General features: G+C 44.5%; 2 protein-coding genes across 14 annotated transcripts in view; one reads left to right on the top strand and one right to left on the bottom strand.

The window, feature by feature from the left end:
- The first annotated feature begins 219,299 nt into the window (after nucleotides 1-219,299).
- robo1 (roundabout, axon guidance receptor, homolog 1 (Drosophila)) lies at nucleotides 219,300-860,272 on the top strand. Of its 9 annotated transcripts, none has more exons than XM_073044789.1 (31): nucleotides 219,300-219,623; nucleotides 351,259-351,388; nucleotides 489,065-489,148; nucleotides 563,118-563,444; nucleotides 722,750-722,907; nucleotides 737,205-737,325; nucleotides 738,517-738,655; nucleotides 743,500-743,627; nucleotides 768,061-768,185; nucleotides 768,742-768,913; nucleotides 775,477-775,682; nucleotides 777,137-777,218; nucleotides 780,842-781,010; nucleotides 785,652-785,818; nucleotides 786,482-786,603; nucleotides 789,535-789,769; nucleotides 790,776-790,897; nucleotides 801,256-801,427; nucleotides 803,041-803,241; nucleotides 812,505-812,531; nucleotides 816,242-816,284; nucleotides 817,319-817,470; nucleotides 819,255-819,590; nucleotides 820,689-820,799; nucleotides 824,511-824,658; nucleotides 825,939-826,190; nucleotides 827,789-828,246; nucleotides 832,238-832,390; nucleotides 854,782-855,102; nucleotides 856,502-856,722; nucleotides 858,858-860,272. In XM_073044789.1, exons 2-31 carry the CDS (start codon nucleotides 351,292-351,294, stop codon nucleotides 858,870-858,872), a joined length of 5,064 nt encoding a protein of 1,687 aa, XP_072900890.1. In that variant the 5' UTR covers nucleotides 219,300-219,623; nucleotides 351,259-351,291; the 3' UTR covers nucleotides 858,873-860,272. The 9 variants fall into 9 exon arrangements, with proteins under 9 accessions (XP_072900890.1, XP_072900891.1, XP_072900887.1 ...); XM_073044790.1 differs by lacking the exon at nucleotides 219,300-219,623 and adding an exon at nucleotides 219,783-219,857; XM_073044786.1 differs by lacking the exon at nucleotides 219,300-219,623 and adding an exon at nucleotides 221,236-221,259 and having other exon boundaries at nucleotides 803,041-803,229.
- Nucleotides 860,273-970,839: 110,567 nt separating this feature from the next.
- Nucleotides 970,840-1,153,433, bottom strand: part of robo2 (roundabout, axon guidance receptor, homolog 2 (Drosophila)) — a 1,389,008-nt gene continuing 1,206,414 nt past the window's right edge. For all 5 annotated transcript variants that reach the window (XM_073044783.1, XM_073044782.1, XM_073044780.1 and 2 more), the window contains 22 exons: nucleotides 1,149,668-1,149,873; nucleotides 1,138,246-1,138,327; nucleotides 1,136,890-1,137,058; nucleotides 1,132,964-1,133,130; nucleotides 1,126,525-1,126,646; nucleotides 1,114,921-1,115,152; nucleotides 1,107,202-1,107,326; nucleotides 1,087,578-1,087,749; nucleotides 1,083,433-1,083,624; nucleotides 1,080,835-1,080,861; nucleotides 1,075,435-1,075,477; nucleotides 1,070,136-1,070,272; nucleotides 1,065,811-1,066,071; nucleotides 1,064,716-1,064,835; nucleotides 1,052,123-1,052,279; nucleotides 1,035,185-1,035,445; nucleotides 1,026,663-1,026,871; nucleotides 1,006,200-1,006,382; nucleotides 999,876-1,000,052; nucleotides 985,897-986,121; nucleotides 979,572-979,796; nucleotides 970,840-973,104 (listed from right to left, as the gene is read on the bottom strand). In XM_073044783.1, coding sequence (XP_072900884.1) covers nucleotides 973,103-973,104; nucleotides 979,572-979,796; nucleotides 985,897-986,121; nucleotides 999,876-1,000,052; nucleotides 1,006,200-1,006,382; nucleotides 1,026,663-1,026,871; nucleotides 1,035,185-1,035,445; nucleotides 1,052,123-1,052,279; nucleotides 1,064,716-1,064,835; nucleotides 1,065,811-1,066,071; nucleotides 1,070,136-1,070,272; nucleotides 1,075,435-1,075,477; nucleotides 1,080,835-1,080,861; nucleotides 1,083,433-1,083,624; nucleotides 1,087,578-1,087,749; nucleotides 1,107,202-1,107,326; nucleotides 1,114,921-1,115,152; nucleotides 1,126,525-1,126,646; nucleotides 1,132,964-1,133,130; nucleotides 1,136,890-1,137,058; nucleotides 1,138,246-1,138,327; nucleotides 1,149,668-1,149,873 — 3,494 coding nt within the window. In that variant the 3' untranslated portion in view covers nucleotides 970,840-973,102. The remainder of the gene's footprint in view (nucleotides 973,105-979,571; nucleotides 979,797-985,896; nucleotides 986,122-999,875; nucleotides 1,000,053-1,006,199; nucleotides 1,006,383-1,026,662; nucleotides 1,026,872-1,035,184; nucleotides 1,035,446-1,052,122; nucleotides 1,052,280-1,064,715; nucleotides 1,064,836-1,065,810; nucleotides 1,066,072-1,070,135; nucleotides 1,070,273-1,075,434; nucleotides 1,075,478-1,080,834; nucleotides 1,080,862-1,083,432; nucleotides 1,083,625-1,087,577; nucleotides 1,087,750-1,107,201; nucleotides 1,107,327-1,114,920; nucleotides 1,115,153-1,126,524; nucleotides 1,126,647-1,132,963; nucleotides 1,133,131-1,136,889; nucleotides 1,137,059-1,138,245; nucleotides 1,138,328-1,149,667; nucleotides 1,149,874-1,153,433) is intronic.

Below are 1,153,433 nucleotides of genomic sequence, written 5' to 3'. Positions count from 1 at the left end.
TGTCCAGTCACAGAAGGAATTGTACCTCTGAAGTGATACAGACAGGATTTTAACTGACTGAAGGCTCCTGTGTAGAAGAGGAAAATTGGGTTAGGGAGGAGTGATCTCTGCACCAATTTACATTGACATTTTCAGCACCAGAGAAGGCATCACAAGTTCAACAGTGTGCTCAGATGGAGCTGGATCTCTGGAGCTGATTTCACATCTCCCTCGAATCTCACCACCAACCTACACTACACTTTCTCTCTAAGTGAACTTCCCAGTGGCTATATTTCATTAGGGGTTTGAGGAGATTTGGTATGTCACCAAAGACTCTTGCAAATTTCTACAGATGTACCGTGGAATGAATTCTAACTGGCTGCATCTCTATCTGGTATGGGGGTGGGGGTGATGTGCAGCTAATGCACAGGATCAAAATAAGCTGCAAAGACTTGTAAACTTAGAAAGCTCCATTAAGGGCATTAGCCTCCATAACATCCAGGACATCTTCAAGGAGTTTGCCTTAAAAAGACGGCGTCCATCATTAAGGGCCCCCATCATCCAGAAACTACCCTCTTCTCATTCCTACCACCAAGGAGGAGGTACAAGAGCCGAAAGGCACACACTTAGGATTTTAGGAACAGCTTCTTCCCCTCTGCCATCCAATTTCTGAGTGGATAGTGAACCCATGACCACCACCTCACTACTATCCTTCTTATTTTTATTTTTGCACTATTTTTTAATTTGACTATTTGATGTAGAAATATAAATATACTTATTCAGAGTAGTGAATCTGCAATTCATGGTCACAGGCAGTGGTGGAAGCCAAGACTTTGTGTATGCTTAAGGCAGAGGTAACAGATTCTTGATTGGTCTGGGCATGAAGGGATACGTGGAGAAGGCTGCAGATTGGAAAATGAATCAGCCATGATGAAATGGCAGAGCAGACTTGATGGGACAAACGGCCTAATTCTGCTCCTAGATCTTACGGTCTTATGGTCATCCAGTGAAAGGTGTTGTTCGCGTTATCGACCAACAGAGTCTGAGAATGTGCAGGGAGGAACCAATAAGGGCTGCCACGATTCCAGTGCCAACATAACATAGTCAACTTGGTCGGTGTGGATGAGCTGCGACCAGTTTTTGTGCAGGACAACTCCATAACTGCATGAGTCGGATTAGGTTGCCAACTATGCATAGTCAGTAGCCGCTTTTTTAGGTACACATGTTGTCCTGCTCATTAATGCAAATGTCCATCCTGCCAATCATGTGGCGACAACTCAAAGCATGTAAGTATGCAGATATGATCAAGAGGTTCAATTGTTGAGGACGAATCTCAGAATTGTATTTTGTACACATACCTCGAAAATACATGTACTTTGAACTTGTTGGTCAGACCAGTGTCAGAACGGGGAAGGAATGTGAACTTTGACTGTTGCATGATTTTTGATGCCAGACAAGGTGGCTTGAGTATCTCTGAAACTGCTGAACTCCTGGGATTTTCATGCACAGCAGTCACCAAAGTTTACAGAAAATAGTGCAAAAAAAACCCATCCGGTAAAGCAACACGCACAATATACTGGAGGAACTCAGCAGGTCAGACAGCAACTATGGTTTAGGGCCGAAACCCTTCAGCAGGACCGCAGAGAAAAAGGTGAGGAGTAGACACATCCAATAAGGAGCATTTCTGTGGGCAAATACACCTTGTTAATGAGAGAGGTCAGAGGAGAATGTCCAGACTGGTTCAAGCTGATAGGAAGGCGTCAGTATTTCAAATAACCACGCATTAGAGCATCTCTGATTGCACATCACATCAAACACTGAGGTGGATGGACTACCGCAGCAGGAAACTACGAATGTACACTCAGTGACCATTTTATTAATTACATTCCTATACGTATAAAAGGACTGGCCCCTCTTTGAATTCTGATTACTTCAGTTGCTAGAACCTCATCAACAATTCTACAGAAAAGCATTGCATTCTAACACAAACAGTAAGTGCGCATCAGCCTCCCTTATCCCGGTGACAGACGGCTGGCAGGAATATTACCGTCTCTGCCTCCCACCTGCATGTCCCAATTCCCTCCTCCAACACTGCCAGCCCAGCTCCCTGTTTCCGAACCACACACGATTTGATCTGAGACACAGCAACACGGGTCCTCAATTCCCGGTGGACAGGCCGCTCTGAATGACAGGTATGTTAGTCTAACACCGCAGCCTCTGACATTACTGCCTCATCCAGAAAAGAGAGGTTTATTGTTCTTTGAACAGACACTGTCTCAAGCCTACAGATGAGTCCAGTCACATTACCAACCCACAGGGGGTTTGCAGTCCTTTCCAGACCTGCTAATATTTAAATAATGTTTTTATCAGCAGTCATTCGGTGTCTAGTGGCGAAAGATCATCGAGTCTACAGGCCAATGGACTGACAATTCACATACAATAACAGAGTGAATTTTAGACCGATATCTAATCGAGCAGTCTGAGGAGTTATACATAGAACAAATACCAAGGAATGAGTTACGGGCTGAGTTCCGATTGAAGCATTTGATTGGAGCAGTGGAGGAGGGAAGCATTTGCAGTTTATGTATAGAATAACAGATATCCCAGACTGGGAAACAGATTGAGATCTAACTGAGGCATGCAAGGGAGTCATATACATGCAATTGCCATTTTTTAGGTACACCTGTACACCGGCTCGTTAATGGAAATATCCGATCAGCCAATCATGTAGTAGCAACATAATACACAAAAGCATGCAGACGTGGTCAAGAGGTTCAGTTTTTGTTCAGACCAAACATCGGAATGGGGAAGAAATGTGATCTAAATGACTTGGACCATGGAATAATTGTCGCTGCCAGATGGGGTGGTTTGAGTATTTTAGGAACTGCTGATCTGCTGGAATTTTCAAGCACAACAGTCTCTAGAGCTTACAGAGAATGGTGCAATAAACAAAATGTATATCCAGTGACTGGCAGTTCTGTGACAAAAATGCCTTGTTGATGAGAGAGCTCAGAGGAGAATGGCCAGACTGGTTCAAGCTGACAGGAAGGTGACAGTAACTCAAATCACCACACGATACAACAGTGGTGTGCAGAAGAGTATCTCTGAATGCACAACATGTCGAACCTTGCTGGAATTTTATTATGGGTCTTGGGGGCTTATTATAGAATAACAAATCCCCGATGTGAGTATACATTAGAATATAGTTCAGAGCTTTAGTGCTTCCGTCTAGAATAATAAGTGGATATGTTGAATTATAGGCTGGAATTTAATCAGGATCTTCAGAGATTTATGACTAGGGGCAACATGGTAGCATACAGTAACAGTTAGTGAAATACCATTACAGTGCCAACAACCAGGGTTCAATTCCCACCGCTGTCTGGTAGGAGTTTGTATGTTAACTCTGTGACCACATAGATTTCCTCCAGGTGCACCAGTTTTCTCCCATATTTCAAAGACGTATGGGTTAGTAGCTTAAGTGGTCACAGAAATGTAACTGGACAATGCGGGTTTGTTGTACCAAAAGGGCCTGTTACTGTGCTGTATCTTGAATTAAAAATATATAATTGAATTGAATTTGAATTGAATTGAATTGACTTTATTACTTACATCCTTCATATACATGAGTAAAAATCCTTACATTACATCTCCATCTAAATGTGCAATGTGCAATCATAGTAATTTATAATAATATTATGTAGAACAGGACAGTCAATATAACATAGAAATACAGTAACGTCAGCATGATTTAATCAGTCTGATGGGCTGGTGGAAGAAGCTGTCCTGGATCCTGTTGGTCCTGGCTTTTATGCTGCGGTACTGTTTCCCGGATGGTAGCAGCTGGAACAGTTTGTGGTTGGGGTGACTGGGGTCCTCAATGATCTTTTGGGCCCTTTTTTCACACCTGTCTTTGCGAATATCCTGAATCATGGGAAATTCACACTACAGATGCACTGGGCTGTCTGCACCACTCTCTGCTGAGTCCTGTGATTGGGGTAAGTACAGTTCCCATACCAGGCAGTGATGCAGCCAGTCAGGATGCTCTCAATAATGCCCCTATAGAAAGTTCTCAGGATTTAAGGGCCTATACCAAACTTCCTCAACAGTCTGAGGCGAAAGAGGTGCAGTTGTGCCTTTTGTCACCACACAGCCGGTGTGTACAGACCATGTGAGACCCTCGGTGATGCTTATGCCGAGGAACTTAAAGATGTTCACCCTCTCAAACCCCGATCCATTGATGTCTATAGCGGTTAGCCTGTATCCATTCCTTCTGTCGTCCACAACCAGCTCCTTTGTTTTAGCGACGTTGAGGGAGAGGTTGTTTTCTTGTGTCAGGTCAGGGTGATGAATGCTTCTCTGTAGGTTGCCTCATTATTATTTGAGTGTTTGTTGTCAGTAAATTTCATTAGCAGATTGGAGCTGTGGGTGATGACAGAGTCATGGGTATACAGAGAGTAAAGGAGGGGGCTTAGTACACAGCTCTGAGGGGCATCTGTGTTGAGGGTCAGAGGGGCAGAGGTGAGGGAGCCCACTCTTACCACCTGCTGGCGATCTGACATGAAGTCCAAGATCTAGCTACACAAGGCAGGGTGAAGGCCAAAGTCTCTGAGCTTCTTGCTGAGCCTGGAGGGAATTATGGTGTTGAATACTGAACTTTAGTCCAAGAACAGCATTCTCACAAAAGCATCCTTCTGCTCCAGATGTGTAAGAATGATGCGTAGAGTTGTGGCTATTGCGTCGTCTGTCGGTTGTGTCAGTAGGCAAATTGTAGGGGGCCCAGTGTGGGTGGTAGCATGCTGCAGATGTAGTTCTTGACCAGCCTCTCAAAGCATTTGCTTATAACTGAGGTGAGTGTGATAGGATGCCAAGTTACCTTGGTTTTTTTAGATACAGGGACAATGTTGGATGTTTTGAAGCAGGAAGGCACTCTACACTGGGAGAGGGAGAGATTAAAGATGTCTGTAAACGCACCAGCCAGTCGTGCTGCACAGATCCTGTGTACTCACCCTGGAATGCCGTCCGGTCCCGCAGGCTTGCAACTGTCCGCTCGTTGGAAACACCTGCGTACTTCGGCCTCAGAGATGACCAAGCTGCCGATCACATCATCTGCAGATCTGCTCAGGAGCTCAGTATTGGTGACATCGAATTGAGCATAAAAAAGACTTAGGTAAATTTGGACTAAGATTGCACCATAAAACTGTAAGACATAGGAGCGGAATTAGGCCATTCAGCCCATCAAGTCTGCTCCGCCATTCTATCGTGACTGATCTTGGATCCCACTCAAGCCCATACACCTGCCTGCTCACCATATCCTTTGATGCCCTGACCAATCAGGAAACTATCAATTTCCATGTTAAACATACCCATGGACGGCCTCCACCACAGACTGTGGTAGAGCATTGCACAGATTCACCACCCTCTGGCTAAAATAAATTCCTCCTTACCTCTGTTCTTAAAGGTTACCCCTCAATTCCGAGGCAGTGCCCTCTAGTTCTGGATACCCCCACCATAGGAAGCATTCTCTCCACATCCACCCTTCATTGACCTTGGTTTTCAAACCGAAACTTCGACTGTCCATTTCCCATCAGACTGCTGCCTAACCTGCTGAAAACGACAATGAATTATTAATAAGCTAGGAACTAGTTGAGGATTTCAGCTGGTCTGTTTCTGCCCGGGGTGTTGGACTTTGCTGTGTAGAATAGGAATTGATGGGACTCTGAGGAATAGGACTCACAGGAGTTTGAATCCAGTAAGCAGGTTATTCCACCTCCCACACACATTCACTCTCCATCAGCGTGAACTCTGGTTATGTTGCTCAAATATGCTTTTCCTTTCCCTGTCTAATCTCCTCCAGCTCCATAACCATAGGACATCTCTGGACTCAGATATTCTCTACAGCTCAGCTGTGCTCAACTCAAAACCCCTCTTTCTCTATTCTTAAAATGTTCCTTGAACCTTTCTTCCTCAGCTCTTTATTCCTCACCTGCCCATCAACTCCCCCTGTGACCCTCCTCCTCTTTCTCCCAAGGTCCACTCTTCTCTCCCATCAGATTCTTTCTTCTCCAGCCCTTTAACTCTTCAACCTATCACCTCCCAGTTTCTCTCTTCTTCCACCCACCTTCCCCCTCACCTGGTCTGACTCTTCACCTGCCAGTTGGTACTCCTCCCCCCTCCCCTCCCCTTACTTTCTTACTCTGGCTTCTGCCCCCTTCATTCCTGGTCCTGAGGAACAGTCTCAGTCCAAAACACTGACTGTTCAATCGTCTCCATAGATGCTGCCTGTACTTAGTTCCTCCACTGTGTGTTGCTCTGGATTTCCAGCTCTGCAGAATCTCTTGTATCTCTTCCCAAAGCTCTACTGCTTTGGTCGCCTGTGTATGGGTGCACTACAGTATAGAACCAGACCCTTCGGCCTCTCTACTCCATGACAAACTATTATTCTACTCAGTCTCACCAACCAGCACTAGGAACATAGCCCACCACACCCCTCCCATCCATGTACCTGTCCAAACTTCTCTTAAATCTTTCAATTATTCCTGCATCCAGCTCTGCTGCTGGCAGCTTGTTCCACACTTGCATCTCCCTCATATTCCCCTTATGAGGGACGCTATCAGAACAAAGTTCAACAATCATAAGGGGAACATTTTAGCTCTGAAAAGACAGAGCTTAAATACAAACTGAGGAGGATAACGAAAGGTGCTTCTCTATAAACGTCCGAATTTCTGAAGCAGCGCACACAAAATGCTGAAGGATCTCAGCAGGTCAGGCAGCTTCTATGGAAATGAATAAACAGTCAACATTTTGAGCCAAAAACCTTTCTGCAGGACTAGAAAGGAAGGGGAAGACATCAGAATAAAAAGGTGGGAGGAGGAGAAGGAAAGGTGATAGGTGAAGCCAGGTGGGTGGGAAAGGTGACTGTCTGCAGTGGAAGGAATCTGATAGGAGAGGAAAATGGACCATGGGAAAAAGGGAAGAAGGAGGAGGACCAGGAGGAGATGATAGGCAGGTGAGAAGAGGCCAGGGTGGGGAATAGAAGAAGAGTGAAAGGGGAGAGAAATATTTTTTACCAGAAGGTGAAATCGATGTTCATGCCACCAGACTGGAGACTAGCCAGACAGAATATAAAGTGTTGCTCTTCCACGCTGAGAGTGGCCTCATTATGGCAAAAGAGGAGGCCATGGACTAACATATGAAAAAGGTCTCTGTTCTGAGCCATACCATTTTCATAAACCTAGTAGTACTGAACTGTTTAATTGCTACCAGTTGTACCTTGTTTAACGAGCGTAAATTTTCCATGTGAGACAGAAGTCTAAATTTATGTGGGACGATATTGTATCTCAGTGTCTGTGAGCTGTGATAAATATTCGGTGAGTTTACAGGGAGGAGGCATGAGAATAAAAGAGCTTTCCTGATGAATCGCTTTGTAACAAAGCTATTCATCTTCCTATTGTCCGTACTCTTGTACTTGGAATGTGCATTATCAATCATTCATCAAACTATTAATTTCAATGAAAAAGCCTCAAAAGGACAGATTAAAAGAGAGACTGCGAACTCTGCACAATAAAATAAAATATTTTTCTGAATTTAATTACCCAGTTTATAAAATGCACTTTAAATCCCTCCACAGTTTCACAATAAAGAATTCCTCTAATACCCCCTCTCCCTACTTCTCTTTTCCCATTTCCCATTCTGAATCCCTTTTTAGCCCTTTACTTCTCCTCAGGCCCTCTTGCTCCCCTCCTCCTTCCCTTTCTCCCTATGCCCTCTCCTATCAGATCCTGGTCTACAAGTCTGGTTCATAGGTTCATTGACAAGACCGATGGTGGGGGACCTGCATGGTCTCGGTCGTTGCTCAGACCAGGCCCTTGTGCCGCAGTGTCAACTGTCACAGCCGCCCAGCAGAGGAGGTGTAGAAAAGAACGGCAGGTGTGCCAGAATCCGTGCTGGGTTGGAGATTGGCCCCTGCAGGCTGGCTCTCCTGTCGGAGCTCTCTCCAGTGTTCATCCCATGGAAGACAAGTTGGATTGCTTTTACAATACACATAAAATGCTGGATAAACTCAGCAGGTCAGGCAGCATCTATGGAAATGAATAAATAGTTGATATTTTGGGCCAAGACCCTTCTTCAGTTCAGTAAAGGAAGGGGGAAGATAACAGAATAAAAGGTTGAGGGGAGGGGAAGCAGGTTAGCTAGAAGTCGAGAGGTGAAGTCAGGTGGGTGAGAAAGGTAAAGGGCTGGAGATGAAGGAACCTGATAGGAGAGGAGAGTGGACCATGGGAGAAAGGGAAGGGAAAGGTGATAAGCAGGTGTGAATCGGTAAAAGGCTTGAGTGGGAACTAGAAGAAGAGGGGAGCAGGAGGGAATTTTTTTTTACTGTAAGGAGAAGTCGATATTCAGGCCATTAGTTTAGAGGTGGAAAATAAGGCATTTTTCCTCTACCCCGAGGATGGCTTCATCTTGACACAAGAGGAGGCCATGAACCGACATATCAGAACAAGATAAGAAACTGCTGCGTACACGTTCTTGCAGAAACGTGGCTCCAGGACAACATCCCATCACCATCAATCTGCAGACCATGCCACTCAGTAACATGTGCTAATACTAGTTTTAATATTATGCAGCAGAACAGCCCATAACAAGTTATGATTCAGTATGACTTGGTTTGTGCTATTGTGACTATGTACATCTGTTGTGTGTGACACTGTGTGTTCTGTTTCGTACCTTGGCCCTGGAGGGACATTGTTCTATTTAGCTGCATACATGTCTATGGTTGACTGACAATTAAACCTGAACTTGAACTTGTACATAAGAACATAAGAAATAGGAGCAGGAGTAGGCCATCCGGCCCATCGAGCCTGCCCTGTCATTCAGTAAGACCATGGCTGATCTGTCCGTAAACTCAGCTCCATCTACCTGCCTTTTCCCATAACCCTTAATTCCCCTACTATGTAAAAACCTATCTAACTGTATCTTAAATATATATAGTAAAGAAGCCTCAACTGCTTCCCTGGGCAGAGAATTCCACAGATTCACCACTCTCTGGGAAAACCAGTTTCTCCTCATCTCCATCCTAAATCTTTGCCCCTGAATCTTGAGGCAATGTCCTTCAGCTTCAGCCTTTTCCACCTATCACCTCCCAACTTCCCTCTTCATCACCCCTCCACTGATCCATTTATCTTTCCCCTAACTTTTCTTCACCTTTCACCTGTTAGTTTGTATTCCATCCCCTCCCCATAACCTACTCATTCTGAATTTTTCCCTCTTCCTTTCCACTCCTGAAGAATAGTCTTGACTGAAAACATTAACTGTTTATTTCCCTCCATAAATGCTGCCTGAACTATTGAGTTCATCCAGCATTTTGTTTGTGCTGCTCCTCTAACATACCCTACTCCAATTTTGGCATTTTCATCATTCACTTACTGGCAATCATGGTGATACCATGGCAAAGAAAGCATACCAACATTTCCACTTTGTCAGTTACTAGAGAGTACCCCAGTGGCTGTACCCCTTGACAATAAGTACTCCTGTTTGAGTACTGTTGGGGGTGACAGCCTATCTGGGGGAAGCAGCAGTGGCCATGTCTCTGGCACACAGTCTGGCCCTGTGGCTCAGAAGGGTAGGGAAAGGAAGAGGAAGGCAGTAGTAATAGGGGACTCGATAGTTAGGGGGTCAGACAGGTGATTCTGTGGACGTAGTCAGAAGACCCGGATAGTAGTTTACCTCCCAGGTGCCAGGGACCGGGATGTTTCTGATCATGTCCAAGATATCCTGAAATGGGAGGGTGAGGAGCCAGGGGTCATGGTACATATAGGTACCAATGACATAGGTAGGAAAAGGGAAGATGTCCTGAAAGGAGACTATAGGGAGTTAGGAAGGGAGTTGAGAAGAAGGACTGCAAAGGTAGTAATCTCAGGATTACTGCCTGTGTCACGCGACAGTGAGAGTAGAAATGGAATGAGGTGGAGGATAAATGCGTGGCTGAGGGATTGGAGCAAGGGGCAGGGATTCAAGTTTCTGGATCATTGGCACCTCTTTTGGGGCAGGTGTGACCTGTATAAAAAGGATGGGTTGCACTTGAATCCTAGGGGCACCAATATCCTGGCGGGGAGATTTGCTAAGGCTTCTGGGGAGACTTTAAACTGGAATGGTTGGGGGGTGGGAATCAAATTGAAGAGACTAGGAGAGAGGAGGTTAGATCACAAATAGAGAAAGCTAGTAGACAATGTGTGAGGGAGGATAGGCAGGTGATAGAGAAGGGGAGTGCTCAGACCGAAAATGTAGGGGAGAAGGAAGAAAAATATAATAAAGTTGTTTGCACCGTTAGGGATAAACAGAGTAAGAAGTGGAGAATTTCTTAAATGCATCTATTTTAATGCTAGGAGCATTGTAAGAAAGGTAGATGAGCTCAGAGCGGGGATTGATACCTGGAAATATGATGTTGTAGCTATTAGTGAAACATGGTTGCAGGAGGGGTGTGATTGTCAACTAAATATTCCTGGATTTCGTTGCTTCAGTTGTGATAGAGTCGGAAGGACAAGAGGGGGAGGTGTTGCATTGCTTGTCAGAGAAAATATTCAGTGGTGCTCTGGCAGGATAGATTAGAGGGCTCGTCTAGGGAGGCTACTTGGGTGGAATTGAGGAATGGGAAAGGTGAGGTAACACTTATAGGGGTGTATTATAGACCACCTAATGGGGAGCAAGAATTGGAGAAGCAAATTTGTAAGGAGATAGCAGATATTTGTAGTAAGCACAAGGTTGTGATTGTGGGAGATTTTAATTTTCCATACATAGACTGGGAAGCCCATTCTGTAAAAGGGTTGGATGGTTTGGAGTTTGTAAAATGTGTGCAGGATAGTTTTTTGCAACAATACATAAAGAAGGTGCAGTGTTGAATCTCCTGCTAGGGAATGAGATAGGTCAGGTGACCTAGGTGACCAGGTGAGGTATGTGTTGGAGAGCACTTTGGGTCCAGTGATCACAATACCATTAGTTTCAATATAATTATGGAGAAGGATAGGACTGGACCCAGGGTTGAGATTTTTTGATTGGAGAAAGGCTAACTTTGAGGAGATGCGAAAGGATTTAGAAGGAGTCAATTGGGACAAGTTGTTTTATGGGAAGGATGTAATAGAAAAATGGAAGTCATTTAAAGGTGAACTTTTGAGGGTACAGAATCTTTATGTACCTGTTAGGTTGAAAGGAAAGGTTAAAAGTTTGAGAGAGCCATGGTTTTCAAGGGATATTGGAAACTTGGTTCGGAAAAAGAGAGAGATCTACAATAAATATAGGCAGCATGGAGTAAATGAGGTGCTCGAGGAATATAAAGAATGTAAAAAGAATCTTAAGAAAGAAATTAGAAAAGCTAAAAGAAGATATGAGGTTGCTTTGACAAGTAAGGTGAAAATAAATCCAAAGGGTTTCTACAGTTATATTAATAGCAAAAGGATAGTGAGGGATAAAATTGGTCCCTTAGAGAATCAGAGTGGACAGCTATGTGTGGAGCCAAAATAGATGGGGGAGATTTTGAACAATTTCTTTTCTTCGGTATTCACTAAGGAGAAGGATATTGAATTGTGTAAGGTAAGGGAAACAAGTAGGGAAGTTATGGAAACAATGACGATTGAAGAGGAGGAAGTACTGGTGTTTTTAAAGAATATAAAAGTGGATAAATCTCCGGATCCTGACAGGATATTCCCTAGGACCTTGACGGAAGTTAGTGTCGAAAAAGCAGGGGCTCTGACAGAAATATTTCAAATGTCATTAGAAACGGGGATTGTGCCGGAGGATTGGCGTATTGCTCATGTGGTTCCATTGTTTAAAAAGGGTTCTAAGAGTAAACCTAGCAATTATCGGCCTGTAAGTTTGACGTCAGTGGTGGGTAAATTAATGGAAAGTATTCTTAGAGATGGTATACATAATCATCTAGATAGACAAGGTCTGATTAGGAACAGTCAACATGGATTTGTGTATGGAAGGTCATGTTTGACAAATCTTATTAAATTTTTTGAAGAGGTTACTAGGAAAGTTGACGAGGGTAAAGCAGGGATATTGTTTATATGGACTTCAGTAATGCCTTTGACAAGGTTCCACACAGAAGGTTAGTTAGGAAGGTTCAATTGTTAGGTATTAATATTGAAGTAGTAAAATGGATTCAACAGTGACTGGATGGGAGATGCCAGAGAGTAGTGGTGGATAACTGTTTGTCAGGTTGGAGGCTGGTGACTAGTGATGTGCCTCAGGGATCTGTACTGGGTCCAATGTTGTTTGTCATACACATTAATGATCTGGATGATGGGGTGGTAAATTGGATTAGTAAGTATACAGATGATACTAAGATAGGTGGCTATCTGGATAATGAAGTAGGTTTTCAAAGCTTGCAGAGGGATTTAGGCCAGTTAGAAGAGTGGGCTGAAAGATGGCAGATGGGGTTTAATGCTGTTAAGTGTGAGGTGCTACATTTTGGTAGGACTAATCAAAATAGGACATACATGGTAAATGGTAGGGCATTGAGGAATGCAGTAGAACAGAGTGATCTAGGAATAATGGTGCATAGTTCCCCAAAGGTGGAATCTCATATGGATAGGGTGGTGAAGAAAACTTTTGGTATGCTGGCCTTAATAAATCAGAGTATTGAGTATAGGAGTTGGGATGTAATGTTAAAATTGTACAAGGCATTGATGAGGCCAAATTTGGAGTATTGTGTACAGTTCTGGTCACCGAGTTATAGGAAAGTTGTCAACAAAATAGAGAGAGTACAGGGGAAATTTACTAGACTGTTACTTGGGTTTCAGCACCTAAGTTACAGAGAAAGGTTGAACAAGTTAGGTCTTTATTCTTTGGAGCACAGAAGGTTGAGGGGGGACTTGATAGAGGTATTTAAAATTATGAGGGGGATAGATAGAGTTGATGTGGATAGGCTTTTTCCATTGAGAGTAGGGGAGATGCAAACAAGAGGACATGAGTTGAGAGTTAAGGGGCAAAAATTTAGGGGTAACACGAGGGGGAGCTTCTTTACTCAGAGAGTGGCAGCTGTGTGGAACGAGCTTCCAGTAGAAGTGGTAGAGGCAGGTTCAATATTGTCATTTAAAAAAAAATTGGATAGGTATATGGGCAGGAAAGGAATGGAGGGTTATGGGCTGAGTGCAGGTATGTGGAACTAAATGAGAGTAAGTGTTCGGCATAGACTAGAGTGGCCGAGATGGCCTGTTTCCGTGCTGTAATTGTTATATGGTTATATAAATATATTTGGCATGTCGTCTTTGACGCTCACCAATTTTCACAGATGCACTGTGGAAAGGACAATGTCCAGATGCAACACCACTTGGGATGACAACTGCTCTGCCCATGACGGACTGTACATCAAAACACTGAAACATATCAAGAATGCGCCACGATGGTGTAGTGGCAATTCCAACACTATTACAGCTCAGGGTCTCAGAGTTTCTGATGCCTTACTGTAAGGAGCTTGTACATTCCTTCCGTTTCATTACAGGTTATATGTAAAACTTCATGAATGTCATGCATCATCACAGCACCAGGTCATAAGTGCGCATCTTGCTAAAAGTAAAAATTAAGCTGACACACAAACCTCGGGCTCTCTCATTTTTCTTTCAACTAGCTTTATGTTTGCAGTTACAAAGCATAACAGTGGCGATGAGTAAGTTTTAAATGAAACCGAAATGACTTGTTCAAGTGCAGCGAGACGTTCAAGTTTTTAAAAAAACACAGCAAGATGTTCAAGTTAGAAAAAATCTCAGCACATGTTCTTTGGAGGGGAAGAAATGGTCAAGTTAGAAAGTAAAGCAGAAGTTCACAGGTTCATAAGCAGTGAATAAGAAGTGATAATAATCATAAATTTAAACAAAAGCAGAAATAGCTGGCTACATCAGAAATATAGATGCATTCGATTGTACAAGAGATAACTGGATATTATATATGGAGCAAATTGAGCTTTATTTGAAAGCCTATGAAATAGCCAAAGAAAAGTGAATGTCAGTTGTGCTGAGTGTATTGGGTGGAATAAAATACAGTTTCTAAGCAATCAAAACTATCGTACATTGCAGAAAGCTTTAGGTTTCATAAGAGGAATCAAAAGGAAGGGGAGTCCATTTCAGCTTATGCAGCTGAATTGAAGCGATTGTCCGAGCATTGTCAGTTCAGTGATGGGCTTAACAATGCACTGAAAGATCACTTAGATTGTGGAATCTTACAAGAGAGCTATCACAATGGCTCCAAACTGAAGCATAACTCAAATTTAAAAGAACAGTTTAAATTGCTGTATCAATGGAAACAACAGACAAAACACAATCGTGTTGCAGTCAGGAATGAAAGTGAGTGTGAACAAAATTGCAACTTCTAAACAGAAACCTGTCTGGAACGTTGTAGCAGGTGCTCACGCACACCAGATCAATGCAGGTTTAAAGACAAAACTTGCAGGAAAATGCAATGAAGGAGGTCACATACAAAGATCAAGTTAGGCAGACAAAAATAAATGGACTGCACAGGCAATAGATAAAGATAAATAGTCAAGGTGCAGTTCCAAAAAGAGCATGTTGTTGATGAAAAATCTGATAATGATCAGAGTGACACAGGAATAGGCAGCTTTAAGATCTACAAAGTGAAAACTAACAATAGATAAGCAATATGGCTTATACCAGAGGTAAACAGCAAATTAATTAAAGTGGAATTGGACACTGGCTCAGCTGTTTCAGCCAATTCACAAAATAAGTTTGAAAGTCATTTCAAAGATACTGAACTAAAGCCTACAGATATCCATCTAAGAAGTTATACTGGAGAAAAGACATGGCAGTGAAATACAACAACCAACAAGCCATGCTGGGCTTGTAGGTGATGAAAACAGGTGGACCAGCATTATGAGGCCATGGTTGACTGAGACAATTGCAACTTGATTGGAGATCCATTTACTATTTGCATGCCACATCCTCTACAATTGAGTCAACTGAAAGCAAATTAAGAAATTTACTGGATGATTTCACAGCAGTGTTCAAGGATGGCATTGGAAAACTCAAACATATCCAGGGTAAAATGTGTTAAATGAAAATGCCACACCCAAGTTCTTGAAAGCCCGTACGGTTCCTAATACCATCTGTGATAAAGAAGCTAGTGAGCTAGATTGCCTGGAGGCTGAAGGAATTCTTTCCACGATTGAATGGAGCCCATGGACAATGCCAGTGATCGCAGCAGCCAAGAAGAATGGGTCTGTGAGAATCTATGGTGACTTTAAGATCACCATCAACCCAGTACTGAAAGTAGATTAACTACTTCCACCCTGGATAGAGGATATCTTTTCTGGAGGAAAACACTTCAGCAAAGTGGACGTAGCTGAGGGCTAGCTACAGATGGAGATGGAAAAAGAATCTAAAGTGTTTCTCACCATAAACACTCACAAAGGGCTTTATCACTATATTAGGCTTGTTTTGGAGTGGCACCTGCATCTGCAATCTGGCAGAAAGCTGTGGACCAGGTGCTGCATAATGTTTTTCAGGCACTCATTGTTACCAGGATGACATCATGTAAGGTTAAAAAGGAACTTCTCCAAAACCTCAAGAGAGTGTTAAAAACATTAGAGATTATGGGTTCAGAGTATGATGCAACGAGGGTGAATTCTTTAAACCGAGCTTCACTTACTGTGGTCATGCCATTGAGGCACAAAAATCACACGAGTGTGCTGAGAAAACTCAACCAATGGTGGATGCCCCAAAGCCACAGTTGCTGTCCTTTTTAGCATTTGTCAGTTACTGAAACTGATACAGGACTTTGTGATATGGTGCAACTCAAACTACCTGCGTCTCAATATCACCAAGACCAAGGAGATGGTGGTGGACTTTAGGAGATCTAGGCCTCATATGGAGCCAGTGATCATTAATGGAGAATGTGTGGAGCAGGTTAAGACCTACAAGTATCTGGGAGTACAGTTAGACGAGAAGCTAGACTGGACTGCCAACACAGATGCCTTGTGCAGGAAGGCACAGAGTCGACTGTACTTCCTAAGAAGGTTGGCGTCATTCAATGTCTGTAGTGAGATGCTGAAGATGTTCTATAGGTCAGTTGTGGAGAGCGCCCTCTTCTTTGTGGTGGCGTGTTGGGGAGGAAGCATTAAGAAGAGGGACGCCTCACGTCTTAATAAGCTGGTAAGGAAGGCGGGCTCTGTCGTGGGCAAAGTACTGGAGAGTTTAACATCGGTAGCTGAGCGAAGGGCGCTGAGTAGGCTACGGTCAATTATGGATAACTCTGAACATCCTCTACATAGCACCATCCAGAGACAGAGAAGCAGTTTCAGCGACAGGTTACTGTCGATGCAATGCTCCTCAGACAGGATGAAGAGGTCAATACTCCCCAATGCCATTAGGCTTTACAATTCTACCGCCAGGACTTAAGAACTTTTTAAAAGCTATTATTAATGCTTTTTGAGATGGTGATTTAGATGCATATCATATTTTTTTTTACTGAGTTAAGTATTGTATGTAATTAGTTCTGCTACAACAAGTGTATGGGACATTGGAAAAAAAAGTTGAATTTCCCCATGGGGATGAATAAAGTATCTATCTATCTATCTATCTATCTATCTATCTATCTATCTATCTATCTATCTATCTATCTATCTATCTATCTATCTATCTATCTATAACAGATTCCTGCCAAACATTGCCAATGTGCCCCACTCCTTGAACTCATTATTGCAGATCGGGAAGAATGTCCAGTGGGCAAAGCAGTGTGATGTAACCCTCAGAAAGGTAAATGAAATGGTAGTGACAGACCCTGTACTCACATATTTGATCTGATTCTGATGGAACTTGCCCTTGTTAGGGGTTGCCTCATGTGTGGATTGAATGTTGTTGTACCTTCCAAGCTGAGGACTAAGATGTTGGAGGGTGAAATGCTAGGAGTGGTCAACATGAAAGCATTGGCTCCAAGCTTTGTCTGAGTGCTTGGGATAGATCAGCAGCTTGCTATGCACTGTTCAGTTTTCCAAAATATCCAGAAGATGCCAAGATCAGCACCTTTCAAACCCTAGGAATGGCCTTCATTGTCTTGGTAGATGGTTCATGTGGATTTTGCCAGACCATTCATAGGCACAAGTGTCTTGGTAGTAGTGGATGCAGCTACAAAGTGACCAAGGGTGTTCCCAGTAGCCTCCATTACAACCTTGCACAGTGTTGATGTGTTGAGAAGCCTCTTCTCAAGGACTGGTGTTCCAGAACAGTTAGTGGGTGACAATGGATCACAGTTTGTTGTGGAACAGTATTGGTTATTCATGATATTGTTCACCTGCCAAGCAGAGTAACCCCCTTGTAAGGAAAGATGTATCCCACATGTTATCCCACAAGTCTCATTCAGGAAGTAAGGAGACATGGGGTCCAAGGAGACTTTGCTTTGTGGATCCAGAATTGGCTTACCCACAGAAGGCAAAGAGTGGCTGTAGATGATTTTTATTCTGCATGGAAGTTGGTGACCAGTGATGTTCCACGGGGATCTGTTCTGGGACCCCTCCTCTTTGTGATTTTTATAAATGACCTGGATGAGGAAGTGGAGGGATGGGTTAGTACGTTTGCTGATGGCACATGGATTGGAGTTGCTGTGGATAGTGTGGAGGGTTGTTAGAGGTTACAGCAGGACATTGATAGGATCCAGAACTGTGCTGAGAAGTGGCAGATGGAGTTCAACCCAGACAAGTGTGACGTGGTTCATTTTGGTAGGTCAAATTTGAAGACAGAATGCGATATTAATGGTAAGACTCCTGGTAGTGTGGAGGATCAGCGCGATCTTGGGGTCCATGTCCATAGGACACTCAAAGCGGCTGTGCAGGTTGACAGTGTTGTTAAGAAGGTGTATGGTGTGTTGGCATTTATCAACGTGGACTGAGTTCAAGAGCTGTGAGGGAATGTTACAGCTATATAAGACCTTGGTCAGACCCCACTTGGAGTACAGTGTTCAGTTCTGGTCACCTCACTACAGGAAGGATGCGGTACTATAGAGAGAGTGCAGAGGAGGTTTACAAGGATATTTCCTGGATTGGAGAGTGCAGTTTATGAGAATAGGTTGAGTGAACTCAGCCTTTTCTCCTTGGAGTAACAGAGGGTGAGGGTTAACCTAATAGAGATGTATAAGATGATGAGAGGCATTGATCATGTGGATAGTCAGAGGCTTTTTCCCAGAGCTGAAATAGTGCCACAAAGGGCATAGTTTTAAGGTGCTTAGAAGCAGATACAGAGGGGATGTCAGGGGTAAGTTTTTCACACAGAGAGTGATGGCTGCATGGTATGCGCTGCCAGTGATGGTGGTGGAGGTGGAAACTATATGGTCTTTTAAGAGACTCTTAGATAGGTACATAGAGCTTAGAAAAATAGAGGGCTATGCAGTAGCGTAATTCCAGGCAGTTTCTAGAGTAGGTTACATGGCCAGCACAACATTGTGGACCAAGGGGCCTGTAATTTGCTTTAGATTTCCATGTTCTATGTTCTAAGAGGAAGAAATTCTCCACAACAATTTAATCTTTAGGTCTAAATAGGACAATATACTTTGCTGTGGACATCTGTACAGTAATTGTATTATACGGTATACTGTGTCTTTAGCTGAGAAGCATTCTATATTGAGATTTTATTGTGATATAGCCCAGAATAGGTGCTTCTGGTCCTTCAAGCCAGGCTGCCCAACAATCCCCCAATTTAACCCTAGCCTAATCACAGGACAACTTTACAATGGCCAATTAACCTACCAGCCGGTACGTCTTTGGGCTGTGGGAGGAAACTGGAGCACCCGGAGGAAATCCATGTGGTCCCGGGGAGAACGCACAAACTCCTTACAGATAGCAGTGGGAAAGGAACTCAGGTCGCTGGTACTGGAAGGCCTTGTGCCAACCTTTATGCTACCGTGCAGCCCTAGTTGGAGTTTATACCTAAGCAGGAAGAAGTGTTGTAGCTTTAATATTTCAGTAACATTTGAGTAATGCCTTGCCTTGCTTTATGCCCATAACTCCTGGTGCAGTCGTCGGGGTGCCATCATGACAAGCTTTGAACCAGTCTGTTCCATCTGTCACGGTTGTGTGCCAGAGCCTTGGTCAGTGCAAATGTTTTCCCTGTCCATTCTTTAATGTTGTCCATCCTTCTTTTCCTCTGTCTGCCTCTCCTTCTATTCCCCTCCACAGTTCCTTGTAGAACGGTCTTTGCAAGGTCACTGGATCTTGTTACATGGCCGTACCATCTCAGCTTTCTTTTCTTCACCATTGTGAGAAGGTCTTCATGAGGACCAATGTAGTGCTGGATGGTCTTGCGGACCCACTCGTTTGTAATGTGGTCCAAGTATGAGATGCCCAAGATGTTGCGATAGCATCTCATTTCCAATGCCTGTATCTTCCTCTGTAGCTCTGTTGTGAGAGTCCATGTCTCGCATGCGTACAGAAAGATGAAGAATACCAATGCACGCAGGAGTCCGATCTTGTACTTCATGGTGTACTTCGTTGTAAGAAAGGTGGATGAGCTTAAAGCGTGGATTGATACCTGGAATTATGATGTTGTAGCTATTAGTGAAACATGGTTGCAGGAAGGGTGTGATTGGCAACTAAATATTCCTGGATTTAGTTGCTTCAGGTGTGATAGAGTAGGAGGGGCCAGAGGAGGAGGTGTTGCATTGCTTGTCCGAGAAAATCTTATGGCGGTGCTTTGGAAGGATAGATTAGAGAGCTCCTCTAGGGAGGCTATTTGAGTGGAATTGAGGAATGGGAAAGGTGTAGTAACACTGATAGGAGTGTATTATAGGCCACCTATTGGGGAGCATGAGTTGGAAGAGCAAATGTGTAAGGAGATAGCAGATATTTGTAGTAAACACAAGGTGGTGATTGTGGGAGATTTTAATTTTCCACACATAGATTGGGAAGCTCATTCTGTAAAAGGGCTGGATGGTTTAGAGTTTGTGAAATGTGTGCAGGATAGTTTTTTGCAACAATACATAGAAGTACCAACTAGAGATGGGGCAGTGTTGGATCTTCTGTTAGGGAATGCGATAGGTCAGTTGACAGATGTATGTGTTGGGGAGCACTTTGGGTCCAGTGATCACAATAGCATTAGCTTCAATAGAATTATGGAGAAGGACAGGACTGGACCTAGAGTTGAGATTTTTGATTGGAGAAAGGCTAACTTTGAGGAGATGCGCAGGGATTTAGAGAGAGTGGATTGGGTCAAGTTGTTTTATGGGAAGGATGTAATAGAGAAATGGAGGTCATTTAAGGGTGAAATTATGAGGGTACAGAATCTTTATGTTCCTGTTAGGTTGAAAGGAAAGGTTAAAGGTTTGAAAGCACCATGGTTTTCAAGGGATATTAGAAACTTGGTTCAAAAAAAGAGAGATGTCTACAATTGATATAGGCAGCATGGAGTAAAGGAATTGCTCGAGGAATATAAACCACCGTGTAGGTCTGACACGGTGGTCAGCAGCACAGGAGCGCCGCAGGGAACCGTACTCTCTCCGGTCCTGTTCACCCTGTACACATCAGACTTCCAATATAACTCGGAGTCCTGCCATGTGCAGAAGTTCGCTGATGACACGGCCATAGTGGGGTGTGTTAGGAATGGACAGGAGGAGGAGTATAGGAAACTGATACAGGACTTTGTGATATGGTGCAACTCAAACTACCTGCGTCTCAATATCACCAAGACCAAGGAGATGGTGGTGGACTTTAGGAGATCTAGGCCTCATATGGAGCCAGTGATCATTAATGGAGAATGTGTGGAGCAGGTTAAGACCTACAAGTATCTGGGAGTACAGTTAGACGAGAAGCTAGACTGGACTGCCAACACAGATGCCTTGTGCAGGAAGGCACAGAGTCGACTGTACTTCCTTAGAAGGTTGGCGTCATTCAATGTCTGTAGTGAGATGCTGAAGATGTTCTATAGGTCAGTTGTGGAGAGCGCCCTCTTCTTTGTGGTGGCGTGTTGGGGAGGAAGCATTAAGAAGAGGGACGCCTCATGTCTTAATAAGCTGGTAAGGAAGGCGGGCTCTGTCGTGGGCAAAGCACTGGAGAGTTTAACATCGGTAGCTGAGCGAAGGGCGCTGAGTAGGCTACGGTCAATTATGGATAACTCTGAACATCCTCTACATAGCACCATCCAGAGACAGAGAAGCAGTTTCAGCGACAGGTTACTATCGATGCAATGCTCCTCAGACAGGATGAAGAGGTCAATACTCCCCAATGCCATTAGGCTTTACAATTCTACCGCCAGGACTTAAGAACTTTTTAAAAGCTATTATTAATGCTTTTTGAGATAGTGATTTAGATGCATATCATATTTTTTTACTGAGTTAAGTATTGTATGTAATTAGTTTTGCTACAACAAGTGTATGGGACATTGGAAAAAAGTTGAATTTCCCCATGGGGATGAATAAAGTATCTATCTATCTATCTATCTATCTATAAAGAATGTAAAAGGAATCTTAAGAAAGAGATTAGAAAAGCTAAAAGAAGTTACGAGTTTGGTTTGGCAAATAAGGTGGGAGTAAATCCGAAAGGCTTCTACAGTTATATTAAAAGCAAGAGGATAGTGAGGGATAAAATTGGTCCCTTAGAGAATCAGGGTGGTCAGCTATGTGTGGAGCCGAGGGAGATGGGAGAGATTTTGAACGATTTCTTCTCTTCGGTATTCACTAAGGAGAAGGATATTGAATGGTGTAAGGTGTGGGAAACAAGTAAGGAAGTTATAGAACCTATGACAATTAAAGAGGTGGAAGTACTGGCGCTTTTAAGAAATTTAAAAGTGGATAAATCTCCAGGTCCTGACAGGATATTCCCCAGGACCTTGAGGGAAGTTTGTGTAAAGATAGCAGGAGCTCTGACGGAGATCTTTCAGATGTCATTAGAAACGGGGATTGTGCCTGAGGATTGGCGTATTGCTCATGTGGTTCCATTGTTTAAAAAGGGTTCTAGAAGTAAGCCTGGCAATTATAGACCTGTCAGTTTGACATCAGTGGTGGTAAATTAATGGAAAGTATTCTTAGAGATAGTATTTATAATTATCTGGATAGACAGGATCTGATTAGGAGTAGCCAGCATGGATTTGTGCGTGGAAGGTCATGTTTGACAAACCTTATTGAATTTTTTGAAGTAGTTACGAAGAATGTTGACGAGGGTAAGGCAGTGGATGTAGTCTATATGGACTGCAGCAAGGCCTTTGACAAAGTTCCACATGGAAGGTTAGTGTTAGGGTTAATGTTAGGGTTAATTCGAGACTGCCATTACAGGTCAGGAGTGGCTCACGTAATGCGAGGGAGGGGGGAGCGAAACTGGGGACCCCGCTACATCGAAACTACTAGTGTCACGCGATTCAGTAAACAAAAGAAACAGGTAACTCGTGAGCATATGACTGTGGGCCAATAAGATGGACACAAGTGCCCGATATTACCTAATATGTAGCGGGGGGTTGTGCTGGGGGGGAAAAGGGATATAAATAAGAGCAGATTGTAAGGGGAGGTCGGAACGCGCCTTCTCCAGCAACTCCGTCGATTCGCTGTGCCAGTTACGAATTCTGCAATAAACCCAAGTTTTGTAATATTCCGGTGTTGGTTGTCTCTCTTCCTAAACGAACACAGGGCAAAATTTCAAGCCCAACATTTGGTGACCCCGACGTGGGGAGGGAGAGACAACACAGGCTGGCGGGTCCAACAGCAGACAACTTGCGGCCGCAAGCTCAACTAAGGTCAGGAAGTGCCTGTTATATCGAAGACTTCCACTAGATAGTTAAATCACTGAGTTAGATCTTGTCTGCTGACGGATCCTCACCAACCCCAAATTACCCTGGGAGAGATCATTCCCGGTGCAGAATCGTGACTGGTAAGTACTAACTCTTATCTGTTTTTAGGAAGATCCTCCGCCCGTGGAAAAGTCTTCTGAGTGAGGGTACCCGCCGCCCACGAAGGGCATAAAATTCTCAGGAGTGAGGAGGAGAAGAGAAAGTGTTCCGCGGTACACCTTAGTGCACGGGGATATTGACGGCGCCTACCTTAGACTGGTTGTTAAGAGGAGAACTCTCCCACGCGAAGGTCAGGTTTTGAAAGGCGACCGTCCCACATTTGATCCTCTCTGTGTACTAGGGAGCCATGGAGCACTTCAATTTTGAGTTACCAAAACTCAGACATTTGTGTGTTGAGTAACAGAGTATATGAGAGTTTTTAGAAATATGGTAAAATTGATAACTGTGCGAGTTCAATAATCTAACAGTGAGCAGCCGCAGGGGTCGGACACCATCAAGGTAGGAGTGGAAGTGTTCCTCCGAGGCCCGGGGAAGCTCACCTGGAACGGAAAACGGTGGCATGGTCCATACCCTGTCACCGAGGTCTCCAACAGGGCATTAAAAGGTAAGAAGGGAGGGGGACAATAACTGGCATCATTTTCTACTGGCTAAATAAGACCTCTGGCAAGTGGGGAGCGTTTCTGGGACAGTTGGCTCTAGGACTGTCTATTTCAATTGCTATCTTTATTACGTGTGGTTGTTGTTGCGGGACTATAGATCGAGCCTTGACCGGAAAGGATGGACCTCCACTGGCGTACCAGGCACCCTTGTTCCCAGTGGAAGGGGAGGACACGGCCCTCCCGGAAAGCAGATGCGCTATGGGAGGACACGGACTGAAATGGACCATGGCAAGGGGGGGATTGTGAATTTGTTCTTGAATAAGTTTTCTGAAATGTTGCATGCTACTTGTAAAAATTGCGGATGTTTAGGGAACCCCTACCCATATTTTGTGACCCTAGGTCGGACAAATCAGGATATGCAAAGAGGGAGGACATGCCAAAGAGTGCCGGGGGACGCTCACCTCCCTGCCTGATCCCGACAGCCGCGGAAAAGCTTGTAAGGGTTGTGGCCTCTGGGAGGCCAAGGGAGGGAGTGTTAGGATTAATGTTAGGGTTAATTCGAGACTGCCATTACAGATCAGGAGTGGCTCACGTAATGCGAGGGAGGGGGAGTGAAACTGGGGACCCCGCTACATCGAAACTACTAGAGTCACGCGATTCAGTAAACAGAAGAAACAGGTAACTCGTGAGCATATGGCTGTGGGCCAATAAGATGGACACAAGTGCCCGATATTACCTAATATGTAGCGGGGGGTTGTGCTGGGGGGGAAAAGGGATATAAATAAGAGCAGATTGTAAGGGGAGGTCGGAACGCGCCTTCTCCAGTGACTCCGTCGATTCGCTGTGCCAGTTACGAATTCTGCAATAAACCCAAGTTTTGTAATATTCCGGTGTTGGTTGTCTCTCTTCCTAAACGAACACAGGGCAGAATTTCAAGCCCAACATTAGTTAAGAAGGTTCAGTCGTTAGGTATTAATGCTGGAGTAATAAAATGGATTCAACAGTGGCTAGATGGGAGATGCCAGAGAGTAGTGGTGGATAATTGTTTATCGGGATGGAGGCCGGTGACTAGCGGGGTGCCTCAGGAATCTGTTTTGGGCCCAATGTTGTTTGTAATATACATAAATGATCTGGATGATAGGGTGGTAAATTGGATTAGTAAGTATGCTGATGATACTAAGGTAGGAGGTGTTGTGGATAATGAGGTGGGTTTTCAAAGCTTGCAGGGAGATTTATGCCAGTTAGAAGAATGGGCTGAACGTTGGCAGATGGAGTTTAATGCTGAGAAGTGTGAGGTTCTACATTTTGGCAGGAATAATCCAAATAGAACATACAGGGTAAATGGTAGGGCATTGAGGAATGCAGTGGAACAGAGAGATCTAGGAATAACAGTGCATAGTTCCCTGAAGGTGGAGTCTCAGGTAGATAGGGTGGTGAAGAAGGCTTTTGGAACGCTGGCCTTTATAAATCAGAGCATTGAGTACAGAAGTTGGGATGTAATGTTAAAATTGTACAAGGCATTGGTAAGGCCAAATTTGGAATATTGTGTATAGTTCTGGTCACCAAATTATAGGAAAGATATCAATAAATTAGAAAGAGTGCAGAGATGATTTACTAGGATGTTACCTGGGTTTCAGCACTTAAGTTACAGAGAAAGGTTGAACAAGTTAGGTCTCTATTCTTTGGAGCGTAGAAGGTTGAGGGGGGATTTGATCGAGGTATTTAAAATTTTGAGAGGGATAGATAGAGTTGACGTGAATAGGCTGTTTCCATTGAGAATAGGGGAGATTCAAACGAGAGGACATGATTTGAGAGTTAGGGGGCAAAAGTTTAAGGGAAACACGAGGGGGTATTTCTTTACTCAGAGAGTGATAGCTGTGTGGAATGAGCTTCCTGTAGAAGTACTAGAGTCCAGTTCAGTTGTGTCATTTAAGGTAAAATTGGATAGGTATATGGACAGGAAAGGAGTGGAGGGTTATGGGCTGAGTGCGGGTAGGTGGGACTAGGTGAGATTAATAGTTCGGCACGGACTAGGAGGGCCGGAATGGCCTGTTTCCGTGCTGTGATTGTTATATGGTTATATGGTGATGATGCTGCCCCTCCATATTGTCTTCTGTTTGGATAGTGCAGTCATTTTCTGTGCAGTTCTTGCCAGGATTTCTGGTCTTGATCCTTCATCACTGATGATTGCCCCCCCAGGTATTTGAACTGCTGCACTATTTCAAGCTTCTGACCATGGACTGAGATGTCTGTTGTGATGGCACCATTGGCATTTGCCATGAGCTTGGTTTTCTCTGCACTTATTTCCATTCCAAACTTTGTGGAGGCTCTGTCAAGATGGCTGACCAGGTAGGCCAGTTTGTCCTCTTTTCCTGCAAGCCTATCAATGTCGTCAGCAAGTCTTAGGTTTGTGATGTTCCTCCCTCCGATGCTGACTGTGCCCATATGATCTTCAAGGGCAACACTCATGATCTGTTCCAGGGAGACGTTGAAGAGAGTGGGGGAGAGGAGGCAGCCCTGACGGACTCCTACAGAGGTATGGAACCACTCCCCGATGGTGCCCTGAGCGAGTACTGCACTGGTTACCTTGGCGTAAAGCTGATGGATTGTATGAATCAGCTTCTGCCCCATGTTGAATTTCTCCATGGTGGCCCATAAGGCAACATGCCAGACTCTGTCAAGCGCCTTCTTGAAGCCTATGAAGACGTGGTAGAACTCTCCCTGGTGCTGAAGGTGTTTCTCACAGAGGGTGCGAAGGTTGAAAATCTGCTCAGTGGTGCTTCTGTCCTTACAGAAGCCAGCTTGTTCCTCGACAATGATGTCTTCTACCTGAGGTCTCAGTCTGTTCAAGATGATTCTGAGCATTACCTTGCTCACATGGCTGATCAAACTGTTGGTACGGTAATTCTGGTAAAGTTGGAGATTGCCTTTCTTGGGTAGCACAATGATCAGCGACTGAGTCCAAGGCGTTGGCCATTCACCTGTCTGCCAGATCTTATTGCAGATGGTGGTAGGCATGTCTATCGTGGCCTCTCCTCCATGCTTCAGCAGTTCAGCAGGGATGTTGTCAACTCCTGCTGACTTCCTGCACTTCAGTGATCATATTGCAGCTTCAACTTCTTCACGCATGATTGGATAGTCATCCTCATTGGAAGATTCCTGAACATTCAGCACACTTAGATCCCCTTGCTGTGGGAGTTGTACAGTTCTGAACAGTACTCTGTCCACCTTTCCATTATTTCCTTTTCTTCTATGAGACTTTTGCCATATCCCCAGTGGTCAACCTGACCAGATTGACTACATCCTGGTTCAAAGACGGCACAAATCTGGTGTGATCAGACTGAAGACCAGAACATTCCCAAGAGCGGACGTGGGCAGTGACCATGACTTTGTCATGATGAACATCAGAGTGCGCTTGAGGAGAATCAACAAGCCAAAAAACAGCTGGCTGAGATTCGACCTTGAAAAACTGAAAGACCCCGCATCTCTGAAGAATTTCAGGCAGCAAATGGGGGGATGTTTGCACCAATACTCCTCCTTGATGAAGACCTGGAGACCACCACAAATAACTTTAACACAGCGATGACGGAAACAGCAAGCAAGATTCTGTGGGAAAGCCATCACAAGTCTAAACCATGGGTCACTAACAAGATACTGGACATGTGTGACACAAGAAGGAAATTAAAGAAAGATAAAAACACAGCAGAGGGAAGAACAGAATACTGGGAAATCAACAAAGCTATCAGGAGGGAAATGAAGGAAGCGTAGCAAAGATGGATAGCCAGACAAGGTGCGGACATTGAAGACAGCCTTGCCAACAACAACTCAAAGAAGGCATTCCAACTGGTGAAAGATCTTACCAAGGAAATACAAGCCAAAGTGAACACCATCCAAGGCAAAAATGGCAAAGATCTCACAGAAAATTTGAGTAATATTGTAGATATATTTCTTGATTAAGCATTCTTTGTTGTTTTCATAATGAATTTATTAAATTTCTGTGCATCCCATCAGTGTCACGGATGGGAAAAAGAAGGTGATGAATGGATTGAGATGCAGGGCAAAGACTCGGAAAATTGTCTATAAAGTACAAAATAACAGAAGTGTCTGCTTTGGTATTGGTTAAGAAGAGAAGGAATTAATTAAAGTGCTGTAAAAGTACGTGAATGCCATACATCCTTACACCACCGTGTCATAAGTGCGTGCCTCACTAAAGTAAAATTCAGGTTTACATGCATCTCATGGGCTCTTGTTTTTCTTCTGGTTAGTTTTACATTTTGGAGTTATGAAACATAACATTGTGTTACCTTCAAAAGTTTTGCTGCAACTTTGAGGAACAGTAGTTTACTGTTCTGAAGACTGTTCCCTCACTGTAATGCATTTATAAACATGTCTCCAAGCAGATCTGAGCAAACCCAATGATGTAACTGTGGCCTTTCTTAACACCGATGGTAGTTCTACTCTTTATTTAAGTGACCTGCAAAGCTCCTCTGTTGTAAATCCCTTCAAAGGTAAACAGACGGGAGATTAAAGCACCTGAATTAATTCATTAATATCACTCATCGATGCAAAGTGGATACCTGAACAAATCAGGAATTAGTCTGAGCTGGGAGCAGCTGTGGCCCTTTCCCTCTTAATAATGCTCCAATCCCACACCTTTCCACACTTGCACTTGTTCCCCACTGCTTTCTGATCTCTTGATCCAGTCTCTTCCTATCAATGTAACATTCAGGATGTCATCAGCAGAAAATGTGGAAACTGCTCCCAGACTGAGCAATAAATACAGACTGTTGAAGATAATTTACCCGGCACAGCATTAGACAACCTTACACCCAGCAGTGTGGGTCTACTTGGTGTGATTTACCAAGACATGGATCCCAAACACAAACACCACCATACATATCATATACAGTCTCTCAAACCATTACCCATACAAAGATAACTTGCCCCACATGGGCTCCACACACTCACATAATATCATCCTTATTGTCACTCTAAAGTCACACACACACCCATATACAAAACCTACTCCCCATTCCCACCATCAGTGTCACGGATGGGAAAAAGAAGGTGATGAATGGATTGAGAGGTAGGGCAAAGACTTGGAAAATTGTCTATGAAGTACAAAATAACAGAAGTGTCTGCTTTGGTAGAGCATTGGTTGAGAAGAGGAGGAATTTCTTTAGCCAGAAGTAGGTGGATTTCATTGCCACAAACAGTTGTTGAAGCCAAGTCATTGGGTACATTGAAAATGGAGGTTGATAGGTTCTTGATTAGTAAGGGTGTCAAAAGTCACAGGGAGAAGGCAGGAGAATGGGGTTGAGAGAGATAATAAATCAGCCATGATGAAATGGCAGAACATACTCAATGGGCCAAATGACCTAATTCTGCCCCAATGTTCAAAGTTCAAATTAGATTTATTATCTGAGTACATATATGTCACCATTAAAACCCTGAGATTCATTTTCTTGTGGGCATACTCAAACTATTAATAAAATAATAACCATAATGGAGCCAATGAAAGACTGCACAAAATTGGCCATTCAGCCAGTATGCTAAAGACAGCAAACTATGCAAATACAGAAAGAAAGAAATAATAAATATCTCTATAGTTTCATGGTCCTCAAGAAAGATGTTATTCTACCTTTAGTCCACTTTCAATCAACTGCAAGGTGTTATCAGCAGTGTTCCCTACTCACCAATATCCAGCCCACAAAAGGGGACAACAGGGACTGCAGGTGTTTGAATCTGTAACAACACACAACCTGCTGGAGGAAATCAGTGGGTCAAGCAGCATCTGTGGGGGAAGAGGAATTGCTGATGTAGTTTTAATGCAATTTTTTGACCTGAAACTATGAGAACACACATAAAGTGCTGAAGGAACTCGGCAGATCAGGCAGCATCTATGGAAATGAAAAGATAGTTGAAGTTTCGGGCCAAAATGTTGACTGGTTATTCCCATCCATAGATGCTGCCTGACCTGCTGAGCTCTTCCTGCATGTTGTGTATATTGCTGTAGATTTCCAGCAACTGCTGTACCTCTTGTGTCAAGGATTCCACATGTCAGAACGGGGATGAGGATGGGAATTAAAATGTTTGGACACTGGGAATTTCTGTTTTAGGTAGAGGGAATTTTTTTTCCTCTCACAGATGCTGCTGAGTTCCTCCAGCAGTTTGTTTGTTATTCTCTGTCATTCCACCATGGAAATACATTTCCAATCCTTTCATCATTGCTGGTTCTAAATCCTGGAATTCCCTTCCCGACTGTACTGCGGCAGCACCTTCACCAAAAAGACTTAGTGGTTGAGGTCTCTCTAGATCATTTCAAAGTTCAAGGTAAATATCTTAGCAAAGCACATATATGCCACCATGTCACTTCCTGGCAGGCATTCAAAGTAGAATAGAGAAATACAACAGAATCGGTGAAAACTTACACACAAACACTGACAAGCAACCATGTCCAAAAGAAGACAAACTGTGCAATACTTAAAAAAAATAGCAACAACAACAATAATAAATAGATAGATAGATAGATAGATAGATAGATAGATAAATAGTACTGAAAAATTGAGTTGTAGAGTCCTTGAAAGAGAGTCCATAGATTGTGTTCAGTTCAGTGCTGTGTGAGTGAAGTTATTCACACTGGCTCAGGAGCCTGATGTGGCTGTAGGGTAATAATTGTTCCTGAACCTGGCGGTGTGGGACCTCAACTGACTGTATCTTCATCCTGTAGCAGAGAGAAGAGGGCATGGTCTGGATGCTGGGGGTCTTTGATAATGGATGCTGCTTTCTTGTGGCAGTGTTCCTTGCAGCTGAGTTCAATGGAGCGGTGAGTTTTTCCTGTGATGGACTGGGGTGTATCCACCAGTTTTTGTAGCTGTTTTTGCATTTTGAGATGGGAGATGAATGTGCTGAGTAGAGGCCTGAAGGGCTGAATGGTCTCCTCTCTCCCCTTGCCCAAGCAGAACACTGTTTTTTCATTGGCATCCCCGTTGTCCTTAGACACACTTCACACAGCGAGCTCACAAAAGCTTATCTTGAGCAGAGGGCAGCCTCCCAACACAGTTTAAATCAAAATCACTTCACCATGGCAACAATACCTCAGAGTGCTGTGGGCCCAGTGTCTGCCAATTAACATTTCTGTGGGGAGACATTAGTTGGTGTTGGTGGGGCTAGAAGGGCCTGAGACAGTTGGGCCTTCTGTATTTAAAAATTGATTCTCTTTAGGTAGATTCCTGTAGGCACAGTAAATCAGATTATCTGTTCAAGTGATAATTAGCTGAGTCGTTTTTTTTGTCAGCTTTTCCTCTGATGATTCAAGCTTCTTATTTCACCTCTCCCAAGTGCCAAGTTAGAATTTTAGTCAGAGAGTCGTATAGAACAGAATCAGGCTGTCAGCCCATCATGGCAAAGTCATAGTCAGGTTTATTGGTATGGTATGGAGGGGGGGGCTGGGGGCCACTGCACAGGATTAAAATAAGCTGCAGAAAGTTGTAAACTCAGTCAGCTCCATCATGGGCACTAGCCTCCACAGTATCCAGGACATCTTCAAAGGGCAATGTCTCGAACAGGCCATGTCCATCATTAAGGACTCCCAGTACCCAGAACATGCCATTTTCTCATTGCTACCATTAGGGAGAGGGTACAGGAGCCTGAAGGCACACGCTCAATGATTCAGAAACACCTTCTTCCCCTCTGCCATCCGATTTCTGAATGGACATTGAGTCAGAATCAGAATCAGGTTTACTATCACTGGCATGTGTCGAGAAATTTGTTAACAGCAGCAGTTCAATGCTACACCTGACAATATAGAAAGAAAAATAAATAACTAAATAAATCAATTACACTATATATATGTATGTTGAATATATTAAAATAGTGCAAAAACAGAAATAATATATATTAAAAAAGTGAGGTAGTGTTGATGGTTCAATGTCCATTCAGAAATTGGATAGCAGAGGGGAAGAAGCTGTTCCTGAATCATTGAGTGTGAGACTTCAGGTTCTGTACCTCTTTCCTGGCAGTAACAATGAGAAGAGGGCATAACCTGGGTGATGGGGATCCTTGGTAATAGATGCTGCTTATCTGAGGTACCGCTCCTTGAAAGTGTCTGGGTACTACAGAGTCTAGTACCAAAGATGGAGCTGACTAATTTTACAGCTTTCTGTAGCTTATTTCTGTCCTGTGCAATAGCCCCCCTCCCCACCCCGTACCAAACAGTGATGCAGCCCGTCAGAATGTCTTACTGATATTGAATGCAAGGTTATTGCTGCAGCACCTCTCAAGTAGCTGGGATATCTCGCTCCTGTATGTTCTCTCATCTCCATCTGAGATTCTACAAATGATAGTTGTGTCATCAGCAAATTTATAGATGGTATTTGAGCTACACCTAGCCACACAGTCATGGGTGTAGAGAGAGTAGGGCAGTGGGCTAAGCACGCACCCCTGATGTACGGCAGTGTGGATTGCCACTGAGGAGGAAATATTATCACCCGTCTCCAACATTGTGGTCTTCCAGTTAGGAAGTCAAGGGTCCAATTGCAGAAGGAGGTACAGAGGCCCAGGTTCTGCAACTAATCAATCAGGACTGTGGGAATGATAGTGATAAATGCTGAGCTATAGTCAACAAACAGCATCTGGACATAGGTGTTTGAATTGTCCAGGTGATCCAAGGCTGTATGAAGAGCCATTGAGATTGCATCTTCCATAGACCTGTTGTGGCATTAGACAAATTGCAGTGGGTCCAGGTCCTTGCTGAGAACACATGAAAACTACTTCACTACTTTTTCCCCATTTTGCACTACCAATTTAATTTAACTTTTATAAGTATATCTGTATATACTTACTGTAATTTACAGTTTTTATTATTATGCATTGTAATGTACTGCAATAAATTTTATGACATATGCCGATGATATTGAACCTGATTCTGATTACTGTCATCAGGTACACCCGGGTGCAGCATCACAGGCACATGCAGTAACACAGGGCAGCACAGGAGTGTAACGGTGATCTTAATGCTTTACCATGCCAGCTGTAAGATTGAGGTTCACTCTCTGGAAGGAGTTTGCATGTTTCCCCAACAATCACACCTGTTTCCTCAACACCACCTCTTTGCTCAAGAAAGCAATCTCCTGATGAGACTGAGGTGAGTGAAGCTCACTTTCCCCACCCAACCACCCATTTTAACCAGTTTTTACAGGAGCACCATCGAGGGTCCTAACCAGCTTCATTATAGTCTAATATGGAAATTGTGAGGACTGCTGAGAGGAGCATCGGACTCTTTCCTCCACCCATCAGAGATATTTATCAGGAGCGCTGAGTACGTAGGACCCTTAGCATTGTCAAAGATCCCTCCCATTCGTCCAACAATCACTTTGATCCCCTACCATCAGTCAGGAGGTACCATAGCATTAAGACAACAACTGTTAGGAAACAGTATCTTCCACCAGGCCATGAGATTACTGAACTCATTTGTGGGCAGGTTTGCTAGAACTGTTGGGAGTGGTTTAAACTAATACAGCAGGGGGATGGGAACCAGTGTGATAGAGCTGAGGATGAGCCAGAAGGTTTACAAGTAGATGAATGCAAGGAAGGACAAGACAAGGATTGGGTACAAATGCAGACAATGCAAAATGTTAAATTGAACCACAGAGGCAATATTCAAAAGGGCAAAGAATGGAGGACTGAAGATACTGTATTTAAATACACGTAGTTTTCAGAATAAGGTGGATGAACTTGTGACACAATTAGAGATTGGTTGGTATGACATTGTAGGCATTCCTGAGTCGTGCCTGAAAGAAGGTCATAGTTGGGAGCTTAACATCGAAGGATATACATTGTATCGAAAGCACAGGCAGGAAGGCAAAGGTGGTGGTGTGGCTCTGTTGGCAAAAGATGCAACTACACCTTTAGAAAGAGGTGACATAGGGTCGGAGAATGTCAAATCTTTGTGGGTGGAGTGAAGAAACTGCAAAGGTAAAAAAACATTATGGGAATCATATATAGGCCATGAGATTGCAAATGGAGCTGAAAAAAGGCGTGTAATGAGGATAATGACACATTTGTAATGGGGGACATCAACATGCAAGGGGAATGGGAAAATTATGCTGGTGTCTGATCGCAAGAGAGGGAACTAGTTAAATGCTTACAAGCTGGCATTTTGGAGCAGCTTGTGCTTGAGGCTACTCAGGGAAAGGCTATCTTAGGTTGGACGTTGTGTAATAATCCAGATCTTATTAGGGAGCTTAACGTAAAGAAACCTTTGGGAGACAGTGATTATAATATGATTGAATTCATACTGCAGTTTGAGAGGGAGAAGCATAAGTCACATGTATCAGCATCGCAATGGAATAAAGGGCATTACAGAGGCATGAGAGAGGAGCTTGCCCAGGTGGATTGAAGTGTGATACTGGCAAAGATGACAGAGAGCAGAGGCGGCTGAAGTATGTGGGAATAGTTCACAAGCCACAGAATAGATGTGTCCCACAGAAGAAGTTCTCAAATGGCAGAGGTAGGCAGCCGTGGCTGACAAAGGAAGTTAACGACTGCAAAAAAGCCAAGAAAGGGGAATATAATGTAGCAAAAGTGAGAGGGAATTTGGATGATTGGGAAAATCCAACAAAAGGCAACTAAAAAGACAGAAGATGAACTATGAGGGTAAACTAGCCAATAATATAAAGCAGAATACAAAGTTTTTTCAGATACATAAAGAATAAAATAATAGTCTGCCCATTTATTTCTTTCGTCCACCAAAGTGCACAACCATACACTTTCCAACATGGTATTTCATTTGCCACTTCTTTGCCCATTCCCCTAAACTATCTAAGTCTCTCTGCAGGCTCTCTGTTTCCTCAACACTACCCGTTCCTCCACTATCTTCGTATCATCAGCAGGTGAGAGGCACGTGACAAGATAGGCCAAAGCCAGCATGGTTTCCTGAAAGGAAAATCCTGCCTGACTAACCTACTGCAATTCTTTGAGGAAATTACAAGCAGGGTAGATAAAGGAGATACAGTAGATGTGGTGTACTTGGATTTTCAGAAGGCCTTTGACAAGGTGCCGCACACGAGGCTGCTTAGCAAGATAAGAGCCTAATTACAGGGAAGTTACTAGCTTGGGTGAAGCATTGGCTGATCTGCAGAAAACAGAGAGTGGGAATAAAGGGATCCTATTCTGGCTGGCTGCCGGTTACCAGTTGAGTTCCACAGGGGTCGGTGTTGGGACCACTGCTTTTTATGATGCCTGTCAATAATTTGGACTATGGGATTAATGGATTTATGGATAAATTTGCAGATGATACAAAGATAGGAGGAGAAGTGGGTAGTGTTGAGGAAACAGAGAGCCTGCAGAGAGACTTAGATAGTTTAGGGGAATGGGCAAAGTGGCAAATGAAATACAAAGTTGGAAAGTGTATGGTTGAGCACTTTGGTGGAAGAAATAAACAGGCAGACTACTATTTAGATGGGGAGAGAATTCAAAATGCAGAGATGCAAAGGGACTTAGGAGTCCTTGTGCAGGATACCCTAAAGGTTAATCTCCAGGCTGAGTCAGTTGTGAATGTAATGTTGGCATTCATTTCTAGAGGTATAGAATATAAGAGCAGGGATGTGATGTTGAGGCTCTATAAGGCACTCGTGAGACCACACTTGGAGAATCGTGTGTAGTTTTGGGCTCCTTATTTTAGAAAGGATATACTGACATTGGAGAGGGTTCAGAGAAGTTTCACGAGAATGATTCCAGGAATGAAAGGGTTATTGTATGAGGAACATCTGGCAGCTCTTGGGCTGTATTCCCTAGAGTTCAGGAGAATGAGGGGGGATCTCATAGAAACATTCTGAATGTTAAAGGGCCAGAACAGATTTTATATGGCAAAGTTATTTCCCATGGTAGGGGAGTCTAGGACAAGAGGGCATGACTTCAGGATTGAAGGACGTCCATTTAGAACAGAAATGCAGAGAAATTACTTTAATCAGAAGGTGGTAAATCTGTGGAAATTGTTGCCATGAGCGGCTGTGGAGGTCAAGTCATTGGGTATAGTTAACGCAGAGATAGATAGGTTCTTGATTAGCCAGGCCATCAAAGGGTATGGGGAGAAGGCAGGGGAGTGAGAATAACTGGGAGAATTGGATCAGCCTATGATTGAATGGTGGAGCAGACTCGATGGGCCAAATGGCCTAGTTCTGCTCCTATATCTTATGGTCTTATGGCTTTCTGGTCTTATGAAGCTTTGTGAGACACTGGCTAGGCAGCATTTGGAATATTGTCAACAGTTTTGGACCCCATATCTCGGAAAGGATGTGTTGTCATTGGAGAGAATCCAGGCAAGCTTCAGGAGGATGATTCCAGGAATGAAGGGGTTAACATATGAGAAGCATTTAGCGGCTTTGGGCCTGTGCTCATTGGAAGTTAGAAGGATGCGGGGGCATCTCAGTGAAACCTACCGAATGTCGAAAGGACTAGATAATATGGATGTGGAAAGGATGTTTCCAGTGTCCAGAACTAGAGGGCAGAGCCTCAGAATTGAGGGGCGACCTTTTAGAACAGAGGTAAGGGAGAATTTTTTTAGCCAGAGAGTAGCGAATCTGTGGAAAGGTCTGCCACAGACTGCGGTGGAGGCCAAAACCATGGGTAAATTTAAAGTGATAATTGTTAGTTTCCCGATCGTTCAGGACATCAAAGGAGATGGTGAGAAGGCAGGTGCATGGGGTTGAGGGGTTCCGGGATCAGCCAATGTCTGATGGCCAACTGGCCTAGTTCTGTTGATATGTCCTATGGTCGCTGATGGTCTCCTGTTTACTTTTAGCTTGTGTATAAATGCACCTTATTATTTGTCAATTTATTTGTGTTAATATTACTTTATGCGTTGTGCGTGTGAGTTATATATACTGTGTTGTGCACCTTGGTCTTGAGGAACATTGTTTCATTTATCTGCATTTCTGTGTCCGGTTGAATGACAATAAACTTTAACTTGATTTTGACAATTAAATCTAAGCTTCTTCACAAGGAAAACAAATTAAACATAAATAATACATTTTTTTGCAAATGAAAATGCAATTAGAACAAAAAAATCTGACATGCAGCAGCATCACAGGAACTTATCATCAGATAAACGGAATTCACAAGAAATCATAAATTATACACAATTTTTACAAGAAAGAACAGAAATAGATCAAGCAAAAAGTTAATTGTTTCAGAAAAATGGTTGAGGAGAAGTAGCTGTCCTTGAATCTGGTTATTCAGAATCACATCCACTGATTTATCAAATGTACATCAGTATATACAGTGAAATGAATCGTTTGTATTAACATAAAGCAGTACAGGCTTTTCAGCCTACAATGTTGTGCCAACCTTTTTAACCTATTCCGAGATCAATCGAATCCTTCCTTCCACAAAGCCCTCCTTTGTTCTATCATCCATGTGCCTATCTAGGAGTTTCTTACGTGTCCCTAATGTATCTGCTTCTACTGCCAACCTGGCAGAGCACTCTACACACCTACCACTCTCTCTGTAAAAAAACACATCTGAAGAATTACTTTCCTCAATCACCTGAAAACTATGCTCCCTATAATTGCTAATTATGGTATTAGACATTTCTGCCCTGGGAAAAATTCTTGCACCATCCACTCAATTGATGCCTCGTATCATCTTGTACTCTTCTATCAAGTCACTCCTCATCTTCCTTTGCTCCGCAGAGAAAAGACAAAGCTCGCTCAATCGTTCTTCATGAGACAACCTGAGGATGTGATGGGGGCTGCCCCCAAGTGTCACCACACATTCCCACACCAACATATATGCCCACAATGTTTGCAGGACACACATGTTACATCAACAGCAGAACAACAGTAACAAAACAGTAGAACAAGCCTCTTAACTCACTCCTACCTACCCACCCGTGCACACATACACAGTCCTCTAAACCTCAGACAGGCAGTCTTTGGTCGCCAGACTTCAATAGACTTGGACTTGTAGACATTGCTCCTTCAACTTCCCCAGCGACTCACAGAGACTCGTAGGCCCAGGCTTCAGCCGTCAGGCCTCGACTCCTGGAATTACTTATATAGTGGCAGCACAGTAGTATAGTGGTTAGTGCAATGCTTTACAGTGCGCTAGCTGTAAGATCAGGCTTCAATTCCCACTGTGGTCTGTAAGGAGATTGTACGTTCTCATCGAGTGGGTTGAGAGCAAACGGTGTTGGCACTGGAAGCGCTGTCAAGCATAATCCACACTGATTTGATTTGACACAAACAATATATTTCACTGTATGTGTCAATGTAAATACATTGGACCCACAACACCAGGTTCAGGAACAATTATTACCCCTCAACCATCAGATTCTTAAACCAGTGGGGATAATTTCACTCAACTTCATTCACCTTATCACTAAACCGTTCCCACAACCAATGAACTCACTTTCATGGACTCTTCATCTCATGTTCTCAACACTTACTGATTATTTATTCTTCTTCTTCTTCTTATGATTATTGTTATTATTATTTCTTCTTGTATTTTCACAGTTTGTTTATCTTTTGCACCCTGGTTGTAGGTCTGTTCTCCTCGGTGCAGTCATTCATTGATTCTATTGTGTTTCTTGTATTACAGTGAACTTCTGCGAGAAGACAAATCTCAGGATTGTATATGGTGACATATATGTACTTTGATAATAAATTTACTTTGAACTGCTGTCACATTCTTGCACATCGCACCACTGTAACACTCCTGTGCACATCATACACTGTTACACTCTCAGTTACACTCTGACTGCACCAGCCTACTGTGGGTGGATGGTTTCATTGCCTGACGGTGTAATGAATGGCAACTGCTGATAGTAATGTAATACATGGCCATTCAATTCACTTCCCTGTTTGATTCCAGATATTTTAACAAACAATCAATTAGTTTTTATTATGGGAAAGATTCCAAGAGTAATTGCCTCATTAGTATTGTGGAGACACTTGTTAAGCACTGAAATATGGGAGATTAGAAGAACCCTGCTCCTAAAATCATCATCTATCCCCAATTAAAATGATTCATGAAAGCTTTGCGGAGAACTAATGATCAGCTTACCAGCATATTATGGATTCTCGTATCACTTGCCCACTTTAAATTACACATTTGTTTGAGACGTGGAGATAAAATGATTCTAGCATATAATTTATAATTGGCCACCTTGTTAACTTCAAGTGGTCATACTGAGACATCTCAGTGAGCAGGGTGTGGTGTGTATCTGCTCCACCCTCTCAATCACTCCCAGGACAGGGACAGTTACATACAGAATGAAGCTCCCTCTACACTGTCCCATCACACACTCCCAGGACAGGGACAGTTAGATACAGAGTGAAGCTCCCTCTACACTGTCCCATCACACACTCCCAGGACAGGGACAGTTAGATACAGAGTGAAGCTCCCTCTACACTGTCCCATCACACACTCCCAGGGCAGGGACAGTTAGATACAGAGTGAAGCTCCCTCTACACTGTCCCATCACACACTCCCAGGACAGGGACAGTTAGATACAGAGTGAAGCTCCCTCTACACTGTCCCATCACACACTCCCAGGACAGGGACAGTTACATACAGAGTGAAGCTCCCTCTACACTGTCCCATCACACACTCCCAGGACAGGGACAGTTACATATAGAATGAAGCTCCCTCTACACTGTCCCATCACACACTCCCAGGGCAGGGACAGTTAGATACAGAGTGAAGCTCCCTCTACACTGTCCCATCACACACTCCCAGGCCATGGACAGTCAGATACAGAGTGAAGCTCCCTCTACACTGTCCCATCACACACTCCCAGGACAGGGACAGTTAGATACAGAGTGAAACTCCCTCTACACTGTCCCATCACACACTCCCAGGACAGGGACAGTTACATATAGAATGAAGCTCCCTCTACACTGTCCCATCACACACTCCCAGGCCATGGACAGTCAGATACAGAGTGAAGCTCCCTCTACACTGTCCCATCACACACTCCCAGGCCATGGACAGTTAGATACAGAGTGAAGCTCCCTCTACGCTGTCCCATCCCACACTCCCAGGGCAGGGACAGTTAGATACAGAGTGAAGCTCCCTCTACACTGTCCCATCACACACTCCCAGGGCAGGGACAGTCAGACACAGAGTGAAGCTCCCTCTACACTGTCCCAACACACACTTCCAGGTGAGGCGGGTCCCCACTGGAAGTCCCTTTACGAGGGGGTTCTTCCCATGCACCTGGGGGATCTCGGCTGGAGGGTGCTGCATAGAGCGGTGCCCTGCAATAAGTTTTTTAGTTTGTACATGGATCTCTCACCTGCATGCCACTTCTGCGGGCTGGAGGAGACCGTGTACCACATGTCCATGGAGTGTGCGAGGCTGCAGCCTCTTTTTGCATATTTGCGTGGGCTGCTTCTCGCCTTCTGGCTGCATTTTAGCCCCACCCTATTTATATATGGTCATCCAGTTAGATACAGAGTGAAGCTCCCTCTACACTGTCCCATCACACATTCCCAGGACATGTCAGGTCTCTGTGGCTGAAGATCCACAAGGATCAATTGGAAGACCCTTTCCCAGCTCCTGGTAGTTCATTAGCAGATGAATACATTGCCATATTAGTCGAGACCATTTGTGTTCTGGACTTTGAATCTCTAGCTATAATTCTACCTTTGGAGTCCAGGTCATTGGATCTATTTAAAGTGGACGTCGATAGCTTATTGACTAGTGGGAGCATCAAAAGTTATAGGGTGTAAGGCAGGAGAATGGGGTTGAGAGGGAAAATAAATCAGCCATGATGGAATAGCGGAACAGAATCAATGGGACAGTAGGCCTAACTCTGCTTCTGTGTCTTATGGTCTTATCATCTGTCACCCCTCCCCCCCTCCCCCCCCCCACCCCACCCCGCTGTGGGTTTCCTCGGGGTGCTCCAGCTTTGTCCAACAGACCAAAGACGTACTGGTTAGTAAACTAATTGGGCATTGTAAATTGTCCTGTGATTAGTTTGAGAGAGGGGGCCTGTTCCATGCTGTATGTTTAAATAAAATTAAATTAAAATTAGATTATCAGAAGTGAATGAAGCTAGAGGACTTAGATTTAGTAAGAGGTTTAGAGGAGATCTGAGGGAGATCTGCAGAGAGTGATGAGTATCTGGAACATACTGCTGGAGGGATTGGCAGAAATCAAGACACTGACAGCAGTTAAGATGGCAGGCACAGAGGACAAAGTCCAACAACCTCCATGATCAAGGAGTCTGCTCAGTCCCCGAGGACATCAAAGTCTGAGGGTTGAAGACCGATTCTGTGAGTCTGGATGTCAAGACCCAAAATTTGAAGCATCTGGATCGGTGTGTCCAAGAGTCAGAAGCCCAAAGTCTGTGAGTCTGGGCCAGGGTTCTGGAGTTGGAGACTCAATGGATTTTGATGCAAATAATGCAATTCACTGTATGTTTTCAAGGTTGCTCAAGATTCAATATTGTTTAATGTCATTTCCTGTACACAAGTGTAAAGGAGAATGAAATAATTGTTACTCCAGATCCGATGCAGCACAAAATACAAAATAATAATAATAATAATAATAATAATAATAATAATAACAAAGAAACACAATAATGATAAATATATAAGATAGCTTATATAAATAGATTGATTGGAAGTCCATAAACTGACATTAGACACAGGAGTGTCCGTACATTAGGTGACTTTGAGAAGAAATGGTAAAGTGGAGGTTGTAATGGGGATGTAGAGGGTGGGTTAGTAGGGTGGAGATGTTGATCAGCCTTACTGCTTGGGGAAAGTAAGTGTTTTCGAGTCTGGTGGTGTTGGTGTGAATGCTACGTAGCCTCCTCCCTGATGGGAGTGGGACAGACAGTCCATGAGCAGGATGGGTGGGATCTTTCATGATGTTACTGGCCCCTTTCTGTATATATGTACTTGATGGTAGGTAGGCTGGTTCTGGTGATACGATGGGCAGTTTTCACTACCTGTTTTAGAGGCTTCCTCTCCACCACAGAGCAGTTATAGTACCATGAAATGATACAGCATGTTAGGATGCTCTCCACTGTGCATGTTTTGATATACTATACATATGACAGATAAAGCTAATTTTAAAAAACAGGACAAAAAGCAGATTTAAGCAAATAAGGATGGATAAGCACTGAAAGCAAAAAATGGCCGAGCTAAACAATAAAATGAGCATTTGACAGAAAGGCAGATAGATGCAAAGATAGAAAAACAGCGAGGCAGATGAGAGACATATAAATCATGAGAAAATGTGGGAGAAAGCTGCATAGAGATATGTTTGATTGATAGATGTTACTACGCACTGAAGCTGATGTCTTCATCAGTTGATAGATTGTGATCAAACTACATGGTTTATACTTTATGAAAGCAAAAGATACACATTTCCATCAAGTTTTTTGCAAATTTTGAACATGTTGTATATATCCAATGACGGGCTTTTGAAATTTAACCAGCAGCACTGTTGACACTCCCCCCCACCCCCCCCCCGCCCCCTGATTTAGCCTCGTGCATTAGATTCAGAATCGGGTTTGCTTTCAATGATGTATGTCATGAAATGTGTTACTTGCAGTAGCAGTACAATGCAACACATAAAAATACTATAAACTATAATAAGAAATATACACTCAGTGGCCACTTTATTAGGTACACCTGTACACACACTTGTTAATGCAAACACACAATCTTCAAATACATAAAACCATATAAACGTGGTCAAGAGGTTCAGTTGTTGTTCAGACCAAATATCAGAATGGGGAAGAAATGCGATCTACGTGACTTTGACTGTGGAATGATGGTTTGTGCCAGATGGGGTGTTGAGAAACTGAAGATCTCCCGGAATTTTCCTGCACAAGGGTGTCTGGAGCTGGGTTCCCAACCGTTTTTGTGCTATGGGCCAATACCATTAAGCAAGGGGTCCATCGATCCCATCTTAGGAACCCTTGCCCTAGAGTTTACACAGAATGGTGCAAAAAACAAAATACATTCTCTGAGCGGCAGTTCCCAGAGGGAAATGGCCTGATTCAAGCTGATAGGAAGGCAACAGTAACTCAGAGGACCATGTATTACAGCACTGGGGTGAAGGAAAGCATCTCTGAATGCACAACATGCCAAATCTCGAAGTGGATCGCTACCCTGAACATACAGTCAGAGGTTCCTAATAAAGTGGCCATTGAGTGGATGTTCTCTGTTCTATCCATCATAAGGAGTGGATTTATTGCCACTGATGTGCTGGGGTTCAGAGATTCAGGAGCAGTTCTGTTTTTGGGATGTTCAGGGAGATGTTTGATCTTGGTAGTGACCGTCTAAGATAGCACAGTCTCACAGAACCCTGAGAAAAATCTTTACGCCCAGTAACCAGTGATGCATTCCCTTATACAAACTCATAACTCAACCAGAAACATAACTCTTCTGGTAATGTCTACTTGGAAATAATTCTTCTGCACTGACCAAAACAAGTTAATCAATGTACTTACAATTTAGTAATGGTTTGCAAATCCAGGAAGTCTGGGATGGAATTGGTCTCTGTCATGCTGCAGTCATTGAGAATGTCCCCAGGGCTTATGGAATGAGATTACATGTGAGTGAGATTTAATGACACAAAACACGTTTTAAGTCTATTCTATCAATTATTGTATTAAAATGTGTTTTAACTTGGTTTTAAGTGTGCCTTGTTTAATGTAGATCTTGTTCAAGATTTTAGTTATTCTTAATTAGAATTAGTGAAACAATTATGATCAGATGACCCTGGTTTCAAACACTGAGCAAATTTTGTTAATATTCCTTGGGGATAAGAAAGGTATGTGATGCATTTCAGTGCGAGGCCAATCTGTTATGTCCTCAGTGTTGTTGAATTTTCGACTGGTTTCCGCTGCTCTTTAATATGTCACAGACCATTTTTTAGTGAATGGACCCTGGGTCAAAAGTTTCTCCATTCTAGAGAGTTCAGCTGGCCTTACGGAGACTTCTGAGTTTCTGAGAATCCTTAACAGGATGACAAAATATTAATTCTTTCAGTCATGCAGTCTCAGAGTCATTCAGCTCAGAGTGGGCCCTTCAGCCCATCATGGTAGATACAGTCATGAGGAAAACTTCCGGCAGATTGGCCTTCATAAATCAAAGTACTGAATACAGGAGATGGAATGTTATGATGAAGTTGCTTCTGACATTGCTAGAGACTAATTTAGAGTACTATGTGCAGTTCTGGGTTGCCTATCTACAGGAAGATATCAATAAGATTGAAAGGATAAAGAGAAAATTTGCAAGGATGTTGCTGCGACTTGAGGACCTGAATTATAGGGAAAGGCTGACTATGTTAGGGTGTTACTCCCTAGAACATAGGAGAATGAGAGGAAATTTGATAGAAGTATGCAACTATGAGGGGTATAGACAGGGTGAATGTAAGCAGGCCTTTTCCACTGAGGTTGGGTGAGAGCAGATCAAGAGGTTGCAGGTTTAGGATGAAAGGTGAAATATTTAATGGGAACTTGAGGGGGAACTTCTTCACTCAGAGAGTGGTGAGAGTGTGGAACAAGGAGCCAGAGCAAGTCATGGATGTGGGTTCAATTTCAACATTGAAGAGAAGTTCGGTGCAGGTCACTGGAACTAGGCAGAATAACAGTTTGGCATGGACAATATGGGCAGGAGGGGTTGTCCCTGTGCTGTAGTGCTCTATGTCTCTATGATCATGCCAAACTTTCCACCTGTCTACAGGAATCCCATTTGCCTGCTTATGGACTGTATCTTTCTATGCCTTGCCTATCTAAGTGTCTGTCTAAGCATTGGAAGAAGATGACGCCAGTCTTGTTCAGTCTTGAACGATCTTGATCAATGCTTTAAGCAGTGAGAACAGTGAGAAATGGAGTCGTTTATGACTTCGTGCTCATCTCCGTGCTTCTTGACCTATGGGGCATAGCTCACCAAACCTCACCAAAATCCCTCCGAGACAACAAAGCACCAGATCACTCAATTAACCTGAAAACACACCAGCGACATGTAAATCACAGGTTCCAACAGTAGCAGAGTCATATTTCAACAAAGAAGATGTAAAAGAAGTTTTATGAATTGTCTGGCATATGTCATAAAACTTCTTTTACATCTTCTTCTTTGAAGATTGAAGAAGACTGAAATCTGCAGTTCATGTTATGATGTGTTGCTGGCTTCTGGTTGTTCCTTTTTTTATTGTTATTTTATGTGATTGTGATCGAGGTGGATTGGCTCTGTGCCCTACAGTCAATGAACAAAACAGCACTAAATTGACCTGAATTAAAACTGAAGTGAACATTCCAGACTGTTTCATTAGTCTGATGTTTCATATTCTGTGTTCTTGTTTGTTTTTTTTGCCGTTTGTGTGATTCGTTTCTTTGCGCCTTGGGTATTTGATGATTTCTTTGAACAGGTTCTATGGTGTTTCTTTGTTTCATGGCTGTCTACAGGAAGGCAAATCTCATTGTTCTATACTGCATATGTATGTACTTTAACTTGAATCGATGAATCTTTGAAAATGCTTCTTAAATGTAGTGATGGTATCTGATTCCTCTATCTCACTGTGCAGCCAGTCAAAATTAGAATCAGGTCTATTATTACTGCCTTATATGATGTTAAATTTGATGTTTTGCAGTGCCTGCTGTGCAAAGATATAAAATTACTATGAATTTCAAGATAAATAAGTAGTACAAAGGAAAGGAATAATGAGGCTCCTGGACTCATGGGTTCTGATGATGGAGAAGAAGAAGCTGTTCCTGAATTGTGACTGTGTCTTCAGGCTTTTGTACCTCTTCTCTGATGGTAGTAATGAAAAGAAGGCTTGTGCCAGAAGGTGGAGATACTTTGAGAAGATACCACCTTCTTGAGGCACTGTCTCTTGAGGATGGCCTTGATGGTGGAGAGGCTCCGGATACTCACCGTCACTATATAAAAATTAAACCTACGAGATTTTGTAGATGCTGGAAATGCAAGGATGGGTGGGGTATGAAGTGCAGTTGGTGGACAATGGAAGCATGCAGAATAATAATTCAGCACAGATTAGATGGGCTGAAAGGCCTGTTTCTGTGACGTAGTGTTCTATGACTCTATGTCCTTTCCACCTTTCTACATGAATGCCATTTGCTTGGATCAGGATGGGTGAAAATTCCCGATGAAAGGTCATTTCAGAGAGAATAGTTCCTGGGTATCAACATCTCTGAGGATCAATCTTGGGACCAACATATCAATGTAGACACAAGGACAGCACCTCGTTGGCTAAATTTCATTCAGAGTTTGAGAAGATTTGGTATGTACCAAAGAGACTTGCAAATTTCTACAATCTACAAATTGTACAAATTTGTACTGTGGAGAGCATTCTAACTGGCTGCATCACCATCTAGTACTGAGGGGGTGGGGAATCTCAACGGGATGGAAAAAAGCTGCAGAAAGTTGTAAACTCAGTCAACTCCATCATGGGCAGTAGCCTCCCCAGCATCCAGGACATCTTTAAGGGTGATGCCTCAAAAAGTCAGCATCCAACATTAAGGACCCACATCACTGAGGACATGCCCTCTTCTCATTGTTACCGTCAAGGAGGAGGTACAGGAGCCTGAAGGTACACACTGAGTGATTCAGGAGCGGCTTCTTCCCCTCTGCCATCGGATTGCTGAATGGATATTGAACCTATGAACACTACCACACTACTGTTTACAGTTTTTATTATTATGTCTTGCAATTTACTGTTGCCACATAACAAAAAAAATCACGACGTATGCCATTTATATTAAACCTGAATCTGATTATTATTGCTTTACATAGATGCCACCTGACCTGCTGAGTTCCTCCAGCATTTTGCATGTGGTACTGTGTAAAAAACTTACCCCCTCAATCAGAAAATACTGGAAACACTCAGCATGTCAGTCAGCATCCAGCAGATGGGCCAAATGACTGTGTGCTGTAAATTACTGGTCGTTGATCTGCCGGTCAGCTGATTCACTTGGAGATTGTTTTTGGATAACTTCTGCTTCATTTTGTGCAAGGTATAATTACCTCTGATATCAGTGCCGAGAAAATTGAAGATAGTTTCTTTCGGAGATGCTTCTAATCCTAATTGATTATTGGTAAGCAGTAAAAAATGATTGCAAACTTGTCAGCCACTAAAACTCAAAATCAATATAAATCCTCACAAAAACCTCTTACAAAGTCCAATAAGAAGCAATAAACTCATAGATTAGATCAAAGCCAATTTGTTCACTCACACTTCCTTCATTTACATTCTTATCATGTTAATCAGACTGGAATTCTTTCAGTAAGACTTATTCCTTATTAATAAGATGAACCTGTATGTGTCTGTGAGTGTGTATGTGTGTGTCCCTGTGTGTGTGTGTATTTGTGCATGTGTGCCTCTGTGTGTGTGTGTGTGTATGTTGCTATCTGTTTCTGACTTCACATGCACAGTATGTTGTTTGTGTATCTGTATACCTGTATGTGTGTGTTTGTGCATGCACACATATGTGTGTGGGTGTGTATAGTACTGTGCAAATGTCTTAGGCACATATACATAGCTAGGGTGCCTAAGACTTTTGCACAGTACTGTTTTGTCAACATGGAGTGGAGAGTGAGTTTGTAAATCTGGTGGGAGCACAGGATGTTGGAAATGGTGAGGGTGGGACACTGTGGGATGGGTGTGGGACAGATGGCAGAGAAGGAGTGCCAGGTGCTGGGGGGGGTGGTGGGGGACGGTGGTGAAGTGGGTACAGACACACTCAGCTCTGATTCACCAGGCAAGGTCATTTAATTCCAAGCAATTGGTTTATTGATCATTACATAATGTCTCTCTGGTGCTTCCCGCTCCCTCCCCTTTTCCTAACCATAATTCCCCTCTCCCTGCCCCCTTCCCACTCTCAGTCCACAATATCAGAATCAGGTTTATCATCACTCACATATGTCATGAAATGTGTTTTTTTTGCAGCATCAGTACAGTGTAATACATAAAATGACTTTAAATATGTGCCTAAGACTTTTGCACAGTACTGTATCTGTGTGTGTGTGTGTGTGTGTGTGATAGAGAGAGGGAGGAAGAGAGTGAGAAACAGTGTCTGGATCACAAAACAGGAGAAAAACTGCAGATGCTGGAAATTCAAGCAACACGCACAACATGCTGGAGGAACTCAGCAGGCCAGGCAGCATCTATGGAAAAGAGTACAGTCGACCCTTCGGCAGGACTGAAGAAAAAAAGCTGAGGAATAGATTTAGAAGGTGGGGGGAGTGGGGAGAGAAACACTAGGTGATGGGTGAAACTTGGAGGGGGAGAGATGAAGTAAAGAGCTGGAAAGTTGATTGGTGAAAGAGACAGAAGGCCATGGAGGAAAGAAAAGGGGGAAGAGCAGCAGAGGGAGGTGATGGGCGGGCAAGGAGATAAGGTGAAGGGGGAAAGGGGATGGGAAATGGTGAAGGGGGTGGGGGGCATTACTGGAAGTTTGAGAAATCGATGTTCATGCCATCAGGTTGGAGGCTACCGAAGTGTAGCTCCAACTTGACACTGGAGGAGGCCATGGATGGGCATATCAGAATGGGAATGGGACGTGGAATTAAAATGGGTGGCCACTGGGAGATCCTGCTTTCTCTGGCGGACAGAGCATAGATGCTCAGCAAAGCCATCTCACCAATGTTCAAGATGCCGCATGGGGGGGGGGGGGGGCGGGGGGGGGTGGTGTGTGTGTGTGTGTGTGTGTGTGTGTGTGTGTGTGTGTGTGTGTGTGTGTGTGTGTGTGTGTGTGTGTGTGTGTGTGTGTGTGTGTGTACGTGAGGCCCTAAACCAGCACATGCATAAAAATCCCCTTCCCCCTCCCCTCTTATTCTATTCCCCACTCTGGCATTTTACCACTTCTCACCTGCCTACACCTCCCACGGGTCTCCTTCTCCTTCCCTTTCCCCTATGGGCCTCTCTCCTCTCCTATCAGCCCTTTGCCTTTCCTACCCACCTGGCTTCACCTATCACCTTCTAGCTATCCTCCTGCCCCTCTCTCCACCTTTTTAATCTGGCATCTTCCCCCTTCCTTTTCAGTCCTGACGAAGGGTCACTTCCATAGATGCTGCTCGACCTGCTGAGTTCCACCAGCATTTTGTGTGCGTTACTGTGTATCTTAGCTTGAAAGTGTATGTTTGTGTGTTTGTGTGGGAGATTTGTGTATACATAAATGTTTACAGAAGCATGGATGTGCATTTCTTTGTGGGTGCACATTTAATGTATTTGTGATGTGATGCAAGTCTACACAGTAGTTTCATGGTGACTGCATCACTTTACAGCACCGGTTGTAAAAGGCGGCATGGTAGCATAGAGGTTAGCAAAGGGTTTTACAGTATCGGTAATCCGGTTTCAACCATAAGGAGTTTGTACGTTCTCCCCGTGAGCACACAGGTTTCCTCCAAGTGCTCCAGTTTCCTCCCACAGTCCAAAGATGTACCGGTCAGTAGGTTAAAATAGTCATTGTAAATTGTCCCGTGATTAGACTAGGATTAAATTGGAGGGTTGTTGGTTGGCGCAGTTTGAAGGGCCAGAAGGGCCTATACCTATTCCGTAGCTCACAAGTATATAAATAAATAAATTCCCATCAGCTCCTTCCAAACTCTACTATGGGAATTGAACTTGGGTCACCTGTCGTGTAAAGAGCAGTGATAACCATTGCGCTACCATGCCGCCCTATTAATCTAGTTTTAATATGAATGTCATAGTCTTGTTGGGCTGAGGAGCCTGTTTCCAGGATGTATCTCCCTGTGATGCCTCTGGCCAGAACCAGAATCAGAATCAGGTTTAATGTCACTGGCTTACCGTATGTCACGAGATCAGTTGTTCTGCTCAGCGGTGTGCATTGCAATACACAATAATAATAATAAACCGATAACTTACGATAAGAAGTACATATAAAATAATTAAATTAAGTAAGTAGTGTAACAAGAGAGTAAAAAGTGAGGTAGTGTTCATGGGTTCATTGTTCATTCAGAAATCTGATGGCAGAGCAGAAGAAGCTGTTCCTAAAACGTCGAGTGTGTGGCTTCTTGCTCCTGTATTTCTCCCTGAAGATAGTAATGAAAAGAGGGCATGTCCTGGGTGATGGGGATCCTTAAAGATAGATGCTGCCTTGTTAAGGTATTGCCTTTTGAAGGTGCCCTTGACAGTGGGGAGTCCAGTGTCCATGATGGGGCTCATTTCAAACAAACTCTGCCTGTTGACAGCGAAGTGTTTTGAAGTGTTCTGTTGCTGTGTCTTTGAAATGCACTCAAGCTGATCCAGCACTGATTTATTAATCATCAAGTATAATGGATTATTGATCAAGTAATCATTCAGTGTGTTTCCACTCGTGAAAGGCAGTGCTTTGAAATGTTTGAAGATACTCCTCATGGAAGATCTCTGCTGGGAGTGATGTGCATCTTTCATGTCCCACAAGAAGGGGCAGGGAGGGAATCCCTCCGTAGGGTGCCGCGGCTGGGGACTGAAGAGAGATGTCTATGGTCTTCAAAGTTTAGGAAATCCCACGGCTGACCAGGAAAAGATATTTCAGCAGTGTCAGAGTCTTAAACAAACAGAGATGTTGGTGAGGCTTCATATGTACATTTCTGGTGAGAATCAGAATAATGTTTATCATCACTCATATATGTCATGAAGTTTGTTTTGCAGCAACAGTATGATTGGTAGTCCATCATAGTCAACAATGACAGGAGACCTGTGTGGGAGAGGTTTTAAAGTGGAAAGTCCGTTGCACCGGGGCAATTCCACCCTCTCGGCCTTCGAACTCTGCGTTCAATAGTACAGGTAGTCATCACAAATGGGGGTCTGCTCTGTTTACAGTGGATGGCCTTGATGTCTTCATCATGCCCTTTGCTCTCCGTGGAACATTGCAGTACCCCCTTCCTGGCCGTTGGATCTCACTGTTGATCTCATCTGCCCAGTCCGCCAGAGCTAGGACAGGCATATCCCCATCTCACCGGGGTGTGAGGCCCGCTGACTACTCTCGCCTGCTTTAGCCGCCTGTCTAAACGGTATGCCGGGGTGTGGCCGCTGTCACGTGCGAACAAGCTACTTGAAGCCACAGTTAAGAGCTGAGAGTCCAGTGGTGACCGAAGGTGAGTGTCCAGAATGGACACGACAAGAACAATCACCAGAGGAGCTAACTAACCGTGGACACCCCATACACTCCCGTGGAAGCAGTACAGAGCATAAAGTAGAACGTTTCTGAGCTACAATAAGAAATATATAAAATATAAATAAGTAGGCTTTTGGCATATTGCCCTTTATAACTCAGAGTATCAGAGTTGGGGTGTTATGTTAAAGTTGTAAAAGACATGGTGAGGCCTAATCTGGAGTATTGTGTGCAGTTTTCAAGAGGCTGCAGAGGAGATTTACCAGGATGTTACCTGAATTAGAGAGTATTTTTTATGAGGGGAGGTTGAGCGAGCTAAGGCTTTTCTCTTTGATCGAAAGGAGGATGAGAGATGACTTGATAGAGGTGTAGAAAATGCTAAGAGGCATAGATAGAACGGTCAGCCACAGAATGGCTAATAACAGGGGTATTATTTTAATATTAACAGGAGCATCAACTGAAGGAAAGTATAAGAGGGATTTCAGAGGTAAGTTTTTTTTACACAGAGGAACACCCTGTCAGGGTAGTGATAGATGCAGATATAAAAGGGACATTTAAGACTCAGATAGGCACATAGATGACAGAAAAACAGAGGGCTAAGTAGGATGGAAGGTTTTAGATTTTCAAGTTAGATAGAGTAGGTTAAAAGATGAACACAACATCATGGGCCAAGGGGCCTGTACTGTGGTGTACGATTTAACATTCTGTGTTTTTAGTTCTATTGATGGTTTACACAGCACACACCTGCCTCAGTTTCAGTGAAGTCACCAGGGACTGCTGGTGCTGGACTATGGAGAATAAACAAGGTATCAGTGGAACTCGGCAGGACGAGCAGCATCGGTGGCAGGGTGGCGAGGGGATGCGGTGGAAATGGACAGGACATTTCACGTCAAGGCCCATCAGCTGGACTGGAGAGTCATCCAGTGTGAAGAGGTGGAGTGAAGGTGTGGAGCAAGAGCTGGCAGGTTATAGGTGAACCCAGATGAAGGGGGCAACTCACAGCTTCTGTTGACAATCACTATTCACACCCTCCAACCCCATTTGTGATTTTCAACAGAAGTGTTTTAAACAAAGGGCCCAAAGCATTTTTGACGAACCCTGCCACCCATCCCACAATCTCTTAGACCCACTACCACCAGGAGCGAGGTACAGGATCATCAGGACTAGGACTGCCAGACTGGGGAACAGCTTCTTCCCTCAGGCTGTGAGAATAATGGATACCCAGCAACCACCGAGGTCTCATCACTAGGACAGCGACTGTTTACCTGTGCTGCACACTATGTGGACTTTGAATTATTAACTTAATTATGGTAATATTTTGTTTTATGTGCTGTGTGTGATATATGCTTTGTGGGTGCACCATGGTCTTGAGGAACATTGTTTCATTTGGTTGTATATATGTACAGCTTGAAGGAAATAAACTTGAAGTTGAACTGGAACTTGAAAGGTTGACTGACCATTTCTCTCCACAGATGTTTACTGACCCATTGAGTTCTTCACAAACAAGGGAAAGTCTGCAGATGCTGGAATTCTGAGTAACACACACAAAATGCTGGAGGAACTCAGTAAGCCAGGCAGCATCTATGCAACATAGAAAAATAGAAAACCTACAGCACAATACAGGACCTTCGACCCACAAAGCTGTGCCGAACATGTCCTTACTTCAGAAATCACCTAGGGTTACCCATAGCCCTCTATTTTTCTAAGTCTCCTCTGCATCCTTTCTATGGCTTCCACATCTGGTTGAGGCAACCAGAATTGAGCACAGCACTCCAAGTGGAGTCTGACCAGGGTCCTATATAGCTCTCGGCTCCTGAACTCAATCCCACGACTGATGAAGGCCAATGCACCGTATGTCTTCTTAACCACAGAGTCAACCTGCACAGCAGCATTGAATGTCCTATGGACTTGGATCCCAAGATCCTTCTGATCATCCCTCTATGTTCCAGCTACAGGTCAATGGAACTAGGCATATTAATAGCTTGGAATGGACTTGACAGGCCCAGTTTTGCATCCCATCAATGTCCCGCTGTAACCTCTGACAGCCCTCCACACTATCCAACCTTTGTGTCATCAGCAATTTTACTAACCCATCCCTCAACTTCCTCATCCAGGTCATTTATAAAAATCGCGAACAGTAGGGGTCCCAAAACAGATCCCTGAGGCACTCCACTGGTTACCGACCTCCACTCAGAATATGACCTGTCCACAACCAATCTTTGCCTTCTGTGGGCAAGCCAGTTCTAGATCCACAAAGCAATGTCCCCTTGGATCCCATGCCTCCTTACTTTCTCAATAAGCCTTGCATGGGGTACCTTATCAAATACCTTGCTGAAATCCATATACACTACATCTATGGCTCTACCTTCATCAATGTGTTTAGTCACATTCTCAAAAAATTCAATCACCTCATAAGGCATGACCTGCCTTTGATAAAGCCATGCTGACTATTCCTAATCATACAATGCTTCTCCAAATGCTCATAAATCCTGCCTCTCAGGATCTTCTCCATCAACTTACCAACCACTGAAGTAAGGCTCACTGGTCTATAATTTCCTGGGCTATCTCTACTCTCTTTCTTGAATAAGGGAACAACATCCGCAATCCTCCAATCCTCCAGAACCTCTCCCATCCCCACTGATGATGCAAAGATCTTCGCCAGAAGCTCAGCAATCTCTGCCCTTGCCTCCCACAGTAGCCTGGGGTACATCTCGTCCGGTCCCAGTGTCTTATCCAACTTGATGCTTTCCAAAAGCTCCAGCACATCCTCTTCCTTAATATCTACATGCTCAAGCTTTTCAGAGCACAGTAAGTCATCCCTATAATCACCAAGATCCTTTTCCATAGTGAATACTGAAGCAAAGTATCCATTAAGTATCTCTGCTATCTCCTCTGGTTAAAAGTACAGTCAACTTTTCAGGTTGAAACCCTTTGGCAGGACTAAGGCCGAAACATCGACTGTACTTTTATCCATAGATGCTGCCTGGCCTGCTGAGTTCCTCCAGTATTTTGTGTGTGTTGTTCTGCTGAGAATTCTTCCATCACTTCGTCTAGGAAAAAAGATTCAGCGAGGCCAGAGGAAGAGGAGGAGTGTGTGGGGCCAGGAATAAGTATGTCACCAGCAACTCTAGCAAATTTCTACAGATGCACCGTGGAGAACATTCAAACTGGTTACATCACCGACCGATACGTAGGGGCCAATGGACAGAATCGGAAAAAGCTGCAGCCCGCTCCTTCAGGGGCACTAATTTCCCTGGCTTTTACCATCTCTGGTGGCCCCAGCACAAGGAGCTTGAAGTGACCCATGATAACAACTGTTATTTTTTGCAAGTTGAACAATACTTAGAGAGTGGTGAAAACATGGAGAATTTTACCATATATTTGCACAGTTTGTTGTCATTTGCGCATTGGTTGAATGCCCAGATTGGTGTGGTCCATTGATTCTGTTATAGTTATTTTTCTATGGATTTATTGAGTATGCCCGAATGAAAATGGATCTCAGGGTTGTAAATGGTGACACATATGTACTTTAATAATAAATTTACTTTGGACATTAACTTTGAGCTGCCAGTGGAAGTGATGGATGTGGGTTTGATTTCAACACTTAAGTGAAATTTAGATGGAAGGGTATGGATGGCTGTGTTCCAGCTGCAGGTCTATGGAACAGGTATATTAATAGTTTGGAATGGACTAGACAGACCGAAGCCCCTGTTTCTGTGCTGTAGTGTCCGGTGACTCCATAACAAAACAGAACACAATAAGCAACAAAACAACAATGGCAAAACAAGTCCTTTTCCTCCCTCCTACCCACACACCCACTCCCATCGTCCTCCAACCCCAGGACAGGATTCTGAGCCTCCAGTTGGCTCACGGACATGCAGACAGTGGGTCTCTGAGTTCCTCAGTGGACTCTCACATTCATACACCCATTCAAAAAGTGGTACCTGTGACAATAGTAAGTCAATGTATGGACTAGGTGGGCCAAAGGGCCTATTTATGTTCTGTAGTTCTCTGTGAATCTAATACTGGATTTTGTCAGAATGTTAATTTTCACAAGATGAAAATTTAACTAGTTCCTTAACCACTACAAAGAGAAAACCCAAGGGACGTCTCCTGGAAATCATTAAGAGCCATCAATAACTTTGAAATGCTTATCCTCCTTCTCATGTGCACATTTCATTATCACCATGAATCAATCGTGCAACTCCAGAGATTACATCTGCTGAACAAGCAGAGCCACGCTGTAAGCTCAGCCAGTGATTTAATGGCTTCGACAGCGTGGAGAGCTCGATACTTCAGAAAGCACACTCTGATTTCTTGTCTTGGAGAAGTGGAATGAGTAGTTTGCTCAGCTTCAAATGAACGAGCTCTCAAGCAACTGCTCTTCTTCCACGGCCAAGACTCAATAGGTTGTGTAGTATCGGATTTATTTATTTTATTTAGAGATACAGTACAGTAACAGGCGCATCCAGCCCAATAAACCAGTGCCACCCAATTACCCCTTGTGACCAATGAACCTGCAAAACCGAATGAGAATCAGAATCAGGTTTATTATCACTGACATACGTCGTGAAATCTGTTGTATTACAGCAGTAGTGGTGGTTGTCCATCATGCCAGGTGATGACAGGAAACCTGTAAAGAGGAAAAGCTGTTGCACTAGGCAGTTTGAGTCTCTTGGACTTCAGAAGTCCAGGTCCAGTGGTACGAATGAGCGTCACAAACTGGGGTCTTCCTCGGTTGTAATGGGTCACTACGATGTCTTCTACACCTTGTCCTGCCCTTCGCTCTCCATGAAGCATTGCAGTACCACCTTCCTGGCCATTTGACCTCATCCTCCCAGTCTGTATGCTCGGACAGGCATGACCCAATCTCACTGGGGTATGAGGCCACCAGCTACCCTCATCTGAGTTAGCCTGCCCGTCGAAGTAGTACAGTGCAAATATAACTACAAATTACCATAAATATACAAAAGTCTTAGGCACATTTATTTAACTAGAGTGCCTAAGACTTTTGCACAGCGCTGTATTTGTCAACAAGTGGAGAATGAATTTGTAAATCTGGTGGGAATAAAGGATGTTGGGAATGGTGGGAGTGGACCACCAGGAGAGGGGTGTGGTACAAGTGGCAGAGAAGGATTGCCAGGGGCAATGGGTGGTGCCAGTGCAGACACACCCAGTCCTGAGACACCAGGCGAGACCACTTAATTCCAAACAATTGGTTTATTAATCATTACAAAATATCTCCCTGGTACTTCTGGTCCTTTTCTCTCGCCCTTCATCTTTTCCCAACCATGATTCCCCTGTCCCAGCCCCCTTCCCACCCTCAGCCCACAATAGAGACCTATCTCAGAATTAGGTTTATCATCACCCACATATGTCATGAAATTTGTTATATATAGCTATATATATGTGCCTAAGACTTTTGCACAGTATTGCATAATATAAGATGAGTTAAGTAGTGCAAAAAGAGAGCAAAATTAGTGAGATAGTGTTCTTGAGTTCATGGTCCATGCTGGATTCTGATGGTGGAGGGAAGAAGCTCTTCGTAAAATATTGACTCTGTGTCTTCAGGCTCCTGTACCTCATCTCTGATGTTCCTGAGCGGTGGGGGTCCTCAGGTGCCACCTTTCTGAGGCATCCTGACATGTCTTTTTTTGGAATGAAGGAGGAAACAGAGAGAACGTACAAACTCCTTACAGACAGCGGCACAATTGAACATGGAGCTATAATAGCCTCATACTAGCCACAACACCATCATGCCAGCTGGCATCGTTGACATTTGGTTCCAGACCCTGCATCACAACTTCTTTCTTATATTTTTGTTTCTATCAGTGAAGAAGAAGAAATTTAATCAGGAAAGCATTTTGTTCAGGTGCACAGAAATCTGTTGGATTAAAATTAAAATATATATTTAATCCTAGAATAAGATGGATAAACTAACAAAAACATTGCATCTCAGAGAATGTTACAAAAATTCAATTTGAACAACTTATGACTGATTTCTCCTGCCACAGAAGGTGGGCTTTCCCAGTGGATACCCACTTCAATTTTACTTCCCATTCCTACTCCGACATGGCAGTCCATGATCCCTCCATTGCCATGATGAACCACACACCATTTGGAGGAATAACATCTCATATGGGTAGCCTCCAGACCGATGGCAGGAACATCGATTAGTCTTACCTCAGGTAATTTTCCCCCTGTCATCCTCGCTCATTTTTCTTTCCCCATTTTGGATTCTCTCTTGTTCCTTCTCTTCTCATCGTGCCATCACCTTCCTTGGGTGACTTTCCTTCCCTTTCTCCCAGGATCCATTCTCCTCTCCTATCAGCTTCCTCCTTCTTCAGGCATTTACTTTTTCCACCTATCACCTCCCAGCTTCTTACTTCATCTCACCTCCCCACCCACCCACCTTAGAACAGAGAACATTTCAGCACAGCCCAGACCTTTCAGCCCACAATGTTATGCTGACCGTTTAACCTACTCTAAGATCAATCTAACCCTTCCTTCCCACACTGCAAAACACACAAAATGCTGGAGGAGCTCAGCTGGCCAGGCAGCATCAATGGGAATAAAGTACAGTTGAGGTTTTGTGCCGAAACCCTGCATCTGCAGATTTTCTCTTGATTGTGATTTGCCTCCCACATTGCCCTCGATTTCTCCATCATCCATGTGCCTATCTAAGAGTTACTTAGAAATTCCTAACGTATCTGCTTCTACCACAATTCCTGGCAGGGTGCTCCTCACACCTACCACTCTCTGTGTAAAGATCTTACCGACTAACGAAGGCTAACACATCATATGCCTTCTTAACAACACTATCAATTTGTGTGGCAACTTCCTCCTCACCTGGTCTCACTTATCACCTGCAGCTTGCACTCCTCTCCATCCCTCCTCCTTTCCTTCTGGTCATGATGAAGGGCCTCGGCTACTGTTAATTCATCTGCATAGATGTTGCCAAAGATGCTGAGATTTTCCAGCGTTCTGTGTGTGTTTCTCTGGATTTCCTGCATCTGCAGAATCTCTCGTGTTTATAACAGCTCTCAGATGTAGAACAAACTGCTTGCTTTGCTTTAGTTCCAACCTTGAACTATGCATCACTGCCTTAGTGGCTGATGTATCTGTACTCAATGCTGCATCTGTACTTCAGTTAAATTCTTGTTTTCTGGGTAATATGTGACCTTGGCCACCATAATGTAAACCATCACACCTAACTGTGTTAAAATTCAGCTGCCTATTCTGCAAGGTTACCAAGGTGACTTCTTCCTCAGGAAGGAGTATGTCTGTCAGTTTCGATCCATCTGCAAATTTAAAAGCTGTTTCTTATTCCAAAGTTCACAATTTTAGCATGAATTAAAATTCAAAATTCAAAGTAAATCTATTATCAAAGTAGATATCTTTCACCATATACTATCCTGCAATTTATTTTCTCTCAGGTATTCACAGTAAATATTGGTGTAGTGGTTAGCGTGACACTTTTACACTCATGGTGTCGCAGTTCAGAGTTCAATTCCGGCATCTTCTGTAGGGAGTCTCTGTACAGTATGTCCTCTCCTTGGAATGTGTAGGTTTTCCCCAGGTCCTCCGGTTTCCTCCCACCATCCAAAGACGTACTGGATAGAAACATAGAAACATACCCAGCACAATACAGGCCTTCGGCCCACAAAGCTGTGCCGAGCATGTCCTTACCTTAGAAATTACCTAGGGTTACCCATAGCCCTCTAGGGTAGGTTATTTGGTCATTGTAAATTGCTCCATGATTAGATCATGGTTGCTCAAAGTTGTCGACGGTTGCTGGGGGTAAAAAAGGCTTATTCAGCCTATATCACTGAATAAATAAAGAAACAGAACAGAATGAATGAAAAAAACTCCACACAAACAGACAAACAATGTGCAGAGGAAACAAATTGGGCAAATTCAAAAGATTATAAGACAAAATATTATTAATAAATAAATAAATATCCAGAATATGATTTGTCATGTCCTTTAAAGTGAGTCTATAGATTATGGAATCAGTTCTGAGCTAAGGCTGTGAAGGTATCCTCGCTGGTTCAGGAGCCAGGTGGTTGAACGGTAATAATTGTTCCTGAACCTGGCGGTGTGGGACCTAAAGCTTCGATGTCACTGTATAATCACTGTTGCCCTTCTGGAACCTCATCTCCCAACTTCTGCCACCCCCTCCTGCTGGACATCGACTCCACATTGTCTGCTCAGTATTCATTTGCTCTGATCTTTATATCAAACAATTTTTGAAATCCTCTTTGAAACAGAGTTGCATGAGGTTTCTTGTATTATCCATTTCCACACTCGGAATTACAGTTTCATTGATGTTGGTCAAGCAAAGAGTTCTCTTTTGAAATTCATTGCTGCAATTGCATTTTAATCACTTTTCCAATTCCAACACTTCTACAGCATCACAATATTAATTGGCCGTTGTTCTCCAGGCATGCTTAGACTATCAATGCGGTGTGTACTGTCTACGAAATGTTCCACCAGGCTCAATGAGTCCATTTAGTATCAGAGAGTGTATACAGTATACAACCTGAAACTCCCTACCCGAACCCTTCACAGACATCCACAAAACAGAAGAGAACCCCAAAGAATGAATAAGAGAAAACTGTTAGAACTGTTTAATATCAGAGAATGCAAACTGAAACTCCAAAGAATGATTGGCAGAAAAATATTAGAACCCCAAAGCCCCCCCACTCCCTCCCATGCACAAGCAGCAGCAAAGCGACTTCCCTCCCCCAGTTGTTCCAGCAGGAAACATCAGCAACCACCACCCACCAAGCAGGTAATAGCCAAGCCGCAGAGTCCATGGTCTGCAGTCCAACAAAAACTATAGTCCATAACCTAGTGTTTCAGCATGCCACGGGCTCTCTCTCTCTCTCACTAACAACATATGGAGAGATGTCACCCTTTCCACAGTGAGAGGGAGACCAATAGATTGCTGCTTCAGTGTTATAATCTGAATGCTTATTCGAGCTCAACCAACTTGAGAACCAGCAGACTCTCCCCCACCTCCATGGAGAGGGAGAGAGAGGGAGGGAGAGGGAGGGAAGGAGGGAGAGGGAGAGAGGGAGGGAAGGAGGGAGAGGGAGAGAGAGAGATCGCCCGAGTGCAGAGGCCTCTGATGGCTGCACCCACTGTCTCAATGTTCCCGTTGACAACACCAGCGAGGAATGGAGTCACCCGCAGGAGCTGCCCGAGGCTGCATTCCCCAAAGGCCCGAAGGTGCATATCTTCCAGGCTGCTCCTGGAGTTAGCAAGAAAGCAAGGCCACTTGGTGAGCTCCCAAAGCAGGGACCCACTGCCGTGTAGAACCACAGTTTGAGTGTAGTTGTAGATCATGGACTCCAACAGGACCCCAGACACCTTGAGAATGAACATTAAAGAGAGGAATTTAAGCTGTTTTGCAGATGAGTTCAATGAAGTCAACCCCCATCCCAATGTTATGGAGTTCCAAATTCAAAGAACAATACAACATGGATACAGGTCCTTTGGTCCAACCAGTCCATACCAACCAAGCTGCCCCCCCCACCCCCAACTCATCCCAATTTCTTGCATTTGGACCATATCCCTCTAAACCTTACCCCTCCATGTGCTTCTCAAGTGATACTATTGTATCTGCCTCAACCACTTACTCTGGCCATCTTATTCCATATACTAAACCTATGCCCCCGCCATTTTGGATTCCCCTATCTTGGGGGAAGGACTGTTACCACCAATCTTATTAATTTCAAGTTTAATTATCATTCGGCCATACATGAAGACCCATGAACACAGCCAAAATGAACAGCCAAGGTACAAGCACAACAGCAACAGTCATTCACTGCACAAGACACATATAGTGCATATAAGATAGCAAGTAACCAACAGTCACACAAAAAATACATATATAGCCAAAGTCCCTGAGTAACATGTCCTGTAAATTGATGGTCCATGGGTGCTATCGGCAAGAAAAAGCATTGCTCAGCAGTCCACAGATACATGCAGCCTGTCATTCCACCAATCGAACACGGGGGGAGGGCAGCAGACAATGGGAAGGGCCATCCTCCCTAACCCAGCATGGACACCATGCTATGCTGCCTCCAGCATCTTGCAAGAGGCAAGCCCATGGCCTGAGGCCTAGTCCTCACTATAAATGAGGCCATACAGCCCCCTTACCATCTGTCTCACCAACAATCAACGGAAACATACCTGCAGTGTTTTACACGATCAATGTCTAACAGGGTCTTGCGAACACAAGATAAATGTCCAAGTCAACCATTTGCTGTTAGATTGCCCCAACGCTTTCACTCTGATGCCTTCCTGTATTAAGCACTAACACGGTTCACACCATGCCCAGCTGCTCCAGCTCCTCCACCACTGACCCACAGTACCCAAAGTTCGTAATGTCCAGCATTGCCTTGTGATTGTAAAAGAGATGCTTAAAAAAAGACAACAACGCATTTGATTGTCCCCGAGAGGCCACTACACATTAATTGTATGGACTAATTGCTGAATGGACAGCATGCGGTAGGGTCCAGTCCCAGAGCAAATCAAAGCAACGGAGCCCAGGTCCTAGAGCAAGGAACCCTATGCTTGGATGAATGAAATGCCAGGCCGGATTGAAAAGGCAGGGAGTCGGGACCAGAAGGGAGGGTCCTGCTGGTTCTGCTCGCTCTTCCACAACATTTACTCAACTCTGCACTGAGGCTGGGTCAGAATTTATAGTAACTTTTATGTCATTGCACTGTATCACTGCTGTAAAACAACAAATTTCATACCTTGGAATTCAGTGACAATAAACCTGATTTTGTATCTGATCTTTGATCTACTCTGAGTTTCCGTGCAATTATGAAGAAAGGACAGCAACACCTCTACTTCCTAAGGAGTTTGCAAAGATTCAGCATAAGATCTAAAACTTTGACTAACTTCTATAGATGTGTAGCGGAGAGTATATTGACTGGCTGCATCACAGCCTGGTATGGAAACACCAATGCCCTTGAATGGAAAATCCTACAAAAAGTAATGGATATGACCTAGTCCATCCCAGGTAAAGACTTCCACACCATTGCGCATCTCTACATGGAACGCTGTTGCAAGAAAGGAGCATTCATCATCAGGGACCACCACAACCCAGAACATGCACTCTTCTCGCTACTGTCTTCAGGGAGAATCTACAGGAGCCTCAGGACCCATGCCACCAGGGTCAAGAGCAGTTATTACCCCTCAACCATTAAGCACTTGAACCAGAGGGGATAACTTCACTTGTCCCACCACTGAAATGTTCCCACAACCTATGGACTCACTTTCAAGTACTCTACAACTCATGTTCTCAGTATTATTTATTTATTATTATTACTACTACTATAATTATTATTTGTATTTGCACCATTTGTCTTCTTTGGCACACTGATTGCCAATCTTCGTGTGCAGATTTTCATTGATTCAATTGTATTTCTTTGTTCTACAGTGAATGCCTGCAAGAAAATGAATCTCAGGGTTGTTTATGGTGACGTATACATACTTTAACAATAAATTTACTCTGAATATTGAACTTGGAATTTTTAAGCCACTGTTCATTGTTCAGTGTTAATTCTTAACTCTAGTTTACAGTCAGAAAGTGTTATTCCTGGAATTATATGTACATCTTTCTAAGTGTTTTCTAACAGTTTTCTAGTATTGTGTTTCCATCCCTAATCTAATCTTAACATTGAAACTCATTTTACAACTGTACATTCATTCTGTGTCAAATTGGTGGCCTCTCTCACTTCTCCCCTTCTTGCACAGTCACTCAGTTTTTGATGACTGCCTGCTCCGGGCAGGTTTACAGCTGTGCCATATTCTTTCCATTCCTTGATGGTTGACTTAACTGTCCTCCAAGGGATATTCGGTGACTTGGAAATTTTCTCGTATCCGTCTCCTGACTTGTGCTTTTCAAGAACATTTTTACAGAATTGTTTGGAGTGTTCTTTTGTCTTCATGGTGTAGTTTTTGCCAGGATACTGACTCACCGGCAGTTGGACCTTCCAGACGAGGGCATATTTTTACTACAATCAATTGAAACACCTTGACTGCACACAGATGACATCCATTTCACTAATTATGTGACTTATAAAACCAATTGTCTACACCAGTGATGATTTAGTGTGTCATATTAAAGGGGTGTGAATACTTATGCAATCAATTACTTTTTGCTTTATATTTGTAATTAATTTAGATCACTTTGTAGACACAAGTTTTTTTCTGTTGAGCAGTGTCACAAAAAAGCCAAATTAAATCCATTGCGATTCAATGTTGTAAAACAATAAAACATAAAGACTTCCAGCAGAGACTACTTTTTCTCGGCACTGTAGATTCTTGATTAGCCAGGGCATGAAAAGTGGAGAATGCAGGAGAATGTGACTGAGAGGAAAGTTGGATCATGATGAAATGGTGGAGCAGACTCAATGGGCCAAATGGCCTAATTCTCCTCCTAAATCTTATGGTCTAATGGTCTTATACAGAAAGACAGACAGATGGACAGACATGCACACACACACATGCCATATAACTACACACATAAACACACAACCACACAGACACATAAACAGACTCAAAAACCACGTGGATACAGCAACCAGGATTCAATTCCTTCTGCTGTCTGTAAGGAGTTTGTACATCTTCCCTGAGACTAGGTAGCCTTCAGTTTCCAGCTGCTCCAGTTTCCTCCCAAATCCCAACGACGTACAGGCTAGTAGTTAATTGATCACTTAGGCGTGATTGGGTGGTTCAGCTCATTGGGCCTGAATGACTTGTTACAGTGCTGTATCGCCAAATAAATAAAGCACAGACACACCCTAACTAGAAAACAAAAATGCAACACAGACACACAAAATAGACTGCAACTCACTAATATACAGAAACGCACAAGAACTCACACACGCACACGGACACAGACACAGAGAAGAACTCGTATGCGCGCGCACACAGACAGACACACACACACACACACACACACACACACACACACACACACACACACACACACACACACACACACACACACACACACACACACACACACACACACACACACACACACACACGTGATGGAATAAATCCCGACATTCGTATGACCACATAGAATAAAGCAGGCACCTGCACCCACTCCATCTCCGGCTGAGTCAGAGTCAACACATTCTGGACACAATTGGCATCAGGAAGCAAAGCGAGGAAGGAAACATCAAATGTAATCAGAGATGTCAAAGATGATGGTGCATCTGCCAGACAGAAATGAATTGAACTGATCTGAGAAAGGCTCCTCAAAGTACAAAGGATAATTGAGAGAATGATAGAACAGGTTCTGAGTTCCAGCACCTCAATCCGTACACCAGGAGCATACATATCAGAGAGGGAGAGGATGGCAGATTAAAGAGCTCTGACTGTTGCCTGCAGTTGACTTTAGTGAGAGATTTTTAGTCTCAGGTGCAATGAATGAAGAAAGACTTTAACACAGAAACGCAAGGACAGATGAAAGAACATGACAGGCAAGAGGCGCAAAATCACCACTGAATACAGATTTGAAACAAGGAGCCAGCAACACACACACACACAGATGGAGAAGCTCCCAGAAAGGGTGGTTAATTTCCTCGCAAAGGTCAAGGAACAACTGAGTACTACAGTGGATTCCTGTTCATTGCAGCACATCGGGACCAGTGCAATTTGGCCCAATCACACAGTTGCTCCTATTGCTGAAAATTCATGGAAATAGTTTAAAAGGTATAAAAAAGACAAACTACCATTTAACTAAATAGCAAATGATGTATTTAAATGAAATTCAGGACAAATTAGAATGCTACCAATGCTAATAAAGTACTAGAAGACTGCATATTAGTTCCTAATAGTCATCAAATGAGGAACTCATCAAGTGTATGCTGCCATGCTCTTTTGATTGACTGTAAATAAACAAAATCATTGCAGACACCAAGTGCAGATAATGGACTGCCTTCATACAATGATTTCAAAGTAGGTATACACAATACAGCCCGAAAATTCGCCCTCCCAGGCAGCCACGAAACAAAGAAGCACCATGGAACCTATTTAAGGAAAAACATCACACTCCCAATGCACAGAAAAAAAGAGCAAGTCACACAAACAGCAACTAACATGGAGAATATTAAATAACAAACTGCAGAGTCCCTGAAACAGTCCAGGAGCTACAGCTGCCAAGTCCGTTCTGTCTAGAGCTGTGTCGATGACTGCAGGCCACAACCACAGAGACAGTTCCACACAAAACTCCTCAATCAAGTCAAGCAAATCGCAAAAAGGAGTAACCGGAAACACATGGAACATGAACTGAAGAGTCCTCCAAATAAACGAGACCACAGCCATGGAGTACATTCAGCATCAAACTGTGGAGTCCCCCGACAAAGAATCCCACAGCGACGAGCAAGTTAGAGCGGTCGAATGCAGACAGACAGACCTGAGCACGCACTCGCCTTCTGCTCTCACTCTCATTGATTTGAATTTTGCTCGACACTTTAATCAGTGAGGAGTACCGTAAGCTCACATTCCGCCTTTAAGTAATGATGGCCGCACACTCTACTCTCAACCTCACCAAATTCCTCAGGAGACAGCTAAAGTGCCAGATCGCTCAGTCGACCCAAAAATGATTTCATCCTCCAAATCTTCATTTCATTGTCATACTCAAGGTGATTGTCCATACCTTTAAATTGTTTGTTGCTCCTGACTCGTTGAAGCTCATTTTCATACTTACTCCAGGCCATTTCTGGTAGCCTCAGCCTGAATGCTTGAAACAACAGTGAGCAAAACAGTTCTGAACTGTCTTACTGCTTATTACTCCTCAACTATCAGTGACAAAACTCAGACTATTTGAACACAAACACACTTATCTGATCTTATTCAAAAGTTACAGTCTAAGCACAGTGCATCATTTAACAACTGTACAATTGCCCGCAACTGATGCTAGTTCGATAGAAACTGTTTGGCAAAGTCTTTTGTCCCAATTAAGCAGCACAGTGTCCCAAAAATGAACCAAGGAAATTCTGGCTATTTTCTTCATTAGTTTTTGTTCTTTATAAATTGTCCAAAATAAGCTGCTGCCCAATTGAATGGAATCCATTGTATTGTCTTAATCACAAGAGATCTGCAGACGCTGGAAGCCTTGGGCACTGTCAGGTATGAGGTACAGGAGCTTGAAGCGCACACTGAAAGTTTTAGGAACAGTTTCTTCCCCTCCGGCAACAGATTTCTGAATGGTCCATGAAACCATGAACACAACCTCACTATTTTTGCTCTCTTTTTGCTCCACTTATTTTATGTACATGTCAGTGATAATAAATCTGATTCCAAATGATGCCTACAAAACACTTTAGAAACCCGGCAGTCGACGTTCCGGTCCAAAATCCTTTGTTTCCAGCCCAGTGATCACCTCTGTTACTGCAACATACTGTGAATGCAGGAAATCTGAAATGAAACTGAAATGAAATTTCTAAGGTAGGGACATGTTCAGCACAACTTTGTGGGCCAAAGGGCCTGTATTGTGCTATAGGTTTTCTATGTTTCTATGAAACAGAAAGTGCTTCAAATACTGAGCATGTCAGGCTGTGGAGACAGAAACAGCCATCATGTTGAAGCAGAGGATAGTGGGTATGTGGAACAAGTGGCCAGATCATATGATGGAGGTCGATGTAGGCTAGTTTCTGTCCTTCCAATGGAAGTAGACAAGGCCAGAGATTAATAAACCTCAGTGACAAAAGCAGGAAGAAAAGATGGAAGAAAAGGAGAAGTCTGTGACTAAAGAGAGAAGAGATGGATTGGCTGGAGAAGAGACAGTCTGAAATAGAGCCAAAGGGTTATACGCAGGGAAACAGGTCATCCAACCCAACTTATCCGTGCTGACCAAGATCACGGCTTGCAATGGGACCTGGACCATCTGGAAAAATGGGTTGAAAAATGGCAGATGGAACCTAATGCAGACAAGTGTGAGGTGTCACACTTCGGTAAGACAACCAGAGTCGGTCTTACACAGTGAATGGTAGGGCATTGAGGAGTGTGGTAGCACAAAGGGTTCTGGGAATACAGGTCCATAATTCATTGAAAGTGGTGTCATTAGTAGATAGGGTCATAAGAAAGCTTTTGGCATATTCGCCTTTATTAATCATTGTATTGAGTACAGGAGATAGGATGTTATGCTGAATTTGTAAGAGATATTCGTGAGGCCTAATTTGGAGTAATGTGTGCAGTTTTGGTCACCTACCTTCAGGAAAGATGTAAATAACGTTGAAAGAATGCTGAGAAAATTTACAAGGATTTTGCTGGGTCTGGGGGACCTGAGTTATAAGGAAAGATTGAATAAGTTAGGACTGTATTGCCAAGAATATCGAAGGGCATTTGATAGAGGTATCCAAAATTATGAGGGGTATAGACAGGGTAAGCATAAGCAGGTTTTTTCCACTGAGGTTGGGTGGGACTACAACTAGAGGCTATGGGTTAAAGGTAAAAGGTGAAAAGTTTAAGGGGAGCATGAGGGGAAACCTCTTCACTCAGAGGGTCATGAAAGTCTGGAACGAGCTGCTAGCATAAATGTTGCCTGCAAGCTCGATTTCAAAGTTTAAGATAAATTTGGGTAGGTATGCCGATGGCAGGAATATGGAGAACTATGGGCTGCATGCAGGTCAATAGGAAACAGCAGTTTAAATGGTTTGGCATGGACTGGTTGGGCCACTGTAATTCTGTATGACTATTCTCTATGACTCTAATATGTCTACACAGCTACTCTCATTGTGGTGCCTGACCTGTTGAGTTCCTCCTGCATTTTCAGATTCAGATTCAGATTCAGTTTATTGTCATTTAGAAACCACAAATGCAATGCAGTTAAAAAATGAGACAACGTTCCTCCAGAATGATATCACAAAAGCACATGACTAAACAGACTACACCAGAAAATCCACATAACGTTCGGCAAACCCCAATCCAGAGTCCGGAGATGCTGCTGCGTATTAATATCACGCTACCATCTTAGCGCATTCCCCGGAAAGGAGCTCCAAATCCACCAGACAAAACAAGACCAAAATCTAAAGCTACAAGACCTGCACAGAACCACATAGTTACAACAGTGCAAACAATAGCATAATTGATAAAAAAACAGACCATGGGCACAGTAAAAATAGTCCAAAGATGTTAAAAGACTATAAGTTCAAAAGAAATCACCACACAGTTTCCACAAGTCCCCAGGGTCCCGACAGGCTCGCCATCCCACGCTGGAGGCAGAAGGGAATAGCCCCGCTAGGGACTTCCACGGCGCCACCCGACTCAGCCTCACAGACGCAGCACACACTGAAAGCGACCTGACCGCAGCGGACTCCGAGTCCGTCGAACCTCCGAGCTGACGACCATCCCCTCCGGCACAGTTTCTCCGAGCACCATCCTCTGCCGAGCGTACTAAGACGGCCCCGCCATCAGCCATCGGCAACGCGACCCCGAGGAATGGAGACTTGTTCTTCCCAGCAGAGTCCCAGACCTCACAGCAGCAGCAGCAATGAAGAAGGCCTTCCTGGAGATTTCCCAATGTTCCTCCATGCTCCCACATCCATTTTCAATGGATTATGATTGCACACGGCACCCCACTTCACAAATAACAGATAATCAGCTCCGGAATGCCCACTGCAAGCTGCGTCGCGCCGCCATCTTGGAAATCTTTGTGTGTGATGCTAGTCCCACTTGCCTGCATTTCAAAGATTTAAAGATTCAGACTACATTTATTACCAAAGAATGTATACAGAATACAACTCTGAGAATTGAACTCCCGCAGGCAGCCACAAAACAAAGAGATGCCATGAAAACTGTTCAAGAAAAGATCAAAACCCCAACGCACAGAACAGGAACAAATTACACAATTACACAAAACAGCAAAAAGTGAGTGGACAACCATAGAGTAAATAGTATATGTTTTATCCATAACCCTAGTCTAAAACACTCCTATCACAGTACCTCATAGATGGTGTTAATGTACCAACCTCCATTGTATGATCTGCAATGTGTTCATGTCCTCCATCCTCTGCTTCAAAATGTTTCCCCTCCTTCACCTCTCGCGTTAAAACTGTCTGCTCAAGTTTTAGATTTGAGGTGGTGTGAGGATTGTCGATGCCACATCGTCATATTTTCAGTTAACATCCATCTTGTGGTGCTCTCTGTGAAATTATATTGAGGGCAGAGCAGGATTCCAATGTCAGTACACCATTGCAGGGTTTCCAGGGGCGGGCACTGGGGTGAAGAGTGCCAGCAAGGATGCACAAGAAAGACTGTGTGATGTTAAACACCCACTGTTGCAAGCCCCTGCATCTTCTTGGCTGTTTGGCAATGTAAGTGCCATCAGTGTTGGTATACAAAGTGGGAATTAATAACTGCCTAACCCATGCTGTCCCTCTCCTGGGAGTGTGTGATGGGACAGTGTAGAGGGAGTTTCACTCTGTATCTAACTGTCCCTGTCCTGGGGGTGTGTGATGGGACAGTGTGGAGGGAGCTTCACTCTGTATCTAACTGTCCCTCTCCTGGGAGTGTGTGATGGGACAGTGTAGAGGGAGCTTCACTCTGTATCTAACTGTCCCTGTCCTGGGAGTGTGTGATGGGAGAGTGTAGAGGGAGCTTCACTCTGTATCTGACTGTCCCTGCCCTGGGAGTGTGTGATGGGCCAGTGTAGTCTTACTTGATATATGGGATAGGAGAGGACAGTGGATCATGGAATGAAATGAAAAAGATTATTTTTCAGTTGTATGGACCATATCTCAAGTATGTAGAGAATTGTCCTGTCTATTTAAGGAATGATATTAATGTGTTGGAAACAGTTGAGAGGAGAGTCACAGTACTGATACCTGGAATAGGTAGCCTGTCTCACGAGGAAATCAAACACACAAAGCACATACCTGCTGGAGTTAGAGGGGATTTGATTGAAGCATTAAATATTCTAACAGTGTAGCTGTGGAAAGAATGCTTCCTCTGGTGGGAGAGCTTAGGACAAATGGCTATGGCTTAGAAATAAGAGGTCACAGATATAAGGTAAATTCCATTCTCTCAGAGGTGAATGGGCATTTGAAATTCTCCTCCACAAAGGATTTTGGAAGCAGAATTTGAATGTACTTCAGTCAGCGGCTAGACAGATTCCCGATAAACAAGCACTACATAAGGTCAGCAGTGATACAGTTCACATTATAGTCAGATGTGCCACGATCTTTTTAAATGGTAGACATTGTCAACATGTGGAAAAATATTGCTATTCCTTCACTGTCACTGGGTCAGAATCCTGAACTCTTCTGCCTAACATCACTGTAAATAGTCAGTCCCTCCACAACCACTCTATTGTGGCAGAAGAGTGGATGGGCTAAATGCATTGATATTTGCCTTTATTAGTTGGAACACTGAGCTCAGGAATCAGGAAGCTATATTGCAGCTTTATAAAACTCTAGTTAGGCCACATCTGGTGTGTTGCATACAGTTCCCATTGCCCCATTATACAAAGGATGTTGAGGCTTAGGAGAGGGTGCTCCAGGATGTTCCAGACCCAGCCAGTCACCCTCTACCACCACTCTTCTCCACCTTGTGGAATTAGTCTTCACCTTTAACAATTTCTCCTTTGGCTCCTCCCACTTCCTCCAAACTAAAGATGTAGCCATGGGCACCCGCATGGGTCCTAGCTATGCCTGCCTTTTTGTCGGCCATGTGGAGCAATCTATGTTCCAAGCCTACACCGGTATCTGTCCTCCTCTTTTCTTACATTATATCAACGACTGCATCGGTGCTGCTTCCTGCACACATGCTGAGCTCGTCGACTTCATTAACTTCGCCTCCAACTTTCACCCCGCCCTCAAATTCACCTGGTCTATTTCTGACACCTCCCTCCCCTTTCTAAATCTTTCTGTTTCTATCTCTGGAGACAGCCTATCCACCGACGTCTACTACAAATCTACTAACTCCCACAGCTACCTAGACTATTCCCCCTCCCACCCTGTCCCTTTCTCTCAATTCCTCCGCCTCCACTGCATCTACTCTCAGGCATTCTAGGACAAAGGAGATGTCTTCCTTTTTTAAAGAAAGGGGCTTCCCATCATCCATATCAACTCTGCCCTCCATCGCGTCTCCCGTATTTCACGCACCGCTGCCCTCACCCCATCCCCCCACCAGCCCACCAGGGATAGAGTCCCCCTGGTCCTCACCTATCACCCTACCTGCCTACAGATCCAACGTATAATCCTCCGTAACTTCCGCCACCTCCTACGTGATCCCACCACCAACCACATCTTCCCCTCTTCCCCACTCTCAGCTTTCCATAGGGATCGCTCCCTACGCGACTCCCTTGCCCATTCATCCCCCCCATCCCTCCCCACGGACCTCCCTCCGGGCACTCATCCCTGCAAACGGAAGAAGTGCTACACCTGCCCCCACACTTCTTCCCTCACCACCATCCCAGACCCCAGACAGTCCTTTCAGGTGAGGCACCACTTCACCTGCGAGTCAACTGGGGTGATATACCGTATCCGGTGCTCCCGATGTGGCCATTTATACATTGGGGAGACCCGCCGCAGACTGGTAGACCGTTTCGCCGAACACCAGCGCTCAGTCCTCCAGCAGTGGCGGGATCTCCCTGTGGCCACACACTTCAATTCCACAGACCACTCCCACTCCGACATGTCTGTCCATGGCCTCCTCTACCGTCTAGATGAGGCCACACACAGGTTGATGGAGCAATACCTTATCTCCTGCCTAGGTAGCCTCCTACCTGCCGGCATGAACATTCAACTCACAGACCTCCGTTGATAACCCTGCCCCCCCCCTTACCCCATCCCTAATATCTATAATTTCAGTCTGGTTCTCTTCCTTTCTCTTTTTCCCCCCCCCTCACTATAAGCTCCACCCAGCCCTACCTTTCTTTCTCTTTTATTTCCCATAATTCTCCACCTTCCCCCAGCCCATTTCCCTCCAGCCTATCACTTCCCAGCTCTCTACTTCATCCCTCCCCCCACTTCTTATCCCCCCCCCCGCCCCCGACCATCCCATGTTACTTCACTCCTGATGAAGGGTTTCGGCCCGAAACATCGTCACTACCTCCTCCCGTGGATGCTGTCTGGCCTGCTGAGTTCTGCCAGCATTTTGTGTTTTTGTTTATTTCCAGCATCTGCAGATTCACTCATGTTTACCTGGATGTTGTTTGGATTAGAGGGCACGTGCTATCATGAGAAGTGGGACAAACGTGGGTTGTTTTCTCTGGAGCAGCAGAGGCTGAAGGGAGATCTGATAGAGGTTTATAAGATTATCAGAGGGAGTAGATAGGGAGTATCTTTTTCCCAGGTTTTGACATGTCTAAACCAGAAGGCATGCACTTAAGGTGAGTGGGGGGCAATTTCAAAGGAGATGTGAGGGGTAAGCTTTATTTTACACAGGAAGTGGTGTGTGCTTGGATGTGCTACCTGGGGTGATGGTAGAGGCAGATACATTTTGGACTTTTAAGAGATGTTTAAGTAGGTACACAGTGTGAGGAAAATGGAAGGATATTGACATTGTGTATTGAATTGAATTAAATTGAATTCACTTTATTAATTACATTGTTCATATACATGAGGGGTAAAGATCTTTACGTTACATCTCAGTCTAAATGTAAAATGTGCAATTTATATTAATTTATAATAAGTATTATGTACAACAGGATAGTCAATATAACATAGAAATACAGTAACGTCAGCATGATTTAATCAGTCTGATGGCCTGGTGGAAGAAGCTGTCCCGGAGCCTGTTGGTCCTGGCTTTTATGCTGCGGTTCCGTTTCCCGGATGATAGTAGCTGGAACAGTTTGTGGTTGGGGTGACTCGGGTCCCCAATGATCCTTTGGGCCCTTTTTACACACCTGTCTTTGTAGAGAGGATTAGTTGAGTTGGTCCTTTGATTACTAATTTAATTAGTTCAGCACAACATCCTGTGCTGTACTATTCTATGTTTGATCCCCTATCTCAGTTAGTTATCAAACTTATTTTGACATAGAATCGAAAAGTTGTCGAGCATAACTTAAATTGTCTTTGCTAGCTGTGATACCCTCTTCACAAATCCCATTTTCCCACAGGAGACCTATATACATTTCTTTATTGAGAGTCAAATTATTTCCTTATGACAGGTTCTTCAAAACATACAGTGAAATGTGTTGTTTGTGTTATCAACCAACACAGCCTGAAGATGTGCTGAGGGCAGCCCACAAGTTCTGGTGCCAACACAGCATGCCCAGACTTCTTTCCCTATCCAAGTATCTGTCCAAATTGTATTTTAAACATTGCAGTTGTATTTGCCTCTAGCATGTCCCCTGACACTTTCATTTTTCATTTGCACCATTAATTTATTCTGAATCTGAATCTTATTCCTGTAATTTATTGTCATTTTATGAATTTGCTCTGGACTGCTGCTGCAAATTTAAAAAAAAAATCATATCAGACTGATGTTAAGATACATCCTCGGATGCTCTTGGATGCATCATTAGTGATTTAACCTGGGGTCATTGGGTGACTTGGGTCTTCCAACATCAGGCACCCTTACCCAGGTGGCCCACTCAAGTTTGATCGGGCCCCAGGGACATTGGTCCATGGGCTACACCTCTGGATTTACGGCCATCTGGAGATGAATTAGTAAATTGGTTTATGTCATCACTTTGACTGAGGTACAGTGGAAAAAGTTGCCTTGCATGTCGTTCTTACAGATCCTTTCATCACAACACTGCACTGAAACAGTCATCAAGTCAAGTCAAGTTTATTGTCATTTAACTGTATTCAGGTATACTGTCAAACAAGACAGTGTTTCTCCAAACCAGGGTGTAAAGCACAGTAGTATACTTAACACACATAACACACAATAACTTGTGAAAGTAAGGATACAATCTACAGATTAATTACATATCAATAAACAAAGTAAAGTGCATAAATTAAATATTGTAAGGTTAACCGGTGACACTTTGAATACGACGCAGCAGGGAGTTCAGAAGCATAAAGGCCGGGGAAGAAACTGTTTCCCATCCTGACCATTCTTGTTTCTATGCATTGGAGTCTCCTGCCTGATGGTAGAAAGTCAAAAAGGATATTGGAAGGATGGCCTGTGCAGGCAGCACTCCTGATAAAAGCTAAAACGATAAGAGTGCTGAACGTTAAAGAGTTACAGAGAATGTGTAGTACAGGCAGATGATAAAGTGCCAATCACAGCCAAGTAGACTGTGTGATCAAGAGTCCATCTTATTGTACTAGGAGACCATTCAATAGTCTTATAACAGTGAGGTAGAAGCTACCCTTAAGCCTACAACTGTTTCTGTTTCTGATTCGTTCCATATAACCACCACCCCCTGTGTGACAAACTTGCCCCTCAGGTGTGGGAGCCATAGGAGCACAGCAGTTAGATAGATAGATAGATAGATAGATAGATAGATACTTTATTCATCCCCATGGGGAAATTCAACTTTTTTCCAATGTCCCATACACTTGTTGTAGCAAAACTAATTACATACAATACTTAACTCAGTAAAAAATATGATATGCATCTAAATCACTATCTCAAAAAGCATTAATAATAGCTTTTAAAAAGTTCTTAAGTCCTGGCGGTAGAATTGTAAAGCCTAATGGCATTGGGGAGTATTGACCTCTTCATCCTGTCTGAGGAGCATTGCATCGATAGTAACCTGTCGCTGAAACTGCTTCTCTGTCTCTGGATGGTGCTATGTAGAGGATGTTCAGAGTTATCCATAATTGATCGTAGCCTACTCAGCGCCCTTCGTTCAGTTACCGATGTTAAACTCTCCAGTACTTTGCCCACGACAGAGCCCGCCTTCCTTACCAGCTTATTAAGACGTGAGGCGTCCCTCTTCTTAATGCTTCCTCCCCAACACGCCACCACAAAGAAGAGGGCGCTCTCCACAACTGACCTATAGAACATCTTCAGCGTCTCACTACAGACATTGAATGACACCAACCTTCTTAGGAAGTACAGTCGACTCTGTGCCTTCCTGCACAAGGCATCTGTGTTGGCAGTCCAGTCTAGCTTCTCGTCTAACTGTACTCCCAGATACTTGTAGGTCTTAACCTGCTCCACACATTCTCCATTAATGATCACTGGCTCCATATGAGGCCTAGATCTCCTAAAGTCCACCACCATCTCCTTGGTCTTGGTGATATTGAGACGCAGGTAGTTTGAGTTGCACCATATCACAAAGTCCTGTATCAGTTTCCTATACTCCTCCTCCTGTCCATTCCTGACACACCCCACTATGGCCGTGTCATCAGCGAACTTCTGCACATGGCAGGACTCCGAGTTATATTGGAAGTCTGATGTGTACAGGGTGAACAGGACCGGAGAGAGTATGGTTCCCTGCGGTGCCCCTGTGCTGCTGACCACCGTGTCAGACCTACAGTCTCCCAACCGCACATACTGCTATTTCAGCTTGTGGCATTCCGGAGTTCAGAGTTCAATTCCAGCACAGTCTGCAAGGAGTCTCTGAACATCCTCGCCATGGTGGATGGTGTAGGTTTTCCCCAGAAGCTGCGGTTTCCTCCTGCAGTCCAAAGATGTACCCGGTTGTCAGGGTAAATAAATAACTGAATATCGTCTTGAATTCCTCCTCTCTCACCTTAAGTCTTATAGTTTTAGACTCTGCAACCTAGGAAGAAGACTCTAACTATCCAACCCATCTATCCCTCTCATAATTTTATGAGAACGCCCTTGACATTCGAGTGAGAATAATCCTGGCCTGTTCAATCTCTAAGCATTCTAAGCATGCAGCCTCTACCAGCCGAGGGTAGGGTACGCAGCACAAGAGGGCTCTACAACGGGTAGTTCAAACTTCTCACTGGCTCCAGCATACCCACCATCAAGACCATATATACAGAAAGGTGCCGGAAAAGGGCCAGTAACATCATGAAGGATCCCACTCACCCTGCTCATGGATGGTTTGTCCCACTCCCATCAGGGAGGAGGCTACATGGCACCCACATCAGGACACCAGACTCAGAAAACAGTTACTTTCCCCAAGCAGTAAGACAACTCTACCCCTCCACCCACTAACCCAATCTTCCACAGCCCAGCCACCATTACTTTATCACTTCCCGTCAGTCACCTTATGTAGACACATTATAGTCACACAAACAATCTATGTACAATATATAAGCTAATCTTATGTAGTTTTTATTTATTGTAAAACCCACAAGGTGCCAGAGGAACTCGGAAAATCAGACAGCATCTACAGAAAGAAATAAAGAGTCAATATTTCAGTCCGAGACCTTTCATCAGGTCCAATGGTAGTGGGTTATTATTGATACTTCCTTACAAAGTCAGTTACGGGCCCCATGGGCACAACGCTATTATGCTGCAGACTCTGGAGCATAATATTTTTTTCCACAATATATTTGAAAGAAAAGAAAAGAAAGAAAAGGCGCCAAAACTTATCAGAGTTTAGTCAATTCGTGCACAACCGTTGGAGCTCAACTATCGAAGTCTTCGGTCCACTATTCGATCTTCTCTGACCTCCTCAACCCGTCGCCTGGGAGCAACCTCGGTGGTCGACTAGAGCGCATGCAGCACGTCCTCCTTCCTCGCGATCTCCCCTCCAACTCCCCAAAAGTCCGCACAACACTAGCTTACAGACCCACAAGAAAGAATAACATCTATCCCAATTGGTTAACAAATGAATACAGTTCTCATTATCAGTAATTATAACCCAAACAAGCTGCGAGAGAAAGCACTCTCTCACCAGTTAACCTAACAAAGAAGCATTCTTACTTTTAACTTAACAAAGAAGCCATTTTGATTAACATACACAGTAATGTAAAGAAGAAACCCCTTACACATATGTATAGCTAAACGAAACAACGTTCATACGGAGCTTGCTCAATACATGTATCACACACAGTACATGAAACAGAATATTACCATCAATAAGTTAATAAAATATCATTCAAAGTCTATGTTGTGTGCAGCACAGAGGTGTGGTGGTTAGCGCAACGCTTTATAGTACCAGCAATCCGGGTTCAATTCCTATGTATTTTCTCCATTTCAGCTTCCTCCGGGTGCTCAGGTTTCCAAAGACCTACCGGTTGGTAGGCTAATTGGCCAATGTGAATTGTCTTGTAATTAGGCTGGGATTAAATTGGGGGATTGCTGAGCATTGTAGGGCCAAAAGGGCCTTTTCTATGCCGTATCTCAGTAAATACATCAAATAAATAAAGTACAGTAAACTGTAAACAGCTCACTGTCCTACTGATGAGACCTCAGTGGTGGCAGGATATTCTGAAGGAAGAAGCTGTTCCCCAGTCTGGCAGTCTTTTTTCCTGATGTTCGCGTACCTCCTTCCTGAAGGTAGTGGGTCAAGGGGATTGTGGGATAAAGCAGAATAACAGTTTGGCATGGACTAAATGGGCCAAAGGGCCTGTTTCTGTTTCTATGACTCTGTGACAACAATATACATGATGAAACCATTACACGACTACAATGTACACAACTACCACAAGCTGAGGTGTAGTTGTATGACATGAATTATAGATATTTGGAACAGCTAATCTTCACACAGAGTAACTTGCTCTACCCTCTCAGCTCCTGCCCACCCAGAGGGACTGATCAAAATGAATTGGGGTTTTTTAGACAATTCCTGAACAGAGCATCCATTGCAAACTTGTTATAATTTGCCAGGTTTTAGGTAGTAATTATATTCTCTAGTGAATGCTGAAGGCTGTATTTCATATATTTTCTGCAGATACAATAATCTACGCTTTATTTGACATTATTTAATTTTGATTAAACCTCATTACACAGGGAACAGATGATTACCTTTTGCAATAAAAATGCTAAGCAGCGATTCCAGTCCCTTGTCAACGCCCGTCGTTCTGCTTGTTCAGCAGGAAATTGTGGATCTGCTACTTTCCTGGGTCAGAGTTGGGTGGGGAGGGTGGAGGTAGGGATATATGTTGGCATCACTTACCAACCATTCAGTACTGACCTCTTCCCCTTCACATCCTGATCACCCTGATTATATAACCATATAAAAATTACAGCACAGAAACAGGCCATCTTGGCCCTTCTGGTCCGTGCCGAATGCTTATTCCCACCTAGTCCCACCGACCTGCACTCAGTCCATAACCCTCCATTCCTTTCCTGTCCATATACCTGTCCAATTTTTTTTTAAATGACAATATCAAACCTGCCTCTACCACTTCTACTGGAAGCTCGTTCCACACAGCTACCACTCTCTGAGTAAATAAGTTGCCCCTCATGTTACCCCTAAACTTTTGCCCCTTAACTCTCAACTCATGTCCTCTTGTTTGAATCTCCCCTACTCTCAATGGAAAAAGCCTATCAACGTCAACTTGATCTATCCCCCTCATTATTTTAAATACCTCTATCAAGTCCCCCTTCAACCTTCTACGCTCCAAAGAATAAAGACCTAACTTGTTCAACCTTTCTCTGTAACTTAGGTGCTGAAACCCAGGTAACATTCTAGTAAATCTCCTCTGTACTCTCTCTATTCTGTTGACATCTGTACCAGATGTACCAGATCTGTACCAGGTGACCAGAACTGTACACAATATTAGTTAAGCACTAATTAGTTAAACACAAGACAGAGAGAGAGAGAGAGAGAGAGAGAGAGAGAGAGAGAGAGAGAGAGAGAGAGAAGAGTGAGGGGGGGTGGCAGAAAGAATCCAAATATTGGGACAAGAGTGCAAGACTGGAGTTGCTGCCCAGCCCTGGTTAGAACCGCTCACGACAACCTAGAGGAGAGACGCCGAGCTGTACTAATGGCTGCCAGACAACGAAGGACAGCAGCAGCAGTGGCTCCCCTTCCAAACTGTGGACGTCTTTATTGGGGACATCTCTGTCGGTCACATCTTGGATTCAGCAGCCTCCTACGAACACACAAATGAACTGCACAAATCAAACTGTCATTGTCGGGCACAACAGTCAACCAACCAACCAACACTGAAATGTGCCATTTGTGTTAACAACCAACACACTCAGGAGCGCACTAGGGGCAGCCCACAGTTGTCACCATATATTCTGGTGTCAGCACAGCTATTCCACAGTGCTTGGCACAACAGACAACGAAACAACAGCAGCAAAACAAGCCCTATTCCTCTCTTCTTATTACCCACACACGTACACAGTCGTCGAACTTCTGGGGATAACAAATTAGGATTAGTGTGTGAATCTGCAGGTGCTGGAAATCCAGAGCAACACATATTAACTGCTGGAGGTACTCAGCAGATCTGGGGAATAAACAGTGAACATTTCCGGCTGAGGTTCATCAAAGGGGAAGGGTGCGAAGGGAGGAAACTGGCAAGTGATAGGTGAGACAAGGTGAGGGGGAAGGTGGGTGGGTGGGGAGGAGGGGTGCTGAAGTAAGAAGCTGAGAGGTGATAGGTGGACAAGAGAAGTGGCTGAAGAAGAAGGAATCTGATAGGAGTGGACCATGGGCGAAAGGGAAGGAGGAGGGGAACAAGAGGGAGGTGATGGGCAGGAGAGAAGAAGAGAAGGGGTGTGAGGGAAGACAGAATGGGGAATAGAAAAAGAGAGAAGGTGACATGGGGAGAAATTACCTGCTGTTACACAAATCAATGTACCTGCCGTCAGGTTGGAGACAAATCAAACAGAATATGGGGTATTGCTCCTCCAGCCAGGCTGTGGCCCACTGTGACAGTAGGAGAGGTTATGGACTGACCTGCAGGAATGGGAAGTGGAAAAGAAGTGAAGAGGTAAGCGGTGAGCCAAAATGGGGAATGGTAGGGCCTGTTCCTGTGCTGAACAATTCCATGTTTTCTAAATGATTAAGGATCATTTCGATAAATGATTAAGGGAGTAGAACATGAGAGGCTGAGAAACCTTTTCTAGGGGCACTTCTCAGTGAAAGCTACAGCAGGGTTTATAAACAATGAGAACATTAAATTTGGCAGTTTGCCAGACCAGGAATCAGCGTAAATCAGTGAACACAGGGGTAAGAGGTGAATTTGAAACGTTCTGAGACCCTCTGCATTTCCTGCAGCTGCTATTTCACTTTCCAATTGCTGTCAACAATCAGCTGTCTCTGATTCTGTCAAGAGAGCAGCAAGAAGAATGGAATGGTGAGGCTTGGTCTATCCTTTAATTCATTAGGCATGTTTCCTGCATGTCTGCACACCTCTCAGCGATGAAATGAAGCTGGTCTTTTGTTGTAATCGTGAACCACTCTGATGCACACAAATAAGCAATCCCCAGTTAATTTCACGCAGTACCCTGCGCTTGCAGGAACATATGTCACGCAGTCAGGCAAAAAATAAGCAGCTGTATCTGGGTGTTAGTGCTACATATTTTATGTACCTGCTTTCCTTAAGAACTACTGCTTGTTCACTCCTGAAATTCAATTATGAGTGAATGTTTGGTGCACCAACCCACTACTGAGCTTCACAATACTTGATTGTTGAATACACACACACTCTCTCTCACTCACACGCACACTTACACAAACAAATTCACACCAATGACACCAATACACAAACACAACACACACACTTGCATGCACGCGCGCATGAACACATGCTCATGCACAGACACACATGCAGAGATATGCACACACGTATGGTCACGCACGCATGTATCCACATACATTCGCTTACACTCATGCACAGCATTCACACTAATGCACAAACACGGTCATACCACGTGCTGTACAAGCAGGTGTACAAACACATACATGAGCATGCTCTAGCACATACATATGCAAACACATGCGCAGAAACACACACACACACACACATGCACATGCATACACCTACATGCACACACACACACACATACAAAAGCGCACATAGGTACACACTTACAGGCACTCAAGGACGCACACAAAGAACATAGTTTCAGACACAAAATTGCACACAAGCCCTCACACACACAAAAAGCCAGAGTAACAGACAGGAAAACATACACACATACACAAACACATCCACATGCAAGCATGTGCAGACAGTTACACACACAAATACAAACACCCAGAAATGCATACAGGAATGTAGGCACACGCAGGCAAGTACAACTGACACACAGAGCACACATCAGACAAACCTACCAGAGTAGATGTGGAAAGGATGTTTCTCATGGTGGCAGAGTCTAGGACAGGAGGGCATAGCCTCGGGATAGAGGGGTGCCCTTTCAAAAGAGTGATGCGGAGAAATTTCTCTAGCCAAAGGCTTTGAATTTATGGAATTTGTTGCCACGTGCAGCTGTGGAGGCCAGGTCTTTGGGTTATTTAAGGCAGAGATTGATAGGTTCTTGATTGGACATGGCATCAAAGGTTATGGGGAGAAGGCCGGGAACTGGGGTTGAGGAGGAGAGAAAAAGAAGGATCAGCCATGATTGAATGGTGGAGCGGACTCGAAGGGCCAAATGGCCTAATTCTCCTATATCATAGAAAACAGAAACATAGAAAACCTACAGCACGATACAGGCCCTTTGGCTCACAAAGTTGTGCCGAGCATGTCCCTACCTTAGAAATTACCAGGCTTACCCATAGCCCCCTATTTTTCTAAGCTCCATGTACCTATCCAAAAGTCTGTTAAAAGACCCTATCGTATCTGCTTCCACCACCGTTGCCGGCAGCCCATTCCACGCACTCACCACTCTCTGAGTAAAAAACTTACCCCTGACATCTCCTCTGTACCTACACCCCAGCACCTTAAACCTGTGTCCTCTTGTGGCAACCGTTTCAGCCCTTGGAAAAAGCCTCTGACTATCCACACGATCAATGCCTCTCATCTTATACACCTCAATCAGGTTAGGCCGAGTTCACTCAACCTATTCTCATAAGGCATGCTCCCCAATCCAGGCAACATCCCTGTAAATCTCCTCTGCACCATTTCTATGGCTTCCACATCCTTCCCATAGTGAGGTGACCAGAACTGAGCACAGTACTCCAAGTGGGGCCTGACCAGGGTCCTATATAGCTGCAACATTACCTGTCGGCTCCTAAATTCAATTCCACAATTAATGAAGGCCAATACACTATATGCCTTCTTAACCACAGAGTCAATTTGTGCAGCTGCTTTGATCATCCTGTAGACTCGAACCCCAAGATCCCTCTGATCCTCCACACAGCCAAGAGTCTTACCATTAATACTATATTCTGCCATCATATTTGACCAACCAAAATGAACCACCTCACACTTATCTGGGTTAAACTCCATCTGCCACTTCTCAGCCCAGTTTTGCATCCTATCAATGTCCCACTGTAATTTCTGACAGCCCTCCACACTATCCACAACACACCCAACCTTTGTGTCATCAGCAAACTTACTAACCCATCCTTCCACTTCCTCATCCAGGGCATTTATAAAATTCACAAAGATTAAGGGTCCCAGAACAGATCCGTGAGGCACACCTTATGGTCTTATGGTCCAAACACACAGTGGTGTATACGTAGACATAAATATTCACAGACCCATGTGTGTGCATTTACACACACAACCACAGCCAATGGAAGCACTTTGAAGGACTCTTCATCTCATATTTCCGATGCTTTATTTATTTATTTGTTTGTTTGTTTGTTTGTTTGTTTATTTATTTATTATTCCTCCAAGAGGACCACAACCTTGTCATGGTTTGGAGGTTTGTGTGCCTCAATGATCCACAGAACTATGCTGGCTGGAGTCAGGGCTTTGTAATTTGGCACTTGCAGGGTCACCCATGCCTAGCAGGTCAAAGATTAGAGGCTAGACTAAGAGAGGTCCACCAGTTCTCCAGGTTCAGGGATTCATCTAAGGGCTAACAACCCTATCTGGTCAAAAAACAATTGTTACAGAAACAACAATGAAGAATCTCTTTACAGCTTAGAGAAATTGGAAGAATGGACAAAAAAGTAGCAGATGGAATATAGTGTTGGGAAATGTATGATAATGCATTTTGGTAAAAGGAACAATAGTGCGGACTTTTATCCAAATGGGGAGAAGATTCAAACATCAGAAGCACAGGAGGACCTAGCAGTCCTCATGCAAGATTCCCAGAAGGTTAGTTTACAGGTTGAGTCTGTGGTAACAAAGGCTAATGCAATGTTGGCATTTATTTCAATGGAAATAGAATATAAAAGCAAGAAGATAATGCTGAGCCTTTATAAAACACTAGTCAGGCTGCACTTGGAGTATTGTCAACAGTTTTGGGCCCCATATCTCAGAAAGAATATTTTGTCATTGGAGGCAGTCCAGAGGAGGTTCACAAAGACGATTCCGGCAATGAAAGGTTCACCATATGAGGAGTGTTTGGCAGCTTTGGACCTGTACTCACTAGAATTCAGAAGAATGCTTGGGGGTCTCATTGAAACCTACCAAATGTTGAAAGGGTTGAAAGGGTGGATGTGGAGAGGATGTTTCCTATGGTGAAGGTATACAGAACTAGAGGGCACAGCCTCAAAATCAAGGGGTGACCCTTTAGAATAGAGGTAAGGGGGAATTTTTTTTTTTGCAGAGAGTAGTAAATCTGTGGAGTGCTCTACCACAGACTGTGGTGGAGGCCAGGTCCGTGGGTATATTTAAGGCAGAAGTTGATAGGTTTCCTGATTCGTCAGGCCATCAAAAACTATGGAGAGAAGGCAGGTGTATGAGGTTGAGTGGGATCCAAAATCAGCCATGATGGAATGACAGAGCAGATTTGATGTGCTGAATGGCCTAATTCTGCTCCTATCTTATGGTCTTATGATCTGGGTGTGACAGTATTGCTGAATCTCCACCCAGGACTTGCACGCCTGACTATAGTGAAAATCAAGAGGAAGCTACTGACAAGATGAAGGAAGTCTTGAACACCACCAGAGATGCAGGACTTCATTGCTGCCCAAAATACCAGGAGCATACCACGTGGTTATTATTATTATTATTATCATCATCATCATTACTTTTTTTTGTATTTGCACAGTTTTTTTGTCTTCTACACTCTGGTTGAATGCCCCAGGTTGGGAGGTCTTCCACCGATTCTGTAATGGTTATTATTATATAGATTTATTGAGTATGCCCACAAAGAAATTAATATGATGACTCTGGTTTCATATCACCGGCAAATGTCATGAAATTTGTCGTTATGTGGTAGCAGTACAAGGCAATACACAATAATAAAAAATAAACATAAATTACAATAAGAAATACATTTTTAAAAATTAAATGTAATAAGTAGTGCAAAAAGAGAGCAAAAATAGATAAAGTCGTGCGATAGAGTACATGGATTCGTTGTCCATTCACACATCTGATTGCAGCGGGGAAGAAGGTGTTGCTGAACCATTGAGTGTGTGTCTTCAGGCTCCTGTACCTCCTCGCCGATGGCAGCTATGAGAAGAGGGCATGTCCTGGGCAATGGGGGTCTTTTACAAGGAAGGGAGACTAATAATAATGTCTTTTGAGAGATATAGCACAGTAATACACTCTCCCAACCCAATGACAAGCATGTGACCAATTAACATACAAACCCGTTGTAATAAGCTCTTCGAGTCTGTGCAGGAAGCTGGAGAGCTTTGGGTTCTGAGGTTTTTAGAGCATCTGAATGGTTAATTGTTGTTTAAGGAGAGTCATTAAATGTTTAGTGGTCCTTGTGTTTTTCTCGAGCAACTCATTCTTTGTAATCCAGTCTCCCGGTGCTTTCCATTTAAGCTTGTTGCTTATTTTGATAGGCTCGGGGAATCTGTGTTACTTGTATTATTTAAGTGGACACCCGATTGACACTAATGGCTGGGTCCTAGTTTTGAGAATGTTATGTCTTGTGGTGTGCTCAGCCGAAAATGAGAGGAAACAAGAGCTCCCAGAGGAAGTCCACACAACCACAAGGAGAATGTACAAGCTCCTTAGAGACAGTGGTGGGAATTGAACCCGGATTCCTGGCACTTTAATAGTGTTATGCTAGCCATTACACTACCCTGGCACCATCAACGTTCTTTATGCTTCTGATGACTAACTTTCTTTATGCGGAGCCCCAATCTAACTATTTTGAACAATTCTGTAGGACACCCACAGGTTGGTGAAGATGTGGGCCTTCCTTAGAATCCTCGTAGTGACCAGCAGCAATTGTCAGCTTTAACCTGACTATCAGTCTGGAAGGGAGAGTGGGCCTCACCAAGATTCAAGATTCAAGAGTGTTCAATGTTATTTCCAGTACACAAGTGTAAAGGAGAACAAAATAATTGTTACTCCGGATCTGATGCAGCACAAAAAAACACAATAAGATAAAGAACATAATAATAAAATATATTATTTTTTACCCCATCCCAACACATTTCAAGTTTCAGTCAGTGACTTTAACCTGACCTTTTTGAAGAAAACCCTGCCCAATTATCACCAGCACATAACTTGCTGCATCAGAGATCCCAATACACTAGACCACTGCTACACTACGATAAGGAATACCTGGTGTTCCTTCCCGAGACTGCATTTCGGCAAGTTGGGTCATTTGGCTGTACCCCTACTATCTGCATACAGACAGAGCCTAAAGAGCAAGGCCCCAGAGATCAAGACAACCAAGAGGTGGTCATGGGAGCCTGCGGAACAGTTACAGGATTGCCTTGAGTCAGTGGACTGGGCCGTATTCAAAATATCATCTGAAGAATGACAACACCAGGGTCATTACAGACTTTACTAAAACAACTGTGGATGAGAGTGTCCCCATGAAATCATCCAGGGATTTCTCTGATCAGAAGTCCAGGATGAACAATGAAATCTGGAATCTGCTGAAAGCCAGATCAGAGGCATTCAAGTCTGGAAATTAAGAATACTACAAGAGGTGTAGGTAAGGCCATCTCTCGGGCAAAGTGGAGATTCCGGACTAGACTGGAACCAATGAGGGATGCTCGACAGCTGTGGCAGGTTTCGAATGCTATAACCTCCTACAAAGCTAAATCTTGTAACATAGGGAACAGCAGAGCTTTGCTTCCAGATGAGCTCAATGCTTTCTACGCTCACTTTGACCACCAGAAGAGGGAGAAACCATCATGCACCTCCATGTCTCCCGATGATCCTTTGGTCTAGTATCTGAAGATGACGTATGGTCTGCCTTCAAGCAAGTGAATCCAAGGAAAGCAACTGGTCCGGATAGAGTACCGGGCCGAGTACTGAAGACCTGGGCCAACCAACTAGCTGGTGTATCCACAGATATCTTCAACCTTTTGCTCTGACAATGTGTGGTACCTACCTGCTTCAAGCAGGCTTTAGTCATACCGGTGCTCAAGAAGAGTGTGGTACCTGTCTAAATAACTATTGCCCAGTGGCACTTACATACACAGTGATGAAGTGTTTTGAGAGGTTGGTGTTGAAACAGATTGGCTCCTGTCTGAATAGTGACTTGGATGCACTCCAATTCACCTACCAAAGCAACAGGTCTACAGCAGATGCTATCCCGTTGGCTCTTCACAACCCTGGAACATGTAGACAGCAAAGATGCACACACATCAGGATGCTCTTTATCAATTACAGCTTGGCATTTAACACCATCATCCCCTCAAAACTAATCAGTAAACTTCAAGGCCAAGTTGTATGTGGTGACATGTATGTACACTGATAATAAATTTTCAATTCAAGTCAAGTCAAGTCAACTTTTATTGTCATTTTGTCCATAACTGCTGGTACAGTGCATAGTAAAATTGAGACAACGTTTTTCAGGACCATGGTGTTACATGACACAGTACAAAAACTAGACTGAACTACGTAATAAAAAAACACAGAGAAAGCTACACTAGACTACAGACCTACACTGGACTGTATAAAGTGCACAAAAACAGTGCAGGCATTACAATAAATAATAAACAGGACAGTAGGGCAAGGTGTCAGTCCAAAATTCGGGTATTGAGGAGTCTGATTGCTTGGGGGAAGAAACTGTTACATAGTCTGGTTGTGAGAGCTCGAATGCTTCGGAGCCTTTTCCCAGATGGCAGGAGGGAGAAGAGATTGTATGAGGGGTGCATGGGGTCCTTCATAATGCTGTTTCCTTTGCGGATGCAGCGTGTAGTGTAAATGTCCGTGATGGCAGGAAGAGAGACCCCGATGATCTTCTCAGCTGACCTCACTATCCGCTGCAGGGTCTTGCGATCCAAGATGGTGCAATTTCCGAACCAGGCAGTGATGCAGCTGCTCAGGATGCTCTCGATACAACCCCTGTAGAATGTGATGAGTGTTGAGGGACCAGGTGAGATTCTCCGCCAGGTGAGCACCAAGAAATTTGGTGCTGTTTACGATCTCTACCGAGGAGCTGTCGATGTTCAGCGGGGAGTGGTTGCTCCGTGCCCTCTTGAAGTCAACAACCATCTCTTTTGTTTTGTTCACATTAAGAGACAGGTTGTTGGCTCTGCACCAGTCCGTTAGCCACTGCACCTCCTCTCTGTAAGCTGACTCGTCGTTCTTGCTGATGAGACCCACCACGGTCGTGTCATCGGTGAACTTGATGATGTGGTTCAAGCTGTGTGTTGCAGCACAGTCATGGGTCAGCAGAGTGAACAGCAGTGGACTGAGCACGCAGCCCTGGGGAGCCCCCGTGCTCAGTGTGATGGTGTTGGAGATGCTGCCTCCGATCCGGACTGACTGAGGTCTCCCAGTCAGGAAGTCTAGGATCCAGTTGCAGAGGGAGTTGTTCAGGCCCAGTAGGCTCAGCTTTCCAATCAGTTTCTGAGGAATGATTGTGTTGAATGCTGAACTAAAGTCTATGAACAGCATCCGAACGTATGTGTCTTTTTTGTCCAGGTGGGTTCAATTTTACATTGAACTTTGAACTTTAAATACATAAGATAGCTTACATACATACATTGATTGTGTGTCCATAAAGTGATGCTAGACACAGGAGTGTCTGCACATAAAGTGGCTTACAGGAAATGATAAAGTAGTGGTGACTAGGCGTGTGGAGGGGTGGGTTAGCGGGTGTAGGTGTTGATCAGCCTTACTGCTTGGGGAAAGTAACTGTTTTTGAGTCTTGGCGCGGATGCTACATGGCCTCTTCCTTGACGGGGTGGGACAAACAGTCTATGAGGAGGGTGGGTGGGATCCTTCCAAAGCCATTGTGTGAGAGGAGACAGCGGCCCTTTTTTGTGAGGGGTGGAGGGTGTAGATGATGGAGCTCCCAATCCAGTGGAAAATTGCAGCCAGAACAACACTGCAGGAAACTAGGTCTTCCCCAGTAAAATGTTCCACAGGTTTTTACAGGCATTTTGAATTAATGTTGATCCTAAGCCATGGCAGAGCTGACCTAGTCTCTGTTGAATGTGGGACAGCCTCGTGCCGTCTGTCAGTGGGGTCTGCTGCCTGACCAGGAGGTAGCAGACTGCACATCTCTGTAATTTATCACGGCCATTACAGAGGCTGCTCTGGGGGACCTTTATGTAAATAAAGATTGCATTAAGAAAATTAAATTGATTAACTAAAACGTAAATAACCTTCAGCTTCATTCACTGAGCGCTGTTCTGTAAGGCAGACATGACCTGCACTCTCCTCTGATTTGGTTCCTTGCCAATTGCTTCAGGCAAACCCTCATTACCAGCAAGGACACCTGGTGGGTTCAGCTCTCGGCCCTCGGGGTCCAATCACTAAAGTTCAACAGCACAGATTCTTAAAATCTGCATCACTCTTCATGAATTCCTAGATTCTCAAGTGTTTTCTTACACATTATTTCTGCATATTCACACCTCAGTGTAGACCCAATCTAAAAGAGAATCCCAGAGGAAACTCACTCCCATCATACGCAAAGCCAGAAAACTAAGCCTGGTCCTGTTTATTTCTATTGTACAGAATCTAAATGGAGCAGCCTCCTTCCATTCACTCCCATTGTCCACCACTGCAATGGACTGAACCCTTTTCCATTCACCCCATCCTTCATGTACCACACCCCTGCTGCTGACATAAAGTTATCACAGCCTATGGGGGGGAGGGGTTTGGCAGTGTGGATAAGCTCCCAGCGATTCAGGAACAGCTTCTTCTCCTCTGCCATCTGATTCCTAAATGGACGTTGAATCTTTGGATCCCACTTCACTTTTTTAATATACAGTATTTCTGTTTGTTGCATGCTTTTTTAAAAATCTATACGTACAATGTAATTGATTTACTTGTTTATTTATTATTATTATTGAATATCCATGGTTGAGCAGATTGATGGAGGGCCTCTCATACCAGTGACTAGTAGTGTCCCACAGGGGTCTATGCTCCTTTCATGTTATATGTCTGTAGTATCCATGCCCCCAATTTACCCCCGTTCGCCTAGGGTGATCGGCCGTCGCCCTGCCAATAGTGTAATACTTCAGTGTAAATACGGTGTAATGCCCCCCAGTACACGCTCGCAACACAAATATCAGACAATACACCCAAGGCGAGTAAATAATTGCAACTTTATAGTTATTTCTTAGTGATGGGTTAGTAGAAACAGATAACCTAAAAGTGCCAAATCAGTAAGTTCATCAGCTTGTGCACATAATATTTTAATACGTTGGAGCTCACGCCTCCGGTTCCATCCACAACGACCTTCTGAGCCTTTGGCCACCGTCTGAACCTCTGACATCCAGTATCCGCCCTGGAACCGCTGTCCGCTCCTCACACGTCCGCTCTCCTCGCTCGCCTCCTGAAAAAGACCACAAACTCCCGCTCAGCTCCCACACACAAGATAGCGTAACAATTCTCCATTGGTTAGATCCCCCCTTATCTGCAGTTATAACCCAAACATTCCAGACACAGAAACCCATCACTGCATTAAGTAACATCAATACAGAGAAGCCATTTTGTAGCCTGAACAGTTAACACCACAGTTACTGTACTGAGAGCCCTACATGTCAATGATTTGGTTGATGAATTGATGGCTTTGCAACCAAGTTTGCAACAGATACAGAGACGGAAGGAGAGGCAGGTAGTGTGAGTAAGCAGAAAGGCTGCAGACGGACTTGGACAGTTTAGAAGAACAAGGAAAGAAGTGGCAGATGGAACAGTGTTGGAAAATGTTTGCTCATGCACTTTGATAGAAGGAATAATGACATAGAGTAATTTCTAACCAGGGAGCAAATTCAGAAATCAGAGGTGGAAAGGAACTGAAGAGTCCTTGTGCAGGATTCCCTAAAGGATCATTTGCAGTTTGAGCTTGTGGTGAGGAAGGCAAGTGTGATGTTAGCATTCATTCCAAGAAGACTAGAATATAATATCAAGGGTGTAATGTTGAGGCATTGGTCAGACTGCTCTTACAGTATTGTGTACAGTTTTGAGCCTCTTTTCTAGAAAAGGATATGCTGGCATTGGAGATGGTCAAGAGGAAGTTCAGGAGAATGATCCTGGGAATGAAAGGCTTAATGTACTGGAGCATTTGATAGCTCTGGACCTGTAGCCACTAGAGTTTAGAAGGATAAGGGGGGGGAATCTCATTGAAGCCCCTCGACTTCTGAAAGACCTGGATCCAGTGCACATGGAGAAGATGCTTGCATTAGGGGGGAATCTAGGATGAGAGGGTCACAGTCTCAGAATAGAAGGAAGCCCCTTTAGAACAAAGATGAGGAAGAATTTCTGTAGTCAGAGGGTGGTGAATCTGTGGAATTCATTGCCACAGATGGATGTGGAGGCCAAATCACTGGGTGTATTTAAAGTGGAGGTTGATAGGTTCTTGATTCGTGAGAATGTCAAAAGTTATGGGGAGAAATCAAGAGAATGGGGTTGAGAGGGATAATAAATCAGCCATGGTAGGCTCAATGGGCTAAATGGCCCAATTCTGCCCTGAAGTCATGTGGTCTTTCCATTCATTCCCATTGTACACACCTCCATTGGATTAACGCTCCTTCCATTCACTCCCTACGTCCATAGTCCCAACAGATAAAACTCTTATCATCCACTAATTGCCACTTAGTTCCATTGCCCCCTCCCCACTCTTTCAGTACCATCTAGGTGCAGTACGGTAGCATTGCAGTTAGCGTATCCTATTCCAGCAGCAGTGACTCAAGTTCAATCCCGCTACTGTCTGCAAGGAGTTTGTACGCTCTCCCCGTGACCGCGTGACTTTCCTCTGAGTGCTCTGGTCTCCTTCCACGTCTGTGCCAGAATGTGCAGTGACACCCGTGGCCTCCCCCAGTGCATGTGGACTCGCTTTCAATGACTCTTCATCTCATGGAAGAATCAGTAAAATAGTCAGATTTATCATGGCTACCAGCCTCCATAATATCCAAGGAGCGGTGTCTTAGGAAGGTGGTGTCCATGATTAAGGACCTCCAGCACCCAGGGCATGCCCTCTTCTCACTGTTACCATCAGGTAGGAGGTACAGAAGCCTGAAGATACACACTCAGTGGTTCAGGAACAGCTTCTTCCCCTCTGCCATCCGATTTCTAAGTAGACATTGAACCCCTGAACACTACCTCACTACTTTCTATAATTTCTGTTATTTTGCTCTACGTATTTTAACTTAGCTATTTACTAGACTATATATATTTAATGAAACTCAGTTTTGTCTCTGTAATTATTTACCATGTATTTCATTGTACTGCTGCCGTACAGTTAACAAATTTCACGACATATGCTGGTGATATTAAATATAATTCTAATTCTGATGTTCTCGCTATTTATTGCTTATTTATTTATTATTATTATTTCTTTCTTCTTTGTATTTGCACTGTCTGTTGCCTTTTGCAATTGTTTGTCCATCCTGTTAGGTGCAGTCTTCCAATGATTCTATTATGCTTCTTACATACATCACTGAGTTTGCCCGCAAGAAAATGAAGTCAGCATTGAACATGGTGACATATAGGTACTTTGATCATCAATTTACTTTGAACTTCGAACATCCTTAGGTGTGTTGGTTGTTAATGCAAACAACACACTGCTTCAATGTACATGGGATAAAAAACTCTGAGTCAAAGACACATGGGTTGGTAGGTTGATTGCTGGGCCTGTTACCATGCTGTATCTCTAAATAAAATAAAATTAAACATATTAATGATTTATGTGTTTAACATACCCTTCCAAAGGATTTGAAGTAGTAGTAGGCAACCGTCAATCCCAGGGGACCATGGGTTTGCGCCTCTGATGGACTGTGTCCTCTCCAGGGTGAAGCCTGGGTGGGAAGATTTGAAGAACCGGCTGTTGCCCATGCAGCGGGTTCCCCTTTCCCATGTTACTGATGTAGTGCAAGGGAAGGGCAAATGCTGATACGGCTTGGCACCAGTGTTATCGTAAAGGTTGCCAGAGTAAAGTCGTAAACAACATCAAACTGCCTTAGGGACTCCAGCTCCGGATTTCTTCCTCAGGATTTAGTCCCGAAGCCTTTTCCATGGGTGGGTATGGCCGCAAGGCAGCAGATGTTTAAAATCAGAGTTTTCCCTCTCAGGCGGGCTGCCGTCCAAGGCTGACAAGCCCCACCTGCCTGAAGCAACTGGTTTTGAGGCACCAGTGGTCCGGCTTTGCCCCTTCTCTTGTCAATAGAAACAGTTCCGCCAGGCCTAGGAGCTAAGCCACACATGAAGGCCGAGAGTCAGACTTGGTTGTCAGAGGCTGTTAACCAAGTGCACCATTTGGAGCACTTTATAGGTAGTGGGAGCTTATCCCCTCTACCACCCCCGGCTATGACAACCTTAGGAACCAGATTTGAAGTAATTCACGCAAAATGTGTAGGAACTCAGTTGGTCAGGCAGCATCTATGGAGAGGAATAAAGAGCTGAATTTTTGGGCTGAGACTAGAAAGAATTAGGATTAGAGAGAAGGTAGGAATAAGCCAGAATTTGAATGGGACATGAAGATCTGGGTACAGCCATGGGTGGAACTTTTGATTGGCTGAGTTTGGAAGCCCCTTTGTTCCTTCCAACATGATCTGCCTCTGTTCACATGTGATAGACCCTGCTCAGGCTCAGTGAACAGGCTCAGTCACAGCAAATGTTTGGATCATTTGATTACAAAACCTGAGCACGTCAATGTCTCCCAGAGATATGGAGACAAAACACATCACCGAGCAATAAGCACCGGAACAGGCCCTTTGGTACATGGAGACTGTGCAGGCCAGGATCCTTAATTAAACTAAGCTTGCCTATCTGCACATGATTGACACCACTCCATTTCGGCGTGGAAGGGTGTCAGCCTGAAATGTCAACTGTTCATTTCCCTCCACAGATACTGCTTGACCTGCTGAGTTCTTCCAGAATTTTGTGTTGCTCTAGGATTCCAGCATCTTCATCTCTCCTGTGATTCCCTGCCCATTCATGTGTTGTCTAAATCTCTCTTAAACATCCCCTATTATATCTGCCTCCACCACCATGCCCAGCAGCCTGTTCCAGCTACCACCACTCTGTAAAAAACAAGCCCATCATATCTCCTTTAAACCTTCCCCCCTCACCTGAAATGCATGTCTTCCTGTATTTGACGTTGCTACCATGGGAAAAAGACTCTTGACTATCTACCCTATCTATCACTCCCATAATTTTAGAAATCAGGTCTCCCCTCAGTTCCCAACACTCCACAGAAAACACCTGAAATTAGGACATAAGACCACAGGACACAGGAGCAGGTTTAGGCCATTCAGCCCATCAAGTCTGCTCTACCATTCCATCATGGCTGATTTATTATCTCTCTTGGTCCCATTTTCTTGCCTTCGTCTTGTAACCTTTGATGCCCTGATGAATTAACAGCTTGTCAAACTCTGCTTTAAATATACCCAATAACTTGGCCTACACAGATGTCTGTGGCAATGAATTCCACTGATTCGCTACCCTACAAGTAAAGAACTTCCTCCTCATCTCTGTTCTTAGTGGACATCCCTCTATTCTGAGGCTGTGCTTTCCGGTCCTAGATTCACCCAATATAGAAAATATCCTCCCAACATTATCCCCACTGTGGGTTCTCACACCTGCCTGGACTATCCCACTTCCCACACTGTCACTTGCAAAAATGCCACCCCTTCTCTCAATTCCTTCATCTCTACTGCATCTGTTCTCAGGATGAGGCTTTCCATTCCAGAATTAATGAGATGTCCTCTGACCATCAACATTGCCCTCACATACATCTCTTCCATTTTGCACACGTCTGCCTTAACCCCTTCCAGCCGCCATCCCGCCAGGGATTTGGTTCCTCTTGTCCCAACCTACCACCACACCAGCCTCCGCATCGAGCACATAATTCTCTGTAACTTCTGCCATCTCCAAACGTGATCCCACCACCAAGCACATCTTTCCCTCCTCCCACTTTCTGATTTCTGCAGAGGTCACTCACTATGAGACTCACTTGTCCATTCGTCCCTCCCCTCTGATCCCTGAAAATTTCTACTGTTATTTCTAAATGTTCAAATAGTCCACTGCTCTGCTCCCTTTACACTCAAAACCCATCAATAAATTTGCAGATGACACAACTGTCTTTGGCAGAATTTCAGATGGTGACCAGTGGGGGTACAGGAATGAGATAGATCAGCTGGTTGAGTGGTGAAGCAACAACATCCTTGCATTCAACATCAGTAAGACCAAGGAGTTCACTTTAGACTTCAGGATGGGGAAGGCTAAGGAACACACAGCAGTCCTCATTGATGGATTAGCAGTGGAAAGTGTGAGCAGTTTCAAGTTCCTGGGTGTCATCATCTCTGAAGATCTATCCTGGGCTCAAAATATTAATGCAATTATGAAGGAACAAGAGTGGAGATATTTCACCAGGAGTTTAAGGAGATTTGGTCTGTCATCAAAGACTCTAGCAAATTTCTACAGATGTGTATCACTGTTTGTAATGCAGGGGTCATTAATCAAGATCGGAAGAAACTGCAGAGGACTGTAGACTTTCACAGCCCCATCCTGGGCATAACCCTCACACACCTCACACCTCACCGAGGACACCTTCTAAAGGCAATGGTTCAAGAAGACAACATCCATCATTATGGACCCTCACCACACTCGACTTACCTCTTCTACCATCCTGAATGAGGTGCCTGAAGATGCAAACTTAATGTGCTCGGAACAACAACTTCCCATCTGCACTCAGATTTCTGAACATTGCATAACCACATTGCAAGCACTCTTTCTGCATTATTTATTTATTTTCTTGTTGTCATTTATAGTAAATTTTATGTATTACACTGTACTGCTGCCACAAAACAACAAATTTCATGACATATGTTGGTGATAATAAACTCGATTCTAATAATTGTCAATTTTCTAAATTTTACAAATACTTGAATCTCTGTGACCTGCTGATTTCTCCACACTGTTCCAGTCCTGGCCTCTCGATCAATCTCAAACTGAATGACCATTTACGCCTTCAGCTGCCTTGGCTCTGAGCTCAGTAAATCCCTCCTCAACCTCTTCACCTCTCTCTCCTATTTATTAAAAAGTTATCTCTCTGAGCTTTCTGACATTTTGTGTGTTAATTTTGAACTGATAACTCTGCTGTGTAGTAGTAAACAGGATTGCTACTACACAATTTGTTAGCGTTTATTGGAATTTCTCCATTTTATTATTTGCTCCATGCTTCCTTCCCCTGTGATTCCTGTTCACTGCTGCTCGCAAATGTGTTGCAGCTTGTTACAATTACACGGACTGAGCCAAAAGCTCTCACCAGGACTGATGAAGAATTTCGTTGCTTAGCAGTTTTGGTGACAGTGACACTGCGACAGGCCTCGATCTCCCCGTCTGTGTGGCCATCTGCCACTTCCACGGGGGGGAGATCTGACAAGAGCGAGGGCTGAGCTGGAAGCAGACGCAGGAAGAAGATGTCTGGCTCCCGACAGATTGGCACTCGGAGCTGGTGGTAGCAATGACCTTCTCACTAATTTGTCTCAGTTAAGCATGACTGTTCACTCTCTTCGTCACCTGGGAGAAACCAGTCAGGAGAACATCAGGGCCCTGTTAATGAAGGCAGCTGGCTTGTGGGAACATGAATCAGAATTGTCTTGCTCATGGAAGGCAGAGGGTAGTGGTAGATGGAGCCTACGCTGGCTGGAGGACAGGGACCAGTGGTGTTCCACGGGAACCTGCTCTGAGACGCTTTTTCTTTGTGATCTTATAAATGACTTGGGCAAGGCAGTGGAGGGATGGGTTAGTACATTTGCTGATGATACAAAGGTTGGGGGTGTTGTGGATAGTGTGGAGGGCTGTCAGAGGTTACAGTGGGACATTGATAGGATGCAAAACTGGGCTGAGAAGTGGCATATGGAGTTCAACCCAGAGAAGTGTGAGGTGGTTCATTTTGGTAGGTCAAATATGATGGCAGAATATAGCATTAATGGTAAGACTCTTGATAGTGTGGAGGATCAGAGGGATCTTGGGGTCTGAATCCATAGGTCACTCAAAGCTGCTACACAGGTTGACTCTGTGGTTAAGCAGGCATACAGTGCATTGGCCTTCTTCAACCATGGGATTGAGTTTAGGAGCTGAGAGGTAATTTTGCAGCTATATAGGACCCTGGTCAGACCCCACGGAGTACTGTGCTCAGTTCTGGTCACCTCACTATGGGAAGGATGTGAAAGCCATAGAAATGGTGCAGAGGAGATTTACAAGGATGTTGCCTGGATTGGGGAGCATGCCTTATGAGAATAGGTTGAGTGAACTGGGCCTTTTCTCCTTGGAGCGAAGGAGGATGAGAGGTGACCAGACAGAGGTGTACAAGATGATGAGAGGCATTGATCATTGAAGAGAGGATAGTCAGAGGCTTTTCCCAGGGCTGAAATGGTTGCCACAAGAGGACACAGGTTTAAGGTGCTGGGGAATGGGTACAGAGGGGATGTCATGGGTAAGATTTTTACTCAGAGAGTGGTGAGTGTGTGGAATGGGATGCCGGCAACAGTGGTGGATACGATAGGGTCTTTTAAGAGACTTTTGGATAGGTACATGGAGCTTAGAAAAACAGAGGGTTATAAGTAAGCCTAGTAATTTCTAAGGTAGGGACATGTTCAGCACAACTTTGTGGGACGAAGGGCCTGTATCGTGCTGTAGGTTTTCTATGTTTCTAAGGTTGTCGTAGTTACAACGCGACATTGACAGGATGCAGAGCTGGGCTGACAAGTGGCAGATGGAGTTCAATCTGGAAAAGTGTGAAGTCCTGCCAAAGGGTCTCAGCCCGAAATGTCGACTGTACTCTTTTCCATAGATGCTGCTTGGCCTGATGAGTTCCTCCAGCATTTTGTGGGCATTGCTTGGACTTCCAGCATCTGCAGATTTTCTCATGTTTGATAGTGTGAGGTGATTCACTTTGGAAGATTGAACTTGAAGGCAAAGTACAAGGTTAATATCAGAATAGTGTGGACAGACAGAGGGAGCTCGAGGTCCATATCCATAAGTTGATAGGGTCGTTAAGAAGTTCTTTGTTGTGTTGCCCTTCATTAGTCGGTGGATTCAGTTCAAGAGTTACAGGGTAATGTGGCAGCTGTATAAAATCCTGGTTAGACCATAAAGTATTCTGTTCGGTTGTCTCAATATAGCAAGGATGTGAAAGCTTTCGAGAGGGTGCAGAGCAGAGGAGATTTACCAGGATTAGAGAGCATGTCTTATGAGGATCAGTTGAGCAAGCTGGGGCTTTTCTCTTTGGAGTGAAGGAGGATGAGAGGAGACTGACAGAGGTGTACAAGATGACAAGAAGCACTGAGCAAGTGAACAGCCAGAGATATTTTCTAATGGCTAATATGAGAGGGCATAACTTTAATGAGTTTGGGGAAAAGTATAGTAGGATGTCAGAAGTAAGCTTTTACACAGAGAGTGGTGGGTGCACGAAATGCCCTGCTAGGGGTGGTGTTAGAGGCAGATACATTAGGGGTATTCAAGAGACTCTTAGATAAGCACATGGATGATAGAAAAATACAGGGCTATGTAGGAGGGAAGGGCTAGATTGATTTTACAGTAGGTTAAAGGGTCAGCACACATAATGGGCCAAAGGGCCTGTAGAAACATAGAAAATAGGTGCAGGAGTAGGCCATTTGGCCCTTTGAGCCTGCACCACCATTCAGTATGATCATGGTTGATCATCCAACTCAAAACCCTGTACCTGCTTTCTCTCCATACCCCCTGATCCCTTTAGCCACAAGGGCCATATCTAACTTCCTCTTAAATATAGCCAATGAACCGGCCTCAACTGTTTCCTGTGGCAGAGAATTCCACAGATTCACCACTCTCTGTGTGAAGAAGTTTTTCCTCATTTCTGCCCTAAAAGGCTTCCCCTTTATCCTTAAACTGTGACCCCTCATTCTGGACTTCCCCAACATCGGAAACAATCTTCCTGCATCTAGCCTGTCCAATCCCTTTAGAATTTTATATGTTTCAATAAGATCCCCCCTCAATCTTCTAAATTCCAGTAAGTATAAGCCTAGTCGATCCAGTCTTTCTTCATATGAAAGTCCTGCCATCCCAGGAATCAATCTGGTGAACCTTCTTTGTACTCCCTCTATGGCAAGAATGTCTTTCCTCAGATTAGGGGACCAAAACTGCACACAATACTCTAGGTGCGGTCTCACCAAGGCCTTGTACAACTGCAGTGGAACCTCCCTGCTCCTGTACTCAAATCCCTTTGCTATGAATGCCAACATACCATTTGCCTTTTTCACCGCCTGCTGTACCTCCATGCCCACCTTCAATGACTGGTGTACAATGACACCCAGGTCTCGTTGCACCTCCCCTTTTCCTAATCGGCCACCGTTCAGATAATAATCTGTTTTCCTGTTCTTGCAACTAAAGTGGATAACCTCACATTTATCCACATTAAATTGCATCTGCCATGAATTTGCCCACTCATCTAACCTATCCAAGTCACCCTGCATCCTCTTAGCATCCTCCTCACAGCTAGCACCGCCGCCCAGCTTCGTGTCATCCGCAAACTTGGAGATGCTGCATTTAATTCCCTCATCTGAATCATTAATATATATTGTAAACTGGGGTCCCAGCACTGAGCCTTGCAGTACCCCACTAGTCACTGCCTGCCATTCTGAAAAGGTCCCATTTACTCCCACTCTTTGCTTCCTGTCTGCCAACCAATTCTCTATCCACATCAATACCATACCCCCAATACCATGTGCTTTAAGTTTGCACACTAATCTCCTGTGTGGGACATTGTCAAAAGCTTTTTGAAAATCTAAATATACCACATCCACTGGCTCTCCCCTATCCACTCTACTAGTTACATCTTCAAAAAATTCTATAAGATTCGTCAAACATGATTTTCCTTTCACAAATCCATGCTGACTTTGTCTGATGATTTCACCTCTTTCCAAATGTGCTGTTATCACATCTTTGATAACCGACTCTAGCATTTTCCCCACCACCGATGTCAGACTAACCGATCTATAGTTCCCCGGTTTCTCTCTCCCTCCTTTTTTAAAAAGTGGGGTTACATTAGCCACCCTCCAATCCTCAGGAACTAATCCAGAATCTAAGGAGTTTTGAAAAATTATCACTAATGCATCCACTATTTCTTTGGCTACTTCCTTAAGCACTCTGGGATCAGACCATCTGGCCCTGGGGATTTACCTGCCTTTAATCCCTTCAATTTACCTAACACCACTTCCCTACTAACGTGTATTTCCCTCAGTTCCTCCATCTCATTAGACCCTCAGTCCCTTACTATTTCCGGAAGATTATTTACGTCCTCCTTAGTGAAGACAGAACCAAAGTAGTTATTCAATTGGTCTGCCATGTCTTTGTTCCCTATGATCAATTCACCTGTTTCTGACTGTAAAGGACCTACATTTGTCTTGACCAATTTTTTCTTTTCACGTATCTATAAAAGCTTTTACAGTCAGTTTTTATGTTCCCTGCCAGCTTTCTCTCATAATCTTTTTTCCCTTTCTTAATTAAGCCCTTTGTCTTCCTCTGCTGGTCTCTGAATTTCTCCCAGTCCTCAGGTGTGCCACTTTTTTTTGCTAATTTATATGTTTCTTCTTTGGACTTGATACTATCCCTAATTTCCCTTGTCAGCCACGGGTGCACTACCTTCCCTGGTTTATTCTTTTGCCAAACTGGGATGAACAATTGTTGTAGTTCATCCATGCCATCTTTAAATGCTTGCCATTGCATATCCACTGTCAACCCTTTAAGTATCATTTGCCAGTCTATCTTAGCTAATTCATGTCTCATACCTTCAAAGTTACCCTTCTTTAAGTTTAGAATCTTTGTTTCTGAATTAACTATGTCACTCTCCATCTTAATGAAGAATTCCACCATATTATGGTCACTCTTATCCAAGGGGCCTCGCACGACAAGATTGCTAACTAACCCTTCCTCATTGCTCAAAACCCAATCTAGAATGGCCTGCTCTCTAGTTGGTTCCTCGACATGTTGGTTGAGAAAACCATCCCGCATACATTCCAAGAAATTCTCTTTCTCAGCACCCTTACCAATTTGGTTCATCCAATCTATATGTAGATTGAAGTCACCCATTATAACTACTGTTCTTTTTTTGCACGCATTTCTGATTTCCTGTTTAATGCCATCCCCAACCTCACTACTACTGTTAGGTGGCCTGTACACAACTCCCACCAGCGTTTTCTGCCCCTTAGTGTTATGCAGCTCTACCCATATCGATTCCACATCCTCCAGGCTAATGTCCTTCCTTTCTATTGCATTAATCTCCTCTCTAACCAGCAATGCTACCCCACCTCCTTTTCTTTCCTGTCTATCCCTCCTGAATATTGAATATCCCTGGATGTTGAGCTCCCATCCTTGGTCACCCTGGAGCCATGTCTCTGTGATCCCAACTATATCATATTCATTGATAACTATCTGCACATTCAATTCATCCACCTTGTTACGAATGCTCCTCGCATTGACACACAAAGCCTTCAGGCTTGTTTTTACAACACTCTTAGCCCTTATACAATTATGTGGAAAAGTGGCCCTTTTTGATTTTTGCCCTGGATTTGCCTGCCTGCACTGCACTGCACTGTACTGTTCTATGTTCTAATATCCCTCCCTGAAGATTCCTTCCCAAGTTACCCACCTCGTCCCTGTTGCTCCGTCATCACTGGCTCGAAATCCTGGACGTCTCAGTGCAGCTTCTTCACCACAGGGCCAGCATCGAATCGGAAAGGCTGCTCAGCACAAACTGTGCCGAAGCAACGAATGACTCAGAAACAGAATTAATGTCACTGGCATGTGTTGTGCAGTTTGTGGCTTTGCAACAGCAGTACAGAGCATTCTCATACTGAAAGTTACAATAAGAAATTGAAAAAAAGTGCCACAAAAAGAGAGGAAAAAGTGATTTGTCCGTTTGGAAATCTGATGGCGGAGGTGAAGGTTTTGCTCCTAAAGCATTGAGTGTGTGGCTTCATGATCCAGTACCTCCTTCCTGAAGGTAACAATGAGAAGAGGCCATGCCTTGGATGGCGAGGATCCTTAATGATGGATGCTGGCATCCTCAGTCATTACCTTTTGAAGATCTCCTTTGATGGTCAGGAGGCTGGTGCACATGATGGAACTGGTTGAGTTTACAACCCTCTGCTGCTTTTTCTGATCCTGTTCAGTGGCCCCTCAGTACCAGACCATGATACAAGTCAATACATACATCGTGTGTAACATGCTGCAGGGTTTCACTGATAAAGTAATGGTTTCTCTGTAGCAGCAATGTTTGGGTTATGATTAGAGATAATGGGGTTTGGAATACTGTTGTTCTTTCTTGTGAGTCTGGAAAAGAGATTTTCACCGTCTTTTGTGGGGCAGAGATGAGGAGAGAAGATGCAAATGGAGAGAGCTGGTAGACAGCTGGACTGGGAGCGAGGGTCCGAAGAGCAGTGACAATCGGAGGAGGTCGATGGTAGACAATTGCTTATCTGTGAGCTCGAACATTGTGCAATAGACTGTTTCATAAGATTGGGATCTTTTTCTTTTTTCTCGTTTTCTTTACTAACCATATAGACAAAGTAAGAATTATAAAGCTGAGTCATTTAATTGCATATTGTGTACTGTTTGTTATTTTGCAGTACTGTTTCCTAACAGGGGACACATCACGCAGCATCCACCCAAATGAGATTTCTTAAGTTTGGCCAGGCCGGGGGCTATCACCCCTATATTAAGCCACTAGCCGAAGCGAGTTACACATGTTTTAATGAGTACAGAATGCTGGCACTCATTCCCATAGTTGCCAAGTGCTCGGAAAGATTGGTCACGTCCCACATCAAGGACAAAATCCCAGCTACCTTTGACCAGTACCAGTCCACCTACAAGGTAAATAGGTCAACTGAAAATGTCATTCCTATCGCACTTCTTGGAACATCTGGAGTATAAAGACAGCTACATAAGGAACACAACTATTCTTAAATGGTGAAGTCGTGGAAAGAGACTCCAGTTTCAAGTTTTTGAGGATGAACATCACCAAGGATCCATCAACACCACCTTGGTGGTAGAGAAGGCATAACGGCGACTATACTACCTAAGACCCTTAAGGAGAGCTAAACTGCCTGAAAAGTTACTGGCCAACTTTTTTGGTGTGCAATAAAGAGTATACTGACATACGGAATGACAGTGTGGTACTCCAGCTGTGGCAAGACAGATCACAGAGCGTTCCAATGGATAACTAGGATGGCTCAGGCACGTCACTGGGACTCCACTGTGGGACCCGGGGACAATCTACAACTCTCAATGCCCACGGCGCACTTGTAACATCATTAAATATCCATCCCATTCCAGACACTGTCTGTTCAATCTCCTGCCATCTGGCAGGAAATGCAGAAACATCTTAGCCATGACAGGAAAACTGAAAAACAGCTTCTTCACGAGCACTGTTGTGCAGCTGAATAATGCTATACTGGGCTTGCCAGCGGCCTTCGAGTGTTATCGACTATCAAAGCCACTTGTTGCATGTACCACAGGCCTTGCAAATATCTGTTTTGCATACACTGGAGTAGCATTGCAGTCTCGTCTTGAGCAATGACAATAAAGTTCTATTCTACAGTGGTTAATGGTGGCCTCACATCCTATAAATGAGTCAAAACTGATGCACACTGAGGATTTAACAGTCGGATGCAGAAAGAAATTTATGTCAAGATGGGGAGCTGGCAACACTTCGGGAAAAGGATTGGGCAGTAATAGTTATTCACAATGTACTAGAGGAGCTCAGCAGATCAGGCAGCATCTATGGAGGGGAATAAATAGTCAACATTTTGGGCCAAGACCCTTCATCAGGTCCTGATGAAGGATCCCAGCCTGAACTGCCGACTGGTTATTCTATTCCACAGTTGCTGCCTGACTGGCTGAGCTCCTCCAGCATGTTGTGCGTATTGCTGTAGATTTCCAGTACCTGCAGCGCCTCTTGTGTTTGTATTATCCAAGAATGTATAAATTATACAACCTTGAGATTTTTTGTTTGCTTACAAAGCAAGAAACCTAAAAGAACCTAATTTAAAAAATGAATAAAAATAAAAATAAAAGATCAACACCCGATATGCAAGAGAACAGTTCTTGGGCTACAGTTCAGTATTCAACACCATAATTCCCTCCAGGCTCGACAAGAAGCTCAGAGACCTCGGCCTTCACCCTGCCTTGTGTAGCTGGATGCTGGACTTCCTGTCAGATCGCCCACAGGTGGTAAGAGTGGGCTCCCTCACCTCTGCCCCTCTGACCCCCAACACAGGTGCCCCTCAGGGCTGTGTATTAAGCCCCCTCCTTTACTCTCTGTATACCCATGACTGTGTTGCCACCCACAGCTCCAATCTGCTAATTAGATTTGCTGATGACACTACACTGATTGGCCTAATCTCAAATAATAATGAGGCAGCCTACAGAGAAGAAGTCATCATCCTGACACAGTGGTGTCAAGAAAACAACCTCTCCCTCAATGTTGCAAAAACAAAGGAGCTGATTGTGGATTACAGGAGGAATGGAGACAGACTAACCCCTATAGATGTCACTGGATCTGGGATTGAGAAGGTGAACAGCTTTAAGTTCCTTGTCATAAACATCACCGAGGACCTCATGTGGTCTGTACATACTGACTGTGTGGTGAGAAAGGCACAACAGTGCCTCTTTCACTTCAGACAGTTGAAAAAGTTTGGTAAAGCCCCCTGAATTCTAAGAACTTACTACAGCCAGATTGAGAGCATCCTGACAGGCTGCATCACTGCCTGGTATGGGAACTGTACCTCCCTCAATCGCAGGACTCTGCAGAGAGTGGTGCGGACAGCCCAGCACATCTGCAGTTGTGAACTTCCCATGATTCAGGACATTTACAAAGACAGGTGTGTAAAAAGGCCCTGAAAGATCTTTGGAGACCCGAGTCACCCCAACCACAAACTGTTCCAGCTGCTACCACCCGGGAAATGGTACTGCAGCATAAAAGCCAGGACCAACTGGCTCCAGGACAGCTTCTTCCACCAGCCCATCAGACTGATTAATTCATGCTGATGTAACTGTATTTCTATGTTATATTGACTATCCTGTTGTATATATTTGGAGATGTAACATAAAGATTTTTACTCCTCATGTATATGAAGGGTTTAAGTAATAAAGTCAATTCAATTCAAGAAAACACAAATCCTACAAATAATTGAAGCAAATAATAACAAACTGAAACAACAACTGACTCCTTATATCCAAACCTCGGAGCAGCTCGGAGTAGGCCCAAAGCCTCGATGGTCAGTTCATCATATTAGCGGGCATGGAGCACAACAACTGGGGCAGTCTCTATATCCTCCACGCCATACAGAGTGAGCAGTGACCATCGCGGAAAACGAGCAAAATCAGTTCTGGCTCCAGACCCCGACGTGCTGTCCTTTCAGTCTAATCACTTGGACAGGTAGTAAATAGGAAAGGTTTAGAATGCTATGGGTCAACTGAGACCAGCTTAGATGGGCCGTTTGGTGAGGATGGACCTGTTTCTTTACTGTATGACTTTATGACTCTCTAGAGAGTAGAGAAAGCTTCACTCTGTATCTAACTGTCCCTGTCCTGGGAGTGTGTGATGGGACAGTGTAGAGGGAGCTTCACTCAGTATCTAACTGTCCCTGCCCTGGGAGTGTGTGATGGGACAGTGTAGAGGGAGCTTCACTCTGTATGCAACTCGTATTACACCCGTCCATTGAATATTTGGAGCTGACATTGAGTGTTTGAAATGAGACATGTTTCATTCCTTGAAACTCGGTTGATCTCACTCACAGAATGACAGCTTGATTGGCACCATGGGAGTGAATAAGCTGAACAACTAACTGAAAAATTCAATCCAGGGAAATTGAAAGTGTGAAAATATGCCTGTGTTACATTGCCAACATTGATACTCTCTTCCCCCGGAACCCTGTTGCACACTTTATCAGTAAATCTCTACCTGTTTCACCTCTCCATCTCCTTACTCTACCCTTGTCTTACAGTCCACAGACAGTCTGTCAGGGTGGATCAGTCTTTGCAATCTCACTCCATCCCTGAGGGAACTATTCAAGCCCTTATTATCACATAAAACAAATCTGCTTGAACTTCACTAAACTCACATCCCCCTCCTTTCATCCGAAGAGCCAGATGTCCAAAGCCTCTGCCGTATTTCACAGCTTTGGTTACCAGCTCTCGCTTTTCCTGTGTCTCTCTGTCTGTGTGTGTGCTTTCTATCAACAGAGTCTGCCTATCATTGTGTGTGTGTGTGTGTGTGTGTGTGTGTGTGTGTGTGTGTGTGTGTGTGTGTGTGTGTGTGTGTGTGTGTGTGTGTGTGTGCATGTGCGTGTGCGTGTGTGTGTGTGTGTGTGTGCATGTGTGTAGGTGTTTGCGTGCTCTTGTATGTGCGTATCTGTTTATTTGTGTCTGTATCATGTGAATGTACACACGTGTCATTGTATGTGTGTATTTGTATACATAAGTACATTTGCGTGGTATCTGTGTATATCTGTGTGTGTCTCTGTGAGTGCGTCTGTCTGTCTGTCCCTTTATCTGTCTATGTGTCTGTGTGAGTGTATCCATATGTCCTTGTATGTACATGCGTATTTGTATCCATAAGTATATTTGTGTCGTGTGTGTGTGTGTGTGTGTGTGTGTGTGTGTGTGAGGTGTGTGTGTGTATATTTACATGTTTTCATGTGTGTGCATGTCTGTACGTCTCTGCCCAATTTTCAGGTGCTTTAAGTGACTTTCCAAATCACCTCAAACTCCTAATGAAGTATAGCTGCTGTCTTGCCTTCTTTATAGCTGCATCGATCTGTTGGGGCCAGGTTAGGCATTGTGATGCGTCACAGCTTGCCATAGTAACTGCTCTGTGTTGGACTGCAGGTGTGATCTCAGATCACGTGCACTTGTTTCCCTGTCACGTTTTATTGACCTGTGCACAAGGAGAACAAGGATAAAGAGGAGAAGCATCTCTTTGCACGAAACAAAATACCTGCAGAACTTCATACAAAGATGCCTATGAGGTCAACAACATGCCAACCAAGAAACACCCATAAGGGATGCCCTTCCATACATTTGAAATATCTCGGAAATGATTGCTGGACTGCTCCAAAATCAGAACTTCAGCCACGCACAAGTCAATAGCAATGCTGAGGACAGTACTCTGCAGACCGAAAGAACAAACCAAAATACTGGACAAGGTCAATGTCTACAAAATCCAAAGAGGGACTGCAGAAAATATTACGTTGATGACACTGGGAGAAAACTATCCTCAAGGATCCATGAACATCAACTGGCTGTTAAGCAACATGACCAGCTCTCCCTAGTCTCTACCCATGAAGATCAAGAGGGGCACAAATTTGAGGGGCATCATTGAAAGCCATGGCACAAGCAAACACATAGCATGCAAGAGAATTCCTAAAAGCATGGTTTTCTGTGAACAATTCTTTAGACAAACGCATAGACCTCAATCCTTTTGTTGAGCAAAATTCCACAGCTTCTCCAAAAAGTTCACCACCAATAGCCAGTTAGTGATAATATTTCCTCTCCAAATCACAACTGTGTTTCTGAAATGGCGTCCAATCAGCTGATTGAAAAGTATATAAAGGGTGAGCAATTGAAGGACAGACCACAATCAGCAGCACGCTGACAATGTCTCCTCGCAAGATCAGAGAACAGTTCACCCAACCAAAAAGAACAGTTTAGCCCATCACCAAAGAGAAGCAGAAACACAGAGCACTGATGCATAGAAACCAGTGGCACCTTGTCAAAGGCCTTCTGGAAATCCAAGTATGCAACATCAAGTGATTCTCCTTTGTCCATCCTGCTTGTTATTTCTTCAAAGAATTCCAAAAGGTTTGTCAGTCAAGATTTTCAGTTGAGGAAACCATGCTGACTACAGCCTATTTGATCATGTGCCTCCAAATACCCTGACCTCATCCTTAACGATCAACTCCAACATCTTCCCAACCACTGAGGAGGTCAGACTAACTTGCCTATAATTTTCTTTCTTCTGCCTCTCTCCCTTCTTGAAAAGTGGAGTAACGCTTGCAATTTTCCAGTCTTCTGGAATCATTCCAGACTCTATTGATTCCTGGAAGATCATTATTAATGTGCCCACGATATTGTCAGCCACCAGTTTCAGAACCTTGAGTAGTACACCATCTGGTCCAAGTGATTTATCTTACCTTCAGACCTTTCAGTTTCCAAAGAACCTCCTCTCTAGTTATCGGGATTTCACACACTTCATGGCCCCCAACACCTGGAATTTCCACTATATTGCTTGTGTATTTCACAGTGAAGACTGATGCAAAATAATTACTCAGTTTGTCCGCCATTTCATTGCCCTTCGTTATTACCTCCCCAGCATCGATTTCCAGTGGAATGATGTTCACTCTTGTCTCTCTTTTACGCTTCATGTATCTAAAGAAACTTTTGGTATCCTCTTTACTATCATTGGCTAGCTTACTTTTGTATTCCATCTTTAACTTCTTAATGACTTTTTAGTTGCCTTCTGTTGGTTTTTAAAAGCTTCCCAATCCTCTAACTTCTCATTAATTTTTGCTCTATTATGTGCCCTCTCTTTGGCTTTTATGTTGGATTGACCTCTCTTGTTAACCACAGATGTGTCAGTTTGCCTTTAGAATACTTTTTCCTCTTCGGGATGTATATATTCTGTGCCTTTTGAATTGCTTCCAGAAATTCCAGCCATTGCTGCTCTGCCATCATCCCTGCCAGTGTTCTTTTCCAACCAATTCTGGCCAACTCCTCTCTCACACCTCTGTAACTCCCTTTACTCCACTGAAATACTGATACATCTGACTTTAGCTTCTCCTCAAATTTCAGGGTGAATTCGATCATTTTATGATCACATGCCCCTAAGGGTTCTTTTTACTTAAGCTCTCTAATCAATTCCAGTTCATTGCACAACACTCAATCCTGAATAGCTGATCCCCCAGTGGGCTCAACCACAAACTGCTCTAAAAGGCCATCTCATAGGCACTCTAGAAATCGCACCCCCCTTGTAATCCAGAACCAACCTGATTTTCCTAATCTACCTGCATATTGAATTTCCCTTTGCCCATTTGGCATGCATTTTCTATCTCTCATTGTAATTTGTAGGCAACATCCTTACTACTGTTTCAGGTTCTATATATAATGCCCATCAGGGTTGATGCACCATCAATAACTCTCAGAGACAGGAGGCAAAAGATAGGCTTTTATTAGCTGCAAACGTGACCATGACATCTTGGAGACTGAGGGAGGAGCAGTGCCTCCAATCGCCTTTGTACAGGGGTCTGTGGGAGGAGCCACAGGAGCAGTCAGCTGAGGGGCATGTCCAGACAGGTATACCCATAGTTTACCACAAGGGTCTTTTCACCTTTGCAGTTACTTAGCTCTATCCACATAATTCAGCACCTTCTGACCCTCTGTCACCTCTTTCTCATGGACTTGTTTTCACTTTTCACCAACAGAGCAACACCACCCCTTGTGTCCTCTTGGCTATGCTTTCAATACAATGTGTACCCTTAGACATTAAGCTTCCAGCTATAATCTTTCAGCCATGATGTAGTGATGCCTACAATATCATACCTGCCAATCTGTAACTGTGCTGCAAGTTCATCTACTTTATTCCGTATACTGCATGCATTCAGTCCTGTATTCACCCTTTTCGATTTTATCGCAACATGCTCAAACTTCTAATTCCTAACTTTGTCTGAGGTCTTATGCCATCACAAGCTCTCCACCAACTGTTCTGGAACTCTGGTTCCCATCCCCCTGCAACTCTAGTTTAAACCCCACTGTGCAGCATTAACACACCTTCCTGCTAGGGTATTAGACCCCTCCAGTTCAGGTGCAAACCATCCCTTCTATACAGGTCACAATTTCTCTGGAAGAGAGCCCAATGATCCAAAAGCCTTATGCCTTCTCTCCTACACCAGCTCCATGGCCACATATTAAACTGTATAATCTTCCTAGTTCTAGCCTCACAAGCATGTGGCGTGGGCAGCAATCCTGAGATCACAACCCTGCAGTTTCAGCCCTTTAAATTAGTCCCTAACCCCCTAAACTCCCTGAGCAGAACCTCAACACTCATCCTACCCATGTCATTGGTACCTACTTGGGCCACAACTTCTGGCTGTTCACCCTCCCACTTAAGACTGCTGAGGACTCAATCTGAGATATCCCAGAACCTGGCACCTGGGAGGCACGTTCCCACCCACAGAACCTTCTGTTTGTTCTCCTGACTAACGAACCCTCTATCACAACAGCATGCCTCTTTTTTCCCCTTCCCTTCTGACTCATTGAGGCAGACTGTGTGCCAGAGACCTGACCACCATGACTTTCCTCTGTTAGGTGATCCCCTCCAACAGAATCCAAAGTGATATACCTGTTGTTGAGGGGGGTGGCCACAGGGGTTCTCTGCATTGGCTCCTGAACCCCTTTCCCCTTCCTGACTGTCACCCAGTTTCCTGTGTCCTGCACCTTGGTGTAATTACCTCTCTATATGTCCTATCTATCACCCGTTCAGTCTCCCGAAGGATCCAGAGTACCTCCAGTTCCAGCTCCAGCTCCTTAGCGCAGATTGTTAGAAGCTGCAGCTGGATGCATTTTTCATGGTTGAGGTGGTCAGGGATACTGGTGGGTCTCCCTGCCTTTCCACATCTCCCAAGAGCAGCACTGCACGATCGTGCCTGACATCTCTACTGTCCTAGCTGAGCAGATATAAAGAAGAGAAGAAAAAAACTTGAGCTTTTCTTTCCTTTGCTTTCTCTGAGTGAAGCCTCTCTTTGCTGAAGTCAATCCTTTTCCCCTTCCTGACTGTCACACAGTTTCCTGTGTCCTGCACCTTGGTGTAATTACCTCCCTAGATGCATGTGACTTTCTCTGTAACTGTAACACCATCTTCAGCATTCCCTTTCTCTCTTTTTTTACTATCTCAGTGCAATTATGTATGTCAGAGCCCCTGGGGCGGTGTGTCTGGAAGTTGGAGGCCTAACTTTTGTGGTTTGTGAGTCCAAGCCTGGGACTGGAGTTCGGAAGCCCGAAGGTGGCGTGTCCTGGGGTTGGAAGAGTGTCTACTTGTGTTGATGGGTGGGTATTTTGCTGTTGTTGTGTTGCTGTTATTGTTGCTTGTGTTGTTCTGCTGAACATTGTGTGCATGCAATGTTGATGACAGAATGTTCAAAGTTCAAAGTACAATTATTATCATAGTATCTATACTATGTACAACCTTGAAATTCATTTTCTTACAGGCAATCACGAAACAAAGAAACCCAATAGAACCCATTAAAAAAAGACTATCAAGCACACAATATACAAAGAAAAACAAACTGAGCAAATAAATAAAGTAAGCAAATGACATTCAGAACTGAAGTTCACAAAAGTGGGTCCATGGCGATGGAACCGTCATCACTGCAGACGATCCAGGAGCCCATTAGCTGCAGGCCACAGCCTCAGTTCAGCACAGAGATGAGTAAACCTCACAGAGCAATGAGCTGTACTGGCCCTGACACTCTGACCTCTTCAATCTGGCCTGGCACATAAATTGTCCAATCCTTGGGTCAGTTCCTTGCTCTCGGACCCAGGCCCTGCCACCTTGATATGCTCTTGGGCTCAGCCCCCACCACCTTGATTTGGCCTGTATCTGACCTTTCCAATTTGGCGCATAAATTAATCAAACCCCAGGACCTTTCTCGCTCTCGGGCCTGAGCCTGGGCCAGCTGCCTTGTCACTTGTGGGTTGTCCCCAGAACATCTTCAGATTGTGTTGGTTTTTAATGCAAATAGTGCATTTCACAGTCTGTTTCAATGTACACATGGTAAACAAGTCCAACTCTGTCTGGATGACACACAGAATGAATAATTTTCCCACTGTATCTTGGGTACATGTGACAATTGCCAATTAAATGTCTTCACCAATATTCTGAGATGGAACTACATCAAATTCAAGTCCAGGAACAGGTCATTCAGATTTTTACACTGAGCCTCCCTCCAAACTTCACAGTGAACCTACAAACCAGTACATCCTTGTGATGTGGGAGGAAACCTGTGCAGTCATGCGGAGAACGTAAAACTCCGTACAGACAGCAGCAGGAAATGAATCGGGTCCCTAGTACTGTAAGGCTTTGCACTAACACTATGCTATCATGCCACTCCATTAAAACACTGAACCAGACAGTGAAATGCGTTGTTTTTGTGTCAACGGCCAACACAGTTTGAGGATGTGCCACACATCCGGTGCAAACATAACATGCCCACAAGTCACTAACCCTAACATGCATGTCTTTGGAATGTGGGAGGAAACTGGAGCACTCCGAGGCGGTCACGGGGAGAATGGTAGCATTGCGATTAGCACAATGTTTTACAGTGCCACTGTCTGTAAGGAGTTTGTACGTTCTCCCGTGACTGCGTGGCTTTCCCCCTGATGCTCCGGTTTCCTTCCACATCTAAAGGTGTACAGGTTAGTACGTTAATTGGTCACGTGGGTTGTGTGGGCTCGTTGGACCAGAAGGACCTGTAGCCACGCATATCTCAAAATGAAAACACACACATTCCTTACAGGCAGCAATGGGAATTGATTGGAGGTCACCTGTGCTCTTATATGACGTGGTCTTCCCTCCATCCATGACCATGATTGTTCTTGGTAAATATTCTACAGAAGTGGTTTGCCATTGCTTTCTCCTGGGCAGTGTCTTCACAAGATGGGTGACCCCAGCCATGATCAATATGCCTCAGAGATTGCCTGGCATCGGTGGTCGCATAACCAGGACTTGTGATATGTATCAACGGCACATATGACCATCCACCGCCTGCTCCCATAGCTTCACGTGACCCTGATCGGCGGAGTGGGGAGCTAAGCGGGTGCTACACCTCGTCCAAGGGTGACCTGATGGCTAGTGGAGTGAAGGAGCACCTTATATCTCCTCTGGTACAAATGTGTCTCCACCCAGTCACAAATATTTTAAGTTAAAGGATAAGAGGCACCAGCTAGATTTGTCCGATGAAGCAACTAAATACTAAGTAACTAAAAATACACTAGATAAGGAGAAATTGATGTTTTATGTTTCAATTTGAAAGCTTCTTCTTATGAGTCTTGGCGTAAATAACACTGAGACAAACAATTTCACTTCAATTTATTGCCTGTGAGATTGGCCAGTGTTTTTCAGCGATAAAATGCCATTCATTTTAGCTCATTCTGTTTGTCCAAACAAGCCTGTTCGATTTGTGTCAGGGAGTGACAGAGGCCGCTGTGGCTGGCCACCCTGGAGAGGTTGGGAGCTTTGCTAGAGTCTCCTCACCAACAGCCTCTAACTGCAATGGGCTCAGATCATCAGCCCGTTGGGACCAGCTCCTACCTGACCCCAATGATAATGTGTCCAAATACACAGAGTCACACAAGGGGCTGTGGTGCTTCTGTGCTTTTGCTATTTTTCCTTTTTCTTGTTTTCCTCCTTTAAAAGCACTTTTGCACATGCACACACACGCGCAGAAACACACACAAACATACACACTGAAACATAGACATACAGTTACACTCATAAACACACACAAATCTATCACACACACACAAACACACACATACAAAATACATACAGAAAGGCAGACACACAAATCCACCCACACACACACACACACACAGAGAAACACAAATCCACCCACACACACACACAAACACACGCATACAAAATACATACAGAAAGGCAGACACACAAATCCACCCACACACACACACAAACACACGCATACAAAATACATACAGAAAGGCAGACACACAAATCCACCCACACACACACACACACAGAAACACAGACACACAAATCCACCCACACACACACAAACACACGCATACAAAATACATACAGAAACAAAGACACATAAATCCACACACACACCCACCAACACAGAAACAGACACACAAATCCACCCACACACACACACACACACAGAAACACAAATCCACCCACACACACACGCACACACATACAAACACACGCATACAAAATACATAAAGGCAGACACACAAATCCACCCACACACACACACACACACACACACACACACACACACACACACACACACACACACACACACACACACACACACACAGAAACACAGACACACAAATCCACCCACACACACATGCACACACACACAAACACACGCATACAAAATACATACAGAAACATAGACACATAAATCCACACACACACCCACCAACACAGAAACAGACACACAAATCCACCCACACACCCACCAACACAGAAACAGACACACAAATCCACACACCCACCCACCAACACAGAAACAGACACACAAATCCACCCACACACCCACCAACATAGAAACAGACACGCAAATCCACTCACATAGACACACATACACAAAGACGCACAAATCCACACACACATATACACACAGAAACAGATAGACACACACACACAGAAACACACACAAACATACATAAACAAAACAGAGATTCACAAATACACATACAGACACACAAGCACGCATGCATGCACACACACATCGACACCTAGACACCTCACACTGACACACATCGACACCTACACACCTCAGACTGACACTTCGACGCCTACACACCTCAGACTGACACATCAACACCTACACACCTCAGACTGACACACATCAATACCTACACACCTCAGACTGACACATCAATACCTACACACCTCAGACTGACACATCGACACCTACACACCTCAGAATGACACACATCAATACCTACACACCTCAGACTGACACATCGACACCCACACACCTCAGACTGACACATTGATACCTACACACCTCAGACTGACACACATCGATACCTACACACCTCAGACTGACACATCGACACCTACACACCTCAGACTGACACACATTGATACCTACACACCTCACACTGACACACATCGATACCTACACACCTCAGACTGACACATCGATACCTAGACACCTCAGACTGACACACATCGACACCTACACACCTCAGACTGACACATCGACACCTACACACCTCAGACTGACACACATTGATACCTACACACCTCACACTGACACACATCGATACCTACACACCTCAGACTGACACATCGATACCTAGACACCTCAGACTGACACATCGACACCTACACACCTCAGACTGACACACATCGATACCTACACACCTCAGACTGACACATCGATACCTACACACCTCAGACTGACACACATTGATACCTACACACCTCAAACTGACACATCGACACCTACACACCTCAGACTGACACATCGATACCTACACACCTCAGACTGACACACATCGACACCTACACACCTCAGACTGACACACATCGATACCTACACACCTCAGACTGACACATCGACACCTACACACCTCAGACTGACACATCGATACCTACACACCTCAGACTGACACACATTGATATCTACACACCTCAGACTGACACATCGACACCTACACACCTCAGACTGACACATCGATACCTACACACCTCAGACTGGCACATCGACACCTACACACCTCAGACTGACACATCGACACCTACACACCTCAGACTGACACACATTGATACCTACACACCTCAGACTGACACACATCGACACCTACACACCTCAGACTGACACATCAACACCTACACACCTCAGAGTGACACATCGACACCTACACACCTCAGACTGACACATCGATACCTACACACCTCAGACTGGCACATCGACACCTACACACCTCAGACTGACACACATCGATACCTACACACCTCAGACTGACACATCGACACCCACACACCTCACACTGACACACATCGATACCTACACACCTCAGACTGACACATCGACACCTACACACCTCAGACTGACACACATTGATACCTACACACCTCAGACTGACACATCGACACCCACACACCTCACACTGACACACATCGATACCTACACACCTCAGACTGACACATCGACACCCACACACCTCACACTGACACACATCGATACCTACACACCTCAGACTGACACATCGACACCTACACACCTCAGACTGACACATCGATACCCACACACCTCAGACTGACACATCAACACCTACACACCTCAGAGTGACACATCGATACCTACACACCTCAGACTGACACACATCGATACCTACACACCTCAGACTGTCACATCGACACCTACACACCTCAGACTGACACATCGACACCTACACACCTCAGACTGACACATCGATACCTACACACCTCAGACTGACACACATTGATATCTACACACCTCAGACTGACACATCGACACCTACACACCTCAGACTGACACATCGATACCTACACACCTCAGACTGGCACATCGACACCTACACACCTCAGACTGACACACATTGATACCTACACACCTCAGACTGACACATCGACACCTACACACCTCAGACTGACACACATTGATACCTACACACCTCAGACTGACACACATCGACACCTACACACCTCAGACTGACACATCAACACCTACACACCTCAGAGTGACACATCGACACCTACACACCTCAGACTGACACATCGATACCTACACACCTCAGACTGGCACATCGACACCTACACACCTCAGACTGACACACATCGATACCTACACACCTCAGACTGACACATCGACACCCACACACCTCACACTGACACACATCGATACCTACACACCTCAGACTGACACATCGACACCTACACACCTCAGACTGACACACATTGATACCTACACACCTCAGACTGACACATCGACACCCACACACCTCACACTGACACACATCGATACCTACACACCTCAGACTGACACATCGACACCCACACACCTCACACTGACACACATCGATACCTACACACCTCAGACTGACACATCGACACCTACACACCTCAGACTGACACATCGATACCCACACACCTCAGACTGACACATCAACACCTACACACCTCAGAGTGACACATCGATACCTACACACCTCAGACTGACACACATCGATACCTACACACCTCAGACTGTCACATCGACACCTACACACATCAGACTGATGCACATCGACACCTACACACCTCAGACTGACACATCGACACCTACACACCTCAGACTGACACACATTGATACCTACACACCTCACACTGACACACATCGATACCTACACACCTCAGACTGACACATCGATACCTAGACACCTCAGACTGACACATCGACACCTACACACCTCAGACTGACACATCGATACCTACACACCTCACACTGACACACATCGATACCTACACACCTCAGACTGACACATCGACACCTACACACCTCAGACTGACACACATTGATACCTACACACCTCAGACTGACACATCGACACCTACTCACCTCAGACTGACACATCGATACCTACACACCTCAGACTGACACACATCGACACCTACACACCTCAGACTGACACACATCGATACCTACACACCTCAGACTGACACATCGATACCTACACACCTCAGACTGACACATCGACACCTACACACCTCAGACTGACACATCGATACCTACACACCTCAGACTGACACACATTGATACCTACACACCTCAGACTGACACATCGACACCTACACACCTCAGACTGACACATCGATACCTACACACCTCAGACTGGCACATCGACACCTACACACCTCAGACTGACACATCGACACCTACACACCTCAGACTGACACACATTGATACCTACACACCTCAGACTGACACATCGATACCCACACACCTCAGACTGACACATCAACACCTACACACCTCAGAGTGACACATCGACACCTACACACCTCAGACTGACACATCGATACCTACACACCTCAGACTGGCACATCGACACCTACACACCTCAGACTGACACATCGACACCTACACACCTCAGACTGACACACATTGATACCTACACACCTCAGACTGACACATCGATACCCACACACCTCAGACTGACACATCAACACCTACACACCTCAGAGTGACACATCGATACCTACACACCTCAGACTGACACACATCGATACCTACACACCTCAGACTGACACATCGACACCTACACACCTCAGACTGATGCACATCGACACCTACACACCTCAGACTGACACATCGATACCTACACACCTCAGACTGACACATCGACACCTACACACCTCAGACTGACACACATCGATACCTAGACACCTCAGACTGACACATCGACACCTACACACCTCAGACTGACACATCGATACCTACACACCTCAGACTGACACACATCGATACCTACACACCTCAGACTGACACATCGACACCTACACACCTCAGACTGACACACATTGATACCTACACACCTCAGACTGACACATCGACACCTACACACCTCAGACTGACACATCGATACCTACACACCTCAGACTGACACACATCGACACCTACACACCTCAGACTGACACACATCGATACCTACACACCTCAGACTGACACATCGATACCTACACACCTCAGACTGACACATCGACACCTACACACCTCAGACTGACACATCGATACCTACACACCTCAGACTGACACACATTGATACCTACATACCTCAGACTGACACATCGACACCTACACACCTCAGACTGACACATCGATACCTACACACCTCAGACTGGCACATCGACACCTACACACCTCAGACTGACACATCGACACCTACACACCTCAGACTGACACACATTGATACCTACACACCTCAGACTGACACATCGATACCTACACACCTCAGACTGACACACATCGATACCTACACACCTCAGACTGACACATCGACACCTACACACCTCAGACTGATGCACATCGACACCTACACACCTCAGACTGACACATCGATACCTACACACCTCAGACTGACACATCGACACCTACACACCTCAGACTGACACACATCAACACCTACACACCTCAGACTGACACATCGACACCCACACACCTCAGACTGACACATCGATACCTACACACCTCAGACTGACACATCGATACCTAGACACCTCAGACTGACACACATCGACACCTACACACCTCAGACTGTCACATCGACACCCACACACCTCAGACTGACACACATCGATACCTACACACCTCAGACTGACACATCAACACCTACACACCTCAGACTGACACATCGTTACCTACACACCTCAGACTGGCACATCGACATCTACACACCTCAGACTGACACACATCGACACCTACACACCTCAGACTGACACACATCGATACCTACACACCTCAGACTGACACACATCGATACCTACACACCTCAGACTGACACATCGATACCTAGACACCTCAGACTGACACACATTGATACCTACACACCTCAGACTGACACACATCGAAACCTACACACCTCAGACTGACACATCGATACCTACACACCTCAGACTGACACATCGACACCTACACACCTCAGACTGACACACATCGATACCTACACACCTCAGACTGACACACATCAACACCTACACACCTCAGACTGACACACATCGATACCTACACACCTCAGACTGACACATCGATACCTAGACACCTGAGACTGACACACATCGACACCTACACACCTCAGACTGACACATCGACACCTACACACCTCAGACTGACACACATTGATACCTACACACCTCACACTGACACACATTGATACCTACACACCTCAGACTGACACATCGACACCTACACACCTCAGACTGACACATCGATACCTACACACCTCAGACTGGCACATCGACACCTACACACCTCAGACTGACACATCGACACCTACACACCTCAGACTGACACATCGATACCTACACACCTCAGACTGGCACATCGACACCTACACACCTCAGACTGACACACATTGATACCTACACACCTCAGACTGACACATCGATACCCACACACCTCAGACTGACACATCAACACCTACACACCTCAGAGTGACACATCGACACCTACACACCTCAGACTGACACATCGATACCTACACACCTCAGACTGGCACATCGACACCTACACACCTCAGACTGACACATCGACACCTACACACCTCAGACTGACACACATTGATACCTACACACCTCAGACTGACACACATCGACACCTACACACCTCAGACTGACACATCAACACCTACACACCTCAGAGTGACACATCGACACCTACACACCTCAGACTGACACATCGATACCTACACACCTCAGACTGGCACATCGACACCTACACACCTCAGACTGACACACATCGATACCTACACACCTCAGACTGACACATCGACACCCACACACCTCACACTGACACACATCGATACCTACACACCTCAGACTGACACATCGACACCTACACACCTCAGACTGACACACATTGATACCTACACACCTCAGACTGACACATCGACACCCACACACCTCACACTGACACACATCGATACCTACACACCTCAGACTGACACATCGACACCCACACACCTCACACTGACACACATCGATACCTACACACCTCAGACTGACACATCGACACCTACACACCTCAGACTGACACATCGATACCCACACACCTCAGACTGACACATCAACACCTACACACCTCAGAGTGACACATCGATACCTACACACCTCAGACTGACACACATCGATACCTACACACCTCAGACTGTCACATCGACACCTACACACCTCAGACTGACACATCGACACCTACACACCTCAGACTGACACATCGATACCTACACACCTCAGACTGACACACATTGATATCTACACACCTCAGACTGACACATCGACACCTACACACCTCAGACTGACACATCGATACCTACACACCTCAGACTGGCACATCGACACCTACACACCTCAGACTGACACATCGACACCTACACACCTCAGACTGACACACATTGATACCTACACACCTCAGACTGACACACATCGACACCTACACACCTCAGACTGACACATCAACACCTACACACCTCAGAGTGACACATCGACACCTACACACCTCAGACTGACACATCGATACCTACACACCTCAGACTGGCACATCGACACCTACACACCTCAGACTGACACACATCGATACCTACACACCTCAGACTGACACATCGACACCCACACACCTCACACTGACACACATCGATACCTACACACCTCAGACTGACACATCGACACCTACACACCTCAGACTGACACACATTGATACCTACACACCTCAGACTGACACATCGACACCCACACACCTCACACTGACACACATCGATACCTACACACCTCAGACTGACACATCGACACCCACACACCTCACACTGACACACATCGATACCTACACACCTCAGACTGACACATCGACACCTACACACCTCAGACTGACACATCGATACCCACACACCTCAGACTGACACATCAACACCTACACACCTCAGAGTGACACATCGATACCTACACACCTCAGACTGACACACATCGATACCTACACACCTCAGACTGTCACATCGACACCTACACACATCAGACTGATGCACATCGACACCTACACACCTCAGACTGACACATCGACACCTACACACCTCAGACTGACACACATTGATACCTACACACCTCACACTGACACACATCGATACCTACACACCTCAGACTGACACATCGATACCTAGACACCTCAGACTGACACATCGACACCTACACACCTCAGACTGACACATCGATACCTACACACCTCACACTGACACACATCGATACCTACACACCTCAGACTGACACATCGACACCTACACACCTCAGACTGACACACATTGATACCTACACACCTCAGACTGACACATCGACACCTACACACCTCAGACTGACACATCGATACCTACACACCTCAGACTGACACACATCGACACCTACACACCTCAGACTGACACACATCGATACCTACACACCTCAGACTGACACATCGATACCTACACACCTCAGACTGACACATCGACACCTACACACCTCAGACTGACACATCGATACCTACACACCTCAGACTGACACACATTGATACCTACACACCTCAGACTGACACATCGACACCTACACACCTCAGACTGACACATCGATACCTACACACCTCAGACTGGCACATCGACACCTACACACCTCAGACTGACACATCGACACCTACACACCTCAGACTGACACACATTGATACCTACACACCTCAGACTGACACATCGATACCCACACACCTCAGACTGACACATCAACACCTACACACCTCAGAGTGACACATCGACACCTACACACCTCAGACTGACACATCGATACCTACACACCTCAGACTGGCACATCGACACCTACACACCTCAGACTGACACATCGACACCTACACACCTCAGACTGACACACATTGATACCTACACACCTCAGACTGACACATCGATACCCACACACCTCAGACTGACACATCAACACCTACACACCTCAGAGTGACACATCGATACCTACACACCTCAGACTGACACACATCGATACCTACACACCTCAGACTGACACATCGACACCTACACACCTCAGACTGATGCACATCGACACCTACACACCTCAGACTGACACATCGATACCTACACACCTCAGACTGACACATCGACACCTACACACCTCAGACTGACACACATCGATACCTAGACACCTCAGACTGACACATCGACACCTACACACCTCAGACTGACACATCGATACCTACACACCTCAGACTGACACACATCGATACCTACACACCTCAGACTGACACATCGACACCTACACACCTCAGACTGACACACATTGATACCTACACACCTCAGACTGACACATCGACACCTACACACCTCAGACTGACACATCGATACCTACACACCTCAGACTGACACACATCGACACCTACACACCTCAGACTGACACACATCGATACCTACACACCTCAGACTGACACATCGATACCTACACACCTCAGACTGACACATCGACACCTACACACCTCAGACTGACACATCGATACCTACACACCTCAGACTGACACACATTGATACCTACATACCTCAGACTGACACATCGACACCTACACACCTCAGACTGACACATCGATACCTACACACCTCAGACTGGCACATCGACACCTACACACCTCAGACTGACACATCGACACCTACACACCTCAGACTGACACACATTGATACCTACACACCTCAGACTGACACATCGATACCTACACACCTCAGACTGACACACATCGATACCTACACACCTCAGACTGACACATCGACACCTACACACCTCAGACTGATGCACATCGACACCTACACACCTCAGACTGACACATCGATACCTACACACCTCAGACTGACACATCGACACCTACACACCTCAGACTGACACACATCAACACCTACACACCTCAGACTGACACATCGACACCCACACACCTCAGACTGACACATCGATACCTACACACCTCAGACTGACACATCGATACCTAGACACCTCAGACTGACACACATCGACACCTACACACCTCAGACTGACACATCGACACCCACACACCTCAGACTGACACACATCGATACCTACACACCTCAGACTGACACATCAACACCTACACACCTCAGACTGACACATCGTTACCTACACACCTCAGACTGGCACATCGACATCTACACACCTCAGACTGACACACATCGACACCTACACACCTCAGACTGACACACATCGATACCTACACACCTCAGACTGACACACATCGATACCTACACACCTCAGACTGACACATCGATACCTAGACACCTCAGACTGACACACATTGATACCTACACACCTCAGACTGACACACATCGAAACCTACACACCTCAGACTGACACATCGATACCTACACACCTCAGACTGACACATCGACACCTACACACCTCAGACTGACACACATCGATACCTACACACCTCAGACTGACACACATCAACACCTACACACCTCAGACTGACACACATCGATACCTACACACCTCAGACTGACACATCGATACCTAGACACCTGAGACTGACACACATCGACACCTACACACCTCAGACTGACACATCGACACCTACACACCTCAGACTGACACACATTGATACCTACACACCTCACACTGACACACATTGATACCTACACACCTCAGACTGACACATCGACACCTACACACCTCAGACTGACACATCGATACCTACACACCTCAGACTGGCACATCGACACCTACACACCTCAGACTGACACATCGACACCTACACACCTCAGACTGACACATCGATACCTACACACCTCAGACTGGCACATCGACACCTACACACCTCAGACTGACACACATTGATACCTACACACCTCAGACTGACACATCGATACCCACACACCTCAGACTGACACATCAACACCTACACACCTCAGAGTGACACATCGACACCTACACACCTCAGACTGACACATCGATACCTACACACCTCAGACTGGCACATCGACACCTACACACCTCAGACTGACACATCGACACCTACACACCTCAGACTGACACACATTGATACCTACACACCTCAGACTGACACATCGATACCCACACACCTCAGACTGACACATCAACACCTACACACCTCAGAGTGACACATCGATACCTACACACCTCAGACTGACACACATCGATACCTACACACCTCAGACTGACACATCGACACCTACACACCTCAGACTGATGCACATCAACACATACACACCTCAGACTGACACATCGATACCTACACACCTCAGACTGACACATCGACACCTACACACCTCAGACTGACACACATCAACACCTACACACCTCAGACTGACACATCGACACCCACACACCTCAGAATGACACATCGATACCTACACACCTCAGACTGACACATCGATACCTACACACCTCAGACTGACACACATCGACACCTACACACCTCAGACTGACACATCGACACCCACACACCTCAGACTGACACACATCGATACCTACACATCTCAGACTGACACATCAACACCTACACACCTCAGACTGACACATCGTTACCTACACACCTCAGACTGGCACATCAACACCTACACACCTCAGACTGACACACATCGACACCTACACACCTCAGACTGACACACATCGATACCTACACACCTCAGACTGACACACATCGATATCTACACACCTCAGACTGACACATCGATACCTAGACACCTCAGACTGACACACATTGATACCTACACACCTCAGACTGACACACATCGAAACCTACACACCTCAGACTGACACATCGATACCTACACACCTCAGACTGACACATCGATACCTAGACACCTCAGACTGACACACATCGACACCTACACACCTCAGACTGACACATCGACACCTACACACCTCAGACTGACACACATTGATACCTACACACCTCACACTGACACACATCGATACCTACACACCTCAGACTGACACACATCGAAACCTACACACCTCAGACTGACACATCGATACCTAGACACCTCAGACTGACACATCGACACCTACACACCTCAGACTGACACATCGATACCTACACACCTCAGACTGACACACATCGCCACCTACACACCTCAGACTGACACATCGACGCCTACACACCTCAGACTGACACATCAACACCTACACACCTCAGACTGACACACATCAATACCTGCACACCTCAGACTGACACACATCAATACCTACACACCTCAGACTGACACATCGATACCTACACACCTCAGGCTGACACATCGACACCTACACACCTCAGACTGACACACATCAATACCTACACACCTCAGACTGACACATCGACACCCACACACCTCAGACTGACACACATCGACACCTACACACCTCAGACTGACACACATCGATACCTACACACCTCAGACTGACACACATCAATACCTACACACCTCAGACTGACACACATCGACACCTACACACCTCAGACTGACACACATCAATACCTACACACCTCAGACTGACACATCGACACCCACACACCTCAGACTGACACACATCGACACCTACACACCTCAGACTGACACACATCGATACCTACACACCTCAGACTGACACATCGATACCTACACACCTCAGACTGACACACATCAATACCTGCACACCTCAGACTGACACACATCAATACCTACACACCTCAGACTGACACATCGACACCTACACGCCTCAGACTGACACACATCGGCGCCTACACACCTCAGACTGACACATCGATACCTAGACACCTCAGACTGACACACATCGATACCTACACACCTCAGACTGACACATATCGAAACCTACACACCTCAGACTGACACATCGATACCTAGACACCTCAGACTGACACATCGACACCTACACACCTCAGACTGACACATCGATACCTACACACCTCAGACTGACACACATCGACACCTACACACCTCAGACTGACACATCGACGCCTACACACCTCAGACTGACACATCAACACCTACACACCTCAGACTGACACACATCAATACCTGCACACCTCAGACTGACACACATCAATACCTACACACCTCAGACTGACACATCGACACCTACACACCTCAGACTGACACATCGATACCTACACACCTCAGACTGACACATCGACACCTACACACCTCAGACTGACACATCGATACCTACACACCTCAGACTGACACACATCAATACCTGCACACCTCAGACTGACACACATCAATACCTACACGCCTCAGACTGACACACATCGGCGCCTACACACCTCAGACTGACACATCGATACCTAGACACCTCAGACTGACACACATCGATACCTACACACCTCAGACTGACACATCGACACCTACACACCTCAGACTGACACATCGACACCTACACACCTCAGACTGACACATCGATACCTAGACACCTCAGACTGACACACATCGATACCTACACACCTCAGACTGACACATCGATACCTACACACCTCACACTGACACACATTGATACCTACACACCTCAGACTGACACATCGACACCTACACACCTCAGACTGACACATCGATACCTACACACCTCAGACTGGCACATCGACACCTACACACCTCAGACTGACACATCGACACCTACACACCTCAGACTGACACATCGATACCTACACACCTCAGACTGACACATCAACACCTACACACCTCAGAGTGACACATCGATACCTACACACCTCAGACTGACACACATCGATACCTACACACCTCAGACTGACACATCGACACCTACACACCTCAGACTGATGCACATCGACACCTACACACCTCAGACTGACACATCGATACCTACACACCTCAGACTGACACATCGACACCTACACACCTCAGACTGACACACATCGATACCTAGACACCTCAGACTGACACATCGACACCTACACACCTCAGACTGACACATCGATACCTACACACCTCAGACTGACACACATCGATACCTACACACCTCAGACTGACACATCGACACCTACACACCTCAGACTGACACACATTGATACCTACACACCTCAGACTGACACATCGACACCTACACACCTCAGACTGACACATCGATACCTACACACCTCAGACTGACACACATCGACACCTACACACCTCAGACTGACACACATCGATACCTACACACCTCAGACTGACACATCGATACCTACACACCTCAGACTGACACATCGACACCTACACACCTCAGACTGACACATCGATACCTACACACCTCAGACTGACACACATTGATACCTACATACCTCAGACTGACACATCGACACCTACACACCTCAGACTGACACATCGATACCTACACACCTCAGACTGGCACATCGACACCTACACACCTCAGACTGACACATCGACACCTACACACCTCAGACTGACACACATTGATACCTACACACCTCAGACTGACACATCGATACCTACACACCTCAGACTGACACACATCGATACCTACACACCTCAGACTGACACATCGACACCTACACACCTCAGACTGATGCACATCGACACCTACACACCTCAGACTGACACATCGATACCTACACACCTCAGACTGACACATCGACACCTACACACCTCAGACTGACACACATCAACACCTACACACCTCAGACTGACACATCGACACCCACACACCTCAGACTGACACATCGATACCTACACACCTCAGACTGACACATCGATACCTAGACACCTCAGACTGACACACATCGACACCTACACACCTCAGACTGACACATCGACACCCACACACCTCAGACTGACACACATCGATACCTACACACCTCAGACTGACACATCAACACCTACACACCTCAGACTGACACATCGTTACCTACACACCTCAGACTGGCACATCGACATCTACACACCTCAGACTGACACACATCGACACCTACACACCTCAGACTGACACACATCGATACCTACACACCTCAGACTGACACACATCGATACCTACACACCTCAGACTGACACATCGATACCTAGACACCTCAGACTGACACACATTGATACCTACACACCTCAGACTGACACACATCGAAACCTACACACCTCAGACTGACACATCGATACCTACACACCTCAGACTGACACATCGACACCTACACACCTCAGACTGACACACATCGATACCTACACACCTCAGACTGACACACATCAACACCTACACACCTCAGACTGACACACATCGATACCTACACACCTCAGACTGACACATCGATACCTAGACACCTGAGACTGACACACATCGACACCTACACACCTCAGACTGACACATCGACACCTACACACCTCAGACTGACACACATTGATACCTACACACCTCACACTGACACACATTGATACCTACACACCTCAGACTGACACATCGACACCTACACACCTCAGACTGACACATCGATACCTACACACCTCAGACTGGCACATCGACACCTACACACCTCAGACTGACACATCGACACCTACACACCTCAGACTGACACATCGATACCTACACACCTCAGACTGGCACATCGACACCTACACACCTCAGACTGACACACATTGATACCTACACACCTCAGACTGACACATCGATACCCACACACCTCAGACTGACACATCAACACCTACACACCTCAGAGTGACACATCGACACCTACACACCTCAGACTGACACATCGATACCTACACACCTCAGACTGGCACATCGACACCTACACACCTCAGACTGACACATCGACACCTACACACCTCAGACTGACACACATTGATACCTACACACCTCAGACTGACACATCGATACCCACACACCTCAGACTGACATATCAACACCTACACACCTCAGAGTGACACATCGATACCTACACACCTCAGACTGACACACATCGATACCTACACACCTCAGACTGACACATCGACACCTACACACCTCAGACTGATGCACATCAACACATACACACCTCAGACTGACACATCGATACCTACACACCTCAGACTGACACATCGACACCTACACACCTCAGACTGACACACATCAACACCTACACACCTCAGACTGACACATCGACACCCACACACCTCAGACTGACACATCGATACCTACACACCTCAGACTGACACATCGATACCTACACACCTCAGACTGACACACATCGACACCTACACACCTCAGACTGACACATCGACACCCACACACCTCAGACTGACACACATCGATACCTACACATCTCAGACTGACACATCAACACCTACACACCTCAGACTGACACATCGTTACCTACACACCTCAGACTGGCACATCAACACCTACACACCTCAGACTGACACACATCGACACCTACACACCTCAGACTGACACACATCGATACCTACACACCTCAGACTGACACACATCGATATCTACACACCTCAGACTGACACATCGATACCTAGACACCTCAGACTGACACACATTGATACCTACACACCTCAGACTGACACACATCGAAACCTACACACCTCAGACTGACACATCGATACCTACACACCTCAGACTGACACATCGATACCTAGACACCTCAGACTGACACACATCGACACCTACACACCTCAGACTGACACATCGACACCTACACACCTCAGACTGACACACATTGATACCTACACACCTCACACTGACACACATCGATACCTACACACCTCAGACTGACACACATCGAAACCTACACACCTCAGACTGACACATCGATACCTAGACACCTCAGACTGACACATCGACACCTACACACCTCAGACTGACACATCGATACCTACACACCTCAGACTGACACACATCGCCACCTACACACCTCAGACTGACACATCGACGCCTACACACCTCAGACTGACACATCAACACCTACACACCTCAGACTGACACACATCAATACCTGCACACCTCAGACTGACACACATCAATACCTACACACCTCAGACTGACACATCGATACCTACACACCTCAGGCTGACACATCGACACCTACACACCTCAGACTGACACACATCAATACCTACACACCTCAGACTGACACATCGACACCCACACACCTCAGACTGACACACATCGACACCTACACACCTCAGACTGACACACATCGATACCTACACACCTCAGACTGACACACATCAATACCTACACACCTCAGACTGACACACATCGACACCTACACACCTCAGACTGACACATCGATACCTAGACACCTCAGACTGACACATCGACACCTACACACCTCAGACTGACACATCGATACCTAGACACCTCAGACTGACACATCGACACCTACACACCTCAGACTGACACATCGATACCTACACACCTCAGACTGACACACATCGCCACCTACACACCTCAGACTGACACATCAACACCTACACACCTCAGACTGACACACATCAATACCTGCACACCTCAGACTGACACACATCAATACCTACACACCTCAGACTGACACATCGACACCTACACACCTCAGACTGACACATCGATACCTACACACCTCAGACTGACACATCGACACCTACACACCTCAGACTGACACATCGATACCTACACACCTCAGACTGACACACATCAATACCTGCACACCTCAGACTGACACACATCAATACCTACACGCCTCAGACTGACACACATCGGCGCCTACACACCTCAGACTGACACATCGATACCTAGACACCTCAGACTGACACACATCGATACCTACACACCTCAGACTGACACATCGACACCTACACACCTCAGACTGACACATCGACACCTACACACCTCAGACTGACACATCGATACCTAGACACCTCAGACTGACACACATCGATACCTACACACCTCAGACTGACACATCGATACCTACACACCTCACACTGACACACATTGATACCTACACACCTCAGACTGACACATCGACACCTACACACCTCAGACTGACACATCGATACCTACACACCTCAGACTGGCACATCGACACCTACACACCTCAGACTGACACATCGACACCTACACACCTCAGACTGACACATCGATACCTACACACCTCAGACTGACACATCAACACCTACACACCTCAGAGTGACACATCGATACCTACACACCTCAGACTGACACACATCGATACCTACACACCTCAGACTGACACATCGACACCTACACACCTCAGACTGATGCACATCGACACCTACACACCTCAGACTGACACATCGATACCTACACACCTCAGACTGACACATCGACACCTACACACCTCAGACTGACACACATCGATACCTAGACACCTCAGACTGACACATCGACACCTACACACCTCAGACTGACACATCGATACCTACACACCTCAGACTGACACACATCGATACCTACACACCTCAGACTGACACATCGACACCTACACACCTCAGACTGACACACATTGATACCTACACACCTCAGACTGACACATCGACACCTACACACCTCAGACTGACACATCGATACCTACACACCTCAGACTGACACACATCGACACCTACACACCTCAGACTGACACACATCGATACCTACACACCTCAGACTGACACATCGATACCTACACACCTCAGACTGACACATCGACACCTACACACCTCAGACTGACACATCGATACCTACACACCTCAGACTGACACACATTGATACCTACATACCTCAGACTGACACATCGACACCTACACACCTCAGACTGACACATCGATACCTACACACCTCAGACTGGCACATCGACACCTACACACCTCAGACTGACACATCGACACCTACACACCTCAGACTGACACACATTGATACCTACACACCTCAGACTGACACATCGATACCTACACACCTCAGACTGACACACATCGATACCTACACACCTCAGACTGACACATCGACACCTACACACCTCAGACTGATGCACATCGACACCTACACACCTCAGACTGACACATCGATACCTAGACACCTCAGACTGACACATCGACACCTACACACCTCAGACTGACACATCGATACCTACGCACCTCAGACTGACACACATCGATACCTACACACCTCAGACTGACACATCGACACACACACACCTCAGACTGACACACATCGATACCTACACACCTCAGACTGACACATCGATACCTACACACCTCAGACTGACACATCGATACCTAGACACCTCAGACTGACACATCGACACCTACACACCTCAGACTGACACACATCGATACCTACGCACCTCAGACTGACACACATCGATACCTACACACCTCAGACTGACACATCGACACCCACACACCTCAGACTGACACATCGATACCTACGCACCTCAGACTGACACACATCGATACCTACACACCTCAGACTGACACATCGACACCCACACACCTCAGACTGACACATCGATACCTACACACCTCAGACTGACACACATCGATACCTACACACCTCAGACTGACACATCGACACCTACACACCTCAGACTGACACACATTGATACCTACACACCTCAGACTGACACATCGATACCCACACACCTCAGACTGACACATCAACACCTACACACCTCAGAGTGACACATCGATACCTACACACCTCAGACTGACACACATCGATACCTACACACCTCAGACTGACACATCGACACCTACACACCTCAGACTGATGCACATCGACACCTACACACCTCAGACTGACACATCGATACCTACACACCTCAGACTGACACATCGACACCTACACACCTCAGACTGACACACATCGATACCTAGACACCTCAGACTGACACATCGACACCTACACACCTCAGACTGACACATCGATACCTACACACCTCAGACTGACACACATCGATACCTACACACCTCAGACTGACACATCGACACCTACACACCTCAGACTGACACACATTGATACCTACACACCTCAGACTGACACATCGACACCTACACACCTCAGACTGACACATCGATACCTACACACCTCAGACTGACACACATCGACACCTACACACCTCAGACTGACACACATCGATACCTACACACCTCAGACTGACACATCGATACCTACACACCTCAGACTGACACATCGACACCTACACACCTCAGACTGACACATCGATACCTACACACCTCAGACTGACACACATTGATACCTACATACCTCAGACTGACACATCGACACCTACACACCTCAGACTGACACATCGATACCTACACACCTCAGACTGGCACATCGACACCTACACACCTCAGACTGACACATCGACACCTACACACCTCAGACTGACACATCGACACCTACACACCTCAGACTGACACACATCAACACCTACACACCTCAGACTGACACATCGACACCCACACACCTCAGACTGACACATCGATACCTACACACCTCAGACTGACACATCGATACCTAGACACCTCAGACTGACACACATCGACACCTACACACCTCAGACTGACACATCGACACCCACACACCTCAGACTGACACACATCGATACCTACACACCTCAGACTGACACATCAACACCTACACACCTCAGACTGACACATCGTTACCTACACACCTCAGACTGGCACATCGACATCTACACACCTCAGACTGACACACATCGACACCTACACACCTCAGACTGACACACATCGATACCTACACACCTCAGACTGACACACATCGATACCTACACACCTCAGACTGACACATCGATACCTAGACACCTCAGACTGACACACATTGATACCTACACACCTCAGACTGACACACATCGAAACCTACACACCTCAGACTGACACATCGATACCTACACACCTCAGACTGACACATCGACACCTACACACCTCAGACTGACACACATCGATACCTACACACCTCAGACTGACACACATCAACACCTACACACCTCAGACTGACACACATCGATACCTACACACCTCAGACTGACACATCGATACCTAGACACCTGAGACTGACACACATCGACACCTACACACCTCAGACTGACACATCGACACCTACACACCTCAGACTGACACACATTGATACCTACACACCTCACACTGACACACATTGATACCTACACACCTCAGACTGACACATCGACACCTACACACCTCAGACTGACACATCGATACCTACACACCTCAGACTGGCACATCGACACCTACACACCTCAGACTGACACATCGACACCTACACACCTCAGACTGACACATCGATACCTACACACCTCAGACTGGCACATCGACACCTACACACCTCAGACTGACACATCGATACCCACACACCTCAGACTGACACATCAACACCTACACACCTCAGAGTGACACATCGATACCTACACACCTCAGACTGACACACATCGATACCTACACACCTCAGACTGACACATCGACACCTACACACCTCAGACTGATGCACATCAACACATACACACCTCAGACTGACACATCGATACCTACACACCTCAGACTGACACATCGACACCTACACACCTCAGACTGACACACATCAACACCTACACACCTCAGACTGACACATCGACACCCACACACCTCAGACTGACACATCGATACCTACACACCTCAGACTGACACATCGATACCTACACACCTCAGACTGACACACATCGACACCTACACACCTCAGACTGACACATCGACACCCACACACCTCAGACTGACACACATCGATACCTACACATCTCAGACTGACACATCAACACCTACACACCTCAGACTGACACATCGTTACCTACACACCTCAGACTGGCACATCAACACCTACACACCTCAGACTGACACACATCGACACCTACACACCTCAGACTGACACACATCGATACCTACACACCTCAGACTGACACACATCGATATCTACACACCTCAGACTGACACATCGATACCTAGACACCTCAGACTGACACACATTGATACCTACACACCTCAGACTGACACACATCGAAACCTACACACCTCAGACTGACACATCGATACCTACACACCTCAGACTGACACATCGATACCTAGACACCTCAGACTGACACACATCGACACCTACACACCTCAGACTGACACATCGACACCTACACACCTCAGACTGACACACATTGATACCTACACACCTCACACTGACACACATCGATACCTACACACCTCAGACTGACACACATCGAAACCTACACACCTCAGACTGACACATCGATACCTAGACACCTCAGACTGACACATCGACACCTACACACCTCAGACTGACACATCGATACCTACACACCTCAGACTGACACACATCGCCACCTACACACCTCAGACTGACACATCGACGCCTACACACCTCAGACTGACACATCAACACCTACACACCTCAGACTGACACACATCAATACCTGCACACCTCAGACTGACACACATCAATACCTACACACCTCAGACTGACACATCGATACCTACACACCTCAGGCTGACACATCGACACCTACACACCTCAGACTGACACACATCAATACCTACACACCTCAGACTGACACATCGACACCCACACACCTCAGACTGACACACATCGACACCTACACACCTCAGACTGACACACATCGATACCTACACACCTCAGACTGACACACATCAATACCTACACACCTCAGACTGACACACATCGACACCTACACACCTCAGACTGACACACATCAATACCTACACACCTCAGACTGACACATCGACACCCACACACCTCAGACTGACACACATCGACACCTACACACCTCAGACTGACACACATCGATACCTACACACCTCAGACTGACACATCGATACCTACACACCTCAGACTGACACACATCAATACCTGCACACCTCAGACTGACACACATCAATACCTACACACCTCAGACTGACACATCGACACCTACACGCTTCAGACTGACACACATCGGCGCCTACACACCTCAGACTGACACATCGATACCTAGACACCTCAGACTGACACACATCGATACCTACACACCTCAGACTGACACATATCGAAACCTACACACCTCAGACTGACACATCGATACCTAGACACCTCAGACTGACACATCGACACCTACACACCTCAGACTGACACATCGATACCTACACACCTCAGACTGACACACATCGACACCTACACACCTCAGACTGACACATCGACGCCTACACACCTCAGACTGACACATCAACACCTACACACCTCAGACTGACACACATCAATACCTGCACACCTCAGACTGACACACATCAATACCTACACACCTCAGACTGACACATCGACACCTACACACCTCAGACTGACACATCGATACCTACACACCTCAGACTGACACATCGACACCTACACACCTCAGACTGACACATCGATACCTACACACCTCAGACTGACACACATCAATACCTGCACACCTCAGACTGACACACATCAATACCTACACGCCTCAGACTGACACACATCGGCGCCTACACACCTCAGACTGACACATCGATACCTAGACACCTCAGACTGACACACATCGATACCTACACACCTCAGACTGACACATCGACACCTACACACCTCAGACTGACACATCGACACCTACACACCTCAGACTGACACACATTGATACCTACACACCTCAGACTGACACACATCGAAACCTACACACCTCAGACTGACACATCGATACCTACACACCTCAGACTGACACATCGACACCTACACACCTCAGACTGACACACATCGATACCTACACACCTCAGACTGACACACATCAACACCTACACACCTCAGACTGACACACATCGATACCTACACACCTCAGACTGACACATCGATACCTAGACACCTGAGACTGACACACATCGACACCTACACACCTCAGACTGACACATCGACACCTACACACCTCAGACTGACACACATTGATACCTACACACCTCACACTGACACACATTGATACCTACACACCTCAGACTGACACATCGACACCTACACACCTCAGACTGACACATCGATACCTACACACCTCAGACTGGCACATCGACACCTACACACCTCAGACTGACACATCGACACCTACACACCTCAGACTGACACATCGATACCTACACACCTCAGACTGGCACATCGACACCTACACACCTCAGACTGACACACATTGATACCTACACACCTCAGACTGACACATCGATACCCACACACCTCAGACTGACACATCAACACCTACACACCTCAGAGTGACACATCGACACCTACACACCTCAGACTGACACATCGATACCTACACACCTCAGACTGGCACATCGACACCTACACACCTCAGACTGACACATCGACACCTACACACCTCAGACTGACACACATTGATACCTACACACCTCAGACTGACACATCGATACCCACACACCTCAGACTGACACATCAACACCTACACACCTCAGAGTGACACATCGATACCTACACACCTCAGACTGACACACATCGATACCTACACACCTCAGACTGACACATCGACACCTACACACCTCAGACTGATGCACATCAACACATACACACCTCAGACTGACACATCGATACCTACACACCTCAGACTGACACATCGACACCTACACACCTCAGACTGACACACATCAACACCTACACACCTCAGACTGACACATCGACACCCACACACCTCAGACTGACACATCGATACCTACACACCTCAGACTGACACATCGATACCTACACACCTCAGACTGACACACATCAATACCTGCACACCTCAGACTGACACACATCAATACCTACACACCTCAGACTGACACATCGACACCTACACACCTCAGACTGACACATCGATACCTACACACCTCAGACTGACACACATCGATACCTACACACCTCAGACTGACACATCGACACCTACACACCTCAGACTGACACACATTGATACCTACACACCTCAGACTGACACATCGACACCTACACACCTCAGACTGACACATCGATACCTACACACCTCAGACTGACACACATCGACACCTACACACCTCAGACTGACACACATCGATACCTACACACCTCAGACTGACACATCGATACCTACACACCTCAGACTGACACATCGACACCTACACACCTCAGACTGACACATCGATACCTACACACCTCAGACTGACACACATTGATACCTACATACCTCAGACTGACACATCGACACCTACACACCTCAGACTGACACATCGATACCTACACACCTCAGACTGGCACATCGACACCTACACACCTCAGACTGACACATCGACACCTACACACCTCAGACTGACACACATTGATACCTACACACCTCAGACTGACACATCGATACCTACACACCTCAGACTGACACACATCGATACCTACACACCTCAGACTGACACATCGACACCTACACACCTCAGACTGATGCACATCGACACCTACACACCTCAGACTGACACATCGATACCTACACACCTCAGACTGACACATCGACACCTACACACCTCAGACTGACACACATCAACACCTACACACCTCAGACTGACACATCGACACCCACACACCTCAGACTGACACATCGATACCTACACACCTCAGACTGACACATCGATACCTAGACACCTCAGACTGACACACATCGACACCTACACACCTCAGACTGACACATCGACACCCACACACCTCAGACTGACACACATCGATACCTACACACCTCAGACTGACACATCAACACCTACACACCTCAGACTGACACATCGTTACCTACACACCTCAGACTGGCACATCGACATCTACACACCTCAGACTGACACACATCGACACCTACACACCTCAGACTGACACACATCGATACCTACACACCTCAGACTGACACACATCGATACCTACACACCTCAGACTGACACATCGATACCTAGACACCTCAGACTGACACACATTGATACCTACACACCTCAGACTGACACACATCGAAACCTACACACCTCAGACTGACACATCGATACCTACACACCTCAGACTGACACATCGACACCTACACACCTCAGACTGACACACATCGATACCTACACACCTCAGACTGACACACATCAACACCTACACACCTCAGACTGACACACATCGATACCTACACACCTCAGACTGACACATCGATACCTAGACACCTGAGACTGACACACATCGACACCTACACACCTCAGACTGACACATCGACACCTACACACCTCAGACTGACACACATTGATACCTACACACCTCACACTGACACACATTGATACCTACACACCTCAGACTGACACATCGACACCTACACACCTCAGACTGGCACATCGACACCTACACACCTCAGACTGACACATCGACACCTACACACCTCAGACTGACACATCGATACCTACACACCTCAGACTGGCACATCGACACCTACACACCTCAGACTGACACATCGACACCTACACACCTCAGACTGACACATCGATACCTACACACCTCAGACTGGCACATCGACACCTACACACCTCAGACTGACACACATTGATACCTACACACCTCAGACTGACACATCGATACCCACACACCTCAGACTGACACATCAACACCTACACACCTCAGAGTGACACATCGACACCTACACACCTCAGACTGACACATCGATACCTACACACCTCAGACTGGCACATCGACACCTACACACCTCAGACTGACACATCGACACCTACACACCTCAGACTGACACACATTGATACCTACACACCTCAGACTGACACATCGATACCCACACACCTCAGACTGACACATCAACACCTACACACCTCAGAGTGACACATCGATACCTACACACCTCAGACTGACACACATCGATACCTACACACCTCAGACTGACACATCGACACCTACACACCTCAGACTGATGCACATCAACACATACACACCTCAGACTGACACATCGATACCTACACACCTCAGACTGACACATCGACACCTACACACCTCAGACTGACACACATCAACACCTACACACCTCAGACTGACACATCGACACCCACACACCTCAGACTGACACATCGATACCTACACACCTCAGACTGACACATCGATACCTACACACCTCAGACTGACACACATCGACACCTACACACCTCAGACTGACACATCGACACCCACACACCTCAGACTGACACACATCGATACCTACACATCTCAGACTGACACATCAACACCTACACACCTCAGACTGACACATCGTTACCTACACACCTCAGACTGACACATCGATACCCACACACCTCAGACTGACACATCGATACCTACACACCTCAGACTGACACACATCGACACCTACACACCTCAGACTGACACATCGACACCCACACACCTCAGACTGACACACATCGATACCTACACACCTCAGACTGACACATCGACACCTACACACCTCAGACTGACACATCGATACCCACACACCTCAGACTGACACATCGACACCTACACACCTCAGACTGACACACATCGATACCTACACACCTCAGACTGGCACATCAACACCTACACACCTCAGACTGACACACATCGACACCTACACACCTCAGACTGACACACATCGATACCTACACACCTCAGACTGACACACATCGATATCTACACACCTCAGACTGACACATCGATACCTAGACACCTCAGACTGACACACATTGATACCTACACACCTCAGACTGACACACATCGAAACCTACACACCTCAGACTGACACATCGATACCTACACACCTCAGACTGACACATCGATACCTAGACACCTCAGACTGACACACATCGACACCTACACACCTCAGACTGACACATCGACACCTACACACCTCAGACTGACACACATTGATACCTACACACCTCACACTGACACACATCGATACCTACACACCTCAGACTGACACACATCGAAACCTACACACCTCAGACTGACACATCGATACCTAGACACCTCAGACTGACACATCGACACCTACACACCTCAGACTGACACATCGATACCTACACACCTCAGACTGACACACATCGCCACCTACACACCTCAGACTGACACATCGACGCCTACACACCTCAGACTGACACATCAACACCTACACACCTCAGACTGACACACATCAATACCTGCACACCTCAGACTGACACACATCAATACCTACACACCTCAGACTGACACATCGATACCTACACACCTCAGGCTGACACATCGACACCTACACACCTCAGACTGACACACATCAATACCTACACACCTCAGACTGACACATCGACACCCACACACCTCAGACTGACACACATCGACACCTACACACCTCAGACTGACACACATCGATACCTACACACCTCAGACTGACACACATCAATACCTACACACCTCAGACTGACACACATCGACACCTACACACCTCAGACTGACACACATCAATACCTACACACCTCAGACTGACACATCGACACCCACACACCTCAGACTGACACACATCGACACCTACACACCTCAGACTGACACACATCGATACCTACACACCTCAGACTGACACATCGATACCTACACACCTCAGACTGACACACATCAATACCTGCACACCTCAGACTGACACACATCAATACCTACACACCTCAGACTGACACATCGACACCTACACGCCTCAGACTGACACACATCGGCGCCTACACACCTCAGACTGACACATCGATACCTAGACACCTCAGACTGACACACATCGATACCTACACACCTCAGACTGACACATATCGAAACCTACACACCTCAGACTGACACATCGATACCTAGACACCTCAGACTGACACATCGACACCTACACACCTCAGACTGACACATCGATACCTACACACCTCAGACTGACACACATCGACACCTACACACCTCAGACTGACACATCGACGCCTACACACCTCAGACTGACACATCAACACCTACACACCTCAGACTGACACACATCAATACCTGCACACCTCAGACTGACACACATCAATACCTACACACCTCAGACTGACACATCGACACCTACACACCTCAGACTGACACATCGATACCTACACACCTCAGACTGACACATCGACACCTACACACCTCAGACTGACACATCGATACCTACACACCTCAGACTGACACACATCAATACCTGCACACCTCAGACTGACACACATCAATACCTACACGCCTCAGACTGACACACATCGGCGCCTACACACCTCAGACTGACACATCGATACCTAGACACCTCAGACTGACACACATCGATACCTACACACCTCAGACTGACACATCGACACCTACACACCTCAGACTGACACATCGACACCTACACACCTCAGACTGACACATCGATACCTAGACACCTCAGACTGACACACATCGATACCTACACACCTCAGACTGACACATCGATACCTACACACCTCAGACTGACACATCGATACCTAGACACCTCAGACTGACACATCGACACCTACACACCTCAGACTGACACATCGATACCTACGCACCTCAGACTGACACACATCGATACCTACACACCTCAGACTGACACATCGACACCCACACACCTCAGACTGACACATCGATACCTACACACCTCAGACTGACACACATCGATACCTACACACCTCAGACTGACACATCGACACCTACACACCACAGACTGACACATCGATACCTACGCACCTCAGACTGACACATCGATACCTACACACCTCAGACTGACACATCGACACCTACACACCTCAGACTGACACATCGATACCTACACACCTCAGACTGACACATCGATACCTAGACACCTCAGACTGACACATCGACACCTACACACCTCAGACTGACACATCGATACCTAGACACCTCAGACTGACACATCGATACCTACACACCTCAGACTGACACATATCGAAACCTACACACCTCAGACTGACACATCGATACCTAGACACCTCAGACTGACACATCGACACCTACACACCTCAGACTGACACATCGATACCTACGCACCTCAGACTGACACACATCGATACCTACACACCTCAGACTGACACATCGACACCCACACACCTCAGACTGACACACATCGATACCTACACACCTCAGACTGACACATCGATACCTACACACCTCAGACTGACACATCGATACCTAGACACCTCAGACTGACACATCGACACCTACACACCTCAGACTGACACACATCGATACCTACGCACCTCAGACTGACACACATCGATACCTACACACCTCAGACTGACACATCGACACCCACACACCTCAGACTGACACATCGATACCTACGCACCTCAGACTGACACACATCGATACCTACACACCTCAGACTGACACATCGACACCCACACACCTCAGACTGACACATCGATACCTACACACCTCAGACTGACACACATCGATACCTACACACCTCAGACTGACACATCGACACCTACACACCTCAGACTGACACACATTGATACCTACACACCTCAGACTGACACATCGATACCCACACACCTCAGACTGACACATCAACACCTACACACCTCAGAGTGACACATCGATACCTACACACCTCAGACTGACACACATCGATACCTACACACCTCAGACTGACACATCGACACCTACACACCTCAGACTGATGCACATCGACACCTACACACCTCAGACTGACACATCGATACCTACACACCTCAGACTGACACATCGACACCTACACACCTCAGACTGACACACATCGATACCTAGACACCTCAGACTGACACATCGACACCTACACACCTCAGACTGACACATCGATACCTACACACCTCAGACTGACACACATCGATACCTACACACCTCAGACTGACACATCGACACCTACACACCTCAGACTGACACACATTGATACCTACACACCTCAGACTGACACATCGACACCTACACACCTCAGACTGACACATCGATACCTACACACCTCAGACTGACACACATCGACACCTACACACCTCAGACTGACACACATCGATACCTACACACCTCAGACTGACACATCGATACCTACACACCTCAGACTGACACATCGACACCTACACACCTCAGACTGACACATCGATACCTACACACCTCAGACTGACACACATTGATACCTACATACCTCAGACTGACACATCGACACCTACACACCTCAGACTGACACATCGATACCTACACACCTCAGACTGGCACATCGACACCTACACACCTCAGACTGACACATCGACACCTACACACCTCAGACTGACACACATTGATACCTACACACCTCAGACTGACACATCGATACCTACACACCTCAGACTGACACACATCGATACCTACACACCTCAGACTGACACATCGACACCTACACACCTCAGACTGATGCACATCGACACCTACACACCTCAGACTGACACATCGATACCTACACACCTCAGACTGACACATCGACACCTACACACCTCAGACTGACACACATCGATACCTACACACCTCAGACTGACACACATCAACACCTACACACCTCAGACTGACACACATCGATACCTACACACCTCAGACTGACACATCGATACCTAGACACCTGAGACTGACACACATCGACACCTACACACCTCAGACTGACACATCGACACCTACACACCTCAGACTGACACACATTGATACCTACACACCTCACACTGACACACATTGATACCTACACACCTCAGACTGACACATCGACACCTACACACCTCAGACTGACACATCGATACCTACACACCTCAGACTGGCACATCGACACCTACACACCTCAGACTGACACATCGACACCTACACACCTCAGACTGACACATCGATACCTACACACCTCAGACTGGCACATCGACACCTACACACCTCAGACTGACACACATTGATACCTACACACCTCAGACTGACACATCGATACCCACACACCTCAGACTGACACATCAACACCTACACACCTCAGAGTGACACATCGACACCTACACACCTCAGACTGACACATCGATACCTACACACCTCAGACTGGCACATCGACACCTACACACCTCAGACTGACACATCGACACCTACACACCTCAGACTGACACACATTGATACCTACACACCTCAGACTGACACATCGATACCCACACACCTCAGACTGACACATCAACACCTACACACCTCAGAGTGACACATCGATACCTACACACCTCAGACTGACACACATCGATACCTACACACCTCAGACTGACACATCGACACCTACACACCTCAGACTGATGCACATCAACACATACACACCTCAGACTGACACATCGATACCTACACACCTCAGACTGACACATCGACACCTACACACCTCAGACTGACACACATCAACACCTACACACCTCAGACTGACACATCGACACCCACACACCTCAGACTGACACATCGATACCTACACACCTCAGACTGACACATCGATACCTACACACCTCAGACTGACACACATCAATACCTGCACACCTCAGACTGACACACATCAATACCTACACACCTCAGACTGACACATCGACACCTACACACCTCAGACTGACACATCGATACCTACACACCTCAGACTGACACACATCGATACCTACACACCTCAGACTGACACATCGACACCTACACACCTCAGACTGACACACATTGATACCTACACACCTCAGACTGACACATCGACACCTACACACCTCAGACTGACACATCGATACCTACACACCTCAGACTGACACACATCGACACCTACACACCTCAGACTGACACACATCGATACCTACACACCTCAGACTGACACATCGATACCTACACACCTCAGACTGACACATCGACACCTACACACCTCAGACTGACACATCGATACCTACACACCTCAGACTGACACACATTGATACCTACATACCTCAGACTGACACATCGACACCTACACACCTCAGACTGACACATCGATACCTACACACCTCAGACTGGCACATCGACACCTACACACCTCAGACTGACACATCGACACCTACACACCTCAGACTGACACACATTGATACCTACACACCTCAGACTGACACATCGATACCTACACACCTCAGACTGACACACATCGATACCTACACACCTCAGACTGACACATCGACACCTACACACCTCAGACTGATGCACATCGACACCTACACACCTCAGACTGACACATCGATACCTACACACCTCAGACTGACACATCGACACCTACACACCTCAGACTGACACACATCAACACCTACACACCTCAGACTGACACATCGACACCCACACACCTCAGACTGACACATCGATACCTACACACCTCAGACTGACACATCGATACCTAGACACCTCAGACTGACACACATCGACACCTACACACCTCAGACTGACACATCGACACCCACACACCTCAGACTGACACACATCGATACCTACACACCTCAGACTGACACATCAACACCTACACACCTCAGACTGACACATCGTTACCTACACACCTCAGACTGGCACATCGACATCTACACACCTCAGACTGACACACATCGACACCTACACACCTCAGACTGACACACATCGATACCTACACACCTCAGACTGACACACATCGATACCTACACACCTCAGACTGACACATCGATACCTAGACACCTCAGACTGACACACATTGATACCTACACACCTCAGACTGACACACATCGAAACCTACACACCTCAGACTGACACATCGACACCTACACACCTCAGACTGACACACATTGATACCTACACACCTCACACTGACACACATCGATACCTACACACCTCAGACTGACACACATCGAAACCTAGACACCTCAGACTGACACACATCGACACCTACACACCTCAGACTGACACATCGACACCTACACACCTCAGACTGACACACATTGATACCTACACACCTCACACTGACACACATCGATACCTACACACCTCAGACTGACACACATCGAAACCTACACACCTCAGACTGACACATCGATACCTAGACACCTCAGACTGACACATCGACACCTACACACCTCAGACTGACACATCGATACCTACACACCTCAGACTGACACACATCGCCACCTACACACCTCAGACTGACACATCGACGCCTACACACCTCAGACTGACACATCAACACCTACACACCTCAGACTGACACACATCAATACCTGCACACCTCAGACTGACACACATCAATACCTACACACCTCAGACTGACACATCGATACCTACACACCTCAGGCTGACACATCGACACCTACACACCTCAGACTGACACACATCAATACCTACACACCTCAGACTGACACATCGACACCCACACACCTCAGACTGACACACATCGACACCTACACACCTCAGACTGACACACATCGATACCTACACACCTCAGACTGACACACATCAATACCTACACACCTCAGACTGACACACATCGACACCTACACACCTCAGACTGACACACATCAATACCTACACACCTCAGACTGACACATCGACACCCACACACCTCAGACTGACACACATCGACACCTACACACCTCAGACTGACACACATCGATACCTACACACCTCAGACTGACACATCGATACCTACACACCTCAGACTGACACACATCAATACCTGCACACCTCAGACTGACACACATCAATACCTACACACCTCAGACTGACACATCGACACCTACACGCCTCAGACTGACACACATCGGCGCCTACACACCTCAGACTGACACATCGATACCTAGACACCTCAGACTGACACACATCGATACCTACACACCTCAGACTGACACATATCGAAACCTACACACCTCAGACTGACACATCGATACCTAGACACCTCAGACTGACACATCGACACCTACACACCTCAGACTGACACATCGATACCTACACACCTCAGACTGACACACATCGACACCTACACACCTCAGACTGACACATCGACGCCTACACACCTCAGACTGACACATCAACACCTACACACCTCAGACTGACACACATCAATACCTGCACACCTCAGACTGACACACATCAATACCTACACACCTCAGACTGACACATCGACACCTACACACCTCAGACTGACACATCGATACCTACACACCTCAGACTGACACATCGACACCTACACACCTCAGACTGACACATCGATACCTACACACCTCAGACTGACACACATCAATACCTGCACACCTCAGACTGACACACATCAATACCTACACGCCTCAGACTGACACACATCGGCGCCTACACACCTCAGACTGACACATCGATACCTAGACACCTCAGACTGACACACATCGATACCTACACACCTCAGACTGACACATCGACACCTACACACCTCAGACTGACACATCGACACCTACACACCTCAGACTGACACATCGATACCTAGACACCTCAGACTGACACACATCGATACCTACACACCTCAGACTGACACATCGATACCTACACACCTCAGACTGACACATCGATACCTAGACACCTCAGACTGACACATCGACACCTACACACCTCAGACTGACACATCGATACCTACGCACCTCAGACTGACACACATCGATACCTACACACCTCAGACTGACACATCGACACCCACACACCTCAGACTGACACATCGATACCTACACACCTCAGACTGACACACATCGATACCTACACACCTCAGACTGACACATCGACACCTACACACCACAGACTGACACATCGATACCTACGCACCTCAGACTGACACATCGATACCTACACACCTCAGACTGACACATCGACACCTACACACCTCAGACTGACACATCGATACCTACACACCTCAGACTGACACATCGATACCTAGACACCTCAGACTGACACATCGACACCTACACACCTCAGACTGACACATCGATACCTAGACACCTCAGACTGACACATCGATACCTACACACCTCAGACTGACACATATCGAAACCTACACACCTCAGACTGACACATCGATACCTAGACACCTCAGACTGACACATCGACACCTACACACCTCAGACTGACACATCGATACCTACGCACCTCAGACTGACACACATCGATACCTACACACCTCAGACTGACACATCGACACCCACACACCTCAGACTGACACACATCGATACCTACACACCTCAGACTGACACATCGATACCTACACACCTCAGACTGACACATCGATACCTAGACACCTCAGACTGACACATCGACACCTACACACCTCAGACTGACACACATCGATACCTACGCACCTCAGACTGACACACATCGATACCTACACACCTCAGACTGACACATCGACACCCACACACCTCAGACTGACACATCGATACCTACGCACCTCAGACTGACACACATCGATACCTACACACCTCAGACTGACACATCGACACCCACACACCTCAGACTGACACATCGATACCTACACACCTCAGACTGACACACATCGATACCTACACACCTCAGACTGACACATCGACACCTACACACCTCAGACTGACACACATTGATACCTACACACCTCAGACTGACACATCGATACCCACACACCTCAGACTGACACATCAACACCTACACACCTCAGAGTGACACATCGATACCTACACACCTCAGACTGACACACATCGATACCTACACACCTCAGACTGACACATCGACACCTACACACCTCAGACTGATGCACATCGACACCTACACACCTCAGACTGACACATCGATACCTACACACCTCAGACTGACACATCGACACCTACACACCTCAGACTGACACACATCGATACCTAGACACCTCAGACTGACACATCGACACCTACACACCTCAGACTGACACATCGATACCTACACACCTCAGACTGACACACATCGATACCTACACACCTCAGACTGACACATCGACACCTACACACCTCAGACTGACACACATTGATACCTACACACCTCAGACTGACACATCGACACCTACACACCTCAGACTGACACATCGATACCTACACACCTCAGACTGACACACATCGACACCTACACACCTCAGACTGACACACATCGATACCTACACACCTCAGACTGACACATCGATACCTACACACCTCAGACTGACACATCGACACCTACACACCTCAGACTGACACATCGATACCTACACACCTCAGACTGACACACATTGATACCTACATACCTCAGACTGACACATCGACACCTACACACCTCAGACTGACACATCGATACCTACACACCTCAGACTGGCACATCGACACCTACACACCTCAGACTGACACATCGACACCTACACACCTCAGACTGACACACATTGATACCTACACACCTCAGACTGACACATCGATACCTACACACCTCAGACTGACACACATCGATACCTACACACCTCAGACTGACACATCGACACCTACACACCTCAGACTGATGCACATCGACACCTACACACCTCAGACTGACACATCGATACCTACACACCTCAGACTGACACATCGACACCTACACACCTCAGACTGACACACATCGATACCTACACACCTCAGACTGACACACATCAACACCTACACACCTCAGACTGACACACATCGATACCTACACACCTCAGACTGACACATCGATACCTAGACACCTGAGACTGACACACATCGACACCTACACACCTCAGACTGACACATCGACACCTACACACCTCAGACTGACACACATTGATACCTACACACCTCACACTGACACACATTGATACCTACACACCTCAGACTGACACATCGACACCTACACACCTCAGACTGACACATCGATACCTACACACCTCAGACTGGCACATCGACACCTACACACCTCAGACTGACACATCGACACCTACACACCTCAGACTGACACATCGATACCTACACACCTCAGACTGGCACATCGACACCTACACACCTCAGACTGACACACATTGATACCTACACACCTCAGACTGACACATCGATACCCACACACCTCAGACTGACACATCAACACCTACACACCTCAGAGTGACACATCGACACCTACACACCTCAGACTGACACATCGATACCTACACACCTCAGACTGGCACATCGACACCTACACACCTCAGACTGACACATCGACACCTACACACCTCAGACTGACACACATTGATACCTACACACCTCAGACTGACACATCAATACCCACACACCTCAGACTGACACATCAACACCTACACACCTCAGAGTGACACATCGATACCTACACACCTCAGACTGACACACATCGATACCTACACACCTCAGACTGACACATCGACACCTACACACCTCAGACTGATGCACATCAAAACATACACACCTCAGACTGACACATCGATACCTACACACCTCAGACTGACACATCGACACCTACACACCTCAGACTGACACACATCAACACCTACACACCTCAGACTGACACATCGACACCCACACACCTCAGACTGACACATCGATACCTACACACCTCAGACTGACACATCGATACCTACACACCTCAGACTGACACACATCAATACCTGCACACCTCAGACTGACACACATCAATACCTACACACCTCAGACTGACACATCGACACCTACACACCTCAGACTGACACATCGATACCTACACACCTCAGACTGACACACATCGATACCTACACACCTCAGACTGACACATCGACACCTACACACCTCAGACTGACACACATTGATACCTACACACCTCAGACTGACACATCGACACCTACACACCTCAGACTGACACATCGATACCTACACACCTCAGACTGACACACATCGACACCTACACACCTCAGACTGACACACATCGATACCTACACACCTCAGACTGACACATCGATACCTACACACCTCAGACTGACACATCGACACCTACACACCTCAGACTGACACATCGATACCTACACACCTCAGACTGACACACATTGATACCTACATACCTCAGACTGACACATCGACACCTACACACCTCAGACTGACACATCGATACCTACACACCTCAGACTGGCACATCGACACCTACACACCTCAGACTGACACATCGACACCTACACACCTCAGACTGACACACATTGATACCTACACACCTCAGACTGACACATCGATACCTACACACCTCAGACTGACACACATCGATACCTACACACCTCAGACTGACACATCGACACCTACACACCTCAGACTGATGCACATCGACACCTACACACCTCAGACTGACACATCGATACCTACACACCTCAGACTGACACATCGACACCTACACACCTCAGACTGACACACATCAACACCTACACACCTCAGACTGACACATCGACACCCACACACCTCAGACTGACACATCGATACCTACACACCTCAGACTGACACATCGATACCTAGACACCTCAGACTGACACACATCGACACCTACACACCTCAGACTGACACATCGACACCCACACACCTCAGACTGACACACATCGATACCTACACACCTCAGACTGACACATCAACACCTACACACCTCAGACTGACACATCGTTACCTACACACCTCAGACTGGCACATCGACATCTACACACCTCAGACTGACACACATCGACACCTACACACCTCAGACTGACACACATCGATACCTACACACCTCAGACTGACACACATCGATACCTACACACCTCAGACTGACACATCGATACCTAGACACCTCAGACTGACACACATTGATACCTACACACCTCAGACTGACACACATCGAAACCTACACACCTCAGACTGACACATCGATACCTACACACCTCAGACTGACACATCGACACCTACACACCTCAGACTGACACACATCGATACCTACACACCTCAGACTGACACACATCAACACCTACACACCTCAGACTGACACACATCGATACCTACACACCTCAGACTGACACATCGATACCTAGACACCTGAGACTGACACACATCGACACCTACACACCTCAGACTGACACATCGACACCTACACACCTCAGACTGACACACATTGATACCTACACACCTCACACTGACACACATTGATACCTACACACCTCAGACTGACACATCGACACCTACACACCTCAGACTGGCACATCGACACCTACACACCTCAGACTGACACATCGACACCTACACACCTCAGACTGACACATCGATACCTACACACCTCAGACTGGCACATCGACACCTACACACCTCAGACTGACACATCGACACCTACACACCTCAGACTGACACATCGATACCTACACACCTCAGACTGGCACATCGACACCTACACACCTCAGACTGACACACATTGATACCTACACACCTCAGACTGACACATCGATACCCACACACCTCAGACTGACACATCAACACCTACACACCTCAGAGTGACACATCGACACCTACACACCTCAGACTGACACATCGATACCTACACACCTCAGACTGGCACATCGACACCTACACACCTCAGACTGACACATCGACACCTACACACCTCAGACTGACACACATTGATACCTACACACCTCAGACTGACACATCGATACCCACACACCTCAGACTGACACATCAACACCTACACACCTCAGAGTGACACATCGATACCTACACACCTCAGACTGACACACATCGATACCTACACACCTCAGACTGACACATCGACACCTACACACCTCAGACTGATGCACATCAACACATACACACCTCAGACTGACACATCGATACCTACACACCTCAGACTGACACATCGACACCTACACACCTCAGACTGACACACATCAACACCTACACACCTCAGACTGACACATCGACACCCACACACCTCAGACTGACACATCGATACCTACACACCTCAGACTGACACATCGATACCTACACACCTCAGACTGACACACATCGACACCTACACACCTCAGACTGACACATCGACACCCACACACCTCAGACTGACACACATCGATACCTACACATCTCAGACTGACACATCAACACCTACACACCTCAGACTGACACATCGTTACCTACACACCTCAGACTGACACATCGATACCCACACACCTCAGACTGACACATCGATACCTACACACCTCAGACTGACACACATCGACACCTACACACCTCAGACTGACACATCGACACCCACACACCTCAGACTGACACACATCGATACCTACACACCTCAGACTGACACATCGACACCTACACACCTCAGACTGACACATCGATACCCACACACCTCAGACTGACACATCGTTACCTACACACCTCAGACTGGCACATCAACACCTACACACCTCAGACTGACACACATCGACACCTACACACCTCAGACTGACACACATCGATACCTACACACCTCAGACTGACACACATCGATATCTACACACCTCAGACTGACACATCGATACCTAGACACCTCAGACTGACACACATTGATACCTACACACCTCAGACTGACACACATCGAAACCTACACACCTCAGACTGACACATCGATACCTACACACCTCAGACTGACACATCGATACCTAGACACCTCAGACTGACACACATCGACACCTACACACCTCAGACTGACACATCGACACCTACACACCTCAGACTGACACACATTGATACCTACACACCTCACACTGACACACATCGATACCTACACACCTCAGACTGACACACATCGAAACCTACACACCTCAGACTGACACATCGATACCTAGACACCTCAGACTGACACATCGACACCTACACACCTCAGACTGACACATCGATACCTACACACCTCAGACTGACACACATCGCCACCTACACACCTCAGACTGACACATCGACGCCTACACACCTCAGACTGACACATCAACACCTACACACCTCAGACTGACACACATCAATACCTGCACACCTCAGACTGACACACATCAATACCTACACACCTCAGACTGACACATCGATACCTACACACCTCAGGCTGACACATCGACACCTACACACCTCAGACTGACACACATCAATACCTACACACCTCAGACTGACACATCGACACCCACACACCTCAGACTGACACACATCGACACCTACACACCTCAGACTGACACACATCGATACCTACACACCTCAGACTGACACACATCAATACCTACACACCTCAGACTGACACACATCGACACCTACACACCTCAGACTGACACACATCAATACCTACACACCTCAGACTGACACATCGACACCCACACACCTCAGACTGACACACATCGACACCTACACACCTCAGACTGACACACATCGATACCTACACACCTCAGACTGACACATCGATACCTACACACCTCAGACTGACACACATCAATACCTGCACACCTCAGACTGACACACATCAATACCTACACACCTCAGACTGACACATCGACACCTACACGCCTCAGACTGACACACATCGGCGCCTACACACCTCAGACTGACACATCGATACCTAGACACCTCAGACTGACACACATCGATACCTACACACCTCAGACTGACACATATCGAAACCTACACACCTCAGACTGACACATCGATACCTAGACACCTCAGACTGACACATCGACACCTACACACCTCAGACTGACACATCGATACCTACACACCTCAGACTGACACACATCGACACCTACACACCTCAGACTGACACATCGACGCCTACACACCTCAGACTGACACATCAACACCTACACACCTCAGACTGACACACATCAATACCTGCACACCTCAGACTGACACACATCAATACCTACACACCTCAGACTGACACATCGACACCTACACACCTCAGACTGACACATCGATACCTACACACCTCAGACTGACACATCGACACCTACACACCTCAGACTGACACATCGATACCTACACACCTCAGACTGACACACATCAATACCTGCACACCTCAGACTGACACACATCAATACCTACACGCCTCAGACTGACACACATCGGCGCCTACACACCTCAGACTGACACATCGATACCTAGACACCTCAGACTGACACACATCGATACCTACACACCTCAGACTGACACATCGACACCTACACACCTCAGACTGACACATCGACACCTACACACCTCAGACTGACACATCGATACCTAGACACCTCAGACTGACACACATCGATACCTACACACCTCAGACTGACACATCGATACCTACACACCTCAGACTGACACATCGATACCTAGACACCTCAGACTGACACATCGACACCTACACACCTCAGACTGACACATCGATACCTACGCACCTCAGACTGACACACATCGATACCTACACACCTCAGACTGACACATCGACACCCACACACCTCAGACTGACACATCGATACCTACACACCTCAGACTGACACACATCGATACCTACACACCTCAGACTGACACATCGACACCTACACACCACAGACTGACACATCGATACCTACGCACCTCAGACTGACACATCGATACCTACACACCTCAGACTGACACATCGACACCTACACACCTCAGACTGACACATCGATACCTACACACCTCAGACTGACACATCGATACCTAGACACCTCAGACTGACACATCGACACCTACACACCTCAGACTGACACATCGATACCTAGACACCTCAGACTGACACATCGATACCTACACACCTCAGACTGACACATATCGAAACCTACACACCTCAGACTGACACATCGATACCTAGACACCTCAGACTGACACATCGACACCTACACACCTCAGACTGACACATCGATACCTACGCACCTCAGACTGACACACATCGATACCTACACACCTCAGACTGACACATCGACACCCACACACCTCAGACTGACACACATCGATACCTACACACCTCAGACTGACACATCGATACCTACACACCTCAGACTGACACATCGATACCTAGACACCTCAGACTGACACATCGACACCTACACACCTCAGACTGACACACATCGATACCTACGCACCTCAGACTGACACACATCGATACCTACACACCTCAGACTGACACATCGACACCCACACACCTCAGACTGACACATCGATACCTACGCACCTCAGACTGACACACATCGATACCTACACACCTCAGACTGACACATCGACACCCACACACCTCAGACTGACACATCGATACCTACACACCTCAGACTGACACACATCGATACCTACACACCTCAGACTGACACATCGACACCTACACACCTCAGACTGACACACATTGATACCTACACACCTCAGACTGACACATCGATACCCACACACCTCAGACTGACACATCAACACCTACACACCTCAGAGTGACACATCGATACCTACACACCTCAGACTGACACACATCGATACCTACACACCTCAGACTGACACATCGACACCTACACACCTCAGACTGATGCACATCGACACCTACACACCTCAGACTGACACATCGATACCTACACACCTCAGACTGACACATCGACACCTACACACCTCAGACTGACACACATCGATACCTAGACACCTCAGACTGACACATCGACACCTACACACCTCAGACTGACACATCGATACCTACACACCTCAGACTGACACACATCGATACCTACACACCTCAGACTGACACATCGACACCTACACACCTCAGACTGACACACATTGATACCTACACACCTCAGACTGACACATCGACACCTACACACCTCAGACTGACACATCGATACCTACACACCTCAGACTGACACACATCGACACCTACACACCTCAGACTGACACACATCGATACCTACACACCTCAGACTGACACATCGATACCTACACACCTCAGACTGACACATCGACACCTACACACCTCAGACTGACACATCGATACCTACACACCTCAGACTGACACACATTGATACCTACATACCTCAGACTGACACATCGACACCTACACACCTCAGACTGACACATCGATACCTACACACCTCAGACTGGCACATCGACACCTACACACCTCAGACTGACACATCGACACCTACACACCTCAGACTGACACACATTGATACCTACACACCTCAGACTGACACATCGATACCTACACACCTCAGACTGACACACATCGATACCTACACACCTCAGACTGACACATCGACACCTACACACCTCAGACTGATGCACATCGACACCTACACACCTCAGACTGACACATCGATACCTACACACCTCAGACTGACACATCGACACCTACACACCTCAGACTGACACACATCAACACCTACACACCTCAGACTGACACATCGACACCCACACACCTCAGACTGACACATCGATACCTACACACCTCAGACTGACACATCGATACCTAGACACCTCAGACTGACACACATCGACACCTACACACCTCAGACTGACACATCGACACCCACACACCTCAGACTGACACACATCGATACCTACACACCTCAGACTGACACATCAACACCTACACACCTCAGACTGACACATCGTTACCTACACACCTCAGACTGGCACATCGACATCTACACACCTCAGACTGACACACATCGACACCTACACACCTCAGACTGACACACATCGATACCTACACACCTCAGACTGACACACATCGATACCTACACACCTCAGACTGACACATCGATACCTAGACACCTCAGACTGACACACATTGATACCTACACACCTCAGACTGACACACATCGAAACCTACACACCTCAGACTGACACATCGATACCTACACACCTCAGACTGACACATCGACACCTACACACCTCAGACTGACACACATCGATACCTACACACCTCAGACTGACACACATCAACACCTACACACCTCAGACTGACACACATCGATACCTACACACCTCAGACTGACACATCGATACCTAGACACCTGAGACTGACACACATCGACACCTACACACCTCAGACTGACACATCGACACCTACACACCTCAGACTGACACACATTGATACCTACACACCTCACACTGACACACATTGATACCTACACACCTCAGACTGACACATCGACACCTACACACCTCAGACTGACACATCGATACCTACACACCTCAGACTGGCACATCGACACCTACACACCTCAGACTGACACATCGACACCTACACACCTCAGACTGACACATCGATACCTACACACCTCAGACTGGCACATCGACACCTACACACCTCAGACTGACACATCGATACCCACACACCTCAGACTGACACATCAACACCTACACACCTCAGAGTGACACATCGATACCTACACACCTCAGACTGACACACATCGATACCTACACACCTCAGACTGACACATCGACACCTACACACCTCAGACTGATGCACATCAACACATACACACCTCAGACTGACACATCGATACCTACACACCTCAGACTGACACATCGACACCTACACACCTCAGACTGACACACATCAACACCTACACACCTCAGACTGACACATCGACACCCACACACCTCAGACTGACACATCGATACCTACACACCTCAGACTGACACATCGATACCTACACACCTCAGACTGACACACATCGACACCTACACACCTCAGACTGACACATCGACACCCACACACCTCAGACTGACACACATCGATACCTACACATCTCAGACTGACACATCAACACCTACACACCTCAGACTGACACATCGTTACCTACACACCTCAGACTGGCACATCAACACCTACACACCTCAGACTGACACACATCGACACCTACACACCTCAGACTGACACACATCGATACCTACACACCTCAGACTGACACACATCGATATCTACACACCTCAGACTGACACATCGATACCTAGACACCTCAGACTGACACACATTGATACCTACACACCTCAGACTGACACACATCGAAACCTACACACCTCAGACTGACACATCGATACCTACACACCTCAGACTGACACATCGATACCTAGACACCTCAGACTGACACACATCGACACCTACACACCTCAGACTGACACATCGACACCTACACACCTCAGACTGACACACATTGATACCTACACACCTCACACTGACACACATCGATACCTACACACCTCAGACTGACACACATCGAAACCTACACACCTCAGACTGACACATCGATACCTAGACACCTCAGACTGACACATCGACACCTACACACCTCAGACTGACACATCGATACCTACACACCTCAGACTGACACACATCGCCACCTACACACCTCAGACTGACACATCGACGCCTACACACCTCAGACTGACACATCAACACCTACACACCTCAGACTGACACACATCAATACCTGCACACCTCAGACTGACACACATCAATACCTACACACCTCAGACTGACACATCGATACCTACACACCTCAGGCTGACACATCGACACCTACACACCTCAGACTGACACACATCAATACCTACACACCTCAGACTGACACATCGACACCCACACACCTCAGACTGACACACATCGACACCTACACACCTCAGACTGACACACATCGATACCTACACACCTCAGACTGACACACATCAATACCTACACACCTCAGACTGACACACATCGACACCTACACACCTCAGACTGACACACATCAATACCTACACACCTCAGACTGACACATCGACACCCACACACCTCAGACTGACACACATCGACACCTACACACCTCAGACTGACACACATCGATACCTACACACCTCAGACTGACACATCGATACCTACACACCTCAGACTGACACACATCAATACCTGCACACCTCAGACTGACACACATCAATACCTACACACCTCAGACTGACACATCGACACCTACACGCCTCAGACTGACACACATCGGCGCCTACACACCTCAGACTGACACATCGATACCTAGACACCTCAGACTGACACACATCGATACCTACACACCTCAGACTGACACATATCGAAACCTACACACCTCAGACTGACACATCGATACCTAGACACCTCAGACTGACACATCGACACCTACACACCTCAGACTGACACATCGATACCTACACACCTCAGACTGACACACATCGACACCTACACACCTCAGACTGACACATCGACGCCTACACACCTCAGACTGACACATCAACACCTACACACCTCAGACTGACACACATCAATACCTGCACACCTCAGACTGACACACATCAATACCTACACACCTCAGACTGACACATCGACACCTACACACCTCAGACTGACACATCGATACCTACACACCTCAGACTGACACATCGACACCTACACACCTCAGACTGACACATCGATACCTACACACCTCAGACTGACACACATCAATACCTGCACACCTCAGACTGACACACATCAATACCTACACGCCTCAGACTGACACACATCGGCGCCTACACACCTCAGACTGACACATCGATACCTAGACACCTCAGACTGACACACATCGATACCTACACACCTCAGACTGACACATCGACACCTACACACCTCAGACTGACACATCGACACCTACACACCTCAGACTGACACATCGATACCTAGACACCTCAGACTGACACACATCGATACCTACACACCTCAGACTGACACATCGATACCTACACACCTCAGACTGACACATCGATACCTAGACACCTCAGACTGACACATCGACACCTACACACCTCAGACTGACACATCGATACCTACGCACCTCAGACTGACACACATCGATACCTACACACCTCAGACTGACACATCGACACCCACACACCTCAGACTGACACATCGATACCTACACACCTCAGACTGACACACATCGATACCTACACACCTCAGACTGACACATCGACACCTACACACCACAGACTGACACATCGATACCTACGCACCTCAGACTGACACATCGATACCTACACACCTCAGACTGACACATCGACACCTACACACCTCAGACTGACACATCGATACCTACACACCTCAGACTGACACATCGATACCTAGACACCTCAGACTGACACATCGACACCTACACACCTCAGACTGACACATCGATACCTAGACACCTCAGACTGACACATCGATACCTACACACCTCAGACTGACACATATCGAAACCTACACACCTCAGACTGACACATCGATACCTAGACACCTCAGACTGACACATCGACACCTACACACCTCAGACTGACACATCGATACCTACGCACCTCAGACTGACACACATCGATACCTACACACCTCAGACTGACACATCGACACCCACACACCTCAGACTGACACACATCGATACCTACACACCTCAGACTGACACATCGATACCTACACACCTCAGACTGACACATCGATACCTAGACACCTCAGACTGACACATCGACACCTACACACCTCAGACTGACACACATCGATACCTACGCACCTCAGACTGACACACATCGATACCTACACACCTCAGACTGACACATCGACACCCACACACCTCAGACTGACACATCGATACCTACGCACCTCAGACTGACACACATCGATACCTACACACCTCAGACTGACACATCGACACCCACACACCTCAGACTGACACATCGATACCTACACACCTCAGACTGACACACATCGATACCTACACACCTCAGACTGACACATCGACACCTACACACCACAGACTGACACATCGATACCTACGCACCTCAGACTGACACATCGACACCTACACACCTCTGACCAACACACAAGATTCTGAGAGACACTGAGTGAGGTATAAAGAAGCTGCTGGGCACTTCACCTCCTTAGGCACTCCATTACGTAGGTGAGGTAAAAATGTTTAACTCTTTAACTGAGAGAGCTGTAGGAAGCTCAGAAACTGAATGTATACAACAGTTATACCAACAGAGTTTTGGACATCAGAAATGTGGGTGACATGGTACCTGCTGCATTTAAAGAGTCATATAATCTCTTCCTGCTCTGCACAGTTCTCAAACACGCACATCTGTGAACACATACGAGGGGTGATTGATAAGTTTGTGGCCTAAGGTAGAAGGAGTCAATTTTAGAAAACCTAGCACATTTATTTTTCAACATAGTCCCCCCCCCCTACATTTATACACTTAGTCCAGAAGTCATGGAGCATACATATCTTGGACCTCCAGAAAGCGTCCACAGATGGGTGATTGATAAGTTCGTGGCCTATGGTAGAAGGAGATGAGTTATACAGCTCTTGTTACAAGCACATGCACTTCAACTCCTTGAGTGATTATACTGAAAGTTTGAAGTTAATAACTCATCTCCCTCTACCTTAAGCCACAAACTTATCAAACACCCCTCACATATGCACAAATCTTGTTCTGGCTTCTTCCCTCTTGTCCAGCCCTGACAAAGGTCCTGACACAAAACATGACTGTTACTCAAGATTTGCTGCATCTGCAGAATCTCTTGTGTTCATACAGACATACCCTTGTTTGAATCATTCAGGGTATGTTTTTCTTCGCAGGCTGGGCCAGCATTTCATTGCCCATCTCTAAGTTCCCTTGAGAAGGTGGTGGTGAACTGCCTTCTTCAACCACTGTCATCCTTGAGTTGTTAGGGAGGGTGTTCCAGGACTTTGACCCAGTGATGGTGAAGGATATGTTTCTTAGTCAGGATGGCGTGTGTCTTGGAGTGCACTCCCAGGCGATGGCCTTCCCCATGTTCGTGCTGATCTTATCCTTCCAGGTGGTAGAGGCGCTGGGTTTGGAAGGGTTTTGGGGAAGTGCTGTGGCAAGAAATTTATCTTCCTTCATTTGTTACTCCACTCTCTCTCTCCTCCTCCTCGCTTTTTCTCTCTCCCTCCCTCTCTCTCTGCTCCCATTTCCTCTTTGCTCCCTCTCCCTTTCTCTAATTCTTTCCCTCTCTCTTATCCTATCTGTCTCCCCTCCCTCCGTCTCCCACTCTCTCTTTGTCCCCACTTCCCTCCCCCTCTCTCCCTCTTACTCGCCGCCAGTTCTCTCTCTCTCTCACTTGTCTCGCACGGTTTCAAGAGTGTCTGCGATACTCTCCTCAGAATGCTGACCAATGTTGAATCCTTAACCAACATCATTAGAAGAGATGACTAGGCCATTCTCTTTGCTGTTTGGGAGAACATGCTGTGGATAAATGGGGCTTCCTGCATTATGAATGGCCACATTACCTGAGGCACATTGGGACACCTTGTATTGCAACAAGTGTCAAAGCTACATGCCCATTCAAAGCCACACCTCCATGGGAGGCCCATGTAAGAAACACTGCAGCCTCTCCCACGACCCGCCATTTAGCTGATGATGTCATGGCGGATGGAGTTTAAATCCAGCACGCAGAATCCTTGCGGCCTCTTTTTCACTCTCTGGATTGCTAAGAGCTGGGGGCTGTGGTACTCTGGAAACAGTGAACAGTGGAGGTGTACAGCAGTAAAGAGAGCCTGGGCCTACTCTTCACATAAGTATTTGCTACTGTGTCTGTTTTTGTACAATAAATAAATCATTTAGACCACAAGACCACAAGCTATAAGAACAAAATTAGGCCATTTGCCTAATTAGAAGGCTCCTGTACCTCCTTCCTGATGAGAAGAGGACATGTCCTGCGTGATGAGTGTCCTCCACGATGGACGCCATCTTTTTGAGACATCGTGATTTTAAGATTTATTTATTTAGAACATAGAACATAGAAATCTACAGCACATTACAGGCCCTTCGGCCCACAATGTTGTGCCGACCATGTAACCATCTAGGAACTGCCTAGAATTTCCCTAGTGCATGGCCCTCTATTTTTCTAAGCACCATGTTATATGTTATTATTATATTTTACAATTATTTTTAATTAATTTATTTATTAATTATAAGACCATAAGAAATGGGAGCAGAAGTAGGCCATCAAGTCTGTTCCACCATTTCATCAAGGCTCCCTCTCAGCCCCAATCTTCCGCCTTCTCCTCGTATCCCTTCACGCCCTGTCCAATCAAGAAGCTTATCAATCTCTGCCTTAAATATTCATAAAGATTTGGTCTCCACAATCACCTGTGGCAATGAATTACACAGATTCACCACTATCTGCCTAAAGAAATTCCCCCTCGCCTCCATACTGCATGGACAGCCCTCTATTCTGAGGCTGTGTCCTCTGGCCTTGAACTCCCCCACATTGAAAACATCCTCTCCACATCAACTTTATCAAGACCTTTCAAATTCAATAGATTTCAATGAGGCCTAAAGCCATCGAATGCTCCTCAGATGACAAGCCTTTCAATCCTGGAATCATTTCTGTGACCTTTGAACCCTCTCCAATGTCACCACATCCTTTCTAAGATAAGGTGCCCAAAACCGCTCACAATACTCCAATGGAGGCATCTCCAGTGCTTTATAAGGCCTCAGCATTACATCATTGCACTTATATTCTAGTCTTCTTGAAATAAATGCTAACATCATATTTGTTTTCCTCACCACTGACCTGCAAATTAACTTTTAGGGAATCCTGTACAAGAACTCCTAACACGAGGAAATCTGCAGATACTGGAAATTCAAACACACACAAAATGCTGGTGGAACACAGCAAGCCAGGCAGCATCTATAGGAAGAAGCACTGTCGACGATTTGGGCTGAGACCCGAGGGTCTCGTCGACAGTGCTTCTTCCTATAGATGCTGCCTGGCCTGCTGTGTTCCACCAGCATTTTGTGTGTGTTGCAAGAACTCCTAAATCCCTTTGAACCTCGGATTTTTGAATTTTCTCTCCATTTCAAAAATAGTCTACACCTTTATTTCTTCTACCAAAGTGCATGACCATACACTTCCTGACACTGTATTCCATCTGCCACTTTGTTGCCCATACTTAGTGGTAGTTAGTGTCCTCTGTCCCCACTCATTGAACCTGTGAACCTGGTTTGACACAACACCCCAACAGAGAACAGGCAAACTACCAGAAAAGTACAAGCTCCTATTTGCATTATCTTCTCCATTGCCACTTTTAAACAAAGGAAGCTGACTCTTGTCATCAATTTATTTTTGGTTCTCTTTTATCTCGAGTTCTTTGTCTTTCTTTACATCACAGACTGATCAGAGTAATTATTGAAGATGCCAACAGTTTCATTATCTTCAATTACAGTGTCACCTGCGTCTGTCATTAAGGGAACTGTGTTTCTCTGAGCTGTTCCCTTTATTTTATGCTAATTTAAGTTTCTGTAATTTATGTTTGTCATGTTTGTGATGTACTGCCGCAAAAGGTTAATTTTCATGGCATTGCTACCCTGGGCACTTATGCCAATGACAATAAACTTGAACTTCAAAGTTGAAACTCGCTGTAAAGGCTCTTTAGGTCTCACACCATCAGATTCAGGAACAACTATTACCACTCAACCATCAGGCCCCTGAACCACAGAGTCATAGAGTTACAGAAAATTACAGCAACAGGTTCTTCAGCCCATCTAGTCAGAGCTGAATTATTTAAATTGTCTACTCCCATCGACCTGTCCACCGGGACCATAGCCCTCCATACCCCTACCATCTATGTACCTATCCAAACTTTGCTTGGAAGTTGAAATCAAGCTCGTTCAACAATTAACCCTCTGAGGGGGTTGCAAATCCACTAGTCACAGGCCTCCAGCTAGAAAGGCAACCCTCTACTACCACTCTCTTGCTTCTCCCACAAAGCCAATCTCTAATCCAATTTAGTACCTTATCTTGAATGCTGAGTGAGTGAACCTTCTTGACCAAGTTCCCATGCGGAACCTTATCAAATTCCTTGCTAAGTCCATCTAGACAAAATCCACTGCCTTGTCTTCATCAACTTTTCTGGTAATTTCCTGGGAAAAAACTCTATAAGGTTGGTTAGACATAACCTACCATGCATGAAACAGTGCTGACTACCCCTAATCAGTCAATGTCTATCCAAATATTCATATATCTGGACTCTTAGATTACCATCCAATAACTTTCCACTACTGATGACAGGCTCACCACCCTATAATTTCCTGGTTTATTTTCAGAGTCTTTCTTATCCATTGTGGGTAACTTCATTCTCTTCAACACTGAACTGATTCCACAATGTGTGGACTCATTTATTTATTTGTCTACCTGTTTTTGTATGTTTATTTGTCTGTTTATGTGTTTATGCATTTATTTATTTGTTTATTCGTTTGCTGTTTCTTTATTATAATTATCTATTATTTTGTATTTGCACAGTTTGTCTTTTGCATGTTGGTTGTTTGTCAGCCTTTGTGTGTAGTTTTCCATTCTATTTTTTCTACTGTAAATGCCTGCAAGAATGAATCCTGCTCAGAGGAATGGTTGATCTAAGGTTGGAGGAGCAACACTTCATATTCCATCTGGGCAGCCTCCAACCTGATGGCATGAACATCAATTTCTCAAACTTCCACTAAATGCCTCCCTCCTCTCGTTCAACATTCCCTATTCCCATTTCCCTCTCTCACCTTATCACCTTACTTGCCCATCACCTCCCTCCGTTGCTTTTACCCCTTCCCTTTCTTCCATGGTTTTCTACACTTTCCTATCAGATTCTCCCCTTCTTCAGTCCCTTATCTCTTTCACCAACCAACTTCCTAGCTCTTTACTTCATTCCTCTCCCTCTCCCGGTTTCACCTATCACTTACTACCTTGTACTCTTCCTCCCCTCTTCCCACCTTCCTACTCTGACTTCTCATCGTTTCCAGTCCCGGTGAAGGGTCTCAGTCCGAAACGTCGACTGTTTATTCATTTCCATAGTTGCTACCTGACCTGCTGAGCTTCCCTAACATTTTGTGTGTGTTGCTTGGATTTCCCGCATCTGCAGATTTTCTCGTGTTTGTGACACAATTCTCCAAATTAGGCCTCACTAGTTTCTTATACAGCTTCAACATAACCTCCCAATTCCTGTACTCAATACTTTGAGCTAGGATTATGTACAGGATTTGGGAGGTTATGTTGAAGTTGTATAAGATTTGGTGAAGAAGATGGCACCAGCAAATAAAACGACCAAGGGCGACATTCAAGTCAAGTCAAGTCAAGTTGCTTTTTATTGTCATTTCAACCATAACTGCTGGTACAGTACACAGTAAAAATGTGACAACATTTTTCAAGACCATGGTGCTACATGAACAATACAAAAACTACACTGAACTACGTAAAACAACACAAAAACTACACTAGACTACAGACCTACCCAGGACTACATAAAGTACACAGAACAGTGCAGGCATTACAATAAATAATAAACAAGACAATAGGAACAGCAGGGGTCAGTAGGTCGGTAGTCCGATGGCTTGGGGGAAAAACTGTTACATAAATAATCAGCTGAATGGCGTCACCTGGGATTCCGTCCATTTCTGTACTCCCACCGATTATTTCGTCGTCACAGATGTAGTCCAATTTAATGTCCATTAGAGAGCATTGTTCACAGAACCACTTCTTTTACTTCTTCTTCATTCAGACATGATTCTGCTACTACTGGAACCTCCGATGCGCATTTACTGACCGATCGAGGGATCCGGTGCTTTGAAGTCTCCAAGAGAGCCTGGAGGTCAAGAAGCCCATGATTGACACCATTTCTCACCAATCTTGCTGACTAAAGCACCAAGTAAGCATGAAATCAATGAGGATGAGTAGGTGTTCAGCACTCTCTGCTCCTGTTTGACCAGTTTCTCTCTCCATCTTGTTCAATGCTGCCAGAGTCTCGGGTCTTGGGTAAGGTTTAATCGATGTGGTTTGTGGACTGGTCTCTGTAGTTCATGTGATGATATATTTTTGGTTTCTGGGTACTCCTCTTTTTACAGCTGGTTTGTGGGATTTAGATTGGGGCAAACTGGCTCTGTAGCCTGCGGTCAACGAACGACACAACACAGCGCTGAATTCAAGTGAACTGAACTAAACTGAACATTGCTAGACTGCTCAATGACCCTGTGGGTTGATGTTTTATATTCTGTGTCTTTTGCCGTTTACATGATTTGTCCCTTTTTAGCACATTGGGTATTTGACATTCACTTTGAACAAGTTCCATGGTGTTTCTTTGTCTCGTAGCCGTCTATGGGAGATGAATCTCAAGGTTGTATGCTGCACAAATACTTTGATAATAAATGTACTTTGGATCTTTGAATCTTTAAAGGCCAATATGCCAAAACGCTCTCTTTATGACCCTATTAATCTGTGATGCCAGTTTCAATGAATTATGGATCTATATTCCCATATCTCTTTGTTCTACCACTTTACTCAGTGCCCTACCAAATTCCTACCAGCTCCTCCTGATTCCCCCTCACAATGGGGACAATTTGCCAATCAATCCACGTATCTTTTTAACCGGAGCATCCGAGGAGGGAACGCAGCACCCGGGAGAATGCACAAACTCCACACAGTCAGAAACAGAGATCAGGATTTAACCCAGATTGCTTGAGCTGTGTGGGTATAACTCCATGAGCTCCACCACGTGCCAGCAGCCTGCATCCTCTGGGCTCATGGACCAGCAGCAGCTCTCAACTGGCTCCATTCAAAGTTAAATTTATTATTGGAGTACATATATGACACCACAAACAAACCTAAGATTCTTTTTCTGTGGGCATACTTAGCAAATCTATAGAACAGTAACCATAAACATCAGGAACTGTAAGCAAACTGTGAAAATGCAGATAGTAAATAAATAGCAAAAAATAACAAGCATGAAGTGACAAGATAAGAGAGTCCTTAAATGAGTGTAGTTATCCCCTTTTGTTCAAAAGCCTGATGGTTGAGGGGTAGTAACTGTTCTTGTACCTGCTGGTGCAAGTCCTGAGGCTCTTATACCTTCTACCTGATGGCAGCAGTGAGAAAAGAGCATAGCCTGGGTGGTGGGGATCTTTAATGATGGATGCTGCCTTTTTACGGCAACATTTCATGTAGATAAACAATAGACAATAGACAGTAGGTGCAGGAGTAGGCCATTCGGCCCTTTGAGCCAGCACTGCCATTCACTGTGATCATGGCTGATCATACACAATCAGTACCCCGTTCCCGCCCTCTCCCCATATCCCTTGACCCCGCTATCTATAAGAGCTCTATCTAACTCTCTCTTAAATGCATCCAGAGACTTGGCCTCCACTGCCTTCTGGGGCAGAGCATTCCACATATCCACCACTCTCTTGGTGAAAAAGTTTTTCCGCATCTCTGTTCTAAATGGCCTACCCCTTATTTTTAAACTGTGGGCTCTAGTTCTGGACTCACCCATCAGCGGGAACATGCTTCCTGCCTCCAGCGTGTCCAATCCCTTAATAATCTTATATGTTTCAATCAGATTCCCTCTCATCCTTCTAAATTCCAGTGTATACAAGCCCAGTCGCTCCAATCTTTCAACATATTTCAGTCCCGCCATTCCGGGAATTAACTTTGTGAACCTACGCTGCACTCCCTCAATAGCAAGAATGTCCTTCCTCAAATTTGGAGACCAAAACTGCACACAATACTTCAGGTGGGGTCTCACCAGGGCCCTGTACAGCTGCAGAAGGACCTCTTTACTCCTATACTCAATTCCTCTCGTTATAAAGGCCAGCATGCCATTAGCTTTCTTCACTGCCTGCTGTACCTGTATGCTTGCTTTTATTGACTGATGTAACACATCTATTTATTTACTATTTACTATCTGCATTTTCACAGTTTGCTTACAATTCCTGATGAGCTCAATGGATGGGAGGGCTTTACCTGTGATGTACTGGGCCAAATCCACTACCTTTTGTAGAATTTTTCACTCAAAGGCCACAATGCAGTCAGTGAAAACACTTAACAACACATATCTATAGAAGTTTGCCAAGGTTTTCAATGACATGCTGAACCTCCACAGACACCTGAGGAAGTAGAGGTACTGACATGCTTTTTCCACAATACTATTTATATGATGGGTCCAGGAAAGGTGCTCTGAAATAGAGAATTTAAAGTTACTGACCCTGTCCACCTCTGATTCTCCATTTCTGTGGGCTCACTTTCAGGGACCCTGTGGTTCATCTTCTGTGTGTTATTTGTTTATGATTTTTCATTGTTTGCACAACATTTTCTTTACTTTTTGCAGACTGGCTGTTTGATCTTTGTTGTGTGGAGACTGTTCATGGATTTTATTGTGTTTCTTTGTTTTGTGGCTTCCTTCAAGAAGATGTATCTCAAGGTTATATAGAGTTTACTTTGAACTGTTGCCACCCTTCTCACATTTAAGAAGTACTCAAACAAGCAGTCAAACAGCTATGACCCAATCCCTGCACTCTTGGCTAGCAGGATTCAAATGGGCCAAATGGCTTTTCTGTCTACTGGTGGAACAACTTCTCACATATATCTAAGGAAGAACAGAGATATCTATTACACTATACCCTTTGCAGAATCAGGTTTAATATCACTGATATACATCATGAAATTTGTTGTCAGTAATGTTAACATCATGCAGAAAAGTCTGGAAAAGGGCCAACAACATCATGAAGGCTCACACCCACCCTGCTCTTGAACTGTTTGTCCCATTCTCATCAGGGAAGAGCATTCACACATCCACGCCAGGACCACCAGACACAAAAACTGTACTTTCCCAAGCAGTAAAGCTGATCAACAGCTCTACCAACTAACTCACCCCTCCACTCCTCCAACCACCACTACTTTATCATTTCCTGTCAGAGTCCCCTTACGTACAAATGCCCCTGTGCCTAGTGTCACTTTTTGTATGTAAGCTATCTTATCTATTTACATTTATTGTGTTTTCATGATCATGTTCTTTATCTTCTTATGGTTTCTTTTGCACTGCATTGGATCCAGAGTAACAAACATTTTGTTCTCCTTTACACGTTTGTACTGGAAATGACATTAAACAAACTTGAATACCTGTTTGCTGATATCACAACACTTCTAAGGAATGTTTCAGGCAGTGAGTTGCTTTGGTATGTCCTAAGGCAGTAAAAGGGGCACACTATTTCCTTTATTCTTCAAACTCTTTCTTTGTTCAAGCAAAATTTTTGTGTAGAAGAAACTTCCCGATTTAACCTTGCCCTAGTGACATTGCTTGAGAGAACGTCTTGCCCCTCTGATTCTCCCAGTTAACTAAGGAAGGAAAGCATCATTTCTTATTCAGCTGGTGTACATGGAGGCTATCAAGTATTAATGATATACCTTGATTTTGTGTCTGATGTGCTTCTCAGGGACTGGATGCAGACCTGTGCAAGTAGCCAATGCCCGAGGCAGCTAAATTTTAACTCAGTGCATCCATCTCTGATTTGGATATGCTATTGCATTTGTTTTTACCACATTTATCAGTTAAGGACCATTTAACATACAACATTATATGATTTCCGACAGTACCAGTGAGACTCACCTACATTGTAATAAACTCCTGTTGTTGTCTGGTTAATGGGCTGGTTCGAGTCTCCAAGGTCTGAAACTGGTTTTCCTTACTGGGACCATGCAACAGGAGAGACCAACAGTGAAATTATTTACCCTTGCAATCAATGTTCCTTCCACTGTTTTTTTTACAGCTGTGCGGACTCCGAGCAGGAAGATTTTACATGGCCCGAAAACTGTGTGGCACTTTAAATGCTTAAACATTCAGAAAGTTCCAGCTGCTCAGCAACAAAGCTAAGTGCACGGGGGCATTTCAGTTACTACGCAGCCACACATCCACGCAGTGAAGACTGAGCGGTGCTCACAGTTTACGGTAATCCACAGTTGCCGTATAACAATGTCGCCCAGTTAAGACAGAGAAGGGATGAATCTTATTTTCCTCTCAGAGTTGTGAGCCTCTAGAAATTCTCCATAAAGGGTGGCTGAATCAGGTTCATGGGAGCAAACAGCACAGAACAGGGCAGGCCCTTCAGACTACAACTAAGGTTCAAAGTAAATTTATTAGCAAGGTACATATATGTCACCATATACTACCCTGAGATTCATTTTCCTGTGGGAACTCACCAGTAGAGCAAAGAAATACAACAGAATCAATGAAATTCTACACACAAAGACGGACAAACAACCATTGTGCAAAAGAAGTCAAACTGTGCAAATACAAAACAAACATAATAGCATATAAATAAATAAATAATAACTAATCTTACATACCTCTCTATTTTAAGCACATTCATGTGTCCATCTAACAGCCTCTAAAATACCTTTATCGTATCTGCCCCTATTACCTCCCCTGGGATCGCATCCCAGGCACCCATCAATCTCTGTGCAAAAAAACTTGCCTATTATATATATATATAATACACACATCTCCTTATATGGCTTAGAATCTTTTTAAAGAAGAGGTAGACAGATTCCTGCTAAAAGTGGCGGAAAGATGAAATACAAAATTAAAGTTATGGTCAGATTAGTCACGGAGTTATGGAAGAGCAATACAAGCTCCAAAGATGGTGATAATCTTTATTTGCTGTATGTACATTAAAACATACAGTGAAATGCAGCCCTTGAATCAAATCAAATCAGCAAGGAATGTGCTGGTGGCAGCCTGCAAGTGCAGCCATGCTTCCTGCCCACAACTCACTAACCCTAACTCCTAGCTCTTTGGGACGTGGGTGGAAACCAGGAAGAAACCCAGGTGGTCACTGTGAGAGTGTACAGACTCCAAAGGCGTATGGGTTAGGGTTAGTGAGTTGTGGGCATGCTGACATTTGAGGGGTGCACCCAGCACAACCTTCGACTCTAGTGGCAGTTAATGCAAACAGTGTTTTACGCTAATTCAATGGCAAATAATGCTAAACTTTTTGTCTCTTCCACTGTAGATTCATGTGACTATCTTAAAGCATCTTCAACACCCCTATTGTATCTGCTTCCACCACCGCTGCTGGTAGCCCGGTCTGTCCGTGTAAGTGACTTTCCCAGCGCAATCCCTTTAAGCTTCCCCATCTCACCTGCATGCCCTCTAGTATTAGACACATCGATCCTGCAGAAAAGACTCAGCCTGTCTATTCTATCTGTGCCCATCATAGTTTTATAAACTTATATCAGATCCCCACACTGCCTCCTACACTCCAGAGAACACAATCCAAAATTTGTCCAGCCTTCACAGACTAATCCAGGAGGTATCCCGGTAAACCTCTTCTGCATGCTTTTCACAGTCTCTACATCCTGCCTACAATGGGCGACCAGAACTGCATACGATACTCTAAACCTGCTCTGACTAAAGTCTTATACTCCTTCCCTTTTTCTTTCTTTTTTACTTCATTCTTTCCCCCATGGTCCACTCCCTTCTCCTATCAGATTCCTTCTCCTTCAGCCCTTTACCTCTTCCACCTATCACCTGCCAGCTTCTCACTTCAGACCCCCTCCCCCACCCACGTACCTTCCCCCTCACCTGGTCTCACTGACCAGCTTCCCCTCCCCTCAGATTCTTATTCTGGCTTCATCCTCCCCCCTCCCCCCCCCCGCCACTTCTTTTCCAGTCCCGTTGAAGTATCTTGGCCCAAAATGTCAACTGTTCATTCCTCTTCACAAGTGCTGTCTGACCTGCTGAGTTCCTTCAGCATTTTGTGTGTGTTGCTCTGGATTTCCAGCATCTACAGAATCTCTCGCGTTTAATGTTTATACGGCCACAGCATAACTTCCTTACTGTTATCCTCAACACACCTACCAATTCAAAGATTCAAAGTACAGTACATTTATTATCAAAGTATGTACGCCGTATACAACCCTGAGATTCGCCTTTCCACAGAATGCCACAAAGTAAAGAAACACCATAGAACATCGCACATGAACAGGCCATTCAGCCCACTATGTTGTGCCAACCCTCAAACTCTGCCTCCCACTAACCCTCCACCTTAAATTCCTCCATATACCTGTCTAGTAGTCTCTTAAACTTCACTAGTGTATCTGCCTCCACCACTGACTCAGGCAGTGCATTCCATGCACCAACCACTCTCTGAGTGAAAAACCCTCCTCTAATATCCCCCTTGAACTTCCTTCCCCTTACCTTAAAGACATGTCCTCTTGTACTGAGCAGTGGTGCCCTGGGGAAGAGGCGCTGGCTATCCACTCTATCTATTCTTCTTAATATCTTGTACAACTCTATCATGTCTCCTCTCATCCTCCTTCTCTCCAAAGAGTAAAGCCCTAGCTCCCTTAATCTCTGATCATAATCCATACTCTCTAAACCAGGCAGCCTCCTGATAAATCTCCTCTGCACCTTTTCCAATGCTTCCATATCCTTCCTATAATGAGGCGACCAGAACTGGACACAGTACTCCAAGTGTGGCCTAACTAGAGTTTTATAGAGCTGCATCATAACATCGTGACTCTTAAACTCTATCCCTCGACTTATGAAAGCTAACACCCCATAAGCTTTCTTAACTACCCTATCTACCTGTGAGGCAACTTTCAGGGATCTGTGGACATGTACCCCCAGATCCCTCTGCTCCTCCACACTACCAAGTATCCTGCCATTTACTTTGTACTCTGCCTTGGAGTTCGTCCTTCCAAAGTGTACCACCTCACACTTCTCCGGGTTGAACTCCATCTGCCACTTCTCAACCCAGTTCTGCATCCTATCAATGTCTCTCTACAATCTTCGACAATCCTCTACACTATCTACAACACCACCAACCTTTGTGTCATCTGCAAACTTGCCAACCCACCCTTCTACCCCGACATCCAGGTTGTTAATAAAAATCACGAAAAGTAGAGGTCCCAGAACAGATCCTTGTGGGACACCACTAGTCACAACCCTCCAATCTGAATGTACTCTCTCCACCATGACCCTCTGCCTTCTGCAGGCAAGCCAATTCTGAATCCACCTGGCCAAACTTCCCTGGATCCCATGCCTTCTGACTTTCTGAATAAGCCTACCATGTGGAACCTTGTCAAATGCCTTACTAAAATCCATGTAGATCACATCCACTGCACTACCCTCATCTATATGCCTGGTCACCTCCTCAGAGAACTCTATCAGGCTTGTTAAACATGATCTGCCCTTCACAAAGCCATGCTGACTGTCCCTGATCAGACCATGATTCTCTAAATGCCTATAGATCCTACCTCTAAGAATTTTTTCCAACAGCTTTCCCACCACAGATGTAAGGCTCACTGGTCTATAATTACCCAGACTATCCCTACTACATTTTTTGAACAAGGGGGCAACATTCGCCTCCCTCCAATCCTCCGGTACCATTCCCGTGGACAACGAGGACATTAAAATCCTAGCCAGAGGCTCAGCAATCTCTTCCCTCGCCTCGTGGAGCAGCCTGGGGAATATTCCGTCAGACCCTGGGGACTTATCCGTCCTAATGTATTTTAACAACTCTAACACCTCCTCTCCCTTAATACCTTTCACTGCTCTATCACTGCGGGTCCCATACCCCTTGCAAATTAGTTTAAACCCTCCCAAACCATGCTAGCAAACCTACCTGCAAGGATATTGCTCCCCCTTGAGTTCAGGTGCAACCCATCCAATCTGTACTGGTCCCACCTTCCCCAGAAGAGATCCCAATGATCCAAAAAGGATTCTCAGAAATCCTGCTATACAGTTGCATTGGAAATGGTGTTTACAATCCTCAGGTATTTATTTATTTACTGACTTATGTAGAGACACAGTGCAGCATAGGTCCTTCCAGCCTTTTGAACCAAAACGCCACAGCAACCCCGACAACCCCAAATTCCCCCGATGTAATCACGGTACTATTTACAATGACCAATTAACCTGCCTGGTAAATCTTTGGACTGCGGGAGGAAACTGAAGCTCCAAGGGAAAACCCACACATTCCATGGGGAGGATACCAAAGTTGAACTTCACACTCTGATGCCCCGAGCTATAATCGTATCACACTAATCGCTACGCTACTCTGGAGCCCAGTGGTACATTTATATTGGAACTGGCCTTTTCTCCTGTAAATCAGCCAGCTGTGAGATTGACTCTATTGTTATGACCTGCCTAACATCTCCAACAAATGTGTATTTCACACCTTTTCACATTTCTTTGTTTGAGCTTTCTCTGTCTAAACATTCCCATTAACCTACAACCGGATGTTTCAGCATCAGCTTATCTCCATGGCAACCCTGACCATACTCTATCATGGATATTCCCTTTGCCCTTTCCACCCTCTCTGCAACTTAAAACACAGAGCAGTGCAGAGTAACACACACAAAATGCTAGAATATAAATGAAGGGGAATAAACAGTCAATGTTTCAGGGTGAGACCCTTCATCAGGTCCTTATCGACCGTTCATTCTTTTCCATATAAGCTTCATGCCCTTCTGAACTCACCCAGCAGCTACAGAAACTTGTATTTATTGAACAGTACAGCACAGGAGCAGACCATTCAGCCCACAATACGGTGCCAAACTAACTCCTGCTCCTCAGTCTAAGTACATCATGTACAACTGGATGTCGGACTTCCTAACCAACAAACCACAGATAGTCAGGATGCACAACAGCTCCTCTTTCCCCATCATCCTAAACATAAGTGCCCCCTCCCCGCCCCAGAGCTGTGTGCTGAGATTGCTGTACTCTCTACTCACACACATCTGCACAGCTAAACACCTAAGTAATCGAATTGCCAAGTTCACCAATGACATGACAGTCGGGCTCATCGTCAGTGATGAGATGGCTACAGAGAGGACGTGGAAGAGCTCGAGGCCTGGTTCCAGGCAAATAAACTCTTCTTCAATGTCAAAAAGAAATAGAAACATAGAAAACCAACAGCTCAATACTGGCCCTTCGGCCCACAATGCTGTGCAGAACACATACTTACTTTAAAAATTACCTAAGACTACCCATAGCCCTCAATTTTTTTAAGCTCCATGTAGCTATCCAGGAGCCCCTTAAAAGACCCTATTGTATCTGCCTCCACCATTGCCGCTGGCAGTCCATTCCACACACGCACCACTCTGCGTAAAAAACTTACCCCTGACATCTCCTCTGTACCTACTTTCAAGCACCTTAAACCTGTGCCCTCGTGTCTTAGCCATTTCAGCCCTAGGAAAAAGCCTCTGACTATCCACACGATCAATGCCTCTCATCATCTTATACACTTCTATCAGTTCACCTTCATCCTCCATCGCTCCAAGGAGAAAAGGCCGAGTTTATTCATTCTTATAAGGCATGCTCCCCAATCCAGGCAACATCCTTGGAAATCTCCTCTGCATACTTTCTATGGTTTCGACATCCTTCCTGTAGTGAGGCAACCAGAACTGAGCACAGTACTCCAAGTGGGGTCTGACCAGGGTCCTATATAGCTGCAACATTACCTCTCAGCTCCTAAAATCAATTCCACGGTTGATGAAGGCCAATGAACCGTATGCCTTCTTAACCACAGAGTCAACCTGCGCAGCAGCTTTGAGGGTCCTCTGGATTTGAACCACAAGGTCCCTCTGATCCTCCATACTGCCAAGAGTCTTACCATTAATACTATATTCTGCCATCATATTTGACCTACCAAAATGAACCACCTCACACTTATCTGGATTGAGCTCCATCTACCACTTCTCTGCCCAGTTTTGCAGCCTATTGATGTCCTGCTGTTACCTCTGACAGCCCTCCACACTATCCATAACACACCCAACCTTGGTGTCATCTGCAAATTTACTAACCCATCCCTCCACTTCCTCATCCAGGTCATTTGTAAAAATCATGAAGAGAAGGGGTCCCAGAACAGATCCCTAAGGCACACCACTGGTCATTAACCTCCACGCAGAATATGACCCATCTACAACCACTCTTTGCCTTCTGTGAGCAAGCCAATTCTGGATCCACAAAGCAAGGTCCCCTTGGATCCCATGCCTCCTTACTTTCTCAATAAGCCTTGCATGGAGTACCTGATCAAATACCTTGCTGAAATCCATATACACTACATCTACTGCTCTTCCTTCATCAATATGTTTAGTTACATCCTCAAAAAATTCAGTCAGGCTTGTAAGGCACAACTTGCCCTTGACAAAGCCATGCTGACTATTCCTAATCATATTATGTCTCTCCAAATGTTCATAAATCCTGCCTCTCAGGATCTCTCCATCAACTTACCAACCACTGAAGTAAGACTCACTGGTCTATAATTTCCTGGGCTACCTCTACTCCTTTTCTTGAATAAGGGAACAACAGCTGCAACCCTCCAATCCTCCAGAACCTCTCCCGTCCTCATTGATGATGCAAAGATCTTCACCAGAGGCTCAGCAATCTCCTCCCTTGCCTCCCACAGTAGCTTGGGGTACATCTCGTCCTGTCCTGGTGACTTATCCAACTTGATGCTTTCCAAAAGCTCCAGCACATCCTCTTTCTTAATATCTACATGCTCAAGCTTTTCAGTCCGCTCTAAGTTATACCTACGATCGCCAAGGTCCTTTTCCATAGTGAATACTGAAGCAAAGTATTCACAAATACCTCCACTATCTCCTCTGGTTCCATACATACTTTTCCACTGTCTCACTTGATTGGTCCTATTCTCTCACATCTTATCTTCTTGGTCTTCACATACTTGTAGAATGCCTTGGGGTTTTCCCTAATCAAGCTCACCAAGGCTTTCTCATGGCCTCTTCTGGCTCTCCTATTTTCATTTTTAAGCTCCTTCCTGCTAGCCTTATAATTTCCTAGATCATTACCTAGTTTTTTTGACCCTTTTGTAAGCTTTTCTTTTCTTCTTGACTAGATTTTCAACAGTCTTTGTCCATCATGGTTCCTGTACCCTACCATCCTTTCCCTGACTCATTGGAATGTACCTATGCAGAAACCCACACAAATATCCCATGAACATTTGCCACATTTCTGCCGTACATTTCCTCAAAAACATCTGTTCCCAGTTTATGCTTCCAAGTTCCTGCCTGATAGCCTCATATTTCCCCTTACTGCTATTAAATGCTTTCCTAACTTGTCTGCTCCTATCCCTCTCCAATGCTATGGTAAAGGAGATAGAATTGTGATCACTATCTCCAAAATGCTCTCCCACTAAGAGATCTGACACCTGACCAGATTCATTTCCCAATAGCAGATCAAGTACAGCCTCTCCTCTTGTAGGCTTAGAAACATAGAAACATAGAAAACCTACAGCACAATACAGGCCCTTTGGTCCACAATGCTGTGCCAAACATGGACTTACTTTAGAAATTACCTAGGGCTACCCATAGCCCTCTATTTTTCTAAGCTGCATGTACCTATCCAGGAGTCTCTTGAAAGACCCGATCGTATCCACCTCAACCACCGTTGCCGGCAACCCATTCCATGCACTCATCACTCTCTGCGTATAAAACATACCCCTGACGTCTCCTCTGTACCTGCTTCCAAGCACCTTAAACTGTGCCCTCTCGTGCTAGTCATTTCAAGCCTGAGAAAATGTCTCTGACTATCCTCAAGATCAATGCATCTCATCAGAGGCACCTATTCTACATATTGTGTCAGGAAACCTTCCTGAACACATCTAACAAGCTCCCCCATCTAAACCCCTCGTTCCAAGGAGATGCCAATCAATATTGAGGAAATTAAAATCTCCCATCATGACAACCCTGTGATTATTGCATCCTTCTAGATTCTGTCTCCCTATCTGCTCCTTGATGTCCCTGTTACTATTGAGTGGTCTATAAAAACACCCAGTAGAGTTATTGACCCCTTCCTGTTCCTAACTTCCACCCATTGTGACTCAGTAGACAATCCCTCCATGACTTCCTCTTTTTCTGCAGCTGTGACGCTATCTCTGATCAACAGTGCCAAGCCCCCATCTCTTTTGTCTCCCTCCCTGTTGTTTCTAAAATATCTAAAGCCTGGCATTCTAAGTAGCCATTCCTGCCCCTGAGCCATCCAAGTCTCTGTAATGGCCACAACATCACAGATCCAACTACTAATCCACACTCTAAGTTCATCCGCTTTATTCATTATGCTTCTTGCATTAAAATAGACACACCTCAAATTATTGGTCTGGGCACATCCCTTCTCTATCACCTGCCTATCCTCCCTCACACTGTCTACAGGCTTTCTCGATTTGTGAGCCAGCCACCCCTTCCTCTATCTCTTTAGCTCGGTTCCCGCCTCCCCAGCGATTCTTGTTTAAACTCTCCCCAATAGCCTCAGCAAACCTTCCCATCAGGATATTGGTTCCCCTCAGATTCAAGTGCAACCCATCCTATTTGTACAGGTCACTCCTGCCCCAAAAGAGGTCCCAATGATCCAGAAATATGAATCCCTGCCCCCTTCTCTAATCCCTCAACCATGCATTTATCCTCCACCTCACTCTATTCCTATACTCACTGTCACATGATTACTAACTTTGAGGTACTGCTTCTCAACTTCCTTCCTAACTCGCTGTAGTCTGTTTTCAGGACCTCCTCCCTTTTCCTACCTATGTCGTTGGTACCAATATGTACCACAAACGAGATGGTTATCGACTTCAGGAGAGCCTGCACCACTCACTCCCTTCTTTACATTGGTGGCACAGCAGTGGAAACTGAGAGCAGTTTCAAACTCCTGGCAGTGCACATCTCATACAACTTATCATGGTCTCAACACACATCTTACACAATCTAGAAAGCCCACCAACACCTCTACTTTCTGAGGAGGCTGAAGAGAGCTGGACTTTGCACGTCTATACTCACATCAATCCACGGACATGCAGCAGAGAGCACCCTGACAAGCTGCATCACTGTTTGGTTTGGAAACTGTCCTGTGGCGGACAGCAAGGCTCTACAACAGGTAGTCAAAACTGCCCAATACATCACTAGCACCAGCCTCCCCTCCATCAAGGACATGCATACAGAAAGGTGTTGGAAAAGGGCCAGAAACATCAATAAGGCTCCCACCCACCCTGCTCATGGACTGTTTGTCCCACTCCCATCAGGGAGGAGGCTACATGGCATCCCCATCTGGACCACCAGATGCAGAAATAGTTACTTACCCCAAGTAGTAATTCTGATCAACACCACTACCCACTAACCCACCCTTCCACATCACTATTTTATCATTTCTGAACAGTCATTTTATGCACAGCTACTTCTGTGCCCAGCATCACTTTATGGACATACAATCAATCAAACAAAAACAACAAAAAGGCCCATCATCATTAAAACAGTCAAATGTACACAGGTCAGAGCATAAATCTTCCAAAAGCTGATGTGTCCGATGTACTCACAGCACCAACTCCTATTCACCAATCAGCGGTAGGATTTCCCCTCTTGGACTCCATTGAATTGTGCATTCCCATTGGATCGAATCCTACAGCTGGTTCTCTTGAGCTTCTTCTCTTTCCATCTCCTGCCGAAAAGACCTTAACCCATCCTAGAGTCCATCACAAAACCTCTCCGTCCATCGTTCTCTTGAACATTCTCCAAATTCCACCATCCTGATTGGATGACATGACATTCTGAGGCATGAACATCACAACCCCTTATCTTTAATGGTAACCCAAATGTTAATAGCAGAAAACACTGCTTCTGCAAAAAACCATTGCAAGAAATACCCTACAACATTAGCAGTAAAATCTTAATCAGGGTGTCATGAGAGACTCATCCAGAAAGTCATGAGACATGGGATAAGTGGAACCTTGGCTGTTTGGATAAAAAATGGCTTAAAGGAAGAAAGCAGAGGGTAGTTGTGGAAGGAAAGTATTCTGCCTGGAGGTCGGTGACTAGTGGAGTGCCATAGGGATCTGTCCTGGGACCCCTGCTATTTGTGATTTTTATAAATGACCTGGATGTAGAGGCGGAAGGATGGGTGAGTAAGTTTGTGGATGACACGAAGATTGGAGGAGTTGTGGATGGAGCTGTAGGTGGTCGAAGGTTACAAGAGGATATAGACAGGCTGCAGAGTTGGGCAGAAAAATGGCAGATGGAGATCAATCCGGACAAGTGTGAGGTGATGCATTTTGGAAGGATAAACCAGAAGACTGAGTACAGGATTAATGGTCAGTTACTTAAGAGTGTGGATGAACAAAGGGACCTTGGGGTTCAAATCCATATGTCCCTCAAGGTCACTGCACAGGTTGATAGGGTAGTTAAGAAGGCCTATGGGTTGCTAGGCTTCATTAACAGGGGGATTGAGTTTAAGAGTAGAGAGGTCATGGTGCAACTCTACAAATCTCTGGTGAGACCACACTTAGAATATTGTGTTCAATTCTGGTCACCTCATTATAGGAAGGATGTGGAAGCTATGGAGAGGGTGCAGAGGAGATTTACCAGGATGTTGCCTGGATTGGAGGACAAGTCATAAGAAGCAAGGTTAGCAGAGCTGGGACTTTTCTCTTTGGAGTGTAGAAAAATGAGAGGGGACTTGATAGAGGTCTACAAGATTATGAGAGGCATAGATAGGGTGGATAGTCAGTACCTGTTTCCCAGGGCACCAGTAGCAAACACCAGAGGGCATATGTACAAAATTAAGGGAGGGAAGTTTAGGGGAGACATCAGGGGTAAGTTTTTTTACACCGAGGGTTGTGAGTGCCTGGAATGACTTGCCAGGGATGGTGGTGGAGGCTAAAGCATTAGGGGTATTTAAGAGCCTCTTGGACAGGCACATGGATTAAAGAAAAATGGAGGGTTATGGGGTAGTGTGGGTTTAGTACTTTTTTTAAGGATTATATGGGTCAGCACAACATGGAGGGCTGAAGGGCCTGTACTGTGCTGTAGTGTTCAATGGTTCTATCGTTCTATCGTTACACTCTCCCTCCAGTGAAAATAGTCACGTCCTCAAGACTTTGAAATTTACCAACCCATCATTAGTTGGTTTTCAGAAAACTCTCTCCAATTGTCTCCTTGCAGGCTTCCACTAGCCTTCTCACAATAGGGGTATTTGTTCCACAAGATTTGAAGCTACTCCCTTCTCGAGTGGGTCCAGACAGACCAACACTAACGTATCAACAGCCTCAGCTACGCCAACACCTGCCTCCAAAAACTCCAGCTTCAACGACAAGTAACTAAGGCCCTTGGACACTGGCTGGCGTCAATGTTAATGTGTCAAATACAAGCTGTAGAAGGTTCAGTGAAGCAGAGTAACCAAATAACCTGAGAACCTGTGTCAAATATGCTCAAGCATAAATACCCTTGATTCGTAGGAATACACTGGAGCTTGGCCCCACTGAGCCTTCAGGAACAGGGTTTCACACTGTGGAGTGTTCCTTGATACATTGATTAGAACGTGAACCCCCGAGACGCCAGGCCATTCCCTTACTGGGTCTCTCTGAGGTTTCTCGACTTTCTCCTTCTGTTGGTTCACTTTCCGAAGGTTTTCTCATCCTTCACACTCCCACTTGAAATGTCCCTCCTCAGCACAGCTATATCAGACAATACCGGTTGCTGCCCTTTTCAAGGGACCCCATTCAATAGCAGCCCTCTGCTTAGTACGTCCCACCAGTGGGCCCAGCTCCCTACCAGCTTTGTCATACTTGGTGGCAGTACCAGCCAATTACAAACAAGGTCCCTCGGCTGTCAAATCTTTCACAAAATCCTGTAAAACCCTGCCCGTGATATCGGGGTCACTTCAGCAACAGAGACTACTACTGAGGACTGTGCCTTGCTGACGGAGGCCTCCCGCTCCTCCATTGCGTTTTTCTCCTCTGTTACATCTCTAATCAGCTCAGCAAAAGAAGGCGATGGGTGCATCCATTTGGAGGCTTAGATCAATCACGTCACGTGACCGTGTGCCCTTCGGCACTTGGTCCATCCTTAATTGATTCACATCAGCCAGTTGAAAGGCCCCTTTACGCCACAAGTAAAGCAACTGTCACTCTAGCTGAAATTTGTAGGCAGAAAGGTTATCCCCTTTCTCCTGAAACATGTGTCAAAACCACGTCGTAAGTTCCATTGGGCTTCCCCTCATGCCAAAACACTTTCTAACGCTTGCATGTAGCCCACAGAAATAGCAAAGGGGTTCTCCTTTTATAACGACCTTAAGTCTCAGCAGACGGACCTTTTAGACTCTCTACCATTCGCTGTCTTTTCACATTATCAGAGCACTGCCACTCATCCAGTATCTGAGATGTCGGCTCCACCCAGGCCTCATGTTCCTCCTTCCCCTCGGAGGTGGGCTTCACGCCCGAGAACTTTCTCAGCCTACGATGACTTTGATTCTCCAACAGTGCATTTTGCCATTTATGCACCAGGGATGTAATAGTTGACGCCAATTTAGAATCTTGACCTCTCGCTGAAGAACTTATTAGACCCTCCACATCAGACAACTCCTTCCCCTCACTGTGCAGAAATGAGAACAACCTGTCTTTAAAGTCTCCGCCCTCAGCTACAGGAGACTTGACCTCCAATTCAGCACCCTCACCTAATTTTCCCTCTTCTCTAAAAGTATGGATGACCCATGGTCCCGCCTCTGCAGATACCACAAGCATAACAGGCAGATCCACTCCCGTCATGTCATCGCTAGTCTGAACTAAAACCACATCTTTGTCCTCTGTTTGGTCAAATTGCCATTCCATGATAGTAAATTTCCGTAATAAATTAACAGTAGTTAAAACCCTAATCAACAATTCACCTGGGCTGTGGATATTCACCCCACTCAGAACACAAACATTAATTACAAGTAATCTCTTTGAATCGCACTAATGCTTGATCTCTGTGGTGTCCATAATCACATATCTTAATCTCTTTCCCGGACAATAGTTTGACACGGGTTTAAACACACAAACCACTTAATCAATTCTTAGAGCAATTACACAGTGTTCAGAGAGTCCAACCCCGGATGAGCTCCTACAACGAAACCCCTTTTTACCAGGCATTTCTAAAGATGTCGCTAACAGCTACTGGACTCAGCGGTAAGAAAACCACCTTCTTTAGACTCCATACGCCTAGGGTCCCACCAAATCTAGGAGGCTGGGATGTTTCACCCACCCGAACCCCAATCTGTGTGAAAACTGTGTAATTACTGCTCCCATGCAATCACCTGTCGACTGTACACTGCATACAATTATAACAAAAGTATATTTATTAATGTTAACTTTACCAAACCACTATTAAAGAAGAAAGGGGGGAAAAAAGAAGAAAAAAACAAAAGTGCCCATCATAATTAAAACAGTCAAATGTACACAGTTTAAAGTTCAAATCTTTCTAAAACTGATGTGTCCAGTGTACTCACAGTGCCAACTCTTATTCACTGACCACCAGTAGGATTTCCCCTCTTGGAAATCATCTAACTGTACATTCCTGTTGGATCAAATCCTTCAGCCCATTCTTTCGAGTTTCTTCTCTCTCCATCTCCCCTTGAAAAGACTTACCCCAGTGTCCATCACAAAACCTCTCCACCCTCTAGAACCTTCTCTCAATTCTACCATCCTGATTGGATGACACAACATTCTTAAGCATGAACAACTTTAACAGTAATTCAAACAGAATGCACTGCTTCTACAGAAAACCGTTAAATGAAATACCCTACAACATGAGCCATAAAATCTTAATCAGGGTGTTATATACACAAGCTATCTTATATATTTACTCAATGTATTTTTAATATCATCTTCTGTATCCAGTTGTGTTTTTTTTTGTGCTTTATTGGATCGAGAGTAACAATTATTTCATTCTCCTTTACACTTGTGTACTGGAAATGACATTAAACAATCTTGAATCTTGCATTTTGAATAGGCAATCAGATGTCCAACTAACTAATCCCTTCTACCAAATGTCCATATCCCTGCATTTTCTGCGCATTCATATGCCTATCTAAGAGCCTCTTGAATGCCTCTATTGTATGTGCCCCTACTACCACCCTTGGCAGTGCATTTCGAGTACCAATACTTTGTGTAGACAGCCTGCCCTACTCACCTGGTAGAAGCAGGTACCTTAGGGACATTTAAGAATCTCTTAAGATAGGCAGGTGGATGATAAAAAAATGGAGGGCTATGTAGGAAGGAAATGTTAGAGTAGGTTAAATGGTCAACACAATATTGTGGGCCAAAAGATATATACAATGCTGTCATGTTCTATGTTCTACTGTATGTTCATCTCCTTTCAATTTAACCCCTCTCACCATGAATGCATGCCATCTAGCATGAGACATTTCAACCGTAATAAAAGAAACACAAGATTTCTACTCTATCTGTCCTTTCATAATCTTGTAAACTTCCATGACGTTTCTCCTCAACGCCTGCCACAATATAGACTTGTTTCCTCTCTTCAGTCTGAAATGTTAGCACTGTTGAAGCACCTGACTCTTTATTCCTCTTCATAGATGCTGCCTGACATGCTGAGTTCCTCCAGCATTTTGTGTGTATTAATGTTAAAAGATTAGTTTTATATCTCACATATACAGTATATCTGAAGATTGTGCTAGGGGTAGCCCACACATGTCACCACACTTCCATTGCCAACATAGCATGCCCACAATTTACTAACACTAACCCTAATGTGCGGGAAAACAGCAGCTGGAAATCTACTTTCATTCCTTACACACAGCAATGGGAACTGAAACCTGATCTTAAAACTGGCACTGAAAAGCATCACACTAACTGCTATGTTACTCTGCCACCCTAATTACAATGTTTCTTTCTCCATAGTCGCTGACTGACCTGTAGAGTGTTCCCAGCTTTACCTGATTCTTGTTTCCAATTTTCAGCATCCACTGTTAATTTCATTTATTTTACAACATATTCTGTCTGGAATCACAAATTCAAATCCCAGCATGGTAACAAGCAAGTTTAAAGTAAATAAACTGGTCTCAAATTTTTATTAAAAATAAAGGCAATATAAGTAACTTTATCAGTGAGGCTACTAGCTTGTTGAAACATTGCATCTAGATTCATTAACAATTTTTACAGAAGGCAACGGTCTCTCCTTCAATGCATTAAACTTGACTCCAGAGCCATCAAAGCATCTAATTATTCAGCCCTGTCTGTTTATGCCAATGTTTGTACTGCATGTGAGCCTCCTCCTGTTTAACTGGGTAGAAGCCTAATGAGGTCACATGTAAGAGTGGCAGACTAACATACTCCTAGGACAATGTAGTGTAACACTATACTCTACTTTCGATTGTTGTATCCATTGTACTATTTCGATACACTGGAACACACACAAGATGCTGGAGGAACCCAGCAGTTCAGACAGCATCTATGGAGAGGAATAAACAGGCGATGTTTCGGCTGAGACCCTCCTGAATATAGACCAGAAAATACAGTTGCAGAATTAGACCATTTGGTTATCAAGTTTGCTCCACTGTTCCAACAAGGCTTATTTATTATCCCTCTCAATCCCATTCATCTCTTTCCTTCTTCCCATAACCTTGGAAACCCTTACTAATCAGGAGCCTATCTAACTCAGTTTTCAATAGACGCAATGACATGGCCTCCCCAGCCATCTGTGTGAAGGAATACCACACTCTGGCTAAAGACATTGCTCATCATCCTTATCCTAAAAGGGAATCCATCTACTCTAATGTTGTGCCCTCTGGTCCTTGACTCTCCTACAACTAAAAGCATCATCTTCATATCCACTCCATTATGGGATTCAATGAAATAAGCTCTTTCTGAATGCCGGTAACTAGAAGCATATTAACAGGCGTATAGGTGTAGCTAATAAAATAGTTATCAGTGGCCACTTTATTAGATACACCTGTACACCTGTTCTTTAATGCAAGTCATCTAATCAGCCAATCATGTGGCAGCAACTCTCAGTGCATAAAAACATGCAGACATGATTAAGAGGTTCAGTTGTTCTTCAAACCAAACATCAGAGTGAAGGAAGAAACGTGATCTAAGTAACTTTGATTGTGGATTGATTGTTGGTGCCAGATAGGGTGGTTTGAGTATCTCAGGAACTACTGATCTCCTGGGATTTTCATACAAAACAGTGTCCAGAGTTTATAGAGATGGTGCACAAAATGAAAATAAACATCCAATGAGCAGCAATTCTGCAGGCAAAAATGGCTTATAAATGAGAGAGGTCAAAGGAGAATGGCCAGACTGGTACAAGCTGACAGGAAGGTGACAGTAACTCAAATAACCACATGTTACAACAGTGGTGTAAGTGTTACAACAGAAGAACATCCCTGAACTCACAACATGTCGAACCTTGAAGTTCCTAACCGTTATCAACAGAGGAATTCATCCAGTGTACCTGTACATTGCCACATTTTTTAATTAACTGCAAATGCATAAATTCAGCGCAGACGCCTAGCACAGATAATGGACTGCCTTCAAACAATGCTATTGATGATTGCATCTTTCCAATCTTCATTTTCATTGTAACATTCAAGGTGATTGTCGATACCTTCAAATTCTTAGTTCCTGACTTATTGAAGTAGTAAAATCATTTCATTTTCACTTCCAGCTGTTTCTGGCATCATTAAAGCTGAATGCTTGAAACCACAGTGAGCAAAATGGTTTTGAATTGTCTTACTGTCTATTTCTCACCAACTATTTGTGATAGTAATCACTGCTTTTTGAACACAAACACATACAAGTAACGCTATTTGAAAACTCTTTGCTCAGAACACAGTGTAGTGACTAACAAGTGCACACTGCTGACGCGAGTCAAAAACTGTTCATCAACGGTCTCCTGTCCCAAGTCCGTTCAACTCCTTTCCTTCATCCACCACTGAAATAACGTAACTTTTAATTTATTTTTATTTAGTGATACAGCACTTCTGGCTCAACGAGCCCGTGCTGCCCCATTACACCCATGTGAATAATTAACCTATTAACTCGTACATCTTTGGAACGTGGGTGGAATCTGGAGCACTGGGAGGAACCTATGCAGATCATACCAACCCTTTATAGACAGCAGAGAAATTGACCCTGGGCATGTTGCTGCCACTGTAACAGAGATGTGCTAACCACTACCCTACCATACCACCCTCACATTTAAAGGACAATCAGATGTGGATAGGAAAGAAGTAGAGTGATATGGAACAAATATGGGCATATGTGACTAGCTTAGATGGGCATCTTTGGTTAGCATGGACCAGCTGCATTGAGTTGCTGCCACATGATTGGCTGACTAGATATTTGCATTAATGAGCAGGTGTATCTAATAAAGACCCACTGAGTGTGTGTGGGTTCACGGACTGTTCAGAAAATTGGGTATGTGCCTTTGGGTTCCTGTGCCTCTTCTTTGATGGTAGTAATGAGAAGAGGGCAAGTGTTGGGCATTGGGGGTCCTTAATAACGGATGGCATCTTTTTGATTCAAAGCACATTTATTATCAAAGTATATATGCAGTATCAACCCTGAGATTGATCTTCCCCACAGACAGCCACAAAACAAAGAAAACCAAGAAAATAAACCATGAAATCCCTTCAAAGAAAAAAGAGGCATTACCTTTTGAAGATGCCCTTGATGGTTGGGAAGCTAGTGCCCCTGATGGAGATGGCAGAGTTTACAACCCTCTGTAGCTCTTTCTGATCCTGAGCAATGGCCCCTCCACACCAGACATTGAAACAACCAATCAGAATGCTCTCCACTGTATAAATTAGCTAGTCTTTTTTGACATACCAAATCTCCTCAAACTTCCAATGAAATATAGCCACAGGTGTGTCCTCTTTGTAATTGCATCAATATGTTTAGCCCAGGATAGATCTTCAGAGGTGTTGAATTGAAACTGCTCACCATTTCCATTCCAACCCTTTTATCAGGAATGGTGTGCATTCCCTTGACTTCCCCTTCATGAAGTCCACAATCCATTCCTTAGTCTTCCTGACATTGAGTGGAAGGTTGTTGTTGTTGCAACACCACTCAACCAACCGATCTAACCCACTTAAAGCAACACACACAAAATGCTAGAGGAACTCAACAGGTCAAGCAACATCTATGGAAATGAATAAAGGTGGGAGGAGGGGAAGGAGGATTGTAGAAGGTGATAGGTGAAGTCAGGTGGGCAGGAAAGGTAAAGAGCTGGAGAGGAAGGAATCTGATAGGAGAGGAGAGTGGATCATGGGAGAGAGGGAAGGAGGAGGTGATAGGCAGGTGAGAAAAAGTAAAAGGTCAGAGTGGGGAATAGAGGAAGGGGGAGCTTTTTTTTAACAGGAAGGAGAAATCTATATTCATACCATCAGGTTAAAGGCTATCCAGACGGAATATAAGGTGTCGTTCCTCCACCCTGAGGGTGGCCTCATCTTAGCACAAGAAAAGGCCATGGACCAACATGTTGGAATGGGAATGGGAATAGGAATTAAAATGTTTGGCCACTGGGAAGATCTGCTTTTGGGAGATGGAGCAGAGCTGCTCGATGAAGCAGTTCCCAGATTTATGATGGGTTTCACCAATGTGGAGGAGGCCACATCGGGAGCACCTATGCAATGGACGACTCCAGCATATTCACAGATTCATGATATCTATCCCACTCCTTCACATCACTCATCAGAAATGGGTCCAGAAATCATTAATTAGAAGTGACTCACTGGAATTCTGGCAGTAGTTTTACAAAGTAGATTTATTATTGGTACTTATATATCATCATATATTACCCTGAAACTCATTTTCTTGTGGACGTTCACAGTAAATACAAAGAAACATAATAGAATCAATGAAAAACTACACACAAGGACAGACATACAACCAATGTGCAATAGACAACAGATTGTGCAAGTAGAAACAGATAATCAAAATAACAATATATAATAAGTAATAAATAATATTGAGAACATGAGTTGTAGAGTCCTTGAAAGTGAGTCTATAGGTGGAATGCGTTCATTGTTGAGGTAACTGAAGTTGTCCATGCTGGTTCAGGAGTGTGAAGGCAGTAGGGTCATAACTAATCCCGAAGCTAGAGCTGTGGGACCTAAGGCTTGTATACCTCCTTCTTAATGGCAACAGCTTCATCATCAGCCCAAGGCAGCAGCCACCAATGAGTCCAGAAAACATGACCAGAAAGTTATTCCACTGGAACTTAAATCAGATGGATTTCACCAGCTGCCTCCACATCTTAAGCTTCTCCTGAATCTGTACTGAATACAATGGAGACAGACTGGCTGTTCCTGGAAAGTGTGAAGCTGTAGGGGCCCACAGGATTAGCATAGAAAGTGAATTCTAAAATCAGAATTTCTAAACAGTGTAAACAGAGACACATAATGAACACACAAGACAATTGAGGTACTGATCAGTATCAGGGAGTGAAACGAGAATCGGCTGCACCTTGCATTGTCAGGGTTCATTTTAACATTTATCCTGCCTAATGAGCTAATTTAGATAAGCTGAATATTCCAGTTAATCACCAAACTACTTCACATAAAGCAAAGGAGCTAATTCATAAACGGTTTTTAATTTGCTTCGAGAAGTCCTCATTATGCAAAGAAAAGAGAGGAGGGCATGATGCTATTTAGTGTTTTCATGTCAATGCATCAGGATCAAGGCATTTAAGCGGATTTGTATTGAATGCCAATGTTCTCTCAGCTCAGCAACGGACAGCCTCAGCAGCCGGTACAGCCGGCAGGGATTCATTACAACCGACTGTGACGACCCAAACAAAACCATCAGATATTTCCAAATACATTCAGCTGGTGTGTGTGTGTGTGTGTGTGTGTGTGTGTGTGTGTGTGTGTGTGTGTGTGTGTGTGTGTGTGTGTGTGTGTGTGTGTGTGTGTGATGGAGAGAGAAAGAGGGAGGGTGAGGGGGAGGGAGGAAAGAGAGAGAGAGAGATTGTCTGGTATATCTTTCTCTGTATGGTACTCTATCTGCCTCTACATGTGTCTGCCTGTGCCTCATGCCCTCTGTGCCAACCTGTGTCAAATTCTCTGTGTTTGTCTGAGTGTTCCTGTCTACTTGTGTTTGTCTGTCTGTTCCTGCCTCTTTCTGTTCGCCTAATTATTTCAGTCTGTTTGCCCCTATCTCTTCCTGTCTGCTGATTTATGTCAGTCTGTCTGTTCCTGTTTCTTTCTGTCTGGCTGTTTATGTCAATCTGTCTGAATCTCTCTTTCTCCTCTCTCTTTCTCTCTGCTTTTGTGCTTGTGCCTGTCTCTATATCTACCTTCTGATTGTTCATTCTCTCTGTATGTTTGTCTGTCCGCCTCTGTCCCAAACTGTCTGACTGTTTGTGAACATCTCGGTCTCTCTGTCTGCAAATAGACTGCAACTGCTTACTTCCCAGCATATTTTCACATGTATTGTTATGACGCTGTGGTCATATGCGAGTCTACATGCAGTGCTGAACTGTCAGACAGCACTAGAACCAACAAGGCATGAAGGCCCTAGACCAGCATGGGATGGATTTGGATCAAGGATCAAGAATCAACTTAATTCCCCACATTCATTTACACATACTAGGGACTTGCTATGGTGTGAACAGAAAGCAACACAACATTCAACATTTACAAAGAATAAAAACATATAAAATATAAAGTTAACGTTAAAATGGAATGGAATGTGCACGAATACCATAGGATTATAGGACCATAAGCCATAGGCAGTACAGGCGACCTGGGTTCAATTCCCACAGCTGCCTGTAAAGAGTTTGAACATTTTCCCCATCGCTGCCTGGGTCTCCTCCGGGTGCTCTGGCTTCCTCCCACAGTCCAAAGATGTACTGGTTGGTAGGCTAATTGGTCACTGTAAATTGTCCTGTGATTAGGTTTGGATTAAATCTGGTGATTGCTGGGTGGTGTGGCTCAAAGGGCCGGAGGGCCTATTCTGCACTGTGTCTCAATAAAGAAATAGACCATTTGGTCCATCGAATCTGCTCAGCCATTCCATCATGGCTGATTTATTATCCTTCTCAGCCCTTTCTCCGGCTTCTCACTGTAATCAAGAACCTATCAGTCACCACCTTAAATATACCCAATGACTTGGCCTCCATAACTGTTGTGGCAATGAATTCCCCAGATTCACCACCCCCTGGCTAAAGGAATTCCTCCTTGTCTCTGTTCTAAAAAATACATAAATTCCAGCATGTATTTACGATGTGAACAGCATTATAAAAGGTAGTTTAAAGTGTTTACAGAGCAGTGCAGTGACAGGGTAATAGATAGAGGGTCTTGGGGTGGGGAACGTTGAGCCAGAATCAGCTTTATCATCATTAACGTACTGTACGTCAAGAAATGTGTGGTTCTGCAGCAGCAGCACTGTGCATATAAAAATCACTATAAGGAGTATATAAAAATAAATAAGTAATGCAAAAAAAGAGCAAAATCCTCAGGTGGTACTTATGGGTTCATGGGCTGTTGAGAAATCTGATGGGCGCTCTAGGCCGATGGGCCTCTTTCTGTACTTTTTAATTCCACCATTTTTTATTTATTTATTCAGCTACAATTTGGAACAGGCCCTTTCAGTCCTTCAAGCTGAGCTACCCAGCAATGCCTGATTTAACCCTAGCTTAGTCACGGGACAATTTACAATGACCAATTAATCTATCAATTGGTATGCCTTTGGACTGTGGGAGGAAACCCATGCACTCACAGGGAGAACATACAAGCTTCTTACAGGCAGCGGTGGGAATTGAACCCAGGTCACTAGTACTGTAAAGCTTGTGCTAACCACCACGCTGCCATGTGATCAATGATATATTTCAAAAGACATGTTGAATGGAAGATCCTGCCACATTTGGAATTTTGATAGAAAAGATCTCATGGAGTGGCTCAGAAGAAGAGCTCTTTGTCTTTATTCTTGGTCTGAAAAGGAAGAAACAAGCTAAGGAGATTGGTGATTGAAAGGAGAAATGTCTAACAGTGCGAGAGAGGGAATGAAGAACTGACAATGAGAAAGAATTACTGGGAATGGGGGCAGTGATGGAAGGAGTAATGATAGCAGGAAAATGGTTAAAGTAAAAGTAAATTTATTATCGAAGTACGTATATGTCACCATATACTACCCTGAGATTCATTACTTTGGAGACATTGACAAGAAAAAGAAGTGGTACACTAGAATTTATGAAATCCAATACATAAACAAAGCCTGACAAACAACCAATTGCTAAAGAAGACAAGTTGTCCATTCAAAATAATAAATTATACTGAGAACATGAGTTGCAGAGTCCCTGAAAGTGAGTCCATAGGTTGTAGAACCAGTTCAGTGTGGCGATGAGTGAACTTATCCATGCTAGTTCAGAAGCCTGAAGGTTGATGGGCAAAAACTGTTCCTGAACCTGGTGGTGTGGGACCTAAGTCTCCTGTACCTCCTTCCTGATGGCGATAGCGAGAAGAGAGCCTGACCTGGATTGTGGGCGTCCTTGATGAAGGATGCTACCTTCTTGTGGCAGCACTCTTTGTGGATCTGCTCAGTGGTGGGGAGGGCTTTGCCTGTGATGGACTGGGCTGTATACAGCACTTTCTGTACGTTTCTTTTTTCGGGCATTAGTATTTTCATACCAGGTTGTGAAGCAACCAGGATACTCTTCACTGTGCACCTATAGAAGTTTGTCAAAGATTTTGGTGACATGCCAAAACTACTCAAACTTCTAAGAAAGTAGAGGTGCTGTCATGGTTTCTTTGAGATTGCACTTACACGCTGGTCCCAAGACAGATCCTGTTATATGATAATGCCAATGACTGATCCTCTCCACTGCCAATCCTTGAAGGAGGACTGGCTTATGGACTTCCAATTTCTTCCTCCTGTAATCGATAGTCAATTCTTGCTGACATTAGGTGAAAGGTTTAGGTGGCAGGGTGGAGATATATCTCTCTTGAAGGAGGCGCAAAGTACTTCTTCCCTCCACTGGCCTGCAGGTCACCCTTGGGCAAGGTGTAGCTCCTGCTTAGCCCCCCCACCACCACCGATCAGGGTCACATGAAGCCATGGGAGCAGGTGGTGGATGGTCATATGAGCAGCTGGTGCATATCACGTCCTGTTTATGTAATCACTGACATTAGGCAGACAATCTCTGAAGAGTATTGATAATGGTTGATGGTCACCTGTCTTGTAAAGACACTGCCCAGAAAATGGCAATGGCAAATCTCATCTGTAGAAAAAATTGCCAAGAATAATTATGGTCATGGATAGATGGAAGATCATGATTGACCACGTTATATAACATGACACGTAATGGACGAGCAAGTGAAAGGTTGTTGTCGTGACACCGTTCAACCTGATTTTGATCAAGGTGGAGTGATAGTGAGTTGCACAGAAGAAAGGAAAGAGTGATGGAGGAAGGAACTGATGGTGAATGGAGTGGAAGAGAGGATTGATGGAAAGAGGAAAGTGATGTAGGAGGGAGGATTGGTAATAGACATAGAGAATAGTGATGGACAGAGGAGAGTGATGGTGGAGAGAGGGGAGAAAGAAAGATTGATAATGGGCAGAGGAAAGGAGACTGCTGGTAGGGGAATGGGAAAGCAATGGTTAAAGGAAAGATGGAGGGGAGAGACTGATGGTGTAGGGAGGGGAGAAAGGAAGGTAGAGAGATGGAGGGAGGAGATTGAAGGGCTGGAGGGATGGAGAATGATAACGGAGGGAGGGTAGGAGGGGGATTGGTAATGGTTAGAGGAAAGGAGTGATGGATGGAGGAAAAGCAGAGGGAGTGACAAAGGAAGAGGAGGAGAGATGAGGTGCTGAGGGAAGAGAGGACTAAGAGATTGACCACCCTGCCTGGCACAGAGTAAGGTGAAGCCAACCCTTGGTTCAAACAGAATGGGGATAAGGTAGAGGGCCATGAACGTGTTGTGTAAGTTTAAGGTTTCTGAGTTTGGTGAATGGGAGCAGGAGAAACTCACTGCCTGTAAGTAGTTTAACTATTTATTCACAGGACAAGGCAGACACTAAACATTCAGGATAAACTTGGTTACTGGTACTTATTTAAATTGAGAACCGGAAGTTGAGGGACAAAATAGACCCTAAACATACATATGGTTGCAAATACTTATCTAAAGTGTGTGCCTGGGCCTCCTTACTGCAACATACCTTCACTGTTTACCCTTTCCATGGCAACCTTGACTACCTGGTCCTTGGCAACCCAGAGACTGAAGAGAGGCCACGTGGCCACTGATTTAAACTCTACCAGCGCAGTGACAGCAACAGCTAAATGACAGGTATTGGGAGTGTTTGCAATGCTCCGTAAGCAGACCAATGCCTACCACCCACAGGGGAGGGGCTTTTGACGGGCGAGTAAGTTAAACACTTCCTGCAACAGCATCGAAATGCTTTATCTCCAGCCACTGCTCACTGTGCTTCGATATTGACAGGTTAAGTAGCTACTTGATGGATGAATTCAAAAAGCAAGAAGCAAAGGCAGAATGAGAAATTTGAGATTAAATGAACATAAATAAAAAAGCAAATGTCTATGGATTTTCTAAATTCTGATGTCAGTTTTAACAGATTGTTTGCTAAAAGGCATTTAATAAGAGGTAGAAGATCAGTAATAAATCAGCTTGAAATTCATGCCATTTACTGGGAGCTGTATTTTTTCACTGGGCGAGATGGACAACATTGGCAAGCTAGCTCAGACTTGCTGAAGCCTCCTTCCACTGTGATCTCCTCCGCGTAAGAAGAACTGAAATCTCTGTAATTCTGGCTTCTCAGTCAACCTGAACTTGATCACTCCATCACTGGTGCTTGAACCTTCATCTATGGCCCTACAACAATTAGGCTCCTGAACTGCCATGGATGACTTAATTCACCTCAACTCAGAACCAATTCTATGATCTGCACTCACTCAATGGCCGCTTTATTAGGTGCATGAATGGAACTTGTTGTGGTCTTCTGCTGCTGCAGCCCATTCACTTCAAGGTTTGACGTGCTGTGCATTCAGAGATACTCCATCCCCTGTATTGTGGGGAATCTGTTACACCTGTCCCCACCATACGGATGGGCCAATCATGACCCAGGAGCTAACATATAAAGCAGGAGGAAAGAGAGGAGGACTGGCAGGACTGACTAATGTAGAAATTGGTAAACTGGTAAATTGTTTTATCAGTGCCCCATGTACCAAGGTACAGAGAAAAACTTTCTTTTGCAAGATTTCCATTTAGATCATTGCATTACACAGTGCATTGAGGTAGTAAGAGGTAAAACAATAATCTGAGTCTGATTCCTCCGTCAGTCAGAGTTGACCATGGATACTGCAGCCTAGCTGTCTAGATATGCAAGACAGGCCAGTATGATATGGAGAACAAGCTGTTGCCCATGTAGCAATCTCCCCCTCTCCAGGCATCTGATGAACCAAAAGGAACGGCAGAGACCGATAGTTTGGTACCAACAGCATTGCAGGAGTTGCCAGTCAGCATTGAACTCAACGTAGGACTGCCTAGAGACTCAAACTCCAGTTTTTTCCTTCAGGGTTTGCTCCCGAAGCCTTCCCCATGAGTGAGTAGAGCTGCAAGACAGCAGAGATTTCAGATCAGAGTTTTCCTTTTCCTAGATGAGCTGTCAATCATGGCGAATAAGCCCCATCCGCCCAAAAAAAATGATAATAGAATGCAGAATAATGTGTTTTAGAAAAAGTACAGTATAGGCAGACAATTAAGTGTAAGGCCAAAATAAGGTAGTTTGGGGGGGTGGTCAAAAGTCCAGCTTATTGTATTAGGAGACCATTCAATAGTCATATAACAGCAGGGTAGAAGCTGCAAATCATAAGCACAAGAGATTCTACAGATGCTAGAAATCTAAAGCAAATTAGCAGGTCAGCAGAATCTATGGAGAGGAATAAAGAGTTAACATTTCCATAAGACCATAAGACCATAAGACAGAGGAGCAGAATTACACCATTTGGCCCATCAAGTCTGCTCCACCATTTCATCACAGCAGATCCAATTTTCTTCTCAGCCCCAATCTCCAGCCTTCTCCCCGTATCCCTTCATGCCCTGACCAATCAAGAATCTATCAACCTCTGCCTTAAATATACAGAAAGATTTGGCCTCCACAGCTGTCTGTGGCAAAGAATTCCACAGATTCACTTTTTTTCTGGCGAAAGCAATTCCTCCCCATGCCCATTCTAAAAGGACGCCACTCTATTCTGAATCTGTGTCCTCTGGTCTTAGACTCTCCAACCACAGGAAACATCCTCTCCACATCCACTCTATCAAGGCCTTTCACCATTCGATAGGTTTCAATGAGGTCATCCTTCACAATACTCCAAGTGAGGCCTCATTTCAAGTGGACTAGAATATAAAAGCAAGGATATAATATTGAGGTCTCACTTGGAATATTGTGAGCAGGTTTGGGCCCCTTATCTTAGAATGGATGTGCTGAAACTGGAGAGGGTTCAAAGGAGATTCATAAAAATAATTCCAGGAATGAACGGCTTGTGATATGAAGAGTGTTTGATGACTCTGGGCCTATATTCACTAGGATTCAGAAGAATGAAGGATGACCTTATTGAAACCTATCGAATTGTGAAAGGCCTTGATAGAGTGGATGTGGAGAGGATGTGGTGTAGTGTTTTTCTCACCAAGACTCAGCCCAAAAACTTACATTTAGAGACTCCTGTACAAGGACTCTCAAGTTTTTTGTATTTTCTCTCCAATTAGAAAATAGTCAACCCTTTCATTTCTTCTATCAAAGTGCATGACCATACACTATCCAACATTGCGTTCCATCTGTCACTTCCTTGACCATTCTCCTAATCTGTCAAAGTCCTTCTGTAGCATCTCTACTTTCTCAAAACTACCTGCCCTTCCATCTATCTTCATATTATCTGCAAACTTTGCAACAAAGCCATCAATTCCATCATCCAAATCATTGACAAATAACCTAAAAATAATTGGCTCCAACACAGACCCCTATTGAACACCACTAGTCACCAGCAGCAAACCAAAAATGTTCCCTTGTTTCCCACTCTTTGCCTCCTGCCAATCAGCCACTGCTTTTTCCATGCTGGAATCTTTCCTGTAACACCATGGGCTCGTAGCTTGTTAAGCAGCCTCATGTATGGCACCTTGTTAAAGGCCTTCTGAAAATCCAAGTACACATCAACTGATTCTCCTGCTTAGTATTTCTTCAAAGAGTTCCAACAGATTTGTCAGGCAAAGCTTTCCCTTGAAGAAACTATGCTGACTATGGTCTATTTTATCATGTGCCTCCAAGTACGCTGAGACCTCATCCTTAATAATCAACTCCAACACCTTCCCAGTCACTGAAGTCAGGCTAACTGGCCTATAATTTCCTTTCTTCTGCCTCTCTCCCTTCTTGAAGTGACATTTGCAATTTTCCAGTCTTCTGGAACCATTCCAGAATCTAGTGATTCTTGAAAGATCATTACTAATGCCTCCACGATCTCTTCAGCCACCTCTTTCAGAACTCTGGTGTGTACACCATCTGGTCCAGGTGACCTATCGGCCTTCAGACCTTTCAGTTTCCAAAGAACCTTCTCTCTAGTTATGGTAACTTCACTTCACTCCACTGTAATGCTGTTACAGCAGACTTTAGCTTCTCCTCAAATTTCAGGGTGAATGCAATCATATTTTGATCACTTGCTCCTAAGGATTCTTTTACCCTGAACACTCTAATCAATTCTGGTTCATTATACGACACCCAATCCAAAATAATTGATCCTCTAGTGGGCTCAACCATGAGCTGCTCTAAAAAGCCATCTAGTAGGCACTCTAGAAATTCAGCACCTACCTGATTTTTCTGATCTACCTGCATATTGAAGTCCCCCATGACTACTGAAACATTTTGGCATGCATTTTCTATCTCCTGTTGTAATTTGTAGGTACCATCCTAAATACTGTTTGAGGGTCTGTATACAACTCCCATCAGAGTCTATTTACCCTTGCAGTTCCTTAGCTCTATCCACAATGAATCAACACCTTCCAACCCTATGTCACCTCCTTCTCATGATTTGATTTCATTTTTTGCCAACAGAGCAACGCCAGACCCTTTGCCTTCCTGCCAATCCTTTTGATATTATGATCATCCTTGGACATTACAAAAGGTAGGAGTCAATTTTAGAAAACCTAGCACACTTATTTTTCAACATAGTCCCCTCCTACATTTACACACTTAGTTCAGCGGTCGTGGAGCATACGGATCTTGGACCTCCAGAAAATGAGCACAGCAGGGGTGATTGATAAGTTCATGGCCTAAGATAGAGGGAGATGAGTTATTAACTTCAAACTTTCTGCATCATCACTTAAAGAGTTGAACTGCATGTGCATGTAACGAGAGCTGTATAACTCATCTCCTTCTACCTTAGGCCACAAACTTATCAATCACCCCTTGTAAGCTCCCAGAAATAATCTTTCAGCCATGATTCTGTAATGCCTACAACATCATACCTGCCAATCTGCAACCGTGCTGCAAGTTTATCTACCTTATTCCATATACTGCATGCATTCAGTCCTGTATTCACACCTTTTCATTTTGTCCTTTTACATTGCATCTGATCCAGTTGACTGCAATTTTGCCCTATCAACAACCTCTCCTCCAAACACATTCCCTCTGTTTGTAAACCAGCTGCCCCATCTTCAGTACTAGTATTCGCCTTTCCTACAATACTTCTGGCACTGAAATTTAGGCAGCTCAGGACACTAGTTGCGCCATGCTCAACCTTTTGATTCCTGGCTTTGTCTGAGGTCTTACCAAAATCTGCCTCCACAACTCCACTAGGTGTTCTGGCACTCTGGTTCCCATCCCCCTGCAACTGATGAAGCTGGCTGCTTTACTGAGACAGCAGGAAGTGTAGACAGCGTCCAAGGAGGGCAGGCTGGTTTCCGTGATATGCTGAGCAGTGTCCACAACACTGTTGTTCCTTGTGGTCTCAGGCAGAGCAGTTGCCGTACCAAGCTGTGATGCCAAGATAATCAGACATGATAGTAGAGAAAGTTCTAGAGACTGAATGAACTGCTCTGGCTCCAACTGTACTTACAAATCCAGGAGCAAGCCTGTACTTGTCCTTCGTTTCAGCTTTGTCGCTAGAACAGACAGTGGAGTACTGAACTCTGCACTCTCCCCAGGCTCTTTTGTAATATTAATCTTTTCAAAAATGAATCGATTTCAGAAAAGATAAGGCATGTATTACATTAATTCAAAGATGTTTAAATAATGACTCATAATCTGCCACAGGCTCTTTGATTTATTGAATCACTATGGACTCACGGGCAGTGGACAGATAGCGTGTGACCACTCGGTACCAATCTGTATAACTGATCCCAAGGTTTAAGATTCAAGTTTACTTATCATGTGTACATCGAAACATATAGTGAAATGTGTCGTTCGCATCAACAACCAGCCCACCCAAGGGTGTGCTGGGGAAAGCCCGCAAGTGTCCCCACACATTCTGATGCCAACATAACATGCCACGATACTTGGCAGAACAACTTAACAGAACACAACCAACGACAAATCAATAGCACCAAAACAAGCCCTGTTCCTCCTCCCCTCCACACACATTCACAATCCTCTGAGTGCTCAGACTTCAGCAGACTTAGGTTCAGATGCAGATATGCAGACATCAGGGCTTTGACAACCCCGGGGTCCTGGCCAACTTCTGGGCTTCTGATTCGACCCTCCAGTGTTGGTCCTGGGCATCACCCACTTGGCCATCACCAAGCACACAGCCTTGATCTCCACACTCACGATGATGGGACCCCATACACCAAGCATGGATCTCCATTTTCGCTGATTAAGACCTCATTCCTCCTGTCCGCACTGGAGCTCTGACTCCATAACCCGCTGACGACTCACTGAGCCAGGGGAGTCACCGGCCTTTGTTCACGCTGTAGGCTAATGCCTCCCATTTTTGGGCCAAACTCCCAGAAGAATTCTACATATGGTTTATGACTGCCAATACAACTGCATCATTGAATATAGAGCATAGAACAGGAACAGGCCCCTCGGCCTACCATATTGTGTAAAACCAGTTAAACTAGTAATTAAACACCTTACCAAACTGATACAATCTGCCTACACAACGTCCATATTCCTGCATTCTCTGTATATTCATGTGCCTGTCTAAGAGCCTCTTAAATGCTTATATCATATTGACTGTACCTCCAAGAGTACACATTCCAGGCACCCAGCACACTGTAAAAAAAACACAACTGGTACTTCTCCTTCGAGCTTACGTGGTACTGGACAATACAAACCTGAGAAAAAGATACCGGCTGTTAACTTTATCTGTGTCTTCCAACACTTTATAAGCTTCTATCAGGTCCCCTTCATGCTCTGCCACTCCAGAGAAAACAACCCAAATTCATCCAGTTTTTCCTTACAGCACGGCAAGCTAAGCCAAGCAGCATCCTGGAAACGTCTTTTGTAACCTCTCCAAAGTGTCCAGAATGAAGTGGGCTGACTCCACCTGTGGCCTAGCCGGACTTCTATAAAGATGCAACTTCATCCAGGACACGCCCACTTCTCATTGCTACCACAAGGGAGGAGGCAAAGGAGCCTGAAGACTCACACTCAATATTTTAGGAACAGCTCCTTCCCCTCTGCCATCGAATTTTTGAACAGTCACAAACCCTATTTTGTTCTCTTTTTACACCTTTTATTTTTGTAATTTTAAAATTGTAACTTATAGTAATTTTTAATGCATTAGGAGGGATGGTCGACACTTCTGGCTGAGATCCTTCAGCAGGACCAGAAATAAAGGGGGAAGAAGTAAGAATATAGGAAGAGGGGAAGGAGCACAAAGTGGTGGGTAGTTGTAGACTACCCAGGCACAACATGAGGTGTTGCACACCTAGTCTGCATTTGGCTTCAGCCTGACAGAGGAGGCAGCCAAGGACAGACTTGTTGGTGTGTATTAGGATTAAGAGTAAATCTTGAGAGGATTCAGATACAGATTTAGATTTATTTATCACACCTAGATCAAAGCACACAATGAAATACACTGCTTGCGTCAATGACCAACACATCCAAAAATGTATTGGGAGCAGCTCACTAGTGTGGCCACACAATACCAATGAATTGATGGTGAGTTTCAGGAAAAAGGGATTAACTATGAGAACACACACCAGTCCTCAGGTTCCTGGGCCTAGGTATCAATATTCTGGTGGATCTATCCTCGGTTCAACACATTGTTGCAATCACAAAGAAGGCACACCAGTGGCTACACTTCATTAGGAGTCTGAGGAGAATTGGTATGAAACCAAGATTCCTATCAATTGCTATAGATGTGCCATGGTGAGCATTCTGACTGGTTGCGTCACAGCCCAGTATGGAGGCTCCAGTGCACAGGATTGTGAGAGGCTGCAGAGAGTTGTAGCCAGCTCCCTCTCCCCTGCCTTCGAGGACATCTTCAAGAGGAGGTGCCTCAAGAAGGTGACATCCACACTGCAGGATACCAAGGTTTTTTTCAGTTATATAAAGAGTAAAAGCGAAGTGAGGGTTGATATTGGACCACTGGAAAATGATGCTGATGAGGCTGTAAAGGGGGATAAAGAAATGGCAGATGAACTTATTGGGTACTTTTCATCTGTCTTCACTATGGAAGACACTAGCAGAGCGCCAGAGGTCTGTGAGTGTCAGGGAGCAGAAATGAGTGCCATTGCTATTACAAAGGGAAAAGTGCCAGGCAAACTCAAAGGTTTTAAGGTAGATAAGTCACCTGGACCAGATGGACTGCATCCTAGAGCCCTGAGAGAGGTTAATGAAGAGATAACAGATGCATTGGTCATGATCTATCAAGAATCACTTAATTCTGGCATGGTCCTGGAGAACTGGAAGATTGTAAATGTCAGTCCACTCTTTCAGAAGGGAGGAAGGCAAAAAAAAGGAAATTATAGGCCAGTTGGTCTAACCTCAGTAGTTGGGAAAGTGTTGGAGTTTATTACTAATGAGGTTTCGAGGTACTTGGAGACTAATGATAAAATAAGTCAGCACGGTTGCTGTAAAGGGAAACCTTGCCTGACAAACCTGTTAGAGTTCTTCGAGGAAGTAACAAGCAGGGTGGACAAAAGAGAGGCAGTGGATGTCATTTACTTGGATTTTCAGAAGGCATTTATTAAGGTGTCATGTATAAGAAAGATACTGGCATGGATAGCGGAATGGCTGACAGGCAGGAGGTAGCAAATTGGAATAGAAGGGGCATTTTCTGTTTGGCTGCTGGTGACTAGTGGTGTTCCTCAGGGGTCAGTATTAGGACCGCTGCTCTCTCACCTAGATGGGGTCAGTTGTGCTGTGAGGATTACATTCCTTGACTTCTCTAGTGCCTTTAACACCATCCAGCCCAAGATCTTAAGGCACAAACTAACGGAGATGGGAGTAGACTCTCACATGGTGGATTGGATAGTGGACTACTTGACAGATAGACCTCAGTATGTGCGGTTGGGAGACTGTAGGTCTGACACGGTGGTCAGCAGCACAGGAGCGCCGCAGGGAACCGTACTCTCTCCGGTCCTGTTCACCCTGTACACATCAGACTTCCAATATAACTCGGAGTCCTGCCATGTGCAGAAGTTCGCTGATGACACGGCCGTAGTGGGGTGTGTCAGGAATGGACAGGAGGAGGAGTATAGGAAACTGATACAGGACTTTGTGATATGGTGCAACTCAAACTACCTGCGTCTCAATATCACCAAGACCAAGGAGATGGTGGTGGACTTTAGGAGATCTAGGCCTCATTTGGAGCCAGTGATCATTAATGGCGAATGTGTGGAGCAGGTTAAGACCTACAAGTATCTGGGAGTACAGTTAGACGAGAAGCTAGACTGGACTGCCAACACAGATGCCTTGTGCAGGAAGGCACAGAGTCGACTGTACTTCCTTAGAAGGTTGGCGTCATTCAATGTCTGTAGTGAGATGCTGAAGATGTTCTATAGGTCAGTTGTGGAGAGCGCCCTCTTCTTTGTGGTGGCGTGTTGGGGAGGAAGCATTAAGAAGAGGGACGCCTCACGTCTTAATAAGCTGGTAAGGAAGGCGGGCTCTGTCGTGGGCAAAGTACTGGAGAGTTTAACATCGGTAGCTGAGCGAAGGGCGCTGAGTAGGCTACGGTCAATTATGGAAAACTCTGAACATCCTCTACATAGCACCATCCAGAGACAGAGAAGCAGTTTCAGCGACAGGTTACTATCGATGCAATGCTCCTCAGACAGGATGAAGAGGTCAATACTCCCCAATGCCATTAGGCTTTACAATTCAACCGCCAGGACTTAAGAACTTTTTTAAAAGCTGTTATTAATGCTTTTTGAGATAGTGATTTAGATGCATATCATATTTTTTACTGAGTTAAGTATTGTATGTAATTAGTTTTGCTACAACAAGTGTATGGGACATTGGAAAAAAGTTGAATTTCCCCATGGGGATGAATAAAGTATCTATCTATCTATCTATCTATCTATCTATCTATCTATCTATCTATCTATCTATCTATCTATCTATCTATCTATCTATCTATCTATCTATCTTTCACATTGCTTATCAATGATTTAGATACTGGAACTGATGGCTTTGTGGCAAAGTTTGAGGATGATATGAAAATTAGTGGAGGGGTAGGTAGTTCTGAGGAAGCAATGCGATTGAAAGAGGACTTAGACAAATTGGAAGAATGAGAAAAAAAGTGGCAGATGGAATAGAGTATTTGGAAACGTTTGATAATGCACTTTGGTAAAAGGAACATTAGTGCAGACTATTATCTAAATGGGGAGAAGGTTCAAATATCAGAGATGCAGAGGGACTTGGGAGTGCCTGTGCAAAGCTCCCAGGAGGTTAATTTACAGGTTGAGTCTGTGGTAAAGAAGGCGTGCAATGTTGGCATTTATTTCAAGGGGAATAGAATATAAAAACAAAGAGTTTCTTAGCCTTTCTAAGAAACTTGTCAGGCCACACTTAGATAATTGTCAACAGTTTTGGGCCCCATATCTCAGAAAGGATGTTTTGTCATTGGAGAGAATCCAAGGGAGGTTCACGAGGATGATTCTGGGAATGGAGGGTTTAACATATGAGGAGTGTTTGGCAGCTTTGGGCCTGTAGTCACCGGAATTTAGAAGAATGCGTGGGCATCTCATTGAAACCTACCAAATGTTGAAAGGATTAGATAGGGTGGATGTGGAGACGATGTTTACTATGTCAGGGGAACCTAGAACTAGAGGGCACAGCCTCAAAATTGAGGGGTGACCCTTTAGAAGAGAGGTAACAAGGATTTTTTTTTGCCAGAGAGTAGTGAATCAGTGAAATGCTGATGGTGGTGGAGGCCAAGTCCATGTGTATATTTAAGGCAGAAGTTGATCATTTCCTGATCGGTCAGGGCTTCAAAGGATATGGCAAGAGGACAGGTGTATGCGGTTGAGTGGGATCCGGGATCAGCCATGATGAAATAGCGGAACATATTTGATGGGCTGAATGGCCTAATTCTGCTCTTAAGTCTTATGGTGTAAGGAACCTCAGTATCTTGATGACCCTCAGCATCTTCTTGTCACTACCATTGGGGAGGAGGTATTTGAGCCCACACTCGATGAATCAGATTCTTCCTCTCTGCCAGCAGATTTTTGAACAGTCCATGAACCCATGAACACTACCTCATTATTACTATTTTTCTACACAAAATTGATTTATGCATTTATTGTGTGTGTATCTTTTTGTTAATTTATTTGTTGTGATTTGCATTAATGTTCCGCATTTGCACTGTGCTGCTGACATAGAACAACAAAATTTGTATTCTATGTGTACACAAAGAAGCCAAGGCTTTGTTGAGGATCCCTAGCACCCATACCACAAACTCTTTGACCCGCGACTGTCAGGAAGGAGGTACAAGAGCATCGGGACTAGGACTACCAGACTGTGTAGCAGTTTCTTCCCTCAGTCTGTGAGACTAATGAATACCCTGTAACCACCGAGGTCTCGTCACCAGGACAGCCAGCTGTTTGCTGTTTACTATACTGTTCACTGTTCACCTGTGCTGCACCCTTCACATGCATTTTGAATTATATTTTGTTTAACTCATAAGCGGTAATATTTTCTTTTAAGTTCTGTGTGTGTTATATGTTTGTGGGTGCACTGTGGTCTGGAGAAATATTTTTCTTTTGATTGTATATATGTACAGTCAGATGACAACAAACTTGTCCTTGAACTTGATATTAGCCAGTGATAATAAATCTGATTCTGATTCAGAATGGTCTTTCTTTTTCTAATGGCCTTATGGAGTAACCCAGGCAATACTGTAAATCAGTGGAGTTTTGTGTTTCTCTCCCAAAGGGCTGTCCTGTGAACAATGGTTCTGGGCGTTATATTGAGGATGTGGCAAGGACAGAATACTGATTGTCCATCCTCACTGTTGCTGTGCCTCGCCATGCCTTGTCCCTCAACAAAACTGAAGGGCAAAGACTCATCTGTTTTCCCGGCCATGCTTGTAGCTAAATCCAGACCAAACTCAATCAATACTCATTTCTATATTGAATCGACGCCGAGCAGAAAAATAAAACTCTGCCCCTGTGATATTCTCCTCTCGATCTTGGACAAATGAGATTTAAAATGAAACAAGCAAACAATCCAAACTTATTCAGACGGAATTAAGTGGCCCTCTGAGGGAGATGGATAGAGAGAGAGAAGGAGAAAGACAGGGAGATAAAGATAAAGGGAGAGAAAGTGAGGGAGGGAGAGGGAGACAGAGAGAGAGAGAGAGAGAGAGAGAGGGAGAGACAGACAGAAAGAGAAAGAGGGGAAAAGAGAGAGAGAGAAAGAAAGAGAGGGAGATAGAGAGAAAGGGGAGACCGAGAGGAGAGAAGTGAGAGAGGGCATGAAAGAGAGAGAGGGAGAGATAGAAAGAGAGAGGGAGAAAGAGACACACTGAGAGCAAGAGATAGAGAGAGAAAGAGATAGAGAGAAGGGAGGGAGAGAGGGAGAAAGAGACACACTGAGAGCAAGAGATAGAGAGAGAAAGAGATAGAGAGAAGGGAGGGAGACAGAGAGAAAAGAGGGGGAGAGAAGGGGGAGAGAAAGAAAGAGAGAGAGAGAGTGAGAGAGACAGAGAGAGAAAGAGGGTGAAAGAAAGAGAGGGAGAGGGGAGAGAGAAATAAATAATAAGGAAGTGGGATAAGTTTGTAGGTGTGTGTTAAAGAGATAGAATGGCTGAAAGTGAGAGAGAGGAGAGAGAGTGAGAGAGAGAGAGAGTCAGATGGAAAGAGAGATTGAGAGAAGGGGAGAGAGAGACAGAGAGGGAGAGAGTGAGAGAGGGGTGAGAGAAAGAGAGAGCAGATAGAGAGAGAAAGAGAGGGAGAGAAGGGAGGGAGACAGAGAGAAAAGAGGGGGAGAGAAGGGGGAGAGAAAGAAAGAGAGAGAGAGTGAGAGAGACAGAGAGAGAAAGAGGGTGAAAGAAAGAGAGGGAGAGGGGAGAGAGAAATAAATAATAAGGAAGTGGGATAAGTTTGTAGGTGTGTGTTAAAGAGATAGAATGGCTGAAAGTGAGAGAGAGGAGAGAGAGTGAGAGAGAGAGTCAGATGGAAAGAGAGATTGAGAGAAGGGGAGAGAGAGACAGAGAGGGAGAGAGTGAGAGAGGGGTGAGAGAAAGAGAGAGCAGATAGAGAGAGAAAGAGAGGGAGAGAGAGGGGAGGCACAGAGAGACAGAGAGAGAGAGAGTCATATATACATAGGCAGAGGGGACAGAGAGATGGACAGAAAGAAAGATAGAGAGGTGAGAGAATCAGAGACTGAGAGGGAGAGAGTGGGAGAGAGAGAGAAAGAGGGGGAGAAATAATAAGAGGGATAAGCTTGTATGTGTATACTTGTTAGAGAGATAGAATATCTGAAAGTGAGAGAGCGAGAGGAGAGAGACAGACTGAAAGAGATTGAGAGGGAAGAGAGAGACAGAGAAAAGATAGAATGAGAGGGACAGAAAGAAAGAGGAGAAAATAGAGAGTGAGAGAGTGAGAGAGGGAGAGAGATAGAGAGGAGAGAGAGCGATAGAAAGAGAGATTGAGAGAGAGACAGACACAGAGAGAACCAAAGAGAGAGATATTGACAGGGGGAGAGAGAGACAGAAAGAGAGATTGTGAGAGAGAGAGAGAGAGAGAGAGAGAGAGAGAGAGAGAGAGAGAGAGAGAGAGAGAGGGAGAGAGACAGACAGAGAGAGAGAGAGAAGGGAGGAGAGATATTGAGAAGGGAAAAGAGAAAGAGACAGAAAGATAAATTGAGAGAGAAGGAGGGAGGGAGGGTGGAGAGAGAGATACACAAAGGTTTCAGATTAGCATCTTGTCCCCATCTTCCTCAGCTTGACTCAAGTCACGTTCTTTTACATTCTGACAATGATTTGTTTGGACACAATTTACAATACAATTTCAATCCAAAATTAGCTCCTAATATATGAAGTTGCTAGATTAAAATAAGAAGCGAGAAAGAGAGAGAGAGAGAGATAAAATAATAGAAATGGAGACTGAAAGGACTTAACAGAATAAAAGACGAAAAAAAGGCTGGAACAGAAAAAGACAAAGAAAGGCAGAAAAAGAGATAAGAAAGATGATGCAGAGAAAGGAGAGGGTGAGAGAGTGAGAAAGTGTGACAGACAGAAAGAGCAAGAGAGAGACAGAGAGAGGAGAGTAAGAGACAGAAAGCAAGTGAGAGCAAGCAAGAGGAAAGGGGGAAAGGAAAAGAAAGAAAATAGAGAGAAAAAGAGAGAGAGAATAAGAAAGAGGGAGACAGACAGACTGAACCAGAGAGGTGGAATATAAGAGAGATTACAAAATGAAGGAGAAATGGGGGCAGAGGGAAGAGCGATCGTGAGAGGACTGATTGCATTCCAGCAGTCCTGAGCCACTGATCTCAAGGAACTGTCAGACTCGAGAAATTTCACTTCTTCATCAGAGGAAATATAATGTCAACAAATTGGCCGTGATGCTGAACTATTCCAGAGTCATTCCCTTGTCAATTAGCAAGGTGAATTTAAAACATACATCATCCAGGATAATAAAGCAAGGGTAAATATATTAATACAGGGTATCAATTGGTCATAAAGGTGACAGTAAGACATTGAAAGAATGATAAAGCATGGAAAGAGGCCATTCAGTCCATCATGCCTGTGTTTGCTCTTGGAAAGAGCTCTCCAATTAGTCCCACTGCACTGCTCTCTTCCCACAGGTTTGCAAGTTCATGACATTCAAGTATTTATCCAATTTGCTTCAGGCATTTCCAATTGAACACAGTTCCACTGCACTGTCAGGGAGGATAGTCCTCCTCACAGCACCTTAAAGTAGAAATTAAGCCTGCTTCTTCCCTCCTCAAGGTCTTTTTGCCAATTATCTGAGGTCATAATGGCAGTGAGGAAATTTTAAAACACTAAACTGAATATCCACGATAATCTTTAGAGATAACAATGCACAAGAGTGCAGAGGAAATATACAAGGATGTTGCCAAGAATTGAGTTATAGGGAAAGGTTAAATAGGTTAGGATTTCATTTCCTGGAACGCAGTAGAATAAGGAGAGATTAGATAGAGGTATACAAAATTATGAGGAGGATAGACAGCATTATTGCAAGCAGTTCTTTCTCCCACTGATATTGGGTAAAACAAGAACTAGAGGTCACTGGTTTAGGATGAAAGGCAAAATATTTCAGGGGAACTTCTTCACTCAGGGGGTGATGAAAGTGTGGAACAAACTGTCAGCAGATGTGGTGGATGCAGGTTCAATTTCAACATTTAGGAGAAGGATGGATGGAGGGCTATAGACCAGGTCCCTAGGGTAATCTGATTTAGAATCAGAATCAGGTTTATTAACATTAACATATGCTGTTGAATTTGTAGTTCTGCGGCAGCAGCACTGTGCGAACACCTAGAAATGACAACAAATTACAAAAATAAATAAATAAATAAATAAATAGGACAGAGGAATAGTGAGGTAGTGTTCATGGACCTTTCAGAAATCTGATGGTGGAGGGGAAGAAGGTGTTCCTAAAACATTGAGTGTGAATCTTCAGGCTTCTGTATCTCCTCCACAACTGTAGTAATTTCCTGAGTCACCACCTAGGACTAGTGAAACATAGAAACACAGAAAGCAGGTGCAGGAGTAGGCCATTCGGCCCTTCGAGCCTGCACTGCCATTCAGTATGATCATGGCTGATCATCCACCTCAGAACCCTGTACCTGCTTTCTCTCCATACCCCCTGATCCCTTTAGCCACAAGAGCCATATCTAACTTCCTCTTAAGTATAGCCAATGAACTGGCCTCAACTGTTTCCTGTGGCAGAGAATTCCACAGATTCACCACTCTCTGTGTGAAGAAGTTTTTCCTCATCTCTGTCCTAAAAGGCTTCCCCTTTATCCTTAAACTGTGACCTCTCGTTCTGGACTTCCCCAACATCGGAAACAATCTTCCTGCATCTAGCCTGTCCAATCCCTTTAGAATTTTATACGTTTCAATAAGATCCCCCTTCAATCTTCTAAATTCCAGTGAGTATAAGCCTAGTCGATCTGGTCTGTTTTCATATGAAAGTCCTGCCATCCCAGGAATCAATCTGGTGAACCTTCTGTGTACTCCCTCTATGGCAAGAATGTCTTTCCTCAGATTAGGGGACCAAAACTGCACACAATACTCTAGGTGCAGTCTCACCAAGGCCTTGTACAACTGCAGTAGAACCTCCCTGCTCCTGTACTCAAATCCTTTTGCTATGAATGCCAACATACCATTTGCCTTTTTCACCGCCTGCTGTACCTGCATGCCCACCTTCAATGACTGGTGAACAATGACACCCAGGTCTCGTTGCACCTCCCCTTTTCCTAATCGGCCACCATTCAGATAAAAATCTGTTTTCCTGTTCTTGCAACCAAAGTGGATAACCTCACATTTATCCACATTAAATTGCATCTGCCATGAATTTGCCCACTCACCTAACCTATCCAAGTCACCCTGCATCCTCTTAGCATCCTCCTCACAGCTAACACTGCCACCCAGCTTCGTGTCATCCGCAAACTTGGAGATGCTGCATTTAATTCCCTCGTCTAAATCAATAATATATATTGTAAACAACTGGGGTCCCAGCACTGAGCCTTGCGGTACCCCACTAGTCACTGCCTGCCATTCTGAAAATGTCCCGTTTACTCCCACTCTTTGCTTCCTGTCTGCCAACCAATTCTCTATCCACATCAATACCATACCCCCAATACTGCGTGCTTTAAGTTTGCACACTAATTTCCTGTGTGGGGCCTTGTCAAAAGCCTTTTGAAAATCTAAATATACCACATCCACTGGCTCTCCCCTATCCACTCTACTAGTTACATCTTCAAAAAATTCTATAAGATTCGTCAAACATGATTTTCCTTTCACAAATCCATGCTGACTTTGCCCAATGATTTCACCTCTTTCCAAATGTGCTGTTATCACATCTTTGATAACCAACTCTAGCATTTTCCCCACCACCGATGTCAGACTAACCGGTCTATAATTTCCCGGTTTTTCTCTCCCTCCTTTTTTAAAAAGTGGGGTACATTAGCCACCCTCCAATCCTCAGGAACTAATCCAGAATCTAAGGAGTTTTGAAAAATTATCACTAATGCATCCACTATTTCTTGGGCTACTTCCTTAAGCACTCTGGATGCAGACCATCTGGCCCTAGGGATTTATCTGCCTTTAATCCCTTCAATTTACCTAACACCACTTCCCTACTAACATGCATTTCCCGCAGTTCCTCCATCTCACTAGACCCTCGGTCCCTTACTATTTCCAAAAGATTATTTATGTCCTCCTTAGTGAAGACAGAACCAAAGTAGTTATTCAATTGGTCTGCCATGTCCTTGTTCCCTATGATCAATTCACCTGTTTCTGACTGTGACTGTTTCTAGTGAAAACCAAGGGGAAACTACTGACACAATAGTTATGTTTATTCTTGATAAAAGACAAACTTAGCATGGGTAAAACTAACACATATTTATTTACAGAAAGGCTTCAGTACATAACAAGCGTGTGTAACAAGCTCACCAACTGGAATGTAATGGGAAAAGTCATATTATAGTTCACTTGGAACTGGAACATTCCAGTTCTGAGTGAACTGCCCACATTGTACACTGGGAACTGTAGTTCTTTATTATGTACACACATAATAACACATCTTCCCCTTTAAAGAAAAACAAGCACAATACTGTGTCCTCACCAACTTGCAAGAAACAATAAAGTTTTCCAACAAACAGATTTACATTAACTTTGATTGTAATGAGAAAATACAATTCACTCAGAAACTTTCATTCAGTCTCTGAGTTAGCTTGATTATTCTTTTTAGTCTGTTATTTGTCTCCACAGATGTATTGCTTTCACTTGATGTGCTAATATTAGTGTCTTTCTGAGAACTCCATCAACCAGTTTATTTTTCACATCTGCTGGCCCCTTTGGTGTACTGACAGGTGGTGTGGCACAACTATGGATTGGAGTTTGTGGCTGTAGATCCACATGGCTCCCTCTCAGAGGTGTTCCTCGTTCTCTCTGAATCTGGTAGGAATGTGCAGCAACTTCCTTTTGTACATATCCTTGCATAGACCATGCACCGGAACCATGATCTCGGATTTGCACGTGATCTCCAGGCTTCAGGACTGGTAGACTTTTTGTAGTCTTGTCATGATACTACTTCTGTTTTGCTTTCCCTTTCTCTTTAGCCAATTTGACCTTGTGTGCTCCTTTAGGGGTCAGCAGGTTTTTGTGCACTGGAAGGTTGGTGCACATGTGTTGATCCATCAGGTGCGTATGCGTCGATCCATCAGGTGCGTATGTGTCAATCCATCAGCATTTGGGCTGGTGAAAGGCCATTCTGCAGCGGTGCACTTCTGTAAATCATCAGACTTTTGTGGAAGTCCTCTCATCAATCTTGCACCTTCATCATGAGGCCCTTCACTACCTTGACTGAACTCTCTGCTAGGCCATGAGATGTTAGATTATATGTTGAAACACCCAATCATTGGCAAAGGGCTCAAATTCACAGCTCAAAGATTGTGGACGATTGCTTGATGCCACTTTATACGGAACTCCATGCTTTGCAATGCAGCTTTCAGGAAAGTGATGACTGCTTTGCTGGATGTTGATTGCAGTGTTACAACCTTTGGGTAATTGGAAAAGTTGTCTGTTACAATAACATGACTCTTCCCATTACTATCAATCAAATCCACTCCAAGCATGACCTGTCTGGTATGGGATGAGGTGTAAGTGGTTCTGCTTGCTGTTTTGGTCTGTAGGTGAGGCATATTTCACATGAAGCAGTGGTCTGACTAATGTCATGGTTTATTCTTGGCCAGTACATCACTCTGTGAGCTCTCCATTTACATTTTTCCTTGCCAAGATGCCCTTCATTTTTCTTTTGGAGCATTTCTTTACTTAGCAACTCTGGAATTACAAACCTGTTCCCTTTGAAGACCATATCTTCCACTACTGACAGTTCAGTTCTGCATGCCCAATAATCTTGAATACACACTGGACATTCATTCTTAGCTGCTGACCATTCTTTCTGTATTGTCTCTTTGAGTACTTTCATTGTTTCATCTGTCTCTGCTGTTGTCCTAATCTTCTCTGTTCTCTTGGAAGTTACTGGAATGGAAGTGACTATCATGTCAACACATGCCTGTATATCAGCATTAATATCTTGGTCACTCTTGTTTTTCTTGTTGACTGATCACGACAACGCATCAGCAGCAAACATGTATTTCCCCGATGTGTAGATTGCCTTCATGTCATATTTCTGCAGCCTTGCGCTGTATCCTCATGGGACAGCCATTCAGTGGTTTGGACATAATTGGGACCAGTGGTTTATGGTCTGTCTCCGCTGGTCCATAGATGTACTGTTGGAACCTTCACATGCATATGTGTTGGTGAGAAGCTCATTCTCTATCTGTGCATAATCAACTTCTGCACTTGTTGAAACCCTTAGTGCATAGTCCACTGGTTGCTATGTGTCGTCATGCTGCTGCATTAGTACTACTCTAAGGCCATACTGGGACCCATCATCCGAGATCCTTTCCAGATCATAAAACTTCAGCACAGGCTCTGCAATTTGGATTCTTTTCAGCCTCTGGAAACCTTCTTCTTGCTCGTGAGACCAAATCCACTCATTTTGCTGCTCAAGGAGTGACCAAGTGGTGTGGACACAGTAGACTGTCAAGGGATGAACTTAGCCGAATAAGTCACCATCCCCAGTATCATCTCACCTTCTCTTTGTTTTGTGGCCTGTCCATATTCTCAATGGCTGACATTTTTCTTGTGTTAGGCTTCACTCCCTCTTCTAGTATGACATCTCCTATGAAAGTCAATGTCTTAGCACTAAACTCACATTACTCTTTATTTAATTTCAAATTGTCTTTCCATGTCACGTCTGGCACCTGTCTCAGTCATGCGCAATGTTCATCATTGGTGGACTCCCAAACGATAATGTCATCCATCATGGTCCTGATACAAGGTATGCTCTCAAAATCATGTGGATAGTTTTATGGTAGATATTTGGTGTGGACAGAACCCCATATGGTAACTGAAGGAAGCAATATCTTCCCTCTGGTGTATTAAAAGTCTCGAACTTGCTTCATCAAGCTTCATCTGCCAAAACCCAGAGGACGCATTGAGCCTGCTAAACCACTTGACACCTGCAAACTGTGACATAATCTCCTGTGTTGGCAATTTAAAATTTCAACAAATTGGTCTAAATTTATTATAATTATTAAACACAAAATAATTGATAGCGTATTTATTCACCTCCTTCAAGTTAGTATTTAGAAGACACACATTTGGCAGCAATTACAGTCTGTGTGGATCGGTCTCTATCAACTTTGCACATCTGGACACTGCAATTTTTCGCCATTCTTCTTTACAAAACTGCTTGAGCTCTGTCAGATTGCATGGGTATTGTGAGTGAACAGCCCTTTTCAAGACCAGCTGAAAATTCTCAATTCGATTGATGTCTGGACTCTGGCTTAACCACTCCAGGACATTAACTTTGTTGTTTTTAAACCATTCCTGAGTAGCTTTGGCTGTGTGCTTGGGGTCTTGCTGGAAAACAAATCTTCTCCCAAGTCACAGTCTGTTGCAGACTTCATTGGGGTTTCCTTCAGGATTTTGAAGGGCCGAATGGTCTACTTCTGCACCTATTGTCTATTCCCTGCATTTTGCTGCATTCATTTTACCCTCAACTTACACATGCTTTCCATCTCCAGCCACCACCATGCTTCTTGGTGAGTTTTTGATGATGTGCGGTGTTTGGCTTACAGTAAACATAGCATTGAGTCTCAACACCAAAAAATTCAATTTTGGTTTCTTCAGCTTCTGTCAGCTGACTTCAAAGTCTCACACATGCCTTCTGGCAAACTCTAGCTGAGATTTCTTGTGAGTTTTTTTTCAACAGTGGCTTTCTCTTTGCCACTCTCCCATAAAGGTGCAACTGCTAAATCACCCGGACCACGGTTATCGCATGTACAATCTCTCCCATGTCAGCCACTGAAGCTTGTAACTTCCCCAGAGTTATCATAGGTCTCTAGGCTGCCTCCCTCACTAGTCTCCTTCTTGCATGGTCACTAAGACTTTGAGGATGAACTGCTCTTGTTAGTTTTACAGCTTTGCCATATTCTTTCCATTTCTTGATGATTGACCTAAATGTACTCCAAGTACAATGACTTGGAAATTTTCTTGTATCCATCTCCTGACTTGTGCTTTTCAATAAAATTTTCATGAAGTTGCTTGGAGTGTTCTTTTGTCTTCTTGGTGTAATTTTTGCCAGGATACTGACTCACCAGCAGTTGGACCTTCCAAATACAAGTGTATTTTTACTACAATCAGCTGAAACACATTGACTTGCCACAGGTCTCCAAAAACAGATCTCAATTTAACTAATTATGTGACTTCTAAAACCAATTGGCTGCACCAGTGATGATTTGGTGTGTCATATTAAAGAGGGTGAGTACTTAAGCAATTAATTACTTAGTGTTTTATATTTGTAATTAATTTAGGTCACTTTGTAGAGGTGTTTTCACTTCCACTTTTTCTGATGATCGGTGTCTAAAAAGCCAAATTAAATCCACAGTGATTCAATGTTGTAAAACTATAAAACATGAAAACTTCCAAGGATGAGGGGTGAATACTTTTTATAGGCACTGTATATGCATTTTGTGTTCACCAGGTAAGCATCTGAGCCCCTCAAAGACATCTGTGTACTCTTCTATAAGTGTTGTATGGTCATCTTTGGCCTGTGAAGCCACTACAAAAACTCTTTTCACCAGGTTGAGCTTTTCACATGTGCACAGACCTAGTATTATATATAATATTGGCTGTATTCGCTTTTCACCAATCTGTAGCTGTGCTTTTAGGTACTGTCTCTTTTGCTTGAAGGTCACTATACAGCCCCCTTTTACTGGAACATTCTCTCCAGTATAGTCTGTCACTTTTACCTTCACTGGGTAAATCTTGCTCTTTGGGAGTTTTGTAATCATCCACAGACAATAGATTCACCTGCGCTGTGGTGTCAGGCTTGAATGGAATTACTGCCTCCTTCACAGTCACTGGAACAATCCATTCTGTTTTACCAGCATCAGCAGTCTGTAGAAAATCTAGAAAACTTACGCTCTGTGCTTACACCTCAGGCCGATTTCTGACACCATGTTATGTTTGTGCTTGATAAAAGACAAACTTAACATGGGTAAAACTAGTGTACATTTATTTACAGAATGGCTTCAGACCAACACAAGCATGTGCGACCAGCTCACCAACATCACTTCCGGTTCCAGGTGAAGTGCCTGCATTGCATGCTGGGAACAGAAGTTCTTTATTATGTACACACAACGGTGAAGGAAGCCATGAATATCGCCAGAGATGGAAGAGCGTCATTGCTGCTCTAAATGCCAGCGGCATAATGGGCAGTAAGTATAGAGATGATTTAGCGGTGAATGATAACTTTCAATCAAATCAGAAGCCAAGGGAGACCACAAAACAAGAGAGAATGGAAACTAAGGCAACAAGGAAAACTTCAGGCAGGGAGATTGAAAGCGAGGAGCAACTGTTTGAGGATGGCTGGTTCGATGAGTGGACAAGGACTGTGGATGAGAACTGGGGTTAAATAGGCTGCTGGTGATGAGTCTGGAACAAGTGGCAGGTGAATTCTGTCACCTGGGAGGTGTCAGTGGGAGAAGGACTGACACTTATTACCCAATTAATATTTTAGATGCTTCTCCTTCCTATCGCCTACACCCTGGGGACTAGTTACAGTGGCCAATTAAACAATACAGCGTTTGGATTTGAAACATCAGCAATTCATTCCCCACCAGAGACTGAGTTCCTCCAGTGGAGTGTTGTTACTTCAAGTTCTAGCATATGCAGTCTGCCATTTCTTCAACCCGCACGCCTTGGAGACATGAAGGAGAAACCGGAGCACATGATGGAAACCCACACAGTCATAGGGAGAGCATGCTAACTCCACACGGACAACACCGAAGGTTAGGATAGGACCCGGCAAACCACTTCTACAGAAAAATTTGCCAAGAACAATCGTGGTCAATAAAATACCATGATTGTCCGCATGGTACAACACAGCACATAATGAATGAATTTATAGACGGTTATGTACAGAAAGATAATGGAAACAGACCCTTGAACGCATTTAAAGTATGCTGACCATCAGTACCCTCCACTAATCCCACTTTATTCCCATTAACTATCCACTCCAACCCCCATCATCCAGATTCTAGCACTCACATACTGTACAAACCACTGGCAAATTACAGTGTCATGGACTGAAATGTTTCCTGCAAAGATGCTGCCTGACCTGCTGAGTTCCTCCAGCATCTTGTGTGCAGCCCATTTCCCTTGGGTCGGTAACCGGGGAGCATGGATTTATGTCCATTTGTACAAGGATTTAATGAGAATTGAGCGAAACTTATTTCACTCCATCAGTCGTGGGCGCCTGCCACACAGTGGCTCAAATAGTGATGGGGGAGGAAACCCACCACACTTATAAACTACACTGGAAGACTGTTTGAAGAGTTGTAATTTCCAAAATTTGGATGGTTTAACAATGTTCAGGCCGGTATGAAGCCGACAGGCTGAACAGCCTGCTTCTGCACTGTATCTGTGAATGACTGCATGATGCAGTGGTGACTTCATCGAACACCGATGACCGGGCAGTTACACAGGAGGGGTGAGGTAGGTGTGTGTGTGTGTAAGTGTGTGAGTATGTGTATGTGGTGCGTGGGTGAATATAGAGGTGTGTGATTGTGTGTAGAGGTGGATATGTGTGTGAGCAATGTGAGTAGAGGTGTTTGTGTCAAAGTGAGTCTGTGTATAAATGTGTGAATGCCTCTGACTGTAGAGGTGTGTGTATGTGAGAGAGAGGGTGAGCGAGTGTGTGTGTGGCGGGATAAGGCGCTAGCACAGGTTGGAGAGGAGGGGGCGAAAGTAGGGGCGAGCTTTCTTTAGGACCCTGCAGCCGCATTGTAGCGCGCATCCTGCGCAATCTCTGCAAAGGATGCAGGAGTGGATTCCGCTGTCAGCCCCTGCATAGCTTGCGAGCCAATGCTCAGCTCCACCTGACAGCTTTAAACCCTTTTGACTTTGTGTGTGTGTGCATGCGTAGGGGTGGGATTGAGGGACTCCCTCGCCCCCCAAAAAAATATCTAAATGCACGCCTATCCCAAATGCTCCCCAAATCCCCTCCCTCACGGCAAAATTAAAACCCGGCACTGATGCTAGAATCTCCGTCATAAAATGCAACTGAGAAGTTACAGTGCGGAGATTTAAGTGTGAATCATCGGAGAGAGCCAGCTACAATGGGCCAGACACACTCCCTCTGAACCGACACTTCAAGTTTTGGTAAGTGTGGACTTGTTTATTTTTTATACACATTTAATGTTTGGACGGATATACGTTCTCTTTTCAAAACGTCCCTTTCTTTCCCGCCTTGTTCAATGTTGCCTCCCTGAACTTCGGTGGCGCCCGGCGCCGATACACAGGTGCCAGTTCCCCGTTCTGTCGCCCGAACGCGGAAGAGTTGTAAAATCAATTTACACACAATGCAAACCCAGGATCATCCGCTGCGGAGACTTGGTACGTGAAACTGGGTGTCAAAAGAATAACCTTTAAAACCCCCTCCTTGATTTGTCCTGTTCTGACTACACTCAATGCGAGAGTTAGAAGGAATCTGTGGGGTGGGGAAGGATTTTTAATCTATTGTTGATGTCTCTCCAGAACAAATAATTTTAAACTGAGAGGACGCAGATCCTATAGACAGCTAGTCGGGGCTGGGGGAAGACCTGCTGGGAGAAATTCGGACAGAAGGGAAGGGGAGGAGGATGGGGAGAGGGGATAAGGGAGGGGGACGGGGATGAAGGAGAAGGGGAGGATGGAAATGTGGGAAAGGGAGCGAGAGGAGGGGGTGGAGGGAGAGAGGGGAAGGGAGGAGGGAGAGGGGGAGCAGGGAAGGGAAGGAGAAAGAGAAGATGAGAGACGGGAGAGAGGGAAGAGGTAGAAAAGGGGGAAGGAGAGGGAGAAAGGGGATAGAGGTACGAAAGGTGGAGGGAGAGGGGGCGAGAGATAGGAAAGGTGGAGGGAGTGGAGAGAGAGGTAGGAAAGGGGAGGGAGAGGGGTGTGGGGGAGAGGGAGAGGTCAAATTGCTACTATCTGCCTGAGACCATTTAATTGTGAAACACGGTTGTTAACTCAAAAGGGTTATTTTTGTGCGGGAGCGCGTGTGTGTGCGCTGCATAATTTATAGAACAATTCAGCGGGGACTCTTGTTAGTCTGGCCGTGGTCTGGCTAACGCAGTTGATACTCGAATCTGCTTCCTTCCCCCGGGTCATTGGAACCGGGTGAAATGTGAGGCCGGGGTGAACCACGTATACAGCACTTGCTCCACTCCGCTCTGAATGTGTAAATCCTTGCTGCCGGCGCGCAGAAACGAAACAAAAAAAGTTGGTGCTGTATCACATCCAGTGATTACTGCATCAGAATGCAGGGAGCTGTGCCGTGGCTCCGTGGGGATAAGGGATCATTGGGGCACATGGTTAAGGAGGTGGTGGTGGAGAGGTTAACCTAAAGAGAGAAAGAAAAGCTGAGTGGGTATTAAAATTCACGATTGTCTAATGTCATTTTCAGTATACAAATGCAAAAGAGGATGAAATAATTGTTCTCCTTTACACTTGAAACAACACAAAGGAACACAGTAAGATAAAAAAACGCAATTATTAAAACGATAAATCCATAAATTGGCTTATATACATTGATTGTATGTCCTCAAAGTGACACTAGACACAGGAATGTCTGTACATAAAGTGACACTGACAGGAGCTGATAAAAGTAGTGGTAGTTGGGGGTGTGAAGGGGTGGTTTAGTGGGTGGAGGTGTTGATCAGCCGGGAAAGTAACTGTTTTTGAGGCTGGTGGCCCTGGCGTGAATGGATGCAGGAAGCCTCCTCGCTGGTGGGAGTGGGACAAACAGTCCATGAGCAGGGTGAGTGGGATCCTTCATGATGTTACCAGCCCTTTTCCAGCACCTTTCTGTATATACATGCCCTTGATGGTCCTGGTGTTGCGTGGGGCAGTTTTGAACTCCCATTGTGGAACCTTACTCTGCAAAGCCGGGGGAGGGGGGGGGGGGTGGGGTGGTGGTGGTGTGTGTGTGTGTGTGTGCACACAGAGTTATGCCTGGACAGTACATTGGAGTTTATGTGTGTAGGGGTTTGCAAGAGTACAGGATGTGCTGGAGTGCCTGTATGTGTGGCTGATGTGTGTGAGAGTGTCTGTTGGGTGGGTGCTTTGAGTTAAGCAATTAGAATGTATTAAATTACAGGTAGTTTATGATCTCCAGGACTGTATGATTGAGTTTACTGAATATGCACAGCATGAGCGAAGAGAATGTGTGTGGGTGTGGCTCAGGGTCTGTGTACCTGTTTGTATGTCTTTTTATATATCAGAATCAGGTTTATTATCACCGGCATGTGTTGTTAACGTAGCAGCAGCAGTTCAATGCAATACATAATATAGAAGGAAAAATAAAATAATTATAATAACAAATAAATCAATCAATTACTGTATACATATATTGAATAGATTAAAAATCATGCAAAAAACAAATATATATTTAAAAAGTGAGGTAGTGTCCAAGGGTTCACTGTCCATTTAGGAATCGGACAGCAGAGGGAAAGAAGCTGATCCTGATTCGCCAAGTGTGTGCCTTCAGGTTTTTTCTGTGCCTCTTCCCTGATGGTAACAGTGAGAAAAGGGCATGCCCTGGGTGCTGGAGGTCCTTAATAATGGACGCTGCCTTTCTGAGACACTGCTCCTTGAAAATGGAATGGAGTGTGAATTAGGGATGTGTCTTTGTGTTTTATATAATAAATCGTGTGTGTAAACCTAGGGAGAGGGGGAGAGAGACTATCTATCTATCTATCTATCTATCTATCTATCTATCTATCTATCTATCTATCTATCTATCTATCTATCTATCTATCTATCTATCTATCTATCTATCTATCTATCTATCTATCTATCTATCTATCTATCTATCTATCTATCTATCTATCTATCTATCTATCTACATATACATACATACATACATATATCCAGAGTGTATGTATCCGGATTAGGTTTGTGTCTGTGTTTATAGGTCTGCTGACTTCTAGTCTCAAGGCCTATGTGATTTAAAGGTTACTCTGTGTGTATGCATCTATCCCTACTAGGAGGTTGTATCTGTATTGGGGCTGTGTGTATGTGCTGGGGGGGTGGGTCGGTAAAATCGTGGTTGACGCAGCGCAGAAACAGGCCCTTTTCTCTATCACATCCATGCTGACAACTAAGTAACCATCTACAAAGGGTCAAAGTATTATCAAAGGACATTTATGCCAACATATACAATTCTAAGAATCAATTTAGACCATAAGTCCATAAGATATAGGAGCAGAATTAGGCCATTTGGCCCATCGAGTGTGCTCCACCATTTCATCACAGCTGACCCATTTCCCTCTCGGCCCCAATCTCCTGCTTTCTACCCGTATCTGTTCATGCCCTGACCCATCAAGAATCTTTCAAACTCTGCCTTAAACATACTCAATGACTTGGCCTCTATGGCCATTTATGGCAATGAATTCCATAGATTCACTACCCTCTGGCTAAAGAAATTCCTCCTTGTATCCTTTCTAATAGGAAGCCCCTCTGTTCTGAGGCTGTGCGCTCTGGCCTTAGTCTCTTCCACTATAGGAAATATCCTCTCTACATCCACTATCAAGGCCTTTCAGCACTCAATAGGTTTCAATGAGACCTGCCCCTCCACCCTCCACCCTCCATTCTTCTGAATTCCAGTGAGTACAGGCTCAGAGCCATCAAATTTTCTTGAGGCCATTTACTGTAAATACAAAGAAACAAAAGTAATATAAGCATTAACACTAATGCTATTTACCAGGTACTTAGTCTTCTGTGCTTTGATGATTCAAGTGCATGTGCAAACACTTCCAAGAGTCTCTGTCTCCTCTAGTTATTTCCTGGGAATGGATGGAGATCGATAATGGACAGGAAGAGGATATTTAGTAGAACTTTGCATTGACTGGCACAACATTGTGGGCCGAATGGTATGTCCAGTGCTGTACTGTTCCACGTTCTATCCTGTGGGTGAAGAACATTTTCCTTAGATTCTCTCTAAATCACTCATTATTTAACCTAAGATTTTGATACCTCTGCTGTGGCTTCAACACTACACTGTCAGCTCTGTATGAATATGTTGATGGCATGTGCGTGTGTGTGTGGGCGCGCGCGCGGGGTTTGTGTGCCTGTTGGAGTTTGTGCTGCTGTATGAATAAAGGGAGTCTCTGTTTACCCATGTGCTTGTGTATTTTGTGCATGCTGTATATTGTCTGTATAATGTATGGGATTCTTTGCATGCATGTACAGGGCTCATTTGTGTAACCACAAAAGATTCTGCAAATGCTGGAAATCTTTTGCAGATTTGTGTAGATGTTTGGCAAGTTTTCAAATGTATTTGTAGCAGGGGTGGGTGTATTTTCTGGGTTGGTGTAGTTTGGATGGCTTGTGTGTGTAGTTTACACTGAACATACATAGTGCAGCACAGTCCAGGCCCTTCAGCCCACCATGTTGTGCCAACCCTTTAACCTACTCTAAGATCAATCTAACCCTTCCCTCCCACATAGCCGTACATTTTTCTATCATCCACTAAGAGTCTCTTAATTGTCCCTAATGTTTCTGCTTTTACCATCACCCCCGGCACTCACGATTCTGTACGTATAAAAACAGATACCTCTGATATCCCCTATACGTTCCTCCAAACACATTAGAATTAAGCCCCCTTGTATTAGCCATCTCCATCCTGGGAAATTGTCTCTGGCTCTCCACCCGATCTATACCTCTTATCATTTTGTACACATCCATCAAGTCACCTCTCGACATCCTTCACTCCAAAGAGAAAACCCAAGCTCGCTCAACCTATCCTCATAAGACATGCTCTCTAGTCCAGATGGCATCCTGGTAAATTTTCTAAAATTGTGTACGGATGTGTTCCTGTTGAGGTTAATGAAGACACACAGAGACTAAATCTGTCTGTGAACTGAGTGGAAGTGGCATTGGAGTGATGCCCTGTGCAATACCTGAGTTACTGAGTCACTCACTCAACACAGCTTTGAATATTAATCAGTGTTCCAGCTGTCTCTGTGCACCAGCGTGATAGCCACCTACTCCTTACTCATTATGGATAGTTTTAGATTGCTGCACAAAATTGTCCAATTTTCTACATTCCTTAACAATCAATTTTCATATTTGGTAAATTGAATGAACATATTAATCATAATTGTGTGTCGCACATGGGACCCAGATGTTTAGATTCTGGAAGATTATGCTGAACTCTCACCGTTCACCATTTGTGTTAATGTCTGCTTATTGTTATAAATGGCGATTATTAATCATTTGATTTACTGGTAGAAAATCCAATACACTGTTGAAATTATTTTGCATTAATGGAAATTTTTGCTTATGGTTGTTGGAGTTCTGTAAGATGCAGTGGTCCAGGGGAGGCTGGAGAAAATGGTGTCAGGGGTCAGTCAGAGATGTTGCAATTTTTAACACTTTAAAGGTTAGATTTATTTGTCACAGGTACGTTGAAACATACAGTGAAATGTGTTGTTTGTGTTGAATGACATCTGCAAGGATTGTGCTGGGTCACGCTTTTCCTAAACACGAGATTGTGTAAGTGTCGCCACGCTTAAGATGCTAACATAGCATGGCCACAACTAACCCATAAAAACTGGGTACAGAATTATAGACACCAGAGGTACTGCAGATGCTGGAAATCTAGAGCACTGGAGGAGTTCAGCAGGGTCAGGCAGCATCTACTGATGGGAATAAACAGTCGATGTTACAGGCCGCAGCCTTTCATCAGGACTGGGAGCAGAATGAGGCCATTTGATCACTGAGTCTTCTCCACCATCTCATCATGGCTGATCCATTTTCCCCCTCAGTCCCAAGTTCCTGCCTTCCCTCCTTATGTCTTTATGCCCATACCAAACAAGAATCTGCCTTAAATATACCCAATGACTTGGCCTCCACAGCTGCCCGTGGCAATCATTTCCACAGATTCACCATTCTCTGGCTAAAGGCCTGTACGTATTCGGAATATGGGGAGAATTGGAGCACCCGGATGAAACCCATATGGTTATAAGGGGAACGTACAAATTTCTTACAGACAGTGGTGGGAATTGAACCCCAATCGGAGATCACTGGTGCTTAAAGTAACACACTAGAGCTCAAGAAAAGCAGCTATGATCTGTGCAAAACTATCAAGGCTGCGAAGCAACAATACAGGGACAAGATTGAGTCAAGATTCACAACGAATAGCACACATGACTTGTGGCGAGGGCTGCATACCATCGCAGACTTCAAAGTCAAATGTAGTGGTGCCGCCAACATCACAGTTTCTCTCCCAGATGAGCTCAATCGCTTTTGCGCTCAGTTCGATGACGCTAACTCTGAACCTCCGAGGAAAGCCACCGCTACAACCTGCAATGGTCATCTCTGAGGTTGAGGTACCCAGATGTTTCCAAGGCTGTGGGACCAGATGGCGTTCCAGGGTGAGTACTCAGGATGTACGCAGCACACCTGGCAGGTGTGCTTACTGACATTTTTAATTTCTCCTTCTCCCAGTGTAGAGTGTCCTCCTGCTTCAAATTATCCAAGAGTATTTCCAGGAATGAAAGGGTTACTGTATGAGGAACCTTTGGAAGCTCTTGGGCCGTATTCCCTGGAGTTCAGGAGAATGAGGGGGGATCTCATAGAAACATTCCAAATGTCAAAAGGCATGAACAGATTAGATATGGCAAAGTTATTTCCCATGGTAGGGGATTCTAGGACAAGAGGGCATGTCTTCAGGATTGAAGGACATCCATTTAGAACTGAGATGCAGAGAAATTACTTTAGTCAGAGGGTAGTAAATCAGTGGAATTTGTTGCTATGAGCAGCTATGGAGGCTGTCATTGGGTGTATTTAAGGCAGAGATAGATAGGTTGTTGATTAGCCAGGGCATCAAAGGGTATGGGTTGAAGGCATGGGAGTGGGGATGTCTGGAAGAATTGGATCAGCCCATGATTGAATGGCAGAGCAGAGTTGATGGGCCAAATGGCCTACTTCTGCTCCTATATCTTATGGTCTTATTCACCATTGTCCTTGTACCAAAAAAGACCAAGGTAATATGCCTGATCAACTGGTGTCCTGTCGCACTCACTTCAATAATAAGCATATACTTTGAGAGGTTGGTCAAGGATTACATCTGCAGCTTGCTACCACCCACACTGGACTCCCTATAATTCACCTACCGACACAACCGATCGACAAATGATGCAATTGCCACTGCTCTATCGTCCTTACACTAATGGAGCAGAAGGATGCTTATGTGAGAATGCTGTTCTTGGACTACAGTTCAACATTCAACACCATAATTCCATCCAGGCTTGACAAGAAGCTCAGAGACCTCGGCCTTGACCCTGCCTTGTGAAGCTGGGTTCTGGACTTCCTGTCAGATCATCGGCAGGTGGTAAGAGTGGGCCTACAGGAAAGAAGTCATCTCTCTGACACAGTGGTGTCAAGAAAACAACCTCTCCCTCAATGTCTCAAAGACAAAGGAGCTGGGTGTGGATTACAGCAGGAATGGAGATGGGCTAACTCCTATTGGCATCAATGGGTCTGGGGTTGAGGGGGTGAACAGCTTTAAGTTCCTCGGCATCCACATCACTGAGGATTTCACATGGTCTGTACTCATCAGCTGTGTGATGAAAAAGGCACAACAACGCCTCTTTCATCTCAGACGGCTGAAGAAGTTTGGTATGGGTCCCTAAATTCTAAGAACTTTCTACAGGGGCGCAATTGAGAGCATCCTGACTGGCTGCATCACTGCCTGGTATGGGAACTGCACCTCCCTTAACCGCAGGACTCTGCAGAGAGTGGTGCGGACAGCCCAGCGCATCTGTAGTTGTGAAGTTCCCATGATCCAGGACATTTACAAAGACAGGTGTGAAAAAGGGCCTGAAGGATCATTGGGACCTGATCACCCCAACCACAAACTGTTCCAGCTGCTACCATCCGGGAAATGGTACCGCAGCATAAAAGCCAGGACCAACAGGCTCCGGGACAGCTTCTTCCACCAGGCCATCAGACTGATTATCTCATGCTGATTTGAGTGTACTTTACGTTACATTGATTGTTCTATTATAAATGACTATGATTGCACATTTAGAGGGAGACGTAACGTACAGATTTTTACTCCTGATGTATGTGAAGGAGTCAATTCAATTCAGTTAACATGCTACTGTGCCACCCACATGTAAAGCTTATGTAAAGCAAGACGAATCATTCTGTGGGATGTTAACAGCGTGTAAGAAAGTGACACCTGTTTGCTTTCTGATGCCTGGCATCAGAACACTGGCTCTAAATTGCCAGAGACTGCGTTGGCGTTGTTTCTAACGGGGTGGGTTGGGTTTGGGGGGGGGGGGGTGTTGGGTATTGATAGCGGGGCTGGGGATGTAGCCCTGGAGGATCAGGAACACGTTCTGTTGTCAGGCTTGATGGTTAATTTCTGGGTGGAAATGCTGCCAAAAGTGGAGAATCCTGGAAATGAGTCTTCATTCTGGAATGTTGCACAGTAGCCTGGGGCTGCAGCCTGGCAAGGAGGAGACTGGGCTTTGGCATTTCACTGGAAGGGCAGTAGTCTATGGATAATTACTTTCAGAAGAATGAACGGGGATCTTATTGAAACTTATTGAATATTGAAAGGCCTAGATAGAGTGGATGTGGAGAGGACGTTTCCTATAGTGGGGAGTCTAGGCCCAGAGGGCACAGATAGAGTGGATGTGGAGAGGACGTTTCCTATAGTGGGGAGTCTAGGCCCAGCGGGCACAGATAGAGTGGATGTGGAGAGGACGTTTCCTATAGTGGGGAGTCTAGGACCAGAGGGCACAGATAGAGTGGATGTGGAGAGGACGTTTCCTATAGTGGGGAGTCTAGGCCCAGAGGGCACAGATAGAGTGGATGTGGAGAGGACGTTTCCTATAGTGGGGAGTCTAGGACCAGAGGGCACAGATAGAGTGGATGTGGAGAGGACGTTTCCTATAGTGGGGAGTCTAGGCCCAGAGGGCACAGATAGAGTGGATGTGGAGAGGACGTTTCCTATAGTGGGGAGTCTAGGACCAGAGGACACAGATAGAGTGGATGTGGAGAGGACGTTTCCTATAGTGGGGAGTCTAGGCCCAGAGGGCACAGATAGAGTGGATGTGGAGAGGACGTTTCCTATAGTGGGGAGTCTAGGACCAGAGGGCACAGATAGAGTGGATGTGGAGAGGACGTTTCCTATAGTGGGGAGTCTAGGACCAGAGGGCACAGATAGAGTGGATGTGGAGAGGACGTTTCCTATAGTGGGGAGTCTAGGCCCAGAGGGCACAGATAGAGTGGATGTGGAGAGGATGTTTCCTGTAGTGGGGAGTCTAGGACCAGAGGGCACAGATAGAGTGGATGTGGACAGGATGTTTCCTATAGTGGGGAGTCTAGGCCCAGAGGGCACAGAGTGAATGTGGAGAGGATGTTTCCTGTAGTGGGGAGTCTAGACCCAGAGGGCACAATAGAGTGGATGTGGAGAGGATGTTTCCTGTGGTGGGGGAGTCTAGGACCAGAGGACACAGATAGAGTGGATGTGGAGAGGATGTTTCCTATAGTGGGGAGTCTAGGACCAGAGGACACAGACAGAGTGGATGTGGAGAGGATGTTTCCTATAGAGGCAGAGTCTAGGACCAGAGGACACAGATAGAGTGGATGTGGAGAGGATGTTTCCTATAGTGGGGAGTCTAGGACCAGAGGACACAGATAGAGTGGATGTGGAGAGGATGTTTCCTATAGTGGGGGAGTCTAGGACCAGAGGGCACAGCTACAGAATAGAGAGATGTCCATTTAGCACAAAGATGAGGAATTCCTGCAGAAGGTAGTGAATCTGTGAATTCATTGCCTCAGATGGCTGTGGAGGCCAAGTCATTTGATATATTTAAAGCAGAGGTTAATGGGTTCTTGGGTGTCAAAGGTTACTGGGAGAAGGCAGGAGAATAGAGTTGAAAGGGAATATTAATCAGTCATGATGGATTGGCGGAACAGACGATGGACCAATAGTCCTGATTCTGCTCCTATGTCTTATGATCTGATGGTTCAAGGTAAAAGCTGTCGGGACCAGTTCCTAAACACACAAAGTTGTGTAGATACCGGAAATCTTGTGCAAGATACTCAACATGACGGATAAGCTCAGCACGTCAGGCAGCATTTATGGAGGGGAATAAACAATTGACGTTTTTGTATGAGACCCTTCATGAGGACTGGAAAGGAAGGGGGCAAAAGCCAGAATAAGAATTTGGTGGTGGTGGAGGGGGAGGGGGTGAAGGAGTACAAGATGGCAGGCCAATAAGTGAGGCCAGGTGAGGGTGGGGGGGGGGGAATGCAGATAGGATGAAGTGAGAAGCTGGAAGGTGATGGGTGAAAGAGCAAAAGGGCTGAAGAAGAATGAATGTGATAGGAGAAGATGGTGGACCATGGGAGAAAGGGAAGGAGCTTCTATTCACGAAGGGCATCATAATATCTTTTTCAAATCTTTTCCACAATATTATCCAGAGTCTTTTCTTCCCTCTACTAGAACATTAGGACAGTTTATGGAATACTAAAGGAATACATTAAAGGGGCACAAGTTGAATGTATAGTAAAGGTGGTATATGGCATGCTTACATTTACAGTATTAGTCAAGGCTTTGAGCTCTGGAGTCAAGAGTCATAGAGGCATAGAACACTCGATGGTGTAGAAGAGGTTTCTAGGGTGCTGGAACTGTTTTACAGAGTTTGAACTAATTTAGCTTGTTTTCTCTGGATTTGTGGAAGCTCAGTGGAGACTTGATAGAAGTTTAAAAGATTATGAAAGCTGCAATTCAAGTAAAGAGATGGTTGATATGAATAAATCTAGAGGAAGTGCATTTAAGGTTGGCAGGGGTGGGCGATAAATTCAAAGAGATGTGTGAAGCAAGCTTTTTTGCACAGTGCACCCACATGGCCACAGGATAAAGACACAAACTCCTTACAGGCAGCAGCAGGAATTGAACCTGGGTCACCAGTATGTAAAGCATTACTCTAACCGTTACACCACTGTGGCACCCTAGCTCTCCCATTAGTTATTTAATGTGCCAAAATAAATCTATTTTGCAGTGACACTGATTGTGCTTGGGCCAGAGATCCTTTGGTTAATTAAGTCCTTTTCCATTGAAGAAACTGCAATGTCCCAAGACCTGTAATAATCAGGTGACCCAGCTACAACTCACCCACGTCTGCCTCAGCCACGTATTGATTCCTGCCACATGAGCTGTTGGAAGAAGGTTAATGGCAAGATCTTTTTTATTATTAATAAATTGTTTTCAATGCTGTAATGGAGATAATCAATTTAATTCCTTTGAACTACTATACTACAACAATCCATAATCAAAAGGACATAATAAAGTGACCATGGAGTGTATTTCTGTATGTTCATGGTCTTCTGCTGCTATAGCCCCATCCACTTCAAAATTCAATGTGTTGTGCATTTAGAGATGCTTTTCTGCACACCACAATTGCAACACATGGCTATTTATGTTACTGTTGCCTTGTCAGCCTGAACTAGTCTGACCATTCTCCTCTGACCTCTCTCATTAACAAGGCATTTTCTCCCACAGAATTGTCACTCACTGAAATTTTTTTCTTCCTCACGCCATTCTCTGCAAACTCTAGAGACTATTGTGCGTGGAAATCCCAGGAGATCAGTTTCTGAGATACTGAAACTGTCTTGTTTGGCACCAACAATCATTCTGTGGTCAAAGCCACTTAGATCACAAGCAAGAGAAAATCTGCAGATGCTGGATATCCGAGCAACACACACAAGATGCTGGAGGATCTCAGCAGGCCAGGCAGCATCTATGGAAAAAAGTACAGTCGATATTTCGGGCTGAAATGTTGACTCTATTTTTTTCCATAGATTTTGCCTGCCTTGCTGTGTTCCCTCAGCATTTTGTGTGTGTGACTTAGATAATCTTTCTTTCCCTTTCCCATTCTTGAGCATGCCTGCATGCTTTTATGCATTGAGTTGCTGCAACGTGATTGGCTGATTAGATGTTTGCATTAACAAGGTGTACTTTGAGCATCAGGATCCAGCATTGACTTGCTGAGCTTTAGCATGTTGTGTATGTGGCAAAGAGGAAAAGGGGAAGGGAGAGGGGAGGGAGTGGAAAGCACCAGAGGGGCATTCTGCATTGATCAAAAAATCAATTATTTACAAAAGTCTTGGGCTCATAACATGGAGCAGAGAGCGAGTTTGTAAATCTAGTGGGAGCAAAGGATGTTGGGAATGGTGAGGGTGGAGTGCTGGGTTGAGGGGGGGGGGGGGTTTGTGGGTCAGGTGGCAGAGAAGAAATGCCAGGGATGGGGTGTAGTGTGAGTGTAGACACAGGCAATGTCATTTGACTCCAATCAATTAGTCTATTGATCAATGTCTCCTGGTGCTTCTTGCTCCCCTCATCCTTCCCCTTTTCCCAACCATGATTCCCCTCTCCCTGCCCCCTTCCCACTCTCAGTCCACAAAAGAGACCCATATCAGGATCAGGTCTATCATCACTCACATATGTCATGATTTTTTTGTGTGGCAGCAGTATAGTGCAATACATAAAATTACTACAATAGCAAAAGTCTTAGGCACATATATTTAGCTAAGATTTTTGCACTCTGCAAAAGAGGAATTGATGGCAGAAGGGAAGAAGCTGTTCCTAAAATGCTGAGCTTGGGTCTTGGTGTTTGTGCACCTCCTCCCAATTGCTAACCCAACATTGTGGGCTGAAGGGCCTGTACCGTACTGTACTGTTCTCTATCTTCTATGAAGGCCTTATTGCCAATGGTGGAGAAATTCAGTCCAGGAAATATACCGGTGGTCTCTGGGTGAGTGAGGTGAAAGATAATTAATGAGCAGAGTTTTGGGACCAGAGCACCATGCTGTCGTGAGGAGTAGCTGCAGACTCTGGTGGAGAGCATAGAGACTCCTTACAGGCAGCGGAGGGAATCGAACCTGGATTGCCTGTACTGTAAAGCATTGTGCTGACCACTAAGCTACTGTGGCACCCCACTTAATAGGAATGTGAGATGCATCTTTTTCACCTAGAGGGCAGTGTATATATGGAAAAAGATGCCCGAGGAATTGGTTCTGGCTGATACATTAGCAACATTTAAAAGACATTTGGACAGCAACGTGGATAAGGTTCAGAGCAGGGGTTCCCAAGCTGAATGCCTTGGTTAATGGTAGGGGTCCATGGCATAAAAAAGGTTGGGAACTCCTGCTTTAGAGGGAAATAAGCCAAAAGCAGGCAAATGGGCCTATTTATATGGGAAATTGGATAGCAGGGATGAGTTAGGCTGAAGGGCTTGTTCTTGTGCCATAAAACTCAAAGACTCTGTGATAGTGTCGAGCAGAATGACCACTGTTCAGCACCTCTGGACTGTGCCCGTCAATGTCTCCTTCCCTTTGCTATTTCACACCCTCACCCATCCCACTTCATAACGCTCTGAATCCACGATCATTTCTCACCTCTGTCCTCGTGTCGTCCTCTATTATCCGAGCTGTTCTGCCTCCTCCTCCTCCATTGTGCACTGAGGAAGATAAATGGAGGTGGAATAAAGAGAGGGGGAGAGAGGGGCAATTTTTTTTAAAGAGCAGGAAATAGGAAGATGAAAAATGTGGAGACAGAGAGAGAGAGCTGGACATTCATCATTCAGGCTACCCTTGGTGTGAAGCGGTTTGAGTTAAACCTGATCTGTTAAGCTACAGTCTCGGACTCCCAGTCCCTTGGAAAATTCCACTCCAGCTATCCCCTGAAATGCTTGCCTCGAGATTAGCTGCAAACCCCTGTAGAATCTCTCCTCACTGATAAGCCTCAATTTGAACTTGACCTGAATGGTTTAATTTCTGCCTCTGCTGCAGATTTAGTGATGTGGCTCGAGATATCAAAAGCGTCTCATTTAGCAGCACAATAGCCATCTGATTTCAGGTGGTGAGGCGCTCCTTTAGAAATCCACATGCTTCATTCTTTCAATCTCCTGCTTATATATTTTATTCTTAACAAAGGGTTGCCTAATGTATCCGATGTTGCTGATGCGGTCTTCTGTACATTGGTGAGACCCATCGTAAATTCAGGGACTGCTTTGTCGAGCACCTCTACTCCATCCGCCAAAAGTGGAATTTCCCGGTGGCCAACCATTTTAATTCCTTTTTACATTCCCATTCTGACATGTTGGTCCATGGCCTCCTCTTGTGCCACAATGAGGCCACTCTCGTGGAGGAGCAGCACCTCGTATTCCTGATGGCATGAATATTGATTTCTCCTTCCAGTAAAAGAAATTCTCCCCCCCCCCCCCTCAACTATTCCCCATTCTGGCCTCTGACCTCTTCTCACCTGCCTATCATGTCCTCCTGCTTCCCATCCCCACCCCATTTCTCTTTCTTTCATGGTCCACTCTACTCTTCCATCAGATTCCTTCCTCTCCAACCCTCTACCTTTCCCAACCACCTGGCTTCACCTTTCACCTTCCAGCTATCCTCCTCCCCCTACCCCCACCTTTTCATTCTGGCATCTTCCCCCTTCCTTTCCAGTCCTGGAGAAGGGTTTCAGCCTGAAAAATTGACTATTAATTTCATTAGATGCTGCCTGACCTGCCGAGTTCCCCCAAAATTTTGTCTGTTGCTTGTATGTTATTCTTTCTTTCAAGGGTAAAAATATTTTAAATTCTGACTCCTCATTACCCTCCATACTGACTCATTGCCGACTTCTCATTATTACCCTTGAGGTGGAGGTATATGAGTTTGAAGACCCACACTCTGACTCAGGGACAGCTTCTTCTCCTCTGCCATTAGATTTCTGAATTGTCCATGAACCCATAAACAACACATCCCTGTTTTGTTCTGTTTGTACACCACTTATTATTTTTATTCATACTTATTGTAATGGGATTGAAAGGGATAAAGTATGAGGAGTTGGGACTAAAAGAGTTAACAATGAGGAGGCTTTGATGGCACTAGGCCTGTACCCGCTGGAGTTTAGAAGAACGAGGGGTGAACCTTGTTGAAACTTATGAAATATTGAAAGGTCTAGATGAGTGGACGTGAAGAAGATGTTCCTATCGTGGGTGAGTTTGGGCACAGCCTTGGAGTAGAGGGACATCCATTTAGAACAGAGATGAGGAGGAATTCTTTAGCCAGAGTGTGGTGAATCTGTGGAATTCATTGTCACAGACAGCTGTGGAGGCCATGTTACTGGTTACATTTAATATAGAGGTTGATAGGTTCTTGATTAATCAGGGCATCAAAGATTATAGGAAGCGGGCAGGAGAATGGGATTGGGAGGGATAATGAATCAGCCATGACTGAATGGCAGAGCAGACTCATTGGGCCATAATTCTAATTCATAATTCTATTCCTAGGTCTTACAATCCAGCACATACAGTCAAAAATGACATTAGCACATGTCCGAGTGGCATGGCGTGAAGGTTGACGAGTTGATATAAGGTGTGAGGAGGGTGTTGATACTATGATCTGTTAAACATTGTAACTTCTACCACCACCTCTAGCAGCTCATCCTATATACCCACCATTCTCTGTGTGAAAATGTTGCCTCTTTAAATCTTTCGTCTCCCACCATAAAACTACATCCTCTAGATTTAGACTCCCCTACCCTTGGGAATAACTGAAAACCCACCTTATCTATGCCTCCTATGATTTCAAAATTCTAAGTAAATTTGTTATCAAATTACATGTTTGTCACCATATACAACCCTGAGATTCGTTTTCTTGCGGGCATTTACTGTGGAACAAAGAAATACAATAGAATCAATGGAAATCTACACACAAACAAATACTGACGAACAACCAATGTGCAAAATAAGACAATCTGTGCAAATACAAATAATAGTAAATAAGAAAGTAAATAATACTGAGAGCCCTTGAAAGTGAGTCCATAGGTTGTGGAATCAGTTCAGAGTTGAGGTGAGTGAAGTTATCCACACTGGTTCAAGAGCCGATGGTTGAAGGGTAATAACCTGGTGTTGTGGAACCAAAGGCTCCTGTACCTCCTTCCTAATGGCAGCAGCGAAAAAAGAAAATGGTGTGGATGGTGGCGTCCTTGATGATGCTGCTTTCTTGTGGCAGTGCTCAAAGCTGGGGAGGGCTTTGACTGTGATGCTCTGGGCTGTATACATAAACCTTTGTAAGTTCATCACTCAGCCTCCTTCACTCGAGGGAAAGCAATCTGGTTTATCCTGTCTCTTCTTGTAACTCAATCTCTCCACTCTTGGCAATATCTTTGTAAATCTTTTCTGCACATCCTTCCTGTAGTATTGTGAGCAGAACTGCACACAATAACATCCCAACTTTTGCATTCAGTGCCATGTCTGATGAAGGGCATGTGCCAGATGCCGCCTTCACCACCTTGCCTACCTGTGCCTCCACTTATAGGGAACTGTGTACTTGTACCTCCGGGTCTCTCTCTCTCCAATACTTCCAAGAACCTGACTGTGAGTGTGGAAGCTGCAGCAAGGGAAGTTTTAAAACAGTGTGCTAACAGAACAGTGTCATGGAGTCATAGAACATAAACAGCCCCTTTAGCCCATCTAGTCTGTGCCAAAATAAATCTGCCTCGTCCCATCAAACTGTACCCAGATCATAGCCCTCCATACCCCTCCCATTCATGTACCAATCCAAATTTTTCTTAAATACTGCAGTTGCCCCCACAACTACCACTTCCGCTGGCAGTTTGTTCCACATTCTCACCACCCTCTGAGTAAAGAAATTCCCCCTCAGTTTCCTTTTAAATATTTTACCTTTCACCCTTAACCCATGACCTCTACTTCTAGTCCCACTCACCCTCAGTGAAAAAAGCTTGTTTGCATTTACCTTATCTATATCTGTATACCTCAATCAAATCTCCCCTCTTTCTCCTTTGCTCTAGGGAATAAGGTCCTAACCCATTCAACCTTTCCCCATAACTCGTGACCTCAAGTCCTGACAACATCCTTGTAAATTTTCTCTGCACTCTTTCAATCTTACTGATAACTTGCCTGAAGACATTTTGTGCAGCCTTTTCTAAGTGTGGAAGATCACTAAGGCGACAGTGAAGGTGATAAGCGGACAGAGATGGTGTGAGTCACCCCAGCTGAACATGGCCCTTCAAACCCTAACTCTCTGTTTAAACCTGAGAAACAGTCACCAAGCCGACCAAGATAAGATAAAGACGCAATCAAAGACTGCATAGCACATGCTAACTATTAGACAGTTATTTTGCTCATTCTCAAGTATTGGTTATTAATAGAATTAGAATCAGGCTTAATTTGTGTAATTTGTTTTTTTGTGGCAGCAGTACAATGCAATACATAATTTAAAAAAACTAAGTTACAATAAGAAATATATATTATTAAATGAAATAAGAAGTGCAAAAAGAGAGCAAAAAAAAAAGTGAGGTAGTGTTTCTGGGTTCATGGTCCAGTCATAAATTTGATGGTGGCGTGGAAGAAGCTTTTCCTGATACATTGAGTGTTGTCTTCAGGCTCCTGAAAACCTGAAATATGTATTATGGTTGGAATGCAAGTGATGAAATTCAGATGTGCACAAAGTTTCTGTTGGAATAACATCTGTATCTAAGTAGTCATTTTTTTGTTTAATTTCCTTGTTCAAATTTGGGAACAATTTGGTGACAGGGGCCGGGCTGTTATCCTTGTGCGCAAGTAAATAAAGTGTGATTAAGGAACACGAGCAAGTTATCAAAGACTCATGCGGTCACTGGGAAAATGTACAAATTCCTTACAGACAACGGCTGGAATTGTACCCCAGTTGGTGACGACTGGTGCTTTAGTAGTGTTACTCTATCTGCTGATGAGTCCTGATCGAGTTACTGGTTTATGATTGTCACATGCCCTGAAGTACAGTGATAGGCTTTCATATCGTCAGATCATTCCATACATTGAAGTAAAATGAGGAAAAGATCAGCAGAATACAGATAAAAATATTGCATTTACAAAGAATATCCAGTGTAGGTAAAGGGTTAAAGTGCAAAGGCCTTAATGAAGTAGAAAGAATGGTTCCTGGATAAAATAAGATTATGGATTAGCTTTTTTGTCACATGTACATCGAAACACACAAAATGTATTGTTTGCATCAAATCAACTCAGTGAGGATTGTGCAAGTGGCAGCCCACAAATGTTGCAGCACTTTCAGTGCCAACATAGTATGCCCATGACATATTAACCCTACCTGGGGTTAATTCCTTTATGGGGGGGGGGTGGTGGGGGAAGAGTTTACTGCACAGGATCAAAGAAAGTTGTAAACTCAGCCAGCTCCCTCATGGGCACAATCCAGGACTCCTTCAAAATATGATGCCTCCAAAATGTGATACCCATCATGAAGGACCCCCATCGCCCAGGTCATGCCCTGTTCTCTTTGCCACCATCAGGAAAGAGGTACAGAAGCCTGAAGGCACTTAATAATTCAGGAACAGCCTCTTCCCCTCTACCATCTGATTTTTGAATGGACATTGAACTCATGAGCACCTCCTCACTACTTTTGTATTTCTATTTTTTGCACTAATTTATTTAATATCTATACTTACTGCAATTCAGTTTTTCTCTATTATTATGTATTGCATTGTAAAGTTAACAAGTTTCACAAAGTTATGTCGGTAATATTAAACCTAATTCTGTTTCTGTACATTTTTGGAAACCAGAGCACCTGGAGGAAGCCTACACGGCCACAGGGAGAAGGTCCAAGCTCCTTACTCTGGCAGGAAATGAACCCAGTCTTGCAGATAGCGCTGTAAAGAAATGCCCCCCTTGGCTGCCCATAGATTACATTGAGGTGAAATTTTCAATAGCAAATCAGTAAATGAGTTTACTATTATCATCAGATGTATCAAGGTAGAGTGAAAAACTTGTATTGCATACAGCATTAGAGATAAATTCATTACACAGTGCATTGAAGTAGGGCAATTGAAATAGATAACAGAATGCAGAATTGTATCACTGTCTGGTATGAGAGGAATCAGAGTCAAAATCAGGCTTATTATCACTGCTGCGTGTTGTGAAAACAGCCGCAAAAAAAGCCCAGCCAGCTCCATCACGGACAGTACTCTCCCCAGAATCCAGGACACCTTCAAAATGTGATGCCTCAAAAAGGCAGCATCCATGATGCAGGACCCCCATCACACAGGACGTGTCCTCTTTTCATTGCTGCCATTTTGGAGGAGGTACAGGAGCCTAAAGACTGACACTCAACATTTCAGGAACAGCTTCGTCCTATGAACAATGAATCCATGAACACTTACTCAGTATTTTCCCTCTCTCCTTGCACTACTTATTTAATTTATATTTTTATATATACTTACTGTAGTTTATAGTCTTTATTACTATGCATTGCAAGTACTGCTGCTGTGAAACACCAAATTTCACAACATGGAGTCTGCTGAAGATATTCTGCAGATGCTGGAAATCTTGAGCAACACACACACACACACACACACAAAGTGCTGAAGGAACGCAACAGGTCAGGCAGCACCTCCTGATAAATAGTTTACCTTTGGCCCAAAAGGCCTGCCGTAAATGCGGAATGTATGTTACAGTTAGAGAATGCAGTGCAGGTAGACAAAGTTCAAAGTAGATTTATTATCAAAGTAGATATATGTCACCATATGCAACCCTGGGATTCATTTTCTTGTGGGCATACAATAAATCCATAATAGAGTAATAACCATAATAGAGTCAGTGAAAGACTGCACAACCAGGGCATTCAAGCAGTCTGCAAAAAACATCAAACTGCATCAACAAGGCTGCATGGTTCCTGCACCTGATTGTTCACCTGTAATTGTAACACCTTTTTCTGCAATCTGTCATTTCTTTTCCCTTGTGCTATATTGATATATGAATGTGATGAAATTATCTGAATGGATAGATTATAAAACACAATTTTTCACTGTACATGTAACAATAATGAACCAATTTAACAATATACAGAATATACAAAATATCAGGATTCAGAATTAGGTTTTTTATCATTGAAATACGTTGTGAACTTTGTAGTTTTCCAGCAGCAGTATATGCCATACATTAAAAAACAACTAAAGTTGCAATGAGAAATAAATAAATGGTGTGAAAGATGAGCCACACACAGATCTGTGTCGGCATGGTAGCGTGGTGGTTAGCACAGTGCTTCGCTGTACCGGATGTCTCAGGTTCAATTCCCCCCGCTGCCTGTAAAAGAGTTTGTGTGTTCTCTCCGTGACCGCGTGGGTTTCCTCCGGGTGCTTCAGTTTCCTCCCACAGTCCAAAAATTGTCATTGTAAATTTTCCTGTGGTTAGGCTGGGGTGAAATCAGGGGTTGCTGGGTGGTGAAGTCCACAGAGCTGTACTATATCTCAATAAATAAATTTTAAAAATGCTGGAGGAACTCTGCAGGTCATTCAACGTCTATGGAGTGGAATAAACAAATGTTCAGTTTTTATGAGGTAAAGTCCACAGTTTGTAGAGTTTAGAATATAATCAACATGTTTCATTGTTTATATTTGGAATGCTAGATACTTGGGAATGAGTTACAGACTGGGATTTAATAGACAATTTTGGAGTATGACATAGAGCAAGTAATACCCAGAAGTGAGTTACAGGCTAGAATCTAATTACAGGTTCAGGGATTTGTGCAGAGAATAACAACTAGCAGGGGATAAGAGATTAGAGTCCAATTGAGGGACTTGGTTGGATATTGAGGTTGGAATTTTGATGATTTATCTGTATTACCATGGGAGTCCTTTATTGTATTAATGTGGCTGGGAGCTCTGTCTGGACAAACTGACTACCACATTAGTGTTCATACAACGATAACCGCATTTGTAAAAGTACATAGGAATATATGAAATAGTATGCCACTCAGATTTGCTGTTTGCTACAATATTATTTATTGGATTGTAACTTCAGCTTCCTCTGTACTCACAATAAATTCCAATTTCTTCTCTGTCAAAAATCCATCTATCTTTGTTAAATAGAAGAGATTCTGCAGATGCTGGAAATCCAGAGGAACACAAAGTTCAAAGATCAAAGTAAATTTTACTATCAAAGTACATGTATGTCACCATATACAACCCTGAAGTTCATTTTCTTGTGGGCATACTCAATAAATGTATAGAATAATAACCATAACAGAATCCATGAAAGACCACACCACACACACAAAATGCTGGTGGAACACAGCAGGCCAGGCAGCATCCATAAGGAGAAGCACTGTCGACGTTTCGGGCCGAGACCCTTCGTCTTGAGAAGGGTCTTGGCCCGAAACATCAACAGTGCTTCTTATAGATGCTGCCTGGTCTGCTGTGTTCCACCAGCATTTTGTGTGTGTTGTTTGAATTTCCAGAATCTGCAGATTTCCTTGTGTTTGCTCTTTAAAAAGATCACACCACCCTGGATGTTCAACCAGAGTGCAGAAGACAACAATTTGCAAATACAAAAAGAAAGAAATAATAAATAAGCAGTATTGAGAACATGAGATGAAGAGTCCTTGGAAGTGTGTCCATTTGTCGTGGGAACATTTCAATAATGGGACAAGCGAAGTTGAGTGAAATTTATCCCCTTTGGTTCAAGAGCCTGATGTTTGAGGGGTAGTATCCATTCCAGAATCTGGTGTTGTAGGTCCCAAGGCTCCTATACCTTTTCCTGATGGCAGCAGTGGGAAAAATGCACGATCTGGATGGTGGGGTTCCCTGATGATGGATGCTGCTTTCCTGTGACAACACTCCATGTAGATGTGCTCAATGGTGGGGAGGTCTTTGCCCATGATGGACTGGGCTGAATCCACTATTTTTTGTGGGATTTACTATTCAGGGGTGTTGGTGTTTCCATACCAGGAGCTCCACACACAAAATGCTGGAGGAACTCCTGATAAAGGATTTTGGCACAAAATGTTAACTGTTTATTCATTTACGTAGATGCTGCCTGACCTGCTGAGTTCTTCCAGCATTTTGTCTATGTACCTCTGTGCTAAGTTCAATTTCAAGTTTACTGTTAGTTGATCATATAAACGTATACAGTACCACAAACGAAACAATATTCCTCTGGACCAAGATGTTCAACACAGTACAGAAAACTAACATGCTGAACACATGAAGTAATATTACCACAAATAAAGTAACAAATAATAAAATGTTGTAGAAGATTGACATTTAGCAGAAGGTACATTTATAACACAAGTTAAAAAGTAAACAATATAACACTAGTGGTGTTCATACGTGATGCAAGGTGGCAGGGAGTTCTGTATTCACACAGTCTTGGTGGGGTGGGGAAGAAGCTGTTTCCCATCCTAACAGTCCCTGTCCTAATGCTACAGAACCTCCTGCCTGGTGGAAGGTGATCAAAGAGATTGTGGGATGGATGGCAGGGATCCTGCATATGCTGCAGTTCTGATCTTGGATGGTTGCATGAGAAATATTGCAAGAACTACTTTGATGATTCTCTCAGCAGTCCTTTATAGAGTCTCATGGCCAGATGCCTTGCAACGCCCACACCAGAAGGTGTGTGGCTGGTCAGGACGCTCTCACTGGTGCTCCTGTAAAAAATGGTTAGGATGGGTGGGGTGGGGGAAGTTCACTCACCTCAATCTCCTCAGCAAGTGGAGATACTGCTGTGCTTTCTTGACCAAAGAGGTGGTGCTGAGGAACCAGGTGAGACATCCATTGTGTGTACTCCCAGAAACTTGATCTCCTGACTCTCTCTACAGAAGAGTGGTGTACTGTATGTACAGACAGACAGACATACTTTATTGATCCCAAGGGAAATTGGGTGGCACTGAGCAGTGGTCATCCTGCACCTTCCTAACGCTCACATTCAGTCTTGCTGCATTGACACTCAAGTTTTTGGGTTCTCACCATTCTACCAGCTGATTTGCCTCCTCACTGTACGCCACTTTGTTGTTGCTGATGAGTTCAGCCACTGTTGTGTCATCAGCAAACCTGATGACGGGTTTGGGTTAGGTTTGCTAGACTGTATCTAGCAGTACAGTCATTGTCAGCAGTGTGGACGCCCAGCCAAGGCATGCTGGTGCTCAGCGTGATGAAGTTAGAAGATGTTTTTGACAGTGTGGACTGACTGTGGGCTTTCTGTCGAGAAGTCCAAGATCAAGTTACGGAGGAAGGTGTTGAGAGTCAATGAGAACAGTTTACTCACCAGCTTCTGAGGGATGATCATATTAAACACCGAGCTGAAGTTGATGAACAGCATTCTGGCATATGAGGCATCATTTTCCAGCTGGGACAGTATGGAGTGGAAGGCAGAGGATATGACATCATCAGTAGACTGACTTGAGTAATCATCAAACTGGAAAGGGTCAATGTAGCCGGAAGATCAGATTTAATGTGATCTATAAAAGTAATCAAAGACTGCTTTCCAAGGAGAAAGGTCTGAGGATCAATGACATCCTGTGAATAAAATATTCACCTCATCACCAGTTTAGACCATAAGACATAGGACCAGAATTATAGGCCACTTGGCCCGTCGACTCTGCTCCATCATTCCATCATGCCTGATTTATTAGCCCTCACAACTCCATTCTCTTGCCTTCTCCCTGTAACCTTTGATGCCCTGACTGATCAAGAACCTATCATCTTCCTCTTTAAATATACACAGTGACTTGGCAATGAATTCCACAGATACACCACCCTTTGTCTAAAGAAATTCCTCCCCGTCTCTGTTCTAAATGGATGCCCTTCTATCCTGAGACTGTGCCTCACTAGACTCCCTCACTACAGAAAAATGCTCTCCATGTCCACTCTATGTAGGTCTTGCAATATTTGATAGGTTTCAAAGGGATTCCCCCTTGTTCTCTAAACTCCAGCAAGTACATACAAGCCCAGAGCTATCAAACAGTTCTCATATGTTAACCCTTTCATCCCAGGATCATTCTTGAAAAATACTGTAAGTTGCAATAGGAAATGTGAAAATTAAGAAATACAAAAAGGGGCACAATGGTGTGGTTGCATTACAGGACAGGTTCATATCTCAAGTCCTGGTTATGCAATGACTGACGCCAGGTAGACAATCTCTGAAGAGTATTGATAATGGCTGGGGTCACCTGTCTTGTAAAGACACAGCCCAGAAGAAGGCAATGGCAAACCACTTCTGTAGAAAAACCATGATCACTCGCGTCATACGACACCGCACATAATGGACGAATAGTGAGGTAGATTTCATGGACTGTTCAGAAATCTGATGGCGAATGGGAAAAGGATGTTCTTAAAATGATTAGTGTGTATCTTCAGGCTCCTGTGCCACCTCCCAGATGGTAGTAATGAGAAATGGGCGGATCTTGTGTAATGGATGTGACTAATCATGGATACTGCCCTTTTGAGGCACTGCCTTTTGAAGATGTTCTTCAGGATCAGAATGATAGTGGAGAGGCTAGTGCCCAAGATGGAACTGGCTGAGTCTCAACCCTCTGTAGCTTCTTCTGGTTCTTTGCATTGGAGCCTCATACCAGTCAGGAATGCTCTTCACACAGAATGGGACAGTCCTTTTCCAGTAAGAAAAGAGGATTCCATTTCACAGGGTCTGTGGGATCCTCTTTCCATGAAAATGAAGCAACCTTATCTCCACAGACATAATGGACAGAGTGAAAGCACATTCAAGGTGAAGCTCGAGACATACATGAACAATTAGAGTTTCTCTGCCCAATGATCAGATACCTTGAGATCCAAATCCATAGCTTCCTGAATATGCCTATGTAGCACCATCAACATTATGTACCATGTTGTATATTGTTTCACTACTTTAGCAATTAAGGAAGTATGAAGAATGTGAAGGTATTGGCAATCATCTTGAATGTTAAACTGAAGATTTGGAGGATGTAATCATCAATAGCATTGTATGAAGGCAGTCCATTATCTGTACTAGGTGTCTGCTGATTTTGCTCATTTACAGTCAATCAAAAGTACACAGCAAGAAGTAATACTTAGTTTTATAGTACTGTAGTAGTATTGGTATTATACTAATCTGTTCTGTATTTCATTTAATTACACCATTTATCATTGTCTTTTTTTTTATACCTTTTTTAACTATTGAAACTTTGGCTAATTGGGGCACCGCTTATTTGGGCCAAAATGTACTGGGTCCTGATGTGTCCCAATTAACCAGAATCTACTGTACTACCGTGAGATTCATTTTTTGCAGGAATTTAAAGGAAAATAAAGAAATATAATAGAATTGTGCAAGCAACGTGCAAACCTAATGCACAAAGGCACAATTCAATAGTCTTGTAATAGCGAAGTAGAAGCTGTCCTTGAGCCTGGTAGAATGTGCTTTCAGGCTTTTGTATCTTCTGTCCAGTGGGAGGGGGAAGTGAGAGTGGGTGGGGTCTTTGATTATGTTAGCTGCTTTACTGAGGCAGCTAGAAATATAGACAGAGGCCATGCTTTTAAATGGTGACATGAATTATACAGGGCGTGGCGAGATATGTATCATGTGCACACAAAAAGGATTAGTTTAATTTTTTTGTCATGGCTAGCACAGACTTTGTGAGCCATAGGGCCTGTCCCTGTGCTGTACTGTTCTATGGTCTATGAAGTTCAATGTCGTTATCCAGCTTAGAGTTATAGAAAGGTACATAGCACAGAAACAGGCCCTTTGGCCCATCTAGTCATTCAAAGTGCCGAGTCCCATCCTGTGATGTATTTATCATTTACATAATAATTTCTCACTTTTTGATTGCTGTATATTTAAAAAAAATCAAAACTAGTGAAATCTGAGGAAAAGCCACCTAACCAGGAGCAGCCACTGGTTTTCAAATTATCCCACCCAACCATAATTAAACGCCAGTTGACCTCAGGAAGGGCCTGTTTACATGTGGATGTAGTGCATGTGTGGGGTTGGTGAGGGGTACCTCAGCTGTGCTCGTTGGTGTGGTGAATGATCTGCAGGAGAGTGGGTTGCAAGAACGTGCCTGTGAATACGGAGCCTCTGGTTACTGGGGCTTTAGCCTTGTGGTTGGATTGACCTGCTGGGCGCCTAAATGACAGCAGAGCTTAGGCCAGCTTGAATGGCTGAAATAACGGCTCTGGGCTGTCATCTTAATCAATGACAATTGATTCTCCCAGCTTAATGTCTCCTGTGCCATTCCGCCTTTTATATTCACCCTGCTTCCCCGATGATTTGTTTTTTAATCAGTCATTCAGTTACGCTGTGGGGGTGTTGCATTTGTCTTCACTTGTTGGCCCTTGAGCAGATTGCCTTCATAAACCGCTGATAATAGGTTTAATGCAACAAAGTGGCCTGCCTGGGAGTGGCAGTTCCAAACCTCCTACGTTACATCAGCTGTAGGCCCAGAGTCAGTGAGAACATAGAGTTCTCTGTTCTGTTCACACTTAGCTGTGTCTCTCAATCTGTCTAAAAACTTCCTGTGTTTGGAATGAGAGAGGGGTGGGTGGGGGAGAGAGAGAGATTTAGACTGTGAGAGTAAGGGAAGGAGTGAAAGTTTGTGTGTGAAAGGGAGGGGGTGAGGGCGAGTGACAGAACAAAAGGAGGCAGAAAGAAGAGATTTGCATCTCTGGGACACCTTTCACCTTCCCGAAACACTGTCCAACTATAAAACAGCCATTCTGAGAGATGACTGTAGATACATAGTGGGAGCTACAATAATACCCAGATAATCGCTTCTTAGTAGTGTTGGCTGAGGGATAAAGAAGGTCCCAAACAGCAGGGTACCACCTCCTAATCTTCAAAGCATTGCAGATTCTTTACATCCATTTCAGAAAACAGGTCAGTCTCAGTTTAACATCTCATCCAAAGACAACAGCATCTCCAGTTGCGCAGAACTCCCTTAATACTGTACAAATTGCCAGACTGGATTTACTTGGTTTTGAACTCCACAGCTGCCTGCGTTACATCAAGTGTGTTCTCCCGCTGAGTCACAGTAGCAGAGAATTCCATTCAGAAGTCCAGCCAGTTAGAGGGTAATTTACACCAACTAGTTAGTCAGATCTATTAAACTGAAAGATTTCTTTTAAGTGGGTTTGGATGGAACGACAGAGAGAGCTATGTTTGGACCGTCTCCCTCTCTTCCTGCTACACCATCGGGTGGAAGGTACAGGGGTCTTGGGTGCCACGACACCCGGTTCAGGAATAGTTGTCCTGCTGCTGTCTGGCTCCTGGATGGCTGCACTCACCTCAGCACCCAACTCACTCTGCACCCTGGGGACTCTGCCGCTCGTGTGCTCAGTATTGTTGGTTTACTTTTTTATTATTTTCATGATTTCTCCTCTTTTGCACATTGGATGTTTGTCCATCTTTGTTTTGCTAGAAAATGAATCTCAAGATTGTATAATAAATTCACATTGAACTTTGGAGAGACTGGGACTGTAAAGTGAGAAATAGATTGTAAACTGAAAGATCAAAAGGCCATTTAGACCATCTGATCTTGCACGGTGCACTTGTCTGGACAAGTTGGGCTAAATGTCCTGTGCAGTGCTGTATTACTCTCTGACTTTTATACAACAACCCCGAACTCCCTCTTTCAATCCCATACCCCTATGAGGCAGTTGGTAGTCCTCGTGAGTCCTGATGAAGAGTCTCAGCTCAAAGCATTGACAGCTTATTCCTTTCTGTAGATCTTGCCTGCCCTGCTGAGATCCTCCAGCATCTTGTGCACACTACTCCTCAAAGCTGGCATGTGCCTTCAGGAGCTGAATATCTTAGTTTAGATGAGATTTAGATTAGCTTTATCTGTCACACATACATCAAAACATACAGTGAAATGATCATTTGCGACAATGACTAACATAGTCTGAGGATCTGCTGTGGACAGCCCACACCTGCCATTATACTTCCGATGCCAACATAGCATGCCCACAACTTACTAACTCATTGCATCTTTGGAACGTGGAAGGAAACCAAAGCACCCAGAGGAAACCCACGCAGTCACAGAAAGAACATACAGACTACTTACAGACAGGAGCAGAAATTGAACCCCAATGTGCTGATTGCTGGCACCGTAAAGATCGGACTTTATGGGCATCTTGCTTGGCATGGATGAGTTGGGCAGAATGGCCGGTTTCTGTGCTGTATTGCTCTGTGACTCGTCCAGAAAGACCCCGAACTCCCCACTCCTAATCCCATACCCCTGAGTGATGGTGACAACCCCCATGGTTGGTGTTGCCTTCAGGAAATGAATACCTTGCAAGTCCATTTCCCTTGTTTATTGGTGAGACAGACGGTGGGGAAGCTGTGTGGCCTTGGTTGTAACAAGGAATAGGCTTCAAGCTGAGAGCTTACCTGTTGCAGCAGTGCAGGAGAGGAGACGCTGGGGATGGTGCAGCGTGGCATCGTGCTGGGTTGGGGGCTGACCTCTCCCGGAATGGCAAACTAAATTGCGTATGTTCATCTGCGGACGGTTGAGAACTGCTTCTTGCTGATAACACCCTTGCACCATCAATTTACAAGACATGTCACTCGGGATGTGTGTATGTATGCATATATGTATGTGTGTGTGTATGTGTGTGTGTATATATATATATATATATTTGAACTTGATCTTGTTTGTGTCCCTCATGATGTTCAATGCTGGTCATGCCATGACTGCGTATAATTTGGTGATAATCATGTTTACTGTTTCTGCTCAAGGATTCAACTAGCCCATTTGCTCTGGGCTGAGTTAACTTGTTAAGTACCATGTTTGCTCAGATATGTGGGTGCCCTTCAGAACAATTCAGTGTATGTATGATGATTCCTTTTGAAGCTCAAACCCCACTATTGAGCTGCAGCCTACAGACACAGAGACACAGACACACATCAACATAGTTAGTTAAGCTCATCATCCCTACTGGGGCATAAGCTGCCAACAGCAGCTCAACGCAGTCCTCCTCTGTCCTGGGCCAGTCTGTCAAGTTGTCCCCAGGTGTAGCCCATCTTCTTGGTGTCAGCTTCAAGGTCATTTTTCTCAGCCACTGTCAAGGATAGCTTCAAAAGGCGATGATTCAAAAAGGTGGCATCCCTCATTAAAGACTTCCACCGCCCAGGACCTGCCGTCTTCTCATTGCTACCGTCAGGGAGGAAGGACAGGAGCCTGAAGGCACACAATTCGATGATTCAAGAACAGCCTCTTCCCCCTGTCATCAGATTTCTAACTGGACATTAAACTCATATATAACACCTCACTACGTTTTTGCTTTTTGCAGTACTTTTAAAGTTTTTAATATATTTCTTATAGTAACATAGTATTTTTCATATTGCAATGTATTGCTGCCACAAAACAACAAACTTCATGTCAGTGATAGTAATCCTGATTCAGATTCTGCCTCCCGACCCACACACTCGTGCACACACACGTGTACAGACTCACAGGCATTCACAGACTCACACTCACACAGTTGCCCTCTCTCTCGCACCCACTCTCTCTCGCACCCACTCTCTCTCGCACCCTCTCTCTCTCGCACCCTCTCTCTCTCGCACCCTCTCTCTCTCGCACCCTCTCTCTCTCGCACCCACTCTGTTGAAAGGGATAGAATAATATCAGAGACAAGGGTGGAAGGTGTTTTGCTAATTGGACATATTTCATTCCTATGCTGTGTAGCTCTCTCTCGTGCAGAGACCTTTCTCCAGTATATTTTCAAGAATCTGGCAAAACATCTGGAGGAATATATTATATTAAGTCACAGCTTCCAGCTGGTATTCCATTTAAATTCTATCAGGGAAAGTGCTGCTGCTTTTGTATAAAACACCTGTCAAACTCTTCTTCCTGAGATTAAATTACTCAATTTCCCATGGTGTTTTTCACAGACTGCATTAACTGCTCTCTCTCCTTTCAGTCATCTGTAAATCTTTACCGTTCAAGTTCATTCTCTGTCTCTGCTGCTTTGTCTTCTCCCGTGCCTATTTCTCTTTCCCTCTTTCCCCCATTCCCCTCTATTTCTTCATCACCATTTAATAAAATTTCATTCTCCCTCTCTCACTCTCACCTGTTTTTTCCCTCTTTATCTCCCTATCCTTATCGCATGCTACCTCTATATCTCTCCCCGTCACCCCCACCATCTACCGCTCACCTCCACCCCACTCATCCCGTCACCTCTACCGCCTCGCCCTGTTCTCCTCCCCTGCTTTTCTCCTCTATTATCCACACCAAGCCCCTCTCTCTCTCTAACTCTCTCTGTCCATTTTCTCTGCTCTTTTTTTTCCCATCTGCCCTGTGCTTCTCTCAGACTCTCCCTGCTTTCCTACAGTGTGTTTGTTCTTACTTGTCTTGCTTCTGAAAGTATTAACAATCATTTGTTATTTATTTAGAGATGTAGTGTGGACAGGCCCTTCCGGCCCGGCAGCTCACCATAATCGGTAATGAGGAAGGCAAATGAAATGTTTGCATTCATTTCAAGAGGACTGGAATATAAAATCAAGAATGTAATGATAAGGCTTTGTAACGCCTGGTGAGTCCTCACTTGGAGTATTGTGAGCAGTTTTGGACCTCTTATCGTAGAAAGAATGTGCTGACATTGGAGAGGGTGCAAAGGAGGTCCAGTAAAGTGGTTCCAGGAATGAAAGGCTTATTGTGCGAGGAATAATTGATAGCTCTGGACCTATAAGACCATAAGATATAGGAGCTGAAGTAGGCCATTCGGCCCATCGAGTCTGCTCCGCCATTCAGTCATGGGCTGATCCAATTCTTCCAATCATCCCCACTCCCATGCCTTCTCCCCATACCCTTTGGTGCCCTGGCTAATCAAGAACCTATCTATCTCTGCCTTAAATACACCCAATGACTTGGCCTCCGCAGCCGCTTGTGACAACTAATTCCACTCATTTACCACCCTCTGACTAAAGTAATTTCTCTGCATCTCTGTTCTACATGGAAGTCCTTCAATCCTGAATTCGTGCCCTCTTGTCCTAGACTCCCCTACCATGGGAAATAGCTTCACCATAGCTAATCTGTTCAGGCCTTTTAACATTTAGAATGTTTCAATGAGATTCTCCCTCATTCTCCTGAGCTTCAGGGAATACAGTCCAGGAACCGCTAGGCGTTCCTCATACTCTTTCATTCCTGGAATTTGTTGGAATTTAGAAGAATGAGGGGATCTTATTGAAGTCTATCAAAAATTGAAAGTCCTTGATAGAGTGGATGTGAAGAGGAAGTTTCCTATAGTGGCAGAGTCTAGGACCAGAGGACACAGATAGAGTGGATGTGGAGAGGATGTTTCCTATAGTGGGGGAGTCTAGGACCAGAGGACACAGACAGAGTGGATGTGGAGAGGATGTTTCCTATAGTGGGGGAGTCTAGGACCAGAGGACACAGATAGAGTGGATGTGGAGAGGATGTTTCCTTTAGTGGGGAGTCTAGGACTAGAGGGCACAGCCTGAGGATAGACGGATGTCCATTTAGAATGGAGATGAGGTGGAATTTCTTTAGCTAGAGTGTGGTGAATTTGTGGAATTCATTGTCACAGGTGGCTGTGGAGACCAAGTCACAGAGTATGTTTAAGACAGAGGTCGATAGATTCTTGATAAGATGGGGCATGAAGGGTTACCGGGAGAAGGAAGGAGAATATGGTTGAGAAGGAAATGGATCAGCCATGATGAAATGGTGGAGCAGACTCAATGGGCCAAATGGCCTAGTTCTGCTCCTATGTCTTGTGGTCTAAGCACAGGACAATTCACAGTGACCAACTAACTAACTAACCGGTACATCTTTGGTCTGTGGGGGACAACCAGAGCATCTGGAGGAAACCCACACAATCATGAGGAGAATGAACTAATTCCGTACAGACAGTGCTGGAATTGAATTCCGGGTTCCAGAATGTCCCGAGCTGTAATAATCGCTATGCTCCTTGCATTTCTCTTGATCTGTACTCCTGCTGTGTCGATGAAATCACCGGACTGTCCACTTGGAATACTGAGTTCGTGTTGTTTCTGTAAATGAGAAATAGATGTAGTCGAACATGAACACGAAAATCCGCAGAAGCTGGAAATCCAAAGCAACACACACAACTCAGCAAATCAGGCAGCATCTATGGAAATGGATAAACAGTCAATGTTTTGAGCCAAAACCCTTCTTCCGGACTGGAAAGGAAGGGGGAAGACGGTAGAATGAAATGGCGGGGGAGGGGAAGGAGGATAGCTAGAAGGTGATATGAGAGGCCGGGTGAGTGGGAAAGGTAAAAGGCTGGAAAAGAGGAATTTGATAGGAGAAGGGGAAGGAGGAGTGGATCAAAGGGGGATGTGATAGGCAGGTGATAAGAGGTGAGAGTGGTCTCCTCATTACTCCACTGTGTTGTAATGGAGAGAGGTTAGACAAGCTAAGACAGGGACTGCAATTCTTGAGATATAAGGAGAGATTGAATAGACTGGACATTTTTCTCAGGGTCAGAAGAGACTGAGGGATGACCTTATAAAGGTGCATAAAATCATTGAACATAGAACAGTGCAAGCCTTTTGGCCTACAATATAGTGTCAACCTCTTAACCTATTCTTGGATCAATGTAATCCTTCCAGCTCACATATTTCTTCATATTTCCTTCATTCATTTGCCTATCTGAGAGTCTGTTAAATGTCCCCAATGCATCTTCCATTTACTTATTAGTCTCTATTGGGGGAAGGGGGAGAGGGGAAAGAAAAACTATCTCAGACATCCCCCTATCCTCCAATCGCTTTAAAATTGTGGCCCCTCAAATAAAGAGGAGGATAGGTAGGGAAGTGGAACTAAAACAACATGGGGGCATAGGTTTAAGGTGAGAATGGGAAAAATTGAAAAGGACTAGAGGGGCAATTTCTTCACACAGAAGGTGGTGAGTACGGAACAAACTGCTTGAGGCAGATACAGTAATGGCTTTTAGGAGACATGGGTAAGTGCATGAGCCCAAGAGATTCTGCCGATGCCGGAAAGCTTGAGCAATGCAGGAGGAACACAGCAGGTCTATGGAGGGGGGAATAAGCGGTTGACATTTTGTGCCGAGACCCTTCATCATGCTGCCTTACCAGGTGAGGTCCCCCAGCATTTTGTTTTTTCTGCTCTGGATAAGCGTATGGATAGGAAGGGTAAAGAGGGGTATGGGCCAAACAAGATTAAAGATTGTTTAATGTCATTTCCTGTACACAAGTGTAAAGGAGAACAAAATAATTGTTACTCTGGGTCCAATGCAGCAGAAAAGATAAAGTACACAATAATAATAAGAAAACACAATATAAATACATAAAATTAATTGTATGTCCATAAAGTGATGCTAGGCAAGGGGACATCTGTACATAAGGTGGTTTTGACAAGAAATGATGAAGTAGAGGTGGTGGGGTTGTAGAGGAATGGCTTGTGGGTGAAGGTGTTAATCAGCCTTACTGCTCGGGGAAAGTAACTGTTTTTCAGCCTGATAGTCCTGGGAGGATGCTATGTAGTCTCCTCCCTAATGGGAGTGGGACAAACAGTTTATGAGCAGAGTGGGTGGGGTTACTGGCCTTTTACTGGCACTTTTCTATATATACTGTATGACCTCATTGGTGGGTAAGCTGGTGAGCTGGACAGTTTTGACTACCTGTTGTTGAGCCTTCCTGAGCACCACAGGACAGTTTCTGTCCCATGCAGTGATGCAGCTTGTCAGGATGCTCCCTACTGTACATCTGCAGAATGACGTGAGTATAGATGTTCACAGTCCAGCTCTCTTCAGCCCCTTCAGAAAGGAGAGGCATTGGGGGGCTTTTCTGACTGTGTTGGATGATGTAAAATAGGCCATTGGGTCGGGCCCAGGAAAACACCATGTTTGGTATGGACAAGTTGTTCTGAAGGGCCTGTTCCGTGATGATGATCCAGTTGGGGAGAATATGTATCCAAGCTTGGAGACCCGGGGAGGGGGGGGAGAGAGAAACAAGAGAACATGCCCTTTTCTCACTGTTACCATCAGGTGGAAGGTACAGGAGCCTGAAGGCACACACTCAGCGATTCAGGAACAGCTTCTTCCCCTCTGCCATCTGATTCCTAAATGGACATTGAAGCTTTGGACACTACCTCACTTTTTTATATACAGTATTTCTTTTTTTTTGCGCGTTTTTTAAAAATCTATTCAATAAATGTAATTGATTTACTTGTTTATGATTATGTTTTATTTTTATTATTATTATTATTTTCTCTCTGCTAGATTATGTATTGCATTGAACTGCTGCTGCTAAGTTAACACATTTCATATCACATGCCGGTGATAATAGTCAAGTCACGGAACACAGAAATGGTGAGATTGTTGGACATGACAAAAAGAGCAAACCTCCGGGATTTGGATTGTCATTCAGGAATATCTTACGGTAAAAGAGTAACTAAAGATACAAGTAGAGGTGAATAAGTGTGACCTAATATAGCCATTGCAGGGCAATCAAAACTAAGAATTTAATACTCCAAGATTTTTGACTTTTTGGTAGAACAAGTGGGAAGGAAGAGGAGCTGGTTGTGATAATATAAAAAAATTGGTAATTGGCTTATACGATCAGTGTCCTTTTTACTAATTATAGAACGTATCTAATAAGGTGGCCACCGAGTGTATGTTCATGGTCTTTTGCTGCTGTAGCCCATTCACTTCAAGGTTCAATGTGTTGTGCATTCAGAGATGCTCTTCTGCACACCACTGTTGTAACGTGTGGTTATTTGAATTACTGTCACCTTCCTGTCAGCTTGAACCAGTCTGGCCATTCTCCTCTGACCTTTCTCATTGACAAGGCATTTTCACCCACAGAACTGCTGCTCGCTGGATGATTTTTTTTTTGTTTTTCACTCATTTCTCTGTAAACTGTGTGTGAAAATCCTAAGAGATTAGCAGTTTGATATTCTCAAACCACCTTGTCTGGCACCAACAATTATACCTCAGTAGAAGTCACTTAGAACACATTTCTTCTCCATTCTGATGTTTGACTTAAACAACACTGAACTGTTGACCATGTCTGCCTGCTTTTATGCATTGAGTTGCTGTGATGTGATTGGCTAATTAGATATTAGCATTAATGAACAGGTGTACCTAATAAAGTGACACTGGGTGTAATTGTAGCAAAGTACAGTGTAAAGGTAGAAGATTGAGAGGAGATTTGATAGAAGTATGAAAAATTGAGGGGTATAGATAGGGCAAATGTAAGCCTACTTTTTCCACTGTGATTGGGTGGAACTATAATGAGAGGTTAAAGGTGAAAAGTTTAAGGGGATCATAAAGGGAAACTTCTTCACTTGGAAGATGCTGCGAGTGTGGAATGTGCTCCCAGCAGAAATGGTGCATGCGAGCACCATTTCAAATTTTAAGAGAAGATTGGATAGCTACATGGAGAGCTATGGTCCCAGTGCAGGTTGATGGGAGTAGGCAGGTTAAAAGCTTGGCACAGACTAGATGGGCCAAAGGCCTGGTTCTGTGCTGTATTTTTCTATGAATCTAGAACTCTATTAGCTGGCTGGTGGCGTAGTGGCATCAGCACCGGACTTCGGAGCGAAGGCTCCTGAGTTCGAATCCAGCCAGCCCCCCTTGCACACTTTCCATCCGTGCTGGGTTGAGCGTCGAGCTAGCAGCTCAGCCTCTTAAAAATAAGAAAGCCTGCTTAAAAAAAAATGCCATCACGACGTCATCCCAATGACTCCAAGAGTTAAGGGCTTTCTTCTTCTTCTTCATAACAACTCTATGACTAACTCTAAAACTTTGCTTGCCGACTCTACTGATCATTTCAAAGCTAAGTAGGTAAAGCAAAGAGGATGCAGAACAGTTACAGAGAAAGTGCAGTACAGGTAGACAATAAGGTGCGAGGGACATGGTAATGTAGATTCAAGATATATTGTGAGAGGTTCAAAATAGCAATGGTAGTTAGTCACTGCAAAAGGTAGTACGTATATAGACCACTCACCAAAAAAAATGCTGATGAAGGTTTTAATAAACAAAAGTCCTGGTGTGCAGGGACAGTCTGTGGAGGGGAGGCTGGTTTCTGTGATGTGCTGCTTGGTGTCCACAACGCTTTGCAGTTTCTTGTGGTCATGGGCAAAGCAGTTGTACCAAGCTGTGATGGATCCAGGATAGGATGCTTTTATATAACAGTACAACCTAAAAGGCTATTCAGCCCAGTGAGAGTATAGCGCTGCTTTGAATCCAGTTTCTCCCGTGGCCTCAGATCTCTCTGAATGTACGCATGTGACTGATGGCAGGTAGGCTGGTGTCAGTGATTCGTTTCAGATTCCTCAAGCATGGACACCTGGAGCTGTAGACATGGCTGATGCCCAACACCATGTCTGTCAGCAACAGCAGGGTAGGGAATAAGGATACGTATTCTTTCAAAGGACACCCTCCTCCTCTGCATGACAGTGCTAATGTGTTACAATTAGGCTGCAGCTTCTCAGAGGTGATGTCTCTGTTGCCATGGTGAGATTGTTTGGAAGCTGTGTTTCTACATTTAGACAAAGACTCAGGGTGGTGAGTGATTCCATCACTACGCCCACAGCCACTGCTGTGTGAACAATATTCCAGGGGACCACTATTACAATCGAGATCATATCTCTCTTTGCTTGGGTGTGTTGCAAAAAGCCATCTTATTTACGTTCGTGAGAGTGATCCCAGGAATGAAAGAGTTAACCTATGAAAAGCATCTGTGGCTCTTGGTCTGTACTGACTGGAGTTTAAAAGGAGGGGGATCTCATTGAAACCAATTGAAAGGCCTAGATCAGAGTTTACCAACTTTTTTTATGCCATGGAGCCTTGCCATTAACCGACAGTTCTGTAGACCTCAGGCTGGGTGTCCTGGCCTTGATAGAGTGGACGTGGAGAGGGTGCTTCCTATAGTGAAGGAGTCTTGGACCAGAGGGCACAGCCTCAGAATACAGGGATGTCTGTTTAGAACAGAGATAATGAGGAGTTTCTCTAGCCAGACAACAAATTATGCAACATATACCAGTGACACCAAAACTGATTCTGAGTCTGAGGTTCAATTGACCACTCCGTGTCCCATTCTCCCCCACTCACTGGCCCACTGGCTCTCTGTTTCTCAGTCCCAGTTAAATTCAGTGCTTATTTGTTTATTGGGATACAGCACGGAACAGGCCCTCCTGGCCCTTCAACCTGTGCTGCCCAGCAAACCTCAGTTTAACCCTAACCTCGTCACTGGACATATTAAAGGTGACCAATTAGCCCACTAACTGGTACACCTTTGGACCGTGGGATGAAACCAGAAAAAACCCATGCCTGAAATCCCATTCTACCATGTTCAAGAACAGCTACGTCCCTTCAACCATTCAGTCCTTGAACCAAACTGCAGAACCCTAATCACTGTCTACGCATAGCAGCAGCATGTTTACTTAGAGATAGATAAAGATTAGCTTTATTTGTCACATTGACACATCAAGACATATGTCTGACACCCAAAGCTGCTGCACAGGTTGAGTCTTGGTTAAGAAGGCATATGGTGCATTGGCCTTCATCAGTAGTGGGATTGAGTTCAAGAGCTGTGAGGTAATGTTACAGCTATATAGGACCTCACTTGGAGTAGATAGATAGATAGATACTTTATTCATCCCCATGGGGAAATTCAACTTTTTTTCCAATGTCCCATACACTTGTTGTAGCAAAACTAATTACATACAATACTTAACTCAGTAAAAAATATGATATGCATCTAAATCACTATCTCAAAAAGCATTAATAATAGCTTTTAAAAAGTTCTTAAGTCCTGGCGGTTGAATTGTAAAGCCTAATGGCATTGGGGAGTATTGACCTCTTCATCCTGTCTGAGGAGCATTGCATCGATAGTAACCTGTCGCTGAAACTGCTTCTCTGTCTCTGGATGGTGCTATGTAGAGGATGTTCAGAGTTTTCCATAATTGACCGTAGCCTACTCAGCGCCCTTCGCTCAGCTACCGATGTTAAACTATGTTCAGTTCTGGTCACCTCAGTACAGGAAGGATATGGATACTATAGAGAGAGTGCAGAGGCAATTTACAAGGACGTTACCTGATTGGAGAGCATGCTTTATGAGAATAGGCTGAATGAACTTGGCCTTTTCTCCTTGGAGCAACGGAGGATGAGAGGTGACCCGATAGAGGTGTATAAGATGATGAGAGGCATTGGTCGTGTTGATAGTCAGAGGTTTTTTCCTAGGGCTGAAATGGCTAACACAAGAGGGCACAGTTTTATGGTGCTTGGAAGTAGGTACAGAGGAGATGTCAGGAGTAAGTTTTTTACTCAGAGAGTGGTGAGTGCGTGGAATGGGCTGCTGGCAAAAGTGGTGGAGGCAGATACAATAGGGTCTTTTATGAGACTCCTGGACAGGTACATGGAGCTCAGAAAAATAGAGGGCTATGGGAAACCCTAGGTAATTTCTAAAGTAAGGACATGTTCGACACAGCATTGTGGGCTGAAGGGCCTGGATTGTCCTGTAGTTTCTCTATGTTCCTATGTTTCTACGTACAGTGGAATGCGTTGTTTGTGTCAATGACCAGCACAGTCCGAGCATGTGCTAGGGGCAGCCTGCAGAGTGTCACCATTCTTCCAGTGCCAACATTGCATGCCCACAGCTTAGGAACATTAACTTGCACATGTTTGGAATGTGGGAGGAAACCAGAGTGCCCAGAGATTTTGTTGTGGGGAGAACAAGAGGTTAGATTGAGATTGACATGGTAGTGTAGTGGTTAGCACACTGGCTTCTGGTCAAGATGGCTTCTGCTTACAACACTCCTTCGGTCGACATCTTCTGAACAGATGAAACCATATATTTCACTATGTTTATGTCTTTTACGTTTGTTTTCCATCTCGAATGTGCTTCTGGAACCGCTGGAGCCTGTGATTTGCAGTTTGGGTGTTTCAGCACTCTGCAGTCTCAGATAGGATTTCAGGGGGCAGAGGCAGCATGCCTGAACCTTGTAGTGAGAAAGCTGTGGGACTGGGTGCCAGCCAGTGGTTGACTCCATTTCGCCAATTAAAGCAATGAGGGAGATTGAAATATCGAGGCAAACGCAGAAGGTGGGCGCCAGCTGCTTGCCTTTTGATCGCTGGCGGGCTCACTCTGCTATGGAGAGAGAAAGGTCTGCCACTGGGCTCGGAGAATGTTACCCAGGTTTTCTGCATTTTGGATAACGGACTTGGACTATCGACTTATTTTCAGTCTTATAGGTTTTTATATTCTGTGTTTTTTGCTCAGTCTTCCTTGTATTTTGTTGTGTGCGGTGAGGGGGATGTGAGGGTCAATGTACCTGTTCTGCTTTTGTTCATTTTTTGTGTATGGAGGAGAGATTGGGGGTTGATGATCACATTTGCTGTTCTTTTCTTCCTTGGTTTTGTGGCGCTCTGGAGAAGAAGAATTGCGGAGTTACGTACTTGGTTAATAAATGAACCTTTGAACACTTTACAACGGCAGTGAGCAAGATTCAGTTCCTACCGCTATGAGGAGCATGAGTGTTCTCCATGTGAGCATTTGGGTTTCCTCCGGGTGCTCAGTTTCCCCTCCCATTCAAAGGACCTACCGGTTGGGGTTAGTGAGTTGTGGGCATGCTATGTTGGCACCGGAAACATGGCGACACTTGCAGGACCCCCAGTACATCCTCGGTCTTTTGGACCTTGACATAAATGCCACATTTTACTGTAGGTTTTGATGAATGTGTGACAAATAAAGCTAATCTTAATGTGAAATGAGGGTTTGGCAAAACTTAGTGATAGAGTATTACAACTGAGAAACAGGCCCTTCAGCCCATCTTCCATGCCAGACTATCATTCAGCCTCGTCCCATTGACCTGGATCTGGTCCGCACCACTCCCATCTGTGTACTTATCCAAACTTCTCTGAATTGTTGAAACCAAACCAACATCCACCACTTCCACTGGCAGCTCATTCCACACAATTTCCACACTTCAGACTTTGCCAGAAGCTTCGAACATTCCTCTCATTGTTGGGATGCAGCCAACAGCAATTTCAAAAGGGTATTGGCAAAGTGGAAATATTAAGATTTATGTGATACTTTAAATTTTAAAAAAAGTAATGGAGATGAATGTGAATGGAGTATTTTCTGTGGCTAAAATACAACCACGGTGTTTGAAATACTCAGGCTTGAGGTGATTGGGCATTTCCATTGTCAATCAAGCCTAATGGTTAGTGCATTCACTTTACAATGCCAGCGATCGCTGCTCAGGGTTGGATTCCTGCCCCTCTAGCTTGTACGTTTTCCCATTGAGAGAGTGGGTTTCCTCTGGATACTTCAGTTTCCACCCATATTCCAAAGGCATACAGAGTTGTGCAAAATATTCTGTAAAGCAAATGTGCTTTCAAAATAATGAAATGAAAAGTTTCTTATTATCAAAAAAGCTACTACAAGCAACAGTAGACAGTAAAAAAACGAAATCAAACTGATATTTGGAGTGATCGTCCTTTGCCTTTAAAACGGCATCAATTCTTTTAGGTATGCTGTTGTAGGTTATTCCAATTATCATGGAGAACTTGTCACAGTTCATCTGCGTACTTTGGTGGTCTCGCTTGCTTCTATCTCTCCAGGTAATCCCAGAGAGCCTCAGTGATGTTGAGATCAGGATTCTGTAGAGACCATATTATCTGAAACCATGGACTTCTGCACAGTACAGTACGGGTTAGGGTTCGTGAATTGTGGGAACGCTATAGAAGTATGGCGACACTCGCGGGCTGCCCTTAGTGCATCCTCAATCTGTGTTGGTTGTTGACACAAACAATGCATTACACTGTATGTCTGGATATGTCAATGCACATGTGCGAATAAAGGTCATCTTCGTCTATCTCTAATTAATACACTGTTGCTATACTGAGGCAGTGATTCAGGTTCTGCAGGTCGTTCAAGAACCAAATGGTTGAAGGGAAGTAGCTGTTCCTGAACCTGGTGGTGTGGGACCTCGGGCTTCTGCTGCTCCTGCTACAGAAGTATCTATAACTTGGATAATAAAATAAGCAAAACAAAATTATTGCAAGTTGAGGAAGAAATATAAATATTGGTCCAGGTTCTGCTTTTTCAGATTGGTTCAAGAACCCGATGGCAGTGAGGAAGAAGCTTTTTATTGAACCTTGAGGTCTGGGTCTTCAGGCTCCTGTACGTCCTGCCTGATGGCAGCAATGAGAAAATGGGGTGTCACAGTAGCAAAGTTATTAGGGGTACAGATAGGGTAAATGCAAGCAACACACACAAAATGCTGGTGGAACACAGCAGGCCAGGCAGCGTCTATAAGGAGAAGCACTGTCGACGTTTCAGGCCGAGACCCTTTGTCAGAACTCACTCCAGCATCTGCAGATTTCTTCGTGTTTGCTGGGTAAATGCGAGCAGCCTTTTTCTACTGAGGTTGGCTGGGTGGTACTACAACTGGAGCTCATGAGTTATAGGTGAATGGCGAATAGTTTAAGGGGAACATGGTGGAAAATTTCCTCACTCAGAGGGTTGTGAGAGTTTGGAATGAACTGCCAGCATAAGTGGCCCGTGCAAGTTCTATTTCAAATTCTAAGGGAAGTTTAGAAAGGAACGTGGATGATAGCGGTATGGAGGGCTATGGTCCCAATGCAGGTCAATGGGAATAGGCAGTTTAAATGGTTTGGCATGGACTAGATGGGCCAAAGGGCCTATTTCTGTACTGTACTTTTTCTATAACTATGATTCTAGTAGCATAATGTTAGCAACTTGCTATTACAGCTGGGAGTGTTCCAGAGCTGAGAGTTCAATTCTGGCACCATCTTGTAAGGAGTTTGTATGTTATTCCTGTGGAATACATGGGGTTTCCCTTAGGTGCTCTGTTTGCTCCCCCCAGTCCAAACACATACCAGTTAGTAGCTTAATTGGTCATTGTAAATTGTCCTGTAATTAGGTTAGAGTTCATTGGGTTGTTGGGGGTTGCTGGCTCAAAGGGCCAGAAGGGCCTACTCCACAATGTATTCCTAAATTAAATAAAGTAAGTAGAAAGGGCATGGCTCAAATGGTGGGGAACTTAATGATGGATGTTGTCTTCCTGAGATGTTGCTGCAAGATAGCACTGGTGAACCACAGTGATGTTGTACGTGCTACATGCAATACTTCTAAATACCAGACCACTGTTATGCTAAGGAAAGGAATGCCTACTGCAGGCCAGATGGCCAGACCGCATTTCGAGAAATCTGATCACTTAGCTGTCTTCTCCTATCTGTGTACAAGCAGATGCTAAAGAGCAGGGCTCCAGAGATTAGGACAACAAAACGGTAGTCGTGGGAAGCAGAGGAGTGGCTATGAGTTGGTGGACTGGCCGTCTTCAAGACCTATCCGTGATTTGAATGAATGCAAGTGGATGACATGACTTTGAAAGGAGAGTTATTGACTGACTCCCTGCAAAATCACTCAGAATCTTCTTCATTGAGAAGCCCTGGATGAGCCATGACATCCACAATCTGCTGAGGACCAGATCAGAAGAATTCAAGTCTGTCGACTAAGAAAGTTACAAGAGATCCAGGTACAATCTCCGAAAAGTATCTCGAAGCCAAAGTGGAAATTCTGAACTAAACTTGAATCAATGAAGGATGGTTATCGATGGTTATGGCAGGACAATCACCTCCTTATAAAGTTAAATGAAATGACATGGGTCAGCAGGGCTTTGCTTCCTGATGAGTTCAATGCCTTCTGTGCTCGCTTTGATCAACAGAACCTGGAGGAGCCATCACAAACTCCCATTGCCCCGATGACCCTGTGATTTCAGTCTGACGTGAGAGCATCCTTCAGGAGAGCAAACCCAAGGAAAGCATCTGGCCCAGATGGGGTGTCTGACCATGTACTAAAGAGTTGTGATGATTAATTAGCTGGAGTGCTCACTGAGTTCTTTAACCTTGCTGTCTGAGGGTACCCATCTGCTCAAGCAGGCTTTCATTATACCGTAACCTGCCTCAATGACTACTGTCCAGTACCACTTACATCCATAGTGATGAAGTGTTCTGAGAGATTAGTGATGAAACATATCAGCTCCTGCCTGCGAAATAACTTGGATGCACTCCAATTTGCTTACCAGTGCAACAGGTCTACAGCAGATGCTATCTCATTGGCTCTTCTCTCAACCCTGTAACATCTGGACAGCAAAGATGTATACATCAGAGATGCCCCTTCTCGAATACAACTAGGCATTCAATACTATCATCTCTTCAAAGCTAATCAATAACATCTTCAAGACCTTGGCCTCAACATCTCCTTGTGCAATTGGATTCTCAATTTCCTCACTTGTACACTCTAGTCAGTTTGGATTGGCAACGAAATCTCCACGATCTCCACCAGCACAGGAGCATCGCAAGGCTGTGTGCTTAGCCCACTGCTCTACTCACTTTACACTTATGACTGTGAGACTAAGCACAGCTCCAATGCTATATTCAAGTTGCAAGAGGTGAAGGGTCAGCAGCACAATATTTCGGGGTTCTATTGTTTGAGACGTAACAGATGAGTGGGATTAAAGGAAGAGAGGAGATGTTACTAGTCAGGGAAAATGTCATTGTAAAGCTCAGGCAGAACAGACTGGAGAACTCATCAGGTGAGGTAGTGTGGGTGGAACTGAGATATGACCCATCCTAATGAACGGTCTCAGCCCGAAACGTCGACTGTTTACTCTTTTCCATAGGTGCTGCCTCATCACCTGAGTTCCTTCAGCATTTGGTGTGAGTTGCAATAAGAAAGGCATTACCACGTGAACGGGGCTATATTACAGACCACTCAACAGTCCGAGGGATTTAAAGGAACAAATCTGTAGAAAGTTCACAGACTGTTGCATGAAGCATAAAGTTTTAGTAGGCAATTTCAACTTTCCACATATTGACTGGGAATCCCATTCTGTAAAAGGACAAGATGGGATAGAGTTTGTCAAATGTGTTGAAGATATTCTTAATCAGTACATAGAAGTCCCATTATGAGAGTGTGCAATACTTGATCTGTTATTAGGGAATGAGACAGGGCAGGTGACAGAAGTTTGTGTAGGGGAACAGTTTGCATCCAGTGACCGTAATGCCATTAGTTTCAATGTAAATATGCAAAAAGATAGGTCTGCTCCATGGGTTGAAATTCTAATAGGAGTTAGGCCAATTTTGATGGTATTAGAAAGGATCTGAAAATGTGGATTAGAATGTTTTCTGGCAAAGGAGTAGTTGGTAATTGAGAGGCCTCCAAAAGTGAAATTTTGAGAATGCAAAGCTTGCATGTGCCTGTCAGAGTAAATGGTAAAGATAGTAGGTGTAGTGAACAAACACGAGGAAATCTGCAGATGCTGGAAATTCAAACAACACACACAAAATGCTGGTGGAACACAGCAGGCCAGGCAGCATCTATAGGGAGAAGCACTGTCGACGGGCCGAGATCCTTCGTCAGGACTAACTGAAAGGAAAGATAGTAAGAGATTTGAAAGTAGTGGGGGGAGGGGGAAATGTGAAATGATAGGAGAAGACCGGAGAGGGTGGGATGAAGCTAAGAGCTGGAAAAGTGATTGACGAAAGTGATACAGAGCTGGAGAAGGGAAAGGATCATGGGACGGGAGGCCTTAGGAGAAAGAAGGGGGGGGGGGTGGAAAGCACCAGAGGGAGATGGAGAACAGGCAAACAACTAAATATGTCAGGGATGGGGTAAAAAGGGGAGGAGGGGCATTAACGGAAGTTAGAGAAATCAATGTTCATGCCATCAGGTTGGAGGCTACCCAGCTGGTATTCATGCCATCAGGTTGGAGGCTACCCACCCTGCCTGTTCTCCATCTCCCTCTGATGCTTCCCCCCCCCCCACCTTTCTTTCTTTCTCCCGAGGCCTCCCGTTCCATGATCCTTTCCCTTCTCCAGCTCTGTATCACTTTCACCAATCACCTTTCCAGCTCTTAGCTTCATCCCACCCCCTCTGGTCTTCTCCTATCATTTCGCATTTCCCCCTCCCCCTACTATTTTAAAATCTCTTACTATCTTTCCTTTCAGTTAGTCCTGACGAAGGATCTCGGCCCGAAATGTTGACAGTGCTTCTCCCTACAGATGCTGCCTGGCCCGCTGTGTTCCACCAGCGTTTTGTGTGAGGTGTAGTGAACCTTGGTTTACAGAAGAAATAGTGGCCCTTGTTAAGAAAAGAAGCTGAATTGAAGGTATAGGCAGGTAGGACCAAATGACATGCTTATAAGTAATGCTGGAGAACGCTTAAGGAAATCAGGAAAGCTAAAAGAAGGCATGAGGTTTCCTGAGCAGTCAAGGGGAAGGAGAATCCTAAGGGATTCTACAGATGTGTTAAGAGCAAAGGGTTGCAAGGACAAAATTGGTCCTCTGGAAGATCACAGTGCTGATCCAAGCGTGGAGCCAGAACAGATGGGGGAGCTCTTAAATGACTTTTTTTCCCAACTGTATTTATTCAGGAGACAGACACAGAGTCTATAGAAGCAAGACAAATCAGTATCAGCTTCCTGGACTCTATACAGATTAGAGGAGGAGGTGTTTGCTGTCTTGAGTCAAATTAGGGTGATAAATCCCAGGGCCTGACCAGGTGTTCCCTCAGACTCTGAGGGAGGAAAATGCAGAAATTGCCAAGGCCCTGTCAGAAATACTGTATTTAATTCATCCTTGGCAAGAGATGAGGTGCTGGAGGATTGGAGGATAGCTAATGTTTTTCCATTGTTTAAGAAAGGCTCTAAAAATAAACCAGAAAATTATGCGCAGGTGAGCCTAATATCAGTAGTGGGAATGTCATTGGAAGACATTCTAAGGGACTGGATTTACGCGTATTTGGATAGACATGGACTGATTAAGGATGGTTTTGTGCATGGTAGGTTGTGTCCAGACGATCTTATCGAGCTTTTCAAGGAAGTTACCAGGAAAGTTGATGAAGACAAGGCAGTGGATGTTGTCTGCATGGAATTTTGACAAGATTCCACAAGGAAGGCTGGTCAAGTAGGTTCAATCACTTGGCATTCAAGATGTGGTAGTAAATTGGATTAGACCTTGACTTTGTGGGTGAAGCCAGAGGGTGATAGTAGATGGTTGCCTCTCTGACTGGAGGCTTATAACTAGTGGTGTGCAGCAGGGACTGGTGCTGGGTCCATTGTTATTTGTCACTGATTTGGATGATAATGTGGTTAACTGGATCAACAAATTTGTGGACGACACCAAGATTGGGGGTGTTGTGGACAGTGAGGAAGACGATGATGGCCTGCAGTGGGATCTGGACCAGCTGGAAAAATGGGATGAAAAATGGCAGATGGTGCAGACAAGTGCAAGGTTTTGCACTTTGGTAGCACCAACCAGGGTAGGTCTTACACAGTGAATGGGAAGGTACTGAGGAGTGTGGTAGAACAAAGAGATCCAGGAATACAGATTCATGATTCATTGAAAGTGGCATCACAGGTTGATAGGGTCATAAAGAAAACCTTAGCACATTGGCCTTCATAAATCAATGTATTAAGTGAGGCCTAATTTTGAGTATTGTGTGCAGATTTGGTCACCAACCTGCAGGAAATATGTAAATAAGGTTGAAAGAGTACAGAGAAAATTTACAAGGACGTTGTTGGGTCTGGAGAACCTGACTTATATGGAAAGATTAAATATGTTAGGACTTTATTCCTTGGAATTTAGGAGATTGAAAGGAGATTTAAGAGAAGTATACAAAATTTTGAGGGGTGTAGATAGGGTAAATGCAAGAAGGCTTTTCCCACTAACGATGGGTGGGACTACAACTAGAGGTCATGTATCAAGGGTGAAAGGTGAAAAGTTTAAGAGGAACATGAGGGGAAACTTCTTCACTCAGAGAGTTGTGAGAGTGTGGAACAAGCTACCAGCGCAGTTGGTGCATCTGAACATGATTTCAATGTTTAAGAGAAGTTTGGATAGATACATGGGTGGCAGGGGGGGTATGGAGAGTTATGTTCCAGGTGCAGGTAGATGGAATAGGTAGTTTAAATGGCTTGGCATAGACTAGATGGGCTGAATAGCCTGTTTCTGTGCTGTACTTTTCTGACTCTGTTGTGGAGAGTGTATTGACTGGATCACAGCTTAGTAAGGAATCACCAATCCCCTTGAATGGAACATCCTACAAAAAGTAGTGGATATGGTCTAGTCTATGATGGGTAAAGCTCCCCCCATCATTGAGCACATCAACATGGATCATCGCAGGAAAGCAGCATCCATCATCAGTGAGCCTCACCACCCAGGTCATGCTCTCTTCTCACTGCTGCCATCAAGAAAAAGGTACAAGAAACTCAGGACTCACAGCATCAGGTTCAGAAACACTTACTACCTTCAACCATCAGGCTTCTGAACCTGTGAGATTACTTCACTCAACTTCAATTGCCCCATCATTGAAATTTTTTTACAGCCTATGAACTCAATTTCAAGGGCTCTTCATCTCATGTTCTTGCTATTGTTTATTTATTTTGTTACGAACCCATAACTGGGTCACTTACCAGCAAAGATAGAGAGGTCCGTTGAAATCTGATGGTACTATTTTTAAACGTTTTTATTTATAAAGGGGCACAAAAGTACGGTTATTACAAACATTCAGATAACCTACGTCGGCAATACTCAATCTAAAGCACGGGTATAGTAATAATCAACCATAAGAAGTAGCTCTATCGTTTGTCTAGGGGTAAAACTATTGTCCGATGGAAATATCAAAGTCTCTGAAGTTCATGCAGGCTTTTAGCCTTTCGGGGACCGCTGGGATCTCACGTGTTGGAGAGAGAAAATAAACTTACCAGCCTTTTGGACTCAAATCGTTGAATCGGGAACGTGGGTTCCCCGTTGTCAGTTCGAAGTCCTTTTCGGTGTTATCAGCCACTCGCTCCCCAGGCTAGGGGAACCGAATCACACGTGGCTCCCGAACAGCTTCCCGTCATCACGGGAGCGATGAGCAATGGTGTCTCCGTCTGGTGCATCGCTGGGGTACTGCCTCCTGCAGTCTCCTTTTTATCATGGCTGGCAGATTTGTAAATGTCAATCAAGGTAGGGTGATACAATCCCCACACCACATTGCCCGAGGGTGTCCATGTCCCTGATAGCTGGCACGTACTATAGAGTCGCAATTCACACAGGTGTCTCTAAGAACAATGGTCAAATCCGTTGCATTGTCTCTCATTTCCGGGGTCCAAGACCCGAATTAATAGCGATCTTGCGATTCTCCGGAAGGAGGGGGCTGGTCCCACACCCTTCGGCCCCTCAGAGCTGTGGTACATTCATAACAATTTATTATTATGATTTTTCTTTCTTTTTGTAATTGCACAATTATTTCAATGTATTTGTATATATAATTCTTATTGAAATGTATAGGCCTTTATTATTTTGTATACTGCCACTGCAAAACAACAAATTTCATAACATATGCAGGTGATATTAAACCTGATAGTGATTCTGAATTTTTTTTCCTAACCAGCTCTACCATTTAGACATTATCCCCCTTGTCCTCCACACTCCAAGCAAGCGGGGGGAAGTGGCAGAGAGAGAGAGAGAGTTTTTTGATTGATTATTGGTTCCCTAATAACACTTCAATTAAATCAGGGTGGAGATACAGGAGCCTGAACGCACACATTCAATTTTTCAGGAATAGCTTCTACTCTGCTATCAGATTTCTGAGTGAACAATGAACCCATGAACACTTCCTCAATATTTTGCTCTCATTTTAACATTATTTGTTTTATATATATTTCTTATAATTTATAGTATATTTTATGTACTGCATTGTACTGCTGTCACAAAACAACAACATCACGTTGTGTCTGTGATACTAAATCAGATTCTGATTGCATTGCTTTGCATTAGAGTTTCCATGCTAGGCAGTGATGCAACCAGTCAGAACGCTTTCCTGTCTATTTCTGTGCATTTGTCAATCTTTGACATGCCTTATCTTCTTACAAATATTTATTTATTGTGATACAGTGCAGAATAGGCCTTTACGAGTCTTCAAGCCAAGCCGCCCAAGAGTCCCCCAGTTTAATCCCAGCCTAATCACAGGACAATTTACAATGACCAATTAACCTATCAGCTGGAATGTCTTTGGACTGTGGGAGAAAACCGAAGCACCCGGAGGAAATCCACATGGTCATGGGGGGAGCATGTACAAACTGCTTACAGGCAGTGGCGGGAATTGAACCCAAGTCACTTGTACTGTAAAGTGTTGGGCTACACTACTGCTTCCCATAGCCAAGACTACTTTCCTAAAATACTTCAGGCTCTGTAAAGGATGTGAAGAATGGGTGCCACGGTAGTGTGGTGGTCAGTGCAACACGATTCTAGCTCAGGACATCAGATTTTGGTGTTTGGTTCTGCCACTGTCTGTTAGGAGTTTGTACGTTCCTCCCTATGAACATGAGGGTTGCCTCTGATTGGTCCAGCTTCCTCCTGCTGTCCAAAGACATCCTGGTTGGTAGGATAATTGGTCGTTGTAAATTGTCCTGTGATTAGGTGGGCTGCTGGTTGGTGCAGCTCGTGCTGCTCTGTGCTTTATCCCTAAATAAATAAAGAAAAAGAAATACAACTTCATTTTTGTTGGTTGAGGAAATATAGCTTTGTGCAAAATGTAATTTACATCTGTCAAGATAATCTGTGGAATTGAAACAGTTCAGGAAATGATCCTGAACGATTATTTAATTGCAAACCTCATTATTTATCCCATTTTCCTGCAACAATCCACCTCTCGGTTAATAAAAATGAATAATTAATGAATGGTTGACTATTAACTGGTAGTTCTGACTGGTTTTCACTTGGAAGGATGGGAGAGTTTCCAATCCCTTAGGATTGGCCCGGAATTAATCACTAATCTGTTGCTCTGACAGGAACAGATTTGAAGTGAAAGAGAAGATCGGTAGCTCATGGTTGTCTGCCTGTTTGTAGGGTCGTTTGCTGAGCCTGGAGGTTAGGTTGGAAACACTTTGTCACCAGTCCAGATGACATCGTCAGAGTGCAATTGACTGTTATTTCTGCCAAGTGCTTGCATTTATATTGGTCTGACTTATTCTGATTGGTTGCCTGTTGTGCTGGCCGCTAGCCAACCGGATAGCTGAGTGATTTTCGCTAACCCATATCCTTGGCCCGGTTGTGAACGTGAGTCCCTTTGGTGCCTGCGGCTCAGACCTCGGCCCTGATCCCGCATATGCATAGCTCTGCGGTTGGCCAGGCAGAAGCAACACTCAACTGGTGACAAAAATTTGCGACCTAACCTCCAAGCTCAGCAAACAACCCTCCAAACAAGAATAGATTTATTGGGAATTAGAGCAAACTATGTTTCATGCTTTGCTCATGGGTCATGAAAGTCTTGAGGAAGGGATGGAAACAGTATCGTGCCTGACAATTAAGATGCTGAGCTTTAGTCTTTTTTATGTGGTCAAAGTCAAAGTAAATTGTATTATCAAAGAACATGCATGTCACCATATACAATCCTGAGATTCATTTTCTTGTGAGCATAATCAGCAAATCTATAGAATAGTAACTATAACATGATCAATGAAAGATCAACCAGAGTGCAGAAGACAACAAACTGTGCAAATGCAAATATAAATAAATAGCAATAAATAATGAGAACAGGAGATAATGAGATAAAGAGTTCTTAAAGTGAGATAATTGGTTGTGGGTACATTTCAGTGATGGCAAGTGAGTGTAGTTGTCCCCTTTTGTTCAGGAGCCTGATGGTTGAGGGGTAGTAACTGTTCGTGAACCTGTGGTGCAAGTTCTGAAGCACCTGAACTTTCTACCTGATGGCAGCAGCGAGAACAGATCGTGTCCTGGGTGGTGGGGATCTCTGATAGATGCTGGATGCTGCTTTTCCACGACAGCATTTCACATAGATGTGCTCAATAGTCGGGAGGGTTTTTACCCGCAGTGTGCTGGGCTGAATAAACTACCCTTTGTAGGATTTTCCATCATAGGTCATGGGATGTGGGTGGTAGTGGTGCGTTGGGAAATGTCTGACGGGCTAATTAATGATTTAACGACAGATATAAAGGATTATTTTAAGAAACAACAGAAAATCTGCTGGTGGACCTCAGCAAGTGAGCAGCATCAGTGGTGGGGAGGGTCAAGTCAAGACAGATTTATTGTCATTTAACTATACACATGTATTCTGGACCAGGGTGTAAAGCACAATAGTACACACAACACACATGTAACACACAATGACTTCGAAAAGTAAGAATAAAATCTGCAGATGAATTACACAAAAATAAAGTGCATAAATTAAATATTATAGAGTACAGAACAGATCAACCGGTGACACTTTGAATACGATGCAGCAGGGAGTTCAGAAGCCGAATGGCCTGGGGGAAGAAACTGTTTCCCATCCTGACCGTTCTCGTCTTAATGCATCAGAGTCTCCTGCCTGATGGTAGAAAGCCATGGAGGATGCTGGATGGATGGGTGGGATCCTTTATAACTCTAAGGACCCTGTGTATGTGGCACTTCTGTTAAATGTCCCCATTTGATGGTAGGGAGACCCCTATGATCCTCTTGGCCACTCCCACAGTCCTTTGGAGGGACTTCTGGTATGATCCCCGACTGCTCCCATATCAGATGGGGATACAGCTTGTCAGTCGCTTGCTCTCAGTGGTGCTCCTGTAAAATGCGGTTAAGATGGGTGTGGGTGGGGGTGGGGGGGAGGAGCCTTGCTTGCCTCACTTCCCTTAATCTCCTTAGGAAGTGGAGGCACTGTTGGGCTTTCTTGTTCAGGGAGTTGATATTGAGGAGAGGATGAAATTGTTAACAATTCCATTTCAAATCCTGAATCAGGTCCTGAAACGTCACCAATTCCATTCTTCCCAGACATGCGGCTCGAACCACTGATTTCCTCCAGCGGACTGTGAGCTTCTCCTCATAATTGCAGGAGACTTCAGTCATGTTAGCCTGCAGGATATTTTACCCAGGGGAATAAACAGACTTGACCACAATTATACAGGCACGGTACTTACAAAGCTGTTTGGTTTCCCACTGCCTCCTCCCTCTGCAAGTCCAGATTGCTGCGAATGGTCATTGGCTGTCAGCGACCCACATTTTTAAAAAAAAAACTTCTGTTCATCAGAGCAGCACAGAAAAGATCTGGAAAAATTACTGCTGACTCCATCTACCCTAGCAGTCCCTATTCACCAAATTCCATTAGGGAGATGCTACAAGTCCATCACCACCAGGACTCCACGTCATCTCTGAAGTTTCTTTCCTGTAGCTATCCAGCTTCTGAACAATACTCACTCAGGCATAATACCCTGACTGTCCCTGTACAACATCTGTTAACTGGCCTTTCCTGCTTTCCTGGCTCTGTTAATAACTGTTCAGTCTGTTCATATGTTCACATTTATTTCAGTTTGATTATTGACGTTTGCACATGTGACCGTTCTGCTAATTGTTGATTGCTCATGACTGTTTGCACTATTGCCTTGTGAATTGTTGGTTGCTACTGTGTTGTCTGTTATGGTATTGTCCTGTGTTTGATGCTTGGCACTGAACCACTATCAATTCTGGTGTGTTTTACACACTGGCAATAAAGTGATTCTGAATTTGATAAAACCTTAAAGAAAAACAGTAAAATACAAATACAGTGTACTGTGACCTCTTAATCAAACCACAGCATCGTAGGTAGAGACTGAAAGCCTGCCGTTGTTTGTTGTTCAACAGCTGATTCAGGTATTTTCCCGACACTGTGAAACTGCTTTTGTTACTCTGAACACATTATAGTTTCATCTTATTAATGGTATGTAATAAGCTTTACTGTTAAGTACATAGGTGTGATGAACAAGTGTAAGACAAGACTGCCAGCAGCACATAAATTTAGAGTTGGAAATAATGGCAATCTCAGGCTATCTTATTATATATTTCAAAAACATCCAAAATCCAAATCACTTCTGGCCCCAATTATTTGGGATAACAGGGACTCGACCTGTATTATTTTCCATGTAGCATAGAAGAATGAGCGAAGATTTGATGGAAATATGCAAAATTATGAGGGGTATAGTTACGTCAATGCAAACAGGCTTTTTCCACTCAGGATGAGTGAGAGTAGGAGAGACCATGGGTTACTAGAACTATGGGTCAAAAGCTGAAATATTTGAGGGGAATCTGAGTTGGAACTTCTGCACTCAAAGGATGGTGTGAGTGTGGATTGAGCTGCCATTGGATGTGGTAAATGTGAGTTCAATTTCAACACTTAAGAGAAATTTGGATAGGTACATGGATGGGAGGTTATGGTCCAGGTGCAGGTCGATGGGACAAGACAGAATAACAATTCAGCATGGACTAAATGGATGGAAATGCCTTTTTCTGTGATGTATTATAATACGACATTATGTAACGTATATTAGAGGGTTGTTTTCCAAGCTGGTGATCTGTAATTAATGTTATATTGCAGAGACTGGTTCTGGAAACTGTTGTTTGTCATATCTCAATGACTTGGTTGAATTGGTCCAAAGGCTCTGCCTCCACGCTGGATGACTCTATGATGCTGTAACTCTCACCAGTGGGGCTGCTGCTGCCAAATTCAGAGCCCCAGCTGTTTGAAGTAGCACCTCAGACATGTGACCATTGCACTGTGGGGCTAAAGTCCTACCCCACAGAGCAACAACCGATTCTCAAAACACCCTTAGATCAGTTCAATTAACCATGTTCAGTGTTACTAAGATGATTATTGAACTTAATTTAAACATAGAACACAATTGCACAGTCCAGGCCCTTTGGCCCACAGACAGACAGACATACTTTACTGATCCTGAGGGAAATTGGGTTTTGTTACAGTCACACCAACCAAGAATAGTGTAGAAGTATAGCAATATATGATATAGCAATACACGATGTTGTACTGACCTTTTAAACTACTCTAACATCAATCTAGCCCTTCCTTTCTACATAGCCCTCCATTTTCCTATCATCCTAAGAGCTTCCTAAATGCCCCTAAGGAACCTGCTTCTACCACTACCCCTGGCAGGGCATTCCACTCATCCACCACCCACTGTGTTTTAAAAAAACTCTATCCATTCTATGCCTTTTATCATCTTGTACACCTTTATCAAGTCACGTCTCGACCTTCTTTGCTCCAAAAAGAAAAGCTCCAGCTTGTTCAGCCTATCCTCGTGCTGTAAGACATGTTCTCTAATCCAGGCAGCATCCTGGTAAATCTCCTCTGCACCTTCTCTAATCCGGACAGCACCCTGGTAAATCTCCTCTGCACCCTCTCTAATCCGGACAGCACCCTGGTAAATCTCCTCTGCACCTTCTCTAAAGCTTCTACATACTATATTGAGGTGACCAGGACTGAACGAAATGTTCCTAACTAGAGTTAGCCTAACTAGAGTTTGAAAGAACAGCAACATTACCTCATGGCTCTTGAATTCAATCCTCCAAACCTCTGATTAAATTGCTTGTTTTCTCAGCCAAAAACCCAGCTGAACTTGGTTTCCCAGGCAACACTAGCAGACCAGGAATGGCTGACACTCAACAGGGAGAGGATTGATCTATTGTAACAAACAACCTGCAGGAGGACCTCAGCAGGTCGAGTGGCCAGGAGCAAAAGAATCATTGACATGAGATTCTGCAGATGCTGGAAATCCAGCAACATGGAAAATGCTGGAAGGATTCAGACCACATTCTCTCTAATCTTTTTTATATAAGCTGTTCAGAACAACTATTGATCTGAGCAGGAAATTTTTACCTGGCCTGAAATCTGTGTGGTACTTTAAATCACAAACAAGAGAAAATCTGCAGATGCTGGAAATCCAAGCAACACACACAAATTACTGGAAGAACTCAGCAGGCTAGGCAGCATCTATGGAAAAGAGTATGGTTGACGTTTTGGGCTGATACTCTTCAATGGGACTGGAGAAATAAAGAGGAGGTTTCAAAGTTAGAAGGTAGGGAGAGGGGAGCAAGAAACACAAGATGATAGGTGAAACTAGGAGGGGGAGGGTGAAGTAAAGAGCTGGGAAGTTGATTGGTGAGAGAGATACAGGGCTAGATAGAGAAGGAGGAATCTGATAAGAGAGGACAGAAAACCCTGGAAGAAAGAAAAAGGGGGAGGAGCACCAGAAGGAGGTGATGGGCAGGTAAGGAGATAAGGTGAGAGAGGGAACAGGGGATGGGAAATGGTGAAGGAGAGGAGGAAGTTTGAGGAATTGATGTTCATATCATCAGGTTGGAGGCTAGCCAGATGGAAGATAAGGTGTAGCTCCTCCAATTGAGTGAGGCCTCACTGCGACAGTAGAGGAGGCCATGGACTGATAGGTGGAATGGAAGTGGAATTAAAGTGGGTGGCCACTGGTATACAGGAGGTTACACTGGGAGCACCGGATACAGTATATGACACCAACAGACTCGCAGGTGAAGTGTTGCTTCACCTGGAAGGATTGTTTAGGGCCCTGAATGATACGTGTAGGGCCAGGTGTAGAACCTGTCTCATTTATGTATGGAATCAAAAGCAATGGGGGAGATCTTAAATGTTTTTTTTTGCATCTGTATTTACTAAGGAAACTGGCATGAAGTCAATGGAAATAAGGCAGACAAGTAGTGAGGTCATGGAACCTATACAGATTGAAGAGGAGGAGGTGCTTGCTAACTTGAGGCAAAGCAGAGTAGATCAATCCCCAGGACCTGACAGGGCATTCCCTTGGACCTTGAAGGAGACTAGTGTTGAAATTGCAGGGGCCCTGACAGAGATATTTAAAATGTTGGGATCTACGGGTGAGGTGCCGGAAGACTGGAGGATAGTTCATGTTGTTCCGTTGTTTAAAAAAGGCTCTAAAAGAAATCCAGGAAATTATAGGCTGGTAAACTTGACATTGGTAGTAGGTAAATTATTGGAAGGAGTACTAAGAGATAGGATCTACAAGTATTTGGATAGACGGGCTTATTAGGGAGAGTCAACATGGCTTTGTGCATGGTTGGTCACGTTTAACAAATCTGTTAGAGTTTTTTGAGGAGGTTACCAGGAAAGTGGATGAAGGGAAGGCAGTGGATGTTGTATACATGGACTTCAGTAAGGCCTTTGACAAGGTCCCGCATGGGAGGTTAGTTAGGAAGATTCAGTCGCTTGGTATACATGGTGAGGTAGTAAATTGGATTAGACATTGGCTCAATGGGAGAAGTCAGAGAGTGGTAGTGGAGGATTGTTTCTCTGAGTGGAGGCCTGTGACTAGTGGTGTGCCACAGGGATCAGTACTGGGTCCATTGTTATTTGTATCTTTATCAATGATTTGGATGATAATGTGGTAAATTGGATCAGCAAATTTGCTGATGATACAAAGATTGGAGGTGTAGTGGACAGTGAGGAAGGTTTTCAAAGCTTGCAGAAGGATTTGGACCAGCTGGAAAAATGGGCTGAAAATGGCAGATGGAGTTTAATACAGACAAGTGTGAGGTATTGCACTTTGGAAGGACAAACCAAGGTAGAACATACAAGGTAAATGGTAGGGCACTGAGGAGTGCAGTAGAACAGAGGGATCTAGGAATACAGATACAAAATTCCCTAAAAGTGGCATCACAGTTAGATAGGGTAGTAAAGAGAGCTTTTGGTACATTGGCCTTTATAAATCAAAGTGCTGAGTATAAGAGTTGGAATGTTATGGTGAGGTTGTATAAGGCATTGGTGAGGCTGAATTTGGAGTATTGTGTGCAGTTTTGGTCACTGAATTACAGGAAGGATATTAATAAGTTTGAAAGAGTGCAGAGAAGGTTTACAAGGATGTTGCCAGGACTTGAGAAACTGAGTTACAGAGAAAGGTTGAATAGGTTAGGACTTTATTCCCTGGAGCGTAGAAGAATGAGGGGAGATTTGATAGAGGTGTATAAAATTATGATGGGTATAGACAGAGTGAATGCAAGCAGGCTTTTTCCACTGAGGCTAGGGGAGAAAAAAACCAGAGGACATGGGTTAAGGTTGAAGGGGGAAAAGTTTAAAGGGAACATTTGGGTGGTGGGGGCTTCTTCACACAGAGAGTGGTGGGAGTGTGGAATGAGCTGCCAGATGAAGTTGTAAATGCAGGCTCATTCTTTACATTTAAGAAAAACTTAGACAGGTACATGGATGAGAGGGGTATGGAGGGATATGTCCCAGGTGCAGGTCAGTGGGACGGGGCAGAAAATGGTTTGGCACAGCCAAGAAGGGCCAAAAGGCCTGTTTCTGTGCTGTAATGTTCTATGGTTCTATGGCCAAATGGCCTAATTCTGCTCCTTTGTCTTATGCTCTTCTGGTTTTTATGGACATGCAATTAATCTATATATCTAAGCTATCGTCTGTATTTACATTTACTGCATTTTTTTTATTATTATGTTCTTTATCTCATTGTATTGCGTCGGATCTGAAGTAACAATTATTTCATTCTCCTTTGCACTTGTGTATTGGAAATGACATTAAACAGTCACAAGTAACTTGAGTTACTGCTTTCCGGCATTAACGATCACTGGCCGCAATAGTGTGGCAAACTCCACATGCAGACTTAATTTATTGCTTGTGCGTTTGCATCATATTATTATGATCTGTTTAAAGCCTCATTAACTGATCCAATCCCCAGCCGATATTAACGGTAATCATTTAGAATTGCTATAGGTGTCAATTACAGAGGCGCTGCTTGGAATGTAATGAGCGTGACAGAGGATTCACCTGTCTGATCAGCCGTGCTTTCCTCATTTACGTGTGATTCCTGTGCAGAATTAAACACCTTAAGTCACATCTGGTTAGGAAGAAAGATTGGCAAAGAAAGATTAGCTTTAATTTGTCACACGCACATCTTCTCATACAGTGAAAGGCAACATTTTGTGTCCAAGGGTTGTGCTGGGGGCAGCCTGCAGGTATCACCATATTCCAGCACCAACATAGTAGGCCCACAACTCACTGACCCTCACTGTGCATCATTGGAATGGGGTGGAAACTGGAGCATCCGAAGAGCCCTGTGCTACCAATGGGAGAATGTCCAAAATCCCTACAGACAGCGGTGGGAACTGAACCCCACTCTTTTGATCAATCACTGGTGCTGTAAAGCATTGCGCTCACTACTACGCTATCATGCTGCCTTTTACAACAGTGCATTGAGGGAGTGCTAAGTAATAGACTAGCAGAGTACAGAATGAAGTGTTCCAGTTACAGAGAAAGACAGTGCAGGTAGACAATCGGTTGCAGGTCTGTACCGTACTGAGGTAGATTGTGTGGTCAAGGGTCCACCTTTTAGCACCAGTGGTCTGTTAAATAGTCTCATAACAGCAAGATAGAAGCTGTCCTTGAGCATGGTGGTATGGGCTTTCAGTTTTTTGTATCCTCTGCCTGATGGGAGAGTGGGGGAAGAGAGAATGTCTGTGTGGGATCAATGATTACACTGGCTAAAATGGCACAGCCAGCAGGGCGACACTTGTGGGCTGCCCCCAACACAGTGTGTTCATCGACTCTAATGACACATTATGTTTCGATGTAGATCTGTCAAATGAAGCTAATCTTAATCTTAATGAATTGATCTGTTGGGACAAGTTTTACATTGTTCCATGGTACATGTGACAGTAATAAACCAATTTATCAACTGTTCGGTAATCCCATGGTCCTGCTTTTGGACTTCCAGCCCAGATGGTTTTCTTGCTTTTGAAAAGGGACCCACTTGAACTGTATTTATTTCTTTACCATTACAGTGCAGACCAGGCTGTTCCGGCCCTTCGAACCATGCATCACACAACCATGATTAACCCTGACCTAAACACGGGACAGTTTACAATGACCAATTAACCTACCCGGTATGTCTCTGGACCGTGGGAGGAAACCAGAGCACACGGGGAATACCCATGCATTCCACGGGGAGGGCATTCAGAGACTCCTTATTGATGGTGCCGGAATTGACCTCTGAACTCCAGAACACCTTGAGCGGTAATAGCATCGAGTAACTATTACGTTACCATAGTGCCCAAGTTAAGCAAGACCTGCATCCACTGCTAGTGCAGTTTGGGAGCTGAGTTTCACACTCATTACTGTGGGATTCCCTTAGTCCAGTACCCGCCTGTCAGGAGAGAACTGGGCGTTCTGACAGGCAGGAATGATGGGTCTTTGAGGAGATGAATTAGTGTCAATGTTCACGTAGCACCACCATGGGAGCAAGCTTCAGGCTGATTTACACATGACAGGCTGCCAAGGAGCCCAGGTACTCTCTGAGGATAAATCAATTTCAGTGTCTTGAGGAATGAAATATAATCTGGGAAAGGCCAAGCCGAAATAAGGAGCACTATTGATGGGATCCACTTTGTGGTGTGTTTTCGCAGTCAAAACCACGAAGACCAGTTACATTTCGGGATCACCGCACCAACCATTTTGATGATCCCTTGTACCTCCACAATGCTCCATTGTCAGGGATGCCACAAATAGTTTAGCAATTAACGTGACGCTATTACAGTTCGGGTTTGGAGTTCAGTTCCGGCAATGTCCTGTAAGGAGTGTCTGTACTTCCTCCCCATGGAATGCATGGGTTTTCCCCAGATGTTCCTGGTTCATCCCACAGTCCAAAGACATAGCAGGTGGGTTAATTAGTCATTGTAAATTATCCCGTGTTTAGGCTAGGGTTAATGGGGTTGCTGGGGTGGCCGGAGTGCCTACCCAGCATGTGTCAATAGATAGATAAATAATGAAGTGATCTTTATGGATGGCATGCAAAAACAAAGGTTTTTCAACTCTGTACATAAGACAATAATAAACTAATACCAATATCGTCTCCATCACCCATCATAGAAACAGGCCCTTTGGCCCATCTCTTCCAAGGTAACCATCCGTTTACTCTGATCCAATATTAATCCTGTACCTTACTCTCCCTTCTTTAGCATCAATCTCTCCCCTCAGGTTCTACTGCTCACCTACACACTAGGGAAAACTTGTAGTTTTCAATTAAAATGTACCAACAAGGTACAACATACACAAAACATTGAGGGAACTCAGCAGGTCAAGCAGCATCTATGGAGGGAATGAACCATCGAAATTTCAGGCCGTGGTGCTTCATCAGTCCTGCTGATTGATTCATCGGAAATGTCAGCTGTTCGTTTTTCTCCTTAGATGCTGCAGGCCTAGTCCTTGGTTGTAGCGAGGTCTAGGCCTCAGGCCATGGGCTTGTCTGTTGCTTCAGTCCAGGGGAGGAAATGCCAGAGGGGGATCATGTTGCATCCCACCATCAGTGCTGCTCTCCAGTGTTTGCTTGGTGGAAGACAAGCTGGATTTGTATACGTTCATCTGTGGATTGCTGAGAACTACTTATTCTTGCCGATAACACCCATGCAGCATCAATTTACAGGACATGGCACCCAGGGACTTGGGCGCGTTCTCTCCCTCTCCCCCACCCCCTCTCCCAGTTATCTTATATATGCCCTATATAATTTTCATGTGTGATTGAATGACAATTAAATTTGAACTTCACCATTTTGTGAGGCTTCCAGCATCTGCAGAAACTTCCAACCTGCAGGTTTTGGAATGTAGGAGGAACTGGGGTACTCAGGAGAAACTCACATGGTCAGAGGGAGAATTTTCAGACTTCTCATAGATAACACCGGAGATCCTGGGTCTCTGGTACAATGATCTGCTGGCTTTATCCGCTGTGCCACGGGGCTGTCTACGGTGAGTTGATGACTCATCAGGTCAGAATACATCGGAACAGAATTAGGCCATTCAGCTCATCAAGTCTGCTCCATCTTTTGATCACGGCTGATTTATTTTCCCTCTCAACCCCGTTCTCCTGCCTTCTCCCCATAACCTTCAACACCTTTACTAATCAAGAACCTATCAACCTCCATTTTAAATATGCCCAATGAATTGGCTTCCACAGCCATTTGTGACAATGAATTCCACAGGTTCACCACCCTATGGTTAAAGAAATTCCTCCTCATCTCTGTTCTGAAGGGGCATCCTTGTATTCTGAGGCTGGGCCAGCTGGTCCTAGACTCCCCCACTATAGTAAATATCCTCTCCATAACCACTGTATCTTGCCCTTTCAATATTTGGTAGGTCTCAATGAGATTATAGAAACATAGAAACATGGAAAACTACAATACAGGTCTTTTGACCTACAAAGCTGTGCTGAACATGTCCTTACCTTAGAAATTACCTGGGGTTACCCATAGCCCTCTTCTTCTGAGCTCCATGTACCTGTCCAGGAGTCATTTAAAAGACCCTATCGCTTCTGCCTCCACCACCATTGCCAGCAGCCCATGCCACGCACTCACCACTCTGCGTAAAACATTTACCCCTGACATCTCCTTTGTACCTACTTCCAAGTACCTTAAACCTGTGCCCTCCCGTGCTAGCCATTTCAGCCCTGGGAAAAAGCCTCTGACTATCCACACGATCAATGCCTCTCATCATCTTATACACCTCTATCAGGTCACCTCTCATTCTCTGTCGCTCCAAAGAGAAAAGGCGAAGTTCACTCAACCTATTCTCATTAGGCATGCTCCCTAATCCAGGCAACGTCCTTGTAAATCTCCTCTGCACCCTTTCTATGGCTTCCACATCCTTCCTGTAGTGAAGCGGCCGGAACTGAGCACCGTACTCCAAGTGGGGTCTGACCAGGGTCCTATATAGCTGCAACATTACCTCTCAGCTCCTAAACTCAGTTCCACGATTGATGAAGGCCAATGCATCATATGCTTTCTTAACCACAAGGTCAAACTGCACTGCAGCTTTGAGTGTCCTATGGACTCGGACCCCAAGGTCCGTCTGATCCTCCACACTGCCAAGAGTCTTACCACTAATACTATATTCTGTCATCATATTTGACCTATCAAAATGAACCACCTCACACTTATCTGTGTTGAACTCCATCTGCCACTTCTCAGCCCAGTTTTGCATCCTATCAGTGTCCTGCTGTAACCTCTGACAGCCCTCCACACTATCCACAACACCTCCAACCTTTGTGGAAACTTACTAACTTACTAAACTTACTAACCCATCCCTCCACTTTCTCATCCAGGTCATTTATAAAAATCATAAAGAGTATGGGTCCCAGAACAGATCCCTGAGGCACACCACTGGTCACCGACCTCCATGCAGAATATGACCCATCTACAACCATTCTTTGCCTTCTGTGGGCAAGCCAGTTCTGGATCCACAGAGCAATGTCCCCTTGGATCTCATGCCTCCTTATTTTCTCAATAAACCTTGCATGGGGTACCTTGTCAAATGCCTTGCTGATCTCCCCTCGTTACTCTAAACTCCAATGAGTGTAGACCCTGAGTCATCAAACACTCCTCATACATTATTAGGGTTCATTCCCTTAGTGGAGAATGCCTCACTGGTCAGTCTGGACCGTGAGAGGCATGGACTTTTCAATTGTGGGGACATCCTCTTGAGTTGCTCCTACCCATCTGTGAGAGAAGGACTCTGTTGGCAACTTCAGGTAATCTTATCCCTTACAAATGCGTGCTCATCTCAAACAAAATAATAGTGGTCTTGGCCTGAAACACTAACTCTTTACTCCTTTCCATTGATGCTGCCTGACATGTTGAGTTCCTCCTGCATTTTGTGTGTTTTACTCTTTAGCTAGGCCTCTTGACTGATGCATTAACTGGAGTCACACATTGTACTAATCTCAGCCAGTGGTATACATCTGTTCCTTTACCCGGCTTCAAGAGCCTGAAGACACACACACTAAGTTTTAGCAGCAGCTTCTTCTGCAGGGGAGATTTGATATTATGAGGGATATAGATAGGGTAAATGCAAGCAGGCTTTCCACTGAGGTTAGGGGGTCTACAACTAGAGGTCACGTGTTTTTTTCTATTACTGTCTTGTTTTTATCTACTGCTTTGTTTGATTGCCTGAGAGGAAGCCAAACAGAGTTTCATTGTACCTATGTATAATGACAATAAAGATCATTCAATTCAAAAAAATTCAAATTTAATTAAGGGTAAAAGATGAAAAGTTTAAGGGAACATGATTGGAAACCTCTTCACTTAAAGGATCGTGAGAGTGTGTAACGATCTAACAGTGGAAGTGTTGCTCGATTTCAACATTTAAGAGAAATTTGGATAGGTACGTGGATGGGGCTATGGTCTGTGTGCAGATCAATGGGAGTAGGCAGTTTAAATGGTTTGGGACGGACTAGATAGGCTGAGGGGCCTGTTTCTGTGCTGTATTTCCTATGACTCTGTGACCTCCATCAGATTTCTGAAGTGAAGTTGAGTAATCCCTTTAGTTCAAGAGCCTGATGGTTGAGGCTAAATAACTGTTCTTGGACCTGGTGATGTGTTTCCTGAATCCCCTTGTACCTTTGTCCTGATGGCAGCAGCAGGAATGGAGCATGGCCTTGGGTGGTGGCAGTTCCTGACGATGGATGCAGCTTTACTGCGACAACACTCCGTGTAGATGTGATCAATGGTGGGATGGATTTTACCTGTGATGGACTAGACTGTATTCACTACTTATTGTAGGATTGTCCATTCAAGGCTATTGGTGTTCCCATGTCCTAAAAATGTGTAGATTGGCGGGTGAATTGCCCCACTGAGTACAGGAGGTGGAATGCTATGTTGAAGTTGTTTAAGAAATTGGTGAGGCCTAATTTGGAGTTTTGTGTGCAGCTTTTGTCACCACGGTCTCAGCATGGACTAGATGGGCCAAATGGCCTGTTTCTCTATGACTCAATAACTGTCCCAACATTAGCACCATTGATGTAACCAGGAGAATGTGCACTGCATCCCCTTCCTGATGTCAATGGACAGGGCTTTTGCTTTGCCAACATTGAGAGAAAGGATGCCACATAGAAGAGGAATTTTTTTTTATATAAGTTGCATATTTGGAAGAAATTGAGTTCCCAGGGTTCAATTCTTGCCCTCGATTTTTTTTCTCGCTATTTACATTAATGCCCTTGAGAAGAAGGCAGTTTGTATCTTTAGGCTCCTGTACCTCCTTGATGATAACAAGAGGACATGTCCCGAATGGAGAGGGTCCTTACCTATTATCTAAATGGAGAGAGGAAAAGTGGTGCTTGATGGTCAGCACAGAGCAGATGGGCTGAAGCACCTGTTTTTGTGCTGTATGACTCACGTTCCCTTTCCTAAGTGACCATCAATGAATCCAGTGAGACTCTCTGACTTTCGCCATTTTTGAGACCACATTCTTAATAAATCATCATTCAGAGCTTTTTTTCTTATTGTAATCAAGAACATATTGTTAATTTTTTGTGTGCCATGTCATATGATGTGAGCAATCATGGTCTTTCCCATGACCATGATTGTTTTTGGCAAATTTTTCTAAAGAAGTGTCTTCCCATTGTCTTCTTCTGGGTGATGCCTTTACAAGGTGGAAGACCTCAGCCATTATCAATACTCTTCAGAGATTGTCTGCCTGGCGTCAGTGGTCACATAACCAGAACTTGTGATATGCACCAGCTGCTCGTACGACCATCCACCAGCTGCTCGCATGGCTTCATGTGACACTGATCGGTGGGTGGGGGGCTAAGCAGGTGCTACACCTTGGCAAAGGGTGACGTGCAGGTTAGTGGAGGGAAGGAGAACTTTACACCTCCTTTGGTAGAGACATATCTCCAAACCACAGTACATATAGATTAACATATCTTAGGACTGTTGGGTCCTGGTGATGTTTCGATCCAGAGGTTCTTCAGAAGACAGGAATGAGGCAGAAAACTTGCTTATGATCATTGATTAGTGTTCCAAGAGCAAAGAATGAACATAGAAAAAGAGTAAGAGGTAAGTAATGATTGCCTCCTATTCAAACTAGGACATCATTCCAGTGAGAATAATTAACCTATGAAATAACCAGACTCAAGTGGTACGTCACCTGCTGAGGAAATATTAAGAAGCTTCTAGAAAAATAGAGGCAGCTGTACTACAATAAGTGGAAAATTCACTAAGCAATTATACGTACAGTTGGTGATTTTATAAGAATGCAAACAAGGATAGGAAAGATTAAAAAGAAACTATTTTACACTCCAGTCCAACAATTTGTCCATTTATTTTGACCAAAATCTGTGGAAAGTGAAGGTGATGGTATGATCAGGTGAGATGGTATAAGGAGACTGTGCAGCACAAACTGACTTGGTTCATAATTCTCCGAGATGCCTATTTCGAAGTTCAAAATAAGTTTATTATCAAAGTTTGCAAATGTCACTACATACCACCCTGAGATTCATTTTTGCAGGCGTTCACCGTAGAACAAAGAAATACAGTAGTCACAACAAAACTACAAACTGACTTTCAAGAAGGAACTAGATAGGTATCTTATGGATAGGGGAATCAAGGGATATGGGGACAAGGCAGGAACCAGGTATTGATAGTAAATGATCAGCCATGATCTCAAAATGGCGGTGCAGGCTCGAAGGGCTGAATGGTCTAATTCTGCACCTATTGTCTATTGACTTTCAAGCAACCGATGTGCAAAGGAAGACAAGCTATGCAAATATAAAAAAGAAGTGTAATAAATAAGATAGATAGATAGATACTTTATTCATCCCCATGGGGAAATTCAACTTTTTTTCCAATGTCCCATACACTTGTTGTAGCAAAACTAATTACATACAATACTTAACTCAGTAAAAAATATGATATGCATCTAAATCACTATCTCAAAAAGCATTAATAATAGCTTTTAAAAAGTTCTTAAGTCCTGGTGGTTGAATTGTAAAGCCTAATGGCATTGGGGAGTATTGACCTCTTCATCCTGTCTGAGGAGCATTGCATCGATAGTAACCTGTCGCTGAAACTGCTTCTCTGTCTCTGGATGGTGCTATGTAGAGGATGTTCAGAGTTTTCCATAATTGACCGTAGCCTACTCAGCGCCCTTCGCTCAGCTACCGATGTTAAACTCTCCAGTACTTTGCCCACGACAGAGCCCGCCTTCCTTACCAGCTTATTAAAACGTGAGGCGTCCCTCTTCTTAATGCTTCCTCCCCAACACGCCACCACAAAGAAGAGGGCGCTCTCCACAACTGACCTATAGAACATCTTCAGCATCTCACTACAGACATTGAATGACGCCAACCTTCTAAGGAAGTACAGTCGACTCTGTGCCTTCCTGCACAAGGCATCTGTGTTGGCAGTCCAGTCTAGCTTCTCGTCTAACTGTACTCCCAGATACTTGTAGGTCTTAACCTGCTCCACACATTCTCCATTAATGATCACTGGCTCCATATGAGGCCTAGATCTCCTAAAGTCCACCACCATCTCCTTGGTCTTGGTGATATTGAGACGCAGGTAGTTTGAGTTGCACCATATCACAAAGTCCTGTATCAGTTTCCTATACTCCTCCTCCTGTCCATTCCTGACACACCCCACTATGGCCGTGTCATCAGCGAACTTCTGCACATGGCAGGACTCCGAGTTATATTGGAAGTATTGGAAGTACATACAGCTGAGAATGTAAGTGGGAGAGTCATTGAAAGTGAGTCCACGGGTTGTGGAATCGATTCAGTGTCCATGTGAGTGAAATTCTTTACTGATGGTTGATGGATAATCCTTGTTCCTGAACCTGATGGTGTGGGATCTAAGGCTCCTGCACCTCAGCCCTTGAGATCTTCACACCCCATTTCTGGTTATTAGTGCTCATCCCAGATGGTAACCCTGAAATTCCATACCTCTGTCTCTGTCTCTCTCTCTCTCCATATTTAAGACATTTTGAAGTCTACTTCTTTGATATTATCTGTGAGTAAAGATTTGCCTGAATATCATTTCTGTGAACCAGAATGTCTGTTTTATGTGTGGAAGATTGTTTATGCCTCTCCCTAAGCCTCTGAACAATGAGGACAAATCTCCTATCCTCATCCTGCTGGACGTGACCTCTTTTAGACCTTGATTCCAGGTTTCGGAAATGAAGCATAAAAATTAATGCAGAAAACATCAGCACCTGGCAAAGGACAGAATTCTGCTGAAGAACCCTTTGGCAACTGTCCACTTAAGAATGAGCTAGTCATTATTTCAATACTCTGCTGCTTAAAGCTTATTGAAGCATGCTGTGTGCACTTTACATGTAATAATTCTCCCATTACAATAATCTCGGCACTTTATGTTTCTAAGTCCCTGTGCCTCTTATCTCCCTCTCTGTCTGTTGTATCTTAGACCATAAAACAAAGGAGCGAAATGAGGCCATTCCATCATGGCTGATTTATTATACCACTCACTCAACCCCATTCTCCTGCTTTCTCCCCATAACCTTCGATTCCTTTAAGTATCAAGAACCTGTTAACCTCACCTTTAAATGTATCCAATGACTTGGCTTCCACAGCCATCTGTGCGAAGAAATTCCACAGATTCTCCTCCATCTGGCTAAAGAAATTGATCCTCTTTTCTGTACTAAAGGGACATCTTTCAATTGTGAGTGTGTGCCCTTTGGTCCTAGTCTACCCCTCTATAGGAAATAAATTGCTTTGTGCAGTGGTCCACAGACACAAAGTGCAGGGGTTCCCAACCTGTGGTCCACAGACTCATTGCTTAATGGTATTGGTCCATGGCATAGAAATGGGAATGCCCACTATAATGGGAGAGTATAGGGCCAGAGGGCCCTACCTCAGAAAGCAAATTGTTTCTTATAGGTCAGCTTGTCTTCATCTTTGTTCTTCACTTGCATTTCTTGGTTGCTCCACCCCCCTTTCTCTTGCAGATTCAGATTAATTTATTTATCACATAAATTGAAACATGCAGTGAAATGTGTTGTTTCCATTAACAACCAACAGAGCCTAAGGATGTGCAGTGAGCAGCCCACGAGAGTCACCATGCATTTCAGTGCCAGCATAGCATGCCCACAAGGTTCAACAGAGCAACACAACTAAAAAGCATCAACAACAAAACAAGCCCTTGTTACCTTTTGAATTAACGACCTGGAGGAGAGTTACCAAGTTCACCAGTGATGTGAAAATGAGTGGGAAACCATGTGGTGATAATTCATCAGGATGTTTTTTGACATTAGGAGATCCTGGACAAACCTGTGTAATTTTCTCTAAAGAGGCTAAGGCTGACATCTAATGAGTCAGCTAATTACTCACTAATAAATTAATAATTTTTGTTGATAATTAAATAATCTTCAATTAATTAATTATAATTATTAGAATCATAGTCTTGTCTATTATCACTGTGATATTTCATATGAGAGAATCTCCAGATGCTGGAAATCCACAGTATCTTAAGGCAGCTTCTAGAGTAGTTTACATGGTCAGCACAATATTGGGCCGAAAGGCCTTACTGTGCTGTAGATTTTCTATGTTCTATATTCTGTGTTCTATTATAGGCCCTTCAGCCCACAATGTCTATTTTTTGTAAGTTCCATGTACCTACCTAAGATTCTCTTAAAAGACCCTTTTGTATCAGCCTCTATTGCCATCACTGGCAGTGCATACCACGTACCCACCACTCTCTGTGTGGAAAAACTTGCCCCGAACAAACTTACAGCCCTGCCTAAGGGTCTTGGCCTGAAATGTTGACTGTACTTTTTTCCACAGATGCTGCCTGGCCTGCTGAGTTACTCCAGCATTTTGTAGATGTTCTGATATTTGTTATTTAGCAGCAGCACTGCAACACAATACACAAAATATAATATAAATTGTAAAATGAAATACAGTATATAAAAAAGGATTTTAAAAAGAGAGCAAAAACGGAGAGGTAGTGTTTATTGTCCATTCAGAGATCTGATGGCGGAGGGGAAGAAGCTGTTCCCATAACATTAAGTGTGTGTCTTCATCTCCTTTCTGATGGTAGTAATGAGAAGAGTGTTGAGTGTTGCGTGTTGAGTGTCCTCCATGACGGACGCCACCCGTTTGAGACATTGTGGTTTTAAGATTTATTTATTTAAAACATAGAAATCGACAACACATTACAGGCCCTTCAGCCCGCAATGTTGTAACCTACTCTAGGGACTGCCTAGGATTTCCCTAGTGCATGGCCCTCTATTTTACTAAGCTCCATGTACATTTATTTTTAATAAATATATTTATTAAATATATGTATTAAATAAATATTTTAAATTATTTTAAATCAATTTATTTATTAATTATAAGACCATAAGAAATGGTAGTGGAATTAGGTCATCGAGTCTGTTCCACCATTTCATCACAGCTGATCCATTTCTCTCTCGGCCCCATTCTCCTGCCTTCTCCCCACATCCTTTCTTGCCCAGACTAATCAAGAATATATCAGCAACTGCTTTAAATACACCCAATGACTTGGCCTCCATAGCTGCCTGTGGCAACAAATTCCACAGATTCATCACTGACCAAAGAAATTCACCCTCATCTCTGTTCAAAATGGATGTCCCTCTATTCTGAGGCTCTGCCCTCTGGTCTTAGACTCCCTCACCAGTGAAAACATCATCTCCACATTCACTCTATCGAGGCCTTTTCAACATTGTATAGTTTTCGAGGAGATCCCACCTCATCCTTCTGAACTCCAAAACTATTTTAGTATCTTGACTGGTGGAGGAGAGGTGAGAGAACAGGGAGCAAACTTCAGTCTAGTCTGTAACATATTGCTATGATAATAAGATAACTGCATGGATGGTGATAAATCCATCACTTCTGTTCGCTTGAAAAGTCAGATAATCCCAGCTGCCATCAATATATACTCTTGGGGATGTTCTTGACATTATTGAGTAACCCATAGCTCATGGTTCTAATGTGCTGGCTCCCAGCGTGGGCAGGATTCACAAAAGACTATTTAATATCTGCCTTCTGGCATTGTCCCTGATTGATTCCTGCTCCATCCTCTGTGCTCTGCTCAGATCTGAATACAAATAGATTCCGAAAGGGATGCAGATCGCTGCCATTGTAAATATTGTTGAGAATATTATTGAATCAAAATGTCGCTGCTTTATTTACTGTACTTATTGCGATACAGCGCAGAATAAGCGCTTCTGGCCTTTTGAGCCGCACCTCCCAGCAATTTTTAACCTTCATGGGTCAATTTACAATGACCAAGTAACCTACCACCCTGTACCCACACAGTCAAGAAGAGAATGAACCAATTCCTTACTGGCAGCAGTGGGAATTGAACCCAGGTTGTCTGTACTTAAAGCATTGTGCTGCCCTGCTCAATGCAAACTTAGTGATGAAGCCTTTGTAGTGCGTTCTAGGTCCTTACCACTCAGTGCGTGGAGAATGCTGTAATTAAGCCAGCCTCCCCTCAGTGGACCCTGTCTACACTTCTCACTGCCTCACTGAAGGAGCCAGCATAATCAAAGACACCACCCACCCCAAACATTCTCTCTTCAATGCCCTCCCATCGGGCAGCAGATACAAAGGCCGGTAAACACGTACCACCAGGCTGAAGGGCAGCTTCTATCCCACTGTAATAAAACTATTGAATACTTCTCCAGTAAGATGAGATTGAATTTTGACCTCACAATCTGTCCCTTTATGGTCCTGCATCTTATTGTCTGCCTACATTGCACTTTTTCTGTAACAGTAACACTATATTTTGCCTTGTATTCCTTTATTTATCACATATACAAAGATTCAAAGGTTCATTTAATATCAGAGAATGTATACAGTATACAAACTGAAATTCTTACTCTTCTCAGGCATCCACAAAACAAGAAATCCCATAGAATGAATGATAGAAACAACGAAGTTTGTTCCCAGTTTGTTTCATCCCAGTTTGGCAAAAGAATAAACCAGGGAAGGTAGTGCACCTGTGGTTGACAAGGGAAATTAGGGATAGTATCAAGTCCAAAGAAGAAACATATAAATTAGCCAGGAAAAGCGGCACACCTGAGGACCGGGAGAAATTCAGAGTCCAGCAGAGGAGGACAAAGGGCTTAATTAGGAAAGGGAAAAAAGATTATGAGAGAAAGCTGGCAGGGAACATTAAAAACTGACTGTAAAAACTTTTATAGATATGTGAAAAGAAAAAGATTGGTCAAGCCAAATGTAGGTCCCTTACAGTCAGAAACAGGTGAATTGATCATAGGGAACAAGGACATGGCAGACCAATTGAATAACTACTTTGGTTCTGTCTCCACTAAGGAGGACATAAATAATCTTCCGGAAATAGTAGGGGACTGAGGGTCTAGTGAGATGGAGGAACTGAGGGAAATACATGTTAGTAGGGAAGTGGTGTTAGGTAAATTGAAGGGATTAAAGGCAGATAAATCCCCAGGGCCAGATGGTCTGCATCCCAGAGTGCTTAAGGAAGTAGCCCAAGAAATAGTGGATGCATTAGTGATAATTTTTCAAAACTCCTTAGATTCTGGATTTGTTCCTCAGGATTGAAGGGTGGCTAATGTAACCCCACTTTTTAAAAAGGAGGGAGAGAAAAACCAGGGAATTATAGAGTGGTGAGTCTGACATCGGTGGTAGGGAAAATGCTAGAGTTAGTTATCAAAGATGTGATAACAGCACATTTGGAAAGAGGTGAAATCATTGGATAAAGTCAGCATGGATTTGTGAAAGAAAAATCATGTGTGACGAGTCTTATAGAATTTTTTGAAGATGTAACTAGTAGAGTGGATAGGGGAGAGCCAGTGGATGTGGAATATTTAGATTTTCAAAAGGCTTTTGACAAGGTCCCACACAGGAGATTAGTGTGCAAACTTAAAGCACGCGGTATTGGGGGTATGGTATTGATGTGGATAGAGAATTGGTTGGCAGACAGGAAGCAAAGAGTGGGAGTAAACGGGACCTTTTCAGAATGGCAGGCAGTGACTAGTCGGGTACCACAAGGCTCAGTGCTGGGACCCCAGTTGTTTACAATATATATTAATGATTTAGACGAGGGAATTAAATGCAGCATCTCCAAGTTTGCGGATGACACGAAGCTGGGCGGCAGTGTTAGCTGTGAGGAGGATGCTAAGAGGATGCAGGGTGACTTGGATAGGTTAGGTGAGTGGGCAAATTCATGGCAGATGCAATTTAATGTAGATAAATGTGAGGTTATCCATTTTGGTTGCAAGAACAGGAAAACAGACTATTATCTGAATGGTGGCCAATTAGGAAAAGGGAAGATGCAACGAGACCTGGGTGTCATTGTACACCAGTCGTTGAAGGTGGGCATGCAGGTACAGCAGGCGGTGAAAAAGGCAAATGGTATGTTGGCATTCATAGCAAAAGGATTTGAGTACAGGAGCAGGGAGTTTCTACTGCAGTTGTACAAGGCCTTGGTGAGACCGCACCTAGAGTATTGTGTGCAGTTTTGGTCCCCTAATCTGAGGAAAGACATTCTTACCATAGAGGGAGTACAAAGAAGGTTCACCAGATTGATTCCTGGGATGGCAGGACTTTCATATGAAGAAAGACTGGATCGACTAGGCTTATACTCACTGGAATTTAGAAGATTGGGGGTGGGGGGATCTTATTGAAATGTATAGAATTCTAAAGGGATTGGACAGGCTAGATGCAGGAAGATTGTTTCTGATGTTGGGGAAGTCCAGAACAAGAGGTCACAGTTTAAGGATAAAGGGGAAGCCTTTTAGGACCAAGATGAGGAAAAACTTCTTCACACAGAGAGTGGTGAATCTGTGGAATTCTCTGTCACAGGAAACAGTTGAGGCCAGTTCATTGGCTATATTTAAGAGGCAGTTAGATATGGCCCTTGTGGCTAAAGGGATCAGGGGGTATGGAGAGAAAGCAGGTACAGGGTTCTGAGTTGGATGATCAGCCATGATCATACTGAATGGTGGTGCAGGCTCAAAAGGCCGAATGGCCTACTCCTGCACCTATTTTCTATGTTTCTATGAAGCCCCAAAGCCCCCAACTCCCACCGCCCTTTGCACAAGCAAAGATCAAGAAGCACTGACCCCCTCCAACCTCCACCATGCAGTCAAAGAGATCTTGGTCCAGAGTCCATCAAAACTACAGTCCATAACCCAGCATCTTGGTATCCCAGACAGGCTGTCTCTCTCTCCAGCGAGGGAAAGTGAAGTCAATTCTGCAACAACAAAAGTGGAGACCAGCAACTCACTATTCTGATGTTAATCTTCTACGTCACCTCTCCTAGCCTCCTGTCTTGAGAACTTAGACTGTCGCTCTCCATCAAAAGAGAGGGATGAGGATCGCTTGAGTACAGGGGCCTTCTTCTGACAGCAACTGGCGCTTAGCAAACACACCACTTGCTGTCTCAATGGTTCAATTCCCTGCAGCACTTTAGTCGGCAAAATCAATGAGGAATGAGGTCGTCCACGGGGCCGCTCCGGAGGGTGCACGTGTTCCAGGCCATTACTGGAGATAGCGAAGCGTTAGACCACACAGCTGGTCTGAAAACCCACTGCTTGCGAAGAACTGGTTTGAACTGTAGATCACAGAATCTGTTAGAACTCCAACCACCTTGAAAAGAAAAGAAATACCATAAGAGTAATAATAAACACAAAGTACACTGCAGATGCTGTGGTCAAATCAACACGTACAAACAAGCTGGATGAACTCAACAGGTCAGGCAGCATCCGTTGAAACGAGCAGTCAATGTTTCGGGCCGATACCCTTCGTCAGGCCCAAAACGTTGACTGCTCATTTCTATGGATGCTGCCCGACCTGCTGAGTTCATCCAGCTCGTTTGTACGTGTTGTAAGAGAAGACTAAGCTGTTGCGTGAATGAACTGGAAGAAGTCGCCTGGGCCTGCAAAAAGCACTGGCCTGTCTTTCCACACTCCTACTGTAGCCTGAAACATACAGTGAAATGTGTCATTCACATTAACAACCAATACTTACGGATGTGCAGGGGGCAGCCCACAATCATCACCACATATCCTGTGCAAACACAGCAGGCCCACAATATTCAACAGAGCAACACAGAACACAATAAGCAAACAAATAACAGCAAAACAAGCCCTTTTCCTCCCTTCCACCCACACCCATTGTCCTCCGACCCTCCGGTGGTCTGACAGATTTGCACACAGTGGGTCTTCAACTTCCCCAGTAGACCCAATGGAGAAAATTATTTCAAAAATAAACCAATTTACCAATTTGTTTTGACAAATCTTATTGAATTTTTTGAAGAGGTTACTAGGAAAGTTGACGAGGGTAAAGCAGTGGATGTTGTCCATATGGACTTCAGTAAGGCCTTTGACAAGGTTCCGCACAGAAGGTTAGTTAGGAAGGTTCAATCGTTAGGTATTAATATTGAAGTAGTAAAGTGAATTCAACAGTGGCTGGATGGGAGATGCCAGAGGGTAGTGGTGGATAACTGTTTGTCAGGTTGGAGGCCGGTGACTAGTGGTGTGCCTCAGGGATGATCTGGATGATGCAGTGTTAAATTGGATTAGTAAGTATGCAGATGATACTAAGATAGTTGGAGTTGTGGATAATGAAGTAGGTTTTCAAAGCTTGCAGAGAGATTTAGGCCAGTTAGAAGAGTGGGCTGAAAGATGGCAGATGGAGTTTAATGCTGATAAGTGTGAGGTGCTACATTTTGGTAGGATTAATCAAAATAGGACATACATGGTAAATGGTAGGGCATTGAGGAATGCAGTAGAACAGAGTGATCTAGGAATAATGGTGCATGGTTCCCTGAAGGTGGAATCTCATGCGGTTAGGGTGGTGAAGAAAGCTTTTGGTATGCTGGCCTTTATAAATCAGAGCACTGAGTTTAGGAGTTGGGATGTAATGTTAAAATTGCACAAGGCATTGGTGAGGCCAAATTTGGAGTATTGTGTACCATTCTGGTCACCGAATTATAGGAAAGATGTCAACAAAATAGAGAGAGTACAGAGGAGATTTACTAGGATGTTATCTGGGTTTCAGCACCTAAGTTACAGAGAAGGGTTGAACAAGTTAGGTCTTTATTCTTTGGAGCATAGAAGGTTGAGGGGGGACTTGATAGAGGTATTTAAAATTATGAGGGGGACAGATAGAGTTGACGTTTATAGGCTTTTTTCATTGAGAGTAGGGGAGATTCAAACAAGAGGACATGAGTTGAGAGTTAAGGGGCAAAAGTTTAAGGGTAACACGAGGGGGAACTTCTTTACTCAGAGAGTGGTAGCTGTGTGGAACGAGCTTCCAGTAGAAGTGGTAGAGGCAGGTTTGATTTTGTCATTTAAAAAAAAAAATTGGATAGTTATATGGACAGGAAAGGAATGGAGGGTTATGGGCTGAGTGCAGGTTGGTGGGACTAGGTGAGAGTAAGCATTCGGCATGGACTAGAAGGGCTGAGATGGCCTGTTTAATTGTTATATGGTTATATATGTTTGTTTATTATTGGCACGTACACTGAGATACTGTGAAAAGCTTTGGTTTGCATGCCATTCAGACAGCTTATTCGAGGCTTGAATGATCTGTCCCTATCTACCTGATAAGTTATCATCACCGATAATCCAGGTAGGCAAGTTTCCTCTAACTTCTCCTCTCAAATTGACTCAACACCCTTCTAATACATATTAGAATAATTTGACACATATTAGACTGCTAAATCATGTGCGGTATGGTAGCATAGTGTTAGAGTACAGGCTTTTTCCACTGAAATTGAGTGGGACTACAACCAGAGGGCATGGATTAAGAGTGAAAGGTGAAAGGATTATGGGGAACATGAGGGGCAACTTCTTCACTCTGAGGGTCATGAGAGTGTGGAATGAGTTGTTAGTGGAAGTCATGCTTTCGAGCTTGATTTCTACATATGAGAGAGCTTTGGATAGGTACATGGATGGTAAGGATGGAGGGCTATGGTCCATGTGCAGGTTGATGGGAGTAGCCAGTTGAAATGGCTTGGCACGGGCTAAATGGACCAGAGGGCCTGTTTCTGTGCTACTCTTTTCTGTGACTCCATGAATCTGCCGCATTTGTCTCTAGAGAAATAAGTGAGGTGATATTAAATCAAGTAACTCCAATACTATTGGGTAAATCAAATTCCAGATAATTAAATTAAAAGTTGCTTTCAGTAATGGTAATTCTGTAACAAATGCATTGTTGCCAAGTTTTGTACAAAATGTATTCAAAAAAGTATTAAGTACAGGAGTTGGGATGTTATGTTGAAATTGTATAAGATGTTGGTGAGGTCTAATTTGGAGTATTGTGTGAAGATTTGGTCACTGACGTACAAAAAGATGTAAATGAAATTGAAAGAGCATAGACAATATTTGCAAAGTTGTTACTGGGGACTTATTCATTGGGACATAGAAGACTGAGAGGAGATTTGATAGAGGAATACAAAATTATGAGGGGTTTAGACAGGATAAGAGCAAGCAGGCTTTTCCCACTGGATTGGGTGGGACTAGAATGAGAGGTCATGGGTTAAAGGTGGAAGATGAAATGTTCAAAGGGAACCTGAGGGGTTGGACTGAGTCGTTAGTTGTAGTGATGGATGCTGGGTGGATTTCAACATTTAAGAGAAATTTGGATAGGTGCATGGATGGGAGGGGTATGGAAGGCTATTGTCTAGTTGCAAATCGATGGGACTAGACAGATTAATGGTTTGTCATGGACAAGATGAGCTGAAGAGCCTGGTTCTATACTGTAGTGTTCTATGACTCTACTCGCCTGATAATCTGATATTTTTAAAGGAAGTAATCTGCAATCTGATTCTTGTCAAATTTCAAATCAATTTGTGTCATTGATTCTAAACTGTTTGCTGAAGTGACCCACTTGCTTCTGGGGAAGGCAGAGTTCGACAAGTCCAGGCTGGTTCCTGACCACTGTTCTCTCTCCTGGCTCTTACCCCTGCAAGCGGAAGAAGTGCTGTACCTACACTCCTCCCTCGCCACCATTCAGGGCCTCGAACGGTGATTCCGGGTGTTTGAGTCTGCGAGCCTGTCAGGGTCATCCACAGAATCCGGCACTTCCGATGTGGCCTCCTCTGCGTCAGTGAGCCACAGCATAGACCGGGAGATCGCTTTGTCGAGCACCTTCACTCCATCTGCCACAACAGGCAGGATCTCCTGGTGGCCACCTGTTTCAATTCTACTTTGATTTCTTTAACGTCTGGTAACTGCAGCTCCTCCCTTTCCCTTTTCTTTTATTCCTTTCCCCATTCTAGCTCCCATCTTACCCCTTCTCTTCTGCTCATCCCCATCACCTCCTTCCGGTGTCCCTCCTTCCCTTTTCCCCTTCCCTCTGGTGTCCCTTCTCCTTCCCTTTTTCCCATGGTTCCTCTCCTCTCAGATTGCAGTGCCTCTGATCATCTTAACCCCTCTGTCATGTCTCCTCACATCCTCCTTTGGTCCGGAGAGAAAATTGGCAGAAAAGCATAACATTCTCTTCCTGCACACCAATGAACTCATTCCCAGTGTGCAAGGGCTTTATTTATTTTTTATTTCCTTTGATATATACCATGGAACAGTACCTTCTGGCCCAACAAGCCATGGTATCCAGCAACCCCCTAACCTGAGCACAGGACAATGTGCAATGACTTATTAACCTATTAAATGGCACGTCTTTGAACTGTGGGATGAAACCGGAACACCTGGGTGAAACCCAAGTGGTCATGAGGAGAACGTACATACTCCTTACAGGCAGCACCGGAGATGAATTTCGAACTCCGATGTCCCAAGCTGCAATAGAATCACACTAACCGCTATGCAACTGCAGGCCCCCAGATCTAGGGTTTGTGCACGTAGTTCCCTGAATGTAGCAACACGCATAGATAGGGTGATATCAAAGGCATTTGGCACACTTGCATTTATTGGTCAGGGCATTAAGTATGAGTTGGAATGCCACGTTACAACTGTACAAGACGTTGGTGAGACCACACTTGGAGTATTGTGTGCAGTTGTGCTTGCCCAGCTAAAGGATGGATGCCATTAAGCTTTAAGGGTGAAGAAAAGAATCATGAGTTTGCTGCCAGGACTGGAAAGCTTGAGTTGTAAGGAGATACTGAGGTTATCATCCCTGGAGTGTTGGAGACGGAGAGATCTTAGAGAGTGATGGGTGTGTGGAATATCCTGCTAGAGGTGGTGATGGAGGCCAATACCTTAGGGATATTTGAGAAACTATTAGAAAGGTACATAGATGATAGACTATGTAGGAGGGAAAAGATAAGATTGATCTTAGAGTAGGTTAGAAGCTCATCATATCACTGTGGAATGAAGGGCCTGTAGTGTGCAGAAATGTTCTAAGTAGATAGGGTTGTGCAGAAAGCTTTTGGCACATTGGCCTTCATAAATCAAAGCATTAAGTACAGGGGAATCACAAAATCCTGGAGGAACTGAGCAGGCCAGGCAGTATCTATGGAAAAAAGTACAGTCGACGTTTCAGGCCGGGACACTTTGGCAGGACTGGAGAAAAAAGATGAGTAGATTTAAAAGGTGCAGGGAGGGGAGAGAGAAATTCAAGGTAATAGGTGAAACCAGGAGGGGTATGGATGAAGTAAAGAGCTGGAAAGTTGATTGGTGAAAGAGATATAGCATTTTGTGCGTGTTGCTGGATTCCCCGCAGCTGCAGATTTTTTCTTGTTTGCTATTGAGTACAGGAGATGGGATGTTATGTTGAAGTTGTAAAAGAAGTTGGTGAGGCCTAATTTGGAGTATTGTGTGCAGTTTTGGTTGCCTACCTACAGGAAAGATGTGAATAAGGTTGAAAGAAAACGGAAAATTTGCAAGTAAGTCATCAGATCGGCTTTTTCCACTGAGGTTGGGTGCAACTACAACTAGAAGTCGTGGATTTAAGGTGAAAGGAGTATATTTAAACCAGAAGTTGATAGGTTCTTGATTAGTCAGGGTGTCAAAGGTTATGGGGAGAAGGCAGGAGAATGAGGTTGAAAGGGATAATAAATCAGCTATGATGGAATGAAGGAACAGACTTGATGGGCTGAATGGCCTAATCATGCTCCAATATCTTATGTCTTGTATCATGTGATATTCTTCCATTTTTCTCATTCATGTGCCTATCTAAACGTCTCTTAAAAGTTTCTAATGTTTCTGCCTCATCCACCACTCCAGGCTGCACATTCTAGGCACCCACCACACTGTAAAAACTTGTCCCTCACATCTCATTTGAAATTAGCCCCTCTCACCGTAAATGCATGCCCTCTGGTGTTAGACATTTCAACCCTCAGAAAAAGACACTGTCTGTCCACTCCATCTATGCCTCTCATAATCTTATAAACCTCTATCAGATCTCCTCTCAGCCTCTGCCACTCCAGAGAAAACAATGGAGGTCTGCCCATCCTCTCATTATAGCACATGTCCTTTAATCCAGTCAGCATCCTGGTGAACATCTTCTGCACCCTCTCCAAAGCGTTTATCTTTGGTTCATAGCGGCTAATGGTAAAGGACATCAGCATGACCTATGCCAGCTGGATGTGAGGCATAAAGACGGGAGGGCACATTTTATGGACAACAAAAACTAGGCACCTAGGAGTTCGGCAAAGAGGGAATGCAGGTCTATAATTCCTTGGAATGGTATCTCAGGTATGTTAGGTGAGGCTAGACTAGAGGTCATAGGTTAAGAGTAAAAGATGAAATGTTTAAAGGGAACATAAGGGAAAGCTTCACTCAGAGGGTGGAACGAGCTGCCAACACAAGTGGTGCATGCGAGCTCGGTTTCAATGTTAAAGTGAAGTTTGGATAGGTATGTGGATAGCAGGGGTATGGAGTGCTATTATCCCAGTACAGGTAGATGGGAGCAGGCAGTTTAAATGGTTTGGCATGGACTAGATGCTTCTGTGCTGTACTTTTCTATAACTCAATGGTTCTATGTACAATGCACTATGTGTGTAAAATAATGAGGGGTGTAGGTAAGGTCACAGTCATAGTCGTACAAAAGTATAGCTCAGAAACAGGTCCTTTGGCCCACCTAGTCCTCGCTGAACCATTTAAACTGCCTGGTCCTTTCCCCATGGTAGGGGATTCTCAAACTAGAAGTCTTAAGTTAAAAGTGAGAGAGGGAACATTCAAAGGGTACCAGATGGAGAAGATTTTCACACAGAGAGAATGTAAGAGACAGACTTCCAGAGGAAATTGTGAATTTAGGTAGAACTGCAACATTTAAAAGACAATTACACAAGTATGTGAACAGGATTGGTTAATGGGATCTTAGCCAAATTTAGGAAAATGGGACAAGCTTGTGTAGGCATCTTGGTTGGCATGAACAAATTGGGCTGAAGGTTCTGTTGTTGTGTTGTGTCTGATTCCATGACAAAGGCTGGTGAAACAGGCTTGAAGTGCACAGCAATTTACTCTGGCACCTAAACAACAACTTGGAAGAAGAAGCCAAGTTAAGCGTATCTGAGTTTGCTAATGCCATAAATTGAGCGGAAAAGAAAATTGTGCAAAGGATGTGGAGAGTCTGCAGAGAGATGTACACTCAGTACCCATTTCATTAGGTACACCTGATTGTTAATGCAAATATCTATCAGCCAATCATGGGACAGCAACACAATGCATAAAAGCATGCAGACATGGTCAAGAGGTTCAGTTGTTTTTTTATATTTAATTATATAAAATAATGAATTAAGTAAGTGTGCATAAAGAGAGAAAATATTGGGAAGTTCTTTTTTAGGGTTCATTGTCCATTCAGAAGTCTGATGGCAGAGGGGAGGAAACTGTTCCTAAAATTTTGAGTGTGTATCTTCGGGCTCCTGTACCTCCGATCTGATGGTAGTAATGAGAACAGGGTGAAAATGAGTATAGTGAAATATTGCAACACGTTATTATACAAAGGGTCTTGGTAGTGCTTGTGCATGAATTGCAGAAGGTTGGTTTGCAGGTGCAACTGGTTATCAAGAAGGAAATTGAATAAAGTTATGGTCATAGTACACTACACACAGAAATTGGACCTTCAATTCATCTAGTCTATTATGAATCTGCCTAGTCTCATTGGCCTGCACCCGGATCATAGCCCTCCATATCTCTGCTATCCATGTACCTATTCAAATTTCTCTTAAATGTTGAAATCAAACCCAAATTCACTTTCTACTGGCAGCTCATTCCACACTTACAGCACCCTCTGAGTAAAGAGGTTCCTCCTCATGTTTCCCTTTAACAGTTCACCTTTCACCCTTAACCTATGACCATTAGTTCTAGTCTCGCCCAACCTCTGGAACAAGCCTGATTGCATTTACCATATCTATACCCTCATAATTTTCTATACCTTTATCAAATCTCCCCTCAATATTCTACGCTCCAGGGCATGAAGTTCTTCAGCCTCTTCAACCTTTCCCTATAACTCAGGTCCTCAAGTTCTGGCAACATTCTAGTAGATTTTTTCTGCACTCTTTCAATTTTATTGATATAGTTCCTGTATGTATGTGACCAAAATTGCACACAGTACTCAAAACTAGGCCTCACTAATGTTTTATACAACTTTAGCATAACATCCCATCTCCTGTACTCAATACTGTGATTTATGAAGGCCAATGTGCCAGAAGCTCTCTTTATGCCATTTTCAAGGAATTATGAATCTGCATCCCCATATTCCCTTGTTCTACTGCACTCCTCTGTGCCCTACTGCTCACCATGTACATCCTATCCTGGTTTGTCCTCCAAAGTGCAACACCTCACACTTGTCTGCAGTAAATTCCATTTGCCATTTATAGCCCATTTTTCCAACTGATCCAGATCCCAGTGCAAGCTTTGATAGCCTTTCTTGCTGTTTAATATGCTCTAATCTTGGTGTCACTTGCAAATTTGCTGATCCAGTTTACTACATTATCATCCAGATCATTGATATCGATGACAAGCAACATCAATCCTTGTGGCACACCATTAGTCACAGGCCTCCAGTCAGTGTGACAGCCATCTACTACCACTCTTTGACTTCTCCTGAAAAACCAATGTCTAATCTAATTTATTAACTAATCCTGAAAGCAAAGTGACTGAACTTTCTTGATTAACCTCCCATGCAGGGCCTTGTCAAAGGCCATGCTAATGTCCAGTTGGGCAACTCCATTGCCTTGTCTTCATCAACTTCCCTGGTAACATCCTCAAATCTCTGGAAGATTAGTTCGACAAGACTAACCATGCACAAAGCCATGTTGACTATCCCTAATCAGTCCCCACCTAATCAAATACTTATTGTAAATACCTGGTCCATTAGAATACTTTCCAATAACTTTCCCACTACTGATGTCAGGCTCACTTATTTTTTGAGCCTTTCTGCTCAGACCCCTGCAAGTTTCGCACTACCTCCCACAAGGTCCAGAGGAACACCTTCTTAGGCCCTGGGGATTATCTGCCCTGCTTTTCCTCAAGACGGCAAACACCTCCTGCTCTGTAATCTGTACAGGGTCCACGTCCTCGCTGCTGCCTTGTCTTACATCTAGAGACTCTGTGTCCATACTGATGCAAACATCCATTTGAGATTTCATCTGTCTCCTTCAGCTTCATGCAGAGATGACCATTCTGACCTTCAAGGGGACCAATTTTGACTCTTGCTATCCTTCTGCTCTTAATATATCTGTAGAAGCCCTTGGGATTCTCCTTTGCCTTGTCTGCTAGAGCAACCTCATGCCTTCTTTTAGCCCTCCTGATTTCCTTCTGAAGTGTTCTCTTGCATTTCTTACACTCCTGAAGTATCTCATTTGTTCCTTGCTGCCTATACCTTCTTAGCCAGGGCCTCAATATCTCTTGAATGTTGACCTCCATTGTAGAGGGAATAAGTTTAAGAGCAGGAAGGTTATGCTGCAATTGTACAGGGTAATGGTGAGGCTGCATTGGAGTATTGCATGCAATTCTGGTCTTGTTACTTGAGGAAAGATACAGTGGCTTGTGAGTTGGTGCACAGGAGGCTCACCAGGTTGAGCCAGAGATGAGGCAGTTTCCTTTGAAGAGAGATTGAGTTGCTTCGGACTGTACTCGCTGGAATTCAGAAGGATGAGAGGGGATCTTATAGATTTAAACAGTGACAGGGAGAGATAAAATAGAGGCAGAAAAGTTGTTTTTACTGGTAAGTGAGACTAGAACTAAGAGACATAACCTCAAAATAAGGGGGGGGGGAACAGATTTCAGATGTAGATAAGGTGGTACTAATTTTTGCATAAAGTAATGGATTTGTGGAATTTTCTGCCCAGGGAAGCTGTAGAGGCTACTTCGTTAAATATACTTAATACAAAGTTAAAGAGTTTATTACACAGTAGGGAAATTAAAGATTATGGGAAAAGACAGGTAGGAGGAGGCAAATGAATGGCCAGATACACTGTGGTTTTATTGAATGACGACAGGTTTGACACTCCAGGTAGCCTACTCTTGTTCTTATGCTCTTACATGTTGTCTTAGATTGATGTACATAACCAAGCAGAAACACGAGATTCTGCAGATGCTGGAAGTCTAGAGTAGCATACAAAAGCTGGAGGAACTCAGCAGGTCAGAAAGCATCTATGGAGGGGAATCAACAGTTGACGTTTTGGGCCAGGACCTTTCATCAGGAATGGCAAGGAAGGGGGCTGAGGCCAGAATAAGAAGATGGTGGAGAGAAAGGTACACAAGCTGGCAGGTGATAGGTGAGATCAGGTGATGAGGAAGGGAGAATGAACTGAGAAGCTGGGAAGTGATAGGTGGAAAATGTAAAGGGCTGAAGAAAGAAGAATCTGATAGGAGAGGAGGATAGGCCATGGGAGAAAGGGAAGGAGGAGGGGCACCAGAGGGAGGTGATGGGGAGGTGAGAATAATGGAAGGGGTAAGAAGGGAGCCAGAATAGGGAATGGAGGAAGAGAGGACGAAGGTGTGGCGTACACAGGTACATTGGGCGTCTGGAATTGGTGGAGTAGTCTATCTCAAAGAATGAATTGGTCTCAGTGAATAGTGAGCGGATTGACAAGAATTTCTTGAATGTACAGTCAGAGTTTAATATGATTTAAGAGTTGATAGATTAGATGGAAGGAAACATACATCTTTCTTTCAGATCTGGTCTGAAAGCAAGTTATTAAATGAGTGAAGGATGGGATTGCTGGTGAGTGGGAATAAATACTGACCAGAGTGTAGGCCTATTTGTTCTGTTTAGTGTAAGTACATGCAATTTCATTTCAACAGCACAGTGCGCCTGTGGTGTGGATTGAATCAGGTCCCACACAGAGAGGACAGCATGAGGCCACACCAGTTTACCAGATGTATCTGTCCCTCGGGGGGCATTTCTCCATAGTTTACCCGAACTGTTTTAATGAACAAATTGCATTACTACAGACACATTGAAATGGAAATGGCCATGGGAATGTCAAGCTTCCTGTGATGACGCAAAAAAGATACCTGGGGACTGGCAGAGTAGTGGAAGCTTAGAAATATTGCTTGTCTTGTGAAAGAGGTGGGATTTGAGTACAGGAGCAGGGAGGTTCTACTGCAGTTGTACAAGGCCTTGGTGAGACCGCACCTAGAGTATTGTGTGCAGTTTTGGTCCCCTAATCTGAGGAAAGACATTCTTGCCATAGAGGGAGTACAGAGAAGGTTCACCAGATTGATTCCTGGGATGGTAGGAATTTCATATGAAGAAAGACTGGATCGACTAGGCTTATACTCACTGGAATTTAGAAGATTGAGGGGGATCTTATTGAAACATATAAAATTCTAAAGGGATTGGACAGGCTAGATGCAGGAAGATTGTTTCGATGTTGGGGAAGTCCAGAACGAGGGGTCACAGTTTAAGGATAAAGGGGAAGCCTTTTAGGACCGAGATGAGGAACAACTTCTTCACACAGAGAGTGGTGAATCTGTGGAATTCTCTGCCACAGGAAACAGTTGAGGCCAGTTCATTGGCTATATATAAGAGGAAGTTAGATATGACCCTTGTGGCTAAAGGGATCGGGGTATGGAGAGAAAGCAGGTACAGGGTTCTGAGTTGGAAGATCAGCCATGATCATACTGAATGGCGGTGCAGGCTCGAAGGGCCGAATGGCCTACCTGCACTTATTTTCTATGTTTCTATGATTTTTTTCTATATTCCTGTTGCTGTCTCTGTGCTGGGAAGGATCAAGGATTAAGGATGAACTTTATTCTCCGTATACAATTACATATGTTCGGAATTTGCTGTGATGTGTTGGTCAGGGTGTGACATGCAACAAAAGACAACATTGAACACGAGGAAATCTGCAGATGCTGGAAATTCAAGCAACACACACAAAATGCTGGTGGAACACAGCAGGCCAGGCAGCATCTATAGAGAGAAGCACTGTCGACGTTTCGGGCTGAGACCCTTAGTCCTGACATTGAACAATTATGATGTATAAAGAATGTTAGAGATTAAGGTACAGATGTGGAATAAAATGTGCATAGATACATAAATACCAGCATGTGTTTATAATGTAAACAGCATTATAAAAAGTAGTTAACTCGGTGCAGTGACTGAGTTAGTAGACAGAGGGGGGTGTGGGGGGGGGCTGGCAGGAATGGTTGATCAGATTAACTGCTAGGAGGAAGAAATGTTTAAGATGGCGTGATGTTTTTGTTTTAATGGTCCTATGGCGTTTTCCAGAAGGGAGCTTTTGGAAAAGGCAGCTTGCAGGGTGGGTAGTGTCCGCAGTGATTTTCCTGCAAGTCATCTCTGTCACCATGACAACCTCTGGCATGTAAGAAAGAAGCAGAAACTTACCATAGAATCATAAAGAAATATAACATGGAAACAGGCCCTTTGGCCCAACTAGTCCATGCTGACCAGTATGTGAGAATCAGAATCAAATTTAGTATCACCAGTACATGTCATGAAATTTGATAACTTTACGGCAGCAGTACAATGAAATACGTGATAAATATAAACAAATAAATATAAAATAAAGTTAAAATATGTAGTGCAATATAACAGAAATAAATAAAGTAGTGAGGTAGAGTTTATGGGTTCAATGTCCATTTAGAAATTGAATGGCAGGAAGGAAGAAGGTGTTCCTGAATCATTGAGTTTGTGGGTTCAAGGTTCTGTAAAAGTGTGAAGTGGGCTTGTCCTGGGTAGTGGGGATCCTTAATGATGAACACCCTCTTCGTAAGGCACCACTCCTCAAAGATCTTGAGTACTACAGAGGTCAGTATCCATGATAGGGCTGTCGAATTTTACAAGTTTCTGCAATTTAATTTGATCGTGTGCAGTAGGCCTCCAAATCAGTGAGTGATGCAGGCGGTCAGAATACACTACGTGGTATACTTGTAGAAGTTTTCAAGTGTTTTAGTTGTCAAACCATATCTCCTTAAACTCCTAAAGAAATATAGCTGCTGTCTTGCCTTCTTTATAGCTGCATCAATATGTTGTGTCCAGGTTAGGCCCTGAGAGATATTGATACCCAGGAACTTGAAAATACTCACTGTTTCTTTCTTTTCAAATCTTTTTATTATTATTATTACTATCCAAATAACAAGAGTACATCGAAGTCGGTAGCACTGACAATGTCTCAAAGGAAAAAAAAAACAAAGTTTTAAAGATTGAAAAATACGGTGACACAAAAAACAAAAAAGAAAAATCCCTACTAAAGCAAAGAAAAGTGAGAAAAAAACCCATTAGGTGTTCAACCCCGGAGCCAGGCGTCATACAAAAAGCTTCTAAAGATAAACATCAAACTGCCAGCAAAAAAAAAACAAAATTTACAATTAGATCGTGGAGAAAATCTATCAATTAACTCAAATGGTAGTAACGAGCAAATGAACCCCATCTTTTCTCAAAATCAGACATAACTTTGAAGGTTCGACTTCTAATTTTCTCCAAATTAAGACATAACATCACTTGAGAGAACCATTGTGACAGAGTGGGAGCCGACGTATCCTTCCACTTCAACAGAATGGCCCTCCTAGCTATCAATGTAACAAACTCAATAACATGTTGGTCAGACAAAGAAATACTGCGGATATTTTGAGGAATTTTTCTGAAGAGCACAGTTAATTTGTTAGGTTGTAAATTAATTTTAAGTGCTTTAGAATTTGTAGAAAAAACTGACTTCCAAAACTGTTCCACTCTCTCCACTTCTGATCCCTCAGTGAGGATTGGTTCATGCACCCTCATCCTCCCCGTTCTGAGATCCACAATCAGCTCTTTGCTTTTGCTGACATTGAATGTTAGGTGGTTGCTGCAACACCACACAATTAACTGGTATATTTTGCTCCAGTACATCCTTTTGTCATCATCTAAACTGGTCCTTTTTGCTTTATGTTTGGCCAGATAACCCTAAAAATATTCTATCTATAAAACAACTTTCTTACCCAGAATTAAATTGGTGGCCTTTTGGTACCATTTGTCCCTTCAGACCTGCTTCACATTCATCAGTACCCTGGCTGATCCTCTATTGCAATGCCATTTGAATGTTCTTCCCCAAAATCCCCACTCTTCTTTGACATTTTATCAATCTCTTGTTTTTAAGATTCTGAGATTCCACAGTGCTCCAGGGCAGAGAATTCCAAATATTTATCATCCATTGACTATACAAATCCTTTCTTATCTTGGTGCTAAATTAAAAAAATATATAAAAACTATAATGATTATGAGGAGTTTTGATAAGGTTAATATCAGGAAACTTTCCTGTGATAAAAGTGACAAATACTGGAGGAGTTGATGGTGTTGTGGATTGTGTAGAAGGTTGTTGAGGAACATCAAAAGGATGCTGAGCTGGGCTGATGGAATCCAATCCAGGGAGTTGTAAAGTGTTTAATTTTGGAATGTCAAATTTGAAGGCAGAATACAGAGTTAATGGCAGAATTCTTAGCGGTGTGAAGGAACAGGCAGATTGTAGAGTCCACGTTCATAAAGGTTGCCACACAAGCTGATATGGCTCTTGAGAAGGTGTATGGAGTGTTGGCCTTCATTGGTCAGTGGACTGAGTTTAAAAGCTGCATGATAATGTTGCAGCTCCATAAAACCCTGGTTAGACCACACTTCACAACATGCTGGAGGAACTCAGCAGGCAAGGCAGCATCTATGGAGAAGAGTATAGTCAACGTTTCAGGCCGAGACCCTTCAACGGGCCAGGAGAGAAAAAAAGATGAGGAGTCACAGTAAGTAGGTGGGGGTGGAGGGGAGGGAGAAACACAAGGTGATAGATGAAACTGGGAGGGGGAGGGGTGAAGTAAAGAGCTGGGAAGTTGATTGGTGAAAGAGGTACAGGCCTGGAGAAGGGGGAATCTAATAGGAGAGGACAGAAAGCCATAAAGGAAGAAAAGCGGGGAGAAGCACCTGAGGAAGGTGATGGACAGGCAAAGAGGTAAGGCGAGAGAGGGAAAGGAGGATGGGGAATGGTGAAGGAGAAGGGGGGGGTGGGGGCCATTACCTGAAGTTAGAGAAATCAATGTTAATGGCATCAGGTTGGAGGCTACCCAGATGGAATATAAGGTGTTGTTCCTCCAACCTGAGTGTGGTTTAATCTTGACAGTAGAGGAGGCCATGGATAGACATATCAGAATGGGAATGGGAAATGAAATTAAAGTGGATGGTCACTGGGAGACCCTGCTTTTTCTGGCGGACGGAGCGTAGGTGCTAGGCGAAGTGGTCTCCCAATCTACACCGGGTCTCACCAGTATAAGGGGGCCACACAGGGAGCACCAAATGCAGTAGATGACCCCAACAGACTCACAGGTGAAGTGTTGCCTCACCTGGAAGGACTGTTTAGGGCCCTGAATGGTAGTGAGGGTGGAGGTGTAGGGGCAGGTGAAGCACATGTTCGCTTGCAAGGATAGGTGCCAGAAGGGAGATCAGTGGACAAGGGAGTCACAAAGGGAGTGATTCCTGTGGAAATCAGAAAGTAGTGGGGGGTGGGGAAGATGTGCTTGGTGGTGGGATCCCATTGGAGATGGCAGGAGTTGTGGAGAATTATTTGCTGGATGCGGAGGCTGGTGGGCTGGTAGGTAAGGACAAGAAGAACCCTATCCCTGGTAAGGAGGCGGGAGGATGGGGTGAGAGCAGACATGCGTGAAATGGAAGAGATGCTGTTGAGGGCAGCATTGATGGTGGAGGAAGACAAGCCCCTTTCTTTGAAGAAGGAGAACATCTTCATTCAAGAATGAAAAGCCTCATCCTGAGAGCGGATGCGGTGGAGACGAAGGAATTGAGAGCAGCGGATGGTGTTTTTACAGGTAACAGGGTGGGAAGTGGAATAGTCCAGGTAGCTGTGAAAGTCTATTGGTTTATAATAGACATCAGTTGATAAACTGTCTTCAAAGATAGAGATAGAGTGATTGAGAAAGGGGAGGGAGATGTTGGAAATGGACCAGGTAAATTTGAGGGCAGGGTGGAAGTTGGAGGCAAAGTGGATCAAGTCAATGAGCTCCACATGGGTACAGGAAGTAGCACCAATGCATAGGAGGGGTGAGGGACAGCCAGCAGTGTAGGCCATGATTGTTCTTGGCAAACCTTTCTACAGAAGTGGCATTGCCTTCTTGGCAGTGTCCTTACAAACAGGTGACCCCAGCTGTTATCAGTACTCTTCAGAGATTGCTGGGTCTCAGTGATCCCATAACCAGGACTTGTGATATGCACTAGCTGCTCACAGAACCATCCACCACCTGCTCCCTGATCGGGGGGCTAAGCAAGTGCTACACCTTGCCCGAGGGTGTCCTGCAGGCTAGCAGAGGGAAGGAGTGCCCTACACCTCCTTCAGTGTAAATGCATCTGCACCCCACCACCCTAATAAAGATCTACAAGTATAAGATGATATAAGGCATAGATTGAGTGGACAGCCAGAGACTTTTGCTCAGGGCAGAAATGGCTAATACCAGGGTGTATAATTTTAAGGGGAGTGTAGGGAAGTATAATGGTGTTTGTCAGAGGTGAGTTTTTACACGAGAGTAGTGAGTGTGTGGAACGCGCTGTCGGGGTGGTGGTAGAGGCAGCTACTTTTGGGACATTTATGAGACTCTCAGATGATAGAATAAAGGAAGGCTATCTAAAGGAAGGTTTAGATTGAATTTGGAGACTGGCAAAGCATCGTGGGCTGAAGGACCTCTACTGTGCTATAATGTTTAGTGATCTGTGACATAGCTTTAAGGTGAGTGGGGTTGTGGGGCGGGGGGGTTTAAAGGAGATGTACTGGACAAGTTTTTTTCACACAGGGGGTGGTGTGTACCAGCAACATATTGCCAGGGATGGGAGTTAAAGCAGATCCATTGACAGCATCCAAGAAGGTTTTAGATTGGTGTATGAATATTGGTAGAATTTTGTCCATATGCAGGCAGAAGTTATTCATTTAATTGGGCATCATGTTGGATAGGCTAAAGGCCCTATCCCTGTGAATGTCCTGCCTTCATGCCTGGCAGTCTCACTACATCCAGCCCGTTGAGCTATGTAAAAAATGTGTACTTTTCAATAAATTTATTCTGAACTCTTGAGACTACAGGCTTGGTTGACTCTGTCTCCTCTTACATGGCAGACCCAACATTCAGGGATAATAAATCTGTTCAACAACAGGTGGGATTTCCCAGTGCACACCTATTTTACTTCCACTTTCCGTTCCCATTCCAACATGTCAATCCATGGCCTCCTTTCCTGTCACAGTGAGGCCACTCTCAGGGTGGAGGGAGCAACACCTTATATTCCGTCTGGGTAGCCTCCAATCTGATGGCATGAACATCAATTTCTCGAACTTCCAGTAATTTCTCCTCATTCTTTTCTCATTCCCCTTTCTGGCTCCCCTCTTACCCCTTCTACAATGTGGTCTCATTGTCACCTCAACACTGAACTGTTTACTGAACACAGCCAATGGGCTCACTGTCAAAGACTCTACAACTCATGTCCTCAGTATTATTTGTTTACTTATTTATTATTTGTTCTGTTTTTAATTTGCACCTTGATTCCTTGCCAAGCATTGTGTGTAGGTAGTTTTTCATTGAATCTATTGTATTTCTTTGTTCTATTGTGAATGCCTGCAGGAAAATGAATCTCAGGGTAGCTTATGGTGACATATATATACTGTGATAATAACGTTACTTTAAAGTTTGAACTCACAGTTGCACACTCACACTTACACATATACACAGACTACACACACAAAGCATACTCACACACGTGTGCACACACTCACACGCTCTCACACACTCACGCACAAACTCTACCAGTCAAAGTAATCACACAAGCTTCAAATGCACATATGGGCAAGTGTGTGTGCAGAGATGCATGGTCCAAGGCAGAAGGTCAAGCAGCAGATTGTTCTGGCTGCCTTGCCGACTGAGCTGAGGAGTAATGAAACAGGTGCTCATTGCCACCAGCTATCTCATTGGCAGATTGGACTGGCAGTGAGCTCCACCAGTGCCCAACCTGCCCGTAAGGGTACGAACAGCTTTCCCCCCTCCACCATCAGATTTCCGAACGGACATTGAACCATGAACACTATTCACACTATTTTTTACTCTTTTTGCATTTCTTATTTAAGTTAACTTTTCAACCTATATTTATTATTGTGTTTTTGTAGTATTTTTATGTACCTTCGATGCAAAGCAACACACGTCACAACATATGTCAGAGATAATAAAGCTGATTCTGATTCTGCCTCTGAGTGGCAGGTGATGTGTCTAAGCCGTAAACAGACACAAAAGTGATCAGATACTCAGGATTCTACCTCGCCAGTACAAACATCTCTCGCAACCATCCTCAGAAATGAGTTTTACAGGAAAGGTGGATGAACAATGGAGAGAGAGGAGTTAAAGATAAACACAGTAAAGTCTGTATAGCCTCTATCCTGACGGCATGAATATCGACTTCTTCTGGTAAACAATTCCCCCTCCTCCTTCCTCTATTCCACAACTCTGACCTTTTTAGCTCTTTTTATCACCTCCCCTTGGGTCCTCGCCTCCTTCCCTTTCTCCTCTGATCCACTCTCCTCTCCTATCAGATTCCTTCCTCACCACTCCTTGACCTTTCCCATACACCTGGTTTCACCTAACACCTTCCAGTTAGCCTCCTTCCCCTCTCCACTCCTTTTTATTCTGGCATCTTCCCCTTCTCAGTCCTGAAGAAGGGTCTTGGCTCTAAACATCGACTGACTAGTTGAGTTTCTCCAGCATTTTGTGTTTATGTTGCTTTGAGAGGAGTTAAAGGATGTGCTGATGTTGAATTAGAGAGGTGTGAGTGAGCTAGTGTCGGGTGTGAATACAAGCTTGCAACTATTCTGTCGACAAATTGTGTAGGTCACTTGGCACTAAAATTGACTTTTTTTTTGGTAAAGTTCTTGCTTTTTGTTCTAATTGTGTATTTTCTTGTAAAAGTTCTGTTTATGTTATTCTTGTGAATGCTGATCATCTGATGCTATGTGCCTGTGAGGATGCTGCAAGTAAGTTTTCATGACAATTTTCATTGTATCCATGTACTTGGAAAAGGCTTATTATTTGATTATTATTGTCATATGTACGAGATGTTACACCTTGGTAGGACCAACCACAGTGAACAGTAGGGCACTGAGGAATGCAAGTAGAACAAAGGCATCTGAGAATACAGGTCCATAATTTGTTGAAAGTGGCATTACAGATAGATAGAGTCGTAAAAAAAGCTTTTGGCACATTGGCCTCCATAATGCAAAGTACTGAGTACGGGAGATGGGATGTTATGTTGAAGTTGTATAAGACATTGTTGAGGCTTCATTTGGAGCATTGTGTGCAGTTTTGGTCACCGAGCTACAGGAAAGATGTAAGCAAGCTTGAAAGAGTACAGAGAACACTTACAAATATGTTGCCAGGTCTGGAGGACCTGAATTATAAGGAAAGATTGAATAGATTAAGACTTTATTTCTTGTAATGTAGAAGTTTAAGAGGAAACATGAGGGGTCATGAGAGTGTGGAATGAGCTGCCAGCACAAGGTATGCAGGGCTATGTTTCCAGTGTAGGTTGATGGGAGTTGGCTGTTTAAATGGTTTTGGCATGGACTAGATGGGCCAGAAGGCCTGTTTCTGTCCTGTACTTTACTATGACTCCATAAAGTGAAAAGCTTGTCTTGAACACAGGAGATTCTGCAGATGCTGGAAATCCAGAGTAACACACAAAATGTTGGAGTAACACAGCAGTGGAGGCAGCGTCTATGCCGAGGTATAGAGAGTTCTTCAGGTCACACAGTCTCGATGAAGGGTCTTGGCCCGAAACGTTGACTCTTTGCTCCTCTCCTTCTGCGTGTTAAAGCTTGCCTTGCATACTGTTCATACAGATCAAAGCATTATACAGTGCAATGTGGTAGAACCAGGCAAAACAATAACAATGCAAAAATCAACTTTGACTTTGATCTTAGAATGGTCCATCTGTCGTACTGTCCTGATCTTCTGTTAATCTGAGTGGAGACAGTTGTGATTATGTTCCCACTTCTCCTTCAGTTTTGGTCCCCTAGTCTGAGGAAAGACATTCTTGCCATAGAGGGAGTACAGAGAAGGTTCACCAGATTGATTCCTGAGATGGCAGGACTTTCATATGAAGAAAGACTGGATCGACTAGGCTTATACTCACTGGAATTTAGAAGATTGAGGGGGGATCTTATTGAAACATAAAATTCTAAAGGGATTGGACAGGCTAGATGCAGGAAGATTGTTTCCAATGTTGGGGAAGTCCAGAACGAGGGGTCACAGTTTAAGAATAAAGGGGAAGCCTTTTAGGACCGAGATGAGGAAAAACTTCTTCACACAGAGAGTGGTGAATCTGTGGAATTCTCTGCCACAGGAAACAGTTGAGGCCGGTTCATTGGCTATATTTAAGAGGAAGTTAGATATGGCCCTTGTGGCTAAAGGGATCCGGGGGTATGGAGAGAAAGCAGGTACAGGGTTCTGAGTTGGATGATCAGCCATGATCATACTGAATGGCGGTGCAGGCTCAAAGGACCGAATGGCCTACTCCTGCACCTATTTTCTATGTTTCTATGTTTCAGAAAGTTGAAGAAAAAGCAAAAGCTTGATCCTTAATCATGAGTGGTGTGGTGGAGATACAGCTCTACCAAAGGAAGTGTAAGGCACTCCTTCCTCCCGCTAGCCTGCAGGTCACCTTTGGGCAAGGTGTAGCACCTGCTTAGCCGCTCCCAGCTCCCACCCACCAAATCAGGTTCACATGAAGCAATGGGAGCAGGTGCTGAATGGTCATACTAGTAACTGGTTCATATCGCAAGTCCTGGTAGTGTGACCACTGACATCAGGCAGGCAACCTCAGAAGAGTATTGACAATGGCTGGGGTCACCCATCTTGTCAAGACACTGCCCAGAAGAAGGCAATGGCTAATCACTTCTGTCGTAAAATTTGCCAAGAACGATCATGGTCACGGTACGATAATCACAATGCATATGGCTTGGCAGATAATGATGATGAAGAATCCTGCAGACCCCTGTCATTATTATAGATCCCTTTACACACACTAGTGATCCCAACCTGATCTGTTTGGCTTAACTGAGGTCAAACACTAAATACCAGGTGCTTTGGTTTTTAAGTAGTGACCTGTATTTATATGTATATTGCTCCACTCACTAAAAATGAACTGATTTCTGGAAGCAATTCGTAAGGCACAGTATATATACATCCCAAATAGGAAGAAGACAAAATAACACAACCATGGCTAACAAGAGAAGTCAAAGTCAACATAAAAGCCAAATAGGTGCATATAATAGAGCAAAAATTAGTGGGAAGTTAGAGGCATGGGAAGCTTTTAAATCCAACAGAAGGCAATTAAAAAAGTCTTTAAGAAGATAAAGATGGAATATGAAAGAAAGCTAGCCAATAATATTAAAGAGGATACGAAACGTTTCTTCAGATACACAGTGTAAAAGAGAGGTGAGAGTGGATATTGGACCACTGGAAAACAATGCTGGAGAGGTAGTAATGTGGGACAAGGAAATGACAGATGAACTGAATAAGTATTTTGCATCAGTCTTCACTGTAGAAGATACTATCAGTATGGTGAAAGTTACAGATTTTAAGGGTCATAAAGTGTGTGAAGTTACCATTTCTAGAGAGAAAGTTCTTGGGAAACTGAAAGATCTGAAGATAGATAAGTCAGTTGGACCAGATGGTATATACCACAGGGTTCTGAAAGAGGTGGCTGAAGAGATTGTGGAGTCATTAGTAAAGATCCTTCAGGAATCACTAGATTCTGGAATGGTTCCGGAAGGTGCGGCTTATCAGCTGATCTAGGAGGAAATGTAAGGTGCTCCTTCTCTCCGTTAGTCTGCAGGTCATCATTGGGTAGGTGTAGCACCTGCTTAGTCCTCCAATAAGCTTCACATGAAGCCATGGGAGCAGGTGGTGGATGGTCGTATGAGCAGCTGGCGTGTATCACAAGTCCTGGTTATACGACCACTGATGCCAGGCAGATGGTCTTTAAAGAGCATTGATAATGGCTGGTGTCACAGATCTTGTAAAGACACTGTCCAGAGGAAGGCAATGGCAATCCACTTCTGTAGAAAGATTTGCCATGAACAATCATGGTCAAAGAGAGACCATGATGGCCCGCATTGTACGACATGGCACATGATGATGATGATTTTTCGATGAGTTGACAATGCCAGAACCCGTTTCAATGGCTGTCAATCAAGTGATGTTCTAAATGTGGTGTAAAAGATGTTCTGGAGGCACAAATCTGGTTGCAGTTTTCCTTTAAGCCTAACTGTTTCATTTGGAGACCAACTGAACAAGATCCAGTGTCTCCATGCTGTTTGGCTTTCACTCGGGCTGGGTGATTGACTCTTGTTCTAATTATAGGTAATTACATGCTGCAAATGCCAGTATCATCAGGCTGTAAGTGAAATGTGGAATAAATCACAGTCAGCCCCCAGCACCCTGCTGAAGGGCGACAGAGTAGCATTTAAAAACTGAAACAGAAAATTTGCAGTGCTGCGCGGGAGGTTGATAAATATCCGAGATATTTATCAGGAGCACTGTGAATGCAGGGCCCTTAGCATTGTCAGTACTCCCTCTCACCCATCCAACAATCTCTTTGACCCCCTACCATCGGGCAGCATTAAGACGAGAACTGCTAGGATTGGAAACAGCTTCTTTCCCGAGGCTGTGAGACGACTGAACCCCTGCCACTATCCAGGGCTCATCACATATGAAGTGCCAGTGGCATTATACTGTTTACTTTTTAACTTGTGTCGTAAATGCACCTTATTTGTTAATTTATTTGTGATATTACCTTACGTGCTGCGCGTGTGTTATATGTATGGAGTTGGGCAGCTTGGCTTGGCAGATGGTTGTTTCATTTGGCATAGAATTGAATGATAATAACCTTGAACTTTAAACTCTCATCACTTGTAACTTGTATGGCACAGCAGACTTGGGCTATTTCTTAGTGACTGACTGTTGTCTGTCAGACTATTAACTCCATAATCTTTGTTTTTGTTCCTTTGCGCGCCTTGTGGAGAATCAGGGAGTGTTTTTGCAGTTTCCATAGCATTTGACTGTTTTTGACTGGGTGACCTGTTGAGTGAAGGGGTATTGCTTAGCAGCTTCATTGGACAGTGGAGCTTAAAGCTAAGGGACAGCCATAAAACAGAGACTTTCTTAGAGTGAAGGATGATGAGAGGTGATTTGATAGAGGGAGCAAGATGATAAGAGGTATAGATCAAATGGATAGCTGGAGACTTTTCTCCAGGGAAGAAATGGTGAATACAAGTGTCATACCAGATGAGCCCCCAAAAATGAAATTAAAAATTGGGGTGGCACGGTAGTGTGATGGTAAGCACAATGCTTTACAGTACCGGCGACCCGAGTTCAATGCCCACTGCTGCCTGTAAGGAATCTCTATGTTCTCCTTGTGACCAGCTGGATTTCCTTTGTGTGCTCTGGTTTCCTTTCACAATTCAAAAACGTTAGTACTTTGGTAGGTTCATTGGTCATTGTAGATTAGCCTGTGAAATTAGGCTATGATTAAATCGAGGGATTTCTGGGCCAGAAGGGTCTATTCCATGCTGTATCTCAATAGATAAATGGAAGGTTTTTGGAGGAAATTATAGGGGGATGCCAGAGGTATGTTCTTTACACAGCGAGTGGTGGGTACGTGGAACACCCTGCCAGATTGGTGGCAGAAGCAAAGCCATTATGGGCAATGACAAAAGTCTTAGATAGGTACATGATGAAAGAAAATAGAGGACTACATAGGAGTGAAGGGTTAGATTAAGTTTAGAGTAGGTTAAAAGGTCGACACAGCATTATGCACCGAAGGGCCTGAACTGTGCTGTAATGTTCTATGTCCTATCAGATTTTGTAATTGACTTGGAGATGCAGGAACCTGAAACTGTGGTGACCTCTACAGAAGGAGCAGTGATTGGGTTGATTGAGGAGGAGGATGATGTCTGAAGGGAAGAAGAGGCAATTGACAAAATTTCTAGATAATAACAGCTGGATGAATTCAATGGTTGCAACGTGAGAAATGCAGCTCCATCAGTGTGGTAATGAGTTTGTGATCTGTGTTTTCCCCAAACACTGATCCACGAACCCCCTCTGAGACCAGCACATATGACCTGATTTATATTCATTGACACACCGTGCCTGAAATCTTCCTTTGCTCCAGCTGTGACCTGTGAAGCTGCTGGAGTCAATGGTTGCAACACAGATTTATAAATTCCATGAATTTTTATTGTTGAGAGCTCTTCCTTACACTGGCAAGTGACCCTGCATAACCACAGAGCTATGAAGTGGCCAATTCAAGTGCGTAGAGCCATTGGCCTCTCAGGTTAAGTCACAGATCTGAACAAAGAGATTATCAAATGACAAGGATGAGACAAGGCAGCAAATACCGGGACACTTTTGGATTCATTGTTTCCCCGAGGTTCATCCTCTGTTTAAAAGTGCCCAACGCATCCCTGGCATCAGCTCACTAGAACTAACTCAAAGCCTTTAGAAAGTGGGAGGAAACTGGAACACTCAGAGGAAACCCACAAGGCCACGGGGAAGACATACAACATCCTTACAGACAACAGTGGAATTGAACCCCAATAGCCCAATCACACACAAACTATTTACAGAAAGTGACAGAATTGAATTTGGGTCATTGGCATTGTAAAGTGTTATTGTAACCACTATACTACCGTGCATGGGGTTTTAAGTAAAGGCTTTGAACGAGACTGGAATTAACAAGTAGACAGGGGTGGTGAAGTTGTTGGAACTGCAGCCTCTCTGCAGCGGAGGCACAGGCTTGTCCTGACCTGTGGTACACTCGGATAAGTGTTCCCTGTGAATGAGTGGGTTTTCCCAGATGCTCTACCATCTCACATCTGATGGGTACGTTGGTAACTGCAAATTACCCCTTGGTGCCAGATTAATGGTTAAGTTAATCATAGAGGTGCTGATGGTCATTGTGGGGAGCAATAGGTTGCTGGACTGAAGGGGAAATGAGAGAGAAAAATGGGACTGATCCATTCCTGATGGGCTGAACAGCCTCCTTCTCTGTCACATGAAGTATGTAATTTGTTCTAAGATGATGAGCTAGATGATGTAAACTCAGAAGGGTACTGAGGAGGCATACAGGAGTGGGATCGATGGGCTGCTTCAGCTGTGTCACAGTAACAACCATGTACTCACCATCAGTAAGATCAAGGAATTAGTTGTAGACTTCAGGAAGGGGAAGTCAAGGGGACACACCCGTCCTCACCAAGGGATCAGCTGTGCAAAGGGTGAGCAGTTTCAAGTTCCTGTGTGTCAACATCTCTGAAGATCTATCCTGGGCCCAACATATTGATGCAATTACAAGCAAGGCACACTAGCATTTGTATTTCATTATGAGTTTGAGAAGATCTGGTATGTCACCATCACCATCTGGTATGGAGGGGCTGCTGTACAGAATCAGAAAAACTGCAGAGCGTTGCCAACTCGGCCAGCTTCATTACGGGCACTAACCTCTTCAGAATCGAAGGTATTTTCAAAAGACGATGCCTCAAAAAGGCAGAATCCATCAGTAATAATTCCCATCACTTAGGATATGCCTTCTTCGCATTACTACCAAAAGAGAGGAGGTACAGGAGCCTGAAGGCACACACTCAATGATTTAGGAATAGCTTCTTCCCCTCCACTATTCAATTTCTGAATGGGCAATGAATCCATGAGCACTACATCACTATTTTTGTTCTTTTTCTTAAGCCACTTGTTCTTATATATATTTCATATTGTGATGTATAGTAATTTTAATGTATTACACTGTATTGCTGCCTCAAATTCCACACCATCGGTCAGTGATAATAAACCAGATTCTGACTCTGAAGCTTAGCACACATTTTCTTCTAAATATCCGGAATATTCTCCTTAACCTTTGAAAGTTATTGTGCTAGAGAATGTGGAGACATAGTTCCTTGGAGAAGGAGGTATTCTCTGACGGATGACTTGCATGTTCAGCTGCAGCTTAACTACCTAATCAGCTGGATTTACGTATGGTAATTGTTAGCTTTCTTGAGCCAGCCCCTCTCATTATAGCACATTAATAACAGTTTAAATCTTGCAAAGAAAGTCCCACAGATCAGCTGGGAGGTTTACAACAGATGATTAAAAAACAGTGTTGATCTTTCAATGGATCCAGTTCAAAGGCAAGTTTGGGTGGACTCCTGATCACCACACTGTTGCTACCCATGTTCTGGTAAGGAGATCTGAGTGGATAGCAAGAGACTCTTTTCCAGGGTAGAGATGGCTAATATAAGTGGAAAATTAATACACTTGTGAGTATTGTGTTCAGTTCAGGATGCCTCATTATGTGCAGACTTTAGAGAGGGTGCAGAGGAGATTTACCAGGATGCTGTCTGAACTAGAGAGCATGTCTTATGAGGATAGGTTGAGTGAGCTAAGGCTATTCTCTTTGGAATAAAGGGTGATAAGAGGTTGGCTTATAGACGTGTACAAGATGATAACAGGCACAGAAAGAGTAAGCAGCCAGGTTTTTTCCCAGGGTGGAAGTGGCTAATAAGAGGGGTCATAATTTTAAGATGATTGGAGGAAAGTATTGGGGGGATGTCCGAGGTATTACTTCACATAGAGTGATGGGTATGTGGAATACCTCGCCGCAGTGTGGTCTTAATTAGGGACATTTGAGAAACTATCAGATAGGTACGTAGATGATGGAAAACTGGTAGCCAATGTAGGAAGGAAGGGTTAAATCAATCTTTGAGTAGGCTAAAAGTTTGCCGCAATCACGAACTGGGGGCCTGTACTGTGCTGTAGTGTTCTTTGTTCTATAGAACATAAAGATTGCACAGTCAGAGGACCTTTAGTTTATTTTACCTGTGACAACTCTATAGGACAGGAGCATAACTAATCCCTCTCCCTGCACCGCACTGCAGACTTTACCTTTCCAATTCCCTTTCAATGGGAAATCTGTTTCCACTGGTTAGATCAAAAAAAATACCCTCTCCCCAGAATTTTTTTCCAAGAGTCTGCAGATTTCTTTCTGAGATTCAAGGCAGCTATCAGTGACCCAGACTTCCTCTCGGGGGAGAGCAGACCATTCATTCATCATTCCCAGAGCAAGTGGAGGTTACACCACCCACCCAGAGGGCAAGGGAATCGGCTCCCGTGTGGAAATTCACAGGAGCAACAGTATTAAATGTCTGAGAACCTAGTTGTCTCTAAGCTTACATAGACTAATCTATTCAATAAACTCATCTGTCTAATTCTGTTAACTTGTTAGCTATCTGAGGATTCTAATCAGCAATTAATCTTAACAATTTATAGTAATCACAGACACTAATCTTAGCTGTCAAATTATACGCAGTTAAAGATAAATTGCTATGATATAACTGAACTGCCTTCGTAACCCCTATTATTCATTCCAATAGCCAACCCTCATTGCCAAACAATTTACATAATGGTAAGTTTAAAACCTGCTACCTATAATCTTGGGGTTAATTAAGCATTGTTAGTTGACTTTCTTAGCATTAATGTACAATCTCTTACTTTGGAATTTGTTTTTCATTCCACTTATTAATATTTAATACCAACAAAGATACTTCATATCAAAAATGCAAATATAAATATTCCATTAGTGATTTGTCAAAAGCAATAATCATATTTTGCATTATGCAAGATGCTTAACAGGGTAATATATCCCAAGGCACTTCATAAAACAGTACAGCACAGTGGCAGGCCCTTTGGCCCACAATGTTAATCCGAACCAATTAAATTAGTAATCAAATGGCCAACTAAACTAATCCCTTTAGTCTACACAATGTCTATATCCTTCCAATTTCCTCACATTCATGTGTCTATCTAAACACCTCTTAAAAGAACCTAACGTATCTGGTTGTACCACCACCCCAGCAGCATATTCCAGGCACCCACCAATCTCTGTGTAAAAAAACACAACAACTTGCTTCTCACATCCCCTTTGAAATTACCTCCTCGCACCTTAAATGCATGTCCTCTGGAATTAGACTTTTCAATCCTGGGAAAATAATACTGTCTGTCTACTCTAATTATGCCTTTGATAATCTTATAACTGTCTCTCAGATCTCCCATCAGCCTCCAGTGCTCCAGAGAAAGCAGTCCAAGTTTATCCAACCTGTTGTTGTACCACACGCCCTTTAACCCAGGCAGTTTCCTGGAAAACCTCTTCGGCACCATCTCCAAAGCCTTGACATCCTTCCTATAGTGGGGTGATCAGAACTGTATGCAATACTCCAGATGTGGTTGAACTGTAACTGCATAGAGCATAGACACAAGAGTGCTTTTTCTCTGTCTGCCAACAAAGGGTAGGGTGGGATTTTCCAGTGGCCTCCCATTATAATTCTACTTCCTATTCCCACACTGGAGGCTGTGGTAGAACAAAGGACCCTATGGAAAATCCTGGCACTTCTGGAGAATGTTTCTCACCCTCTGCATGCCACCTTGGCTGAACAGAGCAGCACTTTCAGTAATAGACTAAGACAACTGCGCTGCTCCAAAGAGCGCTATATGAGATCATTCTTAGCCTTGGATATTAGGCTCTATATTGAGTCAACATGTAGCTGGGGAAGTGATGACCACCACCTGTTTGACTTTTTTTTATTCTTTCTTACTTCTCTTGTAATATTTGTATATCTGTGTACTTTTAATGCCTCTGTGACACTGTAATTTCCTTTGGGAACAATAAAGTATTTATTTATCGTTATTTGTCACATGTACAGTGCCTTGTAAAAGTTTTCAGCCCCCAACCCTTTGTTCACATAAATGAGTATTACAACCAGGGATTTTGATCAATTTAACTGAGAACTTTTTAATCACATGTTCCATTTTTTCCCACAGTCATGCTCAAAAAACAGACAAAATTGAAAGGCATGAGAAACGAAAAATTCAAAAACTGAAATGTCAGCAGTTCAAAAGAGTTCATTCCCCTTTGCTCAGTACTTAGTTGAACCACCTCGTCCAGTTATTACAGCCAGTCATCTTTTTGGATTAGTCTGTATTAGCTTTGCATAATGTGATGGAGCAAGATTTGCTCATTCCTCTTTGCAAAGTTGCTCAAGCTATGCCAGGTTAGTTGGGGAAAGGTGGTGGACAGCAATCTTGAGATGCTCGATTGGGTTAATGTCGGGACTCTGACTGGGCCACTCAAGGACATCAATTTTCTTCATTTGAAACCACTGCATGATTGCTCTTGCCGTGTGCTTTGGGTCATTGTCCTGCTGAAAGACAAATTTCTTCCCCAGTTTAAGCTTTCTGGCAGAGGCTAGCAGGTTTTTATCCAGGACCTGAATTGAATTGAATGGAATTTATTTCTTACATCTCTCTGTATTTAGCAACATTCAAATTCCCGTCAATCCTGATCAATCCCTGCTGCTGGAAAAGCATCCCTATGTCATGATGCTACCTCCACCATACTTTGATTGAGATGATTACCTGCCTGATACACAGTATTGGATTTACGCCACATACCGGTTAGTGTTGAGGCCAAAGAGTTCATCTGACCATAGGATCTTCCTCCACACCTTTACAGTATCTTTCAAGAGTCCCTTTGCAAAGTCCTTACAGGCATGAGTATGCTTTTTTTACACAGGGCTTCTTCTTGCCAGTCTTCCATAAATACACTTTTTGTGCACGGACTTAGAGATTGTGGAGCCATGAATGTCATCTCCAGCTGCAGCCACTGACCTCTACAGCTCACTCAGAGTGACTGTTGGCGTCACAGTAGCTTCTCTTGCAAGTGCCATTGAGGGGCAAGGGAGGGGCAGCCTGACCTGGGCAGTGTGGCTGTGGTTGCATATTTTTCCCACTTCACGATGAATTGCGCTGAGCTCTGAGGTTTGTTCAGTGCCTTTGAGATGGTCTTGTACCCTTCCCTGATTTGTGCTTCTCTATTATCATTTCCTTGACTTGCCTTGAATACTTCCGTCTTCATTTTGGTTTGGTCTGTTGAAAATCTACCATACTGTTGGACCTTACAGAGAGAGGGGTTGATCCTCCAATTTTCTACCTCAACAAGCTGGATGAGTTGGTAAGGTAATAAACAGTATTGCACCTGAGGAAAGTTAGCGTGGTAATTACAAAGGGGATGAATACTTTTTCAGCCTGACAATTTTTGTTTTTCATTATTGACAGGTTTTGGAATTTTTCTTTTGATTTGACATAATGCACACTGTTTTGTAGATTAGCTCAAAATCCCACTTCAATATATCTTAAATTTTGAGACACTAAAATGTGAAAATAGTTGTGGGTATTGAATAAATTTTTGAAGGCATCAGAACATCAAAGCATACAGTGAAATGCATCATTTACATAAAATCAAATCAATGAGGATGTGGTGGGGGCAGCTTGCAAAAGTATCACCACATTTCTGACACCAGTATAGCATGCCCACAACTTACCCTAATTCGCATATCTTTGGAATGTGGGAGGAAACACGAGGTCATTGGGAGACTGTTCAGACTCCTTACAGACAGTGACTGGAATTGAACCCTAATCAGTGACTGCTATAAAGTGACTGCACTAACCGCTACACTGCCTTGTCACCCATAATCTATTAAGTTGTAAACTTCCCAGACTACTTCAAAATGAATGTATAAGATGATTCTTCAAATTGTTTGATATCAAGATTGTTTAATGTCATTTCCAGTACACAAGTGTAAAGGAGAACAAAATAATCTTTACTCCGGATCCTGTGCAGAACACAAAGAATACGATAAGATAAAGAGCACGTAACACCTGCGTAGCGCTCGTCTTATCTCGTGTGACTGGTCGCCGCACTCTTTATGAGAAATCTAATTCATAGCACTACACTAGGGGCGTCAGAAGCTCGAGGTATTGAAAAGCAGCAATGAATAGAAAGCACACATTTCTAAAGGTAAGTTTGTTTATTAAAAAATAGCAATACCTACAAATATTACATGAATAAGAACAATTCAGAATTCCAACATTCTGTCTTAGGTTCCAAATCTCAGATATCAAATGAAAACCTTTTTAGTTAGAGTCAATGATATTTATTAGAATAACCTTTATTACTCCAATTTTGCTAATTAATTAGATCTACTGTTAATCCCTATTTACAGACTAACCTTTGCCTTTCTATTTATCCCTAGTTAGTTAGGAAAGTAATTGAATTTCTATTGTTAAGTATTATGGTTAACCTCAGTTTCAGTTTCAGGTCAGTATGTCTACAAATCAAATTCAATCCCAAAAATATAAATATAGGTAGATAATAATAAACACACTCACTCACTCACTCACTCCTTTCATGGCAAGTTCCAACATCACAAGTTTTAAGCAAAGTAAATCTCGTCAAGTAACTTTGCAAAAAGAATCAGTTCTTCCAATAAATCAAATTCAGATCCTTTGAATGAGAAATAAACTTATACATCCAACTGTATGAAATCCTCTACATCTTGAAACATTTGTTGCTGCACTGCTTCTTCGATTTTGGGTGGCTCGCCATCGTGTTTCTTGGTTGGTTGGACGAATTAGTGGTTCATTCACGGAAGGTCGATTGATAATACTTGCATTAAAAAAAAGCTGAACAATTTCTTTGGTATGATTTAACAGAACTAATTTCCGATTACATGGTAGAGATCTTGGACACTACTCTTCACCGATATCGGTCTTGCTATAGCTGGTGCTCATTCTACCCTTAGCTTCAATTAATCTTTTATCAATATTCTCTCCTCCGGGGGTTTCACCCTTCCAGTAAATAGGGTAGAGATACTCACTACTAATTCCACTTTTAACCATTGTTATCTTTAGTTAGTTTCTTTAGTTTGCTGCATTTCTGTTACTTGTCCACACCTCGCCAGCCATGCCTTATCTTGGCATCACACGTTTTTCCCCCGAGTTCTCTTTTTTAAAAAATTCAGTGAACTTCATTTTCATCCCTCCGCAGGTGGAGCTTTCTAACATTACATCTTTAATTAACCTGAGTTACAAACACTGTAATGAAAAAGCATAATAAATATAAGTACATAAGATAACTTACATACATTGATTGATTGATAATGTGATACTAGGCACAGGAATGTCTGTACAAAGTCCAGCTCTCTTCAGCCTCCTTAGAAAGCAGATGTGTTGGTGGGCTTTCTAGATTGTGTTCGGAGACCATGAGAGGGTGTGTGCGACGTGCACTCCCTGGTGTTTGAAACTGCTTGCAGTTTCCTCTGCTGTGCTGCCAACGTGAAGAGGAGTGTGAGTGCTGCAAAGTCGATAACCATCTCCTTTGTCTTGTTGATATTGAGGAGGAGGTTCTTTGTTCGGCACCAGACCTCCAGCTCCTCCACCTCCTCTCTGCAAGTCACCTCATTGTTGTTGGTGATGAGCTGTTTGGGTGTTTGGCTGTGCTGTCATGTGCGAGCAGAGTGCGCGGCAATAGTTCTTTTCTACCTGGATTTAATGTTACGTATCTGGTTTGAAAACAATAGTTTCAAGGTCCTGATCCTATCTGATTGTGGTCGGTAAGTTTCTAGAAGAGGTCATGTCCGCACTTGATCTGGACTGTATGTGGCTCCAGTCAACAGCGAAGTGGTTGGCTCTAGACAGATCATGACATGGGCCTGCTATCAAAACTGGCACTGGTGTGTGGAGAGAGAGTCATATGGTGGGAGAGGCAGTACTGTGGGAGGGATGGTACTGAGGGGTGGGATGGAGGGAGTGTCTTATTGAGGGAGGGGTGGGACAGAGGGAGCGTCACCCTTTGGGACGGGACAGTATTGAGGGAGGGTCACACTATATGTGGGTGTTCTAAGGGAGTGTCATACTGTGGCAGGGGTAGCACTGGAGTAGACAGACTATGGGGGGGCATTTCTGAGGGAGTTCCATTCTGTGGGAGGGGCACACTGTCAGGCACTTGATTCTTTGATTGGACAGGAAAGTGGGACCTTGACTTCTCTCTCAGTTGAATGTGAAATATGTCTTTTAAGAGGCTCCTGGATAGGTACATGAAGCTTAGAAAAATGGAGGGCTATGGGTAAGCTTAGGTCATTTCTAAAGTAAGTACATGTTTGGCACAGCATTGTGGGCCGAAGGGCCTGTATTATGCTGCATGTTTTCTATATTTCTCTACCACTGTCACTATTTGGAAGAGAAGAGTACTTCTCCTTGGAGGCACAAGAGACTGCAGATGCTGGAATCTGGAGCATCAGATAAAATTATAGAAATCTCAGTGGGTCAGAAGACATCTCAGTTGAAGTTATGCATCCAGCCCACTCCATCTAGATTTCATCAGAAAGGTTTCAACCCTAAAATGTCATCTGCCCATTTCCCTCCACAGACACTGCCAGACCTGTTGGGTTTCTCTAGCAGTTTATTTGTTGTCGCAGACTTCCCCTTGTCCTGCTGGAAATTCTACATCTGCTAACTGGAGCAGTTGAGTAATCCATCCACACCTGAGGGAGATTTCTGTGCACAAATTACTCCTTTCCTTTATCATCAGTATGAATTCTTATCTGTAATAATTCCATACAATTACAGTGTGGAATGTAAGTTGGAAAATGATTGGGATAGATATAAAGCTGTTTGGGGATGGAGTGTGAGTGTGGTGATTTGGAGAGAAATGGTGTGTGTGGGTGGATGCATTGAGTCTAAACTGATGTAATAAATTTCCCCTATTTCAATGGGGAATGCAGGTTGGAAAATGAATAGTATGGATATATATAAAGTAGTTTGGGGATTGAGTGTTTATATACTCACACCCACGTGCACAGTGCATGTGCACGCATAATGTCTTGGCCTGAAGCACCACTCCTTATTCCCATAAATGCTGCTTGAGTTGCTGAATCCAGCTGTTTCTGTGTACAATATGTATTGTGTGTGTGTGTGTGTAGATAATTTGAATTTAACTTGAAGTAATATAATTATTGTACTACAATGTAGAAAGTAGGTTAGAAAATGAATTATATGGATGTAAACACACAAGATTCTGCAGACATTGGAAAACCAGAGCAACACACGCAAAATGCTGGAGAAACTCAGCAGGTCAGGCAGCATCTATGGAGAAGGCTAGACAGATCAAGTTTTGGGCTGGGATCCTGAAATGTTGACTGTTTATTCATTTCCATAGATGCTGCCTGACTTGCTGAGTTCCTCCTGCATTTTGTCCGTGATTATATGGATAGAAAAGTTGCTTGTGAGTTTGTGTGTGTGTGTGTGTATACACACAAGGTGCCCAGCCCAAAACATCGGCTCATTTGTCCCACAGAGCTGCCTGACCTACTGATTCCAGCACTTTGTGCTTGTGTGTGAGGATGAACACTTTGAGTTTGGACTGATGTTTCCTTTATTACAGCATGGAATGTTGGTTAGAAAATATATTAATATAAAGTAATTTGGAGATGGAGTACATGGGTGTGGGTGTGTGTGTGTGTGAGAAGTGTGTGCACAATATGTGTTTGTGTATGTATGATGTGTCTTGATGTGTGTGGGTAGTTGGGAGAGAAATGGTGTGTGTAGGTGGATGCTTTGAGTTTAATGTGATGAGATGCCAGCGTAATGAAGATACTGGAATTCCTATTTCATTGTCACCTGAATGTAGATAGTTAATTGGATTCCTCATCACAGTTCCTCAACTGCCAAGCTGTAAGGTCTTTTAATTCATCAAGTTGATGTCAGCTCTCTACATTCAGCCAACGCATTGGTGGCACACTGGGAACGCGTCAGGCTGCTGTGATAAACAGCTCGCCTCCCTATGAAACAAAACTTTGTCCCATTGCAACACCTTTCCTCTGCTTTCGCGCTCACTTACTCATCTTCACAACCAAATCAGGGGATTTGATGATATTTGTGGAAAAGGGGGAGTTTAGATACTGGACAACATTTCATACACAATGAGGGAAGGTGCACATGTAAGAGGTGGCGAGGAGAGAATGTTTTGTGATGTCCATACTACACCAACCACCGCCACTGGGCTATAAACGTGCAGGAGCAGTGTGTGGTTAAGTGCCTGAGGCTCAAACTAACGACCTTCAGATTGCCAGCCCAAAGCCTTAACCACTTGGCCATGCGCCAACATGTGGAAAGTGGGTGTTGAGTATTGGAGGAGGAAAATGGGAGGGATGTCAGCCAGAATGGATGTAACAGGTCTGAGAGATGGGGAAGGAAGTGAATGGGTGGATTTGAGGGATCTCATGGGTGGTTGGTAGAACAGCAATTTATAGAGTAGATGGAATTGAGTGATACAGGAAGTGGCTGTAGGAGAGAAATTCTGGTTTTACTTAGTCAGACAATTTATATAGTATCCGTGAATTTGTTCAAGCTGTCATTTGGAGTATTTGCAGGACCTTTAGATGTACCATATGTAAATATGCATAAGACTAATTGCATGTTTGCTAATATCAATACATGGATATTTGCAAAAAAGGCTGATATTTCTTCATTTTATCTCACCACACATGTAGACATACAGCTTAGCAGTTGAGGAACTGTGATGAGGAATCCAATTAACATGTAGTCATCCATTCCATCACAAAAAACTCTCTGTTCATTGACCATTCAAGAATCTGATGGCTGAAGCTATTCCTAAAATGTTGACTGTGAGTCTTCAGGCTCCTGTACCTCCTCCCTAACGGTAGCAATGAAAAGAGGGCATGTCCTGGGTGGGGAGGGATTTTTTTGATGACTGCCGCCTTCTTGATGCACTGCCTCTTGAAAATGTCTTTGCCGGTGTGTAGGGTTGTACTTGGGATGGTGCTAGTCTACAGCCCTCTTGTGATAATGTGAATTGTAGCCAGATAGAATGCTCTCCACTGTACATGTGTAGAAATTTTGTGAGGATCTTACCAAGCCTCCTCAAACTCCTAATGAAGTACAGCAGTCAGAATGTCCATCACTTACCACAGATAATTACTCGCACCAAGCACCTTGTGATATTTTACAAGCTGGGGTAGGTAGTTAAGATGGCTGTGTAACTATGTAAATTTACTTGCCTTTATCGACCAAGGAGTGAGCAGGAAATGCTTGAACTCGATGAGAGCACTGCATCCAATCTGGTGACCACACTGCATGAAGGATGTCACAGCACTGGAGATCCTGGGATGGAGGTTTACCAAGCTATTGCTGGGGTGGAGAAGTGTGGGTGGGAGGAGATATTGTCAGGACTGAGGTTAGTTATCCATCCATCTGACTGACCGACTGTCCTTCTGGCCAAAGTGAACAGTTAACTTGAACTTTCAAATTCAAGTTTAATTATTATTCAAGCATGCACATGAATACAGCCAAATGGAATAATGTTCCTCTGTGGCCAAGGTGCAAAACACAGAAGCAACAGCACATAGCACATATAGTAACGATAGCAGAAAAACATTGTCACAAAAAATATCAAAGTAAAAGTTATTGTCAGAGTACATACACGTCACCACACACAACCCTGAGATTCTTTTTCTTGCGGGTATATTCAGCAAATTTATAGAATAGTATCTGTAAACAGGACCAATGAATGATCAAGTAGACCATAGAAGACAACAAACTGTGCCAATGCAAATATAAATAAATAGTAATAAATAACAAGAGCATGAAATGACAAGATAAAGAGTCCATAAATTGATATCATTGGTTGTGAGAACACCAAACAGAGAATGTGTTTTACCCAAATCCCTGAGTGGCATGGCCTGTAGATTGATGGTACATGGAATATTGTCCTGGTCCTCATGAGTGAAAAGATGGAATTACTCTATCTTCATAAATTCTATTATATTTCTTTTTTTCTTATAAATGTATAAAGAAAATGACTCTCAAAGTAGTACATGGTAATAAACAATATAGCATCATTATCACCACGTGCTGTGTTGTATGCCATAGGCAATCATGGGCTATCTGTGACCAGGACTGTTCTTGGCAAATTTTTTCTATGGAAGTGGTTTACTATTGCCTTCTTCTGGGCAGTGTCTTTGCAAGACGGGTAACCCCAACCATTACCAATACCTTTCGGAGATTGTCTGCCTGGCGTCAGTGGTCATATTACTTGTGATATACACCAACTGCTCATATAACCAGATGCTATATGATAATATAGGCACATTGATAATACATTTACTTTTGAACAGTAAAATTCTGATAATCTATGATCCAAGTTTTGGCAAATCCCAATGTCTCTGCATCTAGTTCAAAAGGTTACCTTCTGACTTACCAGAACATCTATTCCCTTGTTCCTTTCCACACAGCACGCGCATGCCTAAGTCTATAAGATGAACAGACTTCTTTTACAATAAAGACGAACTCTGACTTCACAATCTACCTCATCTTGTACCTTATTGTCTGCCTGCACTCTAACTGTAACATCGTATTCTGCATTCTGTTATTGTTTTTCCATTGTAGTCTCTCAATGCACTCACGAGAGTGGGTAACATGGGAACGTAGTGCTGAGCGCAACAGTTTACAGTACAGCTGATCCGGGTTCAATTCCCGCCACTGACTGTAAGGAGTATATTCTCTTTGTAACTGCATGAGTTTCATCCCGCTGTCCAAAGACAAACCGGTTGGTAAGTTAACTAGTCATTGTAAATTATCCCATGATTAAATCAGAGGTTGCTGGGTGACGTGGTTTGTAGGGCCAGAGCAGCTTATTCCACGCTGTATCTCAATAATAAAAAATAAATATTCTGCAGATACTGTAAATCTTGAGCAACACACACAAAATGCTGGAGGGACTTGGCAGGTCAGGCAGCATCTCTGGATTTCCCTTCAAAGATGATGCTGACTTGCTGAGTTTCTCCTCGATGCACTGATATGCTGAAATGGTCCTGATCCTGATCAATCAACAGCAACTGTCCATTCCTCTCCATAGATGCTGCCTGTCCTGCTGAGTTCCTCCAGCATTTGTATGTGTACCTTAGTGCAACGATGTGTTGAAATGATCTGCACCTTGGCACGCAAAGCCAAGTTTCTCACTGTACCTTGGTACGTGTGGCAATAATAAACCGATTTACCATCCAGGTTCGTTCATGACTGGCAGAAGGTAAATATGCTGCAAGGTCTCCTGTGCTGTAGATTCTTCTGATTCCTTGATTCCAAGGCACTAAGTAAATACGAGTTGCTGTGTTTGATTGCTCATTGAGATCTTTGTATTTAAGCCTGTAATTAACTGCAACATACTGTCAATTGAGAAAGTAATACTATTTCCAGAGCAGCTATTAACATTTCCAACAGCAAGCATAAACAGGAGCTAGTGACAGAACAAAGAACATTGCACTTATCAGGCAAGTGACTGCTCTACATTAGTACTGAAGTGTGAAATAGTGAGATCTCTTGTAGACTCTTAAGTTGAAATTCAAATGCAAGTGTCTCTCTATCCGTTTCTCTAATTTCTAAACTGAATTTAACTCTGTATTGACCTCAGTTCATTCTGCGGTGCTCCTCAGTATGTAGCTGTAAACACAGTGTACAGTCCACCCACCCATCCCTCACCTTTCACCTTCCCCTCCCATTAACTCTAGAAAAGTACATGGATTAGGGAGGTTTAGAGAGCTATGGGACAAGTTGGGCCAAAGGGCTTGATTCTATATTGTTTAATCCCGTATCTTTTTGACTCTGAAACAATGAGACCAAGCCTCGAGTACTCTTTACAGACACTCTGACCCACACTCATCCATACAAATGAGCCCCCCGCCCCCCGTTCAATGCGAGGAATCAGTGCTTGACAGCTGCTGATGGAACCACTTTCCGAACAGCGTCAGCACCTTTAGGGAAGGCATGGCAAAGGATGTGAGTAACTTGTGTTCATTGTGGCAGGATCTAGTGGGAAAAGGTCTCCATCACACGCCTGGTGAAAATTAGATTAAATTAAAGCCCTCACTGCAAATGTATCACGTTCCCAGAGATTGCCAGAGTCTCTGTGCATTTTGTAAGACAAATTAAAGGGTGCCAAGGGAATTTCTGTCTTGATCCCTAACATCTGTATTACACAGACAAACATCTATCTTCTAAACTGACGCCAGGAAGTGAACACTATTCAGTAGCAACAAAGCAGATTTATAGGCTGCCTTTTTCACTGTAAACCATCGCAGGAGCATTAGGAAAATATTAGCAGCTGTAAGCTCAGTCAAAGGGGAGCTGAAGAGCTTTAGTGCGGCCTAGAGGGTGCCAAAGGGGGGGATGGGATGAAGGGCTGGCGGAGGGAGGAGAAAGCAGAGATACAGGACAGGAGGCAGAAGGCTTGAGAAGTTGATGCACTGTCAGGGGGGATCATTTTGAAGTCTTTAGGCTGGAAGCCGAGACGTGTTGTAAATCACAGGAGCTGGAAGTGAAAGGGACGCTGTCTGTCCAGGAGCGCTTTACTTACGACAGACAGTACTGGCTGGGCTTGTGTTCCTTGGAGTGCAGGAGGTAGAAATGGGGGAGGGGGTGTGGATCCACATGTTATCAAGATTGTTTAATGTCATTTCCATTACCTAAATATAAAGGAGAGCAAAATAACACTAGACAACAATACTTTTCTATGTTTTGCTTCCTCAGATTTTTTTTATAATAAAATGCTTGAGGATGAACGCAAATATAATTTCAGACTACTTGCAGCACATAGGAATTTGGAGAAACAAGAAATTAACTTTTACTGAACATAATGCATTTAATTCCAAAAAGCTGCTGACACTGCAATAGTTCAACTAAGCTAAAAATGTTTTGTTGATAATTTTCATTTGTACTTAGTGTCTGAGGCTTCTTGCTGGTGTCTAACAGCATTGATGGATTCCAGTTGTCCTGATACCGTTTCTCCATGCTCATCACTGACAGCGCCAAGATTTGTAGGGAAGAAGTCTAAATGGGAATGCAGAAAATGAATCTTCAGTGACATGTTGCATTTCATGCTTTTGTATGTTTGAAGCTGTTGTCAACCAGCTGCACGTAGTTCGGTGCTCTGTAGTTGTCAAGAAAATTTTCAACAACTTCCTTGAATGCCTTCCATGTGATTTTCTCCGGTCCCACTAGAAGTTCTTCGAATTGCCTGTCACTGATGACCTGTTTGATTTGTGGACCAACAAACATGCCTTCCTCTTGGCATCAGTTATTCCGGGAAACATCGGTCTCAAATATCAAAATTGTTAACGAAAATCTATAGCCTTCCTAAAACCTGACCTGCCATGTAGCATCCACCCTGCCCAAGCATGCCCAGGCGTGTTTGGACAAGATAGAAAATTTTTCAGTTTACATTGTGGCAACATTTTAATTGACTTGAATTCTGAGTTAAAATTTTAAAAAATAGGTGATTTTTAAAAATGGTGCATGATTTCATGATCAGCAGCCCAAAATCCATAAGGTACACCAAAAATATTCAGGGAGCAAAATCTTTGTAGTCTAGTGTAATTGTTACTTTCTTTAGCCTCTTCAGAAAGTGGAGGTGTTGGTGAGCTTTCCTGCTTGTGCATAATGTCAGGTTGTGTGTGATGTGCACTCACAGGAGTTTGAAACTGCTTGCACTTTCCACTGCTGTGCCGCTGATGCAAGTTCTCCTGACGTCGATAACCATCTCCTTTGTCTTATTGACTTTGAGGAAGAGGTTATTTGCCTGGCATCAGACCTTGAGGTTTTCCACCTGTAGGCTGTCTCATCATTGTAGGTGATGAGCCCACCACTGCTGTGTCATCGGTGAACATTGACAATGAGATTACTCGGCTGTTTGGCCGTGCAGTCATGTGTGATCTGAGCGTTCAGCAATGGGCTGTGCACACAGCCCTAGGAAGATACAGAACAGAAACGGGTCCTTTATCCCACTGAATCTGTGCTGACCTTCAAGCACCCAGTTTGTCCATAATCAGAATCAGATTTCTCATCACTAACTTATACAATGTGAGGGTCATTGTTTTGTGAAAGCAGTACTATGCTGTGTGTGCTCTCCTACTCAAGCTCATTGTACACAGCTAAAGTACACAAATTCATGAGTGACGTCAGCCAGGTGGACAGGAGGTAACTTTCCATCTAAGGGACGTGTCACCTCAAGGACGTGGGCTAAGGATAAGGGAAAAACAATTCAGAGGGGATCTGCGGGAGAGATTTTTTTCTACCCAGAGTGTTGAAATGTGCAATGCACTGTCCAACATATTTGGTGGAGCCAAGCGCTTACGAAGAACAGAATGCTTGATAGGCCATTCGACCCACAATGTTGTGCCAGCCTTAATGCCGATTTGTACTAAATTTCTGCCTCCAGCTGTCACAGAAATTAAGAGGTATCTAGACAATTAATTTGTTGGTTAATATTGGTTAAAAAAGGAGGGTGTCTGGGAAACAGAAATAAGAGCACTTAGCTTTGTATTAAATGAGTAGTATTAAGTGTTATTTGGTAACTTAAAAGACATAATATATGGTACTGCACAGGAGTCTTAGTTACAAATATGAGCCTAAGACTTTGGCACAGTACTGTTCATTTAACTTGAGCCTAATCATGGGACAATTTTCAATGACCAATTAACCTACTAACTGGTACATCTTTGGACTGTGTGAGGAAACTGGAGCATCCTGAGAGAACCCATGCAGTTTACATGGACAATGTACAAACTCCTGACAAATGGCACCAGAATTGAACTTCAAACCCCAACGCCCCGAGCTGTAATAGCATCTCATTAACTGCTACCTTAATGTGGCACCCAGTCATTATCACTGACCTATGTCAGCAAAGTTCAGAGTAGGGAGACAAATAAAGTGTGAGGCTATAGTGACCACCATGTAGAATATGAACCATCTACAACCACCCTTTGCCTTCTGTGGGCAAGCCAGTTCTGGACCCACAAAGCAAGATCACCTTGGACCCCATGCCTCCTTACTTTCTGAATGAGCCTTGCATGGGGATCCTTATCAAATGCCTTACTGAAATCCATTTACATTACATCCACTGCTCTACCTTCATCAATGTGTTTTGCTACATCCTCAAAGAATTCAATCAGGCTCATAAGGCTCGACCTGCTTTTGACAAAGAAATGCTGACTATCCCTAATCAGATTATGTCTCTCTAAATGCTCATAAATCCTCCCTCTCAGGATCTTCTCCAACAACATGTCCATCACTGAAGTAAGACCCACTGGTCTATAATTCCCTTGCGTATCACTACTCCCTTTCTGTAACAGGGGAACAACATTTGCAACCTGCCAATCCTCCAATACTTCTCCCATCCCTATTATGATGCAAAGATCATCACCAGAGGCTCAGCAATCTCCTCCCTCGCTTCCCACAGTAGGCTGGGGTATACCTTGTCCAGTCCTGCCGACTTATCTAACTTAACACTCTTCAAAAGCTCCAGCACATTCTCTTTCTTAATGTCTGTATGCTCAATTGTTTCAATCTGCCGTAAGTCATCCCTACAATTGCCAAGGTCCTTTTCCCTGGTGAATACCAAAGCAAAGTATTCATTAAGTACCTCCACTACCTCCTCCGACTCCATGCACACGTTTCCACTATTGACTATTGCACCTGATTATCCTCTTCTCACACGGCTCATTCTTTTGCTCTTCACATACTTGTAGAATGCCTTGGGGTTTTCCTTAATCCTGCTCACCAAGGCTTTCTCATGGCCCCTTCTAGCTCTCCTAATTTTATTCTTACGCTCCTTCCTAGCAACTTTGTAATTTTCTAGAACTCTATCAGTATCTAGCTTCTTGAACCTTTTGTAAACTTTTCTTTTTAACTAGATTTTCCACACCCTTCCTATACAGTGGCTCTTCTGCCCTTCTATCCTTTCCCTGCCTCAATGGAACATACCTGTGCAGAAAGCCATGCAAGTGTTCCCCGTGCATTTCCCTGAGAACACCTGCTCCCAAGTTCCTGCTTAATAGCATTGTATTTACCCCTACCCCAATGAAATGTTTTCCCAGATTGTCTGTTCCTATCCCTCTCCAGCGCTATAGTAAAGGCCTCTCCTCTAGTTGGCTTATCTACATATTGCATCAGGAAACCTTCCTGAACACACCTAACAAACTCCGCCACTTCTAGACACCTTGCTCTGAGCAGATGCCCATCAATATTAGGAAAGTTAAAATTTTCCATCACAACAACCCTATTATTATTACAGCATTCCAGCAACTGCCTCCCTATCTGTTCCTCTGTTACTACTGGGGGATCTATCAGAACACCCAGTAGAGTTATAACCATATAACCATATAACAATCACAGCACGGAAACAGGCCATTCCGGCCCTCCTAGTCCATGCCGAACTCTTAATCTCACCTAGTCCCACCTACCCGCACTCAGCCCATAACCCTCCACTCCTTTCCTGTCCATATACCTATCCAATTTTACCTTAAATGACACAACTGAACTGGCCTCTACTACTTCTACAGAAAGCTCATTCCACACAGCTATCACTCTCTGAGTAAAGAAATACCCCCTCGTGTTTCCCTTAAACTTTTGCCCCCTAACTCTCAAATCATGTCCTCTTGTTTGAATCTCCCCTACTCTCAATGGAAACAGCCTATTCACGTCAACTCTATCTATCCCTCTCAACATTTTAAATACCTCGATCAAATCCCCCCTCAACCTTCTACGCTCCAATGAATAGAGACCTAACTTGTTCAACCTTTCTCTGTAACTTAAGTGCTGAAACCCAGGTAACATCCTAGTAAATCGTCTCTGCACTCTCTCTAATTTATTGATATCTTTCCTATAATTCGGTGACCAGAACTGTACACAATATTCCAAATTTGGCCTTACCAATGCCTTGTACAATTTTAACATTACATCCCAACTTCTGTACTCAATGCTCTGATTTATAAAGGCCAGCGTTCCAAAAGCCTTCTTCACCAGCCTATCTACATGAGACTCCACCTTCAGGGAACTATGCACTGTTATTCCTAGATCTCTCTGTTCCACTGCATTCCTCAATGCCCTACCATTTACCCTGTATGTTCTATTTGGATTATTCCTGCCAAAATGTAGAACCTCACACTTCTCAGCATTAATTACCCTCTTCCTGTTTCTGACTTCCACCCACACTAGATAATCCCTCCATGACTACCTCCTTTTCTGCAGCCATGACACTATACCTGATTAGCAATGCTGCGGCCCCACCTCTTTTGCCTCCCTCCCTGTCCTTTTTGAAACATCTAAAGCCTGGCACACTCAGCAGCCATTCCTGACCCTGAGACACATCCAGTCCCTGTAATGGCCACACCATCATAATTCCACGTATTGATCCACGCTCTGTTCATCCACCTTATTTACGATACTCCTTGCATTAAAATAGACGTATCTCAAACCATCTGGCTGTGTGCAACTTTGCTCAATCATCTGCCTATCCTTCCTCACAAACTCTTTACAAGCTGTCTCTACTTGTGCGCCAACTGCCCCATCGTCTGCCTTTTCATTTTTGTTCCCACCCAGCTGCAAATCTTGTTTAAACTCTCCCCGACAGCATTAGCAAACCTCCCCACCAGGATATTGGACCCCCTTGGATTTCTGTACAGGTCACACCTTCCCCAGAAGAGCTCCCAATGATCCAGAACTCTTAATCCCTGTAACCTGCTCCAATGTTTCAGCCACACATTTATCTGCCACCTCATTCCATTCCTACACTCACTGTCACATAGCACAGGCAGTAATCCCGAGATTACTACCTTTGAGGTCCTGCTGCTCAGCTTTCTTCCTAGCTCCCTGTATCCCGCTTTCAGGACATCCTCCCTTCTGTCTATGTTGTTGGTACCAATGTGTACCACGACCTCTGGCTGCTCAACCTCCCATTTCAGGATACTGTGGACAGATCTGTCGAAGAGTCCCACAAAAGTGGGATGGAAGCTGTCCTTGAGCCTGGTGGTACATGTTCTTAAGCTTTTGTATCCTCTGCCTGATGGGAGTGGGGAGAAGAGAGAATGTGTGGGTGTGAGGGGTTATTGACTATGGCGGCTGCTTTCCTGAGGCAGCGAGAAGTGTAGACAGAGCGCGTAGAGGGGTGTTTGGTTTCCATGATATGCTGAGCTGTGTCCACAACTCTTTGCAGATCTCATTGAAACCTATCAGCTAATGAAAGAGTGGATGTTTCCTACAGTAAAGGAGTCTAGGAACAGAGGGCACAGCATCAGAATACAAGAACATCCCTTTAGAACTGAGATGAGGAAGAATTTCTTTAGCCAGAGGGTGGTGAATCTGTGGAATTCATTGCCACAATCGGCTGTGGAGGCCAAGTCATTGGGTATATTTAAAGTAGGTTCTCGATTAGTAAGGGCATCAAAGGTTAGAGGAAGAAAGCAGGAGAATGGGATTGAGAAGATTAATAAATTAGCCATGATGGAATGGTGGACCAGACATGATAGGCCAAATGGCCTAATTTTGCTCCTATGGCTTCTGGCCTTGTGAATTTCCTCCGGGTGCTCCAGTTTCCTTTCATATCGAAATACATGCAGATCATTTATGCATCGCCATAAATTGCCCCCAGTGTGTTGATGAGATAGAGAATCGAGGGGAAAATAGAATAGGGGAATAGAAAAGAGATGAATATAAATGGGTGCTTGAAGGTTGGCACAAGAGTCAATGGACCGAAGGATCTGTTCCTGTGCTGTGACTCTGACTGCAACATGACAATATAAACCCAACTACGAGAACACTGGAATCTCAAGGTGCAAACCGAATGATAAATATTGGTTTTAACAGAACAACACTTGCCCAAGCTGCTGGAAAATCACTGATTTAATGGCTTGCAGAGCAAGCAATTTATTGCCTCTCCTCTAGATTGGATTCTGACTGACTTTGTTCAATCTTCTTCCCATTGAAAGCCAATCAAAAATCAATTTGAGGTTAGACGTCAATGGGTCAGGTCAACAAGCGTTTAAAAATGTCTGTGTCGTTTGCTTATTTCCCCATTAAACTTTCACTGTCCGAAAGTAGCGGTGTTTTGAGTCTAGGAGATTGAAAAGACACTACTTGGGATCAAGGAGTGCTTCTGGCTCTTTTCAGAGATTATTTCTCCTTGTGTGTACTAACAAAAGAAAGTATTTATATCACTGTTTTGATGGAGTGAAAACTCCCAAGGTGCTTCAAAGGAGCAATTACTGTGATCAAAGTGTTCCTGCTGAGCCACGTCAAAGAGAAAAGGAAATTCAGAGATCTATGTTTAAAAGAAATTTACGTTCAGAATCAGGTTTAATATCACTGGCATATGTTATGAAATTTGCAGCAGCAGTACAATGCAGTATGTAATAATGGGGAAAAAACTGAATTACAGTAAGTGTGTGTGTATATATAAATAATAGCTAAATTAAATAAGTAGTGCAAAAATAGGAAATAAAAAATTAGTAAGGTGGTGTTCACGGGTTCAACGGCCATTCAGAAATCAGATGGCAGAGGGGAAGAAGCTGTTCCTGAATCATTGAGGGTGTGTCTTCAAGCTCCTGTACCACCTCCTTAAGGGTAGGCCCTGTGTGTAATAACAAAAGAAAGTATCTTTAATGATGGGGATCGTCAGTGAAGGGCGCTGCCTTTTTAGAGGCTTTGCTCCTTGAATATGTCCTGGATACTACAGAGGCCAGTGCTCGTGATGGAGCTGACTAAGTTTACAACACTCTGCCACATCCGCAACACCCCTATACCAGACGGTGATGCAGCTAGTCAGAATGCTCTCCATGGTACATCTGTAGAAATTTGAGTGTTTTTGGTGACATACCGAAACTCCTCGAACTCCTAATGAAATATAGCAGCTGTCGTGCCTTCTTTAATTGTCATCCGCCATACATGAATATCCATGAATACAGCCAAATGAAACAGCATTCCTCCAGGGCCAAGGTGCAGAACACAGTTCCAGCAGTCACACACAGCACAAGGCAGAAACACCACATGTGAAAGCAGTATAATCTGCAGCATCACAGTCTGCACCAAGTCAACTCCTTTGGTTTCTCTACCAATGAGCAACTCACTGGTGGAGTAGACCTGCAGTACTTGAAGTTTCTAATGTCCAGCAGGGTCCTGTAATCATAAAAATACATTTATAAAAGACAATAACACCTTGATACCGTAGAAGCTGCTGCAATTGAGTGCACCACCATCTTACTGGAAGAATATATAAAGGAGAAGAGAGGGGCAGAGAGGTCAAGTGGTTCAGAGAGAACATGAACGGGCAGCAAATATTGGTTAGCGCGACACTATTACAGTGAAAGTGACCCAGGTTCAACTCCTGCCACTGTCTGTAAGGAGAGTGTACATTCTCCCCTGGATACTCCAGTTTCCTCTCACGTTCCAAAAAGACACCTGTGCCCCCAGCACGTCCTTAGACTGAGTTGGTTTGTTGTTGCAAATGATGTATTTCATTGTATGTTCCGATGTTTCAATGTACATGTGACAAAGAAAGCTAATATTTATCTTTTTATCTTTATCTCGATGGGCTTTTCACCCCTTGATCTTCTGATCTTCTACCCCTAGTACCACTTCCCCACATGAAGAAGCATGGCAGAGCCTCTACTTCATCAGGAATATGCGGAGTTTTAACATATTTAACATTTTGACACACTTCTTTCGATGTGTAGTGGAGAGCATATTGACTGGCTGCATCACAGCTTGGCATGGAAACACCAATGTCTTTGAATGGAAAATCCTACAAAAAGTAGTAGATACAGCCCAGTCCATCACGGGTAAAGGCCTCCCCATCATCGAGCACATCTACATGGAGCGCTGTTGCAGGAAAGCAGCGTCCATCTTAAGGGAACCCCACCACCCAGGTCATGCTCTCTTCTCACTGTTGCCATCAGGAAAAAGGTCCAGGAACCTCAGGACTCACACCACCTGGTACAGGAACAGTTACAACCCCCCCCCCCCCCCAAACATTTTCAGGCTTTTAAACCAAAGGGTTTAACTTCACTCAGCTTCACCTGCCCCATCACTGAACTGTTCCCATGATCAATGGACTCACTCTGAAGGACTCTTCCTGTCATGTTCTTGATATTTAGTGCCTGTTTTTTGTATTTGAAAAGTTTGTTGTCTTCTGCACTTCTAGTTGGGTGGTCTTTATTGATTCTGTTATAGTTATTATTCTATAGATTTATTGCATATGCCCACAAAAATAAATCTCAGGTGATATGGTGACATATATGTACTTTGATAATAAATTTTTTGAACTTTGAACTTAACACCTTGATTCCCTATGCTTTGGGATCTTGTGCTCGAAGTCCATAGCTCTCTGAAAATGGCAACATATCTTGATAGGGTGGTAGTGAAGACATATGACAGCTTGTCTTTATTAGTTGAGGCATTGGGTCCAAGAGTCAGGAAATTGTGCTGCAGCTTTATGAAACTCCAGTTAGGCTGCATTGTATTCGTTTTTGGCTGCCCCATTATTGGAAGGACATGGTGGCCCTGGAGAAGGTTCAGAAGAGGTTTACCAGGATGTTAAAAGAAAAGGTTGGACAACTTGGGTTGTTTTCTCCGGAACAGCAGACCTAAGAGGGGACCTGATAAGTTTATGAAATTATCATTATTTATTTTATTTTATTTATTGAGATACAGTGCACAATAGGCCTTTCTGGCCCTTCAAGTCAGACAGCCTAGCAACCCCCAATTTAATCCCAGCCTAATCATGGGACAATGAACCTACCAACTGGTATGTCTTTGGACTGTGGGAGGAAACCGGAGCACCTGGAGGAAGCCCACGCGGTCACAGGGAGAATGTTCAAACTCCTTACAGGCAGCGGTGGGAATTGAACCCAGGTTGCCTGTACTGTAAAGTATTGTGCTGACCACAACACTATCTTGCTGCCTTCTACTACGCTACTGTGCCGCCCTGAGAGGCATAAATAGATTAGATGAGCAGAGTTAAAATATCTAATGCTAAAGAGCATGTGTTTAAGGTGAGAGGAAGAAAGGTTGAAGGGGATGTGCAGAGCAAGTTTACTTTTACACAGAGAGCAGTGAATGCCTGGAATGCACTGCCAGAGTTGGTGGTAGAGCGGATATGATAGAGGCTTTCAAGAGGCTCCTAGGCCCATGAATATGCAGAATATGAAAGGATATGGAGCATGTTCAGGCAGAAGAGATTTGTTTAATGGTGTATTAACCTTAATTAGATTGGCACAACATTGTGGACCTGCCACTGGGCCTCCAATTCCCAGTCTGTTCAAGATTCCAAGTAAGATATCACATAACATACAGTGAAATGTGTTGTTTACATTAACAGACAACACACCCAAGGGTGTTCCGAGGGCAGCGCCCAAGTGTCGGCACACTTACCGGTGCCAACATAGCATGCTTGCAATGTTCAGCAGAACACAACAGGCAACAAAACAGCAACAGCAAAACAAGTCCCGCTCCTCCCTCCCACCCATGCACAGAAACAGTCCCAGGACAGGCCATCTTGTTTGGCCTCCAGTGGACTTGGACTCTGGCTAATAGAAATTGTTTTTCAATTTTCCTAGCAGAGTCACACACATTCGGCCTTTGATTACCCCAGCAAACTTGCAGAGATTAACAGATGGGTCTCCGAACAGGGGTTTCAACTTCCATCATTCCATTTTGACCTTTGGGCCTTGACCCCAGGACCTGTCAATCTCAGAACGCTAGGCCTCAAGCTCTGGACTCACTGATGACATTAGGCCTCAAAGTCCCGCCTCACTGATTCACGAAACCATGGCATCATTGGACCTTGTTCCACAAAACTCTCACTCCAGAATCCACCAGTCACTGACTGCAAGGGTGGGGTGGGGGTGTTGAGGCCACCAGCATTGTACTGTCAGCCCAGCATCCAGCCAGACATCACAGCCTGGCCCGTGGACATCCCACGTCTGTGTTGCAGGCCTTCCAACATGGAGCTAAGACTTAGACTCTGGTCTGACTTCTAATTCCCTCACATCCCTGTCTGAAAACCCTAACCTGACACCTAACTTCTCTCTCTGTCCACAAAACCATCCCTATGAACCTAAAAATCAACTAAAATCAACTATATTTGAGCCGTGACCTCAATGGAGGCTGAAGCTTGTGTCTAGACTCGCAGACATAGGGGCATAAACTTCCTGGGCTCCCACAAGGGTTCCATTCCTCATGGACAGCAAGGTTCCAAATTTTAATTTTATTTTTATTTTTGCTTAGAGATATAGCACAGAACTCTTCCTGCCCTTTGAGCTGCACTGCTCAGCACCCCACTGATTTACCCCGGGCCTAATCACAGGTCAATTTGGAATGGCCACTTAACCTACTGACCGGCTTACCTTTGTGGGAAGAAACCGGAGAACCCAGAGGAAACCCACGTACACATGGGAAGGATCGCGATAGACTGGCGTCCTATCCGGGGGGAATCTCGTACTTTCAGTCGTTTCACGCCACGGAAACCGGAAATAAGCACCGGCCTGACGAGCCGATAAGGCTCGGGACAGACTTTATCGTTAACTAACATGGGAAAGACGTACAAACTTGCTTACCGATTTTGCCAGAATTGAACTCTAACAACATAACACCCCAAGTTGAAATAGCGCTGTGCTAACTGCCAAGACATCATGGCACCCTTTTTCTGTGGGCCAACTTGTGCTTTTAACTTCAGTTTACATGCTTGCAATCTACAATGGAAACTGAGGAGCAGTTCCGCTTGGATTAATATCTGCTATATTCACATAACTGCAGAATACTCCTGAACTGCCTTTTTCCCTCCATTTTTTTTTAGTCCAGATGAAGACTCTCAATCTGAAATGCCTCAGAGACAGAGAGGTTCCAATGATCATGGAGAAATTCCATTTTTCAGAGAATTCCCAGCAATCGCAGAGTGATTCCAATCATCTTGGAGAGAGTGCTGTATCTCAGAGAGGTGTCCAACCTCATGGAGGAACTCCAGTGCCCACGGAGCAGTTCCAGTCACATTTCAGGGGTTCCTATGCGCACTGGAATGTTTCAGTTTGTGCAGTGAGAAGTTCTCACCCTTCTGGAGACGTTCCTTTGACATCAGTGAGCTTCCTGTCCTTGTGGCAAAGTTCTGATCCTTGCAGAGAGGCTCTCCAGTTTTTCACAGACGTCCTCTGCTCCCACATTATACATCAGTTGCCTTCTGTTAGTGTTAAGTTTATCGCCTTGAAAAGAGCATTCCTTTTTGTCTTTATATGAATTAAATGCATGCACCTGAGGGGGTGGTGCAGACATTTTCAGTGTAGGACGGTGACTGGTGTGGTTGTTATAGTCCCTGTGGTGTGGTTGAAATAGGTTGGCTGGAAATTAAGTGTTTATCTTATTGCTGCAGAGAATAGATCGGGGGGACTTATCTTCCACAATTATCTTTGAAAATTGAATTCTTTTCTTCCTTTAGAAAGCATGCTGTGGGAACGGGGATGGTGAGGAGGAGGGGAAAGACTCAGCAGCTCAGTGCAGCCTCTGTTCAGCAGAAAGTGTCTGTAGATGTTTGAGTGGTATTTCTGAATCGCATGTGTTGGTTGACGGGAGATACTACTGAGTCGGAGTGGGATACCAGTGAGGGTATAGGAGGGGATAGAGCTAGTTTGACCAAATTGAATTAATCATAACCAGAACGCCACAACACAGAAACAGCTCTTCAGCCCAACCTCTCCATTCTCACCAAGATTTTCGTTATTAGGGATTATCGTCAACATTATCAATATGGGTTGTGCCGTATGACGTGGACTATCATGGTCTTGACCATGAATGTTCTTGCCAAAATTTTCTACAAAACTGATTTGCCATCGCCTTCTTCTGGGAAGTGTCTTTTCAAGATGGGTGACCCCAGCCATCGTCACTGACGATCAGAGTTTGCCAGTGGTTGCATAACCAGGACTTATAACCAGGCACTTGTACGGCCATCCACCGCCTGCTCTCTTGGCTTAATGTCACCCTGATCGGTGGGGGAATGAGGGGGCTGAGCAGGCACTACACCTTGCCCAAGCGTGACCTGCGGGCTAGCGGAGGGAAGGAGTGCCTTACACCTCATTTGGTAGAGACTTATCTCCACCCTGCCTCCCGTTTAATATTTAGAGATACAGGGTGGAGTAGTCCCTTTGAGCCAAGCCACGCCATCAACTCCCAACAACCTTGGTTAACCCTCACCTAACCACAGAACAAGTTACCTATCCGGTACATCTTTGGACTGTCTGTGGAAACTGGAGCCCCAGGGAGAACCCACCCATTCCATGGGGAGGATATACCGAGACTCCCTACAGATGGTGCGGAAGTTGAACTCTGAACTCTGTCGCCCCGAGCTGTGATAGCACTGTGCTAACATGATTCTGGGAATGAAAAGGTTAATGTACACAGAGAGTTTGATAGCTGTAAGGCTTTATTGCTGTAGTTATGAAGAATGAAGGGGGATCATTGAAACCTATCAAATATTGGAAGAGATAGAGTCGATGTGGAGAGGATGTTTCCTATGGTGAGGGAGTCTAGGACCAGAGGACACAGCCTCAGAATAGAGGGGTGTATATTTAGAACAGAGATGAGGAGGAATTTCTTTAGCCAGAGAGTGGTGAATATGCGGAATTCATTGCCAGAGACGGCTGTGGAGTCCAACCTATTGCATATATTTAAAGTAGAGGATGTTATGTCAAGGTGTCAAATGTTATGGGGAGAAGGCAGGAGAATGGGGTTGAGAAGGATAATAAAACGTCGGATAATAAAAATAAATCAGTCATGATGGAATGGTGGTGTGGCCTCGATTGGCTGAATGGCCTAATTCTGCTCCTTTTTGCCTCCCATTTGCTTCCATTTTGACAATATCCCATTAACCCTTTCTTACCTTCTTCAGCTGTCCATCGATTTTTAGATGATGACTGAGGCAGGGTGAGATTGTATGGGAGACCGGCAGTTGCCCAAGCTGCATCTCCCCTCTCCACACCACCAATGTTGTCCAAGGGAAGGGCATTAGGACCCATACAGCTTGGCACCAGTGTTGGTGTGTGGTTAAGTGCCTTGCTCAAGGACACAACACGCTGCCTCAGCTGAGGCTCGAACTAGCGACCTTCAGATCACTAGACACGTGCCACACTAATCTTTCTTATCACAGAGGCATAGAGCATCACAGCACAAAAACAGATCCTTCTGCCTATCTAGTCCATGCTGAAGTATTATTCTGCCTTGTCCCTTCAACTTGCAGCTGGATTATAGTCCTGCACACCCCTCCCATCCATGTACTTATCCAAGCTTCTCTTAAATGCTGAAATCAAATCCACATTCACCACTTCTACTGGCAGCTGTCTCTGTACCTGTCCAAATGCTTTTAAATGATGTAATTGTACCCAGCTCCTGTTCTTCCTTTGGCAGCCTTTTCTACGTGCTCACCCCTCTCTCTGTCAAAGACTTGCCCCTCAGGTCCCTGTTAAATATTTCCCCTTTCTCCTCAAACCTATGCCCTCTACTTTTAGACTCCCCTATTCTGGGACAAAGTCAGTGGTCATTCATCTTATCTACATCCCTCATGATTGTAAAGTCATCCCTCAAACTCCTTCGAGGCATGGTAGTAGAGCGTAACACTTTCAGAATCAAAATCAGTTTTAATATCACTGGCATATGTTGTGAAATTTGTTGTTTTGTGGCAGCAGTGCACTGCAACACATAACAATAAAAACTGTGATTTACAGTGGAAGTATATCTATATCTCCTATATATCTACTGTATATAAAAGTAAGTAGTGCAAAAAGAGAGAAAAAAGTAGAAAAATGTAGTGAGATAAGTGTTCATGGGATCATTGTCTTCTCAGAAATCGGATGGCAGAGGGGAAGAAGCTGTTCCTGAATCATTGAGTATGTGCCTTCAGGCTTCTGTACTTCCTTACCGATGGTAACAATGAGAAGGAGGCTTGCCCTGGTTGGTGGGGGTTCTTAATGACAGATGCTCCCTTCCTAAGGCACTGCTCCTTGAAGATGCCTTGGATAGTGTAGAGGCTAGTTCCTATGATGGAACTGACCAATTTTACAAGTTTCTGCTACTTAGTTCAATCTTGAGCAGTAGCCCCCCACCCGCCATATCAGCCGGGCCGGTGATGCAGCCGTTCAGAGTGCTGTCCAGGATACGCTTGTAGAATTTTCAGATGTTTTAGTTGACAGAATAAATCTCCTCAAACTCCTAATGAAATATAGCTGCTGTCTTGCCTTATTTATATCTGCATCAAATATTGAGTCCAGGCTAGGTCCCCAGAAAAATTGACACCAGGAACTTGAAATTGCTCACTCTCTCCACTTCTGATCCCTCTATAAGGATCGGTTTGTGTTCCCTCATCTTACCCTTCCTGAAGTCCACAATCAGCTCTTTGGTCTTGACGATGTGATGAGGAGGCTGGTGCCCAAGATGGAGCTAACTGAGTTCACAACTTTCTGCAGCTTACTTAAATCCTGTGCAGTGTCTGCCAACAATAGTTGTGTTATCAGCAAATATATGGATGGCATTTGAGCTGTGTCTAGCCACACAGTTATGGGTGGGATGTAGAGAGAGTAAAGCAGTGGGTTAAGTGCACCTTTGAGGTTAGTGAGCTGTGGGCATGCTATGTTGTCACTGGAAACAAGCTGACCTTTGCAGACTGCCTGCAGCACATCTCGGACGGTGTTCGTCGTTGATGCAAAAGAATGCATTCCCTTTAGGTTTTGGTGAACATTTGGCAAATAAAGCTCATCTAATCTTTATTCTTTACACTCCAGGAAAACAGTCCTGGTCTTTCCGTTCCCTCAGTATAGCAAACCTTCCATCGTGGTAACATCTTTCCTGAATTCTAACTTAGGCTTGGGAAATCCTACAAAAAAGGGGTAAATGTGGCCCAGTCCATTGCACGTAAATCCCTTCCCAACATTGAGCACACCTGTGCAGAACACTGTTGCAGGAAATCATCATCCATTATTACAGACCCCACCACCCAGGACAGGTTCTCTTCTCCTGCTGCCATCAGGAAGGAGGTATGGGAGCCTCAGGGAGTGGGATCACCTTATCTCCTTGCCTGCCCATCACCTCCCTCTGGAGCTCCTCCCCTCCTTTTCTTTCTTCCATGGCCTTCTGTCTCTTTCACCAATCAGCTTCCCAGCTCTTTGCTTCATCCCTCCCCCTTCCGGGTTTCACCTATCACTTTGTTTTTCTCTCTCCCCTAGCCCTATCTTCTAAATCTATTCCTCAGCGTTTTTTCTCCAGTCCTGCCAAAGAGTTTCAGTCCGCAACATTGATTGTACTCTTTTCCTAGATGCTGCCTGCCCTGGTGAGTTTCTCCAGCATTTTGTGTGTGTTGACAGGAGCCTCAGGACTCACACCACCATGTTCAGGAACAGTTATTACTCCTCAGCCATCAGGCTCCTGATCCAAAGGAGATGAGCATTACTTAACTTCACTTGCTCCATCACTGAAGTGTGTCCACAGCCTATGGACTAATTTTCAAGAACTCTTTATCTCATGTTCTCGATGTTTATTATTTATTTATTATTATTATTATTTCTGCCTTATTGTATTGCACAGTTTATTGTCTTTTGCATTCTGGTTGACTGCCCAAGTTGGTGCTGTCTTTCATTGATTCTGTAATGATTATTATTCTATTGTGGATTTATTGAGTATGCCCACAAGAAAATACTTCTTATGGTTGTAAATGGTGACATATAGGTACCTTGATAATGAACTAACTTTGAACTTGAACCTTACACAATCACAACGGTGTGCAATCCTCTAAGTGTGGGCTCACCAAGTATTGTCAGGAGAGAGGAGAACGTGTTAATGATTGATGGAAAATACAGTACCTTGAACAATGCGCACCATTTTCTAGGACTTGGGAAGGGCACGGAATCCCTTATGACCGAGAAGATGCTACATATTGAATTGTGGCTTGGGAGAAGGAAGGAGATGGGGGGAGGAAGGGGAATTTTGAGAATGAAAATCACACGTACATGGAAATATACAGTGAAGTGCGTCATTTAGGTCAACGACCAAGCCAACCTAAGGATGGGGGCAGGATGCTTTCTTAAGGATTCTTTCCTGCAACAGCGCCTCATGTAGATATACTCAATGGCATGCTCACACAGATGGATAGTCCTCCAACTCCAACTCCAGAACAGTCCTTCGGGCCTCCACCCTCCAGTGGAGCAGCACAGCAGCCTCTAACTTCCCTAGTGGATTCTCAGACTCGTAGACCCAGGGCTTCGGCCACTGGTCTTCAACTTCCAGACCTCCAATTGACCTCAGAGATTCGATCTTCAGTATGGACTCCAGGGCAAGCCAATTATGGGATCCTAAAATCCAGACTTAATGACTGGCATACCTGGGGGGGGGGGGGGGGTCACTGCCCTTTGTGTCTGCTGCTCATATTGGACCCTATCCTTGGACAAACGCTCATTTTTACTGATCCTCATCCACAGGGCTTGCCAGCCCTAATTTTATGGCTGTCCATCGTTATATGCCCACACTGCTGGCCTTCAAGTGTGGAGTGGAGGAATGGAGTTAGGGAATTTTTCTCCAGTACTTTAACCGATAGAGCTTGTCAGGGAGAAGGTGAGATGCCTAGGTTTAGGACAGGTGTAATGCTTCATGTTAATGAATCATGAATTAGCCAGTTCTTCCTTTGTAAGCACCACATTCGTGTACCGGTTAGAGCTCAGAGTTCAGTTCTGGTGCCATTTGTACATTCTGCCCGTGAAGGTGTGCTCCAATTTCTTCTCACAGTCCAACAATGTGCCAGTTAGTAGGTTAATTGTTCATTGTAGATTATCCTGTGTGTAGGCTGGGGTTAAATAGACGGGTTGCTGGAGGGTGTGGCTTGTTGGACAGGAATGGCCTGTTCTGTGCTGAATCTCTAAATTTAAAAAAAATTAAGACTTTAAGAATCAGCAGACAAAAATCTCTGAATGTACGGTATACTATGATGCATAGGATTATTATTTAGGAAGCAAATTATTCTGCCAAGGTCCTGTAGAACAAGATGAAACAAATGACAAACCTACTCTTGGTTAATTGCTCTATAATTCACTGATGTAGCTCTAACTACAGCTGGTCTCAAAGACATGTCAGCATTATTGCCTCTCCTGTACAGTTGTGTGCCTCAACAATTCAAAGCAATTCCACCTCTTCTCCTCACCCCCTACCTCATAATCAAGCCCCTCTCTTCGCAGCGCCCACTCCACAGTGTTGTCTTCTCCCATCACCTGTTCGCCTGCATTCTCCCATTGCACCCTCACCTTCACTGCCTCACTACCACCCTCTCCTTCCCTAAGACAGCTTGCCTCTTGCATCTGTCACCATCCTCACTATCACCCCTCCTGACCCTCACCCTGTCCAAACCATCTCTCCCCCCACTTCAACCAACAATCTCTCCCAACCCCCACCCCATCCAAAACACCCACCTCTTCAACCCCTCCCTCCATCCAAACCAGCACCTCTCCCATCCTCTCTCCCCATCAAGAACAACAATCCCTCCCAAGCCTCACCCCCACCTAAAGCAACGGATCCTCCCAACTCTCAGCTCATCCAAGCGGACGGTCTCAGGGGTTCATCTGCATCCATAACTCTGTGTTGATAGCTTCAGCACTTAGGTACCCCTCTGTCCAGCACAGTGCCTCACACCAGAGTCCAAGGACAGCCTCTACCCATTGTTACAAGGCTCTCGAATGGACTTTTATTACAAAACAGATGAACTACTGATTCCCAATCTACCTCACTTTATTTGACAACCTACGCTGTAGTAGTGACACTGTATGGCACAGTTGAGTAACAGTTAGCATAATGCTTTACAGTGCCAGCAATCAGGGTTCAATTCCTGTTGCAATCTGTAAGGATTTCATACTCTTCCCCCCACTCATATCAGTTATAGGTTAGTAATGGCACTTATAGGCTGTCCACCCCCACAACACATCCTCAGACTTTGTTGTTCATTAATGCAAATGATGCATTTCACTGTATGTTTTGATGTACATGTGACAAATAGAGCTAATCTCCTGTATTCTGCACACAGCTATTTTCCTTTTTTGCAACGCCTCAGTGCCACTGTTCCTTCGAAGCTGCGTGGGTGCGCGGCCACGCAGTAACTGAAATGCTCCCGTGCACGTAGCCTTTGATGGCACGCAGCTAGAAAAATTTACCAGGTGAAAGATATTCTTTATTGTGTTGTATTTAATAAATAAAATCAAAAGAAGGTGATTTTTCAATTTTCATTCTAAATATTCATATATGCACATTACAAAATAAAACATTTAAAGTGCCGTGCAGTTTTCAGCCATGTCAGAATTTCCTGCTCAGATTGAAGTGATTAGTTCGCGCAGCTGCAAAAACAAAATTAGAGTTAACGTTCAATGTGCTGATGTATGGAATAATTTGACTGGATGGCCACACAAACAAAAGCTTTTCACTGTGACGGTAATAAATTAATTAATAAGAAATTAGTAAGTTTCTGATATGGGAGTTGAACCTTTCACTTTGAGGCAAGGCTGCATATTGAACCCTTAAGAGCACAGTGGAGGATTAGACCATGAGACACAGGAGGAACTGAGGCCGTTTGGCCCAATGAGTCTGCTCCACCATTCCATCATGGCTGATTTATTACCCCTCTCAACTCCATTCTCCTGCCTTCTCCTCATTCCATTTACACCCTGACTTAACAACCTTCACTTTAAAAACATGCAATGGCTTGGACCTCACAGCTGTCTGTAGCAACAAATTCCACAGAACCACCACTCTCAGGCTTAAGAAATTCCTTCTCCTTTGGTGCCTCGACTAATCACGCACCTATCAGCCTCTGCTTTAAATATAGTCTATTACTTGGCTTCCACAGCCCTTTGTGGTAATGAATTCCACAGATTCAGTAAAGAAATCCCTTCTCTTCGTCATACTAAAGGGATGTTCTTCTAATCTGAGGCTGTGCCCTCTTATCTTAGATTCCCTCACTATTGGAAACATCCTCTACCTATACAGGTCTTCCAATATTCAGAAGGTTTCAATGAAATACCACCCCCGCCCCACTCTTCCAAATTCTAATTGCCCAGCACCATCAAACGCTCCTCATTAGCACCAGTCAAGTGGGCTTGGGCTGAATGGCCTATTCACAGCTGTACATTCGGTGTAATTTTATATAAATATCTTTGGTTTAACTTATGTTAAAGCTCTTGTCTCTGGTCTTGCCTCTGCAGAGGGCTGTGTGTGATGCAAGAGAGCGACACACCATGAGGGAGTGTTGGACGGGAGCTGCGTCCCTCGCTGTGGTCTTTGTCCTTGAGCTGGTGACCTCTCAACAACTGTCGGTCTGGCAGGTGGACCCAGGTGAGTCGAGCTTGTGGAACGTGCCCTCCATCGCAGTATGGTCTCCCCAGTAATTGTGCGCATCTGTATTGTACGTGCCTGTGTATGTGTCTCTTGTCAGCCGGCCTGTACTTACACCTGTCTCTGTGTATCTGTCTGCACAAGTCTGCTAGCTGTGTTCTGGGCTTATGATGAATGCTGATATGTTATGATGTACCATCTGCTCACTGGGGTTGTTGTGTTAACCCTGTGTGATGCCCACTCATTGTCTGCTTGCTATTCAGGGTGTCACCAAGATGTATAAGTCTTTATCTGAATCTCTTCAGTGGCTCTTCATTTCCAGACGGTGATGCAACCAATTAAAATGCTCTCCAGAGTACATCTTTAGAAATTTGCTGGAGTCTTTGGTGACAAACCAAATCTCCTCAAACTCCTAATGAAATATAGTCACTGGCATGCCTTTGTCGTAATTGCATCAATATGTTGGGCCCAGGAAAGATCATCAGAGATTTTGACACTGCCATCCCTGAGTTTTTATTCTTAAACCCTCGTTGTTGGACTTGATACCACAACCGTCTGACTCTATGACACTAGATCAGCACAAGTACCCATGGTTGTCTCCTGTCCCTCATTAGTTACTTTTTGTCTCAACATTTGTAGTTGTCCAATGCATACTTTTTCCATTGCAGTCAGGGAACTGAGTTGAAGAACCATCATGGAATGTTGCAGCTCTATAAAACCCTGGTTAGACCACACTAGGAGGACTGTGTTCAGTTCTGGTCATCTCATTATAGGAAGGAGGTGGAAGCTTTAATACAATCATAATAATAATAATAAATACTTTATTGATCCTAAGTGGGAAATTCATTACAGCAGCAACATTTAAAACACACAGCAGTGTGACGACTTAACTAATAATAAAGTACGGAATAATAATATACAAAATAAAATTTCACAAATGGGCAATAATTGCAATAATGTGGAATAATAATGTACAAAATAATAAATCAGATACTATTGTACTATGATGTTTGTTCTCCTGTCACACAAAGATCAACTGTTGTATATGCTTATTGCATTTCATAAGAAAGATTTTCTGTAACGATTCTTTGACAGTGGAGCTGAATGAGTCTGTTCAGAAAGGAGCTCTGCTGCTTATTCAGTAGGTCATGGAGAGAGGGTGCAGAAGAGGGTGTTATGTTAACAGAGTGCTGCCTGGGTTAGAGAGCATGCCTTATAAGTTGGGCGATTGAGGGCTTTTCTCTTTGGAGAGGAGGAGGCTAAGAGGTGACTTGATAGAGATATACAAGATGAGAAGAGGCATAGGGATAACCAGACACTTCTTCTCAAGGTGAAAATGGCTAATAGCCATAATAGGCGTAATTTTAATGTAAAATCAGGAAAATGTCGAGAGGATGTTAGAGGCCGTTTTGTTTTACACGTAGTGGTGAGTGTGTGGAGCACCCTGCTGGAGTGACGTTGGAGGCAGATTCATGACGGTCATTTAATGGGCTCTTAGATAGGCATACAAATGAAATACAACAAAAAGCAGGGAAGGCTTAGATTGATTTTAGAGTAGTTTAAAAGTTCAGCAGAACACCACGGACTGAAGGTCCTGTACTGTGTTTTTATGTGCTCTGATCTATTGGTAAAATCATATTTTCAGCAATCTTGCATTTTAGTGTAAGGGGTTTCTTCTTTTATGTTACTGCTAAGGCTAATAAAAAAGGCTTCTTTGTTATGTTAAAAGTAAAAATGCTTCTTTGTTATGTTAACTGGTGAGAGAGTGCTTTCTCTCGCAGCTTGTTTGGGTTATAATTACTGATAATGAGAATTATATTAATTTGTTAACCAATTGGGATAAATGTTATTCTTTCTTGTGGGTCTGTAAGCTAGTGTTGCGCGGACTTTAGGGGAGACGGCGCCAGGGGGTTAGAGGGAGAAAACGCGATGTTGTAAGCTGGGTGACGGAACGGACCCCGAGCAGGGGTCCGAGGCCCAGGGTTTTCGGCGAGGAGATTCGTGTGGAGAGTCTGGTCGACCACCGTTGTTGGTCCCAGGCGGCAGGTCGAGGAGGTCGGAGGGGATCGAATGGTGGCAAGAAGACGTCGTTAACTGAGTTCCAACGGTTGTGCACAAAGTGGTTGGACTTTGATAAGTTTGGCGCCTTTTACTTTTCCTTTTACATTGTATCTCTATTAAGTACATAGTTCCAGTAAGATCTATAAAGTGTAATCATTTAATCGCATATGGTGTACTGTCTGTTATTTGGCTTGGTGGGGATATCACACAGCATCTACACCAGCTGATTGCCCAGTTTGGCGGGGCTGAAGGCTGCTCCCCCTAGACCAGTGGTTCCCAACCTTTTTTTGGCCATGCCCCACCTAATCACCTCTAAAATCCTGATGCCCCCTGTGGTGATATATAATTCTTATTATTCAAAAAGTGAACTCCTATTCACCTGGAGGAAGCCTAAAAGACCATTAACTTGGTTTAAACAAGCTTCCAAAGAACATGGCATTCATGAAAGAGAAAAATAAAAGAACCAAAGGACTGTTAAAGTTCTGAGGAAGAAATTACTGAAATTGTAAAAAAAAAGAACATTAAGTGATATTAAAATAATAATAATAAATAAATAAAACAATGCCGATTCATTTCTACAGCATACAAAGACAGATACACTGTTTAAAAGAGATGACGCAATGTACACACCTTCACACCACCAAGAACCGAAAGCTACTGCAAAAAGCAGCATTGGCGCGACCTCGTACGAGTTTCTTACGCGTTTGGACTTGTTCATTCGTTCCTTCCTACATCAGTCAATTCATTAATTTAATTATGAAAGCCATTTGATGGTTGTAATGATGGTGATACACTATATATACAGTACATACGCAATTACACATGTACGTACATACACAAGTATTTTTATGTATGCATACTGTATATACACATATGTATTAACTCACACACACACTCATACTCACACAGACTTACTAGAAAAAATTCACTGTTAATAACTCATTCTCGAATTGCCCCCCTTAAAAATCGAATTACCCCCCTGTGGGGCGTATGCCCCACGTTGGGAACCACTGCCCTAGACGGAAGCAAGCTGAGCGAGCCTGAGGCTTAGCAGGGGGCTACATTAGTTACTGAGAGTTGCCATGATCGGCTGGTGGTGCTTAACTTGTTGGATGGTGGGCATACAGAACGAGCTGCTAGAGGAGCTGGGAGAAGCTGGAGCAGATTCTGTATTGAAAGTACACTTAACTAGGTTCAAGGATAGGAAATGTTTATCTGTAAAATGACGCCAAACAGGGCAGGATTGGATAAAGGTCTTCATGTTGGGATGAAGGCTCTGTTTCCATGCTGTGAATGACTCAGTGGAGGACTATCTTCAGCTGATAAGTTAGGGCTTGCTATGTCTTAGATCCAGATCCTATCTTCAGTGTTTCCGAATGGTGACAATAATTTGGCACTAACTAAGGCACTTGGCCTATTTTGCCTGTGCTAGTTCCTTAGGTTTAGTTCCACACTTTTGCTCCTTTGAAGACTTTAAATTCGAAGTCAGGTTTATTGTCAGATGCACAGGTCCATGTATGCACAGGTGCAATGAAGAATTCGCTTGCAGCAGCATTGCAGGCACAGAGCTTCAGATAAACTGAACTCAAACAAATTATCTACAATTTTTCAAGAAGAACAATTAGAACAAAAACCAAGTCCATTTTAATGCAAAGTCATCATAAACACAAGAGATTGCACAGATGCTGGAACTTCTGAGTAACGCACTCAAAATGCTGGAGGAATTCAGCAGGTCAGACAGTATCTATATAATGAATAAACAGCTGGTGTTTCAGGCTGAGACCCTTCTCCAGGACTCAGGACTGCAAAAGATGGTGATAATTTTACCAAACTGTATTGATCAGGGTTTTGCCATTTAGTTCAAGAGCTGAATAGTTGATGGGAAGTACAGTGGTTATTCCTGAATCTGGTGGTGTGGGACTTCAGGCTTCTGTACTCCTGCATGATCGTAAGTCAGTCAAATTAAAATTTATTATCAACTCATGGATATGTCCCTGTATATTACCTTGAGATTTATTTTTGCAGGCATTTGCCGAAAAATAAAGAAATACAATAGAATTTACAAAAAAAAGGCTGAAATATAACTATGTACAAAGTTCAAAGTAAATTTATTGCCAAAGTATATATATCAGTGTAAACTGAGATTCATTTTCTTGTGGGCATTCACAGTAGACAAAGTAGACACACACAAAGAAATACAATAAGATCATTGAAAAACTACACAAACATTGGTAAACAACCAATTTGCAAAACCGTGCAAACACAAACAGTATAATTAATAACAATAATAAAGAATACTGAGAACTTGAGTTGTGGAGACCTTGAAAGTGTATGTTGTAGAAAGTGCTGAATGTAGTCATTCACACTGGTTCAGGAGTTTGATGATGGTTGGTAACCGCTGTTCCTCAACCTGGTGGTCAGCTAGCTGTGATGGTGTCCATTTTTAATTTGGAAGTTCCCGTTGTAGTCTACTTGTGTAACCATGAGTATGCTCATATTGTGATGCCATCAGATGCAGTCACATGGCAGATAAGAAGAAAGAGCTGAAAACATTGAACGGTTCAGAATGTCTGTGGGATGAGAAACTCTGAACAGATCAGAGAGTGTTCATCGACCAGAATCAAAAGTGGGAAAACGTCTTAGTTTAAAGATGTCAAGAAGAGTGGGTGACTGAGGGGGAGGACAGAGGAAATATTTCAGAAAGGCAGAGGCCATGGTTGCCATTATGATCAGGAGTTCTCCATCTGTTTTGTGCCGTGACCTACACCATTAAGCAGTGTCTGTGGACCCCAGGTTGAGAACCTCTCTAGATGTTACTTGGGATGGTTAGAGAAAGAAATCCAAAGACTTGCATAAGTCGCCTGGATCATATGATCTGCACCTGTGGGTTTTAAAAGAGGTAGCAGTAGAGATTGTGGAAAAAACTATATAGGTAGTGTTGAGGAAACAGGTAGCTTGTAGAATGACTCAGACTGATTAAGAGAATGGACAAGAAAGTGGCAAATGAAATACAATGTTGGAAAATGCATGGTCATGCACTTTGATAGAAGAAACAAATATGCAGACTATTTTCTATACGGGGAGAAATTTTGAAAATATGAGATGCAAAGGGACTTGGGAGTCCTTGTGCAGAACACCGTAAATGTTAACTTGCGGATTGAGTCAGTGGTGGGGCAGGCAAATACAATGTTAGCATTCATTTCAAGTGGTCTAGAATACAAGAGCAGGGATGTGATGCTGAGGTTTTATGAGGCACTGGTGAGGCATCACTTTGATCTTAGAAAAGATATGCTGTTATTGGAGAGGGTTCAGAGGAGGTTCACATAGATGATTCCAGGAATGAAAGGGTTATCATATGAGGAACTTTTGATGGTTTTGGGCCTGTACTCGCTGGAATTTAGAAGGATGAGTGGGAAAGGGGGGAATCTTATTGAATCCTTCTGAGTGTTGAAAGGCCTAGACAGAGTAGATGTGGAAAGGATGTTTCCAATGGTAGGGGAGTCTAGGCACAGCCTCAGGATAGAGGGGGCGCCCATTTAAGACACAGAAGTGGAGAAATTTCTTTAACCAAATGGTGGTGAATTTGTGGAATTTGTTAGCACAGGCAGCTCTGGAGGCCAGGTCACTGGGTGTATTTAAGGCAGAGCTTGATAGGTTCTTGATTGGCGGCATCAAAGGTCATGGGGAGGAGGCTGAAGGGTGAGGATGACGAGGGGTAAAAAGGATCAGCTGTGATTGAAAGGTGGAGCAGGATCGATGGGCCAAATGGCCTAATTCTGCTCCTATGTCTTATCGTCAAACAAAGGAACACATTAAAAACTCTGAGTTGTAGGTCAGTGTCATAAAATGCATGGTTATTACAATGCTGTTGCAGCTCAGACTGAAAGAGTTCAGAGTTCAATTCCAGCAATCTCTTTAAGAAAGCTTGTATGTTCCTTCCTGTGTGTGCCTTAGCTTCCTCTGAGTGCCTCTGTTTCCTCCCAGAGTCCACAGACCCACTGGTTAGTAGGGTTAAATCAGTCATTATAAATTGTCTCATAACTAGGATAGGGTTAGATCACCTTGGTCGGCTCAGTGGGCTGGAAGGGCCGATTCTGCATTGTACCTCTAAATCAGTAAATAAAATGTCCAGGAGATCAGAGGTTTTAAAAATTATCTTTATTTGTCTCATGTACATTGTAACATAAGATGAAATGTGTCATTTCTGTCAATGACCAAGACAGTCTGAGGATGTATTGAGGGCAGCCCACAAGTGTTGCCATGCCTACGACAGCAGCATAGCATGCCTACAACTTATTAACCCTAACCCATAAGTCATTGTAATGTAGGAGGAAACCCACGTTGTCAAGGGGAGAATGTGCAGACTCCTTACAGACAATCGAACCCAACCTCTGATCACTGCTGCTGAGAGCAAGACCTGGTGGATAATCTTCGCATTAGTGGTGAGTGGTGACGCGGACAGCAAAAGCAAGTTGCCTGAAGCTGCTGAATGTGATATTGAGTCCAGAGACCGTGCTGTTTATTTATTTAGTTACACAGCGTGGAGTCGGCCCTTCCTGCCCTTTGGGCCACCTCCGACAAACCCGATTTAACACTAACCTAATCAAGGGAGAATTTATAATGACCAGTTGTCCTACCCGGAAGGTGTTTGGACTGTAGGAGGAAACCGGAGGTCCTGAGGAAAACCAACGGATTCCACAGCGAGGACTTAAAGAGACTCTTGAGAGAGGACGCTGGAGTTGATCTCCAAACACTGGGATGCCCAGAGCTGTAATAGCATTGTGCTAACCTCTTGGCTCCTGTGACTCTGCTTATAATGAGATAGTACAAGGGATAATTGCAATGGTTGTTGTGTTGGTGGAGTGCCCTGTTTTACATCAATGTAATAATACTGACCGTTCAAACAGCTCAGTGTGCAAGCAGCTTGAAGACTCAATATGTAAACAATTTCAGTGTGTTGTCTTGCCAATATAGCATTGCTTTATTGATTCTCAGCGTCTTTTGACACATTAATGAAGCCATTATGCTTATTGTGGTGAGATATTGAATACTAGGGGTAAAATTTAAAGGGAGTTTTTCTTGCACACTGTAGTGGATGCCTGCAGTGTGTTGCCTGGGACGGTAATGGAATGAGATATTAAAGTGACGTTCAAGAGGCTTTTAGACAGACGTGAATGTGCAGGGAATGTAACATGTGCAGGCAGAGGGACTAGTTTAAATTGGCATCGTGCTCAGCACAGACATTAGGTCTGAAGGGCCTGTCCTTCAGGGCTTGTACTCACACACACAATGCTGGAGGAACTCAGCAGGTCAGACAGCATCTACGGAGGGGAATAAACAGTCTGCATTTCAGGCCAAGACCCTTCATTAGGACTGGAAGAAGCCGGAATAAGAAGTTGATTGGGGAGGGGAAGGAATACAAGCTGGCAGGTGATAAGTGAGACTGGGTGAGGGGAAAGGTGGGCACGTGGCAGAGGGGAGACAAAGGGAGAAGTTGGGAGGTTATAAGCTGCATCTTCCCCTTCCTTTCCAGTCCTGATGAAGGGTCTCAGCCCAAAATGTCAACTCTTTATTCATCTCCATATTTGCAGCCTGTTTGCTAAGTTCTCCAGTAACGTGTATGTTCTGGATTTCCATATCTGCGGAGTCTCCTATGTTTTTCCCTGTGCTATGTTCTGAATGAATCTGTTTCCACTGCCCCTTCTGATCACCACATACAAGTGGAAAGGTCCCTATCACCTCCCTGGTTCTTTGTGTAGTTATTTTGTAAGCTTGGCAGCAAGGTAACTTAGCACTTGGCACAATCGCTTTGTAATGCCAGCAATAACTGATCGGGGTTCAGTTCTCGCTGCAGTCTGTAAGGACTGTGTTCTTTCTCCCTGTGATTGAATGGGTCTCCTCTGGGTGTTCCAGTTTTCCCCCACATTCTAAAGTCGCTGGGGTCAGGGTTGGTGAGTTATGGGCATCTATATTGGCGCCGGTAGCATGGTGATAGTTGCAGGCTGCCCCCTCAGCACATCCCCGGACTGTGTTGGTTGTTGATGCAAATGACGTATTTCACTGTATGTTTCAATGTTTTACTGAACGTGCGACAAGTAAAGTTCATCTGAACTTTGAAACAAAAGCTCTGGTTGTCAACCTTCCTGCCACTGGAAAGCATAGATTCTACCTGGATCTACGTACAAAAATTTGAACAGCTCCATTAAATTTCTCCCTAAGGCAAACACTTTGGAGCAGCACACTCATTGTTTTGAGATGTGGCTGAAATTAGCATTATGGCATTCTCCAAGATGGAGGCATTAGTTTATTTAAACCATAAGATATTGGAGCAAAATTCGGCCATTTAGCCCAGCCAGTCTGCTCTGCCATTTCATCATGGCTGATCCATTTTTCCTCTCATCCCCGATCAAGATAGCGCCGCGTACGTTGGCTGTATTGTGCACTCCGTTCGAACTTTACACTGTACTGCTAATGTCGGCAATTTCCTTCGCATTTCTTGTTCAAGTAGCTGATCGTCACATCAGACGTGATCGACTGACTGTTCTCAGCATCGGGAAGATGCCATTTCCCCACTACGTGCCACCTTTTCTACACTGGGATCCCCTGCTTGCGCGACCAGTGGGAGACTCACCTACTACACCACTGCTACCTCGGAAGTGGCATCGGAAGCGAGGCGAAGGAGAAGGGCCAGCGTCCTGGTGAGGTGGAGATGGCACGCTAATGGGCATCCTCCTGGCTAACGTTCAATCCCTGGACAATAAGTTGTGCAAACTGAGAGCCAGAATCTCCTACCAGCAGGAAACACAGGAATGTAATGTTTTGTGGACGGATGAGATACCGGATCATGCCATCGAGACCTCTGGGTTCTCCCTGATCCAGGCGGACAGGCCAAAAACTCTCTGGGAAGACTAGAAGAGGTGGGGTATTCTTTGTAGTCAATAATGCCTGGTGCGACCCCTGGAATGTGCATGCCCTCAAATCCTTTTGTTCCCTGGATATGGAGTACCTGGTGTTGCTGTGTAGACCTTTCTGGCTGCCTAGGGAGTTCACGGCTGTTATCATCACAGCGGTGTACATTCCACTGCTACAACGCGATATCCATGGTTGACCCTGACCAACAGTGCTTGAACTCACAGGTACAAACTGGTGAGGCCCAGGTGCCATGGACCCAATGTGATCTGACTGGAAGCCAGGTTGATTGTGACTATTGCAGCCACAGGAAACTGTAGATGACTGGAACTGGATGAAAAGACACAATGCCTGAGGAACTCAGTGGGTCAGGCAGCACCTGTAGAGGGATATGATCAGTCACCATTTTGGGTTGAGTCTCTCCTCCATCTGTACTGAAAGATTGAGGGGGAATGGCCAGTATGAAGAGGTGAAGAGGAGAGGGAAGGGATGGAGAAAGTACTGGCAGACCCATGTGAGCATGGGAATGGAGGGTGGGAGAGAGAGTGTGGAGATTCAAAATTGTTTAATATCATTTCCAGTACCAAAGTGTAAAGAAGAACAAAATAATTATTACTTCAGATCAGATGCAGCACAAAAGATAAGATAAAGAACTCAATAATAATAACAACACCCCAATAAATACCTAAGATAGATTATATGCATCGATTGATTGTATGCCTATAAAATGATGCTAGTCACAGGAGCATCTGTGTGTAAGGTGACTGACAGGAAATGATAAAGTAGTGGTGGTTGGGGGTGTGGAGAAGTGAGTTAGTGGATGGGAGTGTTGATCAGCCTTACTGCTTGAGGGAAAGTAACTGTTTTTGAGTCTGGTAGTCCTGGTGTGGATGCTAAGTAGATTCCTTTCTGATCGGAATGGGACTGACAGTCCATGCACAGAGTGGGTGGGATCCTTCATGATGTTTCTGGACCTTTTCCAGCAGTTTTCTGTATACATGTTCGTGCTGGAGGGTAGGCTGGTGCCAGTGATGTGTGACAGTGGAAGTGGCACAGGGCTGCAGGTGATGGAATCTGTAGGGAAGGAATGTGGAGTATGGAATGAAATCAGGAAGGTGGGGAGGGCAGATGGGATAAGTTAGGGGAGTGAACCCAGTGGGAGGAATGTGAGGGTGAAGGGCAGATTAAACAGGTGGAAGACAGAAAGAAACAGGATGATGGGGGCTGGGGTATGTGTTGGGGAAAAAAATGCTGGATAGAACAGGGGTGCACTCCTTCCCTCCGCCAGCCTGCAGGTCACCCTCGGGCAAGGTGTAGCACCTGCTTAGCCCCCCGATCAGGGTCACGTGAAACTATGGGAGCAGGTGGTGGATGGTTGTATGAACAGCTGGTTCACATCACAAGTCCTGGTTATGTGACCACTGACGTCAAGCAGGCTATCTCTGAAAAGAATATTGATAATGGCTTGTAAAGCCACTGCCCAGAAGAAGGTAATGGCAAACCACTTCTGTAGAAAAACATTTGCCAAGAACAATCGTGGTCAGGGAAAGGTGATTATCATCCACGACGTATGAGATGACACAATGAATGAACGAACATTGTTCATGGCAAGACCATGATTACCTGCATCGTATGACATGGCACATAACAAAGAAATGAGAACAGGGGAGAGAGGAAGTACCCTCAGGCTGTGATATTGTTGTATACACTGAGGTCTCATCACTAGGATGGTAGCACAGTCGCACAGTATTTGCTGTTTACTGTTTATTTGTGCTGTGCATTACATGCACTTTGAATCACATGTTATTAACTTATTTGTGGTAATATTTTGTTTTATGTGCCGTGTGTGATATATATTTTGTGGGTGCACCGTGGTCCGGAGGAACATTGTTTAGATTGGTTGTATATGTGCACAGTCGGATGACAATAAGCTTCAACTTGAACTTGAGCTTGAGAGAAGGGGACAGAGTGGAAACAGTTTCTCTGTTTATGCCATTGGGTATGGGCTCCATAGGCAAAATCTGTTGTTTTGCTACTTCTGGTAAGTGGCAGATGAAGTCCAAACAACCTCGTGCCTTCCCAATTAATTTCTGATTGCAGTTCATTCAGTATTCCCTCAGCATTGTGCTTTGAATGAGTTGCTTCATTTTCCTTCATATTCATTTCAGTCAGCAAGTTGATTGTAATGGAGAATATTTAATTTCCTTCACCTCCCCACGGCAGGAACCTTTCATCAAGTCCTTTCTCTCTCTCCCACCTCCGTCTCTTTGCAGGGCACTTTCCAATCTGACAAGTTTAATTGATTTCCCCCTCCCTCTCCCTCCCCACCAGGCACAGAGTGAATTAGCACAGTATTTGCAAGATCTTACTGCTAGTGTAAAGTACCTGATCTGCTGCCTGTGACTGATGTCTGGAATGTTGCTGTGGTCCTGCATATTAAACAGTTACGGTAAATAACGATGGAGTCCCTTAACTGTAGAAGGATAAGCACAGTTGCCTTAGGCTGGCCAAATCACAAACCTAGGAAAGGGTTTATTTTATTTAGAGATACAGCTCTGCCCAGCAACCCACTGATTTAGCTGCAGCCTAATCACAGGACAATTTAAGATAACCAATTAACGTACTAACCAGTACGTCTTTGGACACCAGAGCATCCGGAGGAAACCCACACATTCACGGGAAGAATGCACTAATTTCAGAATCAGAACCGGGTTTAATATCACTGGCGTATGTCATGAAATTTCTTGTTATGCAGCAGCAGTATATTGCAATATGTAATAATAAAAACTAACTTAGTAAATATATATATATTTAAAAAGTTATATTAGATATGTAGTGCAAAAAGGGAAATAAAGTAGTGAGATAGTGTTCATGGGTTCATTGTCCATTCAGAAATCTGACGGCAGAGGGGAAGAAGACTCAAGGATTCACAAATTCAGTGCTGTCCTGAAGGAGATTACTGAATCTTCTACCATACAATGTCAGAATTGAACTCTGAACTCTCTTGTCTTTAAACTTTCGGAGGAAACCAGAGCACCCAGAGGAATCCCACACGTTCACGGGAAGAACGGCCAAACTTTTTCCTGACAGCGTCGGAACTAAGCTCTGAACCCCGATGCCCTGAGCTGTATTAGCATCATGCTAACCGCTACGCTGCTGTGGCTTCTTGACATGTCCTCCAGACAATGAAACCCAAGCTAAGCAATTCTATGAAGGAGTTGGGTGGTTTAGGTACAGAATGAAAGATGGACTGCTGAGTGTAACAGGCTGGAATCTAATTGAAGGATTCTGGGGGTTTATATATAGAATAAATTATGCCTGGCAATGAGTAACAGACTTGCTTTTAATCAAAGGTTTGGGATATTTATATAAAGAGAATGAAAGTCACCCTGGATTGCATTAGATGCCAGATCTAATTGAAGTGTTCTGGAGGCTTACATATTCAATAACATATTAGCAGGAGTGAATTATACGTGTCTCAAATTGAGAGATTCTGCAGGGTTATAAATTGAGTAACAGGTATCCAGGAGCAAGTTACAGGCTAGAATCCAATTAAAATTTATAAAACTGGTCAGGGGAATAAATTTCAATTTAAAATTTAATCAGGGAGAATCCAAATCAGAATCAGGTTTAATATCACCGGCATAGGTTAAGAAATTTGTTGTTTAGTGGTAGCAGGACATTGCAATACCTAATTTTAAGAACTATAAATTACAATTTAAAATATATAATACCTAGAGCAAAAAAAGAAAAAAGAAATAGCGATGTAGTGTACATGGGTTCATTGCAAGGCACACAAAATGCTAGGGGAATTCAGCAGGTCAGGCAGCATCTACGGAGAAGAATATTGACATTTTGGGCAGAGACCTTGATCAGAACTGACAAGGAAGGGGGAACGTGTCAGAATAAAAAAGTGGAGGGGAAGAAGGAAGATAGCTGGAAGGTGATAGGTGAAGCCAGGTGGGTGGGGAAGCATCGAAGGCTGCAGAAGAAGGAATTTGATAGGAGTGGAGAGTGGACCATAGGAAAAAGGGAAGGACGAGGGGACCTGGGGGAAGTAAAAAGGCAGGTGAGAAGAAATAAAAGGTCATAGTGGGGAATAGAATGGGGTGTAGAATTTGTTCACTGGAGGGGGAAATCGATATTCATGCCATCATGTTGGAGGGTTCCCAGACAGAATATAAGGTGTTGTTCCTCTCCCCTGAGGATGGTCTCATCTTAGCACAAGAGGAAGTCATGGACCGAGAAATCAGAATGGGAATTGGAACTATAATGTATAGTCGCTGTCTTGCCTTCTCTATAACTGCATCGATATGTAGGGCCCAGTTTAGGTCCTCAGAGATCTTGACACCCAGGAACTTGAAACAGCTCACTGTTTCTACTTCTGCTCCCTCTATGAGGATTGGTATGTGTTCCTTTGTCTTACCCTTCCTGAAGTTCACAATCAGCTCTTTCGTCTTACTGACATTGAGTGACAGGTTGTTGCTGCGACAGAACTCCACTAGTTGGCATATCTCACTCCATCAGAGATTCTGCCAACAATGGTTGTATCATCAGCAAATTTATAGATGGTATTTGAGCTATGCCTAGCCACACAGTCATGTGTATAGAGAGAGTAGAACAGTGGGCTAAGCACACACCCCCGAGGTGCACTAGTGTTGATCGTCGGAAAGGAGGAGATGTTATCACCGATCCACACAGATTGGGGACTTCCGGTTAGGAAGTCGAGGATCCAATTTCAGAGGAAAGTACAGAGGCCGAGGTTCTGTAATTATTCAATTGAGATTGTGGGAATGATGGCATTAAATGCTGACCAAAATGCAGGGGAATTGAGTTCAAGAACCACAGGCCATAAAAGCCTGGTTGGACCACACGTGGAATATTGTGTTCAGTTCTAGCGCCTCACTGTAAGAAAGACGTGGACGCTTCAGACAGAGTGCAAATAAGTTTTACCAGGATGCTGCCTAGATTTGAGAGTGTGTTTTATGAGAATGAGTTGAGCGAGCTTGGACTTTTCTCTTTGGAGCAAATGAGGATGAGAGGTGACTTGATAGAGGTGTACAAGATGATAAGAGGCATACTTAGAGTGGACAGCCAGCAACAGTTTCCCAGGGTAGAAATGGCTAAAATAATGGGGCATAATTTTAAAGTGATTGGAAGAAAGTGTACAGGGATGTCAGAAGTAAGTTCTTTACACCAAAGAGTGCATAGAATGCATTTCCAGAGGTGGTGGAGGCAGATACATTCGGGACATTTAGGAAACTGTTAGATGGCAAATGGAGGACAATGTAGGAGGGAAGGATTAGGTTGATCCCCTTCTGCTAGTCTCACCTATCACCTGCTGGTTTGTACTTCCTCCTCTTTTCTCCACCTTCTTATTTTTCTCCAGTTCTGATGAAGGGTCTCGGCCCGAAGCACCAACTGTTTATTCCTCTCCATAGATGCTGCTTGACCTGCCGAGTTCCTCCAGCGTTTTGTGTGTGCTGTCTGGATTTCCAGTATCTGCAGAATCTCTTGCATCTCTGGTTATTCCATTTTCTTTACTAACTGTAAGACTGGTGAGAGTGACATTTCAATTGAACAACTCTGCTGAATTATTAATGACTGTGATAAGTCAATGCTCTATCGTTTGCATTTACAGATTTCCCTTCGATCCACTCAATCACTCTCCACGGACTCCTCTCCATTTCTACACTTCTACCAAGAGTCAGATGACAATACTTTGTCCTTCGTTACTCTGTTAGAGTGTTACCTCATTTATGGAACCACCAAATCTATCTCTTAGTCCCTTAAGCTCACTGTCTCTTTTTCTAGCATTTGGCGTTGCAAATCACGGTTAAATCTCAGTAAAAAGTACTGACTTGACTGAAAGTCGCACGGTAGCAAAGAGGCTCACGTGTTTGCTTCACCGTGCAGGCGATCACCAATTAGAGTTCAATTCCAGCCACTTTCTGCAAGGAGTTTGTACGTTCTCCTCTGGGTGCTCTGGTCTCCTCCCACACCATGTGTTAAGTGTGGGCACGCTCTGATGACACTTTCAGGTTGCCCCCAGTGCGATCCTCGCTGAGCTGATTTGACAGAGTGACCTATTTCACTATATGTTTCAATTACTACATGTAACAAATAAAGTTAACCTTATGACATCATCTGCTTTATCAGCATCCTTTCAGTACATCTAGCATCCCCACCCTACCGGTATCTGGAGGTGGGGTGCAGATATGTCTTTACCAAAGGAGGTGCAAGGCGCTCCTTCCCTCTGCTAGCTTGCAGGTCACCCTTGGGCAAGATATAGCACCTGCTTATACCCTGATCAGGGTCACATGAAGCCATGGTCAGTGGGAGATGGTCGTATGAGCAGCTGGTTCGTATCACAAGTCCTGGTTAAGTGACCACTGACTCCAGGCAGACAATCTCCGAAGAGTATTGATAATGGCTGGGTCACCTGCCTTGTAAAGACACTGTCCAGAAGAAAGCAATGGCAAACCACTTCTGTAGAAACATTTGCCAAGAGCAATCATGGTCATGGAAAGACCACGATCGCCCACGTGATAAGGCATGACAATGATGATTACAACATATAACTCTCCTTCCATCTTTGACCTGCCATCGGTCTTGCTCTTTCTAACTCTGCTCAAGGGTGGCATGGTAATGTAGCAGTTAGTGGAATGCTGTGATCGGAAGATCAGGGTTCAGTTCCTACGGCTGTCTATAAGGAGTTTGGACCACACAGGTTCCTTACAGGTATTCTGGTTTCCTCCCACAGTTCAAAGAAGTACTGGTTAGGGTTAGAGAGTTGTGGACATGATCTGACAAATGTGGGGTGTCATGTTTTAGTAAGTTAAATCAGGGTGAGACATACACACTAAAGAGAAGGGCAACATGCACAAAATGCTAGGAGAAATAAACAGTTGCCATTTCTGGCTGAGACCCTTCATCAGGACCGTCATCCTGACGATCTCGACCCAAAACATCAACTGTTTATTCTCTTCTATAGATGCTGCCTGATCTGCTGAGTTCATCCTGGACACTGTGTGTTGCTGAAGATTTTCAGCATCTGCAGAATCTCCTGTGCTTCTGGCAAAATGGCCATCATCATCATCATCATGTCCCATGTCATATGACGTGGGCGATCAGGATTTTGACTACGACCATTCCTGGCAAATTTTTCTACAGAAGTGTTTGGATAACGATGGGGACCTGAAGAAGTTAGAACAGAGAGAGATAGGGGTTCAGGTACACAATTCCCTGAAAACAGCAGCACAGTACACAGGGTGGAAAAGAGGGTGTTTGGTATGCTTACCTTTGTCAGTCGGGGCGTTGAGTTGGGATGTCATGCTGCAACTGTACAAGTTACTGGTATGAGATCAGGAGGACTGGGTGCCGTTCCAGTCACACAGTTACAGAAAGATGTTATTAAGCTCAAAAGATTCACACGCTGTTAATAGAATTGGAAGGCTTGAGTTACAAGGAGGGATTGGATAGGTTATGACTTCATACCCAGATCATAGGAGGCTGACAGGTGACCTTATAGAGGTTTATACAAATCATAAGGGCTATAGATAAATTGGATGATCACAATCTTTTTCTAAGGCCAAGGCAGTTTAAAACTTGAGGGCACAGGTTTAGGGTGAGAGGGAAGAGATTTAAAAGGGACCTGAAGGACGTTTTTTCCCCACACAGATGGTAGTGGGTATATTGAATGAACTACCAGAGGAAATGGTAGAGGTGGGTACAATTACATATATAGAACATATAGAATAGTACAGCACATTACAGGCCCTTCGGCCCACAATGTTGTGCTGACCCTCAAACCCTGCCTCACATATAACCCCCCACCTTAAATTCCTCCATATACCTGTCTAGTAGCCTCTTAAACTTCACTAGTGTATCTGCCCCCACCACTGACTCAGGCAGTGCATTCCACGCACCAACCACTCTCTGAGTGAAAAACCTTCCTCTAATATCCCCCTTGAACTTCCCTCCCCTTACCTTAAAGCCATGTCCTCTTGTACTGAGCAGTGGTGCCCTGGGGAAGAGGCGCTGGCTGTCCACTCTGTCTATTCCTCTTAATATCTTGTACACCTCTATCATGTCTCCTCTCATCCTCCTCTCCAAAGAGTGAAGCCCTAGCCCCCTTAATCTCTGATCATAATCCATACTCCCTAAATCAGGCAGCATCCTGGTAAATCTCCTCTGTACCCTTTCCAATGCTTCCACATCCTTCCTATAGTGAGGTGACCAGAACTGGACACAGTACTCCAAGTGTGGCCTAACTAGAGTTTTATAGAGTTGCATCATTACATCGCGTCTCTTAAACTCTATCCCTCGACTTATGAAAGCTAACACCCCATAAGTTTTCTTAACTACCCTATCTACCTGTGAGGCAACTTTCAGGGATCTGTGGACATGTACCCCCAGATCCCTCTGCTCCTCCACACTACCAAGTATCCTGCCATTTACTTTGTACTCTGCCTTGGAGTTCGTCCTTCCAAAGTGTACCACCTCACACTTCTCCGGGTTGAACTCCATCTGCCACTTCTGCATCCTATCAATGTCTCTCTGCAATCTTCGACAATCCTCTACACTATCTACAACACCACCAACCTTTGTGTCGTCTGCAAACTTGCCAACCCACCCTTCTACCCCCACATCCAGGTCGTTAATAAAAATCACGAAAAGTAGAGGTCCCAGAACAGATCCTTGTGGGACACCACTAGTCACAACCCTCCAATCTGAATGTACTCCCTCTGCCTTCTGCAGGCAAGCCAATTCTGAATCCACCTGGCCAAACTTCCCTGGATCCTTGCCTTCTGACTTTTTGAATAAGCCTACCATGTGGAACCTTGTCAAATGCCTTACTAAAATCCATGTAGATCACATCCACTGCACTACCCTCATCTATATGCCTGGTCACCTCCTCAAAGAACTCTATCAGGCTTGTTAGGCACAATCTGCCTTCACAAAGCCATGCTGACTTTCCCAGATCAGATCATGATTCTCTAAATGCCCATAGATCCTATTTCTAAGAATCTTTTCCAACAGCTTTCCCACCACGTACATAAGGCTCACTGGTTTATAATTACCCAGACTATCTCTACTACCTTTTTTGAACAAGGGGACAACATTCACCTCCCTCCAATCCTCCGGTACCATTCCTGTGGACAACAAGGACATAAAGATCCTAGCCCAGAGGCTCAACAATCTCTTCCCTCACCTCGTGGAGCAGCCTGGGGAATATTCCGTCAGGCCCCGGGGACTTATCCATCCTAATGTATTTTAACAACTCCAACGCCTCCTCTCCCTTAATATCAACATGCTCCAGAACATCAACCTTACTCATATTGTCCTCACCGTCATCGTTCCCTCTCATTGGTGAATACTGAAGAGAAGTATTCATTGAGGACCTCGCTCACTTCCACAGCCTCCAGGCACATCTTCCCACTTTTATCTCTAATCGGTCCTACCTTTACTCCTGTCATCCTTTTGTTCTTCACATGATTGAAGAATGCCTTGGGGTTTTCCTTTACCCTACTCACCAAGGCCTTCTCCTGCCCCCTTCTTGCTCTTCTCAGCCCCTTCTTAAGCTCCTTTCTTGCTACCTTATGTTCCTCAATAGACCCATCTGATCCTTGCTTCCTAAACCTCATGTATGCTGCCTTCTTCCATCTGACTAGATTTTCCACTTCACTTGTCACCCATGGTTCCTTCACCCTACCATTCTTTATTTTCCTCACCGGGACAAATTTATCCCTAACATCCTGCAAAAGATCCTTAAACATCGACCACATGTCCATAGTACATTTCCCTGCGAAAACATCATCCCAATTCACACCCACAGGTTCCAGCCTTATAGCCTCATAATTTGCCCTTCCCCAATTAAAAATTTTCCTGTCCTCTCTGATTCTATCCTTTTCCATGATGATGCTAAAGGTCAGGGAGCAGTGATCACTGTCCTCCAGATGCTCACCCACTGACAGATCTGTAACCTGACCCGGTTCATTACCTAATACTAGATCTAGTATGGCATTCCCTCTAGTCGACCTGTCAACATACTGTGACAGGAATCCATCCTGGACACACTTAACAAACTCTGCTCCATCTAAACCCTTGGAACTAAACAAGTGCCAATCAATATTAGGGAAGTTAAAGTCACCCATGATAACAACCCTGTTATTTTTGCACCTTTCCAAAATCTGCCTCCCAATCTGCTCCTCGGTATCTCTGCTGCTACCAGGGGGCCTATAGTATACCTCCAGTAGAGTAACTGCTCCCTTCCTGTTACAACATTTAAAAGATGTTTGGTCAGATCCATGAGTAGAAAAGATTTAGAGGATGTGCAGGACAAATGCAAGCAGATCGGATGAACACAGATGGGCACAGAACAAAGAGTGTTACAGGCCCACGATGCTAACCTACAATAAGATGGCCCTTGGCCTGTACTCACTGGAGGTTAGAAGAATGAGAGGGAATCTCATTGAAACCTTTTGAATATTGAAAGGCCTAGACAGAGGGGATATGGAGAAGATGTTTCCTATAGTGGAGGAGTCTAGGACCAGAGGAACAGCCTCAGAATAGAGGGATGCCCATTTAGAACAGAAATGTGGAGGAATTTCTTCAGCCAGAGTGCAGTGAATCGGTGGACTTCATTGCCAGAGATGACTGTGAAGGCCTAGTCATTGGGTATAGTTGAAACGGAAGTTGATAGGCTCTTGATTAGTAAGAGCATCAAAGGTTACAGGGAGAAAGCAAGGAGAATAGGATTGAGAGGAATAATAAATCAGCTGTGATGGGATGGCAGAGCAGACTCAATGGAGTAGTGGCCTAATTCTGCTCCTAGGTCTTTTGGGCTTTATTCCTGTACGTAACTCTCAGCAGGGTCATTTTACCCTTATTAACTCTACCCACAAGGATTCTACATATTCCAGTTCTATGCTGCCTATAAATATGGATTTTATTTCAATTTTACCAACAGAGCTACTCCACCCACCTCACCAACCTGTCTGCTCTTTTGATACAATGTGTATCCATGGATGTTAAGCTCCCTGCTATATTTTGGCTGTGACTCAGTGATGCAACATCATATGTACTAATCTCTAACTGCACAACAAGATTATCTACCTGGTTCCGTTTACTGTGTGCATTCTAATATAACACCTTTAGTCCTGTTTTCATTTGATTTTTCCCTCATGTTACACTTCATATCATCCCACTGACAGTAATTTTGCCCTATTATCTGCCTGTCTTTCTTCACAGTTTCACTACACACCACATCAACTTGTATACCAAGGATATCAGTGCCCTTCCTTTTGTGTAGTCCATCCTTTTGTCCAGGTCATATCTTCCCCAGAAGAGATCCCCATGATCCAGAAATCTGAAATATGAGATATTGCTCCTCCAACCTTAGAGGGATAACTAGATGTTGATCTTCACTGATCTCTTGAACAGCATCATTGGAGAGTTACACTTCCTTTCTCATGAGGTGCATGGTTTTGGTTGTCCAGTGATGGGGGGGGGGGTAGGGGCAGGTTGTGACATCACCCCTGGGTTGGTATGAGTGTGATTGAGAAGGATGGGTGGAGCTGCAAAGAAGGAGAAGGTAGAAGAAGTGAGAGAAAATTGAACAAGACTGGGAAAATGTGGATGTGAGTAAGTGCAGAGATAGAATACGTGAAGAAAGAGACTGGGACAGGGGGAGAGAGACAATGCGGGGCACATTAGTAAAGCAGTTAGCGTAAGGCTTTACAGTTCCAGGGTTCCATTCCCACCACTGTCTGTAAAGAGTTTGTCTGTTTTTCCCATAACAGCATTGTTTTTCCCTGGAAGTTCGGTTTCCCTCCACCTGCAGACTCAATGGGCTAAATGATCTAGTTCTGCTCCTATGTTGTACGGTCTTATACTCTAAACAATGCTGAATTTCAGTTGCCTCTTTCATGTTAAAAATTACTGTGTGTCCTACAGCAATTCCATCACCCTGGAGACACCTTTGGGTATCGTGCAAAACTTAGATCATGGAATTAGCCTATTATTGTCGAATGAGCGATTAATGTTTCTTTCAGAGTGAGCCGACGAGTGCTGGGAAAATTGAATTTCACACCATTTTGCGAGCTGGATGATTACCACACAAGTCGATCTCCTCGGTGTGGCTTTGTGTTCGCTCATAATTAGGAACATAGATCATAACGGCATAAAATGAAGTTCATCTTTGCAATGCAACCTCTTTGAAAATGTGAACTAATTTGTTCTTCAATTTCCCATTCAATTTGTCTCATCACCTCCAGCCGCTGCCAGCCCAGCATCTTTTTAGTGATGGTCTAACTAGTTCTGTTCTGGAAGTAGTTATTGCAAAGGACTCTATCAGCTTTTCAGATGTGGATTAAAATTTCATCAAGGACTCGATAAGAAAACATATTCTCCTCTCTTGCCAGCCACACACAAAATGCTGGTGGAACTTGGAAAGTCAGACATCTACAGAGGAGAATGAACAGTCGACATTTTGGGCAAAGCTCTTCCATCTGGACTTGAGAGGAAGGGGGAAGAAGCCAGAATAAGAAGGTAGGGTGGCGGGAGGGAGGATTGAGGAGAAAGACTACAAGTTGGCAGGTGTTAGGTAAGACCAGGTGAGGGCAGTGAATCTGTAGAATTTATTGACATTGGGTATTTTTAAAGCAGAGGTTGGTAGGTTCTTGATTATTAAGGGTGTCAAAGGTTACAGGGAGAAGACAGGAGAATGGGGTTGAGAGGGGTATTAAATCAGCTGTGATGGAATGGCAGAGGAGACAATGGCCTAATTCTGCTGCTATGTATTTTGGGGGTGGTGGGGGGCATGAAGTCAAAAGCCAGGAGGTGATATGTGGTAGAGGTAAAGGGCTGAAGAAGAAAGGCTCTGATAGGAGAGGCGAGTGGTCCATAGGAGAAAGAGGAGGAGGAGGAGAACCAGAGGGAAATGATAGGCAGGTGAGGTGAAGAGAAGGGTTTAGGGGTAAGCAGAATGGGAAACAGGACAAGAGAGAAAGGGAGAGAATTTTCCAGAAGTTGGAGAAATGGATGTTTATGAGGAAACTAATAGCATTAAAGATTGGTAAAGTCACCTGGCCAAGAGGTCCTTGATGAAGGATTGTTTAAGAAGCAAGTTAACTAATTAGTAACTTAAAGAATCATTAGTTTTAGTTGGTTTGCCGCAGTAATTTAAGGAAGGTGAGGGGGGCAGGTCATTGAGTGATGGATCAGTTAGCATAGTTATTAGGTTATTAACAATTCTGTAATTAACCCTGGAGCACTGAGCACTTTAACAATTTCATGTTGCAAGTGGCACGGTAGGGTGGTAGTTAGTGCAATGCCATCAATTCCCTCTATTGTCTGAAAGGAGTTTGTAAGTTCTCCACTCAACCATGTGGCCTCCCTCTGATTTCCTCCCATGTCCCAAAGATTGGGTTAGGATTAGTAAGTTGTGAGCATGCTACTTTGGTACCAGAAGTGTGGTGACACACAGATCTGGGGTGAAGTCATTCATGATATTTATGCATCATTAAGGACCCCCATCATTTAGGCCATGATCTGCTCCCACGTTGATCATCAGGCAGGAGGTCCCACACCACTAGGTTCATGAACACTTATGACCTTACAACCATCAGGCTCCTGAACTGACCTGGATAGCTTCACTCACCTCAACGGTGACTCACTTCCAACGATTCTACAACTCATGTTTTCACTGTTACTTATTTACTTGTTTTATTATTTGCATGATTTGCCTACATTTCCACATTGCTTGCTTTTTAATCTTTGTTATTTAAAGTTTTCCATAAATTCTATTTCATTTCTTTGCTCATTGCTCCATAGCAAAGAAAGCCCAGCAGTGTCTCTACTTTCTGCGAAGGCTGAGGAAAGTCCATGTCACACACCCCCATCCTCATCACATTCTACAGGGGTTGTATTGAGAGTATCCTGAGCAGCTGCATCACTGCTTGGTTCAGAAATTGCACAGTCTCGGATCGCAAGACCCTGCAGCAGATAGTGAGGTCAGCTGAGAAGATCATCGGGATCTCTCTTCCTGCCATCACGGACATTTACACTACACGCTGCATCCACAAACGAAACTGTATTATGAAGGATCCCATGCACCCCTCATACAATCTCTTCTCCCTTCTGCCGTCTGGGAAAAGGCACCAAAGCATTCAGGCTCTCATGACCAGACTATATAACAGTTTCTTCCCGCGAGCTATCAGACTCCTCAATACCCAAAGCCTGGACTGACACCTTACTGCCCTATTGTCCTGTTTATTATTTATTGTAATGCCTGCACTGTTTTGTGCACTTTATGCAGTCCTGGGTAGGTCTGTAGTCTAGTGTAGTTGTTTTCTCTGTGTTGTTTTTTACGTAGTTTAGTCTAGTTTTTGTACTGTGTCATGTAACACCATGGTCCTGAAAAATGTCTCATTTTAATATGTACTGTACCAGCAGTTATGGTCAAAATGACAATAAAAGTGACTTGGCTTAATTTCCTGTAAATATCTGCAAGAGAGTCTCAAGGTTGTATATGTAGACATATACAGACATTGATAATAAATTTACTTGGATCTTGACATTGACTTTATCAGTGGCGTATGATGAGAAGAAAAAACTAAATCGTTTTTTGTCAGACACACAACAATCAGTAAACAATGTGAATGGCAGTGTTACTTGATATAAAGATGTTAGTAGAATTGGTGTGTGGACTAAATGAAGAGATTTCATTGTAGACTAAGGTGAGTTCATCCAGTGTGGGAGAAATCTTTGGAAGGGAGTATTACTGAAAGCTTTGACTGTAGTGTAGGTGCAAATCTTTGGTTTTAATGTACATTGATCACTGAAATAAGAAAACTGGAACTTTGAATCAAGAAAAGCAATGGAAATAGACACAGTAATTGCAGTGTAAAAGAACAATGCCACAGTAAAACATGCCAATGAACAGTTCTGTCATTGTTTCTGCTCACCATTTTATGAAAACGTGGTTATTTTCTCTTGGTCTGCAGTGAAGGAGGCTGTAATGTGCATTGTTTTTATTCTACCTCTCCTCCCTCCCTTTTTCTCTTTCTCTCTCTCACTCTCGTTTGTTCTCTCATTCCCTTGCTTTCTCACATTCTTTTTCTTTCACTTGCTCTCTCAATTTAAAATTTATAGAATAATTTTATATATGATTCCGCCTGTATCTCTGTATATACCTGGTATGCTGCTGCAAGCCAGTTTTTCATTGTAGCTGTACCTCACCATACTTGTGCACACAATAAACTCAATTTCTCTCTCTCTCTCTCTCTCTGTCTCATATTTCTTGACTCTCTCATGCTCCCTCCACACTCTTTTTCTGTCCCTCTCCCCCCTCCCCTTATCTCTCCCCTTCTCTCTCCCCTTCTTTCCCCTCTCTCTCCGTCTCTCCCCCCCTTCTCTCTCCCCCTTCTCTCTCTCTCTCTCCCCTTCTCTCTCCCCTTCTTTCCCCTCTCTCTCCCTGTCTCTCTCCCCCTTCTCTCTCCCTCTCTCCCCCCCTCTCTCTCTCTCTCTCTCTCTCTCTCATTCTCACTCTTTCTCTCTTATTCTTGCTTTTTCTCTGAGTGATATCCCTTCCTCTGCCTGTGGCATGCTTCAGTGAGTAAGGCTGAAGGGAAAGTTCAAAGGCCGTGAGTTCTTTGAGGAACTGATGTCAGGATGAGCCGTCTCTTGTTTGGATAGATATTTTGTCTACCCCAGTAGGATGGATGGATTGTCAGTTCTTGCCTGGAGAAAGGTAAAAATGCAAATCCACAATAGCGAGAAACATGGCTGCACTCTGTCAGTGACGGATTTGCTGAAGCTCTGACCTCCGACCTCAAGAGCACAAAACATGCACTTTAATCACTGGGTGAACCCACGGGAAGATTCCCAAGCTGCCGCATTATGGGGTGGTGCCAATGAGTTGTTTATTGAAGCATCCCTGAGGTGGTTTTCTCGGTAGGTGCGTGCACCGTGCTGCCAGGGAGGCGGTGGTGGTGGAGGCAGTTCAGGGACGTATAAGAGACTCGTAGATAGGCACACACCCGAAAGAAAAATGGAGGGCTATGTGTGAGGGAAGGGTCAGATTGATCTTGGCACATCGTTGTGAGTTAAAGATACTGCATTGAACAATACCACTAAAGAACCTTATGAAAGATTTTGAGGATCATTTTGGAAGGACAGACGCACTAACCCCAGCGTACTAGAGGAGGCCAACATGAACAGCACCACCACCATGATAAATCAACACCAACTCCAATGGATAGGTCATATCACCTGGACCTATCATGCCCAACTAACGTCTTCCCAAACAGATCAAGTGCAAGTTCAAGGTCAGTTTATTGTCATTCAATTGTACACATGTAACGCCAGCTGAAGCAACGTTCCTCCAGACCGCAGTGCACGTAATTCACACACATAACACATAAAGTAATACTGCCAATAATAGATTAACAGATAATACAATATATTCCAGAATATTGACATGTAGCATAAGGTGTACTTACGGCACAAGTTAAAAAGTAAAGGTAGTATAGTGCTACTGACGCTTCGTATGTAATGACCCCTGAGTGATGGCAGACAGTTTAGTCACCTCATGGCATGGGGAAGAAGCTGTTCCACATCCTAACAGTTCTTGTCCTAATGCTGAGCTACCTCCAGCCTGATAGTTGGATGGATGGGAAGGATTATTGACAACCCTGTGATCACAGTGCCCCTGATGAGCATCTCTGATGGGTGGAAGTGAGACCTCGATGATCCTCTCAGCGGTCCTTGCAATCCTTTGTGGCGTTTTACAATCAGACGCCTTGCAATTCCCGCAGCAGACAATGATGCAGGTGGTCAGGGCACTCTCGATGGTGCTCCTGGAAGAATGGGGAGGGGGAGAAGCCTCACTCATCTCAATCTCCTCAGAAAGTGCCGTGCTTTCTGGATCAAAGAGATGGTGTTGAGGGACCAGGTGAAATCATTCATTGTGTGCAGTGCCAGAATCTTGGTGCTTCTAACCCTCTCCATGGAGGAGCTGTTTATGTGCAGTGAGGAGGGGTCAGTCTGCTTCTTAACTTGCACAATCATTTCCTTGGTCCTGTCATATTTAGACTCGCGTGTTGTGTTTCACACCACTGAGACTCAAGTTGTTGTGTTGACAGTCACTCTGTCTCCTCTCTGTATGGCATCTCATCACTATTGTTGATAAGGCCAACCACTGTGGTGTTATCACAGAACTTGATGATTTGGTTTGAACTGGATCTAGTGGTGCTGTCATGAGTCAGCAGTGAGCTGAGCATGCAGACCTGCGGTGTACCTGTGCTCAGCATGATGGAGCCGGAGATGTTTCTGCCAACATGGTCTGACTGTGGCCTTTCTGTCAAGAAGTCCAGGATCCAGTTACAGAGAGGGGTGTTGAGACCCAACAAGGACAGTTTATCCACCAAGCTTCTGGGGGATGTTTGTATTAAATGCCAAGCTGAAGTTGATAAACACATCCTGGCATATGAGGCACCATTATCCAGATGAGACAGGATAGAGTGCAGAGTGTACTGATTTGAGCAATAAGCAAACTGGAAAGGGTCCAATGTGGTCAGAATAGGCAGCAATCCATAATCAGCCACTCAAAGCACTTGATTATTGTTAAGGATAGTGGTCGTTGTTGAGGCAAATTACTGTCGCCCTCTTGGGCAACAGGATGTTGGTGGCCATCTTGAAGTCTGAAGAGACAGTGGATTCATTTTTTACTCTCAGGTGAAAGAAGGTCAGTGAGCCCCTGGTGGGAAAAGGAAACACTTCAAAGATAACATCAAAATCAGCCTGAAGAAATTCAACATCATATCTCAAAACTGTGAAGACAACGCCTGGGGCCTAGATAAACCTGGGGGAAGCCTGCCCTTAGGAAGCTGTGCTATATGAGAATGACTTTTGCTGTGCCACAGAGAACAAATGGTGGTTTCAAAAGGAGAGATTGAACAACCAAAACATCCAAACACTAACCAGTCATGACTTACTCTTGCCTACTCTCCCCCAGAATATATCAATCCTAGATCAGCCTCTACAGCCATCAGAGAACCCACCAATAGACAAGCCCTTGGAAGAACATTGTACTCGAATCGAGTGATTGAACTACTGTGCTGCACTGTTCTTTGTTCTATGCACCTGTAGCCTACGTATTTAAGACCCAGACAGGAAATGCACCAAAAAAAACCAGCGCAAACTGCAATTGTTTGAGGAAAGGAGTAGAAGGAATGAGTCCAGTGCCTCGAGCAACCTATACCACTTGCTAACATCACAACCCACCTACCCTAACTGCACTTGACCAATCAATCTCCCTGTCCCTATGGCTATAACATCCCAAGTTCTCTTGTCAACAACTTAGATTTGATTTATTTATTAATCTCTCCTTCAGAAAACAAATCCTACTGAACATGTTCTAGTACTTTGCAGAAAGATTCTAGATAGGCTTAGATTTCTTTATTAATCACATGTATGGTTTAAGGGTCGGCACAACATTGTGGGCCGAAGGGCCTGTAGTGTGCTGTGTTGTTCTATGTTCTATATAATGAAATCGACAAGTAGGTTGTTCCAAGCATCTTGGAGAGCTTGCCACAGTTCTTCAGCAGACTTTGGCTGTCTCGCTTGCTTCTGTCTCTCCAGGTAATCCCAGAGAGCCTCAATGATGTTGAGATCAGGGCTCTGTGGAGGCCATACCATCTGAAACCGTATAAAAAATCTAGGGTGTCGAAGGCTTTTGTACAGTGCTGTAGAACATATATCATTACAGCACAGTACAGGCCCTTCAACCAACAATCTTGTGTCAACCTTTTAACCTACTTTAAAATCAACCTCCTGCATATCCCTCCAATTTTCTATTGTTCATGTGCCTATCAAAGAGTTTACTAGTTGTCCCTAGTATATCTACCTCTACCACCACCCTGGAAATGTGTTTCACCTCCCAAAACTCTCAATGTAGGATACTTACCTCTGGCATCATCTCCTATATTTCTCTAGAATCACTTTAAAATTATGTCCTTCATATAAACCATTTCCACCATGATGACTGTCCACTCAATCTGTGCCTCTTACCATCTTACGCACCCTTATCAAGTCACCTCTCACCCACCTTCGCTCCACAGAGAAAAGCTCTATTATTCTGTATTGTGCAGGAATATCGTCCTTCTCTCTGGAATTGGGAAAGAGCTCATGCAGATATGATTCTGAAGCAAGAATGCAAAGCACTGACACCTTGGAACTCAGGAATGTTTAGCACAGGGCGTGAAAAAGGCAAAGACTCTGCAATGTTTCTATTGCAGACCCAGTCAAGAGTCCTGACCATCGATTGAATTAATCCTGTCTCTGTGACCATTGAATTTGTGCAGCTGTAAATTCATTGAGCACTACAGAAACTGTTCTTATGCTTAGTCTTGTTAACCCGCATCTGGACCACAGCCCTCCATACCCCTGCCATCCACATACCAATCGAGGTTTATCTTAAGTGTTGAAATTAAACCCGCGTCCACCACTTCCACTGACAGCTCATTTCGCACTCTCACTACCTTCTCAGTCAAGAAGTTCCTCCTCATGTTTACCTTAACCATTTCACCTTTCACCCTTAACCTGTGACCTCTGGTTCTAGTTCCACTCAACTTCAGTGAAAAAAGCCTACTTGCATTTATCCTATCCATACCCCTCATAATTTTGTATACTTTTATCAAATCTACCCTCAATCTTCTACACTCCAAAGAATAAATACCTAACCTATTCAACCTTCCCCTATAACTTAGGTCCTCAAGTACTGGCAACATTCTTGTAAACTTTCTCTGCAACCTTTCAATCTTATTGACATCCTTACTCAGAGGTAGGTGAGCAGAACTGCACACAGTACTCCAAATTATGCCACATCAATGTCTTATACAAGTTCAATGTAATATCCCAACTCAATACATTGATTTATAAGACCATAAGACAGGAGCAGAATTAGGCCATTCAGCCCATCAAGTCTACTCCACCATTCCATCATGGTTTATCCCAGATTCCACTCAACCTCGTACACCTGCCTTCGTGGCACATCCTTTGATGCCCTGACTGATCAGGAAATTATTAACTTCCACCTTAAATATATGCACGGACTGGGCCTCCACCATGGTCTGTGGCAGAGCATTCCACAGCTTCACTACTCTCTAGCTAAAAAAATTCCTCCTTACCTCTGTTCTGAAGGGTCGCCCCAGAATTTTGAGGCTGTGCCTTTTAGTTCTGGATACCCCCTCTCCACCTCCACCCTATCTACTCCTTTCAGCATTCGGTAGGTTTCAATGAGATCCCCACGCATTCTTCTAAATTCCAGTGAGTACAGGCCCAAAGCTGCCAAACGCTCCTCATATGTTAACCCCTTCATTCCCAGAATCATCCTCGTGAACTTTCTCTGGACTCTCTCCAATGTCAACACATTCTTTCTGAGATATGAACCCCAAAACTGTTAACAATACTCCAAGTGCGGCTTGATTAGTGTCTTATAAAGTCTCAGCATTATCTCTTTGCATTTATATTCTATTCCCCTTGAAATAAATGCCAACATTGCATTTGCCTTCTTTAGCACAGACTCAGCCTGTAAATTAACCTTCTGGGAGACTTGCACGAGAACTCCTAAGTCCCTCTGCACCTCTGATGTTTGAACCTTCTCTCCATTTAGATAATAGTCCACACTATTGTTCCTTTTACCAAAATGCATTATTGTACATTTCCCAACACTCTATTCCATCTGCCACTTTTTTGCCAGTTCTTCCAATTTGTCTATGTCATGTTGTAATCATGTTGCTTCCTCAGCACTACCTACCCCTCCACTTATCTTCGTATCATTCACAAACTTTGCCACAAAGCCATCAGTTCCATTATCTAAATCATTGACAAACAATGTGAAAAGCAGTGGGGCCAATACAGACCCCTGAGGAACACCACTAGTCACTGGCAGCCAACCAGAAAAGGCCCCTTTTATTCTCACTCACTGCCTCCTGCCTGTCAGCCATTCCTCTATCCATGCCAGTATCTTTCCTGTAAAGCCATGGGATTTTATCTTGTTAAGCAGCCTCATGTGTGGCACCTTATCAAATACATTCTGAAAATCCAAGTAAGTGACATCTACTACCTCTCCTTTGTCCATCCTGTTTGTTACTTCCTCAAAGAACTCTAGTAGATTTGTCAGGTAAGATTTCCCTTTACAGAAACCATGCTGACTTTGACTTATTTTATCATTAGTCTCCAAGTACCTTGAAACCTCGTCAATAATAATAGACTCTAACACTTTCCCAACCACTGAGGTCAGGCTATCTGGCCTATAATTTCCTTTCTTTTGCCTTCTTCTCTTCTTAAAGAGTGGAATGATATTTGCAATCTTCCACTCCTCTGGGACCATGCCAGAATCAAGTGATTCTTGAAAGATCATGACCAATGCATCTGTTATCTCTTCAGCAACTTCTCTCAGGGCTCTGGGATGTCGTCCATCTGGCCCAGGTGACTTATCCACTTTACACAAAATGCTGGAGGAACTCAGCAGGCCAGATAGCATCTATGGAAACAAGCAGAGATGACGCTTCGGGCTGAGACCCTTCAGAAGTCTTCCTGACCTGCTGAGTTTCTCCAACATTTTGTGTGTGTTGCTTGGATTTCCAGCATCTGCAGATTTTCTCTTGTTTGTGACTTATCTACCTTAAGACTGTTGAATTTGCCTAGCGCTTTTTCCTTTGTAATAGCAATGGCACTCGCTCCTGCTCACTGACACTCACGGACCTCTGGCACACTGCTAGTGTCTTCCATAATGAACACTGATGCAAAGTACCCATTAAGTTCATCTGTCATTTCTTTCTCCCCCCATTACTACCTCAGCAGCATCACTTTCTGGTGGTCCAATATCAACTCCCCCCTCCTTTTTTTACTCTTTATATAACTGAAAAAAACTTTTGGTATCCTTCATATTTCATCTTTTTCCCTCTTATAGCTTTTTTAGTTGTCTTTTGTTGGATTTTAAAAGCTTTCCAATCATCCAACTTCCCACCCACTTTTGCTACCTAATATGCCCTTCCTTGGCCTTTATGCAGCCGCTAGCTTCGTTTGTCAGGCCTATGAAGGCTAATGTAGTGTCATAGAGTTACAGAAAGTAAAACACAGTAACAGTCCCTTCAACCCATCTAGTCTGTGTTGAACTATTTAAACTGCTTACTACCATCGACCTGCACATGACCCATAGCCCTCCATACTCCGACCATCCAAACTTCACTGAAATTGAGCTCGCATTGACCACTTGTGCTGGCAGTTCGTTCCACACTCTCACAACCCTCCGAGTGAAAGAAATTTCCCTTATGTTCCCCTTAAACATTTCATCTTTCACTCTTAACCTATGACTTATAGTCTAGCCTCACCTAACTTCCTGTGATACTATTTCAAGGAATTATAGACCTGTATTCCCTCTTTGAGTGGGCCAAGGTCTGGCAGATGGAATACAACGTTGCTAAATGTGAGCTCATGCACTTTGGGAGGAATAATAGAAGAGCAGATTATTATTTAAATGGTGAAAGATTGCAGTATGCTGTTGTGCAGAGGGACTTGTTGAGTGTTTGTACATGAATTGCAAAAAGTTGGCTTGCAGGTGCAACAGGTTATTAAGGCAAATGGATTGTTGGCCTTCTTTGCTAGAGGGATTGAATTCAAGAGCAGGGAGGTCATGCTGCAACTGTACAGGGAACTGGTGAGGCCACACCTAGAGTACTGTGTGCAATTCTGGACTCCATACTTCAGGAAGGATATACTGATTTTGTAGGCAGTGCAGAGGAAGTTCACCAGGTTGATTCCAGGGATGAAGGGGTTAACCTATGAGGAGAGATTGAGTCGCCTGGGACTATACTCTCTGGAGTTCAGAAGAATGAGAGGAGATCTTATAGAAACACAAAATTTTGAAAGGGATAGATAGGATAGAAGTAGGAAAGTTGTTTCTATTGGTAGGTGAGACTAGAACTAGGGGACATTGCCTCAAGATTCAGGGGAGAAGATTTAGGACTGAGATGAGGAGAAACTGTTTTTCCCAGAGAGTGGTGAATCTGTAGAATTCTCTGCCCAGGGAAGCAGTTGAGGCTTCTTCAATAAATATATTTAAGAAAAAGTTAGATAGGTTTTTACATAGTAAGGGAATTAAGGGTTATGGGGAAAAGGCAGGTAGATGGAGCTGAGTTTACGAATAGATCAGCCATGATCTTATTGAATGGCGGAGCAGGCTTGATGAGCTGGATGGCCTACTCCTGCCCGTATTTCTTATGTTCTTATGTTGCCGAACTCCTAGGTGCCTAGTTTTTGTTGTCCATAAAAACGTGCCCTCCCGTCTTTATGCTTCACATCCAGCTGGTGTAGGTCATGCTGATGTCCTTTACCATTAGCTGCTGTGAGCCAAAGGTAGCCAAATGCTTTGGAGAGGGTGCAGAAGATGTTCACCAGGATGCTGACTGGATTAAATGACATGTGCTATAATGAGAGGATGGGCAGACTTCCATTGTTTTCTCTGGAGTGGCAGAGGCTGAGAGGAGATCTGACAGAGGTTTATAAGATTATGAGAGGCGTAGATGGAGTGGATAGACAGTGTCTTTTTCTGAGGGTTGAAATGTCTAACACCAGAGGGCATGCATTTACGGTGAGAGGGGCTAATTTCAAATGAGATGTGAGGGACAAGTTTTTAGAGTGTGGTGGGTGCCTGGAATGTGCAGCCTGGAGTGGTGGATGAGGCAGAAACATTAGACTTTTAAGAGACATTTGGATAGGCACATGAATGTGAGAAAATTGAAGGATATTCAATAAGATACCAGCCATAAAACATAGGAACGTGATTAGGCCATTCAGCCCATTGAGTCTGCTCCACCATTCCCATCATGGCTGATTTAATATTCTTTTCAACTTCATTCTCCTGCCTTCTCCCCTGACTAACCAAGAACCTATCAACCTCTGCTTTAAGTATACTCAATGACTTGTTCTCCACAGCCATCTGTGGCAATAAATTCCACAGATTCATTATCCTCTGGCTAAAGAATTTCCTCCTCATCTCCATTCTTAATGGACGTCCCTCTATCTTGGGTCTGTGCTCTCTGGTCCTAGACTAATCCACTTGGAAACACTCTCTCTCTGTCCTCTCTGTCTATCCTTTTCAATATTTGAGAGGTTTCAGTGAAATCGACCTTCAGTTTTCTAAGCTCCAGTGAGTACAGGCCTAGAGTCATCAAACACTCCTCATACATTAACCCTTTAATTCCTGGAATCATGCTTGTGAACCTCCTCTGGACACTTTCCAATGCCAGCAGTTCCTTTCTTCGATCAGCAGCCCAAGACTACTCACAAAAAGTGGAGTGACATTTGCATTTTCCAGTCTTCCAGAACCGTTCCAGAATCTAGTGATTCTTGAAAGATCATTACCCATGCCTCCACAATCTCGTCAGCCACCACTTTCAGAACCCTGGGTTGTAGGCCATCTGGTCCAGTGGCTTGTCTACCTTCAAATCTTTCAGATTCCCAAGCACCTTCTCCTTAGTAATAGCAACTACACTCACTTCTGTCCCCTGACACTCTCAAATTTCTGGCACACTGCTATAGTGTCTTCCACAGTGAACACGATACACTTATTAAGTTCATCCACCATTTCTTTGTTCCCCCGTTAATATCTCTCCAGCAATATTTTCCTGTGATCCAGTATCTACTCTTGCCTCTCTTTTACTCTTTATATATTATCTGAAAACACTTTTGCTATCCTCTTTGATATTATTGGCTGGCTTGCCTTCATATTATATCTTTTCTCTCTTTATGGTTGGACATCGTGTAGGTAGAAGAGATTAGTTTAGTTGGCCATTTGATTACTAATTTAAAAAGCATGAAACAGATGTGTGTGCTGAAGGGTCTGTACTATTCTGTGTTCTAAGTCTGCTGGAATCAGCTGTTATCAATCCATACCTAGAGGGTTGCTAAGGAATACAGTACAATGTTAACCTTGCACCGTTGTTAGCATTAAAGTGCAGCACACACAAAAGAAGGAACTCAGCAGGTCAGGCAACATCAATAGAAATGAATAAACAATCGACATTTCGGGTCGAGACCCGTCATCAGGACTGGAAAAGAAGGAGGCGGAAGCCAGTGTAAGAGGTGGGGGAGGGGAAGGAGTACCAGTGAGGGGGCGATAGGTGAGAGACGGTGATCTGGCTGTATGACCCACAGTTTGTGTTAACTATTTTGCCACAGTTGACCTGGCACATGATCCACAGGACCCTCCAGACCTTGCATGTTCCTGTGCCTATTCTAATGTTCCCTAATTGCCACTGTTGTGCCTGCTTCCACCACAGCAATTGCCAGTCCATTCCAGACAGCAAAGCACTGTGTGTAAAATAAACTTGCCCTGAGCATCTCCTTTGTACTTCTCGTCTCTCACTTTAAAGCTATACCCTGTGGTATTTGACATTTTCATTTTATACACTTCAGTCAAGTCTTCCCTCAGCCTCCTGATGCTCCATAGAAAAAACTCCAAGTCAACCATTTTGACTTAGAAAGCAGGATCAATGATTGATATTTGGTAAACAAGTTTCTGAATTAACTTTAACAAGACAGCATAAATAAAAAAGTGTGTTGATTTAAAACAAAAAAAGATACTCTGTGATCCAGTTTCTAAGACCCATAAAAGGAGGGTGAATAAGACCATAAGACATAGAGGCATCATTCAGCAAGTCGGCACATCAGATCTTTTATCCATTCTATTATGGTGGATTTATTCATTTACTTATTTGCAGATACCACACATAGGAACAAGCCCTTTCGTACAATTACACCAATGTGACCAATTAATCTACTATCCCGTACGTCTTTAGTATGTGGCTGGAAACTGGAGCATCCGGAGGAAACCTGTGTGGTCACGGGATCAGAATACTGATATTATTGCCATAAGGTGCAAGGCTGTAACAGAGTGGGAGGATAAGAGTTAATCTTAACCTACTGTGGAACCGTCCAGCAGGATTGGATCTGTCCTTGCGCCTGGTATCTTCTGCCTGATGGGGGGAGGTGGGGAGAAGACAGAAAGTCCAGGGTAGGTTGGTATCGTTGGCTGCTTTACCGAGGCAGAGAGAAATGAATGGAGGGAAGGCTGGTTTCTGAGTTGTGTATACAACCCTCTGCTGTTTCTTGTGCTGCCGTGCAGAGTATAGAGGAAAGAGGCTGTTGGGGAACAGAAACCCAGGGTAGGTTCTGTGGACTGAACCATAAGATAATAGGACACAGGAGTAGAAGTAGGCCATTCAGCCCATCAAGTCTCCTCCACCATTCAAATGTCTTATGCCTTTATTCTTTCTACCGAAGAGCATGACTATACACCTCTCTACACTGCATTCCATCTGCTACTTCTTTGCCCATTTTCCAATTCCCTCTGCTGACTCCCATTTCCTCAACTCTACCTACCCGCCACCTGTGTTGTATCAGCTGCACTCTAGTTATGACTTTAAAGCAGTCTGTAAGACTGCACATGAAGAATAACCTCACGGCAAACTCATTTGGCTGATTATTTTGCTCCAGACAAGTGTGAAAAAATGAGTCGGCCAGTAACTCTGTGCCCCAGGGTCAACTTGTTTAAATGCTGAGAAGAGAAGAGGCACGCACCATCAGTGAGGGGTCAGTGTCATCTACTTCATCATAATAGCCAGCAGGCAGCCCTCATCTTCACACTGAATCTGCTTTGGGTTTCCCATCCATCTGTTCCCACTGAAATGAGTTTTTTGTCATCCTCTGGTAATGGCCACAGAGGGACAGGGCGGATGTTCGATACTCTTTGTTCTGGGAGTATGTCAGATAGGGAGCAGAGCTCATCAGGATAAACAAAAGGAAGCCAGGAGAAGACCAGAGTTGCTTCTCGTAGTGCAGAGGCTGAGAGGCGGGGATGAGGGACACCGCCAGGGAAACAAGCATTAGGTACATCTCTAAAGTGAGGGAGGGAGAACTTTGTGAAGCCCTGTAGCCAGCGTGTTGCTTGTGCCGTTCTGCAGCTGAGTGTGACAGTGGGCAGCCCGTCAAGTTCAGCAGTCTGTCTGCACTTTAACTCAGCTGGTGATGTAAGCTTCCGGCTTCTATTGTTCTATATTCAAAATCTTAAATATTCACTGTGAAATTTGAACCCACAACATTTTGGTTACTGACTACCCTCAGTGGCCACTTTAATAGGTACCTCATGTATCCAAAAAAAATGACCAGTGAGTACTATGTCTTCTGCTGCTGTGGCCCATTCACAACAAGTTTGACACGTTGTGAGTTCAGAAATGCTCATCTGCACACCACTAAGATGCTGCATTCACTCATATATGGAGAGAAATAAACACTTCTCCCACCTTCTATTCCAGCTTCTTCACCCTTCCTTTCTAGTCCAAAACTTCAGCTGTTAATTCCTTTCCATAGCTTCTGCCTGACCTGCTGATTCCCTCCAGCATCTCGTGTGTGTTACTTAGCATCTGCAGAATTTCTTGTTTAATGTTGTAAAACGTAGTTATTTGAGTTACTGTTGCCTTCGTGTCAGCTTGGACCAATCTGGCCATTCTTCTCTGACCCCTCTCATTAAAAAGGCATTTTTGCCCACAGAACCTCCACTCACTGGATGCTTAGTTTTGTTTTCACACCATTCTCTATAAACTCTGGAGACTGTTATGTGTCAAAATCCCAGGAAGCCAGCTGTTTCTGAGATACTCAAACCACCCCATCTGGCACCAGCAGTCATTCTACGGTCAAAGTTACTGAGATCACATTTCTTCCCCATTCTGATGTCTGGTCTGAACAACAACTGAACCTCTTGACCGTGTCTGCATGCTTTTATGCATTGAGCTGCTGCTACATGATTGGCTGATTAGATATTTGCATTAATGAGCAGGTGTAAATGGCCACTGAGTGTGTACCCATTGCTGTATGTTGACAGCCAGCTGTGATATACAGATACAAAGTTGGAACAATGAAAAAAAAACTACAGATGCTGGAATTTTGACATAAACGCAGAGAATCCTGGAAGCACTCAGCAGGTCAGGCAGTTTTATTAAAAGTAGTAAATATTTCAGGTTGTCAAAACCCTTCATAAGGTTGGTGGAAAACAGAAAAATCTGGGAGTGTGTGATGGGACAGTGTAGAAGGAGCTTCACTCTGTACCTGACTGTCCCTGTCCTGGGAGTGTGTGATGGGGCAGTGTAGAGGGGGATTCACTCTGTGTCTCACTGTCCCTGCCCTGGGAGTGTGTGATGGGACAGTGTAGAGGGAGCTTCACTCTGTATCTAACTGTCCCTGTCCTGGGAGTGTGTGATGGGACAGTGTAGAGGGAGCTTCACTCTGTATCTAACTGTCCCTGCCCTGGGAGTGTGTAATGGGACAGTGTAGAGGGAGCTTCACTCTGTATCTAACTGTCCTTGCCTTGGGAGTGTGTGATGGGACAGTGTAGAGGGAGCTTCACTCTGTATCTAACTGTCCCTGCCCTGGGAATGTGTGATGGGACAGTGTAGAGGGAGCTTCACTCTGTATCTAACTGTCCCTGCCCTGGGAATGTGTGATGGGACAGTGTAGAGGGAGCTTCACTCTGTATCTAACTGTCCCTGCCCTGGGAATGTGTGATGGGACAGTGTAGAGGGAGCTTCACTCTGTATCTAACTGTCCCTGCCCTGGGAGTGTGTGATGGGACAGTGTAGAGGGAGCTTCACTCTGTATCTGACTGTCCCTGCCCTGGGAGTGTGTGATGGGACAGGGGAAGCCTGGTTATCTAGCCTGTGTGACCCTTCCTTGGCAGAGTTTGATGGTGAACCATTGAAGACCTAATGAGCACTATTAAATGCCCAGAGATCTCAATGCTCAGCGAGCTAATCACGCTAACTAACATATCGTACATGGAGTCTGTCGCCACTGCTTGGTAAAACAGCCAACATAATCAAAGCCCCTACCTATCCTGGATATTCTCTCTTTTTCCCTCCCCCATTGGGCAGAAGATATAAATGCCCACCAGCAGGTGCGAGGATAATTTCTCATCCACTCTTATAGTATTATTGAACAGTCCACTTGAAAGAAAAAGTGGATTCTTGACCTTTTGGTCTTGACTTCACAATCAACCTCATTATGGCCCTTGTCTATCTGCTCTGCACTTTCTCTGTAACTGTAACACTTTATTCTGCATTCTGTTATTGTTTTACCTTTTACTACCTCAGTGCATGGTGTAATTATACAATTTTTATGAACAGTATGCAAGACAAGTTTTCCACTGTACCTCAGTATGTGACAATAATAAATCAGTCTGCCAATGATTGTGGTACTGTGCTGTCGATTACAGTTTAAGGATGGAGAATGAAGTTGGCAGGGCGAGGCATGTAGATGCTATTCCAGACCGTAACGTGGAAAGAGCCATTGCCCTCCTGGGGGACGAGGTGTGTGGTGGAATACAAAGGGGAGTATGAGTATTGAATAAACTCCCGCAAAGCGACTGTGGAATTAATTCTAAAAATGCTCGAAGCAATCATAAAGTTAGGCAGCATCTATGGGAAGAATAAAGACTCAATGTTTTGTGCGGAAACCCTTCATTGGGAAGGGTCTTAGGCTCAAACATTGACTCTTTATTCCTTTGAATAGATTCTGCCTGACCTGCTGAGTTGCTCCAGCATTTTGTATGTGTTACTGTGGAATTAATTTCATTTCTTAAGAAAAGAATGAATGTTGACAGGAAAGCAAATAAAACAGCAGATGCTGGAATCCAAACCAGATCTGATGCTGAATTCTGAATCTTAATGTTGACAGTTTAATTGTGCCATACAATACGTTGAATGTCTCTGTGACTGTGTGTAATTACGAACAAAAGACTTACAGACTCCAAAGAAGAGCCTTTAGAAATCAGAGTGTGTACATTTATAGACCCCAGAATTTCACTTACTGAGGCAGATATTTAAAATGGACGGTGTTGTGAGGGGATACAAACACAATGATTTCATGGAGTTAGACTGAGAAATTGAATTCATAAAGGAGTTTTCACCCTAATGTTAGGAAGTGTGCTTTAGAGAGTCGTGGTAAGGAGTAATGTTAAGGACTCCTTTGGTCGGGGTCCATCTTTTTTTTTGTTACAATGTAGAGACAGAAATCTGCAGGAGCATAAGCACATAAAGATCAACACACAAACACAATACGCTGGAGGAACTCAACAGGTCAGGCAGAATCTATGGAAATGAATAATCAGATAACATTTTGGGTTGAGGCTCTTCATCAGGACTGGAAAATAAAGGGGAAGATGCCAGAATAATAAAGGGGGGAGAAAGGGAAGGAGGACAAGATGGAAGGTGATGGGTTGGAGCAGGTGAGGGGGGGAGGTGGATGGGTGAGGGAGGGAGAATGAAGGAAGAAGCTGGGAAGTTATAGGTGGAAGAGGTAAATGGCTGATGAAGAAGGAATCTGAACGGAGAGGAGGGTGGATCATGGGAGAAAGGGAAGGAGGAGGGGTACCAGGGGGAGGTGGTGGACAAGGGGTGCAAGGGGAGCCGGATGGAAGTAGATTTGGAAGCAGGCTACCAAAGGCTGCTCCACCATTCGATGTGATCACATTTCCAACCTCATGCCAGTAGCCTCTGACTCCAAGGAGAGAGAATTGGAGAAGGCAACTGTTGAGTAAACGTGATTATGAGGGAGGGAGAGAGTTACTTGAAAAAGAACTGACAGAGAAAAACAGAAAGGGAGAGAGAATAAGAAAGGGAGAAATGGATGAACTGAGAAAATGATTGGGGAAGGAAAGAGGTTAATTTTTTTCCCGCAAGCCACTCTTCCTGTCCCTCTCCCAGACAACTGGTTCAATCTGAACCAAACTTTTTATACTATGAAGCTTCCATAGCTGCCTTCCATACCTATTTTCACATAACACTAAACAGTTACTTATCTCGAGTCATCAGGCTGATCAAACCCTCCATCCCAGCATCCCCCCCCACCACTACATTCAAAATAAATAATCAATTGCTGTAAGTGTATATATAAGTATATTAAATAAGAACATAAGATATAGGAGCAGATGATAGCATTTGACCTATCGAGTCTGCTCCGCCATTCAATCACGGCCTGATCCAATTCTTCCAGTCATCCCCATTCCTCTGCAGTCTCCCCATACCCTTTGATACCCTGGCTAATCAAGAACCTATCTATCTCTGCCTTAAATGCACCCAATGACTTGGCCTCCACAGCCACTTGTGGCAACAAATTCCACAGATTTACCACCCTTTGACTAAAATAATTTCTCTGCATCTCTGTCCTAAATGGATGTCCTTCAATCCTGAAGTCGTGCCCTCTTGTACTGGACTCCCCTACCATGGGAAGTAACTTACCTCTTGTACTGGACTCCCTTACCATGGGAAATATCTAATCTTTTCAGGTATTTTAAGATTCAGAATGTTTCTATGAGATCCCCCCTCATTCTCCTGAACTCCAGGGAATACAGCCCAAGAGCTGCCAGATGTTCCTCATACAGTAACCCTTTCATTCCTGGAATCATTCTCATGAATCTTCTCTGAATCATCTCCAATGTCAGTATATCCTTTCTAAAATAAGGAGCCCAAAACTGCACACAATATTCCAAGTGTGGTCTCACGAGTGCCTTATAGAGCCACAATATCACATCCCTGCTCTTATATTCTATACCTCTAGAAATGAATGCCAACATTGCATTCACCTTCTTCACAACCGATTCAACCTGGAGGCTAACCTTCAGGGTATCCTGCACAAGGTCTCCCAAGTCCCTTTGTATCTCTGTATTTTGAATTCTCTCCTCATCTAAATAATAGTCTGCCCATTTATTTCTTCCACCAAAGTGCATGACCATACACTTTCTAACATTGTATTTCATTTGCCACTTCTTTGCCCATTCCCCTAAACTATCTAAGTCTCTCTGCAGGCTCTCTGTTTCCTCAACACTACCCACTCCTCCACCTATCTTTGTATCATCTGCAAATTTAACCAGAAATCCATTAATCCCATAGCCCAAATCATTGACATACATCGTAAAAAGCAGTGGTTCCAACACCAATCCCTGTGGAACTCCACTGCAAATGACAGCCAGCCAGAATAGGATCCCTTTATTCCCACTCTCTATTTTTCGCTGATCAGCCAATGCTCCACCCATGCTAGTAACCTCCCTGTAATTCCATGGGCTCTTATCTTGCTAAGCAGCCTCATGTGCAGCACCTTGTCAAAGGCCTTCTGAAAATCCAAGTACACCACATCCACTGCATCTCCTTTGTCTACGCTGCTTATAATTTCCTAAAAAAAAAATTGCAGTATGTTAGTCAGGCAGGATTTTCCTTTCAGGAAACCATGCTGGTTTTGGCCTATCTTGTCATATACCTCCAGGTACACCATAATCTCATCCCTAACAATCGATTCCAGCAACTTCCCAACCACTGATGTCAGGCTAACAGATCTATAGGTTCCTTTCTGCTGCCTCACACCCTTCTTAAATAGCGGAGTAACATTTGCAATTTTCCAGTCATCCCGTACAATGCCAGAATCTATCGATTCTTGAAAGATCATTGTTAATGCCAACACAATCTCTCCAGCTACTTTCTTCAGAACCCAAGAGTGCATTCCATCAACTCCAGGAGATTTCTCCACTCTCAGACCAATAGTTCAATAGCTAGATTTAAAACAGCTGTGCAAAAACAGAAATAAAACAGTGCAATAGTGTTCAGGGGTTCAATGTCCATTTAGGAATCAGATGGCAGAGGGGACAAAGCTGTTCCTGAATTGGTGACTGTATGCCTTCAGGCTTCTGTACCTCCTTCCTGATGTAACAATGAGAAGAGGGCATGTCCTGTGTGATGGGGGTCCTTAACAGTGGGTGCGACTTTCCTGAGGCATCGCTCCTTGAAGATATCTTGGCTACTCTGGAGGCTAGTACCCATCATGGTGCTGAGTAAGTTTACAACTTTATGTAGCTACTCTCAATCCCATACGTTGCCCCCCTCCCCATACCAGACGGTGATGCAGCTTGTCAGAATGCTCTCCACAGTACATCTCTAGTTTTCTTGTGTTTTAGCCGACAAACAAAATTTCCTCAAACTCCTAATGAAATATAGCCATTGTCTTGCCGCCTTTATAGCTGCATCGATATGTTAGGACCACATTAGTTCCTCAGAGATATTGACACACAGGAACTTGAATTTGCTCACTCACTCCACTTCCGATCACCTCATCTAGATTCATTTATGTACATACAATCAGTCTATGTATATAACAGCTGTCTGTACATTGTGTTTTATAGGATTGCTTTTATATTTACATTTATTGGTTTATTTTGGGTTCCTTAATGCGTTCTTTATGCTTATTGTGTTCTTTTTTTTTGCTGCATTGTAACCAGAGTACTGAAGAATGACAATAAAGAGTCTTGAATCTCAAATAATCTCGGTATTTGATTTGGTTCTGAGTTAACTACACACTTACACCATCTTTAAGATGACCTATTTTTATTTCAAAGCTCAAAGTAAATTTAATGTCTGAGTACATATTATCACCATATACTATGCTGAGATTAATTTTCTTGAAAGCATTCACTATAGAACAAAGAGTCGATGAAAAACTGCACACAAAGATGGACAACAACCAATGTGTAAAGGACAACGAATAGTGAAATACGTAAAGATAGATAGATAAATCAATCAATCAATCATAAATAGTGAAATCATGAGTTGCAGAGTCCTTGAAAATGAGTGCATTGGTTATGGTTGGGGTGAGTAAAGCAATCCACTCTGGTTGAGGAGCCTGATGGTAGAGAATCAATAACACCTCCACCTCATCGTGTCTGTAGTTCCTTTGCTATCCATGTACTCTATACTGTCCTGTCCGAATGCCTGAAAATCTACATCCAGTTTATATTCCATGAATTTAGTTGCTGGTGTTATTGAAGTGATTATTCAATGAAATGAAAAAATTTAGGACATGTTTATAGAGAAAGATATAATATGGCTAGCTACAGAAACCAGCACTTTTTGATTTATGAAGAAAATAGCTTTGAAAATAAAGATGAGCTTTATTTGTTACATGTACATCATCATCATTATGCGCCATGTCATATGACGTGTGTGATCATGGTTTTTTCATGGCCCTGACTGTTCTAGATAATTTTTTCTATAGACAAGGTTTGCTATTGCCTTCTTCTCAGCAGTGTATTTACAAGACAGGTGACCTCAGCCATTATCAATACTCTTCAGAGATTGTCTGACTGACGTCAGTGGTCACAAAACCAAGACTTGTGATATGCACCAACTGCTCACAGGACCATCCACCACCTGCTCCCATGGCTTCACATGACCCTGATTGGGGGGCTAAGCAGGTACATCATCTTGTCCAAGGGCATCATGCAGGCTAATGGAGGGAAGCATTTCCTTACACCTCCTTTGGTAGAGACATATATCAAGACTGCCACCCAGGTACATCAAACCATTATCAACGGCCAACACAATCCAAGATGTTCTGAGGGCAACTCTGCACACAGTCTTCAGGAACACAATCGTTAATAACCTGAGGACTGCCTGCAGTGTTTAGTGTAACTCTATAGCAGCACCATGGACCCAGTTCAATTCCAGCACTGTCTAAAGGAATTTGTACATTCTCCCTGTGACTGTTTGGGTTACCTCTAGGCACTCTGGTTTCCTGCCACATTCCAAAGACCTATGAGTTAATAGATTAATTGGTCACATTAGTGTAATTGGACAGTGTGGATTTGGTGTGCAGGAAGGACCTGAATAACTTAATCTTAACTTTTTGCTGTTTGAGCATTGTTCTTTTTTTGCACATTGGGTGTTTGATATTTTCTTGAACAGGCTCCATGTTGTCTCTGTCATGGCTGCCTGCAGGAGGACAAATCACAGAGTTATATTCTGTATATGTAACTTGATACACTTTGAATCTTTGAAACTTTTTAATCTAAATTATCATCTCCCTTTTACAAAACTATGTTAATTTTTTATAAAGACAAAAGATTCTGCAGATGCTAGAAATTCAGAATAATTGATCTCCCCCTCTCCAGTCCTAATGGTGGGTCTTGGCCCAAAATGTTGACTTTTTATTCCTCTTGATTGATGCTGCCTGACCTGCTGAGTTCTTGCAGTATTTTAGAAATATAGAAAACCTACAGCACAATACAGGCCCTTTAGCCCTCAAAGCTGTACCAAACATGTCCTTACCTTAGAATTACCTAGGGTTACCCATAGCCCTCCATTTTTCTAAGCTCCACGTACCTATCCAGGAGTCTCTTAAAAGACATTATCATATCCGCCTCCAGCACCGTTGCTAGCAACTCATTCCATGCACTCATCATTTGCTGTGTAAAAAAAACTTACCCCTGACATCTCCTCTGTACCTATTTCCAAGCACCTTAAAACTGTGGCCTCTCGTGCTAGCCATTTCAGCCTTGGGAAAAGCCTCTGACTATCCACACAATCAATGCCTCTCATCATCTTGTACACCTCTATCAGGTTACCTCTCATCCTCCGTCGCTTGTTAGTGTAAATTTTCATAATTGCTCTCACAAAAATCATCAACTTTTATGGTAACTTAAGTTTAAACTAACTTAGGTTTGTCCTCATGTTGTAATGTACAGTGTTTCTGCTGCAAAATGTTAACTGGCGTGGTATTTATACCCAGTGAATGTATGCCGATGACAGCAATCAGCATGAACTTGAATTGCAAACCTCATATCTCTTCCCCATCCTGACCCCCACTAGCTCCGCCCCAATACCACTGTGTTGTGAGAGAATAGTGGATGCAGCATCGAAAGCAGTGTAATCACTTTACGGTGCCAGCAATCACCGATGTGGGTTCAATTCTCGCCACTGTGTATAAGAAGTTTGTACAATCTCCCTGTGACTGTGTGCGTTTCTTTCAGGTGCTCCGGTTTCCTCCCACAGTCCAATGATGTACTGTGGGGTTTGGCGTAGTAGCTTGCAGACATGCGACATTGGCTGTGGATGCGTGGTGCCACTTTTGGGCTGCCCCCAGCACGTCCTCGGACTGTGTTGGTTGTTTAAGCAAAAACAGAACATTTTGCTGTATGTTTTGATGTTTCAAACAGCGAGGAACAGGCCCTTCTGGCCCACCGAGCCATACTGCCCAGCAACCGACGTATTTAACCCCAGCCTAATCACAGGACAATTCACAATGACCAATTAACCTCCCAACCAGTATGTGTTTGGAGTGTGGGAGGAAACTGGAGCACCCAGAGGAAGCCACAAGCTCACAGGACATACAAACTCCTTACAGCCAGCGACGGAATGGAACCCCCAATTCCGACCCCCGAACTGTGATAATGTTGTTCTAACCACTACTCTTCCCTCGCCCCCTGTGTAATAAATGCTGGGCTTGGCATTGATTGCCCAGATTACAAGAATGAATATAAAAGAAATGGCTGCATAAAAATAACATTTTTGCCTTTGATTTTTTTGTTAGTTATCTTAGAACAGTAGGTATTCTAAGGGAGCATTGCAAATTCACTGGGCACACATCACCATTACTGCTGTAGTCCAGAAATGACACCCTTGACATTAATCAGTATGTCAAACAATAATATATATACAGAAAGAAATCAATATAAAGCCATTACTTTGTTGAAAGGGTCAATTTTAAAATCAACTGCGACGTAGTCAAATCTGATCTACGTCCTGGAAGAATCCCAGGTCTTTCACTGTTTATCTGGGCGATATTCTGCTCAGTTTAGATGGAGGTCTCGTTGCGACAAGAGGAGATTAAAACCGGCCCTTTTGATTACAGCGAGTTCTCATCATAGATGGGGACTTAGATGAAGGTTGAAAGCCTCTAACTGTTCATCTTTGTCCAGAGGAAGCAGCTGGAGATGGAAGTCAGTGCTAATCAACTTCAAAGCAGCTCAGCTACGGGGAATTGGCTCATTACCTGGAGAGGAGAGGGGGAGGAGACCGATTAGGCCTTTGTTTCGTTCCTTCAGATGTACAAAGATGAAGGGATTCGACCTGGAGGTGAGAAGACTGATTTAATTTTTCCCAGCCCAACACCCAGCTCTGAGCAGAGAGGGGCAGGTCAGGAGAAGGAGACGTGTCGGGCTTATTCATTACTATCTTTGCAATTCAATGTCCGGGCAGTGAGGCTGTGCTTGCAGAGGTCAGTGATGTTTGCAGACACCTCCCTGGTATGGAGATTTCTTCCCAGTATTTAGAAAATCAGACGTAGAACCGTACAGCACACTACAGACCCTTTGGCCCACAATGTTGTACTGACCCATTCTACCTTCTCTCCTACACAGCCCACAACCCTCTATTTTTCTTACATCTATGTGCCAATCTAAAAACTTCTAAATATCTCAAATGTATTAGCCTCTGTCACCACTCTGGGCAGTGCATTCCAGGCACCCACGACTCTGTGTGTTAAAAACCTATCACTCAGATTTCCCCTAAACTTTCCTCCACTTACCTCAAACCAATGTCCTCTTGTGCTTCAGAGAAAAAGCACTGGCTATCCACTCTATCTATGCCTCTCATAATCTTATACAGCACTACTGATCTGCCCCTTATCCTCCTTCACTCCAAAGATAAAATGCCTTAGCTTGTTCAACCTTTCTTCATGAGACATGATCCAGGCAGCACTCTGGTAAATCTCCTCTGTACTGTCTCTAAAGCTTCCTCATTCTCCCTATAAGGAGGAAATTATAATTGGCACAATATTCTCAGTGTGGTCTAACAAGAGTTTTATAGAGTTGCAATCTTATCTCACGGCTCTTGAACTTAATCTCCCAACTAATGAAGGCAAGCATGTCCTAAGTCTTTGAAACCACCCTATCAACTTGTGCAGGAACTTTGAGAGATCTGTGGATATAGACCATGGACCACAAAGATCCTTTATACATTTACATTGATAGGATGCTCTCCGTGGTGTGCAGTTGGGGCATACTGAATCTCTTTACCCTTTTGGAGGAGCTGCATTGCTTTCTTGGTCATGTAGCTGCCCCACGGCACTTGTTGGTGATTTGTAGATAGAGACAAATTGGGTCAAATTGGCAGAAATGAAACAGAGGAGGACGTGGGCTGAGCTCATAGAAATGTTATGAGTGACATAGATAAGGTAGAGGGTAACAGACACTTCCGCAGGGTAGGGGAATCCAAAACTAGGGGGCATAGATTTAGGGTTAGGGAGATAACTTTCAAAAGGGATCTGAGGGGCAACTTTCTCACACAGAGTGTGGTGAGCACAGTAGATTCCAGTTAATTAGGGCACATTGAGACCAGTACATTTTGGTCCAATTAAGTTGTTGCCCTAATTAACTGAAGTTTCATGAAAATAGTAACAAAGGTATAAAAATACAAACTAAAATTTAACTGGGTAATGAATTATGTACTTAAATGAAATACAGAACAAACTACTGTAGAACACTATCAATGCCACTACAGTACTATGAAACTGTGTATTACTGTAGATTCCGGATTTTAAGCCGCTACTTTTTTCCCACATTTTGAACAGCTTTGAACTTTGCGGCCAATAATCCGAAGCGGCTAATGCATGGTTTTTTTCATGCCGCCTCGTAAACATTTTGCCTCGTAACAGTAGACCAATAAAATTGATGAGTAGTTCACAGAGGTCCAATGAAATTGTACGATAAATCAAGCGCACTTTCACAATTAAATTATTGTAAATCAGTCATTTGTACTCACCCTCATCAACATGGAAAACACTCGAAGCATTGTGCTGGCTACTTAGTTTAAACTATATTTGTTTTCTGTACTACATCGCGGGATGCTATGACGTCACACCCGGTTTCGCGGTGTCTTGTGGGAAAATGCCGTTTGCGATAAACGGAAAGGAGGGGGGAGCGGATTACGCGAGCGGCTTTGGATCCGAGCGAACTCTGCTTTTAAGTTAAAGGTATCAATAACTTTTCCTGGTAGGCTGCAATATATATATTTTTTTACCAGTCGTTAGGAGATATTGGAATGTTGTTCAGTAAAGAAGTATACGCAACGTATATTTAAAAGTAGCCGCGTACGGGCACGGTTCGAAAAAAAGCATTTGCAATATGTATTTGTTTTTGTTACCATATGGATTTAATTAAAAGTTAAAAAAATCCTCACGTGTAATATCTTTCTGTGTAAATATCTCATATTACAACGTGGGACACCTGCGGCCGAAAATCCGGTGCGGCCTAAAATCCGGTGCGGCCTTTACAATTAAAAAAATGATTTTATTTCTAAAATTAGAGCCAGCGGCTTAAAATCAGGTGCGCTCTGTAGTCCGGAATCTACGGTAGTTCCTAATTGTTATCGACGGAGGAATTCATCTGGTGTACTGTACACTGCTGCATCCTTTTGATTGACTATAAGTGGATATAATCAGAACAGAGACCTAATATAGATAATGGACTGCTTTCGTACAATGCTATCGACGATTGCGTCCTCCAAATTTTTGTTTTCATTCTAACATTCAAGATAATTGTCAATACTTTCAAATTCTTCATAGTTCCAAACATGTTGAAGGAGTGAAATTGTTTCATTTTCACTCCCAGCCGTTTCTGGCATCTCCAAGCCTCAATTCTTGTAACTGCAGTGAGCAAACAGTTCAGAATTATATTACTGATTATTTCTCACCAGCTATCAATGACAAAAATCTCTGTAACTGATTTTAAATTTTAAAAATCTATTTGCTCTGAGCACAGTGTAGTGTCAAACGGCTACAAAATAAACAAAGAGAATCCTGGCTAGTTTTTCAGTTAGTTTTTGTTCTTGATGCATCATCAATAACTCTCTCTGAGACGTGAAGGCGAGATATCGGCTTTTATTGACTGGAAGAAAGAACAAGCAGTAGTTGACCACCATACTACATCCTGGAGACTGAGGGCTGGGCTCAGGCCTCAATCGCCTTTATACCGGGGTCTGTGGGAGGAGCCACGGTCAGTGGGAGGAACCACAGGAGCAGTCAGCAGGGGGCGTGTCCTGACAGGTATATGTAGTTCACCACAGTTCTTGAAGAGTTGCCCCAAATAAGTGGCTGTCCCGATTAACTGGAATCCAGGTGCCAGAGGAAGGGTTTGAGGAAGGCACAATAGTATCATTTAAGAAGCGTTTGCATAGGTATGTGGAGGGACAGGGCGTGGAAGGATATGGGCCAAATGCAGGAAATGAGGATTCGCTGGGTGAGTAGCAGGGTCAACAAGGACTGGCAGGGCTGAAGGGACTGTGTCTGTGCTGCTCTGAACCTGGGGTCCACCAACCCGAGATTAATCAGAATATGAACCGGCAAGTGTTGTGACATTTGTTAACTTAGCAGCAGCAGTTCAATGCAATACATAATCTAGAAATAAATAAATTGCAGTATGCATATCTTAAAAATCATGCAAAAAAACAGAAATAATATATATTTAAAAAGTGAGGTAGTGTGCAAGGGTTCACTGTCCATTTAGAAATCGGATGACGGAGGGGAAGAAGCTGTTCCTGAATCGCTGAGTGTGTGCCTTCAGGCTTCTGTACCTCCTCCCTGATGGTAACAGTGAGAAAAGGGCATTCCCTAGTGCTGGAGGTCTTTAATAATGGACGCTGCCTTTCTGGGACACTGCTCCTTGAAGATGTCCTGGGTACTTTGTAGGCTAGTGCCCAAGATGGAGCTGACTAGATTTATAACCTTCTGCAGCTTCTTTCAGTCCTGTGCGGCAGCCCCCCCCCCCCCCCCATACCAGGCAGTGATGCAGGGGTCCATGGTATAAAGAATTTTGGGAACCCCTGATCTATACGAATCTAAATAATTATAAACGTACCAAATTTATCAAGCTGGATAAGTCACCAGGACTGGACGAGATATACCCCAGGCTACAGTGGGAGGTGAGGGAGGAGATTGCTGAGCCTCTGGCAATGATCTTTGCATCATCAATGGGGACGGGAGAGGTTCTGGAGGATTTGGGGGTTGCCGATGTTGTTCCCTTATTCAAGAAAGGGCATAGAGATAGCCCAGGAAATTATAGACTAGTGAGTCTTACTTCAGTGGTTGGTAAGTTGATGGAGAAGATCCTGAGAGGCAGGATTTATGAACATTTGGTGAGGCATAATATGATTAGGAATAGTCAGCATGACTTTGTGAAAGGCAGGTCGTGCCTTACGAGCCTGATAGAATTTTTTGAGGATGTGACTAAACACATTGATGAAGGTAGAGCAGTAGATGTAGTGTATATGGATTTCAGCAAGGCATTTGATAAGGTACCTCATGCAAGGCTTATTGAGAAAGTAAGGAGGCATGGGATCCAAGGGGACATTGCTTTGTGGATCCAGAACTGGCTTGCCCACAGAAGACAAAGAGTGGTTGTAGGCAGGTCATATTCTGCATGGAGGTTGGTGACTAGTGGTGTGCCTCAGGGATCTGTTCTGGGACCCCTTCTCTTCATGATTTTTATAAGTGACCTGGATGAGGAAGTGGAGGGATGGGTTAGTAAATTTGCTTATCACACAAAGTTTGGGGGTGTTATGGACAGTGTGGAGGGCTGTCAGGGGTTACAAGGGGACATTGATAGGATGCAAAACTGGGCTAAGAAGTGACAGATGGAGTTCAACCCAGATAAGCGTGAGGTGGTTCATTTTGGTAGGTCAAATATGGCAGAATATAGTATTCATGGTAAGACCTTTGGCAGTGTGGAGGATCAGAGGGATCTTGATGTCCAAGTCCATAGGACACTCAAAGCTGCTGTGCAGGTTGGCTCTATGATTAAGAAGGCATACAGTGCATTGGCCTTCATCAAATATGGGATTGAGTTCAAGAGCCGATAGGTAATGTTGCAGCTATATAGGACCCTGGTGAGACCCCACTTGGAGTACTGTGCTCAGTTCTGATCACCTCACTACAGGAAGGATGTGGAAACTATATAAAGGGTGCAGAAGTGATTTATAAGGATGTTGCATGGATTGGGGAGCGTGCTTTATGAGAGTGGGTTGAGTGAACTTGGCCTTTTCTCCTTGGAGCAACGGAGGATGAGAGGTGGCCTGATAGATGTGCAAAAGATGATGAGAAGCATTGATCATGTGGATAGTCAGAGGCTTTTTCTCAGGACTGAAATGACTAACACAAGAGGGCACAGTTTTAAGGTGCTTGGAAGTAGGTACAGAGGAGATGTCAGGGGCAAGTTTTTTTACACAGAGTGGTGAGTGCGTGGAATGGGCTGCTGGTGACAGTGGTGGAGGCGGATACTATAGGGTCTTTTAAGAGGCTCCTGAATAAGTACATGGAGCTTAGGAAATAGAGGGCTATGGGTAACGTAGGTAATTTCTAAAGTAAGTACTGCGGTACATGTTTAGCGCAGCATTGTGAGCTGAAGGGCCGGTATTGTGCTGTAGGTTTTCTATGTTTCTAAACTAACACTAAATATATATATATATATATATATTAAAACAAAATAATTCAAACTCCATCACCTCATTATCAGAAGAACACCAAAGATTTAGAGAGGGTGCAGAGGAGACTTACCAGGATGCTGCCTGGATTAGAGAGCATGCCTTATGAGGACACGTTGAGCAAGCTGGGGCTTTTCTCTTTGGAGCGAAGGAAAATGAGAGGAAACTTGATAGAGGTGTACAAGAAGGTAAGTATTGATAGAGTGGACATTTTCTCAGGTTGAAAATGGTCAATATGAGGTGATTGGAGGAAAGCATAGTCATGGGAAGTTTTTTTCACACAGAGGGGTGGGACATGGAACTCATTTCCTGGGGTGGTGGTAGAGGCAGATACATCAGGGACATTTAAACAGGCACATGGATGAAGGGAAAATGGAGAGCTACTGTATGGTTAGATTTATCTTGGAGTATATTAAAAGGTGAACACAACCTTGTGGGCTGAAGGGCCTTTACTGTGCTGTAGTGCTCTATGTCGAACCTATAGGCAGAATGTGGGGTCAATGAGAGGAATGTCAGAGATAAGATTTTACAAAGAGGGGGCAGGTGCATGAAATGCCCTCTTAGGGGTGGTGGTAGAGGCAGATACATTCGGAGCACTTAACAGATTCAGATAGGTACCTGGTTGAAAGAAAATCGTGGGGAGAGGGAAGAGTTAGACTGATCTTGGAGTAGGTTAAAAGGTCGGCACAACATTTTGGGCTGATGTGTCAGTACTGTACTGTTGTATGTTCTACTCTACCAGAATCAGTGGTCATTTTAAATCAGTAGGATGATCATGTACCCCTAGTCCACCCTATATACAGTTGTGGTTCTGGCTATGGAGAGCAGCCAGCCCCTCTCTCCAGTACATTTTCTTTGTGACCGAGTCCACTGGCACGCCGGAGGGTGGGTAGCCGGTACCTGAGTCCCCAGGCGGATTTGCAATCACCCCGGCGAGCAGGGTGGTCTGTGGGAGGTGAGCCGGCATCTGTCTCGATTCAGCCCATTGCCTCGCGCTGCAAACACTACACTGCTTCAAAAATAGGTTCTTCTTCGCGGATCTCCCAGGCATTTGAATCACAATTGAATAAACCACCCCTGAAGTATTTTTAATTTCAATTTTCAGCTTCATTGTAATGGAGATTCACTCTCTCCCTTTCATAGGCTACGGAATTTGCACGGAACACAACAAATTGGAAATGTTATTAATTATTCGTCTGGGTGTGTGGGCTGTGAGAGCTGTTATTTTGTATTAATGTTCTGGGAGCAAGTCTGCTGCATGCAGTTGGTGTAATGAAATTAAAAAAATATTGTTGATAAGTCTACGCTCTCATTACACATGCCCTGCAGATAAAATCTGCCAAAGCATTTATGTGTTGCTTATTGATGAGGGGAATATTCCCGGTTGTGTTTTGATATTGATTAAATCTCACAGCCTACTGTATATGTGTGTACTCAGGAACACTGTTATCAGGAATAATAGGGTAATATAATCCTTACCCTGCAGTACTTATAAGGAGTGATGGCATAATCTACACTGTTCGCATTACCAGCATTATACTGATACTATGACAGGCTCTCTTCTCACTGCTGCCATCAGGAAGGAGGTACAGGAGCCTCGGGACTCACGCCACTAGGTTCAGGAACAGTTACTACCCCTCAACCATCAGGCTTTTGAACTGGAGAGGATAACTTCACTCAACTTCACTTGCCCCATCACTAAACTGTCCCACACCTGTGGACTCATTTCCAAGGGCTCTTCATCTCGGATTCTCAATATTTTTCGCTTACTTAATTATTATCATTATTTCTTCTTCTTTTAGTATTTGCTCAGTTTGTTGTCTTCTGTACTCTGGTTGAACATCGATTTTTCATTGATTCTGTTATGGTTATTATTCTATAGATTTGTTGAGTATGTCCACAAGAAAATGAATCTCAGGGTTGTATATGGTGACATCTATGTACTTTGAACTTTGAAGGTTCTAGTTCACACATTGCCACGGTAGCATAACGGTTAGGATGACACTGTTACACTTCAGCGCTTTGGAGCTCTGAGTTCATTTCTGCCGCCATCTGTAAGGAATTTGTATATTGTCCTCATGACCACATAGATTTCCTCTGAGTGCTCCATTTTCCTCCCACAGTCCAAAGATGTACCTGTTAGTAGGTTAATTGGTCATTGAAAATTGTCCTGTGATTAGGCAGGGATTAAATAGGTGGATAACACACACACACACACACACGCAAAATGCTGGAGGAACTCAGCAGGCCAGGCAAACTCTATGGAAAAGAGAAAACGGATGATGTTTCATCCTTCGTAAGTCCTGATGAAGGACCTCGGCCCGAAATGTCTACCGTTTACTCATTTCCACTGATGCTGCCTGGACTGCTGAATTCCTCCTGCATTTTGTGTGAGCTGTTTTGGAGTTCCAGCATCTGCAGGATCTCTTGTGTTTTTAAATAGGTGGGTTGTTGGCAGGTGCCGTTCATTGAGCTGGAAGGGTCTGTGCTGCGCTGTATCGCTAAATAATTAAGTAAACACAGACACACATACCCAAGGTATAAATGCCATTAAAATTAGCAATGCAGAACATTAAAAAACATGACTAACATCAATTTCATTAACCTAAACTAACATAAATTGCACATTGCACTATAAACAGAATAACATGCAACAGGAGTACAATTTGAGGGAAATAGATTTCTGGCAGGGTTTTTTCCAGGTTGGTTCAATAACCTGACAGCTATGGGAAGGAGATGCTGTTGAACCTTTAGTAAGAAGCAATTTGCTGAAGGAAGTCAGTGAGTTGAGCATAATCTGTGGGAGAGGGAGGGAAAAGAATTACTGCATTTCCAAATGAAACTCGGTATCAGCCCAAAGATGTCGACAATTCCCTTTCACAGATCCTGGTCAGTTTGCTGAGTTGCACCAAATTCCAGCATCTGCGGTCTCAAATACCTCGTTGAACTAGAGGGATGGCACAGTTGCTAGTGGTCAGCTCAATGCTTTACAGTGCCATTTGGGGTTCAATTTGGTGCTATCTGTAAGGGGTTTTTACATTCTCCCCACAGACAAAGTCAATTTATTATGGAATTATATATACATCACCATATACAACCCTGAGATCCGTTTTCTTACGGGCTTACCCAGGAAATCCAAGAACCATGATAGAATCAATGAAAGGCTACACTCGTCAGGACAGACAACCAGTGTTCTAAAGAAACCATCTGTGCAAATACAAAAGAGAAAATAATAATAATAAATAATAAGCAATTAATATTGAGAACATGAAATGTAGAGTCCTTGAAAGTGAGTCCGTAGGTTGTGGGAGCAGTTCAGAGATGGGGTAAATGAAACTGGCTGAAGTTATCTCCACTGATTCAAGAGCCTGATGGTTGAGGAGCAATAACTGTTCCTGAATCTGGTGATGTGAGTCCTGAGGCTCCTGTACCTTCTTCCAGATATCAGTAGTGAGAAGAAAGCATGTCCTGGGTAGTGGGAGTCCTTGATGATGGATGCTGCTTTCCTGAAACAGTGCTCTGTGTAGATGTGCTCAACGAGGGGAAGGGTTTACCTGTGAAAGACTGGGCCGTATGCTGAGCTGTAGATGACAAAGAGCATCCTGATGTATGCACTAATATTTAGGATTTTCTTTTCAAGGGCATTGGTGTTCCCATACCAGACTCTGATGCAACCAGTCAATATATTCCCCACCACACATCTATAGAAGTTTGTCTAAAAGTATCAGGTGTCATGCAGAATCTTCGCAAACTTCTCAGGAAGTAGAAGTGCTGCCGTGCTTCCTTCATGCTGGACCCAGGACAGGTCCTCTGAAAAGATACAATGGAGGAATTTTAATTTGCTGCCCTTCTCCTCCTTTGATCCCTCAACGAGGAGTGGCTCATGGACCTCTGGTTTCATCCTCCTATCAGCTCCTTAGTCTTCCTGTCATTGAGTGAGAGGTTGTCGTTGTGGTACCACTTAGTCAGGTTTTCAATCTGCCTCCTATATGATGATTCATCACCAGCTTTGAATCAGCTAACGACAGTGGAGTCATCAGCAAATTTATATATGGCATTGGAGCTGTGCTTATCCACAGAGTTTTAAGTGTAAAGCAAGTAGAGGAGGGACTCAGCACACAGCCTTGTGAAGCATCTCTGTTGATGAAGATTGTGGAGGAGATGTTGCTGCCAATCCAAACTGACTAGGGACAGGAAGTGAGGAAATCAAGTATCTAATTGCACGAGGAAGTATTGAGGCCATGTCTCGAGGCCTATTGATTAGTTTTGAGGGGATGATAGTATTGAATGCTGAGCTGTAGATGACAAAGAGCATCCTGATGTATGCAGCTTTGCTGTCTAGGTGGTCCAGGGTTGAGTGAAGAGCCAATGAAATGGCATTTGCTGTGGACCTGTTGCTTCGGTAGGGAAATTGGAGCAGATGGAAGTTGCTTCTCAGGCAGGAGTTGATACATTTCATCACCAACCTCTCAAAACACTTCATCACAGTGGACATAAATGAGAAGTTAAAGATATCAGTGAACACTGCAGCCAGTTGTTCAGCACACATCTTTAGTGGTCGGCCAGGTTCTCCATCTGTGCTGATACTTTCTGTGTGTTCATCATCCTGAAGGATACTCTCATGTCGACCACAGACCGGAATTGCCACTTTGCCCATGAGATAGATGGCTCTCCAGAAATTGTACCTGGCTGGACCTTTTGTACCTTAGTTGGTCACTGTACTTGAATACCTCTGATCTGGCCCTTAGCAGATTGCGGATCTTCTGGCTCATCCAGGGCCAATGATTGGGGAAGACACTGAATGATTTTGTGGGGACACACTTGTCTATAACCGTTCTTTTATAAACTCTACAACAAACATGGTAATTTCATTTAGATCAACAAATGAGTCTTTGAACACGTCCTAGTCCACCAGCTTGAAGCAATCCTGTAGCCACTTCCGTGCCACCTGCGACCGCCTCTTTGTTGTCCTAATCTCTGGAACCTTGCTGTTCAGCCTTTGCCCGCATGCATGTAGCAGAAGGACAGCCAAGTGATCAAATTTCACACAACATGCTCCAGGTATGGAACATTCGGCATTCTTTATTGGTGGTCTAGTGTGTTGGGAACTCTGGTGCAACAGGCTATATGCTGGTGGTAATTGGGTAGAGATTTCTTCAAACAAGTCTGGTTGATGACCCCAACTCTGATTTGAAGTGTGTGGGGATGGACTGTTTCTTGTTTGGTGACAGCATCATGCTAATGTAGCTGAAGTATCATGTAATCTCAAGTAGCTGATTACAGTCGGCTGATGGTGGTATGTAAATTGCAATCAGTATCACAGTGAAGTATCACAGAGAACTCTGTAGGTAAATATCAAGCATGTGATTTTCCTTTGAGTGCTTTGGATTCCTCCCACATGACCTTTGTACCAGATGAGAATTTCAACCCAAACCATTGACTGTCCATTTTCCTACCACAGATGCTGCCTAACTTGCTGAGTTCTTCCAGCTGTTTGTTTTTTGAGCAAAGTTTAATTGTTTATGGCAGTTGGCAGTGTAACTGAAGATACTTCAAAATGCATTTTGAAAAATAGCCCATTCATTACATCTCTAGTCTTCTAGCATTCCCAAGTGGTTTAAAGTTTAAATTAGGATTTCCCCAAATACTGATTGACACAGTTGTGAAATTCAGATGCAAGAGATTCTGTAGAAGTCTTCAGCAATACACATAAAATGCTGGAGGAACTCGGCAAGTCAGGCAATATCTAATGAGAGGAATAAGCAGTCAATATTTTGGACTGAAGTCCTTCATCAGGACTCTGAGAGGACCCGAGTCCTGATGAGGGGACTCAGCCCAAAACGTTGGCTGTTTATTTTTTTCCATCGGTGCTGCCTGATTTGCTGAGATCCTCCAGCATTTTGTGTGTAAATTTACCACTTCTTTTTGGTACCACTTGCGGAGAATGCAACTTAATCTTTGCACAGAAAATTAACCCTCAAGTGCCAACAATATCTGGGCTGACAAAAGGTCAACTGTAAATTAGTGAGTCAGAATTAGTCTCTAAGTGTAGCAGCAAGAATCAGTATATGGAGGTGCCAACTAAAGAGCGTGCAATACTGGATCTCCTATTAGGGAATGAGACAGGGAAGATGACTGAAGTGTGTGTAGGGGAACACTTTGCACCTAGTAATCTCAAGATAATTACAGAGAAGGGTTGGACTGCTCCTTGGGTATAGGTTCTAAATTGGAAAAAGGCCAATTCGAATGGCATCAGAAAGGATCTGGTAAGTGTGGATTGGGACAGGCTATTATTTGGCAAAAGGGTGTTTGGTAAGTGGCAGGCTTTCAAAAGTGAAATTTTGAGGGCACGGGGTTCATATGTTCCTGTCAGGTTTATAGGACCTTGGTTTTCAAGAGATATTGAGGCCCTGGGTTAAAAAGAAGGAGGTGCATTGCAGGTATAGGTCACAAGGAACAAATGAGGTACTTGAGAAGTATAAGAAATTCAAGAGGACACTAAAGAGGGAAATCAGGAGAGTTTAAGAAGGCATGAGGTTGTTCTAGCAGACAAGGTGAAGGACAATCCCAAGAGCCGTTACAGATAAATTAAGAGCAAGAGGACAGCATCGGAAAGAGAGATGGAGCTGAAAAACATGGGGGCAGGTGTTTAGTGGATTTTCTGCATTTGTATTTACAATACTTGGGAGATGAATACAGAGCTTCTAGATGTGAGGCAATGGAGCAGCGAGATCATGGACCATACATAGATTACAGAGGAGGAGGTGTTTGCTGTCTTGAGGCAAATTAGGGTGGATAAATCTCCAAGGCCTGACAAGGTGTTCTATCAGACCCAGTGGAAGGCTAGTGCAGAAATTGCAAAGGCCCTAAACTTACTTATCCATGCTTGGGGTGTTGGATGACCAGAGGATAGCTAACCTTGTTCCCTTGTTTAGACTCATGGAGTAATAGAGAAGTACAGCATAGATATAGGCCCTTCGGTTACCAGGAAAGTTGATGAAGGCAAGGCAGCAGGTGTTGCCTACATGGACTTTAGCAAGGCTTTTGACAAAGCCTCACAATGGAAGTTGGTCAAAATGAGGTAGTAAATCAGATTAGACATTGGCTTTCTGGGAGAAGCCAGAGAGTGATGGTAGGTAGTTGCCTCTCTGACTGGAGGCCTGTGACTATTGAAGTGCTGCCAGGATCTGTGCCGGGTCCATTGTTACTTGTTGTCCATATCTTCAACCTGGATGATAATATGGTTAACTGGATCAGCAAATTTGTGAATGACACCAAGTTATGGGGATGTAGTGGATAGCAAGAAAGGCTATCAAAGCCTTCAATGGGATCTGGAACAGATGGGAAAGTGGGTTGAAAAGTCAGATGGAATTTAATGCAAACAAGTGAGTTACAGGGCAATAGAGGCGTGGTACAGTTAAATCAGAAAGCAACAAATACTGGACTGGGAGTGTTGAATGCACGCAGCATAAGGAATAAAATCGACTACCTTGAAATTCAGCTACAGATTGGCAAATATGACGTTGTGGCCACCTCTGAAACTTGGCTAAAGGATGGCTGCCATTGGGAGCTGAACATCCAAGGATATATAGTATATCGGAAAAATAGGTTAGTAGGCAGAGTGGGTGGTGTGGCTCTGTGTATGAGAAATAATATTAAATCATTTGAAGGCGATGACAGGATCGGAAGGTGTAGAGTCTCTACGGGTTGAGTTAAGAAATGGCAAGGATTAAAGGACCCAAATGGCAGTTGTATACAGGCCTCCAAACAGCAGCTGGGATGTGGATTACAAATTACAGCAGGAGATAGGTGATGTGATGATAGTTGTTGGGGCTTTTAACATGAAAGTGGATTGGGAAAACCAGGTCAGTACTGGACCTCACAAAAGAGAATTTATAGAATATCTAAGGGATGGCTTTTTAGAACAGCTTGTTGTTGAGCCCACTAGGGGATCAGCTGTGCTGGACGGGGTGTTATGCAATGATCTGGAGGTGATCAGAGAGCTTAAGGTTAAGGAAACCTTAGGGAACAGTGATCACAATATGATCAAGTTCACATTGAAATTTGAGGGGGAAAAAAATAAAATGCAATGTGTCAGTATTTCAGTGGAATTAAGGAAATTACAATGGCATGAGAGGGGAACTGGCCGAAGTTGACTGGAAAGGGACATTTGCAGGAAGGACAGCAGAGCAGCAATGGCTGGAGTTTCTGTGTAAAATGAGAGAAGTGCAAGACAGATATATTCCGAATAAGAAGAAATTTTCAAAGGGAAGAAAGATACTACCGTGGCTGACAAGTGAAGTCTGAGCCAAAGTAAAAGCAAAAGAGGGAACTAGTGGGGAGATAGAGGATTGGGGAGCTTTTAAAAACTTGCAGAAGGAAACTAAGAAGGTTATTCGGAATGAAAAGATGAATTATGAAAGGAAGCTGGCAACTGATATCAAAGAAGATACTAAAAGCTTTCTTAAGTATATAATGGGTAAAAGAGAGTCGAGGGTGGATACAGGACCAATACAAAATGACGCTGAAGATATTGTAATGAGACACGCAAAGATGGCAGAGGAACTGAATGTGTATTTTGCATCAGTCCTCACGGTGGAATTCATCTGCAGAATACCGGCATTCAAGAGTGTCAGAGAAGTGAAGTTTATGCAGTGAAAATTATGACTGAGAAGGTGCTCAGGAAGCTTAATGGTCTGAGGGTGGATAAATCTCCTGGACCTGATGGAATGCACCCTCGCATTCTGAAGGAAGTAGCTGGAGAGATTGCACAGGCATTAACGATGATCCTTTAAGAATCGATAGATTCTGGCATTGTACTGGATGACTGGAAAATTGCAAATGTTACTCCACTATTTAAGAAGAGTGGGAGGCGGCAGAAATGAAACTATAGACCTGTTAGCCTGACATCAGTGGTTGGGAAGTTGTTGGAATCGATTGTTAGGGATGAGATTACGGAGTACCTGGAGGCACATGACAAGATAGGCTAAAGCCAGCATGGTTTCCTGAAAGGAAAATCCTGCCTGACTAACCTTCTAAAATTCTTTGAGGAAATTACAAACAGCGTAGACAAAGGAGATGCAGTAGACATGGTGTACTTGGATTTTCAGAAGGTCTTTGATAAGGTGCCGCACATGAGACTGCGTCGTAAGATAAGAGCCCTTGGAATTACAGGGAAGTCACTAGCGTAGATGTAGCATTGGCTGATCAACAGAAAACAGAGAGTGGGAATAAAGTGATCCTATTCTGGCTGTCTGCTGCTTACCAGTGGAGTTCCACAGGGGTTGGTGTTGGGACCGCTGCTTTTTATGATGTTTGTCAATGATTTGGACTATGATATTAATGGATTTGTGGCTAAATTTGCCGATGAGACAAAGATAGGTGGAGGAGTGGGTAGTGTTGAAGAAACAGAGAGCCTGCAGAGAGACTTAGATAGCTTAGGGGAATGGGCAAAGAAGAGGCAAATGAAATACAATGTTGAGAAGTGTATGGTCATTCATTTTGGTGGAAAAAGTAAATGGGCAGATTATAATCTAGATGGGGAGAGAATTCAAAATGCAGAGATGCAAAGGGACTTGGGAGTCCTTATGCAAGATACCCTAAAGGTTAACCTCCAGGATGAGTCAGTTGTGAAGAAGGCGAATGCAATGTTGGCATTCATTTCTAGAGGTATAGAATACAAAAGCAGGGATGTGATATTGAGGCCCTATAAGGCACTCATGAGACCACACTTGGAGTATCGTGACATGAGGAAATCTGCAGATGCTGAAAATTCAAGCAACACACACAAAATGCTGGTGGAACACAGCAGGCCAGGCAGCATCTATAGGAAGAAGTACAGTCGACATTTTGGGCTGAGACCCTTCGTCGGGACTAACTGAAAGAAAAGATAGTAAGAGATTTGAAAGTGGGAGGGGAGGAGGAGATCTGAAATGATAGGAGAAGACAGGAGGGGGAGGGATGAAGCTAAGAGCTGGAAAGTTGTTTGGCAAAAGGGATACACAGCTGGAGAAGGGAAAGAATCATGGGACAGGAGGCCTGTGGAGAAAGAAAGGGGGAGGGGAGCACCAGAGGGATATGGAGAACAGGCAAGGAGTGATTGTGAGAGGGGCAGAGAGACAAAAAAAGGGGAATGAATGAATGAATGAATGAATGAATAAATAAATAAATAAATAAGGGATGGGATAAGAAGGGGAGGAAGGGCATTAACAGAAGTAGAGAAATCAATGTTCATGCCATATTGTGTATTTTAGGCTCTTTATTTTAGAAATGATATACTGACATTGGAGAGGGTTCAGAGAAGATTCACGATAATGATTCCAGGATTGAAAGTGTTATCATATGAGGAACGTCTGGAAGCTCTTGGGCTATATTCCCTGGAGTTCAAGAGAATAAGGGAGGATTTCATAGAAATGTTCCGAATGTTAAAAGGCCTGAAGAGATGAGATATGGCAAAGTTATTTCCCATGGTAGGGGAGTCTTGGACAAGAGAAAACAACTTCAGGATTGAAGCATGCCCATTTAGAACAGAAATGTGGAGAAATTACTTTAGTCAGAGGGTGGTAAATCTGTGGAATTTGTTGCCACGAGCGGCTGTCGAGGCCAAGTCATTGGGTGTATTTAAGGCAGAGATAGATAGGTTCTTGATTAGCCAAGGCGTCAAAGACTATGGAATGAAAGCAGGGGAGTGGGGATGACTGGAAGAATTGGGTTAGCCCATGACTGAATGGTGGAGCAGACTCAATGGGCCGAATGGCCTACTTCTGCTCCTATATCTAATGATCTTATGGTCTTAAGTGTGAGGTGTTGTACTTTGGGAGGACCAACCAGGGTAGGTCTTACACGTTGAGTGGTAGAGCACTGAGGAGTGCGGCAAAACAGAGGGATCTGGGAATACAGGTCCATAATTCCTTGTGAAAGTGGTGCTACAAGTGTTACATACCAGCAGCAATAGACTACAAATTGAGTCAGGTTTTAACGTTAAAACCTCTATTTATTAAAACCTACTCAAAATACAGAAAATTAAATGAAATAAACAGAAGTTAACAGTGTAATGTGTGTGTGTCTCCCAAACTGTCAAGTTTAGGAATAGTTCTTGAAAGTCTTAAGATGGCAAACTAGATAGGTCCAGTAATCCTTGCAATTAGTGAGGGGAGGAAAAAAATGTAGAGAGGAGGTGATGACGAAGAATTCCACAGGTTCCACGCTGAGAAAATGAAATAACAGTCGCTGAAGATCTTATCTGCCGAGTCGTCCTGAAATCCATTTAGAAATATCACAAGGTGACAGTCACGGAATATCCCTTCGCACAAGTGGTTACCGCATAACACACCTGAAACCATGTAAGGGTTAACAAAAGTGGTCGCCACAGAATACTTCAACAAAATCCGTGTATGGATCATACAAAGTGACAATCACACATCCAATGTGCACAGTGTGCCGTTAATCAACACAATCCCTTGGGCATGGGGAAGTATCAGACTTTACCCATTATCGTAGGAAGCTGTTCCTGCCCGCAGTCCAAACTTTCCACTCTCTCTCTCTCTTTCTCTTTTCCTTCTTCTGAAAGTCCCAGTGGTCTGTCTCAGCTTCTTATACTAACGTCATAGTCCCGCCTCATCCAGGCGTTTTAAAGTGACACCCACAGTAAACGAAACCGTGGTCATGTAACACAAGCCATAAAAAGGGATTTTGTCACGTTGGCCTTCATAAATCAAAGTATCAAATACACGAGTAAGGATGTTATGCCGAAATTGTATAACACTTTTGTGAGGCCAAAATTGGAGTATTTTGTGCAGTTCTGATCACTAATCTACAGGTTATTATGAGAAATTATGAGGAAAAAATTAAACAGGTATTTTTTCTGCTGAGGTTTGGTGAGACTAGAACTAGAGCTCACAAGTTAAGGGTAAAAGGTGAAATTTTTAAGGGGAACCTGAGCACGAGATGTTTCACTCAAGAGTGTGGTGCAAGTGTGGAACGAGCTGCCAGTGGCAGAGGTAGATGTGAATCCAGTTGCATCATTTAAGAGAAATTTGGTTACATATATGGATGGGAGATGTGTGGAGGGCTATGGTGTGGTTCAATGGGACTAGGCAGACTAATATTTTGGCAAGGACAAGATGGGCCAAAGGGCCTGCTGTAGTGCTCTGTGACTCTATAATAAGTTCAGGCTTTAAGCCGAGACGTAGGTTTCCCAAATGGGCTACTAGTTCACACAGCACAGAAAGTCTGGAAAAATGACCCACAGTGTGTTGAGGTATGAAAGAATACTTTTACTCTACAATTGGAAAAGTCAATAATTGCCCATCAATAATAAAACTGCTTCCTGTTGTTAAATGGGTGTGAGCCTGAGGGGATTGACCCTTGCTGCAAGCTGATGCAAGGGATTAAATGTCAACTATTAATATTAATGTGTCATTGATGTATTGTTGACCTGTTCTTCTATCTTGGCTGGTGAACGTACAAGGAACAACATTTTCTGCAATTAATACATCATATCTTTGACTGCGCCTTGAAACGGCTTATTCTTTCACTTGAACTGTTTACTCAAGGACCTCATTTATAGGGAGGTTCTCAGCAGCAATGATTTAGTACACATAGATAGTCTCACCATCAGGGACGTACGTGTGTGTGTGTGTGTGTGTGTGTGTGTGTGTGTGTGTGTGTGTGTGTGTGTGTGTGTGTGTGTGTGTGTGTGTGTGTGTGTGTGTGTGTGTGTGTGTGTGTGTGTGTGTGTGTGTGTGTGTGTGTGTGTGTGTGTGTGTGTGTTATATTTTCATGAAGATAATTATCTCAGAACCAGATTTATTATCACTTACAACTATCATGAAATTTAGAGTCCCAGAGAAGTACACCGCAGAAACAGGCCCTTCGACCCATCTAGTCCATGTCGAACCATTTCAACTGCCTAGTCCCATTGACCTGCACTGGTCCGCATGTCATGAGATTTATTGTTTTGCAGCCGCAGTACCGTGCAAAGCATCCAAAAAGTTGGTTGGATGAGCACTTTGCTCCCAGTGGAGGATAGGCCATTGATGAACTCTCATCTCCATTGTCCTCTGAAGTCAATGGTATGGTTGGAGTTCATCAATGTTTCTGGAATGCATTGTATCCGCGGTACGGGGACTGGCCTACACAGCTTCACCAGAGCTTTGTTGGCCAGTCTTATCCATTTCCACCTCTCACAACGGGGACATAGGGTTAGAGTTTGAAAGGCAAGTTACAATAAATACATGCAAGTAAATCAATAGTGCTGAAGGAGAACAAATGCGAATTAGTGTTCATTGTCCATTCAGAAAGCTGATGGAGGTAAGAATATGTTACTAAAATATTGAGTGCATGTCGTCAGGCTTCTCCTCTCCATGGCAACATGTGCATCTTGTATAAGAGTCGTACAACTGACGGTCTTATCATCTCTGTCTCCACACTTCTGACTTAGTGAAAGTGGTTGTGGGAAAACATTGAGGAGAAAACTCCTGCTCTTCTTTGGATAATGATGTGGGATCATTCACAGTCAAGAGAGTATTTTTATTGATTCATGGGAAGTGGGCACTGCTGGCAAGCTCAACATGTATCGCCCTTTCCAATTGGCCCTTGAGAAAGTGGGGATGAACTATCTTCCTTGACCCACTTCTGTTGAAGGTAGGCCCGGGTACGGTTAGGAAGGGACCTCAAGGATTTAGGGCTCAACAACAGAGAGTTAAAACTGTCCAACGCTTCTCCAGCACCAGCCTACCCACCATCAAGTGGCCACAGTTGAACCCAATATGGTCTTCTGCTGCTGTAGCCCATCCACTTCAATGTTCAATGTGTTGTACATTCAGAGATACTGTTCTGCACATCATTGTTGTAATGTTATGGTTACTTAAGTAATTGGTGCCTTCTTGTCAGCTTAAGTCAGCCTGGCCATTCTCCTCTGACCTTTCTCATTAACAAGACATTTTCACCCACAGAAGTGCTGCTCACTGAATGTTTTTTGTGCATTTTCTGTAAACTCTAGAGACTTCTAAGTGTGAAAATCCCAGGAGATCAGCAGTTTCTGAGATACTCAAACCAGCCCGTCTGGCACCAACAGTCATTCCACGGTCAAAGTCACTTAGATCACATTTCTTCACCATTCTGTTGTTTGGTCTGAACAACATCTGAATTTTTTGACCATGTCTGAAAGTGAGTCCATAGCTACAGAGCCTGTTCAGCGCTGAGTTGAGTGAAGCCCGTCCAGGAGTCCGATGGCTTCAGGGCAGCATCTGCTCCTGAACCTGGCAGTGTGGGACCCAAAGCTCATGCACCTCCTGCACCTCCCAGTGCAAAGAGAGGGAAACCGCTCAAATGTACACAGGCAGCACTAAAAACCTGTCTGTTTTCCATTCTCATCCTTGACAATTTTAATCTTGCTCAATGTTTTAATCAGTGCAGATCAATGCGGCTGACGTGTGTTCTGCCATCAGGAATCAAAGCAACTACTCCAACCCGTTATAGTAATTAACAAATCCTAAAAAGACCACAACTGTAACATGTCCTTTGACCTTGGGGTATCCACCACAGCTTGAATTTTCTCAGCACACTTGTGTAATCCTTGTGCATCAATGGTATGACCACAGTAAGTGATGCTTGGTTTAAAGAATTCACACTTGTTGCATTGTGCTCTGAGCCTATAATCTTCTAGTCTTTTTAACACAGTCTTGAGAATTTAGAGATGATCCTTGTCATCCTTACTGGTAACGATGATGTCATCTAGATAACACTGTGCTAGGCAGTCTTGCAGCACCTAGTCCATAGTTTTCTGCTGGAGTGCGGGTGCAGATCCATTCCAAAAATAATGTTATTACTGTGATAAATCCTTTTATGAGTGTTTGTGATGAGAAACACTTTGGACTCTTCTTCCATCTCCATCTGTAGGTAGCCCTCAGCTAAGTCCACTTTGCTGAAATGCTCCCCCACTCCCCCATCCCAAAAGGTTTGCAAAGATATCCTCTGTCCTGGGCTGACGGTATTGATCTACTTTTAGTACAGGGTTGATGGTGACCTTAAAGTCATCACAGATGCTGACAGACCTGTTTTTCTTGGCTGGTAGGACCACAGGCATTGCCCATGGGCTCCACTCAACCATGGAAAGAATTCCTTCGGCCTCCATGCAGTCTAGCTTACTGGCTACTTTATCAAGGATAGTATAAGGAACTGGACAGGCTTTGTAAAAAATGGGGGTTGCATTTTCATTTAACATTAATATACCCTTGATGTGTTTGAGTTTTCTAATGCCATCCATAAACACTGCATGGCATCATCTTTCTTCATTCACTTTCAGTTGAATCTATTGCAGGAGATGTGGCATGTAAATAGGGGATGGATCTCCAATCAAGTTGTAATTGTCTCAACCAACCTTGTCCTCACAATGCTGGCCCTCCTGCTTTTACCACATAGAAGCCCAATGTGGCTTGTTGGTTGTTGTATTTCACTGTTATGAATGTGGTTCCCGCAGGCGTTATCTTTTCTCTAGCAAATGTTCTTAGTTGAATATCTGCACTCTTCAGTATCTTTGAAATGTTATTCAAACTCAGTTTGTGGAATGGCTGAAACAGCTGAGCCAGTGTCCATTTCCACTTTAATTAATTTGCTGTTCACTTCTGGTGTAAGCCATATTGCTTATCTATTGTTAGTCTTCACACTGTAAACCTCAAGACTAACCAGTCCTGTGTCACTCTCATCATTCCAGACTTTTCATCAACAGCATTCAGATTAGTGCTCTTTCTGAAACTGCAACTTCACTTTTCATCTATATCTCTTCACTGTGCAATCTATTTATTTTTATTTGCCCAATATCCTCTTTGTGGGTGCTCTGGCTTGTTTCTTTCTCTGCAAGTTTCACCTTTAAACCTGCATTGGTTTGGTGTATGTGAATCGCTGCCACAAGGGTAATGCAATTTATTTGGCCATGTAGGATTTTGTTTACAATTTTGTTCACACTTGCTTTCATTCTTATAAAAAAATCTTTATTGAATTTTCAAATGGTTACAGAAGGAAAAAAAGAATTATCCCCCCTCCCCTTAACCCCTCCCCTCTAACATATCCCTGTAAAAAGAGGGGAAAAAAGAGAGAAAAAAAGAAAGAAAGAAAGAATGCCTGGATATCGGAAGATCCCCACATGCTCCATGGAGTTCATAATAGCATTAGTATATATATTTATTTATTTCCCTAAATAACCAATAATTTTATCTTCGGGGCACCTATATATTTAATCCTATCTTTTGTAAATAAGGGCGCCAAATTTTCAGAAATATTTCGTATTTATCTCTTAAATTATAAGTAATTTTTTCAAATGGAATGCAGCTAAAAGCTATATCTATTTTCATTTTCTTAATGTATGTTAAAATTCTTTTTCTTTTCACTGGTCCATTAAGCCCATTAACATTAAAACTTTAAAAATTCAGTAAATTAGTCATTATTTTTAACAGGGTTACTCCAGTCTCTAGTAATACCTAACTTTTCAACTTTCGTAGTACCTTGGGGAATCTTTTTAAAATTCTTCATGTTGCTATGTGTCTCCCCCCCCCCCAATTGTCCAGGCAAAGAAAGAAAGATTGAAGAAAGATAGATTATAAAGAAAAAAAATAACAAAATACCCCCCTACTAATGTTGTGAATAAAGAAAAAACACAACATTACCCCCCTCCGTTGTGCGGGTCATGGCAATCGCCATGATTACACATGCGAATCCTGTAGCAATCGATCCGAAGTTCCCCCAGCTCCCCCGTAACATAAAAAAGTATATATAAGAGAAGAAAAAATATCACTACTCTCAATTAATATTTCTCAAATTTTTACCTTTCTCCCCCTGTATCATATAATTAAGAATATATTTAAATATTCTTCTGTCCTTAAACATCCATCAACTCCATTCACTGTCCCTGTCTTCATCTTTAATCTGTTTCACTTTTAAATCTTTGGCTGTAGTTAGCGAATATTTGAGAGTTCTTGTGCAAATTCTTTCGCATCCCGATAATCAGTAAAAGATCTTCTTTTTTCGTCATCCAAATAAATTATCAGGGTTGCCAGGTAGCGCAATATAAATTTATAACCCTTTTCCCATAAAACTTTTTTTGCAGGGTTAAATCCTTCTTTCTCTTCAAAAGGTCATAACTTATATCAGGATAGAAAAGAACTGTTTTCCCTTCTACCATCAATGGCCTGTTTCTCTTTCTGGCACGTTGGGCAGCTGCCTTCAGGATCTTTTCTTTATCTTGATATCTTAAGCATTTTATCAAGATTGATCGTGGGTTTTGATCAACTTGAGGTCTTGATCTTACGGCTCTGTGAGCCCTTTCAATTTCAATTAACTGGGTTCCTTCTTCCATTTCCAAAATTTCCGGAATCCATTTTTGAAAAAAATTTATTGGATCCTCTCCCTCTATACCTTCTTTAAGTCCAACAATCTTAATATTATTTCGTCTGTTAAAATTTTCAAGTACATCCACTTTTTCCAACAACCGTTTTCTTTCTGATGTCCAGGCAGAAATATTATCTTCTATTTTATTCACTCTATCAATGGTGTCTCTGATTATTTCTTCCAAGTTTTTAATTTTCTTGTCCATTTTGTCCTGTCTTTTCATAATTTTATCAAACATAATCTTCATATTTTTAATATCTTTTTTATTACCTTTAATGCTTTTAATTCATACATTATTTGCACCAAAGATTTTTTTATGTCTCCAATATCACCTCCAACCTCTTCCTGTTGCTCTTCTTTGTTTGTCTCTTCATCTTCGTCTGATTTATCCAGAGAATCTGATTCCACCTCATATTCACTTTCACTTTCAGTTCCGATCATAGCTGGGATTTGTAGTTTGGGCTACTCGTATTTGATCATGCCCCTTCCTTCACACATGCGCAATTCCTGTTGCTCTTTTTTTTTGGAAACGGTTGATGTTGCCGCAGTTTCCTGTTCTGTATCGCCGGAGGTAAAATGCACTTGAGCCCGAGGCTCTTTCCTGGCTGCCGGCCTTGACTCTTTTCCAACTTGTGTTGTCTTCAAAGTAGTAGTTTTCTTCTGCTTCTGTTTAGGAGACATATCTTAAGACAATGCTGAGTAGTTTATAAGTAATTTTTAAAAAGTATTTACTAACTTTTCTTCACTTAAACATTATTTTACTGGCTTTTTACGGGAAAGCTGGATTTCCACGTCTCGATCCTACGTCATCATGTGACGTCCCCCCTTGCTTTCATTCTTGACTGCAGCTCAGTTGCATCTCTGCCTGCTGTATCCATTGATACAGCGATTTCAGCTGCTCTTTTAAATGTGAGTTGAAGCCATTTTCAATGCTCTCTTGTAAGATTCCACAACTAAACGATCTCTCAGTGCATCATTAAGCCCATCTCAGAACTGACAATGCTCAGATGATTCCTCCAATTCAGCTATGTAAGCTAAAATGAACTCCCCTTCCTTTCGATTCTGTTTATGAAACCTAAAGCATTCGGCAATCAACAAAGGTTTCGGTTGCTCCTGCAATACATTCATGATATTAGCAAAGCTCGTTTTGGCTGGTTTGGTTGGAGCAGTTAAACTTTCAAGCACACTGTTTGCTTTTCCACCTTTTGCACTCAGTAACATGGCACTCACTTTTCATTGGATATTTCATTTGCTTCAAAATGTAGCCAACCATTTCCGCTTATAAAAAATGTTTTTTTATTGTTATTATCACACTGTCCTCACTGTTTATGAACCCGTGAGTTTCGGCCTTTTAACTCGACAGTCCCAGTAAAAACGTGATGAGCTTCAGCAGGTAGCTAGTCATCTCGGGTTCATTTTAAAACCTCCTTGTTGCCAATGTTATGTTTTGTAAACCCGGAAACTAATCAATAGTAAAACACAGGAGCCTGGAGATATTGTATGCTTAGTTTCTTATTAGTGAGGCGCTTATAGGATTTTGTGAATAAAACGTGAGAGTTATTTAATGTGTTTAACAAAAGCCACAGCTCTTTACTTCCATTATGAACAAACCAAAAGCAGTCACCTTACATTGACATCATTTTGTCAAACACTGTCTGTAAAAGTGAAAGAGCTCAGTGACGGTATTGGTGAATTATAGAGAACAGTTTTTATTATGAATAATATGTCTCATCTATCACTTGTCCATTGCTCTACACACTCACATATGATGTGGTGGCATAATGACAAATGCTATTCATGCACTTCTTACATACTGTATAACCCATAACGAATTGTGTAAACAAACAAAGAATTCTAAATCAAACAATGTATTTACAATACTACTCAAGAATTATGGAAATATTAAATACTGCACACTACACTAAAACCATCCCTATGAGCCTAAGCTGCAATTCCGACCAAGACTACAGCTTGATACCGTCTTGAAAAAATAGGCTACCGGAGCTGGAATTTGATAAATGAAGGAGGTTGTGTCTTTTTCCTTCCTTGCTTTCTACCTTCTCTTCCTCATTCTCCCCTTTTTCTCTCTTCCCCTCGGTTTATTAACTGACTGGTGATGATCGCCACAACAGTTGTAGAGAGAAGAAAGGATCTGGAAATGCAGTTGGTGATATAAGGTGACAGGAGCTGAGATTAGAGGCTGTAGGATTGGACGAATGGCCTAGAGATGTTGGCAGTGAGTTAATGGAGATGTTGAGTCCTATTGTGATCACCTTCTGTAATAACCTTGAGCAGCACATAGGTCTGAATGGAAAAAAGTCCAGTTTATTCCAGCATCCTCCAACAGGTCTGGAATCATTGTGGTGCGTCAGCTTAAATCAAGACGTTAGTGTTGGCATGCATCAGGTGTATGTTCATGTCAAGTGGTAAATTGGTTTGTTATTGTCACATGTACCTCTGGTTAAAACCCAATAAATTCCGGTTCGACCACACTGGGAATAAAGTGTTCTGGTCTAGCCACCTCATGATAGAAAGAATGTGGAAGATTTAGAGAGTGTGTAGAAGAGATTTATCAGGAATCCGCCTGGATTAGAGAGCATGTCTTATGAGGATAGGTTGAACGAGCTACTACTTTTCTCTTTGGAGTGATGTGGGATGAGAGGTGACTTGATATACGTATAAAGTGATAAGAGACAGAGATTGAATGAAGAACCAGAGATTTTTTTCCCCCAAAGTGGAAATGGCTAATTTGAGGGGGCATTATTTTAAGGTGATTGGAGGAAAGTACAAGGTGGATATCAGAAATAGGTTTTTTTTACACGGAGGGTGGTAGGTGTGTGAAATGCGCTGCCAGGGCTGGTGGGAGAGGCTATACATTAAGAATATTTGAGAGACTCTTACAAAGGCATGTAGGCAAATGGAAAATGGAGGACTCTACATAAGGGGCCTGCACTGTGCTGGACTGTTCTATGTTCTGTGTGCTTAGGCATAGTGAAAAACAAGTCTCGCATATCATTTGTACAGATCAATTCAGTGCAATCGTGCATTAAGTTAGAACAAGGTAAAACAATAACAAAATGCAGAATAAAGTGCAGTAACAGCTACAGAGAAAGTGCAGTGCAGGTAGACACAAGGCCATAATGAGGTAGATTGTGAGATCAAGAGTCCATGATATCGTATATGTATTGTTCAGTGGTTTTACAACAATGTGATGGAAGCTGCCTTAGAGACTGGCGGTGTGTGCTTTGTCTTATCTCTATCTTTTGTCCAATGGGAGAGGGTGGGTGGGGGGGGAAGAAGAAAGACTATCGAAGATGGGTAGAGTGTTTGATGATGCTGATCTAAGCTCTAAAAGGGTAATGTTACAATAGTCATGGGGATTTCAATCTGCAGGTAGATAGAGAAAATTAGGGTGGTGCTGGATTACAGGAGGGGGAATGTTGAGACTTTATAAGGCACTGATGAGGCCTCTTTTGGAGTATTGTGAGCAGTTTTTGACCACTTTTTTAATAAAGGATTTGCTGGAGACAGTTCAAAGGAGGTTCACGAAAATGATTACTGGATTGAATGGCTTGTCATTTGAAGAATGTTTGATGGCTCTGGATGTGTATTCACTGGAATTCAAAAGAATGAGGGGTGACCTCATTGAAACCTATTAAATGGTGAAAGCCCTTGATAGATTTGAATGTGGAGCAGATGTTTCCTATGTGGAGAGTCTAAGGCCAGAGACACAGCTTCAGAATAGAGTGATTTCCTTTTCGAACAGAGATGAGGAGGAATTTCTTTAGCCAGCGAGTGGCGAATCTGTGGAATTTTTTTACCACAGGCAGCTGTGGAGGCCAAATCTTGTGTATATTTAAGGCAAAGGTTGATAGATTCTTGTCAGATCAGGGCATGAAGGGGTGTGAAGAGAAGGCAGGAGATTAGGACTGAGAGAGAAATTGGATCAGCCTTGAGGAAATGGCAGAGCAGACTTGATGGGACAATTCAATGTGACAGTTGAGCCCAATTCTGCTCCTATATCTTATGGTTTAATGGTCTAATTCTTGAATGAGGATGAGAGGTGACCTGATAGAGGTGTATAAGATGTTGAGAGGCATTGATCATGTGGATAGTCGGAGGCTTTTTTCCCAGGGCTGAAATGTTTGCCACAAGAGGACACAGGTTTAAGATGCTGGGGAGTAGGGACAGAGGAGATGTCAGGGGTAAGTTTTTTACTCAGAGAGTGGTGAGTGTGTGGAATGGGCTGCCGGCAACGGTGGTGGAGGCGGATATGATAGGGTCTTTTAAGAGACTTTTGGATAGGTACATGGAGCTTAGAAAAATAGAGGGCTATAGGTAAGCCTAGTAATTTCTAGGGTAGGGACATGTTCGGCACAACCTTGTGGACCGAAGGGCCTATATTGTGCTGTTGGTTTTCTATGTTTCTATGATAAAAACTAGGATTGTAGCCAGCCAAAGCTGGGAACACAATGCTGCACTTTCTCAGTAACTGTACAACACTTTATTTGGCATTCTGTTGTTTTGCGTTGTACTATCTGTGCAAGGGAAAACAATAAGAGAATGCATAATATTGTATGCTTATGTGATGAAGTGATTAGTATAGATGGCATGCAAAACAAAGTTTGTCACCGTACCTTGGTAAATGTGATAATAATAAGCCAAATTACCAACACCATGGGGTGGAAAAAATGTCAATCTACTGTTCAAAGTTCAAAGTAAACTTATTATTCATTTTCTTGCAAGCAATCAGAGTAAGTACAAGAAACACAATTGAATCAATGAAAGACTGCACATAACAGGACGGACAACCCATGTGCAAAAAAAAAACAACAAACTGTGCAAATACAAATGAAAGAGAAAAAAAAATAATAAAAATAAGCAAGAATAAATATCCAGAACATGAGATGAGACTCCTTGAAAGTGAGTCTGTAGGTTGTGGGAAGTAAAGTCCTGGTTCAAGATCCTGATGGCTGAAGGGTAATAACTGCTTCTGGTAAAAGACCTCAGCCTGAAACATTGACTATTTTCTCTTTTCTATAGATACTGCCTGGCCTGCTAAGTTCCTCCAGCATCTTATGTGGGTTTCTTTGGATTTCCAGCATCTACAGACTTTCTCATGTTTGTAACTGTTCCTGAACCTAGTGGTATGGTTCCTGTGGCTCCTGTACCTTTGTTCTGATAGCAGCAGCAAGAAGAGAGCATGGCTTGGATGGTGGGTGGTCCTGAAAGAAGGAGCACTTAGGTATGTTTAAAGCAGAGGTTGATAGGTTCTTGATTAGTAAAGGTGTTCAAATTTATGGGAAAATAAGATAGGAGAATGAGTTTGAGAGGGAATATAAATCAGCCATGTTCCAATGGCAGAGCAGACTCGATGAGCTGAATTGCCCTGCCTCATTTCTGCCACATTGAATTGCCTTCAAGTCCAAAGGGAAGTTACAGGCTTGCGATGACCATTTGCCAGAAAAAGTGTGATTAACCAAGTATTTTGTTGTTTTCCTTGTTTTGTTAGCCATCAGCCAGAAGTCACTGAGATTCACTAGTGCCATCTTAATCCGGAGACAAGGGGGGATCTCATTGAAACCGACTGAATACTGAAAGGCCTAGATAGAATGAGAAGGTGTTTCTGATAGCGGGGTGAGTCTAGAACAAGAGGGCATGGCCTCAGAGTAGAAGGACATCCCTTTAGAATAGAGATGAGGAGGAATTTCTTCAGCTAAAGGGTCTCTCATCTCTGGGTCCAATATGGAAAGTGTCCACACCATCTCCAAGACCTTGACTCTCTTGCTGAAGTGTAGTGTTCAGACTTGCCCACAGGGTTCCAGCTGAAATTCTAACTGCTATTTGTAATGGATTATAATGTTGTTAATAATGTGAGCAGTCTAGGAAACAACAAATTTTCTATTTTTATCACTGGCCTTGACTTAATTGTTCCACTTAAAGAGGATTAAAGGGCCTTATTGATAAATGGAGATTATCGCTCCAGTACCGTTTCAAATATTAACATTCCTTCTGCAATATTTAATCAAGTTTTATTCCTATCATACATTTATTTAATGAGATTTAAAAGCTGCAGAATGTGTATAATCTGTCCTGGCTGTCTTCTTTATAGATTAGGCGTGTCTTAAACTCAATTACATATTGTGCTTCCATCTCCCACCTTCAAGAGTGTGGTCTGAAAATTTAATGAGTTCTCCGACACCGATCTCAGTTCTATTTTATCACTCTCAAGCATTGCTGTTGCAGACGGATTTCCACAGAGTGTTCAGGGCTGCTTTGAATGGAGAGCAAACGCAAAGCTTTTAACGTTGAACATTCAGGAATTTAAGAGGTGATATTTAAGTACAAACTGAGAACAAAGGAAGTGGGAATAGAACGAATCATTAAAAAATGACAGAACTGAAGGAGGACGCACAGCAGACTGTGCCATGCCAACCTGCCCATTCCGACATACCAACACTTTAGCCAGACCAAGGGGTCAATGCTCTTTAAATACCGTGAAGGTTTATGTACCCACCACCCCTTTAGGTTAGAACCAAAGATTAGCTTTATTTGCCAAACGCATCAAAACATACAGTGAAATGCATTATTTTACATCAATGACCAATAAAATCTGAAGATGTCATGGTGGCAGCCCACAAGGGTTACCAGGCTATCGGCACCAACATAACATGCCCACAACTCAGTAGCCCTAACCCACATTGAGATACAGAACAGAATAAGCCTTCCAGCCCTTCAAGCCATGCCGCCCTTTAACCCCCAATTAAATCCCAGCCTAATCATGGGACAATTTACAATGACCAATTAACCTACCAAATGGTACATGTTTGTTTTGCGGGAGGAAACTGGAACGCCCGTAGGAAACACTCGTGGTCATGGGGAGAGCATACAAACTCCTTAGAGATAGCGGCAGAATATCTCAAAGGGATTAGCATGAGAAGAAATCATTCTACAGGAACAAAAATATCAAAATAAAAGTCAGCATTGGGTAGGTCCACATGCTGAACTTATAGTCTTCCTAAGCAACGCCCTGAGATCAAGGATGTTTTATTTCCTGTCTGGTGCTGTGGGTTCTTGAGCTGGCTGATAAGGCTACCATAGGAACAAAAGATTCTTCCATAGGCTGGGCAGGAAGTGCCTGATGGACCAGTGGTTGGGTGGTATGGGATGACAAAAAGTAGTGGATACGGCCCAGTCCATCACGGGTAAAGCTCTCCCCACCATTGAGCACATCTACATGAAATGTCGCAGGAAAGCAGCATCCATCATCAGGGACCTGCACCACCCAGGTCACGCTCTCTTCTCGCTGTTGCCATCAGGAAGAAGGTACAGGAGCCTCAGGACTCACCCCACCAGGTTCAGGAATAGTTATCACCCCTCAGCATCAGGCTCTAGAACTCAACTTCACTTGCCCCATCACTGAAATGTTTCCACAACCTATGGAGTCACTTTCAAGGACTCTTCATCTCATGTTCTTGACGTTTTTATTTCTTTCTAAATTCGAAGTTCCAAAGTTCAGAGTAAATTTATCATCAAAGTACTTGTATGTCTCCATATACAATTCTGAGATTCATTTTCTTGTGGGCATACTCAATGAATCTATAGAATAATAACCATAGCAAAATTAATGGAAGACTACACCATCTTGGTTGTTCAACCAGAGTGCAGAAGACAAGAAACTGCAAATACAAAAAGAGGGAGAGAGCAAGGCAGCAGCTGGAGATAGGGAGGGTCTTTCACCATCTCCTGACAGTTACCACCACACCAGACCCTTCACCCAATTTCATTCACCACTCCATTCCCTCTTCCTCCCTGAACTGTGATTAATCTTTCCTTTCTCCTTTCTGCAAATCTCTGCGAGTCCACTGGGAAAGTTAAAGGCCCAGGGTCTGTGTATCTACCAGCCCACTGTTGGCAGGAAGCTGAAGGTGGCCTGTCCTGGCATTAGAAGACTATGTATTTGTGTTGGAGGGTGGTAGGAGGAAGGAACGGGGCTTGTTTTGTGTTGTTGTTTTGGTGTTTGTTGTGTTCTGTTCTGTGTTGCTTGGCTGAGCTTGGCCAGCATTCTGGCATGCGATGCTTACGGATTGCCCCAGCACTTCCTTAGATGGGCTGGTTGTTATTGCAAATGACACATTTCACTGTATGCTTCAATGTACAGTACTGTGCAAAAATCTTAGGCACATATATATATAGTTCGAGTGCCTAAGACTTTTGCACGGTACTGTATTCGTCAACGTGGAGCAGAGAGTGAAGTTGTAAATCTGGCATGAGCAAAGGATGTTGGGAGTAGTGAGGGTGGAGCGCTGTAGGATGAGTGTGGGTCAGGTCGCAGAGAAGGAGTGGCAAGGGTGGGGGATGACACATCCAGCTCAGAGGCACCAGGCAAGGTCATTTGATTCCAAACAATTAGTTTGCTGATCATTATAGAATGTCTCTCTGGTGCTTCCTGCTCCCTTTCTCCCTTCCCCTTTTACCAACCATGATTCCCCTCTCCCATCCCCCTTCCCATCCCCCTTCCCAGTCTCAGCCCACAATAGAGACCCATATCAGAATCAGGCTTATCGTCACTCACATACATCATGATATTAGGGGGGGTTTTTTGCACCAGTGGTACAGTGCAATACATAAAATTACTACAGTACTGTGCAAAGTCTTATGCAACATAGCTATATATATATGTGCCTTAGACTTCTATGTAGTACTGTGGATATGATAAATCTCAGTTCCCTGAAAATGGCAACATAGAGGGCACGATGGTGAAGAGGGCATTTGGCAGACCTGCCCTCACTGGTCAAGGCACTGAGCACACAAGCTGGACAACATTGTATTGCAACTGTACAAGTTGTTGGTGAGACCACACTTGGAGAATTGTGTGGGATTCTGCTTGTTCAGCTATACAAAGGATGTCACTAAGATGGAAAGAGTACAGAAAAGATTTAAAGGATGTTACCAGGATTGGAGGGGTTGAGCTATAAGGAGAGACTGGATAGGTTGGTTGGTTTTTCCCCACAGCGTAGGAGTCTGCAAATTTTGGGGGTGCATATAACGTTTTATAAAATTATGATGGGTATAATTTAAGTGAATTATCAGTCTTTTTCCCAGGTTAGGGCCTATGGACTCACTTTCAAGGACTCTTCTTCTCATGTTCTCGATATTTGTTGTTTCTCTTTCCATTACTTTGTATTTACTGTGAAAGCCAACGACAAAATGGATCTCAGGGTTGTATATGGTGACATATATGTTCTTCGATAGTAAATTCACTTTGAACATTGAAAACTGGAGGGCGTAGGTTTGTGGTGAGAGAAGAAACATTTATACACAGAAATTGATGCATCTATGGAATACACTGCAAGAGGAAGTGGTGAGTTTGGTTAGGTCTATGGATAGTATCGACACTTCAGTCCACAATGTCCTTTTAGCTACTGTAAGATCAGTCTTACCTCCACTCCCACAAAGCCCTACATTTTATGGTCATCTATGTGTCAGATATAGGGCAAATGGATAAACTCAGTCAGCTCCATGATGAACTCTGGCCTTCGAAGTATCCAGGGCACCTTCAAGGAGCGATGCCTCAAAAAGTCAGCGTCCATCATTAAGGACCTTATCACCCAGGTCATGCCCTGTTCTCATTGTTACCATCAGGTAGGAGGTACAGGAGCCTGAAGACACACACTCAATGATTCAGGAACAGCTTCTTCCCCTCTGCCATCAGGGAGGAGGTACAGGAGCCTGAAGACACACACTCAATGATTCAGGAACAGCTCCTTCCCCTCTGCCATCAGGGAGGAGGTACAGGAGCCTGAAGACACACACTCAATGATTCAGGAACAGCTCCTTCCCCTCTGCCATCAGGGAGGAGGTACAGGAGCCTGAAGACACACACTCAATGATTCAGGAACAGCTCCTTCCCCTCTGCCATTCGATTTCCGAATGGACGTTGAATCCATGAACACCACCTCACTTTTTTGTTTACATTTTTCCCTACTTATTTAATTTAACCATTTAATATATATGTATATACTTACTGTCATTCAGTTTTTTTCTATTATTATGTGTTGCAATGTACGGCTGACACAAAGTCAACAAATTTCCCAATATATGCCGGTGGTGTTAAACCTGGTCCTGATTCTGAGTCTGATTCTTGGATGGTGCAGACAAAGCCAAAGGGACTGTTTTTGCACTGTATAATTCTATGACTTATGTGGCAAATATATATTAATTAGCAGCTTAGCGCATTTAACAGAAGTTAACAAGAAAGGAATATTTGAAGGGATGATAAATATAAACAATAAATACAGAAAGGGGAAGATAATTAAAATCATGATTGAAGCATCTGGTCTGGATAGAAGGATTGTGAATGTCAAGGAGGTTATAAATACGTAAGCAATCAAAAAAGGGTTTATTTTTAGAGCAATCAGACTAGTTAGAGCAGTAGGCATGCTTCTGTTTGCTTTATTATAAAAGGCACCTGGGATGAGGGGTGGCACAATGATTCGTAGGAATGAATCTGGACTAAGAAGATATACTTATCAAGAGCAACTGTCCTGTGTTGGCCTGTCCCTTCCAGATAAGAGGAAGCTGAAGGGTGACTGTGATAAACTCTTTCAGATTCATTAACGGTTCGATAGACTGCAGAAGAATGTTTTCACAGGGCTAAGATCAGAACTGGATGATATACACAACCAACGAGCTAGTAAATAACTATTGACTCCAATAGGAACTTCAAGAGAAATGCCTTGGGGGAAGGTCCAGTAAGAATGTGGGACTTAACCCCACAGAGACTGGGTAAGGTTAGACAGCAGGAATTGGTTTAAGGGAATCATTCAGTTCAGCTGGTGGTTTTAAGTTTTGCAAAGATTTATGGACTTTTAACATTTTTCCTTACCATGATTTGGCCTGAAAGTTTAACTAGATTATGTTAAGCTTGCGTGTGCCATGGTGGCATAATGATTAGCGTGACGCTGTTACAGCTCAAGGTGTTCTGGAGTTCATAGTTCAATTCAGGTGCTGTTCTATAAGGAGTCTCTGTGTGTCTTCCCCGTGGAATATGTGGGTTTTCTCTAATTTCTCCAGTTTCCTTCCACAGTTCAAAGATGTACGGGTTAGGTTAATTGGTCACTGTAACGGCTCGAAGGACTGGAAGGGCTGTTCACTAAATAATCAAATAAAAGCTCAAAATCTCTGTCCTCTGGAATTTTATTTCCTGGAGTTGAGACTTTATTCCCTAGCATGCAGGAGAATGAGGGGAGATCTTGTAGTGGAATACAAACTAATGAGAGGTATAGATGAGGTAAATGTGCACCAAGATGGGTGAAACTACAACTAGAGGTCATGGGTTTACTGTAAAAGGTGAAATATTTAAGGGGAACCTGAGGGGAAACTTCTTCACTCAGAGGGTAGTGGAACAAGCTGCTAGCAGAAGTGGTGGATGCAGAATTATTTGTAATATTTAAGAGAAGTTTGGATAAGTACATGGATGAGAGGGTTTGGAAAGCTATGGGAATAGATGGGACTAGACAGAAAAACAGGTTGGCATGGATTAGATGGGCCAAAGGGTCTCTATCTGTGCTGAAATGCCCTATGAACTTTGAAAATTTGGACTTCGTCTAAGTGTTTAAGATATTTAAGAAATTGAATGGGGGAGACAGAAACCGTCTACGCTGCTTGGGGAGACCTGGAGTTGTTTAAGAATTAAAGCTAGGCTTTTCCAATCTCATTGAAACCTAGAAAATATTAAGAAAGTGGATAAGGAGAGAATGCTTCCTATAGTGGAAGAGTCTAAGACTAGCAGGTAAGCCTCACAATAGAAGGACGCCAATTCTGAACTGAGATGAGGAAGAATTTCTTTAGCCAGAGAATGGTGAATTCATGGAATTTATGGCTACAGATGGCCATGGAGACCAAGTCATTGGGTATATTTAAAACAGAAGCTAATAGGTTCTTGATTAGTCAGGGCACTACAGGTTATGGGGAGAAGCCAGAAGAATGAGGTTGAGAGGGAAAATAAACAGACAGACAGACATACTTTATTGATCCCGAGGGAAATTGGGTTTCGTTACAGTTGCACCAACCAAGAACAGTGTAGAAATATAGCAATATAAAACCATAAATAATTAAATAATAATAAGTAAATTATGCCAAGTGGAAATAAATCCAGGACCAGCCTATTGGCTCAGGGTGTCTGACACTCCAGGGGAGGAGTTGTAAAGTTTGATGGCCACAGGCAGGAATGACTTCCTATGATGCTCAGTGTTACATCTCGGTGGAATGAGTCTCTGGCTGAATGTACTCCTGTGCCTAACCAGTACATTATTGAGTGGATGGAAGACATTGTCCAAGATGGCATGCAACTTGGACAGCATCCTCTTTTCAGACACCACCGTCAGAGAGTCCAGTTCCACCCCACAACATCACTGGCCTTATGAATGAGTTTGTTGATTCTGTTGGTGTCTGCTACCCTCAGCCTGCTGCCCCAGCACACAACAGCAAACATGTTAGCACTGGCCACCACAGACTCGTAGAACATCCTCAGCATCATCCAGCAGATGTTAAAGGACCTCAGTCTCCTCAGGAAATTGAGACGGCTCTGACCCTTCTTGTAGACAGCCTCAGTGTTCTTTGACCAGTCCAGTTTATTGTCCATTCATATCCCCAGGTATTTGTAATCCTCCACCATGTCCACACTGACCCCTTGGATGGAAACAGGGGTCACCGGTGCCTTAGCCCTCCTCAGGTCCACCACCAGCTCCTTAGTCTTTTTCACATTAAGCTGCAGATGATTCTGCTCACACCATGTGACAAAGTTTCCCACTGTAGCCCTGTACTCAGCCTCATCTCCCTTGCTGATGCATCCAACTATGGCAGAGTCATCAGAAAACTTCTGAAGATGGCAAGACTCTGTGCAGTAGTTGAAGTCCGAGGTGTAGATGGTGAAGAGAAAGGGAGACAGGACAGTCCCCTGTGGAGCCCCAGTGCTGCTGACCACTCTGTCTGACACACAGTGTTGCAAGCGCATGTACTGTGGTCTGCCAGTCAGGTAATCAATAATCCATGACACCAGGGAAGCATCCACCTGCATCACTGTCAGCTTCTCACCCAGCAGAGCAGGGCGGATCAGCAGTGATGGAATGGCAGAGCAGACTGGATGGGCCGAATAGCCTAATTCTGCTCTTCCGGAATGTGTTCTGCTCTAACACATTCCCAAACACAAGAGGTACTGTTGTTGCTGGAAATCTAGAGCAATACTCACAATGTGCTCCTGCTGCTGTGGGAGTTTAACTATTTACTACTTTCCATCTGTGAGTGCGTTGTTCACACAATGTGCTGGAGGATCTCAGCGGGTCAGGCAGCATCTATGGATGGGAATGAACATCCTGACAAAGGGTCTCGGTCTGAAACATCAACTGTTCATTTCCGTCTATAGATGCTGCCTGATCTGCTGAGCTCCTTCAGCATATTGTGTGTATAACACATTCACAGAGGAAAGTAGTAAATAGTTGAACTCCACCAACAGTAGGAGCTGTATTGGATCAAATAATTTTATAAGTCAGATTGAAATCAAAGAAAAAAAAATGCCAGAACTGCTCATCAGGTCTGGGAACAGATGTGGAAAGAGAAACGAAACAGTCTTAACATTTCAGGGTAAAGACGATTCATCATGGGAAAAGAAAAAAAATGGGAATAAGAGAAGCAAGTTTTAACCAGCCGTGATGGAATGGCGGAGCAAAGTAGATGGGCTTCTATATCTTATGGTCTTTAAGTTTCAGGGAGAGCAGAGGAGGTACTGGTGGATAGGAAGAGGGTAATATCTATCATAGACTGAGATCAGGGGCGCTGCAGTAATAAACAGTTGAAGAAACTATTTGATAGATTGAACAGAACAATTAGAGAAAGAGAGGGCAGAAGATATAAAAATACGAGTGCATGAACCACCAGACTCAAAGTCAACTTTTATCCCGCTATTAGCAGACATTAGAATGGACCTCTGAAACACTGAAGTATGATCTTCCAATCTACCCTGCCATGAATCTAACGCTTCATTTATCTACCTGCTCTGTAACTTTATTCTGCATTCTATTCTCTTTTTTCATAAACTCGATGTACTTATGTATGGAATGATTTATCTCGTTCCTCTCTGAAGCTTAAACATCCTTCCTATAATGAGGCAAACAGAGCTGAACACAAGAGTGGTCTAACCAGAGGTTTATAGATCTGCCATTGACCTCGCAACTCTTGAATTCAGTACCCTGATTAATAAAGGCCAATGCGCCATCCTATCAACTTGATCAGTGAAGTTCCTGAATATCTGGGGAGCAAACGTTGCTTGAGAATGGTCACAGTCCCAGGAAACTTCCTGGCATCTTTCAGAGGTCGTCCTCATTTCAAAATTCAAGATTCAAGATTGTTTATTGCCATTCTTCAGTGCACGAGTGTAACGGAGAACAAAATAAATGTTATTCTGGATGCAATGAAAAGCAGAGTGCCGTGCACAATCCTAATCTGATGAAAAACGTGCGTGGGAGCACGGTGGAACATCTGGAAATCTCCAGGAAGGCCTTCTTCATTGCTGCTGCTGCTGTGAGGTCCGGGTCTCTGCTGAGAAGAACAGGCCCCCAGTCCTCAGAGTCGCATTGCCGGTGGCTGGTGGTGGGGGCGTCTTAATACGCTCGGCAGAGGATGGTGCTCGGAGAAGCTGTGCCGGAGGTTCAACAGACTCGGAATCTGCTGCGGTCGGGGTGCTTTCACTGTGTGCTGTGTCTGCGAGGCTGGGTTCGACGGAGCTTCCATTGTGTGCTGTGTCTGCGAGGCTGAGTCAGGCGGCGCCATGGAAATCCATAGCGGGGGTATTCCCTTCTGCTGCCTGCGTGGAATGACAGGTCTGTCGGGACCCTGAGGACTTGTGGAAATTGTGTGGTGGTTTCTTAAGAACTTATAGTCTTTTAACATCTTTGGACTATTTTTACTGTGCCCATGGTCTGTTTTTTATGAAATTATGGTATTGTTTGCATTGTTGTAACTATGTGGTTTTGTGCAGGTCTTGTAGCTTTAGTTTTTGGTCTTGTTTGGTGGGTTTGGAGCTCCTTTCCAGGGAACATGCTAAGATGGTAACGCGATATTAATATGCAGTAGCCTCTCCGGACTCCGGATTGGGGATTGCCAAACGTTATGTGGATTTTCTAGTGCAGTCTATTTTGTCATGTGCTTTGTTGATATCATTCTGGAGGAACGTTGTCTCATTTTTTAACTGCATTGCATTTGTGGTTTCTAAATGACAATAAACTGAAACTGAATCTGAATAAGAAAACACAAATGCTGAATCAAAACACAATAAATATAAAAACAATTTTCTAAAACACACTGTACAAGTAACTGTTAAGTGTGGCCATATATAAGGTATAGGAGCAGAAGGAGGCCATATATAAAGTATAGGAGCAGAAGGAGGCCATATATAAAGTATAAGGCCACATGGTCCATTGAGTCTGCTTTGCCATTTCGTCGTGGCTGATTCATTTCCCTTTCAGTCCCAATCTCCTGCCTTCTCCCTGTATTCCTTCATGCCCTGACTAGTCAAGAATCTATCAACTTCTGCCTTAAATATACGTAAAGATTTGTCCTCCTCAGCCTCCTGTGACAATGAATTCCACAGATTCACCACTCTCTGACTAAAGAAATTCCTCCTCATCTCCATTCTAAAAGGACGACCCTCTATTCTGAGGATGGGTACTCTGGTCTTAGACTTTCCCACCACAGGAAACATTCTCTCCATATCCATGCTGTCGAGGCCTTTCAACACTCGATAGGTTTCAATTTGGTCACCCCTCATTCACCTGAACTCCAGTGAGTACAGACCCAGAGCCATCAGATGTTCTTCATATGGCAAGCCATTCAATCCTGAAATCATTCCTGTGAAACCCTCTCCAGTGTCAGCACATTCTTTCTAAGATAAGGGGCCCAAAACTGCTCACATGACTCCAAGGATGGGCTCACCAGTGTTTTTTATCCTTTGTATTCTTTCTTTTATATTCTAGCCCTCTTGAAATGAATGCAACATCGTATTTGCCTTCCTCACCACCGACTAAATACTGTATGTAAGATTAACTTAACACAGACTGATTGTACAGACATGAAGTGCCGCAAGGTGCAGGAGTATCTGTGCGTAAGGTGACTCTGAATGGAAATGATAAAGTGACAAAGTGACTCTTGGCAAGAGGAACTTTCTACATAGCAACAGAATATACGAAAGCACAGCAGCACAGTGACTGTGTCTGTGCAGGTGTGAGCCCTGGAGAGTAAGTACAGTGGCAGTGCATGGGGAGTGAAGGGTGCTGAAGGGCTGTAGAGGGGAGGGGCTGATATGGAGATGGTGGCGGTGGGGATTCACCGCCAATAGCATGATCCTGTTCCATGAGGCCATTAAAGTTTAAAGTGATTTCAGCAGTGAGATTGACAGAGATGAGGAGGAAGTCCTTTAGCCAGAAGATGGTAGATCTTTGGAATTCATTGCCAGGGATGGCTGGGGAGACCAAGTCATTGAGAATATTTAAAGTGGAGGTTGTTAGATTCTTGATTAGTAAGGTTTGGCAAAGGTTATGGGGAGAAGGCAGAAGAATGGGGCTGAAGGGGAAAATGCATCAGCCATGATAAAATGGTACAGCAAACTTGATGGGCCAAATGGCCTTATTCTGCTCCTATGTCTTTTGGTCCTTTGTGTAGGAAGTTTAAAGGTTGTTTAATGCCATGAGTACGAGATGTGTTTATATAGATTTTATTTGACAACTGAGAACAACAAAGGCAACTGAACGATTAAAGTTCTATTCACCTTAGTGAACCTGGCTGATATACTCCGGATGATGTTTGTAAATGACAAGCATGTGACAAGCCAGGACATTTGATACGAAGGGCAGCTGATGATGATACTGCTTAGGACATGTTGTTGCTTAATTGTTTGAACGTTGTCTGATTACTTGCAATCTCAGTATCATATTTGGCTCTGGGAAGCTCTTTCCTGATCACGTATTCAACCCCAACATCACTAACACTTGTCTAATCTTGTTTCCAGTCAGAAGGGAAAATGACTTAAATTTCCTCATGTGATGGTGATATTGCAAAGTAACACACACAAATTCACGATTCAAGATTGTTTAACGTCATTTCCAGTACACAAGTGTAAAGGAGAACAAAATAATTGGATCTGATGCGGCACAAAAAAACACAATGAGATAAAGACAGCAATAATAATAAAAAACACAATAAATAAAAATACATTAGATAGCTTATATACATAGATTGTTTGAATTTCCATAAAGTGACACTAAGCACTGGAGTGTCTGTATATAAAGTGACTGACAGGAAATGATAAAGTAGTGGTGATTGGGGTTGAGGAGGGGTGGGTTAATGGGTGGAGGTTTTGATCGGCCTTACTGCTTGGGGAAAGTAACTGCTTTTGAGTCTGGTGGTCCTGGCGTGGATGCTACATAGCCTCCTCTGTGATGGGAGTGGGACAGACAGTCCTTGAGCAAGGTGGCTGGGATCCTTCATGATGATACTGGCCCTTTTCTGTCTATATGGTGGATAGGCTAGTGCCGATGGTGTCATTGGGCAGTTTTGTAAAGCCTTCCTGCCCGCCATAGTGCAGTATTTGTGCCATGCAGTAAAGTAGCTTATTAAAATGCTCTCTACTGTGCTATTGTGCACCTGTAGAATGACATGAGTATAGATGTTCATAGTCCAGCTTGCTTCAGCCTCCTGAGAAAATAGAGGCATTGGTGAGCCTTCCCAATTGTGTAGAATTGCTGGAGGAACTCAGCATCTATGGAAATGAATAAACAGTCAATGTTTCAGGCTGACTTAATCAGAACTGGAAAGGAAGGGACGAGATGCCGGAGTGATAAGGGGAAGGAGGACAAGTTTGAAGATGAGAGGTGAAGCCAGGAAGGGGATGAAATAAGAAGCTGGAAAGTGATAGGTGGAAAAGGAATCTGATAGGAGTGGAGAGTGGACCATGAGAGAAAGGGAAGGAGGAGGGGCACCAAGAGAGCTGATGGGCAGGTGAGGAGAAGAAGAGAGGTAAGAGGGAAGCCAGAGTGGGGAACTGAAGAAGAGGAAATGAGAAGGGGGGGAAATTACCAGTAATTGAAGAAATTGATGTTCATGCCATCAGTTTGGAGACTATTTAAATGGAACATAAGGTGTTGCTTATCTAACCTGAGAGTGTAGCTTTGTTCACTTTTGTACCGTCTCTCTGTTTACAGAGACATAGAGCACTACAGCACAGAAACAGGCCCTTTGGCCCATCTTGTCTGTGCCATACCATTATAGAGACATAGAGCACTACAGCACAGAAACAGGCCCTTTGGCCCATTTAGTCTGTGCCAAACCATTATAGAGACATAGAGCAGTACAGCACAGAAACAGGCCCTTTGGCCCATCTAGTCTGTGCCAAACCATTATAGAGACACAGAGCACTGCAGCACAGAAACAGGCCCTTTAGCCCATCTAGTCTGTGCCTATCTGTTGTTCTGACATTGACCTGCACTTGACCATAACCCTACATGCCCCCTCCGATCCAGGTACTTATCCAAACCTCTCTTAATGCTGTTAGGGTTGGGAGGGAGTTCCAGGACTTTGGCCCAGTGATGGTGAAGGAACAGCGATATATTTCCAAGTCAAAGTGGTGTGTAGCTCCAAGGGCAACTTCCAGGGAGTGGTCTTCCCCATGCTTTTACTGCTCTTGTCCTTCCTGCTGGTACAAGTGGTAGGTTTGGCAGGTGCTGTCTAAAGAATTCACTGTAGGGTCTCCTGTAGTGAAATGCGTCATTTGCATCAACGATCAACACAGTACGAAGATGTGCTGGGCAGCCTGCAAGTGTCACCATGCTTCCAGTACCAACATAGCATGCGTAGATCCATGCACCCTCCACTGGGCACCACAGCAGCATGGCGGTTAATGCAACGCTATGGCAGCTTGGGGCGTTGGAGTTCGGAGTTCAGAGTTCAATTCTGGCATCGTCTGTAAGGGTTTTATACGTTTTCTCCATGACCATGTAGGTTTCCTTTGGGTGACGTGGTAGCATAGTCGTTAGCACAACACCTTACTGCACTAGTGACCCAGGATCAATTCCCGCTGCTGTCTGTGAAGAGTTTCTGCTTTCTTCCCATGACCGAATGGGTTTCCTCTGGGTGATCCAGTTTCCGCCCACAGTCCAAAGACTGACAGGTTGGTAGGTTAATTGGTCATTGTAAATTGTCTTGCGATTAGGAAGGGTTAATTCGGGAGAACGCCAGCCACATGGCTTGAAGGGTTGGAAGGGCCTATTCCACACTGTATCTCAATAAATATAAATAAGTCTTTCCGCTGCCTTAACAGAGGTAGAGTTCCTCTTTTCCGTACGTACCGCCCCATGAGCCTCCATATCCAACACTTACACCATAATCAATGGGATCCTAACACTGTGCAGATCTTTACCTCTCCCCCCCCCCCCACCCCGCTTTCTGCAGGAATCACTCCCTCTGTGATTCCCTTGTATGTTTGCCCGTTCCCACCAATCTCCCTCCTGACACCTACCCCTGCAAGTAACGGAAATATTACTCCTGCCCATTCACCTCCTCCCTCACCTCCATTCAGGGCTCCAAAACAGTCCTTCCAGGTAAGGCAACTTTTCACTTGCGAATCTGTTGGAGTCGTCTATTGTGTCTGGTGCTCTTAACGCAGCGTCCTCTACCTGGGTGAGTTGGGAGGCTACTTCATCGAGCAACTCCGTTCCATCTGCCAAAAACAGAATTTCTCAAGGGCCAACCATTCTAACTCTAGTTCCCATTCCTTTCCAACTCTCGATCTATGACCACCAATTATGCCAGGTTGAAGGACCAACACCTCATATTCTGTCTCGGAAGCCTTCAACCTGATGTCATGAACATTAACTTATCCTCCGGGTAATTTGTTTTTGATTTTGCTCTCCCCCTCCCCTCTCTATTCCCCACTCTGGCCTCTTAACTCTTCTCATCTGCCACTCGCCTCTCACAGTGTCCCTTCCTCCTTCCCTTTCTCCTGTGGTCCACTCTCCTTCCTATCAGATTCCTTCTTCTCCAGCCCTTTACCTTTCCCACCCACCAGGCTTCACCCATCACCTTCTAGCTCTCCTCCTTTCTCTCCCCTTTGTATTTTGGTGTTTTCCCTCATCTTTTCCAGTCCTGAAGAGGGGTCTTGGCCCAGAATGATTTGTTCATCTCCATAGCTGCTGCCTGACCTGGTGAGTTACTCCAGCATTTTGTGTGATCCCATAAATAGCATCTTTGAGATTCAAGATTGTTGGTCATTCTTCAGTACACAAGTGTAAAGGAGAACAAAATGATTGTTACTCTGGATCCGATGCAACATAAAAAAAACATAATAAGCATAAAGAGCACAATTAAAACAATTTTTTATAAATCGTAATAAAAGCAATCCTATATATTACAATGTACAGGTAACTGGTATATACAGTATATTGACTGACGGTATGTACATAAAGTTTAAAGTAAATTTATTATCTAAGTATATTAATGTCAGCTTATACAGCCCTAAGATTCATTTTCTTGTGAGCATACTCAATAAATCATTAAAAGAATAATAACCATAACAGAATCAATGAAAGACTGTCCCAGTTTGTCCGTTCAACCAGTGTGCAAAAGACAACAAACTATGCAAATACAAAGAGAAAAAAATAATAAATAAACAATAAATAATGAGAACATGAGATGAAGAATCCTTGAAAGTGAGTCTATTGGTTGAGGAGTATTTCAATGATGGGTTGAGTGAAGATGAGTGAAGTTATCCCCTTTGGTTAAAGAGCCTATTGGTTGAGAAGTAATAACTGTTCCTGAACCTGGTGGGGTGAGTCCTGAGGCTCCTGTACCTCCTTCCTGATGGCAGCAGAGAGAAGAGAGCGTGACCTGGGTGGTGGGGGCCCCTGATGATGGATACTACTTTCTTGCGACAGCACTCGTGTAGATGTGCTCATTGGTGGGAAAGTTTTACCTGTGATAGACTGGGCTATATCCACTACTTTTTATAAGATTTTCCATTCAAGGGCATTGATGTTGCCATACCAGGCTCTTACACAGCCAGTCAATATACTGTCCACTACATGTTTCTGCAAAAAACTGTCCTGCATGGCGGGTAGGCTAGTGTCAGTGATGTGCTGGGCAGATTTAACGACCTGTTGTAGAGCCGTCCTGCTACAATAGATAGTGTAAGCTGTGGACAAAGTGAATGGTTGGCTTAATACCTTCTGATATGTCTTAATATGAAATAAGTGGGGTGCTTTATGAGGCTGCAGGCACTACATAATTTCAGTTTTGTTACTGCTGTTAGTGTCGGACATTACTCAGTAGTAAGTGTGATTGATTTGTCTGAGTCACACACAGACTGTGTCCCAGAGCACAGCAGATAGGAGGGCCATCACCAGGGAGACAAGTGAAATCTATCTATCAGATTGGAAGGATAAATCTTCACCATCTGTGGCCTTTGAAATCGACACAAGCCACAGGAAATCTATTTCTCAGCTTCAGTTCCACCTTCCTGCTGGAGTGTGTTATTAGAATCAAAGTTTCAAGTCATTCATAGGCCCTTTGGCCCCAGTTGCCTATGCTGACCAAGTTAATTTTATTTATACAGCACAGACAGGCCTTTCTGCCCCACGAAGCCGTGCTGCCCAGCAACCCTCCTGTTTAATCGTAGCCTAATCGCAGGATAATTTACAATGACCAATTAACCTGCTATATAACCGGTATGTCTTACCAGAAAGCCAGACCACCCAAAGGAAGGCCATGTCTTCACGGTGAGGAACATGGAAACTCCTTACAGAGGACATTGGAGTTGAACTCTGAACTCGAGCACCCCAAGCTGTAATAGCATTGGGGGTGCTAACCACTACAATACCATGGCACCCCAAGTTGTGACCTTATGCAGGTCCCACTTGCCTGGATATGGCCCATATCCCTCTAAACCAAGGGTTCCCAACTTCTGTGTGCCATGGACCCCAACCATTAACCAAGGGGTCTATGGAACCCAGGCTGGCAACTCCTACCCTAAACCTTTTCTGTCCAAATATCTATTAAATATTATCATTGTATCCACCACCCCTGACATTTACTCTGGCTCCTTATTCATATGCAGCACACTTTCTGTGGGGAAAAAAAATTATTCCTGTTCCCCTTAAATCTTTACTCTATTACCTGTTGCCCTCTAGTTTTAAACTCCCTCATCCCAGATAAAAGACGATGACTTCTCGAATCCAGATCGACTTTATTTGCCAGATACACTTATATCCTTCACTTACCTCAACGCTGAACTGATTCCACAACCTATGGACTCACTTTCTGCAATGAGCTCTTCGGGCTGGTGTGGAGAGCTGGAGAGTGTAGAGCTCTGAGGTTTTTAGAGCACCTGAATTGGTTAATTGCTGTTTAACAAGAGATGTTAATGTGATCTCCTGCTGCTTTTTGCTTAAACCTGTTCAGTTTATTTTGATAGGCTTGGTGATTCCAACACCTGACTAGCACAAATTGTGAGGTCGGTCACACAATATTCTAATGGAGTTCTTATGAATAAACATTGGTTGCCGTCTCTATCTCAGATTATCAGAATCATTGTCTCTCCTCCAGTCTTGGGTTCCAACATTGCCAGCACACAGCATGACAACTTCCAAAGACTTTACAACTGCTGTTCTCAATATGATTTATTACTTGTTTATTTATCATCATTATTATTCATTTTTTCATTTTGTGTTTGCACAGATTTTCATCTTTTACACATTGGGTTTTTGTCTGTCTGCACGTGGCTTTTCATTGATTCTATTGTGCTATTTTATATCTGTTGTGAATGCCTGGAAGAAAATGAATCTCAGGGCAGTAGATAGTGGCATATGTAGTACCGTAGATTCCGGATTTTAAGCCGCTACTTTTTTCCCACATTTTGAACAGCTTTGAACTTTGCGGCCTTTAATCCGGAGCGGCTAATACATGATTTTTTTCATGCCGCCTCGTAAACATTTTGCCTCATAACAGTAGACCAATAAAATTGATGAGTAGTTCACAGAGGTCCAATGAAATTGTACGATAAATCAAGCGCACTTTCACAATTAAATTATTGTAAATCAGTCATTTGTACTCACCCTCATCAACATGGAAAACACTCGAAGCATTGTGCTGCCTTATGGCAGTTATTTAGTTTATAATATTTTCGCTTAGTAATTCATTTTCTAGTTAAAGTTAGAAGAGTTTTAACTATATTTGTTTTCTGTACTACATCGCGGGATGCTATGACGTCACACCCGGTTTCGCGGTGTCTTGTGGGAAAACGCCGGTTTGCGATAAACGGAAAGGAGGGGGGAGCGCATTACGCGAGCGGCTTTGGATCTGAGCGAACACTGCTTTTAAGTTAAAGGCGATCAATAACTTTTCCTGGTAGGCTGCAGTATATATATTTTTTACCAGTCGTTAGGAGATATTGGAATGTTGTTCAGTAAAGAAGTATACGCAACGTATATTTAAAAGTAGCCGCGTTACGGGCACGGTTCGAAAAAAAGCATTTGCAATATGTATTTGTTTTTGTTACCATATGGATTTAATTAAAAGTTAAAAAATCCTCACGTGTAATATCTTTCTGTGTAAATATCTCATATTACAACGTGGGACACCTGCGGCCTAAAATCCGGTGCGGCCTTTACAATTAAAAAATTGATTTTATTTCTAAAATTAGAGCCAACGGCTTTTAATCAGGTGCGCTCTGTAGTCCGGAATCTACGGTATGTACATTGATAATAAATTTATTTTGTAATTTCAAGAACAGAATGGTTTTGGGAAATATCTCTTTTTGAACCTGGTGGTGTGGGACTTCAGGCTTCTGTACCTCCTGTCTGGTGGTGGTTGTATGAAGATGGCATGGCCTAGACGCTGAAGATAGTTGATGTCCTTGAGATGGCACCCCCTGTAGATAGTATCAGTCGTGGGGAGTCTATGTGCCTGTGATGTTTTGGGTTGAGTCCATGAACCTTTGGGAAGGGAAGGTATTGATCAGTATACCTCTGACATTCCAGCACTCTGTAATCAATAAGAACAAGGAATCAGAAGCCTGAATCAGTGTGGATAACTTCACTCACCTCAACAATGAACTGATTCCACAACCTAGCGACTCACTTTCAAAGCTCTACAACTCATGTTCTCAGTATGATTTGTTTGTTTATATATTCATTTACCTATTTCTCAATTTATTTGTATTTGCAGTTTCTCTTTGTTGTGTTTACTTGCTTATTGCTGCTGCTGAGACCAGGAGATAGGACAATACTGGACTCGAAATTCTCCTGTAATCCACGTAACTACAAATCTCAAATCGCAAACAACCACTGTACATCCCAAAGCAGGACTATTTAAATAGGTTACCAAAAGATCATTCAGGATGTTGATTGGAACAACGATCAATTCAAAGTTCAAAGTAAATTTATTACCGAAGTACATACATGTCATCATATACAGCCCTGATTCATTTTCTTGCAGGCATAATCAATAAATCCATAATAGAATCAATGAGAGACTGCACCAACTTGGGTGTTCAACCAGTGTGTAAAAGATAACAAACTGTGCAAATACTGAAATAAAGAAATAATAATATTGTGCAGCGTTTGGCTTACACCAAACATAGCATTTAGTCTGATGGCCAAAAAGCTCAATTTTGGTTGCATCAGACCATAGAACCCTCTTCCAGCTGACTTCAGAGTCTCACACATGCCTTCTGGCAAACTCTAGCTGAGATTTCATGTGAGTTTCTTCCAACAGTGGCTTTCTCTTTGCCACTCTCTCATAAAGCTGCGACTGGTGAAGCACCCAGGCAACAGTTGTTGCATGTGCAGTCTCTCACACCTCAGTTATTGAAGGTATTAACTCCTCCAGAGCTATCATAAGTCTCTTGGTGGCCTCCCTCACCAGTCTCTTTCTTGCACAGACACTCGGTTTTTGAGGTCAGCCTGCTCTAGGCAGATTTACACATGTGCCATATTCTTTCCATTTCTAATGTTTGCCTTAACTGTACTCCAAGGGATATTCAGTGATTTGGAAATAATTTTGTATCCATCTCCTGACTTGTGCTTTTCAATAACCTTTTTGTGAAGTTGTGTGGAGTGTTCTTTTGTCTTCATGGTGTAGTTTTTACCAGGATACTGACTCACCAGCAGTTGGACCTTCCAGATACAGGTGTATTTTTACTAAAATCAATTCAAACACAGGTCTCCAAAAACAGATCTCCTTTTAACTAATTATGTGACTTCTAAAACCAACTGGCTGCACCAGTGAGGAATTGGTGTGTAATATTAAAGGGGTGAATACCTATGCAATCTATTATTTTGTGTTTTATGTTTGTAATTAATTTAGATCGCTTTGTAGAGATCTGCTTTCTCTTTGACACGAAAGAGTCTCTTTCTGTTGATCAGTGTCAAAAAAGCTGAATGAAATCCACTGTGATTCAATGTTGTAAAACAATAAAACATAAAAACTTCCGGGGGGGGGGGGGGAGGGAAATACTTTTTATAGGCATTGTAAATTTACTTTGACCTTTGACATATTAGGTAGTTGCTGTGGTGTGTTGCACAGGGTGTGACATGCAACAAAGACAACTTTCCACAATTATAAAGAAGTAATAATTATATACAAAATAAGGAATCATATACAAAACAGCTTATAAAGTTAGAGGTAAAAGTACAGATGAGGAATGAAATGTGCATCAATATTTAAATACCAGTATGTATTTGTAATGTTGCCAGCATTATAAAAAGTGGTTTAAAAGTGTTTACGGTGCAGTCACGGGTGTAATTGATAGAGGGCGGGGTGGGGGGGGGGGGGAAGCTAAATGGAATGGTAGATCAGATTAACTGCTCAGGGAGGAAACTTTTAAGATGGCGTGAAGTTTTTGTCTTAATAGCTCCCTAGCGCTTTCCAGGAAAGAGCTTTAGGAAAAGCCGTTTGGAAGAGTGGGTAGTGTCCACAATGATTTATCCTGCCCGCATCTTTCTCCTGGACAAATACAAGTCCTGCAGTGATGGTAAACCGCAGCCAATGACATTTTCTGCTGACCTGGAAGTTCTGTATTGTTTTTGTACATTGTCAGGGGATGCTAACCCAAAGCAGACAATAATACCTGATGTGAGGATGCTCTCTATGATGCCAGTTGTCCGCACCCCTTAACTTCTATAAGGTTACCCCTCAATCCCCTACGCTGCAGGCAAATAGTTGCGGCCTGTCCGGTGTTTGCTTTAATATTCAAGCTTCCCAATCCCAGTAACTTCTTTGTGAATCCTTTCCGCACCTTTATCACACCCTTCCAGTACCCACGTGTTCAGAACTGCTCACCAACATCCAAAGCTGCCACATAATGTTCCAGATCTTGTATTCAATGCCCAGAAGGTTCAACACCACCAGCCCCACACCAGATCTGCTCACATCTCCCCCTCTGCTTAATAATCCCATCTACTTGTACAGGGCCAGCCTCAAAACCTGTAGTTTTAAGAATTTTGATGTTCTTAGGGTCATAAAGAAAGCCTTTGGCACATTGGCCTTCATAAATCAAAATACTGAGTACAGGAGATGGGATGTTATGTTTAAGTTGTACAAGACTTTGGTGAAGCCTAAATTGGAATATTGTGTTCAGTTCTGGTCACCTACCTACAGCAAAGATGTAAATAAGGTTGAAAGAGTACAGAAAAAATTTATAAGGATGGTATTGGAACTTGAGGACCTGAGTTATATGGAAAGATACAATGGGTTAGGACTTGATTCTTTGGAACATAGAAAATTAAGGGGAGATTTGATAGAAGTATGTAAAGTTATGAGAGGTATAGAGAGGTTTTTTCCACTGAGGTTGAGTGGGACTACAACTATAGGTCATGGATTAAGGGTGAGAGGTGAAAAGTTTACGGGGAATATCAGGGGAAACTTCTTCACTCAAAGGGTCACGAGAGTGTGTCACAAGTTGCCTGTGCATGCAAGGTTGATTTAAACAGAAGTTTGGATAGGTATATGGATGGTAGGGAATGCTATGATCCTGGTGCAGAATGATAGAAGTATGTCGTTTAAATAGTTTGGCATGGACTAGATGGGCCAAAGGGCCTGTTTCTGTCCAGACTCTATGATTCTAAGAAACTCTTATGAAAATACTTCCTGATTTCACACCAAAACTTCCAAGGCCATCTCCGCCCATCTGTTATTTCGCACATTGACAGATCGAGAGAAGTAGGCAGAGAGGTCAGATTGGTCTTAGAGTAAGTTTAAAAGTTGACACTACATTGTGAGATGAAGGGCCAGTACTGTTCTGTGTTCTAGAGTTTATCCCCAATACGGTGACACTTCCCACAGGAAGCTCCCAGAATCTCAGGTGCCAGCGTAGCTTACAGGTTGGTGTAGTGATCAGAAGAATGTCTGTAAGCAGTTTGTACATTCTCCCGTGACCACATGGGTTTCCTCCCACATTCCAGAGATGTATGGGTTAGGGTTAGTGAGTTTTAGAACATGCTATGTTGGCGCCAGAAGCTGGTGACACTTGTGGCTGCCCCCAGCACATCCTTGGATTGTGATGGTCATTGACACAAATATCGCATTTCACTGTATGTTTCAATATACATGTAACAAACAAAGCCAATCTTTCATCTCTTAGTGGTTGTCGTTGAGCCATGGCTGCAGTTAAAATTCATACAGAGCAAGATCCCGTAGTATTTCTTTCCAAAATAAGCTGGTGCTGACCAGGTATACACACAGGTGCTTAGATATGTTCAGTCAGAGGAACTAGTCGGCAAGGGGAAATGTGTTTTTGCTGGCCAGTTGTAAAACTATAGCTTACAGCAGTTGTGCCTCATAGTTAACAGAACAGAGAGAGAGAGAGAGAGAGAGAGAGAGAGAGAGAGAGAGAGAGTGTGAATGCACCCATGTGTGTATTTGTACATGTATCTGTGGGCATGTGTGGCTATCTGTGTGTGTATGTGTATATACAAGCACCTGTGTGTGTATCTGCACATGTATCTGTGAGCCAGTGTTTGTGCATGTATCTACACATTAATCTGAAAGTGCACATGTGTATGTATATGGGTGTGCATATGCATGTGTGTGCATTGTCTGTATGTATATCTGAGTGTGTCTGAATGTGTGTCTGAGTGAGTGTGTGCGTGTGTGTATACATGAGTGTGAGGGAGTGTTTGTGTGAGGAAGAGGGAGGGCTAGCTGTCGATCCGTGAGTTCACCTCCACACTCGAACAGCTCGTTGGCACACTGTTCTGCTTCATGGGTATCTCCGGAGTGATACAGGAAGGTTGCCAATGCCCTGGAATAGAACCCACTAGGAGTCTGGCAAAGGGAGATTAAACCAACAATCAGGTAAGGAGAGAGAGCAAGAGGGAGGGGAGAGAGATAGAGGGGGAGAGAGGGCTCGAGGAAGAGAGAAACAATGGAGAAGGAAGAGAAACAAGCAGAGCAAGAGAGAGAGACTGATAAAGGAAAAGAGAAGGGGACAAAGAAGGAAGAGTCAGACTGAGAGGGAGACAGAGGGAGAAAGGGAGAGAAGGGAGGAGAGAGGGAGGGCGCAAAAGAAGGAGATAGAGAAGGGGAGGTAGGAGAGGAAAGAGGGAGAGAGGGAGATTGGATAGAGACAGAGGGAACAAGAGAGAGATGGAGTGAGAGAAATAGGGGGAGTGAGTGTGAGAGAGAGATGGGGAGAGAGAAAAAGGTGGAGAGAGGGAGCAAAAGAGAGATGGAAAGAGAGAAAAAAGGAAAGAGAGAAAAAGGGAAAGAGAGAAAGGTAGAGGGAGGAAGGGAGATTGGATAGAGCAAGAGAAAAAGAGAGAGAGAGAGAAAGGAGAGAGAGAGAGAAAGGAGAGAGGGAGGGAGGGAGAGAGAGAGAAAGGAGAGAGGGGGAGGGAGAGAGAGAGAGCGAAAACAAAAACTGCTTTATTGTCATTCATGTGCCAGGAGCAAATCCGTCTGAGTGACTAAGAGAAATAAACTGTCTATAATTAGAGAGGTTACACTTTCAATGTTCAAACTACATGAGACAACACTGCACGCCTTTAAACAAATCGCTTCTGTGTTCACTCTGTGCCTTCAGCTGCAAATTAAATAAGGAATGAAAATTAATGAAAGCAAATCGGCTTGTTAGAATGTAAGGGATGAACTTTACATTGGTTGCCACGGTAACTGGTAACGTGAGGCCTGATCACAGATTGAGGCCTAACTGTAAGGCATATGGCAGGGTTTGATAGGTGCCATATTTCTGAAGGAGATGGAGCAGTGAATTAGTTACGATCTATGATGCGGGAACTTTGATAATTAAGGCAGTTAATTAATTGGTACCCTCTCCATCTCTGGTGATGGTGTTTGAAATTGAAGCCAAAAGATGAGGGAGGGGGGAGTGAGGCCGCGGTCTCAGCGGGAAAGCTGTCAAGCTGCCAGTCACTGGAAGAAAAATTACTATTTTCTCCTTGTCATCATTAAGTTAATATTCCCCCGCCTGTCATCAAACACGATGATACTCTTTGTCTTGTCTCCCACACACACACACATCTCATCCGTGCTGTTACTTGTTATGACACAGATGGAGTCTAGTTGGTCCGCTCGGTCAAAGTTGGCTCCTAGCAATCATATCCCCCCCCCCCTCCACATACACCCCCACCCCTGCCATTTCATTTCCCAAAAGAAAAACGTCCATGTAGAACAGAGATGAAGAGGAATTTTTTCGCCAGAGGGTGCTGAATCTGTGGAGTTCATTGCAACAGTTGGCTGTGGAGGTCATCATTGAGTGTGTTTAAAGTGGTGGCTGGTAGGTCCTTGATTAGAACATTGGTTATAGAACATGGAACTGCACAGCTCAGGAAGAGGCCCTTGGGCCCACTATGTTGTGCCGAGCCAATTAAATTAGTAACCAAATGGCCAACTAAACCAATCCCTTCTGCCTCTAAAGGGGAGTCAAAGGTTATGGGAGAGGGCAGGAGAATGGGGTTGAGAGGGATAATAAGTCAGCCATGATGGAATGGTGGAGCAAACTTGATGAGCTGAATGTCCTAAATCTGCACCTAAGGTATGTCTAGTGGTCTGATGAAGTTCTAATGGAGAACATGCAAAGTCCACACATGGGCAATGCCCCAAGTCAGGATTGAACCTGGATCTCTGGAGGTATGAAGAAGTGGTTCGACTGACTGTACCACTGTAATTCCCTGAGACTGAGGGGAGCCCACTGTGTATATACCAGGTGAGAATCAGACTCAGATTCACTACCACCAATTTAGATGGTGTGACATTTGTTGTATTGTGGTGGCAGTAGCTGTAGCAGTGCGAGTACGATGTTCTCTGAGGAGGTTGTCTGTTGGTGGGTTCTTGGGTGGCTGGAGAGGCCAGTCTGGGATCCACATATTCTGGGGTACTGTGGGCAAGTTTGTGGACAATGTGAAGATAGGTGGAGGGACAGGTAGTTTTGAGGAAGTAAAGAGGATATAGAAGGACTTAGACAGATTAGGAGAATGGGCAAAGAAGTGACAGATGGAATACATTGTCGGGAAGTGTATGGTTATGCACTTTGGTAGAAGAAATAAAAGGGGAGACTATTTTCTAAATGGAGAGAAAATACAAAAAACTGAGACAAAAAGGGACTTGAAAGTCCTTGTACAGGACTCCCTGAAGGTTAATTTCCAGGTTGAGTTGGTGAAATCTGTTGCCACAGGGAGTTGTGGAGACCAGGTCATTGGGTTTATTTAAGGAAGAGGATTCATGATTAGTCAGAGCATAAAGGGATATGGGGATTGGGGATGAGGGTTGAGAAGGAAATAGATCAGCCATGACAAAATAGTGGAGCAGACTCTATTCTGTTCCTATGTCTTATGGGCAAGAGTAATTTGTGGCTGTGGTTAGTGGTTGGTCTTGTGGTTGTTCATTTTCTCCCCTCACAGCTGCCACTTGTTCTCTGCAGCAGAGTGTGGGTTGTTCTCATGTAGCGCAGCTCCCTCTTGAACAGGTTCAATGCAATACACAAAATGATCATAAATTAGTCGTCCAAAGTATAAAACAAAAAAGGACTAGTGAGGTAGTGTTCATGGGTTCATAGACCATTTGGGAGTCTGATGGCAGACAGAAAGAAGCTGTTTCTGAATCGCTACGTGTGGGTCTTCAGGAGATTGGCTCGGTTACCAGAGGCACTGGCAAATTTCTACAGGATGTACCGTGGAGAGTGTTCTGACTGTCTGGTATGGAGGCTCCAATGCACAGGATCACAAGAGCCACAGAGGGTTATAGACCTAGCCCAACCCTCCTCACCACTGAGGACATCTTCAAAATGGGATGCCTCAGGAAAGTGGCATCCATCACTAAGGACCCTCACCATCTGGGACATGCCCCCTTCTCACTGTTACCATCAAGGAGATGATGCAGGAGTCCAAAGGCACACACACACTCAACACTTTTGGAGCAGCTTCTTCCTCTCTGCCATCAGATTTCTAAAGGCCCCATGTACCCATGAGCATCATTCCACTTTTACATTTTAATGTAATTGAGAATAATTTGTTAAGCCTGTTTGCTCTGTGCAACTGTGGCAAAACAACAAATTTCACAACTTACAGTATGTCAGTGACGATAAGCCTGATTCTGATTCTGATCCCTATCCCTCCTCCCCTCGTCAGTTCAGATTGTGTTCCCTTTATCGGTGTGTTTGGGATTTTGGGATTTGCATCTATATAATGAGATAGCCTGGGGATGGCATGCGTCTAAACAGAAAATCTATTTACATCACATGTACAGCTTATACATGCAGTAGGCACAGTAGTGTAGTGGCTGGCACAACTCTTTGCAGTACCAATGACCCAGGTTCAATTCCTACCGCTGCTTGTAAGGAGTTTGTACGTTCCCCTGTGACCATGTGGGTATCCTCTGGGTGCTCCAGTTCCCACCCATATGACAAAGACGTACCAGTCGGTAGGTTAATTCCTCATTGCAGATTGTCCAGTGACCAGGCTAAATCGGAGGATTGCCGAGCAGTGTAGCTCAAGAGCCAGAAGGGCTTATTCTACGCTGTACTTCAGTACATAGATAATACATAAACCCTGAAGGTAGTTTTAAGTAACATTTGAAATATTTTTCTGTATGAAACAATAATGCGTACATTGAACCATCACTACCTCAGTCACCCAAGTGGATAGTCAGCGGCTGTTTGGCATTGCCATCGTTCCTGACTCTGAATTTATGTGCTACTGTTATATGAGGTCACTTGCCAGATCTCTCCATGGTGCAAAGAGACCTGTGCAGCAGCTGGGAACCTTCCCAGAGCCTTGTGCAATTTTCCATTTGTGGTGTCTTGCCAGCACTCAAAAACATTTTGGATTTTTGGATAAGGGGTGCTCCAACTGGAATGAATTTGCCACTTCACCAGCACAGGGCATCCTATCAATGCCCCTCTGTAACCTCTGACAGCCCTCTACACTATCCACAACACCCAAAACACCCACTAGAGTTATTGACCCTTTCCTGTTCCTAACTTGCACCCAGAGACTGCATGACTTCATCTTTTCTGCAGCCACGACACTATCCCTGATCAACAGTGCCATGCCCCCACCTCTTTTGCCTCCCTCCCTGTCCTTTCTGAAACATCTAAAACCTGGCACTTGAAGTAACCATTCCTGCCCCCGAGCCATCCAAGTCTCAGTAATGGCCACAACATCATAGTTCCAAGTACTGATCCACGCTCTAAGCTCACCCACTTTGTTCACAATATTCCTTGCATTAAAATAGACACATCTCAAACCATTGGTCTGAGCACGTCCCTTCTCTATCACCTGCCTATCCTCCCTCTCGCACTGTCACCAAGCTTTCTCTATTTCTGAGCCAACAGCCCCTTCCTCCATCACTTCAGTTCGGTTCCCATCTCCCCAGTAGCCTTAGCAAACCTCCCCGCCAGGATATTGGTCCCCCTGGGATTCAAGTGCAACCCGCCCTTTTTGTACAGGTCACACCTGCCCCAAAAGAGGTCCCAATGAACCAGAATTCTGCATCCCTGCCCCCGCTCCAATCCCTCAGCCACCCATTTATCCTCCACTTCATTCTATTCCTATTCTCACTGTTGCGTGGCACAGGCAGTAATCCCGAGATTACTACCTTTGTGGTCCTGCTTGTCAACTTCATTCCTAACTCCCTGTAGACTGTTTACAGGACCTCCTCCCTTTTCCTGCCTATGCCGTTGGTATCAATATGTACCACGACCTTTAGCTGTTCTTCCCACTTCAGGATATCGTGGACATGATCAGAAACATCCTGGACCCTGGCACCTGGGAGGCAAACTGCCATCTGCGTTTCTTTTCTGCAACCACAGAATCGTCTGTCTGACCCCCTAACTATCGAGTCCCCTATCACTGCTGCCTTCTTCCTTTCCCTACCCTTCTGAGCCACAGGGCCAGACTCTGTGCCGGATGCATATATTTAAGGTGGAGGTTGATTGGTAGTGGTGTCAAAGGTTATGGGGAGTAGAGCAATGGAGTTGAAAGGGATGATAAATTGGCCATAATGGAAAGATAGAGCAAACTCAAAGGGCCGAATAGCCTAATTCTGCTCCCATGTCTGGTCTTATGAATCTGGGAGGCTGCCACACTAATTGTGCTATCCAGTGCTTGAAGAAGAAATTGCGTTAATGTCCGTAACATAATCGAAAGTAGAAGTGTTTCGGTCTGCTTCGTGTCAGTGGGGAAAAGTAATTGACACAGAGAGGTGGAGAGGTCTGAGGAGCGAAAAGAATCAGAATTAGAATCAGGTTTAATATCACAGACATATGTTGTGAAATTTGTTGTTTTGCGGCAGCAGTACAGTGTAATACATGACAGTAAATCTATAAAGTACAATAAGAAATATATATAAACAAATTTTAAGTTAAATATGCACTGCAAAAAGTGAGAAAAAGAAGTGGAGTGGTGTTGGGCCCAGGATCTATTGATGCGGTTACAGAGAAGGCTCGACAGTGGCTACATTTCACCAGGAGTTTGAGGAGATTTCATATGTCATCTAAAACACTCGCAAATTTCGACAAATACACTGTGTGGAGCATTCTAAGTGGCTGCATCACCATCTGGTATGGGGTAGGGGGCACTGAACTAGATCAAAATAAGCTGCAGGAAGTTGTAAACTCAGTCAGCTTCATCATGGGCACTGGCCTCCTTGGCATCCAGGGTGTCTTCAAGGAGAGATGCTGCAAAAAGGCAGCACCCATCACCCAGAACATGCCCTGCTCTCCTTGCTACCGTTGGGTAGGAGATACAGGAGCCTGAAGACACACACTAGATGAGTCAGGAACACCTTCTTTCCCTCTGTCTCAGATCTCTAAATGGACATTGAACCCATGAACACAACCTCTCAAATTTACTTTTGTTCTTTTGCGATATTTAATTTTTTAAATGTATATACTATATACTTACTGTAAGTTGCTGTTTTTATTATGTATTGCAATAACAACAAACTTCATGACGTATGCTGGAGATATTAAACCTGATTCTAATTCTGATGGGTTCACTCTCCATTCAGAAATCTGATGGCAAAAGGGCAGAAGCTTTTCGTGAGCCAGTGAGTGGACGTACTCAGGCTCTGATACCTCCTCTCCGAAGGCTGGCTGTGATGACACTAAGAATAGACAGGAGGCTGGGGTTAGAGGAGTGCTGTGAAGGTCTCAGTTTGCAGGGTTAGAGATCTGGACAGTGTAGAGGGAGCTTCACTCTATCCAACTGTCCCTGTCCTGGGAGTGTGTGATGGGACAGTGTAGAGGGGGCTTCACTCTGTATCTAACTGTCCCTGTCCTGGGAGTGTGTGATGGGACAGTGTAAAGGGAGCTTCACTCTGTATCTAACTGTCCCTGTCCTGGGAGTGTGCGATGGGACAGTGTAGAGGAAGCTTCACTCTGTATCTAACTGTCCCTGTCCTGGGAGTGTGTGATGGGACAGTGCAGAGGGAGCTTCACTCTATCCAACTGTCCCTGTCCTGGGAGTGTGTGATGGGACAGTGTAGAGGGGGCTTCACTCTGTATCTAACTGTCCCTGTCCTGGGAGTGTGTGATGGGACAGTGTAGAGGGGGCTTCACTCTGTATCTAACTGTCCCTGCCCTGGGAGTGTGTGATGGACAGTGTAGAGGGGGCTTCACTCTGTATCTGACTGTCCCTGTCCTGGGAGTGTGTGATGGGACAGTGTAGAGGGAGCTTCACTCTGTATCTAACTGTCCCTGTCCTGGGAGTGTGTGATGGGACAGTGTAGAGGGAGCTTCACTCTGTATCTAACTGTCCCTGCCCTGGGAGTGTGTGATGGGACAGTGTAGAGGGGGCTTCACTCTGTATCTAACTGTCCCTGTCCTGGGAGTGTGTGATGGGACAGTGTAGAGGGAGCTTCACTCTGTATCTGACTGTCCCTGCCCTGGGAGTGTGTGATGGGACAGTGTAGAGGGAGCTTCACTCTGTATCTGACTGTCCCTGCCCTGGGAGTGTGTGATGGGACAGTGTAGAGGGAGCTTCACTCTGTATCTAACTGTCCCTGTCTTGGGAGTGTGTGATGGGACAGTGTAGATGGAGCCCTGGCTACAGTGCTTCAACAGACACAAGCTACAGGACATTAGTAGAGACCGGGACACTCACAGAGAAGGAGGTGTGATGACTTACTCCGTTCTGACTGTGTAACATCAGGCCGGTGGTCTTGTGGTCTTCCCCTGCCATCTGCTGGCCATATCCAGGAAGCTTGACAGGACAGACTAAATAACATCATTGAGTTTGGGAATATTCCTTTTGTTTTACAAGATCACAAAACAAAGGAGCAGAAGTAGGCCATTCGGCCCATCGAGTCTGCTCTGCCACTCCACCATGACCTAAACTGTTCTCCCATCTAGTTCCAATTTCTGGCTTTTCCCCCATATCCCTTGATACCCTGATTAATTAGATACTTATCAATCTCCTCCTTAAATACCCTCAATGATCGGGCCTCCACAGCTGTATGTGGCAACAAATTCCATCAATCCACGACCCTCTGGCTAAAAAAATTTCTCCTCATCTTTGTTTTAAATGGGTACCCTCTAATTCTAAGACTGGCCTCTTGTCCTGGATTCAAACACCAAGGGAAACAGCCTTTCCACATCTACTCTGTCCAAGCCTTTCAACATTCAAAATGTTTCTATGAGATCCCCTCTCATTCTTTTATACTCTAATGAATACAGTCCAAGAGCCGACAAACGCTCCTCATATGTTAGCCCCTGCATTCCAGGAATCATCCTCGTAAATCTTCTCTGGACTCTCTCCAACATCAGTACATCCCTTCTAAGATAGGGGGCCCAAAACTGCACACAGTATTCCAAATAAGGTCTCACCAGTGCCCCATAGAGCCTCATCAACACCTCCTTACTCTTATACACTATTCCTCTTGAAATGAATGCCAACATAGCATTCGCTTTCCTTACTGCCGATCCAACGTGGTGGTTAACCTTTAGGGTATCCTGCACTAGAACCCCCAAGTCCCTTAGCACTTCTGATTTTTGAATTTTCTCCCCATCTAAATAATAATCTGCCCGATTATTTCTTCTTCCAAAATGTACAACTGTACATTTCTCAACATTGTATCTCATCTGCCATTTCTTTGCCCACTCTCCTAAACTGACCAAATCTCTCTGCATCCTTTCAGTTTCTTCAACACTTCCTGCTCCTCCACCTACCTTGGTGTCATCCGCAAATTTAGCCACAAAATTATTTCATCCATAATCTAAATTATCGATATACAGTGTAAAAAGAAGCGGCCCCAACACCGACCCCTGTGGAACACCACTAGTAACCGGCAACCAACCAGAATAGAATCCCTTTATTCCCACCTTTTGCTTTCTGCCTATCAGCCAATGCTCCACGCATTCCAATATCTTTCCTGTAATTCCATGGGCTGTCATCTTATTAAGCAGCCTCTTATGCGGCACCTTATCGAAGGCCTTTTGAAAATCCAAATACACAACATCCACAGCCTCTCCCTTGTCAATCTTATTTGAGATTACCTCAAAAAATTCCAATAGGTCGGTGAGGCAGGATCTTCCCTTCATGAAACCATGCTGGCTTGGGCCTATCTTGTCATGCACCTCGAGGTACTTCATAACCTCGTCCTTGAGGATCGACTCCAATAACATTCCAACTACCAAAGTCAGACTAATAGGTCTGTAATTTTCTTTTTGCTGCCTCCCTCCTTTCTTAAACAGCGGAACTACATTTGCGACCTTCCAGTCCTCCGGAACCATGCCAGAGTCTATTGATTCCTGGAAGATCACTTCCAATGCCTCCACAATCTCCAAAGCCACCTCCTTCAGAACCCGTGGGTGAACCTCATCTGGTCTGGGAGACTTATCTATCCTTAGTCCATTTAGCTTCCCAAGCACTTTCTCTCTAGTAATCTTGACTGTACCTAATTCTATTCCCTGAGACCTCTGGCCATCAGGTATGTTGCTAATGTCTTCCACTGTGAAGACTGATGCAAAATACTCATTTAGTTCCTCTGCCATCTCTTTGTTACCCATTATAATTTCTCCTGCATCATTTTCAATCGGTCCTATATCTACCCGTGTCACTCTTTTACTCTTCATATATTTAAAAAAAACTCTTGGTATCCTTTTTTATGTTAATTGCCGACTTCCTTTCATAATTCATCTTTTCTTTCCTAATGACTTTCTTAGTTTCCTTCTATAAGTTTTTAAAAGTCGTCCATTCCTCAGTTTTCCCACTAATTTTTGCTTCCTTGTACGCCATCTCTTTTGCTTTTATTTTAGCTTTAACCTCTCTTGTTAGCCACATTTGTGCTATTTTTCCATTCATGATTTTCTTTTTTCTTGGAATATATTTTTCCTGCACTTTCCTTATTTCTTGTAGGAATTTCATCCAATTCTGCTCTACCGTCCCTCCATCTAGCTTACTTTTCCAATCAGCTTGGGCCAGTTCCTCTCTCATACCACTGTAATTTCCTTTGTTCCACTGAAATATCGATACACCTGCTACCAGCTTCTCCTTTTCAAATTTGAAACTGAACTCGATCATATTATGATCACTACTTCCAAGGGGTTCCATTACCTCTAGCTCCCTAATCGCCTCAGTTTCATTACACAGCACCCAATCCAAAACAGCCGATCCCCTGGTGGGCTTATGGACAAGCTGCTCCAGAAAGCCATCCCGTAGACATTCTACAAACTCCCTCTCCTGAGATCCAGTATCTTCCTGACTTTCCCAATCCACTTTCATATTGAAATCCCCCATAATTATCTTGACATTTTCCTTCTGACACACTTTTTCTATTTCCAGCTGTAACTTGTAGTCCACATCCCAGCTGCTGTTTGGAGGCCTGTATATAACTGCTATTAGTGTCTACCCTTGCCATTTCTTAACTCGACTCATAAGGATTCTACCTCTTCTGATCCTATGTCCCTTCTTTCTAGTGATTTGATATCATTGCTTATCATCAGGGCCACGCCACCCCCTTTACCTACCTTCCTATCTTTCCTATACACAGTGTATCCTTGGACATTCAGCTCCCAATCACATCCATCATTTAGCCATGACTCGGTGATGGCCATAATGTCATATCTTTTAACCTGTAGCTGTACATCAAGGTCATCCACTTTATTTCTAATGCTGCGTGCATTTAAGTACCGTACATTTAGATCAGTATCCGTTGGACGGAAATTGATGGCAGAGTATGGCATGTGACCAGTCCTTCAGCCCACTATGCCTGTATCAACCATGTTGCCAATCTAATCATCCTGTCTGCTGGCATACAGACCTCATCCTTTTCTTCCCCATCTGATCACCTCATGTTATTTAAATGCCACTATTGGCAGCAGGGTAGTGAGTCACTCCAGCTGTAAGATTGAAGTTTGATTCCTGCCACGGCCTGTAAAAAGGTTTCGTACGTTCTCACATGGGTGTGAGTTTCCTCCAGGTGCTCTGGTTTCCTCCCACATTCGAAAGACATACATTTAGGGTTAGCGAGTTCTGGGCATGCTGCGTTGGATCTGGAAGCATGGTGATAGTCGCTGTCTTCCCAGTACAATCCTCACCAATTTCAGACTACGTTTTTCAAAGGATGCTGCCTGGCCCGCTGAGCTCCTCCAGCATCTTGGGTGTGTTGCTCGGATTTTCACCATCTGCAGATTTTCTCTTTCATTTTGATGCAGAATGATCCATTTCACTGTATGAGATCCATTTTTGTGAACTAACTCAATAGATCTGTAGAATAATAAAAATAACAGAATCAATGAAAGACTTGGGCATTCAACCAGTGTGCAAAGGGCAACAAACTGAGCAACTATAAAAGAAAGAATTAATAATAATAAACAAATAAGCAATTAATGTTGAGAACATGAGATGAAGAGTCCTTGAAAGTGAGCCCATTGGTTGTGGGAGCATTTCAATGATGGGGCAAGTGAAGTTATCCCCTTTGCTTCAAGAGCCTAATGGTTGAGGGGTAATAAATGTTCCTGAATCTGGTGGCATGAGTCCTGAGGCTCCTGTACCTCTTCCTGATAGCAGCAGTGAGAAGAGAGCATGGCCTGAAAGGGGAGTGGGGTATCCTTGATGATGGCTGGTGCTTTCCTGAGACAGCTGATCCAGTTTTCTCCTCGGCTCCAATGTCCTAACTTCTCCCTGAGCTCCATCATGCCTTGACCAATCAAGAATCTTATCAATCTCTGCCTTAAACATACATAAAGACTTGGCCTCCACAACTGCCTGTGACAATGAATTCCACAGATTCACTACTCTCTGGCAAAAGAAATTCCTCCTCATTCATTCTGAAAGGACACCCCTCTATTCTGAGGCTGCTTCCTCTGGTCCTAGACTCTCCCACCATAGGAAACATCCTCTCCACATCCACTCTATCAAGGCCTTTCACCATTCAATAGGTTTCAATTAGGTCACACCTCATTCTTCTGAATTCTAATGAATACAGACCCAGAGCCATCAAACGTTCTTCATAAAACAAGCCATTTAATCCTGGAATCATTTTTGTAAACCCTCTACTTTGGACTCTCTCTAGTTTCAGCACATTCTTTCTAAGATAAGGAGCCCAAAACTGTTCACAATACTCCAAGTGAGGCCTCACCACTGCTTAATAAAATCTCAACATTATATCCTTGCTTTTATATTCTAGTTCCCCCTGAAATGAATGCTAACATCACATTTGCCTTCCTCAGCACAGACTCAACCTCCAAATTAACCTTTAAGGAATCCTGCAGAAGGACTCCCAAATCCCTTTGCACCTCACAGTTTTGTATTCTTTTAGAAAATAGCCAACCCTTTCATTTCTTCTCCCAAAATGCATGACCATATAGTTCATGACACTGTATTGCATTCATCACTTTTTTGCCCATTCTCCTAATCTGTCTAAGTAGTTCTGTAGCATCTCTACTTTCTCAAAACTACCTGCCCCTCCACCTATTTTCATATCATCTACAAACTTTGCAACTAAGCCGTCAGTTCCATCATCCAAATAATTGACATATAACATAAAAAAATCAGTACCAACACAAACCCTTGTGGATCGCCACTAGTCACCGACAGCGAACGAGAAGAGGCTCTTTTTATTCCCACTCTTTGCCACCCGCCAATCAACCACTTCTTTATCCGTGCGAGAATCTTTCCAGTAATACCATGGGGTTGTAGCTTGTTAAGCAACCTCATGTGTGACACCTTGTCCAAAGGCTTTCTGAAAATCCAAGAACATGGCATCAAGCGATTCTCCCTTGTCTATCTTGCTTGTTGTTCCTTCAAAGAATTCCAAAAGATTTGTCAGGCAAGATTTTTCCTTGAGGAAACCTTGCTGATTACGGCCTAATTCATCATGTGCCTCCAAGTACCCCAAAACCTCATCCTTAACAATTGACTGCAACATCTTCCCAACCACTAATATCAGACTAGCTGGCTATAATTTCCTTTCTCTTGCCTCTCTCCCTTCTTGAAGTGTGGAGTGACATTTGCAATCTTCTAGTTTTCCACAACCATTCCAGAATCTAGTGATTCTTGAAAGATCAGTACTAATGCCATCACAATCTCTTCAGCCACCTCTTTCAGAACTCTGGGGTGTAGTCCATCTGGTCCAGGTGACTTATCCACCTTCAGACCTTTCAATTTCCCAAGCATCTTTCACACACTTCATGAGCCCTGACACCTGGAATTTCCACCATACTGCTAGTGTCTTGCACAGGGAAGACTGATGCAAAATACTTGTTCAGTTCATCTGCTATTTCATTGTCCCCCAGCACTGCCTCTCCAGCATTCTTGCCTCTGTTTTACACTTTGTGTATCTGAAGAAACTTTTGGTGTCCTCTTTAATATTATTGGCTAGCCTAATTTCATATTCCATCGGTACCTTCTTAATGACTTTTTAATTGCCTTCTGTTGGTATTTAAAAGCTTCCCAATTTTGCCAATCTTCTAATTTCCCACTGATTTTTGCTCTATTATATGCCCTCTCTTTAGCTTTTATGTTGACTTTGACTTCTCTTGTTAGCCATGCTTGTGTTATCTTTCCTTTAGAATACTTCTTCCTCTTTGGGATGTATATATCCTGAGCCTTCCAAATTGTTTCCAGAAATTCCAGCCATTGCCGCTGTGCCATCATCGCTGCCAGTGTTCTTTTCCAACCAATTCTAGCTAGATCCTCTCTCATGCCTCTGTAATTCCCTTTACTCCACTGTAATACTGATACATCTGACTTTAGCTTCTCCTTTTCAAACTTCAGGGTGAATTTGATCATATTACAATCACTTGCCCCGAAGGGATCTTTTACCTTGAGGTCTCTGATCAATTCTGGTTCATGACGCAGTGCCCAATCCGGAATAGTTGACCCTGTAGTGGGCTCAACTACGAGCTGCTCTAAAAAGCCACCTGGTAGGCATTCTAGAAATTGCTCCTCCTCGAATCCCGCACCAGCCTGATTTTCCCAGTCTTGAACTTGCATATTGAAATCCCCCATGACTATTGTCTCAGCACTTCTGGCATGCATTTTCTATCTCCCATTGTAACTTCTAAATCTCATCCTTACTCCCATCAGGGTCTTTATACCCTTACAGATCCTATCTCTATCCACAATGATTCAACACCTTCTGACCCTATGTTACCTTTTCTTAATGATTTGACTTCATTTTTTTTAACCAACAGAGCCATGCCACTCCCTCTGCCTTCCTGCCTATGATTTCCATGCAATGTGACATTAAGCTCCCCATTCTAATCTTCCTTCAGCCATGATTCACTGACGCCTACAACATCATACATACCTATCTATAACTGCACTACAAGTTCATCAATCTTATTCCATATTCTGCGCACATTCAAATACAACACCTTCAGACCTGTATTCACCCTTTTCAGTTTTGTCCGCCTTTTATGTTGCAACTCATGCAATTTTGCCCTACCATCAGCCTCCTCACTAGGTATCTCACAGCACATTGCCTCTGTTTGTAAACCAGCTACCTCATCTTCAGCACTATCACTCCAGTTCCCATCCCCCCACTTTTATCCATTACTAATGGAGCTGGACAATCCCAACCAGCGGTGTGTGAAAAGATCTACTTTTTAATCAGGGCGGCGATCAAGATTTTGAAGGTAGAGTTTCGCGCCAATTTTCCTGAGTTGAGAACAGCCGATCAGCAATAGGGATTCATTAGAAAGGGCCAGTAAGAATAATTCCGGTGCAATCGGAGCAGGATGGAGTGTGCCATTGTGGAGTGGCTTGGACTCATCAGGCTTAGACAAGATCAAGCATGGGTGAGGCAGATTGTCTTGACAGTTACTCTCGCTCTGTGACAAGGGAAAATCTGCAGATGCTGGAAGTCCAAGCAAACACACACAAAATGTTAGAGGAACTTAGCAGGCCAGGCAGCATCTATGGAAAAGAATACAGTCAATGTTTCGGGCCAAGACCCTTCAGCCGGACTGGAGAAATAAAGATGTTTGCTTTCACTTTGATACGAAAGAGTCTTTTCTGTTGATCGGTGTCAAAAAGCCATATTAAACCACTGTGATTCAATTTTGTCAAAAAATAACCATATAACCATATAACAATTACAGCATGGAAACAGGCCATCTCGGCCCTTCTAGTCCGTACCGAATGCTTACTCTCACCTAATCCCACCGACCAGCACTCAGCCCATAACCCTCCATTCCTTTCCTGTCCATATACCTATCCAATTTTACTTTAAATGACAAAATCGAACCTGCCTCTACCACTTCTACTGGAAGCTCATTACACACAGTTACCACTCTCTGAGTAAAGAAATTCCCCCTCGTGTTACACCCTAAACTTTTGCCCCCTAACTTTCAACTCATGTCCTCTTATTTGAATCTCCCCTACTCTCAATGGAAAAAGCCTATCAACGTCAACTCTATCTGTCCCCCTCATAATTTTAAATACCTCTATCAAGTCCCCCCTCAACCTTCTACACTCCAAAGGATAAAGACCTAACTTGTTCAACCTTTCTCTGTAACTTAGGTGCTGAAACCCTGGAAACATTCTAGTAAATCTCCTCTGTACTCTCTCTATTCTATACTCCTATATCGGGTCTCTAAACAGGCCTTCCAGGTGAGGCGACACTTCACCTATGAGTCTGTTGGGGTCGTATACTGTGCCGAGTGCTCTCGGTGTGGCCTCCTGTATCTTGGTGAGACACCAATAGAATGGGAGTCTGCATCGCCAAGCACCTATGCTCTATCCACTAGAAAATGTGGAATCTCCAAGTGGCCACCCATTTTAGTTCCACTTTCCATTCCCGTTCCAATATGTCCATCCATGGCCACCTCTACTGTTGGAGGAACAACATCTTATATTCTGTTTGGACAGTGATGCACCATCAATAACTCTCTCTGAGACGTGAAGTCGAGATATCGGCTTTTATTGACTGGAAGAAAGAACAAGCAGTAGTTGACCACCATACTACATCCTAGAGAATGAGGCCGGGCTCAGACCTCCATCACCTTTATACAGGGGTCTGTGGGAGGAGCCACAGGAGCAGTCAGTGGGGGTCTGTGGGAGGGGCCACAGGAGCAGTCAGCGGGGGTCTGTGGGAGGGGCCACAGGAGCAGTCAGCAGGGGGTCTGTGGGAGGAGCCACAGGAGCAGTCAGCAGGGGTCTGTGGGAGGGGCCACAGGAGCAGGGGGTCTGTGGGAGGAGCCACAGGAGCAGGGGGTCTGTGGGAGGGGCCACAGGAGCAGGGGGTCTGTGGGAGGGGCCACAGGAGCAGTCAGCGGGGGGTCTGTGGGAGGAGCCACAGGAGCAGTCAGCGGGGGGTCTGTGGGAGGAGCCACAGGAGCAGGGGGTCTGTGGGAGGAGCCACAGGAGCAGTCAGCAGGGGGCGTGTCCAGACAGGTATATGTAGTTCACCACAGACAGCCTCCAACCTGATGGTATAAACATCAGTTTCTCAAAATTCTGGTAATGCCCCCCCAACCCTCCCCCCCACATCACCATTCACCATCCCCTTTCCCTCTCTCACCTTCACTACCCATCACCTCTCCCTGGTGCTTCTCCCCCTTTTCTTTCTTCCACAGCCTTTTGTCTTTTTTTTACCAATCAACTTCTTCCACCAGGCCATCAGACTGATGATTGGAGCGTACTCGATGTTACATTGACTGTTCTATTTATTATAAATTATTGTAAATTACTATAATTGCACATTGCACATTTAGACGGAGACGTAACATAAAGATTTTTACTCCTCATGTATGTGAAGGATCTAAGAAATAAAGTCAATTCAATTCAACTTCCCACTTCTTTACTTCATCCCTCCCCCTCCAAGTTTCACCTATCTCCTCAGCTTTTTTTCTTCAGTCCTGCCGAAGAATCTCGGCCCGAAACGTCGACTGTACTTTTTTCCAGAGATGCTGCCTGGCCTGCTGAGTTCCTGCAACATTTTGTGTGCGTTACTCTCTCTCTGCTCTTTTTTTTTCATTCCTCATCTGTTAATGCTTAGTACAGTGAGAATGGCTCCAGGGCAGTGTTTTGTACTCTGTGTGGGAAGTCTGGGAGACATCCGTCCCCTCAGATTGACACACTTGCAGCGAGGGGTTATCGAGCTGCAGCTCCTAAGAGACCGTACTAAATAAATGGAGCTGCAGCTCAGTAACCTTTGACTCATACGGGAGAATGAGGAGGTGATAGACAGGAACTACAGGGAGGTAGTTGTCCTTAGCTTGCAGGAGGCAGGTAACTGAGTGGTTGTCAGGAGAAAGAGCTAATGCAGAGTACACTGTGACCATTCCTCTCAATAATAAGTATAGAACTAGATATTATTGAGGGGGACAACCCACGGGGGGGGGGGGGGGGGGAGAGGGGGGAGCCACAGTAAATATCCATTATATCCATTCCAAGGCCATCGGTGTATGTGTGACAAACAAATCTAATCTTTAATCTTTTAGTCCTAATGAAGGGTCTTGGCCCGAAATGTCAACTATTCAGTCCCCTCCATACACGCTGCCTTATGTACTGAGTTCCTCCAGCACGCTGTGTGTCCCAGCATCTGCAGAATCGCTTGTTTATGGAGAGAAATTGCAGTCTCTGTCTGCCCTCCAGTGGCCATGCCTTGTTACTGCAGCCCGTTGTCATGTGTTCATCGATGAGTGAAACCGATGCAGAGGTGGGTGAGGTGGAGGGAGGCCACTTTTCCTATCTGGTGCTCTGGCTGCATCTCTCCCAGACATCTTGCGCAGTGAAAACCAACGTCAGCTTCAAATTGAAGTTTACTCTTTATAAGAAAATCACATCAAGTCAAGTCACTTTCATTGTCATTTCGACCATATCTGCCATGTACAGTACGTAGTAAAAATAAGATGTTTTTCAGTACCATGGTGTTACATAACACAGTACAAAAACTAGACTGAACTACGTAAAAAACAACACAAAGAGAGAAAAAAATAACTACATTAGCCTACAGACCTACCCAGGACTGCATAAAGTGCACAAAACAGTGCAGGCATTACAATAAATAATAAACAGGACAATAGGGCAGTAAGGTATCAGTTCAGGCTCTGGGTATTGAGGAGTCTGATAGCTTGGGAGAAGAAACTGTTGCACAGTCTGGTCGTGAGAGCCCGAATGCTTCGGTGCCTTTTCCCAGACGGCAGGAGGGAGAAGAGTTTGTATGAGGGGTGCGTGGGGTCCCTCATAATGCTGTTTGCTTTGCGGGTGCAACGTGAAGTGGGTCATTTTGCATCAATGATATGGATGTGCTGGGGGCCGCCCCAAATATCAACATTCTTCCAGCGTTATATATGCACCCAGAACTTTCTAACCCTAACCAGCACAGCTGTAATAGCAACACTATTACAGCTCGGGCGTCAGAGTTCAGAGTTCAATCGTGGCGTCCTCTGTAAGGAGCCTGTACATCCTCCCCGTTGAAAGCGTGGGTTTTCTCCAGATTCCTCTCACAGTCGAAAGACGTGCAGGGTAGGTTAATCGATCATTTGTAAGTTGTCCGTGATTCGGTTAGAGTGAAATTGGGGTTGTGAGGGGTTGCTGGGGGCAGCGGGGCTCAAAGGGCCGGATGGGCCTATTCCACGCTGAAAGGAAGGAGAGGGGAGACAGACAGATGGATGTGTTTGCTGTGTGCATTTCTTGGAAGGGAAGAATTGCACACATTTGTTTTTTTGGCTTCAAAAAGTCAAAAAAACAAATGTGTTAAAGAAGTAATTGGAAGCTTTTTTTATTGAAGGGAATTGGAAAAGGACGACGTGCAGGATGCAGAGGGTAGTGCGGGTGAAAGGTGAGAACTGTGGAACTCTGTCTTAGAGAGTGGGGAGAGAGAAGACACGCAAGAAGTGCAGGAGATGTGTGTGAGGACTCATATAACAGTGGAATAGGAGCTGTTTTTGAGCCTGGTGGTTATGTGTGTTCAGGGTTTTGTATCTTCTGCCCAATGGGAAGGAAGAGGACAGATCATTTCAGCTCAGTACAGGCCCTTTGGCCCACAATGTTGTGCCGACCCTTTAACCTACTCTAAGATCAATCTAAGCCTTCCCTCCTGCATAGTCCTCCAGTTTTCTATCATCCATGTGCCTATCTAAGAGACTCTTAAATGCCCCTGGAAGGGCACTCCATGCACCTACCACTCTCTGTAAAAAAAAATTACTTATGACAGCCTGCCCCACCCATACTTTCTTCTAACCACCTTAAAATTGAGCCCCCCCTGATATTAGCCAGTTCTGCTCTGGGACAAAAGTGCTGGCTGTCCACTCTGTCAATGCCTTTTATCATATTATACCCCTGGACATGGGAAGAGAGAATATCTGGGCTAGGTGGGGCAGTTGCTTTACTGAAGCAGCAAGAAGTGTGGCTGGAGCCATGTACACCGTAGAAGGGAAACACAAAACAGGACACTACCGCACAGAAACAGGCCCCTCGCCCATCTAGTCTGTCTGAACTGTTATTCTCCCTCGACCACGACCTGCACCCGGAGTAGAGCACTTTGTACCCCTCCCATCCAGACTTCTCTTATGTGTTGGAATCGACACCACATCCACCACTTGTGCTGGCAGCTCGTTCCCCATCCTCACCACCCTCCGAGTGAAGAAGGTACCCCTCATCTTCCCCTTAAACATTTCACCCTTATCCCATGACCTCTAGTTCTAGTGTTACCCACCCTCAGTGGAAAAAGTCTGCATGTATTTATCCTATCGAGTCATGGAAAAATACAGCACAGAAGCAGGCCTTTCGACTCATCTGCTCCATGTCAAACCATTTAAACTGCATCAATCTGCATTGGAACCATAGCCCTCTGTACCCCGACCATCCATGTACCTATCCAAACTTCTCTTAAACATTGAAATCGAGTTTGCATGCACCAATTGTACTGGCACCTCGTTCCACACTCATGACCCTCTGAGTGAAGAAGTTTCCCCTCATGCTCCCCTTAATCTTTTCACCTTTCACCCTTAACCCATGACCTCTGGTTGTAGTCCCACCCAACCTCAGTGGAAAAACCCTGCTTGTACTTACCCTATATATGCACCTCGTAATTTTGTATACCTCTATTAAATCTCCCCTCAACCTTCTACATTCCCGGGAATAAAGTCCAAACCTATTCAATCTTTCCTTCTATCTCAGGTCCTCCAGACCTGGCAACATCCTTGTAAATTTTCTCTGCACTCTTTCAACCTCGTTTACATCTTTCCTGCAGGTGGTGACCAGAACAACACACGATACTCCAAATTAGGCCTCACCATCGTCTTGTACAATTTCAACATAACATCCCATCTCCTGTGCTCAATGTATTGATTTCTGAAGGCCGACGTCCAAAAGCTCTCCTTATGACCCTATCAACCTGTGCCGCCACTTTCAATGAACTATAAACCCGTATTCCCAGATCCCAGGTCATACTTAGGCAGAAATAGAGAAAATTCTACAGGACTTGCAAACTTTCTAGCACCACTGTAATTCGGAATATGGTGTACATTTCACATCACCTACTTGCAAGAAAGATCTTAATAAGATTAAAAGAGCACAGAAAGGATGTTGCCGGGATTTGAGGGCCAGAGTTATTAGGGAATTTTGCACAGGTTCGGATTTCATTGTAGGAGAATGAGAGATTTGGTAGGAGACCAAATCCTGAGCAGAATGTTAACTCTCGCTGGTGAGAATTTTATTTTCTGATCTGTTTTCAGCAATGTAACTGACACCAATACAGTTGATGTTCCTGGCCATTACATAGATGTTGGGATTGACTCTTTTACCCCCGTACATTACCACCACGAGTGGCATTTGTCATGTCTGACATTTCGTCAATAGTCATTACAAGGGAATCAAATTGTCTGCCATAACTGTTGATGGAGAGAGCTTCCCACGGAAACTTTAAATACATTAAGATTGATCTGTGTGGGAACAGTGTTCAAATTTCAACATTTCCAGCACGTTTATTATCAGAGTATGTATATTATATACAACCTGGCCAATCCCACACAACAGAGACCGTCAAACATCCAGTGTGTGAATAAAAGAGAAAATCATTCAGACAATTAAAAAATGAACAAATGACACATAATGAATGACGGATAATAACGGAAGTGCAGCGTCTTGCGGAGGTGAGTCCGGAATGATGGAGCCAGTTCAGTGCTGAGACGAGTGCCGATCGCTGCAGGTCACGACTGCTCAGAACGTGGCTGACATATAACATAGAACGGTACATCACAGGAACATGCTCTTTGTCCTGAGATACTGCCTGATCTAATTAAACAAGTAATTAAAATCCTAACTGAACTAATCCTTGATGAAGGGGCTTGGCCTCAAATATCACTGTCCATTTCCCTCCGTAGATGCTGCCTGATTTACAGAGTTCCTCCAGCGTTTTGTGTGCGTTGCTCAAGGTTTCCAGCATCGGCAGAACTTCTTGTGTCTCTTGTAAAGGAATAATCTCTGCCTACACAATGTCCGAGTGCTCCACTATCTGAACATTCTCGTGCCTATCCAGGAGCCTCTTAACCGCCATGATCATTCCTGCTTCTACCTCCACGCCGGGCAGCACATCCTGTTTGACTTGCTCTCTCTCGCCCACATCCACTGTTCAGGCTAAGCTCACTTCTCACTACCAGGCTCAGGAACAGTCATTACCCTTCAGACATCATGTTCCTGAACCGGCGTGGATAACTTCACTCACCTCTTCACTGAACTGATTCCACAACCTATGGGCTCACTTTCAAGAGCAGTGTTTTTCACTTGCACAGTTTGTTATGTGTCAGCCTTCGTTGATGAATATTTTTTCATAAGTTTTATCGTACTTCTTTACTTTCCTGTAAGTACCTGCAAGAGAATAAATCTCAGGTATAGTATATGGTGGTATTTACTGTATAATATATTTACGTTGACTGTAGCTATGACTTTGAAACACGTGCCCTCTAGCATTAGACATGTTGACCCTATGCCTTTTGTAGTCTTATAAACTTCTATTGGATCTCCCCTCAGCCTCTGGCACTCCAGAGAAAATAGCCCAGTTTGTCCAATCTCTCCTTGTAGCACAAGCTCTCTGATTGATGCAGCATCCTGATAAATTCCTACGGACATGGAGTCATCGGTTCTTGCATCATGGAAACAGGCACTTCAGCCCATCTAGTCCATGCTGGTCTATTAATCTGTTGTGTCCCATCGACCGGAACCTGGACCATAGACCTCCATACCTCTGCCATTCATGTACCTATCCAAACTCTGTCTTGTGTTGAAAGCAAAACCTCATTCCCCACTTAGACTGTCAGCTCATTACACACTCCCACCACCCTTTGAATGAAGAAGTTTCCCCTCATGTTCCCCTTAAACATTTCACCTTTCACCCTTAACTTATCACCTCTAGTTCTAATCTTAACCGACCTCAGTGGAAAAATCCTGCTTGCATTTACCCAATCGATACCCCTCATAATTTTTATAACTTTATCAAATTTCCTTTCATTTTCCTATGTTGTAAAGAATAAAGTCCAAACCTATTCAATCTTTCCCTATAACTGGGGTCTTCCAGTCCCAGCAACATCCTTGTAAACTTTCTCTGTACTCTTTCAATCTTACTTACATCTTTCCTGTAGGTAGGTGACCAAAACTGCACACAATACTCCATGTTAGACCTCACCAAAATCTTATATAAGGTCAACATAACATTCCAACGCCTGTACTCAGTACCACTGCCCACTGTGTAAGACCTATTATTGAATTATCTAGGCCACGTACCACATACCTGGCTCCGGTCTGGCTAGAGCAGCCTTGAATCCCTGTGTAGACGCCAAAGATTATTGAATCTGGAGCTCAACATTCCTTCTATTTTCTTCACAGCTGCATGGACCAACCACTGCTCTGAAATGTTTACATGGCCTGAAAACTGCATGGCCCTTTAAATATTTAGTTATTAAGAATGTTCTAGCTGGGCAGCAACAAAGGCTATGTGCATGGGAGCATTCCAGTCATTGTACGGCCACGCACACACACACAGAAAATCCTACAAAGAAAATCATAATTAAACAGTCGGATCTAACAACCCCTCCCTTCACCCCTTTGTACTGGCCACCTCCTGTCTATCTTTCAGGCCAGATGAAGGGTGTCAATCTGAAACGCTGACTGTCCTTTACCCACCAAAGATGCTCCCTGACCCTCTGTGTCCTGGTCCGGCTACTTCGACAGAGTGAAAGTGTGACTTGATAGAAAGAGATGAGCCCGGAAGCACGTACCTCCAGGCTCAAGGACAGCTTTGTTTGTCTTATGTATGGAAAGGTTTGTTAGGAAACACCAGTGTCAGTTTATGCATGGTTTTTCATAAATTCTATTGTATGTCTTTATTTTCCTGCAAATGCCTGCAAGAAAATGAATCTCAAGGTACTTTATATGGTGACATTACACCCAGAGGCCATTTTATTAGATAGCTCCCATACCTAAAGAAGTGGCCACTGAGTGTATGTCTGTGGTCTTCTGCTGCTGCAGCCCGTCTACTCCAAGCTTCGACATATTCAAAGAATCTCTTCTGCACACCACGGTTGTAATGTGTAGTAATTTTGAGATATGGCCGCCTTCCTGTCAGCTCTGACCTCTCTCATTAACAAGGCATTTTCAGCAACAGAACTGCTGCTCACTGGATGATTTTTGTTTTTCACACCATTCTCTGTAAACTCTAGAGACTGGTGTGTGCGAAAATCCCAGGAGATCAGCAGTTTCTGAGATACTCAAACCACCCCATCTGGCACCAACAATCATTCCAGGGTCAAACTCACTGAGATCAGACTTCTTCCACATTCTGATGTTTGAACAACAACTGAACCTCTTGACCATAGCTACATGTTTTTGTACAATGAGTTGCTGCCACATGATTGGCTGAGTCGATATCTGTATTAAAGAACAGGTGTAGCTAATAAATTGGCTACTGAGTGTACACAGCTTCATAATAAATATACTTTGGCTTTGAGCTTCAACCCCATCATTATCAGACTCGTAGATGAACCTCTTGTATGATAAGATGGTCGCTTGATCTCAGAGTGTACTATTGTATTTTTTTATTTTCCAGTAAATGCCGCAAGAAAATGAATCTCAAGATAGCATATATGTACATTAGTAATAGGTTTACTTTGTCTCTTAAGGTGGCTCTTAACCTTACAATCGACCTTGTTATGATCTCACACTTTATCGTCTGCCTGCACTGCACTTTCTCTGAGCCTGTTACTCTTCATTCTGCAGTCAGTGCTCTACCTCAATCCACTGCGCAATGATTTGACCTTTATGAACCGCATACAAGACAAGCTTTTCAGTGTATATACATGCGATGATAATAAACCAATTCCAGTTCCAATATCAAAAAATTTATAGGTTCTGAGACTCTGAACTAAAATTGCTGGCAATGCTCAACAGGTCAGGCGGCATCTGTGGGGAGAGAATCAGGAATAGCAATATCCATACCAATATGCTGATGAGGTGAGACGTAGAGAGGTGGGAAGGACAGATATATCAGCATAAGGTGATAGGCCAAATGGCCGCCTGGCTGCCTCATTTGGTAGGCTGTTCTTCCTTCCTGACTTCAGATAAGAATTGACCTTTTCTGACAATTGAGCCATCATAAACTGCTCCTTTGCAATTCCCCACACACAGTACATCTGTAGACAAAGAAAATATTCCCATTTTCAATTCAGGAAATCAATATTTGAAATGCTTAGACACCCACTCCCATAATCCATAATCCATTTGTTTCCATTCTGTAAATACTTTCCCCAAGCAATAAGGCTGATCAACACCTCCACCCGCTAGCCCACCCCTCCACCACTTCCTGTCGTTGTGAACAGGAAATGTACAGACACTCCTGTGCCTAGCGTCACCTTAAGGACATGTAATCAATCAATGTACAGTATATACTTAATGTAGTTATATATATATTTTATTGTGTATTTTTACCATTTTGTGTTTATTTTTGTGCTGCATTGAACCTGGAGTAACAATTATTTAGTTCTCCTTTACACTTGTGTCCTGGAAATGACATTAAACTATCTTGTCAACTTGACAACCTAAATAGATGGTATCTCATCAGCAAAAAAAGGTACCATCAGGAAGACTCTTCTTTTACCACAACTTGAATGAAGTTCAACGTTCAAAGTAAATTTATTATCAAAATATGTATATATCACCATATACTGCCTTGGGATTCACTTTCCTGCAGATATTCATGGCAGAACAAAGAAATATAATGGAATCGATGAAAATTTCTACACAAACAACCAAGGTGCAAAAGACAAACTGCAACTAAAAAGATAAATAATACTGAGAGGATGAGTTGTAGAGACCTTGAAAGTGAGTCCACTGGTTGTGAAATCAGTTCGTTGTTGAGGTGAGTGAAGTTATCCATGCTGGTTCAGGAGCCTGATGGTTTGAACAGTAGTAGCTGTCCCTGAACCTAGTGGTGGAGGACCCAAGGCTCCTGTACCTCCTTCCCAATGGTAGTAGTGAGAAGAGAGCATAACCTGGCTGGCAGGGTCCTTGATAATGGATGCTGCTTTCTTGTAGCAGTGCTCCTTGTCATTGAGTTCAATGGTGGGGAGGGCTTTACCTATGGTGGACTGGGCTGTATCCAATATTTTTTGTAGTCTTTTCTGTTCTTGGGCATTGGTGTTTTCCTACCAGGCTGTGTTCTCTCCACTGTGCATCTATAGAAGTTAGTCAAAGCTATAGATGACATGCCGAATCTACACAACCTTCTGAGAAATTAGAAGCTCTGTTGTGTCTTCTTTGTGTACTGGTCCCAGTACAGAGACTCCGATATGTTAATGCCAAGGGATTTAAAGTTACTGACCCTCTCCACTGCCGATTGCCTGATGAAGACAGGCTCATGAATCTCCAGTTTCTTCCTCCTCATAATCAGCTCTTTGGTTTAGCTGATGTTGATGAGAGGTTGTTGTGGTGGCACCCTCAGCTAGATTTTCAATTTCCCTCCTATCTGCCGATTTGTCACCACCTTTGTTTCGGCCAGTACCTTGATTTTTCTCACTCTCTCTCCAATGGTCGAGCCCACTGACTCCTGTGGTATAACTCCCCTACCCCTGCCAACATACAGGGCCTTAAGAGGCTGCAGAGGGTTGCCAACTCACTAGCTCCATCACAGACACAATACTTGCTGCTATCGAGTTACCTTCAAGAGTCATTACCTCAGGAAGATGATATCCATCACTAAGGACCCTCTCCATCTAGAACAATGTTCAATGTAAATTTATTATCAAAGTATGAAAACCATTTACAAGCTTGAGATTCATCTACTTGCAGGCAGCCACAAAACCAAGAAACATAATAGAATCCATGAAAAAGTACAAACAACCAAGAACGACAAGCATCCAATGTGCAAAACGACAAATCATGCAAACAATAAAAAAGTAACTAATTAATACTTAGAGCAAGAACCACAGTCGAAAATCACAGAGATGAGTGAAGCCAGTCCAGGAGCCCGACGGCTGCAGTCCGTCCTTAGCAGTTGTGCATTGGCAACCTGAATCCTGATCTCCAGAATGCCCATCTTGAAGCTTTCTGCCTCTCTCCCTTTTTCCCCCAACAAAATTCTCCTGAAATCCCATGCTGAACATGACATCAAGTAGTGCCATAAGATATAGGAGCAGAATGAGGCCATTTGGCCCATCAAGCCTGGTCTGCCATTTCATCATGGCTGCTTTCTTTTCTCTTTTGTATCTCAGATATTCATCACAGCAGTAAGCCGAAGTTTGTATTGTCAATACTCTCTGGTTAACATTCTAGATGAGATATCGTAGCACAGCATATTTGGAGATCAACATTACAGTTGCAAATGAGGTGGTAATTTTAGTAGTTTCTATATCCTGTGCCATAGAGCAAGCTGTGAAAACACACAGCTTTTATTTTTAATTCCACAGAGAACTAATTATGATGCTGTTAAAATCCAACATTTTCAGAATGTTTGTTTCAAATAGAGTCAAGGAGTACTATAGTACAGAAACAAGCCTTTCAGCCCATCTAGTCTATGCCAAAATGTTATTCTGCACAACACACATAAAATGCTGGAGGAACTCAGCAGGTCAAGCAGCATCTATGGAGGGAAATAAACAGTCAATGTTTTGGGCCAAGACCTTTCATTGGGACTGGAAAGGAAAGGGGAAGAATCCATAATAAGGAAGTTGGGGAGAGGGGAAGGAATACAAGCGGCAGGTGATAGGTGAGACCAGGTGAAGGGAAACATGGGTGGACTGGGGAGGGAAGGGATGAGTAAGATGCTGGAAGATGGTAGGTGGAAAAGGTAAAAGACTGAAGAAGAAGGAATCTGATAGGAGAGGAGAGTAGACCAAGGGATAATGGGAAGGAGGAGGGGACCCATAGGGAGGTGATGGCCGGTAGAGGCAAAGAGACTTGGTAAAGGGATCCTGCCTCGTCTCATCAGCCCTCAGCTGGACCATAGCCCTCCATATCCCTCCCATCCATTTACCTATCCAAATTTCTCTTAAATGTTGAAATTGAATCTGCATCCGCCACTTTCACATGTAGCTCATTCCACACTCTCACCACCCTTTGGGTGAAGAAATTGCCCCTTGGTTTTCTCTTGAATATTTCACCTTTCACCCTTAACCTTTAGTTCATGTTTTTATCTTTTATTTCCCTCCCTCCACCACCTTTCTAATTATTGATTTGTCGAAATGAATGATGTTGCATTGATGTAATGCTGTTAACATTGCAAAAGATCCCCTAGTTCTTCACTGGGGAATAATTGATACCATGTGACCTGAGGCAAGAGTAGGTCAGATGACCTGTCAAAGATGAGGCTTTAAGAAGGACGGAACAGTTTGGTGAGGGAAACCCAGAGTTTGGGATTTAGGTACCTCATCAGATGGTGAAGAGGATGTGTACCTTCTTCTTCAGTTGTCCATTGAAATCTGATGACGATGTCCACTCCTTTAACGGTGAGATCTTTGATGACTATACAGTCCTATCCTGGACCCACAAGCTCTTTTGCAGGTGGGACGTGTATATCTGGTAGTGATGGCAACCATGGCTGCATTTCTCCTGGCTCTCTTCTGGTTGTTCTTTCCATCTCCAGAATACGAACCCCATCCCTACAAGTGTTATGGTCAGCAGCAACGTCCTCCAGGTCCTCAGGTCTGATCTTGCACTTCCTTAAAGCATTCTTCATCTGATCCTTATAATGCTTCCTTGGCCCTCCAGCTGAGCGTCGACCATGATGTAGCTGGCCGTGTAACACTCTGCGGGTGTACCAGAGTGAGATAGACTGGCTAGTTAGGTGCTGTCACATCAACTACCTTGCACTCAACATCAGTAAGACCAAGGAATTGTTTGTAGACTTCAGGAAAGAGAAGTTGGAAGAACCCATGCCAGTCCTCATCGAGGGATCAGCAGTGGAAAGGAGGAAAAGAAGTTCAGTGAAAAGAAAAAATAGTTGAGGGCATAGCTTTAAGCTAAGAGTGGGAAAGTCTAAAGGAGATGTGAGAGCCAAGTTGCTTTTTTACACAGAGAGGGGTGCATGCCAGGAATGCACTGCCAAAGTTTGTGGTTGTAGCTGATATGAAATGAATGTTTAGGACACATACGGACAGGCGTATGAATGCAGGGAGTGGAGACATATGGACCATATGTAGGATTTGGGATTTGTTTAATTGGCATTATGGTAGGCACAGGCATTGTGGTCTGAAGCTCCTGTTTCTAAGCTGCTCTGTTCCATGTTCAGTGAAAGAAAGAAGATAAAATTAATTCTATTTGTCACATGTACAGTACTGTGCAAAAGTCTTAGGCACTTGTAGCTAGGGTGCTAAGACTTTTGCACAGTCCTGTATTTGTCAATGTGGAGCAGAGAGCAAATTTGTAGATCTGGCAGGAGGAAAGGATGTTGGGAGTGGCGAGGGTGAAGTGCCGTGGGAGGGGTGTGGGACAGGTGAGAGAAGGAGTGCTGTGGAAGTGGGGGTGGTGCAGGCGCAGTCACACCCAGCCCTGAGACACCACCCAAGGTCAATTGATTTCAAACAATTGGTTTATTGATCATTACAAAATGTTTCTCTGGTGCTTCCCGCTCCCTCCACTCTCCCTTCCCCCTTCCCATTCTCAGTCCACAATAGAGACCCATATCAGAATCAGGTTCATCATCATTCACATATGTTAATGAACTTTGCTTTTTTTTTTACAGCAGCAGTATAGTGCAATAGATAAAATTACTACAGTAGTGTGCAAATGTATTAGGCACACTTGTTTATATATATAAGACTTCTGTACAGTACTGTATATTAAAATAGACAGTGAAATACATTGTTTTGTGTCAAATCAAATCAGCAAGGATGGTACTGCAAGTGTTACCAGGCTTCAGGCACCAACATATCATGCCCACAATTCAGTAAACCTAACTGTGCGTCTTTTTGAAACGTGGGAGGAAACCTACGTGGTCACGGACAGCAGGGAGGATTGAATTCCAATCTGGTGCTGTAGATCAATTGTGCTAATGGCTATGCTACTGTACCGTGGTACCAAGTGGAAAATGAAGATTCTTCCTTCTCCAACCCTTGACCTTCCCCACTCACCTGGCTTCGCCTATCACTTTCCACCTAGATTTTTTCCCCTCTCCCCCACATTTTAATTTGGGCATCTCACCCCTTCCCTCTCAGTCCTGAAGAAAGGTCTCAGCCTGAAGCGTCAACTGCTCACTCTTTTCCATAGATGCTGGTTGACCCGCTGGGAACTGAAGGAGCAAGCTACCTTGAACGGCTGAAGGGTTCAAGTTACAGAAACAGGGAGGGGGAGGCGGGTGGAGGGGGCAAGACGTTTGAAGGGTTTGAAGAAAAGGATGTGGATTTTTAGCCTGAGTTGCTGGTTTGTCTGAATCATTTTGAAATGACAAGGAGACATAACTTTAAGGTGATTAGAGGAAAGTATAGGGAGGATGTCGGGTAGGATTTTTTACACAGAGGGTGGTGAGTGCATGGTACATGCTGCCTGTAAAGGCAGGTACATTTGGGACATTTAAGGAATTCTTAGAAATTCTTCTCCTATCTCTTAAGATAGTAGGCAGCTGTCGATCCCAGGGGATCATGGGTTTGCACCTCTGGTGGACTGTGTCCTCTCCAGGGTAAAGCCTAGGCAGAAAGGTTTGAAGAACCGGCTGTTGCTCAGGCAGCGGGATCCCCCTCTCCATGTTACTGACATATTCCAAGGAAAGGGCAAACGTCGATACAGCTTGGCACCAGAGTCGCCGCAGAGGTTGCCAGAGTGAAGTTGTAAACAACATCAAACTGCCTTAGGGGCCTCATCTCCAGAATTCTTCCTCAGGGTTTACTCCTAAAGGCTTTTCCATGGGTGGGTATGGCCGCAAGGCAGCAGAGGTTTAAAACCAGAGTTTTCCAGGCTGCTGTCCAAGGCTGATGAGCCCCACCTGCCTGAAGCAACTGGTTTTGAGGCGCCAGTGGTCCACCTTTGCCCTTTCTCTTGTCGGTAGAAAAAGTTCCACCGGGCCTAATAGCTAAGCCACACGTGAAGACCAAGAGTTGGACTTGGTTGTCAGAGGCTGTTTGAGTCACACGCCATTTGGATCACTTTATAGGTAGTGGGAGCTTATCCCCACTACCACCCCCAGCTACGACAACCTTACAAACCTCCTATATCTTGTAGTCTGCAGAGTAGAACAGGAATCTGGAGTGTTCTCCCCTTTCTGCTCTCAGACCTGATACAAGGTTCTGACCCAAAGTGTCAAAGGTTTCCACACTCCTCTCCCTCCCAACTTCAGGAATGCTGCTTGACACGCTGAGTTCTTCTGCCAGATAGTTTGTTGCTCCGGATTCCGGCAACTGCTCTCTCTGAGTTGTGCTGAAGTGTTTCCTTCCGAGCTGTATAACTCGATAACAGCGCCCACCACCACCCGAAGTGCAGTTCAGGCTGGGCAATAAACAGACCACACACAAAAAAAAATCAGAAAGAGATAGAGATGCTGCAGTGTTTTAGTCTTCACCAGAGGAACTTAGTCTTCACCAGAGGGTTTTAGATGGAGGCTTTTGGTCTTCACCAGAGGGTTTTGGTCTTTACTGGGGGAAATTAGACTTCATCAGAGGGTTTTGATCTTCAACAGAGTGTTTTAGGCAGACGGTTTTACTCTTCACCACAGGGAGGTGCTGGAGGTGAAAAATACCCAAAGAGAGTTAAAACTAGAAAAAATTTCAGTCCAAGTCTCTGCAGTAAAATATATGTTAAACAAATCTGAAGTAGGGAGTGATTTGCAATTCAGCAGTGTGATGTGCTGTTGGCAAGGGAAAACAAATGAATCACGGAAATACCTCTGCTTCCCATGAATTCCTATTTTAGGATGAAGAGATAAAGGCAGACGCATTCATGTGCCTTCATTATACAGAGAAAGACACACACACACACACACGCTTTTGACAGGGATAGATAAGATAGAGGCAGGAAAGTTGTTTCCACTGGTAGGTGAGACTAGAACTAGGGGACATAGTGTGATGGTTCTTGTCTTCACCAGAGACATTTAGCTTTCGCCAGAAGGATTTAGTCTTCATCAAATGCTTTTGGTTTTCCCCTGAGGAATTTAGACAAAGGGATTGGTGTTCCCCTGAGGGGTTTAGACAGAGGGATTGGTGTTCCCCTGAGGAATTTAGACAGGGGGATTGGTGTTCACCTGAGGGGTTTAGACAGAGGGATTGGTGTTTCCCAGAGGGATTTAGTCAGAGGGCTTGGTGTTCACCTGAGGGATTTAGACAGAGGGATTGGTGTTTACCTGAGGGGTTTAGACAGGGGGATTGGTGTTCCCCTGAGGGATTTAGACAGAGGGATTGGTGTTCAGCTGAGGGGTTTAGACAGAGGGTTTGGTGTTCACCTGAAGGATTTAGACAGAGGGATTGGTGTTCACCTGAGGGATTTAGACAGAGGGCTTGGTGTTCACCATAGGGATTTAGACAGAGAGATTGGTGTTTCCCAGAGGGATTTAGTCAGAGGGCTTGGTGTTCACCTGAGGGATTTAGACAGAGGGATTGGTGTTTACCTGAGGGGTTTAGACAGGGGGATTGGTGTTCCCCTGAGGGATTTAGACAGAGGGATTGGTGTTCCCCTGAGGGATTTAGACAGAGGGATTGGTGTTCAGCTGAGGGGTTTAGACAGAGGGATTGGTGTTCCCCTGAGGGATTTAGACAGAGGGATTGGTGTTCCCCTGAGGGGTTTAGACAGAGGGTTTGGTGTTCACCTGAAGGATTTAGACAGAGGGATTGGTGTTCCCCTGAGGGATTTAGTCAGAGGGCTTGGTGTTCCCCTGAGGGGTTTAGACAGAGGGTTTGGTGTTCACCTGAAGGATTTAGACAGAGGGATTGGTGTTCCCCTGAGGGATTTAGACAGAGGGATTGGTGTTCCCCTGAGGGATTTAGACAGAGGGATTGGTGTTCCCCTGAGGGGTTTAGACAGAGGGTTTGGTGTTCACCTGAAGGATTTAGACAGAGGGATTGGTGTTCCCCTGAGGGATTTAGTCAGAGGGCTTGGTGTTCCCCTGAGGGGTTTAGACAGAGGGTTTGGTGTTCACCTGAAGGATTTAGACAGAGGGATTGGTGTTCCCCTGAGGGATTTAGACAGAGGGATTGGTGTTCCCCTGAGGGGTTTAGACAGAGGGTTTGGTGTTCACCTGAAGGATTTAGTCAGAGGGTTTGGTTGTTTACCAGCCGTCCAGGGCTTGCTACTGTCTTCACCAGAGGGATTTAGTCTTCACACAGGGAGTTGCTGGATGTGAAAAATGCACAAAGAGAGTTAAAAATAGAAAACAGTTCAGTCAAATCTCTGCTGCGTTCTGCAGTAACATATATGTTAAAGAAATCTGAAATGGTGGCTTGCAGTTCACCAGTGTGATGTGCTGTTGGTGATATACTGCAAGGGAAAACAAACGCATCACAGAAATACCTCTGCTCCCCATGAATCACTATTGTTGGATTAAGGTATAAAGGCTGACACACAGGTGTGTGCCTTCAATGAACAGTGAGAGGCATACACATAGTCACAAACACACACACACACACTCACTCACTCACACGCACGCACGCGCACACACACACTCACTCACTCACTCACTCACTGACTCACTCACTCACTCACTCACACACACACACTCACACACACACGTGCACTCACTCACTCACACACACACTCACTCTCTCACACACACACACACTCACTCACTCACACACACGCACTCACTCTCTCACACACACACACACACAGAAGGGTATATATAGACACAAAAGCACACATACTGTATACAGTGCCTATAAAAAGTATTCACCCCTTGAAAGTTTTAATTTATTGATTTACAACATTGAATCACAGTGGATTTAGTTTGCCCTTTTTGACACTGATGAACAGAAAAAGACTTTCATGTTAAAGTGAAAACAGATCTCTACAATGTGATCTAAATTAATTACAAATATAAGACACAAAATAATTGATTGCTTAAGTATTCACACCCTTCAAGCCAGTATTTGGTAGATGCACCTTTAGCTGCAGTTACAGCCTTGAGCCTGTGTGGATAGGTCTCTATCAGCATTGTACATCAGGACACTGCAATTTTTCCCCATTCTTCTTTACAAGACTGCTCAAGCACTGTCAGATTGCATTGGGGATATTGGGTAAGCAGTCTTTCTCAAGTCCAGCCACAAATTCTCAATTGGATTGAGATCTGGATTCTGACTTGACCACTCCAGCGCATTAACTTTGTTGTTTTTAAACCATTTTGCTGCATTCATTTTGCCCTCTGCCTTCACAAGCCTTCCAGGGCCTGCTGCAGTGAAGCATCCCCACAGCACGATGCAGCCACCACCATGCTTCACGGTAGGGATGGTGTGTTTTTGATGACGTGCGGTGTTTGACTCGACATAGTGTTTAGTCTGATGGCACAAAGAGCTCAATTTTGGTTTCATCAGACCATTGAACCTTCATCCAGCTGACTTCAGAATCTCCCACATGCCTTCTGGCAAACTCTAGCCAAGATTCCATGTGAGGTTTTTTTTCAACAGTGGCTTTCTCTTTGCTGCGACTGGTGTAGCACCCGGGCAACAGTTGTTGTATGCATGGTCTCTCCTATCTCAGCCAATGAAGCTTGTAACTCCCCCAGAGTTGTCATAGGTCTCCTGGTGGCCTCCCTCACTCATCCCCTTCTTGTACGGTCACTCAGTTTTTGAGGATGGTTTGCTCTAGGCAGATTTACAGCTGTGCCATATTCTTTCCATTTCTTGATGATTGACTTAACTGTACTCCAAGAGATATTCAGTGACTTGGAAATTTTCTTGTATCCATCTCCTGACTTGTCTTCTCAATAAACTTTTCGCAAACTTGCTTGGACTGTTCTTTCGTCTTCATGGTGTAGTTTTTGGCAGGATACTGACTCACCAGTAGTTGTATCTTCCAGATACAGGTGTATTTTTACCACAATCAATTGAAACATCTTGACTACACACAGGTCTGCAAAAACAGATCTCCACTTAACTAATTATGTGACTTCTAAAACTAGTTGGCTGCACCAGTGATGATTTGGTGTGTCATATTAAAGGGGTGAATACTTATGCAATCAATTATTTTGTGTTTAATATTTGTCATTAATTGATATCACTTTGCAGAGATCTATTTTCACTTTGACATGAAAGGGTCTTTTCTGTTGATCTGTGTCAAAAAAGAAAAATTAAATCCACTGTGATTCAGTGTTGTAAAACAATAAAACATGAAAACCTTCTGGGAGGGTGAATACTTTTTATAGACACTGTATGTAGACACAAATATACAGAGACACACATGTATACTCAAACAGATATACCCACCTTCTTCCCCTCTCTCCTTTCTCTCTTCCTCTCCCTCTTTCTCTCTCCCTCTATCCCTTCCCCTCTTCCTCCCCATCTTTCTCCTCTCTCTCTCTCTCTCTCTCTCTCTCTCTCTCTCTCTCTCTCTCTCTCTCTCTCTCTCTCTCTCTCTCTCTCTCTCTCTCTCTCTCTCTCTCTCTCTCTCTCTCTCTCTCTCTCTGTCTCTGTCTCTGTCTCTGTCTCTCTCTCTCTCTGTCTCCTGACTTGATCTGGTCGTTGTGACAATTGTGTTTCTCTGCAGTGAAGTTTGGTTTAGTGACCTTGGTCTCATTCACAACTGTCTGCTCCTGAACAGTCCTACTGGCCTGAATGCTGCTTGCTGTTGTTTCATGTCTGAGCAGAGAGCTTGCTGTGCTGTGGAGGGAAATCTTGTGTTACCTTCCTATGTAATATAGCTTTGAAAACTCTGATAGATAATCAGTGGATGAAGGCTGGGTTTGATGCCTTCTCTTGTACTGAATGGCCAGAGTTGTGTTTATTGTCATCTGCACAAGTCCATGTGTGCACGGGTGGAATGGAAAACCTTCTTACAGTAACATCACAGGCACAGAGCAACCACAATAAATACACAAATCAAACATAAATTATGCACATTTTTATATGAAAAACAAAATTGGTACAAAAAGAAATCTAATTTTATTGCAAAGTGATCAATATGGTCATAATGTTACTGCACGGAAGTATTGATTAGAGTTGTGTTGGTTGGTTCAAAAACTGAATGGTTGAAGGGAAGTAGCTGTGATTGAACCTGGTCATGTGGGACTCGAAGATTCAGCATCTCCTGCCCGATGGTGGCTGTCAGAAGATGGCAAGGCCCAGATGGTGGGGAATGTTGATGGTGTTTTTTCCTTCTTGAGACAGTGCCCCTATAGATACTGTCGATGGTGGGGAGGAAAGTGCCCATGAAGTGTTGATTAAATTGGCATGAACAAAACCATAGCCTATTGTCAAAGATGACTTCCTCCAGTATACTCTGATGGTCAAAGGCAAGTTTACTTATTTATTGTCTGTTTAGAGATATTAGCATAGAACAGACCCAGTGAGCCGCAGTGGCCAGCAACCCACCTATTTAACCCTTGCCTAATCACAAGTAATTTACAATGACCGATTAGCCTACTAACCAGTAGGTCTTTGGACTGTGGGAGGAAACTGGAGCACCCGGAGAAAAACACTTAGTTCACGGGGAGAACGTACAAACTCCTTACAGGTGACGTCGAAATTGAACTCCGAACTCTGATGCCTCTAGCTGTAATACCGTTGTCCTAACCGTTTTGCAACCGTGGAACCCCAGATGCTCTGGTCTCTGTCAACTACACAGAAAGCCCTAATGAGACGCAAGGCACAAGGCTGCAGATACTGTAAATCTGGAGTAACAAGTAATCTGCTGGAGGAGCTCAGTGGGTTGATCAGCATCTGTGGAGGAAAATGTTTTAGACTGGCTTTATTTGTCACATGTAAATTGAAACGTAGTGAAGTACAGTCCTGATGAAGGGTTTCAGCCCAAAACATCGACTATCTATTCATTACCACAGCCTGACCTGCTGAGTTCTGCCAGCATTTTGTGTGTTGCTTTGGAGTTTCAGTGTCTGCAGACTTTATTGTGTTAATGATTTTACAGTGACACGTGTTGTTTTGTGTTAATAGCCAACAGAATCTGAGGATTGTGCTCTGTCGCCATGTTGCTGGTGCCAGTGTAGCTCCCCTAACCCGTGCGTCTTAGGAATCTGGGAGGGAAGGAAGTGTCTGTGATTCAAAGTCATCTGCACAAGTCCATGTGTTTACAGGTGCAATGAAAAGCTTCCTTACAGCAGCATCACGGGCAGAGAGCATCAGATACACAACATGCACAGGAAAAACATAAACAAATAATACAGTATTTTACAAGAAAACAAAACTAGAACAAAACTAAAGTCAGCTTGAATGCAAAGTGGTCAATAGTGTTGCTAAACTAGCGACTGGGTTGTGCCAGTTGGTTCAAGAACTGAATGGTTGAAGGGAAGTAGCTGTTCTTGAACCTGCGGGTGTGGGAGTTCAGGTTTCTGTACCTCCTGCCTGATGGTAGATGTGAGAAGATGGCATGTCCTGGGTGGTGGGAATCTTTAGGCAGTGCCTTGTGTGAGTGCTACCTATGGTGGGAGGGATGTCACCTCATCCGAGTGGAATGTATTGCCATCTGCACAAGTACATATTTGCACAGATGCAATTAAAAAGCTTCCTTGCAGCAGCATCACAATATAGTGTGCAGTGTTTAAGCCCAAAATATTGGCAATTCTGTTTCCCTCCTCCCATCCACTAATGCTGGTAGATTGTTAAATACAACACTGAACCAGGTCCTTTGCCCATCCAGTTTATACCAACCCTCAAGTACCCTATTATACTAATCCCATTTCCCCTCCCCAAAACCTCATCCACATTCCTTACATTCTACCCCTCACCCACACACTAATGGCCATTTCACTAACCCTGCTGTGGGGCGTCACAGTAGCGTAGTGGTTAGGACGAAGCTATTTTAGCTCGGGGTGTCGGAGTTCCGAGTTGAATCCTGGCACCTTCTGTAAGGAGATTTGGTATGTTCCCCCTCTCCTCCCCACCCCGTGGAATGTGTGGGTTTTCTCCAGGTGCTCCGGTTTCCCCCCACAGTCGCGAGAGGTACCGGTTGGTAGGTTAATTATTCATTGTAAATTGTCCTGTAATTGGGTCAGGTTTAAATCGGCGTTTTTGGGGGTTGCTGGCGATGCTGCTCAGAGGGTCAGAAGGGCTTATGCTGTGCTGTATCTTTAAATAAATAGAAATAAACTAAAAGCTCACAGGTCTTTGGGAGGTGGGGGTGGGGAATCAGAGCAGCTGGAGGAAGCCCACGGACGTGTAAACTCTCACAGCGCCCAAGGTCAGAATCCAGCCGGTACTGACTCCACAAGCTACTACACTGTACCTTTCACAGTGATGATAGAGGTCCCAGGAGCTACTTGGAATTCCTGTCAATTGGTGCCAGGAAATTATTACATACCTTTTTGCGAAGATTTATCACCACTTGTTGGAAAGGTTTCTTCAGCCACATCTACACTTGCAATGGTGTCTAAATTCAGTGGATTAGCACTGCCAACTGATAATATATCAGCCGGCCAGTGTCTGTAGATCTTAATCCAAACCTTGCCTGTGTACAATATCTATGAATAATTACCTTTGTCACTCCCATGGCAGTGTGTTCTCAGTTAATGTTTAAGAAATTAATATATCTCAGTTGGCATTTAAGAAACTTTTAGATGGAGACATGGATGATAGAATAATGAAGAGTTATGCAGGAGAAAAGGGTTAGATTCATCTTAAGAGTAGTTTAAAAGGTTGGCACAACATTGTAGGCCGAAGGGCCTGTACTGTGCTGTAAAGTTCAATGTTCTTTATTTATCTTAGGCCTGAAAACAGAAGAGTGTTATCCATGACTGTGCCCTCATTTTGATCACATTACTTCATTTTTGTTCTTTCAGTTCTAAAATAACATTTTAGATCTAAAATTTGCTAAATCTAAAGTAACATTTTAGTACTAAAATATTATTTTAGTTCTTCACTTGTGAATTCTTCTGACACCAAAATGCCTCCAAAATAGCTCACAGCCACATCTGAATGTGAGACTTCATCAGAAGGGCCTCGGCCCAAAATGTCAGCTGTTTATTCCCATCCACAAATGCTGCCTGACCTGCTGAGTTCCTCCAGCACGCTGTGTTTATTGCTCTGGATTTCCAGCATCCGCAGTACCTCCATTGTCTATAATGTTTGAGGAGCGTTTGCTGGCTCTGTAGTAGTATTGAGGAAACAGAGAGCCTGCAGAGAGACTTGGATAGTTTAGTGGAATGGGCAAAGTGGTAAATGAAATACAATGTTGGGAAGTGTATGGTCATGCACTTTGGTGGAAGAAATAAATGGGCAGGCTATTATTTAGCTTGGGAGAGAATTCAAAATGCAGAGGTGCAAAGGGACTTGGGTGTCCTTGTGCAGGATACTCTAAAGGTTAACTTCTAGGTTGAGTCGGTTGTGAAGAAGGTGAATGCAATGTTGGCCTTCATTTCTAGAGGTATAGAATATAAAAGCAGGGATGTGATGTTGAGGCTATATAAGGCACTCGTGAGACCACACTTGGAATATTGAGTGCAGTTTTGGGCTCCTTATTTTAGAGAGGATATGCTGACATTGGAGATGGTTCAGAGAAGATTCATGAGAATGATTCCAGGAATGAAAGGGTTACCATATGAAGAACATCAGACAGCTCTTGAGCTGTATTTTGTGGAGTTCAGAATTATGGGGAATGTCATAGAAACATTCTGAATGTTAAAAGGCCTGAACAGATTAGATATGGCAAAGTTATTTCCCATTGTAGGGGAGTCTAGGACAAGAGGGCATGACTTCAAGATTGAAGGACATCATTTTGGAACAGAGATGCAGAGAAATTACTTTAGTCAGAAGGTGGTAAATCTGTGGAATTTGTTGCCGCGAGTGGCTGTGGAGGCCAAGTCACTGGGTGCATTTAAGGCAGAGATAGATGGGTTCTTGATTAGCCAGGGCATCAAAGGGTTTGGGGAGAAGGCAGGGGAGTGGGGATGACTGGAAGAATTGGATCAGCCCATGATTGAATGGCGGAGCAGACTCGATGGGCCGAATGTCCTACTTGTGCTTCTTTATCTTATGGTCTTATGGTCTTCTGCTGCTGTAGCCCATCCACTTCAATTTCTGACGTGTCATATGTTCAGATTTGCTCTTCTGCACATCACTATTGTAGTGTGTGGTTATTTGAGTAACTGTCACCTTCCTGTCAGTTTGAACCACTCTGGCCATTCTCCTCTGACCTCTCTCATCAACGAGGCATTATCACCCACAGATCTACCACTCACTGGATTTTTTTTTTGTTATTCATACTATTCTCTGGAAGCTCTGTTGTATATGAAATTCCCAGGAGATCAGCAGTTTCTGAGTTACTCAAACCACCCTGTCTGGCACCAACAATCATTCCACAGTCAAAGTCAATTAGTTCACATTTCTTCCCCCATTCTGACATTTGGTCTGAACAACAACTGAAACTCTTGACCATGTCTGTATGCTTTTATGCATTGAGTTGCTGTCACATGATAGGCTGATTAGATATTTCCATTAATGAGCAGGTGTACAGGTTACCTAATAAAGTGGGCACTGGGTACATGTACTTTGATAATAAATTTACTTTGAACTTTGACTATTCAGATTACTGTTGCTGTCGCACAGACAGTATGTCACAGAATTTCATTGTCAGTATGCAGTTCATTGAGGAAGTATGCCCTCATTCAGAATCGGAATAAGATTTATTATCACTGATACAAGAACTTGTTTGGTGGCAGCACTTTATTGCAAAGACATAAAAAATTATAAATTACAGAAACAAGTAATCAAAATGAATGGAATAACAAGGTAGTTTTCATGGACCATTCAGAAGTCAGATGGCAGAGGGGAAGAAGCTTATTCCTGAATTGTTGAGTGTGGGTCATTAGGCTCCTGTTCCTCCTCCTTACAGATGTTGATGAGAAGAGGGCATGTTCCAGATGGTGGGGGTCCTTAATGATGGTGGCCATCTTCTTAAGTCATCGCCTTGTGACGATGTCTTCAATGGTGGGGAGAGTTATACCTGTGATTGAACTGGCTGAGTCTGGAACCCTCCTATACGTTAGAACGTGCGTAAGAGGCTGTGCTGCAACCAGATGGAATGCACACTACATCTGTAAGAGTCTTTGCTGACATACTGAATCCCCTTCGACCCAATTGTATGAAGTTACGTAAGGAGTGTTTTAATCCTGAAAGTACAGAAAAGGACAAGTGTTGGAGTGATAGGGAAAGGGCAAACTTGGTCCTGCACAGGTTGGCAGCAGTTGCAGATCTGTCATGGGGTTGTCTGTGTGTTGTAGTGTTTCTGTGTCTCTGTCTTGTCCCCGTCTGTGTCTGGGAAATCTGTGCTCCATGTACCAAATATGTCTGCCATCTTGAACCCCTCAGTAGTATTGATGTTTCTCCCGACAGACCCCATCAGCCTGGAGAGGGGGAACGACAGTGGAACGCCAGTCCCCACCGCTGAGAATGATGACACTTCATTTGGCTACACAGGTAGTACCTGCTCTCAATTGACCACCTTCCAGCATACAATTCCTCCTCCCCCCTCCCCATTGTCATGGTTACCACTCACTACCTTCCCCCCATTGTCATGGTTACCATCCCACATCCTCCTCCTCTTCCTTATTGTCATGTTACCTTTGACTTCCTTCCCCTTCTCCTCTTTATCACCATGTTTATCCTCCACAGGTTCCCCGTCATCATTGATATCCTCCCTTTCTTCTCCATAATACCAAGGTTACCCTTCAGCATCTTATTGCTATAGTTACAAACATTTCCATCTCCTCCTCAAAACCACCATGGATACCTTTCATTCTCCATTTCTGATGACTCCATTGTTACCCTCCGCTGCTTCTTCAACACCATGGTGACATTTCACCCTTCTTCACCCTATCACCATGGTTACCCATTTCTTATCCTCCCCATCACCATGGTTGCCCTACTTCCTTCCCCTTGTCTCTGTCCATTTGTCCACCCTCATCTTGCCCAGTGAAGCCCACTGGACATTAACCCCGATCCATGCTCAGAATTGGCTCCACCCCATGGATCATGTTACAGCCACAGTGTGTTGATTCACAACTTGTTTGAATGATTATGGGCATGGATATCTCTCTCTTAGCAAGACAATGTGATGAAAATTATGCTGTTTTTCTTTAAATCATGCTGAGACGTTCAATCCTTGGCAAAATGTTGTCACGGTAATGTTGTATATCTCTCACCTTGAGAATGGTCAGTGTCTGTTTTAAAGGCATTGGGATCTGTGCCCCCCCCCCCCTTTGCACTTGAAGGAGGAGCCCCACCAGGCAACTGAACAGGCTGGGCATTGAGGAGTTCAGTTAGGGTCATAGGCACAGAGCTCTACAGTACAGAAACAGGCTCTTCGACCCATCTACTCCATGCTGATCTATTTTTCTGCCTAGTCCCACCAACCTACACCCACACCATCGTCCTCCAAAACCCCTCCCATTCATGTACTTACCTAAATCTCTCTTAAATGTTGTGATTGAACCTGCATCCACCTCTTCCATTGGCAGCTCCTTCCACACTCTCACATACCCTCTGAGTTCCTTCTTCAGATTCCCCTTATAGATTTCATATTTCAGATGCAGTCTGACCACTATTTTAGTCTCGTCCAACCTCAGTGGAAAAAACCTGTCTGCATTTATCCTATCTATACCCCTCATAATCTTGCATACATCAAAAAGATCTCCCCTTATTCCTTGCGCTCCAGGGAATACAGTCCTAACCTACTCAAGCTCAAGTTTATTGTCATCTGACTATACAAAGTTCAAAGTAATTTTATTATCTAATTTCATATATGTCACCATATACAATACTGAGATTGATTTCCTTGTGGGTGTACCCAACAAATCTGTAGAATAGTAACTAGAACAGAATCAATGAAAGACTGCCCAACCAGGGCGTTCACCCAGAGTGCAGAAGACAATAAACTATACAAATACACAAAGAAGAAATAATAATATAAATAAATATCGAGAACATGAGATGAAGAGTCCTTGAAAGTGAGTCCTTTGGTTGTGGGGACATTTCAATGATGGAGCAAATGAAGTTAGCTCCTTTGGTAATAACTGTTCCCCAGCCTGGTGGGGTGAGTCCTGAGGCTCCTGTACCTTCTTCCTGATGGCGGCAGTGAGAGGGGAGCATGACCTGGGTGGTGGGGTCCCTGATGATGGATGCTGCTTTCCTGCGACAACATTTCATGTAGTTGTGGTTTCATGATTTCAGTGGTTGGGAGTGCTGAATCCACAGCTTTTGTAGAATTTTCCATTCAAGTACTTTGGTGATTGTATACCAGGCTGTGATGCAGCCAGTCAATGTATGTGCTCTCCACTACACAGCTAAAGAGGTTTGTCAGAGTTTTAGATGTCATGCCAAACTTCGCCAAACTCCTAAGGAAACAGAGGTGCTGCCATGCTTCCTTCGTACTTGCACATAGATGCTCGTATACATATGTACGGCCAAATTAAACAACATTTCTCTGGACCACCATGCACCCACAAAACATATATCACACACAGCTCATAAAACAAAATATTACCACAAGTAAGTTAATAACATATAATTAAAAATGCATGTAGCGCACAGCACAGGTAAACAGTAAATGGCTATTCATTAGCCTGAGGGAAGAAGCTGTTACCCAGTCTGACAGTCCTGGTCCTGATATTCCTGTAACTCCTTCCTGATGGTAGTGGGTCAAAGAGATTGTGGGTGGGTGGTAGGGATCTTCATCAATGCTTCTAGGCCTCTGTATACAGCCTTCAACATAGAAACATAGAAAACTTACAGCAAAATACAAGCCCTTCGGCCCACAAAGTTGTGCTGAACATGTCCCTACCTTAGAAATTACAAGGGTTACCCATAGCCCTCTATTTTTCTAAGCTCCATGTACCTATCCAAAAATATTTTACCATATCTTATCTGCCTCTACCACTGTTGCCAGCAGCACATTCCATGCACTCACCACTCTTTGCATAAAAAAGCTTACCCTTGACATCTCCTCTGTATCTACTCCCCAGCACCTTATACCTGTGCCCTCATGTGACAACCATTTCAGCCCTGGGAAAAAGCCTCTGACTACCCACACGATCAATGCCTCTCATCATCTTATACATCTCTATCAGGTCACCTCTCATCCTCTGTCGCTCCAAGGAGAAAAGGCCGAGTTCATTCACCCTATTCTCATTAGGCATGCTCCCCAATCCAGGCAACATCCTTGTAAATCTCCTCTGCACCATTTCTATGGCTTCCACATCATTCCTGTAGTGAGGTGACCAGAACTGAATACAGTACTCCAAGTGGGGTCTGACCAGGGTCCTATATAGCTGCAACATTATCTCTCAGCTCCTAAATTCAATTCCACAATTGATGAAGGCCAATACACCGTACGCCTTCTTAACCACACAGTCAACCTGCACAGCTGCTTTGAGCGTCCTATGGACTCAGACCCCAAGATCCCTCTGCTCCTCCACACTGCCAAGAGTCTTACCATTAAATCTACACTCTGCCATCGTATTTGACCTGCCAAAATGAACCACTTCACACTTATCTAGGCTGAACTCCATCTGCCACTTCTCAGCCCAGTTTTGCATCCTATTGATGTCCCACTGTAACCTCTGACAGCCCTCCACACTATCCACAACACCCCCAACCTTTGTTTCATCAACAAACTTACTAACCCATCCCTCCACTTCCTCATCCATGTCTTTTATAAAAATCACGAAGAGTTCCTTGAAGCATACTACTGGTCACCGACCTCCATGCAGAATATGACCAGTCTACAACCACTCTTTGCCTTCTGTGGGCAAGCCAGTTCTGGATCCACAAAGCAATGGATCCCATGCCTCCTTACTTTCTCAATAAGCCTTGCATGGGGTACCTTATCAAATACCTTGCTGAAATACATATACACTACATCTACAGCTCTACCTTCATCAATGTGTTTAGTCACATTCTCAAAAAATTCAATCAGGCTGGTAAGGCACGATCTGCCTTTCACAGAGCCATGTTGACTATTCCTAATCATATTATGCCTCTCCAAATGCTCATAAATCCTCCCCCTCAAGATCTTCTCCATCAATTTACCAACCACTGAGGTAAGACTCACCAGTTTATATTTTCCTGGGCTATCTGTACTCCGTTTCTTGAATAAGAGAACAACATCCGCAATCCTCCAATCTTCGGGAACCTCTCCTGTCCCCATTGATGATGCAAAGATTATCATCAGAGACTCAGCAATCTCCTCCCTCGCCTCCCACAGTAGCCTGGGGTACATCTCATCCGGTCCCGGTGACTTATCCAACTTGATGCTTTCCAAAAGCTCCAGCACAACTTCTTTCTTCAAATTCACACTTTCCCTATAACTCAGGACCTCAAATCCCAGCAACATCCTTGTAAATTTTCTCTGCATAATTTATTTCCATCAGACACACTTAATCTGGCACTCAGCAAATGACAGTTAGCAGTCCCTAACATCTGCAGGCTCCATTAAACAAACACACAAGCCAAATCTCTACTGCATGGGTCCCAGGTTGATCCACATTCACAACATACATCAGTGATAAACCTGATTCAGATTCTGGTGTGTACCGAGGATCTGTGGCAAAACCTTTCGTATTCCGTATTCCGTATTCGGAATTCAATCCTGCTGTCTGCTGTAAGGAGTCTGTGTGTCCTCCCTGTGGAATGTGTGGGTTTTCCCGGTGTGCTCTGGTTTCCTCCCACAGTCCAACGATGTACCAGGTAGGTTAATTGGTCATTGTAAGTTGTCTCGTGATTAGTTTAGGATGAAATCAGGGTTGTCGGGGTTTGCGGCTCGATGGGCTGGAAGTGCCTACTATTTGCTGTATCACTAAATAAATAAAATGAAGCGGACAATTCGGGGAGATGTTCTGGTTTAGAGCTGATACGGATTAGATACTGTACACTGAGAAGTTCCTTCTACGTTTCATTCTCTTGTCCTCAGGGGGAGACGGGTTGGGGGGATGGGGTTCAGCAGGTACTGTAAGCCTAGGTAAGTAGCCACAGTGAATCTGTAGGTGACGGACATGGCAGCCGTGGTGTGTAGTATGCGTGGAGGGGTGGGCGGATGGAGCAGAGTTCGATAAGTGAGCTGATTGTACATGGGATGTGTTGAGGGTCACTCAGTTACAGCTGTGAATGTTGTTGCATTGGATTTGTATTGCCCTTGGACATCAAAGGAGAGGAGGGGAGAGAGGGAGGAGAGAGACAGAGAGAGAGAGATGGGGGACAAAGAGAGAAGGAAGGATAGAGAGAGACGGAAGGAGAGGGGGAGAGGGAGGAGAGAGACAGAGAGAGAGAGAGATGGGGACAAAGAGAGAAGGAAGGATAGAGAGAGAGAGAGGAGAGAAAGACAGAAACAGGGAGGGGAGAGAAAGACACAGTCAGGGATGGGAGAGAGAGGAAAGAAGAGGAGACAGAAAAGGTGAGAGCGATAGACCAGAGGGAGAGATTGAATGTGTGGGAGAGATTCTCTGTAAAGCTGAATATGTATGTTGTGACACAAAGAGTCTGTGTCTGTGTATTTGTGTCTTTGTTCTTTTGAGTCTGTGAGTGTATGTTTATGCCTATTTGCATGTGTGTGTAAAAGCGAGATGTTGGGTAATTGTGAGAATTAATAAGGGAGTGTGAGTTTGCCTGTGTGTGCGCGAGAGAGATTGTATGTATTGTGAATATAAGAGAGAATTTATGTGATCGATTTTGTAAGAGGGAATGTGGTATAGCATTCATGAGCGTGTATTTGTCTGTGAATTTATGTGTATGTGTGTCCATATGTCTACATGTATGTGCGTTTGTGTACGAGAACATTGTAAGAAAATCTGTATGTGTGAAAAAGGGGGTGTGAGTGTGTGAGTACTTAATATATCAGGTAATGATATGTGATTGTGTGGAACATTGTTTTTGTATCTAACAGAGTGTATGTATGTGTCTTTGAGGGGTGAGTGTATTTGTGAGTGTGCGTGTGTGTGTGTGTGAGAGTGTGTGTGTGTGTTTCTCTGTGTGTATCTGTGGTATTTGTATGTGTCCATTTCTGGTTCTTTGTGTGTGGTTCTTGTGTCTCTTTGTGTCTGTTTAGCCGTGTAGCTTTGTGTATGTATGCATATGTATCTGTGTATCTTTTTGTGTCTGTGGATGCGTGTATCTTTGTGCATGTTTGTGTGAGGTTTGTGTTTCTCTGTACTGTGTGTGTTTGTGTGCTTACCTTACTGTGTGTGAGAGAAAAATGTTGTGGGCGTGTGAGTACTTAGGTAATGATATGTGATTGTTTAGTGTGTGTAGGTGTCTGTGGGGTCAGTGCATTTGTGTACCTTACTCTGTGTGTGAGTGTGAGTGTGTGCATGCGCACCCATGTGTATGGCTGTGAGATTCAGTCAGGGGGCTCAGAGGGCTGAATAGTCTGTGAATCTGCTGCCGTGAAGCGGTGTAAATCCATCCACTTCCAGCCTGCATCAAATTCCCCCTGCCTTCTGATTCTATTGAAATCACTGCCGGTAAAAATTGGTCCAGAAGAGATTAAGGGAATCACCTGTAATCACCCACTTGGGCTTGGCCAGCAGTTAGCCACACAGTGTCTGCAAAATGGATAATCAGGTGGGCCAGTGGTGCCGGTGAAGAGGGGGAATGAGATGGTAACAAGAGCATTTACAGCCTGTATGTAATATTTAAAAGGACGAGGTTGCGGTGAATGGGATTGCTGGGGTGTGCAGGAATTTCTGCAGGACGACGAGAGGCACTGCTGTGCTCGGCCTGCATGGGCTTATCTTTAAACGTTGGTAATTACTCGCAATTCACTCAGATACAGCAGGTGTTCACAGTGATAAGGAACTGGCGGCAGAGGGAGGGGATGAAATGGGGGCTATTAAAAAGCTTTTTTTCCCATTCTTGGCTTTGCAGACAATTCTTCTGCACTTAAAAAACCTTTATGCAATTATGCACTGTGAATATTCCACAATGTACGGCTGATCCAGAATTGCCCCAGAGATTCAGGGATTGAAAGATTAATCTCCGAGACTGTGTATCGAGCAAAAACCGGAGACAGAATTTTTACTATTGGATGTGAGCGCATAAAAAGCAGGAGAAAGAGTCAATGATACAGCCCCGTAAATCTGCCCTGGCATTTGATAATACTGTGGCTAATCCAAACTTTTATTTTCTTTGTTTACTTGGAGTGTACCTCCTGTACCTAATAAAGTGGCCACTGAGTGTCTTCTGCTGCTGTAGCCCATCCACTACAAGGTTCAATGTGTTGTGTGTTCAGAGATGCTCTTCTGCACACCACTGTTGTAACGTGTGGCTATTTGAGTTACTGTCACCTTCCTGTCAGCTTGAACCAGTCTGCCTATTCTCCTCTGAACTTGGGCATTCATTTACTAGTTTAATTAATCCAACACAACATTGTGGGCCGAAGGGCCTGTTCCTGTGCTGTACTGTTCTGTATTTGTGTTGTTTAGGGAGGTGGTCAGAGTGTGGAATGGGGTAGATTTCAACATTTAAGAGAAATTTCAAAATACATTTATTATTGATGTACACTATATAGAATGTTGAAGTTCATCTCCTTATAACCTGTCATAAAATAGAGAAACCCAAATGAACCTAATAAGTAAAAAGACTCTCAAACACACAAAGAGCAGAAAAAAAACTTTGCGCCTTAAATATACATAAAGGTTTGGCCTCCACAGCTGCCTGTGGCACTGAATACCACAGATCCACCACTCTGTCTGAAGAAGTTCCTCCTCATCTCCGTTCTAAATGGGCGTCCTTCTATTCTGAGGCTATGTCTTCTGACTTCAGACTCTGCCACCATAGGAAACGTCCTCTCCACTTCCACTCTCGAGAGACCTTTCACCATTCGATGGGTTTCAATGAGGTCACCCCTCATTCTTCTGAATTCCAGTGAATACAGGCCCAGAACCTTCCAATGCTCTTCATATAACAGTCCATTCAATCCTGGAATCACTTTTGTGAACTTGCCTATGACCCTTCTCCCATTACAGTAAAATATGTCATTTGTGTTAACAACCAACATAGATATTCAAGTTCAAGTTTAATCATCATCCAACCCTACATGAACGCAGCCAAACGAGGCAGCATTCTTCTGGGGCCAAGGTGCAAAACCTACAGTACACACCTTTCAGGGTAGGGAGCAAACATACAGTCCCTCAAAGACTACATATATATCACCCAGAACCCTGTGTGACATGTCCTGCAATTTGATGGTGCAGTTCCCAGCAGTCTGTGTACGAATGCAAGCATGAAATCCAGCTTGTCAATCATCAATCGGACACGGACGGCAGCACCAATGGAAAGGGCCAGCCCCCAGCCCAGCTACACCACCTCTGGCATCTCAACTCCTGGACTGCAGCAACAGGCAAGCCCACGGCCTGAGGCCTCATCCCCACTACAGCCGAGGCCATCCAGCTCCCCCACTGGCTGTCTCCCCAACAAACAAGGGGGGGCTGACTCGCTCTATTTTACATTACCGATGTCCTACAGGGTCTTGTGATGGTAAGAGAAAGGTCCAAGATGATCACCCACTGTTACACTGCACGCTGCTTTTGCCCACCATCTCCAATGCTTTCAATGTAGCAGGCAAAAACACGGTCCACACCAAGACCAGCTCCTCCACCAACGAGCACCTCACTGTTGGGACAGACCTGCAGAATCCAAGGATCTTAATGTCCAGCATTGTCTTGCGATTGTTAAAAAGATGTTTTAAAAAAGACAAAAAGCACTTGTATATGGACTCCAGTCTCCAGACCCATGACAGGCTCTATATGGTCTCCAGCATCAATCCCATGACAGGTTGTATATGGACTCCAGTCTCCAGACCCATGACAGGCTCTATATGGTCTCCAGCATCCAATCCCATGACAGGTTGTATATGGACTCCAGTCTCCAGACCCATGACAGGCTCTATATGGTCTCCAGCATCCAATCCCATGACAGGTTGTATATGGACTCCAGTCTCCAGACCCATGACAGGCTCTATATGGTCTCCAGCGTCCAATCCCATGGCAGGTTGTATATAACCATATAACAATCACAGCACGGAAACAGGCCATTCCGGCCCTCCTAGTCCGTGTCGAACTCTTAATCTCACCTAGTCCCAAGTACCCGCACTCAGCCCATAACCCTCCACCCCTTTCCTGTCCATATACCTATCCAATTTTACCTTAAATGACACAACTGAACTGGCCTCTACTACTTCTACAGGAAGCTCATTCCACACAGCTACCACTCTCTGAGTAAAGAAATACCCCCTCGTGTTTCCCTTAAACTTTTGCCCCCTAACTCTCAAATCATGTCCTCTCGTTTGAATCTCCCCTACTCTCAATGGAAACAGCCTATTCACGTCAACTCTATCTATCCCTCTCAAAATTTTAAATACCTCGATCAAATCCCCCCTCAACCTTCTACACTCCAATGAATAGAGACCTAACTTGTTCAACCTTTCTCTGTAACTTAAGTGCTGAAACCCAGGTAACATCCTAGTAAATCATCTCTGCACTCTCTCTAATTTATTGATATCTTTCCTATAATTCGGTGACCAGAACTGTACACAATATTCCAAATTTGGCCTTACCAATGCCTTGTACAATTTTAACATTACATCCCAACTTCTGTACTCAATGCTCTGATTTATAAAGGCCAGCGTTCCAAAAGCCTTCTTCACCACCCTATCTACATGAGACTCCACCTTCAGGGAACTATGCACTGTTATTTTTAGATCTCTCTGTTCCACTGCATTCCTCAATGCCCTACCATTTACCCTGTATGTTCTATTTGGATTATTCCTGCCAAAATGTAGAACCTCACACTTCTCAGCATTAAACTCCATCTGCCAACGTTCAGCCCATTCTTCTAACCGGCATAAATCTCCCTGCAAGCTTTGAAAACCCACCTCATTATCCACAACACCTCCTACCTTAGTATCATCAGCATACTTACTAATCCAATTTACCACCCCATCATCCAGATCATTTATGTATATTACAAACAACATTGGGCCCAAAACAGATCCCTGAGGCACCCCGCTAGTCACCGGCCTCCATCCCGATAAACAATTATCCACCACTACTCTCTGGCATCTCCCATCTAGCCACTGTTGAATCCATTTTATTACTCCAGCATTAATACCTAATGACTGAACCTTCTTAACTAACCTTCCATGTGGAACTTTGTCAAAGGCCTTGCTGAAGTCCATATAGACTACATCCACTGCCTTACCCTTGTCAACATTCCTCGTAACTACTTCAAAAAATTCAATAAGGTTTGTCAAACATGACCTTCCACGCACAAATCCATGCTGGCTACTCCTAATCAGATCCTGTCTATCCAGATAATTATAAATACTATCTCTAAGAATACTTTCCATTAATTTACCCACCACTGATGTCAAACTGACAGGTCTATAATTGCCAGGCTTACTTCTAGAACCCTTTTTAAACAATGGAACCACATGAGCAATACGCCAATCCTCCGGCACAGTCCCCGTTTCCAATGACATCTGAAAGATCTCCGTCAGAGCTCCTGCTATCTCTACACAAATTTCCCTCAAGGTCCTGGGGAATATCCTGTCAGGACCTGGAGATTTATCCACTTTTAAATTTCTTAAAAGCGCTAGTACTTCCACCTCTTTAATTGTCATAGGTTCCATAACTTCCTTACTTGTTTCCCACACCTTACACCATTCAATATCCTTCTCCTTAGTGAATACCGAAGAGAAGAAATCGTTCAAAATCTCTCCCATCTCCCTCGGCTCCACACATAGCTTACCACCCTGATTCTCTAAGGGACCAATTTTATCCCTCACTATCCTCTTGCTTTTAATATAACTGTAGAAGCCTTTCAGATTTACTTCCACCTTACTTGCCAAACCAAACTCGTAAATTCTTTTAGCTTTTCTAATCTCTTTCTTAAGTTTCCTTTTACATTCTTTATATTCCTCGAGCAATTCATTTACTCCATGCTGCCTATATCTATTGTAGACATCCCTCTTTTTTCGAACCAAGTTTCTAATATCCCTTGAAAACCATGGCGCTTTCAACCCTTTAACCTTTCCTTTCAACCGAACAGGAACATAAAGATTCTGTACCCTCATAATTTCACCCTTAAATGACCTCCATTTCTCTATTACATCCTTCCCATAAAACAACTTGACCCAATCCACTCTCTCTAAATCCCTGCGCATCTCCTCAAAGTTAGCCTTTCTCCAATCAAAAATCTCAACTCTAGGTCCAGTCCTGTCCTTCTCCATAATTATATTGAAGCTAATGCTATTGTGATCATTGGACCCGAAGTGCTCCCCAACACATACATCTGTCAGCTGCCCTATCGCGTTCCCTAACAGGAGATCCAACACTGCCCCATCTCTAGTCGGTACTTCTATGTATTGTTGCAAAAAACTATCCTGCACACATTTCACAAACTCTAAACCATCCAGCCCTTTTACAGAATGAGCTTCCCAATCTATGTGTGGAAAATTAAAATCTCCCACAATCACCACCTTGTGTTTACTACAAATATCTGCTATCTCCTTACACATTTGCTCTTCTAACTCATGCTCCCCATTAGGTGGCCTATAATACACTCCTATCAGTGTTACTACACCTTTCCCATTCCTCAATTCCACCCAAATAGCCTCCCTAGAGGAGCTCTCTAATCTATCCTTCCAAAGCACCGCCATAAGATTTTCTCGGACAAGCAATGCAACACCTTCTCCTCTGGTCCCTCCTACTCTATCACACCTGAAGCAACTAAATCCAGGAATATTTAGTTGCCAATCACACCCTTCCTGCAACCATGTTTCACTAATAGCTACCACATCATAATTCCAGGTATCAATCTACGCTTTAAGCTCATCCACCTTTCTTACAATGCTCCTAGCATTAAAATAGATACATTTAAGATACTCTCCACCTCCTCCTCTCTTTTCATCCCTAGCAATGCAAAATCGATTGCAACATATATTTATTTTATTTCAAGATACAATGCAGAACAGCCCAATGAATCCCAGCGTCCAGCAACCCACCTATTTAACCCTGGACTAGTCACAGGACAATTTACAATGACCAACCAGTACATCTTTGGATGGTGGGAGAAAGCTGGAACACCCAGAGGAAACCCACGTGGTTCATGGAGAGGGATATACAAACTCCTTATAGAAGATGCTGGAATTGAACTCCAAACTCTGACCCCCAAGCTACAATAGCATCGAGCTCACAGGCATGGGCAGGGTATGGAGGGCTATGTTCCAGGTGGGAGGGGAGGGTCGTAGGGATTCGGGATAATAATAGTTCGGCTTGGGCTCGATGGGCCAAAGGGCCTGTTTCTGTGTAGTAGTGCTCCGTGTCTCTATGACATAAATTGAAACACAGTGAAATGCGACTCTAAGTGTGAGTCTGAGACTGCGAGAGAATGCCGTTTCCTTTTAACTGCGGTGTTTGAAGTGATGACAGTTTTAGACTCGACGAACGGGATTAGACGACCTGCTTGTATAGCTCTAGGGTCTCAAAGTGTTCAAGAAAGAGGCAGACAGCGAGGAGATTCAGTCTCATTTATCACGTCTAGAGAACTGTGCAAAGGTCCTAGGCACGTATATGTAGGCTAGGGTGCCTGTGCTGAACTACAGTAATTTCATGTGTGCAGTCAACTGCTGCCACAACAAAAAAAATAGATTTCATGACATATGTGAGTGATGGTAAACCTGATTCTGATATGGGTCTCAACTGGGGACTCCATTGAGTGGGAAGGGGGCAGAGAGAGGGGAATCTTGGTTGGGAAAAGGGGAAGGGACAGGACAGGTAGCAGAAAGCACCGGAGAGACATTCTGTAATGTTCAATATACCAATTGTTTGGCAAATGACTTTGCCTGGTGTCTCTGACCTGGGTCCGCATCCACACCATCCCTGGCACGCTCCTGGCACTCCTTCTCTGCCACCTGACCCACACCCCTCTCACAGCACCATTCCCAACATCCTTTGTGTGTGCCAGATTTACAAAGTCATCTCAGCTCCACACTGTCGAGCTATATATATGTGGCTTCTGTTGGTCGTGGTCGACCATGGGTACTGTGCCTCTGGTAGTCACTGGGAGTGGCCTCTCCAGGGTGCAAGCCAGGGCAGAGTTGATATGGAGATCCGTCTGTTGCCCATGCAGTGGGACCCCCCTCTCCATGCTGGTGACAGGTCCAAAGGAACGGTGAAAGTCGATACAGTTTGGTGCCAGCAGCATCTCAGGAGTTGCCGTGCCGGTGCTGGGTACAGCAGTCAGCCGTCTTCGGGACTCTGAGTCCGGATTTTTCCTCGGGGTTCACTCCCGAAGCCTTTCCCGTGAGCGGGTATAGCCGCAAGGCAGCGGAGGTTTGAAATCGGAGTTTTCCCTCTCCTAGATGAGCTACCATCCGTGGTTAACGAGCCCCATCTGCCCAGAGCTACTGGTTTTAAGGCGCCAGTGGCCCACCTTTGCCCCTCCTCCTGTCGGTGAGAACAGCTCCGCCGGGCATAAGAACTATGCCACACGTGAAGGCAAGGAGTTGGACTTGGTTGTCAGAGGCTGTTTGAGACGCACGCCGTGAAGAGCATTTGTTTCGCAGTGGGAGCTCGTCCCAATACCACCCTTTGGCTATGACTACCCTTGGAGTAGTCACCAATATATATAGACCATCCTATATATATACCTGGGACTTTTCCACTGTACCAAACATCAAAATGGAGAGTGAATGTGTCAACCAATACACCTAATGATGTGCCGGGGACAGTCTGCAAGTGGCCTCCAGCCTCCAGCGGCCTGGTAGATTCACAAACCTTGGGCCTTCAGCTTTCCTATTGGACTCACAGGGATTTGCAGGAAGAAGAAAGGGAAGATCTTTGGGAGAAAGAGGGAGTTGAGTGGTGAAGGGCCTGGTGAGTGATAACTGCCAGAAGATGGTGAGGAAACCTCCCCAGTAGCCAGTCATCCCCTCCCTATCAATAGTTGCTGCTTTGCTCCCTTCCTCGTTCCCTGTCAGGATTTCCTCCAGCTGTTCCGCCCACCCCGCTCCCTGCCCTTTGACCTCTGGCATCGCTGGCTTGTCCCTGACGCTCTCGAGCTGGTGTTGTAGTTTAGCAGAATGTTCTTGCTGAGTGAGAAGTTAATTGCGTCTTGTTGAGATTGTGAGAGTGTTGACGGTTTGGAATTTATTAGCCAGGAATTTGTTGGCCTCCCTGAGAGCTTCATCTCTCCAACCTCGAGGGAGTGATCCACACTCTGCTCACGGAGGCATCAGACTCTGCAAGGCTCACCTTCAACCCCGCCTCCCCTCCTACCATCCTGTTCTCTCCTCTCCACCTCCCACCCCTCCACCCTTCTCTTCCCCTCCAACCCCCTCTACCCCTGCATGCCTCTCCCCCTCCATCCTGCTCTCCCTCCATTCCTCTCCCCCTCCGAGCCTCTCCCCCTCTATCCCTTTACCCCCTCCATCATCGCCCCCCTCCATCTCTCTCTCCATTCCTCTCTCCCTCTCTCCATCCCTCTCCCTCTCTCCATCCCTCTCCCTCTCTCCATCCCTCTCCCTCTCTCCATTCCTCTCTCCATCCCTCTCCCCATCCCTCTCCCTCTCTCCATCCCTCTCCCTCTCTCCATCCCTCTCCATTCCTCTCTCCATCCCTCTCTCTCTCTCCATCCCTCTCTCCCTCTCTCCATCCCTCTCCCTCTCTCCATCCCTCTCCCTCTCTCCATCCCTCTCCCTCTCTCCATTCCTCTCTCCATCCCTCTCCCTCTCTCCATCCCTCTCTCCATCCCTCTCCCTCTCTCCATCCCTCTCCCTCTCTCCATCCCTCTCCCTCTCCATTCCTCTCTCCATCCCTCTCCCCATCCCTCTCTCTCTCTCCATCCCTCTCTCCCTCTCTCCATCCCTCTCCCTCTCTCCATCCCTCTCCCTCTCTCCATCCCTCTCCCTCTCTCCATTCCTCTCTCCATCCCTCTCCCTCTCTCCATCCCTCTCTCCATCCCTCTCCCTCTCTCCATCCCTCTCCCTCTCTCCATCCCTCTCCCTCTCTCCATCCCTCTCCCTCTCTCCATTCCTCTCTCCATCCCTCTCCCCATCCCTCTCCCTCTCCCCATCCCTCTCCCTCTCTCCATCCCTCTCCCTCTCTCCATCCCTCTCCATTCCTCTCTCCATCCCTCTCCATTCCTCTCTCCATTCCTCTCCCCATCCCTCTCTCTCTCTCCATCCCTCTCCCTCTCTCCATCCCTCTCCCTCTCTCCATCCCTCTCCCTCTCTCCATTCCTCTCTCCATCCCTCTCCCCCTCCCTCTCTCCATCCCTCTCCCTCTCTCCATCCCTCTCCCTCTCTCCATCCCTCTCCCTCTCTCCATTCCTCTCTCCATCCCTCTCCCCATCCCTCTCTCTCTCTCCATCCCTCTCTCCCTCTCTCCATCCCTCTCCCTCTCTCCATCCCTCTCCCTCTCTCCATCCCTCTCCCTCTCTCCATTCCTCTCTCCATCCCTCTCCCTCTCTCCATCCCTCTCTCCATCCCTCTCCCTCTCTCCATCCCTCTCCCTCTCTCCATCCCTCTCCCTCTCTCCATCCCTCTCCCTCTCTCCATTCCTCTCTCCATCCCTCTCCCCATCCCTCTCCCTCTCTCCATCCCTCTCCCTCTCTCCATCCCTCTCCCTCTCTCCATCCCTCTCCCTCTCTCCATTCCTCTCTCCATCCCTCTCCCTCTCTCCATCCCTCTCTCCATCCCTCTCTCTCACTTGCCTTCAAGTTTTGGTTAGTGGATTTGAACAATCTCTGCAGTTTATCTTTTTTTTTTGCACTTTGGCTGTTTGTCATTCTTGGTTGATGCATATTTTTTCAGAAACGGTGGTGTATGTTTGTGTTTTCCTGTGAATGCCCATAAGAAAATGAATCTCAGGGTTGGATATGGGGACATGTATGCACTCGGATAATAAATTTTCCTTTGAACTTTGAGACCGCACAGTGTGTGGCCACTCTGAGGAAGGATGAGCTTGCTAAGGGAGGGGGTGTAAGAAATGTTCACCAGACCGATTGCTGAGGTGATAGAAACTCCGTGAGGAGAGATTGTTGCCTATTCATTCGATAGAGCGAATCATTACAAGATGAGAGCAGCAAGCAGACTTCAAAGGGTGCAGAAATCTGGGACATCTCCCCAAAGGAATCCATGGCCAACAGGGAAAATTCAGTGCTTTTAAAATTAGAACGTATGGAGGAACATACAAGAGCGCAGCTCTTTGTCCCACGTTATGTCAAGCTAATGAAACTAATCTCTCCTGCTTACACAATCTCCATTCCCTGGACAGCCTTGTGCCTATCACTGCACCATGGACGTAGAACAGTACAGCACAGGAACAGGCCCTTCAGCCCACAATGCTTCTGCTGACCATGATGCCAAATTAAACTAATTCCATCTGCCTGCACCTGTAAATGTCCCTACATACCCTGCCTCTCCATGTGCCTGTCCAAGTAGCTTTTGAAATACTATCATGAAACTTCAAAGTACGTTTATTGTCAAAGTATATACATGTCACCATATACAACCCTGAAATTCACACTGTTTACAGGAAAATACAGGATAATTTATGAAAAACTATTTATAAACTTTGACAAACAACAATTGTGCAAAGGAAGACAATTAATCTATATATATATCATCATCATCGATATGTGTCATGTTGTATGACATGAGTAATCATGGTCTTCTTTGCTCTATCCATGTCCATGATAGTTCTTGGCAAATGTTTCCAAAGTAGTGGGTTGCCATTTGCCTTCTTCTGGACAGTGTTTTTACAAGATGGGTGACCCCAGCCATTATCAATACTCTCCAGAGATTGTCTGCCTGGAGTCAGTGGTCGCATAACCAGGACTTGTGATCTGTACCAGCTGCTCATACAACCATCCACCACCTGCTCCCATGGCTTCACGTGACCAAGGGTGACCTGCAGACTAGCAGAGGGAAGGAGTGCCTTACACCTCAATTGTAGAGACGTATCTCCACCTCACTTCTCACATATTCCCTGTATGGATTGATAGAACACTGCAGGACAGAAACGGGCTTTATGCCTATCTAGTCTTCAAACCATTAAGTTATTTTGTCCCATCAACCTGCATTCAGACCATAGCCCCTCCCCCCCATAGCCTTTCTATTCATGTACATATCCAAATTTCTCTTAAATGTTGAAATCAAACCAGCATCTACCACTTCCACTTGCAGCTTGTTCCACCTCTGAGTGAAGAAGTTCCCCCTCGGGTTTCTTTTAAATATTTCACCTTTCACTCTTAATCCATGATCTCTGCAACACACTACTAGTCACAGGCCTCCAGTCAGAAAGGCAACCATCTACAGTCACTCTTTTGGCTTCTTCCATAAAGCCAATGTCTAATCCAATTTACTACCGCATCTTGAATGCCCAACCTCAGTGGAGAAAAGCTGCTTGCATTTACCCTATCTATACCTCTCATAATGTTGTATATCTCCATCAAATCTCCCTCAATCTTCTACATTCTAAGGAACATAGTTCCAACCTATTCAACTATTCACTATAACTCAGGTCTTCCAGTCCCAGCACCATCCTTTTGAATTTTCTCTGCACTTTTCAATCTTATTTACGTCTTTCCTCTAGGTACACAATACCCAAAACCGGCCTCACCAATGTCTTCTGCAAGTTCAACATATCATCGATTCTCCTGTACTCAGTACTTAGAGTTATGAAGGTCAATGTGCCAAAAGCTTTCTTTATGACCTGTGACACCATTTTCAATGAATTGTTACTTCCCCCGGGTCCCCTCCTCCTTCCCTTTCTCTGATGATCCATGCTCCTCTCCTATCAGCTTCTTTCTTCTCCAGCCCTTGACCTTTCCCACCCTCCTGGCTTCACCCATCACCTTCCAGCGAGCCTCCTTCCCGTCCCCCTCCCTATCATTTTATTCTGGTGTCTCCCCCTTTCCTTCTTAGTCCTGAAGAAGTGTCTTGGCCCAAAACAGCAGCTGTCTGTTCATTTCTATGGATGCTGCCTGACTTGCTGAGTTCCTCCAACATTTTGTGTGTGTTGCTTTGGATTTCCAGCAACTGCACAATCTCTTGTGTTATGGTTAACTTTATTTGTCACATATATATTGAACCACTCAGTGAAATGTGTTGCTTGCGTCAACAACCAACACAGTGTGAGAATGTGCTGAGGACAGCCCACAAGTGTTGCCAACGTAGCGTGCCCACAACATACTGACCCTAACCGTACGTCTTTGGAATGTGGGAGGGAACTGGAAACCAGTGCAGTTATGGGGAGGATGTACAAACTCATCACAGACAGTGCCAGGAACTGAAACTTGACCTTACAGCTAACACGGTAAAGCACTGCACTACGCTACTGTGCCACCCTAGGGTAGAAAAAGATTATATTCTCTGTCTATGCCTCTCATAAATTTATAAACCTCTATCAGGTCTCCCCTCAGAGAAAACAACCCAAATTTGCCCAGCCTCTCCTGATAGAACATGCCCTCTAATTTAGGAGCAGACTGGTGAAGTTCTGCTGTATTCTCTCCAAAGCATTCATGTCAGTAAGCAACGTGATACACTAGTGCATTTACACCTAACAAAATGCGTTCCACCTCAGTTTTACAATAGAATAACATCGCTCTGGGCTCCTATACAAATGCAATTTCTTTCATCTTTGTAACACACACAAAATGCTGGTGGATCACAACAGGCCAGGCAGCATCTATAGGGAGAAGCGCTGTTGACGTTTCGGGCCGAGACCCTTTGTCAGGACCCTTTCATCTTTCTCAAACCAGCTGATGTGGAGAGTTCATCATGCACTACCTTATACTTGCCAGCAGGGGGAGACGTGGGATCACATTTCATTTCTCTCCATCATTTCCTGTTCATCCAGCTTCACTTAAAACATTTCTTTGATGTCTGTCTCCTCCACTCCATGAAGTGAGTTCCATACTCTCCTGACTCTCCAAAGATAAAAATTATATTGGTTTATCAGGGACTATGTTAAATCTATAGCCTCTGGCTTTGGTCATCCCCAACAAACTGAAACATCTTTAAAAATTGTGGGGAAAAAACCCTCCTCTGTCGTAGACTCCCATACCTCCCCACCTCTAATAATGCCATAAAAAAGAGGAGCAGAATTAGGCCATTCAGCCCATTGAATGAGTCTGCTAAGACTGCCTCTTAAAGATGTCCTTTATGTGAGGAGGCTTGTGCCTGTGATGGGGCTGTTATTGAAGCGGCCACAGTAAGAGTCATAGAACACTACAACACAGAAACAGGCCCTTTGGCCCATCTAGTCCATGCCAAACTATTATACTGCCTAGTCCCATCGACCTGCACCTTGTCCATAGCTCTCCATACCCCTCCCATTCATGTACTTAAATATTGCATTCTAACCTATTTCACTGGCACCACCCTCTGAGTGAAAAAACTCCCCCTCAGATTCCTCTTAAATATTTCACCTTTCACCCTTAACCTTTGACCTCTAGTTCTAGTCTCACCCACCCTCAGTGGAAAAAGCCTGCTTGCCTTTACCCTATTTATACCCCTCACAATATTGTATACCTCTATTAAATCTCCCCCCCCCCCCCCCAGTCTCCTACTCACCAGGGAATAAAGTTCTAACCAATTCAACATTTTCCCATAATTCAGCACCTCAAGTCCTGGCAAAATTTACACTGCACTCTTTCAATCTTATTTCTATCTTTCCTGTAGGTAGGTGACCAGGACTGCACACAATCCATGTTAGGCCTCACCAACATCTTATACAAATTCAACATGACATCCCAACTCCTGCACACAGTGCTTCGCCTTATACCTTTCTTATCCATGTCCCTGTCCAAGTACCGTTTAAATGTTGCTAAATATACCTGCCTGAAACACTTCCTCGTTCCATATATGGACTATCCTCCAGTGAAATTAAATCCTCTTCCCTCTCACCTTACACATATGCCCTCTAGTTCTTTATTCCCCAACCCTGGCAAAAAAAATTCTTTTCACATTAATTTGCACATTCTCCCTGTGATACAGTGGCCCAGGCCATCATGGGTAAACCCTCCCCACCATTGAGCAAATCTACACGAAGTGTTGTCACAGGAAAGCAGCATCCATCATCAGGGACCCCCCCACCACCCAGGCCATGCTCTCTTCTCGCTGCTGCCATCAGAAAGAAGATACAGGAGCCTCAGGACTCACCGCACCAGGTTCAGGAACAGTTATTACCCCTCAACCCTCAGGCTCTTGAACCGGAGGGGATAACTTCACTCACTCCAACACTAAACTGTTCCCATAACCTTTGAATTCACTTTCAAGGACTCTTCGTCTCATGTTCTCGATATCTATTGCTTATTTATTAATTATTATTATTTCTTTATCTTTCTATTTGCACTGTTTGTTGTCTTTTGCACACCGGTTGACTGCCCAAGTTGGTGTGGTCCTTCACTGATTCTGTAATGGTTATTATTCTTTTGTGGATTTTATGAGCACGCTCACAAAAAATACATTTCAGGGTTGTATATGGTGACGTGTATGGACTTTGATAACAAATTTACTTTGAACTTTGAACCATGTGGATTTTCTTCAGTTGCTCTAGTTTTCTCCCACATCCAAAGGACGTGTGGAGTTGGTGGGTTAATTGACGGTGAGAGGTAGAACCCCGGGAGAGAGGAGTAAATGGGATTAATGTAGGATTTACGTAAATAGGTGATTGATGGTCAGCAGGGACTCTGTGAGTTGAACGGCCTATTTCTGTAATGTGTGGCTCAGGATGCTATTAACTGAGTGTTCACTCCGTGGCCACTTTATTAGGTACACCTGTACACCTCGTTAGTGCAAATATCTAATCAGCCAATCATGTGGCAGAAACTCAATGCATAAAAGCATGCAGGCATGGTCAAGAGGGTCAGTTGTTGTTCAGACCGAACATCATAGAGGGGAAGAAATGTGATCTAAGTGACTTTGACTGTGGAATGATTGTTGGTGCCAGACGGGGTGGTTTGAGTATCTCAGAAACTGCTGATCTCCTGGGATTTTCACACACACCAGTCTCTAGAGTTTACAGAGAATGGTGTGAGAAACACAATTTAAAAGTCCAGTAAGTGGTACTTCTGCGGGCGAAAATGACTTGTTAATGAGAGAGGTCAGAGGAGAATGGCCAGACTGGTTCGAGCTGACAGGAAGGTGACAGTAACTCAAATAACCTCACGTTGCAACAGTGGTGCGCGGAAGAGCATCTCTGAATGCACAACACGTCGGACCTCGAAGTGGATGGACTACAGCAGCAGAGACCACCAATGCACACTCAGTGGTCACGTTACTAGGTACAGGAGATGGCCACTGAGTATAAATTTCAAAGATACAGATGAAGATTAGCTTAATTTGTCACGTGTACGTCGTTTGCATCAACAACCAACACAGTCCGAGGATGTGCTGGGGGCAGCCCGCAAGTATCGCCACACTGAAGACAAAATGGCACCTTTTTGTGTGCTGCTCTGCTGGGAATGATCAAATATTGCCGTTTAGGTCGACTGCAGCTGAAATCCACAATGGGTACTTTTTATTGTTATTTATATTTTTATTAATATATATACTGCTGCTGCAAAACAACAAATTTCATGTTGCAAGTATGCCCGTGATATTAAATCTTCAGATTCAGATTCTTCTGGTGTTAGCACGGCATTCCCACAACTCACTAATCCTGACCCATATGTTTTTGGAATGTGGGAGGTAACCGCAGTACCCGGAGGAAACCCATGCGGTTACAAGGAGAGGGTACAAACTCCTTAGAGACAGCAGCGTGAATTGAACACCTATTTAACAGGTCCAGACAGGAGAAAATCTGCAGATCCTGGAAATCCAAGCATCGCACGTCAAAATGCTGGAGGAACTCAGCAGGTCAGGCAGCATCCATGGAAAAGAGTGGACAGGACAGGCCCTTCCGGCCCAGTGAGCCACACCATCCGGAAACACACCGGTTTAACCCCAGCCTAATCACGGGGTAATTTACAATGACCAATTAACCTACTAACCCGTACGTCTTTGCTCTGCGGGAGGAAACCGGAACACCCGGAGAAAATCCATGCGTGTACGGCGAGAAGGTACAGACTGTGGTGGGATTGAACTGCAAACGACGATGAGCTCAGCTGTAATAGAGATCTGCTAACCACTGTGGCACCCCATAGATCACTGATGTCCTGTACACTGCAAAACATCACACACTGTGTTAAACAAGGCCTGATCCCTTGCTCCCTGTCAGCCCGGCACGCACTCCCTCTCCCGCGTCGTATTCTCGTACTCTGCCCCACACTCCCAGTCCTCGCTCAGTTTCGCTTAATTAGAAACAGGTTACCGATAGTTAGTCATCGGGGTAGCAAGGAAGCCGAGTGTTCTATAAATAGATGATTAGCCCTCACCTCTGCTTGGTTCTCTCCACAACATGACATAATCAACAATTACCCCCCTGGCGTGGTCCCTGACACTGAAATTCTCTGTGTCAATGGAATTAAAGAGGGTGTGATTTCCGCAGCAGTTTTCGTGGCCTCAGACCATCCAAGGGAGAGATTTACAAATTTATAAAATAGGAACAAGGCCAACTGCTCTTTGAGCCTGCACCACCATTTCATGAGACAGGAAAACCATAAGACATAGGCACAGAGTTAAGCCATTCAGCCCATCGAATCTGCTGTGTCATTCCATCATGGCTGATGTATTATCCCTCTCAACAGCATTCTGCTGCCTTTCCCTGTAACCTTTGATTCCATTACTAATGCACCTATTAGTCTCTGATTTAAATATGCCCAATAACTTGGCCTTGACTGCATTCTGTGTCAATGAATTCCACAGAATCATCACCCTCGAGCTAAAGAAACTCCTCCTCACCTCTTAAAGGTACGTCCCTATATTCTGAGGCTGTGCCCTCTGGTCACAGCTATCATCCACAATCTTGGCCACAATGTCATCAAATCCGTCATCCAGATCATTGACATACAACGTAAAAAGAACTGATCCCAACACCAATCCAGGCGGAACAACACTAGTCAGCAGCCGCCAACTAAAAAAAGGCCCTCTTTCTTCCTACTCTTTGCCTCCTGCCAATCAGCCCATCTTCTATCCTTGCTAGTATCTTTCCTGCAATACCATGAGCTCTTATCTTGTTTAGCAGCCTCGTCTGTGGCACCTTGTCAAATGTCGACAATACCTTTCTCCCCCACAGATTCAGTCTGGTCCACTGAGTTCATTCTCCCAAGCTGTGAAACTAGAACAAGAGGTCATGGGTTAAGGGTGAAAGGTGAACTGTTTCAGGGGAAATGATTCACTCAGAAGGGGGTGTGAAAGTGGAACGAGCTGCCAGCTACCCTGTGAAGGTTTGATTTCAACATTTAAGAGAAGTTTGGATAAGTATATGGATGGGAGGGGTGTGGTTGTCCATGGTCCAGGTGTGCCAATGAGACCAAGCTGAATATCAGTTCATCCTGAACTAGATGTGGCAAAGGAAAGGGCCTGTTTCTGTGCTGTAATGCTGTATGTCTCTACGATGGTTTGGCACAGACTAGATGGGTCGAAGGGCTTGTTTCTGTGTAGTGCTACATGCCTCAATGGCATGTACATCTAAACAGACAGTGATATGCATTGTTTGTGTTAACAACAAACACAACCTGAGGATGTGCTAAGGAATGCTCCCTCATGTCAATGAATATACATACTCGTTACCCTGGGTAGAATTCACAGAGGGAGATGTGTGCACCAAATTCAGGAGCAATAGCCGAGATTCCTCTGGCAACAATAACAGTGACTGACCACCAGAGGGCAGACAGAGCACAGGCATTGTCCATTGTGTATCAAAATGCAGAATTCAAGGTAAATGTATAATCAAAGTATCATCATATACTACCTTGAGATTTATTTTCTTACAGGCATTCACGGTGGAACAAAGAAATACAATAGGATAAATGGGGAAAAACTACACATAAGCAAAGACAGACAAATAACCAATGTAGAAGACTAACTGCAAATAAAAATAAGTAAATAATACTGAGAACATGAGTTGTGGAGTCCTTGACAGTGAGTCCGTAGGTTGTGGAATCAGTTCAGAGTCGAGGTGAGTGAGGTTATCCACACTGGTTCAAGGATGTGATAGTTGAAGGGTAATAACTGTTCCTGAACTCGGCGGTCAGTGTGGGGCCTAAGGCTCCTGTACCTCCTTTCCGATGGTGAGACGAGAGCGTATCCTGGAAAGTGGAAGTTCTTGATCATCGATGTTACTTTCTTGTGGCAGTGCTCCTTGTAAACATGCTCACTGGTGGGGAGGGCTGGGCTGCATCCACCAGTTTCTGCAGACTTTTCCATTCCTGGGCATTGCTGTTTCCATACCAGACAATGATGCAACCAGCCAGAATGCTCCCCACCGTGCGTCTACAGAAGTTTGTTAAAATTTTAACTGACACGCCAAATCTGAGCAAACTTCTAAGAAAGTAAAGGCACTGCCGTGCTTTCTTTGAGATGGCATTTGCATGCCGGTCACCAAGGAATTTAAATTTAGTGACCATCCCCACCTCTGCTCCCCTAACGAGTTCTGGACAGAGAAACAGGAATAATAATCGTGCAATTTACAATGTGGAGAGATTGGAGAATGGAAGCAGAAGGGGGGAATTGAATAACCAGGGGAAAGGGAAGGGGTAAATCGGGACAAGAGCTGGGTCTGAAGATTAACTCCTCATACATTAATCCTTCCTTTCCTGGAATCATTTTCAGAGGAGATTCACAAGAATCATTCCAGGAATGAAAGGACTGACATATGGGGTATGTTTGATGACTCTGAGCCTGTAGACAAATGAGAGGGGATCTCATTGAATCCTTTCAAATATTGAAAGGCCTAGATAGAGTGGAGGTGGCGATGATGTTTCCTATGTGGGAGAGTCTAGGACCAGAGGATACAACCTCAGAATAGGGAAACATCCATTTAGAACAGAGATGAGAAAGAATTTCTTCAGCCAGAGGGTGGTGTATCTGTGGAATTCATTGCCACATGTGGTTGTGGAAGCCAAGTCTTTGGGTATATTTAAAGCCCTTACTTGATTAGTAAGGGCATCAAAGGCTATGGAGAGAAGGCAGGAGAATGGGCAGGAGAGAGGGACGATAAATCAGCCATGATGGAATGGTGGTGCAGTATGGTGTGTTGGTCTTCATGAGTCGAGGAGATTGAGTTCAGGAACCATGAGGTAATCTTGCAGCTCTGTAAAACTCTGATGAGAGCATACTTGGAATATTGTGTTGAGTTCTGGTTGCCTCATTGTAAGAAAGATGCAGAAGCTTTAGAGAGGGTGCAGAGAGATTCACCAGGATGCTGCCTGGAGTAGAGAGCATGTCTGATGAGGACAGGCTGAGCAAGTCAGAGCTTTCCTCTCTGGAGTGAAGGAGGATGAGAGTACATGATAGAGAGTACAAGATGGTAACAGCTATAGATCGAGTGGACAGCCAGAGACTTTCTCCCAGGGCAGGAATGGCTGATACATGGGGGCATAATTTTAATGTGATTAGAGGAAAGTACAGGTGGGATGTCAGAGTGAGTTCTTTACACAGGGAGTGGTGGGTGCATGATACAATTTGCCAGGGGTGGTGGTCGAGGCAGATACATCAGGGACATTTAAGAAACTCTTAGATAAGCACATGGGTGATAGAAACCCCCTAATGCGCTCAGTCTGTCCTCATAAGACATGCTCTTTACTCTAGGCAACACCCAGGTAAGCTCTCTGTACTCTCTCTAAAGCTTCTTCATTTTTCTTATAATGAGGTGACCAGAACTGAAGACAGAATTCCAAAATGAACCCGGATTGCTGGTGGTACAATATTTTGCACTAACCACTACATTAACATGTCATCCTGCTTGTTGTTATCCCGTTGTCGAATCCTGTCCACACCAGTTCCATCGCCAACCCTACCTAACGAGGAGTGCCTCAGGTCAAAGTCGGGTTTATTGTCATCTGCACAAGTACGTGTCCACACAGGTGCAATGAAAACCTGCCTCACAGCAGCATCGTGGCCTGTACTCACTGGAATTCGGAAGAATGAGGGAGGTCTCATTGAAACTTTTCAAGTTTTAAAAGACCTTGATAGAATGGATGTGGAGAGGACGTTTCCTATGGTGGGAGAGCCTAAGACCAGAGGACACAGCCTCAGAATAGAGGGACGTCCGTTTTGTATGGAGATGAGAGCAGTGAACCTGTGGAATTTGTTGACTATGGAGGCCAAGTCATTGGGTATATTTAAAGCAAACGTTGATAAGTTCTTGATTGGTCAGGGCATGAAGGGATATGGGGAGAAGGCAGGAGATTGGGGCTGAGAGGAAAATTGGATCAGCCATGATGAAATGATGGAGCAGACTCAATCCTGCTCCTATATCTTATGGCTCTATAGTCTTATTACCCTGTTAATTGGAAAGGATTAACTGTGTTATTTTGGATTTCCAGTATCTGCAGAATCTCTTGTGTTTAAGATACAAAAGCCTGAATGCTCAAGGTCATCTTCTACTCCACTGTTATCAGGGTCATATACAATATGATAGGCTCTTGACCTCATAATCCACCTCGCTATGATCTTGCACACTAGTGTTTACTAGAACTACAGTTTTTTTCAGTATTATTCTGCATTTTGTTATTGTTTGACCTTGTTCTATCTCGATAAACTGTGTAATGATTTGATCGGTATGGAGAGGGTACAAGACAGGTATCTGAATACATGTGATAGTACCACTGGAAGCCAATTCCAAAGGAGAACCATGTGTCTATCAATGCATTCTTCGGAGTGCACTAATCAGAGGCCTTTCAAACCTTCACTGGGACAGACTAGAGTACTGACTCCGAAAGCTAAGCAGCTTCGATCCCCGATCTCAGGAGATTCTGGAGATGCTGGAGATCTTGAGTACACACTCAAAATGGTGGAGGAACTCGACAGGTCAGGCAGCATCTGTGGAGGAGAACAAACAGTTGCCGTTTTGGGCCAGGACCTTTCATCAGGACTGGAACGGGTGGGGGTGAGTGCCAGCAAAAGGTAGGGGTGAAGGGAAGGAGCGGGCAGGTGATAGGTGAGACCAGGTAAGGTGGGCGGGGGCAGTGGAATGTTTAAGGGGAACATGAGGGGGGAATTTCTTCACTCGGAAGGTGGTGAGAGAGTGGAACGGGATGTCAGTAGAGGTGGTGGGTGCGGGTTTGATTTCAACATTTGACAAGTTTGGGTAAGTACATGGATGGGAGGGTTTTGGAGGGCTGTGGTTCCGGGTGCAGACGAGAGGGTGAAAGGGCTGTTTCAATGCTGTAGTGCTCTGTGACTCTATGACACTATAACCCTTCACCAGGGCTGGTGCCTCCTAGACTGCGGACAGCAAGTTGCTCAGTCACAGTCCTGTGCGTGGCTCGGGCTGCTCTAGACTGCTAAATAAATGCAGACTGTTGCTGGTGGCGAGCCAATCGTTGAGTGAAGTCACTCTCCCACCCCCCGCGCACAACAGTCCTTTCGCAGTGTAGCCATTGGGAAAGCAACTCGCGGCAGCTACTGGGGGGGGGGAAATGGAGGGGAGGGTGGAGAAGGAATGGGGGTAGGACTGTATTCTGTGGGACAATGGCTAAGGAAGGGCAAGGCCTAGGTGAACCATTATCTAGGTATTGGTATTGGGTCTGTACTCACTGGAATGAGGGAGGCAGCTCTCATTACAAACAGTCGAATATTGAGAGGCCCAGATATAGTGGATCTTTCCTCTAGCGGGGGAGCCTAGGACCAGAAAATACATCCTCAGAATACAAGGATGTCCTTTTAGAACAGAGATGAGGAGGAATTTCTTTAGCCGGAGGGTGGTGAATCTGTAGAATTTATTGCCACAGACGGCTGAGGAAGCAAAGTCATTGGGTATATTTAAAGTGGAAGTTTATAGGCTCTTGATTAGTCAGTCTGTGAGAAGTTACAGGGAGAAGGCAGGAGAATGAGGCTGAGGGGGACAATAAATCAGCCATGATGGAATGGTAGAGCAAACTCGATGGGCTGAATGCCTGATTCTGCTCCTGTGTCTTATGGTCTAAGTCACCTGTACTAACTCTTGGCTCCAAGGATTCTGTACTCATTACTACACTGAGAATGCATTTTAATGGTTTCACATCACACATAAGCACTTTGAGAGTGCCTTTTAACAGCCTATTTAGTTGGTATCTTTCAATCCAGTGGATACCCAAGGATTAAGAGTACAAACATATCTAATACCGTGGCCATAAACTGGTGCAGTGTTTTAGTAATGGTGTGGGGACTGCTCTGTGGTTGGCAACCGGTGGGGGTCAGAGTTCAGGGTTCAGTGTGTGTGTGTGTGTGTTTCACGTGCTCTCTCACTATCACAGCCTTGTACTTCCCTTTCCTCCGTCACTCTTCCTCCCTCCCACTCTCTTTCCCTCTCACTTTCTCATTTTGAGTGGTTTCGGTGGGAGACATTCTTGCCCCTACCTCAGTTGTTGATGGGATACCTCCTCTCAACAACGTGTATTTGTGTAACACCTTGAGCAGAGCCAGGTGAGAAACTTCACAGCGATAGAAATTCAGGTAGTCCAAATTAAAAATCTGAGGGAGGGTCACACTGTGGGAGGGGTGGTACCGAGGGAGGGTCACACTGTGGGAGGGGTGGTACTGAGGGAGAGTCACACAATGGGAGGGGTGGTAATGAGGGAGGGTCACACTGTGGGAGGGGTGGTACTGAGGGAGGGTCACAGGAAGGGAGGGGTGGTACTGAGGGAGGGTCACACAATGGGAGGGGTGGTACTGAGGGAGGGTCACACTGTGGGAGGGGTGGTACCGAGGGAGGGTCACACTGTGGGAGGGGTGGTACCGAGGGAGGGTCACACAATGGGAGGGGTGGTACCGAGGGAGGGTCACACTGTGGGAGGGGTGGTACCGAGGGAGGGTCACACAATGGGAAGGGTGGTACTGAGGGAGGGTCACACTGTGGGAGGGGGTGGTACTGAGGGAGGGTCACACTTTGGGAGGGGAGATACTAAGGGAGGGTCACAGGAAGGGAGGGGTGGTACCACGGGTGGGTCACACTGTGGGAGGGGAGGTACTAAGGGAAGGTCACAGGAAGGGAGGGGTGGTACTGAGGGAGTGTCACATTGTGGGAGGAGTGGTACTGAGGGAGGGTCACACTTTGGGAGGGGAGGTACTAAGGGAGGGTCACAGGAAGGGAGGGGTGGTACCGAGGGTGGGTCACACTGTGGGAGGGGTGGTACCGAGGGAGGGTCACACTGTGGGAGGGGTGGTGCTGAGGGTGGGTCACACTGTGGGAGGGGTGGTACTGAGGGAGTGTCACACTGTGGGAGGGGTGGTACCGAGGGTGGGTCACACTGTGGGAGGGGTGGTACCGAGGGAGGGTCACACTTTGGGAGGGGAGGTACTAAGGGAGGGTCACAGGAAGGGAGGGGTGGTACTGAGGGAGGGTCACACTGTGGGAGGGGTGGTACCGAGGATGGGTCACACTGTGGGAGGGGTGGTACCGAGGGAGGGTCACAGGAAGGGGGGAGGGGTGGTAACGAGGGAGGGTCACAGGAAGGGAGGGGTGGTACTAAGGGAGGGTCACAGGAAGGGAGGGATGGTACTGAAGAAAGAGCAGTACTGACAGGGATGAACTATCTCCTAATTTATCCCAGAGGTCTTAACCAAAGGAGTGAATGTGTGATTTACTTGTTCTCCCTGCCTTCAAAAGAGATGGAATGTTTGTGAAGAAAATGAGATGTTAAATAAATGGATGAAAATATATCGGTCACAAATTGTGGTTTTAAGGACGTTGATGGAGATGAGAGTATTTCACAGCACTCTGCTGGTGCTGGCCAGAGACAATTTATCACGGGTTGTGATCTGCATTTATTTGTAATTACACTGACATAGAGAAAAAATTCTCAGCACTGGATGTACTGTTAATGGGGTCTCTGACTGAGGAGACCTCATTAAGTAGGATACAGAAATGTGAGGATAACCATATCTGAGAACAATCTGCCCCCCATTCTTCAGGGTTTGACTGTTGTTTTAAGATTCAGCACAAGAGATTGACTCCTAGGAAGGATCATTATGTTTCTGGTCATTACACCACTGGGAAGTACGTGTGAAACTTGGTTTGGACATGGTCCTTCTGTGTTACCAATATTGTTGAATAATATGCCCTGTCTAAATGTTGGTACCTTCAGGAACGTACTGGAGAGAGTCAGTACATCTGTGACTGTACCCTGGGGAGAGTCAGTACATCGGGGACTGTACCCCATGAGAATTGGGACATCAGGGACTGTACCCAGGAGAGAGTCAGTACAATGGGGAATGTACCCTGGGGAGAGACAGTACATCATTGACTCTATTGGAAAGAGTCAATGCATCAGGGACAGTACTCCGGGGAGAGTCAGTACATCAGGGATAGACATTGCTTACTTCTTAAAGAGAGATTTTGTTTATATTTATTTTCACTTCCAGTATTTCACGCATTCACTACCAAGTTCCTGATAATATCTTTTTTAACTTTTGGCATTGTTGCTGTTTGTACTTAGAAACTGAGTGGATACATTGTGTCATTATGTTTGAGATGGACTGGTGCATGGGTGTGCTAATGGTTTTCTTAGTGTGCAAACACATATGATTGTGAAAAAAGCATGGATCTGCATTTAGAGAATGCCTGTGTGAGTGTGTGTGTGTGTGAGAGAGAGAGAGAGAGAGTGTGTGTGTGAGAGAGAGACACAGTATTTGTTGAAGGAGTATCAGTGAAGGGAATGTTTGAGTTTGTGGAGTGATGGGTCAGAAGTGAGTGTGGGATGGGTATGAACAGTGAGTGTGAATCACAAGTGAGCTACAGTGCACAGAATGAGTGTGAAGAATTGAGTGAGTGTGGGTTGGTGTGTGGAGTATAGTGAATAAATGTGGAGTAAGGGTGAGTTTTCTGATTGAGTGTGTACATATGTGATTGTGACCACCTGAGTGTGCAAATGAGTGTATGGAATGAGTGTACTGTATATGTGAGAGTGTAGTGTGTGACTGTATGCTGTGTTGTTAAATAATCCCAGGGAGAGTCGGTACATTGGGGAGTGTAACCCAGGGGGAGTTAGTACATCAGGGGGTTGTAAGTGTGTAGTGTGATTGAGTGTGTGTAGTGTATTGTGAATAAATGGGTGTTAGTGTGTTGCGAGTGTGTGTGGTGTGTTGTAAGTCTGTAGTGAGTGTGTGTGTAGTGTATTGTGAATAAATGGGTGTTAGTGTGTTGCGAGTGTGTGTGGTGTGTTGTAAGTCTGTAGTGAGTGTGTGTGTATTGTGTTGTGAGTATGTGGTGTGTATAGTGTGTTGTGAGGGTGTGTGAGTGAGTGTTAGTGTCCTGTGTGCGTATGTGAATGGTGTAAGTGAATATAATTTGAGTGTATGCAGTGTGTGAATGTAGTTTGGTGTATGGGTGTGGGTGGAATGTGTAAGTCTGTTGTATGTGTGTGAATGTGCAAGTGTGTAATCTGCATGAACGTGTGTGTGTGAAGTTTGTGTGCAGTGTGACTGTGAGTGTGTAAATTGTGTGAGTGTGGTATGAGTGACTGAGTGTGTAAATCGCGTGAGTGTGGTATGGGTGACTGTGTGTGTACGCTCCGAGCCCGTGCGGCTCCCGGCTCTGCCTCCCGCGGTATTTTAACGCGCCGCCGCCGCCTCGGATTGGTGCCGGGTCCGAGGGGAGGAACAGGCGGCTCCCCTATTGATCTGCTCCGACCTCAACTCTCCCAGTCGCTCCTCTTGCTACCCGACAGACGGAGGAAAGGGGGGGAGATCGGGACCCAAACACCACCCCACCCAGGCCCCCCCCCCAGACGGAAGACAGGAGAAGGGCGAGATGGAATGGAGTACCCAGAGTCGGCGGAGGGGGAAAAGTTGGTACCAAATGGCGTTTTGTATGTGATCACATACCAGGGATCTTGTTACTAATTATTTATTTCAGACCGACCCAAGACTCGTGTGTCGGGAATTTCAAAGCAAGTTTTAACACCAGCCTAACACACTCACACTCACACAAACAGCAAAAACAAATTGAAGCGTCTTGTTGGAGAGATCTGTGCCTCACACACAAAACCTACTGCGGATAATGAACCAAATTCTACGGGAACTCGTGTAGAAGTATATTTCCTAGTTTTTTAAAAAAAGGAAACAACATCCAGGAGATACGACGCCGGGAAGCGGGGACCAGAGAACTAAGGGAGAATATTTTTTGGACAATAAAGCGCCCGAGGTTAGTTTCACAAGGGAGGACCCACTCGTGAAAATCTCTTCTCCCTTGCTCTCTACTTTTAAAACCCCACCGAAGTTTTATTGCGGCACGGAATTCGCATGGAGAGAAAGCTTTTGACCATTAACTATGGCCGGGTATAACGCCGGCTCCAGCAGATTGTAGTCGGCGTGTGTGCTTTCGGTTCGGGTTCTCTCCGGGACTGCGGAACTCCGTCCGTTTCTCCACAATCTTGCAGCTTCGAGACTTACCATGACCGCGCAACTCTTCTGTGTCTCCCTCGCCCTCGGATTACTGTCTCTCAGCTCAGGTCTGTCTTCATTTTTATAAATACTTAACATTTTAGATTCACTCGACAGCAAGAAATGTCAAAAGACGGTAACAAAAAAAAACTAGCCGCAAACTATGTTTAAACTGATTTTTTCCCCTCTCTAGTTCAGCTTCTAGTTTTGAATTGGAATCTGTGAGTATATATTAGTTTATATTTAATGCATTTTATTGTTGCCTGGAATGCCGTGTCGTCTGCTTGCGATTCAGTGATTAACTTTAGAAAGCAGCCCCTCGCATCCTGAGACGAAAATAATTCAGATTTGCGAGCTTCCGAGTGACGCATATTATCTGCTTTCTACTTTGGTCGATCGGGGTGGTAATGAAGCGGCTGGTTTATGAATAATAGATCACCTTTCAAAAAAAACACCTCATTATTGTGTGTCGCTGCTAGAGACTGTAAAACTCCCCCCAGTCTCCACGACCCTCTTCCTGTGTGAGGAAACTTTGCTGATCCCCGACCCAGTTCGGTCCGGATGCGTGCGATTTCAGTCCCAGCAGCGACCCCAGACAACAGATTGTGTGTGTGTGTGTGTGTGTGTGGAGGTGTCCGACTCTCTGTCTCCTGTGTCCACCTTTCTCGGACACACGCTGTTCTCCCCGTATTGGGCCTGCCCCTGCCCCTCTGTTTCCCCTCTCTCTTTCTCTCTGTCGCTCTCGCATCCTTCCCTACCTCTGTCTCTCTCCCTTCCTCTCTCTGCCCTCTCCATCCCATCTCTCTCTCCTCTCTCTTTCTCTAGTCCCCCTTTCTCTTCCTCCCACTGTTTCTCACCCTCTCCCTGCCCCCTCTCTTCACCACCTCTCTCTCTCTCTACCACCTCGCTCTCTCTATCCTTTACCATCAATACCTCTGTCTCTGATTCTTGATTTATTTGTGATCCAGTCTTTTCCTCTGATTGTTTTTCTTTCTCTACCATGATTTTTCTCCTCTCCCTCTCCCTTCACACTGCACTCTTCTCACTGTTACCCTCATTGTCCATGTGTGTCTCTCTAACTCTTTCTTTCTTCTCTGTCACTCTTACTGTCTTTGTTCCTCTCTTTAGTTCTCTTTCAGCCTCTCTCACTCTGCTGTCTTTGTCTCTTTCTCCCTCTCTCATTTTATTACACTACTCACCCTGTTCTCTCTCCCACTCTCACTGTTATACTCTGCCTCTCCCTTCAGTGCTCTTTGTCTTCTGTCTCTCCCCCACCTCCCCCTCTCTATCTCCCCCCTCTCTCTCCCCCCCCACCCCCCGTCTCCCCCCCCCCCCCCCCCCCCGTCCCTGCATTTGGGAATGTTCCTCCCTCCTTCCTTGTAGAGTGCCTGTTTTTCCCTAGCTCTCCCTCACTGAATGTTGTTTCCAGACTGATTCTAGTGATCTCTCTCTGCCATTGGAACATAGAATAGTACAGCACAGGATGGTCCCTTCAGCCCACAATGTTGTACTGAACCAATTCATTAGAAATTGAATGGCAAATTAAAATAATCCCTTCTGCCTACACAACATCCATATCTTAAACAAGAGAAAATCTGCAGATGCTGGAAATCTGAGCAACACACACACAATGCTGGAGGAGCTCGGCAGGCCAGGCAGCATCTATTGAAAGAAACTTTTCCACAGACGCTGCTTGGCCTGCTGAGTTCCTCCAGCATTTTGTGTGTGTTGCTTTAATGTTCATATCCTTCTATTTCCTCACTTTCATGTGCCTGTCTAAACATCTCTTAACAGTTCCGAATGTATCCTCCTCTCCCACCACCCCAGGCCCCCAGCATACTCTGTTTAAAAAAACTTGCCCTCAAATCTCCTTTGAAATTAGCCCCTCGCACCTTAAATGCCTGCCCTCTGGTATCAGACATTTCAACCTTTGGAAAGGGATACAGTCTGTCTACTCTATCTATGCCTCTCGTAATCTCTTGCCTGCTGCCCAGATCTGTCCCTATCTCCACTCACTCATTGCCCCTGTGCTGACTGACCTGCATTGGTTCTGTGGCTGGTAAAACCACAATTGCACCATGTTTTACCCCTGTGCCAGGACCTTCCTCCTCTTTCCTCCGGAGATCTCTGGCCGCTGAACACCCTCGATTTCCATTGCTGTACAACTGGTGTCTGTGCATTTGGCTGCCTGAGCCACAGGTTTGGGAATTCCATCAATATAAAACCATAAGGCTTAGGAGCAGAATTAGGCCATTCAGCCCATCGAGCCTGCTCCACCATTCATCATGGCTGATTTATTGTTGCACTCAAGCCCATTCTCTTGCCTTCTCCCTGTATACTTCTCTAAGATTTTCTATGGCACCCACTACTCTGGCCAAGCCTTTGCCCCCTTCTGCCTTTCTTATTCTCCAGTGAAGCACCTTAGCATATGTTGTTAGGTTTTTATAAACTCTTTTTGTTCTCTTTCTGTTTTTTTTAATCCTCTGATTGTATGTGGCTGTTCTATCTCTATTTCACTGACATCAGTCACTCTTTCTGTGTTTGTGTCTGTTAGATCATTTGCCCCTCTATTATTATCTCCTAGTTTCTCTGACCACGACCTCTGTGAGCTGTTGTCCGTGCCTTGGACATTGTCCTTCACCATTTCTTTTTGTCACTGTACACCTGACACGTTCCCTTGCATCTCCTCTCGCATTGTGCTTCTTCGCTCTGTCTCTCACCCCCCACCCCTTCTCCCTCTCTACCTTCCCCTCCCACTCTGTTTCTCATTCTCTCTCAGAATCAGAATCAAGACTAAAATCACGAATATATGTTGTGAAATTTGTTGATTTGTGGCAGCAGTACAATGCAATACATAATAAAAACTATAAATTAAAATAAGAATAATATATAATTAAATTAAATATTGTAAGTAGTGCAAAAAGAGAGGCAAAAATAGTGAACTGGTGTTCATGGGTTCAGTGCCCATTCAGAAATCTGATGGCAGAGGGAAAGAGCCAGCTCCTGAAATTTCGGGTGTGTGTCTTCTGGCACCTTGATGGTAACACGTTTCTCTCTTAGCCTCTGTCTTCGTCACCCTTGTGTCTGTCTGCTTGTCTGTTTCCCCCCCTCTCCCCTTCCCCCTCTCTCCACTGCCCCTCCTCCTCCACCCTCTCCCCCAACCCCTCTAACCCCCTCTCCCTCCCCTTCTCCCCCCTTTTGATGTCTGTGTCACCAGGACATGACCTTTGACCTGGTCAAACCCTGGCATTTGATCACAGCTCTGGCACTCTGCTCCATTGTCCATAATTGCAGGTCAATTGAATTATGGGAATTAAAGGAATCAATGTGGAATGTTGGCACAGAGATAGTAGATCAGCTATGAACTTATTGAATGATGGAGGCACAAGGAGTCAGGCCGAGTATCCTTCTTGCATTGAGACTATGGTCAGTTCTGCAGAGAATTGTCCGGGGCTCTCTTGTCTCTCCCAGTCCAGTCACTGAGGCTGCTCTTATCCTCGATTTTTGTGAACTTTTTACCTTCAGGATCCTTGCACGTGTCCTAACCAGAGTCGGTGCTTCTGGTCAAATTATCTCAAACTTTGTCATTCAAGTGCACATTACAGTGATACCACCTTGTGAAATTGTGAGTGTGTGTGCACGTATGGAAGTTCGGTTGATCACCAAGCCTGCCGAAGTGGTTGCAGCCGTTTTGGCTCCAATCGAGAAGCCATCATTAGTGCGCAGTTGAGGGTGTATGCGTTTGTGTATGTATGTTTGTGTGCGTGTGTGTATGAGTGACTGGGCACACGAGCAGAACTAACTGATCACTAAGGCAGAAGTTCATTGGCACAGCTGGTGGCAGCACTGAGGTGCCATTGTCTCATCAGGAAGACAAATAAAATACAGTCTCCTTAACTGCAGGAATGTTTCCTGCTGTCACCAGCTGAACAGGAGGCTCATGTCAGCAATGGGCAGCAGTACACTTGAGAGATGTCAGGACAACCAGAGAGGAAATGTAACACTTGCACATTAGGAGTTTCTGTTCAGAGGGTAAAACACATTCAGAGGGCAGTGTAGAGGGAGCTTCAGTCTGTGTCTCACTGTCCCTGCCCCAGGAGTGTGTGATGGGACAGCGTAGAGGGAGCTTCACTCTGTATCTAACTGTCCCTGCCCTGGGAGTGTGTGATGGGACAGTGTAGAGGGAGCTTCACTCTGTATCTAACTGTCCCTGCCCTGGGAGTGTGTGATGGGACAGTGTAGAGGGAGCTTCACTCTGTATCTGACTGTCTCTGTCCTGGGAGTGTGTGATGGGACAGTGTAGAGGGAGCTTCACTCTGTATCTGACTGTCCCTGACCTGGGAGTGTGTGATGGGACAGTGTAGAGGGAGCTTCACTCTGTATCTGACTGTCCCTACCCTGGGGGTGTGTGATGGGACAGTGTAGAGGGAGCTTCACTCTGTATCTGACTGTCTCTGTCCTGGGAGTGTGTGATGGGACAGTGTGGAGGGAGCTTTGCCCTGAACCTAGCCCATGCTGTCCTTATCCTGGGCATATTTGATTCATTATATAACATATAACACTACAAAGTGAGTAAGAAAGCTATCACTAAGAGTTAAGATGGTGAGAATGGATGCAGTCTGTTATGTTGGTAAAAGTCTGTCTGTTCCACATGTGGCAGACCCTGCCTGGAGGACAGATGAAAGCACTTGTGGTTTTCACTAATAACTGAAGTGAAGCGTCAAGTTCAGAAAATAAATGACAGGAAACGTCCAGTCTTGAGAGAACCCCTCAAATTGTTTCAATATTCCTGGAAGTTGCAGCCGAGTTAGAATGTTAAGGCAAGAGAGAGAGCGAGAGAACATGCGGAAGGAGAGAGTGAGAACACACAGACAGTGGAGAAGAGAGAGATGACAGAAATGGAGAGTGGGAAATGGAGAAAGATTGAAACAATACACACGCTGGAGGAACTCGGCATGTCAGGCAGCATCTATGGAGAGGAATAAGCAGTTAACATTTCAGACCTGGAGTGCGTATTGTTGAAGAGTTTCAAACCAAATGTCGACTCTTTATTCCTTTCCTAGATGCTGCTTGCTCTGGTGCGTTCCTCCAGTGCTTTGTGTGTATTTCTCTAGATTTCCAGCATTTGCAGAATCTCATGTATTTTAATCATTGCAACACACACAAAATGGGAATGGGAAGCAGAATTGAAGTGGGTGGCCACTGGGGGATCCTGCTATTCCTTGTATTTAATTTTGGAACAAGATGTATTAATTCTCAAAGAGTTCGACTACCAATAAATAAACCAGAAAATAAATGAAAATGTATGAATATAAGGTACTGCTCCTCCATTCTGAGCGTGGCCTCATCATGGCAGTAGAGGACGCCACGGACCAAAATGTTAAAATGGGATTGGAGAGTGGAATTTAAATGGTTGGCTACCAGCAAATCCTGCTTGTTGCAGATGGAGAGGAGGTGCCCAGGAACGTGGTCTCCAAAACTACGTCGAGTCTGACCAATGTAGAGAAGGCCGCATTGGGAGCACCAGATACAGTAGATGATCCTGACAGACTCGCAGGTGAAGTGTTGCCTCACTTGGAAGGACTGTTTTGGTCCTGATTGGAGGTGAATGGGCAGGTGTAGCACTTGTCCTGCTTGCAGGAATAAGTGCCAGGAGGGAGATGGTGGACAAGGGAATCACAAAGAGTGCAGTCGTTACAGAAAGCCGAGAGTGGGGTGGGGTGGGAGATAAAGTTGTGTTTAGTGGTAGGATCCCATTGAAGATGGGAAGTTGTGCTAGATGTGGAGATACACAAGGTGGTAGCTAAGGACAAGAGGAACTCTGTCCCTGTCTGGAAAATAGAGGAGATGCAGGTGAGAGCAGCATCAATGGTAGAGGAAAGGAAACCCTGTTCTTTGAAGATTTCATGAAAATTTCATGACATATGTCCTTGATTTAAAAAAAAAACTGATTCTGATGTAGCTGTCAAACACGAGGAAATCTGCAGATGCTGGAAATTCAAGCAACACACACAAAATGCTGGTGGAACGCAGCAGGCTAGGCAGCATCTATAGGGAGAAGCGCTGTCGACGTTTCGGGCCGAGACCCTTCGTCAGGCCTAACAAGGGTCTCGGCCCGAAACGTCGACAGCGCTTCTCCCTATAGATGCTGCCTGGCCTGCTGCGTTCCACCAGCATTTTGTGTGTGTTGTCTGACGTAGCTGTATTTGATTCATATCCAAACCTTCCCTATCTATTTACCAGTCCAGGTTTGTTTTAAATGTTGTTTATGTATCTGCCTCTCACATCTACAGTAAGACATGGAATAGAATTGTGCTATTCAACTCCTCTAATCTGCTCCGCCATTCCATCATGGCTGATTTATTGTCTCTCTCAACCCCATTCTCCTGCCTTCTCTCCGTAACCTTTGACTCCATTACTCGTCCTTCACTTTAAATATACTCAATAACTTGGCCTCCACAGCCATCTGTGGCAATGAATTCCACAGATTCACCACTTCTGGCTAAAGAATTACCTCCTCATCTCTGTTTTAAATGGACGTCTCTCTATTCTGAGTTTGTACCGTTTAGTCCTAAACTCTGTCACTATAGAAAACATCCTCTCCTCATCCACTCTGTCCATGCCCTCTGGTCCTAGACTCCCCCACTATAGGAAACATCCTCTCCACATCCACTCTATCTAGGTCTTTCAGTATTCAATCTGTTTCAATGAGATTCACCCTCATTCTTCTAAACTCCAGTTGAATTCAGGCCCAGAGCTATCACATGCTCCTCATACATTTGTGTTATTGGGGTTGCATTGTAGTGTTACTAGAAAAATGCTCTCCATTGTTATTTCTCCTCCTCCTCTCACATATGATAGGCCACTTGAACTACAGCACTGAGCTTGGCAAAGCCACATTTCAGCTCTCCAGATTCCATTAATTGTCCTGAATCCGAGCCACAGAACACATTATCTGTTATATTATTATTCTTTATCTTGATGTAATTGATCATACTGACAACTTGTCCCTAATACACACACACTTATACATGCACAAACACACACTCTCTTCCTCTCCCCCTCTCCCCTCCCCCTCTCTCCCCTCCCCCTCTCTCCCCTCCCCCTCTCTCCCCTCCCCCTCTCTCCCCTCCCCCCCTCTCCCCTCCCCCTCTCTCCCCTCCCCCTCTCTCTCTTATCTCTATTTCAAGCCATTCTCCAGGATGCCCTGGGCCAATATTTATTTCACACTCCACATATTTAAAACAATCTATCTGATCAGAATCACACAATAGCTTGATCAAATATCACACCTCTTTCCTTCTTCAGCATTTAATAATCTTAACTCTGGCGATAAATTGGGGAAAGGTAGGTGAGCATCAAGATAGGGAGGGATTAGCAGTGATTAAGCACTGTTTGGCTTTGCCTTGCTGTGTTAAACCCTTTATCTTTGCTCGAGATTAAAGACGGGGCCAGGGTCGAGAGCAAAACGACATTTATCTCCATACCCTCTTCCCTTTTCAAGGCCCTTGAACAAGTTGTCACCTCCTAGAGTCATGGAGTAACACAGCGCAGAAGCAGACTGTGAGGTGCAACTCGGCCAAGGTGCCTATGGGAGCTAAACTAAAGGGTTTCTGCAGATGCTGGAAACCAGAGCAACACGGACAAAATGCTGGAGGAGCTCAGCAGGTCAGGCACTCACACACAGATATTTGTAGTTCTATTTATTTGTTTAGGGGTACATCACAGTAACAGGCCCTAACGGCCAAGGAGCCCAGGTACACCCATGTGACCAAATAAGGTACTATGGGATGTGGCAGGAAACTGGCGCACCCGGAGGAAACCCACGTGTCCATGAGGAGAACGTACACTACAAATTCCTTACACAAAGTGGTGGGAAATGAACCTTGAATGAACATTGAACCCTGTTGAGTTCCTGCAGCATTGTGAGTGTGTTGCTTTGCATTTCCTCTGTCCTGTGCCAGTCTTTCAATTTGACCCCAGGTATAGTCCATCTTTCATTCATCTTCTAGATGATCCTTCCTCTCTCAGGGATGAACTCCTTGACATTTCTGTAGCTCTGGGTTTTTTACAGGATGGGGTCGCTAGCCCCACGTCCAACCTTCATCCTTTCACAGAAGGGCTTGGGACCATCCATGGTGGAGTTCACCTCATGTGTACCCCTTACAATTTTCTAATCCTCTGAAAGGTCACTCCTCTGCCTTCGTTATTGTGCCATTATTCATTCGAGAATCTCAGACTCAGGTTTAATACCACTGGCAAATATCATGAAATTTGTTTTGCAGCAACAAGTATATATATATATATATCCCTCCCCCTTTTTGCCCCGCGCCCTCTATGCCCCATTCCACTGAACAAACAGTGGATTGTTACAAGTTGTGTGAGACACCAAATAAAGATTGAAGGTAGAAAGCAGAATAAAGGGAGCTGAGACTCGCACAGAATGATTGAGAAGTCCTGTGCAAGTACTCGTTCAAAATTATTCCCCGATTAACCAGTTCTTAAAAGGCACAGGAATTTATTTGATCCCTGTGATGTGGTGGGAACTTCTAAATGAATGCTGGGTGTGTACTGCTGCAGGGTTCTTGTGGCTTCCACGGAAGCCAGTGGGAACTATGGGAAGAATATCCACACCGCATTCCATTTTGGCTGTACGAAACTCATTAGTAGCAAGGTGTAAAGTAACTGAAAACGCTGCTAGAACTGGTTTAGAGCACAATTGCAGCATTGTGCTCAGTTGCGCTCACCTCATTACCACAAGGAGGTGGAAGTTTTTGAGAGGGTGCAGAGGAGATTTACCAGGATGCTGCCTGGATTAGAGAGCAGGTTTTATAAGGGTAGGTTGAGCGAGCTAAGGGTTTTCTCTTTGGAATGAAGGAGGATGAGTGGTGGCTTGATCAACTATATAAGATCCAGATTGGGAGGACAGCCAGAGACATTTTCAATGGCTAATATCAGAGGCATAATTTTAAGGTAATTGGACGTACAGTAAGTATAAGGAGTGGCAGCAATTTTAATTTAGAAATATAGCACTGTAACAGGACCTTCCAGCCCAAGGAACCTGCACCACCCATTTACACCTGTACGAATAATTCACCTACTAACCGATACACCTTTGGACTGTGGGAGGAAACCGGAACACCCAGAGGAAACCCACGTGATCTCGGGGAGAACCTACAAACCCCTTACAGATAGCGGCAGGAATTGATCCCCGGCAGCTAGTGCTGTAAAGGAAATGCTAACCACAAGAGTACTGTGCCAAACCTGCGGAGGGAAATGGAGACTTAAGAGTGCAGATGAAGGGTCTTGACCTGAATCGTCAACTTCCCACTTCCCTCCACAGATGCTGACTGACCAGCTGAGTTTCTCCAGCTTTTGGAGCAACTGTAGAAAGCTCAGAACCCAAGCACACAGTACAGTGAGTGCAGTGGAAACATTTACAAGGGATACGAGTGGCAACTTTCACACAGAGGGTGGTGTGCATAGGGAGAAAGTGGTTGAGAGAGGTACAATGATATTATTTAAGGAGCACTTGATTAGGTATCTGCAGGAGTGGGGCAAATAGGGATAGAATCCGATTGCAGAAAATTGGGACTAGCTGGGTGAGTACCATGGCACCATGAACTCATATGGGCCAAAAGGCCTGTGTCTGTGCTTTGTGTCCTATGACTCTAACGTGGAGAGCGTTCTAACTGGTTGCATCATCATCTGGTTCGGAAGGGTCATTGCACAGGATTGGAAAGAGCTGCAGAAAGTTTTAAACAGTGATCTCCATCATGGGCATTAGACTTCCCAGCATCCAGGACATCTTCAAAAGGCAATGCATCCATCATTAAGGACTCCCATCACGCAGAACATGCCTTCTTTTTATTACTACTGTCAAGAACGAAGTATAGGAGCCTGAAGACATACTCAACATTTTAGTAATAAATTCTTCCCCTCCACCATTTAATTTCTGAATGGGCATTGAACACATGAACACTCTCTAACTTATTTTTTGCTCTTTTTTTGCACTAATTTAATATTTATTTATTTATTTGTTTGCTGTTATTGTTTTTTTAAAAATATTTATATATTGCTTTGTACTACTGCCACAAAACAACAAATGTCATGAAACATGCCGGTGTTGTTAAACCTGATTCTGATTCATCTGGAGGTCCCAGTAAATGTCTTCTGCATTCTCTTTATTGTAGTCGCCATCCATCCTTGGTTGCCATGGTGCTGGAAGATGGCCATAGGCCAGAAATGGAGCAACTGGAACTGGAATTGTTTCATTATTGTCACATGTACTGAGATACAGTGAAATGCTTGTCCTCCAGGCCATGCTCTCTTCTTGCTGCTGCCATCAGGAAGGAGCTAGAGGAGTCTCAGGAATCACAACACGATGTTCAGGAACAGTTATTACCCCTCAACCATCAGGGTCTTGAACCAAAGAGGATAATTTCACTCAGCTTCACACATCCCAACACTGAACCCACAACCTTTAGACTCACTTTCAAGGAGTCTTCAACTCATGTTCTCAATGTTTATTATTTATTTATTATTATAAATTTGTTTTCCTTTTGTATTGGTATGGTTTATTTTCTTTTGCACGTAGTTCGTTTGTCTTTGTTGTGTGCAGTTTTTCATTGATTCTATCGTACTTCTTTGCATTTACTGTAAATGCCTGCAAGAAAATGAATCTCAGGGTTGTATGTGGTGACATAGGTGTACCTTAATAATAACTTTACTTTGAATTTTGTTCATACAGATCATATCATTACAGAGCAGAACAAATCAAAACAATAACAGAAGGCAGAATAAAGTGTAACAGTTACACAGAAAGTGCAGTGCAGGCAGGCACTAAGGTACAAGATCATAGCAAGATGGATTGTGAGGTCAAGAATAGACTTTAAAAAGTCAGAAACTCAAAAGATTCTGCAGATGCTGGAAATCCAGAGCAAAACTCAAAGTGTTGGAGGAACTCAACAGATGAAGCAGCATCTGTGGAGAGAATGAGCATCAGAGTCAGGTTTAGTATCACCAGCATATGTCGTGAAATTTTTTAACTTAAGGCAGCAGTACTATGCAATGTATGATAACAGAAAAAATGTAAATCAATTACAGTAAGTATATATGTAACTTAAATAGTTAAATTTAAATAGTGCAAAAAGAGAAATAATTTTTAAAAAGTGAGTTAGTGTTCATGGGTCCATTTAGGAATTGGTTGGTAGAGGGGAAGAATGAACAGTCGACGTCTTGGGCCAAGATCTTTCATCAGGACTCAATTGCAATAACTTGTGTTTTTGATGGTCCCATAAGAGCAAGGTAGAAACTGCCCTTGAGCCTAGTGGTACATGTTTTCAGGCTTTTTTTCATCTTCTGCCCGATGGGAGAGGGGTGAAGAATGTCCGGGGTGGGTGGGGTCTTTGATTATGCTGGCTGCTTTACTGAGGTAGTGAGGAGTGTAGACAGAGTCCATGGAGGGGAGGTTGGTTTCCCTCATGTGCTGAGCCATGTCTACAAGTCGCTGCAGTTTCTTGCGGCCTTGGCCAGACCGGTTCCCAATCAAGCCATCACAAAGAAGGCACAACAGTCCCTCTACTTACTTTGGAATTTGTGCCGATTGGCTATTGAAGCCTGAAGAAGTGTTGCCAGTCCATCACAGGCGAAGCCCTCCCCACCATTGAGCCTATCTACAAAGAATGCTGCCACAAGAAAGCAGCATCCATCATCAAGGTCTCCCACCATCCAGGCCATGCTCTCTTCTCGCTGCTGCCATCAGGAAGGAGGTGCAGGAGTTCTGGACCCACGCCACCAGCATTAGGAACAGTTATTACCCTGCAAACATCCAGCTCTTGAACCAGTGTGGATAACTTCACTCACCTCAACTCTGAACTGATTCCACAACCTACGGACTCACTTTCAATGACCATACAACTCATGTTCTCAACTTTATTTATTCATTTATTTGTTTGTTTACACAGTTTGTCTTTTGCATATCGATGGTCTGTCAGTCTTTGCAGTTTTTCATTGATTCTATTGTGTTTTTCCATTCTACTGTGAATGCCCACAAGAAACAAACCTCATATTACATGTGCGTACTTTGGTAATAAATGTACTTTGAAAGTATGCATCCAGATAGGAGCACTGAAATGTTGGTGTTCTGTGGGGCAGAGGCGTTCACCGAGGCAGGAAAGGATGAATCCATTGATGCCCACTGTGAAATGGGTGAAGCTGTCTTTTGTGTTAGTGTGGATGCTCTGTTGAATTCCGGTGCTGGGTTTGACAGCACAAGAGTTTAAGCTGCATGAGAGGCCTTCTTGAGTGAGAAGTATTGCTGTGGAAATGACTCCTGCACAACCCAGGCCTTGTGTAGTCATTGTGAAGTCAGATCATTGTTTAGCCCAATGCTTAAAGGGTTCTTTGTTACCTTATTAGGAGAAAGGGTAAAGACGCTTATAGGCAAAGCACTGGCAACTGGCCTTTAATTAGTGTTTTACTTTCCACCAAGACATACGGGCAGAGAGTCAGCATTGGAAACGCAGCGACTTTGATTTTGTCGAAGCAGGCACTGACTGCCTTTGTATTTCCCTGAGAGCATTGTGTGTGAAAAATGGCCAACTATTTCCTCTGCTGTTTTCACATTCAAACCCCTTTCAATTGTCTGAAGGGGATTAAAACCATTAATTAGTCTGGTGAGAGATCATGGGGGGAGCGAGTAGTGAGGTGGGTAGCAGGAGGCCTTGTATTCAGGCATGGAGCTGTGATGTGAATATAAGAGAGAGACAACGAGAGACCGAGATGGAGAGGGGGGCAGTGAGAGAGAGAGGCAGAGAAAATCATGAAAGGAAAAGCAGGGTGACAGAAAGAGATGTGTGTATGAAAGACAGTCAAGAAATGAGAGAGAGAAACAGAGAAAGAGATGAGGTCGAAAGAGGAAAGGCGGAGAATCAGAGGAGAGAGAGATAAATGGAGGGGGCAGAGAGAGGGGCAGTGAAAGACAGGAAGGGATGGAGGGCTGTGAGAAGACACAAAGGGGTGAGAGGCAGAGAGAGGTAGAACGATAGGAGAGAGAAAAGGAAAGGCAGAGAGAGAAAGCTGGGCAGGGAGAGAGAATGAGAAAGGCAGGGAAACAGAAAGAAAAAAGAGGTTAGAGGAAGGAGAAGTCAGATTGGAGGGAAAGTGGGTAGAATATATAGAGTGTGATTGAGGATGAGAAACCACAAAAAATGGCAGGAGAGAGAGAGTGTGTGTGAGAGAGAGATACAGGTGGGAGGAGAGAGAGAAGGGGAGAGGGATAAAGAGAGATACAGAGAGGGAGAGAGAATGGGGAGAGGGACAAAGAGAGATACAGAGAGTGAGAGAATGGGGAGAGGGACAGAGAGAGAGGAAGAGTGTGAGAGAGAAGAGTGGGGGATTAAATGTTCTAGAAAGGATGGAGAGAGGAAAGAGGATGACAGAAGAGAGAGAATAATAGGATTATGTAGAAAATCAGATTGATGGGCGGAATGGGGAGGGAATTTGTGAGAATGGAATTGCCCTGTGAGCTAACATAATGTGTTGGGCTGAATGGGCTCTTTCTTTATTATAAAAAAATATGGAAAGTATGGAGCTAGTCTAGAAAGGAACAAGGTAACAGAGGATAATAAACACGAGATTCTGGAAATCCAGAGCAACACACACAAGATGCAGCATCTATGGAAATGAACAAGCTGTCCTTCATTTCCACAGATGCTGCCTGATTGCTAAGTTCCTCCAGCATTTTGTGTTGTATTGTTTATGGATTGGTAATTGATTTATTATTGTCACATGTAGAGTCATAGAACAGGCCCTTTGGCCCATCCAGCCCATGCTGAACTGTAATTCTGCCCACAACTGGGACATAGCTCTGCATACCCCTCTCATCCATGTACTTATCCAAAGGTCTCGTTTGTTTTTTGTGAGTACTACTCTTCCACAGTAAAATTCTGACAATGTCACGGGCTATTTCATTTAAGGAGTTAGAACTCTCCTGGGAATTCCCAGGGACTGCTAGAGTCTAGGCAGCTTTCTTTTTGCAAACTCTCTTTAAGCTACTGAATTGGATTTAGAGGCCCAATAAATGGCCATGTTCTCTTCTCACTACTACCATCGGGAAGGTGGTACAAGAGGCTTGGGTCCCAAAACACAAGGATCCTGAACCAGCATAGATAATTTCACTCACCACAATTCTGAACTGATTCCGAATATCTCTGCCTATTTAAGAATCCAGGGTGAGTTAAAACCTTCTTATTTGAGAGTTTAGGGTTTATTTATTTATTTAGAGATACAGCACAGAACAGGCCCTTCCAGCCCAATGAGCCGTGCCCAGCAACACGGCAAATTTAATCTAGCCTAAACACAGGACAATTTACAATGACCAACTGGACTGTGGATGGAAAGCTATGAGCACTGGGGAAGGAATGTACAAACTTGCTTGCAGTGGACGCCGGAATTAAACTCTGACCTTCAGCGCCCCTAGCCATAATAGAATCACGCTAGCTGCTACGCTACCATGGCAACCATATTTAGCCATGGATGTTGAGGGTTGACAACTAATTTTAAAAAGGTAGAACAGTGGCCTTGTGGTTAGTGCAATGCTTTACTGTGCTGGCAATCACCAATCGGGGTTCAATTCCCTGTCTGTAAAGGGTTTGTTCTCCCCGTGAATGGGAAGGTTTCCTCCGGATTTTCCGGTATCCTCCCACGTTCCAAAGACATATGAGTTAGGATTAGTGACTTGTGGGTGTGCGATGTTGGAGGCGGACACAAGGTGACCCGTCCTTGAAATTTGTTGGTCGTTGACAGAAGTGTCACTGTATGTTACAATGCTTTGATGTACCTGGGACAAATAAAGATAACCTATTTCAAAAAAAAAAGAGATGGGTGTGACTGGCAGAACAAATTTGAGTGCCTTCCTGGGGATGGTCTGTGGATCTAACAATAACCTTACAGCAGGCCAGCAGGGATTTATCGTCTCAGTTCTCGAGGAGTGTTGGCAGGTAGTGTGTGCGCTTGCTGCTGTGGTGTGATACCACATCAGATGAAACGATGCCTCTGGGAGATTGGAGATTCTCCGCTCAACAAGAGAAGTCTCGGAGCTAAATCCTCGGGTAGAGTGCCTTTATGTACGTCTCTCAGCAATGCCTTTCACGCTCCATCAGCTCTCTCTCACTCACTCCTTTCTCCTTAACTGACAGGCTCCCTGGGATACGCTTTGCGTTGAGTTGCAATGATCCATCTCCTGAAAGCGAGGCCGAGGATTTAAGCACATCCCTCATTAAATGGGCCCGTGTAGGGAGTGATGGACGTCAGCTGCACCTTACTCAGGCCTGGAGAAAACTCTCTCAAGCTTAGTCTTGTCAATGACAAAAAGGTTTGGCAGGATGGGGGTAGTGTGTTCTGGGTGGGGGTGAGGTTACTGGTCAGGAGCAGAGGCCCATGTGAGAGATTAATGAGTGATGGGAAGTACTGGACCGTGCAGAAAATCCCCGGTCAGTCCATAAGACTTAAGACATAGGGGGCAGAATTGGGCCATTCAGCCCATCAAGTCTGCTCTGCCATTCCATCATGAATGATTAACTTTCCTTCTCAGCCCCACTGTCCTGTCTTTTTCCTTTGACACCCTTAGTAATCAAGAACCTATCAACCTCCACTTCAAGTACACTAAAAGGCTTGACCTCCATAGCCATCCGTGGCACTGAATTCCACAGATTCACCACCCTCTGGCTAAAGAACTTCCTCCTCATCCCCATTGTAAGGCTGAGCCCTATGGTCCTAGACTCACCCATTATAAGAAGGATCTTCTGCACATCCACTCTCTCTAAGCCTTTCTATATTTGATAGGTTCCAATGAGAACCCCCACCTCATTCTTCTAAACTCCACCAAGTATAGTCCCAGAGCCATCAAACAATCATCATATGTTAACCCTTTTATTCCCAGAATAACTCTCATGATCCTCCTCTGGATCCTGTCCAATGTTGGCACACCATTTCTTAGATAAATGGCTTACAGTACTTCCAAGTGCTGTCTAGCCAGTGCCTTATAAATACATCCTTGTTTTTATATTCTACTCCTCTCGAAATGAATGCTAACATCGCATTTCCCTTCCTTACCATTGACTCAACCTGCAAGTTAACCTTTAGAGTATCCTGCACAATGACCACCAAGTCCCTTTGCACTTCCGATGTCTGAATTTGCTCCCTGTTTAGAAAATAGTCTACAGCTTTATTTTTTCTACAAAAGACGTGCTGGAGGTGTAGACTCAATCCTAGAAACTTTGTAAAGTCACATGGCACAGAATGTGGCTCACCATGTCCATACCAACGTAGAACTTAGAACACTACAATACATTACAGGCTCTTTGGCCGATGATTTGCATCAAGCTTTTAACCCACTCTATGTTCAATCCTGATGAAGGGTCTCACTGAGCCTGAAACATTGACTGGACTCTTTTCCATAGATGCTGCCTGGCCTGCTGAGTTCCTCCAGCGTTTTGTGTGTGTTGGTTGGATTTCCAGAATCTGCAGATTTTTTCTTGTTTGTGATTGGTGTAGATTCAACCTCATCCTTCCCTCCTACATAGCCCATCATTTTTGGGGTGGGGCAGTAGCATGTTGGTTAGCACAGAACTTTACTGTGCCAGCAACCTGGGTTCATTTCCTGCCCTGCCTTGTATGTTCTCCCCTTGATGGTGTGAGTTTCCTCCGGGTGCTCCGGTTTCCTCCCAAAGTCCAAGTATGTACTGATAGGTAGGTTAATTGGTCATATGGAGCCCAAGTCCCCAAGTGATACGTCTTGTAAGTTGATGGTGCATGGGTGTTATTGGCAAGGACAAGCAATTCTCAGTGTTCCACAGACAAACGTACTCACACATGCACACAATTCAGTCTGTCATTCCACCATCGAATACTGGACTGCAGCACTATCGCGAGAGGCCAGTTTCCAACCCAGCAATGGACACTGTGCTGGACCAGCTCCAGCGTCTCCCCTCCTGGACTGCTGCAGCAAGCAAGGCCACACTGCTCTCCTGCTACCTCCTTCACCAATAAACAAGGGAAATGGACTTGCACTATTTTACATTACCACTGTCCAGCAGTGTCTTGTAATTGCAAGAGCAGTGTCCAAGACAATCACTCTGTATGAGACTGCACACTGCCTTCATGCTGCGACTCCAATGCCTTTCTGTAACAGTCCGCACCGTCCAGCTTTTCCAGCCTCTCCAGCTTGCTGATGGAGTCGACCTGCAGTACCTGAAATTCTTAACGTCCAGCATTGTCATGTGATTGTAAGTAAGACATTAAAAAAATTACAGAAACACCTTTGGTTGGCCTTGGTGAGGCCATTGCATCTGAACATGTTGCCATCTTACTGGAAACATGTACCTATCTAAGAGTCTCATAGAAGTCCCTAATGTATCTGCCTCTACCACCACCCTGGGCAGAATGTTCCACGCTCCCATAGTCTGCGTAATAAACTTAACTCTGATGTGTCCTCTGTGCCTTCCTTCAATCACATTAAAATTATGCCCTCCTGTTTTAGCCATTTCTGCCTTGGGGACAATAGCCGCCAGCTGTCCACTCTGCCTCTGCCTACCACTTGTTCTACTTGGCAGATTAGCAGGAGTTGAGTGGGCTGATGGGTCTTTTACTGATCTGTATCTCTCTTGAGATTCCAGGGAATTTCTCTGCCCTATGTGTAGTGAAGCTTTGTCCTTTACCCAAATGGACAGGGCTGTCAGTCATTGAATGAATGCAAGGCAAGACACTGGGAGAGTTTCTTCAGATCTGAAGGAAGAAAATGGGGTGTGTTTTCAATAAGAAAGAAACACTGAGCTAACTAATCAGCTAATTCTTACTGAATGGTGGGAGCAGTCACAAGAAGCCATACAACCTATTCTTGTTTCTCTATGGAGTCTTCTTATAGAAGCTGCAATGTCTGGGTTGAATCTTGGAACACAAATAGGCCAAGTCTTCTGGATGCAATCAACCACACAGAGTCCTTTCTACTAAGGCAGAGTCCGTGATGTTGCCAGTAATTGCAGGTTAAGATCATCCCTTAACTCCACACCCAAATCCACCCTTCTCCCTTTTTGGATCTGTTGCTTTTGTGATCCAAAAGTTCTTTGGAAGTCAAAAATGAAGCATAAAAATTGCTGCCTAATGCCATTGTATTAAGTGTCACAGGAACAAAAGTGGAAAAGAAAGAGGAGTTAAGAGGAAAAAATAAATACGAATGTAAAAGCAGTCATGGACATCCCATAATCAGAGTAAAGATAACACAAATTCCAATGATAACAATTAACCTATAAAATAGTCAGATTCAGGTGGTGTGACACCTGCTACTGAAAAGTGAGAAAATACAGGAAGATCTGTCCTGTAATTGCTGGAAAATTCACTGAACAATTACATGTACAGAGGTGATTCTTTAAGAATACAAACAAGCATAGGAAAGTTAAACTACAACAAAAATAGCAATTCTACAGCCCAATCCAACACTGTTTTTCCTGGGCCGTGCCCTGTGATGCCTCTGTCAATGCTGGTGGAATTTCAAGATTGCAGGTTCTGAACTTGCCTCCTGTCGTCTTGGATGATGGCCGTCCTGAATCTGAGTGGCCAAAGAGAAACTGGTCCAAAAGCCCTTAGAGTTGCACTGTTTTGAAAATCTGAAGAATTTCATGGAAGCTTATACCTTGGCCTCAGTAAAGTTCCCCTGCCTGAACCCTTTATTGCCTGAATTTTCAATTCTTTCCACATTTGCCTCAATTATCCAAAGCAACAGTATCATCTGTCTGACGGGAGGGTGTAAGACAGAGAATGAAAAGGCAGGGAGGGGTCCTAGGTTGCTGCTTTCCTGAAGCAGAGAGAACTGTAGACAGAATCAATAGAAGAGGGGTTGGTTTTGGAATAGACTGGGCTGTGTTCACAACTCTGCAAGTTTTTGTAGTCTTGTGCAGAGCAATTGCTTTGATACATCCAGATAGGATGTCTTATATCATGTTTTATTCCTCCCCCCACCCCACCCACATTGGCATAAACTTCCCCCACTAACCCACTCACTAGGGGCAGTTAACAATCAATCCACCCACCCACCCCATGTCTTCGAGATGCGGGAGAAACCCGATATGTGACAGACAGGGAGAACGTGCAGACTCCACACAGACAGCGCCCAAGGTCAGTGCCTCTGGAACAGGCATCAGCACCGGACTTTGAGACCATTGGTCCCGGCTTCGAGTCTGGCCAGCTCCTTGCAGACTTTCCATCCGTGCTGGGTTGAATGTCGAGCCAGCACCTCGGCCTCATAAAAAACAGACAAGTGCTAAGGAAACAGCAAAAAATGCCGTCCGATGTTCCACGAGCTGAAAAAGGAACAACTCAAGATTGGCGAGGCAGCAGCTTTGCCAGCTGTGTCATTCTGTTACCACGTGCTTCATGGTTTAAGACAGGAAAGTCCAGCAATATGTGAAATCTTGTCGGTAATGAAAACCAAATTACAAAACAGTAAAGTCAAATTACAAAATGACAGAGGGCCTAATTACAGGTCAATTTAATTGACCGACAAAGAAAACAGGAAATACACAAAATTCAAAGTAAATTTATTATTGAAGTATGTATATGTCACCATATACAACCTTGAGATTTGTTTTCTTGTGGACATTTACAGCGAGAAAGAAATATAACAGAATTAATGAACAACTGTAGGTTTTCTATGTTTCTAACTACACACAAAGACTGACAAACAAAACCAATGTGCTAAAGACAAGCTGTGCAAAAGCAATAAATAAAATTAACTATCTCTCTGTCTACACGAGTTGTAGAGTCCTTGAAAGTGAGTCATACCTTGTAGAATCAGTTCAGTGTTGTGGTGAGTGAAGTTATCCACGCTGGTTCAGAAGCCTGATAGTTGTAGCATAATAACTGTTCCTAACCCTGGAGGTGTGGGACCCAAGGTTCTAGAGCCTCCTTCCTGATGCCAGCGATGAGTAGGGAGCATGGCCTGGATGGTGAGGGATCCTTAATGGAGGTCAAGGATCACCAAGTCCATAATGGATGCTAGAAACACACAGTAGATCAGACAGCATCCGCAGAGTGAGAGACAGAGTTCAGATCATTGTTGTTGCTCTCATCACAGCTGCTGCCTGGTTTTGTGTCTCCACATTTTCTATTCTCAGTCCATCTTTGTCCAATGAAGTGACGATGCATACTGTTGTAGGAGACTTTTAGCTCAGCAGGAGGAATGTCGTGCCATATCTGTGAATGTTCATTCCATCCAGTATTAGTATTCCCCATTTGAAGGTCAGTCACAGTTCAGTCTGACCACAATATAACCAGAAATCCACAAAAAGTGTTTCTACAGGAAAAGCTTCAGTCATCCAACAGACATTGTGTGTGTTTGCAGATGTTAAACTAATTCACTTTGTTAATAATTGTGGGTGGGTTTTTTAAGATTGTTATAGCTGGTGGTGCTAGTGGAGATGCACTCCCACTGCCTATGAAATGCTCCCAATGGCATGAACCTCAAGTTGCCCCAGCTCCTGGCCTTCATGTGTGGCTTAGCTACTAATCCGGTGGAACCGTTTCTACTGACAAGAGAAGGGGTAAAGCAGGGTTTCTGGTGCCTTAAAACCAGTCGCTTCGGGTAGATGGGCCTCATCAGCCATAGTTGGCAGCTCATCCAGGAGGAAACTCTGATCTGAAACCTCCACGGCCTTGTGTCTGTGCACACTCCTGGAGAAGGCTTTGGAACTAAACCCTGAGGAAGAATCCAGAGCGGGAGTCCCTAAGGCAGCCCCATGTTGAATTTAACAGTGCCTGGCAACTCCTGTGATGCTGCTGGTGCCAAACGGTATCGGTCTCTGTCGTTCCTTTGGATTTGTCAGCTGTGTGTCGGGGGTGGGATGCTGCTGCATAGGCAACAGCTTGTTCTCCATAACGTACTGCCCTGGCTTGTCTATAAGCTGGGATTCAACATCCATGGTTGACCCCAAGCAACAGAAGGCCTCAATGCTGTTTGAAAATTTATAAACTAGGGTAGTTAGTTGTGGTCTTCTCACCAATGGGACAGTTCAGGTGAATGGGACCTTTAATTAGGGTGAACATTGGATAATGTTTCCATTCATGGGAAGTCCCTGATCTAGATGTTAATAACACACTCAGAATGCTGGAGGAGCTCAGCAGGCTAGGCAGCATCGATGGAAAAAATACAGTCGATGTTTCAGGCCAAAACCCTTTGGCAGGACGGGAGAAAAAAAAGCTGAAGAGTAGATTTAAGAGGTGGGGGAGGGGAGAAAGAAAAACAAAGTGACAGGTGAAACCTGGAGGGGGAGGGATGAAGTAAAGATCTGGGAAGTTGACTGGTAAAAGAGGCAGAAAGCCATGGAAGAAAGAAAAATGGGGGAGGAGCACCAGAGGGAGGTGATGGGCGGGCAAGGAGATAAGGTGAGAGAGGGAAGAAGGATGGGAAATGGTGAAGTGGGGGGTGGGGGCGTTACCGGAAGTTTGAGAAATCGATGTTCATGCCGTCAGGTTGGAGGCTACCCAGAAGGAATATAAGGTGTTGTTCCTCCAACTTAAGTGTGGCCTTATCACGACAGTGGAGGAGGCCATGGATGGACATATCGGAATGGGAAGTGGAATTAAAGTGGGTGGCCATTGGGAGATCCCGGTTTTTCTGGCAGAGGAAGCCGAGATGCTCGGTGAAGCCGTCTCCCAATCTACATCGGGTCTTACTGATATACATGAGGCCACAGTGGGAGCAGTGTATGACCCCAACGGACTGACAGGTGAAGTGTCGCCTCACCTGGAGGGACTGTTTAGGACCCTGAATGGTAGTGAGCGAGGATGCATGGGGCAGGTGTAGCACTTGTTCTGTTTGCAAGGATAAGTGCCAGGAGGGAGATCAGTGGGGAGGGACGAATGAACAAGGGAGTCATGTAGAGAATGAACCCTGTGGAAAGCAGAAAGTGGGGGGGGGGGGGGTGAGGGAAAGATGTACTTGGTGGTGGAACTCCGTTAGAGATTGTGGAAGTTTTGGAGGAACAACACCTTATATTCCGTCTGGGTAACCTCCAGCCTGATGGCATGAACATTGATTTCTCAAACTTCCGGTAATGCACCCCACTCCCCCTCTCCTTCACCATTTCTCGTCCCTTTTTTCCTCTCTTACCATATCTCCTTGCCTGCCCATTGCCTCCCCCTGTTCTTTCTTCCATGGCCTTCTGTCTCTTTCACCAATCAACTTCCCAGCTCTTTACTTCATCCCTTCGCCTCCAAGTTTCACCCATCACCTTGTGATTCTCCCTCCCCTCCCCCCCCCCCCCCCCACCTTTTAAATCTGCTCCTCATCTTTTTTCTCCAGTCCTGCCGAAAGGTTTCAGCCCAAATCATCAACAGTACTCTTTTCCATAGATGCTGCCTGGCTGGCTGAGCTCCTCCAGCACTTTGCTTGTGTTGCTCAGATTTCCAGCACCTGCATATTTTCCCTTGTTTGTGTGCAGATATTAATAACGCTCTTTATTTGCCATGTGTTCTCAATAAGCCGCTTAGATTTAGTACACGGATAGGAGAGGTTTGACTGGCTCAGGCAGATGGGTGTAGCTAGCTGGGCATGGATGAGTTGTGTTGAGTGTCCTTTTTCAGTGCTTTATCACTGTGAATATTTACTCACAGCACAGAACGGACCCTTCCAGCCCAACAAGCTGTGCCCCCAGCAACCCACTGACTTTAACCCAAGCCTAATCACAGGGCAATTCACAAGGATCAGTTAACCTACTAAGTGGTACATCTTTAGACTGTGAGAGGAAACCAGAGCACCAGGAGGGAATCCAAACACATGGGAAGGATATGCAGACTTTTTGAGAAAGAACTCAGGAGTTGAACTCTGAAGCCACAATGGTATCGTGCTAACCACGGCGTTACCATGACATCATAAATAGCAGAGTAGTAAATCCAGTGGGGGATCTCGGAGAATAAAAGAGATTAAAGATGGTACATACGTGTACATTGAAACATTCAGTGAGATATCTCGATCGTGTCAACAGACAGCGCGGTCTAAGGATGTGCTGGGGGATGGGTCTGCAAGGGTCACTGTCATGCCCACAACCCTAACCCTTACATCTTTGGAATGTGGGAGGAAACCAGAACACCTGGAAAAAAACCCACACGGTCGCTGGGAGAATTTACACACTCCTTACCGGCAGGGGTGGGAATTGAACTCTGATCACTGGTGCTGTAGAGTGTTAGGCTAGCCACTATGCCACCCCAATGTGTGACTTGCTCTACTGGGAGATGTGACATGTATGACCAGGGGAGGGGACAAGGGGGGCATCAAACGACAGGGCTGAACTCAGCGAATCGAGCAGCGTCTGTGGGGGGAGGAAATATCGATGTTTCAGATAAGTCAGGATGGAGAGTGGAGAGAGGGAGATGGATGGTATAATGAGGAGGAGGGGTGAGCCAAGAGCTCAGGGTGAATGGTGGATTGATTGGGAAGGGGGTGTGAACGATGGACAGATCGTGTCAGGAAAAGAAGAGGACTGGAGATGAAAGATGTGATAATTGGTCCAATCTGCCTGTTACCCTTCAACAGCCCCTATCTCCAGGCACATAGACCATAAGATATAGGAGTAGAATTAGGTCTTTTGGCTCATTGAGCCTGCTCTTCCATTTCATCATAGCTGATCAATTTTCTCTCTCAGCTCTTATCTCCTGCCCTCTCCCTGTATCCCTTCATGCCCTGATTAATCAAGAATGTATCAACCTCTGCCTTAAATATACTCAATGACTTGCCCTCAACAGCCTTCTGTTGCCACAAATTCACCACTCTCTAGCTAAAGAAGTTCTTCCTCGTCTACATTCTAAAAGGATGTTCCTCTTTTCTGTAGCTGTGTCCTCTGGTCTTCGACTCTCCCAGCATAAGAAACATCCTCTCCACATCCTCTCTATCGAGGCCTTTCAGCATTCGATCGGTTTCAATCAGACTACCCCTCATTCTTCTGATTTGCAGTGAGTGCAGGGCCAGAGCCATCAAACGCTCCTCATATGACAAGCCTTTCAATGCTGGAACCATCCTCGTGAGTCTCCTTTGAACCCTCTCCAGTGTCGGCACATCCTTTCTTAAATAAGGGGCCCAAAAATGTGCACAATACTCCATGTGAGGCCTCTGCAGTGCGTTATAAAACCTCAACATTGCATCCATTACATAACATTGGGTCTTTTTCAATCGCTCTGAATTGTACGTAAGTTTTACAAAAAAAAGCACAATTAAAATAAACAATTTTTATTGTAAAGTGGTACAGTTGTATTACATATAATGTTATAGAGAAAGAAGAGTGCAAATGGACAAATAAACTGCAACGGTCATGACGAGATAGACTGTGGGACCAAGAGTTCATCTTTATCAAATTAGAGATCTGTTCAAGAATGTTATAGCAGCTGGATAAATGCTGTCCTTGAGCTAGCTGGTGGTACATCTTCCAGTGCTTTTGATTTTTCTGTTGGACATGAAGGTGGAGCAGAGAGAATGACTGGGTACATACTGGGTGAATGGATATAGCCACTCTCAAGTTGAAAGAGCAACAACTCATATTCCGTCTAGATAGCCTCTAATCTGATGAGACAGGCATTGATTTCTCCAAATTCTGTTATTTTTTTCCACCTTTTTAATTCCCCACCTCTTCTCCTCACCTGCCTATCACCTCCCCCGGTGCCCCTCCTCTTCCCCTTTCTCCTATAATCCACTCTTCACTACTATCATATTCTTTATTGTTTAGCCCTTAAATTTTCCACTTATCACCCCCCCAATTTACTTCACCCCTCCCCCACCCACCTCCAGTACTTTCACCTGTCGCCTAACATTTCCTCCTTCCCCTCCCCCACCTTCTTATTCTGCCATCTTTCCCCCTTCTTCTCCCTTCCATCCTGATGAAGGGTCTTGGCCGGAAATATTGACTGTTTATTCATCTCCTTGCGTGCTATGCTATGCTGAGTTTCTCCAGCTTTTAATGTGTGTGTTGCTTGAATATAATGGATGTTTTCCAGAGGAAGTGGGAAGTGCAGACAGTCACTGGAGGGGAATCTGGACTGGGCTGCGTTCTTTGCAATTTCTTGCAGTCTTGAGCAGAGAAGTTGTGGTACCAAACAGTGATGCATTCGGTTACGATGTTGTCTGGGATCAATCTGCACCATGGTAGAGAAGCAGTTAGCACTAATACAGCTCAGGGCTTCGGAGTTCAGAGTTCAATTCCAGTGTCTATACATCCTTCCCATGGAATGCATGGGTTTTCTCCAGGTAATCAGGTTTCCTCCCACAGTCTAAGGACATACTGGTTAGAAGGTTCATTGGTCCTGTGATTAGGTAGGGTTAAGTAGGTGGGTAGCACAGCTCGAAGGGCTGGAAGTACTTGCTCCACACTGTACCTCTAAATAAATAAATAGAAATCTACATAGTTGGGCGGTAGAATCTGGGGGAATTGATGGGAATCGAAGGTGAAGTGAGGAGTTTGTCAAGTTTGCAGACAAAATTTCTCAGAGGAACAGCTTGGTAGGTCTAAATACCCTGGACCAATATGACCAGGTTAGTGTAAGTGGTTGAAAAAAGCTCCAGACTTCTTGACAGAAAACAAATAAGTCTGGATACATTCCATTCTCAAAGAAATTTGTTCAGCCTTAATCCCTTAAATACCCAATTGCAGTCACTGATATTAAACTCAGCCAGTGAATAGGTGAATAGAGCACAGTATAATTAGCCTAATAAATCCAGGAAATAGTTACTGCTGTAAACCATTCAGCTGTTTAGACCTTAGAATCGTGTTTACCCTTACACTCAAGGATTGTATAATAAATAGTGAAGTGTATTCACTCCTTTATTTCAGTTTTATTTGGTAGTCTGTTTTAAATTGTTTCCCGTTTCTTTTTCACTTTAAGTAGAACCATTTTTGCCTGGGATCGGAAGGTAGTTTACTGAGCTTGGAGCTGCCTGCAGCCATTGGGATGACTGTGTTTTGAGTTTCTCAGCAGTCAGGTGGTATCCTGCAATCAGGGGCCTTCGCACCAACTGGGTCTACTGTGCTGGGAATGTGGGTTGCTGCCCTGGTTCGAAACCTTTGTGGGTAGCAGCAGGTTTCTGGGTTGAACATAGAATATAGAACGCAGAATGTAGATCATGGAATGGAGATCAAAGCACATACGGCATAGTACAGCACAGAACAGCACCTTTTGACTCACGGTGAACTAATTAAACCAAGGCCTCCTAATAATTCCACTTCTCCACACATTGTCCATATCCTTCCCTTCATTGCTTCTTCCTCTAAAGCAAAAGAGCTTAGAAATCACCAGTACTTCTGTACTCAGATCCACTGAAGTCATTTGAAGGGTCTTGACCCAAACATCAACGATCCATTTCCCACCCACCTATGTTGCCTGGCCGTAAGATGGAGGAGCAGATTCTGCTCTGCCATTTCATCATGGTTGATCAATTTCTCTCTCTCACCCCCAATCTCCTACCTTCTCCACCTAACTGTTCATACCCCGACTGGTCAAGAACCAATCAACCTCTGCCTTAAATATACCCAGTGACTCGGCCTCCACAGCAATGAATTCCACAAATTCACAACCCTCTGGCTATAAAACTTCCTCCTCATCTCTGTTCCAAAGAGACATTCTGTGCCCTCTAGTGTGAGATTCTCCCACTACAGAAAACATCCACGTCATGTCCACTCTACTGCAGCCTTTCAGTGTCAGTGAGAGCTCCCCTCATTCATCTGAATGAACTTCCCGCTGAGCTTTTGGTAAGATGACAGCGTGCTTGGACACAGCAGCCTTTCCTGGGCCAACCCAAAGGTGATTTATCTTTATTACGGTTGCAAGAAAATGCTGGACATTAAGAACTTCGGGTACTGTGCGTCTGTCCCATCAATGAGATTATCATTGTCGGAGGAGCTGGACTTGGTGTGAATCGTGTTGTTGCTTGGTGCAGAGAGGTATCAGAGTTGGTGTGCAGTCAAACAGCAAATGATTGTCTTAGTCACTTTTCTTGCGATTGCAAGGCTGTGCTGGACATTGATAATGTGGAATGCTGCAAGTCCGGTTGACTGCTTTAGGTAGATACTTTATGGATCCCAAAAGAAATTGCAGTCTCACTGTAACATTACAAGTGCACAGATATACAAATACAAGGGGTGATTGATAAGTTTGTGGCCTAAGGTAGAAGGAGTCAATTTTAGAAAACCTAGCACATTTATTTTTCAACATAGTCCTCTCCTACATTTACATACTTAGTCCAGCGGTCGTGGAGCATATGGATCTTGGACCTCCAGAAAGTGTCCACAGCATGGGTGATTGATAAGTTTGTGGCCTATGGTAGAAGGAGATGAGTTATACGGCTCTCATTACATGCTCATGCACTTCAACTCTTTGAGTGATTATGCAGAAAGTTCGAAGTTATTAACTCATCTCCTTCTACCTTAGGCCACAAACTTCATATACAAATATTTGAAGAGAAGTAAGAATGAATAAAAAATAAGTTACCTCAAACAGTCTTAACTGGGGGGGGGGGGGGGACATCACTTCCCCAGTTAAAGGTTGACTCATTATAGAGCCTAATGGCCTAGGGTAAGAATAACCACTTATAGCGCTTTTAGGAGAAGCGCAGTTGTCTTAGTCTAGTGCTCCTCTGTGTAGCCCAGGTAGTATGCAGAGGCTGAGAAACATTGTCTAGAATTGCCCAGGTTTTCTGTAGGATTCTTCAGCCTCCAGTGTGTCCAGTTTGACTCCTACAACAGAGCCAGCCTTTCTAATCAGTTTATTGAGCCTGTTGGCATCACCCACGTTGATGCCATTGGCCCAGCACACCACCACATAGAAGATTGTATGGGTGACAACAGACTGGTAGAACCTGTGAATGTGAGGCCTGCATACTCCAAAGGACCTCAGTCTCCTCAGGAAGTAGAGGTGACTCTGGCCTTCTTGCACACAGCCTCTGTGTTGGCGCTCCATTCTGTCATCCGGGCACACCCCAAGGTACTTGATGGCAGGACTGACAGTGGGGGATCTGCATGGCCTTGGTTGCAGTGCAGACCAGGCCTTATGCCACAATGTCACCTGTTGCAACCACCCGGAGAGGTGACTCTGGAGGCAGCGTCCATGCTAGATTGGGGGCTGGCCCATCCTGTCAGTGCTATCCTCCATTGCTCATGGTGAAAGACAAGCTGGATTGCATTCGTCTGCGTACAACTGAGGCTTGCTCTTGCCGACAACGTCAATGGACTCAGGGACTTGGGTATATTATATTAGCTTTGTGTTTTGTTATTGAGCTTAAGGTGAATGTTATACAAGGCCATGTCATGTATAGTTTTGTATGTTTACTACTATGTTATATGTGCTTTGTGCTGTGTATGACTGTTGGTGTTGTGTTTTGCATCTTGGCCCTAGAGGAACGCTGTTTCACGGGCATTCATGGGCATTCATGTATGGGTGAATGACAATTAAACTTGAACTGCAACTTGAGTTCCTCCAGCAGTTTGCGCATTGCTTCCGGTTTCTGTGTTTGCAGTGCCTTCGTTAATTCTTTGGGCCATTTTGAAGGGTTTCTGTGCCATTGAAACATATGACATTCTGGGAAGAATTATACCAAGGCCGTGTCTGCCCTGTTGGGGATGTAATGAGATTACTTCTAAGAGATGGTCGAGGCCCAGAGGCAGCTTGTCCTGCAGTTGGAGGCCTGTTAGCGTGTAGGAGGGAGGAAATGGACTTGTTCTGCCGTTGTTGTTTGGTTTTGTTGTTGTTGTTTATGTTGTTCTCCTGAGCATTGTGGGATTGCTAAGATGCCTGAGGAATGTGTGGTGGCACTTGCAGGCTGCCCCCAGCACATCCATAGGTTGTGTCGGCCGTTAATGCAAACAGCACGTTTTACTGTGTGTTCCAACGTACAGGTGATAGATAAATCTGAAAAGCAGGGATTTGTCCCATGTGCTCTGAGCCAATATTCATCCCACACCGAACATCAATCAAAGCAGATGATCCTATCAACCACACGGTGCTGTTTGTGGGATCTTCCTGTGCCCCAATGAGGAGAGGCTGGAGAGACTAGGCTTGGAGCAGAGGAGTTTAAGCGGGGACGTGACTGAGCTGTATAAATTTAGAAGGGATATGGAGAGGGTAGACTGGAGAAAATTTCACCAAAGCTGGAGTATATACAATTTGATCACATGGATTTAAGGTAAAGTGTAAGATACTTAGAGAGAACTGACAGCGGTGACTACCCAGGCCACACTGCCAGAGAGAGTGGTGCAGACACAGTCACTGACAGCGTTTAAGGAGCGTCCAGATGATCACTGAATTGTCCAGGCATTTAGTACTGTGTAAATGTCTTAGGTCCATGTACCTAGGTGCCTAAGAGCTTTGCACAGTATTGCAGTAATTTTATGTATTGTCCTGTACTGCTGCCATGAAAAAAAAACAAATTTCATGGTATACAGTATGTGAGTGATGATGATAAAGCTGATTCTGATATGGGTCTCTATTGTGGACTGCAGCAAGAGGTGAATCACAGTTGGGAAAAGGGGAAGGGAGAGGGGAGGGAGCAGGAAGCACCAGAGAGACATTCTGTAATGATCAATAAATCCCCTCCGCTTCTCCTGGTTTCACCTATCACCCATCACTTTGAACTTCTTCCTCCTCTCCCCCACCTTCTCATCTTCCTTTCCACTCCTGATGAAGGGTCTTGGACTGAAGCATCGACTGTTTATTCTTTTCCACAGAGGCTGCTTAGCCTGCTGAGTTTGGAATCAAATGACTTTGGCTGGGTGTGTCTGGACCAGTACCAACCTCTGCACCTGGCACACCCTCTCTGCCACCTGTCCCACACCCTTCCCGTGGCGCTGTACCTTTGCCATCCCTAATATCCTCTGCTCCCATCAGATTTACAACCTCACTCTCTGCATCACATTGACAAATACAGTACTGCGCCAAAGTCTTATCCACCCTCCCTATATATATGTGCCTAATACTTTTGCACAGTACTTTAGATGCCTGCAGGCCAAATGTTGGAAGTTGAAATTAATATGGGTTGTTAGCACAGGCAGAGTGGGTTGAATGGTGTATGACTTTATTGATAGTACATCTGCTAGTCTTTGTTAAGAGTGTTCGTTGATAGACTTAACCCCTGAAGAAAGTGAAGGTGCTTCAGAAGAATGAGGAAGAACTTCACTGAAACCTACTAAATCTTGGTGTTCACCTGGCGGTGAATCTCACCTGGTCCCTCAACATCAGCTCCATAGCAAAGAAAGCCCAGCAGTGTCCCTGCTTTCTGCGAAGGCTGAGGAAAGTCCATCTCCCCCCCACCTCCCCCCCCCCCCCATCCTCATCACATTCTACAGGGGTTGTATTGAGAGCATCCTGAGCAGCTGCATCACTGCCTGGTTCGGAAATTTCACCATCTCGGATCGCAAGACCCTGCAGCGGATAGTGAGGTCAGCTGAGAAGATCATCGGGGTCTCTCTTCCTGCCATTACGGACATTTACACTGCACGCTGCATCCACAAAGCAAACAGCATTATGAAGGACCCCCGCACCCCTCATACAATCTCTTCTCCCTCCTGCCGTCTGGGAAAAGGCACCGAAGCATTTGGGCTCTCACGACCAGACTATGTAACAATTTCTTCCCCCAAGCTATCAGACTCCTCAATACCCAGAGCCTGGACTGACACCTTACTGCCCTATTGTCCTGTTTATTATTTATTGTAATGCCTGCAGTGTTTTGTGCACTTTATGCAGTCCTGGGTAAGTCTGTAGTCTAGTGTAGTTTTTTTCTGTGTTGTTTTTTACATAGTTCAGTCTAGTTTTTGTACTGTGTCATGTAACACCATGGTCCTGAAAAACGTTGTCTCATTTTTACTATGTGCTGTACCAGCAGTTATGGTCGAAATGACAATAAAAAGTGACTTGACTTGAAGATAGACTTGACTTGACTTGACTAGATAGAGTGGATGTGGAGAGGATGTTTCCTATAGTGGGGAGTCTAGGACCAGAGGACACAGATAGAGTGGATGTGGAGAGGGTGTTTCTTATAGTGGGGAGTCTAGGACCAGAGGACACAGATAGAGTGGATGTGGAGAGGGTGTTTCTTATAGTGGGGAGTCTAGGACCAGAGGACACAGCCTCAGAATAGAGGGATGTTTCTTTAGAATGGAGCTGGAGGGGAATTTCTTTAGCCAGAGGCTGGTGAATCTGGGAAATTCGTTGCACAGACACCTGTGGTGGCCAAGTCATTGGGTATATTTAAAGGGGTGGTTGATAAGTTCTTGATTTTTCAGGGTGTCAGAGGTTACAGGCAGAAAGCAGGAGAATGGGGTTGAGAGGGAATATAAATCAGCCATGATTGAATGACAGAACAGACCAGGTGGTCTGAATGGCCGAATTCTAATCCTGTGTCTTATGCTCTTAGGACACTTGAAAGCTATTGCCTTTCCTGTAAAATGCCTTGGAGGTGCAGAGAGACGTTTAAAATGAGATATCAAAATGCAGGTACTTCGTCCTGTAATGCCACACTCCCACTTAAATGCTGTGACCCAAAAATTGTCTTTTGATGTTTCTCGTGCAATCTGAGGGTACCGTGCTTACAGAGAGCAAACCAAGATTCCAACAGCCTTATGCATGGAGAAGAGAAAGCATCTTCTCATTTCCGCTCCATCAGTCTATTGCCAAATATTTTTATTAAGTCTAAATAGTACTTGATTTTCCTATCCTCAGTAAACAGATGTTGCTGTTCATTATCTTTTGTGGTTTTGCCACTGGAATGCGGAAGTGAGTTACAAATAAGCAATTGAATTTATTAATTTGAAGGGAATTTATCCCAAGTTATTTCTAAGGAGATGTGGAGAATCATGGCCAAAGTCTTTATAAAAGTCTGTTTTAAAGAGGAGAGAAGTTTGGGTTTCACACAACTGAAGATATCGCAACCAAGAGTAAAGTGATTAAAAGTGGGAAAGTAGGTATATAAGGTGATGAAAGGCATTGATCGTGTGGATAGCAGTCTTTTTCCCAGGGCTGAAATGGCTAATACCAGGGGGCATAGTTTTAAGGTGCTTGTAAATAGGTACCGAGGGGATGTCAGGGGTAAGTTCTTCTCACAGGGTGGTGGGTGTGTGGTTTGCACTCCCAGCGGTAGTGGTGGAAGTGGATACGACAGGGTCTTTTAAGAGCCTCTTAGATAGGTACATGGAGCTCAGAAAAATAAAGGGCTATGCGCTAGGGAAATTCTAGTCAGTTTCTAGAGTAGGTTATGTGGTCGGCACAAAATTGTGGGTCAAAGGGCCTGTGCTGTAAGTTTCTATGTACTAAGTTCTATGGTCTATTCAGAGGCAGGAAGATCTGCGGTCAAGAAGATGCCGTTCTGCGGTCTCCATCATGGTCATCGCTCACCCTTAGTTGTTGTTTATGTTCATAGCTGTTGGATTCTAATATATTTGAGCCAAAATTCTTTAGAAGGTCAAGCAAGAGGCATAAAACTTTATGTTCATTTTATTAAGCACAAGGAGAACAAAGAGAATTGGAAACATACAGTTGCAGGAGTCAAGAAGCTAAGAACAAAGAACAGAAAAAGACTGCAAGGCAGCGTGTGCAGTCCTCCTTATACCATAGATAAGAAACGTTCCGTTCAAATTGATAGATAAGAGTTAACCAATCAGATAGACTCTATTCAAATAATACAATACCGGAGAAGCAGAATCAAACAACTGTAACCACTAGGAGGTACGTTGAACAATTGCATATACGTACTGTGACCACTAGGAAACCTACTAAACAGCTTCATGCATATAAAGAGTTCTAAAAATACTATCAAGCATAGGTTGTTACACTGCAAAGAAAAAATAGTTATACATTAGGCAATACCTTATCTCCCACCTAGGTAGCCTCCTTCCTGCCGACATGAACATCCAACTCACTGACCTCCGTTGATAACCCTGCCCCCCACCCTTACCCCCATCCCTATCTATTATTTTAGTCTGGTTCTCTTTCTCTCTCTTTTTTCCCCCCTCACTATAATCTCTCCCCCCAGCCCTACCTTTCTTTCTCTTTTATTTCCCATAATTCTCCACCTTCCCCCAGCCCATTTCCCTCCAGCCTATCACTTTCCAGCTCTCTACTTTATCCCTTCCCCCCACTTCTTATCCCCCCTCGACCATCCCATGTTACTTCACTCCTGATGAAGGGTTTCGGCCCGAAACGTCGTTATTACCTCCTCCCATAGATGCTGTCTGGCCTGCTGAGTTCTGCCAGCATTTTGTGTTTTTTAGTTATACATTAGGGTTAGCCTGATCCAATAAAGGAATGGTTTGCAGAACAGAGAGGGGAGTCAGAGGTTAGGTTAGGGTTTAGGGACAGGGATGTGGTAGAATTTGAGGTCAGGATGGAGTCTCGGCCCCCATTCTATACCAGTAACGTGGATGTGCAGTAAAGGACATTTGTGATCAGATGTTGGGCCAGCAGACCAGCAAGGAAAATGGATGGTGATTTTCCCAGGGTCAGTGAGTCACCAGTTGATTCTGTGATTGGACTTCCATGCAAGCAGGAGAAACACAAGCCATTGATTGCCTTGCTACATGAATTGGCTACACTGGAGTTCAAGGCTTAGTATTCAGTATCCACATCCAGTTTCCTCACTCATCATCATCGGTGAGTACTGGGTCAATACTGAAGATCGAGGCCCAAAGGATGATTAGACTCCTGAAGTTGAGACTTGATGACAGGAGTCTTGAATCTGCGACTTTAGAAGTCCACTGGGGAAGTCAAAGGCCAGATGTCTGCTGGAGGGTGGAGGACAAAGCCAGCCTGCCCTGGGACTGGAGGACTGACAGTCTGGGTGGGAGAGAGGAATGGGGCTTTTTGCTATTCTCTTGTTGCTGCTTGGGTAGTTCTGTGACATGATGGACATGGTATGTTGGTGATGGAATGTGAGGTGACACTTGTGCATTGCCTCCAGCACGTCCTTTCGGTGGGTGTTCCTGTGTACATACATGTGTGAAATAAATGAAGCAATGTAACTCCGGGGTTTGTAGGAATAAGCAGCAAGTGAAAGACCCGTCCCCACTGGTATTGTACCCCAGTGTCATACAGTGACAGACCCGTCCCCACTGGTATTGTACCTCGGCGTTATACAGTGACAGACCCGTCCCCACCGGTACTGTACCCCAGTGTCATACAGCGACAGACCTGTCCCCACCGGTACCGTACCCCGGTGTTATACAGTGACAGACCCGTCCCCACCGGTACTGTACCCCGGTGTTATACAGTGACAGACCCGTCCCCACCGGTACTGTACCCCGGTGTTATACAGTGACAGACCCGTCCCCACTGGTACTGTACCCCAGTGTCATACAGCGACAGACCTGTCCCCACCGGTACCGTACCCCGGTGTTATACAGTGACAGACCCGTCCCCACCGGTACTGTACCCCGGTGTTATACAGTGACAGACCCGTCCCCACCGGTACTGTACCCCGGTGTTATACAGTGACAGACCCGTCCCCACCGGTACTGTACCCTGGTGTTATACAGTGACAGTCCTGTCCCCACCGGTACTGTACCCCGGTGTTACACAGTGACAGACCCGTCCCCACCGGTACTGTACCCCGGTGTTATACAGTGACAGACCCGTCCCCACCGGTACCGTACCCCGGTGTTACACAGTGACAGACCCGTCCCCACCGGTACCGTACCCCGGTGTTACACAGTGACAGACCCGTCCCCACCGGTACTGTACCCCGGTGTTATACAGTGACAGACCCGTCCCCACCGGTACCGTACCCCGGCGTTATACAGTGACAGACACGTCCCCACCGGTACCGTACCCCGGTGTTATACAGCGACAGACCCGTCCCCACCGGTACCGTACCCCGGTGTTATACAGTGACAGACCCGTCCCCACCGGTACTGTACCCCGGTGTTACACAGTGACAGACCCGTCCCCACCGGTACCGTACCCCTGTGTTATACAGTGACAGACCCGTCCCCACCGGTACTGTACCCCTGTGTTATACAGTGACAGACCCGTCCCCACCGGTACCGTACCCCTGTGTTATACAGTGACAGACCCGTCCCCACCGGTACCGTACCCCGGTGTTATACAGTGACAGACCCGTCCCCACCGGTACCGTACCCCGGAGTTATACAGTGATAGACCCGTCCCCACCGGTACCGTACCCTGGTGTTATACAGTGACAGACCTGTCCCCACCGGTACCGTACCCCGGTGTTATACAGTGACAGACCCGTCCCCACCGGTACCGTACCCCGGTGTTATACAGTGACAGACCCGTCCCCACCGGTACCGTACCCTGGTGTTATACAGTGACAAACCCATCCCCACCGGTACCGTACCCCGGTGTTATACAGTGACAGACCCGTCCCCACCGGTACCGTACCCCGGTGTTATACAGTGACAGACCCATCCCCACCGGTACCGTACCCCGGTGTTATACAGTGACAGACCCGTCCCCACCGGTACCGTACCCCGGTGTTATACAGCGACAGACCGTCCCCACCGGTACCGTACCCCAGTGTCATACAGCGACAGACCCATCCCCACCGGTACCGTACCCCCGTGCTATACAGCGACAGACCTGTCCCCACCGGTACCGTACCCCGGTGTCATACAGCGACAGACCCATCCCCACCGGTACCGTACCCCCGTGCTATACAGTGACAGACCCGTTACCAGCTATACATAAATGTAAAAAAAACTCTAAGTGCTGAAACTTGAATTTTAAAAAACAATATAGTTTCAGCAGGTCAGACAGCATCTGTGAAGAGAGGAACAAAAGTAACGTTTGAGGTGGTAGACCTGCTGATTTTTCCTCTGTGATTTTGATTGCAGTACGTGTGGGTGTTGTAGCTAGGCAGGGATGTGATGTAAGTGCTTTTGTAGCTCTGCAGCCATCACAATGGGAATTAGCCAGGCTTTGAAAATGTGCTGATATGTTGAGAATCACAATTACTCATCATTTGTCTTGGTCGCTCTATGAATTGCCAAATTTGAGGAGAAATTGTAAACAGACAGTCAAATTCTGCCTTGTTGAACATAGAATTTTACAGTTCAGTACAGGCCCTTCAGGCCGTGATATTGTGCCAAACATTTAACCTGCTCCATGATCAATCTAACCCTTCCCTCCCACATAGCCCTCCATTTTCTATTATCCATCTGCCTAACTAAGACAGGGCATTGTTTGTAAAAATCTTACCTCTGACATTCCCCCCTATACTTTCATCCAGTCACCTTAAAATTATGCCCCTGTGTATTAGACATTCCTATCCTTGGAAAATGTCTCTGACTGTCCACTCAATATGTGCCTCTTATCATCTTGTATACCTCTATCAAGCCACGTCTCACCTTCACTCTAAAGAGAAAAGCCCGAGCTCACTCAACCTATCCTCATAAAACATGCTCTCTAATCCAGGCAGGCTCCTGGTCAATCTCTGCCTCCTCTTTAAAGCTTCCAAGAAATTGTACTACCAAGAAATTCCCCAATGGATTCAACAGACAATAGAAAACAGTAAGTGCTTCAGATAATTTGAGCGCAGCTAGCACCCATTAGCTGATCATATGACCCAGTTGCTATTGTTATTGATTGGTGGTGTCTCAGGTAGATTGGGTCGTAACGTGAGCTTTTGAAACATTGGCCTTCACAAATCAAAGTACTGAATACAGTGGTGACAAATATTGTGTGCAGTTCGAGTCATCTACCTTCAAGAAAATTATCAATAAGATTGAAAGAGAGTTGAGAAAATTTACGAGGATGTTGCGAGGCCTTGAGGTCCTGAGTTACAGGGAAAGGTAGAATAGAGTCGAACTTTGTTCCCTGAACGCAGGAGAATAAGGGTAAGTTTGATAAAGGTATACAAAATTATGAATAGTATTGATAGGTTAAATCTAGGCTTTTTGTCCTGAGGTTGGGTGAGACTAGAACTTCAGGTCACAGGTGAAAGGGTGAAAGTGAAAATATTTAAGGGGGGACTTGAGTGGGAGTGGTGGAGTTCAATTCAATTTCCACATTTAAGAGAACTTTGGATAAGTTCATGTGCGAGGTTATAGAGGACTATGTTCCAGTTGATGGGAATAGCAGAATAATAGGCATGGACTAGATGGGCTGAAGGGCCTCTCTCTGTGCTCTGGTGTTGTATGACTGAGAGGACAAAAAATCTAGTGTCTCCAGAATGCTTTGGACCTTGTGTAGCTTCACTGGAAGTTCAAAAACCAGGGATGTTTACAGATGGTTATACCATCTCGTACTATCTTAATTAACTCTGTGACATTTCTATTTTGTTGTAATCCACTAAATCGAATTGAAGGAAAATGAGACTGACACTGCACTTACTGTAAACTAAACAATGAGCATAATGTATAGAGTATCTGCCAAATCACTCCCAGGCTCTCGGCAACACAGCTCTTCAATTACTGTTAACTCTTTCACAGGCAAGCCTGAATCTGCCTTTCTCACTGGCTCAGATTTAGATTCAGATTCTGTCTTATTTATCACACGTACATCGAACCAAAAACAAACGGGGCATGTAGCCAGGAAGCGCAACATTATTATAGCTCGGGGCATCGGAGTTCAGAGTTCAATTCCAGCACCCTACGTAAGGAGTCTCGCTGTGTCCTCCCCATAGACTGTGTGGGTTTTTCCTGTGTGCCCTGATTTCCTCCTACAGTCCAAACAGGTAGTGGTTAATAGGTTAATTAGGCATTCGACGTTGTACCATGATTAGGTTAGGGATGAATTTAGGGCCGAAGAAGCTGCTCCACGGTGTACCTCAATAAATGAATAAATCAGGTGAAATATCTCATTTGTGTTAACAACTAACGCACCTAAGGGTGTGCTGGGGGCAGCCCCCAAGTGCCGCCACACTTTACGGTGCCGACATAGCGTGTCCACCATGCTCTGCAGGACAACACAGAACACAAGCAACATAACAACAGCAGTAAAACAACCCCCATTCCTCCCTCCCACCCATGCACATACGCAGTCTTCTACCCCCATGTCAGGCTTATTATCACTGACATACGTCATCGAATTTGTTGTTTAGGGGTATCTCGATAGCTTAACATCATTACAGTGCCAGAGACCCGGGTTCAATTCCCACTGCTTTCAGTAAGGAGTTTGTACGTTCTCTCCATGACCGTGTGAGTTTCCTCCAGGTGCTCTGGTTTCCACCCATATTCCAAAGATGTACAGATTATTATGTTAATTGGTCACATGGTGTAATTGGGCAGCACCGGTTTGGTGGACCAGAAGGTTGTTACTGTGCTGTATCTTTAATTAATAAAATAGATAGGTAGTGTGAGATCCAAAATCTACTGAGTTGCAAAGATAAATGGTGATACAGTGAAACAATGAGGTGGCATTCACGGGCCCATGAACTGTTCAGAATCTGATGGTGGAGAGAAGAAGTGTTCCTAAAACATTGAGTGTGTCTTCAGGCTCCTGTGCCTCCTCCCTGATGGTAGCAATGAGAAGAGGGCATGTCCTAGATGGGGGAGGTCCTTAGTAATGGATACCACCATCTTGAGGCACAGCCTCCTGTCATGTCCTCGTCAGTGGAAAAAGGGTTGTACCTGCAACAGGATTGGCTGGGTCTACAACTGTCTGCAGCTCCTTGTGATCCTGTGCGTTGGGGCCTCCGTAACGGGCAGTAATTCAGCCAGTCAGAGTGCTCTCCATTGGTACATCTGTAGAAATCTGTTGAGTTTCCGTTGAAGATATTGATTCCTTGTCAACAGTGATGCTGCTCCTCTGTATGTTCTCCTACGTCTGAGGTTCATCAGAGACCCAAAAGGGCCTGCAGAACAAGAGGAAGCCTTTGGCTTTTTACTTTCAAACCCAAACTCAAGCCCACTCTCTTCCCCCACTCCTGTGACCACCGATGTGCTGTTTTTATTATTAATTCCTATGCTAGCATTTAATTTTTGGACATGGCAAGCATTTTCCAATAGCGGGACAGTCTAGGCCCAGAGGGCACAATGTCAGATTAGAACGACATCCCTTTAGTAAGAGGGTGGTGAATCTGTGGAACTCCTTGCCACAGACGGCTGTGAAGCCCAAGTTATCGGGTGTATTTAAAACAGAGACTGATAAGTAAAGACATCAAAGATGATGGGGAGAAGCCAAGAGAATGGAGTTGAAAGGGCAAATAAATTAGCCATCATTGAATGGGTGAGCAGACTCAATGGGCTGAATGGCCTAATTCTATTCCTCTGTCAAATAGTCTTATGGTCTACTGCTTCGAACTGGAAGATTGCTAGGCCATCTATGAAAATGGTTAACTCTTGTCTTCTTTAGGAATTGGTCTTGAGTCATAGACAGGCTTGGAGGGGGTTTAAAGTGATTCGGGCAGCTTCTCCCATCAGTCACTGGCATAATGGTCATTATTACCGAGTCTGGCTTTTATTTCAATCTTTATTTACATTTAAATTTCACAGCAGCTGCTGTGTTGGGAATTGAATTGATTGGTCCAGGCCTCTGGATTACTAATCCAGTAACATCAGTGCCATGCCACGCGGTCGTAGTCTCCAGTGGATTTATGAATGACAGGAATTTCCCTGAATTTATCCCTGTTTTGCCTGTATGTGGGGCTCAGTGAGTGAGGGCTGAAGTCCAGGGACAACTTGTGAACCTCCTCTGGACCCGCTCCAGGACCAGCACATCTTTCTTTAGATATGGGGACCAAAGATATGATGGCTATACCTTAATGAAAACCTCATTTATTGTCTTTCTTTTTTTTTGTCTTTCACTCTTTCTCTCTCTCTTTCTCCCTCTCTCCCTCTCTCTCCCCTTCTTTCTCTCCCTCTCCCCCTCTCTCCCCCTTACCCCTCTTCCTCCCTTCTTCCCCCCTCTTCCCCCTCTCTTCCCCCTCTCTTCCCCCTCTCTTCCCCCTCTCTTCCCCCCTCTCTTCCCCCCTCTCTCCCCCCTCTCTCCCCCCCTCTCTCCCCCCTCTCTCCCCCCTCTCTCCCCCCTCTCTCCCCCCTCTCTCCCCCCTCTCTCCCCCCTCTCTCCCCCCCTCTCTTCCCCCCTCTCCCCCTCCCCCTCTCTCTCCCTCCATCCTTCCTCTCTTTCTTCCTCCAGGGTTGAAATGTCTAGAAGGTGAGAGGGTTGAAGGGGAATGTGAGGGGTAAGTTTTTTTACCCAGAGAATCATGGATGCCTGGAACATGCTGCCCGGTATGGTGGTAGAGGCAAATACATTAGAAACTTATAAGAGATGTGTGGATAGGCAGATTGATGTAAGGAAGAGGGAGAGATATGAGCATTGTGTAGGAAGGAGGAATTAGTGTTTGGATGTTTCTGATTTGCTTTTTAACTGGTTTGGCATGACATTGTGGGCCAATTGGCCTGTATCTGTGTTCCTGTTCTCTCTCTCTCTCTCTCTTTCTCCCTCAATCTTTCTCCTTCAATCTCTTTTTCTCAATCTCTCTTTTTCTCCCCATGATTAGTACATTTGTAGCTGACTCTAAAATAGTTGTTCTAATGGACAGTGAAGAAGGTTAAGTGAAGATTACAGTGGGATCTTGATCAACTGGACCAGAGCACTGAAGGACAGCAGATGCAGCCTGATTCTGGTGAAAGCTTCCAGTCAATAGTGGAGATTCTGACTGCCGTCCAGCAACAAGTGCGCTACCATGTTATCATCATTTTGCTTTTAGTGTAACCTTGGTGGGCACCCATTTCCTACACTGACCATGCTTCGCCAGTTGTAAGATGTTATGAGGTGGCAAATGGGCATTATTATACAACCCTGTTCTAGTGAAGGGTCTTAGCTTGATATGTCGCCTCTTTATTCCTGTCCATCGATGCTGAGCTCCTGCAGTATTTTGTGTGTCTGACTCTGGAGTGAGTGGTTGTGAAGCACTCCCACCCTCAGAGGTGCAAGTGTAACAAGAAGAGAAGGAACAAGGAGCAGGAGAAGGCCACATGGCCTGTCAAATCTCCCTTTGCCATTCAATGTGATCATAGCTGTCCACCCCAGATCTCATCATTAGTAATAATCTTTCAAGAATCACCAAATTCTGGAATGGTTCTGAAGGACTGGAAAATGTCACTCCACGTTCTAAGGGATAGAGGCAGAAGAAAGGAAATTGTAGACCAGTTAGCCTGGCTTCAGTGACTGGGAAGGTACTGGAGACCATTATTAACAATGAGATTTCAGGGAACTGGGAGGCACATGATAAAATAGGCTATATTTCCTTCAGGGGAAATCTCGCCTGACAAATATGTTGGAATTCTTTAAGGAAATAACTGCCACGAAAGACAAAGGAGAGTCAGTGGCTGTTTATTTGAATTTTCAGGTCTTTGACAAGGTGCTGCACATGAAGCTGCTTAACAAGATGGTATTACAAGAAAGGTACTAGGATGGATAAGGCAGTGGCTGATTGGCAGGAGGCACAGAATGGGATTAAAGGGGGTTTTGGGTTTTCTGACTAGCTGCCGATGACTAGTGGTGTTCCACGGGGGTCTGTGTTGGGACTGATTCTTTTCACATTATATGTCAATGATTCGGATAATGAAATTGATGGCTTAGTTGCAAAGTTTGCAGATGATATAAAGATAGGTGGAGGGGCAGGTACAGTTGAGACGAGGTATAGGTGGAATTGTGTGGAGGGCAGTTGACATTCTACAGCAGTGAGATGGGAAACAAAAATCAAATTCCAGTTTCTGGTTCGGAATGCTGTTGTTCGTCTCAGTTGTTTACATGATTTTTTTTCCTTCTCTTGTGCATCGTGTTGGTCTTTAAATATTTTTTAATTGAGTTCTTTTGGATTTCCTGCTTTGTGGCTACCTGTGAGCAAACAAATCTCAAGGTTGTATAATATATACATTCTTTGATAATAAAGGAATGTTGAACCTTGAATCTAATCGTTTTTGTTCCCGTCTCGCCCAGGATCCCGACTCCGCCAGGAGGACTTCCCGCCCCGCATCGCAGAACACCCCTCCGACCTGATCGTCTCCAAGGGGGAGCCGGCCACGCTGAACTGCAAGGCGGAGGGGAAGCCGAGCCCCACCATCGAGTGGTACAAGGATGGGGAGCGGGTGGAGACGGACAAGGACGACTCCCGCTCCCACCGCATGCTGCTGCCCAGCGGCTCCCTGTTCTTCCTGCGCATCGTCCACGGGCGCCGGAGCAAGCCGGACGAGGGCAGCTACGTCTGCGTGGCCAGGAACTACCTGGGGGAGGCCGTCAGCCACAATGCCTCGCTGGAGGTGGCAAGTAAGTAGATGATGGTTCTTCTTCATGGACACTTGATAATCCATGTTGTCATTGTTGCTTCACTGTGGGTCATTTGAATTGCTTTGGTGTGAGATTTGGGCCTCCATTGTGGCTTGTGTTGTCCATGTCCCAGTGAGACCAATGACTGCTTAATGGAAGTAACAACTCTTAATGGATGCTATCATTGGGAGAATTGACCTCTGTACATGGATGGGGTGCTGGTGAAATTCCACCTTCTGTTAGTACGATGTTTGGTGATGATTTTTCACTGTGGCCACCTAGCTGTTGCTGGTCACTGAATGACGGAGGTGACCAAGCCAGTTTCATGTCTTAGTGTGTGAGACATTTGCTTCTGGAGTTGGCATGTGTGCTGAAAGGACTCTTGTCAAAGCTTGGCGCTGGCTGTCTGGAGGGAAAGTACGAGCGGTCTGGAGAGAAAGTGGTCTGAGTTTGTGAGGGAAAATCACTTGTAAGCCAGCCAGTCAGCTTGAGGGTGTGTTTCTTATAAACTGTTCAAATGGAAGCATCGAGTCTTCTTGCGACAGTCTGGTTGGCATCTCCTCACTCTCATTTCACTTGGGATTTGGTAACTGTTGGCTGTTGAACCAGTTTTGTGTGCGGTTAGAAGATGGAAAAGCAGACTTGCTGGTTTTGATCCAAAAGATGTTCCTGTGTGATTGGAGTAATTTGTGCGTCTTTTGTTATTCTTGATAATGGATCTGATTTTAATTCAAGCAAAGTATGTTCTAAATGTGATATTCTTTCCACTGATTATGCTGGGTAAAAAGAGATGATTCACCCTGGCTCAGAACTGTATGATCTGTTACATTACATGTTATACAATGGCTATGAGGGGTGATTCACTTGGGATAGTCCTTGCGTGTGACAGTGTGGGGAGTACAACACTGAAAGGGAAATGTTTCTCCTTCCTGATATTATCTGGATCTGCCACATTCCAGGGAATAAAGTCCTAGACTACTCAACCTGTCCTGTAACTTGGACCTCCAAGTCTGGGCAAATTCCTGGGAAAAAAATCTTTTCTGCACTCTTTCCAGTTCAGTAACATCTTTCCTGTAACAGGGCAACCAAAAGTACGCACGAAATGTAGGCAGATGGTGTAGTATCAGTGACAATTTTGGTTTCTTGCTGTAAGGAAAGTCCAAATTTCAAATTAAATTTATTATCAAAGTACGGATATGTCCCCACATACAACCCTGAGGTTTATTTTCTTGCAGGTATTCACAGTAGAACAAAGAGAGTCAATGAAAAACTACACACACTGACCAACAGCCAATAGGCAAAAGAAGACAAACTGTGCAAATACAAAAAGAAAACAAATAATAATAATAAATAAGTAAAGACTGTACATAATACTGAGAACATAAGTCGTAGATTCGTTGAAAACGAGTCCATAGGTTTTGGAATTATTTCAGAGTTGAGGTGAGTGAAGCTGGTTTTGGAGCTGAGGGATAATAACTGTTCCTGAATTTGATAATGTGGGACCTGAGGTTCCTGTATAGGTACAGTAAGTGCAAGCAGGCATTTCCCACTAAAGTTGGATGGGACTGCAGTCAAAAGACAGGGGTTAAGGGTGAAAGGGGAATAGGAGGGGAAACTTCTTCACTCAGAAGATTGTGCGAGTGTGGAATGAGCTGCCAGCATGCGGTGAATGCAAGCTTGATTTTCTTCTTCGGCTGTCCATCGATTTTCGATGATGAATGAGGCTTGGGCAAGGTTGTATGGAAGACCTGCAGTTGCCCATGCAGCAAGTCTCCCCTCTCCACGCCACTGATGTTGTCCAAGGGAAGGGCATTAGGACCCATACAGCTTGGCACCGGTGTCGTCGCAGAGCAAAGTGTGGTTAAGTGCCTTGCTCGAGGACACAACACGCTGCCTCAGCTAAGGCTCGAACTAGCGACCTTCAGTTCACTAGACCAACGTTTTAACCACTTGGCCAAGCTCGATTTTAACATTTAAGAGAAGCTTGGATAGGAGTATGGTTGGTAGTGATATGGAAGGCTGAGGTTGATAGGAGTAGGCAGTTTAAAAGGCTCAGCATGGACTAGATGGGCTGAAGGACCTGTTTCTGTGCTGTATTTTTATATCACTCTACCTCCTTCCTGATGGTAGCAAGGAGAAGAGAGCGTGGCCTGCATGGGAGTGGGTGGTTTCCTCTTTTGTGTGCTTTGTAAATGTGCTTAGCGATGGGGAGGGCTTTTCCTGTGATGGACTAGGCAGCATCCATCACTTTCTATGCATCCATTTTCACTCATGATGAAGCCCAGTCTAGAACTGAGGGGCATAATTCCACAGTCAGGGTTTTTCTGTTTATCAAGAACAAAAGAAGGAATTTATTCCCTCAGAGAGTTTTGAATTAAGTCTGAGACGAATATTTGGACTCCAGGGATCAGGGGAGAGAGGCAGGAAACGGGGACAAGTGTTTCATTTGTGTTCTGATCTCTTGTCTGGGTGGAAAGTTCAGCTTGGGACCCTTTGTGTTTGGAGAGTTGATATCGTAGGTTAGAATGGAATGTGGACTCCAATGAACGCTATGATAGAAGCCACTTAAGGCTAGCTTTAGCAATTTTAAATCCTCATGCAAACCTCAAACTAATTCATGCCTCAGACTATACTTGATTTAAATGTCATAGAGTACTAGAGCAAAGTAACAAGCCCTTTGGCTCATCTAATCCATGCCAAGCTATCACTCTGCCTTGTCCCATTGACTTGCACTGGGACCATAGCCCTCCATTCCCCTCCCATCCATGTATCTATCCAAATTTCTCTTCCATGTTGAAATTGAACCCACGCTGACCACTTGCACTGGCAGCCTGTTCACACTCTCACCACCCCTTGAGTGAAGAAGTTCTCCTCATATTCCCCTTCCATATTTCATCTTTCACCCTTAACCCACGACCTCTAGTTAGTCTCACCCAGCCTCAGTGGAAATGCTGTTAAAAGAATGCTTGGATCTGCAGTTTCTGTTCATCAACCTCCTGTTTGCAGAGTTATCCAGACCAAGAGACGTGAATCTGTTGGGGTTTCTATTGTATCCGATACAGCCTCTTCAACATTGGTGAGGCCCAACATAAACTGGGGACTGCTTTACTGAGCATCTCTGCTCCATCTGCCAAGAGGGGAATTTCTTGGTGGCCAATCACTTTAATTTCTTTCCCCATTCCCGTTTTGATATGTCAGTCCCTGGCCTCCTTTTTTGCCACAATGAGGACACTCAGAGTAGAGGAACAACACCTCATATTGTGTCTGGGTAGCCTCCAAACTGGTGGCATGACGGAAATTCTCCTTCCACTATTTTTTTGATTGCCCTTCTATTTCTCACTTCTCTTCACCTTCCCCCGGGTCCCCTCCTTCCCTTTCTCTTATGGTCTACTCTCCAATCCTAGCAGATTCCCTCTTCCACCCATCACTTCCCAGCTTCTTACATCATCCCCCACTCCCTCACCCACCTAGCTTCATCGATCACCTTCTAGCTTGTCCCGATGAAGCGTCTCATCCTGAAACATCGACTGTGTGTTTGTTTCCATAGATATTACCCGAACTGCCGAGTTCTACCAGCAACTGTGTGTGTTTCTCTGGATTTCCAGCATCTGCAGAATCTCTTGTGTTTATGAAAGGGGTTTGTTTCCATTCCTGAGGAGGATTAGTAACTTAGAATGTGCGAGCTTAAATGATTAAACTGTGCCCGATTTGTTGAAAGATTGACACTCTCCACCGCTTGCTTTCAAACAAAATCCTTAATATAACACCTTTCATGACCTGAAGAGATTCCCCCAAAGTTCCACGCTGCTGGTGAAGAGTAATCACCGTTATAGAGCTGGAGATTCAGCAGACAAACAGTGTACAACAAGATTCCACAGGCAGGAATGAAATAACATTCAACGTCACCCGCTCTGGTGATTCTGGTCAAAAGTTCAAAGTAAATTTATTATCAAAGTACGTATATGCATGGAGGGGAGGGTGGTTTAAACTGGGGTTGAAGGGGGATGGGAACCAGAGAGCCAGAACAGATAGTGGAGTGGTTGTGGAAAAGGATGTTAAGCCTTCATACAAGGTATGGAATCAAAAGATTGAGCATGATGGGACTAATGTTCTAAGCTGCATATATTTCAATTCAAGAAGTAACATAGGAAAGGCGGATGAGCTGAGGGCATGGATCAGCCTGTGGATTTATGACATTGCAGCCATTAATGAGATGGTGTGGGACAGGCTGACCGGCAGCTCGATGTCCCGGGATTCCGTTGTTTTAGACGTGATAGAACGGGAGAGATTAAAGGGGGAGGGGTGGCAGAGAGATTATAGGGGGAGGGGTGGCATTACTAGTCAGGGAAAATGTCACGGCAGTGCTCAATCAGAACAGACTGGAGAACTTGTTTAGTGAAGCGTTGTGGGTGGAAATGAGAAATAAGAAAGGCAAGACCACTTTTAATTTTAAAAAGTTTTAATTTAGAGATACATTGCGGAATAGGTTCTCCCAGTCCTTTGAGCCACATTACCCAACAATCCCCGATAAACTGGATTTGACCCTAATCTAATCACAGAACACAAAACAGTCTAGTACAGGTACAGGCCCTTTGGCCTGCAATGTTGTGCTGAACCAGCTAAAACCACCCAAACACTCATCCTTCCTACCTACACAATGTCCATATCCCTCCATCTTCCTCATGTTCATGTGCCTACCTAAACGTCTCTTAAAAGACAAAAAATGTATTTACCTCAACCACCATACCAGGCTGCAGCTTCCAGGCATCCATCACTTTGTGAAGAACTAACTCTCATAACCCCCTTGAACCTACCCCCCTCACCTTCAATGCATGCCCTCGGGTATTAGGCATTTCTACTGTGGGAAAACAAGATCCTCCCTGTCTACTCTATGCTCTATCAGATCTCCCCTCATCGTTTGCTGCTTCAGAAAAAAAAAACAACCCAAGTTTGTTCAGTCTCTCGTGAAAGTACTTGCCACCTAAACCAGGCAGCATCCTGGTAAGCATCTTCTGCACCCTCTGCATCCTTCCTATAGTGGAGCGACCAGAACGGGACAAATTACAATGTCCAATCAACCTAGTGACCGGTACATCTCTGGACTGTGGGAGGAGCTGGAGCACCTGGGGGAAACCCATGCAATCCACATAGAGGGTATAAAGAAACTCCTTTCAGAGAATACCAGAACTGACCTCTGAACTCTGATGCCCTGAGCTATAATAGCATTGCACTAGCCGCTACAATACCATGGTGGCGGTATTCCGCTCCACTATCAGATTTCTGAATGGTGCATAAACCCATGAACACTTCATCATTATTTTATTCTCTTTTTGCACCACTTATTTAGTTTTTATATATGTCTTATTATAACTTACAGTGATTTTTAATAAATTGCACTGTACTGCTGCCGCAAAGTAACAAATTTCATGACACTATGGAGAGGGTACAGAGGAGACTTACCAGGATGTTGCCTGGATTGGAGAACAAGTCATATGAAGCAAGGTTAGCAGAGCTGGGACTTTTCTCTTTGGAGCATAGAAGAATGAGAGGGGACTCGATAGAGGTCTACAAGATTATGAGAGGCATAGATAGGATGGATAGTCAGTACCTGTTTCCCAGGGCACCAATAGCAAACACCAGAGAGCATATGTACAAAATTAAGGGAGGGAAGTTTAGGGGAGATATCAGGAGTAAGTTTTTTACACAGAGGGTTGTGAGTGCCTGGAATGACTTGCCAGGGATGGTGGTGGAGGCTAAAACATTAGGGGTATTTAAGAGCCTCTTGGACAGGCACATGGTTGGAAGAAAAATGGAGGGTTATGGGGTAGTGTGGGTTTAGTACTTTTTTTAAGGATTATATGGGTTGGCACAACATGGAGGGCTGAAGGGCCTGTACTGTGCTGTAGTGTTCTATGGTTCTATGAATGTAAGTGGCAATAAACTTGATTCCTGTTCTGAATGAAAAGACCTACAGTATCTGTTCTTGAATCTGGTGGTTTAGGACTGTAGGCTTCTGTGCCTCCTGCCCAATGGTGGTGGTTGTGGTGGTTGTCGGTCCTGTGCAATGATGGTAAAAGCTGTACGGTAGAGGTTTAAAGTGCAAAAGCCATTGCACTGGAACAGTTCCACTTTCTAGATCTCTAAAGTCCAGGTCCAGTTGTACGAACAAGCCTCAAAACTGGGGTCTTCCTTGATTGAAGTGGATGACCATGACATTTTCTGTGCCTTCGGTCTCCATGGAACCACCTGTAGATCTCAGCCGCCCAGTCCAGTCATCGCATGCTGGGACAGGCATATCCCTATCTCACCAGGGTATGAGGCTGCAGGCTTTCCATACATAGATTAGCCCGGCAGTCAAAGCGAGTACCGGGATGTGGCGCTGTCGCATGTGATCAGCTACTTGGAGCCACAGGTGAGAGAGCTGAGTGTCCGGTGGGGACCGAGGTTGAGTGAGCTGCCCCGGAATGGGCACAACGAGCCCCCCACCAGAGGTGCTTCCCATAGACGCCCCATAGACTCCGAAGGCAGCTGCAAGAAGATGGCATGGCCCAGACCGTGGGGAACGTTGACGATCGATTCAGTAGCCAGATAACCTCCTGATGTGCATGCCTTTGGGATGTGGGACAAAACAAGAGCACACAGGGTTATTACCCATATGGTCACAGGGAGAACGTAACAAACTCCACACAAACATTACCCAAGGTCACGATTGAACGTGGTTCTCTGGTGTTGTGACTTCCAAAAGCCGACCTGCTGGAAGATGATGAGTCTCTGCAGGAAACATGGAGCTGAAGTAGCACCAAACCTGGGTTTGAAAGCTCATTGGCCGCTCGCGGGGAGAAAAGGCCCGCTCGACGTGGTGAGTTTCACATTGATAGTTTTGCCTAGAACTCCCCAACAGCACTCTGATCCCCAGCAGGATAGAAGTGAAAACTAGATACAGTGTTCCATCACTTTTCCTATCTTGAGGCACAACCATTTGTGCTAATTTGACAGATTTTTAACAGGTTACGCAACTAATTCCACTATAGCTGTTAATATGCCAACAGCAATGGTTCTTGTAAAGAGCATATTTTAAATTACCTCAAGAGGGCAAGACTTAACTGGGGCACTAACATATGACAGTTATTTAATATCTGAATTGTGCTTGGGGCTAGGTATACTGCTATCAGAAGCTGACTTGTGCCCATAAGCTTCTTCCTCACAATATAAGCCACCTAGTCATCTCCTTGGCAATTGAGACCCAAGAGATTCTGCAGATGCTGGAAATCTCAATCACCAAATGCTGGAATTTCCAGCATTCTCTTTTATCATACATTCACAGCCGCTGGTGTGTTCTGTCTGTCACAGTTCCAAACTTTCTGTCCATAGCCATCATCTGTTAACTCAGCAGTAAAAGGAGGTATCCTGTCACGTGGCCAACTTGGTTACACCAATCAATGGCACTCCCTTCCCTCTGTAAACAAAACCACACCGTTTTTCATACCTGACTAAATCTGCTTCTCTCTCCACAGATGCTGTGTGACCTACAGTGATCTTCCAGTGTTTCCTGTTTTTAGTTCAGTGTTCCAGCATCTGCTGCATTTTGCTTTTTTGTCCCATCTACATTTCTCAGTACTGTGAACCATCTTGCCTCTGGAACTGAGTTGCTGTGGTTACAACTCCCATTCCAGCTTAAAAGAATTTACAGTCAGTGTCCTCTTTACAGGGTAGAGGAGTGGAACTCGGTGTGGCCTTCTGCCGCAGTAGCACGTTCTATTCAAGGTTTGATGTGTTATGTATTCAGAGGAACACCACTGCTGTAACGCCTGGTTATTTTTGCCTTCCTGTCAGGTTGAACTGGACTGCACATTCTCCTCTAACCTTCCTCATTAACAAGGTATTTTTGCCCACAGAACTGCTGCTCACTGAGTGTTATTTTGTTTTCACACCATTCTCAGAGAGGCAGGGCTTTCCAGCCTTTTTTTTAATGCCTTGGGACCACTACCATTAACGCGCGGTCTGTGGACCCCAGGCTGGCTGCTCATTCGATGTTTTTTGGTATTCAATACCATTCTCTGTAAACTCCAGAGACAGTTTTGTGTGAAAATCCCAGGAGATCAGCAATTTCTGAGATACTCAAACCACCCTGTCAGGCACCAACAATCATTCCACAGTCAAAGCCACTTGGATCACATTTCTTCCCCATTCTGATGTTTGGTCTGAACAACATCTGAACTTCTTGACCATGTCTACATGTTTTTATGCATTGAGTTGTTACCATGTAATTGGCTGAGTTGATATCTGTATTATAGCTAATAAAGTGGTCACTGAGGGCATATCTGTAATTTAGTCATTTTATGTCTTTGCACTGTATTCCTGCTGCAAAACAACAAATTTCACATCATATAAGTCAGTGATAATAAATTTGAGACACAGAACAATACAGCATAGATACAGGCCCTTCGGCCCAACTAATCTATGCTGACCATGCTGCCCATCCAGCTATTCCCATTTTCCAATTATTGTGATGTACCGCTAAGCTAAAAAAGTTCCCGCTGCCAGGATGTGGACTGAATAAGCAGACTATGAGGTGGCTGTCCCTCTGGTTTGCATTTAGCCTCCACATGGCAATGAAACGGACAGACATGACAGTGTGGGCCTGAGAGCATATCAAAGCAGCGGGGCCTGAGGTTTGTTCGGTCTGAGCGCTGGGCCAGATTGAAAGGTCAGGGTGATCTCAACACTGAACATAGACTGTGGCTTGCAGCTAAAGCGCTCCTGGATCAGCTGCGGCGATGATTGGCTTCACGGCTGGGACTCACTTTCACGAGCTTCAGTGGTTTGCATGATTCGCTTTTTGTTCCCTGCATGTTGCATGCCTGGCTGTCTTTTTTTAATGGGTTCTATTGGGTTTCTTTGTTTTGTGGCTGCCTATAAGGAGATGAATTTCAAGGTTGTACATAGTATACATACCTTGATAATGAATGTACTGTGACTTTGAATGGGAAGGAGAATCAAAATGGCTGGCATTCGGGAATTCCAGACAACCACGGTGGATGGAGCAAAGGTGCCACTAGCCTCCTCACCATCGAGGGCATCTTCAGTAAACAATGCCTCAAGAAGGCAGCATCCATTGTTAAAGGCCCTCACCATCCAGGACATGCCTTGTTATTACAACCATCAGGAAGAAGGTATAGGAGCCTGAAGACACACACAATATTTTAGAAACAGTTTCTAAAATCCACCATCAGATTTCTGAACGATCCGTGAGTCCACTTTTGGACTCTTTTTGCACTACTTACTTATTTTTATCTGCCTTACTGTAACTTCTAGTTTTTTAGGGTTTGCAGTGTGCTGGGCCACTACACAGCAAATTCCACAAGGTGTATCAGTGATAACAAATCTGATTCAGATTGTTGTTGTACCCCGAGAGACTTCGCAGCTCCGGAGACTGTGGGGAGAAACCTGTCGTAGGCAGATTCAAGGGACCCGTTGATGAGGTGTGTTACTTTGATATGCTGACCTCTCACCCCTCCACTGCCCTCTTGTTTTCTCTCACTGTGCTCCAGGGGTTGATGAGGGGAACCTTGCTTCTGCAGTGGGCACCAGAAGGAAATACACTCAGAGACCACTGAATTAGGTACATATTAGAGAGGGTGCAGGGGAGAAGAGGAGAATTAGGTATGTACCTAATAGAGTGGCCACTGAGTCTTTGTTCATGGTCTTCTTCTGCTATCTATTTCAAGGTTTGATGTTCTTCTGCACACCACGCTGTTGTTACACGTGGCTATTTGAGTTACTGTCCCCTTCCTGTCAGCTTGAACCAGTCTGGCCATTCTCCTCCGACCTCTCTCATTAACGAGGCATTTCACCCACGGTGGGGGTGGGGGGGGTGTGTGTGTGTGTGTCAGTCGTGGTCGACCATGGGTACTGCGCCTCTGGTAGTCACTGGGAGTGGCATCTCCAGGGTGCAAGCCAGGGCAGAGTTGATATGGAGATCCATCTGTTGCCCATGCGGTGGGACCCCCTCTCCATGCTGGTGACAGGTCCAAAGGAACGACGAAAGTCGATACAGTTTGATGCCAGCAGCATCGCAGGAGTTGCCGTGCCGGTGCTGGGTACAGCAGTCAAGCGCCTTTGCCCCTTCTCCTGTCAGCAAGAACAGCTCTGCCGGGCATAAGAACTATGCCACACGTGAAGGCCAGGAGTTGGACTTGGTTGTCAGAGGCTGTTTGAGACGCACGCCGTGAAGAGCATTTGTTTAGCAGTGGGAGCTCGTCCCAATACCACCCTTCGGCTATGACTATGTTTTTGTACCGTTCTCTGTAACCTGTTGTGTGTGAAATCCCAGGAGATCAACACTTTCCACACAGTTTGACGGGGTGGTTCCGAAGGCATACTGCACACTTGCCTTTATTAGTTGAGGCATTGAGTTCTAAAGTCAGCAAGTTATGTTGCAGCTCTATAAAACTCTGGTGAGGCTGCATCTGGGGTATTGGGTACAGTTCTGGTTGCCCCACTATAGGACGGATGTTGAGGCTTTGGAGAGGGTGCAGAAGACGTTCACCAGGATGCTGCCTGGACAAACTTACTTTGTTTTCTATGGAGCGGCGTAGGCTGAGAGGAGAGCTGATAGAGGTTTATAAGATTGGGAAAGGCATAAATAGAATAAACAAGTAGTACCTTTTTCCAGCAGTTGACATATCTATTACTAATAGGCATCTATTTAAGGCAAGAGGGGACAATTTCAAAGGAGATGTGAGGGGAAAGATTTTTACACAGAGAGTGTGGGTGCCTGGAATGCACTGCCTGGGGTGCTGGTAGAATCAGAAAGATTAGAGACTTTTAAGAGACGTTTAGATAGGCGCATAGATGTGAGAAAATGGAAGGATATGGACATTGTGTAGGCAGAGGGGATTAGTAAGGTTACCTTTTGGAATATTAATTAAATTGGATTGACCCTTCCTGTGCTGTACTGTTATTTGCTTTATGTTTGTTTTGAGATATTTAGACCACCCCATTTGGCACCAACAATCATTCCACCGTCAAAGTCACTTAGATTACATGTCTTCTCCGTTCTGATGTTTGGGCTGAACAGCAACTGAACCTCTTGACCGTGTCTGCATGCTTTTATGCATTGAGGTGCTATCACATGATTGGCTGATTAGGTATTTGCATTAACGAGCAGGTGTGCCGGTGTACCTAATAAAGTGGCCACTGAGTGCACATTGAAAGTGTGCCCATTGCCTCCTGTAAGGGGATCCAATGGGAAAGGCACAAGAGAGTGCAGCTGCTCAGCAGGGAACTTTGATCAAAGCTTTGTACATTGTCCATAGCCGCACATAACCTGCAGCTATACTGCATTGTCTGGGGCAGCTATAAGAAGCCTCGCATGACAGGTCAGAGATGATCCCTTCTGTGTTGGTTAAATTACAGGATCAGATACATGTAATGAAGCCTTGCTTAATGAGACGCCTACTTTCCTTTCTCATTTTCCTCCCCACACCCACCCCTGGACTGACAAAAGGCCCCGAGTCAGGCACTGTGGAGCTCACACGGGTTACCCTAGGTGTCTGATTACCATCTCCTTCCTTCGTTCACAGAGTAATCAGGCCTGGATTGTAAAAGCCGCCTAACTGGCAGCGCTGATGGCACCGATAAGGCCCACATTTCTCTCCCTGTTCCTGTCTCCTACACTCACCTTGCCGTTTTAAGTAACATTCCTTGCAAGAGCTGCTTTGATGAGTATCGGGGATCTCGCAAAGAACAGCTCTTCCAATGTAGACTGCAGCAAGCAAGTGTCCTCCCTCTCCCTTTCCCTCCCCCTCTCCCTTCCCCCCTCTCCCTCTCTCTCTCCCTTCCACTCTCCCTCTCTCTCCCTTCCCCCTCTCTCTTTCTCTTTATCTCCCTTTTTCTCTCTGTCTTCGCTGAGTTGGGCTGAGAAGAGGCAGGTGCACTTCAATCCCAAAAAGTGTGACGTGAGACACTTTTAAAGGTCAAGCTTAAGGGGAAGGTATAAGGTTAACGGCAGGATTTTTAGCAGCTTGGAGGAATGGAGAAATTTATTTATTTATTGAGATACAGCAAAGAGTAGTCCGTTCAGGACACACCACCCGGCAGTCCCCTGATTTAACCATAGCCTAATCATGGGATAATTTACAACAACCAATTAAACTACAAACTACCAACCAGTATGTCTTTGGACTGTGGGAGGACACCAGAGCACCCAGATGCAAACCACACAGTCACAGGGAGAACGTACAAATTCCTTACAGGCAGCAGCGGGAATTGAACCCATGTCACCCGTACTGAAAAGCGTTGTGCTAACCGCTACGCTACTGTGTCACCCCATCTTGGGGTCTAAGTCCACAGAGCTCTCAAAGTTCTTCAGAGCGAAGGAGTATGCAGTACCGGCCTTCATTAGTGGGAGGACTGAGTTCAAGAAGCCAAGGTAATGTTGCAGCTCTATAAAACTCTCATTAGCCGCACTTAGAGGAAGGATGTGTAAGCTTTAGAGAGGGTGCGGAAGAGAGTTACTAGGATTCTGCCTGAACTAGAGAGCATGTCTTATGAGGGAGATGAGGCATTTTTCTTTAGAGCGGAAAAGAGGTCACTTGATAGATGTCTATGGATTATGAGAGATGGAATGGACTGCCACATCACTTTTTCTAGTGTGGCAACAGCCAAAACCAGAGGTCATCTGTTCAAAGAGAGTGAAGCAAATTATAGGGGAGGTGTCAGAGGTAGGTTTCTTTACACAGAAGTTGATGACTACCAGCGGAGTTGGGAGAGTCCATCACAGGTAAAGCTCCACAACCCATGGCTCACTTTCAAGGACACTTCATCTCATGTTTTGCAATATTTATTTATATTATTGTTTCTTCTTTGTGCATTTACTCAGTCTGCTGTCTTCTATAGTTGATTGAAAGCTCTAGTTGGGCAGTCTTTCTCTGATTCTGTTATAGTTACTGTTCTGTAGATTACTAGAGAATAGTTGCTATTCAATAAATTTATTGAAAATGCCCATAAGAAAATGAATCTCAGGGTTACTTGTGATAACATATATGTACTTTGATAATAAAATTTACTTTCCTGGTTGTACGCCCTGTTGGTGCAGTCTTTCATTGATTCTATTATGGTTATTAGATTTATCGAGCACACCCCCAAGACAGTGTATCGCACGCAGGGTTGTATATAGTGACATGTATGTGCTTTGATATTAAATTTACATTGAACTTTGAAATAATAGGAACATTTCAGAGACTCTTTGATTGGCACATGGATGTAAGAAAATGGATGTTTCTGGATGTCAGTTTGATTATGGAGGAGCTTTAGATAGGACAGCACAACAGGGCTGAAGGGTCTGTATTGCGCTGTACTGTTCTACCAGCAAAGTACCATTGAAGTGTAACAAAAGAAGTGAAGCAGCCAATTTATGCAAAAGCACCACTGAAGTAATCTGTTTATCATTAGAAGTGTTAATGAGGCAGAGACAAAGGTGAAGGAACACTGGCACAGGCTGGTGCTGTTGTGATCCAACGGATTTAATTAGCCAAGTTAGTGATACGACTGTACTGGCAGATAGACAATGGACCCTGAATGAAGTCGTGCCTTTCCTGTTCAAATTGTCAGGTGTGAGGTTCTTTGAGCAAGGAAGGACGGTTTAACTTTGTTCGGAGAGCAAACTCTTAGCATTGTGCCAACTGACAGCTTGATCCTTGGATGAGAACCAGATTTTTCCAAGAGAAGACAGGACGCAGCTCCTCGTGTGAAGTACGATGGAAATGTGAAGCTGTCTGTCCTGGACACAGCACAGTGGCCAGGGAGGTGACGTGAAGAAAGAGCGGCTCAGGAAAACCAGAATGTCCCCATTGACCCATATCGATGCAATTTAGAAACCATCCTGTCTGGATGGATCATAACTTGGTACGTCAACTACTCCTCCCATCAGCACAAGGAATTGCAGAGAGCTGTCCGTTACAGGAACCAAAGTCCCTCCATGCAGTCCATAATACTTCTCACTCAGTTAAAACAGTCAGCATAATCAAATAATGTGCACAAAATGCTGGAGAAACTCAGCAAGTCAGGCAATATCTATGGATAGAATTAAACAGTCAACATTTTGGGCCGATCCCCTTCAATACCGGAAAGGAATGAGGATGATTTCCAGCATCGGTAGATTCTCTTATTACCGTACTTACAAGCATAGTCAAATGCCTCTCCCACCCCAGACATTTTCTCTTTTCCCATGTCCCTTAAGGCAGAAAATATAAAACACTAAAAGCATGTACCACCAGGCTCAAGGACAGAGTCTACCCTGTTGTTTATGAAGAAGGTACAGGAGTCTCAGGACCCATATCACCAGGTTCAGGAACAGTTATTACCCCTCAGTCACCCAGCACCTGAACCAGAGAGGATAACTTCACTCAACTTCACTTGCCCCATCATCGAAAGGTTCCCACAACCTATGGACTTACCTTCAAAGATTCTTTGTCTGATCTTCTCGATATTTATTGCTTATTTATTTACTACTATTATTATTGTTTTCTCTTCAGCACAAGCTGATAATAATAATATTTCTTTATTTCTTTCTTTTTGTATTTGCAAAGTTTGTTGTCCCTTCACACAGTTGGTGAGATCTTTTATCGATTTTATTATGGTTATTGGATTTATTGAGTATGCCCGCAAGACAATGAATTTCAGGGTTGTATATGGTGACATATATTTACTTCGATAATACATTTACTTTGAGCTTCAGCGTTTGGTCTGCTGAATGGTATGCCAAAACAGAGTTTTGACTTCACAAGGTACGTCGTTATGGCCTTGCACCTTATTGGTCATTCTCTGTAATTGTGACACTGCTGTCCCTTGTACTTATTGTATACACGATAAAGCTGGAATGATCTGCCTGAATCAAATGCAGTCAAAAGTTCTGCACTGTATCTCGGTACATGTGACAATAATAGACCAATTACATATCTTTGACGAAGGATATTAAGGATTACAGAAACGAGTAGAGTAGGTGGAGGAAAGGAGGTAAGGCTTGAAAGGTGATTGAGCCTGGCCTGGCCTGGCCTAGCTGAGATTCGAAAGAGACATTGTTGTGTTCTTCTTGTTGCTACTGCTTGTTATTCCGGGCATGCTATGTTGGTGCTGGAACTTGCAGGCTGCCCCTAGCATATTGCTAGGTTCACCTCCTGTCAGGTTCCTCATTCTTCAGCATTTTACCTTTTCCACCTATCATCTCCCAGCTTCTTACTTCATCCTCCGTCCCCCACCCACCTAGTGTCACCTACCACCTTCTAATTTGCCCTCCTCCCCCTCCCCCCACCTTCTTATACCGGCTTATTTATTGAGATACAGAGCAGAATAGGGCCGTCCGGTCCTTTAAGCCGCACTGCCCTCGTCTAATTAGGAGACAATTTACAACGACCAATTAACCTACCAACCAGTGCATCATTGGACTGTGGGAGGAAACCAGAGCATCCGGAGGAAACCCATGTGGTCACGGGAAGAGCATACAAACTGCTTACAAACAGTGGTAGGAATTAAACCCATATCGCTGGTACTGTAAAGTGTTGTGCCACCGTCTTCCCCCTTTTCCAGTCCTAATGAAGGGTCTCAGTCGGAAACGTAAACTGTTTATTTATTCCACAGAAATTTCTGCCTCAACCGCTGAGTTTCTCCAGCATTTTGTATGTATAATACATATGTTGAGCTGGTTGTTAATGTAAACAACACACTTCACTATATGTTTTGATGTAATTGTCATAAAATAAATAATGAATCTGAATTATTGCCTCTTCCGTGCTCACTGAAGGGCATAAGCTACAAGGGACCCTAAGGCTGAGATATTTAAGGTAAGACTATCAGAATCAACATTCAACAGAGGAGACACGTTGAGACTTGAGAGTGAGTGTGCTGGATGGATGAAGGGTTGGAAACGTGACACAGCCGGATGTCTCGGAGCAGTGTCTTGTTAGATAAGCTATCTATCTCAGTTTAGACCTAAACAATGATAAACAGCTGTATCCAGCCAAAAACCTTGCTTTGATATTCTCCTATGTACAAGCCCGATATCAGAACATGACCGAATAACCTGGGTTTGACGTCTGGATTAGTCAGAGAGTCGTACGTCACAGGTATAGGCCATTCAACCCATCATGTCTGTGTTAACCATCTAGCACATCACAGAAACCAGCCTCTCCTCCATGCACTCTGCCTAAGCTGCTCACTGCCTCAGTAAAGCAAAATCCGAGACACCACTCTCTCTAGGCATTCCCTCATTCCACCCTCCCCACCCCGCACACATAAGGCAGAAAGTACAAATGCCTGAAAGCACATACAACTAGACTCAAGGGCACCTCCTGATGAAGGGTCTCTGCCCAAAATATCACCAGTAGTTTATTCCTTTCCATAGATGCTGCCTGACCTGCTGAGTTCCTCCAGTATTTTGTGTGGATTCCCAGCATCTGCAGAACTTCATGTTCAGGTTTATTTATTTATTTAGAAATAAGCATGGAACAGACCCTTCCAGCCGAGCTACCCATCAATTAACCCTGGCCTAATCATAGGACAAATTACAAAGTCGTAGAGAAGTACAGCACAGAAACAGGCTCATCTCGTCCATGCTGAAACCATTTCAGCTGCCGACTCCCATCGACCTGCATCGGGGCCCTCCATACCTCCACAAAACTTTTAATGCCCTTCTTAAAATTACAAAAAGAAATGTATTTAAAAAATAAGTCATGCAAAAGGAGAGCAAAGTAGTGAGGTAGTGTTCATGGGTTCATAGACCATTCTGAAATCTGATGGCAGAGGAGAAGCTGTTCTGGAAACATTGAGTGGGGGTCTTCAGGCTCCCACACCTCCTCCCTGATAATAGTAATGAGAAGAGGGTATGTCTTCGAAGGTGAGGATCCTTAATGAGGGATGCCTCCTCCTTCCGACATCACCTATTGATGATCAGAAACAGGTTCGATGTCACTGGCACAGGTCCTGCAATATGTTGTTTTGCGGCAGCAGTACATTGCAATACATCCTGGTTGGTGGGAGTGTTGTGCCAATGATGGGGCTAGCTGAGCCTGCGACCCTTTGCAGCTTTTTCCGATCCTGTGCATTGGAGACTCCGTACCAGACGGTGCAGCAACCAGTCACAATGCTCTCCACTGTAGATCTGTAGAAACCTGCAAGAACAAGTGGTGTGTCTGTTTTTCTACCTGCCTCTGTGTTCTCCTGCACACTGCTACTTCAGTAGACCTTGAAGACGGCAGAGATTGTATTTGCTTTTATTTTTTAACATATCTTTCCGAACTGTACCCCCCCCCCCCCCCATTCCACCCCCACCAGTTCCCCAGAGTCACAGTTCAGCAATTAATGAGCAGCGTTCTCGACTCCAAAACTGGGGAGGGGGCTTAACTGATGAGGCCTGTCAGCTTGACGCTGCCTGGGATTAGAACAGCATATCGCGCAAACAATTAAACTGGAATAAATTAAGGACCAGTGATGGATCATGGATCGACGTTGATAGCTTCTGTGTGTGATAGTTCTTCTCTTACCCCTTCCCTTCTGCCTGCTTCTAGTTTCTCCTCATCTCTCCTTCCTGCTTACCTGTCCCTCATCTTTCAGCACTGGCCACTCCCCACTGCTCCCCATTCCCTTTTCTCTGCCCCTCTCCCCATCCCCTTTCCTCTTCCCCTCCTGTCCTTTTTCCTCTTCCCATTCTGCTTCCTCTTCCCCTTCCTCTTTCCACTTCCTCTTCGCATCCTGTTTCCTCTTCCCACCCTTTTCCTCTTCCCCGTCCCATCCTGTTTCCTCTTCCCATCCCCATCCCCCTTCCCCTCCCTGTTCCCTTTCCTCTTCCCCATCCCTTCTCCTTTCCTTCTCACACCCTTGATCTTCACACTCCTGTCCCGCAGTAACTGTTCAGTTAAAATTCTTTCATCACTGCATTGTTTTTTAGATCACAGCTTGTCATCGCCTGTGCCTTGAGGGCAGAATCAAAAATGCTATTCTTTCTTAATGAGATCATTTGCATTTCCTCTTTCTACCCAATTAACTGCTTTTCAGCTTGAGCTTCACTCACTCATTAGGTAAATAACGTGAGGTTTATGCCTTGAAATCAGTCTGAAAATTGTCCTCCTTGTTATCAAATCCATATCAACTTCATCTCTATAATCCACTTGTTTCCTGTAGCAGCAGACACAAAATGCTGGAGGAACTCAGCAGGTCAGGCAGTGTCTATGGAGAGGAATATACCGGATATGTTTTGCCCCGAGACTCTTCATCAGCACAGAGTGTGTATTAGCTGGCAGGTGATGGGTGAGACCAGGTAGGTGAGTGGTAGGGCTGGGGTGGAGGGTGAGGGATGAAGTAACTCACACAGAAAATGCCGGTGGAACTCAGCAAGTCAGGCAGCATCTATGGAGAAGAATAAAGAGTCAACATTTTGTGCGGGGCGAAGTCTTCATGAAGGGTGTTGGCCCTAAAATGTCAACTATTTATTCCTTTCCACATATGCTGCCTGACTTGCTGAGTTCCGAGCAACACGCACAAGATGCTGGAGGAACTCTGCAGACCAGGCAGCATTGATTGAAAAGCATACAGTCGATATTTCAAGCTGAGACCTTCAGAGAAAAAAAGATGAGGAGTAGATTTAACAGGTGGGGAAGGGAAGAAAGAAGCACAAGGTGATAGGTGAAACTGGGAGCTGGGGAAGGGTGAAGTTAAAGAGCTGGGAAGTTCATTGGTGAAAGACATACAGGGCTGGAGAAGGGGGAATCTAATAGGACAGGACAGAGGCCATGGAAGAAAGAAAAGGGGGGGGGAGAGGAGCACTAGATGGAGGCAATGGGCAAGCAAGGAGATTAGGTAAGAGAGGGAAAAGGGGATGATAAATGGTGAAGGGGATGGGGGGGGGGGGGGCGGCAGCATTACCGGAAGCTCGAGAAATTGATGTTCATGACATCCGGTTGCAGGCAGAATATAAAGTGCTCTTCCTCCAACCTGAGTGTGGCCTCATCGCAACAGTAGAGGAGGCCGTGGATAGACAACTCAGAATGGGAATGAGAAGTAGAATTAATATGGGTGGCCTCTGGGAGAGCCCGCTTCCTCTGCCGGATGGAGCGTAGGTGCTGAGAGAAGCGGTTTCCTATCTACGTCAGGTCTCACAGATAGACAGGAGGCCACACCGGGAGCACCATACACAGTACATGACCCCAAAAGACTCCTAGATGAAGTGTCACCTCACCTGAAAAGGACTGTTTGGGGCTCTGAATGGTAGTAGGGGAGGAAGTGTAGGAGCAGGTGTAGCATTTGTTCCGTTTCCAAGGATAAGTACCAGGAGGGAGATCACTGGGGGGTCGAATGAACAAAGGAGTGGCGTAGGGTGCAATCCCTGCGGAAAGCAGAAAGTGGGGGGAGGGAAAGATGTGCTTGGTGGTGGGATCCCGTTGGAGATGGCGGAAGTTGTGGAGAATTATGTGCTGGGCGAGGAGGCTGGTGGGGTGGTAGGTGAGGACAGGAGGAACCTGGTAGTGTGGCAGGAAGATGGGATGATAGCAGATGCGTGTGAAATGGAAGAGAAAGCATCTGCAGATTTTTTCTTGTTTCTGCTGAGTTCCTCTAGCAATTTGTGTGTATTTCTCTGGATTTCCAGCATCTGCAGAATCTCTTCTGTTTTGAACCTCAGTTGTCATATGTTCCTTCTATTCTGGTCTGTCGTTCATCCCAGGATTTTCAATTGTGCGTAGGTCCTAGTGCAGGAATTCTCTCCCCAGACAAATCCACGTCTCTGAGATTTTTCTGCCTTATCTCAGATGCTCCCAGACACACAAGAGACAGCAGATGCAGGGAATCTGGAACAACAAACAATCTGCTGGAGAAGCTCAGCAGGTCCAGCAGCATCTGTGGAGGCAAAAGGATTAGATTGGCTTTATTTGTCACATGTAAATTGAAACACCAAAATATCGAGTAAAATGTGTCGTTTTGTGCTAATGGTCAACACTGTCCGAGGACTGTTCAAAATTCAAGTTTCAGAGTAAATTTATTATCCAAGTGCATGCATGTCACTACATACAATCCTGAGGCTTGTTTATTTGTGGGCAAGCTCAGTAAATCCAAGAACCATAATAGAACTAGTGAAAGACTGCACCCAATAGGATGAACAAACTATCAATGTGCAAAAAAGACCCAAATGCGAATTCTAAAGAAAAAAAGAAATACCGGTAACAATAATAAATAAATAAGCAATAAATATCATGAATATCAGATAAAGAGTCCTTGAAAGAGTGTCCATCGGTTGTGGGAACATCTCAGTGATGGGGCAAGTGAAGTTATCTCCTCTGCTTCAAGAGCCTGATGGTTGAGGGGTAATAACTGTTCCTGAACCTGGTGATGTGAGTCCTGAGGCTCCTGTACCTTCTTTCTGATGGCAGCAGCGAGAGGGGAACATGTCCTGGGTGGTGGTGGTCCCTGATGATGGATGCTGTTTTCCTGCTACAGTAGATGTGCTCAATGGTGGGCCGGACATTACCCGTGTTGGACTGGCCAGTATCCATCACTTTTTGTAGGATTTTTCATTCAAGGGCATTGGTGTTTCTGTACTAGGCTGTGGTGCAGCCGGTTGATGTTTTCTCCACTACACATCTATAGAAGTTTGTCAGAGGTTTAGATGTCACGCCGTATCTTTGCAAATATCTAAGGAAGTAGAGGCACCGTTGTGATTTCTTCATAATTGCACTTATGTGCTCGATCCAGAACAGGTCCTTTGCAATGATAACACTGAAGAAGTTAAAGTTGCTGACTCTCTCCATCTCTGATCCCCCGATGAGGACTGGCTCATGGACCTCTGGTTTCCTCTTCCTGAAGTCAATAATCAGCTCTTTAGTTTGCTGACATTGAGTGAGATGTTGTGGGGACAGCCCATAAGTGTTGCCTTGCCTCTGGTACCAACGTAGTATCCCTAACCTGTATGTCTTTGGAATGTGGAGGGAAACTGGAACACTCAGGAAACCCAGGCAGTCACAGGAGAAGGTACAAGCTCCTTACAGACACCAGTGAGAAACGAACCGGAAGTGATTCCAGCATCTGCAGTCACTCTGGGTAGGGTTTATGAGCTCTTCCTTCCCTTCTTGTTTAGAAGTGAAGATTAGGGCTGGCACGGTCTCGTGGTAGTTGGTGCTGCCTCCTCACAGCACCAGGAAGTCAGGTTTCTGGTGCTGTCTTTGTAGAGACTGCAAGTTAACCTAGTGGCCACATGGAGTTTCCCCTGTGTGCTCCAGTTTCCTCCATCTGCACTGCTCGCTGACTCAGTAAAGCGAAAAATGGACAAGCCCGTAAAGCACGTACCGCTGGGACAAGGACAGTTTCTTTATGGTGTTTCCCCCACTTTATACAATGATTGAATGATTCCCTAGTACAATAAGATAGACTCTAACCTCACTATGATGATCTGACACTTCACTATTCAGCCTCACTGCATTTTCTCTGTAGTTGCTACACTTTATTTCAGATTATTATAGTCTTGCCTTGTCCTGCCTCAATCCACTGTGTCATGATCTGACCTGTGTGAACAGTCCTCAGGACAAAAGTTTTCCTGTATACATGTGACAATGCTAAACCAGTTCCAGTTCTCCAAAGGTATATTGGTGGGGAGTGGGGGTTGATGTTACCGTTTGCACTGTTTGTTTTTGCACATGCTGGGGAGTTGATCTTCTTGTTGCCATTGTTCCGATTTTTGTGCACGTGGGTTGATTTCCTTGTTGCCGTTTGCACGATTTGTTTTTTGTGTGTGGGAGGGTTGTTTTTCTTTGAATAGCTTCCTTGTTTCTCTTTGGTTCATGGCTGTCTGGAGGAGACGAATCTCAGAGTTGTGTACTGTATACGTACTTTGATGACAACTGTACCTTGAACCGTAATTGATTATTAAGTTACGCCTTGTTTAAGTGGCTGTTTGAAGGAATCAAAGGGAAGTTCATGATTACATGTGAGAAGAATTAGTTACAGGTCCAGGGAAAAGTAAGTGAAGGGTGGGTTTCCTCTGCTGGGAGCAAGCATGGATTCAGAAGACTGAATAGCACCTTTTTGTGTTATAGTAACACGGTTATAGAATCGTACAATCATACAGCACAGAAATAGGCCATTGAGCCCACTATGTCTGAGATTACCATAATCTTTACTAATTCCACTTGCCTGTAATAATTCCCTATCCCTCTATGCCTTTCTTATTCAAGTACCTGTCTAGATCCCTCTTAAAGGGCATTACTGCTCTTCACAACCTCCTCTGGGCCCTCTCCAATGCCAGCACATCTTTTCTTAGATAAGAGGCCTAAAACTACTCAGAGTGCTGCGGTCCGATCAATGTCTTATAATGCCTCGACATTAGGGTAATAGGGGCATAGATCATTGCTTTTAGTCCTCTCAAAAATGCTAACATTGTATTGCCTTCCTCATTATCAAGTGAACCTGCAAGTTAGCCTTTAGGGAATCCTGCCTCAGGATTCCAAAGTCACTTTGCACCTCTGATTTCTGAATTTGCTCACCATTTGGAAAATAGTCTATGCCAGGGGTTTTCAACTTGGGGCACGTGGACCCCTCAATTAATGGTAGCGGCCTATGGCATAAAATGTTGGAACCCCTGGTCTACGTCTTTATTCCTTCGAGCAAAGTACAATGACTATGCCCTTTCTTGGACGGTAGTCCTCCTGCAGACTCCCTGCTTCCTCAACACGGCCTGCCCCTTCAACTGCGCGTTGTCCCAGACTGGTAATAATGTCTCCGGCCCTGCCTTCAGCAGGTTTACCATCACTGGCATCTGTCGTGAAATTTGTTGTTTTGCAGCAGCAGTACATAAAAATACTATAAATTACAATAAGATATATATCTATCTGTTGCAGTCTGATTTAAGTTACTTATAAATACATTAAATAAGTAGTACAAAAAGCAGTGAGACAGTGTTTATGAGTTGGTTCATTGTCCATTCAGAAATCTGATGGCATAGGAGTAGAAGCTGTGCCTGAAACATCCTCCACCTTGATGTAGCAATGAGATGAGGGCATGATGGGGGGTGCGGGGCCCTTAATGGTGGATGCTGTCTTTTCAAAGCATTGCCTGTTGAAAGTATCGTCACTACAGAAGAGGCTAGTGCCCATGATGAAGCTGGCTGAGTTTACAACTTTCTGCAGTTTTTTCCGATCCTGTGCAGAGGCCCCTCCATACCTGATGATGCTGCAACCATTTAGAATGCTGTCCACGGTACTTTTGCGAGTCTTTGGTGACAGACCAGATCTCCTCAGAGCAAGGGAGGAGAAAGGGGGTAAAATTGGACACTGAAGGACTTGTGGCTGGTTTGCCTGAGGATGACACAGATGTATTCAGCTCTCACTGCTTTCATCCTCCCTTCCACTCACCCATTCCCACCGACCCCACTCCCTCCCTTCCGGAGAGCCAAGAAGACAGTGCCTTGGAGTGCAATTAGTGTCTGGGATCTGTTGCCTTCTGCCTGACTCACACAGCTGCTGCGATCGATGCTGGCTTCACAGGGGATACAGATTTAACTCTCGTCCCGGCTGTGTGTTGCACTGAGCTCCTCGATGTCTGCTATTCCCAAGCCTCTCACTCTGAATACTAATCTCTGCGTCTGTTGCACATCCCCAGACTTGTTGGGGGCTGGAACGCACTGCCGCAGAGAGCAATTGAGGTGGACTCTGTTATAAGTTTCCTGAGGCAAAGTGGGTACATACTGAAAAGGGCAATATTTGCAGGGTTCATTGGATAGTTGGTTGCGAGCTAAATTGGCACCTAAATGTGTAGAGGCATTTGCGGCATATCCCCAGCACGTCCCTAGCAAGAGTTGGTTATTAACACAAATGATGCAGTTCATGTATTTTTCAATATATACACGATAAATAAATTTGAATCTGGCATCTAGTTCCACACAGGCTAGCAGTCACGGAAACCAGCCTCCCCTCAACAAATGCATCACTGCTTGGTGCAGCAACTGTTTTGCCTGTGAACACAGGGAACTGCGGAGTGCTGTGGACACAGCTCAGCTCATGACGGAAACTAGCCTCTCCTCCATGGACAATAATAAACTAATTACAATTCCATTACTAAGCCCATTTAACAAAACACAATCCATAGATTTCAATGTGTTGGTGATCTAGGTACTCTGCCTCCAATACCCCTCAGGCATTGAGAGTGGCCAAGAGGATCATTGGGATTTTCCTACTGTCCATCGGGGACATTTATCAGGAGTGCTGTGTATGCAGGGCCCTTAGTATTATCAAGGGTCCCACCCATCCATCCAGTATCCTCTTTAACTTTCTATCATCATGCAGGGGACTCCAATGCGTAAAGGCAAGAACAGTCACGATAGGAATCAGCTTCTTCTCTCAGTCCATTAGGCTTCTAACTCCCTACACATTGTATTTGAAGTGTCACTGGATAATTTGCACTGTACCTTACAATTTATGCACTTCACTTTGTTTACCTATGCATAATTCATTTGTAGATTTAATTCTTACTTTCTTAAGTTATTATGTGTTTTGAGCAGTACTCTATTTTTCATTCTGGTCTGGAGGAACATTTCATTTGACGTTGCACATGTATATAGTTAAATGACGATAAACTTGACTATATTCCAACACCATGGGTTTAGAATCACCTTACAGCATCAGCGATAGGGGTTCAATTCCCACTGTTGTCTGTAAGGAGTTTGTACGTTCTCCCTGTGACTGTGCATGTATCCTCCGACATTCGAGAGACATGCTACGTTGATGCCGGAAGCATGGCAACACTTGGGGGTAATCTGTAGTAAATCCTCAGACTGTGTTAGCTGTTGGTACGAGCATCACACTTTACGGCATGCTTCGATGTTTTGATGTCCTTTACGTTTGACAAATAAAGTTCATCTTTGGGCCCCACTGTAGTGTAATAGTTAGCGTGATGCCGTTACCGCTCAGGGTGTTGGAGTTCAATTCCAGCAAGGAAGCTTGTATGTTCTTCCTGTGTGTGTATGGGTTTCCTGCGGGTGCTCTGGTTTTCCCCACAGTCCAAAAACTTGCTGGTTAGTAGCTGGGATTTCTCGGTGGTCAACCATTTCTGTTTGCCCATTCCCATTCTGACATGTCTGTCCAGGGTCTCCTGTACTGTCGTGATGAGGCCAAACTCACATGGAGGAGTAACACTTTGTATTCTGTTTGGGTAACCTCTAACCTGATGGTATAAGCATCGATTTCCATAGCTTCCAATAATTTCTCCCCCCTCCTTTCCCACCCCTCACCTTCTTGCCTGGTTTCTGTCTCCTGATAAAGGGCCTAGGCTGTCATTGGCTGTCTCTGCCCCTGCAGAGCTGTTGCCTAACCTGCTGAGTTCCTCCAGAATTTTGTAAGTATTGCTCTAAATTTCCAGCATCTGCAGAATCTCTTGTGTTTAGATAGACAGTCGCAATCTCCTTACCCAAGGTAGAAAGATCAAGCACGAGAGTATATGGATTTAATGTGGGGGGTGGGAGTTTAAAGGAGACGTGTGGGACAATTAGTTTCAGGGAGAGAGTGGTGGGTACTTGGATTGGACTGTTGGTGATGGAGGCAGATTCAATAGAGGTGTTTAAGAGGCTGTTTGACACATGCATATGCCAGGATAGGGATGGATATAGAACATCATAATGCTGGATTGTGTACAGGCAAAGGAGATTTAGTTTAATTCAACATCATGTTCAACCGTATGCTGAAGGGCCTGTTCCAATGCTGTGCTTGAGTGCGTAACAGCTGATGTGACCAGGGTAGGAGGCCTGTCCTGGGGTTGGAGGTCTGTCTGTGTTGCTGGGTGGGAGGAAGGAACAGGGTTTGCTTTGTTGTCTATTGTGTTCTGCTGAACATTGTAAGCATGCTATGTTGGCACCAGAATATGTGGTGAAACTTGCGGGCTGCCCCTAGCACATCCCTAGGTTGTGTTGGTTGTTAACTCATTTGCCACATTTTACTGTATGTTTCGATGTGCACGTGATAAGTAAATCTGAATGTGAATATGCCCCGTTCCACGTTCTTCGCCAGACTCTCACTTCTATTTTTGATAGTCTACGATTATGTGAGGCTTGAGTTTGCCTTCAAGAGGAACCGATTATGCGTGGGAACCTGGAGGCTCCTGTTCCCAGTCCAAAAGCTGAAGTGGGTCAGAAGCTGGCCACACGTGGACAACAGGATTTCTTTCTCAGTCAATACTTTAAAAAATCTTCCTGCATTCTTCCCACCAGTTATCTCTCCCACTTTCTTTGCATCTTTCACCGCTTCAGGACTGCCTGAAGCATTTTACAGCTGAAGAAGCATTGTCAATGTAGATTTAAAGATTAAAGATTATCTTAGTTTGTCACATGTACATCGAAACATACAGTGAAATGTATTGTTTGCATCGAGGATGGGCAACCCATAAGAGTGGCATGCTTCTGGTACTAACGCCCACAGCTTACTAACCGTAACCCATACGTCTATTGAACATGCCCTCATGATCTTATATACAGTATACCTCTATCAGGTCACCCTTCAATCTCCTACGTTACAAGGAGTAAAGTCCTGGTCTGTGCATCCTCTCCTTGTAACTTGGGCCCTCAACTCAAGCAACGTCCTTTTCTAGTTTAATAACATCTTTCCTATGACGGGGCATACAGAGCAGCACACACCACTCTGCGGCCTCACCACCGCGCACTGGAACTGTGACACCAGAACGTCAGACCATTAGAGTATTTTACTTATTGAGATACAGTGCGGAATAGGCCCTTCTCCCTGTTTTAATCCTAGCCTAATCATGGGAGTATTTGAAATGACCAATGAACCTACCAACTGGTACGTCTTTGGATTGTGGGAGGAAACCGGAGCACCCGGAGGAAGCCCACATTGTTATGCAAGCTCCTTACAGGTAGCGGCAGGAATCGTTCGTAGGTTGCTGGTACTGTGGAGCGTTGTGCTAGCCACTATGTTGGTTGTTAACGCAAATGACTCATTTCATTACATGTTTCGATGTACATTTGAAATAAATTAATCTAAATTGAACCCATGCATCATACAATTGCAACCTCACTTCCCAATTCCTATACTCAGCGTCCTGTTTGCCTAATCCCTTCTTGGCTAACTTGCCCCCCTGTGATTCTACTTTCAAACATCACCCAAGAGCTATGCACTCTTACTGTGAGGTCTCTCTGTTCAGTTAATACTCCACATGGTTCAACCGTTCATTATATAATCTCTCTCTCTCTCTCTCCCTCGATGCTGTCGGTGGATAGTGCTGGAGCAAGGGTTAATCGACGCAGGCTGTAGATTTGTGATCTTACAGACAACACTGAGCTGAACTGAACTGAAGTTTGCTTTTTGATTTTGTGTTTTCACTCTTTTTTTGTTGCTGCTTGTGCAAGTTTTTGCACATGGGGGGGTGAGGCATTTGATGTATAATATGTTTTCTTTGAACAGGTTGGTTCCCTGGTTCTTCTGTGGGAAAGACGAATTTCAGGGTTGTATATTGCACACATACTTTGCAAATAAATGTACTTTCAATATTTTCTGTCCTACCCTGATTTGATCTCCCAAAATCTATCTTATTTAATTAGAGATATAGCACAGTAACAGGCCCTTCTGGCCCAACGAGCCTATGTCGCCCAGTTACACCCATGTGACCAATTAACCTACTAAGCCATACATCTTTGGGTGGTGGAAGGAAATCCACACAGTCACAGGGAGAACGTACTAACTCCTTGCAGGCAGCAGCAGAATTGAACCCGTGATAGTGTTTGTGCCCAGGCAGGCACAGGCTCGTCTGCACACCCCACTGTCAGACTGAGAACTTTAAGCAGGCCCTGAAGTCGGGGGTGGGTGTTAAGGGACACAGACGTGAGTAGTTAATCGTCTGAGCACCAAAGGGTGCGTGGCAACCGGGGTGAGACCCTCTTCGTCAGCAGAAGGTGTTCCGCTGCTTTGTTTCACTGCTGCGGGTTTTGCGTTTGGTTGCCATGAGAACATCAGCTGCTGATGTACCAGGAAACGCAAAAGTCCTGATTTCCATCATTTCTCTCACAACCCGGCCGTGCTTCTCTATTTCTGCACCTGTGACGTTCAACAGCAGGTCACAGAGAGCCTCTGTTCTATAAACAAATTCTCCACTGTGATTTATAGCTCTGTCCCCTCCGTACAGCTTGGCGTTTTGTTTAGTTTGGCACACGGCTCTCCCTCTCCATGTGCCTCGCCATCAGGCGCCAACTGCCAATTACCACTTCTCCTTAATCTGCATTCAGACAAATTTGTGAAAAAAAAGATAGTTCATGGCAACAAGCTGTGTTTCCCAGAATTTGGCATTGAACTGTCTGTGTCCATCTTCTCCCTTGTGTCTGTGTGTTTGTATTAGTATGCGAGTTGTCTGTCTGTGTCTGTGTGTTTGTATTTGTGTGTCTTACAGGCGAACGTTTGTGCATGAATGTTTATCTGTGTGTGTTTGTGTTTGTACGTGTGTGTGTGTCTGTCCAAATGTTTGAATTTGTGTGTGTTTGTGAATCTGTGTGTGCATTTGTCTGTGTGTGTGTGTGTGTGTGTGTGTGTTTGTATTTATATGTTTATTTGTATGTATATTCAAGCATTCTGCTTTTGTGTCTGTGTGTTTGTGTATATGCATGTGTTGTGTCTGTGTGTGCGCTAAAATGGAAAGCAGAAGATGTCAGGAATTTGAACTAAAGGCAGTCAGTACTGAGACCCTGAACTGGTCAGGCAGTGTCCCTGGAGACAGGTTTACAACGTGACCTCTCTTCCTCACCCGCAGATACTGAGTAGTTCCAGAACTGTCTGTTTTCATTTCTTTGTCTCTGCCTGTGCCTCAGACCATATACCTCTGTCCATATACCTCTGTCCATCCATTTCTTCCTTTCCCAGTCTGTCTTTTCCCACACAGCTGCCATGTGTGTGCGCACATTCCTGTTTGTGAGGTGATTGTGCCTGTACTGTAAACATAGTGTATGTGTTTATATGTGTATTTACATCAGTGTGTACATCGGTACTCATTGTGTCAGAGTGCATGTGTTGTTGGATCCTGTCTGTGTTGCATGTTTGCAGATTCGTGTATCTGTGAGTGTATTTAATTCAAGCTTCAAGACATTCAATGTAAATTTATTATTAATGTAGAGATATGTCACTGTAGGTGATGCTGAGATTCATTCCCTTGCAGGCATTCACAGTAAAACAGAAATACCATAGAATCAGTGAAAAACTACACACAAAGACTGACAACCAACCAATGTGGAAAAGAAACTGGGCAAATACAGAAAAATAGATACATAGTTAGATAGGTAACTTAGACAGAAAACATGAGTTGTAGAGTCATTGAAAGTGAGTCCATAGGTTGTGAAATCATTTCCACGATCTGTTTGAGTATCTGTGTGCATGCATTTGTTCTGCTGTGTGTGCATCTGTGTTGTGTGTATACACATTTGTGTATCAGTGACTGTATTTAATTCATGTGTGTGTGTGCGTATGCATGTGTTTATGGGTCTGCTTGTCTGTGTGTGTATATGTGTATCTGTGCTATGTGCTTGCATTATGCCTGACCAAGAATGTATGTGTGTGGGTGTGTCTGTGTGTTCCCTGTACTGTGTACCTGTCACTTGCTGCTGTGCTGATTATCACATTCTACATGCGCCTGTGTTGTAAGGAGGAGTTTGTGTCTACATTTGAATGTATATAGCTGTTTGCTCCAACGTAAATGCAGATCTTCTTAACGGTTTAAATCTCGCAGACACTGTGTTGTATCAGATCTCACCCAGTGACCCCAATACAAGTGTTTGCAGTGAGAGACCTTGCCCATTTATCTCCACCTGCCTCGATTTTTCTAAATTAATTACCCCATCTGAATGTGTAATTTGTACCTTTTTATCTTGCTGCTGATTAATTGATCGGCAGCCAGTCTGGGCACACATCTCTAGAGGGATGCTCAGACTGAGACAAAGGGAGAATTTCAGCAGTGCATTCCTCGCAATGTCACAGCAGGCGGGGTTTCCTCGGCATGCTGCACAGAACAGCCGTTCACACGGAGAGCGGCCCTGATCCGTGTGGACAGAGTCCAGCCTGATGGTCTGACGTAGGGTGCCTCTGAAGCCCAGGAAGGCAACCTTTATTTTCATTACACCACAGAATTTTATGGATAATTTATGCAGAAGCCTGAAATCCCACACCACCACGTTCAGGAACAGTTGGTTCCCTTCAACCATTCAGCCTTGAAGTAACTAGCAAAACCTTAATCGCTACAGTTTAGCCACACCATGACTAACACACACAAAATGCTGGAGGAATTCACAAGTCAGTCAGCGTCAACGGAGAGGAATAAATGTTAACTCCTGTGTTTCATGGGGTTTCCAAGCCGGGGTCCACGGACCCTTCGGTTTATGGTAGGTGTCCATGGCATGAAAAAGGTCGGGAATCCCCTGGTCTAGATGCTGACTGACCTACTGCGTTCTTCCAGCACTTTGTGTGTGTTGCTCTGGATTTCCAGCATCTGCAGAATCTCTCGTGTTCAACAACACCATGGCCATTTTGATCGCTTTTCACTAAGCTGGACTTCTTTTTGTTCTGATTATGTTCTTTCTTGTGAAAGTTGTGCATGATGGACCAGTGATCTGCGGGGGATCTGTTCTGGGACCCCTGCACCTGGTGATTTTCATGACTGATATGGATGAAGAAATGGCAGGGTGGGTCAGTAAGTTTGTGGATGACGCAAAGGTTGCTGGCGTTATGGATAGTGTAGAAGGTTGTCACAGGTCACAATGGGACATTGAGAATGCAGAGCTGGGCTGAGTGCGGCAGGAAGAGCTTAATCCAGTAAAGTGTGATTTACTTTGGAAGGTCCAATTTGAAGGCAGAGCACAAGGTTAACGACAGGATTCTTAACAATATTGAGGAGCAGAGGGTTCTTGGATGCTGCCCGGATTAGAGAGCACGTTTTATGATGATAGGTTGAGTAAGCCAGGCTTTTCCTCTTTGCAGTGAAGAAGGATGAGAGGTGACTTGATAGGGATGTTTTAGATGATAAGAAGCATAGACTGAGGGACAGCCAGAAACTTCTTCCCAGGGCAGAAATGATTGGAGGAAGTTATCGGGGAGTATCAGAAGCCGTTTCTTTACACAGAGAGTGGTGGGTGTGTGAAACACCTTGCCAGGGGTGGTGGAAGAGGCAGATACATTAGGGGTATTTAAGAAGCTCTGAGGAGAGCACATGGAATGATAGATCCATAGCTATGGGTTAGATTGATCTTAGAGTAGGTTAAAAGGTCAGCACACTGAGGTCCTCAGCTTTGGTTATTTTATGTAGAGATATGGCACAGTAACAAGCCCTTATGACTCCACACACCACCCGTTATGCCTATGTGACCGATTAGCCTAATAACCCCTATGTGGGAGGAAAACAGCGCACCTGGAGGAAACACACACAGTCACAGTAAGAATGTAGAAGTGTCTTACAGACAGTGGCGGAATTGAACCTGGATCTCTGGTGCTGTAATAGCAGTACGGTAACAACTACCCTACGGAATCTTACGGCTTGGTGCAGCTAAAAAGCCGGCATGAAAACGATGGGCCGAACTCACTACCCTAACTCAAGTGGAGGTCTGTTGCCTAGCCGTCTTCTGACTTGGGCTTCAAGTCGGCAAATCATCAGGGTGAGAGGGGACTTAAGTAGACTCCCCTCTCAGACATTCGGGACCCTGTTCTCCTGCACCAATGTACGGCGCTCAAATGCTGGGGCAGCACAGTAGTGTAGCAGGTCGTGTAACCAGCGACCTGGGTTCAATTCCTGCCGCTGTCCACGTGGACTCTGTACGTTCTCCCTGTGACTACGTGGGTTTCAGTCGGGTGCTTCGGGTCCCTCCCACGCTACTGATTTGTACAGGTCAGGGTTAGTCATTTGTTGCATATTCTGTTGGCGCCAGAAGCATGGTGCCATTTGCTGTCCCCAGCAATCCTCAGAATGTGTTGGTTGTTGACAAAAACAACATGTTTCACTGTGTGTTTTATGTACAGATAAAGCTAATCTTTAAGTTTAAACCTCAGCGCCTTTGATAATGGCCCCGGACTCTGTCCCACAGGTACATCATCTCTCTGCCCTAGCAAGTCCACCAGCCACTGAACTGCTGCAGTGTGATGTGGCCATTAATATGATAGCAACATAACCCCACAAGGAGTAACATAATATCATCTAATCTCTGTTAACCATTTTGTTAGAGGGCTGAGCAATTGGCAGGAAATGCAGAGAGCTCCCTGCTTCAAGCAGCTGGCTGCTGTCTTTTCCTGCACCCTCCTTCCCTCTCCCTCCATCACTGTAAACATGGGCTGCACTGGACCCTGCCCTCAATGGAGTACAGGCGCAAGGGCAAGGGGCCAGGGCTAACGTCATACCCCCAGCTCACTGGAGGGGCAACGACACCACACACACTAACACACTTTTTAAATCTCATTTTACACTACTAATTTAATTTATTTTTATAAATATTATATAAAATGCATATACAGTATTGTGTAAAAATCGTAGGCACATATCTATAGGTAGGGTGCCTAAGACTTTTTCACAGTTCTGGTATTTGTCAATGTGGAGCGGCAAGTGAGTTTGTAATCCTGGCCGGAGCAAAAGATGTTGGGAGCGGCGAGGGTGGAGCGCCACAGGAGGGGTGTGGGATAGGTGGCAAAGAAGGAATGCCAGGGCGGAGGGGGGTGCGTGGACGCAGACACATCAAACGCTGAGACACTGGACAAGATCATTTGCTTCCAAACAATGGGTTTATTGATCATTACAGGATGTCTCTCGGGTGCTTTCTGCTCCCTCCCCTCTCCCTTCCCCTTTTCCCAACCACGATTCCCCTCTCCCTCCCCCCTCCCACTCGAAATCCTGAATCAGGTTTATCATCACTCTCATGAAACTTGTTTTTTTTTGCGGCAGTAGTACAAAACAATACATAAAATTACTGCAGTACTGTGCAAAAGTCTTTGGCATCCCAGATCCCTGTATATATATATATATAAAGCTTTTGCACAGTACTATACATATAAAATTTAAACTAAATCAGTAATGCAAAAAGGGAGCATAAAAAATAATGAGGTGGTGTACAAGCAATCTATTACGATGTACTGCTGCTGCAAAAACAACATATTTCACAGCATTCAGTGATATTAAAGCTGGTGCTGAGGGAGCGACTTTGACATTATTCATGATTGGAGTGGACGCTGTGGCTGAGCGGGTCAATTTCCTTGGGTGAGGAGATCAGTGGCTCGGCGCTCCACTGTGTGACGACAGTGTCAGTGAACACTCTCATTACACCACTATTATGTCTGGAATGCAGTTGATGGGTGCAAGGTATCACTCAGTCTCGCTCGCTGGAGTTTCAAGGGGATTACACAGCCTTGGTTAGCATTCAGATGCTAGTTATTCACACCAGACTGTGGAACATTTAATAGCTTGGAGCCTGTCTCCATGGCGTGGCGTGCAATTGATCGGTACACACCAGGAGAGCCTGGCTTTCACATTCAGATTTGCTTATCTTGTGTACATTGAAACATACAGGGAAATGCGTTGGTACATTAACAACCAACACACGCAAGGATCCACAACAAAATCAGCATGGACAAGATGGGCCAAAAGGCCTGTTCTTGTGTTGATTGACCATGTGACTCTCTGTCTCTATGACTTATTCAAGTTGAACATTTAATAACATCAACATGCTGGGAGCTGATGATACTTTAGCCTGGACCCACTCACCATCTCCTCCTTAACCAAGAACAGCCTGTGGTACATGACATTTGAAGATGTTACAAAGATTTAAAGGGGGCGTCAGAGACAGTTTCTTCACACAAAGTTGTATAGATAGGGTAAATACAAGCAGACTTTTTCCACTGAGGTTGGGTGAAATTAGAACTAGAGGTCATGGGTTAAGGGTGAAAGTGAAATATTTAAGGGGAACATCACTGAGAGGGTGGTGAAAGTGTGGAATGAGCTCCCAGCGGAAGTGGTGGATGTGGGTTCGATTTCAGCATTGAAGAGAAGCTTGGATAGGTACATGGATAAGGAGGGGTGTGGAGGGTTATGGTCTGATGCAGGTTGAGGGAACTAGGCAGAAAAATAAATTGGCATGGACTAGATGGGCTGAAGGGCCTGTTTCTGTACTATAATGTTCTATAACTATGACTGTGCAAAGGGTGGTGAGTATTTGGAATAAGCTGCCAGAAATAGTCATTCAGGGGGCCGTGTTAGCAACATGTAAAAGCCATCCATATACAATACATACGTAGGTGGATAGGAGAGATTTCGAGAGTTATGTGGGCAGATGGGGTAGACAACACGGTCAGCATGGATGAGTCGGGCCAAAGGGCCTATTTCCATGTGGTATGGCTCTATGGTTTTTGGAGTATAGACTCTCTCCGCATGAAGCAGGCAAACTTACTGCCTTGTTGCATTTGGAATGACTAATTCCTTTCAGAATCCCGGGCTCCACAAGGCTGATGGATCCCTTCTGTTTGGGGAAGGATAAAATAATTACCTTATTGATGAAATTTAATTCCGTTTCAGCAACACGTGCTTTCAATGGTGCTCTGAGCGACCCCTGCTCTTTGACCCTGGATTCTAAGTGTATGATTGACAGCAGTCCCAGAGTAGGGGTCAGAGATTCAAATAAGCAAATTCTCTGATCCTGAAGCGCAGCTCGTCAGTGGAAATATCCTGTCAAAGAAATATTATGGTCCATTCTTTCAACACGGCTGAGTTTAGTCTCAGGCAATTAATTCAGTGAGGGTGAAGATGCGTTTTCTTTAAGATGATGCATTGTGATGTGGAAGGGTGGTTGGTTATAGACACAATGGGAACAGCAATTGCCTACTTATTTCTTCTTCTTTAAGCCAATCACCCGTACTGCAGCATTGACTGCTGACAGCAGCTCGCCACCGTTCTGTATCCTGGGCCAGTCTTTCAAGTTGTCCCCAGGTATAGCCCAGCGAAGATTCTTGCTCTCCCAGGGATGGGGTCTTTGGAGCTTCTCTATCACTGTGTTCTTACGGAATCGGGTCGCTAGCCCCATCCCCAACCATCCACCTTTTGCAGCCGGGCTTGGAATCGTACATGGTGGGGTTAATTAGATGCTAACATAAAGATAAACAAACTGTAAGTTTTTTAGAGCCCTACACATAATTGAAACAGGCCTTTCAGCCCAATAGGTCCATGTCGACCTACATTCCCATCTAAGCTTGTCCAATTTGGTCCAAATCCTTCTAAACCAGGGATTTCCAACCTGTTTAAAGCCATAGAGCCTTATCATTAACCAAGGGGTCCATGGATCCCAGGTTGGGACCCTCTGCTCTAATTTTTTCTTATCCGTGTACCTGTCCAAGTGCCTTTTAAATGTTGTTAATATACCCACCTCAACTACTTCCTCTGGCAGCTCATTCCATAAACTGACCACCTTCTGTCGAAATAAGTTACCCTCGAGTTCCTATTAAATCTCTCCCCTCACACCCAAAATCTGTGTCTTCTGTTTTTTGATTCAGCAGCCCTTGGGGAAAAGAAAACTCACCCTATTTACAACACAGACCAGTACAGTAACAGTACAGGCACTGCAGCCCAGGATGTTCTGCATTTTAACCCACCCTAAGATCAGTCTGACCCCTCCGTCACACATAGGCCTCCAATGGGATGGCGAGGTAACGTAGCGGTTAGCACACTGCCTAGCGACCTGGGTTCCATTTCTGTTGCTGCCTGTAAGGAGTTAGTACATTCTCCCTGTGGGTTTCCTCCAGGTGCTCTCGTTTCCCTCCACTATCTAAAGACATACTGGGTTGGTAGGCTAATTGGTCATTACAAATTGTCCCATGATTAGGCTTGGATTAAGTCGGAGGATTGCTGGGTGGAGTAATTTGAAGAGCTGAAAAGGCCTGCTCTGCACCATATCTAAATAAATACATTCAAAAATCTATGTACTTATCTGAGTGTCTTAAATACCCCTAATGTATCTCCCTCTACCACCACCACCGGCAGGACGTTCCATACATCCACTATTTTCTGTATAAAAAGCTTGCATTTTACATCCCACCTACACTTTCCTCTAACCACCTGAAAATTATGCCCCTGGTGTTAGCCATTTCCACCCTGGGAGAAAGTCTCTGGCTGTCCACTCGATCTGTGCCCTTTATCATCTTGTACATCTCTATCAGGTCACCTCTCATCCTCACAAACACAAGAGATTCCGCAGATGCTGGAAATCCAGAGTTAAGCACTCAAAGTGCTGGAGGAACTCAGCAGGTCAGGCAGCATATCTGGAGATGAATATACAGTCGATATTTCAGGCTGAGACCCTTCATCTTAAAGACATGCTTTCTAATCCAGGCAGTATGCTGCAAATCTCCTCTGCACTTTCTCTACAACTTCCACATCCTTCTGATAATGAAGTGACCAGAAATGAACATGTTTCTCACGTACAATATAACACCGGACCGAGCTGATTCCCATCCCCCAAAAGCAGAATTTAATTTGCATTCCAGTCGCCTAATTTGTCACTACTTTGTCCAAGGATATGTGACTGGTGAGTTCTCCTGTTGGACCTGACGGAAGTATCTCAGGCGAATGGTATTTTACAAAAAAAAATTGATAACTGTTGTGTGTAAAGCTATTGTCTGCAGCTGCTTGGCTTTTGTGTCGTACGTGTCTGTGTTTGACTGACAGTTCCCGCGTATAATGCAGTCAAAGATGGTGAATGCAGAATGCAGCACACATCTGAAATGTTCACAGTGTCTAACAGGGCACCCCACGGCTGCTTGACACAACTTTCATAAATGAGGCAGCGGTGTCTTGCCAGCGATTGCCAGGTTCCGCCAGGTGCATGGCAAGCAGAGAGAAGATATTGCTGAAGTAAAAGCAGGCCGCTCTGGAGATTCTCTGCAGGTCAGGCAGCATCCTTGGAGAGGGAGGAGCACTGCCTCAGGCCAATGACCTGTCAGCAGGTTAGAAAGAGTTCACAGTTTCATGATGCCACATCCGTAGATCTCTATCACGGTTACCGCGCAAGCTAATATGGCGGCTAGAAAGGTGTATGTTGGGGGTGGGGAGGGGATTGACTTCAAGATCCATGAGTTAATGTTGCAGCTCAATAGTGAAAGAGAGTGCGGATCAGGGCTTTCCGGCTTAACGAGCCACACTGCTAAACAGCCCTGCTATTTAACCCTAGCATAAGCATGAGACAATTTACAATGGCCAACTAACCTATTAACTGGTACACCTTTGGACTGTGGGAGGAAACCAGAACCCCAAAACGAAACTCACGCACTCACGTGAAGGACGCATGAACTTCCAGAAGGCATTGGAATTACTCTGAACTCCAACGCCTGGAACTGTAATAGCATCACACAAACCGCTACAATACCGTGGCACCCTGATGCTGGTTAGACCACACTTAGATTATCGTGTTCAGTTCCAGCAGCCTCTTTATTGAATAGGTTAAAGATTCAGCACAACATCCTGGGCTAAAGGGCCTGCACTGTGCTGTACTGTTCTATGCAGAGAAGGCTTCGGGGGATTGGGAGGAGAAGACAAAAGAGGAAGGGTGGGAAGTCATGAGGGAAGGAATGAGTTTGTCGGGCACCTTTAACTAAATAAAACTCATGACATTTTGCAGGAGAGTTATCAGATGGAATTTGACACTGGGGTTAATAGAAGGGTTGACTAGATTGTCAGTGTGACAACCCTAGATGAATGAATCTGTGCCTAGAGATCAGGTGTCCTATAGTTGATTCCATCAGTGAGTAAGGACAAGGTTTAGGACTGGGAAGAGAAAGAGGACAGAAACTGGATTTACCAATATTCCTCCTCCTCTCCCTAGCCTTTTGTTCAGCTTCTCCCTTTGTCCCCTTCCCAGTTCTGACAAAGGGCCTTGGCTCCAAACATTGACTGTCCATTTCCCACATTTGGTTCTGCCTAACTTGCTGAGTTCCTCCAACATTTTATGTGTGTGCTTCTCCAAACTTGCAGCATTTGCAGAACTTCTTGTATTTGCAACATCTCCTGGTGTAAACTGTTCATAAAGTGCAACATCTCGTGTATACCGTTCACACAGTGCAAACTCTCCCCGTGCAAACTGTTCATACAGTGCAAACTCTCCCCGTGCAAACTGTTCATACAGTGCAAACTCTCCCCGTGCAAACTGTACATACAGTGCAAACTCTCCCAGTGCAAACTGTTCATACAGTGCAAACTCTCCTCGTGCAAACTGTTCATACAGTGCAAACTCTCCTCGTGTATATGATTCATAGCAATGGTGCATTGAGGTAGGAAAAAAGATGACAGAGTGCAGAGTGTTACAGTTGCAGTTAAAGTGCAGTGCACACAGATAATAAACACAAAGTGCACTGCAGATGCTGTGGTCAAATCAAGACGTACAAAAAAGCTGGATGAACTCAGCAGGTCGGGCAGCATCCGTTAAAAGGAGCAGTCAGTGTTTCGGGTCGAGACCCTTCGTCAGGACTGTACATGACGAAGGGTCTCGACCCGAAACGTTGACTGCTCCTTTCAACGGATGCTGCCCGACCTGCTGAGTTCATCCAGCTTGTTTGTGTGTCACGCAGATAATAAAGTGCAAGGTGATAATGATGGAGAATGCGAGAATGAATACATTTTATCATTCTTGTGATGATTCAGTAGTCTTATAACAGCAGAATTGAAGCTGTCTTGAGCCTGGTGGTACGTGCTTTCAGGTTTTTGTATATTCTGCCTGATGGGTGAGGGTAAATAAAAAATAATGTCCAGGAAGTCAATGCCAAAGTTGATTTTTGGGCTACAGTGCCAAAGTTATGGGGAAAATGGAGGAAAGTGGAATACGATGATTGAGATTGGCTATGATTTTATTGAAAGATGGGCTGAATAATATCCATTCTTCTGTAATATAAAAGTGTATTTACTTACCAATCTGCAGTTTATCTTGTAGCCACACACACACACACACACACACACACAAAATGCTGCAGGAACTCAACAGGTCAGCAACATCTATGGAGGGGAATAAACAATTGACGTTTCAGGCCACAATCCTTCATCGGGTGCAAATGCCAGACAAGAAGGTGTGGGGAAGTTGAAGCTGGCAGCAGAGATCACGAGGGGAGCAGTGAGAGAGGTCTCAATGAACTTCCATTGAAGAGAATATTTGAACTTCTTCAGAGTAGGCATACATTGCAGAGACTTTACAGTGGAACAGAAAATCGTAAACACATGCAATTCCGCAGATGCTGGAAATCCAAAGCAACACACACAAAATGTTGGAGGAGCTCACCAGGTCAAGCAGCATTGAATAAACAGTCAGTGTTTCAGGCCGAGACAATTCATTGGGACTGAAAATGAAAGGGGAACAAGCCAGAGAAAGCATCATATAGCCGCCGGATGTTAAGGGTTTTGAGAGCAAGATACATGCCTTTTTGTTCTTGGGGTGGCGTATTTTCATTTGTGTTCTTCCCTCTCTGCTCGAATGTGATTCATGCTGTGCCAAGTAGATCGATTAAACAGTGCCAACCCCGTCTGCTTACTCAGGACTATAACTGCATAGTTAATCCCAAAGGATTCTCCCTTCTCTATCCTCCGCCCCCCCCATTCCCCTCTGTCCGCATTAACCAACCAGGCTGGGGAGTGTCGCTGAAGTCTTATGTGGGAGCCGTGAATGCTTTGGGGTGTGGTAGAGGGGGGTAGCAGTAGGGAGGGTGATTTACACTTTCATTGATCCAACAACCAGTGATCTGGACTGAATGGAAAGTAAAATTAACCCCATGCGATTCAGAACTCGGAGCTACACCCGCGGTTGCTTGAAATCCTAATCCTCTCATTATGCAGTCCATACAGATGGTACTTGAATGTGATTTATGCAGGACCCATGTGGTATTGGCTATCATGAATTTTCATAAGCTCGTTGGCCCTTTATTTCCCCTGTCTGCTCTGTTCTTTTGACAGACCAGCAGAAGAAAATACATTCTGTGGCCACTTTATTAGGTACACCTGGACTTTAATGCAAATATCTAATCAGCCAATTATGTGGCAGCAACTCAGTGCACAGAAGCATACAGACATGGTCAAGGGGTTCAGACTAAACATCAGAATGGGGAAGAAAGGTGATCTTAGGTGACTTTGACTGTGGAATGATTGTTGGTGCCAGACAGGGTGGTTTGTGTATCTCAGAAACTGCTGATCTCCTGGGATTTTCACACACTGCAATCTAGAGTTTATGGAAAATAGAGCAAACAACAAAAGAAAACATCCATTGAGTGGAGATTCTGTGGGTGAAAATACCTCATTAATGAGAGAGGTCAGAGGAGAATGGCCAGACTGGTTCAAGCTGACAGGAAGGTGACAGTAACTCAAATAACCTCACGTTACAACAGGGGTGTGCAAAGCAGCATATCTGAATGTATAGCACATCAAACCTTGAAGTGGATGGGCTACAGCAGCAGAAGACCATGAACCCACACTCAGCAATCACTTTTATTAGGTACAAGAGACATCTAATAAAGTGTCCACTGAGTGTAGATTGGAGTTCTACGCTTGACGATCACTTTACGTTTCAGTGCTGCTATACCCTTACACTGCATACCTCACGCCTACACTGGCGCAGTCACTGACCTATTGTGTTTCCATACGCCTGCTACTTTGGCACTTTATCATTTCCTCTCAGTCACCTTATGCATCTTGTATCACTGTGTGTACATACAGGTTATGCATAGAAGCTAATCTTATGTATGTACGGCCACACTCAAACAGTGACTGTACATTGTGTTTTATAGGATTGCTTTTATATTTGTATTTATTGTGGTTTTTTATGTTTTATCAGATCCAGAGTAACAATCATTTTGTTCTCCTTTATGCTCATACACTGAAGATTGACAATAAACAGTCTTGAATCTTGAGGGGTCGTGACTCTTTATTCCCCTTTGTAGATGCTGCCTGATCTGCTGAGTTCCCCCAGCATTTTGTGTTTGCTACATAGGAAACATATTTGCTACACTACAGTACTGGAACTGGCTCTTCGGCCCAGCAGACCACAATGCCGAATTAAATTAGCCCCATATACCTGCACACAGACCATCCCTGCATCCGCTGCCTGTCTATTTACCTGTCTAAATGTGTGTTAAATGTAACAGTTACATCTGTCTTCCTCACCTCCCGAGGCAGTACATTCCAGGCACCCACCTCTCTCTAAACCAGCTGTTCCCAACCTTTTTTATGGCAGGTACCCCTACCATTAACCAAAGGGTCAGTGCACCTATGCTTGAGAACCTCTTCTCTAAACACAGGAGATTCTGTAGATGCTAGAAATCCAGAGCAACACACACAAAATGCTGTAGGAACTCAGCAGGCCAGGCAGCATCTGTGGAGAGGAATAGACAGTCAATGTGTCGGGCCAAGACCCTTCATCAGGACTGGAAAGGAAGAGGGAAGATTTCAATATGGAGGGGAGGAAGGAGTACAATCTGACAGGTGGTAAGTGAAACCAGGTGAGAGGGAAGATGGGGAACAGGGGATGAAGTAAAAATCTGGGAGATGATCGGTAGAAAAGGTAAAGGGCTGAAGAAGTAAGAATCTGATAGGAGAGGAGGGTGGACCATTGGAGAAAGAGAAGGATGAGGGTCACCAGGCGGAGGTGATAGGCAGGTGAGGAGAGGAGAAGGGGTAAGAGGGGAGCCAGAATGGAAAAGAGAAAAAGGGAAGAAATTACTGGAAGTTAGAGAAATTGGTGTTCGTATCATCAGATTTGAGGCTACCCAGACAGAAGTCTCTGTCTAAAATAACACTTAATAACTTCTCTTTAAACATTCTCCCTCTTTCTTTAATACTTCGCCCTGTAAGATTTGGCACTCCCACCATGGGAAAAAGACAGTGTCTACTCTGTCTATGCCTCCCCTAATTTTACAGTGCTAATTATCAGTTGGTTTATTACTCTGAAAGGTTACCCATACAGATCATTCCATACATTGAGTTAGTACAAAGAAAAACAAAACAATGTAGAATTAAGTGTTACGGTTACAGAAAGTGTGCAGTGCAGGCAGACAAATTAAGCGCAAGGGTCACGACGAGGTAGATGGGGAGATCAAGAGTTAATCACATGTCAAGAGTCTGATAACAGTGGGATAGGAGCTGCCTTTGAACCTGGTGTTTAGTGCTTTCCAATGCCCAGTGGAAAGGGAGAGAAGAGAGAATGTTTCGGGAGGGTTGTGTCGTTATGATGTCTGCTTCCCTGCGGCAGCAGGAACGTAGAGAGAGTCTATAGTTTTTGCTGCCTCAGTAAAGCAGCCAGCATTATCAAAGACCGCACCCACCCCAGACAATCTCTCTTCACCCCTATGTCATCAGAAGGAAGATACAAAAGCTTGAAAGCACATACCACCAGGCTCAAAGGACAGCTTCTACTCACTCCATTGTTATAAAACTAATAAATAGTTCCCTTGTATGGTAGTTTGCAGTTTTGACTTCACAGACTCCCTTATTATAGAACATAGAACAGTACAGCACAGTCCAGGCTCTTCAGCCCACCATGTTATGCTGACCTTTAAACCTACTACTGTAAGATCAATCTAACCCTTCCCGCCATTTTGCAAACATCCATGTGTCTACCTAAGTCTCATTAATGTCCCTAATGTATCTGCCTCTACCACAACCCTGATTACGCACAGCTACCACTCTCTAAAAAATTGCTACCTCTGACAACCCCCCTGTTTTCGTCCCCTCACCTTAAAACGACGTCTTCTCATTTAAACATTTCCGCCCTGGGAAACGGGCATGATCTTGCACCTTACTGTCTGCCTGCATTGCACGTTCTCTGTAACTGTAACACTTTATTCTGTGTTCTGTTATTGTTTTACCTGGTTCTGTTTCAACGCACTGAAGATATTTCCAACTTGGGGTACACAGACCCCTCGGTTAATAGTAAAAAGCTCCATGGTGTAAAAAAAAAGATGGGAACCCCTGATCTGTGATCTCTTTGAACAGTATGGAAGACAAAGTGCATCACTGTATTGCGGTCCATGTGACAATAATAAACTAATACTAATATCTAAAAAAAAGAACTAAAATTAAGCAGTGATCTGTATGAACAGGTTGCAAGGCAAACACTCCATTGTATCTCAGTACGTGTGACTTGGTACGTGGGACATTTGGCAGATACATTGAAGAGACTGAGATAGGCAGCTAGATGATAAAAACAATGAAGGGATGCGTACGTGAGAAGGGTTAGATTGATCTTGGATTAGGGTAAAAAGTCGGCACAACGTCAGTGGCTAAATGACCTGTATTATGCTGTAATGTTCTGTTCTATCTTCAGTAATAACCAATTCCCATTCCAAAATATGAGCACATTTATGAAACTTTTCAGTGACACTGGGCAGAAAATTGGGGCAGACCTTGTTCCTCTTTGATGAAGTGTTCAGGGATTTTTTTTAAGATCTTCCACATTTGACAGTGAAATGTGGGCCTGAGGTTTTAACATCTCATCTGCAAGATGTAGAAAGGCAACAAGTCATCCTTTGTGCAGCCGGAATCCCTGGTGCACACATTCAGCCATTTGCAGTATGTTTTTAAAGAGCAATTTCCCACAATTAACGCAGTTGACTGCAATCTATTGAGTGCATCGACGTCCTCTGGGGAGCAGGGCTCAGCTCTCTGAGCCCCGTGACCTCTGACCCAGATTGTGCACCGCCAGGAGAGTGATTGGGAGGCAATTTACTGTCCGTGCTTCGGGGGATGGTGAGGGTCCCCATGCGTGTTCTCGCCCCGCTACCACGGCAGCTGACATTTACAGCAGCTTATGAGCGCCTTGGAAATCGGAGCCTGCTCTGCCATTCAATCAGGTTGTGGATAACCTACCTCAACCGCTGTTTCCCCGCACCATCCCAATATCACTTCATGCCATTAATCTCCAGAATTTTCCCAATCTTGGTTTGAGTTGCATTTTTTTTAACCTGACAAAAGTTTATGTTTCAGCTATAAGGAGAAGCTGAACATACTTGAGTTGTTTTCTTGAGAGCGGTAGAAGCTCAGGAGAGATATCAAACTCTGGGCATTACAGCACAGTACAGGTCCTTCGGCCCACAATGTTGCGCTGACCGTTTAATCTACTACTCTAACAATAATCTAACCCTTCCATTGCACATAACCCTCCATTTTTCTATCATCCATGTGCCTATTTAAGAGTTTCTTAAATGCCACTAATGTATCTGCCACCACCGTCACCCCAGGCAGGGCGTTCTGCACACCCTCTTCTCTCTGTGTAAGAAAGTTCACCTGATATTTCCCCAATACTTTCTACCAATCATCTTTAAGTTTTGCCCCCTGGTTTCCACCCTGGGACAAAGTCTCTAGCTGTTCACTCTACCTACGCCTCTTGTCCACCTATTGAGTCACCTCTCATCCTCCAATCAACCTATTAAACATTACATCTTTGGGATGTGGGAGGGGATGGGAATCCTTGGAGGAAAACAAACTCTGTCACAGAGAGAATGTGCAAACTCCACACAGACAGTGCTGGATGCCAGGATCCTGTCTAATCCAGTCAGCATCCTAGTAAATCTCCTCTGTACCCGCTCTAATGCTTCCATGCCCTTCTTATAGGTAGGTATGTCGCGTCCAGAATTATTTCCAGGTAGTGGATGATTTCCTTCCACACCACTCTGATGTATTGGGAAATCCCGTACTAGGCAAGTTAACAAGTTACAGCAGTGGCTTGCCATTGCCTTCTGCCAAGTGAGTTTTTCTTTAAAGAGGTCACCAGCTCTTAATGGGAGCCAGCTGAATTCAAACTCGGGACCTCTCTCCCCAAAGTCCAGTGCTGATGCCACTACGCCACCACCCGGTCGCCCTTCTTTCCTCCAATTACCGTAAAGTTTCTCCCCCTCATATTAGCCACATCTACCCTGGCTGTCCACTTATCCATTCCTCTTATCGTTTTGCACACTTGCCACCACGTTGAATGAGGGAGGGTTGGTGCTTGGGAAACAGTAGCCGTGCTTGGATGTAAAGTTGAGGTGTCAAATGAGAAGCTATCTCTAACTCTCACCTCGTCTCTGCTGTTGGCCTTTTACCTCCAGATTTTACTGAAGCATAGCGTTAAAGATCGCTACAGGCTCGGCCCATCTCGTACATGCCAAGTTATTATTCTGCTTAATCTCAGCAACCTGCAGCTGGACCATAGTCTCCACACCTGTCGTATCATGTACCCACCCAAATTTCTCTTAGATGTTCAAAGTGAACCTGCATCCATCCTCTCTCTTCCACTGGCAGCTCGTTCCACACTCTCACCACTCTCTGAGTGAAGAAGTTCCTCCTCACGTTCCTCTTAAACATCTCACCTTTCATCCTTAAACCATCACCTGTAGTTCTGGTCTCACCAAGTGTCAGTGGAACAGCATTTACCCTGTTGACCTTCTCGTAATTTGTATATCGGGTCTCCCCTCACTCTCTTAAACTCTAAGCAATAAAGTCCTAATCTATTCAGACTTTCCCTATAAACCAGGTCCTCAAGTCCTGGCAACATCCTTGTAAGTTTTCTCTGCCCTCTTTCAACCTTATTACTTCTTTCCTGTGGCTTAGTGAGCAAAACTGCACACAACACACCAGATTCTGCCTCAACAGCGTCTTATGCGACTTCAGTATGACAATCCATCAAGGTAGGTACTGAGATGTACTTCTCCTTGTCAGAATGATCTAGAACCAGGTGACACAGTTTAGAAAGAAGAAGTCTCCCAATTTCAAATGGAGGTGAGAGGGAATCCTCTCTGAGGCTGCTGAGTGTTTGGAATTTTCCATTCCACCAACCCGGGGGTACTGAATCTTTTTAGGGTGCAGATTAACAGACGTTTGAACTGCAAGGGAAGCATGGGAAGAGAGATGAGCCAGTGTTCAGCATCACATTGAACAGGAGGGCAGGCTCATGGTCCATCTCTTGTGACGGCAAGGACACTCTTCCTTTGAGACACGGTTACTTTATAGTACCAGTGATCAGCGTTCAATTCTCGTGGCTGCCTGTAAGGAGTTTGCACGTTCTCCCTGTGACTGTATGCGTTTCCTTCAGGTGCTCAGGTGTGGGTTTCCTCCCACAGTCCAAAAATGTAGGTAAGGTGTAGGCATGCGATATTGGCACCAGGAGCACGGTGAGACTTGTGGGCTACCCCCAGCGCTGTGTTGGTGCGCATAGCGACTCACTTCATTGTACGTTTCGCTGTTTCGATGCACGCATGACAAATGAAGCTGAACTTCATGTTAATCTCCTTTGGGTGTGGGGTGCTTTGGGATTTCGTGAGGCGGGGGACTTCCAGCCGGAGTGAACGTGAAGGGAGGCGAGATGAAAAAATGGGTGTGAATCAATGTCAGACATGGAGTGGTTAATTAAGGAGAAGGAGGAATCTGTTTGGAGCTCCATACAAAAAAAAATCCTCTTTAATTAGAAGGAAAAAGATGAACAATAGCTGAGAACAAAGACTGAACACTGACAGGCAGCGATATGAAAGGGATTTGAGTTCCAAACTCTCGCAGCTAAAAAAAAATCTAAACATACCTTTTATTTACACTCCTGATAAACTCTGTCTGCACACTGAGTGCCTCCGATTGGCTCTGGTTGCTACATTAAGCTGTTTTGATGGGATAATTGCCTGAAACAGGGTGAAAGACAAGGGCTGCCAGAAGTGAAATTCTCCTGTTCACTAGTGGTGGAGTGCAGCATTGTTGAAATATTTTCCTATTATATTAAACATCAAGCCTTCCGTCTCAAGTTACTCTATAATAACACCGTGGCCCCGCAACCTCACTCTCCATTCCTCCCCCCCCCACCACCTCCGCTTTCCCCACCCCCTCCCACTCTTGCTGCTTTATTTTCCTCTGATCAATAGGCTTTTCAATCCAGCATCTTTCAGCATTAATTATAGTTAAGGAGCTGTGAGTAATTAGTGGCTGCAGGCTTTGGGAGCCTGTTGTGAATAGGGACCCGTTTGAACGTTGGGACTAATTGAGGACACGTTTAATTGGATTATCGGGAGGTTTACACGGCGGTGATTGTTCGTTCCTTTCTTGGTTTCCGCCGCCCCCTGGGTTGCTTGTTCCTCACGATGTAGGTGAGCCCTCGATGTGATCTGCCGCCTCGAGGTTGTGTGCTGCTGCACTGTGAGAGTGGACCTGGTTTCCCTTGGGCGACAGCACAAGGCCTCTTTCACTGTGTCTTTAGAGGAAAGTTGAGATGGAAGCTCACCTCCACAGATTTGGATTCATTTGTTCACCCTGTGTATACAAAGCTGCCACTGTACATCACTGGGCTGTGTAGGTCGATGTCGCAAAGGATGCATTTCACGAAATGTTCTGATGTTCTTGTGACAAATATATCTAATCTTTGTGCAAATATAACATGTCTGCACTCGCCGAGCCTTACAATTCAAACATCTTTGGAATATTGGAGGAAACGGAGCACCTGGAGGTCATGGGGAGAATGTACAAAATCCTTAAAGATGCTGGTGGGATTTGAACCCTGACTGGTGATCACTGGCACTATAAAGTGTTACACTAACTGTGATATTACTGTGGCTGCCCTGACAGTGAAATATGTCTTTTCTATTTAGACCATAAGACCTAGGATATCAGAGCAGAATTAGACCATTTGGCTCATCGAGTCTGCTCCGCCATTTCATCATGGCTGATCCATTTCCCTCTCAGTTCCAGTCTTCTGCCTTCTCTCTAAACCTTCATGTCCTGACTAATCAAATATCCAACCTCTGTCTTAAATATAGCCAAGGACGTGGCCTCCACAGCTGCCTGTGGCAATGAATTCCACAGATTCACTAGTCTATGGCTAAAGAAATCCCTCATAAGTCCATAACATCCAACACACCCAAGGATGTGCTGGGGACTGCCCTCAACAGTTGCCACATAGTCGGCACCAACATAGCATGCCCACCATGTTTGGTAAAACAACGCAAGCAGCAGCAATGAAGCAAAGCAACGACATCTAGTCTTTCCTCCCAACTCAAACACAAAGACAGGCCTCCAAACCCCAGAACAGGCCACCTCTGAGCCACTGACCTCCACTCCCTGGCCCAGCCTCGCAGACTTGCAAATGTCAGAGAGATGGGGCCTCTGACTTCTGATCAATGTATGCACAATGTTTGATGGCTGTGGGCCTGCACTTGCTAGAGTTTAGAAGAATGACCGGTGACCTTATTGAAACAGTGTGGTCATTCAGAACCTGGAGGACATGCATTGGAAGCACATGAACCCTGCACTCCACCCCTCCCTACTCTCCTACCCTATCTGGGGAAAAGTCTGTCATTTCCTCATCAGCCATCTCAGAATCTACTGAACAGAGTGCGAGCAAATCACCCGCAATCCCCCTCGACTGCCTGAACAAGGCGGTGCCATGGCAGCATAGTGATTAGTGCAACCTGTCACAGCTCAGAGCCCCCCGGAGTTAGGGGTTCAATTCCAGAACAATCTGTAAGGAATTTGCACCTTCTCCCCGTGAACTGCCTGGGATTCCTCTGGGTGCTCTGGATTCATCTCACAGTTCAAAGACGGACCGGCTAGAGGGTTAACTGGTGATTGTAAATTGTCCTGTGATTAGGCTCGGGTTAAATAGGTGGGTTGCTGAGTGGAGAGGCTCGTTTGGCCGGAAGGGTCTGCTCCATGCTCTTTAAAGCAGGGCTTTCCAACCTGGAGCCCACAGATCCCTCGGTTAATGGTAAGGCGTCATGGCATAAGAAAGTTTGGGAACCCCGATCTAAAGAAAGAAAGACAAAGTAGAGACCAGATCAGCTGAGGACAGCAGATTTACTTTCCAAAAGGAAATTAATCTGAATGATTTTTAATACAAACCAGAAGTGTCAAAGATATCTTTGCTGCATGTTCCATGAGGAAATCAAATCCCAAACTGCTGCTACTTGGATTTGATTCACTGGATTATTTGTTCAGCATCTAAATTACACTGAGAAACACACAAAAATTGCTGGAGAAACCCAGCTGGTCAGGCAGCATCTATGGAGCGGAATAAACAGCTGATATTTCGGGCCGATGGGTGGAGGGGGAGCCGTTCGAGCTGGTGGGTGATAAGTGAGACCGGGTGAGGGGATGGTGGGTGGGTGGCGGAGGGAGGATGAAGTAAGAAGCTGGGAGGGGATAGGTGGAAAAGATAAAGCGCTGAAGAAGAAGGAATCTGATGAAGAGGAGAGTGAACCATGGGAGAAAGGGTAGGAGGCAGTACAACAGGGGGAGGTGATAGGCAGGTCCATTGGAGACCCACGAGGAGTGACCACAGAGTGAGACGTGGATTTAATACAAACACACACACACACACACACACAAAAGGTAGAAGGGAAGAAGCTGTTACTAAAATGTAGAATGGGTGACTTTAGGGTCCTATATTTCCTCCTTGCTGGTAATAATGACGAGGGATTTTGTGGATGGTGAGGGATTTTAGTGATGGATGCTGCATTCTTGAGGCATTGACTTTTGAAGATGGCCTCAATGGTGGGGGGTGGTGTTATGTTTTGTAACTTCAAAACATTAAATTAATTCAAAGGAAGGTGCAGGGAGCCTGAAATATGGGTGTGACTTTGCCTTTAATTTAAGCAAGGTGCACAGGTATGACATGGTAGTGTTATGATGTATGCAATTCACATGTTTTTACAAATGATCATGATGAATTATTTAAGCAAACAAGAATGCTTAATCGAACAATATAACAGTGGAGGTACATCTATAGAAGTTGGCTAGAGTGTTTGGTGACATACTAAATCTCTTCAGATTCTTGTTTGTGTGCACGTGTGTATTCATATGCATGTGCGATCCGCCCACGTGCGTGCGTGTCTGTTTGCATGTGTGTGGTGTGGGTTTTGCATCTGGTGGCGTGCCTGTGTGTATGCGTGTGATGTGTGTGTGCACGCATGGGGTGGTGTGCACAGCGCGTCTGTGAAGTCTGTGCTGCAGAACTTGCTCTCCAATTGTCCAGAGCCTCCATGTCACTGGAGAAAGACCCGACTCTGCCAAGTTGGGCTACGGCCAGCGCACTTTAAAAGAAATCATAGACTGTCATCCTCCACCTCACTGCAAGTAAGTCTTTCAAGATCAGAATCGGAATCAGATTTATTATTACTGACTTAGGTGATGCAAAATTTGTTCTTTTGTTGCAACAGTACAGTGCAAAGGCATTAAACTTACAAATAATTTACAAAATAAATAAATAGCGCAAACAAAGGAGTAATGAGATGGTGTTCATGGATTCACGGACCATTCAGAAATCTGATGGCTAATGGGAAGAAGCTGTTTCTGAATCAAGGACGTAATGTTGAGGCTTGGAAAGGCACTGGAGTATTGTGTGCAGTTTTGGGCTCCTTATTTTAGAAAGGATGTGCTGAAACTGGAGATAGTTCAAAGGAGGTTCATGGAAATGATTCTGGGATTGAAAAGGTTATCACATGAGGAGTGTTTGATGGCTCCAGAAGAATGAGGGGTGATCTCAGTGAGTGTTGAAAGGCCTTGACAGAGTGAATGTGAAGAGGACATCCCCAATGGTGGAGGAGTCTAAGACTAGAGGACACAATACAGGGATATTCATTTAGAACTGGGATGAGGAGGAATTTCTGTTCCAGAAGGTGGTGCGTCCGTGGTATTTCTTGCCACAGGTGGCTGTGGAGGCCACGTCTTTGGGTATATTTAGTGCAGAAGTTGATAGATTCTTGATTGGTCAGGGTGTGAAGTGATATGGGAAGAAGGCAGGAGATTGGGCTGAGAGGGAAATGGATGAGCCATGATGGGATGGTGGAGCAGACTCGATGGGCCAAATGGCTAATTCTGCTTCTATATCTTAAAGTCTTATGTCCTCAGTGGTGGGGAGTTGGGCCTGTGATGGGGCGGACTGAGTTGACAGTCCACATTGGACCGTCAGTATCAAGTTGTGATGCACTCAGTCCAAATGCTCTCCACTGTACCTCTGTAGAAACTTGTACCAAGCCTCCTCAAACTCCTCTGTGATTGCATCAATGCATTGGGCTCAGAATCACAAGCAACTAATGGGAAAATTATTTAGGTGTAAAAAAAATTCCTCAACTCCCTTCGAATATTTCCATCAACTTAAATCCCTCGTTCCCTGAGTTAGGGAAAAGGAATCTTTCTTGCTCACAAGATCAAATAAGTTGAACACCCTGAGCAAAGCCTGGGTTGCTGTGCTCGAGACTGCTGTAAGCTGCAGAGTGTTGTGGGCACAGCCCAGCATGTCACCCACAGAAACCAGCCTCCCCTCCATGGTCTCTGTACTTGTAATTGTCTCAGTAAACAGCCAGCATAGAACAAACATAAAACATAGAAGAGTTCAGGCACTTCCGACACCAACTTAGCATGCCTACAATTGACTAACCCTAGGTCTGTGGAATGCAGGCGAAAACCAGAGTGGAGGAGTTCAGCAAGTCCGGCTATGGAGAGGAGTAAACATCTGAGGCTAGTCTGATGAAGGGTTTCTGTCTGAAGCTCAACTGTTTATTCCTCTCCATAAATGCAGCCTAACGTGCTGAGTTCCTCCTGTATTTTGTGTGTGTTGCTCAGGAACGTTGTGCAGGTTTGATTTCTCTGATGAGGGAAGGATACACCTGCCGTAAACAAGAGCGAACAAAAGTTCATTAGATTCATTTGCTGGGGAGGTTTGTCATTCAAAAAGTAACGCTTCCCCTGGCTGGACAGCTCCAGAATTGAACACTGATCACTGAACGGTGCTGCAGTAATAGCACTTCGCTATTGAACAGTCCCCTACTTCGACAAGATGGACTCTTACCTCACAATCCATCTCTTTGTGACCTCGCACCTCACTGTCGACCTGCACTGCATTTTCTCCGTACCTGCGAGTCTTTATTTTGCATTCTTAGTGTTTTTTCCCCATATGTTGTAGTGAATTGATCAGTACGAACAGTATGCAGACAGGTTTTGCACTGTGCCTTGGTACAGACGACAATAATACCATCTGTAACGTAACATAATAGGACACATGTACACGTGTACCTGAATGCTCTGTTGCTCGTGCTCCCCACACCCCATCTCACAGACACACTCTCATCCTGCACTGCACTCTCTGCGTCCTTTATTCAACCGTTTCACATATCTATACGACTGCTTGTTTTATTATAACAGTGTCAGTAACGCTGTACTGTCTTATATAAACATACACCTCGCACTTTATGTCAACCTGTCACTCTTCAGACCATAGCACTCAGGGACTTGTGCTAATATTATTTTGGGACTGTATGTGCTGGATCGTAACTATATGTACTACGTTTTTCATCTTTGCCTCAGAGGAGTGGTGTTCCATTTAGCTGTCCACCGATATGGTTGAATGATAATGAACTTGAAATTGAATAAATCAATTTACCTTCCAGTAAAGCAAAGAGTCACAGCCTCGTCAGTCTGAGAAAAGTTCTCCACATACGCGGGTCTGTTCTCTCAGCAACAAACCACCCCCCCCCCACCCACTCCACCCCACCAGTCTGCTAATGCACCCTTATTCTCCAATAATCGCGACCCCTCTCACTTTTAACCAGGCAATTATCTCATTCTTCCGATGCGGCAAGCATGCTTCCATGCGCGCAGAGTCAAAAGGTGGGCATAGGATGTTGCTGACGCGTATCGACATTGGAGCAGCCTGTCAGTAATTGTACAGGAGGGGGTGGTGGAAAATGAGATTCCCCCTCAGGCTCCTTGTCAGCCCAGACATCCCCGAGACCCTCAGAAAACTAAATTATTCACACAATTAATCTGCATAACACCCAGCTTCCCGAAGACTTTCCCTGGCATCAGGCAATTATCCCCACAAGTTGGGAGTGATTTAGGCTTTGGAGTCTGCTGGGAGGGGAGGCCTCAAAGGGAATCCAATATTTACAGCCTCTTGGCAGCTGTCTGTCAAATAAGTGCTGGGGGTTTTGAACGACCTTACTGTGGCTTCTGTTGATCAGCAAGATTAAATAATATTCTTTCTTATTTGGCATTCAGTGAGAGGATTCAAATCACTTTAGGTAAGGTAAATTAACTCCCCGGCTGTGTCGTTTCCCATTTCCGTGAGCCACATTAGAGTTGATACTGCTGAAATCACAGAAGATTATTTGACTAAAGATAAAGATTAGCTTTATTTATCACATGTACATCCAAACATCGCAGCATACAGTGAAGTGAGTCGTTTGTGTCAACAACCAGCCTAGTCCGAGCACTGCCGTGCTTCCTGCGTCAACACCTTCCTGAGTTCAGAAGAATGATGGGATATCTCATTGAAATCTTCCACACATTGAAAGACCTAGGTAGAGTGGATGTGGAGAGGATGTTTCCTGTAGTGGGAGAGTCAAGGACCAGAGGGCACAGCCTCAGAATACAAGGACGTTCTTTTAGAACAGTGGTGAGGAGGAAGTTCTTTAGCCAGAATATGCAGTTCATTGCCACAGATGGCTGAGGGGGCCAATTCATAGGGTATATTTAAAACAGAGGTTGATAGGTTCTTAATTAGTCAGGGCATCAAATATTATGAGGAGAAGGCAGGAGAATAGAGTTAAGATGGATAATATCAGTCATGATGGAATGGTGGATCAGATTTGATGGGCTGAATGGCTTGACTCATCTCCCATGTCTACTGGTCCAGTGGCCTTAACATAGCAACTCTACCTAACCCGTATGTCTTTGGACTGTGGGATGAAACCGGAACACCTGGAGGAAACCGAGAAATACAGAATGGACAAACCCTGTTCAGTGATGGCTGCTGTGTAAAGCGTTGTGCTATCGTGCCACCCCAAATGTCCAATCTTTCCCTCTGGCTCCATCGAGTCCTGGTAGCATCCTTGCAAGCGTGTGCTGGTCAATGGGGTATATTTCATGCAGACTGCTTTGTTCAAAGTAAATTTATTATAGAAGTGTGTATATGTCACCATATACTACAATGAGATTCATTTTCTTGCAGGAATTCATAGTAATACAAAGAAATACAATCGAATCAATGAGAAACTATGCACATAGACTGACAATCAGCCAATGTGCAAAAGGAAAGAAACTGTGGAAATAAGAAAATAGACCACAAGACATAGGAGAGCCAAATTAGCACATCAGGTTTGTTCCACCATTCCAACATGGCTGATATATTATCCCCTTCTCCCACCTCCACCCCCCATAACCTTTATAGCACTTACTAATCAAGAATCTATCAAGCTTGGCTTTAAATATACCCAGTGACTTGGTCTCTGCAGCTGTCTGTGCAATGAATTCCACAGTTTCACCACTCTCTGTCTAAAAAAGCATTTCCCCTCATCTCAATTCTATAGGGACATCCTTCTTTTCTGAGGTTGTGCCCTCTGGTCCGAGACTGATGGGTAGGAGAGGTTTAGAAGGCTGTGGGCCAAACATGGGCAGGTGGGACTAGTTCGCTGGACAACAAAATCAGCATGGATGAGATGGGCCGAAGGGCCTGTTCTTGTGTCGATTGGCCATGTGACTCTGTCTCCATGTCTTATTCGAGTTGAGCATTTAATATTATCGACGTGCTGGGGGCCGATAATATTTTAACCTGGACCCCACTTGCCACCTCCTCCTTAACCAAAGTGAAAAGTGAAATGTTTTAGACTGTGGAATGAGATGCCAGTGTAAGTGATGGATGTGGGTTCGATTTCAACATTTAAGAGAAGTTTGGATAACTACATGGATGGGAGGGGAATGCAGGTATATGGTCTGGGTGCGGGTCAGTGAGACTGGGCAGAATAGTTTGTCACAGATTAGATGGGTCAAAGGGCCTGTATCTATACTCTAGTGTTTTATGACTCCCCCCTTATAGGAAACATCCTCTCTACGTCCACTCTATCTATGCCTTTCAATATTCGATAAGTTTTGATAAGATACCTCATGTTCTTCTAAACTCCAGCAAGTTTATGTGAAAGGTGGCAGCGGGGTCCAGGCCCAGAGCATATTGATGCAACGTGACCCTAGTCTTAGAGCAAGAACCGACCTGATGATTGGACAATTTAAATACTGAGCCAGTGAGACTGAAAAGACAGGGTGCCGGGACCAGAGGCAAGGATTTGGCTGGTTCTGCTCGTGACTCCTCAACAGTTACTCCTCTCCGTGCTGCACAGATGTTGAGACTGTGGCCTGTTCTGGGCTCTGTGCCCGCAGGCCGCATGACATTTGCTCCGCTCTGTGCTGGATTGAGGCTGAGGCTTAGGGCCTGCTCTGGGCCTCATGTCCGAGGATCCAGCTTCCTTCCTTCCAAATGTTATTTACTTACTTTTATTATTTGCACAATTTGTTTTTTGTACACTGGGTGTCTGACGGTCTTCTTTTAAAATTTTTTGGGGTTTCTTTGTTTTGAGGCAGCCTGTAAGGAGAAGAATTTCAAGGTTGTCTAATGTATACATACTTTAATAATAAGTGTACTTTGCAAAGTGAACTCTAAACTTTGAGTACAGACCCAGAGCCTTCAAACCCTCCTGATATGTTAACCCTTTTATTCCTGGGATCATTCTGTGAACCTCTTCTGAACCCTCTCCGATGCTACAGTCATTGTCATTACTAAAATAGCAGTAAAAGCTAAAATAACTGAGCCCAGAGCACGTGCACTCTTGCAACTCAAGCATTCTTTTTATTTTACTTCTGCACAAGGAGAACAACATGGCCCCTGTCACCCACATGGTGCTGAAGCCAGGACACAAAACTGCTATGTTTATGTTTGAATCCCTTACTTGCGAGAACAATCGAGGTGTTTAAAGTCAATCAAAACTTCAAGCAGACAACCGATGGTATTGTGAAGTTAGTAAAGCAATTGTCCCTTAGTTGTTGGTTGTATTTCACAACCTTCCATTATTCCTATCTCGTCTGGTTTGAGCACCCCATATTGTATCAGGGTGCACTGTGTTTTAGGAAAATCTTTCTAGAAAAGGTCTCACTTCAGAGGCTTGAGTTCGTAGTGCCACAGTCACCCCAGACTATCTCATCTGTAGTAAGCAGAGGTGTCCCCAGTGGTCTCACTTCAAAGCTCCCACTTGACTACAACTGCCACCGGCTCTCCTAGCACGGATATTGTCTTTATCCCTTCCCTTTCCTCAACTTCCACACCAGCACATCCTTCCTTAGAGAAGAGGGCCAAAACTGCTCACAAACAGTCTGGTCAATGCCTAATGTTAAGTAAATAATACTGAGAAGATGAGTTGTAGAGTGCTTGAAAGTGAGCCTCGAGGTTGTGGTATCAGTTCAGAGTTGAGATGAGTGAAGTTATCCATGTGCCTGGTGGTTGTAAGATTCTAACTGCTCCTGAGTGGGTGGTGTGGGACTGAAGGCTCTTGTACCTCCTTTCCAGTGTGAAGAGAGCGTGGCCTGGATGGTGGGGTCCCTCATGCTAGATGCTGCTTTCTCATGCCAGTGCTCCTTGAAAAAGTGCTCAATGATGGGGAGGGCTTTTCCTGTGATGGACCAGGCTGTGTCCACTACTTTCCCATTCCTGGGCATTGGTGTTTCCGTATGAGGCTGTGATGCAACCAGTGTGGAGACTCTCCACTGTGTAACTATGGAAGTTTTCAAAGTTTTTGATGATATCCTGAATCTGCACAAACTTCTCGTCCTGGACCAGAAGTTCTTGTCCTGAATGACGTCCAGCTTTGTCAGAATCGTTGGAACTGAACTCATTCCTGCTACTTCCACATGTTTGTAAGCAGGGTGTGAATGTGACTCACTTCCCACCTGAACTGGCTAGAAGTCACCATTTAATGGACATGAACTTTCTGACACCGAAAGATTAATTTCACCAATGCTGCTTTAAGGAAAACTCAGAAGAGAAACTCATATAAGCGTTAAAGAAAACAATGTTCCTTTCACCTACTTCCAACATTCTCTGCTAGAGATGCAGGGTGGGAGAATGAGGAAACAGAGGGCTCGATTTCAGTCAGCTAAGGAGATGATCAAGATGAGCTTTATTTCAAAGTTAAAAGTTCAAAGTAAATTTATTAAAAAGAAACTACATATATGTTACCATAAACAGCACTGTTTTCTTGTGGGCATACTCAATAAGTCCATGGAACATAATAGAATCATTGAAAGCCCACACCCAACAGGACAGACAACTAGTGTGCAACAGACAACAGACTAACCAAATACAAGACTAAAAAAGAAATAATCATAATAAATAAATATCGAGAACATGGCGTAGTGGCAAGGTGCCGCAGAGTTTAGCACAACCCTTTACAATACAGGCAACTTGGGTTCAATTCCCACCACTGCCTGTGAGGAATTTGTACGTTTTTCCCATCACCGTGTGGGTTTCCTCCCACAGTCCAAAGATGTGCTGGTTGGTCAGTTAATTGGTCATTGTAAATTATCCTGTGATTAGGTTAGGATTAAATTGAGGGATTGCTGAGTGGCATGGCTCGAAGTGCCAGAAGGGATTATTCCACGCAGTATCTCAATAAAAAAGTAAAGATGAAGAGCCTTTGAAAGTGAGTCTATAGGTTGTGGGAACAGTTCAGTGATGGGCCAAGTGAAGTTATTGCCACTGGTTCAGGAGCCCGATGGATGAAAAGTAACAACTATTCCTGAATCTGGTGGTATGAGTTCTGAGGCTCCTGTACCTTCTTCCAGACAGCAGCAGTGAGAAGAGAGCATGGCCTGGGTGGTGGTGGATCCTGACGCTGCTTTCCTGCGAAGCATTTCGTGTAGATGTGCTCAATGGTGGGGAGGACTGTACTCGTGGTGGATCCTCTAGTTCAATTTTCTACTCAAGGGCATTGGTGTTTCCATTATCAGGCTGTGGTGCAACCGGTTAGTATACTCTCCACCACACATCTAGCCTGTCAAAGTTTTGCTAAATCTTCACAAATTTTTAAGGAAGTAGAGGCACTGCTGTGCTTTCTTTGTAATTGCACTTACGTGCTGGTCGCAGGACAGATCCTCTGAAAAGATAACACGTTCATTTCTTGCTGACGGACATCAAAACAGACAATTTGCATCAAATCAAAGCAGTGAGGATTGAGTTAGGGACAGACCAAAGGTTTCATCATGATTCTTGCACCAGTCTAGCATGACCCTAACCTGTAGGCCTTTGGAAGATGGGAGGAAACCAGAACACTCAGAGGAGCACATGTGGTCCCAGAGAGAACATAAATCTGCAGGCAGGAATGAAACCCTGATTGTTGCTGCAGAGCAGCGTGTTAACCTCTCTCCGAGAGGAAAGGGGCTTGTTTTGCTGTTGCTGTTTTGTTGTTTGTTGGGTTCTGTGTTATTCTGTGTGCTGAGAATTTTGGGCATGCTATGTTGGCGCAGGAATGTGTGGCAACCTTTGTGGGCTGCCTTCAGCACACCCTCAAGACTGTGTTGGCCTTTGATGCAAATAACGCGTTTCATTGTGTATTTCAATGTACATATGACAAATAAAGCTAATCTTTAACTTCCTCGATGGAGAGAGAGAACCTGTCTGAGATGCCTGGACTATAATTTATGGACTATAATTTTTATGGACTCTAGATCAATGTCTTTTGGGGGCTTTTGCTGTTACTTACATTGTGGGGAGGTGGGAGTGGGGAGAGGGGAGGGGTACTTTAGGGTTTTGATGTTCTATCATTCATTCTATAGGGTCTCTTGTTTCACCGATGTCTGTGAAGAGTAAAAAATTCAGGCTGTATACTGTATACGTTCTCTGATATTAAATTGAACCATTTAAGCTCAACAACACTTAAAAGATACATGGATAGGAAAGGCTTAGAGCAGTGTTTCCCAATCTGTTTTAAGTCATGGACCCTTACCATTAACCGGGGAGTCTGTGGACCCCAGGTTCGGACCCCTGCTTTTGAGGGATAGAAGACAATTGGAAGCAAATCAGACTAGCTTATTTGGGCATGATCTAGTTGGATGATAGGGCCTGTTTCTGTGCTGTGTGTCTTTGTGTCGGGAGGAGTGCGCTGCAGTTCCTTTTATAAACGAGGTTAAAGAGATTAGTTTTATTTGTCACACGTACATCGAAATATCAAAACTATGACCGAGAGCTGGGGGGCAGTCTGCAAGTCTCACCACACCTCCAGCGCCTGCGTAGCATGCTCACAACTTACTAACCCTAACCCATCATCTTTGGAATGTAGGAGGAAACCAGAGCACCTGGAGGAAACCCTCCTGGTCAAGGGAAGAAGGTGTAGACTCCTTACTGACAATGGCGGGAATTGAACCCCAGTCTTTTGAACACCGGTATTGTAAAGTGTTGCGTTGCAACCCTCTGATCATTCATCCAGAACAGGGGTTCCCAACCTGGCATCCATGGACCCCTTGCTTAATGCTATTGGTCCATGGCATAAGGTTGGGAACCCTTGATTTAGAGTAATTGGCTGAGGTTGACTATCACCTATCCAGAGCAGTGATACTGGGCACAGTTTTATCTGCTTACTGGTTAGAGTGTAGATTGCAGCTGACCCTTCCCCTCCTCCTCCAAATACTCCAGGTCAAATAGCGAGGGTTAACTTTTTGTTCACCGCCACCCTGAGACACTTATACTGCCCCCAGCTCACAGCTTTAACTTCCCACTCACTCGGGGGAATGAAAATCTGCGTGTAACGTGCAGCAGCTGAGATTTGTTTCCCTGATACAGGTTCCATTCAGTGTCTGACCTGTAACTGGCAGTCTCTCGCTCCCCCAGCACAAGCCCAGCGTCAGATGAGACACCGCCTGACTCTGGCTCACAGCTGCAGCCCTGGGTGATGGGAGATCAGAAGGGGAGGCGTACAGTAACCTGCAGTGTGTGAGGGGTAGAGACAACAGTGACTCTGCAGCCGCCACAGCAGGAATGAACTGTGTCCACCTGAGAGGGCAGATGGGTCTCAGGCTCCCGTCACTTCAGAAAGAAGACTGAATGTTTAACATATGTGCTGTGTATTGCTTCAGAGTGAATGGGGGAGAATGAACACGTGCGGCAGGTTTAGTGGGGGGCTTTTGGGTTTGTGATTATGGGATGTTTGAATGTGTGTGTGTGTGTGTGTGTGTGTGTGTGTGTGTGTGTGTGTGTGTGTGTGTGTGTGTGTGTGTGTGTGTGTGTGTGTGTGTGTGTGTGTGTGTGTGTGTGTGTGTGTGTGTGTGTGTGTGTGTGTGTGTGTGTGTGTGTATATATATATATATATATATATATATATAAACAGGAAAGTGAGGCTTGTAATGTAATACCCATCACTAAATTATTCTCCCATCTGGGAGAATGAGGGTAGATTTGATAAAGGTATACAGAATTATGATGGGTATAGACAGGGTAAATGCAGGCAGACTTTTTCCCCTGACTCTGGGTGAGACAAGGACTAAAGATTTAAGGTTGACGGTGAAATATTTAAGGGGAACCTGAGGGTGGTGAGAGTGTGGAACGAGAGTGGAAGTGGTGGATGTGGGTTCGATTCTAACATTTAAGAGCGTTTGGATAGGGTCATGGTTGAGAGTGGTTTGAATGTATTGTATATGCTATGGGTATAGATAGATGGGACTAGGCAGAAAACCAGGCTAGTATGGACCAGATGGGCCAAAGCCCCTGTTCCTGTGTGAACCACCCTGTCAAGCCTCTTTCAGATGTGGCATGTTTGTGTAAAGTCATTCTTCAAAAGTCCAGGGAGCTCGGAGCCGAACTTTGCCTGGTTTCTTTTTGAGGAGGAAGCTCTCCTGAGGGACTCGTATCTGAGAGAGGGATGATGGAAAAGGGGAATAAAAGTTATTGACTCAGGGACTTCAGGAAGGGTTGAATGATTCTCCTGTGAAATGCCTCGGACATGTGTGGCTTTGCCAGCCATAAGCCCATGTCAATGCTGTTCCAATGCGAGAGCCATGGGGCTGAAGCGGGGACGGCAGCTGATGAGTGGGCAAAGCTGCTTCTGCTACTGCTGGGCTCTCAGAGCATCGAGGAAACAGGCGGAGGCCTGGCAGAGATCCAGCACTGATAAACGCACCAATGAACTGATGCGATGCTGCTTTAGTTGTCAGCCTCCCTCGGCAGAGATTTCACATCAACCTGACCAAGTCGGCAGGAAGCCATTCTCCTGACTTGACTAGGACTGGAATGTTAAACCAAAATTGTAATGCTGAGGCTTTATAGGGCATTGTCAGTCTATACTTGGAGTATTGTGAGCAGTTTTGTACCCTGTATCTAAGAAAGGATATTCTGGCATCAGAGGAGATTCACAACAATGATTCTAGGAATCAGAGGGTTAATGTATGAAGAGCATTTTATGGCTCTGGGCCTATACTCACTGGAGTTTGAAAGAATGAGGGGGAATGTAATTGAAACCTGTTGAACACTAAAAGGCCTAGATAAAGAGGATGTGGAGAGGATGTTTCCTATAGCGGGGGAGTCTAGGACCAGAGGGCACAGCCTCAAAATAGGATATTCCTTTGGAACGGAGATGAGCAGGAATTTTTTTAGCAAGAGGCTGGTGAATCTGTGGAATTCATAGTCACAGACAGCTGTGGAGGCCACGTCATTGTGCTTATTTAAAGCAGAGGTTGATAGTTACTTGATTAGAAAGGAGTCAAAGGTTATGGGGAGAAGGCAGGAGAATGGGGTTGAGAGGGATAGTAAATTAGCCATGATGGAATTGTGGAGGATGCGATGGACTGAATGGTCTGAGTCTGCTTCTTGTAGTCTAAGAGCTAAATTGGTAAATTAGTTTATTATTGTGACTTGTACTGAGGTTCAGTGGAAGATTTCCCTTGCATTCTGTTCATACAAATCAATTCATTATAACAGTACACTGAGGTAGTAAAAGGTAAAACAATAACAGAATGCAGAATAAAGTGTTACAGTTACAGAGAAAGTGCAGTGCACAATGAAATAAGGTGCAAGACAATAATGAGGTAGATTGTAAAGACGAGTCCTCAATATACAGTTCAATAGTCTTAAAATAACAGGACAGTGGCTGTTCTTCAGCTTGGTTGACACTTGCTTTCAGGATTTTGTTAGTCCTGCATGATCTAATTTTTTAAAATTATTTTATCATTGTAGTTTTCAGTAAAAATTCTGTCTTGCATTGTACTGCTGCAGCAAAGCAAGCAAGTTTCACAATATACGAGAGTGATAATGTTGTGATGATGGGAGAGAGGAGTAGTGAGAAAGACTGGGGTGCGTGGGGTGTTTGATTATGCAGTTTGCAGTATCGAGGCAGTGAGAAGTAATGACAGAGCCCGTGGAAGGGAGGCTGGTTTCTGTAATGTGCTGAGCTGTGTTAAAAACTCTCTACAGCTTCTTGTGGTCACGAGCAGAGCAGTTGCCATACCAAGCTTTGATCTATCCGGATCGTCTGCTTTCATTGGAGACTTTGATAGGGTGGACGGGATCTTTCTTTGAGGGAGTAGCTTTCCCCGGATAGAAACATATCCGGGTTGATGAGGTATTTGAAAATGTTGGCTTCTTTATTGAGGCAGCAGGGAGTGTAGACAGAGTCCTTGGAGGGGAGGGGAGTGTCTGCAATGTGCTGAGCGGAGTCCACAACTCTCTGGATTTTCTTGCCATCGTGGATGGAGCAGTTGCCATACCAAGACCTGATTCATCTGGATTGGATACTTTCTATGATGCGTCAATAAAAGTTCAAAGTAAATGTATTATCAAAATACACACACACACACACACACACACACACACACACACACACACACACACACACACACACACACACACACACACACACACACACACACACACACACACACACACACACACACACACACGAACAAAGTAAACAATGGAATCAATGAAAAACTACACACAAACAAAGATGGACAAACAACCAATGTGCAAAAGACAACAAGAACATTAACCCTAAACCCCCCTCCCCCACACAAAATGAAACAAGGACTTCAGCCCCCAGACATCCCCTCCTCGCACAAAAAAAGTTAACAGAACACTACAAGAACATCAGCCCCAAACTCCTTCCCTTCGCACGACAAATCAGAAAAGGAATGGGCGAAAAACACAGAATATAAAAACAGTAAATCTGAAAAGTCCACTGTCCGTAAACACAATAGAGCAATCCTTAATGCAGAACCACGGTAACATCCTTCATCATCGAAAGAGAGGGACACCACACGAGCGAAGAGGCCTACCAACCTGCCATACAGTGATAGCCCACTCACAGATCCCTCCTCTGACAGCGATCAAAATGAGGGCAGTCGGTGCTGAACTCTCACTGGCCTTCCCCATTTGCCTCAATGTCTCAATCTTCCTCGACGCCTTAATCAGCAAAATGGAGTTGAACATTGGCTTGTGGGCCTGTCTCGAAGGTTTCTCACCTCGAGGCTGTCTGAGTACACGCTCGCTTCCTGGAATCTTCTTGAAGACAGTGAGTGCCGGATCACTCAGACGATCTCCAGACTGAAATAAATAAGCAGGTCATTTTAAACGCAAGAGGTTCTGCAGATGCTGAAAATCCAGAGCAATGCACACAAGATGGTGACAGGACTCTGCGGTTAGTGTATGTGGCTTCGGACTGGTTTTGGAGCCTGCGGTTCATGTGGTTGCTTTTTGTTTTGCTGATTGTGCAATTTGATTGGGGTGCTTCAGTGCATCTGTCTCTGTGAGCTGCCGTCAACGAGCGACACGTGGTGGCTAAATTGAACGGGACATTCCTAGACTGCCTCTTATATAGATGCCTCACTAGCTTTTTGCCGTTTGTGCGATTTGTTCTTTGCTTGTACATTGGGTGTTTGATGTTTCCTTTGAACGGGTTCCATGGTGCTGCTTTGTTTCGAGGCTGCCTGTGGGAAGGATGTATCTCAGCATTGTGCACTGCAAAGGTACTTTGATAATAAATGTGCATATGTACAGAAAGTTGTTGGAAAATGGTCAGTAACACATTGGACATCCTACCTATCCTGCTCGTGGACTGTTTATACCACTTCCGTCAGGGAGGAAGCTTCATAGCTTCTATGCCAGAATCACCACACTCAAAACCAGGCTGATCAGCACATCCACCTACTAACCTTCCCCTGCACACCCCCAAACCAGCACTGCTTTATCATTCCCTGTCAGAGCCACCTTATGAACAGACACTCCTATACCTAGCGTCACTTTATGTATACACAATCAATCTATGTACATTATGTATTTATTCTGTTTTATTGTGTTCTTTATGCTTTTTCTGGGTTTTTTTTGTGTCACATCAGATCCGGAGTAACAATCATCTTGTTCTCTTTTACACTCGTACTGACGAAGGACAATAAACAGTCTCAAATCTTGATTCTATGGAGGGGAATAAACAGTCAATGGTTCAGGCCAAGAACCTTCATCAGATCTGGAAAAGAAAGGGGCAGAATCCAGAATAAAAAGGTGGGGTTGAAAGGGAGAAATACAAGTTGGCAGGTGATGGAGAAGGTGGTAGGTGGGGGAGGGGGAATACAGTAAGAAGCTGAGAGGTGATATGGCGTACTTTAGTCAATAAGTATAGATTTGAGAGGACTCCAGCAGTCAATACTGTCACAATGTGGTATTTTACTCACTGAAGGGGTATATTGGGCATGTTCATGGGGCACTTAGTCTGAGAATTCTACCTTATGAAGCTTTCTGATGAGACCAGTGCACAATCATGTCCTAAGAGGCTGTGAGGTGAGTTTTCCCCTTCTAATAGTGTAATATTAACTACTTGCAGAGATGATCTCCCTGGGGTGTTTCAGTGCCGTAATATATCCATCACAATCTGTCAGGTCCTGGAGATAGGACTCCACATAATCTCCCCTTCCACCAACGCCTCCCCAGGGCGTATCAGCCGTGTGAAGGAGTCATGTGTCAGTGAGAAGTGTTCAGGCTTCAGTTACAGCAGACACCTCACAATCCTGAAAGCAACATACCTTTCAAATGGAGTCACCAACCCGCCAATGGGAATGGAAGAAAAGGCGTCTTGGAGCCGGGATGTCACGTTACAACTTTCAAAAATGTTACCCGGGCCAGTTTTGTGTAGAGTTTTGGTTGCCAGGCTGCAGGAAGAATGTGATTGCTTTGGAGAGGATGCAGTGGCAATCCAACAGGATGTTGCCAGAATTAGAGCCTTTTACATCATTAGGCCATTTTCCCATTAAGTCTGTTCCACCATTTGATCATGGCTGATTTATTATCCCTCTCAACCCTGTAATCTTTGATGCCCTGACTAATCAAGTATCATCCTCTACTTTAAATATATCCAGTAACTGGGCCTCCACAGCCATCTTTGGCAATGAGTTTCACAGATTCACCACCCTCTGTTGATGGTCAGCATGTATCTGGTGAGCCTTGCTTCTCACTGCTGCCACTGGGAAGGAGGTACAGGAGCCTTAGGTCTCACAATACCAGGTTCAGGAACAGTTATTACCCTTTAACCATCAGGATCCTGAATCAGCATGGATAACTTCACTCACCTCAACTCTGAACTGATTCCACAGCCTATCGACTCACTCTTAAGGACTTTAAAACCTATATCCTCGGCATTATTTATTTATTTATTTATTATTTGTTTTTTCTTGTGTTTACACAGTTTGTCTGCCTACAAGAAAATGAATATCAGGGTCGTGTATGGTGATATATGTGTATATATAAAAAACAAATTGAATGCGAACTTTGAAAAGCCAGTTTCTGTTACTCTGTGACTATGACAATAAACTAGGAATATGGAAGATTGTGCACCAGGTTGAGATCAGTATCACAGAGCAAGCCAGCAATCCAGGAAAGAGATGTCTGGTGATTTGACAGTGAAGGTCTCCCTGATGTGATACTGTACAGGAACCTTGAAGATTCCTTGAAGTTATTAGCCTTTTTAAGCCAGTACTTGGGAATGCGTGGGTCTGGAAGTGAATAAAGTGGAAATGGTTATTCTCAAAGCTGACTAATTGGATGTGGCTCCCTATCTATCTCTTACCCTTCCATCTCTTCTGATATTCCTGCAGTTTCTAATAGTGACTCCTACACAGCCTGTTTGTCTGCTGGTGTGGAGACCAGGCCCAGGGTACAGTCCTCACTCAGGCCCGGGTTCAGATTTACAGGCACATCAAAACACACAGTGACTTGCATCGATTGCTTTAATAGTCTACAGCTTCTTGAAACAGTGGTGATAACTTCACTCATCCCATCACTGAATTGTTCCCACAGCCGATGAACTCACTTTCAAGGACACTTCATCATTTGTTCTCTATTTATTGCTTATTTTATTTTTTCTTTTGTATTTGCACAGTTTATTGTCTTTTGCACATTGGCTGTTTGTCCGCCCTGTCAGGTAGTCTTTCATTGGTTCTACTGTGTTTCTTGGATTTCTGTGCGTATGCCCCCAAAAACGTGAATCTCAGGGTTGGTTATGGTGGTATACAGTATCTGTGCTTTGATAATAAATTTACTTTGAACTTTGAACCTTTTGAAAGCAGCCAAGGAAGAGCTGGCAGAAGTCCAGAGGGTTGTGGAGTCTCGGCCCAAAGCCTCAACTGTTTTACTCATTTTCCTTCATTGCTGCCTGAGCTGCTGAGTTCCTCCAGCACTTTGTGTGTGCTGCTCTGGATTGCCAGCATCTGCAGGATCTCTTGTGTTTATGTTAGAGACGTTTGCTCCTGGGAGCTTGAAGTTTTCTATCAGTTCCACCTCAGCATCACTGGTACACAAAGTGAGAAAATGTGCCTTTCATTGATGGTAGATGAGTCGCATCTTGTGAAAGGCATGTGTTTCAGGTACAATCCTCTCATTGAAGGTAGGGACATAGTTTGCCCTCCTTAGTTTAAAGCAAAGTATTCTGTGGTTTTGGGAACTCTCTCTCAGCTGCTGGGAGCCTGCTTTGAACTGGGTTTGGGATAAAGGCCGGCTCTCTTCCTGTTGCCAAGGTCCCGGGCAGATGTAGGCAGCAGAGGAGATGAAAGTAACATGTTATGTGGGATCTGGGGATGTGTCACAGATGGTACAGCTGTCCGCAGCATTCAGCAGCAGGCGGCCACAGCCTTGCGAGCAATGCTGAGCCTCCTCCTCCTCGCTAACCCCCTCTGCCAACTCCACCACAACCTTCCTGAGTCAGAGGAACTCTCCAGGCAGGAGACACTGACTGCTGTGGGCCTGGGGCTGCTGTTGTGTAAGGGCACATGAAAGTAGTGAGCAGGTTGAAGACATAGATTCATAGAGCACTAGCACAGAAACAGGCCCTACAGTCCATCTAGTCAATGCCGAAACGTTAATCACACCCAGACCACAGCCCTCCATACCCCTCCCATCCACGTACCTATCCCAATTTCTCTTAAATGCTGAAATTGAACACACACCCATGGCTTTTGCTGGCAGTTTGTTCCACACTCTCACCACCCTCTGAGTGAAGAAGTCTGCCTTCATGTTCCCTTTAAACATTTCACCTTTCACCCTCAACCTATGATTCCCCTATTCTCGTCACACCCAAGCTCAATAGAAAAAGCCTGCTTGCATTTACTCTATCCGTGCCCCTCATAAAGGTATTTTTGATTTGTGGGTCACTCACATCTTTCCATTGTATCTATGTACCCCACAGTTCCCAGAGGTCACTGCCCTACCCCAATCCTGGCCTTTCGTGCATCCCTCCTTCCCATCACTACATTACCATTTCAGCTATTTCGGAATTCCCTCCCGACTTGTGACTTCTTCTCTTCCATCATCAGATTTCTGAGCTGCAGAGTACAAGACCAACGGCAGGATTCTTAGGTGTGAGGAGGAACAGAGGGATCTTGGGGTTCACATCCATCCATAGATCCATCAAAGTTGCTGTACCAGTTGATAGGGTTGTTAAGAAGACGTACGGTGTGTTGGCTTTCATTAATTAGGGGACTGAATTTAAGATTTCAGATAGTGTAGTGTCATTTACAGTATAGCAAGTCTAAAGCAGAACAAAATAATTGTTACTCCAGAACCAATGCAACACAAAAAAAACAAAATAAGATAAAGAACACAATAATAAAAACACAATAAATATGAATACATAGACAGTTTATTTACATAGATTGATTGTATGTCCATCAAGTGACATTAGGGACACATGCAACAGCCGTGAAGTAATATTGCAGCTCTATAAAATCCTGGTTAGACCACATTTTGAGTATTGTGCTCAGTTTTGGTTGCCTCATTATAGGAAGGATGTGTAAGCTTTAGAGAGGGTGCAGAAGTGATTTACCAGGATGCTGCCTGGATTAGAGAGCATGAGGATAGTTTGAGTGAGATAGGGCTTTTTTCTGTGGTGCAAAGGAGGTTGAGAGGTGACTTGATAGAGATGTACAAGATGATAAGAGCATAGATAAGTGGACAGCTCTATCTACATAAAATGAGAGATATAGATAGGCTGAATGAGTTGGGGAATCAAGGACTAGCTGGCTTAGGCTGAGAGCACAGAGATCTAATAGGAACTTAATGGATAAATTATTCATCAAGAGGGTGGTCTATGTACAGAACAAGTTTTGGTTAAGGCAGGTACATTATCAGCATTTATGGGCACCATGGTAGTATAGCAGTTAGTGCAATGCTATTAACAGCTCGTGTTGCACTTTGAAGTTCGATTCCAACATCTTCTGTAAGGAGCTTGTGCGTTCTCCCCATCACAAATCAGAGATCAGTACCAGTGTACTTTGTAAGAGAGTTTGCATGTCCTTCCCATGACCACATGGGTAGTGTGGCTTGTTGGGCTGGAACACTGTATTGCTGAATAAATAAATAGATTTAAAAGGAATATAGTCAGGTACATGGATAGGAAATATTCAGAGAAATATTTCAGATTAGATGGGGTTCTTGCTTAGCTTGAACTGGGTGCGCTGAAAGGCCTGTTTTACATCCTGTATGACGCTACGAATCATGACTTCTGGCTGCCGTCGTCCCATATGAATTGAGCAGGTAACAAGGGCCAGCTCCGTATCGTACAGTTTGACTAGACTGAGGAGTCATTAAAAAAGAAAGCACGAGGAGTCAGAAGAGAGTGAGAAAACAACCAAATTCCCCGCGCAGGGCTTAAGGAAGGTGAAATGGTTTGCCTGCTTCATTCCATGAGCTCTCTCAAACGGGAGAGAAATAATGAGGTGCCACACAATGCAAGCACATCCTTTGACATGGACAATTGCCCATGACTGATAGTATCTTGTCAGGGACACTGTGACTCATTTAACCAGGAACTAAATCACTCAGCCCCAGGGTCTCGGACCTGTCTCTCTGTGATGTACATCAGGCAAGCGGTGTCTGGCTGCCTGGCGAACTATTCTGGGTGAAGGGATACAGCCACAGCCTGTAGGCCGGAGTGATGTATAGGCCGAGTCTGCCGATTCACTGCATCACCTGGAAGATTTATGTCCTGTGCATGAAATGCTACAATTGAACTGCAGTAAGAGGAACCTAGTTTTTTAAACCTTCCCTTCCACTTTCAACACCTCAGTTTGACAGATACAACGATTAATCTTACCAACTCCTGTGAACATTAACCTATATTGGCACATGGCCCAGTAAAACCTAGTCTTGAAAACTCTCAGATGGTTCCTCCATGGTCAGGGTGTCAAAGGATATGGGGAAAAGGCAGGTGAATATGGTTGCAAGGTAATAAATCAGCCACGATGGAATGCTGGCGCAGACTCAATGGGCCAAATGGCTTAATTCTGCTCCTATGTCTCGTAGCCTGATGGTCTTGCCCCTCCCATTATCTGTAAAACGCTCCAGCCTGACAGAGACTACTCTGTCCTTCTAAACAATTGGTTTTCCCCAAACTTTAATTAGTTGGCCATTTTTGTATGGTTCCTCAATTTGTGGAACTCCCTCCTTGAAGCCCCTTCACTTCTCCCTCATGACCATGAGTAGGGCCTCCATCTTGGACGAGGCAACCCAGTCATGCATTCCATGGGGGTGATGTCAGAATTGGACTCCGAACTCCTGGTGCTCAGAGCTGTAATAGCATTTCACTAATCACTATGCGACTGTGGTGCCACGGTTTTGATTAAAAGGCTGCAGACGATGGAATCTGGAGCAGCTGAGTGGACTGAGCAATATCTCTGAGTGGGTGGGCGAATGGACAATCAACCTTTTAGGTTGAATCCCTCCATCGGGATTGATCAAAGTGTCGACTGTCCATTTCTCTCCACACGTACTGCCTGGCCCACTGAATTCTTCAGGCAGAATGCCTTTTGCTGCTTTCAGATTTGGGGTATTGGCCAATAATCTAACAAGCCATTGGATCACCTGTCCAGCTAGGCAACACCGTTGGGGGTGGGGAAATAAACAATCTTCTTAGGCCAAGACTCTTCATCTGGACTGGAGGGAAGGGGACCTCCCTGCTTCTCACATCATTCCCTATCCCCCACCCACCCACCTTGCCCCTCACCTGGTCTCACCTATCAGCTGTCAGTTTGTGCTCCTCCCTTTCTCCCCACCTTCTTATTCTGGCTTCTTCCCTCTTCCTTTCCAGTCCTGATCAAGGGTCTCGGTCTGAAATGTCAACTCTATAGATGTTGCCTGACCTGCTGAGTTCCTTTGTGTGTATTGCTCTGGATTTCCAGCATCTGCAGAATCTCTTGTGTTCATGAATCACCATATCTGCCCTGTTTGGGGTGGCTTGTCCACCATTGAGCACACCTACATAAAGTGTTGTCACAGGAAAGCAGAATCCATCATCAGGGACGGGAACCCCACCATCCAGGTCATGCTCTCTTCTCACTGTTGTCATCAGGAAGAAGGTACAGGAGCCTCAGGACTCACCCCACCAGGTTTAGGAACAGTTATTATCCCTTAACAGGCTCTTGAATCAATGGGGATACCTTCACTCAACTTCACTTGCCCCATCACTGAACTGTCCCCACAACCTATGGACTCACTTTCAAGGACTCTTCATCTTTTGTTCTCCATATCTATTGCTTGTTTATTATTATTATTATTATTATTATTATTATTATTATTATTATTATTATTATTATTATTATTATTATTATTATTATTATTATTTATTTATCTTTGTATTTGTATTTTGTTGTTTTCTGCACTCTGGTTGAACACCCTAGATAGGTAGTCTTTCATTGATTTTGTCATGGTAATTATTCTATAGATTTATTGAGTATGCCCACAAGAAAATAAAAATAAATCTTAGGGTTGTATATGGTGACATATATGTACTTTGATAATAAATTTACTCTGAACTTTGAATGAATGCATGATCCCTTTGCACCCCCTCCCCGTGCATCTTCACTGGTTCGAGCCTCAGCTGAGGCAGTGTGTTTGTGTCCTTGAGCAAGGCACTTAACAACACATTGCTCTGCGACGTCACCGGTGCCAAGCTGCATGGGTCCTAGTGCCCTTCCCTTGGACAACATCGGTGGCGTGGAGAGGGGAAGGCCTGCAGCTTGGGCAACTGGCGGTCTCCCGTACAACCCTGCCCAGGCCTGCGCCCTGGAAACTCCAGGCGCAGATCCATGGTCTCTCGAGACCGACGGATGCCACCACCACCATGCATCTCCCTCCACTTCTTTTCCTAAATGCACGGCATTGAGCCTTGCACTTTCATTGGCTGTGGTTCTGCTGAGTTAGCTATTCCACTGACATATTCCTGTGGTCTAGAGTACCCTTCCTTGTTGCCAACCATGCTGCCGATTTTGACATAAAAAATAGAACTTTAAAGCACAGTGCAGGCCATTCAGGCCATAATGTTATACTGAGCTGTAAGGAACTTTTGCGTTCTCCCCATGACTGTGTGGATTTCCTCCGGGTGCTCCGGTTTCCTCCCACATTCCAGAGATGTACATGTTAGTGTGGGGTTCTCAATCTTTTTTATGCCATGGACACCTACCATTAATAGAGGGGTCCATAGACCCCAGGTTGGGAAATCCTGAGTTAGTAGACTACTTGAACACAGGGTATAATTGGACGGTGCGGGCTCGTTGGGCTGGAAGGGCCTGCTACCTTGCTGTATCTCTAAATCAATATAAAGGACATTGAGGTATCACAAGAGGAAATGCAGTAACAGAACCGCAGTGCAGTAGTGTAGTGGCTAGCACAGTGAGATGTAGTGTCAGTTCTAAAGTCAGGTGAGGTTCAATTCTGCTGCTGTCTGTAAAGCATCTGTACCTTCTCTACCTAACCACATGGTCTTCCTCCGGGTGCTCCGGTTTCCTCCCACATTCCAACGATGTACAGGTTAGTACATTAGTCAAATGGATGTAGTTAGGCAGTGCACCTCGTTGGACCAGAAGAGCCCGTTTCTGAGCTGTATCTCTAAAGAACTCTGGCTCTGAAAAGCGGTCACTCAATTTGCATTTGTTTTCCTCACTGTAGAGGAGACCACGTTGAGAAGACCAAACACAGTACTCTTGGTTGGGTTGAGTTGATCTCCGATCTTGGCAATCCATTTGCAAATGGTTTGTCATCAGTGCACTATCCACTTGTGGGGTGTCTTCCGAATGCTTGGCCTTTGTATACATATCAATCTGCTGATTGGGCATCATTACGGAAACTCAGTTGTGACATAGAGAGGGGTCTCGTCACTGATTGGTTGTGTGGTAAACTCTGTGAGTTTGTTACGTTGTGCATTACTCTAGACTTGAAAAATCCAACTGAATGACTTCTTCACATCGAAGGACAGTTTGGGGAACTGGGGATTGAATTAACAACAAAAACTGGCTTCTTGAACCATTTGTCAAAAAATATTGTTCCAGTGATGTATGGAAGACACTTCAGTGTTTGTGTATAGTTTTTCATAAACTCTTCTGTATTCCTTTATTTTTCCTGTAAATGCCTGCAAGAAAATAAATCTAAAGATAGTATATGGTAATAAATGCACTTTGATAATAAATTTAATTTGAACTTTGATAACCAGACTGGTGCTTAGCCACACAAGGTAAATTAGCGATGGTTTCATCAAATGAAGCTTTAAATTGAAGCAAGACATTTCAAGGAGGAATTTCCTGTGTTTAAAGTTCATACAACCAAAGGCTTTACTACTATAATGAAAGAGAGTCATTTTCCATGTTTCCTTAGTCCTATCAAGCAGTGCACACAATTTAGAAAGAAGGTGAAGAATTATAAAATCAAAATACTATTTTATTGAGAAACAGTTTAGATCAGTAGACCGGGAGAAGTTGTTCTGAAGTAAGACACGGTCAAAGGAGTTTTACATATTTTCCAATTTACAGAGGGCATCATGAAGTCAAGAGAGCCGTGAAGTAGTCTTATTTGTATAAAAGCTCAAAATACTACCTCTCTTGAAACAAATCTCCATCTCGTACTTAAGGGAACCAGTTCCTGTCCTGATTGAAGAAGACTTCATAAGTAACCTCAAAATGCTAGAGATACTCAGATCAGGCAGCATCTATGGAGGTAATTAAACAAGTCAGCATTTCAGGCCAAGATCCTTCATCAGGACTGGAAAGGAAGTGGGCACAAGGGTTTAACAGATTCCTCCTTCTTCAGCCCTTTGCCTCTTTCGACCTGTCACTTACCAGCTTCTTGATTCATCCCCCATCCCCCCACAACCACCTTCCTCCTCACCTGGTCTCACCTATCACCTGCCAGCTTGTCCTCCTTCCCCTCTCTCCACCTTCTTATTCTGGCTTCTTCCCCCTTCCATAGCAATCCTGATAAAGGCTCTTGTCCAGAAACGTCAAGTGTTCATTCTCCTCCATAGGTGCATTTTGTGTGTGTTGCTTTGGATTTCCAATATCTGCAGAATCTGTGGTATTTCTGATTTGCTGCTCTTTGAGATATGCCTACCCTGAAGAAATTTGAATCTTCTCATTGACGGTAGTTCAGTGAGACCCTCTATGGGCAGATATGCCCCACTATGATCTCTGCTGCTTTATCCCCCTTCCTTTCCAGTCCTGTTGAAGGGTCTTGGCCCAAAATGGTGACTGTTCATTCCCCTCCATAGGTGTTGCCTAGCCTCCAAAGTTCCTCCAACATTTTATGTGTGTGTTAATCCACATAAAATCTTGTGTTTGTGATCAGAAGTATCATAGAAACATAGAAAATAGGTGCAGGAGTAGGCCCTTCGGCCCTTCGAGCCTGCACCGCCATTCAGTATGATCATGGCTGATCATCCAACTCAGAACCCTGTACCTGCTTTCTCTCCATACCCCCTGATCCCTTTAGCCACAAGGGCCATTTCTAACTTCCTCTTAAATATAGCCAATGAACTGGCCTCAACTGTTTCCTGTGGCAGAGAATTCCACAGATTCACCACTCTGTGTATGAAGAAGTTTTTCCTCATCTCGGTCCTAAAAGGCTTCCCCTTTATCCTTAAACTGTGACCCCTCGTTCTGGACTTCCCCAACATCGGGAACAATCTTCCTGCATCTAGCCTGTCCAATCCCTTTAGAATTTTATACATTTCAATAAGATCCCCCCCTCAGTCTTCTAAATTCCAGTGAGTATAAGCCTAGTCGATCCAGTCTTTCTTCATATGAAAGTCCTGCCATCCCAGGAATCAATCTGGTGAAGCTTCTTTGTACTCCCTCTATGCAAGAATGTCTTTCCTCAGATTAGGCAACCAAAATATCCATTTTGAATTTCTGTTAACTTTGATGCAACAAACAATAGACACATTGTAGGGTCCTAACTTTGAGATAACTGCCAGCTCTGAATCTGGGTCAATTCACTTGAAAGCTTTGAGTTTGGTGGGGGACATCGGATGGAGGAGTGGTGAAGCCAAAGAAATGGGGTTACAGTGATGAAGGAGGACAGGATAACGTGAGACAGAGACGATCACTCCAAAGCCCGGGTTGGCCAATCCCTACTGCTCTGATTGAGTAAGGCAGATAACAGTGGGATGTCTGGCCCGAGGTGATTAATTCTGAAGGAATTGTCTGGCTTAAGGAAGTAATTTGTTGTACAGTAATTACTGTCTGTGTTGTGGGAAGGGAGAGGAGTTGGGAACTGGTCACAATTAAATGTTCTGGGAAAGACAACCAGTGAGTATGCACCGGTGTTGGTCAGGACAGAGAGTCATCAGAGTGTTACATTGTTCCTCTTTCCCATCGAGAAGGAGATTTAGACAGCATTTACACAGTTACATCAGACCAGAATGGTATTGAGAGGAAATGAGAACATGGAAAAGTTTTGGAGACTTGTGGGTGAGCGATAAAATCTGGAGGCATTTGAAGATGTCAGGATTAAAATGTCTAATATCAGAAACAATGCATTTAAGGCACGAGGGGATAAGTTCAAAGGGACTGAGGGGGCTTCAAGAACCTATCAACCTCTACTTTCAATATACCCAATAACTTGGGCTCCACAGCCGCCCGTGGGAATGAATTCCACAGATTCACCACCCTCTGGCTAAAGAAATTCCTCCTCATCTCTGTTCTAAAGTGACATCCTTGTATTCTGAGGGTGTGCCCTCTGGTCCTAGACTCCTTCATGATAGGAAACAATAGGATCAGAGGTAGGACACCTGACGATTCGTGGGACTTGGGTTTGGGGATGTGACATTGAGGCTAGTGTACAGAGATGATGAGCGTGGAGTCATGTGACCTTTTCAGCCTCATGGCTGTTAACAATTTAGGTTTTTACCAAAGAGACGATCCTCTGAGGTTTAATTACAACCGTTGCAGACAAACAGTTGAAAGACAGAGTAATAAAAGATTTCCTCGGATGTCTTCATGACCTCTGACTCCCTTCACCCAGCTCTTTCTGACCCTCCCCGCCTAGACCATATTATACCTTTCCTGTTTGCTTTTCCTTGCATGACCACCTGTCTCCATACATCATTCCAGGTCACACCAGAAATGCTAAGGAGTAATTGGGGATTAGAATTCCTCGACCTTCGAAGAAATTCTTGGAATAGAGGGCAGCAGACTGCTCCACAGGATGGGTTAATAACACTCTCCATTGTCCTTTGACCCACTCATGCCAAATGAAACTAAGAGTGAAGAAGCTGACTTAAGTTACATAGAACATGGAACAACAGTGCAGCAGTGCAGACCCTTTGGCCCACGATGTTTTGCTGTCCTTTTAAACCTACTCCAAAATCAATCTACCCATTCCCTCCCTCATTGCCCTCCATTTTTCATTCATCCACCTACCAATTATTTAATGCCTATTACGCCATTGGCATTTTGGGCAGCAATGAAAGTCCTGCATCTCTCTCTGTCCTTGGCCATGATACTGTCGCACACAGTTAATAGACTGATTCTTCATTGCTGTTCCTGTAACAATTTTTTTGGACCAGTCAGGGTTGTTAGCGCTGATATAAATCCCCAAATCTGGAGGACTGGTGGGCCACTCTTACCTTTTGACCTGTTTGGCAAGGGTGACCCTACCAAGAGCCAAAGCACCATGCCCTGACTCCAGCCAACTTAGCTCTCTGTGTCATTGCCTCTGAACCCATTGTGGACCTTGAATGTTCTACCTAAATGTCCCCGATGTATCTACCTCTTCCACCGCCTCTGGTAATGCATTCCACGCACCTACCACTCTCTGTGTAAAAAAAACTCCACCCTATACATTCAGATTCAGGTTCAGATTAATTTATTTATCACAAATACATCAAAACATAGACTGAAATGAGTTATTTGAGTTAACAACCAAAGAATATGGTGGGGCAGCCCGCGAGTCTGGCCACATATTCCAGTACCAAACTAGCAAACCCATTCTGCTCAGTAGAACAACACAAGCAACAACCACAGTACACTACACTTAAATAAAACAACAGAAACAAGATAAGCCCCTTTCCAACTCTACCACCCACCCACTCACTCACACTCACTGACAGGCCTCAGATTAGTCAAACCCTGGGGAACAAGCACTGACTGTCCACTTGTTTTCTGCCTCTTATCACCTTGTACACCTCTATCTAGTCACCTCTCATCCTCTGTCACTCCAAAGAGAAAAGCCCAAGCTCACTTCAAACTGTCCTCATAATCTTCATACAAATGCGGGGGCATAACTTTAAGAAGTTTGGAGGAAAGTATGGGGGGGTTGCCAGAAGTAAGATTTTACACAGACAATAGTGGATGTGTGGAACACTGTCAGGGGTGGTGGTGGAGGTAGACAGGTTAGGGGCATTTAAGGAACTCAGATAGGCACACAATGTTGTTCTTCCCATGCCTTGTGATGTATCAGGCGGCGCTTTGCCATTTCTCAGCCACGTTTTTTTAAATGTGGCCGAGTTACTAGCTCAACATTAAACCCAGCACGGATGGAGCCTAACATCAGTAGTGGGGAAGATGCTAGAGTCCATTATTAAAGATGAAATAGTGGCATATCTAGATAGCAGTGATAGGATTGGGCCGAGCCAGCATGGATTTACCAAAGACAAATCATGCTTGACTAATCTATTGGAGTTTTTTGAGGATGTAACCAGGAAGTTAGACAAGGGAGATCCAGTGGATGTAGTGTACCTCGATTTTCAGAAGGCATTTGATAAGGTCCCACATAGGAGATTGGTGGGTAAAATCAGAGCTCATGGCATTGGGGGGAAGATATTGACATGGATAGAAAACTGGTTGGCAGATAGAAAGCAAAGGGTAGCGGTGAATGGGTGTTTCTCGGAATGGCAGGTGGTGACTAGTGGGGTGCCACAGGGCTCGGTATTGGGACCACAGCTGTTTACGATTTACATCAACGATTTAGATGAAGGCATTGAGAATAACATCAGCAAGTTTGCTGATGATACTAAGCTGGGTGGCAGTGTGACATGTGATGAGAATGTTAGGAGAATTCAGGGTGACTTAGATAGGCTGGGTGAGTGGGCAGATACTTGGCAGATGACTTTTAATGTGAATAAGTATGAAGTTATCCACTGGGAGTAAGAACAGGAAGGCAGATTATTATCTGAACGGTGTAGAGTTAGGTAAGGGAGAAATACAAAGAGATCTAGGAGTCCTTGTTCATCAGTCACTGAAGGTGAATGAGCAAGTGCAGCAGGCAGTGAAGAAGGCTAATAGAATGTTGGCCTTTATTACAAAGGGAATTGAGTACAAGAGCAAGGAAATCCTTTTGCATTTGTACAGGGCCCTGGTGAGACCACACCTGGAGTATTGTGTACAGTTTTGGTCTCCAGGATTAAGGAAGGACATCCTGGCTGTAGAGGAAGTGCAGTGTAGATTCACAAGGTTAATTCCTGGGATGTCCAGACTGTCTTACGCAGAGAGGTTAGAGAGACTGGGCTTGTACACGCTGGAATTAAGGAGATTGAGAGGGGATCTGATTGCAACATATAAGATTATTAAGGGATTGGACAAGATAGAGGCAGGAAATATGTTCCAGATGCTGGGAGAGTCCAGTACCAGAGGGCATGGTTTAAGAATAAGGGGTAGGTCATTTAGGACAGAGTTAAGGAAAAACTTCTCCCAGAGAGTTGTGGGGGTATGGAATGCACTGCCTCGGAAGGCAGTGGAGGCCAATTCTCTGGATGCTTTCAAGAAGGAGCTAGATAGGTATCTTATGGATAGGGGAATCAAGGGATATGGGGACAAGGCAGGAACCGGGTATTGATAGTAGATGATCAGCCATGATCTCAAAATGGCGGTGCAGGCTCGAAGGGCCGAATGGTCTACTTCTGCACCTATTGTCTATTGAAAGCATACAAGGAGCCAGCCGGCTCCAAGCCCTGGACCACTCTCCTTAAAGTCTGTTATGGATACCACTCCACCACCAGCCAGCTAGATAGGATGATAGAAAAATGGAGAGGGAAGGGTTAGATTATTAGAGTAGGTTAAATGGTCAGCAGAATTTCATGTGCCAAAGGGGCTATACTGTAAACACGAGGAAATCTGCAGATGCTGGAAATTCAAACAACACACACAAAATGCTGGTGGAACACAGCAGGCCAGGCAGCATCTATAGGGAGAAGCACTGTCGACTTTTCGGGCCGAGACCCTTCGTCAGGACTAAATGAATGGAGAGATAGTAAGCGATTTGAAAGTAGTGGGGGGAAGGGGAGATGTGAAATGATAGGAGAAGACCGGAGGGGGTGGGATGAAGCTAAGAGCTGGAAAGGTGATTGGCGAAAGTGATACAGAGCTGGAGAAGGGAAAGGATCATGGGACGGGAGGCCTCAGGAGAAAGAAAGGGGGAGGGGGGAGCACCAGAGGGAGATGGAGAACAGGCAGGGTGATGGGCTGAGAGAGAGAAAAAAAACAAACAACTGAATATGTCAGGGATGGGGTAAGAAGGGGAGGAGGGGCATTAACGGAAGTTAGAGAAGTCAATGTTCATGCCATCAGGTTGGAGGCTACCCAGCCGGTATATAAGGTGTTGATCCTCCAACCTGAGTGTGGCTTCATCTTGAAAGTAGAGGAGGCCATGGATAGACATATCAGAATGGGAATGGGACATGGAATTAAAATGTGTGGCCACTGAGAGATCCTGCTTTCTCTGGCGGACCTAGCGTAGGTGTTCAGCGAAACGGTCTCCCACTGATACTGTGTTGGAATGTTCTATGTTCTATTGTGGAGTATTTCTCATCCATGAAGTATTTCAGAAAATGTATTTATTTAGAGATACAGTTTGGAATAAGCCCTCCTGGCCGTTCAAGCAACCCCTCGCAACCCTGATTTAACCCTAGCCAAATCATGGGACAATTTACAATGACCGATGAACCCACCTGGTACACCTTTGGGCTGTGGGAGGAATCTGGAGCTCCTGGGGAAGGCCAGCTCATTTCATTGGGAGAATGTACAAACTCCATGTAGAAGATGCCCAGACTGAACGCGGAACTCCCAATGCTCCGAGTTGGAATAGCATTGCACTATCCGCTATGCTATCGTGTTGTTATGTACGATCAGGGAGTGGAAAGGGGAAATGAATGCAGGGGGTTGGGCTTCTTGTACAGGACAGGGAGTGTTAAAGGGGTGTATATCCCTAAACTCTGTCCCTTAGGTACCATGGCAACACATGGGATCTTTGCTGCCAGGAGAGACGTGGCCTGCTTTCGTGCCTTATCTGAAATGTGACACCTCTGATGTGGGAGGGGGCCTGTTGATACAGCAGGCTGAGCTGCTGCTTCATAGCACCAGAGATGCAGGTTCAATCCTGACCTCGGGCACTGTGGGTGTGGAGTTTCCACATTCCCCCCCCCCCTGACCCCCGTGACCCTGTGATTTCCCCAGCTATTCCCGTTTCCTCTCACATCCCAATGACTTGCACACCAGCAGGTGTATCATCTAGAAAATTGCCCCCAGTGTGCAGGTGAGTGGTGGAAACTGGGTGAAAGGGAGGGAAGATCATGGGAGTGTGGGGAGGACGAACTGGGATTAGCGTAGGCTTATAGTAAATGGGTGGCTCAATCACCTAGTGGTTAGCATAACGTTATTACAGCACCAGAAACCCAGCTTCAGCACCACCACTCTTTGTGCCTCTCATAACCTTGTAAACCTCTCTTTATACGAGCGCAACATGGTAGTGTCATGTTTAGCATAACACTTTACCACCCCCACCCCCAAAAAAATCCCTTCTGTCTCCAGAAGTAACATTAATCTAGTTCACACTGCCTGTGACAACGCCCTTGGAAACAAACACCCATGAGCAGAACACACAAAATACTGGGGGTCACAGAGGGTCAAAGTCATCTATGGAGGGAAGTGAGGAATTGACGTTTCAGGCTGAAACTCTTCGTCGGAACTAGAAAGGATGGGGGGTAGGATGCAGAAACCAGAATAAGAAAATGGTGGGAGGGGAAGGAGTATAAACTGGCAGGTGATAGGTGAGAGGGGGAAGGGAGGATGAAGTAACAAGCTTGGGGGGGTGATAGGCCGAAGAGGGAAAGGGCTAAAGAAGGAGGAACCTGACTGGAGAAGACAGTGGGCCATGGGAGAAAGGGAAGGAAGAGGGGAACCAGAGGGTGGTGGTATGCAGGTGAGGAGAAGAGAAGATGAGAGGGGATAGAGAAAGGAGAATGGAAAAAAGAAAAGTGAGAGTGGAGAAATTACTATCAAACCCCTCTTCATTCTCCTATACTTCAGAGAATAAAGTACTATCCTATTCAACCTTCCCTATAACTCAGGTCCCAGGAACCTCCTTGTAAATTTTCTCTGCACTCTTTCAAGCGTATTCATATCTTTCCTGTCCGTAGGTGATGAGAACTGCACAAAATATTCTAAAACACTAGAGATTCTGCAGATGCTGGAAATCTTGAGGAACGCACTCAAAATTCTGGGGGAACATCTTTGCAGGGAAATAAACAGTTGTCCTTTTGGGCTGAGACCCTTCAACAGGACTGGAAAGGAAAGGAGGATAATAAAAAAAGTGTGGGCAGGGGAAGGAGCACAAGCTGGCAGATGAGGGCAAAGGTGAGTGGGTTGGGGGAGGGGGGATGATGTGTGAAGAAAGCAGTAAGGCGCTGAAGGAGTATGACCACAATGGAGAATGGGCCATGGAGTAATGGGAAGGAGATCACAAGTCCAGAGGAACGCACACAAAATGCTGGAGGAACTCAGCAGGTCAGGCAACATGCAGTACATCGGGAGGAATAAACATTCAGCCCTTCGTCCATTCTGCATTGTGTGTAGAATTGCTCCATTGAACTTTCCCTATCATTTCCAATTGATGAAGTATTTTTAGTTGCCAACTGCATGTGGGACGCACACAGCACTCCATCCTGACTCTGAACAAAGGGCAGCCTTGACATTGTTGAGTCACTGCTCTCCTCTCTGTGTAAGCTAACAGACGTGGAGACCTAGTGTAAGCATTTTCGAGAGCTTGCTTTGTGAAGTAAAGGACACCGAGCCCCACCCCCCACACTTGCAGCTGAGGACTTTGATCCAAGTTAGACATCCAGAGTTATTAAACCATCAGGACTGTAAGCCCTAACTTCACATTGACGGCAGTTTTGACCCGGGAGGTTGCTCTGACCTCTCAGGGGACCTGTCTCTTTTACAGGGCTGTTGAAACTTAATTCAATCTCAGCCCCGGCTACAATTACCTGAAGGGCAATGCTATTGATCCTGAAGGTTTGACCTGCTGACCTAGAAGGCCAATCCCATTCCCATTCCCAGGGCTGTGGAGATAGATCTGATAGCTCCTGTAAAGGGGAGGCTCTTTGCAAGGCTAGAAAGCCCTCGTTCATCTCCTGTGAGGTATTTGTAACCTCAGCGACGTGAAAACCCATCATGTGAGGAGAAAAAAGGATTTAGTTTCCATTCTGTTAACTATTAAAGAAAGAAATCCACATTATTATAACATGCCCTAGATTCAAGATTGTTCAATGTCATTCCCAGTTCACAAGTACAAAAGAGAACAAAATAATTGTTAGTCCAGACCCGATGCAGCACAAAAAACCCAATAAATACAAATACATAAGGTAACATATATGTCCATTGTGTGATGCTGGGCTCAGGAGTGTCTGTACATAAAATGACTGCCAGGAAATGATAAAGTAGTGGTGGTTGGGGGTGTGAAAGGGTGGGTTAGTGGATGGACATGTTGATCAGCCTGGGGAAAGTAAAAACGCAAACAGGAGGAAATCTGCAGATGCTGGAAATTCAAGCAACACACACAAAATGCTGGTGGAACACAGCAGGCCAGGCAGCATCTATAGGGAGAAGCACTGTTGACGGTTCGGGCCGAGACGTCGACTGTACTTCTTCCTATAGATGCTGCCTGGCCTGCTGCGTTCCACCAGCATTTTGTGTGTGTTTCTTGGGGAAAGTAACTGTTTTTGATTCTGGAGGTCCTGGCGTGGATGCTACGTAGCTTCCTCCCTGATGGGAGTGGGGCAAAACAGTTCATGAGGGGGTGGGTAGGATCCTTTATAATGTTACTGGCCCTCTTCTGTATGTGTCCTCGATAGCAGGTAGGTTGGTGCCGATGACACGTTGGGTAGTTTTGACTACCCGTTGGAAAGCCTTCCTGTCCGCTGTAGTGCAGTTTCTGTACAAATGTACATTGAAACATTAAAACACAGAGACAAATGTGGGACTTGCGTCAACCTGGACACATCAATTTGTGTCAATCACGTCATCTAGATATGTGCTGGGGCAGCCTGCAAATGTCAGTATCTTTCAGAATCAACATAGCCTGCCCAAAATTTACCATATACACTTACTAATCTGTACAGCTTTCGAATGTGGGAGGAAACCCACATGGTCACAGGGAGAACATAGAACTACACAGTGGCGGGCAGGTATTGAACCCTGATCCCGCTGGTGCTGTAAAGCACTACACTAGCTGCTAGTTATTGTGCTGCCCCACTGTAAGATCCCACTGGTGGGCTTTCAGTAGAGATCTGATTATCCTTTTTTGTGAACAAGTTGGAGTTTAAGGAGACTTGGTATGTCACCGAAGACTCTTGCAAATTTCTACAAATAAGACATAGGAGCAGAATTAGGCCACTAGGCCCATTGAGTCTGCTCCACCATTTCATCATGGCTAATCCAATTTTCCTCTCAGCCCCAATCTCATGCCTTCCCCTCGGATCCCTTCATGCCCAGACCAATCAAGAACCTATCAACCTCTAACTTAAATATACATAAATATTTGGCCTCCACAGCTGCCTGTGTCAAAGATTTACACAGATTCAGCACTCTCTGGCTAAAGAAATTCCTCCTCATTTCCGTTCTAACTGGTTGCATCACTGTCTGGTATGGAGAGGCCACTGCACAGGATCAGAACAAGCTGCAGAAAGTTGTAAAAACACACACAAAATGCTGGTGGAACGCAGCAGGCCAGGCAGCATCTATGGGGAGAAGCACTGTCGACGTTTCGGGCCGAGACCCTTCGTCAGGACTAAATAAAAGGAGAGATGCTAAGAGATTTGAAAGTAGTGGGGGGAGGGGGAAATGCGTCATCTCATTTAGTCCTGACGAAGGGTCTCGGCCCAAAACGTCGACAGTGCTTTTCCTTATAGATGTTGCCTGGCCTGCTGTGTTCCACCAGCATTTTGTGTGTGTTGTTTGAATTCCCAGCATCTGCAGATTTCCTCGTGTTTGCAGAAAGTTGTAAACTCAGCCAGCTCCATCATGGGCTCTAGCCTCCCCAGCATCCAGGACGTACATCTGTAAGGAGCAATGCCTCCAAAAGGTGGAATCCATTGTTAAGGACCTCCATCACCTAGGACATGTCTTCTCATTGCTACCATCAGAGAGCCTGAAGCTTGAAGGCAAATACTCAATGATTCAGAAATAGTTTTTGCCTCTCCACCATCAGATTTCTGAATGGACCATGAACCCATGAACATTAGCTCATTTTTTTTTTATTGCTGTCTTTTTGCACTACCTATTTAATTTAATTTTTATTTATATATTTAGTATTGTAATTTATAATTTTTTAAATTCTGTATTGCAATATAATGCTGCCACAAAACAACAAATTTCGCAACATATGCCAGTGATATTAAACCTGATTCTGACTCTGAAAACAATCAGCTGAGGGGTGAACATTGCATCTCTCCACCCTACCCCCAGCATATTGTAGAAACTCTACTGAGGTAGTGAGCAACCCATACCAATTGCTGGAGGAACTCAGCAGAACAGGTGGCATCTGCACCATCTGCAGACTTTGAAGTTTGGATATGCTTCTGAAGTAGTGAGTTGAGGTATGACATTTATGTTGCGATACGGTTGAGCACTGAGGAGTGTGGTCGAACAAAGTGATCTGGGAATACAGGTCTATAATTCATTGAAAGTGTCGGCAAAGGTTGATAATGTCATAAAGAAAACTTTTGGCACATTGGCCTTCATAAATCAAAGTATTAAGTACAAAAAATGATGGGATGTAACGTTGAAGTTGTATAATACATTGGTGAGGCCTAATTTGGAGTATTGTGTGCAGTTCTGGTCACCTCCCTACAGGAAAGATGTAAACAAGGTTGAAAGAGTGCAGAGAAAATTTACATGGATGTTGCCAGGTCTGGAGGACCTGAGTTAAAAGGAAAGATTGAATAGATTGGGAAGGTTATTCCCCAGAACATAGAAGATAGAGGGGGGATTTGATAGAGGTATACAAAATTATGAGGGGTATAGATAGGGTAAATACAAGCAGGCTTTTTCCACTGAGGTTGGTGAGAATACATCTAGATGTCATGGGTTAAAGGTAAAAGGTGAAACTTCTTCACTAAGAGGATGGTGAGAGTGTGGGATGAGCTGCTAGCGTAAGTGGTGCATGCATGCTCGATTTCAACATTTAAAAGAAGTTTGGATAGGTTCAAAGTTTTAAAGTATGTATGCAGTACATATCTCTTGAGACCTGTCTTCTCCAGATCACCATGAAATGAAGAAGGAAGGAAAACCATGGAATTCATTCAAATAAAAACATCAACCCCCCACGCACAAAAAAAAACAAATCTCACAAACATCAACGCAATCATCAATCCTCCCCATGTGAAAAAACATCACACAAAGGGCAACACGATCATCAACCCCAACTTCCTGAGCAAAATAAATCATGCAAATGGCAAGAACGTCAGACTCGCCACCCACACAAATTAGCTAACAAATCACAGACACTCCACAGTCCAATCCATGAATTGCGGAACATCGGTGACATCCTCTAACAGCATCGATGGAGAGAGAGATCACTCGAACGCAGAAGAGCAGCAAGAGAGGACTCTGTCACAGTGAGCAAGGATGGTAGGGCTATGGAAGGCTATGCTCCAGTGCAGATTGATGAGAGCAGACAGATTAATGGTTTGGCATGGACTACAGATACTGAAGGGCCTGCTTCTGTGCTGTACTTTTCATTACCTCTATGACTCAATGACCAAACCACGCACACATATCTCCACCATGACAAGGCAATGATCCTCTGAGAAAGGGAGTTGAAATTACAGCACGGTAACAGGCCCTTCCAGCCCAATGAGCTACACCCATGTGATCATTAGACTACCAACCCGTACATCTCTGGGTTGTGGGAGAGAACCCGAGCAACCAGAGGAAACCCATACAGTCTTGGAGAGTAGGTACAAGCTCCTTACAGACAGCGGAACTGAACCGAGGTCACTGGCATTGTAACAGCATTATATTAACTGCATACCAGCATCTAACAAGGGGCAAATCATCAGAACGGAAGGGTAGTACCATCAGGTTCCTGAAATTCCCTGAAGGTTTTGTGCCCTGCGCTCCTTAGAGAACTATGACAGTGTACTAGAGATGAAGAGGGTGGGCTGATTGCTTCCACATTTAATTAAGGAGGACTAATTTTAACTGCTGTCATTATCAGTCTGCAGCATATTGCCCACTAGGATTGCCACAAACTCCCCAGATCCCAGGAGATGAATGATTGATGCCTCTCCCCCCCCCCCCCCCCCCCCCGAGTCTTGTTGAGACCTCGGGGTACCAGTTCTGGTATCAGATGCTAAAAGCTTAATCACGTCCTGAATGAAACAAGATTAAAATCTGCTTAATTCAAACAGAGCAACGTGCTGTGGCTTTTATGTTGAGCCCTTGATCAGAAAATCCTTCAAAAAGTGGTGGATGCAGCCTAGTCCATCATGGGGTAAAGCCAACCTACTGTTAAACACGGACACGATTGCAGGAAAGCCACATCCATCATCGAGGGCCCCCACCATACAAGACATGCTCCCTTCTCACCGTTGCCACCAAGAAGAAAGCACAGGAGCCTCAGGTCCCATACCACTAGGTTCAGCAACAGTTATTACCTTTCAACCATCAGGTTCATGAACCAGTGTAGATAACTTCACTCACTCCAACACTGAACTGTTCCCAGAACCAATGGACACACTTTCAAGGACTCGTTATTTCATGTTCTCAATCTTTAATGCTTGTTTATTTATTATTAATTAGTTTGTTTGATTTTTTTCTTTTTGTATTTTCAGTCTGTTCTCTTTTACACTTTTGTTGTTTGTCCATCTTGTGTAAATTTTTTCATTGATTCTATTGTGTTTCTTTGTGTTTATTGTAAAATGCCCACAAGAGAATGAATCGCAGGTAGCGCATAGTGACATGTATGAACTTCGATAATAAATTTACTTTGAATTTTATTTTTAACTTGAGTTCCCGCAACTCAATCTGTGCGGTTGAGGAATCCCATTGAATGGAATTTTTGCATCCCTGGCACCTCGGCAATGCCTGCACTTACCGTCCATGCCCTAGTTGCCCCTTGAGAAGGTGATGGCTCACCATCACTAAGAACGGTACATTATTACAGCGCCAGCGACATGGGTTCGACTCCCACTGCTCTCTCTAAAGAGCTTGTACATTCTCCCCGTGACCACGCGGGTTTCCTCTGGGTGCTCCGGTTTCTTCCCACGTCCCAAAGACGTACAGGTGAATAGGTCAATCCAGCATTTTGTGTTGTTGCTTAGATTTGCAGCATCTGCAGATTTTCTCTTGTTAGTGATTGGTTAACAGGTTAGTTGGTGACATGGGTGTAATTGGACAGCACAGGCTCATTGGGCCGAAAGGGTCTGTTACTGTGCTGTATCTCTAAATTCAGAAACTGTTCATCACTACCATCTGTAGTAGTATCTAGAACACAAGAGCAGTACAGTCCAGAAACAAGCCCTTCGGCCCACATCATTATGCTGAATTCATTAGTAATCAAATGGCCAACTCAACTAATTCATTCTGCCTACATTTCTAGATGTTCAGTTATGCTCGCAGACTGATGAATCCAGAATGATGGATACAGTAAGCTGTTTTGTTATTGTCTCATACTGATGTACAGTGATAAACTTGTATTTGTATGTCATTTTTAGAATCTTTTTATTGATACGTAATCATCAACAGCTGTAAAATGATACAAAGCTTTAACAGATTAATATGCATACAATTAATAAAGCTGAAGAAAAGAAAAAAAACTGATCTTGAAATATAAAAATGGAAGAATATTTTTTTTTGGTTTTGTATGTCGTCCATACAGGTCAATGCAGTATGTCAGGGTATTGAGGTAGTACAACAAAAGCAATAACAGAACTCTGAATTAAGTGTCACAGTTACAGGGGAAGTATGGTGCAGGTAGACAGTAGGTGCAAGGGCCATGATGAGATATTGTAGATTGTGAACATAGAATAGCACAGTACAGGCCCTTCGGCCCACAATGTTGTGCCGACCCTTAAACCCTGCCTCCCATATAACCCCCCCCCCCCCACCTCAAATTCCTCCATATACCTGTCTAGTAGTCTTTTAAACTTCACTAGTGTATCTGCCTCCACCACTGACTCAGGCAGTGCATTCCACACACCAACCACTCTCTGAGTGAAAAACCTTCCTCTAATATCCCCCTTGAACTTCCCTCCCCTTACCTTAAAGCCATGTCCTCTTGTACTGAGCAGTGGTGCCCTGGGGAAAAGGCGCTGGCTGTCCACTCTATCTATTCCTCTTAATATCTTGTATACCTCTTGTGTACCTCTATCACGCATCCTCTCATCCTTCTTTTCTCCAAAGAGTTATACTGTGAGGTCAAGAGTCTATCCTATCATACTAGGGGACTATTCAATAGACTTATAATGGCAGGGTAGAAGCTGTCCTTGAATCTGGTGTTATGTAATTTCAGGCCTTTATATCTTTTGTTGGATGGGAGGGGAGAGAATATAGAATGTATAGGATGGTTAGGGTCTTTTGTTATGCTGGCTGCTTCAGTGAGAGAGCGAGAAGTATAGAAAGAGTGCACAGAGGTGAAGCCTGTTTCCATGATGTGCTGAGCTGTGTCCACAACTCTGCAGTTCCTTGTGGTCACAGTCAGAGCAGTTACCGTACCAAGCTGTAGTACATTTGACAATAGACAATAGGTGCAGAAGTAGACCATTTGGCCCTTCGAGCCTGCACCGCCATTTTGAGATCATGGCTGATCATCTATTATCAATACCCGGTTCCTGCCTTGTCCCCATATCCCTTGATTCCCCTTGATTTGGATAGGATGCCTTCTACAGAGCATCTATACAAAGTCAGTGAGGATCAAGGAGGACACACCAAGTTTCTTCATCTTTCTGAGCAAGCAGTGGCCGATCTTGGATATGATATTCACATCAAGTAGATTTTTCCCCTTTTGTTCCTTCCTGCTCGGTCTCCAAAGCTCAGCGTGTTTGCTTAAATTTGGAGCAACTCATGCGCAATTCCATGCCTGATACTTAATTACTCAAATCTAGTAACAGTTCTCTTACTGGATTAATACTTTAGAATCTGGACTATGCCCTCTTCTTGCTCTTACTGTCAGGCAGGAAGGACAGAAGCCTGAAGTGCAGATGACAATAATGATGTCTTGACATGTGAAACCAGAGTTCAACTCCATCTGGGGCAAGTTTGAGAATTTGCAGTCTTACTGGCAAGAATCAGTGAGCTCACATCAATTTTTAGAAATTAAAAATTTCCAAAAAGGGCCAGTAAAATCATTGTGGCCAAACTGCCCAACCGATTGCTGGCACCGGCCTTCCTGCCATCAAAGATACGTATACAGAATGATGCCCAAAAAGGGCCAGCGATATCATGAAGGATCCACCCACCCTGCTCATGGACCGTTTGTCCCACTCGCATCAGGGAGGAGGCTACACACAATCCACACTAGGATCACCAGACTCAAAAACAGTTACTTTCCAAGCAGTACAGCTGATCAACAGCTCCACCCACACCCCCAAAACACCACTACTTTATCATTTCCTGTCAGTCACCTTATGTACAGACACTCCTGTGCCCAGCATCACACTAACAATCAATCAATGTATGTAAGCAATCTGATAGAAACATAGAAAACATACAGCACAATACTGGCCCTTTGGCCCACAAAGTTGTGCTGAACATGTCCCTACCTTAGAAATTACTAGGGTTACCCATAGCCCTCTATTTTTCTAAGCTCCATGTACCTATCCAAAAGTCTCTTAAAAGACCCTATCGTATCCGCCTCCAACACCGTTGCTGGCAGCCCATTCCACGCACTCACCACTCTCTGTGTAAAAAATGTACCCCTGACATCTCTGTACCTACTCTCCAGCACCTTAAACCTGTGCCCTCTTGTGTCAGCCATTTCAGCCCTTGGAAAAAGCCTCTGACTATCCACACGATCAATGCCTCTCATCACCTTATACACCTCTATCAGGTCACCTCTCATCCTCCATCGCTCCAAGGAGAAAAGGCCGAGTTCACTCAACCTATTCTCATAAGGCATGCTCCCCAATCCAGGCAACATCCTTGTGAATCTCCTCTGCACCCTTTCTATGGTTTCCACATCCTTCCTGTAGTGAGGCGACCAGAACTGAGCACAGTACTCCAAGTGGGGTCTGACCAGGGTCCTATATAACTGCAACATTATGTCTTGGAGCGAGGGTGCTTGGTGAAGCAGTCTCCCAATCTACATTGGGTCCCACTGATATACAGGAGGCCACACTGGGAACACTATTTATACTTACTGGGTTTTTAAATTCTTAATGAGTTCTTTATCTTATTGTGCTTTATTTCGGTGTTGCATTGAATGCAGAGTAACAACTATTTCATTCTCCTTTACACATATGTAGTGAAAATGACATTAAACAATCTTGAATCTTGAAAGAACTCCTCTCCATAGCATTGTTTACTGTCAATACGTTCCCCATTAATTTATACTCCCTTTGGAAAAGAAAATGTGTTGCCTTTGTATTTACTCTCATCCTTGTGGCAGGTAGTTACCTGCCCAGAAATGGTTTGCTCTGCAGCTTGCACTTGGGATGCATGTTTTTGCAGCTAACATTTTGAACTTGTGCCTTCGCAAGCACTTCCAAGTTATAAAGAGAATGACAGTTCCTTATTAGCGAGCGTTTTACTGTTGTTTGCAGATGTTTTTAGTAACTGGTTGGACTTCAAAGCACAAGGGCTTGTTGAAAGGAATATGACCTTAAGACCACTCTGCCTTAGCAGCAGAATTAGGCCATTTGGCCCATTAAGTCTGCTCCTGCCGTTCCATCATGTCTGGTTTATTATTTATTTGGAGCGACAACACGGTAACAGGCTCTTCTGACCCAACGAGCCCACCCTGTCCAATTACATCCACGTGTGACCAATTAACCTACTCACCTGGATAAAAACAAGGTGGTTACGGGGAGAAGGCACAGATTCCCTACAGACAGCGGCGGAATTGAACTCCGATCTTACAGCTGGCACTGTACTGGCATTACACTGACCATTACGCTACCATACCAAGAGATTTATTTTTCCTCTCAGCCCCTTTCTTCATAACCTTTGATGCCCTTACTAATCAAGAATCTATCAACCCAATATACCCAATGACTTAGCCTCCATAGCCATCCGTAGCAATGAATTCCATAGGTTCACCTCTCTGGCTACCAAAATTTCTCGTCATCGCTGTTCTAAAGGGATGTCCTTCTATTCTAAGGCAGTGGCCTCTGGTCTTAGACTCCTCGAATATAGGAAACATCTTCTCCACATCCACTCAAACCAGACCTGTGCAATCCCCTCACCGCATCCTAACTCAGCCCAGAGCCATCAAACAGGCCTCTTACATTAACCCTTACATTCCAGTGATTATTCTTGCAAACCTCTTCTGGACCCTCTCCACTGTTGGCACATACTTTCCTGATGAAGGTCTTGTTCTGAAACGTTGACTTTGTATTCCTCTCCATAGTTGATGTCTGACCTGCTGTGTTCCTCCAGCATTTTGTGTGCATTGCTCTGGCTTTTAGTCACCTTCAGGATCTCTTATGCTTATGAGAGTAACCGTATAGTGTGTATAAAATTACAAGGAGCATAGATAAGGTGAATAGTCTAGTGATTTATTTTCGCAGAGTAAAACTAGAGAGAACAGGTTTAAGGTGGGAGGAGAAGGATTAAAGAGGACATTGTCACACAGAGCCTGGAGTTAATATGGCAGAGGAAACTGTGTAGGTGTGGGTACGGTGGTAAGAGAACAGAGAAGATAGAACAGTGCAGGACAGGCCCTTTGGTCCACAAGGTTGTGTTGAGAACAATTAAATTAATAATCAAATGGATAGCTAAACTAATCTGCCTATACCGTGTCCATATCCTTCCATTTCCCTCACATTCATGTGCCTATCTAAATGTCTCTTAAGAATCTCTAATGTTTCTGCCTCTTCCACCACCCCAGGCAGCTCATTCTAGGCTCACACCACGCTCCATATAAAAAAAACTTGCCCCTCACATTTGCTTTGAAATTACCCCCTCTCATGGGGTTTGTTTAAATGCCATTTGGATGGGCACATAGATGCAGAAGGTTTAGAGCAGGGTTTCCTAACCTGGGATCTGTGAACCTTCTCAGTTAATGGTAGGGGTCCATGGCATAAAAAAGGGTGGGGACCCCTGGTTTAGAGGAATATGTTGTAAACACTGGTGAATGGGACTAGATCAGTTAGATAACTTGGTCAGCACAGACAGTTTAGGCTGAATGGCCTGTTTCAATGCTGTATAACTTTTGGGATTCCATTGGTTCTTGTTTTTTTCTCTCTCATCAAACACATTCCCTTCACCCCTCAGCTGTTGTATTGTCTGTAGTGCATAGCATTATTGATAGAGCATCAGAGCACTTTACAAGCCCTTCAGCCCTCGCCCTTTAAACCTACTCTAAGATTATCTCACTCTTCCTGCCAACATCGCCTTCCATTACTGATTCATCCATGTGCCTCTCTCAGAGTTTCTTATACGTCCCTAAAGTATCTGCCTCTTCCAACACCCCAGCAGAACATTCCACTAACCTATCACTCTCTGTATAAAAAAACTACCTCTACCACCATTCTCAGCAGCGTTTCCCACACACTCACCACACTCTGGGTACACAGCCCCTAGACTGTCCTCCAATCACCTTAAAATTGTGCCCCTTGTATCAGCCTGGGAAAAAATACCTGGCTGTCCACTTGATCTATACCTCTTAGCATCTTATATACCTCTATCCCAAGACACCGGTCATCCTCCTTTGTTCCAAGAAGAAAAACACTGGCTCACTTAACCCATCCTCATAAGGCATGCTCTCTAATGCAGGCAGCATCCTGGTAAATCTCCTCTGCGCCCTCTCTAAAGCTTACACATCCTTCCTATGATGAGACAATCAGAACTGAACACAATATTCCAGGGTTTTTTAGAACTGATGGTCTTAGCCAGAAATGATGCCTGTTTCTTCATTTCCATGGATGCTGCCTGTCTACTGAGCTCCTCCAGCATTTTGTGGGTGTTTTCAAAAGATGTTACTGCGTGGATGGTGGATAAGTTCGACGACAGATATTACCTTCTTGACGTGATACCTCCAGTAATGCAGCCAATGGTGGGGATGGTGGTGGTCAAGAGGTACAGAGTTCCAGCGTAAAGTTTGATTGAGATACAGATACGGCCTTGACTTTACTGAATGGCTCTGCAAACTCCTCCTACCTTTGGTTCTTATATTTTCTGTTCACTCTAACATGATCATGGACTGAAATAACCAGTGCTTCCCTGCAGCCACACAGCAGGAATAAACTTCCACTGGCTCCATCATCCAATCGATTTTTCATGGTTTTGTTCACTCATGAGAACATTCTGGATAGAAACGCCAAACAGAATAACTGGCCCACTGTACAATTGAGACTCAGTTGTAACTCAGCAGGCTGCAGACTACAATTAATAGGACCAGTCTTAGCATTTCTCTGGGAATTTTCCAAGTAAATACTGTCTCTTATACTGTGATTTCCCTGGAGTTGTGTTGGAAGCCTTTGGCTTGCTTCTGTTCTGGCAGAGGGTTGTAGACTCTGCCAGCTCCATCACAGACACAACCCTCCCCACTATCAAGGAACTCTTCAAGTGGCAGTCAGTGCCTCAGGAAGGTGGTATCCATTATGGAGGACCCTTACCACCTGGGTACATGACCTCTTCTACAGGACCCTGAAGATTCACACTCAACTCTTCAGAAACTGTTTCTTCCCCTCTACCATTAGCTTTCTGAACAGCCCATGAACCCATAGTCCAGGGGTTCCCAACCTGTGGTCCACGGACCCCTTGCATAATGGAATTGGTCCATGGCATAAAAAAGGTTGGGAACCCCTGCCATGGACCATTACTCCCTTTTAGTACTATTTATTTACTTTGTAAGTTGAAGTATTTTTGTGAAAAATTATTACAATAATTTATACAGCAGTGCTGCTGCAAAGCAAGGCACTTTATGGCATTTACTGTATCAGTGATAACAAACCTGACTCCATCTCTGATCCTGACCTGTCAAATCATAGAACTACAACAATGTAGAGAGAGGCTACTCAGCCCATTAATCCTATTTCAGCTCCTAAGCAAATAAGCCAGAAGGAGACACCAGAGAAGGCAGATGTTGTAATCTAGAGCAAAAAGTAATCTGCTGGAGGAACTCATAAACAACAAGAGATTCCGCAGATGCTAGAAATCTAAAGCAACAAACACAACATGCCCAGCAGGTCAGGCAGTATCTGTGGCAAAGAGTAAACAGTCGACGTTCCGGGCCAAGGCCCATTTTCAGGACTGAATTGGAAGGGGGAAGATGCCAAAATAAAAAGGTGGGGGGAGGGGAAAGGGGCTAGCTGGAAGGCGATAGGTGAAGACAGGTAAGTGAGGAAGGTCAATGGCTGGAGAAGAAAGAATCCGATAGGGGAGGAGTGTGCACAATAGGAGAAAGGGGAGGAGGAGGGGACCCAGGGGGAAGTAATAAGCAGGTGAGAGGAAGTGAAAGGTCAGAGTGGGGAATGGAGAAGGGGGTGGGGTGAGATATGTTCACCGGAAGGAGAAATTGATATTCATCCCATCAGGTTGGAGGCTACCCAGATGGAATATAAGGAGTTTCTCCTCCATCCTGAGGGTGGTCTCATCTTAGCACAAGAAAAGGCCATGGACTTAACACGTCGGAATGAGAATGGGAATAGGAATTAAAATGTTTGGCCAGCACAGTTCCACTTGTGGTGGGTGGTGCAGAAGAAGCGGAACTTTAGATGCTGGAAATCTGGAATAATGAACCATCTGATGGTTGAGCTTAACATCCAGGCAACATCTGTGGGGCAAAAGAATTGTTGGCATTTACAATTGAAACTGCATGAGGACTGGGAGAGGGAGAGAGAGGGATGGTCGGTATGGAGAGGGAGAGAGAGGGATGGTCGGTATAAAGAGGAGAGGGGACGTGGTGAGAGGTGCGTCTGAGGTAATCGATTTACTGACAAGGGGTGCATGCTGAGGAGGAGTGGGGAACAGGAATAGAGTTGGAGTACTGTGGCATGTGAATGATAGATGGAGGCAAACTAAGAGAGAGAGTATTTTTTAAAAACTAAGCCAGAAGAACTATTGCTCTGTTTTCTACTGCACAGATGATTTTCCTACAGTTTATTTTCACAAGGCTGGATTAATTCTGTGTATGACATCCAGATCGTCAGCACCCTCAATAAAAGGAAAGCTGTTACCGATTCTCCTTGGCTACAAATGCACAACTTTCCAGTAAGGTTGGGTGTGACTACAACTAGAGGTCATGGGTCATGGGCTAAGAGTGAAAGGTGAAATGTTTAAGGGGAACATGAGGGGGAATTTCTTCACTCAGAAGGTGGTGAGAGTGTGGAATGAGATGCCAGCGCATGAGATTGATGTGGGTTCAGTTTCAACATTTAAGAGAAATTTGGATAGATAAATGGATGAGGTGGGGATGGAGGGCTGTGGTCTGGGTCCAGGTATGTAGGTAGATTAATAGTTTGGTGTGGACTAGATGGGTCGAAGGCCCTGTTTCTGTGCCTAGTGTTCTATGACTTAATGGACAATCCGTTCATATAAATAAGTGTTCGGGAGATTGGTGGAACAGATTTGTTGGCTGCCATGGGGCTGCAGGCATCTGGAAAGAGCACAAAGTAATGTATATAAAGATGTTGCCAGAACTTGAGGGCCTGAGTTACAGAGAGGCTGGGCAGGCTAGGACCTTATTCCTTGGAACATAGGAGACAGAAAATGGACACCACAGCAGTTAGCGTGACACTATCACAGTTCAGGGCATTGGAGTTCCGTGACGATCTGCAAGGAGTTTGTACGTTCCCCCCTATGACCATATGAGTTTCCTCTGGGTGCTTCCCTTTCTTCCCACAGTCCAAAGATGTGGGAAGTAGGTTAAACGGTCATTGTAAATTGTCCCATAATCAAGTTAGGGTTAAATTGCTGGCTTGCTAGGTGACACTCATTGGTCCAGAAGGGATAGTTCCACACTGTAACCTCTAAATATAATAAAATAAAAATCAAAGTTCGAAGTTTATTATCAAAGTACGTCACATCTACTACCTTGAGATTCATTTTCATGCAGGCATTTACAGGAAGGGAAATTACACACAAAGACTGACAAACAACCAATGTGCCAAACTGCCTTTCCCAAAAGCTCCCTGCTGGAAAATGCTATATGGCTATTAAACAAAAAACACACCATCTTCAAAATGTTATCCCCCAGGCAGTTAATCAGATCAGCCAATCCAGTTAGCCCCCTCCCCCCACCCCTCTATTATCTATTACACAAATCACTACACTGTACTGGAAAAACTTCAAACCACTTTTTAAGATGCTACTTACATTACGAATTCATGCTGATATTTATGTATATATGCACATTTTATTCCTGTTAAACTCTAACTTTAGTTTTCTTACAACTCTTTATAAATAAGGAATGTTATTTTTTTGTTGCATGTCATATCCTGACCAGCACACCACGGCTAGTTCCCACTCAATGACCACTTTATTAGGTACACCTGCTCGTTAATGCAAATATCTAATCAGCCAATCAATTTGGCAGCAACTCAATGCATAAAAGTATGCAGATGTGGTCAAGAGGTTCAAGCTAAACATCAGAATGGGGAAAGAAATATGGTCTAAGTGGCTTTGACTGTAAAATGATTATTGGTGCCAGATGGGGCAGTTTGAGCATCTCAAAGACTGCTGAACTTCTGGGATTTTCACGCAGAACGGTCTCTGGAATTTACAGAGAATGGTGCAAGAAGCAAAAACTATTTAGTGAGTTCTGTGGGTGAAAATGCCTTGTTAATGAGGTAGGTCTGAAGGGAATGGCCAAACTGGTGACAGGAAGGCGGCAGTAACTCAAATACAACAGTGGTTTGCAGAACAGCATCTCTGCGCACAAGATATACCTAATAAAGTGGCCACTGAGTATATTTGGTGAGTAAAGTTGACCTTGATCTTGTGGAGCACCTCACTGAGTCAAATGGCCTCACGTTCCACTAGCAACACAGAGAAAATGCTGCAGAAACTCAGCAGGTTAGGCAGCAAGAATGGAAATTAATAAATAGTCGATGTTTCACACCGAAACCCTTCTTCAAGGCTGGAAAGGAAGGGGGAAGATGCTAGAATAAAAACTTGGGTGGAGTGGGACGAGGTTAGCTAGAAGGTGATAGGTGGTCAGGTGGGTGAGAAAGCTAAAGAACTGGAGAGTGGATCATGGGAGAAACAGAAGGAGGAGGAGTTCTAAGGGTAGTTGATCGTCAGGTGAGAGGAGATAAGAGGCCAGAGTGGAGAACAGAAGAAGAGGGGTTAGGCATAGGAAATACGTTTTTAACTGGATGGAAAAATCAATATTCATACCATCAAGTTGGAGGCTACCCAGATGGCATATAAGGTGTTGCTCCTCCACCCTGAGGGTGGCCTCATAGTGGCACAAGAGGAGGCCATGGACTGACGTGTCCGAATGGGAACGGGAATCAGAATTAAAATGTTTAGCCACTGGGAACTTCTGCTTTTGGCAGATGGAGCAGAGGTGCTCGATGAAGAGGCCCCACCAATTTACAATGGGTAACATGAGTACATGAAGCTGGAGTTTGAGCTGTGTCCTTGTGGAGTGTGAGCCTTCTTTATTACTGGTGCATTCCTGGCAAATTGAGTTGCTGTGATCAACTGCGGCCAAAGACAACAGTTGCAAAGTAATTCTTTATCAGGCAACATTGTTGTAACTGAAAGGGGGAATGCAGGATAACACGGTTTCCCCTCTCTCGACACCTCCCCTCCTACAGCGATGGGAGTACACAGACTCATTCTTCTCATTCCAGTTGACCACAGCTAAGCCTGAGTAAATTCCAAACCCACCATCAGTGGCAGCCTTGGCTTTTTAACGACGCAGGCGCAGAACCACTGTTTCCCTGAATGGAAAAATCATGAATTAGAGAGAGATCAGAGATTCCCCCTAAAGAATGAGGGTTCTCAGATTGAGAAATGTATATAATGCTTTTCTCAGTACATAGAATAGTATTGTAGAACACTACAGCACAGAAACTGACCCTTCGGCCCATCTAGTCCCTGCCAAACTATTAACCTGCGAAGTCACACTGTTAATCTGCTTCGCCACGTTCAATGTTTTAGGAACAGCTTAGACCATAAGACCGTAAGAGATTGGAGCAAAAGTAGGCCATTTGGCCCATCGAGTCTGCTCCGCTGTTCAATCATGGGTTGATTCATTTCTTCCAGTCATCCCCTCTCCCCTGCTTTCTCCCCATACCTTTTGATACCCTGGGTAATCAAGAACCTGTCTATCTCTGCCTTAAATAAGCTTCTTTCCCTCTGCCCTTAGATTCTGAATGGACAATGAACCAATCCATAAATACTATCTCAGTCATTTTGCTTTAACTTAACTCTTTAAACACAGTGGATTCTGGTTAATTAGCCCATCAATTAATTGGGACAGCCACTTATTTGGGACAATGCTCAAAGAACAAAAACTAGTTGAGAAAATAGCCAGGATTCCCTTTGTTTATTTGAGGCAAAATGCTGTTTAATAGTGGCAGAGGACTGTTGCTGAACAGTATCTAATTAACGTCAAACACATGCACTTGTGTGGACATTAGAGTAAACAGTTTTTAAATAGCGTCAGTTGTATGTGCTTGTGTTTAAAAAGAAGTGATTTTTCTCACTGATAGTTGGCGAGAGATAAACAGTAAGGCAATTCGCAACTATTTTGCTCACTGCGGTTTCAAGCAACAGGCTTGGAGGTGTCAGAAACGGCCAGCAGTGAGAATGAAACAATTTCACTAATTCATCAAGTTAGGCAATATAAGAATTTGAAAGTATTGACAATCATCTTGAATGTGACAGTGAAAATGAAGATTTTAAGGATGCAATCTTCAAACACGCTGTTTGAAGGCAGTCCATTATCTACGCTAGGTGTCTGTGCTGATCTTGTTCATTTACAGTCAATCAAAAGGAGGCGGAGGCAATTCCTCCGTCAATAACTATTAGGAACTAATATACAGTTTTATGGAGCTGATACACAGTCATAGTACTGCTGATTTGTTATATTTGTTATATTTTTCATCTAAATGCATAATTTGTTACTCAGTTAAATGGTAGTTTTTCTTTATTTATCTCTTTTAAACTATTTCCATGAAACTTCGGCTAATTAGGCCAAAATGTATCGGTCCCACTGTGTCCCAATCAACCGGAATGTAGTGATTTATAAAATTTTTGTGTATTACACTGTACCACTGCTGCAGAATAACACATATCACGACATAGGCCAGGGTTGTTAAACCTGATTCTGATTCCCATCGGCCTGCTCCTGGCCCACAGCCCTCCATACACCTCCCATCTATGTACTTATCTTAAATGTTCCAATCAAACATGCACTCACTACTTCCACTGGCAGCTCATTCCACATTTTCACCTCCATCTCAGTGAAGAATTTCCCCCTCAGTTTCACTTTTCACCTTTAACCCATGACCTGTAGTTCTCATCTCACCCAACCTCAGAGGAAAATCTGTATCCCTCATTTAAACATTTGAAATCTTCTGTTCTAAGTTTATTTGTCATTCGTACATCAAAACCTAGAGTCAAATGTAACAACCAACACAAAAAAATTATAACATTGACAAAGGGTATTTGGCCAATCGAGTAGATGCTGGCTGGCTCTTGCCAGAGTAATTCAGATAGTCCCACACGGCTACCCTCTTCTCTTTCAATTACCAGTGCAGTTTTCTTTTGAACACCATAACTGCATCTACCCATAAAAGTATTCTATCCGGATGCAACACAGCTTGCTCTGTCCAAAATCATAAGGGAGAGCAAAGAGTTGTGGACACAGCTCAGCACATCATGGAAACTTTACTGACCACAACACTGAACTCTTCCATTAGCTATGGACTCATTTTCAAGGAATCTACATCTCATGTTCTTGATATTATTTATTATTTTTTTCCGGCTCAAGTTGGTAAAACCTGAGGTACAGGCATAGCCAAACACACTCATTTCTCAATTGCCAGGAACTTTCGGACTATTTTAGTGGTGTTTAGTATTGTGGCTTTCTGGAGATTTACATAAATATTGCTGTGTAGCCATAATTGTTTAATGTTATTACTGGGACAATGTATATACCCTGTTCATGCTCCATAGTCTTTCAATTTCCTCTTTTAATTCAGCTTATTGTTCTGAGTTTTTCACGTATTGATTTCTGTACGTTGTGTGTTCGTAATGTCTATATCTGTTAAGTAAGTGGTTCTTGCTTGTTTATCCTGTATTGTTATATGCTGATGGTTATTATGAATTGTCCAATTTGTAGTAACGGATCAGTCGTAATATAATTTGTAGGACTCCGATTCTAAAACTGGATCAGACTTGTATTTTTAGTGAGGTGTGTCTTTTATGAGTTTGTATGTTGCTTTTGTATTTGCACAGTTTGTCTTACTTTGCACGTTGGTTGTTTGTCAGTCCTTGTATGTTTTCTCAATGATTCGTAGGTGTCTACTGTAAGTTCCTACAAGTAAATGAATCTCACGGTAGGACATGGTGATATTTACATATGATAATAAATTACTTTGAAGCCGACCTCCCCTCCATGGATTCCGTCTACACTTCTTGTTGTCTTGGCTTCGCAGCCAAAATAATCAAAGCCCCTTCTCACCCTGGACGTCCTCTGTTCTCCTCCCTACCATTGAGTTGAAACTATAAAAGCTGAAAGACCCACACAAACAGGCTTAAAGCCAGCTTTGATCCTGTTGTTATCAGACTGTTGAGTAGACCCTTTATACACTAAAGATGAACTATTGATCTCTTCACGCGCCTCATTGTAGCCCTTGCATCTTATTGTCTACCTGCACTGCACTTTCTCTGTATCTGTAACACTTTATTCTGCAATCTTCTTTTGCGTTTCTTTTGATAAAAGAATGCTTTGAAATTATCTGAATGGATGGCAGGTTCAAAGTTCAAAGTAAATTCATTATCAAGGTGATAGTATGTCACCATTTACAATCCTGAGATTCATTTTCTTGTGGGCATACGCATTAAATACAAGAAATACAACAGAATCAGTGAAAGACCTCACCCAACAGAACAGACAACAACCAATGTGCAAAAAAAACAAACTGTGCAAATACAAAGAGTAAAAAATAAATGTAGGTCAGGGTCAGGGTCAACCATGGACGTTGCTTCCTCGTTGTCTATGTGATATTCAAGCCAGGGTAGTACATCACGGAGAGCAAGCTATTGCTCATGTAGCAGGCTCCCCCTCTCCATACAGCTAATGAATCCAAAGGAACGGCAGAGACTGATACAGATAGGCACCAGCGGCATCGCAGGAGTTGCCAATCAGCAATAAACTCAACGTAGAACTGTCTTAGGGACTCAGTTTGGATTTTTCCCTCGGGGTTTACTTCCAAAGCCTTCCTCATGAAGACAGAAGAGGTTTGAGATCAGAGTTTTCCTTCCAGATGGGCTGCCAACCACAGCTGATGAGCCCCATCTGCCCGAAGCAACTGGTTTCAAGTTGCCAGTAACCCTTCTCCTGTCAGGAGAAACGGTTCCGCTGGGCTTAGTAGCTAAGCCACACGTGAAGGCCAGGATCTGGACTTGGTTGTCAGAGTCTATTTGAGACACACACCATTGGGAGCATTTGATAGGTAGCGGGAACTTATTCCATCCCCCCCCCCCCCACCCCACAAACTTAAGAAACCAACCTTAATAAATAAAAAGCAATAAGTGTCGAGAACATGAGATGCAGAGTCCTTGAAAGTGAGTCCATAGGTTGTGGGAACATTTTAGTGATGGGGTGTGAGTGAAGTTATCTCCTCTGCTTTAAGAGCCTGATGGTTGAGGGGTAATAATTGAACCTGGTGATGTGGGTGTTGGACCTGAGGCTCCAGTAACTTCTTCCTAATGGCAGCAGCGAGAAGAGAGCATGTCCTCTCATTTTATTTCATTAACTTAATCACCAATCACCTCCACTACATCCTGACAGTTCACTGCAAACCCAACCATTTGCTGTGTTTTTTCCAAACACATGCCACTTTTTTTTCCCGTCACTCTCATCATTCATTAAATGACCTCTGGTTCTTTGCCCCTCTGCCAATGAAGAAACTCTCCATCAGTTCTGTCTAGGTTTTTTAAATACTCTCAGAATCTGGTTTATTAACACTTATATATACGTTGCAAAATTTGTTGTTTTGCAGCAGCAGTACTGTGCATAAAATATTCTACAAACTACAAATATATATATATAAAAGAAATTTATAAAAAAATAATTAGTGGAAAGATAGAGAAAAATTAGGTAGTGTTCATGACTTCATTGTCTGTTTAGAAATCTGACGGTGGAGAGCAGCAAGCACTGAGTGTGGGCCTTCAAGCTTCTCTACTTCCTCCCTGATGGTAGTAATGAGAAGAGGGCATGTGCTGGATGGTGAGGGTCCTTCGTGATGGATGTTTCTGCACATGCTGCTCTTCACAAGTGGTGCTTTACGTTGAAACCGACAGTTTCCATCTAAATTCCCCGCTTTCAGCATCTCAAGGACAGCTTCTGTCCTGCTGCTATCAGTCTATTGAATGGTCCCCTTGTACAATAAAATGGGCTCCTGACCTCACAGTCTACCTCATTACAGCCTCACACCTTACCGCCTGTCTGCAGGGCACTTCTCGGTAACTGTAGCACAGCATTCCGGGTTCTCTAATGCCTCATCCTTGCACTGATGTGATAAAATGACTCGTATAGATGGCATGCAAATCCAAACATTTCACTGAACCCCAGAATAAAAATCACGTTTATCATCACTGACTTGTATGATGTGAAATTTGTTGGTTTGCAACAGACTAGTGCAAGGACTATATATTACAAATTAAAGAAATAGTAAGAAGAAAGGTATATAATGAGGCGTTGTTCATGGACCGTTCAGAAGTCCAGTAGCAGAGGGGAAGAAGCTGTTCCTGAATCCTTGACTGTCGGTCCTCTACCTCCTCCCCAAAGGTGGCAACAAGAAAAGGCCATGTGACTGTAATTAACCAAAATGATCATGTTTAGCATTTTGCATTTGTAATTAATGTGAAAATGGATTATGATATGAAAGATATCAATAGGGCTGAAAGGGTACAGGGAACATCTACAAGGATGGTGCTGGGATTTGAGGACTTGAGTTATAGGGAAAGGTCGAATAGGTCAGGACTTTATTCCTGGAACATAGAAGAATGAGGGGAGATTCAATAGAGATATACAAAATTATGAGGGGAATAGACAGGGTAAATGCAACTACGCTTTATCCACTGAGATTGGGTGAGACTAGAACTGGAGGTCATGGGTTAAAGGTGAAAGATAAAATGTTTAAGGGGAACATGAGGGGAAACTTCTCCACTCAGAGGGTGGTGAGAGTGTGGAATGAGCTGCCAGTGGAAGCGATACATGTGGGTTTGATTTCAACAGTTAAGAGAAGTTTGAATAGGTACATGGATGGGAGGGGTACGGAGGGCTGTGGTCCCAGTGAGGGTCAATGGGACTAGGCAGAAGAATAGTTCAGCATAAACTAGATGGGCTGAAGGCCCTGTTTCTGTGCTGCAGTGTTATATGACTATTGAAAGATTAGCTTTATTTGTTAAATGTACATCAAAACACACAGTGAAATAAATTTTTTGCATTAATGACCAAAACAGTCCAAGAATGTGCTGAGGTCTGCCCGCATGTGTCCCAATGTTTCAAACACCAACATAGCATTCCCACAATTTATTAACCCTTACTAACCCATAGACAGTCACGGGGAGAACATACAGACTCCTTCCAGACAACAGCAGGAATCGAACCCTGATCTTACAAGTGGCGCAGTAAACTCACCACTGTACTACTGTGCTGTCTGAACGGCAGGGAGCGGAGTTAAAGTCCGGCTTTTTTCTTCAGCACATCATTAGAAGTTGAGCTATGGGCTGAGGGAATTAGGCAGCAGACACAACTTGTGTCCGAGCTTTGTTTGTGCGATACTATTACTGTAACTGCGGGGTGATCACTGATTCAGCATGTATGGTTGTCAGTATTAATTTACAGTCGTTGAGCTGATGTAAGACAGCCCAACTGCAATTGGAGCCACGTTGGATTACTCTGGGGGAAGAGCTGCACCGTTCTTGTTACAAGTTTGTTCACTCTGTTGTTCGTGGGAGTGGGTCCTTGCGGGTGGGGATGTAATGCAGACTTCACAAGCATTCTCTCCTTTCAGTTGAAGGTCATAGATCCAGGTTGGGCCTCCCGTTGTTGGTACTGAGGGAGTGCTGTCCTATCCAATGCACTATTTTGCATAAACCTAGCCAGTGTCTGCGCTTCCTGGTGAATTTAAAGTTCCCATGACCGCAACTGTGAGGCAGGGGACTTATCCACAGTTTATTCTTAACCCTGTTTTCCCTGGAGTGGTGAAGGCTCAGGATGGAGATGATTAGAGATTGGCTTCATTTGTCACTTGTACATCGAAACATACGGTGAAACGCTTGAGGAATAAATATTGAGATAAAGAAAGAGATAAAAGATTTTCTTTATTTGTCACATGTGCATTGAAACATACAGTGAAAGGTGTCATTCGAGCCAATGGTCAGCACAGTCCAAGGACATGCTGGGGCAGCCGGAAACTGCCCAGAAACATGAAAAAATGTGCAGATGCTGGAAATGTATATCCCGCCCACAACTCACTAATCCTAACCTGTACTGTCTGACTTTAGTATGTGAGAGGAAACAGGAGCACCCAGAATATACCCCTGCGGTCACAGGAAGGACATACAGCAGCAGGAAATGAACTCCAGTTGCTGGTGTTGTAAGGCGTTACGCTAAATGCTGTGCGACCATGCCACTCTCTTATAGAGAGAGATTTATAGGTTATGAGAGGCACAGGAAGACCAGATATCATTATCCCAGGCAGAAATGTCGTACGTCAGGACTCTGGTCTGGGTGCAGGTTGTCGGGACTAGGCAATTTAAATGGTTCGGCAGAGACTGGATGGACCAAAGGCTCTGTTTCTGTGCTGTAGGTTTTCTATGTCTCTGACCGCTTCAAGTGGAAAAGGATAAATTCAAGAGAGATACGAGTGGCAAGTTGTTTTTTTAACACAGAGTGGTGGGTGCCTGGAATACGCTGCAAACAAAGGTGATAGAAGCAAGTACGATACAGGGGCTTATATAGGCACATAACAGTGCGGGAACAGAGGGAGAAGGACATTGTGTAGATAGACAAAATTAATTTACTTGGGCATTTGATTATTAATTTAATTGGTTCGGACAAAACTGTGAGCCGTAGGGCCTTTTGCTGTCCTATACTGTTCAATGTGCTTATAAAGAAATACAAGGGTCATCATCATCATGATGTGCCCTGTCACATAATGTGGACCATCAAGCTGACCATGATTGTTCTTGGCAAATTTTCAGCAGAAGTGGTTTTCCATTGCCTTGTTTTCGGCAGTGTCTTTACAAGGCGTTTGACTCCAGCCATTATCAATACACTTCGGAGATTCCCTGCCTGGTGTCAGTGGTCGCATAACCAGGACTTGTGATATCCACCACCTGCTCCCATGCTTCCCGTGACTCTGACTGGGAGACTAAGCAAATGCTACGCCTTGCCCAACGGTGTCCTGCAGGCCAGCAAAGGGAAGGTGCGCCTTACACCTCCCTTAGTAGAGATGTATCTCCACTCTGCCTCCTAAATATAAGGGTATAAAATTAAGACATGAGGGTATAGAATGTAAAAAATTATGAGATAGGGTAAACGTGCACAGACATTTTCCAGAGCTGGGTAATCAAGTACTTTAAGGGTCAAGGTGAAAGTGGAAAGACTAAATGTGAATTTGAGGGGCATCATCTTGATGCAGAGAGTAGTCTGTATATAGAATGAGCTGCCAGAGGAAGTGGTTGAGGAAGATACAATACATTAATAATATTGGAAAGGTAAATGGATAGGATTTGATCAGAGGGATGTGGTGATTTGGTAGAGGTGTACAAGATGTACTTAGCCCACAGCTCTACTCTCTCTATACTGTGTAACTAGGTGTAGCTCAAATGCCATCTATAAATTTGCTGATGATGCAACCATTGTTGGCAGAAACTCAGATGACAATGAGAGGGCGTTCAGCAGCGAGATATACCAGCTGGTTGAGTGGTGTCGCAGCACCAACATTGCATTCAACGTCAGTAAGACCAAAGAGCTGATGGTAGAAGGGTAGGGAGAGGGAACACAAACCAATCCTCATAGAGATATCACAAGTGGAGAGAGTGAGCAATTTCAAGTTCCTGGGTGTCTGGATCTCTGAGGATCTAACCTGGTCCCAGCATATTGATGCAGCTATAAAGAAAACAAATCAGCAGCTATATTTCATTAGGAGTTTGAGGAGATCTGGTTTGTCACTCGAAAAGTTCTATAGATGTGCTGTGGATCTGTGGAGAGCAATCTGACAGGCTGTGTCACTGTCTGATATGGGGGGGGGATGGGGTGGGAACTACTGCACAGGATCGAAAGAAGCTACAGAAAACTGTAAAATTAGTCAGCTCCGTCATGGGTACTAGTCTCCATAGTATACAAAACATCTTTAAGGAGTGGTGCTTCAGAAAGGAGGTCTCCATTATTAAGGACCCTCATCAGCAAGGATATGCCCTCTTCTCAATCCTCATAGAGGGATCACAAGTGGAGAGAGTGAGCAAGGTTACTGTCAGGTAGGAGGCACAGAAGCCTGAAGGCACACACTTAACAATTCAGGAACAGCTTCTTCCCTTGTACCAAATGATTTCTAAATGGTCACTAGAAATAGATAGGCACATGAATGATGGAAAAATGAAGGGCTATGAAGGAGGGAAGGGTTAGATTGATCTTGGAATAGGTTAAGAGGTCGGCACAACGTTGTGGGTCTAAATGCCTGTACAGTTGTTGTAATGTTCTGTTCTAAGTCAAACATGGTCAGATGGGACTGACTCAGATGTAAATGTTCGATGGCATCGATCAGTAGAGTCGAATGGCCTGATTTCATTTTTTCACTCCATGATGGCCTGTATTGTGCTGTAGGTTTTCTATGATGATCCCTCACCACGCAAGAACAGATTTCTTGCTGGTAAATGGCTGATTTACCACTTTAAGAACAAGCCATTTTTTTTAAATGGCCTTAATAAGGTCAAATAAATTCCGTTGTGTCTGTGCTTCCAGCCTGTTGCAGTGAAATGTTTAGAGTTTGGCTGTTGCTCTTGTTGTTGGGCAAGGTTTGATTGAAGACAGCAGGGCTTGGGGAATTGCCACTCTCACAGAATAGAGGAATTGTTGGCCTGATCTGTAAAACTATGGAACTTTGGAAAATGTGTGCAAAAAGGAAATTGCAGTGAAGCAGGACATTTGGCTTCATGTTTCACCAAGTTGTGCTGCGTGATGGCAAAACGGGAGGAAACTGGGTGCGTTATAACATGAGAACTGAGTGAGATTAAGAAAGGCTCTATTGTACAGAAATTTAACAATTATAGCCTGTGGTTAGAGCTGGGAGTTTGATATTTGAGTCTGCACTTTCACATTTGCATGTGTGTGTGGACAGGAAGGATCTGCAACAGGTAGTCAAAACTGCCCAATGCATCACCGACAATAACCATCAAGGACATATACATATAGAGAAAGGGCCAGTAACATCGTGAAGGATCCCACCCACCCTGCTCATAGACTGTCACACTCCCATCAGGCAGGAGGCTACATAGCATCCATGCCTGGACCACCAGACTCAGAAACAGTTACTTACCCAAGCAGTAAGGTTGATCAACACCTCCACCCACTGACCCACCCCTCCACACCCTCAACCACCACTACACCATCATTTCCTGTCCGAGGCACCTTCTGTACAGGCACCCCTGTGCCTAGCATTATTTTATGGACATACAATTAATCTATCTCTTGACTCTTCTCATCTGCCTGTCACCCTCCCTCCCTTTCTCCTATGGTCAACTCTCCTCTCCAATCAGATTCCTTCTTCTCCAGTCCTTAACCTTTCTAACCTATATGACTTCATCTCTCACATTCTGTCTGTCCTCCTTCCACCTCCTCAACCCACCTTTTTGTTCTGACATCTGCCCCCTTCCTTTCCAATTCTGGTGAAGGGTCTCTGCGTGAAACGTTGATTGTTTATTCATTTCCGTAGATGCTGCCTGACCTGCTGAGTTCCTCCAGCATTTTGTGTGTGTTACAATAAAATAAAAAACAGAAACAAACACAATAAATATAAATACATAGGATAATTAAGGATGCTAGCTAAAAGTTGAGAGGTGAAGTCAGGTGGGTGGGAAAAGTAAAGGACTGGAGAGGAAGGAATCCGAGAGGAGAGGAGAGTGGACCGTAAGAGAATGGGAAGGAGGAGGTGACAGATAGATGAGAAGAGGTAAGAGGTCAAAGTAAGGAGGTGAAATTTGTTTTACTGGGAGGAGCAATCGATATTCATACTTTCAGATTATAGGCTATTTTAGCTCACTGTGTTTGTTTATCTTACGTTTTTTTGTGCCACTTCAGATCTGGAGTAACAATTATTTTGTTCTACTTTACATTTGTATACTGGAAATGACATTAAACAATTTTAAATCTTGAACCTTGAATGTGTGTAGCTCATTAACAATGATCTTCCGCTCATTATTCTTGACAAACTGCAGACTTCTCTGGTCTGGTTGAAGGGTCTTGGCCCAAGATATGGATTATTTCTTTCCATTGTTTGCTACCTGATCTGCTGAGTTCCTCCAGCATTGTGTGTGTGGTTATCATTGACAAGTTTTGTGAAATTTGTTTTGTGGCTGCTGTACACTGCAAGACATTAAAATTTTACTGCAAGTTACAAAAGAAAAGGTGCAAAAGAGGAACAAAGGGATAGGTTTGTTCAGAAATCAAATAGAGGTTGTTCTGAAAATGAAGAGTTTGGGTCTTCAGGCTCCTGTAACTCCTCCCTAATGGTAGTAATGAGAAGAGGGCTTGTCCCAGGTAGTGAGGGTTCTTAATGATGAATGCCACCTTCTTGAGGCACCATCTTTTCAAGATGTCTAGAGAGATCTGAGGATGGCGAGCCAGAACAGCATTTACTACCTATCTCTATTTACCCCTTAAGGAGGTGAACTGATCTCAGTTAGTGACCTGCTGCAGTCCTTCTAGTGAAGGTATTGAGGGTGTAGAACATCAGTATTTGTATTTCAAAGTTCAAGTAAAATTTATTACCAGGGTACATACATGTCACCACATACAACCCGGAGATTCTCTTCCTGCTGGTATTCTTAACAAATCTATAGAACAGTAACTGTAAACAGGATCAATGGACAACAAACTGTGCAAATGCAGATATAAATAAATAGCAATAAATAACAAGAGCATGAAATAATAATATAAAGATTCTTTAAAGAGAGACCATCGGCTGTAGGAACACTAGAAATAGAATGAGTGTAGTTATCCCCTTTTGTTCAAGAGCCTGATGGCTGAGGGGCACAAACTGTTCTGGAACCTTTTCCTGAGGCACTTGTACCTTCTGCCTGATGGCAGCAATGAGAAAAGAGCACAACCTGGGTGGTGAGGATATTTGATGATGGATGTTGTTTTTCTATGGTAAAGTTTCTTGTAGATGTGCTCAATGGTTGGGAGGGTATTATCCATGATGTACTGGGCTGAATCCACCACCTTTTGTAGGATTTTCTGCTCGAAGGCATTGGTGTTTCCATATTGGGCTGCAATGCAGCCAATCACCACACTTTCCGCCACATAGAAGACAGATAGAAGTTTGCCAAGGTTTTTGATGACATGCCCAACCTTCGCAGACTCCTGAGGAAGTAGAGCTGCTGTTGTGCTTTCGTCACAGTAATATTTATATGTTGGGTCCAGTACAGGTCCTCTGAGATAGTGACATCCAGGAATTTAAAGTTACTGACCCGGTCCACCTCTGATCCTCCAGTGATTACAGGCTCATGGACCTCTGGTTTCCCTCTCCTGAAGTCTACTGTCAATTCCTTGGTCTTACTGACATTGACTGAAAGGTTGTTGTTATTACACCACTCAGCCAAATTTTCAATCTCCCTCCTGCATGCCAATTCATCAGCACCTTTGATACAGCCCACAACAGCGGTGTCATCAGCAAACTTGTGTATAAAACTGGAATGGTTTATGACTCAGAGAGGAAGAGAAGGGAGATGTAGCTGCCCTCGGTAAATTGGCAAATTGATTTATTATTATTACATGTACTAAGGGGCAGTGAAATTTTTTAAGATTTTACTTAACAACAACTTTACTTAACATGTACTGTCATCAGGAAGGTGGTACAGGAGCCTCAGGACCCACACCACCAGGTTCAGGAACAGTTACAGTGCCTATAAAAACATAAAATTATGAAAGGGGTAGATAAGATAGAGGCAAGAAATTGTTTCCATTGGTAGGTGAGACTAGGACTAGGGGACATAGCCTCAAGGTTCAGGGAAGTAGATTTAGGATTGAGATGAAGAGGAACTGCTTTTCCCAGAGAGTGGTGAATCTGTGGAATTCTCTGCCTAGTGTAGCAGTGGAGGCTTCCTCAGTAAATATATTTAAGAAAAGGTTCAATAGATTTTTGCACAGTAGGGGAATTAAGGGTTATGGGAAAAGGCAGGTAGGTGGCGATCAGTCCACGGCCAGATCAGCCATGATCTTATTGAATGGCAGAGCAGGCTCGATGGGCCGGATGGCCTACTCCTGCTCCTATTTCTTATGTTCTTATGTAAAGTATTCGCTCCCCTTGGAATTGTTTAATGTTTTATTGTTTTACAACATTAAATCACCGTGGATTTAATTTGGCTATTTTGATACTGATCAACAGAAAAGACTCTTTCATATCAAAGTGAAAACAAATTTTTACAAATTGGTCTAAATTTATTACAATTATTAAACACAAAATAATTGATTGCATAATTACTCACCCCCTTCAAGATAGTATTTAGCAGATGCACCTTTGGCAGTAATTACAGCCTTGAGCCTGTGTGGATAGGTCTCTATCAGCTTGCACATCTGGACACTGCAATTTTCCACATTCTTTATAAAACTGCTCAAGCTCTGTCAGATTGCACGGGGACCATGAGTGGACAGCCCTTTTCAAGTCCAGCCACAAATTCTCAATTGGATTGATGTCTGGACTCTGACTTGGCCACTCCAGGTCATTAACTGTGTTGCTTTTAAGCCATTCCTGTGTAGCTTTGGCTTTATGCTTGAGGTCATTATCTTGCTGAAAAATAAATCTTCTCCCAAATATCAGTTCTCTTGCAGACTGCATCAGGTTTTCCTCCAGGATTTCCTTGTATTCATTGTACCTTCTACCTTCACAAGCGTTCCAGGGCCTGCTGCAGTGAAGAATCCCTATAGCATGATGCAGCCACACCATGTTTCACGGTGGGGATAGTGTGTTTTTGATGATGTGGGCATTTGGCTTACACCAAACATAGTGTTTCATCTGATGGCCATAAAGCTCAATTTTGGTTTCATCAGACCATAGAACCTTCATCCAGCTGATTTCAGAGTCTCCCACGTCTTCTGGCAAACTCTAGTCGAGATTTCACGTGAGTTTTTTTTCCCCCCAATGGTGGCTTTCTCTTTGCCACTCTCCCATAAAGCTATGACTGGTGAAGCACCCAAGCAATAGTTGTTGCATGCAGTCTCTCCCATCTCAGCTACTGAAGCTTGTAACTCCTCCTGAACTCCTCCATAAATCTCTGTGGCCTCCCTCACTAGTCCCCTTCTTGTACGGTCACTCAGTTTTTGAAGACGGCCTGCTCTAGGCAGATTTACAGCTGTGCCATATTCTTTCCATTTCTTGATGATTGACTTGACTGTATTCTAAGGGATATTCACCCACAAACAAGAGAAAATCTGCAGATGCTAGAAATCCAAGCAAAACACACACACAGCTTGCCGAAGGGTCTCAGCCCAAAATATTGACTGTACTCTTTTCCATAGAAGCTGCCTGCTGAGTCCCTCCAGCATCTGTCATCTGTGTTCTAAGGGATATTCAGTGACTTAAACATTTTCCTGAATTTGCTTTCAATAACCTTTTCATGGAGGTTCTTTTGTCTTCATGGTGCAGTTTTTGCCAGGATACTGACTCACCAGCAGTTAGACCTTCCAGACAAGGGCATAGTTTTACCACAATCAATTGAAACACCTTGACTGCACACAGATGACCTCCATTTAACTAATTATGTGACTTCTAAACCAATTGGCTGCACCAGTGATGATTTGGTGTGTCATATTAAAGGGGTGTGAATACTTATGCAATCAATTATTTTCTGTTTTATATTTGTAATTAATTTAGATCACTTTGTAGAGACTTATTTCTTTCTGTATTTGCACATTTTGTTGTCTTTTGCACACTAGTCATTGATTTTATTATTGTTATTGGAGTAACTGAGTATGCCCAAAAGAAAAGGGATATATATGGAGACATATATATACTTTGATAATAAATTTACTTTGAATAACAAAATGTAGAATGAAATGTTTTGTGTGTGTCAAATCAAATCAGTGAGGGTCGTGCTAGGCAGCTAGCAACTGTCGCCATGTTTCCACGACCAACATAGGATGCTCACATCTTGTAACACTAATGATACGTCTTTTTGGGATGTGGGAGGAAGCCCAAGTGCCCCAAGACGCCAATGGGGAACTTCCGTGCATCTGGTGCTGTGAAGCATTGAGTTAACCGTTTTGTTACTGTGCCGCACCATGTTGCTGTTTGAGAAAGTGCAGTGCTGGCAGACAATACTGTGCACCAGTCTATCTTATCACATTAGGGGACCATTCAGTAGTCATGTAACAGTGGGATAGAAGTTGTCCTTGAGGTGGTAAGTGCCTTTGGGCTTTTGTATCCTCTGTCCAATGGGAGTGGGATGGGTGGGTAGAAGGTAGAATGTCTGAGGAGCTTGGAATCTTTGATTATGTTGGCTGTTATACTTGGGCAGTGAGGTGTAAACCGAGTCTGTGGAAAGGATGCTGGTTTCTGTGATGTGCTGAGCTGTGTGTCCACAGCTCTCTGTAGTTTCTTGCACTCTTGGAACGAGCTGTCGCCATACCTGCCGTGATGCATCTGGATAGGATGCTGGTTCTGGTGCATCAATTAAAAATGGAGAGGGTCAAACGGGACGAACCAGATTCCTAGAGGTTTCTTTTTGTGATTGTATTTTGGTCTTTCACAGGGACGTGGGTGTTTATTGTCAAATCATAATTGCCTCTAAACCCACTGTTGACATTGGAGGGCGATTCTCTGGATCCCTCATCATACCAGAGCAGTTGTGCAGCCTCTACAGCCGCTGCCCGACAGCTCCAGTGATGCGGGTTCCTTGTTGACCTGGGCCGCTGTCTTTGTGGAGTTTCTATGTTCTCCCTGTCAGTTTCCTCCAGGTGCTCCATGTTCCCCAAAATTTCAAAGACACATGGGTCATGGGCCATTGGTCACTGTAAGTTTCCCCTGAGAGTGTAGGTGAGAAGCAAAATCTTGGGGGGGAGGGTGCAGAATTGATAGGAATTTGGATTTAGATTTATTTATCATATCTACATCAAACCATACAGTGAAATCCGTCGTTTGCGTTAATAACTGATGCACCATCAATAACTCACGCCGAGACTTAGGAAGTGAGATATCGGCTTTTATTGACTGAAGAACAACACTACATCCTGGGAAAATGAGGGAGAGCAGCAGGCCACAGTCGCCTTTATACAGGGGTCTGTGGGAGGAGCCACAGGGGCAGTCAGCAGGGTCTTGGGAGGAGCCACAGGAGCAGTCAGACAGGTATATCTAGTTCACCACAATAACCAACGTTGCTCTGGAGCAGCCCACATATTCTGGTGCCAACATAGCTATCCCACAATGCTTGGCAGAACAACACAGAACACAACAGACAGCAAGACAACAGGAGCAAAACAAGTCATGGTCCTCCTTCCCCCTTTACTCACCTACCCACATGCAAGCACAGTGCTCTCACTTCTGGGGAGAACAAAATAGGATTAATGTGGTAAAAAGAAGAGATTCTGCAGATGCTGGAAATCCAGGGCAACACACACAAAATGCTGGAAGAACTCAGCAGCTCAGGCAGATTCCATGGAAATGAATAAACTGTTGACACAAAGTAAGAAGGTGGGAGGTGATAGATGGAAAAGGCAAATGGCTGAAGAAGGAAGAATCTAATAGGAGATGAAAGTGGACCATGGGAAAAAGGAGAGGAGGAAGGGCACCAGAGGGAGGTGTTAGGCAGGTGAGGAGAAGAGGTAAGAGGCCAAAGTGGGGAGTGAATAATTTATTTATCGATTAATTGAAATGCAGTTTGAAGAAGAGGAAAATAGTACCAGTGTGGGATTGGCGTAAATGGGTGGTTGATGTTTAGCACAGACAAAGTGGGCCAAAGTGTCTACTTCTGTGAGGTATCTCTCAGTAAGTCACAGGTTTCATTCTCTGCAAGGTGTGACTGAACCAGATTGGAATTTTTTTTTTGCAACAATCCACTAGTTTCACAGTTACTGAGACTGGATTTATTTTTCATATTTCTAGGTTTTGTTTAATTATTGCAACTGAATGTCCTCATCTGTTGCTGAGGGGCTCAAACCCACAATCAATGGCCCAGAACTCTGACTGTTAGCACCACACTCCACAAGGGGAAGGAGCCATTGAAATAAATCAGAAAGTAATCATCTCGGTGACTTCTTGGCCCAGGAGAGTCATGCATCCTTCAAATTGTGCAGTACTGCTGCTTTTATTAGGTGTGAATTGTAACTTTATGGCTAAGGCACTTGCCTTATGAAACAGAAGGTTGTAGCTTTGAATATAACTCCACCAAAGAATAGTTAGCAACTTGGAAAGAAGTTGCATCAAACTTACAGAAGAGACTGCCAAAGAAAGTATTTTAATATTTTGTTGCTTCTGGTAAGATGGCAGCTACTACAGGTTCAACAAAGGGTGCTACTATCAGTTTTAAAAGTATTTTTTACGATCACAAGATCCTGCTAGATAGTAAGAACTTAAAGTACTGCAGATTTACCCCACCAGCAAGTTGCTCATTGGTGGGAGAAGCTTAACGAGCTAGCCTTGCTGCAGATTGTGCTGCTGCGTGTATCGGAGAGGCTACGGAGGAATCGGTGCGAGAAGGGTTTGCAGTATAACAGCGAATGATCGTCCTCATCGATTTTCTTGAGATTGCAAGACCCTGTTGGACATTGTTAATGTGGAATGCTGTAAATATGATTTACTGGCGGATGACAGGGGGAATTGTGTGTCCTCAGTCGTAGCGAGGACTAGGCCTGAGGCCGCCAAGAGAGAAGAGAGACCCTATCACCTCCCAGCATGTTAATTTATTCCCCATCCTCATGGCTTCACCTATCATTGAGATTGTCCTCCTTTCCCCTACCCCACCATTTTATTCTGTTGTCTTCCCCCTTTTTCAGTCCTAAAGAAGGGTTTGGCCCGAAATGTCGACTGTTCATTTCCATGGATGCTGCCTAACTTGCTGACTTCCTCCAACCTATCAGCAACATACGTACTTTATGAGGTTTGTTGTTTTGTGACAGTAAAAGACAAGAAAACTATCATCTATAATATTAGTTTGTCAGTGTTCATTTATGTATCATTTTTTCATAAATTCTATTGCACTTCATTATTTAATGGAAATTTCCTGAGGGGGAGAGGGGAGGGTGGAGGGTTGATGGTTTGCTGCTGCTTGAACGTGGGGGGAGGGGGGCTTTGGGGTTCTATTCATTCTTTGGGATTTTCTTCTGTTTTGTGGATGTCAGCGGAGAGTCAGAATTTCCGGTTGCATACTGTATACGTTCTCTGATGTTAAATGAAACCACTGAAGAAAACCATTTACTTTACTATTTATTGTTCATTGACATGCAGTGCGGAATAGACCCTTCCAGCCCTTTGAGTCATGCCACCCAGCAATCCCGAATTTAACTCTAGCCTAATCTTGGGACAATTTACTATGTGCTTCCAACCAGTACATGTTTGAACTGTGGGAGGAAACCAGCGCACCTGGGAGAAACCCACACAGTCATGGGAAGAACGTAGAAACTCCTTACCGGAGCGGCAGAAATTGGACCCAGGTCGCAAAAACAATAATAAATTTACTTTGAACTTTTGAACTTTGAATAAGTGATTAGTGCAAAAGAGGAGTGATGAGGTGATGTTCATGGACCTTCAGAAATCTGAAGGCGGAGGGGAAGAAGTTGCTCCTAAAATGTTGAGTGTGTATCATCATACTCCTTCACCACCTCTCTGATGAGGGGATGCCCCAGATGGAAATGGTCCTTCATGACAGATGCCTCCATCCTGAGGCAGTGCCTCTTGAAGATGTCATTGATGGCTGGGAGTGATGCGGCTATGATACAGCTGGCTGAGTCTACAACCCTCTGCCGCCTCTCCTGATCTTGTGCATTGCCGTCTCCACCCAAGGGTGTGAGTACAGATTACACAATTGCCTTTGTGTGAACTAAACTCACACCCTCAGCTCACTGGCTCACCCACGAGATGACCAGGTGACTCTTTTCTGAATTCCCCCTAGAGTCCGTCCTTAATTCGGGTGCTGTGCAACGTTTTTGTGGAAGTTAGGGGGTTGTTAGCATTGCCCTAGTTGCTGGAATACTGGGCTGAATGGCCTGTTTCTGTGTGTAGAGGAAATATGAGACATGGTGATCAGTGTGCGAGTCTGAAAGCTTTTTGAAAGGTGTTTGGAAGGAACAAACATATGCTGGTGACATTAAAGCTGATTCTGATTCTGTGAGAGGGATGGAGAGGAGATCCCGGAGCTAAGGATCTGGGCACAGGTGGCAGTGGTGGAATGAATAAAAAAGAGAAACCAGCCCTCTGCAAAGGCTCGCGATCTTAAACAGAAACACATGGCGATCACAGACTGAGCTCAGTCTACGTGGATAACCCTCTCAGGAGTAAGTTTCAGAGCTGGATTCAGTGGCTCCATTCCAGGCACTTCCACCCTCTTTCAAATGTCATTCTCGACACACAACCCTGGGACTAGGCTGAGGAAAGGGTTTGGTTTTTATGATCCCAACCCTTCCCTACATCAACCCACCGCTCTCCTTTCTTCAATTCCTTTCATCCAGTTCTTCAAGGTCACTGAGGACACATTTTCTCAGGGTTGGGAGTCAAGTTGAACTGTTGATCTCACAATCTATCTCATTATGGCCTTGCACCTTACTGTACTTTCTGTGTGACTGTTACACTTTACTCTGCGTTCTGCTGTTGTTTTAATGAATTGATGTATATGAACGGTACACAGGACAAGCTTTTCACTCTGTCTCAATGCACATGACAATACTAGACCAATTCCAATTACTTTTCAAGAGCTCAAGGGTATAGTTTTAAGGTGAGAGGGGAGAGGTTTGATCAGAACTTGAGGGGCAACCTTTTCACCCAGAGGGTGATCCTTTTATGGAACAGGCTGCCAGAGGGAATGGTTATTGCAGGGACATTGACAAGATACATGGATGGGTATATGGAAAGGAAAGGTTTTGAGGGATATCAGCTAAGTGCAGGCAAATGGGACTAGCTTGAATGGGCATCTTAGTCAGCATGGGCCATTTTGGGCTGAAGAGCCTGTTTCCTTGCCAAATGGCTCTATGATTTGTTGACTATGACACCATTGTAATGTAGGAAACCCATTCTGGGCTCTCTTTTGCATTGGAATTATGTTTGATAAGTCCTGGGTGCTTTTCCATGCTGAACGTACTGTGATACAGGAATACTAGGAACCCTACACGTTCACAATGTTGTGTTGATCTTTTAACCTACTCCAAGATCAATCTAACCCTTCCCTCCCTCATAACCTTTGATTTTCTTTTGTCCGTGTGCTTATCTCAGACTTTCATTAAGTGTACCCAATGTATTTGCCTTTACCAAAGTTTAAAGTACATTTATCATCAAAGTATGTAAGTATAAATTATACAACCTTGAGATTCGTCTCCTTGCAGGCAGCCACAAAACAAGAAACCCAAAAGAATCCATTAAAAAATGACCAACTAACAGCCAATGCAAAATACAAAATAACTGAGGTGCAAAGGGACTTGGGAGTCCTCGAGCAGGATTCCCTAAAGGTTAATTTGCAGGTTCAGTCTGTGGTGAGGAAGGAAAATACAATGTTAGCATTCATTTCAAGAGGACTAGAATATAAAAGCAAGGATGTAATGTTGAGACTTTATAAAGCACTGGTGAGGCCCCACTTGGAGTGTTGTGAGTAGCTTTGGGGCTCTTATCTTAGAAAGGATTTGCTGAAACTGGAGAGGGTTCAAAGGAGGTTCACAAAAATGATTCCAGGATTGAACAGCATCTTAGTCAGCATGGGCCATTTTGGGCCGAAGGGCCTGTTTCCTTGCCATTCATATGAAGAGCGTTTGATGGCTATGGGCCTGTATTCACTAGAATTTAGAAAAATGAGGGGTGACCTCATTGAAACTTAGAGTATTGTCAACAGTTTTGGGCCCCACATATCAGAAAATATGTGTTGTTATTGGAGAAAGTCCAAAGGAGGTTCATGAGGATGATTCCAGGAATGAAGGGGTTAACATATGAGGAATGTTCGGCAGCTTTGGGCCTGAACCCACTGGAATTTAGAACAATGTTGGGGGGAGATCTCATTGAAACCTACCAAATGTTGGAAGGACCAAATAGGGTGGATGCGGAGAAGATGTTTCCTATGGTAGGGGTATACAGAACCAGAGGGCACAGCCTCAAAATTGAGGGGTATTCCTTTAGAAGAGAGGTAAGGAGGAATTGTTTTAGCCAGAGAGTAGTAAATCTGTGGAATGCTCTGCAACAGACTGTGGTAGAGGCCAAGTCCGTGCGTACATTTAAGGCGGAAGTTGATCATTTCCTGATTGGTTATCAAAGGAGAAGGCAGGTGTATGGGCTTGAGTGGAATCTGGGATCAGCCATGATGGAATGGCGGAGCAGACTCATGGACTGAATGGCCTAATTCTCTTATGTCTTATGGTCTAAATCTCCTCTGCATCCTCTGTTAAGCTTCCACATCCTTCCCTTGCATCCCATAGTAACCTAGGGCATGTATATACTATTCGGCCTCAGGGTCTAAGCAACATGCATTAAATGTTGGAGGAGCTCAGCAGCTCAGGCAGCAACTGTGGAAATGAATAAACAGTCTAATGTTTTTCAAAGGTTCCAGCACACCCTCTTTCTTAACATCGACATATTTTAGTATAACAGCCTGTTCCGAGCTGTTCTCACATTATTGTTTAGTATCTGGTTCCACCTCCAGTCCCTAAGTAAAAAAAAAATGTGACCCACACATTGCCTTTGACCTTTCACCTTCTCAACTTAAACCTATTCCCTCAAGTATTTGAATTTTCTATCCTGGGAAAACGATTCTGACTGTTGGCCCTTTTTATGCCTCCTACAATTTTACAAACTTCAATCAGGTCTCACCTCAGCCTCTGAGACTCCAATATAAGTTTGTCCAACCAATCCCTGTAGCTAATACTCAATCCAAACAGCATCTTTGAAAAGTTCTTCTACTGTGCAAAAGTCTTTGGCGCACATATATAGCTGGGGTGACTAAGACTTGTGCACAGCACTGTGTTTGTCAACGTGGAGTGGAGAGTCAGTTTATAAATCTAGCAGGAGTAAAAGATGTTGGGAATGGCAAGGATGGAGCACCACAGGAGGGGTGTGGGACAGGTGGCAGATAAAGAATGCCAAGTGTGGGTGGGCACACCCATCCCTGAGACACAAGGCAAGGGGTCATTTGATTCCAAACCATTAGTTTTTTTGATCATTACAGAATGTCCCTGTGGTGCTTCCTGCTCCCTCCCCTCTCCCATCCCCTCTCTCCCAACCTTTCACTTCCTCCTTCCCACTCTGAGTCCAGTTTTGGTGGCAGCTATAAAGTTTCTGAAGGATGTCTTGTCTTTTCAAACCTTTCCAACGTAACTCCCAGCATCAGACACTTGGTCACCCCGCCCATCCCTAGGATTTTGCTGTGATGAAGATTTACAAGGAATATCAGCAAATGAAGCAGATGGAGGTTCAAACACTTTTAAGAATCAGGATCTGATTTATTATCATTGTCTTGTATGGCATAATATTTGTTGTTTTGTGGTAACATAAGTTCATAAGCAATTGAAGAATTAGGCCATTCAGCCCATTGAGTCTGCTCCTCCGTTCCATCATGGCTGATTTATTATCCTTCTTAACCCCATTCTCCTGCCTTCTCGCCATAACCTTAGACCCCCCCACCCCCCCGTAACTAATGGCCTTCTTTGTGATGCCTCAGGATGTCCCAGGACAGATTCTCTGAAATTTTAACACCAAGGAATGTAAAGCTACTGACCCTCTCCACCTGCAATCCCCTAATGAGGAAAATTAGTAAATATCTGAGAGATATTTGTAATATCCAAGCTTCTGGAGTGGGGTTTGAACCCAGAATCTGTTCAGCCTCCGTGTGAATGTAAAGGAATTCAAGGATTCTGACGGTATCTGATCGTTGCAATGCCACTTTTTCCTCCAGCGTAAATTATATCTCAGTAAACTCAGCAATGAGCTGGGCGAATGTGTGCAAACTGTTCCAGTGATTGGACTGAAATAAAAGAGAAGGGAAAGGCGGTTAATTCCAACAGCGCTTTAATCTCCTTCTCGCAGTCACAGGATGAAATGTCACAGCACCGTAGCCCATTAACAAAGTCAATGGGCTGAGCTGTTTCTGAATCCAATGCAATTATCTCAGCGACAGATCACAGGGCTGCAGTTCAATGCTGTTTTGTGCCTAATCTCCCGAGCCTCTCCCATTCCCTCTGCCGTCACTAGATTGACACTATGTTCCATGGACCCAGGAAATGTTGTCAAAGAGAGGGACACTGGAGGACAAGGTGTATGGTTATCTGAAAGTGCAATCACATGATAATAAATCAACCATGATTGAATTGCAGCACAGACCTGATGGGCCAAATGGCCTAGTTATGTTCTTATGTCTTATGGTAATTTACTGTGGCCAATTAACCTATCGACGTCTGCTAAATTGTCCTCAGTATGTAGGTGCAGTTCAGAATCTGGGGTAGAAATTAGAGTCATCAGAAGCAGAATCAGGTTAATATCACCAGCATATGTTGTGAAATTTGTTTATATATATATATTTAATAGTTAAACTAAACAGAAATGAAAGAAGTAGTGAGGTAGTGTTCTTGGGTTCAATGTCTATTCAGAAATCACATGGCGGAGGAGAAGAAGCTATTCCTGAATTGTGAGTGTGTGCTTTCAGAATTCTGTACCCCCTTCGTGATGGTAGCAGTGGAACAAGGCATGACCTGGGTGATGGGGTTCCTTAGTGATGGGTGCCGCCTTTTTGAGGCATTGCTTCTTGAAGATGTATTGGATACTGTCGAGGTTAGTTCCCTTGACGGAGCTGACTAAGTTTACAACTCTCTGCAGCTTACTTCAATCCTGTGCCATAGCACCCCCCACCCCCATACCAGATGGTGATGCAGCTAGTTAGAATGCTCTCCACGGTACATCTGTAGAAATTTGCAAGTGTTTTAGGTGACATACCAGATCTCCTCGAACTCTTAATGAAATATAGCTGTTGTTGTGCTCGTGGGAGGAATTGGAATCACACCCAAAGGAACGCACACGTTCCATCAGCTGAACTACATCTCCACACAGTGGACGAGGGTTCGGTGTGGTCAAAAGGCCATTGCGGAGGTCAGAGACACGAGCAGATCTCCAGTCCTGAATAGCTGTCTGTTTATTTATGGCCTTCGGTTCCACACAGACAGATTCTTGAAAGCTCGCGGAGGGATCGGTATGTCAAGGAGCTGTCATCCCTACATAAACAGGAAAGCAAAGCGGTGGCTTGCTTTCCAGGCCTGTCTAAGTAAACAAGACCATGGTTCTGCCTCTCTGAGTCTTTCGTTTGTTACTGACCACCATTGTTTAGAGTAGCATGTCTAAATATGCCAATGCAATTCCAAACAGATGGTGTAAACTTGAATGAAATGTTTCAGCCAGGCTGCCTTTAAATTGGAGGCCCTTTCAAGGTCTCCAGCATATCTGAATATGCTCTTCAGCCATGAACCCACAGCTGGGTTGCCATGTGGCAGAGGCTCTGAGGGTTTAGGACAGGGCAATCACACTCGTACACCACCAGCAATAACTGCATCTCTAAAGCACCCTTGGTGTCCAGAGGAAGTTTAGAAAACTGAATTTGACTGGGCCACTGAATCGTCAAAAGGTAGTGTCTCAAGAAGGCAGCATCCGTTATGAAGGACCCTCACCACCCAGAACATGCCCTCACCTCAATCTTACCAACGTGGAGGAGGTATACGAGCCTGAAGACTCCACTCAATGATTCAAAAACAGCTTCAGATTTCTGAGTGGTTTGTAACACTACCTCACAATTTCTCTTGTGCACTGTTTAGGCTATAAAACCATAATCTGCTCCATCCCTTCATCATGACTAATCAATCCATTTCCTTCTCAGCCCCAATCTTTTGCCTTCACCCTGTATCCCTTCCTGCCTTGCCCAATCAAGAATCTATCAACCTCTGCCTTAAATATTTGTAAAGACTTGGCCTCTGCCTAGAATTTCCCTAGCGCATTGCCCTCTATTTTTCTGTTTCATGTACCTATCTAAGAGGCTCTTAAAAGACCCTGTTGTATCCGCTTCCACCACTTCCACCAGCAGCGCACTCCACGTTCCCACCACTCTCTGTGTGAAAAACTTACTCTTGACATCCCCTTCCTACCTATTTTCAAGCACCTTAAAACTATGCCCCTTTGTGTTAGCCATTTCACCTCTGAGAAAAAGCCTCTGGCGATCAGTGTGTTCAAAGCCCCTCATCATCTTATACACCTCTATCAGGTCACCTCTCATCCTCTGTCATTCCAAGCAGAAAAAGCCAAGTCCACTCAACCTATTCTCATAAGGTACACCCTCCAATCCAGTCAACATCCTTGTAAATCTCCTCTGCACTCTCTCTATAGTATCCACATCCTTCCTGTAGTGAGGTGACTAGAACTGAACACAGTACTCCAAGTGGGGTCTGACCAATATCTTGTATATCTATAACATTACCTCACGGCTCTTGAATTCAATCTCACGGTTGATGAATACCAACACACCATACGCCTTCTTAACAACACCGTCAACCTGCACAACAGCTTTGAGTGTCCTATCGACATGGATCCCAAGATCTCTCAAATCTTCCACACTGCCAAGAGTCTTACCATTTATATTATATTCTGTCTTCAAATTGGACCTACCAAAATGAACCACATCACACTTTTCTGGGTTGAAGTCCATCTGCCACTTCTCAGCCAAGTTCTGCATCCTATCAATGTCCCACTGTAACCTTCGACAACTCTCCAGACTATCCACAACACCCCCAGCCTTTTGTGTCATCAGCAAACTTTTTAACCCACCCTTCTACTTCTTCATCTAGGTCGCTTATAAAAATCACAAAGAGGAGGGGTTCCAGAACAGATCCCTGCAGAACACCACTGGTCACTGACTTCCATGCAGAATATAAACCATCTACAACAACCCTTTGCCTTCTGTGGGCAAGCCAATTCTGGATCCGCAAAGGAAGGTCTCCTTGGATTCCATGCCTCCTTACTTTCTGAAGGAGCCTTGCATGGAGAACCTTATCAAATACCTTACTGAAATCCATATACACTACCCCCACTGCTCTACCTTCATCAATGAGTTTTACATCCTCAAAAAATTCAATCAGGCTTGTAAGGCACAACCTGCCCTTAACAAAGCCATGTAATCAGATTCTGTCTCTCCAAATGCCTCTCAGGATCTTCTCCAACAACTTGCCCGCCACTGAAGTCATACTCACTGGTCTATAATTTCCTGGGTTATCTCTACTCCCTTTCTTGGACAAGGGAACAACCCTCCAATCCTCTGGTACTTCTCCTATCCCTATTGATGATGCAAAGATCGTCACAAAATACCATGCCAATGTATTCTGGTTGCTCATTTTCTGCTTTCACAGCTGCTGCTTGTTCTCTGTATGGACGTCATGCAGCCAATAGCTTTTTTTTTGCTACTTATGACAATATCAAATCAATGGCCAAGTTTATAGAGGGTTTGACAGTGACAAGACAGAAACATTTAGTAGTAACATATGTTACTCATCCAAGCCGACTAAGATGCTCATCTAAGCTAGACCCATTTACAGACATTTGGTCCATGAACCTCTACACCAGGGGGTTCCTGATCTGGGTCCACAGACCCCTTGGTAAATGATAAGGCTTCATGGATAAAAAAAGGTTGGGAATGCCTGCTCTCAACTCTCCCTGTCCTAAAAACTTGGTGGAGGTGGTATGGAACAGCAAACAGATTGACAAATTGGGAGTGGAATGGAGAATTCTGACACCGGAACCTCAGGGTGGATGGAACATAGTGCTCCACAGAGGGGTGTGTGGAGAAGGTGACAAGTGGTTGGGAAGTGAGCGGCAAGCATTGAGGTGCGGAGGCTGGTGGAGAGAGGAGACTGTGGAACTAAGAATGGAGACCAGGAGGATGAGTTAGTGTGTGATGAGGGGAAAGTGTTGCGAATGAGTGTGGATAAGATGAGGGTGGGGGAGAGTTGGGGCTTAGATTGAGTGGGTGGGGATTGAGGAAAGGTGAGATAGACATAGAGTAAACACGAGGAAATCTGCAGATGCTGGAAATTCAAACAACACACACAAAATGCTGGTGGAACACAGCAGGCCAGGCAGCATCTATAGGAAGAAGCACTGTCGACGTTTTGGGCCGAGACCCTGCGTCAGGACTAACTGAAAGGAGAGATACTAAGAGATTTGAAAGTAGTGGGGCGAGGGGGAAACACGAAATGATAGGAGAAGACCGGAGGGGGTGGGATGAAGCTAAGAGCTGGAAAGGTGATTGGCGAAAGTGATACCGAGCTGGAGAAGGGAAAGGATCATGGGATGGGAGGCCTCAGGAGAAAGAAAGGGTGGGGGGGGGGGCACCAGAGTAGATTTCTATCATTGTGGGATTGAAGGGCCTATACTGTGTTATATTGTTCTGTGTTCTATATGTGGTATAAAATTGGTCACAATAGGTGAGGGTCAGTGGGGACTGTGAGGGCCGGTGATGTAATGTGTATTCATCTCTACAGCCTCATTGAAAGGCCAATGGGACCCTCCAGTTCTTCCTGTCAAGGTTGTGTGTAATCAGTTTCTAGATATGTACACAGTGTGATTAGATTACTGCACACTGGTGTCAGTTCTTCAGTAAACTGTCCAAATTCATCCTGCTGCCCACAGGGTCAAGTGCCTTTAACCCCTTCCTGCCCACCTACTGCCATCTCCACTCCCATAAGATGTAGGAGCAGAATCAGGCCATTTGGCCCATCGAGTCTGCTCTGCCATTTCATTATGGCTGATTTATTATCTCTCTCAGACCCATTCTCCTGCCTTTTCTCTGTAACCTTTGACACCCTGACTAATTAGGAAGCTATCAATTTCTGCTTTAAATATACTCAATGACTAGGCCTCCACAGCTATCTGTGGCAATGAATTCCACAGGTTCACCACCCTCTGGCTAAAGAAATTCTTCTTCTCCTCCGTTCTGAATTGACATCTTCCTATCCTGAGGCTGTGCCCTCTGGTCCGAGACTCCCCCACCGTAGGAAGCATCCTCTCCACATCTCCTCTATCTAGTTCTTTCAATATTTGATAGGTTTCATTAAGATCCCCCTACATTTTCTGAACTCCAGCAAGTACAGGCCCAGAGCCATCTAACAATCATCATATGTTAACTCTTCCATGCCTGGAAGCATTCTCATGAACTTCCTCTGGAGCCTCCACAGAGTTCTGGGACAGCTTCCACCAGGCCATCAGACCAATTACTTCATGCTGATACGATTGTATTTCTGTTATATTGACTGTCCTGTTGTACATACTATTTATTATAAATTACTATAAATTGCACATTGTACATTTAGACAGAGATGTAACATAAAGATTTTTACTCCTCATGTAGATGAAGGCTGTAAGTAATAAAGTCAATTCAATGCCAGGACATAGTGCCTACCTGCCCCTGCTGCCCCACCACACCCCTGCTCATTCCACGGTACTCCTTCCGTGGCCCCTGATATGCCAAGGCTCACTCTCTGCTCCTCTCACGCTGCTGCCTGTCAGGATCTCCATGCACCCCTTCCCAACCTTCAGTAACACCATGCATCCTTCTGGAGGGAAACCTTAGTCATAGTGTAACACAGCAGAGAAAAGGCCTTTTGGCCCAACTGGTTCATGCCAACCACGACATCCTCCATTGGTCCCAGTTACCCGCATTCGGCCCACAACACTCCAAGGCCCTTCCCTCCATGTACCTACCCAAATGCCTTTTAAATGTTGCAATGGTAACTGCATCAATCACTTCCCCCGGCAGCTCATTCCAGATATTCACTGCCCTCTGTGTGTCTTGGAGGATGATAGGTACTTGATTAGTCAGGGCATCAAAGGTTACAGGGAGAAGGCAGGGGAATGGGGTTGAAAGGGATAGTAAATCAACCATGATGAAATGGTGGGGCAGACTCAATGGGCCGAATGGTCTACTTCAGCTCCTATGTCATAAGATCTTATCTGTGACCTATGGTTTTCGACTCCTCAACCCAACCCTGGGTTAAGAGTAAGATTGGCCAACTCATCCATAACCCGTAGGACTGAATAAACTTCTATAAAGTCACCGATCAGTGTGTTGGAGAAATTTTCCCAGTACTCCTCCATCTGACTGAATGGATGAAACTGTTTTACAGTGGATGAAACACTGCTTGATTGTGTGTGTGTGTACATACACAGGGCAACATGGTAGTATAACAGTTACTGTAATGAGTTACAGTGTCAGCGATCGGGGTTCAATTGCCACCACTGTTTCCGTGACTGTGTTGTTTGCTCTGGTTTTCTGCCACATTCCCGAGAATTATGTAGGTTGTGGGTGTGCGGTTATGGCGCTGGAAACATGGTGACACTTGCAGGCCACCCTCAGCACATCCACGGACTGTGTTGGTCATTGACGCAATCAACACACTTCAGTGTATGTTCCAATATACATGCTTAGTCCTTTATCATCCTGTACCTGTGCCATAATCTTTCAGAACATACAGCTCAGGAGCAGACTCTTTGGTGTTAATTCTTCTTCCCCTGTGCCATGAACACCACCTCGCTACTTTGCTCTCTTCGTACACTATTTATTTATTTGTGTACTTATTTATATTCCTTATAGTAACCTATGCAGGTGTTAGAGTAGAGATACACCTCTACCAAAGGAGGTGTAAGGTGCTCCTTCCCTCCACTAGCCTGCAGGTCACCCTTGGGCAAGGTGTAGCACCTGATTACCCCGCCCCCCACTCCCCAACCCAATCAGGGTCACGTGAAGCCAATGGAGCAGGTGGTGGATGGTTGTATGAGAAGCTGGTGCATATCACAAATTCTGGTTATGTGACCATTGACGCCAAGCAGACGATCTCTGAAGAGTATTGATAATGGTTGGGGTCACCTGTCTTGTAAGGACACTGCCCAGAAGAAGGCAATGGCAAACCACTTCTGTAGAAAAATTTGCCAAGAACAATCATAGTCAAAGATTATGATCGCCCATGTCATACGACATGGCGCGTAATGATGATGATGATGATTGGAACTGATAGTAATTTTTTATCTATTGCATTGTATTGCTGCCACAAAACAACAAATTTCATGACATATGTCAGCGAGAATAAACCTGATTCTGATATTATGGAATAATTAAAGCATAGTGCTGCAGTAATCTCTTCTGTCCGCCCATGCTATATATCTCTTTAGCCTCTGTATGTTGGTTTACGTGTGTGCGTGTGTGTATACTGTATGCAACATGTGTATGTGTGTATGCACGTGTACCATTGAGTCAAAGAGCACCTCAACACAGAAACAGGCCCTTTCTCCATCTAGTCCGTGCCAAACTATTCTTCTACCTAGCCTCATCGACCTGCACCCGGACCATAGCCCTCCATACCCCTCCCACCTAGTACTTGTCCAAATTTCTCTTAAATGTTGCAATCACACCCATATCCATCATTTCCACTGGCAGCTCATTCCACACTTGCACCACCCTCTGAGTGAAAACGTTCCTCGTCATGCTCCCTTTAAATATTTCACCTTTCACCCTTAACCCATGATCTCTGGTTCTATTCTCTCCCAACCTTAGGGGGAAAAGCCTGCTTGTATTTATCTTATCTCTCCACTGCCCATTATGCTGCTGGTGTTTATGACAGCAATGAAACATAGAAAATAGGTACAGGAGTAGGCCATTCAGCCCTTCGAGCCTGCACTGCCATTCAGTATGATCATGGCTGATCATCCAACTCAGAACCCTGTACCTGCTTTCTCTCCATACCCCCTGATCCCTTTAGCCACAAGGGCTATATCTAACATGAAGGTCCTCCTTCTCTGGTGGTGTTCAGACTTCATTCCTCGTGTCAATAACTCGGTTTTTACTTCTGTCAGTCACGTAGGTCCTGGCGAAGACTCGGGAATAACATCACACTCAGATGTAGAAGGATCCTTCATTGCCGTTTCCGTAACAGCTTTGTTTGACCAGTCATTGCTGTTAGCCCTGAGATGAGCTCCTGAACCTGGAGGACCGGTGGACCATCTTAGTCTGACCTGTTTGGCATGGGTGATTCTACCAAGAGCCAAAGCACAAAGCCCTGACTCCAGCTAAAAGAGCTCTCCAGGTCACTGAGGCACACAAGCCTCCAAACCTCGACAAGGTTGCGGTCCTCTTGGAGGATTTACCCTATCGATACTTTTGCATGCCTCTATCAAATTGCTCCTGATTTTCCTTTACTCCACGAAATAAAGTCCTTACTTTTCCCTAAAACTTGCTGTACACAATCATGATGCCCCACTGTAGCGTAGTGGTTGATACGACACCATTACAGCTCAGGGTGTTCCAGAGTTCAGGGTTCAATTCCAGTGCTGTCTTTAAGGACTGTGTACGTTCTCCCTGTGACTGCATGGGTTTCCTCCCACATTCCAGAGATGCACCAGTTAGTAATTTAATTGCTTATTGTGAATTGTCCTCCGATTTGGCTTGGCTTAAATAGGTGAGTTTCTGGGTGGCGATGCTCTTTGGGAAGAAAAGGACTGTTCCGTGCTGTGTCTCTAAACAAATAAATGAAGTCCAGTCCTGCATTTTGATTGTGTGTGTGTGTGTGTGTGTGTGTGTGTGTGTAGAATTATGTGTATTCGTGCAAATGTGTTTGAATGTGTGTGTCAGGGTGTTTATGTGCATGTCTGTATAGAGTATATGCGTGTGTATTGTGCAGTATTTCTGTGAGTGAGTGTATGAATGCGAGTGTGCATGAGTGAGAGTGTGTGTCAGAATCAAGTTTAAGATCACCGGCATATGTCGTGAAATTTGTTGATTTTGTGGCAGCTGTACAATGCAATACCCACAGTAATAGAGAAAGAAACTGAATTATAGTAAGTATATTTATAAAATAGTTAAATTAAATAAGTAGTGCAAAAAATAGAAAAAAATAGTGAGGTAGTGCTCATGGTTTCAATGTCCATTCAGAAATCTAATTGCAGAGGGTAAAAAGCTGTTTCTGAATCGAGTGTGTGCCTTCAGAATTCTGTACCTCATCCCTAATTATAACAATAAGAGCAGGACATGACCTGGGTGATGGGGATCCTTAATGATGGAGGCGTCTTTTTGAGGCTTCGCTTCTTGAAGATGTCCTGGATACTATGGAGGTTATTGTCCATGATGGAGCTGACTGAGTTTACGTGTGTGTGTGTGTGTGTGTGTGTGTGTGTGTGTGTGTGTGTGTGTGTGTGTGTGTGTGTGTGTGTGTGTGTGTGTGTGTGTGTGTGTGTGTGTGTGTGTGTGTGTGTGTGTGTGTGTGTCTGTGTGTACGTACGTACATGCGCGCATGCACACAAACACATCTGTTAACGTTTTAAAAGCATCTGGTGAGGACTGTGAAGGGGGAGGGAGATTGGCAGAGAGACAGAGTGGCAGAGGGCTCAGATTGTAACGGGCCTTTAATTGCAATTTCTCCTTTTACACCCTTTCCAATTCTTTCATCTGACTGGAATTTTCTGAAGTTTAATTGCTCAGTAGGTCTGACAATTGTCACATTCATCCGAAGCAAGGAAAACTACCAGTCGTCAGCCTGAGAAATGAAGATTGTGATTAAATCCTGGGCGGCTGGGTAACTTATCTCATCACAACATTCAGTACGGAACCAGCAGAAATTACACAGGCATTTTGTTCCCCTCCTCTGATCTTTCTCTCGTCTCTTCAATGGACACAGTTCATGACAGTGTTGACTGTCTCTGCAGTGCTGCCCCTGAAAGTATCAACTCTCTCCAGGGTACAGTCCCTGATGAACCGACTCTCCCCGGGGTACAGTCCCTGATGAACCGACTCTCCCCGGGGTACAGTCCGTGATAAATGACTCTCCCCAGGGTACAGTCCCTGATGAACCGACTCTCCCCGGGGTACAGTCCGTGATAAATGACTCTCCCCTGGGTACAGTCCCTGATGAACCGACTCTCCCCGGGATACAGTCCCTGATGAACCGACTCTCCCCGGGGTACAGTCCGTGATAAATGACTCTCCCCAGGGTACAGTCCCTGATGAACCGACTCTCCCCGGGGTACAGTCCGTGATAAATGACTCTCCCCTGGGTACAGTCCCTGATGAACCGACTCTCCCCGGGATACAGTCCCTGATGAACCGACTCTCCCCGGGGTACAGTCCCTGATGAACCGACTCTCCCCGGGATACAGTCCCTGATGAACCGACTCTCCCCGGGGTACGGTCCGTGATAAATGACTCTCCCCTGGGTACAGTCCCTGATGTAGTGATTCTCCCCAGAGCACAGACCCTGATGTACTGATTCTCCCCAGGGTACACTCCCTGATGAACCGACTCTCCCCGGGGTACAGTCCGTGATAAATGACTCTCCCCTGGGTACAGTCCCTGATGAACCGACTCTCCCCGGGATACAGTCCGTGATAAATGACTCTCCCCTGGGTACAGTCCCTGATGTACTGATTCTCCCCAGAGCACAGACCCTGAGGGTATCGACTCTCCCCGGGGTACAGTCCCTGATGAACCAACTCTCCTCAGGGTACTGTGCCTCTGATGTGTTGTTCTGTGTCTACTACCCTCTCTGGTTCCTTAAGGTTGTCCTAGCCGGGCAGGTGGAGGGATAACAAACCTGCGCTGCCTTGCGGTGAACCCACTCAGAGGGAAGACTTTGGGAGCAAACCCCGAGGAAAAATCCGGAGCTGGACTCCCTCAGGCAGTCCTACACTGAGTTCAACACTGACTGACAAGTCCTGTGATGTCGTTGGTACCAAACTGTATCGGTCTCTGCCACTCCTTTGGATTCATCAGATGTGGAGAGGGGGAGGAACAGTTTGCTCTCCGTATGATACTGCCCTGACTTGTGTACGACAGCTAAGATGCAACATCCATGGTCGACCCTGATCAATGGAGGGAGGGGCTGCCACTCTCGCAGCTTCACTCATTCTTGTGCAGTTGAGTTGCTGTATCAGACCGTGGTGCAGCCAGGCAGGATGCTTTCAGTGATGTGTCTGTAGAAGTGTGTTAAAGTATTCAGTGACAAGCTGAACTTCCTTAAAACTGGTGCAATTTCCTTATGATTGTTTCTGTAGGCCATCTAATGTGTAAACACCCAGGAATTTATAACTTTGTCCCTACATTCAGGTGAGATTGGCCTGCGGTTAACAAATGACACAGGGCTAGATTGAACTGAACTGAATATGCCAGGAATGGTTTGATGACTTGTGGTTTGCTGTTTTGTATTCTGTGTTTTCTGCTTTTTTCTGTCGTTTATGTGATTTGATATTTTGTTTGCACGTTGGGCATTTGATGTCTTTGAATGGGCTCCATGGTTTTCTTTCTTTCTTTTGTGGCTGTCTGTGGAAGATGAGTCTCAGAGTTGTACACGGCATAAATACTGTGAAATAAGTGTACTCCAAACGTGTTGTTCGTACAGATGAAATCATTACACAGCTCATTGTGGCAGGGTCCTGGACAAACTCAGCAGGTCAGGCAGCATTGGAAACGTCTTGCTTATGAGTAATGTCTTACCCCTACCTTGTCCCGCTGCCCCACACAAGAGGTAACTCAGTGACTGAATCAGTGACCCAATGGCCCCTTTTACACTGATCACTATCCCAAACTACCCACAGTTTTGGTACCTACAGTAAATGACATGCAGATGTCAGTGGGAGATGGTGGAGATCCTCCATTCCAGAGACAAGAATATATGCTGACACTCTAATACAGGGGTGTCAAACTCATTTTAGGTCACGGGCCGGATTGAGCAAAATGCAGCTTCATGCGGGCCGGATCAGTCGGACGCGTGCGAACGCAGCTTTCGTTGCCTCCGTTTTTTCAGCCTGCTCTCATGTGTCTCAGTCTCTGCTATAACTACAAAGTGTTTCACTTTACAAATTCCGTTTCTTATGAAGAAGACTGCCAAGCAAGACTGCCGAATAAACACTAAAAACCCTGAAAACCTGCTACCTGAATAAACTCAGCATTAGCCATATCATACGCCATAGGCGCTTCGATTACTGGGGCCAGCTTTAATAGTAATTAGATATTATCTCGCGGGCCAAAGATAATTCCACTGCGGGCCAGATTTGGCCCACGGGCCTTGAGTTTGACATATATGCTCTAATACAATAATCAGAAAGCCAGAGAGGGAGATACAGAACTGAAACAGACCCTTGGGCCCACTGATGACATGTCAACCATCAATTGCCCATTAAGAATAATGCTACATGAACACAAGAGATTCTGCAGATGCTGGAAATCCAGAGCAACACACACAAATTGCTGGAGAAACTCAGCAGGTAGGGCTACATCTATGGACAGTCAACGTTTCAGGCTGAGACCCTTCATTGGGACTGGAAAGGAAGGGGGGCAAGCCGGAATAAGAAGGTAGGGGGCGGAGGGGAAGGATTCCAAGCTGGAAGGTGATAGGTGTGTGGGGAAAGGGGGGAATGATGTAAGAAACTGGGAGGTGACAGGTGGAAGAGGTAAAGGGCTGGAGAAGAAGGAATCTTAGAGGAGAGTAGAGCGGACCATGAGAGAAAGAGAAGGTGGAGGGCCGCCAGGAGGAGGTGATCAGCAGGTGAGAAGAGATGAGGTAAGCGGGGGACCAGAGTGGGTAATTGAAGAACAGGGGAAGGAGGAAGTAATATTGATCCCATTTTTGATTCTCCCCACATTCCCACCACCTCCCCCATATTCTATCAGTTACCTACCTTTTGCAGGCAATTTACGGCGGCCAATTAACCCACCAACCTGCATGATGATGGAGGAACAAAGAGGGGAATGTTGCCTTGGGGGGCCTGAGTTACAAGGAGAGTTTGTGCAGCCAGGGTGAAAGGACACAGTGTTTTTCCGAAGGGAGATGCTGCTAGAGATGGAGTTAGGACAGCCTGGTGGTGTAGTGGTCAGCACAACGCTTTAGAGTACAGGCAGCCCAGATTCTATTTCCACCACTGTCTGAAAGGAGTTTGCATGTTCTCCCCATGATCATTTGGGTTTCTTCCAGATGTTCCGGTTTTCTCCCACAGTCCAAAGACGTACCGGTTGGTTGGTTGGTCATTGTATATTGTCCCATGATTAGGCTAGGATTAAATTCAAGGATTGGTGGGTGGCTTGAAGGTCTGGAAGGGCCAGTTCCATGCAGAATCTCAATAAATACTCTAAATATATAAGCAAACCACAAGGGGACAAAGGTTTAAGATCCGAGGTGAAATATTTTAAAGGGACATCAGGGGCAATTTCTTCACACTGGCAAATGTTTGGAATGCTGCCTGAAATTGTGGTTGAGGCTGGAACATCAGAACCATTTGAAAGCCATGTAGATAACTGCATGGATCAGAGAGGTTTGGAGGGCTGCGGGCCAAACTTATGCAGATGGGACTAGCTCACTGGGCAACCCTGTCAGCTTGGAGCAGTTAGGCGGAAAGGCCTGTTTCTATGCTGGGTGACTCTGTGGCACCCGGAGAACATGTAAACTCCACAGTGCCCGAAGTTAGCATCAAATCCAGATGCGTGGCACCAAAAGGCATCGGTTCTGCTCACTGTACTTGTGGTAACTTCTACTTTACAAAAAGACCACTCGACAACTTGATGGCCAAAACAGCATCTTTATCTGGGACGGCAAATGATATTTAAAATACAGAGGCTTCCAGGTACCTCATGCGGCCTGGGTGGAGGAACTATATACAATGCACACTGGGAATAAAAAGAGCGGAAGTAAAAACCCCACCAACCCTGAATCCCGCCTCTTGCTACCAACAGCTCCCCGATTACTATTAACTTACTTTTAATAATACTCACATTACAACAGTACTACTGTTCTGGGCCCCAATAGGAAGGAGATGATTTCTTTCCCTCCCTCTTCTCTCTTTGACGATTCCCCATTTTGTCTCCCGTCTCACGCCATCTCTTCTCTTTACCAGCCCACCACGTCTCCCTGGTGCCCTCCTCCTCCCCTTTTTCTCCAGGTGCACTCTGCTCTCCTATCAGATTCCTTCTTCTTCAGCCCTTTACCACTTGCACCTATCATCTTCCAGCTTCTTACTTCTTCCTCCCCCTCACCTAGTTTCTACTCCCCACCCCCATCTTTTTGTTTTGGTGTGTCTCCCCTTCCTTTCTAATGCTTTTGAGGGGTCTCAGTCCAAATCGTCAACTGTTCACTTCCCTCCATAGATGTTGCCTGACATGCCGAGTTCTTCAAGCATGAGGAAACCTGCAGATGCTGGAATTCCAGAGTAACTCATGCAAAATGCTGACAGAACTCAGCATGTCAGGCGGCACCTATAGAAAAGAGCAAGCAGTCAACGTTTCGGGCCAGGACCCTACTGCAGGAAAAAAACAGGGTCTCGGCCCAAAACGCCATCTGTTTACTCTTTTCCATAGATGCTACCTGGCATGCTGAGTTCCTCTATCATGCTGTGTATGTGTTGTTCAGGATTTCCAGCATCTGCAGAATCTCTCGTGTTTATGAAAGATATGCTACACTTTTTGTAGGTAAAGTACTCTGTTGGTGGGATATAAAGACTACAACTAGAGATCATGGGTTAAGGGTGAAAGGTGAAATATTTGAGGGGAACACGAGGGGGTGATGAGAATGTGTACCGAGCTGCCAACGGAAGTCACAAATATGGCTTTGATTTCAACATTTAAGAGAAATTTGAATAAGTATATGGATGGGAGATGAGTGGAGGGCTATGGTCGATGGGACTAGCAGATTAATAGTTCAGCAGGATCTAGGTGGGCAGAAGGGCCTGTTTCTGTGCTGTAGTGCTCTATGACTCCAAGACCCTGATGGATGTGAAAGGACTTGTCTACATCCTGTTGAAGTAGAGGGTCGGTTGCATTAACCTTTAATCACCATAATTATAGCAGATTATCTGGTCGTTATCATATTACACCCTGTGGGAGTTCAATGTGTGGAAATTATTTTATTGTGTTCACCTACATCAGTACTTCATCAGGTGTGAGTCACACATGGTTCCTGGAATGGATGTGAAGGCGCTTCAGAAATGAAACTCAAGCAGCCTGTGAAATAGGCTGCTAGACCCTAACTGAAGTCAGGAGGGGGGAACGTAGCACTCCCATCCAGGCTACACTACATTGCCTTCCAGAATTGATTTTGAAATTTTCTTCCTTGTTTTTAAAACTCATAATGGTCTGGCAGTGGGGTGCATCACAGACTAGTAATCCTACTCAAATTCTCAGGTCTCCTTCCACCATCTTTAAATGTAAACAATCTCCCTCAAAAAATAATCGGCAGGTCAGCTTTTTTGAACTACGCGCCTGAACTGTGGAACTCAATACCTAAAACTATAAGAAATGCAGACTCGATACGTTTAAATGCCAGCCCAAAACCTATTTATTTAACCTTGCTTTTAATTAACATTTTATTTGTCTTTTATTTTCATGTTTATTTTTATTTTTTATTTTATTTTCATGTTTGTACTTTATCCCATTTTAAAGCACTTTGAACTACATCTGTATGGAAAGTGCTCTGTAAATTAGTTACTATTATTATTATTATTGAAACTTCAGATCCATCACTGCTGGCTTGCAGTGGCTCATGCAGTAAACTGCCTCTCTTGAGGTCTGTGATTGCAAAAAGGCATTCATTTTAGCTCCACTTCAGCAACACAATCTGGCTTTCTGCGAGTCGGGAAAGGAGGCCCGTGACCGGCATTTGAGCCAAGTGTGTTTAAAGTAATTGCAGCTGTGTTCAAAGGGTTGCACTGTTAAAACCAATGAGCTAATCCTTGCAATGGCAAACCTTACATCTCAGCTGCACGTCATCAGTGTAATTATAACCCGCTTGGAATACTTCCATCAGGAGCCGCTGCTCCAAGGCAGAACTATGCACAATATGGGAATTGCCTCTACTTTCTGAGGAGGCTAAAGAAAGATGCTCTATGCACATCCATACTCATGGAAGGCTCTACAATGGGTATTAAACTGCCCATTGGCACCGGCCTACCCACCACGAGGGACGTACATAGAGAAAGATGCTGAAGAAAGGCCAGCAATATCACAAAGGATGATACCCACCCTGCTCATGGACTGTTTGTCCCACCCCGATCGGGGACAAAGCTAGACAGCCAGGCCAGGACCACCATCATCATTATGTGATATTCATATTTATTGTGTTCTTTATGCTTTTTGTGTGTTTATTTATGCAGAGAACAGAGTAACAATCATATTCTTCTCCTTTACGCTCATATACGGTAGAATGACAATAAACAACTTTGAAGCATGAATGGTTAATTGTAGCAAGGAAGACAGGCTTCTGATTGAGATTAGTTTCATACAGCAGAGATACAAAATCCTCAAGCCGGACTGGACTGAATGGCAATCAATGGAAGCTTCTCATGTGTTGTCCATCTCCTCTTTCCTCCTTCCCTTTCGCCCTATCCTTCTATCTCTTCTATCACCTCCCAGCTTCTTACTTCATCTCCCCTCACTGACCCAGCCACCCCTCTCAGCTGACTTTGCTTCTCACCTGCCAGTTTGTACTCCTCCTCCTCCACCTACAAAATGCTGGAAGAACTCGGCAGGTCAGGCAGCAAAGGTTTCTCAGCCTCTCCGGTACTAGTCCTTAATCATTTATGGAAATAATCTTTAATCACTTAAAGACCATAGAACTGGTCAGCACAGGAACAGGCCTTTAGATTCCCCATCTCTCTCGAGTCTGTCCTTTTCTCTTCTCACCAGCCTGTCCCCTCCTTCCCTTTCACCCATGGTCCACTTTCTGTCCTATCAGATTAGTATTAGTACTACTTCTTCAGCCCTTTATCTCTTCTACCTATCACCTCTCAAGCCTCTTAATTTACTCTCCCTCCCTCACCCACCCACCTTCCTGGTCTCACCTATCTCCATCTAGCTTGTACTCCTTCCCATCTCCCTATTCTGGCTTCTTCCCCCTTCCTTTCCAGTCCAGAAGAAGGGTCTCGGCCTGAAGTATTGACTGTTAATTCCTCTCCATAGATGCTGCCTGACTCAGAATCCGGTTTATTATCACCGGCATGTGTTGTGAAATTTGTTAACTTAGCAGCAGCAGTTCAATGAATACATAACATTGAAGAAAAATAAATAAGTAAATAAATTGCAGTATATGTATATTGAACAGATTAAAAATCATGCAAAATCAGAAATAATATATATTTAAAAAGTGAGGTAGTGTTCACGGGTTCAATGTCCATTTAGGAATCGGATAGCAGAGAGGAAGAAGCTGTTCCTGAATCGCTGAGTGTGTGCCTTCAGGCTTCTGTATCTCCTACCTGATGGTAACAGTGAGAAAAGGGCATGCCCTGGGTGCTGGAGGTCCTTAATAATGGACACTGCCTTTCTGAGACACCACTCCCTGAAGATGTGCTGGGTGCTTTGTAGGCAGGTACCCAAGATGGAGGCAAATAAATTTACAACCCTCTGCAGCTTCTTTCAGTCCTGTGCAGTAGCCCCACCAACCCCCCCCCCACCCCCAAAACCAGACCTGCAGAGTTCCCCAGCATTTTGTGCATGTTGCTGGATTTCCAGAATCTGCAAAATCTCTTGTATTTATTACAGGGAAACCTTCCCAGAAGGGTGGTTTTTAGTCAGTGGTTGGGTTCACGAGCTCTCTTCAATCCTCCTGGACACAATGACCTCACTGCCCAGCCGTGTGGACTAAGGAACGTCCATCTGTGCAGTTCCACAGAAATTATGACATCATCTGTTTTAACTGGGATATATCCATTTCCTGCATCTAAAATTAGTAGAGAGCTCCTGCAATATGATTGTAAAGAAAACCTTTATTCAAACCTTGAGTTTTTAATCTCTCAGGTTCCTTCCAAGTTATTTGTCCTGATTCTACTGAGGGTTAAGGAATGTAGACTGTTAGCTCTCCCTCCCTTTCTCAGAATCAAAATCAGGTTTAATATCACTGGTATATTAGTGAAATTTGTTGATTTGCAACAGCGGTACAAAATGAACAGTGCAAAAGAGAGAAAAATTAGTGAGGAGGTGTTCATGGTTTCGTTGTCCATTCAGAAATCTGGTGGCGGAGGAGAAGAAGCTGTTCCTGAATCATAGTTGCATGTGCCTTCAGGCTTCTGTACCTCCTCCTCGATGGCAGCAATGAGAAAAGGGCATGTCCTTGGTGATGCGGGTCCTGAATGACGGAAACTGCCTTTTTAGGCATCACCTTTTGAAGGTGTCCTCGATGCTGGGGAGGATAGTACCTCTGATGGAACTCTTTATCTCTCTTTTAACCATAACCATATAACAATTACAGCATGGAAACAGGCCATCTCGTCCCTTCTAGCCTGTGCCGAACATTTATTCCTCTTCTTTACCTCCTCTCTTTTTTCATGCTCTATCTCTGCCCCACAGAATTTCCTTCTCTCACATTATTTCACGTACTCTTCCCCTTACATCCACTCTCTTTCGTGCCCTCTCTTTCTCAGGCACGCACTTACTCCCTTCCAGTCAATGTTTCTCTCAGAGTATGTGAATGTGAGTGTGGTGGCTATGTGGAACAAACTGCCAGAGAATTTGGTTGAGGGAGGTGCACTAACAGACGTTAAAAGACTTTTATTTGCTGATTGAGATATAGTGTACAATAGGCCTTCCTAGCCCTTCCAGTCATGCTGCCCAGCAATCCCCCAATTTAACCCTAGCCTAACCATGAGACAATTTACAATGACCAATGAACCTACCGACCGATATATCTGTGGACTGTGGGAGGAAATCGGAGCACCCAGAGGAAACCCATGCGGGCACGGGGAGAGTTAGACTTACAGGCAGTGGTGGGAATTGAACCCGAGTCGCCTGTACTGTAAAGCGTTGTGCTAACGGCTGAACTGATCAATAAATGGATAGAAGGATATGGACCAAGCAGAAGCAAGTGAGAACTCCTGAGCAACACACACAAATGCTGGGGGAGCTCAGCAGGTCAGGCTGCATCTATCGAAGGGAATAAACAGTTAATGTTTCAGGCTAAGACCCTTCATCAGGAGGGAAAGAGGAAAGAAGCCAGAACAAGGTGGTTGGGAGAGGGGAAGGAGTACAAGCAAGATGGAGATAGGTAAGAACAGGTGAGGGGGGAGGGAGGGTGAAGTAAGAAGCTGAGAAACGATAGGTAGAGGAGGTAAAGGCCTTAAAAAGAAATAGTCTGGTAGGAGAGAAGAGTGGACCATGGGAGAAAAGGATTAGACTAGAAAGGAAGGGGGAAGATGCCAGAATAAAAAGGTGAGGGGAAGGGGAAAGAGGAGAGCTAGAAGGTGACAGGTGAATCCAGGTGGGTAGAAAAAGTAAAGGGCTGGAGAAGAAGGACTCTGATAGGAGAGGAGAGTTTAAGGTGGCGCAACTGAGGATGAGCAACAACTCATTGGCGGCTCCCAAAGCAAGAAATTCAACTAAATACTTCATTAATAACACCTTCATAGAATCATAGAAATCTACAGCACATTACAGACCCTTCGGCCCACAATGTTGTGCCGACCATGTAACCTACTCTAGGAATTGCTTAGAATTTCCCTACTGCATCGCCCTCTATTTTTCTAAGCTCCATGTACCTGTCTAAGAGTCTCTTAAAAGACCCTATAGGATTCACCTCCACCACCGCTGCCGACAGTGCATTCCACGCACCCACCACCCTGAGTAAAAAACTTATCCCTGACATCCCCCTTGTATCTGCCTTAAAACTATGCCCCCTCATGTCAGCCATTTCAGCCCTGGGAAAAGCCTCTGACTATCCACACAATCTATGCCTCTCGATATCTTATACACCTCTATCAGGTCACCTCTCATCCTCCATCGCTCCAAGGAGGAAAGACCAAGTTCACTCAACCTATTCTCATAAGGCATGCTCCCCAATCCAGGCAACGTCCTTGTAAATCTCCTGTGCACTCTCTCTGTAGAATCCACATCTTTCCTGTAGTGAGGTGACTAGAACTGTGCACTGTACTCCAAGTGGGATCTAACTAAGGTCTTATTTAGCTTCAACAAAACCTCACAGCTCTTGAACTCACTTTTTTGGTTAAAACTATGGTGAACAATGAACACAATAAATGAAGGGGCAAGCGAAAGTGAGGCTGACTCGAGGGTCAATGCAAGTCAACCCATGTTCGCGGAGAAGTGGTCGGAGCAAGGTCGAGGTATGGTCGAAAGGAGTCAGGGCATGCGTTGTGAAGCGATGGAGTTTTGGAGCCCATCAACCTAAACCGAGAGCGAGTTGTGATCTATCTAAGTGCTGGCCGATTTGGAATGGTTGGGTATGGGTCAGGTCGAGGCCTAGAGCGTATCGATATGACAGGGCCCAGGTCCTAGAGCGAGGAATGACCCAGTGTTTGGGCAATTTAAATGCTGGGCTGGACGGATTGAAAAGGCAAGGTATTGCCTTAGGAATGGAGGGTTATGGGCTGAGCGCAGGTAGGCGGGACTAGGTGAGAGTAAGCGTTCGGCACGGACTAGAAGGGCCGAGATGGCCTGTTTCCGTGCTGTATTGGGACTGGAGTCGCGGGTCAGGCTGGTGCTGCTCACTGCTCTGTGACGTTTCCTCTGATTTTCACTGTGCTGAGGCTGTAGGCCTAATCAGGCTTCTCCTCCGGGCTTTGTGTCTGTGGACTCACTCTCATTCTGAATGCTGTTTGCTCGCTTTTCTAGTTTGCACGATTTTATTTCTTCTCACTCTGCATTGGGTGTTGTTTTTTTTAATGGGCTCTTTTGGGTATCTTGATTTGTGGTTGTCTGTAGGGAGACAAATCTGAAGGTTGTATAATATATACATACTTTGATAACAAATGTACTTTGAACTTTGTGGGTGGATCATGGGGAGGGGAAGGAGGGGCACCAGGGGCAGATGATAGGCAGGAGGCAAGTCAGGGGAAGGTATAAGAGGCAGAGAGGGAATAGAAGTAGCTGGAAGGGGAGGAAAAAATTACCAGAAGGGGAGATCGATGTTCATATCGTAGGTTGGAGGCTACTTAGGCAGAATAAGAGGAGCTGCTGCTCAGTCTGAAGGAAATGGGACTAGCTTGGTGAGCACCATGGTTGTTATGGGCAGTTTGAGCCAAAGGGCCTGTTTCTATGTTGTTTTACTCCATGTTTCCGTGAGCTGGAGTTAAGACTAGATTTTGGAATATCGTTAAACTGGAGTTTACTACAAGTGTCCTGTCCTGATACAAGGTCAAGAAAGGAAGAAAGAAAACTAAGTTTAAATCAGGGACAGTTGTGTAATGTAGAATTTATAACAATTGCACTTTAATACCTGAAGTAGCGGGGTGTCTGGTATAGGAGTGCTGATAATTTGGTTTTTATGACTGTTTTCCTATTGATACTATTCAAGGCATTTAATGAGCAGACTAGTTAGTAAAGAATGGAAGAGATTTTGGCAGAGATTTATCGGATTTGGCACAGAGTGGAACTTTTCTTAAACTGAAGCAGAACAAACCCATTTGGATCTGGCCGAGTCTCATTGTTGGAAGCAGGTTTTGATTTCAGTCCAGGTAGTTTGTTCACCGAAAGGTTTTTTTTCCAAATGCAATTAATTTGTAATCCAGATAGAGGGAGAATGCTGCAAACATTCCATATTCGGTACACTCTTAAAAAGCTTTTATCGCCTGTGGGGGTTTTTTTATTTGTTCATTCATAGGGTGTGAGTGTCGCTGACAAGGCCAGAGTGTATGGCTCACCTCTGTTCGACCTTGAGAAGTTGATGGCGAGCCACCTTCCTGAAGCACAGGACACTCCTTAACAGTCACAGAAAATGGGACACACAGATAAAGATTATTTGGCCTATAGTGTCTGTGATGCTCAACGGAAGCATCTCCTCTGGCTTAGTGCTGCCCAATACTGCAGGTCATAGCCCTTAAAATAAAACGTCCAAGAGTTGCTTAATCACCTTCTGATTTAAACACTTTATGAAATTCTTTCTCTCTCTCTCTCTCTCTCTCTCTCTCCCTTTCTCTCTGTCACTCACTTTCTCTCCCTCTCCTTCTCTAGCCCTCAGTATCTCCTTCTCCTTCTCTCCCCTCTCCCTCTCCCTCCCTTTCCTTTTCTGCACCCTCACCCTTTGGACTTCATTTATCTCAAGCAGACATCTCAATGTTATCCTAGTGGAGTTTCTGCCTGCCACCAGCACTCTCGCAGGCTCTGAAAGGCAAACATCTTCAGATGAAAGAATAGACCCAGTGATATTGAAGCAACAATAATTTCCAGATCAGCTTCATGTGAGACTTGGTAGCGTATCTGTAGTTAGTGATATTCCTGAAGCTCTTTTCCTCTTGGTGGTGTAATGCTTGTGTCTGGGAGGCACTGTTGGAGTTGCTTGGGTGAGTAGCAGCATAAAGTTGGTGGTGATCCATCCGGATGATGCCTCATTGATGGGAATGGTCCACCTTTCCCATGAGTGCCTAGCAGATCCTTGGGAATGGCTTTGGTTACCCATGCTTGCATGACTGTTTGATCTGTAACAGGATCCCAGCAGTCTCACTCTTCCTGAGATAACACGGATAACATCATGATTACCTGTGGGATGCAGGAAATTGCTTACTGTGGTGTTTGATGGAATGTAACACATCTTTGCTGGTCATAACAGGGCTCACTAATGTACTGTGTTTTCTAGCCATCTCTCTCTCCTGTCTTTCTCTCTATATACATTCATGCTATCTATCTCACTCACACAGCACCCCCCACACAGACACACACTCTCTCCCCCTCTCTCTCTCTCCCCCCTCTCCCCCTCCCTCTCCCCCTCCCTCTCCCCCTCCCTCTACCCCTCCCTCTCCCACTCCCCTCCCCTCCCCCTCTCCCCTCTCCCCTCTCCCCTCTCCCACTCCCCTCCCCTTCCCCCTCCCCTCTGCCCTCTCCCACTCTCCCTCTCCCACTCCTTCTCCCTCTCCCTCTCCCTCCCCTCCCCCTCTTCCCCTCTCCCTCTCAAGTTAAAACTAATGTTTTAGCCATGAGAGAGATGGAGGTAAACTGACAATGGAATGAACTGATGGAAAACAAGGTCATCATCAGGATGAGACAAACCACAAGTTCTCTCTTCTGCCCTCACTTTTGGACCTCATTTCTCTCTACCAACATCTACCACCTTCTCTTGGTTATCCAATACTGCTTTCCCTGGAGCTGCGATACTATATTCTCCACTCCATTTTCTGTTTACTGCCTTGATGTGCTTATGTATGTCACCATGTGCATAAATAGCACACAAAGGTTTCTCTTTGTATCTTGCTACACGTGGCAATCACACAATGATTCCAATCCAGTTCCAATGCTCTCTAGAACGTGATGAATCAAAATCCAAAGTAAATTTATAATCAAAGTATTTATATGTTGCCATATACCATTTGGAGTAACATTTTTTGCAGATATTTAAAGGAAAAATAAAGAAATATAATAGAATCTGCCATAAATCCTACAGAAACTAAGACTGACAAGAAACCCATGTGCAAGAGAAGACAAACTATAAATAAAAAAAATACTGAGAACATGAGTACTTGAAAGTGAGTCAGCAGTTTGTAGAATCAGTTCAGAGTTGGGTTGAGTAAAGTTATCCACATTGGTTCAGGAGCCTGGTGGATAACTGTTCCTGAATCTGGTGGTGTGGGACCCAAGTCTCTTGCGCCTCCTGTCCGATGGTAGTTGCAAGAAGAGAGCATGGCCTGCATGATGGGGATCCTTGATGATGGATGCTTCTTTCTTGTGGCAGCCTTCCATGTCACTGGTTGGGAAGGCTTTCCTGTGACCGTCTGGGCAGTACCCACCACTCTTTGTGGTTTTTGTTTCCATTGCTGGGCACTGGTGTTTTTGTACTAGGCTGTGATCAAGCAGTCAGGATACTCTCCACTGTGCATCTGTAGAAGGTTGTTGGAGTTTTTGGTGACATGCCTTCTTTGTGCTGGTCAGTTTAAACCTACTCACCCTTTCCACCTCCAATACCTAAGAAAGATAATCAAAAAGTATCTGAGAGAAATTTGTAATATCCATGTCTTTGGAGTGGAGTTTGAATCCACAATCTGTTCACCCATTGAGTGATCAATGACCACTTAATCACAGTGAACCTCAATAGAGTGGATATGGAGAGCATGTTTCCTATAGTGGGAGTCTAGGATCAGAAGGCACAGCCTAAGAATGGATAGACGTCCCTTTAGAACAAAGATGCAGAAGAATTTCTTTAACCAGAGGGTAGTGAATCTGTGGAAGTAATTTCCATCATGGCCAAGTCAATGAATATATTTAAAATGGAGGTTGATAGGTTCTTGATTAGTCAAGGCGTCAAAGGTTATGGGGAGAAGGTAGGAGTATCTGATGAGAGGATAATAAATCAGCCTTGATGGAATAGCAGAGCAGACTCGATGGGCTGAATGGTCTAATTCTACTCCTATGTCTTATGGTCTTCTTTGTAATGGCAGCTACAGGCTGGTCCCAGGACAGATTCTCTGAAATTTTAACACCAAGGAATGTAAAGCTACTGACCCTCTCCACCTGCAATCCCCTAATGAGGAAAATTAGTAAATATCTGAGAGATATTTGTAATATCCAAGCTTCTGGAGTGGGGTTTGAACCCAGAATCTGTTCAGCCTCCGTGTGAATGTAAAGGAATTCAAGGATTCTGACAGTATCTGATCGTTGCAATGCCACTTTTTCCTCCAGCGTAAATTATATCTCAGTAAACTCAGCAATGAGCTGGGCGAATGTGTGCAAACTGTTCCAGTGATTGGACTGAAATAAAAGAGAAGGGAAAGGCAGTTAATTCCAACAGCGCTTTAATCTCCTTCTCGCAGTCACAGGATGAAATGTCACAGCACCGTAGCCCATTAACAAAGTCAATGGGCTGAGCTGTTTCTGAATCCAATGCAATTATCTCAGCGACAGATCACAGGGCTGCAGTTCAATGCTGTTTTGTGCCTAATCTCCCGAGCCTCTCCCATTCCCTCTGCGATCCACCAGATTGACATTCCAGTCCATTTGCATATTAAGGTGGACAAAGCCGTACTAAAGCCACCCAGGCCATGCTGTCTTCTCGCTGTTGCCGTCAGGAAGGAGGTACAGGAGCCTCAGGCCCACAACGCCAGATTCAGGAACAGTTACCCCTCAACCATCAGGCTCTTGAACCAAACTGCTCTCAGCTTCACTTGCCCTATCACTGAGCTGTTCCCATAAGATGTACCTTTTTATGGTGCTTCAGCAGAAATTAGTGAGGGCCAGTGCGGACATGCCAAATTTGTTTAGCCTCTTGAGGAAGTGGAGTTGTTGGTCAGCTTTCTTCGTTGTGACATCTTTGGGGTTGAACCAGGACAGGCCAGAGGTGATGTTCACCCCGGGACAATAAAGCTCTCAACCGTCCCAACCTCAGTCAGCACTGTTGATGTATCAGAATCATAATCAGGTTTATTATCACTGACATATGTCAAAAAAATTGCTGTTCTGCAGCAGTACTGTGTAAGTCATAAAAAATTAATATGCTGCAAAAATAATTAGTACAAAAGACCAGTAATGTGAAAGTGTTAATGGATTCATGACTATTTATTAATCTGACTGTGGAGAGGAAGAAGCTTTTCTTCGAACATACAGTGTGTGTCTTCAGGCTCCGGTACCTCCTCCCTGATGGTAGTAGCAACAAGAGGGCATGTCCCAGATGGTGAGGGTCATTAACAGCATCACAGAAAAGTGCAGCTCAGAAACAAGCCCTTTGTCCCATCTAGTCCATGCCAAACCAAATGTTGGATGCCACCTTCTTGAGGCCCAATCTCTTAATGGTGGGTAGAGTTATGACCCTGGTGGAACTAGCTATGTCTACAACCCTCTGTAATCCTGTGTTGGAGCCTCCATACCAAGCTGTAATGTTAGTAGGAACATGTGCTCTACAAGCCCACCACTGCATTCCCCCTCCTCCATCCCCCTCCCCACACCCTTGAAGGCAATGATCAGTTCTTTTGATGACATTGAGGGAAAGGTTATTTATTTATTTAGAGATACAGTACAGAATAGGCCCTTCTACACTTCCCAGCCACACCCGATTGCCCCAAATTAACCCAAACCCAAACTCATGACAATTTACAATGACCAATTAACCTACTCGGTGCGTGTACTCGGACTGTGGGAGGAAAAGGGAGCTCCCGGAGAAAACCCATGGTGGATGCACAGGGGCTCCTTACCGGAGGATGTCGGGATTGAATGAACTCCGAAGCTGTAATAGCGTTGCACTAACCACTATAAGCACCTGGAGAAAAGCTATGCATTCCACAATGACAAAGAGACTCCAGGATTGAGCTCCGTACTCCAACACCCCGAGCTGTAATAGCGTCACGCTAATTGCCACGCTACCGTGGTGCCCATTGTTGTTGCCATGACACCATGTCACTAGGCCCTCTGTCTCCTTCCTTTACTCTAACTCATCATTATTTGAGGTGTGACCCACCACAGTGGGGTCATCTGCAAACTTGTAGATGGAGTTAGAGCAGAATCTGGCCACTCACTCGTGAGGGTACAGGGAGTAGAGGAGGGAGCTGAGAACGTAACCTTGTGCAGTACCAGTGTTTAGAATGATTCTGGTGGAGGGCTTGCTTGCTGTCGTTCCTGACTTCGGTCTGTTGGTCAGGAAGTCAGGGATCCAGTTCCAGAGGGAGGTGTTGAATCCCAGGTCTAGGAGTTTGGAGATGAGTTTGCTTGGAGTTATAGTACTGAACACTGAGTTGTAGCAATAATTGATAGTCTAACATGTGTGTCTTTACTGACCAGAAGCTCCAGAGGTGAGTGTAAGGCCAGGGAGGTGGTGTCTGTTGTAGAAATTGCAGAGGCCCGAGGTCATCTGGGAGACTGAGTTAATGCGTGCCATGACCAGCCTCTTGAAGCCCTTATTGATGGTAGATATCAGAGCCTCTGGGAGGTAGTAATTAAAGCACATTAGCTTGTTTAAGTTGGTATCAGGATGATAATGGGCTTCTTAAAGCAGGTGGGAACCTTGGATCCAAGCCTGCTCAATCTCTCTCTTCATCTGGACTCCAGTCTGGGCCCAAACCATTGACTGTCCATCTTCTTATCACTGGTTCTGCCTGGCCCATTGCGTTTCTCCAGTAGGTCATTTTCTTTTACCTTCACGAAGGCACCGTAACAATCTCAGAATGTCGAATGTAGCTGCCAGCCGAGGGAGCACCTATGAAGTGGAGGAATGAGGGCAATGTGGGAGCGGGTCTGTGCACAGGAAGATGCCACAAGGTCAGGATAGTAATAACTAAATAGTCTGTTGGTAAACATGTAGATTGTGAGATAATGATGCTGCGTAAACCCTCTCAAGGACCCTTCACTTGGCACTGAGCTGCATGTTTGGACAGGTGACCAAGCATTTGTTCAAAGTAAGGAAGGTTTAAGTTCAAAGATCAAAGTAAATTTATTATCAAAGTACATATATCTCACCATATACAACTCAGAGATTGCAGGTACTCACAGTAAATACAAAGACACAGAGAAAAAAATAATAAATAAGCACTAAATATCGAGAACATGAGATGAAGAATCTTTGAAAGTTCAGTGTTGATGTGAGTGAAGTTATCCATGCTGATTCAGGAGCCTGATGGCTGAGGAGTAATAACTGTTCCTAAACCTGGTGGTGTGGGTCCTGAGGCTCCTGTAACTTCTTGCTGATGGCACCAGCAAGAAGAGTGCATGGCCTAGATGGCAGGAGTCCTTTTTTAGCCAGAGGGTGGTGAATCTGTGAGATTCATTGCCACAGATGGCTGTAGAGGCCAAGTAGTGGGGTACATTCATGGAAGAGGTTGATAGATTCTTGATTAGTCAGGGTGTGAAGGGTTACAGGGAGAAAGCAGGAGATTGGGGCTGAGAGGGAAAATGGATCAGCCATGATGAAATGGCAGAGCGGACTCGATGGGGCAAATTGTCTAATTCTTCTTCTCTTAAATTCTTACGGTCTTATGATGGACACTGCTTTCCTGCGACAGCACTCCTTGTGGATGTGCTCAGTGGTGGGGAGGACTTTACCCGTGATGGATTCGGTTTTTGTAGGCTATTCTGTTTAGAGGCATTGGTGTTTCCATACCAGGCCATGATGCAATAAAGGGAGAATGGGGAGAGAGAGAGAAAGAGAATTGCGTTTCCCCAGGCATCTCCAGGAGATTCGGCTCCATGCAAAGAGCCAGCTGTCAATGGGCGTGACGTCATCTCTGGGAGACTCGGGCAATTCCACAGAAGCCAATCCACCCATGTGACATTCAAAGGTGCTCTAAGGGCAATGGAACCAGTGCAAGATGAGTCTCAGCATGCAGAGTTCAAGAATTATTAGCATTAAACAGACATTCATCATCATTTTTATGTTACATTAGGGAATTTCCGATTGCCACTAACTACAGCATTGCAGAAATAAATCACAAGTCTCCTAGGAAGGGTGTAGAGATTGAGATTTGTATAAATAAAACTTGAGGCACAAACAGTTCCCCTGATGTTACATGTCAGATGAAGCCCCATGATAGCACAGTACAACACAGAAACAGGTCCTTTGGCCCACAATGCAATGTTGTGCCGATCTAATTAAAGTAATTACACCTAATGTGCATTTCTCCATTCTCTGCATAGTCATGTACGTATCTAAGGACCTCTAGAATGCCTCTACCATATCTGTCTCCACCACCACTCCTGGCAGCCCATTCCGGCACCCACCACTTTCTGTGGAAAAGAACTCCACCCCCCACATCTCCTTTGAACTCCCCCCCACCAACCTTAAATGTACTGAATGCTTAGTTAAACCAGGGCAGGACTCACACACAAAAATAACATAGCAGCTGGAGCACAGTGTAGGCCCTTCATCCCATAACATTGTGCAGACCTTTAAATGACTCCAGAATAAATCTTAACTCTTCCCTCCTACATAGCCTTCCATTTTTCTATCATCCACGTGCTTATCTAAGAGCATCTTAAATGTCCCTAATGTGTCTGCCTCTACCACCACTCCTGGCATGACATTCCACGCACCAACCACTCTCTGTGTAAAGAATCACAGACGATCTAACCTGGACACACAACAGCCCCTCATTAGTCAAGAAGGCACAGCAGAGTCCACACTTACAGAGGAGACTGAGGCGTACAACGCTTCCCACCCCTATTCAAACAAATTTCGAAAGAGCACCGTCAAGAGTGTCCTGTCCTGGCTGCATCATTTGGCGTATGGAAGCTGCAAGGGATTGGTCCACGAGACTCTAAAGAGCAGAGTAAAGGCTGCCAGGAGGATCATCAGGGTTCCCCACCATTCAGGACATTTAGCAGGAACGTTGAGGACAAAGGTCCCGAAACATTGTTGAGGGTCCCGAACACCCATCCCACTATCTCTTTGACTCACTACCAGGGGCATTAGGACCAGGGCTGTCAGACTGGGTAACTGCTTTTTCACTCAGACTGCCGCCACAGAGGTTTCATAACTAGGACATTGAGCGAGCTGCTTACTGTTTACCTGTACTGTGAACTACATGTGTGTTGAATTATATTTTATTAACATATGTGTGATAAAATTTTGGTTTATGTACTGTGTGTGATAAGTGTTTTGTTGGTGCACTGTGTGTCCGGAAGAACGTTGTTTTATTTGGCCGTATGTATGTAGTCAGATGCTTCTGTGGTTGTGACTGGCTCACTATCGGGGACTCTTGAGATTCGTGTTTTGTGTATTATACATTTACTTTATTGTTTGCACAATTTGTTCCTTTTTCTCTCTTTGGATGTTTGTTGGTCTTTGTTGTCCGTGGTTTTCTCGTGGATTCTATTGTCTTTGTTTTGTGGCTGCCTGCAAGAAGATGAATCTCAAGGTTCTAGATGGTATACACACTGTGATAATAGTCACAGAGTCATAGAAAAATAGAGTGCAGGAACAGGCCCTTCAGCCCATCTAGTCAATGCTGAACCATTTAAACTGTTTCTTCCCATCAATCTGCACCCAGACCATAGCCCTCCATACCCCTCTCACACGTATACTGATCCAAACTTCTCTTAAACTTTGAAATCAAAATTGAGTCCACCACTTCCACTGGTAGCTCGTTCCACACTCTCTCAGTTCCCCCTCATGTTTCCCTCAAACAATTCACCTTTCATTCTTAACCCACGGCCTCTAGTTTTAATCTCACCCAGCCTCAGTAGAAAAAGCCTGTTTGCGTTTATCTGATGTATACCCCTTATCACATTGTATATATACTTTGATAATAAATATACAGTGAACTTTTTTTGAACCTGAATCTGAACTTACATCTGACATCCCACACTGTGTGCAAATAGTTTCTGTGTTCTCCCCGTGACCACGTGGGTTTTCTTCAGGTGCTCCAGTTTCCTCCCACAGTCCAAAGATGTACCGACTGGTAGATTAATTGATCATTGCAAATTGTCCCATGATTAAATTGGGGGTTGCTGGGTGGCCCTGCTTGAAGGGCTGGAACGGCCCATTCCACATTATGTCAGAATAAATAAATAAAATCTCTCCACGCCCCCTCCCCCTTATGCTTTCCTCCAATCCTTAAATAATAATACCCTTGCTTTAGCCTGTTCCACCCTGGGAAAAGGTCTCTGGCTGTCCACTCTGGCTATGCCTCTGATCAGCTTGTACACATTTATCAAGTCGCCCCTCACCCAAAGGGAAAAGCCAAGGCCCCTGGACAGCATTGTAGAACAAAGGGACCTGCCTGGGGGCACAGGTGCAACATGTGGTGATCCACATAGACAGAGTGATGAAGAAGCCCGACAGCATGCTTACTTTCGTCAGTCAGGGCACCAAGTCCAGTAATTGTCACGTTGCAAGTCTAGGAACGAGTTAATGCATAAGGAGCTTTTGATGGCTCTGGGCCTGTACCCGCTGGAGTTTAGAAGATTGGGGGAGGATCTCATTGAAACCTAATGAATATTGAAAGGCCTCAAATAGAGTGGATATGGAGAGATTGTTTCTTATAGTTGGTGAGTCTGGGACCAGAGGGCACAGCCTCAGAATAGAGAGGCGTCATTTTAGAACAGAGATGAGGAGGAATTTCTTTACCCAGATAGTGTTGAATCTATGGAATTCATTGACACAGATGGCTGCGGAGAACAAGTCATTGGGTACATTTGAAGTGGAGGTTGATAAGTTCTTGGTTAGTCAATGCATCAAAGGTTACGAGTTGAAGAAAGGAGAATGGGTTTGAGAGGGGGAATAATGAGTCATAATGGAATGGTGGAGCAGACTCAATGGGTCGAATAGCCTAGTTCTGCTCCTATGGTCATATGATAAGATGAACCCCAAGGAAGGGCACAGACTGATACAACTTGGTATCAGCAGCATCGTAGCAGTTGCTAGTCAGCGTTGAACTCAACATTGGACTGCCTTGGGGACTTCATCTCCAGATTTTTCCCTCAGGGTTTACACCCGAAGCTTTCTCCATGAGTAGGTATAGCCACAAGGCCGTGGATGTTTGAGATCAGAGTTTTCCTTCTCCTTGATGAGCTGGCTACCACAGCAGGTTAGCCCCATCTGCCTGAAGCGACTGGTTTTAAGCTGCTGTAACCTGCCTTTGTCCCTTCTCCTGTCAGTATAAACCAGGGGTCGGCAACCTTTTTGCCTCTGTGGGCTGGATCGCGTATTAATGAGCGGACGGTGGGCCAGATAAATGCCATAAAAAACTTGAAATTTGGGATTTTCCATTTAAATACATCTAGTTATGTATTGCCTCAAATTAATGAATAACGCATGCTAGAAAATCATTTGTGCTTAAGGTTGCCTACCCCTGGTATAAACAGTTCTGCCAAGCTTAGCACACAAAAAGGCCATGAGCTGGACTCGGTTATCAGAGTTTGTTAGAGATCCATGCCATTTTTAGAATTTAATAAGTAGTGGGAGCTTATCCCCTCTACCTCCCCCAGTTATAACAACCTTAAGGAACCATACAATCAATAATTAAGGCAAAATAAAGTATCTTCGAGAAATAAAGTCCTTAGAATAATTTGTAAAATTAACATCAAAGAATATGCGGATGTTTGACAACGTACAAAGTATTTTTCTAATATTCAAGTAGGTGGGGTATTAACAAGGATGTTGAAATATTTACATTAGCCTAATTAATAACTCAATTGAAAGAGTAAGCCAATATATGTCACATTAAATTTGGTGCAAGTTATTTGGTTTGGCAATATACTCTCCTATTTGAGCTTTGAGTAGCTCAAAGGCAAACGAAAGCTGTCAGCAGTTTTTGCAACAATATCTTGCAAAGGGTGTTTGAGGCCTGGGGGGAGTACATGGTAGAATCATCTGAAATTATCTGAACTCCAAGGAGCAACAACCAGCTGACAATCCACAATTTATGGTCAAAGAATTTGGATGACTAGGAGAAACCTACCAATCTGGAGAAAAGAGCCAGACTGTAGATGCTGGAAATCCAGAGCAACACACACAAAACACTGGAGAAACTCAGCAAGTCAGGCAGCACCTTTGGAGGGAAATGAAGAGTTGACATTTCGGGCCAAGTCTACCCTTACCATCAGGTATCTATTCACATTTGTACTAATCTCGTTTTCTTCTCACCACTTTCCCATCAACTCCCCCCCCCCCCACCTAAAGTTCAATTAATTTAGGAATATGTGTGACCCCACCAGAGAACATGAGGAAAAGTCCACATAGACAGCATGCACAGATGTCGTCAAATTTTAAACCCAAGAGATCCAGCACAACAACATGCACAAAATCTTGGAGAAGCTCAGCGGGCCAGGCAGCATCTCTGGAGGGAAATGGACAGCTGACGTTTCAGAACAGGAGAAGGAAAAGACAGGAACCAGATGCTGAAGTATGAGGAAAGGTTGAGCGAGCTAGAACTTTTCTCATTAGTGTGTTAGCCTTCACTAGTCAGGGGATTGTGTTCAAGAAGCACGAGATAAAATTGCAGCTCTATAAACTCTGGTTAGACCACATGGACTGAACCACTGTGCCACCATTTAAAGATAGAGATTAGCTTTATTCGTAACAGGTACATCAAAATATACAGTGAAATGCATCATTTTGAGTCAAATGAAATCAGCGACGATTGTGCTGAGCAATCCACAACTTACTAACTCTAACCCGTACATCTCTTCGGAATGCGAGAGGAAATCGGAGCACCCAGAGGAAACCCACTTGGTCAAACAGAGAATGTATAAACTCCTTACTGACATCAGTGGGAACTGAACACCAGTCTTGCAGCTGCTATCCATTTGGATTTGACTGAGGCATGTGATTTGAGAAGTTGGTTCAGCCAGCCTTCTATCCTTGAAATCTGAAAGAGCTGGGGTCCACCAGATGTTCAGGGTGGGTGGGCGATTTTGAATGCTCTGGGGAGATCAATGAAGGACCCTGGCAGATAGTCACACAGGAAGTTTCCCTTTGGTCCTCCTTCACAGTCCCTTACACAGTGCCTCCCAGCTTCCAGCCCCCCCCCCCCCCCCACCCCCGAACTTCTCCTCTCCGGCCTTTTCTGCCGGAGGCTTTCGGTGTTTGACGGTTAGCTCATTGAGAAACATGAGCCTGACCTTTTCCTGGTTAATTACAGCCCTCCCTCCTCCTCCTTTGCTGCTGTTTGATCTGCAGAGTGTTTGACCTGTTTTAAGATGTTTAATCATATTGTTGGATTGACAATGTTGGAAGTTGCTGTGTAGTTAGTGAGACACTAATTGCCCAGTGCTCAAACGCCAGCTAATCGCTCAAGGAGTGGGCCACTTCAGAAGTTCCGACTCTTTACAGACAGTCATTTTCCTCCCTAATGGTATTAATCTCAGGGTAGGTTATATACCAGCATGTTATTAGCTCGAGTCTTGTAATGGGCTCTCCCACAATCCCTGACTGAAGTTCACTCCACTCTGGCTTTCATTTAAATAGGAGTTGGATGAAGATGGATGCAAGATGTGATATCACCAGCAACTCAGTGTATGTTTAGTCCCTCTCACTCTGTCCACTCCACTCTGTTCTCACATTCTTTCACTCCACCTCACCCTGAATCTGTCATTTCCATTTTGCTCAACTCATAATTTCCATCGCTATCTCTTGGTGTCTCTTTGAAAAGCATTACTCACACTGAACAATCCTCACTGTTTCTACATCATCCCTCGTTCACTGTCATTCTGTGTCTTACACTTTTCCATTCGTTCTCTCTGTCCCCTCTCTCTCATCATGTCTTGTAATCTTGCTTATTTCTCTCTTTTCTCTCTCCCCTTTCTCTCATACTTTCTCTCTCTCTTTCTCACTCTCTATTCCTTCCTATTTCTCTCACACACTCCCCACCTTTCATGTTCTCTCTCTCTCTCTCTCTCGCTCTTTCTATTGTCCATTTTGTTTCTTTTCATTTAGAGTTAATATTTACTATGTGATGCTAAAAAGAGTTGACATCAGTTCATTAGGTTGGATCAATCATTGTATAACACCAGGGTACAGTACCAGTGGGGACGGGTCTGTCACTGTATAACACCAGGGTACGGTACCGGTGGGGACGGGTCTATCACTGTATAACACCGGGGTACGGTACCGGTGGGGACGGGTCTGTCACTGTATAACCCCGGGGTACGGTACCGGTGGGGACGGGTCTGTCACTGTATAACCCCGGGGTACGGTACCGGTGGGGACGGGTCTGTCACTGTATAACGCTGGGGTATGGTACCGGTGGAACTGGTCTGTCACTGTATAACACCGGGGTACGGTACCGGTGGGGACGGGTCTGTCACTGTATAACGCCGGGGTACGGTACCGATGGGGACGGGTCTGTCACTGTATAACACCGGGGTACGGTACCGATGGGGATGGGTCTGTCACTATGTAACACCGGGGTACGGTACCGGAGGGGACGGGTCTGTCACTGTGTACCGCCGGGGTACGGTACCGGTGGGGACGGGTCTGTCACTGTATAACGCCGGGGTACGGTACCGGTGGGGACGGGTCTGTCACTGTATAACCCCGGGGTACGGTACCGGTGGGGACGGGTCTGTCACTGTATAACGCCGGGGTACGGTACCGGTGGGGACGGGTCTGTCACTGTATAACGCCGGGGTACGGTACCGGTGGGGACGGGTCTGTCACTGTATAACACCGGGGTACGGTACCGGTGGAACTGGTCTGTCACTGTATAACACCGGGGTACGGTACCGGTGGGGACGGGTCTGTCACTGTGTAACGCCGGGGTACGGTACCGATGGGGACGGGTCTGTCACTATGTAACACCGGGGTACGGTACCGGAGGGGACGGGTCTGTCACTGTGTACCGCCGGGGTACGGTACCAGTAGGGTCGAGTCTGTCACTGTATAACGCCGGGGTACGGTACCGGTGGAACTGGTCTGTCACTGTATAACACCGGGGTACGGTACCGGTGGGGACGGGTCTGTCACTGTATAACACCGGGGTACGGTACCGGTGGGGACGGGTCTGTCACTGTATAACGCCGGGGTACGGTACCGGTGGGGACGGGTCTGTCACTGTATAACGCCAGGGTACCGTACCGGTGGGGACGGGTCTGTCACTGTATAACGCCGGGGTACGGTACCGGTGGGGATGGGTCTGTCGCTGTATAACACCAGGGTACGGTACCGGAGGGGACGGGTCTGTCGCTGTAAAACACCGGGGTACGGTACCGGTGGGGACGGGTCTGTCACTGTGTACCGCCGGGGTACGGTACCAGTAGGGTCGAGTCTGTCACTGTATAACGCCGGGGTACGGTACCGGTGGAACTGGTCTGTCACTGTATAACACCGGGGTACGGTACCGGTGGGGACGGGTCTGTCACTGTATAACGCCGGTGTACGGTACCGGTGGGGACGGGTCTGTCACTGTATAACCCCGGGGTACGGTACCGGTGGGGACGGGTCTGTCACTGTATAACGCCGGGGTACGGTACCGATGGGGATGGGTCTGTCACTGTGTAACACCGGGGTACGGTACCGGAGGGGACGGGTCTGTCACTGTGTACCGCCGGGGTACGGTACCAGTAGGGTCGAGTCTGTCACTGTATAACGCCGGGGTACGGTACCGGTGGAACTGGTCTGTCACTGTATAACACCGGGGTATGGTACCGGTGGGGACGGGTCTGTCACTGTATAACCCCGGGGTACGGTACCAGTGGGGACGGGTCTGTCACTGTATAATGCCGGGGTACGGTACCGGTGGGGTCGGGTCTGTCACTGTATAACCCCGGGGTACGGTACCGGTGGGGACGGGTCTGTCACTGTATAACACCGGGGTACGGTACCGGTGGGGACGGGTCTGCCACTGTATAACGCCGGGGTACGGTACCGGTGGGGACGGGTCTGTCACTGTATAACACCGGGGTACGGTACCGGTGGGGACGGGTCTGTCACTGTATAACCCCGGGGTACGGTACCGGTGGGGACGGGTCTGTCGCTGTATAACGCCGGGGTACGGTACCGGTGGGGACGGGTCTGTCGCTGTATAACGCCGGGGTACGGTACCGGTGGGGACGGGTCTGTCGCTGTATAACGCCGGGGTACGGTACCGGTGGGGACGGGTCTGTCGCTGTATAACGCCGGGGTACGGTACCGGAGGGGACGGGTCTGTCACTGTGTACCGCCGGGGTACAGTACCAGTAGGGTCGAGTCTGTCACTGTATAACGCCGGGGTACGGTACCGGTGGAACTGGTCTGTCACTGTATAACCCCGGGGTACGGTACCGGTGGGGACGGGTCCGTCACTGTGTAACACCGGGGTACGGTACTGGTGGGGACGGGTCCGTCACTGTGTAACACCGGGGTACGGTACCGGTGGGGACGGATCTGTCACTGTATAACACCGGGGTACGGTACCGGTGGGGACGGGTCTGTCACTGTATAACACCGGGGTACGGTACCGGTGGGGACGGGTCTGTCGCTGTATAACGCCGGGGTACGGTACCGGAGGGGACGGGTCTGTCACTGTGTACCGCCGGGGTACGGTACCAGTAGGGTCGAGTCTGTCACTGTATAACGCCGGGGTACGGTACCGGTGGAACTGGTCTGTCACTGTATAACCCCGGGGTACGGTACCGGTGGGGACGGGTCTGTCACTGTATAACACCGGGGTACGGTACCGGTGAGAACGGGTCCGTCACTGTGTAACACCGGGGTACGGTACCGGTGGGGACGGGTCTGTCACTGTATAACACCGGGATACAGTACCGGTGGGGATGGGTCTGTCACTGTATAACCCCGGGGTACGGTACCGGAGGGGACGGGTCTGTCACTGTATAACCCCGGGGTACGGTACCGGTGGGGACGGGTCTGTCACTGTGTAACACCGGGGTACAGTACTGATGGGGACAGGTCTGTATCATAATGACTTCTGGGTACAGTGTCTGTCTCTACCTACTGGTGGCAGACTGGTAGGGTCTGGTCTGTTTGAAAGGAGGACCTAAAAAGGCTTCAGGGAATGCATCGTTTCTCCAGTTAATCTGAACTGAGATGATCTGTAATAAATTATGGACTCTAGTGTTTGGTTAGTGTGTAGGTTGATGTGAGGGGGTTTCTGACATTGAAACCCTTCCATTATGTCAAGTTTCTTCTAGTTAACTCCATGACTGCTTTGAAGGAACTGTGTGACAAGTTGCTGGGTTATCTGATCTTCTCCCGTCCACCATCTTCCCTCTGATCATTACTCTGATCTATCTCTGTGACAAGACTCCTTGCTAACCATGCTCTTTCCCTACCCACCATCCTCCTTGTGATTACTGCTCTAAACTGACTCTCTGATGAGACACTGGGTTAATTGTGCCCTTCAAGTTCAGTTCATTGTCATTCAACCATACACATGTATACCGCCAAACAAAGAAACAATCCTCCGGACCAAGGTGCAGAGAACAGTACGTGCAACTCACACACACAGCGCATGAGGTAATATTACCAGAAATAAATTAACAAATAATAATGTGCATTTATGAAACAAGTTAATAAGTCAACAGTAAAACACCATTTGCACTTCATGCATGATGAGACCTGGATGGTGGCTGGGAGTTTAGTCGTCATAAGTCCTAGGAGAAGAAGCTGTTTCCCATCATAACAGTTCTTGTCCTAATGCTACGGTACCTCCTACCTGATGGTAGTGGGGTCAAAGAGATTGGTGGATGGATGAGAGGGAACATTGAAGATGCTTAGGGCCCTGCATACATAGCACTCTTGATACATATCTCTAATGGTGGAAGAGAGACCCAGCTGATCCCTACAGCAGTCCTGGCAATCCTTTGATCAGACTTGTGGTCAGATGCCCTATGCGATTGTCCTTTTGATGTCTTCTCTGAACTAGTGTGTCGAGGTGCCTTGCTCACCATCAGACCCTAAGACATAGAAGCAAAATTGGGCCATTCCCCCCAATGAATCTGCTCCACCATTCAATCATGGCTGATTTATTATCCCTCTTAAATCCATTCTCTTGCCTTCTCCCCATTAGTTTGGATGCCCTTACTAATCAAGAACTTGTCATCCTCCATTTTAAATACATCCAATGACTCAACCTCCACAGCTGTCTATGACAATGAACTCCACAGATTCTCCACCCTCTGGCTAAAGGAATTCCTCCTCATCTCTGTTCTAAAGGGACATCCTTGTATACTGAAGTTGTGCCCTCTGGTCCTAGACTCCCCTACTATTGGAGACATCTTTTTCACGTCCACTCTATCGGTGGCTTTCAATATTCTGAGATTCTACAGAGGTTTTACTGAGATTCCCTCTCATTCTTGTAAACTATCAGAGTATAGGTCCAGGGCCATCAAATACTTCTCATATGTTAACCCTTTCATTTTTTTTCTTCTCCAAGTCCTCCGGGATGACTTCAGGCAGAACCCTTCCGATGTCATGGTCGCTGCCGGTGAGCCTGCTGTCATGGAATGCCAACCACCTCGCGGACATCCGGAGCCCACCATCTCCTGGAAAAAGAACGGTGCCCGACTGGATGATCGGGATGAAAGGATCACGGTAAGATAGAGAAACACTTATTGTCTGTCAGCGAACCCTTGGTCCTCTTGTTCTGACGTTCAGTGGTCTACCAGAGAAGATGCTGTAGACTGGCAAAGACTGAATGCTGTTCTCTTCCTTGACTAGGAAATTATTCACCCCACTGAGGAGACAATGTATTGAAGAAAAGACCCTTTCTTTCCCAATTCTAGGGATGGTGCAGTAGAATAATGCTTGGTACTTTACAGTACCATTGATCAGAAGATCGGGGTTGACTTCCCATCACTCTTTGTAAGGAGTTTGTACCTATGACCACATGCCTTCCTCCAGGTTCTCCAGTTTCCTCCCATGTTCCAAAAGACGTCTTTTGAGAGCATGCTAGAAACGTGATGGCTGAATGCAGGTTTCCCCCGCAATCTGAAGGTAGAGCGTTTCCATGAAACCTTTCATAAGCTGAAATGTCGTAAATCGAAGAAGAAGCATTAATTTATGTGGGGAAAATTTTTGAGCGTTCCCAGACCCAAAAAAAATAACCTACCAAATCATACCAAATAACACATAAAACCCAAAATAACACTAACATATAGTAAAAGCAGGAATGATATGATAAATATACACCCTATATAAAGTAGAAATATTGTACGTACGGTGTAATTTTATCAAACTCGGGAAGGCAGCAAGCCAAAATCGATTTGGAGAAAAACAATTGGCACGTACGCGTATACGTACACGCATACACATGTACATGCTTGCGTAAACAACTGCCTACACAAGGCTTCATGGTTATTGTAGTCTTTCTTGGGGTAAACACACGTATAAAGCGGGCGCCTTTTTTTCGTAAAAGCGAAAATCCTCTTTGGTTAGCGAAAACAGGTACTAATGTAGGTCTTTCGTAACAGTGAGTTGTCGTAAAGTAAACGTTAGAAAACCTGTATATCATCGCAAAGCATTAATATAGTATTAATGATAAGACTCTTGGCAGTGTGGAGGATCAGAGGAATCTTTGGGTCTGAGTTCATAGGACACTCAAAGCTGCTGCACAGGTTGACTCTGTGGTTAAGAAGGCATACGGTGCATTGGCCTTCATTAATTGTGGGATTGAGCTTAGGAGCCAAGAGGTAATGTTGCAGCTATATAGGACCCTGGTCAGACCCCATCTGGAGTACAGTGCTCGGTTCTGGTCGCCTCACTACAGGAAGAATGTGGAAACCATAGAAAGGGTGCAGAGGAGACTTACAAGGACGTTGCCTGGATTGGGGAGCATGCCTTATGAGAATAGGTTGAGTGAACTCGGCCTTTTTTCCTTGGAGCGACAGAGGGTGAGAGGTGACCTGATAGAGGTGTACAAGATAAAGAGAGGCATTGATTGTGTGGTTAGTCAGAGGCTTTTCCCCAGGGCTGAAATGGGTAGCACGAGAGGGCATAGTTTTAAGGTGCTTGGAAGTAGATACAGAGGAGATGTCCGGGGTAAGTTTTTTACGCAGAGAGTGGTGAGTGGGCAGAATGGGCTGCCGGCGGCAGTGGTGGAGGTGGAAACGATAGGTTCTTTTAAGAGAGTCCTGGATGGCTATATGGAGCTTAGAAAAATAGAGGGCTATGGGTAAAGCCTAGGTAGTTCTAACGTCAGGACATGTTCCGAACAGCTTTGTGGGCTGAAGGGCCTGTATTGTGCTGTATGTTTTCTATGTTTCTATATTTCTATAACTGTCCCGTTTCATAAGACCATAAGATATAAGAGTAAAATTAGGCCATTTGGCCCAACAAGTCTGAACTGCCATTTCATCATAGCTGATCCAATTTTCCTCTCAGCCCCAATCTCCTGCTCTCTCCCTGTATCCCTTCATGGCCTGACCAATCAAGAATCTTACCAACTTCTGCCTTAAATATCCATGAAGACTTGGCCTCTACAGATTCTCCACTCTTTGGCTAAATGTATCCACTGGTCTTAGCCTCTCCCACCAAAGGAAACATCCTCTCCACATTCACTCTATTAAGGCCTTTCACCCTTCGATAGGTTTCAATGAGATATTTTCTCATTCTTCTGAATTCTTGTGAATACAGGCCCAGAGCCATTAAATGTTCTTCATAAGACAAGCCGACCAATTTTGGAATCATTTTTGTGAACCCCCTTTTGAACTTTGTCCAGTTGGAGCACATCCTGTCTTAGGGCTCAAACCTGCTCATGATACTCCATGCAAGGACTTATCAATACTTTATAAAGTTTCTATATTATATCTTTGCTTTTATATGCTACTCCTCTTGAAATGAATGCTGACGTTGTATTTGCCTTCCTCACCACCTGGAGGTTAACCTTTAGGAAATCCTGCACAAGGGTTCCCAGGTCCACTTGCTCCTCAGTTTTTTGTATTTTTCTATTTTCTATCCATTTAGAAAATAGCCCTTTCATTTCTTCCACCAGAGTGCATGACCATACACAGTATTCCATCTGCCATTTCTTTGTCCATTCGCCTAATCTGTCTAAGTCCTTCAGTAGCATTTCTACTTCCTTAAAACTTGTAATGTTGTATCAGGTTCCCATTAACCCTTCGAGCCACCTTTAAATTTTGTACTTTCATTAGCTGACAGGCTATCTGTATATTTAAATCTTCTAACTTTGTAGCCCTACTCTGAGCCATCAATAATGATTCATTCAAAATAATACAGCGCTGCCTGAGATCTTCCAATTCATTCTTAAGTCTCACTATTATTTTATACTGAAGTCTTACAATTGTTGCAAACAGCCAGAAAGCATTCTGGTAGATCTCTTTCCTCCTGGGAAAACTCAAATGATTTAAATAATGATTAATGATTTTAATGTGATGTCCCATTTCGACCCTGGTGAAATCTAACAGGTCTGACCAATCTACCGGCATCACACAACCCATCAGTAAGTTAGTGAGATTTCCAAAGCTTCCTCTATAATCTGTCTACCCTGAGACTCTGCATCTCGCACATTGAGGGTCTTCTCTTTTAGATAAGCCTTTTAATAAATGCATTTCTGCTCAGAAATCCATACCTGCTCGCAGTGCCAAATGTAATGTTGAATCAGGTCTGGCAAGTGAGACAGGAAATGCATTGGCTTCGAATAGGTATATTACCAATTTATTTACAAACAGTACAAATTTGACCAAACATTCATGTTCCCCAAGTCACAGACACAACAAATCTGAAAATTCAACAAGCATACTTAGATAAAAGTGCATACCTTCCCAATTGGCATGTGCGCTCTTGCCTTAAACAAAGAAAGAAGTGAGCAAGCCCCTTCCACGTGCTATTTTATATACCCAGGATATTTGAAGCTGGACACCAGGCAGCTTTCCAATGAGAAAAGCAGCTGCTGCTTTTAAACTAACCAATCACAATGGAAGCAACTTTCGACAGTCAGAATAAGGCACGCTCCCACAGGACAAATCTACCTGCCCCTACACCTATCTTCATATCATCTGCACACTTTGCAAAAAAACCATCAATTCCATCATCCAAATCATTGAGATATAATGTAAAAATAATTGGTCTCAACTCAAACCCCAGTGGAACACCTCTAGTCACCAGCAGTCAGTCTGAAAAGGCTCCCTTTATCCCCACTCTTTGCCTCCTGCCAACCAACCACTGCCTTATCCAGGCTAGAATCTTCCCTGCAATAGTCTGGGCTCGTAGCTTGTTAAGCTGCCTCATGTGTAGCACCTTGTCAAAGGCCTTCTGAAAATCCAAGTACACAACATCAACTGATTCTCCTTTGTCTATCCTGCTTGGTATTTCGTCAAAGAATTCCAATGGTTTTGTCAGATAAGATTTCCCAAGGAAACCATGCTGACTGCGGCCTATCATGTGCCTCCATGTACTCCTAGACCTCATCCTCAATAATTGACTCCAGTATCTTCCCGACCACTGAGGTCAGACTAAGTAGCTTATAGTTTTCTTCCTTCTGCCTCTCTCCCATCTTGAAGAGTGGAGTGACATTTGCAATTTTCCAGACTTATGGAACCATCCTTGAATCTAGTGATTCTTGAAAGATCATTACTAATACCCCCACAATCTCTTCAGCCACCTCTTTCAGAACTCTTGGGTATACACCATCTAGTCCAGGTGACTTATCAGACCTTTCAGTTTCCCAAGGACCTTCTCTTTGGTGATGGTAACTTCACAGACTTCATACCCCCTGACACCTGGAACTTCCACCATACTGCTAGTTGCTGTCTGTGTGGCATTCGCAACTTCTCCCTGCAACCATGTGGGTTTCCTCTGAGTTTCATTCAGTCACAACATGGCAACAGGCCCTTCAGCCCATCTAATCCAGGCTGCCAATCTGAGCTCGTCCCATTTGCCTGCATTCAGTCCATACTCCTCTAAACCAAGTACCATGTACCATGCTGGTGGGTGGCCATCATCCAGGCCATGCTCTCTTCTCGCTGCTGCCATCGGGAAGGAGCGTGATAGAAGCTGACCTTGTACCCGGTTGTTCCTGCTCTCAGGGTTTTGTATCTTCTGCCGCACAAGAAAGGAGAAAAGAGAGAGTGACCAAGCTGGGAGTGCTCCTTAATTATGTTGGCCCCCTTTCTCGGGCAACAGTAACGTGTTGTCATGCTGCCTGGGATGGAGCATTTCACGTTCGAGGGGAGACTGGAGAGGCTGGGTCTGCTTCCCTGGATTGGAGGGGGTTAAGAGGAGGACACCAATGCCTCTGAACAGAAAAGCCTACAAAAAGTAGTGGTTACACCCCAGTCCCTCAGAGTAAAGCCCACCCCACCACTGAGCACATCTACATGGAGCGCTGTTGCAGGGAGGCAGCAGTCATCAGCACCATCACATGCTCTCTTCTCGTTGCTGTCATCAGGGAGGAGATACGAAGGACTTATACCACCAGGTTCTGGAACCGTTATTACCCCCTCAACCATCAGGTTCTTGAACCGGGAGGATAACTTCACTCACCCACCCCAACACTGACTGTTCTCACAATATACAGATTCACTTTCAAGGACTCTTCATCTCATGTTTTCAAAGTTTATTGCTTATTTATTAATCATAATTTTTGCACAATTTGTTGTTTGCATTGATTCTATTGTGTTTCCTTGTATTTTCTGTGATTGCCTGCAAGAAAATGAATTTCAGGGTGGTATATGGTGACCTATATGTAATTTGATAATAAATTTACTTTGAAGCTTGATATTTGATTGAGGTATATAAAATTTTAAGTGATATAATTTGGGGGGATGACAGCATATGTTTCTCTGCATCAGAGGCAGTTATGACTGGAAGACATTGATGTAGGATTAAGGGATTTAGAGAGAATCTGAGGGCCCCTCTTTTCACCCTGAGAGTAGTGGAGGCAGAATCATTGACGGTAGTTAAGAGGTGTCTGCATAGGCACTGCGGGGAGGCATAGAGTGCTGTAGACTGAGCGCTGTGCAATGGGGTTAGCTGCTCCGCATGTGACCACAAACTGCAGAGAACGGTGAGTGTAGCTCAGCGCGTCACAGAAACCAGCGTGGCGACACTTGGGGGCTGCCCCTAATACAATCCTTGCTGACTTGATCTGCCACAGATGACAGATTTCACAGTATGTTTCAATGTGCCTGTGATTAATAAAGCTAACCTTTTTTCCCTTCACTTTTTTTTGGTCTGAGGGAAAGAGCATAGGGCCTTTTGAAGACAGTGTGCCCACTCTTGTGATCTTTGAAGTCCCCTCCCTGCCACTCCCACTCCTCCTAATCTCCGGCCACTTAAAACATCACCTACCAAGGTCTCGTTTGAAGGACACTCTCTGACACCTGAATAGACCCCTGTCCAAGCACTAGTACTTCAATGCTCACCTGTCTGAGGAATGCTGCAACATTTCAGCACTTCTCATGAAATGGATCATTTTGACAAAGTTTTCACCCACTTTGAAATTAAAAAGATGATTATGTTTGTCCTCTGCTCTGGGGTTTGTAGGTGAAGGCATTGGTCTGGATTGTGTGTGTGTGTGTGTGTGTGTGTGTGTGTGTGTGTGTGTGTGTGTGTGTGTGTGTGTGTGTGTGTGTGTGTGTGTGTGTGTGTGTGTGTGTGTGTGTGTGTGTGTGTGTGTGTGTGTGTGTGTGTGTGTGTGTGTGTGTGTGTGTGTGTGTGTTGACAGAGACTCACCGACTGATGAGTGCTCTCAGCAGATGCACAATTGGATCGAATAAAAGACCCATACTTTTTATATACAGAGTTCTGCAGGGTAACTCCACATAGAGTGGATGTGGAGAGGATGTTTCTATAAAGGGGGAATCTAGGACCAGAAGGCACACCCTCAGAACTAAAAGATGTCCCTTTAGAACAGAGATGAAGAGGAATTTCTTTAGCTAGAGTGAGGTGAATCTGTGGCAATAAAGTCCATAGAATTTAAAGCGAAGGATAATAAGTTCTTGCTTAGTCAGGGCATCAAAGGTTACAGGGAGAAGGCAGCAGTATGGGGTTGAGAGGGATAATAAGTCATCCATGATGGAATGGCAGAGGAGATTTGATAGGCCAAATTGTTCAATTTTGCTCCTATGTCTTTAGATCTTATAGATATTTAAGAAACTCTTACATGGATGAAAGTAAAATGGAGAGCTGTGAGGGAAGGAAGTGTTATATTCATCTTAGGTCAGCACAACATTGTAGGCCAAAGGGCCTGAACAGTGCTATACTGCTCTATGTTCCATGTACTTCAATATTAATGCAGCTCCTGCACCTATAGCTTGGTAATGACAGCAGAAACACTCATCAGGTCTCCTGGTTTTGAAATGTTAAATCTTTCTCTTGAGACAGATGCACCCTGACCTCCTCATAGAGTCATAGAACAGTATAGCACAGAAACAGGCCCTTTGGCTTATCTAGTCTGTGCCAAACCATTCATCTGCATAGTCCCATTGACCAGCCCAGACCATAGCCCTCCATACCCCTCCACCCAGCTACTTAACCAAGTTCCTCTTAAATGTTGAAATCCACCACTTCTGCCGGCAGCTTGTTCCAGACTCTCACCACCCTGAGAGTGAAGAACTTCCCCCTCATATACCCATTAAACATTTCATCTTTCACCCTTAACCCATGATCTCTGGTTTAGTTTCACCCAACCGCTGTGGAAAAGATGGGCATGCATTGAACCTATAAGTTTTTATATCTCTGTCAACTTTGCCCTCAATCTTCTATGTTTGAGGGAATAAAGTCCTAATATGTTCAACCTTTCCCTATAACTCAGGCCCTCGAGACCCAGCAATATCCTTGTAAATTTTCTCCGTACCCTTCCAACCTTGTTTGCATCTTTCCTGTAGGTAGGTGACCAAAACTTCACTCAATACTCTAAATTAGGCCCCACCAACATCTTATACAATTTCAACATAACATCCCAACTATTGTACTGAATGCATTGATTTATGAAGGCCAAGGTGCCAAAAACCTTCTTTGCGACCTGATCTACCTATGATGGCACTGTCAAGGAATTATGGATCTGTATTCCCCGATCCCTCTCTCTTCTACCGCACTCCTCGGTGCCATTCACTGTGTAAGACTTATCCTGTTTGATGCTCCCAAAGTGCAACATCTTACACTTGTCTGCATTAAATTCCATCTGCCATTTACCAACCCATTTTTCCAGTTGGTCCAGGTCCCACTGCAAACTCTGATGGGCTTCCTAGCTGTTCATTGCACCTCCCAATCTTAGACCTGCTGAGCTTTTCCAGCATTTTCTGTTTTCATTTCAGATTTCCAGCTTCTGCGGTTTTTTTTTGGTTTGCCCTTACTCCCAGGGTTCCCAATCCCTCGGTTAATGGTAGGTGTCCATTGCATTAAAAAGGTTGGAAACCCCTGACTTACTCATTAAATTGATACTTATTGCTTATTTTTTGATTTTTTTTTTCTTTTGTCTTTTGCACATTGGTTGTTTGTCTTGTTATGTGCTGTTTTCATTGATTCTATTGTGTTTCTTTGTACTCATTGTGAATGCCCACAAGAAAATGAATCTCAGGGTTGGATATGAGACATATATGTACATTGATAATAGACTTACTTTGAACCTGTTCACTTACATATCTCCCCATGTTGACCTAGCTCCCTCTTCACTGTCAAACCAATGTGATTCTCACTTGAAACATCAAGACAATGGAAGGAAGTATGTATCGAGATGTGAATGTCGGATGATCTTTGATCTGTGAAGTGGTTCCCTGTTCTGAAGCTCAGTCAAGAAACATTCATTCACACCCAAGGTACTGAGAACAAACTGCAAAATGGTAGTTGGACAGCTGAAGATAATAAAATCTTAATCAGCCTCTCTTGCTTGGACTGAGAGGGCAGGTAATAAAGAGTTTGTCAATTGATGTGTACTGGGTCACCAATTGATTAGGTACACCTGCTCTTTAATACAAATATCTAATCAGTCAATCATGTGGCAGCAACTCAGTGCTCAGGAGGTTCAGTTGTTGTGCAGACCAAACTTCAGAATGGACAAAGAAATGTGATCTAAGTGACTTTGACTGTGGAATCATTGTTGATGCCAGACAGCGTGGGTTGAGTATTTCATAAACTGCAGATTTCCTGGGATTTTCATGCACATCAATCTCTAGAGTTTACAGAGAATGGTGTGAGAATCAAAAAAACATCCTGTGAGTTGCTGTTCTGTGGGCGAAAATGACTTGTTAATGAGAGAGGAGAATGGCCAAACTTGTTCAAACTGACAGTAACTCAGGCTACGTCCACACTACGCCGGATAAATCTGTAACCAAAGCTTTTTCTCTTCCTTTTTTACCCTTCGTCCACACTAAAACAGCGTTTTCGTCCCCCGAAACTGGAGCTTTACAGAAACGCTCTCCAAAGTGTGTATTTTTGAAAATGCTGGATTGGCCGGAGCAGTGTGGACGGGGTAACCGGAGACTTCTGAAAACGCTGTCAGATGGCACGGCGCTATTTCATTGTTTTCTTGAACAACAGCCTAACAATTTCAGAACAGACGGCAATGAAACTGACGCCAGAAGAGTTAGAAATGTACTCACCAAATACTTTGACCCATAACTTACTGAATAAATAAGTATACTCACTTTGCCCTGTTTTCTGTCCTTGCTGGTATGAAGGTGGTTTACCTATTTATGCAAGTACTTCTCTGACAATAGATGTGTAACAGCCTAATGTAACGTTCTATGGAAATACAAGATAACACTGATGCAGACATGTTTTATACATTTAAAAAAGTGCTTTATTAGTGCAACAGAGTTAGTCAGTTTTTCAGTGTTTGTCATCAGCTGGGTCAATCTGTCTGTGAACTCCCTGTCGGTTGCCTCCATACGCTCCAGTATTTGTTTTATTTTTACTTTTAAGTTATCCTGCGCAAAAGCCAACAGCTGTCTGTTGTTTTAAGTTTCTCTAGTCTGTAACTACACAAACGCGCACTTTTACAGCAAGATTCAACACCAAACATGTCGCTTGTTTTCGGTAGATGTGTCCTGAGGAGGAGATTCGCCGAAATCTCCATTTCAATGTGGATAGAGATACTATCGTTTTTATGTGAAATGGGCATTTTCAAAATTATCCGGTCTAGTGTGGACTTAGCCCCAGATAACCACACACCACAACAGTGGTGTGCAGAAGAGCATCTCTGAATGCACAGTATATTAAACCTTGAAGTGGACGGGCTACAGCAGCAAAAGACCATGAACATAATCTTAGTGGCTACTTTATTAGGTACATGAGGTAAAAGCTAGGTGAGCATAGTTGTCTGTTGGTTTAAAGATTTTCTGTCAAGAAATTTGACTGCATTTCAGCCACACTGTTTGGATATTCATTCTCCATAAAATCACAAGACGTAGGAGCAGAATTAGTCTGTTCAGCCCATTGAGTCTGCTCTGTCATCCCATCAGGCCTGATTTATTTCCTTCTCAACCCCATTCTTCTGCCTTCTCCTTGGAACCCTTGACATCCTGATTAATCAAGAGCCTATCAACCTACTTTTTATGTATACTCAATGACCTGGCCTTCACAATCTCCTGTGGCAATGAATTCCACAGATTCACTACCCTCTAGCTAAAGAAATTCCTCCTCCTGTCTGTTCTAATGGGATCATCCTTGTACTCTGAGGCTGTGCCTTCTGGTCCAGGATTCTCCCACTACTCAGAACATTCACTCCTTGCCCTTTCTGTCTGAGCCTTTTGGTATCTGGTAGGTTTAAATGAGATTTCCCCCTCATTCTTCCTAACTTCAGTGAGTACAAGGCCAGAGCTATCAAAAGCTCCTCATACGTTAACCTTTTCTTTCCCGGGATCATTCTTGTAAACTTCCTCTGGACCCTCCCGAATGCTGGCACACCCTTTCCTAGATAAGGGGCCCAAAACTGTACTCAATACTCCATGTGGTCTGACCAATGTCTTAAAAAGCCTTAGCATTATATTCTTACCTTTATAGTCTAGACCGCTTGAAATGAATGCTAACATTGCATTTGCCTTCCTTACCATTGACTCAACCTGCAAGTTAACCTTTAGAGAATCCAGCACCATCGATGGCATATAGTGGTTAGGGGAAAAGATGGCTATTGACATCTGCTATTGAACCAAGCCAGATTTGATCTCATTCCCTGTGTTCATTGATCTCTGAATGAAGAAGGAATTGGTGCTTAGTTTGGCCCAAGAGGAGCTTTGCTAAAACAAAAGGCGTGGAAGCGAGACATTGCATGACCTGCCTCTCACACTGACACCTGGTAGGTCTTGTTGACTTCTGTGAGGGCTGTGATTCCCAACTAATGAGTAAGGTTGTTCTTCTCTGCTGCAATGTTCTGTCGATTCCAATGACGTCAACTCCTGCATCTTGTCATTTCCCACCCTCTGGGCACTGCTGTCTTTCTATTTTTTGCTTTTTATCCCCCAGAGAAATGCAGAACTGTTCTTAGTTCCCTGCAGTTTCTTTTGGAGGGATATATCATAGTTCCCCTCTCCACATATCCCCAGCCACTTCTACTTGCCCTCTCCTGATGGACTACTGCCCTTCATCCAAACTCCACTTACCCACTTCACATAGATCCCTCACCTGCCCACCCTCTAGTACAGCACAGGAACAGGCCCTTTGGCCCACAATGTCTGCTCCAGACTCAAAGCTAAATGAAATTAAATCTCTTCTGCCTGAACCTGATCAATATTTTTCCATCCTCAGAATATTCATGTGTCTGTCTAACAGCCTTTTAAATGCCTTAATGATATGTTTCCTCCACCAAGCTGGCAGTCTGTTACAAGCACCCAGCACTATCCGTGAAAACCTTGCTGTGCACATCTCTTTTAAACTTTGCCCTTCTCACTTCAAATGCATGTTCTTTAGTATTTGACATTTCTACTCTGGGAAAACGTTTCTCACTGTCTACCCTATCAATCCCTCATGTTCTCCTCAGTCTCCTAATAGACCCCTCCAAACAACCACCATCTCCACATATCCAGAACTGCACTCTTCTATTAATATCTAACCACAACTCCCCCTCCCTTCTGTGCATCCCCAATATCTCACGCCCATTCTCTACTCGCTGCCCTGCACCCGCCCTGCCCCACCCATTCTCTCCCCGCAGACCCAACCCTGTGCCCCACCTACACTCTCCCTCTCCCTGTAAACTTGAGCTTGTGGTACGTGTTCTTAGGCTCTTGTATCTTCTGCCCAATAATTCCCTGGCCTGTACCCGCTGGAGTTTAGAAGAATGAGGGAGACTTATTGAAACCTATTGAATATTGAAATGCCTATACAGAGTGGATGTTGAGAGGATGTTTCCTGTAGAGGAGGAGTCTTGGACCAGAGGGCACAACTTCAGAATAGAAGCAAGTCCCTTTAGAGCACGGATGAAGAGATTTTTTTTTTTAGCCAGAGAGTGGTAAACCTGTGGAATTGGAGACCAGGTCATTTAATATATTTAAAGCAGAGGTTTATAGGTTCCTCATTAGTAAGAGTGTTAAAGGTTACAGGAAGAAGCAGGAGAATGGGGTTGAGAGGGATAATGAATCAGTCATGATGGAATGGTGGAGCAGGCTTGATGGGCCGAATGGCCTAATTATGCTCCTATGATATGTCTTATGGTCAATGGGGAAGGGAGAATAGAGAATATCTGGGGTGGGTGGGTGGTCTGACAAGACAATGAGAGCTGTAGACAGAGTCCATGGAAGGGACGGAAATGCAAATACTGTGGATCCCGGTCAATTGGGACACATCAGGACCAGTACATTTTGGTCCAATTTAGCAGCTGTCCCAATTATATGAGATTTCATAGAAATAGTTAAAAGGCATAAAAATGAACAAACTACTGTTTAATTGAGTAACAAGTTACATATTTAAATGAAATACAGACCAACTTGAAACATTACCAATACTACTACAGTAATATAAAACTGTGTATTAGTTCCTAATATTTATCGATGCACTGTAAATGAACAAAATCAGCACAGACATCTAGTACTGTCTTGATAGCGCTCCTGCATAAAGTCAAAATAAAAAGCAATATTATCAAAAATGACTGCTTTTTGAATTGGCGGCCATCAGCCCCGATAGATAGCACGAGCACGGGCAACTGACGCTATTTAAAATTGTTCGCTCAGTGATGTCTAATGTCCATATCTGGCATCTCCAAGCCTGAATGCTTGAAACAAAAGTGAGCAAAACAGTTTTGTTTTCTTCTCTCTCTCTGCACACAGGATGTTTGATGGTGTCCTTTTGTTTTTAATGGATTTATATGGGTTCTTTGTTTTGTGGCTGCCTGTAAGGAGATAAATCTCAAAGTTGTATAAAATATACACACTTCGATAATAAAATGTACTTTGAACTTTGAATTGTTTTACTGCTTATTCCTTGCCAACTACCAGCAACAAGAATCACTGCTCCTTGAACACAAACACATGCAACTGACGCTATTTAAAAACTGTTCACTCTGTGATGTCTAAAGGCCACTTCTGGCATCTCCAAGCCTGAATGCTTGAAACCGCAGTGAGCAAAACAGTTCCGAATTGTCTTGCTGCTTATTTCTCACCAACTATCAGTGACACTATTTAAAACTCTTCGCTCTAAGCACAGTGTAGAGTCTAACTGCCAACTGACACTAATTAGAAACTGTTCGGCAACAGTCTTCTGTCCCAATTAAGTGGCATAGTGTTCCAAATAAACACAAGTAATCCCAGTGATTTTCTCAAATAGTTTTTGGTTTTTTTAGAAATTAGAATAGTACAGCACAGTACAGGCCCTTCGGCCCACAATTTTGTGCCGACCCTTAAACCCTGCCTCCCATATAACTCCCCACCTTAAATTCCTCCATATACCTCCAAATAGTGGCTGCCTCGATTAATTGATGGCCCAATTAACCTGAATCCACTGTACTTTCAAACTACAGAACCTTAAAAATCCATTTGAACTGAAAACTCAGAAACCAGCTGAAATGCTGTTAGCTTAGCCCAAAGCCAAATGCCGTACACTGCAAGATCTGAGCCTTGTCATCTCAACAGTACCTTCCCCCTTCCTGTGCCCAGAACACATCCATTCCTGTATAATCATTGACATCCAAGGAACCACATTGCTGACATAAGGAAAGAGGATCCTTCATCCTGAGGCACTTTATAAGGAAGAATTTGCCTTTCATAGAGTTTTTCTGGGCATGGTGAGTGTTAAATTACACTTGCCAACCATTTTACATGCAGGGAAATTGAGATAAACTGATGGATGCCTCTCTCCAGTTACACTTGGAATCCCCACATGTTTCAGTATGAACCTGGAGATGTGGGTCTTCAGGTTTCTGAACTTCCTGTCCAATGGCAGATCTGAGAAGATGGCCCAGATGGTGGGGATCTTTGATGATGGATATTGTTGAGGCAGCGATTCCTCTGGATACTACTGATGATGGGGAGAGAGGTTCTGATGATGCATTGGGCAGAGTTCATCCTGCTCTTCCGAGCCTGGCTTACCTCTCTCTCTAGTCCAGAGATATTTTAGATCTATCAACTTTATTTGTCACATGTACATCAAAGCATTGAGACGTACAGTGAAATGTGTGTTGTTGTGTCAAATCTGAACACCAAGGATTGGGCCGATGCCAGCCCACAAGTGTCACCGTGCTTCTGCCACTGACGTAGCTTGTCATGTCAACTAAGACTAACGCTAACTGTACGTCTGTGGAATGTGGGAGGAAACCAGAGTACCCTGAGGAAGCTCACACGGAATTGGGGAAAATGTCCAAGCTCCTTTCAGAAAGTCACAGGAATCTTACCCTGATGGGTGACTGCTGGTGCTGCAAAGCGATTGCGCTAACTGCCACACTACCGTACCGTCCCACGTGGCTCAAGCTAACTGATCTGACTGATATCCTTTCTGAATCCATGCAGATCCGAGGAGGAAAGCTGATGATCACTAACACTCGGAAGAGCGATGCAGGGACGTACGTCTGTGTAGGAACCAACATGGTGGGCGAGCGCGAGAGTGAGGTGGCAGAACTGACAGTCTTGGGTGAGTGTGATATTGGTGATGCGTATGGTCCGTGGTGAAGTAGTGGCACAGATAAGTACCTGACCAGTAATCAAGAAACCAGGAGGGACAACACCAAAGAATGAGGGGGCATCTCATTGAAACCTGCCAGATACTGAAACGCCTGGATTGAGTGGACATGGAGAGGCTGTTTCTATTGACAGTGGAGTCCAGAAACAGAGGTCACAGTCTCAGAATAAAGGGACGTTGCTTCCACAGGGGCTGTAGACACCAAGTCTTTGAATATACTTAAGCCAAAGTTGCCGAGTTTTAAATTGGTTATGGGGAGAAGGTAAGCAAATAGAGTTGGAAAAACGAAATCAGCCATAATGGATCTTAAATGGTGTAGACACAATGGGCCAAATGGTCTAAATTCTACTCCTAACCTTATGGTTTATTGTCTAATCCAGAGCCCGGAGTTCAAATCCGCAACAGCAACTGTGCTCAATTTATGCATAATGTTGTTTTTAGTTCTGGTCTTCTCATTGTAGGAAACATGTCAAGGCATAGGGATGGGTGTAAAAGAGGCTCACCAGGGTGTGCATGCATCAGCGAATGTTAGCTGTGAGGACATGTTGGACAAACTTCAATTGCTTTTTGGGAGCATCGGAGGCTGATAGAAGGTTATAAAATTATGAGAGACATAGATACGGTAGATAGAATTTTTGTCCCTGATGGGAAAGTCAAATGCGGCATAGCTTTAAGGTGAGAAGAGATACACACGACATTTCAGGAACAGCTTTTCACCTCTATCGTCAGATTTCTGAATGGACAATGAATCACTTATTTTTTGCTTTCATTCTGCACTATTTATTTAATTTATATATGTTATTGTAATTTATAGTTTTTATAATGATCATGTATTGCAATGTACTGCTGCCGCAAAACAACAGATTACTTGACGTGTTCCAGTGACATTAAATCTGATTCTGATTCGGATTCGGAAAGCTTGAAGGCGGTGTGGAGGGTAAGTTTTGGTAAGAGAGTACTGGCTGCTGGGAATGGGATGGCAGGGCTGGTGGTGGGAGCAGATATGATAGTGGCATTGAAGAAGGTTTCTGACAGATGAATGAATGGGAGGTCAATGGTGGGATGAGGATGTACTTAAAAATGAAGCCCTCATCTCCGTTGATCATCTTCTCTACCTCTCTTGTCTCTCCCCTCCCCCACCAGAGCGGCCATCCTTTGTGAAGAAGCCAAATAGCCAGGTTTTGCTGGTGGACGAGACGGTGGAGTTCAGGTGTGAGGCTCGAGGAGATCCCACGCCCACTGTGCACTGGAGGAAGGAAGATGGACAGCTGCCCAAACTCAGGTACCAAGGGTCTGCGCTGGGCATGCCGGGTGACCTGCAGGAGGCACGCACAGGCCTGGGACAGCACTAGTGTTACTGCCTCTTGATATCTCCCAAAACGCTAGGGCTAGGTAATGTGGATGTAGTCATGGTGGTGGGGGGTGGCTTAGTGGGTGGAGGTGTTGATCAGCCTTACTGCTTGGGGGAAGTAACTGTTTTTGAGTCTGGTGGTCCTGGCGTGGGTGCTATGTAACTTCCTCCCTGATGGGAGTGGGACAAGCAGTCCACAAGTGGGGTGGGTGGGATCCTTCGCAATGTTACTGGCCTCTTGCTGGCATCTTTCTGTATGCATGTCCATGATGGAGGGTAGGCTGAAACCGATGGTGCGTTGGGCAGTTTTGATGAACCATTGTAGAGACATCCTGTCTGCCATTGTGCAGTTTCCATACTATGTAGTGATGCAGTCTGGAAGGACGCTTCCTACTACACACCTGTAGAATGATGTGAGTATAGAAGTGCACAGTCCGGTTCTTTTCAGCCTCCTCAGAAAGCAGAGGTGTAGGTGAGCTTTCTTGATTCTGTGTGATGTGTTCTAGGACCATGAGAGATTGTGTGAGATGTGGACTCTCAGGAGTTTGAAACTGCTCACATTTTCCAATACTGTGGTGCCTACGTAAAGAGGGGTATGCGTGGTGCAAGTTCACCTGAAGTTAATAACTATCTCTTTTGTCTTCAAAGTTCAAAGTAAATTTATATACCATGTATATCCTGTGTATGTCACCATATGCAACCCTGAGATTCATTTTCTTTCTCTCAATAAATCCAATAACTGTCTAATAGAAAGACCGTGCCACCAGGATGGACAACCAGTGTGCAAAAGACAACACACTGTGCTAATACAAAAACATAGAAAAAAATAAATAATAATGATAAAAAATAAGAAATAAATATTGAGAACATGAGGAGTTCTTGAAAGTGTCCATAGCTTGCGGAAACGATTCAGTTGAAGGAGCAAGTGAAGTTGGGTGAAGTTGGTGAAGTCAGGAGCCTGCTGGTTGAGGGGTAATAACTGTTCCTGAACCTGCTGGGGTGAGTCCTGAGGCTTGCATACCTTCTTCCTGATGGCAGTAGAGTGAAAAGAGCATGACCTGGGTGGTGGGGGTCCCTGATGATGGATGCTGCTTTCCTGTGACAACACTCCTTCTAGGTAGGTAGGGAGTGCTATACCTGTGATGGACTGGGCCGTATCTGCTACTTTATTGTAGGAATTTCTATTCAAGGGCATTAGTGTTTCCATACCAGGCTGTAAGCCAGTCTGTATACTCTCCACTATACATCTATAGAAGTTTGTCAAAGTTGTAGATGTTGTGCCGAAACTTCACAAACTCCTAAGGAAGTATAGGTGGTGTTGTGCTTTCTTTGTAATTGCACTTTCGTGCTGGGCCCAGGAGAATTACTCTGAAATGATAACACCAAGGAATTTAAAGTTGCTGACCTTCACCTGTGATCCCCAAATGAGGGCTCCAGTTTCATCCTCCTGAAGTAAATATCAGCTCCTCAGTCTTGATGACATTGAGTAAGAGGTTGTTGTGGCCTCATTCTGCCAGCTTTTCAATCTCCCTCCTATATGTGGATTTGTCACCACCTTTGATTCGGCCAACAACAGTGGTGTCGTCAGCAAACTTGGAGCTGTGCTTAGCCACACAGTCAGAGGTGTCAAGTGAGTAGAGCAGGGGGCTAAGCACACAGCCTTGTGGGCACCTGTGCTGATGGAGATCATGGAGGAGATGTTGCTGCCAATCTGAACTGACTGGGTCTGCAAGTGAGGAAATCAAGGATTCAATTGCACAAGGAGATATTGAGGCCAATGTGTGGGAGCTTATTGATCAGTGTTGAGGGGATGATAGTATTGAATGTCAAGCTGTAGTCAATAAAGAGCATTCTGATGCATGCATCTTTGCTGTCCAGATGTTCCAGGGTTGAGTAAAGAGCCAATGAGATAGTATCTGCTGTGGACCTGTTGTGCCGGTAGGCAAACTGGAGTGGTTCCAAGTCACTTCTCGGGCAGGAGTTGGTATATTTCAACACCTGCCTCTCAAAACATATCATCACTGTGGACGTAAGTGCAACTGAATGTCTTGTTAATGTTGAGGAAGAGGTTGTTGCACCTCCTCTCTGTAGACTGTCTCTTCATTGTTGGTGATGAACCCCACCCCACCACTGTTGTTTCTTCAGCCAACTTGACCATGTGGTTGCTGGGATGTTTGGCTGTGCAGTGACGTGTGAGCTGAGTGTACAGCAATGGGCTCAGCACACCGCCCTGACAAAAAATTGTTTTATTGTTTTTTTCAGTGATGTGAGACCTCCGCTGGCTGGGGTTGAGCACAGATGCAGCTTCCCTGCTATCTACAGTATATAGTCAATATGCAAACTAGTACATAGGTCAGGGCAGAGCCATATGGACAGCATGCAGCAGGCTGCCCTCTCCGCACTGCTGATGAACCCAAAGGAATGGGAGAGACTGGTACAGTTTGGCCCTTGCAGCATTCAGGAGTTGCCAGTCAACACTGAACTCAATGTAGGACTGCCTTTAGGGACTCCAGCTCCAGATTTTTCCAGGGTTTACTCCCAAAACCTTTCCCAATAATGAGTATAGCATCAAGGCAGTGGAGGTTTGAGATTGGAGATTTCCTTCTCCTAGATGAGTTGTGTGATGAGCTCCATCTCCTTGATTCGGGGTTAACTATAGGTAGGATAAATGGACATAAGAAATAGCCCGTCAAGCCTGCTCCACCCTTTAATAAGATTGCAGCTGATCTGGCTCTGGACTCCAGGGAGAACCTGCTGCTCTTTCAAATATGGTTGGGGTTTTAACTGCACAAGATGTTATTGAAAGAAAGCATGTTTGTATGTCAAGGTAGCTCTACCCTGAAGAGTCAGTTCAGAATTCTGTACTAAGGTCCCTGCAGTGGGATTTCTGACTCAAAAGCCTGAGTATCACTCTTGCAATGCTAGTTCAATTCCAAATTCCTTTGTGGAATATGCACCTTCTCCCTGTGACCGTGCAGGTTTCCCCTGGGTGCTCTATTCCCTCCCACATCCAGTTGGCACATGGGTTCTATTGCTCACTCCAGTGTGGAGTGAGCGATAGAATTGAGGGAGGGGTTGAGGTGATTTGGGTATTTAGGAAGAATTAAAAGGGGTAGGTAAGTGGGCACGATTTCTAGCGTGGATGAACTGAAGGGATTGCCACTCGATCAGCAGAAATGAGACTCTACTCAGTCACCGTTGACATAGGATTTGCAATGAATCAATGTATTTTATTTCCTTTTACCTTTTCCTCACTCTGTCACAGTCCTTCTTTCCCCTTCCCTCCCTCGCAATCCTTTCTCTTACTCTAAATCCCTTTTCTCATTCATAATCCCTCCAGGCATCCTCCTCCTAACCGTGTGAATTTTCTCGGGTGCTCCGGTTTCCTCACACATTCTGAAGGTGTATTGGTTAGGGTTAGTAAGTTGTGGCACCGGAAGCATAGGGACACTTGCAGGCTGCCCCAGCACAACCCTCAATGATTTGCCGTGTACTTTGATGAATATGTGATAAATAATGTGATTAGCACAACACTTTACAGTACAAGTGACTTGGGTTCAATTCCTGCCGCTGCCTGTAAAGAGTTTGTATGTTCACCCTGTGACTGCATGGGTTTCCTCCAGGTGCTCCGTTTCCTTCCACAGTCCAAAAGTGTACTAGTTGGTAGGTTAATTGGCCGATGATTTGGCTAGGGTTAAATCGGGGGTGGGGGGGGCGGTGGTTGCTCGAATGGCTAGTGCCTATTCCAAACAGTATCTCTAAGTAAAAAAATGAAATAAAACTCATCTTTAATCTTTCGTTCTTGTGCTTAAAATGCTGCTTTATTTCCTCCTTATCAGACTGATTACAATAAAGACATAGAACAGTAGCACAGGCCCTTTGGCCCACAATGCTGTGCTGGACTAATCCCTATTTACATCAGCCCCTTCTGCCTGAATATTGGCCATATCTCACCATTCCCTGTATATTCATATGTATCTAACGGCCTCTTAAACATTTCTCTCATATATGTCTCCACCGCCACCCCTGGCAGCACTTTCTATGCACCCAGCACTATGTAGAAAAACTTGCCCCACACATCTCCATTTGAACTCACCCCATCTCACTGTAAGTGCATGCCATGTGGTATTAGGCACTTTGGCCCTGGGACAAAGATACCAGCTTTTAAGATCAAGCTTTGGCCCAAGACGTCAATTGTTAATTCTTCTCCACAAATACTGCCTGACCTGCTGAGTTCCTCCAGCATTTTGTGTGTTAAAGATACCAGCACACACTCAATGTTTCAGGAACAGCTTCTTCCACTCTGCCATCTGAATGGACAATGAACCCATGAACACTGCCTCGCTACTTTTTTTCTCTCTTTTTACACTACTTATTTAATTTAAATTTTATATATATATGTATATATATATATATATACACACACACACACACTCCTCTGCCACAAAACAACAAATTCGCAACATGTGCCTGTGATATTAAAGCTGATTCCCATTCTGTTTACTCTGCCTGTGCCTCTACACTTCGATTAGGTCTAAATTCTCAAACTTTCTGGGTGTAGCAGTTTGGAGCTTCTGAAGTTGCAAAGTCCTTGTTCCGTTTGCCCAGAGAGTTCCTGCAGCCCCTCTTTCTGATTGAATGGTGTCTCCACCTTCCACACCATTTCTACCCACCTGCCACAGCTGGATGTCCTTATCCCTCCTGGAATGTTGTCCCCGGGTTCCTATTTGTTGACTGCAGCCAGCCTCCCTAATCAGTGCCGATCTCCTCCCCAGGTCTGAGATTCAAGGAGGTAACACACTGATCATTCAACATGTGACGGCTGCTGACGTGGGGACATATAGCTGTGTGGCCGAGAACATTGTGGGGAAAACGGAGACCTCAGTCACATTGACGGTGCACGGTGAGTAAATATTGCCTGTTCATTACACTGAGGGAGGAGCTGACAGAGAGATGGAGGGTGAAGCAGGAGAGGGTAATAGAATGGAGGGGGTGGAGAAAGGGAGATGATAAAGGAATGAGGGGTTTAGATAGGGTAAATGTAAGCACGTGTTTCCACTGATGTTGGGTGACTCTGCAACTAGAGGTCATAGGTTAAGGGTGAAAGATGAAATACTTAAGGGGAACATGAGGGGGAACCTTTTCACTCAGTGAGTGGTGAGGGTGTGGAACGAGCTGCCTGTGGAAGTGGTGGTTACGGATTTCATTGCAACATTTAAGAGAAATTAGGATAGATACATGGATGGGAGGGGTATAGGGATGGAACTAGGCAGAAAAAATGGTTAGGCATGGACTAGATGGGACAAAGGGCCTGTTTCTGTACTGTAGTGTACTGTAGATCTATGACTCTACATAAAATGTGGAAAGAAAATGAAGATACAGAGAGAGACTGAGAGAAGGAAGGACTGAGAAGGGGAAATGGAGAGGAAGAGAACAAGGTAAATAGCAAAAAGAGGGGATGAGAGAACGAAGGATGTGGAAAATGGAAAGATTGAAATTCAGAGACGAGTTTATTATCATCTCCATACATCCGTGTGTGTACAGGTGCAATGACAAACTTACTTGCAGCAGAGTCACAGACAGAGCATCAGATAAGCAGCATTCACAGACTAAACGTCAGCATTAATGAAAAACAGTTCTAAGAAAGAACCCAATTAGAACAAGTTGAGTGCAAGGTAGTTACAGTGTCGCCAGTGATGAGGGTTGTAAACATAAAAAGAGTGAAGCAGTTAGGACTTCTAACTTCAAAAATAAACTTTATCCATCAAAAATATGTACAAGTACAAAAACTACAGTGCAAGGCTCACTACATTCTTTGTGTTTACATTTACATAAACAGTGTTATCTGTTCTAGATACCAGTCAGTTTCAGTTTTGTAGTTGGCATCGTTATCACTCATGTCGCCTTCCTGTATGATACACATTTGAAGTGATTGTGTGTCCTCCAGCCTCCCAGTGTGCATTGGTGGAAGGAACTCAGAGTGCAGTGCAGTCATTATCCACACTGGACTGGCTGCACTGAGCTTCAGTGTGCCCCTCTGCATGTGCCCCCGCCATTCTGCAGCGATCCTTGATGGGTATCTCACTGTGCTGGGAGACCAACAAGTTTCTGGCAGGTGAAAGTGACTTTCACCGAGTTGATGCCTATCTCAGTGTGTGTGACCCTAATAGAAGCCCGCAGATCCTGATAAAGTGCTTAGCATCCTTCTCCAGATCTTGTCTGCAAATACACTATTTGCAAAGAGGTGGGTTCTTTGTCAGCACAATTGGCGTTGGGAGCAGTGCTGGTCTTCCTGATTTTTTTTCTAGATTCCCGCTAGATTTTTTTTACAGCTCCGTGGACCATCCATTGCTCTGAGGAGGAAATTTTTACATGGCCTGAAAACTGCACGGCTCTTTAAATGTTTGTTTTGTAATATGCATGCATATTATGAATATTGACTAGACAGCATTGGTGTTCGACTGGCGGGTGGTTTATTAACAATGAGCTATCAACTTCCATTCTGTGTTTATTGTTACAATTTTTAACAGTGTTGTAACTTGAAACACTGACAATGTAAATACATTGAAACTCTAAAATGCTTTAAAGTAAAGGTTGTGGTACATTTATCATTTAGAAAATTTATGGATTATATTTTTAACATAACTAATTACAGGGTATCCCACATTCATATTAGCATAGATTTCAAAATTATATTAACATTATCTAAAAGAAATTCCAGCTGCACAACCACAAAGGGTATGTGCGTGGGAGTATTTTGGTTACTGCATGACTGCACACCCACACAGCTTAGAGGGAACAGTGGTTGGGTGTGAGGAAGGATCTGACTGGGAGGACCCCTGTCACTGCCACCCTAATGAGGTTTTGGTGCTTGGCTGACAAGTAAGGTAGCAGTTAGCGTAACAGTTTACAGCACCAGAATTAATTCTGGTGTTCTCTGGAAAGAGCTTCTTCTTTCTACCCATGACATATGTTCGAGTCAAATTTCAAAATAAATTTATTATCAAAGCATGAAGATGTCACCATATACAATCTTGAGATGCATTTCTTGCGGACATTTACAGGAAAATAAGAAATACAACAGAACTTATGGAAAACTACACATAACCAAAGAAGGACAAATAACCAAAGGTGCAAAAAATTCAAATTGTGCAAATAAACAAATAAATATTTCTAAGAACATGAAATGTAGAATCCTTGAAAGTGAGTCCATAGGTTGTGGAATCATTTCAGTGTTGAAGTGAGTGAGGTTATCCTTACCTGTTTCCTCTGGGTTCTCCGGTTTCTACAGGTTAGGGTTAGTGAAATGTGGGAATGCTGTGTTGGCATAAGAAGTGTGGTAGCACTTGCAGACTACCCCCCCCCCCCCCCACCCCCCGGACATCCTCAGAATGTGTTGGTCATTGACACAAATGAGGCATTTCACTGTATGTTTTGATGTACGTGACAAGTAAAGGCAGATCTAATTTTGTTAGTGAGTTCTGGCAATGAGGTGTTCTGCCAGATGTTTTTGGACAGTCTCTTTGGGACAAATCTAAACAGAATAGACAGGTAGACGTGGGTGAGGCAGCGGGACTTACAATGAAGTAGGGCAGGGCAGGTTTTAAAGCATTTTAACCTTGATCTGTGTTTGAGAGTGCAGATTATTATCAAAGTCCTTGTCCTGCAGTTTCCTGTGATCAACTCCCATTTATCCCAGGTGGTAATCAGCTCTGATTATAGGTGTGATCTCATTCAACAACCACGCAACACTCATCCCTGTTCCCTTCCAACTGAGTGTCTCTATCAGAATCGATTTATCACTGACAGATGTCGTGAAATGCATTGTGGCAGCAGTACAGCGCAAGGCATAAATACAGAAGATAATATAATATATACCGTAAATAAATACAGAAAAATGCAAAAAAGAGGGTAAATATTGAGGTAGTGTTTGTGGGTTCATGGACCGTTCAGAAATCTGACGGTGGCAGGGAAGAAACTTTACTTATTGAGATACAGAATGGAATAAGTCCTTCCCAGCCTTCGAGCTGCGATGCCCAGCAATCCCCTGATTTAATCATGGGACAATTTGCAACGACCAATTAACCTAGCAAGCAGTATATCTTTGGAAAGTGGGAAGAAATCGGATCACCTGTAGCAAACAGGGACAAATTACAAACATTGGGAATTGAACCCTGGTCACTTCTAGTGTAAAGCATTGTGCTAACCACTATGCCACTGTGCTGCCTAAAATGGTACAAGCTGTTCCTAAAACATTGAGTGTGGGTCTTCAGGCTGCTCTACCTTCTTCCTGAGAACAAGAAGAATATATGCATTTGTCTGCTCTCCCCCACCCCTACCCACCGGCTTTCACCTATCACCTTTTCACTTGCACTTCTTCCCCTCCCGCCAACTTCTATTTCTGGCTTCTTCCCCCTTCCTTTCCGGTCCTGGTGAAGGGTCTCAGCCTGAAACGTTGACTTGCTTATTCCCCTCCATCAATGTGGCCTGACCTGCTGAGTTCCTCCAGCACGTTGCGAGTGTTACATCTGTCTGTTTGTGAGTTAGTGTGTGTACTTCCATGTGTGTGTGTATGTGATAACGTTTTTATGTTCTAGTGTGCATGTATAGAATGGCACTGTCGCACAGTGGGTAGAGCCGCTACTTCACGGATCCAGCATCCGGAGTTTGTTCCCAATCCCCAGTGCTGTCTGCATGGAGTTTTCATGCTTTCCCCTGTTACCGTGTGGGTTTTACCCCACATGCTCTGATTTTCACCGATGTTCCAAAGATATATTGTACTTAGTTACTACTGCCTGTTACACCGCTGGCGTTTAAGGCACCGATGAAGTCCTCCATCTCTGGGGGTGTTCAGAGCTTCCTTCAATTTGTCAGTAGCTTCCTTTCAGTTTTCACTTCTGTCAGCCGTGTAGGTCCTGGAAGGAGACTCAGGAATACCGTCACATACAGATGTAGAAGGATTCTTCATTGCTGTTTCCAAAACACTTTTGTTTTTGATCAGTCAGGGTTGTTAGCCCTGAACTAAATACCCAAAGCTGGAGAACCAGTGGACCACTCTTAGTCTGTTGATGTTTTCCGATGAGACCCTTCATCTAGAGAATATCTTGGCCTTGATGGAGAGCAAAGGAGGTTTAGCAAAAGATCACTGGATTCTAAGGATTAAATTAGCAGGAACAATGCCAGCAAGTCCAAAGCAAGGACTATGTGGAGTAATGTGTCCACTTCAGGTCGCCTCATTACAGGAATGATGTGGAAACTTACTGATGCCTCCACAATCTCTATTGCTACCTTTTTCAGAATCCTGGGGTGCAGTTCATCTGGTCCAGGTGGCTTATGTACCCTTAGATCTTTCAGCTTTTTGAGCACTTTCTCCTTTGTAACAGCAACTGCAGTCACCTCTCTTCCCTCACACCTTTCAACACCTGGCACACTGCTAGGGAAAACTAATGCAAAATACTCATTTAGTTCATATGCCATCTCCTCCTCCTCGTTATTATTTCTCCGACCTCATTTTCTAGTGGGCCTATATCCTCTCTCATCTCTCTTTTATTATAATGTACTTGAAAAAGCTTTTTTTTCTATCCATCTTGATATTGTTTACTAGCTTGCTTCCATGTTTCATCTTTTCCCTCCTAATGATTCTTCTAGTTGCTTTCTGTAGGTTTTTAAACGCTTCTCAACCTCCATCTTGCTGCTAATTTTTGCTTTGTTGTATGCCCTCTCTTTTGATTTTACATTAGGTTTGACTTCTCTTGTCAGCCACAGTTGTACTATTTTGCCATTGGAGTATTTCTTTGTTTTTGGGATACATCTATCCTGCACCTTCCTCATTTTTCCCAGAAACTCAAGGAAACTCAAGCCGTTCTGCTGTCATCCCGGCAGCATCTCCTTCCAATTTACTTTGGCTAACTCCTCTCTCATACCACTGTAATTTCCTTTACTCCACTAAAATACTGCTACATCAGACTTTACTTTCACTCTATCAAGTTTCAGGTTGAACACAATCATATTGTGATCACTGTGGCCGAAGGGTTACTTTACCTTAAGCTCTCTAATTGCCTTTGGTTCATTACTTAACACCCAATTCAGTATAGTTGATCCCCTACTAGGCTCAACAACAAACTGCTCTAAAAAACGATCTTGAATGCATTCAACAAATTCACTCTCCTGAGATCAATTACCAACCTGATTTTCCCAATTTACCTGTATGTTGAAATCTCGCATAACATTAATCTTTTGACGTGCCTTTTCTATTTCCCATTGTAATCTGTAGTCCTCATCCCAGGTACCGTTTTGGAAGCCTGTATATAACTGCCAACAGGGTCCTTTTACCCTTGCAGTTTCTTAACTCAACCCACAAGGATTCAACATCTTCCGATCCTTTGTCACATCTTTCATGTGCCATTTTTTACCAGCAGAGCCATGCTACCCCCTCTGCCTACCTTCCTATCCCTCTGATACAATGTGTAACCTTGGACGTTCTGCTCCCAACTACAACCATCCTTCAGCCACGATTCAGCGATGGCCACAACATCATACCCAACTGTCTGTAAAAGTGCAACAAGATCATCCTCCTTATTTTTTACAGTCCATGCATTGAGATATAACACTGTGAGTACTGTATTTGCTACCCTTTTTGATTCTGCATCCCTAATGCTCTGATACTCACCCTGCTGGCTGCAATATGTCTTATCATCTATCTGTCCTTCCTGACAGTACGACTGCACGCTATCTTTGTTTTCTTAACATCCATCCAATCCTGAGTCCCTTCACTCGGGTTCCCAGGCCTCTGCCAAATTAATTTAACCCCTCCCTAACCGCTGTAACAAACCTGCCCCTGAGGATATTGACCCCCCCCCCCTGGTTCAGGTGTGACCCCTCCCCCAGAAGAGATCCCAATGATCCAGGAACCTGAAGCCTTGCCCCTTGCAACAGCTTCTCAGCCACGCATTTATCTGCCAGACCATCCTGTTTCTACCCTCACGAGGATTATCAAGGTGGTTTAAAAATGTTGCTGGTGTGGCTGCCTCAACCACTATTTCTGGCAGTTCATTCCAAAGACACACCGCTCTCTAAGAAAGGAAACTGCCTCTGATAGCTGTTTTAAATCTCTTGGCTCTAATCTTAAACCACTGCCCTCTTCTTTTTAGCAACCCCTCCCTTGGAAAGAAACATTGTGTGCTTTCACGCTGTCTATGCCCTTAATTTTCTTACCTTTATGAGGACATCCCAGCAGATCCCAATGCACCTAAACTGTTAGCAGTTGCACCAGGGTCAACGAGAACTTCTACACCACTGTTATAAGGCCATAATAACATAAGGTATAGGAGTAGAATTACTCCATTCAGCCCATCGAGTCTGCTCTGCGTGGCTGATTTATTTTCCCTCTCCTGCCTTCTTCCATAAGCTTTGATATCCTTATATCCAAGAACCTGATCAAGAACCTATCAACCTCCATTTTAACCTCCCAATGACTTGGCCTCCACAGCCGTCTATGGCAATGAATTTCCAGATTCACCACCCTCTGGAAAAAGACATACCTTCTTTCTAAGACTATTTGAATGGTCTCCTAGATGGACTCTTGACCCCACAATCTATGACCTTGCATGGTATTATCTAGCTGCACAGCACTTTCCCTGTTGCTGTTACACTTAATTGTGCTGGATGTTTCAATGTACATATGACAAATAATACTAATCTTTCTACTGCATTGATAATTGTTTTACTTTGTTCTACCTCAATGCACTGTGTAAAGATTTGATCTGCATGAACAATATACAAAACAAGCTTTTCACTGGAACACCATACAGTACGAGCATTATCAATAAACCATTTCCAATTCCTATATAAGGTTACTCCTCAGTTTCCTGTGAACACTGAACTGATTCCACAACCTACGGACTCACTTTCAAGCACTCTAAACCTTATTCTCAATATTATTTATTTATTAATTACTATTATTATTTTTTGTATTGTGGCATAGATAAGAGTATACAAAAGGTATCTTTTCTCAAGGGTTGAAATGTCTAATACCAGAGGGCATGCATTTAAAGTGAGAGGGGGTAATTTCAAAGGAGAGGTGAGGGCCAAGCTTTTTGCACAGAGAGTGTGGGTGCCTGGAATGTGCTGTCTTGTGTGGTGCTAGAGGCAGAAATATTAGCGGTTTTTAAGACACGTTTAGATAAGCTCATGAATGTGAGGGAAATGGAAGGATATGGACATTGCGTAGGCAGAGGGGAATAGTTACACAGAGCACAAAACAGTACAGCACTGTGTTGGCCCTTTAGCCTACAATGTTGTGACGATCCTTTAACCTACTCTAAGATCAATAGAACCTTTCCCTCCCACGTAGCTCTCCATTTTTCTGTCACTATTGTTACCTGCACTGCACTTTCTCTGTGGCTGTTCCACTTGTTATTTTTCTTTACCTTGTTCTACCTCAATGCACTGTGTAAAGATTTGATCTGTACGGACAGTATGCAAGACACTGTATCTCGGTACATGTGACAATAATAAACCAATTCCAGTTCCAATCTCCTGCATTCCAGTTCAGATCTCCAACCCTAACACGCTCCTCAGAAAAAAAAAGCTGCAGTGCTAGCCTGTTGCCGAGATTTATTTGTCTGTTTATTTACAGCTTCCTCTATTCCTCTTAAAGGAAATGAGACATAACAGTGCTTAACTGACTGATAACTTTGACCCTTGTGAATACACAAGACTTTAGATCAGGGCTGATAAGAAAGCGACCGAAACACATAAACAATTCATTCCATTCCTGGGAGCTGATTTGGAAATATTCATGTTCTGCTGTCTCCACACCTTCTGCAGGCTAGAATTCATGATCTCGGAGCCTGCACGTTGCCTCACTGAGAACAAATGGGCCTTGACACAGAGGTCATGGACTTCTCCTTTAGTGCTGTGAGCGCTGGTGCCATGATTATGTTACTCGATTAGTCAACCAGGTGCCTGTCCTCATAACGCAGACAGTTCGACAGGCAGCTCGGGTCTGTGAACTTTTGTTAAATTAGCCTTCAGCTCCCTGCATAGGGGAGAAAGCAGGCGGCATCACGCACACAAACGCACAACGCAAGCCTAGAGCTACATTGTCAAAGAGTAGCAGAGGGCAGCAGGGTAGCGTAGCAGTAAGCACAGCACCTTTCAATTCCTGCTGCTGCCTGAGGAGTTTCTGCGTTCTCCCCGTGACCGGGTGGGTTTCCTCCAGGTGCTCCGGTTTCCTCCCACGTTCCAAAGATGTATGTGTTAGGGTTAGTAAGTTCTGGGCATGCGGTGCTGGAGCCAGAGGCGTGGCAACACTTGCGGGCTGCCCCCAGCACAACCCCACTGATCTGATTTGACTCAAACAGCGTATTTTACTCTATGTTTTTGATGTACACATGACAAATAAAGCTAATCTTTACATCTCGTTATGAAGAAACAGTGAAGTGCTGTTGTTTACATGACATCCAGACAGATCACTGCAGAAAAAAGTACCTTGAGATTGTGTGCAGAAAGAGGACGAGCAGAGAATACAGAATATAAGAGCATTAGACCATACAATATAGAAGCAGAATTAGGCCATTTGGCCCATCAAGTCTGCTCTGCCCTTTCATCATGGCTGATCTATTTTCCCTCTCAGCCCCAATCTCCTGCCTTCTCCCTGTATCCCTTCATACCCTGACCAATCAGGAATCCATCAGCCTCTGCTTTAAATATACCGTTAAAATTACAGAGGAAGTGCAGTGCAGACACTCAAATAAGGGGCAAGGGCCATGACAAGGTAGGTTTGAGGTCAAGAATTAATATTTACTGTTTAAGAGATCGGTTATAACAGCAAGATAGAGCCTAGTGAGATGTTCTGTTAATGTCTTCTATCTCCTGGGTGGGATACAAGTGGTCCTGGAATATAGAGCCCAGAACACTACAGCACAGTACAGGTCTTTCAGCCTACGATACTGCGGCAACCTATCAACCTACTCTAAGATCAATGTAGCCATTTTCTTCTACATAGCCTTCCATTCTTTTTTTCATTTAAGAGTCTTTTGCTGTAAATGTCCCTAATGTATCTGCCTCTACCACCACCCCTGGGAGGTGTTCCACACCCTCTCCATTCTCTGTGTAAAGAAACTACAGCTGACAACCCCTTGCAATCACTTGAAAGCCGTGCCCCTTCATATTAGCCATTTCCACCCTGGAAAAAGTCAATGGCTGTCCAGTCTATCTATGCCTCATATCATCTTGTACACCCTCCTTTGCTCCAAAAAGAAAAGCCCTAGCTTGCTCAGTCTATCCTCATGAGACATGCTCTCTGATCCATGCAGCATCCTGGTAAATCTTCTCTCCACCCTCTTTAATGCTTCCACACCCTTCCTATAATGAGGCAGTCAGAAATGAACACAATATTCCAAGCGTGGTCTAACCAGGGTTTGATCGCACTGCAACATTACCTCACGGCTTTTGAACTCAATCCCCTGACTAATGAAGACCAACACAGCATAGGCCTTCTTAACAGCCCTGTCAACATGCGCCGCAACTTTGAGGGATCTATGGATGTGAGCCCCAAGATGCATATTCTGCCATGAGCCTTGTATTCTGCCTTCAAATTCAAACTTCCAAAGTGAATCATTTCACACTTTTCTAGGTTGAACTCCAGCTGCCACTTCTCAGTCCAGCCCTGCATGGTGACAATGTCTCACGGTGGCCAATGCCATCTGCTGCACTATCCACAATGCCATCAACCCATTGATCGGCCAGAATGTGTTATGGTTGCAACGAGATTAGATGTGAGTTCTTACTATGAGTGAGCACATTCAAGGGGCTGAGTGGCTAACTCCAGCTTCTAGTCCCCATGTTTGCATTAATTTATCCTCTCCCAACACCCTGTCCGGTTGTCCCATTGTGCTTTGTAGTCTCCTCCTGAAGTGTCAACGACTTGCTCTCCCATCATCAGCAAAGGAGTACTGGCTAGTTCAGTAATAACTGGGGCTGATGGAGGGAATGAATGAGAATCAGGTGTACTATCACTGATGTATAGTATGAAATGTGTTGATTTGCCACAAGAGAAAAGTGAAAAGACAAAAAAAATCTATAAATTGCATAAATACAGTAAATATTTCATACATGCAAAGGAATAAAAAGATGGATTCATGGACTGTTAAGAAATCTGATAGTGGAGGGGAAGAAACTGTTTCTGAATCATAGAGTGTGTATCTTCACACTTCTGGTAATAATATTAATACTAAGGCATGGCCTAGATCAGGGATCCCTAACCTTTTATTTGCCATGGTTCCCTACCACAGGGTTGGGAGCCCTGGCCCAGCTGGTGAGGTTTCTCAGCGATGGATGCCAGGTTCTTGAGGCATTGCCTTTCGAAGACATCCTCGATGGTGCGGAGGATTCTGCCTGTGATGGAGCTGGCTGAGTCTATCACCCCTCTTGCAATCCTGTGTGTTGGAATCTCCATATCAGTCAGAATACTCTCCACCGTACATCAGTAGAAACTTGTGACGTAGCAATTCTCCTCAAACTCCTCATGGAGAACTGGGGGAACTATTAGTCCAAAGACAGTGGTTTGGCAAAATGGTTTCTACTGAAAATTGGATTACCACCTCCCCAACATTTTAAGTCAGATAATGGATTGTATCAAGTCTGTCTATATTGAATCTGACATTGTAGTTTCCTGAAATTAACCTAACAATGGCTATTGATACCAAGTGGGTCATTCATGGACAGACTAATTGTCATTCTACAATGTAATGAGGGGTGTTTCCAGGCAGTGTGGGTGTAAATACATCTTACATTGCTCATTTCTGTGTCTGGTAACAAAAAATAACCGTTTCATTGTTGCTGCTTGAGGTAGCCTCCAACCTGATGGCATAAATCTCGATTTCTCCTTCAGGAAAACAAATTCCCCCCATTCCCCATTTCCCCATCCTGTCCTCTTATCTCTTCTCATCTGCCAACTACTTCCCCCCCAGGTCCGCTTGTCCTTCCCTTTCTCCTATGGTCCACTCTCCTCTCGCCTGGCCAGAAACAGAGGGGTTTCTTGTGTCAATACAGGTTCAGGTAGTTAACACAAAAAATGATCAAAAATACATAATAAAAGGCCAACAAATTCAAGATGATAAATGCAGAAAATGCCACAAGGAACCAGAAACAATCCAACACATCACAGGATCCTGCAGCAGCTTAACTCAATCTGATTACTTGCACAGGCAAAATCAACTAGCGATCATCATTCAACAAAATTTTCCTTTAGAATTCAAACTTATAAAAGACACCAATAAATACAAATCTGATCCAGTTATAGAGTCGGAGTCCTACAAATTATATTACGACAAATCCATTATTATAGATTGAGATTAAAAGGAAATTGAAATTCTCTGCACAATAGCATTAAACAATTAGGTCTACACAGCAATGCTTATGTAAATCTCCAAATGCCCACAAAATTAAACGCCACTAGAATAGTCTGAAAGTTCCTAGCAATTGAGAAATCAGCTTGGCTATGCTCATACCTCAGGTTTTACGGGTTGAGCTGAGGAAAAATAAAAATACGACGATAATAATAACTTTATTATTAATAGAGGACTTTTCATACAGATGATGTAGTTGAAAGTGCTTTACAATGGGATAAATACAGATATGAAAATAAAATTAAAATAAATGTGAAAATCAAAAAGGTGTTAATTAAAAGCAAGGGTAAATAAATAGGTTTTGAGCTGGTGTTTGAAAGTGTCAACTGAATCTACATCGCTTATAGTTTTAGGTATTGAATTCCTTCAAAAAAGCTGACCTGCCAATTATCTTTAGAGGGAGATAGTTTAAATTTAAGAGACCAGCAGCAGAAGACCTGAGAGCTCAAGCGGGATTATAAAACAAAAATGATTCTCTGATGTACTCTGGTCCCTGACCATTCAGAGCTTTAAAACAAGTAAAAGCTTGAGGAATATGTTTGATATATTTATTTATTGTGTTTTTTGTGCTGCATCAGATCCAGAGTAACAATTTATTTCATTCTCCTTTACACTTGTATACTGGAAATGACATAAAAGAATCTTGAATTGATTAATGAATATGTACAGCCCCACACTACACACGGTAAAGCATGGTAATACGCTCAAATGGAAAGTCTACATGTATGTAAAAAATCACACACAAAAACTCTGCGAATTTACACACATGGGTATGAAGATGCACATAGACAAACAAACAAAGGCAAAAAGCAACACGCACTTGCCCAACACAAATGCTTTTAAATTCACCACGTTGCAATCATTCAGCAGGACAGACGCAGCCAATTTATAGCTATTCTTCATTGACAAAGAAACTGGAAGGCTCAAAACTGAGTACAGAAATGAGTTGCATAGTTATCAGCGTGCAATGACCTCAGGAAAAGATGCTTGTATCAACCGTAGTCTTGGAGGGCATGCAGGGGCTAGCCTGAACAGACATCGATCACAAGCGATTGAACGATCGTTATTCTAAGTGCTACAAACGGTGTGTTGCTGGTGAAAGAAAGGGCACCTCTGTCTCATAACCATTAAAGTTACTTGTTTGATTTTGTTTTTTTGCTTTGTTGAGTCAGTGCCGCCACTTATAAGTCTAATTACACGTGACCATATTCCAACCTGCCAAACCTTTAGGGCCTCCGAACTGCTGACAGTTTCAGGCCAGAAAGGAAGGGGCATGAAAAGAGCCCATGTGCATCCACTGATCCTTCACTGAAGCCCTGTCACCGCTCAGAGATTGGCTGCTGTTCAACAACTTACTGGCAACACGACTTTAAACAGGAATCTTCACCCCGAGTGTGTGCAGTCAGGCCAAGCACTCAAACCGGTGAAAGGAATGTGCAGTGCAAAATCAATCAGCAAATTCTCTCAGGAATTTTTCTTATTTATTTTCTTTTGGTATCACAGAACGGTTGTGGCATGGAAGGAGGCCAATCAGTCCATCCTTTCTACGCTGGCTCTATCTAGGAAGAGTCCTTCCAATCCCATTTACCATAATTAGAAGAAGAATCAGTTTTATTATCACTGGCATTAGTCATGAAATAATGTTGTTAATAAAAAGTATTATTAAGTATTTGATAAAAAACTATAAATTACAATAAGAAATAAATATTAATAAAAAATTAAGTAGGTACTGCAAAAAGAGAGAAAGATGTAGTCCTCCGTTTGTCTTGATAGACCATGGATTTGCACCTTGGAAAGTTTCCAGGGCGCAAGCCTGGGCAAAGTTTTTTTAATGTAAGACTGGCAGTTGCCCAAGCTCCAAGTCTCCCCTCTCCACGCCACCGATGTTGTCCAAGGGAAGGGCATTAGAGAGAAAGATAGTGAGGTAGTGTTCATGGGTTCATTGTCCGTTTAGAAATCTGATGGCATAGGGGAAGAAGCTGTTCTAGAAACATTGACTGTGTGTCTTCAGGCTCTTGTACCTCCTCCCAGAGGGTAGCAATGAGAAGAGGGCTTGTCCTGGATGAAGAGAGTCCTTAATGATGGATACCACTTTTTGGAGGCACCACCTTTTGAAGATGTCCTTATTGATGGGGACCACGATGGAACTGGCTACCAGAAAAGCCTGAAAGCATGTACCACTAGGCTCAAGGATATCCTCTATCTTGCTATATAAGACTATTAAATGGTTTCCGAATATAATAAGATAGACTCTTGGCTTCTCAATTAAACCTTGTTGTGATCTTTCATTTTATTGTTTACCTGCATTGCACTTTCTCTGTAGCTGTTACACCTCATTCTGTACCCTTGTTTCTTATTTTATCTTGTTCTGTCCTGAGGCACTGTGTGATGATTTCATCCGTATGAACCATAGGCAAGACAAGCTTTTCACTGTCTCTCAGTACATAGGACAATATATGAGGAGGCATGTTTTTAAGGTGATTGGAGCAAAGAATACGGGGGATTTAAAAGGTAGAGGTCTTTACAGAGAGAGAGTGGTGAGTGCGTAGAATGTGCTGCCAGGAGTGGTGGTAGAGGCAGATACATTAGTGACATTCAATCGACTCTTGGATCAGCACATGGAGGACAGTAAAACAGAGGGCTAAGCAGGAGGAAAAGGCTAGATTGATCATAGAGTAGGTTAAAAGGTTGGCAAAACATTGTGGACCAAATGGGCTGTACTACATTCTGTGTAATAATAAACCAATTCCAATTCTAATACTAATATCTGTTCAAAGTAAATTTATTATCAAAGTACATATATGTCACCAAATACAACCTTGAGATTTGTCTTTTGTGGGCAGCCACAGTAAGTACAAAGAAGCACAGTAGAATCAGTGAAAAACCTCACACAACAACCAATGTGCAAAAGACAACAAACTGCAAGTACAAAAAAGAGAAAAAAAGGTGAAAAAAGAAAAAAATAATAATAGATATTGAAGAACTTGCCCTTGAAAGTGAGTCTATAGGTTATGGGAACAGTTCAGAGTTAGCGTCAGTGGAGTTGAGTGACGTTATCCCCTCAAATTCTTTCCCTTCACATACACATGGGTAATTGGTTTATTATTGTTTCATACAGAGATACAGTGAAATGACTTGCTTAAATGTAGTCCAGGCACATTCATCATCATCATTATTTGTCATGTCATATGATGTGGGCGATCATGGTTTTTTCACGACCATGATTACTCTAGGCAAATTTTTCTACAGAAATGGTTTGCCATTGCCTTCTTCTGGGCAGTGTCTTTACAAGACGGGTGACCCCAGTCATTATCAATACTCTTCAGGGATTGTCTGCATGTCTTCAGTGGTCACATCACCAGGACTTGTGTTATCCACCACCTGCTCCCATAGCTTCACTTGCAGGCTGGTGGAGTGAAGAAGTGCCTTACACCTCCTCTGGTAGAGACGCCACTCCACCCTGCCATTCACCAGACACGTTATTCCATACAAAAGTGCATAGAGGTCGTCAAAATGAAAACATGATGCAGAATATACTGTTGCATTTACAGAGAAATGCATTGCAGGGAGACAAATAAGCGGCAAGGGCCGTGACAAGGTAGAATGAGAGATCACAGTTTCATTTTCATCACACAGGCAGTCACTGAGCCTGGGGGTGTATGTTCCCAAGTTTATGTATCCTCTGCCTGATGAGAAGGCAGAGAAGAGAGAATGACCAGAGTGAGGGAGGTCCTTGATTATGTTGACTGCTTTCCCAATTCAGTGGGAAGTATAGACAGAGTCCATAAGACATAGGAGCAGAATTAGGCTCATTGAGTCTGCTCCGCTATTCCATCATGGCTGATCCCAGATCCCACTCAACCCCATACACCTGCTTTCTCACCATAACCTTTCATGCCCTGACCAATCAGGGATCTATCAACATCTGCTTTAAATAAACCCACAGACTTGGCCTCCACCACAGTCTGTGAAAGAGCATTGTACAGATTTACTACTCTCTGGCAAAAAAAATTCCTCCTTACCTCTGTTCTAAAAGGTCACCCCTCAATTTGGGGGCTGTGCCCTCTAGTTCTGGACACCCCACAAGAGGAAACATCCACTCCACATCCACCCTATCTAGTCCTTTCAACATTCTGTAGGTTTCAGTGAGACCTCCCACCCCCCAGCATTCTTCCAGATTCCAGTGAGTACAGGCCCAAAGCTGCGAAACGCTCCTGATATGTTAACCCCTACATTCCCAGATTCATCCTTGTGAACCTCCTCTGGACTCTCTCTAGTGACAACACATCCTTTCTGAGATATGGAGCCCAAAACTGTTGACAATACTCCAAGTGCGGCCTAGCCAGTGTCTTATCATCTCAGCATCATCTCCTTACTTTTACGATCCAAGAAGGTGAGGCTGGTTTTCCTGACGGACTGGGCTGTGCTCACAACTCTCTGGAATTTCTTGAGTCTCAGAGAGAGCAGTGCTGGACCAAGCAGTGAAGCATCCTGTTAGGTTTCCTTCAGGAGGTCCTTTCAAGAGTCTAATAACAGCAATCTTGAATCTGCCCTTGATCCTGGTGGTACATGTTCCCTAACTTTTGTATCTTCTGCCTGATGAGAGCGGAGAGACGAGAGGATGTACTATAGGGTAGATGGGGCCTTTGGTTATGCTGGCTACCTCACTGAGGTAGTGGGAAGTGTAGACAGAGAGTATGGTGATGTGATGGTGGTTTCCATGGTGTGTAGAGCTGTGTCCACAGCTCCCTGCATTTTCTTGCAGTCATAGGCAGAGCAGTTGCTGCACCAACCCGTGATGCATTCTAAAAGGACACCTTTGATACTGCGTCTATAAAGCTTGGCGAGGATCAGCGGGGACTTACGAGATGTTCTTAGCCGTCTGGGGAGGTAGAGATAGTGTTGAGCTTTCTCGGCTGTGGTGTCTACCTGCCTGGACCAAGCCAAGTTATTGGGTGAAGGTTACACCAATAAGCATCCTGCTCCCAGGATCTCAACTCCTGACTCTGGCAGTGCAATCAATACCCCAAGCACACACTGCCAAAGCAACTTCTCCTTCATCTGTTTTGGTACTTTTGCCAGTCACTTCTTTCTGGTTTTTAACTCCTCTCTGGCTTCTAGGCAGCATTTGCAGACAAAGAAAATGTTCAGCTATGGCACTTCACACACACACACACACACACACACACACACACACTCTCTCTCTCTCTCTCTCTCTCTCTCTCTCTCTCTCTCTCTCTCTCTCTCTCTCTCTCTCTCTCTCTCTCTCTCTCTCATTGATTTAAACAAACACTGCTGAAAGGAATGTCTCAAGATTCAGTTTTTTTTCATGTGTTCATTGAAACTTACAGTGAAATGCATCGTATGTGTTAACCAAGGTTGCGCTGGGGGCACGTTCCGGTGCCAACATAGCATATCCGCCACGCTCAGCAGAACACAACAACAACAGCAAAACAAGCCCCATTCCTCCCTCCTACCACTGCCCACACACAGCCCTCTAAACAGGACAGGCCTCCAGCTCTAGCCTCAGTGGCCTGCAGGCACTAGCCTTTGATTTCCCCAGCAGACTCTAAGAATTTCTTGGATTCTGTTCCGGCCAACGGGCCTTGAATTCCAAACTTACAGTTCGACCCTCAGGCCTCGATTCTCAGCTTCGATCCCAGGACACACTAATCACCAAACACCTGGCTTTGAACATTGGTCTCAGCGATTCATGAGCCCAGGGGGTCATCGGAACTCGCCTTCCTGCCTACATGGAACTCTGGCCTCTTCCTTTCTCCACAGATGCCACCTGACCTGCTGACTTCTCAGTTGTTTATTTAATCACAGGTGATTTTTCATGCCGAATATAGACCTGGAGAATCTGGAGAGAGACATACTGTACAGAAACAGGCCCTTCATCCATGCCGACTATCAACTACCTGTTTAAACCAATCCTACGTAATCTCATTTTGAATCCTCCTGACAATCCCGTCCACTTGCCCCAGATTTTACCCTTTGCCTACACTCTAAGGGCAATTTACAATGGCCAGTTAACTTACCAACCTGCAAGCCATTGGGATGTGGGAAGAAATGGGAGTGTGCAAGAGAATCACACGCAGTCATGGGGAGAGCATGAAAACTCCACATGGATGGTGCCGGATGACAGGATTGACGGCGTGAGGCGGTGACTCTACCAGCTGCATCAACCTGTGCAAATTGTCCTCAGTATCTATCATCACCTTCAGTGAGCCTGTGATGCACTCCCGTCAGGAACATTCAGGACTCTTAGTGGCCGCTTTATTAGGTGCACCCGTACACCCGCTCATTAATGCCAATCGTCTGGCAGCAACTCCATGCAGAAAAGCATGCAGACATGGTCAAGAGGTTCAGTTGCTGTTCAGACCAAACATCAGAATGAGGATGAAGTGTGGTCTAAGTGACTTTGACCATGGATTGTTGGTGCCAGATGGGCTGGTTTGAGTATTTCAGAAACTGCTGATCTCCTGACAATAAAAAGCGACTTGACTTGACTTTGTACCCACACCACAGACACACAAATGCATTTTAAATCAGCATTGTTTGGCCTTCCATATAACAGTGGCTGACGGCTTTTAGGAACACATTGTCCAGAGCTACATTTTAAATTTAATCTACAGTCCATGTTCAGATCTGAAGAGTGGTGGCTGAAGTTAATTTTGCTATACACCCAAAGTCCGGAATATGCTCTAACACAGGGCGTACCTAATAAAATGGGCATTAGAACACATACTGCTCTGTATGGAGAGTGATGTATTGATTACACCAGTGGACAAAAATTCAGGGAGTGTAATTTGACATTCCGTTTCTGTGGACCTTGAATTTTTCCATCTTTAACAGTGATGGAGGTTGTCAAATTGTCATGGTGATTTCATTGAGGGAGGGAAGCCAGCCAAACCCTCTCTTTGTGACTCCAATCCCACAATCATGCAGAAATATCAGTGGTCCTCATGAATTAGTCTAACTGTCAGCTTGATTGCATCAGTCCATCAACGTCACGTGAGGCACTGGGGGAGTGGGTCATAAACTGTGGAGAGAAACCTAGAGCGCCAAACAGTTCAGTACAGTGTGGGCCCCTTGGCTCCCAGTGTGCTGCCCTTTATAAAACTTCTGCTTGATCAGTCTTCCCATTCCAAAGGAACTAGGGTAAAGGATGAACTGAAGGAAATTTATATTAGGCAAGAAACGGTGTTGGATAGACTGTTGAGTCTGAAGGCTGATAAGTCCCCGGGACCTGATGGTCTGCATCCCAGGATACTTAAAGAGGTGGCTCTAGAAATCGTGGACGCATTGGTAATCATTTTCCAATGTTCTATAGATTCAGGAACAGTTCCTGCTGATTGGAGGGTGGCTAATGTTGTCTCACTTTTCAAGAAAGGAGGGAGAGAGAAAACAGGGAATTATAGACCGGTTAGCCTGACGTCAGTGGTGGGAAAGATGCTGGAGTCAATTATAAAAGAGGAAATTACAACACATTTGGATAGCAGTAGAAGGATCAGTCCGAGTCAGCATGGATTTATGAAGGGAAAATCATGCTTGACTAATCTTCTGGAGTTTTTTGAGGATGTAACTATGAAAATGGACAAGGGAGAGCCAGTGGATGTAGTGTACCTGGACTTCCAGAAAGCTTTTGATAAAGTCCCACATAGGAGATTAGTGAGCAAAATTAGGGCACATGGTATTGGGGGCAGAGTACTGACATGGATTGAAAATTGGCTGGCTGACAGGAAACAAAGAATAGCGATTAACGGATCCCTTTCGGAATGGCAGGCTGTGACCAGTGGGGTACCGCAAGGTTTGGTGCTGGGACTGCAGCTGTTTACAATATACATTAATGATTTAGATGAAGGGATTAAAAGTAACATTAGCAAATTTGCTGATGACACAAAGCTGGGTGGCAGTGTGAAATGTCAGGAGGATGTTATGAGAATGCAGGGTGACTTGGACAGGTTGGGTGAGTGGGCAAATGTATGGCAGATGCAGTTTAACGTGGATAAATGTGAGGTTATCCACTTTGGTGGCAAGAACAGGAAGGCAGATTACTATCTAAATGGAGTCAAGTTAAGAAAAGGGGAAGTACAACGAGATCTAGGTATTCTTGTACATCAGTCAATGAAAGCAAGCAGGCAATGAAGAAAGCTAATGGCATGTTGGCCTTCATAACGAGGAATTGAGTATAGGAGTAAAGAGGTCCTTCTGCAGCTGTACAGGGCCCTGGTGAGACCCCCACCTGGAGTATTGTGTGCAGTTTTGGTCTCCAAATTTGAGGAAGGACATTCTTCCTGTTGAGGGAGTGCAGCGTAGGTTCACAAGGTTAATTCCCGGAATGGTGGAACTGTCATATGTTGAAAGATTGGAGTGACTGGGCTTGTATACACTGGAATTTAGAAGGATGAGAGGGGATCTGATTGAAACATGTAAGATTATTAAGGGATTGGACACACTGGAGGCAGGAAGCATGTTCCCGCTGATGGGTGAGTCCAGAACTAGAAGCCACAGTTTAAGAATAAGGGGTAGGCCATTTAGAACAGAGATGCGGAAAAACTTTTTCACCCAAAGAGTGGTGGATATGTGGAATGCTCTGCCCCAAAAGCCAGTGGAGGCCAAGTCTCTGGATGCATTCAAGAGAGAGTTAGATAGAGCTCTTACAGATAGCGGAGTCAAGGGATATGGGGAGAGGGCAGGAATGGGGTACTGATTGTGTATGATCAGCCATGATCACAGTGAATGGCAGTGCTGGCTAGAAGGGCCGAATGGCCTGCTCCTGCACCTACTGTCTATTGTCTATTGTCTATTCCTATTCTGGCATGTCTGTCCATGGCCTTCTCTACTACCATAATGAGGCTAAACTCAGCCTGGAGGAGCAACTCCTTACGTGTATTCTAGGTAGCCTTCAACCTGATGACATGAACATCAATTTCAACAATTAGACTTCAACTTGAACATTGATTTCAAAGTCAAGTAATTTCTCTCTTTTCCCATTCCCCATTCTGGTTACCTCTCACCCCTTCTTTTCTCCTTACCTGCCCATCACCTCCCTCTGGGTCCCCCCTACTTCCCTTTCTCCCTTTCTTGAAGAAGTATTTCTTCTTCAACCCTTTTCCTTTTCCACAGAACTTTATTGGTGGAAGGATTTGAGGGAATTTGAGGAGAGAACTTGAATTAGTTTATTATTGTCACATGTTTGGAGAGACAGGGAAAAGCTTGTCTTGTGTATTGTTCATACAGATGAAATCATCACACAGTGCATTGAAATAGAGCAAAGTAAAACAATAACGATGCAGAATAAAGGGTAACAGCTCCAGAGAAAGTGTAGTGCAGGTAAATAATAAGGTGTAAAATGATAATGAGGTAGATTGTGAGATCAAGTGTCCATTTTATTATACAAGGGGTCCATTCAAGTGTCTGATAATAGTGGGATAGAATTTGTCCTTGAACCTGATGATGTGTGGGTTCAGGCTTCCACCCAATGTGAAAGGGGAGGAGAGAGAATGACCAGGGTGGGTGGGTTCTTCTTAGAGGAGGCAATGACATACGACCAAAAGATATAGGAGCAGGATTAGGCCATTTGGCCTGTCAAGTCTGCTCCGCCATTCAGTCATAGTGGATTCTTTTCTCAACCCCATTCTTCTACCTTCTCCTTTAACCCCCTTGGCAACCGAGCAACCAAGGACATGGGATTAGTCCCAGTTATACTTTTAAAGCCTGCATGGACGGGAAAGGCCAAACGGCAAGTGTCATGTGTGAAGGTTGTGTGGTGGCACTGATTCCCATTTCTGCATTGTGATTGACACTGTTGTGAGTCACCTGGTCAGTTAATTGATTTACTGTTACCTGTTTTGTTTTGTTCCAGTTGGTTCAGTTGGTAAGTTGAAATCTCATCCGCCATTCTCTGTGCTTCATGCTGCCGTGTTTCATCCATCCAAACCCTCCATCCTCCATCAACCAACCAACCAACATGCTCACTCGGTTCTGTTGTCGTTGGTAACAAGGTCAGGCAACAGGAAGTCCATTTAAGCAAACAAAAATCTGAGAGGGGAGTATGGGTAATGTTGAGCCGAGAGATAAGGTAAAATATATCTTCTGTCGCTTAAAATGTTGCTCCACAGGTTTTGACAGACAGGTAAGTGGAAGTTTGAAGTAGTATTTGGTGTTTTTGGGGAGGGTCCATTTTTTGGTAGTTAGAGTGGCTTTACAGTAGGATTGTTGGATTTGAGACAGACAGCTTTCTAAGCAGGGGTCCCTCTCTCATTCCATGGACCCCTCGTTTAATGGTAGGGGTCCGTGCATATAAAGGGTTTGTTCTGTTTTTCATGCCTTCAACATACATTTCCAGCTTTGTAATCAATGAGGTTTTTTTGCAAATCTGCTGCAAAATGGAAAGCTAGCAGCCATTTTCATCCAATGAGCTCTGACATAGGCAATGCGATTCTGTCTGGATGGTGTGTGCTAATGGCGGTGACTGAAGAGACGTATTGGCAGTGTCATCTCCTTTGCCACCAGTAACCCTGACGTGGAATCCCACTCCCACCTTGCCTGTAATTCTGACATGGAGTTCCCACTCCCACTCTGCCTGTAACCCTGTCATGGAGTTCCCACTCCCACTCCGCCTGTAACCCTGTCATGGAGTTCCCACTCCCACTCTGCCTGTAACCCTGTCATGGAGTTCCCACTCCCACTCCACCTGTAACCCTGACATGGAGCTCCCACTCCCACTCCGCCTGTAACCCTGTCATGGAGTTCCCACTCCCACTCCGCCTGTAACCCTGTCATGGAGTTCCCACTCCCACTCCGCCTGTAACCCTGTCATGGAGTTCCCACTCCCACTCCGCCTGTAACCCTGTCATGGAGTTCCCACTCCCACTCCACCTGTAACCCTGTCATGGAGTTCCCACTCCCACTCCGCCTGTAACCCTGACGTGGAATCCCACTCCCACTCCGCCTGTAACCCTGTCATGGAGTTCCCACTCCCACTCCGCCTGTAACCCTGACGTGGAATCCCACTCCCACCTTGCCTGTAATTCTGACCTGGGATCCTACCCCCACTCCGCCTGTAACCCTGACGTGGAATCCCACTCCCACTCCGCCTGTAACCCTGTCATGGAGTTCCCACTCCCACTCTGCCTGTAACCCTGACATGGAGTTCCCACTCCCACTCCACCTGTAACCCTGTCATGGAGTTCCCACTCCCACTCCGCCTGTAACCCTGGCAGGGAAATCACGCTCCCATTCCAACTGTAACCCTGACAAGGAGATCCCATTCCCACCTTGCCTGAAACCCTGACAGAGAAATCCCACTCCCACTCCGCCTGTAACCCTGACATGGAGTTCCCACTCCCACTCCGCCTGTAACCCTGTCATGGAGTTCCCACTCCCACTCCGTCTGTAACCCTGTCATGGATTCCCACTCCCACTCCGCCTGTAACCCTGTCATGGAGTTCCCACTCCCACTCCGCCTGTAACCCTGTCATGGAGTTCCCACTCCCACGCTGTCTGTAACCCTGTCATGGATTCCCACTCCCACTCCGCCTGTAACCCTGTCATGGATTCCCACTCCCACTCCGCCTGTAACCCTGTCATGGAGTTCCCACTCCCACTCCACCTGTAACCCTGGCAGGAAAATCCCATTCCCACATTGCCTGAAACCCTGACAGAGAAATCCCACTCCCACTCTGCCTGTAACCTTGATGGGGAGATCCAATCTATCTGTAACCGTCAGGGAGATCCCACTGTTGAAGAAATCCTGAGCATTTCCAAGTACTCAATGGAATCAGGTTTATTATCACTGACGCAGATGATGTGAAATCTGTTGTTTTGTGCCATTGGTACAGTGCAAGCATAAATCAATGTAAATTACAGTAAATAAATAATTAATTCTGGAAAACACAGTAACAAGGTAATGTTCAGGACCACTTAGAAATCTGATTTCAGGGGGAATGAAACTGTTTCAGAATCATTGAGTATGCACCTTCCGGCTCCTGCACCTCTGCCCTGAAGATGGCATGAGACAGTAATAAACCAATTTAATGTCTATCTCTCTGTCTGTCTGTCTCTCTCTCTCTCTCTCAGCGTGTGTGTGTGTGTGTGTTCTGTCCTTGTCTCTCGCTCTCTCTCTTAGTGTGGGTGTGTCTCTGTCTCTAAATATCTCTCTCTTTCTCAGTATGCCTGTCTCTGTCTGCCTCTCTTTCTCAGTGTTTGTATGTGTATTTCTGTCTCTTTCTGTCTCTCGCTCTCTCAATGTGTGTGGGTGAGTCTTTCTATATCTCTCAGTTTCACTGTGTGTATGTCCACCCCCCTCTCTCTCACTCTTTCTCCCTCTCTCTCTCTGTTTCTCTCTGGCTATAAATAAATTAATATAAATACGTATTTTTTTCTGTTATATTCTGTCATCAAAATCTTGACAGGAGGGTAGAAGAGATTCAACAAGGAATTTTCACTTTATTATTTTTGTTTATGCTGTCTGAGGAGTTTGTATGCTCTGCGCGTGTTTCCTCCAGATACTGTGGTTTCCTCCCCCAGTCCAAAGACGTACAGGTTAGGATTAGCAACTTGTGGACATGCTATGTTGCTGACACTTGCAGCCTGACCCCAGCACATTACAAACAACACATCTCACTGCTGTGTCGGTATACATGTGATAAATGAAGGTAATCTTATTTATTTGTAATTTTATGTCACAACACAAGTTTCACATCATCTAAGATAGTGATAGTAAAGTAAATTTAAAACCCAGGTCCTTAAATGGTGAGCTTTTGTAAAGTGTGGGGAGTGGGACTGATTCTTGAGTTCTCCCAATGGGCAAGCACCAGCAGGATGGGTGGAGTGGCCTCATTCCTGGGCTGCATTTGTGTGTGGTAGCTTATGATGCCTCCTTGCTAACCGTCTGCTTCTTTTCCTCCTCGGTAGCCCCGCCGCAGTTCGTGGTGAAGCCCCGAGACCAGATGGTCGCAGTCGGCCGGACGGTGACCTTCATGTGCGAGGCGACGGGTAACCCACAGCCCGCCATCTTCTGGCAGAGGGAGGGCAGCCAGGTGGGTGCATGGAGGGAATGGACCTCTCCACACTTCTGGTTTCCCAAAACTGCAGTGGGGGCAGTGGAGTAGAAGATGTTGGGGGGGGGGGGGGTGTGGGAGGTTATGGGGACGCACTACCTTCGAGCTGACTGCTTGCTGTGTTCACTGCTACATATGGGCAGAGGAAAAGTGTCAGCAGAGTTCTGTGGTTAAACATTTTTACCGAGTCGAGTTAGTAATGATACACACTGGGCAACTTCCAGTGTGGGAGCGGTGAACCAGACCCACCGAGACAAAAAGCACGAGCACTCAAAAGCTTGCACCTAGACGTGAGCTCTCCATGCATTGGAAACCTGATTGATTTACCACGCTTGCAAATGGCCGTGTGTGCACCTGCTACATTCTCACAATCGATCGGATACGGTGCAGTTACGTCCATACCCGTGTGTCCTTGGAGAAAAAGCGCACAGTACCCACGGGGTTTTCCAGGACTGGGGTGTAAATGTGCTCTGGGTGTGGATAGCTCATTGCTCAGCCATTTACCTTTCTACCTTGTGTGTCCTCCTCTTTGCAGAACCTCCTCTTCTCCTATCAGCCTCCGGAACCTTCCAGCAGGTTTTCGGTGTCACAGGTGGGGGACCTGACCATCACCAATGTCCAGCGGTCCGATGTGGGTTACTACAGTTGTCAGGCTCTCAACGTAGCCGGGAGCGTCATCATCAAAGCCTTCCTGGAAGTGACAGACAGTAAGCATTTAAGGGTTTATGGGAGAGATGCAGGCGAGGTCCAGCGCTCTGTGATGGAGAGCCTCTCGGCCACAACTGGGCATGGTGGTTAGCACTGCGGAGTCTGTAAGCAGTTTGTGACTCTGTGGGTTTCTTTCAGGTGCAACAGTTTCTCCCCACGTTCCAAAGATGTTCGAGTTGCTAGGTTAATTGGTCATTGTAAATTGTCCCGTATTTTGTCTAGAGTGTAATTGGGGGATTGTTGGGCAGCGTGGCTCCAAGGACTTGAGGACCTATTCCGTGCTGGACCTCAGTAACTAACTAAACTGGCCACAGGGTTACAGCCTCATGTAGCCATCTGACCAAGACCCCCAACTAAGGCAGTCCCTGAGCAGCTGCACAGTAGCGTAGAGAATAACGTATCGCTTCACAGCAACACCAGTCGGGCTCATTTACCCCCATTGTCTGTAAGGAGTATTCCCCGTGACTGTGTTGGCTTCCTCCAGCTGCTCTGGTTTTCTCCCACATTCCTTAGGGTCAGTGAGTGGTAGGCGTATACTATGCTGGCGACACCTGTGGCCATCTCCTAGCACATATTCAGCCGGTTTTGGTCGTTGATACAAACAACACATTTCACTGTTTGTTTCAGTGTTACAATGTACTTATGACAAATTAAGCCAACATTCATCTTATTTCATCTCAATAATGCTCATCTCCCATCTGCCTGTGGTTTGCCCAAATTCCTCTAAATCTTTCCTCTCCATGTCCCTATCCAGATACCTTTTTAATCAGGGGCTCCCAGCCCTTTTTATGCCATGAATCCCTACCATAACCAAGGGGTCTGTAGATTCCTGTTTTAAATGTTGAAAATGTATCTACCTCAACCATTTCATTCTGTATACTGAGCAATCTCTGAGTGAAAATGGAGAACTTCAGGCTCCAATTCAATCATTCCCCTCTCACCTTAAATTAATTCCCTGTAGTTCCTGGTTCCTCAATGTTGGAGAAAAAACATTGCACATTCACCTTACCTGCCCTCCTTATGATTTTATACACTTCTATAAGATCACCCCTCAAGTCTCCTACTCTCCAGTGAATGAGTCCCAGCCTGCTCAAACTCTCTCTGTAGCTCTGTCCATCGAGTTCTGTCAACATCTCTGAGTCGTCTCCTGCGAGTGGCAGAACAGAGAGATAGGAAGGAGAAGAATGCTTGCCTTCATCTTTCACGGCATTGAGAGTTGGGACATTACATGCATGAAACATCAGTTAGGCCAGACTTGAAAGGAAGACTGTGATTACACAAGAGAGAGTGCAGAGAAGATTCACAGCAGTGTAGCCCTGGACCAGCAGGCTTGAGATTCAACATTCAAGAACATTTGATGTCATTTCCAGGACACAATTATAAAGGAAAATGAAATAGTTGTTACTCCGGATCTGATGCAGCACAAAAAACAAACACAGTGAGGTAAAGAACATAATAACAATAAAAGCACAATAAATATAAATACATAAAGTGACATATCCATAGATTGACTGTATGTCCATAAAGTGACAATAGACACAGAAGGTGGCTTTGACAGGAAATGATAAAGTAGTGGTGATTGGGGGTGTGGAGGGGTGGGTTAGTGGGTGGAGGATCAGCCTTACTGCTTGTGGAAAGTAACTGTTTTTGAGTCTGGTGGTCCTGGTGTAGATGCTACGTAGCCTCCTCCCTGATGGGAGTGGGACAAACAGTCCATGAGCAGGATGGATGGGATCCTTCACGATGTTATTGGTCCTTTCCTGGTGGGTAGGTTGGTGTCAGTGATGTGCTGGACAGTTTTGGCCACCATTGTAGAGCCTTCCTGTCTCACACAGGACAGTTTCCATACCGTGCAGTGATGCAGCGTGTTAGGATGCTCTCTGTTGCACATCTGTGAAATGATGTTAGTATGGATATGGAAAAGTCCAGCTCTCTTTAGCCTCCTCCGAAAGTAGAGGCATTGGTGGAGCTGTCCTGGTTGTGTAGAATGCAGTTAAGCTTGCTGAAAAGATTCACAGGAATCTGGCCTGAACCAGAGATTGGCTGGGCTGGGTCATTTTGCCCTGGAGGGAAGGAGGCTTAGAGGCGATGTAAAAGAGGTTCATAAAATTGTGAAAGGTAGGTTAGTAGAGCCTATTTTCTGTGATAGAGGTGACTAAGACTAGGGGACATGTTTAAAGAAGAGGGATTGGGAAAGGCATTCATAAGCAGATATCTAGAGATTGTTTCCTGTGGTAAGGTGACAAAATCTAAAGGACATAGGTTTAGAGGGAGTAAGTTTAAAGGGAACCTGAAGGGTAGATTTTTTACACAGTTGATTGGTGCCTGGAATGAGCTGTAAGAGGAGGTAGTGGTGACGGGAACACACACAAAACACTGGAGGAGCTCAGCATCTATGGAGAGGAATAAAGAGTCGTCATTTCAGGCCAAGGACCTTCATCAGGACTGGAAAGGAATGAGGAGCTGGAAAAAGGTGAGGGGAGAGGAAGAAATACAAGTTAGAAGGTGATATGTGAGCCAGGTGAGGGGGAAGGTAAGTAAGTGAGAGGGTGGGTGAAAAATGTAAGGGGCAGAAGGAACTCATAGGAGGAGTGTGGACCATAGGAGAAAGGGAGGGAGGAGGGACCCATGTAGGAGGTGATAGGCAGGAGGGAGGGGTTGAAATGATTGGAAGTTGGAAAAATCAGTGTTCATGATGTTAGGTTGGAAGCTACCCAGACAAAATATGAGGTGTTTCTCCTCCAGCCTGAGAGTGGCCTCATCATGGCAGTAGAGGAGGCTATGGACTGGGAATGGGAATGAAGATTGGAATTAAAATGGTGGCACATACTCTGACTCTGTTGATCGTGAGTACAAACAACGCATTTCATTGTTTGCTCTTAACAACATTTACAAGGCATCTGGGCTGGTTTCTTGAATCAACAGCGTATAGAGGAATATTGAATTAATGTTGAAAGGACAGAATACAATGATGTCCCTTTAGAACAGAGGTGAAGAGGAATTTCTTTAGCCAGAGGCTGGTGAATTTGTGGAATTCATTGCCACAGACAGCTGTGGAGGCCAAGTCACTGGGTATATCAAAAGTGAATGTTAATATGTTGACTAGTCAAAGCATCAAAGGTCACCTACCTACAGGAAAGATGTAAATAATGTTTGAAATAGTACCGAGAAAATTTACAAGGATGTTGCTGGGACTGGAGGACCTGAATTATAAGGAAAGATTGAATAGGTTAGAACTTTATAGAAGATTGAGAGAAAATTTGATAGAGATATCCAAAATTATGAGGGGTATATATAGGGTAAATGCAAGCTGGCTCTTTCCACTGAAGGGGTGGGACTAGAGGTCGTGGGTTAAGGGAGAAAGGTGAAATGTTTAAGAGGAACATGAGAGGAAACTCCTTCACTCAGAGGGTGGTGAGAGTGGGGAACAAGCTGCTAGTGCAAGTGGTGCATGCAAGCTCAATTTAAAGGAAGTTTGGATAGGTAAAGAGTAGGGGGTATGGAGGGTTACGGTCTCAGAGCACGTCGATGGGAGTAGGGGGTTTAAATAGATGTGTACAGATTGGATGGGCCAATTTTTCTATGTGTCTATGACTCTGTATAAGGGGAGAAGGCTGGCGAATGGGGCCGAGAGAGAAAATAAATGAGCTATAATCGGAAGGTGGAGCATACTCAATGGGCCAAATGGCCTAATTCTTCCCCTCTGTCTTATGATCTAAGTGGGGTTAGTATAGCTATGCATGATAATCAGCTTATATGTCTTGGACCAAAGGGCCTGTTTCTGTGTTATACAGATTTATGGCTCCATGATAGGGTAGATTCTCAGAGACTCTATTGGTTCTTGAAAACCTGTAGTGCTTCTTATCAGAGACTAAGTAAGTTTCTCGAAGATGCAAGAATGTTTGTGGCCAGGTTTGCGGATTATACGAAGATAGGTGGAAGGGCAGGTAGTGTTGAGGAAGCAGGGAGTCTGCAGAAGGACTTGGACAGATTGAGAGAATGAGCAAAGAACTGGCAGATGCAATATAGTGTACATGGTCATGTCCTTTGGTAGAAGGAATAAAAGCATAGACGACTTTTTAAAAGGGAAGAAAATTCAAAAAAAACAGAGGTGCAAAGGAAACTGGGAGTCCTGTGTAGAATTCCCAAAAGGTTAACCTGCAGGTTGAGACGGTCGTAAGGAAGGCAAATGCAATGTTATCATTCATTTCAAGAGAACTAGAATATAAAAGCAAGGATGTAATGCTGAGGCTTTGTAAGGCACAGGTCAGAATACACTTGGAGTGTTGTGAGCAGTTTTGGGTCCATTAACCTAAGAAAAGATGTGCTGGCATCGCAGAGGATTCAAAGGAGGTTCACAAGAGGTATCCCAGGAATGAAGAGGTTACCATATGAAGAGCATTTAATGGCTCTGGGGCTGTACTCGCTGGAGTTTAGAAGAATGAGGGGGTATCACTTCAAAACCAATTGTATATTGAAAGGCCTAGTTAGAGTGGATGTGGAGAGGATGTTTTCTATAGTGGGTGAGTCTGGGATCAGAGGGCACAGCCTCAAAATTGACGGATGTACATTTAGAACAGAGATGAAAAATTTCTCTAGCCAGAAGGTGGAGGTTGATGGGTTCTTGATTAATCTGATGGTCAAAGGTTACGGGGAGAAGTCAAGAGAATGGGGTTGAGAGGGATAATAAATCAGCCATGATGGAATGGCTCAATGGGCTGAATGGCTAATTCTGCTCCTGTGTCTATTGGTCTTGAAGACTAAATGCCATTAGTTGAACTCTGGAGTTGGTTCACAGTATTGGTCCATGGCATAAAAGAGGTTGGGAATCCCTGATTTAACTGAATTTCACTGGGCAGCCTAACAAGTACAACTAAACTGATTTCAGCTGCCTAGAAATCAGCAAAGTCAAAGTCAAGTTTATTGTCATGTACGTGCGCACAGGTGCAATGAAAAACGTACCTGCAGCAGCATCACAGGCACGGGGCTTCAGGTACACAGCGTTCACAAGAAATGCATAAATTGAGCAGTTTTTACAAGAGAGAACAAAAATAGAATTTAAAATAAAGTGTCCGTTTTTGTGCAAGGTGTTCAAAGTGGTCCTGGTGTTGCTAAACTGTAGTGATTAGGATTGTACCAGCTGGTTCAAGACACTGCAGGTGCTGGAATCCAGGGTCACACTCAAAACGCTGGAGGAACTCAATGGGTCAGGAGGCATCTGTAGAGAAAAATGGACAGTCGAAGTTTTGGGACAAGTGAAGTCCACAGGAAGAGACTTGACCCAAGATGTCAAATGACCACTTCCCTCCACAGATGCTTCCCGCCCTGCTGAGTTCCAGCTGGGTTCCCAACCTGGTGTCCACAGACCTCTTAGTTAATAAGGGTCCATGGTGTGAAGAAAAGATTGGGAACCCCTGCTCCAGCAGTTTGTGTGCTGTTCTGCTGTCCGCTGCACGTAGGCTTGACTGTTACCAACTTTGACTGATCAAGGCAGTGCTCATCAGGCAGGTAAGCCTGAATAATTTTGTCCTGCTGCTCTTTATTGGTTCCAGGTGAACAACAGCTGTGTGCCTGTTCATTGTTAAGTCAGTGTGCGGGTAGATTCTTCCACATCTGTTTACATTTACTCCAAACTGGGATGTACCAGTAACAATTAGTCCAGTAATTACAGGCATGTCTGTGCAACAGCTGTTTGACGTTGCTATTTGTGTCATTTATTAAAAAAAAAATTAAAACTGAATGTGTAGGATTATGGGAGATGGAATAGACAGCCAGGCCCGTTTTCCCAGGGCAGCAATGTCCAATACTGGAGGACAGCTGTTGAAAGTGAGTGGAGGGAAGTATGCAGGAGACAGGTTTTTTTACACAGAGGGTGGCGGGTGCCTGGAATCCACTGTTAGGGACTGTGGCAGAGGCTGGGGCATTTCAGAGACTCTTAGATCAGCACATGGATGTCAGATAAATGGAGGGTATGGGCTGTATAGAAGGGAAGGGTTGGATTGATTACTAATATTGCCCAAATGAAAGTTCGCAAAGTCCGCAACGGGACAGCCTTGAAGGGCTCTCTTCTGGCTGAGGAGCGGCATTGTTGGTGGGGCTACTGCAGGTAATTGTGAGTGTTGCTTTTGAATACTAAGGATTTCTTGTTTAGTCGGAGCATCAAAGGTTACGTGGAGAAGGCAGGAGAATGGGTTTGGGAGGGATAATAAGTCAGCCGTGATGGAATAGCAGAGCAAGCTCAATGGGCCAAATGGCCTAATTCTGTTCCAGTACACACAATGTGCTGGAGGAGCTCAGCAGGTCAGGCAGCATCTATGGATGGGAATAAATAGTCAACAGTTCAAACTGAGACCCTTCACCAGGACTGATCTCGGCACAAAACGTTAACTGTTTATTCCCATCCACGGATGCTACCCGACCTGCTGAGCTCCTCCAGCACATTGTGTGTGTTGCTCTAGATTTACAGCATCTGCAGTACCTCTTGTGTCTAATTCTGTTCCCACGTCTTCTGGTCTTAGTTGATTCAACTTGTTAAAGCTTTCTTCAAATCATTTCCTTCCAGTCATTTCGGACCGGCCTCCACCTGTTATTCGTCAGGGCCCCATCAATCAGACGGTTGCCGTGGACAGCACAGTTACCCTCGGTTGCCTGGCCAGTGGCTCCCCCCCACCCACCATTCTGTGGCGGAAGGATGGGGTCTTGGTCTCCACCCATGACTCACGCATTAAGCAGCAGGAGATGGGGGCACTGCAGATTCGCTATGCCAAGGTACGCGGCATTGATTCATTCTGTGTGAGGGTATCTCACTGGCTCTGGAGTCCTAGGTGCCTGTGATGTGCACCGATTGTCTGTGGCAGTTCAGATGACGCTCAAAATTATGAAAGGTTTGCATTTTCCTAGTATACGGGCTGCGTCATGATTTCTCATAGCATGAAGCTGCCTCGTCTATGTCAAGGCTGGGAGTTGAGAAAAAAATTACATTGGAATTTGACTTGAAGTTTGCTTATTATTGTCTTATGTAGTGAGATATGGTGAAAGATTTATCTTGTATACAGTTAATACAGATCAAATCATTACAACAGTGCACAAGAGAACAAGGGAAAAACAAGAAGGTATACAGGACCTACGGACAAACTCCTGCTCCTGTTTCCTGTACAGTTTTTGACTTTGGAGTTGGAATTGGAACAGCAAAAGCACAGCGAGAAACTGTTTGGCAGCCATCCATGTGGATTATTACATCAGTACATGAAGATAACTCAATGGGGAAAGCCTTCCATTGGGGAAGGAGATGGGAGTGTTGAACAAAGGGAAAGAGCACAAGGCAGACAGCCGATTGTGTGTGAGTGAAGGAGAGCACTGGGAGCTGAGAACTACCTGAAATTCTGGTTAACAGACCTCTGGTCGAAAGAACCACATTCTCCCCATTGAACCAGAATCAGGTTTATTATCACTGTCGTGAAATGTGTTGTTTTACGGTGGCAGTACAGTGTAGTACATAAAAAATACTGAAGTTGCAATAAATAGATATTTAAATGGTTTTATGTATATATATATATATATATATATATATATATATAAGAGAGAGAGAGAGGGAGATGGATAGTGCATACAGGAATAGTGAAGTAGCATTCATGGGTTCAAAGACCATTCAAAAATATGACAACAGAGGGGAGGAAGCTATTCCTTAACATTGAATTTGGGTCTTCAGGCCCCTGTACCTCCTCCCTGATGGTAGTAATGAGTAGAGGTTATGTTTTGGATGGTGATGGTGTTTTCTTGAGCTGATGGTGGGGAGGCTAGTGCCCATGATAGAGCTGGCTGAGCTAAGGGTTAACGATTGAACTTAAAGCACAGTCCATAACTTCAGACTGTTAATCTCAGTTGACTTTTGATCTGGTTTTTCCTTTGGGAAGGCAAGATAACATAGCGGCCAGCATAATGCATTACAGTATCACCAACTTGAGCTTAATTCCCGCTGCAATCAGTAACGAGTTCTCCCTGTCACCACGCGGGTTTCTCCAGATCTCAAAGGCGTATCGGTTAGATTAGTAAGTTGTGGACATGCTGTTTTGCCACCAGAAACATGGTGACACTTACAGGCTGCCCCAACATATCCTTGCCCTGGGTTGGTCATTAACACAAACAATGCATCTCAGTGATTGTTTTGATGTATTGATGTACATCTGAAAAGTAAAGGTAATCTTTATCTTCTGTCCCTACAGCTGGGTGATTCAGGTATCTACACCTGCATCGTATCGACACCAAGTGGTGAAGCTTCCTGGAGTGCACGCCTTGAAGTTCAAGGTAAAGAGTCTCCTCTCACTCTGAAATACCATATCTTCCTGCAGATCAAGTAGACAGCAACCGGGGGTGGGTATATAACCCTTCCATGTTTCAGGAAAAGTGTCTGCAGCAAGTGCTAGATCCAGAGCATTGCCCATCTACGGTGTCCCATCACACACTCCCAGGGCAGGGACAGTTAGATACAGAGTGAAGCTCCCTCTACACTGTCTCATCACACACTCCCAGGGCAGGGACAGTCAGATACAGAGTGAAGCTCCCTCTACACTGTCCCATCACACACTCCCAGGACAGGGACAGTTAGATACAGAGTGAAGCTCCCTCTACACTGTCCCATCACACACTCCCAGGACAGGGACAGTCAGATACAGAGTGAAGCTCCCTCTACACTGTCCCATCACACACTCCCAGGGCAGGGACTGTTAGATACAGAATGGAAATCCGTTTACAACTTTGCAGAAGTTTATAAATTCTCGTCCATCTCCAATCGGATGTTAACCCATGACGACCTTCCAGAGTGAGTTTAGTGATTGATCCCTGTGGAGTAATAATCAGCTTTGTTATCACTGACGTACGGTACGCTGTGAAATTTGTTGTTTTGCAGCAGCAGTACGGTGCAGGACAAAAAGTACCATATCTTACAAAACATGAGGAAATAGTTAGAAAGAGGAATAGTGAGGTCGTGTTCATGGTTTTATGGACCAGTGGAAAATCTGATGGCAGAGGGGAAGTATTGAGTGTGTGTCTTCAGGCTGCTGTACCTCTTCCTTGATGGTCATCATCTGACATTGTATTAAAGCAAACAACTGAGACAGCAGACACCAAGGTCACTGCTCTGTGCTCACAATCCACTCAAAGCTGTGCTGCTCAGTGGTCTCTTTCTGAGATAGTTGTTTGGGGAACTTGGCGCAATGCCCCGCCATATCTTCTATTTCTTCTAAGTCTTGTGTATTTTCCCATCTTCTGCTGCATAGGAGTTACACTGAATGTTTTCTTCAGTGCTCTCCTACTCGTGTGCTCTGTGAACATCTTGCCTATGTTCACACTTCGTCATATTTGCAGATCGGTGTCTTTATGCCAGGGTAGAAATGGCTAATACGTGGGGGCATAACTTTTAGGTGATTGTAGGAGTAAGTTCTTTATACAAAATGGTGGGTGTTGGGCACACCCTCCCAGGTGTGCTGGTACAGGCAGATACATTAATGACATTTAAGAAACTTCCATAGTCACAAGGATAATAAAAATAAATGGAGGGTAATGTAGGAGGGGTGGGTTAATTGATCTGATCTGAGAGTAGTTTAAAAGCTCAACTCAATGTTGTTGGCCCATCGGCCTGTACTATAGTGTTCTATGTTCTTCATTCTATTTCATCAGATTTGTTTTGTGGCAGCAATACAATGTAAAATCATACAAATTACTCTGCACTACAAAAAATAAATAAATAGTGAGATAGTATTCATAGATCAGTCAGATATCTGATGGTGGAGTAGAAGAAGCTGTTCCTAAATCGTTGAGTGCAGGTCTTCAGACTCCTGATGACACATCTGACATTGTCTCGTTAGACCAATCAAACGGCTGAGAAAGAGGCCATGAAACATAACTGCTCTGTGTTACGATCCACGTTAAGCCATGATATTTGATGGCCAGTTTCATAGCTATTAGCTTGGGATAACTTGATGCATTGCCTCTCCACATCTTCCATTTCTTCGAACCCTTGCATATTTTCCCATCTTCTTTCACTCTGCGTGAAGGAAATACATTATCCCATGGACAGCTAATTCTCCATTGCGGAGATCAATTTACCGTATCAGATTTCTATGACGTTGTGCAGAGACTGAGAAAAGCAGCTGATTCAGAGACAGATTACTATCATTCCTTCAACAAAGTGAGATATTAAAAATCCTTTTCATTTAAAACATGTGAGAAAGATTGAGTGAACCAGGGCTTTTCTGTTTGGAGCTAGGCGACTTTATAGAGGTATACAAGATGATCAGAGGCTTAGAACGAGTGGACAAAAAGATATTTTTCCCAGGGTGAAAATGCCAAGTACAAAGGCAAAACTTTAAGGTGATTGAAGGAAAGTGTATTGGGGATATTAGGGGTATAATACTGTGCAAAAGTCTTGGGCACATATGTATAGCCAGGGAGACAATGACCTTTGCACAGAACTGTAGTAACTTTATGTATTGCACTGTACTGCTACTGTAAACAAAAAACAAATTTCATGACATATGTGAGTGATGATAGACCTGATTCTAATATGGGTCTCTATTGTGGACTGAGAGTGAGAAGGGGGCAGGGAGAGGGGAATAAGGGTTGGGAAAAGGGGAATAGAGAGGGGAGGTAGCAAGGAGCACCAGAGAGCCATTCATTAATGCTCAATCAACCAATTGCTTGGAATCAAATGACCTTGCCTGGTGTCTCAGGGCTGGGTGTGTCTGCACCTGCACCACCCAATGCCCCAGACAATCCTTCCGCCACCCGTCCCACACCCCTCCCCGATGCTCCAACCTTGCCACTTCCAACATCTTTTGCCTCCACTAGATTTATAAACTTGCTCTCTGCCCCACATGATACAGGCTCTTCGGCACACAAAGTTGTGCCAAACATGTCCTTACCTTAGAAATTACCTAGGGTTACCCATAGCCCTCTATTTTTCCAGGTTCCATGTACTTGTCCAGGAGTCTCTTAAAAGACCCTATTGTATCCACCTCTACCACCGTCGTCGGCAGCTCATTCCATGCACTCCCCACTCGCTGCATAAAAAACTTAACCCTGACATCTCCTCTGTACCTACTTCCAAGCACCGTAAAATTGTGCCCTCTCATGCTAGCCATTTCAGCCCTGGAAAAAAGCCTCTGACTGTCCACACGATCAATGCCTCTCATCATCTGATACACCTCTGTCAGGTCACCTCTCATCCTCCGTCGCTCCAAGGTGAAAAGGCCGAGATCACTCAACCTATTCTCATAAGGCATGCTCCCCAATCCAGTCAACATCCTTGTAAATCTCCTCTGCACCCTTTCTATGGCTTCCACATCCTTCCTGTAGTGAGGTGACCAGAACTGAGCACAGTACTCCAAGTGGGGTCTGACCAGGGTCCTATATAGCTGCAACATTACCTCTCGGCTCCTAAACTCAATTCCACGATTGATGAAGACCAATGCACCGTATGCCTTCTTAACCACAGAGTCAACCTGCGCAACAGCTTTGAGTGTGTGTGTGTGTGTATATATACAAACATATATATATCTATATATATATATACACACAGCTATATATGTGCCTAAGACTTTTGTACACTACTGTATGTTTTTTTTTGCATAGAGAGTAGTGGGTGCATGGAATATGTTGTCATGGGTGGTGGTGGAGGCAGATATATTACGGGTATTTAAGGGACTCTTTGGTAGGAATAAGGATAATAGAAAAATGGAGAGCTATTTGTGAAGGAAGGGTTAGAGTAGGTTTACAACATCACGGGCCAGAAGGTTTTATGTTTGATAACTCTAATCTTGTCCAATAAATGTCCTGTGTAGCACCTCTGAAGTTCTTTATTTCATAAAAAAAAGGAGCTATGTAAATGGAGGTGTTTGTTCATGTTGCTTTTATCCTTCCCTTTGTCTCAGAGTTTGGAGTGCCAGTTCCACCTCTTCGACTGCCGGATCCCAATCTAATCCCTGGCATACCCTCCAAGCCAGAAGTAACGGACGTCAGCAAAAATGGGGTCACATTGATGTGGCAGCCAAACCTGAAGGTGGGAGCCACCCCTACCTCCTACATCATCGAGGCCTTCAGGTCAGTTTCACCTCAGGTTTGCCACCATGTTTCACTGCCTGTCTAGAAGGTGCTGCCTACTATCACTGCAGAGTTGTACTGGTAATGGAAGCCCTTCCCTTTCTCCAGCATCCCGTGTGACCATAGTCCTGTGTTGGTCAAGTGTCATTCATTTGACAACAAATGTTCTTCATGATGTTTTTAATTATTTAAAGCACAAAATGTCGGACAGTACAGCACAGAAAGAGGCTTTTCGGCCCACAATGTCTGGCTGAAATTGATGCCAAATTAAACTAAATCTCTTCGGCTTGCACATGATCCACATTCCTCCTTTCCTTGTACTTTTGTATGTAGGAGCTCCTTAAACACACAACTTTTCCCTCTCAGCCATCAGATTTCTGCATGGTCCATGAACATTACTTCGCTCACGATTTGCTCTCTTTTCGCACGACTTATTTTGTCATACAGCAACACACGCAAAGTGCTGGAGAAACTCAACAGGCCAGGCAGCAACTCTGGAAATGAATAGGTTGTCGACGGCCGAGACCTTTCTTCGGGACTGAGAAGGAAGGGGGAGATACCAGAATAAAAAGGTGGGGGGAGGGGAAGGAAGCTAGCTGGAAAGTGCCTTTTCATAACTTACAGTAATTTTTTACACATTACACCGTATTGCTGGCGCAAAACAGCAAATGTCATGGCTTACGTCAGTGATAATAAACCTGATTCAGATTCTATTATATCCACTTTCACTGCCCCCTCTGGCAGTACTTTCCAGGTATGCAACACTCTGTAAAAAAAAACTGACCCTGCTCATCTACTTTTAACTTTTCCCCTCCCCGCTAGTATTTGACATTTCCATTCTGCAAGAAAAATTCTTGACTGCCTCTATCTCTCCTGTATCTATTCTCTTATAATTTTGTAAACCTCTTTGAGGTCTCCCCTCAGCTTCCGATGCTTCAGAGAATACAACCCCAGATTGTCCAAACTCTCCTGATAGATCATGCCCTCTAATCTAAACCTCTTCGGTACCCTCTCTAAAGTACCCAAATCCTCTCTGCAATGGAGTAACCAAAACCCCGTGCAATACTCCAGTTATTGAATATTCAACCACAGAATAGAGGGACGTCCATTTAGAACAGAGATGATGATGAATTTCTTTAGCCAGAGGGTGGTGAATCTGTGGAATTCATTGTCAGGGATGACTCTGGGAGACAAGTCATCGGGTATATTCAAAGTGGACTTCGATCGCTTCTTGATTCGTCAAGAGTGTCAAAGGTTATGGGGAGCAGGTAGGAGAAGCGGATTGAGAGGGTAAATATGAAATGGTGAAGCAGACTCGATGGGCCTAACTCTGCTTCTATGTCTTGTGGTCTGAAGTGTAACCTAACCAAAGTTTTGTGTATTTGCAACATATTCGCTTTACTGCCATCAGGGAGGAGGCCTAAAGACCCACACTCAATGTTTTATGAACAGCATAGTCCCCTCTGCCATCAGATTTCTAAACAGACAATGAACCTGTGAACACTTGCTCACTATTTTGCTCTTGTTTTTCACTATTTATTTATTTTTTATACATTTCTGATGATAACATGGTATTTTTTTATGTATGGCACTATCCTGCAGCTACAAACCAGCAAGTTTCACGATATATGTCAGTAAGACCATGAGACACAGGAGCAGCATGGCTGATTTATTAACCCTCTCAACCCCAGTAATTATAAACCTGATTCTCATTCTATGCCTAACCAATGAAGGCAGCGTGCCACGTCTTCTTACACCCTGTCTACTTGCTTATAGAACATATAACATAGACCATTACAGCACGGTAGAAACACCTCAGCCCATAAAGTTGTGCCACCCTTTTAACCTACTGTAAGATCAATCTAACCCTTCCCTCCTACAATGCCCTCCACTGTGCTGTCATCCGTGTGCCAATCAAAGAGTCTCTTAAATATCCCTAATTCTGGGGTTCCCACCCTGTGTTCCAGGGACCCCTCAGTTAATGGTAGGGGTCCATGGCTTGAAATGGGTTGGGAACCTCTGCTCTGGTGTATCTGCCTCTCACTACCGTCTGTGGCAGGGCACTCCACACAACCACGACTCTCTGACATCCCCCTTACACTTTCCTCCAAACACCTCAAAATGATTCCCCCTTGTATTAGTCATTTCCGCTGACCAATTGCTGGGAGCTCTGAACTTAGATGCCAAGATCTCTGTCTCTGTACTTCAGTACTGTGAAGGCTTCTGCCATTAGCTCTATACTTTTCCATTCAATGTCACCTCCCAACATGAAGCACCTCACATTTGCTCCGATGAACTATTTATGAGATGCAGCCTGGCCTCCTTGAGCCAGCACACAGTGGTGAAGATGCTCAGACGGTGCTGTAGGAGAGGAGGTTCTGTGAGTCAGACCCATCCATGACGAAGCAATGATGTTAAATTTCTGAGACCATAGACGGTGTTGGATTGGGCAGGGAATCTGCATGTAGCGGTGTCCCCATTTATCTGCTAGTTTCGTCCTTCATGGTGATAGGGAGTGGAAGCTTTAGAGCAGCCTTGGTAAGGAGCTAATGCTAATTGTGGGTCAACGGTCAAAGTAAAATTTAAAGCATTGGTTGAGAGGTTCTCGATTAGTCAGGATATGGGGAGAAGGCTGGAGAATGGGTTTGAGAGGGATAATAAATCAGCCACAATCAAATAGCGGAGCAGGCTTGATGGGTTGAATGGCCTAATGCTGCTCCTGTGTCTTATGGTGATAAATTTAACCATCAAACTACCAGTATGGCCTCCTGTATATCGGTGAGACTCAGTGTAGATTGGGAGATAGCTCTGCTGAGCACCTACGCTCCATCCACCAGAAAAAGCAGGATCTCCCAGTGGCCATTCATTTCAATTCTACTTCCCATCCCCTTTCTGGCATGTCAGTTGATGACTGGACCCAGTGAGGCCAGACTCAGTTTGGAAGAGCAAAACCTTATCTAGGTAGCATCCAACTTGTTGGCATGAACACTGATTTCTCAAATCCCTCCCACACCCCTTACCAGTCCCCATTCCCATTTCCCTCTCTCACCTGATCTCCTTGTATGCTCATCACCTCCATCTAGTGCTACTCCTCCTCCCTTTTCTTCCATGGCCTTCTGTCCTCTCCTATCAGATTCCCCCTTCTCCAGCCCTGTATCTCTTTCACCAACTGACTTCCCAGCTCTTTACTTCACCCTCCCCCCCGCAGGTTTCACCTATTACCTTGTGTTTCTTCCTCCTCTCTTACTCTGACTTCTCTTCTTTTTTCTCCAGTGCTGAAGGGTCTCGGCCTGAAATTTCAACTGTATGTATGTTTCCATAGACAGTGCCTGGCCTGCTGAGTTCCTCCAGCACTTTTTATGTATTGCTTGGATTTCCAGCATCTGCAGATTTTCTCTTGTTTGTGTGATCAAACTACACGTATGTTACCATACGCTACCTCAAGACTTACTTTCTTGCAGCGATAAAGAAATACAATAGAATTGATTTAAAATATACATAAAAACTGATGAACAACCAATATGCAAACGAAGAGAGCGAATAAATAAATACCACAAAAAGCATCAGTTATAGAGTCCTGTAGGTCATAGAATCAGTTCAGAGTTGAGGTGAGTGAAGTTGTCCACACTGGTTCAGGAGCCTGATGGTTCAGAGACTGGGTGAGTGAAGTTATCCACACTGGTTCAGGAGCCTGATGGTTCAGAGACTGGGTGAGTGAAGTTATCCACACTGGTTCAGGAGCCTGACATTCTCCTGAACCTGACTGTTGCCATTGTCTGTCAGCGGTGTATGGAATGCATGTGCAGGAAGGTGAAAGGATCAAACAAGTGAGCCCAGCGCCTGGATTGGACAGTTCAAAGTATTTTATTAGCTGGCACACAGCTTTTGAAAGAGAGGCTTGAAGGTATCCAACACTGCAGAAATCTGCAAACAACCACAACAGAGCTTGTCTTCAGCTGAGCAAACACTGGGGTGGGGTGGGGGGGTAGCACCAACTCCTGCCCAAGGGCTGAGCCACGCCAGCCCAAGTGGAGCACACCGTCTGTGCCTATCTGAGGGTTTGTTAAATGTCCCTCATCTATGCTACCACCACCCCTTTTATTGTGTTCCATACACTCAGCACTCTCCGTGTAAAAACAACTTACTTCTGACATTCCCCGACTGTTCTTTCCTCCAATCACCTTAAAATTATGCGCCCCTATACTAGCTATTTAAATCCTGGGAAAAAGTCTCTGGCTGTCCACTCGATCTATGCATCTTACCATCTTGTACACCTCTATCAAGTCACCTGTCATACTCCGTCACGCCAAAGAGAAAAGCCTTAGCTCCCTCAACCTATCTTCATAAGACATGCTCTCCAATCCAGGCAGTTTCCAGATAAATCTCCTCTGCACTAACTCTGAAACTCTGCCTCATTCCTATAATGAAACCAGAACTGAACACAGTAATCCAAGTGTGCTCTAACCAGGGTGTTATAGATCTGCAATATTACCTCACGACTCTTAAACTCAATTCACTGACTAGTGAAAGCCAGCACACCACACACTTCCGTAGTCAAGCGGTTTGAGGGAGGTTGTTACAGTGTTTGGGTTCTTGCAATGTTCTGTGGTCTCACTCAGTCCCTGTGGTTACCTCTCACAGCCACGCCGCAGGGAGCAGTTGGCGAACTGTGGCAGAGCGGGTGAAGGCCGAAACCTACTCCGTCAAGAGCCTGAGATCAAACGCTGTCTACCTATTTCTCATCCGTGCTGTCAATGCCTATGGTATCAGTGATCCCAGTCCAATCTCGGACCCCGTCAAAACACAAGGTAAGAACAAGGACTGCAAAAAGTGATGTGGTTTGTATTCATGGGAGTGTTTGTAGAGAGACCTTCACTCTCTATCTAATGCGTGGTGTCTTGCCATGGGGAGTGTGTGATGGGACAGTGTAGAGGGAGCTTCACTCCGTATCTAACTGTCCCTGCCCTGGGAGTGTGTGATGGGACAGTGTAGAGGGAGCTTCACTCTGTATCTAACTGTCCCTGCCCTGGGAGTGTGTGATGGAACAGTGTAGAGGGAGCTTCACTCTGTATCTAACTGTCCCTGACCTGGGAGTGTGTGATGGGACAGTGTAGAGGGAGCTTCACTCTGTATCTGACTGTCCCTGCCCTGGGAGTGTGTGATGGGACAGTGTAGAGGGAGCTTCACTCTGTATCTAACTGTCCCTGCCCTGGGAGTGTGTGATGGAACAGTGTAGAGGGAGTTTCACTCTGTATCTAACTGTCCCTGCCCTGGGAGTGTGTGATGGGACAGTGTAGAGGGAGCTTCACTCTGTATCTAACTGTCCCTGGCCATAGAGACAGTTCAGCTATGACATCAAGTAGGACCGTATGTCTGCTGGGGGTGTGATGGATGGGTGCTGAAGATGAGAGCTCTGTTGGAGGTGTTGTACTTTGATTGGTAGTGAATGTTAAGTTGTTTATTTTCTGCAGATGTTCCTCCAACTGGCCAGGGAGTGGACCACAAGCAGGTACAGCGGGAGCTTGGCGAAGTGGTTGTCCATCTCCACAATCCCATCACCCTCTCCTCATCCTCTATCCAGCTTCACTGGACAGTAAGTTGTGACTCTACATTTCGCTGTTTCCTTTCAATTTGTGTAGTGCTTGAAGCTGAATAGTGAGGTAGTTTTTGGGCACAGCGAGGTCGTTGTTGGCACAGTGAGATGTTATTGGTCATGGGTGAGGTCCTTATTGGGTGTAGTGAGGTAATTGGGCAAAGTGAGGTCGTTATTGGTTTCAGTGAGGTCATTGTTAGGTACAGTGAGGTCATGTTGGGTGCTCTGAGGTCTTGTTGAACACAGTGAGATCATTATTGGTCGCAGTGAGGTAACTGTTGGGCAGAGTGAGGTCATTATTGGAAGCAGTGAGATCATTGTTGGACACAGTGAGTCTCTAATCAATGGCCTTCATCTTGAGTTCATTGCTGGGTTGGTGGGCAGGTCGCTTGTCTGGGGAAATTGAGAAGAATATGCATTTGGAATACAGGACACCGAGCAGGAACAGTCCCTTTGAACTACTTTGCTGAACACGATGCCAAATGAAATCACTCGAGGTCCACATTCCTCCATTCCCTGCATATTCAGGTGTCTTCCTTTTCTGTGCGCTATTTTGTAAGTTACGATAATTTTTATTTTTGTACTTCTTTGCTGCCACAAAACAAATTTCATGTGTGAGTCAGCGACAATACATTTTATTACCTTGCTTTTATCAAGCAGCCTCTTAAACCCCACTAATGTATCTTCTAACATCACTACCCCAGGTAGCATATTCCAGTTACCCCGCACTCTCTGTAAAAAATACTTGGCCCTCAAATCTCCTTTGAACTTTTCCACTCTCAACTTAAATGCATACCCTCTGGTACTTGCTGTTTCTATCGTGAGAAATCAATTCTGACCATCTACTAGATCTAGGCCTCTCGTAATTCAATTAACTTCTATCAGGAAGGGAATCTCAGAACTTTTCAAGGTGAGGTTGTTTCAATGTTCTAAAGTTGGAAACAGAGCAGGCAAAGAATGCACACCATCTCCCACACAGGATGTTGCGTTAATGGCTAGATAACTCTGGGCCAAGTTAGGGAATGAAGAACAAGTTATCCGGTAGTTCAGGGACATTGTACTGCTGCCCGTTCAATCTACAACTGTCCTTTCATTCCATACTGAAGACATTCCTTCACTGCCTGTAATCAGCAACTGGCAAGTTGTAATGTTGAAACATGGGATCAATCCTGAACAGGAGGAGGCCACTCAGCCCATCAAGTCCATACTGTCTCTTTGCAGGAGAGGCTGAATATTCTTTATTCCCCAATGCCTAACTCGATAGCCAACTCCAACAGAGATAAATAGCTATGAACAGAATTAAAGGGGGTTCATCAAGATGGGCATTTGATGGAGGATCCTCACAACCCAGGACATTCTTTCATCAATGATTACCATCAAGGAGGAGGCACAGGATCCTGAAGCCACACACTCAATGTTTTAGGAACAGATTTATCCCCTCCACCATTCGATTTCTGAATGGTGCATGAATCCATGAATTCTACCTTATTACTTTTTTGCACTACTTATTTAATTTACATGTATATATGTGTAAAAATACTACAACAATTTAATATAGTAGCATAATGATGCATTGACATAAATAATATATTATATAATGAATGTTATTAAAAGCAACAAATTATTATATTAACTCATTATTTTATGTTAATAATATATTATTAATACATTATTATATTATTAATATATGTATATTTCTTACTGTAATTTGTTATTTTTTATGTATTGCACAGCTATAAAACAACACATTTCACAGCATATGTGAGTGATAATAAACCTGATTCTGATTCTGATTTGGAGTTTATAGGCTAAAGGAGCATTGGGGTGAAATGTCCACTGTGTTCAGTATTGGTCTCCCTATTTTAATGTACTGGGAGCATTTCAGGGAATGTTTACTGGAATAGGTAGGTTGCCCTGTGAGGCAATGTTGGATAGGACTGGCTTCTATCCACTGAAGACTGGTGCCTTCAATGAAATAAATAAGATCTGGAAAGGGTTAATATATGAGGAGCTTTTGATGGCTCTGTGCTTGTACTCGCTGGTGTTTAAACAACAGCCTGGGTAGAGTGGACATGGAGAGGAGGTCTCCGCTGGTGGGGAAGTCTAGGACCTGAAGGCACAGTCTCAGAATAGAGGGAAGTCCCTTTAGAACATGAGGAGAAATTGTGTTTAAACAACAGCCTGGGTAGAGTGGACATGGAGAGGAGGTCTCCGCTGGTGGGGAAGTCGAGGACCTGAAGGCACAGTCTCAGAATAGAGGGAAGTCCCTTTAGAACATGAGGAGAAATTGTGTTTAAACAACAGCCTGGGTAGAGTGGACATGGAGAGGAGGTCTCCGCTGGTGGGGAAGTCTAGGACCTGAAGGCACAGTCTCAGAATAGAGGGAAGTCCCTTTAGAACATGAGGAGAAATTGTGTTTAAACAACAGCCTGGGTAGAGTGGACATGGAGAGGAGGTCTCCGCTGGTGGGGAAGTCTAGGACCTGAAGGCACAGTCTCAGAATAGAGGGAAGTCCCTTTAGAACATGAGGAGAAATTGTGTTTAAACAACAGCCTGGGTAGAGTGGACATGGAGAGGAGGTCTCCGCTGGTGGGGAAGTCGAGGACCTGAAGGCACAGTCTCAGAATAGAGGGAAGTCCCTTTAGAACATGAGGAGGAATTTCTTTAGCCAGGGTGGTGAATCTGTGGAATTTGTTGTTACAGATGGCTGTCGAAGCCAAATCATTGGGTATATATAAAGCCGTGGTTGATAGGTTCTTGATTAGTAAGAGCTTCAAAGGTTATGGAGAGAAGGCAGGAGAATGGGGTTGAGAGCGGAAATACATCAGCCATGATCAAATGCTGGAGCAGGCTCGATGGACCGAATGGCCTAATTCTGCTTCTGTGACTTGTGTACTTAAGGCCTTCTGGTCTCTCCACCCCCACCCTCAGGTTGACCAGCCGTCGCAGTACATCCAGGGATACAGGATCTTCTACAGGCCAGCTTCACCGGAGGTGCGGCCGGAATCCGACTGGGCCACCTTCGAGGTGAGGTCGGCCACGGATCGAAGCGCCGTGGTGCCCAGACTCCGCAAGGGGCTGGGCTATGACGTCAAAGTGAGGCCATTCTTCAACGAGTTCCAGGGTGCAGACAGCGACGTGAAGTATGCCAAGACTCTGGAGGAAGGTGAAAATCGAATCCTTTTGCCTTTGATCTGGTCTCTCTCTCCTCCTCATGTTCCTACCTCTCCTCCCAAAAGCCCTCGCTATTCCATTCTTGCTTTCCAATCTGAGGTTTCCGTCCTGCTGGGACTAGACAGTATAATAGATTGGCGCGGTCTAGGTGGGCCATTTATCCTGTTTTTGTGCTGTAGTGAACTTCCTGAAATGAAACTTAAGGTATAGACTCAGTGGTCACGTTATTAGGTGCCTCCTCTACTCAGTAAAGTGGCCAATGAGTGTATAGTTTTGTCTTTTGTTGCTGTAGCTCATCCACTTCATGGTTCAACGTGCTGTACATTCAGAGATGCTCTTTTGCACACCACTGTTGTAACGTGTGGTTATTTGAGTTACTGTCACCTTCCTGTCAGCTTGATCCAGTCTGGCCATTCTCCACTGAACTCTCTCATTAACAGTGCATTTTCACCCACAGAACTGCCAATCACTGGATGTTTTTTGTTTTTCACACCATTCTCTGTAAACTCCAGAGACTTGTGTGTGTGAAAATCCAGGAGATCAGCAGTTTCTGAGATACTCAAATCATCCCATCTGGCACTGTCAAAGAGATTTCTCCCCCATTCTGCTGTCTGGTCCGAACAACACCTGAACCTCTTGACCATGTCCGCGTGCTTTTCTGCATTGAGGACCACCATGTTATTGGTAAATTAAATATTTACATTAGTGAGGAGGTGTACAGGTGTACCAAATAAAATGGCTAATAAAAATACTTTGAACTTTGGTATTTCTGACTTGTGGATTTTCCATGTTTCAAGCAGTTTCCAAGAACGTAATGCTGGTTTAAGTCAGGAAGTTCACAGAAACAGAACCTAGCTCTAACCTGGGGGAGTACTTGTATGATGAAATCTGGGAAGGGACCTTGGCTTCATAATGTGTCATTAGTTGTAGAGTTCACAGTTTTGTGCATGGTTACATGATGCTAACTCTGGCTCTCATTTCCCTCTGTGAATGAACAGTGCCAAGCGCACCACCCCAGGACATCACAGTCACACTGAACAATGGTAACGGAACTGGAATCATCGTTTCTTGGCAACCTCCTCCTGAAGACTCTCTGAATGGTGACCTACAGGAGTACAAGGTAAAGCCCTATCACTGAACTTCCAGTACTGGTCCATAAACTTCACGCTTAAAAACAGAGGTTGAAAGGTCCTTGAAAGTAAGGGTGCCGAAGGTTATGTGAAGAAGGCAGAAGATGGTTGAGAAGGATACCAAGTCAGCCATGATGGAAAGGTGGAGCGGACTCAGTGGGCTGGATGGCCTCATTCTGCTCCTATTACTCGCGGTCTTGTGGTCTAAACCTTTTAGATCCTGCCTTTGATTGATCTAAGGGTTCAGAATCAATATCTGATTTATTTTCATTGACATATGATCACTTATCCTTCTCAAACGCATCCTCACACCTTCTCCCCATAATCTTTGATGCTCTGACTGATCAAAAACCTATCAAACTTCATTTTAAATATACCCAATGACTTGATGTCCACTGCCACACTGTACTTGGCAGATTCACCACCCTTTGCTAAAGAAACTCTCTATTCTAAAGGAATGTCCCCCTAACCTGAGGCTGTCCTCTCTGCTCTTAGATGATTGGAAGTTGGAAACATCTTCTCCACATCCACTCTATCTATGCCTTTCAATAGTCAGTAGGCTTCAATGTGATCCCTCTTCATTTTTCTGGACTCCAGCAAGTACAGGCCTTGAGCAACAAGAAGTTGTTCATATGTTAAACATACGATAGAAAAAATAAATATAAATAGTGCAAAAGAAACGATTCTTCTGAGGTTCATGAACCATTCTGAAATGTGATGGCAGAGAGGAGGAATCTGTCCCAGAATCATTCACTGGGGGTCTTCAGGCTCCTGTACTTCTTCCCTGATGTTAGTGATGAGAAGAGGCGTGTCCTGGATGGTGAGGATCCTTCATGATGGATGCCACTTTCTTAAGCACCTTATTTTGCTCTTATGTGTCCTGGTCTTATAAACACAAGATATTCTGTAGATGCTGGAAATCCAGAGCAACACATATAAAATGCTGGTGGAACTCAGCAGGTCAGGCAGCATGTATGGAAACGAACAAACAGTCGACATTTTGGGCCAGGATCCTTCGTCAGGAATGGAAAGGAAGCGGGAAGAATATGGTTTCTTGAAGATATCCTGGATGGTAGGGAGGGTTGTGCCCATGATGGGGCTGGCTGAGTCTACAACCCTCTGCAAACTCTTGCAATGCCTCTCCTACAACCTGCCTTCTTTTAAGTAAATGCACCTATGATGTTTCTCTTGGTCTAAGACCAGTACATCGTTACTATTGATGTTAACATTGGCAAAGCTCATAGTATCTCCGTGGGCTATGAGGTTGCAGGGGTTCCCAACCTGGGTTCTTGGTTAATGGTCAAGGTTCATTGCATAAAAAGTGTTTGGCACCCCTGCATTAGAGAGTGGAATAGTACAATTGCCACCACATCTGAGAGGGAGAGGACTATCTGCAGTGCACCAACTGATAATCTGAGCCCCACCTCTCCCTCACGGGAATGTGCATGATCCTGCAATCACTGCTTTGAAGAGTTGTGTATACGTTGTGTATCAGTTTGCAGTTCTAGTAGGAGGTGGACACTGGAGAAGATGCAGAAGTGGTTCACCAGGATGTTGCCGGATTAGAGATCATGAGCTACAAGGTTGGACAACTTTGGGTTATTCTTCCTAGAGTATCAGAGACTGAGAGGAGACTTAAGAAGATTTTAAAATTGTGAGGGACCTTGATAGAGAAAATAGTCAGAATCTCTGTTTTCCGGGGTAGAAATATCAGACACCAGAGGACATGTTTTTAAGGCTGGCAACAGGGAATTTCAAAGCTTACGTGAGGAGCAAGTTGTTGGTGCAAAGTGGTGGGTGCCTGGAATTGGTGACCAGGGGTGGTACTGGAAGCAGGCAGTCTGGTGAAGTTTAATACACAACGCCGCAGGAACTCAGCAAGTCAGGCTAAATCTGAGAGGTGGGTGGTGGGGGAGGGGAATAAACGGCTGGCATTTCATGAGGCCCTAATAAAGGTTGTCGGTCTGAAACATCAGCTGTTTATTCCTCTGCATAGATGCTGCCCGACTGAGCTGAGTTCCTTTAGCGTTTTGAGTGTGTTGCTCAAGATTTCTGACATCTACAGAATTTCTTGTGTTGGAGTTTGAGAGGTTTTTAGATAAACACGTGAATATGCAGGGAATGGAAGGATTATGGATGATAGGCAGGAGAACATTTAGTATAAATTGACATTAAGATTGGCGCTATGTTCTGGGCCAAGTGGCTTGGCCAGTGCTGTATTATTTGTTGTTCTGTTGAGTCGTAGAGCCATAGAACACTGCAGCAAAGGAACATGCCCTTTGGCCCATCTAGTCTATGCCTAGTCTCATTGAACTGCACCTGGACCATACCCCTCCTATGCAAGTATCTATCCAAACTTCTTATAATTATTACAATCGAACCTGCATCCACCACTTCCACTGGCGGCTTATTCCACACCCTCACCTCCCTCTGAATGAAGAAGTTCTCTTTCAGGTTCCCCTTAAACAATTCATCTTTCACCCTTAACCATATGACCTCTAGTTCTAGTCTCTCCCATACTCGGTGGAAAAAAGCCTGCGTGAATTTACCCTATCTATACTTATCATTTCCTGAGAAGCCCCCAAGTATTTGATCGTCACAGTGGCCTTGATCTCTTGAGCCAAGTCCTTCTGATGGTTCAATATTAGAACATAGAACACAGAAATCTACAGCACATTACAGGCCCTTCGGCCCATGTTGTCCTGACCACGTAACCTACTCTAGAAACTGCCTAGAATTTTCCTACCACATGTCCCTCTGCTTTTCTAAGCTTCATGCACCTATTTAAGAGTCTCTTAAAAGACCCTATTGTATCCACCTCTACCACCATTGTTGGCAGTGCATTTCACGCACCCAGCACTTTGTCAACATTGCCGATATCCTTCCCCCTACAACCCCAAATCTCGCCTCCCCTTTATCTCATGCAGTTCGGCTTGTTCTCTCGGGGCTCTGGGAATGGACTCTTGTTGGTGGGGATATATCTCCATCTGCTGGACAGGGCAGGTGTTGCAGGTGTTAATCGATGGGTCTCTCGCATGTGGTTGGGGCTCACCGTCCTTTATTTATTCCCACTGACCAGATAACCTTCGCCTCTCCTTTCATGAGGCGGCGGCTGAAACAGCTTCCAAGGCCAATTAACAGTCGTAAGTCATCCCTGCACCTTGAACTGTTTTTATGGCTGCTGGTGCATGTTTAGTTCTCAGAGAAACTGATAGGTTTAGACTATTATTTTGATATCAAGACTTTTGCCCTCAGGACCTCAGGCTATGGGTAGAAAGCAGGAAGGGGAGAGAAAGTGGAGGGAGTCTGGGTCACTGTAAAACTTAGCAGAGGTGTTCAAGATTATGTAAGTTCAAAATACAGATGATGTAAGTGCTGAATTCTAGTGTTGCAGGATGTGTGTGTGTGTGTGTGTATGATTGCAGTGTGTGTTGTGTGTGTGTATGGTTGCAGTCTGTGTGTGTGTGTGTGTGTGTGTATGATTGCAGTGTGTGTGTGTGTGTGTGTGTGTGTGTGTGTGTTGTGTGTGTGTGTATGTGTATGGTTGCAGTCTGTGTGTGTGTGTGTATGGTTGCAGTGTGTGTTGTGTGTGTGTATGATTGCAGTCTGTGTGTGTGTGTGTTGTGTGTGTGTATCATTGCACTGTGTGTGTGTGTGTGTGTGTGTGTGTGTGTGTGTGTTGTGTGTGTGGATGGTTGCAGTGTGTGTTGTGTGTGTGTATGATTGCAGTCTGTGTGTGTGTGTGTTGTGTGTGTGTATCATTGCAGTGTGTGTGTGTGTGTGTGTGTGTTGTGTGTGTGGATGGTTGCAGTGTGTGTTGTGTGTGTGTATCATTGCAGTGTGTGTGTGTGTGTGTGTGTGTGTGTGTTGTGTGTGTGTATGGTTGCAGTGTGTGTTGTGTGTGTGTATCATTGCAGTGTGTGTGTGTGTGTGTGTGTGTGTTGTGTGTGTGGATGGTTGCAGTGTGTGTTGTGTGTGTATGGTTGCAGTGTGTGTTGTGTGTGTGTATGATTGCAGTGTGTGTGTGTGTGTGTGTATGATTGCAGTGTGTGTGTGTGTGTTGTGTATGATTGCAGTGTGTGTGTGTTGTGTGTGTGATTGCAGTCTGTGTGTGTGTGTATCATTGCAGTGTGTGTGTGTGTGTGTGTGTGTGTGTGTGTGTTGTGTGTGTGTGTGTATGATTGCAGTGTGTGTGTGTTGTGTATGGTTACAGTGTGTGTTGTGTGTGTGTATGATTGCAGTGTGTGTGTGTTGTGTGTGTATGATTGCAGTGTGTTGTTGTGTGTGTTGTGTGTGTGTATGATTGCAGTGTGTGTGTGTGTATGATTGCAATCTGTGTGTGTGTGTGTTGTGTGTGTGTATCATTGCAGTGTGTGTGTGTGTGTGTGTTGTGTGTGTGTGTGTTGTGTGTGTATGGTTGCAGTGTGTGTTGTGTGTGTATGGTTGCAGTGTGTGTGTGTATGGTTGCAATGTGTGTGTGTGTGTGTGTGTGTGTGTGTGTGTGTGTGTGTGTGTGTGTGTGTGTGTGTGTACGGTTGCAGTGTGTGTTGTGTGTGTGTATGGTTGCAGTGTGTGTGTGTGTATGGTTGCAGTGTGTGTTGTGTGTGTGTGTTGTGTGTGTATGATTGCAGTGTGTGTGTATGATTGCAGTGTGTGTGTGTATGGTTGCAGTGTGTGTTGTGTGTGTGTGTTGTGTGTGTATGATTGCAGTGTGTGTGTATGATTGCAGTGTGTGTTGTGTGTATGGTTGCAGTGTGTGTTGTGTGTGTATGGTGGCAATGTGTGTGTGTGTTGTGTGTGTGTATGGTTGCAGTGTGTGTTGTGTGTGTGTATGATTGCAGTGTGTGTGTGTGTATGGTTGCAGTGTGTGTGTGTGTATGATTGCAGTGTGTGGTGTGTGTGTGTGTGTATGGTTGCAGTGTGTGTGTGTTGTGTATGGTTGCAGTGTGTGTTGTGTGTGTGTATGGTTGCAGTGTGTGTGTGTGTGTATGATTGCAGTGTGTGTGTTGTGTATGGTTGCAGTGTGTGTGTGTGTATGGTTGCAGTGTGTGTTGTGTGTGTGTATGGTTGCAGTGTGTGTGTGTGTGTATGGTTGCAGTGTGTGTGTGTGTATGGTTGCAGTGTGTGTTGTGTGTGTGTATGGTTGCAGTGTGTGTTGTGTGTGTGTATGGTTGCAGTGTGTGTGTGTGTGTATGATTGCAGTGTGTGTTGTGTGTGTATGGTTGCAGTGTGTGTGTTGTGTATGGTTGCAGTGTGTGTGTGTGTATGGTTGCAGTGTGTGTTGTGTGTGTGTATGATTGCAGTGTGTGTGTGTGTTGTGTGTGTGTATGGTTGCAGTGTGTGTTGTGTGTGTATGATTGTAGTGTGTGTGTGTGTTGTGTATGGTTGCAGTGTGTGTTGTGTATGATTGCAGTGTGTGTGTGTGTATGGTTGCAGTGTGTGTTGTGTGTGTATGATTGTAGTGTGTGTGTGTGTTGTGTATGATTGCAGTGTGTGTTGTGTATGATTGCAGTGTGTGTTGTGTGTGTGTGTATGGTTGCAGTGTGTGTTGTGTGTGTATGGTTGCAGTGTGTGTGTGTGTATGGTTGCAGTGTGTGTTGTGTGTGTATGATTGCAGTGTGTGTGTGTGTGTGTTGTGTATGGTTGCAGTGTGTGTTGTGTGTGTATGGTTGCAGTGTGTGTGTGTGTGTGTGTGTATGGTTGCAGTGTGTGTTGTGTGTGTATGGTTGCAGTGTGTGTGTGTGTGTGTGTATGGTTGCAGTGTGTGTTGTGTGTGTATGGTTGCAGTGTGTGTGTGTGTGTGTGTGTATGGTTGCAGTGTGTGTTGTGTGTGTATGGTTGCAGTGTGTGTGTGTGTGTGTATGGTTGCAGTGTGTGTTGTGTGTGTGTATGGTTGCAGTGTGTGTTGTGTGTGTATGATTGCAGTGTGTGTGTGTGTTGTGTATGGTTGCAGTGTGTGTTGTGTATGATTGCAGTGTGTGTTGTGTGTGTGTGTGTGTGTGTGTATGGTTGCAGTGTGTGTGTGTGTATGGTTGCAGTGTGTGTTGTGTGTGTATGATTGTAGTGTGTGTGTGTGTTGTGTATGGTTGCAGTGTGTGTTGTGTGTGTATGATTGTAGTGTGTGTGTGTGTTGTGTATGGTTGCAGTGTGTGTTGTGTGTGTATGATTGTAGTGTGTGTGTGTGTTGTGTATGGTTGCAGTGTGTGTTGTGTATGATTGCAGTGTGTGTGTGTGTGTTGTGTGTGTGTATGGTTGCAGTGTGTGTGTGTGTATGGTTGCAGTGTGTGTGTGTGTATGATTGCAGTGTGTGTGTGTGTGTTGTGTGTGTATGGTTGCAGTGTGTGTTGTGTGTGTATGATTGCAGTGTGTGTGTGTTGTGTGTGTGTATGGTTGCAGTGTGTGTGTGTGTGTGATTGCAGTGTGTGTGTGTGTATGATTGCTGTGTGTGTGTGTGTTGTGTGTGTGTATGGTTGCAGTGTGTGTGTGTGTATGATTGCAATGTGTGTGTGTTGTGTATGGTTGCAGTGTGTGTGTGTGTGTATGATTGCAGTGTGTGGTGTGTGTGTGTATGATTGCAGTGTGTGTTGTGTGTGTGTATGGTTGCAGTGTGTGTGTGTGTGTATGATTGCAGTGTGTGTGTGTGTGTGTGTGTGTATGATTGCAGTGTGTGTTGTGTGTGTGTATGGTTGCAGTATGTGTGTGTTGTGTATGATTGCAGTGTGTGTTGTGTGTGTTGTGTATGGTTGCAGTGTGTGTGTGTTGTGTATGGTTGCAGTGTGTGTGTGTGTGTGTATGATTGCAGTGTGTGTTGTGTGTGTGTGTGTATGGTTGCAGTGTGTGTTGTGTGTGTGTATGGTTGCAGTGTGTGTGTGTTGTGTATGGTTGCAGTGTGTGTTGTGTGTGTGTATGGTTGCAGTGTGTGTGTGTTGTGTATGGTTGCAGTGTGTGTGTGTGTATGATTGCAGTGTGTGTTGTGTGTGTGTGTATGGTTGCAGTGTGTGTTGTGTGTGTGTATGGTTGCAGTGTGTGTGTGTTGTGTATGGTTGCAGTGTGTGTGTTGTGTGTGTGTATGGTTGCAGTGTGTGTTGTGTGTGTGTATGATTGCAGTGTGTGTTGTGTGTGTGTATGATTGCAGTGTGTGTTGTGTGTGTGTGTATGGTTGCAGTGTGTGTTGTGTGTGTGTATGGTTGCAGTGTGTGTGTGTTGTGTATGGTTGCAGTGTGTGTTGTGTGTGTATGGTTGCAGTGTGTGTGTGTTGTGTATGGTTGCAGTGTGTGTGTGTGTGTATGATTGCAGTGTGTGTTGTGTGTGTGTGTGTATGGTTGCAGTGTGTGTTGTGTGTGTGTATGATTGCAGTGTGTGTTGTGTGTGTGTATGATTGCAGTGTGTGTTGTGTGTGTGTGTATGGTTGCAGTGTGTGTTGTGTGTGTGTATGGTTGCAGTGTGTGTGTGCTGTGTATGATTGCATTGTGTGTGTGTGTATGATTGCAGTGTGTGTTGTGTGTGTGTGTATGGTTGCAGTGTGTGTTGTGTGTGTGTATGGTTGCAGTGTGTGTGTGTTGTGTATGGTTGCAGTGTGTGTGTTGTGTGTGTGTATGGTTGCAGTGTGTGTTGTGTGTGTGTATGATTGCAGTGTGTGTTGTGTGTGTGTATGATTGCAGTGTGTGTTGTGTGTGTGTGTATGGTTGCAGTGTGTGTGTGTTGTGTATGGTTGCAGTGTGTGTTGTGTGTGTGTATGGTTGCAGTGTGTGTGTGTTGTGTATGGTAGCAGTGTGTGTTTGTGTGTATGATTGCAGTGTGTGTTGTGTGTGTGTGTGTATGGTTGCAGTGTGTGTTGTGTGTGTGTATGGTTGCAGTGTGTGTGTGCTGTGTATGATTGCATTGTGTGTGTGTGTATGATTGCAGTGTGTGTTGTGTGTGTTTGTGTATGGTTGCAGTGTGTGTTGTGTGTGTGTATGGTTGCAGTGTGTGTTGTGTGTGTATGGTTGCAGTGTGTGTGTTGTGTGTGTGTATGGTTGCAGTGTGTGTTGTGTGTGTGTATGGTTGCAGTGTGTGTTGTGTGTGTGTATGGTTGCAGTGTGTGTGTGTTGTGTATGATTGCAGTGTGTGTGTGTGTGTGTGTGTGTATGGTTGCAGTGTGTGTTGTGTGTGTGTGTATGGTTGCAGTGTGTGTTGTGTGTGTGTATGGTTGCAGTGTGTGTTGTGTGTGTGTATGGTTGCAGTGTGTGTGTGTTGTGTATGATTGCAGTGTGTGTTGTGTGTGTGTGTGTATGGTTGCAGTGTGTGTGTGTTGTGTATGGTTGCAGTGTGTGTTGTGTGTGTGTATGGTTGCAGTGTGTGTTGTGTGTGTGTATGGTTGCAGTGTGTGTGTTGTGTGTGTGTATGGTTGCAGTGTGTGTTGTGTGTGTGTATGATTGCAGTGTGTGTTGTGTGTGTGTGTATGGTTGCAGTGTGTGTTGTGTGTGTGTATGGTTGCAGTGTGTGTGTGTTGTGTATGGTTGCAGTGTGTGTTGTGTGTGTGTATGGTTGCAGTGTGTGTGTGTTGTGTATGGTTGCAGTGTGTGTTGTGTGTGTGTATGGTTGCAGTGTGTGTGTGTTGTGTATGATTGCAGTGTGTGTGTGTGTGTATGATTGCAGTGTGTGTTGTGTGTGTGTGTATATGGTTGCAGTGTGTGTTGTGTGTGTGTGTATATGGTTGCAGTGTGTGTTGTGTGTGTGTGTATGGTTGCAGTGTGTGTTGTGTGTGTGTATGGTTGCAGTGTGTGTGTTGTGTGTGTGTATGGTTGCAGTGTGTGTTGTGTGTGTATGATTGCAGTGTGTGTTGTGTGTGTATGATTGTAGTGTGTGTGTGTGTTGTGTATGATTGCAGTGTGTGTGTGTGTGTGTTGTGTGTGTGTATGGTTGCAGTGTGTGTGTGTATGATTGCAGTGTGTGTGTGTGTTGTGTGTGTATGGTTGCAGTGTGTGTTGTGTGTGTATGATTGCAGTGTGTGTTGTGTGTGTGTGTGTGTGTGTATGGTTGCAGTGTGTGTGTGTGTATGGTTGCAGTGTGTGTTGTGTATGATTGCAGTGTGTGTTGTGTGTGTGTATGGTTGCAGTGTGTGTGTGTGTATGATTGCAGTGTGTGTGTGTGTATGATTGCTGTGTGTGTGTGTGTTGTGTGTGTGTATGGTTGCAGTGTGTGTGTGTGTGTATGATTGCAATGTGTGTGTGTTGTGTATGGTTGCAGTGTGTGTGTGTGTGTGTATGATTGCAGTGTGTGGTGTGTGTGTGTATGATTGCAGTGTGTGTTGTGTGTGTGTATGGTTGCAGTGTGTGTGTGTGTATGATTGCAGTGTGTGTGTGTGTGTGTATGATTGCAGTGTGTGTTGTGTGTGTGTATGGTTGCAGTATGTGTGTGTTGTGTATGATTGCAGTGTGTGTTGTGTATGGTTGCAGTGTGTGTGTGTGTTGTGTATGGTTGCAGTGTGTGTGTGTGTGTGTATGATTGCAGTGTGTGTTGTGTGTGTGTGTGTATGGTTGCAGTGTGTGTTGTGTGTGTGTATGGTTGCAGTGTGTGTGTGTTGTGTATGGTTGCAGTGTGTGTTGTGTGTGTGTATGGTTGCAGTGTGTGTGTGTTGTGTATGGTTGCAGTGTGTGTGTTGTGTGTGTGTATGGTTGCAGTGTGTGTTGTGTGTGTGTATGATTGCAGTGTGTGTTGTGTGTGTGTGTATGGTTGCAGTGTGTGTTGTGTGTGTGTATGGTTGCAGTGTGTGTGTGTTGTGTATGGTTGCAGTGTGTGTGTGTGTGTATGATTGCAGTGTGTGTTGTGTGTGTGTGTGTATGGTTGCAGTGTGTGTTGTGTGTGTGTATGGTTGCAGTGTGTGTGTGTGTGTATGATTGTAGTGTGTGTTGTGTGTGTGTGTATATGGTTGCAGTGTGTGTTGTGTGTGTGTGTGTATGGTTGCAGTGTGTGTTGTGTGTGTGTATGGTTGCAGTGTGTGTGTTGTGTGTGTGTATGGTTGCAGTGTGTGTGTGTGTGTGTGTTGTGTCTGCCAGCACGTGTGGGTTGCTTTTCGGGGTTGAGTCTGTATGTGCATATTGTTCTACTTATGAATGTGCGTGTGAGTGAGTGTGTGTATCTGTGCTTTTGTAAGTGTGTTTAAGTACCTCTGTGTGCGTGTGTATAAATATATGTATGTATATATGCAGATTTACATATCTGTATATACAGTCTGTGTGTGTCTGACCCTATGTAAGTACACACTGTGTCTCCCTGCCCTTCCTACGATGGGGACCCTCTTCTGCCATCCGCTCCCCCACCTCTCTGGCAGTGCCTGCCCTCACCCCTGCCTCCTCTCCCGCTCTAGGTCTGGTGTCTAGCCAACGAAAGTCGCTTCCACATCAACAGAACAGTGGTGGCTCCTGCCCTCTCTGTGACCATCCCTCATCTCACCCCGGGGCTCCGCTACCGTGTCGAGGTGTCAGCGGCTAACTCTGCCGGAGAGGGAGCCCGGAGTGAGCCCCGCTACGTCCAACTGGGTGAGTGGTTGTACTCCCGCATCCTCTCCTCCTTGACTGTGTTCCCTGCTGCTCCTCTCCCAACTCTCCTTCTACCCCATCTCCTTCCCATCTTTCCTGTCCCCACTCATCTTCCCCTGACTTACCTACCTCTCTACTACAACAATAAACCCTCCTCCACCTCCAGCAACTCTCCTTCCTCCCTCTCCTCCCCCACCTACCATCACCCCTCTCCTCCTCTAATCTACATCCCCTCTCCTACTCCCTCTTCTCTCTCCTTCTACCCCCTCTCCTCCATTCCAAACCCTCCTACCTCTAGCCCCTTTACCCCAATCTACAATTACTCCTACCCACTACCCATTTTCTTACCCCTTCTACCAACCCTATTTCCTTCTCACCCCCTTTCCACAACTCCTTCTACCTCACCCTCCTAGCCTCTGTCTTCCATTCAGAAGTCTATGCAGGAGGCGGAAACCTTAGGGCTGTGTCTTCAGGCTCCTGTACCCTCTCCCTGATGATGGTAACGACAAGAGGGCATTCTAGACGGTGAGAGCCCTTCATGGTGTGGGTGAAACATAGGAGACAGGAGTTAAGCTGAATTCGGAAGTTTCATAGGACATTAGGCGGATATTCACTGGTCCGTACTGGATCTCAGGCTGGGAGTGGGGAGGGTTGAGGACAGACGTGTCAGTGTGGAAATGAGGAGGGGTGATGCACTGTCTGCAACCAAAATCTTGGGATGCACACAGAGCGCCAGAGCACTGCTACCTTGTGGAGTAGCGGTTAACATAACACTTATTACATCAGCGACTCCGGTTCAATTCCCACCATGGAGCTTATACATTGCACCGGGTGCTCCAGTTTCTCCCACATTCCAAATCCAACGTACCAGCTGGTAGGTTAACCGGCCACCTGGATGTAATTTGGCGGCACAGGCTAGTTGGGCTGGTAAATGTAATCAACGATCAAGAATCGACTTTATTTCTGTTAGGAATTTGCTGCGATGTGTTGGTCAGGGTGTGACATGCAACAAAAAAGCAACAACATTCAACAGTTATAAAGAATTACGATTTTTATTTAATGAGCTAGGGCATGGAACAGACCCTTCCAGCCCTTTGAGCCACGCTGCCCAACAATCCCCTGATTTAATCCTCGCCTAATCATGGGACAATTTCCAATTTTCAAGACCTACAAACCAGTATGTCTTTGGACTGTGGGAGGAAACAGTGTCACAGAGCACCGAGTGGAAACCCACGTAGTCACGGGAAGAACGTACAAAGTCCTTACAGGCAGCAGTGGGAATTGAACCATAACCGTGTCGTCTGTACCATAAAGTTCTACCATGCCGCCCTAAATTATATAAAATATAAAGAATTTACAAACGTTTGTATAAAGATGGCCTTTGGGTTTAAATCGAGCCTCACACCGGCTGTGGGTAGAGTTGAGGTCAGACGGGTCGGTGTGGGATCGGAGAGACATCCAATCAGGATGTGGGCAGAGGACTCTGCAAAACTCGTGTGGATTGTCAGCAACTGCTGGGGCGAGATGACCAGGGGTAAGCAGGTGCTTTGTAGAGAGTCCCTGATCATCTTGAGGCTTCCAAGCCACTCACAGGTGATTCCTTCTCTTTGCAGATTCCTTGGGGAGGCTGACCCCGGAGCACGAGGGACAGGTCAGCCTGGCACAACAGATCTCCGATGTGGTAAAGCAGCCGGCATTCATTGCGGGGATCGGCGCAGCTTGCTGGATTATCCTGATGGTCTTCAGTATCTGGCTGTATCGACACAGGAAGAAGCGGTCCGGTCTAACCACCAGCTACGCTGGTATGAGGAAAGGTGTTGTGTTCCCATCTTCTCATCTATCTGTCCCTCCCTGGGAGTGTGTGATGGGACAGTGTAGAGGGAGCTTCACTCTGTGTCTGACTGTCCCTGCCCTGGGAGTGTGTGATGGGACAGTGTAGAGGGAGCTTCACTCTGTGTCTGACTGTCCCTGCCCTGGGAGTGTGTGATGGGACAGTGTAGAGGGAGCTTCACTCTGTGTCTGACTGTCCCTGCCCTGGGAGTGTGTGATGGGACAGTGTAGAGGGAGCTTCACTCTGTGTCTGACTGTCCCTGTCCTGGGAGTGTGTGATGGGACAGTGTAGAGGGAGCTTCACTCTGTGTCTGACTGTCCCTGCCCTGGGAGTGTGTGATGGGACAGTGTAGAGGGAGCTTCACTCTGTGTCTGACTGTCCCTGCCCTGGGAGTGTGTGATGGGACAGTGTAGAGGGAGCTTCACTCTGTATCTGACTGTCCCTGCCCCGGGAGTGTGTGATGGGACAGTGTAGAGGGAGCTTCACTCTGTATCTGACTGTCCCTGCCTGGGAGTGTGTGATGGGACAGTGTAGAGGGAGTTTCACTCTGTATCTGACTGTCCCTGCCTGGGAGTGTGTGATGGGACAGTGTAGAGGGAGCTTCACTCTGTATCTGACTGTCCCTGCCCTGGGAGTGTGTGATGGGACAGTGTAGAGAGAGCTTCACTCTGTATCTGACTGTCCCTGTCCTGGGAGTGTGTGATGGGACAGTGTAGAGGGAGCTTCACTCTGTATCTAACTGTCCCTGCCCTGGGAGTGTGTGATGGGACAGTGTAGAGGGAGTTTCACTCTGTATCTAACTGTCCCTCCCTGGGAGTGTGTGATGGGACAGTGTAGAGGGAGTTTCACTCTGTATCTGACTGTCCCTGCCCTGGGAGTGTGTGATGGGACAGTGTAGAGGGAGCTTCACTCTGTATCTAACCGTCCCTGCCCTGGGAGTGTGTGATGGGACAGTGTAGAGGGAGCTTCACTCTGTATCTAACCGTCCCTGCCCTGGGAGTGTGTGATGGGACAGTGTAGAGGGAGCTTCACTCTGTATCTAACCGTCCCTGTCCTGGGAGTGTGTGATGGGACAGTGTAGAGGGAGCTTCACTCTGTATCTAACCGTCCCTGCCCTGGGAGTGTGTGGTGGGACAGTGTAGAGGGAGCTTCACTCTGTATCTAACCGTCCCTGCCCTGGGAGTGTGTGGTGGGACAGTGTAGAGGGAGCTTCACTCTGTATCTAACCGTCCCTGTCCTGGGAGTGTGTGATGGGACAGTGTAGAGGGAGCTTCACTCTGTATCTAACTGTCCCTGTCCTGGGAGTGTGTGATGGGACAGGGTAGAGGGAGCTTCACTCTGTATCTGACTGTCCCTGCCCTGGGAGTGTGTGATGGGACAGTGTAGAGGGAGTTTCACTCTGTATTTGACTGTCCCTGCCCTGGGAGTGTGTGATGGGACAGTGTAGAGGGAGCTTCACTCTGTATCTAACTGTCCCTGCCCTGGGAGTGTGTGATGGGACAGTGTAGAGGGAGCTTCACTCTGTATCTAACCGTCCCTGCCCTGGGAGTGTGTGATGGGACAGTGTAGAGGGAGCTTCACTCTGTATCTAACCGTCCCTGCCCTGGGGGTGTGTGATGGGACAGTGTAGAGGGAGCTTCACTCTGTATCTAACTGTCCCTGTCCTGGGAGTGTGTGATGGGACAGTGTAGAGGGAGCTTCACTCTGTATCTAACTGTCCCTGCCCTGGGAGTGTGTGATGGGACAGTGTAGAGGGAGATTCACTCTGTATCTGACTGTCCCTTCCCTGGGAGTGTCTGGTGGGACAGTGTAGAGGGAGCTTCACTCTGTATCTGACTGTCCCTGCCCTGGGAGTGTGTGATGGGACAGTGTAGAGGGAGCTTCACTCTGTATCTAACTGTGCCTGTCCTTTTTTTTAAACAAAATCCTTTATTACAAATATCGGTGCTATACAATATATACAAAACAGTGGCAAACACAATTACTAAACCAGAAATAGACAATAGACATTACACCAAAATGTTGCCATCTCAATCCACGATGGCATTTACACCCTGCGGAGCCCAACGGTCTCGAAACTCCTGTAAGGTCGCCGTGGACTGCGCGGGTTCTTTTTCAATATTTACCCGGGCACGAACATACCCTCTAAACATTGCCAGGCAGTCTGCCCGGGGAGATCCTCCCGCCACCCGTTTCCAAGACCCTCGGATGGTGGATTTCGCCAGCCCCAGGAGCAAGTTGACTAGGACATCCTCATCCCTCCATGCCCCCTTCCTTACTGGATGACCATATACAAATACTGTCCCTGTCCTGGGAGTGTGTGATGGGACAGTGTAGAGGGAGCTTCACTCTATATCTAACTGTCACTGCCCTGGGCGTGTGTGATGGGACAGTGTAGAGGGAGCTTCACTCTGTATCTAACTGTCCCTGCCCTGGGAGTGTGTGATGGGACAGTGTAGAGGGAGCTTCACTCTATATCTAACTGTCACTGCCCTGGGCGTGTGTGATGGGACAGTGTAGAGGGAGCTTCACTCTGTATCTAACTGTCCCTGCCCTGGGCGTGTGTGATGGGACAGTGTAGAGGGAGCTTCACTCTGTATCTAACTGTCCCTGCCCTGGGCGTGTGTGATGGGACAGTGTAGAGGGAGCTTCACTCTGTATCTAACTGTCCCTGCCCTGGGCGTGTGTGATGGGACAGTGTAGAGGGAGCTTCACTCTGTATCTAACTGTCCCTGCCCTGGGAGTGTGTGATGGGACAGTGTAGAGGGAGCTTCACTCTGTATCTAACTGTCCCTGCCCTGGGAGTGTGTGATGGGACAGTGTAGAGGGAGCTTCACCCTGTATCTAACTGTCCCTGCCCTGGGAGTGTGTGATGGGACAGTGTAGAGGGAGCTTCACTCTGTATCTAACTGTCCCTGCCCTGGGAGTGTGTGATGGGACAGTGTAGAGGGAGCTTCACTCTGTATCTAACTGTCCCTGCCCTGGGAGTGTGTGATGGGACAGTGTAGAGGGAGCTTCACTCTGTATCTAACTGTCCCTGCCCTGGGAGTGTGTGATGGGACAGTGTAGAGGGAGCTTCACTCTGTATCTAACTGTCCCTGCCCTGGGAGTGTGTGATGGGACAGTGTAGAGGGAGCTTCACTCTGTATCTAACTGTCCCTGCTCTGGGAGTGTGTGATGGGACAGTGTAGAGGGAGCTTCACTCTGTATCTAACTGTCCCTGCCCTGGGAGTGTGTGATGGGACAGTGTAGAGGGAGCTTCACTCTGTATCTAACTGTCCCTGCCCTGGGAGTGTGTGATGGGACAGTGTAGAGGGAGCTTCACTCTGTATCTAACTGTCCCTGCCCTGGGAGTGTGTGATGGGACAGTGTAGAGGGAGCTTCACTCTGTATCTAACTGTCCCTGCCCTGGGAGTGTGTGATGGGACAGTGTAGAGGGAGCTTCACTCTGTATCTAACTGTCCCTGCCCTGGGAGTGTGTGATGGGACAGTGTAGAGGGAGCTTCACTCTGTATCTAACTGTCCCTGCCCTGGGAGTGTGTGATGGGACAGTGTAGAGGGAGCTTCACTCTGTATCTAACTGTCCCTGCCCTGGGAGTGTGTGATGGGACAGTGTAGAGGGAGCTTCACTCTGTATCTAACTGTCCCTGCCCTGGGAGTGTGTGATGGGACAGTGTAGAGGGAGCTTCACTCTGTATCTAACTGTCCCTGCCCTGGGAGTGTGTGGTGGGACAGTGTAGAGGGAGCCTCACTCTGTACCTAACCCTTGTCATGCTTGCTTTGTGTGATGAGACTGTGATGGTTCCCCACAGTTGTGAAGTCCTGCATCTAGGCAGAGTGACAGTGAAACATCATTCTAAGTCAGAATGGTGTGCAACTCCCAGTGGGACCTGCTGATGGTGGTGTCCCCATTTTTCCACTGCCTTCATCCTTCTGGAGGTCTCAGGTTTTGGGTGGTGCTTTAGGAGCCTCCTTGGCTAAAGGTCTTGTTAATCACACACCGAGGCCACAGCAAATGCACAGCCCTTGGTGAGTGTGTGTGTGCACACGCCCATGTGCATGTTTTTCTGTGAGTCTCCGTGTGTGTGATTGTCCATGTGCGTGTGACTGATAGTATGTGTGTGTAATTGTAACGTCCTATTGGACAACGTTCCTTGCACCCCTGGGGTGATGTACGGAGATGGGATCAAGAACCACACTCTGCAGTTCCCCACGAGGACTGGGACACTGCTGTGCACAGTATGAACTTCAGTTCCTTCTGTTTGTGCTTCATCAAAGACAAAGGAGCCGAATTCAGCCATTCAGCCCATCAAGTCTTCCTGCCATGCCATTATGTTTGATTTATTATCCCTCTGAGCCCCATTGATTATCAGAGTAATACACCATGGAAACAGGCCCTTTGGCCCAACTGGTCCATGCCAGCAACGTCCCAACCGAGATAGTCTCATTTGGCGGCAGTTGGCATGTGACCTATAGAAAAAAGTTTGTTGATGTTCCTGCCTGAATCATTTCCTCTGGCAGCTCATTCCACATATTGATTTCTCTTTGTGAATCAAAAGTTGTCCATTGAGTTCTGATTCTGTCTTTTGTATCTAAACTTAACCCTTTGGCATCCAGTTGTTTCCCAACTGTGGGAAAAAATAATTGAATAGATTTCACTCTATCTATACCTCTCATTTGAGGAGACCTAGAGTGGAAAATCTTACTCCACATCCTCCTTCCACCTCTTTATGCTGCCTGCCTCCCCTATATCTTGCAGTCGAGAGGAATTGAGAACCTCGACGGTCTAATTCTCTCCACAAAGGCTGGCTGACCTGTTGAGTTCCTCCAGCATCTTGTTTGGAGTAAAAGAGGCTGAGAGGAGATCAGAATCTGAATCAGAATCAGGTTTATTATCACAGACATACTACTGTATGTTGTGTATTTTGTTGTTTTGTGGTAAAATGTGAAAAACTAATATCACTATATAAGAAAGAATTTTAAAAAGTAGTGCAAAAAGAGAATAAATACTGAGATAGTGTTCATGGGTTCAATGTCCATTCAGAAACCTGATCGTGGAGGGAAAGGAGCTGTTCCTAAAACAGTGAGTGTGGGTCTTCAGGCTCTTGTACCTCTTCCCTGGTGGTAGCAATGAGAAGGGGCATTGCATGGGTGGTGAAGATCCTTAATGATGGATGTCGCCTTATAGACATAGGTTAGGATAGATTTAAATATGAAGGAAGAAGGAAGCTATTCCCAATAGTAGGCAGTTTATCACTGCCTCGATAAAATAGCCATAATAATCGAGGCTCTTCATTTGTGTAACTAGACCCACACCTGAGTGAGTGACCTGCCTAGGCCCATTGTCAGAGCGCAGGCCAGCCGGCGGAGATTTGTCCTCCTTTCCTGTGAACCTTGACCTCCTCTCACTCTGCTCAGTGTCACCTGAGTTCAGAAGCGTCAGACTGCTGGTCCGCAATGTTCAAAATAAATCTATTATCAACGTACATATACATTACCATGAGATTCATTTTCTTGCAGGCATTTACAGTAAATACAAAGAAACACAATAGAATCATTGGAAAAACTACATACAAAGATGGACAAACTTGTGCAAAATGTGCAAAAGAAAACAAACTGTGCAAATACAAAATAATAAATAAGTAATAAATAATTTTGAGAAGATAAGTGAAGAATTGTAGAATACTGTAGAAGAATTGTAGAATTGTAAATAATACTGAGAATGTGAATTGCAGAGTCTGGAAAGTGAGTCTGTAGATTGTGGAATCAGTTCAGTGTTGATGTGTGTGTAATTATCCACGCTGGTTCAGAAGCCTGATGCTTAAGGGGTAATAACTGTTCCTGAACCTGCTGGTGTGGAACCTGAGGCCCCTGTGCCTCCTTCCTGATGGCAGCAGCAAGAAGAGAGCATGGCCAAGGTGGTGGGGTTTCTTTATGATGGATGCTGCTTTCTTGCAACAGTGCTCCTTACAGATACGCTCATTGGTGGAGAAGGGTTTTTGCTGTGATGGACTGGGCTGCATTCACCACTTCTTGTGGCTTTTCCATTCCCTGGAGCTGACTGCTCCAGTCTCTCTCTTTGCAGATACATCGTTAATTGTTTCCCACTCGTACCTGTGCAGGGCAATCTCTTTGTCTCTCGCCTCCAACCCCCACCATGTTTTAGAATTCTTTAGTGCGTTCTGCTTTCCCAGTCCTCCTGGAAATCGTGTAACTATGGTTACTGTTTTGTTGTTTCTTTTGATAAATACGCTGTCACGCTCTGAGAGGGGGCTTGGAGGACGGCTAACAAAGGGAGCTGGTTAATGAGGTCTGTGGCCTCTCAGCTCAGTTGGAGAATCAAACTGGGCTCCTGGCCATGGGAGACAACCAAGAAAGGCCGCGGTGCTCGGGAGACTGAGTCACTGTTGATGGTGTAGCAGGGTTGGGTTATATTCACACTGTGGCATTAAACAGCTGGTATGGGGCATGGGGAATAGTCACAGAGTACTACAGCACAGAAACAGACCCTTCAGCCCATCTAGTCCATGCCAAACTGCTATGTTGCCTTGTCCCACTGCCCAAACCTGGACCTACAGAAGCTTTTGCCACCCTAATACACACAATGATCAGGAATTTTCAAAAGTATATACCATTTCAAATTGAAATACGGTTGCAAGCATCTACAAAGCATCCAATTCCCTGGGAGGGGGCACCGTTCTCAGATCTCCCTCACTGTACCCATTGGGACCACATGCTCCTTCTCCGAAGACACCTGGGCACAGGAGCAGGGCTGAATTGCAACCAGAAGCTGAAGAGCAGCCCCTTCAGGTATTCGATTAGGGGCTGCAACCTCTCATGCTCCATATATACATGGACATTGACTCCTCTCAGCCTCGGACCATGCACCCCTACACCCCTCCCACCCTTGTAAATGGGTCAAATGGATGGGTGTAGGTTTTCACAGGAAGGTTCGATTTACTGGGCATTTGCATAGGGTTTGTACTTCTGTCCTTGAATTACCCTGTAGCTCTCTTTATGATACAGAATCAAAATCAATCTAATGGTGGAGAGGAAGAAATGTTCCTGAAAAGCGGAGATTGTGGTCTTCAAGCTCCTGTACCTCCTCGATGATGGAGGCATTGAGAAGAGGGCACCTCCAGGGTGATGGAGATCCTTAATGAAGGGTGTCACCTTTTTGAGGCATTGCATTTTGAAGCTGTCCTGGATTCTGGAGAGGCTAGTGCCTGTGATGGAGCTGGCTGAGTTTACAATCCTCTGTAGAATTTCCCAATCCTGTGCAGTGGCCCCTCTATATCAAATGGTGATGCAACCACTCTGAATGCTCTCCACTGTGCATCTGCAGAAATTTGCTGGAGTTGTCGGTGACATGCTAAATCTCCTGAAATACAGCCGCTGGCGTGCCTTCTATATAATTGCTTCAAAATGTTGGACCCAGCATAGATCCTCAGAGATGTTGACCCCCAAGAACTTGAAACTGCTCACCCTTTCCACTGCTGACCCCTTGATGAGGACTGGTGCGTGTTCCCTCAACTTCCCTTTCCGAATGTCCACAAACAATTCCTTGGTCTTATTGACATTAGGTGCAAGGTTGTTGTTGTGACACCACTCAACCACCTGAGATTTTTTGAAGGTTTACTGTAGGAGTAGTGTAGGCCCTTCTACCCATCTTGTCCATGCTAACATAGGTGCCTTGCTGAGCTGGTCCCATTTCCCTGCATTTGGCATATACCCTTCTAGAACACAGAATGTAAAACATAAAATGTCACAGCACAGTACAGGCCCTTTGGCCCACAATGTTGTGCCGACCTTTTAACCTATTCTAAGATCAATCTAATCATTGCCACCTACACAGTCCTCCATTTTTCTAGCTTCCATGTACCTCTCTAAGAGTCTCTTAAATGCCCCTAATGTTTCTGCCTCTACCACCACCCTTGGAAGGGCATTCCATGCACCCACCACCCTCTGTGTAAAAAAACTTACCAGTTGTATTCCCCCAGATATTTTCCACCAATCACCTCAAAATTACGGCCCCCTTATGTTAGTCATTTCCATTCTTGGAAAAAAGTCTCTAGCTGTACACCTCTATCACGTTACCTATCATCCTCCTTCCCTCCAAAGAGAAAACCCTAGCTCACTCAACGTATCTTTGTAAGACATGCCCTCTAGTCCAGGCAGCTTCTCTCTTCCTTCTACCAACATGCACGAACATAGACTTCCTAAAATCTGTCCGAGTCCTGCAAACTCCCTGCTTCCTCAACATCACCTGCTCCTCTACCTATCTTCACATCGTCCATGTACTTGGCCACAAGCCATTAATTCATGGAAGGGCATGGGGAAAAATAGAGCAAGACAGTGGAATCTTGGATGTTTGATATGATCACAAAACAATTGTGGCTTCATTGGGAGAAAGGTGGGGAGAGAGTTAGCTGGAGTGGAGAGGGAGAGTCACAAAGTTCTATGTGGCTTCATTGGGAGAAGGATGGTAAAGGAGGTAGAGGAGAGAGAAGGTCACTAAGTTACACAGAATGGAAGTTGGACCTTCCATCCAACTGGACCTTGCTGGCCAAGATTTCCACCTGAGCTAGTTCCATCTGCCCACCCTCTAAACCTGTTGATGTACCTGTCCAAGTATCTGGTGAATATTGTTAATGTACCTGCCTCAACCGCTTCCCTCTGGCAGATTTTTCCATACCCAGACCACCCTCTGGTCTTTATATGGAAGGAGATACAGGAGCCTTGGGACCCAAACCTACAGGTTCAGAAACAGTTTTTACCCCTCAACTATCAAGCTCTTGAACCAGGGGGATAACTTCACTTGTTCCATCACTGAGCTGTTCCCACAATCAATGGACTAATTTTCAAGGACTCTTCATCTCATGATCTTGATATTATTCCTTATTTATTTATTATTTGTATTTCTTTTTTCTCCTCTTTGTATTTGCACAGTTTGTTGTCTTTGGGTGTTTGTCATGTTGGTTGAGGTCTTTCATTGATTCTATTGTGTTTCTTTGTAATTTACTGTGAATGCCCACAGGAAAATGAATCTCAGGGTTGTATATGGTGACGTACATGTACTTTGATAATAAATTTACTTTGAACTCAGGGTGAATAGGTTTGCTGTTAAAGAGACATGGACAGGGCTGACAGTCTTTCTCGGTAACTGATCTTACAGCCGGTGATTTGTGGGTCTGTTCTCCTTGCTCTCTGCCGTCTGATAACCTCTCTTTTGCTTCTTTCTTTCAGTCCCTTCTTTCACCTTTACACCAACAGGTAAATATCCCCGTGCGCCACCTTCCTGCATGCACTGTGGTGTTTGTGACTTCCCCCTTCCTTCCATTCCTGCCCCCACCCCCGGAGTCTGAGGACGCACCCCACGCTTTTGATAGCCAAACCCTTGCTCCAGTTGCCCAAAGCACGATGATGGTGCGACAAAAATATTGGTGGGTCTTAGTTGGTCAGACTCCCTCATGGGAGCTTGGTCAAATAAATCAGAATTAAGTTTATTATTATTGACATACAGTATACCGTGAAATATGTTGTTTGTGGCAGCAGTATATTCTAATACATAAAATATACTATAAGTTACAATAATAAATAAATAGGTTATCCCAAAAGAGGAAAAAAAGTGCATGAGTTCATAGACCATTCAGAAATCTGATGGTGGAGGGGAAGAAGCTGTTCCTATTATGCTGAGTGTGTGTCCTCAGGCTCCTGTAACTCCTCCCTGAGGGTAAAATGGCATCCCCTGGGTGGTGGAGCTCTTTAATAATGATTGCCACCTTCTTGAAGCATGGCCTTTTGAAAATGCCCTAGATGCTGGGGAGACCAGTGCTCATGATGAATCAGGCTGAGTTTACAACTTTCTGCAGCTTTTTCCAATCCAGTGCAGTGGCCCATCCACACCAGACAGAGATGCAACCAGTTAGAATGCTCTCCATGGTGCATCTGTAGAAATTTGCCAGTCTTTGGTGACATACCAAAGCACTTGGAATTTTAGTGTTTCTCCAGCTCTGTGTTTTTGAAGGACAGTCAGGGGGTGAATGGCCTGCTATTGGAATCAGGCTGCACAGAAGAAGGACATTTTCACCATCACAATTTTCCAAAAGAACTACTGTTTGAACCTTTGTACTTGTCCACTGTATTGCCACTGTTTCAGTGTGCTCTGCCCCTCTCTCTGCTGTGATCCTGTGATGGATACCGGGCACCATGGTGACACAACAGCACAATGAGATTACAGCTCTAGCTGACAGAGTTTGGAGTTCAATTCTGGCATTATTTGGAAGCAGTTTCTACATTCTCCCCGTGAACCATGTGGGTTTCCTCCGGTTTCCATCCACAATCCAAAGATGTAACAGTTAGTATATTAATTGTTCATTGTAAATGCTAGTGTTAAATAGGTGAGGTGTTGGGTGGCGTGGCTTGTCCGGCTGGAACAGCCTGTCCTGTGCTGCATCTGTAAATAAATAAAGGTCTTGTGTTATTTGATGCATTGAAGGGATTTTGAGAGAGATGTTATTATTTTAGTCTAATGAGTACATCAGAAAGCAAAAGAAAATATGTTTGCTATCTGATGTGAAGCAGCACATTCTCGCCTGTGAGAAAGAAGTGTCCTTCGAGAAAGAGAGTAAGGTTTCACAACAATGGACTTTATTTCAGAGGTAGGCAAAGAGAAACAGGGCATAATAGGTGTGGTGAAGGACAAGGACTGGGGAGATGCAAGGAGATGGAAACCAGTGGTGACTGGATAACAATGTGGGCATCTTAGAATCAAAATCAGGTTTAATATTACTGGTATTTGATTTGAAATTTGTTGTTCTGTAGTATTGCAATACATAGTAATAAATCCATCAATTATAATAAATATAAAAAAAAGAAAATTGAACAAAAGTGGCAGTGCAAGAAGAGAGGGAAAAACATGAGCTAGTGTTAATGAGTTTATTGTCCATTCACAAATCTGATGGTGAAGGGGAAGAAGCTGTTCCTGAAACATTGAGCGTGTGTCTTCAGGCTCTTGTATTTCCTCCTTGTTGGTAGCAATGAGGAGAGAGCATGTCCTGGGTGATGGGGGCCCTTAATGATGGATGCCGCTTTTTTGAGGCTGAAACAGAGCGAGGAAAGGGCATTAATTACAGTGTTGTAACAAGGAACTAAATAGTGCAGATGCTGAAAACCTGAAATAAAAGAAAGACAGCAAGAGGGCATTGATCCGAGGCCTTTCACTGAAGGAAAAACACAACATAGAATAGTGTCTCACAGTAGAGGTCCTGTGGTCAATAATGTGCAAACATTTCAACCTACTCTATCTAACCTTTGGATTATTCATTTATCCTAAGAACAACCTAACTCTTCCCTACCACGTTTTTCATTCATCCATTTGCCTATCTAAAAGTCTCTTATATCCCCCTAATATATCTGACTCATCCACCATCCTCGGCAGATTGTACCACACTCTGTGTAAAGGACCTACCTCTGACATCCTCCACACCCCTTTACCAAGAGCAGGTTGGTAAATTTGCAGATTAGTTTGGTGGGATTGTGGATAATGCAGAAGGTTGTCGCAGGTTACAAAGGAACATTGAGGATGCAGAGCTGGGCAGAGAAGTGGCAGATGGAGTTCAACCGAGAAAAGTGTGAAGTGATTCATTCTGAAAGATTGAACTTAAAATCAGAGTGCAGGGTTAATGGCAGTATGGAGAAACGGAGGGATCTTGGGTCCAAGTCTATATATAGATCTCTCAGAATTGCGGTGCAAGTTGATAGGGTGGTTAAGAAGCTATGTGGTGTGTTGGCTTTCATTAGTCAGGGGATTAAATTCTATAAAACTCTTGTTGGACTGATAGAAAAATGGAGAGCTACATAGGAAGGAAAGGTTAGGTTAACCTCAGAGGAGTTAAGAGATCAGCTCAATATCATGGGCCAAAGGGCGTGTGCTGTAATGTTCTATGTTCTATAATGATTTTCAGAAGCGATGATCACAATTGCGGTTCAGTTCCCACCACTCTCTGTAAAGACTTTATCCATTTTCCTCATAACTGCATGGGCTTCATCCAGGTGCGCCAGTTTCCACTCTCATTCCAAAAGTGTTCAGGATAGGAGTTGTGCACATGCTGTGCTGTTCTACATTCAATGGTCAAAGTTCCATCTGTGCTCTGTGAGAGTAGTTTGGACTGGAACACACTTAGCAACAAGTGCACAGTTCTGTTCTGGTCACCTCTTTATAGGAGGATGCCTGGATTAGAGAGCAGGCAGTCCTGACAAAGGGTCTCGGCCCGAAACGTTGACTGCTCGTTTCAACAGATCCTGCCCGACCTGCTGAGTTCATCCAGCTTGTTTGTACGTCTTAGTGAGGAAAGGTTGAGTGAGCAAAGGCTTCTCACTTTGGAATGAAGGAGGACGAGAGATGACTTTACACAGAGAGTGGTAGGTGTATGAAATGCCCTGCAGGGGTGGTGATTGTGCTGGATGCATTGGGACATTTAAGAGACTCTTAGATAGACACATGGATGAAAACAAAATGTGTGAGGGAAGAGTTACATTGAACTCAGAGGAGGTTACAAGTTTGGCTCAACATCGTGGGTCGTAGGTCCTGTACTGAGCTAAACTCTTCCATGTTCCCATGTACTTTGTAGATGGCAGACGGGCTTTAGGACATCAGGTACTGATTCACCGGCAATGCATGTGGTTCCATATGACTTCTCCAGAGAGGTTGCTGATAGGGAATAAGACTGCTTGTCCCCAAAATCCGCTTGGACCATGTGGGAAGTATTTGGGAGAAATAGTAAACTGTCTCACCATAACAAGGTAGGGGAATGGTGGGAGGCATAAATTTCCTGAAAGCTATCCCGAGGGAAATATCACGGGGGAGGAACAACTGGGAATTTGAGGGATATGGAATTTGCATCTATGTGTCGAGTGATGCAAATTCCCCTGGGTACTTATCTGGGTGATAAGTAACAAGAAATATTTGTGTTTAATTGCAGTGGCTTATCAGAGAGGGGGAGAAACCGTGAGCAGCGGAGCGAGGTAAGCTGCTGTCTGGGAAGGAGGAACATGGCGGGGGAATGAGACTGTTAGAACCCAGTACACCTTGGTCAGAGCTTCAGGTTTCAATCAATTGGGGGATTCTCGGCTGCCCCAGGTTGAGAATGTGCGACTTCCGGACACCCATACATACAAACGAGTTCCCATCATATAATTAAATTGCACATCTGACAAACGTACACAGAACATTACAGCACAATACAGGCCCTTCAGCCCACAAGGTTGTACTGACCTTTTGACCTGGTCAAAGATCAATCTGACCCTTCCCTCCTATATAGCACTCTATTTTTCCCTCATCCCTGCCCATTCTTATATGTCCATAATATTTTTCCCTCTATCATCACCCTTGGCAGTACATTCCAAGCATTTCAAACTCTCTGTGTAAAAAAACTTAACTCTGACACCCTCCCCTATACTTTCTAGCAATCACCTTAAAATTATGCTCCCCTGTATTAGCCACTTCTGCCCTGGGAGAAAGGTTTTTGGCTGTACATTTGATCTGTGCTTCTTATCATTTTGTGCACATCTATCGAGTCACCTCTCATCCTTCCACACCTTCTTATTCAGGATTCTGCCCCCTTCCTTTCCAGTCCTGATGAGGGATATTGGTCCAAAATGTTGATCTCTCCTCCTCATGCCCTACCCATCTTCTCTCTCCAGTTCCTCTAGTCTACTGTCCTCTCCAATCAGATTTCATCTGCTCCAGCCCTTTACCTCTTCCACCTAATTTCTCCCAGCTTCTCTCATCTCCCCCACCTGTCATTTTGTACTCCTCCCCCTTATCCCCACTTCCGCATTCCAGGTTCTTCCCCCTTCCTTTCCTGTCCTGGTGAAGGGTATCAGTCCAAAACATAGGCTATTTATTCCTCTCCATTGATGCTGCATGATGTGCTCAGTGCCTGCAGAATTTTGTGTGTCTTGTGTCAGACTGAGTGACCAGGACCAAAGCACTCAAACACTTTGATCTCTAATACTTGTGATAAACTACATCTCATTTTGTTTGTGCTCTGCACCAGACCAGGTTTGCTAAACATTGGAGATTCGAACCAGCCGTGGTTGGCAGACACGTGGCCCAACACAGGAACCGAACACAATGACTGTAGCATCAACTGCTGTACCTCTACACACGGGAACAGCGACAGCAACCTTACCACCTACAGCCGGCCAGGTGTGGTTCACTCAGCACCCATGCTCTTCGCTAATGAGCAGGAATTTAATGCACGTGGTGGCCTCTCTTCCAGCTTTCTCGATGGGCTGGAGTTTAATGACCACAAGGCAGAGGAGCAGAATTAGGCCATTAGGCATATTGAGTCTGATCCGCCATTCCATCATGGCTGATTTATTATCCCCTTAAACCCATTCTCCTGCCTTCTTCTTGTAACCTTTGACACCCTGACTAATCAAGAACCTAACAAGCTCTGCTTTAAACATACTCAATGACTTGGTCTCCACAGCTGCCTGTGGCAATGAATTCCACAGATTCACCACCCATGGTGAAAGAACTTCCTTCTCTTCTTTGTTTTAAACGGACGTCCCTCTATCCTGAGGCTGTGCCCTCTGGTCCGAGACTCATCTGCTATCAGAAACATCTTTCCACATCCACTCTGTTTAGGCCTTTCAAGTGCCGTGCCCTCTACAGGAGGTGAGATTCATGGGAATGAACTGGGAAATTTCATGGCAGGGCATCTTTAAGCCGATCCCACTAATAACACTGGTGGATCTCATTGAAACCTATCGAATGCTGAAAGGTGGCAGAGGAGGTTAAGTCACTGTGCATTTAAGGCAGATGTTGCTAGGGTATTGATGAGACAAGGTGTGAAAGGTTATGGGAAGAAGACAGGAGAATGGGGTTGAGAAGGAATTGATGAAATGCAGAGTAGGTTCGATGGGTTGAATAGTCGCTTTCTACTCCTGTGTCTCATGGTCTGATGATCTTGACTTTGTCAATACATGTCTGGAAGCAGAGCTACAGCTGGAGTGCTGTGTGCAGTTCTGCTTGGCACTCTGTCAGAAGGATATGATTGCACTGGACAGGGAGCAGAAGATATTCGTGTTCTTCCACCAGTCTTCCATTTGGGTTGTTTCCCTCCACACTTCCCGGATGAAGGGTCACAGCTCAAACTGTCAACTGTTCACTTCCCACTATAGATATGAGGACAGACTGGAGAAGTGAATTGGTCATTGTAAAATGCACCATGGGTACTGACCCATCGAGACACAGAACACCACAGTACAGTACAGACTCCTCGAGACACAGAACACTATAGCACAGAAAGAGGCCTTTTGGCTCATCTAGGCCATACCATGTATTATTCTATCCTGACGCATCTACCTGCCTGGTTTAAAGCCCTCCCACCCCTTCTGTCCTTGTACCTATCAAAACTTCTGTTAAATGTTGAACTCAAACCTGTATCCACCACTTCTGCTGGCAGCTCATTCCACACTCACACTGTTCTCAGAGTGAAGAATCACCCCCTTAACATTCACCTTTAACCCATGACCTCGTGATTTAGTCTCATTCAACCTCAGTGGAGATAGACTGCTCACATTTACACTGTCTATGCTCCTCATTGTAGTGTATACCTTTATCAAATCTCCCCTCACTCTCCTGTGCCCCAGGGAATAAAGCCCGAACTTAACCTTTCCCTATAACTCACGTCTTCAAATACTGACAACATGCTTGTAAATTTTCCCTGTAGTTTTTCAATTATTGGCATCTTTCCTGTAGGTAGGTGACCAGAACTGCACAGAGTACTCCAAATTAGACCTCCTGTGAAACTTCAACATAACATCCCAACTCCTGCATTCAAAACGTTGATCTAATTTTTATTGTTCTGTGTTGCAATGTCCTGCTGCCGCAAAACAACGAATTTCCTGACACATACTAGTGATATTATCCTGATTCTGATTCTCTAAATCTCACTCTGGTTCTCTCCATCTCCCTCTGGCCAGCTGACTGCATCGCAAACTACAACAACCAGCTGGATAACAAGCAGAGTAACCTGATGCTCCCGGAGACGGCCGTTTATGGTGACATGGACCTCAGCAATAAGATGAATGAAATGAAGACCTTCAACAGCCCCAACCTGAAAGAGGGCCGGTGTGTGAACCAGACGGCACAGCCCACCCCATATGCCACCACGCAACTCATCCAGACCACCCTGGGAAACAACATGAACAGCAGTGGCATGGACATGAATGACAAGCACTGGAAACAAGCCCTCCAGAGCAAGCAAGACATATCTCCCTTACAGTACAACATCATGGAACAGAACAAACTCAACAAGGGTAAGATCATAAAACATAGGGGTCAGAATTGGAGGGACGGTGTAGAGCTGGGGTTCCCAACCATTTTACACCTTACACCATGGAGCCTTACTATTAACTGAGGGGTCCACGGATACCTGATAGTGAACCCCTTTGTGTGAAGGGAGTTTCACTCTGTATCTAACGGTCCCTGCCCTAGGAGTGTGTGATGGGACAGTGTAGAGGGAGCTTCACTCCGTATCTAACTGTCCCTGCCCTGGGAGTGTGTGATGGGACAGTGTAGAGGGAGCTTCACTCTGTATCTAACTGTCCCTGCCCTGGGAGTGTGTGATGGGACAGTGTGTATCTAACTGTCCCTGCCCTGGGAGTGTGTGATGGGACAGTGTAGAGGGAGCTTCACTCTGTATCTAACTGTCCCTGCCCTGGGAGTGTGTGATGGGACAGTGTAGAGGGAGCTTCACTCCGTATCTGACTGTCCCTGTCCTGGGAGTGTGTGATGGGACAGTGTAGAGGGAGCTTCACTCTGTATCTGACTGTCCCTGCCCTGGGGATAGCTAATGCCTTTGGGATAACAAAAACCTTTCCTAACAGCCAGATGCCAAAGTAGAGGGAGTCCTCAGTTGACATAGGTGTATAATTAGGCCATTGGGCCCATCGAGTCTGCTCCACCATTCCATCATGACTGATTTATTATTCCTTTCAACCTCATTCTCCTGCCTTCTCCCCGTAACCTTTGACACCCCTACTAACCTAGAACCTTTCACCATCCACTTCAAATTTACCCAATGACTTGGATTGCACAGCTATCTATGGCAATGAATTTCACACTTTCAGCATCCTCTGGCTAAAGAAATTCCTCCTTATCTCTGTTCCAAATGGACGTCCCTCTGTTCTGAGGCTGTGCTCTCTGGTTCTAGACATCCTCACAATTGGAAACATCCTCTCCCTTCTACTCAGTGTAGGCCTTTCAATATTTGATAGGTTTCAATGAGATCCCCCCCCCATTCCTCTAAGTTCCTGCAAATACAGACCCAGAGCCTCCAAATGCTCCTCGTGTGTTAACCCTTTAATTCCCGGGTTCACCCTGATCTGATTGTTGATCCCCATGTTTGCTTCCAGATTATCGACTTGTTGAGACAAGCGGCGTTCCTACAATTCCTTACAACCAGTCGAGTGACCATGGGACAGGAGGGTCGTACAACAGTTCGGACAGAGGCAGTAATACATCAGGTTAGTGACCAACTGGCCTTAGCCAGATTCTCTGGAAAAGCCGTGGGCTATCAGACAGATTTGAAGGAGGAAAGTTGTAGACTTGAGAGATCCTGATCAACAGCAAGCAGGCTCACTGTTGAGTGAGAATGGGGTACAGGGGCAAAACTCAGTCAGTTTCTGTGAGTCCATACCAGGGACTGGAGGTTGGAGGCTTGATGCCTGCTTCTCGGAGAGTCCAGGGCCAAGGACTGAAGGCCTGAAGGCAGCCTCTCCTGGGTGTGTGATTATTTGGACCAGGTGACCTAAGGACTTAGGGAGAGAGGAGCTGCTGGAGAAAAGAGAGCAGCCTGGAGGAGAGAGAGGGGCACCTGGTGTGGAGAGGGAGGGGGCAGCAGGAGAGATAGGGGCCAGTGAGAGGGTGCTGGAGGACAGAAGGGGGTACAGGAGGAGTGAGAGAAAGTGGGGGTGGCTGGAGAGAGAGAGGAGGGGTTGGAAGGGAGAGAAGAAGGGCTTGAGGGGATAGAGGAAAGGTTGGAAGGGAGGGGGAGACTGAATGGGAGGGAGAGGCTGAAGGGGAAAGGCAGAGAGAGAGGGGGCTGGAGGGGAAAGTTTTTGCCTGGACATCTAGGGGAGTGGTTATTCTGGAGAACTATATTGCCAGCTATCTATCTGTGGGATGGTGTGGAGCACCACGACTTGCTCTGCACTGGGGGACGTACAGGGTGTACGTGAGTTCAAAGAGGACATACCTTGTGTAGTTTTCTGTGGTCTATTTTGTACCTGGATGTACTCCTTTTATCTTCTGTATTTGAACAGTTTGTTGACTTTTCCACGTTGGTTGTTTGCCCTCCCTGGTGGGTGCAGCCTTTCATTGAACGTACTATGGTTCGTGGATTTACTGAGTATGCCCAGATGAAAAGAAATCTCAGGGTTGTGTATGCTGACATATATGTACTTTGATAATAAATTATTTTGAACTTTGGTTCCATCATTTGATCATGGCTGATTTATTTTCCCTCCCAAACCCCATTCTGCTGCTTCTCCCCATTAAGGGATTATCTCCCCAAAAAGGAGGAAGGGGGAGCTGAGTCCATGGCCAGATCAATCATTGGAGCAGACTCGATGGGCTGAATGGCCTATTCATGTTCCCATGTTCTAAGCCACTTAGAACATGGCAGAGAGGAAACTAGGCTAAGCTGCTAACTCAGCTATGTTTCGCTCTCTGTTTAATATTTTATATTAATATGACCTGTATGAACATTATGCAAGACAAGTTTTTTTAGAGAACCTCAGTACGTCTGACAATAATAAACTAATTCCAATTCTGTTCGTGGTTCATACTTCTCTGCACATTTAATCTGATTTATCCAGCTCAGAGGTTTAAAATCTTCAATCACCTCTCAGCCACCTCGAATCCAGTATCTCCAAGATCTCCAAATCTCCAAAGCAGCCATAATGCTATTCCATCTTCAGCTGAGTGGTGTCACAGCAGCAATCTTGAACTCAATGTCAGTAAGACCAAAGAGCTGCTTGGCGACTGCGGAATGGGTAAGACAAAGGAACGCACACCAGTCCTCATCGAGGGATCGGAAGTGGAGAGGGTGAACGATTTCAAGTTTGTGGGTGTTGACCTCTCTGAGGATCTATCCTGCGGCCAACATATCCATGGAGTTACAAAGAAGGCAGAATAGCTATATTTCATGAGGAGATTTGGTATGACACCAAAGACACAAATTTCTACAGATGTACCATGGAGAGCGTTCTAACTGGCTGCGTCAGTCTGGTATGGGGGGGGGGGGTGGGGGCGGGGGAGTGCACTGCACAGGATCAGAAAAAGCTGCAGAAAATTGCAAATTCAGTCAGCTATGTCAGGGGCACCAGCCTCCCCAGCATCTAGGACATCTTCAACGAGCGATGCCTCAAAAAGACAGCATCCATCATTAAGGACCCATGAGATGTTCTTTTCTCATTGCTACCATCAAGGAGGAAGTACAAGAGCCTCACTCAACAAATCCAGAACAGCTTCTTCCCCTCTCTCATCAGATTTACGAACAGTCCATGAACCCATGAACACTACCTCACTGCTTTTTTTTCTTTATTTTTTGCATTAATTGTTTAATTCAATATATATTTCCTACTGTAATGTAGAGTTTTTATGAATATGTACTGAAATGTACCTCGGCCTTCACTCTACCTTATGTAGATGGATCCTGGACTTCCTGTCAGATCTTCGGCTGGTGGTAAGAGTGGGCTCCCTCACCTCTGCCCCACTGATCCTCAACACAGGCACCCCTCAGAGCTGTGTCCTAAGCCCCCTCCTTTACTCTCTGTATACCCATGACTGTGTCGCCACCCACAGCTCCAATCTGCTAATTAAATTTGCTGATGGCACTACATTGATTGGCCTAATCTCAAATAATAATGAGGCAGCGTACAGAGAAGAAGTCATCACCCTGACACAGTGATGTCAAGAAAACAACCTCTCCCTCAATGTTGCAAAAACAAAGGAGCTGGTTGTGGTCTACAGGAGGAATGGAGACAGGCTCACCCTTATTGACATCAATGGATCTGGGGTTGAGAGGGTGAACAGCTTTAAGTTCCTCGGCATAAACATCACCAAGGATCTCATGTGGTCTGTACATACTGACTGTGTGGTGAAAAAGGCACAACAGTGCCTCTTTCATCTCAGACATTTGAAGAAGCTTGGTGTGGATCCCCAAATCCTAAGAACAGGGGCACAATTGAGAGCATCCTGACTGGCTGCATCACTGCCTGGTATGGCAACTATACCTCCCTCAGTCATAGGACTCTACAGAGAGTGGTGTGGACAGCCCAGCACATCTGCAGATGTGAACTTCCCATTATTCAGGACATTTACAAAGACAGGTGTGTAAAAATGGCCCAAAGGATCATTGGGGACCCAAGTTACCCCAACCACAAACTGTTCCATCTGCTACCATCAGGGAAACGGTACCGCAGCATAAAAGCCAGGACCAGCAGGCTCTGGGACAGCTTCTTCCACCAGGCCATCAGACTGATTAATTCATGCTGACACAGTAGTATTTCTATGTTATATTGACTGTCCTGTTGTACATACTATTTATTACAAATTACTATAAATTGCACATTTAGATGGAGATGTAACGTAAAGATTTTTACTCCTCATGTATATGAAGGATGTAAGTAATTAAGGATGTAAGTAAGTACATTACAGTGATGATAAACCTGATTCTGACCCTGTCTCTCTTTCCTGGCAACTATTCTGTGCATCTAATGCCTAGCTAAGCTCTGTATCTTCAGAATATTAATCTTGCAGGAAGTTGAAGGAACAGTTCTGGCCAGATATTCTCACTGAAGCCCACAAACCTTCACTGCCACAATCAAAGTAAATACATTTATTTAAAAATACAGCATGAAACTAGCCCTACCAGCCCAAAAACCCATCTATTTAACTCTAGCTGGACAACTTACAGTGACTAATTAATGTACTGTGGGAAGAAACCAGAGCACCCGGAGGAAATCCACATACTCGGGACTCTGTAAAACTTCCTTACAGAGGGCAACGGAATTGAACTCTGAACTCTGATGCCCTGAGCTGTAAAAGCCATGCGTTAACCGCTAGTTACTGTGGTGCGAGTACACCTTGAAATTCATTTTCTTGCTGGCATTTGCAGGGAGACGCAGTAAAATATATCAATTACAGTAGAATTCACTGTATTTTTTATCCAGGAAGCCAGGGTCACAAAAAGAGTGCGCGGACTCCGAAGGTGCCTAAGCAGGGTGGCATGAATTGGGCAGATCTCTTGCCACCACCTCCAACACACCCGCCTCCCAACATGAGTAATCCGGAGGAATACAGTGTCGCCGTTGATGACAGGTAAGCGGTCGTGTGCATTGGGCAGTGCTCTCCCAAGTCTGCTATTTGCTGAGTCGGTGATATATCAGTCACACTGCTGTTAGCTTCATCTGCCTGCACATGATCCCACAGGTCCCTATTAAACCTCCAAACACAAGGGATTCTGCAGATGCTGGAAATCCAGAGTAACGCACACAACGTGCTGGAGGGATTCAGCAGTGTAAGCAGCATCTCTGGATAGGAATAAACAGTCAACGTTTCAGGCGGAGGCCCTCCATCGGGGCTGGAAAGGAAGGGAGAGGAAGCCAGATTAACATGGTGGGGGGACACAAACTGGCAGGTGATAGGTGAAGCCAGACGAGGAGGAAGGTGATGGGTGGAGATCAATTAAGAAGCGAGGAGGTGATAGCTACAAAAGGTAAAGAGCTGAAGAAGAAGGAATCTGGTAGGAGACGAGACTGGAGCATGGGAGAAAAGGAAGGAGGAGGAGCACTAGAGGAAGGTAATGGGCAGGTGAGCAGAAGAGGAGGAGTAAAAGGGAAGCCAGAATAGAGAATGAGAAAAGGGGAGGGGGATAATTACTAGAAGTTAGAGAAATCGATGTTCGTTCTGTGAGGTTGGAGGCTCACCAAACGGAGTTTGGAGGTTGACGAATCCTGATAGTGGCCTCATTGTGGCATAGAGGAAGCCACGGGCTGACAAGGCAGAATGGGAATGGGCTGCAGAATGAAAATGGTTGTCCATTGGAGCCAAATTGCTCGACAAAGCCAATCTATGTTGGGTCTCACCAATGTAGGGGAGGCCACACCAGGATCATCAGATACAGTAGATGACCCCAACAGATGAAGTGTTGCCTCACCTCAAAGGACTGTTTGGGGCCCTGAAGGGAGGAGGTGAATGGGCAGGTGTGGCTCTTTGGCCTCTTGCAGGGAGTGGGATTAGTGGAAGGGGCAAATGGACGAGTGAATCACAGAGAGAGCAAACCCTGAGGAAAGTAGAGATTGGGAGGGACGGTAATGATATGGTAGTGGTAGTCCCCATTGAAGATAGTGAAGGTTGCAGAGATTGATGTGCTTGTGGAGTGGTAGGTAAGGACAAGAGGAATTCTATCTCTGTTGTGGTCTCATCTGCCCTCGTCCTATCTTCCTTCTGCCCTGTTTTTTCAATAAGGGAGGAAACTGAAGCACGCAGAGAGCATACAAACTCCTTACAGACAGCTTAGGAATTGAGCCCTGATCGGTGATTATTACAATAACTGCTATACTGTGCTACTCGCTACATATTGTGCTTACGCTTTGCAGTTATGATCGGGATGGGATGTGCCCGCTGCCACCAGCCAGGATGTACATAGAACAGGATGAACTGGAGGAGGTGGAGGAGGATGAACGGGGCCCCACGCCACCTATCCGAGGGGCGGCCTCGTCGCCGGCAGCTGTGTCTTACAGCCACCAGTCCACTGCCACCCTAACACCCTCGCCCCAGGAGGAACTGGTTCCCATGCTGCAGGACAGTCAGGAGAGCCTGGCCCTCATCCCCTCCGCCAATGACCGCAGGTAACAACAGTGTTACCCTGGGGGGGGGGGGGCACAACCCATACTGGAGCGTGCGCGTGCACGCATATACACACGTACATGTACACACACACACACTCACACACACACTGACAGATGTACTCCTGTGCACGTTCACACACACGCACACGCACCTCCAACCCGATGACAGGCGGTCTTGGGGCCTCCAGAATGTGTAATACTAGGGCTATTATTTACAATGAGAGCGGGTAAATTCAAAGGAGATGTACAGAGTAAGCTTTTTTCCACACAGTGAGTGGACTGCACTGCCAGGAGGGGTAGTGGAGGGAAATACATTAGAGGTTCTAGACAAGGCACATGAATGTGCAGAAAATGGAGGGATATGGATATTGCACACACAGAAGGATCAGATTAGTTAGGCATAAAGACAAGAGACTGCAGATGCTGGAAATCTTGAGCAACACACAAAATGCTGGAGGAATTCAGCAAGTCAGGCATCAACTGTGGATGATAAGTCAATTTTTTCCTTCACTGGGTCTCACCTGTCGCAATCTGACACATCTGGTTGGAGGAACACCTTATAATCCACCTGGGAAGTCGCCAACCTGACCTAGTAATTACTAAACCTTCCCCTTCTCTCTTTTTCCATTAGCTGTTCTGGTTCCCCCCTTACCCATTCTCCTTACCTGCCCATCATCTCCTCCATGTCCACGTTCCTCTCCTATCAGATTCCTTCTTCTTCAGCCCTTTATCCCTTCCACCTATCACCTTCCAGCTTCTTACATTACTTCCTTCCCTCACCTTCCCCTTCAGCTGGTCTCACCTGTTACCTGCCAGCTTTTACTCCTTCCCCTCCCCCACCCCCACCTTCTTATTTTGGTTTCTGCCCCCTTCCTTTACAGTCCAGAAATTTCAGCAGTTTATTCTCCTCGATAGATGCTGTATAGCTCAGTTGGCCATTTGATTACTCAGCAGCCTTGATCTTCCCCTGCACAGGCACTTTACACCACACCTCACTGTCCTATTGTACCTCCTCCTTGATGCTAACAATGAGAAGAGGGCATTCCTGTGGAATGGAGATCCTTAATGATGGATACCACTTCATATAGCCTAGATATATAAGCTAATTGTATGTATACATGGCCACGGTTATTTTTGTGCTGTATCAGATCCGGAGTAACAATCATTTTGTTCAACTTTACACGTGTGTACTGAAAGATGACGATAAACAATGTTGAATCTTGAAATGGAACAGTACAGCACAGGAAAAGGCCCTTCAACCCACAGTGTTGTACTAAACCCAATAAATTAGTAATTAAATGGGCAACTAAACTGATCCCTTCCGCCTACACAATGTCCATAGCCTTCCATTTCCTCACATTCATGTGCCTGTCTGATTGTGCCTTAAAAATCCCTGTTGTATCTGCTCTACCACCACCCCAGGCACCCACCACTCTCTGTGTAAAAAAACTTACCCCTCACATCTCCTTTGCAAATACCCCCCTCACCTTAAATGCCTGCCCTCTGGTTTTGATAGTACAACGTGTTGTGTTGAAGGGCGTATTCCAGAGCAGTACTGTTATTGGTTTTGTCTAACACGAGTTTCTTTCTTGTACAAGGAGGCACCCGATCAGTCCACCCCCTCCCCCACGCCCCATCTCCCCCCCACACACATACGGCTACATTTCGGGACCGCTGGTCTCTGACATGGACACAGATGCACCTGAAGAGGAGGAGGAGGAGGAGGAAGAGGAGGAGGAGGAGGAGGAGGAGGAGGAGGAGGAAGAGGAAGTAGAAGTGGCTAAGATGCACACACACCGCCTACTGCTACAGGGCCTGGAGCAGACCCCTGCTTCGAGCGTGGGGGACCTGGAGAGTTCTGTCACAGGCTCCATGATCAATGGGTGGGGCTCGGCCTCCGAGGAGGATGGTAACAGCTCGAGCGGGCGCTCCAGTGCTGTCAGTTCCTCCGATGGCTCCTTCTTCACTGACGCCGACTTTGCGCATGCCGTGGCTGCGGCAGCTGAATATGCAGGGCTGAAGGTGGCTCGGCACCACGCACAGGATGGAGCGGCAGGTACGTACAATGCAGTCAGCTACAGAGTGCAAACACTGTCCCATCACACACTCCCAGGACAGGGACAGTTAGATACAGAGTGAAGCTCCCTCTACACTGTCCCATCACACACTCCCAGGACAGGGACAGTCAGATACAGAGTGAAGCTCCCTCTCCACTGTCCCATCACACACTCCCAGGGCAGGGACAGTCAGATACAGAGTGAAACTCCCTCACACTGTCCCATCACACACTCCCAGGGCAGGGACAGTCAGATACAGAGTGAAGCTCCCTCTACACTGTCCCATCACACACTCCCAGGGCAGGGACAGTCAGACACAGAGTGAAGCTCCCTCTACACTGTCCCATCACACACTCCCAGGGCAGGGACAGTTAGATATAGAGTGAAGCTCCCTCTACACTGTCCCATCACACACTCCCAGGACAGGGACAGTTAGATACAGAGTGAAGCTCCCTCTACACTGTCCCATCACACACTCCCAGGGCAGGGACAGTCAGATACAGAGTGAAACCCCCTCTACACTGTCCCATCACACACTCCCAGGGCAGGGACAGTCAGATACAGAGTGAAGCTCCCTCTACACTGTCCCATCACACACTCCCAGGGCAGGGACAGTTAGATACAGAGTGAAGCTCCCTCTACACTGTCCCATCACACACTCAGCAGCTTTCGTTGCCTCCATTTTTTCAGCCTGCTCTCATGTGTCTCAGTCTCTGCTATAACTACAAAGAGTTTCACTTTACAAATTCCATTTCTTATGAAGAAGACTGCCAAGCAAGACTGCCAAATAAACACTAAAAACCCTGAAAACCTGCTACCTGAATAAACTCAGCATTAGCCATATCATACGCCATAGGCGCTTCGATTACTGGGACCAGCTTTAATAGTAATTAGATATTATCTCGCGGGCCAAAGATAATTCCACCACGGGCCGAATTTGGCCCACGGGCCTTGAGTTTGACATATATGCTCTACACTGTCCCATCACACACTCCCAGGACAGGGACAGTTAGATACACACTGAAGCTCCCTCTACACTGTCCCATCACACACTCCTAGGGCAGGGACAGTTAGATACAGAGTGAAGCTCCACCTATAAGTTAAGAGGGAGCATAAGGACATAAGAAACAGGAGCAGGAGTAGGCCATCTGGCCCATCAAACCTGCCCCGCCATTCAATAAGATCATGGCTGATCTGTCTGTAAACTCAGCTCCATTTACCTGCCTTTTTCCCATAACCCTTAGTTCCCCTACTACGTAAAAATCTATCTAACTGTATCTTAAATATATTTAGTAAGGAAGCCTCAACTGCTTCCATGAACAGACAATTTCACAGATTCACCACTCTCTGGGAAAAACAGTTTCTCCTCATTTCCATCCTAAATCTTCTCCCCTGAATCTTGAGGCAATGTCCCCTAGTTCTAGTCTCACCTACCAATGGAAACATGTTATCTATCCCTTTCAAAATTTTGTATGTTTCTATAAGATCCCCTCTCATTCTTCTGAATTCCCGATAGTTTTGTCGCAGGCCACTCAATCTCTCCTCATAGGTTAACCCTTTCATTTCTGGAATCAAGCTAGTGAACCTCCTCTGCTCTGCTTCCAAAGCCAGTATATCCTTCCTCAAGTATGGAGACCAGAACTGCACACAGTACTCCAGGTGTGGTCTCACCAGTACCCTGTATAGTTGCAGCATCACCAACCTACTCTTGAATTCAATCCATCCAGCAATGAAGGCCAACATTCTGTTTGCCTTCTTAATAACCTGTTGTACCTGCAAGCCAACATTTTGCGATTCATGAACAAGCACTCCCAAGTCCCTCTACACAACAGCATGCTGCAGTCTTTCACCATTTAAATAATAATCTGGTCTTCTATTATTCCTTCCAATGTGGATGATCTCGCATTTACCAATGTTTGTATTCCATCTGCCAGACCTTGGCCCACTCACTTAACCTATCTATATCCCTCTGCAGGCTCTCCACATCCTCTGTACAATTTGCTTTTCCACTCAGTTTAGCGTCATCAGAAAATTTTGCTACGCTACACTCAGTCCCCTCTTCCAAATCATCAATATAAATGGTAAACAGCTGTGGGCCCAGCACCGACCCCTGCAGCACCCCACTCACCACTGACTGCCAACCAGAGAAACACCCAGTACACTTCCTCCAACTCCATACAGCCGTATCTTATTTATAAGTCTCTTGTGCGGCACCTTATCGAACGCCTTCTGGTAATCCAAGTATACGACATCCACCTGTTCCCCTCTATCCACTGCACTCATTATGTCCTCAAAGAACTCCAGAAAGTTTGTCAAACAGGACCTGCCCTTTCTGAATCATGCTACATCTGTCAAATGGAGCCACGGCTTTCTAAACGTTTCACTGCTTCTTCCTTAATGACAGCTTCAAGCATTTTCCCGACTATAGATGTTAAGCTAACTCGCCTATAGTTGCCCATATAGAAAAGAAGGAGATTTACTTTAGCTTTAGGAATCAAGCCTCGCGAGGTTCTTGAGAGTTATAAGGTAGCCACGAAGGAGTTTAGGAATGAAACTAAGAGAGCTAAAAAGAAGCGTGAGAAGGCTTTGCTGAGGAGGATTAAGGAAGACCACAAGGCATTCTACACATACTGTACATGAAGAACAGGAGGTTGACTAGAGTGAGTTTAGCACTGATCTGGATAAAAGTGGAAAAATGTGCCTAGAGTCAGAGGAGGCATAGAAGTTCCTTAATGAATACTTTGTTTCAGTTTTCACCAGTAAGATGGATCTTGGGAAATAAGAGGCTAATATGGTACAACGTGTTGGTGTCAAAAAAGGATGCACTGGAGCCTTTGCAAACATTAGAATAGAAAAGTCAAAGTTAAAAGTAAATTTTATCAGAGAACATATATGTCACCATATACAACCCTGAGATCCGTTTTCCTGTGGGCATACTCAGAAAATCTATAGAATATTAACTGTAAACAGGATCAATTAAAGGTCAAGTAGAGCATGGAGGACAGCAAACTGTGAAAATGCAATTATAAATAAATAGCAAAAAACAGTGAGAGCATGAAATAACAAGATAAAGAGGCCTTAATATGAGATCAGTTGTTGTGGGAACATTCAATAAATGAGTGTAGTTATTCTCTTTTGTTCAAGAGTCTGATGGTTGAGGAGTCGTAACCGTTCTTCAACGTGGGGGTGCAAGTCCTGAGACTCCTGTACCTTCTACCTGACGGCAGCAGCGAGAAAAGAGCATGGCCTGGGTGGTGAGGATCTCAGATGATGGACACTTATGATGGTGTTTCATGTAGCTGTGCTCAGTGGCTGGGTAGGCTTTACCCGTGATGTACTGGGCCAGAGACCTACAGGATATGCCACAGGTTACTCTGGGAAACAAGGAAAAGATTGCTGCCTGGACATGTGTTATGGTGATATACCAGATACCGGTTAATTTCACCTCGTTAGTTTCCTGCCTCCCACTAAGTGCCTACTTTTGACCGAGACAGTCTGAGGCGACAAATTTTACCTGGTGGAAAGTGGTTGTGTCAAACTCATAGAACACAGAACACTACAGCACAGTGCAGGCTCTTTGGCCCACAATGTTGTGCCCACCTTTGAACCTACTCCAAGATCAATGTAATCTAACCCTTGCCTCCTCCAGAGCCCTCCATTTTCCCCGGGTGCTCCTGTTTTCTCCCACATACGAAGATGTACGGGATCAGGTTAATGAGTTGTGACCATGTTATGTTACTGCCAGATGCATGGTGACATTTGCAGGCTGCCCTCACTGATTTGATTCTTCACAGATGACACATTTCACTGTATATTTTGATGTATGTGTGGTGAATAGTGCTGTGTCTTTTCATAATCTTCTACTTTCTTTCATCCATGCACCTATCTAAGAGTCTCTGAAAAGCCCATAATGTATCTGCCTCTTGGTTATTGAGTTACTAATGGATTCATTGTCACTCCATTTCATGTCTTGTTTAACCCTTTCCACAGGGCAACGGCACCTCCCGACATCTCACTGTCCTCGGCCGACAAGCCCATTCTCCACGGACAGCAATGCCAGTGCGGCCATGCTGCAGAAGTCTCGCCCTATGAGGAAACAGAAACAGGTGCAAGGACATATGCGTCGAGAGATCTTCACTGATGGTATGTGTGACATACTGATGCAATCATCATAGGATCATGAGATATCGGAGCAGAATTAAGCTATCTAGCCCATCGAGGCTGATCTGGCTGATTTATTAATCCTCTCAACCCCATTCTCCTGCCTTTTCCCCATAGCCTTTGACACCATGACTAATTAAGAACCTATCAACCTTCACGTTAAATATACCCAGTGATTTAACCTACACAGCTGACTGTAGCATTGAATTCCACAGATTCTCCACCCTCTGCTTTAAGAAATTCCTCCTCTTCTTTGTTCTAAATAGATGTCTCTCTATTCTGAGGTTGTGCCCTCTGTTCCCAGACTCCCCAACCATAGGAAATAACCTCTCCTCATCCACTCTCTCTAGGCGTTTAAATATTTGATGGGTTTCAATGACATTCCTCCCCCCATTCGTCTTAACTCCAGTGAGCAAAGGCCCAGAGCCATCAAACACTCCTCAGGGATTAGCCCTTTCATACTTGGGATCATTCTTGTGAACCAGTGATGAATCTGAAGAATTTTTTGACACAGGCTGGTGTGGAGGCCAAGCCATTGGGTATGTTTAAGGCTGAGGTTGATAGATTCTTGATTAGTTATGACATGTAGGAATATTTGGGGAAGGCAGGGGATTGGGGCTGAGAGGGAAATGGATCAGCCATGATGAAATGATGGAGCAGATGCGATGAGCCAAATGGCCTAATTCTGCTCCTGTATCTTATGGTTTTATGTTCTAGTCCTCTTGAAATGAATGCTAACATTGTTTTTGTCTTCCTTACCACCAACTCAACCTGCAAGTTACCCTTTAGGGAATCACAAAAAAGAGCAGTGGCTATATCCTTGGGAGTTTGAGGAGATTTGGTATGTCACCAAAGGTTCTATCAAAGTTCAAAGTAAATTTATTATCGAAATACATATAATGTCACCATATCCTGCCCGAGAGTATTCACAGCAAATAGAAAAGAAACATAACAGAATCGATGAAAATCTGCACACAAACAAAGGCAGAGAAGCACCAGTAAATATTGAGAACGAGTTGTGGAGTCCTTGAAAGTGAGCCTGTAAGTTGTGGAATCAGTTTCGAGTTGAGGTGAGTGAAGTTATCCACACTGGTTCAAGGGCCTGATGGTTATTGGGTAATAATCATTCCTGAACCTGGTGGTGTGGGACCCAAGGCTCCTGTACCCCTTTCCTGATGGTAGCAGCAAGAAGCATGGTCTGGATGGTGAGGGTCCTTGAGATGTATATCTGACTGGTTGCATCACCACCTGCTACAGAAGCTCCAATGCACAGCATTGGCAAAAAAGCTTCAGAGTGTTGTAGACTCAGCCAGCTCCATCACAGGCACAATCCACTCCATCGAGGACATCTCCAGATGGTGGTGCATCAGGAAGGTGGAATCCGTCATTAAGGACTCTCAGCATCTACAACATGCACTCTTCTCATCAGAATCAGGTTTATTATCACTGACATATGGAGTCAAATTTGTTGTTTTGCAGCAGTGGTACAGTGTAATACTTAATAATTTTAAAAATCTTTCTAAGAGTTACAGTAAGAAATATAAAAAATAATTGTGTGCAAAATGAGAGCAAAGTAGTGAAGTTGTGTTCATGGGTTCATAAACCATTCAAAAATCTGATGACAGAGAGGAAGAAGCTGTTCCTAAAATGTTGAGTGTGTGTCTTCAGGCTCCTGTACCCCCTGCCTGATGGTAGTGATGAGAAGAGGACATGTCCTGGATGGAGAGAGTCCTTCATAATGGATGTCACCTTCTTGAGGTATTGCCTTTTGAAGGTGTCCATGATGCAGGGGAGCTGGCTAAGCTTGCAACTTCCTGCTGCTTTTTCTGATGCTGTGCAGTGGAGCCTCTGCACCAGGTTGTGATGTAACAATCAGAATGAGCTGCACAGTACGTCTATAAAATTTGCCAGAGTCTTTGGTGATATACCAGACCTCTTCAAATTTCTAATGGAATATAGCTACTGGCACTCCTTCTTCACAGTTACATTAATATATTAGGTCCAGGAGCTTCTCATCCCCAAAAGTAGCTTAGAGAAAGCAGAAAAGAGACCTCTCCAGATGGGGTTGCTATGTGTGACACCTTCACATTCAAACAGGCCACTGATTCCTAGATCACAAAAAACAGAACATAACATCTGAATACTGTACTGATATATTTAACTTACTCTACGATCAATCTTACCCTTCCCTCCCACATAGCCCTCCATTTTTCAAACATCCATGTACCTATCTAAGAGTTTCTTATTTGCCTGTCTCTATATATCTGTCTCTATCACCACCCCTGGCAGTGTGTTCCATGCACCCACCATTCTCTGTGTAAAAAACCTACCTCTGACACTCCCCACCCCCCACTTTCCTCCAATTACCTTAAAATTATGCCCCTTGGTAAAAGCCACTTCCACCCTGGGAAAAAGTCTCTGATGACTGTCCACACAATCTGTGCCTCTTATCATCTTGTACACCTCTATCAAGTTACTTCACATCCTCCTTCACTTCAAGGAGAAAGGCCCTAGCTCACATGGCCTGCCCTCATAGGACATGCTCTCTCATCCAGGCAGCATTCTGGTAAACCTCTGCACACTCTCTAAAACTTTTACATCCGTCCTAGAATGAGGCAACCAGAACCGTACACAATATTGCAAATTTGTGTGTGTTCAGAGTAAATTTATTATCGAAGTACATATATGTCACCATATACAACTCAAAGATTCATTTTCTTGCTGGCATACTCAACAAATCCATCATAGAATAATAACCATAATTGAATCGATGAAAGACCACACCAACTTGGATGCTCCAACAGTGTGCAAAAGACAACAAACTGTGCAAATGCTAAAATAAATAAATAAGAACTAAATGTCAAGAACATGAAATGAAGAGTCTTTGAAAGAGAGTCCATTGGTTGTGGGAACATTTCAATGATGGGGCGAGAGATGTTGAGTTCAAACATGGGAATGTGTTCCTGCATAGCTCTCCAATTTAGAGGTGGAAGGATAGTGTAGTGGTTAGCAAATGCTGCCAAATACATTGAACCTTTCATAATTTTGGAAATGATGTTATGATTTAGGAAGTACAATTTCTGTTATCCTGCTGCATGCTCCCCAGTGTGTGATATGATAATGCTGTTAAAATTAGCTCTTAACACTGATGTTCCAGCATCTGAATTAGAATCAGATTTAATATCTCTAGCATATGTTGTGAAATTTGTTGCTATGTGGCAGCCATACAATGCAATACATAATAATAAAAACTGTGAATTACAGTAAGAAGTGTGTGTGGGTCCAGGATAGGGCTGTATAGTCATCAAAGATCTCACCGCTAAAGGAGTGGACGTTGTCATCGGATTTCAATGGACAACCGAAGAAGAGAGAGAGAGAGAGAGAGATAATTATATAAAATAATATATAACATTTTAATAGTTAAACAATTAATGGGAAAAAAGGGAAAAGTAGTGAGGTTGTGTTCATGGGTTCAATGTCCATTCAGAAATCTGATGTCAGAGGGGAAGAAGCAGTTCCTGAATCATTGAATGTGTGTCCTCAGGCTCCTGAACCTCCGGCTTGATGGTGACAATGAGAAGAGGGCACGTCCTGGGTGATAAGGTCCTTAATGATGGATGCCATCTTTTTGAGGCATCACTCCTTGAAGATGTCCTGGATGCTGGGGAGGCTGGTGCCATGATGGAGCTGACTGAGTTCTGGCACCAACATAGCTTGCACACCACTTACTAACCCTAACCCCTTTGGGATGTGGGAGGAAAGCCACACGGCCAAGGGTGTCACAGTAAGATAAAAAGTTAGAGAATGTAATTGAGATGGAAAACAAATCAGCCATGATTGAATGGGGAAGTAGACTAGATGAGCTGAATGTCCCCAATTCTGCTCCGATGTCTTACGTTCCTACAGTATTGCTCTCAACCATTCCAGCCTGTAGTTATTTCCTCACTGGTATTGAGGAGGGACTCAGTGATCCAGAAGAAAAGGCAATATATTTTCTGCATTAGGATGGTGAGCAATTTGGAAGGGAGTATGCAAAGCCAACATTTATATTCCAAGCACGACGCAAAGCACTGTTAGGAGTTAACGGCAGTGGTGTCTTGAGACACAAATAGACCTGGTAAGATAGGGAAGGCAAACCTCCTTTCATCAAGAACATTGATAAATCTGATGTCTACTTATGGGAATCCACTAATTCAAGGTCACCACTATTGACACAGCTTTTAACTTTAGATTTAGTTAATTAGTTGTATTTACATTTCCAGGCGATGTGATGGGATTTGAGCTCATTGTCTCTGGATCAATGGTCCAGAGCATGAGTCCGACAACATACAGTTTATTGCTTACCTCTGCTGTGCACTCCATGCACTTTGAACTATATTTCATTAACATTTATGGTAATATTTTGTTTTATATGCTGTGTGTGATATATGTTTTGTGGGCGCACCGTGGTCTGGAGGAGCGTTGTTTGGTTGTATATATGTACAGACAGATGACAATAAACCTGAACTTGAACTTGTAGTTAACCAATAAGCCGCTCTAACCTATGCAGGGATTTTGTGTTTTTATATGACCATCCTTCCCAGTACAGGCCCTTTAGCCACAATGTTGTTCTGACCGTTTAACTTCAATCTTTGGTGAGAGAAATTACATCAATGAAAAAACTTGGATTATGCGTCACCTTTAGTAATCCCAAGTGATGTAATTTTTTAAATAGGTCAGCTGTCTTCCACAGCAACTTTCTACTCATATGATACGATGATTAATTTTTTTTTTTAGTAATGTTAAGGTTTCAGATATTGTGAGTAGGTTTAGGCCAGGTCACCAGTCAACAGTTTGTCTGCCTATACAGAATCATAGAATCAAAAGCAAAAGAGATACTGCAAATACTGGAAATCCAAAGCAACACACACAAAATGATGGAGGAACTCAGCAGGTCAGGCAGCATCTACGGAAAAGAGTAAACAGGTGGTGATGTGGGTCAAAGCCCTTTGACAGGACTGGGAAGGAAAGAGGAAGGCACCAGAAATTTATTTCCATAGGTGCTGTCTGACCTGCTGAGTACTTCCAGCCTTTTGTGTGTGTTATCATAGAATCATATACACATTGCTCCCTTGCACTCTACATTTCTATTTTCTAAACGTATGCATTTTTCCTTTCTATTTCTCTATGTCCCAGTTGGTGAGAGGCACTAGTGATGAATGCTACCTTCTTGAGGTACGCCCTCTTGAAAATGTCCTAGTTCTTCTGCTGTTATGCCAGAAAAACAATTTCACTTGAGGAAGAACTCAAAGCTAGTGGACTGAGATAATAGCTAATAAATCCAATTGGAAACATCTTACCTCAGAGAATGAGAATATGGAACATTCTTCTTTCTTGAAATGATTGAGTCAAGGAGTGAGAAGGATTTATGGGAAGTCTAGATAAACCACTAAGGGAGCAAGGAACAGGAAATGTTGTGATGTGAGATGAAGAGGGCTGAGATGGTCTTGAGGTCCAGAAGCTTGGTATGGAGCATCTGGGCTGAGTAATCTAGTTAACTTGCAGGTTGAGTCAATGGTAAGGATGGCAAATGTCATGCTAGCATTCATTTTGAGAGGACTAGAATATAAAAACAAAGATATATTGCTGAGGCTTGATAAGGCATTGGTCAGATCGCATTTGGACTATTGTGAACAGTTTTGGACCCCTTATCTGAGAAAAGATGTGCTGCCATTGGAGAGGATCCAGAGAAAGTTCACAAGAATGATCCAAGGAATGAGAGAGTTAACATAAGAGGAGCATTTGATGGCTCTGAGCCTGTACTCACTGGCATTTAGAAGAATGAGGGGATCTCATTGAAACCAATGAAATATTGAAGGCCTCAATAGAATGGTCATAGGGAGGATGTTTCCTATAGTGTGTGAGTCTAGGTCCAGAAGGCACCCTCAGAATAGAAGGACGTACCTTTAGAACATAAATAAGGAGGAATTTCTTTCGCCGGAGGATGGTGAATCAGTGGAATTTATTGCTACAGACAGCTGTGGAGGCCAAGTCATTGGGTGTATTTGAAGCAGAGACTGATAGGTTCTTGATTAGTAAGAGCATCAAAGGTTATGGGAAAGCACAGGAGAATGGAGTTGACAGAGATAATATATCAGTCAGAATGGAATAGCAGAGCTTAATTGATGGGCTGAATGGCCTAACTCTAAGTTTTATGATCTTATTGTAAAGGATTGCTTATAGGGAAAGCACAAAAGGAAAGTAGGTCTTGAAATACCAAAATTTCTCTACAGCACGCACGTATACTCACACACACACACACACACACACCAGCAACCTGGAGACAGATCTAACTGCAGGAACCCCTGAGTTCCATGATTACTGGGTAGAAGCCAACGTGACCCAGGTGCAAGCCTTGGCCAGGGCCCAATATCAGATAACGGTACAATCAGAAAGCTTTGAATGAAGGGGTGAAGATAAGTGTCCCAGGAAAATTAGTTTTGTTTGCCAAATAACTAATAAGGTATTGAAATTATTTCCCTCATGTCAACTAGTAAGGGTTGTCATAGACAAATGGCATAAAAGTGCATTTAATTACAGATAACCATCATCTCTAATATCAGTGTTTGGTGTGGCAATACCCGCTAGTGTCTGCTATCTCTCGCAGCATCTCATCTGTTTTCCATCTTTCTCTGCCGGCCTCTGTCCATCTGTGCTTCCCTGAGGATTGTCTCGGCTTCTATGTATGTGCCTTCGTCAGACTATCGGTTAGTTGCTATTCCGTTTGTGTTTGTGAGTGAGTGTGTGTGTGTGTGTGTGTGTTTGTGGGTGTGTGTGTGTGAAAGTGAGTGTGTGGGTGTGTGTGTGAGTGTGTTTGTGTGTGTGTGTGTGTGTGTGTGTTTGTGGGTGTGTGTGTGTGAAAGTGAGTGTGTGGGTGTGTGTGTGTGTGTGTGAGTGAGTGAATGTTTGTGTGTGTGTGTGAGTGAGTGAATATTTGTGTGTGTGAGTGAGTGAGTGTGTGTGTGTATATGTAAGAGGGAGTATGTCCCTCCCTTCATCAGATTATCCCTATCCCTTAGTTTTCCTGTAACTCCCTCTTCCTTCATTCCCATCTCTCTACACTTCATTCACTGCTGCCTGATCGGTATATGTCATTTGTCATATGTATCTCTGAGTGAGTTGTTGCTTTTATATTCAGGTCCTCTTGAAATGAATGCTAATAAATCTCCCTCCCCTGTCCCCTTCTCTCCCTCCCTCCTTGTCCCTCTCTTGCACTCTCTCACCCATCTTTCTCTGCCTCCCTCTTCTCTGTCTCACTCTCTCTCTCCCTGTCTGTCTATTTGTCTCCCTCTCTCTCTCTCCCTCCCTCCACCTCTTTCCCCCTCTCCCGCTCATCCACCCCCTTCTCTCTCTCTCTGTGCACCTTCCTCCCTGCTGATAACCCATTTTCTATCTCATTACGTTTCTATTTTTCGATCACTGCTGACACTTAAATGAATGCTGAACTGGGGTGGTTATCGGTGCAGAGGGAATGCATCCTTCTCTTTCCAAGTTGACAAGGCGGCTAAATCACAACTGAAGTTTCACTTAAATTCTTTTGAAAATCTCACTAAATGGATTCTGAACGTTTGATAGGACATAAAGCTCTGGCATTTTAATTGTAAGGCTTTTACGAGGTACCAGTGTAACATTAGCTGTTTTCTTTGAAATGTACCCAACTATGAAGTGTGTGGAGTTGAATTATTGTTATAAGGGAGAATTCACTTGTTACATGCTAAATTACACAGTTTAAAGCCACATAATTCTAAGGTGGAATTCAGTATTTTTACATTAATTTCTTCTTTTATTTTCCTGGTAGTTCCATACTGAAAGTATGAGATAATTTATGCACTTGAGAAAAACACACAGCTGTTGAAGGTGAGAGGGGAAAGGTTTAAAAAGGACCTGAGGGGGTATTTTTATATGCTGGGGGTGTGTATATGGAACAGGCTGCCAGAGGAGGTAGTAGAAGTGGGTACAATTACAAAAGCTTTGGTCAGTTGCATAGGTAGGAAAGGTTTAGAGGGGTATAGGCCAAACACAGGCAAATGCAACTAACTGAATCAGCTTTAATTATCACAGCATACATCATGAAATTTGTTGACTTTGCAGCAGCCTACAATGCAATACACAATAATAGAGAAGAAAGCTGAATTACAGTAAGTGTGGTATGAATGTGTATGTGTATAAACAGTTAAATAAATAGTGCAAAAATAAAAAATTGAAGTGTAGTGAGGCAGTGTTCATGGGTTCAATGTCCATTCAAAAATCTGACGACAGGGGAAGAAGCTGTTCCTGAATCATTGAATGTGTGTCTTCAGACTCCAGTATCTTCTCCCTGATGGTAGCAATGAGAAGAGAGCATGCCCTGGGTGATGGGGGCCTTAATGATGGACACCGCCTTTCTGAGGCATCGGCCTTGAAGGTGTCCTGGATACTCCAGGGGCCAGTGCCCATGATGGAAGTGACTAATCTTACAACACTCTGCAACATATTTTGATCCTGTGCAGCAGCGCCCCTCCCCCATACCAGACAGTGATGCAGCCAGTTTAAATGCGCTCCACAATCAGTTCGTCAACTGGGTCAGCATGGGCAAGATGGGCCAAAAGGCTTGTTTCTGTGCTGTATGAATCTGTGCCTCTATGACATGATCAGGCTCTGAAGGGAGTTTGGGAGCCCATATTTTATTCAGTATGTCTTTCTGCTTAAGTGTTGAATTCCCCATTGTACGTTCTTCCCGCAACTGTGTGGGTTTCCTCCGGGTTCTCCGATTTCTTCTCATAATCCAAAGATGTTCCTGTGAGCAGGTTAATTGGTGATTGTAAATTGTCCTGTGATTAGGTTTGGATTAATTGGTGGGTTGCTGGCAGTGCAGTTCATTGGGCCAAAAGGCCTGTTCCACACGGTATCTCGAAATAAAGATCTGTTAACACTGTCCAAACTAGTCATCACTTCCAGCAGTTCAGCTTTCCTGAAGAACAGAGGGATGTTGGGGTCCATGTCTGTAGATCCCTCAAAGGTGACACACAGGTTGATAAGGTGCATGATGTGTTGGCCTTTGTGTGTTGGGGGATTGACTAGAGGAGTCATAGGTCATCTTGCAGCTCTACAAAACTCTGATTCAACCATATTTGGAGTATTGTGTTCATTTCTGGTTGTCTCATTGTAGGAAAGATGTGGAAGCTTTCGAGAAGTTGCAGGGGAGATTTCTCAGGGTGCTGCCTGGATTAGAGAGCATGCCTTATGTGTTTTTGTTTACTTAGAGATAAACCGTGGAACAGACTTTTCCTTGCCAACGAGCTGCACCGCCCTGCAACCCACTTTTTAACCTGAGCCAAGCCTAATCATAGGACAATTCATAATGACTAGTTAACCTATGAACCGGTACATCTTTGGAACATGAGAGGACACCAGAGCACCCAATGGAAACCTACACACACACGCACACGCACACTCGCGCACACACACACACACACACTCTCTCACACACACACACACACACTCACTCACTCACTCACTCGCACGCACGCACGCACACACACGCACACTCGCACGCACACACACACTCTCACACGCACACACACACACTCACTCACACACACGCACACACACACTACAAACTCCTTATAGACACCATTGAAATTGAACTCTGAACTCCAGTGCCTCGAGCTGTAATGGCGTTGCACTAACGGCTATGCTACCGTGGCACCCTGCCATGTCTTATGAGGAATGGTTGGATAAGCTAGGGGTTATGTCTTTGGAACAAAGGAGGATGAGGTTGACTGCAGAGAGGTGTGTAAGATGATAAGATGTTTAGATTGAGTGGACATCTCCCCAGGACAAAAATGGCTAATACGAGGGCTGTGGTTTGAAAGTGATTAGAGGAGAGTTTAGAGGGCATGTCAGATGTGGAGACTGGTGGGTGCATGGAACGTGCTGTCATAGTGGTGATACACCAGGGACATTTAAGAGACTCTTAGATAGACAATGGATGGAAGAAGATTGGAGGGTTGTGTGGGTGGTGTAGTGGCATCCATAGCAGACATCGAGGCAAGTGCTCCTGGATTCAAATCCGGTCGGCTCCTTGCACTCTTTCCATCTGTGGTAGGGTAAGTTGAACATTGAGCTAGTTACTCAGACTCGTAAAAAGCACCGAGAAATGCTAAAGAAATGACAAGGTTGTCGCTATAAGGTGCAGAGCAGATCTAGCTAACTACGTGGGAGGGAAGGGTTAGACTCATCTTAGAGTAGGTTAAAAGGTCAGCACAACATCGTGGCGTACTGTGCTAGCTTCTATGTTTATTAACTGCCCTGGGAAGTGTACGTGTACTTCACGTCTCTGCTTCCATTGAGCCCACGACCTTTAAGCTCGGAGAGAGAGTCACCTCCATAACCACTGAACTTCAACTGAACCTGAATCTTGTTCCTGTGTAATTATCTCGGTAGCATTGGCACTGAAAGTCATCCATCTGTGATATTGGCTCACTATTTCTCCACCTGACCTGTAATTAGCAACGCAAACCAGAACCTCATTAACCCATTTGACCTGGCCTCACCATGTCATGGATGTTCAGTTTGTCTTCTCCACCTTTCCACAACCTTCTCTACGGATCTGGCATCTTCCCTCTTCCTTTCCAATCCTGAAGAAGGGTCTCACCCCAAAACATCAACTGTTTATATTCCTTTCCATAGACACGGCATGACCAGCTGAGTTTTTCCAGCATTTTGTGTGTGTTGCTTTGGATTTCCAGTATCTGCAGAATCTCTCCTATTTATTGTTAACTTATTAATTTTATTTATTTATTTAGAGATAGTGTGAAACAGACCCTTTCAGCACAACCAGCCACAGCATCCAGCACCCCACCTACTTAACCCTAGCCTAATCACAGGACCATTTACAATGACCTATTAACTTACTAACCACTAACTAAAGAAAATCTGCAGATGCGAGAAATTAAAGCAACACACACAAAGTGCTGGAGGAACTTGGCAGGCCAGGCAGCATCTACGGAAAAAAAAGTACAGTCAAGTACTAACCAGAAGGTCTTTAGACTGTGGGAGGAAACTGGAGCACCTGGAGGAAACCCATATGGTCACAGCACGAATGTACAAGCTTGCTTGCAGAGGACGCCGGATTTGAGTTCCGGATTTATTCAGCCCAAGCTGTAGCAGCGTCATGCTTACTGCTGCGCTACTGTGGCACTCCACGTTCCTAGTTTTGACGACGGGTAACACACAAAATGCTGTAGGAGTTCATCAGGAAGAGTCTTGGACCAAAATGTTAACTGTTCATTCCTCTCCATAGATGCTGCCAGGCCTCCAGCATTTTGTGTGTGTTAGTCTGGATTTCCAGCACCTACAGGATCTCCTGTGTGTGAAAAACTTAATATGAGCTAGGGAAGTAATCCCCATCTGAGACTAAACTCATAATTCACAAATTCCTCAGAAACAAGAGCTCAGCCAGCACAATATAAATAGATATTTTAAAGCTCTGTCCTCTTGTATTTGACACTTACAGCCTGGAAAAGGACTGACAACCAACTCTAGCAATGCCTCTCATAATTTTCAACCGTCAGCTAATGAGGAAAGAATCCAAGTTTGTCCAACATTGCAGATCAAGACCCTCCATTAGTTCTGATGAAGGGTCTCGACCCAAAATGTCAACTATTTATTTCTCTTCATTGATGTTGCCTGACCTGCTGAGCTCCTCCAGCATTTTGTGTGTGTTGCTCTGGATTTTCAGCATCTGCAGGATCTCCCGTGGTTCTGATTACAGGTTCTAGACTCCGTTCCAACCTTCCACAGAAGCTGCCTGACCTGCTGACTGTTACCAGCATTTTCTGTTTCTGCAACCATAGTGACTACAATGGCCAGCACAGTAGCATAGCAGTTCACATAATGCCCAGGATTAAGATCTGGGTTCAATTCCCACCACTGTCTACATTCTCCCCATGACTCTGCAAGTTTCATCTGGGTGCTCTGGTTTCCTCCAATATATCAAAAGTTAACATCATCTACTATCACAACTTTATGTTTCTTGCAACTGCCTGCAATCTCTCTACAAATTTGCTCCTCTAAATCCCCTGTCCATTGAGTGATCTATAATATCCTATTAATATGGTCATCCCTTTCTTATTCCACAGTTTCACCCATATAGGGAGTTTAACATCCAAGGATAGAGATTGTATTGAAAGGATAGGCAGTTAGGCAGAGGGGATTTAAAAAAAAATCAAGTCAAATCCTTTGAAAGAGGTGACAAAAAATCAGAAGGTGTGGAATCCTTGTGAGTAGAGTAGAAACTGCAAGGGTAGAAAGACCCAGATGGGTGTTATATCCAGTCACTCGAGCAATAGCCAGGACGTGGCTTATAAATTACAATGGGAGAAAGAAAAGTCATGTATAAGGGGAATGTGAGTACAGTCATGGTGGATTTCAATATGGAGGTGGACTTGGAAAATCAGGTTGGTATGGGATCCCAAGAGAGGGAATTTGTAAAATACTTCCAAGGTGACTTTTTAGAGCAGCTTGTGGTTGAGCCCACTGGAGGAAAGGAAATTCTGGATTGGGTGCTGTGTAGTGAAACAGACTGGATTAGGGAGCTTAAGGTAAATGAACCCTTAGGAGGCAGTGATCATAATATGAGAGAATTTACCTTGCAGTTTGAGGAGAAGATAAAATCAGTTGTATCAGTATTATGGTGGAGTAAAGGGGAAGCATTAGAGAGGAGCTGTCCAGCATTGATTGAAAGGAGTCACTCACAGGGGTGACGGCAGAAGAGCAAAGGCTGGAGTTTCTGGAGGCAATTTGGAAAGCATGGGGTAGATACGTCTCAAAGATGAAGAAGTTTTCTAGTGAGAGAATGAGGCAACCGTAGCTGACAAGGAAAGTCAAAGACAGCAGAAAAGGAAAAAAAAGGCATATAATATAGCAAAGATCAGCGGGAAGATAGAGGTTTAGGAAGCTTTTAAACACCAACAGAAGGCAACTGAAAACCTATAAGGAGAGCAAAGATGAAAAATGAAAGTAAACTAACCAATAATGTAAAAGAGGATACCAATTTTTTTCAGGTATATGAAGAGTAAAGAGAGGTGAGAGTAGATAATGGTCCTGTGGAAAGTGATACTGGAGAGGTAGTAACTGGGAACAAAGAAATGGTGGCAAAACTGAATAAGTATTTTGCAACAGTCTTTACAGTGGGTGACGCCAGCAGTGTGCCAGAAATTTGAGTGTGTCAGGGAACAGAAGTGAGTGTACTTGCCTTTACTGAGCAGAAAGTGCTTGGAAAGCTGAATGTTCTGAAGGTAGATGAGGCTCGTGGGCCAGATGGATTACATCCCGGGGTTCAGAAAGAGGCAGCTGAAGAGATTGTGGAGGCATGAGCAGATTTCAAAATGGTTCCAGAGGACAGGAAATTGCAAATGTCACTCCTCTTTTTAAGAAGGGAGGGAGGCAGAAGAAAGTTAATTATAGGCCAGTTAGCCTGAATTCGGTGGTTGGGAAGAGTTGGAATCCATTATTAAAGATGAGGTTTTGGGGTACTTGGAGGCACATAATAAAAAGCCCGTGCAACTGGCTTGGGTGCAAAATTGGATTGCTCTAGGTGTCGAAAGGAGCAGTCGGGGCCCGGGCAGAGGAGATTCGGTATCCATACAACTGGCCTGTGTGTGAGGTTGGATTGCTCTGGGAGCCAAGATGATTTGAAGAGGTTGAAAGCAGCTCGGGACTGGGCGATGAAATCTGGGCCCAGAGCAAGTTGCTGGGTGGCAAAATCTGGGCCCGGAGTGAGTCATTGGGCAGCATGGTTGTAGGTCTGGAGCCTTTCATTGCAGCAGGGTCCTAGTCCGAGGTACGATAAGCTGTTTAGACAATTTAAACCCAGATTGGAGGCCCAGGAACCAATTTAGCTCGCTCTCCACGATCTTCTCCCCTCTCTCCATGGTGCCACAGCCTTTTGCTGTTCCGTTGTTTGTTAGTTTAAGCTCCAGCCCAAATAGACTGAAAAGCCAGGGTGTCAGTCAGCCAATATCGCAGATTCTCCGTGCTGGAAATCTCCATGGCGCTAAGGCTATGAAGACAGCTTAGGTGCTCAGCTCTGTGCCCGCTAATATGGCTTTGGACCTACTCTGGACTTCGCCAGTGTTCAGATCTGGGGACTCAGTTTTCATTTGGAATACTGATGCTTACTTCAATCGTTTGCATGATTTTATTTTCCTTCTCTTGGGGATTGAGTGTTGGTCTTTTATTTTTACTTTTATTCTTTTTTTCTTTAATTAGGTTCATTTGGGTTTCTTGCCTTGTGGCTACCTGTGAGCAAGCAAATCTCAGGTGTCTAAGAATGTGTATCTATATTTGAATCTTGGAATGGGCCAAAGTCAGCATGGTTTCCCTAAAGGAAAATCTTGCCTGACAAACCTGTTGGAATTCTTTGAGGAAATAGCAGACAGGATAGACAAAGGGGAGCCAGTGGCTGTTGTTTACTTGGATTTTCAGCGGACCTTTGACAAAGTGTCACACATGTGGCTTCTTAACAAGGTAAGAGCCCATAGTATTACAGGAAAGATGCTAGCATGGATAGAAGATTGACTGACTGACAGGAGGCAAACAGTGAGAATAAAGGGGCTTTTTCTGGTGTTTGGATCGCTTTGTTTCATGGTACATTTCAATGTTTGCCAGAAATGATGTTTCAGTGGCCAAGGTTGAGGACAATACAAAGAAAGGTGCAGGGGTAGGCAGTGTTGAGGAAGTAGGGAGACTCTAGAAGGATTTAGATGGATTGGGAAAATGGGCAAAGAACTGTCAGATGGAATATAGTGTAGGGAAGTAAATGGCCATGTACTTCAGTAGAAGGAATGAAGGCGTAAACTATTTTCTAAATGGGAAGAAGATCAAATATCAGACATGCAAAGGGGCTTTGGAGTCCCTGTGCAGGATTCACTGAAGGTTAACTTGCAGGTTGAGGCAGTAGTGAGGAAGAGCAGTATAATGTCAGCATTCTTTTCAAGACGTCTGTAATGTAAGAGTGATGATGTAATGCCGAGTCTTCATAAGGCATTGGTCAGACTGCACTTGGAGCTTTGTGTACATTATCTAAGAAAAATTGTGCTGGAGACGGTCCAGAGGAAGTTCACAAGAATGATTCTGGAATTGAAAGGGTTAACACATGAGCACTTGATGCCTCAGTGTCTGTACTGGGTGGAGTTTGGAAGAATGAGGAGGGATCTCCTTAAAACATACCAAATATTGAAAGACTTTGACAGAGTGGATGTGGAGGGGATACGTTCTATGTGGAGGAGTCTAGGACCAGAGGCCACAACCTCAGAACAGAGAGTTAGAAAAGAGATGAGAAGGAATTTCTTTAGCCAGAGGTTAGTGTATCTATGGAATTCATTGCTACACATGGCTGTGGAGTCCAAGTCATTGAGTATATTTAGAACAGAGATTGATAAGTTATTGATTAGTCAGGGTGTCAAAGGTTATTAGGAGAATATGAGTGAGGGGGCAATAAATCAGCCATGATGGAATGGTGGAGCAGACTCAATGGGCCAAATGGCTTAATTCTTCTCCTATGTCTTAGAGTCTCATCCTGAAACATTTGTTGTTTCCATCTCTCCATAGATATTGCTGTCCTGCTGAGTTCAGAATCAGGTTTATTATCACCAGCATGTGACATGAAATTTGTTAACTTAGCAGCAGCAGTTCAATGCGTACATTATCTAGCAGAGAATAAAATAAATAATAATAATAATAATTAAACAAGTATATCAATTACAGTATACGTTTATTGAATAGACATTTTTAAAACGTGCAAAAACAGAAATACTGTATATTTTTTAAAAAGTGAGGTAGTGTCCAAAGATTCAGTGACCATTTAGGAATCAGATGGCAGAGGGGAAGAAGCTGTTCCTGAATCGCTGAGTGTGTGTCTTCAGGCTTCTGTACCTCCTACCTGATGGTAACAGTGAGAAAAGGGCATGCTCTGGGTGCTGGAGTTCCTTAATAATGGACACTGCCTTTCTGAGACACCGCTCCCTAAAGATGTCCTGGGTACTTTGTAGGCTAGTATCCAGGATGGAGCTGACTAGATTTACAACCTTCTGCAGCTTCTTTCGGTCCTGTGCAGTAGCCCCTCCATATTAGACAGTGATGCAGCCTGTCAGAATGCTCTCCACAGTACAACTATAGAAGTTTTTGAGTGTATTTGTTAACATGCCAAATCTCTTCAAACTCTTAATGAAGTATGGCCACTGTCTTGCCTTCTTTATAACTACATCGATATGTTGGCACCAGGTTAGATCCTCAGAGATCTTGACACCCAGGAACTCCTCAAGCATTTTATGTTTGTTGCTCTGGATTTCCAGCACCTGCAATATCTCTTATGTTTAAGGTTAGCTTTATTGGTCACATGTACATCAAAACATTGAAATTTACAGTGAAAAGCATCATTTGCATCGACAACCAGAACAGCCTGAGGCTTCCAACACCAAAATAGTAGGCGTAGAACTTACTAACCATAACCCTAACCTTTGGAGCGTGGGAGGAACTCCCTGGCTACTCAGCCCTTAAGCCCATGCTAACCAAGATACCCAACCAAGCCACTCCTGTCAAATCCACTGTTTCCATCCATTATACGGCCTGACCTGCTGAGTTCCTCTAGCATTTTGGGTGTGTTGCTATAATCCTATTTGTCTGAATTCGGCCCATATCCCCTCTAAACCTTTCATATCCATGTGACTCCCCTTCAAAGACTCTGCAACCCATGTTCTTAGTATTATTTATTCATTTTATTATTTTTTTTGTTATATTTGTTCTTTTTGTATTAGCACAGTTTGTACATTTTTGCACATCAATTATTTGGCTGTCTTCGTGTGCAGTTTTTCATTGATCCTATTGTATTTCTTTGTTCTACTGTGAATGTCTGCAAGACAATGTATCTCAGAATAGTATATGGTGACATATACGTACTTTGATAATAAATTTACTTTGAACTTTGAACAGCACAGGAAGAGTCATCCAGCACAGAATCAGGCCCTTCTGCCCATCTCACCAATGCCTACCTGAGCTTTTCCCGTTCGCCTGTGTTTGGCCTATGTCTCTCTGAAGCTTTTCCTATCTATGTACCTGGTATATTTCGTTCTTAGCAGTGATCATAAAGAATATAAAGGCAAGGATGTAATGTTGAGGCTTTATAAAGCACTGGTGAGGCCTCACTTTGTGTATTGTGAGCAGTTTTGGGTTCCTTATCTATGAAAGGATGCGCCGACACTGGAGAGGGTTCAAAGGGAGTTCACGAAAATGTTTCTGGGATTGAAAGGCTTGTCATATGAAGTGCATTTGTTGGGCATCTACGCACTGAAATTCAGAAAAATGAGGGGTGACCTCATGTCACCTCTATCGAAAGCTGAAAGGCCTGAATAGAGTGGATGTGGAAAGGATGTTTCCTATGGTGGGGGACTCTTAAGGCCAGAGGACGTAGCCTCAGAAGACAGGGGCATCTTTCCAGAACAGAGATGTGGAGGAATTTCTTTAATCAGAAAGTAGTGAATCTAAGGAATTCATTGCCACAGGCAGCCGTGGAGACCAAGTCTTTATGTATATTTAAGGCAGGGACTGATAGATTCTTGATTGGTCAGGGCATGAAGGGATACAGGGAAAAGGCAGGAGACTGGGGCTAAGAGGGTAAATAGATCAGCAATGATGAAATGGCAGGGCAGATGCAAAGGACCAAATGGCCTAATTCTGTTCTTCTATCTTATGGTCTTAATATAAATGCAAGCACTACAGAGATTTTAAGCATTGGAAGGGCCATTTAGAGACAGATCCAAAGTACTTTAATGTGTTTCATTTCCAGATTTAATCGCCACAGAAGTGGACCTTCAGGCTAGGATTGGGCTGAGAGAACAGCAATAATCAAACAGAAGATTAAAATAGATCGGGGGTTTGTGTGCTTAAACCCCTGATATTAGGAATTCATTGCCAGAGGTGATGGTGTAATGAAAAATCTGATTGGATGGACAGGGAATGCAGTGTGGTTTTGTCTGAGGTAAATTAGATTGAAAAAGAACAGGGTATTTAATTAGAGGTCATTTTACCAGGTCACCTCATAATCCAGATGTTTTGAATTAAAAAGGATGCAGGCATAAAGACATAAAGCCATAGACTTCTTTGATGAATATTAAACGCTTCCAGCAGGATTGCTGGAATATTCTGGAATATTTCCATTGTTTCTTTCTCATCCTGTTAATGCTGCTTCAATCACATACTGGATAGCTTGCAGTAGATGGAGTATGGCGTGTGTAAATGAGACCGAGAGACCTGTTTTTCGATCCTGCCTTTCACAGCTGTAGGGAATGTAGAGGAGGCTTGACCAAAAAGCAGAGCAGCGAAGATGATTTGCACTCTTGGGGCGCTATGTAGTACAGTGATTAGTGTGACGCTCGGAGCACCAGAGTTTGGAGTTCAATTCTGGTGTCATTTGTCATTTGTCCCTCCCTGTGAATGTGTGGATTTCCTCCGGGTGCTCTGGTTTCCACCCATAATCCAGAGACATACCGGTTGGTAGGTTAATTTGTCGTTGTAAATTGTCCTGTGATTTATTCATTCATTATGTGTCATGTCGTATGATGTGGGCGATCAATGTCTTTGAATGTTCTTGATTGTGCTTGGCAAGTCTTTCTACAGAAGTGGTTTGCCATTTTTGACAGAAGGAGGTTAACTGGAAGGTGATAGGTGGGTGGGAAAGGTCAAGGGCTGGAGAATAAAGAATCTGATAGAGGAGAGTGGACCGTAGGAAAACAAGAAGAAGGAGGGTGCCCAGGAGAAGAAATAGACACTCTGACCTTTCACAACTACCTATTACTTCCCCCTGGATCCCCTCCTTCCCTTTCTCCAAAGGTTCCCTCTCCTCTCCTTTCAGATTCTTTCCTCTCCAGCTCTTGACCTTCCCCACCCACCTGGTTTCACCCATCACCTTCCACCTAGTCTCCTTCCCCTCCCCCACCTTTTTATTCTGGCATCTCCCCCATTCCATCTCGGTCATGAAGAAGGGTCTCAGCCCAAAACTATTTACTCTTTTCCACAAAAGTATGCCTGACCTGCTGCATTCCGCCAGTGTCCTGCTTGTGTTGCTCTGGATTTCCAGCATCTGCAGATTTTCTCATGTTTTTAGTTTGCAAACTTATCAATTAACCCTGACTCTGGAAGTGACCCCTCTATGATCTGCTCTCGGAGCCTTGCTCTTTGTGACTTTTCTAAATAACTGGTATGATTAAGTAGAAGGGTGGAGGAGTGGGTTACTAGGTTTTCAGATGACACGGAGGTTGGTGGTGTTGTGGATAGCTTAGAAGGTTGTCACAGGTTACGATGGGACGTCAACAGGTTGCAGGGTTGGGCTGACAAGTGGCAGATGGAGTTCATTCCAGTAAAAGTGTGAAGTAATTCACTTTGGAAGGTCAAACTTGAAGGCAGGGTACAAGGTTAATGGCAAGATTCTTAGCAGTGTGGTGAGACAGAATGCTCTTGGGCTGCAGATCCACACATCCCTCAAAATTGCTGTGCAAGTTGATAGGGTGGTTAAGGAGGTGTATGGTGTGTTGGCCTTTGTCAGTTGGGGGATTGAGTTCAAGAACCATGAGGTAACATTGTAGCTCTATAAAACTCTGGTTAGACCACAGTTGGAGTATTCTGTTCAGTTCTGGCTGCCTCATTATGAAAAGGATGTGGAATCCGTGTTACAGGATGCATGTCTTATGAGGTTAGGTTGAGCGAGCTTGGGCTTTTCTCTTTGGAGCAAAGGAGGATGAGAGGTGACTTGATAGAGATGTACAAGATGATAAAAGGCAGTGATTGAGAGGAACAGCTAGGGACTTTTTCCCAGGGCAGAAATGGCCAATACTAGAGGGCATCCGCTTAAGGTGAGTGGAGAAAAGTTTAGGGGAGATGTCAGAGGTAAATGTTTTACACAGAGACTGGTGGGGATGGTGGTGGAGGCTGATACAATTCAGGTGTTTGAAAGACTCTTAGATAGACCATTGGGTTAGATAAATGGTGGTTTATGGGCTATATAGCAGGGAAGGATTAGATTGATTTTGGGGCATGTTAAGAGGTCAGCATAACATTGTGGGTCTAAAGGTCTTTATTGTTCTGTCCTGCTCAATGTTCTATGTTCTAAAACTGCTCCTTAACTCTGGTTGCATCACCGACTGGTATGGAGGGGCTACTGCACAGGACTGGAAAAAGCTGCAGGAAGTTGTAAACACAGCCAGATCCATCCTGGGCACTTGCCCAGCACCACCCCCTCCCCCCCCCCGCCCCGTATCTGGGATACCTTCAAAAGGCGATGCCTCCAAAGGGCAGCTCCATCATTAAGGAGCCCCATCACCCAGGCCATGCCCTCTTCTCATTGCTCCCATCAGGGAGGAGGTACAGGAGCCTGAAGACACACACTCAACATTTCAGGAACTAATTCTTCCCCTTAGCCATCAGATTTCTGAATGGAAAATAAATCCATGTACACTACCTTTTACAACTTCCTGCAGCTTTTTCCAGTCCTGTGCAGTGGTCCCTCCGTACCAGACCATGATGCAACCAGAGTAAAGGAGCAGTTTTAGAACATAAAACATTTTTTTCTTTTTTGCTCTCTTTTTGCACTACTTATTTAATTCAATTTGTAATATTATCTTCTCCTATTGTAATGTATAGTGTTTTATTATCGTGTATTTGCAATGTACTGCTGCCACAAAATAACATATTTTATGACATATGCCAGTGATATTAAACCTGATTTTGTTCTGTATTCTACATTCCATATGATTGTGACCATCTCCATGGGCTGGAGCTCGCTGGTAAATCCCAGCAACTATGTGGTAAATATCTGGGATTTGCTCTAGGCATCCGGAGGTTATTGGATAGACTCTGCTGCCATTGTCCAGGCTGTGCTCCAGATCTGAGGTCTAATAGCTGCCATCTCACTTCCTCATGCTCATCCTGATGAACCTACTTAGAATTGGGACAGGAAAGCCCTAACTGTTCCAAGGTGATGACTGGATCCAGTTTAGCATGAGGTCCTCTCTACGCGCAGTGGCCGCTTTATTCAATGCCTCCCGTACCTAATAAAGTGACCACAGAGTGTATGTTCATGGTCTTTGGCTGCTGTAGCCCGTCCACTTCAAGGTTCGACGTGTTGTGTGGTTAGAAATGCTCTTCTGCACACCACTGTTGTAGCGATGGTTGTCTGAGTTACTGTCACCTTGAAGCAGTTTGGCTATTCCCCTCTGACCTCTCTCATTAACAAGGCATTTCCGCCCACTCACTGGATGTTTTTCTTTGTTTCTCACACCATCCCCTGTAAACTCTAGAAATTGTTGTGCGTGAAAATCCCAGGAGATCAGCGGTTTCTGAGATACTCAAACCATCCCATCTGGCATCAACAATCATTCCACAATCAAAATCACTTTGATCACATTTCTTCCCCATTCTGATGTTGGCCTGAATGACAACTGAACCTCTTGACCATGCCTGCATGCTTTTATGCATTGAGTTGCTGCCACATAATTAGCTGATAAGATATTTGCATTAACGAGCAGGTGTACCTAATAAAGTGGCCGCTGAGGGTATATGTCTTCAAATTAATTGTATTTGCTGTACTGATATTAATTATTTAAAGGCATTTCAAGTGATTTATTCCTTTTAATTATTTTTGATTACATTTTTAATTGATTCATTCATATTTAATAGGTTGGGAATGTATTTGGCTATCAGTGACAGTCAGAAATATTTCAAGTATTTGAAATGCAGCATTGTGGTGGGAATGCTTTAAATGGCTGACCCGGATTTTGTGGGTGGGACTTGTTCTAGCTCTGTAGTGTACAGAGGTTTTCACCAATTTGGATCAAGACTTGATTTTCATATTCATATTGTTGAAACTGCACAGAAACAGGCCCTTTGGCCCATCTAGTCCAGACCATAATCACTCATGTCATACGACACAGCACATAATTGTGATGATGATTGATCTGGAGCGCCATTGTAGCGTAGCAGTTAGCGCAATGCTATTACAGCTCAGGGCGTCGGGTTTTGGAGTTCAATTCCAGTGTCCTCTGTAAGCAAGCTTGTCTGTTTTTACAGTGTGTGTGAAATTTTTGCTGCTCTGATTTCCTCCCTCAGGCTAGTGGGTTGCTGGGCAGCGTGGCTAGAAGGGCTGTATCTCTAAATAAATGTTAAATGATTACTTTTTCACACTAAAGTTATGATATAAATGCACGCTTATTATTGAGGACAAGAGGTGTTGTAGGAAACTTGTTAAAGTTCAGGGATGTAATTGGGAAAGACAATATATTTTGTGTTTTTCCTCACCCTAGAGCTGCCTCCACCGCCAGTCCCCCCTCCCGCCATCAAATCTCCCAACATCCAGACAAAGACCCAAATGGAGTCCTGGCACTCGGTGGTGCCAAGGCCCCACGGTGCAGAGCAGAAGGCAGAGCGAGCCGGAGACAGGAAGGCAGGAGGCCATCGAGGGAGGGAGGGCAGCGAGCCCCAACACCTGGCGGAAGGCCGCCTGAACCCAGGAGAGTGCCGGGAACCCCCGGAGCATTGGCCAAACGAGGTCCACGGAGCCAGGCAGCGTCTGAACAAGGCTGGCAAGCGTGAGAGCTCCCAAGCCAAAGCACGGCTTCCTCAAGGTAAGGGCTAGAATGTCATTCCTGTCATAGCAGCCTCTCCTCACAGAACACACAACATAGCGGTGACAATGTGGTTAGCAGAACAGCTATGATCAGCGTTCAATTCCCGCCACTGTCTGTAATGAGTTTGTAACCACTATGATCCACTGTGACCATGTGGGTTTCCTCTGGGTGCTCTGCTTTTCTCCCATATTCCAAAGACGTGTGGGTATTAAGTTGCAGGCGGGCTATGTTGGCCCTGGAAACATGGTGGCATTTGTGGACAGACTCCAGCACATCTCGGACTGTGTTAGTTGCTGATGCAAGTGACACACTTCACTTTATGTCTCAGGGTTTCGATGTACATGTGACAAGTAACGCTAATCTTTATCTTTAATCTTTAGAACACAGAATGTAGAAAACTGAACATAAAACATTGGGATAAAGAGCATGGAACATCGAACATTACAGCATAGGAACATAATGTTGCTCCAAACTGACTAAGCTAATGACACCTGCACAAGGCCCACATACCTCCTTTCTCAATATATTCATGTGCCTATTTAAGATCCTCTTAAATACCTCTATGCTTTCTCCTCTCCATAGGAATCCCTAAAACATTCTCTCCAAAACATTCTCTCCTCTCTACACTGATCCATCATCTCTATAATCCTCTCTCCTCTCCATAACACTCCCTCCATAATGCTCTCAACTCTCTGAAATGGCCCCACCATTAGTTTGGATTTGGGTGAACAGGGGTCAATAGTTAAGACTCTGGAGCTGTGGCCATTTCCAAAGATTGCCAAGGGTCACAGGAGATGACGGGTTAAAATTCCCATCCAAGGCACCACGTAAAGCAGGGCAATGGTTAACCATTTCATGCCTGTTCCATCAGAGTGTTAAGTATTGGGAATGCATGTCTGGTGAGAGTCCTGGGTTTAACCACTGGTCAGGCCCCTTGTCTAAGAAAAGATTGTGCTGGCATTGGAGAGGGTTCAGAGAAGGTTCATGAGAATGATCCTGGGAATGAAAGGGTTAACATGCGAGGAGCATTTTAACAGGAATTTAGAAGAATGAGGGGGGCATCCCATTGAACCCTGTCAAATATTAGAAGTCCTAGATAGAAAGGATGTGGAGAGAAAGTTTTCTAAATTGGGGGAGTCTTTAGAACAGAGATGAGGAGGAATTTCTTTAGCTAGATGGTGGTGAATCTGTAAAATTCATTGCCGCAGACAGCTGTGGAGGCCAAGTCACTGAGTATATTTAAAGGTTCTTAATCAGTAAGGGCATCCAAAGGTTACAGGAAGAGGGCAGAGAAAAGGGTTAAGAGGGATAATAAATCAGCCATGATGGAATGGCAGATCAGACTAGATGGGTTGAATAGTCTGTCTTATGGGCTTAACTTCCCCGTGTCGTGCAGGTGTGGAGGATGTCCTTCCCTACAGCCGCCCGACGTTTCCATCGGCGCAGAACCCCCGGGAGCCCAGCTCCTCCAGCTCCGTGTCATCGAGAGGGTCCGGCGGACGGCGTAGAGGAGAGCAGGTGGTGCCGGGAACTGCCCCGGCCTCATCCCGTCGGCTGGCATCCGAAGCTGGTCTGCTGGAGATGGGAATGCCCGAGTGCGAAGAGGAAGAGTTCGAGGTGAATTCTGGGTGCACGGGGGTAAGAGTAGGGTGGGGGGGCAGGGTTGGGGACAGGTGAAGTTGGTGGGGTGCAGTCATAGAATTCAATCTTAGATCCTCCAGAGGATTGGTTTTGGAGCAGAGATTGTGGAGGTGGGGGATCTGAGCTTGATCAGGATTTAAACTGAAATTCACTTCCCTTTGAGAAAGTGACAATGACCCACGTTTATTTATTTATGTAGAGATACAACACTGTGTAGGTCCTTCCAGCCCATTGAGCTGTGCCACCCAGCACCCAAGCCTAATCACAGGACAATGTAGAATAAACAATAAAGCTACTAACCAGAACATCTTTGAAATGTGGGAGATGGACAGGGCACCCAGAGAAAACCCATACTTTCACCAGGTGGAAAGTACAAATTCCTTACTGAGGGCACCAAAATTGAACGTGCCCGATCTGTACTAGCTTTGCGCTAACCACTACACTACTGCGGCGTCCTGAAGAGACCCCTCCCCTTCTTGACCTTCTGCTGTCTTTTAGAGAAGGTGCTCCTGTGCTGGTGTTTCAGTAGAGTCATGTGTTGGGGAGCGAATTTGGGATTTTAGACCCAGTAATGAAGGGAAGGCGATACACTTCCAAGCAGTAACAAATTGCGACTTTGAGGGCAGATGGAAAGTGTCATTTTCCCTTATATCTGATTCCCTTCCACGAGGGGTTTATGGTTTGTAACTTCAAAACATTAAACTAATTCAAAGGAAGACACAGGGGTCTGAAATGTGAGTCTATCTTCTAATTTACTTCAAGCAAGGTGCACTGGTATCACATGGTAGAGTGATGCAATTAATGTATTTATTCATATAAACCACAATGAATTATTTAACTGAACAAAAATGCTTAATCAAACAATATATATACAAGACTACTCAAGTGTTACTGAAAATAATAAACACAAACCAGATGGTCCACATTCGGATATGTAATGGTGATAGAGGAACTCAACAAGTCAGATAGCATCTATAGGGGAAATGGACAGTCAAGGTTTGGGGTCTAGACCCTTTATAGATAAATAAAAGATTAGCTTTATTTGTCAAATATATATCATTGTACACGGTGAAATGCCTTGTTTGTGTCAATTCAGATATGCGAGGATTGTGCTGGGGGCAGTCTGCAAGTGGCTCCCTCCACAAACGTAGCATGCCCCTGACTCCCTAACTCTGACCTATGTGCCTTTGAAATGTGGAGGAAACCAGAGCACCCAGAGGCAACCCAGACGGTCACAGGGAGAATGTGCTAACTCCTTCCAGACAGCGGTGGGAATGAACCCCATCACTGGCTTTGTGAAGTGATTGTGCTACCCACTACACTGCCATGCCACCCTAATCATCAGGGGTAGAAGGGGAAAGGTGAAAGGGAACCAGTGGTACAGAGGGAAATGGGAAGTCTCTGTTTCAATATGAGATGTTCCGGGTACAAAGATACTACTCAAACAACTGAGTTACTCCAGCATTTTGTGTGTTGCTGCTCTAGATTCCTGCTCTTGTCTCTTGTGTCTCTGACTATTTCTATCAGAATCAGGTTTAATATCACCGGCATATGTCATGAATCTTTTTGATTTGCAGCAACAGTACATTGTAATACATAATAATAAAAAATATAAATTACAGTAAGAACTATACGTTAAAAATTCAATCAAATATGTAGTGCAAAAAAGAGCAAAAATAAAGAAAAAATATTGAGGAAGTGTTCATGGATTCATTGTCCATTTAGAAATCTAATGGGAGAGGAAGAAGCTGTTCCTAAAACTTTGAGTGGGTGTCTTCAGGCTCCTGTACCTCCTCCCTGATGGTAGCAATGTTCTGGATGATGGGGGTCCTTAGTGTTGGATGCTGCCTGCTTGAGGCATCGCCTTTTGAAGGTGTCCTTGATGCTGTGGAGGTTAGTGGCCATGATGGAGCTGACTGAGCTTACAACTTTCTGCAGCTTTTTCCAAATCTGTGCAGTAGTCCTTCCATACCAGATGGTATGATTCATTTCCACCATTGGCAAGCTATTGCATTTGAAGTGGAGCTGATGAGGCAGAGAGGTAGAAAATGAATATGAGAAACAAAACATTGGAGCTTTCGGTTGCTGACTCCTTGTTCTTCCCTCCACAGGATATGGAAAACTAAAGGAAAGAAGATAATTTCAAGCAATTAACTCCGATCAAACTCTGGAGAGCTCTATGCCAGTTTTTGTAAAACTCCTTACCCGTGGAAGATATTTGATGCCAGATGTAATGTCTGGTTCAATGAGGGGATTGTGTAAATTATAAATGTTTGCATCATGTTGATTGACCACATCAGTTAAGTTTTTTGTTTTTTCATTTGACTTTTGAATCTTTTGTTTTGAGAGAGGGGGAGGTTGGGATGAACTTAGCTTTCAATTGTAACTTATACCTGTCAACTTTTCTATAGTTCATTGAAAACAGAAAGCTAAAACAGGGTGATTCATATTGTAAATACATATTGGAGTTCTTTGTCACACCCTGTTAGTCCAACAACCTCCCATTGGCCCTGTTGTATATAAGTAACATGTTCTATCAACACCCTCCAAAGAATGGCTGTTTTGGCAAAAAAGTGGAATTGTTTTTAATAATATATATAATTGTTTTTTTTGTGTCGTTGTAATGCACTGTTTAATTTTTTTTAATTTCTTGGTTTCAAAAGCACAATCACTAAACTTTATAATTTGGAAAGAAAAAAAAACATTTTTAATGGTTTAATCTCCGACATCTTAGTGGAGTATTACGTGTGACAGAGGGGAAGCAAAATGGAGAAATGTCTGAGCTTTTTTGCCATCTGAGATTGAGATGATGGTTTTTTTTATTGGGGGGAGTGAGGGAGGGATCGGGATGATTGGTGGGGAACTCTCAGGAGGGGTTGGGAAGAATCTGCACACTTGGGCAGAAGCGAGTGGAAGAATCAATCCTTTAGTTCACCTCTCTCTAGTAAGAAGAAAAAAATATTTCTTGCCAAGGTGAAGAATGGAGATGGGACCTGTGGCAGTTTACAAAGATACAAAGACTTTCTGATCTGCATAGATCCTGTTCCATCTCCACAGCTGCAAACCCGACTTAATAAAAGTACAGTACCTTGTTATGCTTGCTGATGCAACTTACACAAGTACCTCTGGCCTCTGGACTGACTTGTCTGTGCTGATCAGGGCACAGATGCTGAAAAACTGGGTTCTGATTGGAAGGAGCTTACTTAACACTTCAATCAACAAGGATGCCTTCCTTTATAGGAAAACATTCAGAACGACCACCCTTAGACACCTCCCGAATCTACTGTGATGACCCGTGTCACCGGACGGATGGTTCAAGTTGAACTTCTTGTCAACCACTCGTGTGGTTACCAAGGGCAACAGTGTATTGTGCTAAGACAAATTGTCCTCATTGTCTTGGTATTTTTTATGTAAGAATTCTTTTCTGTAGTCATGAATTTACATATTTGAGGATTTAATAACCCTGAACGTATAATTTCCCTGCCACATTATTTATTAAAAATTCTCCTCAAGATCACAAACACGATACGTTGTGTCAGAGACTTTTCTTTAAGAAAAGCAGAATATTGATCATGATTGTTCCTTTGAATAAAGCTTTCAATTTGTGCAAGAAATACAAAAAGCACTAGAGGAGTTCCAGGGGCCTGGAGTTCCAAGCTGCATTTGCAGAGAGAAAAGAATTGTGAACATTGCACGTTGAGACCCCAGTCCTGGTTCAGGATGAGGACTCAAAGCATTGACATTCCCTTTCTCCCCACAGATGCCGCTCAACCTGCTGAGTTCCTCCAGCAGGTAGTTTGTTGTTCCACCATTCCATCAAACCATTCTCTTGCCTTCTGCCCACAACCTTTGGTGCCATTACTAATCAAGAACCTGTCAACCTACAGCCATCTGTAGTAACGAATTCCTTTAGCTGAAGCCATTTCTCCTCATTGCTGCTCTAAAGGGACATCCCAGCAATGATGAAGGAATGGTGAGGTGTTTTCAAGATGACAAGATCAGGATAATGACTCCTGAAGAAGGATTTCGGTCCAAAACATGGACTATTTGTTACTCTCCATAAATGCTGTCTGGCATGCTGATTTCCTCCAGCATTTTGTGTGTGTTGTGGTGTTTCCCATGTGCCTGCTGCCCTAGTCCTTGGTGCTAGAGTTTGTAGGTGCACCACAGAAAACAGAACATAACAAAATAGTACAGGCACTTTAGCCCACGATGTTGTGTTAACAATTTAAACTACTCCAAGATCAATTTAACCCTGCTCTCCTACATAGCCCTCAATTTTTCCATCATCCATGTGCCAATCTAAGAGTTTCTTATATGTCCCTAATGTATCTGTCTCTACCACCTCCCTGGCAGGTCATTCCACACTCTAACAATTCTCTGTGTGGAAAACTTATCTCTGATATACCTCCTATACTTTGCTCCAATTACCTTAAAATTATACCCAATGGTATTAGCCATTTCCACCCTGGGAAAATGTCTCTGACTATCCACTTGATCTATGCCACTAATCATCATCTACATCTCTATCAAGTTGCCTCTCATCCTTCTTCACTCCAAAGAGAAAAGCTCTCATGCACTCAACCTATCCTCTAAAGGCATGTTCTCTAATCCAGGCAGCATACTGGTAAATCTCTGCAGCCTCTCTAAAACTACCACTTTCTTCCTATAATGAGGCAGTCAGAATTGAACACAGTACTCCAGGATTGCTCTATGCACAGTTTTATGGAACTGAAACATTACCTCACAGCCTTTGGCCCATCTAATGAAGGCCAGCACATCATACACTTTCTTAACAATTTTGAGGGATCTATGGATGATAAATGCAAGATCCCTATACACTGCTAATAGTCATGCAATTAATCAGATGATGTTCCAAAGTAAATCTTTGCTCACTTTCCCAGGTTGAACTTCACTTGCCACTTCTCAGCCCAGCTCTAAATCCTCTCAATGTCCCTTCTACAACTCCACCAAACTTCATGCCATCTGCATTGGCAAGTGCTGTCTGGGTATGAAAATACAGTACACTTTATAGGTTGTTCAGAGCGTAGCCCCTTGTAAACTGGTGACGCATGCAGCATTGTTGCAGTAAATGGTGCATTATTCTATTGCAACTAACATTGCATTGCACTCATCCTGAAAAGCAGAGCGCTTTCCAGTGGGTTACTGACTTGTGCCTTGCTGATGGTGGAAATCAGGGATAGCTTTCCACAGGATACATTGACTATGATCTGCTCTGCAGATGTAATGAATATCCAAGTCAAGTCGAAATAAATTTATTATCAAAGTACAGTATCGTACGAGAGTCTGAGACACATAAATATAGCGAGGGTGCCTAAGAATTTTGCACAGTGCTGCATTTGTCAAAGCGGAGTGGAGAGTGAGTTTGTAAATCTAGCGGGAGCAAAGTATGTCGGGAATGGTGAGGGTTGCGTGTGGGACGGGTGGTAGAGAAGGAGTGCCGGGGCAGGGTGGCACAGGTGCACACATGCTCAGGCCTGAGACACCAGGAAAGGACATTTGTTTTATTGATCATCACAGAACGTCTCTCTGGTGCTTCCCTCTCCCTTTCCCTTTTCCCAACCACAATTTTGCTCTTCCTGCCCCCTTCAAAAGTTCAATTTAATGTCAGAGAAATATATGCAATATACAGCCTGAAATGCTTTTTCTTCGCAAACATCCACAAAAACAGAGAAGTGCCCCAAAGAATGAACAACAGTTAAACATGAGAACCACAAAGTCCCCCCCGCTCCCCCGTCCCAAACATAAGTGACGGCGAGCAACAATCCCCCCTCTGCCCACCAGCAAAGCAAAAAGCGCACCTGCTACAGAGCACAAGCGTGAGCTAAGCAATAGCAAGGGTACAGACCTTGCAGTTACCCCAAAGACTATCACAATTCACCCGGCATTCAGCAATCCACAGGTTCTCTCTCTCTCTCCATAATAAAGGAGAAGGAGGTGTTCCCCATTCTCACTCTTCGTCCACAATAAAGACCGTTATCAGAATCAGGTTCATCATCACTCACATATGTTAATGAAATGCGTATTTGTTTTGCAGCAACAGTACAGTGCAGTACATAAAACTACTATAGTACTGTGCAAAAGTCTCAGGCTCGTACACACACACACACACACATTTTTGCACAGTACTGTATGTATATGTCACTATATACTATGTCAAGATTCATTTACTGAAAAATAAATAGAATTTATGCTTAAGAATAAAAAAAATACCGAGAACATGAGTTGCAGACTCTTCATGAAAAGTGAGTCTGTAGGTTGTGGATTCAGTTCAGAGTTGTGGTGAGTAAAGTTATCCATGCTAGTTCAGGAGCCGGATGATTGTGGTAACTGTTCCTGAACCTGATAGTCTGTAAGCTAAGGCTCCTCTATCTCCTTCCTGATGGTAGCAGCAAGAAGAGAGCACGGCCTGGATGGTGGGCCCTTGATGCTGGATGCTCCGATGTGGAACATAGAACAGTATGGCACAGTGCGAATCCTTCAACCCACGATGTCATGCCGATCTGTAGAAACCTACTCCAATACCAATCTAACCCTTCTTTCCCACATTTCAGTTACGCTGTGTAATTCCAAAATATAAAACCAATCAAAAGTAAAACACAGAGTATGGGATAATGTGCAGACCTGTACATTTTTACTTTAGTGAGGCGCTCACTTATGACATGGCATAATGACTATTGCCATTCACGTACTTCTATACACAACCCATAATTAAGTATGCAAGCAATGTAGAATACTTAAACTATATATTTTCCATATTACTCAAATATTAGTGAAATATTAAATACACTACGCTCTTCACTTCTTACTTATAAACTCCAACTCTATTGAATGCACATCAGCTTCTAGATACATATTAAGAGAGAGAGTATACTATATCTGGCAAGTGTGGATTGGGACAGGCTGTTTTCTGGCAAAGGTGTACTTGGTAAGCGGGAGGCCATCAAAAGAGAAATTTTGAGAGTACAAAGCTTGGATGTGCCTGCCAGAATAAAAGGTAAAGTTAACAGGTGTAGGGAACTTTGGTTTTCAAGAGATATTGAGGCCCCGGTTAAGAAAAAAAAAAGATGCGTTTTAGATATAAGCAGATAGGAACAAATGAGGTGCTTATGGAGTATAAGAAATGCAAGAGAACATTTAAAAAAGAAATTAGGAAGGCTAAAAGAAGGCATGTGGTTGCCTTAGCAGACAAGGTGAAGGACAATCCTGAGAGATTCTACAGGTACGGTGAGAACTAAAGGATTGCAAAAGACAAAACTGGTCCTCTGCAAGATCAGAATGTAATCTATGTGTGCAGCCAAAAGAGATGGGGGAGATCTTAAATGCATTTATTTTTGCATCTGTATTGAATCAGGAGACGGACACAGAGTCTATAGAAGCAAGGCAAAATGACATCAACTTCATGGATTCTATGCAGATTACAGAGGAGGAGGTGCTTACTGTTTTGAAGCTAATTAGGGTGGATGAATACCCGTAATTTGGGATTTATCAGAGGTGAGGTACCAGAGGATTGGAGGACAGCCAATGTTGTTTCACTGTTTAAGAAAGGCTTTAAAATTAAACCAGTGAACTATTGGCCAGTGAGCATGACATTAGTAGTGGGAAAGTTAATGGACGGTATTGTAACGGACGGTATTGATACAGTTTCCCGAATGACAGCAGCTGGAACAGTTTGTGGTTGGGGTGACACAGGTCCCTAATGATCTTTTGGGTCCTTTTTACACACCTGACTTTGTAAATGCCCTGAATAATGGGAAGTTCACATATACAGATGCACTGGGCTGTCCGCACCACTCTCTGCAGAGTCCTCCAATTGAGAGAAGTACAGTTTCCATACCAGGCAGTGATGCAGCCAGTCAGGATGCTCTCAATTGTGTCCCTGTAGAAAGTTCTTAGTTCTATGGTCCACATGCAGGTCGAGGGGAGTCAGTATCAGCATTAATATCACCGGCATATGTCGTGAAATTTGTTAACTTTGTGGCAGCAGTACAATACATAAGTATAGAGAAAAACACTGAATTACACTAGTATATACTCTATGTGAATATTAAGTAGTTAAATTAAATAAGGCATGCAAAAACAGAAATTAAAAAAGTAGTGGGGTAGTGTTTGTGGGTTCAACGTCCATTTAAAAATTGGATGGCAGAGGGGAAGAAGCTGTTCCTGAATCGTTGACTGTGTGCCTTCAGGCTTCTGTACCTCCTTCCTGTTAGTGACAATGAGAAGAGGGCATGTTCTGCATGGTGGAAGTCCTTAATGATGGACACAGCCTTTCTGAGGTACCGCTCCTTAAATATGTCTTGGATACTACGAAGGCTCGTACCTGGGTGGAGCTGACAACTCTCCACAGCTTACTTCAATGCTGTGCAGTACAGCCCCATACTAGACAGTAATGCAGCCAGTCAGAATGCAATGCATGGTACATCTGTAGAGGTTTTAGGTGACAAACCAAATCTCCTCAAACTCCTAATGAAATATAGCCGTTGTCTTGCCTTCTTTACAGCTACATTGATATCTTGGGACCAGGTTAGATCCCCAGAGACCCTAACACCCAGTAACTTAAAATTGCTCACTCTCTCCACTTCTGATCCATCTATGAGGATTGTGTTTGTGTTCCCTCGTTTTACCCTTTCTGAAGTCCACAATCAGCTCTTTGGTCATCAGCATGGTTGAATGCAAGGTCACAGTACCACTGAGAGCATACTCACCAACTACATCTCAGTGTGGTTTGGCAATTGTCCCGTATCGGACCGCAAAGCACTCCAGCAGATGGTGAAAACTGCCCGGTGGATTATCGGCACCCAATTGCCCACCATTGAGAACATCTACCATAAACGCTGCCTGGGCAGGGCGAAAAGCATTATCAAGGATGCCTCTCACCCTAACCATGGATTTTTTACTCTCCTCCTATCCGGTAGGTGCTACAGGAGCCTCCACTCCCGCACCAGCAGGCACAGGAAGAACTTCTTCCCTGAGGCTGTGACCCTGCTGAACCTCACATCACAGCGCTAAGCAGTATTGCACCCATATTGTACTGTCTCAGTACTTTTATATTTGTGTGCTGTAGCACTTACTTTTTATTCGCAGTTATTTTGTAAATAACACTATTCTTTGCATTTCTGGTTGGATGCTAACTGCATTTCACTGGCTTTGTATCTGTACTCGGCACAATGACAATAAAGTTGAATCTAATCTAATCTAATCTAATCTAATTGCTGCAACAGCACTCAATTAGCTGGTATATCTCACACCTGTAAACACTCTTATCTCCAACTAAGATTCTGTCAATAATGGTTATATCATCAGCAAATTTATAGATGGTATTTGAGCTATGCCTAGCCACACAGGAGTAGACAGTTTAAATCATTCAGCACAGACTAGATGGGCCAAAGAGCCTGTGTCTGTGCTGTACTTTTCTATGACACCATATAGGCATCAACTGCATTGTAAATTTTAAACTGCCCCATTCAGGCCTAAAGATTTAATTGCTGTGGAGGATTTCTTACACTTATGGGATAATGTCTTTCCTGGGGGGGGGGGGGGGGAGTACTTTTGACTGTGAAACAATCATAGGTTCTGGAGCTTACAAATGGTGGTTGTCGGAGTTGAGTCAGTTGTTCTGACAGCTCTGGCTATCCTTAATCTCTAACTTTTGACTCTGCTCTCCTCAACTAATCGATAATGTTGTCTCCAGATGACATCAGACACAACCTCCACTGTGTAGCAAAGTGGTCCAGTGTTGTCCTTAATCTTTCCAAGTGCCCACTTTTGACCACTTCTCTTGTATCTCACCAGAACTGCTTGTCCAGGAGAGAAAAACAGCGATCCTCCTTGTTTGAGTAGCCATTAATTTGTCTAAGCTGTTTGTCCTGAATACTCCTTCTGAGACTGGGTTTGAGGAGATCCGAGCATGAGCACGTGATGACCCAGGAACAGCGTATCTGGTGAGTTGTCATTGTGGAGTGCGCTGCATGGTGATATGCAAGGAGGAAATTGATTCAGTGTCCGTGTAGTGCGTTCTGCTGGCGTTGCTCGCAGTACATTCTTTAGACTTTGGACAAGCCATTTGTACCTGGTTGGTATGCTGCATATGTAATATGTCTTATTTCATTCATTTTCAGGAATGAATGACACTGGCCACAACAAACTATGGTTCGTTGTCACTGACTAAGTGTTCAGGAACACTAGTCCTTGAGAAGAGGCTTCTCAATGCTTCAACAGTGTGTGCGGCTGTATTAGAGACTATTGGGAACACTTCTGGCCATCTTGTGGGGTGACCTCATTGACACCTACTGAATGGTGAAAGGCTTTGACAGAGTGGATGTGGAGAGCATGTTTCCTATGATCGGAGAGTCCAAGACCAGAGGACACAGCTTCAGAATAAAGGGGCGTCCTTTTAGAACAGAGATGAGGACAAATTTCTTTAGCTAGATCAGCTTTGCATTCAGGAGAGTCCATCAAGAGAGAAATTTTGTAAATTTTTCAGGTATTTCTTTTCCAACGGTAAATGGGGCAATCCCTCAGAAAATGGACACCAGTGGCTGATGATCAGTAATGAGGGTAAAATCTCTCCCATATAAGAACTGGTTGGGACATCTTACACTCCGAACCAAACTTAAGACCTCTCTGTCTACTTGTGCATAATTTTTCTCTGCCATGGTAAGGGAATGTGAGTGTACCCATACCATAAGACGAGGCATCATGGGCAAGCATCACTGGACAAAGTAAATCATAATGTGTGAGTACAGTGTCAGGTGTCACCATTTCCTTTACCTTATTGATAAGCCACTTTACACTGCTTTGTCCAGTGCTATTTCTTTCCCACCTGTAGTAATGAGTTCAAGGGTGGAGCACAGTAGCTAGGTTTGGCAGGAAACTGTTAGAGTAATCGACAAATCCTAAAAAGGACCATAGCTGTGACACATCCTTTGGCCTTGGGGCATCCACCCCCACTTAAATTTTTACAGCACACTTGTGTAATCCTTGGGCATCAATGGTATGACCAGAATCAGAGTCAGGTTTATTATCACCGGCATGTGACATAAAATTTGTTAACTCAGTAGCAGCAGTTAAGTGCCCAAGATGGAGCCGACTAGCTTTACAGCCTTCAGCAGCTTCTTTTTGTCCTGTGCCGTGGCCACTCCATACCAGACAGTGAGTAATGCTTGGTTTAAAGAATTCACACTTCTTGTGTCATTCTCTGAGCCCATAATCTACTCTTTTTAATACTGCTTTGAGATTTTTGAGATTTTTCTTGTCACCCTTACTGGTAACAAAGATGTAATCCGGGTAACACTGAGTGCCGGGTAGCCTTGCATCACCTGGTCCGTAGCTTGCTGACAGTGTACAAATGTAAATGCTACTCCAGAAATCAGCCGAACAGCAATGAAGCCCTTTGTGAATGTTTATAGTGAGAAACACTTTGGACTCTTCGAACATAGAACAGTACAGCACAGGAACAGGCCATTTGGCCCACAATGGTGTACCAAACCAGCCAAAAAGCAAATCAAGAATACCGAAACACTAATCCCTCCTACAAACACCATGTCCATATCCCTCCATCTTCCTTACATCCATGTGCCTATTGAAATGTCTCTTAAAAGCCTCTAATGTATTTGCCTCTACCACCATACCAGGCTTCATATTCCAGGCATCCAAGCCTCTCTGATTAAAATACTTAACCCTCACATCGACCTTGAACCTATTCCCTTCTCACCTCAATGCATGCCCTCATGCCCTCTAGTATTAGACATTTCAACCCTGGGAAACAGATACTCTCTGTCCACTCTATCTATGTCTCTGATCGTTTGTAAACCTCCATCAGACCCCCCCCCCCCCCGCCCCCAGCCTCCGGCACTCCAGAGAAAACACCCTCTCCAAAACCTCAACATCCTTCCTATAGTGGGGCAACCAGAACTATACGCAATACTCCAGATGTGACCTATAAAGTTGCAATATAACCTCCTGACTTTTGAACTCAATTCCTCGACTAATAAAAACAAGCATTTCATTAGCCTTCTTAATCACCTGTGTAGCTACCTTCAAGGAGCAATAAACTTAGATCCCAAGATCTCTCTGCTCAGCCCTTACTTTTGCCCTACCAAGTTGCAACACCTGACATTTATACCTCTTCTTCCGTCACCTCAGTTATGTCCACTTTGCTGAAGTGTTTCCCTCCGGAAAGGTTTGAGCAGAGAGTATTGATCTACTTTTAGTATTGGATTGATGGTGACTTTAAAATCAACACAGATCCTCATTCTTCTTAGCTGCTGGCACCACTGGTGTTGCCCATGGGTTCCAATCAGCCTTGGGAAAAATTGTTTCAGCCTGCATTCACTCTAGCTTACTGGCTATTTATCATGGATGGTGTAGGAAACTGGATGGGCTTTGTAAAACCTTGGTGTGGCATTTTCATTTTATACTATTTGATTTTTCCAATGCTATCCTTAAACGCTGCTGTGGTATCATCCATTACCTTTCAGTTGATTCTATTGCAGGAGGTGTGGTATGCAAATGGTGGATGGATCCTCAATTAGGTTGTAGTTGTCTCAGCTAATCACATCCCCATTGTGCTGGCCCTCCTGTTTTTACCACATACAAGCCCAATGTGGCTTCTTTGTTGCTGTATCTCGCTGTTACAGTCATTCCCACAGGAGTTACCTTCTCTCCAGTGTAGGTTCTTAGATGGATATCTGCAGGCTTCAGTTCAGTATCTTTGAAATGTCATTCAAACTGTGTTTGTGGAATGGTTGAAGCAGCTGAGTCAGTGTCCAATTCCATTTTATGAAGTTTGCTGTTCACTTCTGATGGGAGCCATATCGCTTGTCTATTGTTATTTATCACATTGTAAATCTCAAGGCTACACAATCCTTTGTCACTCTCGTCGTTGTCAGATTTTCCATCAGCAGCATGCAAATTAATGCTCTTTTTGAAACTGCAACTTGACCTTTTATGTTTTTTCTCCTCCCTGTGCAGTCTGACATGTTTTTGTTTGTGTCCGTACTTTGTTGCGCTTTCTGCAAGTTTCGCCTTTGAGTCTGCATTGATCTGCTGTGTGTGAACCCCCTGCCACAGTGAAACAGAATTTGCTCAGCCAGGCCAGTTTCTAATTAGACATTGCAATTTTGTTCATGTTTACTTTCATTCCTGACTGCAACTCAATTATATCTCTGGCTGCAGTTCCATTGATACAATGATTTCAACTGCTCTTTTAAACGTGAGTTGAGCTTCAGTTAGGAGCAATTTTTGAAAGTGTTCTTGTAAGATTCCACAAACTAAACAGTATCTTGCACATCATTAAAACCATTACCAAACTGACACTGCTCAGGCATTTTTTTCAATTTAATCAAGAGAGCTGAAATAGACTTTTCTTCCTTTTAATTCCGCTTATCAAACCTAAAACAATCTGTAATCGACAATTTCAATTCTAAATGTTCCTGCATTACTTTCATGATATCAGCAAAGCTTGTTTCATAAAATGCTGGAGGAACTCAGTAGGCTAGGCAGTATTTATAGAAAAGAGGACAGTCGACGTTTTGGGCCGAGACCCTTCATCAGGAGTGTGTGTTACTTGGAATCCCAGTATCTGCAGATTTTCTCTTGCTTGTTGTTACAGCGGATTTGGTTGGAGCAATCAAACCGAAACAAACTGTATGCTCTTCCACCATTTGCACTCAGGAAAAATGGCACTTGATTTTCATTGGCTATTTCATTCGCCCCAAAATATGTCTCAATTCATTCAGTCTACAATATCCAGATATCTTTTATGCAATCAACCACATCTATCTTTCTGATATAGCTGTCCATAACTGCTCTTTAAATTTATGACTATTATCACCATTTGTTATCATTCTCTATTTATGAATCAATGAACTTTGTCTGTTTTCTGTCTTTTTTAACTCAATTGTATTGCTGAGCTTCTAAAGAAAAAAATAACGTGCTGTGCTTCAACAGGTCATTAATCATCTTGGGTTCATTTTAAAACTTACTCATTGCTTCTGTTATGTTTTATAACTCTGAAACATTTACGAGGGGTGATTGATAAGTTCATGGCCTAAGGTAGAAGGAGTCAATTTTAGAAAACCTAGCACATTTATTTTTCAACATAGTCCCCTCCTACATTTACACACTTAGTCCAGCAGTGGTGGAGCATACAAATCCCTTCTTTGTAGAAGTGGTCCACAGCAGGGGTGATTGATAAGTTTGTGGCCTAAGGTAGAATGAAGTGAGTTTTTAACTTCAAACTTTCTGCATTATCACTCAAAGAGTTGAACTGCACATGCATGTAACGAGAGCATCTTGGGCCTCCAGGTGGTCAACAGCAGGGGTGATTGATAAGTTTGTGGCCTAAGGTAGAAGGAGATGAGTTATACAACTCCCTTTACATGCATGTGCAGTTCAACTCTTTGAATGAAAATGGAGCAAGTTTGACATTTCTCCTCATCTCCTTCAGGCCACGAACTTATCAATCACCCCTGCTGTGGACCACTTCTGGAGTTCCAAGATGCCGACTTCTACAAAGAAGGGATCCATATGCTCCATGACCACTGAAGTAAGTGTGTAAATGTGGGAAAAATAACTCTGCTAGGTTTTCTAAAATTGACTCCTCCTACTTTAGGCCACAAACTTATCAATCACCCCTCATAGCTAATCAAAAGAAAAGCGTGAAGCCAGGGATAACATGTCTATGTTTCTAATTTAGTGAGGTGCACAATTGCAGTGTAATGACGTATGTCATTCATGTACTTTTATATATAACCCAACATCCACTATGTAAACAGCAAAGAATGCTTAATCAAGAAATATATTTATGATAATACTCAAATATCACTGAAATATTAAATACACAATAATTCCTATTTAGTTTTCATACATCCATGTGACTATCAGAGGATCTTTTAAATATATTAGCCTTTCAAGTCATCTCCCATCCTCTGTCACTCCAAAGAGCAAAGCCCTAGCTCGCACAACCTATATGTGTGGCTTGTTCCAAAATGGCAGAGCTACTAGAGTTCCTGGCTCACAGCTACAGAGATGCAGCTTCAGTGCTGTCTCTGTAAAGTTTGCTCATGATTGCATGGGTTTGTATCAGGTGCTCTGCTTGGTATTGCTAATTGATTGATTTTTGTCACATCCAACAAGGTACAGTGAAACATAAACACAAGAAAGTCTTCAGATGTTGGAAATCCGATTACCTTTCCAACACGTCAGTTCATGTTCTCCTCTTGTGCCAAGATGAGGCCACCCTCAGGGTGGAGGAGCAACACCTTATATTCCATCTGGGTAGACTCCAACCTGATAGCTTGAATATTAATTTCTCCTTCTGGTAAAAAATATTCCTCCCTCTCCCTTCTTCTTCTATTCACCACTCTGGCATCTTACCTCTTCTCACCTGCCTATCACCTCCTCCGGGACCCCCCCCCCTCCCAGGTCCCCTCTTCTTTCCCTTTCTCTTATGGTCCACTCTCCTCTCCTACTAGATTTGTTCCTCTCCAGCCCTTTACCTTTCCTACCCACCTGGCTTCACCTATTACCTTATAGCTTATCTTCCTTCCACTCTCCCCACCTTTTTAGTCTGACATTTTACTCCTTTCCTTTCAAGTCCTGGAGAATGGTCTCAACCTGAAACATTGACTGCCTATTCATTTCCATAGATGCTGCCTGGCTTGCTGAGATCCTATAGCATTTTGTGTGTGTTGCTTAAGGTAAACCTAGCAATTATTGGCCTGTAAGTTTGACATCAGTGGTGGGTAAATTAATGGAAAGTATTCTTAGAGATGGTATATATAATTATCTGGATAGACAGGGTCTGATTAGGAACAGTCAACATGGATTTTTGTGTGGAAAGTCATGTTTGACAGATCTTATTGAATTTTTTGAAGCGGTTACTAGGAATGTTGACAAGGGTAAAGCAATGGATGTTGTCTATATGGACTTCAGTAAGGCCTTTGACAAGGTTCCACATGGAAGGTTAGTTAGGAAGGTGCAATCATTAGGTATTAATTTTGAAGTAGTAAAATGGATTCAACAGTAGCTGGATGGGAAATGCCAGAGAGTAGTGGTGGATAACTGTTTGTCAGGTTGGAGGCCGGTGACTAGTGGTGTGCCTCAGGGATCTGTACTGGGTCCAATGTTGTTTGTCATATATATTAATGATCTGGATGTTGGGGTGGTAAATTGGATTAGTAAGTATGCAGGTGATGCTAAGATAGGTGGTGTTGTGGATAATGAAGTAGGTTTTCAAAGCTTGCAGAGAGATTTAGGCCAGTTAGAAGAGTGGGCTGAAAGATGGCAGATGGAATTTAATGCTGATAAGTGTGAGATGCTACATTTTGGTAGGACTCATCAAAATAGGACATACATGGTAAATGGTAGGGCATTGAGGAATGCAGTAGAACAGAGTGATCTAGGAATAATGGTGCATAGTTCCCTGAAGGTGGAAACTCATGTGGATAGGGTGGTGAAGAAAGCTTTTGGTATGTTGGCCTTTATAAATCAGAGCATTGAGTATAGGAGTTGGGATGTAATGTTAAAATTGCACAAGGCATTGGTGAGGCCAAATTTGGAGTATTGTGTACAGTTCTGGTCACTGAATTATAGGAAAGATGTCAACAAAATAGAGAGAGTACAGTGGAGATTTACTAGAATGCTTCCAGGATTTCAGTACCTAAGTTACAGAGAAAGGTTGAACAAGTTAGGTCTTTATTCTTTGGAGTGTACAAGGTTGAAGGGGGACTTGATAGAGGTATTTAAAATTATGAGGGAGATAGATAGAGTTGACATGGAAGGGCTTTTTCCATTGAGAGTAGGGGAGATTCAAACAAGAGGACATGAGTTGAGAGTTAGGGGGCAAAAGTTTAGGGGTAACACGAGGGGGACTTCTTTACTCAGAGAGTGGTAGCTGTGTGGAACGAGCTTCCAGTAGAAGTGGTAGAGGCAGGTTTGATTTTGTCATTTAAAGCAAAATTGGATAGGTATATGGACAGGAAAGGAATGGAGGGTTATGGGCTGAGTGCAGGTCGGTGGGACTAGGTGAGAGTAAGCATTTGGCACGGACTAGAAGGGCTGAGATGGCCTGTTTCTGTGCTGTAATTGTTATATGGTTATATATGGTTACAGTAAAAAGGAAACAGAATTTGAAGCGGCAGGGTAGCATAGGTAGCTTGTTACCATACTCTATCTGGACATAAATGAGACAAAAGAAATTCCTCACGTGTTCCAAAGATAGGTGGGTTGGTTGGTTGGTTAATTGGCCAAAGTAATGTGTGCCTAGAGTGTAGATGATGGGTAGAAATGTATGGGGCTTTGACGAGAATGTGGGGATAATGTAAAATCAGATTAATTTAGGATTGTAGGCTGATTCTATGCTGTATCCCTTTGTAACTCTGTGAGTACATTCCATCCACAAGCATTATTCTGAGCTCCTCATCTCCCTCTCTGGCCTCTTATTCTATTCCACTGAAACTCTTCCTAATCTTGTGGCACAAAACCTCATTTTCTCTGGACTGCCTTCTAAACTCTACAGTGAGTTTGGTTATTTCATGCAGACTCATAGCCGGCAGCACAGAAACAGATCCTTCAGCTTCACCATTGAACACTCTTACAAAGAGCACTACCCCAAGAAAGTAGCACCCTTCATCAAGAACTCCCATGATCCGCGCCATGCTCTCTTCTCACTACTACCATTGCACATGAAGTGCAGGAGCCCTACATTATAAACCACCAAGTTCAGGAAAAGTTTTTACCCTTTTATCAGGCTCCTGAACCAGCAGGGATAACTTCACTCACTTCAACAATGAACTAATTCCAGAATCAGCAGCCTCACTTTGAAGGAGTCTGCAACTCATGTTCTCAGTATTCTTTCTTTCTTTATAAATTCTTATCATTAGTTTTTTTTTGTATTTGTACTGTTTGTCTTCTTTTGCACATTGGTTGTTTGTCAGTTTTTATATGTAGTTTTTCATTGATTTCTTGTATTTGTTTGTTCTACTGTGAACACCCGCAAGAAAATGAACTCATGGTTTTATATGGTGACATATGCGTATGTTGATTTACTTTGAACTGTACTGACTGAGATGCTGATCTACATAATCCCATTTGCCACCACTAGGTCCACCTGTCTCTCAGTCTTTCCTCTCCATGTTCCTTGTCCAAGTGTCTTTCTCTAGCTGAAGATTCTGCTGATCCTTGATCCTCAAGGATCAATTTTATTTGCCATATACGTTTACGTGTATTAGAAATTTACTGTGGTGTGTTGGTGTGTCATGCAACAAAAAAACAACATTCAACAATTGTAAGAATAAAATAGTATATAAAATTTAAATTTAGAGATTGAAGTAGAGATAAGGAATAAAATGAGCCTAAATACATAAATATCAGCAAGTACGTGTTTACCATGTAAAGAGCGTTATGATATGGGAGCAGTGCAGTGATGGGGTTAATAGAGGGGGTGTGGGAGGCTAAACCAGTGACTGGGGTAATAGATGAAGGGTGCCACGGGTGTGTAATGGGAATTGTTGATCAGTTGAACTGCCGGGGGAAGAAGCTTTTAAAATGGTATGAAGTTTTTTGGTTTAACTGCTCTATAATGCTTCCAGGAGTAAGTTTTTCAAAAAGGCAGTTTGCAGGGTGGGTAGTGTCCGCAGTGATTATTCCTGCCTGATTCTTTGTCCTGGGTACATCCAAGTCTTGCAGTGATGGTGGACTGCAGCCAGTAACCTTTTATGCTGAACTGACAGTTCGTATATTGTGAGAGGGTGCTGCACCAAACCAAATGGTAATAGCTGATGTGAGGATGCTGTCTCTGATGCCAGTGTAAAGTGAAGAATTGAACCAGTATGTTCTGGCACAGATGGAATTTTACCAACTGTCACAAGAAGTACATCTTCTGCCAAGCCTACTGTGATGCACCTCCCCTTTCATTTGTTGGTCCATTACCCCTTTTGGCTTGTGAACCACTCCATTTAGAGTCATAGAACACCACAACAGGCCCTTCAGCCAATGCTGAACTATTAATCTGCCTAGCCCCATTGACCTGCACCAAACCATAGTCCTCCGTACCCCTGCCATCCATTTACCTCTCCAAATTTCTCTTAAATGTTGAAATCAAACTCACATCCACCACTTCCGCTGGCCTCACTCTCACCACCCTCTGAGTGAAGAATTTCTCCCTCATGTTCCTCTTAAATATTTCACTGTTCATCCTTTATGAATTGATCATAGGAAACAAAGACATGGTAGACCAATTGAATAACTATTTTGGTTCTGTCTTCACTAAGGAGGACATAAATAAACTTCCGGAAATAGTAAGGGACCGAGGGTCTAGTGAGATGGAGGAACTGAGGGAAATACATGTTAGTAGGGAAGTGGTGTTAGGTAAATTGAAGGGATTAAAGGCAGATAAATCCCCAGGGCCAAATGGTCTGCATCCCAGAGTGCTTAAGGAAGTAGCCCAAGAAATAGTGGATGCATTAGTGATAATTTTTCAAAACTCCTTAGATTCTGGATTAGTTCCTGAGGATTGGAGGGTGGCTAATGTAACCCCACTTTTTGAAAAAGGAGGGAGAAAAAACCGGTTAGTCTGACGTCAGTGGTGGGGAAAATGCTAGAGTCGGTTATCAAAGATGTGATAACAACACATTTGGAAAGAGGTGAAATCATTGGACAAATGGCAGATGCAATTTAATGTGGATAAATGTGAGGTTATCCACTTTGGTTGCAAGAACAGGAAAACAGATTATTATCTGAACGGTGGCCGATTAGGAAAAGGGGAGGTGCAACGAGACCTGGGTGTCATTGTACACCAGTCATTGAAGGTGGGCATGCAGGTACAGCAGGCGGTGAAAAAGGCAAATGGTATGTTGGCATTCATAGCAAAAGGATTTGAGTACAGGAGCAGGGAGGTTCTACTGCAGTTGTCCAAGGCCTTGGTGAGACCGCACCTAGAGTATTGTGTGCAGTTTTGGTTCCCTAATCTGAGGAAAGACATTCTTGCCATAGAGGGAGTACAAAGAAGGTTCACCAGATTGATTCCTGGGATGGCAGGACTTTCATATGAAGAAAGACTGGATCGACTAGGCTTATACTCACTGGAATTTAAAAGATTTAGGGGGGATCTTATTGAAACGTATATAATTCTAAAGGGATTGGACAGGCTAGATGCAGGAAGATTGTTTCCGATGTTGGGGAAGTCCAGAACGAGGGGTCACAGTTTAAGGATAAAGGGGAAGCCTTTTAGGACCGAGATGAGGAAAAACTTCTTCACACAGACAGTGGTGAATCTGTGGATTTCTCTGCAACAGAAAACAGTTGAGGCCGGTTCATTGGCTATATTTAAGAGGAAGTTAGATATGGCCCTTGTGGCTAAAGGGATCGGGGGGTATGGAGAGAAAGCAGGTACAGGGTTCTGAGTTGGATGATCAGCCATGATCATACTGAATGATGGTGCAGGCTCGAAGGGCTGAATGGCCTACTCCTGCACCTATTTTCCATGTTTCTATGTTTACCCATGACCTCTGGTTATAATCCCATCCAACCTCATTGGAACAAGCATGCTTACATGTACCTATCTATATCCCTCTTAATTTTATACACCCTAATCTCTTAATATTACCATAATTTCTTCACTTTATTTGCACCTCTTTTCCCAAAATTTCTGCATCTTCATATTTCCTGTTGACCAGAAACGTTGAACTGGATGGTGCTGATGTCGAGGAACTGCAGTGGGGTGTTGTGTTCTGAGCTGTTGCTCGGTGACTCAGACGTCTGGAATGTGCTGGGTCTCACCTGATGTCGGCTGAGCCCAGGGTTGGTTCTCCAGCTGTAGTAACTCTCACAAAATGTCAGACAAACTCAGCAGGCCGGGCAGCATCAATGGAGAGGAATACACGGTCAATGTTTTGGGTCGAGACCTTCCATAAGGACTGGAAAGGAAGAAGCCAGAATAAGAAAGTGGAGGGAGGGGAAGGAGGAGGGAAGGGAAGGAGGACAAGTTAGAAGGTGATAGGTGAAGCCAGGTGGGTATGAGGTGAGAAGCTGAGAGTTGATAAGTAGGAAAGGTAAAGGGCTGAAGAGGAAGGAATCTGACAGGAGAGGAGAGTGAACAATGCGAGAAAGCGAAGGAGGAGGGGCACCAGGGGGGATAGACAGGTGAGAAGAATTGAAGAGGCAAGAGGAGTGCCAGAATGGAGAATAGAGGACAAGGGAAAGGGGAAAGGGGAGGGGGAAAATTACCACAAGTTAGAGAAATCACTGTTCGTGCTGTCAAGTCGGAGGCTACCCAGATGGAATATGAGGTATTGTTCCTCCAGCATGACAGTGGTCTCATTGTGGCAGTAGAGAAGGCCATGGACAGGGATGTCAGAATGGGAATGTGATTGGAATTAAAATGGTTGGCCACTGGAGGTTCCAGCTTGCTGTAGATGGAGCAAAGTTGCTCGACAAATGTCCTTTAACTGACTGAGCTGAGGGGACTAGTTACTCTTCAGAAACATCATTACAAACCAGCCATACCTGGTCTACATGGATTCATATGAATGGGGTCACTAGCCATCATTTAAAAAAGGCATTGAACATTCTTTTGATTTCCCAAATACAGTAATAAACGTTAACAGTCTAATTAAGTTACATTAATGAGTCATGTAAAGTTTATTGTCATATGCTGGCTGAGTTTACAATTCTCTGCAGCTTTTTCTGCCTTGTGCCCTATCAGAAGCCGATCCAGGCAAGGTGTGGGCAACATTGAAACTTCTCTACCATCACAATGAGGTAAATTCAGGGCGGAGGAGCAACACCTCATGTTTTGTTTGGTAGCCTCTAATCTCACAGCATGAATTTTAATTACTTTAATTTCCAGGAATTACTGCATTATCCCTCCTTCTGTCTCTTCCTTTCTCCGTTCTAGTGACCCTCTCACACCTTTTTTTCCCGCCCATCACTTCGCCCTGGTTCCCTTCTTCCTTCCATTTCTCTCATGGTCCACTCTGCTCTCCTATCAGATTCCTTCTTCCTCAATCCTTTACCTCTTCCACCTATCTCCTCCGAGTTTCTTACTTCACTCTCTGCCATCACCCACATGTCTTCCCCCTTACCTGGTCTCACATATCACCTGACAGCTTGTACTCCTCCCCCTTCTTATTTTGACTTCTGTGCCCTTCCTTTCCAGTTCGGATGAAATGTTTTGGGCTGAAATGTTGACTGTTTATTACCTTCCATTCATGCTTTCTGACCTTTTGCGTTCCTCTGACATTTTGTGTACATTAGTCATTAAAGCTGCTCATTGCGAGCAGATCCTGGCAAGGGGGATGTTTCTGGCAAAGGAGAAATTACCATTTGGCTACTTAGGCCTGAGAGGAGGTTCACCGGCCAGGCTTTCTGCCTCTGTTTACAAACCTAAGTCAGCTTATGAGAACCAGAGAGGACACTAGCCTTTAATCTTATTTGTGAAGCCTCTAGCAGTTGAATAGCCCACTTGGACTTACATTGAAGGGCTGCCGACCCTCCCAGCCAAGCTAATGGCTTTTGTCAAAGTGAAACGCACAAGTGGCCCAAGAGGGAAGGATAGAAAATGGAAAAACACAAACCATTCTGTACATTTAATTGTTTTGGCCCACACTTAGGTGCTTATAAGCACTTGGACTCCAGTCAGTCTGGCTGGCATGATGGGAGCTAAAGATTTGAGTACTGGAATGCGGTTTGGAAGCCTTCAATTTTGTCAGCTTCCTGTCATTAAGAATGATTTTGTGCTCTTGTCACCTTGGTGCCAGTATAGTTGTGAAACTTTTCCCCACATGTGACTCACCCTCTAAGTTCACTTGTTTTGATTCCCAAGTCAGCAGTTTGAGAGAGTCACTGAGTGCCAGATTCATTCAGCACAGAAGCAGGCCACTCGACCTCTGAGTCCATGCTGACCATTAACACTGATCCTACAGTAATCCCTTATTTAGCCTTGCGGTCATCCATTGTGGCCTCCAGGGAAGGGGCCACCAGAGTTGGTGGCGTGCCACTGGATTCCGTCCTGGGCTGGGGGGCTGGCTCCTCCTGTCAGTGCTGCCCTCCAGTGTTCGCTCAGTGGAAGCTGGATCGCATTCCTCTGCAACTGCACTTGAATGAAAAAGAAATGCTGTGTGCTTCTTCTTGCAGAAATGTAGCTCCCAGACAACATCCCATACATCACCAGTCTATAGGCTGTGTACTTGGGCTATAGTATTTCTTTACGACTCTATGCTTTTCTGCTATCATAACTCCGTATGTTCTACGTGCAGTGTTATATGTGCTATATGCAGTGTAGCCAGCAGGGCAGAGCTACGTCTCCGCCAAAGGAGATGTAAGGTGCTCCTTCCCCCTGCTAGTCTGCAGGTCACCCTTGGGCAAGGTGTAGCATCTGCTTAACCCCCGACCAGGGACATGTCCAGCTTAATTCTGTTCCTATGGAGCAGGAGGTGGATGGTCATAAGACATAGGAACAGAATTAGGCCATTCAGCCCATCAAGTCTGCTCTGACAATCCATCATAGCTGATCCCAGATCCCACTCAACCCCATACACCCGCCTTCTTGCCATATCCTTGCCAATCACAAAATTATCAACTTCCGCTTCAAATATACCCATGGACTTGGCCTCCTCCGCAGTCCGTGGCAGAGCATTCCACAGATTCACTACTCTCTGGTTGAAAAAAATCCTCCCTACCTTCGGTCTAGAAGGTCCCTCCTCAATTTGGAGGCTGTGCCCTCTAGTTCTGGATACCTGCACCTTAGGAAAAATCCTTTCCACACCCACCTTATCTAGTCCTTTCAACATTTGGTAGGTTTCAATGAGATTATCCTGCATTCTTCTAAATTCCAGTGAGTACAGGCCCAAATCTGCCAAACACTCCAAATATGTTAACCCTTTCATTTCTGGAATCATCCTTGCGAACCTCGTCTGAACACTCTCCAATGACAACAGATTCTTTCTGAGATATGAAGCGAAAACTGTTGACAATACTCCAAGTGTGGCCTGACTGGCATCTTATAAAGCTTCAGCATTATCCCATAAACACGAGGAAATCTGCAGATGCTGGAAACCCAAGCAACACACACAAAATGCTGGAGGAACTCAGCAGGCCAGGCAGCATCTGTGGAAAAAAGTACAGTCGGTATTGCAGGTTGAGTTCCTCCAGCATTTTGTGTGTACTGCTCAGCGTTATCTCCTTGCTTTAATATTCTATTTCCCTTGAAATAAATGCCAACACTGCATTTGCATTTTTCACCACGGCCTCATCCTTTAAGTTAACTTTCTGGGAGACTTGCACGAAGACTCCCAAGTCCCTCTGCATCTCTGATGTTTGAATTATCTTCCCATTTAGATAATAGTCTGCACTATTGTTCCTTTTATCAAAATGCATTATCATGCATTTCCCAACACTGTATTCCATCAGCCACTTTATTGCCCATTCTTCCAATTTGTCTAAGTCCTGCTGCAATTGCATTGGTTCCTCAGCACTACCTACCCCTCCACCTATCTGCATATCATCTGCAAACTTTGCCACAGAGCTATCAATTCCATTATCTAAATCACTGACAATGTGAAAAGTAGCGGTCCCAATACTCACCCCTGAGGAACACCACTAGTCACTGGCAGCCAAGCACAAAAGGCCCCCTTTTCCCCCTCATACCTCATCTTTCACCTTTAACCCATGACCCCTGGTTGTAGCTCCACCCATCTTCAGTGGGAAAAGCTTGCTCGCATTTACCTTATCTGTACCCCTATCAAATCTCCTCTTAATTTTCTGCGTTCTAAAGAATACAGTCCAAACCTATTCAATCTTTCTCCATAACTCAGGTCCTCCAGATCCGGCAACATCCATGTAAATTTTCTCTATACTCTTTCAACTTTATTTACATCTTTCTGGTAGATAGGTGACCAAAACTGCACACGATATTCCAAATTAGGCCTCACCAACGTCTTATACAACTTTAACATAACATCCCATCTCCTGCACTCAATACATCGAATTGCTAAGGCCAATGTACCCAAAGCTTTCCTTACAACCTTATCTATCTGTGACGCCACTTTCAATGAATTATGGACTTGTATTCCCAGATCCCCCTGTTCTACCACACTCCTCAATGCCCTATCCTGGTTGGTCCTACCAAAGTGCAACACCTCAGACTTGTTTGCATTGAATTCCATCTGCTGTTTTTTAGCCCATTTTTCCAGCTGATGCAAATCCCTCTGTAAGCCATAATAGCCTTCATCACTGTCCATTATGCCTCCAATCTTGGTGTTATCCACATACTTGCTCATCCAGTTAACCACATTATCATCCATATCATTGATATAGATGACAAACAACAAAGGACACAGCACAGATCCCTGTGGTATGCCACTGGCCACTAGCCACTAGCCTACACCACTTGTGCTGGCAGCTTGTTCCACACTCTCATAACCCTCTGAGTGTAGAAGTTTTCCTTTTTGTTCTCCTTAAACATATTACCTATCACCCTTGACCCATGACCTCTAGTTATAGTGCCACCCAGTCTCAGTGGAAAAAGTCTGCTTGCACTTGTCCTATCTATACCCCTCATAATTTTGTATACCTCTATGAAATCACCCCTCATGTGGAATCTTTAAAGAGGGGGCAGAGGAGATCTACCAGGATACTGCCTGGATTAGACAGCATGTCTAATGAGGATAGGTTGAGCAAGCTTGGGCTTTTCTCTTTAGAGTGAAGGAGGATGAGAGATGACTTGATAGAGGTGTAGAAGAATGTAGGAGGCATAGTTAGAGTGGACAGCCACAGACTTATTCAAATTTCAAAGTTAAAGGTAAATTTATTATCAAAGTACATATAAGTCACCATATACAAACCTGAGATTCATTTTCTTATGGGCATACTCAATAAAACCAAAATAACCATTACAGAATTAATGAAAGACCACATCAACTTGGGCATTCAACCAATGTACAAAAGACAACAAACTGCAAATACCAAAAGAAAGAAATAATAATAAATAAACAAGCAATAAATATTGAGAACATGAGATGAAGAATCTTTGAAAGTGAGTCCATAGGTTGTGGGAACATTTCAACGATGGGAAAGTGAAGTTGAGTGAAGTTATCCCCTTTGGTTCAAGAGCCTGATGGTTGAGGGGTAATAACTGTTCCTGAACCTGGTGGGGTGAGTCCTGAGGCTCCTGTACCTTCTTGCTGATGACAGCAGTGAAAAGAGAGCATGGCCTGGGTGGTGGGGGGTCCCTAATGATAGATGCTGCTTTCGTGCAACAGCATTTCATGTAGATGTGCTCAGTGATGGGGAGGGTTTTGCCTGTAATGGTCTGGGCTCTATCCACTACTTTTTGTAAGATTTTTCTGTTTGAGGGCATCAGTGTTTCCATACAAGACTGTGATGCAGCTGAGTGAGGTTCAGAATCAGTATCTGGTTTAATATCTCCGGCATATGTTGTGAAATTTGTTAACTTTGCAGCAGCATACATTGCAATGCATGATTAATAGAGTAAAAAATGAATTACAGTCAGTGTGTGTGTGTGTATGTATATATTTATTATATATATAATATATACACACACACACACACACACACACACACACACACACACACACACACACACACACACACACACACACACACCTATATATACATATAAATAAAATAGTTGAATTAAAATATGTAGTGAAAAAACAGTAATAAAAATGTAGTGTAGTGGGGTAGTGGTCATGTGTTCATTGTCCATTTAGGAATTGGATGGCAGAGTGGAAGAAGCTGTTCCTGAATTGCTAAGTGTTTGCCTTTAGGTTTCTGTACCTCCTTCCTGACGGTAGCAGTGAGAAGGGGACATGCCCTGGGTGATGGGGGTCCTTAATGATGAATGCTGTCTTTCTGATCACTCCCTGAAGATGTCTTGGATACTGTGGAGGCTAGTACCCATGATGGAGCTGACTGAGTTTACAACTTTCTGCAGCTTATTTCAATCCTGCGCAGTGGACACTGCCCCCACCCCCAGCTCCCGATACCAGATGGAGATGCAACCAGTCAGAGTGCGCTCTACAATGTATCTGTTGAAGTTTTCAAGTGTTTTAGGTGACAAACCAAATCTCCTCAAATCCTAATGCAATGAAACTGCTGTCTTGAATTCTTTATAGCTGCATTGATATGTTAGAGCGAGGTTAGATCTTCAGAGATATTGACATCCAGGAATTTGAAACTGCTCTCTCTCTCCACTTCTGATCGCTCTATGAGGATTGGTTCGTATTCTCTTGACTTACCCTTTCTGAAGTCTACAGTCAGCTTTTTGGTTTCACTGACATTGAGTGCAAGGTTGTTGCTGTGACACCACTCATCTAGCTGGTATATCTTGCTCCTGTACATCTTCTCATCTCCATCTGAGATTCTGATGACAATGGTTGTATCATCAGCAAATTTATAGATGGCATTTGAGCTATGACTAGCCACACAGTCATGGGTATAGAGACAGGAGAGCTCCAGCGTTGATTATCAGCAAAGTGGAGATGTTATTACCAATCTGCACAGATTGTGGTCTTCCAGTTAGGAATTTGAGGTTCCAGTTGGAGAGGCCCAAGTTCTGTAGCTTTTCAATCAGGACTGTAGGAATGATGACCTATAGACAATAAGCAGCATTCTGACATGGGAATTTGTATTGTCCAGGTGATCAAAGATCGCATGGAGAGCCATTGAGATCTCATCTGCTGTAGACCTATTGTGGTGATAGGCAAATTGCAGTGGGTCCAGATCCTTGCTGAGGCAGGAGTTGAGACCAACCTCTCGAAGCATTTCATCATCGTAGATGCGAGTGCTACTGGTCAATAGTTGTTGAGGCAGTTCACACTGCTCTTCTTGGGCACTGATATATTTGTTGCCCTTTTGAAGCAGGTGGAGACTTCCAACCATAGCAGTGAGAGTTCAAAAATGCCTCTGAATACACCCACCAGTAGGTTGATGCAAGTTTTCAGAGCCATACCAGGGACTGCTGCCTTCCCGAAAGACAGCCTGATGTAGGCCTCCAAGGCAGAGACCACAGGGTGACTGGGTACAGCAGGGATCCTCACAGCTGAAGTTTTATTCCCCCTTTCAAAGTGGGCATAAAAGGTATTGAGCTCATCTGGTAGTGAAGTATCACTGCCATTTATGATGTTGGGTTTCGTTTTGTAGGAAGTAATGTCCTACACACCTTGCCAGAGTTGACATGCATACAATGTCTCCTCTAACCTCGTTCGGGATTGTTTCTTCGCCCTTGAAATAGCCCTCTGCAAGTCATATCTGGTTTTCTTGTGCAGACCTGGGTCACCAGACTTAAATGCCAATGATCTAGCCCTCAGCAGACGATGGGCCTCCTTGTTCATCCATGGCTTTTGGCTTGAGAATGTACACCCTTTGGTTCACAAGCCTGATGGTTGTGGGGTAGTAACTGTTCCTGAACCTGGTGGTGTGATTCCTGTGGCTCCTGTACCTTCTTCCTGATGACAGCAGTGTAAAGAGAGCGTGGTCTGGGTGGTGGGGGTCACTGATGATGGATGCTGCTATTACGAGAGAGCATAATTTTAAAGTGATTTGAGGGATGTACAGAGGCTGCTAGATGTAGGTGTTTTACACAGAGGATGGTGAGTGTGTGGAATTTGCTACCACGAAGTACAGTCTGGAAGCAGAACCTTTGACCTGTGGTCTCCATCAAAGTTGTGGCTGGGAGATAGTTGTGCTTTAGGTTCACGGGGATGGTTTCGGGCTCAGAGAGGGGAGTTAAGGGTTCAGGGACCGTGGTGTAGGGGATGTAGAGGTCAGGCCTTTGCTCTGCATTTGATGGCTGGGAATGTGAACGGGTGATGAAGGACATTCGCGGATGTTGGGCTGTCCTAGGACGCTGGTTCCAGGGGTGGTTTAGAGGCAGATACATTCTGGATATTTAAGAGAATCACCACCCTTTAGCTAAAGGTGTCCTTCCTCAGCTTCCTCGTTGAACAATCCACCTGTTTGTGGTTATCTGCATTTTTCAGCGTAAGTGTTTAATTTATTTAAGAAAGTTAATTCACAATACAATTATACTATGTCTGTCACAGAAGTACCTGGCATTGCCTCCAGCAATGAGACTCACTGCCAGTGCTGTTGTGGGTGCCAGCTTCCTCATGACACACCCATACTAACAATGAGTTATTCTTCCTGCTCCCTGAAGCACATTCCAGGGCAAGGACACTATGGCACAGTTCCTGCTGCTGTTAACTGAGCCCTAGAGGAGAGAAGCTGTCAACAAAGAGAGGGAGAGAGCGATGGAATCATAGTCACAGGAAAGTACAGCACAGAAACAGGCCCTTTAGCTCATTTAGTAGCCAGTGAAACTGCCTGCTCCCATACCCCGACCATCCACGTACCTATCCAAACTTCTCTTTAACATTGAAATCGAGCTCGCATGCACCACTTCTGCTGGCAGCTCATTCCACACTCTTACAACCCTCTGAGTGAAGAAGTTTCCCCTTATATTCCCCTTAAATTTCTCACCTTTCACCATTAACTCATTATCTCTAGTCGTAGTCCCACCCAACCTCAGTGAAGAAAGTTTGCTTGCATTTACTCCATCTATACCCTCATAATTTTGAACACCTTCTACATTCCAAGGAATAAAATCCTAACTGATACAGCCTTCCCTTATAACTCAGGTCCTCCAGACTCAGCAACATCCTAGTAACTCTTCTCTGCACTCTTTCCTGTAGGTAGTGACCAAATCTGCACACAATTCTCCAAATTAGGCCTCATCAATGTCTTATACACCTTGGAGTTAGAGAGGGGGAAAGAGGGACAAAGGGAGAGAGAGATGGAGGGAAAAAGGAGAGGGGGAGAGGGAGAGAGAGACCGTCAGATGAAGTTGGAGAGGGAAAGGGAAATGGAGAGAGGGAGTGGGGGAGAGGAAGAGGGAGAGACAGAGAGAGAGTGAGAGAGGATAATGTGCTTGTGTGTGTATGTTCAGTGAGCGTTTTGCCTCATATTCTCCCTATAGCCCCCTTATTGCACCATTCAACCACCCACCACAGATGTTTTACAGCTGGCAGTTACCCTCCGACCCATATATCTTTGGAATATTGCAGAGAATCAGAACACATGGGGGAAACTCAGTCACAGGGAGATCGGACAAACTTCACACCAATGGTCAGGTCTGAACCTGGGTTACGAGGGGCATGAGGCACCAGATGTACTTGCTGAAACTGACCCATACATCACTGGCACCAGCGTACCTGCCCCCAAGGACAAATATACAGAAAGGTGCTGAAAAGAAAGCCAGTAACATCATGAAGGATCCCACCCACCCTCCTCATGAACTGTTTGTCCCACTCCCATCAGGGAGGAGGCTACGTAACATCCACACCAGGACCACCAGACTCAAAAATCATCCTCCAGCAGTGAGGCTGATCAACACCTCCACCCACTAACCCACCCCTCCACACCCCCAACCACCACTACGTCATCATTTCCTGTCAGAGTCACCTTAATTACAGACACTTCCGTACCCAGCATCACTTTAAGACCATAAAATATAGGAGCAGAATTAGGCCATACAATCAATCCATTTATATAAGCTATCTTATCTGTTTATATGTATTGTGTATTGAATTATTATTGTGCTCTTTGCATTTTTTGTGCTACAGCAGATCCAGAGTAACAATTATTTCAATTCCCCTTTACACTTACGTACTGGAAATTACATTAAACAATCTTGAATCTTGAAATGTGAATTTGCCCGTCAGTTTGGTGTGGTTTCTAGGACTGAACAGACTCCTCCACCACAATGATTTTTGATTGTCACTAAGTCTTTATGTTGATTCTGGCCTCCACGGTGAAGGGTGTGATTAAGCTAGAAAGGAATTAAAGATGAAGAGATTAGCTTCGGATGGCACATGTACAGTGAAATACCCGCAGACCGAGGATGTGCAGGGGACAGCCGCAAGTTTCGCCGCCACCATAGCATGCCCCAACTTACTAACACTAACCCGTACGTCTTTGGAATGAGGGAGAAAACTCGAGCACCCAGAGGAAAACCACATGGTCAAAGAGGGAGTGTACCAATGCCTTACAGACAGTGGTGAGAACTGAACCCTGATTGCTGATCGATAACTGCTGGCACTGCAGAGCGTTGTGCTAACTGCTCGGCTATCATGCCGGAGAACATAGATTCACACGAATCTTTCCAGCACTGTAGGGTTTGAGTTATTAGGAGAGACTGGATAGACCGGAATGTCTTTTCCTGAAGTGAAAGGTGGACAAGGAATGACCTGATAGTGACTTGTGAATTCTTGTGAGGCTGGACAAGATGACAGTCACAGGTATTTTCACAGGTTGGGGAAAACAGGGCAAAGGTTTATTGTGACCGGGGGAAGATTTAAAAGAGCCCTGAGGGACGATTTTTTCACTCAGAAGGTGATGAGTATATGGAACGAGCTGCCAGAGGAAGTGGTAGGTGTGGGTACAATTATAATCCTGACAACAGTTGGACAGATATGGGGACGCTTTGTGGAACATGTGAGCATGCTACTTTGGTACCAGAATGTACCGTAGTGATAAGCGTGATGCTATTACGGCTCGGGGGCGCCGGAGTTTGGAATTCCGTTCTGGTGTCCTCTGTTAGTAAGTTTGTACCTTTCTTCCCGTGCGTGCATGGGTTTCCTCCCACATGCCAAACGTGTACCAGTTAGTAGCTTAATTGGCCATTGTAAATTGTCCTGTGATTAGGCAAGGGTTAAATTGGTGTGTTGCTGGTCAGCACGGCTCGTAGAACCTTTATTTAAAAGCATGTTGTACTTTTAAATAAATAAAATAAAACAATTACAAGCTTGCCACAGCACAGTACAAGCCCTTTAGACCACAATGTTATGTCAACCTTTGAACCAACTCGAAGATCAATCTGACCCTTCCCCCCACTAAGCCCTCTATTTTTCTATCACCAATGTGCCTATCTAAGAGAATCAGAGTCAGGTTTATTATCGCCGGCCTGTGATGTGAAATTTGTTAACCTAGCAGCAGCAGTTCAATGCAATACATTATATAGAAGAGAAAAATATTAATAATAAATAAAATAATATAAATAAATAAATAAATTACAGTATACATACATAAATTGAAGAGATTAAAAAATGTGCAAAAAAACAGAAATACTGTATATTTTTAAAAAGTGAGGCAGTGTTCATGGGTTCAATGCCCATTTAGGAATCGGATGGCAGAGGGGAAGAAGCTGTTCCTGAATCGTTGAGTGTGTGTCTTCAGGCTTCTGTACCTCCTACCTGATGGTAACAGTGAGAAAAGGGCATACCCTGGGTGCTGTAGGTCCTTAATAATGGATGCTGCTTTTCTGGGACACCGCTCCTTGAAGATGTCCTGGGTACTTTGTAGGCTAGTATCCAAGGTGGAGCTGACTAGATTTACAACCTTCTGCAGCTTCTTTCAGTCCTGAGCAGTAGCCCCTCCATACCAGATAGTGATGCAGCCGGTCAGAATGCTCTCTACAGTACAATTATAGAAGGTTTTGAGTGTATCTGTTGACATGTCAAATCTCTTCAAACTCCTAATGAAGTATAGCGGCTGTCTTGCCTTCTTTATAACTACATTGATATGTTGGGACCAGGTTAGATCCTCAGAGATCTTGACACCCAGGAACTTGAAGCTGCTCACTCTCTCCACTTCTGATCCCTCTATGAGGATTGGTATGTGTTCCTTCGTCTTACAGTCCACAATCAGCTCTTTCGTCTTACTGACGTTGAGTGCCAGTTTGTTGCTGTGGCACCATTCCACTAGTTGGCATATCTCACTCCTGTACACCCTCTCATCACCACCTGAGATTCTACCAACAATGGTTGTATCGTCAGCAAATTTATAGATTGTATTTGAGCAACGCCTAGCCATACAGTCATGTGTATATAAAGAGTAGAGCAGTGGGCTAAGCACACACCCCTGAGGTGAGCCAGTGTTGATCGTCAGCTAGGAGGATATGTTATCACCAATCCGCACAGATTGTGGTCTTACAGTCAGGAAGTAAAAGGTCCAATTGCAGAGGGAGGTACAGAGGCCCAGGTTCTGTAACTTCTCAATCAGGATTGTGGGAATGATAGTATTAAATGCTGAGTTATAGTCGATGAACAGCATCCTGACATAGGTGTCTGTGTTGTCCAGGTGGTCTAAAGCCGTGTGAAGAGCCATTGAGATTGTGTCTGCCGTTGACCTATTGTGGCAATAGGCAAATTGCAATGGGTCCAGGTCCTTGCTGAGGCAGGAGTTCAGTCTAGTCATGACCAACCTCTCAAAGCATTTATCACAGTCAATGTGAGTGCTACCTGGCTATGGCCATTAAGGCGGACACACATTATCCTTCTTCGTCACTGGTATAATCGTTGCCTTTTTGAAACAATTGGGAACTTCTGCCCGTAGAAGTGAGAGTTTGAAAATGTCCTTGAATACTCCCACTAGTTGGTTGGCACAGGTTTTCAGAGCCTTACCAGGTACTCCATCGGGAACTTCTGCCTTGCGAGGGTTCACTCTCTTTAAAAACAGCCTAACATGGCCTCTGAGACAGAGATCACAGAGACACAAAATGCTGGAGGAACTCAGCAGGTCAGGCAGCATCTATGGAAATGAGCAAACAGTCGACGTTGCAGGCTGAGACCCTTCATCAGGACCCGAATCCTGAATGAGAATCTCGGTCTGAAATGTTGATTGTACTCTTTTCCATGGATACTGCCTGGCCCATTGAGTTCCTCTAGCATTTTGTGTCTATTGCCGGGGATCTTGCAGAGGGGATATCGGTGCCCTGTTTCCTAAGTCCTTACAGTGAACAGTTTTCAGGAGAGTAATTCATTGGCTGTGAAAAGTGCTGGAACTTCCCAAAGGTGCATTAGAAATACAATTTCTCCTTTCTCAGACAGCAGAAAGTAATTATGTTTGTTTTGTCAACAATAAGTCTTTGTGCAGATTCAGCCATGCCTACAGGGGTGTGACTGCAGTGGATCCAAAGAGCAGTCATTGTGTCAGACATTAAAAGAAGCAATTAAATAAATTGTTTATGGTGAAATATTACCTATAATTGAGAAACACAGTGGTCTGTTAAATAGAGGTGTAGTTCTTTGTGCGTAGGTGTCAGCTCCAAAAGCAGCCTCTCTATTCAGAGTCATACAGTTTATTTCATAGCTGTTACCTCTGCAAAAATGATTTGATGTGCTAGGAATTAATTCACACGTCTTTGGAATAAAGAGTATTGACAGCCATACAGAAACAAAGGAGATTCTGCAGATGCCGGAAATCCAGAGCAACACACATAAAGTACTGGAGGAACTCAGTAGGTCGATGGGAGTAGGCAGTTTAAATGGTTTGGCGTGGACTAGATGAGTCTGTTTCTGCGCTGTACTTTTCTATGACACTATGACCCTAACTCAGCAGGTCAGGCAGAATCTATCTGTCTGTAGTCAGAGCCGACAGTGGACATTATGATCCATCTGTCTAGATATGCAAGCCAGTGCAGTACAATATGGAGAACAAGTGTTACCCATGTAGCAAGCTCCCCCTCTCCACCATCTGATAAATCCAAAGGAACGGCAGAGAGCAATACAGTTTGGTACCAGCAGCAATGCAGGAGTTGCCAGTCAGTACCGAACTCCATGTAGGACTCCCTTAGGGATTCCAGCTCCAATTTTTCCCTCAGGATTTACTCCTGAAGCCTTCTCCATGAGTGGGTATAGACACAAGGCAGTGGAGGTTTGAGATCAGAGTTTTCCTTGTCTTAGGTGACCTGCCAACCACAGCTGAAGAGCCCCATCTACGCAAAGTGACTGGTTTTAAGTGCCGGTAATCCGCACTTGTCCCTTCTCCTATCAGTCGAAATGTTTCTGCCAGACTTAATAGCTAAGGCACACGTGAAGGCCAGGAGCTGGACTTGGTTATCAGAGGCTATTTGAGATGCATGGCGTTGGGAGCATTTAATAGGTAAAGGGAGCTTACCCCCACTATCACCACCAGATGTGACAAACTTAAGGAACCAGGCAGCATCTATGGAGGGGAATAAACAGCTGACATTTCAATTTGAGTCCCTTCATTAGGACTGGAAAGTGGAAGAAGCCAGTAGTTGGGGAAGGTGGCAGGTGACAGGTGAGACCAGGTGAGGGGAAAGGTGGGTGGGTGGGGGAGGGGAAATGAAGTAAGAATTTGGGAGGTGATAGGTGGAAGAGGTAAAGGGCTGAAGAAGAAGGAATTTTATGAGAGGAAAGTTGAGCATGGGAGAAAGAGAAGGAGGTGATGCACCAGGGGGAGGTGATGCAAAAAGAAGCCAGAATGGAAAATTCTAAAGCAGAGAAAGGGGAGGGAGGGGAAGAATTACCAGATGTTTGAGAAATCAATGTTCATGCTGACAGGTTGGAAGCTACTCAGACAGAATATGTGGTGTTGCTTTTCCATCCTGAGAATGGCCCCATTGTGACAGTTCAGGAGGCCATGGACCTGTCGGAATACAAATGGGCAGTTGAGTTAAAATGACAGTCACTGGGAAAGTCCAACTTTTGTGGAGGATGGAATAATACAGCTTGGAAACAGGCCCTTCAGCCAATCTGATCTATGCTGATCACAGCATTCTCCCTTCTCATCCCAGTTGCCCACGTTCAGCCAATAACTCTCCAGCCCCTCCCCTTCATCCAAATGCCTCTTAAGCATTGTAATTGTACCCATCTCAACCACGTCCTCCAACTGTTCAGTCCAGCAGCTCACAACCCTTGTGTAAAGAAGTTAACTCTCGGTTTCTTTTTAATTTTCTCCCCTGCTTATCTTGTATCTGTGCCCTCTAGTTTTGGACTGCCCAGCCCTGTGGAAAAGACAATGACTGTCCATCTAATCCCTATCCCTTAGTCATTTGTAAGGTCACCCCTCATTTTCCCATGCTCCAAGGAAGGAAGATCCAGTCTGGCCAGCCTCTCCCCATAACTCAGACACCAGTCCAGGGAGCACCCTTGTAAATCTCAGACTGAGTTTATTGTGAGATGTAAAATTTATTATCAGAGTACATACACATCACCACATACACTCCTGTGATTCTTTTCCTGTAGGCACACTTAGCAAGTCTATAAAACAGTAAATGTAAACAGGGTCATGGATAACAAACTGAGCAAGTGCAAATATAAACAAATAAAAATAAATAACGAGGAAAATACTCATGCAAAATACTCAGTTAGTTCATCTGCCATCTTCTTGTTCCCCTTTATTATTTCTCTGGCCTCATTTTCTAGGGGACTTATATCCAATCTCATCTCTTTTTCTATCCACTTTGATATTATTTGCTAGCTTACTTTCATACGAGGGGTGATTGATAAGTTTGTGGCCTAAGGTAAAGGAGTCAGTTTTAAAAAACCTAGCACATTTATTTTTCAACATAGTCCCCTCCTACATTTACACACTTAGTCCAGCAGTCGTGGAGCATACGGATCTTGGACCTCCAGAAAGTATCCACAGATGGGTAGTGGATATGTTTGTGGCCTAAGGTAGAAGGAGATGAGTTATACAGCTCTCGTTGCATGCACATGCAGTTCAACTCTTTTGAAGTTAATAACTCATCTCTTTCTACCTTAGGCCATGAATTTATCAATCACCCTTGATGAGTTATTAACTTCAAACTTTCTGCATAATCACTCAAAGAGTTGAACTGCATGTGCATGTAACGAGAGCTGTATAACTAATCTCTTTTTACCTTAGGCCACAAACTTATCAATCACCCATCTGTGGACATGTTCTAGAGGTCCAAGATCCGTATGCTCCATGACCGCTTGTCTAAGTCTGTAAATGTAGGAGGGAACTATGTTGAAAAATAAATGTGCTAGGATTTCTAAATTGACTCCTTTACCGTAGGCCACAAACTTATCAATCACCCCTTGTATTTCATCTTTTTCCCTCCTAATGATTCTTTTAGTCATTTTCTGTAGGTTTTTAAAAGCTTTCCAATCTTCTATCTTACTGTTAATTTTTACTTTGTTGTATGCTCTCTCTTTTGCTTTCACATTAGTGTTGGCTTCCCTTGTCAGCAACAATTGTAGTATTTTGCCATTTGAGTATTTCTTTGTTTTTGGAATATATTTATCCTGCAGCTTCCTCATTTTTCCCAGGAACTTAAGCCATTGCTGCTCTGCTGTCATCCTTGCCAGCACCCCATTCCAGTTTACTTTGGCCAAAACCTCTTTCATACCACTGTAATTTTCTTTTCTACACTTAAATACTGCTACTTCAGATTTTACTTTCTCCCTATCAAATTTCAGGTTGAACTCAATCATATTGTGATCTCTCCCTTCGAACGGTTGCTTTACCTTAAGCTCCCTAATCACCTATGGTTCATTACGTAACACCCATTTCAGTATAGCTGATCCCCTAGTGGGCTCAAAGACAAACTGCTCTAAAAAGTCATCTGGTAGGCATTCAACAAATTTACTCTCTTGAGATCCATTACCAACCTCATTTTCCCAATCTAACTGCATCTTAAAATCTCCCATGACTACCATAACATGGCCCTTTAGACACACCTTTTCTAATTCCCATTGTAATGTGTAGTCCACATCCCAGCTACTGTTTGGGGGCCTGTATATAACTGCCATCAGGGTCCTTTTACCCTTGCACTTTCTTAAATCAACCCACAGGGATTCAACATCTTCCAATGATTCAACATGTGACATCTATATCACATCTTCCTAATGATTTGATGTCCATTCTTTACCAGCAGAGCCATGCTACCCCCTCTGCCTACCTTCCTATCCCTCTGATACAATGTGTAACCTTGGACGTTCTGCTCCCAACTACAACCATCCTTCAGCCACGATTCAGCGATGGCCACAACATCATACCTGACAATCTGTAATAGTGCAACGGGACCATCCACCTTATTTCTTATACTCTATGCATGGAGATATAACACTTTGAGTGCTGTATTTGCTACCCTTCTTGATCCTGCATCCCAAATTGATACTCACCCTGTTGGCTGCAGTTTTGTCCTATCATCTGCCGGCCCTTCCTGACAGTTTGACTGCATGCTATCTTTGCTCTTTTACCATCCATCCTAACTTAGCACCTTCACTCTGGTTCCCAACCCCCTGCCAAATTAGTTTAAACCCTCCCCAACAGCTGTAACAAACCTCTAACAAATATTAGACCCCTTGGGTCCAGGTGTAACCCATCCCTTTTGTACAGGTCATACCTTCCCCAGAAGAGATCCCAGTGATCTAAAAACCTAAAGCCCTGCCCCCGCTCCCTTCACCAGCTTCTCGGCCATGCATTTGTCTGCTAAATCATTCTGTTTCTAACCTCACTGGTGTGTGCAACATGCAGCAAAATGGAAGTCCTGCTTCTCAGCTTTCTCCTTAGCTCTCTAAGTTCTCTCTTCAGAACCTATCCACTGCCCTTGCCAAAGCCATCTGAACGACTGAACATATTCATCATGCTGAAAGTTTATTTCCTCGGTTTCACTCATTACTTTCCTCCTTCCAGGACCCGCCATGTCTGAAGACGCGCAAACCAGTTTGTCTCGGCTCTGTAGTCAATATATTGTTCCTTTTGATACCACTAGACAATTAGCTTTGGAGATCTGCCAAGGAACAACATTCAAATGAGAAAATATGCATTGTTAAAGCAACAATTAAATCATTTTCCAAATATTTCAAAGTTCATTTCGAGAAAGTGCAATCACCAATGGAATGTACCTTCTTGCTGCTTCAGTGAAGCAACCAGCATAATCAAAGCCCCCACCCAGCCCAGATATTCTCTCCTCTCCCCTCTCCCATCGGGCAAAAGATACAAAAACCTGACGCAAGTACCAGCAGGCTCAAGGAGAGCTTCTATCCCACTGTCATCAGTCTCTCAGTACAATAAGATGGGCTCCCGATGATTATGTTTTGTAAGTCCAAAACATTAATCTAATTCAAAGGAAAGCAAGAGAGCTGAGAAAAGTGAGTCATAAGTTGGTTCTTTACTTTAACTGAGGCACGCATTTATCACATGGTGTCATATGCAATTCACGTATTTTTACAGTTACCATAATCAATTATGTAATCAAACAACAGTTTTACAGCAGTACTTAAATGCTACTGAAATATTAAATACACAGCACTGACCTCACAATTTACCTTTCTTATTATAGTGTATTTAATGTTTCAGTAATATTTGAGTAATTTTGTAAATATATTGTGAATTAAGCATTCTTTATTTCTTTACATAATTCGTCATGGGTTCTATCTAAGAAGTACATGTTTGGCATTCGTCATTACGCTACCACATCATATGTCACTGAAGGAAAACTGAAACGTATGTAAGTTATCCCTGGCTCGGTGTTCTTCTTGTAAATAGTCTTATGTTTTGGAGTTACAAAACATAACAGTGGCAACAAGGAAACTTTAAATGAAATTGACATGATTACCTACCTGTTGGAGCGCAGCATTTTTTTTCTTAGCAAGGGGGAAAGACAGATATTTAAGTTAAAATGGCACAAAATGGATGAAATTCATGGATTCATAACAGTGAGTACCAAATGATAATAATAATAAATAAATAAATACAGCGATGGCTCGCTACATTGGAAAGATAGCAGCATTGAATTGCACAACAGATAACTGGGTGATGTATACTGAACAAATTGAATAGTATTTTAAAGAAAATGGAACAGCTGATGAGAAATAAGTGCCAGTTTTGCTGAGTGCAGTTGGTGGAGGAGCATACAGTTTGCTTAGAAGTTTAACTACTCCAACCAAACCAGGCAAAATTAACTTTGCTGAAATTGTGAACATAAGGCAGGAACATTCAGAACCAAAACCATTGTTGATTGCTAAATACTTCAAGTTTCATAAGCGGACTTAACAGGAAGGGAATTTCATTTCAGCATATGCGGCTGAACTGAAGAAATTATCCAAGCATTGAGAGGCCAAATTTGGAATATTGTTTGCAGATTTGGTTACCAACCTACAGGAAAGGGGCAAATAATGTTGAAAGGGTACAGAGAAAATTTACAAGGATGCTGCTGGGACTGAAGGACCTGAGTTATATGGAAAGATTGAATAGCTTAAGACTTTACTCTCTGGAATGTAGAAGATTGAGAGGATAGTTGATAAAGGTATACAAAATTATGAAGGATAGTGTGAGGTTTTGCACTTTGGAAGGACAAACCAAGGTAGAACATACAAGGTAGATGGTAGGACACTGAGGAGTGCAGTAGAACAGAGGGATCTGGGAATACAGATACAAAATTCCCTAAAAGTGGCATCACAGGTAGATGGGGTCATAAAGAGAGCTTTTGCAACATCGGCTTTTATAAATCAAAGTATTGAGTATAAGAGTTGGAATGTTATAGTGAGGTTGTATAAGACATTGGTGAGGCCGATCTTGGTGTATTGTGAGCAGTTTTGGTCACCTAATTACAGGAAGGATATTAATATGGTTGAAAGAGTGCAGAGAAGGTTTACAAGGATGTTGCTGGGACTTGAGAAACTGAGTTACAGAGAAAGGTTGAATAGGTTAGGACTTCATTCCCTGGAGCGTAGAAGAATGAGGGGTGATTTGATAGAGGTGTATAAAATTATGATGGGTATAGATAGAGTGAATGCAAGCAGGCTTTTTCCACTGAGGCTAGGGGAGAAAAAAACCAGAGGACATGGGTTAAGGGTGAAAAGGGAAACGTTTAAAGGGAACATTAGGGGGAGCTTCTTCACACAGAGAGTGGTGGGAGTTTGGAGTGAGCTGCCAGTTGAAGTGGTGAATGCAGGCTCACTTTTAACATTTAATAAAAACTTGGACAGGTACATGGATGAGAAGGGTATGGAGGGATATGGTCTAGGCGCAGGTCAGTGGGACTAGGCAGAAAAATGGTTCGGCACAGCCACAAAGGGCCAAAAGGCCTGTTTCTGTGCTGTAATATTCTATGGTTCTATATACAGTAGATCGGGTAAATGCAAGCAGGCTTTCTCCACTGTGGTTGTGTGAGACTAAAACCACAGATCATGGGTTGCAGGTGAAAGGTGAAAAGTTTAAGAGGAACATGAGGGGAAATTTCTTCACACAGAGGATTATGAGAGTGTGGAATGAGCTGCCAGTGCAAGTGGTGCAAGTGAGCCTAATTTCAATGTTTAAGAGAAGCTTGGCTAGGTATATGAATGGTAAGGGCATGGAGGACCGGTGCAGATCGATGAGAGCAGGAAGTTTAAATGGTTCAGTACAGTCTAGATGGGCCAAAAGGCCTGCTTCTGTGCTGTACATTTCTATGATTCTATGACTATTGCCAGTTCAGTAATGGATTTAATGATGCACTGAGAGATGTTTAGTTGGTGGAATCTTGCAAGGAAACATTCAAACACAGCTCCTAACTGAAGCACAACTCACATTTAAAAGAGCGCTGAAACTGCAGCAGAGATGATATTGAGTTGCAGTCAGGAATGAAAGTGAGCATGAACAAAATTGCAATGCCTAAACAGAAACCGGGCTGCCTGAACAAATTATGTTACTGTTGTGGCACATACACCAGACCAACGAACCTTTAAAGGAGAAATTTAGAGGTTTAACGAATAAACTTGCAGTAAGTGTCAGTTGTGGGGAAATTGCTGGAGAAAATTCTCAGGGATAAGATCTGTGAGCATTTGGGAACCTATGGCCTAATTAGGGAGAGCCAGCATGCCTTTGTATGTGGCAGGTTACGCGTTACCAACGTGATTGATTTTTTTGACAAGGTGATGAGCGAGATTGATGAGGGTAGGGCAGTGGATGTTGTTGATATGGATTTTATTAAGGCATTTGACAAAGTCCATCACGGGAAGCTAATCCAGAAGATTAAGATGCATGGAGTCCAGGGCGAATTTCCTGTTCGGATTCAGATCTAGCCTGTGCATAGAAGTCAGCGGGTAATGGCTGAAGGGATATATTTGAGCTGGAGCTCTGTAGTTATGCAGGGATCTGTGCTGGGATCTCTGCTGTTCGTGATGTATAGAAATGACCTGGATGAGCTACATCAGCAGAGACCACGGACATACACTCAGTGACTACTTTGTTAGTTACAGGAGGTGGCCACTGAGTGCTAGCTAGCACCAAGGTAATGAATAAATGGGTAAGACTGTGCTTTCCAAGAGTTGTGCGTCGCTGCATGGTTGCCTGGATGTTTGAGTGGGATTTCAGCCCAGAACTCTCAAACTCAGAAGTAAGAGTATTGTTGGACATGGAGCCCAAAGTTCACATAAGAATCAAAAACCACCCAGCCTCTTTCAAATTGAAGGCACTTCCTTTCTCGTGTTACTGTTAATGGGATTTTCTTTAACATGGCAGCCGGCATAAAATCTCAGCATGGATGCTAGAATTTTAACCTTTAGCACAAAGAGTTTCAAGATATTGTGTAATGTTTTTGTAAGAACTTAGTCAACGTAGAACAAATTCCCAGCCCTTGTGAATTGCAAAAAAAAAATCCCAGATTCTTCATCCGTTTCTCTGGCTAGCTTTGTAGACACACTCACAAGCAGACAAAACTCCTATAGTCCATGTGCAGTGCTGGTAATTAATTGCTCTTTCTGGGGCCAGATAAAAAACTCCACTAACTTTTCACAGAGTGCTGTTTCTCTAGGCTCCAATCCAACACAAGCCATTAAGAGGAGAGTCAAGTTGTTTTCGAGTAAAGTGAACAAGTCTGTTTAGACCCAGTTTGAAATATTACCTGTTGTACCCTCAAACACAGGATGAAGCCATGTTGGAATTCTTGAAGGAACTTTCCAACTAGTCCCACCCTCCTGCACTCTCACCACAGCTCTGCAGATAGTGTTTCAGAAAGTATTTATCAATTTTCTTTAAAAAATTCTTTTCAGTGATGCATTCCAGATTGCAAAGCCCTGCAGAGTGAAACAAACTTTTTCTGAAATACCTCTTAGAAGCAGTATCCTTCTTCAACAGGATACTGCTTCAAATAGAACAATTCAAGATGGTTACATGTAATTTCTTGTACACAATCAGAATCAGGTTAAATAACACCAGTACATGTCATGAAACTTGTTAACTTGTGGCAGCAGTACAATGCAATACTTGATAAATATAGAAAAACATGAATTATGGTAAATATATATATATATGTGTATTAAATAGTTAAATTAAAATAAATAGTGCAAAAATAAAAGAGTAGTGTTCATGGGTTCAATATCAGTTTTGAAATTGGATGGTAGAGGGGAAGAATCCATTCTTGAATCATTGAGTGTGGGCCTTCAGGCTTCTGTACTTCCTCCCTGTTGGTAACAATGAGAAGAGAGGCAGTCCTGGGTAGTGGCGTTCTTGATGATGAACTCTGACTTCCTGAGGCACTGCCCCTTGAGGATGTCTTGGATACTACAGATGCTAGTACCCATGATGGAGCTGACTAATTTTACAACTGGCCGTAGCTCCTTTCGATCCTGTGCAGTAGCTGCCCCATACCAGACAGTGATGCAACCAGTCAGAATGCTCTCCGTGTAGAAGTTTTTGTGTAAAGGAGAACAAAATAATTGTTACATCTGATGTAGCAAAAACTAAACACAATAAGATAAAGAACACAACAATAGTAAAAAAGACACAATAAATATAAATGCATAGAATAGCTTAAATGGATAGATTGATTGTACATCCATAAAGTGACACAAGGCACATAAAGTGACTGACATGAAATGATAAAGTAGTGGTGGTTGGGGGTGTGGAGGATTGGGTTAGTGTGTGGAGGTGTTGATCAGCCTTACTGCTTATGAGGAAAGATGCATGAGCTAGTGCCTTTAAACATAGAAGTCTGATTAATGCTTTTAAACATCAATGGGCAGCAATCAGCATGTTAGGTCATTCACTAGTGATGCAGCACAAGGTTTAAAAGGAGCTCAGGGGCTTTTGGCTTTTTCTCAGCAGGTGGCAATCAGTCTGAGAAGTCGTTGGTTGGTGATGCAGCGTGAGGTTTAAAAAGAGCTTGGTTGAATTTTGACTTTTTCTCAGCAGGTGGCAATCAGCACAGGACCAATAAAATGAAAGGAGCAGAATGGCCTTTGTTGGAATAGGGCATTGTTAGAGTGGTCTCATTTTGACTCAACAGTCTTAGGTGAGACACAGCACAGCACAGACACAGTAAGAAAGTTTCTTGTAAGGTTTTTTTCTGTTAGTATTGATGAATTGAGAATGGGTCTAGAGTTCACGGTATGTTCCTTGTGTGAGATGTGGGAACTTTGGGAGTCCTCCAGCCTTCCTGATATCTACATCTGCACCAAACTGCTGCTCCTTAGAGACCATATTAAGGAGTTGGAGATGCAGCTCATATGGGAGAATGATGCGGGATATAGGTAGGAGCTACAGGGAAGTAATCATGCCTAAGTTGCAGGAGGCAAGTGACTGTCAGGAGAGGGAAAGGGAATAGACATCCATTACAGAATACTCTTGTGGCTGTTCCCCACAATAGCCAGTATACTGTTTGGAGGGGGACCCCTCTGGCTCTGGTACTGAGTCTGGCTCCTGGCTCCGAAGGGAAGGGGGAGAAGAGGAATGCCCTATTGACAGGGGATATCATAATTAGTGGAGCAGAAAGCAGATTCTGTGTATTGAAAGAGGCACCCGGCTGGTATGTTGGCCCCCCAGGATCTAGGATCAGCGATGTCTTGGATCAGATCCATGGCATTCTAAAGGGGGAGGGAGAACAGCTAGAAGTTATGGTACCGATGACCTAGATAGAAAAAAAGAGCAGGTCCTGAAGAGAGAATATGGGGGTTAGACAGAAAGTTGAAAAGCAGGTCCTCCTGGGTAGTAATTTCTGGATTACTGTCTATGCCATGTGCCAAAGAGGGTAAGAATAGGATGATTTGGCAGATGAATGTGTGGTTGAGGAATTGGTGCAAGGGGCAGGTTTTCAGATTTATAGATCATTGGGATCTCTTCTGGGAAGGAATAACCTGTGCAAAAAGGATGGGTTACATTTGAACCTGAGGGAGACCAATTTCCTTGTGGGCAGGTTTGCTAGAACTGTAGGGGAGGGTTAAATCTAATTTGACAGAGGGATGGGAACTGGAGAGATAGTGCTGAGTATGGGGCATTTGGCATACAAGCAGATGCAGTGCGTAATGAGACTGTGAGGAAGGACAGGCAGATGATTAGGCAAAATTGCAGTCAGTGGGATGTTAAAGTGTAACAGAGAGCCAAAATCAAAAAGGGTGATGGAATTCAGAGCTGAAGGTGTTATACTTGAATGCAAGCTGTACATAGTATACAGATCATCTTGCAGCACAGTTTGAGATTGACAGATATGACATTATGGGCATCATTGAGTCATGGCTGAAAGAAGATTATAATTGGGAGCTTAACATGCAAAGGTGTATATTGTATTAAAGGACAGGCAGGAAGGCAGAGGGGGTGGCATGGCTCTGATGGGAAAAAATGAAAATGAGAGGACACAGGTGCTGGGGAGTAGGTACAGAGGAGATGTCGGGTAAGTTTTTTACACAGAGAGTGGTGAGTGCGTGGAATGGGCTGCTGGCAACGGTGGTGGAGGCGGATACGATAGGGTCTTTTAAGAGACTTTTGGATAGGTACATGGAGCTTAGAAAAATAGAGGGCTATGGGTAACCCTAGTAATTTCTAAGGTAAGGATGTGTTCGGCACAACCTTGTGGGTCGAAGGGCCAGTATTGTGCTGTAGGTTTTCTATGGTTCTAAATCCTTAGAAAGAGGTGACATAGGATTGGAATGTGAACCCACACTTCTGGGTGGAGTTAAGAAACTGCAAGTGTAAAATGACCATGATGGGAGTTATATACAGCCCTCTGAATAGCAGCTGTGATGTGGACTACAAATTACAATGGTAGAGAGAAAAGATATGTAGAAAGGACAATGTTGTGATTTGGGGGATTTTAATATGCAGGTATTGGGAAAATTCAGTTGTTGCTGGATCCCAAATGAGGGGATTTATAGAATGGCCATGAGATGATTTTTTGGAGCAACTTGAGGTTGTACCCACCAGGGAAATGGCAATTTTGGATTGGGTGTTATGTTGTGACTCAGATTTGATTAAGAAGCTTAAGGTAAAGGAGCCCTCAGGAGAAAGTGATCATAATCTGATAGAATTCATCTGGAAGTTTAAGAAGGAGAAGCTAAAATCAGATGTATCAGTATTACAGTGGAGTAAAGGAAATTACAGAGGCATGAGAGAGGAGCTGGCCAAAGCTAATTGCAAGGGGGCATTAACAGGGATGGCAGAAGAACAACAATGGCTGGGGTTTCTGTGGAAATTTGGAAGGCACAGGAAAGATAAATCCCAAAGATGTAGAAGTATTCTAAAGGGAGGATGAGGCAAGCATGGCTGACATGGGAAGTCAATGACAGCATAAAAGCAAAAGAGAGGCTCTATACTATAGAAATAATAATTGGAAAGGTAGAGGATAGAGAGAGGGTATCACTTGTCCTGCTGAAGGGTCTCAGTCCGAAACATCAACTGTACTGTTTTCCATAACTATGAAAGTATGTCCTGGCGTTTGAGAGAGTCCAGAGGATGTTCATGAAAAATATCACAGGAATGGAAGAGTTAACATATGAGAAGTGTTTTTTGGCTCTGGGCCTGTACTCACAAGAGTTTATAAGAATGAGGGAGAATCTCATTGAAACCTATCTAATATTGAAAGGTCCGGATAGAGTGGGTGTGGAGAGGATGTTTCCATAGTGGGGGAGTCTAGGACCAGAGGGCACAGTCTCAGAATTGAAGGACATCCATTTAGAATACAGAAGAAGAAAATTTTCTTTTGCCAGAGAATGCTGAATCTGTGGAATTCTTTGCTACAGACGGCCATGCAGGCCAAATCATTGGGTATATTTAAGGCAAAGGTTGATAGGTTCTTCATTAATCAGGGCAGCAAAGGTGATGAGGAGAAGGCAGGAGAATGGGGTTGAAAGGCAAGAAGGAATGGCAAAGACTGAATGGGCCAAATGGTCTAATTCTGCTCCTAGATCTTATAGTTTTGTGGTCTTTTTACGCAAGTCGAGTATGATGTTCTCTAAAGGGGTTGTCAATCAGTTTGTCCTCAGGTAGCTATAGAGGCTGATCTGCAATCCACATAACCAGGATTTTAAGGTGGATTCTCTTAGCGGAGAGGGACGTCGAACATAGAGCAATACAGCACAGTACAGGCCCTTTACGTTGTATCAAACTTTTAACATACTCTAAGATCAATCTACCCCCGAGTCTCACAAATGCCCCCAATATATCTGCCTTTACCTAAACCCCTGGCAATGTGTCTCAGACACCCATCTCTCTCAGAGGTAAAAGAATTACCTCTGACATCCACCTATACTTTCCTCCAATCACCTGCCAGCTTGCCCTTGCAAAGATTTATAACTCCAGAAACTAACTGAAAGAAAAAGATGGGAGCCAGAAACGGGTATACTGAGTTTATCTTTAGAGAGACACTCGTATATGATGCGGTGGTGTAATGTCATATGCCATTCACGTACTTCGTGTAACCCATAATGAATTACATAAACAATCAAAGAATGCTTAATCAGACAATACATTTTCAATATTACTCAAATGTTAAATACACTACACTCCTCCCTGCTTAGCAATAAATTCCAACTCAGTATAGAATGCATCTCAATTCAAATATGCAAAGTATAGCTCACTAGTCATCTATTATATATAAAACCACAGTATATTAGATAATGCAACTACTATACAGACATCCACACAGCATAGTCAATTTTAAATTGTCCCTTTCAGCCCAAAGATTTCATCACTGTGGAAGATTTCTTCCTCTTATGGGTTAGTCTTTCCTGACAAGGTAAGTGGGGTGTGGGTTCACTCTGTTGGCAGGTGAGACTTGGGGCAGTGAAACAACCTCATGTTCTGGGGCCTCCTCCATGGTGGTTGTAGGAGTTGAGTCTGGGATTGCAGGAAGTGGTTCTGACAGTTCTGGACACTGTTCTTATCCAGCAATTGACTTTGGTCTCCTTAACTGAGTGATCTATCTTCTCCAGATGACGACAGACACAATCATCAGTGTGTAGGAAAGTGGTCCAGTTCTGTCCTAGATCTTTCCAAGAATCCACTTTTGATCATCTCTGTATTCCCTCACCAGGACTGCTTGTCAAGGAGTGAAACCTCAAACCTCCTTGCTTCAGGAACCTTCAATTTATCCCAGCTGTTTGTCCTGCATGCAACTGAGGAGATCCAAGCATGAGCGTAAGGGACAAGCCAGGAATAGCATCGCTGGTGAGTTGCTGGTTGTGGAGTGTGCTGCAGTGTGATATGCAAGGAGGAAGTTGGTGAGCTTCTGATTCAGTGTCGGTGTAGTGTGTTCGGTTGACATTGCTTGCAGTGTGTTCTTTAGACTCTGGACAAACCTTTTGGCCAAGCTGCTTGTAGCTGTGTAGTACAGTGCAGAAGTAATATGACTTATTCCATTCATTTTAGAAATGACCAAAACCGCTGTGTAACAAACTGTGGTCCATTGTCACTGATGAGGTATTCTGGAAGTACCTGTCCTTGAGAAAAGGCTTTCTCAACACTTCAACAGTGTTTGAGGCTGTAGTGGAAGCCATTGGGAACACTTCTGGCCACTTTGTACTTCATCCACTACTATCAAGAAATGTGTGTCCATGAGTGGTTGGCAAAACCTTCATGAAATCTCAGCCAGGGGAATGCAGGCCATTTCCAGGGATGGAGAAGCACTGCTCTTGGCATCTTCTGAATGTGTTGGCATCCCATACAGTACATGGCAAGCTGCTCAATCTGCTGATCTATGCCAGGCCACCAGAGAAACCTTTGAGCCAATCCTGTCATGTTGACCATGCTCAGATGACAGGCATGTACCTCCTCCAACACTTTAGTTCTCAGCTTGGATGATACAACAACTCTCATTCCCTACATAAGGCAACCCCATCAAGGGTAGTTTCATCCCAGTGCTGGTAAAGATTGGATTTCTGCTGCATATTCCAGCCATTTTAGGTGACCATAAACACCTGAGACCATGTATTGTCTTTTCTGGTTTCCCTTTGCCTCATCTATGCTGAGGTAGGGATGGGCTGTGTAAAACTTGGCCGTGGCATTTTCATATTATACTATTTTACCCTTGATATGTTTGAGTTTTCCAGTATTGTCCCTGAACATTGCTGTGGCATCATCCCGTACCTTCTTCAATCCACTTTCAGTTGACTTGATTGGAGGGGATGTGGCATGCAAATGGTAGATAGATCTCCAATCAAGTTGTGACTCCACAATGCTGGCCCTCCTGCTTTTACCACATACAAGCCCAATGTGACTTGTTGGTTGTTGTATTTCACTGCCATGAATGTCATTCCCACAGGAGTTATCTCTGTTTCCAGTATGAGTTCTTCATTGGATATCTGTAAGTTTCTGTTCAGTATCTTTGAAATAACTTTCAAACTGATTTTGTGGAATGACTGAAACAGCCGAGCCAGTGTTGAATTCCATTTTAATTATCTTGCTATTCACTTCTGGTGTAAGCTATATTGCTGGTCTCTTTTTTGTCTTCACATTGTAAATCTCAAGGCTACGCAGTCCTGTGTCAATCCCATCATTATCAGATTTTTCATCAACAGTATGCAGATTTATGCTCTTTTTGAAACTGCAATTTGACTTTTTTTTCTTTTTCTCTTTCCTGTGAATTCCATTTACTTTTGTGTGCCTGACATGTCCTTTATATGTCCTATTTTGTTGCATTTGGTGCAAGTTTCACCTTTAAGCCTGCATTGTATGTATGTGAGCCCCTGCCGCAATGGTAACGCAATTTGGTTGGCCAGACTGGTAGTTATTTAGATGCTGCAATTTTGCCCAGTATGGGGGTAGAGACAAACAGAATGGAGGCTTTTAAGAGACATTCAGATAGGCACATGGATGTAAGGAAGGTGGAGGGATATGGACATGGTGTAGTCATGGGTTTTTTGATTTGCTTTCTGGCTGGTTTGGCACAACATTGTGGGCCAGATTGTTCATTCCTGTGCTGTACTGTTCTATGCTCTATCTTCAAATAATTTTACTGAAATATTAAATAGACTACAGTCTTTGATAAGGTGCTACACATGGGGCTGCTTAACAAGATAAAATCCTGTGGCGTTGCTGGAAAGATGCTGACATGGATAGAGAAATGGCTGACAGGCAGGAGGCAGCGAGTGGGGATAAAAGGAAGCCTTTTCTGGTTGGCTGCTAGTGACTAGTGGTGAACTCAAGATCAGTATCGGGACTGCTATTTTTCACATTGTCAGTGATTTGGATAATGGAATTGATGGCTTTGTGGCAAAGTTTATGGATGACACGAAAACAGGTGGAGGAGTAGGTAGTGCTGATGAAGAAATGCGATTGCAGCAGGACTTAGACAAATTGGAAGAATGAGCAAAAAAGTGTCAGATGGAATAGAGTGTTGGGAAGTGTACAATAATGCATTTTGGTAAAAGGAACAATAGTGCAGACTGTTGTCTAAATGGGCAGAAGGTTCAAACATCAGAGGTGCAGAGGGACTTGGGATGCCTTGTGCAAGTTCCCCAGAAAGTTAATTTACAGGTTGAGTCTGTGCTAAAGAAGGCAAATGCAATGTTAGCACTTATTTCAAGGGAAATAGAATTTAAAAGCAAGGAGATAATGCTGAACCTTTATAAGACACTAGTCAGGCTGCACTTGGAGTATTGTTAACAGTTTTGGGCCTCATAGCTCAGAAAGGATGTGTTTTCATTGGAGAGAGTCCAGAGGAGGTTCACAAGGATTATTCCTGGAATGAAGGAGTTAACATACGAGGAGAGTTTGGCAGCTTTAGGCCTGTACTCACTGGAATCTGGAAGAATGCAGGGGGGTCTCATGGAAACCTACCGAATGTTGAAAGAACTAGATAGGTGGATGTGGACAGGCTGTTTCCTATGGTGGGGGTATTCAGTACTAGAGGGCACAACTTCACAACAGGGGTAAGGAGGTATTGTTTTAGCCAGAGAACAGCAAATCTGTGGAATGCTCTACCACAGACTGCGGTGGAGATCAAGTCCGTACATATATTTACGGTGGAAGTTGATTGTTTTCTGATCCAGCAGAGCAACAAAGGATATGGTGAAAGGCAGGTGTATGGGGTTGAGTGGGATCTGGGATCAGCCATGATTGAATGGCAGAACAGACTTGATGGGCCAAATGGCCTGATTCTGCTTCTGTGTCTTATGATCTTACGGTCTTCCTTCCCTTCCCCCACCCTCAAAATTCTTATTCTTGCTTCTGTCCCCCTTCTTTCCAGTCTTGATGAACGATCTCGGGCTGAAATGTCAATTGTTTATGTCCTTTCATACTTGTTGCCTGACCTGCAGAATTCCTCCTCCATTTTGTGTGTTGCTTAAGATTTCCAGCATCTGCATAATATCTTGTACCTATATAACCTCTAGTTTTATCTTGCATGAGTGGGAACATTTATTACTGTCTGATGGGGGAATCACATTATCTTAACGACCATAATCAGAGCATTTCTCTTTTCTAGATTTGGATAGTTCTGATCTCTGATGTTATCCTTTTTTGTACTTCATGAAATGTTTCGATCGAGGCCTGAAGGTCAAGCTCGTGAGCAGAGAGTCCTGGTGTTGATACTCAGAAGTCAGCAAAGTCTGAAGAGCCAGACATCAAAGTCCAGGGGTCAGCCAGGCGGAAGCTAGAAGTCCATAGATAGAGGCCTGGGGCCCCTGGGTCGGTTTGTCTGTAGGTCAGAGGCGCAAAGTCTTGGGTCTATGACAGGGACTGGAGGTTAGAGACCCAATATCTGTGTCTGAGAGTGCCAGGAGGCCCAGAGGCCGCCTGTTCTATGGTTGTATATACTGTAGGTCTGTGTGTGTGTGTGAGTAGGTGGGAGAGCACAAAAGGGCATTGCTTTGGTGTTGTTTGGTTTTGTTGTTACTGCTGCTTGTGTTGTTCTGCTGAACATTGTGGGTGTGCTGTGCTGGTGCCTGAATGTGTGGTGACACTTGGGGCGGCCCCCTACAAGTCTCACTGAATGTTTCAGAATCAGGGTTATTATTACTCAATAGATTGTGAAATTTGTTGTTTTGCACTAGCAGTACATTGAGGGGAAGAAGCTGTTCCTGAGTTGATGAGAGTGTGTATTCAGCCTCTTGTACCTCCTCCCTGATGGTAGCAATGAGAAGACTGCATGCCCTGAATGATGGGGGTCCTTAATGATGGATGCTGCCTTCGTGAGGCATCACTCCTTAACCATAAGAACATAAAACATAGAAGCAGATTTAGGCCATTTGGCCCATCGGATCTGCTCATGGCACCCAACAACCTGGGCTCCACAGCTACCTATGGTAACAAATTCCTCAAATTCACCACTCTCTGGCTAAAGAAATGTTTCCACATCTCTGTTTCAAATGGACACCCGTCTATCCTGAGGCTGTGCCCTCTTGTCCTAGACTTCCCAACATAGGAAACATCCTTTCCACATCTACAATCTCTAGTCCTTTCAACATTTGAAAGGTTTCAACGAATCCACCCCCCCTTATTCTTCCAAGTTCCAGCATCTACGAGCCCAGAGCCATCAAACATTCCTCTTATGATAACCCTTTCATTCCCGGAATCATCTTTGTAAACCACCTCTGGACCCTCTCCAATGCCAGCACATCTTTTCTTAGATGAGGAGCCCAAAACTGTTCACAATACTCAAGGCGAGGCCTCACCAGTGCCTAATAAAGACCCAGCATCACATCCCTGCTCTTGTATTTGAGACGTCTTCCACACCGCTGATTCAACCTGCAAAGTAACCTTCAGGGTGTTCTGCACAAGAACTCCCAAGTCCCTTGGCATCTCAGATTCCTGGATTTTTTTCTCCCCATTAGGAAAATAGCCTGCACATTCATTTCTTCTACCAAAGTGCATAAGCATGCGTTTTCCATTTGCCACTCTCTTGCCCATTCTCCTAATCTGTCTAATTCCTTCTGCAGCCTTCCTGTTTCCTCAACACTACCTGCCCCGCCAACAATCTTCATATCATCTGCGAACTTGGCAACAAAGTTGTCTGTTCCATCATTTAACTGATCTAAATCATTAATATACTGCATAAAAAGAAGCGGTCCATATACTGACCTCTGCAGAACACCACTGGTCACTGGCAGTCAACCAGAAAAGGATCCTTTTATTTCCATTCGCTGCCTCCTAACAATCAGCCAATGCTCTAACCATGCCAGTAACTTCCCTACAGTACCATAGGCTCTTACCTTGGTAAGCAGCCTCATCTGTGGCAGCTTGTCAAAGACCTTCTGAAAATATCCAAATATGCAATATCCATGGTCACTCCTTTATTCTACTTGTAACCTCCTGAAAGAATTCCAACAAGTTTGTCAAGCAAGGTTTTCCCTTAAAGACTTTGTCCTATCTTGTCCTGTGTCACCAAGTACTCCATAATCCCATCCTTAACAATTGACTCCAACATCTTCCCAACCACAGAGATCAGGCTAGCTGGTATATAATTTCCTTTCTGCTGCCTGGGCTCTGCTCCTTGAAGGCACCTTGGATGCTAGTGCCCTCGATGGAGCTGACTGAGTTCAGAACTTTCTGCAGTTTATTTTGATCCTGTGCAGTGGCCCCCCACCCCACCCCACCCCCAGCACTCAGACAGCAATACAGCCAGCTAGAATGCGCTCCTTGGTACATTTGTAGAAATTTTGTGCAATTTGTCAAAGTACACATGATAAATAAATCTGAATATGAATTTGTGGACCAGAATGGAGTTTTGTGTTCCAGCTGCAGTTCAACCAAGGTTTAGTTTATTTATTAAAGCACACAGTGTCACTGTTGTTAAGTGTCTCGGCCAATGCTTCAGAAGCTCGGACTGATGGTCTCAGATTTCAGTTATATCTTGACAGCTGGGGAATTAATTAAATCAAACAAATAATGAGGTTGCAACAGTAACGGAGACCATGAAACTACTGAATTGTCATAAAAGTCCATCTGGTTTACCAATGTCCTTGAGGGAAATGGAACCTGCCATCCTTAACCAGTCCAGCCCATAGTGACTCCAGATCAGTGTTGTCGTTAACCCTTCAATACCCCCCACCCTGCTGAATTCCAGGGTGATAAAAACAGGCCTTGTCAGTGACATCCATTTTCTGCAAACAGAAAAGTTTTTGGTTTCACAGGACAATGATGGACAGAGAAAGACAAGGGAGACCCAATAGTGAGTCCTGACGAAGGGTCTCGGCTTCTCTTATAGATGCTGCCTGGCCTGCTGTGTTCCACCAGCATTTTGTGTGTGTTGTGTAATCACTGATAGTGGTTCGATTCTCGCCACCATCTCCCACTGCTGTCTGTAAGGAGTCTGTACTTTCTCTTTGTGACTGCAGTCGGTTTGAACTGGTTGCCTCGGTTTCCTTGCACATTCCAAACACATACTGGTTAAGGCAGCTATGTTGTCATCGGAAGTGTGGCAACACTTGCAAGTTGCCCCCAGCACATCCCTAGACTGTGTTGGTTGTTAACACAAATAACGCATTTCACTGTATGTTTTGATGTGCACCTGAATAATCTAAATTAAATTTGCAAGTTGTATTATTATTGTCACATGTACCGTGGTATGGTTTGGCATGCCATCCATACAAATCTACACTGTGCAACTGGGTATTGGTCTTCCTAGAGAACAGACTTCAGATAGTCAGGATACACAACCGCTCCTCCCTCTCCATCATCTTCAACACAGGGCCGTGTGCAGAACCCATCAATATTCAGGCACCGAATCCCAGGATTGATCCCTGTTATCAGACCCTGAATGAATCTCTTGTAAAACAAGATGGACTCTTGGCATCCACCATCTACTTCATTCGATGAGTAGCACATTAGTATAGCTATTGCATCACCAGCGACCCAGGTTCAATTCGCACCACGGTCCTTAAGGAGATTGTACATTCTGTCTGTGACCATATGGGTTTCTTCTGGGTGCTCCAGTTTTCTCCCACATTCCAAAGAGATACGAAGTAGGAGGTTAATTGGCCTCATGGGTGTAATTATGTAGCGCAGCTTGTTGTGCTGGAAGGGCCTGTTACTATACTGCATCTCTAAATAAAAATAAAAGTCGTGATCTTGCATTTACTGCACTGAACTCTTTCCGTAGTTTTTACACTTTATTCTGCATTGTAATTGTTTTATTTTATTCTGACTAATGGGACTGTGTATGATTTGAGATTTATGAACATTACGTCAGACAAGCTTTTCACTGACATGAAACAATAATAAACCAATATCATTAACAAGTATTTAATACAAATGAAGAAAAATAAAGAATCTAGCACAGATTCCTGCGACACACCACTGGTTACAGGTCTTCAGTGTGAAAAACACTTCTCCACCACCACCTTCTGCTTCCTCACACCAAGCCAATTTTCCCTCGTACTACCTCAGTACACTGATATGAGTCAAGTTGCAAGATTGCTTGATGTCACTTCCAGCACACAAGTGTAAAGGAGAATGCAATAATCGTTACTGGGGATCCAATGCAGCACAAAAAATTACAATAAGGTAATGAACACAATAATTAACAAAAGCTGAACAAATATAAATACATAATATAGCTTAAAGATATATTGAGGATCCCTGCCTGTTACTCCACTGGCACTTACGGCAGCAACGAAGGTCCTACATCTCTGGGGGTGTTCAGGGCTTCCTTTATCATGTCAGTAGCTTCCTTTCAGTTTCTGCTACTGTCATTCATACAAGTCCTGGGTGGAGACTCAGGAATACTCTCACACTCAGATGTAGAAGGATTCTTCATTGTTGTTTCGATAACAATTTTGCTTATCCAGTCAGGGTTGTTGGCTCTGAGCTGAACCCCAGACCCAGGGGATTGGATGGACCACTACCCCTTGACCTGTTTATCATGGGTGGCCCTACAGGAATCAAAGCCTAAAGCCCTGACTTCAGATAGCATAGCGCTCCGTCCGGGTCTTTGAGGCACATGAGCCTCCAAACCACGACAAGGTTGAAAGACATAGATTGATTATGTATACAGTGTGACCCGCTATGCACAGGAGTGTCTGTACATAAAGCGACTGACAGGAAATGATAACATAGTGGTGACGGGGGTTGTGGAGGGGTGGGTTGGTGGGTGGAGGTGTTGATCAGCCTTACTGCTTGTGGAAAGTCACTGTTTCTGAGTCTGGTGGTCCTGGTGTGGATGCTACATAGCCTCCTCCCTGATGGGAGTGGGACAAACGGTCCATGAGCAGGGTGGTGGGATATTTTCTGATTTTGATGGCCTTTTTTCAGCATCTTTCTGTATATGTGCCCTTGATGACCGGCAGACTGGTGCCAGTGATGTGTTGATGCTAAAAACAATAGCTTCGTGTTGGGAATTGTTTTTTTAATATTTGGAGTAGAACGTATGTTTCATGATTAGTGAGTTGGCAATGGGTATTGTGGCCATTGCAGGAGGCTGTCCAAATTTACGACAGGATATAGATCAGCTCATGGGTCAAGAAACTGGCTGATGGAGTTTAACATAGACATGTGAAAAATGCAAACTGCTGGAGGAACTCAATGTAGCAGGAAAGAAATGAACAGTTGAAATTTTGCATTGAGACCCTTCATCTGAATTGAAAGACTGAAAGAAAGTTCAAAGTAAATTTTATTAACAAAGTACATATACAGTATATCACCATACACAATCCTGGGATTCATTTTTTATGGGCATACTCAAGAACTCTATAGAATAATAACCATTCCAGAATTAAAATACAAAAGAAGAAATAATAATAATTAATAAATAAGCAATAAATATCAATAATTTGAGATACAGAGTCCTTGAAAGTGAGTCCATTGGTTGTGTGAACATTTCAGTGCATGAGCAAGTTAAGTTGGGTGAATTTATCCCCTTTGGTTCAAGAGCCTGATAGCTGAGGGTTAGTAGCTGTTCCTGAACCTAGTGGTTTGTGTCCGAAGGCTCCTGTACTATCTTCCTGATGGCAGGAGTGAGAACAGAGCATATCCTGGCTGGTGGGGTCCCTGAAGATGGCTGCTTCTTTCATAGAACATAAAAAACACAGAAATCTACAGCACATTACAGATCCATCGGCCCACGATGTCGCACTGACCATGTAACCTACATGAGAAATTGCCTAGAATTTCTCTACCACATAGCCCTCTATTTTTCTAAGCTCAATGTACCTATCTAAGAGTCTCTTAAAATACTCTTTCCTGTAACAACACTCTATGTAAATATGCTCAGTGGTTGGGGGGGGGGGCTTTATCCCTGATAGACTGGACGGTATCCATGATTTTTTTGTAGGATTTTCTGTTCAAGGGCATTGGTGTTTTCATACCAGGCTGTCATGCAACCAGTTAATATACTCTCCACCACACATCTATAGAGGTTTGTCAAAGGGGAGGCAGCCACTATAAAAAGGTGGAGGGAAGGAGGCCAATCATAAACAAGAGAAAATCTGCAGATGCTGGAAATCTGAGCAACGCGCACAAAATGCTGGAGGAACTCAGTGTGTTGGAGGGAAATGGTCCCATTTCTCTTCATAAATACTACCTGACCCCCGGAGCTTCTCCAGTATACTGTGTGCTGCTCCAGATTTCAGTGTCCTTTGCTCCAGGGAAAACAAGGCCAGCCTGTCAAAGAGACAGGTGATGTACCGTGGTTCACACCATCACCACCAGATTCAAGATTAATCATTGTTTATTTGAAGGTAAATCTGTCGAGTCCCAGATCATAATTAACAACTGGGAATAATTTGTGAAAAATTACCTTGAAAAACAATTTGTCCATCATTTGGAGAGCCTGCCATCTGTTGGGACCTGGTGTCTAGTTGGATGTGCCTGACGGAAACAGCTGATGAATTGCTTAAGTTGAATTCGGGTTTAAAAAATATGCTTTCAAAGAAATCCACTATCCAAAGCAGAGTAATGCTTGCATTCTCCAGTGGGTCACAGTCATAGTCACAGAGATTTCTCTCAGAGAGAGTTATAGCCACAGAGATTCCACTCTGAGATTAGTCACAGCCTTGACGATTTCTCTCATAGAGACAGTTATAGTCATATGTTCATAGAGATATTTCAAAAGAAATCATAGATATTTTTCTTCCTTAGACATAGAGTCATACAAAATGAAAAACAGACCCTTTGGCCCAAATGCTCTATGCCGAACAAGAATCCCATCTACGCTAGTCCCATTACCCACATTTGGCCCATATCACTCTAAACCTTTCTTATCCATGACCCTGTCCAAGTACCTCTTAAATGTTGTTAATGCACCTTACTCAACCCCTTCCTCTGGCAGCTCATTCCATATACCCATCACCATCTGGGTGAATATGTTTCCCCCTCCCCAAGGTTCATATTAATTGTCTTCCAATACATTTTAAACTTTTTCCCTTATAAATTAGTCTGGGTAAAGACCGCAGCTTTCTCTTCCTTTCGTAATAGAGCCATACTACGTGAAAAAAACAGGACTTTCAGCCTAACTAGTCCATTCTGACTCAATCTGACAGCTAGCCCCAGTTGCCTGTGTTTGGCCTGAAACCTTTCCTGTTGATGTATGTGTCCAAGTACCTTTTAAAAGTTATCACAGTGCAGTGCTTAGCATAAAGCTATTATGTACAATATGACTGGCTTTCAATTCCTACTGCCGTCTGAAATGAGTTTGTTCATTCAGTTTCCCCTTGACTGTGTGGGCTTCCTCTGGGTGATTCTGTTTCCTCCCATATTCCAAAGGCACGCAGGTTAGGGTTAGTAAGTCGTATAAAAAAGCTGGATGAACTCAGCAGGTCGGGCAGCATCCGTTGAAAGAAGCAGTCAACGTTTCGGGTCAAAACCCTTCGTGTTGAATGCTTCTTTTAACGGATGCTGCCCGACCTGCTGAGTTCATCCAGCTTTTTTGTACGTCTTGATTTGACCACAGCATCTGCAGTGTACTTTGTGTTTACTTAGGGTTAGTAAGTTCTATGCATGCAATATTGGCTTGGAAGCATAGCTATACTTGCCAGCTGTTCTGATCCAATATTCGGACTGTGTTGGTCACTGACACAAATGACCTTCCCCCACTATAGGAAATATCTCTCCAAGTCAATTTTATCTAGGCTTTCAATATTTGATAAGTTTCAATGAGATTCTTCTAAATTCCAGTGAGTGTCAGCCAAGAGCATCAACCTGTATGTCATTGGAATGTGGGGCGAAACTGGAGCACCTAGGGAACCCCACACAGTCGTAAGAGAATGTATAAGCTCCTTACAGAGGCGAATTTGAACCTGTCACTGGCATTGTGTTATACTACCACATCACTCCACTATTTTTATTGTTATTGTTTCCCCTGGTACTACCCCAATGCACTGATGTGATTGATTGATCTGTATGGGTGGCATGCAAAACAAAGTTTTTATTTTTATTTATTTATTTATTCATTAAGATACGTCTTTAAGAATAGGCTCTTCTGGCCCTTCGAGCCAAGCTGCCGTGTAACCCTGCCCTAATCATGAGACAATTTACAATGACCAATTAACCTACCAACCAATACTCCCTTGGGCTGTGAGAGGAAACCTATGTGGTCACGGGGAGAATGTACAGAAAGTGGTGGGAATTGAACCCGGATCAGTGCTACTGTAAAATGTTGCTCTAACCTGTACATGTGACAACAATAAACCAACTTAAGTGTAAGATGGACAATGGGATATGTTGATCAATCTGCAGAAGATGAGATCTTGCTTTATTGTTCCAGCAGTAAAGTTACATGGAGTTACACGTTACATGTAGTGAAACGTGTAACATCACCGACCAGGGCTCAATTCCAGCTGCTGTCTGCAGGGAGTTTGTATGTTTTCCCCATGACCGTGTGGGTTTCCTCGGGTGCTCCAGTTTCTTCCCACATTCCAAAGACGTACAGGTTAGGGTTAGTGAGTTGTGGGCGTGCGGTGTTGGCACCAGAATCATGGCGACCCTTTGGGCTGCCTAGCAAATAAAGCTAATCTTCAGCTTTATCTTAGATAGTTTCTCTGTTGGTATCGATTTGAACCTACAACATTCAAAGCCCCCACCCCCAAAGCACTGTTAAGATTAATAGAGCTTACTCTACACTCGTATGGCGCCACAGTTGCATAGCAGTTGGTTTAATGCAATTACAGCTCAGGACATTCTAGAGTTTGAAGTTCAATTCCAACACAATTCTGTAAGGAATATCTTCCCCATGGAACCCATAGGCTTTTCGCAGGTGTTCTGGTTCCCCCCCCACAGTCCAAAGACGTACCGGGTAGGTTAATTGGTTGTTGTAAATTCTGAGGCTGTGCCCTCTGGTCCTAGACATCCCCACTATAAGAAACGTCCTCTCCACATCCACTCTATCTTGGCCTTTAAATATTTGATAGGTTTCAATGAGATCCCCCGTCATTCTTCTAAATTCTAGTAAGGGTTAGGGTTGTGGAACTTGATTCAAGAACCTGATATAGGGTCTCACCCAAAAGGTCAACCATATCTCTTCTTTCCCTTTGCCATTCGATTTCTGAACAATCTATGAAGCCATGAACTCTACCACATTATTCTTTCTGGGTGGCCTCTAACGCAAAGACATGAACATCGATTTTTTTCCGTATGGTATTAGAAAATTTCCCTCCCCCTCCCCTCATCTTCTGTTTCCCACTCTGGCCTCTTACCTCTTCTCATCTGGCTATCACCTTCCCCTGGGTGCCCTCTTCCTTCCCTTTCCCCTATGATCCACTCTCCTCTCCTATCAGATTCCTTCCTCTCCAATTCTTTACCTTTCCTACCCACTTGGCTTCACCTATCACCTATCACCTTCTACAATCCTCCTTCTCCTCCCCCTGCCTTTGTACTCTGGCATCTTCCCACTTCTTTTCCAATCCTGAAGTAGGGTTTCAGCTTGCTTAGTTGATGCTGTCTGACCTGCTGAGTTCCTCCAGGGTTTTGTGTGTGTGTTGCCCTGGATTTCCAGCATCTGCACAATCTCGTGTTTATTCTTTTTTATGTTTCCTATTGCAACTTATTGTAATATGTTATGTCTTGCATGGTACTGCTGCCACAAAACAACAGACTTAGCAATATATGTCAGTGATAATGAACCAGATTTTGATTTCACTGACTCTCCTGACCCTCTAAATTGCTGCAGCTTAAGCAGGTCTGGGATAACCTTTTAACCTATTTATTTATTTATTTATTTATTTATTTTGTTTTACGAGACAGTACGGAACAGTGAATGAGAAAGAACTGCAGCCAAGCTGCCCAGCAACCCACCGATTTAACCCCAGCCTAATCACAGGACAATTTACAATGACCAATTATCCTAACAACTGGCATGTCTTTGGATTGTGGGAGGGAACGGGAGCACCCGGAGGAAACCCACGCATACCATCAGGAATGAGGTGCAGAAGCCTGAAGTCACACACTTACCGTTTCAGGAACAGCTTCTTCCCCTCTGCCATCCGATTTCTGTATGTACAATGAATACCTGAACACAACCTCACAACTTATTTTATTTCTATTTTTGCACTACTTATTTAACTATTTCATAAATATATACTTACTGTAATTCACAGATATTTTTCTCTATTATCATGTATTGCATTATACTGCTGCTGAAAAGTTAACAAATTTCACGGTGATATTAAACCTGATTCTGATTCTGACTCTGACGTGAGAAGTAGATACAAGCTTGCTTACGGAGAACACTGGAATTGAACTCTAAGCATCGAAGGCCCAAACTGTATGTAGCAAAATGCTAGCCGCTATGCTGCCATGGCACCCCGCTGTGGTTCTTCCCCATTTCTCATTCTCCTTTCTGTCTGTAATTCTTTCACTCTGCGTGAAGGGAACACATTATCCCATGGACAACTAATTCTCCGTTGTGGAGCTGGGTAAATCTGAGATCAATTTACCATATCAGATTTCTGTGAAGTTGTGCAGAGAGGGAGAAAGGCAGCCGGTTCAGAGACAGATTACTATCTTTCTTTCTACAAAGTGAGATATTAAAAATCCTTTTCATTTAAAACATACGAGGAAAGGTTGAGCGAGCGAGGGCTTTTCCTTTTGGAGAGGAGGAGAGGCGACTTGATAGAGATGTACAAGATGATAAGAGGCACAGATCGAGTGGACAACCAGAGACTTTTCCCAGGGTGGAAATAGCTAATATATGGGGGACAATTCAAAATGATAAGCTGCTTGGAGGAAAAAATGTCAGAGGTATGTTTTTTTACACAGAGAAAGGCGGGTGCATGAACGTGCTGCAGGGGCAGTGGTAGAGGCAGATGCTGTGTATTAGGGACATTTAAGGGACTCTCAGATAGGCGCATCCTATAAGAGGACCACAACCTTGTTGTGCCTCAATGATTTGAGAGCCATGTTGGCTGGAGTCAGGGCTTTATGCTTTGGCTCTTGGTAGGATCATCCAAGTCAAACAGGTCAAGGAGGTGAGGCCAGACTACAGGTGGTCCACCTGTCCAGGTTCGGGGGCTCAGCTCAGGGCTAATAACCTGGACTGGTAGATCAAAATTGTTATGGAAAGAGCAAAGAAGAACCCTTCTACATCTGAGTGTGATGGTATTCCTGAGTCTCCACTCGGGATTTGTATGACTGACAGTGGTGAAAACCAGCGAACTACGGACATGATAAAGGAAGCTCTGAACACCACCGGAGGTGGAGGAAGTTCATCACTGCCCTAAATGTCAGCGGGTAATGGGCAGTGAGTAAGCAGATAGGCACGTGGATGATAGAAAAACTGAAGGGACATGTAGGTGGGAAGGGTTAGATTGATATTAGAGTAACATAGATGGTTGGCACAACATTGTGGGCTGAAGGCCTGGACTGTGATGTAGTGTTCTATGTCCTGTGTTTTACTGTTAAATCTCTTCGTCATCCTGAAGCACTGTTGGAAATTTAGAAATGCAGAAGCAAATCCACACAAAATGACAGCTCAAACAAATGACCTGCAGTAAGTTTCAGTTATAAAACTCCTGGTCTAAATATTGATCAGGGCCCCAAGAGCACTCTCCTTCTCCAAATTATACTGTAAGATGTTCAGTGCTCACCTTAGAGAGCAGAAGCAGTCACATACAGCTTCAGATTTATTCATCAAATGTCCATGGAAGCAGCAAGTGAAATGTGTTGTTTGCTTTAACAACCAACACACTCAGGATGTGCTGGGATCAGCCCGAAGCATGGTCACACATTCTAGTACCAACACAGGATGTCCACAATGTTCACCGAACAACACCAAGACAAGATGACAACATCAAAGCTGGAGTCCTCAAGGAGGGTCTCTGTCCCAGATGCCCGAAATATTCATTTCCATAGATGCTGCCTGACTGAGTTCCTCTTCAGTTGTCCATCAAAATCCAATGATGACGTCCACTCCTTTAACGGTGAGATCTTTGATGACTATACAGTCCTATCCTGGACCCACATGTTCTTTTGCAGGTGGGACATGTATATGTGGTAGTGATGGCAACCACGGCTGCATTTCTCCTGGCTCTCTTCTGCTGTCTTCTGATTGTTCTTTTCATCTCCAGAATACAAAGCCCATCCTTACACAGCTATCACCAAGTGTTACGGTCAGCAGCAACATCCTCCGGGTCCTCGGGTTTGATCTTGCACTTCCTTAAAGCATTCTTCATCTGATCCTAATAGCGCTTCTTCGGCCCTCCAGCTGAGCGTCTCGCCAAGTAATTCCCAGGATGCGCTGAAGGCAGCTTATGTGGAAGCGCTCCAAGGACTTGATGTGACGGCTGTAGGTTACCCAAGCTTCACAGCCATAAAGGAGGGTGGTGACACAGACCACTTGGTATACGGCGACCTTTGTGGAGGTTGTCCACCAAGGCTCCTGTTCTGAAAGACTCTACGCCGAAGTCTCCCAAAGGCAGCTGATGCCTGTTTAATGCGGCTCTGGATGTCGTTGTCAATGCCGCTATCCTCAGAGAGAATGCTCCCCAGATATGTGAAAGATGGCACTACTGACAGCTTTTCATCACCAACAGTGAAGGCAGGTAGGGTGGGTGGGGGGACTGGTACTCCATCAGCAAACCACTTCTGTATTGACAGTCAGCCCCATCCTGCTGTACGCTCTCACCACCACAGCAAGGACAGGCTGAAGATCCTCCGGAGTATGGGCCACAAGAGCACAGTCATCTGCATACTGCAACTCCAGGACCCGCTCTCTATGGAGTTTGGTGGTTGTGTGGAGCCTCCTGATGTGAAAGAGGTTGCCATCTAATCTGACGTCCACTGCCACACCGCTGCTGTCCTCAATCTCGTTGTGGAGAAACTTGGTAACACACAAGAGGACGATGTTAAAGAGCACTGGTGCTAGCACACACCCCGCCTCATCGCTGTGTGTACAAGGAAGGGCTCGGACTCTTGTCCTCCTGTGGTCACTCGAGCAGTCATCCCATTGTGGAACTGGCAGAGGATGTTCACAAATTTATTGGGACAGCCAAACCTGAGGAGGACATCCCATAAGAGCTCTCTTTGCACAGTGTCAAATGTTTTGGGGAGGTCGACAAAGGCCATAAACAGGTCCTGATGTTGCTCCCGGCACTTTTCCTGAAGCTGCCGGGCTGTGAAGATCATGTCGATCGGGCTCCTGTTCTTCCTAAATCCACACTGCGATTCAGGCAGCATTGACTCAGTGATGTTGCTGATGAGCCTCTGAAGCATCACCTTAGCCAGGACCTTTCCAGCAACAGAAAGGAGTGATATGCCCCTACTATTGCCACAGATAGCCTTGTCATCCTTGTTCTTATAAATGACAATGATGTTTGCATTTCTCCATTGCTGTGGGATGTTCTCGTCAGTCCAGGCCTTGGTGATGTACTAGTAGAGGGTGTACACACACACACACACACACACACACACACACACACACACACACACACACACACACACACACACACACACACACACACACACACACACACACACTCTCACACTCACACTCACTCACACACATTCACTTAATTCACAGTCTCACACTCACATGCACATGCACCTACAAACACACACAGAAACACTAAAGCCTGATTTATACTTCTGTGTCACATCTACACTGTAGGTACCACGTACCCTACGCCGTAGGGTGACATGCACCTCCCCAAAAAAGTAACTCACATGTCGCGGCGATGCAGACCGCAACAACTGTGATTGGTCTGCTTGGTAGCATCGTATTTCTGGTTGCTTCTTCTCCGCCATGTCTGTACACTGATGCAAAATAGATGAACCAAATTGTCAAATCTACCTGCCGACATGCGAAAATGTTTGAAATGCATTTCCTCGTCCATGTCTCTCACGAAGAAACTCAACACGGTGGCATAGAAACCCCACCGCCAGCTAGCGTTTTGGCGCACACCAACACATGCTCGCTACGGCGTAGAGCGACGCAGAAGTGAAACCTTGCTCGTTATCCCATAATGTCTGGCACTATAGAAATGTAAATCTCCCTTGCAAGGGTTGGTAAAAACTGCCAGGTAGTGAGATTTTATTTGTTTCAGTGAAGAGTTCTTTTGTAGTGGTGGTGACCTGCTCGTGCTGTGAATTGAATTGTGGAGAAAAAGATGGTGAGTGAGTGTGGAACACAGAGGAATGTTGCAGTAGGGAGGGAGGGGGTGGGGAACCGGTGAGGAATGTGACACTGATATCACAATTATCCCGTCACAAGGCAGTCACAGTTTTCCTTCAGAATAGCGTGTGCTTTATAACCCTGCAGACAAAACGCAGGATTGTCACAATGCATTATTTTCAAAAGGAAATAGATGTAATCCAATCTTACAATCTGGACAGTGGGCAATGATGGTATTCAATGTCAACCAATCACTGTAGGGAGGAGAATTCTAACACATGGTAAGGGAATGTATTAAAGAACATAGACCATAGAACAGTACGGGCTCTTCGACCCACAAATGTTGTGCTAACCTTTAAGCCTACTCTAAAATCAATCTAACCCTTCCCTCTCACATAGCCCTCTATTTTTATGTCCCCCATGTGCCTATCTATTTGCTTCTTAAATGTCCCTAATGTGTCTGTCTCTACCATATACTCACCGATCTTCGTGTAAAATACTTACCTCTGACATGCACCCTCCAAGCACCTTAAAATGATGCCCCCTTGTATTAGCTATTTCCAGCCTGGAGAAAAAAAGTCTTTGGCTGTACACTCGATCTACGTCTCTTATCATCTTGTGCACGTCCATCACGTCACCTCTCCATGCTCCTTCACTCCAAAGGGAAAAGCCCTAGCTAACTCAACCTGATGTCATGAGACATGCTCTTGAATCCAGGCAGTATCCTGGTAAATCCCCTCTCCAAAGCTTCTGCATACTTCCTATAATGAAACGGCCAGAAGTGAACACAATATTTCAAGCTTGTTTTCCCTATATATTGTCCTTTCTGAAAGTTACTTCTCAGGTATTGCATCTTTTCTGAGGTGCCTCATTGCTTATGGACGGGTTGGCAAAAGGAAACAGTGATTAGAGCTGTTAACAATACAGGCAGGTAGGAAGAAGGGGTGAGGGGGCTCTATTGATAAAATTAAATCAAATCCTTTGAAAGAAGTGACATAGGATCAGAGGATTTAGAATCCTTTTGAGTAGATTTAAGAAACTGCAAGGATAAGAAGACCCAAATGGGAGTTATATACAGGCCTCTGAACACTAGGCAGGATGTGGGATACAAATTACAATGGAGATAGAAAAGGCATGTAAAAAGGGTGATGCTGTGATAATCGTTGGGAGTTTCAATTTGCAGGTAGACTGGGAAAATCAGCTTGGTACTAGATCCCAAGAGAGTGAATTTTCAGCATGTTTATGAGATGGTTTTTTAGAACAGCTTGTGGTTGAGTCCACTAGGTAGAACAGTCCATGTTCAAAGCCTCCCTCACTCTTCCTCCGCTACATTGATGGCCACATTGGTACTGCTTCATTCATCCTTGCTGAGTCTGTCAATTTAATCAACCTGCCCTTAAATTCATTCAGACACCTCCCACCCAACCTGCCCTTAAATTCATTCAGACACCTCCCACCCATTTTTTGATGTGTCTATTTCCATCTCTGGAGACAAACTGTCAACCAACATCTTTTATAAACCTACTGATTCCCATGGTTACCTTAATTATACCTCTTCTCACCTAACTCCTGCGAAAATGCTTTTGCCTTTTCTCAATTTCTCTGCCTCTGCTGCTTTCCATTCCAGGACACCTTCTTATTTAAAGAATGGGGTTTCTCTCCCTCCATTATTGATACTGCCCTCACCTGCATCTCCTCCATTTCCTGACCATCCATGCACATCCCATCTTTTCATCACCTTACCGTGACAGTTCCTCCTGTCCTTACCTACCACCCCTTCAGCCTACGCATCCAGCACAATATCTCTGCAGCTACCGCCACCTCCAAAGGGATCCTACCACTAGACACGTCTTTGGCTTCCCCCTGCCCCTCCGCTTTCCACAGGGATTGCTCCCTCCACGAATCCCTTGTCCAATTGTCCCTCAATACTAATCTTCCTCCCTCCCGACACTTATCCCTGCCTATTCACCTACTTCCTCATCTCCATTCAGGGCCCCAGACAGTCCTTCCAGGTGAGGCAGCACTTCACCTGCGAATCTGTTGAGATCATCCATTGTGTCCAGTGCTCCTGATGTGGCTTCCTCTACATCAGTGAGACCCGTTGTAAGTCGGGGGACCGCTTTGTTAAGCACCTTCTTCACCATCCGTCACAAGCCAGACTTCCCAGAGGCTAAACATTTTAATTCCTATTCCCATTCCCTTTCCGATATGTTGGTCCATGGCCTCCTCTTATGCGAAGATCAAGGGTGGAGGAGCAACACTTTGTATTCCATCTGGGTAGCCTCCAATCTAATGACATGAATATTGATTTCCCCTTCTGGTAAACAGATTTCCCCCTTCCTCTGAGTTTTTACCTCTTTTCGCTTGCCTATTCCTTCCCCCAGGTCCCCTCCTCCTTCTCTAGTCATTGACCTTTCCCTCCCACCTGGCCTCACCTATCAGCTTCCAGCTAGCCTCCTTCCTCCAACCCCAACTTTTTTATTCTGGCATCTTTCTCCTTCCTTATCAATCCTGAAGAAGGGACTCGGGCCAAAATGTCAGCTGTTTATTCCCCTCCATAGATGCTGCCTGACCTGCTGAGTTCCTCCAGCATTTTGTGTGTGATGCTTTCTACACTCACCGCCTTGACTAAAGAAAGCCAGATTACCAAAAGCACTCTTCACCACCCTGTCTACTTGTGACTCCACATTTAGGGAACCATGAACTAAGACTCGTTAAGTCTCGCTATTCTACAACACTCCACTGTGCCTTGCTATTCACTGTGAAACTCAAACGCCCATCTGTCTTCACAAAGTGCAACACTGTGCACGATTCCCTGAATGTTAACTTGCAGGTTGAGTCAGCATTAAGGAGAGCAAACAGAATGTTAGCATTCATTTCCAGAGGACTGAAATATAAAATCAAGGATGTAATGCTGAGGCTTTATAAGGGATTGGTCAGACTGCATCTGGAGTATTGTGAGCAGTTTTGGGTAATGTATCTAAGAAAGCATGTGCTGGCATTGGAGGGGTCTAGAGGAGGTCCGCAAGAATTATTCTGGGAATGAAAGGGTTAACGTATGAGAAGTATTTGATGGCTCTGGGCCTGTTCTCTCTGGAGTTCAGTAGAATGAGGGTGGGTTCTTATTTAAAGCTACTGACTGTTGAAAAGCCTGTATAGAGTGGACATAGATAGGATGTTTCCAATCGTAGGGGAGTCCACGAACAGAGGGCAGAGCCTCAGAATTCAAGGTTGTCCATTTAGAACAGAGAGGAGGAGGAATTGCTCTAGCTAGAGGGTGGTAATTCATTGCTACTGATAGTCTCAGAGGACAAGTCATCAGGTAAATTTAAAACAGAGGCTAATAGGTTCTTGATTAATAAGACCAAAAGAATTACAGGGAATGGGGTTGAGAGGGAGTATAAATTGGCCATGATGGAATGGTGGAGCAGACTCAATGGGCTGAAGGGCCTAATTCTGCTCCTCTGTCCAATGCTCTTATCCGTATTATTTCTGTGAAGCAGATGTCTTTCCATGACAGACCTCATTTCATGTTCACCATCGGTACTGTTAGTTTTTTTAATTCCAGATTTATCTTGTAACTTGAACGTAAGTTCCTATATAGAACTGGAATTCTATGTCTCCCAATCAATAGCCTGATCCTCCAGGTGCCCATCCAGTAACAACCAATCTGTTGTAGAGTCTCACATCTTGATTTCCCCTGGTGTTTACCAACTACATTGTTCACTGTGCACAGAGAGCTGACTGAGCTTGGTTATGCATACCTGTTCGCCTGTTTGTTCTCAGACCTTCTCAAGTAGCATTAGCTGTCTTGCTTGTGTGATATAGCAACATATGCTGATTCCCAAGTTCCACGCTTTCCTAACTTGGAAATATATCATTGTTTCTTCGTTGTCACTGAGCCTAAATCCCACAACAGCACAACAGGAACATCTCAGAATCAGATTTATCAGGCTTATTATCACAGACGTGTAACAGGAAATTTGTTGTTTTGTGGCGGCAAGACATAAAATGACTATAAATTACAAACGTGAATAAACTGTGCAAAAGGAAAAGGAATCACGAACAACACACACAATATAACGGAGGAACTCTGCAGTTCAGGCAGCAGTTATGCAGGGGATTAAACAGTCAATATTTCAAGCCGAGATCCTTCATCAACAGTTCGTGGACCGTTCAGAAATCTGCTGGCGGAGGGAAGAAGCTATTGCTGAATCATTGAGTATGTGTCTTCAGGTTCCTGTCCCCCTTCTCTGATTATAGAAACAAAAAAGGGTGTGTCCCAGATGGTGAGGATCCTTAGTGATGGATGCCGCCTTCAGCCTACTGAAGATGTTCTTGATGGTGGGCAGAGTTGTGCCCGTTATGGAGCTGGCTGAGTCCATAACCCTCTGCAGTCTCCTGCAATCAGGTGCATTGGAGGCTCCACACCAGGCTGTGATGCAACCCGTCAGAATTTTCTCCACTATGTATCTATAGAACATAGAACAGTAGAGCACAGGGTGGGGCCTTCAGTCTAAAAAGTTGTGCCAACCTGCACCAGGATCGATCTAACCCCTCCCTCCTTCAGAGTGTCACCCTCCATTTTTCATACGTCCATGTGCCCGTCTAACGGTCTCATACATATTGTTAGGGTGTCACAGTAGCATAGTGATTGGCGTGACTCTATTACAGCCAGGCTGTCAGAGTTCAGAGCTCAGTTACGTCACTGTCTGTAAGAATTTTGTCCATTCTTCCCGTGAGCACATGGGTTTCCTCCAGGTGTTCCGGTTTCCTCCCGCATTCCAAAGACGGACCAGTAAGAAGGTTCATTCATCATTGTAAGTTGTCCCATAATTAAGCTAGGGTTAAGTAGGTGGGCTGCTGAGGAGAAGGGCTTATTCCACACTGTATCTGCAAAAGAACAAAATAATATTGTGCCACAGTGCCCTGTGCTCTCTGATATTCTTAAAATTGTTCTACAGGGAATCTTTTCTATCCACCTGAGATTTTAACAGTACATCAGTTCAAAGCACCGACTGGATTGTGGGATTTATCTGTCCGGTCTTGGAGTGATTCCTGCTTGTAGAGACTTTTATTCTGGCACAATAGAGTTGCACATAATTGGCAGAATTTGATCGAATGTCTCCACTACATCTGGGATACCATATTGGAACTTGCCAAGCAAAACGTTCAGTTTTAAGGAGGTGGCCTGGCTCAGTTTGACCAGCTTGTCTGAGCTTAACTGATGTCCTTAACCTTACGCTGTGAGTTTGGAGCCCAGCCAACCCTTGTTGAGGGCATGCAATTGTCTCCTGCCACACAGCTATTTCTTGTTCTCTCCTCCCCACTCCTTATGGTATCTTTCATGTGTATCATTTCTGTTCCAGCCGACTACAGCCACCTTCCCCTTCCTCTCTCAAGCCTGCTCCCTTCTCTCTCTCAGTCTCCCTGCTCATTGCTCTCATCTATGACGTCTCCCTTCTCTCACCACCCCTTTCCCAAATATTTGTGTGTTTCATCTTGCCCTCTGGGGCTCTCGACATGCACTTAGTGGCCACTTTATTAGGTACACCCGTACTCCTGTTTGTTAATGACTTGCTTTTTTCTCTTTGCACATTGAGTGTTGGACAGTCTTATTTTTTATGCTTTTCTTGGGTATCCTTGTTTTGTGGCTGCCTGATAGGAGATTTTGATAATCAATGTACTTTGAACTTGATGTAAATATCTAAGCAGCCAATCAGGTGGCAGCAACTCAGTTGTTGTTCAGACCAAACATCAGAATGGGGAGAAAATGTGATCTAAGTGACTGTTGGTGCCGGATGGGGTGGTTTGCATGTCTTAGAAACTGCAGATCTGCTGGGATTTTCACGCACAACAGTCTCTAGAGCTTACAGAGAACATTTTAACAACAAAAACACCCAGCGAGCGGCAGTTCTGCGGGCGAAAATGACTTGTTAATGAGAGAGGTCGGAGGAGAATGGCCAGACTGGTTCAAATTGACAGAAAGGCGACAGTATCTCAGATAACCACGTGTTGCAACAGTGGTGTGCGGAAGAGCATCTCTGAACTCACGACACGTCCAACCTTGAAGTGGATGGGCTACAGCAGCAGAAGACCACACCAAGATTTACTGATGTGGCCGTGAGTTTATGTGTGTGCTCCCTTTTGCCATCTGTGCTCTCTACATATTTGTATACACAAGAGATTCTGCAGATGCTGGAAATCCAGAACGACATAGACAGGTCAGGCTGTATGGAAAGGAAAGGAAAGAAGAGTTGACGGTTTGGGTCAAGTCTCTCCGTCAGGACTGGAAAGGGAGGGAGCAGAAGCCAGAATAAGAAAGTGGTGGGGGGGGGGGGGGGTTGGGGAAAGAGTAGAAGTTGGCAGGTGATAGGTGAGACCAGGTGAGGAGGAAGGTAGGTGGGTGGTGGAGGGAAATGAAGCTGGGAGGTGACAGGTGAAAAGAGACAATGGGCTGAAGAAAAAGGAATCTGATAGGAGAGGACAGTGGACCATGGACGAGGAGGAGAGAAGAGGAAAGAGGGTGCCAGAATGGGGAATGGAAAAAGGGAGAAAGGGATGGGGGGGTGAAATTACTGGAAGTTGGAGAAATCAATGTTCATGCTATCAGGTTGGAGGCCACCTAGCCAGAATATGAGCTGTTGCTCCTCCAACCTGAGAGTGACCTCATTGTGGGGGTACAGGAGGGCATGGACTGACATGTTGGAATCAGAATGGGGCGTGGAATTAAAATTGTTGGACAGCGGGAAATCCTGCTTGTTGTGGATGGAGCAAAAGTGCTCGACAAAGGCGTGGACCAGTATGTCAGAATGGGAAGTGAATTGAAATCTTTTGAATGCTTCTTATATGATGCTATATACTGGTGATGTACTTGTAAATACAGTTTTCAAAGCACTTGGGCATTTGGCAATAATCTGGACTTTGACTCGGACTTGGACTCTTGTTTTCAGTGAACTGAAATATCACCCATCTGCAGGATTAAAAGCTGGCCTGCAGGTCCAATCTGAATCTGATTTATACAAGGTGAAAATAGTTGTTTTGTGGCAGCAATACAGAGGAAATAAATAAAATTATTACATAAAATAATTAGTACAAAAGTGGAATAGTGAGGTAGTGTTCAAGGGTTTAACGGCTGTTCAGAAATCTGATGGCTGAGGGGAAGAAGCTATTTCTGAATCAGTGAATGTTGGTTAATGTGGGTGAGAGTGGAAAGAAAGCAGATGCTCAGTGCTGTTGGCCTGCGTTTGACCAGTCCCCCTCTCCCTCTCCCTCACTGCTGCCGGAGGAAGGTGCCTGCATTTGACCAGTTCCCCTCTCCCTCACTGCTGCCGGAGGAAGGTGCCTGTGTTTGACCAGTCCCCTCTCCATCTCCCTCACTGCTGCCGGAGGAAGGTGCCTGCGTTTGACCAGTTCCCCTCTCCCTCACTGCTGCCGGAGGAAGGTGCCTGCGTTTGACCAGTTCCCCTCTCCCTCACTGCTGCCGGAGGAAGGTGCCTGTGTTTGACCAGTCCCCCTCTCCCTCACTGCTGCCGGAGGAAGGTGCCTGCGTTTGACCAGTCCCCCTCTCCCTCTCCCTCACTGCTGCCGGAGGAAGGTGCCTGTGTTTGACCAGTCCCCCTCTCCCTCTCCCTCACTGCTGCCGGAGGAAGGTGCCTGCGTTTGACCAGTCCCCCTCTCCATCTCCCTCACTGCTGCCGGAGGAAGGTGCCTGCGTTTGACCAGTCCCCCTCTCCCTCTCCCTCACTGCTGCCGGAAGAAGGTGCCTGCATTTGACCAGTTCCCCTCTCCCTCTCCCTCTCCCTCACTGCTGCTGGAAGAAGGTGCCTGCGTTTGACCAGTCCCCCTCTCCCTCTCCCTCTTCCTCACTGCTGCCGGAGGAAGGTGCCTGTGTTTGACCAGTCCCCCTCTCCCTCACTGCTGCCGGAGGAAGGTGCCTGCGTTTGACCAGTCCCCCTCTCCCTCTCCCTCTCCCTCACTGCTGCCGGAGGAAGGTGCCTGCGTTTGACCAGTCCCCCTCTCCCTCTCCCTCTCCCTCACTGTTGCCGGAGGACGGTGCCTGCGTTTGACCAGTCCCCCTCTCCCTCTCCCTCACTGCTGCCGGAGGACGGTGCCTGCGTTTGACCAGTCCCCCTCTCCCTCACTGCTGCCGGAGGAAGGTGCCTGCGTTTGACCAGTCCCCTCTCCATCTCCCTCTCCCTCACTGCTGCCGGAGGACAGTGCCTGCGTTTGACCAGTCCCCCTCTCCCTCTCCCTCTCCCTCACTGCTGCCGGAGGACGGTGCCTGCGTTTGACCAGTTCCCCTCTCCCTCTCCCTCACTGCTGCCGGAGGAAGGTGCCTGTATTTGACCAGTCCCCCTCTCCCTCTCCCTCACTGCTGCCGGAGGACAGTGCCTGCGTTTGACCAGTCCCCCTCTCCCTCTCCCTCTCCCTCACTGCTGCCGGAGGAAGGTGCCTGCGTTTGACTAGTTCCCCTCTCCCTCTCCCTCTCCCTCACTGCTGCCGGAGGAAGGTGCCTGCATTTGACCAGTTCCCCTCTCCCTCTCCCTCTCCCTCACTGCTGCCGGAGGAAGGTGCCTGCATTTGACCAGTTCCCCTCTCCCTCTCCCTCTCCCTCATTGCTGCCGGAGGACAGTGCCTGCGTTTGACCAGTCCCCCTCTCCCTCTCCCTCTCCCTCACTGCTGCCGGAGGAAGGTGCCTGCATTTGACCAGTCCCCCTCTCCCTCACTGCTGCCGGAGGAAGGTGCCTGCGTTTGACCAGTCCCCCTCTCCCTCTCCCTCTCCCTCACTGCTGCCGGAGGAAGGTGCCTGCGTTTGACCAGTCCCCCTCTCCCTCTCCCTCTCCCTCACTGCTGCCGGAGGACGGTGCCTGCGTTTGACCAGTTCCCCTCTCCCTCTCCCTCACTGCTGCCGGAGGAAGGTGCCTGCGTTTGACCAGTCCCCCTCTCCCTCTCCCTCACTGCTGCCGGAGGAAGGTGCCTGCGTTTGACCAGTCCCCCTCTCCCTCTCCCTCTCCCTCACTGCTGCCGGAGGAAGGTGCCTGCATTTGACCAGTTCCCCTCTCCCTCTCCCTCTCCCTCACTGCTGCCGGAGGAAGGTGCCTGCATTTGACCAGTCCCCCTCTCCCTCTCCCTCACTGCTGCCGGAGGAAGGTGCCTGCATTTGACCAGTTCCCCTCTCCCTCTCACTCACTGCTGCCGGAGGAAGGTGCCTGCGTTTGACCAGTCCCCCTCTCCCTCTCCCTCTCCCTCACTGCTGCCGGTGGAAGGTGCCTGCGTTTGACCAGTTCCCCTCTCCCTCTCCCTCACTGCTGCCGGAGGAAGGTGCCTGCGTTTGACCAGTCCCCCTCTCCCTCTCCCTCTCCCTCACTGCTGCCGGAGGAAGGTGCCTGCGTTTGACCAGTCCCCCTCTCCCTCTCCCTCTCCCTCACTGCTGCTGGAGGAAGGTGCCTGCGTTTGACCAGTCCCCCTCTCCCTCTCCCTCACTGCTGCCGGAGGAAGGTGCCTGCGTTTGACCAGTCCCCCTCTCCCTCTCCCTCTCCCTCACTGCTGCCGGAGGAAGGTGCCTGCATTTGACCAGTTCCCCTCTCCCTCTCCCTCTCCCTCACTGCTGCCGGAGGACAGTGCCTGCATTTGACCAGTCCCCCTCTCCCTCTCCCTCTCCCTCACTGCTGCCGGAGGAAGGTGCCTGCATTTGACCAGTCCCCCTCTCCCTCTCCCTCTCCCTCACTGCTGCCGGAGGAAGGTGCCTGCGTTTGACCAGTCCCCCTCTCCCTCTCCCTCTCCCTCACTGCTGCCGGAGGAAGGTGCCTGCGTTTGACCAGTCCCCCTCTCCCTCTCCCTCACTGCTGCCGGAGGAAGGTGCCTGCGTTTGACCAGTCCCCCTCTCCCTCTCCCTCTCCCTCACTGCTGCCGGAGGAAGGTGCCTGCGTTTGACCAGTCCCCCTCTCCCTCTCCCTCTCCCTCACTGCTGCCGGAGGAAGGTGCCTGCGTTTGACTAGTTCCCCTCTCCCTCTCCCTCTCCCTCACTGCTGCCGGAGGAAGGTGCCTGCGTTTGACCAGTCCCCCTCTCCCTCTCCCTCTCCCTCACTGCTGCCGGAGGAAGGTGCCTGCGTTTGACCAGTCCCCCTCTCCCTCTCCCTCACTGCTGCCGGAGGAAGGTGCCTGCGTTTGACCAGTCCCCCTCTCCCTCTCCCTCACTGCTGCCGGAGGAAGGTGCCTGCGTTTGACCAGTCCCCCTCTCCATCTCCCTCACTGCTGCCGGAGGAAGGTGCCTGCGTTTGACCAGTTCCCCTCTCCCTCACTGCTGCCGGAGGAAGGTGCCTGCGTTTGACCAGTTCCCCTCTCCCTCACTGCTGCCGGAGGAAGGTGCCTGTGTTTGACCAGTCCCCCTCTCCCTCACTGCTGCCGGAGGAAGGTGCCTGCGTTTGACCAGTCCCCCTCTCCCTCTCCCTCACTGCTGCCGGAGGAAGGTGCCTGCGTTTGACCAGTCCCCCTCTCCCTCTCCCTCACTGCTGCCGGAGGAAGGTGCCTGCGTTTGACCAGTCCCCCTCTCCATCTCCCTCACTGCTGCCGGAGGAAGGTGCCTGCGTTTGACCAGTCCCCCTCTCCCTCTCCCTCTCCCTCACTGCTGCCGGAAGAAGGTGCCTGCGTTTGACCAGTCCCCCTCTCCCTCTCCCTCTTCCTCACTGCTGCCGGAGGAAGGTGCCTGTGTTTGACCAGTCCCCCTCTCCCTCACTGCTGCCGGAGGAAGGTGCCTGCGTTTGACCAGTCCCCCTCTCCCTCTCCCTCTCCCTCACTGCTGCCGGAGGAAGGTGCCTGCGTTTGACCAGTCCCCCTCTCCCTCTCCCTCTCCCTCACTGTTGCCGGAGGACGGTGCCTGCGTTTGACCAGTCCCCCTCTCCCTCACTGCTGCCGGAGGACGGTGCCTGCGTTTGACCAGTCCCCCTCTCCCTCACTGCTGCCGGAGGAAGGTGCCTGCGTTTGACCAGTCCCCTCTCCATCTCCCTCTCCCTCACTGCTGCCGGAGGAAGGTGCCTGCATTTGACCAGTTCCCCTCTCCCTCTCCCTCTCCCTCACTGCTGCCGGAGGAAGGTGCCTGCATTTGACCAGTTCCCCTCTCCCTCTCCCTCTCCCTCACTGCTGCCGGAGGACAGTGCCTGCGTTTGACCAGTCCCCCTCTCCCTCTCCCTCTCCCTCACTGCTGCCGGAGGAAGGTGCCTGCATTTGACCAGTCCCCCTCTCCCTCACTGCTGCCGGAGGAAGGTGCCTGCGTTTGACCAGTCCCCCTCTCCCTCTCCCTCTCCCTCACTGCTGCCGGAGGAAGGTGCCTGCGTTTGACCAGTCCCCCTCTCCCTCTCCCTCTCCCTCACTGCTGCCGGAGGACGGTGCCTGCGTTTGACCAGTTCCCCTCTCCCTCTCCCTCACTGCTGCCGGAGGAAGGTGCCTGCGTTTGACCAGTCCCCCTCTCCCTCTCCCTCACTGCTGCCGGAGGAAGGTGCCTGCGTTTGACCAGTCCCCCTCTCCCTCTCCCTCTCCCTCACTGCTGCCGGAGGAAGGTGCCTGCGTTTGACTAGTTCCCCTCTCCCTCTCCCTCTCCCTCACTGCTGCCGGAGGAAGGTGCCTGCATTTGACCAGTTCCCCTCTCCCTCTCCCTCACTGCTGCCGGAGGAAGGTGCCTGTGTTTGACCAGTCCCCCTCTCCCTCTCCCTCACTGCTGCCGGAGGAAGGTGCCTGTATTTGACCAGTCCCCCTCTCCCTCTCCCTCTCCCTCACTGCTGCCGGAGGAAGGTGCCTGCATTTGACCAGTTCCCCTCTCCCTCTCCCTCTCCCTCACTGCTGCCGGAGGAAGGTGCCTGCATTTGACCAGTCCCCCTCTCCCTCTCCCTCACTGCTGCCGGAGGAAGGTGCCTGCATTTGACCAGTCCCCCTCTCCCTCTCCCTCACTGCTGCCGGAGGAAGGTGCCTGCATTTGACCAGTTCCCCTCTCCCTCTCCCTCTCCCTCACTGCTGCCAGAGGAAGGTGCCTGCGTTTGACCAGTCCCCCTCTCCCTCTCCCTCTCCCTCACTGCTGCCGGAGGAAGGTGCCTGCGTTTGACCAGTCCCCCTCTCCCTCTCCCTCTCCCTCACTGCTGCCAGAGGAAGGTGCCTGCGTTTGACCAGTCCCCCTCTCCCTCTCCCTCTCCCTCACTGCTGCCGGAGGAAGGTGCCTGCGTTTGACCAGTCCCCCTCTCCCTCTCCCTCTCCCTCACTGCTGCCGGAGGAAGGTGCCTGCGTTTGACCAGTCCCCCTCTCCCTCTCCCTCTCCCTCACTGCTGCCAGAGGAAGGTGCCTGCGTTTGACCAGTCCCCCTCTCCCTCTCCCTCTCCCTCACTGCTGCCGGAGGAAGGTGCCTGCGTTTGACCAGTCCCCCTCTCCCTCTCCCTCTCCCTCACTGCTGCCGGAGGAAGGTGCCTGCGTTTGACCAGTTCCCCTCTCCCTCTCCCTCACTGCTGCCGGAGGAAGGTGCCTGCGTTTGACCAGTCCCCCTCTCCCTCACTGCTGCCGGAGGAAGGTGCCTGCGTTTGACCAGTCCCCCTCTCCCTCTCCCTCTCCCTCACTGCTGCTGGAGGAAGGTGCCTGCGTTTGACCAGTCCCCCTCTCCCTCTCCCTCACTGCTGCCGGAGGAAGGTGCCTGCGTTTGACCAGTCCCCCTCTCCCTCTCCCTCTCCCTCACTGCTGCCGGAGGAAGGTGCCTGCATTTGACCAGTCCCCCTCTCCCTCTCCCTCTCCCTCACTGCTGCCGGAGGAAGGTGCCTGCGTTTGACCAGTCCCCCTCTCCCTCTCCCTCTCCCTCACTGCTGCCGGAGGAAGGTGCCTGCGTTTGACCAGTCCCCCTCTCCCTCTCCCTCACTGCTGCCGGAGGAAGGTGCCTGCGTTTGACCAGTCCCCCTCTCCCTCTCCCTCACTGCTGCCGGAGGAAGGTGCCTGCATTTGACCAGTTCCCCTCTCCCTCTCCCTCACTGCTGCCGGAGGAAGGTGCCTGCGTTTGACCAGTCCCCCTCTCCCTCTCCCTCTCCCTCACTGCTGCCGGAGGAAGGTGCCTGCGTTTGACTAGTTCCCCTCTCCCTCTCCCTCTCCCTCACTGCTGCCGGAGGAAGGTGCCTGCGTTTGACCAGTCCCCCTCTCCCTCTCCCTCTCCCTCACTGCTGCCGGAGGAAGGTGCCTGCGTTTGACCAGTCCCCCTCTCCCTCTCCCTCACTGCTGCCGGAGGAAGGCGCCTGCGTTTGACCAGTCCCCCTCTCCCTCTCCCTCACTGCTGCCGGAGGAAGGTGCCTGCGTTTGACCAGTCCCCCTCTCCATCTCCCTCACTGCTGCCGGAGGAAGGTGCCTGCGTTTGACCAGTCCCCCTCTCCCTCTCCCTCACTGCTGCCGGAAGAAGGTGCCTGCGTTTGACCAGTCCCCCTCTCCCTCTCCCTCTTCCTCACTGCTGCCGGAGGAAGGTGCAGGAGTCTTGGTTCGTGGGCAGGATTTAATCAGCACAGTTTGTGGACTGGACTTGTTTTTGGAGGATGCTGCTGTTCATGTCATGATATGTTTTGTAGTTTCTGGTTACTCCTTTTTCATATTGCTAGTTTTGTAATTTTGATCGGGGCAGACAGGTTCTGTGGCCTGCAGTCAATGAACGACACAGCGCTACGTTGAACTGGACTGGACTGATCTGAACATTCCTAGAGTGCTTCGAGGACTCCGCAGTTTGATGTTCAATATTCTGTGTATTATTTGCTCATATTTTGCCATTTGATCGATTTGTTTTTTTTGCACATTGGGTTTTGTTACTTTCGTTGAACAGGTTCTCTGGTGTTTCATTGTGTCGTGACTGTCTGTGGGAGGATGAATCCCAGGCTTGCGTACTGTGTACATACTTTGATAATAAATGTACTTTGAATCTCTGAATCCTGTAGCTCCTGTCTGAAAGTAGTAATGAGAGGAGAGCATGTCCTGGATGGTAAGGGTCCTTCGGTGCTGGATGCCAGCTTCTTGATGAACTGCATCCTGAGGATGTGCTCGATGATGAAGAAGGTTGTGCCCCTGTGATGGAGCCAGCTGAACCTACACCCCTCTGGAGCCTCCACACCAGGCTGTGATGCAGCCCGTCAGAATGTTCTTCATCAGACATCTAAAGATCTTGTATGTCTTTGGTAACATAACAAATCTCCTCAAATTCCTAATAGAGACACTCGCGTGCCTTCCTCACAATTGTATCTAAATGTTGGGCCCAGGACAAATCCTCCAAGGTGCTGATGCCAGGGAGCTTGAAGCAGCTTTCGCTTTCCGCTACCGACCCCTTGATGAGGACTGGTGTGTGTTCCTCCCCTTCCTGAAATCCACAATCAGTTCCTCATCCTTGCAGACATTGAGGGAAAGATTGTTGTTGGAACACCATTGATCATTAGCCAATCTGTCTCATTCCTGTATGCAACATCACCATCTGTGGTTTTTCCAGCAACAGTGGTTTATTGGCAAATTTAAAGATGACGTTTGAACTACCTGATGGTTAATGTTTGATTGCTGTCGTGTTTGAGTGATCTCGGGCTAGTATGGTAGTGTAATGGTCAGTGTAGCACTATTACAGTATTAATGACCAGAATTCATTTAGAAAGATAGAAACACAGAAAATCTACAGCACAAACAGGCCCTTCGGCCCACAATGCTCTGCTGAACATGTACTTCCTTTAGAAATTACCCAGGGTTACCCATAGCCCTCTATTTTTCTAAGCTCCATGTACCTATTCAAGAGTCTCCTAAAATACCATCACTGGCAGCCCATTCCATGCACTCACCACTCTCTGCATAAAAAACTTACCCCTGACATCTCCTCTGTAGCTACTTCCAAGAACCTTAAAATTGTGCCCTTTCATGTTAGCCATTTCAGCCCTGGGAAAAAACCTCTGATTATCCACGTGATCAATGCCTCTCATTATCTTATACACCTCTATCAGGACACCACTCATCCTCTGTCGCTCCAAGGAGATGTTCCTGCTGTTCTCTATAAGGAGTTAATATTTTCTCCCTCTGAACCTGTAGGTTTCCTCTGGGTGCTCTAGTTTCCTCCCACAGTTCAAAGACAGACTGGTTAGTAGTTTAATTGGTCGTGTGGTGGAACTGTGCTGTGTGGGCTCGTTGGGCCGGAATGGTCTGTTACCATACTGTACCTCTAAATAAAAGAACAGCTCACTAACGTAGTGGTTGGCACAATGCTTTACAGTACCAGTGACCCAGGTGCATTTCCCGCCATGCCTGAAAGGGGGTTTGTACGTTCTCCCCGTGACCACGTGGGTTTCCTCCAGGTGCTCCGGCTTCCTTCCACGGTCCAAAGACATACTGATTAGTAGGTTAATTGGTTGTTGTAAATTGTCTTGTGATTCATTGTTATGTGCCATGTCATATGATGTGGGCGATCGCTCTTGGCAAATTATTCTACGGAAGTGGTTTGCCACTGGCTTCTTCTGGGCAGTGTCTTTACAAGATGGATGACACCAACAATTATCAATACTCTTCGGAGATTGTATGCCTGACATCAGCAGTCACAGAAACAGGACTTGTGATGAGCACCAACAGCTCATACGCCATCCACAACCTGTCCCATGGCCTCATGTGACTCTGATTCAGGGAAGAAGGGGGCTAAGCTGATGCTACACCTCGCCCAAGGGTGACCTGCAGGCTAGCAGAGGGAAGGAGCACCTTACACCTCCTTTGGTGGAGACGTATCTCCAACCTGCCATCTCTGTCCTGTGATTAGGCAGGATTAAATTGGGGATTGATGAGTGGCGCAGCTCGAAGGGCTGAAAGGGTCTATTCTCCACTGCAGCTCAATAAATTAAAAAAAATTATATATACACAGAGAGGAAAGAATAGGGGCAATGAGAGGAAGATGTCTCCAATTTGAGCTATTTTGCAAAATCCTAAGTATGGCCAATGACAGAAAAATTATGATGTGATCCTTTTATTAACTCATTGCAATCTTTCTGTTATTATTTTGATCCATTATTTCAACAGATAAGTTACTGTTTGCTGAGCACTGCTTAATCTTCTCCTCACGACAGCTGTGATAAAATGCCGCAAAGAGATTTTGTTTTCAAATCCCTTTCTAGAGTGATTAATAGTTCTGCATAAACCCTATGCAAACTATTTTTCATTGCGGTCTTTGAGTTTGTTGGTGTGACCAACCAAACCTGGCACCTCTTCACTGGGATACGATGAGAAATATTCCTGCACCTGGGAATGCTGCCACTGGACTAGTAAAATAAATGTGAGTGCACTGCCCTCTCTCCTCCCATCAGCGGGTGATTTATGGAACCACTTCCCGCCTCTCTCCAACATCTCACAGTGATTTGTATACAATGAATTATTCTTGCTTTTGAAGTCAGCCTCTGGTCTTCTGGAACACGTCACCACAAGCATTTTGCATCAACTCAGTTCTTGCAATTGCAAAATGCTGTAAGATAAATCTATTCTTGCCTCAATTTCTCTCTGTCACCCATTTCTGCTGGAGCAAATTTGGTATGTCACCAAATTTTTCTACAGGTGTACCGTAGACTGTACTTTAACTGGTCGCATCACCATCTGATATGGATGCTCCCATGCACAGGATCAGAACAAGCCGCAGAGGTTTGTGGACTCAATCAGCTCCATCCTGGGCACTAGCCTCCCCACCATCAAGGACATCTTCAACTGTCACTGTTACCATCAGGTAGGAGGTACAGAAGCTTGAAGGCACATACTCAACAATTCAGGAACAGCTTCTTCCCCTCTGCCATCCGATTCCTAAAGGGACATTGAAGCTTTGGACACTACCTCAATTTTTAAAATACCATATTTCTGTTTTTGCATGTTTTTTAAGAATCTATTCAATATACATAATCGATTTACTTGTTTATTTATTATATTGTTTTATTTATTTTTTTCTCTCTGCTAGATTATGTATTGCGTTGAACTGCTGCTGCTAAGTTAACAAATTTCACGTCACATGCCGGTGATAATAAACCTGATTCTGATTCTGAAATGGCGATGCCACAAGAAGGTGACATCCATCATAAAGGACCCCCACTATCCAGGACATGCCCTCTTCTCATTATTACCATCAGTGAGGAGGTACAGGAGACACTCAATGCTTTAGAAACAGTTTCTTTCCCTCTGGCATCTGTTTTCAGAATGGTCCATGAATCCTCAAAGTTTTGCTCTCTTTCTGCACTAATTATTTATCTTTTTATATATATTTCTTAGTGCAATTTGTAGTGTATGTTATGTATTACACTGCAGGGCTGCTACAAGCAACACATTTCATGATATATGTTCCCTGGAGCATGGGAGAATAAGAGGAGATTTGATAGAGGTATACAAAATTGTAAAGGATATAGAAAGGGTAAATGCAAGCAGGCTTTTTTCACTGAGGGTGGGTGAGACTGGAGGCAGAGGTCACATGTTAAGGATGAAAGGTGAAATATATAAGGGGAATTTGAGAGGGAATTTCTCAAATGTGGATTGTGGAATGAGACGTCGGTGGAAAGCACATGACAATTTATCGAGACTCCACTCTAACTTCCTTATTCTTGAACTTAATGGAACGACTAATAAAAGCGTACATATGCCAGAAATCCAAAGCTACACACACCAAACGCTGGAGGAGCTCAGCAGGCCAGGCAGCATCTATGGAAATGTGTAAGCAGTTGACATTTTGGGCCGAAACCCTTCATCAGGAGTCCTGATGAAGCATGCCATACACCTTCTTTACTGGCCTATCGATTTGTGCAGCCACTTTCAGGAAACTATGGACTTTGGCATCAAGATCCTACTGTACGTCAGCGCTGTTAAAGATGCTGACACTAGCATTCCACAGTAATGTAGCAGTTAGTGCAATGCTATTACAGCTTGAGTCATCGGAGTACAGAGTTCAATTAGAAACATAGAAAACCTACATCCCTTCAGCCCACAATACTGTGCAGAGCACGTACTTACTTCAGAAATCACCCAGGGTTACCCATAGCCCTCTATTTTTCTAAGCTCCATGCACCTATCCAGGAGTCTCTTAAAAGACCCTCCAGCACCATCGCCGGCAGTCCATTCCACGCACTCACCACTCTCTGTGTAAAAAACTTAACCCTGACGTCTCCTCTGTACCTACTTTCAAGCACCTTAAACCGTGCCTTCTCGTGTTCACCCTATCAGCCCTGGGAAAAAGCCTCTGACTATCCACACGATCAATGTCTCTCATCATCTTATACCCCTCTATCAGGTCATCTCTCATCCTCCGTCACTCCAAGGAGAAAAGGCCGAGTTCACTCAACTTATTTTCATAAGGCATGCTCCCCAATCCAGACAACATCCTTGTAAATCTCCTCTGCACCCTTTCTATGGTTTCCACATCCTTCCTATAATGAGGCGACCAGAACTGAGCACAGTACTCCAAGTGGGGTCTGACCATGGTCTTATACAGCTGTAACATTACCTCTTGGCTCAAACTCAAACCCATGGTTGATGAAGGCCAATACACCGTATGCCTTCTTAACCACAGAGTCAACCTGCGTAGCAGCTTTGGGTGTCCTATGGAGACAGACCCCAAGATCCCTCTGATTCTCCACACTGCCAAGAGTCTTACCATTATTACTATATTCTGCCATCATATTTGACCTACCAAAATGAACCACCTCACACTTATCTGGGTAATTCCGGCATTCTCTGAAAGAAAGTTGATACGTTTGTCCCATGTCCACAGTCCAAAGATGACCAGTTAGTAGGTAAATTGGTCATTGTAAATTGTCCCATATTTTGGCAAGGGTTAAATGGGAGGATTGCTGGGAAGCATAGTTCAAAGGGTCTATTCCGTGTTCAATCTGTGATTAAAAAATAAATTAACTGTGTACTTTCTCTTTACATTTGATCAATCAAAGTACAACACCTCACACTTACTTGGATGAAATTCTGCCATTTCTCTGCCCAGATATATCGAACTGATCTTTACCAGCTGATCTGGAGCATCTGAAGTCAACTCCACTAGCCTGCTATAGTGAGATATCCCTCTATACCATTGTCTATCACCCTCAAGCTTAACAGGCTCTCTTCCCCTTCCACTGGTGGGCTCCACGGGAGCATAATAGTCACCACAAAACACTGTAGGGTAATGTACTTGGGAGATTACATAAATGTTTACAATTCACAACCACTGGGCATTGAGGTGTGGTTTCACTTGAAGAGGATGGTCTGACGTGACGACATTGTTGCATAAAGATTTTTAGTGTGCTTTTGTGTTCAGTTTTTGGAGTTCAATAAAATGTGTTATGGGTTTCATTAAACATAACGTACCTCACTTTGTTTAATTTATGAAACCCACACTGGTGATCCCCAGTGCTCTGGATGATTCCAGAGTTATTGAAAGTGTTGGCCAACACAGTTGTTTTGAAATTGCTGGAGTTGTGGGGGGTAAAATGCAGTCACTTGGTTTGTACAAGCTGAAGCCCAATTCCCAATTTTCTCTGTGAGAAATCCCCACCAGCACCAAATTCTATTATGCGGTAGTGTCACTCACTGACTCCATGGCTGTAAGAGTGGTGACAGCAGACTGAACATGATAAATACCAATCACTGAAAACTCACCTTCTATGGACTTTTGGGCTACCAGAGTCTAAGCACGTCAAACAGTTGCTCTCCTTGCCTGGTCTCGGTGATGCTAAGCCACCAGAGCTAATGGACCACATGCTGTCTCTCCTGGGAGATCACCATCCATGAAGCAAATATCTGATCAAGTTTACATAGCCCTTGCTAATGCAACCGTAAAGGACTATAGGGAGCTTGCTAAAATGGCTGATGGTCTACACTCAGCTAGGCAGCAGTGCATCATTCCTCCTCCTTTCTCAACTTCAATAAGCCTGGTCAGCAAGGCACCCCACATGAGGACGCCCACTGCTACGAGACAGATGATGCCGAGCCTATGTTTTCACCATGCTCGCTTTGGTATGAACACCAGGGACTGCTGACCGCCTTCCAGCTTCCACAGTGCCAGTGCACTGGGACAGAGGTTTGTGAACACCGTGGGTTCCAGCTGCCAGGATCGTCTACTGTTCATTCTGGGCACCCTTTCAGGTGTTGCTTCTTGTGTGGCACGGGTGCTCAAGTGAGTGCGCTGCCAACATCTCCTATTGATCAGAAGGCAAAGAGTGACGAAACCTCGCTGGAGGCCACCAATGGCAGCAGGGTCTAAACTGATGGACACGACACGTGACACTCTGCTTCAATGGGCAACATTCCACATGGGACTTCATCCTGATCGTGGTGGCTAGACCTCTGCTCGGTGCAGATTTCCAGTGTGCCTGAGGACTGTTAGTTGAACTTAAGAACTGTCAGCTTGTGGATGACTAGGACTTGGGGTTGTTACCCTACTCCCCAGTAAGTTCCCCGTGACTTTGTCAAGCGAATGCACCACCACTCACCTCACCAAACCCACATTCTCCACTACAGTCACAAAACATTGGGTCGAGCACCACATTCCCACGACTGGCCTGCCAATCCATGCCCATGCACGTAGACTCAACCCAGAAAAGCTGGCAACAGTGAAGGTTAAGCTTGCCACCGTGGAAAGGCTTGGAACTGTATGCCGGTTGAATAGCTCCTGGGCTTTGCCTCTCCACATGGTCCCTAAGTCTGATGGTGGTTGCCGCCCATGTGGCGTTTACCAACGCCTTAATTGGGTTATCACCCCCATTCATTACCAAGTCTCACACATCCAGGATTTTTCAGCATGTTAAATGGAAAATGAATTATTTCCTAAGTTGATTTAGTTAGGGGCTATCATCAGGTGCCTGTGTGCTCAGAGGATGTTCCCAAATCAGCTGTGATAACCCCGTCCAGCCTTTTTGAGTTTCTATGCATGCTGCTTGGAATGAAAAATGAAGCACAGACTTTCCAATGGCCGATACACTCTGTATTGAAAGACTTAGATTTTCTTTTTGTTTACCTGGCTGATGTACTTGTCACCTGTGTGTCCAAATCTATGCACGTATCTCATCTTCACACACTTTTCAAGCGTCTAAGCCAACACAAGTTGATTATTAACCTGCTAAATGCCAGTTTGGGTTGTCAACAATTGACTTTCTCAGCTACCACATCTCTGCAGAAGGTGCAAAACCGCTCCCATCAAAAGTGGCTGCTGTAATTGATTTCCCACTGCCCACACTGCTAAAAAACAACAGTAGTTTTTAGACATGATGTATTCCTATCACCACTTCCCTCCACGAGCTGCTGAAATTATGCTCCCCCTGTATAGTGTGCTTAAAGGCAATACCCCTAATCAAGTGCTTGACTGGTCAGCGGGCATGACCAGGCCTTTTGATGATACCAAAGGAATTCTTCCTAAAGCAACCCTAGAGGTGCACCTGCTCCCCAATGCACATTTGGCCATTACTACTGATGCTTCAGACTACGCTGTAGGTGCTGTGCGTGAACAGCTGGTCAGGGGCATGGCAGCCGCTTTCCTCCTTCAGCCAAACAGCTCCACACAACCGTCCCCTCCCCCCCCCCGCCCCACGAATGGAAGTGCAGCCGTTTGACTGTGAGCTTCTCAGTCTCTATCTGCCAGACTGCCATTTTCGTTTTCGTATAAACAGTCGCCATTTCACAACATTCATTGACCACAAACCCCTCATGCACATGACGGCCAAAGTGTCAGACTCTTGGTCTGCACAACAGCAATGCCACCTGGCCTACATGACCGAGTTCACAACTGATATACAACATATCAAGGGGGAAAATAATGCCGTGGCTGATTGCCTGTCACGGACAGCCATTGAGGGGTTGACTCTGCCGGTAGGGCAGCTGACCAGGTTTCTGACTCAGAGCTCCAGGTTTACAGAACAGCAGTCACAGGCCTGCAGTTGGCTGACATTAAGTTTGGGGAAGCTGGGATTCTCTCCTGTGTGATGTCTCAACCGGTTGCCCTCAGCCCATTGTGCCCGCAAACAGGAGATGGACTGTTTTTGACATATACGTGGAATCTTGCATCCGGGCCAGAGGGCCTCACAGAAACTGGTTGCACTGAAGTTTGTATGGCACGGCCTCAGAAAGGACATACGTGATTTATTTGCAGCCTGTGTGGAGAGTCAGTGGGCAAAAATTAGCCATCATGTTCAGGTGCCATTGGCACCTTTTAAGGTCCCTGAGTGATGGTATGACCATGTTAATGTGGACTTGTTGGTTCTCTTCCATTCTCCCTCCCCACCCCTGCTGTTTCATGTACCCTCTTACCATGGTGGACGGTATCACCCGGTGACCAGAGGTCATCCCTCTAGTATCAATGATGGCCACAGGCGTGGCTTGGGAGTTCATCAGCAACTGGGTTGCTCGTTGTGGCACCCCCATCTATGACTGTCGTCCCCAATTTATTTTGGATCTCTGGAATGTGAAGACCCAGACCTTGACATTAGGCTACATCACACCCCAGCGTGTCACTCACAGTCTAATGGCCTATGCAAGTGGTGTCACTGCTCCTTAAAGGCTGCTCTGAGGGCTTCCCTGACTGCTGAGTCTTGGCACGATCGTCTGCCATGGGCTGGCGGGCCAGTTGTGGGAATGTGGTGCCCGCCCCAGGTTTGTGACTAGTGAAGCATGTGGGCTTGGTGGGGTCTGGGAATTCATCCAGCAGTCGAGTAAATGGTGCATGCACTTGACAGAGTTGTTGTGGGGAAGCAGGTTGGTGAACCAATGTTCTTGACACTCACTTGCTGGTCTTTCTTAAGGTTGACTAACAGCCCTTAGGCACACAGGAAATCTGCACAAGCAGAGGTCTAAAGACAAAATGAAGTCCCATGTGTAACATCACCCACTGAAGCAGAGTGCCAGTCATTGTGTCCTGTAAGTCTGGTTCCTGCTGCCGTTGGTGGCCTGCAGCAAGGTCTCATCGCTCTTTGCCTCCCCATCAATAGGCAATGCTGGCAACACACTCACTTGAGCACCCGCGTCACGCAGGAAGAGTCACCCTGAAAGGGTGTCCATAATGAACAGTAGACGACCCTGGCAGCTGGAACCCATGGAGAAATGTACATAATTTGCAACCACTGACATTCAGTTGGGGTTTCACTTTAAGAAGCTGGTCTGCCGTGATGGCGTTGTTATGTTAGGATTTTTAACACTCTTTTGTGTTTAGGTTTTGGAGTTCAATAAAATATGTTACGAGTTTCATTAAACATAAAATGCCTCACTTCATTTAATTTGCAAAAAACCTACAATGTTATGTAACATTGCCCATCTTCGTTAATCAAGAACCCATCAAACTCCATGTTAAATACACCCAAAGACTGATTCACAGATTCACCATCCTTTGGCTTAAGAAATTCCTCCTCATTTCTCTCCTGAAGGGATATCCTTGTATTCTGAGGCTGTGCCCTCTGGTCCTAGACCCCCTCACTGAAGGAAACATTCACTCTATCTAGATTTCTCAATGTTTAGTAGGTTTCAATAAGATTCCCCCATTTTTCTAAACTACAGCGAGCACAGGCCCAGAGCCATCAAACACTTCTCGTACTTTTTCATTCCCAGGATCATTCTCGTGAATCTCCTCTGGACTCTCTAGTATGCCAACACATCCTTTCTTAAATAAAGAGCTCCAAAACTGATCATAATACTCCAAGTATGGTCTGACCAGTGCCTTTTAAAACTTCAACATTACACTTCTGAATTTATATTCAGGTCCTCTTAAAATGAATGCTAAGATTGCATTTGCCTTCCTCACCATGAACTCAACCTGCTCAATTACCGGACCCTTTCCCTAGTATAATACCAGGGTCTCTTGACCTCAATTTACCATGTTATGACTTTGCACCTTATTGTCAGCCAGCACTGCGTTTTCTGCATGCCTACAGCACTTTTTTCTGTTTACTGTTTTCCCTTGTACTACCTCAATGACATTGCCTTCTCAAATGATCTGTATGGATGACATAGTTCTTTACTGTATCAATGTTCCACCCTAGCTGTCAATGCAAACCAGTACACAAACAAGCCAGGTCAGTACATTAGGGGGAGATGCCCATGTCACAGGCTCCCCCTCTCCACACAGATGATGAATCAAAAGGAACAGCAGAGACTGATATAGCTTAGCACCAGCCTTAGGGACTCCAGCTCCTGATGTTTCCTCAGGGTTTACTCCTGAAACCTTTCCCATGAGTGGGTACAGCCGCAAGGTAGTGGAGGTTTGAGATCAGAGTTTTCCTTCTCCTTGATGAGCTGCCAAACACGGCTGTTAAGCCCCATCTGCCAGAAGCGAATGATTTTAAGGCACGAGTGAGCTGCCTTCTTCTGTCAGAAGAAACGGTTCTACCGGACTTAGTAGCAAAGCTTCCCATGAAGGCCAGGAGCTGGACTTGTATCTCAGTACATGTGATAATAATAATCCAATTTACCATAAGATGAGAAAAATCGCAAGACACATCAAGGGAGGTTGAAAAGCATCTTCAAGTCCTGACGTCTATCTCCCTCAACGGCTGTCAAATCTGTTGATTAATGGGTAGGACGGTGACCAGATATCAGAGGAGTCATTCATCTCAGCACTTCTATTGTACAAAGGAATTGACTAAATAGGGAACAATGGATTCTCATTTGAAAGTCAAACGTACACGTAGCACTATACGTGAACAGTGAATTGTGTCCCTGTCTTGTTGTTATATTTGGGCTCTACCAGGTAAAGCTGCAAAGGCTCTCGACCCTACAATGAAAGTGCCATCAATTTTTCTTCAGTCACACACAGTCTGGTGTTCAACTGATAACGAGACCAACATTAGTCATATTTTGATAGCAAGGGTCATCAAGTATTCCTCGAGAGGTGCCTTTGATCTTCAACCCTTTCTTTTCCTTTCAGGGTCTTGCAATTAATGCGCAGAGTGACAAATAGCTCTTGTCAACTCCTGCAGTCAGAAAGAGGAAAGGCCCATTCAGCCCATCAAATAGGTACTAGAATTAAAGGCAGAGGAACTGATCTAACTCCATCCACCCCTCTCAGGTTCAGATTCAGATTTATTTGTCACATATACAATACTGTGCAAAAGTCTTAGGCACATATATATATAGCTAGGGTGCCTAAGACTTTTATGCAGTCCTGTATTTGTCAATGTGGAGTGGAGAGTGAGTTTGTAAATTTATTGGGAGCAAAGGATGTTGGGATTTGTGAGGGTGAGCATCATGGGAGGGGTGTGGAACAGGTGGCAGAGAAGGAGGGCCAGGGGTGCTGGGTGGCACGGGTGCAGTCACACCCAGCCCTGAGACACCAGGTAAGGCCATTTAATTCCAAACAATTGATACATTGATCAAAATAGAATGTCTCTCTGCTATTTCCTGCTCCCTACCTCCTCTCCTTTCCCCTTTTTCCAACCATGATTCCCCTCTCCCTGTCCCCTTCACACTCTCAGTCCACAATAGAGACCCATATCAGAATGAGGTTTATCATCACTCACAAATGTCATGAAATTTGCTTTTGCAGCAGCAGTACAGTGCAATACATAAAATTACTACAGTACTGTGCAAAGGTCTTAGGCACCCTAGCTATATATATATATATATATATATATGTGTGTGCTTAACAATTTTGTACATCAAAACATACAACAAATGTGTTGTTTTTTTATGTTAACAACCAAAATACACGAGGATGTGCTGGGGAGCAGGCCATAAGTGACACCACACATTTAATGGCCAAATGCAGACTCAATGGGCCGAATGGTCTGATTTGTTCCTTTGTCATAGGGGGTGTGAGAGGAGGAGGAAATGACTAACGCTGAAACTAGCAATGGTGGTATAGTAGATAGTGTAGAAGGTTGCCATTGACAGGTTGCAGAGTCAGGCAGAGAAGTGCCAGATGGAGTTCTATACAGAAAAGTGTAAAGAGTTTGAAAGGTCAAAATTAAAGGTAGAGTACAGAGTTAATGGCAAGATTCTTAGCAGTGTGAAACAGAGGGATCTTGGGGCTCACATCCAAAGATCCCTCGAATTTGCCATGCATGTTTGATATAGACTAGGTGGGCCAGAAGCCTTTCCCTCCACTGCAGTGCTTTATCACTCTATGACGCTAACAGTAACAGCAAATCCCATAGCAATTGAATGCACACTTGACTTGCATTTTTGGTGTACGTTTACAACAACAAATGTGTTAAGCCAGCTGCTTAAAATTTACACTGTGGGGCCCACTCTCTCTCTCTCTCTCTCTGTCCCATCTTTCATCCTGCCTGAATCTCAGATCCGGCTAGGGAAGTATGCTTGATCTGAGCCTGGCCTTACCTTCCTCATCACCCATACTCCCAAACCCCCACCAAACCAATTCCATTGTCTCTGTATTTAAAGTACCCTGTATTGTGACAGGAACTACAGGATCTTCAATGGCTGAAAAGCATTTCAGTACATCTTACAGGGATTAGGAAAATTGGACAGTATAGCACAGGAAAAGACCCTTCAGAATTCAGAATCAAGTTTAATTTCACTGGCATACCTTGTGAAATACAGTATGTTGTTTTGCAGAAGCAGTATGTTACAGTCAGAAGTATCATCATCACCATGTGCCATGTTGTAGGATGTGAGCGATCATAGTCCCATGACCATGGTTGTTCTTGGCAAGTTCTTCTACTGAAGTGGTTTGCCATTGCCTTCTTCTGGGCAGTGTCTTTACAAGGCGGGTGACCCCAGTCATTATCAATACTCTTCAGAGATTGTCTGCCTGGTGTCAGTGGTCATATAACAAGGACTTGTGATATGTGCCAGCAGCTCATACGACCATCCATCACCCGTTCCCATGGCTTCACATGACCCTGATCGTGGGGCTAAGCAGGTGCTACACCTTGGCCAAGGGTGACCTGCAGGGTAGCAGAGGGAGGGAGAGCCTTACATCTCCTTTGGTAGAGATGTATTTCTACCTCATGACATTGAAATACTATAGTAATAAAAACTATAAATCACAATAAGGTTTATATAAAAAAGCAAATTAAATTAAATGAGTAGTGCTAAAGGAGAGGGATAAAATAGTGAGGTCGTGTTCGTGGGTTCTGATGCACCATCAATAACTCTGAGACGTGGGTTAAGGTAGGCTTTTATTGGCTGGAAGAAAGCACAAGCAGCAAGTGACCACCACACAACATCCTGGAGACTGAGGAAGGGTCTGTGCCTCCAATCGCCTTTATACCGGGGTCTGTGGGAGGAGCCACAGGAGCAGTCAGCGGGGGGGCGTGTCCAGACAGGTATATGTAGTTCACCACAGGTTCATTGTCCGTTCAGAAATCTGATGGTAGAGGGGAAGAAGCTGTTTCTGAAATGCTGAATGTGTGTCTTCAGGCTCCTGTACCAAAGAGAAGAGGGCATGCCCTGGGAGACGGAGATCCTTATTGATGGATGCTGCCTTTTTGAGGGCTGCAGTATCTGTGCTGACCATGATCTCCCCCTCATTTTCATTTCCTAGAATGCAGAAAAATGCATGCAGATCATTTGTATGCAAAATAATGAGGGATGTACAAGTACGCGGGTATAAGGTTATGAGGGTGAATGCATGCAGCCCTTCGCTACTGAACTTGGGTGAGACTGGAATGAGTGCTCAGTGCCTTAGGGTGAAAGGTGAAATATTGAAGTGTATGACAAGGACAACCTTCTTCACTCAGAGGGTAGTGAGAGTGCTGTCAGGTGAATGGGGGTTCATCTTTTAAATTTAAGAGCAGTTTAGATGGGTACATGGATGGGACTGGTATGAAGGACTATGATTCAGATGCAAGCAGATGTGGCTAGGCAGTAGATCAGATTATCATGGACTAGATAGGCCAAAGAACCCGTATAATGCAAAATTTAATCACCCACCCTGTTCGTGGTCTGTTTGCCCCACTCCCATCAGGAAGAAGGCTATGTAGCTGATGCACCATCAATAACTCAGTCTGAGACGTAAGAAGCGAGATATCGGCTTTTATTGACTGGAAGAATGAACAACACTACATCCTGGAGAATGAGGCCGGGCTCAGGCCTCAATCGCCTTTACACAGGGGTCTGTGGGAGGAGCCACAGGAGCAGTCCAGACAGGTATATGTAGTTCACCACAGTAGCATCCACACCAGGACCTCTAGACACAAAAACAGATATCTTACACAAGAAGTAAGGCTGATCAACACTCCACCCTCTAACCCACCCCTCCACACCCCCAATTTCCACTATTTTATCATCTCCTGCAGAGTCAACTTATTTACAGACTCTCATATACTGAGTGTCACTTTATGGACATACTAATCTATATGTCTATAAGTTATATATATGTTTATTGTGTTGTTTTATTATTATTATGTTCTTTATCTCATTGTGTGCTTTTTGTGCTGCATCAGATCCAGAGTAAGAATTCTTTTGTTCTCCTTTACACTTGTGTACTGGAAATGACATTGAACAATCTTGAATCTTAAACTAATTCCTTCTGCCTGAACATCGGGCAGGAGGTACAGAAGCCTGAAGTCCCACATCAGCAGGTTCAGGAACAGCTACTTCCTTTCAACCATTCGGTTCTTGAACTAACTCACAAAAATTCTCACCACTACAGTTCAGCAACACTAAAATCATTTGCAATGAAATGGGCCTTTTTGTTATAATTATGATCTTTCTTGTAAAAAAACTTGTGTAATTTATATTTAGTTGATATTTTTCTTGTGAAAGCTGATTATCTGATGCTCAGTGCCTGTGATACTGCAGTAAATCAGATTTTCACTGTATTTGTGCTTAAGAATATGACAACAGAGACAAGAACAGACTAGATCTGTATCCATCTGTTCCCTACTTTGTCATGTGCTGACAGCTCTGTGCCATTCTTCCAAGCCTCTCTGCTCCTGAATGATCAAATGTGCATCCAGCCCCTTTTTAATAGGCAGATGATATTGGGACTAATCGGTTCTCTCCCCACCTCCTTCCCTCTATTCCATGGTCCTATCAAATTCCATCTTCTTCAGCTCTTTGTCACTTCTGCCTATCACCTCCCAGCTTCTTACATCATTCCCATTGTCAGCAGTTCCTCACCTGCCTATCACCCTCCCCCCAGCTCTTGTTCCGTGGCTTCCCTCCATCTCTCCAGTCCTGATGAAGGCTGTCACTGTCCATTTCCCTGCACAGATTAATCAGCCTGACTCACTGAGTTCCTCCAGAATATTTTGAGCATTGCTCTTTAGTACCAGGTATTGCTGTTTAAATTAACATACAGAACTCTGCAAAACTCTTAGGCATGTATATATAGCTAGAGCGCCTAAGACATTTGGACAGTACTGTATTTGTCAATGTGGAGCAGAGACGGAGCAAAAGGCGTTGAGAATGGCGTGGGTGGAACATCGCAGGAGAGGTGTGGGACAGATGGCACAGAAGGAGTGCCTGGGCAGGCGTTGGCACGGATGCAGACACACCCAACCCTGAGACACCAGGAAAGGTCATTTGATTCCAATCAATTGGTTTTTGATCATTACAGAATGTCTCTCTGGTGCTTCCCTCTCCCTTCCCCTTTTCCCAACCATGATTCCCCTCTCCCTGTCCACAATATCAGAATCAGGTTTATCATCAGTTGCATATGTCATGAAATTTGTTTTTTTTTTGTGGCAGCAGTACAGTGCAATACATAAAATTACCACAATACTGTGCAAAGTTCTCAGGCACCCTAGCTATGTATATGTGCCTACGACTTTTGCACAGTACTGTACAGCACAGTACAGTCCCTTTGGCCCGCAATGTTGTACATACCCGTTAACCTACTCCAAGATTAATCTAACTCCTCTCTCCCATATCAACCTCCATTTTCCTTTCATCCACGTGCCTATCTAAATGCCCCTAATGCATTTGCCTCCACCACCACCCCGGCAGTGTGTTCCACACACACGCACCAACTCTTTGTTTGAAAAAAATACCGCTGCCAACCCCCACCCCCCCCCCCCACCCCCACCATACTTCCCTCCAATCACCTTGAACTATGCCTTTTCGTATTAGCCATTTATGGCCTGGGGAAAAGCCTGGCTGAGCAGCCGGGCAAAGCACATTCATTCCGTGGGGTTGGATGTCCAGAGACTCCTTACAGAATGGCACTGGAATTGAACTCCAAACTCCTGAATGCCTCGGGATGTAATAGTGTCGAGCTCACTGCTACGTTACCATGGCATATTAACTGTATAAGATGATAAGAGGCATAGATTGAGCGACCTTTTCCCAGGGAGGAGATAGCTGATACAGAGACACTATTTTAAGGAGATTGAAGTAAAGTATGGGGGGGGGGGGGGGGGCGGTGCCTGTCAGAGATAGGAATTTTACACAGAGAAGGGTGGGTGTTTTGGATGCGCTGTTAGGGGTGGCCATAGAGGCGGATATATTCAAAATATTTAAGAGATTCTTAGATAAGCACCTGGATGATAGGAAAGTGGGGGGTTATGTCGGAGGGAAGGGATAGATTGATCAGAGAATAGGTTACAACATTGTGGGTCAAAGGGCCGGGTACCGCTTTGTGGTTCTTTATGTTCTAAAACTAGACTTTTCACTTTACCTTGATATTGCGCAAATAAAAAAAGCTTAATCTATACCTCCTATCATTTTTGTACACTTCTATCAAGTCACCCCTCTTCCCTCTTCATTTTAAAGAAAAAAGCCCTAGGTTGCTCAACATTTCCTCAAAAGACACCCTCTCTAATCCAGAGAGCATCCTGGTAAATCTCCTCTGCATTCTCATTGAGGGGAAGGAGAGTGAGTGTACTTAACCAAAGACTTTGAGCATCATCTGGAAGGACAGGCACATTCCCACCAGTGTAGTGGAGGAGGCCAACATGAACAGAATCCCCACCCTGCTAAAGCAACGCCAACTCCGATGGATAGGTTATGTCATCCGATGTATAACTCACATCTCCCCAAACAGATCCTTTACTCCCATTTGAGAGAAGGTCAATGAGCCCCTGGTGGGGAAAGGAAACGTTCCAAAGATAAAATCAAAATCAACCTGAAGAAATTCAACATTATATCTAAAAACTGGGAAGTCATCGCACTTAGAGGAAATTTGTTCAAGGGAGAAATGCACTACATGAGAACGACCTCCAATCTGCTGGGGAAAACAAACAGCAGCTGTGAAAGGAGAGACTGAACGGCCAAAAGACCCAACCACTATCCGTAGCCACCACTTCCTCTTACCCACACTGCCCCAGAATAGGTGGATCCTGGGTAGGCCTCTACAGGCACCTGAGGACCTATTGAATGTTGAAAGGCCTCAGTAGATTGGATATAGAGAGGATGTTTCCTATGGTGGGGGAGTCTAGGACCAGCAGACACAACTTCAGAATAGAGGGGTGTCCCTTTAGAACAAAGATGAGGAGGATTTTTTTTAACAGGACAGTAGTGAATCTGTGGAATTTGCTGCTACAGATGGGTGCGGGGGCCAAGTCACTGGGTATATTTAAGAAAGAGGTTGATAAATTCTTGAGTAGTTAGGACATGAAGGGATACAGGGAGAAGGCAGGACATTGGAGCTGAGAGGGAAATGGATCAGCCATGATGAAATGGCGGAGCAAACTTGATGGGCCAAATGGCCTAATTCTGCTCCTATATCCTATGGTTTTATGGACCCACCAACAGACAAGCCCTTAAGAGATCATCACATTCGACTTCAGTGATTGCACTACTATCACCAAGCATTGATTAGTTTAGCATTTATAACTTTAAGTTCTCAAACAGCAAGGATTCGTGTGCGTTCATAACCAAAATTCTTTAGGAATGTAGTTTCAGGAATGTAGAAGGGGCCGCAGAGGGAGTTCAACTGGAATCAATCCCATGTTGAATGAGGACGATTTCTAACACATCGCCCGACAGGTGTTCAGTGGATAACAAGCCTAGCCTGTGCCAAAGCAGAGGTTAAACCGATTACAGGCACAATTTGAGGTGAACACAAGAAACGGTCTGTTTTGCTCAGGCTGGATTCCTCCTGCAACCCTGCATTCCGTCACTCGATACTTCACTGAACTCCAAACCCCAGGAGATGCCAGGAAAGGGAAAAATGCTCTGGGGAGAAAACGGGGAAGATGAGAGGAAATGTTGAAATATTTATGGTAGGAGGTAGTCAGGTTTTAACGAAGTGACTGATGAAGCTTTTCCCTCTCCATGAATGGTCTGATTGTACAACTCGACCAAACACTTACATACCCCGGCTTCCCAAACACATGGTGACCTGTGGCAGATCAATTCAGAACAGAGTCTGGACAATTTTCAAAAGCGGAAAACCGTCCTCCAGCATTTAACTCAAAGTTGTTCTTCTTAAACAAGTAACGTAACTCTTTCGGTCATGATTCTGACTTAAGCATTTCAAGGTCTCTGCTGCCCCTTTCCCTATGCCCCTGAGATCCTTTCTCTCCCTTAGAGTGTGGTTATGTTACTGGGCTAATAATCCCGAGGTTTGGGATTATGTTCCGAAAAATGTTGCCTCAGTTTGATAATTTTAATGCTGCTTCAAGACAGAATTTTTGTTAAATAACTAATTTCATGGAGAGGTTTTTAATATCACTGTTTAGACCATAAGACCACAAGAAATAGGAGCAGAATTAGACCATTGGCCCCGTTGAGTCTGTTCCACCATTTCATCATGGTTGATTTCTTAATCCTCTGCATCTCATCTCTGTTCTAAATGGATGTTTCTCTATTCTGAGGCTGTGCCCTCTGGTCCAAGACTCTCCCACTATAGGAAACATCCTCTCCAAGTTCATTCTATCTGCACCCTCTGGTCCTAGACTCCCTCACTATAGGAAACATCCTCTCCACATCCACTCTATCTGTGCCCTCTGGTCCTAGACTCCCCCACTATAGGAAACATCCTCTCCACATCCACTCTATCTGTGTCCTCTGGTCCTAGACTCCCCCACTACAGGAAACATCCTCTCCACATCCACTCTATCTGTGTCCTCTGGTCCTAGACTCCCCCACTATAGGAAACACCCTCTCCACATCCACTCTATCTGTGTCCTCTGGTCCTAGACTCCCCCACTATAGGAAACATCCTCTCCAAGTTCATTCTATCTGCACCCTCTGGTCCTAGACTCCCTCACTATAGGAAACATCCTCTCCACATTCACTCTGTCTAGGCCTTTCAATATTCTATAGGTTTCAGTGAGACCCCTCATTCTTCTAAACTCCAGTGAGTACAGGCCCAGAGGCAGTCCTGTGGTGTTGCTGGTACCAAACAGTATCAGTGTCTGCATTTCCTTTGGGTTCATCAGATGCCTGGAGAGGGGGAGCTTGCTACATGGGACACAACTTGCTCTCCACATCATACTGCCCAGGCTTGCATTTCTGGACAGCTAGGAGGCAAAAGTCATGGTCAGCTCTGACTGATAGAATCCTCAGACAGACAGGCCCAGAGCCATCAAACACTCCTCATTCACAAGCCTTTACATTCCTAGGATCATTCTCCTGAACCTCCTCTGGACCCTCTCAGTTGCCAGCACATCCTTTCTTAGATAAGGGGCCCAAATCATCTCACAATACTCAAAAGTGTGGACTGACCATTGTTAAAAAAGAAGAGCTTGTACGTTCTGTAGGCTTCGTGGCATTTATATTCCAATGTGCTCTGTTTTTCAACACTTACTGGAGTTAATTCTGATACACTGAGTACATCTACAAGCGGCATTCTTTATCAAGGACCCCCACCATCCAGGCCATGCTCTCTTCTTGCTACTGCCGTTGGGAAGGAGTCACAGGAGCCTTGGTCCCACACCAACAAGTTCAGGAACATTTATTACCCTCAACCATCAGGCGCCTGAACCGGTGTGAATAACTTCACTCACCTCAACTCCAAACTAATTCCACAACCTATAGACTCACTTTCAAAGACGCTAAACTCGTGTTCTCAGTATTAGTATTTATTTATTATTATTTGTATTTTTTTCTACTTGAACGTTTGTCCTTTGCACATTGGTTGTTTGTCGTCTTTGAGTGTAGTTTTTCATTGATTTTATTGTGTTTCTTTGTTCTACTGTGAATGCCTGCAAGAAAATGAATCTCAGAGAGGTATATGGAGACGTATGCGTAAGAAAGTCTGCAGATGCTGGAAATCCAGAGCAACACGCACACACAAAATGCTGGAGGAACTCAGCAGGTCAACCAGCATCTATGGAAATGAATAAACAGTCGATGGTTCGGGCCGTGAACATTCATCAGGACTTAAAGGAAGGGGGAAGATGAGGGGAGGGAAGAAAGCTAGAAGGTGCTAGGTGAAGCCTGGTGGCTAGGAAAGTTAATGGGCTGGAGAGGAAGAAATTTGATAGGAGAGGCGAGTAGACCATTGGAGAAAGGGAAGCAGGAGGGAACCCAGGGGGAGGTGATAAGCAGATGAGAAAGAGGCAAGAGGCCAGAGTGAGGATTAGAAGAAGAGGGGAGGGGATGGGAAATTTTTTCACTGGAAAGAGAAATCAATATTCATGCCTTCAGATTGGAGATTACCCTGATGGAATTTCACCAATGCAAGTTGTATATGGTGACATAGGCAAATTTTGATAATAAATTTACTTTGAATTTTAAGCCTTACACAAGAGAAAGTGAAATGTTGTTGTGCAGATCCTGAGGTCGAAGCTGGAGATTGAAATTACTATCGATGCAATGCTCCTCAGACAGGATGAAGAGGTCAATACTCCCCAATGCCATTAGGCTCTACAATTCTACCGCCAGGACTTAAGAACTTTTTAAAGCTATTATTAATGCTTTTTGAGATGGTGATTTAGATGCATATCATATTTTTTTTTTTACTGAGTTAAGTATTGTATGTAATTAGTTTTGCTACAACAAGTGTATGGGACATTGGAAAAAAGTTGAATTTCCCCATGGGGATGAATAAAATATCTATCTATCTATCTATCTATCTATCTATCTATCTATCTATCTATCTATCTATCAGTGAGAATGGAGATCAAAGGCCAAGTGTGAATGATTGAAGACAAAAGTTGGAAAATTTGGAGTTTGAGGCCCGAAGTTTGAAGCCCCTGGGTTGGCATGTCTGGAGGTTGGAAGCCCGATGTCTGCAAGTCCAAGCCAGGGGCTGGTAGTTGGAGACCTGATGTCTGTGAGTCTGGGGTCAAGGGCTGCAGGTGAGAGGCCTGGAAATGGCCAGTCCTGGGCTTGTAGGCCTTCCTATGTGTGTGGGTGGATGGGAAGGTAATAAGGGGCTTGATTTGCTGCTATTGCTTATTTTGTTATTGTTGTTGTTGCTTGTATTGCTCTGCTGAATATGGTGGACTTGCTATGGCGGTGTTGGAATGTGTAGTGACTCTTGTGGGTTGTCCCCCGCACATCCTGAGGCTGAGTTCGTTGCTAAGAGAAACGGCACATTTCACTGTGTGTGTCAATGTACGGCGATAAATAAATGAATCTCAATCTGAATTTATCAGACCTGACACTGAGAACACACACAGAGGGTGTACAGGAGGCAATGCTCACACACACACACACACACACACACACACACACACACACACACACAGAGTCACATAAACAGACACACAGTCACACACACACACACATATATAGACAGACAGGCACACACACACAGACACAGAGTCACATAAACAGACACACAGTCACACACACACACACACACACATATATAGACAGACAGGCACACACACACACACACAGACACAGAGTCACATAAACAGACACACACACACACACACACACACACACACACACACACACACACACACACACACACACACACACACACACACACACACACACACACACACAGAAACTGAGGCATGTTCAACATTTAAAAACTATTTGGACAAACAATCGAATCACCAAGGCACAGAACGGTACAGATTAGACATTTGTAAATTAGAACATTTTGGTGGTTACCTGATGGTCTGCTTGGAATAGGATGAGCTGAAGTGCCTGTCTTTCTGCAGTGTGACTCAACAATGAATCATTGCCCTTTTAACCAGGCATCCTTTGTGTACAGGACTTGTTCTGGTTTAGATGAGAAATCCCTTTACCGTTTTCAATCACTTCTGACTAATCGCTGCACAGCGATGGTCTGCAAGTCTTTCGAGTTACAGAACTCAGCTGTGTGCCTGGCCTGCTTCAAAGACATTTTCAAGTGCAACAAGGAAATACAGCTTTTCTGAATTCTGTCAAACACCTCCTCGTTTAGATTGTAATTAAAGTTTCCTTGAATCTTTACATTACTTAAATTCCGTCATTGGCAAATCGATCATAAAGATCAAAGAAAAGATTAGCTTTGTTTATGACATGTACCTTAAGATATCAAAACATGCAGTGAAATGTGTAATTTTGCACAAAGACCAACACAGTCTGAGGAAGTGTTGGGGCAACCCCAAGGTGTCGCCACGCTTCTCGTGCAAACATAACACGTCCACAACTTACTAACCCCTACCCGTATGTCTTTGGAGGGGTGGGAGGGAACCAGAGAACCTGAAGGAAACCCATAGGATCACAGGGGGAAGTACAAACTCATTGGGAATTGAACCCCAATCTTCCAATCGTTGATGCTGTAGAGCTTTACGCTCACTTCTACGCCACGATGCCACCCAATGGACAATGAGTCCAAGGCCCTGTCCTTCCAATTGTTCTTCAGACCATGAGAGTGACAACAAGGTTGAATGGTGCCATGATAACAAGCTCTTGCTCAACGTCTGTAAAACTAAAGAACTGATTGCTGGGTTCAGGAAGGTTAAACAAGTCTACATGGGGGGATTGGTGATGGAAGAGGGACATCAGCTTTAAATTCCTGGGTGCTAACATATCAGAAGTTCCCTAAACTTGTTATAGCCGGGGGTGAGAGCGGGGATAAGCTCCCATGACCTATTCAATACTCCCAATGGCGTGCATCTCAAGTAGCCTCTGAAAACCAAGTCCAGCTCCTGGCCTTCACCTGTGGCTTAGCTTCTAAGCCCAGCGGAACCATTTCAACTGGCAGGAGAAGGGGTAAAGGAGGGTTACTGATGCCTTAAAGCCACTTGCTTTAGGTAGATGGGCTCGTCAGCCGTGGTTGGCAGCTCACCTGGAAGGAAGATGCTGATCTCAAACCTCCGCTACCTTACCTTAAGGTACCTTACCTCCGCTACCTTACCTTACAGTAACCCTGAGGGAAAATCCAAAGCTGGAGTCCCTGAGTGTGGTGAACTACATATACCTGTCTGGACATGCCCCCCTGCTGACTGCTCCTGTGGCTCCTCCCACAGATCCCGGTATAAAGGCGATTGGGGCCTGAGCCCTGCCTGTCAGTCTCCAGGATGTAGCATGGTGGTCAATTGCTGCTTGTTCTTTCTTCCAGTCAATAAAAGCCGATATCTCAGAGAGTTATTGATGGTGCATACTGAGGCACTCTGATGTTGAGTTCAACACTGACTGACAACTCTTGCGACACCACTGGTGCCAAACTGTATTGGTCTCTGCCATTCCCTTGGATTTATCAGCTGCGTGCAGAGAGGAGCCTGGTTCATGGGCAGCAGCTTCCTCTCCATATCATACTGCCCGGGCTTGTGTACTGACTGACACGTCGACACAACATCCATGGGCAACCCCAACCAAAGGAGGTCCTTAACATATTGGACAACCAGTCCTGGGCCCAGAACACAGATTTAATAATAAGGAATTACACCAGTGTCTTTACTTTCTTTGGAAATTAGGGAGGATCAGCTTGTTATCAAACACTCCAGCATCTACAGATATACTGCCAAAAATATTCTGGTTCAAGATGGCGCTGGTGTAGATTTATGACCCTCTGCCAGCTGCAGGAAATCGTACCTCTTTTGAACTACTTTCACTGCAATCTGCAGCATGTAAATTTCCTCTAAACAATGGACTATGATATTACATCAATGATCTTCAGATCTCACATTCGCTGGTTAAATATGGAGCAGTTAAGCGTGGTGCCATTACGGGTGGGTCAATGGATTGGCTGAGAATGCAGCAGGACAGGCAGAATAAAAACCAGGCTGAAGTGTAGAGAGATGAGGCCTCCTCCACCCAGCATCTTGTTGGTGAATGTGCAGTCACTGGAAAATAAGACTGATGATCTCAGGACAAGGCTGCTGTCTCAGAGGCAGATGAGGCTGATCTCAATGGTTTGTACACTGAAACTTGGTTCAATGAGGATGCAGTGGTACGACTAGAAGGTTTTACAGTTTCAAAATGGATCAAACTGTGAACTCTGGTAAGAAAAGAGGTGGCTGCGTATGCTGTTCAGTCAGTTCTCATTGGTGCACCGACGTTGGGGTTATGTCAGCTTCTTGTTCCTCTGACTTAGAATATTTAACAATTAAATGCAGACCATTCTATTTGCTTCAGGAGTTCTCATCTGTGATCCTGACCGCAGTTTACACGCCACTAGCGGCTGATTGTAAGCAAGCAGCCGCAAAACTGCATGATGTTGTCTATAATTTGCTAAGGCTATTGGGGAGAGTTTAAACTAGAATTACTGGGGGGTGGGAACCGAACTGAAGAGACAAAGAAGAGGCAGTTGGCTCACAAATAGAGTAAGCTTGGAGACAGTGCAAGGGAGGATAGGCAGGTGAAAGAGAAGGAACGCACTCAGACCGATGGTTTGAGGTGTGTCTATTTTAATGCGAGGAGTATTATGAACAAAGTGGATGAGCTTAAAGCGTGGATCAGTACTTGGAGCTATGATGTTGTGGCCATTATGGAGATGTGGATGGCTCAGGGGCAGGAGCGGTTACTTCGAGTGCCAGGCATTAGATGCTTCAGAAAGTTCAGGGAGGGAGGGAAAAGAGGTGGGGCGTGGCACTGTTGATCAGAGATAGTGTCACAGCTGCAGAAAAGGTGGACCTCATGGAGAGATTGTCTACGGAGTCTCTTTGGGTGGAAGTTAGGAACAGGAAGGGAACAATAACTCTACTGGGTGTTTTTGATAGACCACCCAATAGTAACAGGGACATCGAAGAGCAGGTAGGGAGACAGATCTGGAAAGGTGTAATAATAACAGGGTTGTCATGGTGGGAGATTTTAATTTCCCAAATATTGATTGGAATCACCCTAGAGCAAGGGGTTTAGATGGGGTGGAATTTGTTAGCTGTGTTCAGGAAGGTTTCTTGACACAATATGTAGATAAGCCTAAAAGAGGAGTGGCTGTACTTGATCTAGTATTGGGAAATGAACCTGGTCAAATGTCAGATCTCTCAGTGGGGGGGCATTTTGGAGATAGTGATAACAATTCTATCTCCTTTACCATAGCATTGGAGAGAGATAGGAACAGACAAGTTAGGAAAGTGTTTCATTGGAGTAAGGGGAAATATGAGTCTATCAAGCAGGACCTTGGAAGGATAAATTGGAAACAGATGTTCTCAGGGAAATGTACACAAGAAATGTGGCAAATGTTCAGGGGATATTTGTGTGGAGTTCTGCATAGGTACATTCCAATGAGACAGGGAAAGGATGGTAGGGTACAGAAATCGTGGTGTTCAAAGGCTGTTGTAAATCTAGTCAAAAAGGAAAGAAGAGCTTACAAAAGGTTCAAAAACTAGGTAATGATAGAGATCTAGAAGATTATAAGGCTAGCAGGAAGGAGCTTAAGAATGAAATTAGGAGAGCCAGTAGGGGCCATGAGAAGGCTATGGCAGAGAAGATTAAGGAAAACTCCAAGGCATTCTACAAGTATGCAAAGAGCAAGAGGATAAGATGTGAGAGAATAGGACCTATCAAATGTGACAGTGGAAAAGTGTGTATGGAACTGGAGGAGATGGCAGAGGTACTTAATGAATACTTTGCTTCAGTATTCACTACGGAAAAAGATCTTGGCGATTGTATGGATGACTGAAGTGGACTGAAAAGCTTGTGCATATAGATATTAAAAAAAAGGATGTGCTGGAACTTTTGCAAAGCATCAAGTTGGAAAAGTCACCGGGACCGGACGAGATGTACCCTAGGGAAGCAAGGGAGGAAATTGTTGAGCCTCTGGCAATGATCTTTGCATCATTAATGGGGACAGGAGAGATTCCAGAGGACTGGAGGGTTGCAGATGTCATTCCTTTATTCAGGAAAGGGAGTAGAGATAGCCCAGGAAATTATAGACTTACTTCAGTGGTTGTTAAGTTGATGGAAAAGACCCTGAGAGGCAGGACATATGAACATTTGGAGAAGCATAATATGATTAGGAATAGTCAGCATGGCTTTGTCAAAGCAGGTCATGCCTTACGGGCCTGATTGAATTTTTTGAGGATGTGACTAAACACATTGATGAAGGTAGAGCAGTAGATGTAGTGTATATGGATTTCAGCAAGGCTTTTGATAAGGTACCCCATGCAAGGCTTATTGAGAAAGTAAGGAGACATGGGATCCAAGGGGACATTGCTTTGTGGATCCAGAATTGGCTTGCCCACAGAAGGCAAAAAGTTGTCGTAGACAGGTCATGTTCTGCATGGAGGTCGGTCACCAGTGGTGTGCCTCAGGGATCTGTTCTGGGACCCTACTCCTCGTGATTTTTATAAATGACCTGGATGAGGAAGTGGAGGGATGGGTTAGTAAGTTTGCTGATGACACAAAGGTTGGAGGTGTTGTGGATAGTGTGGAGGGCTGTCAGAGGTTACAGCGAGACATTGATAGGATGCAAAACTGGGCTGAGAAGTGGCAGATGGAGTTCAACCCAGATAAGTGTGAGGTGGTTCATTTTGGTAGGTGAAATATGATGGAAGAATATAGCATTAATGGTAAGACTCTTGATAGTGTGGAGGATCAGAGGGATCTTGGGATCCGAGTCCATAGGATGCTCAAAGCAGCTGTGCAGGTTGACTCTGTGGTTAAGAAGGCATACGATGCACTGGCCTTCATCAATCATGGGATTCAGTTTAGGAGCCGAGAGGTAATGTTGCAGCTATATAGGTCCCTGGTCAGACCTCACTTGGAGTATTGTGTTCAGTTCTGGTCGCCTCACTATAGATAGATAGATAGATAGATAGATAGATAGATACTTTATTCATCCCCATGGGGAAATTCAACTTTTTTCCAATGTCCCATACACTTGTTGTAGCAAAACTAATTACATACAATACTTAACTCAGTAAAAAAATATGATATGCATCTAAATCACTATCTCAAAAAGCATTAATAATAGCTTTTAAAAAGTTCTTAAGTCCTGGCGGTAGAATTGTAAAGCCTAATGGCATTGGGGAGTATTGACCTCTTCATCCTGTCTGAGGAGCATTGCATCGATAGTAACCTGTCGCTGAAACTGCTTCTCTGTCTCTGGATGGTGCTATGTAGAGGATGTTCAGAGTTATCCATAATTGACCGTAGCCTACTCAGCGCCCTTCGCTCAGCTACCGATGTTAAACTCTCCAGTACTTTGCCCACAACAGAACCCGCCTTCCTTACCAGCTTATTAAGACGTGAGGCGTCCCTCTTCTTAATGCTTCCTCCCCAACACGCCACCACAAAGAAGAGGGCGCTCTCCACAACTGACCTATAGAACATCTTCAGCATCTCACTACAGACATTGAATGATGCCAACCTTCTTAGGAAGGATGTGGAAACCATAGAAAGGGTGCAGAAGAGATTTACAAGGATGTTGCCTGGATTGGGGAGCATGCCTTTTGAGAATAGGTTGAGTGAACTCAGCCTTTTCTCCTTAGAGCAACAGAGGATGAGAGGTGGCCTGACAGAGGTGTATAAGATGATGAGAGGCATTGATCGTGTGGATAGTCAGAGGCTTTTTTCCAGGGCTGAAATGGCTAGCATGAGAGGGCACAGTTTTAAGGTGCTTGGAAGCTGGTACAGAGGAGGTCAGGGGTAAGTTTTTTACGCAGAGAGTGGTGAGTGTGTGGAATGGGCTGCCGGCTACGGGGGTGGAGGTGGATACGATAGGGTCTTTTAAGAGACTCTTACGTAGGTACATGGAGCTTAGAAAAATAGAGGGCTATGGGTAACCCTAGGTAGACATGTTTGGCACTGCTTTGTGGACTGAAGGGCCTGTATTGTGCTGTAGGTTTTCTATGTTTCTATAAGTAAGAACCAGTTCAACCTATTACATTTCAAATTATAGTTGGTGGTGTTAAGCTGGCCTGTTTTAAGAAACCCCTGCCCAACTATCACCAGCACCAGAGGTCCCAACACACTAGACCACTGCTACACTATGATAAGGAATGCCCATTGTTCCTTCCTGAGACCGAATTTTGGCAAGTTGGATCACTTGTCTGTACTCCTACTACCGGCATACTGACAGGGTAAAGAACAAGGCTCCAGAGAGTAAGACTACCAAGAGGTGGTCACAGCAGGTAGAGGAACAGTTACAGGATTGCCTTGAGTCAGTGGACTGGGCCATGGCCAAGACCTCATCTGAGGACCTGAATGACTACACCAGGCTCATTACAGACTTTATTAAAACAGCCGTGGATGAGAGTGTCCCAACAACATCATTCAAGAATTACCCCCATCAGATGCCCTGGATGAACAACGGAATCCAGAATCTGCTGAGACCCAGATCAGAGGCATTCAAGTCTGGAAATCGAGAATGCTACAAGAGGTGCAGGTATGATCTCCGGAAAGCGAAGTGGAAATTCTGGACTAGACCGGAATCAACGAGCTGTGGCAGGGTTTGAATATCATAACCTCCCACAAAGCTAAATCTTGCAACATGGGGGACAGCAGAGCTTTGCTCCCAGATGAGCTCAAGGCCCTCTATGCTCGCTTTGAGAACAGGAAGGAACCATTGCACATCCCCGTGTCTCCCGATGATCCTTTGGTCTCAGTATCTGAAGATGACGTGCGGTCTGCCTTCAAGAGAGTGAATCCAAGGAAAGCATCTGGTCCGGAATGAGTACCTGACTAAGTATTGAAGACCTGTGCTGACCAACTGGCTGGTGTATACACGGATATCTTCAGCCTCTTGTGTGGTACTCACCTGCTTCAAGCAGGCTTCAGTCGTACCGGTGCCCACGAAGATCGTGGTAGCCTGTCTAAATGACTAACACCCAGTGTCACTTACATCAACAGTAATGAAGTGTTTTGAGAAGCTGATACTGAAGCATATCAGCTCCTGTCTGAGTGGTGACTTGGATTTGCTCCAATTCACCTACCGAAGCAACAGGTCTAAAGCAGTTGCCATCTCGTTGGCCCTTTACACAACCCTGGAACATCTGGACAACAAAGATGCATACATCAGGTTGCTCTTTATCGATACCAGCTCAGCATTCAGTACCATCATCCCTTCTAAACTAATCAGTAAACTCCAAGCCCTGGGCCTCAATACCCCCTTTTTGCAACTGGATCCTGGATTTCTTCACTTGTGGACCCCAGTCAGTTCAGATTGGCAAAAACATCTCCACGATCTCCATCAGCACAGGAGCACCATAAGAATGGTGTGCTTAGCCCCTCTGTTCTACTCACTTTACACCTATGACTGAGTGGCTCCAATACCATACACAAGTTTGCTGAGGACACCACTGTTGTGGGCTGTACCAAAGGGGGTGATGATCCATAAGTCAGATTGAAAACTTGGCTGAGTGGTGTAATAACAAGAACCTCTCACTCAATGTCAATAAGACCAAGGAATTGAATGTAGACTTCAAGAGGGGGAAACCAGAGGTCCTGAGCCAGTACTCATCACAGGATCAGAGGTGCAGAGAGTCAGTAACGTAAGCTCCTGGGTGTCACTATCGTAGAGGACCTGTCCTGGACCCATTACAGTATATAAATATAATTGCCAAGTAAGTACAACAGCACCTCTGCTTTCTCAGGAGTCTGTGGAGATTTGGCACGTCATCAAAAACATTAGCAAGATGTGAGGTGGAACATGTGATAACTGGCTGCATTATGGCCTGGTGTGGGAACACCGCTGTCTGGCAGAAAATCCTGTGAAAGGTAGTGGATTCAGCCCAGTACATCACAGGTGAATACCTCCCTACCATTGAGCACATCTACATGAAAGATTGCCATACAAAGGTAACATCAAGAACAGTTCAAGAACAGTTACTACCCCTCAATCATCAGGCTTTTGAACAAAAGGGAATAACTACACTTCATTTCCTGTGGAGCATCAAGAAAGCTCACCTCAGTCCGAGGATACTGATGGACTTTTACTGCTGACCCATTGAGAGCATATTCACCAACTACATCTCAGTGTGGCATGGCAATTGTCCCGTATCAGACCGTAAAGCACTCCAGCAGGTGGTGAAAACTGCCCAGCGGATTATCGGCACCCAATTGCCCACCATTAAGAACATCTACCATAAACGCTGCCTGGGCAGGGCGAAAAGCATTATCAAGGATGCATCTCTCCCTAACCATGGACTTTTTACTCCCCTCCCATCCGGTAGGCGCTACAGGAGCCTCTGCTCCCGCACCAGCAGGCACAGGAAAAGCTTCTTCCCTGAGGCTGTGACCCTGCGGAACCTCACATCACAGCACTAAGCAGTATTGCACCCATATTGTACTGTCTCAGTACTTTTATATTTGTGTGCTGTAGCACTAACTTTTTATTTGCAGTTATTTTGTAAATAACACTATTCTTTGCATTTCTGGTTGGATGCTAACTGCATTTCATTGGCTTTGTATCTGTACTCGGCACAATGACAATAAAGTTGAATCTAATCTAATCTAATCTAATCTAATCATTAAAGGACTCTTTTATCTTGTTATTTTATGCTTGTTATTTATTGCTATTCACTTATTTCTGTCTTTGCACAGTTTGCTTACAGTTTACAGATCCTGTTTGTAGTTACTGTTGCTAAGTATGCCCGCTGAAAAAGAATCTCATGTGGTGGTATGTATGAAACCTGATAATAAATTTTACATTGAACTTTGAACTTTGGTTGCATCATGGTCTGTTACAGCAACTTGAAATCCTATGATCATAAAGAAGCTGCAGAGAGTAGTGGACCCTGTCCGTCATGGGCACAGCCTTCCTCACCATTGGTAGTATCTATAGGAAACACCGTCCCAAGAAAGAAACATCCATCATCAAAGATCCCGTCCATCTGGACAAGTGATCTTCTTTCAGCTCCCATTGGAAGCTTCAAGTCCCACACCACCAGGTTCAGGATCAGCTACTTCCTTTCAACCATTCAGTTCTTGACTCAACCAGTACAACAGTTTGGCAACAGTGTGGCCACTATGGGCCTCCTTGTGAGGGGACGCCTTTCCCGACTTCAGTTGACTCACTGGGTCAGGTAGTTCCTAAGTGGTCTGGAGTGGGGAAGTTCGGCTTGCTGTACGAGAAAAAGTAAGTGTAAAACTGATCATCACAAGAGTGTGAAATGGTGAGGTGCAGATATTACGGTGGCATAGTGGTTATTGTAATGCCAGTGCTCTGGTTTCAGTTCCACCGTTGTCTGTGAGGAGTTTGTACATTCTCCCTGTGACTGCGTGGGTGTCCTTTGGGTGCTCCGTTGTCCTCCCACACTCCAAAAGGGCATCTGGGTTATGGTTAGTGAGTAGCAGGCGTGTCATGATGGCACCAGCAGCAGGGTGACACTTGCGGGCTGCCCCCAGCATGTATTTGGATTGTGCTGGTCATTGAATCAAAACAATGCACTGTATAACATGTATAACCATAAAAGATTTGTTTTATTAGTCACATGTTAATTGAAACATACAGTTATTTTGTGTGTGTGTGTGTCTGTCTGTGTGTCTGTGTATTTGTGTGTGTGTATAGTTTAGCCCACAAGACTGTAGGACATAGAAGCAGAATTAGGCCATTCAGCCCATCAAGTCTGCTCCACCATTCCATCATGGCTGATCCCAGAATCCCAGATTTAAATCAACCCCACACACCTGCTTTCTCGCCCTCCTTTGATGCACTGACTGATCAGGAAAATATCAACATCTGCCTTAAAAATATGGGGGGGGGGGGGGGGGGGTGTGTGTGTGTGTGTGTGTGTGTGTGTGTGTGTGTGTGTGTGTGTGTGTGTGTGTGTGTGTGTGTGTGTGTGTGTGTGTGTGTGTGTGTGTGTGTGTGTGTGTGTGTGTGTGTGTGTGTGTGTGTGTGTGTGTCCTATCTAATTAAGATTCCAACCTCATTATCTAATCCAACTACAACCTTGGCTTCATGCCTCTTTCAGCTCCTCCTGAGCCACAGTCCCCACTGCTGCCTCTAAGTTCTTTCATTTGCATTGTGGCGGTCCAAGTTCTTCATTACATCTCGCAGTGGGAATGAGGAATGACGGGATAGTTCTCAGAGCCATCATAGATGCAATGGCCAATTTGGCCTTCAATATCATTTATAAAAGAACAGAACTACGAAATTTAACTTCTTGAGAAATGCTTGTTCTCATTGTTCCAACACTTGCCATCTCTGGAAATCCCCAAATATCTCCACTTCTCTCTTACAAAGCCCCTTTAAATCTTGGCTCAGTGTCAAACCATTTATTGACACTCCTGTGTCACATTGGGGATGTTCAGTGTCGGTGTAAAGTTGTTGAGAGATAGTCTAAGAGAATATGGTAGTGTAGCGGTTCGCTGTCAGAGCTCAGAGCACAATTCCTGCATCCTCTGTAAGCACGTTTGTACATTCCTCCCCGTGTGTGCGTGGGTTTCCTCCAGATGCTCCAGTTTCCTCTCACAGTCCAAAGATGTACTCGTTAATTGGTCACTGTAAATTGTCTTGTGACTAGGTGGATTGCTGGGCAGTGTGACTGTTGGGCCAAAAGGGCCTGTCCCACTCTAAATACATTGGACAGCAAAGGTTTTGTATCCTGAATACTTTTGGGTGTATTTTATGGATTTTGGGCTGCTGATCATGAAAATCACCATGAAATTTCCCTATCATGTACCAATATTTTAAATCTCCTATAATTTAAGTCAATTTAAAAATTGCATGCAGTTTAAGCTGAAATCTTTTCTACCTTGTCCGGGCATGCCCAAGCAGGGTGGATGCTGCATTGCAGGACAGGTTTTAGATAAACAGCTCATGGAGTCGAGAGAAGGCAGAAGAAGATGCCATGTTGCATGAGTCAGGAATGGAAAACAACACACTACTGAAGCTTTATAAACATAAGAGATTCTGTAGTTGCTGAAAATCCTGAGGAACTCAACGCGTCAGGCAGTATCTATGGAGAGGAATAAAGAGTCGACGTTTTGGGCCAAAATCCTTCATTAGAAATTTTAATTGCTTTCCTTGCACAGATGATTCCTGCCCTGTTGGAGTTTTCCCAGCACTTTCTATTTGTATTTTAGATGGAGAGAAATCTAGGATTCCCCTATGGAAAGTAATAAACAATGTTTCTGGCCAACACCCTAGTGTGTTGCTCTGGATTTCTAGCATCTCTTGTGTTTGGAATTTAGGGTTTAGGGTTTACTGGTGCGTTGGTGACAGTGATGGCAGGGAGCTGCGTGGCCTTGGTTGTGGGGCGGACCAGGCTCTCGTACCTCGGGGTTGCCTGATGCAGGCCAGGGAAGGAGACGCTGGAGCTGGCTGTGTGCTGCTGCATTTGTGCTGGGTTGGGGGGTTGGCCCCTTCCACTGACGCTGCTGTCCTGTACTTACACGGTGGAAGACAAACTGGATTGAGTGGAGATGAGCAGTGTTTATGCTTGTTATTGCAGAAACATGGCTCCAGACCAGCATCCATGTACCATCAATCTACAGGCCAAGGGCTATATTATTCATTTTAAATTTTTTTGTAACTGTGTGTTTTTCTGCTATAGTGATTATATGTTCCTTAAGGTTGTCATAGTGGGGTGGGGGTGGGGGGTGGGGGTGGGGGAACGAGGCCATAATGGGGATAATGGATAATCTCCCACTACCTATTAAGTGTTCCCAATGGTATGCATCTCAAATAGCTTCTGATAACCAATTCCAGTTCCAGGCCTACACATGTGACTTAGCTACTAAGCCCTGCGCAAACATTTCTACTGACAGGAGAAGGGGCAAAGGTGGGTTACTGGCACCTTAAAACCAGTCGCTTGGGACAGATCGGGTACATCAGCCATCTTGGAGAAGGAAAACTCTGATCTCAAACATCCATTGCCTTATGTCTATACCCACTCATACAGAAGGCTTCGGGAGTAAACTCCAAGGAAATATCTGGAACTAAGACAGTCCTATGTTGAGTGCAATGATGACTGATAACTCCTGCGATGCTGCTGGTACCAAACCGTATTGGCCTCTGCTTTCCTTTGGGTTCATCAGATGCGTGGAGATGGGGAGCTTGCTACATCAAGTCATAAAATCATAGAAAGGTATAGTACAGAAACAGGCCATTCAGTCCATCTAGTCTGTTCAATCGACCTGCATCTGGACCATAGTCCTCCATACCCTTACCATCCACGTAAATGGGCAGCAGCTTGCTCTCGAGAATGTACTGCACTGGCTGTGCATACCTAGACAGCTAGGATGCAATATCCATGATCGACCCTGTCCAACAGAGGCCTTCGAGTGACCTGTGCTGTGTGTGGCTGTTGGTACTGTGTTTTGGCCCTGTTTCGTGTGCCTGTATTCAGGTGTATGGTTGAAAGACAGTTAAAGTTGAACCTGAACTTGGATGTGGGGTATGTGTTGTCTCAAAATCCAGGTAAGACAGACAGGTAGAGATCACGACAGGCAATGTAGCATAAAAACATCAAGCCTTTAATCAATATACTATAGACCCATGAACAACTTTCCTTAATACTGACACACACTTTATTTTACCGTTAACAGCGTTAGCAAGGCTCCTGACCTTGCTTTAAGATTAATGTTTAAGACTATATTTGACATCAAGCATCCTTTGAAACTCTCCTTGGTCAGCAGTGGCGAATTTGGAAAGCTGCCGCTTCCTGGCAGAACAAGGTGATGTCTTTTCGGATTTAAAGTGGTGGGGGTGGGCGGGTGGGAGATGGGCTGCCTTTTTTTTATATTAAGAAAGAAGGAAAAAGTCTTAAATAATTATGAGAGGGCAAGGGGTAATCGGGGACAGAGGGCATCCTCTGGGGGAATGGCAATGCCTCGCTTTTTTGGCCTGGTTGATGTTGCCTGCTGTTCAGTCCTCCAAGGCTGACTTTCCAGCACTGTGTCCCAGAGTGACATGTGAAGGGACTCTCTCTGCAACAGCCTCAGACCCACTTCGACACCATTTCTGGCTGTGCTGTTAAAGGTCACAAGGTCCCAGAAGAATGCAGCGTTTTTCTGTGCCCCTACACACGCGCAGACACACCACACACACACACATACCATACACATGCCCATGTGCGCTCACTTGCAACACGCGCACGCACACACATGATGTACGCTCAGTGGCCACTTTATTAGGTACACCTGTACACCTGCTCATTAATGCAAATATGAAAGCAGCCAATCACGTGGCAGCAGCTCAATGCATAAAAGTATGCAGATGTGGGCAAGAGATTCAAATGTTGTTCGGAGCAAACGTTAAAATGGGGAAGAAATGTGACTTTGACCGTAGAATGATTGTTGGTGCCAGACAGGGTGGTTTGAGTATCTCAGAAACTGCTGATCTCCTGGGATTTCACACACAACGGTTACACAGAATGGTGTGAAAAACAAGCAGTAAGCAGCAGTTTTGTGGGCAAAAGCGCTTTGTTTTTGAGAGAGGTCGGAGGAGAGTGGCCAGGCAGGTTCAAGCTGACAGGAAGGTGACGGTAACTCAGATAACCTCACGTTACAACAGTGGTGTGCAGAAAAGCATTTCTGAACACGCTACACGTCGAATCTTGAAGTGGGTGGGCTACAGCGGCGGAAGACTACGAAAGTACACACAGTGGCCACTTTATTAGGTACAGGAGGTATCAGATAAAGTGGCCAGTAATTGTATGCTCAGACAACCACACTTACCTCCATCACTCATCCACACAAGCTCACAACAGCACACACGTATCACACGCACATACGCTCACACACGCGGTGAGCTAAATCCCCCTCTCTTCCCATCCGACCAACTTCGCACTCTTCAGCATTTTCTCAGGAGCTTTAAACTTTTGTGCTTATCACTAAAACAAAATCATCAGTGCAAACTTCAAAAAACACAACATTAAACAAACAGAAAGTAATGCAGTAACAATGTTAAAAATACATATTTTTGTGTGTTCCTGTTTTTAATGGCATTTCTGCCCAGTCAATCGACAATATAGTACAATAGACCAATAAAAAAATGTAATAACATTACAAGATGCAAAGTCAAAGAACAAGGTGAGTTTTGTTTAACAATGCAACAAAAAGTATTTACACAAGAAATCCCCTTCTCTCCCCCCTTCTCTCTTACATTATACCAACTACACTTCTCATATTTTTATCCTTCCTTGTCACATTTCTATTTTGTGGGTGGGATTTAACCCTGCCGTGGACGGTCCCAAGCCCGGCTATGAAAGGAAGGGGGTTGGGCCTGGGGCTAGCAACGCCATCCCATAAAAAACCCAGAGCTACAGAAACGGCAGCAGAAGCTCCAAAGTCCTCATTTCTGGGAGAGGAAGACTCTTCGCCCAGAAGATGTACAAGGTCATGTGGTGAAACTGGAAGCCACAGGGCTGACCGACCTTCTATCTGCCCAAGGCAGAGGACTCGGGTGAGCTGCTGTCGGTAGCGAATGCCCCAGTAGGGTGTGATGGGCGTACAGAGAAGAAGAAGGGGTGGGATTTGGAAGAAGGAAAGGGGAGTGATGGAGACGTGGTGAGGTGAGAGGAGGGTGTACATGGACAATGTACTGAAAGACCATGGTGGGGTGAAGGGGTACACATGTGGCTGTGGTATCTCGGACTTTACATCACATTTACAGGTTCTGTCATAATACATTAAATAAGGAAGAGGTTCTTTGCACCACACAGGTGCCATGGCAACCACAAGGTGGGGCTCGCAACGCTGAATCTCAGGATCAGTTCTTCTTCACTCTGTGGGAACAAGGACACGGTGGTTAAAAGCTGGCATTTCTGAGGAAGATCAGTCTGACCCCTACTAGCAAGCACTACCATCTGTGCCAGTCCCATGCACTCCTTTGCCATAATCCCTTGCACTCTCTCAACCTGCTTCAGCACAGCCCTTGCACCTTATCTGTCCACCTGCTCTGCACTTTCTCTGTAATCATATTCTGCATTGTTTTCTTTTCTTTTCTATGTATCTCACACTTATTTATGGAATAATCCATCTGGATGGCATGTAAGCAAAGCTCTTGCACTGCGCCTCAGTACATGCGGCAATAATAAAATTACCACGCACACACGCTTGACCTTTTAGAGTGGACGGAAGATTGGGGGGGGGGGCGTTGGCAAGTTTGCAAATGACACAAAGGCTAGTGGCGTTGTGGATGTTACAATGAGACAGCGACACTTTGAAAGGCCGAATGTGGAGGCAGAATACAGGGTTAATGGCAGGATTCTTAGCAGTGTGGAGGAACAGAGGGATCTTGGGGCTCACATCCATCCATAGATCCCTCAAAGCTGCTACGCAAGTTGATAGGATGGTTAGGAAGGCCTATGTTGTGATGGATTTCAATAGTTGGGGGATTGAGTTCAAGAGCTGTGAGGCAATGCTGCGGCTCTATAAAACTCTGGTCAGACCACACTTGGAGTATTGTGTCCAGCTCTGGTTGCTTCATTATAAGAAGGATGGGGAAGCAGAGAGGATTTGCCTCTGACCTCTGGCACTGTCTGTGTGGAGTTTGCATGATCTTAGGGTGAATAAGTTTGCTTTCCTCCAGGGCTTCCCGTCCTTTCCCATATCCCAAAGATGTGAAGTTTAATAGGTCCACTGGAGGATGAGAGATGAGTTTCTACAAGATGATAAGAGGCATAGATAGAGTGATCAGCCAGGGACATTTTCCCAGGGCAGAAATGGCTAATACCAGGGGCATAATTTTAAAGTGATTGCAGGAACGTAAAGGGAGAGTGTCATCGGTAAGTTTTATTTACAGAAAGTGGTAGGTGTGTGGAATACCCTGCCAAAGGTGGTGGTAAAGGCAGATTCATTAGGGATATTTAGGAGATGCTTTAGATAGGCACATGAACGGTAGAATAATGGAAGGCTTGCAGGAGGGAAGGGTTAGATTGACCGTAGAGTAGGTTAAAAGCACAATATTGTGGGCTGAAGGGCCTATTCTGAGCAGTACCATTCAATGTACTATGTTCTATTAATCACAATTGCTAACATCTCCTGTGGCTGCTACAAAGCATCTGCCTGATAAATCTCCTGCTAAATGCCTTGTGACACATAACTAGGTTAAATGCAATATACAAAATGGGTGTTATTAATGCTGTTATTATTGCATCTGCTTCCACCACCCTTTCTGGCACCGAGTCCGAGATTATAACTAATTACTGTGTAAACAATTTCTTCTCATCTATTCTTCCCCTGATCACCTGATATCTCCACTGGCCACAGAGGCACATTTCTCCTAATTTACTTCATAAAAAAACATTTCCAATTGTGAGCTTGACCCTAGTCTGCTTTGAAGATAGAACAGTATGGCACAGGAACAGGCCCTTCGGCCTACAGTCTGCTGGAGGTACTCAGCAGCACCTGTGGAAGGAAGGGAACTGTTCATATTTTGGTTTGAATGGACCTTGAGCCCACTACCTCACTAATTTACTCTTTTTCACCACTTTTTAAATTTTTTTAATATATCTTTTTAAATATTGCATTAAAACAACAAATTTCACAACATATGTCGGTGATAATAAGCCTGATTCTGAAACCCTACAGGTGCTAACCTACTCAATCTAGCAATGAACTCCTGACTAAACCAATCCTGTCTGCACAATGTTCACATCTACACATTCATGCGCCTTTCTAAGAGTCTCTTAATGCCTCTATCTGACTTGTCCCACCTACCACGCCAGGGAGTGCATTTCAGGCCCCCACCACTCTCTGAAAATACTTGTCTCAGATATCTCCTTTTAAATTTCTCCCTTTCATCTTAAACACATTATTAGCTTTTTTAACCCTGGGACAGAGATACGGTCTGTCTATTCAATCGATGCCTCAGATAACCTTATAAACTTCTATCAGATCTTCCCTCAACCTCGACTGCTCCAGAGAAAGCAACCCACGTTTGTCCAACCTCTCTGTACAGCACACGTTCACTAATCCAGACAACACCAGCTGAGCCACTTCGGCATCCTCTCAAAAGGCTCTACATCCTTTTTATAGTGGATGATGGAATTGATGACTTTGTGGCCAAGTTCACAGACAATATGAAGATACATGGAGGGGCAGGTAGTGTTGAGGAAGCACAGAGGCCACAGATGGACTTGGGCAGATTAGGGCAAAGAAGTGGCAGAGAGGATACAGTGTCAGAAAGTGTATGGTCATGCACTTTGGTAGAAGAAATGAAAGAGTTGACTATATTCTAGATGGAGAGAAAACTCAAAAATATAGGTGCAAAGGATTTGGGAGTCCTCATGCAGGATTCCTTAAAAGTAAGTTTGCAGGTTGAGTCAGTGGTGAGGAAGGCAAATGTAATTTTAGCATTCATTTCAAGAGGACTAGAATATAAAATCAAGGATGTAATGTTAAGGCTTTATAAGGCACTGGTGAGGCCTCACTTGGAGTATTGTGAGCAACAAAGGATGTACTGTCTTTGGAGAGGGTCCAATGGAGGTTCACAAAAATGATTCCAGGATTGAAAGGCTTCTCATATGAGGAGTGTTTGATGGCTCTGGGCCCGTACACACTGGAATTCAGAAGAGTGAGGGATGACCTCACTGAAAACCTATCAACTGTTGAAAGCCCTGGATAGAGTGGATGTGGAGAGGATGTTTCCTAAGGTGGGAGAGTCTAAGACCAGAGGACATAGCCTCAGAATAGACAGACATCCCTTTAGAACAGAGATGAGGAGGAATTTCTTTAACTAGAGAGAGGCAAATTTATGGAATTTGTTGCCACAGGCAGCTGTGGAGCCAAAGTCAATGAGTATATTTAAGATAGAGTTTGAGAAATTGTTGATTAGTCAGGGCATGAAGGGACACGAGGGGAAGGCATGATGAAATGGCAGAGCAGACTTAATGGGCCAAATGCCCTAATTCTGCTCATGTACCTTATGGTCTAATTGAATGCAATACTTCAGACTGCCGCCATTCCTGGGATCTTTCCTCGTCACCCTCTGCAAACTCACAGTGAAAACATCATGCAGGACTGGATGCAGTGCCATCTGGGTTTGTGTCAGGGCAGAAATGGCTAATATGAGGGGGCTTAATTTAATGTGATTGGAGTAAAGTATAAAGGGATGCCAGAGGTAGATTTTTTACACAGTGTTATGTACCCCTAGGGTTCATAGCTTCTGTGGACAATCACTTTAAAATGTCGGGAGAATGAGACTGGCTTTTGGACACTGTTTGAGCTGTTAGTGAGAGAGAGAGAGAGAGAGACAGGAACTGCTCGAAAGTTTGATGTTATGGTTTCTCGGCAGTTTGTTTACATTTCCGCAAGGACACTTGCCTGCTTGTAAAAGTTCCTGCAGAGAGAGAAGGGCGGAGCAGGTTGATGGACAGCTGGTGTCCAACACGTGAAGATAAAAACCAGGTCAGCTGCTGGACCCAGACACACACGGTTTTGGAAACTGGATGAGTTTGTTGTGCCCACAGGAAGGTGGAGTTTTTGGAGGATCGATTCGGGGAAATTGATCAGTGGCTCACAGTGTGAAAAAGGTGTGACCGGTGGGGAGTTATTTGTGTGTCCAACCCTGGCCTGGGTTGATAATTCCACCACTGAAGAACAGTCGTACGTGCTATGGTCACAGTTGGTGACTTTAAAGGAAGAGAAGAGGGGAGAAGAAGATTTGAAACAGAAGAAACCTAGTGACAAAGAGGTCACTGTTTGGACTCTCTCCTCTGTAGCCCGTAAGGGCACGTTTGAGTTCCATTCGAATACGAAGGTGTGACCGTCATGTAGTTAATCCACAGGAGTGGGTTCTCTGGTGAGGAGAGGGAAACCTTTGTGATTACCACTTGTGTGTTACCCTTGTTTGGGTGTGGTAGTTCACTGAAGAAAGGCACCCCTGTGGCAAATCACTGTAGGAGTTATTTTGTATGTCGTGGAACTGGATAAGTGGCTGTCACAGTTGTGTGTTTGGGGTAACCTTGTGTGGAAACTACCTGTGTGTGATAATCCTGGCCCGGGTTGGTAGTTTTACCACTTAAAGATGGTACCTCAGTGATAAGTTACTGTTGGTGATAATCCATACGTGGATTCTGTTTGAGTATCCTGTGGTCACCACTTAGGGATGACCCGTAGCTGAATTCAGGTGTGGTACCACTTGTGTTGAAAGGATATTCGTTGAAGATCACTGTCGGTGATATTCGTGTGTGGAGTGGAACAACTTCGGAAGATAAAACCTACTGCTGTTGTTATTTTGGAATATCGACGTAAGTGACTTCTCACAACATACGCCTTTGGATTACAAATCTCTCTCTCTCTTTCTCCAACGTTACTCAACTAAATACCATAAACTGAACTGAACTCTCTTCATCATCGTAAGACTGTATCCATTCACCCCTAGGTTTGAAAGAGTCTAGTTTTGTTCCTATTTCCACACTTATGTACAGATATATCATTGCTAACCTATTTGATATATCTGCACTTATAGTACTGTATTGCGTAGTTACTAATAAACACTATTAGTTTATAGCAATACCAGATTCCAGTGCGTTCTCCATTTCTGCTGGTTCTTTAACCCGGTCACGGAGTACGTGACAACAGAGTGGTGAGAGCGTGGAACGTGCTTGCCAAGGGTGGTGATAAAGGCAGACACATTAGGGACATTTAAGAAACTCTTAGATAGGCATGTGGATGATAGAAAAGTAGAGGGTTATGTGGGAGGGAAGGGTTAGATTGATCTTGGAGTTGGTTAAAATGTCAGCACATCATTGTGGGCTGAAGGGCCTGTACAGTACTGCTATCACAAACAAGAAAGATTCTGCAGGTGCTGGAAATCTAAGCAACACACACAAAATGCTGGAGGAACTCTGCAAGCCAGGCAACATCTATGGAAAAGAGAAAACAGTCAACGTTTCGGGCCAAGACCTTTCACCAGGACTGCTATGTTGTATGTAAGATTTTTATTCTTCCTGTTTGAACCATTCAAGTGTTTTCACATTCCTAGTATGTAACATCACCAATCATCGGAGTGAACGATACCTATAGCCTCTGCTGATCTGAACATGTAGCCACCAATGGCCAAGGAAGTGCACCTGCACCTCTGATTGCACTGGAGGCTAGAGGAAGTCTTTGACCCTCTCCAATTTGCCCTCTAATTTCTCAGGAGACTAAATAAAGTCAGCGTGTCCCATTGCCCTTCTCCAATTTCTATAGATGCAACATAGAAAGCATCCTATCTGCCTGTATCATGCTTTGGCATGGCAACTGCTCTGCTTTTTGACTTCAGGAAACTGCAGGAAGTTATACACACAGCTCGGCACATCATGGAAACCAGCCTCCCCTCCAAGGACTTTGCTTATACTTCATACTGCCTCAGTAAAGCACTGAGCATAGAACAAACATCAACCATTGAACAGCAGAGCTCTGGCAAGGCTATTTGGCCTGTATTGTTTTGCCAGTCTTGATACTGAACTATTCCAAATGTCCTCGTCCTACATAATATCCAGATTGCTCCTTTTCCTTCATATTCATATGTGTACACATCTACAAACTCCGTCAACTCCATAAAACATAATGAAAGACCCACCCATCCCGGACCCCACTCTCTCTTCTCACCTCTTACACTGGGCAGAAGATACAAAAGCTTGAAAGCACATACCACCAGGCTCAAGAACAGCTTCTCTCCTATTGTTAAAAGTCTTTTAAGTGGAACTCCTATATGATGAGATGGACTCTTGACCTCACATTCTACCTCAACACAGCCCTGGCACTTTATCATCTGCTGCGAAGTATTTTCTCTGTAACTGTACCACTGCATTCTGCATTCGGTTATTGTTTTTCTTTTGCATTACCTTCATGTGTGATGTAATGAAATGTAATAGCACAGTGGTTAGCGAAACGCTTTACCGTGCCAGTGATCTGTGTTCAATTCCCACCGCTGTCTGCAAAGAGTTTGTACATTCTCCCTCATGATGGTGTGGGTTTCTTCCGGGTGCTCTGGTTTCCTCCTACAGTCCGAAGACGTACCAGTGGGTAGGATAATTGGTCATTGTAAATTGTCCTGTGATTAGACTAGGGTTAAATAGGGGGTTGTTGGGAGACATGACTTGAAGGGCTGGAAATTCCAGAAGGGCCTATTCTGCATTGTATCATAATAACTAAATAAATAAATGATCTGCATGGATGAAATGCAAAATACATCTTTTACTGTACCTCAGTACATGTGATAATAATTAATCCAGTCTATTCCAGCAGTTCAGATACTTACATACATCCCCTAGAAACTGTCCTTGGCCACATGACCCCATATATCCTACATCTGGAAGCTCACTAATGTTCCGCTGGTGACACGCGATGGCTGGACCTCCTCGTGAGGGCACTCCTTTCCTGGGTCCAGTCGACCCCTTAGACGAGGCGGTTCCCGAAGAACTTTGACCACTCAAGTGGCCTGGAGAGGGGAAATTCGGCTTGCTGTACGGGATTAGAACTTCTTCTGGAAAAAAGATCAGAAATTTGACAATTACAAGAGTGTCTTGCAATGAGAACAACGTAAGTGCACACGATAGCGTAAAGCTTTACAGCACCAGCAATTGGAAGATCTGGGTTCAACTGGGTTCAAATGGCAAGGGTGGAGTACCACAGGACGGGTGGTAGCAGAGGAGAGCCAGGGGTGGGGGATGGTGTGTGTGCAAACACGTCCAGCCCTGAGACACCAGGCAAGGTCATTTGATTCCAAACAATTGGCTTACTGAGCATTACAGAAGGGCCAGTTCTGCGTTGTATCTCAATAAATAAATATTAGGAACATCCTTTCTACATCCAGTCTGTCTAGTCCTTTCAGAACAGCTTAAGACCATAAGGTACAGGAGCAGAATTAGGCCAGTCAGCCCATCGAGTCTGTTCCACCATTCCATCATGGCTGATTTATTATCCCTCTCAACCCCATTCTCCTGTTTCTCCCCATAACCTTTGATGCCCTGATTAATGTCGAAACTATCAACTTCCATTGACTTGACCTCCACAACCATCTGTGGCAATGAATTCTAGTTTCATCACCCTCTAGACAAAGAAATGGCTCCTAATCTTTGTTTTAAAGGGACTTCCCTCTATTCTGAGGTTGTGCCCTTTGGTCTTAGACTCCCCCATTACAGGAAACATCCTCTCTATATTCACTCTGTCTAAGCCTTTCAATATTCGATAGGTTTCAATGTGATCCCCTCATTCTTCTGAATTCCAGCAAGTAGAGGCCCAGAGTCATCAAGCGCTCTTCATACATTAACTCTTTCGTCCCTTCCTCAACTGAGGCTGTGGCTCCCCGTATGTAGTTGAGAAGTTGTTCCATACTCTGGGGAGCTCCCTCATGTTTAAGATGTTAAAAGTCCACCATCTCATGTGGTTGGGAATTATCTACGGTTGCAAGTTCAAAGTAGAGTTAAATCTGCTGTCCTGTGCTAATAACTAATCTTCAAATAACATCAGAGAAAGAGATTTGTGCTGGTAATTTTCACACAGCTGTTTGTGGAGTATTCTAAGTGTAAAACAGCTGTTGTAATACCAAGACTATCACATTGACCACAAAAAAAGCCATAAAGTCTGAGAGGAAGTCAAGAGGTTATGCTGGGGCTAGAGAAACAAAAATCTTTCCTGGAATGTGCAGTTTTTGCAAGAATTACCACAGAGGAGCTTAGATGCAAAAAGTGTGGTTTAGGTCCCCAACAGATCATAGACCATAGAACATAGAACAGTACAGCACAAGAACAGGCCTTTTGGCCCACAATGTTGTGCTCAACTAATTAAATTAATAATCAAATTACCTATCTAACTAGCCCTTCTGTGTACACAATGTCCATATCCTTCCATTGTCCTCATATCCATGTGTCTATCTAAATGCCTCTTAAAAGTCTCTAATGTATCTGCCTCTTCTACCACCCCAGGTAGTGCCACCACTCTCTGTGAAAAAACTTGGCCCTCCAATCTCCTTTAAAATTACCTCCTCTCACCTTAAATGCATGCCATCTGGTATTAGATATTACAAACCTGGGGAAAAGATGTCTCTCTACTCTATCTATGCCTATCACAATCTTATAAATCTCGATCAGATCTCTGTCAGACAATTCTTCCTGTGAAAAATAACCCATGTGTAATCCAGAGTCTTTTCAGTGTCACCAAGTGCCTGACAACCAGTGGTGTCCTTCTGAAGGGTCCTCATGAACACAGACTGGGAAACGTTACAACAAAGAGGTGCACAGCAAGATCCTCTTCAAACACACCAAGTAGAGGTTAAATACAGAGTGAAATACTCTACGCTGTACCATCACACTCTCCCAAAACAGAGACAGTTAGATAGAGTGAAGCCCCTGCTACATTGTCCCATCACACACTCTCTGGGAAAGTGTTAGACACAGGGAAGAGTGCCATTTGCTCCCTCTATCTCTTTAGCACACAACCATCTCCTGACCGTGCTTATGTGGCCAGAGCTGATTTGAGCTTCTTGGAATAGGTTCACACATAACTAGATTGCAACATGGACTCTGTGTGTGTGTGTGTGTGTGTGTGTGTGTGTGTGTGTGTGTGTGTGTGTGTGTGTGTGTGTGTGTGTGTGTGTGTGTGTGTGTGTGTGTGTGTGTGTGTGTGTGTGTGTGTGTGTGTGTGTGTGTGTCCCTCAGGATTTCCAGCATCTGCAGAATCTCTTGTGTTTGTGACATGTACATTGTCAAATCCTGCCATGGCAGAGAACCAGATTTCTTCAGTACAGATTGATTTTGAACTTGAGTTTTCAATTTTGGTTGTCTGTTTTTCCCTTTTGACAAATGTCCTTAGCCTGTCCTTTGAAGGCTTGGATGGTGAGAAGACTAAATGCCTGGAATTCCCACTGCAGGGAAGCTGACATAAAAATGAGAAACCGGAATAGAAACAGATCTCCCACATCCCCTCGACCTCAGCACTATTTCCCTGCGTCATCCTCACTCTTCTTGTTTTTTCTAACATCCAGAGATCTAACAATCTTAACAATCTTTGTGTTTTTTTTACACCGTTCTGAGCGTCCCCATCCTCCAGGACTGAGTATTCTAAAGAGTCACTGCACTCAGATAGGAGCTGGAGGAAGTTGTGGAATCAGCCCAATACGGAGACATGAGAGGTACTGCAGATGCTCAACATCTACAGCAATACCCATGATGTGCTGGAGGAGCTCAACGGGTCTCGCAGCATTGATGGATGGGAATAAATAGTCGGTATTTCTGGCCACAAACCTTCATTCAAACTGGAAAGGAAGGGCGAAGGAGTCAGAATTATAGGGTGAGGGAGAAGAGGAAGAAGCACAAGGTCGCAAGTGATAGGTGAAACGGAGAGGGGGAGGGGTGAAGTAAAGAGCTGGGAAGTTGATTAATGAAGAGATAAAGGGCTGGAGGAGCGGGAATCTGATGCGAAAGACAGAAGACCACGGAAGAAAGGGAAGGGTGAGGAGCACTAGAGGGAGGTGATGGGCAGGGAAGGAGATAAGGTGAGAGAAGGAAATGGAAATGGGGAATAGAGAAGGGTAGAAGAGAATAGTAGGATTTCCCAGAAGTTCAAGAAACTGATGTTCAGGCCATCAGGTTGGAGGCTACCCAGATGGAATATAAGGTGTTGCTCTTCCAACCTGAGTGTGGACTCATCACGGCAGTAGAGGGGGCCATGGACAGACACATTTGAATGGGAATGGGAAGTAGAACTGAAATGGGTGGCCACCAGGAAATCCCACTTCTTGTGGTGGCTGGAGTGAAAGTGATTGATGAAGTAGTCTCCCAATCTACGTTGGGTCTCTCTGATAAACAGGATACCACACTGGGGGCACTGGGTGCAGTAGATGACCCCATCAGACTCACAGGTGAGGTAACACACACACAATGCTGGTGGAGCGCAGCAGGCCAGGCAGCATCTATAGGAAGAAGCACTGTCAACGTTTCGGGCCGAGACCCTTCGTCAGGACACATTCACATGTTGCCTCACCTGGAAGGACTGTTTGGGACCCTGAATGGTAGTGAGGGAGGACATGTAGGGGCAGGAGCGGCCTTGTTCTATTTGCAAGGGTAAGTGCCGGGAGTAAGATCAGTGGGAAGAGATGAGTGGACAAAGGAGTCATGTAGGGAGTGATCCCTGAGGAAAGTGGAAAGTCGGGGGGGGGGGGAGGGATTGATGTGTTTGGTGGTGGGTCAGCCAAATATATCATGGATACACCCCTTCCCACCATTGGTAGTGAGCAGACTAAAACTGTTAACTTTATTTGCAACATCTACAGTATATTGAAACATACAGTAACATACACACAAGGGAAGTCCGCAGGTGACACCATGCTTCTGACATTAACATAGCATGTCCAAAATTTACTAATTCTCACTGACCTGTATGTCTTTGGAAGGAAACAGGAGCACTGACAACAAACAGACGTGGTCACAAAGCAAATATAGAAACTCCTTACAGACAGTGGCGGGAGTTGAACCCTGATCCCCGGCGCTGTAAAGTGTTACACTAGCTGCTACGCTACCTTGCCGCCTGTGTCTACAAAGACACTGCCTCAAAAAGGCAGCATCCGGGCCACGCCATCATCTCATAGTTACCATCGAGCAGGAGATACAGAAACCTGAAGACCCAGACCACCAGATTCAGGAACAGCTACTTCCCTTCCACAATTCAATTCTTGAACCAACCAGCACAACCATAATCACTACAGATTATCAATACTGTAACCACTTTACTCACTTTGCTCTAAATTGGGCTCTTTTTTTTATATTTTGGTTCTAATTATTTATTCTTCTTCTCAAAACTGTGTACAATTTATATTTAGTTTATGTTTTTTTCTTGGGAATGATGTGTCTCTAATGTTGCGTCTTTAAGAAACTCTCAGACGGGCAGATGTATGACATAAAAATAATGGTTATGTGGAAGGGAAGGGCTAGATTGATCTTCGAGTAGGTTAAAAGTAGTGGTCACCAACCTTTTTAAGCCCAAGTTCCCCTATCTCGGCCTTAGTGAAATGCGAGATCGACCACAGATCGATTAGTTACATGCATGTGCACTGGGGCAGAAAAGACCGGAAGTAAAACCCCACAACCCGGAAGTAGAAATAATGCATAAACACCAGGGGTACCCACCCTTTTTTTTTGCACCGCGGGCTGGTTTAATATTGACAATATTCTTGCGGACCGGCCGACGGGGGGCGGGTGGTGTTAAACACAACGGGAATACAGCGATACTCGAAGCAGGTTCCTTATGTCCAGTTTATTCCGCAATTTAGTTTTCGCAGCTCTCAGCCCTTAGCTGCTGTCCCGCGCTGTTCACGTTTTTCTGCTGAAAAAACTCAGCGGGTTCGTCTTTAAGTGCGGGGTGCTTGGACTCAGGGTACCAAAGCAGTTTTGAGGGCTTCATTGCCTCCTTAGACAGCCTCCTAGCCTGAACTCCAGCCTCCCGCCTGCCCGCCGCTAGACGCCCTGGCCAGGTGCGGCTGGTCATGGGTGGGGTGAGAGGACAAGGTCAGGGCTGGAGGTCCCTGTGCTGGGGCCGTGGCGGTCATAGTCCAGAGCGACTGATGAAGCGAGGAGAGTGACAAGCCTGCGCCCGCCCCCCTTGTAGGATCTATCGGCCAACAAAAGTTTGGCTGGAGGGATGACTTTCAGTATATCACAACGAGGTAGCTGCTCTGCTACTTACGAAACCTTGAGCCCGAATTAGGTCGTCTGCGAATATTTTAGCACTGGGTTCCCCACGAACATTCGGTGTGCTAAACAGGTTCAGAGGTGACGCCCATCTGTCCGCGCTCCAGGCCAGTAGCGTCGGCACTTCCTGCTGTCCACGCTCCAGGCCAGTAGCGTCGGCACTTCCTGCTGTCCGGGCTCCAGGCCAGTAGCGTTGGTGGTTCTCGCCAGCCGCGCTCCGGGCCAGTAGCATTGGTGGTTCTCGCCAGCCGTGCGAGGCGAACACTGGCGCGAGGGTTTAGGCGACTGATGACCTTGTGTGCGTTCAAGTTCAACAGTGGGTGTGACAGGGAATGAGGAAAGGTGCAGCTGACTCATATTGTTTCCTCGTGGCCTGGTGGTTGGGGACCAGTGAATTACACTGTGTAGTGCGGGGGAGCTATGTGCATGAGCACTGGGCAGAAAGAACAGAACTAAAATCCCGTAACCTAGAAATGATCTCTCAACAGTATTTGTGTATTTATTTTTCTTTTTTTTTCGGGATCTACTGGGAAAGTCTCAAAGATCGACCAATCGATTGCGATCGACGGGTTGGCGACCACTAGTTAAAAGTTTGTAGAACATTGTAGGCCGAAGAGCCTGTAATGTGCTGTAATGTTCTTTGTTCTGCCTCTGTTGCTGCTGCAAGTTTTCCTTTGTGCCTGTCCGTACACATACTTGTGCATGCTGCAATAAATTTGACTTTGAGAGGTTTCTCCTTATTTCATATCTAAATGCTGACCTCTTATTTTTGGGATCATTGCTGAGCCAATCCCCTCCATATCTACCACAAGGAGCCCCACAAGAATTTCCTACACTTCCGGTTGATCACTTTATTTTTCAACAGTGCTTGAAGTGAATCCTTTCTTGTCTCTTTCCTACCTGACCCCATGGCTGGCTTGTGTTGCAGCTTGTTCCGCAAGTCTTCCTGATTCACTTGACCTTCTAGAGATGTCTTGAGCAGATGGTCCATTGAGTTTGTGTCTTCATCGAGGCAGATCACCTGCTGGCTGTCTGGAGAATTGTCCAGCCCCATTGTCTTCAATCCTTGACTAGAATGGAGCTTTGAACCTGGGCATGGTGGAGGGTCAGGCGGAGGTGGCAGATCTTAGCAAAAGAAACAAAAAAAAATCTCTTGTCAGGTGTAGCCATATGGAGCAAGTTGTTTAGAGGCACAATTCTTTCTGTGAAAAGTAACCCATGTGCCCATGGTGCCTTTCACAATGTTTTTCAGTGTCACCAAGTGGTGTCCTTCTGAAGGGTCCTCATGAACACAAAGTGGGAAACATTACAACAAAAAGGTGCACAGCAAGATCCAGAGATAATGGATAAATTACCCATTTAACCAGGCTTGGTTGAGGGATGGATATTGTCCCCCAAGGCAGTGGGATCATGCTGACACAACAATTAGAATCATAGAGTCATAGTGCCATAGAGCACTACAGCACAAAAACAGACCCTTCAGCCCATCTAGTCCATGTCAAACTATTATTCTGTCTCGTTCCATCGCTCCACTCAGGGCCCTGCATACCTCTCCCATTCGTGTACTTACCCAAACTTCTCTTAAATGTTGAAATCGAACTAGCATCCACCACTTGCACAGGCAGCTCGTTCTACCCTCTCCCCACTCTTTGACTAAATGTTCCCCTGAAACACTTCACCTTTTACCCTTAACCCATAACCAACTAGTTCTGGTCTCACCCAACCTCAATGGAAAAAGTTTGCTTGCATTTACCCTATCTATACTCCTCATAATATTGTATAGCCCTATCAAATCCCCCCCTTATTCTCCGACACTCCAAGGAATAAAGTCCTAATCTATTCAACCTTTCCCTATAACGCAGGTCCTCAGGTCGCACAATATCTTAGTGAATTTTCTCTGCAGTCTTTCAATTAGCAAAGGATGAAATTATTAACCAGATTCAGAAATCTTTATCCATTTCCCCTTTGACACTCATTGTGTAGGGCGTACCACTAACAGAGTTGGAATACAGCAGACATCTCTGCATTGAGCATCCACCTTCAGAGACCGAAACATTTAGGAAACTCATCATTTGCACATTTTCCCACAAGGCCTTTAGGAGTTGGTGTAGGGTCCAGAGGAGGATCATGAAAATGATCTTGGGAATACAAGCGTTCAAGTACAACGAGCATTTAATGCATCTGCACCTGTACTCACTGGAGTTTAAAAGAATGAGGATGATTTCACTGAATCTTATCGAATATTGAAAGATCTAGATACAGTAGTAGTGGGGACAATGTTTCTTATAGTGGAGGAGTCTAGCACCAGAGGACACAGTCTCACAAAAGAAGGACATCCCTTTAGAACAGAGATAAGGAGGAATTTCTTTAACCAGAAGGTGGTGAATTTGTGGAATTCATTGCCACAGATGGCTGTGGAGGCTGTCATTGGTTATATTTAAAGCGCGGTCGATAGGTTCTTGATTTGTAAGGGCATCAAAAGTTATGGGGAGAAGACAGGAAAATGCTACCATCAAGGAGGAGGTACAGAAACCTGAAGACATGCACCCAACGTTTCAGGAACAGGCTCTTCCCCTCTGCCATCAGATTGTCCATGAACACTACCTCACTATTTTTCCTCACTTTCTGAACTACTTATTTAATTTTTTTTTTTTAAATAAATAAATACTTCTTGTAATTTATAGTTTTTATTACTGTCTATTGCAACATAGTTCTGCCACAGAACAACAATTCACATGACATATGCAGTGATATTAAGCTTAATTCTGATTCTGACTTTAGAGTGAAAATAAATCAGCTATGATGGATTGGAGGAGCAGTTAAGTCCTGCTCCTACGTCGTATGATCTTACAGGAAAAGTAACCTGAGCCCTTGAACCTGTCTTCAACAACATCATGGTTCCTCCTTTACATTTGACCTGCCTGACTTCTATATTAGAAAACATTGAAAATCTACAGCACATTACAGGCCCTTTGGCCCACAATGTTGTGCTGACCATGCATCTTGCTCTAGAAACTGCCTAGAATTAACCTACTGCATAGCCCTCTATTTTTCTAAGCTCCATGTACCTATCTCAGAGTCTCTCAAAAGACCCGATTGTATACGCCTCCACCACCTTCACTGTCATGCACCCACCACTCTCTGTATGAAAAACTTATCTTTGACGTCCCCCTTGTACCTACTTCCAAGAGCCTTAAAACTATGCCCCTGCGTGCTAGCCATTTCAGCTCTGAGAAGAAGCCTCTGGCTATTCACATGATCAAAACTTCTCATCATCTTATACACCTCTATCAGGTCACCTCTCATCTTCCATCACTCCAAGGAGAAAAGGCCGAGTTCACTCAACCGATTCTCATAAGGCATGCTCCACAATCCAGGCAACATCCTTGTAAATCTCCTCTGTACTCTCTCTATAGTATCCACATCCTTCCTGTAGTGAGGTGACCAGAACTGAGCACAGTACTCCAAGTGCGGTCTGACCAGGGTCCTATATAGCTGTAAAATTACTTCACGGCTCTTGAACTCAGTCCCACAGTTGATGAAGGCCAACACACCATATGCCTTCTTAACAACACTGTCAACCTGTGCAGCAGCTTCGAGTGTCCTATGGACATGGACCCCAAGATATCGCTGATCCTCCACATTGCCAAGAGTCTTACCATTAATACTATAATCTGCCATCATATTTGACCTATTGAATGAACCACTTCACACTTACCTGGATTGAACTCCATCTCACTTCTCAGCCCAGTTATACATCCTATCGATATCCTGCTGTAACCTCTGACAACCCTCCATGCTACCTACAACATCCCCAACCTTTGTGTCATCAGCAAACTTACCCACCCTTCTACTTCCTCATCCAGATCATTTATAAAAATCACGAAGAGCAGGGGTCCTAGAACAGATCCTTACGCAACACTACTGGTCACTGTCTTCCATGCAGAATACGAACCATCAACAACCACTGTCTGTCTTCTGTGGTCAAGTGAATTCTGAATCCACAAAGCAAGGTCTTCTTGGATCTCATCTCTCATTACTTTCTGAAGGAGCCTTGTATGGGGAATCTTATCAAATGTCTTACTGAAATCTATATACTACATCCACTGCTCTACCTCAATGAGTTTTGTGACATCCTCAAAGAATTCATTCAGGCTCGACAGGCATGACTTGCCCTTGACAAAGCCATGCTGACTATCACTAATCAGATTATATCTCTCCAAATGCTCCTAAATCCTGTCTCTCAGGATCTTCTGCAACAACTTGTCCATCACTGAAGTAAGACTCACCTCTCTGACCAAAACCCTCTCTCCACGCAAACACGTGGAAATCTGCAGATGCTGGAAATTCATAAAACACACACAAAATGCTGGTGGAACGCAGCAGGCCAGGCAGCATCTATAGGGAGAAGCACTGTCGACGTTTCGGGCTGAGACCCTTCGTCAGGACTCTCTCTCCACCTTGGTTTTGTGTACACTCAGCAACCAAGCTCTGGTGCAGAGGATTGCAAACAATCTTGACTCTCTGACTCCCTTATCCCAGGCCAGTAGTGCATTGCATCAGTTAGAGATGCTTTCTTGTGGCCTATAGAGACTCAAATTAAGTCCCAATCAGGATTGTGAGGATGTTGGCCGGAATTGAGGGCCTGTCTTATGGACAGAGGTTGGGCAGGCTTGGACTTTTTTCCTTAGAGAGTAGGAGACTGAGGGGGTGTTTACAGAGGTATATCATGATGGGCACAGATGGAGTGAATCAAAGATTCTGCCCACCTCACACATTCCCTCCTTCCCCCTCAGCACAGGAGACAACATAATCAAAGACCCCTACCATCCTGGACATTCTCTCTTCTTTCACCCTCCCAACAGGCAACAGATACGAACATCTCAAAGCATGAACCATCATGTTCAAGGACAGCTTCTATCCAACTGTTGTAAGATTATTGAATGTTCCCCTAATGTGATAAGGATCGACTCTGAACCTCACAATCAACCATTTAGCAGGATGCATCATGGGTTGGTATGGCAACTGCTCTGCATGTGACCACAAGGAATTCCAGAGAGTCGTAGGCACAGCTCAGCACATCATGGAAACCAACCTCCCCCTTCATGGAATCTGTCTTTGCTTCTCACTGCCTCAATAAAGCAGCCAGCGTAATCAAAGACCCCTCGCACCTCAGACACTCTCTCTTTTCCCACCTCCAATCAGGCAGAAGAACCAAAAGTCTAAAAGAGCACACCACCAGGCTCAAGGACAGCTACTACCTGCAGTTATAAGGATCTTGACCTCACTATCTATCTTGCTATGATCTTGCATTTTATCGTGTACTGCACTGCACTTTCTCCGTAGCTGTTACACTCTATTTTATATTCTGTTATTGTTTTACCTTGTTCTTCCTGAATGCAGTAATGTTATAATTTGATCTGTCTGAAGAGTATGCAAGACGGGCTTTTCACTGGAACTCGGTACATGACAATAATAAACCAATTCCAATTGCAATGCCTTTGCACCTTATTGCACACACTGTAGTGTAGCGATTAGCCACCACTTTACAGTGCTGATGATCATCAAACAAGGTTCAATTCTTGCTGCTGCCTGTAAGGAGATTGTACGTCCTCCATGAGACCACGTAGTTCTCTTCCATGTGCTCCGGTTTCCTCCTACATTCCAAAGACATATGGTTATGGTGAGTAAGTTATGGGGTTGCTATGTTGGCAACATGCTTCTGCTTATGGGTTGCCCAACACATTCCTCACTGATTTGATCAGACACAGAATGGGATCGCTCACTGCATTTTTTGCTGTTTCAATGTCTATGTGACAAACAAAGCTAATATTTTATCCGCCTGCACTGCACTTTCTCTGTAGCTGCTACACCTTATTCTGCATTCTGTTATTGTTTTCCCTTGTGCTACCTCAGTGCGGTGATGTGATGAAATGGTCTGTATGAAAGGAATGTAAAACGAGAGGGCATCATTTCAGGTGATTGGGTGAAAGTATGAGGGAGAATGTCAGAAGTAAGTATTTTACTCAGCATGGTGGGTGTGTGGAATGTCCTGCCAGGGGTACTTACATTAGGGACACTTAAGAAGTTCCAGAGAGACACATGGAAGAAAGAAAACTCATGGGCTATGCAGGAGGGCAGGGGTAGATCAGGGGCTCCCAACCTTTTTTCTGCATGGATCCCTACCATGAACTGAAGGGTCCATGAATGGCTCTAGGGTCAAGTTGGTCTTAGAGCAGGGTAAAAGGCCAGCATGCATTGTGGGCTGAAGAGCCTGTACTGTCCTGTAGTGTTCTATATAACACAACCTTTTCACTGTACCTCAGTACATGTGATCATCATAAACCAATTTATCGATTAAATGTTTCAGGTGTCCATACAGACGCTTCTTAAATTTCCATACAAGGTCCAGCACGTATGACACTCAGCAAAACTATGAAAAGGAATAAAGAGCCTGATGTTTCGGGATGACCTGCTCAGGCATTTTTTATGTGCCACTCTGGATTTCCAGCATCTGTAGAATCTCTTGTGGTTGAGACCAAACCTGGATGGGATTGTTAGCTCTAACCGGGAGAGAAGGCACTCAGTTCCCAGCTGGTGAGGGTGTACAGTGGACAGCCGTTGCTGTTCAGCAAGTTTGCTCCACAGACCCACAGCAGCTTCAGATGCTGCTGAAAGCTGAAAACTTGGCCAGATCCATCATGGACACTACTCTCCACAGCACTGAGGACACTGTTAAAAGGCAATATCTCAGGAAGGTGGGATCTGACATTATGGACCCCTGTCACCCAGGACATGTCCTCTTCTCACTGCCACCATCAAGGAGGAGGCACAGGAGCCTGAAGATACACACTCAATGTTTCAGAAAAGCTTCTACCCACCTGCCATCAGATTTTTGAATGGACAATGAACCTCACTATTGCTATTTCATGAGTTTTTGCTCTGATCTGCACTAATAATTACATGACATATATATGTCTTACTGTAAACTATTGTTGCTTTAATTATATATTATAATTACTGCAATGTCCAGAGCCAAATATTTCATGATATATGCCAGGAATATTAAACTTGATTCTGATTCTAAGTATGTAATATTCATGGCTTCAAACAGACCTCCTCTGACAAGATTAGCTTGTCACAAAAAACTCTCTCACAAACCCACCTCATAAACCAGAAGTGGCCACAACACACTTGGCAGTAGATCTGTCTGTAGTTCTGGTCACCACTGTGTAGGACAGTACAGTCTGTAGTTCCGATCACACAGTGTAGGACAGTACAGTCTGCAGTTCTGGTCACACAGTATAGACAGTACAGTCTGTAGTTCCGGTCACACAGTATAGGACAGTACAGTCTGTAGTTCTGGTCACACAGTATAGGACAGTACAGTCTGTAGTTCTGGTCACACAATATAGGACAGTACAGTCTGTAGTTCAGATCACACAGTATAGCACATTACAGTCTGTGGTTCCAGTCACACAGTATAAGACAGTACAGTGTAGGACATTACAGTCTGTAGTTCCGGACACACAGTATAGACAGTACAGGCTGTAGTTCTGGTCACACAGTATAGACAGTACAGGCTGTAGTTCCGGTCACACAGTATAGACAGTACAGGCTGTAGTTCCGGTCACACAGTATAGGACAGTACAGTCTGTAGTTCTGGTCACACAGTATAGGACCGTACAGTCTGTAGTTCCGGTCACACAGTATAGGACAGAACAGTCTGTAGTTCCGGTCACACAGTATAGGACAGTACAGTCTGTAGTTCTGGTCACATAGTATAGGACAGTACAGTCTGTAGTTCCGGTCACACAGTATAGGACAGTACAGTCTGTAGTTCTGGTCACACAGTATAGGACAGTACAGTCTGTAGTTCTGGTCACATAGTATAGGACAGTACAGTCTGTAGTTCCGGTCACACAGTATAGGACAGTGCAGTCTGTAGTTCCTGTCACACAGTATAGGACAGTGCAGTCTGTAGTTCCGGTCACACAGTATAGACAGTACAGTCTGTAGTTCCGGTCACACAGTATAGACAGTACAGTCTGTAGTTCTGATCACCACAGTTTCAGATGCAGTTCCGTACTGCAGAGTAAAGGCCCTTTGGCCCATTGTTTTGCCTACCTTTTCACATGCTTCATAGTCAGTTTAAGCCTTCGCTTCTATATAGCAGACCACTTTTGCATGGACAGTCTGTTACAACTCAGCTCATCAGCTTTAGCTCCCAAATGGAAACAGACATGGTCAGGTATCAAGTTGTGATGTGGTTATGCCAGTCTTGGAGTACTGATTACAGTTCTGTTTGTCACACTATAGGGATGGTGTGACATTTCTGGAGAGAGTGCAGAGGAGATTCACCAGGAGAGCAAAAACTGGATATATCCAGTGTTGCAAATACTTCACCGGTCAGGCCAAATCTTTGGGAGCACAAATCGATGGAGGGGCTGCAGGATAAATTCACAAGTATTTTGCCTGCACTGGGTTATAAGTGGCAGCACAGTAGCAAAGGGATTAAAATAATGCTATTACAGCACCACTGACCCGTGTTCAATTCCTACTGCTGTCTGTAAGGAGTTTGTACTTACACCCCATCCTCCAGGTGCTCTGGTTTCCTCCCACAGTCCAAAGATGTACAGGTTAGTAGGTTAATTGGTCACAGGGGTGTACTTGAGCAGTGCGGGCTTGTTCAGTTGGAAAGGACTGTTACTGTCTCTAATTCTAAATCTAAATCTGTGGTGATGGGGAGAACTCATTGAGGTGCCTGGTTTGCCTGCCTTCATTGGTCAGGCAATGAGTATAGTAGTTCAGTCCTCATATCACAGCTGTACAAGAGTGTGAGATATGGTGTGCAGTTCAGGTTGCTGTGTTATAGGAAGGATATCATTAAACTAGGGACGATGCAGAAATGATTCACAAGGTTCCTGCTTGGACTAGGGAGCTTGAGTTATAAGAGGAAACTGGAAATGCTGGGGCTGTTTTCCCTGAAGTTCAGGAGGTTTGGGGGTGGCCTTACAGAGGTTTATAAAATCAGGAGAGGTGTAATACTGATGGATGTCAGTATTTTTTCCACAGGATAGGAAAGTCAAAAAATAGAAGCACTGGTTTAAGATGAGAGGTGAAATATTTTAAAGGTAAGGAGGAATTTATTTAGGTAGAGAGTGTTGAATTTATGAAATTCGTTGCCACAGATAGTGGTGGAGGCCAAGTCATTGAGCGTATTTAAGACAGATGTTGATAGACTCTTGATTAGCCAGGGCATGAAGGGATATGGGGAGAAGGTCAGAGATTGGGACTGCCAAAATGGTTCAGCCATGATGAAATGGAAGAACAGATGTGATGGGCCAAATGGCCTAATTCTGCTCCTTTATAGAGGTACCAACTAGAGAAGGGGCAGTGTTGGATCTCCTGTTAGGGAATGAGATAGGTCAGGTGACGGAGGTATGTATTGGGGAGCACTTCGGATCCAGTGATCACAATACCATTAGTTTCAATATAATTCAATATAATATATTATATTATAATATAATATATATAAAATAATATAATATATTATGGTGAATTTGGAGCTCCTTTCTGGGGAACGCGCTAGACGGTAGCACGTTATTAATATGCAGCAGCCTCTCCAGACTCTGGATTGGGGATTGCCAAACGTTACGTGGACTTTCTGTTGTAGTCTGTTTTGTCATATGCTTTTGTGATATCATTCTGGGGGAACGTTGTCTCATTTTTTAACTGCATTGCATTTGTCGTTTCTTAATGACAATAAACTGAATCTGAATCTGAATAATTATGGAGAAGGATAGGACTGGAACCAGGGTTGAGATTTTTGATTGGAGAAAGGCTAACTTTGAGGAGATGCGAAAGGATTTAGAAGGAGTGGATTGGGACTATTTGTTTTATGGGAAGGATGTAATAGAGAATTGGAGGTCATTTAAAGGTGAAATTTTGAGGGTATAGAATCTTTATGTTCCTGTTAGGTTGAAAGGAAAGGTTAAAAGTTTGAGAGAGCCATGGTTTTCAAGGGATATTGAAAACTTGGTTCGGAAAAAGAGAGAGATCTACAATAAGTATAGGCAGCATGGAGTAAGTGAGATGCTCGAGGAATATAAAGAATGTAAAAAGAATCTTAAGAAATAAATTAGAAAAGCTGAAAGAAGATATGAGGTTGCTTTGGCAAGTGAGGTGAAAATAAATCCAAAGGGTTTTTACAGTTATATTAATAGCAAAAGGATAGTGAGGGATAAAATTGGTCCTTTAGAGAATCAGAGTGGACAGCTATGTGTGGAGCCAAAAGAGATGGGGGAGATTTTGAACAATTTCTTTTCTTCGGTATTCACTAAGGAGAAGGATATTGAATTGTGTAAGGTTAGGGAAACAAGTAGAGTAGTTGTGGAAACTATGATGATTAAAGAAGAGGAAGTACTAGAGCTTTTAAAGAATATAAAGGTGGATAAATCTCTGGGTCCTGACAGGATATTCCCTAGGACCTTGAGGGAAGTTAGTGTAGAAATAGCAGGGGCTCTGACTGAAATATTTCAAATGTCATTCAAAACGGGGATGGTGCTGAAGGATTGGCATATTGTTCATGTGGTTCTATTGTTTAAAAAGGGTTCTAAAAATAGACCTAGCAATTATTGGCCTGTAAGTTTGACGTTAGTGGTGGGTAGATTAATGGAAAGTATTCTTAGAGATGGTATTTTTAATTATCAGGATAGACAGGATCAGATTAGGAACAGTCAACATGGATTTGTGCGTGGAAGGTCATATTTGACAAATCTTATTGAATTTTTTGAAGAGGTTACTAGGAAAGTTGACGAGGGTAAAGCAGTGGATGTTGTCTATATGGACTTCAGTAAGGCCTTTGACAAGTTTCCACACGGAAGGTTAGTTAGGAAGGTTCAATCGTTAGGTATTAATATTGAAGTAGTAAAATGGATTCAACAGTGGCTGGATGGGAGATGCCAGAGAGTAGTGGTGGATAACTGTTTGTCAGGTTGGAGGCTGGTGACTAGTAGAGTGCCTCAGGGATCTGTACTGGGTCCAATGTTGTTTGTTATATACATTAATGATCTGGATGATGTGGTGGTAAATTGGATTAGTAAGTATGCAGATGATACTAAGATAGGTGGCGTTGTGGATAATGAAGTAAGTTTTCAAAGCTTGCAGAGAGATTTAGGCCAGTTAGAAGAGTGGGCTGAAAGATGGCAGATGAAGTTTAATGCTGATAAATGTGAGGTGCTATATTTTGGTAGGACTCATCAAAATAGGACATACATGGTAAATGGTAGGGCATTGAGGAATGCAGTAGAACAGAGTGATCTAGGAATAATGGTGCATAGTTCCCTGAAGGTGGAATCTCATGTGGATAGGGTGGTGAAGAAAGCTTTTGGTATGCTGGCCTTTACAAATCAGAGCATTGAGTATAGGAGTTGTGATGTAATGTTAAAATTATACAAGGCATTGGTGAGGCCAAATTTGGAGTATTGTGTACAGTTCTGGTCACCGAATTATAGGAAAGATGTCAATAAAATAGAGAGAGTACAGTGGAGATTTACTAGAATGTTACCTGGGTTTCAGCACCTAAGTTACAGAGAAAGGTTGAACAAGTTAGGTCTTTACTCTTTGGAGTTTAGAAAGTTAAGGGGGGACTTGATAGAGGTATTTAAAATTATGAGGGGGATAGATAGAGTTGATGTTTTCCATTGAGAGTAGGGGAGATTCAAGCAAGAGGATATGAGTTCAGAGTTAAGGGGCAAATGTTTGGGGGTAACACGAGAGGGAACTTCTTTACTCAGAGAGTGGTAGCTGTGTGGAATGAGCTTCCAGTAGAACTGGTAGAGGCAGGTTCAATATTGTCATTTAAAGTAAAATTGGATAGGTATATGGACAGGAAAGGAATGGAGGGTTATGGGTTGAGTGCTGGTAGGTGGGACTATGTGAGAGTAAGCGTTCGGCATGGACTAGAAAGGGCCGAGATGGCCCGTTTCTGTGCTGTAATTGTTATATGGTTATCTTATGGTCTTATGGTCGCTAAGGAGAGATTGAAAAGACTGGGTATAATTCTCTTGAAGCAAAGATGCTGAGGGCCAATCTGATATAAAATTATAGATAAAGTAGTTAGTCAAATTTGTTTTATCCATGGTGGGGATGTGGATATCTAGAGGATGTACAATTTAGATGAGAGAAAAGAGTTTTGAAGGGAGTCTCAGGGTAAGTTTCTTTTTTACACAAGAGGGGTGAATGCCTGGAAATCAGTACCAGAGCTGGTGGTGGAATTAGATACGATGGGAATTGTGCAGTTGGACAGAAGGTCAGCATGGACATGTGCTGAAGGGTCTGTTTGTGTGCTGTAACTCTTGTTTATTTAGAGATACAGCGCAGAACAGGCCCTTCTGCCCCAACGAGCAGTGCCACCCAGCTACTCACCTGTTCAACAACTAGTGTAATCACAATGACTAATTAACCTACTAACCGGTATGTCTTTGGAATGTGCATCCGAAGGAAACCCACACCATTTCCAGGGAGAATGTACAAACTCCTTCCAGATAGCACTGGGAATTGAACTCTGAACTCTGGAATGGTCCGAGCTGTAACAGCATCATGCTAACAGCTATGCTACCATGACTCTCCAAGTGATCCATGAGAGAGAGAGAGAGTACTGTGTTGTCGAAGGTTTGAGTGACATCAATGGGAGTTGGTGCTAGGCAATAGAGAATCTCTGAACCTCAATCCCTCACTGCCCTCACCTGCTCTAGCTTTCAAATTTGATATCTCAGCTGTTCTTTCTTGATTCCTCTACCCTGCTGAGATAGAGGGGCAGAAATATGCCATTCAGCCCATCAAATCTGCTAACATTCAATCAAGGTTGGATTATTTTTCAGGACCCATTCTCCTGCCTTCTCCTCACAACCCTTACCTCCCTTGCCAAGCAAGAACTACCAGTCTTAACTTCAGTTCTTCGCTTATGAATACTGTGTCCTTGATGCTCTGTGCCTGTGATGTTGTTGTAAGTTTTTCACTGCACCTGTCCACACATGGACTTGTGCGAATGAAACTTAACTTTGACTTTGAAGATGTTGGAGGCTGGAGTAGCCAACAATCAGTTGAAGGAACTCAGCAGGATGAGCAGCATCTGTGGGGTGGTGGGGTGATGGGGGGAGGGGGGGGAAGGAAGTGATAATGTTTCAGGTCGAAACCCTGTGTCAGCTCTGAGAGTGGTGGGAAAAGATTTCTGAGCTGATAGGTGGGGTGCCTCCACCTCACCCCACCACCTTTCTGATCCTCCTTTGGTTTTCTCATTACTTCACCTTTCCTTCAAATACCTGCCCCCTCCCTCCTCCCCACCTACCTGGTTCCATCCACTCATTACACACACACACACACACACACACACACACACACACACACACACACACACACACACACACACACACACACACGCACGCACAGGTCACAGGTTCTATTGAATGTTAAAAGGCCTCAATAGAGTGGATGTGGAGAGGATATTTCCTATAGTGGGGGAGTCTAGGACCAGAGGGTACAGATAGAGTGGATGTGGAGAGGATGTTTCCTATAGTGGGGGAGTCTAGGACCAGAGGACACAGATAGAGTGGATGTGGAGAGGGTGTTTCCTATAGTGGGGGAGTCTAGGACCAGAGGACACAGATAGAGTGGATGTGGAGAGGATGTTTCCTATAGTGGGGAGTCTAGGACCAGAGGACAAAGATAGAGTGGATGTGGGGAGGATGTTTCCTATAGTGGGGGAGTCTAGGACCAGAGGACACAGATAGAGTGGATGTGGAGAGGATGTTTCCTATAGTGGGGGAGGCTAGGACCAGAGGACACAGATAGAGTGGATGTGGAGAGAATGTTTCCTATAGTGGGGAGTCTAGGACCAGAGGACAAAGATAGAGTGGATGTGGGGAGGATGTTTCCTATAGTGGGGGAGTCTAGGACCAGAGGACACAGATAGAGTGGATGTGGAGAGGATGTTTTCTATAGTGGGGGAGTCTAGGACCAGAGGACACAGATAGAGTGGATGTGGAGAGGATGTTTTCTATAGTGGGGGAGTCTAGGACAAGAGGACACAGTTTAGTATAGAGGGGCATCTATTTAGAACAGAGAAGAGGAAGAATTTCTTCAGCCAGTAAGTGGTGAATCTATGGAATTCATTCCCACAGGTGGCTGTAGAGGCCAAGTCATTGAGTGTACTTAAGGCGGAGGTTGATAGGTTCTTGATTAATCAGGGCATGAAAGTTATGGGGAGAAGGCAGGAGAATAGGGTTGAGAGTGAAATGGATTAACCATGATGAAATGACCGAACAGACTTGATAGTCTTAGGGCCTTTATACTGGCCGTCCCCCCTCTCTCCACACACACAAAATTCTGGAGAAACTCAGCAGGTCAGGCAGCATCTATGGAGCGGGATGAACCATCTACGTTTTGGACCAAGACCCTTCATCAGGACTGGAAAGGAAATGGGGGGCCTGATCTCAACTATCACCCCTATCAGCTTGCATTCCTTTTCCCTTCCCACCTTCTTATTCTGGCTTCTTCGTCCTTCCTTCCCAGTCCTGATGAAGGGGTTTGCCCACAACGTTCACTGTCATTCCCCTCCATGGATGTTTCCAGAACTGCTGAGGTCCTCCAGCATTTTGTGTGTGCTGCTCAAGAGCTCCAGCCTCTGCAGAATCTATTGTGTTTAACATTTCCAGCAGATGCAGTTTCTCGGACTTTTACAAAAGTCTGTCAGCATTCTGCTTGGCCTGCTGAGTCCCTCCAGTAGATGGCCTGCTGCTCCAGTGCTGAAACACCTGGGCCAGATAATTTGGTTGGAAGAACCTCACTCAGTCCATTGCCTTGGTCTCGGGACTCACCGTCTGCACCTGCCTCCCGACGGTGTGGTAGGGAAGGCAGCTCCAGTCGACCTCCAGCTGCCTTGTGTTTCTTGGGGGGCCTCGATCTCTGGCACTGGCTTTGGGTCCCACTCACACTACTGCTGGTGGAGAAAGGGCTATTGGGTCGAAGTCGTTGGGAAGAGGTATACCCTTTACCTGTTAACACAAGATGTTCACCTGTTAACATGTGGAATGAATGAGATGGTGAAATGGGCTGAGAAATGGCAGGAATTTAATCCCAATGAAGGTGAGGTGATGAATTTTGGCAATGCTAATAAAGTCTGGACAAATTCCAGAGTCAAAGTCAAAGTTAAATTTATTATCAAAGTATGTATATGTTACCATATACAACCCTGAGAGTCATTTTCTTATGGGCATTAAGAAATACAATGGAATTTATGAAAAACTACACATAAACAAAGACTGACAAACAACTAATGTGCAAAAGAAGAAAAATTGTGCAAATAAAAAATAATACTGAGAATCCGAGTTGTTCAGGAGTTCTTGGAAGTGACTCTGTAGATTATGGAATCAGCTCATTGTTGTGTTGATTGAAGTTAACCACGCTGGCTCGGAGCATGATGGTCGATGGGTAATAACTGCTGAACCTGGTGATGTTGGACCTAAGACTTCTGTACCTTCTGCCTGATGGTGGTAACAAGAAGAGAGCATGGCCTGGATGGATGGTGGGTGACCAAGGTAAGGTCTGAGGGAGTACTGAATTGGAAAAGCTTGAGAATACATTTCACCAGTCTCGAGTACAGCTTCTATCTTCCTGTTATCAGACTCTAGAATTGGCGTCTCCTGCTCTTAAGATGAACTCATTTCCCAATCTACCAATTTTACTTGTCTATGTGCACGGCACTTTCTCTGTGACTGTAGCACTCTATTCTGTAATCTCTTTCCTCTTCACAACCCTTGATGTTTTTATGGATAGAACGATCTGTCTGGATGGGATGCAGAGAAAAGCTTTTCACTGTACCTCTCGAGTCATAAAGCCATTGAGCATCAGAGGAGACAAACAGGCACTTCAGCCCATCTAGTCCATGCCAAACTGTTATTTTGCCTAGACCCATCAACCTGACCTGGACCATAGCCCTCCATATTCCTCCCATTTTTGTACTTACCCTAACTTCTCTTAAATGTTGAAATCAACCCCATATCCGCCACTTCCACTTGCACACCAGCCTCTGAGTGAAGGAGCTCTCCCTCAGGTTCCTTGTGTATAATTTACCTTTCACCCTCAACACTTGACCTCCAGTTCTAGTTTCCCTCAACTTCAGTGGAAAAAGTCTGCAAGTATTCACTTTAACTGTAGCCCTCATGATTTTGTATACCCCTATCAAATCTCCCCTCAATCTTCTTTGCTCCAGGGATAAAGACCTAACCTATTCAACATTTCCCTATAACTCAAGTCCTCAAGTACCAGCAACATCCTTGTAAATTTTCTCTGTACTGTTTTAATCTGTTCAGCACTAAAATCAGATTGTTGTCATCTGGACCACCCTCGGGTAATTTAGCAATTGGAAAAGTTTGCCTGAATTAGTGGCACTAGTGTAGCAGATAGGGTAATGTATTACAACACCAGTGATACAAGTTCAATTCCCATCACCGTCTGTAAGGAGTTTGCTCATTCTCCCCATGTCGACGTGGGTTTCCTCCAGGTCTCTAGTTTCCTCACACGTTCCAAGGACATACGGGTTAGAAGGTTAATGATTTACATGGGTGTCATTGGACAGCTGGGCCAGAAGGTTTCTTACTGTGCTATAGAAACATAGAAACACAGAAAATAGGTGCAGGAGTAGGCCATTTGGCCCTTCGAGCCTGCACCGCCATTCAGTATGATCATGGCTGATCATCCAACTCAGAACCCTGTACCTGCTTTCTCTCCATACCCCCTGATCCCTTTAGCCACAAGGGCCATATCTAACTTCCTCTTAAATATAGCCAATGAACCGGCCTCAACTGTTTCCTATGGCAGAGAATTCCACAGATTCACCACTCTCTGTGTGAAGACGTTTTTCCTCATCTCAGTCCTAAAAAGTTTATCCTTAAACTGTGACCTCTCGTTCTGGACTTCCCCAACATTGGAAACAATCTTCCTGCATCTAGCCTGTCCAATCCCTTTAGAATTTTATACGTTTCAATAAGATCCCCCTTAATCTTCTACATTCCAGTGAATATAAGCACAGTCGATCCAGTCTTTCTTCATATGAAAGTCCTGCAATCCCAGGAATCAATCTGGTGAACCTTCTTTGTACTCCCTCTATGGCAAGAATGTCTTTCCTCAGATTAGGGGACTAAAACTGCACACAATACTCTAGGTGTGGTCTCACCAAGGCCTTGTACAACTGCAGTAGAACCTCCCTGCTCCTGTACTCAAATCCTTTTGCTATGAATGCCAACATACCATTTGCCTTTTTCACCACCTGCTGTACCTGCATGCCCACCTTCAATGACTGGTGTACAATGACACCCAGGTCTCGTTGCACCTCCCCTTTTCCTAATCGGCCACCGTTCAGATAATAATCTATTTTTCTGTTCTTGCAACCAAAGTGGATAACCTCACATTTATCAACATTAAGTTGCATCTGCCATGAATTTGCCCACTCACCTAACCTATCCAAGTCACCCTGCATCCTCTTAGCATCTCCAAATAAAAGACAATGTTCACTTCCAAAACGGACATAGAGACACAGTCAATCCAACATGGCTCCCTCTGATGATCATCTGCAGAGTCTTTGATGAAAGTTGATAGTAATGAGAATTTCCACAAAACAACCACAAAATTTGGAAGAACTCAGCAGGCCAGGCAGCATTTATGGAGATAAATAAACAGTCGATGTTTCCGACTGAGGCCCTTCATGAGTCCTGATGAGAGGTCTCGGCCTGAAACTTTGACTATTTATTCTACTCCATAGTTGCTGCCTGATGTACTGAATTTCTCCAGTATTCAGTGTGTGTTATTCTGGATTTCCAGCATCTGACCATCTATCGACTCACTTTCAAGGACTTTTCATTTCATGCTCGTGATATTTACTACTTATTTATTTATTATTATTATTTCTTTTTTTTCTTTCTTTTGTATTTGCACCATTTGTTGTCTCCTACTCATTGGCTGTTGCCCTGTTGGTGCAGTCTTTCATTGATTCTATTGTGTTTCTTGTATTTACTGAGTATGCCCACAAAAAAATGTATCTCAGAGATCTATATATGATGACAAAAATATAAATTGATAATAAATTTACTTTGGACTTTGAATCTTGAAGTGAAGGCATTTATGAGGACGTAACCATGGCAGGCAGGCAGGCAGGCAGGCAGGCAGGCACGCACGCACGCACGCACGCACGCACACAAGACAATGGAGCAAAGTTCTCAGTAAATCTCATCTGAAGAGCTTGGAGTGAAGACTAGCCCTTTCAACAGATTTTAGGCACACCCTGAGAAGTAGGGTGAAGAGAGATGGAGATACTTGCAGCTCACGAGAAGTACAAGTGACACAGATATGAAGAAGCAAACAAAGGATTGAAGAGAGCCCAACAACAAGAGCCAGACGACGAGGAGTACTCCAAGCACAGAGCCAGACAATAAGGATACTTTTTGGACAGACAAAAAAATTCCTAGATAAGAAATCAAATCAACCAAGGCAGATCGGTTACACCAGTCATTGAGGCACTAATGATATCATATGACTAGCATTCAATTCCATTCCTATTTTTCCCATTGTTCCAGTCATAAGGTTTGGAATGATGTATTTGTCACTCATTTGAATGGGACTATTTCTTCAGATAATAATCAAAAAAACAGCACATGAAAGGAAAGATAAACTTATGAGAAAATCCCCTCCTCCATGGCTACTCGCTCCCCATCAGTTTCGGTCAGGTCTGCTTTTATGGTCCTTTGCTTGGGTTGGAGCTCCAATGTTTTTCCGCTGCAACATGCTGCCCTTTGAGACAAAGCAGAGACCAGTTTTGCATGGGTGTGGGTCTTGCTGCACATAGAATTACACAGTATCTGTAGTGCAGGAACAGCCATTCAGTCCATCTGTTCCCTACTGGTGCTTCTGCCCAATGTGAGCCTCTTCCCATTCCCGTTCATCCCATCCCAACACCTCATCTTTCACTTCCTCTCTCCCTAACACATTTATCCAACTGCCCCTCAAACACATTTCTGCTCTTTTCCTCAGCCAATCCCTATGGGAGGCAAGTCCCATATTCTCTCCTTTCCCCAGGAACTGATAGTTCTCCTGGAATACATGGCAACTTCTTTATTTCTAGAACAAGGGTTCCCAACCTCTTATATGCCATGGACCAATACCAGTAAACAAAGTGTCTGTGGAGCCCAGGATGGGAACCTCTGTTCTAGAACATAGGACATAGAACACTACAGCACATTACAGGCCCTTTGGCCCACAACATTGCGCTGATCTTTTAACCTACTCTAAGATCAATCTAACCCTTCCCTCCCATATAAACCTCCATTTTCTTATCATCCATATGCCTAGCTGAGAATTTTTTAAATGTCTCTTATGTATCTCTTGTCCAACACCATCAATGACAGTGCATTCCAGGCACAAACCACATTCTCTGTGTAAAAGGTCTACTTCTGCCATCCCCCCTACACTTGCCTCCAATCACCTTAAAATTATGCTCCTTCAAATTGCCATTTACACACTGGGAATAAAAAATTCTGGCTGTCCACTCAATCTATGTCAGTCTTCTCCATATCAAATAGGGTAAGGTTGAATAGGTTAGGTCTTTATCCCCTGGAGGAAAATGAGGGGAAATTTGACAGAAGTGTACAGAATTTGAGGGGTATAGATAGGGTATATGCAGGCAGGCTTTTCCACTGAGACTAGAACTAGAGGTTATAGAAACATAGAAACATAGAAATTAGGTGCAGGAGTAGGCCATTCAGCCCTTCGAGCCTGCACCGCCATTCAGTATGATCATGGCTGATCATCCAACTCAGAACCCTGTACCTGCTTTCTCTCCATACCCCCTGATCCCTTTAGCCACAAGGGCCATATCTAACTTACTCTTAAATATAGCCAATGAACCGGCCTCAATTGTTTCCTGTGGCAGAGAATTCTACAGATTCACCACTCTCTGTGTGAAGAAGTATTTCCTCATCTCGGTCCTAAAAGGCTTCCCCTTTATCCTTAAACTGTGACCCCTCGTTCTGGACTTCCCCAACATCAGAAACAATCTTCCTGCATCTAGCCTGTCCAATCCCTTTAGAATTTTATACGTTTCAATAAGATCCCCGTCAATCTTCTAAGTTCTTATGCTTTAAGGGTGAAAGGTTAACTGATTAAGGGGAACTTCTTCATTCAGAGTGGTGAGAGTGTGGAATGAGTTGCCAGTGTAAGTGGTGGATGTGGGTTTGATTTCAACATTTAAGAGAAACTTGGATAAATTTGTGGATGGGAGGGGTATGGAGGGCTATGGTCCAGGTGCAGGTCAATGGGAATCGGTAGGATAACAGTTTGGCATGAACCGTAGTGTTTTACAATTATAACTTTTGATTAAGCTTTTGTTTTTTTAGCCTCTAGTCTGTCTTCATACAAGCAATAATATGGGAACTTTGACATTGCTCCTGTGAAGTACATCAGGTCTTAGTGCCCGAGGTTTCTCCATGCATGCATGCATAAAGAGTCAAATGCTGAGAATATAGTACGTGCTATCTTTCCTTGTGACAAGAAACCAACCCCTTACACCTAACGCAGTATCAGAGATTGACTTTTGTGACTGTTTCGGCTCATTACACAGACATCCAGGGATGAACGATGAATGCGAGGAGGTGCAACAAGAGACAAGAGATGGAAGACTTGGAAGGAGGCAACATTTTCTGGGAATCCTGCTCCAGACAGTTATCCCGTATTCACCGTTGGATGGAGCAGGGTAGACAAGTAGTATCCTCCTGGTCAAATATCCAAGATGGTCATGTGCACCATCTGGTACAACATCAAGATGTAACACCTGTCCCAACAGAGAAGGCTGTAGAGAAGATCACCAATGCACCAGAGGTAGCAGAGATTGTGATGCATCACGAGTGCAACAGCAGACAGCAAAAGACCATGCAGATTATCTTCAACAAGTCGCCACAGCATGAAACAAGGTAAAGATAACCAAAGCCCAGAGTCAAGCCATGCAGGAGGAGCCCTAAGAGGGCACAGCCTCAGGACCATTTCCAACATGAGGGAGGTATAGTGAAGGAGAAAGAGGAGAGTGAGATCAGAGTGAAGAGTCATTGGAGAGTTCCCAGGCCTCTCTTGGGCACAGAGCAGCATTGGGTACAAACCTGTCTTTACGAGACTGGTGCCCTCCATCTTGTATCCGGCGCGGTCTGCCGCAGTGGCCAATGCCTGGGTAAAGTCGCCATCGGTAAAGATGGAGTCGGAAGAGGAGCTGGCCGCGCTAGGTCGACGGCTAGACATATTACGCTCCTCTTCTGAGGCAGAACCCCAGCCATTGACCATTGAACCTGGAAGGAAAGGTAGGGCAGGTTGATCAGAGGAATCAGAGCAACACATCCCCACTTCAACATAAAGACAAATGGGTTCCTTGGCTTTGGAAAAGGAAGCACATTCAATCCTTCGAAATTAATACTCCGTCCCCAGTGGGAGGATAGTCTCCAACCCTGGCTACCACATTTTAGAAAGGAGGCTCAAAGTTTAAAGTAAATTTATTATCAAAGTAGGTATATGTCACCATATACTACTCTGAGATTCAGTTTCTTGCAGGCATTCACTGTAGACCAATAGAAACAATGAAAAACTACACACGATGACGAGCAACTGATATGCAAAAGCAGACAAACTATGCAGGTACAAATAAGTAAATAGTACTGAGAACATGAGTTATAGTCACAGAGTCATAGAAAAATACAGCACAGGAACAGGCCCTTCAGCCCATCTAGTCCATGCCAGACCATAGCCCTCTGTACTCCTCCCATCCATGTACCTATCCAATCTTCTCTTAAACATTGAAATGAATTGTAGAGTCCTTGAAAGTAAAAACATCGGTTGTGGAATCAGTTCAGACTTGAGGGGAGTGAAGTTATCCACACTGGGTCAAGAGCCTGATGGCTGAGGGGTAATAACTGTTCCTGAACTTGGTGGTGTGGGACCTGAGACTCCTGAACCTTCTTTCTGATGGCAGCAGCAGGAAGAGATATGGCCTGGATGGAGGGGACCCTTGATAATGCACGTTGCTTTCTTGTGACAGTGCTCCTTACTGATGTTCTCAATGGTGGGGAGGGCTTTCCCTGTGATGGACTGGGCCGTATTCACTACGTTTTGTATACATTTCCATTCAGGCTTTGAGAGGGGTGCAGCTCTGTCCGCTGTTATAAAACTCTTCAACAGACCTCACTTAAAGATGAACTCTTGATCTCCAAAAGTACCTCGTTGTGGACTTAAACCGCATTGTCTTCTTGCATTGCACTTACTCTGCATTCTGCTATTTTTTCCTTTTTACATGCAACATATGTGAGATATGGTGAAAAGCTTTTGTTTGTGTGACATCTTGATAGATCATTCCACACATAAGTATATCAAAAAAAGAATGCAGAATACAGTAAACACAGGAGGTTCTACAGACACCGGAAATCTAGAGCAAAACACACAAAACTCAGACCTTCGAGCAGCATCTACAGAGGGGAATAAATGGTCGATGTTTCAGGCCGAGATCCTTTATTAGATCTGGGCTGGAAAAGAAGGGGGCAGAAGGTAGGGGGAGGGGAAGGAGTACAAGCTGGCAGGTGAAAGGTGAGACCAGAGGCCGATTTCTCTATTAAATGTAGATGCTAACATTTTAACTAAAGTTTTGGCCCGTAGGCTGGAGACTATTTTACCCTTGATTATCTCTGAGGATCAATCTGGCTTTATTAAAAATCGCCTTCCTTTTTCAATATTAGACGTCTTTTTAATATTCTATATTCATCTTCATCAGGGACCCCTGGATGCGTTATCTCTCTTGATGCCGAAAAGGCATTTGATCGGGTGGAGTGGCACTATTTATTTGCGGTTTTAGAAAAATTTGATTTTGGATATAATTTTATTAAGTGGATTAAGTTACTATATTCCCATCCAATTGCATCAGTTTTGACTAATTCCCAGCAATCCAAACCGTTTGATCTTAAACGTGGCACCCGACAGGGATGCCCTTTAAGCCCTCTATTATTTGATCTGGCTATTGAGCCATTGGCAATTGCGTTTCGCAGTTGTACTGAACTGACTGGGATCTGGAGGGGCAGTTTTGAACACAAAGTCTCTCTATACGCCAATGATTTGTTACTTTTTATATCAAACCCAACCACCTCCTTACCTTTGTTGTTTTCACTTCTCAATAAATTTAGTCAGCTACCTGGATACAAACTTAATCTACATAAGAGTGAACTTTTTCCAATAAATAAGGAAAGACAAGAATTAGAATTTCACAATCTCCCTTTTAAAGTAGTAAACAATTGTTTTATTTATCTTGGTATTATCGTAACAAGGAATTATAATCGACTGTTTGATGAGAATTTCAATAATCTTTTAAATTTTACAAAACAGAGATTAGCACAGTGGTCACCTCTGTCCATGTCTTTAATTGGGTGAATTAATGTAATTAAAATGTATATTCTTGCTAAATTTTTATACTTATTTCAATCTTTACCTATATTTATTCCTAAAGTTTTTTTTGACTCTTTAGATTCTATTATCTCGTCATACCTATGGAAGGGTAAACAGCCCAGACTCGATAAAGCTCATCTCCAAAAGCCTAAAAGAGAAGGTGGCTTGGCGTTGCCTAATTTTCGTTCATATTATTGGTCAGCCAATATTCGTAATATTATCTTTTGGTCCTACTTTTATAATCAGTCTGTTTGTCCAACATGGGTGGCAATGGAATTAAACGCTTATAAGAAATTATCTATTCCAGCTTTACTTGGATTTGTTCTTCCTTGCCAATTGCCAAAATCTATTATTAATCCTGTAATCAGGCATACTCTGAGAATATGGGCTCAATTTAGAAAATACCATGGTCTTTATAGTTTTTCCCTCTCTAGTCCTATTCTATACAATCATTTATTTCAACCGTCTATGCAGGATTCCACATTCCAAGACTGGTGTAGGAGAGGTATCAGGCGTTTTGAAGATCTTTTTATAGACAATCGGTTTGCGTCTTTTGAATAGTTGTTTATAAAGTTTAATTTACCGAATACTCATTTTTTTAGATACCTTCAAATTAGACATTTTATTAGCTCTTTAATACCACATTTTCCTGAACAACCTGATAAAAATGTTGTTTCGCTGAACACCTAAGCTCGGTCCGCCAGAAAAAGCAGGATCTCCCATTGGCCACACATTTTAATTCCACATCCCATTCCCATTCTGATATGTCTATCCATGGCCTCCTCTACTGTCAAAATAAATCCAAACTCAGGTTCGAGGAACAACACCTTATATACCGGCTGGGTAGCCTCCAACCTGATGGCATGAACATTGACTTCTCTAACTTCCGTTAATGCCCCTCCTCCCCTTCTTACCCCATCCCTGACATATTTAGTTGTCTGCCTGTTCTCCATCTCCCTCTGGTGCTTCCCCCCTCCTTTCTTTCTCCCGAGGCCTCCCGTCCCATGATCCTTTCTCTTCTCCAGCTCTGTATCACTTTCACCAATCACCTTCCAGCTCTTAGCTTCATCCCACCCCCTCCGGTCTTCTATCATTTCGCATTTCCCCTCCCCCCACTACTTTCAAATCTCTTACTATCTTTCCTTTCGGTTAGTCCTGACGAAGGGTCTCGGCCCGAAACGTCGACAGCGCTTCTCCCTACAGATGCTGCCTGGCCTGCTGTGTTCCACCAGCATTTTGTGTGTTGTTGTTTAAAAATGTTGTAGATTTGTTTCTTCAAATGAACCCCTTGGGCAAAGGCGTAATTTCTTCTATTCGTGTTAAATTTATGATTCTCAGATGAGCCCCTTGTGATTAAATTAAAACTGCTTGGGAGCATGACTTAGGTTTTTCTTTGTCCGACAAGGTTTGGGATTCAATTCTTAAATCCGTCAATTCAATCTCTTTATGTGCTCGTCATTGTCTCCTGCAGTTTAAAGTCATCCACAGGGCTCACATGTCCAAAACCAAATTGGCGAAGTTCTATCCTGATATTAGTCCCTGGTGTGACAAATGCAAAGGAGGTGAGGCCTCCCTTTTCCATTTGTATTGGGCCTGTCCTACTCTGGAAAAATTTTGGGAAGATGTTTTTTTAACTTTATCTTCTATATTAAATTGTCATTTGGAACCTGATCCTTTGATCGCTCTTTTTGGTATTCTTCGAGACCCTAACAAGCATTTGACCCCGGCTAAACAACGAACATTGTCTTTTGCCTCTCTTCTAGCCAGACGAGCAGTACTTCTTAAGTGGACAGATGTAGTTCCCCTTACCCATGCTCACTGGCTTAGGGATATTATGTCTTGTTTAGATCTCGAAAAGATTCACTACTCACTTTCTAATTCTGACATAAAGTTCCATAGGGTGTGGGGATCTTTTCTCGAATATTTTCATAAATCTCACCTAGATTCTTTTTTCCCTTGATAATCGGACCCTACATTTCCAGCTTTTTTTTGACTTTTGTTTTTTTCTGATCAGGTAGCAGGCTGCCACCCCTTTTTTTTATTACAATATGTAGTTCTGGGGTAATAAAAGTGTATCTCATATAATGGTTGGCTTGGAGTTGGATAGGTGATGGATTGGGTGCTTTTCTTTCTTTTCTCTTTTTTTTTCCTTTTTTACTATGGGTGACTTGCTCATTTGTTAAGACATGTATTATTGTTATTTTTGTTTATATGGCAATGATCCTTCTATATATATTATTGATTTTCTTTTCTTTGTTGTATTTTGTAGAAAATTATAAATAAATATTAAAAAAAAAAGAAAGGTGAGACCAGATGAGGGGGAAGGTGCGTGGGTAGTGGTGGTGGGATCATGAAGTGGGAAGCTGGGAGGTGAAAGGTAGAAAAGGTAAAGGGGTGAAGAAGAAGGAATCTGAGACGAGAGGCCATGTTCACAATTTACTAACACTAGCCCACACATCTTTGGAATGTGGGAGGAAACTGGAGCACCCGGAGGAAATTCACAAGATCATGGGGAGAATGTACAAACTTCTTACAGACAGCGGCAGGAATTGAACTGCGATCAGTGATTGTTGTGAAGTGATTAACCTAACCACTATGCTGCTGTGTTGACAAACCAACCCCTCCCCCCAATGCAGGCATGCTCTGAAGGCACCAGAATTCATGGTGACACTTGTAGGTTAGTCCCCAGCGATTCCCTGGTGCATTTTATCGTATGTCGCAAAGTTCAAAGTTCAAAATACATTTATTATCGAAGCATGTATACATTATACAGCCTTCAGATTTGTCTCCTTACAGGTAGCCACAAAGCAAAAAACCATAAAGAACCCATATATAAAAAAGATGGCCATGTACCCGATATGAAGTGAGAAAAAGAAATCATGCAACAATAGCAAACAAGAGGAAATCTGCCGATGCTGGAAAACCAAGCAACGCGCACAAGATGCTGGAGGAACTCAGCAGGCCAGGCAGCATCTGTGGAAAACATTCTAGGCCTGAATCGCCGACTGTACTCTTTTCCATGGATGCTGCCTGGCCTGCTGAGTTCCTCCAGCATTTTGTGTGTGTCTCATGCAAGCAATAGTTGAAGTGTATTTGATAAATAAATCTGAATCTGAAACTGCATCTGAATGCCACCAACAATTTGCTTTTAAAGCTCTCAAAATTCTGGGACCGGAGTACATCACAGAATCGTTTCTGTTTTATAATCCTACTCGAGCTCTCAGGTCGTCTTCTGTTGGTCCCTTAAACGTTTATAATCTCCCTCAAAAGATATTTGGCAGGTCAGCTGTTTTGAACTACACTCCTAAACTGTGGAATTCAATACCTAAAACTATCAGGGATGCCGACTCAGTTGACACTTTTAAACACCAGCTCAAAATCTATTTATTTAACCTTGCTTTTAACTGACATCATTTTGTCTTTTATTTTCATGTTTACTTTTATTTTTTACTTTATTTCATGTTTGCACTTGATCCCGTTGTACATCACTTTAAACTACATTGTCTGCATGAAAAGTGCCCTATAAATACAGTTATTATTGTATTTTTATTTTTTTCTTAGCACAAGCTGGTAAAACCTGGTACACACTCATTTCTCAAACGCTAGGAACTGTCAGACTATTCTGGTGATGTTTAATATTGTGACTTTCTGCAGATTAACAGAGATATTGCTGTGTAGATCTAATTGTTTAATGTATTGTGTATGCTAATACTTCAGAAAGGGGAGGATGAGGGAACCTGAACTAATCCTCACTGATGGATCAGAAGTGGAGAGAGTGAGCAATTTCAAGTTTCTGGGTGTCAAGATCTCTAAGGTTCTAAACTGGTCCCAACATATTGATGCAACTATAAAGAAAGCAAGACAGCGGCTATATTTCATAAGGAATTTGAGGAGATTTGGTTTGTTACCCAAAGCAATCAAAAACTTGTACAGATATTCAGTGGAGAGCATTCTGACTGGCTGCATCACTGTCTAGTATGGGGAACTGCTTACTGCACAGGATTGAAACAAGCTACAGAAAATTGTAAAATTAGTCAGCACCATCTTGGGTACTAGCCTTCATAGTGTCATCTCAGAGAGGTGGTGTCCATTATTAAGACATCTCCATCACCCAGGACATGCCTTGTTTTCATTGTTACCATCAGGAAGGAGGTCCAGAAGCCTGAAGGCATACACTCAGTGGTTCAGGAACAGATTATTCCCCTTACATCCAATTCCTAAATGGACATTTAATCCGTGAACACTAGCTCACTTTTATTATTTCTGCTTTTGCATTTTTAAAATTTAAGTATTTAATATACATTTATACATTATGCAAGGCCAGCTGAAAGGTTTTAAGGTGGATAAGTCACCTGGACGAGATAGACTACATCCCAAAGGTTGCTGAAGAGGTAGCAAATGCATTGGTTATGATTTTTCAAAAATCACTTGATTCTGGCATGGTTCTGGAAGACTGGAAAATTGCAAATGTCACTCCACTCTTTAAGAAGTGAGAAAGGTAAAAGAAAGGCAATTATAGGCCAGTTAGCCAAGCCTCAGTGGTTGGGTAAGTGTTGGAGTCTATTATTAAGGATAGAGTTTCAGGATACTTGGAGACTAATGATAAAATAAATCAAAATCAGAGTGGTTTCTGTCAAGGGAAATCTTGCCTAACAAATCTGTTTTGCCGTTCTTCGAGGAAGTAACAAGCAGGGTGGACAAAAGAGAAGCAGTGGATGTCATTTACTCGGATTTTCAGAAGGCATTTGATAAGGTGCCACACATGAGGCTGCTTAACAAGATAAAGTCTCATGGCATTACAGGAAAGATACTGGCATGGATAGAGGAATGGCTGACAGGCAGGAGGCAGAGAATGGGGATGAAGGGGGCCTTTTCTGATTAGCTGCCAGAGATTAGTGGTTTTCCTCAGGGGTCAGTATTGGAACCAATACTTTTCACATTGTTTATCAATGATTTAGATAATGGAATTGATGGCTTTGTGGCCAAATTTGCAGATGATCCAAAGATAGGAGGAAGGGTAGGTAATGCTGAGGAAGCAATGTGACTGCAGGACTTAGATAAACGGGCGAAAAAGTGGCAGTTGGAATACAGTGTTGGGAAATGTATGATAATGCATTTTGGTAAAAGGAACAATAGTGCAGACTATTATTTAAATGGGGAAAAATTCAACCATCAGAGATGTAAAGGGACTTAGGAGTCATTGTGTAAGACACCCAGAGGGTTAATTTACAGGTTGAGTCTGTAGTCATGAAGACAGCGACAGGTTACTATCGATGCAATGCTCCTCAGACAGGATGAAGAGGTCAATACTCCCCAATGCCATTAGGCTTTACAATTCAACCGCCAGGACTTAAGAACTTTTTAAGAGCTATTATTAATGCTTTTTGAGATAGTGATTTAGATGCATATCATATTTTTTTACTGAGTTAAGTATTGTATGTTATTAGTTTTGCTACAACAAGTGTATGGGACATTGGAAAAAAAAGTTGAATTTCCCCATGGGGATGAATAAAGTATCTATCTATCTATCTATCTATCAAATGCAATGTTGGCATTTATTTCAAGGGGAATAGAATATAAAAGCAAGGAGATAATACTTTATAAGACACTAGTCAGGCCGCACTTGGAATATTGTCAACAGTTTTGGGCCCCATATCCCAGAAAGGATGTGTCATTGTTGGACAGAGTCCAGAGGAGTTTCACGAGGATGATTCTGGGAATAAAGGGGTTAACATATGAGGAGCATTTGGCAGCTTTGGGCCTGTACTCACTGGAATTTAGAAGAATGTGGGGAAATCTCACTGAAATTTACCAAATGTTGAAAGGACTAGATAAAGTGGATGTGGAGAGGATGTTTCCTGTGGTCAGGGTGTTCAGAACTGGAAGGCACAGCGTCAAATTTGAGGGGCGACCTTTTAGAACAGAGGTATGAAGAAATTTCTTCAGCCAGAGAGTAGTGAATCTGTGGAATGTTCTGCCACAGACTGTGGTGGAGGCTGAGACTTTGGGTGTACTTAAAGCGAAAATTGATAGTTTCCTGATTGGTCAGGGCATCAAACGATATGGTAAGAAGGCAGGTGTATGGAGTTGAGTGGGTTCCGGGATCTGCCATGATGGAACAGCGGAGCAGACTCGATGGGCTGAATGGCCTAATTCTGCTCCTATGTCTTATGGTCTTATTTACTTACTGTAATGGATTTACTTTTTTCAATATACTATATATTGAATTGAACAGCTGCCATAAAGTTGACAAATTTCACAATATATGCCGGTGATATTAAACCTGATTCTGACTCTGCACCAGTTGTAGATATTTCTACTGAGACAATGTTCCATGGTCTTTCAATTTCCTCTTTTAATTCAGTGTATTTCAGGTGTTTTTCACGTATTGATTTCTGTATGATGTGTGTTTGGAATGGTGATATCTGTTAAGTAAGTTGTTCTTGCTTGTTTATCCTGTATTGTTACATTCAGATCGCTATTATTGATTGTCCTGTCAATAACTGATCGGTTGTAATATAATTTGTGAGACTTTGGCTCTAAAACTGGATCAGGCTTGTAGTTGTTGTAAGGTGTGATTTCATTTATGAGTTTGTATTTTAAAGCAGGATTTTGGTGAATGATGTTTGCCAGTTGATTGTGTCTGTGTAAGTCATCAGATTGAGTTAAACTGCTACGGGATCCCTAATATTACTTTTACTATTGTTATTATTATAAAACATTATTCCTGGATGTAGCAGAAGGAAAGATTTATCCACTTTCCCAACAGAATGTGAGGCTTGGGGCAGGGATGCTCCACGCTTCGGTCTCAAAGGCCAATAATGTTGATGTGGAACAGAGGACAATCAGAAGTCCAGGAATCCACTCTGCGCTTGAAGGTCAAAAACATGGATGGGTGATGAAGGATACTGTGGATGTTGGGCTGTCCCCAGGTCAGGGGATCCTGGGACCAGATGCCCGTGCAAACAAGAGGCACAATGGGTGATGAGTCAGTATGCCTGGAGCTTGAGCTTAGTCTGGAGATTGACATTGAAGATCAAAGCCCAAAGGTTGATCAGAAGTCTGGAGGCCAACGCCTGGAGACTAGGGGCTCAGAGGCCTGTCCTGGAGGTGGAGTACTGTCCATGAGGGTGGGTGAGTGGGAGGGAGGAAACGGGTTTGATTTGTTGATGATGTTCTGTTGCTTGTTGTGTTCTGTGTTGTTCTGTCGAGCATTGTGGGAATTATGTTAGTGCTGGAACGCGTGGCAACAATTGTGGGCTACCCCAGCGCAACCTCGAGTGTGTTGGTTGTTAATGCAAATGACATATTTCAATGGATGTTTCAATGTACTTGTGACAAATCAATCTAAATCCTTCTAACAAAGAATGAGAAATGCTTTATTCCTGGATGCAGGGGAGTGAACAAGATGCCCCCTTTGCTAACAGATTGTGGGGATAGGTGCAGGGTGTTAGGGGATAGTAAGATGAGGGGCAGGAGGCTGAGGTGAGAGAAAACTGAAGCTAAATCCACTGGGAAGGTCACATTTCAAGGGTTATACGTTGAGGGGCCAGTCATGAAACCAAACGACTGAAAAACTGAGAAGCAACAAACTGAATAGAAAGGGAGCCTGTGCATTTTCAGAAATCCAGCCACACTTAATTATGGATGTTTTTAAGAGAAGGAGAGGGAGAAAAGGATTTAATACGGCAGAACACAAGACAGAAATGAAGCTGAAACCCAAGCACCATGAAATGACTACTGCCTGGTACACTGTGACAGATAATGTGTGGTGCAATTGCTTTGGGGAATTTTAATTCAACAAAAAAACCTAATATGATATGGGTTACCCGGTTTGAAAAAATACATATCAAACTTCAGATGGATCACTGCCTGACACACCAGGCCGTGACACAGAGGCTAGTGTGTGATCGCTCCTTTGAGCTGCGTGTTCCTTTCTCAAGCAGTGCATGGCTCTGGTTTCAAAGCTGAGTTCTGGCTTTTCAATTTTCACTCCTTCTTACTGGACCAGATGGCGAAAGGCAGAGAAAAAAAATTCAGCTCCGAGGGGGTGGGTTAGGAACTTGCACTTGCACTTGGTGCTAGTGAGGCCAAAAATAGGAAGGTCATGCAGTTCAACACGTGGCCAAGGAGACAGTCTCTGCCGTTCCTGTGGAACAACCTGCTACATGGGCAACAACTTGCTCTCCATACTATTCTGCCCTGGCTTGTGAATCACATAGGGACACAACATCCATGGATGACCCTGACTAACGGAGGACTTCAATAAAGAGATGGTGTCGAAGGGAGAACACTGTCTTCCAAGGAAACTGGGACCTGTACAAATGGGATGATTTGCTCCTGAACTGGAGGGGGAGTAATATACATGTGAAGGTTTGCTCATGCTGCACAAGGAGATGAAACTAGAGTTGCGAAGGGATGGGAATGAAAGCACCAGGGCAGATGGTGGATTGGTTATGGGAAAGGAAGTTGTTCAGTCTACATACAAAGACTGGAATTAAAGGGTTGTGCATGAAGGAACTACTGATCTGAGCTGTGTATATTTCAATGCAAGGGGCATTGTAGGAAAGGTGGATGAGCTTAGTGCCTGGATCAGCACATGGAATTATGACACTTTAGCCACTAGTGAGACTTGATTGCAGGAGGGGCTGGACTGGTAGCTCAGTATTCTGGGGTTCCATTGATTTAGACATGACAGAGCAGGAGGGATTAAAGGGGAGGTACAAAATTAATTAGGGAAAATCACACAGCAGTCCTCAGACAGGACAGACTGGAGAGCTCATCTTCTGAGCAACAAGAAAGGTATGACCACATTAATAAGGTTATATTATAGACCACCCAATAGTCAGAGGGATTTAAAGGAGCAAATTTGTAGAGGGATCGCAGACTGTTGCATGAACATTGGTTGTGATAGTAGGTGATTTTACCTTTTCACATATTGACTGGTATTCCCATACTGTAAAAGGGCTGAATAGGATAGATTTGTGAAATGTTTTCAGGGAAGTTTTCTTAATCAATATAGAGAGGTCCCAACTAGATAGTGTAATACTGCATCTTCTAAAGTGCCCTGAAAAAGTATCAGCCCCCACAACTATTTTTATATTTTACTGTCTCATTTTCTAAATTTAAAATATATTGAAGCAGAGTTTTTTGTGTTCTACAAAACATTGTGGATCATGTGAAATGAAAAAAATTACAGAACCTGTCAACAATTTACTAAAAATTAAAAACCAAAATTGTGAGGCTGAAGAAGTATTCATCTCCTTTGTAATTACTACACCAGCTTTCCTCAGGTGGAATATGCAAGTACTACCTTACCAATACCCAATTTGTTGATGTAGAAATCCTCTTCTCAATGAATTCATAAGAATAAGTACCCCCTCTCTCTCTCTTTCTGTGAGGTCCAATAGTAGATTTTTAACAGACCAAACCAAAATGAAGACTCAAGGCAAATCAGAGGCAAATCAATAATGAAGACAGACAGATCTTGGGAAAGACCATCTCAGAAGCACTGAACATACCTCGAAGTTCAGCACAGTCCATCATGAAAAAGTGGAAAATAAATGAAACCACCAGCCACACTGCCTAGGTCAGGCCGCCCCTTAGTCATTGAAGAAGAATGGCACTTGCAAGAGAGGCTACTGTGATGGCAACAGTCACTCTGAGTGAACTGCAGAAGTCAGTGGCTACAACTTGAGATGAAGTTCATGGCTCCATGTATTCTGAGGCCTTGCACAAGAAGTGTATTTGTGGAAGAGTGGCCAGGAAGAAGCCCTGGCAAAAAAGAAAGCATATCCTTGCCCATAAAGATTTGCAAAGAGTTGCTTAGAAGACACTGTAAAGATCTTGTGAATAGATGACACTAAAGAAAAACTTTTTGACCTCAACACTAACTGGTATGTGTGGCGTAAATCCAATACTGTGCATCAGCCAGGTAATCATCCCTCGTGTAAAGTATGGTGGAAGCAGCATCACGCTACAAGGATGCTTTTTCAGCAGCAGGGACTGGAAATCTGATCAGGATTTCTTGGAAGAAGAATGTTGCTAAATACAGAGATCCTGGATAAAAACCTGCTAGGCTCTGCCAGAAAGCTTAAACTGGGGAAGAAATTTGTCTTTCAGCAGGACAATGACCCAAAGCACACCGCAAGAGCAATCATGCAGTGGTTTCAAATGAAGAAAATTGTTGTCCGTGAGTGGCCCAGTCAGGTTCCTGACCTTAACCCCAATGAACATCTCTGGCAAGACTTCAAGTTTACTGCCCACCACCTCTCCCCAATCCCCAACTGACCTGGCACAGCTTGATCAACTTTGCAAGGAGGAATGGACAAACCTTGCTCCATCATATTGTGTGAAGCTATAACTGCAAGAGGTAGTTCAACTAAGTACTGAGAAAGGGGGAATAACATATAACCATATAACAATTACAGCACGGAAACAGGCCATCTCGGCCCTTCTAGTCCGTGCTGATGCTTACACTCACCTAGTCCCACTGGCCCGCACTCAGCCCATAACCTTCCATTCCTTTCCTGTCCATATACCTATCCAATTTTACTTTAAATGACAATACCGAACCTGCCTCTACCACTTCTACTGGAAGCTCATTCCACACAGCTACCACTCTCTGAGTAAAGAAATTCCCCCTTGTGTTACCTCTAAGCTTTTGCCCCCTAACTCTCAACTCATGTCCTCGTGTTTGAATCTCCCCTACTCTCAATGGAAAAAGCCTATCTACATCAACTCTATCTATCCCCCTCATAATTTTAAATACCTCTATCAAGTCCCCCCTTAACTTTCTAAACTCCAAAGAGTAAAGACCTAACTTGTTCAGCCTTTCCCTGTAACTTAGGTGCTGAAACCCAGGCAACATCCTGGTAAATCTTCTCTGTACTCTCTCTATTTTGTTGATATCTTTCCTATAATTCGGTGACCAGAACTGTACACAATACTCCAAATTCGGCCTTACCAATGCCTTGTACAATTTTAACATTACATCCCAAATCCTATACTCAATGCTCTGATTTATAAAGGCCAGCATACCAAAAGCTTTCTTCACCACCCTATCCACATGAGATTCCACCTTCAAGGAACTATGCACCATTATTCCTAGATCATTCTTTTCTACTGCATTCTTCAACACCCTACCATTTACGATGTATGTCCTATTTGGATTATTCCTAACAAAATGTAGCACCTCACATTTATCAGCATTAAACTCCATCTGCCATTATTCAGCCCACTCAGAAATTCTAACTGGCCTAAATCTCTCTGCAAGCTTTGAAAACCTACTTCATTATCCACAACGCCACCTACCTTAGTATCATCTGCATACTTACTAATCCAATTTACCACCCCATCATCCAGATCATTAATGTACATGACAACAACATTGGACCCAGTACAGATCCCTGAGGCACACCACTAGTCACCGGCCTCCAACCTGACAAACAGTTATCCACCACTACTCTCTGGCATCTCCCATCCAGCCACTGTTGAATCCATTTTACTAGTTCAATATTAATACCTAACGATTGAACCTTCCTAACTAACCTTCCGTGCAGAACCTTGTCAAAGGCCTGAATGAATATTTTCGAACTGCTGACATTTCAGTTTCTAAATTTTTAGTTTTTCATGCTTTACAATTTTCCCTTCTTTTTTGGCTTGACTGTGAAAAAAATTTTCAGTTGAATTGATCAAAATTCCTGTTCGTAATACTCATTTGTGTGAACAAAGAGTTTTACAAGGCACTGGATTTGGGAACGAGACAGGGCTGGTGACAGAAGTGTGTGCAGGTGAACACTTTGCATCTATTGATCATAATGCCATTCGTTTCAAGATAATTGTGGAAAAGGATAGGTCTGATGCTTGGGCTGAGATTCTAAATTGACAGAAAGGCCAATTTTGATGTTATCCAAAAGGATCTGGCAAGTGTAGATTAGGACAGGTTTTTTTCTGGCAAAGGTGTGTTTGGTAAGCGGGAGGCCTTGAAAAGCCAAATTTTGAGAGTACAGAGTTTGTATATTTCTGTCAGAATAATAGACAAGATGAACAGATTTAGGAAACCTTGGTTTCACAACAATAACCTTGCACTCATTGTCTATGAGACCAAGGAATTAATTGTGGACTTCAGGAAGGGGAGGTTGGGAGAACTCACGCCAGTCCTGTTTGAGGGGACAGTAGTCGAAAGGGTAAGCAGCTTCAAGTTCCTGAGTGTCAATATCTCTGAGGAAATATCTTAGACATAACATATTGCTAAAATTTCAAAGAAGGCATGCTAGTGGCTATATTTCATCAGTGGTTTGAGGAGATTGGGTGTGCCGCCAAAGACTCTAACAAATATCCAGAGATGTACTGTGGAAATATTTCTGACTAGTTGCATCATTGTCTGGTATGGAGGGGTCAATGCTTAGAATCAGAAAAAGCTGCAGAAGGTTGTAAACTCAGCCAGCCCTACCATGATCACTCATCCAACCCACGGTACCATGGTAGAATCATGATTAATAAGATGCTATTACAGCATGGGGCATTCTGATGTTCAGAGTTCAGTTCTGACAACATCGATAAGGAGTTTGTACGTTCTCCCTGTGACCATGTGGGTTTCCTCCAGGGGCTCCAGATTCCTCCCACAGTTCAAAGACGTACCGGTTAGTTGGTTAATTGGTCATTGTAACTTGTCCTGTGATTAGGCCGGGTTAAATAGGTGAGTTGCTGGGCCAGAAGGGTCTATTGTGTGCTGTATCCTTAAATAAATTAAAAATAAAGAAATAAATAGACACATTGACCAACTGGTGTGATATTGTGCACTGGAGTGTCTTGAGAACCACAAAGGAGATAATTCATGGCTTCCTAACCCTGCTTGCTCACATCAGCTCTACCAGACAGAGTGGCCGGGAAAGCTCATTAGATCTTTAAGCAGCTATCTCTAATCAAACCATGCACATTATCATTGAAATTAGTTCCAGTCTCAATAGGGGGATTTTAATTTGGATATTAAACATTTCCTTCAGCCTGTACCTGAGAGGAAAAATTCCAAGATAATATAATGTCTTCCTGAGACTTGATTACACCTTTGATGTAAAGATTAGTTTATGATCACTCGTCAAATTTTCCATAGGCTTATTTGTGTCAGATAACTCCTGGCCCTTCAATGTGTACTCCGGGATCCTTAAACCAATGGGGAGTGAGCACATCGACCATTATGACTTAGCTAATTGCTGTATTAACATTTTTATGAGCTAAAACAGGGTCTCTATGTCTTCCTTAACAAGAGGATAATTCTTGTTTGAAGTCTGTGAAACTGTGAACCTTGCAAACCCAACAGGAAAAGATCTAAGGATAGTTTTAAAGGGGGGAATTATAGAGTACATCTGTGGAAGATGTTGGACTGGATAAAATGTCAATTGGATTTAGTCACCAGTAAACTTCTTTCCATAAAGGCATCTCAGAAAAGCAGAAAAATGTTTCCATTTCAATGCTCAATAAGCACATCTGATGATCAGACAGCACAGATTAGATACTGAGTGAAGCTCCCTCTACACTGTCCCATCACACACTCCCAGGGCAGGGATGGTCAGACACAGAGTGAGGCTCCCTCTACACTGTCCCATCACACACTCCCAGGGCAGGGACAGTCAGATACAGAGTGAAGCTCCCTCTACACTGTCCCATCACACACTCCCAGGGCAGGGACAGTTAGATACAGAGTGAAGCTCCCTCTACACTGTCCCATCACACACTCCCAGGGCAGGGACAGTTAGATACAGAGTGAAGCTCCCTCTACACTGTCCCATCACACACTCCCAGGACAGGGACAGTTAGATACAGAATGAAGCTCCCTCTACACTGTCCCATCACACACTCCCAGGACAGGGACAGTTAGATACAGAGTGAAGCTCCCTCTACACTGTCCCATCACACACTCCCAGGACAAGGACAGTTAGATACAGAGTGAAGCTCCCTCTACACTGTCCCATCACACACTCCCAGGGCAGGGACAGTTAGATACAGACTGAAGCTCTATCTGCACTGTTCCATTATATACTCTCAGGACAAGGACCACCAGACACAGAGAGAACCTCCCTCTACATCAGGGATTCAATACTCTTTTTATGCCATGGACCAATACCATTAAGCAAGGGATCTGTGGACCCCAAGATGGGAGCCACTGCTCTAATCTGTCCCATCACACACTTCTAGGTCAGTTAGATATAGAATAAAGCTTCTGCTGTACTACTGAAATTTTGGGAATCTGAGAGAATTTGAATAGTTTATTGATGGTAAGAATGTTTGAACGCTTTCCATGCCCCTAATCACTGAATAAAGAGCCAATATTCATCCTATAAAATATAATGGCATAAGATTTAACAGAGCAAACACACACAAAATGCTGGAGTAACTCAGCAGGTCAGGCAGCAGCTATGGAAAGGAATCAACTGTCAATGTTTCTGGCTGAGAACCTTTGTCACACCTGCTGAGTTCCTGCAGCATTTTGTGTGTGTTCCTCTGGTTTTCCAGCATCACAGAATCCCTCTTGTTTAAATTTATGCTGTTCTAGGAGGCTAAAGATGGTCCTGTAAAAAAAAAAGCGACCAATGGTGATGTGCTGTTGCCAGTTCACAAAGCCACTTCTTTTACCTCTTCGTCTTCCAACTATGATTCTGCTCCTAAGCTGTGAGTGATTGGGACCTGTCAGTTACATTTTTACAGAGGGTTTTCAGGATGATTGAGCGATCTCTCACCTTGCTGTCTCCGAGGGAATTCCGTGAGATTTGGAGCAAAGTGCCTGGAAGCCTAGAGACAGGGAGCAAGCCCAGGGTTGACTCCATTGCTTCTCTCCAGCTGAGGCACTGAGCAAGGCTGAAGGACAGCTCGATGCTTGGCACCGTATGTCTGTGTTTCACCAGTCTTCCTCTCCGTCTCACTCGCTGTTGCAGGAGGAAAGTCTTGGATTCCACGTTGCAAGGATTGATCAGAGAGGCTCATGGGTGTGGACTCATCTTTGGACAGATTTGAGGTTCTTGTTGCATGTGTTTCTGAACTCTAGTCACTCTTTATTTTTGCTGTTTCTGAATGGTTTACCGGGGTCATTGAAGCGAATGGGGCTGTGCAATGAAGAGTGGCTCTGTGCCCTATAGTGGGCTAGTGGCACAGCGCTGAACTGGACTAAACTGAACTAAAATTAATACTACTGGACCCCTGGTTTGATGTGTGTCATTCTATGTGTTCTCCACTCACTTTTTGCCATTTGCGCCATTTGTGTTTGACGTTCCTTTGAATGGCTTCTATGATGTTTCTTTGTTTTGTGGCTGCTTGTCGGAGATCTCAGAGTTGTATTCTGTAGACATACTTTGATAATGAACGCACTTTGAACTTTTCAAATGGTATCAGTGAAACTTTCAAAATGTAATGCCTTGTGGCAACGACTTATCCGCATGTCAGTGCGGCAACTGGTCAGCACACATCGATTCTCCAATTCCAGTCCGAGGACTGAATGCACAAAAGTCTGAATCGTTAAATCAAGACTGACATTGTCATGATGAAATGGGGAGAGCGAGAGAGAGGGGGAGAGGAAGAGGGAAAGAGAGAGAGAAATTAAAAACAAATGGACATGAATCAATGGGAAGAAGATGTATAAAGACGTGATAATTAGGTAATACAGAATTGTGCAGAAGTCTTAGATATATATATATATATATATACCTATTACTAGGGTGCCTGAAACTTTTGCACAGTACTGTTGTAATTTTTTGTATTGTGCTATACAGATGCTGTGAAAAAAAATTCATAACATGTGAGTGATAATAAACCTGATTCTGATATGGGTCTGTATTGTGGGAAAGGGTCAGGGTGAGGGGAATCATGGTTGGGGAGAGGGGAGGGAGCGGGAAGCACCAGAGAGACATTCTTTTGAAGCAGATTACCTTGTCTGGTGTCTCAGGGCTGAATGTGTCTGCACTCGCACCACTTCCATCCGTGCCCCTAGCACCCCTTCTCTGTCACCTTTCCCACACCCTTCCCACAGCACTCCACCCTTGCCATCTCAACATCCTTTGCCCCCACCAGATTTACAGACTCTCTCTGGTCCACGCTGACAAACACAGTACTGTGCAAAGGTCTTAGGGACCCTAGCTATACATATGTGCCTAAGACTTTTGCACAGTACTGTAGGTACAATGAATAGAATCACGGAAAGCTAAAGTACTGTGGTCGATGATAGATAGATGAACATCGATAGAAAAATGCACAGGTGTATAACTGAAAAACAAGAAACTCTGCAGATGCTGTAAATCTTGAGCAACACACACACACACACACACAAAACACTGAAGGAACTCAGTAGGTCAGGCAGCATCTATGGAAAGAAATGATGAAGCCAAAACCCTTCATCAGGACTGGAAAGAAAGGGGGCAGAATCTATAATAAAAAGGTAGGGGAAGGAGAATTTTTCCCAGGGTGTAAATGGCTAATAAAAATGGACATAATTTTAAAGTGATTGGAGGAAATTGTACAGGAGATGTCAGATGTATTGGTTGGCTAAATAGAGATACATCTCCACCAAAGGAGGAGTAAAGCACTACTTCTCTCTGCTAGCCTGTAGGTCACCCTTGGGCAAGGTGTAGCACCTATTAGATCCCCTGATCAGGGTCATGTGAAGCCATGGGAGCAGGTGGTGGATGGTCGTATGAGCAGCCGGTGCATATCACAAGTCCTGGTTATGTGACCACTGACACCAGACAGACAATCTCTGAAGGGTGTTGATAATGGCTGGGGTCACCCATCTTGTAAAGACACTGCCCAGAAGAAAGAAAGGGCAAACTACTTCCGTAGAAAAATTTGGCAGGAACGATCATGATTGCCCACGTCATACAACACAGCACATAACAAATGCATGAACGTCAGAGGAAGGTTTTTTACACAGAGATTGGTGAGTGCATGGAGCACACTGCCAGCGTGGTGGTAGAGGCAGATATATTAGGGGCATTTAAGAAACTCTTAACATAGGCACATGGATGATAGAGAAATGGAGGGCTGTGCAGGATGGGAGGGATTAGATTGATCTTAGAGTAGGTCAAGCCTGTGTTCAATTCTGGTTGCCTCACTACAGGAAGGATGTGGAAACCATAGAAAGGAGATTTGCAAGGATGTTGCCTGGATTGGGGAGCATGCCTTATGAGAATAGGTTGAGTGAACTCGGCCTTTTCTCCTTGGAGCGACAGAGAATGAGAGGTGACTTGACAGAGATATACAAAATAATGAGAGGCATTGATCGTGTGAATAGTCAGAGGCTTTTCCTCAGGGCTGAATTGGCTAGCACAAGAGGGCATAGTTTTAAGGTGCTTGGGAGTAGGTACAGAAGAGATATCAGGGGTAAGTTTTTTACACAGAAAGTGGTGAGTGTGTGGAATGGGCTGCCGGCAATGGCGGTGGAGGTGGAAAAGATAGGGTCTTTTAAGAGACTCCCGGATGGCTAAAGAACAAAGAACAATACAGCACTGTACAAGCCATTCGGCCCACAATGTTGTGCCGACCCTTAAACCCTGCCCCCCCCATATAACCCTCCACCTTAAATTAAATGGCTACATGGATCTTAGAAAAATAGAGGGCTGTGGGTAAAGCCCAGGTAGTTCTAAGGTAGGGACATGTTTGGCACAGCTTTGTGGGCCGAAAGGCCTGTATTGTGCTGTAGGTTTTCTGTGTTTCTGGGTTTCTAAAATGTTGGCAGAACATTGTGGGCCGAAGGGCCTGTACTGCCCTGTTCCATGAGGAGGAGTGAAAGCTGGCAGGTGATGTGAGTCCAGGTGAGGGAGAGGTATGTAGGTGGGGGAGGAGCAGATGTACGAAGCTGGGAGCTGATAGGTGGAAAAGGTAAAGAGCTGAAGAAGAAGGAACCCGATAGGACAGGTCATTACTTCCATCTGGTTCCCCTCCTTCGTTCTTTTATTCCATGGTCTAATGCTTGCTCCTGTGAGATTCCCCTATCCTTTCCAGTCCTGATGGATGTTCAGCTCATAATGCACTGAACAAATAAATTAGAGGCTCACAAAATCCAAAGTTTATGAGTGTTTGCTCCTTCCCATTGCTCAGATTATTTAATGATGGGCTCAGTCTGCACACCCATACCCCTCCAGATCCAAAGGCCTGCTTACCTGTGACCGAGCTGTCGAGGTTGTCTATGCTGGATCCTGGGGTATGCCCCATTCCTCGCAGAGGTCTGGCCAATTCCAAAGCCTCTTCCTCATCCTCCTCATCCTCCTCCTCGGGTACATCCGTCTCTATGTCTGAAATTAATGTTCCGGAGATGTAGCCTAAGGGTAGAGCCGGGGCCTGTGGAGGGAGGGAGCTGGCCTGCATCTGCCTGCATGAAGAACACAATATTTCCTTACTGAGCAAAGTCCCTTCATTGGGAAAGCATTGGAAGATTATTTTTATGGAACCAAAAATCAAATGGAACCATAGAAACTTAGACCACGGTCAGAGAGTTTGAGTGTCTGTCCTCATGACTATAATTCTGCAACAGAAGAACAGTATAGAACAGTGCATCATAGGAACAGTCCCTACCACCCATGGGGATGTGTTGAACTAAAAGGGACCCTTTCCCTCCATTCTCTGCATATTCATCTGCCTACCTAAAGAGCCTCTCAAATACCACTATTATATCAGCCTTCAGCACATTCCAGGCAGCCCCCCACTCTCTGTGTGGAAAAACCTGCCTTACACATCTCCTTCGAATTTCCCCCTCTGATCTTCAATGTATGCCCTCAGTATTAAACATTTTGACCTGGGGAAGAAGATAAATGTCCACTCTATGTTTTTCATAATTTTATAAATTTCAGTAACTTCTATAAATTTCAGCCATGGCCCCTCCAGAAGAGGAAACCAACCCTGATCTGGCCAAACTCACTTTATAGCTCTTGCCTTCTAATCCGGGCAGCCTCCTGGTAAAGAATACAAACTTCTTCCCACCCACGTTAAAGCCTACTGGATATTGAAAGGCCTAGATGCAGTGGATGTAGAGAAGGGAAGGAGAAGGGTCACGGTGGGAGGTGATAGGCAGGTGAGAAGAGTTAAGAGGCCAGAATGGGGAATAGAAGACCATTGGAGGGGGAGAGATTTTTTTTAACCAGGAGGAGAAACTGATATTCATTCCATTAAATTAAAGGCTATTCAGGCAGAATACAAAGTGCTGCTCCTCCACCCAGAAGAGGCCATGGACTGACATTTCAGAAAGGGAATGGGAATCAGAATAAAAATGTTGGGCCACCAGGAAGGTCCACTTTTGGCAAGTGCAGAGGAGGTGCTCAATGAAACGGGTCCCCCAATTTACAAATGGTCTCACCAATATAGGGAAGCTGCATCGAGAGCACTGGAACAATGGATGACACAAGCAGATTTGCTGGTGAAGTTTCGCCTCACCTTGAGTATTGTGAACAGTTTTAGGCTCCTTATTTTAGAAGAGATGTGCTGGCATTGGAGAGGGTCCAGAGGAGGTTCACAAGGATTATTCAAGGAATGAAAGTGTTATCATACGAGGAAAATTTGATGGCTCTGGGTCTGTACTTGTTGGAATTTAGAAGGATGAGGGGGGATCTCATTGAAACCTTTTGAATGTTGAAAGGACTAGACAGAGTAGATGTTTCTCATGGTGGGAGAGTCTAGGACAAGAGGAAACAGCCTCAGGATACAGGGGCATCCATTTAAGACGGATATGGGGAGAAATTTCTTTAGCCAGAGAGTTGTGAATTTGTGGAAATTGTTGTCATATGCAGCTGTGGAGGTCAGGTTGTTGGCAGACATTGATAGGCTCTTAATTGGACATGGCATCAAAGGTTACGGGGAGAAGATTGGGAAATGGGGTTGAGGAGGAGAAAAAAAATGATCAGCCATGATTGAATGGTGGAGCGACTCAATGGGCCAAATGGCCTAATTCTGCTCTTATGTCTTATGGAAGGATGGTTTGGGGTCCTGGATGGAGGTGACGGAGGAGGTGATTGGGCAGGTGTAACAGGTGTGGTACAGAAACTGCACTGTGGTGGACAGGAAGGCTCTACAATGGGTAGTCAAACCTGCTTAACACATCACTGGACACCAGCCTACCCACTATCAAGAACATATATACAGAAAGGGCTGGCAACATCATGAAGGATCCCACCCACCCTGTTCATGGACTGTTTGTCACACTCCCATCAGGGAGGAGGCTACGTAGCATCTACACCAGGACCACCAGACTCAGAAACAGTTACTTACCTAAGCAGAAAGGCTGATCAACACCTCCACCCACTAATCCACCCCTCCTTACCTCCAACCACCACTACTTTATCACTTCCTGTCAGAGTCACTTTATGTACAAACATGCCTGTGTCTAGCATCACTTTATGGACATACAATCAATCTATGTATACAAGCTATCTTATGTGTTTATATTTATTGTGTTTTTATTATTATTGTGTTCTTTATCTTATCGTGTTTTTTGTGCTACATTGGATCTGGAATAATAATTATTTTGGTCTCCTTTACACTTGTGTACTGGAAATATCATTAAACAATCTTGAATAGTTTTTTTTTTAAATTCCTTTATGACAATACAAAGTAGGTTATTAACAGCCTCACTTCATGGACACAGGCTGCTGAGTAGCAACAACACTGGTTCTAGTCCATAGACATTGATATGGTTTTTAACTCAAAGCCACTAAAATTTTATCAGTGTGCAACGAGCAATCTAAAAACTACAGTGCACGAAATAAACTAATCACAGGTAGTGTAATGATGGGCAATCAAAATTAATGGCCTGCTTTAGTGAATTAACGCCCATGCTACTGAGATCTCTGCTTTTGATCTGCCACTTGTGGTCTCTGCCTGAGAACCTGAGCCACCGAATCACAGGGTCATAGAGCACTGCAGCTCAGAAGCAGGCAATTCAGCCCACCTAGTCCATGCCAAGCTGTTATTCTGCCTCGTCCCATCAAACTGCACCTGGACCATAGCCCTCCATACACCTTCCATCCATGTACCTATCCAAAAGTCTCTTAAATCAAACCCACATTACTAATTTTTAATTTAATTTTAATTTAGAAATATAGCAGAGTAACAGCTCTTCCTGCCCAACAAGTCTATGCTGCCCAATTACACCCGTGTGTCCAATTAATCTACTGACCTGTACATCTGACCTGAGAATCGGAACGGGAGCACTGCGGGAGCCATTTTGATTTTTTCTTCTCATCAGGGTTAAGAGAGGCAGGACTGCACAGGTGTGAGACGTTGGGCAGTGAAACATGGAAAATTTAAAAGGAACACAACCTTATACAGCGGGCAGCAGAGTGAGCCGGGAGCAGAGTGAAGGCTTAAGGGCTTTGGCTCAATGGGTTTAGGCGGAAACGGGCAAGGCAAGGTAGGTTTAGTTTTCAATTTTTCCTATTTTTTGAGGAAAGGGGGAATTATGAGTGTGAGGGCAGCTTGTTGTTCTCGGTGTTGGATGTGGGAGGTCCTGGAGTCTCCTAGCCTCCCGGAAGTCCACATCTGCACCAGGTGCGCCGAGCTGCAGCTCCTGAGGGACCGTGTTAGGGAACTGGAGCTGCAGCTCGATGACCTTCGTCTGGTCAGGGAGAGTGAGGAGTTGATAGAGGGGAGTTACAGGCAGGTGGTCACACCGGGGCCACGGGAGGCAGACAGGTGGGTCACAGTCAGCGGGGGAAGGGGAAGAGTCAGGTACTAGAGAGTACCCCAGTGGCTGTACCCCTTGACAATAAGTACTCCTGTTTAAGTACTGTTGGGGGGGACAGCAACAGTGGCCATGTCTCCAGCACAGAGTCTGACCCTGTAGCTCAGAAGGGTAGGGAAAGGAAGAGGAAGGCAGTAGTAATAGGGGACTCGATAGTTAGGGGGTCAGACAGGCGATTCTGTGGATACAGTCAGGAGACCCGGATGGTAGTTTGCCTCCCTGGTGCCAGGGTCCGGGATGTTTCTGATCGCGTCCAAGATATCCTGAAGTGGGAGGGTGAGGAGCCAGGGGTCGTGGTATATGTAGGTACCAATGACACAGGTAAGAAAAGGGAAGAGGTCCTGAAAGGAGAATATAGGGAGTTAGGAAGGGAGTTGAGAAGAAGGACCACAAAGGTAGTAATCTCAAGATTACTGCCTGTGCCACGTGACGATGAGAATAGGAATGGAATGAGGTGGAGGATAAATGCGTGGCTGAGGGATTGGAGCAAGGAGCAGGGATTTAAGTTTCTGGATCATTGGGACCTCTTTTGGGGCAGGTGTGACCTGTACAAAAAAGGATGGGTTGCACTTGAATCCTAGGGGGACCAATATCCTGGCAGGGAGATTTGCTAAGGCTACTGGGGAGACTTTAAACTGGAATGGTTGGGGGGTGGGAATCAAATTGAAGAGACTAGGAGTAAGGAGGTTAGCTCACAAATAGAGAAAGCTTGTAGACACTGTGTGATGGAGGATAGGCAGGTGATAGAGAAGGGGAGTGCTCAGACTGATGACGTAGGGGAGAAGGAAGAAAAAGAAGATAGTAAAGTTGTTTGCACCGTTAGGGATAAACAGAGAGTAAGAAGTGGAGAATTTCTTAAATGCATTTATTTTGATGCTAGGAGCATTGTAAGAAAGGTAGATGAGCTCAGAGCATGGATTGATACCTGGAAATATGATGTTGTAGCTATTAGTGAAACATGGTTGCAAGAGGGGTGTGATTGGCAACTTATTATTCCTGGATTTCGTTGCTTCAGGTGTGATAGAATCGGAGGGGCATGTATTGCATTGCTTGTTAGAGAAAATATTACAGCGGTGCTCTGGCAGGATAGATTAGAGGGCTCGTCTAGGGAGGCTATTTGGGTGGAATTGAGGAATGGGAAAGATGTAGTAACACTTATAGGGGTGTATTATAGACCACCTAATGGGGAGCGAGAATTGGAGGAGCAAATTTGTAAGGAGATAGCAGATATTTGTAGTAAGCACAAGGTTGTGATTGTGGGAGATTTTAATTTTCCACATATAGTCTGGGAAGTCCATTCTGTAAAAGGGCTGGATGGTTTGGAGTTTGTAAAATGTGTGCAGGACAGTTTTTTGCAGCAATACATAGAGGTACCAACTAGAGAAGGGGCAGTGTTGGATCTCCTGTTAGGGAATGAGATAGGTCAGGTGACAGACGTATGTGTTGGGGAGCACTTTGGGTCCAGTGATCACAATATCATTAGTTTCAATATAATTATGAAGAAGGATAGGACTGGACCCAGGGTTGAGATTTTTGATTGGAGAAAGGCTAACTTTGAGGAGATGTGAAAGGATTTAGAAGGAGTCAATTGGGACAATTTGTTTTATGGGAAGGATGTAATAGAGAAATGGAGGTCATTTGAAGGTGAAATTTTGAGGGTACAGAATCTTTATGTTCCTGTTAGGTTGAAAGGTTAAAAGTTTGAGAGAGCCATGGTTTTCAAGGGATATTGGAAACTTGGTTCGGAAAAAGAGAGAGATCTACAATAAATATAGGCAGCATGGAGTAAATGAGGTGCTTGAGGAATATACAGAATGTAAAAAGAACCTTAAGAAAGAAATTAGAAAAGCTATGATACGAGGTTGCTTTGGCAAGTAAGGTGAAAATAAATCCAATGGGTTTCTACAGTTATATTAATAGCAAAAGGATAGTGAGGGACAAAATTGGTCCCTTAGAGAATCAGAGCGGACAGCTATGTGTGGAGCCAAAAGAGATGGGGGAGATTTTGAACAATTTCTTTTCTTCGGTATTCACTAAGGAGAAGGATATTGAATTGTGTAAGGTAAGGGAAACAAGTAGGGTAGTTATGGAAACTATGATGATTAAAGAAGAGAAAGTACTGGCGTTTTCAAAGAATATAAAAGTGGATAAGTCTCTGGGTCCTGACAGGATCTTCCCTAGGACCTTGAGAGAAGTTAGTGTAGAAATAGCAGGGGCTCTGGCAGAAATATTTCAAATGTCATTAGAAACGGGGATGGTGCAAGAGGATTGGCGTATTGCTCATGTGGTTCCATTATTTAAAAAGGGTTCTAAGAGTAAACCTAGCAATTATCGGCTTGTAAGTTTGACATCAGATGTGGGTAAATGAATGGAAAGTATTCTTAGAGATGGTATATATAATTATCTGGATATACAGGGTCTGATTAGGAACAGTCAACATGGATTTGTGCGTGGAAGGTCATGTTTGACAAATCTTATTGAATTTTTTGAAGAGGTTACTAGGAAAGTTGACGAGGGTAAAGCAGTGGATGTTGTCTATATGGACTTCAGTAAGGCCTTTGACAAGGTTCCACACGGAAGGTTAGTTAGGAAGGTTCAATCGTTAGGTATTAATATTGAAGTAGTAAAATGGATTCAACAGTGGCTGGATGGGAGACGCCAGAGAATAGTGGTGGATAACCGTCAGGTTGGAGGCCGGTGACTAGTAGAGTGCCTCAGGGATCTGTACTGGGTCCAATGTTGTTTTGTCATATACATTAATGATCTGGATGATGGGGTGGTAAATTGGATTAGTAAATATGCAGATGATACTAAGATAGGTGGCATGGATAATGAAGTAGGTTTTCAAAGTTTGCAGAGAGATTTAGACCAGTTAGAAGAGTAGGCTGAAAGTCGGCAGATGAAGCTTAATGCTGATAAGTGTGAGGTGCTACATTTTGGTAGGACTAATCAAAATAGGACATACATGGTAAATGGTAGGGCATTGAGGAATGCAGTAGAACAGAGTGATCTAGGAATAATGGTGCATAGTTCCCTGAAGGTGGAATCTCATGTGGATAGGGTGGTGAAGAAAGCTTTTGGTATGCTGGCCTCTAAAAATCAGAGCATTGAGTATAGGAGTTGGGATGTAATGTTAAAATTGTACAAGGCATTGGTGAGGCCAAATCTGGAGTATTGTGTACAGTTCTGGTCACCGAATTATAGGAAAGATGTCAAAAAAAATAGAGAGAGTATAGATTAGATTTAGTAGAATGTTACCTGGGTTTCAGCACGTAAGTTACAGAGAAAGGTTGAACAAGTTAAGACTTTATTCTTTGGAGTGTAGAAGGTTGAGGGGGGACTTAATAGAGGTATTTAAAATTATGAGGGGATAGATAGAGTTGACATGGATAGGCTTTTTCCATTGAGAGTAGGGGAGATTCAAACAAGAGGACATGAGTTGAGAGTTAGGAGGCAGAAGTTTAGGGGTATCACGAGGGGGAACTTCTTTACTCAGAGAGTGGTAGCTGTGTGGAATGAGCTTCCAGCAAAAGTGGTAGTGGCAGGTTCAATATTGTAATTTTTAAAAAAATTGGATAGGTATATGGACAGGAAAGGAATGGAGGGTTATGGGCTGAGTGCAGGTCGGTGGGACTAGGTGAGAGCAAGTATTCAGCACAGACTAGAAGGGCCGAGATGGCCTGTTTCTGTGCTGTAATTGTTATTTGGTTATATGGTTATATATTTGCGGAATGTGATAAGAAACTAGAGCATCCAAAGGAAATCCATCCGGTAATGGGGAGAATGTACAAGTTCCTCACAAACAGCGGCAGGAAGTGAACCCAGGCCGCTGGCACTCTAATAACATCACGCTAAGTGCTGCACCCACCCACTCTAATAACATCTGCTGGTAGCTCATTCCACACTTGCACGACCCTCAGAACGAGGAAGCTCACCCTCAGGTTCCCCTTAACTATTTCACCTTTCACCTTTACACTATGACTGCTAATTCTAATCTCACCCAACCTCAGTGGAAAAATCCTGCTTGCATTTAGCTCTCATAATTCTGTTACGTCTATCAAATCTCCCCTCCTCCCTCACTCCAGGGAATAAAGTCCTAGCCCATTCAACCTTTCCTGCAACTCAGATCCTCAAATCTTGCCCATCTAGTCTGGGCCGACCTGCTTTTCTGCCTAGTCCCATTTACCTGCACCTGGATCATATCCCTCCAAACACCTCTCATCCATGTACCTACTCAAACTTCTCTTAAATGTTACAACTGAACCCTCCTCCTCCATTTCCACTGGCAGCTCTGAGTGAAAAAGTTCCCCTCCAATTCCCCATGATCTCTAGTTCTACTTTCACTCAAGCTCAGTGAAAAAAGCCTGCTTGCTTTCACTCTCTCTCAAGTCAAGTCAAGTTTATTGTCATTTAACTACATACATGTCTATAACCATATAATTATATAGAAATGAGACAACGTTTCTCTGAACCAGGGCGTAAAGCAGAGCAGTGCGCACAACACACATAACATACGATAACTTATGAAGGTACAGATGAACCACACATAAATAACAAACTGAAATTCATTAATATTAAATATTGTAAGGTATGGAACAGGCTAACTGGTGATACTTTGAATATGGCGCAGCAGGGAGTTCAGAAGCCTAAAGGCTGGGGAAGAAACTGTTTCTCACTCTGACTGTTCTTCTTTCTATGCATCTTTCTATGCAACAAGGTTGTGGTCCTCTTGGAGAACCCACAATATACCTTCTCTTAATTGTGATAATTGAACCCGTATACCTCTGTAAGATCTCTGCTCATTCCTCTGTGCTCCAGGGAATAAAGTCCCAACCTATTCAACCTTTCCCTATAACTCAGGCCCTCAAGTCCCAGCAACATCCTTTACTAAGTAACTGCTCGTGAATGTTCAAAGCGAGGCCCTGAACTCAGTATGGAGTATCCCATGCTTACCAGGCTTGTCTTGAGATGTCAAAGTGATAAGCCCGGCTAATCTCATCCAGGTGGGCTTGGAGCATGGGCTGCAGCTCTTCACGAGGAGATGGGGTGAGTGTGGCAGTGCTTTGCTGCCCAAAGGATATGGCAGGTGAGGAAGCCACACCTCGGATGGGGGGTGTAGGAACCCGGTCCTCCTCCTCTTCCAGCTCATCTTCCATGCCTTGGTGCAGGTAGGACTTCACAGGTGGAGGCGGGCACCAGCCATCACTGTCATAGCTACAAGCCATGAGGGGGAGGAGCACAAAGAAAAGGCAGAATTAGTAATTGTCTTGTACACTAGTTATAGTGTTTGCAGACACATGAAATACTTAAATTTCACAGCCAGCTAGCTATTTCCCTTCAACCATTAGGTTCCTGAACCAACCTGTACAAGATTAATTCTACCCTTGCAATGGAACAATGCATATCACCTCTTGCACTATGATGGACGTCTCTGATTGTGATTGCTTGATTTTCCATAGTTTTTTTTACTCTTTTTATTGTCTAATATAATTAATAATCTGTCCATTATTAATGTCCATACTTACATTCAGTGGCCAGTTTAGCAGGTACACCTGTCTGTTAATGCAAGTATCTAATCAGCCAATCATGTGACAGTAATTCAATGCATAAAAGCATGCATACATGGTCAAGAAGTTCTGTTGTTGCTCAGGCCAAACATCAGAATGGGGAAGAAATGTGATATCAGTGACTGTAAATGTGGAATGATGGTTGGTACTAAATGGGGTGGTTTGAATATCTCAGAAACTGCTGACGTCCTGGGATGTAACCAGGAAGTTAGGCGGGGGAGATCCAGTGGATGTAGTGTACCTCGATTTTCAGAAGGCATTTGATAAGGTCCCACATAGAAGATTGGTGGGTAAAATCAAAGCTCAGGGCATCGGGGGGAAGGCATTGACATGGATAGAAAACTGGTTGGCAGATAGAAAGCAAAGGGTAACGGTGAATGGGTGTTTCTCGGAATGGCAGGTGGTGACTAGTGGGGTGCCACAGGGCTCGGTATTGGGACCACAGCTGTTTACCATTTACGTTAACGATTTGGATGAAGGCATAGAAAATAACATCAGCAAGTTTGCTGATGATACTAAGCTGGGTGGCAGTGTGACATGTGATGAGGATGTTAGGAGAATTCAGGGTGACTTGGATAGGCTGGGTGAGTGGGCAGATGGCGTTTAATGTGAATAAGTGTGAGGTTATTCACTTTGGGAGTAAGAACAGGAAGGCAGTTTATTATCTGAACAGTGTAGAGTTGGGTAAGGGAGTAATACAAAGAGATCTCGGAGTTCTTGTTCATCAGTCACTGAAGGTGAATGAGCAAGTGCAGCAGGCAGTGAAGAAGGCTAATGGAATGTTGGCCTTTATTACAAAGGGAATTGAGTACAAGAGCAAGGAAATCCTCTTGCATTTGTACAGAGCCCTGGTGAGACCACACCTGGAGTATTATGTACAGTTTGTCCTGGCTGTAGAGGAAGTGCAGCGTAGATTCACGAGGTTAATTCCTGGGATGTCTGGACTGTCTTACACAGAGAGGTTAGAGAGACTGGGCTTGTACACGCTGGAATTAAGGAGATTGAGAGGGGATCTGATTGAAACATATAAGATTATTAAGGGATTGGACAAGATGGAGGCAGGAAATATGTTCCAGATGCTGGGAGAGTCCAGTACCAGAGGGCATGGTTTGAGAATAAGGGGTAAGTCATTTAGGACAGAGTTAAGGAAAAACTTCTTCTCCCAGAGAGTTGTGGGGGTCTGGAATGCACTGCCTCGGAAGGTAGTGGAGGCCAATTCTCTGGATGCTTTCAAGAAGGAGCTAGATAGGTATCTTATGGATAGGGGAATCAAGGGATATGGGGACAAGGCAGGAACCGGGTATTGATAGGAATTGATCAGCCATGATCTCAAAATGGCGGTGTAGGCTCGAAGGGCGGAATGGTCTACTTCTGCACCTATTGTCTATTGTCTATTGTCTATTGATTTTCACACACAACTGTCTCCAGAGTATACAGGGAAAGGTGTGAAAAAACAAAAAAAAAATCCAGTGAGAGGCAGATCTGTGGGCAAAAATGCCTTGTTAACACGAGAGGATAGAGAATGGCTAGACTATTTCAAACTGACAGGAAGGCGACAGTAACTCAAATAGCCACTTGGTACAATAGTGCTGTGCAGAAGAGCATCTCTGTAGGCACAACACATCGAACCTTGAACTGGATGGGCTACAGTAGCACAAAACTATGAATATGCACTCAGTGGCCACTTAATTAGGTTCAGGAAGCTCCAGATAAAAAAGTGACCATGGAGTGTATGTGACTGATGCTATTGCAAGCAAGTTCTTCTGTCATGAGAAAATCTGCCAACGCTGGGAATCCAAAGAAACACACGCAAATGTTGGAGGAACTCAAAGTTCAAAGTAAAATTTATTGTCAGAGTACACTGAAGTTACCACATGAGATTCTTTATCTAAGGGCACACTTAGGAAATCTATAGAACAGGAACTGTGAACAGGATTGGTAAATTGTAAACATCAGGAACTGTAAACTGTAAAAAGAACATGCAAATGCAGATAATAAAGAAATATCAATAAATAATGAGTATGAAATAACAGGATAAAAGAGTCCTTAAATGGGGGTATTATCCCCTTTTGTTCAAGAGCCTGATGGTTGAGGGGTAGTAACTGATTTTGAGCCTGGTGGTGTGAGTCCTGAGGCACCTGTACCTTCTACCTGATGGCAGCAGCCATAAAAGAACATGGCCTGGGTGGTGAGGGTCTTTGATGATGTATGCTGCTTTTCTACAGCAACATTTCACGTAGATGTGTTCAATGGTTGGGAGGGCTTTACCTGGGCTGAATCCACAACATTTTGTAGTATTTTCTGTTCAAAGGCATTGGTGTTCCCATACTAGGCTGCAATGCGACCAGTCAGCACACTTTTCACCACACACCTATAGAAGTTTGCCAAGGATTTTGATGACATGCCAAACCTCCACAGAATCCTGAGGAAGTAGAGGAGCCATCGTGCTTTCTTCACAATTATATTTATATGATGGGTCTAGGACAGGTCTTCTCAGATAGTGACACCCAAGAATTTAAAGTTACTGACCCTCTCTGCCTCTGATCTTCTAATGATTACTGGCTCATGGAGTTCTCTCCTGAAGTCTACTATCAGTTCCTTGGTCTTACTGACATTGAGTAAGAGGTTGTTGTTATTACACACCTTAGCTAAGCTTTCAATCTTCCTCCTGTAATAAGGTCCTACTGGCCCAATGAGCCCACACTGCCCAATTACACCCATGTGAACCACATGGGTTGCTTGTCCATCTTTGTTTGTGCATAGATTTTCATAAATCCTCTTATACTTTTCATTTTTTCTGTAAATGCCTGCATGAAGATGAATCTCAGGGATATATATGGTGACATATATGTACTTTGATAATAAATTTATTTTGCGTTTCACTTTGAGCTCATACGTCTTTGCAGTATGGGAGGTAACTGGAACACCCAGAGGAAACCCACACAGTCATGGGGAGGATTCAGTGATGTGAATTGAACCTGGGTCACTGGTGGTGCAATAGTGTTATGCTGCACTAACTCTGCCATGGATGGTCCCAAACCCAGCTGCGAAAGGAGAAGGGTTGGGCAGGGGTTTAGCAACTCCATCCCATAAAAACCTGGAGCAACAGAAACACCAGCAGGAACTCATCCCCGGGAGAAATGTTCCTTCCAAGGTGCGTATGTGCGCACGCACACACACACATCTTTTGCTACTAGCGCACAAAGGAATTTAAACTGCGCACAAGAGGTCGTCACCCTCTACCTCGTTGGCATGTTAAGTATACTTCATGATCGGTTGCAATTTCTGATGCGGACTGTGTTGACAACATGGAGTTTGCGATGATTTGACTGCAGATTTTAGAACGGGCATATTCGTACTGTTTTTTATTGAAGAAATTATTGATTCACAATATTGAATTCCAAACAAGCAAATGGCGTGAAGCGCAAAAGAACTGCTAATTTGTTTAAGGTTGAAAGGCTTAATGAAACAGTAGAAACTGCTACATCGAAAGCTCAAGAGGTCAGGAATGTGCAAAATGTTTATGTACAATACAGAAAATGGTGTTACCTGCGCATATTATCACAATGCAAATGACGCTGGAGAATTTGCAAGCAGGAAGAAGTGGGGTGATATTTGGAAACTCGACGTTTTACAGAGTCATTTAGCAAGCAAATCATATATGGGCAGTGTGCAAAAGGTCCAGCGGAAAAATCCTTCAATACCTGCTGTAGGCCTGCTTTGTATGCTTTATGGGAATGCAGATGGATGAGAGTGAAAATGATCAAATGCGGAGGAGACAAAATTCTTATTGACACTGTTTTGACTACCTCCATATATTATTCAGTGCACACATGCTGTCACTTGGCAAAATGTTGCACAGCACAAGAATTACAAACTAAAGAGAACATTTTCTGGGAAAGGAAGGATCTTTGCTTAGCAGATGTATGAGCTTGTGTGGTGAAAGTGAAAGGCACAGGACAGGGGACTTTCTATTGGCCCAGGACAGGGGACTCTGGCGAGCGGGTGCCGGCAGGCTTTGCCTCAGCAGGGGGTGATGGACTTAAGAAGAAGATGAACCTCTATGCCATGGTGTCACTTTGACTCGGCCTGGTACCTGGAGCAACAAACTTCTGCTGGAGGAACTCAGCAGGTGGAGCAGCATCTGTGCAGGTAAAGGAACAGAGTGTTTCGGATCAACACCCTGCGTCCAGACAAGATTCTCGCTCTGTCTTTCAGACATTTGTTATTTTTCTGAGACTTATATTTATACTCTGCCTCAAACACAGTAAACATCCTGAGGCAAATCACAGGAGGCACGCCCACCAGCACATAGCTAGTGGAAAACAAACCATTCAAAGTAGGATTACAGTGTGTTTTAAAGGAAGAGAATGAGGGAAAGGGGATTAGTAATAAAATTCTTGTAATTTAAACTGTAGACACTCTTATTTAACAGCCTATAATCTGCAAACACATACTAGACACAAAGTGAAGACAGGGCACAGTTAGGTACAGAGTGAAGCTCCCTTTTCACTGTCCCATCACACACTCCCAGGACAGGGACAGTCAGATACAGAGTGAAGCTCCCTCTACACTGTCCCATCACACACTCCCAGGGCAGGGACAGTTAGATACAGAGTGAAGCTCCCTCTACACTGTCCCATCACACACTCCCAGGACAGGGACAGTCAGATACAGAGTGAAGCTCCCTCTACACTGTCCCATCACACACTCCCAGGGCAGGGACAGTCAGATACAGAGTGAAGCTCCTTCTACACTGTCCCATCACACACTCCCAGGGCAGGGACAGTCAGATACAGAGTGAAGCTCCCTCTACACTGTCCCATCACACACTCCCAGGGCAGGGACAGTCAGATACAGAGTGAAGCTCCCTCTACACTGTCCCATCACACACTCCCAGGACAGGGACAGTCAGATACAGAGTGAAGCTCCCTCTACACTGTCCCATCACACACTCCCAGGACAGGGACAGTCAGATACAGAGTGAAGCTCCCTCTACACTGTCCCATCACACACTCCCAGGGCAGGGACAGTCGGATACGGAGTGAAGCTCCCTCTGCACTGTCCCATCACACACTCCCAGGACAGGGACAGTTAGATACAGAGTGAAGCTCCCTCTACACTGTCCCATCACACACTCCCAGGGCAGGGACAGTTAGATACAGAGTGAAGCTCCCTCTACACTGTCCCATCACACACTCCCAGGGCAGGGACAGTTAGATACAGAGTGAAGCTCCCTCTACACTGTCCCATCACACACTCCCAGGGCAGGGACAGTTAGATACAGAGTGAAGCTCCCTCTACACTGTCCCATCACACACTCCCAGGACATGTTAGACATGGTGCCATCAATTTCTCAGAACCGATAGGTTAACTTCAGTCCTTTGTCCACAAATGCTGTGGAACAGATTTATTTTATTTTAAGTTTTTGTGTGTGTTGTTTTTAAATACTCCCTCTCCTTGCAAAAGTGGGAGTTTAGGCCATAAGTAACTGGGTTGAATGTAAAGTAAACATTCCTCATAAATGCTGATGCTAAAATTTATCAGACAATTGATTGACCATTCTGTAAGTAGATTAATGTCTGCTTGCATTTTCTATTGCTAATTTAGTTTTCCAGCATTTGCAGTGATTTAGCCCTCGGGGCCCTGTGCAATATTCTCAATGGCAGTAATTAAAATTTACAAGATGATAGAATCCTAATTTACTAAACTGTGTGTGAAGTTGAGATGATACTGCAGAATGAAGAATAATTACATCATTACCAGAATGCGTCAGACACTGACCTCTCTCCACTCCTCCCGAATATTAAATGGTGTTTTGGTGGTGACCCCTCTCTGCACTTTACTAGCAGGGTTAAATACAATTTCACTTTGGATAATTGATTCATTTGGAAAAGTGTGTCAAATCATTCTCAGTGTTGTTATTCAATCATCAAAGTACCCTCTTCTCACTCAGACCGAGTGACAGTGTTGAGGCTGGCGTGCTAATCTTTTAACATTTCGCTTTGATAGTCAAGGGTCCCAATGAACTGTGTGGTGCAGGAGTAGGCCATTCAGCCCATTGTCCTTGTCCTATTCCTTTGAAAGAGGTGGATTTTTTCATCTAAGAGTAGAGGGGAATGGGCAGGGATGTGAAGCTCTGATCAGATAAACTTTGATGTTTCTTATCCTCAGTGTGATAATGTGTACAAGACCATGTACCATTCGTACATAGGATGTACCAGGCTACAACACCTATTCACGTATCTGAGAGGGATGCTTCTTGCCATCTGGCTGCATTATAGCCCAGTTAGCAGGCGGACAGGGAACGAGAAATAGATTAGCTACGATAAGACCATAAGATATAGGAGCAGAATTAGGCCATTTGGCCCATCGAGTCTGCTCCGGCATTTCATCATGGCTGATCCATTTCCCTCTCAGCCCCAATCTCCTGCCTTCTCCCCATATCCCTTCATGCCCTGACCAATCAAGAACCTATCAAACTCTGCCTTAAATATTCAGAAAGAATTGGCCTCCACAGCTGCCTGTGACAAAGAATTCCACAGATTGAACACCCTCTGGCTAAAGACATTCTTCTTCATCTTTGTTCTACAAGGGTGCCCCCCTATTCAGAGGCTGTGTCCTCTGCTCTTATACTCTCCTACCATATGAAACATCCTCTCCACATCCACTCTGTCAAGGCCTTTCACCATTCAATAGGTTATAATGAGGTCGTCCCTTTATTCTTCTCAATTTCAGTGAATACAGGCCCTAAGCCATTATATGCCCCTCATATGATAAGCCATTCAATCCTGACATCATTTTTGTGAACCTCCTTTGAATCCTCTCCAGTTTCAGCACATCCTTTCTAAGATAAGGGCCCCAGACCTGCTCACAATACTCCCAAGTGAGGCCTCACCAGTGCTTTACAAAGTCTCAAAATTACATCCTTGCTTTTATATTCTAGTTGTCTTGAAATGAATGCTAACACTACATCTGCCTTCCTCACCACAGATTCAACTTGCAAATTAACCTTTAGGGAATCTTGCACAAGGACTCCCAAGTCCCTTTGTACTTCAGTGTTTTTTGTATTTTCTCTCCATTTAGAAAATAGTCAACCGTTTCATTTCTTCTGCCAAACTGCATGACCATACACTTTCTAACACAGTATTCCATCTGCCATTTCTTTGCCCATTCTCCTAATCTGTCTAAGTCCTTCTGTAGCCTCTCTACTTCCTCAAAACTGCCTGTCCTCTGCCTCTCTTCATATCATCTGCAAACTTTACAACAGAACCATCAATTCTATTAGCCAAATAATTGACTTATGACACAAAAGCAATCCATCCCAACACAGACCCCTGTGGAACACCACTAGTCACTAGCAGCCAACCAGAAAAGTCTCCTTTTATTCCAACTCTTTGCCTCCTGCCAATCAGCAACAGCTTTATCCATGCTAGGTTCTTTCCTGTAATGCCATTGGCTCATGGCTTGTTAAGCAGCCTCAAGTGTGGCACCTTGTCAAAGGCCTTCTGAAAATCCAAGTACACAACAAGAATCGATTCTCCTTTGTCTATCCTGGGCTTATTATTTCTTCAAGGAATTCCAACAGATTTGACAGGCAAGATTTTCCCTTGAGAAAACCATGCTGACCATGGCCAATTTTATCATGTGCCTCCAAGTACCCTGAGACCTCATCCCTCATAATCAACTCCAACATCCTTAATAATTGCCATCTCAGTTAATGGAGGAATGGCAGTGCTCAGATAATATGAAAGAAACAGACAGGGACAGAGAGTTTAGTGGGTCCGGCGGCTGATATAAAACCATAAGACATAGGAGCAGAATTTGGCCATTCATCCAATCGAGTCTGCTCCACCATTCCATCATATCTGCTCCCAGATCCCACTCAACACTACACACCTGCCTTCTCACCATATCCTTTGATGCCCTGACTGATCAGGAAAAGATCAACTTCTGCCTTAAATATACGAATGGACTTGACCTCCACCACAGCCTGTGGCAGAGCATTCCATGGATTTACTATTTTCAGGCTTTAAAAAAATTCCTCCTTGTCAAGGTTTTCCCCTCAATTCTGAGATGAGTCCTTCAGTTCTGGATACCCCCACCATAGGAAATATCCTCTCCACATCCACCCTATATAGTCCTTTCAAAATTTGATAGGTTTCAATGAGATCCCCCTGCATTCTTCTAAATTCCAGTGAGTACAGGCCCAAAGCTGCCAAACGCTCCTCATATGTTAACTCCTTCATTCCTGGAATCATCCTCTGGAGTCTCTCCAATGACAACACATCCTGTCTGAGATATGGGGCCCAAAACTTTTGACAACACTCCCAGACCGGCCTGACTAGTGTCTCATAAAGGCTCACCATTATCTCCTTGCTTTTATTTTCGATTCCCCAGAAATAAATGCCAACACTGCATTTGCCTTCTTTACCACAGACTTATCCTGTAAATTAACCTTCTAGGAGTCTTACCTGAAGACTTCTAAGTCCCTCTGCACCACTGATGTTTGAACTTCCTCCCCATTTAGATAATAGTCTGCACTATTGTTCCTTTTACCAAAATGCATTATCATACATTTCCCAGCACTCTATTCCATCTGCCACTTTCTTGCCCATTCTTCCAATTTGTCTAAGTCCTGCTGCAATCACATTGCTTCCTCAGCACTACTTACCCCTCTGCCTATCTTCATACCATCCACAAACTTTGCCACAAAGCCCTCAATTCCATTATCTAAACTGACAAACAATGGGAAAAGTAGTGGTCCCTATACTGAGCCCTGAGGAACACCACTAGTCACTAGCAGCCAATCAGAAAAGACACCCTTTATTCCCACTCGCTGCCTCCTGCCTGTCAGTCATTCCACTATACATGTCAGTATCTTTTCTGTAACACCATTGGATTTTATCTTGTTAAGCAGACTCATGTGTGGCACCATATTAAATGACTTCTGAAAATCCAAGTAAATGACATCCATTTTCTATCCTTTGTCCACCTTGCTTATTACTTCCTTAAAGAACTCTAATGGATTTGTCAGGCAAGATTTCCCTTTGTAGAAACCATGCTTAATTTGACTTCTTTTATCATTAGTCTCTGAGTACCTCAAAACCTCATCCTTAATAATAGACTCCAACACTTTCTCAACCACTGAAGTTAGGCTAACTGGACTATAATTTCCCTTCTTTTGCCTTCTTTCCTTCTTGAAGAGTGGAACGATATTAGCTCAAACACTGTCTGCAAATTTGCTGACGATACAACCATTGTTGGTAGAATCTCAGGTGGTGACGAGAGGGCGTACAGGAGTGAGATATGCCAACTAGTGGAATGGTGCCGCAGCAACAACCTGGTACTCAATGTCAGTAAGACGAAAGAGCTGATTGTGGATCTCAGGAAGGGTAAGACGAAGCCTACAAAGTACCCAGGAGATCTTTAGGGAGCGGTGTCTCAGAAAGGCAGTGTCCATTATTAAAGACCTCCAGCACCCAGGGAATGCCCTTTTCTCACTGTTACCATCAGGGAGGAGGTACAGAAGCCTGAAGGCACACACTCAGCGATTCAGGAACAGCTTCTTCCCCTCTGCCATCTGATTCCTAAATGGACTTTGAAGCTTTGGACACAACTTCACTTTTTTAATACAGGCTTTTCGAAAGTTCGCTTTTCACCACTTTGCTTTTACAAAACACCCACATTAGTACCTGTTTTCACAAACTGAAAGAAATCCGAAGAGGATTTTCGCTTTGACGAAAAAAGGCGAAAAGCGAAAATAGCATTCAGCGTTTGTTTTGCAGCGAGCCGTTATAGAGGCAGCGCGCACCCCGAGTAGCGAGAGTGGCGCCACCAAGCTCCTTCCCCAGGAACTACACTCAGCATCAAACCACCATAGCTTGGAATTGTGTCTGTGAGCATCTGTGCTTTATCCCGATTTCTTTTGTGCATCCATTAGCAAGATGTGTCCTAAGGTATCAGAAAAGCCTAAGAGAGCTCGTACGGGTGTTACGCTTAGCATAAAACTAGACGTAATTAAGCATTTCATTCATGGTTTCTACCTTATATAAGCTGTGTATTTTTCATATCATTCCTGCTTTTACTATATGCTAGTGTTATTTTAGGTTTTATGTGTTATTTGGTATGATTTGGTAGGTTATTTTTTGAGTCTGGGAACACTCAAAAAATTTTCTCTTATAAATGAATGGTAATTGCTTCTTCGCTTTACACCATTTCGGCTTACGAAAGGTTTCATAGGAACGCTCTACTTTCGGATAGCGAAGGAATCCTGTATACAGTATTCCTGTTTCTTGCAGAATTTTTAATAATCTATTCAATATACGTAATTGATTTACTTGTTTATTTATTGTGTTTTATTTATTATTATTATTATTATTATTATTATTATTATTATTATTATTATTATTATTATTATTTTCTCTGCTAGATTACAAATTGCATTGAACTGCTGCTGCTGCTATGTTGACAAATTTCACATCACATGCTGGTGATAATAAACCTGATTCTGATTCTTCCAGTCCTCTGGACCCATGTCAGAATCAAATGATTCTTGAAAGATCATGACCAATGCATCCGTTATCTCTTCAGCAACAACCTCTCTCAGGACTCTGGGATGTCGTCCATCTGACCCAGGTGACCAATCCACTTTAAGACCTTTCTGTTTACTTGGCACTTTTCCCTTTTTAATAGCAATGGCACTCACTCCTGCTCCCTGACACTCACGGACCTCTGGCACACTGCTAGTGTCTTCCACAGTGAAGACTGATTGAAAGTTCCCATTAAATTGTGGCCATCACTGAGATGTGGCTAAAGGATGCATGTCTCTGGGAGCTGAACGTCCAAGGATACACGGTGTTTCGGAAGGATAGGCAGGTAGGTAGAGGGGGTGGCGTGGCTTTAATGGTAAGAAATTATATTAAATCATTAGAAAGAGTTGACATAGGATCAGAAGGTACAGAATCTTTATGGTTGAGCTAAGAAATTGCAGGGGTAAAAGGACCCTGATGGCAGTTATCTACAGGCCTCCAAACAGCTACAGTGATATGGACTACAAATTACAACAGGAAATAAAGGCTTGCCAGAAGGGCAGTGTTATGATAATTGTGGGGGATTTTAACATGCGAGTGGATTGGGAAAATCAGGTCGGCACTGGATCTCAAGAGAGAGAATTTGTAGAATGTCTATGTGATGGCTTTTTAGAACAGCTTGTTGTTGAGCCCACTAGGGGATCGGCTGTACTGGATTGGGTATTGTGTAATGAACCAGAGGTGATTAGAGAGATAGAAGTGAAGGAACCCTTACAAGGCAGTGATCACAACATGATTGAGTTCACCGTGAAATTTGAGAAAGAGAGGCCGAAATCCGATGTGTCGGTGTTTCAGTGGAGTAAAGGAAATTACAGTGGCATGAGAGAGGAACTGGCTATGGTTGACTGGAAAGCGACATTAGTGGGAAGGACAGCAGAGCAGCAGTGGCTGGAGATTATGCGAGAAGTAAGGAAGGTGCAAGACAAGTATACTCCAAAGAAGAAATTTTCAAATGGAAAAAGGATGCAACCGTGGCTGACAAAAGAAGTCAAAGCCAAAGTAAAAGCAAAGCAGAGGGCATACAAGGAAGCAAAAATTAGTGGAAGACAGAGGACTGGGAAGTTTTTAAAAGCTTACAAAAGGAAACTAAGAAGGTCATTAAGAGGGAAAAGATGAACTATGAAAGGAAGCTAGCAAATAATATCAAAGAGGATACTAAAAGCTTTTTCAAGTATATAAAGAGTAAAAGACAGGTGAGAGTAGATATAGGACCGATAGAAAATGATGCTAGAGGAATTGTAATGGGAGATAAGGAGCTGGCGGAGGAACTGAACGAGTATTTTGCATCAGTCTTCACTGAGGAAGACATCAGCAATATACCGGACATTCAAGGGTGTCAGGGAAGAGAAATATGCGCAGTCACAATTAAGACAGAGAAAGTACTTGGGAAGCTGAATAGTCTAAGGGTAGATAAATCTCCTGGACCAGATGGAATGCACCCTCATGTTCTGAAGGAAGTAACAGTGGAGATTGCGGAGGCATTAGCAATGATCGTTCAAAAGTCAATAGATTCTGGCCTGGTTCCAGAGGACTGGAAGATTGCAAATGTCACTCCGCTATTTAAGAAGGGGGCAAGGAAGCAAAAAGGAAATTATAGACCTGTTAGCTTGACATCGGTAGTTGGGAAGTTGTTGGAGTCGATTGTTAAGGATGAGGTTACGGAGTACCTGGAGGCATATGACAAGATAGGCAGAACTCAGCATGGTTTCCTTAAAGGAAAATCCTGCCTGACAAACCTAGTGCAATTTCTTGAGGAAATTACAAGTAGGCTAGACAAGGGAGATGCAGTGGATGTTGTGTATTTGGATTTTCAGAAGGCCTTTGACAAGGTGCCGCACATGAGGCTGCTAAACAAGATAAGAGCCCATGGAATTACGGGAAAGTTACATACGTGGATAGGAGTTGCTGGATGAAGTGGCTTGAAATACCAGAAGGGCCTGTTCCGTGCTGTATCTAAGTAACTTTTGATGCCTTTACTAATCTGGGGCAGCACAATTCGTGTAACGCTATTACAGCACCAACGATCGAGGTTCAATTCCTGTTGCTGTCTGTAAGGAGTTTCAATATTCTCCATGTGACCACATGGGATTCTTTTGGAAGTTGCAGTTTCTCTCTACTTTCCAAAAGAATAAGGGTTAGGGTTACTAATTTATTTTAATATATTCTTACTGCAATTTATAGTAAATTTTATGTATTGCACTATCCTGCTGCCATAAAACAACAGATTTGATAAATGTATATCAGTGAAAATAAAACCTAATTCTGATCAGAATCAGAATCACTTTATTGCCAGTATGTGAAACATACCAGAATTGATCATGGTTCAGTGCTAAGCATCTAACACAGGACAATACCATAACAGACAACGCAATAGCAACCAACAACTTACAAGACACTAGTGCAAACATGCATGAGCAATCAACAACTAGAGAATGGTCATATATGCAAACATCAATAAATGTGAGCATATGAACGGACTCAGTAATTATCAAGAGAACAGGGAGGGCAGGAAAGTCCATTTAAGGGAATTTTGTGCAAGTTAGGGTGTAGGGAAATGCAATGGGTGATAGATGACACATATTGCTCATAATGGAAACTGTTCTGTATAATTTACAAACACTGTCACCGAGATGTGTTCACTTTGAGAGACAGTCTCTGATGTAATGGTTTGTTCGTAATGGAAGTAAATGGGTGCAGCTTCTGTTAAGCACATAAAATAACTCTCACATTTGTTATCACAAAATCCTACAAGGGTATTACACCTGAGTGAGTTTTGTTGAGAAACTGGATAGCTACAAGAAAGAAGCTTTGGAAATGACGTGTAGTCCTGGTGGTGATGGACCATCCCTCGATGGCATTCTCATTCTGACAGGATGACTAAGGAGTAAGTTTAAGTGAGTCCTTAACTAGTTAGGTGCTTGCCCCAACATCCTGCATGGTTTAATTCACAGGAGGTCGGGGGAGAGGTCTGGCTGCTGCAGGGCCAACGACAAAGAGAGAAAATCCTGCAGCAACTTGCAGGGAGTCCCCTGCCTTGGCATGAATTGTTGGGTTAATTTACATACTAATAGCAGCAAACGACGTTACACTTGCCTTCCTTACCCCAGTAAGTTACAGCCTCCCAGGTTAATCTTGCACCCTTTTGCACTGAAAGATCTCACCTCCATGAAGATAGGACAGGAAAGGAAGAGCAAGGACACAGATGGTGCTTATTGGCTCCTGCCCATGGGATGGGAAAGGTAATTTTATTAGTCTTTATTGGAGAGCTTGGAAGATAGGCGTGATCCAGCAAAGACCTTCAAACCAGCAGGAAGTAAAGAACTCCTCTACTGTTTACAAAAGGAGGGGACTTGGCAGGAAGGGGGAGAAGCTGATTTGCTTTGTTATATGGATGAGACAATGAATTAAATCCCCACTGTGCTGGGTCGAGGGAGTTATTGGAAAGGGACGATTTTTTCAATGATAAACGCGAAGATCCGAGATGGAAGTTTGCCCAGTGTGCCCGATGCTCCATGCCAATCTTTCTGATCACATTAGCCCCTTAATAACTGAAGTTGCCAAGGCAACTAATGCACTCCGTGCGGTTACATCAAGAACATATTACACCGTAGAGACTTGGAGAAAGACATACGCTTACACTCTAAAATCAAAGCAGATTACATCAAATTTCTTGTGGATTTGAGACCCAGATGTTCCAAAATCTCGAAACCCCCTTCATCAAACCCCGCAGGTTGTTTACAGAATCCAACTACCAGATACTCACCAAGCATGGCTAACTCAGAAAAAAACACAAGGATTTCCATGATTAGTTAGCAATCCTGCCACTTTTTACAATCTCTCTCAAAAAATGTAAACCATCTCCCTCAAAAGATAATTAATAGGTTAGCTTTTTTGAACTACGTTCCTAAACTTTGGAACTCAAAACCTAAAACTATAAAGGATATAGACTCAGTTGACACGTTCAAACAGCAGCTTAAAACCTATTTATTTAACCTTGCTTTTAATTAATATCTTTTTGTCTTTTATTTTCATGCTTGTACATTATCCCATTGTGAAGCACTTCGAACTACATCGTCTGTATGAGAAGTGTTCTATAAATAACATTTATACTGTTATTTTATACTATCATTATTTTATTCTCAGCTCAAGCTGGTAAATCCTGAGGTATGAGCATAGCCAAACTCACTCGTTTCTCAATTGCGAGGAACTTTCAGGCTATTCTAGTGGTGTTTAGTATTGCGGCTTTCTGAAGATTTACATAAATATTGTTGTGTAATTGTTTAATGCTATTGTGTAGAGACTTTGGGATGATACCAGTTGTAGGTGTTACTATTGGGGCAATGTATACCTTGTCCATGTTTCAAAGTCTTTCAATTTCCTCTTTTTATTCAGCATATTCCTGGTGTTTTTCACTTACTGATTTCTGTATACTGTGTGTGTTTGAAATGAATATATTTATTAAGTAAGTTGTTCTTGCTTCTTTATCCAGTGATATTACATCCGGATGATTATTATGGATTGTCCTATCTATAATAATGGATCGGTTGTAATATGATTTGTGGGGCACTGACTCTGACACTGGATCGGGCTTGAATCTGCAGTGAGATATAGTGACTTTTATGAGTTTGTATTTTAAGCAAGATTTTGGTGAATGATGTTAGCCACCTGATTACGCCTGTATAAGTAATCACTGAGTTAAACTGCTGCAGGAGCCTGCAATTTGTTGGATTGTTTTTGCACTTATCACCTTGAATTATGTATTTTTGTCATTTTTTGAGTTAACCACCTGGTCCTGTATTGCTGCTGGGAAGAGGCATCCAACTCTGAGCCAGTCGATTGATGCCTCCTTGTTGACATCTAGTCTGCTCAGACGCTGGGGATGTCTACCACGGAGGGTCATGCTCTTCCATTGGTTAACCTTTTCTTCTCTAGTGATAATGTCTTCATTTTTCTGGGTTGTGCTTTCATTTAAGTTCAGTGGAGTGTACTACTTATCAGAATTGCAAATGCTTGCAATGAGTGCTGAATCCAGTTTTCGTTGATGAAAGTACATCCTTTGAAGTTTTATCTGACTGTTATGTAAATTTTTTATGTCTGCTGTTCCTCTTCCTCCTTCTGTCCTATGTAGGGTTAATATAAGTGCTTTTTGAGAGTACATAGTGTTTTCTAAAATATGTTATTTCAGTGCTTATTTTACTTTGTAAATTTTCAGATCAAGATATTATACCAAAAGAATATGTTAATATAGCTGTAGTGAAGTGTTTATTGTCTTTGTTATATTTTTACTACAGAGCTCTGGCAGATTTTCTTAAGCCTTGAAGTAATGTTGATCACACTGTGATCTATTTTCTTTGCTCATTGAAATCCCAGATATTTACACGTTTCATATTCATCCATCGGCTTTATTGTAGTAGTATTATTATTATTAATCCTGACTCAGTTTGTACTCCTCCCCTCCACCCATCTTCTTAATCTGACTGCCGCCCCCTTCCTTCTCAGTCCTGACAAATGGTCTTGGCCCAAAACGTCAGCTGTTTACTCCCCCCACCATAGACGCTGCCTGATCTATTGAGTTCCTGTAGCATTTGGCGTGGGTTGTTCTAGATTGCCAGTGCCTCGTGTGTTGATAATAAACCATGGGTGCACCTTCACCAAGAGGACAGCTTCGGGATGGCAGCCCCTGAGAAGCAGACAATATAGTAAACACTGTCCAGAAGCAGGCAGAACCTTACCCATTCTCATGGTGGTCCATGGCGTAGTGGTCCAGCTCTGTGCCGGGCAGCGGCTGCACTGGGGGAGGTGGTAGAGGCACATTCGACCAGTTGGACCCCGTGTTCTTATGTTGTTTGATGTTGTTCTTGTTTTTCTTCTTCTTCCCACTTTTCCCACCTGCAAACACCATGAGACATTATGGTTCTCTGGTTCAGCTCGCTCAGAGATAAACAGGTACATAAACAGCTGAATAACCTTGCAGAGTATTCCAAAATGCTAGCAGCTCACTATGCCTGCCTGGTCTGCTCTGGAGTCAGAATCCAAGGACATCCCTTTAGAACAGAGTTGAGGAGGAATTTCTTTAGCCAGAGGCTGGTGAGCCTATGGAAGCCAAGTCATTGTGTATATTTAAAGTGGAGGTTGATAGGTTCTTGATTAGTCAGGGAGTCAAAGGTTATGGGGAGAAGGCAGGAGAATGGAGTTGAGAGGGTAAATAAATCAGCCCTAACAGAATGGCAGAGGTGACTTGATGGGTCAAATGCCCTAATTCTGCTCCTATTTCTTATGGTCTTAGAGAAACAGAGAGAATGGAAGCCGGCCATTTGGCCCATCGAGTCTACACCGACCACCAATCATACCTCATTAATCACAGTTCTTCTTGCTCAGATCTCTCCACCCTCTTTTTGAATCACTTTAACTCTCTATTACATTCCCCCTTATATGTTTATCCAGTTTCCCATCAGATTTACCTCTGCTCTTCCTTGTGATCTCTCCCTTTTGGAGTGAGCTGCCTCTTATCCCCTGTCTGCTGTATGAAGGAGATTATTCTAAAATCCCACTGACCCTCCATTGCCAGCGAGCCCAGGATCTGTCTCCTATGCAATTAAAAACACCTCCACATCAAACCTTATCAAACTTCTGCATTATCTTGAAAAACTCTGTCAGGTCATCTCTCAGTCTTCAGCTTTAAAGAGAAGTCCCACAGTATGAAAGGGGCCCTTCAGCCCATCAGCTCTGTACTGATAATCAAGATCTTTGTTTGGAACATGTTTGACTGGAGGGATATTTAATTAAGAAGAAGATATAATTTCCAAGGCATGGTAGCTCATGAATACTACCCCACTATTTTCTTTTTACACTCTTATTTATTTTTTATATTTCTTATCATTAATTATAGATAAAATGGTGGCACATATACACACAGTGACCTCTCAGGGTCCTGTCAAAGGTGCTCTCTTCTTTGTTAAATGTGTTTCTGTACGTAGTAAGACTATTCTTGACTCCAGTAACTACTGTACGGCAGGTCCACTGCATCAGCGAGCTGCTCATTATCCAGAGTCGCCAGCCGGGGTGCCATAAGAGCTAGCCTGCGGCTCAGAGAAGGCCACTCAGCCCATTGGGCCAAGAGATTCATGTCAGCCCATTGGGCCAGGTGGGGTCGAGCCGAGCTGTCAGGCCTGCGGTTCAGAGAAGGCCACTCAGCCCATTGGGCCAAGAGAGTCATGTCAGCCCATTGGGCTTGGTGGGGTCGAGCCGAGCTGTCAGGCCTGGGGTTCCGAGCCAGGCTGCCAGGCCAGAACATTTGTGTTAGGCCGTCTGGCCACAGGAGACAGACTGGGTTCAGAAGAGCTGGCCTGGGTTGAGGTCGTGCTGCTGCCTGCTATTCGGAGGCACTGCAGTTGGTGCCTTCGTGTTGGTGTGAAGGTGTCAAGTAGTGCAACTGTGAGTGACTGGCTTGGACACTACTTTCACAATTGCAAAACCCCGCTGGACACTGATTGCCACAGCCCTGCTTCCCTTGCCTGGTGGTGACACAGGCAGCGAGGCAGCAGTGTTGCCTCAGTTGTAAAAAGGACAAGGCCTCAGTCACACACACAGAATGCTGAAGGAACTCAGCTGGCCAGGCAGCATCTATGGAAAAAAACACAGTCGACGTTTCAGCAGGACCCTCCTTGCCAAAAGGTTTTGGGCCGAAACGTTGATTGTAATTTTTTTTTCATAGATGCTGCCTAGCCTGCTGAGATCCTCCAGCATTTTGTGTGTGTTGCTCGGATATCCAGCATCTGCGGATTTTCTCTTGATCAAGGCCTCAGTCCTTGGGTTTGCATTGTAGCATGGCATCCGGGCTCAGTTTGGCCGGGGTGGGGTGGGGGGGGGGAGAGCCTCTCCCTTTGGTGCTGCCCTCCAGTATTGGCTCTGTGGAATTACAGGCTGGACTGCTGGGAACCATTAACTTGCAGGGCCTGTTGCTCAGGACTAAAAATATGTTTTCTCACTTGTCATGTTCTTTTTTTCCCCTTTCTTACTATTTTGAATTTTTGCACCTTGGCCTTAGAGGAACACTGTCTCATTTGGCTATATCCATGTACGGTTTGAATGACAATTAAGCTTGATTTGATTTGATTTGATTTTTTTATGTGGTTGGGTTGGCTTGCTCTCCAATCTTGGCAATTTATTTGCAAACATTTTGTCACCATGCAAGAAGACATTGTTAGTACTCTGTTGATTGTAGTGTGTCCTCCAATCTGCTGATTGGGCATCATTTCGGAAACTCATTTGTGATGTAGTGAGGAAATCTTGTTGCTGATTGGTTGTGTGGTGAAATTCGTGTATTGTGGTCTGGAATTTGGTCCACAACGACACATAATTCACTTGGATAGATTGGAGGATTGGAGGAATGGGCAAAGAAGTGGCAAATGAATTACAATGTCAGAAAGTGTACGGTTATGCACTTTGGTAGAAGAATTAAACGGGCAGACTATTATTTAAATGGGGAGAGAATTCAAAGTTCTGAGATGCAATGGGAATTGGGAGTCCTCGTGCAGGATACTCTTAAGGTTAACCTCCAGGTTGAGTCGGTGGTGAAGAAGGCAAATGCAATGTTGGCATTCATTTCTAGAGGAATAGAGTATAGGAGCAGGGATGTGATGTTGAGGCTCTATAAGGCAGTGGTAAGACCTCACTTGAAATACTGTGTGCAGTTTTGGGCTCCTTATTTAAGAAAGGATGTGCTGACATTGGAGAGGGTTCAGAGAAGATTCACTAGAATGATTCCGGGAAAGAGAGGGTTAACATATGAGGAATGTTTGACCGCTCTTGGACTGTACTCCTTGGAGTTTAGAAGAATGAGGGGGGACCTCATAGAAACATTTTGAATGTTGAAAGGCATGGACAGAGTGGATGTGGCAAATTTGTTTCCCATGGTGGGGGAGTCTAGTACAAGAGGACATGACTTGAGGTTTGCAGGGCGCCCATTCAGAACAGAGATGCAAAAAAAATTTTTAGCCAGAGGGTGGTGAATCTGTGGAATTTGTTGCCACGGGCGGCAGTGGAGGCCAAGTCATTGGGTGTATTTAAGGCAGAGATTGATAGGTATCTGAGTAGTCGGGGCATCAAAGGTTATGGTGAGAAGGCGGGGGAATGGGACTAAAGGGGAAATTGGATCAGCTCATGATGAAATGGCGGAGCAGACTTGATGGGCAAAATGGCTGACTTCCGCTCCTTTGTCTTATGGTCTAAATAAAATCAAGGGCTAAATGTTCTAAATGTTTGTTCACAGAATTGTTTGTGGAAAACCACATTTCTAGAAATTTTCTTGCATGCCGCGTGCTTGCTTGTGTCATGACTTTCTCTGAAGCTCAGTCGCATTTGTGCTCCCTTCGATCTTCATGGGTAGAGAAGAGGGAGAGTTTGTCATGCCGCCTCACAGCCAATTGATGTTCATGGATCCTTGTGGATAGTTTTCTCCCAGTTTGGCTGATGTATTATTTGCTGCAGTCCCCACGTTCAATTTTCTAAGCCACATTGGTCCTAGACCATAAGACCATAAGACATAACGAGCAGAATTAGGCCATTAGCCCATTGAGTCTGCTCTGCCATTCCATCATGGCTGATCCCGGATTCCACTCGATAGTCTAATCATTTGTTTCGAACTTTTCTTCTGCAGAGTAGTGTCCTCAACATTGCTGTTAACTTGTGTGTGACAGAAAGTCTCTGTTTTCGGAGCAATTGGGCCATAATTTTCGAGAGACTTCCAATGTATGAAAGGACAACCCGTTTAGTCACGGTGTGGTTGGTGCATTGTTGACTTTGTGGGCATCTTTATATAAAGTTCTGTGGGCAGCTGTTTTTTGCAAGTACTTCAAAGAGATGTTTCTTCTCTGCATCCTTTAAAGAGCTGTGGTGTGTCTCTCACCTACCGAATTATTTCCATTTTTTAATGTTTTGTAGTGTACCATTGCTGCAAAACAACAAATTTGTGACAATAAATCTGATTCTGATTCATATTTATGCAGATTCAGAGTTATTTATCACATATAGTTTGAAATATACAGTGAAATACACTGTTTGCTTTAGCAAACATACCAAGAGTGTGCTGGGACCTGCCCACAAGTGGCGTCACTCACTCCAGTGCCAATTCTGATTCTGATTCTAACATTAATTAGACCATAGCTTGAGAACTGTGTGCAGTTCTGGTCACTGCATCTGAATGCAGTAGAGAGGAAGCAGAGGAGATTTACCAGAATTTCGTCTGGAGTGGAGCATTTCAGTTATGGGGAGGACTGGACAGGCTGGGTTTGTTTTCAATGGAACTTTGTTCCTCAAATTGAGAGCCAACATTCAACAAATTTCAAAGTAAATTTATTATCAAAGTACACATATGGCACCATGTCAATTTCTTAGTAAGCAGCTCTTTTGCAAGGAGAAAGGGAAATCTGGAACTCTCTCAAAAAAATTGTGGTGACTGGAAATTAACTTCATTGCTTATTAACAGTTAGAGTCCAGGTGGGTGGACAGACACAGATGATGACCTTGGTGCATTGGGCTGGAAAAGCTGCCTTCTGTTCTCCTGAGAACAAAACTGTGCCGATGGAAAAGAGATGAACCCTACCCTAACCCCAATGCATCTCCTCGCTGCTGGAGAGGGACACAAAGCATAGAGGCAAAATAACGAGCATTCAGGAATTCTGAAGCAGGAAAGGGAAGACGATAGAAGCAATCTGCGAGAGAGCAGAGGAAAGGATGCAGAAAGCGTGGCCTGTTTTGACAAGAGATGCATTTGAAACATATCTGTCTGTCTATCTCTTGCTCTGCACAGATTGACTGTTCCAACTATTGTCTGTAGGTTTCATCATTTCATATTATACTTCAAACAAGGTAAGGTGATGAGAGAAGGAGGAGGAGGGTTGACGTGGGTTCAGTGTCGGGAACAGACAGACCAGGAACGGGCCTGTTAACCAGAGGAATGGGTGTGTGTTCAGAACAAGTGCAGGGAATCAGAGTCAGATTGGGTTTGGACCATCAGGCATTAGAGCTGAATTAAGATATTTGGCTCATCGAGTGCTCCACCATTTAATCATGGCAGATTTTATTCCTCTCTCAACCCAATTCTCCATCCTTCTCCCTGTAATCTTTGATGCCCTGGCTAATTAAGAACTTATCAACCTCAGCTTTCCTTGGGAGAGATCTATCACAGAAGGCAGGTGGTGCAGCAAAGTCTGGCCGACTGGGATGAGAGCTAAGCGGAGCACTCAACGGGGCCTTTGTTGCCTAAAGCCTGTATCCAGGGGCTCACACTATTTTCATCAGATCGTAAGACACAAGAGTAGATTTACACCATTCAGCCGATTGAATCTCCACCATTCGAACATGGCTGATTTCTATTCCCTCTTAAACCCATTCTCCTGCCTTCTCCATGTAACCATGGGCATCCTTACAAATTTCAACAAATCTGTGGGATCTCAAGAGAGTGAGTTTGTTGAATGCCTACAAGATAGCTTTTTAGAGCAGTTTGTCATTGAGTCTACTAGGGGATCATCTATACTGAATTGGGTGTTATGTAATGAACCTGAGGCAATTAGGGAGCTTAAGGTAAAAGAGCCCTTAGGAGCCAGTGATCACAATGCGATTGAGTTCAACTTAAAATTTGATAGGGTGAAAGTAAAGTCTGATGTAGCAGTATTTCAGTGGAGTAAGGGAAATTACAGTGGTATGAGAGAGGAGTTGGCCAAAGTAAATTGGAAGGAGCTGCTGGAAGGGATGACAACAGAGCAGCAATGGTGTGAGTTTCTGGGAAAAATGGGCAGGGTACAGGGTACAGGAGGGTATAAAAATGAAGAAATAGCCAAGTGGCAAAATAGTATTGGACTGTGGTGTGGCAGACAGGGAAGTCAAAGCTAATGTAAAAACAAAAGAGAGGGCATAAAACAAAGCAAAAATTAGTGGGAAGATAGAGGATTGGAAAGTTTTTTAAAACCTACAGGAAGCAACTAAAATAATCATTCCAAGGGAAAAGATGAAATATGAAAGCAAGCTAGCAAACAATATCAAGGTGGATAGAAAAAGCTTTTTCAAGTATGTAAAAAATAAAAGAGAGATGATAATGGATATAGGACCGCTAGAAAATGAGGCCGGAGAAATAATAACGGAGGCAAGGAGATGACAGATGAACTAAATGAGTCTTTTGCATCATTCTTCAAAGTGCAAGATACTTGCAATGTGCTAGATGCTGTAGTGCGAGACGGACGAGAATTTGGTGCAGTTACTACTACAAGGGAGAAGGTGCTCGAAAAGCTGAAAGACCTCAGGACAGATAGGTCACGTGGTCCAGATGGACCGCACCCAAAGGATCTGAAGGAGATAGTGTTAGAGTTACTGGCATAGGTAGAGCATTGGCTGACTGGTAGGAGGCAGCAAGTGGGAATAAAAGGATCCTTTTCTGGTTGGCTGCCAGTAACAAGTAGTATTCTGCAGGGGTTGGTGTCGGGACCACTTCTTTTTTTGCTGCACATCAATAATGTAGATGATGGAATAGATGGCTTTGTTGCCAAGTTTGCAGACAATATGAAGATTATAAAACCATAAGATATAGGAGCAGAAGTAGGACATTTGGCCCATCAAGTCTGCTCCACCATTCAATCACGGGCTGATCCAATTCTTCCAGTCATCCCCACTCCCCTGCTTTCACCCCATACCCTTTGATGCCCTGGCTAATCAAGAACCTATCTTTCTCTGCCTTAAATACACCCAATGATTTGGCTTCCACAGCCGCTTGTGGCAACAAAATCCACAGATCTTCCACCCTCTGACTGGTAATTTCTCTGCATCTCAGTTCTAAAAGAACATCCTTCAATCCTGAAGACGTGCCCTCTTGTCCTAGACTCTCCTACCATGGGAAATAATTTTGCTATATCTAATCTGTTCAAGCCTTTTAACATTCGGAATGTTTCTATGAGATCCCCACTCATTCTCCTGAACTCCAGGGAATACAGCCCAAGAGCTGCCAGACGTTCCTCATACGGTAAACCTTTCATTCCTGGAATCATTCTTGTGAATCTTCTCTGAACCCTCTCCAATGTCAGTATATTTTTTCTAAAATAAGGAGCCCAAAACTGCACACAATATTCCAAGTGTGGTCTCACGAATGCCTTATAGGGCCTCAACATCACATCCCTGCTCTTATATTCTATATCTCTAGAAATGAATGCCAACATTGCATTCACCTTCTTCACAATCGACTCAACCTTGAGATTAACCTTTAGGGTATCTTGCACAAGGACTTCCAAGTCCCTTTTCATCTTTGCATTTTGAATTCGTTCCCCATCTAAACAATAGTCTGCCCATTTATTTCTTCCACCAAAGTGCACGACCATACACTTTCTAACATTGTATTTCATTTGCCACTTTGCCCATTCCCCTGAAGTATCTAAGTCTCTCTGTTTCCTCAACAATACTCACTCCTCCACCTATCTTTGTATCATTGGCAAATTTAGCTACAAATCCATTAATCCCATAGTCCAAATCATTGACATGCATCGTAAAAAGCAGCGGTCCCAACACTGACCTCTGTGGAACTCCACTGGTAACTGTCAGCCAGCCAGAATAGGATCCCTTTATTCCCACGCTCTGTTTTCTGCCGACCAGCCAATGCTCCACCCACACTAGTAACTTCCCTGTAATTCCATGAGTTCTTACCTTGCAAAGCAGCCTCACGTGTGGCACCTTGTCAAAGGGCTTCTGAAAATCCAAGTACACCACGTCTACTACATCTCCTTTGTCTACCCTGCTTGTAATTTCCTCAAAGAATTGTAGTAGGTTAGTCAGGCAGGATTTTCCTTTCAGGAAACAATGCTGGCCTTGACCTATCTTGTCACGTGCCTCCAGGTACTCCGTAATCTCATCCCTAAAAATTGGTTCCAATAACTTACCAACCACTGAGGTCAGGCTAACAGGTGTATAGTTTCCTTTCTGCTGCCTCCCACCCTTCTTAAATAGTGGTGTAACATTTGCAATTTTCCAGTCATCCAGTACAATGCCAGAATCTACGGATTCTTGAAAGATTGTTGAAAGGGCAGGTAGTGTTAAGGAAACAGGTAGGCTGCAGGAGGAATTAGACAGATTAGGAGAATGGGCAAGAAAGTGGCAAATGAAATACAATGTTGTAAAATGCATGGCCATGAAATTTGGTAGTAGAAATAAATGTGCGGACTATTTTCTAAATGGAGAGAAACTGCATGAATCTGAGATGCAGAGGGACTTGGGAGTCCTTGTACAGAACATCCTAAAGGTTAACTTGTGCATAGAGTTGGTGGTGAGGAAGGCAAATGCAATGTTAGCATTTGTTTCAAGAGGCCTAGAATACAAGAGCAGGGATGTGAAGTTGAGGCTTTGTAAGATACTGGTAAGGCCTCACCTTGAGTATTGTGAACAGTTTAGGGCTCCTTGTCTCAGAAAAGATGAGCTGGCATTGGAGAGGGTCCAGAGGGGGTTAAAAGAATGATTCTGGAATGAAAGGGTTATCATATGAGGGAAGTTAGATGGCTCTGGGTTTGTACTCATTGGAACTTAGAAGGGTGAGGGGGCCATCTCTTTGAAAGCTTTTGAATTTTGACAGGCCTAGACAGAGCAGATGTGGAAAGGATGTTTCCCGTAATGGGGGAGCCTATGACAAGAGGGCGCAGCCTCAGGATGAAGGGACATTCATTTAAAAAAAAAGATGTGGGAAGTTTCTTTAGCTAGAGGGTGGTGAATTTCTAGAATGTGTTACCATAGGCAGCTGTGGAGGCCAGGTCATTGGGTGTATTTACGGTAAAAATTGATAGGTCCTTCATTAGACATGGCATCAAAGGTTATGGGGAGAAGGCCAGGGAATGGGCTTGAGGAGGGGAAGAAAAGATCAGCCATGACTGAATGGCGGAGCAGACTCGATGGGCCAAAAGGCCTAATTCTGCTCCTATATTTTACGGTTTTATAATCTAAATCAACAACTTATGGGCCTCCACTTTAAGTATACCCAGTGATTTGACCTCCACTGCCATTTACGGTAATGAGTTCCTCAGATTCACCATCCTCTGGTTAAAGAAGTTCCTCCTCATTTCTCTTCTAAATGGACATCCTTCTATTCTGAGGCTGTGCCTTCTGGTCCTAAATTTCTGCACTTTTGGAAAAGTCCTTTGCATATCCACTCCATTTAGCCCTTTCAGTATTCAGTAGGTTTCAATGAGATTTCCCACCCTTCGCCACCCCTCCATTCTTCTCAACTCCAGTGAATACAAGCCCTGAGCCACTAAGTACTTCTCAAAGGTTAGCTCTTCTATCACGGGATCATGAGCCAGCAGAATATATCAGGTGCCATTAGTGAAATTAGCGTGTGGGATGAAGGGCCAGTTCCTGTCTGTACTGTTCTATGTTCCATGACAGGATGACAGGCACTTGAATATCAGGAGTATGAAGTGATGTGGACATAACAACATCAGACCATTCTGGATGAGACAGCAATGAGGAAATGTTACAGGCAGGGTTAGAGAAAGAGTGCAGAATTGGTTTTCCCAGACCTTTGAGCCACACTGTACAACAACCCCCAATTTAACTCTTGCCTAATCACAGAACAATTTCCATTGACGAATTAACCTATATTAACCGGTACACCTTTGTATTGTGCAAGGAAACCAGAGTACTCGAAGAAAACCCATGCGTTCCGCAGGGAGGACACACAAACTCCTTACAGAGGGCAACAGATTGAATTCTGAAGTCTGAAGCACTGAACTGTAACATCATCACTCCAACCGCTACACTACCATGGCTGGAGGAAATGAGTGATTTAGAAGACAGATGATGGTAAACCTCACAACATAAAACATAGAACAGGCCGTTGGCGCACGATGTTGTGCCAACCTTTTAACCTGTTCTAAGATCAACCTAACAATTCTCTCCATTATTCTTTCATCCATGCACCTACCTAAGAGTCTGTTCATGTCCCTAATATATTTGCCTCTACCGCCACCCTGAGTGGATGTTCCACATACCCATCACTCTCTGTATAAAAACATGATGTGCACTATTGATTCTACTCCCAGGGAGTTGTCAGTAGGTCTGAGGATTACACATTTAACACTGCTTCAGATACTGAGTTAACTTCAAATGTGCTCAGATCAGACACAACATAGGTTACATGCAGAATTAAGCAGCGTTTGCCCAGTCCCATCACCACACCCAGGATAGGAAAGGTACACATGGCATGCATAGTGAATTTTCCTCTACACTGTCCCATCACACACTCCCAGGACAAGGACAGTTAGATACAGAGTGAAGCCCCCTCTACACTGTCCCATCACACACTCCCAGGACAGGGACAGTCAGATACAGAGTGAAACTCCCTCTACACTGTCCCATCACACACTCCCGGGGCAGGGACAGTTAGATACAGAGTGAAGCTCCCTCTACACTGTCCCATCACACACTCCCAGGACAGGCACAGATAGGTACAGAGTGAAGGATTTGAAAAAGCCGTAGAGGTTTGTAAACTCAGCCAGCTCCATCATGATCACAACCCTCCCCACCATTGAGGTCATCTTCAAAAGGTGCTGCCTCGAGAAGGCAGCATCCACCTCTAAGGACCCTCACTATCCAGATGTGACTTTTCTCATTGTTACTACTGGGGAAGAGAAGCCGTTTCAGGAACAGCTTCTTCCGCTCCACCATCAGATTTCTGAATGGACAATGAACCCATGAAGACTACCTCACTACCTCTTGATTTCCACCTCAGATTTTTTCTGTTCCTCTGTCCTGCTGCAGACAAACAGAGGATCAGGGGGTGCAGACTCAGATTAGAGGGATGTCCATTTGGAATGGAGTTGAGGAGGACTTTCTTTAGCCAGAGGGTGGTGAATCTGTGGAATTTGTCACCACAGGTGGCTGCGGAGGCAAAGTCAGTGAATATATTTAAAGTGGAGTTTAACAGGTCAGTACATGAAAGGTTACAGGGCGAAGGGAGGAAAATGGAATTGAGAGGGATAATAAATCAGCCATGACGGAATGGCGGACCAGACCTTATTGGCCGACCGGCCTAATTCTTCTCCTGTGTCTTATGGTCTTGTGATTTTAAACCTCATTCTGATTCCAACATCCATGCTGGGAGTGCAGACTGCTACAGGAGTACAGGGACAGCTCCTGATAGTCCAGGTATCTGATCTGAAGGATCTGAGTCTGGGTCAGATTTATTGTCACCGACATATGTTAAGACGTGTTGCTTTGTGATGTCAGTACAGTGCAATCCATAAAATATACTGTAAATTATAATAAGAAAATTTAAAAAAATTAAACCAGAAGTGCAAAAAAGAGAACAAAATAATGAGGTAGTGTTCATGGGTTCATCATCCGTTCAGAAATCTGATGGTGGAGGGGAAGAAACTGTTCCTGACACACTGAGTGTGTGTCTTTAGGCTCCTGTATATCCTCCCTGATGGTAGAGATGAGAAGAGGGCATGTCCTGGATGATGGAGGTCCTTAACAATGGATGCTGCCTTTCTGAGGCATTGTTTTTTGAAGATGTCCTCATTGGTGGGGAAGCTAGTGTCCATGTTGGAACAGGCTGAGATTACAATCCTCTACGTCTTTTTCCGATCCTGTGCGTTGGTCCCTCCATACCAGATGGTGATGCAACCAGTTTGAAAGTTCTCCACAGTACATCTGTAGAGCAAGGGTTCCCAACCTGGGCTCTATGCCATAACATAGGGTTGGGATCCCCTGTAGATTCTTTGGTAACATAACAAACTTCAGTGATCAGTCCCCTGTCCTCTCATGGTTGCTAGGAAGTTGGCATGGGTTAGCTGTTTGACATATTTTATTCTTTACCCTACTGACCAGTCCACAGCATCTCTGGGACCCTTTGATACACTGAAAGTCTCTCCCTTTTCTTCAGGCTGGAGTTAAGGAAAAGAAATTAATCTCCAAGCATGAGTACATCATTGTTAGCTTCCAACAAGACAGAGTGCACAAGGAAACTGCTTGTCATAGATTGACCCATCTCATTAATACATCGCCAGACCTGTTTCCATGGGCAACACAGACAAAATACCAGAGGAACTCAGCAGGCTAGGTTTCATCTATGGAAAAGAGAATAGTCAATGTTTCGGGATGAGACACTTCATTAGCATGAAGGGTCCTGATGAAGGGTCTCAGCCCAAAAAGTCAACTGTTTACTCTTTTACATAGATGCTGTCTGACCTGCTGAGTTCCTCCATAATTTTGTGTGTGTTGCTTGGATTTCGAGCATCCGCAGATTTTCTTCTGTTCTCATGGGATTCAGATGGTAGTGTTAGTATGGAGGACAAACCTGAGAGGCTTCTTTCTGAGCTGTTGTGGGAACTGGAGGTGCTGAAGTCCTCAGAATGGTTGTGAGGCATTCTGTTAGACAATCCCTCAGCCAATCGGTAGTCAGGGATGATAAGCAGGGCTAAAGGTCAAAGGGTAGAAGTCACAGCGGCATCAGGTGTTATTAGGTCATGGTGCAAGCACATGCAAGTACATGCAGTTAAAGCAAAAGCAGTGGAGGTTCTAAGGAAACAGCAAAAACTACTTGCAAACACGAGTCTCATCATCGGGACCATTGTTTTTGCATCTGGTTCCATTTTAATGGTGCACAAAAGGAAAATGGGTGCAAAACCCACTGCAATAAAACTTTGGCTTGTTTAATCCCAGGATGCAGAAGCAATCTTTGGGCTAAAGTCTGCAGGATTTCACGTGGACTCCTAGCTGTGTAGGAGTTGAAGATTGGGGAAAAGGTTGGTCAGTAGCATTGAGAAATATGAGCAGAATGTGGGAGATAGGACTGGGGAAGAAGATATGTGGGTGGGTTTTGGGTGAACAGAGAGAAGTTGGGTGTGTAGGGGTTGAAGATTGGGGAGAAGGTTGGTCAGTGATATTGAGAAATATGGGGAGAATGTGGGAGATGGGACTGGGGAAGAACGTATATCGGTAGGTTTAGGGTGGGCAGGGAGAAGGTGGGTGTGTAGGGCTTGAAGATTAGGGAGAAGGTTGGTTGGTGGTATTGAGAAATATGGGGAGAACGTAGATGAAGGTATGTCGATTGTTTTGAGGAAGAACAAGGAGATGGATACAGAGGGCTTGAGGATTGAGGAGGAGGTTGGGGTGCAGAATTGTGAAAAATAGTTTGAAGATGGTGAGGGATTTGGGAAGAAGGTGGAAGGAAGAGTTGTGGATTCGTGCAGACTGATGTAAATTCAAATTTATGTTCCAGTTCTTCATAATTCCACATGTCCAGGCTCATATACATCTAGGATGCCAAAAACATGAAGCCATGATGCTGAAACTCCTTGTCTGAAGCACAATGAAAGCCTTCTCATTTGTCTTTGAAGTGTCTGTGCACTCTAACTGAACTTACCCCAAGTTGTACACCTTTCCCACTCACCATTGTTGAACTTGTTCTGCTCCGGCAGAGAGTATGTGCATCCAGAAGAGTCAGACTTCTGCTGGGCGGAGTTCTTCCACTGGGGGTCGGGCAGGTCAACGGCCAGCTCCTGGATGCTGCTGGAGTGGAGGATCTGGGTGGTGGCGTATGGCGTGGCCTGGGTGACCTGTCCTGGGCTGCTGAAGCCGGCCTTAGTGGTGACATCGATGCTGCTGTAAATGGCGCTGTCCGACAGCATAGTTCCCAGTTTATCACTCTGGCCTGAGGGACGTGTGGGGGCAAGGTGTGTGAGGGCAGAGGAGGAAGGGGTGAGGTTGAAGGGAGGGAGCAGAGGAGAGAGAGAGGGGGAGGGGAGAGGGTAGTGGGAGAGGGGGGTGGCAGTGAAAGAAAGCAAGGGAGAAAAGGGGAGAAGGAGAGAGAGAATGGTGGAAAGTGTAGAAGGGAGAAAAGGGGAGAGATAGGGGAGAGAAAAAAGAGAGAAAGAGAGGCAGTGTGAGGAGGGAGGGAGGGAAAGAAAGTGGCGGAAACAAGGGAAGAGAGAGTGAGAGAGAGAATGTGGAAAGAACAAAAGAGAGTGAAGAGAGGGAGGGAAAGAGTGTGGGAGAGAGGGGAGAGAGGGAAGAGAGTGGTAGAGAGAGAGAGGGCAGTGGAAGGGGAGAAAGAAAAGGAAGAGCAGGTGAAGAGAGAAAGAGACAACAAGTAAAAGAGGGAAAGGGAGAGTATGGATGAGAGAAGCAAAACATGAGGGATAGAGAGAGTGAATGAGAGAGATGGAAAGGAAGAAGAGAAAAATTGAAAAGCAGGGCAAAAAGAGAGTAGGGGATGGAGGAAATAGAGAGAGAAGAGGAGAAGAGAATGGGGAAGGGGTGAGGGACAGAGGAGAAGGGGAGGCGAGAAAGAGTTAGAGAAGGGAGAGAGAAGGGGAGGGGATAACAGAGAGGGGAAACAGAGGAAAAGAGGAGTGAGGCAGGGAAGCAGAAAGAGGGAGAAAGGGGAGAAAAGGAGAGAGAGTGAGAGTGCCCAAGAGAGTTAGGAAATAAAAGGCAGGGAGAGAGGGAAAGAGAAAAAACTAGTCAGTGATCCGTAGGCGAGTCTGCAAACGACCACATCTGACATGAAAAATAAACATGTCATCCTGAGTGTAAGTGTTTCGGAACAGATGCAGTCCATGAACCAACAGAGGGGAGATGATATACAGTCCCCATCTGTGATATGCTCAATGCCCTTCACAATCCACTGACTAAATCCATCCTTTATATATAAAAACAACACCGAGAAATTGCAGGAATTACACAGCGTGATGCTCAGCATCTGGCCTCCATTTAAAATTTCCAATTCCTGTTAAAATCTCTGCACAGTTTTGGCCCTCACTACCTTTTCAGTCTCATCCGAATACTCTGAGATCACTATACTTGTATTTAATCAGCCCCAACCACTGGCTGTGCCCAGGTTGCCAGCTCCAGCATTTCCTCAGTCTCTCTCCTTCCTTCCTTGTCCATGGCATGCTTTAAAACCTCTCTCTTTCACCATTTTCTCGGCCACCTTTCCTAATATACCTGGTGTACTTTGGTGTCTCATCTCAATCGGATTTTCCACCTGTCAGCCGGGTTTACTTGAGTTAAGGTGTGAGGTAAATGAACCTTTCACTGAACACGTTGAATGTAAAATATTTCCTAGAAACCTTGCAGCATAAAAAAGAAAACAAACATCAATATAAGTGAGTTACTGTGATTCCGAAGGATTTGCCTGAATGGGCAGTGGGAGCAGATTGTGAAGAACTTCAGTAATGAATTTGATAATTACTTCAACAAATAACGAAAGGCATGTAGAGAGACAGGAAGGGAACTGGAATAATTCCCTTTCTGTGGTACGGCCTCAGATGGACATCACTTTAGAACTGAGATGTCCAGGCATTTTTTTTTCAACCAGAGGGTGGTGAAACTATGGAATCTGTTGCTACACAAATCTATGGAAGCCAAATCATTGGATGTATAGCATTCCTGCGCCATTGAGGATAAGAACAGGATGATAAGGAGGTTGAATGTCTGACTAAAGACCTGGTGGAAGACCCTGGCTCTGGGAAGTAATATACCACTTGCTTCATACCACTGCCTCAACGACCATTGCCCAGTTGCACTCACTCTAATTTGATGAAGTGCTTTGAGACATTGGTCACGACCAGAAATAATTCCTGCCTAAGCAATTGTCTGGACCTGCTATAATTTTTCTATTGCCCGATAGGTCTACAATGGATGCGATCTCACTGCTCTCCATTCTGCTGGACAAAAGTAATACTTATGTCAGACTGCTGTTTTTTTCAATGCAATAATACCTTCAGGTTCTAATCAACAAGCTCCCAAACCTGGGCCTCTGTACCTCCTTCTGCAAGGGGATCCTTGACATCGTCACTGGGAAACTGCAGTCAGTGAAAGTTGGAGATAACATCGCATCTTCACTGACAATCAACACTGGTGCACATCAAAGATGTGAGCTTAGCCCTCTGCTCCATTCACTGTACACTCACTGTGTGACTAGGCGTAGCTCAAATTCCATCTATGAATTTGCAGAAGGAAAAGCTATTGTTGGCAGAATTTCAGAAAGTGATGAGGAGGTGTACAGGAGTGAGATAGGTCTGCTGGTTGAGTGGTGTTACAGCAACAACCTGGCACTTAATGACAGCAAGACCAAGGAACTGATAGTGAACCTCAGGAAGGGGAAGTCAGGGGAACACACACCAGTCCTCATAGAGAAATCAGAAGTGGAAAGGATGAGCAGTTTTAAGTTCCTGGGTGTTCCTAGGTGCAACTGCGCTGCTCCAAAGAGTGCTATATGAGGTCATTCTTACCCTCGGCTATTAGGCTCTATAATGAGTCAACCTCTAGCGAGAGTGGCGATGACTCCCTCCTGATAGACTGGTTGACATAACTTATTTTTTATTCTTCTTTAATTTTCTTCTAATATTTGTATATTGGTATATCTGTGCAATTGCAATGTTACTGTAACACTGAAATTTCCTTTGGGATCAATAAAATATCCATCTATCTTAACATCTTTTGAAGATCTACCTTGGGCTCAACATATTGATGCAGTTACAAAGAAGGCACAACAGTGGCTATATTTCATTACGAGTTTGAGGAGAATTGGTATGTCATCAATGATTCTCACAAATTTCTACAGATATACCATGGGGAGCATTCTAACTGGTTGTATCACCATCTGGTATGGAGGGGCCATGGCACAGAATCAGAAAAAGCTGCAGACAGTTGTAAACTCAGCTAGCTACATTATGGGCATTAGCTTTCCCTGCATCTAGGACACCTTCAAAAGGTGATGCCTCTAAAAGGTGGCATCCACAATTAAGGACCCCCATCATCCAGGACATGAACTCTTCTCATTGCTACCATCAAGAATGAGGTGCAGGAGCCTGAAGGCACACACACAGAGTTTCAGGAACAGCTTCTTCCCCTCCGCCATCAAGTTTCTGAATGGACAATAAACCCATGAACTCTACTTCATTATTTCTCTTCTCTTTGTACGCTACTTATTTCATTTATTTTTATAGATATACTTACTGTAATTTTCATTTTATTACTATTATTGTGTATTACAATGTATTGCTACTAGAAAGCAAAAGATTTCATGACATTTGCCAGTGATATTCAACCTGATTCTGAATCCTCTATCCCTACCAGTCTCTCCGCTTCTCTCCATTTCCCTTAAGAACCACAGAGCCAGATTCAATGCTGGAGACCTGTTCGCTGGGGCTTTCCCGGGTAAGTTGGCCCATCAATGTATTTAGGCAGAGATTGGTAGGTATTGGATGTATGGGTTAGGGTTAGCAAGTTATGGACACGCTACGTTGGCTCCAGAAGCATGCTGACACTTTCGGGCTCCCCAGCAGAATCCTCAGATGTGTTGGTCGTTGGCGCAAACAACATATCTCACTCTATGTTTCGATGCTTCAATACACCTGTGCCAAATAAAGGTGATCTTTAAATCTTTAAGGATGACAGATTAGCCGGGTGTCACCTGTTGAATGACTGCAGTGAACTAGCTGGGGCATTCGTCGTGTTCATGGTCACCATTATAAATGAATAATTTTTCTTATGCTTTAGATTGTTAGTTCCACAGCTACAATGCTGGGACTGAACTCTGATCTCTGGTTCTGCACCAGTACAACTATATCCATATCCAGCATACTAAACTCAACTGTCTTCACGTGATCCAGATCTTCATGTTCCCTTCCCTCCTAGCTAGGGTCCTTGGGATCTCGCAGCAGAGGTCCCGAGTTCACCCAATGGCACCGAACCTCGGCTTGTACTCACCTCCACGGCTGAAGTTCCCAACTCCTCCCAGGTCGCTGGGGCCATTGCTGCTGCCGTTGACGGGAAGGCTGGTGGCAGGCCAGGAGTCTGCGAGCCACGGGTAGCTGGATTCACCAGGGTTAAGCAGGCCGGGTCTACTGGAAGAAACCAAGAACAATAGAAAAATAGCTTAGAAAAATAGAGGGCTATGGGTAACCCTAGGTAATTTCTAAAGTAAGGACATGTTTGACACAGCTTTGTGGGCTGAAAGGCCTGTATTGTGCTGTAGGTTTTCTAAGTTTCTATGTAACAAAAAAAAAATTACCCTCTGAGGCACCGTGACCGACTTGCCCCAATCAAGATTACTGGGTTTGGCAGGGTTCCCTTTGTCCTTGCCTGGGCCCTGTCATTTATCAGTAGAGAACTCAAAACTTGATAGGTATTTTCTGACCCTAAGAATAATTTCTCCCACTCCTGGATTTGATCATTTGGTCAGAGCAGCTGGTGTTTTATAAGTGAAGGAGTTTGAGAACTTAAAATCACAGCACCGTTAAAGATGCACAAGGAGATATTTTGGCCCATTAAGTTTGCAGACCTTTGTCACTTCCATCCTTCACTTCCCAGCTTCTGTCACTATTCCCACTGTCCCATCCTCTACTTGCCTATTTTTCCTCCTCAGCTGGATCCACCTGTCACCTACCAGATCCAGTCACCTCTTCATACCATGCATCTTCCTTCTATCATTAAAGGTTCTCAACCCAAAATGTCAACTGATCATGTCCCTCCGTAAATGCTGCCTAACCCGTTGAGTTCCTCAAGATTCCTACGCTTCAGATTCCAGCTTTGGTAGTCTCTCTTCTGTTTTGAGTGAGTTTGTGATGGTTCCCATCAATTCACTCTCCAACTTCTCATGTAGGTCGGGAAATTACTCTCCATCCACAGTATGCTGAATTCCTCTTTGAAGGTTGCGATTGTGTTCCCACCAGCCAGTGAGTTTCAGGCAGTGAGTTTCACATCATCACCACATCTGTGCAAAGAATAAGTCCTTACTCACATCTGCCTCTTCACCATCATTTTAAATCTGTGCCCAAAATAACAGGGAGCACAGCCCAGTCCATCAGGCAAGTCTCTCCCCCATTGACTTTGTCTACATTTCCTGCTGCCTCATAAAAGCAGCCAACATAACCAAGGACTCCTCCTCCCCCAGACATTTTCTCTTCTCCCATTTCTTGTTGGGTATACTGCAGTCTACAACAGCTTGAGAACACGTACCATCAGGCTTAAGGACAACTTCTATTCCACTGTTATGTCAATTGCATGGACCTCTTCTCCTGCAAAGGTGAAATCTTGATTTTCCCATCTACCTTGCCAGGGCCTTTGAAGTTTTTGTCTACTTGAACTGCAGTTTCTCTGTAACTGGAAAACTATTTATAACGCTACAACTGTAACACTTCCAAACCAATGTCCTACATTGACCTCCTCAACATTGCTGTGACCTGTTGTACCATTTTGTTGAGCACCTCCACACCATTTGCCAAAAAAGCGAAACTTCCTGATGGTCAAAAAATATAATTCCGATTCCTATTCCCATTCCGACATATCAACTCATGGCCTCCTCTTGTCCTTCGATGAGGCTACTCTCAGGTTGGAGGAGCAACACCTTATATTCTTTCTGGGTAGCCTCCAACCTGATGGCAGGAACATTGATTTCTCCTTCTGGTATTCTTTCCCCTCTGTCTCCCCTCTTCTTCTATTCATTACTCCAGCCTATTACCTCTTCTCACCTGCCTATCACTTCCCCCTGCATCCCTCTTCTTTCCCTTTCTCCCATGGTCCACTCTCCTGTCCTATCAGATTCCTTCACTCCAGCCCTTTACCTTTCCCACCCACCTAGCTTCACCTATCACCTTTTAGCTATGTTCCTTCCCCTCTCTAACAACCGCCCCCCACATCTTTTTATTCTGGTGTCCTTCCCCTTCCTTCCCTGTCCCGATGAAGGGTCTCAGTCTGAAACATCGACTTTTTATTCATCTCTGTAGACCTGCTGAGTTCATCCAGCATTTTGTGTGTGTTCCTCATTTATTATTTTATTTTTAATTCCGTTCCAACTTGTAAAAATTGTGTATAATTTATGAGCAACATACAAAATGCTGGAGGAACTCAGCAGGCCAGACAGCATCAATGAGAGGAATAAACAGAGGAATAAAGATCCTCCTGCATTTTATGTGTGTTGCTCTGGGTTTCCAGCATCGGCAGAATCTCTTGCATATATAATGTATGATCTTTTTGCGAAAATTGAATATCTGATACTCTGTGCCTGTGATGTTGCTGCAAATAAGTTTTTCATTGCACTTCTGATACAAATACTTGTCCCGATGACAATAAACTTGACTTTATATCCTGTATTCTGTTATTTGTGATGGAATGATCTGTCTGGATAGCATGCAAACAGGTTTTTCTCTGTATCTCGATGCATATGACAGTAATAAACAGATTACGACTTGTCCCAGTTAAGTAAACATCTCTGTTTCCTCTGAACCAGTCATGGACTTGGACCCAGTTTGCTCAAGGCCAAGGCAGATGTGGGCATGGCTGCTCCTGACAGAGTGAAGGGAATAGGGCACCACGGTAGCATAGCTGGTTAGTGTAATGCTATTATAGCTCAGGGGAGTTTGGAGTTCAATTCCGACGTCATCAGTAAGGATGTTGTATGTTCCTTCCTGTGAATGTGCAGGTTTCCTCCGGGTGCTCCAGTTTCCTCCCACATTCTAAAGACATACCAGTTAGACCATAACATAAAGGCACATAATTAGGCCATTCAACCCATTGAGTCTGCTCTATCATTTCATCATGGCTGATCCATTTTTCCTCTCAACCCCATTCTCCTGCTTTCTCACCGTAACCTTTCATGCCTGGACTAATCAAGAACCTCTGCCTTAAATATACCCAATGACTTGGCCTCCAAAGTTGCCTGTGGCAACAAATTCCACAAATGCACCACTCCTCATCTCTGTTCTAAATGGACATTCTTCTATTCTGAGGCTGCACCCTCGGGCGCTAGACTCCCCCACTATAGGAAAGATCCTCTCCATGTCGACTCTACCATTTATTCGGTTAATTGGTCATTGTAAGTTGCCCTGTGATTGGGTTGCTGGGTGGTGCACATCTTTGGACTGGAAAGGTCTGTTCTACACTGTATCTCTAAATAAAGTATAATGTGCCGTGTTGGCCAAACTGGATGACTGCACGGTTCAACCTTCGCTTGCAGGCAAGCTGTGTCAGAACAGAGAGCCCTGATGCATTTTTAACGTGTTCCCTAGGTACACTACATTAATCTGAAATGCCCGTCCCCACAGTATGGTAATGACAGGTGATCTGCCTCCAATCTATCCATCATCTCTGAGTCATTTACCATGTGATCGATTCAGTGTAATCGGAAGACTCACAGCAGTTTGGTAGCAGCCAATAAGAAGTGGCCATTGCAAGCATTTAAGCTAATAATGTCCAATTAATGCAGCCAACATCTATCTAAGAAATCAGTACAAGATTTTTATCTTTGTTACCTGTTCTTTTCATGATACATGGAAGGGATTAAACATCCAATGTTATTTTGGCCCATAATTTCCAGCTCGGCCAACTGCCATTAAACATTACCTGTCTTTCGTTCTGGATTAGATATTGGGAACTTTTCTCAGTACTTGCTGCTCCATTCCTGAATCTTACTGGGAGATGGGACCACAGACAGTATGCATAGGCTGAGTGAGGTGGGAATATTCCATCATTGCATGTCAATGTCATGTTCCTCTCCCTACAGCTGAATGACTTACAAAGGGTCACAGGACATGGAAACCACAAGACAAGATATACAATAGGAGCAGAATGAGGCCATTTGGCCCATCGTCTGCTCCTCCATTTCATCATGATCTATTTCCTTCTCATCCCCAATCTCCTGCTTTCTCCCTGTATCCCTTCATGCCTTGATCAATCAAGAATCTAACAACCTCTGCCTTAAATATACTCAATAGCTTGGCTTCCACAGCTGCTTGTAGCATTGAATTCCACAGATTCTCCACTCTCTGGTCAAAGAAACAGGTCTGTCAGCCTAACGTTCCATGCTGACCAAGATGACGAGCTAAGTTAGCCTAATTTGCCCAGGTTTGGTTCAAATTCTTCTAAATCTTTTCTACCCAAATGTTTTTAATGGACCACTTCCTCCAGTAGCTCATTCCACACACGAGTCATCCGCTGGGTGAAGAAAGTTACCTTTCAGGGTCCTTCTAAATCTTTCACCTCTCACCTTAAAATAGTGCCCTTTGTTCCCAATATCCTAACCTTTGGGAAAAGAAGGCATTCACCCTTTCTATATTTCTCCTCATTTTATACAAATCTACAAGATCACTGTCATTCTCCTAGCCTTCTCAACCTTTTTCCATAGATAAGTTTCTCAAGTCCTAAAACATCCAAGTAATCCTCTTTTGATCTCTTTCCAGATAATGGCATCTTTTCTATAACAGGGGGATCAAAGTCAAACACAGTACCCCAATGCAGACTCACTAATGCCTTGCACAACTGCAATGTAACCTACACACTCAGTCCACTGAATGACGAAGGCCTTCTTCACCACCCTGTCTACCAGTGACACCACTTTCAGCAAACCATTAGCCACTTCTCAATAGTCTGGCCCTATCAATGTAAATGAACCTTCTTTTGTACAGCCACCATCATTGTGTGACTGGCCCCTTGATAATTCCAGATTGAAAGTGAGGGTATTTACATTATTAGGTCTTGGATCCTACAATGCCATTAAATGTTTGAGGTCACCAGCACCAGTCTAACAACCATGAAGGACATATAAATACAGAAATGGGCCAATAACATCATGAAGGATCCCACCCACCCTGCTAATGGACTGTTAGTCCCATGCCTGTCAGGGTGGAGGCTAAGCCAGGACCACCAGATTCAAAACCAGTTACTTTCCCCAAGCAGAAATGCTGATCAACACCTCCACCCACTAACCAACCCCTCCACAACCCTCACGACCACTACTTTATCACTTCCTGTCAGTCACCTTATGTATAATCACTCCATGCCCAGTGTCACTTTATGTACATACAATCAATCTATGTCTACAAACTATATTAAGTATTCATACTTATTGTTTTTCTTATTCATTATCTTATTGTGATTTTTGTGCTGCATCAGATCCAGAGTAACAGTGATTTCATTTTCCAGTACCCTTGTGTACTGGAAATGACATTAAATAATTTTGAATCTTCAGTTAAATATTGAACAATTGAAGCTCTGACTTTCTTGAACTCACCTTCCATTGCTCATCATTCCTCCATCAACACGTTGGAATGTCACTGTGATTTTCCCACAGGATGGATGAAAGGGGAAAGAGAACAAAACAGATCTCTGTTAGATATCCCTTCAGCAGAACATCATTTTCACGGTTCCAAAAGAAAGTTCACCATTACTATTACCGGTACATCCCATCCACAAACTATTTTTTATATTCATCAGCACATTATGAGGCATCTGTCACACCAAGATACAAGTCAGCAAGAAGTTCAAGTAAACATGTTAAAAATCAAATCATGCTGAACTACGGCAAGTATCTGAGGCTTTGAAGTGCTCCTCTAGGCCTGGCCTTTGTAGCGCTACTCTAGTCTCAGGCTTTATAGTGCTACACAAAGCCCAGGCCTTATAGAGTTGCTCTAGGCCCAGGCTTTATAGAGTTGCACCAGGCCCAAGGTTTGTTGTGCTGCACTAAGGCCAATTTGTGTCCTGCTGCACTAGGCTTTGACACCGAGATTTTGGAATGCCCAGAAAATCCCTGCAAAATCAAAAATTACAATACACTGGACAACATGCATTCTTTATCATTTAAGAAGACAAATTGCCTGAATTATACTGTTCCTTCAATAAAAATGAGTAATCTGCAATTTGAGATACAGTACAGGTAGCACTGACATGGCTTCCACAGATTTGATTCCACATTGATGTGCTTATCAATTGACAAGCTATTTATCCTGCTTATGGGTGCCATTACCCAAAAAGGAACACTCGCCAAAAAGATATTTGGACCAACTATTCAGTGCTGGTACTCTGGTTATGCTTCCATCTCACCCAGCCACTACATCCCTCCATTCATACTCTCAATTGTTCATCACTGCCGCCAGCTTCAGCTACTTCCACACACTTCCATTGCTCACTGGGCAAGGAGATTTCTTTGGAACTTTGGAAAGTATGTACAGGGACTTAAGACTGATGGCCCAAAATCTGGACCGAGAAAGTATCAAATGACAAAAAGTGAATGGTAACAGAGATGATAAATGGTTTAATGACTTAACACAACACTTATGAGAAAACATTTATTGAAGCTGTGAGATACATAACACTGCAAAGCAATTGTGACACCACTCCAAAAGTAAATTCAAAATTAAAATCAAAACATTCATTGTTTAAAAGCATTTCACACCCATTTAACTGAGGGATTTCCCAAGTTGTCAAGATGCCAGTTACACTTCACTAACAGCCAGAGTAGGGACAATACAAACTACATACAGCATGAAGCTCTTTCAACAATCTGCCATCACACACTCCCAGGACAGGGACAGTTAGATACAGAGTTAATCTCCCTGTATACTGTGCCATCATACACTCCCAGGGCAGGGACAGTCAGATACAGAGTGAAGCTCCCTCTACACTGTCCCATCACACACTCCCAGGACAGGTACAGTCAGATACAGAGTGAAGCTACCTCCGCACTGTCCCATCACACACTCCCAGGACAGGGGCAGTTAGATACAGAGTGAAGCTCCCTCTGCACTGTCCCATCACACACTCCCAGGGCAGGGACAGTTAGATACAGAGTGAAGCTCCCTCTACACTGTCCCATCACACACTCCCAGGGTAGGGACAGTCAGATACAGAGCGAAGCTCCCTCTACACTGTCCCATCACACACTCCCAGGACAGGGACAGTTAGATACAGAGTGAAGCTCCCTCTACACTGTCCCATCACACACTCCCAGGGCAGGGACAGTTAGATACAGAGTGAAACTCCCTGTACACCCTCCCATTCCCTGTGCCCAGGGCAGATTAAAAAAGTAATGTTTGATTTTTGTCCTGTCGTTTGAAGTTCTGCATTGCTGGAGTGATGCAGTAATCTTCTGTCTTCTCATGAACTAACACAAGAGATATTATTTGAACTAACCATGGGGTACAGTAGAAAGTTGGTTTATCATATCCTGTTTTACTTCGAGATGAATGCATGTCGTTAATTCTCTGCACAACAAGTGTCATCTGTGCTACAGCCAGAAGAAAATTCCTAACCAGACAACACTGGAAGTGAATTTAATGAAAATTCTATACTTCACCCCCTCAGAGCAGTGAGGGGATGGTGTCCAGAAACTTTAAAAATTCTGAGATGGGTCTTCTGAACATAATTTTTGGATTCTTTCATGGAGTAGTCAGCTGGGGGGCATAAACAAAGCATTATAAAAATGCACGAGTCCCACAGAACCATCTGGCTCACCAGATACAAGTTCCAGAGATAATCTAAAATTGGAATCTGCTGGTTTGGTTTTCTTTATGACTGCCGGGGAGATGGAGATGCTTCCTCCCACGCCAGTCCCTCTCTCTGGAAGCTGGATCTTAGATTCAGCTGGCAATTAGCTTTGGAACTTTGAACAAGGAGTTTTATGCAAGGATATGTGCCTTGTTCAATGTGGACAAGGTATGATATCATTACAATCTGCTAATTACTATCTGCAGAACTTTGCACAATGGGCTTTTGTCTTTCGTCTCCAGATTTTCCCATCAATTTGGGAAATAGTTGTTTTCTCCCCATCTCCCTAGAGCATTGCAAGATGAGGGAGAGACCTTAAAGTTCAAAGTTCAAAGTTTAAAGTAAATTTCTTATCAATGTACATATATGTCACCATATTTATTGAGCTACAACACAGAATAGCCCTTGCCATCCTTCAAGTCATGTTGCCCTGCAATCTCCTGATTTGATCCTGGCTTAACCACAAGACAATTTACAATGACCAATTAACCCACTAACCGGTACGTCTCTGGACTGTGGGAGGAACTAGAGCACGTGGAGGAAACCCATGCCATCATGGGGAGAATGTACAAACTCTGTATAGTTAGTAGAGGGAATTGAACCAGGTTTGCTGGTACTGTAAAGCATTGTGCTATCCATTATGCTACCGTGCTTGTTCAACCCTCAGTTTAATTTTATTATGTGTGTTTCACAATAGAATTTTTGAAGAACCATACATGATAAGATGGACAAACAACCAATGTGCACACAACAACAAACTGTGCTGTGACGAGATCTGAAGGATTATTAAAATTGTACTGTTCCTTTAAAGAGAGAGAGAGAGAGAGAGAGAGAGAGAGAGAGAGAGAGAGAGAGAGAGAGAGAGAGAGAGAGAGAGAGCGAAGAGTGTATGTGATGAGAGAGAGCAACAAAAAGCCTGTGAGTTGCCTTAGAAACGGCAAGGTGGAACTATATGATGGACAGCTGGTGTTCAGCACTTGTGGAATATATACAAGGTCAAATGGCTTTGTAATCAGACACACGAGACATGGAAGACACTGACACTGGTTGAGCTTTGTGTGCCCACAACAAAGGTGGGGTTTTTGCTCACAGTGTGGACAAAGGGGTGACCGGTGGAAAGCTATCGGTGTATTTTACCCTCGCCTGGGTTGATAGCTGTACCATGTGAAAACAGCATCCTCTTTTGTGTGGTCACAGTTGGTAACTTTAATAAGTTTTGGGAGCAGGAGGACGACGTGGAAGATCTGATGTCATCAGCACTAAGAAGACAAAACATCTCTTTCTCTCTCTCCAATCTACTCAATTCAATATCCAGAACTGAACTGACTTCAAACCTATACCACCGTAAGACGGTATCATTTATCACCTTTTGATAAATCATGTGTCAAAGGTTATGGGGAGAAAGCAAGAAAATGGGTTGAGAGCAGGGGATCGCAACCTGGGACCCACAGAACCCTTGATTAATGGTAGCGGTCCAAGGCATAAGAAAGATTGGGAACCACTGGTTGAGAGAGATAATAAATCAGTTATGATGGAATGGTGGAGCAGATTTGATGCCCTCCTGTATCAGCCATTGCCACCTTGGGAAGAAATCTCTTGCTGTCTACTCTATGTATCGTCATCTCTGTTGTCACCTCTCATCATCCATCGCCAAGCTGTGAATCGGAGAGGTACCACCCCGTGCCAGAGATATAAAACCTCATAGAGGGACCCAAGAGATCCAAGGGGGAGACAGACGGGACCACAGACACTGGATTCTGAGTGAACCAACAACCTGCTGGAGGAACTTAACATGTTGATCAGCATCTGCGGGAGGAAAGGGCCAGTGAACATTTAGGGTAGAAACCCTGCATCAGGAACCAGGAGTGGAGAGGGTCAAGGGTCAAGAATCAACTTTATTCACACTTACATTTACGTGTATTAGGAATTTTCTGTGGTGTGTTGGTCAGGGCACGACATGCAAGAGACAACGTTCAACCATTATAAAAATAAAGAATTGTATAAAGAATAAATTTAGAGGTTCAAGTATGCATATGGAATAAAATATGCATTAAAACCAGCATTTATTTACAATGTAAACAGTATTGTAGAAAGTGGTTTAAAGTGCTTACAGTGCAGTGACTGAGGTGGGAGGGGGCTAACTAGAATGGCTGATCAAGTTAACAGCCTTCAGGAAGATACTTTAAAAATGGCATGATTTTTTTGTTTTACTAGCCCCATAGCACTTTCCAGAAGGGAGTTTTTTTGGAAAAGGCAGTGTTTGCAATATTTTTTCCTGCCTGCTTCTTTGTCCTGACACACAGTGGAGTGGAGTGCAGCCAGTGACCCTTCCTGCTGTCCTGACAGTTCACTGCAGTTTCTGTATGTTGTGAGAGGATTCTGCACTAAACCAGACAGCAGGATCTGATGTGAACACGCTCTCCGTGATGGCAGTGTAGAATTGCATCAGTACGTTTGGGAGAAGATGGGAGGGAGATGGAGAGTGGTGATGAAGGACTGTGACGTGACTGATGGACTGAGGAAGGGTGTAAGATTGGCACCACTTTCCTGTCGTCTCACACCCCTCCTCTGATATCCACGAAAAATGTCTGCAAAATTGGTGGATACAGCCCAGTCCATCACAAGAAAACCCTTTCCCACCATTAAGTACATCAACAAAGAGTGCTGGCGTAAAAAAGTAGCATCCATCATCAGGCTCACCCACCACCTTGGCCAAGCTCACTTATCGCTGCTGCAATCATGTAAAAGCCCACAAGAAAATGAACCTCAGGGTTGTACATGGTGACATACACATACTTCAATAATAAATGCACTTTGAACTTTTGTATTTTGACCCTGTCCACAAAGCCTCCTACTCTCTGGGTAACAACCTCCTCCTCCTCGTGACCTGATTGGGTGACATCAAAGTGGCTGCACCCCTTCCTTGGATGACATGGATATGACCCCACCCTTGCTGTGAGTGACATCACCGCAGGCCCTCCCCACACTGTGGCCCCTGCCCCACCCTTCTCCTCCTGGGTGTGGGAGGCGTGCGGGCCTTGGGGGTGAGGGGAGCATGCGAAAGTGCAGGAGAGGGTGGGAGGCTGCAAGCCGGTTGCTACCTTGGTCCATGCCGAAGACATGCAAGAGACAGAGAGTGGTTCAGTACCTGCCGGAGTAAAGGTGAAAGACTGGACTGCAATAAAGAACAAAAAGAAGACAAGAGAAGATTGTAAGTCATAGACAGAAAAGTAAGATGGAAAGCAGAAATGGAAATGAAGTAGTGGCCAATCACAAGGCTGACATCACATCATAGGCCAATAGAGGACCAATCATTCACTTCACAAATAAACCAAGAGGAACAGATGAACCAATCAGAGGAGGGCTTGACTCAGTTGCAAAGAGGAGTAAGTTGAGAACCAGAGAGATAGTAGGAGGGAAAGCAGATCATTCCCTGGGCCACCTATTGTCCTAAACCCAAGCCATCAACAGTTCACCTTCACGATGGGCCATGCTTGGCACACAACGATGCCTTTCCTTGCCAACACCCTTTACAGCAAAAATCCACACAATGTTGCTGGTTCAGGTACTTGTGTCAAGTAGTCCAGGACAGGGACAATAAGACCCAAGAACACAGGCAAAAGCATCTAAATCAAACATGGGGATACTGGCATTAATAACTGAACATAGAGATACAGGCATCGACACCTCACAGTCCAAATCAAGGATCAAGGAACAACTTTATTCACCAAATACATTTACATGTATTAGAAATTTGCTGTGGTCAGAGCACGACTTGCAACAAATAACAACAAACAGCATTCAACAATTATAAAGAACAAAGAATCACATAAAAATGAAGCCAGAGGTCGAAGTATGGATATGGAACCTTCACTTCAGGGGATTAGATTGGCTTTATCTGTCACATGTACATTGAAACATACAGTGAAATGTGTCACTTGCATCAAATCAAATCAGCAAGGATTGTGCTGGGCAGCCCACAAGTGTCACCAAGTTCTGGCGCCACAACTGACTGACCCCAACCCATGCATCTTTTGGATGTTGGGGGAAAGCAGAGCACCCAGAGTGAATCCACACGGCGAAGGAAAGAACGTTCAGAATTTCGCTATATTCTAATAGCCAAATCACTTCTTTACGTTGAAACAAGCAATAGTCCATTGAGGAACTCTCTTCCAGTCCGAAGAAGAATAACATTATATTATGACTCAGTGTTTTCTGATTTTAAACCAATATTTCCTCCAAGCTGACACTACCTCTCTGATCCACAGCTTGGATACTGTGAACCAGCCGTTCAAATTGTACTTGTTGATAAATTCCTCATGGTCACCCCATTATGGTCATCTCCCACTCACTGAGACATCACAGCCAAGGGAGTTCACCAATGCCTCTGCTTCCTCAGGAGAATGAAGAAATTCGGAAAGTCTCCATCGTCTCTTACCAATTTTTATTGACGCACCATAGAGGGCATTCTGTCGGGAAGCATAAAGGCTTGGTATGGAAATTGCCCTCATGTGGCCCCAAGAAACTGCAGACAGTTGTGGACACAGCGCAGCACACCACAGAAACCAGCCTTCACCTGACAGTCACTGTACACATTCCTGCTACCTCAGTAAACAGCCAGCATAACCAAAGACTCCACTCACTCTGGATATTCTCTGTCTCACCTCTCCCATTGGACAAAAGATACAAAAAGCCTGAAAGCACATCCCATCAGGCTCAAGGACAGCTTCTACCCCACTGTTATCTCCTCTCGACCTGATCTCCTATATGATCAGATGGGCTCTTGGCCTCACAATCTACCTTGTAATGATCGCGCACTTAATTGTTTATCTGCACTGCACTTTGCAGTAGCTTGTACATTTTGTTCTTGCATTCTGTTACTCTTCTACCTTGCTCTGCTTCAATGCACTGTGCAAGAATCTGATCAGTAGGAACAGTATGCAAGACAAGTTTTCACTGTACCTCGGTACATGTGACAATAATAAACCAATACCGACATTGCCAATACGGCCTGAAGCATTGACAGTTTATTCCTCTCCATAAGGTTCACAGCCTGCAGTCCATGGACCCCTCAGTTAACGGTGGGGGTTCATGGCATGAAAAATGTTGGCAATCCTTGCCATAGATAATGTTTGACTTGTTGAGCTCCCCTAGCATTTTGGATGTATTGCACAAAATTTCCAGCATCTGCACAATCTCTTGTGTTTCCTATAGGGAATAAAGTTTATTTTTGAAATACAGAGAAAATTTACAAGGACTTTGCTGAGACTGGGAGACCTGAATTAAAGGGAAAGGTTGAATAGGTTAGGACTTTATTTCTTGGAGCACAGGAGAATGGGGTAAGATTAGAGAGAGGCATATAAAATTATGAGGGGTAGACAGAATAAATACAAGCAAGCTTTTTACACTGAGTTTGGGTGGGACTATAGCTAGAGGCCATGGGTTAAGGGTTATGTTTCTATGACTAGATGGGCCAAGGGCTTGGTTTTGTGCTGTGGCGTTCCATCTCTCTGTAAATCTATGGTGTATGAAGTACCAATGGGACTAGGCAGAATAACAGTTCACTAAGGACTAGATGGACTGAAGGGCCGGCTTCTGTGCTGTAGTGACTCGATGACTCTATGACTTTATAAATCCATGGAGAATGGGGTGCTGATGGGTCTAGACAGAATAACAGTTCACCACAGACTCGGTGGGCCAAAGGGCCTGTTACTGTGCTATATAAAAGACAAGCCTCCCTCCTCACCTGCATAGTTGCTGAGTCCCTTCCTCTTCTTCCTCCGCCAGTACAACCAGATGCTGAAGCCCATCAGGATGACCCAACAGGCCCCACCAATGCCCGCGATGAAGGCCGGCTGCTTCACTACATCCGTGATCTGTTCCGTGATGCTGTTATTGCCGCCGGGCCCTGTCACGAAAATGTCGTCGCCGCGATTCCCTGCCGAGGGGAGACACACGGTCATACACCATGCATGCTTGGCAGAGAGCGAGAACAAAGTTGAGAGGGTATTAGCTGTAAGGAGAGATCCGCCAAGCTTGGGTTGTTCTCCATAGAGTGTCGGAGGCCGATGGGAGGCCTGAAAGAGGCTTCTAAAATTATTTTTAATTTATTTTATTTGGAGACCCAGCTTGGTAACAAGTCCTTCTGGTCCCATGAGCCCTTGCTGCCCAATTATACCCATGTGGCCAATTAACATCTGACCCATACGTCTCAGGAATGTGAGAGGAAACTGGAGCACAAGAGACATAGACAGCCAGATGGAATCTTTTTCCCAGGGTTCAAAATGTCAGACCTCAAGAGAACATGCTTTTCAGCCAGGGGAGGGGAGTAGTTTAAAGGCAACATAAAGGGACAAGCTTTTTAATGCAGACTGTTTAGTGCCTGGAATGGGTTACCAGGGACAGCAGTAGCAGTGGAAACAGACAGTTTGGTGCAGCTTAAGCCGCTTTTGGACAGACATGTGAGTATGAAGGGAATGGAGGGATATGGATGATACTCAGGAGGAGGATATTTAGTATAAATCGGCATCGATTAGCATAATTGAAGGGAGCCGAATGGCCTTTGCTGTGCTCTACTGCTCTACGATCCATGTTCTGAAGAATAGGAGGGGACTCTATATTGACTTCTATAGACTGGCATAGCATGGGCGGTGGGGTGGAGATAGGTCCCTACCAAAGGAGGGGTAAGTCGCTCCTTTTCTCCGCTAGCCTTCAGGTTACCCTTGAACCTGCTTAACCTCCCTGATCAGGATCATGTGAAGCTATGGGAGCAAGTGGTGGATGGTCGTATGAGCAGCTGGTGCATATCACAAGTCCTGGTTATGTGACCACTGATGCCAGGGAGGCAATCTCTGAAGAGTATTGACAATGGCTGGGTCACCCATCTTGTAAAGACACTGTCCAGATGGCAATAGCAAACCACTTCTGTAGAAAAATTTGCAACAACAATCATGGTCATGGAAAGACCATGATCGCCCATGTCATACAACATGGCACATAATGATGATGACGAAAATGATGATAGCACTGAAAGAGGCCCTTCTGCCCTCCTCATCCATGCCAACATTTTCCCATCTACAATAATTCCTTTTACATTCATTAGAACTATTTCCATCTATGATATGCCTATTTCTGTCTGTCTAAGTGCCTTTTGAATGCCTATGATCCAGCTTCAATGATCTGCATCATCTCGCCTATGCCACCTTCTCTCAGCTGCCACTGGGCAGGAGGTACAGAAGCTTTAAGCCCCACACCACCTGGTTCAGGAACAGCTACTTTCCTTCAAACATTCAGTTCTTGAACGTAGCAGCACAACCCCGATCACTACCTCAATAAGTTCTCACCACCCTGTCAATTTACAGTTTGCTTCTTTTTTTGTTCTAATTCTCTTATGTAAAAATTGTGCATAATTTATGTTTAATTCACTTTTCTTGTGAATGCTACTTATCTGATGCTCTGTGCCAGTGATGCTGCTGCAAGTAAGTTTTTCATTCCACCTGTGCACACGTGGACTTGTGCAGACGACAGTAAACTCAACATTGACCTTGTAATTATACCTGATTTAACCACCAGCTCTGAAGGCGTATTCCAGTCTCTGTACGAAAACCTATCCTGAAGAGACCTTTAAAACTCCTTCCTTTCACCTTCTTATGCTCTCTTGTATTTAATAACCCTACCCCAAGTGAAAAGATCTTGACAATTTTTTCACGCTTACTGATCCTGGATTTATTTAGTTACCAGGAAATAAATATCCCAAGTGTTGTGCTGGGATTGGAAGATAGGCTGCTGATCTAATAATGGTAACATCTACTCTGCCGGAGCCTTCACTGGGGAAATGATGTGACCTTTATCTCCAGAGCCTTTTGCAAATAACATCTGGGAGGCTTCAAACAGAGTTGTCCTCCTTCTTCAATGAACGGGGTTTCCCTTCCTCTACCTTCGATGCTGTGCTCATCTGCATCTCTTCCTTTTTCCCGGATGTTCGCTTTCTCTCCATCTTCCCATCACCATAACGGGGATCGTGTTCCCTTACCTTTCTTCATCCCCCACACTCTTCACTTTGTCCGTGATTCCCTTGTCCTATCAACCTTCCCATTAATCTCCCTCCAGTCTAACGGCATGAACAATGATTTTGCGAAGCTCTGGTATTTCTCCCTCTTTTTTTCCATTACTTATTCTGGCTCCCCTCTTACTCCTTCTCTTCTCACCTGCCCATCATCTCCCTCTGATGCCCCTGCTCCTTGCCTTTCTCCAATGGTCCACTCTCCTCTCCCATCAGATTCCATAGATGCTGTCTGACCTCCTGAGTTCCTCCAGCATTTTCTGTGTGTGCTGCTCAAGATTTCCACCATCTGCAGAATTCCTTGTGTCTCTATATGAAGACAACGAGAATCCTTCAGGTTTAAGACTTCCAAATTAACACACATGTTAACGTCTCAGCCCAATATTCAACTGTTTATTTGCCTCTGTGGATGCTGCCTGACCCATTGAGTTCCCCCAGTGTTTTGTGCATGTTGCTCTTCATAATGAGCCTCTTCTTTTCAATGGTCAGTGTAGCAGTTTGAAAGTTGGCACTCTTCTTCTTTCTGTAGCTTACAAAGAGGACCACAGCACAGAAGATTTTTCCAATCTTCCTTGACAAACTCACACTTTTATCCAACTTCCCCTGAAAGCCAGCATTGCTATTTATGTCAACTATTCGAATAGGAGTGAGATCCTATTTCAACTGCACTCCAGGGAGAACTGTCTGTCTTGTACTCCTAACTAATCAAACTAATGGACATTAATTTTGCATTGTGTCAGAACTGAGAGAAAAATGTGTGTTTACTCAATCTAAACCACTCACTAGGTCACCTCTCAACCTTCACATTCTTCACTTCAAGTGTAGTGGTAAATGGACTGAAGGCTGGTTTTATAGTCAACCGAGCTGCAATCCCATTGGCCAAAGTCATAGCTCATGGGGGTGGTTCCAGAAAGAGCATGAAAGTTCAGAACCCACTGATCGAGAATTGATTAGGGAATGAGTAAATTGTTGTCTGGGGAAATCAAGGGTACTGGTAGGTAGAGTCTGACCATGAATCCAGAAATGGTGGAGCGCAGGGAACCTGAAGAGTGTTTGAATCTCTCCAGTGTTTACAGATGCAGTATGGAAAGAATCCTATCTTGATGCATCATGACTTGGTACGGCAAGTTCTCTACCTAAGACGACAAGAAACTGTAGAGTTGTGGATGCAGTCAGTCCATTATACAAACTGGCTACCTCTCCATCGATTCTGTGCGCACTTGCAACTGCCTCGGGAAAGCAGTCATGATAAAGCTTCCAGCCACCCCTGCTCAGAAGGTCAGAAAGCCTGAGAACACAAATCACCAGGCTGAAGGAGGACTTGGCTGAGGAATGGTGAAAACATGCTAAGAACTGTGGGAGGATCAAAGTGGTGGGAGGGTTGGGAAGGGGTGAGGAATGGCAGGAATGGTCATAGGCAAAGGAAAGGTGAGCAGGTTGAGTAACGGTAGAAGGGTTGAGGGATGCTGAAGAGGGCTGAGGGACAGTGGAGGGGTTAGGAAGATGAAGGGATTAAGGATGGGGAGAATTTGAGGAATAGGGAAGGTTTAAGGGATGCTGGAGGGGTTCAGGAATGGGGAGAAGTTAAGCGACGGTGGAGGAGTTTCAGAATGGTAGAAGGATTGAGAAAGAAGGAGGGGTTGAAGAACAGTGGAGAGATTGAGGAATGGTGAAGGAGGTTGGGGAATGGTGAGAAAGTTTGAGGAATGCTGTAAAGGATTGAGGAACAATGGAGGTGTTGAAAAATAGTGGAATGTTTGAGAAATGGTGGGGGGGGGGGTGGGTCAGTGGGTGGTCAGTGAGACTGGTGGCCACAGGCCAAAGCTTACCGATGACAATAGCCTGTGGCTCGCTCTTCACACCAACCCCTGCACTTGTGCTGGCCGCGACCTGGACACGGTACTGGACCCCTGGGAGAAGACCACCAATCACCACTGAGCGAATGGCTGCATCCACTGTCCGGTTGATGTGAAATCTCGTCGCATTGCCCAAGCACCATATCTGTCAGCAGGCATGGGTAGGAAAAATGCAAAGTAGAAAGTTAAGTAAGAATTCATCTGTATCTGAGAATCAAAAAAAAATCTGCAGATGCTGGACAAAGAACCTAAAATTCATAGACAGGTCTTACAGACTAGCTGGACCATACCAACAAAGATGTCCATCCAAGATAGTCCCATTTTCCTGCAGTTGGTCCATATACCTCTCAACCTTTCCAAATAGACTTTTCCAAATGTCTTTAAAATATTCTTTTTGTTTGTTACATGCCATGGTGTATGATATGGGGAATTGTGGTCTTTTCATGACCTTGATTGTTCTTGGAAAATTTTTCGACAGAAGCGGTTTGCCATTGCCTTCTTCTGGGCAGTGTCTTTACAAGATGGGTGACCCCAGTCATTATCAATACCCTTTGGAGATTGTCTGTCTGGTGTCAGTGGTCATATAACCAAGTCTTGTGATACGTGCCAGCTGCTCATATGACCATCCTCCACATGCTCCCATAGTTTCACGTGACCCTGATCGGGGATGGGGCGGGGTGCTGCTAAACAGATGATACACCTTTCACAAAGGGTGACCTGCATGTTCGCAGAGGGAAGGAGTGCCTTACACCTCCTTTGGTAGAGATGTATCTCCATGCTGCCACCTGAATTGTTATTATACCCACCTTGATGGTCTTCTCTTGTTGGGTTGGGTAAAATAAATATAAAATAGAAATTAAAAAATAGAAAATGCTGGAAACACTCGACTGGTGAGACAGCATCTGTGGAGAAAAAAACTGTTAACCTTTCAGGTCGAGAATTCTTCATCAGTTCCATGAATTATCTCAGAGCTGAAACATTTCTCTCACCCCAGATGCTGCCTGACATGTTGAGAGTTTGGAGCGACTTCGCAAAAATCTTGTTTTTATATCTGTCATTGAGATGTTGCAATATTCTGATTCTAGCATTTGATCAGTAAACTAGAGAAACAATCTTGCTGCAAAAGTAACATATCTTGAATTGGGTAATAAATTGTTAATGATTAGAGCAAATTCCTTCCAGAATTTTTATTTTTGAACTGTAAAAATGTCATTCTTAAGCAACAGACACAAAAAGCTGGAGGAACTCAGTAGGTCAGGCAACATTCATTCTTACGCGTTAATCTTTCATTGTTTTTGTTCTATTAGATTATCTATTTGAAGAATGTTGCTTCTTCATATCCTTTGAGAATGAGGTATTGTTTGGATCCACTCCAGGTCTTAACAGGGAGTATAAGGTCCCCATCTTACAGAGCAGAAAAATGACTGTTTAATGACTAACAATGGTGCTAAGTTTTAGATCAGTATCTTAACTTAGGGGACACATTAATAACCCAAGAATTGGAAAAGAATATAAGACCATAAGATATAGGAGCAGAATTGGGCCATTTGGCCCATCGAGTCTGTTCCACGATTTCATCAGGGCTGATCCAATTTCCCTCTCAGCCCCAATCTACTACCATCTCCCATGTCGCTTCATGCCTGACTAATCACGAACTTTTCAACCTCTGCCTTAAGTATACCCAATGACTTGGCCTCCACAGCTGCCTAAGGTAATGAATTCCACAGATTCACCACTCCCTGGCAAAAGAAATTCCTCCTCATCCCTGTTCTAAATGGACGCCACTCTGTTCTGAGGCTGTGTCCTCTGGTCTTAGACTTCCCCATGATAGGAAACATCCTCTCCACATCCACTCTATCTGTGTCCTCTGGTCCTAGACTCCCCCACTATAGGAAACATCCTCTCCACATCCACTCTATCTGTGTCCTCTGGTCCTAGACTCCCTCACTATAGGAAACATCCTCTCCACATCCACTCTATCTGTGTCCTCTGGTCCTAGACTCCCTCACTATAGGAAACATCCTCTCCACATCCACTCTATCTGTGTCCTCTGGTCCTAGACTCCCTCACTATAGGAAACATCCTCTCCACATCCACTCTATCTGTGTCCTCTGGTCCTAGACTCCCCCACTATCGGAAACATCCTCTCCACATCCACTCTATCTGTGTCCTCTGGTCCTAGACTCCCTCACTATAGGAAACATCCTCTCCACATCCACTCTATCTGTGTCCTCTGGTCCTAGACTCCCCCACTATCGGAAACATCCTCTCCACATCCACTCTATCTGTGTCCTCTGGTCCTAGACTCCCCCACTATAGGAAACATCCTCTCCACATCCACTCTATCTGTGTCCTCTGGTCCTAGACTCCCCCATCATAGGAAACATCCTCTCCACATCCACTCTATCTGTGTCCTCTGGTCCTAGACTCCCCCACTATAGGAAACATCCTCTCCACATCCACTCTATCTGTGTCCTCTGGTCTTAGACTTCCCCATGACAGGAAACATCCTCTCCACATACACTCTATCTGTGTCCTCTGGTCTTAGACTTCCCACTATAGGAAACATGCTTTCCACATCCACTCTATCTGTACCCTCTGGTCCTAGACTCCCCCACTATCGGAAACATCCTCTCCACATCCACTCTATCTGTGTCCTCTGGTCCTAGACTCCCCCACTAAAGGAAACATCCTCTCGACATCCACTCTATCTGTGTCCTCTGGTCCTAGACTCCCCCCCCCCCCCCCATCATAGGAAACATCCTCTCCACATCCACTCTATCTGTGTCCTCTGGTCCTAGACTCCCCCACTATAGGAAACATCCTCTCCACATCCACTCTATCTGTGTCCTTTGGTCCTAGACCCCCCCCCCCCCATCATAGGAAACATCCTCTCCACATCCACTCTATCTGTGTCCTCTGGTCCTAGACTCCCCCACTATAGGAAACATCCTCTCCACATCCACTCTATCTGTACCCTCTGGTCCTAGACTCCCCCACTATAGGAAACATCCTCTCCACATCCACTCTATCTGTGTCCTCTGGTCCTAGACTCCCCCACCATAGGAAACATCCTCTCCACATCCACTCTGTCTGTGTCCTCTGGTCCTAGACTCCCACACTATAGGAAACATCCTCTCCACATCCACTCTATCTGTGTCCTCTGGTCCTAGACTTCCCCATGATAGGAAACATCCTCTCCACACCCACTCTATCTGTGTCCTCTGGTCCTAGACTCCCCCACTATAGGAAACATCCTCTCCACATCCACTCTATCTGTGCCCTCTGGTCTTAATCTCCCCCACCATAGGAAACATCCTCTCCACATCCACTCTATCTGTGTCTTCTGGTCCTAGACTCCCCCACCATAGGAAACCTCCTCTCCACATCCACTCTATCTGTGTCCTCTGGTCCTAGACTCCCCCACTATAGGAAACATCCTCTCCACATCCACTCTATCTGTGTCCTCTGGTCCTAGACTCCCCCACTATAGGAAACATCCTCCCCACATCCACTCTATCTGTGTCCTCTGGTCCTAGACTCCCACTATAGGAAACATGCTCTCCATATCCACTCTATCTGTGTGCTCTGGGCCTAGACTCCCCCACTATAGGAAACATCCTCTCCACATCCACTCTATCTGTGTCCTCTGGTCCTAGACTCCCACACTATAGGAAACATCCTCTCCACATCCACTCTATCTGTGTCCTCTGGTCCTAGACTTCCCCATGATAGGAAACATCCTCTCCACACCCACTCTATCTGTGTCCTCTGGTCCTAGACTCCCCCACTATAGGAAACATCCTCTCCACATCCACTCTATCTGTGCCCTCTGGTCTTAATCTCCCCCACCATAGGAAACATCCTCTCCAAATCCAATCTATCTGTGTCCTCTGGTCCTAGACTCCCCACTATAGGAAACATCCTCTCCACATTCACTCTATCTGTGTCCTCTGGTCCTAGACTCCCCCACTTTAGGAAACATCCTCTCCACATCCACTCTATCTGTGTCCTCTGGTCCTAGATTCCCCCACTATAGGAAACATCCTCTCCACATCCACTCTATCTGTGTCCTCTGGTCCTAGACTCCCCCACCATAGGAAACATCCTCTCCACATCCACTCTATCTGTGCCCTCTGGTCCTAGACTCCCCACTATAGGAAACATCCTCTCCATATCCACTCTATCTGTGTCCTCTGGTCCTAGACTCCCCCACCATAGGAAACATCCTCTCCACATCCACTCTATCTGTGTCCTTTGGTCCTAGACTCCCCCACTATAGGAAACATCCTCTCCACATCCACTCTATTGTGTCCTCTGGTCCTAGACTCCCCCACCATAGGAAACATCCTCTCCACATTCACTCTATTGAGGCCTTTCAACATTCAATAGGTCTCAATGAGGTCACTCCTCATTCTTCTGTATTCCAAAGCCATTAAATGTTCCTCGTATGACGAGCCTTTCAATTCCAGAATCATTTTCACCAACATCCTTTGAACCCTCTTCAATGTCAGCACATCCTTTGTTAGATAAAGAGCCCAAAACTGCTCACAGTACTCCAAGTGACTTATAAAGCCTCAACATGACATCAGTGCTTTTATATGGCTCCTCAAGTTCGTTCTGTCATTGAGTATAAAGATGAAGAGAAGCTTGATTACTTTGATGTCTCCCATATACATCAAAACATATAGTGGAATCTTTCATTTGTGCCTATGGTCTACACAGTCCAAGGATCCACTGGCGGCAGCCCGTAAGTGTTATAGAACATTGAACAGTACAGACTCTTCAGCCCAAGAAGTTGTGCTGCTCCTTACCCTCATCCTTCCCCCCCCCCCCACATAACCCTCCATTTTTCTAGCATCCAGGTGCCTTACATGTCCCTAATGTATCTGCCTTGCCTCTATCACCACCCCTGGCAGCACAGTCCATACACCTAACACTCTCTGTGTAAAAAGACTACCTCTGACATCTCAACTATGCTTTCCTCCCACTACCTCAGATTTATACCCCGTCATATTATAAGCACAAGAACATCTACAGATGCTGGAAATCCACAAAACATACAAAATGCTGGAGGAACTCAATAGGTTAAATTGGGAACAGATGTTCTCAGGGAAAAGTACGGAAGAAATGTGGCAAATGTTCAGGGGATATTTGTGTGGAGTTCTGCATAGGTACGTTCCAATGAGACAGGGAAGTTATGTTAGGGTACTGGAACCATGCTGGAAAAAGGCTGTAATAAATCTAGTCAAGAAGAAAAGAAAAGCTTACAAAAAGTTCAGAGAGCTAGGTAATGTTAGAGATCTAGAAGACTATAAGACTAACAGGAAGGGGCTTAAGAAGGAAATTAGGAGAGTCAGAAGAGGCCATGAGAAGGCCTTGGCGGGCAGGATTAGGGAAAACCCCAAGGCATTCTACAAGTATGTGAAGAGCAAGAGGATAAGACATGAAATAATAGGACCTATCAAGTGTGACAGTGGGAAAGTGTGTATGGAACCACAGGAAATAGCAAAGGTATTTAATAAATACTTTACTTCAGTATTCACTATGGAAAAGGATCTTGGTGATTGTAATGCTGACTTGCAGCAGACTGAAAAGCTTAAGCATGTAGATATTAAGAAAGAGGAAAGCCAACTTATCCAAGTTGGATGACTTGCCAGGACCGGATGAGATGTATTCCAGGCTACTGTGGGAGGCAGGGGAGGAGACTGATGAGCCTCTGATGATGATCTTTGCCATAGGGATGGGACAGGTTCTGGAGGATTGGAGGGTTGCAGATGTTGGTCCTTTATTCAAGAAAGGGAGTAGAGATAGCCCAGGAAATAAAAGACCAGTGAGTCTTACTTCAGTGGTTGGTACGTTGATGGAGAAGATCCTGAGAGGCAGGATTTATGAACATTTGGAGAGGTATAATATGATTAGTAATAGTCAGCATGGCTTTGTCAAGGGCAGATCGTGCTTTACAAGCCTGTTTGAATTTTGTGAGGATGTGACTAAACACTTTATATGGATTTCAGCAAGGCATTTGAAAAAGTACCTCATGCAAGGCTTATTGAGAAAGTAAGAAGGCATGGGATCCAAGGGGACATTGCTTTGTGGATCCAGAACTGGCTTGCCCACAGAAGGCAAAGAGTGGTTGTAGACAGGTCATATTTTGCATGGAGGTTGGTCACCAGTGGAGTGCCTCAGGGATCTGTTCTGGGACCCTTACTCTTTGTGATTTTTATAAATGACCTGGAAGAGGAAGTGGAAGGATGGGTTAGTGAGTTTGCTGACAACACAAAGGTTGGAGGTGTTGTGGATAGTGTGGAGGGCTGTCAGAGGTTACAGCGGGACATTGATAGGATACAAAACTGGGCTGTGAAGTGGCAGATGGAGTTCAACTCAGGTAAGTGTGAAATGGTTCATTTTGGTAAGTCAAATATGATGGCAGAATATAGTATTAATGGTAAGACTCTTGGCAGTGTGGAGGATGAGAGGGATCTTGGGGTCCGAGTCCATAGGACACTCAAAGCAGCTGCCCAGGTTGACTTTATGGTTATGAAGGCATACGGTGCATTGGCCTTCATCAATCATGGGAATGACTTTAAGAGCCGAGAGGTAATGTTGCAGCTATATAGGACCCTGGTCAGACCCCACTCAGAGTACTGTGCTCAGTTCTGGTTGCCTCACTACAGAAAGGATGTGGAAACCATAGAAAGGGTGCAGAGGAGATTTACAAGGATGTTGCCTGGATTGGGGAGCATGTCTTATGAGAATAGGTTGAGTGAACTTGGCTTTTTCTCCTTGGAGCAAAGGAGGATGAGAGGTGACCTGATAGAGGTGTATAAGATGATGAGAGGCATTGATTGTGTGGATAGTCAGAGACTTTTTCCCAGGGCTGAAATGGTTGCCTCAGAGGACACAGGTTTAAGGTGCTGGGGAGTAGGTACAGAGGAGATGTCAGGGGTAAATTTTTTGCTCAGAGAGTGGTGAGTGCGTGGAATGGGCTGCTGGCAATGGTGTTGGAGGTGGATACAACAGGGTCTTTTAAGAGACTTTTGGATAGGTACATGGAGATTAGAAAATAGAGGGCTATGGGAAGCCTAGTAATTTCTAAGGCAGGGACATGTTCGGCATAGCTTTGTGGGCCGCAGGGCCTGTATTGTGCTGTTGGTTTTCAATGTTTCTACATCAGGCAGCATCTATGGAAAAGAATGAACAGTCAACGTTTCAGGCCAAGACGTTCATCAGGACTGAAAAGTAAGGGGCAAGATGCCAGAATAAAAGGGTGGAAAGAGGATAGCTAGAAGGTGATGGGTGAGCCAGTTGGGTGGGAAAAGTAAAGGGCTGGAGAGGAGAGAATCTGATGGGAGGGGAGAGTGGACCATTGGAGAAAGGGAAGGAGGAGACCCGGTGGAGGTGATAGGCAGATGAGAAGAGATAAAAGGCCAGAATAAGGAATAGCAGAAGATGGGAGTGGGAGGGAAAATATTTCTTTACTACAAGGAAAAATTGATGCTCCTCCATCCTGAAGGTGACCTCATCTTGGTATAAGAGTAGGCCATGGACTGATAAGTTGGAACAGGAATGGGAATCAGAATTAAAATGTTTGGCTAGCAGGATGTTCTGCTTTTGGCAGATGGAGCTGAGGTGCACAATGAAACAGTCCCCCAACTTACAATGAGTCTTATATCTGGAGCAATACCCCACTGATTAACCATTTCTACCCACTATCACCATACTTCCAACACCAACATCGCACACCCACAACTTACTAACCCTAACCATGCATTCCTGAAATGTGGGAGGAATCCTGGAGCATTCATCAGAAATCTGCAGTCACATAGGGAATGTACAAATGTTTACTCTAAAACCTACACTACCATGCCATGCTGATACTCAAAATTCCAGCACCTGTGGCCTTTTGCGTCTCAAGAGACAACATATAAGCTGTCCACAATTTCTACGAAGATCACCTTCTAGATCTCACAGTGAATTCTGGGCAGCAACTAAAGCAGGGCACTGGAAAACGATGTGCGTAAGGTTCATATGAATTTCTCACAGTCTTGGCATAGGTGCCCTCCCTCTGTAGTGAGTGACCACAATGGCAGCCTTTTCAATGCCCAGTGAAGGTTGGCTGCTGTGAAGTGTTATGCTAACTGCTACATTACTGTACCCCAATTCTTATTCACTTTGTAACTCGGTTTCCCTTGATTTCCTTTAAGTGCAAAATTCTGTCCTTCCTAAATTTGTTGTGCAAAAAATGTCTCAAAGAAGGATGAGAGAATTCTGTGGGATTCATCAATCCTCAGGTGAACTGAAAACCCAGAGGCAAGCAAGAACCTGGTGATTATGCATTCTTTATCAATCATCGCTCTTCATCTCTGAGGTGATGTGAGGAATGAGAGTTATACATTCAGATTTATTTAGCACGTCTACATCACAGCATTCAGTGAAATGTGCTGTCTGCATTAACAAGCAATTCACCTAAGGATGTTCTGGGGGCCAGCCCAGAAGTATCGCCACACATTCCAGCACCAACAATGCATGTCCACAATGTCCAACAGAACAACACAAGCAGCAACTGCAATCTGTTTTGGAACAGCTTCTTTCCCTCCAACATCAGATTTCTGAATGGACAATCAACTAATCCACAAACACTACCTCACTATCTTTTCACACTACTTATTTACTTTAATTTTGTACATAGTACTGTGCAAAAGTCTTAGGTACATGTGTATAGCCAAGGTGCATAAGAATTGTGCACAATACTGTAGTAATTTTATGTATTGCACTGTAGTGTTGCCACAAAAACAAATTTCATGAGATATGTGAGTGATGATAAACCTGATTCTGATATGGGTCTCTATTGTGGACCGAGAGTGGGAAGGGGGCAGGGAGAGGGGAATCATGGCTGGGAAAAGGGGAAGGGAGAGGGGAGGGAGCAGGAAGCACCAGAGAGATATTCTGTAATGATCAATAAACCAATTGCTTGGAATCAAATGACCTTGCCTAGTGTCTCAGGGCCGGGTGTGTCTGTACCTGTGCCATCCCATGCCCCTGGCACTCCTTCTCTGCCACTTGTCCCACAACCCCTCCTGTGGCACTCCATCCTCACCATTCCCAACACCCTTTGCTCCCAGCAGATATGCAAACTAGCTCTCTGCTCCACATTGACAAATACAGTACTGTGCAACTGAGGTACCCTATCTATATTCTGTACTGTATATATGCCTAAGACTTTTGCACAATACTGCATACTGTAATTCATAGGTTCTGCATTGCAATGTACTGCTGATTTGAAACAGGAAATTTCCTGACATATGTCTGTGATATTATACAGGATTCTGATTCTGACTCTGATGAACAAATCAAAACAAGACAACAACAGTTAACAAGCCCCTTTCCCACCCTCGGACCCCCCTCACACATACAGACAGGCCTCCAACCCCAGGACAGGCTGCCTTCAGCCTCCAGTCCCTTGACCCAGACTCTCAGACTTATAGACATTAAGCCTTCAACCTCTCGTCCCTGGCCCAGACTCGCAGACATCGGGCCCCTGACCTCCAGACAAGCTGACCCAGGGGCTTTGAACTTCCCAAATTTGAAGCTATTTTAAAGGAATTTTTTTCTTTCTTTTTTGCATAGGATGGAGATGTGTCTAGTCATAGGTTTATTGTTTACCCCTTGCCGCCCGTGAACTAAAGACATGGTTGATATTCAATCCTATTTTAAGGGTCATATTTTAGCCAGACTTGATAGGTTTGGGAGATTCCCTCCACTGAGGGCTATGAGTCAGCTGGGCTTTTAGAACAGTCTGGTGTTTTCACAGAGAAATTAAAGACAAACATAGAGAGACAAGAGATTGCAGACACTGTAATCTAGAGCAACAATCAACCAGCTGAAGGAACTCAATGGGTCCAGCTGCATTAGTGGGGACGAAGGGATTATCAATATTTTGGGTTGAAATTTCCACAGTTCCTTCCCCTCCCTGAAGTGCAACACAACCCGCTAAGTTCAAGATGGCATCAGCAAACAATGCGATAAAAGACAACATCCTGCCCAGCTCGCAAAATTACTGTTTTTTACTTCTTTCAAATATGATTCTATCACTAAGCTGGAAACTGTGATTTCCATTTTGATGGGGTGTTTATGGGTGATGGGGTGGAGATACGTCTCTACCAAAGGAGGTGTAAAGCGCTCCTTCCCTCTGCTAACCTGCAGGTCACCCTTGGGTAAGGTGTAGCACCTGCTTATCCCCCGATCAAAGTCACGTGAAACCATGGGTGCAGGTGGTGGATGGTTGTATGAGCAGCTGGTGTATATCACGAGTACTAGTTATGTGATCACTGATGCCAGGCATACAGTCTCTGAAGAGTATTGATAATGGCTGGGGTCACCCATCTTGCAAAGACGTTTCCCAGGAGAACGCAATGGCAAACCACTTCAGTAGAAAAATTTGACAGGAACAATTGTGATCATGCAAAGATCATCATTGTCCAATTCATACGACACGGCACGTAATGATGATGATTATGTGATCTGGCGCTTTGTGTTTCCGAGTTCGTTCGGTGAGGTAGGGAGCAGATTGTGTGGTCTAGATGCTTGGAAGCCTGCAGACGGGGTCCGAGCTCATGATCGGCTCCACTGCTTCTCTCCGATTGAGGTGTTGAGCAAGGTTGAAGTTGATGAGAATGAAGCGGGTGTCCAGTGCCGTCTCCGTGTGTTTGCCCGGCCTTCCTCTCACTCTCACTAGCTGCTGTTGGAGGAAAGTGCAGGAGCCTTGGGTTCCACATCGCAAGGATTGATCAGTGAGGCTCGAGGCTGTGATTTTGAGGACTTTGAGGTTCACGTTGCACATGTTACTAGATTCTGGTTACTTTCTTTTGCTTTTTGAGTAGTTTGATCAGATCAATTGGTGATGACTGGCTCCACGTCCTGCAATCGGCTAACAGCGCTGAACTGAACTAAACTGAGTATTCCTGGACGCCACGTTTGATGTTTATATTCTATGTCTCGTCTGCTTGCTTTTTGTCGTTTGCACAATTAGTTCTGTTTTTGTGTTTGTGTTGGGTGTTTGATGTTTTTCTAGGAACAGGTTCCATGGTGTTTCTTTGTTTTGTGTTTGCCTGCAGCAGGACGAATCTCAGAAATGAATTCTGTACACATACTTTGACAATAAATGTACTTGAGTTCCTTTAGCACACTTTTTTTTTTAAAGAAAAAAGTCTTTTTTCCTCTTGTATCTCCAAGAAGGCAAGACAGTGGCTATATTTCATTAGGAATTTGAGGATGTTTGGTTGCCATCTAAAGCAGTCTCAAATTTCTACAGTTGTACCATGGAGAGCATTCTGACTGGCTGCATCACCGTCTGGTATTGTGGGGTGGGGTGGGGGGCGTCTACTGCACAGCCATTGAAGTAAGCTGCAGAGAGTTGTAAAATTAGTCAGCTCCATTATGGGCAATGGTCCCCTGTAGTATCCAGGGTATCTTCAAGGAGTGGTGCCTCATAAAGGTGGTGTCCATCACCCAGGTCATGCCCTCTTCTCATTGTTGCCGTCAGGAAGGAGGTACGGAATCCTGAAGATACACACTCAGTGATTCAGGAACAGCTTCTTCCCCCTGCCATCCAATTTCTGAATGGACATTGAACTCATATACACCACCTCACTACCTGATCATTTCCTTGTTTTGCACTACCTATTTAATATTTATATTGATACTGTAATTCACAGGTTTTCTCTATCATCATGTATTGCATTGTACTACTGCTGCAAAGTCAAGAAATTTCATGACATATGCCGGTGATATTAAACCTGACTCTGATTGCTGATGGCAACAGTGAGAAGAGAGCATGACCTGGATGGAGTGCATTTTATTCACCCACCACTCTCTGTGTAAAACACTTATCTCTGGCCCCCTATACTTTTCTCCAATCACCTTAAAATTATGCCTTTGGAAAAAGTCTCTGGCCGTTCATGCATTCTATGCCTTTTATCATCTTGTACACCTCTATCAAGTCACCTCTCATCCTCCTTCCCTCCAAAGCCTCATCTCACACAACCTGTCATCATAAGACACAAGACATTTCAGGATGCAGCAGTGACCACCCTGCACAAGCTGGGACTCCAAGGAATAACAGATTAGCAGTGAGTACTTACCTTACACTCCTCAATCGAGTTTCCTCTCATCCTCCTTCACTCCAGGGAGAAAAGCCTCAGCTTTCTCAACTTATCCTCAGAAGACATTCCGGGGTCTTTCTGGCAAATCTTTTCTGTCATGTGGTTACAATTAGTAATATAAGCTCACCCACACCAGACTAATATTAAAGCACCTTGCTGTATCTACATTTACTACATATTGTCCCACAAGAGGAAATCTTTTTTTAACAAACTGCAAGAACGCAGTGGGTCATGCAGCATTAATGGGGGAGGGAAGGAATTATCAATTTTTTAGATGTTTTGAGAGGAAGGTAGAAACTTCAATAGTCCCTTCCCCTCACAGAAATGCTACATGACATGTTGAGTTCCTTCAGAGAGTGTTATTAAAGAAAACCATCTTTCTTCCTCATGTGGGGCAGTGTGTAAGTTCTGCTGGATGCAGGTACAGTGTGTGGTTTAATATCAGTCTAGTGTGGGTGAACTTATGTTACTACTTGGTGTGTTAAGACTCAAATTGTAACTACACGATGAGAAACATTTGCCAGAAAGACCTCTGAATGACTTATGAGACAAGGCTGAGCAAGCTCTCTTGAGCAAAGGTGGATGAGAGGTGACTTGATAAAGATATACATGATGATAAGCGGCATAGATCGAGTAGATACTTATAGAATCATAGAAAACTACAGCACAGGATCCATTCTATGCCAAACCATTTAAACTGTCTTGTCCCATCAACCTACACCAGCACTATAGCCCTCCATACCTCACCCAACCATGTACCTTTCCAAACTTAAATGTTGAGATCAAAATCACATCCACCACTTGAGCTGACAGCTCATTCTACACTCTCACCTACCTCTGAGTGAAGAAGTTTCCCCTCATGTTCCCCTTCAACTTTTCACCTTTCACCCTTAACCCATGACCTCTGGTTGCAGTACCACCCAACCCCAGTGGAAGAAGCCTGCTTGCATTTACCTACCTATACCCCTCATGAATAAGGAGATAGCTAGAGTCTTCTTCCCAGGGGAGAAATTATGCCATCAGAAATGAAGGCATAATTTTGCATTGAATGCAGGAGAGTAGAGGGGGCATGTCAGAGGTAGGTTTTGTTATAGAGAGAGTGGTGGGTGTGTGTAATGCCCTGACAAGGGTGGTGGTAGAGGCAAATATACTAGGAGCAGGATGCTGCCTGACCTACTGAGTTATTTCAGCATTTTATGTTAGAACCATAGACACATAGAACATTACAGCACAGAAACAGGCCTTTTGGCCCTTCTTGGCTGTGTCGAACCATTTTTCTGCCTAGTCCCACTGACCTGCACCTGGACCATATCCCTCCATAGTTTTTCTTAAATGTTAAACGTGAGCCTGCATTCACCACTTCAACTGGCAGCTCATTTCCCACTCCCACCACTCTCTGTGTGAAGAACCCCCTCCCCCCCCCCGCCAATGTTCCATTTAAACTTTTCCCCCTTCACCCTTAACCCATGTCCTCTGGTTTGTTTCTCTGCTAGCCTCAGTGGAAAAGCCTGCTTGCATTCAGTCTATCTATACCCATCATAATTTTATATACCCCTATCAAATCTCGCCTCATTCTTCTACGCTCCAGGGAATGAAGTAAGAAGGAATTTTTTTAGCCAGAGTGTGGTGAATCTGTGGAATGCTCTGCCACAGACTCCGGTGGAGGCCAAGTCCGTGGGATATTTAAGGCCAATGTTGATGGTTTCCTAATTAGCCATGGCTTCAAATGATATGGCGAGAAGGTAGGTGTATGGGGTTGAGTGGGATCCAGGATCAGCCAAGATGGAATGGTGGAGCAGTCTCGATGGGCTGAATGGCCTAATTCTGCTCCTATGTCTTATGGTCTTAAAGTAAAGGAGGTTGAAATGTGAGACTTAATAAGTGAGCATGATCATGATTGGTTTAGACGTGAAGGACAAAGAAAAGATGTTGGTGCAAGGGCTAAGGGACAAAGATTTAAGATTTTTGGCAGATATGGGAGGAGTGGAGGAGTGGCTAGTCATTTAATTTATCTCTGGATCTTTCTGTCAATGAGTAGAATGGCACAGCAGCATAGTGGTTAGCAGAACACTTTACAGTACAGGTTCAATTCCCGCAGCTGCCTGTAAGGAATTTGTACGTTCTCCCCATGACATGTAGGTTTCTAATGGGTGCTCACTGTACTCACACAAAAACATACTGGTTTGTAGGTTAATTGGTCATTGTAAATTGTCTCATGATTAGGCTATGGTTAAATCAGGGGCTAGTTGGGTGGTGTGACCTATTCCACACTGCATCTCAATAAATAAATAAAAAATAGAGTGTAAAATGAAATTGGAGTGACACTTGATAGAAATAAACTTGCAGGATCAGAAGGGGAAAGAGACTGCATGAATTATGATGTAGCTAGTATGGAATAGGATGAATGGTCTTCTGTTATCGTTCCACTCCAATAAAGGTAATGTATTGGCTTCATTGAGCACTTACTTTGTATGTCTCAAACTTTCTATGGCTTTTCAGAATCAGAATCAGGTATAGCTCGGGTGTCTAAGACTTTTGCACAGTACTGTAGTAATTTTATGTATTGCACTGTACTGCTACTGCAAAAAAAAATCATGACATTTGTGTGATGATAAACCTGGTTCTGATATGGGTCTTTATTGTGGACTGAGAGTGGGGAGGGGGCAGGGAGAGGGGAATCATGGTTCTGATATGGGTCTTTATTGTGGACTGAGAGTGGGAAGGGGGCAGGGAGAGAGGAATCATGGTTCTGATATGGGTCTTTATTGTGGACTGAGAGTGGGGAGGGGGCAGGGAGAGGGGAATCATGGTTCTGATATGGGTCTTTATTGTGGACTGAGAGTGGGAAGGGAGCAGGGAGAGGGGAATCATGGTTGGGAAAAGGGGAAAGGAGAGGGGAGGGAGCAGGAAGCACCAGAGAGACAATCTGTAATGGATTATTGCAGATTCTAATAATTCTGCAATAAACCAATTGTTTGGAACCAAATGACCTTGCGTGGCATCTCAGGTCTGGGTGTGTCTGCACCCACACCACGCCCTGCCCCTGCACTGCTTCTCTGCCACCTGACCAACACCCCATCCATGGTGCTTCACCCTCACTATTCCCAATATCCTTTGCTGCCACCAGATTTACAAACTCCACTTTGACAAATACCGTACTGTGCAAAATTCTTAGGCACCCTATCTATATATATGTGTCTAAGACTTTTGCACAGTACTGATATTAGAACATACAGGGAAATGCATCATTTGCACACCCAAGGATCTGTTAGGGTCAGCCCACAAGCGTCGCCACACATTCCAGCTTAATCAGACTGCATACTTCATTGATCAGCATTGTATGGTTGGATTAGCATCTTCCATCTCTTTGGAGTTGGTAAATTGTTACGGTATTGTCACCTGCACTGAGGTACAGTGAAAACCTTTTTGACTTGCATGCCATTCAGAGAGATCATTCACATAGAACAGTGAGTTGAAGTTGTACAAGGGAAAAGCAATAACAGAGTGTTACAGTTACAGAGAAAGTGCAGAGCAGCGGTCCAAAGGATGTAATGCTGAAGTTTGACATGACATTGGTCAGACCACATTTGGAGCACTGTGAGCAGTTTTGGGAGCCATATCTAAGAGAGAGTGTGTTAGCACTGGAAAGGGTCCAGAGGAGTTTATTAGAATGATCCTGGTAATGAAAGGATTAATGCATTAGGAGCATTTGGAGGCTCTGGCTCTGTACTCACTGGAATTCAGAAGAATGAGGGAGGATCTCATTGAAACCTATTGAATATTGAAAGGCCTAGATAGAGTGGATGTGGAGAGGATGCTTCCTATAGTGGGGGAGTCTAGGACCAGAGGACACAGATAGAGTGGATGTGGAGAGGGTGTTTCCTATAGTGGGGGAGTCTAGGACCAGAGGACACAGATAGAGTGAATGTGGAGAGGGTGTTTCCTATAGTGGGAGAGTCTAGGACCAGAGGACACAGGTAAAGTGGATGTGGAGAGGGTGTTTCCTATAGTGGGGGAGTCTAGGACCAGAGGACACAGATAGAGTGGATGTGGAGAGGATGTTTTTTATAGTGGGGGAGTCTAGGACCAGAGGACACAGATAGAGTGGATGTGGAGAGGGTGTTTCCTATAGTGGGGGAATCTAGGACCAGAGGGCACAGATAGAGTGGATGTGGAGAGGATGTTTCCTATAGTGGGGGAGTCTAGGACCAGAGGACACAGATAGAGTGGATGTGGAGAGGATGTTTCCTATAGTGGGGGAGTCTAGGACCAGAGGACACAGATAGAGTGGATGTGGAGAGGATGTTTCCTATAGTGGGGGAGTCTAGGACCAGAGGACACAGATAGAGTGGATGTGGAGAGGATGTTTCCTATAGTGGGGGAGTCTAGGACCAGAGGACACAGATAGAGTGGATGTGGAGTGGATGTTTCCTATAGTGGGGGAGTCTAGGACCAGAGGGCACAGCCTCAGAATAGAAGGATGTCCCTTTAGAACAGAGTTGAGGAGGAATTTCTTTGGCCAGAGGATAGTGAACCTATGGAATTTGTTGCCACAGACAGGTGTGGAGATCAAATCGTTAAGTATATTTAAAGCAGAGTTTGGTGAATTCTTGATTAGTCAGGACATCAAACGTTACAGGGAAAAAGCAGGAGAATGGGGTTCAGAGGGATAATAAATCAGCCATGATGGGGGACAGACTCAGTGGGCTGAATGGCCTCATCCTGTTCCTATGTCTTAAGGCCTTATGATTATAAGTCCAAATTATTATATCCAGAAAAGGAAAAGACCTTCATAAAAATGAGAAGATCTACAGATGCTAAAAATCCAAAGCAACACAGACAAAATGCTGGAGTAACTCAGTAGGTCAGGCAGCTTTTATGGAAATGAATAAACAGTTGACGTTTCAGGCCAAGGCCGTCTTCCAGAATTCCTGGTTTCAAAAGTGACAGTTGTGCTCCAACCTGCAGAAGAGAACTTGGAGCCTAAGGTAAATCAGCCATGATTATATTGCATGGCAGTCCCAGGTCTGAGACACTGACTGACCTATTCCTACTGCTCTTCTGGTGAGATGGCGGCACGCTGCGGGTCCAGTCAAGGGTGTATTTGTTTTTCCTGTATATATCCTTTATGGTTGGGTACAGGGGACAGCAAGTTCTGCAGGTCTCTCCCATCAATGAGTTGCTAGATACAATGGAGCTGGACATTGTGTATCGCTGTTGTGTTGTCACCCGGACATTGTGTACCACTGTTGTGTTGTCACCCGGACATTGTGTACCATTGTTGTGTTGTCACCCGGACATTGTGTACCGCTGTTGTGTTGTCACCCGGACATTGTGTACCGCTGTTGTGTTGTCATCTGAACTTGTTACATACTGTTGTACTGTGATGGTGTGCAGTTCAAAAAAAAGGTGCGAGTTACTGCCTTGGATGCTTTTATTGTGATCGCAAGACCCAATTGGACATTGGTAATGTAAAAGTCTGCAAGTTCGGCTCAATGGTTCATTGGCGAGACCAAAAGCAAGGTAGCTGTGTTGCGTGGACAAGTTCCTCATTCCTCAGAGTTGCCTGTGGTGGTCACTGATGGAGGAGATGCTGGAGCTAGCTGTGTGCTGCTGGATTTCTTATTCGCTTGGAGGCTGGCCCCTCCCACAGTGTTCACTTTGTGGAAGAACAAGCTGAACCAGGACAACTCAGGGACTTCGACTATATTATTATTTTTTCTCTTTGTAACTGTAAGTTTCTCTGAAATCATAACCGTATGTGCTATTTGTGCTGTGTGCTGTTGGTAATGTGTTTTGCACCTTGTCCCTGGAGAAACACTGTTTCGTTCAGCTATATTCAAGAATGGTTGAATGATAATTAAACTTGAAACTTGAGCTTGGACTTGAACTATTTTCTTATGCTCTTTGTGCTTCAGTTGAGAGCCTGGAATTGAAAGGTGTGAGGGCATTTGTAACCACAGGACATTTATTGAGGTAACTCTGATGTCTGAAAGTCTTTGACAATCCTTGTTGATCTTCAATTTAACACACACAAAATGCTAGAGGAACTCAGCAGTTCAGGCAGTGTCTATGGAACTCAATAAACAGTTGACGTTTCAGGCCAAGCTCCTTCTTCAGGACCCTCCATCACTTCCAATCTATTGTGTAATTAAAATCAAATAACAGTCACAGTCACAGCATGTGTTTTTTTGCACATTGGTTGTTTGTTTGTCAGTCTTTGTGCATGGTTTTTCATTCATTCTATTGTATACTGTGAAGATCTGCAGGAAAATGGATCTCAGGTGGCATATACATACTTTGATAATAGATTAACTTTGAATTTTGAACGTTGTGAAGAGTATCAGTCTAAAATGTCAACTGTGTATTCCCCTCTGTAGAGGAGGCCTGATCTGCTGAGCTCCTCCAGCACTTTTGTGTGTGGTGCCCCCATTTCACTGTCAGTTACACCATTAAGGCACTTGGAAACTTCTCTTGTTTGAGATTGCTCGTTGGCATTGGAGCAAATGGGATGAAAGCAAATTATTGTGCTGGTTGGGAAAGTGCTGGAGGAAGGAGACAGGGAGAGAAGGGATAATGAACAAGGCCACAGTGTCACCATACACCAAACAACATGCCCACAGTTTACTAACCCTAAACTTGGAATGTAGTAGGAAACCAGATACCCAGAAGAAACTCACCCAATCATGGAGATAACAAAAAGACAGCGGCTTATAAGCAATAATGCCATAAGACATAGTAGCAAAATTAGGCTATTCAGCCCATCAAGTCAGTTCCGCCATTCAATCATAATTAATTTATTAACCATCTCCTCCCCTTCTCCCCATAACCTTTGACACCCTTACTAATCAAAAACCTATCAAACACTGCTTTAAATATACCAATGACCTGGCCTCCACAGCTGTCTATGACAACAAATTACACAAATTCAACACCCTCTAGTGAAAAAGATTCCTCCTCAACACTGTTGTAAATGGATGTCCTTCTATTCTGAGGCTGTATTCTCCGGCCCTAGATTCCCCCACTATAGGAAACATTCTCTCCACATCCACTCTATCTAGGCCTTTCAATATTCGATAGGTTTCAATGAGATCCCCCTTCAATCATCTGAACTTTAGTGAGGACAGGACCAGAGCCATCAAACACTACCTCATATGTTAACCCTTTCATACCTGGGAATATTCTTGTGAACCTCCTCTGGACCCACTCCAACACCAGCACATCCTTTCCCAAATAAGGGGCCCAAAATTGCTCACAATACTCCGTCCAATCTGACCAATGCCTTACAAAGACTCAGTAAGGTGTATGAAGATCATTTAGAGGAGAACAAGATAGACTCCTGAGTGGCAGAAGACACCCAGGTACCAGCTGAAGCCCACATCAATGCTGCCCGAGCTCCTCCACCCAAGACTGGTCCATACCCTCCAGCCTACCTTGTACTCCTGTATGATTCCATTCTGCTGCTCTGCAGGGGGAGGATCCCAGGAGACGCTGATACTGGTGCTGTTGTGGTTTCCAACAGTCAGCACGGTCACTGACTGGGGCGGTGCTCCCGGAGCTGTGCACGGGAAGACAGTATATTAATTCAACCTGCGCACCAGCTCAGTTAAGCAGATTTTTAGAAACATATCATACTGCAGAGCCATTTAATTGTCTTATAAATGAATTGAATTGAATTGACTCTAATACATACGTCCTTCTTATATATGAGGAGTAAAAATCTTTACACAACAACACACACAAAATGCTGGTGGAACACAGCAGGCCAGGCAGCATCTATAAGGACAAGCACTGTCGACGTTTCGGGCCGAGACCCTTCGTCAGGACTAACTCAATTCGTTAGTCCTGACGAAGGGTCTCGGCCTGAAACGTCGACAGTGCTTCTCCCTATAGATGCTGCCTGGCCTGCTGTGTTCCACCAGCATTTTGTGTGTGTTGTTTGAATTTCCAGCATCTGCAGATTTCCTCGTGTTTGCTCTGTAAAAATCTTTACGTTACTTTTCCGTCTAAATGTGCAATGTGCAATTTATAATAAATAGAATGTACAGCAGGACAGTCAATATCACATTGAATTACAGTTGCATCAGCATAAATTAATCAGTCTGATGGTCTGGTGGAAGAAGCTGTCCCAGATCCTGTTGTTCCTGGCTTTTATGCTGCGGTACCGTTTCTGGATGGTAGCAGCTGGAACAGTTTGTGGTTGGGGTGAGTCGGGTTCCCAACGATCCTTCGGGCCCTTTTTACACACCTGTCTTTGTAAATGTCCTGAATAGTGGAAAATTCACATCTACGGATGTGCTGGACTGTCCGCACCACTCTCTACAGAGTCCTGCGATTGATCCTTGATAAGTTATTGATAGGAGGAAGGATGGAAAGAACAAAGGTTATGGAAGCAACCTGATTGGTCACATCATGGTCTCCTATGGCAATTCAAATGAGCAAGAATGCAGGAAGCTGCAGAGAGCACCGGACGTCATGGGGACGTCCCTCCCCACCATTGGTGTATCTACAGGAAGCTCTAACTCAAAAAGGCAAAGGCTTCATCAAAAATCTCCACCATCATCACACAGCTAACATAGGGCAGGAGCTACAGAATCTTAAAGTCCCGCTCCACCGGGTTCAGGACATGCTTCTTCCCTTCTTGAACCCATCTTCATCACCCTATTCGCTACCTCAGTACAGCAACACTATGACCACTTTCTCCACTTTGCACTGAAATGGACTTTGCTTTCTTTTATTCTAATTGTGTTTCTTTCTTTTAAAATGTATTTAACTCAGTCCTGAACAAGGGTCTCAGCCCACAAGGTCCTTTGTTTATTCAATTCCATAGATGCTGCTTGACCTGCTGAGTCCCACCACTATTTTGCTTTGGATTTCCAGCATTGGCAGACATTCTTGTATTTAGTTTATGCTTTTTTCTTGCAAGTGCTGCTTATATGATTCTATGGGCCTGTGTTGCTGCTGCAAGTACTTCTTTTCTTTGCACCTCTGGATGTGACAATAACTTTGACTTTGATTTTGATAAGATGGAGACTAAGGCTGTATGGTAACAAAATTGGGAGAAAATAGCATAATTCACTATCATCAACATTGAGTTGGGGTTTCGCTTTAAGAGGCTGGTCTGACATAACAACATGGTAACGTGAGAATTTTTAGTGTGACTTTGTGATTAGGTTTTGGAGTTCAATAAAGAGTTACGGGTTTCATTAAATATAAAATTCCTCATTTTGTTTAATTTGCAAAAACCCACGTCAATGACCCTGATGCTCTAGGATGATTCCGGAGTTATTATTAAACATGTTCAGTAGCAGGAGTTTTACCAGGATGCTGCCTGGATTAGAGAGAATGTCTTTTGAAGATAGGTTGAGTGAGATAGGGCTTTTCTCTTTGGAGTGAAGGAGGATAAGAGGTGAGTTGATAGAGTTTACAAGATGATAACAGGCATTTTCCCAGGGCAGAAAAGACTCATATAAGGAGGTATCAGTTTAAGGTGACTGGAGGAAAATGTAGGGGGGATGTCAGAGGTAAGTTTTTTTTAACAGAGGGTGATAGGTGTATGGAATATGCTGCCAGGTGATGTGGTGAGTTGTCAAGTGACACAGCGTTTTCACTAGTAGGAAGTTCACTAGGTTGTTGCCTGGATTAGTGAGCATGTTTTCTGAATATTGATTAAGCGAGCTAACATTTTTCCCTTTGGAGAGAATGAGAATAAGAGGTGTCTTGACAGAGACTTAGAAGATGTTAGATTGACATAGAAAGAGTGGACAGCCACTGATTATTCCCAGGGCAGAAATGGCAAATAGAAGGATGCATAATTTTAAGGTGATTGGAGGAAAGTATAGGGGGGCATGTCAGGGGTAATTTTTTTTACACAGATAGTGGTGAATACATAGAACACACTGTCATGGATGGTAGTAGAGGTAATTCATGAGGGGCATTTAAGAAACACTAAGGCACATGGATGATAGAAAAATGGAAGGTATGTGGGAGGGAAGAGTTTGATTAAGAGTTAGGTTAAAGGTCGACAGAACATAGTGGGCCGAAGGGCCTGAACTACTCTGTACTGTTCTGTGCTCTAACACCTTGTCCTTGCATCTGAGGTTGGGTTTTTATTTCCCTCACCGCTGGTGTGAACAGAAAGCTTACTGATAAACCCGGACAAGTCAATAATTCCAACATTCCGCATTTTCCCCGGGATGTGCTGTGAAAATAATAGTTACTGCTGAACACACAGCCATTTTGCCACTTCCTAGGCAAGCCAAAGGCCTCAGGAAGAGAAACCTATCCCTGAGGTGTCAGACATCGTTTATTGTGTAGGATGGAGAAATAGAAGGGGTGATGTCAACCAGGCTCCGTTGAGAAAGGTGGTGGAGAGAAGGAGTGAATGAGAAGGGGATAAGAAGAAAGAGAGGAGACAAGAGACTACTGAAATTAGTGAGAATGGATGATGAGAGGGTCACTGGACTTTGGGACATGTGACGACAATAAATCAATTTGTCAATTTACGAGACAGGAGAGAGGGAAGGAATGGCGATGAGAGAGAGGAGAAGGTGAAACGGGGATGGGAGATCAGGAATGGGGCAACAGAGAGAGAGAGGGATGGGAAAAGAGATGGAATGAGGGGGCGAGGGAGAGGGTGTTAGAGAGTGAGAGAGAGAGGGAAGAGAGAAACAGAGAGGGAGATGGGAAATGAGACATGAGAAGGAGGGGGGAGAGTGGGAAAGACAGGAAGATGAAAGGAGAGTCAGAGGAGAAAGATAAGGAACAGTAAGAATGATATCAAATGAAAGATGGATAAGGATTAAAAAGGTGAAGGCAGAGAGAGTGAGAGAGAAGAGAGACAGTGAGGAAAGTGAGCTACTGAGAGCAAAGGAGAGTGAGAGAGTAAATGAGAAGGGAGAGGCAATGGGGAAAGTGAGCTGTGGAGAGTGGGAGAGAGAAGGGGCAATGGGGGAAAGTGAGCTGTGGAGAGAGAGAGAGAGAAGGGGCAATGGGGAAAGTGAGCTGTGGAGAGCGAGAGAGAGAAAGGGCAATGGGGAAAGTGAGCTGTGGAGAGCGAGAGAGAGAAGGGGCAATGGGGAAAGTGAGCTGTGGAGAGTGAGAGAGAGAAGGGGCAGTGGGGAAAGTGAGCTGTGGAGAGCGAGAGAGAGAAGGGGCAGTGGGGAAATTGAGCTGTGGAGAGCGAGAGAGAGAAGGGGCAATGGGGAAAGTGAGCTGTGGAGAGCGAGAGAGAGAAGGGGCAATGGGGAAAGTGAGCTGTGGAGAGCGAGAGAGAGAAGGGGCAGTGGGGAAAGTGAGCTGTGGAGAGCGAGAGAGAGAAGGGGCAATGGGGAAAGTGAGCTGTGGAGAGCGAGAGAGAGAAGGGGCAGTGGGGAAAGTGAGCTGTGGAGAGCGAGAGAGAGAAGGGGCAGTGGGGAAAGTGAGCTGTGGAGAGCGAGAGAGAGAAGGGGCAATGGGGAAAGTGAGCTGTGGAGAGCGAGAGAGAGTGGCAATGGGGAAAGTGAGCTGTGGAGAGCAAGAGAGAGAAGGGGCAGTGGGGAAAGTGAGCTGTGGAGAGCGAGAGAGAGAGGCAATGGGGAAAGTGAGCTGTGGAGAGCGAGAGAGAGAAGGGGCAGTGGGGAAAGTGAGCTGTGGAGAGCGAGAGAGAGAAGGGGCAATGGGGAAAGTGAGCTGTGGAGAGCGAGAGAGGGAGAGAGAGGGAGAGAGAGGGAGAGAGAGGGAGAGAGAGGGAGAGAGAGAGAGAGAGAGAGAGAGAGAGAGAGAGAGAGAGAGAGAGAGAGAGAGAGAGAGAGAGAGAGAGAGGGAGAGAGAGAGAGACAGACAGACAGTGGGGAATGCAAGCTGTGGAGTTTCTTCCCCCAAGCTATCAGACTCCTCAATACCCAGAGCCTGGACTGACACGTTACTGCCCTATTGTCTTGTTTATTATTTATTGTAATGCCTGCACTGTTTTGTGCACTTTATGCAGTCCTGGGTAGGTCTGTAGTCTAGTGTAGCTTTTTTCTGCGTTGTTTTTTACGTAGTTCAGTCTAGTTTTTGTACTGTTTCATGTAAAACCATGTTCCTGAAAAAACATTGTCTCATTTTTACTATGTACTGTACCAGCAGTTATGGTCGAAATGATAATAAAAGTGACTTGACTTGAGCGAGAGAGAGAAGCAGTGGGGAAAGTGAGCTGTGGAGACTGAGAAAGAGTAAATTAGAAGAAAGAAGCCATGGGGAAAGCAAGCTGTGGAGAGCAAGAGAGAGAGGGAGGCACTGGGGAAAGCAAACTGTGGAGAGAATAATTAAGTGCAAACTGCATAACTCACTTTTGTGCAGGGGTTGAGCAAGGTCAGGTATTGACAGAACCATTTTTTACACTCTCTCAGCAGTGAATGTAGTGGCCGTGGAGTTGGCAGGTTTTGTCAATGTGCAGTACTTGTGGAGAATGGGGAGTGGTGCAGATTAAAATACGGGAATTGGAAACGCACCTGGGAATCCTGAAGGGAAACAAACTGCAAGGCATTGCAATGTCATAAGCTGTGCAGCCAAAGACTTGAGGTTCAGTTCATACACAATGCCCCTACACTGTGGCACATGGAGTATTGTGAACAAGTTTCGGCCCCTTATTTAAGAAATGGTGTACTGGCATTGGATAGGGTCCAGAGGAAGTTTACAAGAATGAAACAGAAATGAAAGGCTGAACATATGAGGGGAGTTTGATGGCTCTAGCCCTTTACTTGCTGGAGTTTAGAAAAAGGAGTGGGAATTTCATTGAATATTGAAATGCTGAGATAGAGTGGGGGTAGAGAAGATGCTTCTAACAGTGGGGGAGTATCGGACCAGAAGGCACAGCCTCAGAATACAAGGATATCCCATTAGAATAGAGATGAAGAGGAATTTCTTTAGCTAGAGGATGGAGAATCTGAGGAATTCATTGACACAGATGCCTGTCACTCTCAATGCCATTCTCCTGCCTTTTGCCCGTAACCTTTGACACCCTTACTAATCAGGAACCTATCAACCTTCATTTTAAATACATTCAATGACTTGGTTTCTATAGCCGTCCATGTCTGCAAATTCCACAAATTCACCACCCTCATTGCCTCTTCACTAACAATCAGTACTGGCACACCTCAAAGATGCATGCTTGGCCCACTGCTCTATTCTCTGTACACCCATAACTAGCCACAGCTCAAAAACCATCTATAAATTTGCAGATGACGTAACTATTGTTAGCAGAATTTCAAATGGTGCCAAGGAGGTGTACAGGAGTGAGATAGATCAGCTGGTTGAATGGTGTCACAACAACAACCTCACACTCAACATCAGTAAGACGAAAGAAGTGATTGTGGACTTCAGGAAAGAGAAGTCAAAGGAACACACACCAGTCCTCATCGAGGGATCAGCAATGGAAAGACTGAGCACTTTCAAGCTCCTGGGTGTCACCATCTCTGAAGATCTATCCTAGGCCCACCAAATCGATGCAAATACAAAGAAGGCAAGACAACAGCTATATTTCATTAGGCGTTTGAGAACACTTGGTATGTCATCAAAGACATAACAAGTCATGCAAATTTCTACATGTGTTCCTTGGAGAGGATTCTAACTAGTTGCATCATCGTCTGGTATGGGGGGGGGGGGGGTCCACTGCACAGGATTGGAAAAAGCTGCAGAAGGTTGTAAACTCAGCCAACTCCATCATGATCTCGAGTCTCTAGTGCGTGGAGGACACCTTGAAAACGTGATGCCTGAAAATGTGGCACCCACCATTAAGGTCCCCTGTCACCCAGGACATGCCCCCATCAGGGAGGTGGTACAGGAGCCTGAACACGCGCGCGCGCACACGCACACGCACACGCACACGCACACGCACACACACACACCTCTTCCCTTCCACCATCAGATTTCTGAATAGACAATCAACCCATGTATACTACTTCACTATTTTTTCTCTTTTTACACTAAATTTAATTCATATGTACATCTTACTGTAATTTATAGTTTATTACTATTATGTATTGGAATATACTACTGCCACAAAACAACAAATCTCATGGCATGTGCCGGTAATACTAAACCTGATTCTGAATCTGATTCTCTGTCCAGGACTTTCAGTATCCGGTAGGTTTCAATGAGTTCCTCATTCATCTTTCCAAACTCCTGGCATACACCACACCAGCAGTGGTCCATGTACACTATGCAAACCATCATTAGGCATATCTTTTTCCTGCCAAGCCTTTGCGTATATAGTGCAAAAGTCAATCATTGGCAGATGAAGTGGTGATACGCTCTACCAACACAATAATCGCAAGCAGGGGTAGACCATTCAATTGCTTGAGGTCACTCCCCTATTCAGTGAGTTTGTGGCTTACCTCTAGAAATGAACCTATTTTGCCGTCACTGGAAAGGAAAATCTCTCCTAGTGGTGCCACTGCATTGACTGTGGACTGCAAGGAATGGGATTGTTGTGGCTGCTCGAAAGAGGTCCTCCCCAATGCCCTCCCCACTATTGAGCACATCTACAAACAGCACTGCCACAAGAAAGCAGCATCCATCATCGAAGACTCCCAGGTCACGCTCTCTTCTCACTGCTGCCTTCAGGAAGGAGATACAGGAGCCTCAGGTCCCATACCACCAGGTTCAGGAATAATTATTACCCATCAACCATCAAGCTCCTGAACCAGCATGGCCAACTTCACTCACCTCAAGTCTGAACAGATTACACAACCTATAGACTCACTTTTGAGGATTCTACAACTAATGTTCTCGGTATTATTATTTCTTTTTGTATTTTCACAGATTGTTCATTTTTGCACATTGATTGCTTGTCAGTCTTCGAATGTGTGTAATTTTCCATTGATTCTACTGTGTTCTACTGTGAATGCCTACAAGAAAATGAATCTCAGGGTTGTAGATGGTGTCATATAAGTACTATGATAATTTGCTTTGAACACATACCAGGGAACAATGGTTCATCTTTCATTGATCCTATTATAGTCACAATTCTATAGATTTGCCGAGTATGCCCACAGGCAAACAAATCTCAAGGTTGTATACTATGACATATATTCGATAACAAATTTAGTTTGAACTTTGCGCTAGCACAGGAAGTAGTTAAAGACAGCAGGCAACTCCATTTGAAGTACAATTGGTGTTAAAATACTCACCTTCTTCATTAGTGCGTGCTGTCTTTGACTCGCTGTCGATCCCCTGGAACTCGTTGAAGTATGGGCGCACCTTCATCTCGTAGCTGACTCCCTTCTTCAGGTTGGATAGGACAGTGCTGCGCTCTGTCGGTACCTTCACTTCCATCAACTGCCAGGATGACGGGGAAGGAAGGCCGGAGATTTGACGGAACAGCACCCGGTAGCCCTGGATGAACTGTGACGGCCTTTCAACCTGTGTGAAACCAAGGAAAGATGCGGTTGGTTTGGTTCAACCAATCTGAATTGTTCAGCTCTTTCCAGGAGATCTAACGTTAGGCACAAGATCAGGGCACGACTGCACAAGCGCGTGGACGTCAGCCAGTGAGAACAGCGAGAGGAGTTTAAAAGGAGAGAGCTTTATAGAACGGGCGTCAGAGGAGCGGGTGATGGAGTAGAGGGAGACAGAGTAGGAAGGCTTTGGTTCAACGGGGATTCGGCGTTAACGGGTCGAGGCGAGGTAGCTTGCCTGAGTAGAATACAGACAGGAAGTATGTGTGTGAGGCTAGTTTTCTGAGCTCGGTATCAGGTGTGGGAAGTCCGGGAGACTCTCAGCTTGACCAGGTGGGTCGAGCTGCAGCTCCTTAGGAACCGTGTTAAGGAACTGGAGATGCAGCTCGATGACCTTTGTCTAGTCAGGGAGATTGAGGAGGTGATAGAGAGGAGCTATAGGCAGGTAGTCACTCTGGGACCTGGGGAGACAGATAAGTGGGTATCAGTCAGGAGAGCAAAGGACAAGAGTCAGATACTAGAGAGTAACCCTGAGTCCGTCCCCCTTAACAATAAGTACCCCTGCTTGAGTACTGTTGGGGGGATGGCCTACCTGAGGGAAGCAACCGTGGCTGCACCTGTGGCACAGAGTCTGGCCCTGTGGCTCAGAGGGGTAGAGAAAGGAAGAGGATGGCAGTAGAGATAGGGAACTCTATAATCAGGGGTCAGACAGGTGATTCTATGGACGCAGGAAAAAAGCACGGATGGTAGTTTGCCTCCCAGATGCCAGGGTCCAGGATGTTTCTGATCACGTCCACGATATCCTGAAGTGGGAAGGAGATCCTGAAAGCAGACTACAGGGAGTTAGGAAGGAAATTGAGAAGCAGGACCACAAAGGTAGTCACCTCGGGATTAATACCTGTGCCACACGACAGTGAGTATCGGAATAGAGTGAGGTGGAGGATAAATTATAGATAGATAGATAGATAGATAGATAGATACTTTATTCATCCCCATGGGGAAATTCAACTTTTTTCCAATGTCCCATACACTTGTTGTAGCAAAACTAATTACATACAATACTTAACTCAGTAAAGAATATGATATGCATCTAAATCACTATCTCAAAAAGCATTAATAATAGCTTTTAAAAAGTTCTTAAGTCCTGGCGGTTGAATTGTAAAGCCTAATGGCATTGGGGAGTATTGACCTCTTCATCCTGTCTGAGGAGCATTGCATCGATAGTAACCTGTCACTGAAACTGCTTCTCTGTCTCTGGATGGTGCTATGTAGAGGATGTTCAGAGTTATCCATAATTGACCGTAGCCTACTCAGCGCCCTTCGCTCAGCTACCGATGTTAAACTCTCCAGTACTTTGCCCACGACAGAGCCCGCCTTCCTTACCAGCTTATTAAGACGTGAGGCGTCCCTCTTCTTAATGCTTCCTCCCCAACACGCCACCACAAAGAAGAGGGCGCTCTCCACAACTGACCTATAGAACATCTTCAGCATCTCACTACAGACATTGAATGACGCCAACCTTCTTAGGAAGTACAGTCGACTCTGTGCCTTCCTGCACAAGGCATCTGTGTTGGCTGAGGGATTGGAACAGGGGGCAGGGATTCAGATTTCTGGATCATTGGGACCTCTTTTGGGGAGGGTGTGACCTGTAAAAAAAGGACAGATTGCACTTGAATCCCAAGGGGACAAATATCCTGGCTACTGGGGAGAGTTTAAACTAGAATTGTTGAGGGGTGGGAACCGAACTGAAGAGACTGAGGAAGAGGAGCCTCACAATTAGAGAAAGCTTGTAGACAGTGTGAGAGGGAGGATAGACAGGTGATAGAAAAGGGATGCACTCAGACTGATGGTTTAAAATGTGTCTATTTTAATGCAAGGAGTGTTGTGAACAAAGCGGATGAGCTTAGAGCGTGGATCAGTACTTGGAGATATGATGTGGTGGCCATTACAGAGACTTGGATGACTCAGGGACAGGATTGGTTACTTCAAGCCAGGTTTTAGATGTTTCAGAAAAGACAGGGAGGAAGGCAAATGAGGTGGGGCCATAGTACTGTTGATCAGAGATAGGGTCACGGCTGCAGAAAAGGAGGAAGTCATGGAGGGATTGTCTACGGAGTCCCTGTGGTTGGAAGTTAGGAACAGGAAGGGGACAATAACTCTACTGGGTGTTTTTTATAGACCACCCAATAGTAACAGGGACATCGAGGAGCAGACAGGGAGACAGATTCTGCAACGGTGTAATAATAACAGGGTTGTCCTGGTGGGAGATTTTAATTTCCCAAATATCAATTGGCATCTTCCTAGAGCTAGAGGTTTAGATGGGGTGGAGTTTGTTAGGTATGTTCAAGAAGGTTTCTTGACACAATATGTAGATAAGCCTACAAGAGGAGAGGCTGTACTTGATCTGGTATTGGGAAATGAACCTGGTCAGGTGTCAGATCTCTCAGTGGGAGACAGACAGACATACTTTATTGATCCCGAGGGAAATTGGGTTTCGTTACAGCTGCACCAACCAAGAATAGTGTAGAAATATAGCAATATAAAACCATAAATAATTAAATAATAAGTAAATTATGCCAAGTGGAAATAAGTCCAGAACCAGCCTATTGGCTATGGATGTTTGACACTCCTGGAGAGGAGTTGTAAAGTTTGATGGCCACAGGCAGGAATGACTTCCTATGACACTCAGTGTTACATCTCGGTGGAATGAGTCTCTGGCTGAATGTACTCCTGTGCCTAACCAGTACATTATGGAGTGGATGGGAGTCATTGTCCAAGATGGCATGCAACTTGGACAGCATCCTCTTTTCAGACACCACCGTCAGAGAGTCCAGTTCCACCCCAACAACATCACTGGCCTTACGAATGAGTTTGTTGATTCTGCTGTGTCTGCTGTCCTCAGCCTGCTGCCCCAGCACACAACAGCAAACATGATAGCACTGGCCACCACAAACTCGTAGAACATCCTCAGCATCGTCCGGCAGATGTTAAAGGACCTCAGTTTCCTCAGGAAATAGAGACGGCTCTGACACTTCTTGTAGACAGCCTCAGTGTTCTTTGACCAGTCCAGTTTATTGTCAATTCGTATCCCCAGGTATTTGTAATCCTCCACCATGTCCACACTGACCCCTTGGATGGAAACAGGGGTCACCGGTGCCTTAGCCCTCCTCAGGTCCACCACCAGCTCCTTAGTCTTTTTCACATTAAGCTGCAGATGATTCTGCTCACACCATGTGACAAAGTTTCCCACCGTAGCCCTGTACTCAGCCTCATCTCCCTTGCTGATACATCCAACTATGGCAGAGTCATCAGAAAACTTCTGAAGATGGCAAGACTCTGTGTTGTATTTGAAGTCCGAGGTGTAGATAGTGAAGAGAAAGGGAGACAGGACAGTCCCCTGTGGAGCCCCAGTGCTGCTGACCACTCTGTCTGACACACAGTGTTGCAAGTTCACGTACTGTGGTCTGCCAGTCAGGTAATCAATAATCCATGACACCAGGGAAGCATCCACCTGCATCACTGTCAGCTTCTCACCCAGCAGAGCAGGGCGGATGGTGTTGAATGCACTGGAGAAGTCAAAAAACATGTCCCTCACAGTGCTCGCTGGCTTGTCCAGGTGGGCGTAGACACGGTTCAGCAGGTAGACGATGGCATCCTCAACTCCTAGTCGGGGCTGATAGGCGAACTGGAGGGGGTCTAAATGTGGCTTAACCTTAGGCCGGAGCTTCTCTAGAACAAGTCTCTCCAGGGTCTTTATGATGTGGGAGGCCAATGCCACCGGTCAGTAGTCATTGGAGCCACTGGGGCATGGCGTCTTTGGTACAGGAATGAGGCAGGATATCTTCCACAGCACAGGAACCGTCTGCAGACTCAGGCTCAGGTTGAAGACATGGTGAAGTACTCCACATAGCTGGGGGGCACAGGCTTTGAGCACCCTGGGTCTGACACCATCTGGGCCTGCAGCCTTGCTTGGGTGGAGATGTTTCAGCTGCCTTCTCACCTGTTCAGCTGTGAAGCCCACCAGGGTGGTTTCAGGTGGGGGAGGGGTGTAGTCACGAGAGCAGGGTGGGAGGCTGTGAGGAGGGGTAGGAGGGGAAAGTGGAGTATGTGTCAGTTAGGGGCCGACAACAGATGAATCATGTGGGGGACGGGCAGGGGCCACAGTGTCAAATCTGTTGAAGAACAGGTTAAGTTCGCTGGCCCTGTCCACACTGCCTTCAGCTCCTCTGTTGCTAGTTTGCCAGAACCCAGTGATGGTCCTCATCCCACTCCAGACCTCTCTCATATAGTGATATAGTGGAGCTAGTGATCACAACTCTACAATAGCATTGGAGAGGTATAGGAACAGACAAGTCAGGAAAATGTTTAATTGGAGTAAGGGGAAATATGAGGCTATCAGGTAGGAACTTGGAAGCATAAATTGGAAACAGATGTTCTCAGGGAAATGTACAGAAGAAATGTGGCAAATGTTCAGAGGATATTTGTGTGGAGTTCTGCATAGGTATGTTCCAATGAGACAGGGAAAGGATGGTAGGGTACAGGAAGCCTGGTGTACAAATGCTGTTGTAAATCTAGTCAAGAAAAAAAGAAGAGCTTATGAAAGGTTCTGGAGAGCTAGAAAATTATAAGGCTAGCAGGAAGAAGCTCAAGAAAGAAATTAGGAGAGCCAGAAGGAGCCATGAGAAGGCCTTGGCGGACAGGATTAAGGAAAACCCCAAGGCATTCTACAAGTATGTTAAGAGCAAGAGAATAATACGTGAGAGAATAGGACCAATCAAGTGTGACAGTGGAAAAGTGTGCATGGAACCGGAGGAGATAGCAGAGCTTTTTAATGAATACTTTGCTTCAGTATTCACTACGGAAAAGGATCTTGGAGATTGTACAGATTACTTTTCAGCTGACTGAAAAGCTTGAGCATGCAGATATTAAGAAAGAAGATGTGCAGGAGCTTTTGGAAAGCATCGAGTTGGATACGTCACCAGGACAGGATGGGATGTACTCCAGGCTACTGCGGGAAGCTAGGGAGGAAATTGCTGAGCCTCTGGCAATGAGCTTTGCATCATCAATGGGGACGGGAGAGGTTCTGGAGGATTGTAGGGTTGCGGATGTTGTTCCATTATTCAAGAAAGGGAGTAGAGATAGCCCAGGAAATAAAAGACCAGTGAGTCTTACTTCAGTGTGGTAAGTTGATGGAGAAGATCCTGAGAGGCAGGATTTATGAACATTTAGAGAAACATAATATGATTAGGAATAGTCAGCATGGCTTTGTGAAAGGCAGGTCATGCCTTACGAGCCTGATTGAATTTTTTGAGGATGTGACTATACACACTGATGAAGGTAGAGCAGTTGATGTAGTGTATATGGATTTCAGCAACGCAGTTGACAAGGTACCCCATGCAAGGATTATTGAGAAAGTAAGGAGGCACAGGATCCAAGAGGACATTGCTTTGTGGATCCAGAATTGGCCTGCCCACAGAAGGCAAAGAGTGGTTGTAGACGGGTCATATTCTGCATGGAGGTCAGTCACCAGTGGTGTGCCTCAGGGATCTATTCTGGGACACCTTCCCTTTGTGATTTTTATAAATGATCTGGATAAAGAAGTGGAGGTATGGGTTAGTAAATTTGTTGATGACACAAAGGTTGGAGGTGTTGAGGATAGTGTGGAGGTTCTGTTAGAGGTTACAGTGGGGCATTGATAGGATACAAAAATGGGCTGAGAAGTGGCAGATGGAGTTCAATCCAGATAAGTGTGAAGTGGTTCATTTTGGTAGGTCAAATATGATGACAGAATATAGTATTAATGGCAAGACTCTTGGCAGTGTGGAGGATCAGAAGGAACTTGGGGTCCGAGTCCATAGGACGCTCAAAGTTGCTGTGCAGGTTGACTCTGTGGTTCAGAAAACAGCATACAGTGCATTGGGCTTCATCAGTCATGGGATTGAGTTTAGGAGCTGAGAGGTAATGTTGCAGCTATATAGGACCCTGGTCAGACCCCACTTGGAGTACTGTGCTCAGTTCTGGTCGCTTCATTACAGGAATGATGTGGAAACCATAGAAAGGGTGCAGAGGAGATTTACAAGGACGTTGCCTGGATTGGGGAGCCTGCCTTATGAGAATAGGTTGAGTGAACTCAGCCTTTTTTCCTTGGAGTGACCGAGGATCAGAGGTGACCTGATAGAGTTGTATAAGATGATGAGAAGCATGATGATTGATCGTGTGGATAGTCAGAGACTTTTTCCCAGGGCTGAAATGCCTAGCACAAGAATACACAGTTTAAGGTACTTGGAATAGGTACAGAGGAGATATCAGGGGTAAGTTTTTTACTCAGAGAGTGGTGAGTGCGTGGAATGGGCTGCCAGCGATAGTGGTGGAGGCGGATATGATAGGGTCTTTTTAAGAGACTCCTGGACAGGTATATTGAGCTCAGAAAAATAGAGGGCTATGGGTAACCCTAGGTAATTTCTCAGGTAAGGATATGTTTGGCACAGCTTTGTGGGCCGAAGGGCCTGTATTGTGCTGTAGGTTTTCTATGTTTCTAAGAGATTCTGCATATGGTGGAAATCCAGAGTAACACACACAAAATGCTGGAGGAACTTAGCTGGTCAGGTAACATTTCTGGAAATGAATGAACAGTTGATGTTTTGGGCCAAGACCTTTCGTCGGGAAGGGGAAGGGGAAGGGGAAGAAGTCATAATAAGGTGGAGTGAGGAAATGGAACATAAGCTGGAAGGAGATAGGTGAAGCCAGCTGATGGGGAAGGTGAGTGGGTGGGAAAAGTGATCACCCTCAACCTCCAATAGTTCTTGCCTACCCAGCTCCTCTTTGTGATTCTGGCCTCATGATCTGGTAACATCCAAATCTCGTATGCACTCTTTTCAGCTTTATAACATGTTTCCTATAATAGGCAACCGACACTGTCTATGATACTCCATTAGAAAGTCCCAATACCACCTTATGTGACTCCAACATATTGATGAAGCTGATATTTTTCTCTCTTGGTAGTGACATAAGCATCGTTTGGAGTATTGTGAGCAGTCTTGGGTGAAGAGAGAATGTGCTGGCATTGGAGAGGGTCCAGAGACAGTTCACAAAAACGATCCCAAGAATGGAAGGGTTAGCGCATGAGGGGCATTTGATGGCTCTGGGCCTGTTCTCACTGGAGTTTAGAAGCACTGGAGGGAGGGTTACATAGAAACCTATTGAATATTGAAAGGCCTCCATAAAGTGGATGTGAAGATGTTTCCTCTAGTGGTAGAGTCTAGGACCAGAGAGCACATCCTCGGAATAGAGGGACGTCCATTTAGAACAGAGTTGAGGAGGAATCTCTTTAGCCAGAGGGTGATGAACTTGTGGAATTCATTGTCACAGATGGCTGTGGAGGTCAAGTCATTGAGTATATTTAAAGCGGAGGTTGACTGGTTCTTGAGTGGTAACGGTGTCAAAGGTGATGAGTAAAAGCAGGAGAATGTGGTTGAATGGGAGATTAAATCAGCCGTGATAAAATGGTTTGATGGGCAGAATAGCCTAATACTGCTCCCATGTCTTGTGGTCATATGGTATTATTTAGTACATAATACCATCCGTCAAATGACTGGTAGGAGTTTGATACAGTTAGTTCATTCAGTGAGACCCTACATTTTACTCTGGGCCATACAGTATAGACATAGACCTGGTATGAATGTTGAAGTCTTTCCATTAAGGATGTTGGTGAATCAGACAAGAGTTGTGCAGTGTTCCATGGCCACCAGATGAGCCTGTTAAATGTGAACAAGGTGGGAATGCTATGTGGCACCAGAATGTTTGGCAACACCTGTGGGCCATCCTTCGGTCTTCGTTAGTTTGTGATGTCTCAATACAAATAAAACATTTTAGTCTATGTTCTGATGTACATATGACACATCTAATTCTGCTCCTATATCTTATGGTCTTATAAATGACTCTGAATCTGAATTCCAGAATATATAAAACCATAAGGCATAGGAGAAGAATTAGGCCATTTGCCCCATCGAGTCTACTCTACCATTCTATCATGGCTGGTTTATAATCCCTCCTAACCCCATTCTTCTCCCTTCTCTGATGCCCTGACTAATCAAGAACCTATCAGCCTCCACTTTAAATATACCCAATGACTTGGCCTCCACCACCACCCAGGGCACTGAATTCCACAGATTCATTAGCCCTCTGGCTAAAGAAATTCCTCCTCATCTTGGTTCTAAAGTGATGTCATTCTATTCTGAGGCTGTGCCCGCTGGTCCTAGACTCCCTCATGAAAGAAAACATCTTCTCGTCACCATAAGTAACAACATTTTATTTTCCATGTAGTCAGAGTGGATTTTGAAGTTTCATCTCAAGATCATTGGTCCAAGCCTCTGGAGTGTTTCCAAGAAAATTGTAGAACGGTCGTCTGCCAAACTGACAGCAGTTATGGGTTTGTAAACAAGTACACATAACACAAAATTAAGGAGATTAAAATAAAATCTTTATAAATCACTGGTTTGGATTAGTGTGCCAAATCTGGGCACTGCACTTAAACAAGGACTGGAAAGATCTTCAAAGGGGAATCGGATAAGTACTTAGAAAGGAAATATTTACCGTGCTATGAGGAAAGGCCAGATGGAGTGGGACTAATTGGATAATTCTTTCAAGGAGCTTCTGAAAGGTCTCCTAGTGTGCCACGAGGTTTTATAGGGTTGTAACTTTAGCCAACAATTCCAGTCCGAGCAGCAGCTGTTTTCATTCAGGGATGACATGACCTCATTTTAACCTGAGTCACCAGAAATTGAGTGCTCCCAAAATCGTAAAATGGTGGTGCTGAATAGGGTCACTTGGTCTATTGTGCTTGCACCGGTGCCTTGAAAGAGCTGACCAATTAGTCTCGCTCTCCCCCACACCCACAACCCCCTTCCCCTCACTGCACTGTGAATAGTAAGTTATCTCCAGTTCCCCTTGTATGCTCCGAATGTACTTATTTTCATCAGCTGTTTGGTCAATGTGTTCTGGATGACCACATAGTACACAAAAAGATTGTCCTCTCTATCACCCCGCTGATTCATCAGTCCTCTTCCAAAATCGGATTTCTGAATGGAAATGAATGCTACCTCACTATTCTTGCTCTCTTTTGCACTGTTTTTGCACTACTTATTTATTTACCCGTCATCAGAGTAGCGCAGCAGTCAGCATAATGCTTTACAGTGCCAGTAACCCAGGTTCAATTCCCGCCACTGTCTGTAAAGGGTTTGTACATTCTCCCCATTACTGTGTGGGTTTCCTCCAGGTGCTCCAGTTTCCTCCCACGGTCCAAAGATGTATGAGGTTAGTTGGTCACATGAGTGTAATTGGGGGTGCGGGCTTGTTGGGCCAGAAGGGCCATGCTGAATTTCTAAATAAAACGTAAACTAAATAAGATAAATAATTTACTTTTTTCATATTCATAGAATATTACAGCACAGAAACATTAATCTGCCTAGTCCCATTGACCTGCTCAGTCCATTGCCCTCCATATCCTCTCATCCATGTACCTATCGAAATTTCTCTTAAATGTTGAAATCGAACCATCATCTACCACTTCCACTTACTGAAATGATAGTAATTTTATGCGTTGCTCTGTACTGCTGCTGGAAAATAACAAATTTCTCAACGTTAATTAAAACTGACATTAAACCTGATTTTGATTGTGATTCTGGTTGTTGGCCCTCCTTTTAAAAGATTAAGTTTCTTCTTATTTACTCTGTAATTGTGAAAACTGTATTAAATTTTCTTTGATATCCCTCTGGAGAAAAGCATGCAGTTCTGATTTCCTTCTTAGAGGAAAGATATATCGGCGTGGGAGGCGGTTCACCGGGTTGATTCTGGAGGTAAAGAGTGTTGGCCAATGTTCGCTCTAATTTGTAATGACCAGTGTGCGCAAAAATCTTGTGCTGTGAATTTTTTTGCTGAGTGACAACATGTGCACATTGAATGTTTAAGTGGAAGTAAACCAGAAGCTATTCTAGGGATAATAAACTACCGAGTCCAGTTTGTTATTCATAGTTTAAAAGAGATGAAATAACTGTCAATAAGAACTTTGATCCCCTCTGGGTTTGATCATTTTCACTCTTGTTCATCTGCCCTCTCACAAAGCATACAGAGCAGGCCTGCAGTGGGTATTGAAGGATTTTCTTGCCAGAGCTTTTGCACACCGCCCATATGTGATTGGCTTGCTAAATGATGCTTTAAAAAGTCAAGTTTACAAATATCACTCCACTTCTTCCCACTTGCAAATTCGTCAATAACTTTCACATCTGACAATACATGCAGGTAACACCAGTTTTTGTATTGTACATAAATATATCTCATAGCTGCACATTCCTGACCTCATGAGCTTTCTATATAGCAGTTTCCACTGTTTCATTGAGCCACACTGTTTTAAATCAACTAGCAGTTTTTTTTTGCATTTCACGCCCTTTGCTTCTTCACAATTTGACATAGTGAATCAACAATGTCCTCATTAAAACAATATAAATAAGCCAGTTCTAAAATCTGCAGACAAATTGTCACAAATTCCACATTGTCAACACTGCCCGCATCAGAAACCGGAAAAGGAAATGTGATTGTGTACGATCGTGAAATATACTTAACATGCCAACGAGGTAGAGGGTAACAACCTTTTGTGTGCTAGTAGCAAAAGATGTGCACGCACACACATACGCACAGCACACCTTAGAGGGAGCACTGGTGTTGGCCTCTAGGGAGAGATCGAGTTGCTGTAATTCTTAAGAATGAGAAGGGCTCATATCAAAACATTTTAAATTATGAGAGTGGTAGTTAAGATAGGTGAAGGGAAGTTGTTTCCACTGGCAATTGAGACTTGAACTAGGGAGAATAGGCTCAAGCTTCAAAGAGGATTTACAGTCGAACTAAGGAGGAAATTATTAACACAAGAGATTCTGCAGATGCTGCAAATCTTGAGCAATACTCACAAAATGCTGGAGGAACTCAGCAGGTTAGGGCAGGGGATAAGAGAGGAATAAGCAGTTGATGTTTTGGGGTGAGACAATTCATCAGGACTTGTGAATGAATTAAAACTTATACACCCCGCCCCCCCACCTTCTTATTCTGGCAACTTCTTCCCTTCTTTCCAGTCCTGATACAGAGTCTTGGACCAAACTGTATATGTCCTTCTGCAGATGCTGCCTGGCCTGCTGAGTACCTCAAACATTTTGTGCATGTTGCTCTGGATTTCCAACAACTGCAGACTCTCTCATGTTCTAGAACACTGGCAATATCAGGAAACCAGATGTCTGGGTGCTATTTACATCGTCGCACTGACCACTGATGGAAGAATGAGGTTGTACTTACTGCCCAGGTGATTTGGATACTAGATGGTGTCAGGACCAGTGGATTGTGCAGCCGTATGATTACGTCGCCAAGTTCCCGTTGCACCTGCCTGTGGTCCACGCCTTGCGCAGGGGGACTGATATCTGAGAAGGCACAGCAAGACACAAATAAAAAGATTAAAGTTTAACTTTATTTGTCGCACACAATGAAATGTCATTTGCAACAAAGCAAATCAGAGAGGATGTTGCCTGGATCAGAGGGCATGTGTCATAACGAGGGGCCTGGGTTGTTTTCTCTGGAGTGGCGGAGGATGAGATGAAATCTGATAGAGGTTTAAAAATATGAAAACAATATATAGAGTAGACAGACAGTACTTTTTTCCCAGGATTGAAATGTCTAATGCCAGAGGGCATGCATTTAAGGTAAGAGGGGGTAATTTCAAAGGAGATGTAAGGGGCAAGTGTTTTACAATGAGATGGTGGGTGTTTGGAATGTACTGCCTGGCGTGATGGTAGAGGTAATCTATTGGGGAATTTTAAGACCAGAAGAACACAAGACATGGGAGCAGAATTAGGCTTTCCAGCCAAAGTCTGCTCCACCATTCCATCATGGCTGATCCCAGATCCCACTCAACTCTGTACACCTGCCTTCTAGCCATATTCTTTGATGCCCCGACCAATCAGAAAACTATCAATTTCCGTCTTAAATATACCCATGGGCTTGGCCTCCACCGCAGTCTGTGGCAGAGTATTCCACAGATTCACCACTCTCTGGCTAAAAAAATTCCTCCTTACCTCTGTTCTAATGGGTTGTCCCTCAATTTTGAGGCAGTGTCCTTTAGTTCCAGAGGAAACATCCTCTCCACATCCACTTTATCTAGGCCTTTCAACATTTGGTAGGCTTCAATGAGATTCCACCCCCCACCCCTGGCATTCTTCTAAATTCCAGTGAGCTGCCAAATGCTCCTCATATGTTAACCCCTTCACTTCTGGAATCATCCTTCTGAACCTCCTCTAGAATCTCTCCAATGACAACATATTGTTTTTGAGATATGGGGTCCAAAACTGCTGACAATATGCCAAGTGTGGCCTAACTATTGTTTTACAAAGCCTCAGCATTATCTCCTTACTTTTATATTTGATTCCCCTTGAAATAAATGCTAACATTTCCTCTGCCTTCTTTACCACAGACTCAACTGTAACTTAACCTCCTGGGAGTCTTGCATGAGGATTCCTGAGTCTCTCTGCACCTCTGATGTTTGAACCTCCTCCCTATTTAGAAAATAATCTGCACTATTGGTCCTTTTACCAAAATGCATTATCATACATTTCCCAACACTGTTTTCAATCTTCCACTTTTTTGCCCTTTCTTCCATTTTGTCTAAGTCTTGCTGCAATCGCATTGCTTCCTCAGCATTAACTACCCTTCCACCTATTTTTGTATCATCTGTAAACTTTGTCATAAAGTCATCAATTCCATTATCTAAATCATTGACAAACAATATGAAAAGTAGCAGTCCCAAAACTGACCCCTGAGGAACATCACTAGTCACTGGCAGCCAACCAGAAAAGGCCTCTTTTATTCCCAATCGCTGCCTCCTGCCTGTCAGCCATTCCTCTATCCATGCCAGTATCTTTCCTGTAACACCATAGGATTTTATCTTGTTAAGCAGCCTCATGTGTGGCACCTTATCAAATGCCTTTTGAAAATCCAAGTAAATGATTTGCACTGCCTCTCCTTTGCCCACCCTGCTTGTTACTTCATTGAAGGACTCTAATAGATCTGTCAGGCACGATTTCCCTTTACAGAAATCATGCTGACTTTGACTTATTTTATCATTAGTCTCCAAGTACTTGAAACTTCAACTTTAATATTAGACACCAACACTTTCCCAAACATGAAGGTTAGGCAATCTGGCATTTTCTTTTGCCTTCCTTCTTTCTTAAAGAGTGGAGTGACATTTGCAATCTTCCAGTCCTCTGGGACCTTGCCAGAATCAAGTGATTCTTGAAAGATCATGACCAATGCATCCATTATCTCCTCAGCAATCTCTCTTAGGACTCTGGGATGTAGTCCATCTGGTCCAGGTGACTTACCCACCTTAAGACCTTTCATTTTGCCCAGCACTCCTCCCTGACACTCACGGACCTCTGGCACACTGCTAGTGTCTTCCACAGTGAAGGCAGATACAAAGTTCCTATTAAATTCATCTGCCATTTCTTTGTCCTCCATTAGTATGTCACCCCATTCATTTTCCAGTGGTCCAATATCAGCTCTCACCTCTCTTTTACTCTTTATATAACTGGAAAAACTTTTGGTATCTGCTTTATATTATTGACTAGTCTGGCCTCATATTTCATCTTTTCCCTTCTTATAGCTTTTTAAGTTGTATTTTATTGGATTTTAAAAGCTTCCCAATCATCCAACTTCCCACTCACTTTTGCTACCTTGTATGTCCTTTCCTTGGCTTTAATGCAGTCTTTAACTTCCTTTGTCAGCCCCATTTGCCTACCCCTGCCATTTGAGAACTTCTCCCTTTGTGGGACAAATCTATCCTGTGCTTTGCGAACTATTCCCAGAAACTTCAGCCATCTTTGGTCTTCTGTCATCCCCACCAGCATCCTCCTCCAATCCACCTGGGCAAGCTCCTCTCTCATGCCTCTGTAATTCCCTTTATTTCATTGTGATACTGATACATGTGATTTATGCTTCTCCCTCTCAAACTGCAGTACGAATTCAATCATATTATGATCATTGTCTCCTAAGGGTACCTTTACATTAAGCTCCCTAATAAGATCAGGGTTATTAAACAACACCCAATCTAAGATAGCCTTTCCCTGAGTAGGCTCAAGCACAAGTTGCTCTAAAAAGCCATCTTGTAGGCATTCAACAAATTCCCTCTCCTGTGATTCGACACCATCCTGATTGTCCTAATTCCCTTGCATATTGAAGTCCCCCATTACAATTGTGTCATTACCCTTATCAAATGATGTTTTCAGCTCCCTTTGCAATCTCAACCCCACATCCTGACTCCTGTTTAGAGGCCTATATATGATTCCCATAATTTTTTTTTCACCCTTGTAATTTCTTAACTCCACTCACAAAGATTCAACAATCTCTAGTCCTATGTCATCTCTTTCCAAAGTGCAATTCCATCTCTTACCAACAGAGCAACACCACCACCTATGCCTTTTTGTCTGTCCTTTTGACACAAAGTATATCCTTTGATGTTAAGCTCCCAACTATGGTCTTATTTCAGCCATGACTCAGTGATGCCCACAACATCATACCAACCAATCTCTAACTACTCCATGAGCTCATCCACCTTATTCCGAATGCTACGTGCATTTAAAGCATCATCTTCAGTCTTGCATTCTTTGTCCTTTTAAATTTTGCCTCTGTGGTACACTATTACCAATTAACTATTACTAACTACTTACTCTGTTTGCATTTGTACCCAATCATTGGCTTGTCCTTCCTTACATCCATTATCTGCTGCTGGTTCATCCTCTGCTCTGTCCTCCTCATTCCCATCCCCTCTTTCTTTGTCATTCATTGTGATCACATCTTCACAGGAGGTACCAAAGGGCATATTCTTCAGAGGAGACACAAGAGATGGTAGATTCTGGAATCCAGAGCAACAAACAATCTGCTGGAGGAGCTCAGCAGGTCGAGCAGCATCTGTCAGGGGAGAGGGACTCTCGATGTTTCGGCTGCTGGTGCAGGGTTTTGACTCAGAATGTTGACTATTCTGTTCCCGTGCACTCGCCACTCCGTACAATAACACTTCCGACATCTTCCCTGTATTTTCCTCCAATCACCTTAAAATTATGCCACCTTATATTGATCAATTCTACCCTGGGAAAAAGTCTCTGGCTGTCCACTCGATCAATATCTCTTGTATACTAGAGGTATACTCTTGTATACCTCTATCAAGTCACCTCTCACCCTTCGTTGCTCCAAAGAGAAAAACCCTTACTCACTCAACATACGCTTAAAACAAGACATGCTCTCTAGAGTTATAGAGTCACAGAGGACTACAGCACATGTCTAGTCCATGCCAAACTTATTCTGCTTAGTCCTGCCAACCTGCACCTGCACCGCAGCCATCCATAACCCTCCCATCAATGTACTTACCCAAACTTCCCTAAAACGTTGCAATTGAACTGGTATCCACCATTTCTGCTGGCAGCTCATTCCACACTCACACTAGCCTCAGTGAAGAAGATTCCCCTCAGTTTCCCTTAAATATTTCACCTTTCACCCTTAACCTATGAGCACTCGGACAAGGTCTCCCCACCCCCAACAACCTGAACTACCAGATAATGTCAAATAACCAGCCTGTGTCTTCCCATCTAATCTGCAACTTGACAGACAAGGAAAGCACCAGAGAGCAGCTGCCCTTGTAGAGAGAGAGAGAAAATGGCACGTCCAGTTAAAGTTCAGTTTGGACACTGGTAATTGGAAGGGATTCACTTGAGACCCTTTCGCTTCTAATTTCGATTCGGAAAGCGTTCACTCTCTGTTTGCCGACAGTCCAAATCCAATCACGCCGGGTGACATTTTGTTGACACAGGCACCTGCCTTTGGGTCTCCGAGATGTAGATCAGTGCGGCCACACTGAGCTGATTGGAGCTGTCGTGTAAATGCCAGTCCCTCAGAGGTCTGAGTGTGGGCTGCGGGGGAGGCCTTGAGTCTGCACAAGCTGATGGCAATCCCAGGAAAACTAATAGGAGAGCAGAAGACCACTTAGCCTATAGTACTAATTCTAGCCCACTAGTACTAGAGACTGGCACAGTCGCATGGCTGTTAGTGGAACACTTAAAGCCCGCTATCATGATTGGGGGTTCCATTCCCTATGCTGTCTGTAAGGAGTCTGTATGTTCTCCCTATGACCATGTGGGTTTCCTCCGGGTGCTCCGGTTTCCTCCCATATTCCAAACACATATGGGTTAGTAAGCTGGAAGCATGGTGACACTTGTGGGCTGCCCCCAGCTGAATCCTGTTATTCTGTTGATTGCTGATGCAAATGACACATTTCACTGTATGTTTCACTGTTTTGATATACTGATGACAAATAAAGCTCATCTTTTTCTTTAAATTTTAGGGACATGGTGAAGGAGAAGGAAGTTATTTGACTCCCCCCACCCCCAACCACATGATTTTTTTCTATGCTGTATTGTTTTCTGTCTCTAAAAGTTGGTTGAGTCTGGACAGCTAAAGCAGGTCAGGACATTGACACATTGACTGCTCATCACCGGGGAGTACTGTAGAACAGAGAGACCCATGCATACAGGTACAGAGTACTCTGAACCTGATGACACAGGTGGACAGTATGGTGAACCAGGAATATGGTACACTTGCCTTCATCGGCCAGAGTACAAGAGTTGCGATGTCATACTGCTGCTGTGCCAGGTGTTGGTAAGACCACACTTAGATTACTGTGCACAGTTCGGGTCACCCAGCTGTAGGAAAGATGGCATGCAGCTGGAAAAGATTCACAAGGATATCACTGGAACTGGAGGGCTTGAGTTGAAAGGAGAGGCAGGGTAGGCTGGGGCTATTTTTCCCAGTGTGTAGGAGAATGAGGGATGAACTTAGGGCCATATATAAAATCACGAGGGGAGTGGATGCGATGGATGGTCACATCTAGGTCCATGGACAGGTACATAGATGGGAAGGGTAATAAAGGCTATGGTTGTTACAGCCAGGGAGGGGGTAATGGGGATAAGCTCCCACTATCTATTAAATGCTCCCAATGGTCTGCACCTCAAATAGCCTCTAACACCCAAGTCCAGCCCCTGGCCTTCATTGCCGAAATTACTTTAGTCAGAGGGTGGTAAATCTGTGGAATTTGTTGCCACGAGCAGCTGTGGAGGCCAAGTCATTGGGTGCATTTAAAGCAGAGATAGGTTCTTGATTAGCCAGGGCATCAAAGGGTCTGGGGAGAAGGCAGATGATTGAAAGAATTGGGTTAGCCCATGATTGAATGACGGAGCAGACTTGAGGGGCCGGCTTCTGCTCCGAGATTTTATAGTCTTATGTGTGACTTAGCTACTAAGCTCAGTGGAACTGTTCCTACTGACAGGTGAAGGAGCAAAGATGGGTTACTAGTGTCTTAAAACCAGTCCCTTCTGGCAAATGGGGCTCATCTGCCGTGGTTGGCAGCTCATCTAGGAGAAGGAAAACTCTGATCTCAAACCTCTGCTGCCTTGCAGCTGTACCCACTCATGGCAAAGGCTTCAGGAGTAAACCTACCTGCACTGCATCTTCTCTGTAGCTGTCACATTTTATTCTGCTTTCACTTTCTTATTGTTGTACCTTATTCTACTCTGGGTCACTGTGTAATGATTTGATCTGTATGAACAGTATGCAAGGCAAACTTTCCTCCATATCTCAGAACATGTGGCAATAGTAAACCAATTTCAATTGCAGTTCCTTTCTGGCAGGAAACTCTTACCTTGAGTGCGGACGGGGTCGGACATCTGGCTGGGATCACTGACTCCCTGCGCGTTGACGGCACGCACCATGAAGAGGTAGATAGTGTTTGGCCTCAGGCCCCGGACAGTGAATAAAGTGTTCTTCACCCGGTCTGCCACTGTTTGCCAACTGTTGCTCACAGATTGGCTGAAGGGAGGAATGTCGAAAACAGTTGTTACTTCAGCACTGCTCTGGAGTTCCACCCTCCCCCTTCTTCCCACCCTCCAGCACGTTCCCCTCCCTCATCCCTGATGGATCAAGTTCCTATTTGTCACAGGTAACACTCACCCCTCCCACATCCCACCCAGCTTCACCCCTTCCTAGTAGTAAGGAAGGCAAATACAAGTTTATGGTAAGGAAGGCAAAGGCAATATTGACATTCATTTTGAGAGGACTGGAATATAAGAGCAAAGATGTAATGCTGAGGCTTTATAAGGTACTAGTTAGACCAGACTTGGAGCATTGTGAGCAGTTTTGGATCCCTTAGATGTGTTGGCATTAGAGAGGCTCCAAAGGATATTCACAAGAATGATCCCAGGAATGAAAGGGTTAACACATAAGGAGCATTTGATGGCTCTGGGCTGGTACTCAATGGAGTTGAGAAGAATGAGAGGGATCTCATTGAAACCAACTGAATTTTGAAAAGCCTATATAGGGTGAACATGGAGAGGATGCTTCCAGTAGTGGGAGGCTTTAAGGGCCAGAGAGCACAGCCTCAGAACAGCAGGATGTCTATTTAGAACAGAGATGCAGAGTAATTTATTTGACAAGATGCTGGTGAATCTGTGGAATTCATTGCCACAGTGGCTGTGGAGGCCAAGTGATTGGGTATATTTGAAGCAGAGTTTGATAGGTACTTGATTAGTAAGAGCATCAAAGGTTTTGGGGAGAGGCAGGAGAATGGGGTTAAGAGCGATGGTTGACCAGCCATGATGGAATGGTGGAGCAGACTCAATGGGCTAAATGATTTAATTCTGCTCCTTTGTCTTATGGCTTATTTACGTTTCTCATAATCTTAAAAACTTCTTGCAGGTCACCACCTCAGCTTTGTGTGTTCCAGATGTAGCAGGTCTGAGGAAGAACTTATCCAGGAATGGAAATGATCTGGAACTCTCAACCTGTAGGGACACTGGAGACAGAATTCTCCAGGGCTTTCAGAAGGTCAGAACCAGTGAGGATGTGTTCAAAGTTCAATGTCAATTTATTATCAAAATACTTATATGTTGCCAAATACATCTCTGAGATTCATTTTCTTGTGGACATACTCTATAAATCCAAGAAACTCAATAGAATCAATCAAGGACCACACCCAACAAGACAGACGACCAAATGTAAAAGACAATGAAATGTGCAAATACAAAAGAGAAAAACAATAATAATAAGTTAATAATCAATAAATATCAAGAACATGAGATAAGTCCATAGTGGACCTATAGGTTCATAGGTGGGGAAAGAGCACGGAACAGAACAGGTCAACACTCCAGAAGCCAACATGGACTGGATGGGTAGAATGGCATCCTTCTGTCCTATGTGAATCCCTCATCACAGTCTCTCACTTGAGAAAGTTTTACACTATACATTGCATCCTCCCTGCCTTCAAATTCCAGGTCATTTATCGTGAATGGATCATGTAATGGATCAAAACCTGATGTTATATTTAATCATACAGACACTGATAGAATGAATGAAGCAAGACTTTCCATTGGAAAAGAGCTCGCTGAGAGATTTATTGAAATTTTTCTTAAATTATGCGGAATTTTGATAGAGTTAATGGAGAAAAACTGTTCCTCTTCATTCGGAGAAACAGCATTAATGGATTGTCGAGTTAAAATGCCATTGAAGGTGTAAGGAGCATAGAAGTGGAACAGTATTTGCAGAAAGAGAATGGGCCCATGGAATGCTTTGGCTCGGGAATTAAGGAGTTTAACACAATGGAAGCAGGCCTTTCAGCCCAACTATTCCATGCTGACCAATGTGTCTCTCCCAGCCAGTCTCATTTGCCTGCATTTGGGCCTCATTCCTCTAAATTTTAAAAGGAATTAGGACAGGTTCAGAGGTACGGTAAGTTTCAGAGGGATATGGGCCAAACATGGGCAAATGGGACTGCCTTAGATAGCAATTTTGTCTGGCATGGACCAGATAGGCTGAAGGGCCTGTTCCCATGCTGATTGCTCTATGAAGATCTATGAAATCCATGTACCAGGCTCAATGTCTTTTAAATGTTTTAGTTATCCCCACCTCTACTGCTACCTCTGGTAACATGTTCCCTTTAGATCTTTAGATCTTTCCCCTCGCACCTTAAACCTGTGCCCCCCCCCCCCCACCCCCCAGCGTTAGACTCCTCTGACGTGGGAAATAGCACTTGACCATCCTCCTGATCTACGCTGTTCATGATTGGGACAGCATGGTAGTGTAGCAATTATTGCAATGGATTACAGTGCCAGTGATCACTGTCAATAAGGAGTTCATAAAGCATCAGTGTTTTATAAAATGTTCGAGCACTCTGTGGGTGAACCGTGTAACAATCTCAAAGCAGTATGACAGAAAGATCTTGGAAGCGATATTGAAGATAATGGGTGGTCAAATATTTTAACAAATGTGGATAGACATATTAGGGAAGTGAGAGGGAAATTTATTCAGTATAAGATAGTACACAGATATTATTGGACACCAACTAGACTCCACAAAATGGGGATTGTTGATAATAATTTATGCTGGAAATGTAAAAATGAGGTGGGTATTTTCACATATTTTCACATGATTTGGGACTGTTCTATGGTTCGTCCATTTTGGTGTAAAGTTCTTGATCTCTTGGGGAATTGGCTGCGTTCCACACTGCCCTTGTGCCCACGGCTTTGTCTCTTGGGTGACAGGACAGTGATATCTAATGTGAACCATGACAAATTTAATATTTTAAAGATGGATCTCATCACAGTTGCAAGAATTATATTGCAAAACTGGAAAAAACCCAGATCTCCTACTGTGAAGGAATGGATTGAGGAAATGATTAAGATTTCATCATATGAACACATGTTGGGAAGAATTAACAGTGAGGGAAAAGTGCAAGACGTGTGGGATCAATTTTGGTTGTATGTTAATTTAAACTTAAATTAAAACTTTTTTCTGTTTGTAAGTCTTATTCGTTTGCCTGTCATGGGATGGCTGTGTAAATATGCTGTGCTGTATCTGCTCTATGATATGCTGTGCTGCTTTGAAAAATAATAATAAATAATAATAAAAATTTGAATTTAAAAAAATAAGGAGTTTGTACATCCTTCTCATGACTGCATAGGTTTCCTCCATGTGCTCCAGTTTCCTCCCACATTCCAAAGGTATACAGGTTAGGGTTAGTGAGTTGAGGGACATGCTATGGTGGCACTGGAAGTGAGGCAACACTCACATGTTGTCCGGCACAATCCTTGGACGGTATTGGTCATAGACGCGATTGATGCACTTCACTGTATGTTTCATTGTTTTAATGTCCATGTCACAAATAAAGCTAATATAATCTTTAAAGATTAACTCCACCATGGATGGTCCCAAGCCCAACTGTGAAAGGAGGAGAGTTGGACATGGGACTAGCAACCTTATCCTGTAAAAACCCAGGGCTACAGAAACTCCAACAGAAGCTCCAAAGACCTCATCCCTGGGAGAGGAACGACCTTTGAAAATGGGTCACACCTGGGGATAATTTAAACGTTTGGTCCAGGGTAGAGGACTCTGGTGAGCTGCTGGTGGCAGCCTATGTCCCAGTAGGGATGATGGGTTTAGGTAAGTAATCTTTAAAGATTGTTTCAACATTTATAATGTCGCTGCTGAGCTCCCCACACTCCAAGGAAAAACGTCCTAACCTGTCCAATATCTCCCTATAACATTGGAACATCTTTGTGAAAAGTGCTGGCATACCTGAAGGCTTCAATGATGTATGACGTGACAGGTGAAGACCCGGTGTGTTTCCCTGGCAACCAGGTGAGGGTGACGCTGCTCCTTGTGACATCCGCAACCTGGGGCTTGGAGGGTGACCCCGGAAGAGCATCCACATCTGTTTTAACATTGACCGTCGATGGCCCTGACTCTGTAGAGAGAATGAGAGGGAGAGAGAGGGAGAGAGAGAGAGGAGAAAAAAATCAGAATTTGATCTCCTTCTCTGTTCTTTATCTTGTGACCCCTGATCCACGAAGGAGAACATCAAACATTTATCTGATCAGCAACCACAATCCTTGACCCACCAGTGACCTACGGTTTAACCATGACTTCTCATCATCATATAGTCTACAGAATTTATCTCAGGCTGATTGTCCATCAACCTAGAAGTTAACCTCTCACCCTGACATACCCTTCCCATTATCCTCTGACCTTCACCAACACTTGACCTCCTGATCATCCACTGATATTTAATTGTTTGTTCATGGACGCAGGGTTTATTGGCAGTTCTTATCTGTTCTGAAATGAGCCCTAACCCTAACAGATTTCAATTGTTCTGCCCTTTCTCACTCCGACATGTCTGTCCACGGCCTCTTCTACGGCCACAATGAGCCATACTCAAGATGGAAGAGCAACATTTAATCCATCTGGGTAGTCTTCATCCTGATGGCACGAACATCAATTTCTCTAATTTATGGTAAGCACTTCCCTCTGTTTCCTGTCCCCACTTTTGTTTTCCTCATTATGGTGACACACTCACTCAACCCTTCTCTTTCCTTCCCCTGCCCATCAACTCCGTCTGGCTATCCACCTCCTTCCCTTTCTCCCATGGTTCACTCTCCTCTCCTATCTTATCAGATTCTTTATGTTTCAGCACTTTATCTCTTCCACCCATCACCTCTCAGCTTCTCATATTGTCCCACCCACCTCCTCACTCCATCCCCCAAAATCATCCCTGCAAAGTTACGAAACAACTAAAGAACACCTAGGTCTGAGCTGTTTCTCGATGTGCCACATGGGCTGATCGCAGACATAATGACTGGCTTGGATGAGTTGTATTCTTCTATGATATAATTAGCATGTGAGCTCTAGATAGATGGGCCAATAAAGTGATCACTGTGCTATCATCGTTATAACTTGGCACTCATTGACTCAGCATCTGTCTTTCAAGCTTATCTCATCTGTTGTGATCTTCTCTCCCATCGATGTGTGTTGGGTTGACCAGCTGAGCTTGTGAATGCTTTCTGACCTTCCCTGCAACCCCTGTCCACATCTATTTCTTTCCTTCAGCTTCTCAGTAGTGGGAGCACTGCTAATGAATTAATGTTGAGGAATTACCTCGTACTTCCAAAAACGCACTCCAGGAAGTTTCTCCACTTGAGCTGGTGGCTACACATGTGTAGATTCCAGAATCCATTACCTGGGATATGGACAAGAGAATTAAACATGATCTTGCATTCTTTGCAAAGGCAAATATAAAACATAGAACATCACACCACAGTACAGACCCTTCGACCCACAATGCTGTGCTGACCTTTTAATCTACTTTCAATCTAGCCCTTCCCTCCCACATAGACCTGCATTTTACTATCATCTATGTGCCTATCAAAGAGTTTCATAAATGTCCCTAATGCCTCTACCACTCCCCTTCTCTGTATATAAAACTTACCTGTGACATCCCCCTCCCGCATTAACCCTATATTTTTCCCTCAAGTTTGACTTCCAAAGTGAATTGCTGCCACTTAGTCCCACCCTGCATCCTACTAGTGTCTTGCTGTAACCCTAGACAACTTTCTATACTAGCCACAACTCCACCAACCTTCATGCTCTAGGTGCAGGAGACAGATACAATAAAGGTCATTAATGTGCATGGAGGGTTAGCATCTGAACTGAGTTGCTGGGGAAGGTACAATGTTTAAACACATTTCTAAGATTCAATGTCAATTTATTTTCAACGTATGTATACAGTATACAGCTCTGAGGTTCATTTTCCAAAGGATAGCCACGAAACAAAGAACAACCATGGAAAGGGTTCAAAGAAAATGGTAGTGTATTGGTTAGCACAACGCTTTACAGTACCAGTGACCCGGGTTCATTTCCTGTGTTACATACCCGTGACACGTGACAGTGGTACCCTTGTCACGTGACTGGGGTTGAAGTTATACTGGACTTGAGGTAATGGTCTTGTGATGGTGGAGTGACGTCATTTTCCCGCTAGTAGAGGTCATGTGACAGTTTTTTTTTAACAAGTTATAAAAGGAAGACCCCACCCTGTGGGGAGGGGCAGTTCGTGGCTGGATTTGCCAAGCTGACTTCATGCCACTGCGTGATTTAATGTGATGACGCAGTTTAGTTGAAAAATGAAGTTTTATCTAATGCCTAAAGTTTAAAAGGTCATTGCCAGCAGTTTCTTTACTGTGGAGAGTGAAGATAAAAGTTTGGGAGTTAAAGATTGAGGAGAATCGAATTTCGACAGTGGAATGGGTTCGACCTTGTGTGATCCTCATTCGGAAGGATTTTGTTGACTGTTCTCGTGTTAATCTCTGCGGGATAGCAGGAGATTGAGGACAGTGTGGAAGAAGAGGTCAGTGCCTTTAAACCGTTACGTTTCATAAAATTCTACGTGGGAAGAGTTCGACGCCGGGGATCGAAGGAAAATGACGTGGAAGAGAATTTAAATCGTCTTAAAAAGTCTCTCCTTTTAAATGGACTGAGCATTTTGAACTTTTGGCAATATCGCTTTAAACAACTGTTTTTGCAACATCGCTTTAAGAACTGTTTGAGCTGCATCGCTTTAAGAACTGTTAAGCTGCCGCACAGCAGCTGTTTTCCGGTTACGTTAGTGTTTGTTTACTTTTGGGGGGTTTGTTTTCAGTGTTTAATAAATGTGTTATTTGTTATAAAAACCCTTGCCTAACTCACATATATTTATTGTTGTCTGAATACGTAACACCTGACATTGTCTGTCAGGAGTTTGTACGTTCTCCCCGTGACCGCGTGGGCTTCATCCGGGTGCTCTGGTTTCCACCCACAGTCCAAAGACATACCAGCTGGTCGATTAATTGGTCATTGTACATTGTCTTGTGATTAGGCTTGAATATTAAACATTAAACCACAATGTCATTGACAGAGTCTAGGAATGTTCAGTTCAGGGCTGTCCCAGTCAGAATGGTATAAAATTGCAATGAAGAACGGAGTAACTTGAAACCAGAATTACATCGTGGTACGATCTGCAGAGCTCTCTAAAAATGAGTCCAATGGCTCTGAGCAAATACATGGATAGGAAAAGTTCAGATGGACATGGGCCAGGTTTGGGTAAAGGGATTAGTTTAAAAGTTTTTAGGAGTTTGTATTAAATAGATGTCATTAACTTAATTAGTTCAGCACAATATGGTGGAGTGAAGGGCCTGCTCCCCTGTCTGAGCCACAGTATGTACCTGTAAGAGTTCAGACTAGAAGTCAAGAGCGTAGGTAGAGATCAGCACACTACAGGGCCCTATAATCATTTCTTTTAACTCAGCAAGTTGTTCTGATCAGGGATACACAACAACTTTTGGGCACCACAGTTGTGTAGCGGTCAGCACGACACTGTTATGTCTCCGGATGTCAGAGTTCGTAGTTCAATTCCCCCGCTGTTCTGTAAGCAGCCCCTGTACTTCATCCCTAAGGAATCCATGGTTTTCCCCAGGTTCTCCAGTTTCCTCCCACAGTCCAAAGATGCATCAGTTAGGCTAACTGATCATTGTAAATTGTCCCGTGATTAGGTTAGGGTTAAATCAAGGCTGTCGGGGGATGCCGGGGTGGTGTGGTTTAAAGGGCCAGCAGGGTTTCCTTGGCGCTTTAATGCTTAATTTAAAAAAAACAGAATTGGATAAACTCAAAAGAAGGGCCAAAAGAAATTACCTGCTCCTTGCCCCAGTCCCCACCACCTTATTCTGGCTTCTGCCCCTTCCTTTCTAGTCCTGAGGAAAGGTCTTGGCCCAAAACATGGACTGCTTATTCCCCTCAATAGATCTGCCTGACCTGCTGAGTTCCTCCAGCATTTTGTGTGCGTTGCTCTGGAATTTCCCCGACTGCCAGCATTAATCGGTGTTCTCGGGGGCTGACCTAGGTAGAACTGACTGCTGAGGCAACGAGTTTAATCCCATCCCAACAGCAGAAAGACATTAACCCCGCTGACCCACACATGCTTTGCAACATGACAAGAATGGCTAAATTGTTTACCTACGCAATGCTGACATTAACTTTTCGATAAATTGTATTTTGTCCAAAGGCGATTTAAAATTATTTAGGCTGGTGGATATTCATGGACGCAAAGTAGTCTTATCTTCCTTAATCACTGTCTCTGAGATCTTTGCATTATCTGTTATCACTTGGAGCCTTTCTCTTATTTACCGCACTGTCACGATTCCAGACAGGGACCAGATTCAAGCAGGAAAGATTTGTCTGCCCTGCTCACATACTGAGCAAGTGAACTGACTGGGGGAGTAGGAGGAACGCGATTTAGTCATCGGATATTAATTCTCAAGAAGATCTTGTTGATATATTGACTCTCAGCACTTTTGTATTAATCACTTATCATCATTCACACACCCCCTCCCCATATCCCTCATCCCTCCCCATATCCCTTACCTCCATCTTTTTCTTATATCCACACTCCCTGTAACTCTCAACCCACTGCTTCCCATAATCCCTCTCCACACCTTCTCCCATATCCCTCATCCTCATTTCCCCCATATCCACCAGACTTTCTCCCCAAATTCCTCACTCCTCACATTCCCACTCTCAATTTCTCCCATATCCCTCACCTCCACATTCCCCCCTAACTCTCACCTTCAACTTCTCCCATATACACGAAACAATATCTCCATTTCTACATATCCCTGACCCCAGCTCCACATATCCCTCACACCACATCCCCATCCCTCACCCTCACCTTCTCCCTAAATCTCACACCTCTTCCCCATATTCCTTAGAGAGTTACATACAGCAGGTGCATGGGAGGTCTTGAAGTGCTCAAATGAATAGTATAAAGTTTATTGAATCATTAGAGAAAAGGGTTTAAAATATATCAGGGCGGCATAATAGCATAGTGGTTAGCACGATTTACAGTACAGGTGAGCTGGGTGCAATTCCCGCTGCTGCCCGTAAGGAGTCTGTACATTCTCCCAGTGACTGTGTGGGTTTCCTCCAGGTGCTCTGGTTTCCTCCCACAGTCTGAAGGTGTACCGGTTGCTAAGTTAATTGCTTATTGTAAATTGTCTAGTCATTAGGCTAGGGTTAAACCCAGCGATTGCACCCATATCTGATGCTCTTAGAGCCTAAGAGAGAATGTCTAAGGCGGGTAGGATTTGTTTAAATAAATATACTGAAGTTTTAAACCGAGGGTGTGCATCATATTGAACAGGTTAGCATTTTCTATTTGTTACTTCTTTATTAAATTGTGCAATTCCTGAGAGTTCAGTACTTTCCTTCTTTAACATAAAATAAAAGCAGGATTCTCTTTAGCGGCCTCAATGAACAACAGACTCTGCATCAGGAATGCAGCTTTGGCTGTATGGGAGGCAAATCTCTCAGGGTAGTTCCCAGTGGTAAAGTTCACTTCAACTTTTTTCTTTAAATGTTTATTGATGCCTGCATCAGTCTCTCACCAAAGTGGTTTAACTGTGGAATTTATTGAACAAGAGCTGGCATCTAACCAGGGTTCTGACATCTGCCAGGGAAGGGCTGTATGTTTAAGGAGAAAGTGTGGATCAGGGACGGGGGCAGGGCTGTACATGAAGGAATGCAATGCAAGGCCGGACTTGAATATCATTCAAATTTAAACACCCGTTCAGACGGGCTCATCAAACCTTCTCGATGCTGCACCACATATTTAATTTTTATATATAGTTCTATATTTACTATATTTTACAGTATTTTATGTATTGCACTGTACTGCTGCCACAAAACAACAAACTCCAAGACGTATGTCAGAGATGAACTGGATTTTGATTCTATGGTAATGACCTCGTTAAGTAACAGAATTTACTTGCATTGCAAGCAGCTCAGAGGAAGCTGACAAGAGCAACTGCAGATGCTGGCATCTAGGCTAAACTGCTGCAGGAACTCAGCAAGGCAGGCAGCATCTGTGGGAGTAAATGAATGGTCAACTTTCAAGTGTCATGATAATGAAAGGTTTCCATTCGTAACACAGACAATCCCTCACCCTTCACAGATGATGCTTAACCTACTGAGTTCTTCACGCAATTTTTTATCAGAGAAGATCATAGAACACAGATCACAGCACAGTACAGGCCCTTTGGCCCATGATGTTGTGCTGATCCTTTAACCTGCTCCGAGATCAATCTAACCCTTCCCACCCACATTTTTCAGTCTCCATTTTTTAACATCCTTGTTGCCTATCTGAGAGTCTCTTAAATGTCTCCAATGTATCTGCCTCTACCAATACCCCTGGCAGAGAATTGCACTCTCAATGCAAAAAAAAATTACCTCTGACAACCCTTCTACACTGTTCTTCAATCACCTTAAACTTATGCCCCCTTGTAGTGCAAACATGAGGAAATCTGCAGATGCTGGAAATTCAAACAACACACACAAAATGCTGGTGGAACACAGCAGGCCAGGCAGCACCTACGCTCGGTCTGCCAGAGAAGGCAGGATCTCCCAGTGGCCACACATTTTAATTCCACGTCCCATTCCCATTCTGATATGTCTATCCATGGCCTCCTCTACTGTCAAGATGAATCCAAACTCAGGTTGGATGAACAACACCTTATATACCGGCTGGGTAGCCTCCAACCTGATGGCATGAACATTGACTTCTCTAACTTCCGTTAATGCCCCTCCTCCCCTTCTTACCCCATCCCTGACATATTTAGTTTTTTTTTCTCTCTTTCTCTCTCTGCCCATCACCCTGCCTGTTCTCCATCTCCCTCTGGTGCTCCCCCCCTCCCCCTTTCTTTCTCCCGAGGCCTCCCATCCCATGATCCTTTCCCTTCTCCAGCTCGGTATCACTTTCGCCAATCACCTTTCCAGCTCTTAACTTTATCTCACCCCCTCCAGTCTTCTCCTATCATTTCGCATTTCTCCCTCCCCCCCCGCCCCACTACTTTCCAATCTCTTAGTATCTTTCCTTTCAGTTAGTCCTGACGAAGGGTCCTCGCCCGAAACGTCGACAGTGCTTCTCCTTATAGATGCTGCCTGGCCTGCTGTGTTCCACCAGCGTTTTGTGTGTGTTGCCCCCTTGCAGTAGCCATTTCTGTCCTGAGAAACAACTACCTGAGCAGAGGCAAGCCAGAAGTAGCAAGAAACTTACTCAGCTCCAACACCTTATATTCTCATTTCAACAACCTATTAAAGAAGAGAATTTCTAAATAAGACCATAAGACATAGGAGCAGAATTAGCCATTCAGCCAATTGAGACTGTTCTGCCATTCCACCATGGTTAGCTTATAATCCTTCTCAATCCCATTGTGCTGCCTTCTTCCCATAATATTTAACACCCTCATGAATCAAGCACCCTTCAATCTCTGCTTTCAATATACCCAATGGATTGGTCTCCACAGCTGTCTGTGACAATGAATTCCACAGATTCACTACCCTCTGGCTAAAGAAATTCCTCCGCATCTCTGTTCTAAAGGGACGTATTCTGTTCCAAGTCTGATCCTAGATTCCCCCACTATAGGAAACAACTTCTCCACATCCACTCTATCTAGGCCTTTAAATATTCAATAGGTTTGAATGAGATTTCTGCTCCCTCACCATTCTTCAGCAAGTACTGACCCAGAGCCATCAAACTCTCCTCATACATTGCCCTTTCATTGTCATAAACCTCTTCTGGACCTTCTCCAGTGCCAACAATCCTTTCTTAGATAAGGGGCCCAAAACTACTCACAGTACTCCAATGCCAAAGAGTTACTCCCTGAACACTTTAAGGTTGGAGGAGCAACACCTTATATTCTGTCTGGGTAGCCTCCACCCTGATGGTATGAATATTGATTTCTCTAACTTCCAGTAATTCCTTCCCCCTTTCCCTTGTCTCCTTTCCCAATCCTCATTCTGGCTCCCCTCTTACCCCTTCTTTTCTCCTCACCTGCTCATCACCTCCCTCTGGTGTCCCTCCTCCTTCCCTTTCCCCCATGGTCCACTCTCTTCTCCTATCAGATTCCTTCATCTTCACCTTTTCCACCTATCACCCACTTGGTCTCACCAATCACCTGCCAGCTTGTTCTCCTTCCCCTCTCCCCCCCTACCTTCTTATTCTGGCTTCTGGCCCCTTTTCTTTCTATTCCTGATGAAGGATCTTGGCTTGAAACATCAATTGTTTATTTCCCTCCATAGATACAGCCTGACCTGCTGATTTCTTGCAGTATTATCTGGGTGTTACTCTCATTTTAAGGTTTGGTCCCCTCTTCTTGGCTCCCCCAACTAGAATAAATAATTACTCTTGATCTACCCAATCAAATCCTTTAATCATCTTAAATACTTCAATTAAATAATCCCTTAATCTTCTGTACTCATGGAAAATTCAAGACAATTTAATGTAACCTGAGCTTGTAATTTAACCCTCAAACTCCCAGATGCCAGTTGTGAACCTCTTTCTCAGCGACTACCAAGGCCAGTGCATCATTCTTGAGGTGTGGTGTACTGTATGGTTAGACCTTTAGATGGACATCCCGGTAGAGTTTTCATAGAAACAAGGGGTGGAATGATTGCCTAGACCCTTCACATCTCAGTTATATTTCTCCTCTCTACCTTAAACTTGCACCGTCTAGTTCCAGATTTCTCTGGCTTGGAAAACAAGATTTTAACTTCCTATCCCGTCTCAAGCTTCTCATAATTTTGTAAATCTGTGAGAATAACAGTGGGAATAACACAACCTTGCATCAGGACTGAAAAAGAAGGGGCAGAAGCCCCCTTATTCTGGCTTCTGCCCCCTATCTTTACAGTCCTGATGAAGGGTCTCAGCCTGAAATGTGGACTCTTTGTTCCCCTCCATAGATGTTCCCTGACCTGCTGAGGTCCTCCAGCATTTTGTGTGTGTGTGTGTTGCTCTGGCTTTCCAACATCTGCAGACTTTCTTGTCTTTAGAATAATCTAACCTCAGCAATCATTCCTTATAATTGGAGAACTCCATTCCAGACAACATTGTGGTGGACCTCATCTCCACCCTCCCCAATGCTGCCCCATCCAGACAATATCCTGGAAGACCTCATCTCCACCCTCCCTTATGTTACCTCATCGAGACAACATCCTGGTTGACATCATCTCAACCCTCCCTAATGCTGCCCAATCCAGACAACATCTTGGTGGATCTCATCTCTACCCTCCCTAGAGATTAGTTTTTACAACTGCAAATTAACTTGAGATTATAGCTAATGTTCCATTTGCTCTTTTTCTAATCATTCTTATATTTATTCAGTAGTTTGTGATATTTCTGTAAGTCTGAGCTGGTTACAGCTACTACGTCTTCAGCCCATAATGTTATTGTAACATTTTAGTCTATTCTAAGAACAAACTAATCTTTTCTCTTCTACACAGCCCTCCATTTTCCTTTAATCTGTGTGCCTATCTAAGAGTTTCTTATATTTTCCTAGTGTATCTGCCTCATCCACCACTCCTGGCAACATGGTCTACACATTCTCTACTCTTTATGTAAAAGTCCTACCTCTGACATCCCTTGTATACTTTCCTGCAATTACTTTAAGTGACACCCCCTTATATTAGCAATTTCCACCCTGGGAAAAAGTCTCTGGTTGTACATGATCTATGTTTCTTATCACCTTGTCCACCTTTAGCTAGTCACCTCTCACCCACCTTCGCTCCAGAGAGAAAAGCCTCACCTCACTCAACCTTTCGATCAAACCTGGTATGATTAAACGGCATGAGAATTTACTTTACTTTATTGTCACCAAACAATTGATACTAGAGCGTACAATCATCACAGCGATATTTGATTCTGCGCTTCGTGCTCCCTGAAGTTCAAATCAAAGTAAATATAATAAAAATTTAAATTATAAATCATAATTAGAAAATAGAAAAGGGAAAGTAAGGTAGTGCAAGTCAGGTCCGGATATTTGGAAGGTACGGCCCAGATCCAGATCAGGATCTGTTCAGCAGTCTTATCACAGTTGGAAAGAAGCTGTTCTCAAATCTGGCCGCACGAATCTTCAAGCTCCTGAACCTTCTCCCGGAGGGAAGAGGGACGAAAAGTGTGTTGGCTGGGTGGGTCGTGTCCTGGCAGCACTGCTCCGACAGCGTGTGGTGTAAAGTGAGTCCAAGGATGGAAATTGGTTTTTGTGATGTGCCGGGCTATGTTCACTATCTTCTGCAGCTTCTTCTAGTCTTGGACAGGATAACTTCCATACCACGTTGATGGTATGTGATGCACCCTAGAAGAATGCTTTCTACAGTGCTTCTATAAAAATTAGTGAGGGTTTTAGGGAACAAGCCAAATTTCTTCAGCTAAAGTCAAAAAAATTTCAGGGAAAGTCAAAAAAATCTTGCAAACATTGGGACAGAATAAAGACAGAAAATCCTAGATATACTTAGCAGGTCAGACAGCATCTGTGGGAGGCTAGGCGGAGTCAAAGACTGAACCATCAGAAATGGTGTCTTCAACCCAAAATGTTATCTCTGTTTCCCCTCCCACAGACACGGCATGATAGAGCATTTGCATAATCTTTTGCTCTTAGTTTATTGTTGAGAACTTCAGGGACTATGTCAGCATGCAGAACTCAGGGTAAAAGGAGAGAACCCCACCACCCTCAGAATCAAGGTCCGAGACAAAGCTGCATTCTAGGTCTATGCTTAAGAGTCAGCTTGATGACAGAACCTGTGGTCTCCTGTCCTAACCTACTCCTTATCGGTTTATTATTGTCATGCGTACCGAGATACAGTGAAAAGCTGGTCTTGCAGACTATTCATACAGATCAAATCATTACACAGCGCACTGAGGTAATAGACTCAAGATTTAAGATTGTTTAACATCATTTCCAGTACACAAGTGTAAAGGAAAACAAAATAATTTGTACTTCAGATCTGACACAGCAGAAAAAAAACACAATAAGATAAAGAACACAATAAATATGAATAATTAAGATAGGTTGCATATATAGATTGATTGTATGTCCATAAAGTGACACAAGGCACAGGAGTGTCTGTACATAAGGTGACTGACAGGAAATGATAAGGTAGTGGTGATTGGGTGTGTGGAGGGGTAGATTAGCCTTACCGCTTGGGGACAGTAATTGTTTTTGAGTCTGGTGGTCCTAGCATGGATGACACGTAGCCTCCTCCCTGAAGGGAATGGGATAAACTGTCCATGAGCAGGGTGAGTGGGATCATTCATGTGACAGGAACTTTACCGCACAAGGTAAATTTATATGCAGAATGCAGAATAAAGCATTACAACGACTGAGAAATTGTAGTACAGGTAGAGAATAGGTGCATGGCCACAATGAAGTAGATTGTGAGGTCAAAGGTCCATCTTATCATACTAAGGAACTGTTCAGAATTCTTATAACAAAGAATTCTAACAAACAATAAACTAAGATCCTGGGGTATCTTGACACAGTGGATATGGAAAAGCATTGGTATATTAAATTAAATTGTTAAATTGGTTTATTATTGTCATGTGTACTGAGATACAGTGAGAAACTTGTCTTGCATATAGCTCAGGCAGGTTAGTTCATTACAATAGTGCATGGTGGGGTGGGGCGGGGGGGAGTCGAAGGTAAAATAATAACAATTCAATTTCAGGTTATATCAAGAATTTCAGGTTGAATATTGTATACATTCTCTGATATTAAAAGTAACTATAAAACTATTGATAGAGTGGATGTGGAGGGGATGTTTCATATTGAGTTTAATTGACTATTTCTGACATCCTTCACATACACGAGGAGTAAAAATCTTTACGTTACGTCTCCGTCTAAATGTGCAATGTGCATCATAGTAATTTATAATAAATAGAACAGTCAATGTAATATAGAGTACACTCAAATCAGGAGTTCATCAGTTTTGATGGCCTGGTGGAAGAAGCTGTCCCGGAGCCTACTGGCCTTGGCTTTTATGCTGTAATACTGCTTCCAGGATGGCATCAGCTGGAATAGATTGTTTCTGGGATGGCTTGGGTCCCCACAGATCCTACAGGACCCGAGGGCACAGCCTCAGAATAGAGGCCCAATCAAAAACAGGAGAAAATCTGCAGATGCTGGAAATCCAAGCAACACACACAAAATGCTGGAGGAACTCAGCAGGCCAGGCAGCACCTATGGAAAAGAGAAGACTGTCGACGTTTCGGGCTGAGATCCTGAGTCCTGTACTCTTTTCCATAGATGCTGCCTGGCCTGCTGAGTTCTGCCAGCATTTAGTGTGTGTTGTTCAGAATAGAGGGATGTCCATTTGGAACAGGGATGAGGAGGAATTTCTTTAGCCCAAGGGTGGTGAATCTGTTGAATTCTTTGCCACAGACGGGTGTGGAGGCCAAGATATGGGTATATTTAAAGCAGAGATTGATAGGTTCTTGATTAGTCCGGGCATCAAAGGTTACAGGCCTAATTCTGCTTCTATGTCTTATGGTCTAATAGAGTGCAAGTTTGTAATGAGGTAGACTACCTGGCTTAACACCAAGTTCCTATTAGATGGCATTCCTGTGACGAGCCTCAAAATGGTTTCAGTTACGTTAGAGATGCTACATAAATGAAAGTTGTCCCTGTTGTTCGGCAAACAGTGATGGACAGTGTGGAAAACCTACCCTTAAGTTCTTTATCTGCAGACTTCCGAGCTCCTGCAGTGACATCCGAGGGTCCTTCCCGAGGAGGCTGACACCATCCTTCAGCCAGCTGACCGTAGGGATGGGCTCTCCGGTGGCTTGACACTTCAGCAAGGCAGTTCCGTCCACACCCAGCGTCTGATTGGCCGGACCCTGCCGGATGATTGGAGGTGGTCTGTCTGTCAGAGCTGTTCAGAGGCAAAGAGAGAAGGGGAGAAAAGATTAAGAGGTTTCGTCCATCATCTTCACTCACTGGAAAATTCTTCTGAAATTCCAGCACCAATAGAGTCAAAGGGTCATAGTCATACAACACAGAAACAAGCCCTTCAGCTCTACTCATACATACCATAACACTATAAGACATACAGTACTGTAGAAATTTTATGCATTGTTGAAAATCGTTAAAATTAGAATATTGAACTATAAAAAGGCATTACAGTAGCATCGTGATTAGCGCAGTGCTTTACAGTACAGGCAACCTGGGTTCAATTCCCATCGCTGACTGTAAGGGGTTTGTTCTTTCTCCCCGTGACCGCATGGGTTTCCTCTGGGTGCATCGATTTCCTCCCACATCCCAAAGATGTACCGGTTGGTAGGCTTATTGGTCATTGTGAATTGTTTAGTAATGAATCAAGGGTTTGCTGATACTGCGTCTTAAAGGGCAGGAGTCACTGTTCCGCACTGTATCTCAATAAATAAATGAAAATAAAATTGTCAACTACAGCAACAGAAACATTACATATTGTTTTAGGAAGTCAGAGGTATTCCAGATGTTATTATAAATTATTAGGGGTTCCAGCAACATGACAATAGCCACAGGCCCAAGCTTGATGGCCTAGTCCTTTCAAGTTGCCATGACAACAAGAGTGTTTTGATTGACAAGGGGTTTGAGGAGTCGGGTAGAAGGGGCCGATAAATCAGCCAGGATCCCTCACTGCAGTTGCAAGGACACTATCCTGCAAACCGTCTGGGACTGCCTAGGAGTATCTGTGCAAAGAAAATTTATCTCATGTACACAGCCTGGAGATGAATAACTGTCAGAACATTCAAAGATATGATGCTTTTCTTTCAAAGGAAAAAAAAATGATTCTTCAAGTGCCTTTGTTTACTAATTATGAAATATTGGAGACGAGATTAGAAAATGCTGGCTTCATGCTCAGCCAAGAAATCACCCAATCAGCTGAGGAAGTACTCACTCTCCAGCTAACTGTTGGAAGGAAGACACAGAACGAGCAGATTACAAAGCACAGAAGGAAGCCACTTGGCCCTTCGTGTGCATGCTGGCACTTTGATGGTGCTAGCTCATTAGCTTCATCGTAATCCCCTTAACCCCTTTGAAGTGAATGCTGCTCATATGATGCTACATGCCTGTGATGCTGCTGCAGAGAAGGTTTTCATCACACCTATGCGCACATGGACTTGTGCAGGTGACAATAAACTTGACTTTGACTCTGACTGCAGGGAATAATTTTCCAGTTAATCCTTCGCTTTCTTTGTCTGAGACTATTAGATGGAAGCGTTCCAAGAAATCATCACAAAAGAAATGCGGGAAGTTAGCAGCTACAGCTATAGCAAGTTATTTTTTGATAATTATTAATGCACTGGTCATGAGTTTCAGTGGAGGAGCCTGAAGACACGGACTCAATGTTTCAGGCAACTCACACAAAGTGCTGGAGGAGCCCAGCAAGCCAGGTTTTAATGCTTTAGGAACAGCTTCTTCCTCTCCACCATCAGATTCCTGAACAGACAATGAACCAGCTTCTGAATGCTACCTCACTTTTTTTCTTGTGTACTGCAATGTGGTGCTGCCACAAAGCAACAAATGTCACGGCATATACCGGTGAAATAAAACCCCTTTCTGATTCTGACGTTTCTTGGTCTGTCCTCAGTCTCCAATGGCCCAAAGAGAAAAGAAACTGAAAACCTCTCCTTATCACTAATATTCCTTCTCATCAATCTTTTCCTTGCAGTAATGTAGTGGTTGGTGTAATGCTATTACAGTGCCAGTGATCCAGGCTGTTGTCTGCAAGGAGTTTGAACGTTCTCCCTGTGACTGTGTGGGGTTCCACTGGTCTCTCTGGTTTCTGCCCACATTCCAAAGCCGTGCACATTAGCTGGCCACATGGGTGTAATTGGGCTCACTGTACCAGGAGGGCCTGGTACCACACTGTATCTCTAAGTAAAACTCCTCTTAACTTTGTCCACATCGGGCAGGACAATCCCTCATCTCTTCAGCACCCTGGCCCAGAGAATGAAGGTGTGGGGCGCAGAATTGGACATGAGGCAACTGCCAAGATTTATGTTCCCAGCACGGAATCAGAATCAGGTTTAGCATCACTGACGTATATCATAAAGATTTGTGGCTTTGCAGCAGCAGGACATTACAATACATAAAAGAGTCACTATAAGTTACAAAAGAAAAAGAAATATGTAGTGTAAACAGGGAAGAAAATAGTGAGGTTGTGTTCATGGACCTTTTAGAAATTTGATGGTGGAGGGGAAGAAGCTGTTCGAGAACATTTGGTGTGTATCTTTAGGCTCCTGTACCTCCCCTCTGATGGTAGCAATGAGAACAGGGCATGTCCTCAATGATGAGGTGTCCTTAATGATGGGTTCCATCTTCTTGAGGCATCAGAAGATGTCCTCGAAGGTGGGGAGGCCCCTCGAAAACTGGGCCATCTGAAAACTGCAAAATAGTGTAATTTCAAAATTCTACACAGGCACACACATAGAGGAAGAACATTGCGATAGTACTTGTCTAGAATTTGAGGTGAAGGGCCAGGGTTTTATAGTGCTGGATATTACCACAGCTGACAGCAGAAAACGAGGTAAATATGATCTCTCATTGCCTGTTTGAAGGCCATTATCAATGGAGACAGGAACATAAATGGGATAATTGAAGGGAGTCTCGTCACAATGGAATAGACAGAAGCCATGAATGAGTCCTTGAACATTAAAGGCAAGAATTTTCTCATTACCAGCCTGCTTTGAACGCAGAGACTTTGCTAGTTCTCTCAGTTCATCACTGAACTGTCACCGGACGCAGCCATTAAGAACACCCTGAACTCCCAAACCACTATTTCTCTCTCTCTTTCCCTTTCTCCTTCTCTCCGTTCCTCATTCTGTTTCATTCTCTTTCTCTCTCTCTCTCTTATTCTCTCCCTTCCTCATTCTGTGTTTCACTCCTTCTCTCTCTTCCTCATTTCCTCATGTTCATTCCTTCTCCCTTTCCCTCTCTCATTCTCTCCCTTCCTCATTGTCTCATTCTTCTCTCTCCCTCTCTCCTCTCCCTTCTGTTTCATTCTCTCTCTCCCTTTTTCTTTCTTTCACTCTTTCCTTCTCTCTTTTCCTCATTCTCTGATTTTTGCTGTCTCTCCTCTCTCTTCCTCACTCTGTCTAACTTATTCTTTCTCTCTTCCTTTCCCTCTCTCCTTCTCTTCCTTCCTCATTCTGTGTCTCATTCTCTCTCTCTCCCTCTCTCTCTCTGTTTTTCTCCCTTTGTCTCAATCTCTTTCCCACTCTCTCTTATGGTTTCTTTGCCTCTCTGTCTTTCATTTTTTCTTTCCTTTTCTCTCTCCCTCTCTCTCACTATTTTTCCCCTTCTTTGTTTCCAGTTCCTTCACTTTCTCCCTCTCCCTCACTGTTTCTGCTGCTCAGTGTCTCTCATTTTCTCTCTCCTCTCCCCGTTTCTTTCTCTCTACCCTGTCTCTTTCTCGTTCTCCTTCCTGCCCTCTCCCTCACTGTTTTT

The sequence above is a fragment of the Hemitrygon akajei genome, chromosome 5, assembly GCF_048418815.1.
Source record: "Hemitrygon akajei chromosome 5, sHemAka1.3, whole genome shotgun sequence".
Lineage (NCBI taxonomy): Eukaryota > Metazoa > Chordata > Chondrichthyes > Myliobatiformes > Dasyatidae > Hemitrygon > Hemitrygon akajei.
The sequence above is the reverse complement of the archived record's forward strand: the minus strand, read 5'-3'. Positions and strand labels throughout refer to the sequence as shown.

What these genes read in the sequence shown, in the direction of transcription:
- robo1 (XM_073044785.1), top strand. An exon ending in GGCAGAGGGAGGGCAGCCAG is followed by an intron (nt 768,186 to 768,741) that starts GTGGGTGCATGG and finishes TCCTCTTTGCAG; the next exon opens with AACCTCCTCTTCTCCTATCA. An exon ending in TTTCACCTTTACACCAACAG is followed by an intron (nt 812,532 to 816,241) that starts GTAAATATCCCC and finishes GTTTAATTGCAG; the next exon opens with TGGCTTATCAGAGAGGGGGA.